General features: G+C 41.8%; 3 protein-coding genes, 1 long non-coding RNA gene and 1 pseudogene across 5 annotated transcripts; 1 reads left to right on the top strand and 4 right to left on the bottom strand.

The window, feature by feature from the left end:
- Positions 1 to 43,934: 43,934 nt before the first annotated feature.
- On the top strand, positions 43,935 to 198,650 carry ZCCHC24 (zinc finger CCHC-type containing 24). 2 transcript variants are annotated; one of them, XM_073353236.2, is made up of 4 exons: positions 43,935 to 44,387; positions 68,779 to 68,979; positions 180,020 to 180,184; positions 194,404 to 198,650. In XM_073353236.2, the coding sequence occupies exons 1-4, from the start codon at positions 44,148 to 44,150 to the stop codon at positions 194,515 to 194,517; spliced, it is 720 nt and encodes a 239-aa protein (XP_073209337.1). In that variant the 5' UTR covers positions 43,935 to 44,147; the 3' UTR covers positions 194,518 to 198,650. The 2 variants fall into 2 exon arrangements, with proteins under 2 accessions (XP_073209337.1, XP_073209338.1); XM_073353237.2 differs by lacking the exon at positions 194,404 to 198,650 and adding an exon at positions 188,633 to 189,119 and having other exon boundaries at positions 43,936 to 44,387.
- LOC140914709 (uncharacterized) lies at positions 58,158 to 207,779 on the bottom strand. Its single transcript, XR_012159963.1, has 3 exons — positions 207,707 to 207,779; positions 204,765 to 204,875; positions 58,158 to 58,214 (listed from the first exon to the last, which is right to left on the bottom strand). It is a non-coding gene; the product is annotated as an uncharacterized LOC140914709 (long non-coding RNA).
- A 33,991-nt stretch (positions 207,780 to 241,770) lies between these two features.
- Positions 241,771 to 257,293, bottom strand: PPIF (peptidylprolyl isomerase F). The gene is made up of 6 exons (XM_073353234.2): positions 257,014 to 257,293; positions 253,269 to 253,299; positions 251,215 to 251,303; positions 247,243 to 247,339; positions 244,774 to 244,849; positions 241,771 to 242,616 (listed from the first exon to the last, which is right to left on the bottom strand). Exons 1-6 carry the CDS (start codon positions 257,179 to 257,181, stop codon positions 242,481 to 242,483), a joined length of 597 nt encoding a protein of 198 aa, XP_073209335.1. The 5' UTR covers positions 257,182 to 257,293; the 3' UTR covers positions 241,771 to 242,480.
- Positions 257,294 to 288,155: 30,862 nt separating this feature from the next.
- Positions 288,156 to 760,470, bottom strand: ZMIZ1 (zinc finger MIZ-type containing 1). Its single transcript, XM_073353233.2, is given in 26 exon segments — positions 288,156 to 291,113; positions 294,918 to 295,166; positions 301,303 to 301,466; positions 304,930 to 305,177; positions 305,852 to 305,920; positions 306,825 to 306,892; positions 307,944 to 308,104; positions 309,245 to 309,350; positions 310,593 to 310,803; positions 314,692 to 314,833; positions 316,438 to 316,612; positions 317,347 to 317,393; positions 317,396 to 317,420; positions 318,237 to 318,419; positions 322,482 to 322,754; positions 323,806 to 324,004; positions 325,787 to 326,004; positions 327,723 to 327,837; positions 351,304 to 351,448; positions 451,776 to 451,881; positions 471,153 to 471,266; positions 493,785 to 493,895; positions 596,360 to 596,439; positions 644,236 to 644,360; positions 688,947 to 689,076; positions 760,206 to 760,470. Coding segments are annotated over 22 exon segments (3,186 nt in total). The 5' UTR covers positions 493,845 to 493,895; positions 596,360 to 596,439; positions 644,236 to 644,360; positions 688,947 to 689,076; positions 760,206 to 760,470; the 3' UTR covers positions 288,156 to 291,005.
- LOC140915410 (U2 spliceosomal RNA) lies at positions 677,753 to 677,881 on the bottom strand (annotated as a pseudogene).
- Positions 760,471 to 1,068,156: the final 307,686 nt, after the last annotated feature.

Below are 1,068,156 nucleotides of genomic sequence, written 5' to 3'. Positions count from 1 at the left end.
GCACAAAGTTAACAATTACATGCATTTAAATACCATTCATCTTCCTATTTTTCCATAGGACTCTGGCAAATGTCCTGCCTTATTAGATAATGTTTGACTTTGAGCTGACATCACGCAGTAGTTCTGTCTCTGGAGTTGGGATTGAGGGGGTAGGGCTAGAGAGATTGGGAATGAAGGTACATGGAGGAGGACACAAGGTTAAATTAAGGTTCTTGTGCCTTACACTGAAATAAAGAAAGATTTTTTTGGGGTGGTTCGGGGTTTTCTTTTGGGGGGGGGGAGGAGGGAAGTTAGGAGGGAGGGTTCTTGATATAGCTCTCCTACTACAGCAATTTCCAATCTCTCTCCACCCACTACAAACTCTTATAAATAAAAGGGAACACTGAGGCTCAAAGATTATGCAAAGTTACACATTTAGAAACAAGGAGTGCAGGCCACACCTACAGAATGGGGGACAGTATCCTGGACAGCAGTAGCTCTAAAAAGGAATTTGGGGTCACGGTAGACAAGAGACTCAGCATGAGCTCCCAGTGCAATGCTGTGGCAAACAACGGCTAATGTGATCTTTTGATGTATAAAGAGAGTAGTGAGTAGGATGGTTATTTTACATCTATATACAACATCAGTGAGACCAATACCAGTATACTGCATTACTTTGTTCTGTTCACATTTTAAAAAGGAAAAATTGAAGATTTTTTTTTCTTTTTTAAAAACCTGTTGAAAAATAGGAGAGGTTGCAGAAAAGAGCCACAAAAATGATTTAAAGGCTGGAGACAATGTCTTACGTGAGAGACTTAAAGAGCTCAGTCTGTTTGATCCAAAAGAAGATTGAGAGGTGACTTGATTACAGTGTCCAAATACCTTCATGAAGAGGAAATACTGGATAGTAAAGGACTCCTTAATTTAGTGGAGAAAGGCATAACAAGAACCAATGGCTAGACGCTGAAGAGAGACAAATACAAAAGAGAAATAAGGGAGAAATTAACAACATTAAGGGTGATTAACTGCTGGAACAAGCTACTGAGAGAAATGATAGATGATCCATCTCTTGTTGTCTTCACATCAAGACTGGATGCCTCTTTGAAAGACATGCTTTAGCCAAACACAAGTTGGGCTCAACACAGGGGTACCTTGGGTGAAACTCAATGGCCTATGTTTTACATGACAATGATGTAATTGTCCCTTCTAGCCTTATACTGTACGAAGAATTAGATTCTCAGCACGGTATTCTGGAGTGAAGGTTCTGATTGAAGCTTCTACCACAGGGGTGGGAAAACTACGACCCGCAGGCCGCATCCAGCCCATCAGACCTTTTAATCCGGCCCTTGAGCTCCCGCTAGAGAATGGGGTTGGGAGCTTTCCCTGCTCTGGTGCTCCAGCCAGGGAGTGCGGTTGGGGGCTTGCCTTGCTCTGCTTGTGCAGCAGCTCCGCGCCGCTCCCAGGAGCAGGGGCAGCCAGAGGGTGCTGCACACTGCCCCCACCCCAAGCACCAGCTCCGCAGTTCCCACTGGCCAGGAACTGCAGCCAGTGGGAGCTGTCAAGTCGGTGCCTGCGGATGGGGCAGGAGCCGCTTCAGGTAAGGGCTGCCCGGATCCTGCACCCCCGAGCCTCCCCGCCCCTCCGCGCCCCAACCGCCTGCCCCAGCCCCGATAGCCTTCCAAACCCTTTGATCCCAGCCCAGAGGACCCTCCTGCACCCCAAACTCCTCATCCTCAGTCCCACCCTAGAGTCTGCACCCCCAGCCGGAGCCCTCATCCTTCCTCTGTGCCCCAATCCCCTGCCCCAGCTGGCCCTCCATATAATTGCCATACTAAGAGGTGGCCCTCAGGCCAAAAAGTTTGCCCACCCTGTTCTACCACATATCATCCAATGAGGTATCCAACTGGTTTTAGTTTGGTATTTAAGACCACCCTAAATGAGGTTTGTGATGCTGGCAGACCAGATGCCAGCACATGCGGGGGCCCCTAGACATCACTGAACAATGACAAATGCATAGCTGAAAACCAGTCTGTCTCACCAGTGTGTTCGTATTGTTAAGATAGGTATTGGACTTATACAGGGGTGAAAGTAAAAAAGAAGACTAACTGGTAAATGGAGCTGGCTCCGGGACCCTGGAAGGGGTGGGGCCTTGGACAGAAGAGGACGTGCTGCCTGGCCCGTGCCGCCCGGGGCTCTAGCGGCGATTTAAAAGGGCCCGGGGCTCCGGTCACTGCTTCGGTACGGCAGGGGTGGTGTTCCAAGCCTCTGTTTGGCAGAAGCTGGGAATGGGCGACATAGGATAGATCACTTGAGGATTATCTGTTCTGTCCATTCCCTCTGGGGCACTGGGCATTGATCACTGACACCTGGCATTGGCCACTGTTGGAAGACAGGATACTGAGCTATATGGACCTCCGGTCTGACCCAGTATGGCTGCTCTTATGTTCACAACCAATTTGTGGATTGTGCCCTGCTTCTTAACAGTCTGCCCTGAGTTTGGTATTCTCGCTCGTGAGCCGCTTCAGAGAGCATGACAAGGTTTATACTTATCCCAGGCAAAGGAGAAGAATTCTGACTAAGTGTCACAAAAATGGCGAACACAGAGGGCTAAAACATGCAACCATTACTCAGTTGGTGAACTGAAACATTTGTCATTCACATCCACAGGGCTGACGCGTCAGATCATTAGCTAACCCTTTCAGTTTGTCTGACTGGGTCAGTCACACATGAAAACTGGGCTTTTGGACTCCCCAGGAAAAATTTCAAGTGTCCTGGAAGGTAAAACAAGCCACACACAGATGAAAAAACAGACAGACTGAGAAATACCCACTGGATTGAGGATAGTCTCTAGACCTTGATCTACATGCCTCTAGGTTTGCTTGAATGCGTGTGCCACTGTAGAGAGAGGGCAGAGTATACCCTTGAGCCTAGGAACACCTGGGACCTCATCCTGCAATTGCTCTGCTCTTCAAAAGGTCTATGTGCAAATCTAGTAAAGAATCTGACATATGGTAGTGGGGATAGTATACATTGCTCAAGTTCAACCACAAAAGGATGGATCTGACCACTTGTTAAAGAGCAACCTCCCTTCCTTTTCTGGAGTACAATATATAGCGTGTCTTCTTCCTCTTTCTTTTCTTTTTTAAAAATCTTTATGTCATTGTATTTTTCTCTGTTGGTGATTTCTGACCTTGACTCCCCCATCATTCTGGAAAGGTCAGCAATGACCATTTCCTGTGGCCATCATGGGCAAGACAAAGATTACCACTGCAGTTCCACTCAGTACCCTCTGTTCCTCATGCAAGCAGTACAGCTAGGAGATGGGAAGGAGAACTACTCAGTGTGGGAGATCCCTCTCAAACACCCTAGCGGATTGTGGGTGAAAACTTTCCAAGGAAGGAAGTTTATATGAACAAAAATGCTATGGACAGTGACATTTTTACCCCTTCTATTCATCAGACTAACACAGTATGCAATGATAAGAAAATAAATAATTGGAGAATCATTTCTTCAATCTAATTCAAACATTTTTCATGTGAATGTACTAGTGGAGAGTGCTTGCCTTATGTACTCCGTACTGGGTAATAACAAGAGAGGATTCCATATACCTAAAACTAAACAGGCTCTATATTAAGAGAACTATTTACAGAGATGCTGCAACTGCCACTAGTATTCTGGCCACGTGCATACAGACCGACTTCCTGGTCCCTCCCTCCTGCAACCTGTATTATGCCCTCAAAGTTCCATTCAGGTTGCTACAGGACTGGCTCTAGAGACTGATATTCTCCAGTTATGCACAGAACAAGTATGACAGAGAGGCCACCCTGCCTCAGCCCAGAACTGGAACGACACGCTACAGGAGAGGGTTCCAATTTAAATCTTGTCCTCTCTGCTGAGACCGTCAACAAGCTGGCCAATTTATGTCAAGTATGACGATGGTATCTGGAACTAGATTGGAACCACCAATAGCTTTTTGCATACACGGCTGAGCATAACTCTCAAATGACAGTGACTTTTGGTCACTACAGATAGGGACTAGATTTGAAATTGTGACCTATCTGCTAAAGATTTTATGGCCCGGTGTGATTCCCTTAAGCTACCTAACCCCATTCTACCCTGTCTCCACACCGAGGGAGGTATTTTAAATTACAAGCAAAATGGGATATCTGCTAACCTCATTCTGTGTCAAGAGGATATACAGGGTTCTGCAGGAAGAATGAAATACATGCAGTGCAAGAGTCAATTCTGAAAAGGAGACTGATGAGACATAAATACAAGTATATGTGCGCCACACATATTAATTTATGTTGCTTGAATTTATAAACATTACATTTGTTTCTAGCCTTATAAACTCATCTGCTAGGCACTCTGATATCACAGTGATGGACAAAGCTTAAGAATCTACACAGCTGTATACACTATCCAATGTATTATCAGTCACATTGGCCATAGTAGGCCAGTGCCTGACTCAAAGAGCTTGCAAAAGATGGGAGGAGACAGACAAAGGATGGCAAAAGGAACAGAAGCACAGTGACTGAAATGGGACAAGAACACAGTTCCTCCTAACTCTCAGCCATTGCCTTATGCTAGCAGCTATTCTTCAAGAAAAGATTATGGCTTTATTCTGAATCTAGAGGCTGACAAACACAAAAACAGTTCAGAAGTGTAGTAAGATATCAATGGACCATTGTACATTTCTTTCCTAGTATTCATTGTGCTTTATGAGATGCTGTGGTACAAGATTTACGGGAGAGCTATAATCAACAATGCAGCCCTTCTTTATCAGAGCAGTAGCATGCCTTTCAACGTTTAATTTCAATTAAGACACTGTAGCAACTGAAATATTTAAAATTGTTTAGTTTGCTAAGTGATTTTGAGAAAGAAAAAGACTGGCAGTCACAGGGGTGCATGAAAGAAATTCTCAGAGCTTTGGAAGACATTTCTGTCGGGAATAGTGAACAGAAAGGTAGACCAAACGTGAGTGATGATCATTTGCACTTCTAAAGTGCCTTCCCATCAAGGATCTCAAAGCTCTTTATAAACTTTTAAGAAATTTAGCTTCCAAATAGCCCTCTGAGGGAGGTATCCTTTTTCTAAACAAAGATTGGGAAACTGAGGTGCACAGAAGTTAAATGCTTTGCTCAGGTCCTGTATTCTCTCCATAACTTGCTGCCACTGCACTGGCTGAAGAGGGGGGTGGGGGAAAAAAACAACCCCCAAGCTTTGTTCCCGATGTATGAGAAAATATAAGGCACCCAGAGAGAGAGAAAAATTTAAACTGTTTCTGCCATCTGCCTTTGGCCGAAGTAACTTCATAGCTGGCAATGAGGGGAAGCACACATACCAGTTTATATACGCAGTGGAGTTGTAGCCACGTCAGTCCCAGGATATTAGAGAGACGAGGTGGATGAGGTAATATTTTTTATTGGAGTAACTTTTTCCTGAAACCTGAAGAAGAGCTCCATGTGTCTCTAAAGCTTGTCTCTTTCAACAGCAGACATTGGTCCCAGAAGAGATATATCTCTCCGTGTCTCTCTAATAACTGTTTATGGTTAGTTAGGAAACCCTAGAAGGAATGGACCAAATAATAGCTCTTGAACCCTGGGCTCAAAGACATGACCTGAAGAATAATGAAAGATGAAGGATGTCTATGTCTGGGTTACCTGAAGGGTGGAAAGACACCTTAGGGTCAGGGGAGAGATGTTTGAGGGGATGCATCTGGATGCAGGACTTGAGGAGAGCAGTGACTTATTGATATTTAGGGCCCTACCAAATTCACAGCTGTGAAAAATGCATCGTGGACTGTGAAATCTGATCTCCCCTGTGAAATCTGGCTATTGTAGGAGAGGACTGGAGGCACCCTAGCTACCACGTTCCAGCTGCTTGTCCTGGCCTGGCGAGGGACAGGACTTCCTCTTCCCCTGCAGGGGCTGCTCTTGGAGCAAGGTCAGACACACCTCCAGGAACTTCTCTTGGCTGCAGGCAGCTCCATAGCTGCTGGCTGAGAGCCCAGCTCTGAAGGCAGCACAGAAGTGAGGGTGGCTGCCAGGCCCCAAACCAGGCGGAGAGGCTGCAGCTCCAGCTGTCAGCCCCTAACCCAAGCAGAGAGGCGGCTGGGAAAACCCGGACGTATGGTAACCCCTCATCCCCCCACACCCTGCGACCCTCACTTCTGCGCTGGTGCTGGCAGTGGTGCCTGGCCAGCAGCTGCTGCTCTCGCTGCCCAGCTCTGAAGGCAGCGCCCCTGCCAGCAGCAGTGCAGAAGTAAGGGTGGCAATCCCACAACTCCTTGACTTCTTTCTGAGTCAGGACCCCCATGGTTACAACACCGTAAAATTTCAGATGTAAACCTCTGAAACCGTGAAATTGACTATTTTAAAAATCCTATGACCATGACATTGACCAAAATGGTAGGGCCCTATTAATATTCATACATGTTTGAGGAAAGAAGAAATGCATATTAGCCATAAGAGGAACTGAAAGCTGGAACTGTTACTGAAAAAGCAAGGCCCTTTTCTTCCTTGCTAATAACATGAGGAAAATTACTGTTGTGGACCCTGATCCACAAACTTCTCCAAACAGGTGCGGGGCTCCCATCTATAGGGAACACTTTGCAGTATTCGGACCATAGGCTGGTCTTAAAGGCAAAGGAAGGGTAACAGAGCCTGGCCTCAGCATCTATAGTATTTGACTAGACAAGGTTTTTCGTAACTGACTTTTATTATATATCGTTCTCTATTCTATATTTTTTCTATGTTTGTATGATAGCCAAACACACGCTTCTATTTAAAGACCAGCTAGTTGGATCTCAGAATTGTTTGCTTCTGAAAGGCACTTTGGAGAGAGAAAACAAACATTGACGCTGAGGGAGGCTGAGCAAGGTATAAGTAATGAACTGGTTACGAGGCTCCAAAAAGACAAAGGACACTTTGATTGTACAGTCCACTCAGTGCAAAAGGACAACTGGTGTGGGCAATTGTGAGCCTGGGGAAAGCCAAATGACCTAAAAGGTACTAAACATAATTACTGTGGTCCATCCAGAACAATACTGGTGGGGCAACAGGGGAAAATTTGCACTAGAACTGCTCATACCATGCACATTGTGCAGAGAGAAAGAGGGCTTCAATTTTTAGGGTAGTCAATCTGGCTATAAATCCATACGTACAAAAGCTTTAAATCAGCACTATTCAATAAAAATAATTCAAACATATTCAATGGAAAATAAAGCAATTAAAAAGGGAGAACTAAAAAGTGAGGGGATCTGTAAAAATAAGATAATGCTCAGTGATCAGCAACAGTTTCTACACTGGTAGAAAGGAAGTAGTAGCATGTGCCAACAGGTAATCACACGAGGATTTTACTGCATTAGCAAATATTTTGCAATGTGTGTTTTAAGGATTTATAGAAATAGATACAACATTTTTGGACAAACAGTTTAAATATAGGTATTTGTAATTTCTTTGGTACTGAAGATTGACTCCAACCAGATATTTTAAAAGAAATGAGTAGTCAGAACTCCTGCACACAAAACCACCTACATACATTCAGTACAATTATAAGGCTGTATGTATTATATGCACTAGACACAGTTTGGATGAAGACTGCTTTATTTTCACATCTGCAGAGTTGGTCCTCTAAGGTTAGGGCTGAGGTCAGTGGTTTATGGCAGCACTGGGGAAAACTCACTACGTTGCTAGCTACACGAGCTGTATTGTGAGCAGGTCAGTGGATAAATATAAAATTCTGGTCTAAGGGACTGGTGAGACACTAATGTCCATAAACATATATACTTAAAAGAGATTTTTTTTTTCAAATTAACACCAAACTTAATTTTTCTTGTGAAAGCATAGAAAATTCATTGATGAGAAAGGTGAGTCTAGATAAAAGACGAGAGCCCCTTTCCAAAGAAGACTGTAAAGCGATGAACATAAGGGTATATTAAGGATATCCTTTTCGCAATAGTCTCAGTCATTATATGAATCATAAAGTTTTCAGTCAAGACTGAACCCAAAACACCTCTAAAAATTGGGTTCTTTAAAATAGGAACCTGGTTCTGACTTTTGCAATTAAGTATCTTTAAATTTATAAAGGAGCCATAACAAAACCTCACATTTGAACTGGTGATGTTTCATATCTGAATTCAAATTTTCCAGCTTCTGTAGAGTCAAATTGAATTACTAAGAAATCCAACTACTGGGTTTTTTTGAAGTCATGGAGAATGGGGGAGGAGACAAAGAAACTAGGCCAAAAAAGACTTGTTCCCAGATAGTGAATCCTTTTGTATATTCATACAGCTCACCAACCCCTCCTTCAGGAAGCCAGCCTATTGACCACCCAGAAACATGCAAAAGAACAACTGGTGCTCAAGAAAGTATTGTGCAAAGTGAACAATTCTGAGCTACCATCCTGTCTCTAGCCTTCTCTTCCAGGGCAATGGGACAGAGAAGCTGGCAATTAATTCTCTCCAACAGCATGAGAGACCCATCAATATTCTAAGCTTCTCCCATGGTTATTTCTAAATTATATCCTAGTTTGAAGGCTGCACTGGTCATGCTGGGGACCTCTGTTTAGCCCTCAATATGAAGCAAATCTCCATGGTAGTGCTGTTAGGTCTTTCAACACCACTGAACCAGTGAAAGCACTTGTGACTTACCTGATTGGCCAGGCAGAATGAACAGAACTGTAGTAAGCTGATTCACTCAATCCTCTTAGATCCCAGAGTGTTGTCATCTGTAATTGTGCCTGAAAACACTCTTTTGTGGGGTCTACAAGGCTCAGTCTTGTCCAATCTCACCTCTATTGCCAGCATCACGCAGGTGACACACTACTTCTCCAGATCAAATGCAAACAGTCCCAACCCCTCGGGGAGACCAGCACTTGGATGAAGAGCAGCTGCTTAGAACTAAACCTCGGCATTTTCCCATTAAAACCTTCATCACCACTGAGGGCATCTGAACTCCCATCATCAACGTGCTGCAGAGTCTGAATCCTCTTGGACTCAAACCGTTCTCTGGAAACTCAAACAGTAACTCTCCAGAAATGCCCTTCTCCACCTTGGATCTGGTCACAGGCCTCTGCTTCTCCCTCTCATACATTCACCTACACACAGTGGTGCATATATTTATCATCTCCAGGCTTGACTGGTGCACGAATGATAGCTGAGGTGAAAGAGGAAGCCATGAAGAGAGATTAGCTGGTTCCACAGATAGCAGCTCATCTACTTAGCAATACAGGTTGAAGGAAACATGTCACTCCATATTCCCATGACCAGGTTAGTAAATGGGGATACCTACTTACCGCAGAGGGATGCCTTGAGACTTTAATGCCTGTAAAGTGCTTTGAGATCCCTGGGTGAAGAGCTTTACAGTGCATCAGTGAACATTTGTAGACCCTTTTCTAATTCTTTCACCTCTAGTTACAATTCCATTTTGTAGCATGTATGGGGAGTGGTCAAAGTGGAAAGCTGTGGCATAGCTGCTGTCTAGTGGAGCTCCACAGGAACTATGATCCGGTGCAGATGCCACTGAGAGTGGGAATCCCAGTGCAAAGCACTGCTGGCAGTCACTGGAAACTGAAACTAATTCCAGCTGTGAAGACTAGCAAATCCACCTGCTGAGAATGGCAATTCACATCTGGTGAGGTGGTGCTAGAACAGCATAGTCAGCCCACACAAAGCACGAGTGGGGCCACTGCTTTCCCTCCTAGTAGTGGGACCTTGTTGAACAAAGCAAGTCATGAGACTCCCATTCTAGTGAGAATGGCAGACTGACCAGAATGCTGGGAGGATTCCAGCAGCCTGACTGGCTAATGACGGTGAGGGTGACCCAGTGGTTTCTGGCCTGGGCTGGGAGCCAGGGGTGAATGAGTTCCAATCCCAGCTTTGACAGTCACTCTCCCTGTGGGCATGGGAAAGTCCCTCTCTCTCTGCCTCAGCTCCCCTATTGGCAAAATGGCAATAATACTCTTCCTTTCTATACCCTCATAGGGCCGACATGAAGATTAATTAGATCTTTGTACAGCATTTTGAAAACGAATTGAAAAACGAGGTTACATTGCTCCCTCTGAATTGTGGGCTTGGCCAGGCCCCAGAGTAATCCATCCTCAGTGGCTGCTCTGAATTATGGCAGCCTTCGATCCAGCCAGCCACACCTATTTCTGCTCTATCCCACCACATTCCTCCTCTGCCAGAATTACAGTGAGGGAACCCTTTGACCTGAAGTGCTATTCCCCAGGTGACCATTTGTCCCCCCTTTACGCTACCAGAGTGGTATACTGGGGCCGGATAGAGAACTGGGCCCATTCTATGTACACCTACCTACTGAGAATGCATAATCTATTAAAATCCAAAATCATATGAAAACTTGCTGCTCATACACCTCCATTTTCCAGTTCAAAACAGCAGGAGTGACATTGGCAGCAGGCATCCCCAGAAGGAAGTGAGAACTGATAAGTTTTAACGCACTCAGGGGGCCATCCAGTTCATCTGTCACTCAACTGCAGGAAGTGATCTGCAGTGAGGGGACTATTGCCTAAATAATGGATGCGTTTATCTCCTTGCACACAGAGTTTACACAGCAGAGTGCCTTTAGCTCAAATTCTGTTTAGGGAAGAAACAAAGCACAGCTGACCAGAGGATGGAACAGATGGTGAAAGGTAAATGACAAGGGAGGTATGAGAACGTCTCCTTGGCTGGTGCTCAATAAATAAAGCCATTTGCTCAACCCTTTTGAAAGATAACAGCGATGATCACGCCTTCCATAACGTGAGAAAACAGTTCCCCCTCTCCCTGCCAGGCATCAAACTTGGAAGAAAAAATAATGTAACATGGTAAAAGCAAGGCATTTGAGAGGAAACTAGTGCCCCAGCTTTACAATACTTTGCCCTTCGAGGGCACCTCCCATCCAAAGCAGTCAGAATTCTTCCAGTCCAGAACATGCTGCCAAATGTGCAGATGGAGGTATCCACCAATCACACCAGTGACAATGCTTACTGCTCTGGCTCTACAGAGTGGAGGTGGGTAGGACAAGTTGCTTTATGTTGACAGACCTGGTAGCAAGAACTCGAAGCCCTTGGGAAATCAGAACTTCTCTCTTGGCCCTCACTGGGGTCCACAATAGATTTCTTCTCCCCTTTTAATGCCAAAGCTCCAGCACTATTCTCTTTCCCCACTCCTTCAACCCACTGCAGTTCTGGACATAGTCCATTTTCATCTCATATTACCCCCTTTCTCCTCAGCCAGCAGGGTATATGAGTTGGGATACCATGGGATGTAGAAGGTTGCTCACTGAATCACAACGCTTGCAGCCAACAGGCCCAATCATGGCTTCACAAGAGGGTGAGATTTGCTTGACACAGCACTGTGCTCAGGTATTTTCTTTGCTTCAAAGTGGGGTAACAAAAGCTGGTAAATAATTTTCTGCCTAAAACAATTTTTTCCATTGAAACAATGACTTTTTGACAAAAATATCAGTTTCATAAAAAAATGGGTTTAATTATTTTCTTTTTAAATTTTGAATAAACCCCCAAAAAGTTTGGAAGAATTTTTTTTTTTAATAAAAATGAAAATGTAGTTTGTGGAAACTTTTCATGGGGAAAATAATATTTCCCTGACCAGCTCTAGCAGTAAGCCCCATCCCTATGTATCACTGTTACTCAATTTAACATTTTACTTCAGCAAGTGAAAGCCATAAGAGTACAAGACACGTTGATGGGATTTAAGTAAAATACGTATTTTGCAAAAGTTCGCCAGAGTTTGGCCACAGTCAGTTCAAATATTTATTCCATTAAAATGTTCCCCATTAATCCTCTCCTCTCCCCGCATTGCAGTTACATATAGTGTATAATAAATCGCTCCTGTGTAACAATGATAGTCATTTTACAGGAGACTGATGGAGACTGTAATTAAGGAGAGAGTAGTAAAACACTTGGATAAAACTAAAAACTATTAGGTCAAAGCAGTGTGGCTTCTCTGAGGGAAAGCTGTGCCCCTCTATACTGCTAGAACACACTGAAAAAAAGTAACAGAAGAGTTGACGACAGCAAGCCACTGGACATAATTTATGTGGATTTTCAAAAGGCTTTTGAGGAGTTCCCTCATAAAAGATTATTAAGGAAAATAAATAACCATGGAGTTAGGTTCATAATCCTGTCATGGTTTAAAACCTGATTAAAGCGATAAGAAACCAAGAGGTACGGTGAATGGCTGCTCTACAGAGTGAAGAGAAACAAACAGTGGGATAGTCCAGACACTACATTTATTTCATCTATTTATTAATGATTTGGAAGGGGAAGAGTACACTGTGCTCATAAAATGCAGGGTTATTGGAGGAAAGACTTCAGAGTAAAGCTGAGCAAGTTATTCTAATGCTACCAAATAATTTTGCCTATTTCAGTTTGCTGCTAGTTGCTAAACAGAATAGGATTTTCTCAAATATATCTTTTGTCAAATTATTTGCCAAGTAATTTCCACAAGTGTAAGTCTGTAAGTCACGTGGGAGCAGTATGTTGAAGTTACTGGTTACTCATAGTTACAGCTGTTTCGTTGGCAATGCAAACCATTTGGTATTTTTCTAGATACATGAAAGAACAGGGGGGTTCATGTGAATGTTGCAGAATATTAACAAAGCAAAATTCAATCTTGTTTTTCCCCTCCAAAAAGAGTCTCAGCAAAATCCTAATTAAAATAGTAATGCTTACCCAGCTGATGAACAGAAAGATACCATGTGACCCACACTGCCAGTCAAAACAGACATATCCTGCAGTGCGCAGCAGGATCACTTGCTGGGTCAGAATCTACAGCAGCTATGACTTTCTCAAAAGCAGGATACTAAGTAGGACAAAGGGCCCATTGTACATTCAGTAAAGATAGTGATCAAGAATGTAGATTGTGTTTCCATAAAGAAGAGCTGATGTGAAAATGAAATAAACCCAACACTTTAGCAACATACACCAGATCAATGAAGACTGATCAGTTGGTTCTGATGTATTTGGCAATTGCATATTCATTGGGACAAACTCCTCTGAACTTGCAGGACTGGATTACTAGTTCAAATTCAGCCAGTATTCAGTGGCAAGGTGCAACCCTAAGTCACGTTCCGTTGGCTATTTTGTACCCCTTGAGAGATAAGTGGTGGTCTCAAGCCATTTCCCAGTGCCCCATCTCCGAAGACTTCCCATAAGAGCACCAGATGTAATGCGGACAAGGACTGGAGACACATGTAAACTAAAGTGCCCACCTACCGCTGGAATGCTCAGAACAGAAGTGAGACGTTTACCGGCAACTGCTACATATTCTGTGGACAAACAGAGGAAGTATGGCTCTGGGACCATCCATCTGGTATCTCTTGTGACTCATATTCACACATTTAAGTCCCTGTTACAAATAGCAGTTGAAGCTGGTAATTTTGCTCTGATATAAACTAATAAAACTTAGCAACTCATAACACTTTTCATGTGAGGATTTCAAAAAGTCAGCATTGTTATCAAAAGAGCTCTTAGAGATAAAAATGTGGAAACACTTGTACCAAATCTTTTCAACAAAGGAGCCCAAAGATTTGTTAAGAAAAATAAAATACCCCTTGTAAAGTATTGGGGGGAAGGGGGAATCTAAAGAAAAAAAGTTGTACCATTATTATTGGACTGCCCTAAATTAGTAACATTGCACAAACAGACAACATTTAGGGCTGCTAATATCAAGTTGTGAACTGACAGAACTAGCCAGTATGCTAGGGGCATAAAGAGCATGGACAATGAAAAAATCCTTGCTCCACAAACTAATCAATAGCACACGGGTGGTTGGAACCTGTGAATGCAGGGAAGTATTTTCCAGTAGGCCAAGGACTCTCAAACTTCCACTAGCATATTTAGGAGAGTAAGTGCAGTGTTTTCAGCAGCTGAAGGTCTGAGCTTTGCATAGCAGACAGTGTCCTCATTCCTGGAGATGGAAGTTCTCCAGGTACATACAGGAGGCTAGGAATGATTAGTGGCAAACCTGGAAGCCATCCTCTTTTTAGGAGAAAGGAAGGTTTATTAGTTCTGGGAATGCATCACAGCCAACTTATGGGGGATGTGGGGGCTGGAGGTATTCCAGGTGGAGATGCAGCAAAACAGTTTGCAAACAAAACTCTCACCTTGAGCAAAGAAATTTTCAAATCTAAACAATATCCCACAAATGTAACAATACATACTTGAAGTCTACCTACAAAGCAGAAGGTGGTCAAATAGGACAGTAACAGTAGAGGTTTTCATTGAAAAAGTGTTTGAAGTTGAAAGCTCATAGTAGATTATTAGCTTATGCTTAGAACACCAAGGCCTGGACAGACACTCAAATACCACGAGCACACACACATGGCCAAGCAAACCCAATTTATCCTAAACATCCAGAACCTCTGTTTCAAGACATGGTTTTCATTACTTTCACTTGTTGATTTGGAAAACCCTTCAGCTTTAGATTAGGTTTTTAATTAAACCATTATAAGAGAATTTTGCATTCTCAGGAATGGCAGGAAATGCATTATTGGTGTTTACCACAAATATTCCAGATATAAACAGTCTGAACTTACTAACACATCTTCCCTCCACCCCACTCCCACTGATCGGGTGCCAAATGACAGCAAGGTTCTAGCTTTAAAGTCCCTGCTTTACAAAATTGCTATTTCTCACTCTGACTGCGTGCCACTTTTCAATGAAGTTTAAGCAGTGTAAAAAGAAAGGAAGAATTTGTGTTGAGGCCTTTACATTCCCCAGTAGTGTCTGTCACTCAAATGCAGCCAGGCTTAATCCCAGCTCTGATAAACAGTGAAAACCATTCCTCTGGAGTCTATGATGAGAGGCAGGGCAAGGGGGACGGTGAAAGAAAACTACACAGACTATGATGTGTGCCAGGATCTCTAATCAGAGCAAGTCAGCTAACTAGAAAAAAAAGAGGGGGAAGGGGTGGGTGGAAACTGGCTCCAAACTAAAATATTATCATGGAATACAGAGCGGATTTTTTAAAGTAAATGTTTCCATTTTAGACTGCCCTCTAAAGAAGAGGAAAAGCGCAAATATATTTTCAGAAGTGGGTTAATCCCCAAGGATCCTTTATGGAAAACTGTTCTTACATTTGACCAAAGGGCTCTTTCACCCTCAGTGCAAAGCATCGTTAGTCTATAGAAAGTACTTCTAGAGCAGTGGTTCCCAAGCTGGGATTCGTGAACCCCTGGGGGCAGCTAGTATTGTTTTTAAAATTATTATGAAGAACAAGTTTAAGCTTTGTTGTAACGTGCGTTGTTTGCCTGGACTGCTCAAGACATGAATGCTTGTGTAGGAGGAACTCTTTGAGTTGGCTTCTTAAATATCTTCATGCTGTTTCACATCTGATACTCCTTGATGAAACAGGAGCCTTGTCTTATAACAGGCTTATTCAAAGTGATACAAGCTATGAAAGTGATCTTGGAAGAGTGTTGCTGTTTTCATAATGTAATAAAAATACTGTTATGATAAATGATAATTAATAATAAATAGTGTGTAATAAGCATGTCATAAAAACAAATTTTATATTTCCAGATCACTGCTTCTATAATTTATAGTCAGGTAAAGGAGAAAATCCCTGGAAATATTCATTTTTAGGAGGGGGTTCACGAGACTTGACATTTTAGTGAAAGGAGTTCACGGCTTGTTAAAGTTTGGGAACCACTGCTCTAGAGCATCCATCATCCCACCAGAACACACATCAAATTACTGCTGTGGTTTTAGTGGTTGGTAGTGAGAGAGTGGAAGTCTGCATTTCTGGGTTCCATTGCAGACTCTACCACTGATTCCTTCAGACCTGGGACATGACGTTTTGTTGCTCTGAGCATATGCTCCTGGAAAAAAATGGTTTCATGCTATCTACCAAATGCACACTCTTTGGCTTAATTAATACAAAAAGTGCTTTACAGATATTTCTATGGCACTTTTCTCCTGATGATCTTAAAAGAAAAAAAATGTGTTATTTCCCCCCACACACATACACAAAATAGAACCATAATCAGATTCAAATACAAGCAATCAAGCAAGGAATACATTTCTCCTTTCTTTGATCTGTTGACCGTATTTCTCTGCAGTGCCAATTTCTATTATGTGTCCTGCACATGGAACTCCCATTAAATGTCGATATGGAATCAAGTCCAGAGTTTGCATTAAACATTCTCACATAGGACAAAGAAATCTGGATAGAAGAATTCTGACCTTAAATTGAAGGGAAATATAAAGTTGAATACACATCCAAGAACACACTATCCTTATTTATGCTGAGCACAACTCACAGGGCTATTATATGGGGGCAGGGTTAGGTATGGATAGGCTGTTGAAACCATTTCCAAAAACAAGTCATGAATAAATAACTGTAAGCACAGCCTATCTGCATATATATGCTGTGAGACTATTGCACTGTGGGCAAAATCCTTGTTGCACTGACCTTGAGTTCAAGTAGGACTGGAATTAGATCTATGAGAACAGGACTGTGTGCTGGAAAATATATAAATTTTTAGTTAAAGTGAATTTCCCCCCTTATCTTGTACTGTGTTTCTGAGAAAAGGCAGGTGACGTGTGAAAAGTTTAGCAAAAGTGAGGATTTTACGGCAAAATTTTTACCAATTTATTTTTCAATTTTGCATATTTAATCTTTATTTCACTGAACTTCACAGCCTGTTATTTGGGGGGGGGGAAGAGGGGGAAAAAGTGTCGCAATAATTTATAAGAAAGCTTCAATTTTCCTTAGAAAACACACACACACACTTTCCAAAATTACACTAGTAAAAAGAGAATATCCTCACATACCTCACATTTTCATAAAACTGGCAATGCTCAGAGCAACTAATAAATGACTTGTCCCAGGTCTCAGGGAGCCAATGGTAGAGTCCACAATGGAACCCAAATTTGCAAGTTTCAGTCAAGATAATGAGAGTTTAAAAAGGAAAAAGGAGCCTTAAATTCCTCAGGCTGTTTCTGAAGCTCTCAGAAGATCATAGAATCATAGAATATCAGGGTTGGAAGGGACCTGAGGAGGTCATCTAGTCCAACCCCCTGCTCAAAGCAGGACCAATCCCCAACTAAATCATCCTAGCCAGGGCTTTGTCAAGCCTGACCTTAAAAATATTTAAGGAAGGAGATTCCACCACCTCCCTAGGTAACGCATTCCATTGTTTCACCACCCTCCTAGTGAAAAAGTTTTTCCTAATATCCAACCTAAACCTCCCCCACTGCAACTTGAGACCATTACTCCTTGTTCTGTCATCAGCTACCACTGAGAACAGTCTAGATCCATCCTCTTTGGAACCCCCTTTCAGGTAGTTGAAAGCAGCTATCAAATCCCCCCTCATTCTTCTCTTCCGCAGACTAAACAATCCCAGTTCCCTCAGCCTCTCCTCATAAGTCACGTGTTCCAGTCCCCTAGTCATTTTTGTTGCCCTCCGCTGGACTCTCTCCAATTTGCCCACATCCTTTCTGTAGTAGGGGGCCCAAACCTGGACACAGTACTCCAGATGAGGCCTCACCAATGTCGAACAGAGGGGAACGATCACGTCCCTCAATCTGCTGGCAATGCCCCTACGTATACATCCCAAAATGCCATTGGCCTTCTTGGCAACAAGGGGCACACTGTTGACTCATATCCAGCTTCTCGTCAACTGTAACCCCTAGGTCCTTTTCTGCAGAACTGCTGCCGAGCCATTCGGTCCCCAGTCTGTAGCGGTGCATGGGATTGTTCCGTCCTAAGTGCAGGACTCTGCACTTGTCCTTGTTGAACCTCATCAGATTTCTTTTGGCCCAAACCTCCAATTTGTCTAGGTCCCTCTGTAGCCTATCCCTACCCTCCAGCGTATCTACCTCTCCTCCCAGTTTAGTGTCATCTGCAAACTTGCTGAGGGTGCACTCCACACCATCCTCCAGATCATTTATGAAGATATTGAACAAAACCGGCCAGAGGACCGACCCTTGGGGCACTCCACTTAATTCCGGCTGCCAACTAGACATGGAGCCATTGATCACTACCCATTGAGCCCGACAATCTAGCCAACTTTCTATCCACCTTATAGTCCATTCATCCAATCCATACTTCTTTAACTTGCTGGCAAGAATACTGTGGGAGACTTTGTCAAAAGCTTTGCTAAAGTCAAGGAACAACACTGCTTTCCCCTCATCTACAGAGCCAGTTATCTCGTCATAGAAGGCAATTAGATTAGTCAGGCATGACTTGCCCTTGGTGAATCCATGCTGACTGTTCCTGATCACTTTACTCTCCTCTAAGTGCTTCAGAATGGATTCCTTGAGGACCTGCTCCATGATTTTTCCGGGGACTGAGGTGAGGCTGACTGGCCTGTAGTTCCCAGGATCCTCCTTCTTCCCTTTTTTAAAGATGGGCACTACATTAGCCTTTTTCCAGTCGTCCGGGTCTTCCACAGATCGCCATGAGTTTTCAAAGATAATGGCCAATGGCTCTGCAATCACATCCGCCAACTCCTTTAGCATTCTCGGTTGCAACGCATCCAGCCCCATGGACTTGTGCTCGTCCAGCTTTTCTACATAGTCCCAAACCACTTCTTTCTCCACAGAGGGCTGGTCACCTCCTCCCAATGCTGTGCTGCCCAAGTTAATAGAGTGAAGACATTTTGGAAGAGGAACTGGATGATTTAGGGATGTTGGTACTTCTCTCTCCATATTGCTGGTTTACCCAGCCCAGATCAGCAGTGAATGAAAATCAGGACTGGTGATGGCAATCCAGTTCCAAGCAAACATGTGTCAACTTTACAAGTAATGCAACCCACTACAGCTGTCACTTTTTGGAAGCCTCAGTAGCGAAGGAATTAATGGGCATTTATGGACAATCATTGGGGGTGAGAGAATGGCAAGGGAGACAAAAATATAGTGAGGGGAGCTGAAATATATTTGGTATCTCAAGGAGGACACAAAAAAGTGTGAACATTTTACTGGGCTGCTCTTCCCCTTCCTAGGAGATAGGCAGGGAGTAGGCAAAGTCTTGGATTCACCCTCCACAGCCAGCACAGAAGGGGAAATAACTGGTTCAGTTTACTTCCTTATGACAATGGGAAGCACAGAGTCACAACATGGTTCACATTCCACTTCAGGGTTAGAATAGCTATGCACTGCCCTATACTGGGTAGGATTGTTAGTTAACTATTCAGCCCTGAAAAAAAGTAAGTATTCAAACAAGGCATAGGACAAGAAAGGAGGACAAGAGAAGGGACATGGGGCTTATTGATGACACCAAGGGAGGAGGGATTGCTTTGAAGAAGCGGGTGGGAAGGAGGAGTGAGACCTCCCTCCATCTCTAGGAATCATTGACATACAAAGAAGGAAAAAGGAACCAGGTCAAGATATAAAGTTCTTCTACTTTTACATGAAGTCATAAGTTGAGCAGTTTCTCAAGCTTTAAAAGGACTATGCAGGTACCCTGATTAAAACACCCATAATAGATTATAATGAGCGTGAGCTGTATCTAAAGTAGCTGTGGCTAATTCAGTGGAATTTAATTACCCGTCCCAGATTTGGTGTCATTGTAATCAAAAGTAAACGATTCAGTTTAAAGGATGACTGGAAGCTCCATGAACAGCGGTTAGAGGCAGCCCAGAAAACAATCCAGAAATCAGAGCTTTACAGCAGTATTGAGTGAAATTATTTATCTTTTTGCTTTCAAGAGCCATTTTACAATCATAGAATTACAATGGTGGAATGAACACATGAATCTTTAAAGTGCAGTTACGCTCCAAGATATGACTCTGCTAAAACAGCACTATAATGTTCATCATTTGTGTCTCAAAGATTTCTGGATTCAACTTGCTCATATCCCACATAAAACACATTTTTTTTAAACCTGGTGCCCAAGGGGCTGAACCTGGGACTTGAAAGTCATGCTGGGCTCTTTACTCCTCATATATCATTATCATCCTCAGAAATAAATTGCTCTGCTGACTAATCTAGTAATGCCTGTGCAACGCTACTGTCTTCAGATTATACCCTCAATGATAACAGTGCATTCCTATCTGGGTTTGCACAGGAATAACTAGAGCTCAGTGAACAATTCTGCTGATGCACCCAAAAGAACACAGTCCAGCAAGATCTTTCCAAGCTGCACTGGGTCTGCATAGCTCATCTCAAAACAATATGGTGCAATAGGAAAGAAGGTTCAGTAGGTGTGTACCATTTCCATTCAAGTCATCGTGGAATCTGAGAGAATCAGACTGAAAAATGAAGGCATGGCTATTGTAGTGCCTCAATATGGATTCAGAAGTCAGTTTTACCTAAATTTTGACCAATGTATATTTTCAGTATATAAGTTCAGACTGCACTGTGTGCAAAGAGAATGAAATATGTAACACTACACACCAGTCAGTGAATTTGAACACTGATTTTTTCCCCTCAGAAGCCACAAACATTATTTTAGTGTTCCTCACTCTCCAACCTATAATTCCTCTGAATCACCCCAAAAAAGGATAAGGCCCCACATCCCAACCTTCTCACCATAAAGCACAGAATTCAGATCTGTTTCTCAGCTTAATTTGCCCTGGACAGTATCTGAATGCTCCAAAACATATGAATAATGGTGGGTTTGCAACTAAAAATACTGATAGTGCATTCTCTCTATTGATTTTTGTTTGCACTGAACTCATAGAAGGGAAACATGAATAGAGGTCATCTTAAATGCAGCTCGACTCTCATCCTTCACCATGATTTTGATTCTTGGTATGCAACTGGCTGGGTACCAGTAGACTGCTGATATAGTGAAACTGTCCAATAGCAGCTTCATTCTGAAAGTCTACCTAATCTAACTCTCTAGCCCAAAACAAATAAGAACTTTATTTTAAATGTAAAGGATGCAGGTGCTGCAGAATTCCCATTAAAGTGATGCAGTCATTATTTAATGGTCTAAAATTTTTACTCTTTAGCGCAACTACGCACACCCATCAAAACCTTGCTAATTTGCACTAATGATCACCATTTGCACCATTGCACATTAGCAGGTAAGCGGGTAAAAAAGTGAAGATACTTCAACCTGTCTTATCTGTTTTTCCCCACTATGTATATTTTTTTTATTTTGATTATTTCAGATCAGTGTTATTTATAATACAATAAATATTAGAGACAGTCAGGAAGTGATTTCTCCTCCCCCGCCCCAATTTTTTTGACACTTTTTTAAATTTTTGGTGAAACTTCCTGTTTTTGAGAAACTGAAAACCAAGTTTTTGGTTTAAAAATGCTTTTTCACTGGAAACCTGAACATTTTCAAAGAGAAATTTTCTTGCAAAAAATTCTATTTAATCTAAGAACTTGACAAAAAAAAAAACCCCCGCCACAAAACAAAAAACAAACTTCAAAAGCTCTGGTAGTAAATATACTGCAGTATTACTTGGTCGAGATAATTAAATCTTAGTCAAATTGAAACTTTTCTAGAGGAGCCTGCTATTAAATCTCTACTGCAAGGTAGGAAAACTTGTTTTGGTGCAAATTATGATTTGTGCCATTAGTGAGTATGGCATGTAACAATGGTTTAGGCACGCAATACTATATGGGCATAATCAGCATGGCATTTGCACATGCACACACCCCCTCTAAGAAGTTCAGCACCTGCTGATGATGTGCTTGTCTATTACACCTGTTTCCCTTTTCAGGGAAGGTTATTGAGAAAGTGATGGCTTTACAGCGCCAGTTACACCTTAGCACTATCATCATTCTAAGTACGTGCCAGTAAGTTCAGGCTCTTTTTCTGGGCTTGCGACCATGTTGGTCAGAGTCAGGTTTTAGACTGGGGTCAGTTGGCCAGGCTGGTAGCTCTCAGCAGCTTTTAAATGACGATGAATTCTAAGGGAGGTTGGTAGTGAACTGGGGAAGTGCTCTGCAGAGAGAAGTCACATCTAGAGGATAAGAGTCAATTGAGGACAGAAGTCATCACAGAGGTACAAGGTTCCTCAAGGATCCTTATCTTTTCTGTTTTTTCCAGGATATGCACATAGAAAAGGCTTCTTGTCATAATCTCTAAAAAAAGTATCAGGACTATATTGATGTCCCTCAGTGGCCCAGCTTTATGGACCATGCTAGTTTGTGCAGCTCTCTAAATCCATACTTGGGGATGACAGTGAATTTTATACATCAGATGTTCATACAGTCAACATTCTGTGGCAGTAACACTGTGGTAGGTATGCACTGGCTGTAGCATTCATCCATAAATGATCTGGAAAAAGGGATAAACAGTGAGATGGCAAAGTCTGGATGATACAAAACTACTCAAGACAGTTAAACCCAAAGCAGACTGCGAATAGTTACAAAGGGATCTCACTAAACTGGGTGACTGGGCAAGAAAATGGCAAATGAAATTCAATGTTGATAAATGCAAAGTAATGTGTGTTGAAAACCATAATCCCAACTATGCAAACAAAATGATGGTCTCTAAATTAGCTGTAATGGCAGAAGAAAGAGATCTTGGAGTCATTGTAGATAGTTCTCTGAAAATAGTGCAACAGCAGTCAAAAAAGCTAACAATGGTAGATCCATTAGAAAAGGGGTAGATAAGAAGACAGAAAACATGCCACTATATAAATCCATGGTATGCCCACATCTTGAATACTGCATGCAGTTCTGGTCACCTTATGTCAAAAAAGATATATTAGAAATGGAAAAGGTACAGAGAAGGGCAACAAAAATTATTAAGGGTACGGAACAGCTTCCACATGAGGAGTGATGAAAAAGACTGGAACTGTTCAGCTTGGAAAAAGAGGCAATTAAGGTGGGGGATATCCTAGAGGTCCACAAAATCATGAATGGTGTGGACAAAAAAAAAAAAAAGAAGAAGTGTTATTTACCCCTTCACATAACACATGAACCAAAGGTCAGCCAATGAAATTAATAGGCACCAGGTTTAAAAACAAACACAAGGAAGTTCTTCTTCAAGCAATGAGCAGTTAACCTGTGGAACTCGTCGTCAGGAGATGTTGTGAAGGCCAAAACTGAAACTGGATTAAAAAATGAATAAGTTCATGGAGGATCAGTCCATCATGGCTATTAGCCAAGATGGTCATGGATGCAACCCCATGCTCTGGTGTCCCTAAAATTCAGAGGGAGCTTGATAAATTGGAGAACTGGGCAATAGACAATAAAATGAAATTCAACAAAAACAAACAAGATGCTACACAAAGGGAAGGAAAGCAAATGCACAAATACAGAATGGGGGATAACTGGCTTGGCAGCAGCACTGCTGAGAAAAATCTGGAAGGTGTGGTGGATCACAACCTTAACATGAGTCAGCAATGCGATGCTGTTGCAAAAAAAGCAAATGCAATTTTTAGATGCATTAACAGAGACATAGCGTGCAAGTCATGGAAGGTCATAGTACCGCTCTACTTGGCACTGGTTAGGCCTCAGCTGGACTACTGCATCCAATTTTCGTCACCAATGTATAGAAAGGATGTAGAGACAAGTGACAAAGATGATCAAAGGGATGGAATGAAAGCCATATGAGAAAAGACTGAAGGAACTAGGTATGTTTAGTTTGGAAAAGAGGAGATTAAAAGGGGAATATGATAGCACAGTCTTCAAATACTTGAAAGGCTGTCATAAAAAAAAGTTGGAGAAAAAGTTGTTCTCTCTTGCCACAGAGGGCAAGACAAGAGGCAATAGGTTCAAACTACAGGATAGAAGATTTAGATTAATCCTAACAGTAAGAACAGTAGGACAATGGAACAGACTGCATAGGGAAGTTGTGGAAGCTCTTTCACTGGAGGGTTTCAAAAAGAAGCTGGCTAGCCATCTGTCTTGGATAATTTAGACACAACAAATCCTGCATCTTGGCAGGGGGTTAGACTAGATGACCCTTGCGGATCCTTCTAACTCGAGGATACTATGATTTAAACCTCTAACTGCCAGATGCTGGGAATGGATGACAGGGACTGGATCACTCAATAATTGTCCTGTTCTCTTCATTCCCTCTGAAACATCTGGCATTGGCCACTGTCAGAGACAGAATACTGGAAGATATGGACCAATGGTCTGACCCAAAATAGCCAATATAGATTCATAGATTCATAGATATTTAGGCCAGAAGGGACCATTATGATCATCTAGTCTGACCTCCTGCACAATGCAGGCCACAGAATTTCACCCACCACTCCTAAAAAAGACCTCACACCTATATCTATGCTATTGAAGTCCTCAAATTGTAGTTTGAAGACCTCAAGGAGCAGAGAATCCTCCAGCAAGTGATCCGTGCCCCATGCTACAGAGGAAGGCGAAAAACCTCCAGGGCCTTCCAATCTGCCCTGGAGGAAAATTCCTTCCCGACCCCAAATATGGCGATCAGCTAAACCCTGAGCATATGGGCAAGATTCATCAGCCAGATACTACAGAAAATCCGTTGACATACTGAGACATTTCAATAGCCACGTGCTGTCATACTCTGTGGCACACCCACTTCTCTTACAGCAACAGTAAAATTGTTATTAAAACTTAAAAAAATACATTATTTTCTAGTTTGTCAGAAAGTCCACATTCTATTCACTGGTTCCTCAGTTTCTCAGGCAAATAAGATATCCCGTGACACAGAAACATGAGAAAGTTAATTTTGGAGCAATGACAGCCCCACAGACTTCATCACCCTGCACTTTTTTTTGTTTGTTTGTTTAACAGATAAATAGTGTTAATGATACTTTTGGCTCATCTTCCTTGCAGGACCACGTGGGAAATGGAAATCGTGGCTATGTTTAAACTAGAGGCACTAGAGAGTTGCTCAGGCCATTATACCAGATGAAGTCACTGGCCTAACAAACAGGGAAGGAGCAGTCATCTACTGCAAACTGGTACCAGCCTAAACATTATTGCAAACCCTTGTCATGGTCCTGTTAAAAGTCTGGACTAAAAACAAGTCAAAATAATGGATAAGGTTGCTAGGGGAGAAAGATTTTCAGAAGAAGCGAAGTAAAGCAAAACATTCAGGTTTTACACCAGGACACTGAGGTGTATTTTTCCTTACATCAGAACTACAAATATCGCTCTGGTTCATTTAGTTATAGCAGGAGTTCTCAAACTTCAATGTACCCCGACCCCCTTTTGACAACAAAAATTACTACATGACCCCAGGAGAAGGGGCCAAAACCTGAGCCTGCCTGAGCCCCACTGCCCCGGGAGGAGGGGGAAAGCCAAAGCCCAAGGGCACCAGCCCCAGGCTGGGGGACTTGTAACCTGAACCCTGCCGACCAGGGCTGAAGCTCTCTGCCTTTGGCCCCAGGCAATGGGGCTCAGGCTTTGGCTTTGACCCCAGGCCCCAGCAAGTCTAATGCTAGCCCTGGCGACCCCATTAAAATGGGGTCCCGGCCCACAGTTTGAGAATTGCCAAGTTATAGTAATCCCCTGTGTAGATTTTATCTTTCCTTTTAGGGCTCATATGAAAAAGATACAGGAAACCTGCCTTGCTAACAGTTCTCTGTTTTGCCTATGGCAGGATAAAACAGGATACTCATGCTGATGCAAACACAGATTTCATCAGACACAAGAAATCTGGCACAGGAGAATGCTTTGGAATAGCACCTTCAGAGCCTTTATCCAGTTATAGGATGGCGTTTGCTTTCACAAAGCCTAGTCCACGCTTACGGGCCAGCACTGTGTAGGGTACGTGTAGCTACACACCACAGTGAAAAGCTGACTGCGTTCACACTGTCGTATGTAGCTACACACAGCAGTGAAAGGCCGTGGGACACTACGCTGCTAAGAATAACAGGGTAGAGGTGGGTGGCACTGCTTGGAAGTCTAGAGAGCCACGTAAATAGGGTATATACCCTCAGGTTCTGGCATGTCTTTACTCATCCTAGCAGTGCCTAACTGTCTACCCTGGTATTTATACCTGTGCAGTGTATGTACTGTACATGGCGCTGTAAGCATAGACACAGCCAGGGTACATTACCACAGAGAAAAGAACGGTGTTTTTCAATCAAGTTATCTCAGCTGAGTTAACTGAACTTGGTCTAAGTTAACAACATGAGAGACAGTGTTTATCACTTTCTGGCCCTTGTCTATATACAAGAGCTGTACTGTTTTAACTATACCAGTACAGTTAAGTGGTGTGATGTCCCCTAGCGTAGACAGTTATACTAGTATAGACGTGCTTATACTGGAATAGCTTATTCCACTATGGGAAGGAAAATAAGATATACTGGTGTAAGGCACTTTTACACCTGTATAACCACAACTATACTAGGGGTTGTACCAGGATAATTATTTTGGTAAAATAAATACATACTTTTTAAAAAATATCACACCCCTAGCCAAAATAGTTATATTGGTACAAAAAAGCAACCAACCAAACCTCACACGCATGTAGGCCAGGCCTAAGATCATTTTAGATGATTGTGCTGTAGGCTAGGCCAAGGGTGTTCAGGTGGGTTTTCAACTGAGTTAAGCTAATCCAATTGAAACATTTTTTTGCTGATGTATACATGGCCTCAGTGGGATGATTAACATCTCCTACTTCAGGAATAAGAGGACAAAGACAATGCCATTAAGAAACCCTTAATTTTAGTTTCCCTTTTAAAATAATAATTAAAAAACCCAAGTGAGCCAGTAATTCAGAGCACCTCAGCAATACTGAACTAGACTGAATGGAGTATTCACCAAAACTGGAAGGTTTCCATTCCACTCCACTTCCTCACAAACATCAACATTCTCTGGCGGCCAAACATCTTTCACTAAAAACATCCATTTTCTGTCCGAAGAGCCTTTAAATAATAACCCCTCAATTTTATCTTTTAAAATTCCTTTAGAAAAGTTTTATACTCCTGTGCTGATATTTGGGAGTGGGTTGAGGGCTGATCTGAGAGCATCAAACCTGATAGGAACCACCCCTTCTGCCCAACTTCTTTTTCTCTCTGTGCTCATAACTACCTGCTGCCTGTCAGGTTCAGCTTTGCCACTTCTGAGCACCCTTTTGCAGAGCCTGGTCAAGCCCATGCCAATGGGCTCCCACTAGACCACGGTGTGAGAGTGATGTCATTGTGCTAGGCATGAGACAGGAAGCCCATGTGACCATTTAAAGTACTGTCAAATGCACACAGTAAACACTGAAAAATTATCTTCCCCTCTGATCTCTCTTATGTATAATAACTTTGGATGTTACTTGTGACAATAACAGGAACAAAATTTTAAGATGAAAATGGGATTTTTCAAGTTCATTTGGTTCCCTTAAATAACTTTTCCTGAGCAGCTGGAAATTTTGCAGTAATTGTTATAGTTACCAAAGCTTATGGTTTCTGGGTCCTACACGTGTGAAACCTGGGACAGTACTGGGCAAGGAGGGGCTGTTGGAAGGTATGCCTGCTACTAGCTGGCCAGAGATGTAGAATGGTGGTGCTTGCTGGCGACTCCACCCCCTCTACCAAGGGACTTGTAACAGGAAGTGGCAAAGAGTCACTAGTTACACATGAACCCAGTAAATTTGACAAGCAGCGATAAGGGATTAGAGCACGGATAAAGGAGAGACAATAGAGAACTGGGGGGAGGGAATCAAATCAGCATCTTAGATGTCTGTGTACTAATGCGAGAAGTATGGGGAAAGAGCAGGAAGAACTTGAAATGCTAGTAAATAAACACAACTATGACATAGTTGGCATCACAGAACTTGGTGGGATAATATGCATGACTGGAGTATTGGTATAGAAGGGTACAGCTTGCTCAGGAAGGACAGGCAGGGGAAAAAGGGAGGAGGTGTTGCCTTATATATTAAAAATGTATATGCTTGGACTGAGGTTGATATGGAAATAGGAGACAGACTTGTTGAAAAAGTCTCTGGGTAAGGATAAAAGGGATAAAAAACAAGGGTGATGTCATGGTAGGGGTCAACTACAGACCACCTAACCAGGAAGAAGAGGTGGACGAAGCTTTTTATAAGCAACTAACGAAACCATCCAAAGGACAAGACTAGGTGGTAATGGGGGACTTTAAACCACCCAGACATCTGTTGGGAAAATAACACAGCAGGGCACAGATTATCCAACAAGTTCTTGGAATGTATTGAAGACAATTTTTTATTTCAGAAGGTGGAGAAAGCTACTAAGGGAGACACAGTTCTAGATTTGATTTTGACAAATAGGAAGGAACTGGTTGAGAGTTTGAAAGTAGAAGGCAGCTTGAGTGGAAGTGATCATGAAATGATAGCGTTCATGATTCTAAGAAATGGTAGGAGGGAAAACAGCAAAATAAAGACAGTGGATTTCAAGAAGGCAGACTTTAGCAAATTCAGGGAGTTTGTAGGTAATATCCTATGGGAAGCAAGTCTAAGGGGAAAAACAGTTGAAGACAGTTGGCAGTTTTTCAGAGAGACATTATTAAGGGCACAAGAGCAAACTATCCCACTGCGTAGGAAAGGTAGGAAGCATAGCAAGAGACCACCCTGGCTAAACAAGGAGATCTTCAATGACATAAAACTCAAAAAAGAGAGTCCTACAAAAAGTGGAAACTAGGTCAAATTACAAAGGATGAATATAAACAAATAACACAAGTATGTAGGGACAAAATTAGAAAGGCTGACGCACAAAACGAGATCAAACTAGTTAGAGAGACATAAAGGGTAACAATAAAACATTCTACACATACATTAGAAGCAAGAAGACGACAAAGGACAGGGTAGGGCCCATTATTCAATGAGGGGGAAAAAATTACTGAAAATGTGGAAATGCTTACAGACTTCTTTGTTTCGGTTTTCACTGAGAAGGTTGGTGGTGATTGGACGTCTAACATAGTGAATGCCAGTGAAAATGAGGTGAAATCAGAAAATAGGGAAAGAACAAGTTAAAATTACTTAGACAAGTTAGCTGTCTTCAAGTCACCAGGGCCTGATTAAATGCATCCTAGAATACTCAAGGAGCTGACTGAGGAGATATCTGAGCCATTAGTGATTATCTTTGAAAAGTCATGGAAGACAAGAGAGATTCTGGAAGACTGGAAAAGGGCAAATATAGTGCCAATCTATAAAAAGGGAAAAAAGGACAACCTGGGGAATTATAGACCAGTCAGCTTAACTTCTGTACCTGGAAAGATAATGAGCAAATAATAAAGCAATCAATTTTCAAACATCTAGAAGATAATAAGGTGATAAGTAACAGTCAGCATGGAACAAATTGTGTCCAACCAACCTGATAGTTTTCTTTGACAGGGTAACAAGCTTTGTGTATAGGGGGGAAGCAGTAGATGTGATATATCTTGACTTTAGTAAAGCTTTTGATACTTTCTCTCATGACCTTCTCAAACAAACTAGGGAAATGCAACCTAGATTGAGCTATTATAACTGGTTGGAAAAACATACCCAGAGAGTAGTTATCAGTGGTTCACAGTCAAGTTGGAAGGGCATAACTAGTGATGTCCAACAGTGATCAGTTCTGGGTCCGGTTCTGTTCAATATCTTCATCAATGATTTAGATAATGGTATAGAGAGTACACTTATGATGTTTGCAGATGATACCAACCTAAGAAGCATTGCAAGTGCTTTGGAGGATAGGATTATAATTCAAAATGACCTGGACAAACTGGAGAAATGGTCTAAAGTAAATAGGATAAAATTAAATATGGACAAATGCAAAATACTCCACGTAGGAAGGAAAACTCAGTTGCACACATACAAAATGGGAAATGACTGCCTAGGAAGGAGTACTGTGGAAATGATCTGGGGGTTGTAGTGGACCACAAGCTAAATGTGAGACAACAGTGAAATGCTGTTGCAAAAAAAGCAAACATCATTCTGGGAATGTTATAAGCAAGACACAAGAAGTAATTCTTCTGCTCTATTCCACACTGATTAGGCCTCAACTGGCATATAGTGTCCAGTTCTGGGCACCACATTTCAGGAAAGATGTGGACAAATTGGAGTAAGTCCACAGAAGAGCAACAAAAATGATTCAAGGTCTAGAAAACATGACCTATGAGAGAAGATTGAAAAAATTGGGGTTTTTAGTCTGGAAAAGAGAAGACTGAGAGGGGAAATAATAGTTTTCAAGTACATAAAAGGGTGTTACAAGGAGGAGGGAGAAGAATTGTTCTTAACCTCTGAGGATAGGACAAGAAGCAATGGGCTTAAACTGTAGCAAGGGAGGTTTACGTTGGACATTAGGAAAAACTTCCTATCAGGGTCGTTAAAGCACTGGAATAAATTGCCTAGGGAGGTTGTGGAATCTCCAACACTGGAGATGTTTGAGAGCCAGTTTGACAATGACCTGTCAGGAATGGCTTAGATAATACTTAGTCCTGCCATGAGTGCAGGGGACTGGACTAGATGACCTCTCGAGGTTCCTTCCAGTCATATGATTCTAAGCACCTCTCTCAAGCTGCCCAGGCCCAAATATGGAACCCTGTGTGAGACAAAGACCCAAAATTAGGGACATAAAAAAAACCCATTGATGCAAGGAGTGGAGGAGCACACAGTTTGGACAGAGGCATCCTTTAGAGGAAGATCTATTAATGGGGCTTCTCTATATCCAATAAAGAAGAAAGGATAGAAGTTGATAAAGTACAGGTAGGAACTGAACAGAAACAGTCAAACAAAAAAGAGTCCCATTCAATTATATCACATGAAGGCAAATGACAAAACAGTGACAAATTTGACAAGTGCTTGAATATAAATGCTAGAAGTCTAAATACTATGAGGCGTGAACTTGAATGCCTCGTATTGATATAACAGGTATCACAGAAATTTGGTGAAACGACGATAATCGATGGAACATGGTAATAAAGGGTACAAAACATAGGAATGACAGAGTAGGTTGCACTATTTGGGGAGATGCACTATATGTGAAAGAAAGCACAGAGTCAAACACAGTAAAAACCTTAAATGTATCAAACTATACCATAAAATCTCTATAGACTGAAATTTCATGCTTGAATAATAAAAGCAAAGTAATAGGTACTACCAACCACCTGGCCAGGACGGTGACAGAGACTCAAATGCTCAGGGAGGTTAGAGAGGCTACAAAACAAAAAACCCAATAATAATAATAATAATAATAGGGAATTTCAGCTATCCCCATATTGACTAAGTATATGACTCATTCCCATATGCATAGGTAGACAAAATTTCTAGACACTATTAACAACTGCTTCTTGGAACAGCTAGTCCTGGAACCCAAAAGGGAAGAGAGAGTTCTTGATTTAGTCCTAAATGGAGTACAGGATCCGGTCCCAAGAGGTGAATATAGTTGACCCACTCAGTAATAGCAACCATACTATAATTAAATGTAACATCCTTGTGGGGAGGAAAATACCAAAGAAACCCAGCATAGTAGTATTTAACTTCATAAAGAGCATAGAAACTTTTTAAAAACACAATAGAGGCTCGAACTAAATATATACCCCCAAATAAAAAACAAACAAAAACTACCAAACAAACAAACCAAAAACAACCAGTAAGAGAACCAAAAAAAAAAAAAAAAAAGCCACCATGGATAAACAGGAGAGTAAAAAGGCAGTTTGAGGCAAAAAAGCATCCTTTAAAAATTGGAAGTCAAATCCTACTGAGGAAACTAGCAAGGAGCATAAACTATGTCAAGTCAAGTATAATTAGGCACACCAAAAAAGAATTCGAAGAACAACTAGCAGAAGAACTAAAAAACTAAGAGCAATATTTTTAAATTACATCAGAAGCAGGAAGGCTGCTAAACAATCATTGGGGCCACTAGATGATCAAGGTGCTGAAGGAGCACTCAAAAAAGACCAGGCCGTTGCAGAGAAGCTAAATGAATTCTTTGCATCCCTCTTCACTGGAGAGGATGTGAGGAAGATACTCACACCTGAGCATTCTTTTTAGGTGACAGATCTGAGGAGCTGTCCCAAATGGAGGTGTCAATAGAGGTGGTTTTGGAACGAATTGATGAATTAAACAGTAATAAGTCACCTGGACCAGAGGATATTCACTCAAGAGTTTGAAAGAAAGAAAGAGTTTGAAAGAACCAAAAAAGAGCCACCGTGGCTAAACAACGAAGTAAAAGGAGCAGTGAGAGGCAAAAAGGCATTCTTTAAAAAGCAGAAGTTAAATCCTAGTGAGGAAAATAGAAAGGAGCATAAACACTGGCAAATGAAGTGTAAAAATACAATTAGGAAGGCCAAAAAAGAATTTGAGGAACAGTTAGCCAAAGACTCAAAAAGGAATAGCAATTTTTTTTAAGTACATTAGAAGCAGGAAGCCCGCTAAACAACCAGTGGGGCCACTGGATGATCGAGGTGCGAAAGGAGCACTCAAGGACGATAAGGCCATTGCGAAGAAACTAAATGAATTCTTTGCATCGGCCTTCATGGCTGAGGATGTGAGGGAGATTCCCAAACCTGAGCCATTCTTTTTAGGTGAAAGATCTGGGGAACTGTCCCAGATTGAGGTATCATTAGAGGAGGTTTTGGAACAAATTGATAAACAGCAATAAGTCAACAGGACCAGATGGTATTCACCCAAGAGTTCTGAAAGAACTCAATTGAGAAACTGCAGAACTACTAACTGTAGTCTGTAACCTATCATTTAAATCAGCTTATGTACCAGATGACTGGAGGATAGCTAATGTGACACCAATTTTTAAAAAGGGCTCCAGAGGTGACGGTGGCAATTACAGGCCAGTAAGCCTGACTTCAGTACAGGGCAAACTGGTTGAAACTATAATAAAGAACAATATTATCAAACATATAATACATGAACATAATTTGTTGAGGAAGAGACAACATGGTTTTAGTAAAGGGAAATCATGCCTCACCATCTACTAGAATTCTTTGAGGGAGTCAACAAGCATGTGGACCAAGGGGATAGAGTGTACTTAGATTTTCAGAAAGTCTTTGACAAGGTCCCTCACCAAAGGCTCTTACGCAAAGTAAGCTGTCACAGGATAAGAGGGAAGGTGCTTTCATGGACTGGTAACTGGTTAAAAGATAGGAAACAAAGGGTAGGAATAAAATGGTCAGTTTTCAGAATGGAGAGAGGTAAATAGTGGTGTCCCCCAGCGGTCTGTTCTGGGACCTGTCCTATTCAACATATTCATAAATGATCTGGAAAAAGGGGTAAACAGTGAGGTGGCAAAATTTGCAGATGATACAAAATTACTAAAAAGATAGTTAAGACCCAGGGAGACTGCAAAGAGCTACAAAAGGATCTCTCAAAACTGGGTGACTGGGCAACAAAATAGCAGATAACATTTAAATAAATGCAAAATAATGTACATTGGAAAGCATTATCCCAACTATACATATAAAATGATGGGGTCTAAATTAGCTGTTACCATTCAAGAAAGAGATCTTGGAGTCATTGTGGATAGTTCTCTGAAAACATCCACTCAATGTGCAGCGGCAGTCAAAAAAGCGAACAGAATGCTCAGAATAATTAAGAAAGGGATAGATAATAGGATAGAAAATATCACGTTGCCTCTATATAAATCATAGTACGCCCACATCTTGAATACTGTGTGCAGATGTGGTCGTCCCATCTGAAAAAAAGATATATTGGAAAAGGTTCAGAAAAGGGCAAAAAAATGATTAGGGGTATGGAACAGCTTCCGTATGAGGAGAGATTAATAAGGCTGGGACTTTTCAGCTTGGAAAAGAGACGGCTAAGGGGAGATATGATTGAGGTCTATAAAGTCATGACTGGTGTAGAGAAAGTAGATAAGGAAGCGTTGTTTACTACTTCTCATAACACAAGAACTATAGGTCACCAAATGACATTAATAAGCAGGTTTAAAACAAATAAAAGGAAGTATTTCTTCACACTACGTACAGTCAACTTGTGGAACTCCTTGCCAGAGGATGTTGTGAAGGCCAAGATGATAACAGGGTTCGAAAAAGAACTAGATAAATTCATGGAGGGTCCATCAATGGCTATTAGGCAGGATGAGCAGGAATGGTGTCCCTAGCCTCTGTTTGCCAGAAATTGGGAATGAGTGACAAGGATGGATCACTTGATGATTACTTGTTCTGTTCATTCCCTCTGGGGCAGCTGGCACTGGCCACTGTCGGAAAAGAGGATACTGGGCTAGATGGACCTTTGGTCTGACCCAGTATGGCTCTTCTTATGTTCTTAAAGATGAAATTGCAGAACTACCAACCATGGCATGTAACCTATTGCTTAAATCAGCCTCTGTACCAGATGACTGGAGGCTCCAGAGGCAATCCTGGCAATTACAGGTCAGTAAGACTAACTTAAGTACCAAGCAAATTGGTTAAAACTGTGGTAAAAAACACAATTAGCAGATACATAATGGAACATGATGTGTTGGAAAAGCATTAACACACCTTTTGTAAAGGGAAATCCTTCCTCACCAATCTATTGGAATTATTTGAGGGAGTCAACAAACATGTGGACAAGAGCGATACAGTGGATATAATGTACTTGGACTTTAAGAGCCTTTGGTGAGGGACCTCATCAAAGTAAGCCATCATAGGATAAGAGGAAAGGTCATCTCATGGATCACTAACTGGTCAAAAGACAAGAAACAAAGGATAGGAATAAATGGTGAGTTTCAGCAATGGAAAGAGGTAAATGATGGGGTCCTGCAAGAATCTCTACTGGGACCTGTGCTGTTTCACATACAGTAACTCCACACTTAAAGTCATCCCAGTTAATGTTGTTTCGTTGTTATGTTGCTGATCAATTAGGGAACACGCTTGTTTAAAGTTGGGCAATGCTCCCTTATAATGCCTGCTTTGTCCATTGCTTGCAGGAAGAGCAGCCCGTTGCAGCTAGCTGGTGAGGGCTTGGAACCAGGGTGGACCGGCAGCCCCCCATCAGCTCTCCGCTCCCCTAAGTTCCCTGTGCAGCAGGCTAACAATTGTTAGCAGTTCAGCTGTCCCTCCCCCCACTGCCATGTGCTGCTCCTGCCCTCTGCCTTGGAGCTGCTCCGGGGAGCCACCTGCTTGCTGTGCAGGGGCGGTGGGGAAGAGGGAGAAGGGCCGGCCTTACCCAAATGCAAAGTACGCAGCTGCGTAGAGCACCAGAAAATTTAGGGCACCAAATTTCTTGGTGCCCTGCGCAGCTGCGTGCTGCTCCAGCCCCTGCTCTGCCTCTTCCCCATGGCCTATGCCCCAGCCCCACCTCTTCCTGCCCCTGCCCCACCCCCACTCTACCCCTTCCCCAAAGCCCCCACCCCTGCTCCACACCAGGCCCACCCCCACTCCCCTGAGGAGTGCAACAGAGCTGGGCCTGCACTCACCACCAGCAGGAAGTGCAGGGGCCCAGCCCCAGCTGCGCTGCCGGTGAGTGTTGGGGAGTGGTTCCCCCAAGCCCGCCAAGGCACTCCCCCCGCAGAGGTCTGGGGCCAGCCCCTACACCCCCACAGAGGCGTGCCCCCCCCCACGGGGGGCTGCATAGGGCCCCAGAATAGCTAAGGACGGCCCTGAGAGAGGGGCTAATGTCAGGGTGTTCCCCTCCTCCCTACTCCTGCCCCCCACTTACCCTATTTCCATTTAGAGCAGGGTGGGGACATGACAGGGCTCAGGATGGAGAGATCTTGCTGGCCACAGCTGAGGTCTCAATTTCCTGATCTTTTTAAAGGCAGTGTACTTAGAGTGGGGTCGGCGTACTTAAAGGGGCAATGTGCATCTCTCTCTCTCTCCCCCACATACAGGGTGTGTGTCTCCGTCTGCCATGCTGTCTCCCCTCCCTCCATTTGTGCTGCCTTGTACAGTGTGAGGCTACATTAACAACCATGCCAGAGTAGTGTAGTTAAATAGAGTAGCACTGTTTCAAAGAGGTTTATAAAGCCGATTAAAAGTCAATGCATAGGCCAGTGAGTATAGAAACAACACGTTTACGTTTTCATTACACAACCAAATGAAGGAGGGGAGAAGTGTCTAGGGGCCTATAAGGAATTAAAGTGTCAGGGATACAAAGCTGATTCTGAGAACCTGAGGGGAAGGGGCAGGAGGAAATGTTAGCATCAGTCATATCATTTAGGCAAAACCTTGTATTGATGCAGCGCAAAGTGACAGAATTCTTCCCAGAGCTTCCCAGTTCCCAGGATGAGTGAACCATCTTGATTTACCATTCCAGAGAGAGCAGCAAATTTGCCCATTCCCTGAGGAGGAGAGAGGCCATAGCAGTGCCTCATCCCCACACCTCAAGGCCCCTGCTCCACTGTCTTGCTCCCCAGAAGAGGCAGAGGCACATAGGGAGCAGTCCCTATAGTCCAGGGAGCACAGGGGTTGTAATTTTATACCTCACTTCTATTTAGGAGTGCAAGGCAGGAGTCCCTGCACCCTCCCCTCCTTGAGCACCTGGACATAATCTAGTCCTTATGCACCTGCAGCAAACAGTTTATAATGTGGTAAATTAAATGCATTTCTTTCCAGATAAGGAGTATGTCTGACCTGCCTTCAGTTCTTGAGGCTAAAGAACTGCTGTATCTACATATCCAGGACACATGCCACTTGTATATCAGGCACTCCAAAAGCCACATATGAATTCGTTTTAAGGATTTAGATGTGTTTTGGAGAAGTCTTCTTATAATTTCAAGAATTTTATATGCCCTTCCAATAGCATAATTAAATCATTTCATAATAAAATGAGAACTCCCCGGTCATGTGAAACCCACTCGCTTGGAACACTGCATGTACATTTTGGCTGCAGAGCCCAAGAGAAGTTTATAAAGTCATATTATATATATATATATAAGTCCACAAATCAGAGAATTACTTTGTATCTTGTTTATGTATTAGCACTGTTACGCTCACTTGCACATTTCAGGGTGCTTTATCCCTACCCCATTTTGAGACTCTGGTCTAATCTGGAGCCACATTAGAAATATAAATTGTGCATAATACATTTGGATGACCAGCTCTTGTAAAGAGACTATAAGAATACTGCAAATGGTCCATCTAGAGATGCAGATTTTTATCTATCATTTGTCAAAGTACATAGGCTAATCCTCTCGTAACATTTGTAACATCACAGTTTTTTATAACAGGCTGCTTAGGGTTCAGAGACCAGGATTAGAAGTCCCCAAATCCTATTCCTGGCTCTGCCACTGACTTGTTTTAAGATGTGGATCATGTCACTTAAGCGCTCTGCTCATGCTTTGATTTCAGTGGGACTACTCAGGAGAAAGGTAAGCAGGATTTGTCCCTAAAGGGTACTTAACTATCTCAGTGCAGTAAGGCTACATTAATGTTTGTTAAACTATTGCAATCCAAGGATCAGACACTGCTTTCAGTCCACAGAATCACAGAATCATAGATGATTAGGGTTAAAGGAGACCTCAGAAAGTCATCTAGTCCAACCTCCTGCTCAAAGCAGGACCAACCCCAACTAAATTATTCCAGCCAGGGCTTTGTCACACTGGGCTCTAAAAATCTCTAAGAATGGAGATTCCACCACCTCCCTAGGTAACCCATTCCAGTGCTTCACCACCTCCTAGTGAAATAGTTTCTCCAAATAACCAACCTAGACACCCCCCACTGCAACTTGAGACCATTACTCCTTGTTCTGTCATCTGCCACCACTGAGAACCACTGAGCTGCATCCTCTTTGGAATCCCCCTTCAGGTAGTTGAAGGCTGCTATCAAATCCCTCCTCGCTCTTCTTTTCTGCAGACTAAATAAGACCAGTTCCCTCAGCCTCTCCTCATAAGTCATGTGCCCCAGCCCCCTAATCATTTTTGTTGCCCTCCACTGTACTCTCTCCAATTTGCCCACATCCTTTCTGGAGTAGGGGGCCCAAACTGGACTCAATACTCCAGATCTGGCCTTACCAGTGCCGATTAGAGGGAAATAATCACTTCCCTTGATCTCCTGGCAATGGTCCTACTAATGCAGCCCAATATGCCCTTAGCCTTCTTAGCAACAAGGACACACAGTTGACTCATATCCAGCTTCTCGTCCACTGTAATCCCCAGGTCCTTTTCTGCAGAACTGCCACTTAGCCAGTTGGTCCTCAGTCTGTAACAGTGCATAGGATTCTTCCATCCTAAGTGCAGGACTCTACACTTGTCCTTGTTGAACCTCATCAGATTTCTTTTGGCCCAATACTCCAATTTGTATAGGTCACTCTGGACTGTGTCCCTACCCTCCAGCGTATCTACCTCTCCCCCCAGCTTAGTGTCAACCACAAACTTGCTGAGGGTGCAATCCATCCATCATCCAGATCATTAATGAAGATGTTGAAAAAAACTGGCCCCAGACCCAACCCCATGGGCACTCCACTTGATACTGTCTGCCAACTAGACATCAAGCCATTGATCACTACCCGTTGAGCCCAATGATCTAGCCAGCTTTCTATCCACCTTAGAGTCCATTCATCCAATCCATACTACTTTAACTTGCTGGCAAGAATACCGTGGGAGACTGTATCAAAAGCTTTGTTAATGTCAAGCTACATGACGTCCACCACTTTCCCCATATCCACAGAGGCAGTTATCTCATCATAGAAGGCAACAGGTTGGTCAGGCATGACTTGCCCTTGGTGAATCCATGTTGACCGTTCCTGATCACCTTCCTCTCCTCCAAGTGCTTCAAAATAGATTCCTTGAGGACCTGCTCCATGATTTTTCCGGGGACTGAGGTGAGGCTGACCAGTCTGTAGTTTCCCGGATTCTCCTTCTTCCCTTTTAAAAAGATGGGCACTATATATGCCTTTTTCCAATTGTCCGGGACCTCCCCTGATCGCCACGAGTTTTCAAAGATAATGGTCAATGGCTCTTCAATCACATCAGACAACTCCCTCAGTACCCTTGGATGCATTGGACTTGTGCATGTCCAGCTTTTCTACATAGTCCTTAACCTGTTCATTCACCACTGAGGGCTGCTCAGCTCCTCCCCACACTGTGCTGCCCAGTGCAGAAATCTGGGAGCTGACCTTGTCTGTGAAGACCAAGGCAAAAAAAGCATTTAGTCCATATGCATAACTCCCAGGGGGAATTGTGCACATGGGTTGAAGGCAGTCCCTTTCTACAGTACTTTGTAGCAAAGATTGGGAGTTCCATTTTGAAGGGTCATGGAAGCCATTGCTCTTATTAATGAAACGTTGTTCTCTTTGATACTCCCTTTGTCTCCTCCTCCCACTTGTGATCAGGGAAGATTTATTTAAATCAAGGCAATTTAAATCACCAAGTGGAAATCCTCGATTTCAATCAATCATTGATTTAAAATCAACTTTTCCATTTGCACTTCAGTTATTCCTAAACAAAAGGTACATTCTCATTAGTTGATATAACTTTTAAAACATGTTGATTTACAGCTAAATAGAGCCTTTACACTAGATGTGGTGCATCTTTTTGCTAGCTAGGAGTGTATACTATATATACACACATTTTAGCAATTATATAACTTAATATTTTCAGATTCTTATTATTGTATATTTTTAGTATGCTAGAAAATGGCGCATGATATATTGCTTATTTACGAGATAATTTTTTGCTCATGATTTGTATCAAGCTGCATTAGGGATGGTAACTGGAATTCAGTTAATTAAGGTAAATGTTACGTGCTGTTGGATGTGGTTTAAACAAAACAACCTTAAGTGTTTTGGATACATAAACTTCTATCAAAGCATGTTGCACATTTACAACAAGATGATTTATTAAAGGAACAGAGGGATTAACTGTAGTCAATTAATTAAACTGATTATTTCAGGTCAGAGTAGAAAACTTTTCAAATATGCCTAAGTGAAAGTGACTGAAGCTTAAGTGCCTATTCACCTAAGTCTCTTGAAAATGAGACAAGAGTCTCCTAAGTCAGTGGTTCTCAAAGCCCGTCCACTGCTTGTTCAGGGAAAGCCCCTGGCAGGCCGGACCAGTTTGTTTATCTGCCGCGTCTGCAGTTTTGGCCGATCGCGGCTCCCACTGGCTGCGGTTTGCTGCTCCAGGCCAATGGGAGCTGTGGGAAGCGGCGGCCAGCACGTCCCTCAGCCTGTGCCGTTTCCCGCAGCCCCCATTGGGTCTGGAGCGGCGAACCGCGGCCAGTGGGAGCCGCGATCGGCCCAACCTGCGGATGCGGCAGGTAAACAAACCGGTCCGGCCCGCCAGGGGCTTTCCCTGAACAAGCGGTGGACCGCCTTTGAGAATCACTGTCCTAAGTTACTTTGTCTGCCTTCTGAGGAGCATTTTTCATAAGGTTGTTTCATTCTGACAACCAGGCCTTGCATCTCTTTTTTATACAATTTGCATTTGGCATGGGTTCCTTTTTACCCAGAGGTACAGGAATTTCTTGAAAATATTTCCAAATAGGGTCTTTTATGACCTGCGCCCATGTCAGTTTCTTTCTCCTGTTCCCAGGTATTGAAATGAACACTAGAAGCAGCACTCTGAAGAATGTGGTCCCTTCTTCCCACCATCTTCTGCTTTGCCACCAGAGGCACTCCTCTCTCGTGGCATATTCTGCTCCTTCTCCCTTATTACATACTTCCCCCACCAGCCCACTCTACCCCAATCTCCTTCCCACCACCCCGCCCCCGCAAAGAACAAATCAACTATCCAAGACTTCTGTTCATGCAACCCACATGTCTTTTGGCACGGCACTGTTGAGAAATCAGTGGATTCCAGGTGGTTTGTATCTCTGCATACACAAGCAAAGAGAGAGCAAGGCCATTTACTTCAAGTGCCCAGAACCATCCACAAGGAAGGACTGGTATTTAGTGGGCCGATCAGTATTTCCCCATGATCTGGAGAGTAAATTTCCACTGTGAGTGGAGTTACAAATATTCATAATTTGAGAACTGTGCCCATCAGAGCGCAGGTAGGGAGAAGCTATAAAACAGGAGTATGAGACCACCCAGGTGGACTCAGTGGATGATCCTGAGGATGCTGTATCTTTCCTCATGCTGCTGTGTAATCCTGGAATAGTCTCCTTCCTATATACCAGGAACTCCTTCCGCCCTCATGACATACTCCTTCTATTTTCCTTGGAGAGCTTTGTGCATGTACTCTGGACATCCACTTGTGTGCCAAAGACCAGCATTCTGAACAAGCCAGAAAAAAAGAAGCCCTAAAAAGCCGGAAGATGACTACAATTGCATCTGTGTGTCATGGGGTTGACTCGCGGTGCCTCTCCTGGCCACTCCGGAGATTAGCTCCTTCCAGGTCTGCATCCCCCTTCTGCTCCAAGTTCAATGCAGGGAATGAGTGAAGAATGCACAAGGAGATGCAGGGGGGAAAGGGGCTGGGAATGATGAGAGAAAAGATCCAGAACGCTGATATGAAGGGAAGATAGTGATCATGGTGTGTATTGCACTTGCTGGCAGAATAAAGATAGTGCCCACTGGTTAGGATACTAGGCTGTGATCTCCAAGATCCAGGTTCATGTCTCAGCTCTGCCACAGGCTTCTTGTTTGACCTTGGGCAAGTCACTTAGTCTCTCAGTGCCTCAGCTTCCCCTCCATACGATGGGGATAATAGCACTGCCTTACTGTAGTGGGGTGTTGTGAGGATATATACATTAAAGATTGTCTGGGGCTCATACATTACAATAATAGGGGATGCCTAAGTGCCAAAGACAACAACTAAGTTTCCAATTGGCTCATTGTATACCCCAGTGTATAATGTTATTCCATTATTCAGTTTAAAAAACAAGTCACCAGAGTTAGTGCAATGTTAAGTTTGACAACCAGGTCAGAACACAACAAAAATTAAATAAGTGCAACATTAAATCAGCCACACACTCTATATTTTTGATACTCATCACACAAGCCATGTCGTATCCACTTTTATTAAGGACTCGCATTACCTTCAATGAGAGGTCAAGATGCCAAATGAAGGCTGGATCTGACATCTTTTATTTATCCAGGAAAACTGGGATAGAAAATACTCCGTGTGTGACATGGTAATTAACATGCACAAAAAAAGGGAGTCCATTACACCAAAGACACAATTTCAAGCACTCATCTGGGCTTCCGAGTGCACCGCTCTGCCTGCCTGTTGAAGTGTGAGCTCTCGAGGCAGGGACAGTATTTTGTGTCTCATTCACCCTTATCAGCAGATCTCAATAATTCCTTATTCCAGAGATAATGGGCTTGCAGAACCACTAAGGCCTGCTTTTGTACTGGCATAACTATATTGGTTAAAGAGTGGTGTTATTTATCAGTACAACCAATTGTGTGAATAGCTATACTGGTATAAATGGTTCTTTCACCAGTATAGCTTATTGCTCTTCCTATACTGGAAAAAGTTATACTGATATAAACCATTTTATACCAGTACAACTGCATCCCAAGTGTGTGTGTGTGTGGGGGGGGGGGGGGGTATTGTTTTAAATATACCAGTATGCGAAACTGATCCAGCTTCTCAGCAGATAAGGCCTTTAGCATCTTGCTTCATTTTACAAACTCCACCATCCCTTGCTCCAAGCCTCTGGACTTTACAAGCTCCATCTTCAGCAACTGAGTTTATAAATTCCTGTAACCAGATAGCTGTGCAGTTAACTAGCTACTCCCATATGCAAAACACATCCATCTTTTGAATTTTTAGCTGACAGCTTAATGGTATTTTCTACTGTGCACACTCAGCCCTGCATTTCCAAAACATTTGTAACTTTGCTTTTTCAGAACAACATTTTTCTTCCATATGAACAGCACACATAGCGCTCGTTAAGGCCGACTCATAAGCCAAGTCTGAAGGGTCAAAGTGTTGATGTTTTTCAGTTATCTAAGCAAAGAAAATGATGGGATTCTTAAAACCAAAACAAACCAAATACATTCTGGGAAGGTGGTTGTGTTTTTAGCCTCTGATAACTCAAGGGGTTTTGCTCAAATGTAAATTGTCACCTTCATGCAGAGACTCTAGCTTTGCAAAAAGTCTTGGTTTCATTGCCATGGGATTTGTAGTGAGAAATGGCTACTCTGCCACAATCTTCAGACAGTACAGAGAAGGCAGGATGGAAAAGCTTTTGGAGCAGTAATTACCCCCACTCAGGCACTTTCCCAAAAGAAGAATAACCCCTCTTCTGCTTTTCTGCTGTTGACTCCTTAAAAGGCCTAGGTAGTTATCCCTTCATTGTATGCTAACTGCACCATGGCTCCTCAAGAAGCCAATCCCGGTCTACCTAGCTGGCTTTCCGAGCTCACACCACTCTCCTGCCTTATTTGGGAAACCTTCACTCTGCAAGGTCTTGGCACAGCCTCAATAGCCAAGGAACCTTTTGCGGACCTGGCGTTTTGACAAAGATTGAGTGGGACAGGCCCACCAATAATGAGTCCTTAGCCCTGGTGAGAAACAGAAATGAAGAGAAAAGGAGTACTTGTGGCACCTTGGAGACTAACCAATTTATTTGAGCATAAGTAGCTCAGGAAAGCTTATCCTCAAATAAATTGGTTAGTCTCTAAGGTGCCACAAGTCCTCCTTTTCTTTTTGCGAATACAGACTAACACGGCTGCTACTCTGAAACCTGAGAAATGAAGAGGGGACTGCAAGCTACCAGGGCACCATGAAAACACCCTCACGGGACTGGAGTCCCAGTTGGTAGGCGAGCCCTTCTCCCGGCAGATCACAAAGGAAACCCACGCAGCGAGAGACAGACCCACAACGCACGGTAAAAGTCTGCACATAAGATGCACGAACGAACACCCACACTTCGGAGCCAAGCCGCGCTGCGTTCCATTCCCTTCCGCCGCCACTCGTCTCGCCTCCGCCCCGCGCAGGGAGGGAAGGAGGCGGCGCCGTCCACTGATTGGCCTATAGCCTCATACATATTCAAATTAGCCAGTCCATTCAGCTTTCCCGGCAGCGCCGGACTTCCATCTCCCCGCCCCGGCGCTCCATATGCAGCCAGATGACCCGCGGACTGGATCGGCTGCTGTTGCATAGTCAATCAGCCCCGCCCCTCCAGGGCTGCCTGGGGGAGTGGGAATAAAGTCAGATAGCGGATCTGGCAGCAAAAGGAAAACGAGGGGGGAAAAAACCCACACAAGAAAGTTTCCTGCTAACTTTGCAGCCGCGGCAGCAGCTATGCCCGTGCGGTGCGGTGCCTCGGGGCTCGGGGGGCTCGGATCGCCTTAGGAAGGGGAGGGAGGGGGAGAGACGAAAGTGTGGGGCTGGCCGGATTAAAGCAAAATAAAGAGCAGCACCCCTCCCCCTAAGCGAGAAGGACCCAGCAGAAGCGCGTGGGGTGGAGAAAACATCCCGGGGAGAGCTGACCGGAGGCAGTGAGCGAGGAGAGGAGGGGAGGGAGGGGGAACACAGAGACCCAGGCAGGCGGCAGAGTTTTGGGGAAAGATGAGCTTGTTGTCAGCCATAGACACCAGTGCTGCTTCTGTCTACCAGCCTGCCCAGCTCCTCAACTGGGTCTATCTGTCGCTGCAAGACACCCACCAGGCCAGCGCCTTTGATGCCTTCAGACCCGAGCCCTCTTCTTCCCAGCACCCCGATCTCAGCTACACCAAGAACAGCCCGGAGCTGGGCTCGTCCCTCAATTCCAGCTATCTGAACAGCTTCTTCCAGCTCCAGAGGAACGAGGTAGGTGCCTTTCCCCCCGTGGCTGCCGAGTGGGCTCGCTAGGCTGGGTGCAATCGTTTCGCACACCGTCTGAGCGGAGCCGGGAGGAGGGACAGTGTCTCTGCTGCCGGAGGAGCCGACCTGCAATCTGTGATCGCTTTGCAAAAGAATCGCAGAAAGTTCACTCTGAAATTTAGCCCCAACCGCCATGATGTTTGAGAAGTTTCTCCCGTTTTTCTAGAGTTGGATTCCTGCTTTCTTAAACAAAAGCTGTCCGGACCAAAGGGAGCCTTTGCGTTTAATCGTTTTTGTAAAGTACAAGGGGAGGACTTTAGCGCTGGAGAAAGAGTTCCCTTCCTCTAAATCGGTGAAAAATAACCAGTTCAGGATATTTAACCAGTGATCCTGGTTTGTCTCTCCAATTTCGGATCTTGCCCTAAAGCCCTCAGTTTTGTTGGAAATGGCTTTTTATTTTTTCCAACCAGTAAAAATGCAGCTTTAGCTGTAACTTTCTGCTGTTGCTGATGTTGCCCAGTCTGCGCAAATGAATTGCGCTCAGCATTTTGTTCAGATGGGAATGCAACCAAAGTTGTAACAAAGTTTATTTCACTTTCAGGTTGGGGGTGGGTGGGGAATTACCGTTTGCTTCTGTGCGGGAGGTATGGCCTGTATTTAAATTTATATATTTTCAACTCCCCTTCCCCCGGAGTGTGCTAGGCACACAACTTCTGTTGACAATTTGGTAAACGATTACACTGATTTATTTGCATTGCTATCCCGGAGCTGAACCAGATAGGGTATAACTACTACTAACAGGAGGGGGTGGGGGAGGAGGGGAAGGACAACAAATACATTATAACATTTTAAGTCAGTGAAATTACTGAAGTTTAAAACATCCCTCTCATGCTTAAAATTAGGACTGGAAATACAGGATACCATTGTTAGATACAGATCTTACTTAAATAAATAGCATGCAGGTGGTGGAACTGAAGCTGAACAGTTTAATCCATAATGATGGGAGACTGAAAACATTGGGATTGTTTACTTTAGAAAAGAGGTGATGAAGGGATGTGATAAAAGTACATAAAATAATGGTCTACAGCAGAATCTTCTGTTCTCCCTGTCTCATACCACAAGAAAAAGGGAACAGTCAATGACATTAAAAACTGATAAAGGAAATCTGTTGTGGGGGGAAGTATTTAAACTGTGGAACTCACTGACCCATGGAATTCCAGAGGCCAAGAACTTAATATTTAAAAAGGGTTTGGAAATTTAAATGGGTATCAAGAATATGGCAACAATTGTAAAAGAGATATAAAACCTCCTGGTTCAGGTTTTAAGACCCTCTCTAACTACTAGTGACCAGGACAAGACCTAGTGTGGTGTCCTTCTTTCACTTTCACCTGATGCTGCCCACTGTAGAAGATAGGATACTGGAATAGATGGATGTTGAGTCCAAGGCAGTATGGCAATTCTTAGGTAATGGAGTTTCAGAACATTCCTGAAGCCTATTTAAACTAAGGAACAGGTTAAAAGGAGCTTCCACTTTAAAGTATAGGACTCATTATTTAATTATTATTTTGGCAGAAGAACCAAAGCTAAGGAATCTTCAGTTAAAATCAGCAGCCAAATTTTTGGCATAATTTTATTAATGGGTTACTAGTGATGCGATTAGGAAGAACCACCAAGGAAACAAGTTTAAAATTCAGTCAGACATCATTTAATAGAATGTTTTGCAGAAGCAAATGTAGCCCCAAATGGACAAGTCTGCTATTTTTTAAAAGGAAGTTATTCAACATTCAGAAGTTCCATGTCCAAATTCTTATTCAGTGTAATTCCTTTAAAAAGGTAAAAAATGCAGAATTCAAAAGCAGTGTTCTTTTAGCAAAGTCAGCAGGCAGTGGGAGTCAAACACAGAACTGCACACCTGTCAGTTCCAAGTTGACTGATATTGTCATTTTGCATTTGAGTTGCACACATTCTGGTTTCGAGACAAAGTTAAGAATCCAGAGTTTCAGTCTTCGTAGTCTTTCTCATTAGGGGGTTGAGAACACTGTGCAGCTCGGCATTTGCTAATATTAGAATCCATTCTGTTCAGAGTGAAGTGTTTTCCCCCTAATGTAAAACTAGCCAAAAGTAGTGTGTGGCTGCAGCTAGGGAAGCTGGGAAATTGTGTCCCAGGAACAGAGCTCTTGGTCGAGATTTTTGGTCTTTGTAAGGTTCCTTCTTTCTGTGCCCACTGTACAATTTGTAACTAGGGCGTCATCCTTCTTTCCATCAGAAACATCACCCTCTGGGAAACATTTCTCTCTAGTTCTTTCTCTACATCCAAAACCTATTCTCACCATCTCTACTGCAAGGCTCAGTCCGTAGGTTTACTAGGCCACTTCCAGATGGCTGCTTCTGTTGTATGTTGCAAACTACAGCTTTATCAACCCCATCCTCACCAAGCACTCATGGTGAGTCTGACTGCTAAATTTACCTGTGCTACGTGTCTGCTAAGGCCCCCACTCAGGTAGGGAGTATGCAGATGCAACTGTGTTTTACTCCTTTCACTCTTGTAACAACTTCATAAAGCACTTCATTCACATCAGCTGAGAATGCGAACACTGTACAAAGTCTGTAGGATTCAATATCCAGGAAACATGGAGTCATGATTCCATGAGGATACTGCATATTTACAGAGGATCAGGCTTGTTTGCAATTTTCACAAATGCATTCTCCTGCTTCTGACAGCAATTGACCAGAGCATGCAATTGATCTGAGGCACTTTTTTAATTTCACATTAGTGTGTCTATTGTACTTGTTAATCAAGAATTTGCTCTTCTACAGCATCTTTCATTTAAGAATCACCAAAGAATTTAGACATGCTGTAGCTCAAAAAAGCTCAAGCTGATACACTTCTCCACTCTGTCCAGAAGTTGGAAGCTTGAATGTTTTTTGGCAGGAAAAACCCCAACAGGATTTCTTCCAATGTCATATTCTTAATTCTTGAAATTCTAATGTCTGTTTTTGTCAACAGTTTCAAATGCCATTAAGTACATACTTAGTAGTTAGACGGTGTGTAATTATTTTTGGGAGCAATGGTGCCGTATATTTCTTTTACGTCAAGTGGGTTTGTGTGATGCCTTTGGAACACAAATAGCTTTCCAAAGTTAAACTGTTAACTGTTTTCAATATAGTGCTTACTTTGGTTGGCGATTTTTCCTCCTAGTTTTGAACTGGCTTGGCTTAGCTTCGGGCTGAGCTGTGACAATGATTGACGCATAGCTTGTACACAATATTTGGAGAGTGACTTAATGAGAGGCCAAAATAGCAACAGACTGAGAAATGATAGGATCATAGGGAATATAATAAGCATGTGTACAGCATGTTGTCGTGCAGCTGAAAAAATTTTCAGAGGAGATCGCTTGGAAAAGTAGACAGTTCATGAAAAGTTGCTATTATACAGGACTTGCAAGTCTGCATGGTAGTGCCTGTGTATGTGACTTGCATGCTGACCAAAGGAACTGGACAGAAAAAAATGCCGGCATCCACAAAGTACTCGTGCACTTAACCAAGATTTTTGTCCTCCAGACTTTTTTCCACTACACTGGATGCCTTCTAGATAAACATGATGAATACAGCTGTTTGGTGCATAAAAGCTCCTTGTACCAACAAAAAGGCAACAATAAAGGTTTAAACAGTACATTGACAATGAATGTTTTGTTCCATCTGTGAGACTCATTTCACAAAACAGACCTGGTTTTAAATAAAATTTTACTGGAGTAGTTATTGCCCAAGATATGAAATGAAGGCATTTTGGAACAGCAACGATGCTATTTAACTCAACTTAACTTTCATTATAACCTGGTTCTTTGGAGGCAAATATTTGAGGTTTGTTGTAGGGTTGCTTACAAGAGATTTAATGTAGTTGAGAGTCAGCCAGGTAACTGTGTCAGTAATTGAGAGACCTAGGCTAATGGTGTGGCCGATTTGTATGTTGTTTTCCATACTCACTTCCAACAGGCTGCCTACCAAATTGGTACAGGATGTGGTCATGTAGAGATAGCCACCATTACATAGGGACATGGGGTTTACGATACCATAACAAATTTGGCTTATCAAGTTCAGTGTCCTAACTCCAGCAGAGGCCAATCCTATACTTGAGAGGAAGCACCATGTCTTCATGATACACAACCATTTATGCAGTGCTGTACATGGCACTGGAGAGAGGGGAAATCCTTCCTCTGCAACAGCCCTGCTACATCTGGTCTATTTACCATTATTTTAACATGCATAACTGCAAGTATTTACTGATTATAAAAGCATAACTAGAAGATAACTTGGTACCCTGTGACCTCCCAGATCAACTTCTTACAGACAAGGAAGAACTAATTGGTAATGAGAAAACATGAGCTACATGAATTCACCATTGTAAGGAATGGATTCACCAGTTTAGAAAGGCAATGTATTTGGCAGGTGGCAGGGGAATTAAGAAATCTAATGGATGTCCGGTGGGAAGTAGTACTAACACTTATTGTAATGGAAGAATGCTAGGTGGCTGAAGACCACTAGCCCATCCTCACATTAGTGAGGTTCCAAAGAGAAAAGGGTTAATGTTAATTAAATTAACAGGTAATATTAAACTGGGAAATGTGAATGCCAGTGAGGACAGAGACAATACAAAGATACTTGAAGCCCTATTTGCTTAAAATCTCTCTATTTTTTTTTCTACCTAAATATCAATTTTACTTGCCTCAAATCAGCCTGTATGTGCCTAAACAGAGATTCGTGTGCCTAAGTGTGGCTAACAATATGAGCAGAAAGTAACAAAATGAAATTAACTATAGTAAAAGGTAAGTACATATACACCGGGAAAAGATACTCCCATGCACTGATATTCAGTGGGAGGAAGAAATATAGGTGTGATGGGGACAGTAGATCAGATGCAAACTGAAAATGTTACATGGCAACAACAACAAAAAAAGGCCTTTGTAATTTTGACTAAATACAGACAAGCTTTAATTACCTCAGGGAGTAGGAAATAGTCCTGTATATCTGTAGCTCAACTTGATTGTAAAATCTTTGGGGCCTTTGATTACATGTTTGTACAATGGGGCTTGGGCCTCTAGGCATTACTATTATACAGATAATAAACTGTGTGTATGGTAACACCCATTGTTTCATGTTCTCTGTGTATATAAATCTCCCCACTGTATTTTCCACTGCATGCATCCAATAAAGTGAGCTGTAGCTCACGAAAGCTTATGCTCAAATAAATTTGTTAGTCTCTAAGGTGCCACAAGTCCTCCTTTCCTTTTTGCGGATACAGACTAACACAGCTGCAACTCTGAAACCAGATAATAAACTGTAGCAGAAGTGTTGCATTTGCTGTAGTTAGGTGGCTCTGAGCACCTCATTCATTACCAGAGAGAGAGCCAAAGTGGAATGAGTGCAGATGATCAGAATGACTAATTATACTTTTAGCAAAGCAATGATTAAAAGTATGGAGGAATATTACTGTATATTAATATGTGAAAGATGTAAATAGTAAGTATTGAGAGGAATTACTTATGGTGGTGCACATAAGAAAGTGGGATGAAATCAAAAAAGGGAAAATCAAGGCAAAATATCAAGAATGGCTTCCCCAAAGTAAAGTCTAAAAGCTGGTGAATTTTCCCTTTGAAGGGAAGTGATGGGAGTCCCATAGGTTCGGACTCTTCAAATTAAACTGAGCACTAGTAAAAACTGTGTAGGGACCTAACTTGTACTTGCAGAGGAATTGATCAGGTGACTTGTTATCCATCTCTCATTTCTAGGAACACCACACACTAACTTCATACTTTGTGAAAAGAGATTTCCTTTTCTTCTAAACTTATCAGTTTTGAGGGAGATGGTAAGAAAAGAGACTGATGAGTTTTCACTACACTCTTTGTATTTTCTGAACGTACAAACTGCCATACATGATCATACCACTGGTCCAGTAAGTTCAGTATCCTGTCACTGACAGCAGATACCTCAGATCAAGATGCTAGAAACCCTTCAATAGGCAGTTCTGGGATAACCTGTCCCTAGGGCAAGTTTCCTCCTGTTCCCCATAGAAGTTAGCTTATGCTCTGCAGCATGGGAGTTTATATCCCTTCCAGATCTCTTGATTATTTAAAATTTTTACTATTCTAAATCTGAATATTCTCATCATCCATACTAATGTATAATCCCTTAAATATTTCAGTCAGATGTTTCCTAAGTCTCCATTTCAAGATAAATAAGTTCAGTTACTAGCAACTTTTATTTAAGATCTGTTGTGGGAAAGGTGAATTGATAGCCACAGCCATGAAATTTAAAAAGGTTGTTTTCAGTACCGTAAAGGTGTGTTTTAAGATGACAAAAAATAAGTATTTTTATTCATGCCAAATGCTTGTCATCCTTGAAGCAAATGCAAGAATTACCATTAGAGCAATGTCTTCAAGGCCCTAACCATAAAGTACCAAATGGACTTCAGTAGGGCTACTCATGCAAGTAATGATTACTTACATAAATGAAGACAGCAGGACTATGCCTTGTGTTGGGCCACGGCAATAAGCCTCCTTGACGGCTCTTCTCTGGAGAGCTTTTCAATTTCAGCTATGCCCATAACCTGTCTGTCGAGCCAGAGTAGTTTACCTCTTCTCTGTAGAAAAATAAATTTAAACAGCTGTAAAAAAAACAAAACACAAAACATATTTTCACCCATTTCCTCTTTAATCAAAGATTTGCTGGAATTTCCAGGTCAGTGGAAAAATAATTGTGGATATATTATGTTTATAACCCCAAAGATTTGTAATACATTAAAAAGGCATTTAATGCTTGAAACACAGTCTATAGACCAACACAGTGTTAAACATATGAACAGGCCTATGGGCCCAAAATTATAACAAAACATGCTGTAATGATGATGGTCTGTTTCTTATGCTTGATTAATTTCCTCATTGTCATTTTTCTCACTATTGTTCATGTAATTACTGGCACTTGTGAACTGCACACTTGACATGATAGGCAAAAGCTCAACAATCCTCTGATTCCTTTCAGAATAATAGGAGATGACTAACCATCACTTTTTTTGTAAATTACAAGTAGCTTATGACCATTTAAAGTAACAGTGAACTTTAATTCTAGCCAATTAAAAACAAGTTAAAAATAGTTTCATGTACACCCCTCCAGCTACTATTGCCTGCTATTTTCTATTTCCCCACACAAACAGGGGAACCTGACAACGCAGGTGAAAGAGTGAACCTGACTAGACACACAAAATATTGTCAAATAGACAAAGCAATCAAACTGAAACAAAATAACTTTTTGACCCTAACTTTTCAGTTCTATCATTTTTATCTCTTACTTGAAACAATAGGCAAAAAATACCAGAGGGAAGCGAGAATGTTTTATGCTGACTGTGTCCCTTTAAATCTTTCCTTTCAGTAACCCTAGAAATACTGAATTCAACCCCCCCCCAAAAAAAACCAACAAAAAACTCTTGAGATTTCAAGATACCAATCCCAATAATGTATTTGGGGCCCTGGTATTAAGTTTATTTTTACATTTTCTTCATTAATTAATGCTTGTCATTTTCCACCTGAAATCCTCCCTTTTATTCACAGGCATTATGGGGAAGCAGCCAGGAGCAGTGCAAGCTTCCTCCCTGTTGCCCAGCCAGCATGCCCCAATACTCTTTAGGAGAAATTACCCCTAAGGGTGAGGAGATCAGATTTCACAGTCTGTTCAGTGCTTAGTATCTCCATTGAGATTTTGAACGAAACTGCCAATTAGTGCCAAATGAAGTTGTAACTTCTGTGGTGTAATGTAAACCTGAACAGGACTACAGGGGGTTGGACTAGATGATCTCCTGAGGTCCCTTCCAACCCTGATATTCTATGATTCTACTTATGCCACTGCATGAGGTTTTGGATGGAAAAGGATTTTGGTCATTACCAACTCAGAGCAGATTTAAAACAATAGTCTCGATATAGAAGGCTCCATAGCCCATTAACAATTGCTTTATTTCGAACGCCTGTGTTGCTACGTATTTTTTGTTGTTGTGTAGTCTCCTATGAGATGCACCATCCAGCTGTGTTAGAGGGAGGCAGTCAACTTCACTTACCAAAAAAAGAGAGACTGAATGAGTACGTCCTGATTTTTTAAAAAAAATCCTCTAAGAGATTGATAAGGGGGTTTCTGTTCCTCTGTTGATTTTCAGAAGGGTCTTTAGGATGGTGGGGCAAAAGCCATAGCACCAAACCTGCTCTCCATCATACCTCACCCATCTCTTCATATGTCTGCTGCTGTCAGTTCAGTTTCAGTTTTGCTACTGCTGTCCTGGTAAACACCATCTTACAGAGTCTGGGAAAGAGCATGCATGCAAGTACCCTAAGGAATAGTGCATCAGATTGAGGCCATCATGCTACTGCATGAAACAAGAAGCACAAGTGACCAAATTACACATTATGACACATGCCAACTCTTTCTTATTCTTAAAGCAGAGCCAGGATTAACCAGCAGAGCAGTTTGGCTACTAACGGGAAATCCTGCTTGTTTTACTTAGTGGAGTTATCCCATTGAATACAATTGGATTCCTCACCTGAGTAAGGACAGCAGGACTCAGCCCTAAATTGGTCCCACTGATTTTGAAGTAGCTTCAGCTGCAAAAGCCTTTCCTCTGTTGCTCCTTTACCCTCCCAGTTTCTGAAATTAACGCTGCTGAGTTAAGCAGTGCATATGCTTTTGCTTCATTATCTAAGCAGTTAAAGTTTATGTACACTTGAGCATTTACATCATGGCAACAAAGGAGACCTCCACACACTGTTCCATAGCCACTTAATATCATATCAAAGGCTGAACCACATTTGGAAAACTGGCAAGGGCATGAGAGAGCAGAATTAATTAATTAATTGCAAAACCTAATTCAGCTCCCAGGAGAATTACATGGAACCAATAATTTATAGTTAAGTTCTTATTAATTAGTTTTTGAAAAGTCAGCAGCAGAGAAGAGCCCAGTTACATGTATTTTCATTCTGACAGCCAGTGATCTTTCCACCAATCTCATATAAACAATTTGGAATTTTGCATTCCCAGAAACCCCTAATTGATGGCAGACTTAGCACTCATTTTCTGTCCCAACCCAGACTCCCCAGGATAAACCACATAAGACTTTTTAGTTAGGTTTTTCACACAGAATATGTAAACCTGCAGTATTTATCTTACCTTGCATTCCAAAGGACCTGAACAAGCTGTTACTGTAGCTAAGTACCATGGAGTGATCTTTCATTCATTCTTCCTACAGAGATCCTCGTGGGGCGGAACAGTCCACAGGAAAACCACTCAGCTGTTTAGAACAGCAAGCAAAAAACAAGTTTGCTGATGAAATAGCACAGGTAATGTGGGTAGGGAGGTAGGAATTTGACCAGGACACTTGTTAACATGCCTGTTCTTGTGAAAAGTGACATGGATCTTAAATCCTCAAAACCAGATATAAAACCAAGTTCTCTTCCAAGATATGAAAACTTTCCCCCTGTTATTGTAAATTTTTTTTTGTGGGGTGGGGAGGTGAATGAAGGGAGGGGTAAGCATGGCTAATATTCAACAACTATCAGTAGTTGTACTGGTCCTCTGGAAGGAAAATGGACTTTAAAAAAATCACCATGTTGTCTCTGCTTACTAGGCCAGGAATAGTGCTAAAAAAAAAGAAAATGTTTTCTGGTTCAAAGTTTCTGGGCAGTGAAGCCAAGAGGACACTTGATTTAACATAAGTACAATGATATTGGATGTTTCCTTAAAACTGCTGCATCGTTCCAGAAGATATAAGAGTTAGTATTTGTACTTCCCTCTTTATGTGAAATCTGAGATGCAATTTGATGCCCATTTTGCCACACTCAGGCAGTTCCATTTAAGAGGACCTACAATGAAATGCTTACATTAGGCAGAGAATGTTAGGCTTTGCTCCTTTGACACTATATGAAGGAAACTTCATTCAGCCATTGTAGCTCCTCTTGAACCTGAAAGTATTCTGTAAGTTTTGCAAAACTATTGAGATTCAAAAAATCTAGAAAGACAGAATTTCACTAAAATCTGATATGACTTAAACAGATAATGTTTCATGAGTGGCATAAGTTAGATAATGCTTTGACATGTGAGGTCAGTCTAATCTTTCATGTGACACAAAATATTGGTATCTAGTTACAGAGGAAACTAACATAGATTCACCTGGGGAACATAAGATGAGATACAGAACTAAGAGTTTGTGCATTTTTATTTTTAATCCCCTAACCTATCAGGTCTGGAAGCAGATGTTTTATACACTTGGGAAGCCAAGATTATCAGCTTTCCAAGGATATGACAGTTGTTTCTAGCCTTGGTGGCTTGTGAGATATCACACTTTAAAACGGTCACCGATCTATCATGGACTTTTCGGCATTGGTTAAGTCTGAATATGTATTAACAAGTCCCAGATTTAGAACCAGAGAAATCTGAAATCCCTGCATATTGTAGATGTCTCATTCTGCAGCACTTCAGGTCCCACTGAACTGCTGAAACTTACTGCATGCTCTTTACAACTAAGGAATTACGTTCTGCATTTCTTGAGACTGATCGTGAGTGAGGTAAAAGCTTTCTGCATGGCTCACAAAAGCGCTGCAGTCTCTTTGAGTCCTGCAGCCTATTCTGAGGGCTGCTTCAGCCTTATAGCAACTGCATAATGCTGCTTTAGTCATTGCATGACCACCTGCATCCATTACCTTCAAGGGGCAAGAATCTGTGGCTCTGCCCCATCTGACAACCACATAACAGAGCAACATTTTAAGAGGATGTGGAGGCTGGTTCCATCTCAGCTACTTGCCAGCCAGCCAGCAAAGAGGTACATGGTTCAGAGAAGGCTTTACCCCAAGCTAACAGCTCTCACCTCCCAAACTTACCAGAGGGTGGGTGGGTGTGTTTGCGGGGGGAGTCCACATTTCTTCAGGTTAGATCAACTGCTAGACAACCAGGTTACATGTCTCAGAGCTATGGACCCCTTGGGCTAGATAGATCCAAAGCAGCAAAAGTTACTCTGTAGTTATCAAAAAGTTATTTTATTGATTGCATCTTAAATTGTGGGAAGCCAAACAAGTAAATGAAAGCTTAAACAAAAAACAGAACATGATTAAGATGTAAATGTGTACTTTCATCCATCCTTCCTCCCCCGCCACCCCTGTTAATTAGTTTCCATTTAACAGGGCAGACTTCGTACCTCCAACCGATATCATGGAAAATAAGCCTAGATTAAAAAAATCTTTAAAACTGACTTGAAAAGGAGACTGTTTCTTTATTAACGTGTAAATTAAGTGTTTGAGAGAGATCATATGGTAAAGGGCTAGCTAACTTGGACTATAATCTGAGCAGCACTGCAGCCAATTAGAAGAGTTGTTGTAGACACATAAAAAACTATGCAAAACCTGGAGTTACCAACTTACAATTCCAGCCTACAGCTTCGTAAACAGTTCTCTTTCTATTTGTGTTAATACAACATTTATCTTACTCAAGAACTGGCGTTAAACCCCAAACATATTGTGAAGCTCAATCTGGCTGGACGATTTATTGTTTTCTACTGCTGACAGTAACCTGAGGTTTGTCTCTTAAACTTTGGCAGCCATTGTACAGGTTGCCGTGCCAAGAAGGCATTATTAAATCAAAAGTATATAAATAAAAGTGTCTCAGATTTATGGGTTAAATTGAACTATAGCAAAATGTTTAACCATCAGATAACTGCACAGGAGGTAAATGCCTTCTTTAGTGTGTTTTAAATAGGAATTATTTTTCATGCATTTGGAGTGTCAGAAGACCCACCAAATAAAAGGAAACCTGACCCTTGGTTTTTTTCACTCTATAGGTCAAACGGAGACAAAATCTCCTGTAGGAAGGAGAGACTGAATAGAATGTGACCATAGGTATTAAAGTGCAAAAATTAGAATATGTCCATCCGCTCCCCATATTGCTTTTTAACCTCACATCTTTGAACAACCTGCCTTGACGCCCATAAAACTCTGTGCTTATTTTTAACAGAGTAAGGAGGCACTTTTGAATCGAGCTATTGGCCAGAGATCTAATATGTTGCAATCCCTCTCCCCGCCTCAGAAGGTAAGGAAGATTAGTGGTCTGTAACTTGGGGAGATTCAGCTGCATGCAGTCCAGAGACAGAGGGAATGAAAGCTCCTGTGGGGATGTGTAGCAGTAATTTGCAGTGTGAATGGTCTCCCTTGTCCCTAATATAGTGCTCATGTGTTAGGATATCTCTTTAGTATAAGTGGGCAGTTGTTTAGCATTCAGAAGATGAAAAGGCTCCCTGCAGAGCTTGGTACAAGAATTAGAAAGCTCCTTCAAGACTGTATGTCTGACCAGTGGAAATCTTTATAGTTGCCTTCTCATCCCTTACTCCCACCCTGAGGGCTCTTCCCGGGGTCACTGCTACACTATCATGGTGATTTGGGGCTCAGTGCTGCTCCCACTGACAGCAAAGGGAGCAGGTAGCAAGGGGCAGGGGCAAGGGAAGCTACTTGGACTTGGGAGTCATTTTGAGTACAACAAAATTTGTCAGAAGAGCCCCGTGTAGTTTTGTGGACTACTAGGCTTCGCATTTCAGTAGGCAGTCTGGGGCTTCTCCCCCGACCTCCCCAGCTGTTCTCTAGCCATTGGCACAGTCTTAGGGAAGTTGGGTGATGAAATCTGATGGAGCTCTTTGCATGCCTGTTTCACAGGAAGCATAGAAGTGACCAGTCTCGGGTAGAATTTTTAGCTAATCCTCGCCAAACCAAGAATATCACCCCTTCTAATTTACAGATGAGGAAACTGAGGCACAGAAGGATTGGGTGGCTTCCCTAAGGTTGCACAGTGCACTAAGCTATTCTACCCCTCTAGCTCCAGATCTGTGTCTGAAAGCACCATCCCTCTGGAGAATTCTTGCAATTCCTCTCCTCAAGAAAGGCATATCTAATTATACAGTGGTCTAGAATTCCTTTCCCCTCACGCTGAGAAGCTAAGGGAAGGAACAGCTGTCATAGTTTGGGGTCAGACACTGGTGCACCAGGTTTGATAAAATAAGCATCTGCCAGAATCTGACGGTAGGCAAGGCATCTTCCTTTCACCCAGTTAAATTCACATCCTTATTCGCTTCTGCATTTCAGAATTCTGGAAGAGAGAAACTATGGGAAAGGCTATTGTCACGAGAGGCATAGCTCACTAAAGAGGTCCAGATCCAGATATTGAGGTGCTTCTCTGAATCCAAACCTGGCAGCTTTCTGATAGACACCCTTTGGGATCTACAATTTTTATGCAAAACTGTTTGCCTGAAAAGGGCCTAACATATCATTTAACAAGGATTTTTAATACCAGCACACCAGCATTACAGCAAAGACAGGAGTTTACACTTCACTCTCCCTCTCCCCCATCAAGGCAGCTGGAGCAAGCTGCAAAGAGTAGTCATCCTTCCCTGTGCCAAGGTGAAGGCTTATTTGGGGTGTAGAATTGTTCATTCAACAACAGTTCCCCTCCCCAATCTGCCTCCTGTATTCATACTGACTATTTAAACTAAGTATTAGCTTCAAAAGTTTCTAGAGGTAACAGACCACCAGTGCATACTTCTTTAAAGGGACACCAACTCTTCATTTTAGTGCTGTGTACATCTTGGTTTTGCATGTAGAGCTTGTCAGGGATCAGGAAATGGAAATCATACCTGGTGATCAGAGCAGAGCTTGGGGGGGCAGATGCCAGAGCCAAGGATCAGAACTAAAGTCAGGAATCAGAGGTGAGGGTCTGATGAGCTGGAGTCAGAGCCTGAGGTCAGAGCTGGAGTCAGAGCCAGGTTACCTGGAGTGAGTGAAAACAAGAGTAGGGCTGGGAACAAACAAGCATAGACACTATCAGAGCCTTAGAGGAATGTTTTGAGTAGCCAGTGCCTTGCTCCTGCTGCTGGTTTTAAGAGCAGGTCTGCTGATTCCCTCAGCTAATCAGGCAGCTTGGCCAACCAGGTGTCTCAATTGGGGTCCAGCTGTTCTCATTGGGGTGCCTGGGCATTAAGCTAGCAAGTAAGCAGGCTAGCTGTGGTCTGTTATTCCTGAGAGAGCTTGATTTCTGTCTCATTCTCATACTTATCAAACCGATCATGTAAGGTGTAGGAGCTAGTTTAACAGGACAAATATAACCCCACGGAAGTCAATAGGGTCAGACTAGGAATGAAGTTGTCTTTGTCTTATTTTGTTATCTTTGTTTCTGTTGCTTAGATGCACAAACAACAATCACATGTAAGTTTAATCATGTTAAGTTATAAAGAGTGGGTTTTTTTGTGACCATTGATTCTGGGACAGGAAATCCCTCAATGGTTAATTGACCAGCACAGAATAAAGGAATATTATTTTTCATTCCAGACAGAATTCCAGCTGAAATCATGTTCATTAAATTACAGCCACAGAAAAATATACTTGAGGGATTGATATAGCCAGAGCCAGCAGCCAAAGAGAAACGGTGCAACTCCTTTAAAATGTCTCCCCGGCTCTCTTCTCACCACTCTCCCAGTACCATCGGATTGGACAGCCTCTTAATATGTCATTACTCAGCTATTAGTAAGTAGGTATGGGGTAGTAAGCAGCTCTCCTTCCACAGCATAAAGAGTAGTTTCTTTGGCTATACAGCCCAGGGTACCTGGGTAAATTCTATATGGCATTAGCCATAGAGGTGAATTTCTTCTGGATCAAAGCCTTAAAGGTCAGTTAATCTAAAATGAGAGTATAAAATCTAGCAGATAGGGTATCAGACTAGGATTTATGAGAGCTGGATTCTGTCCCTGCCATTGTCTGGCTTTGTGACCACAGACAAGTCACTTTACCTCTCTCAATTGCTCCCATGTGTAAAAGGAGCTAATGATATTTACCTTCTTTTCTTTGTAAAGGGATTTGAGACCTACAGGTGAAGAGCCACATAAGAGATGGATATTTTTATGGATCAGTATTAGTGAATTACCTCAATCACATCTTGAAATCTTCCAGGAGTGGCCCAGTGATTTAGGTGTAATTCTTCACGAATCTGGTCACTCACTTGAAGCCTATTCACTGTGTCCATCTGCCCGCTTTGTTAATATGTATAGTGTTCTGTGTTTTTACCAAGTAATGGAGTAACATTCGGTGAGTAATTAGAAAGGCTGCTGTCTTGAAGCCCATACTGGAGAGCCAGATCATGCAATAAATCAGGCCACACAGTGCTCATCGCATGATGGAGGCCTGAATCTTCATTCAGGTGCAAACATTCCTCCTGAAGTCAATGGGAGTTGTGTACGCTTATCTGGGGGCAGAATCTGGCTAAACCAAACTAAGTGCTTTCAGCTCACGTATTTCCAAATGTTTATTGCTACTTCTGAATTAGAGATCTTCTAAAAAAAGCTCTATCCTGACACTTTCTTGGCCTTGATAGCTAACATATCCTGTTTTATTATTCGAGCCTGTTTGAACTGCTGTAGTTAAAGTGATGTCACAATTTCCATTAAAACCCCTATGTTCAGGGGTTTATTACTCAGCTATAAAAATTTACTCTCCGCTGAAAATTGGCATAGGAAAATGGAATCATCTCAGCTCTTTAGAAATAGCAGGAGCACAAAGTCACAGGTTTGAGGTGCTGTTCCCCACATACCAGTATTTCCAAAATAGCTCTTTTATTGTTGTTAAAAACAAGTTCTTTTGGCTGTTAGTCCTTGTTGTGAGCAGGTGTTTTTAGGTGAAGGTGAGGACAGTTATAACTGGTGAGTTAGTTCATTCCCAAGAGGCCACTTGCACGCACAATCCTTCCCATCAACAAGAAAATTCAAGCCAATTTATTATGACTTGAGCATCTTTTGGCATTTCATTGCAAGACCCGTTAGTATAATCATTCTAACTTCTGTGACATGTTATTTGTCAGTTTGTGGTATTTATCATTTCCAGTGTATAAGAAGAGGACAAGTGACAGGGAGAACCTTAAAGCTCTTTATTCAGCCAACCACAAGCATCAAATAATCCAAATGATTTAAAGTCATTGGGACGACTTGCTGCTTGAAATTAAGCATGTGGTTTAGTATCTTGCTGAATCAGGACAAGGATAACATCAGACAAGTGTTCTTTGCTGATTGCTTTTCAATTATAGTTTATTTTTGTTATAGGTGGCATGTTGGACTATATTTTGTAGGAAAGTTAGTCATGATACCTCACTACGGCAATTAAGTCAAGACTGCAAAGAGATTGCCAGTATAGGTTTTAAAATGGGTCGTTTAGTTAGGTGCTACTGTAGTTCCTTGTCAGCCTGCACAGCATAAATCAATGGTTTTTAATTTTCACCCCTAAGATTTCAAACTGGCCCAGTGCATTTGTAGTCAAATATACCAAGATATGGGTACTATAATCCCATCCTTCAGGGCATAAGGTGAGCAATGCAGGAGTCAAGAGGTATTTCACTCTACCCCCATCTATTTACAGCAAGGCACATATATCTTAGTGTACTCTGATGGATGAGGGGGATCACGGGATTCTCTGACACAAGGTTTGTCCCACTGCTGGAGGCAGGATGCTGACCTGATGGGTCACTAGCCCAATGGAATAGGGAAAATCCTATCTTCCCGAGTGTTTTTTTTTTTTTTATTTTGAGGAAGCCACCCAAGCATGAGGGAACTGCCTCTCTCCATGCTACTGAGAAGATGTTTGTGCTTCTCTCCAATGTCAGCTGAGGAATCAGCAGTAGCGGTTTTCAATAAAGGTAATGGTAAAGCCTGGGGACAGAGCTTTTAACCTTGAAGCAGCGCTTCCACAGTGCAGTGTCCAGTTTCACTTCTGTCTCTTTCTGTATCATCAGATCATTGCCCTGTGGAAACTGTATTCTCACAGTGTTGCACTATACCTTGCCAAGAGTCCCCTTTTCCTCAGCACTGTCTCATTTTCACTGAAAGATCCTGCTCTCAGACCCTCTCTGCTACCTTGGCTATAAGACAGCAGCTCCGATGATCTGGCAGCAGTGCCAGTTCCAAAGGGAGTTTTCTCATGCTCAGTGACCTAACAACATAAATGGAATTGTAGGCAAAGTTATTTGGTCATCTAAGTGCAGTTCTTCATGGACAGTAGTTCACAGCACAAAAGCCACCATCCCAACTGGCCCTAATTGGACCCTTGCTTGCAGTCTCGGAAGATGATTGAATGTACATGGAGACTGAACTGCCATCTTGTTCCTGGAAATCTCTCTCTAGGTCCGATTTAAGAGATATTCATGGAGAAGGGGAGGGGATGTTTGCATGACCACCTGCCTGTGCTGAACCTGTTCGGCAGGAAAAGTACTTTCCCTATCTGTGGAGCCATGAATCCAGAAGCACTCTCAACAGCTACAAAATATGATACTATTGTTAGAAGATTTCATTTAAGAAAAATAAATACTATACCAAAGAGAGAGAGAGAGAGAGAGACACCCTGGCAATGGGTCATTGATTAGAGAGAATACCTTCACTAGCCTTAGATCTATTTGCGGCTCTTCAAACTTATCAGTACTTGAGGGAAACACAGTAGTAGTAGACAAGTCTTCTGTTTAGTTGATATGGTTAAGATGTCTAGATTTAAACTTTTCACAACATCCACAGTTCTATTTCAAGAACTAGTATTGGTGGTTTCTCAGGCAGTTTCGGTGACTCAGCCCTCTAGCCAAGTCACACACACAGTTTGAGGGCTTTCAACAAAACAAAACCTCTTCCAGGATAAACAGTAAAGTCTCGGTCCACAGTCTTTAAACAGTCCTGGTGCTGGTATCGAGCCGTACCCCCCAGGCTTGCTCTCTGGAGGCAATTGCCCTTTCTGGCCCCAGCTCTCCAGTTGAGACACTAAATAGGTTAGGTCCCCTTCCTGGGTTGTATCACAGTTCCATATTCAGTAAATTGCTGACCCTTTTCAGGGTCTTCATTCCTCTTTCTGGGGTTAGGTTCAAAGCTCTCCTCAGGGAGTAATTTATTTCACCTGTGGCTGGTGAGGGGATCCGGGCCCACTCACTACTCTGGGTCCTGACCCAGGGATCCTATGAATAGCAGCAATGGGCCACTGCGTAGCTTTCAACTGCTCAAAATGCTGCTATGATTCCCTGGGCTACTTTCCTGTGGCCTCAGCAACTTCACCAACACTTCACCCTTATTATAGGGCTGAAGTTTTTTACTTTGTTTTTACTGAAGTTTTTTACTTTTTTATTCTATGCTTTCTTTCATATTTCGTGCATCTCCCCCATCAGCTCCACCTATTCTGCCATTCCTGTGTTTTGTACCCTGGTATTACCATGTCTCCTTGATTGTCCTCATTCCACCATGTTTCTGTGATGCCTGTTATATCAATATCCTCATTTAATACGAGGCACTCAGGTTCACTCGTAGTATTTAGGCTTCTAGCATTTGTATAAGCACTTTTGTCACTTTTTAGTTGTCTGCCTTCATGTTATGTAATTGAATGGAACTCTTTTTCGGTTAACTTTCTCTTCAGTTCCTACCTGTACTTTTCTCAACTTCTGTTCTCTGCTCTTTACTAGCATATAGAGAATCCCTGTTAATAGATCCTCCCCAAACAGATGGCTGTGTCTGAACCATGTGTTCCTCTGCACCTGTTCCCCCAGCCCTTTATTGTAAAAACTCCTCTATGACTTCTTTAATTTTACATGCCAGCAATCTGGTTCTAGTGTGGTTGAGGTGGAGCCCATCCTTCCTCTGTAGGCTCCCCCTTCTCCAAAAAGTTTCCCAGTTCCTAATAAACCTAAATCCCTCCTCCCTACACCATCATCTCATCCACACATTGAGATCCTGCAGTTCTGCCAATCTAACTGGTCTTGAGTGTGGAACTGGAAGCATTTCGAAGAATGCTACCATGGAGGTCTTGGACTTTAATGTCTTGCCTAGCAGCCTAAATTTGGCCTCGAGAACCTCTCTCCTACCACAACCACTGGCTCCTCCCCAGCACTGCAGATAAGTCTGACTACAAGTCTCGAGAAATCTGCAATCTTTGCACCCAGCCAGCAATTGACTGTGTGATTGTCCCGGTCATCACAAACCCAGCTATCCATATTTCTAATGATCGAATCCCCCATTACTGTTACCTGTTTCTTCCTAATAACTGGGATTCCCTCCCCCAGACAGGTATCCTCATTGCAAGAGGATACCACAGCATCATCTGGAAGGAGGGTCCCAACTATAGGATCGTTTCCCTTCATTCCAGTTTGATGATGTCCTTCCCCAAGACTTTAATCCTCTTCAGCAGCACAAAAGCAGTCAGACTACGGGTGGGACCGCACTGTGTCCCAGAAAGTCTCACCTTGTACCTCTCTGTCTCCCTTAGCTCCTCCAGTTCATCTACTCTGGTCTTAAGAGCCCATACTTGGTCTCTGAGGGCCAGGAGCTCCTTGCACTGAATGCACACATACGCCACCTGGCCACCAGGCAAGTAATCATACATGATTAGGGTTAGGCTCTCTCTCCCATCTCTGCTGCTGGACTTCTGCCTATATTATTTTTACTCCTTCAGCTTTTTTGTGGGGAGGTGTTGTTTTTTTTGGCAGGGGGTGGTGTGGAAGTTGTTTATTGTCTGAATGTTAGGTGTATCTGATTCCCATGCTCCCGCTCTAAACCCCCTCACAAAAAACTCCCCCGTTTGGTAGCTCCTCTGGTCACTTAGAAGCTGGCTTTTTAAACCCCGGTTCTCCCTGAGTAGCCCTGCCCCTAGTTAATGGATCCTAAAGGATGAGGGATCAAAGCTTCATCAAGAAGCCGTCAGCCTTGCCTAGCGGGCTGCTAGGTGCAGGCACTTCCCCCCAAACAGGCCACACTACATGCTAAAATCAAACAGCGAGCACACAACAAACAAACAAACTCACCTCAAAGATCACGTAGTCATTCCTCCTTCACCTGGAAAACTCTCTCGCAAAACTCCCCGGCTTGCCCCTCTTGTTCACTAACTCCTCTGGTCGTATAGGAGCTGGCTTTTTAAAGTTCAACAGGGAGCTGCTCAGGGGAACTCTGACTCCTGTTGTTTCATCTGCCTGGCTGTTTTGGTCCCCAACCCTGGGAGGCCTTGACAACAGTAGGTTCTTCTCCCATGGCATCTCCCATTGTTACTAGAACTGGTTCAACTCCACGAACAGATGACAGGGCACTACCAGCACTTTAGCAAATGTGTTCTCAGGTCTGTTCTGAGCAGGACTCATCATGGTACAAACACCAGAGCCTTGTCTATGCTAGCATTCCCATCTTTGCTCACTGCCTTTAGATCTGAGCTGGTGCTCTCACCAAAAGGAAGTTTTAGAGCAAAAGTGCAGCATAGCCACTCCGAGCTAAGGGCCTATTTTATTTTTATTATATATAAACATAAATTAAATTGTGGTGTTGTGTCATCTTGTTCTTATTGCTGCCCTGGTCTCCATTTTTAAGTAACTGGAGAAGCAAACTCAGATTTCATGGTTCTCTAGTCTTCCTTTTGGCATGGGAGTCCTGAAAAGAGCATAGGAGGTGGTCTCTGCCAAGGAAGGAGCAACCCAGATAAGATTTTCAAGGGTGTCCAAGTGACTTAGTAGCCCAAACCTCATTTTCAAAAGAGACTTTGGCTCTTAACACCTAAATCACTTAAGCATCCTTGAAAATGTTACCCAACATGCCTATGTAGGCTTGAATAAGGAGGCTGGATAGGACTACAGCCATCCTTCTCACACATGGGGTCACCAAATATACAGAGTTAACCCTGCTTCTTACAGCTGAGCTAATGTACTCAGTTAACGAGCACTTTACAAAATAAATGTGTGTGAGTTCTCTGACCAGTGAAAAAGCCGCATACCCAGACAGAACCAGGACACAAGGGACTTGAAATCTGATTGGATGGTGCATCCACACTCTGAACACAGACAAACTTTTCTACAATAGGGGACTTAAACTGAGATTTCCAAATGCTTCCTTCAGCTTAGATCCCCATGATTCAACTAAAGCAAATCAAAGCTTTGCACAGTCATTGGGGGAAAGAGACAGACAGGCTTTGCCAACTAGCATTTTCATCCTCTCCCAACCAGAAGACACTAATTCCTAACACCAGTTAACCCACATCCCTGATACAGCCTAATAGGGAACTCCTTAATTCACCACAGCTGGCCCAGCCCTCCTACCCTCACAATCCTTGTAATTAGGACATGTGGCTGTGGTCTTTCCTCTGCTTGGGGAGTGAGAGTTAACCCTCTCACTGCCAACATCTGATGGATTCTATAAATCTCGGCACAGCTCAAAGGGAATTTTCCAGTGATAGTGTTTGGTGATTACAAAGTATGGTGGTCAGTATTAGACCACTGACTCACTGTGGGACAAATTGTGTGCTCTCTCAGTGATATTCACTGCTGTAGGAGAGGGTACAATGTGGTGCTAGTGGAATGGCCAAGTAGGCTCCCTCTGCAAGCCCTAGGGTAGCACCTGCATACACCAACATAAAACACAGCCATGAGGCTTCAGTAGCTCATGGATGGGGAATGGAAAGTGGCCACCTTTGGAATCTACAGGCCCAATCCAGTGCCCATGGGAGTCAAATGAAGGACTCCTCTTGTCAAGAATGGGCATTGGATTGGGTCCTATGAGAAGAAAAAGCACCCATGTGCGGATTGTACTGTAGCTTCGTGTCCTCCCCATGAGTTGCAGAGGACTTGCATGTGTCCCAACCCAAGGAAGATCTGTGGATTTCTGCTGGGGGTGGAGGGAGTGGAATTTCTCACTCGCTGTATGTAAAGTCACTGATCTGTAAAATGGGGATAATATAGCTATTTCACAGGGCAGCTGAGGAGCATAATTATTTAATGCACATGAAACACTTGGAGAGTCTTCAGTCAAAATGTGCTATTAAAAACATTTCATATTATTCCAAGTGTGTGTAAGTGAAAGTGGCTACTTGGGAGAGAAGAACTTCTTGAAGTCTCTTAATTAACAACAATCTGGGTTCCATGGCACTTCTCCTTCCTCTTACCAATTTGTTGCCAAGATTTTTTCATTCCTACGGAATTCCATAATCCTAGAAAATAAGTGCTGATGACTATTGTAGCATCTTTAGTCACTTGACAACTGAAGCAGTTAGAACTTTTCAGTCACTTGCTGGGATAATTTTCATTTTCAAAATGTACAGAATCAACCCCGAAGACAGAGGTCCCAATTCTTCGCTCACCAAATTTATGCCATGTGCTACTATACTAATGTAGCTCCTCCTGGGTTACACTGGTGTAAAATGAGGGGAGAATCAGGTCCACCAGGTAAGTACAGATAGCGACCCCCAACGGAGATTAGGACTCTTTGCACAGTGCCCTGTACAAACACACAGTACAGACTGTGCCACCCCAAAAAGCTTCCAATGCAATTGGACAAGACAAAGGATAAGAGGGAAACTGAGGCAGAGAGTGTTGCAATGACTTTCCCAGGGTCGCAGAGCAAGTCACTGGTAAAGTCAGGAACAGAATGCAAGTCTCCTGACTCCCAATCCAGTGCCCTATCTACTAGACCCTTCATCAGTTGTGTAACTGGTCACTTTTGCCTCTGGTGTGGCTAAATGAGATTGCAAAGTGTAGCTTGCACCTAATTTTCACTTGCATATCCAAAGCCACTGTCCTAGGATGTAGCGATACCTTCAAATTATGCAGAGATCCATGTTTGAGTCTTATTCAGCTATCCCTATGTGACTCCTTTATTATTTGAGCATCACATCAGATGGACAGAAATCATGAATATCTGAGGTTTTCAAAGATTAGTGAATTAATTTCACAAACTCACTAAATCTCAGCTTCTAGCATTTATTTATATAAAGGATTTTTAATTCATTTTTTGGCCCTCATTAAAAGTTTCTGATTGACAGCACTGAAAAAAATATGGTCACAGAACAGGTCTGATTCTAGTTGCACATCAGTGTAAATTAGGAGTAACTGCACTGAATCAGTGAGGTTACAATAGTGTGAGAGGAGAACCAGGCCTAATAAGTACAAGTGCAAATTTCTTACATTACCCTGGCAAATGTGTCCTCCCCAAACATTGGGTGGGAACAACTGTCCATGCTGTGGTCCTGTCTGCACAACTGCCATGTTGCAAAACCCAGAGAAAAAGCTATTCTTTATGTTTTAAAGCTCCTATCAGCCAGTTACTATTCTGTTGTGCCCCAGGGCATTAAAGAGAATGAATACTTGTTATCACTTTTCAGAGTAGCAGCCATGTTAGTCTCTGTCCGTAAAAAGAAAAGGAGGACTTGTGGCACCTTAGAGACTAACCAATTTATTTGAGCATAAGCTTTCATGAGCTACAGCTCACTTCATCGGATGCATGCCGTGGAAAATCTCTTCCACTGCATGCATCCGATGAAGTGAGCTGTAGCTCTTCCACTGCATGCATCCGATGAAGTGAGCTGTAGCTCATGAAAGCTTATGCTCAAATAAATTGGTTAGTCTCTAAGGTGCCACAAGTCCTCCTTTTCTTTTTGTTGTCACTTAATTCCTATGTAGGCGATTATGAGTTTCCTGCTGTTTTGAAGCTTCAGAATGGCAAATTGGGCTTCCTTTAGTTTTGATTTGCTGGTTGAAGAAAGTGGAGATACCTTGCAGATGAAAGATAAAACTGAGTATTTGCTATTTATGAGGAAATAGTTAAATCACAGCAGTTTCCCCCGGATCTGAGCACTTCTTATTGTTTGACTTTAAAACTCAGGACACTGTGTTTATTGTCTCATCAAGCAGCCTGCAAATTAACATTTACATTTTTATTGGTGTTCTTTTCATTTCTCTGGTTTCAATATTATCCCTTCAAATAGTTGTGGACACCAAAAATGTTCCTTTTTGTGGGTCACTCTTCAGCACTTTGCTTGGAAGCTCTAACCACTCCATGACTGTGGTAGGGTATCACATCAGAAAGCAATCATCGTTTCGTGGCCAGGCTGGGATGAGTGAACTGTGGTGAGCTCAGGTTTCAGAGTAGCAGCCGTGTTAGTCTGTATTCGCAAAAAGAAAAGGAGGACTTGTGGCACTTTAGAGACGAACCAATTTATTTGAGCATGAGCTTTCGTGAGCTACAGCTCACTTCATCGGATGCATCTGTAGCTCACGAAAGCTTATGCTCAAATAAATTGGTTCGTCTCTAAGGTGCCACAAGTACTCCTTTTCTTTTTGTGGTGAGCTCAGTACTTTCTCCACCAATGGGATAACCTGATCCATCGTGCTATCTTTAGGCTTACAACCAAGAGGCCTCTATATTAATGGCCCATATATTGCTTTCACAAAGTATGCAGCCCTGTTCTTAATGAAAAGACTCTCTCCAAGTTCCTGCTGCTATTTTTAGCCTGCTGCTGTTCAGCTCACTCTTAGAAGAACCTTTAGTACAATACTATCTTTCTTTCTTTTTTTGCAGGCGCTGAGTAGCAGTCTGTATAAGAGTGCTTCTCCCTATGGCTCTCTTAACAACATAGTGGATGGGTTAAGCTCACTCACTGAGCATTTCTCTGACCTATCCCTCTCCTCGGAAGCCAGAAAACCCAGCAAGAGGCCACCTCCTAACTACCTATGTCACCTCTGTTTTAACAAGGGACACTACATCAAAGACTGTCCACAGGTAAGTGATGTGTGATGGTCTGTAAGAGTCTTCACCTCACCACTCATCTAATGAGACAATTTCCTGAACTTGACTCACTTTTTTTTTTTCAGAGCAGCTTTGCAGAAATGTCTTGACAGTTTTACCAGGCCAGACCAAGGTTCTTTTCATCCACCTGTTATCATGGGGCCTGTTACCGTGACATTTTACTTGTGTGTCGGCCCCACCTACCCATAGGTGCTGGAACTAGGGGTGTGGGGGATGTCGTCTCACCCCCTGGCTCAAAGTGGTTTCCATTATATACTGGGTTTGCAGTTTGATTCAATGACTTTCAGCACCCCTGCACCTACACAAATGTGCCTCCCTCCCCCAAAAAACACCTCACTCTAGGCAAGTGAGTGGGTAGATTTTGGCAATGGTAAAGGTTGTTACTGTGTAATTTTCCATTTTGAAGATTATGCTAAATTCATTTTAAAGCTGCACGTTTCTTAGTTATTTTGGATATAACATTTAATAAAAAATATAGCAAGTAATGGAAGTACCCAGCACTAAACACTGTAAGGAAAGAGAAAATGCTATATCAGATGAAAAACTTAAGACACTGTTGCAGGAACCCAAGCTCCAGGTATAGCTAGTGCAAAATGTTCCTTGCCTGATATATAAGAGGTTTATGCTACTTGACTAGAGTTCTTGATAGTTCTTGGCTTAGTAGATTGCCTTTGCAATAGCAAAACGGGTAACATTATTTCCTTCAAGATGTGGGGTACAGTAATGTGCACTAAAACCATATACTAATTTGCATTTCTTCTCTGAAGAGCCAAAACCCAGCGTGCCAGGTTTTCCCATCTTCTCAGGTTTCAGCTTGGCATTGCTGAGGTGCTCTGGTTCCCACAGAAGTAGAGACGGTTCAAACTTTCACAGCTCCAACAAGCAATGTACTTAGAGTCCGGAGGCAAAAAAAATGCTGATGGCATTCCAAAAATACAGAAGTGCACGTTTAGTGGCATCCTCTAGATCAGTTTCAACTCCGCTTCTTAACATGTAAGCTTTGTTCTCTCAGTAAAATTGACTGCAGTCCATGGCAGCTAGGGGTGTCAGACATATAAAAGCCAGAATTGCAGGCAGAAGGAATGTTTGCCTGCTAAGCAAGGTCTGCATGAAATTGAGTCTAAAGTCAGATGAGCTTTAACTGAGTATGTTCCTGTTGCAGTTGGTCACAGAGGTGTGAACCAAAGAGGGGGTTATCTCCATGAAGTTTTAGCTGCATATCTCCTTCTGATTTTAAGGGAAGTTGTGGGACAAAAATGCCCCATGCAGCTTGGCAAACGCACTTCAAAATATTGTACATTGTATTGTTTCAGAATACACTGAATGGAGCATTTTGTTCAGGAATGAGTCAAAAATTATTTAGAAATGTGTTTTAATTTTTAATTGACTCCATTTAGCATGTACTTGCAAAATACACAGAAATGATCGTGTGATAACATACATTGTTCAATACTAGGATAGAAATATACTAACTGTAACTGTACTGAATATACCCAGCAGTGGACTCCAATGCAATATTGTGTGAGATAACAGTGCAGTTCTGTGTATGTATGAGAGAAATGCAACAGGTTCCCTAACAATCAGTACATTTCGGGCAGTGGCTTGTGTAGATTGTCCCCAGAGAATGATCAGCAATATCTTGAATGGAGATTCAGGGTTAGTTAAGGAAAATAACTTAAAAAAAAAGAAAATCGGTTAATGCCAATTAAAGCACAGCACATGCAAAAGTTAAGGTTCCTACAGCAAGGTTAACTTGACTGTGTTGTACACTCTATCCAATTTTTGTATGCATGTTGGCCCAGATCCTCAAAGGTATTTAGGCATCTAACTCCCATTGAAATACTATTGAGGATCTGAGTTATTATGATTTAAGCAATAATATATTAAGCTATCCGTTGAACCAAAACAGGAATGGAGAATACTACCTACAATATGTGCTCTGTGGCTGAGTTGTAATATTATATAAACAAATATATCTATGTGCCTGTGTGTTTGTATATCAGTGTATACTTTCAGACCATATTTAGGGGAGGTGGTATGAAATTAGGTCAGTATTGTGTGTAATATCAAAAATAAACCCTGATTCAGGAAAGCACTTAAACACAAGCACTTTACTGGGACTCAAGCCTGCAGTTGAGTGCTTTGTTGAATAGTGATGTACTTAAACCCGTGCTTAAAGTTAAGCATGTACTTAAGTGCTTTGTAGAATCAGGGTCTTATTTTCAAATGCCTTGAATCTGGAATCAGATCCACATATGGCACCCCACTGACTTCAGTGGGAACTCAGTGCAAACTTACGGGTCCAACAGCATGGATCCAGTTGCAGGATCGGGGTACATGTTATAAAACCCCTTCATTTTACCAATCCCTCTAACTGCAATTGATTTTGGTTTTTAAAATGATTAATATACTGTGTAATAGCTGTAGGGTTTGGTGGTTAATTCCTCCCAGTGTCAGCGAAAACAAAAGCTATTTTGAATATGGTACAATGGTTAAAAATATTACTCCGTATTTTAAAATATGTTTTAATTCGGACAGGGGGAAAGATAAAATAATCAGACTTGGACAATATGCAAACCAGTAAATCACATGGTATTTATATTCTTGTTCTTTCTTTTTTATATAATTGCCTAATAAGAAACAGATTTTGTTATGGAGTTTCTTCTACATAATAAAAAAATTACCTAACTTCAGGACTTTTTAATCCTCCCTTATTCTCCTTGTTGCAAACATAACAACATACTGTTTGCTTTTCCTACTGCCATATGAGTTGACGTTATACCATTCTGACAGAAATATAAGCACTTATTTCAGATTACACCTTGAGAGATGACCCAGTCCAGAAGCATAAATCACAACAGGTAGAATCTGATTTTCTAGCACCTCAGATATCCAAAGCTTCTTTTCATTTGAAGTTCCATCTCAATGCATTTGTATCAAACCTGAAATATGATTTTATAAAGCTCTGATTTTACAAAGGTTTTTGGGATCCCTAAAGACTGTTGTAAGATCATGGTTACTGTCGCTTTTTTGGAGCATGTAGAAATAGGGTAATATACCTTTAAATAGTTGTGAGCCATCTAGTGGCGCTCAATGTATTCTATGTTTTTAGAAGCTCCCTGAAACCAGTAAGAGCAGTAGTATGTATGCAGCTAGACACTGTAGGTTTGTGTATATTTAGTAAACCCAATTATTTGGGACCCAGCTGTTTCCGTGTGGTTTCGTCACATTGTCATTGTGCCAAGAGGACAACACTTTCAACTAATCACTTTTTTCCATCTGTTCCTAGACTTGCTCTGAACTAATTTTTTGAATCCAAGTAGCCAAAACAGCTAAACTTCCACTCCAGTCAGGCATCTACTATTCTTTCAAATGCAAAATTCTCACTGATTTCAACAGGACTTTCAATCATAGAATGACTACAGGATTGAGGCCAAAAGCATCACACCTCAATTTAATTTGGATCTCTGTAATTATATCTAACAATGGCAAACATTCAACATAATTAATTTAAAATGATAGGTAATGTGAGAACTTTTTTCTTTGTTCACAGATGGGCATATGCGCACACACATTAATTTGTGTAGAAGCTTCTTGTCCTTGTTATCAAGGTCCTACACAATTCCACCCTAACCTAAATCTCAGATCTTGCCTCTGACCTCACCCTCTACATCTTCCCCAAGACAGGTAATATTCAGTCTTGGGCCAGTAACAGCTATCATATAGACAAAATGTCATGATTTTCTAGTCAGATATCTCTCAGCCCTGCAAGGCTAGAAGTTGGAGACAATACTCACTTTCCAACAGGAAAGATCCAGAAATATTGAAGCTGAATATCAGTCTGGGGGGATGGGGATGTGTAGAAAATCTATTTTAGGTCATTTTTAGAAGGTTTTATTGCTTCCCAGGTGTTATAGTTGGAGTCTCAATTTTTTTTGAAAAATCTACAATATTTGTAAAATGGTATTCCTCCCCAGAGATATAGGTGGCATATACCCAATACATGATGGCACGTTGTGATATAAATATCTTATTGGCATCCATTTGGGATAATCTGGGTAACTCACTCACTGCTTCACCACTCTTGATTTATACAGCTATCCCAAACTCAAGCCAATGAAACAATAAAATCTCTTTACCACATCACACTATCATGTATTAACTGTACTAGTTTTATGTGTACTTTTAAACACACACTCTCTCTCCCTCCCTCCATCCCTCCATGCCCTTCCCTCCCCCCCCACCTACCCCCCAACTTCCGGGAACTCACAAAATGCTTGGGCTTCTGGACTGTTTTAATTCCTTGTTGGGAGAGGAATGAGTGGACGCAGATTCAGGATAGTCTTTCCTAGGCTATATTTATAATTTGATAGTTCCCTTTATTGCTTTGAGCAAGGGTGGATTAACAGCAAAGGCAGTAACAAAGCTAACAGAAATATAGTTCAATCTCAGGGCTCCAGCAAAACAGGTCTGTGTTCAAAACTTCCAGCCAAACCCCTTCTCTGTCTGCTGCTTCTGCCAAGCACTGATTCCAGCTGCTCGGTCTCTGTGTCCCATCACTACCCAAATGCCTGCAAGACCTGTTGTAAGACTACATGCATGGCCTGTCAGGTAAACATCATCCCACGTTTATGGCTTCAGCCATGTGGTTCTGAATGCTGGCCAAAGAATTCTTCTGACCCCTTAGTCGTTGCCAAGCTGTCTAGAACGGTCTTGTCAACAAAGAGGGAACCATTTGAACTCACTACATTGGAAAGGAACTCTCATCATGGAGACAGTATGTAAGACGCCCTGGAAAATATAGGTGGTGGTCTTAATTCCGCGCTCAGGTACTGTAAACACTGAATCATTAATCCCACCCAAGGAGAGTTGAAAGGTACATAAACTTGTGTTTGAATATCTTCCACCACCTTGTTTATATTCTGTGAATATATATGTACGTATATGTAGATGATAGCTATATACATACAGAGGTGTATATATATATTTACATAAATATATATGTACCAGTATAGACACAGGCATAGTGAATAATGACACTTGCAAAGCATTTTGGGATCTAGGGATGAAAATCACTATATCGGCATGATTCAAAGTCATTGCAACTAATAAGAGGAGTATTTCCATGGGCTTTGAATCAGACTCTATAAAAGCTATATACATATTCAGGTCAATGAGAGTGACACTCAGCATATCTGGATTGAGATGCCTAATTTCAGGCACTCAAGTTTAGACATTTTTTCCATATGGACTGACCCACATCAGTTATAAACTGAGCTTAATCCCACACTCTGTCCATTACTTAGTCCACAAGACCATGCTGCCTCATGCTATTGAGCTGTCTCTCCTTGTGATCAGAGATCAAGCTGGCTGCTCTGCAGCAGAGTTGGGTCAGGAGGCAGCCCTCTGGTTGGGAGCTTGTAGTGACCCTCGGACCGTAAGTGGTAACCTGAGCGGTACTGCTCCCTACAACGGTCAACTGATCTGGAGCGTGCCCAAGATTCAAAGGATGTGTGGCTTTTGTTTTTTAACAGACACCAAAGGGCAGCTCTGGGTAGCTGTGATAGGGATGGTGAAGAATCTAATCTTTACAAAAAAGTGACAAGCTGTCAACCCAAGTGGTTGGTGTGTGTCAAGGCTCTTCATAAAAAGAAGAGAAATTTACTTTTGTTTTTAAGCGAAAGATGAGATCCTCCTTTACCTTTATGGTTCCCCAGAATCAGGTCAGGAAGTCAGAGACTGTGAGACCTTAAAACCAGCTCTAGGTCATGGAAACATCAGCTAATTTAAGGCTACAATCATCCACACATATCCTGAAGAAATCCTAAACAATTACATAGACTCAAAGAATCGCAAATTTTTTAAGGCCAGAGGGGATCATCATGATCACCTAGTTTGGCCTTCTGCACATGGCAGGCCACAGAACCTCACCCACCCACTCCAGTAATAGACCCCTAACCTCTGGCCAAGTTACTGAAGTACATGTTGACAATGCATTGGGGTATTTTTAGGGATGATCACAGAAGGATCTCCTTTTGACTTGGTGAATATATGTGTGGCTTACAAACAAATGCACACATTCTTTCTGGCAAATCAGGGATTGCAGCCCTGGGACTGTTATTCAGTCAGGGGATTTGGGGATCAGATACATTATCCCCATGATTCTGCAAACCCTCAAATGCAGAGCAAGGGCTTTCAAAGCTAGCTGGCATAACTCCCCCATCTTCTTGGGTTGGAGACCATAAGTATGGGCATTTGTTGTTACATATGACTGGATTTCACAAGCTGCAGTCCCCAGAATTTGTGAATCACTTAGGATCTGGATCATGCAAGTTCTAGTTAGAAACAAATGGCATTTGAACCACCAGCCCACGTAGTATTTTACTTACACTGGGTAAGTGGACATTCTGTGATATACATTCTACAGGAAGACAACAGACCAAATTCAACCTTGCTGTAACACCATTGACTTCTTTAAGATCAAGGATGATTCTGATCCAGTGCATCTCTATCCAGAAATGAGAGCACTCTTCACCTGTACTGTATGGGAGTATATTAGCATTCTGGCAGAAATTAAAAAGGATTCTCCAGATCTGGTTCTCTCCTCCACACAAGTCTCTGCTATCAAACCTCTATCTTTCTGAGTCTTACATATGGAAAGTTGGGATATTTAAATGTCATACATGTGTTTGTATATAATGTGAAACAAATATCTGGTTTGTAACATAAAGAAATTAGCCCCCTTTTACATCATATAACATCTGAGAGAGGCCAGGTGGATGAGGTAATATATTTTATTGGACCAATTTAGTGATAGAAACAAATTTTTGAGCTTCACAGAGCACTTCTTCAGATCTGGAAAAGGTAAAAAAGAGCTCTGTGAAGCTCAAAAGCTTGTCTCTTCAACGAACAGCCATTGGTCCAATAAAAGATATTACCTCACCCACCTTTCATATCCAGGGACCAACATGGCTACAACAACACTGCAAACAACATATATGGTAAGAAAAAATAACATACACTTTTAATAAAGTGAATTAATTTGTTTTAGTTGTATATGTTATGGACCAGATTCCCAGCTTGTATAAATCAGTGTAGCTTCACTGAGTTAAACATAACGAAGCCAATTCACATCCGCTGAGGATCTGGCCTTATATCTTTAAAATATACTGTAAGCAACCATTTACGTAAGACATTTTTTCCCACATACGTACATCTCTGGAAACAGAGATTAATTCTCAGTTTGTGATCTTGAAAACGCTTATGCACATGTTTAACTAAATACTGTGTTTACAATATCCTGTCCTAAGTTTGCACATTTTAATGCACTGAAACAATATGCAGTTTTCAACCTTAAATTTCATTATTGCATATTAACTCTGTTCCCCTTTCTATCTCAATCATACTGTTTTTGTTTTATGTGATTTGAAATTGGTTCAGGTTTTTTCACATGTATTTGTTTAAATTCTCTGCTTGAAAAAAGCAAATCTTAGTTGATTTGTTTTTTCTCATGGGCTGTTTAACTTTGCACTATGGGTTTTAGAACTGTTTTCAGATTGTTACAAGTTTTGTTATGAAAACGTGCAGATGTCTTGTGTACAATAACTCAGTGCAGTGGTCTGTGATTTTGTAACATCCCTTTCAACACTGGAAACTTAAGCTGGTTGAGGGTCTGAGATATCGAAGAACACTCACTGGTGTCTGCATTTTGAAATTCTGAATAACCTGTGTGTGTTGTGCCTTCAAATCATTTAGCAGCGCAGCACGTAACTCAGACTTCTGTATGCAAGCAAAGAAGGGCCTATTGTGGCCACATGTGATAGCACATTAGTCCAAACAGTCTGTGCTTTCATAGTAAGCTCACGGAGTTCCAGTTTGAAAATTCTGTCTGTAGCAGGGTCCTTGAAATTTGGATTAAGTTTGATATTGTTTTGAGAAAGGATAATGGATCCTAATCCAAGCACATGAGAGTGACTACACAAAGAGAGAGAAAATAAAGAAATCTCCAATCGACCCCTTTGATTTTTATTATGCCACTTTCCTGTGTAACATACGTTTGGATTCTGCGTATGGGTTCCAAAAAGTGCACCAAACCAGCCGAAAACAAACATTTCCTGATGTGCTGTCTCTCAGACAGCCACCTTACTTTCGCTCTGCTAGTGCTATGAACGTTCTTAGTTTGGGGAAATGGAATGTAAACAGATATTAGAAAGGGAAATGGTCTAAAAATAACATACGCCGCTATTTTAGAATTCTATTTTAGAATTCGACGACAGGTCGTTCTAGATCTTCCATTGTTGGTTATGGTGCCTTTTGACTGGAGCTTTAGCCTTACATGTTAGTCTATTTTTATTATACCATACTAGATTAGAGCAAGAGGCTACTTCACAGGCCCATTGTCACTGTCACAGGCCCATTGTCAACCCCAGGATTTCCTTGGGGTTGGTACTGTGGCATCACCCTTCATGGAACTCCCATTCATGTCAGTGGAATAGTGAGTTCTGTAATCACAATTTCATTTCAAAGCCTATTGCCCATTGACTGAGATCAAGTGGGATGGAGATAGGGTGACCATCCGTCCCTTTTTTAAAGGGACACTCCCGTTTTTTGGGTTTTTTTCTTATATAGGCGCCTGTTACTTCCCACCCCTGTCCCGTTTTTTCACAGTTGCTTTCTGGTAACCCTAGATGGAGAGAAAAGGACAGTGTTAAACATAGGCCCTAATATATGCATCATACTTCAATTGATTAAGAATGTCAGCATATGTTAATAAAATACTTGGTTACTATAAACATGCCAAATTAGATTTAAAAAAATCATATACCACAGGCCTGATCCAAATCCCATTGAAGTCAATGGGAGGATTGCCACTGACCTCAGTGAGCTATGGAGCAAGCCACAGGTGCATATCCATTGCACAATTCCTAACACTGTTTACTAACAAAATGATATTTGCTCAGTGTGCAATAAATGTCTTAATAAACCTGAATTAAATATCCAGCTGGGAACTTAAATGTAAGCATTCCCTCTGAAAGGCACAAGGTTTTATTTGGTAGAACTGAGAAGTATCTGTTTTCTCACTCTCCCATAAGGTGACCTATAGACAAAGCAGGAGGAATATTAGGGCAAAACTATAGCTTTTATAACTTCCTTATTAATGTTAATAAGAGAGAGGTCAATATGAGCAAGGTGGAATAGATCCCCCACTGAAAAGCCTGTGGGATGGGGCTGGAAAGAAAAGCAACTCCTCCAAGCAGACTGTTGTTTCATGATGGGGAGAAGGATTGGGGGGTATTGAATTCATTATCAGTATGAACTAATCTGTTTCAAATTAATCACAGCAACATAAAACAAGCACCTTCTATGCAACACGGGCAGGATAAAACATAACACAACTAGCTGCCAGCACCAGAGGAAAAAAATTCCATGGGCTTTTCACCAAATAAGCAGAGGCTTTCTATGTATTTGTATAGACAGTGTGATGTATTTTGGGTTACTTTAATATTTAAATAACTACATTTTCATACCTCCATACTGATATTGTATTGACTCTTTTTCAAGATCTCCTCCTCTATCAGATCAAACTGCCACCAGAGCCGGATTACACCATGACCGTGCCTTTATATATAATGATTAATTACAGTGCAATATTGCAAAAACATAAAAGAGCAGCAAAACCCCATATGCATTATAGCAAAAATGCATATACAGTAAAACCTGCAAAAAAGTGGGTTGAAATTTTTGAGACAAAATATTTTTCCATTGGAAAATGTAGTTTCATTGACATCAACATTTTAAATGTCAATGAAATTTTCCAACAGGAATTTTCCATGGGAAAATGATGACTTCAGCAACATTTTTCAATTTTCCAATTGGGATAGCAAAATGAAAAGTTTTTGTTTTAAATTGACGTTTTTTGGGGAGGGGGAGGAATAACACTTTTCATTTGAAAACAAAGTATCGTTTTGACATGACAAATTGTTTTGTTTCAATCGAAAATGGCAACATTTTTGTTTTGGTGGTTCAGATTAGAAACTTTCTGGAATTTTTCGTTCCATGAAATTTATCAGTATTTTGACACTCTTCTGATTCTAATTTCAGCATTTCTTATTGGATGAAAATTCCAGTTCTGCCCACAAATAAAGAACCCCAATGAGGCTTGGGCTTGGTTCAGATTAGTGTCCTACAGCCTGGCTGTTTAAAAGGCAGGGTTGCCTTTTTAGGGGTGCCAGGTTTGTTCTCTCCCCCCTTTTCAGACTCACCACCCTTCCCAGCATCTTCCTTCTCTCTTCCTCTTCCGTAGTCACTCCCTGTACTGTGCCCCCTGTTTCCTCACTTCACCAGCTGTAGTGTCTCTCCCCTTTCTTCCCTCTACCCGAGTATCTCCCATCTGCATGGTCCTTCTTTCCCTATTGAGTGACATCACCAGGATTTCAACCCCCCACCTCTCCGTGCCTCCTTATCTCTTCCCCTGCAGGCTGGAGCTGCTGCCAAAGCTGAGGGGATGGGGGCGGAATGGACTGGCGCCTTCTCTCCTTCCCTCCTCCTAATGCATAGAGCAGGGAGCTGGGAAACGGGTAGGGAGAGAACAACAAGGAAGCAGCAGAGGAGGCAACACCCCTCTACTTGTCAGCCGTGGAACCAGCAGCTTCTAGTGGCTAGAGCTGACAGCTATTGCTCAAACCTTTTGCTTCCTTTCTGATTTGCCCAGGACAGTCTGGGAGATTCTGGGGAGAGAGACAAAACCCAAACATTCCTCTCTTTCCAGTTATCATCCCATCCCAGTGGGAGTAGACAGCAAAATAAATGAGTCAATCGTACCCCTCCCTCCTGTTGCCCTATCCTCCCTAAGCAATTCAGACTTTAAAGGTAATTCAATCAACCATTTACCTCCCTCCTGATGTCCAATCTATTCAACTAGATTTTGAAATCAGAGGTAGACAGACACTCATCCACCACTCTCCTGACGTTCTGCCACTCTACCTGAATTGTGCCATTGAGAGCCACGCACAATCATTCCCGTCTTGTTTGTCTGAAGCTGCACCACCCTGTCTGGATTATGCCATTAGAGGTAAAAGGAGCCACATATATTTGGATAACCACCACTTTAGCTGTAGCTGTAAAATCCCTGTTAACGATGGACATCAAGCACTAGTACATTAAGTATGAGCTGCATCACGTACTACACGCCATCAATGAAGTATTCCAGGTGATGCTGTCTGGAGTAGAGGTATTACCAGTGCAGTGCGTGTTTGCTCACATGCCAGTCAGCCTTCTTGTAGTTACAGGGGGAGACTCAGGGATGAACAGTTTTTGTTTGAGAGATCATTGTGCATATTAGAAAATAAAGTGTTGGCTCTTGGCTGTGGCACTTCAAGGGCTTGTTTAATGTTCATAGTTTATCATCTTAAAAAGTCACTGTACATACAAAAAAAAAAAAAACCTGGTCATTAGTCCTTGGAACAAGTTTGATTTGGCTGCAGTTTGCTTCTTGCACTGTGAAAGTCACACTTTATAACTTTAAATTAATAGTGTTCCAGAGCAAAGAACTGATTGAAGGTTCTTGGTGCAGCAGCACCACTCAGTGTATACCTTTGAAAAGGACAGTGCCTCTGTACACTTGCTGAAATACATCCTTGAAGACCTGTCAGCCCAGCCATGCTAATCTTCTTGTAAATCCAAGGGCAATAATCTCATGAGAGCAACTCCTTTGCTTGCTCTGACTGATTTTCAACAGAGGCCATTCTTAGTGCTCTGATCTTTCCTTCTAAAATATTTGACACCCTCTTAATAGTATTAAAAGAGTCACTTGTGCCATATTTTTGCTTATATTATGGAAGGTCATTGTGCATAGAGAAGACGGAGTTCTATTTTGTATATAACACAGGGATTCATCCGCTTTGTTTTGTATGAAAAATACAATGCATCTTCCCCAACCTTACAGCACTTACACTTTGAGTACAGAATGAATTCTGTGCAAATTGACCACTCTGTTAATTGGTTTGAGCTAATTAATGATCTGTCTTCCATCCAAGGATCTCACAAGAATTAATTAATTAATGTAACTTCACAGCACTCCTATGGACGAGAGATGTATGGTTATCCTTATTTTACAGATAGGTAACAGAGGCACAGAACAGTTTAGTGATTTGTCTACTCACCAAATGAAAGTGCTTGGAATAGAATACTGATTCCAGTCCTGTGCTTTAACTACTGGACTATGTTTCCTGTTTGCATATTTAGTGAATGAAACTTTGGCAACAGGTCTGTCTGTATCTTCAAATTCCAGAAAGCAATGCTTAATATTCTCATAAACATCCTTTCCTGGATCCCTAGTAGCAAAAATACACTAAGCAAAGCTACTAATCAAGCTTAAATTATAATCATACTGAGAAGTTATATAATCTTTTCATTAGCCTTTAATACTAGGTACTGGAATCAAAACTGATGTATTGTTAATGAAATATTGTAGTTTAAAAAGCTATTACCAAGGTTCATAGGTCCAAAACTGGGCCTACCTTTTCTTCCCAGATCTAGTATTTCCCTCTGTACTTCTCCCCCGCCCTTCCAGAAGAGAGAAGCTACAGTGTTCTTTTGGTAATTAAAGAAAAGAAGGGAAAGAATTTTATACTAGACACTAATCAATGCCAGTTTAATAGCTAACACACCAGAAACTTGGGATGGACTACTGATTAAAATGTTAGGGAGTTTTACCATCATTATTGAACATTCTGGGGGTAATTCATTCTTGATTTATGAATCAATTCTTAAGCTATGGTTCTTGATTTTCTATTAAACTGTTATGCACCTTTTGTTTCTACTCACTTTCTGACTAGCAAAATCTGAATAAGAGTTTGGAAAATTCTGCTGAGATCTTCATTTCCATTAAACAGAATTCAGTAGACGATAGACTTTTTTAAAAAACACATTACAAGTTATAAGGAATAGCCATATTTTAACTAGACTTGGACTTTTGGATCTCAGCTGGGTTCAGAGCAGAATCAGAATTTTCCCCAGGTTCAGGGGCTTCAGATGCAAAGCATCAGTTTGAAGCTCACTGTTAATTTTAACCCATGTTGCAGGTGTCCCTACAAAGAAATCAATGAAACTCAGCAATGGCCCAGCCAGTCAATATTGCCACTTTAGCATGTGTATCTACCCACTTATGCAACAGTTCAAATGGTGCAATGTCAGGCAGCAAAGTAAGAGGCCCAAACTCAAGCCGCGATTCAGTCTTTCACCCTCACAAATATTTGTAGCATGGGTTTCTAATCCTGCCACAGCACAGGGAGATGGACTACACAACCTCAAGGTCCTTTCCAGCCCTACATTTCTATGATTCTGTGATCTGCTCAGTCTGCTTTGCATGGGTAGGTGACAGTTGAAATGGTCATATAAAAGTCATATACATATTCCTGTCCCATGCAATCACTACATGGGTTGGGAAGATTGGTGAAACAGTCAGGCTGATTCTTGGTAATCACATACATCGATGCAAAGTGGACGTAAAAATGCAACCATTTTGATTCGGTAGCATTTTACTCTCACTTTGCACTGTTGCAAATGACTACACAAGGCACATGACAATGGAGAATCAGGCCCGGTATTTTTCACTTTGTCTTACTACATGTTACATAGCATTGCTGTGTAATAGCTGCTTCATTTCAGCGCAGAGGTGGTCGCATGGATGTGACGAGTGAAGTGTTCTCTGTGTGCATGTATGTAAAATAGCATGTCATGAGTTTTTAAAAATTGGCTTTTTGGAATCTGTGATTGAAAGGTTCTGTCTATTTTTTGTTAGCATTATTATTGATATGCCTGGCCTTGATACGATGGACTGTAGTGGTTTCCTCTGCTCCCATCGGTATAACTGCCATGGATGCATGCACACTATGCTGAGGTGCAGATCTTTGGGAAATGCTTCCTTCTGAAATGCATAGTGTAAAGAGTTGTTAGGCCTGAACCCCACACTGAGCTTTTCTCCAATATCTATCATTTGACCTGGTTTCTTCGGTGGGGCTTTTTGGTTTGGGGTTTTGGTTCCTTATTCTAGACCTGTTTCACCTTTTAAATCTAGAGTGAAGTTTTTGTTCTTTCCTCTTTCTCAGTGTGCTTCAGCTTGTGGCTCAGTCAGAAGCACACCCAAATCTCCCCCCACAGGCTGACGCGTGTCTTTAGAAAATGGATCTCTCTTGATAAATGGCATAGTCAAAGGTGATGTGTTTGTTTGGGGGGGAGGGACAGATGAATGTTGTATATCTGCAAGCATCAAAGTGGTTGACTAATTAACAAAAGATAAGATATAACAAAAGACGAGAAGGATTGCACAGAGGGAATGTTTGCATAGCATCACATATAGGCCTGACACAAAGCCCCTGTTTATATTGACATTTCTGTTATTCAGTAACTAAAAGGTTACGGTGATTAGCAATACTGTGACTAAAACAGCCACTCATGCTGCTGCCCATGACACTTTTAATTGCACAAATCCACCCTATTTATGATACTCATTGGTATCATTACCATCCAACTCGGAGGCAGCAAGCTATAGCCCTAGTTTGGCGGATTAGTTCCTTTCATACTGTATTGAATCCATTTCTGTAGGAGACGGGAGTTTGTAGCTTCAGACTTGAAAGGTGCTGCTATTAATGTGAAACTGTGGCAAAGGCTTTTTAACAGTGACGATAATAAATAAATAATGTAATCTGCTTTGGAGCAATCTGGGGGACTGTATCCAAAACGGGCATAAATGGGAGCAGCTATGAGGACGATTAGCAGGACCTGCATCACTTTATGGCTGGGCTGAATTTGGCCCATACTTTTATGGCTGTGTTTGCTGACTGGGTGGGGGTAGGGAGGGGATAAGCCAGTTTCTTCAGTGCTAAAAGACTTAATTCTCATCTGCTCTGGTCTGAGCTCCCATTCCTGATTCAGCACGCATGAGACTGCTAATGAAATCCAGATGTCAGACAAAAAACCCAATAAGCTCTCCCACCCATCTGGTGGCTCAGGTTTCTTGGAGATTGAGGCGGGGTGGCGGGGGGGGGGGGGGGGAAGAGAATCAGGAGAGATTCCTAGAACAGCTGAAACTTTAGATTCCAGTATTCAAATAGTTTTCAAGGAGAAGGAGCAGCTGGGGGAGGGGGCGGAGGTAGGCTGACAGCAAATCAAGATTTCCCCACAAGGCAGGGGGACAGGAAACAGAAGGAGGATGGTCCTTAGTTCATGTTATGAACCCTAATAGGCACACAGTGCCCACTCCTTTTTGTTACTTAGTTTCTCTTGGGAAAGGGAAGTTTGGAAGTGTTGTAGCGTGTTAGTTGCCAGAGTCCTGGAAAATTATAGTGAGCATCACAGATGGCAATTTTGAGTCAGAAATAAAGGCGCAACATGAAGTAAACTAGTCCAACTATAAAACTGGCAGCATGGCTCTTTTCTTCCTTCATTTTGCTGGATGTGGGCCTGGATGCACAAACATGCTTTATACTCTACTATATTTCATTCCTGGAATGTTTGAAACTGTCACATCTTAAGCACAGCTGTGAGAAAAGTCCAGAAAATGTTGTACCAAAACTTTGGTAATGAAGTGAGGGGGAAGAATGGGGGAATTTTCTTCCATTTTGGGGAGGGAGGGGAAGAATGAAGAAAAATACATTTTACTTTAGTTTGGTGTGAAGCCACCACTTAACACAAAGGAAGTGGGAGAAGACACCTTTTAGGAAGGGGCAGCAGCTTCACACAGACAGTAGGTGGGTAATTAAAATGGAAAGCTTTGCTTTTGACTTTGTGCTGACTTTGGGATGGGTTTCCAAACAGGCTCCAACAGAACTTCAAGATACAGATCTTCATAGGTATACCTCCGGCACATGGGGCCTGATTCTTTATTTCAGTGGAGCTCTACTCGCTGCAGAAATATGCCAAAAGTTACTTTATGCTGCCTTTAGAGTCTCTGTACTCTGGAGCTAGTGAGAGGCTGATTCATATCCTGATGCAATTGAAAGATGTCTCAGGGCTGCTTAGACTTCATCCTGGCTTCCGAAAGCCACCATTCTGATAGCTGAGAATAGCCAGAGTGCAGCAGAGCTCTGACCAACCCGATGGCCTCTTACTGGGTGAGATTGGTAGAGAGGTTGGCAGAGTTGTTATTCCAGGTCTTTCCTGGCTGGAGAATCCTCCTCTACAAGGATATTTCCCAGAAAGCCGGGTAAGCCAGCCTTATGGTGCCTTTGCTTCAGGAGGAGAATTGTATGTATAGCGCTGTATTTTTTTGTGGGGTTTATTTTTTTAGTGTGAGAAAAGGCGGGTCAAAGAAATGCCCTTTGCACATGGCGTGGAAGATGTTGATGTTCATGACAGTCCACAGTTCATTCCCCAGTCTTGACCAGCCCCCAGCTAAACTTAGTCTCCTATACCAATGAGCTTTACCCTGCTGGTAGGAAGTTCCATTGTGCCTGAGGAGCAGAGTTGTTGACCACTGTGCGCTCCCCTTTAGCTATGTTAGGCCCAGGGCCTTGAAGCTAAGGACCAAGACTTTGAACTTGACTGTGGGAAGCCAGTGTAAAGATCAGAGGCCAGGTCTGATGTGTTCATGGTAGACCATGTTGCTGAGGAGATGCACTGCAGCATTCTGTAGGAGCTGGAGTTTCTGAGGGCTGATGGCTTCCTGCCCAGGTATATTACATTGCTGCAGTTCAGAGAGAACATAACAGTGTATAAGGCCAGGTCACTGACTGCAGGGATGGAACAGAGTATCTTACCCCATTAGAGGTGGTAGAAAGTGTTACTTGTGAATGCTGCCAGATGAGAGCTTAGGGTTGGGGAGAAATCCAGGAGCACTTTTAAAACTATGGACTTGAATTGACCAATGGTGGGGGGTGTACCTTCAATCAAAGGAGACTGCACTGGGGCTGCAGTCTCTTCAAAGAGCCTTTCTCTGCCCACCAGCATCATCTCTGACTTGCTTGGGTTTAGCTTCAATCAGCCGTTCTTCATCTGAGCTGGTAGTTTATGGTGAAGAAGAGGTAGATTTGGGTCTCATCTGCATATTGGTGGCACTTGGGTCCATGTTGTCTGACCGGTTTGTCTAGTGGTTTCATGCCAATGTCAAATCCTTTAGGGACTCTGCGAGTGATGGGGCTAGCGGTGGAGGCGTGATGTCCTGTCATTACTTGTTGGGTGTATGACGCGGACCATTTTAGTACATTCCCTTGGAACACTGCCACCTCTCTCAGGAGGAACAGCAGTATCTCATGAGTATCTCTCTCACAAGCACTTCGTGGGTGTCTTCTCCCTCTGCTCCCAAACCTCCTCCCATGTACACCCCGTATACGTTTGGTTGTTGTGTAGGTTCAAGATCAGAAGCTGGTGGAGATAAGAGTGAGAGAAGTGTGAGGAATGAGGGGAGACAGAGATGCTGAGAGAAAGCTGCTGCTGACCAATGGCTCAGCACTAGTGTTAATTCTGTGTGTGCCTGAAGCCAGAAGATGCAGACAGGTCTGTGTGTAACATTCATTCCCCTGCCCTACACAGCTACTTTTAGAGCAGTAGTTTGAGTGCACAAGCTTAAGTCCATTGACTGGGGCTGGGAAGCTCACTCCCGTGGGCTCGAAAATGCTCTTTAGACATACCCTAAATGTACTGCAAAGCAGGCAAAAAACATGACTCACATTACCAGATGGATGGATACTCTTTCTCCTGGACCAGGGTAGGGTCTGGGGGAGACGGTCTCCAGGTCAAGCCAAGGGGCTGGCAGAATTCAGCCTCTTTATATAGCTGATATGGGAACTTTTCTCAAGGCATCTAGTGAATCTTAGATCTTCTGGGAGATGCTCCTGACATGTTGGGTATAACCTGAGGAAATACACAACTGACCTTAGGTAAAGTTATTACCCAAGGGGAAGTTTGGCTACCACAAATTCCACTTTCCCTATCTCCCATGTGGATTAAAAAATGCCACGACCACTCAGTTTTAACTTTTAAGTCATAACAGCTACACTGGGGTTTGCATTTTAACAGCCTTCCTGTCTATTCGACTCCTGCCAGAAAAAAGTGCGTATGCTGCAGTTTTCACATTGCAGGCACCCAGTTTTCGACTAGTTCTTCATTTTAAATGGAATCGCAGGGTTAGGATTTCTGAAGTCTACTCCTCCATCACACCTGCTTCTCCTCCCTTTCGTCTGCCTTCTACTGGTGTTACCTCAGAACCTTCCCCACTGCCGGAGTTTTCACAAAGCTGTCTCTGTTCAGCCTTGACCTGGTAGACTGACAGATCTCACAGCTGTTTCATGGGATAGTGTATATAGGGACAGTTTTATTTAAGTCAATGACGGTGCATCTGTTTACACCACCTGAGGATCTTGCCCACAATAACTATTTGCATTACAAATAGAAAGAAAGTTCGAGGCTACTCCTTCACTGAATGGGAGTCCTTAGCTAGCATGATGTTTTGCCTTTATTTTTTATTGTGGTTTAGCCGTTACCCAGCTTCACCACTGCACAGAGGGCTATGTCCTAATGATGCTGTATGTATATTGTTTGTGAAGTGCTTTGAGATTGCATGTGGAAAGCGCTGAATAAATGTAAAGTATGAATACTACTTCTATGAATCAAACCTTCTACAAAATTGTGCAACTAATATGTTAATTTTATATCAGTTAAAAATGGCTACTTAAAATCAAATCTATTTTATTTTTTGGGTGGGGCAAAAAAGCCTTACTTTGTCTTGTACATTCTGACCCATTGCTACATGAAGCATAGCCATGGCAACACGGTTGTGGCTGACACCAGGGATCAAAACAGGGGGACCTCCACAGCTAAAAATGCATAAGTTGCTACAGCTTGAGCTAAAGAGCCAGACTCCTAACCTGAGAGCTGGAACTGACTCCTATTTTTTGTTGATGTGACCCAGAGAAGGATGTCTACCGCATACTGAGTGCATTACAGGAGCAGGGTCAGTGATTGGTGCTCTATCCCTTTTCAGACATTTCCCCACCCATTCTATTTGTGATTTATATTTTACTTAAGTGGAGGTGGCAGGCTCAGTGTGAATTAATTGAGAGTGTTTTCTCTAGCCAGTAGTCTGCTAACAGGACTGGTTTGTGCCTTACTGTGGCTGCTGCTCAGTATCATCTTTCCATAGGAAGCTAATGATCCAACCAGCGGACCAAATTCGGTGATGAACCCTGGTCTTGTGCCGCCTGAGGCATGCTGCACATATGCCAAATAGTAGTGAAATAAAGAAAAAACGTTGCCTCAACACTAAAATGTTCCGAACCGTGTTAAATTTCTGCTTTAGGATTTGCTAGCCCCCCAAAAATCTTCTTTGGGGAGCAAGAAAGGCACCCATTACATCCAGTTCTGGTCTGTTTATGAATCAGGGAATGGTTAATATTTGGCGCTGAACAAATCATCATTGACAAAACTTAAAATTGCCTGTTACAGGATCTTTTAAAGATGCAGTATCTTAAAGTTACTATGAGAAAGATTCAAAGGTGTTCTGGCTCTTTTCTTTTCAAAAGTTATGAATGTTAAGTTGTGATTTACAGTAACATCAGTAAACCTCTTTGCACTCCATTATTTAAAATGCTGATAACCTGCCCTTGGTGATAGGACTCGGGCTTATATAAGCTGCTAGTAACAATATACCCCCGCAAGGTTTAACCAGGAGAGTCAGTGAAAAAATGTATTTTCCACAAAAGAGTTTGAATGAGACATTGTAAATCACTACTTAACATTCACACCTTTTGAAAAGAGCCAGAACACCTTTGAACCTTTCTCATCATAACTTTAAGATACTGCATCTTTAAAAAATCCTGCAACAGGCAATTTTAGGATTTGTCAATGATGATGTAATGCTCGTAACTTGATAGTCCAAGGAAGAGTGTTGGTGGGTTGAGTTTCTCTGGAATTAGAATTCTCTCTTCCCCACACACACCTGTCTTGCTAATGCAGTTTCAATCAAGTTGAGTAGACTTAGGGGGAAATCCTGGCCCCTCTGAAGTCAAAGGCAAAGCTCCCATTAACTTCGATGGAGCCAGGATTTCTTAGGGCCTGATCCTGCAAACACTTACACACCTGAGTAACTTCAAACACATGAGTAGCCTCAATGAACTAAATGTCAACACACACTGGTGTTATTTTTCTACCTTGCCTCTAGTCTCTAAAATATTCCTTTCAACTTTGTATCTTAATGAATGGTAGTTTAAAGGGAGTCAAAAGTTCTGAGGAGTGGGCATTGGGGACTGGTTACAGTAATTGTATTTTGAGTGTTGCTTTTCTTTTCCATCCTCCTTTTGGTTACAAAGTGCTATTTGACTTCTCTCCCTTCTCATTTCTCCTCCCACTTCCCAACTTCTCTTTTAACTAACACTGTTCTACCATACAGAAAAATGCCAAGAGAAAGAGTAAAGCCTTTTAAACTCCTGGAGTTTTTTCTCACCCCTCATTCAAGTCAGCTCTTCAACCAGTCCAGTTGAAGAACGTTATACAATCTTAGAGCCTCTTTGTGGCTTATATAGATCTGGTTGTCTCGGTGTGGTTAAGCCTGAACCCTCTACAGGGATTCCTCTCACAGTTTCCCCTTCCTGGAGGACTGCCTCTTTGTGCCCAAAATAGTCATGGACTCTGGAGTCATGACTTCAGCAACTGTGTGTGGGATTACAATTCCCTGTGGTGTGTCACTGACTATGGCAGTCTCGGGGGTGGGAGGCACCTTTTGGGAATTCCTGCCTGCAGGAACACGGGTCAGTTGCAGAATGTGCTCTCCCCATCAACCTGTGCAGTTGGCCGAATGTGCTCCTCCATCAACAAAAAGGCAAGTGTCAACAAACAGGGGGGACGACCCACAGTAGCTAGCCCCTGACAAAGCTATTCAGTTCTGCTTGTGTTTGAAATCACACTGGCTCTCTCTGTGAGCTATGTACCTTTAGAGGACAACTCTTGGGCAGCTAGGCTTGGTCTTCAGAAACTCTTGCCTGGAGAAAGGAGTCTGAAGCCTTCAATATTTCCTTACCTGGGAGTGCGCTCACTTGGTTTTCCCCTACAATAACTGGTTTGCAAAGGGATGGCTGATTAAAGCATTTGCAGTTACGTGTCATCATCTGGCACTTGTTCTGTTCACTCTCCAGACAGGCAGAGACAGGTCATCCAGATTCTTGATTAGGAGCAGATCCTGGTAAAAGAGATACACACACAGACAGGGAGACTCCCAAGGATCCTGTGGTCTGGAAGCATGGGGTATTGGGTAAGACAGGAGATTGTAAATCACCTCCACCTTATCCTCACCCGTCTTTTTCAGTGTTCTCATCAGTAGGGGAACATCATGTATACCACTTGTCTTTCCCTGGGTGGCCTGTCTCTGTCTGCCTAGAAAGTGAAAGGGACAAGTTAATAGCTAACTAGTTTTCCTAGAAGTGGAAGCTCTTAACAAACCACATACCTGTCCGACAAGGCTCATTTTTTTCAGGGTGCTCTGACCATCTCTTCTTGTCGAAAAAGGCTGAATACTGAGGTCATTTGCTACAGGGCAGCCATGTTTTATCTATTTAAAGCTTTGTTTCCTATCACAAGACGGGCCTCTTTCCCATCTTTCCTTTACAGTTAGATCCTTCTGAATTCTACCACGGCTGCAGTAGCTTTTGCCAGATGCATTGTACAAGCAGCTGGGTATGGTAAATCCTTTTCCTTTTGTGGTTTTCTGCTTTTCCCACCCTGCGTCTCTTCCGTCCCTCCCTCATAGTGGGGTGTCACCGAGGGAGTATTTTTCTGTATTACTTTTCTGGAGTTTCCACAGTATGCATCCGATGAAGTGAGCTGTAGCTCACGAAAGCTCATGCTCAAATAAATTGGTTAGTCTCTAAGATGCCACAAGTACTCCTTTTCTTTTTGCGAATACAGACTAACACGGCTGTTACTCTGAAACTTTTCTGGAGTTGAGGATGCTGGGGGAGAACTCAGATTTCAGGGCATTGGGTGGAGCATGACCTAATGTATACCGGAGTGACTGACAAGTCTTTTGCTTCCTGGAAGGAGGAGTCATAGCAGCACGCTGTAAGTAACAGGAAAGATGGAGAAGAGGAGAAAATAACAGCAACAAAATTCACCAGTAAGTTACTCACCCTCCTTGGAGAAATCTACTCCAAGTCTCTTTTGAAACCCTGTCTCTCATGTGGCTCAACAATTTGCTAATGGCTCGTGGAACTGGACCCTTGTGTGCAACTGTAGGCTCCCCTGCTGGTGAACTTTTTGAAAGCTACAGCAGCCCTTCTGTTTTGTAGGCTAAATACATTTATTAGCCATCTTTATAAAATACAGTCTCTGTCTGTCTCTCCCCCTCTCCCTGCTCCAAAGTAATCTCCTATTTAAGATCTGCACCACTTCCTGTTTTGATGATCCACCCTCAGAAGTTAATGGGACCGGACTACCGGAGCACTTCTAGAGAGCTTGGGCGGACAGAGATATACTGTCCCTCACACAGACCATTTCATCAGTAAGTCAATAGGAATTTAAAATAATTCTGGGTCCTCAGCTCTCAATGAAGTGGACCCTAGGTGTCTTCCTCTCTTCCCTTTAGTTTGCAGGTGTTCTATCAGCAACAAAACAAGATGGGAGATGACTGCAGCTCTAGAGACAGGAGTCTTAGAGTAAGATTGCACTACAGAGAATTGTTGAAGTCTTTGGTGCCCTGCATAGTGGGCACAGTATTTCAGGCGATTTGGCAAAGCTGTGTCACCAGGTTCATTAACCTGTGATTAAACTACTCATGTGGTCTTACAAGAACAAAAAAGATGATTTCATTATGATTACCTGCCTTTAATGACATGTTTCTATATTTTGTTACTCTCTGAAATATTAAATATCAGAAACAGAGTAGGCAGAGTTCCTTCTTAGTCCACTTTAAAGAAATAAGTGTCCTAAGAAAATATAATTGTTTCAAAAGCACACATTTTCATAAATCTTGCATGATTTTTGACTGTTAGGATTAGGATCGGTCATTGTTAAAGTAAACAAAAACTTTAATAGCTGTATGACATCAGAATTTCAACTTCAACTGCACTATCTTACAGCCCAGGTCTGTTTATACTTCCAGTGACAGGCCCAAGTGGTTAAAATCTAAATTAAGAAAATAGACGACACCCAAGGAAAAGGGGGGCGGGGAGAGAGGAAAAGGCAAGGGTGGGGGTGGGGAGAGAGCATATTGACTAAACTTCCTTAAAAAGGAAATCAAAAATTAAGAGTAAGAGAGGGGTTTCCTGCCAGCTGTGGTGATTTATATAAAGGGGATGTAGCCTTCCTTGCAGTTTGCTGATCTAAGAGTCAGAGAACTTCCCTTTGGTCTAGTTCGACAGCCGAGATAGGTCAAATTTGTATGCAGGTCAGTCTCCCCCTGAGGTACTTCTGTACAAAACATAAAATTTCGTGGAAGTGAAATTTGACTATAAAACTTTTGTTTGATATTGAAAAAAAGTGCTCTCTGGTGGCCACGGGAAATAAGATGATGGTCTCAGTCCAGTTCCTAGTGGGCAGGTGTCCACATCACAGATGCCACTCTCATGACTGGCACAAACTGATACCCTTATTGGCAGCCTCAATAGAGAGCCAAACATGGAACTGGGTCACAAAGACCCTCACACTTATAAGGGATGTCCAGCCATGCCAACAGGCTGGTGTGGGGAAGTTTGCAGTACCACAACCTGGGCTGTACCTGTTATGTGGATCAAGACAGAGCTTTACATCATTCCTGCACGTGCCAGTCTCTAATTGGCAGCACAGCTGGGTATCATGTTACATTGTTGGAGGATGAAGGATTGATGCTATCACATCTTTCTGGGAGGTGTATCTGAAATCTCAGATACATTAGACATGAGGTCAGAGCATAGCAGCAGCACTACCAGGAAGGTGGACTCCTAAGTGCACTGGATATTTTGGGATAGCAGTGGGTGTCCAAAAGGATGGGTATGTTCGATATTTGACCATCTAGTTTGTTATCACTGGAAAGGAAATCCACTTGGTTCACAGATAACAGTGCGACAGGCCCATTGAAACAATCTCTCCATCCAAACGATGCTAGCTCAACCAGTACATCCCTCCCATACTTGTGGCATCCAGCCACAGAGCTTGATAGCAAGAATAAGTCCCATAGCAGCTGAGAGGAGAGAGATTATGAAAGACATAACTGTGTTCTGTTTAATCCATCAAAGGGAAATCTTATTTGTTACTGGCTTGGAGAAACTCTGCAGCTTTTTAGCAGGATCTAATGAAAAACATGGAGGTAACTGGGTGCCACATTGGCAAACTGAAGGAAATGAAGGATCACACATAATTTGTGTCCTGTTGCAGGGAAACTCCTCGTTATGTGGAAGTGCACCTTGGGGAGACTATTACGATGATTAGTTATTTGTATTACAGTAGCACTTAGAGTCCTGAACCAAGATCTAGGACCCATTGTACTAAACACCGTCAATATACATACTTACGAAAGTCCTGGCCCTAAAGCGTTTGTAATCTCAATAAACTAGACAAATAAAGGATGGGAGAGCGGGTCCCTATTTTACATAATGGGAACTGAGACACACAGCAATTAAATACTTGCCCATGATACCATGAGACATCTGCAGCAAAGCCAAGGGATTGAACCCAGATCTCAGGAGTCCTAGTCTTAGCCTTAACCACAAGATCATCCTTCCCGTCGACAGATCCCTGTCAACAATGCTTTAGCTAGCTACTTGAATAAAAGTGGAACTTTACATCTTTGGGTCTATCTGGGCTGCCCCTCTGTTGAGGAGATCTGCAGGCCACAGAATAGAACTTCTTCTGGCTGCCTTTAGCCCTCTAACTGATCTTTGAATTCCACTCACATATCAAAGCGTAGTAAGTTGGGTTTTACTGCAGTAGTTATGGGACAGATATACCCCTAAGGAAGATAATCCCATTTACTATTCAGTGAAGATAGTTCCAGTTGTGTCCCATTCAGCTATTGTTTCTTGCACTGTCACATATTTGCCATAGTAACACAACAGAGACATTGTGTGGGGGCCTCTCTGATTTAGCTGCAGTGTGCAGTATACTAAGGAATTTGTCACAAAGAGCATCCTTTTTTTAAATTTATTTACAAGAAGGCGGTAATGTAACCTTAGAATCCAGCCACATCATGTGAAACAGAGCTGTGTTTGTTCTGACGCATGGACTTTGCATGGGCATCTTTCTAACGCAGTCAGAAATATATTCCCTGGCTCTCCCAGTTCGCCCGGAGGTGTTGTAGTTGCCCCGTACATTCTCCCTAGGGAGCACATGCTTTTCAAAACTGTAGCCAGCTCCTCCTTGGTAAATACTAGTGCCCATGGAACTTTGGTCTACCCCGTTGCTACTGGCTACAAGTCCTAGCTATAAAATATATACTGGAAACAGCATGAGTTTTTTGTGTTGTTTCATTAATGTAAAGATTCACTGGACTGTGTTTCTGCAGTTCACTCAAGACGGTCATCTTTGTTTGCTCCTTTGGGGACTCCCAAGGGGAAGAGGCCTTCAAAGGGAATCACATTAGACTGCAGGAGTTCGGTATAGCTGTCTCCTAAAAGCAGCAGAACAAGGGTTTCAGAAACTGACAGTGAAGTTATGGACAAATTCCTGTCCTCAGCCCCTGAAGAAAGTGACTTATATTGCTGAGTCAGCAAGCTGTTCTTTTTCTTTCCCTTTTTTGCAGCTCCAGTAGAAATTTGCAGTCTGACACTTTACAGAACTACAAATCCTGGAAGGTAAAAACCATGTCCCTCTCCCCCGCCCCTCCTCTGCAGGTCAGGTGCAGTCTTAGCCGTTTTTGGACCTGAAAGTGGCATTTTTTGACTTCTCATAAGAACTAATGTTGTGGGTTTTGCTTACTGTCCATCAGAGAGAAAACTTGAGAGCAGCAAGCTTAAGTTGTTGAAAGGAGCAGGGTTAAACGTGAGCTCAGTGGTAAGAGGCTGGAGCCCAACCTGACTCCCTCAGAACTGGGTTTTTAAAGGTGTTTCCAGTTCACTATTAAACATCGCACAATGTCTGGGTTATCTGTTTTGAGAAAAAGGAAGGTCTTGGGTTAAGGCACCAGACCGGGACTCAGGCAATTTGGTTCAATTCATGTCTCTACCACCGACTTCCCGTGTGACCTTGGGCAAGTCATGTCATCTCTTTGTCAATTTTTTTTCCATCTATAAAATTAAGGAAAATACCACCTTTTCCCTACCCCTTGTCTATTTAGATTAAGTTCTTAGCAGCAGGGAGTGTCTCTTCTGAGTTGAGTGTACAGCCCCTAGCACAAGGGGACCCCATCTTTGGAATTCTGTGCACTACTCTAATATAATGATAATTTTGGGACAACGGGAGAAATAGCTTCCTCACTCCCTGATTTTCATGCATTTGGGGACAGCAAGAAGTTAGTACATTTCACATCTCACCGATTTGCAGCAAGCTGACTGTTTACAGGAGTGATGGTGAACCGAAGAAAAGTTCAGTTCAGGTTCAAAACTTCCACACAGAACCTCTCTCAACCTTTTGGGTTTGCCAAGCAGGGCTGGAAGGCAAACAGGAACAGATTCTTCCATGAGATTTTCCTACATCTGGTCAGGCCAGAAATTTTGCAAGAGCTGCTATTCTCATGGTATTTTGACACCTCTGCTTCTGGTCCCGGCTGGAACCCAGAGGAGCGGAGCCATGAGAAACTAAAAACTCACTGAGGAAGCAAATTAGCCAAAGTTTTTTGATCTTCAGCTACAGGCAGCAAAGTTCATATTAGTTCATATATTTTATTTGTACCCAGCCCTCATTTGCAGACTCAAGTTTTTACATTCATGCACCCTCTCTTACAACTGGGATTATGGTACCTCGCTGGGGGCTTGATCCTGCCCCACTGAAATCAGTCAGGGTTTCACCATTAATGTCAATCAGAGGAGGATGAGGCCTAAGGCAAAACCTTAATCTTAAGAAAGGTGGCTGCCTTTGGAGAACTGAATAGTGCTGGCTGTTCAGCTAGCACTAAAGCCCTCCTGCTAGTGTAGTGCCAGGGGAAGAAAGAGCTGGCAGAAATACTGCTTTGAAAATCAGTAGTGTGCAATCTGGCTAGTGCATATTGCCAGACCACAACATAGGCTTCATGCACCTATTGCAGTCAATGGGAGCATTGCCATTGACTTAAATGAGCAGAGGATCAGACCCCAAGTGTACGAGTCAGCAGACTTCTAAAATGTGGATACTGCTACTTCCTTTTTCCCCACCCTTTGTCCATCTTGTCTATCTAGCACAGCAGGGAGTGTCCCTCAATATGTATTTGTACAGTACCTAGCACATTGGAGCCCTGATCGCATGTGGGATCCCTAGGCATTACAGTAATACAAACAGTAAACAATGATGGTAATATCATTACTTTGTCCCTTTGGCAATGCAGTGGCTGGTCACCCTGCCTAGTCCTGTCAAATGATAGGTAGGAATACTGTTCTGCTTCTGCATGGGTGAGCTAATGCAGGAAATAACAATTCCCCTCTCCCAGCGCATCCACTTTACAAAGGACAGGATCTGGCCCCTGGTTAGCAAGGCCAAACAAGATAATTTAGACCAGTCTGATCCTACTCCCCTCAGTCTTTTCTTAGGAGTACTAAATAGACCATCCCCATGAGCATCTTATCTAACCTGCTCATGATTATCTGTAGTGTTGCCGTAAATGCAGTGATGTTTGTGCCAGCGTGCCTGCCTTATTACTCTCTCTCACCCCGTCCATCTGCAAACGCTCCTTTCTGTGCAATAATCTGTTAAAAACAAAAGTTGCAGCATATTGAGTTTGATGGTGAGCTGCCTTTGAGTTGATCCTTTTTTTTCCCTCCACAGTCATTCTGTCTTTTTTTCGGTGTAGCACAGAGGGTTGTCCTCACCTGGTTAGATTCACCCAGGAACATATGTGCACATATCTGGACCCACCACAGAGACTCTGCGTGCACTCTGGAGGCAGGCGACGGTCCGATACCAGGCTACTGAAATTTCATTTGGTCTGTACTTTTTCTTAACTACCGCTGTTTCTCAGACTGTAAAAATAGGATGCTACTAATGCTGCCTCGGTTATCTCTTTATTAAAACAAGACGCAAAAACTGAGCCCTCTGCTCAGCTGTGATATCCAGCGGCGGGAAAACCAAAGCTTTTTTCCTTCACAATTATTTGTTTAAAATGTAAGCACAAAGCTCAAACCAGCAAACCCTTTCACGGACTTATCTAGATGTGTGCTCTCAGGCTGGATAGCCGGGACCAGAACACAGTGCAACGTGCTGACGTTTACACAAGGCTCTCGTTTCTCTGAGATGTTTAAATGAAAGAACAATTCGTTCAGTTCAAGAAATCTGTGTCTTAATGGGAAGAACAACAAAATGGTGGCTTCTTTGCAGTCCTTGATGACACATGCCGGGCAACCATTGCACAGTTCTATATGATTGCCAGTTTGCTAAAGGGGAGGTAAAGACTGGAATAAGTTTCAGAGTAGCAGCCGTGTTAGTCTGTATCCGCAAAAGGAAAAGGAGGACTTGTGGCACCTTAGAGACTAACCAATTTATTTGAGCATAAGCTGTCGTGAGCTGTAGCTCACGAATGAGTAGCTCACGACAGCTTATGCTCAAATAAATTGGTTAGTCTCTAAGGTGCCACAAGTCCTTCTTTTCTTTTTACTGGAATAAGTGTTGATGCTGTGATAGCTTTGTAGAGTGGTGTTTACACAACATATTCACTGTCCTGGGCTCTCAAAGGGAATCACACTGATTTTTGCTATTTTTTTATTCCTTTATATTAAGTAGGCTTGGCAGGACCACATTTTTATCAGTATACATTAATTTCACTGTACGCACAAACCGATGAAAAAATATTTCCATTGATAACAGAAATGTACAGATAGGTGAAATAAGAAAAATGCTTCTTGAGAACTTATTTGGGATTGATTTCAGAATATTATTTTGTATATTTTGACATGCAGTGTTGACAAATGGTGTTTTAACAGCTATAGAGCTTTAACTTTTTGAATCTTAACACTTTACTGTCACTAGTTCTTTCAGTGGCATTCACGTTTCCTTAGTGTAGTGAGCATCCTTTAGGGTTATTTTGCATTATTATGGGGACTTTATAGAAATCTCCATGACCCCAAAGGAAGGGGTTAAAGTTCTGTTTTAGACTGGCAATGAGAGTGTGTCCCACAACTGCAGATATTTCTGGGGACTTTAAGACAATATTTTTGTCTGTCCCAAATATCACTAGTTGGCATGAGAAATTCTTCTTTTAAATTGGCTGCTGCCATGATTGAGGACCATGCCAGGGATCAAGGCTCAGGGGAGAGTTCGGGGAAGCACTGAGGAATCTCTCGCTTTTCCAGATTGCAAGGGTGGTGCAGCTCATGCCGGTTCCTTGCATCGCTAGAAGATGGCTGTGGAAGCATTTCTTGCAGCAAGATGAGCCACAGGAATGAGTATAGCCATTAGGAGTTGGGAATGGTTGATGAACAAAATTAGGTAAAATAAGAATGTTTCTTCAAAATCTCTGTCTGAACCAAATCCCAACTGACCTTTTATTGAGGATTGAAAGTTTGGGTACTTGGCTTTTTCTCATCATGTTTCATCATATACACCTCTGCTGTATTGTTCCAGCAAGAATAAGAAGCAGACCTGCTGAGTACAGGAAAAGTTATTATGGTATAACCATCCCAAAAGGCAGGAGATACTGGAAATCTGAAGAGAGTCCATCATCTAGACATCTCCATCTTACTTTCGCATATTTAAGGGGTTTGGATAGGAATCCAGACTTGGAGGTGTTAATCTAAACCCAACCTCTGAAACTTTTTTGAATTTTGCTCATCAAATGGGATTAGATGAGGGAAACAGGTCAGCCCAGACTAAAATAGCGGGTGGAAGTCTCATTACTAACCCCTGCCTGAGCTGGGCCAAATTCCTTCAGTCATTACCCTAGGGAAGAGAGTATCTTGGATGGCTTGGAAGTGAGTTTATACTCAAATACTACAGCCTCTTGGCAAGACACAGTAGAAAAAAGGTGAACTGTTTTCTATAGACACTACACATATTTGATGTAACTGGAGCTCTTTTATCAGGAGGTACTCCCGGACCCTGGAATCTGGATTAGTACTAAATGTGTAATGTTGGAAAGAACAGAATGCATTTTTAAAATGTATGATCTGTGTGATGACATTTGGTAGTTCACCCACCTGCACTGTCTTTTGCCATAGGACAGGTCTACACTATGAACTTATGTGAAAAATCCACATCTCTGAGCGATGCAGTTATACCGATCTAACCCCTGGTGTAGACAGTGCTATGTCAACAGGTGGAGGGGGGAGCTTCTCCGGTCAACATAGCTACCGCCTCTCATGGAAGTGGATTAATTTAGCTGATGGGACAAGCTTTGGAGCAGCTGCACCACTGCAGCATTTTAAGTATAGATCTGCCCTTAGTCTGGCACAATTTTATCTAAAAACAAAGGTGTTAAAACTGCCATCAATGTGTGCACAATTGTGATGTCATGTCCCAGGCTGTAACAATACCTTCATCATGTGACATGGCCTGTATCCATCCTCTTGGATCACTGAGATCTCCTCTTGGGTCATCAGTAATGTGGAAAAGGTCTTCACTATACACTGGAATGTTTTGTTTCACTTTGAGTCTACAGACAGCTTTGGCAAGTTTATGGAATCTGTTTTAGAGGCTAATAGTCTTGCAGAGTTACAAGTAAGCTGATCAAGAACCCTGGATAAAGTGTGTATTTATAGAAGGCTGCATTTATGGATACTCTGGAAAAGCCTATAGTCCCAGTCAGTGAAAACAGAGATCATGCACGCTCATTACAGCTTTGGAAAGGAGAAGTTTCCGCTTTACACCTTTTCTTTCCATTCTGAGTCTAAGTTACTTGCAGATAAATTCCAATTACCTCCATCAGCTCAAATTCTCTATTAAACTTTGTTTTAATGCCTTTTGGGGGTTTTTTGGCTGTTGTTTAGGAGTTCCAGAGTCTGCTGTTCAAATTCTCTGCTGTCATAACTCCCCTGAATTCATTGGAGTTACCCCAGCAGTGAATTGCCACTTCAGTTTAAACTGAAGTCTTTTATTATTTAAGCGCTGCTGTCTTGTGTTTGGTGATGTATACTACCAGAATATAAATACAGTCCCTGTCCAGAAGAGCTTACATTAGAAAAGAGAAATATAACAAGACACCTGAGGAAACGGAGAAATCTTTCTAACCAATCAAATGTCCTTTTCTGGGTTGTGAATGAGGGTACAGTCCCTTTCATGTTGTTTCACATATCCTCTTGCAAGGTGTGACAACAGTAACTATGGCTGGAAACAGCAAGCTACAGAAACGGTTTCTCCAGGGTTAATTTAATACCAGTCAGTGTTGCTTGGCTGTCTTTCTCATTAGTTGATACACGAACATGAAATTCCCATTAGAGAATTACTCAATGGTTCAAAAATGCACCATTTTGGGAGGATGATCTACTTTTAAGTCTTCATGCTATTCTTTAAACTCCCAGGTAGTAAAACAGATTCCTGAATTTGTCACCATTTCAGTGAATCATAGATTCCTCAAAATTCTAAACGGAACATACTCATTGGGTCATCTAGTCCATAGTACTGCCAGTAGTAGATTTTTCCCTGAACTACATTCTTTAATAATGTCCAGTTTAAAATGGATCATTGACAAGGCTTCCACAACTACATTTTAAATCAGTTCCACAGACTAATTAATTTATCTTTTTTGCTTTTGGCTTTCTACTGCTGAAAGAGAACTGCTTTTGTAAACCATAGCACAGAGCAACTGCACTATTCTGGCACGGAGGGATGGAAACATTTCTTTCATAACCTCTCTCTGGCTGTGGAGGTCTTTGATCCTATAACACTTGCACTGTAATAAAAATAAAAGCAGAGGCAGGTTCAAACCATTAGGCACCAATACAACTCAGTAAATCCGATCACGCAAATCTATGTGACCTCAAAGAGAGAGAAATTTTGATATTTGTACCAACAAACTTTTTAAAAAAAGATCAATAGAAAAGTTTCCTTGGTTTTGTTTTTGGCTGCGTTATGAACTTGAAACACAATGCCATTGTGTTAGTGCAGAAGAATCTGAAAGTGTAATTGTCTAGAACCGAGGGTGAAACTGACGAGTCTATATTCCATGTCCAAGGCCCCATTTCAGCAAGGTACTTAACCATGTGTCTGAACTACTCATTTGCTAAAAGTTCGGCACTCGCTGAAGTTGGACCAAAGCTGAGAGAAAGGCAAAAAAGTAAAGAAATGGCATAAACAATGAGAAAGTAGAAGAAATCTTTTCAAAATCCTTTCTGGTTTGTATCTTAAAGTGTCAGTAGTATAGGTAAGGAAAAATGTATTTCCTCATAAAAGACCGGAATCTCCATTACCCCCCACACCTTGTTGTAGTCATTAACACCAGTGCCAAGTGAGTTCTTTCCTCTCAAGTACTGAGTCTGGTGTCTTGGAAGTTGAAGCGTGATCCCTAGTTTCTCTTGTCAGATTAAGTGCCATTTTTGGCAGCTCTTTATCTCTCTGCACTCATTGTGATAGGGGGAAGCAAGGGGAAAACAAAGTATCTACAAAGAATTTCATGTCACTTAGCCAAAGTAGTGGTTTAGCCACAACTTATCTTTTCAGCCAATGGTGTGGTGAATGTCTGACCAATATGGCAGGGAAGGGTGCAAAGAAGGAAGAGGAGAAAGAGCAATCACAGTCAGAAATAGAAAGGGCCTACTAAGTTATTTTGACATCCTCTTGCTGCTGCCAAACTATTCCACACTTACTCTTAAGTCCCTTGTCCAGTATAGTTTCAGATATCATAAGCAGTGGTAATTCTACCACTTCCTTTGGGAGATTATTACCCTAATAGATCTCAGTTATGATGAAATTGAGCAAAGGGAAATTTAGGTTGAACATCAGGGGGGAAATATCCTATTACTCATAGTTGTAACCCTGGGATTGCCTTAAACAACTCCTCGACCTCCTTGGAGTTTATACCTATAAATATATGTATAAGGGTATCGTACCACCTCCTACATCCACATAGTCTTTGTTTAGCTAATCAGTCCATATTTAGATGGGAATTTTTGTAGCATCCTAAGGGAGCTAGGTGTCCAGTTCACTTAGTCACCTCCTAGGTCCATCAATGACTATTAGCCAGGATAGGCAGGAATGGTGTCCCTAGCCTCTGTTTGCCAGAAGCTGGGATTGGGTGACAGGGCATGGATCACTTGACGATAACCTGTTTGGTTCATTCCCTTTGGGGGATCTGCCGTTGGCCACTCTCAGAAGACAGGATACTGAGCTTGATGGACCTTTGGTCTGACCCAGTATGGCGATTCTTATGTTCCTTTAGGCTCTCTTAAAGGCCCAGCCATAGTTCTTTTAATTTTTCCTCCTTGGTCAGTTTTCCAGCTCTTTTGTTTTATCATGTTGTTGCTTGCAGCTAGCTTCCCTCTAATATGTCAATAAAAGAGGTTCTAACCAATAGACATCTCTTGTAGCAACAAATCTCATCATAGCCAAATTCCCATCATCCCAAAGTGATCCCCAAGATATTTTTTAACCAGCTGATCCAATAAAGTCACATGGCATTCCACTGTTTTGATGATGCTTTGGGACTCCATTGCTTTTGTGACTGTAAGCTACAAAATTCCTACTTCAGTATTTATTTATATCCCCCATTTCAACAGTGTCCTTTCCCAGTAAGCTTTGTTTCTTAAATGATTAAACAGTCTTTATAGTGTTTGTTAAATCTCTGGCACGGAACAAGCAGACATGGTCTATAGTCTAACATTTTACAGACAATTGCAAGCTTTCCCCACCTAGGGTGACCAGATAGCAAGTATAAAAAAAAATCAGAACACTTTTCCCCCCCAGGAGGGTTGGGGGAGGGGTGGAATAGTTGCATATATAAGACAAAGCCCTTAATATCGGGACAGTACCAATAATACCGAGACATCTGATCACCCTGTCCCCATCCCATTCTGTGAGCCTAGGTACAGAGGAGACTGGAGAAGGGTGAGAACAAAGAAGTAGTGGGAGAACTTACTCTTAAAACACAGCTGCATGTGCCGGGTTCTGAAATCACCAGTGATGTAGACAATAATAAAAAAATAATTATGAAAGCTCTTGCTGTGAAACCTCTTGTCCCCATGTGTTTCTAAGAGTATATTCAGCTCTGAAATATTTATGTGATGGCCAGTGGTAGGCTGCATAGCTCCATGATCCTGCCAGAATATGCAACTCTGTATAAAGACTTTTGTGTTTATTTCAGGGCAGTCTTTGGGGTCAGGGAGCCATGTTTACTCATGGGGGTGCTGGCGGCTGCTCCTTATTAGGGCCCCTGTCTCTAAAGGCATATTTTTTCAGTACAGTCAGCGCAAACATTTTTTAACTATTACTTACAAAACAGCAGTGACTTCCTCAAGGCCAGACCTTTGTTTCTTTGTACAATGCTTTGATTGTGTAAATGTTCTTGTGTAAGCACTTTGGCCCACACTGGAATTCATTTATTCTCCTTTATAGCCTTTCGCTGTTGTTCTTGTATGGCGTATTTGTCCCTTCACTGGCTTGTCAGAAATCCATTTCTGTTGCAGGAGAGAACATGGTTTTCCTGTTCTGCTGACAGGAGAGAATATGGTTAAGTCTGGCCTTCAAGTCTGCGGGGGATCTAGACTGGCGATTAGTTTCTTCTCTTCTTGGTGCTACTGCCAGAGACAGAGAGGTGGACAGCCTGTTTCTCAGTAGTGTTACAGAACTGCAGGGCTCCCAAATGCATGTGATTTAAAGCGATTGGTTGCACATGTTGTGTCTTAAGACTAGCCCTGGATGTGCCTTATGGCTGAACAAACTATCCTCCAGATTTCTTTGCGATAATGCCATTGTGAGATGAGTCGTCATTAGTTAATCCAGTGTATAGCACAGAGCTCTGCTGCATTATCTATGCTTCTCTCTCTGTTATTTTTCATAATACAATTGCATTTGCCATGTCAGCACAGAACCAAAATGATGACATTTAACTCATGACCTTAGATCACAATGTCTTATCATGGTTGGAGTTTGGATTGGCTGAGCTCTGCAACTAGAGCTCGAGCCCAAACTTCAGGTTTCCTTGCCACTTACAGGCTACCGATCTGAATATAGCACCAGAGCCTTCACACCTCATTTTGCAATTGCAGGATTATCGCTAAAACTGCAAATCTTTCATGGAGGTCACGGATTCTGTGACTTTCCAGGACCTCCGTGACTTCCACAGCTGCAGCGGCTGGTGCGGCTGACCCAGTGGCCTCGACAACTGGTGCTGGGCACTGCCCTGGAGCAGCAGTCCAGGAGCAGCAGTGGCTGCCCCTTCCCTGCCCCACACCCGGAGCATCAGTGGTAGGGCCCCAGGCTGCCCCCCACCCTCAGAAGCAGCAGCATCTGCTGGAGCACTGCCCCCCTCCTGCAGCAAGTAAGATTTAGTTAGGGGTATTTTTAGTAAAAGTCATGGACAGGTCACTGGCAGTAACTTTTTGGTTATTGCCCCGTGACCTGTCCGTGATTTTTACTAAAAATACTGGTGATTAGATCATAGCTTTAATTATCACCAATAATAAAGATTCTTCAACCTGATTCTTCCATGAATTACCCTTCAGCAACTCCATTGTTTTCAGTGGCATTGCAGAGAACTAATGAGGAGCCAGATTTGGCTCTGCATTAGTATCAGTTCTGTTGCTGCTTTGCCAGCAGGAATATAATCCAGTTCACTCTGCCTGTAGGTGTGTTGGTTCTATATTACAAACAGTAGCAAAAAGAAGTAAAATCCTATTGCTGTCACTCAGTAAACCAGGCATGCCTCTGAATACACCCATAAGGTGTGATCCAAAGCACATGGGAAGTCAGTAGACTCCCATTGGCTTTAATGGACTTTGGATCAAGCCCATGGAGGGCAGATCTGCTGAGTAAGGTGCTATTTGTACATAGTAGAATCACCTTAACTATTGCAGCTATCATCCAAGAAACAGTCTATTCTGTGTAAATACAATCAATTAATTTTAAATTTTATATTAAATTTTAAATTTTATAAATAAATGAGTTCTACTAATTAAGTTTAATCATTTTGGCCAACCTACAAAGAAAATCATACATAAAGAGTATGAATGTTCAGAGTACAGGTCAAATGTCAAGATCAAATCATAGACCTTATTGAAACTATATGGAAAATGACCTTTCCATCGACATATGGCATGATCTTTGACTCTGAGTAATTTAGGAACCCTTTGCATCTTAATATTCATAAACTATGTAATATGATTTTCAACAACAGCACCCAGACTGGCTGATGGTGCCAAACCAATGTCAGGTTATGTTGATCTTGTCAAATGCAGAGGCATTAAGAAGCTTGAAGTGGGATGGAAATATTTTTCTTCTCTTTGAATGAGGTCACCCTGATTTCATCACTAATTCTCACACCTTTTTCTGGAAATCAAATCAAAGTGGTCAGTTTAAAGCACAAATACTGGAAATAAAAGTAGGACCCGCTGTTAGTAACAGTTGCCGAAGGTGGGTTTTTTCAAGTTTTGGCTTTGGTTTTTAATTATACAAAAAATTGCTTTGTATTTGTTTCTGATGTGCTGAAAGAGCAACAATTAGCATTTCCCAGAATGCTTAGTGAGACTCATCGTGAGAAATCCTCTTGCCAATAGAATTAAAACCGAGAAGAAATACACTGACTGGCTCTTCTGGCATATGTCAACTTGATTGACCTTGAATAAATAGCCAAGCTAAATGTTTCTGGTTCAGAACAGAATCTGAAATCCAACACGACGGCACGTCCCATAGAGGTACCTTTGACAACATGCTATTACTGACCTCCGGTCTAGGTTAGTGTTTGGCACTGCTACATGGGAGAGCTGAGTTCCATCCCCAATATGTGGGACTTAACTAGGTGGGAGAATATGTCTCATGCTCTTTATTGACAACCTTTCAGCACATCAATTCACTGAACGTTATAAAATACTTGGCTCTTCACTGACCGAATCATTAGCTTAATCATGACGAGTGCCCTTCTCAGCCACTGCCAACTAGCAAAATTTTCTCAGCCCACATAAGCACCATGATGACAACTTTTCTTCACAACTGCTGGACTTTTCTGCTAACAACAAAACAGCAGCAGCTGTGGTTACAAAACACTGAGATTTGTATTTCTCTATCTGTGTTTGAAGCTTGGCCTCCTGTGATTCCCTAGTAGAGATTCTCACCTCCACAACTGGGGAGAGGGGGAGGGATTGGAACCTCTTTGTGGGAGCTAGGGGGTGGAGAGAATTGGAAAAGCATCTATTTGGTCCTGCTAGGTTCTCCACAATTGTGAGAAGTTTGGAAATCTTCACTCTGTATATAAAAAGACTTAAGCTACAGTAAAAATTGTAGCTTATGGCGTTCATCCTGGACTAAGTGCACAGTGAAGGCAGGAATGAATTTAAGGAAGTAGAAGATCACGAGTATACACAAGAATGGGGGGCCACCAGGGTTAGAATGATACCAAGGCTTTTGAGAAAATGTGAGGTGCCTATAACTAACTAGTGAAGCGATCCCAAGACATTACATGAGGAAGGCCCATGGATGACAGAAATGATAGGAGGATCTGTTCCTCACTGCAGTTGCAGGAACTGGATACCATTTGATAATCATAGTTCTCAAACTTTTGTACTGGTGACCCCTTTCACATAACAATCCTCTGAGTGCAACCCCCCCCCCCAACCTTATAAATTAAAAACACTTTTAAATATATTTAACGCCATAATAAATGCTGGAGGCAAAGTGGTGTTTAGGATGGAGGCTGACAGCTCGCGACCCCCTATTTAATACGCTTGTGACCCCCTGAGGGGTCCCGACCCCCAGTTTGAGAACCCCTGTGATACATCCACTGAATCCTAATGGGTGATATACAAGTTAGAGAAAGCAAATGCAAGTTGCACTGTCTCAGTAGTGCATTCCCCCTACAACCAGTCTAGTTCGGCACAGAATGGAACTGGGGTAGCCTGAAACCCTCGCTTGGCATGCCGTGAGTGCAATGTACCCATGTACTAAATAGCTGAGCTAAAACGTGCAAGTGCAGTTTGCAAGCAAGCGTTTTTGAGCTGCTACTTAGGAGCTAAAAACACCCATCCAAGTAAATGTACAGAGCTGATTCCTGTGTGTAACTCTGAAAGGAGGAGCCTGGAATCAGGGAACTGAACAAAATTTCTTATCAACTTAATGGTCAAGGTTTTTTGGATTGAGCTCAATTTGTGGATAAAGATGTAGCTGTAAAAGAGGTGTTAGCACTTTTGATTTCTAGGTTGATGACTTTGCAGGTCTGTATTACAGAAGGGAGCTAATGGAACGATGACATCTGAGAGATTTAAAAGGAAAATGCATGCAATAATTAGGTGATTTGAGGCTTTTTTCTGAGGTATCTAGCACATAGTTTACCTAATCAATTGCTGAATAGTTAATATGGCAGGTCAGTAAGCGAATTCTCCAAGCAGCAGAAAGTTGAGGAGTTAGACCCACATTTGTGACAAAGAGCAGAAACAGATCTGCGTGTTTCTTTTTAGTAAAATTAGAAACTAAGTTAACCCTAAAACAGATCTAAGTTTTCCAGGGTTCTTTGTCAGAGTGTTGTCCTGGAAGCTCTTGTAAAGAAATGGGAAGATTTTTCAATTTATGGGCATGAGTGGAAATTTAGAAAGTGGAATTTAACGTGATGTGAAAGTAACCTGGTATAGAAGAACTCTGCACTGATTTCAAATACACATGGCACTTTTTTTTTTTTAAACAGTCTAGTGAGACTGACTGTAGAAATTCTGACTCATTTATTGTGATTAATTGAACTGGGAAAAAAGTAAGAACACTGCAAACCGATTTAGCAAGCAGTATGGTCACGATAACTTCGGCAGCTAGACTTCTGTACCACTGAACTTGTTTCGAATCCTACTGCATCTTTAATCATTTTATACATTTTAGTTATACACTGTAATGTTAAGTCAAGATTTTTGGAGGTCTGAGGTTCTCTTTAACCCTTAGGCCCTTCCAAAATATCTCGAGTGTGAGAGAGCTGAAAAATCACTGCTTTCTGTTAGGAAATACAAACTAGTAACCAGAGCTGATTCATGAGCCACCAGGTCAATCGCCCGTCACACTAAGTACACTTGCAGGGAACTTCAAGCTCAGCATTTGTTTAATGTTTGGGGCAATGGTGAGGGAGAAGAAGCTGTAGATGCATGTATGTGTACATACATGCCTAAGCCTAAATTTCCAACAAGGGTTGCTGATTTTGGGTGCTCACCCCTGGGATACCTGAGCCCTGGTCTTCAGCTGAGCTCCCATAGTCCTCCACTGTGTTGTGGCAGTTTAGCACTTCGGTGGAGACAGAAACATAGCAGACAATGTGTCAAGTTGGGCTCTGAATAAAACCACTTGCCACTTTTGAAAATTAGGGGGCATTTATGTTTTGTAAAGTTGGTTTGGTGTAAAGACATTGGCTGAATGGCGTTTGGGAGGGGTCGTTGAAATACAAAGGGCACAAACCCCATATGAAGTGAATGATTCATGCAGATGCCTGAAAACTGAACCCGGTGAACTTTGCAAAGCTCTCATTCTTTACTGCCTCTGAAATGGCCCATCTCATTTGCGAGAGAGTGGCTAAAGGGACAACCTGCCAGCCTAAGCAACACAGAGAAGGATGGACATTTTCACATGTTAAATCCTCATTCTTAGAAACCCTGTAGCAATGCAATGGGTGGCACAGTTATCACTCAGTGTGCATCACCACTGCTTTGAATTGAGCATCAGTTCTTAGAAATGGTTGGTGATTAAATTTAATCAGTTCCTGCATGTGTGCATGTACGCGAAACAGAGCTGCCAATTCCCACACCATTCCCTCCATGCCCATTGTGTCCATTTTATATAGGTGTGATTCCAAAAGGTGTCAAACCCAGGAGCTGCACCTTCCGTCCAGATGCAGAGGAGGAGAATTGCTAGCTATCCCTTTCTCCTTGCCCAAGTGTGATGTAATAGTCTCTACACATGTTTTGCTTCTTCTCTAACATCTGACTGAAACATCCAGATGTCAGCAAAACCCACAGACCAAGCCGGGCTCAGAGCTGCACCTAGGATGACTCCAACCCTCCAGGGAGCTTTAATTTCCCCAAACACAAATCTCTGTGTCTGGCCGGAGTCCAAAGGAGGGATTTGGGCGGAACATAAACAGCATGCAGGCGGCTGAGCAGGCCTGGGGAAATGGTGGTGTCCTAACAATCTGTCTTAGTTGTGAGTAGAGGGCTACTCCCTAGAAAGACAAATAAGGTGACTTGGAGATCATGACCTATCAGCTCTTTTCTCCACTCTCTCTCTTTCCAAGCAGAGACTTCCTTTCAATAACATTTCACCTTCCAAAAGAAACAGTCCAAACATCCAGACTCTTCAAAAGTAATTTCATCATTACATTGCCTGAGGTCTGGAAGAATACAGAGTAGGCAAAGGTTTATAATCCAAGGGGAAAGTGGGTAATGAGATCATTTTAATTAAAGGGATTAACTTGATGATGTCAAACATCTGTAAAATAAGTTAAGTGCTTTGGGGAATCAGGGCCTAAACTTTAGGCACACAGACTTCAGCTGACTCGGGGCCTTCCGTCTGAGGACCTGAAAGCACTACGTGGACATGAATGAATTAATCCTCACAACATCTATGTGAGGCCAGGGAAGTATTATCCCTGTTTTACAGATGGGTTAACTAAGGCATAGAGAGGTAGTCTCTTGCCTGAGGTCATACAGGAAGTGTATTCCAGAGAGGGGATCGGAAACCAGCACTCCCATGCCTTAACCGTAAGCCCATTCTTTCCCCCCAAAGCGGTTTTCCCCTCATAATATATGTTTTATATATTTTTATAGTCTGTCCGTTGTAAATTATTGCACTTGTCTATTTTGCCCTTGTCTAAATTATTGCACCTGCTGGCAAACTGAATAAAACAATGAGGCCAGTAGTACAGGGATGTGAATTTCCACAAGGACACAACAGAAAAACTGTTGTTGTTAGACTGGGTGTTCTGGCTTTAAACTTTTTTTGAATGCCAAAAACATTGACAGCAGACCCTTGAGCGAGAACCACAAAGGTGGCAATAAACTAAAGAGCCTCCAATCCCTTTTTCTACCTTTTCTACCGGGACTCTAAAATATCTGCTTAGAAACTGCCGCATGCCAGAGTTAAGAGGATGAGGGGACATGCATGTTCGTAGATACCTGCCTACCAAAAGAATGTCTAGTACACAGAGGAAATACATCCCCATTCCTTATTAAAGTCATAATGCTAGACACTGTGGCGTGCAAGAGCTTTTTGTACTATATTTTGAGCCTATCCCGTGGCTTTTCTATAAAGGATCCTCTCACTCTGGCATTGGCAGGTGGCCATGTAGGGATTCTTAGGGCTTCACAGATGAGTTAAGCTTACAAAGCACTTCCTTGTGAGTCCTCTTCCCAGTCTGGAAAGAGGACAGATTTCTCTTTTCGTTTTGTTCTCAAGCCCAGGAGCCCCACCTGTTCCTGCAGCTCACATCCCCTGAAACCAGACCCCCGTCCGGCAGCTGCATACATCATTAAAAACTGGCCTGTACTGGGGTGTCAGGCTGTTAGCAAAACATACACCCTTCTCCCCTGTACTCCCCCATCTTTCCCCAAAGTAAACAACTGCAGTCCCTGTGAACTTTTAGCATTGTGACACTGCACAGTGCTGGACTGCAGCTGTGCAGTGGGAGCCCTGCAGAGGTCTCACACATGAGAATATCTAGCATTTTCTCTTCTCCCTTCAGAGTCTCCAGTAACAGAATTCTTCACGCAGGTCACGTGTCCAGACTAGGAAAAACATCACATTAACTAACATGATGTTAAACGCAGCTTAGCACTTACTGTAGAGATGGCCACATTGTGTGTAGAAATGCGTTTACCATGAGCTAACACATTTTTAAACATGACTGCCCTTGTCAACACTAGCGCATTTACTAGAGTTGTTAAAATGTGTGAGTTAACACAACTTAAAACATGTTTTGGGGGTGGTGGTGGTGTTGTTTTTATTTTAGCACAGCAAGCCCTTAACAGTAAACAAAATGCAAAAAGAAGCACCAATCAGTCAAGCTGCAAAGCTCAAATCTGGATCACTCTTAACTTCCCCATAGTTTAGTGATGTGGACAAAAATTTTCAGGTTCAGCCTATTTTTAAACAACATGTTTTAAGGTTTGATGTTATCAAGGGCTACCCTTTGTCACATCTGAGGAAACCATTCCCTTCGTGAAGAAATGATCGCACAGCATAAAAAAATAAAAAGAACTGGTGGTCGAGAGATCCACGCTGAATCTATCCATTACTACTCTGCAGACTCTTCACAATCCCAGTTATGATTAGAGGAATTCTTCAAGTCTCACCCACACAAGAAATCCTGGGACAAAGCCAGCTCCAGGAAACAGCACTGCAATATTTCTTTCACATAATGGAAGGCTTTCCCCCTCCCCTTTCATTATAATGATTTTTGCAGCCAGAGAGAGGACCAGAAGCCAGCTCTCCTAGCCTGATGCCTTAACCACAAACCCATCCCTTTCTCTCAAAGCTTCCCCCCACCGCTGTTGGCATGTTTAATAAGCATTGAAGTTTGTTGCACATTAATTTCTTAGTCCATGATCAGAAATTAGCCTGCCCTGGTGGGTTTTTAAAGTCTACACAGGCCTGAGCCTCCCCAGAGTGAGACGGGCACCAATAGGAACACTCCACCTGGAACTCCTCCATTCCCAAAGTTTGAATCTAGATCTAAACTTCTCAGCTCAGGTGTATCATTATAATAGGCTGAAACAAAACATCCCAGATTGGGGGAAGTTTGGCTCTGAATCCAGATCTGAAGTTCATCACTTGGGCTTCTTTCTAATCTATCTGTCTAGAGCTGAATATCTCTGCATTCCCAGGCTCTAAACAACTAAAACTAATGTGTGTGTCAAGGAACAGAATCTGGCAGGAAGAGCAAAAGAAGTCAAGCAGAGCTTGGAACAGAAAATGTAGTAACAGGAGAAGAATAACATCCTATAACAATGCAAGTGTGAGCTCTCAGGAAAGTGAAGCAGTTCTAGTGGAATTAAAAATTTTACTAGTGTCTGAAGTACAGACTCTGTGTACTGGTAAATTCCACTGTGAATTAAAAGGTCTCCGAATTTGAGCTTTGGTAGGTTAGAAAGCTCAGTAGTTGCAGGGTGTTCTGTTGACAGTGTCCTTTGCGCTCTGTGGAGGAAAATCTCTGTTTAATTTTTGTTAATTGTAAGTGTCTAGACATTTTCCTGATATAAACTGATTGCAAAAGCGGATTGAGCAAGGGTCCATTTCTGCAGCAGGAGTAGGGGTGGGGTGAGGAACCTAAATATTCCACCCCCACACATATACATGCAAACATGCTTTCAGGTAAATATGGGTTTGTGATTCACCCCCAAAAGAACCATCTCACTAACCCTCCCCCACATGCTAAATGTGTACTGCATGTGTGCATGCACACACAAAAATTGTTTTGCAGGCCCACTCCAAAATGCCAGCTGTTAAATTGTTAAAATGTCCAGCCCTCTTTGAAGGTGGAATTAAGCCAGCTGCTGCTCACTAATTCCCCACAACCACCACCATGTTACTTTACCAGCAAAAGTCTGCCTTCCCCATTTACTGGCGACTTCAGTCGTGCAAGAGGAGAGGAAGAGGCAGGGTCAAGCTGCTGTTGCACTGAGTGGAAGCTCTGCTCACCCCGACACCTTCCACCTCCATCTAGGGAAACAACCCCACTAAATCCACCCCCTCCTCCAGACAAGCACAGTGGTGCCCTCACTGTCCAGGAGAGCTACTCCTTAACCGACCCCATCAGAGAGGGAGGAGAATAGAACTGAGAGATCTTTTTCCCCCCACTCAGGGAATTTCACCTTCACTGCCAGCCAAGAGGGACAGTTTTTGAGGCAGCCCTTCTTAAAATGTTGGCAGCACCTTGCCAAATAGCACTCACCAGCTGTACAGTCATTCGTTCTGTCATTGTGACGCTATGAGATCCTTGGCTAAAAGTCACTATACAAAACCCAAATATTGTCTTTATGGCATGTGTTACTCATGCACTTTCTTTGATCAGAGCAATCTCATTGAAGGGCACTCCCCTCCTTGAGTCCAGTATAAAGCCCGACTGGCCACAATGGCTATGTGCCTCCAAGGCATGACATCCCACTTGCTTCTAGTGTATCATTCAAGGACTTCAGCTATTTTTGGAGCGTAACCTAGTATCAAAGATTACAGGGTACTCTAGCAAGTAGGCCGAAATGATCCTCTCAAACTTTGTTTTCCTCAAGGAGTTGTGGTTTCCATGTAAACGCTTCTGTGAATAGGCCTCTTGAGATGGGCCTGGAAGAATATATGTTCTGCTAGGACACATCCACGGTGTTTTAGCAGTCTGGAATCCAAATTCTGCAGCCAAACTGAACTTCACCTCCATCACCTCAGCCTGACTGATTTGATCATGAGAATAAAGAACAAGGAAGTGTGTGTGCTGGGGGAGGTGGTGGCTGATACAGAAATAACAAATGTTTGAAGGTATCCCTTCCCAGCCTGCCCTCAGGGTTAGTCTTTTAGCTTTAGAAAATGCTGTGGTAAATGAGGCAGGAGATATCATAACTCCTTATGGTGCTGTTGCATTGCAGTGGGCATCTCATAGTCCTGGCTGAAGTTTGAAAGCAAAGAACAGTTAAAAAGAAGAATAGAGAAAGGTTGCATATCTCTCCCACTGCATTCTCAGGTGCTAGACATGCTCTTGTTCATGAATTGTTCTTCCTGCAGCAAGTAATGTGTTTCATGAGTGTCAGGCATCTCTTTCACTCTTGCCTGTGTGTGAAACAGTATTTTCTTGATTGTACAGCACACACTGTAGATCAGATTTTTCACATTCCAGGCTCAAGATGCCTCTGTCACCTGACATGTTCCACACTTGAGACAGGCTACAGTGCCCCAGAAAAATGGAGCAACATCTAATATGCATGCCATGCTCTGAAGTGACATGCGTTAACCCACTGATTGATGCAATTGATTTATAGAGAAGGAGCCTCCCCACATCTGCTGAGTACTTGAGTCAGATATCTGTATCACTGTGTACTGTACAAGACAATTAGTGCTTATGCCAGCATCTGTAAGCATTAACTGCCATGACAGAGCTTGTACCTTGTCTTTGATTATACTTATTCTGATAGTCATGAAAAGCATTTCCCAATGTACTGTTCTCCAAGACTGTCTGTATGCATGCCTGTACATGATGTTTCAACTAAAATGATCAGCAGTGACATATTTTAATGTTGACATTTAAATTATCATTAGGTTTCAAAATCAGCAACCCGTAGAAACGAATGGGGCAGTTTTCACCTCCCTGTGCTATTGTTTCAGGAGATCTGCACATTCAGGCAGTTGACACGGCACCATTTGACATTAGTTTCCTGTTTGACAAGTTACCTTTGCAGCCATAAGGACTGTACAGCTCTTCTCCCTTTTAATTTGAAGCTTAGATTCTGCAGCAGAATTCTGCAGCAGAAGGCAGGTTCAATACAATATTCTGCAGCACAGTGAAAATTCAGGGGCAGCATAAAATCAAATTGTTGAATAATACAGGTGATCCTGTCCTGGTTATATAATTCCTTTTCATACTTAATTCAACACAAATCTGCAATTTTAAATTGTATCAGAAGCCAGTCTGCAGTACTAGAGTACTGCACAAACCAGAGCACTTGTGGCAGAATTCAGGCAATCATCCCACAATTTATGCAGGGCTTTGTTCCTACACGTACGTTTCTTACCAGGCATGACCTCCTTTGAAGCCCATTGGTGGTTCATATGCCAGAGCAATACAGTCAGGCCTATAGAGGATGAAAGGTGAAATCTAAATGCAAGCTATTGTCAGAGATGATTTTGATGCAAAATCCCTGATTTGAACATCTCTGAACTTTGGCAGGGTGAGGGGTTCAGAATCAGAGCCCTAACTCAGGTCTGAATTTCACAGCTGGCCCTGTCTATCTAATGGTCTGAATCTAAACCCTGGATCTGAATGCCCATGCGTTTTGGAGTACTCAAAATCTCAGGATTTGAATTCTGTAGCCTGGGCCCACTTCTAATCATTTTACTGTTATTCATACAATTCATGTCACTAAATCTGTTAGTTGAGTTTTTTCTCATGTGCACTAGGTCATAATCTCAGCATGGTATTAAATATTAGTAATGCTTATTAAGCTAACCGGCCAGCTGTACATAGCTCCCATGACGAGTCTAGAGGAAAGCACTGAGCTCCCATCCAGAAACTCCCAACTGCGGCACAAGGGAAAAAAGGCAACCCTGGGATTTACAATTGCAGGATGTTTGTCTTTAAGGTGTGCTCCTGCAGCAGGCAGGTTCTGAATTCATCTTGCACATAACCATTGACGTTCTTCCCTCAAAACAGAATAGCCATTTCTTGTGCCAGTTGCACAAAGGGGGAGACGTATAGGGCGGAAGATAGTGGGAAAACGTGTGTGCTCGCAGTGGGACCCTGAAAATGCTCACACTCTGGTCATCAAGAGACACAGGGACTGTAGAGGAGAAGCTGAAGCCTAGCACTACGTTGCCACTGTGATGGGATTCACTTTTGAGAGGGCAACATTTTGAAGGTGAAATTGTTGTCCAGACAATGGCCTTTTGGCAAGCGACTGGGAAAGTTCATTTCCGGAGTGGAAGCACAAGCCCTGGTGCAGCTCAAATGGTCTATATTTCTTTTCTCTCTCGCTCTCTCTCTCTCTCTCCTGTTGGCCTCTGCTTTGACGCTTCCTGGCAACAGGCATCTCCAAGCAGGAAGCTGCACTAACTGTACAGGGCAGAGGCAGGGTTTCCAAAAGAAAACTCACTAAGGCCATTTTAGGGTTTGGTTGTTTTCAAAAGAATGAGAATGAGAAGCTAATCCTGGGACAAATGCTGAAACCCACTCAGCCCTTGGGCAAATGAGCATTGCTCATTCCTCCTGCAGGCTGTGGAGGATGCAGGAACTGAGAATCTCTCAGGACTTGGCCCATGAGCTCCAAAGAAAGCTAAAGAAAGACTAAGATTCTGAAAGGGGTTGAGCACACACAAACCCCAGTGAAATCAGCTGGAGGTGTATGTGATCATTGTGGTGTTTAGATGTTGCTTGTAATTATTAGAATTGGGAGCACTGGCTGTTGGGAGTCTGAAAGGACAGGGAACAGGAAGGAGGGGGAGGAGTTGAAGAGGCTGAGGGAGAGCTACTGAGGGTGCAGCAGCAGCTGGGAAAAGAGGTTTCCACTTTAAAAAATAAAGTCCTGTTGAAGTTTGTTAGTACCTTGCCTGACTACTACAACAATCACCATCTCTCATTACCAGGCCATGAGCAAGGACTTCAGGGTTTGTCCCTCCTCCTTACATTGTTTCTCTGATAGCAATTATGTGCTTGGAAAGCAGGTGGGACGTCACAGGCACTGACTTAATAGACTGAGCGGAGATTTTCAAAGGAACCTGAGGGAATTAGGCACCCAAGTCCCCCTGAATGTCCCACATTCCTTTTGCCTCCAGTTTGTCATTCTTGTGATTGATATGTCCCCCATATCTGTGTTGTACTCTGCCTGGGGCTCTGGGCATTTCAAGTAGCATACATCCTGCTGTGTAACTACCCTTTTGATACTAAAGATATTTCCGGTCATATTTTCTTCACTGCCAAGTGTTGATTGTTGACATAAGTGTTTCATTTATAAATATTGCTAGTGTGTGTGTGTAGGGTGTGTGTGCGTGTGCGGGGATGATTCAGCAGTGTCAGGGGGGCATATGGCACCAGTCCTAACAGGAAGAAAAGAGTGACTGCTTCATAACAAATAAATCAGTTGCCACATCTAGAGGAACAAGGGAAACTTTTTTCTCACGAGGTTTTTTTGCCTTGGCTAAGTATAACTCAGGATCACACACGTAGAAAAGAAACCATTTTTCAGGTCAGGCTACAGTCCTGTTAACTTCTGGGCTTGTTTCTTAAACAAACTCTAGACTGCTGTAAGTGATAGTGTAGAGATGGCCTCCTCCCCAGAGCTGAAGCTTAAGCTGTTTTAGTTCATTTTAGTCTCATTTCCACTTTACTGCACATGATGGCACCGAGTCCGACAGGAGAGCAAAGTCCTTGTGGGTAGTGGGTATCTTTGCTTCCATTGCAGATGTAGCACTGAGAGAAAGTCACAGCAGTGGCAATCTTCAGCCTCTGTAACCTATGTACAACATTCACACAAGATAGCTTAGTCAGAGACCCATGGCCAATTCTGTCTGATGCGAGCGGCAAATCATGAATTCTATAGCTGCCTGCAAAGTTTCACTTTCGGACCAGGCACTTGCTTATGGCCAACTTTTAGCTGGCACTAAAAGCTACACAAGTTAGAGGGTTTGCTACATCTTAAGGGAGGTCACAAGCAGGTGGGAAGGGGCCAGGAATGTGTGGGCACATGTTGTTGGGGGAAAACCTGTCATATATGGGTAACAAGCTAGAGAAAATCACGCTTCTTTTATTTTGCACAGGGAGTCATGAAGCCATTTCTACCCTTCCCTTCCCTACCCTCCCCCCCTCCACACACACAGAGCCGTGGGAGTCGTAAGCACTACCCAGCTATTGAAAGAATTCATTCCGGAGGATCTTCTTCATGTAGGTTTACTCCACACAAAAGCTAGGTTTAAAGCACCAAAAAAAAAAAAAAAAAAAAATCTACTTCTGCAAAGCCTAGGAACAGGCCCACAGATGAAAATTCATCAAGGTACCTTCTGGAATTCACTGAGGAATGAACATGTATTGAGCACAAAGGTTTTCTAGTCATTTTTTTCATTCTGTCAACTATAATTATTAGGGTTGCCAATTTTGGTGGGATGTATTCCTGGAGATTTAATCACATGACATAATCTTTAATTAAAGATTAATCTTTAATTCCTGGAGACTCTAGGTCAATCCTGGAGGGTTGGCAACCCTAATAATTACCAATGTTACTAGTGCTTTTTCTTCCATTGGCCACAATCATAGTAAAAATTTTAAAAATCTTTATTTACCAGAGAAATTGGCCTATGCACAGTCCATGAGGTGCCACAGAGGCGGTTTGTTTTTAAACCATTCCCTACAGTTAAGGGTGACAGGAGCCAGTTTAATTGAGACCAAGACTGATGTGGCCTTTCAGACATAAGGAAACATGCTGGGCATGTGGCCCACAAATTCCTGGGCCTGTTGCTTTCAGGCGCCTGTTGGGTCAGTATTGCTTTGTTTTAAATAAAGAAAATTAAGAACAGGCTACCACTGTTAGAGAAATGGGGGAGGCTGTCAGAGAGAGGTTACTTGAAACTTACTCATCCTGATAGCTATATACCAAAAGGGGAATTAAACATGGGAAAACAAGTGTGAAGATGAGGCTACCCAAATATATTTAATACTCCTGAGTTCTGTCCCTTATTCTGACACCTGCAATCCTCGGGAAGTCACTTAATTTCTCTTCCTCTATTTCCTCGGCGGCAGGAGGGGGATAATAATATTTACCTAACCCACAGGGGTATTATAAGGAATAAAGAATCAGTTGTGAGGTTCTGTGGAGATGAAAACAACTATGCAGGTGCCTTAGGATAAGTTATATGAATGGCCAGGTTGTGAGCCCCTTACCCTGGAGAGCAGGTGCTCACACCAATAATCCCATTGACATCCTGGGAGTAAATGCTCACTAAGAGGGAGGTGTTCACAAACTGACCCTAAATGAATCCCAACGTTTAAAAATGAGTGTAGATTGCAAGCTCCAAATGCGTCAGAGAGTCTAAGACCAGAAAGGCCCACCTAATCATCTTGTCCGACCTGTGTGTCACAGGCCACCCTGCACCACCACCCAGGATCTGCACACTAATGAGATAAAATACGTTTGTAATAAGGGTTTATTTCAAACTCATGTAAGGTAATTTTGCTACATTAACGTGGATTAAAGTTCCATGAAATCCCAACTGGAAAGTGGTTGAAGAATTAAACATTGTTTTTATTAGACAAATATCTGGATAAATATATAGCTGAAATCCTAACTGGTCACATTACCATTCCTCTCTTTGGTTCTTTCTTGCATAGCTGGGTTATATTTGCAGTGGTGTTTCATGATTTAAGATGTGTTAGCTACCAGGAACAAATGTGTATTATTCTGGTAAGCGCTCAGAAAAGCTGCAGAGCATCCATATTTGTTACCTGATGGAATTTCTGAAGCACCAGGGACTTTCTGGTCCAGTTTATTGTCCCGGAGGCTTCAAACATTGAAATATGTTTTTTCAAATTGCATTCCCGCCCCCAACAGTGGAGCCAAGTTGGACCTCTAGGATTACTCTGTGCTCTTACTGGATGAAAGTTCTGTTTTTTAAATTGATTTAGATGTAAATATTTAGCTACAGGCTTTTGAGAGTCTTCATTTGTTTGGGTTTGTCTCTTACTCCACCGCGTCACAGTGTTTGGCAATTCTCATCCCTTGGGGGTATCTTCCTACTTACAGTATTACACAAGGAATGCATTTTCAGGCTGGATTTCCAGTAAATTATCCTGTGGTTCCAGGATATGGACTAAAACAGAAGCATGCATGCAGTACAATGCCCCTCTAGTTGAGTTCAAATCTTTCATGCAACCATTACTCTCTTGCACTATTCTGGCCACATCACCCTCCTCTTCCCCTCCCCCACAACATTTGAATCTTTTCTGGCTTCCTTTTCCTTCAAGCATAAAAGTTAGAGCTCCTTGTGCTCACGTTCTGGGAGCTGCACAACACCATTCTTGCTGACAGCTCTGCTCTCATTTTACACCCAATCTTGCTTCTAATGTTCTTCCAGCTGTTTCTAAAGTCACCTTTCTCCCACGCTCACCTTTACATCTTCCATGTTGGCCCCTGTGTTTTGGGCATCCTGTCACTTCAGTCCTGTCAAACATCTTCTTTCAGGGATTTTCCTTAGAGAAAGCCTTGTTTAACATGGAAACATGGGAATTGCCATGCAGGATCAGACCAGTTTTCCTTCTAGTCTAGTACCTGACAGTGGCCACTCCCAAATCATTCAGAGGAAAATGCAAGAAACCACCTAATGGTAAATTATGGGATAATCTGAATATAGAATAAGTTTCTTTCTAATTCCCCATCAATTAGTGGTTGACTTATGTCCTGAAGCATGACAGCTTGCATCTAAAAATGTTTTTATCTGGTCTAATATAACAGCCTGTTCTCGCTATTATAAAAGTCAGATCCTGTTTTAAATCCTACTAAGCTGTTGGCCTCAGTGATGTCTTGTAGCAATGAGTTCCACTGGTTAACTATGTAGTGTATAAAAATGTATTTCCCTTTATAAATTGAAAAGCAACACATTTAGAATTTAATTGAATGTCTCCATGTTCTTATGTTTAAAAGGGCCAACTGAAGCTTGTGATTCATCTTCTCTGCATTATTTTATGTACTTCTCTCATATACCATCTTATTTGTCATGTCTCAAAGAAGTTCCAATTACTTAAATCTCTTTAAAGTCATTCCAAGCCTCTAACCCTTTTTGTTGCATCTCTCTGGAGATGTATTTCTGGATGACCAAAACTGAACACCATAACCCATTGTGAGCGAATCCCATTGATTTATACAATGACCTAGTCTCAGTTATTTTCTAGCCCACATTTTAGACATCCTATCATTTTGCAGAAGTTTTCATTGATCTGTCCACAATGATGTAAAGATGTTTTGTTCCCTGAGGTGTTACAGTTAGTTGGGACTCAGGCAATGCGTTCGAATAGCTCAAACCAGTCTTTTCAATGGACATTACCTAGCATTTTAATGAATGTCGAGAAGAGGGAGTAGTCAGCAGGCTAATGAACGCTAGAGGATAATAAATTTGGCCATATTGTTAGCACCCAGTAAAGACAAAAATATCAGAAGTGGACCTCAAGAAGTTTAAAACGTTGGTAGAAAATAACAAAATGAAATCAGCTTGGAAAAATGGAAGCTAATAAGTCTAGGGAAAAGCAATCCACAGCACATAGACTGGTGGTCTAGAGGATCTGGTGGTCCATTCTGGCCTTAAACTCTGTGACTCAATGGGAGGCAGAAGCCTCAGTACCAGTATAGTACCAAGTTGCGGAGGGATGTTAAAAGGTAAGTGCCCCACTACAAGTGCCTCTGAGCAGCTAGGTTTGGTATCACAGTCCTTTTCTCACCCCTGATGTCTGCTGTAGGTTGCCAGCTAACCTTGGTGAGTCTTTAGTGACTTGGTCATCCAGCCAAGTCACAAAACCCAAGTGATTCCCTTCCAGGGCAGTCAAGAATCCAATAATGGACCCTTTAAATTCAGACCTTTGTTTGGGCTCTCAAATAAGCCCTGTCCCCTTCTTGGGGTTTATGCCACTGTGGCTGAACGCAGTAGTGGGAGGGCCCCAGTTCTCTTTTTTCCAATCCAGGGACCCTGTAAACAGCAGCTACACACTACACAATTTCAGTGTGTTGCTGCTTCTTCCCTAGGCCTCTTCCTGCCTGGTTCCTTTTAGCTTTACCCATAGTTCAGAGTTAAGGTTCTCAGGTCTTCTCTCTCCCAGCTTAAGCAAATGCAGCCAGAACCAAACCCTGGTTTTTCCTCAAGCTCCTTTGGCCAGAGAGAGACACCCTTCCTCACCCCTCTGGTCCCAGACAGGCACTGCTCTGCTAAGGCCCTTCAGCTCCTTTTATCTGAGCCGGCTTGGCTCGGATTTGTGTCTTCCATGAGGCCTCTCTAGGCATGCTTGGAGAACCCACCTTCTCTGATTCTTTCCCTTCAGTTCGTGTTTCCCGGGATCGTAGGACCATGGGGTTTTCTGTAGGGAGCCAGAAAGGCCAGGTACACCCCATCGCAGATGGTAGTAGACAATAATGAGGCTGCAGATCAAATATTAGAGGAAGGAAATCTGCATAGCCAAAACAAGATGACTGTAGGCTGTTATCTGAAAGGTTATTTTCATTGATCAGCAATGGGCAGATTGTCAGCTGGTATAAATTGGTGTAGCTCTTTGACATCAGTGAAGCTATACTGATTTGCACTGGGGATCTGACCCATCAGATTTTTTTTTTAAACTCCTGAATTTTGAATTTAATGAAATAAAATGACCCCTCATCCCAAGAGAAGTCTTGGTCATGGTCAGTCTTTCTATGAGGGGGGAACATTTAAACTCCCCTTGCTTTGTGTTTATTTCCTTTGTCTCTGTCTCCTCCCTTTTTTTCCCCCACCACTGCCACATGAATGAATACTACTGTTTAAAGAGAGTAGAAGAACTGAGTTTGAAAAAACAGAAGAGAAAAGAGACATTACACAGATATTCCTGCCTAGCCCCACTAGCCACCATTCACTGAGTCCCTCCACTCAAACTGTAGCATAAATCTTTTCACATCTAGTTGTACCGCAGGGAATGACATTGCACTGCTCCATTCTAAATGGAAGAATGTCACTGAGACGGTCTTTGCTTTTGCCATTACCTTAGTCCCAGAGGTATGAAAAGAGAAGGAAGGGACAAGAGGGAAAGTGATTGGATTGCTACACACATTGCTGATAAAGAACAGTAGAATTGAATGTGAATTGCTTTTACCACTGCCCATCAAGGAGACATGACGGCAGCAGGGCTGGGTGATCCACGGGCATCGCACCTGCCCTGGACAGACCAGAATGCCGGTTAAAATGGGATACTCGGCTGTTCTCAAAGCCAAAGTGAGAACAAGGCCGCTCGCCGTACAGCTAGATGGGCCATCCAGCCCAAAATTTCCATGATGGTCATGAATGTCTGCCTCACATCAGTAACACTACAGGATCCTGTGTGATCCATCTCACTAGCTGTTATAGCTCTGTTTTTAATTGCACCCCAAGTTTAGTCAGCAGAAAAGTTTCTTATCTGAATGTCTAGCCAATCACATCACAACAGGGCCAGGACAGCTCCTATCTGATACCAGCAAGTCTTGTCTCATGGTGTTGCTAGCTCATCCGGAAGCAAGACTTACAAGTTCGTTTCTCGCAGGCTCCCAATCCCGATGACCCCAACTCAATACCATGAGATACCTGAATACATTTAAGGTAGGCAGCCACATTTTTGTGGTTCTCAGAACCATAGAATCAAAATGTTTGCCTACTAATAGCATCCATTTGACTTTAGGGGATAACCTGACATAAAATATAAAAGCAGGCTTATCTGCAGTTAAATTCCTAGCACAATTTATCTCAGACACATTTATGGACTCTCTGTAGCATTTTATAAACTTGGCAGCTGTGCTGTCTTCTTAAATGGGAACATAGATGCACATTTGTCTTGGAAGCTCCCAACTCCCCACATGCTGCACAGGAAAGAATGGGACAGGAAATTTCAGGGTTATTGGGCTCTTTGGTTGCAGCTGTCTTTTTTTTTTTGGCTTTCACACATACTTTTATAGCAAGACTAGAGCCATTTTGAGTAACAGAAACAGAGCCCCATTCACTTCTGATTCTTTTCTCTCTTGTCTGATAAAAAACAGAGAAAGTATTAGGAAAAGTAACAAATGCTGACTCTCTACACACACACACAGAGGAGGAGTAAAACAGAGCTTAGATAAGGCTTTCTTTTTTTTCCCCCTATGTGGGGAAAAAAAGTTATAGTTAAAATTCCTTAAAATCAAATCTCCCTTCACAGCACTAAGGATGTGAGCCAGGAAAGCACATAAGCGTGTGCTTAACTTTGACATCAAAGGGACTTCTCATGTGCTTAAAGTTAAGCATATATGTTTAACTGCTTTGCTGGACTGGGATCTATGGTAGAATGGATGGTTGAACTAGTTATACTAGATCCATGCATGCAAATTCCAAGTTGCTTTTAAGTTCACATGGCTATAAAGTGGCCTAAGCAGGGCTATGTGTGTGTAACTCATTTTCACTTTCCAGAAGAATCATAGGTACAAATAAGATACACAGCCAAATTCTGTGGTCCTTAAATCAGCACCGTGGGAGCTTTGCTTGGACAAAAGCACGTACTTGGGCCCAGTTCTGTTAATGGTCTCGGGTGGGTATGAACTCAATGTGGCTAGCCCCTCCTGCAGCTTGCACCACTACGGCAACACTCCATTTTAGCACACTAGCTCGATCACCATGGTATTTAGCACCTCACAATGATGAATACAGTTCTCCTTATAACTGTTACTGTTAGGCTGTACTGTTATCTCCATAGGCAGTGGCGGCATGTGCTAGCAGCCTCAAATATGTACCCCCAGGCATTAGGCGGGTTTTTAGTCGGGATGGCTAACATCATACAACCACTCCTACGGCCCATGTGACGACATTACAGTTTTTAGCATGCTAGTTCAGATGAGAGCTTGTATGAGTGTGTTACATGAGCTGGGAATTGCACCCCTAGCTTGTAGCATAAACATAGGTTTATGGTGCCCAAGAGGGCAAACTTGAGTATTGAACCAAGATCTCCTAACTCCCAGTTCAGTGTCAGAGATGTCAGTTTGCCTGGTTCATGATCCCCCGCTAAAATATTTTGTACCGTGCATCCAAAATAGATTGTAAATGGTTAATATGAGAAGTGGCAGATTATGGCACATACCGAGATGGACATAAGTCATTAGCTTTGGGCTTCATTCTCACAGTAAAAGAAATATATCATGTTGCAGTAACTGTTCGTACTTTAAATGTGCGATATGTCCTGGGGACAGACCTGGCTTGTAAGTCTGGAAAAGGATAAAGATAAGTGTTTACCATAAGAAAAAACAAAATTCAGTAGCAATGATGCAATGACAAAACATACACAAAATGACTAAGATTTCCAGAAGTGATCAGTGGTTCTGGCATCTCTAAGGTATCTAAAACTGTACACTCATAAATAAAGGTCCTGATATTCAGAGGGGCAGTGCTCCATATTTTCCCAAGAAAACAGACCTTTCTGAGACCTCTGAAATAAGATATCCAAAATCTGAGGCACTCAAATCACTAGCCACTTTTGAAAATTTTGACCATTAGTCAAACTTATTCAAATATTTTGTTAGTGACTCAAAAATATTTATGAATGGATTGTGATATTTGTACAATTATTCAAAAAGTACCATGATAAGAAGTGCAAAGCATTATTATTATTTATAATATCAAAGTCAGTTCCCAAATCCACCCTGGGAAGAAAAATGTAGAGCCCCTAGGCATTTATGGACCTATTTTCAGCTCCCCTCAAAACAGACCCTGATTGTGAGCTGAAAAATTTGTTTCCATTTGCACACACACAAGGGATGAAATCTTGGCCCTACTGAAGCCAACAGCAAAACCCACATTGACTTCAGTGAAGCCAGGATTTCACGCAAAGTGGGTAGTCTGATGATGCTCCCTTTCCTGATTTGTTCATGCACTTAATTTGATGCTCAGATACATGATTTGCATGCACAATGACCGGTTTGCACATCTAAAATAGGTAAATGCACACTTCTGTAGATGCAAAATCAAGGCCACAGTTGAAATCAACAGGACTTTTGTGCAAGACCAGGCCCTTATTGTGTTTGTGTGTTGTGAAACTACTAATGTTTGCAGTAAACAATTTGTTTGTACACGACAAAAGCCTTTTAACACTTTCAACAAAGATCACAGATTTCTCCATTTTGTGCAAACTGATCAGATTAATTAGCATGAAAGCTTATTTTGTGCCCATCAGCCCAAGAGGAACCTGGAAGCATGAAATTAACTTGATAAATATGTCAAAATTAATAGGTGAAAATTGCTGGTATTCTGATGACATTTTGACCGTAATATGCAATCCAAGGATTGTGTCATATTGTGTAAAAATGTTTAGAGACAAAAGGACAGAAGACTCCTCAGAAACCATGGCACTGTTACAAAAGAACATGCATTGTAGAAATCTGCTGCAAATCCTCCCCTAAATTTATGCTTCCAGCCAAATCCACTTCACTTCCTATGATACTGAACATGCCGCAGCCCTCTGAGGTCCACCACTAGCCATAAATCCTAGAGAGGAAACAGTTCTGAGGCCTAGGAGGAAAGACAGCATTTCATTTTCTAAAGACAGCCCAGAGCAGCAGGGTCAAGCAGAGCTTGGCCTTGAAGCTCTCAAAACGCAGGATATAATTTTGGATGTTTTTGTATTTGTTTTGTTACCGGTGAACCATATGCAACAACTGAAACCATTTTCCATTTGTCTTCTCCTTCTGTAACTGTCTCTTTGGAAGCTGATCCTTCTATAAACTATAGCTCCCTAACGTGAAGATATCTGCTACGTCACTTGTATTTGAAGGGAGTCAGATGCTTGTGAACAAGCACAGTTCCAGCAGACTGAAGTCATAGACCAGTGCTGAAGATAACCTCTCCCATTCACTGCCTGTCACAGTGAAACTGCCCTCATATGCACCCTCACTTAATCAGACCTTGCTATTGAGAATGGACCCAGAGACCTGTCTTTTGCAGCTTTAGGGCTGGATATGTGGTGTTGTTCAGCAATTGGCTGCTTGCAGATTTAAAATGTTTAATCAGTGCACTACTATATAGGTTTACCATACGTTCGTATTTTCCTGGACATATCTGGCTTTTTGGTTCTTAACTTGCGATCCAGGAGGAATTTTTAAATATCTAAAAACGTCTGGGATTTTGCCATTATTATTTTTCCCCAAAGAAGAGTTGATCATTCAAAAAAGAGAGTGAATGTTGATCATTCAAAAAAGAGAGTGAATGTTGATCATTCAGGAAAGAAAGTGAATGTTGATCATTTGAGAGAGCGCCCGCTCCCAGCACATGTGCTGCAAAACAGCTGTTTCATGTTGCTGGGAGGAAGGGGAGAGGAGAAGGAACACGGTGCACTCAGGGGAGGAAGCGAGGCTGGGGTGGGGATTTGGGGAAGGGGTCCAATGGGGCGGGGAAGGGGTGGAGTTGGGGCGGGGACTTTGGGGAAGGGGTTGGAATGGGGGCAGAGAAGGGGTGGAGTTGGGGCGGGGGGGCAATGAGCAAATATCCCCCACCCCCGTGGAGCGTCCTCTTTTTTGAATGTTCAAATATGGTAACCCTACTACTATAGATGTTTAAGTTGAAAACTATGATAATTGCAGGAAAGTTGATGCAAGATAAAATGCTAGTTTCACATTAAAGGGATTGGGTCTCAAATGTGGCCGCCCCCCCCCCTTGTCATTATTAGCTAAATCATATGGCCCAGATTTTCAAAAATGAGTGATTTTGGGTACTTAACATTTACATGAGGGATAGGTGCTCAGCAATCCCTGGACATCAGGCCCCTTTAAGATGTCTCAGTTTGGGCACCCAAAAACTGACACCCAGAATCGCTAGTCCCGTTTCAGAACTTTGGATGGAGAACTTTCTTTCCATGTATTTTTTCTAAACAAATCAAATGTTTTGGTGCTATGTGTATTAAAAAAACCTTAATGCCAGCATTCACACGCAACCCTACAATAACGAAGCAGTGTGTATAGGTAACAGAAGAAAAACATTTTTGGTAAAGAGACATATCTTGCTTTCAAATCTCCTTTGGGTTGTTCTATACTGAACAGTGAGAAACAACCCTTCTAGACCACCCTTTTAAGTAGCAAAAAGGAAATGTTCGTTTGAAATAGCACCAGAAGAGCAGTGAATTTTTACAGTAAGGAAAATCTTCATGGAAGAACCGCACAGTTCAGAATTCAAACTTTGCACACATGAATGCCAGCTTGGCAGCTGTTAAAAGTGCAATGGAATTGAAAAGTTTCCACACTGCCTTTAAGCTTTTCCATGCTGTGTTTTAAATGTTTCTTATTAGGCTGTCAAAGACAAGCAGCACCAAGCATACCATTCATTAGAGCCAGAGGGGGATGACCCTCATCCTGGTACTTGGAGGTGTAGAGGGCACATGCGACTTTCCACCATGTCTGGCACAGTGCACATAAAGGCCAGCCATGACTAGAGTCCCTGCACTTACAGTAGCTCTGGAACTTCTCCCACCGTGCATCTACTCCACTGTCTCTAGCTTCCGTTTTAAACTTCCTTGGTCAGTAGGGTCACCAGATGTCCTGATTTTATAGGGACAGTCCCGATTTTGGGGTCTTTTTCTTATATAGGCTCCTATTACCCCCCACTCCCTCTCCCGATTTTTCACATTTGTTGTCTGGTCACCCTATTGGTCAGATCCTCAACTGAGAACCAGGCCCCAAACATTTCTCCCTCTTCTTCTGAGCTTCTCACATGCCTACAATACCTTATATTAAATATCCTTTTACATCTTGTGTCCATTTTACCCCCTATCCTCCCATTTGCTTTACTGACTCTCTTACACATGTACCAAACTCCATTTTGAGTTATATACCTAGTTCATTTCAACACTTCCAGAGAAAACAGAAAACATTAAGGAGGCTAGTTCAAAAACTCTCCAATCTGCCCTGTGTCCCAGTGGGACTATAAGTCTGTCTGTAACCATGTTTACTGCAGTAAACAAAGTTTAAAAGAAAGAAGAAAGAAATGCTTAAACAGGTTTGCTGTGTTAATTAAAGCATGAATTACAGTCTCATTTCCAGAGTATTTTCCTGCATCGTACTTTATGTCAAGCTACCAAGTCCAAGTACTTTCTCTCAATTTTCTTTTAAGTGCTGGTGAAAGATGTTGGCTTGACAGCCCTGGAGAATGAAGTCTTCTGTTTATCCACAGAGAAGGTATAACATAGGTAGCAGCTTTTCACGTTTCCCCACTTCTCATGTCTGATCTGAAGAGACTCACTATAGGTGTCTCAGTCTCCATTCCCATTCTATCCTTGGCCCCTGTATTAAGACCAGCAAAAAGGGAGATATTTATGGTAGTGGCTTTTGCCTTGGGAATGCTTGTCCTCTGGGAATTGGACAGAAACCACAATACAACAGGCCACAAAACCAAGCAGTATATTTAAACCAAGAAACAACCTGGTTGAACCTTTATAGAGAAAAATAGATGCCTCTGTAAACAAATTAGTGCTAAGCTGTGATCAAAAATACCTCTTGATCCCACTAACGCACAAGTCTAAGTAGAAAAACCTTTCTCCCCTGACTCCAAACAAGACACATTCGGATTTGATCTACATCCTACTGTGTTAGAGGGAGATGAGATGAAGGAAAGAGATAATGATTGCAGTGCAGTGTTTTCCCCAGGAATTGAAATTGGGGGGGGGGGTGTTCAAATTTACAGGGGGGGTGTCACGGCCAATGAGGGGTGAGACCGGGAGGGTGAAGGTGGCTCTATAGCACCATAGTAAAAACTGAAAAATGTTTCATGACCATTTAATTAGATTTAACTCCTGTTTTAAAATCATCACAAAAATTAAAAGTTGGCTACTCAAGCCTTCTATGAAGCACTACATCTTTATCCTTCTTATTTTCTTGTTATAATTTTGCACAACTCTGTGAATGAACTTCTTGAATGCAATGCGTTAATCTTTGATGACTTCTCGTGTGTCCGGTACTTCCATTCCTTCAATTGATATGCTCATTAGATCATTCACATGATCAGGCAGAAAGCGACTTCTTTCAGAACACGAAATTCTATTCAATGAGGCAAAAGAACGCTCAACTGTAGCTGTTGTGACTGGGAGTAACAAGAGATGAATTCCTACTTCTTTCATCCCAGGAAACACAGCACAAAGATTGGGTCAAGCTACTAGTTACGATAAAAAAGAAGTAAAATCTTCGTTCATTCGTCATATGATATTCTACTGGGTGTTCAAATTCTCTGTTCTGTCCTGAGCACATGGCAGCCCCATTGCTGGTAGTGCCTCACTCCACTCAACTGTTGGTGTTTTATAGGACAGGGATCTGTAAAAGCTACGCAGAGGTTGAGTAGAATCTGTAAGTTGCTGTTGTAGATTTTTAAGAATAAAGTCTGTGTACTTTTTCAGTTGTCTTAACACACACTTCTTGTCCTCTTCACTTAAAGATTCAATATAAATGCCTTCATTAGTCAACTTCTGGACTGAAATCTTTGCTTCTTCCAGTACTTTTTCAAGGTATAGTTCTCTGATTGATCCAAATGTAGCTTCTATTGCTGGACAAAGATCTACTACTGTTGCAGCAGATGCCTGGATGGCATTGTTTAATGACCCAAGTGGTTTCAACAGTAGACTTACAAGGGAGAGAATGGCAATAGTCTTCTCTGAACGTAGTAGCAAAAGTAATCATAGAATCATAGAATATCAGGGTTGGAAGGGACCTCAGGAGGTCATCTAGTCCAACCCCCTGCTCAAAAGCAGGACCCATCCCCAATTAAATCATCCCAGCCAGGGCTTTGTCAAGCCTGACCTTAAAAACTTCTAAGGAAGGAGATTCCACCACCTCCCTAGGCAACACATTCCAGTGTTTCACCACCCTCCTAGTGAAAAAGTTTTTCCTAATATCCAACCTAAACCTCCCCCACTGCAACTTGAGACCATTACACCTTGTCCTGTCCTCTTCCACCACTGAGAATAGTCTAGAACCATCCTCTCTGGAACCACCTCTCAGGTAGTTGAAAGCAGCTATCAAATCCCCCCTCATTCTTCTCTTCTGCAGACTAAACAATCCCAGTTCCCTCAGCCTCTCCTCATAAGTCGTGTGTTACAGACCCCTAATCATTTTTGTTGCCCTTCGCTGGACTCTTTCCAATTTATCCACATCCTTCTTGTAGTGCGGGGCCCAAAACTGGACACAGTACTCCAGATGAGGCCTCACCAATGTCGAATAGAGAGGGACGATCACGTCCCTCGATCTGCTCGCTATGCCCCTACTTATACATCCCAAAATGCCATTGGCCTTCTTGGCAACAAGGGCACACTGCTGACTCATATCCAGCTCCTCGTCCACTGTCACCCCTAGGTCCTTTTCTGCAGAACTGCTGCCTAGCCATTCGGTCCCTAGTTTGTAGCGGTGCATTGGGTTCTTCCGTCCTAAGTGCAGGACCCTGCACTTATCCTTATTGAACCTCATCAGATTTCTTTTGGCCCAATCCTCCAATTTGTCTAGGTCCCTCTGTCCTATCCCTGCCCTCCAGCAGGTCTGGTCCTATCCCTGCCCTCCAGCGTGTCTACCACTCCTCCCAATTTAGTATCATCCGCAAATTTGCTGGGAGTGCAATCCACACCATCCTCCAGATCATTTATAAAGATATTGAACAAAACTGGCCCCAGGACCGACCCCTGGGGCACTCCACTTGACACCGGCTGCCAACTAGACATGGAGCCATTGATCACTACCTGTTGAGCCCGACAATCTAGCCAACTTTCTACCCACCTTATAGTGCATTCAGCCAGCCCATACTTCTTTAACTTGCTGACAAGAATACTGTGGGAGACCGTGTCAAAAGCTTTGCTAAAGTCAAGATACAATACATCCACTGCTTTCCCTTCATCCACAGAACCAGTAATCTCATCATAGAAGGCGATTAGATTAGTCAGGCATGACCTTCCCTTGGTGAATCCATGCTGACTGTTCCTGATCACTTTCCTCTCATGTAAGTGCTTCAGGATTGATTCCTTGAGGACCTGCTCCATGATTTTTCCAGGGACTGAAGTGAGGCTGACTGGCCTGTAGTTCCCAGGATCCTCCTTCTTCCCTTTTTTAAAGATTGGCACTACATTAGCCTTTTTCCAGTCATCCGGGACTTCCCCCGTTCGCCACGAGTTTTCAAAGATAAAGGCCAATGACTCTGCAATCACAGCCGCCAATTCCTTTAGCACTCTCGGATGCAACTCGTCCGGCCCTATGGACTTGTGCACGTCCAGCTTTTCTAAATAGTCCCTAACCACCTCTTTCTCCACAGAGGGCTGGCTCTCTACTCCCCATGTCGTGATGCCCAGCGCAGCAGTCTGGGAGCTGACCTTGTTCGTGAAGACAGAGGCAAAAAAAGCATTGAGTACATTAGCTTTTTCCACATCCTCTGTCACTAGGTTGCCTCCCTCATTCATTAAGGGGTCCACACTTTCCTTGGCTTTCTTCTTGTTGCCAACATACCTGAAGAAACACTTCTTGTTACTCTTAACATCTCTCGCTAGCTGCAGCTCCAGGTGCGATTTGGCCCTCCTAATTTCATTCCTACATGCCCGAGCGATATTTTTATACTCTTCCCTGGTCATATGTCCAACCTTCCACTTCTTGTAAGCTGCTTTTTTATGCTTAAGATCCGCTAGGATTTCATCGTTAAGCCAAGCTGGTCGCCTGCCATATTTACTATTCTTTTGACACATCGGGATGGTTTGTCCCTGTAACCTCAACAGGGATTCCTTGAAATACAGCCAGCTGTCCTGGACTCCACCTACCACACTACTTAGATCCATCCCATCTTGGTAGATACTTTCCAAAGCCAGTAATAATGGCTGGAGTAATTTTAAGACAACAGCCAAGGATCGCTCATGAGAAAGCGAGAGAGTTTTCCCAGGTTGGACTAATTTGAACTTCAGTCCCAGTGTATCTTCTAAATTTTCCAAGATATTCAGTCTCTTTGGACTCTTTCTGAAAAAAGTATATAATGAAGACATTCAATTTATAGCTTTTTAAACTGTCTTTTGAAGAGTCTGCAGTCTCGTACTAGCGCTAGTTGGAGTAGATGGCCTCTACAGTGTGTATAGGAGAGATAAGGGTTATACTTTTCTCTGAGCAAAGCTTGTACTCCATGTCTTCTAGAGAAGTTTGCAGCTCCATCAAATGCACAAGCAGCCATCTGTTTGGGGTCCAACTGACAAGCATTTAACTCTTCTAAGATGTGGATTGTCACAGATGCAGCCGATGTGTCTTCTATATCTCGAACATCTAGAAATGCCTCTACTGGCCTACCACTGACATCAAGATAACGTACACAATGACTTAATACTTGATGTCCATTTGCATAGATGCATTCATCAGCCATGTATGCAAAAAATGTTTGTGGTGAGAGTGTTCTTCACTTTTTCAACTGTTGAGTCTTTCACTGTTGCACCACAGGCTTCTACCGGTCATTTGAGTTTCTTGCAGAAAGATAGTGAGCATTTGCTGGTCATGGTCAGAACCAGTGTTCAACTTCAGGATGAACAAGTGACAATGTACTTAACATTGGCCTCCAGTTGTAGTGTGCAGTATCTCTTGCTTAAATAGAAAGTATGATGTCACCGCCATGTTTGTTCTCATGAACTGTGTTGTGTCTCCAGCATTCTTAACAGCCTCATTAATACTCACCAGTGTTGTCCTTGGTCAGTGCAGACTCAGAGTTCAGAGGTGGTTTCACATGAGTTCACCTCCCAGGTGGGGGGCAAGAAGGCACCTTGCTCATTCCTCCAGCTGCTCACTGTTCGCTCTGGCTACTGTTGTTCGTTGTGCCACTGTTCACTCCATCGCTCTGTTGCCAATGGCCCTGCGCCGTCACCTTCTGCTGCCACCGTGACCTTTGCTAGTTGGTCTCTTGAGGTTCCACCCAGCTCTCAGTGGGGGAACCTCGCTGCTAGTGCAGGCGGGGTCGTCTCTTCCACAGAAACACTGTCCCACAGTAGGTCTAAGCACTTAGACCTGATTTCAGCTCTAGTGGTTAACTTAACAAAACAAAAGACTATCTATGGAGCCTAATCAGCTCTGTCTTTAAATAGTGGAGTGGAGCAGGGCAGGTCAGATAGTACTTGTGACTCAGGCAGACCATCAAGCGAAACACCTGTCCCCACCCTCTCTCTTGATGCCCTCAATCAGCACAGGCTAAGTACATTTCTACTGCCCTTTACTCATACAATAAGAACAGCAGTATTTCATTCCTCCCTCCCTCGCCCGCATTCAAGTGATTTGTAACCCAACCCCAGCCAAAATCTGTCACTTGGGCAACACAGCTCTGTTTGCTGGATACCTAGGTAGATTAGGTGTGAGTGTAAATACAATCCAGTCCTGAAGCCTTTCCCCCCAGCCCCTAGGTCATCACTAGCTGTCAGGGAGAGCTCATTTAGGCTTTGATTACAAATCATAATTTGAAATTATTAGGTTGGCCAACATCACTGAAATGAATGCACTGACATTGTCATAAAAACAACAGCTGTATAAGGAAACTAGTCTATGTTTATACTTTTCAATTCTATTATACTTTTTCAGATAACACGTATTTTATCATACACTGTGTATGCTTTTATAGTGTATATTAATGTTTCAATTTCAATTCAAATTTCCAAACAATCACTAAATAGGCAACAGTACATGTAACTAGTTCACAAAACAGGAGGGATGTGGGGAAATCCCTCGGTGTTTTGCTAATTGTTTGGTACTTAGCTTTCTCATTAACTGCTAGCATTGGAGCAGGAAAGACTTATTGTTTGGTTGTGCCTTTTTTTGCATACATCTGAACCATGACTAAATGCTGCCATTTAGTCAGTGTATTTTTAACACCACTATTTACTCACTCGTTTCTTTATAATTTGTGCTCTCTGCCACCAGCACTCTTGGATGATTTGCTCCTGTGCAGCATTCTGGAATAGCATTTGCATATGTACAAAATGAAGTTATAGGGCCAAATTACTGCTGTCAGTTACACTGGAGTAAATCAGGAGCAACTCCGATGGAGTTAATGGATTTATAGCTGAGTAACTGAGAACAGAATTTGGCCTGTATTATATTGTGAAGTTGAAACCATATTAATGATTTTAAACTCTTTGGGGCAGTATCAGAGTGGACTCACTGCTAGCATGTCCCCTCGTGGCTTCACGGCATAGCATCCTCTCCTTTTCAAGTGCCCCCTGCCGACAGCCACTCCCACCCTGCAGCAGTCTGCCTCTTCTCTCTGGCCAGGTGGCTCAGTCCCACCCCTTCCAGGTAAGCAAAGGGTCCAATACTCAAACTCCTCCCTCCCTACGTTGGCTCACTCCTCCACAGACTCTTGATCCCTTCCTAGGCTCTGCAGGGTTGTTCTCCCGCTCTCATACGGAGCAATGCCTCCCAGGGCTTTCTCCCGAGAGGCCGGGCTCCAAACTCAATAGCCCTCCTCCGCGTGTATCAGGGTGTTTCTGCACCGCCTTTTCCAATGGACCAGTGGGGGAACCAAAGCCCTTCATCATCCAGTCCAGGGATTGTGTGGCAAGCAGCTACTGTCTGCTCCCTCACACTCCTCACTGCCTTGGATTTCCTTCAGACCCTTTTCCACAGGCCCTCCCTGGGCTTACTATACAACTGCCTCTCTCTTGGTCTCTCTAGCAACTGCCGCCTCCTTCTTCCCTTTATGCTCACCACCCAACTCCTTTCCCATCTTCACCTTCACTTGGGCCTTGCCCACCCTCCAGGTATAACTAGGCACACTAATTGCTCTCTAACTGTGTGGGGTAGATGGTCCCTGCCTGCGATGGGCTATCTTCTTGTTATATGTTTGAACAGCATCCAGCACGGTAAGAATCTGATCTCTGATTGTGGGGAGGGATGTCTTTACTGTACTACAGAAAATAATAATAGATTTGCTCCACAGCTTGGGTGCAGAGCAGTAAATTACCAGTTCATTTACTAAATATTGTTTGAGCACCAAGAAAGAGTCAAATATAAACCACAGAAAACTCCCTACTTTTGAAGATGGTTAAGGATTAATGTAAACACACAGAGTAAAAAAATTCAAGGCTGGGGCTGCCTCTCTTTGCCTTTTTTAACTCGCCCTGTTGGGCATTGCCATTTCAATATGTGATGTTCCATCTCTCATATCTTGTACTAGCATGTAATTTTCTTAGTATGAAATGCTCATTAGCTTCAGTAAGGCCAAGATTTCACCCTTAGCATGCTAGTGTTAGCATACTTGAAGTAAGGAAGAATAATTCTCGTTTCATTGGAGGAATGAGTGGATGAAATTCTATGGCCTGTTCAGCAGGAGGTCAGAATAGGTGAAGATAATGGTTCCTTTTGGCCTTAAAAATCTATGAAATCTAAATGACAAACAAATAGAAAATCCTCAGAGGTTAATGTGTTTACTTTAGCCCTTCTCCCCTTGGAAATTTGTCTCCTGCAGTGAACCACTCATCTGAATTTCTGAGGGATAGACTGAATGAAAATCAATTTTAAACGGAAAACTCTCAAATTCCAATAGGAACAGACCTTGGGTCCATTCTTAAATGCTATATATCCATGAACTGTGACGCAAAAAGAAGATCATTCATACTCTTACTGTACTTCAGTTCTTGACTTCCATGTTTTTACTAAAAGACTCTTTTGAGAACTGAATGACTAGAGTAGGACAGAGATATCACAATAGGCTGAAATCTGTTTTCCCAGACTTCAGATGATGGGGGAAATGAATATTGAGTCAAGAGGTTGCTTTTACACAGGTGATTTTACTCACATGAGTGAGTCTAGATTCAGGCTACAACACTCTGGTTAAAATGCTTTATTCCATTTTGGAGGGTGGCTTTTATTAGAGCTTGTTTAATGGAGACTCCTGACAATGAATGCTTGCAGAAAGAGATTTTCTCCCAAAAGACACAACACTCCCTCTGTCTCAGCTGAGGGCTGGGAGAACTGTAGCTATGATGTCACTATAGCCGTTCTCCAAAGAGGTCCTTTCAGTATAACAAAAGAAAGGTCAAGGCCTGATATTCCCATTGAGTTCCACCAGCTTTGCCTCAGGGCCCAAGTCACACACACAATGTAGAGTCTTATATATCATGAAGAACAGTCAGCTGCAGGAATCCAACCAAAAAATCCCCTTTCCTTTTTTGGTAATTTTTCAGGCCCTGAGTCTGTAATTAGTTACCAAGGAATAACTTTACTTCAGCTCACATGTTTGGTTGCAGGGTAAGGGCATTCAGGTGTCAGACTTAAAAGTTTGTTTCAAGATAGTAGAGGTGGAAGACACCCTTTTACAGGTCTCTCTCAGTAACCATGTAATGAGTTGAAACAGTTATTTACCAAAAATTGGGAAGGCAAGGCTACGTGAAGTCCACACTGCCTTGTCTCCAAACAAAATCAAAAATATGTTAAGCACATTTAATAAAGTGGGGATCGGGAAATTGTTATTGCATGTTACAGGGCTTCATGAAAACCTGATGGTATCTGAATGATACTTTGCACTGGGGTTTGTGCATTTCTTTTCAAAGCCATTGCAATATAAGCTGCAAAGGCAGATAAATAATAATACGCATTCTGCATGTTCGTAATATGGGTTGTGTTTGGTGTACTAATTTTAATATATATTCAACAGCACACAGTACATTGTCAGGGGGGTGGTGCTCTGAATACATATTTATCAAGGCTACATGTCTTTGTGGGGCCATAGTTTGGCATTCACAAGTATCATGGGTACAGAATACTGAAGGCACAAAATCAGCATCCAACAAAGTCACTGCAGAAACTGTGATTGATGCTTTTGACAATGCACTTTGTAAAATCAGTTTTATATAAGTGAGACTCACTTCCCCCATGGAAACATGCCCAATGAGGTGGACATCCTCTTGAAGGAGAAGGGTCACAGCAGAACAAGGTGTCTGTAATTGCTCTATAATCAGGAGCTCATAGCCAGCCAGGGCAATCTGAAGGGTGAGTAGGGCATGACTGATTCACAGGCTCTCCTGGGCAGACTCCCACAATTGGGCTATCATAGAGCCCTGATGGGCCTTTTAAAGCTGCCCCCACCACTTTCCCATGACACAGCAGGGCTCACTTCAGCAGGAAAGGGTGCACTGAGGTGCAAATGGTACATCAGGTCCCATTAATCTACATATCGGACTGACGGTCATTTTCATTTGCAAAAACTGTGCTCTTATTTAGCTTCAGAACATGCATTGTGGTCTACCAGTCAGTGCAGGGGACTAGGAGACCATGTTCCTGGTTCTGTTCCCTGCTCCACTAATAACTATTATGTGACTCTGAGCAAGCCACTTACTGTAGCCTGTCCATGTACCCCTTTGTAAAATGGATGTAATAATATTTGCCTACCTTTTGGGGATATTGTGAGGTTAACTTGAGATTCCTTGAGATCCTAACAATATAAGTGGAAGATATTACAGTCTAAAATTAGATTATGAACTTTTCAGGGTGTCTTTCTGTCTGTTCCGTAAAGCACCTAGCACACTTCTGCATGGTGTAAAAAGAAAAAATGATAATACATAGGGGAAAATATTTGAAATGGGTAACTGTTTCTTTCTTCCTGGACTCATGTAAGTTAAAAATGGCTACATTAATTTTTCAATAATAGTAATAATAATAAAATACACATTACCCTAGGTTGAGACCTTCCCTTCTGTCCTCCTCCTGAAGAGAGATTTTGTAATGTTTACTGTAAAAATCTTGCTTTGTGACATAAATCCATAACAATAACATGCTACTGGCCATTTCTATAAAATCAAAGTACCTAAGTGAGGGCAGTATTGATTGTACTGGGAAGATCTTTTATTGGTAGCCACATACAATTCCAGCTTACAGATGGAGATCCATAATTAACATTTGTTTTATGTTTAAGAAAAATAAAGGATTTATCAGTCCTTCCTTACTCAGGTGACAGCTGTCACTGAAGTTAGTGAAGTGTGATCGGATTGTAAGTGCTTGTCTACATTCAGAAGTTGCAGTGGTTTAACTAAAGGTATGTTAAATTGATTTAGGGAAACTGGTGCAGCTTGGTGTGCAGACACTTTTACATTGATTTAAACCTGGCTTATAGCAATTTAGCTCACACTTCATAAATTACAGGAGCAAGATGAACTGCTGTAAGTCAGATTTAAATCCATTTAAAAATGTCCCCATGCAGAGTCGCACCAGTATAAATCAGTTTAACATCACACTTTTAATTAAACAAGGACAACTTGTGTATAGGTCATGCCTATGACCATGGTGCAGACTAACTAAAGCAAGTAAAACCAGAGTTACAGTTGATAAACTGGGAAATGTGAAATAAATATTAAAGTAAAATATTTTGGTTAAAATTAAAATAAAATACAAAAATGTTGCCCTTCGATAGCCGCTTAATCAGAGGTCGTCAAAGCCTTTACCAAACATCAATTAAGTCTCACAATTTCCGACACTATGAGAAAAGGAAATATTATTCCTGTTTTACATCGAGGAAACTGAGGCACAGAAAGGTTAAGTGATTAACATAGGAAGTCAGTGGCAGAGCTAGAAATACAACATAGGGTTCCTAACTGCTAGAGTCCTGCTGTAGTCAAAAGACTTCCTTCTCTGACTCTTCAGCGTTCTGGGGCTTATGAAATATTCACCTAATTGTTCTCTGCCCCATTTTTTTTGCTCTTTCACTTCTATGCTTCCTAGCTGTGCCTGGACCAGATGTGAAAGTGCCTGAAATCATGTGGGGGGAAAACAAACCCTTTGGTCTGATGAGATTTCAAGCCTCCCCCGCCTCACCCTCCCCAATTAAATGTTTGGACAAGCTTTCATAAGTATCTGAACTTCTGAGAACTTTGCCAACCAAACTCAAACTCACAACCTACGGAGGCTTTCCCATCACTTAATAGCCTGACAGAGATGTGTCTGCCTCAGTGTTTTACTGAGATTTTCAGTTCTCCACGATGTTGCACATACATGATGCTACAATACACACATGCAACAGGATGAGCTAGGGAAACGCCGCAAACACCTTGCATTGTCATGGTTAGCTGCATTACAACTTTAACAACACAGCTACTTAAGCACAGAGGTAGTGTGCATGTGTCTGTTTGAGAGAGAGGTCTATAAATGAAGCCGTTTTTACTGAAGTACTGTCTCTTTAAAAATAAAAATAAAAAATCCTCAACGGTTTCTTTAGTCTTTGCCGTTCTTTGGCAGAGTCCCAAAGATTTCACTGTCGTTGTCTCCAGCATCTGGAAACCATCAGTGTAAACAATAGAGTGCTAGGAACTGGAACCCCTGCTTCAGCTCCCAGGGGACTTCACTCCAGAGAACATGAGAACACAAACCATTGGACACCATGTGGTCAATTACTTCAAACTAACAAATCTGTGCGCCTTCCTATTTTCTGTTTTGCTTGGCACCACATGACCCTTTCACAATGGAACCCAGCTGTTGGAAAAGCCAGCCGTTTTCTGTGTTAACCTCTTGTGCTTTCTGTCCATCGCAAACTGAGGATTAGCATGTGCCCAAAGTAAAAGTGTCCCATTTGTTAAAATTCTGGCTGGGCAGTAATGTTTGGCTGTATTAGTCAGTAGAAAGGTTGACAGCATTAATGTAAGAGGGCACTGAAACTATGTTACTCTAGAGCAGTGGCTCTTAACCTGGGGTGCACGCACACCCTGGGGGTGCAAGAGGCCCTTTCTGGGGGTGCGAGACACACCAGATTTTTTTCGAAGGTAAATCATCAAAAGCACAAATTAAGCCCAGGCATGTAAGTACAATTACTTTGTTTCATCAAACCTATGTATTGTTTTAACAATATACATTTTTAACAACTACTGTAATATACAAACAAAAAATATATCTAGGTTTAAAGAACTGACCTACTTCAACGATTTTTGATAAGGGGTGCGAGAACATATTTTGAGAACCAGAGGGGTGCAGGCTGCAGTAAAGGTTAAGAACCACTGCTCTAGAGCAGTGTTTCCCAAACTTGGGACACCACTTGTGCAGGGAAAGCCCCTGGTGGGCCGGGCTGGTTTGTTTACCTGCCGCGTCTGCAGGTTCAGCCGATCACAGCTCCCACTGGCCGTGATCCAGCTCTGAAACCTACTAGATTATTGTTCAGCATTAGGCTAGTTTATGAGTAGGTCACCTTGACAAATTCCATTGTGACACATGATGCGTTATTTACATAAAGTTCATGTGGACCTATATTAATACAATTGTGCAATAAAAATCGGTGTATTATAGAAATTAATGTTATAGAGGAGCCAACCATAAAATAGGTGAGTGCCATACAAGTATAATAATCCACACTTACGCAGCATGGCTCTCTGTTCTCCCCTAGTGGCTGGAGCGCAAAGATTTGTGTCTGCTTAAAGCTAACAGAGTTGGATCTTTTAGCTCATGCAGCAGAGGCTCACGGTTTTAGAGTCAGCGGTCCCAAGTTTGATCGCTGCTGACCCACTCAGGCATGTGGTCTGATCAAAATTCTGTCAGACAACTCTATCAGGTGGGATCAACTAGTGCCCCCATAGTGACCCTCTTGTGCTAGCCTTCTGAGAAAAGGCGGCCAATTGTGCCAGTTTGGGCAGGGCTCAGTGTTGGTGCTCCTGTGAGGAGCACAGCTGTCCTCCAAGGATTTGATCGAGGCAAATATAGTCACATTGTTTGTGTATTAAACCTAGTTTACACCCAACTCTCTAAACAAGAAGAGCTATTTAATTAACTGCTCTATCAATTATATTAGCTGAATTCTTACCTTCGATGTGGGCTCACCGTAAATTATATAATGCATTAGAGGGTAGGGAAGTCCCTATCTTTGCATGTTTATTTCAGTGGTACAAAGTGTTACTGAGGTGGGTGGATCTTGAAAAAAATCACCAAAAAATGTATTATGTAATTTATGGACAGCCCCAGAAGTTCAGGAAGACCAGCAAACCTGATCTCCAGGAAGCAATGTTTGAGTTTTGTTGATGTTGCATCACAACCCTGCACCCGTGTCACTTTAAGCCATCATTGTTCCCACCAAGAGAATCGCCTTTCGTTGCTATTTACCCAGAGTTTAAACAACTTCTTACAATAGCGTTTTTTCCCCCTCAATTAAAACTATAATTTGTGATTTTTTTAACAAGCATCCTGAGTACACTGGGAAGAACAGCTTTGATACAGGTTTCAGAGTAGCAGTTGTGTTAGTCTGTATCCGCAAAAAGAAAAGGAGTACTTGTGGCACCTTAGCATTCTTACAACTACAATACACACCTGCTGAAGAGAAGAAACAGATTGACAGAGCCAGAAGAGTACCCAGAAGTTACCTACTACAGGACAGGCCCAACAAAGAAAATAACAGAACGCCACTAGCCATCATCTTCAGCCCCCAACTAAAACCTCTCCAGCGCATCATCAAGGATCTACAACCTATCCTGAAGGATGACCCATCATTCTCACAGATCTTGGGAGACAGGCCAGTCCTTGCTTACAGACAGCCCCCCAGCCTGAAGCAAGTACTTACCAGCAACCACACACCACACAACAAAAACACTAACCCAGGAACCTATCCTTGCAACAAAGCCCGTTGCCAACTGTGTCCACATATCTATTCAGGGGACACCATCATAGGGCCTAACCACATCAGCCATACTATCAGAGGCTTGTTCACCTGCACATCTACCAATGTGATATATGCCTACAGTTAACGTTAGCAAATCCTGTGATTTGTGTCGTTTTCATTAATGCTCCCACCCTGCAAGCTTTAGGTAAGGCATTGTAAGAAAACAGTGAGCTGAAGTTCTAATGGGGGCCCAATACTCCTCTCACAGCCCAAAACACTATGCAGCAAAGGGGCTTGAGAATTTATTGCTTTGTAGGAGGCTTGTGTTCTCTTAGTGCTATACAACACTAAATACACTGGGCCAGATTTTTGGCTGCCATTAGTGAGCATAGTTCCATTGACTAATGGTGCTACATCAGTTTGCAGCAGCTGAGGATCTGGCCCATCATTGCAGCACTCAACAAACAGTACAGATTTTCTTCCTCTTTCTTTCTTTCCTTAGTAAACCATCAAGAACCTCTCCAAGGCTCTAGGCACCTTGGCCATACATTAAAAATACAATCCAGCTAACACAAACAAATGAAACACAGCAATAATGTAATATACACACACACGCTGTATGAACTGCAGCTGTTAACTACAATCAAAAATGGGGGTAAGTCCAAGTTTAAAGAGACAAAGAAAACAAATGAACAGTTCTCTTTGGGAGACTGAAATAAATAGGGACAGTTGCAGTGTTACCTCGGATTTTGTGAGACCGAGACACAACATTGACTGTGGTGGCGGCTGCTATCTGGATATAGCCCATGCGGCTAGCTTGCTATATTACACGAGCTGGTGGCCAAACCAGCTCGTGAGCCACAAGTGGCTTTTTTACAGTTCAAGTGTGGCTCATGAAGCCCCTCAACCACCCACCTATTCTCTGGGGGGAGCTCAGGGCTTCTGCCCTGCGGCAGGGTGGTGGGGTTAGGTGTTTCTGCCCAGCAGGGAGGGGGGTCTAGGGGCTTCAGCACTGCAGGAGGCACCTGCCGAGGCTTGGGGCTTCAGTCTTCGGTAAGAGCGGGGTTGAAGCCCCTAACACCACCACCCTGCCACAGGGCAGAAGCTCTGAGCCCCGGCAGGTGCTCCTGGCTCTCAAACTTCTGAAGATTATTGTATTCAGCTCAGCGGATCAGTAAGTTTGGCCACCCCTGCTATATTATATAATCTGTTTTCTTGGTTGGATCATGTTCCCCCTCAAAATGAAGTGCAAAGTGGTGTTTACAGACTTATTTTTATATATAGTTATGTTTCCTTTTAAGAGAGAGAGAGAGAGAGATTTAGATAGACCATTAAATGTGTTTGCTGGAGGAACTCTTACTCCAGGAGCTAGGCTTTGAGCCATTTTGTTTGTATCTAATAACAATTATTCAAGATGCTGTTTGCAGTTCAGCAGTAATACTAAGGATGCTTTCTTCCTTTTTACTGCCAGAAGTTGTTTATCCCAAATGTCTGTAGAACCGATTAGGATGACACCGAGGCAGGTTGAAAGAATGCAGTAGCAACTTAAAATGACAAAATGCATATTTAATCTTTTAATAATTATGGAAGAGTTGTTAAATCTATGGTATAATTCAGCCTGATCAAACGTTTACAGGTGTACACCATGGATTGGACAGATTGAGGTCAGGCTGACAGATTTCAAGTGCTCCACAAACATGCATAGATCAAAAATGTAATTGCTCGAGGGAACATTTTGTCCATGGCTTTGTGTAATTCTCACAAGAGTTAAGGCTCTGCCCCTTTATTTGACTAACATTCTAGACCCAGCATAATCGGGATTCAGGGCAAGACACAGAACTGAAACCGCCTTCGTGGCACTCATAGACTTTAAGGCCAGGAATGACCTCCTGCACATCGCAGGACACAGAATCCCTCCCTCCCACTCCTGCAATAGGCCCATAACCTTTGGCTGAATTATGGAAATCCTCAAATCTTGATTTAAAGATTTCAAGTTAGAGAATCCACTGTTTACTCTAGTTCAGACCAGCACTGATGGATGATCTCCATCCAGTGGATAAAGGCAACCATCCATTCTCATCCTCCTGGAACTTTCTGAAGCATTCCATACTATCTGCCACAAGGCACAGCTCTCTTACCCGACAGGTGGAAGGGGTCCAGGGTGTTGCAGTACAATGGTTTGAGTCATGTTTGGAGGGATGCACACAACAAGTAGTGATGGGAAACTGCGTGTGGAGTCCCACAAGGATCAATTTTCTCTCCAGTCCTTTTCAACATCCCAATGAAGCCAGTAGGTGAACTGGTCAGATGACATTGACTCAAGTGCTAGCAATAAGCAGAAAACACACTGCTCTACATATCCTTCACTGCATACAACCCTACCATTACCACCAAGATGGCCCAGTGCTTGCATGAGATCAGCTTTTGGATAAAGAAGAGGTAGCTGAAGCTGCATAAGATAAAGGTGATGCTCCTGGGCAGAAGAAAACATCCTGAAGAGCTGAAGGTACGAACCCACAAGCGTTCAATTCAGTCCATAGCCTAAGAATATTCTTGGGGTATGTCTACGCAGCCCATGGGAGCAAGCCCTCCCACCAATCTGGGTGAATAGAGTTGGGCTCACACTAGTGCCATAAAAAGTAGCTCTGTAGACAGCACTTTGACGTTGCAGCTCGGGCTGGAGCTTGGGCTCTGAATCCCAGGGATGGGGAGTGGGCTTCAGTTACTGCCTTTGACACCTCTTTCCTGGACTACAGCAATATACCTAGGCATGGAGCCTTCAGCACTTAGGTAATTTCAGCTAGTAGAGAACATTGCCATGCATCGCCTCAGCAACACAGGCTCCCACACGCACATGTTTTCTGCTCTCTACACTGGCTTCCCACGTAATATTCAAGTGATTCAAGGTCTGACTCCTGATCTTCCAGCGCTCCATGCCCTGGACCCAGGATATCTAAAAGACTGTATAAAGCTCCAAAGTGAAGACCTTGGTCAACAACTGTGCTTCTCTGGCACAGTGGCACTCTCTGCAATGAGAATAAAGCTCATCTGGGCGGTAGACAGAACTTTCTCAGGAGTCTGTCTGCGACTCTGGAATCAACTCCCCCAGGAAGTGAGGTGCATCGTAGACCTTACCACCACCTTCCACTCCAAGTGCAAAGCACATTTCTTTGACCTGCCTTCTTGACCAGAAATACGTAGCAACACGTATATTTATAAAAGGAAGAAAAAGGCTACCAAAATAAGATACTCCACTGCACATAGTTCTTTCCCTGGGGAGAGAATGAGGGAACAAACCTCATGTGACAGATGTTAGTCATGTTGTTTCATGCACTACTGAAAGGTGCTCGGATACGACAGTGATGAGTGTGGTGCAAAAACCTATATAGTACAGAATAAAACAGAATAGGTAAGTGTTGTAAGGTAAGTTTGGTAAGGTAAGGTAAGTTTGTCCTATTCCTGCTTCTGAACAGTAATGGTTAGCAAGACTCCTCCAGCTTGCATACTACTTTATACTGTGTATTTTAAAATGTGTGTTACATTGACATATGTCTTAGCTGAATAGATACACAGGCATTTGTGTCACCAACCTGTTCTGAAGGAGATGCTTCTTTTCCATAAACTGAGAGCACAGTTGCCTCTCCAGCCAGGCATAGGGAAAAGCTTGCAACTAGGCTATTACAGAAGGAGAAAAGCCGGTTCCCTTTTCAAGTTCCCTGCAGGATGTTTTTATTATAAACAAGGCTTCTGTCTACACTCATTTAAGGACTGAAGTTCAAAAAATCCAAAGCCGCTGCCACTGTGTTTGTACAATATTTCTCCTACTACTTCAGTTTCTGATTTCAATGGGAATCTCCTGATAAGTACTTAGTGGAACTGGGTGAACTATTCAGAGCAAACAGCTTACTCATTGGGTTTTGGCTTATTTTTTCCCCTATTTGCAAATTATGCGATTTCTTTTGTGGATTTATTCATTATTCATAACTATTAGTCTACCTGTGTATGCAAACAAATTCCAGTTAATGGGTTGTTGGTGAACTACTTGCATGTACTCAAAGCTCATCCTTAGTAATCACCAATCTGTGATTAGTTACTATAGCTTCTGTTTCTTAACTGGATGAATGTAATTGTAACAAAGAGAATGGGATATGATCAAGTCACTGGAGTTTTGATTCTTTCAAGGGCAGACTGGGAGCAGGACAGAGTTAAGTTGACAGAACATGGGAATTTAAGGAAATGTTTAGTCTTTTTCCTTTTCTGGGCCACTTAGAATCATGGAATATCAGGGTTGGAAGGGACCCCTGAAGGTCATCTAGTCCAACCCCCTGCTCGAAGCAGGACCAATTCCCAGTTAACTCATCCCAGCCAGGGCTTTGTCAAGCCTGACCTTAAAAACCTCTAAGGAAGGAGATTCTACCACCTCCCTAGATAACGCATTCCAGTGTTTCACCACCCTCTTAGTGAAAAAGTTTTTCCTAATATCCAATCTAAACCTCCCCCACTGCAACTTGAGACCATTACTCCTCGTTCTGTCATCTGCTACCATTGAGAACAGTCTAGAGCCATCCTCTTTGGAACCCCCTTTCAGGTAGTTGAAAGCAGCTATCAAATCCCCCCTCATTCTTCTCTTCTGCAGGCTAAACAATCCCAGCTCCCTCAGCCTCTCCTCATAAGTCATGTTTTCTAGACCCCTAATCATTTTTGTTGCCCTTCGCTGGACCCTCTCCAATTTATCCACATCCTTCTTGTAGTGTGGGGCCCAAAACTGGACACAGTACTCCAGATGAGGCCTCACCAATGTCAAATAGAGGGGAACGATCACGTCCCTCGATCTGCTCGCTATGCCCCTACTTATACATCCCAAAATGCCATTGGCCTTCTTGGCAACAAGGGCACACTGCTGACTCACATCCAGCTTCTCGTCCACTGTCACCCCTAGGTCCTTTTCCGCAGAACTGCTGCCTAGCCATTCGGTCCCTAGTCTGTAGCGGTGCATTGGATTCTTCCATCCTAAGTGCAGGACCCTGCACTTATCCTTATTGAACCTCATCAGATTTCTTTTGGCCCAATCCTCCAATTTGTCTAGGTCCTTCTGTATCCTATCCCTCCCCTCCAGCGTATCTACCACTCCTCCCAGTTTAGTATCATCCGCAAATTTGCTGAGAGTGCAATCCACACCATCCTCCAGATCATTTATGAAGATATTGAACAAAACCGGCCCCAGGACCGACCCTTGGGGCACTCCACTTGATACCGGCTGCCAACTAGACATGGAGCCATTGATCACTACCTGTTGAGCCCGACAATCTAGCCAGCTTTCTACCCACCTTATAGTGCATTCATCCAGCCCATACTTTCTTAACTTGCTGACAAGAATACTGTGGGAGACCGTGTCAAAAGCTTTGCTAAAGTCAAGATACAATACATCCACTGTTTTCCCTTCATCCACAGAACCAGTAATCTCATCATAAAAGGCAATTAGATTAGTCAGGCATGACCTTCCCTTGGTGAATCCATGCTGGCTGTTCCTGATCACTTTCCTCTCATGCAAGTGCTTCAGGATTGATTCTTTGAGGACCTGCTCCATGATTTTTCCAGGGACTGAGGTGAGGCTGACTGGCCTGTAGTTCCCAGGATCCTCCTTCTTCCACTTGAGTCAGGCCTTGTGTGTGACAACACTGCTACAGAAATATTAGGGTATGCTGATGGCAGAGTCTGGAGCCACATTCATACAAATTAATTGCATGTGCATGCCTGGTCCCAGCCATTGTCACCAGTTCCTTCCCTGGGTTATTTAGTCACCTCTGACTTGGGGAGCTAGTACTAGCTGTGAAGTATGCAATTGCGTACTCTGGTTAGTCACACTTACCTACCGGAATCCCAGTGCTCTGACCTCAGGTTGTGGGAGCAGAGTCCCCAGAGTGTTGTGTTGGTGCTAACCACTGTGTCCTGTAGATAGCAGAAATATTGCTGAAGGGAATTGATTGAATTCACCCATCTGTAGTTTCCTGTCCCTGATACCCAGTCACCACAGCCATTGTCCCAGACTAATGAATAATTGCACCATGGCTGTCTGTACATGTGTAGTCCAAGTTGGTGGGATCACATTCCCTACATATCAGGACTCTGGCCAAGAGCTTGAGGAATACTTTAAACCGTCCATTCTCCTGTTGTATTAATTCCTCATTGTCCCGTCGTAACAGCTTTTGCTGGTCATTACACAAGCAGTGAACAAGAGCATTGGCTGTGGAGGGAAAGAGAGGTCTCCTCAAAGGACACGTTTAGGTCCTGTCCAGAGACCAAGTGACAGTCTAAGCGTCAGCACTAGCAGCCTTGTGTCACCCTCTCAGCTGGCACTGTTAGTGCCACACCACAGCAGTGAGCCGCCCAGGAATCTGTCTAGCACAGTCAGACTCAGACTGAGACTGGCAAGTAGTCAGAGATGGGGGTTCCCCAGCTGAGTACACAAGGTGTGATACTGATGTTTAACTGGAGAGAAGGTTTCATTGCATGAGACATATGTCATAGTTTTTCCACAGAGTAGAGCTGGTCAAAAAAGAGGGGGAGATATTTCACTTTTTTTTCCTCCTTTTAAAAAAAAATTATATTTGAAACATTTCAACCAGCTCTACTGCTGAAAAGGAGAAAGAAAAGGGGAGGAAAGACTGTGAGCATCACAGCAGGAAAGAACTGGACCCAGAATAGGTGCTGCAGGCCCCCTTGGCTTGAAGCGGTTTCCATGATATACAGGGTTTACAGTTTGGTTCAATGGATCTCAGCACCCCCCACTATACATATTGTTCCAGCACCCAGCCCAGAGGAGGAGAATAACTTGGAGAGGCTCAGTGAGCACTAATATATACTTTATTTTCTGGAGATTATTTACTTTTAGTTTGGGGACAGTATGGGTGTCCTTACTCAGACATTAGCACTTGGCAGACTGATAGCACAGAGTTCAACCTAGCACCAGAGTCAATGAACAGGTCAGAATTTTCTGTTTCTTTCTCAGTGTGAATGTGAATTTTTGTTGTTGGTTTGTTTTTTCTTAACCACACAAAAATTGCATTCATCTTCACGTATGAATGCTCAGAAGATCTGCAAGCAGTTTAGTTTATGATCCATAGTACGAGATTGAAATGTATTCCACTGGAAGATCTGCAGTCTGCTGTAGAAGTGTACTTGCCTGGCTTAACAGGCCATGCCACACTGGAGCTAGGAGGGCACCAGACCTTGAAGAAAAAAGGGGTTTGTGATTGACACCTTCCCTGTATGACGAGGAAAAAAAGATGTTTGTGCTGCTGTTCCTGCTGTCACATAGTTAGGGCCGTACCAAATTCACGGTCATGAAAAATGCATCAAGAACCATTAAATCTGGCCTCCCCCTGTGAAATCTGGTCTTCTATGTGCTTTTACCCTGTGCTATACAGGGTTCACGGGCGAGACGCGTGTTTCTCCAGTTGGGGGTCCTGACACAAAAGAGAATTTTGGGGGTGGGGGGGCACAAGGTTATTTTAGGGGGCATCACGGTATTGCCACCCTTACTTCTGCACTGCCTTCAGAGCTGGGCGACCGGAGAGTGGCGGCTGTTGGCCGGGTGCCCAGCTCTGAAGGCAGTGCCCCACCAGCGGCAGCACAGAGTAAGGGTGGCAATGCCATACTCTGCCACCCTTACTTCTGTCTTGCTGCCTTCAGAGCTGGGCAGCCAGAGAGTGGCAGCTGCTGACTGAGGGCCCAGCTCTGCAGGCAGCAGCACAGAAGTAAGGGTGGCAATACCATACCATGCCATCCTTACTTCTGCTGGCAGTGATGCTGCCTTCAGAGCTGGGCTCCCAGCCAACAGCTGTTGCCCTGCAGTGCCCAGTTCTGAAGGCAGTGCTGCTGTCAGCAGCAGCACAGAAGTAAGGGTAGCAATAGCACAACCTTCCCCCCCTCAACTCCTTTTTGGGTTAGGACCCCTACAATTACAACACTGTGAAATTTCAGATTTAAATAGCTAAATCATGACATTTACTATTTTAAAAATCCTATCACCATGATATTGACCAAAATGGACTGTGAATTTGGTAGGGCCCTACACATAGTATGGTGGAATGTAATTTACAGGCCTTGCCTTACATGGCAGTCTACTTCCACCTGAAATGATCTTTACGTAATTGCAAAATGAAGTGCAGCTCGGTGCCCAAAAATCACGAACATTCATCAAAAATCTTGCTCACAAAAATCGGAGTTGGCTGAAATGGTAATGGGTCATGACCCTTCACTATTTGCCCAGCTCTTGTACTGACACCCTCAGGGTAGGGCTTTCAAAGGGAGTTAATGAAAGTCTCTGGGACTTGGGTGCTTAATTCCATTTGAATATCCCATCCTCTGTCTTCATTATAAGGTTCTGTGTTGAATCTGTCTGTCACTTGGGTGTAGGTGTCACCCCTTTGCTTATAATTATATTAAAACTCCATCTGAACACCCTAAAAATTCTACCACCTCATTCAAATACTTGAAATGCTCTGTGCTCCCCAAGAATGAGGAAACAAAAGGTTTGGGAATGTCAAGTGTCTATTTCCTAGAGAGAAAAATCCTTTGTCTGCTATTTATATGCTTTTTACTGGCAATGTCCCATTCTTCCCTTTCATCCCCCCATTTACTGATGCAAAGGCTAAAATGATCTACTCACAGCTGTTATAATCACCAAACTGCTCCCAGCCTGATCCACCCCAGGAACTGATAGCTTCTACCAGGCATGACGCAGCCATTGCAGCCTGAATTCCAAGCAATCTTAGTCATTGCTTTTCTTGGGATCAGCTTTAAACTGTTTTTGAAAGAGCTCTGTATTGCTAGCCAGGAGCTGCGTATATATATTTCTACTTTTGTTCTTTGTGCTAACCGTAAGATGAGTTAGCCAAAAGAGATCTTTCTTGTTGGTTGTTCGTTAATTGTAGCTTAACTCGCTTTTTGTGACCTCTTGATATAGCAAAACTCTGTTTATAGTGAAGCAGAACGCAAGTCCCACATTGCACAAGTGCATTTCAGCAGACCAATCACAATTCCAGTTAGAGCCAACTTGCACTTAGAGGGAAATTGTTAGGTGAGGAGAAAAATAAATTACTTCAGTGTAACAGAGTTGCCTTGAACATAAGGCCCAGACCTCCCTAAACCATGTTTAACATGATTGTGGCTAGCACAGTTCCCCATCTCTCTCAACAGGGATTTTTTCCTAGCCAAATAATGTTACACTGTAGCCCTACATGGTAGTTTGCAGAATGAATCTATCCATCTATTCTGTAACATCGACTGTGTCAGGGTGGAAACTGATTTATAATACAAGTGTACCCTAACACAGCTAAAATAAGGTTTGATCTTGTAGAATAGATAACTGGATTCAATACAAAGTTTAACAGTTGGGTTTGAACGCTGGTCCATGTTGGTCAAGGAAGCCAAACTCCTGCTGCATCCAAATACAGTTATGGCTAGCGCAGTTACCACCTTTCTGTGGACAGAGCATGCTATGTATTTTCTCTAGGGATAGAAATGATCTGCTTGTTTGGAGGCAGCATGATACAATGGGTTTTGTTTTAAAACTGGAAAAGAAACAAGCACAGAAAGGATCAGGGCAGCTGTTCTCTTTCCTTGGCATTTGCTGTGCGGATCTTCTCTTTATGGAGCATTTTTATTTATTTTGCTGTTGCTTCAAAAATATTTTGTTGTCAGAACCATCCAGCCAGATATCATTGCATCTCTGCCCCCCACCACAGCAAAAACGTTTTCATTTCTAACACACTTCCCATAGCACTCTAATGATTTGGTGCAAGTGACATGCTCAGTTGTTCACACCAATCTATGAGCGAATCCAATGATCTTGGCTTTCTGTACCTGGGGTAATCAAATATCTTGTTTGGAACAAGACAGTTCTCGTGTTGTTACAGTTTTCTGGCATCATAATTAGCTTTTCTCCAGTATGATAAAATCCGTCACAGTAGAAGGCTCTTGACTGGCACAGATCCCCAGGAGATAAGAGAAACAAACCAATTAAGTGGTCATCTTGACTTAATCTGGAACTCCCAGGAATTTACGTCTGGGAGATGTGCACTTTATTTCACTAGCCTTATTCAGAGCCTGAAAACATTTAAGAAGTATAATACAGTAAGATCAGTCTGTTTAGTAACTCCAGTAAAGCATAGAAGCAGCCCAAAGAGAACAAAGAGGGGCATGGTGGGAAATTCATTCTAGTAAACTCCAGTTCACATGGTTACCTATGATTTGTTGCCTACACAGTCTGATCAGATCATTTAAAAGGGACTACACGCAGGCTGTTTATCCATTATTTAGTGCCAAGGAAATGTTTTTATACCAATCTACAGCAATCAATGTAAATAAACAGATGTGTTGTTTATCAGGGGTGAATTCATGCTGGACTCCAACCTTGCCATCTCCTTACCATCTATCTTAGAAACATATTTGGCTCTTGTTACCTTAGTATCTGAGCATCTCACAGTCTTTAATGTATTGATCCTCACAGTCACTGTCATTAGCTTCAGTGGGAGTAGGATTGAGCCCTTAATCCTTTGTTGTTAATACTTTTAATTCTGTCTAGTTTTCTCTGTCTGTTCTTCTTAAATCTCTCTTCTCTTCAAAGCACTATTTTCTGATACTATCACTGTTCATTTTCCCCATAAATATATTCCCCATAAATATATTCACTCCCGTTCCCTATTCCCCCTCCCCCCTTTTTTTCTTTCCTTGTCTTTTTTGCTTTCTTTCCAAATGTTCTCTTTCCTTCATCCACCCCGTGCAGAGCTTAGAAGGCTTAAGCACCAGGCTGAGAATGCATAAACTTCCACAAACACAGGTTCAAATCTGATTAGGGTTAACTCAGTCGTGCATCTTTTTCAAGCAGATAACAGAATATCAGGCATATCAATAGGGATGTATGTATTCTGCATAGTTTGTGAAGCGCTTGGGGAGGAAGTGGCTATGTAAGCCTAAATATTACTGTTATTATCTCAAAGTGTTTTATTACTAAAATAAGAATCATTTGATCTTTCACTGAAATGCAGCCACCTCTGGAGCCAGCCAAGGCGCCTGTTTAACAGAACACAGCACCACTACACAACCATTTAGAACAGGAAGTCGAGAATACCTTAACCAGCTGAACCTGCAAGGGGAACACAGTTTGCAACATTGACTACTTTATACAAAATCTCCATTGTAGCAACTCTGATTATACCATCCCCACCTCAGGATAATGCACCCAAGTGACTGGCCTCCCGAGGGTGGTGATTTCAAAGAGGACACAGTATATTATTGTATCCACTCCACTCATGTCTCAGTCTGAGCATTTTAAATTCCTGTCATCTGCTTGTAATACAACAGAATACTGCTGCTAAAATATAATGCTAGCCTGGGTCATTTACTGTGATTCACAAGCAGCTCTCAACACTGCGTGAGAAACATCTGATACTTTTTGTTAGAAGGAGGTCTGCTGATGTACAGAGAAAAGCTGTAAGAGGGCCTACATCTCTCTCTCTCCCCTCTCAGCTTAAGGTTGATGCCTATGCAGTGGGAGCTCTGCACTGAAGTTCCAGCTGTGCACATGCTTTAAAAGCACTCTTGAAAGTATCTTGGCAGTGATTGCCAGGTTATTCAAAAAGTGCAGGCAATTCTCCTTCAAGTCCTGCTCCCCATCACGGAAGCGTGGCCTAGCCCTAGCTATTCTGCTTGGACCCCTCGTTGGGGAGATGCAAGCAGTGTCAGTGTGACTAGAATAGGGGTGATGGTAAATCCATTTTACATTGCTTTAATTTTGTAGAGCGAACTAGTGCCGTGGGTGCACAAATGGTGGAACCCCTGCTGTGTGTGTGATTTCCCAAAATCTTTTTCCCAAAGAGAGCCACTTTGCCCTGTGAAAAGAGAGATTTTGTTGCCTGTACTACTATCTGAAGGACTTAAACCTCCATTAGTCTTGCTGAAGACACGGTCTGAATGAGGCACCACACTGTCTTCAGTTCAATCAAGCTTCAACACAAATGGCAGCTCCTTTGGAGTTCAGAGTTTGATAGAAGAACTTTTTTTTCTTTCCCCTTGCAGGGTATTTCCTGAAGCCCTTTGTCTGTCTCCTGGCTAAATGAATACTCTTGTTGTTCCCATCAACTTGACAAACACCAGTCTTGCAGAATAATGATGACATTTCTTCTGTGACATTAGGTTTTGAGAGAGGGGATTATTCTGACCAGAGCTGGCTGAGAGACAGTGCAGAAAAGGAGACTACAGGATGAGATTATTTGTGCTATGACAAGGAGGCCCTTGGATGAAGCCAAACACAAAACCTGAGTGTGGGGAGATGCTCGCCCACCACCACCCCACACACACACAGGCATTGTCTGAGGCCAAGTTTCTTACTTCATGGCACACCTGACATTTTGACAGTTTCCTTCTGAGCCCTTTTTATTACATCCTAGCCTATAAAGAGACAGCTGCACTTGTGATCAAGGAGCCCAGAATGCTGGCTCAGCTAAAGACCGGAAACCATGACCGGCTTCTCCTTTTGTTTTGTTTTTTTAGTCAAGGGCTAGAGTTGAGTCTCTACTGGATAATGAGCCACTCGCTAAACACAAGTGAACTGCGCACCACACTGAAACCTGCAGGGCAGATCAAGCTAACCAGTCCTCAGAAACACAGAAATGGAAGGGATTTTTTAAAAAGCCTGAGTGCTAGTGACAAGCCAGAAGTCTGGACTTCTCAGTGTGGATGCAGAACGAGTTCAGCCCCCAGGAATGTTAGCACAGTTTTCACCATGTTGCCCTGTTTGGGGCGGGGGGGGGGAAATCACCCCTATGACTGAGAAAGTATTTCCCTGTCCCTGAACAAAGACATGTGGGCTTCACCGATTGCCATTCATCCCATGGCACCCACTCAACACGTTTCCTTGGATATGAAATGGTTTGGATTCCGTGGGGCTTTAGGGCAGCCTCCTCTCCTGCCGGTAATAGGAGGCATGTGTGATGCCAGAAGCCTCGAAGGATAGCATCAGGCCCTGAAAACATTTTTCTCTGGTATGAGCGTAACAGTCGGAGAATAACTGTGTTGCACAGTGCTTAAACGAAATCATGAAGGTACTTTTTTCAGACTATACCTCCTATGCAAACAGAACAGAAGGAGGTGTAAAATCTAAGACATCAGGCTCCAATGCTGTGACGTTGCTGAAGGAAGTGCCCCAGTGCTGCAGATAGAAGGAAAGGCGGGCCCTTAATGTGAAAGGTGTGATCGAGGGAGTGTGGACTCCTGCTTTAGCAAGGAGACGGCTCGCCCAATATCAAAGATGGTTCTGGAGGAGGTGTTTATCAAAGATTTAAAGACAAATTCATTCCTGGAGTTACCACGGAGGCCAATGGAATTATTCCAGGGATGAATTTCTCCCTTGTTTGGCATTGTTATAAAACCAGGATGTCTGAGTGAGACAGAGAAGGGAAGAAAAGTAGGGAAAGGCTAGAGGGGCTGGGGACCATAACTCCTTTCTGCCCGCATCTTCACCCCGACTTCCCAATGTTGTTTTGTTTTCCTGTAGCATCACTCTGACCAACATTTCAGATTTCTCCAGCTGAGTCCTGTGCAATTTCATTTTCTGGTATATGTGCTGGCATTAAAAAGAGAAATAGCATCTAGTGTAGACAATTTGCAGTGGTCTGTTCAGTGTCTCTCTCAGGAATAAATGGCTTTTACTTCAGAGAAGCTGAACTTGTTCTTGCTCAAAGTACCCATGTAAGTGCTGAACAACAACAAATGGCCTCGTCATACCTCCGGAGCCCTGCAGTCCTCTACTAGGGTCCTCTGTTTTCTTATTAAAAACATTGATTCATCTTTTCCATTGTTTAATAATGAAGTGTGCCATGTTCCCTGCTGACTGCTCGTGGGCGATAACGCTGTGGCACAGTCCGTAAATACAGCAGAGCAAGGATGGAATCAGATGTTCCAAACAGGGACAAGTAGATGAAGTATAATTAGCTGCTCTGAAACAAAACGAACGCCTCTGGAGAATTTATGATGGCCGACTACAGCAGCTGTCCCTTGAGCTTTTTCAGTGCAAGATGTTCTCAGCTAGCAAGACCGGTAGCAAGTTGTATGTCATTTTGTTCCTTAATACATAGTGTGTTCTTCCTAGTTTGTATGGCAGATTTACCTCCACGGTTTGCAGGGTGCAGAATACATGCATGAAAGTTGTGATTGTCTTGAATTTTGGGGCATTTGGCAACTCTAACACACAACTGCTCTTGAATGCCTGGGGTGTTCTCACAATGTGGCATAGCCTCGGGTCAAGCTCAGAGGGGATGGGTACAAAACAGGAGAAGCTTCCTGGCATCAAACAGGTCTTTCTTTCTGGCCTCCATTAATCTCTGCTTTTGACTGTGCTGGGCTGTAGAAGTGACTCGAGTGGAGTGTGTGTGATAGGATAGCTGAAATCAGGGGTAAGGCAGAACCACACAAGAATTGTGGATGGTCACTTCCAAATCTCATGAAGTGTGCTTAGGAGACAGAGCTACAGCAGGATCAGCGTAAATCAGATCAGCTTCCCCCTCCTGTGGCCTGAATCAACAGAGGAAGCCATGTAGCCTGAGGGAGCCCCCGCTTTTGAGTCTGTGGTCACCAGCCAAGTTTGTAGTCTTTGCTTAAGTAATGTAATGAGTATGGGGGCCAAAATCATCGTTCCTGTTTTCACCGATCTTAGGTCCTTAAAATGAAGGAAGTGAGGAGACCTGGTCTCTCACTGCTCTATCAGAAAGACTTTTGTGCTTGCGAAGGATGCCTGATCACCAGTGCTGGAGAACAAAGTCTTCTGGGTATCTATAGAACAGGTACAGCCGCACTGCAAGCTGGCCCACGGAGGGGTGCCTCTTGGGACAACAAGGCTAGTTCATTCCTATGGCCCATTCAATTCTCGGCTTCAGTGTGTTTGGAACTAGACAAAGGTATTCCGTGAAGTACTACTGCCAACTGGCCTAAGACTAGTGGCCCATTTTCACATAGGCCACCAAACAGTCATCAGCTGGCAATAACTATGGGTCACTGCCACCAACGAGGCAGATTCAGAAGAATGACCCAGTGGGTGACAGGCTTCCCATAAAAATGTCTGCATCAGTTTTGAAAGAAATCACATACCTATGCATAGATGCAAAGTGGGGACTCTCATGTGGTCAGATTCTAGGTATCAATGGCAAGGAAACTGTGTGTGTCTTTGATGGGAAAAATGTTTATTTAACACAGGAAGAGCAATCTGGGCTACTGTCCAAATATATTTTGAAAAGTTAAGAGGTGCTGAAGTGGAGGGTTTTTTTTTTTTAAAAGGAGGAGTAGGGAGAATAGCAAATAAATAAAAGTACTAATGAGGAAATCTCAGCCCACTTGCTGCCAGGGTCTACAACTCAAACCTTTGTCCAGGAGATTGAAGGCTGGTCATTAGTGGAAAGATTTAATACAAAAATGGTTCATCCCTACTGTTTAATTCCTTTTCTGTTCCTTGGCCATCTCATCCCCATTCCTGAAAACTCTGGCCTCCTCACTTCTCACCTTGCTCCCTTTCACTCCATCCAGAATGCTGTTGTGAAAAATCATCTTCTTTGCCTGCCATTTTGATCATGTTGCCCCATTCACTACAGATCCTACTAGCTTCTCTCCCCCTCCACATCAGCTTCCTTATCCTCAGCTTCAAGGCTCTCCATATGTCTGAATGTGACAGTGTGTGGAGTTACACTGGGAATTAAATTTGACCCATCGCCTTTTGACAAGTCCTTTATTTAAATTTTAAGAGTTCCCAAAATACTATGGAGATCAACAAATTTTGATCATCAGAAAGCTTGATTAGTTTATGCAGCTGCCAGTGGACTCTAGTAGCCTGACACAGACAGCTCATCAAATGATGCAGGCTAGTTTTGTATCCATGCTGTGGTAAACTGTAGTAGAACTTTTAACCGCAATAGGAGGAAAGGATGGGACAGCAGGGGACTGCAGACTCTCCCAGCACTGTGCTTGCATGCCTAGATATGGGCAAGTTTTGAAGGCAGGCAAGCTTTTGAGACAGGGTGGTCTTCTATCTAGTGCTGATGTCTGTTGCTCCAAGCCTTTCTCTCAACTAATGAGACAGTGAAAACCTGCACTCGCCCAACAGAGCAGTACAAGGGAATGAAGAGTGGAGAGTTGCCAAGCCAGCTAGCAACTATATGAAAGATGGTTCAGATGGGCTGGGGGCAACATGCACTGCAGTGCATCTTGTTGCTACTCCAACAAGGAGCTCCTTCCTAACATCTGCACCAGAAGGAAACGTGCACTGGAGTCCAGGTCCACCAAGCCAGTAAGCCATGCCCATTAGTGTTGTCATGCATGCTAGCCCTGACCAGCTGCTAAGACTCAAGGAAACTTGAGTTGGATTGTAATCATGCCTGGCAGCTGCACAGAGGGGTTGAGTTGTGAAGGGAAGGGGCTTCCGCTCTGCAGCACACTCTTGCATGACAGGGCAAGGTTTTTCCAGAAGAAAGAGGTTAAGGGTAGAGGAAGATATGGAAGAAGTACTTGACTTGCATTGTTAAATGCCATAAACATTTACTCATCTCAGGATGATGGCAGCAGCCAAAGTCAAGGTTCATATACATGGGGTGCGCATAGCGTGTATTTTTCCAGGCTCAAAAAGAATGCTGTAATTTAAAGCAGGCTGACTGACTCAACTGGTGTTTTCATGTATCATCTCAGGGAAGGGGGGAAAAAGAAGGGAGGGATGGAGGTTACTCATCTGGTCTTTATTTCCTTTCCCTTTTCTTAATAGTTCAGAGCAAAGGGCCCATTCCAGCTGGAAACAATGAGTCTCTTGCTCATTTCATCCTAGAGAAGGACAGGCTGCAGCACAAGTACGAGTGTCCCAGCATGCACTGAGCCTCTGTTACATTTCCTTAGGAAGTGGAGACTAGGTGGGAGTTGGGAGTCTTTGTACTGATTTTGGGGGAAGTGAGTGAGAGGAAAGAGAGGATACTCTGTCTTTAACATGAAGGACTCATGAGTAGAAATCCTTCAAAGTGACCATGTATCTACATATCCCATCTTCTAAAATGGGAATGCTTGTTGAAGTGCTGTCATGGTGGACCTCAGGTCCTAGGATTTACAAAAAAAGAGAGAGAAGCATCAGTGGAGATGGCACAGACGGTTTTGAGGAAAATGAGAGCCCCAGCTACTCCAATCAATTAGTTGTAAGGAAAAGAGAAAACGTATGAAAAAGAAAATATAGGTGCACCAGACGCCTAAAATAATGCAATATCAAGAAGTGAGGTCAAATTCACTGGTATCAGCCCTTGGCTAGCATTCATTTAAAAAAAATATACCTGCCAGAACTTTACATAACTCAACAGTCTCTTCCATACTGCTCAGCTCCATAATATCAGAGCACCTAGCGCACATCAGTGAATATATTTTCACAACATGAAATAGAGAGACATGCTATTGTTACCCATTTTACAGATAAGGAACTGAGGCACAGAGAAATTAAGTGATTTGCCCACAAGCTCACACAGGAAGTCAGTGGTCAAGCTAGAACTTAAAACCAGATCTCCAGAGGCTCAGTCCAGGGCCTTAACCTCAAGACTACTCTTCCTGTTGGCTGCTTTTCTTGCTAAAACTCTACCCTTTCGTATCCTAAGTACCCAAGTTACACCAATTTCCACTCACTATATCAATTTACCAATATAATTTAAGTCAACATTTATGTAACTTTTGAATCTGGTCCAGAATTCTAAACCCAGGACTTGGCAGATAAGAGAAAAAGCCCATTTAAAAAGCCTAGGAAGGAAGAAGGCAGAACTCTTTTAGCGACATCCTTTCCTCTGAAATCCACCTGGCCCGTATCACATTAGCAGTGTTTTCCTTTGCTTTCCAAGATTTGTTTTGAAGAGATAAAAACCTTCAAAAGAATTTGAAAATGTTTCTAATTCTAAATGGAAAGTAATCCTTGTAATAGTTCAAACAGATTTCTAGCCAAATGCATAGGACAAAAAGCAGCATTAGCCAGTGTTGCCATCAGACTCAATCATCCTGTAATGTGCAAATCTCATTGACCCTCCATCTCAATTAGAGGGTCCACATACCACCCCTTCACATTTTCTGGAGGTTTCCTGCAACCAACCAGAAGCCCATCCATCTGGCCTGACTTGGATCTTCAGCAACCTCATTCTTCATCCATCACCTAGTCCAGGCACTTAAGAAAGAAACTGAACTGTTTGGGTCTAATGGAGACAAAGATGTGTCATCAATATGCTGTTGATAAATTCCAACCCAAACGGTCTTCCCCTGGCCGGTGCTTTACATATACATTCTCTGGAGCAATGGCAGAGGAGAAGAAACTTCCCCTTTTTTCCCCTGTATAGGAGCAGTATGACCTGCACTCATGTCTGGCTTCCTTCTTATCTGCTTTACCTCTGGGAGGGATCTGTGACCTGTAAGAAGGTTGTGACTGAGCTTCTATATTGCTAGTTAAATGAAAAAAGATAGTCCTCATTAGACCTGCCAAGTGATCATAAGAGCAGTGCCCCAGCTGCACCATATTAGCCCTTGGGGAAATCTGAAACACAACCTGAGGCCACCGTTCTCCAAATATAGCCCAATTAAACAGGTCCTATAAGACCAAAAACGTGAGCCTTGATCTCAGTCTGGAGGAGGTCAAGTCTGATTACAAGTTAGATTACAGCAAGGATGTGGTCTTCGCCACTCCCAAACTCTGATGCCAACCATAAAGTCCCAGTATGTTTACCATAGCATACGTGTGGAGTGAGGGATTGCCACTGTAAGTATTCAAGCACCATATGAAGAGGGAGAGAAAAAACCACACATCAGGAAGCTATTAAGGGGAATGCATTCCTAGTTTCTTCATAATTAACTCGGTATGGGCCGTTTTGTATCAGAGATGGGGAAAGAAAGACTTCAGCCACTTACAAAATCATATTGTTCCAAATAGCTTGAGATAAAAGTAACACTGAGGGCCCCATTAAAAAAATAAGAATATGCCTGACTTCACCGTAGTGTGCAAATACAGTGTTAGCTGTTGCATATGCTAATCCGATACACAAGTCCCCATGTTTTATATGACACATTAGACCTAAATTATATGGCAGGACCCAGATTTATGTAAGCACCGCGTCTTCCTCCCAGCCTCTCCCCCCGCATGAAGCTTTCCTTGTGAATTAAATATGAAAATAAATAGCATAATCAATACAGTATTTATTTTCCCTCAGAGCTGTTTTTTCAGGTTGTCTGTTTGCTTCACTGTGTCAGCTAAATTTTGGTTCATAGTTTGATGGTTATCTTCACATCCATAAGGGCCAGAGGTCTACTTTTTATATTATTATTGAAAATTTAGATTCTGGATTAGGTTCAGTTATATATTTTCAAAAAGGAGGGTAGTTAGGCAGCCAGTTACATTCCTGGATATACATAGGGTCCTGCTGGTATGTGTGCTAGACAAAAGCCAGTTGTGCATGCAACTGGCTATTTGAAGGCACACATAGCTGATTTGGGTGTTCATTTAGAGTAACTGCACATGCAAATTATATGTGGAGTTGCATACACACAGTTTTGTATATCAGGTCCTAAATGTCAGCACTTAATTAGATCAAATGCAGTGGTTTCGCATACAGCAGCGCTCAGTGTTATTGATATGATATTAGAGGAAAAATCAATTTGAGCTTTTATGCAACCACCCAAAGTGGTTCCTTTGTCGCAGAGTGCAGGTCACTAGAGGAAAGAACATGTGCAAAGAATCAAAAACCATTCTTTCTGGACATATGGTTCCTTTAGCTTATTGTACTATGCAGGTTGTGGTCTGAAGAAACCCTAATAGAGAAACTCCTTGGAGAAGGTGTTTCCTCTGGCTCAGAATACAAGTCGTTGCCTAAAGCATCTCCTGGACAGAGTGATTCACTCTCTCCAACCTCCTTTTAGCTCATCCTCTCATGAGACTGAGAGAGAAATTCTGCAAAGTAACACAAAGCCCACAAATTAACGCAGATCACCACTGTATATTGGGTACTGCCTCTCTCGGTTCTGATGACAGTTTGATGCCAAACACTATATTTTTGTTCTTTCTTAATTTGCTTACTTTAGTTACCTAACTTTGTTGCTTTACGTGCACTTCGCCAAGACAATTCATGCTCAGCTTTCCTCAATGTAGTGTCATTCCTTAATAGAAAGGCTTGATGAGAGGAGTAGGGAATGTCTAGCAAGACAGGTTTCAGAGTAGCAGCCGTGTTAGTCTGTATTCGCAAAAAGAAAAGGAGTACTTGTGGCACCTTAGAGTCTCTAAGGTGCCACAAGTACTCCTTTTATTCTAGCAAGACATTAATTCTAAAGGAAATTTTCGAAGGCACAGGGGGACTGAGCCACCTCCCCTTTGTGCCTTTGAGAAACTTGCTCTTTGTCTACCATGGTAACAGCTCTCAGCCTTTGCCTGGACTGTATATGCCATAAATGTAAGCATAACATCTGAGCTTCCAAATGAGAAGCACCAGGCACCAGTTCCTGAGAATGCAATCAAACCTGAGGTAAGATAAACTCTCTTTGAGGTTAGTTCATACTGTGAACCTTTGAGGTTAGTTAATATTGAGAAGTTTCATTGGCAAGCCCCATCCAAAGAGATTGACTTTTCTGCTCTGTACACAACAGAGACAGGATTTCATTTAGTAATAATAGGTTTGATTAATAATTTAGTAGTATTTATTTTGTGTATTCCAGTAGCACCTATGTGACCCAATGAAGGCTGAGGTCCCATTGTGCTAAGGATAAGACACAGTATTGCAGATAGTTGGAATTCAGCAAATGCCGCTCAGAAGTCTTATGAAAAAGAAAGAATTGACTTGCAGGGCACATTTTAAGGGGTTCAGTGGGCAGTGCAGGTTTATGGGCACTGGAAGGGAAAGATAATGGAAGAAGAACACAAGGCAGAGAAACAAGATCTTAGATGGATGATGTGGTAGCCTACATGGATCATAAGGACTATTCATCTACTAAGAGATAAGCAGTGAATCAGAATGGGCTACTATGCTTGTACACATCCAGTAATGGAGATAGGCACAGAAGAAGAGAGAAACCCTGCACTGAAATGCCTACAATCCAAATAGAGGAGACACAAAAGCGAGGGAAAGGAAGTAACATCATCCTTATTTCACAGATGGGGAATCGAGACACAGAGTGATTATGTGACATGCCCACAGTCACACAGGAAGTCTGGGGTAAAGCAGGGCATTGAACTTAGGTCTCAGAAGACTGGCCTTCTTTTCAAATAATTGTCCATCTGTATTCATTGTGCAGTGCTTCCGTTGTAAGAGTACCTCCAGCTTTTCTTCATTATGACGGCAGAGGACTGTGAAAATAGCTTACCACTGTACCATGGAGAAAATATTTAACCATTCTTCCTGGGGATTTTATAGTAAATTAGCAAACTACATGCCTCTCTCCCCTCCATCAAGATGTGGTGGGTGGGATTAATGCTGAACATCAACAGAAAAAACAGTATCCACACTCCTGACTTCTCCTAGCACTAGTGACACTTGTTAGTTGAGACATCAGACAGTAACAAATATTTGGCAGCCCAGCTGCTGCAGTGCTTAGAACTGAACACTGTCTGAAGGTTGCTTGTATACCTTTCACCCTGGGATGGCTCTAATGATCAGCTCAACTGAAGAAAAATCTCAGTTCCAAAAGCCTGGCTAGGATTTTGAAAGATCTGCTGCACAGATTTGATTTAAACAATAGAGCGTTTGTCAAGCCAGCTTCTTGGATTTCTAGACTTTGATCAGCTCATCTGTCACAACCATGCCTATCATTTTAATCAGCATGAGAAAACATGTGTGTTCTATTACTGATGAATGCTGCTAAATCTTACCTAGGGTTTATCATTGTAGAAACCAGATCCAAATTTCAGTTGTGATTACAGTAGGTTGGTGATTGATTTTCTAAGCAGCCGGCACTGCAAAGAGACATGCTTACTCAGACATCGAAGTGACCTATGGTAAAGTAAGTCTTCTGACATTTCAAAACTACCTGTAAAAGGTCCATTGACACTGCTTAATAAATGTAATTTTCAATTCAATCCTAAAGATTAAGTCTATTTGGGCACTCGTAATATATTTGCAAGAGAGCATGGATAGGAAACTTGTAGAAGGAAAATAAAAAGGGAGTGCAGTTTTGGGTTGCATGATGAGTAAGTATCACATCCCATTCTCTAAGGCTTTGCTCCTGGAACCCTGCATTCTGTTCTGAGCACTACCTTATTAGAAAGACATTGACCAAGAGGAGGGATTCCCTAGAAGAACAATAGAAACCAACAGGGACTGGGGGGACTTACTGTCATAAGAGGAAAGATTAAAAGAACTAAGTATGCATGCCTTGGGTAGGGCAGAGCTCGAATTGGGGATTTTGTACAGGATGTGATAAGAGCCTGTAGCAAGGCCGAGACCCACCGGTGCAGCGCCTCCCGCTGGTTGTCCTGGGAATTAGCTCTCCAGCCTCCAGAGCGCCCTCTGCAGGCCAGTGTCCCACTTGCCTCAGGCCCCCGTGTCCCTCCCAGACCCCGGTGCCCATTCCCTCGGGGTTCTGCCCTCTGCAGTCCCCCCACAGTCTCTGGGTCTCCCCACCTTGCCTCAGCAGCTACTTCCAGTCCTCGTCTAGCCCCCGCACACTGGGGCGGACTACAGTCTGTACCACTCATCATCGGCAAGGAGGGTTTGTACCTGTTGCCTTTGCCTAACCTTGGGCTATCCCTCTGCAACCCCAGTACCTGCTTTAAGCCTTCAGCAAGGCCTGCAGGCTGGGGGTTTTCCAACCTGGAGCTCCCCAGCTCCTCTAGCCTTTCCCCAGCCCTGTTTCACTCTAGGTACCCTGCTGAGCCCACACAGCCAGGCCTATCTCTCTCTCCACAGCTAGAGAGAGACTGCTTGAGCTCCTGGCTTACAGCCTTTTATAGGGCCAGCTGTGGCTTGCTTGGGGCATGGCCCCAGCTGTGGCTGCCTTCCCCATTAGCCTAGCCTTTGGCTTGCAGCCCCAGCCCTCTCCCAGGGCTGGCTGTATCCCTTTCAGGCCTGGAGTGGGTGACCACCCCGCTACACAGTCTAAACCTTTTTGTAGGATGCAAGCATGGGAAAGGAATTACTTACAGTGTCACATGGAGGTATAACTATGAGTACTGGGATGAAATTAAGAAAGAGATGATTTAGGTCAACACTTCCTTGCATATTGGGCCATGGAAACATTTCTCAAAGGGAAAAGTAGACTCCTCATTGCATGAGACAATGGAAAAACTCGATGGAACAATGTGCTCGTAAGCGTACTGTAGGCCAGGGGTTTTCGAACTTTTTTTCTGGCGACCCAATTGAAGAAAATTGTTGATGCCCGCGACCCAACGGAACTGGGGGTGAGAAGTTTGGGGCATGGGAGGGGTTCAGAGCTGGGGAGTGGTAGGGGGTCAGGGCTCTGGGGTGGGGCTGGGGATGAGGGGTTTGGGGTACAGGAGGGGACTCCAGGTTTGGGGGGGGCTCAGGGCTCAGGCAGGGGGTTAGGGTGCAGGAGGGGGTCAGGGGTCTGGGCTGGGGGTGCAGGTTCTGGGGTGGGACTGGGGATGAGGGGTTTGGGTTGCAGGAAGGGGCTCTGGGTTTGAGGGGGGGTCAGGGCTGGGGCAGGGGATTGTGGTGTGGGCGTACCTCCAGCGGTGCAGCCAGGGTGCAGAGGCAGGCTTCCCACCTATCCTGGCACCGCAGACCACACTGCACCCTGGAAGCTGCCAGCAGCAGGTCCAGCTCCTAGGCAGAGATGCGCAAGCGGCTCCGCATCACTCTCGCCTGGAGACACCGCCCCCCCTCCAGCTCCTGGCCAATGGGAGTGACAATCTGGTACTCGGGTAGCATGTGGAGCCCCCTGGCTCCTGCTGATGGCCGCTTCCAGGGTGTCAGAACAGGTAGAGACTAGCCTGCCTTAGCCAGGCAGCACCGCTAATGGGAATTTTAATGGCCCAGTCAGCAGTGCTGACCAGAGCTGCCGCGACCCAGTGCCTTACATTCCGTGACCCAGTAGTGGACACGACGCACAGTTTGAAAACCACTGCTTTAGGCAACAATCCTGCACTGACAAGGAAATGGACTAGAATGATAGCTTAATATGTCTTTTCTACCTCTAATGTATATGATTCTATGTGAGGGCCATGCAGCACCTTCAGCCACTCATTCCCCATTTTCCTATCCTGACCCCTCATCATCAGGACTGGAAGAGGTGGTCCTGCTGGACTGTGTGTAATATGCACTCAGCCTCCTACTCACCACTGCAGCAGGACTGGAGGCAAAAGCCCTGCTTGTTTTATGGGGTGCCTGCCCTAGCTTCATTATTTGGGACCCAACAAATCAGAAGATTGTTGCCTGGACAGGTCAGATTTTAAGAATGGTAATGGTAACTGGGGTGACATGAGGAGAGCAGGAAACTGAGAGCAACATATCCAAAACAAGTTCCATGTCAACGATAACTAACAAAGTCAACTCTATCAAGTGCAATAACTTCAGTGCATTTAACAAACTGGATCTAGAAGATACGCAGAAAGGGCAATAAGCTTGTGTTATTAATGGGATTGTATAAGATCTCACACACATCCAGGGATGTCAAGAGCATACACCCGAACCAGTGATCACAGAATCAATAATAAAAGGAGGACTTGTGGCACCTTAGAGACTAACCAATTTATTAGAGCATAAGCTTTCGTGAGCTACAGCTCACTTCCTCAGATGCATATCGTGGAAACTGCAGCAGGCTTTATATATACACAGAGAATATGAAACAATACCTATTCCCACCCCACTGTCCTGCTGGTAATAGCTTATCTAAAGTGATTTCCAGCACAAATCCAGGTTTTCTCACCCTCCACCCCCCCACACAAATTCACTCTCCTGCTGGTGATAGCCCATCCAAAGTGACAACTCTTTACACAATGTGCATGACAATCAAGCTGGGCTATTTCCTGCATAAATCCAGGTTCTCACATCCCCCCCACCCCCATACACACACAAACTCACTCTCCTGCTGGTAATAGCTCATCCAAACTGACCAGTCTTCAAGTTAAAATCCAAGTTAAACCAGAACATCTGGGGGGGGGGGGGGGTAGGAAAAAACAAGAGGAAACAGGCTACCTTGCATAATGACTTAGCCACTCCAAGTCTCTATTTAAGCCTAAATTAATAGTATCCAATTTGCAAATGAATTCCAATTCAGCAGTTTCTCGCTGGAGTCTGGATTTGAAGTTTTTTTGTTTTAAGATAGCGACCTTCATGTCTGTGATCGCGTGACCAGAGAGATTGAAGTGTTCTCCGACTGGTTTATGAATGTTACAATTCTTGACATCTGATTTGTGTCCATTTATTCTTTTACGTAGAGACTGTCCAGTTTGACCAATGTACATGGCAGAGGGGCATTGCTGGCACATGATGGCATATATCACATTGGTGGATGTGCAGGTGAATGAGCCTCTGATAGTGTGGCTGATGTTATTAGGCCCTGTGATGGTGTCCCCTGAATAGATATGTGGGCACAGTTGGCAACGGGCTTTGTTGCAAGGATAAGTTCCTGGGTTAGTGGTTCTGTTGTGTGGTATGTGGTTGTTGGTGAGTATTTGCTTCAGGTTGCGGGGCTGTCTGTAGGCAAGGACTGGCCTGTCTCCCAAGATTTGTGAGAGTGTTGGGTCATCCTTTAGGATAGGTTGTAGATCCTTAATAATGCGTTGGAGGGGTTTTAGTTGGGGGCTGAAGGTGACGGCTAGTGGCGTTCTACCACCCCACGGTGTCATATATGGGATGAGAGCTGAATGGGTCTCCTCTATTTTGCCCCCACAAAATACCTGAGGCCTCTCCTGTAACATTCCCTTTGTTTGTCACTCACATGTTGCCCACATATTGTGATTTAGTGTGTCAAACTCATAACTCCTTTGACCAGCAATATCTGGATAGCTCACACTATGTGTTGTCCAATGAACAGGATGATAGATGTTTGCCATTTGAATAGCAAACCTTTGGTTAACAGTTTGGTTTCTAACACTTACCCTTCCTTTCCCATAACATTCCCATATCAAATAATAAGAATACTCATTATGCTACTGCTTACTAGCTATGCCAGAAACTAGGATGCTCACAGCAGTAGCCTCAAATTGGTTTCTGTAGCATGTCTCTTGTGTTATATACATCATTAAAAAGATATGGCTATATAACTCAGTTAAATACTTCAAAAGCAACAATGTCATCAAACACAGACCTCACATAGCCACAGAAAATAGATAGATTATATCAGGGACATTTCTGAAAGGCACAATCTGTGCATCAGAGTATTTGTAACCTAGATTTAAAATAGCTAGAGAATCAGGTAAGGATGAGGAAAAGCATTTGACAAACTCATGAGCGAGGCTCATCTGCCAGCTTGGCATTACTCTTGCCGAGCATGGCCATAGGTCTGGGACTACAACCAGACTCCTCGCAGGAACTCTATCATGAGATGACTCCTAATGGATAGCATTAGCGCTGAAAGGTCACGTCCCATCCCAAAAGATTGTGCAGAGAAAAGTCAACGAGAAGTTCAGTGAAACGTCCACGGTCACGCAGGAAATTGGGAACAGGACCCCTGGATTCCTGCTTCCCAATGCTGCAGTTTAATCACAGGACCATCCTTCCTCCATTTTCAATCCAATTGCCTCTGTATGTTCTATACCATGGTAGTTTCTGAACATGAGCAAGACCACTCTGCACTTCCGCTTTTCCAAAACTACTCAAAGGAGTGCAAAGCAGAGATTTTTGGTGGTTTTACCCCCCACCCACTTTATAATAATGTTGGCTTTATAGGTTGTAGAGAGCTCAAATTCCAAGATAAAGCTCTGCCTCTACCCCCACTTCACAAAACACTGGTTCTCTTGGGAGTTAGTCAGTGGATCAAGTTAGTGGTTTTTGTTATTACTCTTATATCACAAGGAGAGGAATTTATTTGATCAAGGGTCCCCTACACACAAATGCTTAAGAAGCCCTCTGGGTAAGTCACACATCCAGTATCAGGCTGACTTTCTTTTGCTGCATTCTGTACCTTTTGGATATGTAACAAACTGCTGGTCCCTGGAGCACATGGCGTGGGGGGAGAGGGAAGCAGAGGGGGAAGGAGTTTAATAAATTGCTCCCTTTACATTTTATTTTGAGACAACTTTCTGCAAGTTGTTTATAATGAATCCAGTCTCAGAGCTGGGCATTGGAGCTGGATGTTTTGTTCTTTGCTGAGTGTGCAAACTGATACTTTGGCAGAATTGTCCAGGGGAAGCAAAGAGACCTTTATTATGTCCATCATTGCCAAGCAATTTGGCAGGTTCTTCCATGAAATGCATGATCTGATCGGTCCTGTTAGAGCTCTGCTGGCCAGTTACCAACAGAAAAGATTAACTTAAACACTTTTAAAATCTCATTATGGGCAATTGGTGGTTTTGGCTGAAGAAAGGAAAGGGATAAAAAAAGAGAATGTGGAGGAATGCCGCGGGGAGGGGTTCTCAAATATCGATGCCATTTTTGTTGCTTATGCTGCACAGAATAAGAGGCCATGGATCTGTGCATATGCTAGATCTAGCTAAAGGAAAGACATCCATTGGATTTTAAAAGCCAACATTTGAACCAGACAGATAAGAGAATTTAGTTGGTTTCCGCATTTCTGTATGTGTCCTAAATAAAACATTATTGTTAAAAGTCAGCTGATGGGAAGTGTCAGGAGTCTGTGGGCCAGATCCTTGGGCCAGGCTAAGCTCTACTTGGCACAGGACCAGGTGTGGAGCAGGTGGTTTTGTGACAATTTTGCTATTCCCTGATCCCAGGGCCAGCTATGGTCCCGTTCAGCCCTGGCAGTAGTGAGACCAGCTTGACAGCTGCTCTAACTTGTGCCCTGTTCTGTCAGCAACCAAAGGAGCCCACTGGCAGGCAGGAATCATTCCCTCCACTGAGGGCTGTGAAGGTGGTGGTGACACAGGGCCGGCATGGCAACTGTGCTACCTGGGGACTCCTTTGTATGAGGGGAATTCCCAGGAAACTCCTTAAGCCAGAGCAGCACAAAGGGGCCACGGTGGGGTGGCAGGATCTGGATCCCTAACTGGAATGGTGACAACACACGAATGTCAACAGAAGCAAATTGTTGTTACTTGTTAATCAGAGCTTGGATCCAAATGTATGCGACCGATCCCTATGGGCAACATTAGATAATATTTGAAATGTTGGCATGGTGGTGTATTTAGACCCTGTACGGGGAAAAAGTCAGATACTGGGGGAAAGACTTGGAGATTTAGGAGGGAGTAGGTCTGTTTATCAAATTCAGGGTTTAAAGCCTGGGACAAGCTTCCCAGCTACCCAGATGGGAGACAGCTGAAAATACTCAGGCCTTGTCCATGCTATGGCTTCAGTTATTTTCAAATACAGTTATAGTCTAACAGCTGTAGCACGGATTGGATTCCACACTTACCATTTACAACTAAACGCAGAAACCATGCTACAGACTACCTGGGAGGAAGGGGAGAAGAGTGTGTGTCTAGCGCAGTTAACAACACAATCCACCTCCATAATGGGCAGGGGTACTGTGCTAGCTACACTTAGCCAGGTTAAGCCAGGGGCCGTGTTTTAGCACAAAACTATCTGCATAATAGACAAAAAGCAGGAAGAGAAGAAGGTAAAGTTTACTGAACGAACCACAGGATGGAAAGAGCAAAGTCCAAGTGGATGATCATTGTGCTTAACTTCACACTATTATGTGCCTAGATGTAACAGTTGTTGGTGCCCTATAAATGCCACAGGATGGGGTGGGAAAAGGATTGCTGCAAATGCTGTTCAAACCATTGCGTAACAGGAAACTAGCATGGGGGGAAACAAACTGGAGGCCAGCTGTCTAGGGAAGTCAAACCCTGCTGTTTGAACGGTGGAAGGGGGTTTTGGGCTCGAAAAGCCACGAAGGTACAATGAGGAGAAGCACATAAGTGTGTTTCTTCTTGCTCTTTCTTAGCACTTAGCTAAGGAAAAGCTGTGGAATCTGTTTGAGTAGAGCCATTTACATGTTACCTTTGGACTGTGGCTGAGAGACTCCTCTGGTCTGGAAGGGTGAGGAGCTTGCAAGCCCCTTGGACATGAGGGAGCATTCAATTTCTTGGAACGTCCTGTTTGACTCAATTATCCTGCTCCCAGCGCAACCCATAGACAAGAAATGTGTGTACTAACAAGCAAGAGGGCCTGGAAGTGACTGTCCCAGGACCTCTGTCTTGGTGGTTAGTATCCCATCAAGATCATCACATTTGGGTTTTGCCTCCACACAAGTGCATGTTTGTGAGCATTTGCATATTTGTTTTGTCAACCTCTTCAGCTTGGCTTGGGCAGAACTGAAGGCCAGAGAGTGTTCGAATGGAGCCTCTGCTGCTGTCACAACTTCTTAAGTCTATTACTAACTAGAGAAACCTGGCTTGTTTGTTTGAACATCCAGATTTCCTTTGATGCAGCGTTTAGGAAACTGAAGATACGGGGAGGAAAATAATATCTGTGACAGCATCAAACTATAAACATCCATAAAAAACAATATCAAAATGCCTGCAGAGAATGCTGCAGTTTTGCCAGCAAACTAATTGAAATTACTGACAGAGAGGAGTTGTGATGGCTTAAAGGTTAAAATAAAAATAAAACAAATGTAAATGTAGTCTAGCAATTAAAGCAGGAAATTACCACCAGAGTCAAGACTCCTGGGTTCATTTCCTGGTTCTGTTTCTGATTTGGGTGACCTTGAATAAGTCACTGAGGCCAAATTTTCAAAGTAGACTCTAAATTGGAGTGCCTCTGTGTTTTGGGTGCCCAGCTATGGACACAGAAGTCCTGATTTTCCAAGGGACTGATTATCTGTAGACCCCCGCAGGATTTTCAGGAATGCTGAGCCCTCACTCCTCCAGCTGAAGTGTGTCTAAAGTTGGCTACCTAAAATATGAACAACCCTTCATTAGAAGCTCCTTTTGAAGTTAACATTTTGATCTCTCATGTTTCCCAGTCTATAAATGTAGATACTACCATATGTTGCAAGGGTGTCGTGAGGCTTAGTTAATTATTGTTCATAAAGTGCCGTATTAATTTTAGAGTCAGTGGACCCCATTACCTGCACCTTACTGCCACAATTACTGCTCATGAGGAACTATAGTACGGATGTATATCCAGGTCTACGTGTGGTAAGATTCTCTGGCTAAGTAGAGATGCCACTGAAATTCAATGAAAGTTAGCTCAGCCTGACTTCCTTAAGTTCCTTTGAAAATCCCAACCTCAAAAACTAGCCCAGATTTAAAAAAAAATAGCATATGGTTTGTTATTAAAGTACGTTAAGAAATTAGAAGAAAATTCACTTGGGTTTCTAATGTTCAATAAAAAAGGCCTGGCTGAGTCTACAAAGAAATGATTTATGAAACCTCTAGATCAGAAGAGATCTCACAAGATACCCTGGACGCATCCCAAAAGAGTTCTACACAAAGGACTCCTTTTGACTTCCATGAGGAATTTTGAGTGCACTGAGCCTGCAGATTCACAACAATCTATTGACTTGAACTGTACTACGAAGTCCTCTGGACCCAACCAATTAAGTATCCCAAATAAAGATGTTCAAACAAACTGACCCAAAAAATGGTAGCTGCTTTTGTTTTGTCAGAATCATTTTCTTGCCCCTCATTTAATTTTCATCTTCCTTCTTTATCAGAGGAGACCGTGAATCAGAGGATTAAATTTTGGGTGCATGCCAGTACTCATTTACACTTGGATGTCCAGTGATTTCTCATTACACACACACAGCTTCTCTGTACAATACTGCTGCAAATTTACTTTTCTGGTGTAGTGTCAATTTCAGGTTTTTTTCCTGTTACAGTTGCCAGTCAGATTTCAGGGAAGCCCTGTAAACTGATTATTTTAACAGCTTGGCTGTCAGTCAGTTCAGTTCATTCAGGTTACCATTGTTGTCTGATCTCAGAAGCAAAAAATTATTGCAACACCAAAGAATATAAATGTGTAAAAAGCAGTCAAGGTTGTTCACGGATAATCTTCTCTTCATAGATATTACAGGTAGAAAAGGTCAGGCTAGTTACGTGGTCCGTCTGTTCCCTACCCATCTTTCTGCACTATGCAGGATGGAATATGCTGAATGTACTGTTCCCAACTGCTCACACGTGCAACCATTGAAATAAAACAGCACTCACAATCTCCATCAGCCATGGGAGTTGGAGTCCCAAAGTTGTTGCCAAGTTCAGGTTTTCTGCCAAGCACCTGCTTTTTCTACATACAATTATACATGCAGAGCAACTAGGACCTGCACACTGAGAAACTGTACAAGCAAAACAAACCCTTTCCCAGAATGATGGGCCCATTTTAATTCTGTAAACTTAATTTGGGAACTTTGTAAAATGTCTCAGGAGGGTAACAGAATGTCTATCACATGAATGGATAACAAAGAACTGTAGGCTGGTGGGTTCCCGCAGCAGCCCAGGAAAACCACAGTGCTGCTCCTCAGTCCTCTCAGGCCCTTCCCTCGGGGCAGATTTTATTAATTCAAACACAAAACTCACTAAGTAACACAAAACAAAGCCATTCCCCATCCCACGCAGGCTGTAAGGGCTTAGAGGCCTTTCACTCTATATCTCCCTTGATGTTCCAGGGCCAGGCCTAGGAGCCAGCTCCCCTCCAGATGAACTCTCTGAGCCCTTTAAAGGCAGCCCCTGACCCCTTCCTGAATGGGACTGGTAATCAAACAGGGCCTTAAATGGGCAGATTGCCCTATTACAGCAACCCTTTGATAGGTCACCATGCCCTTCTGACAGGGTATGACAAAAAAGTCACTCCCATTAGGCAACAGTGGACAAAAGTTAGTGGCTACACAGGAAATATGCAAGTGTTTCCACACCTGTTTGAATCGCCTCTGGGAATGAGACTATCATCTTTGGAGAATTTGACCGTATATTTTCAAAGCATGTATATCCAATCTTTTCATCTTTGCCTTAACATGCACACATTATATGCTACTGTCCTTAAAGTTAAATACATGTTTGTATTTTGTACTGAGTGTACTTCGGGGGAAAAAAACCTAATACTCAATCAAGACCATTCCCCAACTCTCAAATAGCTGCCCTCCCACAATTGTCCTGTGGAGCCATTTGACCAAGGGAACTTCTCTCTGGAAATGTTTAACTTTCACACGTCAGGACAGTCCATGATATTTCATTATCCCTTCTTATCACATCTCTCTTTCTAGATGCAAAGTATACATGTATGCAGTAAGTAACAGATACCTCACAAGTTAACCCCTTCACAAAACCCACATTATTCCACTAATCAAAACCTTGGCTTCCCACCTCTTCCATGCCAAATTTGCATTCTTAGAACATAAAATATTTGCCCCCATCTCTCTTCATTCCCCCCTAGTACCTCAGGATGCTGGGAAATATTTTGTTTGGTTGTATTAATTCCGGTGCCTGCTTCAAAAGTAGTCCTCAAAAACAAAGTAAAATTATAAATACATCTATAGGAGCAGATCTTTCACACAGGCAATGGGGTCACTGATGCCTTAATTTAGCCCACAGAACCTTTATAACACGTGATAATGCATGAGAAGGATAGAACAAAACTTCACTGAGCCCACGGTAAAGTTTGCAGGAATGGCAGTCAGAAGAAGCCTCTGTTTACTTGCAATATGAGTATTTTGCCATGAAAATCACTGAGACATAATAAACATGCTACCCCACAACGAAATTTTTTGCAAAGTTGCTTTTCAGCACAGAGCTGCATTTTAAGCTTTCTGTATTAGTTAGAATATTCATTGTGTGTGTTATCTTCCATCATGAGCCTGGATTTAAATATAGTTAAGGATTTACTGGCATTACTACAACATATACTTGAAAGTTGAGGAAACACAAAAACTTCAGATGTCAATGCAGAACTGAATACATCTAGCAGGATAATCCAGTACTAGTTTTGACACAAGCACCATGCAGACATGCTATTTAGAGATTGCTTTGATTTGTCTGTTGAGTTTGTAATTTAATGAAACCCTATGCTGGGAGAGGCAGATGTTGTAAATTTCCCACACAGCCTGTCCAAAAATGACAGACAAAATTGCTCTCTCTAGTCTTCAGCCTTTCAAAACCAGAAAAACACTATTGCTATCATTCCTGAATTGTTGCTTTAGCCTCTAATTCTTTACCATCCTGAGAGTCTCAATACGGTGGTTTTCTGGCATTAGGAACAATACAGGTGAAGGTCATATAGTCATGGCCTGTGATACTATTTTCAAACCTAGTTGCAGTCTAACGCTGTTGTTGTCACACAGTTTGTAACTGTGCTGGTCATGGATTCAAACCATTAGGAAACATTCTGCACAAGCCAGTGAGTAACTTAAAAAAAAGTTGATTAAAAAATATCCATCTTGGCACCGTTCATAATTATTGTACATAGAAACCATTCTTGCAGGACCATACTGGACAACAGCTAGCATCATTCTGTTCTGATTGAGGAGATGGCCTTATGCTACTGTATTTATTCTGACACACTACAGGCTGTGCCATATTCAACATCAGTTATCAAACACTGTTGCATCCTCATTCCCAACCCCTCAAACTGGGTTGCGCTGAACTTAACATGGGTGTGATGTTGCAGTCCATAATGTTTTATGGAAATATGCTTATGAGTGTAAATATGATGTAACTGGAATATGCTTTATGCAAAAGGTCTCTTGTAAGGTGTCATTACAAAGCTTATAATCTACTGAGTGTGTTCATCCTATTTGTATGTGTGTATGTATGTATCATTCTTGTATCTGAAGTTAGAAATATAAAGTATAGCGCTGAAATACTATTGTAATTATGCAAAGTGTGGGCCATTGATGATTGATGGCTCCCACTGACTAGGACAATTGGTTGTAAATGGCTCTGTTGACTTGCAAGCCTTCCACTGTTCATGTAAACCAGCCCAGGAAGAATGGTGAAATCCATCTGAAACCTGGTGCTTTTCCATTTAGAAGGAGGAGTGGGGATCCAGAGAGACAGAAGATTCCCGCCTTGTGCCAAAGCTATAAAAAGGGGGTGGAAGAGAAAAAGGGGGGTCCCAGTCATGAGAAAGCTCCTGTTTTTCACCTAAGATGCCTGCTGGAACTAACAAGGACTATACCGGGGAAAGGATTGGGCCCAGACTAGGAAGGACTCTAGTTTGTGAAAAGAAAAGGAGAACTTGTGGCACCTTAGAGACTAACCAATTTATTTGAGCATAAGCTTTCGTGAGCTACAGCTCACTTCATCGAAAGAAGCTTATTGGAACATCGCTGAGGGTGAGAGTTACCTGTATTCAGTTTCTTAATGTATTAGGCCTAGACTTGTGTGTTTTGTTTTATTTTGCTTGGTAACTTACTTTGTTCTGTCTGTTATTACTTGGAACCACTTAAATCCTACTTTTTATATTTAATAAAATCACTTTTGTTTATTAATTAACCCAGAGTTAATACCTGGGGGAGCAAACAGCTGTGCATATCTCTCTATCAGTGTTATAGAGGGCAGACAATTTATGAGTTTACCCTTTATAAGCTTTATACAGAATAAAAAAGATTTATTTGGAGTTTGGATCCCATTGGGAACTGGAGATAGGTGAGCTGCTGAGCAGTTTTTGGTTGAAGTCTGCAGCTTTGGGGGCATGGACCAGACCTGGGTCTATGTTGCAGCAGCCTAGCATGTCTGGCTCAACAAGGCAGGGTTCTGGAGTCCCAAGCTGGCAGGGAAAACGGGCTCAGAGGTAATTCCAGCATGTCAGGTGGCAGTCCCAAGGGGGTCTCTGTGACCAAACCTGTCACCTGGGTATATCCAGGACTTGGTAATTGGTGTGGGGAGGTCCAAACTGTGTTCAGTACCTCCCATCAGATGTGTGATTAACTCCTGTTAGCATGTGGGGTTGAACGAACTTTTTTACAGCAGATGCAGAGCATCAGGACAACCATTTACAACACCAGCTTGGAGGTGGGGAGCCCAGCTGCATATGACACTTAATACCAAGCAGGGTAACTGTGGTAAAGTGTAGACAGCCTCTGATTCTTCCCTAATACAATGAAGGTTTGCTGGAGATTGCAAGGTTTGAAGCAGCAGAATTCCCTTTTGGACACTTGCACTGAGCACAGCTTCCTTCTCCTGTTTAAACTGGTATGATTTGAATTGTAGTGCTTCTCAGAATAAAAAACAACTACTGCTGGAACTGACTTGACCTAGCCACAACGCAGACAAGTGTTGTTCAGGGTTCCCCACACACCAATACATGTCCATCCTAATCTTCAAGACCATCTACGGTTCTAGTCCTGGACCTTGCTGTAACAGCAATTATGAAATGCACTAGAGTGAATGGTGATTTCATGATAAGAATAAACAGGCATTTAGGATGAGACCATCATATTTTTATATTGTGACCTACCGTACTACTTTATTGGATTACATATAAATTAAGTGTAGTTTTCACTTGTAAATTGCAACAATGGACATAAATAGATTATAATAAAATAGAAAGAATGCTGCACTACATGAAACCTGCAACTGAAAGTTTTCTGTAAATATTTGCAGCATATCAATCACACAAATTCTAGCTACTGGACATTATATATGCATGGTTTGGATACTTAAGGTTATGAATCCCAAGTTTCACTACGTTTTTAAACTAGAATCTTCATCCATCCATCCAACAATGATATAACAAATTAATGTATTTAGTGAAGGAACAGTTTAGGAGGAGGAAAAAAAGCCATGGAATCCTATAGAGTAATTGATCATATGGATGTACTCTAGTGTGCATGCATTTTTATACTCCTAAATCTTGCTGAGAATACTTAAAACCATCCTAAGTAATAGCGTATTTAACATTGTCACATTTTCGCAATATTGTAACATACAAGAAGGCTTAATATTCAGTCATGTGAAAGAAAACCCACACCAGATCAGAGTTCATCAGCATCTAAGTTCTGCAGGATTTCTATTGATGAGACCAGAAGCAAACAGATTCTGTACACAGATGAAGTTTTATTTTTACTAAGTACAAATTTTCTTTACTGGGATGTGTGTTGCCTAAAAGCATTCAAGTTACTCTGGGGCTGTTAGAATCCATCAGAGGATGTTAAGCAACCTTAAAAGGTTACGCAAAAAAGTAAACATTATTATGAGAGGCAATGATGTAGTTATCAGGCTACACAGAGAAAAACATGTCAGTTCCACAGAGAAAAACATGATTTACTGTTTCCAGGATTTGGGGTAGGAGAATGAAAATCTAAAATGGAAACCATGTGGATCTCAATACTTTCTAGATGATGGGCATTTCAATCATTGCTTTCTGCCCTTCCTTGTGAGTCATGAAATGAAGGAAATATACTCAGGAGGCTAATCAAGGGAAATAATGTAGTTTATGACCTAACATATTAACATAGAGAATCCCCCTACGATGCTTTACGCCACTAATTATATTATTTAGAGTGATCTGCCATTGAACAAATCCTAACCAATTTAGCGACTTATTGTGAGAGCCAATTAATTACCTAAAGGATTTCCTTTAGGTGCACTGTAAGACAGACTTACAAACGAATACAGAGTATCAAACAAAATTGAAAAACTTTCCTAACTACAGCTAGCAAATAAATACAGCAATGGGGAATGGACCAGGGTTTAATAATGGGATATGGAGCCTTTCACTGCTAGGTCTTATTGGAAAATCCCGGGAAGTGGGTGGGCAAGCCCACCAACTGCTAAAGGCCCCTCTCCCAGCCGAGCGGGAGGGACCTTTCACTGCTAGGTCCCTCCCGCTTTCACTGCTAGGTAACCTATCCAAATCCCATCCATGGCTCGTAGTAAGTTCAGATTACCCACTGCTGACAATTTGCTGGCTAGTATGAAATAAGTCCCAATCCAGTTCCTCACAGATAAATTATGCATTTCAATGTAATAATTGACACCCTTGTTCTTAGAGTCAGAAAAGAGGTCATGAGTCAAATAGGAATGGAAGCCCAACAGCCCTCTGAAGATTAAAGCCCATTTAGGGCACCATCCGTAAGAGCTGCTGGGTGCTCAGTGCTTTTGAAAAAAATAAGGCAATTTATTTAGGTGCCAAAGTTACGAGCCTAAGTTTAGGCACTCATTTTTGAAACTTCTGTGACAGGTACTGTGTAAGTGCTTAAGATATATGACATACTTTGAATAAATAATGCTGACTAGCAGTTAAGAGCAGCTATCTGGGAGTTCAGATTCGTGGAGCTTCAGCTTTGCCATGGTCTCATGACATGAATTTGGGTGATTCACTTAGCTTTTGTGCCTCAGTTTACCTGTCAATAAAATGGGAGCAATCCTCTCTCTCTCTCGCTCTCAATTGTTTTGGAAGTGCTCTGGTATCTGTGGATGCAAGGTGCTGAGGCTATGCAAAGTATTATTATTATCGTAACATGGAGGATGCACCGTACAGAAGAGTCATAAGTGTGGTTTGGTTTGATTTATTGTGTTTCCTAAGAGAAAACTGAAGATTGGATTGAAAAGTTGATGGAGTATCATCAGACACTATCCTGCTGTAATGGGATAGATATTGATATCAGAGCAGTAACTGCAGAAGATGCTGTACACAGAATCCTAAATGTCCTTTTAATGTCATTTTGGAGCTATCTGGTGAGCCTTGCATCTCTATTCTGGTGAAATTGAAGTTTTGTGTATCACTAACCATTTGTGGGGGTGGGGAGGACTGGGTCCAACTTATATGAACTTCCTGGTTAAATGTTATTTTCTATTGATTTGTTCTCCCATCATTACTACTTATTTTTCCTTTTTGTAATTTAGGCTCGTCCAAAAGGAGAGGGTCTGACCCCGTACCAAGGCAAGAAACGCTGCTTTGGTGAATACAAGTGCCCTAAGTGCAAGAGAAAATGGATGAGTGGAAACTCCTGGGCTAACATGGGACAAGAATGTATCAAGTGTCACATCAATGTTTATCCTCACAAACAGGTAGGGTAGCGTGGGCAGCGTGGCCACTGGAGATACAGGCATGGAATCAAGAGAATTCCGATCTGACTTTTAAATCAGGGTAGGCCCAAAATGTAACTTGGGGTAACAGTGTACAGACAAGTCTTATCAGCTGCAGGTTTTTGTTCCTAGTGAACACAAACAAGCGATTTCTATTCATCTAGGAAAGGATTTGCAGCACAAGTGTAAGCAAATATTATCGTGGGTTTTATGCCAAGTTCTAGGCAAGCAAGATTCTGTGTCATAGAGTTTAAGGCCAGAGGGGACCACTGGATTATCTAGTCTGACATCCGTTGCTCGCTGTCTTGACTAGCTTGCCTATCATTGCCTCAGGGTTTCAAAATTTGGGTACCCTTCTTTTCATTGGAAAATGTCTCCAGATCAGAAGTACAGGTCTGTCTCTGTACAGCAACCAGCACAATGGGGTCCCAACCCTGAGTAAGGACCTTTAGATGCTATGGTAAAGCATAAAGTTTAACAATAACGGGCCTCCTAATATTAGTGATTCTCCACTCTCTTACACCAATTTTATTCCTGTTTAACTTCACTGACACCAGTGAAGTTATTCCTGATTTACCCCATCGTTAAGGAACATGACATTCTCATTTCCATGTCAATTCATCTGGACAATGTTTTAAGATTAGTGAAGGAGACAAACCCAGAGATGAGCCCAACATACTATACTCTGGGGTTAACACAGTGACAGTGACACAGTAAAGCAAGACAGCCTGGGTGTAAAGAAAAAGGTGTCTTGCTTTGGTATTAATAAGTGATGCAGCAAGCAAGCAGAGTTGTAGGAAAGAGAGCTTTAGCAAAGATGCTGAGATTCTAGAGACAGCAATAGCAGCCTGGTCCCAACTCGTATTTGTGAGCCCCCAGCATCCCATCAAAATAGCATCCCATGAAACCCTCCTGAAATGTTACTCTCCTTCACTTCCACTCATCACACTATACTTCCATCCTGTGCGAATGCTAGGAGTCTGCAACACAGAGTCCACTGGCAGAGAATTACAGTTTTCAGGTGTGATTAGACACAGATCTAATTTAGAGAAGGGTTGAGAAAATGGAGCTGCAGTAGCAGTGAGATTATATCAAAGCTGCAGAAAGAAATGCTATGAATATTTTCTGATGAAACTTGCATATGTAGGAAAACCACTCGCCGGACCTGGAAACTAAATTTGCTTGACCCAGTAGAAACGAATACTTAAGTTGGTTAGGGGAGACTGGAAATTCTATATGGTACCTCCCACATTTGAGAATTCAGTTCACACAGGTCTCTTCCATGTAAAATCATTTCCTCATGAGCCCAAAACATTGATATTAGAAGATTCTGATTACTTTGATATCGAATAGGATACTGACTATGTAAAACATACATTGCTAGTGTTCGTGCAGAATTGTTTCCTTATGCAGCCAGACAGAATCCGAGGCTACTCCTGGCCTCATTCTTGGAAGTAAGTCAAGTATGAAAACCACAGTTGACACTGATCAAGATCTAGGATCTAGTTATTCCAATATAATTAGACGTGAAATACTTATTAGAGCAAGTATCCAAAGACGCAACACCACAGTTTCTTACTTTAAGATAGCCAATTTGGAGTAAATGCAAGATACCTCAAGGGGAAACGTGATGGAGATTTTATAATTTTGGGGAACATTTTTGTAAATGGAAAAATGGCAATTATTTAACACACTCCCAGGGAGGTGGTTTGCTGCAGATATAATTCACCTTGGCCAAGTCTAAACAAGGCATAGAGCACTGTGTGATACGAAGAGCTATATAAAGTTTAGGCAGAATATGGAACTATCTAGTAAGGAGGAGAGAAGACATTTCTGTAAAACAAGTAGAACAAGCTAACGACTATGAATCAGTAAAATTTGAAGAGCAAATCAAATTACCAGCTGTCCAACCATAATAGAATTGTTCAGACATATGATATATGCAATAGGTAAAAAGGAAAACTGATCCAATACAAATGAGGTTAGACACTCCGCCGTTAGCAGCCTGTGATGTCATGGAAGAGACTTAGGCCCAGTTACACAGGCACAGTCTCTTTGGGCCAGATTTTTAATGGTATTTAGGCATCCAAAGATGCATCTAGGCACCCCTAATTGGATTTTCAAATCCAAGTTGAGCCTCAGAATTGTTTAAACAAAAATAGGGAGAGCTCTGGTTCCTAACAAGAGGTTATAAATGACTTATATGTAAGTGTTTTAAACGCAGAACAAGCAGCAAAAGACAGCTCACATGGACTGCATCAGTTCAACATGCTTCCTACTATCATCCCCATACATGACTTAGAGTAGTCAGTTGTCAAAGGGGCATCCAGGATATGTGGCAGACTACACATCAGGAAGTGTAATAGGGATTTGAAGCTGTGTAGTGGGTCCTTAATTAAGGTCCTTAATACTTTGTGGACAACAACATATATCCAGTTGCTAATCCTCTGATCCAAATAATCCAATAGTTTTCAAGAGGTTCATAAACAATTTATTGTTTTATTTTTTTAATTAAAAAATTAGTAAATCTAAACACTTAGGACCTGATTTTTTAAAAAAGCCCATATTCCAAGGCTGTGATCTAAATGTGCTTTCTATCTGCACACACAGTTACTATGTTAGAACGTACAAATCAGCAGTTTGCAAATGGTCAGTCAGTCACCTAAAAGGCAAATGTGAGTACACTTGTGACTGGCTCTGGGCTGTTGAAAATTCAGCCCTAAGAATTTTAACACATTTCCATACAAGTAGATACTGAACAGGCCATGAAATACAGACAGTAAAATGTTTTTATGGCTGTAGGACTATTCAGTTGCTTTTTATTATTTAATTGCTTGCATACACACACACACAGAGAAATACCACTGTTATAAATAGTTTCACATTATTAAACCCATCTTAAGTTTGGTCTGCTGATTAAAAAACCAGGACTGGGAGCTAGTATTTTGGAATTTCATTGTTGGCTCAGACACCAGTCTACTGCGTGACTTTGGGCAAGGAACTAAAACTTTTTTGTGCCTCAGTTTCCTGATCTGCTTACCTCCTACAAACGTTGTTAGGCTTAAATTAATTAAATATTGGCAAAGTGCATTAAGATCTGTGGACATGGGATACATAGAACAACTTGTAGGATACATAGAACGATGCAAGCGATACATACAACATCGGACCCTGAAGCCAGGTTTTGTCCTTTTCTTCCTTCCTGGTCCAGTTCTTGTTTTTAAAATAGCGTGAGATTTATAAATCACCGTATTTGATGGAGTTGAAGAAGCCTCCCCTCATGCCGAAGCATATGGACCTGTAATCACAGCTGTCATTTTTTTATCTTTGCTATGCCATTCTGATAGAGGGGTCATCATCTTAATAAAATTGTGAAGGGATTAAAGTGATCTGCAATTTCAGTAGCTTTGCAAGTGCTTTCAGTCTTCATGCTTCAAGACATAAGCAGATAGAGTGAGGATGAAATCTGTTCCTCCTCCCATGATGCAATTAGGTTCTGTGGGCCTGAACCTGTGCTCATTGAAGTCAGTGAGAAAATTCCTATTGACTTCAACAGTGTAGGATCAGAGTAATATAAGGGATTTGTGCAGTGCTCTGAATCATTTAACATTGGCCATGTCTACACTGAAGTAAAACGCCCACAGCTGACCCTGTGTCGGCTAACTCAGGCTCACAAGGCTTGGGCTGTGGGGCTATAAAATTACAATGTAGGCATTTGGGCTAAGACTGGAGCCTGGACTCTGAGACCCCAAGAGTGGGGAGGGTCCCCGAGCCGAGCGCCTACACTGCAATGTTATAACCCCACAGCCCTAGCCCAAGTCAGCTGGCATGGCAGTGTAGACATACTCTACAAGACACAGACTACTGGGCTGAACTACTTGGGAAATTCTCTTGTGAAATTAGAGCTGGATGGATAATGGATTTTTCAGTTCCCTGGCAATTTCAAAAAATCATTTGGGTCAAACCAAAAATGGTTTTTGTCTAATGTTTCAGCTAATCAAAAGGGCAAAAAATATCATTTCAGGTCAAACAAAACATTTTGTTCCACCCAAAATCAAATGTCTCATTTCAATTTAAAGCAAGTTATTACATTTTAATTTTTTTAAAAATAAATCGAAAGGAAATTTGAAAATCAAAAATAATTTTGAATGCTAAAATCAAAAATGTTTCTTCTGGAAAATGTCAGAACAAAATGTTTCTTTTTTTTTTGGAGGGGGGGCACTTTGACTGAAACAATTCACTAAGATTACAAATTCGTGAAATGTTTCAGTGTCACTGAAGCTGGATTTTTTGCTGGAAAATGTTTCAGTTGAAAAATTTCACTCAGTTCTAGTCCAAGTACTTTGTGGTATTACTGGGTATGTCCCCTATTCAAAGTGTGCTGTGCAAATGCTAGTTTATTCAAGTAGAAGAACCAAATTTACTATACTCCAGCGTCTGTTCTTTCACTAAAAAGTCACCACACTTCAAAATGTCATTCGAGGGATACATCCCTATCACTCCGAATTCCCTTTTTTAAGAAGAAGGTATGCAGCAAGCCTTAATAGCACCAGCTGTTTGGAGTCAACATCCAGAGGTACTGGCCCATAAAGGAAAAATAATGGCCAGTGCTCTGCTTCAGTCAGTGTTTGTCTTTTAAAAAAAATAAATTGTTGTTGTTGACAAGATTGTTGATGATGCAAGAATCTCAGTATCTGTTCAATGCTTCTTATCTGCAGTATGGGTTTAGCATCCTAACCCCCTGCTCATTCCTATCACTACCACTTGCTAAATGTTTGATTGTGACCTATAATGGAAAAGGGCATCTTGACATGAACATAATTAAAAGCTCAAAGGGCCATATCCTCAACTGGTGATATAGCCATATTAGCATAGTCTCATTAAAATAAGAGCATAGTCTCATAAATCAATGTACACCAGCTGAGGACCTGGCCTGAAAGTAGTTACACAAAATCACTCCTAACTTCCATTAGTTGGAACAGAAGAACGCTATACTGGGTCAGACAGTGTCCTGTCTTCTGACAGTGGCCGGTGCCAGATGCTTCAGAGGGAATGAAAAGAACAGGGCATTTTCAAGTGATCCATCCCGTTGTCCAGTATACCAGCTTCTGCCAGGCAGAGATTTATGGGTTGCATCCCTGACCACCTTGGTGAACAGCCATTGATGGACGTATCCTCCATCAACTTACCTAGCTCTTTTTTTAACTCAGTTGTAGTTTTGTCCTTCACAACATCCACTGGCAACAAGTTCCAAAGGTTGACTATGCATTGTATGAAGAAGCACTTTCTTTTGTTTGCAAAAAGAAAAGGAGTACTTGTGGCACCTTAGAAACTAACCAATTTATTTGAGCATAAGCTCCTTTCTTTTGTTTGTTTTAAACCTGATGCCTACTCTTTTCATCAGGTCACCCCTAGTTCTTGTGTTATGTGAAGGGTAAATAACACTTCCTTATACACTTTCTCCACACCATTCATGATTTTATAGACCTCCATCATATCTCCTGTTAATTGTCTCTTTTCTAAGATGAGCAGTTCTAGTCTTTTTAATCTCTCCTTATATGGAAGTTGTTCATTTTGTTGCCTTTTTCTTTACCTTTTCCAATACGAATGTATCTGTTTTGTGATGGAAACATGAGAACTGCATGCAGAATTCAAGGTGTGGATGTACCCTGGATTTATACAGTGGCACTGTGAAATTTTGTCTTATTTTCTATCCCTTTCCTAGTGTCAAATACAAACTAGTTGTTCTCAACTTCAAAGCTTGTCACGACTGTTCCCACCTACATTTCTCTTCTTCCATCCCCTCTGCTCCAGTGCCGCTGCTTGCTTCATATGCGCCGCAGTCTCTTTTTGTCTTCTCCCATGCACACGTTTCAGCATTTGGTCCTTTCTGCTTGGAACAGCCACAATTCCATGGGTTGGCCACCTCCTCTTTGTTTCTTACAACCCATTGAGTTCCAATGCCAGCTGCCCACAGAGAAGGTCTCCATTCAATCTTGCACTGTTATTTCACATACCTATCTGTCCCAATTAGATTTGAATCTCTTTGGGGCAGGAAAAGTCTTCTCAATGTTTTTATAGCACTGTGTACAAATAAGGCATTCGAGCTCTGTAAAAGAACGGATGGAAGAATTTGTGTAGTAGAAGGTGTTGCCGATGCTCCCCAAATAATAAATTATAATGAATTATCACACACAGTTTGGTTGGATCTAGGCAGTGTCAAAGCTTGTCACAGGTGATGTCGCTTCTTTTGATGGTTTCTTTTTGCTTTGTGTGAAGCTCCCCATGTCTTAGGATTTTCACTCCTCAATTGTTTCACTGCTGGTCCTTCACTCCTCCTTCCTGTGCTGCTGCCATGAAATCCCTGTGGACCATCACAAGAGAGCTGGAACATGGGGCAGCATGAGAGGCTTGTGTGGTGCAAACCTCACCACGGAAAATCAATACAACATATCACACTGACAGAGCCCATGACACTGCTCCAGAGGATTTCCTGGACTGTCACTTGAATTCTGTTTTTGAAAAAAATATTAAAATTGCCTTTTTACGTAAGAAGGTAGTTGTAAAGCAAATTTCCAAGAGGCACTTGATCCTACCTTCTCTTCTTGCTAGTGCATTGGATTTTGCTGCCATTTATGTTGCTTGTCATAGTGCTCCAGCAGTAGACCCAGTCCTCATAGCTGCTCTTTTGGCATTCTTGGCAGCATCACAGTCCAGATGCCAAGCTCTGAATATTCATTTTCTCCCCTTATCCTCTTGTAGTAGCATCTGTGTCTATGGTTTCTTCCTGGTTGGCCTCCTATCAAGCCATGTCTTTGACCTTCTGGCTTGTTCCATTGCTGTCTATGACACTGGTACAGAATCAGCCAGCTGGTTACTGACTTGTCTTGTTGGATACCATTTTCTTCCAGATGTTAGGAATTTACTCCCTTGGACCGAAAATAAATTTATTGTGTAAACAAATTCTCCATGGAATCCAGGCTATTGCTTGTATGGATCACCCAAAAAAAGGTTTCAGAGTAACAGCCGTGTTAGTCTGTATTCGCAAAAAGAAAAGGAGTACTTGTGGCACCTTAGAGACTAACCAATTTATTAGAGCATAAGCTTTCGTGAGCTACAGCTCACTTCATGAAGTGAGCTGTAGCTCACGAAAGCTTATGCTCTAATAAATTGGTTAGTCTCTAAGGTGCCACAAGTACTCCTTTTCTTTTTCCAAAAAAAGGTAATTTTGTCAGTGGGGTTAACTTTACCCTTTACTCTAAGGGCATGAAGTCAGGAGTAAAATTGCTCATGAGTAAGCTGCCTTGATCTAGCTGAAAAGAAATGTAGGAAGCTGGAAAAAAGTACCATCAAATGACATTTTGAACCAGAATTACTTTTCTGACCATAGCAGCACTTTAATTCCACAGTTGTCAAGAGATAGCAGTGGAATAACATTAATCAACATATAGCCGTACTGACCCAATAGGGCATTAACACAGCCAGAACCACATCTCACCTTAGTTGTGCTAACATATGGCCTAACAGCATACTAATGTTCTGTTTTCCATACACAAAGAGTAACCAGATACTTCCAATCTGAATGACTTATTTCAGCAAGGAACAAGAACAAGAATTAAAGTAACCATCAGAGAGCACAGTGTGTGTATATATCACTCCAAATTAACAGGCTACATCAGCTCTGCCTCACAAAATGCCATTTCGGTTTTGCACACAGCAGTCTTTTGTTATTGTTTAACATTTTTATTGTGGTACTTCCTAAGGGACACAACTAAGTTGGGCTCCATTTGCTAGGCACTGTACAAACTGTACAAACATACAATCGCCTCAAAGAGTTTACTTCTACTAACGTAAGAATGCAATCCAGTGAAAATAAGACTATTATTCCAAATCTACTTAGAACATAAGAAAGGCCATACTGGGTCAGACCAAAGGTCCATCCAGCCCAGTATCCTGTCTACCAACAGTGGCCAATGCCAGGTGCTCCAGAGGGAGTGAATCTAACAAGTAATGATCAGTGATCCCTCTCCTGCCATCCATCTCCACCATCTGACAAACAGAGGCTAGGGACACCATTCCTTACCCATCCTGGCTAATGGGGATTAGTGGATTTAACCTCCATGAATTTATCCAGTTCTCTTCTAAACCCTGTTATAGTCCTAGCCTTCACGACCTCCTCAGGCAAGGAGTTCCACAGGTTGATTGTGTGCTGAGAGAAGAAGAACTTCCTTTTATTTGTTTTAAACCTGCTGTCCATTAATTTCATTACTTGTACCATTAAAAATGTGTCACCCTAATGGGAATGCATAATTAAACACAGGAGAACATTTTTTATCTGTTAGTAGAAATGCAGAATTATGTCAGCTATATACAAACTGCTGTACTTAAACTTCTAATACGATTGATCATTCTTATTTCCTTTTGGTTTAGCACAACACTTCATAATTTCATTCTCAGGGCTAAATTCATTACTGCATAACAAGACTGATGGAGATGTACCACGTGGGCAAAATGTAGACTGACACCACAGACACAGTGTGTATACTCTGCATAAGTTTATTAATTGCATTTAAAGTTCACATAGGAACTGCTGTCTTTGAACAGGCCAATGATCTGACAATGGCTAATGCTGGATCCCTCAGAGAAAAGCAAGAACAAAACCTATAATTAATTATATACTTGTAATACCAGTGTCATGAGGGAAATTTCTGACCACTTGAGGATTGCAAACGCTTGTAACTGTTATCCTATCTGGTGTAATTTTAGAGTCTATTTTAATTCATACATGTCTAATCCTTTATTTAAACCACGCTAATCTATTTACCTCATTAAGACCTTGAAACAATCCCATGAGTTAATTACATGCTGTTTGTTCACTTGCATTTGAATTTCATTAAATTCCCCTTTATTATGAGCCAGGGTCTGGCTGGCCTTCTCTCTCTGTGCTCTTATTATTTCATAGCTCTCCTCCGCATATCAGCTTGTTCTCCCTTCCAAACAAGGTAATTTTAGGCTTAAAAATTACCTAAGAACAGGGCAGGTCATTCCAGTCCAACTTGTACAAACCTGTGGTACCTGGGCACTCTCACAAATCTTGGGAGACAGGCCAGTCCTTGCCTACAGACAGCCCCGCAACCTGAAGCAAATACTCACCAACAACCACATACCACACAACAGAACCACTAACCCAGGAACTTATCCTTGCAACAAAGTCCGTTGCCAATTGTGCCCACATATCTATTCAGGGGACACCATCACAGGGCCGAATAACATCAGCCACACTATCAGAGGCTCGTTCACCTGCACATCCACCAATGTGATATATGCCATCATGTGCCAGCAATGCCCCTCTGCCATTTACATTGGTCAAACTGGACAGTCTCTACGTAAAAGAATAAATGGACACAAATCAGATGTCAAGAATTGTAACATTCATAAACCAGTCGGAGAACACTTCAATCTTTCTGGTCACGCAATCACAGACATGAAGGTCGCTATCTTAAAACAAAAAAACTTCAAATCCAGACTCCAGCGAGAAACTGCTGAATTGGAATTCATTTACAAATTGGATACTATCAATTTAGGCTTAAATAGAGACTGGGAGTGGCTAAGTCATTATGCAAGGTAGCCTATTTCCCCTTGTTTTTTCCTACCCCCCCCCCCTCCAGATGTTCTGGTTTAACTTGGATTTAAACTTGGAGAGTGGTCAGTTTGGATGAGCTATTACCAGCAGGAGAGTGAGTTTGTGTGTGTGGTTTTTGGGAGGGGGTGAGAGAACCTGGATTTGTGCAGGAAATGGCCCAACTTGATTATCATGCACATTGTGTAAAGAGTTGTCACTTTGGATGGGCTATCACCAGCAGGAGAGTGAATTTGTGTGGGGGGGTGGAGGGTGAGAAAACCTGGATTTGTGCTGGAAATGGCCCAACCTGATGATCACTTTAGATAAGCTATTACCAGCAGGACAGTGGGGTGGGAGGAGGTATTGTTTCATATTCTCTGTGTGTATATAAAGTCTGCTGCAGTTTCCACGGTATGCATCCGATGAAGTGAGCTGTAGCTCACGAAAGCTCATGCTCAAATAAATTGGTTAGTCTCTAAGGTGCCACAAGTACTCCTTCTCTTTTTGCTTATTTTTCTAACAACTCATAAGGTTTCATTTGGGGTTTTTTGGGGGTTTTTGTTTTGTTAATTATTTATTTAGCGGGGTGGGGATTATAATCAGAAAAATGCTGAATGTGGGTTAGCAAAAGGCTTCAATTAAAAGTTAATTTGGGAAGCAGGCCTTGCTGTTTAACTATAGAATCATTTCATCTTTATTCCATGCAGGCAACAGGATAGTCACTGCAGCCAAATGCCTTCTCAGTAGAGATAGTAAGAATTTTTTTTCCCGCTCCCCCATTCCACACACACAAAGAAAACTTTATGTGAAAAACCAGATATTTTTCAATTTTTATCACTTACAAAAATGGGTTTTCACTGAAAAAACAAAACACCCAAAACCCATTTTGTTTCCGTTTAAAACAGTTTCCGTTTTTCAATAAAAACTTGGAAAATTTCAGTGAAAAATGGATATTTTTTCCATGAAACCATTCATAAACTGAAAAGCGATTTTCCCAATGAAAATTTGTTGACAGTTGTTTTTTTGTTTTGTTTTACCATCTCTACTTCTCAGTCTCTTATTTTTCCAGCAACCAGCCCCTGTGACCAAAGAAACATAAGTGCGATTCTCTGATGGGCCTCTCAGAGGTGTGTCACAGAGCTTGCAGCCCAGGGAAGAGGGCTGTGGTGTCTTTAAGCCACCTTTGTGCCCTCCAGATTTTGGGGTGTTGAAGAGGCTCTTGACATAATTTAGGCCTGATCTACACCTGAAACCTAGGTCGACCTAGCAACATCACTCAGGGCTGTAAAAAATGTCATGCCGTGTGCAACGTAGTTAGGTCGAGCTAACCGCACTGTAGATGCACCTAGATCGATGGAAGAATTCTTCCACTGACCTAGGTACTATCTCTCAAGCGGGTGGATTTACTCCAATGACAGAAAACCTCCTTCCATTGCTGTAATGTTTATATTACAGCACTATGACAGTATCGCTGTAGCACTTGTACTGTAGACATACCCTTAGATAGCCCTGTGGGCCTGTCTGTGGTACAGCAGCTAGCTCAGAGTCTCTGCAGCCTGCCCTCAATACTTCCCTCCTGCCATCAACCTCTTGTCCCCGCGGTACACCTCCCAGAACCTCAGGAGGCAGCCATATAGCTATCCTGCACCATGCCTGTGCTAAGGGAATTCTGCTACAGCTGGACACGGGGCTTTTAGGGCCTCTTTACACCACTCTGGGCCTTTCACATGGTGTAAGAAGGGTGAAGCAGGAATGCTGCTCTCATCCTATAGCTCTCCACGTTGTTTTTTTATTATGAAATATTTGTTTTATCATTACTAATGATAAAGGAATAATAGGAATGGGGCAGATTAATTTTTACAGCAAATAACTTAGCTACACGCCAAAGCCAAGCCCTTCAGTGCATTTAAATATTGAAGCAACACTTCTTTTTTTTTGATGCAACCTCTCGATACACAGTGTAGTTTCTGGAGATATAGCTCTCTAGCCTCATCAAAAAAGCAGCCCTAATACTGCTTTGTGCCTTCCAGCTGGCCCCAAGCAACCTGGTTTCCTGTGTTCATAACCCTTCTCTCCCCAGCCTGTATGTCGTAACGTGCTGGTAACAATAACATTTCTGAAATCTAAGTGGCTCCCAGGCCAAAAAAGCTGAGCTCAGTCATCACAGGGGGAACGCAAACCATGGAGAGGTATTGTTTCTGACAGCAGTCCAAGAAACTCTTGGCAGTCCGAGGCATTCCCAACGTCCTTTGCACTATTTCCAGGAAAAACGATTCCCGAGGCCTTGTGTTTAAAAAAAAAAAAAAAAAACCTGGCTTATTTCAATAAACATGATAACTGTTGTATTTTTCTCTTTAATCAGAGCACAGCTAGTATGTAGAAGCAATCAGAGCTGTGCCGAATGGCTGCTCTGTTTTAAGTGTATCATTTCAAAGCTTCCAGGAGCTTTCCTCTTGGAGCACAAATTAACTCTTGTAGTGCCTGAACCTCAACTTAGACTGTATTGCAGACGGGGGTCAAACTTCAGGGAAAACACATGTTATCCAACACATCTCCTTGGGTGACATAGGAAGGAAATATTTGCAGGGGTGGGTAGGGGGAGCATGGAGGGGGAGTTGACAGTTTTTCCCAATTGAAAACAGACCTTACATTGCTTATTCATCTTGGTAACTTGGTTGGTTATATATATAAACTATCCATTACTAGACTGGCAGAACTACTGCGTGGCCTAGTGGAATGAGCACGGGGCTGGAATCCCAGTTCCGGAGTTCTAATCCCAAATTCTAATGCTCTGTTTTTAAGGAACTCATTAATAGCTTGATCCAAAGCTCTTTGAAATCAGTGGGAATCTTTCACAGGCTTTGAATGCTGGGAACACTGTACTTGATCCAGCTAAGTACTGAAGTTTGTGATTAAGTTTAATCATGTGCTAGTCCCTTGAAGTAAACTGAACTATGCGCATTTACACCAGTTCAGAATCTGGCCCCAAGTGAACAAAGCATTGGGCCATGTACTGTAGAGAAAGGGATGAACAAACTATTGGCAATCTCCACAGAATTAATTCCATTTTGCTATTATTACTATCTGTGAAAGGCAATAAGTGAAAATGTTCATCTCAGGAGTCAGAAACAAGAATGAACACAGCAAGAAGTTGCAGGTATCCTTTCTTGGGCTAAGTAGAATATATTAGATTTTGGCTTATTTTATTCTTCTTTTAGAATGCAGTAAAATGTACCCCTTCAACTCTGGGTTGTTACTACCTGCTCTAAAAGTTTCAAATGGCCTTTTCGTTTTGATGCTCAGTATTTTAAGAGGGTTATCCTGGAATGAAGAGCAGACATTTAAATTCATAAACTCATAGACTTTAAACCAGAAGGGACCATTGTGATTATCTAGTTAATTGTTGTTAATTTAGAAATCTTGATAATTTAGAACATCGAATGCTCTTAACATTTTATCACTTCAGGCAAGACTGGAGCGAGGGTTTGGGAATGGGAAGTGAACAGGGTTAAATGTCTACTTTATATTTCTCCACTTCCCTCCCCAAGAACAATATTTTGAGATGATCAGCAAGAAGTTACTATTCCTCACACAGTGTAAAATCTTTGGCTTGTTTTCAGATTACACCCCATTCGCTGTCATTATCCACAGTACAGTTGAACACTCACAGCCGCCTTTATTGCAAATCATCGAGCAACCAGACTGCCTTTTAAGTGCACTCTTAGAAAGCCAGAGAAGTTATACATTTTCATGATTCCACTATAAAGTGCACATTGTATTGTTTCATCTTTATGTCTCTGTCACCTTTGTACCCATCACACCTTTCAAACAGGCAGTCTTGCTTTGATATACAGTATGGGTGATTTATTTTTTAAATTGATGTGAAAGCTTTTAGATGTCAGGGAAATTTAAAGTACAAGATCTAGTAAATCTGAGGAATTTTCACTCCCTGTTTTACTGATTCCCTCCTCTGTCCCCCCGCCATATCTTACCCAACTGCTATTACAAATACTTAACCACATAACTAGTTGAGCAGTTTTCTTCCCCCACTTTGCAGCTGCTGTGTTCGGGAAATTCCAGCTCTCCAAATATGGAAGTGTGTGTCAGGCAAACCTCTGTCACTTGTTTCATAACAGTACATTGGCAAGATGGCTTGTTGGTATTAGCACTAAATCCTAATAGTGTTAACCCCCCTGGCATGCCTGGGGCAATGGGATGCCTATGTTCTAAGTGCTAATGTCCTTTGGGATATAATCACTGGGGGCAAGTCAATAAACGGGGCTGTTTTATAGCATGAGGTTATAAATTAAGTCTTTTTTCCGCAGTACAGCTAGAATAAGGGTTTACAAGACCTTGTGTGAAAGGGAATGACATTCATGCTGTCGAGACAGTTCCCACCATTGCAGAGCCAGGTGGTTGGCAACATGTTTAGGCTTTTCAGGGAAAAATATAGCACCATTAGCTGCACTGGGAGAAAGCCTAGCAAAATAAGCTTAAAAGTTGGGTTTTGTAAGCCTAGACACAATCGATTGTCAGTGACATTTACTAGAGCATACTCTATTCCCTTTCTTCCCTGCAGAGACCCCTGGAAAAGCCGGATGGCCTGGATGTTTCAGATCAGAGCAAGGAGCATCCTCAGCATCTGTGTGAGAAGTGCAAAGTTTTGGGCTACTACTGCCGTCGTGTGCAATAAACCTTCAAGGGTGGCCTCTTCCGTCCCCATCATCCTGCGAGATCTTTTGGCAGCACGCGGTCAACAGCGACTCAGAATCCAAGACAAAAAAAAACCTAAAAAGATTGCCAATTTTGCCTATCTTTAAACTAATAATATGCCTTACCATTAATAGAATGTAACACTTTTCCTGTGTATGTGTATACGTGCAAGATATATTTATAGGACTATGGTGTGTTTTATATATCGATCTATCTATATATCTATCAAACAGTGTTACTGATAGTGTTCACAATGGAACCACTGCTGTGGTTTCTGTTGATTGTTTACACAGTTCCTATATCATGGCCAGGTGAAATGAAGAGAAGTGCTGTTTGTTAGGCAAGGTATAATGTTCACTGGGGAGTAAACATTATGAATGGCTTTTGCAGGACTTAGGTAACCTGCAAGGCCACTAATTGGGAGTGCTTGCTAACCCCATGAACATTATTCCTGCTGTACGACAAGACAAAGGAAGATTCAACAAGCCACAGCATTAAAGAAAGGAAACTATCATATTTTCCTTGCTTTGGAAGATTTGAAAGTTCCATGCTGCTGCTTTCTTGGACTTCCATTGCTTAATGTAACTTGGGTAGGGCGTAGGTGGACTCAGTGAGGGTAAAACCAAGTGTATAATTGTTTGAGGGAGTGGTTTTTTGGTATGGAAATGGAGAATAGCAACTGGACAGATTGTCAGTAAGGATTCCAGCATCTTTTGGGAGAGAATAGTGTTTTTGCTTTCTTTGGGCTGTGATTGACTGAAATCCTTCTCTTGTCATATAATTTCTTTTAAATGGGCCCTTTATGTGTATTTGCTATTCATTAGGCCACAAGCACACTAAATTTACTGTGAATAATGGGGAATGAGAATGATTAAATTTGTCCCCAAACCCTAATTGAGTGAGTAGCCAGACTTAATATTTATACTAGTTCGAAAGCCACTTTCTGGAAATATTTTTATGTCCTGTTTTCTACTGTGCAAATTTATTAATATAAAAGTATATACGTATGTAGCCACAGGGGTTGTATGGGGCATGAAGAACATAACCTACCCTCTTCTCTGTCTTTCTAAAACACCTATATAGGTTAGGAGAAATGTAGTAACTGTCTGTGGTTGTCCTATTTCAGGTAGAAGGAACTTTGTGCAGGAGGATCCTGTTACAAAGGAAAATATATTATCAGAGATTGGGGAATGTCATGAAATGAAAGTACCTCAAGACAGTATTCTGGTTTTGTATGTATTTTTAAGAGTACATTGGCAAAAGGACAGAATGAAAAAGACTTGTATGTGTCATCCACTTCTATAGAAAACTACAGGAGAGTGTTTTTTTAAAATCAACCATTTTTTATTTTCATGAAATTTTCTTTAAGAAATGGTTGTGTGTTATTGTTATGTAGTGATGTTTTAAATTGGAAACATTCATAGTAAGTTAAAGCTGTTTCAAAGTTAAATTTGATAGATACAATCCAGAGTTATCGCATACCAAGGTAGGATGAGGTGGTACCAGTACAACCAGTCAGAGTCTTGTAAAGCAGATTAAAAACTTGTAGTAAGCATTCCCACATGAAATGTGAAGATCTTCACAAAATTGATCCAGAGTGAAACTTTTGCCATTTCCATGCTTGTCTGTGAACAGGGCAAAATGTCGACAGGGCAAAAATGATTTGTTTAGAAACTTCACACAAAATTCAATCTTCACAATTTTGGGGAACCCAAAAATTCAAGTAGGAAGTAATGTGGTCTACTAGTTAGAGTAGTGTACTGGGAGACAGGACACATGGATTCTGTCCTGGGTTCTGCCAGTGGGCTGCTGTTTGACATTGGGCAACTGTCTGAACCTCTCCATGCCTCAGTTTTCCCATCTGCAAAATGGGGATAATAATACTTAACATACCTACCTCACAAGGGTGTTGTGAGGTTTATTTAATGTCTAAAGGCATTTTGACGTTGTTGGATGAAAACTGCTATATAATTACAAAATAATATTAAGTTAAACACTTTGAGACTAATTTTGCCCAGTTAGCAGTACCATATTTTAAAATAAAAATATGACTGAAATTTAACACTAATCACAGATTTTGACTGCCTCCATCAAGTGAGACAGTTAACATCTTCAAGTGGGAATGCATTCTTAGCTGAAGACTGAAAAGTATACTTAGGGACAGATTTTCTAAACAAAGCTTCTTAATTTGCCCATAAAATAAGAACATTTCTGCATGCCAGTTTAGAGGTGGGTTTTTAAAACTTGGCATCAGTGTTAATTTTGACCCATTGTTTGGTGTGTCAGTAATTCAAAGGGAAAGACTGCAAGAAGGCCATACAATAAACGGGCTGTAATTTTTTCCCTTGAGCACTTAATGGTATATTAGCAGCAATTTCTTTGACACTTAATATCCAGCTAAAGGAAAAGCTAAGAAATAGCACCAAACAAAAGCTAAGAGAAAAGCCATTTTCTTCATAAAGCTAAGAATGTAGCAACCAACCTACCCCTCCATTTCAAAATAATTTCAAATTTGTGGCAACCAAGACGACATACTGTTGCTGAACATCAGCACTACAAAATATGTAGCTATATGTAGCTATAATTACATGCTGTAATTAAGCCACTGCAGGATCTTAACATAGACCAGTTGAAGGACATTATTAAACAAAATTGTTGTCTTTTTCACATTAGTACCATTTTAAATGTTATTTGTTCAGGTTCACTATTGCATTACGGTGCTTTTAGCTTATAGATTTCTAGGGAATGCTTTAAACCAAGGTTCCCAAATATACATCCCATGTGGCTTTAATACAACTACCATTTGCATATGCATAGAATAACCTTTTTTTTTTTAAACACATACTTGTTGGAGGTTAAATACTCATGTCATTATATTATCCTACATGTTAGAAATGTCAACATATTAACTGAAGACACAAATCAAATGCATTTGTGTCCTGGTCCAACTCCAGATGAAGTCAATGGAAAGACTCCCATTGACCTCTCTGGGCTTTGGAGTTTCCCCTCCCCACCCCACCCCATTTTAATTAGTGACTTGAACGCTCTTGAAAGGAAAGGATAAATATTGCTTGCTGGAACCAGGTAAGGACTATGCAAGCTTCCCTACACATCTCTATCAGTGAACCCCATCATGACCAATAGCATCCCCCTCTTATTGTAGTCTTCCGCCAGTAGTGATTAAGCAGTTACCACTTAAACTTGCACAATATACCCAAATGAGGTGTAGAATGAAACACACCAAATGTATTGACACTGGTGACCTAGTAAGTACATCTTTAATTAATACTTAGTAAGCACATTTGAAATAAACAAGGGGTGAATGGGATCCTCCTCTCCACTTATGCTGGAGAAGAGGGGCCCAGAAGCAGGCAGCAAAGGAGCTAAGACTGTGGGACAGCAGGAAGCAACACTCCCTGGGCCTGCTCCCCTCTCCCCAGAGTCCACAAAAACCACTCCAGATGATGGGGGCGCCACAGATATATAAGCCAGGAAGAGGGGGCAGAAAGGGAAGCAGCATGCTCTTCTCTGAGCCTGGTAGGGGTAGATTGTTGCTTCATGCAGAATTTATTCTTGCCATGCTTTCCATCTGTATCAATGAAGCAAGATATACGGTGCAGTCCATGGGGTGTGGAGGAAGAGTGAATAGCATGAAATGCCAGAGAGCTGGAGAAGTCAGCTCACAATGCTTATTGTCCCTACTTCCACAGGGATGAAATTTGGCTTCCCTTTGGGTTTTTTGGGCCATCCAGACTCACTGTGCATTATCAAAAACCCCATCCCCCAAGGGGTGGATCTGGGGAAAAGTCCACATGGCCAGAGTTTCAAGCGAACTCCTTCCCCCTCCTGACGGGATTATTAGGACTGGAATGTTGAGCTCTTGGTATTTATCCTTATTGGTAATATCCTATTTGTATATGGATTTATACATCAGTATTGGAACATATTTCACTGTTAATCTAAAGTAGTTCACAGTTGTTAGTCTTTAGTAAGGGCACAGTGTTTAGTAAAGGTTTAAATTTTCTGAATTTCAGATTTACGCATTTCTTTATAAAAAAATTAATTTTGACTAAGACAACATGATTTTTGCTTTTTTTTTTTGATAAAAATTCATCCCATTTTTGACCAGCTGAAATTTTCCAGATTTGAAAATTTTCGTCAAAATTTCTGATTTTGACCCAGAAAATATGGGATTATTTTTTCCTCAAATTTTCATGACAAATTTCTACCATTTTTTCTTTGATCAGCTCTAGTTTTTTAACTCATCAACTGATATTCCCTGAATTGGTTTTAGCTGTTTTATTGAAAGTCAAAAGCAAGTCTTAGTGAAAACATTTGTAATTCAGTGCAAATTAATTCCATCTGAATTAATTAATTCTGCCTGAAGGAATACACACTAGTTGCTTCACTGAGTCTGCTGATAGCAGCACACATGAAAGCAGGATTTGACCCTATGGATATGTTTGGGAAACTTAATTATAGACATTAGAATGTTATCTACCTGTGAACTGAACTGTGCACCATACCCTATTCCTTGTTTCTTCTGGAGACTTTTAGCATTCATTTTTTTCCATGTAAGCCATAATTTTTCCTTCCTTTAGTCAATCAGAACCTTCATGTATAACCTATCTTCGGGATCACTATTGCTCAGGAAGAAAAAAAAAAGTTGACAGGGCTACATCAGTTTGCACCAGCTGAGGATACTTCCCCCACAATAATTTAAATCTTGGCCCCAGGTTACCCAATTTCTGCTGCTGCTTCCCCATAATACATTATGATGCCACCTGAGCAAAATCCAAGGCCTTGGTGTCTCAAAATTGCTTTTTAATTGCAAATAAATACACAAAAGGTAAATATTATTTCTGCAAATAAGTGTATTTTAAAGTTCCCCATTATATGGGACCTAGTCTGTAAACAATAATGTGAAGTTATGCATATCGGAGGAGACCATTTATAGAAGGATCCTCTATATTTTACCTTTTTGTACAACATGGAATTTAGACTAGACATGAATTGCAGACTCTTGAAGCTATAGCCATTATTCCAAAATGAAACTACTTAAACCAGTAGATAAAAACTAAGACCATTTGAAAGTATTAGAAATAAATAGATTAGTTCTCCATGGCTTGCAGTTAAATCGTGTGTGTGTCCAGTACATATTCCAAGTGCTCGTCAGTGAATAGCATGCAATAATTCATCAACATACAAGCATTGTTAAAATGAAGTCACTCAGCATGTTTCTCTCACTTGCTTCTGCCAACATAATTAGAAGTTTGATATTTTAGCCCCTCACAATGTTGTTTTTTAAGACATCACTCCACTCCTGATTGGATATCAGTGCATATCAGTTTTACATCTGCAAAAACCACTGCTGTCCATTTATATTGCTTAAGTGCTCAGAGGGCTGATAGAGATATTAGATGTATGGATGACAGTTTGCGTTTTTAGGATGAATTTCAAAGGGACAATCGTGTGCAGTTACTAGATGTAGTTGATTGATATTAATGTTTACCCCCCTGTATGAAGTATTTTACAGTTTTACTTGCAGATGTGTATTTATCTTGAGTTATACTTGACGGAGTTCATTTCAGTTTTTGTTTTGTTTTAATACTATGTGTGTATTTTGGAAACCTTTTTAGATGTTAAAATTTTTGAATGGTTACAAATATTTCTTGTAATACTGAATTATCTTATCTGGAAACTCTTTGCAGTAACTTTTTTGTATATATTTGAGGGCCTTTTAAAAAAAGAAAAATAGTATTGTTTGTTTGTTTTTTTAAAAAAGTGTTTTTACAACTTGGAAGCTTTCAAAAGGGCCTTGCTCTCAACTAGAATACTAACAGAGGTAAGAGTTTTCTTAAGTATTTTGCAAAACTAAGGGTATATCCTCAAGAAAATATTTATGGAAGTAATTTACATTTTTGTTTTTTTACAATGCTTTTGTTTGTATAAAGTATGCAACAGAACTACATTAAGAAGGAAATATTGTCTACATAGAATATTATATGAAAGTTGGTACATAATTCTGACAAAAAACCCTTGCAATTCTTTAAGCCATATTGTTTTTGTTTCCTTGGATGAAAATATCAGTATTAAGTAACCAATGTATTATTCAAGTGCATAGACTTCTATTAATGAGCTTATGCAGTTTATTTATATGTGTATTTTGGGAAGTATTGCCTCTTTAGGAAAAGCTATAACTAGATGTATTCGTGAGTAAGGATCAGATAATATTATACTATCACTTTATGTCTTGTGAGAGACACAGTAAATGCTGAAAGCACAGTAACTATTCAGCTTTCAGAAATTATGGAACACAGATATCCAATTTTTGTATTGTAGGGTTTTTGTTTTCATAACACGAGGGTGGGTGTGTGTGAAGGTTTGGTTGGGGGGGCATCATTTGACAAACTGACATTCATGGCAGTTTGCAGACAATAAACTGAGAGCTGCTACGCAATACTGGCTAAAGCAATATTGTCAATCAAAGGACATAATGGAAAAGGATCAAGGTAGATTGTTGTAGGGATTTGTGTCTATTTTAATTAGAATTCATAGTGTGATAGAATATGCATGTGCATGTATTTGAAGCATTTTTACACTTTACGTTTCATGTAGCTTGATTATGTAATGGATTTTGTTTTTAAACCATGCTTAAATGGAAGGTTTGCCTAATCCTGTACTGGACTTTTGTTTCCTTTAAAAGGTTATTTAGTACAGCAGTCACTACATTGTATAATAGTGCTAAAACTGTATCTTCTGAATTTCTGCAGCTTTAAAAATTAGCTTAATTATTATGACTTTTGTTTGTTTTTAACCAGCTGTACCCATGGACCTTGTCAATTTTAGTTGCCAATTTGTATGATTTTCTTTTCTGTAATTGTTAATAAACTTGTACAGCTTAAAAACAAAAACCTATGGACACAGGCCTCAGAGGGACCAGTCCTTCCTCAGCAACCAAGATGACAACTCACTCAACTAGTGACTGTGTTGCTGAAAAGACTGTAAAGCCTCTGTTGTGGATTGTCCATAAAATGGCATTCCGACATGTGCCTTATTAGCTGGATAGTATACAGCTTTCCTCTAGTATCATAGCATTTTAATGCTGTATTAAAATATTGCAACAACACAGTGAGAGAGTTGTGTGCTTTTGTTGAGAGTTGTTTGTTTCAGGGTTTTAACATAACTTGTGTTGGTTTCTTGGTAATAATGCACAGACCGTGTGCTGGCAGTCGTAGCGTGAGCTTGTCCCAACAACCCAGACCTTAGAATGAGCAGATCACCACGCCAGTTCTGTCCTTTAGCCCTCTGCTAGTTTGGTCACATTGCAATTTAGCGGGGTTTCTCTTGTGAGCAAGTCTTCTCTGTTGGGGACAGAGTTACGACACTGCATCCAGTACTCGCGGTTGTATCGCCAATGTCACAGTCTCTAGTGCTTTTCTTAAAGCCCTCTAGGGTGACCAGATAGCAAGTGTGAAAAATTGGGATGGGGTGGGGGAGTAATAGGTTCCTATATAAGAAAAAGCCCCCAAAATCAGGACTGTCCCTATAAAATCGGGATATCTGGTCATCCTAAATCCCTCGGAATCATATTCGTACCCGAGAATCTTCACATTCTTTAAAAAACAGAAAGGGTACGTTTCTAGCCCTCAAGGTTGTAGAGAAAAGCTCGAAAATGTGAACCCTAAAACCTCCAATGCCAGAAGGCAAATTAAAAAAACAAAAACATTATTTTAAAAAGTCTTACGACTGTTAAGTCAATCTCGTGATTGGGTGGGGGACAAACTAATGATTTGTAAATATGTAGGGTTCCAACGCTGAGAGCCATTCAATTCACTGCTCATAAATAAGGCTACGATTTGGTCATGGAGGTCACGGAAGTCAGGGAATCCATAACTTCTGCAGACCTCTGTGACTTCAGCCCGCAGCCACTAGGAGCTGCAGAGTACTCCACCTCCCGTGGTGGCTGGGAGCTGCGGGGTACCCCTGTCACCACCGGCGAGGGGGAATCCCCCAGCAGCCCCCCAGCTGCCACTGCAGGTGGTGAGGGAGAATCGCCTGGCAGCTCCCCAGTACCCGCGAGCGGGTGTCCCTCCCAGCCACAGCAGGGCAGGGTGCTGGACCCTCCTCCCTCCCCGTTTTGTCATGAACGTTTTTAGTAAAAGTCAGGGACAGGTCACGGCTTCTGTGAATTTTTGTTAATTGCCCATGACATGGTCATGACTTTTACTAAAAGTGTCCATGACAAAATCGTAGCCTTACTCATAAAGCCACAAGCCATCCTTGCAACCTCAGCCAAAGTTGATTTCTCTATTAGAGTGATTTTCAACCTTTTTTCATTTGTGGACTCTTAAAAAATTTCAAACAGAGGTGCAGACCCCTTTGGAAATCAGACAGTCTGCGGACTGCCAGGGGTCCATAGACCACAGATTGAAAACCCCTGCTCTATTAAGCCTGTCAGAGATACCTTAGAGGTATGAAGTGTTAAAAATATAAATGGATCATTAAAATTAATTCTGTTAATTAAATATGCTGCTTCTAAAATAAAACCTTCCCTTTATTTTTAATTCCAATTCATATTATTTGAAAAACATGTAACACCTTATAGATGCATATACTTGCCCTAAGAAACATGGTGCAGGTTTGATATCCACAGTATTATCATTAGGAGATGCAATGTATACTGTAAGTGTAGCTTGATCTCCATGGAAAGGCATGTGCAGCTATCCTCATTCAGTGACTTTGAACTCCTCAAACTTTAAATTGTAAGGAGTTTTTGACTGGTTAAGTAATTTCTACCATCATTTGGAAAACCAAGTGGCTTCTTCATTTTAAATGAAAGTTATAAAATAGTGCTGCTACCCCACAAAAGTGACTACAAAGTTGCCTGCTAATCTATAATCCCAAGGAGAGTTTTGCCCTTTGATAGAAAACTTACTCCTCGTACTCATAATGTACTACACGACAAAAACTCAGAGCTGAAATAAACTGCATAGTAACCCAGCCCTCGATTTATACTCAGGAATTATGCAGAATCCTGCACCTTAAATGGCCAACATGCCCTTTAAACCAAAAAGCAGAAGATAAACTACGTAGAGTAGACAAACCATGCTGTTATATACTTCCCTCTTACAATGCTTCATTATAGAAATGGCTTCCTATGTTTAGTACACCAAACACTAATACAAACAATATTTACCGTTGCGTTAACAAAATGAACACCAGACTACATTTTCCAGAAGACTGCAGGATTGAGGTCACACGTCAAAGTAACCCACCCCCAAAGTAGTACCTCTGTAGCCCAAACAAACAGGTAAGTAATAGGCTCTTCATATTAATTGTCCATACTTTAGATAAGCAGCACAAATATATCAGAAAGAGAGAAGAAATGTTTAAACAACATTGAAGTCTTACAATATTTGTTGTTACCGAAGCTCTTTGATTTTTAAATTCAGTTTTAGTACGCAGAGGTCAAAAGCTCAAAAACACCCTTTCAAAACACAGTGAGATCACATTTTAATAAGTTTTTTTCACTATTACTGTGGTTTATTCTATTCACTATGGGGTTAAGTATAAACTATATGATGTATGCCTAAATCTGCTGTCCAGCAAGAGAAATGCATATTCACGCTTGTGCATCCCTGTGCATAGCAAACACATACAAGCCATCTAAGATTATTACTACCTCCAGTATTGCATTGTACATCCAGTAAATCAGCAAGTAAAAAGTCTCCCTTTTATCTCTATCCCCAGATATAGGGAAGGCAAAGCAAAGGGTAGAGAGGAAAATGAACCACCAGATCCCAGAATGTTGGTAATGCTTAGAGTATGTTGTGTTGATTCATAGCAGCAACTCATAAAAAGTATCACATAAAGAACATATAAATATAACAAACAAGTAACTTGCAATACACGTCCAATTCCATTGTTTGCTAGCATACAGTTCTGGGTGAATATAATCAGATATCTTTTGGCCCAACACATTGATAATCTCAGGGATCAGATTCACAATTGACCCCATAGTGTTTAGCGTCTTGAAAATTAACACAATTATCTTCACTTATTATCTTTGCCTCAAACCCATCCTCAACAAAGGTTTTGATCCTTGGCACAGCCTTCTTAGAAAGAACAGACCCTAAAAACCATAATTAAAACAAAATTCCCCTTCAAAACATCATAAAATCTAAAAGGCTGTTGGTGGTGATGTAATGCAATGGGAAAACCTACCTCAATCAGTACTGTTTAGATCTTTCTTTAATGAGCTGAAATGCAAGTCTCAGCAATCAGATTAATGGATGTCAGAACCTCCCTGAGTTACACGCCAGGTCCATTGCTTCTCTGCAAGAAACAAAAAATGATTGACCACCTTAACTGTTTAAGCACAATCCAGAAATATAACAAACCCAAACTGGCAGATGAGCAGACCATGGGAACAGCCATGACCTTGGCCATTCTCTGTAGACACTCTGTGACCCATGCTGGGAAACAATGCAGTAATCATGGACTTAAAACGATTGAGATTGCCTACCCGTCAAACATGGCCCTACTTTGGAAAACTTAGATTTATTTGGCTTCCGCTCTCCTTAGACTAAACCTTCATAGTTTCATCCAGATTTTGTTAAAGCATCATGACTTCTTTAAGAATGGGTGAGCTGAAATGGCTTTTAAAAAGCCCAACCCAATAATCAAAGAAAACCAGAGCCAAGCCTTTTTAGAGGTTTCCAAAAGTTTGGCTTGCACCATTCGCCAACTATTTTTCATTTTTCCTCTGCCCTTTCTGATTCCAGCTGAGATGAAAAACAAAAAAGCTGATATACCACAAGGAACTGTTCCTTAGTGTTATTTCTGGCCTGACCTAAAGTGGAAGGTACCTGCAGTCCAATATTAGCCAGTTTTCATAGGTTTCCAGTCCAGTTTTGCAAACTTAATGGGCAAAATCCAGATGTAACATAAGCAAGTGCAACTCAGATGACTTCAGTAGAGTTGGACATAACTTACACTGTGTCTGAATTTGGCCTACTGCCGTTGGGAAATATGTGAGTACACTTCTGAACTTTGGCATAGTACTGTAGTTTGAATCAAAGCCTTGAAATAAATTGGTTTATTGGTGTCAGACCAAATGGCTGAGCTGGCTTCTTGTAAAGTACAAATAAAACGTGCTGTATCAAAGTAGGGAAAATTGCATATATTTGTCCTTCCCACCTTGGGGAAAAAGCTTCCAAAACACCACAAGCCTAGATAATCAATACCAGCACAAAGACCCTGGCTTAGCAGTCAGAACTAGATACATACCACTGTGAGCTTTCTATCTTTCTTAACATTCCCCTACTGCTAACTTATTGCATCTGACTCTTCCAGGCACTGGAAGCCATCATCTGCATTAACTTGTCCACAGGTGTGTATGTTTAATTTGCATATTTGTCCTTTGGTGCTTTTCTTAGAAGGATAGAAAATACTGCAGTAAGAACAAAGACAACTACTATTTTTCACACTTCATTTATATCCCACTTATTCACATATACAAAACAAAAAAACCCAGAACAGCAAACCTGACTGCTTAAGAGAAAAGTGAGGTGAGACAGATCACTCTGTTGTAATTAGGAAATATTGCTCAGAAGCTTTCATTTTCACAATAATTAAAAGCAACACAGAACAGTCTTGGTCAGCTATAGAATTTTCATCACAGGAAATATGCAAAAGTAAGATTTTTTTTAAAAAGAAGTTTTAGTGTAAATACTTTTTAAAATGAACAGAATCAAACTGCATCTAAACTCTCTTGTGCATTTCCCCCCATAAGTACAAAATTGGGTAGTTAATGTTTTCCACATTTATTGGGTCTGAGGTCTGCATGTGCTTTGTTTAACTTATGCCTTTTTGCACAGGTTTAACTACGTAGTTAGCCAACATAATTAAATCAGTGCAACAAATGCAAAGGCAGTTTCACCACCAGAAAAGTGTCATATACCCTTTTCTTTCAATATAGCTCCATGCACACTAGGGAATTGCACCACTTTAATTAAGCCCATTTTTCCTACAGAGTTAATTAAATCCTTGCAAAAACTGTCATGCTCTTAGACTCGCAACAGCCTTACAGATGAGGAAACCGAGGCACAGATTTAGGGGACGCACAGGATCCATCTACACTGCAATAAAAAAACCAATGGCACCAAGTCTCAGAGGCCCGGTCAGCTGACTCAGGCTCACAGGGCTTGAGCTGTGAGATTAAAAATTGCAGTGTCGATGTTTGGACTCGGGCTAGGGCCTAGGCTCTGAGACCCAACCCCCTCACCAGGATCCAGAGCCCGGACTCCAGCCCAAGGCCCAATTTACACTACAATTTTTTGCCCCGCAGCGCAAGCCCAAGTCAGCCTGGGCCCGCCTCAGGTCTTTCATTGCAGTGTAGACATACTCTCAGGTGCTTAACTCTCATTAATTTTCAATGGGAATTAGGCATTCCACTGTCATTTGAAACTAAAAGTGTCCCCCCTAAAACGGACTTGCCCAAGGTCACACAATAAAGGTGTCTAGTTAGAGTCTGTGGTGTGATTTTAACTCAAGTTATTAAATGCTCATTTAGATACTTTACAAACATTTGTGTATTGCAACAAACTTCTGTGCAGTGTCCAGATTAGTATTTAAAAAAGTGTTAAATTGAGTCAGTGAGCAAATAACTAATTAAAATAGCACTGTAAACTGTAGTCTAGAAAAAAATGTTGCACCAGTTTAACTAAAGTCAGAGTTTAAAAATCAGTGCAAGACCTTGTGCAGACATTCTTATTTGAAAAATGAATCAGTTTAAGCTTAATCAATACAAACCACGTTTATATTGATTGAAGAGTGTCCACACTGCCTTTTGCTCTGGTTTAACTCAACGCTCCTTCTCAGGCATGGGAAGGATGAATAATCAGACTGGCTGGGGAAAAGACAAGCTAGCCTTTAAGGTTCTGCTACAGGGAAGGTGAGTGTCTTCTTTTGACCACCCAGCCCTTTCCTGTGCCTCTTTGCACATGGGGGTTGGGTGAAGACAGGATGAGTGGCAGGGAGCTCCACCTCTTCTAGCCATCCAATTGCGAATTCAAACAGGGTTTGGGAGCTGACTGGCTCCACTAAACCCCCTTTCCTGGGTGTTTAAGCATTGCTGGGCACACGACAGCAGAAAACTGCCTTACCCTATAGGGGTCAGCGTAGGGTTTCCAGGGTCACCTTTTGTAGTCAGGAAGGAATTTTGCCCTCTCGGGAAAGTGTCAGGTGGAGTTTTATGCCTTCCTCACTGCATGCGGGAGACCTGGGAGGTGGGGTTAAGAAGGAAGAGATGTTACATCTTAAAAAATAAGAGGAAGCATGTGCAAATCTCAAATATTGTCACAGCTGGCATCCTGTGTAAGAGGCTTCAAAGGGCCCGTTCCTGAGGTAAACCTGTGCACAAGGAGGCGCTCTTAAAGTTCCCTCAGACAGAATTCCCCTCATCTGTACTTTCATTCCCCTTCATTGGCCAGGAGGCTCATTAGTGGAGTACTAGGAGGGTTGGGTTAAGTGAGCCAACCCTCCTTCCTTGGTCGTATGGCTTGAGGCCTTTCAGTCCTGCTCTGGACCTGATTAATGCCAAGTTGTTAGAGGGAGGGGGTTAGACCCCTCCCTTTCAAGGTTAAAGTTTAATAAAGTTGTGGTCTGCCACTTTAAATTCACTCACATGAGTGCCAGCAATCTCCTGATGAACTGATCTTAAATCACACCTTTAGTTAAGCGGGTGGTGGAACTGTGGGTGTAAACAAGTCTTTAATCTGCAGTAGAGGCGGTAATGGGATCTGTCTCTCCCAGTCCTATGCCTCTTTTGTATAGGCAAAAATGTACAGTAAACATGAAAAAACATACATGCCTGATACTGCAAAGGCTGGATTAAGAAACCATTTAAAATGCAGCCTCTTCCTCTTCACAAAACTCTGTTCATTGCACTCCTATGAAAGGAAGTGTCAGCCTGAGCCAGATAGAAGCGTTCAGACACAAGGAGTTACATCTGGAGGCTTTTGTAAAATAAACTTAGCCATGAGAAGAACTTGAACTTTTTATCCCCTACCACTTTCCTTCCTACATTCAGAGTCTGTATGCTTTCTCCTTAGAATTTAGCACAATTGCAGGAGAAGTAGACATTCAAATCAAGATTTATAAACGGTGAAGTTCAGTCTGGTATGTGTGGTTTTGTCCCCTCAAGGACTATACATGTGAAATACAATTTAAAGATTTTAAAATAACAATTTAATGTGTTCCATAAACTCAGTCTTCCTCTTTTACACCTTACCAGAAAAACCTGGTAGTCTTTAAACAGCTTTCTAAATATTGCAAAGCTTGTGAAACAGGAGAAATTTGTCAGCTGAGATCATTCTGTAAGCAGAGAGAATACAGCTGGTATCATTTTAACTTTACAACAATGGGTATAAAAATGCAATTTATCCTATGGAAGGTATTTTTGTTTTCTTAGGAGGTAAAGCTCTCCTCCCCATGGTGATATTCCTTAAAATTATTAGCAATTCCTTTCAGGAAAATGTAATGGTCAAAAAAATAAATAATCTGGTATTAATTCCTTCAGTTCCTCCCTCCCCCAAGCGAGGTTTCCCTGTAGCTAAAGTTTTAAGTGAACATCTGGCTAAAATCTTCCTAACCATAGTAATGAGACAGGTAAATTTAGATTACAAAGTTTATCAATTCTGATGGAGGTTCCTTTCTCTCCAAACTTGCTGGTGTGGGTGTGTGTTTACTGAAACGGTAAACTCTTAGAAGTCTATAGATGCCTTCTACCCATTTTCTCCCTGTATCCCCAAAATAATATGTGCTTTGTTGGCATACTAACTTGTCTCTTGTGGGCCTCTGTACTTTAAATCTGGGTTAGCTACACTCTCTACCCTGCAGTTTCCTTGATTTAAGGCTGAAGCCGCAGCATTATTATTTGTATTGCAGTAGTGCCCTGATAGGCGCGCCCCCATTGTGCTTAGCACTGTACATACATCAAGCTAAGTTAGACCCTGCTGCAAATCGTTTATAATTTAAGTAATACAGTCGGCCTTCCTAGTATCATGCTGAATGTGCTGTTACTTTTCATAAATTGTTTATTCTGCTGTATTTAAGTTATTTTAACAGGTTTTTTTGTAAGTAATAAAAATAAATCAATATATTGCTATTTATTTGAAGAGAACTGAAAGTGCCATGTTTCTTACAATTAACATGTAGTTACAGAAGAATGACTTTAATCTATTACTGAAATGCAGCCACCTCCTAGGTGCAGCTGTTTAACAGTACATTACAAAAATAGACAATATTTTAGGTCAGGAAATAAATTGTTCTGTATCCAATGCAAGCAGCAGAAAGGAGAAATGTAGGCACATAATGTTATTCCCCAGGCTGGAATTTTACCAGGTTAATGCTATGGCTTTTGCATAAAATCTCAGGATCATAAGTTATTGGCGGATCTGGTGCATGTTAAAAACCAAACAATCATTCCTCCGGCTGCACCATGGCCTTCAACGCTATGCTGGTCATTGGTTCAGTACAAAGAAGAAGGCCACCCGTTGAATCACTAACACTACTACTTTTTGTGTGTGATTAATGAGTTATTGATTTCCTAAAGACACAGACACTGAAAAGTACAAAAAGGTAAAGACTTACAGCTTGTATACCATGCGCTTTATGGGATCTCCAGTAGAAAGATGGAATTCTACAACTAGTCAAAGCTGCAAGACTAGATAATACACAACCAGACAATACGACATAGACGTGACATTTTAGGGTGGCGTAACAGTAATAAAATAGGAGAAGACAGACATGAATAGAAAAAGGAAAGTGGAAGGGGACCGAGGATGAGCAAAAAGGATGAGTTAGGAGGAAGGGAGGTCTGGCATTCAGTAGGTCTGGTGAAGCATGTTCCACACGTGCTGTAAATGACAGAAGAGATCCTTGCTTATGATGGATCCTAGATTTTTCCATTGAACAAATAGAAGTCAGTTTTGCCAGTTGAGTATAGCGATTAAAGACCAACTAGCTGAAACCTGCACTCTTTGTGAGAGCACTTGATCTAATTTCAATCGCAGTGGTTGGGATGATATAATTCAAAAGCCAGCTCAACAGAGAAAATCTGCATGTAGCCACATAATATAGTATTGTAGTCCCATGTCCCAAACATATCAATACTATGAGGTACTTGCTACAGGAACACAACACCAGAATGGGGGGGGGGCAATAGAAAAAAACCCATCTAGAAAGTGGTTCAATAAGACCTCCCTATACCAGTAAGTGATCTGCAAGATAAGACCTTCTGCGTCATCTCTTTAATCAGTCATCGGTAAAACCCAAAGCTCTAGAAAGGGGTCGAAGTTCATAAAGGTTTGTACTGAATGGTCAAACCTGAACTTCTTAGGCTTCTCTGCTCCCTACAACAGTTTCCCAAGTAGTGGTAAGTTGTTTGGAAAACCCCCTGCAGTTTGGGTGGGAGTTGGAGACATGTTACAACATCTGGGAATAGTTTCTGCCTTTTTCACTACTCCCCATCCCAATGTCCACCCCTGCCTGCTATGGTGGTACGAGTATTCAAAAAATGCATATCTTTTTATAAGAAGAAAAATGCACTGTTCAGCCAGTTATGTTCAAATTCTTCCCATTTACAAGACTATACATGGAAAATTTTAGAAAATTATGAGCAACACCATGAGCAAAAGTGTGTTTAGCATAGAAATGCTTAAGCAACCTCTAGCTTTTAGTAATACTACAACTATAATCAGTTTTTTTAGAAAGTTGTCCTCAATGCACCAGGCGATACAATGGTAGGTGGCATACACTGTGAAAATTAAACAAACAAAATCAAAACATGAGTGAGTTGCTAATGGAGGACAAAATCCATGAATCGGAGAGGTGGGGAGCTGGAAAAATGATACAAGGAGCCGAGAAATATTCTTACTAGGTTGCCTTACTCAGTTTAGTTGCAAAAAGAAAAGGAGTACTTGTGGCACCTTAGAGACTAACAAATTTATCTGAGCATAAGCTTTCGTGAGCGACAGCTCACTTCATCGGATGCATTCAGTGGAAAATACGGTGGGGAGATTTATATAAATCTCCCCACCGTATTTTCCACTGAAAATCTCCCCACTGTATTTTTCACTGAATGCATCCGATGAAGTGAGCTGTAGCTCTCAAAAGCTTATGCTCAAATAAATTTGTTAGTCTCTAAGGTGCCACAAGTACTCCTTTTCTTTTTGCAAATACAGACTAACATGGCTGCTACTCTGAAACCTATCAGTTTAGTTGGTCCCTTTGATCATCCCTTAAACTTTGCCACTCATCATTCCCTCCTCACCTGTGGAACTAAGGATACAAAGTCAGGTCTTTATACACTGCCCTCTCACCTAGAACATAAGAATGGCCATACTGGATCAGACCATTGGTGCATCTAGCCCAGTATCCCGTCTTCCAACAGTGGCCAATGCCAGGTGCTTCAGAGGGAATGAACAAAACAGGCAATCATTGAGTGATCCATTCCCTGTCATCCATTCCCAGCTTCTGGCAATCAGAGGCTAGGGACACCCAGAGCATGGGGTCACATCCCTGACTATCGTAGCTAATAGCCATTGATGGACCTATCCTCCATAAACTTATCTAGTTCTTTTTTGAACCCAATTATAGTTTTGACCTTCACAACATCCCTGGCAACAGATTGACTGTGCGTTGTGTGGAAGTACTTCCTTATTCACTTTCTCCACATCATTGATGATTTTATAGCCCTCTATAATATCCCCTCTTAGTCACCTCTTTTCCACACTGAAAAGTTCCAGTCTATTAATCTCTTCTCCATGGAAGCTGTTCCATACCCCTAATCATTTTTGTTGCCTTTCTCTGTGCCTTTTCCAATTCTAATATATCTTTTTTGAGATGGGCGACCAGAACTGTGCAGAGTATTTAAGGTGTGGAGGGTACCATGGATTTATACAGTGGCATTAAGATATTTCTGTTTTATCATCTATCCCTTTGTTAATGATTTCCAACATTCTGTTCGCTTTTTTGGCTGCCATTGCACATTGAGTGGAAGTTTTCAAAGAACTAGCCACAATGACTCCAAGATCTCTTTGAGTGATATCAGCTAAATGATCTCATCATTTTGTATGTATAGTTGGGATTATGTTTTCCAATACTCATTAATTTGCATTTATCAGCATTGAATTTCATCTGCCATTTTGTTGCCCAGTCACCCCGTTTTGTGAGATCCCCTTTGTAACTCTTCTCAGTCTGCTTTGGACTTAACTATCTTGAGCAACTTTGTATGGTCTGCAAATTTTGCCACCTCACTGTTTACTCCTTTTTCCAGATCAGTTGTGTGTAAATCAGGTGTAATTTCACTGAAGTCAAAGAATAAGTAAAGCAAGAATTGAGCCCCCTGGCTGGTGCCTGCTACCTCACTTCTGCTTTGTTCCCAGCTTCACCTAGACTGCAGTGCTTTCCAAACAGTTTATGCTTGAAGCCAAGCTATTTAGGGCTTTCATATTTTATTATGAAAGACAGCTTGGGAACATTTTCCTCATTACTTGGAAGCAGCAATTGCTACAGTACATTCTGCACCCCTTATTGCAATGCTTGAGTCATTACACCATGTATTACGTTGCAATGCTAACAATGTACCTTTAAAAATATGTGCTTTCTGGGGCCTGTTATAGTTACCCTCACAAGTCTTTTTTTTTTGTAAATCAAACATCTTGGTAGCTCCAGCGCTATGTTATTACCTGCTCAAGGCTACATCAGCATAGTAGTGCTGTAATGTTTCTCTAGGAGACTTTTGCCAGACCACCCCAGTCATGGTGTTATTCTAAAAGCCAAATGCAGTCCTGACAGGTACATTTACTTACAATGTTCATGTATTTAGTTTGCCAGAATAAAATGATTTTCTTGTTGAGGTTGAGTTTTGAAGCAAGTTTAGATTTTTATTTAAGAGCCTGGAAGAATCCCTTGGAGGAGCACTTATTGTTCACACCCTGCACTGCTATTGCATTGAGAAGCTTTCCTGGTCATAGCAGGAGAGATCTATCTCTTCAGGACAAGCGACCAACTGGATTTACCAGAGAGAGAGAATACTGCAGCACCGGGACAGGTCAAGATTCAGCATGCAACTTTCCAAACCCCTCCTCTTTCTCAAACTGCCTGAGGACAGGAGTCCGGCTGGAAAGAGTAGTAGATGTGTCTAAAAGTGCTCTGTGCCTATGGTGAAGTGGAGGGACAGGTGTTAGGGAACTTTTTATGCTGGGGATACCAGAGGGATACCACTGCAGACTAGAGAAGTCTCAGGTGCTGCTTTGACTTGTGCATGGCTGCCCCTGGCCCTTATGGGTTGTTGCAACAGCCAGGAATAGCCTGAGCATAGACCCCCTCCAGCTTCTGCTGGGATAGCATAGCTCCAGTTCCACTGATTTTATGCCTGGCAAGTACTCCCTATAAATCAAGGAAATTCATCAGGTAGCCCTTACAGCTCTTTACATCAGGGTAGCCAGGGCGCACTGACAAATCAAGCCCACCGGGCACAATTTCCTCCTCCTTATTGACAGTTAGCTATTGCAGCTGATGGTGTGAAAACAGTATCCATGAAAGAGGATCAGGCGAATGGCATTTAAGTGGGTGTAAGGTTCTTCCAGTTTTGTTCCTCCTTTTCTTACTACTTTTTATAGATTATTCAGTCTTCAGTCACATACCTCATGATGCACAAGGGACCATTTCTTCTGTGACCTAGCGACTGCTGCATTGAGCTGTTGTTACCACTGTTATTTTTAAATACAAGGGAAAACTTTGGTATCATCGCAATATTCTATGGAAACGATTGACAAATGCTGATTTCTTAATGGCAACGACTGTAGGCTAATTGCACCTGAGATCCACGTCTAGCTGTTATACTAATTTTGCCTGTTGGTTGGTTATGCAACAATGTATTTATAGTCAGAGTAATCTGGGTGTTTTGAGGAGAGCTGCTTCATAAATAACCACTGGACCAGATGTTGACATCAGTTCTCTGGCTGCTACCTAGTTCCCAGAGCTAAGGGATGAGATCAAAACAGTGAGTGAGACTTACTCGCTGGCAGGCTACTTGAGTAACAAAAAAATTAACATCTTTGGACATCTCCAGGAGCAATGAAAACTAATAATTCTTCTGGACGGGGTGGATTTCCTGTTGATCTTCATAACAAAAGTTGGAGACCACAGTCTGGATACTTGCTGCTTTGAGATAACCAGCCAGTAAAACAGCATTGATAATTTTCACTGCAGAAAATTCATATTTGACAGCAGACATTTATTCTCTACCTTCTAATTATTGTTTTTCTTATTGCAAATATTTATAGGGTACCCATCACCATGGTATTTGGGCTTGGAGAATAGTAACTAAAGATAAAAACACTATAGTGGCATAGCTACAAAACCATACCTGTGCCAGCATAACCCCATAGCGTAGACACAGCCTACAGGGAGGAAAGGGTTTTTCCATCACTGTAGAAACAGACCTCCCTGAGCGATGGCAGCTGTGTCTACACCGGGGATTAGGTTGACATAGCTACAGCACTCAGGGGTATGAAAAATACTGCCAGATTTTAAGTGTAGCCCATACCTTACTCCTTTGCCAAGGGACATTGTCAGAGTCACAGTGTAGTCCTTAGTGTCAGATCCTGTCTTGTATTTGGAGTAAAGGGTGTGTGGGAGGTGCAGTTCTCATTGGGCTCTACATAGATAGAGAAAAGCAGAAAGAAAACCTGCTGGAAGGGTGGCAAGTGTAAGCTCTTTAAAACCATGTTTCTTCTGATACAGCCCTCAGTCTACCTGGTAATGGGAAGACAGTCAACACAATGTGCTGTGAGGCAGCTGAAGATGAACTGAAGCTTCATGGGGAAGATTTTAAAAACACATTGTAATGGGAGGAATGGATGACTCAAAGAAATATAAATTAGATTCCAACCTACTTCTAGAACAGTTGAATAGTCCAAAGAAAAACTGCCTAATTTTAAAAGATTAGAAGCATTTCTGATTACTGAAGCAGACTCAATTCGCTCACTGTCAGGGCCATCCCTAGGGGGGTGCAGGGCCCAGGGCAGAAGTGACGGATTAGTCTCTTCCGGGACCAACCGCACCGGCCAATTGCACCGGCCTGCGGAGCCCCCCAAAGTGTGGGGCCCAGAGTGGTCACCCCGATTCGCCCTACCCAAGGGGTGGCTCTGCTCTCTGTCACACCTCTGGAATCACAAATGACATCTCTTTTCCAGCACTGGGGTCAGAAATGCCAATTGCTATTTTAAAAAAAAACAGCATAAACAAATGGGTTTCACAGTTAATTCATTTTGACAAGGGCATCTTACCCTTTGACCCTTCCTATGACTGGTGGGGAAAAGCAACCCACAGTTCTCCTTAAAGTCCAAGGACTTCTGCCAGCCTATTCAGTGAAGCCCTCTCCAAGTCTCCATCTCCTGAGCAATCTGCTATGGCCACAAAAGAAAGCGCTCTGGGACAGATCTTCAGCTGGTACACCCTGGCATTGCACCACTGAAGTCAGTCGAGCTATGCCACTTTACAGCAGCGGAGGAGCTAGCATTGCATGTTTACTTTTCATCATCTAGGCTTTTCCCCCTTTTCAAAATCCATGCAATTAGTTTGTCATGCCCATCTGTAGTAACCTCCAATCAAAATCATTGACTGTCCTTGCCAACAGACTCTAATCAATCCCAGAAACCTTCTCTGCAAGAGTATTGCATTTGCTAGTGATCAACTCAGTGGTGCTTTCCAGAGGCTCATCTCTACTGAGGGAGACTAAATGCGGTGGGGATGAAGGACTAACAACTCTTTTCCATCTTGAGTCCGGGTCGCCCCAGGCTAAAATTAGCCCTTTGATTTAGATGAACTGATCTCACTTTCTGCCATGTTATAATTGGTGAAAAATACATAGATAGAGGGCAATTTTGCTGATCTGTAAATAAAAGTTCGGTGGTGTAGCAACAAACACCAATCATCTTTAGGCCTTCCCAAATCTAATAATCACCATGAAATGGAACTGGCATGATGCAAACAATCATCTTGTGTGAACTCTTCCTCCTCCACTCCCTTTGCCTGATGGTATCCTCCCCCAGTGTCACATCAGATTGCATCCAAACAACAGTAGATATTCAGTGTCTAGGGGCAAAGGTGGTGCCTTTTATGTACTCTGTACAGCTCCATGCACGTCTGTGGCACTATGCAAGTGGTAACTAACTATGATAATAATTCATGATAAAGTTCCCCACAAGCTGAATCAAGCAGCAGAGAATCTTTTGTTGAATAGCTACTGTTCCTTTTACTAAATAAAGCCCCAATCCTGCACACTGGTTTGTACAGGCAGACCCATGTACATGAGCAGATCCCTAGTGAGGTCAATGGGAAATCTGTGCATGCACAAGGGGCTGCTCATGTTGATCATTTTGCAGGATCAGGGCCTTAGTAACCGTTAACAACTAATATAGAAAGAAAAAATAAGTCAGTGATCTTGTTATCAGTGTAGACTGAAAAACCATAATTTCTGGATAAGCTGGGAGCATTTCCCACTACAGAGCTACCATCAGGCCCTTATTTATGACTGTCTTAAAAAAATATTGCATTTCAAGCTGTCAGCTTTTTTTTTTAAGCTATCTCAGTTTTGTTACAAAAAAAATCTAGGCAGGACTGCTGAATATTAAAAAGCAGTGCCAATAAAAATTAGCCAGAAGACCAAAATTCCTTAAAGAATCCACAGTAAAAATAGTTGGAGATGAATATGACATTTTGGAGCATGGGCACGGGAAATTAATACTTTCAGTGTAAATTATTTTTTCAGACAGAACAAAACATCAATGAATTATAAAAAATTAAAATCACTGATCCCTGCCTGGTCTGGGAGGAGTTTAAAAGGAACCACAAAACTAGAACAGCTTCAGACTCCACTCTCCCCAGCAGGAGTTTTGCCATTTACTTCAATGGGCTAGGATTTCACGCACAAGCTTTACAGCAATGATGTTTATGAGTGCCTTTAAAAAAAAACATTGACGCATATTTTAAACAAGCTGCAAAGTCCACATATAGATCTACCCTTTCCAAAGTGCAGGGATGTTCAGATCCAGTGGTTTGATCTAGGCCCATTTCTATTTTTAATAGACTAGTGCTTAAAGCACAGGAAGGGGAGATGTAGAACATGGGAAACTAAACTATACCATTGTATAGTTTATAGTATACCTGCAAGGTAGATAACTGGTGTGCCACTGGTGAGTATTAGTAGTTGCTGGGATCGGAGGTGGAGAGAGTAAGGGGTACAGTTTATTTTTGGTTTTTATTCTTTTCAATTCCATTTTAAGGCATCTTTGCACTGCATCTTGTGGTGGCATTTGTACCAGTACAAAGTGGTTATAAACCACTACTAATCTGGTAGCGTTTTTTACACCCACTTTGCACTAACCTTGTGCTGATGTAAATGACTACACACAGGGCCTGCCTTACACTGGTGAACATCATTGACTTCCATGGAGTTACTCCTGATTTACTGGTATGAGAACAGAATCAGGCCCAAAGTGCAGATCAGTGGGAAGCGGGTGTCTTAATTGCCTTTCTTGTTTCCATTTAGTTTAATTAGTTTATCATCCAGACACATTTTTTTTTCTCCCAGCGCTATTGAGGGCTTGACTGACTGAAGGATATATGTTGAAGCCATGGTTTTAGAAACAAGAGAAGTCAAATAATTAAAACACAGGATAACAAATGACATCACTGGAACATGAACAGTTTGGGATCTTGTTAAACCTAGGGCCTTAGTCAGCAATTTCATGCTGTGGCAATATTGTTATAACCTGTCTGACTCCTTGATATAGTATTCAGTCTATTTTTTTTAGGCACCTACTCTCAAAAGAGTGACATGGAGTAAGTTGATGTATCTGCAGGGCTGCTAACAGCCATTGCAAACCTGCCTGCTTCATTGCTGGGAAATCGAGACATGACTTTCTGGAGGTTGACTAAGCCAGCAAGGAATGGTGCTTCAATTCCTTTGCAATGTGAAAAGAAGGAACTGAATCACTCTTAGTTGATGACACACAATAATGGTTGCAACTGAGAATCCTCACTGATACAAAGGAATAGCCGTTATGCTGTAAATGTAAGATACATCTAAAGGATTAAAGGGCAATTCTGCAAGCTATTCATTATTCTCATGCCTGTGGAAGGGATCAGGTTGACATTCCTGATATGTGAAAGAACACAAATTGTAAAGGCAGAAGGTGTTCAAGTTTCCCCAGCTATGTATCTCAACCCTGAATTGAGAAACACTTCCAAGGATGAGAAGATAGTTTCATGGCCATTCAATCCACAGCTTCTCAGCTGGGACTGCCAACAAGGGGACAGATATTTGGGATGTGGACCACATCCAATAGGAACTAGACTGAGATCAGCATCACCACGGAGTTCTCACTTACAAGACATGGCAGTTCTGTACGGCACTAGCATTTGTGCCGAGTTCCAATTCGCTGGGGGCACATTCAGTTCAGATGTCAGGGCAAACTTTGATAGGAGAAAAAAAGCATATTACAATAAATATTTTAAAATACAGTGGACCACCCATTGGTGCATGTCTGTACCAAGGCTCTGCTCCTGCATTGAAATCAATGGAACACCAGGGGGCCACCCACATAGAATTCATTACAGGAGCAGGGCCTAAGTAAGGAAGCCAGAATGGTCTACTGGTTACATGTTATACATTGCTTGTACTTGCCATGGTTTAGGGGGCCTTTTAAGATGCACTGTGCCATGCCATCATCTCAATGTGTAAACTACTATGCCACAAACCATAGGGGAAACAGCCTCCCCCCCCAAGTACACCGATCCAAAACACATGGGAAATGTCCACATAGCAATCATCTCGAGGAGACAAGGAATAGGAATATCCTCCTAGGAGTCATGAACTCACTGTACCCCACATATCCACGTGGTCTGTCTACATTTCTTGTCTGCCTGCAGACTCAAACACGTATCCTGTTTAACCACCGAGAAGAATTACCAGCCAACTTCAATTCATTTCTGTCATCTTTTTTGCCTACTAAGATACGCAGCAAGAGACCAAGTTAAGAAAGTATATCTTGTGTTACTGTTGGCCCCTCCTCTTTAGCTATGACCACATCCACTACTATCTCTTCCATCTGTTTAGCGTTACTTGTAATCCAGCAGCAGATTTGGCATATAGTAATAAAACCTAACTCTTCTGTAACACATTTCATCAGTAGATCTCAAAGTGCTTTACAAAGGGTCAGTCTCATTATCCCTCCTTTTACAGATAAGAAAACAGTGGCACAGAGAGGGGAAGCGACTTGCCCAAGATCACCCAGTGTTAGAGCTGAGACTAAAACGCAGGTCTTAGGAGTCCCAGACCAGCATACTATCTTCTAGGCCATGTTGCCTCCGGAGTTCTAGCACAGCTTGCATCAGCACCCTTCCATTTGTACCGTGCTGCTCATGGGAACATTTGTGCGTGCAAAATATAAATGGCAAAGAATATACGAGTCTTCCCTCCCCTATAGTCTCAAGTGCTATTGAAATAGTTTATATTTTTCATTAACAACAAAGGATAGAGTTTAGATTACATTCTCAGTCTGTGATTGGATTGATGGAATGCATCCTGTGACCCCCTATTCTTCCAAGTCATTCAGAGGCTGGTGTAAGTGAGCAGCAGCGAGAAGATATAGTTGGCCTAGATTAAAATTTTACACAGATGACTGGGCTGCAAAATTGAGAACCAAATTTTGAAACCCCCGAAGTTTGAGTCTGTTCAGATCTGGTCTTTGGTTCATCCATTATAGAAATAGGAGCTAGCTAGAAATTTTGGGATTTAGATTTGAATATTTGAACACCCGCAGACCAAAAGACATTCAGCTCTAGGGTTCCAGTTAGGGCCCCATCTTTACTGTATTACATTAAGTTCAAATAAGTGACATCAGAAATATACACAGTATCTATAATAGATGGGGTGGGGGCGGAGTACATTGTTTACCAAATTCTTTCATGTCATTATAAGGGTATAAAATATTTTCTTCCAATCATTCTGAAGCCAGAATGGTGTGGGGAAATAAGACTTGGAGAGCAAGTTAAAAATAGTGTGCACTTTCCTTTAATCAATGTTAGGCTAAATCCCAATCAAAATCAAAAATATCTTCACACCAGTTCCAAATCAATGTTCACGCATCCATAATAAAACAAAACATAATCTCCCAATTTATGCCAGAAATGAGGTCTTCATTCCATTTAAAGGAAACATCTTGTTTTCTTTCATTATGTCCTGCTGCATATGTGTGCATGAATACTATTTTCCAAAGCTTAGAAGCATCATGATGACACAATACTTGGAAATTAAACAGAATTAAGACAACTGGAAAATGAACTGTTATGTCTTGACCCAATATGACTCAGTTCATTCCAATGAACTATTGGTAGAAACATCCACTTCAAAATAAAAGGTAAATAGTCCAGCAGTTATGTGTTTGCTTTGTAGAAGACAAGACAGCCTGCTTTTCTGGTCCCACTGAAGTCAATAGGATATTTGCCACTGAGTGAAATGGGTGCAGGAAGAGGCTTTGCATTATAGGGCCAGTTCCTCAGATGGTATAAATCAGTGCAGCTCCATTGACTTCAGTGACTTGGAACAATGACCTCCACTGAGCCATGTAGATTTACACCAAGTGAAGATTTAGCCCCATATTAGCTCTGGTGGGACTCTGATTGAAAGATGGTCCTAAGCTACAGAGACATTCACGTCTAAGTCCCCTGTCCAAAGATACTTCAGTGGCATAGGTGGCACGGATTGGTTGTCTCTGTCCTATTCCTAGTAGACCCATGTGCATAACACACACCTGCCACCACAGCTGGCACCCTTACTGGCAAACACCACTGAGGTGCCAAGGTCTGAAGGAGCTCAGATACTGAACCCCACCCCCTTTCCCTCCTAGCAGCAGGCCTTCTGAATTAAAGGGTGAGGTTCTGGGAGGAAGCTTGCTCAGTAATTTGTTACCCATGAAGATCCTGTGCTATGATTAAACAGAGGATTTCGGTTTCCAGCATTGCCAATCCAACAGTTTCCAGGTGCACTAGATTTGTTTTAAAAAAATAAAATGAACTAATAATGGTAGCATTGACCTGAGGACAGTGAATCACAGGAAGTCCAAGAATCTTTACTGCCCTTTGTCTTTGTGAAAGTAAGGAATTTACTTTAAAACAAAAGACTCTCATTAAGATTCAACTGGAAGTTTCACTGAATCAAGTGGATTTGAAGTCACCACAATTAATTGCATGTTTACTTAAAAAAAAAACCAAACCATTGCTTTTAATTGACTTGTCCTATATCTAACTGTGAAGCTGCATCTGTTCCTGGCTAATCAAGCTGCAATGGGAACATTCTGTACACTAGCAGCTGAGGGCAAGGATTTTTGCCAAACAGGTGGGTGTCTTCTCCCATCATGATGTGCTGCCCTTGCTGACCAGTACATGTAACTGCCTGCAAAGGAAAGACAGGAATAGCTACAGTCTACTACACCTTCCATTGTGAGATGACAGGGAACCACACCTGCCTAGCCCAGAGTCTTTGGCCTTGGACTGAGGCCTCCTGGGGATTCCTTAGGCCTGTCTCCAAACTCTCAGGGCTTTTGGCACTGCAGCTGTGAAAATGATGTTAAATAGATGAGAGGCTTAATAGAGAGAGAGATGGCATTAGAGTACATCCAAGCTTTAAATAACACAGTTCCTGAAACTCTCCATTGCCCTTCCTTCTCAAGGCTAGGCAGGCATGTACCTAAGGCCAGATACAGAGCTGTGATGTGGCTACCTTCTTGTGCCCTGTTGGTGTAGAGACCCCCAAAAGCCAGCTCTCAGAGAACGATCCCAGTGCTGGAGGATCCTCTTGGCGTATAAAACTGGGGTAGCAGTGTCTACCACATTTCACCTCCCTGCAGCCAGTGTAGAGAGCATGGGCGTTCCTGCACCCCAGTGATTATTGGCTTCCATATCCACCTACTGGGACTATTGGCAAGTGGTGCAAGTTAGAGCTACCCTCAGGCTGCCTGCTTGGTCTCATCCCTCAGAGGACTGGCCCAGCCCAGGATCAAGATTTTTGCTGTCCCCTTCCTGATTTGTTCTGTGCACTCATTGGCCCCTGACAATGATCTGAGCCATTATTGTCCAGATTTTTAAAAATGTTTTATCTTCTTCTTCCCATATGAGAGAGAAACGGTGTGTGTTGGCGTGAGAAAGAGAGAGAAATAACAGTGGGCTTTTGGGTTAGCCACAGAGAAATCTGCTGGGTACTTTTTCATTCCTCCTTGTAATGGGATACTGAAGAGAATTCAAAACAACTATTGTGGAAGAATTGTTGCCATTAATGATCCCATGACTTTTTTCACTGATGGGCTGTTAGCATCAGTGCCTGGATCAAATTCCAATCTAAGTTATAACCAACTATTTGAAATACTGTACTGCTTTGATATACATTACAGTTCCTATACAGTACCATTATGTTTTATTGCTCTGTACTGTATGACTCAATCCAATGTCTGCTGAAGTGAATGGCAGCATTTCATTGACTTCAGTGGTCATAGAATCAAAAGATTAGTTCATAAATGGCTGCCGTGTTCCACCACAGAGGCAGCTGTAATTTAGTGGTGGCAATTCCTGTATAACTTAAGCTACAATTAGCTGTTCATTCAGGTGCACCAAGTAGATAATGCCTGTTACCAAAAGTGGAATAATGTGTGGGTCTTGGAGCTAACTCAAGCTTTAATGTACATAATTTAAGGACTCCAGAAAGACAAGGATGGTCTTGCTGTTAAGACACTGGGTTTGATCTCAGTGAGATCTGGGTTTAATTCTGAGCTCTGCCACTGGCTTTCTATGTGACCTTGGACAAAACCTTTAACCTCTCTGTGTCTAATTTCCCCATCTATGAAATGGGGATAATAAGACCTCCATTCTCCCACTCGTTGTCTACTTAGATTGAAAGCTCTTTGGGATAGGGGGCTATCTCTCACCATGCATAAATACAGAGCCCAGTATACTGGCGCCCCGGTTCCAATGAGGGTCTCTAGGTGCCACTGTAATTTAAATAATAACTGAAACGGACTGCATGATCATAAAGAGTAATAAATGCACACACCGTTGTGTGCATGATGTAACAATATGCATTGTTTTTACAGCATTGAACATGTGTTTAGTGTTCGCGAACACAAGGGAGTCAACAGTGGATGAAGACATGCATAATTATCATTTCATTTCACACTTAGGGTGTGGAATATAGGGTGTAACTGTGAGCGTTGGGTGTAACTTGAATGCTGGATCCAAGTTGCATCTTCTTCACCTCTTTATAGCCAGCCCTCCCCCACCCAGCTAACACACATAACCATCCAAGTGTGGCTGCACAGCCCTTGACGTGCTCAAGAAAAACAGATCAGAAAATATTTCACTCATGCAGTTTGAACAAGAACATTGGTAATACAAAAAGGAAGCACTGAAAGCTTTCTGAGAGTTTGGCAGTATGGCCCTGTCCTGTGACAGTCTGCAGCAGCGTGGTTATGTGCTGGCATCCCGTGACTCTTAACGTACAGAGTTACACAGCTCTTTTAGAGGACTCTGCACTTTATTTGGCCTTAGCAATCATCAATCTAACAGCGACATCGCTTCCAAAAAAATAAAACCCTAACCACATACTGACTTTTGGCAGAAAAAAAATATCCAAGACACTGCCGCATTTGGACCCTGAGCTGGTTAGCACGAATGTACAATTTATTACTCCAGCAAACCCTAAACATTAGCAGCTGCCTCTTCATCGCACTCCTCCATCTCTCAAAGGACCCCCTCACATCAGCTGTGCCAGTGGTGGGGCTGGATTAGTGATTCCTCTGAGGTCCATGCTAGGCCTTGTCCAGAGCCCCTCCTATGGGCTGAGGTCCCACTGGAGGCTCATGTTCCAGCTGACACACATCACAAACAGATTACGTCTGGCTCTTCCAGTGGCTATTATTAGAGAGACACCAGTGACTCTACAGCTTCTCTGGAGGATACTGCAGTGAGTAGGGGATAAGGCAGAGGTGGATAGAGAAAGCAGGAACACCACAAAACACTTGCGCCTGCTAAAAATGATTTCCGCTTGGTAATTTTAGCCGCTGTTGTGTCCTTCTGCCCACCCTGCTGGATACGTTTTAAGTAAGAGGTAAGTGAAAATGAGAATTGTGACAGGGGTTTTTCCCTCAATCTCTATCTCCACACATTGCAGTTTCTCAGTGACCTCTTCTCAAAGACACACACCCATTTTTCCCAGCCACATATTTTTGGTCCAGGTGGGTGAAAATAACTGGATATTCAAACTCCTGTCTCTCAAGTGTGTTGAAAACAACGACACTTGAGCGCTAGAATGAGCTGAACAGCTGCTCTTGGCTTGTCCTGTCTCCCCTCCCTCCCCCGACTTAACAGGAAATTTCAGTTTTAGGTGTTAAGACTGGATACAAATGAACAAATCTGGAGCTTTTTAAACAAGGGAATGAGTAAATGCAAGCTAAATATATAGCATCACATCCTGTTGTGGTCCTTAATAATGGAATCAGTCTTCAAAATAAACAACACAGAACCATCTAGGTCAATGCACTTGGATTTATTTTCTGCTGGTAACGAATGCTAGCTTTAATAGCTAGCTCCAGGCTTATTGCTTTTGTCTCTTATCTGCTCTCTCTCAAATCCATAATACTTCACAGAAGCGAGGAAGATTCCATGACATGTCTGTTATCAATTATGAACAGCTATATGTAAATGTAGATTGAGCCTACATGGCAAGTATATAGCAAGAAATCCAAGATATAGTCCCCTATGATACAAAGACTAACATGCTTGCTTAACTTTGTTCACTGACATCAAGGCTTCCACACAGCTCAAGTTCCAGCTTCATTTACTTGATTTGCCAGGGAGCATGTCATGCCCAGCACGCTGCACAGCTCCCAGGGACCTCTAGTAGCTAAACAATATGTTACATGTAAACATCATTACCAGTCTGTCAGGAGCCAGAGGGTAAAGAGCCACCCCCTCAGCCTGAGTGGGCGGGGCCAGACCAAGCTTACACCAATCCCCAGAAGGGGAGGGGTGGGACAGAAAGTACAAAGGGCGGGGCCCTTTGCCCAGTGAGGGCAGCAGCAGGGAGGGAGACAGACACAGGCTGCTCCCTCCAGACCCTGCTGCCGACCCAGGAGGAACCTGACCTGGAGGAAGGACTGAGGCAACCAGGACTGCCAGCCGCCGAGTACCCGGAGGGGCCAGGCTGTAGCTAGGGCCAGCGTGAGCCCGACACAGAGGGGGAGCTGGAGCTGCCAGCAGCTGAATACCTGGACGAGCTGGAGGGACTGGGTAGGAAGTAGCCCAGGGGCAGAACTGCACTGTGTGGCGGGTGTATTTGGTCAGCGGGGCGCGGATGGTTCTCCGCTGACCCTGCGGCGGGACCCTCTCCTCCCGCCACCGTCAGGGCCCTGGGCTGGAACGCAGTGGAGTTGGGTGGCCGGCCAACCCGCCTTGGGTAGCAGAACCCCGAGCGCTGCAGACCCGTGCTGGTGCTCCCCCTGCCTGAAGGGCGCACTGCAGACTCTGGCCAGCACACCTTCTCCGCTAATTCCCCAGTGCCTGAAAGGTGTAACTAAGGCCTGCCAGTGGGACAGCAGCTCTCCATCACCCCCTAGAGGCTGGGTGGACTGATTTAAACCTGTCACACAGTCTCTTCTTGTTCAAGTCATTGTATCCAAGGGAACTTATCTGTTTTCATCTACCATTCTGAACAAAAGGGGAATGGGGGTTGGTGCTGAATCATTAGGTTGAGTGCTCCTATAGGAATCAGGCGGTTCCTGTTCATTCCCCTGAGGGTTGGGCATCCTGCTTGGGACAGGTATCTCCTTGGAAGTGGTGGTGGTCTCCCTCTCCAGTGAGGACTGGATACCTGAGCAGAGATTGACTTGCATATAACCCAACTCTTCGAAAACAGGTGTATATTTTCATTCAAAAAGCCGGTTTAAGCAGAGTATATACAGTATGTAAAATAGTTTTCTACTAAGGACAGTAACTGAGCTTAGTATTCACCTATTCAACAAGGAAGAACTGGCAACAGGGGGCCAAAAGAGCGCTGTTTTCAATGCCCTTTGGACGACAAGGTACCGAAATCCTAATGCATAGCTACACTTCAACTTTGCTACCTCTAGAACTGCACACCTCAACCCTCAGGCTGCTGGTGTGTTTTAGACTGACCCCCCTAATGAGTGTATATACCTAATGAGTGTATATAATGGGGCATACCTTGTGTATTTACACGCGTGCGCACACACACACAGAAATTGAAAAGCCAGAGATTTTCCTCCTAGATGTTTCTTGCACCTTTTTCCCAAAAGATTCTGTTTGATGTAAATTATGTCAAATCTCAATAACCTATTCCCCCACTTCAGGGTGAGTGTGGACCTACGTCTCAGAGCTCAGAACTGTCTCCTTGGTATTCTGCCTTAACAGGATTTGTTTGTCTATCCCTCCTCTGCTCTGTTCAATGTCACTTTCACAGCTGTAGCACCAAGACTCCTGAGATTTTGAGAGACAGGATGGAGATACCGCTACAAGCGCCTGAATCTCGGACTGAAAGCCGAGTATTATGCAAGTGTGGGGCTTAAAGGCACACACATTAACACAATCACAGCACAGGCTACAGTTCAGATTGTGATGTGATTTCTACTTTAACCACTCCTTTGTGCACTACAAACTGTGCATCTATTTGTAATCCCCAACAAGGCTACAGAGTGCAGCTCAGCTTGTGTGAGTAAAACAAAATGCATTGCACATTGCTAGTGGAGAGGAAGTACTGCCTCTTGAATGGGTTATGCTGAGGGATGGGATGCAGTTAATTTTGTCTACATTCAGTTTATCATCTTGGATTTGTTGCACTTTCAAAACAAACAGTTGAGACCTGGGACTTTTCCTAGAGCCTTATTGACTGACTAGGAGCACTGATAATAAGCAGCTTTGCTTCAGTTAGTTTGAGCTAAAGCCTCCATGATCAGCTGCTTGAGTTTCTTTCAATCAAACAATAATGTGGGAGCAGATTTATCCCTGAAGTAATGCCCCTGAAATCAGGTCCAAGACACAAAAACCATTTTGTTTCCAATATCAAGAATTGCCCAGGAGCTCTCCTGCTTCAGCCCAGATACATTAGCTACTAATAACACTCTAAAATCAGGCCCCACGCAGTCCTTTTCCACCCGGTCATGTGATATGACCTCATTCTACCCCCTTCACCCACATCGTCCATGACAGAGAATGTCCAATCCCCCATTTCCTGTTCTTTACAATATCCACAATAAGCTTTCTAATCACATCTGATGCTTCTCCAAAGCCTCTGCCCCACCCAAAGCCTAAAGATCACTCCCAGTTAGGCTCTCCTGGGCCCTCCCCGACCCTGCCAAATTCCAGAGGCTCCTCTTTAGCCCCTTACTCCTAAATCACATTTCTTCCAGTAGATTCTCCTTCCTAGAGGCTGTTTTTTTGTTTTTGCCAGAGTTGTGGTCAATCCACTTACCTTCTTGCTGCCACTCCCCATACCACCTTCTGCTTTTTCCATCGTGCTGGACCTTCTCCGTCCACAAAGCATTGCAGTCATCCAGGCCTGCGTCTCTGCCACCTCCCACTGTTGGTGGCATCATGAGGCAATATGGGGAGGAGACATCTTGTACAATAAGAGCATACTGAACACCACTAAGACATGAAGGTGGGAGTGCCCCTTTCTCTAGGAGTTGGGCATGAGGTAAAGCCCCATTTGGGGGGCATGTCAGAAAAGGGAGTAACCAGTTTGAATACCACATTTCCTGTCAATACTTTTTTTTTTTTTCAGTTGGCTGAGAAGCCTCTCTGCCTTTACTCTTCTCCATGTTCCTGTAGGTAGGAGCTGCTAGACTGTACCTCACCTATGCATCAACTGAATAGCATCACTGTTGTAATTGCTTTTTGTTAAGCTCTCTGGTTGTATCCATGGCACTATATAAAACAGGGTCCCTCCCCTAAAAAGAGTTCTCCTGATATGCTGAGGCTATACTAACTGCATTGGAGAGGGGGAGCATGACTCTGGTGTGGGAGGTTGTCCTGGCCTTTGGTCTGCAGGAGACTTACAGAAGAGACAAGAAGAAGAAATCCTTCAAGAATGAGGGATTTGACAGAACAGGTGCAGAGCATGAAAGCCTAACATAGCTGCTCTTCAGCACTTGGGTGTCTGGAGCTGAGGTTTGGTCAGGTAACGAATATGTGGAACGGCTACCCCGAAGGGAGCTCTCAGCCCTAACAAAAAAAAGGACTGTATGCTGGCTCATGGTAATTGGTGCCTGAGGTGAGTGTAGCTATGTCACTTCTCTCTCCCCCCGTGCCCTCCCTCACCCCGATGGCCTTCCCTCTTTCCAGTCATACCTTGGCGCTCCCCTTCTAATGCACCTGTGGCACGAGAAAGAAACCCACGTTAACAGCCGGATGGGAGTCTGTCTAGTGGTTAGACCAAATAGTAAGGTTTGAGAGTCTGTTACTGCCTCTGAACTAATGTACCTGGTGGGTCCTTTAGCTCAAACACTAGACACTCATGCTTTTGATCCAGAGGACCTATGTCCAATTCTCACTGTTGATCCACACAGGAGGTGGTTACATGAGCAATGTTTATGCTGCTGTCAGTGCATCTGATTTATTCTGCTCCTGCTGATTGGCTCTACAGCTATTGGTAAAGGGGGAGGGGAGCATGAAATGGACCTCATGTTGTAGAAGAATCTTGTGTAGTCTTTTCCAGAGGACTTAATGACAGCATGATATCAGGACACCCTCAGTATACTATCTCACAGCAAGAGCGTACTAGAAAATGGAGGGTATTCTCAGAAACGTCAGTTTAAAATTAGAGAAGGCTGAAGAGGTGGTTTTCACTAGGACTTTTTAAGATTTTCAGCTGGGTGCCAGTTTGGATTTGACAGTGCCAAAATGCTGTGGGATCTTCTAAAGATTTTGGCCCAAAGTTGCATAAATCTTCTGAGATCAATCTTCTGCCATCATAAATTCACCTATATTGACATGGTGCCTTCCTTATAACTGGAACTGGGAATTAAGCTCTTCCTTGTTTTGGATCAAACTCCAAACCAGGTGGATTGAGATCTGGCGATTTCAGCTTCAACTCTTTCAAGATTCAAAGAGTTGCAGATTTGAGGCTCCAGTCTGAACACATCTAGTTTTAATCTGCAGAGAAGTGCTTCTTACACTGGGAATTTTCATAATGTGGAACTGAGCAAAGTGGGTCCTCTTTTAAAATCAAAGTGATCATTGCAAATTTGTATAAATACACTTTGCTGAAAGTCCTTAAATACTGAAGTTCTGCCACCTGCTGAAATCCAACAGGATCATGAGAGAACAAAATTTTCATTGTGGGTGCCTCTTCTCCAAGTATTTTAATTTTTCCAAACAAGAGGACAGATCCTCAGTGTTGCAACAGTAAAATCAATTTACATCAGCTGTGGGTCAGGAACAAAAAATTACATCATAATATTTGGTAATACTAAAAAAAAAAAAAGGTTTCAGAGTAGCAGCCGTGTAAGTGTGTATCCGCAAAAAGAAAAGTACTTGTGGCACCTTAAAGACTAACAAATTTATTTAAGCATAAGCTTTCGTGAGCTACAGCTCACTTCATCGGATGCATGCTAAAAAAATAGAATCCTTAAAGGATGTTTAACACACGTGTATTACATTCGGAATTACATCCACATTAACAAATAACACTGCCCCTTGTATTCTTTTGTTGCGTTCACAGAGGGCATAATAAAATATTCTTTCAGTGTGAAAATCCTCACCATAAATATCAAGGTATAAACTTCTGTCCTTAAGAGCATGGAGAACCTTTCTTAGCACAGTTTATTAATAAAATTATCTACAATGTCTTTTAGAAGCACTCTTATCCTTTTTGAACAAGGAAAATTAGAATTGCTCAAGGCTTGTAGAAGATGAGTCAAATCAAAAAGACTCTTAGCACATGTATTTCCACTCTTATAACATCTCCCATATCATCTTTACGTTAGATTATGATAATGTAGTGGTGCAATTGCACTTAGTAAAATTTTATTAGATTAATAACACTGTCTGACCCCCGCAATGCCAAAACACTAAACTAATCTACACCTCTTCTTAGCAAGTCATGCAAATCAAAATGCAGTCACTTTTAGTACCTCTGAAGACTGTACGAGTGGGATGAGATGAATGCAATGTAACTGAAGGAGAACTAAGAGCATTACATAGAGTATTAGAATTTTACTTAGAATTCAGATGCATTTAATAAAAGCTGTATACTGTGACTTCAGGGTTTCTGCTCTGAATGTTAATGAAAATGCATTTCATTGGGACTTGCTCTGAGCAGCTGTCAACTGAGCAAGGGACAATCCTTTGGTGCCACCTAGTGGTACAATAAGACTAAATAAAACCTCCCTTTGCTGGCAAAGCCTATAGATTTAGGATCATAAGGCATTAATGGGAGCTCATTGCAAAGGCCTTGGGTAGTAAGCATCACCTCTTGAAAGAGTTATATGAAATGTGCTATGGGACAGCTCAATAAAAAGTAGGAGGGAAAATTAGTTTATATTTATGAAACTGATCATTAAGATACAAGTTCTATACAAGATATTTTAGATAATTTTAGTCTTCTGCTAAAGCAATATTGTACCAGCCCACAATCAGTTCATGAATAAAAATGCATCATTGTATAACAATCAGCAAGTTGAACACAGCACTGCAAGACTATCAAATGCACCACAGCCATAGAACATACTACATCTACAGCAGAATTAAAACCCCAACTCAAATCCCCATCTGTACAATGATACAATTGTGAAGAAAATTCCAAGCCAAGACTCAAAATTTTAACTTGACTACTAAAATGTAAATACATGAAAAAAATTACCATATCTGAACTAGTCACTAAATCCAAAGTAATCGCGCTCCTGTTATTTTGTGGAGTATTTAGTATTCCACTCTGTTCCCAGTTCTGCCGCAGGATTCCTGTATGACATTGCACAAGCCACAGTGTTGGGAGCTGTAGCTCCTTTGAAAAATATATCACAGTTCAGCTCTACTCTTGCAAGTTGTCACATGCCTAATTTAGGTGAGAAGGCTAATTAACTTCTATGAGACTACACATGTGCTTAAAGTTAAGCACCTGTTTAAGTGTTTTGGGGATCAAGGTATTTTTCAGGTACTTGAGACCCAATTCAGGACAGCATGCCTATCCGGGACAACACTTAAGGACATGCTTGACTCCCATAGCTGTCTCAAATACAAAGGGACTTAAACACATGCTTAAATGCTATCCTGAACTGGGCCTAAATATTGATTTAGTACTTAAACTTTGCACACCCAAGTTTAAAGTTTCTGTCCCTAAGCTTCCCCCTCCCTTTCCCTATTTGTAAAATAGGTGCAATACTAGTTATCTACCTGAGAGGAGAATTGAGACCCCTCTATTCATTGTCTGTAAAATGCTTTGAGATCCTCAGGTATATCTTTAATTCTCACCATATCACCACACCCAATATGCTTTCCAATTAGGGATTTTACCTTCTACGTGTGTTTGGACAAATGCATGAGGTAGGGTTTTAAATCTCACAATTTAAATTAATATCCATGTTGCACATTGGGGTGCTTTATTACGGTAACAACCATTTCAATATCCAAAATTACTTTTATTTAAAGCTCCACAACAGCTTCAGTGACTGATATCCTCTAAGCACATAATAGATCTACCAGAAAGAGCTTGGCCACACAAGAAAGTTGCACTGGTTTATCCTAAGGTTTGAAATTAAACTAATGTGGTGAACCTGCGGTATGGACAGTCTTGTTTCAGTTTAAATCCACTGGGAACAAGTTTAAGCTAAATGAAAATCAGAGCATATACACAGGAATCTGCACCAGTTTAACTGTTAAACAATTTAACTGCTTAAACAATTAAGCTGCTTGTTGGTACTCTACACATCTGAAAATAAAGCAACTTTTATTTAGGTGCGTAAATTTAGGTAGCTGTTTGAAAGTTTTGGCACCAGTGTTTTATCTTCTACCATGCTAATTTCCTATGTAAGGCTAAGTTTGCAGATAAAAATCAGAACATGATGACTGCATTAATCACCTGGAACAGATCATATTTTTCTTTAATTGAATTTACGTAATCATCCCTTTGTTTTCCAATAATTTACACATGCAGAGCTGAACTAATCTTGCCACATCTATTCATACCACAAGGAGGCCTTGACAGAGTAATGAATATTTGTTAAGCACTGAGCTTCTCAACTGAAATATACATTCCTTAGTAATTGGCATTCTTTATTAATTACCTGTTTTAAAATTATTAATAACTCAACCACAGCACCATCCATGAATAGGGATCAAAGTGCTACTGAACTAAGCCAGAAGGGGCCTAGAAGTCTGTTCCAGACCCCTGACTCAAACCGTGGAACAGAATGAGTTACCCCTCGAACATGGGTCTGTGTGGAAAGAAATACTGTAGCGTATTATAGGGGATTTCATTATCGGAGACATACCCTGGAGGTCTCATGCATCCAGTAGTAATTCGTTAGAGTTTCTAAAAATTACAGAAAGTTTCTTACATAAATGGTATTGAGCCCAACCCCTGGTAACTATTTTGAACCTCATTATCACACATGAAGATGAACTAATCACTGGACTGGAAGGTGATAGTTGTCTAGCGACAAGTGATCATAACCTGATTACATTCAGTATGGGCAAACAGAGGACTGCATCCATCAGTAGTACATATACTTGGTGCTTCCAAAAGGACTAATATCTCAAAGCTGGGAAAAATTATGAGTGAAATTGACTGGGAATAAAAATCTAGACCAAAAAATGTGACTAAAAATTGGGAGTTCATTAGGTTGCCAAAAACGCCATGATTCCACAATCCAGAAAGAGCTCTTTGGCAAAAAGCCCATCCTGATTCAGTGGCATAGTGAAAGTAACAATTTAGAAATAAAGAAGCAATATAAATAAATGAGGGAAAGTGGAAATCGATAGTAATCAATATAAATTAGAAATTATGAAGCACAGAAAATTGATAAGGGAAGCTGAAGATATGTGGGGGGGAAATATCCATGGCTAGGAGGGCTGAGCACAAGAAAGAAGTTTATGTATATTAGGTACAAAAGAAATCTTAGCAACGGTATAGGCCTATTACTAGATAAAGATAGTAAAACTTAACTATGTAGAACAGCAGTTCTCAAACTTCATTGCAACATTCTGACAACAAAAAGTACTACACGACCCCAGGAGTGGGTACTGGAGCCTGACCCTATCTTTGCCCCGCTGCCCAGGGCTGAAGCCACAGCCTGAGCCCTGCCACCCAGGGCTGAAGGCTTTGGCCCGGGAAGCGGGGCTTGGCCTTCAGCTTCTGCCCTGGACGCCAACAAGTCTTAACTGCCAGCCCTGGTGACCACATTAAAATGTAGACCCGATCAACTGTCTGAGAACCACTAATATAGAAGAGAGAAGCGTTCAATAAATATTTGTTCTGTTGTGACGGGTTCGGTCACAGAGACCCCCTTGGGACTGTCACCCATGCTGAAGTTACCTCTGACCCCATTTTCCCTACCAACTTGGGACTCCAGAACCCTGCCTTGAGCCAGACACACTAGCCTGCTGCAACACAGACCCCGGATCTGGGCCATACCCCCAAAGCTGCAGCCTTTCACCAAAAACTGCTCTTCAGGTTACCTGACTCCAGCATCCAGGCACCCAGTTCCCAATGGGAGCCAAACCCCAAATAAATCTGTTTTACTCTGTATAAAGCTTATACAGGGTAAACTCAAATTGTCCGCCCTCTATAACACTGATTGAGAGATATGCACAGCTGTTTGCTCCCCCAGATATTAATCACTTACTCTGGGTTACTTAATAAACAAAAGTGATTTTATTAAGTATAAAAAGCAGGATTTAAGTGGTTGCAAGTAATGACAGACAGAACAAAGTCATCAAGCAAAATAAAACAAAATATGCAAGTCTAAGCCGAATACATTAAGAAACTGTTTACAGGTAAAATCTCCCCTTCAGAGATGTTCCAATAAGCTTCTTTCACAGATTAGACTCCTTCCTAATCTGGGCCCAGTCCTTTCCCCGGTACAGTTCTTGTTAGTTCCAGCAAATATCTTAGGTGGAAAGCAGGGGTGTTCTCATGACTGGCACCCCACTTTGTTCTGTTCCACCCTTTTATAGCTTTAGCACAAGGCAGGAATCTTGTGTCTCTCTGGGTCCCGCCCCTCCTTCTAAATGAAAAAGTACCAGGTTTAAGATGGATTCCAGTGACATGGCCCCATGTCTTGTGAGACCCCAGCCTCCATTCTTCCAGGGCTGGCCCACACTCACCCAGGAAGGTTTGCAAGTAAACAGACCATTTACAACCAATTGTCCTAGTCAATGGGAGCCATCGAGATTCTAAACCACCATCAATGCACACTTTGCATAATTACAATAGGACTTCAGAGTTATACTTTATATTTCTAGCTTCAGATACAAGAATAATTCCTACAAATAGGATGAGCACAGTCAGTAGATTATAAGATTTGTAATGTAACCTCACAGAGACCTTTTGCATAAAGCATATACCAGTTACATTATATTCATACTCAAGCATATTTCCTTAAACATTATGGAGTGTAGCATCACATCTGTAGTTGGAAAGAAACAGAATGATGCACTTGTATGCGGATGAAGTACTTTCCCATCCATTAGGAACAGAAGATGATGCATATCAAATAGGGATAAATATTTTTATTTCAGCAAGCCGAAAAAGCTTGCACCCAAGATTCTTAAAAGAACTGGTTGAGAAGATCAGCAGTCCACTGATTTTTTTTTTTTTTTAAAGAAATCTTGGATTACTAGGGAAATGCCAGAAGACTGGAAGAGGGATAATGTTGTGCCAATATTCTCAAAGTGTAAGTGGGATAACCTGGTAATTATAGGCTAGTTCAGTAGTTCTCAAACAGTGGGTTGGGACCCCAAAGTGGATCACGACCCTGTTTTAATGGGGTTGCCAGGGCTGGCATTAGACTTACTGGGCCCGAGGCCGAAGCCTGAGCCCCAGCACCCGGGGCCGAAGCCAAAGCCCAGGGGCTGCTGCCCTGGGATGCGGGGCTCAGGTTAGAGGTCCCCTGCCCAGGGCTGAAGTCCTTGGGCTTCGGCTTTGGGCCCCCCGTACAGAGTGGCAGGGCTGGGGTAGGCTCAGTCTTTGGCCCCCTCTCCTGAGGTCGTGTAGTCATTTTTGTTGTTAGAAAAGGGTCATAGCGCAATGAAGTTTGAGAACTGCTAGTTAGCCTGATATCAATTCCAGGCAAAGTAATTCTTTATCAGTTGAATCATGTATCAGCTTTTCCATTAAAGGATAGGAACAGAACAATGTTAGTCAATATGGGTTTTGAAAAAGAGATCTTGTCAAACCAGATTTAATTCTCTAAGGTTAAAAGTTTGGCAGATAAAGGTAACCATGTAGATTCATAGACTTTTGTAACGTGTTTGACTTAGTACCACATGACGGATTTAAACATGAGCACTACATCAATAAAGCACATGGATTTCAAGAAGGTAGACTTTAGCAAACTCAGGAAGTTCGTAGGTAAGATCCCAGGAGAAGCAAGTCTAAGGAGAAAAACAGTTCAAAGGAGTTGGCAGTTTTTCCAAAGAGACGTTATCAAGAGCACAAGAGCAAACTATCCCTGTGTAGGAATGACAGGAAGTATGGCAAGAGACCACGATGGCTTGACCAGGAGATCTTCAATGATGTGAAACTCCAAAGAGTCATACAAAAAGTGGAAACTGGGTCAAATTACAAAGAATAAATATAAACAAAGAACATAAGCATAGAGAGACAAAATTAGAAAGGGCAAGGCAAAAAACAAGATCAAACTAGCTCGAGACATACAAGGGTAACAAGAAAACATTCTACAAATACATTAGAAGAAAGAGGAAGACCAAGGACAGGGTAGGCCCCATTTCTCAATGAGGGGGGGAAACAAACAGAAAACGAGGAAATGGCAGAAGTGCTAAATGGCATTTTTGTTTCAGTTTTCACCAAAAGGGTTACAAGTGATTAGATGTTGTCATAAATATAAAGGGAAGGGTAACCACCTTTCTGTATACAGAACTATAAAATCCCTCCTGGGCAGAGGCAAAACCCCTTCACCTATAAAGGGTTAAGAAGCTAAGATAACCTCGCTGGCACCTGATCAAAATGACCAATGAGCAGACAAGATACTTTCAAAGCTGGGGGGCGGGACAAAGGGTCTGTCTCTCTGTGTGATGCTTTTGCCAGGAACGGATCAGGAATGTTCTTCAGAAGTTCTATTAAGTTAGTAAGTAATCTAGCTAGAAATGCGATAGATTTTCTTTTGTTTAATGGCTGGTAAAATAGCTGTGCTGAATGGAACGTATATTCCTGTTTTTGTGTCTTTTTGTAACTTAAGGTTTTGCCTAGAGGGATTCTCTATGTTTTGAATCTGATTACCCTGTAAGGTATTTACCATCCTGATTTTACAGAGGTGATTCTTTTACTTTTTCTTTAATTAAAATTCTTCTTTTAAGAACCTGATTGCTTTTTCATTGTTCTTAAGTTCCAAGGGTTTGGGTCTGTGTTCACCTATGCAAATTGGTGAGGATTTTTATCAAGCCTTCCCCAGGAAAGGGGGTGTAGGGCTTGGAGGGATATTTTGGGGGGAAGACGTCTCCAAAGTGGGCTCTTTCCCTGTTCTTTGTTTAACACGCTTGGTGGTGGCAGCACAGGGTTCAAGGACAAGGCAAAATTTGTACCTTGAGGAAATCTTTAACCTAAGCTGGTAAGAATAAGCTTAGGGGGTCTTTCATGCAGGTCCCCACGTCTCTACCCTAGAGTTTAGAGTGGGGAAGGAACCTTGACAGATGTCTAACAGTGGTGTGGTATATCTTGACTTTAGTAAGGCTTTTGATACTATCTTGCATGACCTCAAACAAACTAGGGAAATACAACCTAGATGGAGCTACTATAAAGTGGGGGCATAACTGATTGGAAAACCATTCCCAGAGAGTAGTCAGTGGTTCACAGTCAAACTGGAAGGGCATGTCAGGTGGGGACCTGCAGGAATCAGTTCTGGGTGTATTTCTGTTCATTACATTCATCGATAATTTAGATAATGGCATAGAGACTACACTTATAAAGTTTTCAGACGAAACCAAGCTGGGAGGGGTTTGGACGATAGGATTGAAACAATGTGGCCAAATTGGAGAAATGGTCCAAAGTAAATAGGATGAAATTCAATAAGGACAAATGCAAAGTACTCTACTTAGGAAGGGACAATCAGTTGCCTGCATACAAAATAGGAAATGACTGCCTAGGAAGGAGTACTGCAGAAAGGGAACTCAGGACCATAGTGGATCACAAGCTAAATATGAGTCAACAGTGCAACACTGTTGCAAAAAAAGCAAACTTCATTCTGGGATCTATTAGCAGGAGTGTTGTAAGCAAGAAACAAAAAGTATTTCTTCCTCAGCTGGAGGACTGTGTCCAGTTCTATGCGCCACATTTCAGGAAAGATGTGGACAAATGGGAAAAAGTCCAGAGAAGAAAAACCATTATTAAAGGTCTACAAAATATGACCTGTGAGGGAAGATTTCTCCAGACCAAACAAACCCAATTTTTGCAGAGAAGACAGGGGGACACATGAGAACAGTTTCCATGTATATAAAAGGTTGTTACAAGGAGAAAAATTGTTCTCAAACACTGAGGATAGGACAATGGGCTTAAATGGCAGCCAGGGTGGTTAAGCACTGGAATAAATTGCCTAGGGAGGTTGTGGAGTTTCCATCATTGGAGATTTTTAAGAGCAGATTAGACAAACACCTGTCAGGAATGGTCAAGATAATACTTAGTCCTGCCACAAGTGCAGGGGACTGGACAAAATGACCTCTCAAGGTCCCTTGCAGTCCTACGATTCTATGATTCCACGTTAAAAGGGTTAAGAACTGGCTAACTGACAAATCACAAAAAGGTAGTGGCAGACAATGGGGAATCATCACTGAATAATCGTTTCTAGTGGATTCAGCAGAGATTAGTACTAAGCCTGATACAATTTGACATTTGGGATTCAGAAGTAAACATATAATCACTGCTGATAAAATCTGAAGATGACACAAAGATTAGGAAAATGATAAATAATGAGGACAGGGCAGTCATACAGTGATCGCTTGGTAGGTAGGCCCTTTCAAACAAAATGTGTTTTAATGCAGCCAAATGCAAAGTTATTCCTCTAGCAACAAGAAATGTAGCTCATACTTACAGGAAGGGTAACTTTATCCTGGGAAGCAGTGACTCCAAAAAGGATTAGGGGGTCATAATAGACAAGCAACTCCCACATGACCTTCCAGTGGAGTACTGTGGCAAAAAGGGCTAATGCAATCTGTGGATGTATAAAACAGAAGTAGTGAGTAGGACCAGGAGGGTGCTTTTACCTCTTCATATGACAGTGGTGAGAGACAGATAGTGGAATACTGCATCAAGTTCTGGAATCCATATTTTAAAGAGGATGTTGAAAAATTGAACGCTGCAAGAAAAACAAATCATTTGAAGGCTAGGGAAAATCCCCTCCATTAAGATAAACTGAACAAGATTGAGCTCTGTATCAAAAAAACAGAGAGGCGTATAAGTACCTTCACAGTGTAGAAGTGTATTACAGAGTATAAGTACCTTCACAGGGAAAAAAGATAGTAGATCTCTTTAATCTAGCGGAGACAGGGATAGCAAAGAACCAGTGACTGGAAGCTAAATCAGACAAATTTCAAATTAGAAAGAAAGCACTTGTTTAACAAAAAAACAAAAAATTGTGAGTGATTAATTACTGGAACAAATTGCCAGGGGAAGTTATGGATTTTTTTATCTCTTGATATTTTCAAATCAATATTGGAGGCCTTTCTGGAAGTTATGCTTTCGTCAAACAGAAGTTATTGAGCTCAGTACAGGGATAACAGTGAAATTTTATGTCTTGTGTTCTCCATATCAGGCCAGATGATCAAATGATCCCTTCTGGCATTAATCTCCCCATGCACACATTAACCCATTTTAGAAGAGCTCTCTCTCCAGTGTAAGACAATCATGAAAGTTTGACTTGCTGACTACGACGAGTTTTGTGGTTCTGAGTATCTACTAAATGAAGAAGTGGCAGCTCTGAGGACCATTGATATAGACCGGGGTGGCCCACATGTGGCTCTTCAGAGGTTAATATGCAACTCCTGGCATAGACGCCAACACCAGGGCTGGAGCTACAGGTTCCAACTTTCCAGTGTGCTACAGGGTGCTCACTGCTCAACCCCTGGCTCTGCCCCAGGCCCCACTCCACTCCTTCCCCAAGGCTCCCACCCCTTCCCGGAGTCTGCTGCACACCACTAAACAGCTGATCGCAGCAGGCAGGAGGTGCAGGGATGGAGGGTTAGGTGCTAATCAGCAGTGCAGCTGTAGGGTGGGAGACACTGGGGGCGGGGGGGAAGCGGGCTGAGGGGAAGCTGACGTGTTACTGTTGCTCTTTGGCAATGCACACTGGCTCCTTCTCAGGCGCAGGTTGGCCACCCTTGATATAGACAAAATATGACAAGGGGGAATTTCAGAGAATAGTGCAGCTCGAGTGAAACACAACCAATGCTGTGATATTTCAGCTGTTCACATGCCAGTTTTAAATCAATGGACAACATTAAACTCACATAAGAAACAGACTTCTTTTTTAACCAAAAAATGTATTTAATGATTTTCCACACACAAATGAAGGGAACATATAAAATATTTTATATCAACATTCAACATTAGCTAAAATATTTAAACATTTCAAAAGAAATCAATAGTGGAACTATAATAAAAAGCGGTTCAGTCCTATTTTCTGTGAAATTATACTTGAAATTCCATCACACACATACACAAATGTATGTAATCTTCAATTAGCTAAAAAGACATCCATCTAGTGCATGATGCATTTTAAACTTGCATACTGTTGTTCTATATGATGGACATTAACTCACATTTGGAAAGAGCCTTCACATTTTATTTTTATTTCCTGAATAATTACTGTACCAGCCACCAAGACACTTCCTCCACCACTTATATATAAATATATATATATTTAGCAGCTTAAGTGACTCTAGAAATGTCATTGTAAGTTTTATTACCATTATTTCTCAATGCTTCCCTATCAGATGTACACAGTTTACAAGTGAAAAGATGTATTTTCTAACTGCCAGCCCTGAAAACTCTTGATGGACTCCCATCAGACCATCTGGATTCCTTCCCTCTCACTGAAGTAACCAATTTTAAATTAGTAATTCTGTTGATGATGCACCAGAAGAAATGGAATCCAGCTAATCCCCAAGATAAGTTGGCTCTGACGGGCTAACAGAAACAAAAAGCAGTAAAACTTATTTGTCATTTGGGATAGCATTCTAAATACACACAGAAAATGGATCTGCTGCTATTTTTACCTAGTCAGGTTTCAGAGTAGAGCTGCACTGCCGGTTAGTTAGCAGTTGCATTACAAAGAAGGTCACTTGATCAGTTCTGGTTATCTCTTGACTCTATCAAGTAAATGACTGGAGCTGTGGTAGCATGCCCACCAACTCAGTTTAATATAATGTAAAGCAAAAAGTTAATTTGATCAATTCATTTAGATACAAGATACTTTGTGGGTACGTCTACACTACCCGCCGGATTGGCGGGTAGTGATTGATCCCCGATCGCTCTGCCGTCGACTCCTGTACTCCACTGTGGCAAGAGGCAGAAGCGGAGTCGACAGGGGAGCGGCGGCAGTCAACTGTGAGGACGCGAGGTAAGTCAACCTAAGATACGCAACTTCAGCTATGAGAATAGCGTAGCTGAAGTCAACGTATCTCGGGTCGATCCCCCCTCCCAGTGTAGACCAAGCCTTAGTCTTAGTTTCCCCCCTCTGTTAAAGAATGGTCCAAGACAATAGAAATCCATCGATTTAAGTTGCACTCTAAGTTTTGTCATCTTTTGCAGAAAGAAGATTCTAGTCCTTCTGGTTGCAGAGATAGCCTTGAGAGCATTAACTAATTTGCTTTATCAGTACAACTTCAAGTCCGCAACCAGACAGGAATGAAACATAGCACCAAAGGAAATGCAGCATTCTTTATTTCATCTTAATGAAGCATTTTAACCACAATTACAAAAGTTTAAATGCAACATCCTTAATTACTTCACTGTTGATCCTACTGCCTGAAACATCCAGCTAATGAATTTATTCACTGAACCTGGATGGATTTGTCAAACACTAACTTTACATTCATTTGAAATAGAGAAGGGTGCAAACTCTGACTAGCCAAGTCGACAACAGGATAATCTTTCAAATATTCTGATAAGGCTCACAATGTGTCTTGTAATTTATGACAAAATTAATATTCATATTGCTGCCCAATACAGTGTTGAATGACTGCACTTCAGCTTGCAGGATACTATGGGGTTCTCGATCAAGCTTGGCCTGAAAGCCTCTATTTTGGTAGTTCAGTTTAACACGCTAATACATATTTTAAGAATATTCTCATTGTTGTGAGTAAATAATATTATACAACAATGTAAAAGTAGAGCCAAGTTAGATAGAAAACATGGACTCTAGACCCTACCCACAATAAGATGGAGTTTTTTAACTAGAGTTCCTCACATTTCTACTGTCCCTGATCATAGCATCTTTTCAATGAATTATCTTGAACAGACATAAATATATTTTCACATCAGCAATTAACAATGCTAAAAGTGAAATCAGACAAGCTTCTTCCTCATTTTTCTTTTTCACAGCACCTAAGTTCTCCTGAGTTACAGGCAGTGGGTTACGACAGCTGACCACAGTCAGTAATGACAATCTTTTTGGATGTCTTTCCATTCTTGGAACCAAAGCTCTCGATTTTTTTCACAACTTCCATTCCTTCCTTTACGTATCCAAACACAACATGTTTTCCATCTAGCCTGTGATATGAATAATAAATAAGTATAAGTAAAAGCAATATTAAACTAAATACACACTGAAAGTAAGGGGGATGCTGAATATGAATGCATATTCAGACTAGCTGATGACATTCTGATAAACTCTACTTACTGAAAAAGTAAAATAATACAATACAGCTTTAGGACCTGATCCTACAGGCCCTTCCTCACATGAATAAAAGTTAGCAGGATAATGGCCTTATCTTGCGTAGTGCCCATTACTTAAGAACGTAAAGCGTTTCAGGTTGTAAGCCTTAAGTACCAATAGCAGAAGGAGATGGAGATAGAAGGGAAGTGGTATAGTTGGGGAGGGAGGGCAAGGGGAACGTCTTAAATATGGGAGCAAAATGTACTGACACGATGAGGCAGACAGCTACAGAAAAGGTATTCCAAATGACAGAAGCAGTAGAGAGAGAGACGTGAATAGCAAAGGCTGTTCTAAGTGGGGCTAATCCAAAGCTCACTGAAGTCAATATAAGTCTCTCGAGTACAATTGCATCTGGGTCAGGCCTTTCGGGACTGTAAGGCAGCATGGTGTCTAGTGAAGCAACCCAACCTGGGAGACTGGAAGCCCCAGGATTGACCAAATCACTTAACCTATCTCCACTTGTCAGTAAGCATTCTACACATCCTGGGGCTACAGTGAGAATTTGTTCGTAGAATCTTTTTGCATGGAGGGGAGGGGAAAGCATACATTGCATTCATTACTGTCCTGCAGTTTTGTAGGAGGTCTCAATACACTTACAAGATTGTTGTAATTGGGGGGAAGAGGAGGAGGAACGGGGAGGAAGAGATGCATGAACCTTCAGCTAACCCAAGGTTTTATATTTTTCTAACTCACATAATGCTAATGAAGTAGTCCCAGTGTCCAGACTCACTTGTAATTTCTTTAGAAGTTAAAAAAAGTAAACTTTTTAAACATGCAAGGGAGAGCAGTCCTCCACCCATGTTCATCCTATTAACTTATGTTTAGAGCTTCTGGCTCAAACAGATTATTTCCTAGGAAGTGATGGAGAAATTTACAACTCACAGGGTAAATATCTGGTTAAGGCTGACTCCTTTTTCTTAATTTCCACTCCTGACCTATGGCTTCACCCTGCGCTACCAATGCTAATCAACTTTGGACTTGGAAGAAGCAAAGGCTTGTTCCAGCAATGATGAAGGTATTACTGAAGTATGCTGGAAACAGCAAGAGGTACATTACTGCATCCAAAGAAAATGAGAATAAAAATAAATGTGATGCCTTCATTTTATAATAGGAAAATGAAACCACTTATTGGATCCATTCAAATGCACAGCGCAACATCAACTGATTTATCTCCCTTATGTCCTCATTTCCTCCAATCTCCCCAAATCATAGAAGATTACGGTTGGAAGAGACCTCAGGAGGTCATCTAGCTCAACCCCTGCTCAAAGCAGGACAAACACCAACTAAATCATCCCAGCCAGGGCTTTGTCAAGCTGGGCCTTAAAAACCTCAATGGATGGAGATTCCACCACCTCCCTAGGTAACCCATTTCAGTGCTTCACCACCCTCCTAGTGAAATAGTGTTTTCTAATACCCAACCTAGACCTCCCGCACTGCAACTTGAGACCACTGCTTCTTGTTCTGTCATCAGCCACCGCTGAGAACAGCCGAGCTCCATCCTCTTTGGAACCCCCCTTCAGGTAGTTGAAGACTGCTATCAGATCCTCCCTCACTCTTCTCTTCTGCAGACTAAATAAGCCCAGTTCTCTCAGCCTCTCCTCGTAAGTCATGTGCTCCAGCCCCCTAATCATTTTCATTGCTCTCCACTGGACTCTCTCCAAATTGTCCACATCCTTTCTGTAGTGGGGGGGCCCAAAACTGGACTCAATACTCCAGATGTGGCCTCACCAGTGCCCAATAAAGGGGAATAATCACTTCCCTCGATCTGCTGGCAATGTTCCTACTAATGCAGCCCAATAGGCCTTTAGCCCTCCTAGCAATGTGGGCGCACTGCTGACTCAAATCCAGCTTCTCATCCACTGTAATCCCCAGGTCCTTTTCTGCAGAACTTCAAGACTTGTAATGACAGAGCAATTAATGTAGATACATTTTTTAAAAACTGCAGACCCATGGGGTAAGTGTTACCATATGTATTTCTACGGAAAACTTACCAGTCAGTTTTGGCAGTGCAAATGAAGAACTGAGACCCATTTGTATTGGGTCCTGCATTGGCCATTGAGAGTATACCTGCAAAAACATGAACATATTAGCAATGTATTCATCTGAAAAATGTGCTGTAGAGAAAATGCATTTTTCCTTTGCATACATAAGGCTAGTAGAGATGCGGAATAGGGCGGAAGGCATGTTGCTTCAGCGTGGCTGCTTATGTCCCACCCTTTCTTTCTCCTTTCCTTTCTCCTCCAGCAATGGTAGTATGGGGATAGTTCATCTGCCATTGGGACCAGTGATGAGCTGCCAAAATCTTAACAACTGGTTCCCTCCTCACTCCACAAGGGGGTCGTGGCCCACCCCCTGGGACTCCTGCCCCATCCAGCCCCCCACATTCCTCGACACCCCTCCCACCCTTGCCCCATCCACCCCCTTCCCCTGTCTCCTGACTGCCCCCGGAACCAGGCAGGAGGGTCTCGTGGGCTACCGTAGTGGGTGCCCACCGTGCTCTGGCCTTAAGAGCCAGAGGGACCTGCCGGGGGGCGAGGTGGGGAGTCCCGGCGCTGCTTATCTGGGGCAGCTCCCGGCAAGCATCTGGCAGGTCCCTCTGGCTCCTAGGTGCGGAGTAGCATAGCTGGGGGGGAGCAGGGGGAGCGGCTGCTCCCCACATTGATCACATCAAAAGTGGCACCTTAGGCACAAAGAAAAGGAGTACTTGTGGCACCTTAGAGACTAACCAATATATTTGAGCATGAGCTTTTGTGAGCTACAGCTCACTTCATCGGATGCATACTGTGGAAACTGCAGAAGACATTATATATACACACAGAGACCATGAAACAATACCTCCTCCCACCCCACTCTCCTCCTGGTAATAGCTTATCTAAAGTGATCATCAAGTTGGGCCATTTCCAGCACAAATCCAGGTTCTCTCACCCTCTGCCCCCCTGCCCACAAACTCACTCTCCTGCTGGTAATAGCCCATCCAAAGTGACCACTCTCTTTAAAATGATGAAGTGAGCCGTAGCTCACGAAAGCTCATGCTCAAATAAATTGGTTAGTCTCTAAGGTGCCACAAGTACGCCTTTTCTTTTTGCGAATACAGACTAACACGGCTGTTACTCTGAAACCTTAGGCACAGACTCCGTGGGTGCTCCGGGGCTGGAGCACCCATGGGGAAAATTTGGCGGGTGACCCACCGGCAGCTCCCTGCCCGGCCCCAGCTCACCTCCACTCCACCTCCTCCTCTGAATGTGCCACCCCACTCTGCTTCTCCACACCCCCGACTTCCCGCAAATCAGCTGTTTGTGTAGGAAGCCTGGGAGGGCTGAGAAGCAGGCAGGCCCAGGGAGGCGGAGGTGAGCTGGGGCAGGGAGCGGTTCCCCTGCGTGTCCCCCCCCGAAGGTTACCTGCTGCGGTGCGGGCAGCCCTCCTTGTGCCCCGCCACCCCAGCTCACCTCCGCTCCGCCTCCTTGGACCTAAGCATGAAGCAGCTGCTTACGTCTTAGCCCTCCCAGGCTTCCCGTGCGAACAGCTGATTCGTGGGAATCAGGGGCAGAAGTGGAGCAGAGGTGAGCTGGGGGCGGGGAGGGGAGCTGCTGGTGGGTGCTCTGTACCACCAAATTTTCCCCATGGGTGCTCCAGCCCCAGAGCACCTACAGAGTCAGCGCCTAAGGTGCCACTTTTGGCCAGTTGTTAAATTTAGAAGCCCTTTTAGAACTGGCTCCAGCTCACCACCAATTGGGACCCTGAAGGTGGCTCCTACCTTGTAATGTCTATTGTGGCTTGCATGGTAAATAGGGAAAACCAACTGACTTGGTCCCCATGATAAATGGAACAGTCTGATATGTTAGAATTGCATAGACATTTCCTAAGTGTATGTTCCTAGGTGACTGGGTTCTTCCCGCTCACCCCTGTATTCACCTGCTCTTTTGACTATAGTTGGTTATAATTCGTCTGTTGCTATAACCGATCTTTTGGCTAAAAGCTTTTGTGCTCCCTTCCACACCATCTAGCTGGTGGACAGCCAACACCATGGTGACCAGTCAGACAGACCCATGACCACTTCATTTCACTCTGAGTAAAAATTCAAGTCAGGAGATTCAGAAAACAGAAAATGTAGCCAAATTCCATTCCATTACAAAAAGAGTTGTTCCACGTTTGGGACAGTTTGTAAACATAAAATAGAACAAACATGTTAGGCTATGATAATTTGCATAGCATCCACTTAAAGCAAACTGCAATAGGTGTGATGATCTGACTGTCACCCATCATAGGCTGTCTACATGATGTGTATATTAACACAGCTGAACTAGTAACACCTCACCACTTCGACACCACCTCAATGGACCTTTTTGTAATGATCAAGTACCTCACCCACCTCAAATATGTGCTCCTTAAAATGACATTTTCTACAGGTACCAATCATTACAAATTACTCAGCAGAAGGGAAGAGGAATAAGTTTATTTACCAGGTCCAACGTGCTTAAGTATGAAATTTTCATCTGGAAATCGACTGCCATAAATGGATTTTCCTCCTGTGCCATTGTGGTTGGTAAAGTCCCCAGCCTGAAACATAAGTGGTTTTTAACTTTACTAATGTACAGGTTGCATTTTATACTAAAACAGGTGCTATTAAAAATATACGCACTGTTGTAATTAATTTACATGGAATATACGGGCTCAAAGGAGTTAATATGACCCTGTCACCATCCAACATAAAACAACATTAAGCAAGGTTCAGGCTTTGGTATACAAAGACTTCAGCCTGCTTAGTACTACAGCAAACACATGATTAAAAATTTTAAACCTTTTATTAAAGATATAGAAATGGAGGAAAAACAGTTAATACTTTATATTTCAAATGCGTTAAGTTGAACTTTCATTTTAACATCTTGTTCCCTTTAGCTGTAGAGAGTCCTTAAATGGAAAAAACCCAAAACCATCGTTCAACAGTCTTTTAGATAGTATTAAAGGTGGAAATAACTTCTCTTTTTCCCAAAAAAAGACATTTAATTAAGATAGGCTGGTGCTGTTTTTGTTAAAATCCCAATCCTGTTTCCTAGAAGACAAAATAAGACAAATACACACAAGACGGGAGAGAAAAGAATAGCAAAGACACAAAATACAGCTTCTGTCTTGGGTCAATGTTTACTTGCCACCTCACTGCTGGAAAAACAAATACATGGCACTTGGTCTTATTAGCCACTCTGAGACCTGGGAAACTCATACCAACATCGACCCTTGTTAGACAGAAGGCAAAAGGAGAGGGTTAGGAAAGAGAAGAAATAAAGTGGGGAAGAAAAAAGGACATGTGGGTGGGAGTGGGGATTGGTGACAAAGTCTCACATCCTAGTTAGCCAGAGCCACTGAAGGTGGCTATGTCATCTGGGTCCCCCTCTCTCTGGCCTGGTCAGGTCAGGATTAGGATGATGAAGGCTCAACAGTGATGTGGTGGATCCCAGGGTACCAGGAAATGATGGGGATGGCAGCAAGGATCATATACCTTGCTCCTGTCCCGTCTGCCCATTTCTCAGTCTGCAGTTGTCAGACAGCTTCTTCTGATAATTTTCCCAGAAAGTCTTATCATTTGTTATAGGTTCTTGTAACAATTTTATAAACTTTCACTCACTTTTTCCAGTTGAGCTCACAATTAGGATAACTTTGCAGGAAAGGTCCCCAATGGATACTTTATTCACCACTTCAATACAGAGGTACTGAAGACTCACCTGGTGATTATGCAGTACTGGCAGACTTCCTACCCTCAATGGAAGAGATTCCGATACTGTGGGAGTCTTAATCCAAACATTTTGATTTTGTAGTTTTAAATTTGGAAAGATGATCTGATTCTAGTCACACTCAGAGCTGAATGGGAGTTTTCGCAGAGGCCGCAGGATCATGCCCCCGATAGTTTTTCTTTTACAGGACAAAAATTGTTAGGCAATTAATCCTAATTCATAGGATCACCTGATGTGTCCTATGTCTGACCTGTTTTATCTGCCTTGTAACTACCATAGGCTGAACGTTCCTCGGGACACAGACTGAGAGTTCTTATGTATGTACAGTGTCAAGCACACTGCTGCAAACGAAAGCTAATCCTTGCAAACGGAATGTTAGGGACAATTAGGAAAGGGATAGAATAGAAGACAGAAAATACCATAATGCCACTATATAAATCCATGGTGCGCCAACTGTATCCAGTACTTCAAAACCCATCTCAAAAAGGATACAGTAGAACTGGACAAGGGTCAGAGAAGGGCAAAGGTGATCAAGGGTATGGAACAGCTTCCATATGAGCAGGGACTTAAAAAGATTAGAGTGCTTCATTTTAGAAGAGGGATGACTAAAGGGGGGATATGATGGGGTCTATAAAATTATGAAAAGTGTGGAAAAAATGAATAAAGAAGTGTTATTTACCAGGGGTCACTTGATAAAATGAAAAGTTGGCAGGTTTAATACACGTAAGAGGAGGTAATTTTTTACACAACAACTAACCCATAGAACTCATTGCCACAGGATGTTGTGATGGCCATAAGTATAACTGGATTCAAAAAAGGACTGGAAAAGTCCGTGGAGAAATAGGTCCATCAATTGCTATTAGCCAAGATGGTCAGATGCCACTCCATGCTCGGGGTAGGTCTAAAACTTCTGACTACCAGAAGCCGGGGAGTGGAAGACAGGGGTGTATCATTTTATAATTGCTCTGCATATCTCCCCAAAAGCTCTGGCCCAGGACACTATTGGAGATACAATACTGGGCAAGACGGACCATAGTCTCCCCCAGTATGACAGCTCTTATGTTCTTTGGAATCATAAGATATTGTGTATGACATTCACATTTTCAAGATTGGCTTGAGCTGCCCAAAGTTGTGCTTTACATAATAGTGTGGCAATTCTTGTGTAATCCCAGAAGCATGCTTTACGTGCTGTGTGTCATCAAGAGGCATCTGAATTGCAAAGTAAAGTTCATGGCAACCTTTAATTAGGTGTATTCGTCAGGCTGCATCACACTAACATTGCACCTCCTACGAGTGGAATGGCTTTCACTATTTCCACCACTTTTAGAATGTTAAAAGAAAAATTGTCCTAGAATTATTATATGGTCCTTGAAGCATATAGTAGCAGTTACACATCTGCAAATACAGAGCACTTTACAAACACTAACTCATCATCTCAACACTTCTGAGAGACAGGCAACTAATTTTGGATAGAACTATGTAAGTTAGTGGTGGAGCAGCAATCAATATTTTCAAGTTCCTGACCCCCAGGTCATAGTCTAGACCTTGATTCTTTTCCACCACCACCACAGGATCCAAAGCGTATTTTCAAAATAAAGTCAGTCTACTGCAGCATATTTGTCCGCTTTCCCTTATCAAAAGTAGGACAACATGAGAACATTTGAGTTTTGGTATTTTTTAAATTTTAAATGCAGTTTTTTGCTCAAGATGCAAGTGCCTCCAAGGTTATTGATTAAAAACAGCATTTACATGTTTATAAAGCCTTTCACCTCAAATAAATCACAAAGCCATTCAAAAACTCTATAAATACACTACTGTTGAAATGCAGCCTTCACTGGGGTGAGAGAAAGCAAATAATTATCATGCAGTCCAGTACACTGCAGCAATTGGGGGTGGGGGGAATTGTGTCCAAGTGCAATGGAACACACTCCTTCTGTCATGCAGAGCATCATGGAATGTTAATAAAGCATCCACACAAAACAGGTAGGCTATTAATTTCTCTTCCAAAGTGTATATACACTTTATTTTAAACAGGATCACTGTCATGTTTGTGTATTATTTATAGCAGTTTAGAATGATTCAGTCTTCAAATTAGAAGTAATTGCCACATTCAGAATCTCTTAAGACACCAAGTATTCTTTTAGTGAGTCAGCCTATTTACTTGGAAAACACAGTGAGTAGTTCATACGAAATCTCCGATTGTTTTCTTTTAAATGCCTGTATATCAACAGCAAACATAATATAGCTTAACAAGATGTTGTCAGCAAAGCAAGATTGGGTACATTGTTCTCTTATGTGCTACATTGCACTGATTATAATTCTACACACAGACTGTTTTCCTTACCAACAGCCATTTTACTGAGCACACCACTTGTTAAAATACATCACTACACAAAAGCACAGCTCCCAAAATCAGGATTTCTGAAAGCAGTCTAGAGTGGCATTTGCATTTACTTGTACAAACTGATGTGCTACACAACAGCCATAGCAACAGGATCAGAAATGCAAGGCACATTGTCATATCTTCCTTCTGCTGTTAAGAGGTTACAACAGCAAAACTATTTAAAAGTCAGTGTTAAACTTGTGTTCTAATACTGTACAAATAAAAATAATTCTTAAATCAGATATCAGAATTCAGTATAATAGATCCGCCATAATATGTTTCCCAAAATAAAAGTTTGGTGAAAACACTGAAGGTTACATTACCTGGCACATAAATAAAGGAATCACTCTGTGAAAGGTGGATCCTTTATACCCGAAACCCTTTTCACCGGTACAAAGAGCTCTGAAATTTTCTGGTAAAACAAAAACATATGAACTACTACCATGTAACATCATTATACAGTACCCTACAACCAAATTAAAATAAATGGCAAGTAATTTAGGTCCCACATCAGTGTTTTTTAAAAAAAGTTTAAAGCACTTTCTTTAAAAAAAGTTTAGTCTCGAACAGTGATATAAAGTCCTATTAATTTTTTTTTTCAATTCTTCTATTGTGCATGCTTGAGAGCTTTGTATTAGTGAAAGGTACTAATAAGAGAGCCCCAAAGTCAGAGTTTGTTTACCCCCACTACCGTGCAGTATTATAGGTAGCCACAATGCAACGTTTGTCATTTCACTTGCACTCTTTTAGCCTAGTTTACGTTACAGTTAAGTTCCATCTAAGCTGCCTATTAAGCCCCATGGTCAGGGGAGAGGCGCCTCTCCCACTCCCAGCCCAGGTGCTGCTGCGGGTGGAGAGATCTGTGGGGAGTCCTCTCTCCCTGCCCACCATAGCCCCGAGGCAAGCCTGCACCCCAAACCCCTCATCCCTGGCTCCACCCCAGAGCCTGCACCCCCAGCCAAAGCCCTCAACCCCCCATGCCCCAGCCCTGAGCCCCTCATCCGTGGCCCCACCGCAGATCCCTCACCTCCCCAGCACACCCCAATCCTTTGTCCCAGCCCTGAGTGCCCCTCCCACACTACAAACCCCTCGGCCCCACCCCCACCACATGAATTTTGTTATGTGCACCAATATGGAGGGGATGCGTCACACCTCCTCCACATTGGTGCACATAACAAAATTCATTCCACTTATGCGTGGGAAAAATTAGAGGGAACACTGCACTACAGTTAGGTCAACGTAAAGCAGCTTCCTTCGACCAAACTCTGCAAGTGTCTGCACTAAAACATAGCTCCCACCAATGTAACCCACCAACGACAGTGACTTAACTCCACCTCAGTGAGAGATGTTGCGCTGAGGACTACATAGTTAGGTCGATCCAGTGTCAGCACAGACACTGTGTTGTTTACATCGACTATGGTTGCCTTTCAGAAGCCATCCCACAATGCCCCACCCTGAAAGTTAAATCAGTGCAAGGGGTCCTGGTGAGGACACACACTGCTGACATAAGGAGAATAGTTTGGACATGCAAAAGCAATTCAATCACTGTGGTGGCTGTACATCAAAATTAGGTTGACCTAATTTTGTAGTATAGATTTGCCCTTAATCTCAGTTTGAAATAACACCTCTAGGAGTGAGATTTCAGTCTCCATGCCTTTTAAACCTTTGCTCTTGCTTCATTTGTGAAAGTGGTATTTTTCCCCATGGACGCTTGTCTACTAGGAAGTAGACCAAGACAACCAACTCAGACTCATAGACTAAGGTTAGAAGGGACCATCATGATCATCCAGTCTGACCTCCTACACACTGCAGGCCACAGACCCTCATCCAGTCCTGTAACAGACCTATAACCTCTGGCTGAGTTACTGAAGTCCTCAAATCATGCTTTAAAGACTTCAAGTTCACTTGGGTCATCGAACAGCCCCCAAAGAAAAACTTTTGATCACTAACAGGGTAGAAGGATTAAAACCATCTTAGATTTTTCTCCCTTTCACCTCTATCGCCCATTACCAATCTCCCAAACCACACTGTCCCCACTCCACAATTCCTCCAATTTGCTGTTGCTTTGGATTTCAGTGAAAGAAGTGTATGTTTTATTTTTGTTAAACATTTTTGTCCAGCGTCGGTAACCAAAACACATAACTTTCATGCACAGGCAAGGTAGTGAACTCAACTTTGTCAGGAAAAAAAATTAGAAAAATTGGTGACAAAACATAATGAATATTGTCCTATTTTTCAATCAACTATTGAGCTAGTTAAAGTTTCTGTAAAGCTTTAATTCTGAATGCATTTTCCCCTCCAATTTCAATTCCCCCCTGCCCCATCTAATCTAAATCTTAAAATCACAAAGTATAAAACTTTCAGGACACTTTCTTACCAGCAGTCTTTGGAACCACATCAGCTTTTAGCTGTGAAAAAGAGAGAAAGAGAGAGCACAAAAAGTGAGCTTTTACATAACAAAATACACACATGAAAAAAGTTAAAAAGATACCTACATTGGTTTCATGAACTAAGCCAATCCAAAGAGGGGGAGACCTGTACTAAGGATGACCTTGTATATAAAATAAGCAACCCCATGTCCTAAACAACCATTTTAACATAGCCTAATAGTTTAATGCAGTTTGCCTGTAATTAAAGACCACCTCTTTGAAGCAACTCTTTCTTGTTGGGCCTCTGGTCACTCACTTCAGACTGATTGTAGTTGTATTTAAGAACTAAAATTAACAATACAACATGAGATTCAGGAAGAATTTGAAATTTGACTGGAAAGACTCAGGATCATTGACCAAAAGTATTTTGGACTATCGTTGCAATTAAATTACTTCCAGCAAAGACTAATCTTTGAAGCCTGCTTAAAAATAGTTATATTATGGAAACTGAGGTAGCAGGAACAGAAAGAAGAGCAGACGTTGCACACCTAAAATTGATTCCCAAAGTCACACAAGTGTCAAATTATTAAGTCTTCATTTCTGAAGATTTCACAGGAAGTACTTTTGTAGACCCTACAAATCTCTTCATAACAGCCAGCATGGATTTTTTAGACTAGTGACCATCTGCAAAAAAGTGTACATGATTGTTCTCAGGTACATATTGTCCCTCAATCAACTTAGACCACAAATCAGAGCAGAGAGATATCCTTGTGAAGATGCAGGCATTGCCAGATCCACAAAGGGAGTGTATCGGATCTGTAAGTGCAATGGCAGTTATCTTGGCTCATATACTGAACTGGGAGCCTTTAGAGCTAAAAGCATGACCAAAGCTCTCTAGCTGGGGCTTTAACAGACTCCTATCCTATGCAGTTCAGCACAGAGGGGGATCCTGTAATATGTTCTCAACAGTTACTCACAAGGATAACACTATTGCCACACAAGTACAGTCACTGGAAGACCATGCAACCATGAACATGCTACAGCCAAGCATGTTGACTTCCTCCTTTTGCCCTAACATTCAGTCACAAGAAGGTGTGACCTTTATAATCCCATTAATTTTATAGGAATGATTTTATGATACCAAAGAGAAGACTATCTGGTAATGAACTCCTTGCACAATGGTATTTTTACCAGAAGTCCCTCAAACAGTTCAAGACAACGTGAAGACTATTTGGTTTTGGTTAGTTTTCACAGCAATACTTTCAACAAAGGTTTTGGCCGCATGAAACCCTTCTCAGAGCACATTTGAACCTTCATGTGCTACATCAAAAGAGACCTAAGGATGGGTGGGCAAGAAAGAAGCTGTGATGAACTTTCTATCAATATCAATCAGAATGGAACATGACAGTCTTTCTTGTCTTCATATTCTGAAACAAACATTTCAGTCCTTCTACGCAGAGTGTTCACAAACAGGTACTAAAGATACAAGGGACATATCGCTATTATAGATTCAGCATTTGTCATGACTATCACAGGAGTAATACATGGCATGATTTTTCTGTTTCTGTTTTTCTGTTTCTATAATGGCAAAGATTTTCCAGTATCTGAATTATTATGAGCTTGCAAGCAACCAACTGGGTGGTTGAGTGGATGTGAAAGACAGCAGCTGCACAAACTTGTGGAGTGTGATCCTGCAGGAACCTAATGGAAAGCATAGGAACTGGGACAACACCTCCAGGAAACAAGATAAGGAACCAGAATGGAGAACTCTGCCCCCTTAGCCAGAGTACAAAACAAACAAAATAAAGGAAAACAGGCAACCCTAAAACTTTATGGAAGTATTTTTTAACAAATAAAGAAGCTGAAAACTCAGAAGCCTAGGATAATGAAAGAGACATTAGCTACATAAGCTATACTGAGGATTGCAGCTAGAAAGGTAGTTTTGGACAACTGAAATAGAGTTTCCAAAATAATCAACACCAGAAACACTTTGCTTATTTTATGCAATTTAAGCATAATTTTCTAGAGACATTTTGTTTTTAATCAATTTAAAAATTCAGAGTTTTTCTTCAAAGCATTTTAGTCCAAACTTGCCTCTTAGTTCAAAGATTCAAACAGTTCAAGCAAACCAGTATTACTCATTTCTCTCCATCTCTGAATGCATTATTTAACTTCTCCACAGAAAAGTGAGAAAGCAAAAACAGATGGATCATTTTCTGTGTGTATTACAAACACATACTCATTCCCAGGACCTTTCATAATTGTCCATCTCCCCACAATTTCTATGACTCTTTTACAGGTATTTTTCATACTTCACCTTAACAAAGCTCTTTAGCTGTAAGAAGACAACCACCCCATATAATGCCAGAAGCCTAGCACTGAAAAGTTCTCAACTGCCCCATCCGGAAGTTAAATAATAGCCACATACAGGAAGTGGGCTGTTTCACTTTCATAATGATTTTGGGAGGAGTAGGAGAGGATCCAAAGTCTGTGGAAGTTACTAAAACTGTACAGCTTGAATTTCAGTAGTTTGAGTGATTCTACAAAGGAGAATTACACAGTCTTAACTACTCCATTGTATCAGTATTTATGTACTTTCATAGCTGAGTTCCTGAAGACAAAGCAACAGTTCTTTGAGTGCTCAATATGTACCCAACCAACACCAGCTGAGGGTTTTGCTGTTTGAGTTTGGCTAGGGAGTGTACACTTGCAATCCCCTACTCAGTAACATTTCCTGTTCATTACATTTTGCTGCTCTCCCTTGGTAAATGACAGTTCTACTCATGTGGTCAAGTCTGCTCCTCTGCCAGTCCTGACCTTGCCTGTGTCACTTTCAAAACCAGGCACTCATTTCCTCTAGGACAGGACTTTTTTTCCACCACATCATCAATTTAGAGTAAATCAACATACAAATAAGTCTGGATACCCAGCTTTGTCTCAGCCACTTCATACACTAAACATGAAACCAATTCCTCCTAGAGTTCCTTCTGGCACTACCTAAAAAAGGCATTCAGCAGTGGGAAAGGGGACTGGAGGGGACATATTATATTGAAAGGATGCATGATCTAGCAATTAAGACACAGGACTGGGAGTCAGGATATCTGGGATGCATTCCCAGCTCTGGCCGGACTTACTGTGTGACCTTGGTAGGTGCAAAGTAAATAATAAGAACTCAGTCTGCCAGTGATCTCTAAAGGGCAGTGATGGGGACTGTCCTGTTGCATAATTTGATACTCGACAATGTCCCTACCACACACTCTCCTTGTGCGTGCGAGACACAGGCCTGGAGATTTCAAAGGCGGTTGGGAAGAGTTTTTAGATGGCTATTTATAAGGCAAATATTCCTGTAGCAGCTCGGTACGATCCAGGTGGTTCAGATCTGGAGCAAGCACTATTTCCAGATAACACTCCTCACTGAATCCCGATTGCCAAAGGGCTTTCCACAGCTGCCCCCGCCCCCCTTCTGAGCTCCTTGGCCAGGCGCAGCGAGGGCGGCGCGCTCAGGGAGCAGCCGGAACTCGCCCAAGGTCACACCGCCAGCCAGAGGCAAAGCCAGGGGACCCCCCCCCCCCCTGCGGCTCTCTGGATTCCCAGGCTGCTTCGGCCACCATCACCCCAGCCGCGGTCTCCCTCACCCTGCGCACCGCCCCAGCCCGCTGCAGGAGCCTGGCTCGGGGCTGCTCCGGCTGACTCCCGGCCTGGGGCCAGCAGAGCCTCGCCGGCCGGGAACAGGGGACCCCAGGGGGCGGCTACCTCCAACACGACGCGCCCCAGGGGCTGGTTGTCGGCTCCCACGTCCAGGTAGACTAGCGGGTTGGGCGGGCTGGCGCTGCTGCAGCCCCGGCTCCAGGCGGCCCGCGGGCAGGCGAGCCGCGGCGGGCGCAGCAGGAGCAGGCGGCGGGCGGAGCTCAGCGCGGACATGCTGGCGCGGCGGAGCAGGGCGCACGCGGCCGGCTCTCTGCGCGGCGAAAGGGGGCGGGCGGGGCCGCCAAACACTGCGGGGCTGCCGCCGCTGCAGCGCTTTTTATGGCCTCCGCCGGGAGCCTCCGCAGCGCCCCTGGAGGCGGGAAGCGCCGGGAGGAGGCGGCCAGGTGAGAGGGCCCGGCCCAGGCACGTGCTGCCGGGAGGCGGATGCAGGAAGCAGCAGGTAGGAAAAGGGTTTGAGGGGAGCCAGGGAGAGATGGGCAGCTGGGGGAGCTGGGCTGAAGGGCAGGGAAAAAAACACTGTGAGCGCCTTTGCTTTGCTGCCTCAGCACCGGCTGGCCCGGCACCCAGCCTGACCAATAGCCCTACCCTACCCACACCCCTGAGACCCTTGACAACGCAACGGTTTAGATCTGAGGTTCCCACACAGGGGGCTGCAGCAGGCTGGCGGGTGCCATGGTGCTGCCCACGTCTGCCTCCATCTTTCCAGCTGTGAAATCACCTCAGACAGTTAAAAACACATTAAATACTTTCCGAATGCTACTTTTCTATGGAAGCAAGTGCTAGAGTTGCCACTGCATTAGACCTTTGTGAATAGGAAAGGCGGCTGCGATGAGACAGTCTAGGTAGCGAGGCCTGGGTCATGCTATAAAAAAAAAAGTTTAAGAACCTCAGGCTGAGACCATCAGTGTTTTGGAACAAAGAATATGTCAGAACTGGGAGTAGAACTCAGGTCTATAAGCCAACCATAATTCACCTCCGGAAAGAGAACCAGCACCACTTAAAGTGTTCAAAATAGGTTGCGTTTCTGGCTGGTTTCCACATAAAGGGACATTGCCAAACTGAAATTTAGGGCCTGATTCTCATTGCCGTGCACCTCTTTCTTGACCATTTCTGTCATGATCACAGGAGATGTTTAATTTCTTAACATAAATACATAACTACATTCTTAAGAGTTGCCACTTAGAGGTACAAAAACTTTTAGAAGGGCGATTCATCTCATTAGTTCACAAAACTGAATAGTCATCACCATTAAGTGTTAAGAAGGGAATGAATATACTCTGCCAACTAAAACCCCAATTCTGCAATTGACAGCCCACCAGCATGCAGGGTCAGGGCCTAAACTAGTTTAGCTGACCAATATGTTTATAATAATAATTACTTTTAGTGTGCCCAAAAGTGGGGTAGGCACTCAGCTATTTATTTAATTTAATTTATTTATTTATTTGTAAACTTCCCCAGGAGGTGCTTTAACTTTGACATGCAATGGCCATCTCAAAGACAGGGTACTCCTTCTGAGCCTATGCACAAGGGTGAAAGTGGATTTTGAGAGAGTTGGCAATCTACCCTCTGGGAGCTAAAGAGACGCCATCAACTAATTTCACGAGTCCCAGAACAACCATTGGATAAGACACACACTTGGAGCACTAAGATGTGAAATACAATTAAATAGGTTATTACCACATGCATTGGGTAGTGTGATGAGTCACAAGGTCAGAGAAGAAAAGTAATTAGCTACCAATGCTGTACAGCAACCCTTTAGAAATGCATTGACTGGAACATATTATTACCTATTATGAAATGGTATTTATAAATAGAAATAAGTAAAACAGTCACACACAGGTGTGTGATGTGACTGTAACATCGCAGATATCCAGAAGGCTCCACAGGTGCCCAGGATACTAAAGTGCTTTCCTAATCCTATGTAGTTTCCTGTTGTTACCTGAGAGACTATTACAACGATACAGTATGTCATTATACCATGTCGTGGTGCTCCAGGTTCTACTGGTTTATAAAGGAAAGTTGTGTTTCTGTTTAGTAAGATTAACAGTTTACAAAATAACAAAAAGCTACCGTCTGGCAGCTTAGTTGCAGTTCCTCACCCTAAATTAGTAAAATTTAGTTCAACAATATTTACTAACACATTACTAACTTTTTTTTAGCAAATTTCAGCCATTATTTTAGAATTATTCCCATTGAGTTTCCATATTCTGTTCATTTGCCAAAATTTTCAAAATCTCCTGCTACTACAAGCCCTCTTGGGACTTTGTTATACTCTGTTGAAATCAAAGGCAACATTTCCAATAATTCTCACTGGTAGCAGCATGCAGTCTCTAGTAAATCATTCCCCTGCTTTCTTTTTCTGTTTTTTAAAAACATTGCAGTGCAGTTTCCATAAGGGAAACAGTAATTCTCAGACCTGCTAAAGTTCTCTGAAATAATTAATAAAGTAACCGCTAAAGATGACTTGATTGACATAATGTACCTGAATTTTCAAAAAGCTGGCAACAAAGTTTCTTCCAAAGTCACTCTGAAGAAAAAGATAACTATGGGATAAATGGCAAGGATACAGTATAAAACTATGAAGGATTATGAGAAATTCTCTATGGACTTGAGCACATTAGGTCAAATTTGTCCCTGGTTCACTGCCCATTTCTTCAAGGCATGTATTCCCAGATACCATCATATAATGTAAAGTAAGTGAAGGGGCACCAGAGTGAATTGAGTCAAATGCAGTGTTGTATGCTAAGTCAACAGTTGACTTCCTGATGCAATGGCAGGTAAGTAAACTCCATATTCATCCTCCATAAGACAAGCCATACTGGGCTAGACCAATTTTTCCTTCTAGCCCAATATCCTGTCTTCCAGTAGTGGCCAATACCAGATGCTTCAAAGAGAATGAAAAGAACAGGTCAATTATCAAGTGACAGTCAGAAGCTTAGGGACACCCAGATCATGGGACTGCGTCCTTGACCATTTTATAGTGTTGACCATCAGAGCATCCCTTGGCAAGGAGTTCCACAGGTTGACTGTGTGTTGTGTGAATAAGTACTGTCTTTTGTTTGTTTTAAACCTGCTGCCTATTAATTTCATGGGGTGACCCCTGGTTCTTATGTTATGTAAGGGGGTAAACAGCACTTCCTTGTTCATGTTCTCCACACAATTCATGATTTTATAGACCTCTGTCATATCCCCCTTCATTCATTTCTTTTCTAAGCAGAACAGGCCCAGTCTGTTTAATCTCTTTTCCGATTGAAGCTGTTCCATACCCTAAATCATTTTTTCCATCTCTGTATCATTTCCATTTCTAATATATCTTTTTTGTGAGGGGGCGACCAGAAGTGCATGCAGTATTCCAGATATGGTCGTACCATGTAGTAGCATTATGATATTTTCTCTTTTCTTATCTATCCCTTTCCAGTGTGCATCACTTTGCCTTTATCATCACTGAATTTCATCTGTCATAGAATATTAGGGTTAGAAGAGACCTCAGGAAGTCATCTAGTCCAATCCCCTGTTCAAAGCAGGAACAACACCAACTAAATCATTCTAGCCAGGGCTTTGTCAAGCCAGGCCTTAAAAACCTAAGGATGGAGATTCCACCACCTTCCCAGGTAACCCAATTCCAGTGCTTCACCACCCTCCTAGTGAAATAGTGTTTCCTAATATCCAACCTAGACCTCACTCACTTCAACTTGAGACCATTGCTTCTTGTTCTGTCATCTGCCACCACTGAGAACAGCCTAACTCCATCCTCTTTTGAACCCCCCTTCAGGTAGTTGAAGGCTGCAATCAAATCCTCCCTCACTCTTCTCTTCTGCAGACTAAATAACCCCGATTCCCTCAGCCTCTCCTGGTAAGTCATGTGCCCCAGCCCCCTAATAATTTCCGTTGCCCACCGCTGGACTTTCTCCAATTTGTCCACATCCCTGCTGTAGTGCGGGAACCAAAACTGGACACAATACTCCAGGTGTGGCCTCACCAGTGCCGAAAGGAGGGGAATAATCACTTCCCTCAATCTGCTGGCAGTGCTCCTACTAATGCAGCCCAATATGCTGTTAGCCTTCTTGGCAACAAGGGCACACTGCTGACTCAAATCCAGCTTCTCATCCACTGTAATCCCCAGGTCCTTTTCTGCAGAACTGCTGCTGAGCCAATTGGTCCCCAGCCTGTAGCGGTGTATGGGATTCTTCCTTCCTAAGTGCACAAGTCTGCACTTGTCCTTGTTGAACCTCATCAGATTTCTTTTAGTCCAATCCTCCAATTTGTCTAGGTCACACTGGACCCTATCCCTACCCCAGCGTATCTACCTCTCCCCCGAGCTTAGTGTCATCCGTGAACTTGCTGAGGGTACAATTCATCCCAACATCCAGATCATTAATAAAGATGTTGAATAAAACCGGCCCCAGGACCTACCCATTGGGGACTCCACTTGATACCTTGTAGCCAGACAGCCAGCCCCCCCCCCCTCCCTCTCAGACCAGCATTGCTGGAAACACAGGAGGAAGCCGGAACAGGGCACTTAACATATATTCCAGCACAGCCTTTGAAGCTGTGAAAGCACAGGTGTGCTGCTACAATGTGCCTCTGGGAGCAGATACAACGATTAAGCTCACAGCAGGCAGAGGCCCTGTGACAGACATGGCTCTTAGCCCCTACTAAATAGCGTGATGCACACACCCCAACATCCTAGGTGGGAAAATATTTACCCTGATAAAAGAAATGTCCAGTAGTCGAAACTTATTGTTTCTCTCCTTTGCAAGTGTAAACTACTCTTGCGAAAGCTGGCGTCACCCAAACAAACCAGCCTCAATTTGGCATAAGAAAGGAGAAAGAGAATAAAGGAGTACAGAGGTATAAGTAGGGGACCTACAGCACCATGATTTTTGGAGTGCTTTTCACTATCTATCTGCTGGTCAGATAAGTGACAGCCTCCCAAGGCTTCTGCGGCTAAGAGGGTTCCTAAGCCTTGTCCCTTATTCGTCTTTCCGCGGAATTGAGTGACCGATCCTGGCTTGGCACCGCTGGAATCGAGAGATGCAAGGAGGGTAAGAAGCACCCACACCTGATCTCCTATCTTTAGTGTACACATATTTTGAAATAGAGCTCTATACTTTGTTTTCTTTCTTTGGGATTGTGGCTTCAGTTTTGTAACTTGTTTGTGTGTGTAACATCTCTACATTTAAATAAGTAGGCACTAGCAATTTTGTAACCACATGATTAGAATCTAGCTTAATAAATTTTGGTAACCATTTGTGCATAAGCCTGACTTGTTTTCTCTGGTTTACTGTAAAGCAGCCAACACAATTAAAGAACCTCAGCCGTTTTGGCTCTAAAGCCTGGCCATTAGGTGAGAGTACTAAGAGCCTAGCGTTGAGTTGTGCCGCCTCCACGGGGCAAACTCTTGGGGCACCTGTCAGTCAATCCTGGCTGCCCGCTGCGAAGGAGCTCTGAGCTCTAGCAGTTAAAGTCATGGGTTTGGAGAGGCTCTTAGTGCTGCCATTGGGGCACCTGTCAGTCAATCCTGGCTGCCCGCTGCGAAGGAGCTCTGAGCTCTAGCAGTTAAAGTCACGGGTGGTTAGGACCTTGGGGCATCCGTCAGCCTAGCCTGGGCTGCCCACCGCGAAGGGACAGTGCGTCCTAGCGGTTAAAGTCACGGATGGTATAAACGGGCATAGCTGGCACCTCACCAAACATCCTTGGCCATCGGCTAACATACCTGCTGCCAACTTTTGCTGTCCTTTTGTTGTCCAGTCACCCAGTTTTGTGAGATCCCTTTGTAATCTTCACAGTCTGCCTTGGACTTTACTATCTTAAGTAAAAAGGTCGTAGAGCATTGAAAAGGTCATAGAGCAATTTTTAAACTAAGGGCTGGGGGAAAGCTGATAGGTGTGGAGGACCACATGGTTTGGTCAGAGATATCCCTTAGGGGAGGATCTATTAATGGAGAATCTCTATGTTGTAGTGACAGGTTTCAGAGGAACAGCCGTGTTAGTCTGTATTCGCAAAAAGAAAAGGAGGACTTGTGGCACCTTAGAGACTAACCAATTTATTAGTCTCTAAGGTGCCACAAGTCCTCCTTTTCTTTTTATGTTGTAGTGAGGACAAGAGGATGGAAAATCGTAAAATACAGGCGGGGTCTGATGAGAAATGGGCAAATAAAAAAGAGTCCCATTCAATTACATCATGTAATGGCAGACAGCTAAAAGGAGACACGTTTTTAAAGTGCTTATATACCAATGCTAGAAGTCTAAATGGGTAAACTAGAGTGCCTCATATTAAATGAGAATATTGATATAATAAGCATCACAGAAACTTGGTGGAATGAGGATAATCAATGGGATACAGTAATACCAGGGTACAAAATATATCAGAAGGAGGTTGTGCTGGTGGGGGAGTGGCATTATATATGAAAGAAAGTGGAGAAGTAAATGAATCAAACTGTACCACAGAATCTCCAGGGATAGAAATTCCATGCTCTAATAATAAGAATATAGCAATTGGGATATATTACCGGCCACCTGACCAGGATGATGGATAGTGACTGTGAAATGCTCAGGAACATTAGAGAGGCTATTAAAATAAAAAACTCAATAATAATAATGGGGGATTTCAGTTATCCCCATAGTAACTGGGTACGTGTCACCTCAGGATCAGATGCAGAGATAAAGTTTCTTGACAACTTAAATGACTGCTTCTTGGAGCAGCTGGTCCTGGAACCCACCAGAGGAGAGGCAATTCTTGATCTAGTCCTAAGTGGAACACGGGATCTGGTCCAAAAGGTGAACATAGCTGAATATATTAAATGTAGGTGAATATATTAAATTTAATATATAGGTGAATATAGTCAATTTAATAGCCCTGCGGCAGGAAAAACACCACAGCGGCCCAACATTGTAGCATTTAATTTCAGAGAGGGGAACCACACAAAAATGAGGAGGTTATTTAAACAGAAATTAAAGGGTACAGTGCCAAAAGTGAAATCTCTGCAAGCTGCATGGAAACTTTTTAAAGACACCATAGTAGAGGCTCAACTTAAATGTATATCCCAAATTTAAAAACATAGTAAGAGAACCAAAAAAAAAAAAAACCTCCTTGGCTAAACAACAAAGTAAAAGAAGGAATGAGAGGCAAAAAGGCATCCTTTAAAAAGTGGAAGTTAAATCCTAGTGAGGAAAATAGAAAGGAGCATAAACACTGGCAAATGAAGTGTAAAAATACAATTAGAAGGCCAAAAAAGAATTTGAGGAACGGTTAGCCAAAGACTCAAAAAGTAATAGCAATTTTTTTTTAAGTACATCAGAAGCAGGAAGCCTGCTAAACAACCAGTGGGGCCACTGGATGATCGAGGTGCGAAAGGAGCACTCAAGGACGATAAGGCCATTGCGGAGAAACTAAATGAATTCTTTGCATCGGTCTTCACGGTTGAGGATGTGAGGGAGATTTCCAAACCTGAGCCATTCTTTTTAGGTGACAGATCTGAGGAACTGTCCCAGATTGAGAAGGAGGTTTTGGAACAAATTGATAAATTAAACAGTAATAAGTCACTAGGACCCAATGGTAGTCACCCAAGAGTTCTGAAGGAACTCAAATGTGAAATTGCAGAACTACAAACTGTAGTCTGTAACCTATTATTTAAATCAGCTTATGTACCAGATGACTGGAGGATAGCTAATGTGACGCCAAGTTTTAAATTATAGGCCTGTAAGCCTGACCTCAGTACAGGGCAAACTGGTTGAAACTACAATAAAGAACAATATTGTCAGACATATAGATGAACATAATTTGTTGAGGAAGAGTCAACATGGTTTTAGTAAAGGGAAATCATGCCTCACCAATCTACTAGAATTGTTTGAGGGAGTCAACAAGCATGTGGACCAAGGGGATCCAGTGGATAGAGTTTACTTAGATTTTCAGAAAGTCTTTGACAAGGTCCCTCACCAAAGGCTCTTACGCAAAGTAAGCTGTCACAGGATAAGAAGGAAGGTGCTTTCATGGACTGGTAACTGGTTAAAAGATAGGAAACAAAGGGTAGGAATAAAATGGTCAGTTTTCAGAATGGAGAGAGGTAAATAGTGGTGTCCCCCAGCGGTCTGTTCTGGGACCACTCATATTCAACATATTCATAAATGATCTGGAAAAAGGGATAAACAGTGAGGTGGCAAAATTTGCAGATGATACAAAATTACTAAAAAGATAATTAAGACCCAGGGAGACTGCAAAGAGCTGCAAAAGGATCTCTCAAAACTGGGTGACTGGGCAACAAAATAGCAGATGACATTTAAATAAATGCAAAGTAATGTACATTGGAAAGCATAATTCCAACTATACATATAAAATGATGTGTTCTAAATTAGCTGTTACCATTCAAGAAAGAGATCTTGGAGTCATTGTGGATAGTTCTCTGAAAACATCCACTCAGTGTGCAGCAGCAGTCAAAAAAGCAAACAGAATGCTCAGAGTAATTAAGAAAGGAATAGATAATCGGACAGAAAATATCATGTTGCCTCTACATAAATCCATGGTATGCCCACATCTTGAATACTGTGTGCAGATGTGGTCGTCCCACGTCAAATGTATTTATCAAATAGATATATTGGAATTGGAAAAGGTTCAGAAAAGGGCAACAAAAATGATTAGGGGTATGGAACGGCTTCCGTCTGAGGAGAAATTAATAACACTGGGACTTTGCAGCTTGGAAAAGAGACAGCTAATGAAGGTATGATTGAGGTCTATAAAATCATGACCGGTGTAGATAAGGAAATGTTGTTTACTACTTCTCATAACACAAGAACTAGGGGTCACCAAATGAAATTAACAGGCAGCAAGTTTAAAACAAATAAAAGGAAGTATTTCTTCACACGACGTACAGTCAACTTGTGGAACTCCTTGCCAGTGGATGTTGTGAAGGCCAAGACCATAACAGGGTTCAAAAAAGAACTAGATAGATTCTTGGAGGATAGGTCCATCAATGGCTGTTAGCCAGGATGGGCAGGAATGGTGTCCCTAGCCTCTGTTTGCCAGAAGCTGGGAATGAGTGACAGGGGATGGATCACTTGATGATTACCTGTTCTGTTCATTCCTTCTGGGGAACCTGGCACTGGCCACTGTCGTAAGACAGGATACTGGGCTAGATGACCCTTTGGTCTGACCCAGTAGGGCCATTCTTTTGTTCTTATGAGTAATTTTGTATCGGCCTTTGCCACCCCACTGTTTTCTCCTTTTTTCAGATCAATTCTGAATATGTTAAACAGCACTGATCCTCGTGGGACCGTGCTATTCACCTCTCTCCACACTGAAAATTGAGTATTTATTCCTCTCCTTTGCTTCATATGTTTTAACCAGTTACTGATCCATGAGAGGACTTTCTCTTACTCTATGATTGCTCAGTTTGCCTAAGCGCCTTTTGAATGGGACCTTGTCAAAGGCTTTCTGAAAGGCCAAGTACACTATATCCACTGGATCACTCTTGTCCACATGTTTGTTGACCCCCCTCAGAGAATTCTAATTGATGGGTGAGGCATGATTTCCCTTTACAAAAGCTGTGTTGAGTCTTCCCTAACAAATCATGTTCATCCAAGTGGCTGATAATTCTGTTCTTTATCATGGTTTCAACCAATTTGCCTGTTACTGCTGTTAGATTTACCAGCCTGCAATTTCCCAGATTGCCTCTGGAGCCTTTGTTTAAAATTGACATCACATTAGCCAGTCATCTGGTACAGAAGCTGATTTAAGTGATAGGTTACAGACCACAGTTAGTCGTTCTGCAATATCATATTTGAGTTCTGTTAGAACTCTTGGATGAATACCATCTGGTCCTGGTGATTTTATTGTTCAATTTATCAGTTTGCTCCAAAACCTCCTCTATTGATACCTCAGACTGGGACAGTTCCTCAGATTTGTCACCTCCCTTACTAGAAACACAGCAGATGCTTGCAGGCGGCATCAGGTCGGGTTATGAGAGGTTCTGGGTGCTAGCCCCAACAGCTATTATATATAGTAATTGGCCCACACACCATTTGGACTTAGTCTACCACCCCAGACCCATTTTTGACACTAAGATGTAACTCATCAGCAAAAATTTTTTAATTGTTGTCACATGTTAGGCATATGTGTGGTGGTTATCACCAAGGTGGATGAAGATCTGGAAATGATGCAGTTTTTCTTTATCACTTAATGTTTAAACATTATTGAGCACCAAGTCTGAAAAAATCATAAAAATCACACAAAGGGCCATAACTCATAAAAACATAGTTTAATGTTGGCCAAAATTGGCAGCTAGCTTCTAAATACAGTCTATAATGCAACTACGTACTGAAAATAGTACTGTTTTGGAAAGGTTGAGAAATATTTAGCCCCAGGTAATATATTTTGTCCATTTTCCCATACTTCTTTCTGTCCAGTTAAAGCAAAATCTGTAGTCATACCACAGTATGAGCTTGTTTGTACCATGCAATGCATCAAAATATTTGTCATTATTTGTAGAATGGACTTATTTGAGAACAGTTTTTTCATCTGCTATTTTTATGAAGTTATATAGATAAGACACCTGCCCCCTAATTATAGAACTTTTTTATGTTATCTGTTCAGCTGGAGTCATAACTCTAAAGCACACATAGTACACCTATAATTATTTTCTTTCTATTACTGAATAAAATGAAAATACATGGCAACTACTTATGTAACAGTAAAGACTCTTAGTAGAAGGGCTATAGAATGTCATGTATGAATAGGTCACGTGAATAACAAAGTATAACCATGTGTGGTTATGTAACCCCTGTTGGCATGGTGCCGAATTGATGTGGCCATACTGAATGAATGGTCAGAACATGGCTTGACATGACTGAACTCCAAAAGAGGATTCTGGAAGCAGAATCCTTCTCTTAGGATCAGGCAGATGGCGGAGGTGAAACTGACTGGCTCCATGCTGCGTATATGATCAATACGGATCTTTGGGTCAGCAAATATGTCCACTTGAAAGCAAGCAACACGTGTGGAACATCCTGAGTGGACTATAGGCTGACCGGGGCATCTCGACCCTGTTGAAAGACATCACGCAGGGGACTGAAGTGAATGATTGATAAGGGAGTGAATGTGGGGTAATGTTCAGTTGGTACCATTCTGCAGTCTCCTCCTAAAGTATTAATTAGGTAAAAATGAGTAGCCACACGCCCACTGGGCATGCTTGTAGGACATGTGACTCCTTTGAGGAAAAAAGAGGATAAAAATCAAGCGAATTAAATTACTGTTGGGAATTCCTTAATTAACACTTAAAGAAGCAACACTGCTCGGCAGAGTAGCCAAAACTCTGCTCCTTGGGCTCGAGAAGGACTGTGAGCCTGAGGGGTTTCCAGGTAGCCAAGGCCTTGCCTCGAGGGAATCCGAGACAGACCAGAGGGCTGAGGAGACCAGACCTGGAGGGAAGAAATCTTCCATAGAATTGGTAACCACCTTCTCTGTTTGCCAAGCAGGAACTGTGTGAGGCTAGCACAGGGCCTGTGTGTGTATGTTTGTGAAAGAGAGGCTCACTAAGAAGAATGTATATGTAAGGGGACTGTTGCCCCCTTACTAAAATTCAGTGGGAGTGTTTTAGTTGCTAGCTCCCAGTGCTAAAAGGGCAAGGGTCCATGGGGAATCAGGACCCTGAGACTGATAGTCCTCAGGAACAATGGGGAGAGGCCAATGCTCCAGGTCAGCCTGAATGACAGGGCGGGCAGACTAATCAGGGAGTCAGGAGGCCAGGGAGGTCCCATCCTCCGTGTGAGCTGGAATTGCCTGGGTCAGACAGAGTGGGGCCGAGCTAAGGAGAAAGCAGGGGCACAAGCTGAGCTGGGGAGCAGAGCTGTGCCAGATCCAGAGAGAGCAGACCCTGTCCTGGGAGCAGAGCTGCAGCCCCAAAGCCAGAGGCACAGCCCAGAGAGAGGAAATTGCCCTGGGAGGAGAGCTGCAGCAACCAGAGCCAGAGGGGCCAGAAAAGCAGCCCACGAAGCAGGTCAGTGCTGGGAGCAGAGTCACAGAAGCAGCCTGCAGAGCAGACCTGTCTTGGGAACAGAGCTGTAGGAACCAGAGGCAGAGGGGCCAAAGAAGCAGCCCAAGGAGCTGGAGGCAGAGCAGCAGCAGTGCTGATGTTGGATCGTATTAAAACAGTTCTGTATTAAAATCACAAACGAGTTTGATTCCCCATAATTAGTAATACCCTGCAATTTAAACTAAGAGGTCTCTTGGTTTTTGGTACCGTTTCTCTCCCTGTGTGTGTGAAACTTGCAAGCTGCTAATTGTGTTAGTACATTCTGAGACAGAGTCTGTTCTCAAAGCAATTCTTTGTAACAACTACTCACACAGAGAGAGACTCAAAGCAATACTCTGTAACAACGGAAACAGCACCGCCCTTTTGTTGTATTCATCTTGCTTTGTTAACAATTGTGATTAAAGTAGAGATAGAGGATGTATGTGGATGGATGCTTGGTGTGGATAATAACTGAATGATCAGGGAGGTGCCAGCCTAAGAATCCAGTGTCCATCGGCTGAAGAAGGCGTCAAGTGGAAATAACCAGAGGACCCCCGGGGGGCAGACTGGAATCCACCCAACAGCCTCAAGGATGGGAGAACCAAAGAACAAGATAACATCTGGCAGCACGGAGCTGTCAGGAATGTGCCATCTGCTGATTGATTCAGCAACAGCATGATGAAGCAATTCCCACAGACTGGCATAGGAAGAAATTCCTATAAAAATGGACTCTAGAAAGTGAGAACTTTGGGGTCTGATTCTGCAAACCAACTTCCAGGAGCATCAGATGTGCATCTGACAAGGCCCTGCTCCCTCCTCATGTCCAGGCCACCTGGCCAGCGGCTTGGCATGAGCAGCTCTAAGGCTGGTAACTGTGATAACCTTGCAGAACCTCTGTGTGTGTGTGAGTGTGTGTGAATGAATGTGTGAATAAATATGAAATTGAATGGAATGTGATAGCTATAACTAGCTGCTTACTATGATTCTTTCTATATTCACAATAAATGTGGTATTTTGACTTTTCCCCTTTAATAAGATCCTGCTGGTTTTTATTTTATTGGTATAACACTGAGACCGAGTGGTGGAGCTGGGTGCGGTGAGCAGCTTGGGAGAGAGAGGGAGACCTTGGGCAGCGGGCCCAGCTCAGGGAGATGCCTCAGCCAAGAGGCTCTGCAGGCCAGGCTTGGATCATAACCCCGACAGGGTAGGGGCGACACTGGGAAGAAGGGTCCTACCACTTAGCGCCTGAGAGCGTGTGGCCACCACCAGAGCAAGTGTCCAACCCACAGATCCCTGCAGCACAGCCAGGGCCTGAGAAGGAGGCCTGGGACTTACAAGGAACAGACTGTGAACTGCCCTGACATTCCAGAGACACTGTTTGTGATGTTCCCAGCCACAGAGATGGTTGATGTGTTTCCTTTAACCTTTCCCATTTTTCCTTATTCTTTTTAAAATTACTTGTTGATTAAATAACTTGCGTTTACTTTAACTTGTATGTAATGGTCAGTGGGTCAGAGAAATGTCCAGTGCAGAGAGAGTACCCCGGAGTGGGGACACCCTAGCCCCTGTCCTAGGTGACCACAGCAGGGTTGTGGGTCGAGCCCCCCAGGAATCCTGGGCCCAGCCTTTTTGGGGTTACGAGTACTCTGCCAGACAGGAGAGTGGAAGGGGAGTCCTCAAGGGCAGGAAGGCCACTGGGTAAAGGAAGTAGGAGCGAGGACTCAGATCCTTTCGCTAGCCCACTTCACTGGGGTAGTGCAGAAGCCAGGAAAGTTCCCCACAATAGCAGGACTATTCCCCAGCTTACATATAGCTTACTGTGTAGTCCTTTAATGTCTAACATAGGAGTTATGTGCTTAATGTAACCCTTTACTATTTGTGTAATTCCTTCTTAAATAAACTGGATTGTATGCAAGTTAATTACTGTGGACCTTTTTCACTGGTATGACAGTAATCTGCTCTTCTGGGAGCCATTACAGATCCAATCAGGGGTAGTAGCCCCTGGTTTCACAACCCCTACATATAACTATGAGCTACTGAATGTCTAATGCAACACCTCTTCAAACTGTGTTTACTCACAAAAATATCACAGTAATTTGCAGATAGTTGAAACATTTCTACTCGCCCTCCGAACCTGTGTCTCATGAGTACAGTTCTCTGCTGCTATACTTGTCACTGTCACAACTGCATGCATCAGAATACACCAAATCTTCCCTGTGACATTTGCATCTCCTTGTTGCACAGGTACTCACAGCACCACACCGCACAGAGGTGGGGATGGCTTCTGGAACAGGTGGTAGCACCATTATTTTAGGAACAAGATGCCCTGGGCTATGTACCACCCATCCGTTGTTGACAGGGGACACTTGAAAATACTGAACTGTTGCACGAGTCTATATGTATGACTGATAATTTGCACGTTTCAGGTACTGCCTGAAGGAGTCCATTGTCGATGGCAGTTTCTCACTTGTTTTGTTTTTCTTAGCAAACAACTCATAGTACACATTATCCAGAGATGTGTGTTTCTTACCACAGTATAATAAAGATACCAGTGAGACAGAGAGAGGAATAGACAGAATTAATCTGAGATGCACTGCTCCCAAGATGCTTCAAACCCTCCGTTAGCTCTGGGTGTTCATCTGCTGTCTTCAGTCATCGTTTTTCCCATGCCACTGAAAGCTGAAGTAGAGTCAGAGCCATTGACTGCATGAATGTTTGGCAGAATAAGACACATGTCCGTTCTTAGCTCTGTAGCCACTCCGTGCATGGGAATGAATCTCTTCTTTTGGCCAAAACCTCTTTTAAATAGATAGTTACCCCAGAAACAGAGAAATATCTTGGGCACATAGATGCAACACCTGAGTCCAATCTCCACATTAGCACCCTGTTTATTCTGACAGTTTGCTTTGCGTGAACATGCAAAAACATGCATGAATCTGCTTCCTCGTGAACTGCCTCAAGTTCTCCTATTGCAGAATGGTTGCCAGGCACTATTTTCACTGCTCATGCAGTGTCACGAAAGCCAACAGCAAGGTATACTTCATGATGAGGTGACAATCTCCATTCACACTCCATGACCCAGTCACTGAGGAGAAAGTTTGCAATGTTTGGTTTATTCTTTGAATTTGATATCTTAAAGCATTGCTTTGATATGACGTAAACAAAGTGGGGTTCTGAACTTCTTGCATTTGGACAATGCAGGCTCTCTCACTAGATTTGATTGATTCATCATTGGCATAATTGTCACCACCCAACAGAAGTGTATTGACATTTTAGTCCAAGGATAATGGTCAGCAGCTGATTGGATAGCTCCCCAAAAGTTTTACATATTACACTATTAGTGCACATCATCTGCAGAAGATCTTGAGGCCAATAATACCTAATGTTGGCTCACTGGATGGTGGTAGCTCAAACATTGACAGATTTTTCTCCTGCTAAGACTGTGTTGCTTTTTTGAGTCTTTCTTAGAGATCCATTCAAGTTGAAAAGGGAAAGGTGCCAACTTATATTTTATCAGACCTTGGCTGTCAACCTCTCAGCACTGGGAAATAACTGTCAGCTTGCTGAATAGCTAGCAATCAGTAGTTATTTCTTGTGCTGTCTACTTCAACTTTTGTTTGATCATTTTGTTGAGATTTCCAAATGATTTGAGATTATGCCTTTTTATGGAATCAAAGACCCTCTCCCTCACCCCTTTGCAGCCTACTGGTTAAGAACTACTTCATTTCTTGTGTGCCATTCTCTCTTATGTACAAACTTTCTGCAATTTCAGGTGTGGTCACAGTAGATGATGCAGTGTCTGCAAGTGGCATTCTGTTGTCTGGGATTGTTCCAGGTTCAATGCTAAAAGGATTTGTCATTCTTTTAGTCTCAGCTTTTACGATCTCTTGGATAGGAGTTTCATCTGCAGCAATGCACTTTGAGGTAGCTTCTTTGGTACTGAAGGCTGCATTCTGCACGTTTGTTAAGTCAAAGCTGTTACAGCTGGTTTAAAATGTGCAGTCTGGTAATACTTGGTCAGAGGTTTAGCTTTCATGCAAAGATGTTGATGAGTCTCACAGTCCTTGTTCAGAAATTGCTTGATGGCCACATCATGCCGTACACCACCGAAGGGTCTGGCAATTCAGTATACTACTCCTTGACCATCAGCTAGAGCATGATTTTTATCCATCTTCTGCTACATTTATACAATTCACATGACCATACGGGAAGTCAAATGGAATAATCTCTGCAAATGTCTCATGCTCCACGGACTTGTTTTTGTCTCTCTTTGCTACTATGTAATCCATCAGTAGTTGGGAGAAACCCATTCCATAGTTTTTCCAGAACAGAAGTGTATCTGAATAGTTTTTTCCCTTGGGAAATTTAAATGTCCATGAGCTGCTGGAGTGATTGGGTATTGTTCATGAAGTTTGCCAGAGCATTTTAAACATAAAAAACATTTTATAATTAGGGGTTAAGGATCTTAGTTGCATTGTGACAGATTTTCATTATCAATCTGCCTGGGCCACAGTTGATCAGGCTGGGGCCACAGGATCTTTTTTGGGGAGGAGATGATGAGGCACACTAAGTGTCTACATTTTAAAGCTCTATTGATAAAATAATAAAATAGCAGAGTGTGCTGGGAACGCTCCCATGTCACTCAGGGGAAGAAAGAAAGCGTTAATGCCCCAATCCCTAACCCACTTTCATACACACGCATGACCCAGACTGGCCAAGTCTGGGTGTAACATCAGAAGAAGGGGGGAGAGGGTGGGGAAGGTGGATGGGAGTGCTGTCCTGGGTCCAGGCCGTCCAAGGATCTGCTGTGCTCTCCAACTTGCTTTGACTCTCGGGAGGGTTATAAGTCCTGGGTTCCTTTGGGGGTGTTTTCATCCAGGGCCTTCTGTTCCTGGTGCTCTTTGTACCAGTCCAAACAGGCTTGCTGTGGCCTTCCCGGTTTCCCAAAACATCCCGGCTCCGGAGACTGTTTTCCCTTCTGTTTTTGCCTTTGCTGTTGCTGTTTCATTCGCTCTCACCGTTCTCTCTGCAGCTTTGTTCCACTTAGTTCTTCTTTTTACAGGGCTGGTTGGGGTGGGGGGTGGGGAGGGGTTGGACTTCCCCTCTTCTGTCTTGGCAGAAGGTAGCAGCTGGCCTTGGGCTGGAATTAGCTTCTTATCTTCAGACTGAGCCTGCAAGCTGCAGTGTTGAATTAACCCATTCTCTGCTTTCTTCTTTCCCACCGCCCCCCCTCGGCCTCTTGTACTCCTGCAAATGAATCTTCCACTCTCCACTCACAAACCTTTAGCCCTTCCCAAAATACTTCATGATGCTTGCAATAGCATTAGCAATATACAGTGCTGATCTACCTTCCCAGGGGACTCCATAAGGGGAGGGGGGCATTGGGTTGTGCCAGCATAACTTCATGAAAAAGAAAAACTTCTCAGATCGGTCCATTCTTCAAATAATGACAAATATTTTGATGTTTGCCAGAAGTTGGGAATGGGCGACAGGGGATGGATCACTTGATGATTACCTGTTCTGTTCATTCTCTCTGAAGCATCTGGCATTGACCACTGTCGGAAGGCAGGATACTGGGCTAGATGGCCCATTGGTGTGATCCAGTATGGCCATTCTTATGTTCTTACGATATATTACCTGGTACAAACAAGCTCATACTGTTGTGTGACTACAGACTTTTGCTTTAATTAAAAATATTTAATTTAAAAATATAATCTCACCATAGCTTATTTAGGTGCAGTGTGTAAGGTTACATCTTCAGTGCAGTGACCCACATGGGCACCACAGCACTTCACCAGACAGTGATGTAGCAGTTACTTGTAGATTTTTGCCAATATAGCCTTCCCCAAACACACAGCAGCTTGCTACACTACTGTATTTTAACAGTCAGGGAAATCTGTTGCCTGCATAGGACTGGGAATTCACTCTACAGAGCTGGGGTGGGGAGATTTGAGGGGTTGGAAGCTCTTCAAGTAGGTACTGATTTTTCCTCTGTCCTCCAACATAACTGGGTCTGCAGCCCAGTCTTTCACAAAGCTTTAGCATAGCAAAGCTCCCAAGCTTCACCAAAGCAGAACTTCTCCTTACCCCAAAACTGAATAATGTGTTAGGCCTACACAGCAAAAGATGTGCACGGGCTGGTCTACCCACCCTCGCTTGAATTCAGCTTGCATGTGTAACACTATGAGCAAAGACAGAGCAGCGTGGGCTTCAGAACAGGCTAGTGGGCTGAGCACGTACCTATGGTCCGTGCCAGGCTTGTACTACCAGTGCTGGAGTCCATGTTGCACTGTCTTCACGGCTATTGTTACCCACACTAGCTAGATTCAAAGTAGCCCAGGTAGGCCAGTCCATGAACAAATAGGACTCTGAAAAGATACCGTGCCCAAATGGCATCTCGGGGTTTCGTATTTAACATCTCCATGTTTTCCATATCACATTTACCAGAAAGGAATTAATCTCAGTTTCTCCCAGTTGCATTGGCTCTGCAGTACTAAAAACTTAGCTTTGTCACCCAAGGGGATAAATCTGGTTTTGAATGCAGAGGGAGCAGACCTGCCCCTAAATGGACACTGCGAGAAGAGCTGTTGAGTGAGAAGGCACTATTTCTGTACAGTCTATTTAAAGCATGGGCCACACCTTAAACATTCCTTTCCCCCTTACAATATGGTTCTTCTGTAGCTGTGCCTTTTGCCAGTATGTTAATTGGGTGTTTTCTCCTACACTAACCTTACACTGTAACTCTCATTTCTTTCCCTCAACAGGAAGCAGTTATGCAGACAGTCAGAAATTACAATTATCTAACTATTAGTTTGGCTCAAAAAATCTGATGCAGACCGATAAACTCTACCGCCAGCCACGCTGACTGTCACAGCCCTGCAGGGTTCCCTAAAGGCAGTCAGCTATTCAAAATTTATACACATACCCTCGCTCCCCAACCACCACATATACCCATCATCTTATGAAGTGAACCTGCCACGATCCAAAATACAATCTGTTACACTTCAGATACAGTCAGATGGAGAGATTCAACAGTTGTTAAAATGCCTGATCCTTTGGGGAATGGAAGGAAAGCTTGTAAGAAATATTGTGCTTAGGAAATAAAAATGACTTTCCATGGTATATCCCTTTGTACGTGTATATCCAGAAGATTAAAAATCTAGCAATGTGTATGTTACAGAGGATTTAAACATACCATTCAGTACATTTGAAGGAAAATATTTGGAGAACATTTCTGTATGTTTTCATATATTTAAACAGCACAAACAAATGCTGTTACTGCAAGAAACCAGCTAATTAAATATGCCAGATAGCTGATTTTACACTAATTGCTGGAATAATTGCTACCATTGTTCCGAAGCAAAATTAGAACATTTTGTGTTTGTAACCATATAGCCAACTCAGTATTTACCAAATTAACCCTTGTTCTTGGCTCATCTATATTTAATAAGAAGACTATTATAAAGACTATTATACTAACCTCTAAAAGATCAGATAGCTACGTACTACACCAAGCTAATTGGCTCACTTAGCCATATAGGAAAGATGGTGTGACCTCTATTATGCTAACGTGTTTATTCATAAATATAAGTTCCGTTTTGTTCTAATCGCACTCCGTTGTGCCTCACTGTGTTAGCCGGGCTCATGAATGACTATGGACAGGATACAGGAGAGACAGTGTCTATCAATAAGGCAGTGGACTGGGAAGCGAGAGCTAGGTTCTCTTCCTTCCTCCGCACTGACCTGCTGTGCAGTCACGTCACTTCACCCCTTTCCACTCCCACCCTTTGCCCGTTTAAATTGTAAGCTCCCCAGGGCTTAATGAGCATTTTAATGTCTCTTAAAGAGCAACTGCACAGGGTCTAGTGAAATGGGTCCCTGATTTTGGCTGGGGCCTGTGGCAGGGCACCATATGCTGTGTGCCCCCTCATGGAATGGCTCAGGTCCCTCCCAATAACTTACTTGTGCCCCAAAGTATATTCCTTTTCTAGGGATCTAATTATAAAAATAGAGTCCCCCTTTGGCCCCACAGACCCAAACTCTTCCCTCTTGGGGATTCCAGTTCACTGTTGTTCCAAGGCTTCAGGCGCACAGTACCCATACAGTTCCTCTGAACAAGGAAGCTCTCCCAGTCCCAGGACACCCCTGGCCTCTCTGAAGAGACTTTCCTGCTGGCATCCTTATGCCCTGGTCCCTGGGCTCTCAAGTGTAATTTTTAGAAATATAGAATATGTACCAGTCAACATACCTTCTTCTCAACGGATAGAAGGACACATGACTATGTGGTAAGATATGCTGTATTTATACTTACTTACTTCAGTTTCCCTTGTTTTCTGATTTGTCACAGATCCAAAGTAGTATTTTCTTTCAGAAAAATCAATCTGATTCAGAAGTATGTACTTCAAGTGATCTGCCCTACTTGTCAAGGGGAATCAAAATACAGGTTAAGGAATTCCAGAGCCCTTTTCTTGATGGGGTTATGCAGGCTTCCCCAGCTCACCAGGATCTGGGTTCCAGCCCCACTACATGGGTGTGCCCTTTGTCTAACACACGTCTTCCCCTTGGTTCAGGGCCCTCACACCCCTCCTTCTAGGGCTATGCTACAGTTCAGGCAGGCTTCCCCATCCCTTTCATTCCCACCCCAGGGAGCCTAGCTGACTCAGTGTTCCCAACTCAGCGTTCTTCAGGCTATCTGCCCTCTCTCGCCTCTTCCTAGCATCAGCTAACCTCTGGGCTTTATCATGTTCAAGAAGCAGCTCCCTGATTAACACCAGTCCCCTAGTCCCCAGTTTGTCTGCTGTTCCCTTGAACACCTGTTTCCTTAAAGGGGCCATGTCATGAAACAGGGGTTGACTGGCCCTGAGTTCCACTCTCTCTTAATGAGGACACACCATGCTGTTACAGGGCATTTAGGTACTGCCATAATGTAAAGAATAAATGACATGTCCCAGAGGTTCACAGGGGCCAAAGGGAGGTAGAGAAGGGCTGGGGGGGGGGGGGGGGGCGGGGAATGGATATGAGCTTGAAATGTTATCACCTAAAAGGAAATGGATATTTGGATTTCATTTAGTTCCATTTCAGTCTAAAAGGAACTCCACACCAAAAGGCACTCAGCCAAAGCTCTTGGGGCCCTTGACATGCATTTAATAACACAATCATACTGGTGTCACACAACATAAAATGGAGCAGGACTTTTCTTCCCTCCTACCATGTATCTTTTAATTACCAGTCATGACAACCATACAGCTAATGAAGAATTATTAACGAATATTTGATTTCAGTGCAAGATAGAGATGGAGAGTAGACAGTTGGATATTTGGAAAGGACATCTGAAAAAGCAACGTACAACCTGTGTACAACTTGTAACATCAGCAGATCAAAGGAAAGGAGAAGGCTCCTGAACAGCTGGCTGAGGTGAGCCTACTGAAAGGGTTGACATCTTTACTTCAAAGTTGGGAGGAATTATAGAAGGGGTTGGGTGGCTGAGCAAATGTGACATGCTCCTTACAGCTCTGAGAAAGTGCCAAGGCTTTTACCATGTATGGGACAAGGCAAACAATCCACTCAGTCTCTAACTATAATTAGCAACTAGGCAGAAGGTGCTTTTCACAGTAGCTGGAGCAGGTGTGTATTATCTGACCCTTTAGTTTTGTTCTCTCTCTTCCCTGATTTTATTTCATTTGATTGATAATACAAGAAGAAATGTAGATGAAAGAAATGAAGCTCTTATTGCTATTATATTACTTGTATCACTGCAGCACCCGAATTGGGGCCCTATTGTGTTAGACACTGTACTCACACAGAATAAGAGACAGTTCCTGCCCTGAAGAGCTTCTGATCTCAACAGACAAGAAAGACAAAAGGTGGTATTATCCCCATTTTACACATGGGAACAGAAACAGACACACATTAACTGTGTCCACACACACAAGTGGTGCCCTCTGCACCTGCAGTGATAAAAAGTGGAATGAGAAGGCTTGGTTACAAGTAAGGACAGGTAAGTTGGCAGAGTTATTAAGGAACTTTATATAAGCACTAGAAATTCCATCTATTCAATGGGATCATGTCTAGTCCCGGCACATGGGCACAAGGTGGGAGGTAAGAGGGTGGAAGGAGCCTTATTTGCACAAGGTCAGACACATTTGGCCAGCAATGTCCCTCTGCCATGTACATTGGCCAAATCGGACAATCTCTACACAAAAGAATAAATGGACATAAATCAGACATCAAGAATTATAACATTCAAAAAACCAGTCAGAGAACACTTCAACCTCCCTGGTCACTCAATTTCAGATCTAAAAGTCGCAATCCTCCAACAAAAAAACTTCAAAAACAGACTACAATAAGAAACTGCAGAATTGTAATTAATTTGCAAACTGGACACCATTAACTTAGGCTTGAATAAAGACTGGGAGTGGATGGGTCATTACACAAAGTAAAACTATTTCCCCATGCTAATTTGTCCCCCTACTGTTACTCACACCTTCTTGTCAACTGTTGGAAATGGGTCGTCCTGATTATCACTACAAAAGTTTTTTTTCTTCTGCTGATAATAGCTCACCTTAATTGATTACTCTCATTACAGTTGGTATGGCAACCCCCATTTTTTCATGTTCTCTGTGTGTGTCTATATATCTTCCTACCGTATTTTCCACTGCATGCATTCGATGAAGCGAGTTTTAGCCCACGAAAGCTTAAGCCCAAATAAATTTGTTAGTCTCTAAGGTGCCACAAGTACTCCTCGGTTTTATTTGGCCTTAAGTGACTTGTCCCAGCTCACAGAAAGTGTATTTGGCAGGGTGGTTATTAAAACCTAGGAGGAGTCCCAGATGCCTGCTTCCTACTCTACTCACTAGCCTACACTGTGTTTACACACATTCTGCTTATGAGATGGGATCTTAAGTTATTTTAAAAAGTTACTTAAAAATTCAGTTCTCCTTTTAAAGTCTGCCTTCTCCTGCTTTGATACTTCCCCCTCTGTGGCACAGCCAGAAAAGTGTGTGCCCTTGAGAAAGAGGCAAAGTGTATTGAACAAATGACAACTACTTTCAGAAAAAAGAGACATATTTTTCCAGCACAATAAAACAAAACAAACCACAAAAGCCATCCATTTAACAAGACTTGTCCCAGAGATTTTTAGTTAGTTCCAAGCCTCTGTCCCCCAAAAGGCAATACAAAATTATATGAGTAAACAAACATAAGAAACCAACAGGAAGGCCTTACAGAGAGGGCTTATAAATGGACCCTGCATAAGACATATTAAAAAAAATCCCACAGGGAAAAGAAATCAATGTATGTAGCACTTGAGGTGTGCGTGGGGATTTCCAGTTTTTTCATATGGTAATATCAGTATTTAGTATTTATACAGTGCTTTTCGAATTCCAGGCTCTTTACCCATGTGAGGTAGGTCAGTAAATAGTACCCCCATTTCACAGGTTAAGTGACTTGCTCAAAGCTACAGAGGGGGTAAATGCAGGATCCAGGATGAAAACTCAGGAGTTCTAGTCTCCAGGGACTTAGAAGTGGCAGATAGTCCAGTAGACAGGGCACTGGACCGATAAGGAAGGAGATCTGGATTCTACTCCTGACACTGACAAGCTCAAAAGCTTGTCTCTCTCACCAACAAAATTTGGTCCAATAAAAGATATTGCCTCTCTCAGCTGATCTCTCAATATTGTGGGACTGACATGACTACCACTGCACTGCATGCAGACCTGGTGTGTGACCTGGGTCAATTCACTTCATCTCTCTTTGCCCAAGTTTCCCCTCCCACACTTTGTCTCTAGTTTAGGTAGAATTTATGCATTTCGGGGTAGGGACAGTCACTCACTAGGAGTGAATGCCTTACCCTATTGAAGTCAAGGGGAGTTTTGCCTTGAGACTATCAAATCTAGATCCAGACTCAGATTCAGACTAAGAACTAAATCTACTGAGAATTTATTGAGATGTTTGGCTAGGAGAAAAGTAGATGACAGCATTTTAGTGAACTTCTAAACAATGGGTTTGGCTAAGAAGCTCTACTTTGCTCCCTCATTTAAAGTGACACATCCACTGAGGCTGTTGTCCTATGAGGTAGTGGATGAGTACAGATGGTTGCTCACCAACACATCATCTACTTTCTTCTCTAAAGCTCCAATTGCAGAGAAGACATGCTCTCAACTGAAAGGCCATACATTCTTAGCAATGACTGAGCAAGTAGAAAGGATTTTCTGGTATGGAATCCAGAGCCAGAATGGGTGGTGCTGAGTGAAAAAATTTTGACAAATAGATGGGCTGACTCAAAAGAAACCAAGAAAAAAATAATTTTGCATCAACCTGAAATATTTTGGTCAATTTGAAATGAATTTCTTTTTTAGTTCTTCAACTTATATATATATATATAGGTGGCTTTGGTTCAAATCAAACTGGATTTTTTTCTTTTAGTTTTTGATTCAGTTCCTGAAGGCTCTGCCTGACGCAAACTCAATATCTAGATGAACTTGGGGCTTTGACAAGAGCTAGCTGGCTGCAACTTGGTACAACTAAGCCTAAAGAAATGTTGGTGGGTTGATGAAGCATACACAAGTATCGAAGTTATGAAAACAAGAACTGCCGTATTGGGTTAGACCATGGTCAGCCTTGCCCAATATAGCATCTCCAAAGGTGGCCTATACCAGAGCTTCAGGAGTGAACAGAACATGGCAAGTATGGAGTGATCCATCCCTGTCTTCCACTTCTGGCTTCTGATGGTCAGAGGATTAGGGTCACCCCGAGAATGAGGTTGCGTCCCTAACCGTCTTGGCTAATAGCCATTGATAGAGCTATCCTCCATGAACTTACCCAGTTCTTTTCTGTACCCGGTTATGCTTTTGGCCATCACAACATCCCACGGCAATGAGTTCAATAGGTTAGTTGTATGTTTTATGAAAATGTACCTCCTCTTGTTTGTGTTAAACCTGCTGCCTATTAATTTCATTGGGTGACCCCTGGAATTTGTATTGTGTGGAAAGGTAAATAATACTTTTCTGTTAATTTTTTCCACACTGTGCACGATTTTATAGACTATCATCTATATGATAGATGTCTCAAGACATCGAGATAGACTTATGTGCAGTGCTGGGGAGGAACTAGTGGTTGTGGTACTTGTAGGTACCAGTGACATAGGGAAAAGTAGGAGAGAGGTTCTGGAGGCCAAATTTAGGCTGTTAGGTCAAAGGCTAAAGTTCAGGACATCCATGGTAGTATTCTCTGAAATGTTTCCAGTTTCCATGCAGGTCCAGTTAGACAAGGTCTCAGTGTGTGGATAAGACTATGATGTTGGGAAGAGGAATTTAGGTTTATTAGGATCTAGAAAACCTTTTTGGAAAGAAGGAGCCTCTAGAGGAAGGATGGGCTCCACCTAAACCAAAAAGGAGTCAGATTGCTGGCATGTCAAAGTAAAAAGTTCATGCAGGAGTTTTTAAACTAAGGGCTGGGGGAATGCCAGCAGGTGCAGAGGAGCACACAGTTCAAACAAAGACATCCCCTAGGGGAGGATCTATTAAAGGGGTTACTCTATATCATAGTAAAGAGGAGAAGATAGAAGTTGGTGGAGTCTCAATTACATCACACAATGGCAGACAGCTAACTTGACAAATTTTGTAAGTCCTTAAATGCTAGAAGTTTAAACACTAAGATGAGTGAATTTGAGTGCCTGGTATTAAATGAGGATATTGTTATAACAGGCATCACATCTTTCTTGGGTGGTAATAGCTAGTTTAGAGTTTTTTGTAGGTGTAGAGTTGGGGTATTTCTCTCCCTCCCCACAGTGTACATTACTTTTCAGTTCTCAATATTGCGCTATACCGGCACTCCTAATACAGAGAGTCCATCTGCTCTTTTATAATGCAAATGCATATGTTAGGTATATTAATAGATCTTGGGTCATTCCCAGTAGCAGCTGTGTCCAGAAGCACGTTCTTCCACCTCTAGGTGGTGATAAGAGTATGACCGTTTATCTCTGACGTGGATCTAGCCCCAATTATCCACGCCTTTGGCACTCTGAGATGAGATTGCTGTGACGTGCTCTACCTTGGCCTACACATTTGAGACTCCACAGGAAAGAACCTGAATGCAGACTGCAGAGATCTGTTTATCAAGCACCATTTCACATGAGAAGCACATGACCCCTGTGACTTATGGCCTGCACTGCCAGGAAGTAGGTTTCCAATGTGTTGGTTTTAACATATGTCTTGGGACCTCAGAAACTGTGTCAAGGTCATGGCAAGTTTTAAAGGGAGTTGGCTGTTGGCAGGACATTACCGTTAAAAGGTTCTCAGCTTTGCAATTACCCCTTCTTCCACCCTTAATCTGCCAGAGCCTGGAACTGTTACCCTGCGGGGCATACTATAAGGGTCATTTTTCTCCCAATGGTTTAAGGAGGATTGGCTGAGAGTGGATGTGGTATTTATGTCAGCTATCTAGAGCTTTTATTAGCTGGTGTGTATTTTGTTCATTAGTTGGTTTGGCCTGGGAAAAGAGGGTGAAATAGTGGTCCATCACATTAAGAGATTGTGAAATTAAATGATGTAAGAGCCCCCAGCGCATGAAATGGGACACACGTGTGTTTATAGATTGAAAGAAATACTAATAAATATTTGCTCTGATTAATAGGTCTATTCCTCGACTTCCTCTTACAAACATGCAGTGACCTGTCTTGCCTGACAAACCTTCTCTCGGTCACACACTGTCCAGAAAGAATAGAGTTCCCCACATCATATTAATTACCTGCAAAAAAGCGTATGAGAAAAACCTCATCCTCCTACTCATGCTTCTTATTACCATGATTAGGCAGTTTGGTTTCAAGTGTACTGAATGATGCTGTGGGCCTGGAATTCATGATGCTGTGGGCCTGGAATTCATTAGTCGACCTGCACTATGTATCATTTTATATAATGCCTTTAGCTAACCCCAGAATGTCTTACAGGGGTGCTTCCCAAAGGGTGGTCAATGGAACATGTGGTCTATAAAGCAGTTACTAGTGGTCCAAATGAGTTGTTTGGTCACAACAGGCCAGTTTTTAAAAGGTTCTTCATTGCCTAAAGATGCAGATAGGTGCCCAGTGGGATTTACAAATACCCATTAACACCTACCTCCTGTTAAAAATCAATGAGTTCCAGGAGCACTTGTAGGAGGGGAAGAGGTCTGCACAATTGTGAAAGAGAAGATCCAGGAGATGATCTCTATTAAAGATGAGGCCCCATTCTGTGAAAACATTTGGGAATCCCTGCGTTATTGAATTAAAAACTCTACATGTATAGGGACCCATTCACTTTACCAACTGTAAAATACCACTTCTGACGTGAGAAGCAGCTACCATTATGATAGAACCAGCCACACTAATTCTGGAACAGGATATGAACATTGCCTTATCCAGTTGAAGCAAGAGGGGAATTGGGGGGTCAGGAGGCAGAACGCAGTTAATCAAAATGGAAGTGGCCCAGGACTTTTACAGAAGGGCAAAGAGCTCTTTAATGATCTTGAAGACTCAGCTTCCATCCCACAGGATGGCAGAGCCAGCACCACGTTGCCCCCCAGCACCCTACTAGGACATTACTACACGACTGACTCAGATGGAAGTGTGCCAGCGATTGCAATACCTCTTCTTGCTGCACCTGTTTTCCCCCGTCTGTCTCCTCCAACAGCTCTACTGACCGCGTCTCAACCTGATTATACAAGGATACCTGATGACATCACAACCGGATGCTTGTCAACGCCACATGCTATATTAGTATCTACGGTCAGAAACGTATGCGTTAAGATAAAAAGTGCCAATATATTTTGAATATATTAAGATTGTCAGAGTGGGGCTGTAAAATTGCAGATTATGGCAGCTGTAAGGGGCTAATCTTGTTTGCAATTTAAATAGACAAGACAGAGAAAAGGTAGGAAGGGAAACAGAGGCACTCAAAGATGAAGTTATTTGCCCAAAGTCACACAAGTCTGGAGCAGAGCCGGAAATGGAACCCAGGACTCCTGAGTCGCAGTAGAGTGCCCTACCCACTAGATAACACGACTTTTGCTTGATGTTGCCCTATGGAATCTCTGTCCCATGGGAAATTCCAACATTATGAAATTGTCTCATCCCAAACCAGGACAAAAAGTTGAAATCTTGGAATTTTTTGCCAAATGAAATGTCATATTTTATCTTGATCTTATTGAAAAGTTTTGTGTTGATAGGATCAAAACATTTTGTTTCTAGATGATTGTTTCACCTGTTTATTATATTATAGATTGTATTACAATATAAATCAAAACAATGTCAAAATGAAATATTTTGATAGTTTCCCATTGACAAGGTGAATGAAATTGATATTTTCCCATAGAATGTTTGATTTAATCAAATCAGCATTTTCCAGTGGAAAATTTCTGATCAGCTCTACTAGATATCCAGACAATATAATTAAATACTTTGTGGGATGGGTTTTGATACTACCCTTCCCCAGCATATTAGTCACCCACCCTCTTTCCTCTCAGACCCCTTCGCAAATCTCACTTGGCCCCACAAATATTTAATAAAAATATCAACCACCCATCTAAACAAAACCAAACCTTTCAAGACAGACACTTCCTCTGAGCCTCTCAGTGCATTTTGCATTGTGGCTACTTCGACTGTAAGCTCTTTGAAGCAATTCTTCCACTGTGTCTTGTACAGCACCAGGCAGCCTAGCAATAATAATAGTTTTGAGGCAACTGCTCTTGATCCCACGGAACTACAGCAGAAATCTATGAGCTAACAATGGCTAGTAGAATTAGGTACTAGTTCGGAGCAGAGTCAATTAATCCTGGGGAAACCTACCTGTAATTTATTATTATTATTATAATAAAAAGGCAGCTCCATTAGTCTTGCAACAAGACTTTAAAATTCCAACTAATTCTTTAACATTGAAGTCCATCCTAGAATACACATATCATGATAACGTCTCTGCTTCCTCTGTTCTTAGCTCCACTTTTTGCTATATAAAAGGATTACCTTTCAGTCTTTAACCATGTTAGCCTGCTTGTCAATGCACTGCTTTACGACATACCTCGATGACAACTGCATGAGGCAATTCACTGGCTACGTAACTCCTCACCTGTTGTTCTGGTATAATTGTCAAGAGTACATTAGTATCTGTGCCACGTGTATAATTTCACAACAGGTGATAAACAAGATTTTACAATGAAACGTTAAATAGAATATTTAAAAGCACAGGGTAAAACTTTAATGTGTGTGTGACTTAGGAGCCTAAAACCTTTTGACTCAATGTTTTTCAATGACACTTTTATCCTCAGTCATGAAATAGGAATCTGAAAATACTGTTTTTTTCACACGAGGACTGAAGTTCATAATTTATATGGCCAGTGGAAAAAATTAAGTTTTGTAAGCATTTATTCAAAACAAAAATTTTCCATTAAAAATATAATTTCTTTCAAAACTTCCAGTTTTACTTTGAAAAACCTCAAACTGAATATTTTTTTGGTTTTTCCATTGAAAAATAGAAAAATTCCATTGAACATTTTGAAGAAAAGACTATTTTGTTTCTTTCAAAAATGTTCACAGAGAATATTGGCCCTCCCTGTTCTCACTTTTCCTCCCACAAAAATCCCATAATAGAGTTACTTTTAAATTAACATACAAACTGGGTTTTGTTTGTTTGTTTGTTTCAAAAAGAAACTTCAAATTTACAAAACAGCTGCCAATTAGCCAAACCTTAACTTTGTAAATTTATTTCGGAAACAAATTAACATGAACAAATGAGAATCTTTCAGTGTTACAATAGAATATATAAGTGTCTAGCAATTGTCAAATAATTTGATTTTTAAATACAAAATAACCACATGAACACTTAATATACAGGTTTCATCTGAATACATATTTATTAGATAAATATTAGGTTGTCACATCATCTAACTACATACAGTTTTGCAAGACTAAAAATCACAATTATTTTTTCTGACCAGTTTAAAGTATGAAATGATTGCATTGTACTGTACATACAATGTACAAACAAAGACAATGGCCATTTTTGCATGTTACTTCAGATTGTACTTTTTTTTAAATTCTCCTCTGATCATGATATCAAAAATTGTACAAAGTATGAATTTGGTTACAATTTTTTTAAATCCCCTTATTTTCTTCATTATTTCTGTAGCACCCTAAAAATACACAGGTGATAGACTAGTACACTTAAGCTAATTATTACATGTAGGTAAAACAAAAACAAAACAAAACAAAAAATTCTTTCCACAAAGGGTCAGAGTATATTACAGAAGTGAAAGTGAAACAAATGCTGAGACTTCACAAACGCTAACGAACAGGATTCATTTTCCACATAAGATGGAGCTTCAAGCTTTTTTTTTTCCTGCAAAATAAAAACAATGCACATTCCAAGGAAAATGAATGCGTTTCTGTTAACATGTCTCTATTCATCATTTACATATGTACAGATGTCCCTTGAGTCTCCACTGCAGACATCGGTGTGTATCGATCGGTCAGTCCTATAATAACGTCTTGGCAGCAGAACTGTAGATTGTTGTGGGTTCTTTCCCAGATGAGCTTCCATAAGGAAACAATTTTTAAAAACCAAAAAACAGATTAAAACACTACTGGGAATTTGATATAATAATTAAGCTTTAAAGGAAAATAACTGTGATTATCCTGTTTGGTAGGTCTTTCCCTACATTTTAACATTATGGCAGTGAACAGATTAAGAATTATCCATGTTTTCATTTAGAAGTTTTTTCATACTGAATCTATTGTACAGTACCTGACATCAGCTGACGAACAGTTTTGAAACTGTCTCAAATTTCTGACAGTTTGATGATGGCTAAAAATCCTAGTGTCACTTTTGCTTAGGAACCAAGTGTTTCTGTAGGCTTAAAATGTTCATTTAATTCTCTGTTATTAATGTACAACGTAGAAAACCACCCCACCCACGTTGCTGTTCTCTGTGGGTTTTTCTGTTTATGTTTCCCAACAGGTACCTCTACACGATACAGTTAGACGACTACCAATTAGCAATAGATTGATTCTTAACATATCTGGTTTGAAAAGCATAGGCTCATTTTAATAGAGAATCATTTCAGGTGACTAATTTAGCCAGCTGCTCGAGCAGCAATGGGGTAGAGCAATTAAATAATCATTAACAGAATCAATTACAGAATCCGAGCAACCAATTCCAACTCAGAGTGAGAAGTGTTCTTTATTCCAAGATCTATGACTAAAAACCCCCAAATACCTAAAGGCAATACAAAGTCAGTTTATCATTATCCGCCCATGCAAATGACTTCAACACCTACATAAATGATGCAGCAAAAATACAGGGGGAAAACTACTACAGTAAAACCGGCTACAAAACACATTGGTAACTGAAGGATGGTCTTTCCTACTAATTGCGTGAGAGTGGCACTACACCACAACCACGTCACCATGTATTATACCAAGATATCTTTAACATTCTGCAGAGATCCTCTACAGGTGGTCAAGTCTAGAGAAGAAAAAGACAGTTCTAAGCAGAATAAAACATACTGTACTGTTTCCCTGCCCCACCCACCAACACCTTCAAGTGTTAGCTCCAGTCTCAAAGGCTGGAGGACCAGAAAATGATATACATATTGTATCTTATATACTTGCTGCTTGCCTTAGTGTAAGTTTACTTGTTTTCAGGGCTGGCTCTTTGGGTTCTGCTGATTTAGGCAAAATGTCTGCCACTAACCAGCCCATAATCACCACACAGTCAATGAAGATTATTTTTTGCCCCAGGAAATTATTATTCAGTTTGCATGACAGAGCTGGAACCTGATTGCCCAGGTACTGCCTGATGTATCAAGTCATTTGAGAAATGGATATGAAAATTGGGCTAATTTATTAAAGAAAAAAATGCTCCCTCATTCTGTTAAAGAACCCTACTTTTTTTTTTAAAGGACCCCCTCTTTTTTCCCCCCCCAGACAAGGTATTTAAAAACACCAGCAAAAGGATAACCAGATGATGAAAATGTTGAATATAATCAAAGACGATCCTAAAATATTCACAAAGATATTTACAATAGCAATTCTTAAAATAATTGATTTTGCATAATGAACAGCGCCTTTTAAAAAAACCATAAAACAGGAAAAATATAAGCGTGGGAACACCTCTACATAAAATGTTTGACAAATTCAGTACGCCTACAGCAAAATAAAAGAACTAAACCGCCATTTCCTTTAATATCTACAGCAAGGTGCTGCGGACTAGCATATATATATATCACGATGCATGTACAGCAGTAGTGGGAAATGTTAACAAAAAATACGCAAAGAATTTACAAATATTGACTTTGGTGAGGAAAGCAAATCCAGAACTGTAAGCATATGTCATGCCATTTACAGCGTTGCAAACTAAAAGAGAAATGGGGGCAGGGGGGAGAGGGAGGGTGAGAGATTACATATTCAAACGGACAAAAAAAAAATCCTAACAAAATTCCATCTGGCAGTTAAGTTTAAAACATATTGTTCAGAACAGCTAAGGGACTATTTGATGGGATGTGGGATGGGGTGGTGGTGGTGGTCAAATTTGCTTTTGTAATAAAGAAAGCCATAACTGTACAGTGAGCAAAAGCTGAAATGTCGCACCACGAGGGCAAAGTTGGCACACATGCACTTTTTACACGGCTACTGTACATAATTTATGAGAGCGCGAGAGCGCACGCACAAAAATGGGCACCGAAGCAATAGGAAGCTCATGCAGGAGAAGCAACCACACGAGAAGCACAGATCACAAGGGCAAGACAGTGATTGTGGCAGCAGGGTCTGTTGAGGGCAGTAGTAACCTACCAACAATTACTTATTCTCCCCAGGCCCATCCTTCTTGAAAAATAAAACATCCTGGGCTGCTAAAGAGTTAAAAAAACAAGGCGGAAAAGGGCTTAATTACTTGTAACAGTCTTGTAAACAAAACACAAAGCAAAATAAAAGACAAGCTCTAAGGTGTCTGTCCAATTTCAATGCTCCTTTCAAGCTCTTAAAAAAAAAAAAATTGCCAAGAGTGATGTCACTCTCCCCATCCGGCAGTGAGCTCTTCCCCGCCTTCATCCAGCTTGTCCTGCTATGTATTGTGCAGTACAGAGGATCTAATGACACAGAGATGGAACACACTGAAGGCTCTGGGAGACAGAAAACTTTTTACACTCCCTCCCCGCTCTTTTTCTGCTTTGAATGGATATATGGGATAAAAATAATCATGTCAACAATTGGATAACAACACAGTCACAAATGGTAGTGATTGGAAACCAAAACCCCCACAAAAACCCCCAAAACAAATTTAAAGGTTTTTTTTCCGAGTCTGTATGTCTAAGCAGAGGGATCCCTTGCAAACAGGTGTCGCAGATTCCTACGCTTTATAAAAACAAACACACATTGTCTGCAGCCTGGAGATTCTCAGGGCTCCTCTACTGAAGACAAACATTAGTTATGCAGATGTCTCCCTTTGATTAATTTCTTCCAGACTTTTGATTTTTATTGTATTATTTGTGCTTTTTGGTGATTAAGATGTTTGTTTGTTTTCCTTTAAGTGTGTGGCCAATACAATTTGTCCAACACAAATCTGCAGTTGAGGGGGGAAAGAGGGAAAGTGGAGGAAGGGTTTCAAAAAAATGGAAGAACACTCGTTGGAAGGACATTCTGAGACCGGTCAATTAGGACAGTTCCATTCTTTTGCCTTTTGTTTCCTTGCCAAGATTGGTTCTTGCCAGTATACTTCACACTATGTGTATCACAGAACTCTCTCTCTATAGATTAACAATGAATGGGGTTTCCATTAGCTGCACTATTGTCTATGCTTCCTTGTGAGATCATTGCATTTCTTTCTTTTTTCCCCCTCCCATTGCTTTCACAGTCAGTGAAGCTGACAAAACCAGTTCTGAGATGAGGAAAGCAGGGAGTGCACCATTCGATCAAGTCTGAGTTTGTTGGTTTTTCTGTGGGAGTGTGAAGATTCTTCTTTGTGTAGCTACCCACGTGTGGACAAGTGAGGGAGTGGGGAAAATACATAGGGTTTCAGTTGTTCTCAAAGAGAGAGAGAAGGTCGTCATTGCTATTGCTTGGCAGGTCGGGAGGATCTAGGTATGAAAGCAGCTCATCTGGATTTGTGAGTTCTGGAAGCAGCTACAAAATATAAAGTTAAAAGGAAAATTAAAGGTAATGGAAACAGATTGGCAGAACAAGGGATTAAAAACTGCACATACCTGGAAACTGACTGTAATGTATCTACATCAAAACAAATCCAAAGCATAAACAAAACAAATTAAGATGGTGTAATATCAAGATTTTTTGGCCACTTCATAGAGTATAAGGCTAGAAGGAACCACTGCGATCATCTAGTCTGAACTCTTGACTGGGCAAGTCTGTATAACCCACTTTTGGCATGAGAATTGCAGTCATCCCAGTATTGTGGCAATTACAGTCTCAAGGCCAACATCCTTAACATGAATCACTGTTGTGTAGGGCAAAGTGAGCTTATTCCATGGGTTACAATTAATTCCCTGGCTGGTGATATTTGCAAAGGTTTTTCTTGCCCATGTATACGACTTTCTTATAGGGAGCACTCATAAAAGTTATGCACAAATACATACTCTAAATATGCACTAAGTTTGATCAATAATTACCTTTCATCTTTAAGTAGGTAAAGTACGATTATGCATATCTGCATGGAAAGATGAATCGGCAGCAGTATCTTATGGGTGACCCAAGCTGGGTTAATGACTCAGAGGCACTATACCCCTGTCTGACAGCAGAGTGCACTCACTATTCACTACAGCTCTTGAAGAGTAACAGCAGAAATATTTTGAGATCTATTTCCACTGACATAATGCTTTAAACAGGGAAAATTATTTCTTCTTCAAAATTCCGTTCAGATCCCTTTTTGGTCTGACATATACCCAGGAATCCTAACTATTCCGTTTCACAATCAGGGACATTTTACAGTTTATTCTGCTCCTAACAATTTCTTGGTAAAAAGCAAAAATGACAAATTAAAGTGTGGCAGTGAAAAGGAATATGTAATAAGCCCTTTTTATATCCAAAATTCTTTTAGTGCCAAGATAAAAAATATGGATTACTTTAACAAATGGAATAGCAGCTCAGATGCACACTTGTAGTTGCTATGTGTTTATCCAATGCTGTAAAACTAAAAGCTAGACTTTAATATATTACACTTTGTATATTAATATTACACTAATATATTTTTAGTATTCTTATACAAATATAGTTTCATTCCCTAACTTCAAACAGGTAAATTGATCTTGCAATATTTTAAAAATGAAATGTAAATGTAATCTCTAAGTTTTATGAGAAACACAAAGATTGTACTTTTTTTATTTGCTGTTTAAAAGTATGATTGCGATGATTAAAAAAGTTACATCTCCCAGAGGAAATAATTGTTGTTGTTCTTAAAATATCTACCTTCTGTTCAGGAACATGCATTAAATGTAAAAAAAAGCATGGTCACCAAGGGCCCTGTTCAGAACTGCAGCCCCACCGTGCAAACTGCTGTTCAGAGTACAAGGCAGCCCCCACTCTCAAGACCTTACAATTAATTAATGCTAAAGAATTAACAGAATGTTGTTGAGGCTCACTGTTTGCATTGCTTGGAAGGGTGGATTTAAACAATCTCTCTCTCCCCTATCCTGCAAGCCATACTTTTCCAAGTTTGGGGGTGCATTTTAAAAAAAAAAGCAGTTGTAAAAGATCAGGGAGTCATTGGCTGAAGCCAAGCAGTTATACGTGTGTGGCCCACAGTGAATTATTGTGTAAACATAATCTTTGTTTGGTTATTTGTGCCAGTTATTTGGTATCTTTGCACACTGTCTGAACTTGTAAAAAGAAGACTTCTGAAAACTAGAGTGTCTTGAATTGCTGTATAAACACAAGAACAGATCTACATCTATATCTGGATAATGTAAATCTTTGTACAGAAGAGAAATTCTCATGTCATGGGAAACATCATACTGAGCCACACTGAAGCAGATTATTCTGCCCAACAATGAGTACACCATGCTAGATTACTAGCCATTGCATATTTTGAAATTATCTTTTAGTTCACTGATAACAAACACTGCATGGCATTTTTATCCAATCGTTACTTCATAACATGTTCACTGAAGACTAAAGGAATCAACTAATGAATTTCTACCTATGTTTCAAAGAACTCCCACTGCACATTCTGCAGTATTTGTCTCATTACCTAGGTAAAGCAATTTCAGGGCCTCTTCAAGAATCCAACGTGATTCTATCGGTGATAACCATCTCTATCCAGATTTTTATACTCTGATTATCCCCAAAGAATGAGTGCCTAGTGCCTCAACCAAAAGAGCTTTCTCTATGTTACCTAAACATTTGTATGAGAAGGAGCCTCGCTGTTTATGCGACCCATTCACACTATTTGAATGTGGTCTTTAATGGCTTTGTTCAATAGCTGTCCCTCAAAGTGCGTCCCCCAATGGCTTCAGTGTGAGCTTGCTAAGAATGGCAGCAGAATCTGGCTCACAGTAAGGCCATGTCTATACTAGCACTTATATGGACAAAACTTTTGTCGCTCAGGGTGTGAAAAAACACCCCCCAGAGCAACAGACATTTTGCCAGCATAAGTGCTCGTGTGCACAGCGCTATGTCGGCAGGAGACGCTCTCCCACTGACCTAGCTACCGCCGCTTGTTGAGCTGGTTTTATTATGTCAATGGCAGAGCTCCCTCCCGTCAGCATAATGGGCTACAGGAGCGCTCTCACCATAGCACACATGTATCAGTACAGCTGTGCTGCTGGAAGCTTGTAAGTGTAGACATGGCCTTAGAAACTGACCCGCCTAGAACCTTCAGCGTTACTAAAGGAGGAACGACCAGAATGATGTGGGTCACCCTGTCTCCCCTACTTCCACCCTTCCTCCTTTAGTATGGCTATTTAAAGACACGGTGCTGTTCTGTGACATTTAAAAGCATGAGCAATAAATACATGTGCAAGAATGCAGCACAACAGTAAGCACTTCTTTGGAAGTTATAATCACACCAGTTATGGAGTTCACACTAGAGACTGCAAATATGAGGACTGGAGCAAGGTATTCAAAACCAAACCAAACAACCAAACCCTAGCATTAAGAAATGTATGTTTGAAGAAGTGCTTGGCTGACCAAAAGGATTCCTGGAGACAGATAAACTAACTCCTTAACCTTGTTTGAAAGAGAGAATTACGATTTGCTTTGAAACGGATACAGCAGTAACTCAGGATTCAGTCATGAGCTGCCTTAAGCAACCAAACAGGGGAGTAAAGGGACAAAAGGCATTCTCTTAGCTTGCTCCCCTGCAGTGGCTACCCTCAGGGCTGGTCAGTGCATGGTGAGGGAGAACAGCCATTGCAGGGCTGTTATTGCACAGGTGGGTGTGGGTGGAGAAAAGCTTTCACCCAGACACCAGTTAGCATGGAAAGGGATGATAAGTGATGCCAGGCTGGCGCAGATTACTATGTCCTAGGAGCAAGGGGGGAAGCAGGCTCTGAACTATGACTTTCTCAGTACAATTCAGTCCATGCACCTGGGGCAGGGCAACTGTGCCCTGCCCCTTACTCAGGGCCTGTGGAAACTTCAGGATCTAGCCCTTAATATGCAGGCTCACCAGTCCAAAGAAGAAAAACAAATCAGATGCTTAAATGATCTATTGTCTTGAGAAAAGCTTGGAACACCCTCACTAGAACAAAGATATGGCTTGTGTGTCATGCAGCTGCTTACAACAGAAAGGTTTTCTCAGCAAGCCAAGAGCGCCTGCCATCTCAGCTTCAGTGATTACGTTCATGTAACAATGCATGAAACGATGATGTGCTGTGCAAGCTGTTTCCCCTTCCCTCTCCCTGCCCTCCCCCGCCATCTCTCAGAAATGTAAAGCACATTCCAAGGCAGGCAGATGATAGTATGACACAAACTTACATCCAGTGAGGGCTCCGGCATGTCAGATGCTCCCTGTCCACCAGCCTGACCTTCTAAGGCTGAGGAGGGGTTAAAAGTCAGGTCACTGTGTGGATGGTTGCTAGAAGCGGCCTGTGGCGGCTGCCGGGACTGCTGGGTAGGAGGACCACTGTGATGTAATGGCTGCCCTGACTGGCTGCTGGGGTGAGGTACGTGCAAACCTTGCTGCATGGAACTATGGGACTGATCAGTGCTGCCAGGATGAGGGATCTGCGAAGGAGGAAAAAAGCAGGAAAAGAAAGTGAGGCCACAAGGTACAGTGCTCAAGGTGTTTGAAGAAAATGAAATTCCTCAACTGAATGTTAAAACAAACAAACAAAAAAAAGCCATCAGAAAAGAGAATCCCATATCCCAATATCAGAGGAAATGTTTGTCTCTTTAAAGGTTTTCCGCAAAGGGGGGAGGGCACTGGATTTGTGCTATTTATTTGCTTCTTCATGATAAGCAAACAAAGCCTTAAAGGTGAGAAAAGAGCAGGGTAGGAAGGTTCTGCTTATTTCTTTGCATTAATAATCCAGGTATGGATGACCATGTTTTTCCTGGAAGGGTCTATGGATGTCTGGAGAAATAGTAGGATGGTGACATCAAAGAAGGTAGTCAAGGGAAACCTGCTTAACTGAGAAGACAAGTGATCGTTATTCAGACTATTTTGGTTAAGTTGGCAATATTAACAACACTCTACTCCATTCTGGTTATTACTTAATTAAAAACACCTGACAGAAAACCTTTCTTTGTCAGGGATCTCTGTCCTTCAGTTAAAGGCTGAGAAAGTTCCCAGTCCACCTCTGAGTCATCCAAGAAGTCCTCTTTCAAAATCCGAGAAGGTGAGGACTTGTCAGTCCCGACATTTCGATGTGCAAAAAAATTCCAACCCTCCAAATTAAACAAATCTTCAAAATTCTGTTATTGGGATTTTGGGGAATGGTCTTCTGTTCTTCTATTCACATCATAAAGAAGCAATCAAAGGGCACAAGCCCTACTTTCCCCCCTTCCTTTCCATGCTACCTTTAATGTTGGAGTGTTCCTGTGAATTTGACCTTGGTGCCATAAGAAAAAAAGTGCATGAATGTTCATGGAACCAATGTGTTCACGTCAATTGGGTAGATGGATAAGCAAATGTGAACATTTTTTGAGGAATGCTACATATTGCCATAAAGTAGAGCTGAAATAAAAGAGCAAATGCAAACAACAGCATGAAAACAATCCAACACAAACCAACAAAAGCCAGCAAAACTCTGTCAGAATTGACCCTTTCACTTCAAAGGGAATTGTCAGGTTATTTAGCTGGAACATTTTAATTTTGGAAAGTAAAAGGGAGGTTTATTATAAAAGCCTATGTAAATTGAAATATTTTACAACAGTCAAAAACCCGTCATTTTTATTCAAATATTTATCTACAATTCTGTATTTTAATTTCCAGTGGGCCTGACTGTCATTTACACAGAGGTTCCTTTACAATATTCTGGCTATGTAAATGGTGCTGAAAGTGGGTGTAACTGTAATTTAGGTCTCTTTATACTGCCAGAATAGTGCAAAGAAGCCTCAGGCCTTGTCAACACAAAATTGCACTCCTTTATTTATACTGGTACAGTTAAAGTGGTGTAACCCACTCTAGTGTGGGCTTTTGTTATGCCAGTATAATTATTCCCATACAGGAAGAGGAATAAGCTCTATACGAGTATAAAGCACCTTTATGCTAGTATAATTGTGTCCACAGTAAGGGTTCTACTGGTATAACTAGATCGGTTAAAAAAAAAAAAAAAGAAAAAAGAAAAAAAATTCATACCCCTCACTGATGTAGTGATACCAGTACAGGCCCTACTGTAAATGAGTGTCAAAGCTAGTAACGTTATGAAATGCAAGAAAAATTGGACAGTCACTGTCTATCTAACAAAGTGAATAAATGTACACCAGATGTCTGGGAAAATGAGCTAGATTTTTTAAAAAAATATTTATTTTTAATAATTCAAAGTAGTGTTGATAAAATGGGAACTTTTTTAAAAAAAATATGATTATCTTGGACTCCTGTTTAATTTATGCCATTTAAACCCAACAGGCACAACAGTATGAGCATGCTGGAATAACTGCAAGAAATTTATAAAACCAATTATTTAAACCAAGAGCCATTCTTATGTTCTCAGATAGACACACTTCAAAGCAGAGAAATATTTTAGGCAATATGTGAACACCACTGTTGACAAATGATATTTCTGACTAGTCAGATAAATATTTTGGTGACTGAACTATTTGCTGGATGGACAATGATTGTTCAGAACATCATCAAAGGACAGGGAATCCAAAAAAGCTGCATTACAGACCAATGTCTAACTCTACATTTAAGTGTTGATTATAAGGTGAACTTGTGTCTCAGACAGACATTTTGGGCTTTAAATTCACCTTATTTAATGTATTATTTACTCAAGACCATAAAACCCCATAAAATCTACCAGTGAAAAAAAGCCCATGAGGATGCAAAAGCAGGATGCAGCATTTCTAAACATCACTCAGACATCTTTAATTTCTTCATGTCCCTATCTTTTTAACTTAAAAACACTAAACCACATTATAAAAAAGCAGGCTGCACAGTCTAACAAAACTGCTTTCGTTTTACAGCGTGGCATGCACACCAAAGACTTCTAAGACCACAAACTTTTCTGGGTTTTTGTACTCCTATAACTTCAAATGGAGATGTACACAATCTATACAATAGCAGTTTATACCACAAATAGGGATGCAAGCCCCTTCTCCAATTTAATGTCACAAAACAGCACTGACCACATTTATAAGACTGACACTAAGTTCTAGGAATCTTGATGTGAAGTACACCTGCATAGCTATTTTGAAAATGCCAGCCAAAACCTAATATTCCTTTGACCTCAACAGAAAATTGACGGTGGGAAAAGGACTAAGATGTAAATTCAGCAGCCCATCTTTGGATCTCACCACAGAGAGTCACAGTGCTACTGAACGTACGTTATTAATCTGAGTACCATGTTCATATGGAATTCTTCTCCTCCTCTGCTTTTCAGAGCAATAGGCTTGAAATTAGTCTGAAATAACCTTCTCCTTAAAACTTATTTGCAACCGCTGAAATGTTATGAAAACATATAAATATGAAGGAATTGCGCTTACTATGTTGCAGTCTTATCTTACATTTGTAAAGAGCCTTTCCCACCACAGAGTACCAAAACTCTTTATAATCTGGGAGCTTATTTCTCCCCTTGTAGCCTCAGGCTGGATTGGGGATTGATTTTCTCTTCTTGCTACATAGGTGGAACACCCCTGTCGACAAATGATATTTCTGATGATCGAATTCACTGTTACAAGAACCTATGTCTCACCACACTGTATCTCCATTTCCTGGAGTGATCTACATGATCTGTGAAGAAGGATCAAGTTTCACTAGCTTCCCCTCTATGCAGGCTACTCTATACAGTCCATTATGGGATTACTTGCAACTTCCTCTGAAGTATCCAGCATTCATTGGTCAATGTTAGTTAGATACAGGACACTGGCCTAGATGGCCATTGGTATGGCAATTTTATATTTCTATATTCAGCGAGAAGCAGAATAATAAACAAGCTATCTGTATAGAGCTAAAGGTAAACAGCATACACAAACTACTCAATGACCATTTTTTATGTTAATACATCTCTTATCATGCAGTGTGTTACTTAGTTATTTTAATGTATTTATGTCCAATTCAGGTATGCACTTTATGAGTCTGTGCAATGAAATGCAGGGACTGAAACGCTGTGGGTTTAAAGTAATCTTTCCTGAATGCTTGCTATAGTCAAGTCAAGATTTATCATTTTAAGGGAGGGAAGAGAAAGAAAGACAAAGGGATAAAAATGGATACTTTATAATAGTCAAATAGCTAAATTAGAATCCTAACATACCGTATATACTCATTCATTAGCCCATTCGTTTATAAGCCGACCCCCCAAGATGGTTAGGTAAAAACTGTATGACCCTTTCATAAGCCGACCCTATATTTCAGGGGTTGGCAAACTTTGGCTCCTGGCCCATTACAGTAAGCCGCTAGCGGGCCTGGACATTTTGTTTACCTGGAGCGTTCACAGGCATGGAGCCCCTCAGATCCCAGTGGGCGCGGTTCGCCGTTCCCAGCCAACGGGAGCTGCGAACCGTGGCCAACGGGAGCTGCGAACCGTGGCCAAAGGGAGCTGAAGGGTTCCATGCCTGCAGACGCTCCAGGGAAACAAAATGACAATGTATTAGATATTCAATTCAATGATTCCATAGAGTTTAAAATCATCAAATTTTGGTGTAGACTTGTTTATAAGCCGACCCCTGCTCTTTGACGCATCACTTTTTTACCAAAAATATTCAGCTTTTGAACGAGTATATACGGTAACCTCTTCTACAGGAAATAGCTGAAGATTGAGGGAAAGATTCTCTAATCCAATCTCATTTCCTTGTGCTATTCAAGCAGCACAAGGGAGATGGAATCTGGCCATAACTTGTCAGCTGAGAATCCCCCTCATGTGCAGGAAGGAACTATCAGCTGATATAGACCTGATGGAGCCTACTTTAGTGCCATCTCCCCTCCACTAGCATAGGGTGCATGTCACGGTGAGGAGGAAGCGAACCAAAGCAAAGCTCTGTTCCATCCGTTACCAACTAGTATGAGTAACTAGCTCACAAACTGACCACAGTATCAAGGAGCTGTAAATAGCTCCATAATTGCCCCTTCAGTCTCCTGCACCAAGTGAAGGCCAGAGACTGGAGATAATTTTGCCCTTCATATTTTCTCTTAGCTTACCGCTGGCCACACAACTCCTCAAGCTCTGCATTCTAATATCAAACCACTTGCCTTTTGAATCTTCCGCCACTTGTCATGTGAAATGTCACTGGGTCAACTAGAGGAGCAGTGACATTGCTTAACTCTGATGAACTGGCTGGCTTAGGACTCTTGTTTGAAGTGTTTCATAGCTGGAGGCAAAGCAGAAGTCCTTGCAGCCTTTATACAAAGGGATAGTTGCTTTGCATGGAAAGTTCTTGCTGGTAGCAAATCCTCTCTATAGTACATTTTAGGGCTATTTCAGTTGACTCTGATACAGATAGTCTGGATGGTTCAACAAGCTGATTTCCCAAGGCTTGTACATATGCCTTGCACTATTGCTTATTTAACCTACAATTCATGAAGTTGCTATGGTTTCTGGACTTTTCCTCTGCTGCCAGCCTTCTGTTGGGGCACTTGGACCTGTTGTAACTTCCCTTTTCTCTGCTCCCTTTCTTACTGTCTTCCTAATTCCCCACCATCTTCTTTCAGAAAAACCTGCTGCCATCTAGAAGAGACCTGACCTAAGCTGCTGCCACCACATGTCCATGTTACACACTGTAAATGTGCTTCACAACACTCACTAAAAACGCAGCACATCTGACATGTCAAGTTTTGCGTTCTTCCGTTGCATGTAACACATTGCCAGATGATATACAGCCCCTACACTGTTACTTACACAAATACAGAGGGGGATATGTGTATATACATTAAATTTTACTGCTTTGCTTAAAACAGATGATTAGCCAAGCCTAAAAGCTAAGTGTTGCTGGTAGGTTTTGTACTGCTACTGTTGCTGAAGTGCTGTATTTTCTGGATATAAAGTTCGGTACATGAAATAATCACAATCCAGTGTTCTGAAATGAACAAACTCTGTTCCTAACCTGCCAGTCTTGTGTCTCCATCTGAGATATGAGCATCCTCTGTTTTTTTCTCTCCTCAACAACTGATGTCCTTTCAGAGCATAGCTGGCATCTAGCCTTGAAATCCACAGGTCTACCTCTCCTCATCCAAGGTACTCTCCTACGTCCTGCCAGACCAGTTTACAGGCTGTTTACCCTCCTCCCCCCTCAGTTAACCTTGGGAAGGATACAGTGTTATAATGCTGTGATGCAAAATTCTGTTCCAAAGGACAAAGGCAGACAAGATAGCACCAGTGCAATGCTTTAACAGGCTCTCTGCTGAGGATGAGTATTTACAGACCCTGCTGCCTCGGGAATGAAACACTAGGAATGAAATCTATATTTTCCATGTGCCAGTGCAAACCACTACGACTAACATACTGGACCAGGCTGTCTCTTTCAGCTAGACAAGCTTAACTGACAGCTCAAAAAGCTCAGAACTGCTGCTTCACAGGCCCCAAACCAGACACTAAAAGTGCCACTTCTGACTCTATTACCAGGACATATCTTTTTTAAGAATTGACAAGGGGGAATCCACTAAGAGCTAAGAACAGCTCACAGTCCGATACAGACTCCTCTAGTGCTGCAAGACCCGCAACCTGCATAAGGAAAAATCAGAAAGATCTGGTGTAAGGTTACTTACTGATTCTTGCATGGGGTGACTGAGGGGTTTGTCAAGAGCTGCCATGCTGCTGGGCATGTCTGGAGGGTGAGACAGCTGTGGCCCATGCATGAAGTCATTCATAGAAGTTCCACCAGGATTCCCATGAGGGAAATCAAAATTGCCATGACCTTGGTAATTGTTGCCTAAAAAAAGCCAAAAAAGAGTTACCATGAAAGAGACTCTTAGCTTTCTCACACTGTTCCCTCAACAGTGCAATGCAGTGATTTGGACTCTTACTGTGGAATTTTGTTCTGTGTACTAGAGCAAAGTAGAGGAAGAGAAACAAATACCAAACCAGTCTCTTATATGTCGTCTTCCACAGAAAGCTAACCATTCACCGATTGATAGCACATAGTTCCTATTCTATGAATAAGGGGAAACTGGAGCAGTTCAGATACATTCATGTAGTAACTTGGCAAATGCTGGTATTTTAAATGGCAACCACTTCAACTTAGCACATTCATTTAAGAAAGGAGAAAAACAATACACAATAGTGAAGACATAAAATCCTGGAGGACATTCCACTTCTGGGGACATGGGTTCAAATTTGACTGATGTCCAAGTCCAAAAGTATGTGGTGGTCTTTGTTCCTAAAGATTATTGTCTAACTAGGATTACACGCTTGTTGCAGTTCATCTGGCGTCTTATTGGCAGAACTGCATAAGGAAGTTACTGTGCTCACAGTTGGCATCTATTTTACTGCCCCCTCTTTGGAATAAACATATAGCTTCCTTTAAGATTAATACAGAAGAGGCCTCAATGCTTTGGCTCAAGCCTGTGCTATCATATTCCTTGTTTTCACAAAACTTAATAAAATTCACTCAGTCATTTGGAAAACTGAACATTAATGATCTACCTTTTTAGGCATTCATTCTTTTAATTTGCAGTGTTACAATCTGACTGTGGCCAACATTTTAAAACACAAAGTGCACATTCTGAATGGAAGATTAATGTATTTCCAAAACTAAAGTGAGGTTGGTTTGAGTCTGAGTTCCTTGAAGCACAGAAGTTCCAGGGGCTTTCAAAATAAATGTTTCGGTTTTAGCCCTCACTCACCTAGTTTTAAATGAAGTTAGAACTGGTGCGGGATGGGGAATTGCCATATCTAGAGAATAAAATCCTCTATTTGTCTGCAAAAAGAACAGGAGTACTTGTGGCACCTTAAAGACTAACAAATTTATTAGAGCATCAGCTTTTGTGGGCTACAGCCCACTTCATTGGATGCATAGTATGGAACATATAGTAAGAAGATATATATATATATATATACACACACACACACACATACAGAGATGGTGGAAGTTGCCATACAAATTGTAAGAGTCTAATTAGTTAAGATGCGCTATTATCAGCCAGAGAAAAAAACTTTTGTCGTGATAATCAAGATGGCCCCCTTAGACAGTTGACAAGAAGGTGTGAGGATATTATCACTACAAAAGTTTTTTTCTCCGGCTGATAATAGCTCATCTTAATTAATTAGCCTCTTACAGTTTGTATGGCAACTTCCACCTTCTCTCTGTGTCTATATATATATATATCTTCTTACTGTATGTTCCATTCTATGCATCCGATGAAGTGGGCTGTAGCCCACGAAAGCTTATGCTCTAATAAATTTGTTAGTCTCTAAGGTGTCACAAGTACTCCTGTTCTTTTTGCGGATACAGACTAACACGGCTGCTACTCTGATTTTTGTCTGCAGATAAAGTACTGTATGGTCAGGACCAGTGTGTTTTGCTCCATTCCATTCCAGCCACTGTGCTCCAACTCTCTTCTGAACTGATCCTCTATAGGTGTACAGATAAGTTCACCCTCCATATCCTTTTCTATCCTGGGTGTCTCTGTTAAGACTTCCAACTGGGCTGCCAACTCTGGTGGTTTACTTGATATGAACAGTCGAAACTGAACTAAAGCTACCAAGCTATCATATAAGCCACTGAATGGGATCATATTGAGCTCTGAAATAATACAACGGCTTTGGAGCTTGTTTGCAGTTTGTCAGCTGAAGTAGAGCAGCTTTAAATGTTCAAGTCAAGCAGGTAGTTTGACAAACTGAAGTATCTGCATCATTTGCTTTTCAGCACAGCTCATTTTAAGCAGAAGTTTAATCTCAGAGGAATAGAAGTCATTAGCCATGTAAGAGTATTTCTCAAAGAAGCTGGGACTTTGATCTATCATGTAAATGCTGTAGAGCCTTGCTAATTCTCACTTTGCTAATCTGCAAACCGGATAAGTCTCACAGTACACAGCTGGTCTCACCCCACTTCTCAGGAAAGATTTAGTAGCAGGGAGCTGGAGTGAGGTCTCATACTGCAGTGTGTTTACTGCTATACTGGAAAATATTGCAATAAATAACTACAACTAAGCTACGAACATCAAAGAAGTACTATTGCTACGACTTTGTCCTTCTACAGTGCCTTTCATCAGAGGACATTAAATGCTTTTAAGCACTCAGCCTCACTGCACGGCTATTGTAATGAGAGGAAAAGAGGTAATTTGCCCCAGGTGTCACAGTCAGTGGGAAGAGCAAGGAGCAAAACCCAAATTAAGTGACTCCTGGTCTCATGCTCTAACTACGCTTCCTCCCTGTTGACTGAGTGAAACACACTTTGTGATGGAGTACCCATTATATTGTAATAGTGTTTGTTCACCTACTTGATAATTCAAAAAGCTGGATAATCTGTTGTTGGTCTCACAATCATTGGAGCAAATTATATATATATTCTCTCCAAAATGCCTGAAAGAAGCACAACTCTTGTCTTGTAATGACATTTTCTGAAACTATTGAGAGTTGTACTGAGAGTCATATCATACCACTGCAAAGATAATTGTCTCTAGATTACAACAATATCATGAGAATTTGAGCTACTACCTGCCCCTATAATCTAGTCATTCCCAATATACCAGGTCCTTGAACAGATACCTCCACTGCCTGCATTTAGTCCAGTGTTTCCCAACCTTGGGGCATGTGGTGGCGGAGAAATTTGCATGACTCTAAATCTGACTTCCTAATGCAAAAACACTCCTGTGCTTCTCAGCAAAGTGGTGTATGGTTCTTTAAAAGTTGCCCACCTTCTGTCCCTACACCCACAGTGGCCCTTAATGAAGCTGGCCAATGGAGAAGCTTACATGTACAGGACTGCAGGCTCAGACGGCAGCCCACTGGCCCAAGCTTCTCCATGGTTATCACCCTCAGCAGTATGTGGCCTTCTGTAGAGCGGGAACAGGGAAAGGAAGTCACCAAAGGGAGGGATGGAGGAAATGGACAGAAAGCAAGATGAAGGGAACTGTGTTGGGGCATGACACAAGCAGACATGGGAGCAGCCGCTGCCCATCCATTGTAGGGGGGGATAGAGGTGCTTTATCATAAAATGGGTGAGAATAATTGATTTACTTCATTAAAGATTTTTGCCTAAATACATTCTAAAGTGAAAGGGCTGCTTTAGTGTTTCTTATCAGTAGCTGTATATTTTCTTACTTGCTCAAACAATCTTCCATGCAAGGGCATTCATAGATTACACTGCTACGCACGTGGATCACAAAAACTGACTGAATCACTCAACCATTTTTGGGATATGTCTTCTATACTCTTGAAACAATAAAACCAACCTTGGTTACCATACTCAGTGGAGTTATTGCCCCCTGGTGGAGGTGGAAGGGATGGGTAAGGTGACGGGCCAGGACCCAAAGCTGCAATCATCTCCATCACATTTGGCATGATCATCTGGCTGGGACTCATGGTTTTAAATCTCTTGGAAGGAATGCCATCTGGATCATCTTTGATGTGAATATCTGACTTTATAGGGACTGGCCTCCAACTGCATGTTGGGTCGATTGTAACTTCTTCAAACTCAGAGCTGTAAGACAGAAACAACTTACAATATCACTGGCTCTTGCTTTGCTATCAGTTCTCTTGAACTTCCCACGAAAAGCTGCATTGTAACTTGTGAATTCCATTTGCCCCAAACACAATACAACCTCAAAGTGTTTCCTTTGCAAAGAGCGTGTAGGCAGCACTCTTAAAAGGTGATAGTTTCAGAGCCCTTGAAAAATGAACTCCTCCCTTTGTCCACAAGTGGGTACAGTAGGACTGCAGCATTGCAAACATCTCTGTACGGTCCTGCTTAAAGTGGCACCAACCCAAGTTAGATGGATCACTTCTAAGAGCGAGAAAATAGTTCATTCCCCATTCCATCTTTTGCCTCTCTGATGAGTCTGCCATCAAGAGTGCCAATGAGGAACCAGGTCCATTAACAACCAGACTGAGACAAAGTCACGTGTCCTAAGCTACCAAAGAACCATCAGATTTATAATGAATTTCATTTACTGCTAACCTGCCCTGGAACTGAACAGGTGACAAGCTTCATACTCAGTAACCCAAGCTATTCAGTCTCCCCCTTGCAACTTTCAGATCTAATACTTTTAAACAGCCCTAATCATTACATACAACTGGGGAAAGTCTTTTTAACCCAAGCAGAGAACTGAAGCAGCTGGTCAAAACCAAAACTGGAAATAAAAAGCGTTCACTTACTTTTGTATAGCATTCAGAATACCCCACATATACTGGTCGACCTCCAAGCCCTCCAGTAGAGCAGTTTTACTAGAAAGGAAGAACCCTAAATTGTAATAGCTGCATGTATGTATATAGAGCGGAAGGATGGTTTAGGGGGTAAATCACCAGACTGGGACCTGTTCAGTTCCTGGATGTGCCACACACTTTCTTCAGGATCTTGGGTTTTGTGACTAGCCCATCCCCAGGTTAAAATATTACAAGGAGCAGTGCATTACTGTTTCAAGCTCAGTGTAGATTTCCTCCCCCACTCTACAGTAGATTGATTTCCACCTCTAAAACGTGACCTTGCCTATATTTCCCCAGTGGGGGTACTGAATGGGAGCACTTTAATATCTATTCATCTGAAGTTCAGTCATTTGTGAATTACAACATAGAAGAACAGAAATGCAATCTCAGAACAGACCAGAAGACCTTCTTCTCTCTGATTGTGGCTTACGCTTGATGATCCAGAGGAAGGCAATGAACCCACAATTCAATTGTCCAATGCCACCACTGCTTGGTAGAGAGTTTCTTCCTTAATTTACTTGGAGTTCATGCTGTGGTGCATAAGGAATGACAGCCTTAGGAACTATTATCCTAGCTGAAATAACCTGGTAGGTACCCAATCTTATCAATATAAAGGTTCAAACCTCTTCTGAATCCTGCACAACTCCTTGCCTCATTAATATCCTGAATCAGTGATCCACAGGTTATGAATTGCAGGGGAAAGTATTTTCTTTCATTCATTTTAATTTTGTTGCCTTTTAAATATCATGGAGTGTCCCCATATTTGTATAACATGGAACAAGATAAACCAAACATTTTTAGTGGCCTTCTCCATTCTTTTCAACAATTTTAAACATATCTATCCTATCGCCTCTTATTGTTTGTTTTGGAAGATAACTTAGGACAAATTCTATGAAACTTGCATTTGACATAACATTTCACTTACTTGCATACAGGACACCTCCAAGTTCCTCGTTCACAGTTCAGTTGCAAGTAAGATTCCAGATCAAAGCACTGCAAGTCAGACACACACACACACACACACACAAAGAGACCATATTAACTGAGCCAACTGAGCAAAAATAAAACTGCAGACAGTGGAGAAACAAGACTGCAAGCACTGAGACATAAATCTACAGAAGTAAGAAGGTGGCTTACGGGAAATATCCTTTCCCCTGCTGCATAAAGGCACATAAGACTTTCTAACATTTCTCCCCTTGGTAAAAAAATGAAGACAAAGAAGGGGGATCATTTTCTTGGATAGTGATTGATAAGAGGAATTGTTCAAAACAAGCAGATGCATTATGTTTATTTATTTACATTTACAAAATGCTAAAGCCAAGTGCTGACCATATTTTCTATGGCTTAAAAATACTTCACAAATAATTCCTTGAGTGCAGCAGTACAATTCAAGAGGACCCACAACCAATAAAACTGGGTAACTTAAAAACTCAGTCCCCAGCTGATCCCTCCAATACTTCCTCACCCCATTTTCAAATGCCTGGGAATAAAGGTGAGCCAAGCCACCAGAGACTGGACACAGAGCATTTTGGGCCAAATCTGGAAGGCCTTACTTTTTTAATTGATGTCCTTACTTAGTTTTTACTCTGTCAATGAAGTCAGTAGCAGCTTGCCTGTTTGCCTGCGTAAGGACTCAGGCGCTGTTCCTCCAAACACAAACATGAGTAGTTCCACTGAGTTCAATGGGATTACTGACATGTGTAAGTGTTTCAGGACTGGAGTCTCAGTAGCAACCTCAGGATCTGGCCAATGATGGTATTATTCACGATTACAAGTGAAATGTTATGTGACATTTATTATTTCATTCATTTCACTCCATGTGATTTTGCAATAGGATAAGAGGAATTAAAGCTTTCATCATCAATTGAACAACTTAGCATTTATTTAAAAAACAGTCACGCCCTTTGGTTGAAATTAGACAAATTTAAAATATAATCTTGAACCACAAAATCTATATGAAAAACAGACAAATTCACAAAACCACTCAAAAGACATTGTGATGCACAGCACAGGGAAAAATGTCAGGACACTGAAATGCACTCACTTGTACATGCTTGCAATCATGGCCTCTCGCTGGGAGCTGGATTCGCCGGAATGTGATTGGACATTTCAGAGACACTTTAATAGCTGTCTGCTCCACTCCATCCTCACCATTTAGTGTTGCATTGCCAGAGGAGGCTGCCACGCTGCTGAAGTTCCTCTTGACTGTTTAGGAAGATGGTATATGTATGCGAAAGAAACCACACATGCACTATGGTTTCTAATGTAGCTGCTTGAAGTCTAGCTGTGCAAATAGTGCCTTCCCCTGCCCTGATAAACTGCATAGAATCCTATATACTTAAGTCAGGTATTGTGTGCACAAGTGAATATGAGCATAAGTATGATAAAAATCAAATTTAGAGAAACCATCACATACTGAAAAGTTACAGGGCTGGGCGCTCAGCCCCTGTTTGTCCAATTTGTGCTGCAAAGGGGATGGAAAGCAGCCCTAAATGGACAGCTAGGGATTCCCCCAGCTTGGGAGGATCTCTGAGTCATAAAAAGCTGACATGGCTAGGGATTCCCCCAGCCTGACAGAGTTCTTCGGTTGTGTAAAGCGAACATCATTGGTTGCTCTGCCCCATTTCCCAATCCAGAATCAGAGTATGCCAGGGAGGTAGCCAAACAGCATGATGCTCTGGCAAGCCCAGGCCCGTGTTATTAAAAGTTTCAGTAGGTGAGTAAAAATGGTGTAGGAATAAAATATTATAACTGAGTATAAGGCACTCTGGATAGTCTTGGTTAATACAATTAATACAGTTAATACAGTCATTGTTTGCAGTGTTGTAGCCAGGTAGGTCCCGGGATATTATAAAGACAAGGTGGGTGAGGTAATATCCTTTATTGAACCAACTACTGTTGGTGAGAGAGACAAGCTTTCGAGCTTACACAGAGCTCTCCTGAAGCTGGGAGCATGAGGCAGGGAGAGAGGAAGCTGCTGGACTGTAATCCTGTTCTATGTTTTCTTACAGAATATAACTTTGTTCCTGATGGTTTGTCTGAGTGGGTCTGGTCTGAGTTGAATACACACTGGCACACAAAGCAGAGTACACTGAGGAACCTCAGGCCCAGACCCCCAAAGCTGTGTAAAAAGCCACAAGGCAGACTTATCCTGCCTTGAACAACTCCACGCTGGCATGGTGGACAGGAGGGGGTTACATTTTTTTTAGCTGAAGAAGAGCTCTGAGTAGATTCAAAGCTTGTCTCTCTCACCAATAGAAGCTGATCCAATAAAAGATAATCCCTCATCCACCTCGTCTCTAATACATTCTCTCTCTCTCTCTCTCATACACATACAAAACTCACTCTTAGTGATACAATGTTCCGCGGGGAGAAGACGTTTCTTTAGCAAGCCTTGAAGCACAGAACGAACTGATGGCCGGTGCACTAACTGCAACACGAACAAGTGTGACTGCAAAAAAAAAAATCACTGAGTTATTAACAGAACCAAGCATGTTACGTTGTTATAGACCACTGGGTGGCGCAGAGTTCTGCCCTTGGATGGCAGGTGTGCAGCTCTGCACTGACTCCAATGGAAACCCTGCAAATACATGCTAGAGCTGGTTTTGCTCATCTGAGTTAACACACTCCCTTTAAGAGTATTCTGAAGTTGCAGTCTAGGATTGCGTAACACCTATCACCTGGCTACACTGCTGTTAAGAAAAAGTAGCATTCGCGGCACCATTTTCCCCTTTAAAGTCCAAGATGTGTTGTGATAATCTGTTATTTATGGGGTTTGTCACAGTGACCTCTGGATTTTCTACCCCTGCCCTATTGCCCACTTGCCCTGCACTCAGAATAGCAAGGAGGGTTGCTGAGATGACCTCTCCTCCTAGCCATTGGATAAGTGGTCCACCCCTACACTGTGGGGCAGAAGACAAGGAATGTGAGATTGTGCAAGGAAGAAGTCGTCTGAAGTAAAACAATGGGCATAAGCTTGAGGTCTCTCTTCAAATTGTCTCAGACTCTGACTCTGGGAAAGCTGTCCCCAGACTCTCTGCCCTTGCCAATGGCAATTAAATGGCATAAAGCCCTGACTACGAAGTGTGCAGGCCCTCTCCATTAAAAGTACAATCTATGCTAATTGTAATTGAGAGCTATCAGTGGGAGGCAAGTTGCATGGCTCAGTGGATTGAGTAATGGGATAGGAGCCTTTCACCTTTATCTCACTGGTTTAAACCCAGTTCATAGTCACGGTGGCAAACAAATGGTAATTTGATGCTCTGTGTGAAGTAAGTTTTTGGCCTCAGTCCAATTTCCAGTGGACAAGTGTCCACAGCAAGAAAACCATCCACCATCACATTACTCGCCTTGCTATCAGAATTGTTAGATAGGCAAGTACCGAACGGGCACAGGGATCTGATGCACTCTCTCCTTCAGAAGTGGGTCCTTCTAGACACATTGGCAAAGTAGCTGCTCTGCCCATGCTGCCCTAGTTCTACAGCAAAATATGACATGGTCAAAATATGATCTGGTCTTTAGCACTATCACTCTCACCCTGTCCTGTCACCAGCGCTACAATCAGTGACACCTCCCTGCCCCCAACAATGAAAATTTAAAAAAAAGTAAAAGTGAGAGAGGTAAGAACTGCTGGCCTATGTGAACATTTCCAAACCTGTAGAGTCAGTGGCAGCAGCAAGTCCCATGTACTTACACAACAACATGCTGTGACTGTAATTTGAATTGTGTTTCTTCCCGGCTGACAGACGTGCTTTAGGTGCAGAGGTTTATGAGATGTCTTGTTGTCGCCACGTTCAATGGTAAGAGGGGTTGCATTAACGCTGACCTGGACCGATGCTGGCCAGTTTGTGTTCATTTGTCTGTCTTCGTGGTGGTAGCACTTGAACTGCAGCTCCAAGTCAGACCTGTAGCGCAAGGCAAAACCTGGCTTAAACTCAGTTTTCATATGACTAAAGGAATCTTTTTTGGATGCTAGAAATTCTATGCCATCCCACCCCCTTCACTTTTACTCTGCTTTGCTTGAGTCTGATTTTTTTTTTCTGGAAATGCCTCACAAATAATAAATGCGTAACACATGTTCTCCCCATAAAAGCCACTAACAGAAACAAGACAGGATGGCTTACACATCTGAAATTTGAGAGAATAATAATAATAGTAATACTTTACACTTATACATGACTTTTCATGTGAAGATCTCAAAGTGCTTTACAAAGGTGGGTTGTAAGTCAGTGGAATGACTCAGCAGAAAGGAAAAAGTTGCAGTCAGGTAGGTCTTTCCTCAAGCATTAGTGTTTATAACAAGAAAATAAAGCACGTTCACACATTCAGAGAGTAAGCAGAACTCACCCAGCCTGGGTATCACCTCAGTAGCAGAACCTAAAAACATATGTCCCACTCTATCTCCAAAGCAACCACTCTTGATCTACCACAATGATAGATAATACCAAGCTGAGCTGACGTTAAGTCTTGAGTAACTGAGGGTATGCTAGGCTACAGTAGCTACAGTGACACAGCTAGAGCTCTGCAATAGTGTCATAGCGTAGACAAGTCCTACATTGATGGAAGTTGTTTTTGTAATCCATCTCTCTCATTTTCCATCAACCTAGCTGCATCTACTGTGGGGGTTAGGTAGACCTAACCATGTCGCACAGAGCACAAAATTTTTCACAGCCCTGAGTGATGTATCTAGGTCAACCTAAATCTTAGGTGTAGACCAGGCCTCAGTAGATAGTAGCGCACTTACACCCCATCACATTGGTATTAATCTCATTTTACAAATGGGTAAACTGAAGTACAGAGAGGTTAAAGGTGGACTGGAAAGTTAAACTGAAATTTTGGGGTTTTGTCCTTCACTGTTTGTTTACTATGAACAATGACTGCCACAAAGTCCATCACTGACCATCTTTTACATAAGAAACATCAGGTGCTCATTCCCTTCTCTTTGCTGGACTCTCCTGTAAGACCTTTGAAGGACATGAATAGTGATGTCATATGAGACCATAATCCAAGATGCAGCAGGTGTGAAGAGGATCCAGTTGGTTAGAGTCTAAGAATGGAGGTCTTGTGCTGAGGCTGTTTCTTAGTATCTGATAATTAAAAAAAAAAAAAAAAAAAACCAACGGGCAGCCTCATGTTTAGACTGCTTTTACTGAAAGCTCAGATAATTTGTACTCAGTTTTTCCTCTGTAAAGGTCATGTTTTATGTCCTGTACTGGTGGTGTGGTCATGTTCAGAAATTCAGGAGATTTAGGTCAGAATCACAATCTCTATTTTTGGGGAAGGAAAGCAACTCAGGTGAAGATCTCAAGTGACATCGCTATTCAGGGCCTATGGAAAACTAGTTAGCACAAAAAATAAAAAGCGAGAAGCAGGGACCTGATATCTCTAACCTAAAAACAAGTAGATTAAAAAAAACAGAGAGAGTCTTTATACATTACACAGACACTGTAAAGGACAAAACTGCCTCCCTGACCCCTCTTAAAAAGTTTGTCCAAGGTCACATAAGGAGGAATGGAAATATGGAGAATCTCGTGTTCTAGCCATGCTGCCCCACAATGATAGATAATACATAAATTGTGGTGAGCAAAGACTGATCCACTGTTAAGGCAAAATTCTCCTGGTTGATTTTGTCTCCATTCTTTTGCTTTGTAAGAGCATGGAGTTCCCAGTAGGGAGAAGAATATTTGTGTCGCCATCAGCTGTGTGATTATGAGAGGGATGTTTTACTCAATATTTTAACTAGCATAAAAATAATCTAAAGGTTTGGTCTAGAATTCACGTGACTAATACGTGTATTGGAATCCATGCAATCCAAGGTAAACGTCATATTACTTCATTATAATTTCAACGTGCAAAATATCTTAATGCCATCTAATATCTATTCTCTTTTAGCTGAGCTGTTGTACAACAAATGCTAAAACAACTGATGCGCCACACACAGCTGACAGGGCAAGAAAAACAGTATGGGCATTTTCTATGTGGGTGTAACTATGTGATCAAGGAGAGAAAAATGAGCAAGATAAGGATGACAGACACAAGACTCAGTTTTCTGAGTGTTCAGGCTGCCCCTGCCCTCCCATCACTAACAAGTTTTTCAAGGTGGCAAACCTGAGCACAAATTACCAATAAGTTTTCATTAAAATGAATTTAAATACAAGTCCAAGTCAGTGTGCTAAAGAAGTTTTTTTTTAAAAAAAAAAAAGATCAGGTATTAAGAAACAGCTTTATGCCTCAGTGCAGCTCTATAAATCAACAGAACTAGCCTGCACAATCCCCTACGGTGATTACTTATTAATAAGAACCAGCAAATAACTGCCAAAACTCCCTCTTGCTGTGAGTACTCCAGGATAATGAAATGCAAGTAAGCAATAACTGACCTCAAAGTTAGGCATTAATTATTGGATGTCGCCTATTTGAAATCTCTCACATTTCTAATTCCTAGGCTTGAGACTACCAACACCATGCAGGCAAATAAGTATCTGTATCCTAGGTCAAATCTCAACCAGGAGCTGTGATGCCCAGGAGGTTACAACCACCCACCCTTCCCACATTACAAAATTGGTGGGTGATCACAGCTTGTTGGAAGGAAGGTCCCACTACGGAAAATGTTGAGGTCATAACATTATTAATCCAATAATCCACCTAGCCCAGGCTTGAAGGATGACTTAGAGAAACGGGAAGAAGGGGAATTCTGGGCACACTGGAAAGTGTGTTGCCAAGAAGAGGTTTCATTTGCTCAGCTATTTCATGTGTAACAAAGAAAAGCTCCATACAATAAGACAAGATAATGAGAAACTAAATTCTTCAAGGCACACAAGCACAGATTCAAAACAAGTCCACCCTACAGTATTTGGAAACGTAAACAAATCAAGGCTTTGGTTTTGATTTAATTTCATGCCATTTGATTCCTTGTCCATATATCAAAACCGGTACAGAATCTGGAATCATTTTATGCAAGTTTGAGTTACAGAGCTGCAGAATATAATCCAGAGGGACTATTCTCTCTCGCTCTGATGAAAAGTAATATTTACTGTAGGTGAAAGAGCTTTGTTGCGTGGGGAAAGCTGCACTTCAGCCGCTTGGCTCATTTCTGTTCTGGGTAAGTTAGAACAGCTCTCTAAAATCCACCTTCTCTCTGAAATTTGGGCCTTATCCTGAGAGGGGCTTAGCACCTATAACTGCCACTGAATTTACCATCTCTCTGAATCAGGTCCTTAATTTGCTTACTAATATTATTTTCAGATACCTTTACACCTCTGTGTTCCAGCTGAAAATAGAAGCAACCTTGCCAAGGTATTGCGAGAAAGCTTATCACAGATTGTCCAGGCCAACTACCAACACAGGACCAAAAGATCATCTCCAGATGATGCAAGGAGTATGCCTAGGTCAGAAATATTCCATGAATGATCCTTGCATGCTGGTTTCAGCTACGCATGCTCCTAGCACTTTTACTGGAATGAGTAGAAGCAAGTCAAAAGGTACATTTAAATAATTATTTTCCAGACATTGCCCCTTGCCCCATTCACATTGATTCCATCAGGTTTGCTTGGAAGGATGGCATACAACTTGGCGCCAGCAAACGGCTTGGTAGCTGAATCAAGAAGTATATTATTGCACTTTACTCTCTGGAAGTTGAGGGTTATTCACATATATGTGAGCTAAAGGGATGTTTTTTCCTATCCAGACCATATTTCCTAATGTAAAAATCCATGACTGACCCAAACAAAGCTCATCTGACCCACCATTTTGCTTTCAGTCACGCAAGATTGCCTCAGAACACTGCTCAAACCTACCTCCACATCAGCGTCTGATGGACGGTTGGCCGTAGGTGAAAGACATGGTTACTGACTGCCAGGTTGTGCTCCAGCCGAAAGGGCTCCAACACCACCCCATCTCTCACAGGGAACGTCAGACGCAGCTCATCATTGTGGTTGGCTGGGATCGAAGAGGGAGAGAAAGTGTGAACTTTCCCTTTAGCATCTGCAGTGCAATAACAATGTGTATATTTACACAGAATAATGACAAATGATACAGTGATCTATTGCTGGGGTTAACCTAGTAAAGTCACATATAGAAAAGAAAATGACAAATAACTGTATAAGTGGATTTCGTGCAGGTGATAGGGCACAGACTGACAGCTCTGGAGACTGATGTCTTCTATTTATATCCACAGATAAGGTTTATGAAAGGAGCAGCAAAAGTGCCTCTCACCACAGACGTGCCTTACACCTGATGTGGGGGGGACCATTTTTCATTGTGAGAGATTAGTTCAGTCACCATACCCATTCAATCACTCTGTTGAGACTGCCAATTAGTGCCAGTTGTGGTTGTGCATTGCTATTTGTTTTTCTGTGATGTGGCTATTTTCCCCCTAGAAACTGGAATTGAGATTATCCAACTCATTTCAAGTGTGCCAGTAGATGGTAATGACTCTCGATTCTAATGGTGATCTGCAGATGGAAGGCTCAGGTATTCTATTACCAGTTCCACAAGCCATTCAGTCTCCCATCATGAAGAGCTTTGCTGCTTGTTATGCACAATTTATGATGGCCAACCATTTTCAGCAGATATGTTCTGGCTGAAAAAACAGGTTTGTTTGAAGTGATTCTGAAGCAGGAAGACCTGGAGTATGAAAAGGTTACCGCTGTCCATTGTAATCACTGGATTTAAGATTGTGTTTCTTCTTCACTCATCAGAAACAGAAGCTGCTGTTCAACTCTTACTTAAAATACTCTCCTCCCTCTGAAGCTGCTGAAGCTAAAACAGTACCAATAACCTTAATCTTTCAGATCTCCATGAACCCTAAAATGCTGGTTGAAAAGAGCTAACACAACAGAGGTCTTTCTATAGAGAACATACTCCTTCTTCCAGTGCCTAACCTTTGATAATTCTTTAGTCACTTTTAGACCCTAGACAAATTGTATGAGTACACAGCCACTGAGATGGTGTTATTCCTGACTCGCTCTCAGCCAAACATAGCTGTGAGGTTGAGTGGCTTTGAAAGGAGTATACATTATTTTTATGGCACACTACTGAATATTTTTAAGAGGTCTGCATGGACATAATAGGAGTACCATTACAAATATTCACCCTTTAAGCTATTCTTCAGTAGTATTCAATAGCTTTGCCCTTGACCAAAACACACCACATTACTATTGATGGAGTTTCTATGCAATAAACAAACCCAACAACATGAAACAGTTGAAAATTAAGAGTTTCATTCTGAGAAATCAACTACAGGAATATTTAAGGGGCAAAATCCTTAAAAGTTTAACTTTGGAGAGAGTTTTCCATTTGCAATTTTCCAATATTTTGTTTGGAAACAAATATTCTTCTTTCCTGTTTCCTTCCTCTCTGAGTAGCTTGCAAAATGTGGTTGGTCGACGCCATATATCAACTGGCTATCAAAATTTCTCTCCATGTCAAAAAATAGCCATCAAGATGCTATTTTTAAAGCATCACTTCTGGGTTGCGTGATATGCATGGCAAAGGAAGGAGAGACAGTAAAGGGCTGAGGGACCGCTCCATTTGCTACTCACTTGGCGGTGGCGGTAAAGCATTGATATTTGGCTTAATGTCAGGTGGGAATGGTGGTTTGACATCCTGGTTAGGTGACAGGTATGGTGGAATACTGCTCCCTGGAGTCATGGGTGGTGTGGGGTTTCCTGGAACCGGTGAGTGAGGGTAATTTGCCACAGGTACAGGCCTTGATGGCTAGAAAATAAATAATACCAAGCTGTTATTGAATTTTGAAAAGAAAAAAAAAAAAAAGAAGCCCTAATCATATGTATTGCTATTAAACACTGAATCTATATATCGGTACTGTGGCTTGGGCCTGGCGCTATTTAAAGCGAAATGAGTAGGAGAGCTAAAACTGAAAACCTTAATTATTTTTTTCTTTGCATTTACTTCTCATTTTTAAAACATACAGTAGTTTAGATTTGAGGCAAGGAGTGCAAGCCTCAGAAACTGCAGATGCTACACTTTTTCATTCTCTCCTGCCTCTTTATCCGGTTTTCCACGTTTGATCTCTCCTACTTTTGCCCTAATTTTCTTACTCTTCTCCTCTCCTCTTGATGTAGCAGTAAATAATATAGCACCTCATCTTTGGCTGAGAACATTTTATCTTTGGTCACTGAGCAATCACAGGTTGAAAGGCACTACCGACTATACCCATTCCTGTCTCCGCTGAGACCAAAGTTCCTCACAGTTCTCAATTCATCAAGTCTCTAGTCTCCACAGTCTTCAAACTCCAAAGACCAGGTCATCTATATTACAACGCAGAGCCTTGCCCCTTAGCTGGGAGAACTGCCTTTCTCCATGAGCTCATCTTGTCTATTCACCCTGTCACCACATCAATCTACATTTCCATGAAAAACATGCAACATAGTTCGATAGACCAAGGGTTGGTTCCCCTTTCAAATTTTGTTATTATTTTCTTCTCAAACCAAACTAAGATTCCCTTGTACATAGCCCTGGATCACTCCCAGGAAAGGCTATTTTGTTCCTTAAACTGCTTTGGCTATAAAACAAAACAAAATTTTAAAAACCCCAACAAAAATAAACAGGATAAAAATATATATAAAATCCTTCACCTTTAAAACACTCGTGACTGATCTTCAGCTGGCATAAATCATTGTAGCTTCAGGCACTGCAATGGAGCTACACTGATTTACACCAGCTGAGCATCTAGCCCCTTGATGCATTCATCTTGACAATGTGGAACAGAAGCTGCCACAGTATAATAAAAATTGCTTTAGAAAAAGCAATGTTTCTAGACATCTCACATCAGGCAATAAGTGACCTGACTGTATACAGATGTTCTGTGGGAAATGATTCCTTATTCTTTTCCAATAGTGCTGTCATCTCAAACAGTACCCACCTTCCATGCAAATAATGACAAAATAACCCCATTGGCCCTAAGATTCTTCTGGCTCAGAATCCAACACCAGAAATGACTTGACTATTCTAATCTTAAAGCAGATCTGATCTACCAGCTTTACTGAAATTTTCTCAATTAATCCAAGAACCGTGCAGTGTGTGCCCTCATTTTGCTTTGCCACAACTAAAGGTGGGCTCAGTTTGGCATTCACTTTTACTTCTGGCCCACATTTAGCTAAAGTGCCCCCAAATTATGATGTGACATAGCTTACTGTACTATGGGCTTGATTCTGACTCATCAAAGGCAATGGAATAACTTCCATTGCCTTTAATGGTGTATTATCAGGCCCTATCTAGGGATCCTATGGTATTGCTGGAGTTTCATTTTATCCACTAACACAGAAGAAAGAACTTTCACCAGCACCAGATGAGATAGCTAATGAACCCAAAGTCTCACCTTGTAATACTGTCCCATGTTGACTGTTGGAGGTGGGTACTGCCCTGTATTTTGCTGGGTAGGCATCCTCTGTCCAGGATAATTAGGAGACGTAAGAGGTCTTGGAGGGTTGGGAGTTGGATACTGACCAGGCTGGGTAGGAAACTGGCTATTTGGTCCATATTGCTGGTTTCCGTAATTTGGCTATTTTACAACAGAGATGAAACAAAACAAGAAATAATTTTAAACTGAACTTTGAAATATAGAATTAAAATGAAAATAAAATCAGGCTGATGTCCCTGTCTCATGAACGCTTTGCCCAGCATTTTCAAACCTGGGTGCCTGGAGTTGGGCCTCTGAGGGACCGGGGATTGCGGACATTCAAAGGTGCTCAAATCTTATTAATGTTCAGTCTGGGGCACTCAACCATTTGTGCCTTTGAAAATCTCCACTCCAGGATGCCTAACTTTAGGCCCTTAAATAAGTAGCCATATTTTTGGAGGAGTTGAGCACCTGCATCCATCCATCTAAAGTACTTTTATGGTCCCATAACCACAGTATCTGAGGGCCTTACCATCTCATGTGTGTAATGTTCACAACACCCCTGGGAGACAGGGAAGGGCTATTAACTACATGTTTTACAGGTGGGGAACTGAGGCACAGGGATATTAAGTCACAGAGCCATAGAGTTTAAGGCCAGAAGGGACGACCAAATCATCTAGTCTGATCTCCTGTGTACCACAAACCACCATCCAACATACACACTAAACGAAAGAACCAAAATGAGACCAAAATTATTACACCCCCCCAGGAGATAGACTATTATGTCCCACAGGCAAAAAACAGGAGGAACTGAGGAGCACCACTGCCTGAGGCCACTTCAATGGCAGGGAAAGGATTAAGTGAGATATACCCAGATAATCCTTGCAAGGACCCACACCCACATGCTATTAGAATTCTTTGAGTGGGGGTCAACAAACACATGGACAAGGGTGATTCAGTGGATATAGTGTACTTGGACTTTCAGAGAGTTTATGACAAGGTTCTTCACCAAAGGCTCTTAAGCAAACTCTGCAGACATGGGATAAGAGGGGTGGTCTTCTCATGGATCAGTAACTGGTTAAAAGACAGGAAACAAAGGGTAGGAATAAATGATCAATCTTCAGAATGGAGAGAGGTAAATAATGGGATCCCCCAGGGATTTGTACTGGGACCATTGCTTTTCAACATAGGGGTAAATGGTGAGATGGCAAAGTTTGCAGACCATACAAAAGTACTCAGGATAGTTAAGTTCAAAGCAGACTGTGAAGAATTACAAAGAGTGACTGGGCAACAAAATGGCTGATGAAATTCAATGCTGATTAATGCAAAGTAATGCATATCGGAAAACATAATCCCAACTATATATACAAAATGATGGTATCTAAATTAGCCATTAGTACTCAAGAAAAAGATCTTGGAGTCACTGTGGATAGTTCCCTGAAAACATCTGCTCACTGTGCAGCAACAGTCATAAAAGCGAACAGAATGTTAGGAACCATTAGGAAAGGGATAGATGATAAGAGAGAAAATATCATAATGCCACTATATACATCCAGAGTAGGTTCACAACTTGAATACTGCATGCAGTTCTGGAAACCCACCTCAAAAAAGATGCATTAGAAATGGAAAAGGTATAGAGAAGGGCAAAGAAAAACAATTAAGGGTATGGAACAGCTTCCATATGAGGAGAGATTAAAAAGAATAGGGCTGGTCAACTTGGAAAAGAGATGACTAAGGAGGAAATAAAAAATGATGAATGGGATGGACCAAAAAAAAGAGGAAATGTTATTTACCCCTTCACATAGCACATAAACAAGCAGGGTGTGTGTGTCACCCAATGAAATTAATAGGTAGCAGGTTTAAAATAAACAAAAGGAAGTACTTTTTCACACAACACACAGTCAACCTGTAGAACTCGTTACTAGGGGATGTTGTGAAGGTCAAAGCTATAACTGGATTCAAAAAAGAACTAGATAAGTTCATGGAGAATAGGTCCATCAATGGCTATTAGCCAAGATGGTCAGGTATGCAACCCCATGCTCTGGGTGTCCCTAAACCTCTGACTGCCAAGTGCTGGGACTAGATGACAGGGGATGGACCACCTGATAATTGCTCTGTTCTGTTCATTCCCTCTGAAGCATCTGGCATTGACCACTCTCAGAAGACAGGATATAAAGCTAGATGGACTATTGGTCTGGCCCAGTATGGCCAGACTTATGTTCTTTTGCTGGAAAGAAAGGCTAAAGCCCCCCAAGATCACTGCCAATATGACCTAGGGAAAAATTCCTTCCTGACCCCATGGATCAGTTAGACCCTGAGCACGTGATTAAAAGTCAGCCAGCCAAGCACCCGAGAGAGAGAATGCTTCATACCACGTCAGAACCTTGGCCCTTTCTGGCCAATGTTCCATCCCCAGCTGTGGCTATCCTGGATGAAATAACCTTCCCCAAAACTAGAATACATTGTGGCGGAAAAATCCTTATAGGTGGCTGGCTGAAACGCTGAAGGAAGTGACTTGCCCAAGTCACAAAAGAAGTCTGCGGAGAGTAGATGACTGAACCCAGGCCTCTTAAATCCTAGGCTAGTGCCCTAACTCCTCGACCTAAGTTCCTCCCCATTTTCCCTGCAGTGGTCCAACAGGAAGTCAATGGGCATGGTTATTGCTCAGCACCTTTAGGGCGAGGTCAAGATTATTACTGTTCTGATGGCAAATCTATTTATGAATATTGATTACTTACAACAAAAACAAAATAATTCTGGAGCAAGCTAATTTATAACAAATATCCCCTTTATGAAATTTTCATAAATCAATAAATAAATAGCATCTACTAAACTTACACAGCACCTTACAACAAGCATATGATTTTATAGCACTGTAAAATGCATGTTACTTGAGAACATTCTCGTATTCACTTGTGATGAAAAACATGCTATTGAAACAGCGAGGAGGGATTCCCAATCTTCCACAAAGGTGTGAAATATGAAATATAATGGTACAAATAATCATCTGAACTATGCATTTTTAGCTCAATTGGAAAGGAGTGATAGCATTTACATAGTAGAAAAGCCTTGTTAGATAAGCAACTCCTGCAGCAGATAAGTCATTTTTGATGCATAAGGTAACAACAACAACAGAATTCATTTACAGACCAGGAAATGTTGCATTTAGAAAAACTGCAAGAAACTCAATAAATATTTGTTAAATGTTGGATATCAGTGTATATTTTCTGTAAACTTACATTGCCACTATTATATTTTGGCCAATAAAATGCTAGTGTAAACTCTACTGACTAATAGCATAGCATCAGTTTAGTATATGTTGTGATTCTATCTAAAGTTACACACTAAGGGCTAGATTTATAAAGGTATATAGGCCCCTAAAGATGAAGATGGGTGACTAGTGGGATTTTCAAAAGCATCTCAGTGCCTAACTCCCATTGATTTCAATAGAACTTGCCTGAAGTCATACAGCAAGCCAATGGCTGTGTGATTTTGATTACTACGTCTTGGGAAATGCTCTCATCCTATGCTAATCTTATAAAAACCTGGAGAGACAAATAGACATAGACAGACAAACAGGAAAAGAACTCAGATAATCTTCACCCCAGACCAAAAGAAAATTACCTAAATGACAACGTGGGAATTTTCAGAGATGCTGAGCTCAACAGGAGTTTTGAGTATTAGCACCTATGAAAATCAAGCCACAGGAGGTTTGGAAAGCAATGGGATTTTTAAAAGTTTCACATGCTTTTTGTGTTTATGCAAGGTGCTGCCCCATATTTCTTTAAAACAATAAAAAACCCAGAGTAAATAAAGCGTATGGTCTGCCCATGACAAATTTATTTTAAGCATTCAGATTGAAATCCATCTCTGCGCAGAGAGTCTCTATAAGACCTATGAACTTACGTTCTATTATGAGGGCTTCAAAGTGATATTTTGAGGGCTCAAGAACTTCACAGGGCAGTTTGGGCTTGGTGGCGGCCACCTTGGCTGACGCACCAGGGACTGAACTCTGGGGACCTCCAGAGCTAAAAAGCACAAGCAGCTACAGCTTGAGCTAAAGTTCCCTAGGCAGGGCTACTATTTGTGGGCTAAGCACAGAGGTGACTTGCTACACACACTCACCAGGGTATTATACAGGTTTTCTGCACAGGGTGGATTTCATCTGTAGCATAATTGGTATCGTTTGTAAGACAAAAGGAATAAAGAAGCGAGAATACTCACCTCTCCTGGGTACGGTCTCTTCATGCCCTGTATAGGCAAAGACTGGGGGCGTGGACCTGGGTAAGCTTGCTGCGGCATCCTCTGCCCATGGCTGCTGAAGGGGCTTATCCCAGGGGGCCTCGGCTGGCTCATACCCATAGGTGGCCCGCTCATGCTGGAAGGCGTCATTCCGGCTCCCATGCTCGCTGGGTTCATGCTGCCTGGCATAGAAGCAGGGCCGCGAGGGCCAGGTTGATTCATGAACTGGCTGTTGTAAGCCTGAGTTGGACCCATCTGGAAAGAGGAACAAACCTTCAACGGAAGAAAAAAAGAAAAGAAAAGAAAAAAAAAGAATAAAATGCGACATGCATTTAAAATGGGAGTGGGGAGCTTAACATGTTTGTTAGCAGGGGTTGGGGGTGGGATTATGTCGCATTTTCTTTTTATGTTCTGTAACCTTCTGTGAGGGGTTTTGGGTTTTTTTGGCATAATAATAATTCAACTGCAATTCTAAAAGCAACAGGAGAGAAAAATAATAGTTTAGTAAGAGAAAAACGGCTTTAATATGAGCAAATAAAAATCCACTGACGTGACCAGTCATCTTCCCCAAGGTAATAGGCCAGGATCCTCAGCTGGTGTAATTCAGCACCCCTTTATTGACTTCAAAGAAGCTTTGCTTATTTACGCCAGCTGAGGTTCTGCATGTGCCCCACCCTTAACCCCGATGCTTAGAAACACTACACGGAATGGAAGCGGTGAGAAAAGCAGCTGCCACAGATCAAACACTCATTCCTTTTTCATTAATAGTTAGTACAGGAAATAATTGTGTGTTGAGCTTAGGGTCACCAAAAATGGATGGTTCAAATTGCTATTCTCACAGATAATACCTTAAAAGGTGGGGTTTTTTTTACTGTATTTAGAAAAACTAAACTGAGTTGATCAACATAATTAATTAGAGAAACAGCATAGGCCCTAAAATAAAGCTTTAGAACACTTACCTGTGTGCTAAAGTTTGGAGGAGGTGAAGTACTAATGCATCCCATTAGAAGTGGGTATAAAACTTTGCATACCATTTTTTTTTAACTAAGGGATGACCTCTTTGCAATACAAATGCACGACTAGTGCAGGTAACAGGGATTCATAAAGATAATGTATTGGCCACTCTATGTCATTATCATATACATACTTATCCCTGCTACAAGAGATCGCTTGGTCTCCATCTCTTGTGCAAACAGACACACAATACAGCTGATACCTGAATATCTTACATACTAAATAGGGGCACTCACTTCTCTCTAAAGGCAGAAGTCAGAAGGATACAAGTTTGCAAGATCTACTTTCTTACCGGTCCATACTGGTTCATGTCCTTGTTCTGGGTTTCCTGAAGGGCTGCTACAGTGGCTGTAGCTGTAGCTGTTGCTGTGGCAGCGGCAGCTGCAACTGCAGCTGCGGCGGCAGCTGCAGCCGGCTGAGTGAAATCTGCAGGCGGCCTCGTGTGTGGAGGGATCCCCATTCCCGCAGGAGTATTTGGGCCACCAGGGTAACTATCAGGTGAAGAAAGAAAGGAATATTAAAATGGGCCGAGTGTTTTGAGCTTAGATTTGGGGCCTCACTCTGATGTCATTTGGAACAGTTCCAAAACCATGTATAAGTTTCTCTTGAAAACAAGCACTCCGACAGAAAGAGAGAAGCAGGCATGTCAATGAGGATGCAAGAGCTGCTCTGGCACAGAGGGAAGATAACGTCAGCACTTTTGAATGGAGTTAGAAACTAGAGTTTTCAGGAGTTTCTAACTAATTTTTATTACTCTGTTCTACCACGCTGCTGGACTCAGAGGCTGTAAACGAATGTGTGCACAATTTAGGGGCAGCATGGACAGTAGTATCCATTGTGAGCTTCCTCCACAATCAGCCATCTATGTGCCTCAACAGTGGAATGCATCAGCTTTTCCAGGAGTAGAAAAGGAAATCTGTCCCACTGAGATCTCAGGAAAGAGGCCGACAGGGGCTATTTGTTATCGACAGTGACTGACAGCTGTCATTTGGTGCCTCTTCAGAGTTCTGCATGAAGCAAGTTGGCTGTGCCTGCATACTTCAGGTACTAATCACAAAAGTACCACTAAGTAAATAAATAAATAAATAAATAAATAATCTAGAGTACTTCACACCTGTAGATCTCAAAGGTCTTTAAAAAGGTGGGTCAACATTATGCCCATTTTACAGATGAACTGTACTGAAGTACAGAAAGTTTAAGTGAGTGGTACAAATTCATGTAGCGAGACAGTGGTAGAGATGAAAACAGAGGCTAGCTCTCCCATTTTCCAGGATAGTGCTGTTCCAGTCTACCATGTTGGTACCCTTTTCGGCAGTAACAACAAAGGAACCCAGAGATTGACTAGGCCCGGAGACAGAGCTACACTATCACCACAGAAGTGCATTCAGGAAAAGCATTAGGAGCGTGGGAAGCTTGCATGCTTACTGCCTGTGTTTACCTTTTAACGGCCCACGCCTGTGTTTTGTAGATAACCTGGGCTATTAATTTGGCACATTTCACAAGAACTGCACTTACCCCACAAAAATAAACACATAACTTAAAATTTAAGACCAAAGCCCTGTCCCTCATTCATACAAAGTGCTTTATAAATTCCTGCAGTAAGGGGTCTGCCTATTAGCTTTGTAGTGCTGTACCCTTACTAATATTTGAGGTAATTTCCTCATATAGACTGATGGAAGTTGTACCACCGATACTTCTCACATACTAGCCCTACTGAATGTTAATCATTCCTAGGACCTTGGTTTGTGTCTTATATTTGTGGTAATTAAAACTTTATTTCTGGTGTTTGTCAGGGGTAATTGATTGACCTAATTTCCAGATACAGTGATGAATGTCCTGCTCTTTGAGTAGCCAATTTTTCGAGCAACGGACCCAGTATGCTATTTAGGTAGGCCTGATGAAATAACCACCAAGACTTTGGGTATTTCTAAGCAGCCGTTGGGAGATGTGATTACCAGAGCAAGTAAACTCACATGTGCTAGCCCTGCTCAAGCTAATAGCAGCGTGGCTGCAGTGGCCTGAGTATGTATCCAGGAAGTTGGGTGGCTTGCCAGAGCAGCTGCAGCCATGCTGCTATTTTTAGTACACTAGCTTGAACAGAACTAGCCCATGTATGTCTACCCAAGCTGGGAATCACACCATCCGGCTGGTGTGTAGACTTACCCTTTAAATAACCAAAGGGAACCTATGACACATCCAGTAGATTGCTATGCAAAGCTAGAACACCTTGAACTATTCACATCCAATTGCCATCCCATACAGACTTGTCTTACCTCCCGCCAAAGCCTCCACTTCCGGGATAGTTGGGTCTTCCGTACATGCCCTGCTGCATATAGGGTTGAGCAGAGCCTGCCTTGGCTGAAAACTGCTGCTGCTGCCCAGCAAACTGAGGGGAATTAATGCCAGGGTTGCTTGTAGTCATCCCAGAAGCCATGGGGTTTCCTGCTGGGTTCATAGGGTTATTGGCATTTGCCATTGGGTTTCCCAGCACCTGTGAGGAGAAATATTCAAAATAAGGAAAAAGCCCTTAAAGCTATGGCTGTAAACAATGTTAGTTTGCTACAGACATTAAAGTACAATCAACTAACTTATATACTTGCACTCAAATGAGTCCTGGGTTCATTATGCTGTATGCACCTAGGTATGTTAATTTCTTATGAGCTCTCCCTTGCCATTTTCTGATCCCTACCATAAGATTAGTCTCTCACTGAAGCTTCTGAAAAGTTATAATAAGGAACAGCAGACATCACATTTTTTTTATCATGTGGCGAATCCATCTGATTAAGTGAAGAAGCAAGAAACAACTGTGTTATTTGACAATTTGTTGGTCTGCAAGATGACAATTTGATTTAACCCCCCCCCCAACATAATGTCATTGATGTAGGACCTCAAAATGACGTACAAATACTCATTAAGCCTCACAACATTACTATAAAGACGTATCTCCATTTTACCGATGACCAAACCAAAGCTGTCTGCACTATGAGTTGTGGTGTGATTCTCTTGCCCATGTAATGTGTACTTGTGTTAAGTCTCTTTGAGCTATCATGAGTGCTGCTGTGGCTACAGTACTATTAACACTCGTGCTAGGTCGATGAGACTAACACAAGTATGCTCATACGAGATGGGGAATCACACCCATAGCCCATAGGGTAGACACAGCATAAGGCATAAAGCGGTTCAGTGACTTGACTAATGTTCTTGGATCCAGCTCCTTTTCAAGTAAAGGGAAGTCTTTCCACTGGCTTGAACATCAGTTGGATGGAGACTTGAGTCCTTCACATAGAGAACTGGTTGGGAATTTGCCATCTGAATGATTTTCCAACAGAAAATGGAGTTTTCACAAAACTGAAATTTTCTGTGGCAAAATTTCAATTTCTCTGAAAAATATCAATTTTCCACTGAAAAAAATTGAAATGATAGCTCCCCAGCTATCTGCGTGGAAAGTTCATGTCAATTTTGCCTTCAAGAGAAAGAAAAATGGACAAGAACATTGCAGTCAGGCAGCCAGACAAATGTAGCTGGGCTGGGGGAGAGGTGGAGAGCCAGGTGCTTGGCCTCTGGCATTTTGTTTGGAAGGTTCTGGTCAATTTCACTTTCTGCCTGCAGGGAAAAAGTGAAATTGACAAGAACTGTCCAGGCTGGCTGCCTGCAAGCTAAAAAATTCCATTTCAGTTCTCCTGAAACAGAATTTTGTGGAAGTCCCTTCCTGTAAAAAGTTTTGCATTTTGGACTTTTCATCACAATATGAGATGACATTTTGTTCAAAAATACAAAATTTTTCATGGGAACAAATTCCCATTTTCTGGACAGTTATACCCTGGCACTAACCACTTAGCTCTTGCCTCTGTCCCAATGCTTCAGAACATTGCACCAGGCTAAATGAGAAAAGTTTTCCATTAAGGACTCAAGAAAAATGCTGTGATAAACATGTTAGGTCTGATAATCACCCCTCTCCTGTATAGAAAGCAAGTGATGCTTGCAACTGCCACCAATATAATCTGACACTTCCACCCATGTGTTACCAACTCAAAATAAGTAAAACCCTAATATGTAGCCATTGTGCTGCCAGAAGAAGAAAATAAGCAGGGAAAAATACCGTTTTATGACAGTCCTTTCCCTACTTTTCTCTATTTTTTTTTTCATTTTACTGACAAACATTTAACCAAAATGCATAACTCAGGGTAGGGAGCATAAAATGAAGCTTACCTGGCTTTGGGAGGTATTAGTCACACCCCATACTGTAGTGACCACTGATAAAGAACCTGGTGGTTGGTTGGTGTTTTGCTGCCAAGGAACAGAGTCATAGGGGAAAGACCCATCACTGTAAAATACAAACACACCAGAGAGTCATGGTTTGGAACAGTTTAAATGAATGATGGTTGAGGAAGCGGGGATTGATCTCTTAACTGACAAAGGCAGATGGAGTAACCTTAACTCTTCTCCAACTCATCAGCTTTATAAGTATCTTAGTATGTTTAAGAAGTGGGCAGTTTCTGTTTGGTTACAAGCAGAGCAATCACCACAGCATCAAAGCAGAAGGGAAATTAAGTTAATTCATGACACATAAACCCATGTGGTAATGGATGAAATGAAGAGTTCACCCCTAAAACTCTGCCACCTGCTGAAGTAAAAATAAACTCTCGGCCACAGCTTTCAACAAGAACATTAAGCTATCTGGATATTCGGAGGCATTCATTTTGCAAAAGTCATCCATCTCAAGCTCTTCAACAATCATTGCTTCAGCTGTCTCATTCCAATTCAATTAGGTTTTGAGACTAGACTGCAGCCCCATTGTCTGCAGTTGGAACCAGCATGACCAGAAGAGCCTTTAAAGGAATAGCAGCCCAACAATAATTTTCAAAAAGTGAATTAAAATCCAGATGGCGTCCTACCGCACGATGGATGAGCTGTATGCCAAAAAGTATTAGCTAATCAGTATTCTAGAAAATCAGCTGCTGAAACTAAAAATGCATTCTTTCAGATAACTAAGTGGGGAAGAGCATTGGGTTTTTCCATAAACTAAACAGATAGAAGCCTGTCACATACAAGTCTTGGTGCATACAATACAGAGAAGGAATATGTATATGTATATATGCAATATAATTACTGAATACATCAAACTCAGTTAAATAACCAGAGGTAAAAATACAGTATTTTTTCCCACATATCTTATTTAACATTATTTGGTTCATGTGTTATTATTTATCACTTTTTAAAGTTGATTTTACGTTTATGATTTTTTCCAGGTATATACAAACTATTTAAGGAACACATATATAGTCCTTTTATTTTAAAGAGATACTGGCAAGCGGTTTAGGCCATGAATTCATTTTTAAACTAAATTACAAATCTGACCCTGCAAATGCTTATCTAGCTATCTAAGGAACTCATACAACTCCCATTATCATAGAATCTGAGTGCCTCAAAATCTTTATCCTGCAAGGCAGGGAAATACTCTTATCATTTTCCAGCTGAGACACAGAAGTGTCATGTGGGGCATCTGTGCTGAACAGGGAATTGAACACGGTATTCAGCTATCACTCTAACCACTGGACAATCTTTCCGTTCCCCTGGGCCACAGGACTACTCAAGTGTAAAAGTGAGCTAACATACATATAAATATAAAGATAAAGATATAAATATTTTCCTTTTCAAAACTTGGGGTCTGGGATGCCCTTGTGTTAAGTAGTGTGCATGCATGCTCCTTGCTCCCAAAGAGACTACAATCTATTAACAATAAAATTAATAATATAAATTAAAATTAAGTAATTAACATACATTTTAAAAAGGGGGAAAAATCTTTAAAACTGTGATTATCCAATGTTTTTAAAAAACTTTCTCCTGGCCAGTCTGGAAGTCCACCACCAAATCTACATTTTCTGTCTCATACAGTACATCACAATGTTGCCTCACTGCACAATGTTTCAGCATGATGCAATATTTCAAATACATGCAGCAGCAACATCTCTCTATCAACACTGCAAAAAGCATATACGGTCAGGGATGGGAGATCTTCAGGGTCTGGAATTAGGGGCTGATTTGGACTTCTGTCGTAATGCCTTCCACTTTTTTCCCCTCTACCCATGTGATATTTGCCACTTTTACTTCTTTCCTTACTCCTTTTGGTGGATGTCTGCACTGGCCTTCTGTAGTCATCCTAATATTTGAAGAGAAATCCTCCCCACAACATTGTTCTTGTTGAACAGCACAAGGGTAATTAAGTCTTTTCATTGCACCCTGGAGGGCAGTGAGTCAGCTGGAGTCCACTAAAAGAGTACTGACTAATTTAAAACAATGTTAATGAACCACCACATGCTAGGGGTCAGCACTGAGGCGGACCAAGCAGCAGAGGAAGCCATCAAATGAAAAAGAAGAGAAGGAGGGATATTACTTCTCAGGCTATGATGTAGTGATGCTGCAACCATTCAACACAGTGCAAAGAAGAAAGATATAAAAAAAGATTTCCTAGCTGCTAACGCATATTGAAGCCAATGATTAGTCAACGCTGATGTCAAAGAGGTAAGTGAGGCTTTAGGTCTAAATAACTTTTTTAAAATAGTTGGATTCAAAGAACAAACAGACAAACTAACACCATGAGTTGGTTTCAGATTTCCTTATCAGACCCTGATTCACTTCTCTTCTCGACTCCTCTTCCCGGTTGACCCAGGGTCGCAGGTTCCCATGATTCTTCACCATGCTTTCCAGTCCATGGCACAGGTTCATAGGTCTTGGAGTTCCAGTCCTTTTCTCTCGACAGTCTTTCCATCGAACCTTCGGTCTTCCATGTCCTTTCTTGCAGCCCTCTTCCTCCTATGTTTTCTTTGCTGGTCATTCTTCTCCCAATCTTATCACACCCAGCCCACCTCAGATGTGCGCTCTTGGCCTATCGCGTAGAGTCCCAAGTCCATCTATCCCCTAATTTCTCCCTGGCACATGCTCTACCCTCCACTTGCCTGCCATTCTCCTCAGTATATTATTTTCTACTACCTGTATCTTCTTTTCTTCCAACTCCATAAGGCCCACTGTTTCCAAACCATAGAGCAGGCAGGGACAAACACATGCAGGATATATCTTTTCTTTCAGTTTGTTACTTGCCAGTCCTGCAGTACTCCTACCACCTTTTTCACTGCTTCCCACGCACACTGGGTGCTTATTTTCAGTTTTCCAGATCTCCCTCTGATGGCACGAAGTGTACTTCCCAAGTACACTAATTCTTTCTTATGATTCAGCTTCTCTCCTGAAACTTCCATCAATAGCTCTTCTTCCACTTCTTCAGTTTTCTTTGTGTTTACCTTCAGAGTATGATCTTCAAACACAGATGCCCACTTTGATACCAATTTATCAATTCCTCTTTGCCGTCCGCAAAAAGGGTTAGATTGTCAACATGCATTAGTTTTTTCTGTCTCTCCACAGGCTCGGTTCTCCTACTAGTTGTCTCCATAACTAGGATGAAGTTAAGTGGACTCAGCACACTGCCATGTCTCAATCCCACCATCACCTCAAAATGCTTCAAAATTCCAAGTGCTATACACCACATTTCCTGACCCTCAATACAACTCCTTATTATCTCCACTTCTTGAAGTCCCCCTGCCATCCATCTCAATGCTCCAAATACCAACTACTGCAGAACCAAGGCATAGGCTTTCTCAAGATCAATAAATGCAACACAGCAATTACACCCTCCCTTTGTCATTCTTTCAAACTTCTGTCTCATTGCAAATATCCTTCCCTTCCAAAAAACATGTTGCTCCTCTCCTACATTTTCCTCCACCTTACCCCTCAAACTTGCCTCCAAAACTCTCTCAAAGAATTTGAGGGTTGACTTAACAAAGTGATGCCCCAATAGGCATTGGTATCATTTACATCACCCTTACTCTTCTAAAGAGCCACAATCAATCCTGTTCTCCAGTCTGGTATCCTTACTTGATCACAGTAAACACACAGTAATCTGTGAAAGCTCTTTACTGCAGTACTTCCAACTACCTTGCTCATATCAACAATTATGTCATCCTCACATCTGCTTTACCATTCTTCATCTTATTCAGTGCTGCTCTACTTCATGTACAGAGATTGATGTCTTTTGAAACATCCCCATAATTGCTGACAGTGTTTGTGCTCGCAAATCTTTCTTCTCATTTAACAACCTTTGAAAATATGTTTTCCATACCTCTATTAACTCTTTAGACTAAGTCACTGATTTCTTCATCTGTTGTGCTTCATTGTTTCTTTTTTGCCAACCCAAAACCCAACTTCCTGCCATCATCTTCCTCCAGCTTTCTGTACAAATTCCTCTTCAGTGTCCAATCATGCCTTAGCAACTTCCTTTTTTTCCTGTTTGAATTTTTGATTGTTTCATTATCAAAACCTGCTTCCTCAAACTTTTTGAATAATACTTTTATTCTTTTTAACTTCTCTGGTACATCACATTCTATCACCACCTTGTTCTCCAAAAGCATGCCATCTTTCTACTCATTCTGCCACATATTATCTCCATTCAAAATTCCTCTGTTCTTCCCCCACTTACTCACTGCCGTTGGCAATGCATGAAAGCCTTCACTGACTTTTTGGTAAAACTTTTCCTTTCTCCCCTCCCTTACATAGCCACCAATGCAATTTCTTCCTCAATTTCATCTTCTTTCCTCAGGTTGCAGTCGGATTCCAGCTATTAATAATGTATGTTGTTCTGCTACATATTTACTTTATATTTTTAACCATTTTCATATGTTCTCTTCTTATCAAAGTACAGTCTACACAGGCTTTACTTTTTCCACTGTAGCATGTTACCAGGCAGGATTCTCCTTTTTCAATCCATGTAGTCACCACTCAAAACCCATTAAACAAGCACCAGTCAATTCACCTCTCTCCTTCTGCATTTCTTTTACCAAAGCCAAATTTACCTGCTTCTCCTTCTACTGGGCTCCCCTCACCAAAATTACAGTTAAATCTTCACCGACCGCTAACAAATTATTACTCTCAACCACACCAGTCATCATGTCTGACATGGATTGTTAGTAAATTCGCTATGAGAAGTCACTGCATGAAAAATGAGGTTTACGTGGTGAATAGAAACTAGTGACTTGCAATGATTCACACATGATTTGTGGCATTTATTTGGAAATACTGTGCGTATGTGTAAATTAAGATTTATTTTTAAAAAAGATTTACATAACTGACACTAATTTGTTAGTTCGCTTGTTAATGCAAATGTGTGTGTGTATCGGACACTCCGTTTACACACCTCCACTTGCTGAGAGAAAAGCGATTCACATTGCTTTTTGTGCACGGGGAGGTTTGTTTAGACAATTACTTTATGTTCATAAACTATTTACCTTAATAAAAACAGTCAGTTTAAACATAGCAAATACATTAGCTACAGTATGTAAATGGGCAGCTTTGTTCATGAGGTAATAAACATATGATTTACATCATCAAGGATTTGCAAAAGGTAATCTAACAAAGAATAATAATGAAGATGTATGAAAGATTTTTTGTTAGGTATTTGTTTTAGCATAAAGGACAACTACTGATATACAGATGTAATACAAATCTCACAGCAAAGTTAAAGTGAAGGAAGGAGAAAGGACTAACAGAGTAGCTAACCTTTAAAATGTTTCCAGTCCATGCATATGCTGTGATGAACATACTTCTCATTACCTTTTTCCCATTTTATAGTTCTGGGGTTCCCCACAAAGTCCTAAAGACTGATGGACACACAACCCACATGTACTTTATAGCACTAGGCATTAGCTTTCCTGAAAAAATGTCACCACTTTTGCTTCAAAGTTAGGCTAAGGTTATGCATAAACCCAGCTATTTCATGCAATTAGGCTCCCAGCAATTTCTTTCCATTGTTTTCCCCCACGTCTGCTCTCTAGTTTTGGTGGAATCTGTCATTTGAGGTGTAGGTGCTCTCCTTGGCTTAACTACAGTATCTTTAAAACTGCTAATACATAAAAACAGTCCTCTAAGTATACTGCCTGCACCAGTGATCCTTGGAATGACAGTGATGTGGATAGACAACAGCCATCACAACACTCACTGTCATTTCTCCCATTTCCTTGTCTGTTAGTCACCTATGGACACCTACAGAAACACTTGGTTGCAGGCAGTGAAATTCCAGAGTTCAAAACTAGACCAACTGTCTTGGCTCCTTTTCACAATCATTTAAATGAAAGCAGTGTGCTCTAGTAGATAGTATGCTGGACTGGGACTCAGCAGATTTGGGTTCTATTCCTGGATTTGCTGTTTGACAGTGGGCAAGTCACTTTGCCTCTCTATGCTTTTGTTCTGCCTTTTGGCTGTCTTATAGTTAGATTATAGCTCCTTGGAGCAGAATCTGCCTCTTATTATGTGTATGTATAGTCGGTAGCACAATAATGACCTCAACCTTGGTTATGACCCCGGCATGCTATTACTGTAATACAAATTAAATAATAATTATTAATAATAAATATCCTCCCCCCAAAAACCCATAAAACAAAACAAAAAAACCCATTACACCTACAATGGATAAATACAAGAAGTCAAGAGTGAGAAAACTAAATAAACCCTCAAGCTTCTCTTGTACCAATCAAAGGATTTCTTATTATATGCCTATAAATTTAATAGCTTTTTGACTTTCTACTTTATTTTATTTAATGTTTATACGAGATTCTCTGTAACTGCTATATAAGTTAACTAATGACATATTGCCGGCAGTGAGCCCTCTTAGTTAAGTCACCATTGTAAACTTAGTGTCAACTTATTTCAACGGTTTCTTATTGTAGAAGATATGTTATATTACTAAACACACACACACACAGAATTCCAACATTCTTTAGATTTTTCAGTGTGCTCACCGCCTACTGTGGATGTTAGTGTCATTAGGCTTCTCTGCTTCGTTCCTTTTGCCAACATGAATAGAATCGTCTTTAATAAAAATGAAATTACAAAACTGGACAGAACTCCATTAATACCTTAGTTTTGATAACAGTAGAAGGCTTCAGAAAGGAACTCAGGTTGTATCTCACCACAGCTCTGAAACTGGAAGTTCCTGGTAACCTTTTTACTATATACTACAGCGAGGCAAAAATTTTCTTCAGAAATTATTTTTGGATGAAGAATGGCTTTTGTAGTGGTCAACACAGAAATTCCCATGGAAAATAGCTGATTGTGAGAAAATTTTGGGAACCCCAAACTTGAAAATCAAAGTGCTTCTGCTTTTGGCAATCAAAAGCAAAACATTCTCAGGTTTCAGTTTTTCAACAACCCCCTCCCCCCAAAAACTTCTGAAGAAACTTTTGACATTTTCCATTTTGTTGAAATTATTCACAGGAACAAAAACAAACTCCCAAGTAGCTGGAACATACACATGTGGTATGTATACAGTGCACCGTTCATTCAGCAGAATGTAGAGTACATACCTGCAGAGTCCCCCTAGCACAGGTGTAAACAGCACTGTAGCTGAAGGGGCATGGCTGAGGCAAGGAAAGACACACCTGAAGGGTGTGGGCATGTATGCAAGCACATATCATACATGCTCTCTACTCGCCCAAACCATGTCTTCCTGTCTCCTCTGTAGCAGTGTGGTGTCCTCCTGCCTCCCTCCTTCTGGACCCTTTCCCCGCTACAAGGAAAGACTCCCCCACTAGGGAAAGGATCTGGTTGGGGGAAGGCAATGGAGAAAGGCTTAGGCAGCTCCTTGCCCTGGAGCCTTTCCATGCTGCAGGAAGAGGCTCTGCCACAGCCTTTCCCCCCCACAAGGAAAGGCTCCAGCTGCGGGGAGCTGCTGAAGCTTTTCTCCATTGCCAGAGCCTTTCACTGACAGATGCAGCTACAAACTACAGTGTGGACACAGCCTGCTTTTCCCTGCAGTGTGTAGTTACACATATGCTGTATGCCACTGCCAGTTGGGTGCAGTGTAGATGTAGGCCCTCCAAAACCCCCACAGATGGAGTGTCCCAATTTGGAGCTTTTTTAGTTTAGATTCAACTTTTTTTTTTTTTTTTAAACAAAGCATTATTATTAACAACTTTTTATCAAAAGTTACATGTAGTGAAGTTGTCACATGTCCTTTTAGGCTATCTTTTATGTGGATTTTAAAAAACACTGCATACCATACATAAACACACAAATACATATTTACATATAAGCATATATAGTCTTAACTTTGAAGACCGATGCATTTGAAGCTTGCCACAATGAATGAGGAGAGTTGTAATCAGATGCCTTTCTGTACAGGGCTGGCCAGACTCTGAATATATTCAAGGTAGGGACCAGCATGCAAGCAGTGGCATGGGAATGGGCATGAGCATCACATACATTTGATTAATTCATTTTTTATTAACGATTTAGGGTTTAGCCTGGGTGGTCCAAGCCAACAGGGACATCTAAGGAGTCATTGTAAGGACAACAAATAATATCTCAATTTATGTAATATCCTCCAAAAAATGGTTTTACTTGTGTATATATATGATAGAGAGAGAAAGAAAAGAACCCAAGCATGATGGTGCTGTGGTGTAAAGATTTGTATTAGCATAAGTTTGGGGTGGCTACAATACTTTTGACTATTGAAGCGATAGTGAATTCTGCAGCTCTTCCTAAAATAAGAGTCAATATTTACTTAATATTGTCATTTGTATTGTGGTCGTTCTTAGTGGCCCTTATCATGAATTTAGACCTCAATGTGCATACAAACATATAACAAAGAGATGGTCTCTGCCCCAAGCACCATAAAAACTTTATCTCATGCCACAACACTGACTATTCTGAATATGCCACATGTTATAGAAAAGCTATTTTAGAAATGTTTCAAAAGGTTCTTATTAAGAATATTTTTCTTATAATCTCCACCAGACTTTCTTAGTAGCATGAGTATAAATGCACAAACCACAGAGGGCAAGACAAAATATAATTTTTTAAACTTCAAAAAATGACCCCAAGATGTTTTCTATACATAAAAACGTCTAGTCTGATATCTCTCAAATTTCTCAACAAGATGCATGTGTTGTGTCTCTCTTTGGAAGGCCCTGAATCTCCCATTTCCAATGGCATTAAAGCAGGCATTTCTAGCTCTGCCTGGTTGACAAAGATCTGCCTGAACCCCACTGTTCCAGGACTGAATGTTGCCTATATTGGGCCATGGACCAGTGTAAACTGGAAGGGAAGGGGGTTAGGAATTCCACTTTTGGGTGGAAAACAAGGAAGAGTTTTTCTGGCTGGTTGTTTGTGGGGGAAAAAGAGTAGCTGATCGAAACTGCTCTAGGCAGACCATTCGTCCGGTTTTAAGCGGGACAGGTCTGTTTTTAAATGGTTTGTCCCCTAGCCAGTTCTGAGACAAAACCAGATGTGGTTTTGTAAGGTATCACAGATGAGGGCTGCCAATTTCAAGAGTGTGCTGCTCTGCCCCCATTGTGACCTTGTATACATGATGTGTGCAAGGTCACACCGGTTGGGGCTTGGTGTGCTCTTCACAATCGTGTCCTCCATGCATGCAAGGTCATGCCAGTGTGGATGGACCCACCCATGCTGTTCCAGGAAGTACTGGAATGTCTGGTATTCTGGGAATGCAAGAGTGGCCACCCTAAAACTGCTCTGAGGTTTGGAATGTCACTCCCAATACAGATTAGTCAGTAGGCAGAAGGCAGGTGACATGTGCATGATAAATGCAGTTCATAACATGGCTCTGTAATTTAGCACATGGCTAACACCACCACGTGCACACAGATGTTCATTAGCCACCATCGCTACTGAACTTCAGCTATTCTTGGGGTGGAATCTGGTGGATGTTTAACACTGCAAAATTAAACCTGGAGGTCGGGGGAGGATAGCATCTCTGGATGCAGTGTGACTTGAACATTTTTTCTTTGAAATGTGCAATGGCCCGAGCCTGTGAGGCCTACACAGCTTATGTATCGCATTGGGTGGGAAAACCGCCTTCCATTTCACATTTGGCTTTCTACAGGGCAGACAGGGATACACTTACTCATGCTGAGTTGCATCTTATACCACAAGCAGTCTCATTGTGGTTACTTGCATAGTAAGACACTACTCAACTTGAGTTAGGGCATTGGGATCTGACTCTCTATATCTGAATATGAATCAGGCCCGAGTATTTCCCTTATAAATAAATTCACGTTTCTCAGCCTGAGTATAAACTACATACAGAGTCCTGTTATATTAAATATTCCACATGTCTAGACACATGTGCATGCAAACATACACAGCTATATGCAACTTATTTCTGGTTGTGTAGAACAAATGACATCAAAGCTATGCAGTTAAGAAACAAACACACTCCCTGCATCAAAAAGAAGCTGGATGGGGTTATCACCATATGACATTGTGGGACTACAGCATTCATTCTGATTAAAGAAGAAAGATTAAAGCATCACATCCAATTCTGTCTATTGTTATACAAGTAGACCATGCAATGTGCTATCACAGTCACAGATTACAGTTACAAATTCCACCACTAATGGCCCTGTTATTAATATGCCACCTGTTACCTTTTCTAAGATGTTGAAAAATATCTTAAGAACATTTTCAGCTTGACAAACGCAGTTTAATTTTTATTGCCTTTCATAGTACAGAGAGACCCATGTCTCATTTATCTCACATGTGACAGAATGCAAAACCAATTCCTCAGTTTCCCCCCCAGTCAGTTGCAAGGCATTCATTTTGCTCTGGTTTATCAATATACCTGGGATTCCATATCCGATTGCTCCTTTGCAATAAAAAAAAAAAAAAAAACCAACAACACACCCACCCAGTATTCTACCATTGCCTGTTGCCTTGGTAATCCAAATGCCTGGGTACTCGCTGATTATCGGAGAATGAGACTCGCATTGTTCACACCGCAGCGCGTCTGCTATGTTAATGTGAGATAATGGCAGCCAGAAGACTCCTTTTGTTCCCAGCTTTGCTGTTTATTCATAATGCCTGGAGGTCAGCGACTGCTACAACAACCCAGGAAGGAACCGCTGAAAGCGTGAGCAGATTCCACTTCTGCTTTTGCCTCTGAGACAGCGGGTGGGGGGGATGCACAGAAATAAGACTACTGGAAGATCTGCAGAGAGTCTGACTCACAGAGAAGGTGCAGCAGCAACCAGGAGGGTTTGATGGAATTGCATTTCTGAGATTACAGATGAAGCTAATTTACTCTCCCAAAAAAAGCAGAAAAATTGCTTTCTTTAAAAACAAAAAACCAAAACCCTACTGGAACTGATGAATTATTTGCGATGGAAAAGTCACAATGAGATTAGCTTGGTTTTGAATTTGAATTTTAGACGCGAGTTCGGGGACTGATCGATTTGCAGTTCAGATACCTGAACACGTCTGAATAGAAAGAAATTACTGAATGAGCAGCTTGTGCCTTTTGATCGGAACCACTGAATGATTTTTTTTTTTAATTTCAATTTCTAGGACAGAACAAATTGGTCCATGCCCAGTGGAAGAGACTGAGCTTTTAGAATGAAGCAAAGTAATTAAGTAAAACGTGTGGATGGATTTTCCTTTGTTTTACCCTGAGATGCAGTCTGTGGACTAAGTCCTTAGTAGTCTTGCAAAACAAACACAGCATAGTGCTTCCACAGTGATCAGGGATGTGTGTATGTTGTGTTAATACAGAGGTTCAGATTAGCCAGGGTGACTGTACTGGGGTGGTTCAAAGGCGGGTGAGGGGGAAGGGGGATGTGGGGGAAAGCCTTCCCTATGCAAATACAACTTCACTGTTCTGGTGTGACTAAACTTCATGGCATGTAAAGGACATGTCTGAGAAATGTTCACAGAAGTATTTAATACCTGTCAAAATTATTTGGAAAATGCTATTGCTTTGAAACAATGACAGTGGCAAACAAACTATCACATCATATCTCCTTTGATATGGTAAATGGTAAATAAGAGCATGAACAGGATTACTGCACCTTCCCTGAATTCTTTACTTAGCATGGTGGGATATGAGCAAATTGAAGCAGCTCCCTTGGCTAATGTGTTTTTCCTCACTCTTTTAACAGCCTCTTTATTTGAAGAAATAACCAATACCCATTAAAGGCATTGTCAGTATCTAATTAATTTCACAGATACATCTGTACAAGTTATTGATGTGCTCTGTCTATTGAACAGAGTCTTTGTTGTTATCACTAATGAAACACAGGCAGTGATTTTAGCTAGAGTTCCTACCCACTTTAATTTAGGGGAACCATTAGAAACACTATCCATCACTTCAATTATTAGTGACTACTTCCGTTTCTTCCCACTCTGAAATTTACTGAAACTTGAGACCCAAGTGTATGAGAATTTTTTTTTTTAAATTTTTGAACAGAGTCATAGATCAGGAATTTACTCCTTTTATAATTTCCACTTCAACTGAGGTAACTTATTAGCTAGGGTCATTGAGGAGATTCATATTTTCATCGAAGGGAATTAATTACAGGTATTTTTTTTAAAGAGAAGGTATCAGGATAAAAATCATTAAAATTCTCATAGGTGTTACTACTAACATTAGAGCAGGGGGGTCTCAAACTGGGGGTTGGGACCACTCAGGGGGTCATGAGGTTATTACATGGGGGGGGTGTCACGAGCTGTCAGCCCCCACCCCAGACCCCGCTTTGCCCCCAGCATTTATAATGGTGTTAAATATATTAAAAAGAGTTGTTAATTTATAAGGGGGGGGGTCACACTCAGAGGATTACTATGTGAAAGGGGTGACCAGTACAAAAATTTGAGAACCACTTCATTAGAGTATTAACGAAGAATTCTAAGAAACAAATGTACTTTCTACTATTTATACTTTTTTAAAAATTTTATTTTTTAATTAATTAATTAATTATTTTTACTTTTTGCACTTCACTTAGATTTGAAAATGAAGCTAGATTGGAAAATTCACTTTCCATTCAGAGTCCTGTCACTTCTGGGTTTTCAAGCAAGAATGTGATGCTAATCAAGTGTCTGGGTTTCCATCACTTCAGAAAGATCTTTAAATAACTATCAAAGCAACAACCATTTCTATCAGTAACACCTCATTTAGAGAGCAGCATGTTGAGCAAAGGGAAGGCTGCACAGAACATTTTGGGAAATCATTTCCTAACAATCACATCACAACCTCTTCTGTACAAAGTTTTCAGGCACGAGTGGCCACTTTTACCACAGTTTTAAGCAAACGAACACTAGGCACCGCAATGCTTTCCTAAAGTCTTACTACTCAATCAAGGATTTATCATACAGAACCCAACAGATTTTGGACTCTGAACTTTTCTTTAATCTATTTCCTTCTGATGGTGCATTCCACCACCTCCCCACATGATAACAACCCCCAACCCCCACCCCCGCTCTTGCAGAATCAGGAGTAGCATAGGTTGCCTTACTGGACATATTCCTTTAAATTAAGCATTCACCATCTGTTAGTCCTGTTCACATTTTCCTCACAAAAAGATGGAAATGCTTTGAAAGCCTGCAGATGTTTTCTCTTAGCAATGCCGCATTTGTGTAGATTTTCCCCATGTTTCAAGCCCAAGCTAGGTGTGGAAAGTACCCAAACTCTTAGAACAGAGGTTTACATAATATAGAAAGGTTTGTTTTCACCAAAAAATGGCCTCTGTTCCACTGCTTCTACTTTTAAAATTACTGGACTTGGAAAGTGATTAAAGCAGCTATCTTCATTGTTAGTCAAAACTGCCAGAGATAGTGATGGAGGCAGGCTCTCCAGTTGCTTCAGAAATGACTCCATCAATACTCTGGAACTTGATGACATCTGAACTTAACAAACTATGCACAGGGCAGGACCCTAAGTGCACACAAAAAATTTAGCTGCAGAATTATCTCCAACAAGCCACAAACACCTCCTTACAAAATACTTCCATTACTGGCTACATTTAAAATGGAAAAAACCACCACCACGCTACCTACCTTAAAACTATTTTGAACAATATCGCAAGTGCTATTTTGGAGCCATGGCTTAGACAAAAAATAATAATGATAATTAAGAAATAAAGTGCCTAAAACCTAACTGAATTACTGGTTAATTTGAATGTCAGTTTAATTTTATCACAACCTCCAGAACCAAATCATTTGTATTAAAAAATAGCTGTATCCCTTTATTTCAATCAATTTTGATTGCTCTAAGCAGGCATTATTATAATTCAATCCCTGGCTATAAGAAAGCTGCCATTTAATTAATATGGAAGGCCAAAATTCAAAATGAGACAGAAGATAAAAAGAACCAAAGGAAGACTCATGGTAACATATGAGACTACAGCAGCCAGCTGTGTGTTTTCAGACATTGTTATTGACAGTGTAATCATAGATATGCACTGTACAATCTGTAATATGCACCCTGGCACTTGTACAGAGTCAAACTCATCACAAGCAGCAGTAACATGTAGTCCCACACACTTCGAAGAAAGCTGTGCCCATTTAAAGCTGGGCTTAATAAGGTCCGTGTAGAACAAGGTAAACCACTTAATTCAATAAATGCGGTAAGTATAGACTTGATCAAAATAAGAGGAAGATACTGTAATAATAATAATTTGTATTTACACAGCACCATTCCCCCAGGATCTTTAAGTACTCTACAAATATTAATTAAAACTCAACTACCTTGTGTGATAAGTATGTGTTGTTATACATGTTAGCACAGATTGGGAAACTATAGTGTATGTCACTTGCCCACAGTCACACAGTACGAAATTTACCCTATGCTGAGGGCCAACCCCAGGATTATGTGCTAAATTCCACTTAAACTCTCACAGGAGGGCTAATTTGGGACTTAAGTGATATGGACAGGTCTCATGTTGGTGCTCTGCTCAGGGGTGGATTTTCATTAACCATTAATAGTGTTGGGAACAAAATTCATGTGTTTATTATCCAGTTTTGCACTAACTACTGCACCACATTGTGTTTACTGAAATATCAAATGAGTTATTTAAGAGCCAACAGATATCTCAATCCTGCATAAAACACAGATGACAATTCCTGCCACAAGGAACTTACAATCTAACCACATTTCCATGTTAAACCAAAAGCATGTCTTTTTTCAAACTGAAGTCTTTATTTTATTGAACTGTTTGGCTTGTATGCAACAGACTTAGCAAATAATCGCCTCTAATCTTTAAAAGACAACATTCTGTATTTATGAAAAACCCAAGCATAGAGGGATTTTCGGGTTTTGTGTGCTCAGAACCACACAACCAGAAGCCAATGCTAAAACCATCCAAATATATACCTTTTAACACAAGAAACTTTCAGCCTTGCTTTCTCCTTCCCTTTGCCCTGTGTTTGACCTGAAATATTACTGCCAGAGCCCTCTTGGACTAGTCATTTCAACTCTTCACCAACCCAGCTTAAGCTTTCAAAAAACAGTAGGACTATACACTAGGAATCGGACAAACCTGGAATCTTGCCCCTGAGTTCCTTTGACATTCATGTGCATGTATAAGTCACTGATAATTCAGATGAAAATTATCTTGAATGTTTTGATTCAACATCTTAACAGATAAAAACACAAGATAGGGTATTAGTTGGCATATGCTACAGACCATAAAATCACACTAGGGAACAGGATGATTGCTTCCTTATGCATCTATAAGGTACAGGGCAAAAAAAAAGCTGTATGATAATGGGGGATTTAAATTTGAGTGACATAGGCTGGAGGTCTCATGATGCCAGTATTAAAACATCCTTGGAATTCCTAAACATTATAGATGACAATCTCCTAACTCAAAAGTGTTGCAGCCAACATGGAAGAATTCTTTATTAGAGCTTGTCTAAAAGAGGAACAGATCACACAACGAAAAAATAATGGTAGCTTAGGTACAATAGATCATGACTTGATCATATTTATAATAAGCAAGCAGAATAAATTCCAGACCAGTATATACTTGGTGCTTTAACAGGGCTAATTTCCCAAAGCTGAAAACAACTGATCCAGATCAGCTGGAAGGAAGAATTTAATAAAAAAAAATGTGAATGATCATTGGGAATCGTTTAAAAAAGCTTTATTATATCTCCAAAACCCCAAAATCCCAGAAGAAGGCTGTACTAGTTAAAAAACCAACCTGGTTTAGAGGGGAAGCAAAGGCAAATTTAAGCAATAAAATATATTACAAATGGAAGAATGGGGAAGTTGATAGCACTGAATATAAATCAGAAGTTAGGAACTGTAGAAAATTGATAAGGGAAGCCAAGGGACACAAGGAGAAATCTATGACCAGCATAGTTAAGGAATGAGAAGGAGTTTTAAAAACATATTAGGAACAAAAAGAACCGTGACAATGGTATTAGTCGATTAGTAGACGTAAGTGGTAGAATTATCAATAATAATGCAGAAAAGGCTAAGTGTTCAATAAATATTTTTGTCATGTATTTGGGGAAAAACATTATATAGTCTCATCATATAGTGATGACACTCTTTCTATGCCACTAGTATCTCTGGAGTTTGTTAAACAGAAGCTATTAAAGTTAGACTTTTTTAAATCAGTAGGTGAATATGACTGGCATTCAAGAGTTTTACAAGAAGAGCTCGCTGGACCATTAAGGTTAATTTTCAATAAGTCTTGGAGCACTGGGAAAGTTCCAGAAGACTGGAAGAAAACTAATGTTGTAGACATTTTTTTAAAGGGTAAATGGAATGACCTGTTTATAGGCCTGTCAATCTGACATCAAGCCCAGGCAAGATAAAGGAGCGGCTGATATGGGACTCTATTAATAAAGAATTAAAGGAGGGGAACATAATTAATTCAAATCAACATGGGTTTATGGAAAACAGATCCTGTCAGACTAACTTGATATTTTTTAATGAGATCACAAGTTTGATTGATAAAGATGATAGTGTTGACGTAATAGAGTTAGACTTCTGTAAAGTATTTGGACTTGGTACCATGCATTTTGATTAAAAAACTATGGCACACATTAAATGGATTAAAAACTGGATAACTGATAGGTCTCCAAATATAATTGTAAATGGGGAATAGTCATTGAACAGCTGTGTTTTCAGTGGGGTCCTGGATGGGACTGGTTCTTGGCTCTACACTGTAACATTTGTATCAATGACCTGGAAGAAAACATAAAATCACCACAGATAAAGTTTGTAGATGACACAAAATTTGGAGGAATGGTAAATAATGAAGAGGACAGGTCAAACCGATATGGATCGCATGGTAAACTGGGCTCAGACAAACATTATGTGCTTTAATATGGCTAAATGTAAATGTGTACAACTAGGAACAAAGAATGAAGGCCATACTTACATGATGGGGGACTCTATCCTGGGAAACAGTGACTCTGAAAAAGATTTGGGGATTGTGGTGGATAGCCAGCTACCAGTGTGATGCTGTGGCCAAAAGGGCTACTGTGATCCTGAGATGCATAAAAAGGGGAATCTCGAGTAGGAGTAGAGAAGTTATTTTACCTCTGTGTTTGATACTGTGCTACTGCTGCTGGAATACTGTGTCCAGTTCTGATACCCAAAATTCAAGAAGGATGTGGATAAATTGGAAAGGGTTCAGAGAAGAGCCGTGAGAATGATTAAAAGATTAGAAAACATACCTAATAGTGATAGAATCAGGGAGCTCAATCAATTTAGTTTAATGACAAGAAGGTTAAAGGATGACTTGGTTACAGTCTGTGAGTATCTACATGGGAAACAAATATTTAATAATGGGCTCTTCAATCTAGCAGAGAAAGGTATCACACAATCCAATGAATGGAAGGTAAAGCTAGACAAATTCAGACTGGAAATAAGATGTAAATTTTTAACACAGAGGGTAATCAAACAAAGGGACAATTTACCAAGGGTCGTGGTGTATTCTCCACCACTGATGATTTTTAAATCAAGATTGAATGTTTTTCTAAAAGAATTAGGAATTATTTGGGGAAGTTCTATGGGCTGTGTTAGACAGGACTAGATGATTGTAATGGTCCCTTCTGGCCTTGGGATCTATGAATCTGTATATGTAAGGTGCTTCAGATAGGAATCCTTGGAACCAGACTCTCATGGATATAGCCCATTTTCCAGTTGAAAGAACATAGGAACTGCCATATTAAATCTTGTCTGTCTGAGACCTGTATCAAATATTAGACAGTGGCCATCCCAAGATGCTAAAGAAGAAGGTTCAAGAAGGTCCATAATGAATAATTTGTGATAACCTACCTATAGAAAACGTTTCTTCTTGATCAGAAACAATTTAGTGGTTGGTTTATGCCCTGAAGCATGAAGATTAGCATTCCTTTTTAAATCCTAAATAATGTAACTGTGGGTGCTCTCATTATGCAAGTAAATATCTAATACTTTTATGAACCTTATGAAGCACTTGGATTCACTAATTTCTTGTGGCATTAAGTCCCAAAGCTTGAACAAGCATTATTCTGGTTTGGATGCAGACAAAATCTCATAAAAATGGCTTGTGAGATTTTGGCACCGAGTCAAGTTTTTTCAACCTTAGCATCTATGTAACCTCAAATCCAAACCAGAACCTAATCTGGATTCAAAAACTGCCTCCTCAACCCAGTTTGACTTTGTATCCGTGAGGGAGGACTTCATGGTTGCCGTTGGTCCTCTTTTTAAAAAGGCCAAAAAAACCCCAACCCCCAAAAACCCCCAAACCAAAAAACAACCCAGTAAATCCCCACTCTATACTTAATTTCTGTTTTATGAGTTCACTGAAGAACAATCATGGAAATGTACAATCTCAGCAAGGACTCCGAGGCAGTTGCAAATCAGCTATATCTGTCCTGCCATCTGATATAAAATTTACAGTGGTCAGATTAGGGTCCAATTTAGAGCTGAAACGAATGCACATTCTGAAGTGATGATACAAATACCCAACGGGCCTCAGAGACTGCTGCGTGCCATTTTGTTAAATTGCACTAGTACGAGAAGATATGCCACAGAAGTGTTGTTTCCAGAGAGACATCACAGCATTGGACTACTCTGATTTGGGATTTACTTCATAGTACCAGCCAAATTAAAGCTTTTTTTTTTCAAGGTTGTATTCCAGGAGAAAGAGAGAGAAATGTGGGGTTCAACTGAAATTGGATATGCCCACTTGTGAACATAACTGGAGGGTATGCGTTAGCCCAGGCAGTGACCTATTATGGGTACATGGAATACCCAAAGACTACAATTGATTTTATAAACATTAGATGTATCAGTATGGGCTAGGGATTTTATTCTAGCCCCATGGAGGAGTTACAGGACTTTCCTAGGGGAACAAAAAATCACTGCCGGGGGGGGGGGGGGGAATACAAATTCCTAGGACAGTAACCTCAACCCCTGGGGGCAACTGCATATACTAGTGTAATCTGGTTTAAAAGACCTGACACACAAAGAAAGGAGAACGGTGTAAAGTCACCAGCCTGACATAGAGAGGGTGGTCACTCTCACCCAATATAAGAACGGACATGCTGAGACCAACAGGGACAGACCCTGTGGAAGGGGTCTGAAGGACTCTGAACCCTGCCAGGGTCTCCAGGTGGGAGAGGGATGTCTGCCTGGTAAGCTGTTTACGGGTTTTAAGATAAGTTTTCTCTGTAATGCTTATGTTAGGAACAAATAATAGTTGCTTTATAAAGCACCGGATAACCCTGGTCATTGCCTCTGAGAGAACAGGACGGGAGATGCTGAACTGAAGTCAGACTTGCTAAGGTGTTCACTGTGAATTGCAGAAGGAATTATAGACTAACTCCGTGGTCTACAGGGAGAGTGTTGCAGGACTTTGCCTGAGAAAGGTGACAGCTAGAGGCCTAAGACTTAAGTGGGATGCCCTCAGAGAGGCCACAAAGGGGTCAGAGGTGCAACTCAGGAACTGTGACACAAGTCAGTCAGGTATTTCAAGACCTAACAATCTTAGAATCTAAATCTAGGCTTTGACAGGATATATTATTTACACTGATACATAATGGACTGGTTCACTAGACAACAGCCATAAAAGATTATTGTTGATTGCCTTTGCTATCTCTCTTAGCTACTCATATGGTCTCCATTACTGTACTATTTGAGATCGTCACAAGATTTAATGTATTTATCCTCACAACACTCTTGGGAGGTAGGGCAGTGCTATTATCTTCATTTTACAGATGGGGAACTGAGTCACAGAAAAAAGAAGCGACTTGCCCAAGGTCACACAACAAGTCTGTTGTGGAACAGGGAATTGAACTCAGGTGTCCCAAGTCCCATACCAGTGCCCGAAACACTGGACCATTCTGTCTTTCCCTAGCTCTACAAACTAGCCCCTCTGGGTCCCAATAAGAGTGTGTTACTATGCAGACTCCCCATCTGATTTCATCTTGGATGATGAAAAGAGGACAGTAGTTTATTTAAAGTCCAAACAGCAGCACATCAACTATTATTTTTAGAATCAAAGGGGTTTTCTAGTAAGAAATTTGTTTTCATCAAACTAATGTAATTAAGTATTTGATCCAGATCATTTCATAAACTAAATTAGAAAAGAAGCAGTTGAGCCACAGATATCACTAAAATCAGTTATATTAGAATAAGGGGTATTACTTTTAGTAAATGATGTGTAGCTTCCATATTTTTTCCATTAATGAAACAGAAATATACCAAGACAAAAACAAAAGAAAAACACAGAAACCCAAACCTCAAAATACAGAGCCAAACACACTGGCATAAAGTGGAGTCAATTCCAGGTACTCTCGCAAAACAGATCATAGTCTGACCCAAAGTTCAGAATGTATTGTTTAGGTCTTACCACGGTGTAAGGACATGAAGAATTTAAATGGCAATTTGACTTAGCGTACAGTGTTATAATGGTTTAATAATAAAAGTTTCCTACATTTTGGTTATAAACAGATCAGCTGTAGAAATTATTTTTGGTTTGTGATGTTAAAAATAAATAAAAACAGAAACATAAGGGATGCAGTTCCAATGTCTGATGTAGCCTACACAAATTCTCCCAATCTCTCATTGACCTGAAGTAATGCCACTGCTCTTCCCCCAGCTAGCTGGGAACTAGAGGTTTCAAATCCTGCATGCTTTAGTCTCTTCTCAGACAATCCTTGGGGCTCACTTTTCCATTCAAATGTGATAACTGTTTTATGAATTTCTCCTGACTGATGACATTAGAGTGCAGTGAAGGTTCTCATTTCCCTGATTAACCCCATAAATATTACCATCTTGATGCAACATCCAATCTACTCTAATCTATACAGATATTTCTAATGTAACCATCACCATGGAACCTAAAAGAAAAAAACCTTCAATAAAATGTTTGCAGGCCAGAGAAAATGCAGTGTTCTTTAAATATTCCATGGGAAAAAATCTGATGAGTGATGCACAGCAGTGTTGTTTTAATTAATGTCAGTACAGTTTGCCTCCTTAGGGTGGGGCTTAAGGCTTGATGTCTCAGGGGGCCAATTACACACTGCTTTGCTAAACCTGAACTCAAGTTGGGAAATAGAAAAGTCACATCACCACGTACTGGGTAGTTAGCAATACTGAAAATTTAGCTTAGAAAATTTAGTATGTGCTGGTATCTCTAGTTCCAATCGGTGAATGAACCAATCTAGCTATTCTTCGTTACAGAATCATAAAAGTGGAGGACTGGAATGGACCTCAATAGGTGATCTAGTCCAGCCCCCAGCACTCAAGGCAGGACTATGTAACAACTAGACCATTCTCAAGAGGTGTTTGTCTAATCTGTTCTTAAAAACCCCCAATGATGGAGATTCCACAATCTGCGAGGAAATTTTTTCCTGTGCTTAGCTACCGTGATAAAAATTTAAACCCATTGCTTTTTGTCCTATCCTCAGACGTTAAGGAGAACAACTTTCTACCCTCCTCCTTGTGGCAACCTTTTATGTATTTGAAAACTGTTACGTCCTCCCTCAGTCTTCTCTTCTCCAGACTAAACAAACCCAAGTTTTTCAATCTTCCCTCATAGGTTATGTTTTCTAGACCTTTAATCATTGTTGTTGCTCTCTTCTGGACTTTCTCCAATTTGTCCACATCTTTCCTGAAATGTGGCCCAGAACTGGACACAATACTCCAGTTGAGGCCTTTTCAGTGCGGAATAGAGCTGAATTACTTCTCGTGTCTTGCTTACAACACTCCTGCTGATAAATCACAGTATGATTGTTGCCTTTTTTGCAACAGAGTTAAACTGCTGACTCATATTTAGCTTGTGATCCACTATAACTCCCAGATCCCTTTCCACAGTACTCCCTCCTGGGCAGTCATTTCCCATTTTGTATGTGTGCAATTGATTGTTCCTTCTTAAGTGTAGCACTTTGCATATGTCCTGATTGAAGTTAATCCTATTTACTTCAGACCATTTCTTCAATTTGTCCCGATCATTTTGAATTTTAATCCTATTCTCGAAACTACTTGCAACCTCTCCCAGCTTGGTATCATCCACAAACTTTGTAAGTGTACTTTCTCTGCTATTATCAAAGTCATTTATGAAGTTATTGAACAGAACTGGACCCAGGACTGATCCCTGCGGGAACTCACTCAATATGCCCTTCCAGGTTGACCGTGAACCACTGATAACTACTCTCTGGGAATGGTTTTACAACCAGTTAGGCACCCACCTTATAGTAGCTCCATCTAGGTTGCATTTTCCTAGTTTGTTTATGAGAAGGTCATGCAAGACAGTATCAAAAGCTTTATGAAAGTCAAGATATACCACATCTACCGCTTTCCCCCATCCACAAAGCTTGTTACCCTGTCAAAGAAAGCTGTTAGCTTGGTTTGACATGATTTGTTCTTGACAAATCCATGTTGACTGCTACTTAACATCTTGCTTGCTTGCTTATTTGCTCCATTATCTTTCCGGGGACTGAAGGTAAGCTGACCGGTCTGTAATTCCCTGGGTTGTCCTTATTCCTCTTTATATAGATTGGCACTATATTTTCCCTCTTACAGTCCCCTGGAATCTCTCCACCCTTCCAAGAATTTTCAAAGATAATTGCTAATGGCTCAGATATCTCCCGAGTCAGCTCCCTGAGTATTCTAGGATTTTATCAGGCCCTAGCAACTCAAAGACAGCTAACTTGTCTAAATAATTTTTAGCTTCTTCTTTCCTTGTTTTAGACTCAGATGTGACTTCATTTTCCCTAGTGTTCACTATGTTAGACGTCTGATCTCTACTAACCTCTTTGGTTAAAACTGAAACAAGAACAGCATTTAGCACTTCCGCAATTTCCATATTTTATATTATTGTCTTTCCCCGCTCATTGAGTAATGGGCCTACCTTGTCCTTGGTCTTCCTCCTGCTTCTAACGTATTTGTAGAATGTTTTCTTACCCTTTGTTACCCTTTATGTCTCTAGCTAGTTTAATCTCATTTGGTGCCTTGCCCTTTCTAATTTTATCCCTGCATGCTTTTGTTCTTTGTAATCTGACCTAGTTTCCACTTTTTGTAGAACTCTTCTTTGAGTTTCAAATAATTGAAGCTCTCCTGGTTAAGCCATACTTCCTATTTTTCCTATGCAGTGGGATAGTGTGCTTTTGTGTCCTTAATAATATCTCTTTGAAAAACTGCCAACTCTCTCAAACTGTTTTTCCGCTTCGACTTGCTTCCCATGGGATCTTTCCTACCAACTCCCTGAATTTGGCCAAGTCTGCCTTCTTGAAATCCATTATCTTTATTCTGCTATTTTCCCTCCTACCAGTTGTTAGAATCATGAACTCTACCATCTCATTATCACTTTCACGCAAGCTGCCTTCCACTTGCAAATTCTCAACTAGTTCCTCCCAATTTGTCATGGCAATAAGCATTTCAGTTAAAAGATTTCTCACTGTCATGAATTTGTATATGCATCTACTCTCGTAATAGCAGGCTTGTGTAACTCACCTATGAGAGAGCGTGGGTTTCATGGAGCTCATAGAGTTCATGGGGGGTTGCATGGGTAGCTTCCCGGGAGGATCGTTTTGCCGGCTTTTCTGGTGACGAAGCAGCAAGAGCCGTCCCAACTCCTCACACCACGACGAAAGCAGCGCTGTGCAAACAGAACAAAATGAAGGTGTACAACTCAATGAAGAGTATAGCTGTGTTGAGATAAAGGATATTTTAACCACATTAGTCACTAACTGAATGGACACACCCCAGTTCCGAAAACTTTCCCCATGAGCCACTACCATCATATGAAGTATATGTTGTTACACTAAAAGGGGGAAAACTATGGGAAGAAACAGGGACGAGATCATTGGTAGATAAGAAGAGAGGGGAGCAAGAGAAATCAAGATTTCTTTCTAGTCTCCCACATCCCCTTCCATCGCTAATGTTAATAGGCAGCAGATGATAGTTTTAGTTCTGCTAGTTATTCTAGTTTGGATTTAGTTTATTAGAGATACTCGTCACAATCAGCATTTCTTAATTTAGCCAGTCTTATATATGATTTATTGTGATGGCTGTTCTTTGCCTTCTTGCATAACTAAAATAGTATCATTCCATACAATTGACAATATTGCAATTCCTTTGTATTAAATTTTATTGCAGAAGACACAGATTACAAAAGAAAAATCAGGTGTTGGATTTAATTTGCAACTTTATATTACCTACCCCAACTGTGAATGAGCTTACAAAACAGAACGGCCAAGATATTCAAACTTTGGTGCTTAAAGTTAGACACCTGGATCCATATTTGGGGCCTAATTCAGCAAAACACCTAAACATATGCCAAACTTTAAGTACGTAAATATTCCTTTGGTCAATGGGACTACTCATATATTCACACATCAGCACATGCTTACACACTTGGATGAATTGGGGCCTTAGGCACCTAAATAAGTGGCCTGATTTTCAGAGGCACTAAACATCTGCAACTGCCACAGAAATAATGGGACAGGTCATTTAAAAGGGACCTCACCTTCTTCCATTATACACTCAAAAGTGGTGTAATTGATAATTATCGGAACCATTTCAAAGGATGTAATTGGAAAGTTACACTGTGAAAAGTGTAAGATTACCAGATTTTGACAGGAACACAGAAAAATATGTCTCTATATAAAAACACTAGAAATGAAAAAAAAAAATCAACTGGCCATACCAGAGAAATATTTAATAAAAGCAATACTATTAAAGAAAAGTAAACACACATCAGGGTATTGAGGATGTAGTAATTTCTTTGTATTTACCACATGCAAGGTCGATAATGGTACTTCGGGAGGTGCTTTAGAGTCCTTCTGTGACAAGAAGGGGATACTGCTTCTTTATATAACTAAATATGGTTTCTCTGAAATTGTTAGCATCACATCTAGCCTATAGAAAGCATTCTCACTGAGCTCCGTGCCAAAATGTTCTAGCAATGAGTGTCATTCTAAGCTGCTTCTCTATTAGCCAAGGAATCTGTCAACAAGCATTTGATCAAATTATACTCACCTTTTATCCCTAGCATGTTATTACTTATGTGCCAGTGACAAAGGGTCTTCCCCTCACCCCTTTTTCATGCTGCCTGCAGATAAAAATCACTGCCTAACATAGTTTCCTCATGCACACTATGGCTACTTGAGTTCTGAGAAAAATGAACAAAGCGTTCTGCCGAGCTGTAAATGCAGCCATGTCAGAATAACAGCGGATGCTGAGCACTTCCACAGCTGATTGTAATTACTATGGTGTCGAATGGAAACCGTCCATCTTAAATGTGGCTTTGATGTGAGGAGGAAGCTGTTCCTAGTGCACACACATAAGCGCTTGACAAATAAAGATAAAAAGCAGCCGCCTAATGGATTTGAGGACATGAATCTGCAAACAAAAGCCAGTACCTGCTTTGAAAAAAACAGAGTTAACTCCTGGCCAAATAATTTGCAATGGAAATGAGATAACATCGCATTGAGTAGGGAGGGAAGGTAAGATATTAATGAGTTATTATTATTATTATTACTAATATCAAATGCACACATTTGTAAAGGTGAAATGTAATGTCAGATAATGGCCAGGCTTTTGAGATAAGGGAGACAGTTACATGCTACAAATTATCAGGAAATGACTCACATTTTTGGAAAGTAAGAATTTGAAGGTATAAAACATAACAAATGTACTCATCCCCATCTCACTGCTCATTATTGAGAGGTTTAACCTTTCCTCTCCTGGGACATTTCCCAGTCATGTACCATGTATAATAATTATTTGTGTTCATGCACTGAATGAAAACATACCAGTTCAGAACTGTCTCTAAAAATGTTAAATCACCGTTATCTCCATCAAAGCGAGGGAGACAAAACACCCTGGGTATGCCTACACTGCAATGTAAGCCCTGGGTAATTGGAACTTGAGGTAGCCGATCCTGGATTTGTTAACCTAGGACTTGAGCATCTACATTCATTTGTAACCCTAGATTAGGAACTGCAGAACCCTTGGGTCCCAGCCTGAGGATCTACATTGCATTAGGCAGGCCTGAGTCCAACCACCTGTATCCCAGACTCCCAAGCACTCTCCCAAAATGTGGTCACTCTAGCATTGTGTTTGTGATGCAGTGTGGGAAAACTTTACTGTCCAGAGGACAAAGAAAGTCGGCTGGTGGGGTTCCTTTTGGTGGACTCCCATATCATGAGTCCAGTGGGGTTGTGTCTTCACAGCAAAGCAATTGGTCTTGAACTCTGGGTCTCGGTTTGACTCAGGTTTGGACCTTCCAACACAGTGGGATCCTTGGACCTGGGGTCCAAGCCCGGGGTTAGTGCAATTTTTGTGTAGACTGAAGAGGGGTTAGGCTTCAGCCTGAGTTCAAATCCTGGGCTTACATTGCAGTGTAGACATACCCTCAGCGATTTTACCATTGTCTGTCTCAAATGTTGCAACCTCCCCCCACCCCCCTCTTATACTGGTTTGCACTTAGTATGGTGAGATGAAATGCGCCATACAAGCATCTGGTACAGCTGGATTCTGAAGAACATTACTTCCTGTGACTATTCAAGTAAGATGAAAATGAATTTACAGATTACACTATTCATCTTTAGTGTACGTAGTTTCAGCTTTTTGTGCTGACAGTATTAGGCACATCTCAACTCATTTAAACTCAAAGCAAGAGAAATTCAGCATCACTATAATGAACAGATAAAGAAGCAAGCACAAAGGACAACTACAGATGGTGTCAACAGTCAGTCTCTCCCTCTCAGAGAACAGCCAAGCAGCTGCTTTTTCTCTCCCACCGCCCTCTAACCCCTCCTCCTTGTAATACAGGAACACAGATTTTGCAGATGGACCATCCACACTACTTCTCACAGCCTCTTTCTGCTGCAGTTTAATGATTGATTTAAATTGTGTTCCTATGCTGCATTGCTACAATGCCCCTTGAATATAATAATGTAGCTTGCTTGTTAAAATAAAAAGTCAATGTTTGCAAGGGTAGAATAGGAATTCTTTATACCTCCACATCCCCACCCCCAACCCAAATATAAAGGATATTCTGATTAAAATACTAAAATTGACATTTCCCCCCAATACTCAGTCACACAGGCTTTGCCAGCTCATACCAAAGCAGCATATACAGGCAATCAAATGATGGTTTTGGTGTATTCCCCATTTCTTTTGCTTAAAGGGACAGTCTCACGGTTGATTGGCACAATATTTGACCTACTTCTCTTTTGTAAAACCTGTATAATTCTTCATGTGATTATTTTATTTTAAGGATTTCACTATTTTTATTAAAACAAATTAATGCTAGCTTGCTAAATTGGATGACAGGAGCAACCCAACACCAAACCCCATAGCAACAGGCCTGTATGTTTGTGAAATGGAGAAAAATGGAATCAGTTTTAAAAAAAAGGGAGCGGTTTCATTTACAAGCAGCCAAGGAGTTGTTGAAAAAGTGAGAAAAATATATCTGAAAGTTAGGAAAGGTACTTTCAATAGTGTCAGCTCCTGCCATCTAGCCCTATTGTCTTTCTTTCATTCTTCCAGGGGGGACTTACAAATATAGTGCCACATGATGCCTTCCCATGTGCATACCTGAAGGCAGAGTTTGGCCCATATCGCCTCTCCTCAATATTAAAATCACGTCCTATTACATCCATTTTATAGCCTTTTGCATATTTAAGATCCACTATTGCCAAACCCTCATATTTAAATGAGTTAAGCCTCAAAAAATCATGAAGAATGTTTTAAAAACATTATATATATATATATAGACACACATGTGGTGTTCTTTTAATCTTTTAATTTCCTTCTGACTTTTAAGAGACACTTGAATAACATCTCTCTGCAGTCATGTGGGCTACAAACTTACAAAAACACTGAGATTTTTGTACAATCACTTGAGTCTAGAATCTGGAGCTTTAAAGAAAAACACTCCATATCTCAAGACCTGTGATAAAAAAATCTTGAGCGTTGGCAACATCCCTTAATATTGTTCCTATCTTCTTAGGCCCCCTTTATACTGATACGTTGCCCACAGTGCAATATTGTTTCCACCCAACATACTCCGGTGTATTTGATCAAAGTATTGCATAATTATAAGTGATCAATCATTGTCTTGAAATTAAAAACATGTTTTTCAAAAGTATTTTAATAAAATATTGATAACTATGATCTTAGAAAGTGCTATGCAAGTTCATGTGGACCCAGGATGTAGCACAGTCATTGCAAGTGCCTACATATGCGCTGACATGACCAAAAACAGACAGTCACGTTCCTGACTGGTCACTAGGTGGTGCAGGAGAAATGGGAAAAGGAAGCAGCCTGTTTGGAAAGAACAGAGAAATTATTTGAGGAATGACAGAACAGGAAGGGCTCATGGGTAAAATGTATGCTTCCGCATCAGTGTTCAAAGGTTGAAAGACTCGTACAATTTAATTAGTAAAATGAGTTTAGTGGTCCTGACTCAGCCCAGAGCGATCACCTGTTACACAGACAACGGATGCTCCGGACTGAAGAACACATCACTATCTGCCCTGAGGGCAGCCTTGGCTTAGGTCATTAACACAGAACAGATAAACAATAGTTTTGGCTAATTAAAGATCCATAGTCTCCAGAAAAGCCAGACTCTTAAGAATGTAAAAGTAATTAATCCAAGATGGGGAATCCATGGATGAAATCCAGAATGCATATTCGGTTTTTAACACCTTGCTGCAAATGATCCAACTGTACTTCACATCATTCAAAACCACAAAACAAAATGATGATGCATTTCAAAATACATAATCATGGTACTGAATAATGGCTTCTGCCCATTATAACCCTTTTATTGGGGAGAGATGTTGAGGGAGAAAAGAAGAGATCCTAAACAATAAATGCTATCCGATAGATTCACTAATGCATTTCATTAGCTTTATACATACAACCATCAATAGCTACAATCCTGGAACTGATTTAACTCGATGTATTGCAAAGTGCTGTAGTAAGCATCTACAATGAATGAATGAGCCAGTGGACTCCCTGGAAAGCAAAATACAGAGAAGCCCAGTGCTAATCTATTTACCTATTATGATACCCTAGTATTAGTTACAGCTTATCACCTCAGTAAATCACCTCCTCTTGTTAGGGAACATGCTTAAAGGTGCAGCAAACTGTTATTTATAGGCAGAAACTATATGTACAGCTACAAAGGCAGGTGAGGAAGGGACAAGACAACTGCTCAGTAATTTCAATGCCTTCTGCTTCCCAGGAGACTGCTGTAGGAGCACAATAGGATTACTGTTTTCTTGCTGCAGTTAAGCTGCAGCAGATAGTTCAACAGGCAGCTTGGCAGACTCATATTTCTTACTCAATGAAAATTGAGTGCAATGAAAATTGTGAAGAAATATCTGTTGAGCACCATCCCCCAGTTTGTTTTGTTTTTTAATCTCAGCAAGAAATGCAGTAAGGTGCTCGGGCTTTTGTGGCAGATGCAAGAAAATCCAACGTCTTTCACAGATCTACACCAATAAATCACACATATAGCTTTTAAAGGAAAATTCACATTTTCTGTATGTAGAATTTTTTAGACCTTTTAGGTGATGTTGTATCTTCTGCTATACAAGCAGAGTCTGCAACACTCCTTTTGACAAATCATCCTGGCAGATAATTTGTGGCACTGGGGGAGAAAGAATACTGTGCTGGCTATTTATTTATTTCATTTCTCTCCTCACAAGGGACAAATAGGATGCAGAAGATACAGTCACATCTCTGTCTATATGAATGCTAGATAGATTTCAAATCAATATTTAACTGTCACATACCAAACATAGATTAAAGTCTGATGATCATCTTCAGTCATGATTTTGGAATACAGCAAAATTGAGTGTTCTCTCTCTTTCTTAAAAGGGTGGCAGGGTTTGGGGAGCTGGAGAAGGGAGGGGCAAGTGTGTGGCCCAAACTACTCAATTCACTGATTAAAGACCTATTCTTCCAGCTCACCACTATGGTCTGGAAATCACTTTCACTCACTTAACGAACCTGGCTAGGTTCAAATCAGTGACCCAAAGATGAGAAGTCATGTTTCCCATTATCAATCCTCTAAGCTAGCCAAGTACCACAAAAGCATCTTCTGAGAAGCATTTTTGTTTATGCTAGTAAGTATTAGGAAAGGTGTTTGATGCTTATTGTCTAGCATATGGGAAATCTATGCTCTGTCACATAACTATACACAGCTTATTCAAAACAAAGATTTTGCATTTGAGCAAAGTTTAAGTTTCAATTCCTTGTTGTCTTCTGTTTTTTACAGAATAATAATTTTACTTGAAATCTATAACATTTCAGTTATAGAATAAACAGCGCCTTACAAAGATCAGAAAACTAAGCCACCCAACAAACAATTGGTGACTAAATTTTAAAGATGGAGAAACTACAGCATAGACAAGAGAGGGGAATTCCTCAAGGTCACATTGTTAGTGACAGAATGAAGAGGAGAACCGAGGAGTCCAGATGCCTAGGAGACCACACTCCCTCCTCTCAGTGGAAGGAAAAACCACACCAACCACTTCAAGGTTAATTTTCTAACCCCATATTTTCATACAACAACCACAGAACATCTGTACATGCTTTCAAAAAGGGAGAAAAAATATGAAAACAATGCAGCCAAAATTTATGGCACAAATGTATTTCCTAACTTAACATCATGCTGTCAGATTCCCGCAGAAGACCCAAAAGCTATTTTTGGAACTTTTGCTCTGAGGTTTTGCTTAAGGCTCAGCTTAAGTTGAATTTTACACTTTTACCTTCTGTGTAAAAAAAAAAGTTTTATTATTAGATAGCTCCAGAAAATATTATTTTTGAGCAGAGAAGAAGGATAAGATCATTCGGTCCCAGACGATTTTACTGAAATTGTTAAAAAAATCAGTCTTGAAATCTGTTGGGTGTGGAGCTGTTTTTTTGTGACATGGACACCTGACAACTTGAACTGAGACATCCACCCAGTTCACTGGGGACACCTGATTTGACCATCACATCCCAGTTTCCCCCTTGTTTTTCATATGCAAATAACTCCAGAAGACTATTTAGTCTACAAGAGATTTGAACTTAATCATAATCCTAATGATGCAAGGTAGCTAGAATGATGCAGAACATGTGTAAGGGATATATAGAACAGATATGTCTTGACTGATTAATAACTACTGATTCCTTCTGGCCCTTAAAAATTAGAAAAGCTATTCACTTCTGTTTATTCCTAAAATATGATCCACCTACAAAGAGAAGAAAATGGCATGCATGACATGAGACACTTTGTCGAAGGACCCACAGATCAACCAAATTCAGGAGTTCTCCCCAAGAATAGAAACTAAAATGGCTAAATGAGAGTATCATTAATCACCTAGGCAGGAATCTCAGAATTTGCATATGGATAAAAGCTCTTTCTCTCTCCCAATCTAGCTAAAAAGAACTCCAAGTCTTTCACCCCAAATTAGAATCTGCACATTTGTTTCCCTTGTGAGTCAGATTTACATCCTTCTACATGTGGGAAATGTCTATTGTAAGTCCTAAATAAGGTGAACTGCTTATGTACTTGTCTTAATATAAGAATGGCCATGCTGGGTCAGACCAATGGTCCATATAGTTCAGTATCCGGTCTTCGGCAGTGGCCAATGCCAGTGCTTCATCTCCTGTCGTCCAGTCCCAGCATCTGGCAGGCAGAGGTTTAGGGACACCCAGAGCATCGGGTTGCACCCCTGACCATATTGGCTAATAGCCAATGATGGACCTATCCCCCATGAACTTCTCTCATTCTTTTTTGAACCCAGTTATAGTTTTGGCCTTCACAACATCCTCTGGCAACAAGCCTTCCAAATACAGAAGATCATAAGGATTGTGTTGGTTATCACTGTAAATAATTGCACTGTAGAAGTAATAGGAATTGTCTGGCACTGGCACAAGGAAAAAGAAATGTTAAAAGATATAAATTAAGGTATAAACTTTGGGATATTAAGATTAATTGCTTAAAAGGAGGGATCCCAACTGATAGTAGCGGCGAATAATGAAATAGAATCCTTGAAATGGATCAGTCTTTAAAAGCCTCCGATAAGAAAAGGATTGAAAAAATCTGTTATACACAATCACCATCTACTGGATAACAATGGAAGTTGCAAAGCAACTGAAAACTCTAAAACCTGAGAGAAGCAGTACTTGTGGCACCTTAGAGACTAACAAATTTATAAGAGCATAAGCTTTCGTGAGCTACAGCTCACTTCATTAAAACCTGAGCACTCTCTTGGCATGTTTCCAGTAGCAATGGGGGTGGGGTGGGTAGGTGATGGGAGTCCCTCCTACAAGACCTGAAACCAGGTTATATAAACTGAAGTCACCATGCACTCAAGAGAGTTGACTGCGAACAATGCCTGTGGGAAAGGCCCCTTCTCCCATCCCAGGGTAAACAGGATAAGAAGTGGAGAGATTTCATTTCAAAGACTATACTCGCTCCTCTCCTTTTTTATATAAATAACTAAACATTATCTTGCTGAGTCTACATTCTCTAGTGATACCTCAAGTAACCATATTTTAGATTTAAACTCCTTTATAAGTCCAAGCAAACTGGCCTAAGAAAAACTGAAAACAATAACTTTACACAATTTGTTTTAATATTCTAAACTTGTCCCTTTGGGATTCATCTAGTCAAAGAGACACAACCACATGCTTCAAAGCTCCTTAAAGACAGGTATACCCATGGAAGTGTGATAAATGTGTTAGGTTTCACAGTAGCAGCCGTGTTAGTCTGTATTCGCAAAAAGAAAAGGAGGACTTGTGGCACCTTAGAGACGAACCAATTTATCTGGGCATAAGCTTTTGTGAGCTACAGCTCGCTTCATCGGATGCATCCGATGAAGCGAGCTGTAGCTCACGAAAGCTTATGCCCAGATAAATTGGTTCGTCTCTAAGGTGCCACAAGTCCTCCTTCTCTTTTTATAAATGTGTTAGGTACTAAAGAACTGGGAACTCATGATCATATGTACATGTAATAAGAAATCTTGGTAATTTGCACTGTTTCTTGATATAACTGCTGAGCCTCAACTCCAGCCTGTGATAATTGCTCTCAAAACTGAATTGTGCGTGTAGTACACACAGTTGGTTGCATTTACTTTTGAGTGGCGAACTGGTGATTGTATATTAATGTGGTTCTGGGTGAATTAATACATTGTTGATTGGTTAAGAATAAACAAGTGTCCTGATTTAAGAAATACTGTTCAAGTTAGAAGGTGACCTGGAAAAACCCAAGCATTAAAACTATTAAGGCTAACCACTCCCTAGACTCAATAAAGAAGTGTCATCCGATTGGATTCGATTATATATTGCCAAACCGAGTTTGCTATATTTCATCTATAAAATCTAAATGACATCTTGGCAAATTCATAAATTGACCCCCTTTTCATGCTTACACATGCATTCATTGTGTTTCTCTACTGTAATTCAACAACTTCTGTGTTTCACCTCAGAGGTGGCCGCATTATACTTCTGGGGTATTGAAAATGGAATATATGATTTGTTATATATTCTAAAGCTTATTTTCCACAAATATGGCGAAGAAAATAAAGCTATTATTTTCTAATTAGGCTTAAGCTTTCAAACCTGGGACCTAAAAGAAGGAACCAAAAACCTAAATACACACCAACTGATTTTCACAGATACTAAGTGAGCACACACAAGCCTGAGTGAAATCATTGGGAGCTACACATACTCAGAACTTTGGAATATCAGACAGTTATTATTTGGGAGCCAAACTCTAGATAGCCTGATTTGGGAAAAGTTGGCCTTTGTCTTCAGTGGAACACTTATTTTTTCCCCCCAGGTTACAACAGGTTGTATGGGGAAATGGAAGAGAAGAGAAAAGAATGATCATTTAAGGATGAGGTGATTATATTTTGTTATGCACATCCAGAGAAGAAGCCAGCGACAATCACAGCCCATTCTAATTTTTTACAATACCCTTTATTTCCTGCCTTTACAAATAAAAAGGTGGGGAAGGCTATTCGGCAATCATCTGATAGTTGGAACATTTACAAAACGAGCCATCGATCTGAATTTTTGTGGAGGGCATCTGGCCCTGTATCGCTGCAGAAGAACACTATAATTTCAGCCCTGAACAGTGCTAAAAGATAATGCCATCACTACCCCTACCATCTATAAATAACAGCTGCACTGGATTCAGCAGGGTCACGTGGAAAAGCTGACTAAGGATATATGTATGTGTGTGGGAGCATGCATTTGGAAACCAAGCTTTAGTGTTCCAAATTTAGCTCTGGTCCCTTCACTCCCTCTAGTCTGCAGAGAAGTACCGTTATTTATTTATTTTCCAATCCAGCTCTTCCCTAGGAAGCTTCTGAGTAGGATATTAACAGGGTATTGTGTAAAATCATATCATGTGCTGCTGTGCACACAGATCGCTCAGAAAGGCAGACAAGAACCAATTCCTGAGGCAGCTCTGTTAACCCTCCTTCCCCTCTAATTGACATAGTATCTCAACCACTGAAAAGGCAAATCGGCCTGAGAGACGCAGATGAAGGAAAGGGGTGGGTGGCATAAAAGAGCAAGCATGCACAAAACAGCGCAGAATGGATGCCACACAGTAAAACAGTTTTGCAGTCTTGCATTGAACTGCAGAGTGTCTCCCCCCTCCCTCCTGTGAATATTTCAGAAGCAGGATTAGGACAACACAGAAATGAATAAAATCTGAATGAGTCAAGAAATCAGATCTTAAGACCAATTTTATCTGGCAAAACTGGTTGTAGAAATGCAGAAGAACCAAATGATTTTATCTGCTTTGACTGCTTAAGTAATTCTACAGTATTAGTGACAAAGGTAGATAGGAAACCATTTCAAACAAGTTATACATGACTCCTCAGGGTTTCTCTTCGAAAATGTTTGGAATAGAAGTTGACACGGTCAATGCAGAATGAAAAAGATGTTTTGTTTATCTATCTGTAATAACCCCAAGTCATTATCAGGGGATAGATTTTGATATTTGGAAGAAAATTCGGGGCGGGGGGGACAACAACAAAAAAGGATGTTCCCAAGGCTTCAGTTCTGTTATTTCTACAGAGCTGTTGTTGTGTGTGGAGGTGTGGGAGTCTTTGTTTTTAACATAAACACGGACAACCTTTCTGATATCTTATTCTGCAGGAAATCAACAGCTCACATCACCACTGATCATTCTCTCGGAACAGAAACTAAATATGTGAGACAATTCAATGGCATCTGGAGAAAGGGAAACAGAGGGGATATCAAAACACCAAGTATTACTACATGACAATTTGGAGGATGCTATCCAAGAACATAAGATGGTGAATAACAGTTCCAGTTTCTTCTTGATCAGCACAATTCTGGATTTGATCCTGCTCCTAGTAAGTCAGTGGAAGTTCTGCAATTGACTTCAAGGGTAGCAGGACCAAGCCTTTTGTTACCTCTGTATAATGCCGACAGTTCTGATCCTTCTATGGGGACATACAGTCAGACGTCATGTTGCAAAAGGCATTTCTATTCTTCAAATCAGAGAAAACTGTAATCTGCTGGTCTGACATTTTAAAACTTTAGTGACAAGATCATATAGCTTATGGAAAAAATGACTGAAATGGGGATGGGAAAAGAAGAGAAGAGAGAGCAGAAGGTAAGAGCTCTATAAAAGTGGAGAAATACAGATTTTCACCAGTGTTTGGAGATAGCACTCCAGTGAAGTTATCAACTGTCTTTGGACTGTTGTGCGCATACATGGCCCTTTGCAAATACAAAAGACTTGGTCCCTATTCTGTTGAACTTGAAACAAACACAATACGTGGGATAATAATTCAAAACAAGATGGCTTGGACCAGGAATTCTCAAAGAGTCTAATGTAGGAAAGTTTCCTGGGGCAGTGTGTGGGGGCGGGGGTTATAAAAGGATTGAAAGGAAAGAGGGCTTTGGAGACAGGAAGTGGAAAACTCTTCCAAGGGTAACAGCTTTGAAAGGAGAGAAACAGGAGAAAGAAATGAAGAAAGACCTAAAGAGCAGAGAGGAAAATAGGGAATGAGAGTAGCAGGAAAGTAAAGTAGATATGATAGGCACTGGTAAAGGCGAATGAAGGATGTGTAACTAGCCTGTTAAAGTAAAATGAAATTAAAAGATTTCCCCCAGTTTTGGGTTTGCATTTTGTTTTGACAACTAGCTAGAGAGGGCAGGGACAGGTGTTCCTACCTGTTAGAGTGGGCTCTGCCTCAGGAGACCTAGACACCATTTGACCTTCCCCTCTTCACTGTTTAAAGACAGAGCTGATTAGGCTCAGTTGAGATGTCCTGTTCTGAGCCATTCACCTAAGCTGATAAGTTTCCTTACTCATGGAATAGAGGCCAGTAGTAAATATTAAATCTGCCAAAATGCAGCCATTGAGATAATAAAGGCACGAACCCCATTCTGTTCTCATCTTTTACAACCTAAACACACCTATACCATGAACCTGAAGTTTGGAGCTCCCAAATGTCTGGAATAATGCCCAGAAGTTGGATACTGCAGCCATTTGCAAAAGAAAGCGGAAGAAACCACTTCAAATATCTTGTGATTGACCTGGGGAAAGTGTTGCACAATAGAATTACTCCTGCTCTTATTCCAGATGATTGTTCATTTTCAAAATAGCCAAGAATAAACTATACACAGGGAATCTGGCCAAGCTCCCATATTGGTGTAGTCCCACTAAAAGAGAAGAGCAGGGTTGATGCCTAGATTCTTCTTGATGAGGATATCAGGAACATGGATCTGCACATGTGCAAGCATCTACTACATGTGGGTGGAATGGGATCAATGCAGAATACTGGCTCAAGTTCAAGTGCCTGCCATCCAAAGTCTAAAAATTAAAATGAGAAAAGCTGCTATTATGGTATGGTCACTGTGGTTCGAGTGTTGCAATGGCCAGAAGACGAGTATCAAAATTACCTTCCTGCACACATACCTTCTCTCCCTGAGTCTTCTGAGTCATATCCACTGATGCGACTGACAAAAGCCTTGCAGGGTCAAAACCATTATGGAAGAACAAGATACATGTTGTGCTCTCTCCTGCATTATCAACAAAATTATCAACTACATTCTAGCTGCAAAATCTGTATTGCTAGAAATGATAGAAGAAGCAGAAGGAACATCTTCATTTCAGGTTCCAGTGTGACTGTGCAGGACTGGACAGCTGGGAAAAAATAACTTATGACTTGTAAACAAGGGACAATTGATGTGGAAGATACTGAGGACAATAAGGTGCCTATCTAACTCCTTTTTAAGATGATCAACACTTCAGCAAGGCAGGGACAGTGTCCACTTCTACTTTTGCACATCACTCATCGTAGTGGGACCAGAATCCTAACTGAGGCTCCTGGTATTATCATCATAAAAATATTAAATATCAATAATAATGTGGAATATTTTCAAACTAGGAAAAATATCAAGATTAAGAGGGCCGTATTCAATTCTGCTAATACTCAGCATCTCTTTTATTGTTTTGTAATATTTACACTGCAGCAGCATCCCAAAATAGGTACTTTCCAAACAGAGGAATGCGCAGTACCTCTGTCAACAATCATGTAGTACAACAGAAATACATGTACATAAAAGCACTTTTCATCTTTAAGTCACCTGATGAACACTCGCAAAGCTGCACCTAACCTGTGAATCGTGCAGCACCCTAAGTTTACAAAGGGAGAAACTGAGGCAGCGAGGTTATCCCTTAGGAAAATGGCCAGATGGATGTGCTGTAGGGACTAGTTAATTTCATGGCGGGGTCTGGTGAGAACCCCATAGTGGACACAGCACCAGGGAGAAACAGCAGCCTGTGGCTGCTGGGTGGTGGTTCTGGGGCAGGACTCCTGCCTACAGTCTGTTTGGTCACATTTCTGCTATTGTATTTCTTCTATTGGTCACATTTCTTCTATTGTATTTCGGTCTCCCTTGTTGGGTAAGAGTGGACATGAGGAGTACAAGGGAGACCTAGAGCTTGGCCATGCATATAGGGGAGGACTCTTCAAATTTGGAAAGAAGGGAGGGAACTGTGCTGGAGGATGAATATGCTTCAAACTCAGTATCTCACTGTCAGTTCCTGAGGACAAGCATACTTGACCATAGCATCCTAAAAGGCAAGGACATAGCTTAAATCAGCATCAGAGCTGGAATAAAGACTCAAACTCCTTTCAGGTCTGTGCTCAGCTCACTAGACCATACAAAATTGTTTTTAATGTCTTGCACTATCACTGGGAGAGATCCTCAGCTGGTTGAAATGGGCGTAGCTCCATCAACTTCAATGCCATTCCATTTGACTTCAGTAGAGCAATCCAGCTGAGAATCTGGACCCTCTGTTTCTTTGGGGCAATTTAAAATATATGAACTAATAATTATATGGGATAAAAGAGAAAGATACAAAAGAAACTGAACCCTGCATGTCACAATGAGTTCTGCAAAGACAGATGGAAGAGTCACAAATGTAATATGTCTATTTCATAAAGGAATAATTGTAAAAATGTTCCTAGCGTGATGAGCACACCAATGAAGACTTGTAAAGAAGTAAAGGCTGGAACACTAATCTTTCTTAATGGGTGCGATTCCAGGAATACCCTGAAATTAACAGAGGTTAGTGCATGTTCTTGGTATAATGTATAGATTTAGTTATACATTTTGATCAACACCAATAAAGATCAAAGGCTATTCTGGTTTTAGCTCTAGAAAGTAAGTCAGGTACATTAAAAAAAGGAGTAGAGGCTGAGGAACAGGATCTAGCAATCAACAATATAAAATGAAGTAGGCTAGTTCACTGAAGTGTACATGAAAGGCAGCACCTCAAGAGGCCTGGACTTAAAGCTTTCAGAAAGTACAGAATAAGCTCATGCTATTAAAGTCTGGAATAAACTAATATAGAAAAGTAGGATATGTTTAAGGAAGCATTAGAATGGCAGTAGTGTAAATTCATCCAGGTAAAATCTAGGAATCAAAAAGGATAGCAGGACGCAACATGGCTAAGCCAAGATAAACCGTATGTAAGATAAAAGGAATGCACAGAAAAGGTACAAAGGACTTGGTATAAGGGAAGACTGGAAGAATTATATGGTCTACAGCCCATAAAACTGAAGATGAGATGATGAAACTTAACATTCTGAATAAGAGAACATCTTAACTAACTAAATGGTTCCTCAAGAACAGACAATAGATGAACAGTGATTTTTTTTTTAAAGAGGACTAAGATGAGGAAGAAACTGAAGACATGAAGAATAGTCACTAAGCAAGAACAGTGACTCTCTTTATAAATGGAGAACACTTGCCTAAGTCAAGGGTAAGATGTTTAGGCAAGGAGATGAGAAACTATTATAACAAGAGATGATAGAGCAATTAACAAACAAAGCTGGAAGTTTTTAAAACTGATAAAACAATGTTTATAGCACTGATGTTGCACACAGCAGTCTGCAAGACATGACATCACTACTAGAGAAATCTTTGCTCATATGGGAAGCTATAGTGAATCAGCCAATTGGTTCAATAAGCCCAGTTTTCTTCATTGATAAGTGGCCAAGCTTGATGCTTTAGAGGAAGGAGAAAATATTTCCAAGATGTTTACTTATTCAGTTGTGTTTTCCAGGAATTCCCAACTCCCATGGTGCACAGTTGAAGCCCAGACACACGAGCTCTGACTATAATTTTCTATGCACACAGAACTAGAAATATAACTGGTCACAAAATCATGCTCAGGTAAGTTAAACCTAAATTCTGAATAGAGTCTTGAAATATATTAAAAATTCCTTTTTAAGTGGGTCATGCAGCAGTTGCTTCTAGAATTATTTTATCAGTGAATGAATTTTATCAATTTAATTGTGTTCCTGTTTGACAGTGTACTGGAATCTCTTTGATCTACTAGAGTTTATATATTCCATCCAGGCAAAATCCACATAAATAAAAAGTGCTACTATAACTACAAAAATGCACAAGTGATCTATCAGATAATCAGAAATGAGTGGTGAAAAGAAATCACTATAAGTAAGTGAAAGGACTAAATTAGAAATCTGCTTAGCTCTTTGGAGCAGGGAACGTGTCTGTATGTGTTTGCATGCTTAGCACAATGGGGATGCTCAGCTGGTATTGTTTAGCATGAAGACTAAACAAATAATAAGCAATAGTGGTAAATGTTATAATCTCAGGAAAGCAGTGTATCTGTGATGGCATTTGTTATACTAGAGATATTACGGTGATAAGGAAGGAGTGTGGATCCTTAATGTGCTATCAGCTAAAAAACAAGGTGATCTTGCATAAATCATGAGAGTTCACAATGCAGTTTACATTGCTACAGAAAACTTGTAAAATCCAAAGGTGCCCTGAATGAGCTCACAAACTGCAAAATGGGAACCCAGCAATTTTAGCATGGCATGCTGATAGTGTCTGAAGCCTTATATAAGTCGATATTTAACTCTTAATATCACAAAAAGGTGAAAAATTAAGATCAAAAGCAAGTCAAAAGTGGCAAGGGGCACAAGACACAAGCCACAAACAGTTTAAGCAGGAAGGAGCCGACAAGAACGCATCAGGTGCATCAGTTCTGAGAGCCAGTCCCATTCTTCTACGTGAAACCATGTGGCCGCTGGCTACAGAAGTTTGGCATTTGACTGCAGTTAACTTAGTGTCGAAACAAGTCCTATATATAATAAAATAAAACCCGAGTCGAAACAAGCCATGCTGTATATTTAAATAAGTTGTTTAGCTGTTGGAAACAAAAGGAGAATACATATCAAAGTTTCAAAAGAATATTTATTAATTGGGAGGCAAAGAAAGTAATGAGAAACAATCTAGTCAGCTACAGGAGAACTTTAGATAATTATGTCATCTAGCCCAGATAGTACATGCAATTGGAGAAGGTAGATAGATATATATCTGCGAACTATATGCCAAAAGAGAAAACAGGTCAGTGGACAAAGTGCTAACAAAAAATGACCTGTAAGCATAGTGGATAAAAAATGGCATTTACATGTGCTTAAAACATATTGTGACAAAGTACAAGTAACAGAAGGGCAATGTTCAGTTTATGCTTGCAAGGTTATTGTCACACCTAAGGGCTAAAAATATACTTAAATCAAAGCTTATATTTTGCGAACACTGATAACACTTGCTTGGGAAATTTCCTTTTTACCCTACAAAGGAGGAAAGTTCAAGCCCTGCAGCAGGAGTTCATTACTACGCTGTATAAAAAACTCCTTAGACATTCAGTTCTACAGGACACTGTTGATTAGCATGTTAGATACTTTGAGGCAATGTAATGATTAGGAAAACAGCTCAAATATTTCAGAAGAGAAATGCTGCCATTGCTTCTAGAGTTGTTTCTCAGTGAAAAGAAATGAGTTAGGGGAACTAAATAGTTCTGCTTTCTACTACTGAAGATAATAAATGTGATCTAGGCAAACATTTTATATTGCAAAACCTGCTTCCCAAACAAATTGGGAGACGTTGACCAATTAGAACCCTATAAGCAAACAACATTTCTGTATAGCTCATTCACAAAAATGAGAGAAAGTCACCACCAGGGGCTATTGAAGCACCAATATCAGTCTATCAGTTCATGAGACCTACAGTAGATGTGTTTCGAGACAAACTAGCCTTCTAGCCTTCCCTTCCAAAACCTCCTATCCTTGCCACTTCCTCTCCCCCAAACTCCCAGTCCCAGATTCTCCTTCTTGTCCCTCTTTACTCCTTTTCCTTCCCCCAGTCTGGCTTTTGTCCCCACTGTGTCCAAATCAAGTGGCTTCCTTCTGCATGCTGCCTGAGTGCCAGCAGGGGGAGTTTTGAGACCACAGGAGAGACAAGCTCCCTGCTCTCAGTTGTGGTTGGTACCTGTCCCCTGGCCCAGAGCAACAGGGACCCTTCAGCTTTGCCTGCACGCTTTGTCACTCTGTCACATCTTTGGGGATGACACATGCAAAGTCCTGTTACACACAGGAGCTGTGAAGCGATGGAGCAGGCAGAGGGTTTGTCTACACTGACGCTTTACAGCGCTGCAACTTTCTCGCTCAGGGGTGTGAAAAAACACACCCAAGTGCTGCAAGTTTCAGCACTGTAACGTGCCAGTGTAGACAGTGCACATACCAGCGCTGGGAGCTATGCCCCTCGTGGAGGTATGCCACTCGCTGTGCTGCGACTACACAAGCCATGTTAAAGCACTACCACGGCAGCGCCTTAACGTTGCCAGTGTAGACAAGCCCTAAGTCACTCTGTGGGGAAGAGTCATGTGTTGTCCGGTCAACACTAGGAGCCAAGAGAGGCTTGACATGCTCAGGTGAAGCCAGAATCTTTGGCGATTTAGCTGCTAAAATCGAAGAAGTTGCTACTGAGCCTCTGCAAACTACATTTTTCCAAAGGCTTATGATTGGCCAAATTTGGGGAGATTTTCAAGGGGATGGCCAAATGCGCATACCTCTCACAAAGGCCACCTCCTGCTGAATTTCAAGTCCCTGATTCAAAGCATGGGGCATTAGAGCTGTTCAAAAAAAAAAGTCACCAGTTTTTGTTTTTTTAACAAAACACATGTATTTTCGTCCTAGCTTTGTTCACAGAAATGGCTGTACCATTTTGGCTAAAATTTGTATACAAGACTGAGGTAGACACTCATCATATAAAATTTCAACCCTAATGGTTAAAGTTTGGCAAAATTATAATAAACTAAAATTAGGGTCTAATAATAGGAAGTGACAGGCTACCTTAACAACAGGCAGGGCCTACCAGCCCTACCTGCAAAATAAATATACGAATTGCATGCTCAGAGTTTACCACTGTGCCACGTAAGACTAAAATGATGCCAACGATCCTTTGTCAAAAGCTTTAAACCAAAGAAAGCTTGATGAAATTTCCCTCTGTAACTGCTAATGTTATTTGGGTATTAAAATGCAACCTAAAGCGTATGGCATAAAGCACTGATACAGCTTACAATATGATGATTTATTTTGGTCAGGTCAGCCTTTTCCTGCCTACATGAAAAAGCGGTCAATGAACAGTGTATAGGAAGCGCACACACACACACACAGAGGATTTAGTTTCCTAAGCAATGAAACTCTTCTACTATAGGATGATTTTTTAACAAGGTGAAGTTATTTATACCAAAAAACCCTTAAAATATGTTCTTTCTAGCCTCATTCCCCCCCCCCCCGCACTGGTGAAATGTAGAATAACTTGAATTCAGGCAGTCTAAAAGCCTCATTTTTCCTACAGGCTATGACATTTAGTACCACTATCAGCTACCCTCAAGGGTGCCAGAGTCACTGAACTTTTTCTTAATGTGAATTTAGGGGCACATGAAAGGTTCTGGAGTGACAATCTTGGGAGACTAAGGCCCTCTATTTAACCACAGAAAAGTTACAACACAGAGAACACACATGAGCTTTTCTACATGGCCCACCAATATCCCTTACCTGGAAGAACACTGCATTTTGGGAAGGAGGGCACTTCAGTCCGATGCCCATTTAATCACATTTTAATTCTCTTTATTGAGACTACAACATGAGTGCCAATTGTAATGGTAATTTAGGAGGTGCAGACACCTGTTCACTAGCAACTGGAGTGAGATCAATGGCTTATTTGAAAGAAAGCATCAAATCGCTGTCAGAGGTCAGCTACTTGAATTAACTCTCTCCTTTATGAGAGAAGGGAGAGAAACTTCACATTGCTTGGTGGGTTTTTTGTTTTTTGATCAGGAGCTCAGATGCTCCAGAGAAGAGTGGATATAAGTAACACGATAGATTAGAGATCTTAAAGTTACAGATAATGATGTTAAAGGTGTCTTTTTTTCTTGTACAACAGCTCATTCTTTTTTAAGTGGCATAAACTGTTTAGGTGCAATTTTTTCAGCTTTAACAAATACCTTTATTTTTTCATTTTTCAAGAAGTTCCTTCTAATCTTCATACATCTTCACAACTGTACTTTGCAAATGAATAGGATAGTGAAAACCAGTTCGCCCAAGCGTACAAAACTGCAGCAGTCAATAAATACATTGACCCCTCCCCTACCCAACAAATCAGCACTCACTGGAAGCATCATTTAAGTGCTTCCCCATGTAGTTAGAGATTGTGGTAAAAGTTAGCAAATGGTATCTTTTAATGGATTATGTTGCACAAGTTTCTTTAAATGAAAAATAATTAATTCCCATCCAGATGAGGCAAGAAAGTCTTTTTTACATTCCCATTTTAAAGCTGGGAAAGCTAAAATGCAGAAAAACAAATTCAAACTTGGAATAAGCAGGAAGGTGCAATTACACTGAAGTCACTAGGGTTGTACCTGCTTACCCCAGGTATGAATTTGCCCCACAGTCTAAAAATCAACATTTTCTAAAGTGGCCTCTGATTTTAGGTATCCAAGCTGAGATGCATAGGGCCATATTTTTAGAGGCACTAAATACCTATAGCAAATTAACTGACTTCTGTTAATTCTAGATGGAACCAGAAGAGGACACAACAACATTTTGTGAGAAAAGGCTGTTCTTGCATTATTTACAACTCTGCCAAGAGGCAGCAATAACTGGGGAACAATAGTCTGGAGACCTGAATTCTATTCCCAATTGCCTCTGACTTCCTGTGCAATCATGAGCCAGCCACTTGGCCTCACTATGCCATAGTTTCTCTGTCTGAAATAGATATTTGAAATTTACTCTGATTCAAAGTGCAATACAATAATAACTAGCATTATCATAGCTGTGAAGTACTAACCATCTCATTATGGGAGACAACATAGTCTCACGAGGTACGACATTCCAGGATGCCATCCAGATCAGTAAGCGGCTATGTCATGTTTGCCTTGCAACCTGGGGTGCTTCACTTGGCTTTGCTGCTGTAGCTCCCACCTGGGCCTCTCACAAATAGTCTGCCAGCATGCAGGTCACACCCTGAGTATCTGTGTACAGTCACATCCTGGTCCAGCAGCTCTGACCCCTGCAACCTGTCAGCAAACATCAGCCACACTCTGGCTTCCAGCTATCTTGGTTACTGTTTGCAGGGTGATCCCAACACACAACTCCAGGCTCAAATTTTCCCCAAAAAACATGTGTTCTGCACCGTCCAGCTGTCTCCTGGACAGTTTAGAAATATTAGATCTGTTGCCCCTCTAATGGGATCAATATACAACAGTCTGCTACCGTAAACGGAGTTACCCAAAATTCACAACACTGGATAAGTTTTAATTAAAGAATAAAACAAGCTTATTTAACTACAAGGAGATAAGTTTTAAGTGAGTACAAGTAAAAGGCATGAAAGTCAGAAATGCTTACAAGAGAAATAAAGTAGGACTGTCAATTAATTGGAGTTAACTCATGCGATTAACTCAAAAAAAAATTAATCTTGATTTAAAAAATTAATCGTGATTAATATCACTGTTAAACAATAGAATACCAATTGAAATTTATTAACTATTTTGGATGTTATTCTACATTTTCATATATTGTATTCTGTGTTTCAACTGAAATCAAAGTGTATATTATTTTTGATTACAAATATTTTCACTATAAAAATGATAAAAGAAATACTATTTTTCAATTCACCTCCTACAAGTATTGTAGTGCAATCAATTTGTCGTGAAAGTGCAACTTACAAATGTAGATTTTTTTTTGTTACGTAACTGCTCTCACAAACAAGACAATGTAAAACTTCAGAGCTTACAAGTCCATTGAGTCCTACTTGTTGTTCATCCAATCACTAAGACAAACACATGTGTTTACATTTACATGAAGTGAGAACAGGCATTTGCATGGCACATTTGTACCTGGCATTGCAAGGTATTATTTACCTGCCAGATATGCTAAACATTCGTATGCCCCTTCATGCGTCGACCACCATTCCAGATGACATGCTTCCATGCTGATGACGCTTGTTAAAAAAATAATGTGTTAATTAAATTTGTGACTGAACTCCTTGGGGGAGAATTGTATGTCCTCTGCTCTGTTTTACCTGCATTCTGCCATATATTTCATGTTATAGCAGTCTCAGATGATGACCCAGCACATGTTGTTCATTTTAAGAACACTTTCACTGCAGAATTCACAAAACGCAAAGACAATGTGAGATTTCTAAAGATAGCTACAGCACTCAACCCAAACTTTAAGAATCTGAAGTGCCTTCCCAAATCTGAGAGGGACGGGGTGTGGAGCATGCGTTCAGAAGTCTTAAAAGAGCAACACTCCAGTGTGGAAACTACAGAACCCGAACCATCAAAAAAGGAAGTCAGCCTTCTGCTGGTGGCATCTGACTCAGATAATGAAAATGAACATGCGTTGGTCCACACTGCTTCGGATTGTTATTGAGCAGCACCAGTCATAAGCATGGACACATGTCTCCTGGAATGGTGGTTCAAGTATGAAGGGACATATGAATCTTTAGTGCATCTGGCACGTAAATATCTAGTTACGCCAGCTACAACAATGCCATGCGAACGCCTGTTCTCACTTTCAGGTGACATTGTAAACAAGAAGCGGGCAGCATTATCTCCTGCAAATGTAAACAAACTTGTTTGTCTGTGAGATTAGCTGAACAGGAAGTAGGACTGAGTGGACTTGCAGGCTCTAAACTTTTACATTGTTTTATTTTTGAATGCAGTTTTTTTACATAATTCTACATTTGTAAGTTCAACTTTCATGATAAAGAGATTGCACTACAGTACTTGTACTAGGTGAATTGAAAAATACTATTTTGTTTTTTACACTGCAAATACATGTAATCAAAAATAAATGTAAAGTGAGCACTGTGCACTTTGTATTCTGTGTTGTAATTGAAATCAATAGATTTGAAAATGTAGAAAACACCCACAAATATTTAAATAAATGGTATTCTATTATTAATTTTTTAATCGCTTGACAGCCCTAAAATAAAGATAAAATGCTCCCTAGGACTAAAACTTAAGAAGCTAGACAAGATAAAATTCTTACCACATGCTCCCAAATTTCAGGTCAGGATCTCTCCCAAAGTCAAATGGGCTGGTTTCTTTTGTGTTCTTGGGTGAAAGAGCGAGAGCTGGTGTTTTTGTCCCTCACTTTTATAGTTCAGTCACTCTTTAAAATGCATTTTCCTGAAGGTTACCCTCAGATAAAGTTCATTCACGCTATGAGGTTGAAGATGAGGAGTCTGGTGGTAAAAGAGGTTTCATGCTGTTGTTAGCTAAAATACAGATGTTTGCTCTTGCCCTCCTTCCTTGCCATAGAATGGCCACTTGACAGGTGATTCTGTCCCATTGATTTTGAGGACACCTGGCTACAGGCATCAGCTTGTCCTTTGTCTTTGAGAAACTGGTCTACCCACTGCCCAGACTTCTCTGGTAAATATATTCATTTTCAAATGATACCTTTCAAGGCTTATTTTGTACAAAGATTATTACAATCATCAGTGTGTGGGGTGTGAATACAGAGGTGCATTCAGTCTCACCAAATACCTGTCAGGATCTCAGCTGCCTCCGGACAGAGTCACCTAGCAACTCAATGAGCTCATCTGAACGCAATAAACCTCCATGAAGTGACTGTACTCCCTGATTGAGCACGGAAGAGACAACAGCGATCACTGTTTAAGCCCTGTTGCAACAGCAGCACAGTGGCTGGTCAAAGCGTTCCTCACCCATAATTGTGCCAGACCTGCTTCCTATCTGGCCCTTGCTCCAACCTTTGCCTGCTCTGCTCCAGCCCTAGTCCCTACCTACCTCTGAACTCCTGATTCCTGGCTCTGACCACTGGCTTGTCTCCTAACCATGACTCTGGTTCTGCCCTTTGGTTCTGTTCAGGCTCCTGGCTCCAATCACTGGCTTATGTCCTGACCCCGCCTCCGGTTCTGCCCTCTGATTCTGCTTTGACCATGAGGCCAGACTCCTGTTCTGACCATTAGGTCACACTGTGATGTGTGACAGTATGCAGCTCAAAAGAGGATAATCCAAGTAGTTGGTTCGCAGCTAGGGGGTCACATGCTGGCATGGCACCCATCCATCTCAAAAGATATGGCGTAAGCACCAAAGCAATTCAGGCACTGTGTGTCATGTTGCAGGATCATGAACGGCTAAAAAGCCCAATTCTTGAGCAATAATCCTTGTCACAAATAGTGCAGGCACAAGGCACAGGGTCAGCGGATGAAGCCACCACACCTGCTGAGCTTTCCTCTTGCTTTCCTCTCCCTCAAGCACCTCTCTTCATCCTCTGACTCCCTGACACAGTGCACTTTCCAGCGTGACCTGTTGCTACCCATATCTTTCCAGCTTGTGGTGTCTATGTTGGAAGCTTTCAAGTGCCTCTTCCAAAATGTCCTTGAACCTGAAACCCTGAACTTGGGGTCACATCCCATAGAAAGGGGTTTCCCCTACTGCTAAATGGGAGATGAATACCAGGTAGATCCTAGCTCTATGGGAGGATGGTCCCCGTATGGGAAAGCTTGAGAGTCAATGATCTAAGGTAAAGATAAACATAAAATCAACTGGACACTTACCCTGTTGAATCCTCAGGCCTATTTAAGTCCATCTGTTATTATGAAAACAAGTTTTGTAAGTGTACCTGGGGAGAAAAGCCCTAGCTACATAACTTTGTCTGCTTGTCCAGAAATACAACCTAGTTTGCTCACAAGAGAAACTATTCATGGATAGAAAAGGCAGTGCATAATTTGTAAGTCTTTGCAGGGTGTTTTTCCCCCAAGGTTCCCTTTTCCTAGAAACAGCATGAGCGAGACAGAGCTTTGCTCCCCCTACTAGTCTTGACTATTTTCCCTCTTGAATGAGTGAATCGTAAAGAGCTCTAGACACAAAGTGCAGTATAAGTAACTGCCAAGACGGAAAGCACTCATTACTAATTTAAAAGCACCCTTTGTGTGAATGACTACAGTAGGGAATGTTGAATTAAAAAAAACCAAAAAAACCACACATGCAAAATGAACAGAGTCCATCTATCCAACACAGCATAAACAGCAGTCAGACACTACTTTCTCCTTTATCTTTTTTCTCAAGCTGACCTTGTCGATCCACTAGACCGTGAGTCAGTGCACTGTATTTATAATAACAGAGAGCGCCAGCAGACAGCTGACTTCCACTAGAACGTCAGCAAAATGCCAGCTTTTTCCTTTGCCTTCAAGACTCCCTTCTGACCGCCATGCAATTAGAGCTTCAGGAATAAAACATTTTAAAAGTTTGCTCAAGGAGTGCCTATCAATTAATACTTAGTACTATAGACAATTACAGTATCATAGAATAGCTCCAAGAAGTAAAGGAAGGTTTTTTATTGCAGTTCGAACCCAGCGACAGCCATCAGTTTACAATTATATACTATAACTCATTAACATTCTGTATTGGCAACAATTTATTATGCTTTAGACTGAAATGCAGTATCAACAAATTTTCCCCTTCTCCTCATGTAGAGTCTGTTACATACACTTTGCAGGACATTTGATCTAAATCCGCCCTTTAAAAAGAAAAAGCAGCAGAGGTATTAGGGGTCATCCTGGGAATTTCAGACCGGTAGACCTTGCTTCAGTGCTAGGGAAACCAGTTGAAATGGTAATTAAAAATACAAGAATAAAACAACCAGATGAGAGAGGTAAACTACTAGAATTCTTTGAGTATGTCAACAAAATAACATGTCAAACAGAACATGCTCAGATAATTTGGGTTGGGACTATTTAGTTTAGAAAGCAGATGAATAAGAGGGGACAGAGAGGTATACAGAATAATGAATTGTCCAGAAAAAGGAAGTTAGGCACTCCTGTTTCTCCTTTCACATAATCCAAAATGCTAGTATGTGGAACTAACATATCACCGACGCCAAGAGCACAGCAAAATTCAAAAGATGATTAGGTGCTTATGTGAATAATGAGCATGTCTTCAGTGACGTTAGAAAGGATAAAAAAATTGGGACACAAAGGGACCGTTGGCATTGGTATTAGCCAACCACTAACTTGCTTGGGGCCCTTATAGCTATTCAGTGTGTGTGCATGTGTGCACACATTCTGACTGTGTGGTGATGTTTGTAGTTTTTAAGAACTTAAAGCACAGAAGAGAATAAATCATACCATTTCATCCATTTGCGGAAACATGGAATACCATGGGAGTTCAGACCCATCAAATTAATGTTACTTAATATTCTACTTTGATTTTCACCTCCACAATGAAAGTAGCATTTCTAAATCTCTTGTATGACTAATAGCTATAAAGGACAACAAATCAAATCAGAGGATCAGAAAACACAAGGTTAGCAAATCAAGGGTCAGAAAAAAGAACTGCATTATATAAGACCGTTGCCTATACAGTGTGCTGGACTGGTGCATTTCAAAGCAAGCTGTTCATTCCAGGCAGCGTGTACATCAAGACAATTATTTGTTTTCATGTCTCCAGTGTTTAATCACCACAAAAATGTAACTCTGCGCCTTACATTTCTGATGAAGCTCATAAAAAATTAATAGAAAGAGACGAAGGAAACATGATGTGAGGTGATATTACGTCCAGATGACAAGACGACAATTGCAAGCCTTGTATGCCCACCACAAATAGTAAAGCTTGCTTCCTTTTTAAAGGGAAATTGGGTATCATTTTGAAATTACAAACTGAATTATAAAATACACAGCAAAATTTGTTAGCCATGACGACAGAAGTATATGCACTGGTCAAATATATTGATTTTATTTGTTAGGTTCTTTATAGTTTAGTTTTTGGGAGACACAAGTATAGGAGAAGAAGAACTCTTGTGGTGACATCCCAACCCCACTGAAGTTTATGGCAACACTTCCATTGACTTCAGTGAGGCCAGGATTCCATCCCTTTGGATGAGATTCTGATTGTGCCTCTAAGACGGGGTGGGCCAACCTGAGCCTGAGAAAGAGCCAGAATTTACCAAGGTACGTTGCCAAAGAGCAACAGTAATACGTCAGCAGCCCTGCAGCAGTTCCCTCCCCCCAACCCCCGCTCGCAGCGCCTCCCACCGGCAGTCAGCCTCTCCGATCAGCACCTTCCCCTCCCTCCCCATACCTCCTGATCAGCTGTTTCATGGCGTGCTATGGGGTGGGGAAGGGGGGAGGAGCGAGGGCACAGCAGGCTCAGGGGAAGGGGTGAGAAGGGGTGGAGTGGGGGCAGGGCCTACGGCAGAGCCAGGGGTTGAGCAGTGAACACCTCCCAGCACACTGGAAAGTTGGTGCCTCTAGCTCCCGCCCCAGAGTTGGTGCCTAGACTAGGAGCCGCATATTCACTTCTGAAGAGCCACATGTGGCTCCGGAGCCACAGGTTGGCCATCCCTGCTCTAAGAGATGCAGCTCAGAACTCATACTCTAAAGGTGGCTTTAAGCCAACTGCATCCTCCTGATCCTGGAATGCTCTACAGCCCCCGGCTTAATTAAGATAAGGCCCCACCCAGAATCATCGCAGAGCTGTGTGCTGTGGCCCTGCCCCTGCCCTAGCCCTGCATTTCCTTGCAGCATTCCCTGGGTCAAGAAACTGGAAGTTTCTATCAGATCTGTTATCTTCTGATGAAAGACTGGCTAGTTATTTATTTACATATCAGCGATAGGCAAAGATACTCCTTTCACAACAAACACTCCTGCTAACTTAGAGCAACCTAATACAATAGGTGGGCTTGCTGTACTTTTTCCAGTATAGTTATACTGTACTACTCTTGCAATACTGTGCTAAATCAGAGCTGCAGAGTCCCTGCTTACCTTCATAGCAGTAGCCCTGCACATAAGAGTACACTGAAAATGTTATTATTTCCTCCTGAAATAGAAGTGTCATCACATAAATGGCAACAACACATCAGATGAAAATCAGTGACATAGAATATACATTAGAACTGAACTTAAACCATAGGACTTAACTTGTTTCAAAGGGGATTTAACTCAACTGTAGAAAGGAGATTGTTAGATTTCTTATTTATTCCTTCTCCTTGACATTCACATAAAATCTGGTCAGTTTACAAGACAAAAGCTGATTCTTATAACTGTTCTGCAATCTTGCCCTGGGATTTCAAAACTCAACTGTGTTTTTTGCTCATTAACACCACTGCAAGAGGGAAAAAAAAGTTAGAATTTAGTTGGTGATTCATGAGAATAAAACCTGGTTCACTCTCCAAAGCTGTATTTTATCTTCAAGGCTAACAGTAGTAAAGCATGTAGATAAGAACCCAAAAGAAAACAGCTATGAAGAACTGGAAGAGGCTGTTTTCAGTTAGTGACTTTTCTGACTAAAAATTACAGTTTAAAGTTCCAAGCATTAGATTTAATAATAGTACAGAAACACTTCTGAAACTAAAAGAACTACCTTCCTGAGTGGAGAAAATGTCATGCTTAAAATGATCTGCCCTCCCTCCTCTAACATTTTGACAAACTTCTGATACACATTAAGCAAATTTTGTGTAATTCCACAGTAAATCTTGCAATTGTTTTTGGATTTATTGCTGTAGTGTACTTGTCTACACAATTACATCTCTGGCTGATATTTTGCTACTGTAATTGTAAGGTAATTCCCTGTGTGTTTACGATTGATGCTTATAATGCTATTGTTTTCTAAAGCACTATTTAAAAAAAAAAGTATTTACCTCAGTGAGTTTGTACCCCTTGTAAAAATTAAATTAAATAGAACAAAAACTTGTTGTATGGATCCCTCTGATGAACAGACTGACTGGGGCTGTCTACTAAACAGATCAGCAGCATCCTTGAATCATATTAGTAAGCAATATACAAGCCACTAAGCTTAAAAGGGATGGAATTATAAATACTAATGAATTGTAAGAAGACAGATAGCAACTGAGATTACAATTCGATGAAAACTACCCTTCCATTAACAAGGACAATGGAAGAAAGTGTACAGCACATACTAATTCAGTCCCCTCACAAACTGGTGCTCTGCAAGACTACTTAAGAGTGTCAAGATTAATCATTTGATTCTGGTTCAGAATCATGCCTCTGCTTATGTCATTTTGCTTTTCACATCTGTCCTAACTATTATATACCTGTTTATTTAAAGAAAAGAGCATATGGCACTGGAGAGACTCAAATAGCAAATGCAGACTAATGGGTACAGCTGTGATGCAGAGAAGTCGCTCAGGTACATTCACCCATCTGTCTACGCAGACCTAGCATAACATCGGGCAGCCCCCTCCAGCAAAAAAGAACAGTTCTGAAAATGAGAAGGTTTCTTAAACTGTAGTTTGAATTGTATTCGCCTTTCACATTTTAATTCAACAAAAGTTTTGTTTTCAGGCTAAAATGACAATGAAAAACTCATTGTTTCCATTAAGTATTAACATGTGCAGCAAAAAGGGACATTTGGATACCTTATTATAGGGCTTGTTTCCCACCTCATCTGCACCAGTACACAGTTGCTTTGACTTATGGATTTATTTCTGATCTGCACTAGAATAAGTGAGATCCGAATCTGGTGCTATCTGTTCCACAGTTGCACATATCGGTGATTACCCATGTACGTGCAGGTCCTCCTGACTTCAACCATAATGACTGTAGTTTTGTGGGTGTTCCATTGTTTATTTAGCCGTGATTATTTTGGAATCAGATTGCTAGAAGCACCATTTTTATATAGTGCAAATAGACTGGGTTACAGATTTACTGCATCAAACCATTTTCTTCACTATATTTATTCACTTAAATGTTGCTTTTCCCTATTTCCCTATTTATTTTGTATTGTTTTCTTGCTGTGTTTTAAATACATTTTAATGGAGTAGAAAACATCTTGTGTTGATTTTTCTGATGGAAATAAAGTATTACTAACAAAAAATGATTAAAGACTTACATACAATCTTCCTCTCTCCCGCTGACACACACAACCTTACTTTAGTGCAAAGGAATCTGCACGCACGGAGATGCCTGTGACTTCAGTGGGACTATGTGTGGGTATAACGGCACTGCAGGGTCACGATCCTTGACTGTATTAGGCACCAGTCCTGCACTGAATTCCATTTGCTTTCAGCCCATTGCAGGATTGGTGCTTTAGTTTTTGTCCGAATTTTTGTTTTTGTTCGCTTTAGTGAAAACAGAAACTCCTAACACTCATTCATGGGAAATGAAAGATGGGATGCAATTCATAAAACCACTGAAGATAAGACTTAAAATATCAAAACAAAAACATAAACAAACCACTGATTATTTCAGGAGTTCTCAAACTGGGGGTTGGGACCCCTCAGGGGGTCGCCAGGGTATTAAATGTGGGTCGCGAGCTGTCAGTCTCTACTGCCAAACCCTGCTTTGCCTCCAGCATTTATAATGGTGTTAAATATATTAAGAAGTGTTTTTAATTTATAAGGGAGGGGGCACAGTCAGAGGCTTCCTATGCGAAAGGGGGTGACCAGTACAAAAGTTTGAGAACTACTGGATTATTTGATTTTGTTTTACTCCAAGATGTCACTTTGAATAAATGATACCCAAATAAAAACTAGGAATTAATTTTCAGAAGGAAAAAAATACTGAAAGCAAACTTGCTAAGATAAAAATGGCTTGAATCTGCAAGTTTATATTGCTGCAGCATACAGGAGAAGTTGAGCGCAGCACAAACAATGCATGTTTGGGTTTAGTGCAGATAAAAGGATTAGGTACGCTGAAAGTAGGCTCCTTGATAGGAAGAATTCTAGTCCTATCCAGTATAATGGGCTGGTCAATCACTAGATTCATATTTTATGGCTTGGATTCACTTAACTGTAACATCAATAGTATATTATCGCTGGATTAACGAGGAACTAAAAAAAAGATAAACATAATATTCCAGGCAGAGATTATAAAATGCTTGAAATAATGATCACGCTTAATTGGACCTCCTGAATATGGAGAGAGGTTCTACCAAAGATTAGATACGAACAACTGATATTTACTAATCATTATAAGATAAGTAAAAGGTACATGATAACATTTTCTAGACAAGTAAGCCAACAAAGAAAATGGGCAAGAAGAAATGTCAATCTTTACAAAGATCTTTTAAATATATTTTTTTAAACACAGCCAAAGACAGTCTCGAAAAACGGACCACACGAATTTTGGTCTAGAAGGCATTACTGCATTTCTGTTAATTTACTAAAGCTCCATACATGTGGTTTAGATCAGTGTTTCTCAAGCTACAAGTATGTCTTGCCCTCGTACGCATCGATTTCTTCCAAGAGGTGGGTCTAAGTGTGGGAGTGCAGAGAAAGCGCAGGTAATACAGGGTATATGTGAAAGCATTTTCACTCGGGGCTCCAGCAATGTGAACTATTTGCTTGAAACCAGGCTGACCTGACTTAGTTTTCAGTATAGTTATCAAAGGAAACTCAGGCCAGGTTGTCCAAAGAGCAAGAAGAGACTGAATGACCTAGGGTCAAGTCTTGAGTGACTACAAATTCAGATAAAGAGAATGTGAAACTCACTAGTTACAATCATTAGCAGAGCCAAGCCTGTTTCAGCTGAGTTCTGTTAAGAATTTTTTTGTGGTTCTTTGAACCAGAAACTTGAAGTGAAACTTAGGGTGGGATCAAATCCATCCAAACTGAAACCTCCAAATTATGCTCAGCTCTACTAAGACTCATCTTAAAGGTGACCTGCAAAAGGGAAAAAAAAGTTGTTTTTTTTTAATGCTTCTTTATAATGTCAGGAAGAAAAAGAACAAGTCTGAGAAGCTGCTCTAGTGTAGTTAAATCACTTCAAATCTACAGATCTTTTCTTTATCTCTTTGCAAAATTGCAGAGTATTCAGGTTTACTGGCACAATACCATTACTTGTGACACTAAAGGGATGTCACAAGATAAAGGAAAATATAATGCCACAAGGAGAATGACTATTTCTAGCTAGATATTGAAGAGTGTCCACAGGAGACTTTCTAGGAATGAGTTTTATTTTTCTTTTGTGAGAGCCTAAAGAAGCAGCCTGAACTAACCTTACAAGCTTTTAGAGTATATTCATAATTCTGACATTCACTAACGAGCAACAGGGAAGATCTAAGTATGATTACTCAGTGTGAGAGACAAAGAGGAGTACAGAGAAACCAGTGACTGGTGAGACCTCAAAAAAAAGTTTGCAAGTTCAAATCAGCCCTGAGAAGTTTAGGTACTCCCAGAATTTTAATGCTTCTTGCCTCTTTTGCTACTTGAGACCATTCAAGTAAATCTTCCATCCACCCAACAACCCTAGAAAAGGTTTGGTGTAAATATACCAGCAATTCCTCCTATCACAGATGTAGCTTAGACCAGGTCTAAACTGCCATTTTACAGCAATGCAACTTTCTCACTCAGGCATGTAAAAAAACACTACTCCCCTTGTGGGGGTGGGATTTTTGTTGTTTTTTTGTTTTTGTACAGCGCTGGCACTGTGATTACACAGCCACATTAAAGCGCTGCTGCTGGTAGTGAAGACATACCCTTAGACTGTCAAAAAAGTGCCTTTTCCAGTATAGTTTAAACTGGTTCCCTGATCAAAATAAGCTATATAAGCAAAAGCACTTTTTTGCCAGTATAATTGCATCTATACTGGGGCTTGGCCAATATGGAAACGTCATTAAAAAAATAATCACACCCCTAACCAACATTACCATATTGGCAAAAGTTTTAAGTTTAGACCCATCTTCTCTTCCCCACCCCGCAAAACTCCTCATCACTACAGCTTACCGCCTCTGTCCCAGGCCTTGGAGCCATCACTTTATCAAGATTCAGAGTATTCCCGAAAAAAATCCATATCCCAAATTGCGTAAAAAACTAGAGTTCAGTGGTGAGGTACAGAGTTTCCAGAGCTGGGGAAAGGAATCTGTAACCCTGTTGGAAGTTATGCAAAGGCAGGGTGGATGTGAGGTGAGCAATCATCATCTTGGTGGACTGATTCACTGCCAAACCTATTATGAACTTAAAAATGGTAGTAAAATCCCATATTCCCCCTCAAAATGTAGAACTGATCTGTCACGCTCAGTTTAGAGCTATTCATCAAATTTGGTCCCATAATACTGCGCTGCGATTGGAATGGATCATTGTTTTGGTAGTCTTTCTTCTCTCAAGTCAGATCAGGGTTCTACAGTATTTCTGTCACACTTCATGGCAACTATCCCTGTATTTCCTCTCAGGGGATCAGCAAGGGCACCCGCTCTCAGGCACCTAACTCCCTAGCCGTTGCCATTCTTGGGTGGAGACCTGTGTCTCACTGCCTTCTGACTGGGGTGTTTCCAGCCTGCAGTTCTGTGCCTTCATTGTGTTATTCCCAGCAGAGATAGGCTGTCTAAGCACACTTGCTTGCTTTCTCTTCAGAGACAGTTAACAGGTTTCAGAGTAACGGCCGTGTTAGTCTGTATTCGCAAAAAGAAAAGGAGTACTTGTGGCACCAATTGCTACAGTTATAAGTACCACACAGTTCTTATGCATTCTTAAGGTAAAAGCATTACAGAGAAAACATTAAAAACAATAAAAGAACCTATACACATGCTGATACATTTACCAGAGATCAACCCAACCCTAACATAGATTCTGGTGGGCACAGTTCTTCAAATCCCCAACCACAGGGATTCCCTGTGGTAAAAAGTTAGTACGTAGGCCTAGTTCTTCCAACCCTACCCTAAGGACTGGGCCCTCACAGGACCAGGAAGGTGGTCCTGAGCCAGTTTAAAACCAGGGTATTTATTCAAAAATCTTTTTTTTTTTCCTTTGGTCTGTTGGTCCCTGGAGAATCCAGTTCGAACTAGTATATGCACACCTCCCTGAGGGGAAGGCGAGGGGAGGTGTGGCTTCCAAGTGATGATGGTGGCCTAAGTACATTAGCAACACCCTCCTCCTAGAGAAGGTGCATACAATGCCACAATAACACATGCACGAAAGCTTATGCTCAAATAAATTGGTTAGTCTCTAAGGTGCCACAAGTACTCCTTTTCTTTTTGCGAATACAGACTAACACGGCTGCTACTCTGAAACCTGTTTTAATACAATGTACCCCAAAGGTGTTAACCTGAATTCAATAAGGTTTAACTTCACTCAATAAAGTTCATCTTCATTCAACAAGGTTTGTTGAGGATATTACAGAACACTGTCACTGTCTGTCACAATTTCCTATACGAATTTACACCAAAAATTAAGTGGAACTATTTTCAAGCTTGTTAGAGGGAAATTGTCAATATGAAGGAATGAGCAAGACTAACACCAGCAAAGACAAAAAGACTTGAGAGCGTACTTTCATACAACAAAACTACATTACAAAAACATGACAAGCATCTTCAGCGTGGGAAGTATAAAGGTGGATGACCCTGTATCTTTAATTCACCCTGGTGTACATAGGTATTGCAGCACATATGGAATGTAACACTAGCTTTGACCCCTGCCCTAAGTAAGTAAAACTGGGTAAGTAAAGGATAGGCTGGACGGGTCTCAATCTTTGATGAAATCTGAGCAGAAGCTTCTGGAGTTCGCAAGTTAGATTTTCTCCCAGGAAACTTAGTTCAGGCATAATCAGTTTCAAAAGAGATTAGCAGGAGGCGGCAAATACAAGTGGGAAAGCTCTGCTGTAGATTCTTGTTACAGAGTATGCCAGTGGGTAAAATTTTCAAAAGAGCTTTAGTAACTATGGAGCTTGAGTTCCACTGACTTTAAATATTATGTACAGTTTCACTGCTTGCGCTGGGTAAAATTTTCCAAGGTGCCTAAGTGATTTAGCAGCCTAACACCCAATGTAAGTTGGGCGTTTTTCAGAATTTTCCCCAGTGTTACCAATGGAACTATACAAAAGATCTAAATGGCATAATTAGAAGGGTGGTATAATGACATGAAACTGAGATCCACAATTATCCACAGCTAAAAGTATACAGATGCTTTCAGAAATTGATTTTGTGAAATTCTGAAACCTTCTGATATGCTTTTTAAAGATTAAAGACTTTTCAGTGTCATGTTAACTGATTAATAAATTAATATTACTTCCACCCTAAGACACTGGCTGCTATATTTCAGCTCCTAAAACATTTTTACAGCTAGGTTATCACATAAATGTAGGCAGAACCTAAAACTAAAGCTGTATGTAGATAGGACTGAATTACAAAAGAATTACACTGACTTTATTTAGGACTTCACTTTAAAAATAAAGTGTTTAACTCACATGGTATTATTCTGCAATCAGATTCTGCCTTCTTGAAATAAATTCTCCCGTTTCAATCCGCTCTGGGTCACCCTGACACCTTTTGCAATTTGTACATCCTTAAACTGATTAAATGGCTGGAGAACAGAATGCATATTTCAAGTAAAGTACCTGTCACCCAGTATTTCGGATGATTTAGGCAAACCCTTTGAGTGTTCAAATGGGCTGCGTGCATGTGGGCTAGTTGCAAGGAGGGCATGTATAATTGACAACTGTGGAGCTGTGAGAGAACACTGGGCTCGTGTTGGGTGGGATTTCAGATAAAGAAATCTTAGTACCTACAGTGATCTAATACATGGTGCGAATCAGTCCTGTTGGCTTCTACTCTAAATAGTCACCGTGCTGCCAAAATTATAAATAAAGATCCTGTCTCCAGTGGTAATCCACAGAACTATAATTCTCCTTCTAGAAATGCTGAGCATAGGCCGGTCACATTCATAACAAAGGCTTTGAATAACATACACATTTTAAAATAATGTATTTGAAAAGTCTCATTAATTGTTTTCTTGGTCATTAATAAATATGAAGCATGTGAGACAGGGAATAGCTTTTTTTTGTTTGTTTGTTTTTTAAACATGTAGGTCCAATTTTCCGCTGGGTTGCACTACTGATGTGACTCCAGGGAGAGTACAGTGGACAATCAGGTGAATTTGATACTGGGGAAAGTCGCAGTGGCAGTACAAGCATCCCATACACAACGTCTCACTATAACAGTTCAGCCATATTCGGGCATGTCTCTTGCCCCTGTGCCTTGGACTACGTGCTGGTGTGATTTCCTCTACAAATGAGAGAGAGCAGTTTCAATGCTCAGGCAAATCCTTGGTGTCTCAGCTATGGCTGTCAATGAGGCTGCAAGTTAGTGCAAGCTGTGATGGTGGTTCTTGTTGCACAAGTGCTGGCACACAAGGAAGTGGATTGACTCCACCTCTTCATTTTACAGACGCCAAAGAACAGCCATCAGATGCCCATGAGTAATAATGTCAGGTCACTATTGACCCAGGACAGATTTCAACAAATGAGAGAGATGAATGGCTGCATACTGCATTGGTAGGGACAGTGGCTCATTGCAGTAAATTATATGAAAAGTCATGGTCTGATCATGGGGAAGAAAAAGGTACAAATCAGAAATGTATAGTTAAGTCACAGATTTCCTGGTTTCAATCAAAACACCCTTCATTTTGCAACTTGGGGAAGAAACCCCCCCCCCCCCCCAAACAAACAAAAAATAACCACAGAACACCCCTTTGTTAAGCCCATTCCATTCCATAACATTTCATCAGCATCTTAAACCCACTGAAAACCACTAGCCTGGGGTTTGGTAGTCCAGTGCTGTAGCAGCAGTGTGGAAAGTTCTTTTTCAGAGCTGCTTTCCTGTCATCTTTGCAATGGAAGCAGGAGCATTGCACAGACTCCTTTTAACCCAGCTATGTAAGCGCTGGGTCTGTATTTAGCATAAACCTGAGAAATCACAGAAGCCCACCAATGGCAACCCATTAGTCCCTATTCATTTGGGGAGGGTCTTATAGGGGTCCATCTCTCTGTCAGATGAGGATTTAACTCTAATCCACACCCAACATTCCCAAAATATCAAATGTCAGACAATTATGTTTAAATATGAAAATCAGAGAACGCACTACTCTTGTAACAAAAAACAAAGCAGTAGCCATTAGCTAATCCCCTGATGCAGTCAGTCACCCGGGATAATATTTTACAGTTGTGGGTACTGCTTCAAAACATCAGTTCTGATCAGCTAGCAGCAGCAGACGGTGAGCTAAACTCACTCACTCCTGGACTGCCAAGGATTGAGAATAGTGCTTTGACAGTGTATTGAAGGGGTAAGCCATCTCATAATACTTGCCATTGGTTGCCTTCAGTAATGTAACTACATCCAGTCGTACACTGTACGGAGGATCGTTGTATAGTACGTTTTGGGGGCCTAAGGAGAATCCTCAGGACTAGGATTCCCTAAGGAAAAGCAGCACATCTGTTTTATTTTAAAGGTCAGGCCCTTGAGCATTCCTAGTCACCACCACAGGACTCAGAATTGAGCCTGAGTGCTCCTGAAGGCTCCTGGAGACTTTTGTCAGAGAAGCAGGAGCAATTTCCCTTCCAGAAGGATGTATATTCTTCTATTTGTTCCCTCATTTTGCGCCATCCCCTGCCCCAATTAATTTCACCTTTAAACAGCCCCAAGCTGGCCTTTTACTACTCCCAAAATTAGATTGGATGAGAGTTCAAGTGTAAGGACCATATTTTGTTTTTCTTTTTCACATCTTACTCTGCCTGGCTGTAATGTTATACGAGAATAATGGAGATGGGGACTGGGTGGCTTGGGAACTGGAAAGGAGAGCTATTCACCTCGACGACACCTATTTGAAAACATTCTACTTTGGTAGTGACTTCAAGCTGTCACCAGCTGCTTACTGGCTTGTGTGCAAGGATCCAGTAGACTCAGTCTATTTCTAGGTGCGAACAACAAGGTGGGAGTAGTTTTTATGGGCAGTATCAGCAGTGAAGCAAGGACTGAACTAGCTAAGAGTAGATTACCCTGTATCTGCAATTTATTCCCTTGACCTCAGGGCGAGGCACACTGGTGATGTAGTGTGGGGAAATTTGCACTGCTACCGCTATACACTTGCACTGCAGATTAAGCAGATGACATCAGTTGCTGGAGCTGTCAGTTTGACACCTTCCATGAGCACAACATTGATTTTTAAAAAACATACAAAGCAAGACTGACATTCCATTCTAAGTCATGTCATCATGTGGTGTAAATTGACTGATAAATGCATGTGCTGGAGTGTGGTTATTGCTTACTTAAGGGGCTATGCTCCCATCGAAAAACCTGCAGAACGTCCATTACTGCTAATGGGAGCTCTACAGGTGCAGTGAAGGGAGAAGCGTAGGGAATCAAAAAAATACTAGTGAAACTGAACCAAGGAGAGGAAAGCCTGTACAGTACTTTTTCTTCCATATGGAAAGGAAACTGGTTCTTACAAGCTTTTAAATAAGAATAGGGGAGGGGACCTTTAACCAGGTCAAACGTATATTCAAGTGGAGGTAAGAAACCACTTAAAGCTCTTATAGGATTCCCTTTGACAGCTCTGATTATTTTAAAGGCTTAATTCCATTACAGTATCTGGCAGCCTGAAAGGGCATATTTTACTAACTATAGGTCATACGGTCATGATAGATGTTGACAGAAAACATTAAAGGTTAAGTAGATGCACGACTATAAAACATTTCAAGCTGTACCATGCCAACCACATTAACTAGGAAACATGCAGCTACTTAAGAGAAAAAAAATCTATTCATCTTTTCCAGATTTAAGTTACACTGACTTCGAGAACAAACAGCATTTCCGTGAGGGTTTGCAATGGTTCATGATGTGTGCATAGTTCGTGTAATATGGGACATGCTTATACTTAAGTAAATACATTCTTCATTACATTTAGGTGTATGACAATACTCCACAAAGGACCGTATTTTTACAGTTCAATCTACCCATACTACACACACACACTTTAAAAGCTTATTTTATGTACATTTAGATGAGATAGGATGTGGAGCTTTCAAGTGGTGCCATAACCCTGTAGGCAAGGTGAAACAATGGTACCCAAAATGAATGGGGCACTTTTTTGCACAGTTTCAGAAACATGGCAACATCACTAGGACTACAGTGCTTACTGTTTAAGTTATGTCAACACCTTAATATGGTGTTTATTGGTCTAAGCTACCAAACAACAATGTATTAAAAGATTTTTGTTGGTTTTGCATGGAAAAATACTTTCCCCCCAGAAATGATTAAACTATTTAGCATGTGGCAAAAAGGATATCAGCATTTTGCAATATACTAACATGAGATGCTTTCACATTGTATACTCTTAATTATCAAAATATCTCACAAGTGATTACAACAGTATTCTGTATTTTTAATTGAAATTTTCTGACCAGATCAGTCTCACACTGAAGGTTGTGTACCAGAAGCAGTAGATTGTATGCCCACAGTTTGTACTGCATACTGGGTAGATATAAATGTACGTGAATTCCTAATGTAATGCTTCTCCATTTGTAAGCTTTTGTACGTACAATGTAGCATCTAGTCTGCCTATGCATGCAGTACTAGCCTTTGAAATGTTATAGAAACTAGCTTTTTAATTCAGTGACACTTATGCACAGGTCAATATTATGTTAGAGGTGACAATATACAGCTTCATATTGGGTTTCAAAGAGCTTACTAAACAAATATTCTATTTTGATACTAACCTCTGGATCTAATTTATATCTAATTTAGCACAAGTCTGTATATATGTACAAAATGAAAAGTGGTGGTGGTGGGCATGGTAATGCTAACAATATACTTCAGGAATTTTACTTCTACAGGAAAGTTACTGCATATGAAGACATGGAGGATACAAGCCCCTCAAAGCTTACATCAAGGAGAAAAAGACTCTCCACAAACTTTGAAAAATGTGTTATTTGTCAAGAAATTCAAAAGAATGCAGAAACTGTCAAAAGCCACCAGTGCCGGAGAGAATTCTGTGATGGTGGCAGCAGAAACCAGGAGAGATTAATTGTACTGGCTGAGTTTTCTAATTTAAATGATGTGTCACCAATATTCTATTGTAGGGGCTGCTTTCAGAAATACACAAGCAAGTCGGATTTGGCACATGTCAGAACTGTATTGAACCAAGGAAAGAAAACAGAAATCAAAAATCTAATCAGAGAGCATCATGTTGACCTGCTTTTATAGCCACCAGAACAAGCACATCCTCCAGCGATTAGTCCTGTTGTATTGTTTGCCTGAGAAACACACACAAAACAGACAAGAACCTTCATAAAACAGAAAGATTTGAAAGAGCAACCAATCTAAAGGAGGCAGCTCTTCAGAGAAAAGATGACATGCTGCGCAGAATACCTGTGGAAGACTTGATTGCTAAGAATGTAGTTTATCACTCACCGTGCCTTTCTTCCTACTTAAGTTAAATGAATCTAAGCAAAACCACTGCAACAATACAGTCACCTTATTCATTTTATCAGCTGATTGAAGACCTAAACAATGATCTTATATACAAGAGGCTCTTCTCCTGTCCTAGCTGCTACCAAGATATAAAGCCCTACTTCCCTCAGATGTAGAAACTGCAAACTATTCCAGTAGCAAGTTACAGGCAAGATCAGAAAAACATGGTTTTGCAATTTTGTTCCGTGCACAACAACATTAGCTGCTATCCAAGCTGCTAGTAATCTGAAGCAAGAACTTAAGTCATCCAAATGTTTATGGATGTTTTTCTGGCGAGTGAGCCTGATAAACAGCTTTCAAGTAAACAAGTGGTTTTGTACAATGTTGCTTCAATCCTTTGGTCTGAAATAGCCAAAATGAAAGCCTCAGAACATTATCCAAAGCCAGGTGACTGTAGTTTACAGAGGTCAGCTACTTTTGTGCCAGAGCTTCTCCTTTGGTTGATATACAAAGAGGCATCTAATTCAGCCAGCAATGTGTATCATCCTTCCAAAGACATTCAAAGAAGGTCCTTTCAGCTGCGGAGTATGTAGTACACCGGACCCTCGCTAAAATGCGGGATTAGGGATCCATGCATGGTACCGCGTTAACGCGGGGACCGAGTTAAAATGAACTGTAATTAAGGTAATTAAATTAGGGATCCATGGCCGCTACCATGTTATATGCGAATTCGTGCTATATAGACGTGCGTTCTAGCGAGGGTCCAGTGTATGTAACAGTTGCAAAATTATCACACCACTGCACATAACCCTTAGTGCACAGCTACACCATGAGTTTGGGTCTTGCAATGTAATTGACATAGAAGAAAGAAGCTGGCCCTTGTCAGATTGACCCTCACAAGTCATGTTCTGTGTGAATATGCAAAAGTTTTGAGGGAAAGAAGTGACCTAACAAGAAGTAGTGAAGTCAAGTCCAAGAGTATTACTGAAAACAGCAGACCTTGGTGAAGAAGAAATGGGAGATTTGTGGTAGGTGCACTTGATTCTGGTGATTAATGTAGCTTCTTCAGGCCCAGTCAAGAAACCTGGCAGCAAAACGTTTTCTGACATGGCCAAGAGGATCAAATTTAAATCTAGCAAGGAAGGGACAATCACAGCAGCCAACAGTCCAGAAAATTGTTTTTCGCAGAGCCCTGTCCTTAACAAGATGCAAAGATGATGTTTCAGTGGCAACTGTTCTTATTCATCCAATCAAACCTGTGTTAGGATGCAACAGTGAGAAAAACAGACAAAGCTGAATTAGGGCATCAAGCTGGAAGTTCAAGCTAAACGAGTCCTTGAGCTAATGATACGTACAAGAAACTAGAGTGTACATCAGAGATGCCATGGCTGTCATACAAATGATGGCTGGACACAAATTCCACACATTTGATGAATTGGCTGCTGAGTACTTGAGGCAAGGTACTAAAAGGATTTGACAAAGCTAATTCTGTAATTAACTCTTTGAAAGATATGACAACAGTAACTCTGTGAAAACTTCAGAAAGACAGCGCTGGACAAGATCTAAGATTGGATTCAAGAAATACCAGGTGATAAGTGGACACCCTGGAAAAAATTTCTGTATGTGGCATCTAACAAACAATCACTTGTAAAATTCCTCTGTGAATATATGGTTCAAAATGCACCCAAGTGTGTAGGAGTACACCCAACACAAACAATCCTTCTTGCTGGAGGTTTTTCCAATAGTGAAGTAGTAAAGTCCATCACCAATGGGGTGTTGAAGAAACCCAAGTCTTTTACAGTATTCTAGAGGAAGCAGAAACAGGATGCTTTTGCATACCGTATGTGCCCATATGACTTTTCTGTCTCTTGGTGTCCGAGGAACCATATTAATTAGGTCACCAGATACAGATGTTTTGGTTCTTGCTGTTCGCTACTTTCCAAAAACGGAACACACAGATAACATGTGGATTGAAACAGGCACCATTACCAGCACCAGTGACAAGCATTGCTTCATACGCAGACGTGCAATCTGTGATCCACTCACTCCTGGCTTCTGCAACATACTTTCTGCCATACATGCATTAACAGGACGTGACTCTGCATTATCCCTGTTCGGTACTGGGAAAAAAATCTGTGTTTAATATTATCAGAACAAAGGGAGCTTACTACTTCAGCGATCCTGCCAAATTAGGAGAGAGTGACGGACAAGCCGCAATTTCTGCAGCAAGGATGTTGGGAGCAGTGCTGTATGACCACAGAGAGAAAGAAAAGGAGACCCACAGACACCTGAATTGTTTCTGCCTCAACCTAGCCATCAAAAAGGACAAGTCACTAGCCAAACTCCCACCATGTGAGGACAGTTTTGAAAAACATGTCAAAAGAGGATCTTGGCAATCAAAAAGTTAGATGTCTTCACACGTACCAAAACCAGATATTGGATTGCAACATACATGGAAAAATGTGGATGATGAACTGCTTCCTGTATTCTTCAAGGGCCCAATGGCATCTGAGCTTCTACAAGACCTCATTTGTGCCTGTACCAGTAGGAATCGCTGCAGAATCAACTGTGTCTGTAGTCAGAACAATCTCCCCTGCATCAAACTGTGTATATACTGAAGACAGTGGTAACCCACACACTCTCAACAGAGATCACAATGATGAATAAGATGATAATGTTGACTAGAAATGTCACCAGTACTATTACATTTCACGGATACCTGGATAAATTTATTATTAGATTTTGATTTACCCTTTAGATTGCTGTTAGGGGTGATCTGAGGTCACAGAGGAATCCAATTTTATGTTTTGAAATAATACATAGAGATATTAAACTAACAGAAACAAATGTAAATATTTCAAAGTGGTCATTTTAACATGTTGTTAGTGTCATTGTTTATTCCCATTTCTATGGTAAAGGCACCATTTGACAGCTCTATATCACACTTCATTTTGAAGTAGACATAATAAGCTTTCAAATGCATGTAGACAAGGTACATTAAGTTAATCAAATCGGTGATGTCTGTTGCTTGACTAATTGAAGTCTGAACACCATTTTAAACTCACTGTGTACAAGTACAAGCTTACATTCACTTTGCACAAACCACTATCTGACACTTATTCAGTTGAATACACCAGTTTGCTTCAGTCTATTCTTGAGGATGGGCTTGTATAAGTAAATTAATAGGTTGATTAGAATAGAAGTGTTGAGCTCCCACAGCAGGGAGTTGCACGTTCTCAGAACTCTGAAAGACCAGCAATAATATACAACCAGCACATAACCAGTGAAGATACTTAGTTGCAATTGTCAGAAAACATGTATTGTCTCTATTGTTACAATACAATATCATTTTACCCTCGAAAGGTGAGGCTTAGAACAACACAGTGATAACCCAAAAAAGAAACCATGTTCATTTTTCTACTGAACGCACTACAGAACTATATGCGTGAGTAGCAAGGCAAAAGAACACTTTAACAGATTATAGAGCACACCTCACGCCTTTTGTACTTGCATAATAATAAATAATATAATAACACTTCACACTACTAACACAACATTGACTTATCGTCATTTTGGTTATTGTCTCTTGCAGGTCCTCAGATATGATGGAAATGGGCACCATCATACGCTGATGAGATAGATAGAAAGAATAAATGAAGTTGAGCCCTTCTACTATCCATAAAACTAACATTTCAACATCCCAAATGGGTTCAAGGAAAAGAAAGCTCCTCAGATAGTCTGTGTCTATTGTTTCAGAAATATTGTAATGTACATGTAAGAGGCTTCAAGTGCAATATTTTCATCCATCTTTATTTATGATCATATTAACAAACAATTACTTCAGTTTTTAAAAAAGGTCCTCTTCTGATTGACACCTGTCTGGATAATAATTTGCCTCCATGATAAACAATTACATTAAAAGCTGTTCAAATGTGAGGAGTGTGGGTGAGATGGGGAGGTACTACCCCCACCTAACGTGCAAATAGCTTGTTAGTTTGTCAGCCAAAATAAACAGAATGGGCGTGCAATAGATTTAGTTAAATGCCTGAGGAATACATGTCAAATAAATCACTTAGTTAGCCCTATCTAGCATGCTAAATTATAGTCATTTAACAAGGAGGAGGATTTCTTTTGTTAAAGCTTTTTTCCTACTCAGAATCCATCAAATGTAACTTGTATCAGTTTGAAGTCCATATTAAATGGTAGGGGCAGTTGGTGTACAGAATGGGTCTTTTATGCTTTCTTACAAACACTTAAAAAAAAATCTAGAGAGAATGGTGTCTTTATGGGCTTTTTCAACAGTTAGCTCCTATTCTCCACCTAGTTCCTTAGCCCTGATTGGCAAGATTGTGGCTTCCCACTGTGGTTCTTGGGGGCAAAATGCAGGGTCTAAAATTATAGCAAAGGAGTGCATTAAACTTTATGAATGATCAAGATTTGGCACCATCGTGAGAGCCACAGTAAGTTCTCTATGTGGGAGGGGAAAGAAGAAAACCTAGCTCAGAGAAATGAAGGCAATATTCTAATCTGATTGTGAACTTTGAGGAGCTTGCAGGAGAGGGGCACGGATGGACAGCAGGATAGAAGCCTTCAGTGCTCTGCGGTACATTGCCTACCTGGTCTTTTTAGACCCTCACAATTCTATAGCTAAAAAAACTGCTGCAGAAATCAGCCCCTGGTCACTGCATTTCCCTGCTGTGCTAGTATCTTCTCTGCCCTCACTCTCCTTGTCGTTACTCTCCACCTACAGAGAATGTTTTCCTCCAAGCCCACAAACTCATGTTCTGCCTTTTCTCCCTGCTAGCCCCTATATATTATGCATCTTTGCAGCACCTGTGATAGGTTCTTACTGTCTGAGGCAGAATCAATAGAAGATCGGCATATGGAGTGAATGAAGAATTGGGACCAATGTAAATGCATTTCATGTGGTTGTAGTGTCCAGAGACTCTTTGGCTCCGAGCTACAGTACATGGAATTGATGGGCTGAATTAAGAATACAATGGCAGTTTTAACTATAAATATCTTGGTTTTAGTGGATTTAAAGTTAGCTTCAGTATAATTTTCCAGTTTTCTTATATTTAATTTCAGCTGATAGAGCTCTACAAATAAAACATTCAGGAGCCACTAGCTAGGCAATGTTCCATGGTTATCTTGCTGATTCTGAGCCATTGCCTCCTGCCCAAATTATGGCCACAATATAACATAAAAGACATGCCTCTAAACACTGTATGATCACTAATGCTTAAGATGCAGTTGGTTATGGATATTGGGAAGCCTGTTAATGAGAAGTCTAATGAAGGTCAAAAAACATTTGCTAGTCAATGTAAGAAATGTTGCCTCAGGAAATAAAAAAAACATACATCACAGCACATGCTGAAAGCAAAGAAAGCTGCTCTGGAAGTTCAAAATTACAATTATTATTATTTTCACTCTGAATTAGACTGGAAATTAACAGTAATTACACCCCCCCCCCCCGCAAACTATTTTATTGGACCTTTTATGCTAAAACATTGCACAGAACTATAGGTAAGTAAATTAATGCACCAGGAAAAATCTAATTGGGGGTTCAAAAGGAACATAGGTTGTCCCCTCACTTTAGAAGATAGGTTTATCCAGAAATAAAACAGAAGCACAACCATCTAAATCTCTTTTAAGGCTTGAAAGTGAATCTTGGAACCACAAACAAATTTTACTTGGCAAATCTCAAAGAACACATTGCAACACAGGATTAAGACGATCAGCAAGATCTGACGGACTAAGGCCATCTAATAGCTTAGAAATAAGGATCTCAGTTTTTAAGCAGAATGCAATGCACAGCCCAGTACATTCTTGACCGCCACATTTTGCTCTGTGGAGTCGATGTAAAGTCTTTGTAGGCAAATCAGCCATTAAGAAATTATAATGTTTCTTCCCTGAGGAGCAGAAACAAAACAGGGATAGCCAGCAGGAGATCTGACTGAAACAGAAAAGAGCATTCTCTAGAAATGCTCCCTAAATGGTCAGAAGATATAGGCCAAATGTTTCTTCAAAGACAACCCTTCATTTCTGTACAGCTAAAAAAAGAATATGATTTCAAACAAAAGAAATATTATGTAGTAGTAACAAAAAAACAACGTGATGTTTAGGGCTACAAGCATTTCATTTTATTAGAGCTAAGACAGAAGGAGTTTTCCAATACCCAAGGCCAGATAGATATCTGACAGATAAGTGCACTGGAACCAACAATGATGTATTGATAAGAATAGACAAAAATCTAGGAATAAACCCAGATTACAGCTATAGTGCTTACTAAAGGTATAATCACATGGAGTAAAAGGCATGGCACACTGAACATAAAGAGAATCAGAGATCAAACTATTGACAGCAACAAAATGAGAATGTAGAGAAATATAAGAAGTAAACCAAGTTAACAGAACCTGGGAGACCTAAAAGTTGCTCAAGGCAGTCAAATCACATTCTGTGATCAATAGAATCAAATGCTGCTGACAGATCAAGCAGGATCAAGGCTACCTAAGCCACTGAAGTTTGCACGAACAAGTAAATCATGATGTGCTTTACCAAAAGTATTGGTGTTATAGCTAGGAATGAAACCAGAGTGAAATTTCCCAAACAGTTTGACAGCTGCTAGATAAGACAGTGCAAGTAACTGCACCACAAACACACTTCCTAGAGATGTGGTCAAAGCACAGGTAATTCATTGGCAAAGTTTTCTCACAATGCACATTTTTTGCTTCCTAGTGATGCCCAGTAAAGAGATAAGATAACTTCTGACACTTGCCTAAATTTATTATATCATTCAAACAAACAAGGGGCCAGACTCAGGATCTGACTTTAAGGTCAGAAGAGACTATCATGATCATCTGATCTAACCTGCTGCACATTGCACTCACCCACCCACTCCTGTTTAACAAGGCTAAATGAAGTCTGGAGGGGAAGTGGTGTGACAACCGGCCTCTAATAATATCAGTTTGATCTTTGAAAAAAAGAATGACAGCCACTAAAATATTAGTAGTGTGATTTTTACACTGAGCGCTGTCCTAACTCTGCTGCCATTGAATTCAATCAGAGCCAACTGAAGCCAAAGCTGAGTGCTGTTGAAAATCCCACCCGAGAATTTTAAAATGTCAAGTATTTGAAAAAGAAAAGGACCTAGTTGATGTTAACACAATCTAAAAATAAACTACAGGAAGCTCACATTTGCCAAGGCTTGTATGTTTTTGTTCACTTCCTCAGTGGTGCCAAGATAAAATATAACACTCATAGATGGATGAGCTTCAAGCAAGAGGTTGAAAGATACTAGGAGTCGTAGCTAGAAGCCTTCAAATCTGGTTTGAGGAATTAGGTTTCAAGAAAAAAAGAACAGGTATCAAGGTTTGATTTCTCACAACATTTTTGGGATTTACACTTGGACTATAATAGACAAAAATTAGGGACATGAATGGGTGGCTGAACATTTTTTTTTGTACTTATAAACATAATTTATGCTTCGGTGACATAGGTGGTTTGGGCTAATTCTCAACAGAAGGAGTCTTATTGAAGTGGGTATCAGGATTAACAGTACTGTGGAGGAATTGTAAAATATCGGGAATGACCTATGTTAGTGAAATGCAGCATGATTACAGGTATGTGTCTCGGAAACATTCGATACTGATGAAGTAACTACTGTTTCAATGTATCCGATGAAGTGAGCTATAGCTCACGAAAGCTTATGCTCAAATAAATTTCTTAGTCTCTAAGGTGCCACAAGTACTCCTTTTCTTTTTACTGTTTCAACGTCATTCATTTTCATCCCTCTGTTCTCAGGATTACTTTGTCTTGATATTGAAGGAGAAATTCTTAAAGGAACTTCTAATTAAGAGTGAAAAGATGGTATCAGTGTTCTGGGCTTTGCTCTCTTCAGTGAGTCCTGAATGAATGATCCTAGTTGTGTGCCAGATGGGCTGCATTTCACATTGACGATGAACGACAGACACACTTCACCACGATTTAACAGCAATTACTGCATGATTTTATTGTGCATTTGTGTACCTCTTATCATTTTCGAACATTTACATTTCATAAGGGCTCAACCATCTTTTAATGTTATACTGATTTCCTGGCTGAAGGGCTTGTTCAGCCAAACACATTTGATTCTTGGCCAACTGTTTGCAAGCTTTTATTTATCCTGACAGGCCTTGATTGCTCTGCCCAAAGCCGTTCTTGGGGTCTGTCCCAAAGTGACCCACAGATGCCATTTTGATTGGGGTATGTCTGTGGGATGACAAGGGCAGATGTGGGCAGTTAATTCTCATTCATCTCCAGTACCTGTCACCCAAGAGACAACTTGGCACAACCATATTCACTTGAATTATCTATTTATCTCTGGGAACTCAGGATGCTTATTCCAAGGAGAACCCCCTGGCTTTAGCTACAGGTGTTTTACATTTTTGGTTCCACTAGAGGTAGAGAAGGCTTTCTAATTGTCTCTGTCCCACACACTTTTGCACACACTAATCATGAGGAGCTTTTTGATCACAATACTGTTGTAATAGAATAGAAGGGCCTTATTTAGAGTAGCGGAGGGGGAAGATCAACTCATCTGTGCCCTGTCTCCTATTCCGATCTCTATCTAGGGTACTTATTAGGTGGGGAGTAACACTGCCATAGTGCTAGAAAAACTAAGCGATGGATTAGTGTTGTGTAGCAGTATTTCTTAGGCACTGATGAGAAAAGATGTGCTCACTTTTACTAATTTCACCTCCTCTCCTTGTCTGTGTAAACTGACTTTCTGTGTCACTTTCCAAACCCTGCTACAAACTGGAGTGGGAAACTCTGCCATCCAAAGGGGGGAGGGGAGAGCAGTGAAAAAGACTGGGGTAGCTATGTTTACAGCACTCCAACCCTATGCTGAGATGAGGCTTGTTTCTTCCAGCCTGTCTGAAAACTGCAATGGGCCATCCCTGCAGCCCAGCTTGTTGCAGGTTGTTTCATGGATGTCTTCTGTAATGACTTCCTGTATGTTTTCTGCATAAGACACCTAGGAGTTACCCCATTTATAGGGGCAGCAGCAGAGGAAGAAATTACACTGTCAGACTCTTTTTACAGACTTTAACAGATATCTCTGGAATGCCGATTTGTGTCAATAACTTTGCAAATTGTAAAAATTTATTTTGTTTGCTGACATTCCTAAAGCAATAAAAGGTGAACAGGAAAAGTAAACTTGCCTCCTGTCTTAACACAGAATTCGATCTTTTCTTTTGAGGGAAAGAGTATGAAATCCCATGGGGTGAAACTTGCCTGCTGGTTGAACTCATAGGATTTCTTTTTGTTCAGTAACATCCTTTTGCTGGTCACCTGGCTATGAGAAAGCATGATCTACAGTAAGACACCCTTGAGATGCAAAAGCCTCAGTGGCAACTAACACACAGACTTACGTGCTATCAGTTCAGCTTGTAACATACAGAGCAGCAATAAATAGCTTATACGCAGATTCTTATCCCTGGTTAAACATCTTGGGTAGGCCACAGCAACTCTTAACCTAATTGTTATGCTAACCTTTAGCACACAAGAAGCCTATGTTGCCAGATCTCTCTCTCTAAATTACCTCATTATAATTAAAACCACATAGCTACTACATCGACAAGCGACTTATTAACCCCCATCCCAAAATGTACTCCCCACATTATTGTCTCGCTGTTTCTTTGTATTCCTGTCTTTCCATAACCCTCTGTTGTCTCTTTTCCTATACTTAGATTGTAAGCTGTCTGGGGCAAGGACTGTCTTTCTGTTCTGTGTTTGAAGAGCACCTGCCCTGTTCCATGACTGGGGCTTCCCTAGGTGCTATGGTAATACAAATTTTATATGCGTGTCACTCAAGCACATTCAATGCAACATTTCTCTCAAGGCCATTCAAACAGAGATGTGGAAATTTTATGTTTGCACCCATTCTACTACAGAGCTATGCAAGATCAAAGACTTTAAGACTCAATTTTGGACCCCTCTTAGGTAAACATTTTCATTTCCTACCATAAAATTGTCCTTTACATATTCAGATTGTCACATGTTTCATAAAAAGATACGATCAATGCAGTTACATTTCCCCCAAGAACTTTCTCTGGTGGCTCCTTCAAAAGGGAACCTGCTTCTCCCTAAAATTAATTTTAAATGTTTGTAAGCAATTTTTCACCTCCATTTCAGGCCAAGCACTTTGCTCCAGAATGCTATTTTGATATACAAAATAAACCAAAAGAGAAATCAAAAAATTGCAGAGCAGTGTGGCACAAGGTAGGAAGAGAATGTATGTTTTTGGTCATTTAAAATGCAGCATCTACGTCTATCTATTATAAAACCAAGACAAAGTCAACCGACAAGTGATTTCTGTGATAGAACCCATTCACATCTACAACAAGATCCACAGCAACAGATGCTTAAACAGATCTGATTAATAAAATTGTAATAAAGCTCTAGGCAAAAAAAGAAAAAAGAAAAAGACTGGGTAACTATGAATAATTTCTTTGAACTTTATTTTTAGTTTAAGAACTACCACTTTTCAAATGGCATATTGCTCCTACGGATGAAGTTTGTCATCTTGGCCCAATTAACTGCCTAACCTAACCTGATCAAGATATCACTTCTTAAAATAAACCTGGCTATTTCATTATCAGGCTAGTTCATAGTTTCATCCTGCACACAGAAGAGAATATATTTCTACTTATTCGGCTTCAAAAATTAAATCCATAGGTTTTCATAGCAATCTCCCTTTCTACAGTTGTGTCATCCTGGCATAGGGCAACATGTAAGTGGTTGACAAGAATCACTATAATTGCTCAGTTCAAGCCACTCTGGACTGAAGGCCTGATTCAAAGCCTGTTGAAGCCAATGGATTTTGGATCAGGCCCTAAATGGAAACAGTTCTACTGCGTGTCTGACCCTGGATGACTGAAATCAATAGGTGCTTTGTTGCTAACTTCACTGGACACAGGATCAGGCTCAAACTACACAAGACAAAACCGGATTCCACAGGATCAGGAGAGTTGTTACATACTGTACTACTCTCCCACCAGTAAATAGCTGGAAGCATGCCATTCTTTACACCCATGTCGTTGATGTTTATTAGATGCACAGTTCTGAGTTCCGAATTTATACACTGCTTCATCTCAGAGATCTTCATCTCTGCATGACTAATTTCTGTCCAGATTTAACTGAGACTGGTTTATTTCTCTGTAAAACTATCACTTGCTCTGCTCCATGTAATTAAGAACATCACCAACGGACTATTTAGCAGGACTTCAAATGCTTCAGTGTCACTAGTTTTAATTTCCAAACTTTTGAAATACTCTTTCAAATGTATCAGTGGTGTCCTGTATTTTTTTTAAATAAAGCTAAATATCACAATTAGTATTGAAGACTGCATTCCACATGGGAGGAAAGAATACCTGTCAACTTTAGAACCTGAGATTACTATTGACACCACTATGTCTGTGCCAGTTTCCTTGAAACCACTTGCCAGGATGCATGTTAGTTGTAAGTTACATACAGCAAGGTCTTTATGAAAGCAGCGTAAATGAAATGGTGACAACACTTATAGTATTTGCTGTTTCCAGAATATCTTTTGGAATATACAACATTCTGACAGTAAAGACAGTTTAAGGAAATGCCATCAGTGCTTGATGCACATTCTGCTTTTATGGTTGCAGGTAAAAAGAAGCAAAAAAAATCTTGTAAGATGTCTGCTTACAAGTCAACATTTCACCCTCTAAAATAACAATGCCTAAGGATCAGTCAATCAAATTAACAAGATCTGAATATCCCCCAGCTTCCCAAATTCTCTTCAGGGGCAAGCACAAGGAACAGTAACTGTATGCAAATATGTCCCAGTTTCCTACTCAGGTCTGTCTTTCATCTCCTTATTCTGCCTTTTCCATCTGACAACACGCAGCATGGCTTTTCCCACAATGCTCTGTCTCTCTCTCTGTCACACATTCACCACACACACAGTCTCAGACAGACTGGAGCAAACACACGCACGCACGCTCACACACATCCATACACACTCCCTCCCCCCAAAAGAAACCAACTTACCCACAAGTTATATTTCATTCAAAAACTAGTCCTCCTCTGCTCCCCCTCCTCTGTTTTTTCTGCCTCTCTTCTGTTGCAGAAAAAGGCCACATATGTCTGAAAACACTTCTAGGCAGAAACCATCTAGTGCAGAACAAAGACAGCCAGGGTTGCCTTAATCTCAGCATAAGGCAGCCAGTAGCTATTTTCAAGCTTGTTCTCTCTCTCTCCCCCCTCTGAGGGCACCCTGCGCTGCTCTGTTTCTCCCTCTCTCTCTTCTCTTTGCCTGTCCAGCCACTGCACAACACACATCAATTATTCATTGCTTGTCTCCCGGTTTCCAGGCAAAACCAATCACAGATGGAGTCTTGCTAATGGGCTCATGCCGTACTTGCCAACAGGCTATTTGTGCTCAAGCTACAACCCTCCAGAGACAATAAAGAGAATCAGGTTAAGCTTTAAAACTTCACACATACACAAACAGACCTGAAACAGCGATGTGCATGTCAGCATCCATATGACATTGCTTAGGAGCATGTCTTCAGCGCCCAGGATGCAAGAAGGCTGCTTTAAATCTTCTGAAAGGGTTTTAAGAAAAATCAAACACTCAGAAAATCTCACCTCAGCTGCATGTTACTGATATGGCTGGTTTTCTTTTCTGTGTCTAGTGATCCATCTCTCCCATTACACACCTCTCTCTCATCCATATACACATCCCCTTCTCTCTCTCTCTCTCTCTCACACACACACACCACACACCACACACACACACAAGCAATCACAGCCACTTTGCCCAGAAGGGAGAGAGAGAAAGGAGGAGGGGAGGGGGAAAAAACCCAGGCAGCTCACATTTCAAACTTGCAAGGAGGGGTGGTACTTAGAGCACTAGGACAAAGCCTCTTTATTTGGCATCCAGCCAAAATACTAAAATAAAATCCCTTGATCAATTAATTTGAAGCAACTCTAGTTCGAGTGTGTATAACAAATCATTAAGGGTGCAAAGGCTGAAAAGCCTTCAGAATTGGAAAAATTACTACACTTGTTTCCCCTCCTCCCCTGCTCAGAATGCTGTTGACTAAATTCATCAAACTAGTCATGCTAATTAGCGCCAAGAGAAGCCTCTGCATTTAGGCAGTGCTGGTGGCTTCCTATGTGAAGAGGAATCAGTCCACTGGAGGCAGAGTGGGAGGAAGTGAATGGACAAGTTTTCTAGTTGGATGAATGTTAAATATGCATCAGGGGCATGACTGATCTGAGTTACTTGTTGAAACACAGGAAGGTTGGTTAGTGCCATTTGATCAGCACCTATATCAGAATTTCTTTTTGGGGTGTGTGTGGGGTGGGTTGTGAGGAATGAAGGAAGGACTGTGTTACTTGAGACTTCATTTTTATTTAGCCTTGATAATCCAAGATACTGCAATAATACTGAGCATTTATGTATCATTTAAATATACAAAGCAACATCCAAGTATTTAGCCCTGCCAAATGGATAGGAAATATTATCTGTAATTTACAGATGGGGAAAATGAGGCACAGAGCAATGAAGACTGAGCTTTCAAAGGAGCCTAAGGGAATTCAATGCAAATTCCATGGCCTGCTTTGAAAATCTCACTCAAATGATTTCCTCAAGACCACAGAGAATGGCAGGATTAGAACTCAGTTCGAGCCCCCTCAACTCCCTACCTGTGGCTCATTCTTCTTACTAACTCCAATAATTTTCCATGTAACATACTAAAACCGTTTAAGTTTAAAATTAGACTCGTGCGCATTTTAAGTCAGTTCAACACTTCAAAGTACTCTTTACAGAGAAAGAAAAATATTTCAGTAAGCTCTTCTGGGTAAAGGCTTTCTGTACGGAGTTGACAATATAAAAGATAAGAAAGAAACGTACAGGAAGTGTATGTGACTTTTTTTCCCCTCCTCTGAGGGAAAACTGGCAGTTTAAGTTGTGGCTGACCAAGAATCAGCCTTTTCCTGACATCGCATCCTGTGGTAAATAGCCGCTTCCTTCCCAGGCACAACCTTCACAAATGTACCTCCACTTCTTAAAGGGGCACTGGGACATTTTAGCATAGAGCTCACTGAGTTAATATGCTGCCGCTTCCATGCCAAAAAAAAGAAAATGGACTATAAATTAAAAAAAAAAAAATACTAGCAGATCCACCTAGATTCCTTTTTGTTAAAGAACTGAAAGAGGCTCTTCATTTGTTTCCAGTATTCACAATTACTCACCAAACCATGTTTTAAATAAATAAACAAATAAATTAAAAGTGTCTACAACATGATTGATAAGGTCAGCAAACTACCAGAGATACCAACATGTGGTTCTGCTCTGAAAAGTGATTTCATAAAAATGACATTGTTAGGTTCAGTGTTTATTTTTTTTTTCCTGTGAATCCAGATCACACAAGTAAAAATACATTTTATTTTCACTAACTTCCATCCCTGAAAATACAGCTTCAGGTCAGACAGTCAAACTGGGTTCTCTCTTCCTCTCATAGTTCTGGCAGTGTAAAAAGGTGCTTGCTGCAAGTCAAATTCTCCTCTCAATTACACCTCCGCAAACCCCAGAGCTGCACAAGTTCAACTAACAACAGAATTTAAAAACAATATGGTTTACACAGGTGTCACAAAGGGCAAATTTGGCCTATATAAGCATTAGTATTGATGCATGCATGAGATGGAAGGAATCCAGCTAGATTCTCACAGCCCAGAGAGAGAGTCTGCAGGACTGATAGAAAAAACAAACAAACCTCAAAAGAAAAAACATTTTAATTTGCAAACTGATCAAATCTGAGATGGAGGCAATGAGAGAAACACACAGAATCTCATGAAACTGTTTTTATCACTTTTCAGAATAGAACTGCACTTTAAGAAGATGTGAATTATATTGATTGGCAGGCAGAGAAAATGATAACACGCCTGAGTTTCAGATGACAATGTTATTTGGAACTGGCAAAACTATGAGGAATTTAGGATGATAATCCTGAACAAAGACCAAATTCCTTGCTGGTGTAACTCCACTGATTTCAGAGTCCGAAATTATGCCCGACGAAAAAATTAACCCAAATATTCACTTTATTTATGAATTTACATGTACAATTTAAATATGTAAATTTATATGTACATTATACATACGCAGAGTGCTGTGCTGGTTTCAGATTTTATTGCAATTACAAAACTTTCACATAGCTCTAATCCCAATGTTGTCATATTGCATAGTAAAAAAAAATAGGACTTTTTAAGATCATCTGGAGCAGCCTTTTCAAAATCAAGATTGACTGCTTCCCTGCATGAAAACCACACTGAAATCTGAGTTTTCAGAAGAAAATATATATAGATATAATTTCCACTTTAATATGTTTACACTTTTTTTAAACTTTCATTAAAAAAAGATAACTATTTTTTTTCTGCTATTATATTCGCTTTCCAGTGTCAGAGTGTAGGTTTCTCTTTAAACTGCCTGTCTTTTCAACGGAAGTGGTTTAGAGTAGACAAATCATTTATCTAAAAATTATGCACTTACTTCTCCTTTGACAAATCTTCAGCAGGTTTTAATCCCACCCTGACACTTGAAATACCACTTTCTGTGATGACTTTTGAGTCACAGTTGTCAGAGGAATCTGGCACTGTAGTCAAATGGATTAAATCATACTTCATAGCCTACCGTATTTTGGCAAAGAAATGGTTTATCATTTGTAGAAATTAATCATAAGAGTTTTTTCTGCAGGGCAAATTCCCAATCATTTTTAAGATTACTATGTTTAAGCCCCAATGACAGCAGTTTGTCAAATTACATCATAGGAAGGGTTGTCTCGTGCAGTGATAACTATTAACAAGACTCACTGAAGTCATTTACTACTGGGAGGAGTGTGTGTCTGTGCTGGGGAAGCCATTTTTAAAAACCGGTGTAGGAGAGCAAGCCCAGTGGCTGTGCTTTGTGATGCCATTTGGGAAAACACAGATTCTACTGCCAGGAAAACGCCTCACTCCTGTGACTAGAGAAGCCTAGTGTCTTTTGGACTCTCAGTGTCATTCAACCCTTGAGGGAAGAGCGATGAGTGCTTTATTTGCAACACCTCTAGCTGATTAAGGAGAGATGGTGATAGGCTCCCAAAGGAGTATTGCCCAGCACTTATATCTACCTTGAACTATAAACTCTTTAAGGCTGGGACTATCTATTTTTGCATACTGTGCAGTGCCAAGCACATTACTAATGCTAAATAAAACCTAAAAAAATAAACAATAATAATAACAATAATAAACAAACAACAATAAACATTTCTCAGCAAGCAGAAGAATGAAAATAAGTGGGCTGCAGTGTCATTACAGTGTCAGACACACACCATCAGTGGTGCCCAATGTATTGGGGTATCATGATAGCATGGTTTCATTATCATGGCAGGCCAGACACTAATGTGGAGGGGCAAAGCAGTTTAGAGACATGAAGTGCAGGGCGTGAAGGAACCACTTATGCTCTTTGTCAAGCAGCGACGATGTCAGTTATTCCCAATTCTGGAATAACATGACACTTTGTATAACTAAAGTATAACTGCCGACTTGGCAAGTTACCCATAATGAAAGAAATAGAGCACCTAAAATTATCCAAAGGCCCAATCTGGCAATCCTTATTCAATGGGAGTTTTAGTGGAGTAAAGTCTTTAACTGCAGGATCGCTCCCTTAGTACATTACTTCAAAGATTATTTATCTAATGCAGACAGAAATGCCATTGCTGTGTATACCTCTTAGCACTGATGCAATGGCTTTTAAAAACCCTTTAGAAGAATTACAATTACATGTTAAAAATACAGAGACTACATAGGTCAGTGGCCTTGTGGGTTTTTTTAAATGTCTCACAGTAGACTGCATCAGTAGAAGCTGTTATAAATCACAAGGCTGCATCCTCATCAGAAAGCAGCAATAGACTTAAAAAAGAAGATCCTTTAACTCAGCATCAAGTGCCTTTCATGCATAATCCACTTTTCCAAGATCAAACCAACTCAATCCAGAGAGGTATGAGAGGAAGCCCAGCATATTAAGCAAGGAAAACAAACTCTGTAAGGTGGTTTAGTCCTGTTCTTTTCTTTAAATCAAAGGTTGCTACACTACACATCTCACTATGCCTAAAAAACTACAGTCCATACCCCTAGAGTCCCCATCTCTGCCAGGTGTCTCCGAGAGCAAGGCAGAAAAGTTCCAGAATGTAATGTAGCATCTTGATTCACACAGGCTCCCTCTTTTCACCACAGCTACCCTGTGCTAACTTGCATGGACTCTAAAATTTTAATATTCTGAGGTACCAAAGAATACTGGAAATACTGAAAACACTACCCTTTGGACAAGCACACCCTATATCTGTTCAAGTGGACTTGACCTCTTCATATTTTCTTTGACAACCTCAGGTGCCATTTTTAATGTTTAAGACCTTGGACATTTTTATGTTCTTGTACAACCCCATTATGAAAGAACCTTCTCTCCGCCAACCCTACAGAGGGGTCAGGATGGCCTCTGATTATGGAAGCTCAAAACTATTGTAATGAGGAAATATCTCCCCTTTATAATCACCATCATCTTCGGGAAGAGGAAGCCCACCTTACAACCCCTAGTCACTTATTAGTGTAGGATTTTGCTACCTTCTCATCTCTTTTTCTTTTTTATTAAATGTCTTTACCATACATAGACCCAAAAGAGCTATGACAATTACAACGAAATATAGAAAAGTACAGAAAGATAGGAAAAAAGCCAAATTCATCATGTTCATACATTTACATTTTATTCACTGCTATCCACTGTAAGAAAAAAGAGGGGAAAAGGTACCAAAGCAAAGAGAAAGGAGGACACAAGGGAAAGATCACACTCCCAACATAGCGTGGCAGACAGAAAACATACCCTGCAGAACCAGAAAATTGCTATACAATGACACCGTCAATCTAGAACTGTCTCCAGTGCTGTTCCCCATCAATAGAGCTCCCTGTACACATCGCTACCTATCAGACAACTCTAAAAAGACAGACTAAATATTCTCAAATCTGTGGAGTTTTTTCCTTCTTTTAGTCTTTCAAGAGCTACTTTTTCACTTAACTCACCAGGACAGTTTTCTACCATTAGAGGTGTAGGTGACTTCCAGCATGATAAGATTAGACGTCATACCGTTAAGAATAATGAGGCTCACAGGAACCAGCATTTTTGTGAATTCATCATGTGGAAGATTTAAGGTTGGGGAGTCCCAATATAAACATTTCTGGTGGCAGTAAAAGAGAAGCTCCTACTAGTTATTAAATTCTTACATGTCCCTACTCACCAATGCTCCTAATTTGAAGACAGTCCCATACAAACTACCATATAGGTGGAAGCCAGGAATGTACATCTCCAACAGTCATTTGCATGTCTAATGCCTCCTTTGGACACAGCAGTTGGAGTCCATTGCATGCAAAGCACTTCTGGTGAATTAGACAGAGACAGAGATTCATTGAGGCCTTTTTGTACCAAGTCCAATTTTGTTACACTGTTGCGTGATCAAGGGGATTCCCAAAACCAGGCACCATTTATTTTCAACTATCTCTGTACTTTTTTCAGTAGCCTTCATTAAGTAAGTAGATACTTATGCAGAGGGGCTGGCAAGCTGCCCCAATTTTCCTTTTTTACTTCAGTAAGTCTAGAGATGCAGGGACTACTTTTAGATGGGGGCAAATATGATTGACTAATTCTAATGGGCTTATATGTTATTTAAAGGATAAAGCTCCCTGTTTTTGCCTATATTTATTTCACAAGACCACCCTTTTGTGCCTGCCTAGTCTAGCATTATATATTGATGATCATTCAAGCTCATTAGAGGCATCACTTGTTTCATTTTCATATTGTGCCTTCTCCAGCATCTAAGCACAGCTCAAAGCCCACCATGCCTCTCCATAAATGGGAGACCAGTTACATCTAGGAGGTAGCTTTGTCTCTGTTTGTTAAGCACTTGGGGATTAGAGTAACTGTCTATTGACTTCAGTTGGAGCAGAGTTAGACCAATGCTAACCAGGCATTTACTATTTTTTATTTGGTTCCACTCCTCTATTTGTTTTGGATTTGCTGTGTGACAACGAACTAAAGCCACACCTTGGCACAGGCATGCAGGGGGTTAACTATAGCTAAGCTTCTTCCTCTCCCTGCAAAAGGTGCTCAGGGGTGGATAATGAGGCAGGTCTGGAGACAGCAAGCTAAAAAGAAAGAGGACAGGAAACTCCACAAGGAGGTGGCAGGTGGGGATGCCTTGCAGTAAAGAAAATTCCATCCCCAGTCACTCCAAGACTAACAATAAAAACCCCGGTCTGGGTTCTGTTTTTTCTTGGCACTATAAGATCATTTTGTTTTGTTTCAGCTGCTGTCAAGGTTGCTCTCTAAGACCCTCAGGAAATAAAAGCCTTCAGGAAAACAAGGTCAGCCTAAATGACTGTTTTTACTTTGATTATTACAAACATTTCACTACCACATATCATACCATACCTTGTATCACCAAATGTCATCTCCTCCTCATTCCATCTCCAGTCCCCCACTCAGGGCCATTCAAATGGTGCTGTGAATAGGAGCCTCAGGGTTTGCTTGTACTCACTTCCTTGAGTCTAATCATGTTACTGTCTGACGCAGCTGAGCTCCAACAGTGCAGGGGAATGCAAAGGTTCCCTCTCAAGCCCAACTCATTCACATATAGCCACAAGAGCGAAGCCAAAGTGTTAGAGGGACCAGAACTGAGAAAGAACAAGTGATGCAAATGCACTGAGTGGGACATGAAGAAGATAGGAAAAAGCTGAGGCTATCCCCTCATCTTCCCACAATGGTTTGCACCTTCTGCATTGGAAAGTCAACAAGAGAACACCAATCCTACACTGGACGTGAGTTGTTAGAGCATTAGAATTCAAATGTAATGGGAAAGCTGAGATGAAACTGATCTGACTCCATTCAAAAAAACCGAGGACAACGTTGGATGCCCCTCTCCCAAGACCACCATCAAATCATGAAAACCATCACAAATGCACACAGCTCTCTTACTGGTGCCACACTGCATATGCTAGAGGAAGATGCAGAAGTTGTCAGAAGGCAACATTATCCAGAATCATGTAAGGAATAGCATCAGGGTTTTAGGCCAGAAACACTGACCTATCTTGAGAGTGGACCAAAGTCTGGAAAATCTTTCCCTTCTACATGCAAAAAGTGTGTGTGCGCGCGTGCGCACGCGCGCACAATTCTTTTTGGAAATACCACTACGTCTTTTGCTAACTGTCTACAAACCTGTGCACATATGCCATATACTTGCTTTTCATATTAATCTGACGGAAAGCCATCCAAAATTGCTTTTAGTGGATACTGAGATGAAGCATGGATCAGGTGTTTCAGCTCAATAAGGCAAATTTTTCTTGATGTGGACCAAATTCAGTTGTCACTTTTTTCTCCTTTTACCAATCTGACTTTAAGAGGATCCCTCAATACCCATATTTGACTGTACTCTGAGGAGAATTACAATATTAGCAAAACCCAAATACAATTATTAAAGTTTTGTGCTTTTCTGCCTATTTTGAAAGTGAACATATGCAGTTACTTCAGAAGAAAGGGAATGGACCTGAATGGAAAGCGGTGTAGCTCAGAGGAATACCAAGAGAACACTTGTAGGTAATTGCTATGGCTACATAAAGAAGAGTTTCAGGGATAACAGATATTTACCAAATTACTCTCTACAGCACTCTGTTCAAAGCAGGTAGTTCGGCAAAATCTGCAGGCCCTTATTATAAGAAAGTCCACAGCTTAATCTTGGTATTTCAATACTATGGGCCTGATTCTCATTTACACTTTATGCCACTTTGGCAGTCTAAAGGAGCCTCAGTGTGTGTGTTTCAATACTGGAAAGGCATTTCTTATAGCTAAAAATGTCTTAGACCCCAGTAGCTTATTCAGAATCTGAAAAAAAGATTCACTTCAACATTTTTTGCTGAGGGGAAAAATATCTGTAACAATTTATGAGAACAAAATTAAAAACAGTAATTAACACAGGCTTCTATCTTTAGTAATTATTCATATACCTGTTTAGCTGATAATAAGTTGTAGCTCCAGGCTGTCTGCCTGCATTGCGAGGACGCAGACAGCAACCTTTGCTAAATTGACTCTATTGGTTACACTCATGCTGCAAGAGCTGTTTTCAAGGACAGATATACAATGTTATATGGGTAAAGAGACAAGCAAATTAGAGATGGGTGCTCTGTCAGAATCTAACTGAAAAACTTGTATCAGCATTTCCCTACATTAATAAGGCCTTACATTTTTAACTCTTCACCTTCTGGCTATTATGGGGATGCAAGAAGCATCTATACCCACAAGTACAATATATAGCAGAGTTTTGTCTTCTAAAATACATTTATTTATTTAATCCCTGAAATGTAATGGAGGGTCAAAACCAAAACAATAGCGAGAGTATGAAAAGGTGTACTATGGGGATTCATCAGGAGCATTTAACCCCAATTAGATCATGGTGCATATTATATCACAGATTATGGACTAAGCAAATTTAGAACAACTGAGCAAAGTGACAGCAAATTGTGGTTTTGCTATTAACCACTAAAATACAATGAATTAGAGGTGGTCAAAAATATGACAAACATTTTGTAAAAATGTTTGTAGCCAAGTTTCTATGAAAAAGATGTATATCACAATGGTGGAAATTTTTCACCATCTCTATTCTCAAGTCACAGGAGGCGCTGTGCTGCCTATTAGCTAGAACACTGGACTGGGATTCAGGAGATCTGGTTTCTATACATGGCTCTGCCACTGGCCTGCTGAGTAGCCTTGTGCAAGTCACTTTGCCTCTCTGTGCCTCAGTTTCCCCATCTGTAAAATAAGCATGATCATTATCTCCTTTGTAAAGTGCCTTGAGATCTACTGAAGAAAAGCTCAAAAAGAGCTTATTATTATTATTATTATTATTTATGAACAAATGAAGGCAAGCAACAATCACTTAGGCCTACACTAGAAAAGATTTGCCAGTATAGCAAACCCCTTCTAGGGAGATGCAACATATCAACAAAAAAAGAGTGCTTTGGCCAATAAATAAACTATACCACCACAAGCCCATTTTTGCCAGTGTAACTAATAGGGCGTTTGCCAATATAGAAATGTGGTTAAAAAAAATCACCTCCCTAACAAACATATCAGCAAATTTCGCAGTGTAAACCTGGCTTAACTAGAGGATGACAGCATGAGAGACTGAAATCCCCTGAGAGACTGGTAATGAGTTTGTTGTGACCAGTGAAACTGGAGTCAGAGGGCCCACATTCTCTGGAGGGGCTGCTATTGACAAGACACGAGGAAAACAAACACTGTTCAGAGTTAGACTAGAAGCAACTCAGCCACATGGAGAGGGCAGTGCAGAGGGCTTAATAAAGTTCCACTTGTTCAGCTTAGCCTGCATTTAGCTTCACTCTTTGCCAGAGGTGAAAGTAAGCTGGTCCGATCCGGTCTACCGGCAAGAGCTTCCCCAAGCTGGTGATTTAAAGGGCCCAGGGCTCTCAGCCGCCTCTGCAGCTGGTAGCTCCAGGGGTGATTTAAAGGGCCTGGGTATTAAAGGCCCCGCCTCTTCTGGTTGAGGCCACACCTCTTCCGGTTGAGCCCACGCCCCCTGCTCAGGACTCCGGTGTACCAGTAAGTCCTTTAAGTTACTTTCACCCTTGGTCTTTGCAAATGAAACAGGATAGCATCCTTCACCTGTGCCAGTTTTCATCATCATGTTCCTATTATGCCTCTGGCATTTAGTTCAGTGACAAAGCTCCCGTTTCTGGCAAGACTTTCAATGGTTCCCCAGCTGTGCCCCAGGTTTTTCAGCTCGGCTTCCACAGCTCTTCGCCAAGCTGTTTACGGGCAGCCTTGTTTTCGCTTGCCTTCAGGTGTCCATCTTATTGCCACTCTGGTGATGGAATCAGTTTCCATCCGAAGCACATGACCGATCCATCTCCAACGCCTCCTGGCAATAATGGCACACAGATCCTCTTAGCTGCACTGTGTGAATAGATCTTGGTTTGAGACTATTCAGGGCCAAAAGATATGGAGGATTTTTCTGAGGCAGGTTGTATGGAATGAAGAAAGTTTGGACATGTCATAGTTTTTCATTCTCCAGCATTCTGCACTATAAAGTAGTGTTGAACGTACGCAGCTCTGATAAATCTTGAGTTTGGTTTTGGTGTTGTATTTTGAGGATTTCCAAACTGTATTTAAGCTCCTGAAGGCATTCCTGGCTTTATTGATTTTGTTCCGGATGTCCTGGCTTGTTCCACTGTCCGGGCTGATGGTGCTGCCCAAGTATGTGAATGTTTCTACATTGGTGAGAAGATAATCCTCTATCTGTACTGGTGATGGTGAGTGTAGTGGGGCGGCTGCAGGACAGCAGGGGTTAAAAGCAGCCCTTGGAGAGGACTGTGGCTGAGACCCAGTTAGAAAAGGGATTAAGAGCAGATGAGGGAGGCTGGCTGGCTAGCTGGCCCCAGGTGTGGCTAGCTCAATCAGGGCACAGCTGGCCCTGATAAAAGGGCGGTGAGCCAGGAGACAGAGAGTCCCACTCCACCCTTGCAGTGCGAAGGACCTAGCTGCCTAGGAGCACAGGGTACCTGAAGCAGAGCAGTGCTGGGGAGCTCTGACCTGGCGAGTCCCCAGGCTGAGGCCTTGCTGAAGGCCAAAGGAGGTACTGGGGCTACAGGGAGAAGCTGGGCCAAGAAAGGCAGCAGGTCCAACCCCCTTGCCAGTGATGAGTGGCCATTACAGACTGCAGTCTACCCCAGAGAAAGGGGGCTAGATGATGACTGGCAGTAGCCACTGAGGCAAGGTGGGCTTAGAGGTTTGGGGATTCCCCAGGAGGGGAGACTCAGAGTGTGGGGGTACTGCTGTGGGCAGAACCCCAAGGGAAAGGGGCACCGGGGTCCGGGAGGGACAGGGGCCTGAAGCAGGAGAGACACTGGCCAGCTGGGGGGCGCTCTGAGTGCTAGAATCGAGCTAATTCCCGGACGAGCAGCAGGAAGTGCTGCGGCAGTGAGTCTGCAATCTGCTGCAGTGAGCCAATATTAAAGGTCATGATATCTGTCTGATTGCGGTTGATTTTCAGTCCAATTTGCTGGCTGAATGCGTTGAGTCAAGTTGTTTTTTCTTGTATTTGTGTATGTGATGGGAGAGCGACATCATCTGTGAAGTCCAGGTCTTCAAGGGATGAGAAGAGTGTCCATTTAATGCCTGTTGGCATGTCTTCTGTTGTACATCAATTACCCAGTCGATGGCAATGTTGAAGAGGATTGCAGACGTGACACCCCTCACATACTTAAGTTTTGACTTCAAAACTGAGCTCACTGCATGTAAAGTTGCAATAGAAGCTTTTGATTACGTTGATTATATGTAAAAGAATTCCATATGCCTGCAGAATGAGCCATAGGATGGTCCTGTGAATGCTATCCAAAGCCTTCTCAAAGTCTATGAAATTTATGTAAAGTTGCTGTTGCCATTCTAAGCACTGTTCTATGATGTTTCATAGAGTGAAGATCTGGTCTGTGCATCCATGTCCCTTCTGAAAACCAACTTGCTCTTTTCTGAGAACGATATCAACTGACTCTGATATACACTGGACTATGATCTTACAAAATACATTGCTTGGCACAGATAAAAGAGTGATAACATGCCAGTTATTACAATCACTGACAGGTTTCAGAATAACAGCCATGTTAGTCTGTATTTGCAAAAAGAAAAGGAGTGAGAGTAGGTTTGTGTATGTGGGGGGGAGGGGGTGAGAAAACCTGGATTTGTGCTGGAAATGGCCCAACTTGATTATCATACACATTGTAAGGAGAGTGATCACTTTAGATAAGCTATTCCCAGCAGGAGAGTGGGGTGGGAGGAGGTATTTTTTCATGCTTTGTGTGTATATAAAAAGATCTTCTACACTTTCCACAGTATGCATCCGATGAAGTGAGCTGTAGCTCACGAAAGCTTATGCTCAAATAAATTGGTTAGTCTCTAAGGTGCCACAAGTACTCCTTTTCTTTTTACAATCATTGAGAGTTCCTTTCTTTGGTATCTTCACTATAACCCCATTGGTTCACTCATCCGGCACTTTTTCCCTTTCCCAAACTGATGTAAATAGAGGGGCCAGGAGAGATGCTGCTAATTTAGGATTTACCTTGAACAATTCTGCATTCAAGTGATTCTTGCCAGGTGCTTTTCCATTTTTTAAAGATTTGATGCCTTGAATGATCTCTTCCTTAGTTTGGGTGTCTGTGTTGATATCAAAATCTTCTTCTGCCTCCTGGATGTTTGTTTCCTCTGTAGGTACCTCCCTATTTAGCAAATCTTTGAGATGCTCTGTCCAACGCATTTCTTGTTCTTTTTCAGTTGTTAGTAGGTGTCCTTGTTTGCTCCTGATAAGAGTGTTTGTTGGTGTGTGCCATTTACCACTGATAAGCTGTGTCATTTTTTAGACTGTTCCTTGTTCACCACGAGCAACTGCGATGTGTTGCCAGATTATCAATATAATGCCGTTTGTCCGCTCTCAGAAGGTGTTTGACCTCCTGGTGTGCCTTGCTATACTGCTCGCAGTATTTGTCCTTTATCTTCTGGGATTGTGTGTCAAACTTTTTTCTTCAGGGCTTGTCTGGTTTCTATGGCTTTCCATGTGCTGGGTGTAATCCACTCCTTCCCTCTCTTCTGCTTGTAGCGTAGACAGGCTTCACTGCTCTGATAATAAATTGGTGTTACTTTGTCCCACTTCTTGTTGATCTCCTCATCTGCATTCCCCTCCTCTTCACCAAGGTCTGCAAGTGCTTGAAACCTGTACTTTAACTGCAGAACGAAGGATTTCTGTATTTCAGGGGACTCTAGGTTGTCAATATCATAATGTCTATGTCCCTTGTTTGGTGGACCCACACTCCTCAGCTTTAGCCTGATGGAGGCTGTCACAAGGTGGTGGTCGCTGCCAACATCTGCACCTCTTCTCACTTTCACATCTGCCAGTGAGTGTCGCCATCTGCCATTAAGAACATAGGAAGAACATAAGAATGGCCATGCTGGGTCAGACCAAAGGTCCATCCAGCCCAGTATCCTGTCTACCGGTTGGCCAATGCCAGGTGCCCCAGAGGGAGTGAACCTAACAGGTAATGATCAAGTGATCTCTCTTGGCCATCCATCTCCACCCTCTGACAAACAGAGGCTAGGATCATGATATGGTCAATCTGATTCTTATCTCTGCCATTTGGAGAACAACACGTCAGCTTGTGAATTTCACGATGTTCAAATAGGGTTCCACCAATGACTAGGTCATTCATATTACAGAAATCAACAAGCCTTTCTCCGTTTTCATTCAGGGTGCCCAGGGCTGGCTCCAACATTTTTGCCACCCCAAGCGGCAAAAAATCCCAAACTTGCCACTGAATGGGGAGGCGAAATCCTGCCCGCCAAACACGGAGGTGGAGTGATGGTGCGGCCGCCGACTTGATGCTGGCGACCGAAGAAGAGTCACATCTCTGCCGCCAAGTGCGAAACGCACTGTGACAGAGCGGCCGCCGAATTCCCACTGCTGCTCAGGGCGGATTGCCGCCCCTTTACATTTGCTGCCCCACGCACCTGCTTGGTTCGCTGGTGCTTGGAGCTGGCCCTGAGGGTGCCACACCCATGTCTTCCCATTGCTCTGTCGTTGTTTGCGTTATCGTTACCAACCTTGGCATTCAGGTCTCCTATGACGATAGTTAGGTTGTGGCGTGGTACTCTCTCTAACTCTGCCTGTAGTGTAAGGTAGAATTTGTCCTTTACTTCTTCATCACTGTCATTTGTCGGAGCATAGCACTGAATCAGGGTGATATTATTATGTATCCCGTTCAGTCTGGCTCTCATAAGTCTGCTGCTGATGGATTTCCATGCAAGCAGGAACTGCTCCACTTCCTTCTTCAAAAAGATGGCAACACCCTCATGTTGTTGTCCATCATCCCATCCAGAGTACAGCAAAGTTTCTCCTGAGGCTGTTGTTAATCTTCCTGATCCTATTCACCTGCTCTCGCTGACATCCAGGATGTGTAAGCAGTAGCATCTCATCTCTGCTGTGACCTGAGCTAGCTTCCCTGTTTTGTACATTGTCCGTACAATCCAAAACACAAGTTTGGTTTTTGTCTTGATGTTGAGCACTTCAGTCTTCATGTCAATGGCTTCCTTTCGGCTTTCACCACTGGCAGTCATATGCGTCATTGACTCCTGAAGGCCATCAGACACAGTAATGGGCGATTTCTCCGTCGCTGTTTCTGTAACACATTTTGTTTTTTATGGGACAGGGTTGTTAGCCCCATGCCTAACCTCCAACCTGGAGGATCAGGGTGTCTGTCTTGTCTGGTCCCTCCCCTACAGACCAATCCGGCATGGTTGAACCTACCAGGAACAAAAATCCCTGCCGACACAGATTCTGGGGATTGTTAGAGCATGCAAGCTGTTCCACCACGACAAGGCACAGACACCAGAGGACAGACTTGTTTACATGGCATTATAATAATGCATATTTTTATTAAACAAAAAATGCTATTTTACTTGGAGCAAGTAGCAAGTGTGCCAGTTTTAACCCATTCCCATCTGATCGCTATTCAGGGCCTAAGTGAAATCAAAGTTGTGATCCTAGTCCATTTTCTAGTAGACAAGTATTCATATCACAGACACAACCCTGTTCTTGTAGATGGCACCTCTGATTGGCACTTTAAGGGTCTCACAGGTTTAACTTCAGTGAGGCCTAGTGTATAAAGCATTAGACTGGGACTCAGGAGCTGTGGATTTTTATCCTCAGCTCTGCCACTGGATTGATGAGTGATCTCAGGCAACTCACTTCATCTTCCTTTGCTCTCAGTTTCCCCATCTGTAAAACTGGAGATAATGATGACTACTTCCTCTGTAAAGTACTTCGAGATCAACGGATGAAAAATGCTATATAATATTATATAGATGTGTATTTTGTGCTTGGCTATGTCTACAGTACAGCTGGGAGCATGCTTCCCAGGGCAGGTACATAGACACACGCTAGCATACTAAAAATAGCTTCATGGCTGGGAGTAGCACAGGCAGCCTCCTGAGTACAAACCCACTCGCACGCTGTGGGTATGCACTTGGGGAATTAGCCCAAGTCACTGCACATGCTAACCCCAACTACACTGCTATTTTTAGAGTGTTAGGTCAAGGAGACTAAGCACGTCCCTGTCTACTTATGATGAGATGCACGCTCTCAGCTGCCATGTAGATGTACCCTGTGTGCACGTGTAAGGACTCTCCCACATCATTCTGAAATGGGTTACTGTATTTTGGTTTTATTTGTGCCTGCGAATGTACAGCTAAAGGTTAAACTGATGTAAGTCAGGTTTTAATCAATATGAGCATGTCAACACACAAAGTTGCACCGGTCTAACTAACTCACTATAAAATTACACCCCTAACTATGTTGTGCATAGACCAGGTGTAAGATCAGGCAAAGAACAGAATGGGCATTGAGACTGTGCCATCCTTCCACGATTAGATTGTTCCTGTAAGCCAAGGTTTACACACATTGGTACAGAATAGTGGGGAAGCTCAAGTTGCAGGTGCCTACATTTTCCCTCTTTGCACAAACAGAAAATTAGGAAAGCTTTTCAGGTTTTCACTTGGGATATCTTATTTTCTGGAAATAGATATGAATCATTAAACATTGCAAAGTAGTAATACAAAAGTTATTGGGTATGTTCCCAATAACTATGATTAATGCAAAGTTGATGCGCAATAGACAGTCAGAAGGTAACACAATACGAAACTTTCTTCTAAATGAAAATGGGTTTGTGGTAAGAGAGGTAAATTTCCTGTGCATTTTCTGTTATTTTGTATTAAACAACAGAAACACCCCAAGATGAGGTAACTCTTTAGAGTAATGCAAGGGGTAAAACTAGGTTTCAACCAGATGAATTGAAAATTTAGGCTATTAAGAAAAGAAACTTTCCTAACACTGCGATTGTTCAGGTTTTGGAATAATCTGCAAGAGGAAGTGGTAAAAACCCCATTGCTTGCAATATTTAGAACTACACTGTTGATAGCACTGGGAAATACACTGTTAGAAGCAATCCCCTTTAGGCAGAGAGTTTGACCTAATAAGTCTTTTTCCAGCCCTAATTTCATGAATTTATGGTTTCAGAGAGCAAAGAAGCCCCTCATTAGGAGCTTGTCTTAATTCCTGCCGCAAAAAAAACAAACCCCAAACAAAAAACACCTTGTTTGAAGATACAGAAATAAATATTAAAGTTCATAGCTCAACCTTTTGAGCATTTTCATCCATTTGTTAAATAATTTATGCGTTGCATGTACATGTGTCAATAGCATAGCTACGAAAGTACATATTATGCTATAACCTGGAAACTATCCATCAGTGTATAAACTATCATTTTTGAATTTCTCATGCACTCATGAGGCCTGCACAAAAGTAGACTGTTAATGATTTACAGCCACTGGGCAGGATTCCTGTCCATAATAAGACACTCCGTTCAATTGGCTTGAACAAGTCAAAGACTTTTTGCACTCAGACTAACTGATGTTAGCTGGTATTTGTCCCTCCTGTCTGGCATACACACACAATGCAAAGCCCTAGCACAGTGACGATCCACAGAATGAAACATTTTGAGAACCAAGTAATAGGAGACTGGATCTTGGGAGGAGAGGCTGGATCATGAAAGGATGCATTTTAAAACAGGCCTTCACAGTGGAAGATGGAGAACTATACCCCTAGCACGCGCAACTCTCTCAAACAGCTTATGAGTTTTTTCCCTCTTTTTCTTGTGTTCAAACTTCTTGTAAGTAAACGTTACAGAAGAACGTATCTTATATTAGTTAGAAGAAAGACACAGAAGACTAATTACTCAGAATTTGGGTTCATAAACCATGCCATTTTTGGCAATAAAAACTGTCAGATACAATGCACTACCCACAACCTTCAATGTTGGGAGACTTTGTCTGGTCAGAGAAAGAAAAGGGGCTGTAGCCCCTTTAAGAGTTAAGGGAGGGACAGTGAGGACAACATCTGAGCTGGAGTGGACTGGAAGTGGCACAGGTAGGCCATTGGACCACAGGCACCTGTCGAAGAGAGGGTATCTATACCATGTTCCTGCCGGACAGAGCCCCGTTTCATCCCAGAGCAAAAGCACCCTGCCTCCCACCCACGGGATCAGAGTAGGACTGGGGGTTTTCAGGTCTGTGGGGCCGAGAAGAAAATTTGCCCTCCAATTTGTCACCTCCTCTGTAAGCAAAGTGAACAAAGTCTCTCAGTGAGCTTAGGATCCTTAGATCAGGAGATACGGAGGAGGGCGATCTAGGGAATGGTCAGGTTGGTTTCCTCACTTGTAACTGTATTTCTCCCATGTAGGTACCAGCTACTGTCACAGTCAGTCTTGAACTAGTGAGTTTCCTGACCCTAATCCCATGCCACAAAGATATATCTCCTTTTTGGGTGCCATTAGTGATCAGTTCCCTCAGTAGCACACTGGGATAACACTTCTGAAATCCAGTGCCCAGCTGTTCACGTTAGGCTCTTCATACTGGGCTCATCATTAATCCAGGCAGTATTCTGGGGCTTTTTTTTTTTTTTTTTTTTTAACACTTCCCCTCTTCCTCTTGGCCTAGCAGCAATTGTTGTAGGGAAGGGGTCACAGAATGATTCTGAGGGAAGAAGGCAATTTCCTCTACTCAATGCTTTTCTGGTGGCTTCAGTGGAGCCCAGCATAAAATGAAAAGGCCTCCGCTCCGCACTCAGCTCTGTGCACCTGTTATTGTTGTATTGTGGTAGTGCCTAGGAGCCCTAGTCCAGCAGCACCCCACTGTGCTAGGCACTGTACAAACACAGAACAAAAAGACAGTCCTGCCCCTGTCTCTACACTGAAGCTGGGAGCATGTTTCCCAGTGTGGGTAGACAGACACGCACTAGCTCTGCTCAAGCTAGTGGTCCAAAAATAACAGTGTAGTCAGCGCAGCACGGGTGGCAACTCAGCATAGCTGCCTGAGTAGATATCAAAAGGGTCCGGGCAGGTTTGTACTCAGGTGGTTAGCCCAAGCTGCCCCTGGCAGCTACGCTGCTATCAGCTAGACATACTCTCAGTATTCACAGACAGTCTGTTTTTTTTCCTGCAACTTAATCTGCCCATTACTCGACATGGCTTCTAAGAGCAAGAGCAGGGGACGGGTCCATCAGAGGCAAATGAAATGCCCACGGAGTTGGAGGCAGCAGGTAGCTGAAGCAACAAGACACACAAGACTAGTTTCCTGTGATGTAGGAGTTGAGGTGCAGCCCCCCCATCAGGTCAGGTCTGACAGTAAAGCAGTAACCACATGGGACAGGGTAATGAGCAAATCCATTTTTAAAAATAAAAGAAAAAAACCCACAGGCCAGAAGACACCAATTAAACTGAAGGAACTGCAGGTGTGATTTAATTAGTAGTAGTATTAGCACTTATTGCTGGTATTATAGTAGTGCTTCGCAGAGGCCCTAATGTAGATTAGGGCTCTATTATGCTAGACACTGGAGTGCAAAGAGGAAAATGCAATTAATAATTTTTACTCTTAAAACACAGACAGACACAAGGACATTATCTAATTCAAATATAAGAATTATTTTCATTGATATCTAATAATTTAAGAAAAACAACAATTCCAACAGGAAAACTGTAATTCATATGCTAAACTTCGGAAGATAGGACTAAGGTAAGTTATCAAATATTTATATTAAGTTATACTAAGTAGAAAGCAAAGTATTGATTGTGATGTCTGATTATTTCAAACAGATAAAAACAATTCTTGAAACAGTTACACTGGATTATAGAAGCGATACTTTAGTGATTCAATATGTTTTTAGAGTAGTCAGTCATCTTCTAGAAAGAAACATGCAAAGGTAAGACAAAACATGGGCAGGCACCACTTCCATATTTTTTATTACATAATCATCCTCACTGATATGTGCATGTCAGCCAGCTGCAATGCTAACTGGAGGATACAATCCAACACAAATTATAAATCGTGAAAAAAATCCACAATCTTTTCCATTTACACCTGCAATGCTTAGTAGCAGCAAGTGGATTCCTTTTGTACAAGCAGCCAAGATACAGAGATCATCATAAGCACTCTACTATAAACGCTATTCACTGGCCAGACATGCTTGGGTGAATCAAGGCAACCATGATGTGTGATCTACTCAACATGGAATTCCTGGGGGTGGTACCAAATCCTCCAAGGTAACCTGGAATGTTTTTCACTCTAGTTTGTAAACATAAACACCTACTTCAAAGAAAGTCACAGGAGAGATGACATTTTTGCCCTTAAACTTTCCCTTTAAAATACAAAAAAATAAAGCCAGTCTCCCTACCCATCCCCAGTTTACAAGCAGCAACCAGATGCAATACTTTAATTAGCTTAAAATATACACAGAGTCCGAGAACTGAGGGAAAAAAAGAAAGAAGAGAGTTCACCGTGTTGCCATTTCAGCAGGAGATGAACACATTAACTGAATCAATTATATTAACTCACCATTCATTTGTAATCCTGACAAATAAGGAATAAATGAACCAGAGGTCTGCTGACATGTCTGATAGGAAGTGGGTTGGGAAATCACCTTGCTCTGGGAGACATCTGGAGTTGGGCTCAGATCAGGAACTCTCAGTTACTGTGGGTAGACTAGCTGCCTAAATCTATGTTACCAGGAGCTGTAACTCCGTGTTTGTGAGTCCTCTGCTGACAATATCCCTTCTGTTGGGATGGCATCAGAGGTGGCACCTTTCCCTTACAGTGAAAACTGAAAACTTCCTTCTCCACTCATCTATTATTATAATTCTAAACTAGCTCCCAGGAATCCACACTCCTTAGACATTTATAACGGCCCATCACAGAAATACCTTGTAGTCTGTTCTCTATCTCCCACCTTCAGAGAGGAACTCACAGGGGTGACACATTAGTTACAGTCACCCTAAAATCACTCATAAGTAGGAGTCTCCACTGCAAATGCAATGTTTCCATCACTGCCACAGACAGACTGTCAAATTCGATGGACAGCTTCAGGATTATAGCAAATTCTTTATTCCGATCCTCCTACAAAGAGATAAGATCTCACCAGGGAAAATATGATCTTGTGGTTATTGCATTAGGCCGAGACTTAAGAGATGGTGTGCAATGCCTTGCTCTGACACAAACTTTCTGGGTAACCCTGGTTAAGTCATTTAACCCACTCTGTGCCTCTTTCCCCCATCTGTGAAACAGAGATAACACTGACATTCTTCCACCCTTTGGCTGCCTGGTCTATTTCAATTATAGACTCTTCAAGGCAGGGGACTAACTATGTATGCATACAGTGCCTAGCACAACGGGGTCCCAATCTCACTAGGGCCTCTAGACATTATTAACACACAAATAAAAAACAACAGCAGCATAACAGCCAAGAGACTCTCTACATAAAATAGGATAGAAAATATAGTAGACACTGTTATAATTTTCCAATTTTACCTTTGATAAATGTGGTAGATGTTATTTTCTTAGCAGATGCAGTATTCCCTTTCCTTCCTTATACTACTTATAGGAAATACTTGGATATTGTAAATACTGATGTAGCATTATTTAGTTATCTAAGGAATTAACTAAAGGCAAGCAAGGTTGCTTACTTCAAAGGGGATTACTACATATTTAATAACGAGAAGGGAATTCAAAATAATTTTTAAAAAAGGTTTCATTGTAAGGGTTTGTCTACACAGCAACGCAGTCTATGGGGGTGTGAACTGCAGAGTGCGATAATGTGTTGCACTCCAACTGCCCCGTGTAGGCTCTGCTGTAGCAAACAAAAAAGATGCCTAGCATGCATTAACCTAATCCTGTTTAAAATGGGACGACATCAGTGTGAGCTAGGTACCTTGTAGTTCACACCAACAGGGTCTATACAAGGCAGGGAGTCTGCAACATGTAAGAGCACTACATGTGTGAACTCTATATTTCACAACTCATACCCCGGATGGCAGTGCCATGCCATAAGTCCCATTTTTTGTTTATTGCGATAAAGCAGCCTTTCAACTATCCCGTCCAGTTTATCTTGTTACCATTGATGGCTGTTCAGTGGCCTATGTGAAACAAACACAGTGGCCGCAGTCTAGTTGCCAGTGGACAAGTGTCCACATCACCAAAACACTTCATCTAAATCTGGCAACTTTGTTGTCAGCCTTGAAGGGCTGAAGGGCCTGGATACTGAGCTCCAGGGATGCTCTCTCCCAGATTAGGTTTGAATGCACGGGCAGGAATGACAGGGACAGTTTACAATGCCTTTTCCTATGCTGTACCTGTCCACTGGATAACTAGAAGACTGCAATCCTGGGGGATTTTGCTTTGAGCAACATTATATTCACACATACAGCTGGAGGCGGTCTCACTTTTCAGGTGACACCAAATGCCTACGGCCTTGTCTACACTATAAAATTACTCCAATTTTACAGAAGTCGATTTTTGGGAACAGATTGTATAAAGTCGAGTGCATGCATCCACACTGAGCACATTAATTTGGCAGTGTGAGTCCACAGTACCGTGGCAAGCGTCAACATTCCGAGCGGTGCGCTGTGAGTAACTATCCCACAGTCCCCGCTGCCCATTCGAATTCTGGGCTGTGCTCCCAATGCCTGATGGGGCCAAAAATTTGCCGCGGGTGGTTATGGGTAAATGTCGTCAGTCAACCCTCCCTCCATGAAAGCAACAGCAGATAATCATTTTGCGCCCTTTTCCCTGGATTGCCCAAGCAGATGCCATAGCACGGCAAGCATGGAGCCCGTTCAGCTCACCGCAGCAGTTATGACCATTGTAAACACCTCGTGCATTATCGTGCAGTTTATGCAGAACCAGAACCTGAAAAACCAGGCGAGGAGGCGACAGCAGCACGGTAACAAGAGTGATGAGGACATGGACACAGATTTCTCTAAAACCGCGGTCCTTGGCAATTTGGAGATCTTGGTGTTAATGGGGCAGGCTCATGCCATGGAACACCGATTCTGGGCCCGGGAAACAAGCACAGACAAGTGGGACTGCACAGTGTTGCAGGTTTGGGATGATTCCCAGTGGCTGTGAAACTTTCGCATGCGTAAGGGCACTTTTATGGAACTCTGTGACTTGCCTTCCCCTGCCCTGAAGCGCAAGAATACCAAGATGAGAGCAGCCCTCACAGTTGAGAAGTGAGTGGCAATAGCCCTGTGGAAGCTTGCAACGCCAGACAGCTACCGGTCAGTCGGTAATCAATTTGGAGTGGACAAATCTACTGTGGGGGTTGCTGTGATGCAAGTAGCCAACACAATCATTGAACTACTGCTATCAAATAAATTGGTTAGTCTCTAAGGTGCCACAAGTACTCCTTTTCTTTTTATCAAAGGTAGTGACTCTGGGAAACATGCAGGTCATAGTAGATGGCTTTGCTGCAATGGGATTCCCTAACTGTGGTGGGGAAATAGACGGAACGCATATCCCTATCTTGGGACCGGACTACCAGGGCAGCCAGTACATAAACCGCAAGGGGTACTTTTCAATGGTGCTGCAAGCACTGGTGGATCACAAGGGACATTTCACTAACATCAACGTGGGATGGCTGGGAAAGGTTCATGACGCTCGCATCTTCAGGAACTCTGGTCTGTTTAAATGGCTGCAGGAAGGGATTTACTTCCCAGACCAGAAAATAACTGTTGGGGATGTTGAAATGCTTATAGTTATCCTTTGGGACCTAGCCTACCCCTTAATGCCCTGGCTCATGAAGCCATACACAGACACCCTGGACAGTAGTAAGGAGCTGTTCAATTATAGGCTGAGCAAGTGCAGAATGGTGGTAGAGTGTGCATTGGGATGTTTAAAGGGTCGCTAGTGCAGTTTACTGACTTGCTCAGACCTCAGCGAAACCAGTATTCCCATTGTTATTGCTGTTTGCTGTGTGCTCCACAATATCTGTGAAAGTAGGGGGGAGATGTTTATGGCGGGGTGGAAGGTTGAGGCAAATCGCCTGGCTGCTGAATACATGCAGCCAGACACCAGGGCAATTAGAAGAGCACAGCAGGAAGTGCTGCGTATCAGAGAAGCTTTGAAAACCAGTTTCATGACTGGCTAGGGTACTGTGTGACACTTCTGTTTGTTTCTCCTTGATGAAAACCCACTCCCTTGGTTGACTCTAATTCCCTGTAAGCCACCCGCCCTCCCCCCTTCGATTACAGCTTGCTTTCAAAGGAAATAAAGTCACTATCATTTAAAAACCATGTATTCTTTATTAATTGATTATAAAAATAGGGAGATAACTCACAAGGTAGCCTGGGTGGGGTGTGGGAGGAGGGTAGGAGGGAAGGAAAAGGCCACTTCAAAACTTGTTGAATGACAGCCTTCTGTTGCTTGGGCTGTCCACTGGGGTGGAGTTGTTGGGTGCCTGGAGCCTCCCCCCTCCGCGTTCTTGGGTGTCTGGGTGAGGAGGCTATGGAACTTGGGGAGGAGGGAGGGTGGTTAAACAAAGGCTGCAGTGGCAGTCTGTGATCCTGCTGCCATTCCTGAACCTCCACCAGATGCCGGAGCACGTCCGTTTGATCCCGCAGTAGCCCCAGCGTTGCATCCTGCCTCCTCTGATCTTCCTGCCGCCACCTTTCATCTCGATCGTTCCTCCTGTCCTCACGTTCATTGACCACTTTCCTGTACTGTGCTACTGTGTCCCTCCACACATTCTGCTGAGCTCTGTCAGTGCCGGACAACTGCTTGAGCTCAGAGAACATTTCATCGCGTGTGCGTTTTTTTCGCCGCCTTATCTGAGATAGCCTTTGGGACAGAGGAGGGAGGCTTGAAACATTTGCAGCTGCGGAGGAAAAAAAGGGAGTGAAGTATTTAAAAAGATACATTTTACAGAACAATGGCTATACTCTTTCACGGTGAACAACACTATTCACATTATATAGCACATGTGATTTCGGTACAAGGTCGCATTTTGCATTTTATATCGAATGCCTGTGGCTTTGGTTTTAGAGATCACACACGCAGGGCCGGGCAACAGAATTTGGCTTGCAGGCGGCCATGGTAAGCCATAGTCTTTTGGCTTCTGCAACCTTCATAACAGCAGCGCCCTCCTTTCCCATACCAAGCAAAGCCCGTTGAGTTGGCCATTTAGTGCTGTGGTTTTCGTGTTAATGTGCAGCAGCAGAAACCAAACTAACCCCTCCCCCGCATCCAATTCTCTGGGATGATCGGTTTACCCCTCCCTCCACTGCGTGGCTGGTATCAGGGGAGATCACTGCTAGCCAAATGCGAACAGCTCAGCGCCAATGCCGCTGCCGGGCCCCACCCGCACTTGTCTAACTGCGGGGAGGATTTCTTTTCAGCCATGGGCAAACAGCCCAGCAGGAATGGCCACCTCTGAATGTCCCCTTAATTAAATTCCCATATTTCAACCAGGTTACCATGAACAATATCACTCTCCTGAGGATAACACAGAGAGATAAAGAACGGATGTTGCTTGAATGCCAGCAAACACCGGGACCATACGCTGCCAGGCTTTGTCATGCAATGATACCAGATTACTTGCTACTAGCATGGTGTGGTAAAGTGTCCTACCATGGAGGACGGAATAGGACTGCCTTCCCCAGAAACCTTCTGCAAAGGCTTTTAGAGTACCTCCAGGAGAGCATCCTGGAGGATTTCTGCTCCATCCCCAGACATGTTAACAGACTTTTCCAGTGGCTGTACTAGCCACGAATACATCCCAAGTCCTCAGGGCAAATTAAGCACTAAAAAACGCTTGCTTTTAAAACATGTATTATATTTAAAAAAGTACACTCACCAGAGGTCCCTTCTCCAGCTTGGTTGGGTTGGGAGGTATTTCAGTCAGGGTGATAAAAAGATCCTGGCTGTAGGGGAGAATGGTGTGCTGTGTGCTCTCCTCAAGCTCATCCTCCTCCTCCTCATCTTCCCCATCCACAAAATCCTCAGACATGGGGGAGAGTACTCCATCATTGGAGCCCATAGACAGGGGTGGGGTAGTGGTGGCGGCCCCCCCTAGAATTGTCTGCAGCTCAGCGTAGAAGTGGCAAGTCTGGGGCTCTGTCCCGGAGCGTCCGTTTGATTCTTTGGTTTTCTGGTACGCTTGTCTGAGCTCCTTAAGTTTCATGCGGCATTGTGTTGCGTCCCTGATGTAGCCTCCATCCATCATGGCCTTGGAGATTTTTTGAAATGTTTTGGCATTTCGTCTTTTGGAATATAGTTCTGATAGCATGGATTCGTCTCCCCATACAGCGATCAGATCCAGTATCTCCCATTCGGTCCAGGCTGGAGCTCTTTTTCGATTCTGGGACTGCATGGTCACCTGTGCTGATGAGCTCGCCTGGCCAAACAGGAAATGAGATTCAAAAGTTCCCGGAGCTTTTCCTGTACACCTGGCCAGTGCATCCGAGTTCAGAGTGCTGTCCAGAGTGGTCACAATGGTGCACTGTGGGATAGCTCCCAGAGGCCAATACCGTCAAATTGCGTCCACACTCACCCTAATTCGAAACGGCGATGTCGATTTCAGCGCTAATCCCCTCATCGGGGAGGAGTACAGAAATCGATTTTAAGAGCCCTATATGTTGACAAAAATGGCTTCGTTGTGTGGACAGGTGCAGGGTTAATTTGATTTAACGCTGCTAAATTTGACATAAACTCATAGTGTAGACCAGGCCTAAGAAGCTTTGGGAGCGGCCATCAGCCTTAAATAAAAGCCTTAAAATAGCTACTTAGACAGACAGACAGTAACGGTCCTGTCATCATTCTCTTGTAAACCATTTGCACTTCTGCAGACTAAGATCTATGTAACAAAAGAAACAACATACTGTGGAATCTTATCACGAATCTGACACCACCACTTCTTGCTATTAACACACACACACACACACTTACTTTAATTCAAGTTAATTTGCCACCAGACAAGCTTTTATTTGTGAAGCTGCTGAACTTCCATCTGCAAAGGTTTATGTTCGGGTCTATTTGCTTTTTTATTGGTTTCTCCCTCATTGGATAAAATTAAGGTTTTTTTTTCCAATTTCCTCATGAATGCAGTTCTCCTTTTAATCTTCCCTCCTTCTCCCCTAAGGCAGTCACCACTCAATATTTCACTTCGGCAAGGGAAACTACAAAAGCATTTCTAGCTGCCAACCTCACTATCTCTCTTGCCAGTTAGAAGAATGATGTCCTAATCTGTCATAGCCCCAATTCATACCCCCACAAAGCCCATGTCCCCCACTTCCAAGACCTCTGTGAACTCGGTGGTCAAAGAATGTGACTGTCATGTGCGTCCCAGTTTGCTAGCTTAGTCTCATTGTACCATGCTTGGATTTTTAATTTTTTAAACAGCGAACCTCTCATTCGATAAAACAGTTGAAGCTAAGAAAACCAACTAGCTAAAATTGCCCTCCTCCTTCCTGATAAAAAATTACCACATAAATCCACGTTATCATCTCTCTTAACCTGACAAGGCCCAAATATAGGATGGGAAACAGACAAAAATGAGGGAAACAGACATTATCCATTTAACTTTAAATGAGGTGAGATTCATTCCTTTAGCCTAAATAACATTCTATACCCCCAGCTTCATGATTCTTTATTTCTGATGTAAGTAATTTTCAATCACAAAAGTGAGGAGAGGCCAAATTTGTGTGGAATGAGGGAACTTTGGGACGACTGAGTAATATCCCTTGAAATCAGAGACAACTGAGACATGTGTATGTCACTAACAAAACACCACAGAAGATACACAAAAGAAGAACTTTACTTTTTAAAATGTACTTAAAACCACCACTCTGTCTCTCCCATGGAGTTCAATAAGTGGAGCAATTTCTCACCGTCTGTGCATTAAAAGCCAAGGCAGAGGGAGAAGTTTCCATTTTATCTAGTAAAAAAAAAAAAACCTGTTTGTGCAGACATGGGCCCTTCAGACATATGCAGCCCTACACTTCGACACTTTGTGGCAGATGTTTAATTGGAAAGAAGTGATTTTAAACAGCTGGAACCAACATCTGAGAAGGTGGTTGAAGACCACACAGAGCCTAAAGGAAATTAAATTGTATGCAATTATGTCACTTCCTAGACTGTGTATTTAGGAGAATGAACATAATAAACAAAAACAGAAGTTTCAGTGGTGAGCCATCAACATTCCCCCCAACTCCCCCTCCTGGCAACAGAAAAATGATGGTGCTTTAAAAGATACAAAGTCATTGAATCATAGCCACATTTGATGGCAGCCAGTGTTTGACCAACAGAAGATGCTGCCATCCATAGAAATTGCCCCCCTGGGGAAAAAGGAAAATATAAACTCAGAAACAATTTAGTACCAGGCCCTTAAATCCCTCAAAGAAGCAAATTAAAATAGACAATATTTAGAAGATGAAATGCAATGGATCTCAGGTGCGTCACAAGAATATGGTTTGTGTGGCTGAAGATGTAGTATATATAAATATTGTAAGGCTTTTCACCAAAAAGGCAGGAGACAGTGTCTTACTGCAAAAACAATGAGGAGTCCTTGTGGAACCTTAGAGACTAACAGTGCCACAAGGACTCCTTGTTGTTTTTGCTGATACAGACTAACACGGCTACCACTCTGAAACCTGTCCTACAGCAGTTCTCTAACCACACTGCAGAACCTTTGCTGGTGGCCCACGAAAAAGTGGCAACCTCCATGATACTTGCTCCTTTCCCTTGTTGTTTCCAGCTACACCTAGAAAACTCTAGGCTCTTTATTGCGAAGAAGCACTGGGGATATTTGTAAAACCAGCTAGTAGCAAGGGAGACTAATCAACCTAGCTTTCTCTGCTAGGGTTGCTACTACCTTGGAGGAAGAGGACAGGAAATCAGAGTGGATCACAAGTACTTGGAGACAGGAGCAGGACAGGGGCTGCTAAACAAGTAACTGTGAAAGGTATCCGCAAGACAATTTTAAGAATTCGTCCACATTATACAGTTTAACAAGCCCAGGTGCAATAAATCCATCTCCCAAGAAACGTTTTCTGAAGTTTGCATTTTTCATCAGTGCTTTGAAGATTTTTTGTAAGGTGACTAAACACAGCAGCATTTGCAAAAAGCAGATTTGTACTGACAATGTTGGAATGGTTTTAAATTAAGAATATGGATGCTTTCTTGGTCCTTCCTTTATGTCAGTAACTTCAAAAGTCCTTTGCTTGCACCTGTGTTTTACACTATTAGGATCTTAAGTTATTTTAAAAGAGAATAATATTCTAAGCAACTTATAGCTTTCCACTTGAGTCCCAACCACAGTGTAAAAGTTACTCAGTAATATCTGTATTAGAGTAATTTTTAAAATATACATTATTTCACCAGGAATGTATAAAATAACTGTCCCATGGTTGGAGGTGACAGGAGTTAAAAGAGTTGTGGGAGCTCAGCATCTCTGAAAATGAGACCACTTAGCTCAGTGTCTCATATAGCCCTTGATGCCCAACTTCAGACAAGTGTGAAAACACTGTTTTATCATTCCAACACACATCAATAATTAAATGGATAGCATCACTGTGAAGTTTTGATTTGATTTGATTTTTGAGACTACTAAAATGCTGAAATCTTTAAACTGAATTAGGATCAAGCCAATTGAATGGCAAAGGCTGAACTTACACAGGGATATCGTACAGTTTCATAAACGAAATAAGTGACCCATAAATCTTTTCTATAAAACCGTTTGATCACTTAAATGTTCTGCAGGGGGAAACCAACCCTTTTGATCGGCTCATTGGGAGCGATGAGCTGCTACTTAGAGTGCCCTGTAAATAGCACTGGTAGTCTACTGGATCTGGGTAATATCAAAAGAACATTTCAGGATATGTGACCTACAAAAACACTGGAGTGATGCCCGGGCAGAATCTGAAGGAACGGGAGGCAAGTATGCTGTGTTCTTGCTGTAATATTCTCCCTTCTATAGCTGATATTCCTTGACTTCCCACTATAAATCCTTTCTTAATCTAATGGAGAGTCAAAGACTTTGAAGGTAAAAACAAAGAAGTTTAGGGCAACCCAAAAGGGATGGCATCCCTGAGGAAGAGATGACTCCACACCATTTGTCAGCCCCCTGTCTTTACTCTTATATGCAATACACTTTTCTCTAGAAGATTGATAATTTTATAGTGTGGAAAGAAAGCCATGAATCCACTTCTGGGCTACCTGGAAACCTTCACAGGTCAGTGGTCACAGGTTACCAAGCTCACACATATTGGACAATGTGAAACACACTTGGGTGGAAAGCACTGTCCACTCTTTATTCTGAAAATGCTATAAGATGGAACTGTGCCTTTCTTCCTCCAGGAAAAAACAAACAAATAGTCAATCCCAAGGGTAACAGAAGCAGGGGAAATAATTGCTTAAAGTGATGTTAAAAGGTCTCATTTTGTCGCAGACATAATTCATAGTTCTTGGCAATGGTGGTGTTGCCCCAACTTGTGGCATGTACCTTCATTTTGAAATATTAAAAATATTTTTTTAAATTAACCGCTGAGAAGGAACAACTCAAGATGGAAAAGCATGTGCTTTCTCCCCTCCAACAAGTTACGGTGGCCCACTCATAGCCACCTAAGGAACTAATGTGGTTGTTTTAAGAAGCAAGATAGCAAAAGATTAAATCTTTGCCAGCTGTTAAGACATCAGTTTCATCACTCCTGTTCTGTACTCCATAATTTTCCCAGATTATGGGTTTCACTTCATTTGTGGCAGAAAACAAACACTGTGCCTCTGGAGTTGGGGGGAAATTCAGGATCCCCACAAACAGTCTCAAAATGGCGCTGTTGAGGAAAGAAAAGGACTCAATATTTTTGTGCATTAAAGTGTGTTAAACCAACTCCTCCCCTTATATGAAGAATTCTTTGGGTGTCTTGAAGCAAAAGCAAATTGGAATGTGCCACACTGGCCTGAAAAGTGAGGATGTGGGAAATAGCTGTTGTTAAGCACTGTACTGAGTCAGTACAGTGGATCTTATCATTATTTCCAAAGGAAGACACTAAAAGTACCTGTTGCTCCTCTAGGAAATCTATTATTATTGAAAAGGGCAGATTTTTTCAGATCAAAAGTTGTAATTTTTCCATGTAAGCTCTTAGTGTTACAAGAAACTGTGCGTATAATAATGGTCAGTGAGTATTCTATGAATAAGAGCTAGTCTCTCCGAAAACATAGCACATCCCTTCCTCTCTCTCCCCACCCTGAACAAAGAACAGGCAGTTCTCTGAGATCACATGTTCACAGACAAAACTAGTCCCACAGTTAAATTTACCCATCCAATCACTTAACACTTATTATAGGGTTTGTCTTCACTGCAGAATTAGCCCAGATGATCGGCACCTGGCTCTGATTCTTTCCCAGTGAATAACGGGAGAACTTGTTTGTCCTCTAGGTAGACAGCAGGGAATTGTGGGATGGCATTGGAGTACTATCAGCACTGCAGTGGTTTAGCCTGTGTCCTCACTGCAAACTAGGCAGGTTACCAGCCCAAGTGAATGTGGAACCCCGGCTCTAACCCATTACGGCAGCCAAACTAGGTAGCCTAGGTTGAAAACACTAATAAGGTTTGGGTAAGAAGTTTTGTGTATGAATGGAAGGGGGTTAGGGGCAACACCCAAGTAAAAGCCCGGGCTAACTCTGCAGTGAAGACATAGAGGAGGCCAGCCAACATGAAGCACCCTCCTGTTGCATGATCCTGCCAAGGATCACATTTATATATATTGTAATTATTGATTTCAGTGGGACTACTTCAGGGAATGAAGTTAAGCACATGCATTAAATGTTTGCTGAATCATGACAGAATCTAACAGAACTGGCCAGCAAATGCAGAAATAAATAGAAATAAAATTCACGGTCACCAACATTTTTCAATCAGGCCCTTATAAATAACTTAAATTTATCGTCTTCTGCAACAGTCAAAACTAAAAAGGGAAAAGTATATATTGATTTTAAAGCGAGAAATTTGAATGTGTAAGCAATCTGAATACAAGGAGAAATGTGCACAACAGGACTTTTGATGGAATAAATGCACTTTACAATGTGGTGGGTTGTGTCAGTGGGTGTTTAAAAAAATCCTAAGTTGAATTTTACATGTAGATAAAAATACATACAAAAAGAAATAGCCAAATGTATAATGAACCAAGAGCTTGACTAAAATGTAAAATTGGCCAACAGAATGTAAAAAAAAATAGTAAAGATTCATTTTATACAGTATACTCAAAATACTTCTATTAAGTGTGCTATATTAAGCTGTAAGATTTGCCATATTGAGGCAAAACATAAATTTGTATGTTCACAGTTGATAGCATAACATCTCTCAAAGGAGTAAGTCTAGAAGATGGAATAGATCCAATGGTTTATATAAGGTTGTGTAGCAACTTTCCATTAAAGAAGGATTATTTCAATGGATTCATCACCTTTCATCTCTGCACACTCAGTTGAAGTATAGCAAAAAGGTAACCACAGAAGTTTTCTTTTCTCACATCACTTGAAAACACAGTGAGGTATATTTCCTTCTTTTTAAACTTTAAGGGCCTGATTTTCAGAGGTGCTCCAATTCAAGTTAATAGAAACTGTAAGTGCTCAGCAGAAGGGACCTTTAGTTTTTAGCCACACACTAGGGTAGGCACGGTCAACAATATGCTCCCGGGCTGTAGCTGACCTGGCTTAGTTCACACCTCCTGATAAAAATGACAAGTGTTTTGTCTCCACTAGGATTTTACAGCAGGATAGCTAATGCACGTTCATTATCCTGCTGTAAAGACCCCACCATTTCTGCAGTGAAGTCATAACCTGAGACTGTGAACACAGCTGCTAGCTGGCATGCAAGTAACATTTCTGATAGAGATACATATTTGCTGAGAACCTCTCCTCCATCAAGTCATCTCACAAAGACAATCAAGCAACTTCAGAAACCAACAACTTTCAGTGGATACTAACCTGAAGAATTCAATGCAGAAACCTAGAAGGGAAAGGTGTTTATTTTCTCTGTTTAAAAATACACACATGCAATCATCAAACATGGTGCTTCATTTCCAGTATCCTAGGGCAGCCTATATTTTTAAACTTGTAGGCTCAAGCAATTACCAGGAAATAAGGATTAGAAGATGTGTGCATCTGATCAGAATATTAAGTACATTTTAAAATAGAAGTCATGATTTATTTAGCCCTCTTACCTGCTTTTCCTTTCTGAATTAAATGCTGTTGATAACTTTATTAACTTCCCATGCAGCCCATCAGTCCCCATGGCAGGAGTTTTACCAAGTGGAAGAAATCTGATCTTTTGCAGTATACCTACTTGATTAATCCCTTGCTAGTACATCGGGGCAAGTTTACTGTGTTATTTAGGCAGTGAGCATACTTAAAAGCTCACAATCAACCCTAGTCATTTAGGAAGCTTTACTGAAGGTCCCACGTGTACATCTCCATGTAAGGAGTATCATGTTTTCCTTTACATCCCTTTGGGGAAAATTCCTACTCCTTAATGATCTAAAACCAGCAAATGGTATGACATTAAAAATAAATAAATCAAGCATAGAAAACCAAAAGAATAAAATCTTCTCACAAAAGACAAGGAATCGTCCTTTAAATTATTTTCCCACTTACACCCTTTCCTTGGTTCCAATTTTGTAATAGAGGCGGCTGGGTAATTTGATTTCAAAGCATGGGCAAAAAGAGACTCATTTCAAAAAAGAAATGAAAAAAAACAAAGTTGAAGAGATCAGTGTGTCAGGCACTACTCTTGGATACCATGAGGAAAGGTGTGTTAAGGATACCATGAGGAAGGGTGTGTTAGAAATACCTGAAATCAGACACACATTTCATTCCGTTCTTACAGTATTGTTGACTTAAATTAGGAAAAACTCAAAGACACAGATGCTTAACATTGTTTCACAAGGGAATTAACTCCAGAAATACATCATAGAGACTGTTAGAGACTAGGAGAAGGTATTGGAACACCTTCCCATTCACAATAGTGTATGTTTCACCAATAACCATTTCCTGTAACTCTGTGGTTTGAATACAGCTGATTCACCAAAGAACTTAAGCATTTGCCTAAATTTAAGCACTTTAAACTAACTTTGATATCAATGAAACTACTAGTATGCTCAGTGTTTTACATGTTCTTGATGAGTCAGAAGCCATCTCAGCAGAATATCACTGATTCTGATTTGGCCACATATTCCCTTCTGTTGCCTCCTCTCCTCCTTTATCGTTTGTAATAACTGAAGGGTTAGTATTAACAGCTTGATTCAAGAAAGCACTTTAAGCAAGTACTTATCTATAAGGGCATGCACTTAAAACCCACAGAGTTCAATGGAAACTAAGCATGTGCTTAAATCTAAGCATGTGCTTGTGTTTTTCTGAGTAAGGATGATTTTATGATTGGCCAATTAAGTCGATGACAAAAATGGGGCAAGATTACCCTTTTAAAAAGCTCAACAGCACCAATTCTTTGGCAGTGACAAAATGTCCCATTTTTACTTATTTAAGGGATGAGCTGCAGACTGATACAGCTTGCCTCCAATGAAAATAAATTTACAAGTGAGTAGATACATTAGATAGAATTTGATTCCTCTGTAGGAATCCTTTTCTAATTTTGGCGTGTACCAGCCTGCTGTAGATCTTTCATTTACTGAACAGAATATTGTTTAATTCTATATCCAGGTTAATTCTAGAAACATTTTAACAATTTAAAAATAATAAAGTATTAATTAAACAAAAGCAAACAGTTCTAATAGTGCTGAGAACATAAACAAACCTTATCCAGACAGCAGAAATAGCAACGGGAGTCCCTGGAGGTCAAAATACAGCTAGCTGCCTCTGCAACACAAAGCATCAGGGCAACGCAGCAGGATCAAAACCCAGACTCCCATCAGACTGCTCTGCTAAACACTTCCACAGGAATATCTGATTTCTTTTTACATGCCTCTGCAATTTTAGTCGGCACACAGAGACCAGCTCAAACAAGCCTCTAAGGTTATGTCTACACTAGAGAGCTTACAGTGGCTGCGCTATAAGATCTCTCGTGTAGCCACTCTATGCAGACTGGAGAGAGATCAACATAATAAATCCACCCCAACAACCAGTGGCTTATGCTGCCGAAATTTATAGTGCTGGGGGGATGGGGGGGGGGGGGGGAGGATATATTCACACCCTGAGCGACATAAATTTTGCTGAAATAAGTGGTAGTATAGACATGGCCTTAGCTTTGATAATTCAGCCCATTCCCCTCTGTTTATGGCCATTTAAAATTTAATTTGATGGACTATATGACAACCATTATTAAGTGCTGCAGTGTTGCAATGAAAGGTGGATGTGGAAGGGTACAGATTATGAGGCGGGGCAGGGAAAACAGTAAACATATCAAGCAAACATGTAACTTCTAGACTGGTAAATTTTGTGCAACTCAGGGCTGTAAAAATACAAATATTTTCAAGTAAACGAGGCAACAAACAAATAGGACCGTTACGGAGTGACATACGTCCTTTAGTCTCACCAGTCTGCAGAACTCACCTCCGGTGTCCCCAGAGGCCCGCACTCAGCAAGGTACTTACACGTTACCACATGATGGGATTACTCACATGGTTAAAGTTAGGCACATTCTTCACTATCATGCTACATCAAGGCCACAATTGCTGACAATATTACTGTTGTGTAGAGCAGCGGTTCTCAACCTTTCCAGACTACTATACCCCTTTCAGGAGTCTGATGTGTCTTGTGTAATACAAGTTTCACCTCATTTAAAAATTACTTGCTTATAAAATCAGACATAAAAATACAAAAGTGTCACAACATGCTATTAGAGAAAAGTAGCTTACTTTCTCATTTTTACCATATAATTATAAAATAAATAGATTGGAATATAAGTATTGTACTTATATTTCAGTGTATAGTATATAGAGGAGTAAAAACAAATCATTGTATGAAATGTTAGTTTGTACTGACTTCGTTAGTGCTTTTTATTTAACCTGTTGTAAACCTAGGTATATAACTAGGTGAGTTGATATACCCCCTGGAAGACCTCTGTGTATCCCCACAGGTACACGTACCCCTGGTTGAGAACCACTGGTGTAGAGGAACCAAGCCAAGCAAGCACTAGTTGTATCCTCTGTGAGGCTGTCGCATTAGGTGTGCATGTGGGGGGAGGAGGGGACATACAGGTTGAGATTTTCCTGTAGCGGATTTAACTATGCATCTTCGGTGACTTTTAATGGAAGATGTGTGGCTAAATCCCCTACAAGGCTTTGAAAAATTGCAATCTCAATTCCCATAATCTTGTGATAAAAATCAGAGTGAGTAAAGAATATACCAGCTGAATTTTCAAACCAACTAGCTTTAAATAGTCAAACTAATATAATCCATTTAAGGCCACCCAATCTGCAAAGCTGGTCCAACATTCTCATCTTGGGCGGTGATGTAAAAGGAACTTCAGTTAACTAAGAATTTTGGTTAATTGGTAGTTTTGTTTGCTTTTTAACCCAAACATGTGAGAGTGAGAGCCAGAAGATTAATTGCAGAGCTAGCAGCTGATAAATTGCATTTATCATGTATCTTTTGACTACCTCACCTGCACTCTGCCCACTAATCCATCTTCATTGTTCCAAGGCCTGTTCAGCTGATCTCATGGTAGCTAAGGCATGTGGCTCTGCACATTGATACGGGGAGGTGCCCCAAAATAGTACATTTACAATCCTCTAAGAACTTGACTATATGTATATTTAGTTTGCAGCAGGCTGGGGTGTGACTTTACCCCGCAGTAACCAGCCTACCATGCACTGACTGTCCATGAAGATCCTGCTGATGTGCATTAACAGTTCCTTAGTGTGCTTTAATCAAGGCAGGCTAGTGACAGGTAAAGTCACAATCCAGCTAGATGCGAACTAAGTGTTTGGCTAGACAAGCCCAAAAGCATTGCTATCGGAGTTTTTTCCTCTAGCAAAAGTGGCATATGCAGAATAAGAGCTTTAGTGGTATAGGATGTGTAATTTACTCACCTGAGTAGTATGATCATTCAAATTTACAGCATGCTTACAGAAACTTTTTACAGAAACACTTTTACCCCACCTACAAAATGTGTTACAAGTCTTAAACAATTTATCCTCACAATGCCCCTGTGTCAATATGTAGGTAATAATCATCCTCACTTTACATAAGGAGAAAAGGGGGTCAAAAGTCTTGTCTAAGGCAGCTCAGTGAGCCAGAGTTGTGATAAACTCCACTAGGGATGCTGCCACCAATCCACACTTTGGCTACACACACATACACACCCACCCCCATTTGGTAACAGATGGGCTCAAGCTATTAAGGTCAGATCAACCTGCAGTTGGAGAGTGTTGGTTACATATAGGGGTTTGATTCAGGCCCCCTTTCTAGTCTTAGGTCCAAATCAGTCTTCATGCTGAACACTAATTTATTTTTGTAAGTGAAAAGCTATTTCTCCCCTTATTCCTTAATTTATTTCCTACCTACAACTGCTACATACAATGATTTAGCATGCTCGGATGTCAAGAATACAAAAGAACAAGGGGATGTTAGAATTAAAAGAACAGGTCAAGAAAATAAATAAATAAATAAAAAAGCCAATCACGTAAACAAACAAACAAATAAATAAATAAAATAAGGCAGTTTTCTCTCTACCTGGAACACCTGCAGAGGAAACATGCACTGATTGTTTTCTTTATGAGTTATTAAAAAGTGAAGTAAAATGGAAGAAAACAGTGTATATAAAGAGAACAATCAAGGTGCATTTTCAAAGATGGACAAATTTACCTCCACTGAGTTTCACAGAAAACATACGTTTATACACTGTAGGGAACAATCTTTCACCGATGAGGGGAATATATGTTCTAAAAGGTTGCTTCATATCTACTCTCCTTATCTAATTTCTATTACTCTAGGACATTGCTCCTTTACTTCCACTTCCATATGATGTCAGAAAGATATGGTTTAAAAATCAGCATAATTTACTAGACTGGATCTGCTTGATTCTTTGATTATTCTTTAACTGACGTTTAAAATTATGTTTTATCACACAGCACCTATTCTAAATTTTTTGTTACAGGTGTATTATATCTGGAAAGAACTAAGAAGAATGAAAGGAGATGTAATAGTAAAAACTATTAAAAAATAATACTTCTCTGCATGGAAATTAACCTAACTCATAATTCTTCTCTGAAAATAAGCAATGTCTACTAACCTTTATACTTGGCAATACTAGTTTCCTGTGCAAGGGGTTAAGAGCAAGAACATTCTTTAAGGCTAAGTGACACAGGAATACAAGAATTAAGAAATGGATTTGGGATTTTGACCAGCAGAAACTCAGTTGCATATATTGACTGCACTTGTTATCTTGGGATAGAATGAGCTGATTTACTCATCCAATTCATGCTCCTGTAGTGCAGCACATCAGTGGCAAAAAGCTATGAATACTATCGGAAGCAGCTAATCCTACTGTCCAGGTGGCTGGACTCCCCATGAATTTAATTGAATGCTCTCAGTACATCCAGACCAACAGAAGGGCACTGGAGTGACCCAATGGTGTACATCTGGATGAAGCACAGCTGGAAAAGGATAACGTGCCAGACTGTATTACAGCTCAGAAAGGGCACCTTGTGATGGGCAAATGTCACTATAAAGAATTTCCTTACTTCTCTCCTCCATATGCATATATGCATTCCCCTATCTTCTACCCCTTTTCCTTTCAGGTTTCTGCTGGACAGTTAGGTCACCAATTTCTTCACTTTCAAAGTGCTTTACAAGCATTGGGCCACAGTCAGCTCAGGTTCAAGTTTGTCTCTACCACCAAAAACCCAAGGGCAGAGTCACTGAAGTAGAGGTTCCACTGAGGGAAGGTTACAGTAATAAAAAAGGGCTGAAATCTTTCCACAACCACTGTCAGCTCCAGCCTAGCCTCAAAGTGGATTATGCTCATTGGGAAATGAATGACAGGATGAGCTAATTCACTGTATTCTTTCCATAGTCTATGCTGATGTGGTGCCCACGGAGCACAGACACAAGCTACAGCTGCTCCCCCTAGGTAGCATTAACACTGGCTACTCTCCCATGTGGTGAATCACTCTGGTGTGCAGGAGGCCAGGCTGCGCAGGGATGTGGAATTGGTGAACCTAGCCCATTAATCTAAACTAAGTAGTTAGGCATGAATTACCTGCTTGTGTGCTGAAGCCACTATAAATTGTTGAGAAGGAGATTCGTAAATTTAATAGAGCTATATTTCTTGGATCTGTACTCCAACATAGAATTATTATTATTATTGAAATTCTAGCAGTGTGTAGGGGTCCCACCTGTAATCAGGCCCCCCTGTGCTAAGCACTGCACAAATATAGATTTAGAAGCAGTCCCCGCCCCAAAGGCCTCTCAATTTCAACAGACCAGGTGGGCCATGGGTGAGAGAAAGGAGGCATTTTAATCCTTAATTCACAGATGGAGAGCTGCGGCACTGAGAGATTGACTGACTTGCCTAGGGGCACAGACTGAGTGTGTGGGAGACCTGGGAACTGAACCCAGTCCAGGGTCGTACATACAAGACAAAAGGTGAGGCCTAAAAGCAAATACCACCCTTATTTAACCACCCATGATCGCTGTTCTCTTTTAGGATACTGTATATCTAGACCAGAATCCACTTATTTGCTGGAAGTGTAGGGAAGAGCCAAGAGTTCACTGACTAGATAACCTGTGTTAAAATACAACTCACCCTGTCCACACCAATGTTTTAAGTCACATTAGCTAACACACTGAACAAGAAAAAGACCTTTTATCCTACTCAAGACAAACCCTTTGGCTCCAGCATCATGTCAAGGCTATGTTTTAAAACTGCGACTTGCCAATTCACTTAACTGCAATATAAATTGGTTATCTCAGGGTCCTTTGTACTGATAACTTTGGTAACTGACCCACTAAAAGCACAGCTTAATTACTCTTACGTTAAGCCATTATGATCTTAAAAGGATACCCCAAAACCAAACAAATCTTAATACACAAAACCCTAATGACATGAAGTTTCATACTTTATTTAATAAAGTCCATAATTAAGAAGATTAAGTAGTGTTATTGTTTAACTGCAATACTAAAAAAAGCCAAACAGAGACAACTGTGGTTGAAAACAAGCCAATCACAGCACTCTATCTAACAGAAAGAGTTGCTATCTCTGCTATCAAATGTCTAACACTTAGCCGCCCATCCAGGCTGTCACAGGATTCATTTGCTGCAGTTTCTCAGTGACTGCTGAGGTACTTTCTCTGCACAATACTGCCCTCAGGCCTCTCTCAGTGCAGAGATATCGAACACTGTCTTTTTCCGACAAAGCTCCTGTATGATCTCATCCTGTCGTCCCCTTGTCTGGCCCCAGCTTGGCCTACTGACAAAAGCAAAAGCTACTCTGGGAGCAAGGAAAAGTTCAGCAGCTTGTTAAAGTATTTATGAAAAAAAAACCTGTAGCAAATTATTTCCTTCCTGACTTACCAAAAAAAAAACAAAACCACATGATCTGTGAACTCCATTTTACTTGCATAATAGGCCTTAAAATAAATGCATTATACAACTGAAAATGCTGGATTGGAAGGGCAAAAGCAGCCAAGCTCATGCTCCAAAGAGCCTTCATTTAAATCCTGGAACCTCTAGGGGTCCCAATCAGCACTATGCTGCAAGGAGAACTCAGGCCGCACTGAGGGAGGAGGCATTAAGAGGAGAGAAAAGACAGGCAAACACAAAGGCATGCAGGTAGCCTGTAGTTCAGAAGCAAATGAGCATGTAACTAACCTGCTGGGCCATTCCCTATAGGTGTCAACAAGTCAACGGAATTTACTGTTGATATTTTGGGAGCAGCTGTCATGAAAAGAGACAAACATCTATTTTTAAAAGCTGTGTCATCTGTCTTCAGGGTGGGAAATGCTGCATTCGACCTGCTACAGAGGCAGTGGCCCAGACACAGCAGCATGGGCTATAAGAGTAAATGGAGGTGCAGCCATTATGACAGGTTAAATGCCAAGAAACGGAGGCAAGAGGCACAAGTCATTAAATCACCATTACTATTGAAAAACCACACAATAACTTTTAATACTTTTCATGCCAGACGGGTCTCCCTAGGCACTCTCCAGAACAGGGGTCTCAAACATGCAGCCCGCGATTTTCTGCGGCCGGCCAGCTCCCCGCAGCCCCCCAGTGTTTACCTAGGGCAGCTCCGGCCTGGCGCGCACCGGGGGCACGGCAGGCTCCCTGCCTGCCTGCCCGGGAAGTGGCTGGGACCTGGGGGGCGGGACGGGACACCACAGAGGCCTGTGTGTTGCCCTGGCTGCGCCTCCAGGTACCTCCCCCGAAGCTCCTGTTGGCCACAGTTTCCAGTTTCCAGCCAATGGAAGCTGCAGGGGGTGGTGCCTGGAGGCGCAGCTGGGGCAACACACAGACCCCTGTGTCCCCTCCCCGCCTTCCAGGTTCCGGCCGCTTCCAGGAGCAGCGCGGGGGCAGGACGGACAGGCAGGCAGGGAGCATGCCCTGCCCCTCGTGCACGCCGGGCCGGACCTGCCCCGCAAAACCTTCTTGCACCCCGACCCCCTGCCGCACCTCACACCCCTCCTGCACCCCGACCCCCTGCCATAAGCCCCCTGCTGCACCCCACACCCTGACCCCCTGCCCTGAGCCCCCTGCCGTACCCTGCACCCCTCCTGCACCCGGATCCCCTGCCGCAACCTGCACCCCTTCTGCATCCTAACCCCCTGCCCTGAGCCCCCTGCCCAACCCTGTACCCATCCTGCAACCCCTGCACTCCATGCCCAAAGGGCTTCGGCCAAAAAGTGGGGGGAAAAACTGCACAAGTACACTATGTAGGAGCTGTGCCAGTAATGGATGAACTTTAGAAGAGTTTGGGGCAGATATTTTCCCCAACAATAACCTAACAGGCTTTGTTTTCACTAGGAAAAAACATGTATTCTCACCTTACAGCAGCTAACACGTGGCAACGAACATGGAAGTAAAAGTCCTAGTGAAGACAACTCCGTTTTTCGACTAACACATGTTAGCAGATCAAGATAAACCCTAGGCTCCCAGGGCTGGCGCAAGGATGTTTCGCTCCCTAGGCAAAACTTCCACCTTGCACCCCACTCAGCCCCCCCGGGAGCCCTGTGGCAGCTCCCCACCCCTCCACCCTGAGGTGCCCCCCCTGCGGCAACTCCCCCCCACCCCCTGGCCCCTCAGCCCGGGGAGCCGTGCGGCAGCTCCCCACCCCAGCTCACCTCTGCTCTGCCTCCTCCCTGAGCACGCCACCACCGTTCCACCTCTCCCACCTCCCAGGCTTGCAGTGCCAATCAGCTGTTTGGCGCCGCAAGCCTGGGAGGGAGAGAAGCAGAGCGGAGCAACATGCTGAGGGGAGGAGGCGGAGCAGAGATGAGCTGGGGCGGGGAGCGGTTCCCCTGTGTCCCCGCCCGCCCGTTACTTGCTGCAGGCGGCCCTCCCCACGCCCTCCTGCACCAGCTCATCTCCGCTCCACCACCTCCGTGGAGCATGCTTTTGGCCTCCCCCAACCACTTGACGTCTCAGGCGGCCGCCTAGTTTGCCTAGTGGTTGCACTGGCCCTGTAGGCTCCCAGAGTCTTCACCCTGACTGCTAAACACATGTGAAAACTACAAACTGCCTTCTCCTCACTAGGACTTTACCTCCTTTTAGTGGCAATGCATTAGCTAATAAAATGTAAGAACTCACCTTTTAAAGATGCACCCCATCAGAAGCTTCTCCTTCCCACCACACCCAATGAACCATCTTCCTTCATCTCTGTCCTTCCCTCACCACTTCCTCCTCCCTGTCATTTCAGATTGCCACCAGGTCTGGAGACCTCTACATGTTGCTCACATCATTACTCTGGCAATGACTGGACCCTCCAGTGTGCACACCACATATACACAGTGCTCTGGGACACAAGTCAATGGAGAGGTCTAAAATCCAGTGGGCAGCAATTCAGAGCTAAGCAGAGAAAACCTAAGAACTGATTTGCCCCAAATTAAAATGTTAGGGGGATGGAATAGTAGTGTATGGTGACCAGACAGCAAGTGTGAAAAATCGGGACGGGGGTGGGGGGTAATAGGAGCCTATATAAGAAAAAGCCCCAGATATCGGGACTGTCCCTATAAAATCGGGACATCTGGTCACCCTAGAGTAGTGAGAGGAAAGACATAGTGGCTGCAGGGCTTAGAGAGGAGAGGAGGCAGTGAATGACACTGATCTGGACCAATCCAAGCTTCCAGAAAACTTTGGCGATGATTGACATTTGAAGCCACTTGTTATCTGGCAAAAAGTCGTTTGTTCATCCCTATAGTATACACAACTCAATGAGTAGTTTAGCAAATTAATTTTATTTTGGTATGCCATTTACCTGCCCCTCTCCCCAAAAAAGGAAAAATAATCATAGTTCTAAGAAAATGGGATAGATATTTACAGTTGGCATCCTCATTTTTGAATGCATATTGTCTTATTGCCAATGTAACAATAATCTCTTTCTTTTTTCAGGGTGGGGTTGGGGCATGGGGGGAAACAGAACTTTATAAACACATTTAATGTTTGTGAAAAGCGGCAGAATGAATTTTCTCTTCATCCACAGAAAAGCTGCAGCACGAACAGCAACAGTGCCAGCTTCCCAACACCACCTCCTCGAAGTCCCTCAACCATACTGTGGAGTGTGTCAGTATAAATTCCAATTCTGGCCTTATTGTGAACTTGATACTAGTGTAAATTGTTAGGCACTTCTTCTACAAGAGTGAGGGACTTGTGTATTGCAAGAATTCTTGTATTGTGATACACAAAAAGGCCCATTTATATATCGGGGTGATATCCTGGTCCCACTGAAGCCAATGGGAACTTTCTTTTCACAGAAGGAATCAAAGATAATAGCCAGGATGTTTCAGGTCTTTTGGGACGCAACGTTCTTGCAGTGTGTCTGGTGGTCAATCCAACTGTTCAGCTGCCTACACAATACAAACCACTGCACTACACATTCCACTGCATTGTCCCAACATTTGCTCTCTTGTCTGTACTTCACAAACCGCTGTGAAGCCTCTGGGTTTAGAGCCCTCGGGTATTGTGCCTCTCCGATTTGCCAGTCATTCTTTGTTAAGGGGAGCTATCAAACTAGAACAGGGAGACCAGACCCTTAAATAAACTAAGGGTTTGCACATCTTCCAAATCTAGTCCCACAGTTAATGCTTGCAAAATGCTTTGGGATCCTAATATGAAAAACATTACCGAAGGGCAAATAGTTAACAGTCATGTACTTTTTCTTAAACACAAGACTGTTAAAATATTACCCTTTGCATTACAACAAATAGATGGATCAATTTAGACCGTTAAGAATTTGCATGTGATAAGTTTGCTCTCCAAAATTCCATTTTGCACTGAAGTCATTTGGAGTCTCACCATGGTATATGAAGACTCAGTGTTAACTGTAAAGAAGACACTCCTCAAAAAGGAAATACTTTCCTAACTGACAGGAAGTGCCAGTACCAACCCCTTTAACCATAACAAAGTGACTGATTCTAGTAAAGCAATTCCAACTCATGAAGGGAAAAAAGTTCAAAATATGCACAATAATAAAAAGCAGATCTTCAGCTCTCAAGACATTGGATTGCAAATACAAGAAAATGCCTCTGTAAAAAGGCTATTTTAGGGTACCATATCTAGCCTCTCAGTTATATCCAGATTAATTCTGCTCCGTTTAAAAGTAAAAAAAGATGTTTATTCTAACTATCAGCTCTGCAAACTAAATCTGAGAACTGAAAATCAAGCTATGATTTTCCCCACTTACATCATCCCAGTAACAAAGATTCTGCCGTTAGAAATTAGCTTACAATTTGGCCACTGATGCATGAGTCAGAATATACCCCAGCTTGATCTCCGAGAACTGTATGTCCTGTATGGCAATACTCTAACACACCCACACAAAAGAGGTTTTCAGTAACGTTAGCAGGTATGATTTGGGGGATACACATGCAGCAAGTACGCAGTAAGGGCAATTTTAACAGTTACTTTTCTAATTGGAACGTCCTTTTAAAAAAGATTCAGCTAAGCCACTTTAACTTATAAAAAGATGTTGGCAAGAAATTACTATTAATGGGAACAACTTTATTTTTTAAGGCAACACTTGACTTTCCTAATGATTTCTATGTAACACATATAGAAACAATAGATAGGGGATACATAACGAACCATTTAATAATCAGTGCATCTCATATTTTTGGATTTTTACACATAAAAAATGAGGCTCATAGTCATTTTAGACCAAATAAGTAATCTAGAAACTATGGGCTGCAGAGGGGTTTTCAACAATTTCTGGTTACCTCTCTCTAATGAAATTTTGCTTATCTCACATGTCAAAGTGGTGGACAATATGGAATAACAGCATTTATAGAAGTATCTTTCCTTAATAACATTAAAGTGTAATTGGTAGGAATGGACTCAAACCCTTGCACATTCCTCAACATTAAGTCCAGAGAAAGAAAATACTCCAAAAAACTATTTGATTTTAAAAAATCATGCGGGATATACATCAGCACATCTTGGGAGTAGGAAAGGGGGTCATTCAGATAAAGTTTTGAAGGTGTCCTAAAGAAAATCAACAAGCCAGGCTGGGGAAAAAGAAAATGTTATTCAGAAACTACACATGCAAGACTTCTTGACATAATAACTGAAGTGAGTCATGAAGGGAGCTATAAATACTGAGGAATATAGAGTACTTAGAAAGATCCAGAGAAAACGCTGAAGGAGAAAAGGTAGTGTCAAGAAAAAACTGACAGAAGATCTTAGCGGAAGTTGCATGAGGGAGTAGAATCATTGTGGCTTAACAGACCATAAAGCAGTGAGGCTATTTGGAATTTACTATGAACCCCTCCTGTCAGAATGATTAGGAGTGACCTTGCTTTTGTAACTCGGGTCTGCCCACCTTCCAATTTCCCCACTTATTGTAGTAGCTCTCACATGTCTGCCATGCGAACATAAGCCCTTCTGGGCACGGACTACGTCTACTGATGCGACTTTTCACAGATTCATTAATAGATGCCCATGGTTATGCTCCTACTCTAGCAAATTTGGTAACAAGGGCGATTGTGAAAAGTTGATGTTTATGGAAAAGGAAATGCAAATATTATTGGTGAAACACAAGGCAAAACAGGCACGTGTCAAAGCAAACACCTCAGGTCATTGGAATTAAAGGATGAAGCTGTGTACATGAGTAGGAAATGGTAAGCAAAGAAGGAGAGTGAAAAGAAGATTCTTACTATCACATGTTAAGCTAAAAATTAAAGATTTTTACTCCCAAATACATAAAGTTACAAGCAGCTAATGACAGAGACAGCGATACCTTTCTGGGGTTGCAAGGGAAATGCACCGAGTGAAGACAGATATGACTAAAAAATAATTATTTGCAGCAGCCAAACACAGACATAACATTTCCCTAGAAGGAATGAAAAACTGGAGGTTGTCAAGACTACGCAAGAAAAGTGAATCAAGAAATGAAAATGTCTAAAGACTGACAACCTTCCCTCTGCCAGCACCGTGATGGGATCCACATCAGGAAAAAGTTGCAAAAGAAATTACACGGCACCTTTAGTAGGTCTATTTTAAACATATTTAGAAATAGAGGAATCTTAATGCACACAAAGCTGGATTTAAAAAGCCTCTGATAAGATTAATCAGGGAAAGAACAGATAGCTATCACTGGAGATAATTCACAAATGGGAGATCATGCCTAATAAATTGGATAGAACATTTTGAGAGCCAATAAATATTTCATGGAGGTGCTTAGAGGAGTGAAAATCATGGACAATTTATTGGACATTTAGCAAAATTAATAATCTGGTAATCACACAAAAGGCAAATCCGTGAAGTCAATGAGTATGACATAAGGCATGACCCACTATTTGATAAGGAACTGCCTTGAACACTGAAGGCAAAAGTTACCCATGAATGGAAGTTTGGCACCAATAAGAATCAGTGGTAGGATCCAATCAGTTCACTGTAAGAATTATTGTCTTGGAAGGAGGTAACATTTGCTGAGGTTGTGACTGTGGTGGCATGGCAGTCGATACTAAGCACGAAGGCAATACAATTAAGTATGTCCAATTCTGAAAAGGAGCAGTTATCTGCTCATTTTCCTAGATTGTGTGTGCTATATTGACATTAGTCAACTAAGAGAATAGGTGAAAATTAAGCACAGTAAATAAATGTAAGCAAGTGCGGCAAAAAGACACAAAACAATGGATTCTTCATCTCTCCCACACAATGGTGACATGTCAAGGGTCCATTATTGCTACTTTGGTAGAAAGCTGTGGTAAAATAGAAGTGAATGCATTGTTTGCCAGACTATTGGAATGGTGCTTGCATGGTATTATATAGGTTAAGAATAGGTGGGAATACTACCAAACAGCACAAATTGTAAGAACAAGTGGTACTCTTTTATACAGACACCTATGGCCCACACAACAAAAAGTCCACACTAGATACAGTTAGGATTGTAGAAGGAATTTGAAAGAATGAGACAAATAGACACATTATAGAAAGGCAATGCAAGAGATTAAGAGTTCACTAAAATGGTGGGATTGGGTGTATAGGTTCTCCCTGAGGGATTTTTTTCCATCTCAGGGTTATAGAATATTAAGGACCTTGTTTCTGGAAGTAACACTAACTAGGAGGAGCACCAGGGCAGCGAGTGACACTTTTTGGAGAGAATGCAGGGGTTCCCAGCATCAGGTATCCCTGGTTCATGGCCAGCACATTCAGTAGCTATGATGGAGCAAGATACTTGGTGATATTTGTTCAGAATTTGACCCTGAAAGAACTATTGATATAATGGAAATAGCCTTTTCCTACCAGCTGATTTTGGAGTGAATTTGTCCCTGTTGGCTGCACATACGGCCAGTAGCCTGTATCCAAGATCCAAGTCAAATCCTTGCTGTGCTGCCACTCGACTAACAACCTGTGAAGGGAAAGAGAAAGCTTCAGTGGGGGTTAATTCTAGCTCCTTGCAAAGTCACATTAACCTGCATATTGACACAAATGGTACACAACTGTCTGCTGCTGTGACATCCATAGCATATACATGGGGATGAGGCATTGTTCTCCAACAGTTTTTCAAACAAGCACAGAAACCTGCACTTTTGCATCTGTTATCTGTTCGTTCCCCTGGAGAGGCAAAGCTTAATACAAACAAACAGTAGAACTTTCATATACACTGAAGCATGACATATTTTATTGTATTTAGGAACTATCAGACCAGATCTTAAACACTGCTGCACAGACATTAACAAGCAGAATGCATTGTTCTTAAGAGCACTGTCTTGATCTTCTTGATTAAAAAATCCTCCCACCTCACTGCTATGCAACATGCAATGTTCTGGTCAGCTGCCACCCTCCACCCCAGAGGTGGCTGCACTTCAGTAGCACTGTATACTCTCTGGGAAATATCTTGGGATACCTTCTGGATAAACAGGATCTATAATAAAAGGTCTATATAAACAAAGTATTATCCAAACATATATCATACAAGCTGAAAAGAGAACTTAAGTAAGGTGTAGGCAATAGAGCCAGTTTTATTTATTTGTATTGCAACAGTACCAAAAGGCCCCAGCCACAACTGAAGCTCTACTGCACTAGGTGCCATGAGAGACAATCCATGCTCTCAGTAGCTTACAACCCAAAAAATAAAATATTCTTTTTCCTTCCTTGTCTCAGGATCAAATCCACTCGTTAAATTAAAAGACAGTGCACATTCGTGTGCAATTATCTCTGTTTAGAACCAGCTCTCAAAAGAGCAACGGTACAGAACAGAGTTAGAAACCAAGATACACAATAACCTATAAATGGTAATGAAATGTACCATTCTGTGTTAAGTAGTCAGTTCTATCACATGAATCTTCTCATTCCAAATTGTTTTCCAGTATCTACTTTTCCTAATTAACAATAAAGAATCAGATTTCCTTATTAAGAGAGTATTACTACAGATACTGCTGCAGTTTATGGATAGATTTTTGTTGATGTTAATTTGGAAACTAAAATTTATGCAACTGCATCAGGTGGTTTCCCCTTTCATTTTCTTTAACACTTCTAATCTCAAAATCGAGCACCAGAGATCTTCATGACAAACAAATAAGATTAAATTTGGAATAATCAACATAATAATATACAGGTCTGGAACACTGCAGCCATCCCTTTTACATCCAGTTTATCTATGTTAGTTGAAGAGATAAAGTAAAATTTTAGATAGGAAGAGAATTATCATTTAGGAGAAAAGGCCTGTTTATTTTTTGATAAATCATGAAACATTTTGAACTCAGTAAAATAATCTTCAAACCTCTACATGTAACAGCACAGTTGTTAGTATTGGTGTCTTTGTTAAGATTCAAGGTCTTGATCTTGCAAAATATTGATGCAGTGGGACAACTCACCTGCATAAAGTTAAGCTCATGCAAAAGTCTTCACAGGATCAGGGCCCTGGAGACATTAACAAAACCCCCAGATGGCTCATGAGCGGCGAGAAGCCTAAGCCCTTTTGGGATGGAAGGCTGTCAGACAGATATTTGGAGTTGGAGGATACTCACATTTGGCGGGCTCCAGATGTTTGCACCCCCTAAACGGAGTATCGCCAGAATCCAAATATTAATCTATTTGCCCATTCATACCGTCAGGTACATGTCATGAAAGAGATCTGGAAAAAGCAAACTGGAAGCTCATTTTTTAATCTTGTTAAAGGCTCCTGAGAGGGATGTCCTGTTATTATGCAAACATAATTGAAACTCATTTAGGCACCATCTATTCTAACATCGCACACTAGCTAATTTAAAGTGCAGCTCACTTCATTGAGATAAGAAAGAGAACCTGCCTGCCTGCCTTTATTAAAATGCTGTTTTGACTGGCACATTATCTGCAAGCTTAATATTTTGAAACTGGATAGGAATGAAAGCGGATACGTCTGTTCATCAATGAAACTAGAGTAAAGTGTGTTTACTTGCAAAATTCATTGACATTTTTATGCCTGGTTCTGTTTAAAATATGGACTAATGGACACAGATACTGATGGCCAAAGGCCAAGTAAGGACTTCCAACCAACATCTTGCTAATTATGGAAAAAGTTCTCGACATTAATTCAGGAAAGACACAATCATAGAGCCTGACCTATGACACACAGTCTATGATTATAGTAACGTTATTAGTCAGATCAGAAAGTCAGGGTCAGTTTAAGCCTAAATACAGAAAAGGCACTATCTGTTATGCTCATTATTTGCAACCAATTTTTATTTAATTTATTTATTTAACTAATTATAGTAAATATTCTTCTGTACTTGGCATGATCTTGATCTGAGAAGACGACTGGGTTTAAGGCCTCCAGGCTCATCTCTGATACCGATCACACCTCTGTGGCCCTGGGCAGGTCATATTGACGTATCCAGGCCCAATCCAGAAGTGATGTATAAAGTAATTTCTGTAAGTAGGAGTCTGTGAATCAATCTATGGACATGTAAATAATAGAACTGGTCCAGAAATAATTTTTGAAATTATTCCCTACATGAAAAATTTCATTAAAAATATTTTTTTCCAACAACAATCCAGCATGTGTAATCAAAAATGGACATTTCCTGTGGAAATCTCCATTTTGACAAAGCAGCCATTTTCTACTGGGGAATTTCCCTCCCCCCCGCCCCATTAGTTATACTAAGTAGAGGGACCACCCATTCTGTGCCTGATGGTGGATGCACTGCTAGGGTCTACAAAATGGTCTTCTCAGATGTCCCTCTGGGCTCCCCTCCTCTCCTCTGCCCTTTTGGCTTCATGAAGCCACACCTATCTCTGTTTTTATTGGGCATCTAAGTTAACATGAATAGGGCAGTTCCCACCTCTTAGAGCTTTTGTCCTAGGCTCTCTGCAAATTCACATAGACATCTCTGCATTGATTACATTTGGTTCACATTTTTGATACCTTCTTTGCAACTGTAACAGCTAGAGAACTTTTGAAAGCCGCCACCGCCACCAGAGCTAGAGACTTTCTTCTCTTCCTTCTTCTATTTTAAATCAACACCTATTCTGGAGAACGAGATGGCAGTCTTGGAAAGAAATACTAATTTGCTGACTGGTACAACCCAACCCAATTTGAATCAGTTTGTCTGCATTATAAAGTTTTATTGTGTTTGAACCCAACTGCAAATTAAAGTGAGCAGATGCAAGTTAGATTACACAGTGTGACCACAAGTTAGTGGTTAGGTTAGGCCAGGATGAATTGTGATCAGCATCATTTCAACTAACTCTGCAGGGTTCAGTCATGATTAGCTGATACACAACACCAGCGGCAATTTGTCCTGGCCTAAGTAGACTGCGAACTCATGTTCTGCAGTGAGTCAGCTAACTTAATTGTTTACCACCGTGGTCATACATGATGTAATTTTATAATGTAGAAAGTGCATCCCTGCTGGGCCAGGTACAGCGAGCCATAAAACTGGATTTAAAATCAGACCCATCTCTTATAAAAGGTGCAGCTGATAGTTATGCCAAGACCAGAAACTGAGCCTGGGGTCTCCTTCATGGTGACGTAAAAGCACTAGCTCAAAGACATTTGGCCAGCTCAAAGTCTGTATTTAAAATTTTTCTATGGAATTTTATAGAAGTCCTTAGGACATTCATAGTTTGCTACATGAAATGGTGAGGTTACTTTAGTTTAGATGTGTTAACAATTTCAAAAGGTGTTTTTAGGAGAAGTACATACACTATTTTCAGATTCCTGCATTATTTCAAATGGTTGCCTACAGGCAGATCTGACTGCATCCAGTACTTTAACACCTTTAACCTACACCACATTGCATTCGTGACTGAAACACCACATTTAGCCGCTGCGCCATAGTTCAGCAGGGTTCCGGCAGGCTGGAATCTCATGGGCATCAATAATGAGCAAAAAGATATTAGTGTTGGGTTGTAATAATGGAAAACTGATACCAAGTAAGCACAGAAATGCAGCTATCAACTTCTCTCATTAAAAAGTAGCACTGCTTTTCTTCCCCCTTTTTCTCCTTTTTGTGAGGCAAAGGGCATGACTTGCTGTAGCTAGCTCCACTCCCTGCCCTTCTTGTCATTGCAACATGAAGTACCGGAACAATGCACCTCTTAACCTAACAGGCCTGTTAATCAAGAGAGCTTTATGACTGCTTATTACAAAACTCCCTTCCCATTATGTTGCACTTTCAATGAATCTCTTAACTGGCAGCAGTCAAGAGCACCCCCCCTGCTGGCATCAGAATGAATTTTCCCAATTCAATTTGCCAGCTTCTCAAAAAAATAAAAATGCCAACTGATTGCTAGTTCAGAGGGCTGTGTGTTCAGCCACTTGTGTACCCTTGAAATTATCTGAATACAGTTTGAAGGCTACAGCAGAAATTTTATAATTACAATTCTGCAATGTAGATGGTAATTCTCTCCCCCAGTACCAGAGGAAGATCAGATAAACACAAAGCAAATAGGATTTTTGCAGCATGACTAGAGAACTGCTTTAAAAAGAACAAGAGGGAAGGGAGGGGAGAGGAGGTGAGTTACCTTAGTGATCTCAGCACCTGGTTTGACTAGACTCAGAGACACAAATCCAGCAGGTTTGCCTTAGCAATTCAGATAGCCAAAGTAGGTAAGTAAAATGACACACAATTTATTAGTCTTTCACAATGGACCTTAAAACTGAGATTGTGCCTATTCTCTGTGGACATAAAAGAGTCCATAAAGTCTCTGCTCCTTAAAGCAGACATTTAATAAGATGTCTGCTTTAAACATGGATAAGGATCATGTTTTGAAAATCAGACCCTACGACCCTTGTGGCAACAATGATTAGCATTGCGAAATATTTGATTGCTCTGCTTCCTGGCTCCTTTTTTTAATCTGCTCCATTTGGAATAGTTCCACCCAGAGCAGTGGAGTAGAGCTCTGCCTTTGCCCCACATCTGTCCCTCCCTTCCCTCCTCTCTATGGTTCTGGCAACCACAGAGATTAGTTAGGGAAAGGAGGGACCTAAGATCATGTTCCCAATGTTGTCCCGTCAGGGGCCAAAGCAGGGATTTTTTACTACAGGGTAATCAGCTCATTGGACTCATTGCAATATTGTCACCTGTCACATTATGACGAACTTTGACCTTGAACAGTGGTTTGTGAGTAATAAAGTGAGATAGGAACACACAAAGCCTTTTAAGTTGGGCTAGCAGTCTACCTCAAACACTTTCAAGTGGTAAAATACTCAAACATTTTGACTGACAAAGTGAAAGAACAAAATAAGTGCATAGGACTCCAAGATCTCATATGAAAAGACAGAACTGACCCAGTAAAAGTGGGATTTATGGGTGTCTTTATGCTCCTGCTGTTATACAGGATGTTCTGTGCCTGCTGGCTGCCTTTTGATGGTGCAGTATGTCGAAAGCAATAAAGTGCTTTGGGATCCTTTGGGATGAAAGGCACTATATACATTTGAGATGTCTATATAACTACTTGGTTCATCTGAAAACCTCACGAGTAGGTAGCACTGACACAGGTAGCTCCCCTTCTTTTTATCTCTTCCCTCCTTTTCAATTCATATGCATTAGGGTTTGCACAATATATCCCCTCTTGGCTGCAGCCACACATTCCGCCCACAGAAGGCAGCGAGTGCACTATATACACACATTATGAGAGACCAGGAACAGATACAAACCTGTCCTAGGACAGATAGTGCTCTGTGTTCTCCCACCATTCGTATGTGCCCAGCTGGCTTCTACTGAGTGGAATGTAAGCGCCCGCTCATAAGTTCAGCGTGATCATGTAAGTGACAACAGTCTACAGAAGATATGAACTCTCATACTACTTCATAAGCAGAGCTGTTTCACAGGTAGTTGGAGTATTATTAAAAGGTGTGTTAAATAAAATCTTAAAAGAAGAGAAAAATGGATAACACATCTCAAGTCTGTGACACTGAAGCTAGCGATGAGAATCCCGTGGTAAAACTCAAAAATGCTAGGGGGAGATATGAATTCCTTTGTCAACCTCAGCACCTCACTACTTGCACCAGCAAGGACCGGGCATGCCAATAAGGACCTCCAGCCCCACCCCCCACTCCTCACCCCTGGAGGGAGCGTCTGACGTTGCGTATACACTAAGCAAACTTCCACTGACGTAACTACATCTATGTAGCTACCCAAAGTGCAAACCCCAAATGTAGACAAGCTGCACCAGCACAAAGCAGGGCTTACTGCTAAGTAACACACTGAAGTCAGAGCTCAGGAGCAACACCCGCTGACAGTTAAAGACTGGTACTGAATGAGCATGAGGGAAATCTTCCTATCTAGTCATCCAGAATGGTGGCCATGACGCACACCCCTGAGAGAGATCCTGAACTTAGCTGAACACAGTTCACCACTTGAAACACACAAAAATATTTGTCTAATAAATGTGGGGAGCAGACAGGATGGAATCAGAATTTCTCCTCAGAAGCCTTAGAAGCAAGTCAGTGTGTGCCATCCTTAAGGGTCTGCAGGCTGTCCTCCTGTCCTTTCATGGGTATAGATGTGATCTTCTATCTGTAATTACTGTGATCCTGATCAGATCTGAAATCTGATTTTTGAAGTGTCACATGTTGATTTTCGATTCTGTACTTCTCTGTATTAAACAGAAAGAGGCCAGCCAGGCATGAAGTCAATTTAGCAGCAGATACCTTGCAAACACATTAGCCTAACTTTGTTGTTTCTGCCATCTGATGCATCCTGTTTTGGAAACCTGACCTCATCCAAACGTATGGTTCTTGTCCTTTTTGTTTTTAATTAAATTTTTTAATTACACGTTTGATGAGCTAAAATGGGTTTCCATATCACAAAACTGACAACAGCTTTCCCATTCTTAAAATGATCTGAAAAACGTCAAGAGCCTTGCTTCAAAGATTTTTTCAAGGAGAAATGGAACTCAGAAGGTTATTTTGCATTGTAAAATGACTGAGCATACGCAGTATCACAACCACAAATAAATGGCCCAAAGCATTGTTCCCTTGGACATTTTAATACAACCACTTTTGAATAATGCTTCTCTTTAGAGTATATCGAGAACCCCAGATTACAGAAAGGATACAAATGAAAATGTAGAGTTTCAGATACATCACGACCAGAGTTATCAAATAATTTTATGTCTAACAATCTTTCTGTCACTTTAGTGCAGTCATACCACCTTGGTTATGACTCCATCAGGTCACACCGGCTAAGCAAGGTTGAGCTGAGCCATTATTTGGATAGAAAACCTCCAAGAACACCTAGACAACAAAAGCAGCGTTGTGACTCATGGGGTATCACTTCTCTCTCTATCAATGTTTAACAAATACCTCAGCATAGTGTTTGTGGGCTGGGTGGCAGGGGAAGTGACATCTGTCAGATGAGATGAGAAACCAAGGTCCTGACCATTTGTGGTCAGCAATCCCACACCACTTTTGATAAGCAGAGTTGCATGATGCCAGTGTTTTGACCACAGCCCATTCTGGTAATTACATTTGGCCTGCCTAAATTCCTCCTGACATCCAAACATATGCCATTCCTTTTCATACCTATCCTGAACTGTTAAACAACTGCAGTATTCCACACCAGAGATGACTGCATGAAGCGGTGTGTCCCTCTCTTTGAACTGCCTTGCAGGCATGTTGTGAGCCCTAAATAATGTAAAGTACTGTGTATTCTCATATGAAAAGTGCTATAAGAGTGCAAAAGTACTGCTATTATTTTTCCTTGCCAAAAGCAGTCAAAGACGTCCAGTGGTCTTAGATACGTCCAGTGGTCTTAGTTCTCCCCTTCTTATTACTACTGCTGGAACTCTCTGCTCCATAGCATGACACAAGATGGAAATCTCCTCAACATCTTCATTAATATGCCAGGACATTTGTCAATGGTAGAATAAAGTGGTGGGATGGGGATGGATTTAAGAATGGGCGAAAGGGAGAGTTACAACTCTTGACCAGATTTAAGTTTTACCTGATATAGTGGTCTGAATTATTTTACTATTGGCTTTGTTTTATTTGGGGGGAGGGAAGGAGCAAGACAACAACCTTCACATGGTGCTCTTGTTATGTGTTACTGATTAACACAATGAATGTCATCAATTTCTTAGGAGTCCTTGTTTGGGACTTCATTGAAGAACCGCAGGACCAATTCTATGTATGTACCAACTCAATATGAGGGTCGGTCACATGCCAAATATGCAGTGTAGTTGTAGCCGTATTGGTCCCAGGATACTAGAGAGAAAAGGTGAGTAAGGTAATATCTTATTGGACCAAATTCTGTTGGTGAGAGAGACAAGTTTTTGAGCTGCACAAGCTCAAAAGCTTGTCTCTTTCACCAACCGAATTTGGTCCCATAAAAGATATTACCTCACCCACCTTCTCTCTCTAACATGCTAAATATGACTATCTTTCAAGAGTTCTCAAGGTGAATAACACTGATGTTCCTCAACAAGAAACTCATACTAACAGGCTACAAGCAAGCAGCAAGTTACAAAATTCATACCTATGAATTAACTTTGAACAACGCAAAGTATGGCCTCTCCATGTACATCAGGCATGGTCTTAAAGATGCCTCATTCTGGAGCAATCCAAGACCATGAGAATCTCTACTCCTGCACCAAGAATTGGACAAATGACTATAATGAACATCTACAAACCTACATACTTTGAATATTCAAAGGCCATGTTACCGTCTTCTCTCCACCCAGCCATGTAAGTTACTGACTTATAGCTAAGGCTGTGAGTCTGTCACGGAGGTCACAGATTCCATGACTTTCCGTAACCTCCGTGACTTCTGCAGCGGTGAGCAGCAGCAGTTTGGGTGTGTGGGATGGGTTCAGGACTAGGGAGTTGGTGGGTGTGCAGGAGCGCTCACCTTGGGGGCGGGGCTCCCTGGCTCCTACTGTCATGGTCCTGCAGCTCCTAGGCGGCGGAGGGGCCAGGGGGCTCTGCACGCTGCCTGCCCCTTCAGGCCCGGCCCCCACAGGCCCCACTAGCTGCGGTTCCTGGCCAATGCGCAGCCAGTTCTTGTGGCAGGAGCAGCGCGCAGAGACTCCTAGCCCTTCCGCTGCCTAGGAGCTGGGTAGTGAGCCCCTGCCAGCCCTCCTCCCCCATCACCAGCAGGGTCCCGGGCCACCTTCCCCAGCACCTGCGGCACCCCTGCCCCACACCTTCCTGAGCACCCGCAGCCCCCCACCCTATACCTTCCTGAGCACCCGCAGCCCCCCGCCCAAGTTTTAGTCACAGGTACTTTTAGTAAAAGTCATGGACAGGTCCTCGGCCATGAATTTTGTTTACTGTCTGTGACCTGTCCATGACTTTTACTAAAAATAACCCTGACTAAAATGTAGCCTTACTTATAGATATCACTCACAACAGGGCTATGATGCACCTGGTGAGTAACTCACACATTGGCCTTGTTCACAGCTGTCCATCTTCTTTTCGACCCTAAATGACCAGGGAATTTTTGTTCAACCAGAGGTACCACAGTACACAACCCTGAACTCTGCTTTCTGATGAAAGACAATAATTATGTTATCCTGCAAGCTTCACAAACAGTGGTTGGTAACTTACCTTGCAGCCAGTATTGCTCCACTATTCTGCATGTCAGCTGTGGAGTTCTACTGACTGAATTCAATCCAAAAACTTCATTGAAATTTTCGCAAAGCAAACTGGGTTACACATACTGCGTAAGTTGAAGACTGGTGAATTGTATCTAGTTGAATACAGAAAACTATGGCCACTTAGTTCACTATCTTATCAAAGCAACTGTGAAGCTCATTTCCCATGGCTATCATAGGTCTACACTCCTTGCTTGGCAGATGGAGACAGAAGCACTCTTCAAAGAGTATGAAAAGAGTGGAGATCCAGACACAACAAAAGCACTAAGAGACTTTGAAATATGCCAACTTAAGATATGGAATGAGACAGTGGAGGGTCTTGACTTCATGCATTCCCGTTGTAACCCTGGCACTCCTCCATAAGCTTAAAGTCGCTGACCCAGCAAACACCGACAATCAAAAGTGACGGTCAGTGCCACTGCCTCACACTTTCTCTGTAGCTCAAAGATAATACCTGATAAGCTGACTAGAAAGAAGATTCAAAAAGAGCTCTTCCTAAAAGTCTGGCAAAGTCCTGCCTCTATGATCACCATATACTAGAGAAGAAATAAACAAGACCCTCATGGCCACTAAAAGCAGAAAAGCTTCTGGCAAACATGGCATTTATCCTGAATTTCTTAAGAATTTGGAGCCAAAGAGATGAGCATGGTTGGTCAGTCCTATTCGCTGCTGCAATTTGATGGAGGAAGACACCCAAAGAGGTGATAGTCATGAGGTAATCATCATTGCCCTCCTCAAACATGGGAATCCACCAAATCATGCCACCAGCTATCGCCCAGTATCAGGCCTTTCCACAACTTGAAAGAGAGGGTCTCACTGGCTCATCTCACCCCTATCTTTGATATCATCCTGCCAAAGGAGTAGGCCGGTTTCAGAGCAGAAGGGAAATTTCTGCAACCCAGCTCTCACCATTACTAGTCATATGCTGGCTTCCAGCTGAATCTTAAAAGCAAACCAGAACGGACAGATTTATCTGCCACCTACAACAGTATGGAGATATGGCCTGTTGATCAAGGGTCATCCAATACTATAGCAGTGTACAACTCCTGGCCACGGTGTTGAACAACCATACATACCACATCCTTCTGAATGGGCCAATCAGTAAAGCACACATCCCTATCAATGGTCTACCTTAAGGATCCATGCTGGCTCCTTTACTATTCAACATCTACACTAGTGACTTACCCAACACAATTTCACACAACTTCACTTATGTCGATGACATTGCTTTTGTGGTATAAGGCAAAGACCTCACCAGCATTGGTGACATCCTTTCAGCACCTCAAGATAATGGTGAAATACTTTTAATACCGGAAGCTCTTCCCCAATGCCTCCAAAATTTTGGTAATAGCCTTTCACCTAAACAACAAAGCTGCTAAGGAACCACTCAGTCTCACCTTTTACAGACAGCAAGACTGAAATGAGCCCTATCTGAAGTACCTGTGTGTAACCTTGGCCAGAAGCTTGGACTTTTAAACCTTATTTGGAAAAGGCATGCAAAAAAGTAAAAGCAAGAACTTGTTCATCCAAACACTTGCAAACACGAAATAGGGTGATGATGAACACACACACACACACCCTGAACAGCGACTCTAGCACTGGTATACTTGATCACTGAATATTGCGTACCAGCTCACATATATTAAATCTCTGGAAGTGTAGTTTAATGCCGCAAGGAGAATCATAACTGGAACATTAAAATCAACCCTCCTTCAATGGCTGCCCACTTTGGCACATTTAGCCCCATCCAAAATCTGGACATGCGCAAACACACACAACTGGTGCATACGATCAAACCATGGCCAACTAGAACTTACCAATTCATGAGGATCTCCAGAACCTTCCAAAGACATGCCTGAAATCTCACAAACCTATTTGAGATCGAGCTAAAACTCTTGAAGCAGCCTCATTCAATCCCGAGGCACACTGGAGAGAATTTTGGGATAATGCGAATGTCTCGAAAAACAAACACCTGATTGCCGACCCCACAAAAAAAACTTCCAGGCTTCAACTTGCCCCAGAAACAATAACTCTCATTGAACCATTTCAGAACATTGAACAGCACATGCTGTCATCTCTTCCACTCTGTAAAATTGATGTCCACAGTCACATTGTGTGTTACCAGTCACAAACTATGGACCATACCATAAATCAGTGATGCTTCAATCGTGTGCCTGTGTTATCTCATGAAGCCACTTCCAAAGGTATTCAGCGGCCCACTAATCTGGACTTGGTCATTTGAGGTTGCCATTGTTTGGGAAGATAGTAAGTACAGCTTCATACATAGTATACTAATATGTATAATACTAATGAATATTCTTATGTTTATAGAGCATAAAGATGATTACTCACATAATGTAACTTTAGTTTTATAAAGCAGATTTAATTCCAAATTGCTTTACAAATTTCACACCAGCTATATTTAGAAAATATTTCTCCTAGCAATGAAATGCAGCCACTCTGGGTTACAAACTGGCAGCTATTTTATTCAGTTTTTTACAACTGTATACAACAGTTAGTGACAGACAGAGAAGAATACTACATCCAACCGAAACTTCAGGAATATTAACAGGACAAATACAATTTCATTTATAGACAGAATTCAGGCTTCAGAATACAGATTCTCAAATCTGATTTGCAAAGTAACCCTTGTGGAAAAGTTCACACAGCACCTCGTTTTCCTTTGCAAATTAGAAGACACACACAGGTTCTCGCTAGAAGAACACAAATATGTGTTTGCATTTTATGTATGTTTCTACTTATTTCCTCCAAACTGTTTTCTGTAATCTCTCTGGAGTCTGTGGCTTGCAAGAAAAAAAAAATGTAGGCAAGATTTCCCTCCACCTCCTTGCACGTTCTCTATCTGTTTAAATGGATTTCTGTTTAAAATTACATTAAGTTCTCATTTCAGGAGTTTTCATGGGTCAGATATAAAAATCAGTTCTAGGATTACTGTGAGATTGACATCATTCTGCATGGTGGTAGTGGTCATCGGCTAAGGTTATATCCCCCAAAAGGAAGTGTCCCTTAAAGGGTCTTATTTAACAAGGAAAGGGTATTTAAAAAGCTAAATCTAGCTCACTATAGGTCGAAAAAAACCTGTCCATTTTCTTTTCTGGCAAAGTTTCAGTAGCTCTCTGACAAACTCGGATCTTACTCTTAAAATGAGAAAGCCACACCTGTTATCTCCAGTATATTCTCACTGGCTCCTATAGGAGCAATTTCAACCTGAATAATGCCAAGTGCAGATGCACAAAGGCAAATCTATTCATTAGCCTAAAATGTGGTCACTGGGAGAAAAGAGATACTGTGAAAATTATGTTTTGATGTTCCACGCATGCTATGTATCAGATTCACACAGTTTACCAGTCAAAACAAGATTTCCATAACTGCTGGCACTTCAAACTCAATCTAGGATCTGAAAATCATGGGGTGATGGCTTTCTGTTTCTTACATCAACAACAGTGATTTTGCAATCAAAGCAGGCAACTTTGCAGATGACGCACAGAATGATATGCAGCATGTTCTTTTGCAGCTATATTGATTCAGTGGGACTGGCAGAAGGAGAAAATAATTGCTTTTGTGATTAAGCTAAGAAGAGCTAGCTGAGACCGTACACAGGAAACTGGGGTGTAGCCCCGAACCTACCATTTTCCAAGAACCACTGTTTGGATCCAAACCACAGTTTGAGGGATTTGAAGTAATTTATCTTTTGTAAGGGTAGAGCTCTTATTTGTTATTTCAGCAAAAATATTGGTTTTAAAGTGAACTACCCAGGGAAGAAAACGGCTGTTCATGCAGATCTGCCAAGCACATTAGACGGGCTTTTCATAACAGCACACAGGTCTGTGTTGAAGACCTGTTCTTGCATCTCACATTTCTAAATTTTACAGTTTGTGAATGATGTTCTGCTCATTTTAGAGAGAGACAGTCCTTTGTTCGCATTCTCTGAATACTTTAGGATTGGGATGTTGCCGAGTGTTTCCTGAGTGCTATCCTATAGCACAAACTCTACATTAGAAAGTTGTTCTTTCATGTCATTTATGTGCTGGGAGGAGTAGTTGCATGTTGAACTTTTTTTTTTTTTTTGCAGTGTGCAAAGAAAATCATGTCTGTGTGTTGTGTGAAAAACTTAAGAACAAAAAAATTTCTTTATGCATGGAAAAGGAGGAGCCAATACTGCAAACCTTTCTAATGTTTTGTAGAAATTCCTGGGTCATTTATCAGTGCGCGAGCTGCTTTGGAATCCCGTGCAATGCAAATGTTCTAATGATGCCAGAGGCTAAGTGCTTTTTAATTTATATCCCAAAAGTAATGAAGTTCCAAAGTAATTTGTTTTCAAAGGTCATTTTAGGGATTGAAGAAATAAAGAACTAATAATCCTGCTGCAATGGAATGAACAGACTTTGACACTTTTGGGGGGGAGGGGAATCATACTATAATCCCCCCACAAGGTAAAATGATTGATAAACATTTCCAAAGATAAGCAGCTTTGGCTCTAAATATCAGAATATGCAGTTGCTAAATTAATATTAATTTTGCTTATGACTAAGGCCCTACTTGAATTGCGGGATGACTGTCAAATAATTGCGGCTGGGTTGCGGACAAGACATGGAAAATCATGGAAAGTAATAATGGACCTTTATTAATTGCGGTAATTTGGAAAAGCCAGAGAAGTCCTATTTGGTTAAGAAAAATTTGCTGGAACAATATAAACACTTAAGTATTATGCTATGCCAGCTAATTTTTTTGACATTTTGCTGCAACTATATTACAGTCAGTGCATGGGGCTCAGAGCCCGAGCCCCAGCCACCCAGGGTGACAGCACAAGCCCCACCCACTATCAGCTCGGATAAATGGCTTCTACTGTATTAATGACGAAAGAAGCGTGTGTTGTAAACCTAAAAAGATATGCAACATTGTGGACTATGCAAAGTGAGCTAATTAAAATAAAATTGCGGTGGAAACCTAATAGTACGGGATCCACAATTTCCACAATATCATAAATTAAGTAGGGCCTTACTTATGATTGTTTTGTTACTGAAAATAAGGTACATATTCTCACTGTGGTCACAGTGGAATTTGATGCCCTATCAGCTGCATCGACTGCAACTTGTAAAGAGGTTGTGGCCACTAGTTTGCCCTCATCAATAAGGGCTTGAAACTGAGCCCTGTCCTTCTGAAGCAATGTGTTCCTGACATCCAGGAACTTAAAAGAGTAATTCAAGAAATCGTATTTGGCATGAAGGGCCTGAGAGTCTGAGATTTGATACTGCAGGGATGGTATATGTAAACACCTTCCACCCCTTAAGGTCAAGATGCCTGGCCTCCCCATCTGCAGGGGCGGCCCTTGGGTGCTGTTGCCAGGATCATTCAGTGGCTGCCTGGACCAGTAAGGAGTTCAGGGAAAGGTGGGTGAACAAGAACTCTGCTTCCTTAGCTTCAACTAAGTATTGCTTCTCTGTCTTCTTGGGGATGGGGGCACAATCCTTAGCCAGGATCCAAACGCAGAGCCCAAAGCACTAGGTTTTGGCCCCTCATACTGTTGTCTGGAAACGCCGTGTTGGTTTCTCCCCTACTTGTGATTTTTACAATGTAAATGGATCTTCCCGCACTACTTGATGCCAACGTATAGTCCAACGTTTTTGGCTAGACCTGGCTTGAGATGTCAGCCTCTTTTCTTTGTCTGGAAAAACTGTTTATCAACTTCCCCTGACATGTCTGATTTAAACACATTCCAGTCACATATGACCAGCACATCTGTATAATTCTTTGTAGGTTAACCATACATTCATCATGCAACCAGGGCCGTCCCTAAGGGGTTGCGGGCCCGGGGCAGAAGTGATGGATTCGTCTCTTCCGGGACTGGTCGTGCCAGCCAATCGCACTGGCCCGTGTGGCCCCACAAAGCGCAGGGCCTGGAACAGTCTTCCGGATTCACCCTACCCAAGGGAAGGCTCTGTATGCAACAATATATACCAGTGAGTTATAGTTTTCCAGTGCTCTATTGTGTGCCATCTTTTGGATTAATATCATGATGACAACAGTGTGAGAGACGCACAGAGCTGGCCAGGCCAGGCCATGACTCACTGCTACATAGCCGGGGGCTCATGCCATCTGGCCCCGCAGTGCTCTTAGAGTCACAGCAACACAGCCCCTGCTGGTTCTCATATAGCTTCATTTACTGAAAGTGCAGCCTGACTGGAGCCCCTAGGCTGCAGGATATCCAGGAGTTTATGCTGAGGGTCCTGGATTTCCTCTAAAGAGATTTGGAGCTCTTCTGCCACTCTCTGTAGGAGCTTTTGAAACTGTCAATGATTATCCAGGGGAAAAGAAGACGCTGGCGCAACCACCTCATCTAGCAACAATGATGGAACCCGTTTCAGAACCAGTATTACCAGTGGATCCAGCTCATCTTCCCCTTCTTCCATGGGCTCAGGGGATTCAGACTGTCCCCTTGGAGCAGAAGGGTAGTAAGATTTCCTGTAGGAACAGATGGATTCTAGGTAATGTGTGTAAAGATGCCATGGGCACCAATAAGGCCGGTATGAGGAGTCGAAGGTAAGTTGTGATGGGACCACCTGTCCAGATTAGTAAGTTCCTGTCTCTGTGGTTGAGGGTGGTTCCAGGAAAGTCTTGATCCCGTCTGGGCTGAATTCACTGAGTGGAGGAGAAGTTGGTTCCACTGGTACATCTGTCTCTCCCAAAGATGTAAAGGTCAGATCCTGGTTCCTCAGTGGTGCTGACAGATCCATGGAGAGGAAACTGCTGCTAGTGCACAGCACAAGGGTCAGACTTCTCCCAGAGTCCTGCACTTCCACAGGCATTTGTATCTCCCTGGTGTGGACTGCTCCCAATAACAAGGGAGATTGTGGGACCCGGAGGACAAAGGTATCATCTGGAAAGGTTGTGTCTTGTCACTTCACATACCACTAGAGTAGGTATAGACAGAGGCCCCTTGCAGGAACGTGATGGTACCACCAGTGAATGAGTCACCAACATCACAGTTTTCAGTGGTACCGATGGTTCCCAGTCCTTCAGGTCCCAGTGTTTTATTTAGGTGGTACAGCAACTGGTGTCGAGGTAGATGCAGAGACCATTACCGAAGGAGACTTGCTCCCTGGAATCTTTTGAACACAATCATGCGGCTTAGGAGTGCCTAAGTCCTTATGGCTTGGGTGTGAGAGCTCACCCCACTTAGATGGGGCTGTGGAGGAATCTCTCCTCCTACAGGAGGGAGTCTGTGAGAGTGCCCCTTCTTCTAATGAGATGGCCCAGCCAAAAGTTCCTTCCCTCTGCACTCCTATCCTTGCCAACTCTGGCCAATGCACAGGGGATCTCCCGGGCTTGGGTCGACTGGAACCTTGTTGCATGCTCCACTTTTGAAACCAAAGCTCTCATGTTTGCTGTGTTCTGGTGGGGGAAAGCAGCACATGCTGCACTTAGTGGCGATACGAGCTTCTCTGAGGCAGTAGAGGCAGAGCTGGTGGCCATCCAGGCCAAAAAGGAGCAGGGGCAGGAGATAAAGTTTTTGAAGCTCAGTAGCCAGGGCATAATCCCAGGATCAATCCCTTGCTGGGAAGCCAGGAGGGTTCCTGGGGTGGGAATTCTAACACACACTAATGTAGGGATTACCAAAACACTAACAACAACAAAACTAAGACCAATACAGAATTTGAATATTTACAGGACGAAGAGAAAGGAGAAGCTCCAGACACTGGAGGATTTTGACTTAGGCCAGGAGGGGGTAAAAAGGAACTGGAGAGGCGGAGGGTCCACCCCCTCTTTTATGTGACGAACACATGGAGAGCAGGGGCATAGGCACGGACCAATGGAACTACTTGCAAGAAATCTCTGGCACATGGAGTGCATGCATGCCCACAGTGAAATACACATATCCAACACTCGAAGAGGGAGGCCCTAATCCCAGCTGAAGCCTTTGGGGGCTTCAGATATAATATTATATATGTGTGGCTTTGTTTACATTGTAAGTTTTTTGGGGCAGGGAGCATCTTTTTATTTTGTGCTTGTACAGCACCTAGCACAGTAGGGTCTTGGTCCATGGCTAGGGCTCTTAGGTGGCACGACAATACAAATAATAAAAAATACACAAATGAATAAATAACAATAAATCATTCCGATGGGGGAAAAATAGGCAACTGGTCATGAGTGGTATCTTGGGGTCTAAATGGGCGATTCTCTGTCACTTGCACAGAGTTGAATCAATCAAATGAAATAGAGCAGGGTGAGCTTGGCGTTCCTTTTCTTTCTTGCTCTCTTATTGAGCTGTCTTCAGCCATGAGGTCAGGTGGGCAAAGTTAACCCACAGACACAGGAGTCTACATGAGTTCATAATGCGCCAGTCTTTCATTTGTCTCCTTTTCACAAGCACCAAACTCAGACACAGTGTTTATCAATAGCCAGATACAACATAAATTTATAGGGACAGTATAACTATGGCCACATTACATCATGTGTGTATTTTGATAAGTCAGGGAATTTTCTGAAGACAACTTACAGATTAAACATCATCAGAAGTCTATGGAGTCCAATAACATTTATAATTCTCTCAAAAAATATTTCCTGCTTGGAAGGATGATATGCAATTTCTTATAGATCACTAGATTCATTCCATACCTTGACAGAGTTCTGAGAGATGCTATACACTTCAACACATTAAGATGGAGCCATTCCTTAACGTTTGGAGTATTACAGCTGAATCTGGCTCTTAGTAACTGCTATATGTATGCTCTTTACAAACTGTATGAAACCAATTCGTGTATTTTTGCCTGGATAACAAGCATCTGTCAACACTTATGCTGAAGAATGGCATAAGCTATCTAGGTGATCTATTTGTTTGTCTTGCTATTTTGTAGGCTTTTGTTTTAATTTATCTTTATTATATAATGTTATGAAAATAGCGAGAAAGCTTTTGAGTACCCCCACCACATAGTGTTTACTTGATTTTGTGAATATTTCTGGGCTGGATTCTAAATCTGCCAGGCAAGCGGCACTGTTCAGAACAAAAATTGCTGCTGTTGTAGTCCCTGAAATGTACATTCTGCATTTGATCATTGCTCTTGGACCAATCACCGCTCATTTGACTCACACAGGCAGTCCCATTAAAGTCAAAAGCACTCTCACAAATAGTAAGGCAGGATTTGACCCACTTCAGCATATGAAACAGGCTAAGCCAAATGAAATGGATTTCTCTAGAGTGCTCATCAGCTGACGGACTAGCCCTGGTTACCTCAGAAGCGTGTCCTTCCACCCACTTCTTCAAAAATAAGCAATAGGGGAGATTTGTCTGAAATTTCGATGGCTCCCCTCATTAGTGGCTCAGTTAGTGTATATAGAGAGATGCAGTATAGCTATATAAGATTTCCCCCTCCAAATGATTAATTTCCTATTATCTTCTTATATTGCATGTTAAGTAACATTAGTCACCCTGATTGCTATGAAATAAATAGATATTAGTATGTGGGGATTAAGGAGTCATGTGCTGTACAAAAGCAGTGACTAACTGCAGACTCAGTTACCAGTCTTTGACAGACAGCACTCAGAGAGGAAGAAATGCTATCACAGAAAGAGTTGACGTACCGTCAAACAGCCCATCAGACTCTGCTCAAAAGGTCTCTGGAAAGCTCTCGGGTCTCCACACCAGTCCAGGAGCTCTGTAGCTGCATTATGGAAGTTTGCAGGATTCTGTAAGTGCTGAAAAGGGGGGAAGATTAAACAACATGGTAAATAAATAATGTTAACTGCTAGATGCATTCTCTTCAGCACACTATTTCAAAGCCAAAAAACCCAGGAAATGGTAAGAGATCCAGTCACATGAGTGGATGAATAGAGTAGACCAACTTAATTCATTCTCTATTATCTGTATATTGCTCCTAATTTAATTTTATTGCGTAGAGGTAATGATGCAACTGAAAGTCCAGATCCAGTTCCCCAAAACTTGATGAATTGTGCCCAGAGATGTAATGAGTTGAACTAGGACACCAAGGCTCACCAACCCCAACGCTGGGCAGACTTGAATCTCATTCTGCATTTCAACTCTTTTCCTCAGGCCCAACGCCAACTGCTGGAAAGGTGGACACAGAGCCAGCAATGCTTTTAGAATAGCTAGATTTCAGTATCTACCCGCTTACTGAATTTGGCCCGAGTGCCTTACTATGGACATTGCTGATACTTATTAAGCAGTTTGACAACTGTAGCTAGCCTGTGGTTGCAACAAATATTGAGACATGTACAGCGCTGTAGCTCAGGATAACAGCACATGGAGGAAAACATTGACACCAAGGTATGGCTTTGACATTGCTACAACTGAAAATACAAAAGCGCGTAGAGTGTTGAGAAATATCCAGAGGAAATCTCACAACCCCTGCAGGGGCAGAATTTCATTAGCCGGCATGACTTGGAGAAAGAAACCCATTTAACTGCTGCTCTCTCACCCTCCCCTGCACTGGCCAAATTACAGTCCTGTTTTGGGAGACACCTAGTAGTATTATTTACTTGAACTGAATTCCACCCCATGCTAAAAATTTGTAAAACTTTGAAGTACTTGAAAACCAAAATGCTCCAAATTTTTAGCGTGGGGGTAGAATTCATACTTCAAAGTACTTGAAAACCAAAATGCTCCAAATTTTTAGCGTGGGGTGGAACTCAATGTACAGCAAGACATTAGCCATTACATCCCCTGAGAAGAGAGCATTATTTGTCTGGATTTTGAAAACAACTGACATTTACATATATCCATATCCCTATCTGGATTTGTATAAGGTCACCATCAACATGATGCCTGTGTGCCTACTTACTGGTACAATGTTCACATCCAGGATGAGGATACATTATGGGCACAAGAGAGCCACATGGTACAAGTCTTTGCTTGTCGAGCCTTCATTTGTGAGGTCTTTGGGGAAAGGCCATTTTTTATTTGGTGTAAAGCACCTAGCACAGATCAGGCACGATAAGAATTTTTGTTATTGCTGTTAATAATAAACTAATAAATGCTATTATTAAAACAACAATAGAATTAAAAGAAGAATAAAATAAGAATTCCTTACTAATGGAGATAATCAGTTCCATAGCATATGAGGTGTATAAAGGGTTTCCACTAGCCTGTGGTGAAATGGCCTCGAGCTAACAAGCCAATGCTTTCTAGCTGTGGCTGTAAGGCTCATATCCTCTGCAGATTGGGCATAGAGAAGGCCCTGTAACATACACTCACCAGCAAATTACGTACTTTCTCTGATCAAAGGAAGCTCAACCCGACCTCTGAGACTCATAGTCATCTGAATCCCAGATAAGCCCCTATTTATGATTGCCATCTTCCTATACTTTCCCCTTTTTATGTATTCATTTATCTAAGAGCTGGAGGACATATTCTATGTCCAGGAGAACAGCACCTGGTTATACCAAAGTTCTGTATATTATATCTGTCCTTCATACCTTGCAATGGAAAATGCAAAACAAAAACCCCCCAAACCAAACCTCATTATTGAAGGACTACACACTATATGCACCAGGAAATTGTCAGCAATTCCTAGAATTGCCATTTTAAGGAGATCGGACTGGCCCATACAGTTCATCAAAAGGGTGACCCATTAGCGTCCTCTCTGGCATATCCAAATATCCAACATTGAGAGTTAACCAAATTTTTTCAAGCCCTTTGGCTTTTTGCTTCACAGATTTTGCATAAAAAGGACTTCTGTCAATGTAAAACTTGAACTCTCCAGCTCAACAGAGCCAGCAGTTTTGACAAAAACGAGGTGGTCAGTGATGACCCAAAACTACTTTACTCAGTTTATACAGGTTCCAATAAGACTTCACAGGAATTAAAAAAATACTGATATTAACTCTAAAGATTCACTTATTTCCTTTCCCATGTGTATCATCATAATCTCTTGTAAGTATCTTCCTAAACAGGCTACATACACAGTGATGCCAGCTCTCGCAACAGGTGTGATGTTCCACTTAAAGACCAAACTTCAAAAGACAAGAACTCACATGGGAAACTCAGCTTGATTTTTAAAAAGTAAGGTCCAAGCCTTTGTGGTTGCAGAGAAAAGTCTGAAAATGTGCACCCAGAAGACTCAAAACCCAGAAGGCAAATAAAAGGAAACCAATCATAAAAGGAATTATAAATAATAAAAGGAATTTACTAAATTCTCGTTATTTTTAAGCCAATCTGATGATTTTGGGGGGGTTGTTTGACTCATGATTTTTGAATATTTGAAGTTGGCACTGCTATAAACATATGTCCTACATACAAAATCTATTCACATTAAAGGCTATTCAGTTCTCTCCCCCTCTTATTCTCATGCCAGATAAACCAAATAAATTAGCTCCAAGACAGCGGAGTGAAAACAAGTATCCTCCCACACCAGGGTGTGACAAGCTCTTATGTCTGTGACCTTTTGGATCCTGTTACACTAATCCTTCTTCTATGGAGGATCTTTGTCAAAAGCCCTTACATTGACAAGAGATGACTGGTATGTGGGACAGCAAGTTTTAAAACAATGGAAGAATTAAAAAAAACAAACAGACATTATGCAACATGGTATCTTCCTACTAAACAACATGGAGCCAAATTTATACCAACTGCGTGACTTCCTCTGGATTGTATTTTCAAAGCAACATTTCCATGCCAGCTCAATGAGAGGAGTCAAAGCTCTTTGTATACTTATGAATATTAGCATATCCTGCTAAACAAAGAAAAGAGTGATCTTTTATGTCTGTTATAAAAACCAACTGGCCAAGTAGTTTAGGTTATTTGTCCTGACTGTAGCAAGCAGAAAGGTGAGAGATTGGGAGCCTTCAAAGCTGCAAATATCTGTTGCAAAAACTCTTAGTATCTACTGTCATTTCAATCCTCCATTCTCATTCAGCAGAAAAACACAAAAACCAGCTCAAAACCCCTTTAAAGCATCATACTCCAAGGACAACTTCTCCTGCGATAATGCGTCTGCAAAAATTGCAGAGAAAGAAAAATGTGAGCATAACTGGAGCACAAATCATACTGTGATAATCACATGCTGCAGGGCACCAAAAAGATTGCATGTTGCAACCTCAATAACACAAAACCAACATTAAATATAATAGAGAGGAAATGTGGTGTGGACGTGTTGTTGGGCATTGTAGGTTTCGCCACCAAGACTAAGGCCTGGTCTACACTCGGGGGGGGGGGGGGGGGAGATGGGAGGGGCACGGAGCTAAGTCGGTCTAAATTATGCAACTTCAGCTACGAAAATAGCGTAGCTGAAGGCGACATACTTAGAGCTACATACAGCACTGTCTTCACTGCGGTAGGTCAACTGCTGATGCTCCCCCGTTGACTCCGCCTATGCTTCTCGCTCCGGTGGCGTACCGGAGTCGATGGGAGAGTGCTCAGCGATCAGTTTATCATGTCTTCACTAGACTCAATAAATCGACCCACACTGGATCGATCGCTCCAGAGGTAAGTGTAGACATACCCTAATATATATTTTTAATCATACATGGTTTTGTAAGTGATATTTCCATTGGACACATCCTGCACTGAGAGAAAAGAACTCACCAATCCTGAACACAAAGCACAGAAGAACATGGCTATTTTTTGTTTGCGGTTTGAGATCATTGGGCACAAAATGCATTTCAGTATCACTTCACCAGCTCCATCTACAGTGACCACACACTCAGAATATGGAAAAAAAATAATTATTTTTGTTTTACTGATCGTCAGGTAAGTCTTGTGGCTCAACTTTTGAGTGCTGAACTTGAGATATCTTAAAGGGGCCTGATTTGCAGAAGTGCTGAGCACCTTCCCTCTGAAAAATCAGGCCTCCTTAAGAAGTCAAGTTGGACACCCAAAAATGGAGGCACTCAATCATTTACCATTTTTGGAGATTTAGGCCACCATTAAAGAGACCTTAAACATGGGTTCAGTTTTCACTTCACTGTATCATACCCTAACACCTATTTAATGTGAGTCTATCAAAAATCAATATGCTTTTACAGGAGTAAAGGACAGAAATAAGTTTGTTTCATTTTTAAACTTCACTCTAGAGATACATACTCATCTCAGTGGAATATGTCACAGCAGAAGCTACCTCAAAGTGAAGCTACTAATGCAATGTCGATAGTGACTTGGACTTCAATTAATTATGCGTTATGCAACTCTCACTCAAGTCTCCATCTTATCAACCCATTGCACTTAGGCTTTCTTTTTTTTTTTTTTTGCGTGGTCAAGCACAGTAGGGACCTATCATAAATCAACCACTAAAAGATGGGTCTCTACAAAAAACAATTTTATATACACACACAGCATGCTGAAAACTTGACATCCTACACAGCAACTGTGCTACTGAAAATTAATTTATAGGTTAGTTATGCAAGATGAATAACTCCCCGCCTTTGTCAATTCTGTCAAAGACAAAAGTCGCAACTAATCTAAAGGAAGAAAAGAATTTGCCAAAACATTAATGGGTTAGATCTCCATCCTCTTTCTAATTTTCTCAGAAATAATTTTTAAAATAAATGGGGGGGGGTCCCTGAAATTTCTCAGGATTACAGAGACCAAAGATGTTTTCTGTGGGTGGGAATGGGGAGCTGAAAGGAAACCACGCATGAACCAAAATGTAAATATGAAGAAGAGACTACATCCTAGGAAATGTTGCCTTATGCAAGAAAACATTAAAAACTACTACTACGAACAAATTGAAAACTTCAGCACTCACTTTGGGCTACTACGTCTAATACAGTAAGCACACAAGACATTAACAGGCTGGCAGAGCTCTAAGCCCGAAGATTCTACAAGAGAACCACAATGTTTAACCTACAACCATGATGTTTAAATACATGTTACTTATTATTTTTTCATCACCAGCAATGTGCTCAACAGTGCAGAAGACACTTGTATCAAGGTAGTCGCGGGGAACTCACAATCTAAAATAGAAACAAACAAACCAAGACAAACTGTAAGAATCAGTTACTTACAAGACTGATCTTCAATATTACTTAATTTTACTATAAAACAGCTATTGAAAAAACATCACAATGTCATTATTTCACAACCTATCAGAACCTTCAAGTGAAGTTTCCAGAACTGAGCTGTTATAAATAAGTGCTTCTTAGGACTCCAGCTGACTTAACTCAATGAAAGTGAAAGACTCAAATGCACAAAAATCAGCGACATGCGACTATATATTGTTATGGGCAGGAATCACCAGGTGGTGCTACCAGTCTCCCAAGCTCTTTTTCTTGCAAGCAAATTTTATTTATTTATTTATTGATGCAGTATCTTGCGTAGGGGAGCTATGGCAAGAAGCAAGGGAGTTCTCTCTCTGCCTTAATATCTCACTAACTTCTTGAGGCAGAGTTGCTCCCTGGGAAGTAGGAATTGGTGGTTGGGCTGAGATTCCTGAAAGAGAGAATTATCTATAAGTTGTCTGTGAGCACCTCTGCTTTGGAACTGGTATATATGTATAAATAAAAGAAGCTGCATTAAGATTATATCTAAACTCTGCATCACTGATTTCTCCTTCAATGGGAATTCAACCTGCAAGGCCCTGACATCTGACACCGCTCATCTGTGGGCCTACAACAGGGATAGGTAATTATTTTTGATCAAGATCCACATTTCTTGGGCAAAGATATAGTCAAGGTCCAAACTCCATAGAAAATAATAAAAAAATAACACCAAGGATAAGTAAATAAAAAGATTTGGGGGTCCGTCCAAAAGCATCTGGCAGTCTGGATTTGGCCCGCCTATTGACTACCCCAGCCTACAATATGTAACCACATGCATATCAACCTGCACACACACATCAGTATATGACAGTTCATGCACACATAGATTTTTAATTTTCAAAGGATCCCAAAGCACTGTAAAACAAAGTCATATACCCTTTATATACTGCGTTCTCTACACCCCCACACCAAAATGCATGCCTTATACAACTAAAACCTTGAAAAAAAAAATTTAGGAAGACAGAAATCAGTTACCTGGAATGAAATACGGCTAGGATACCAGGTATATCTCTTCTAAATATAGAAGATTACAACCCAGATGTATACCAACATGTTGTAGATATAGCAATGCAGTAAATACTAGGACAACAACAGTGCAAAATTAAGAGTAATTACAGAGGGTTAAAGTTATCATGCATATATCAAGACTCCACTAACATGACAGCAATAATATGGAAAACAAAATAATTTCAGTGCAGACTCTGTGTTTTTATATGTTGCTATGGAAATTAAACGTGGAATTTTAGTTTACAAGCTTGCATATTTTTGAGGGGGAGAAATATTTTTTTTCTTTTCTTTGAAACATGCCTGGCTCTGAAAACACACAACTAATTTACCATAGCTTAACTGCTGCTCAAATGGGATGTCATGCAAATAGGGTGCTTTTGAGTAGCAAACTGCTTAACTATGCTAAACAAGTTATTGCATTTATTTATGTGATGTTGCACCAAATTATGAAGGCTGACTCAAGTCATGTGTTTATTTTACCCAGCTACGTCTGCTCTGTGTCTCATGTCTCGCTTCAATTGAACTTCTGAATGATAATGTAACTAATCACACAGACGCTAAGACATGTTGCTAGATTCTAGGTTAATTAACAGTGGCCTAGAGTCACTGCATTTCTCACATGGATAGCCACTTTGGCCCCTGCCTGCTGTCCGGCTTCACTGGCCACACAAAGCCTTGCAATTTTGTATTAGAATAGAAGAAAACTACTACCAACAAATGGAGATTGTCACTGTGTGGAAAAAGACATACAGTATCAACTTGCTCCAACTAGTCATATATTGCCTTTTCTACACTCAGAAACTAACCCATGACTCCAAGAACTGGGGATTAAAAAAGATATCCACCAAATATCATGAGACTCTATATTAAAATCTCAAGAGTTGGCAACACTGAAATTGGCCTAGTTCCTTTGCAGAGAAGTCAATTAACACCAGCTGAAAATCTGGCCAAATTTATCTACCTCTAAAAGCATTCTCTCCATCTCTGGCACTCCCTAAACCTATTCCTTTAATAAGGAAGACATGGAGTCCAGCTGCTTTTGCAGATTCCACCAGCCAAGAAAACTTTTTTGGCTGAAAAGATCAAAAACTATCATTTCTATCTAAAATCAGTCAATGTTTTCTAATCATTTTCTCCATCTTAATATTCACCTGGACTTGCTTTTCGCTGTGTTTAATGAAAATATACGGCACCCTTGAATACACACACAGAACAGCAAAAAACAAACAGGAAAGCTGAGAAGGATTCTCTGCAACTTAAACAATACTGAAGCAGAATTAGTGTGGTCCTGTGTACTAGATAAAGCAAGCTTAACGCTGAAATTAAAATAAATTGCCTGTCTGAATAACGTAAACATAACTCTCATTCAGACACCCTTGCAATTGACTAACTGATAGGAGACCAGGCAGTTCTCTGTGTATAGCATATAAATATGTGGCTATTAGACCTATATTGGATAAGTCACTCAGCACTACATGCAAAAAGCAAAGGACCTGCATATTAGCCATGATCATTCACTGTAATTCATTAATACAGCCTTTTATTAGTCTAAAAGCTCAGTGAGTAAGCCCAGCCATGATCCCCTCCCTCTCATGCATGGATAACTGCTACGGTTCTTCATTCATGAATTAAGTCCCTTTCTCACTCCCAGACATGCCCTTCATTGGCTCTTATGGAACTAAAGTGGTGTTGTAGAAATATCAGTCACTAATTGCTGATGTGCTTCTAAAACGGAAAAAGCCATGACCCAAAATAGGTGGTTTTTCTCTTTTGTGACGGCTAAGGTAATGTGATTATACATCTGAGAGTCTGTAGACGTAAGGAACTATACTTAGTAAATTAAAAACACAACTGAAACCAAGAATCAAAATGTCCTCTCTTTCTTCAGGAGGATAGAGGGAAATATTGAGCTATTTTCTTTCTTCTAGGGAATTGAACTGTGCTTATCTACATACAGCTATACATAGTGCAATTCTCTAAAAGGAATAGCTCTACGGACTCCTTCCGGAGCAAAGATTGTTTTATAGTTAGGCAAATAAAAAGGCTCAAGCTATGAACTTTGCATCCAGATAGAAACTTTTCCAACATTCAGATGCTTTTCTCAGTCAGACTAGTCTTTAAACAATAAGAATATCTTGCACTTATATGGAGCATCTTTCATCGGAGGCTCTCAAACTGCCCTACAAATGTTTATTAAACTTCCAAATACTCCCTATTATCAATGGGTAAACTGAGGCACAGACCGATTAAATGACTCATACAAGGCCACAGACCTAAGAATTAAATCCACAGCTACTAAGAGAAGATACAGTGAAAGCAGACCGCCTTTAATACATTTCAGTATTTGCAGTTCCCGTTTCAAGCGAAGGAAAACAATAAATAGTGAGCAAGGAAACAACATCTTTATCGAGAGCATTTATATGAAAAAAAGTCAGCACAGACAAGCAGGGTCAAATTCAAATGGGTAGGTATGTGCCACTCCCATGGAAATCTCTGAGCAAAATTCAGCGTTGAAAATAGACACAAGGAACTGTATAGTAATCAATGAGGCAGCGTAACTTACACTGATGCAGAATTCAGCAGACATGCAAAGTGTTCTCAGTGTACAAACCAACAGACCATACTGTGTGTTAAGAGGAAAAGCACCGAGAGTGTACAAAATAAAGCAATGCTTCCAAGCTTAATTATCCCCCTGCTTTCCTATTACACCTTTTCTGCTTCTTAATCTTATACGAACACATTTATTGCAAAGCCCCATTTGCTTCCCCACCATTTATAAGTGAAATTCTTTTTTTTTTTTTTTTTTTTTTTGCATGGCCAATGCACACCAAATCAATTTCTAGGGCTGCACAAATATTTTGGAAATTTTGACAAAGAATTTTTCAAATACTGTTGCTGGGTTTTGTTCAGTTTATAGAGTGGTTGAAATTTTTCAAAAATTTGAAGTTTCAGCTAAAGAATGTTCATGGAAAAATGTTTCACTACCTTTTTTTCTGAAGTTTTCAACAAGCTGTTTTCCAACCTCCTTGTCCCCAAACAGGTAACTGACCCCATTCTGTAGGTCAGAACTGAATCTGGCCCACACTGAGTTTTCCCAGCTCATGTTAAATAGTCTATTCCCATGAGAATATTGCCCCTGTGGGCAGGGGATCACTTGCAAAACAAAGACCACTCTCACGATACACAGATGTTTGCAGAATTGATTCCAGAATTTATCCAATTTATTTTTCAAAATTTAAATAGCAATGTCAGCTTAACCACTTTGCCGTGTTGGTCCCTTAATTTAGTGACCACAAGATTTGCTTTTGAGCTGCGGAGGGAGAGTGGGGGTGGGGGTAGGGGATAATGTGTGTCTGGGAGCAACTCCATCTTATCCACCTACTTTAAAAAGCCATGGTATGTGTCAGCAATATATTCATCATGAGGCTGTTCTTGAAAACCATTAGCAGAAGCTAAAAGAGCTGAAATGAGGATTACTGTTTGACTTTGCTGATCAGAATTACAAGGGCTGCATCTCTTTTCTGGGTTATATGCTTAGTATATAAATAGCTGCAGTACACACTGAATATTTACAATAGAACCTTTATCTCCTATTAAGGCAGAAAACGACAAAAGCACCTTCTCTGTAACAAAAATTATTGGGTGCTGTTGCGCTATGCTCTGCCCCGGCCAATGTGCTTTTGCGGTTTAAGACCTGAGCCTGGTATCTTATTCTCATAGCCAGCAGAGAAAACTGGCTCACTTTAGCGGCAACAGCTCATTTTGCTCAATAGTAATGCATATATCCAGTTACAACAACATTTGCCAATCCAATCTTTAGCCATGTCACCATCACCACCTGAGGAATGGTAATACGCAACCTGGAGCTATCAGATCAATGTGGTACATGTAAGGGAGGCCTGATTTGTGCTTCCCCTTCTGCCTATTCTAAGGTGGAACAAGAGCAATGTTGATCATAAGAACACTCCATGACACACAAGGCCACATGGAAAGTGCCGGACATCTGGATTATCATTATGGACACTGCTTCTTGAGTCCTTCCTTCGGAGAGGAGAAAAGTACCTTTCCTTCCCAACATCCCTGGGAGGGGGAGAGCGTGGCAAGCAAAAGAGAAGCAAGAAGCCACAATGAGTCTCAAGATAATCAGAGCATAGTTATTAAGTTGCATCTTTAATCATATTTTCCTGACCAGGCATAATGATACAAAGCTTCAGTATTACAGTGCAAACATCAACATGTAAAGTTAGGATTTCCTGGCACAACTATTTGGTGGCACTTCAGGACCCTTTTTAATAATTATATGGTTCCTCACATCTTCATGTCTAAGCATCACTGCCTAAGATTATTAATACCAAAAAAATTATGACATCTAGTATATCTAACTGGTGCACTACACTCATATAGGAGAATGAAACTAGACTGGTCAATTTCATTTTCTAGCCACCTTGACCCGGTTCACATGTGCTAGCTCAAGGCACTAGTACTTGGGATTATATAGCACTTCTGGAGAACTTTATGTATACTTATACATTTACATCGAAAATATATTAAAAATAAAATGCCTGTACATGAGTTCTAGGTGCCCCAACAAAACTTAAATGCACAGTCTCTTAGAATATCACTCATAAGTTAACATACCCACAAGAAAATACACAGCAAAATATACTGCCCCTTCCTATTCCACACAAAGCCCCAGAACTTCAGCAATTATGTACGATTTTGCAGTGTCCCTAGAAGGTCAAGAAACGTGGGCCATTTTGGAGCAGGAGGGGTGGGGGGATGAGTTCCAGAGCGAATGGGCTTTCAAATAGAACACACTCTTTACTATGACCCTCCGTCTTATGCTGGGGGACAAGCTAGAGCACCTTTGCTGATCTCAACTCCAGAACAGTGATATGGGGAAAAGGGTGGGTCTCTCAAGTGGGCAGGTTCCAAGCCATTTAGATCTGTGACATCCTGTCTGCTGTGAAATTTAAGTAAGACTCATGAAAACATTTGTACTCATACTGGACTCTCCCCCTTCTCCATTTGATTTCAAATATAAAAGGTTATAATAAAATACAACACCATGGGTGGGTGAGTCAAACATTTACCCCTTTCCATTATGGGTGGGTGAATACTGGATATTGCCCACTCTAGTTAGCCAGGCTGTTTACACAAAGAAAATTCAGCAAAGGTGTTGGGGCGCTTTAACCAGGAACCAATTTAATGATATAGGAACTTCCATCTGCAATGCCTGTGCCATTTAGTAAGGCTGTTTGAGTTCTTAAATATCTCAACATGTTTCTGAGTTACCATTCTCAAGGTATCTGCCAGCCGTTCCCTCCAAAATATACCAGGTCGCCCTACGTGGATGACAACCTAAACCTTTACTTCAGGTGAAGTTGTTAATGGATTTTATTGACGGAAGCTGATTTGTTCCACACACATGCTTACTTGTCTTGTTTACAAGAATCTACTTGCACAATGTATTTTAAAATAGGATATATGGAGACAACAGTAGGGTCCTCAGTCTGCAAAATTCCACATTAGGAACAATTATATAATTTGAAGCTGAAATGACAGCATTCTGAATTATCTGGGTTTATTCATAAGTAATGTCTGAACAGTTTTTGGAAACCGTAGATTGCTACACAAGTGCTAAATACAATTGATAAGTAATTCTATAGCACCTTCCACTGGAGAATCTTACCGATTTACAGATGTCAATGAAGGTCACAATGCTCCGAGAATGATAGGAAAGTATTAATCCTTGCTCTTTCCAATGGACCAAACTCAATTTTTATTCTATTTTCTCAATTCTAGTGGCATAAGGGCAGGGATTTTGTTGAAAAACCGTAAGAAATCCACAGTCAACAGTCAAATTATGTACACTGTATTGGGTTTGACACATACTTTTTCAAAGGTTTTTTACTCATTTACTGAACACTTTCAAATGTTTATCATCTGTCTTCTTTGTATTTCAGTGTTTTAGCTTTATTATTTTAATCTCATAGTCCATACAGAATGAATAGAACTGATGCCAGTCTAATAAGACATACATCAAAACATGTCCTACTCTCACCAGCTCCTATCAGCAACCTATACATTCTTAACATGTTTCAAATTCGTACATAAAATGTTTGCATGAGAATGATTTTTCAGTATTCCTAGGAAAGACTAAATTTGCAATACTCATTGAAATAAAGATAAACATGCATTCAGAAAGCCTCTGGGCTATTTTTAGAAAGGGCCACCTATAGCAGGAGGTGCATGTAATTGATTAACCTCTTCATTGTTTTAAATGGCCAACCTGAAGGTTACAACTAACACTGGAAATTAAAGTTCCATCGCCAATAGCAATTTTACGATTTCCAGTACAAAGGAGCATTCAGTGATGATTACCCTGAGAAACAACACAAGACATCTGAATGTTCAAACTTTGTTCCAAATCATAACCTGATAAATTTAACTTAATTTCTCACATTATGATCACTTATAGGGTGACTTATAGCTGTAGCTCACGAAAGCTCATGCTCAAATAAATTGGTTAGTCTCTAAGGTGCCACAAGTACTCCTTTTCTTTTTGCGAATACAGACTAACACGGCTGTTACTCTGAAACCTGTCATTATATAGGGTGACTGTTTCAGAGATTCAATTTGAGGGGTCAAATTCCCGAGACCACTAGATTTATAACTCCGTACTTTTTTTTTTTTTTAAATCATCAATGTCCACTCCAGTTTCAGGAAGAATATTTGTAATTGGCATTGCAGGCAGCTGTTCAGAGTTTGATTTAGTCTTTAAAAAGTCATCAATTCCTTTTCATGAAAGCCCGAACAAACATTTAAAAATGCTTTTGTCTGACCACAAACAGTAGACAAATACCCCATAGAACCATTAAGTGTCCTTAATTTTCCAGGACACAACAATGACACTTGCCATCCAACTTCCTGAAACCTAGAGTCCAAGCATCCACTTTCCTTCTCCTCTTCTTGTTTATCCCTATCCTAGTCTGGAAAAAATAGGACTGATCATTCTGAAGGGAAAAAGGTTTTGCAGGCAGCAATACCAGACAGGAATGCACAAGTTTGTAGGTATATACCCTATCTGTTCTACTCTTTCTGTCCCTCCAACAGAGGCTCCAATAGGGCTCTTTTAGTTACAGTCCTATACATTTTGCCCATTTCCATCTGCATTTACAGTTTTCAGTGTAGGACTGCTTCAAAACAGAGTAATAAATAATTTGGGATCCTGGATTTTTATATAAGCTAAGAATCCCAGTAAGCATCAGATTCAAAAAAATCCTTTTCAGGATTCATTTCAGACTCTCACGTTTGGAGTGAAATGAAAACTTGTCTTTAATTAAAGCTCTACCAGGCACTGCACTGTTGCTTCTGAATCTTACTTCTGCTTTCAGACAGGAGTAGAGGGAAACTGACAGTTAAAACGTCCTCTCCCTTCCAATCCTGCTGCCAAAGGGGAAAGCAGGCTGGCCCAGGAGTTCCTGAGCTAGAACAGGAATGCAGTGTCCCTGAAGACCATGACACCTGGAGGTCTCCTCAGTCACTTGTGCTATAGGGCTGGGCCTGTTGGATATGCCCCAAAATAACCCTCATAGCCTGCTGAGTCATCAAATGATGCTCTCCTTTTAGTTGCTCCCTCGTTTCTATCCTCTGGCTTCAATTTCAAGTTAAACGAAGTGCTTGTTTACTAAGCTAAACTGGCTAGACAACGTTACCTGTCCAATGCACTGCTCCAAAGCTTGAATTGTTTGTAGTATCACCTCCTCCTCATTTTCAGGCTGTGAGAGGCTGACCAAGAAGGGATAATCAGTTGTCACCGTACCTCTGATTCCAACCCCCATCTCAGCAAGTCTAGACTGCTGTAACAATAACTTTGTAACTGGAGTAACCGCCAAAGTTCTGACCTCAGATTCCTGAGCAGCCCTACTGACTCTCTTCTTGGGAGCCATAATGCTTCCCACAAATAGCGAGAAAGGGAAGAGGAAAACCAGGAATCGTCAAATGCTCAGAGTAGCAGAATGGCACCTCCTGGTAGGTAATCAGACAGTTGAGGACACCGAGACCCACCCAAAGAAAAACAGTTGCTGCTGGAAGTCAAAGTTTCAGCAGCACTATCTCCCCCACTGCTTCTGTAACCAGTTCATCCAAATAGGAAGTGACCCTCCCCCAAGGAAATTACCCTTCTCCTTTCCCTTCCTTACCCCATGTACTTCTGTGTTTTATGCATTTGGGGGAGGAGGGCAACTCTGTGATGTCAGCTTCTTTTTCAGTTAGAAATCAAACAGCTCAAATGCGGGGAGGAGGGCGGGAAGATTTCTGGCAGCTAGCCCATACCAGCTAAAGAAGAAAGGGTCCATTATGCCATGGAACACCATGATGCTGTTAATATAAATGGCCATTATGTCTGCTTGGAAATAACAGTGTCTTTCCCCTACCCTGATCCAAAGAACCTGATGGAAAATAAGTTACTTCAATTGGCATTGTAAAAGCTTCTTCCCTCCTCCTTAGCAGAGCAGAATGTCAGGGCTGATGGGAGACTTTTCTCAGGGCTTGTCTATGTGGAGAGCTAGTGCATGGTAAGCTGAGATGTAAATCTGTAACGCTCTGGCCTGCCATGCATTGACTGGCCATGTGGACTCTGCTAGGTTGAAGCAGACTCTGGAATTTTTAGTGCACAATAGGAGGGTCCACATGTGCAGCAGGCTAGAGCGCTGTAGATTTACGCCCCAGCTTGCTGTGCACTTACACTCTGTAGAGACATGCCAATAAGCATTTGTGGAAACTTACAGACACCTGGGGACTTGCCAGAGCAAAAAGGAACATAGGGTAACATTTTCAAAAGTGCCTTAGTGACTCAGGAGTCTGTTGGCCATATTTCAAAGGTATTCAGGCACCTAAAATGAAATCAGAGTTAGATCCTGTTGGAAATCCCACTAGGCATTTATCTGCATCTGTAACAGACACCTAAGTACCTTTAAAAATCTGGTCCCAAGTCCCATTTCCAAACGTGATATAAGCACTTAGGGGCCTAAGTCTCATTGAAAGTTAATGGGATTTCAGATCCTAAGTACTTAAGTCACCTTTGAAAATAGGACTTAGGACCCCAAGTCAATTCTGCGCTTTAAAATATCTAATCAGCAGACTTTTATCTGGATATTGGAATGGCCCACACAATACCCGTTATTAACAGCAATAACATAACAGATTTACGGACTTAAACAATTCATACACTGATTGGGTTTGAACCATTAAGTAAATGAAGGTCAGGCTAACTTCTCACCTAGCAAGCAGGACATATTCCACAGTTGTGCAACTGATTCCATCACCCAAAGACCTAAGTTAGGTACACTAACCATTTGCATGGTAGATAGTGCATACCTAGTTGGCACTAGAGAAAAACAAAGGCCAATGTAGCGAACAACCAACATACCCTGGGGTGCAGCTCAAGGCTCAGACACAACCTCCAGTTTGAAGATGCATAAAAATGGTGAAAACTTGTGTTTCTTTTTAAAAATCGAATCTCTCTGCAGTTACCCACTTTCAGAACCGCAGCATGCTCTTTGCCCCAGCACACCTACCCATGTTGCTGTGTGGTTTAACCAACATTCTGAAATTGCATTCAGTATCACAACGTGCTGTCTTGGTGCACTGCACATTAATAAATGAGAATGGACTTTCCTGTCTGGTGTACGGAGGAGCACGTTCCACCATCACCGACAGAGTTCTCTTTCAGTTTTAGTGGCAGAGATGTGTGAAATGGAAGGACCAGGGTGCTAAAAGAGAGACAGTAAGAAAATTTTGAAGAAAAAAATTGATAAAAAAACATTATTCTGTATTTACCCCTCCCCCCATTTTTGGACAGATCTAATCTAATCTAGCTGTCCATGGATAATATATTAATTGTATCCATTGTCTGAAGCACATGGATTCATTACTGTACTACCACATATAAGCATATGAAAGGAAATAAGCAGAACCTTGCTCCTGTGAAGATATTCAACTTGACGGACAAGACAAAAACGGGGTGTCAAAAATCAGAGACATGCTACCATCTGTATCACATATTTATTGCAGAGAGAAGGCCAGTTGCTAATCAAAGAATTCCATGTGCATGATTGACCCATAGCCTTTTGGATTTCCAGTATTGTTAAAATTATAGCCTTTATTTACCCATGAAAATCACATGCCGTTTTTAGCAGTAGGTCAGATGAGATAATTACGTGGAAGAGTAATAGTCTTCCTAATATTGTAGACTTTAAAGACTAAAAGCTTTGAGAGCGTACATTCCCTCTATGAAAAAATCACTCATCCCTTAAAAACAGGTGCTACAATAAAGCAATTGATAGAACTTGGGGAATAGGCACACTCCCCACTAGTTGAGCTCAAAGAGTTGAAGGATCATATTCAAGAGGCTGCACCTTTCATAAACCCAGCCAGTTCTCAAGTAACAAGCCACCCAAATTCTGCCTTTGACACAAACATGGGTACAAAGCATATGTTTCCTTCCCCTGGCCTGTTTAAACCACGCCACATCTTTTTCTCTTTCCCTCACATCCTGACTGCCCACATCAGAAGGGCAGCCTACCAAGATGAAGGATCAAAGATGGTAGAAATGTTGATTGATAAAGTCTATAAATGGGAAGACTTTTCCTAAACATATTTGCCCACAGCAGAGAGATGTTCCAATGACCGAGGAGGGAAGCATACAGGCCTATATGTAACTATACAGGCCTCAGGAAAAATAGGAGCAAGATAGATAGTAGGACACTTTTGATGAACAGACCAACCAATAATCTATAACAAACATGACTTTTTTTAAGGTAAAGAAAGGACCTTTTTCAACCTTATCTTTATTGGCATAAGCTATTGGATAATTCAGTATTAAAAACAGCAGTAGCTACATGGAACTACAACAACTAATAAGAAGGTGTTTCTGCCCAAATATTCTCTATGGCAAAATGCCATTAATTTTTAAAATTAGTGAATTATGCAACTTTCAAGTATCTTTATCTTTCAAGTATCTTTACACTATTAACCCACGCCGGTCCATATTAAACACTATTAACAAAATACATTAATAGTGCAGTGCTTTTATGCTTATGAGTTGGGAACACTGACATTAATTTCCAACAAGAGATTTTGGAAAGTAGGAAGATTTTTTTTCAAATGGTTTCAGGATTTTCATGCTAACAGAAGTTATGCAAATATGTGAAGAATCCAACTTTCCTGGCAAGTTACAAAAAAATCCAAGCACTGAAAGCAGAAAAAGAAAAAGTCTGGTTCCAAGGTTAGTTTGCAATTGCAGAAAGAAAGAAGCAACACAAACACATACAATTAGACTTTTTAGCATACATCTATCTGCTGAATGGCCAGCTAGGCAATAAAAAGCATTCAAACCACAGCAATTCAGCAAGCTCCTTCTTTGAAGAGAAGGGGAAGAAATGCTAATCTGCTTCTAGAAATCAGCAATATGATGTGTGCTTCCCATTAGGTTGGGGTCAACGAGTGATAGAGCATCGCTTGATGTGATATTGCTCAGTGCACCCTGATGTAACATGACACATGCAGCGGAAACAGCACTCTCCACTCCCACCACAGCAAAATACCCCCAGATACTAGAGAACCTCCAGATACTTCCTTTAACCTATTACTGGAACTAAACGTGGCTATTTCAACACAACTTTTACATGCATCATGAAGGCAATCCTCAATCCAGGATCAAGATAGCAGGTGTATTTTGAAAGGGGTGATTTCCTTGTAATTTTTACATGGAAAGATTTTCTGACCTTCCTCACTTCAAAGATTTCACAAAAGCCATAAAAAGCTACATGCACACAGAGCCAGTTCAGAAAGCAGCAGACAGCAGCCAGAAAGTCTCAGGGTTGGGGCAGCTTTACATTTTGGATCTAGATATTTTTAAGGTTACAGGGGTCCAATCCAAAGACTTTGCAGGAGGCCTGGAATTTGCTCATACTGCCTAAGAAAAATAATGGATGGTATGACTCAAGTCATTATTTACTTGGCTGAAGTATCACAAGGGTATTATGAGGAATGAGTAAAAAAGCAAATACTACAATGGGAATGACAGGATTGTTGGGGGTACTGGTCATGGGATATACAGTCAGTCTTTTATTATTATTATTCTCCTAGTGGCTAGCTCATATCCAACGCAGTTGTTTGGCAGTTACTGAAAGTTACCAGTGTGAATAAGGCTATTGCGTTGCCTCCCAAAATACACCACAGTGTTGAGCACTCATTGGGCAGTCACAGCAGAGGACTGAAGGAGAGCATGGAAACTAAACTACCCTCTCACCCCTGTGTGGGCCAGTCAGACCAGTGGTTCTCAAACTTTAGCAACCCGAGGATCCCCATTTTGATTTAAAAATTTTTGGCTCCCCCCCAAGCCTCCCCCGCTCAGCCCCTTCACCCAAGGCCCCACTCCACCCCACTGGGAGGGAGACGGAGAAGTTGATCAGTGCAGCCAGCGACCTCAGATATGACTCACTGACTCCCTGGAGTACCCTTGCAGACCTCCAGAGGTCCACACCCCAGTTTGAGAAACCCTGGGCTAAGCTATATTAGCCAGATGGTGTGGGGGATCTGTCTGTGCTGTAAGTGTTCTGTGAATAAACAGAGCACTTCAGTTTGCAGGGGCTACCAGTCCTGCACTTTTGATGAGCACTTCGCTTAAACAAACATGTAAAAATGTAACTAAGGTTTATTCCGCACCCACCCACCCTGCCCCCTCAGTTCACCCACAATTCTCCTTTGTGACATGGTGAACTAATTGTACATACCTAGGGAAGAATATCACTTAAGTTTTTCTACTGAACACTGAAAAAAATGTACCCTTGATTTTAGAGAACATACTCCCATGTATGCTGTAGTGTTCACACTGAGAGACCACACAAGCTGTTACAGTTTCACAGAAGGCTGGTAATTTTTTTAAAGAGCTAATATATTTCCTTGTCTCCTGTTTGTCCTGTTTTATCTACTCTGAAACATTTTTGTTACTAATACACCTCATTTCCTCGCTAACGGATCAATATACAGGTTTTTGTTTCCTTTTTTAAAACGCAAAAAAATAAGGAGAAAAATCACAACTTTGATCCTGAAACAGGAGTCAATGGAGTCAGAAAAGGATATTGTCTGAGTCTCAGAGACTGGGAAGAAAGAAACCTGAGCTGACGCTCTGTTGTAACCCGATCCAGTTAAAGAGGTATAGGGATTACCATTTGTAGTGTTTCTCAGGGGTTGGGGTGAGGGGCAGGGAGTGCCGCAGACAGTTCTCAGTCTGGTTGCATGGGCCAATAGCTGCTAGAAAGGTTATAAAATGTGTAGACACTGGACGCCAAGGAAGGATTTTTGATGGGGTGGTGGGGTTTTTTTTTGGCATTGCCTTTCGTGCTCCTGATGTGTTAACAATCTCGCAAAGCACACATCTTTCTAGGAAAGAAGGGCAATGTTACTTTTGTTTACTAGGTGGTGGGGGTGGAGTGGAGTAGATAAGGTAGGGAAGGATGTCTGACACAGGCACGATTCCCAACTGTCAATACATAGCACAAAGTATTATCAGGCTCCCCACATCAAGGAAGCTGTATGTGAGTAAGAGCAAGGGGCCCGACCCTTAGCTGCTGTAAAGCAACACAGCTCCACAGATTTATACCATCTGGGGATCTGGGCCAACCGACGGGCAAACCCAGTTAATATTTTGAAGCAAGGACTCTTGATACCAGGAGGGCATTTAGAAATGCATGGGCCAAAGATTCCCAGCATTGAGGCAGTAGGGCAGGATCAGTTTATGTGATCTTTTCCCACTGTTATAAAAAGACATTGTATAGGATTTTAAAATTGCCATTACTAAAATTGTGAAAAACTAAGGGGCTATTTATAGGCTAACCTTTTCACGGAAAAAAATACATTAGTCTATATAAAAAAAGCCCAAACCAAAGAAGCTTATGCTGAGGAACTAAACTCGGTGTGCATTCTCTGCATTCAGCTGCTGGATTGCCAGGCTACCGTTGTTAGTGGGTGAGGGTAAAAAATATACCCATGGAATACACAGAGAACAGCATCTTCCATCCAGCCCCATCTGTCTCCCTCAGCCTGACCTGGAGGTCTGCTTCTAGGGCTGGGAAAGGCGGTTGCTCCCCATGCTTCACCTGCTCTCGGCCTCTCAGTGGGGACGGTCAGGAAGCAGGCCAATTAGCGCCAAACAAGATTGATTTGGGGGATGTGGATACTTATCCCCAAGAAGCGGGGCTGAGGCCCCACAACTTGATTTTACTTGGGCCTCTGTACCGCCATGAGAGAACTTTCAGGTCCCTTGACTAGGGCTGGATTTGGACCAACTGAAGTCCATGAACCAGACTCATCGGATTTGTCCCAGCTTCTGCGCTTATTAAAAATTGTGTGTGGGGGGGGGGGGAGGGGAGTGAAGCACAGGGGGGATATCAGCTGTTTTAGACAATCTTCTAACCTTCCCAAAACCAGCTGTTTTCAGCTCCCCACGTCAGTAAAACCAGACTAGAAAATAAACAAAAACTTTCAGAACCAAAGCCTCCGGCTGCTTTAAAATAATTGATTTGTATGAAAAAAATATCCTTTAACTTAGAAAACATAATCCTCGGCTAACAGCCACATGCCAGATAGTGCTGCACAGTGTGATGCTATACAATGGTGGCTATTTCTAAAGCTAAGAGCAAGGAAGCAGATAAAAGCAATAGAAGACGATGTTTCAGAAGTCTAGGTGTAGCCAATATACCACCACTTGTTCTTACTTTAATCTGAGCTTCAAATGAGGATTTAAGTTAGGGTACTAAATTCTCACTCCATCGTGCAAAAGAAAGTTATGAGTGGAGAGAGGACCACAGCATGAAGAATGTTTTTAACAGAGAGAGATTTTTATGCTACAAGGGTAAGATTTCATACATAGTTAACACACACATTAACCGGGGATCCTACTAGAATTATTTATTATTTGTATCACAGCAGTACCCAGAGGCTAGAACCTCATCATGTTGGTACTGTATAAACATATAATAGAGACCGACCCTGCCCTGCAGAAATTAAAAAAATGGAAGCAAATAATCTATACTGGCCTCTGGATCATCATGGTGACAATTGTTCAGGAAGTATTATGAGAGGTGAACTGGTAAAAAAGGGGGGAAATTGTCGAAAGTGTTATAAAAAATGTGTCCCCTTTTTTTGGTTGTAATTTGAAATTTCACTGAAACAAAAATTCAGAACATTTCATCCGGCTCTAATGAGTGATATTTTAGAGTTCATCTCGTGGGATCCATTTGGGTTAAGAGACCTCCCGAATACATTTTTAAAAGGCCACATGGTGGGGTGGGCGTGGGGATCCCTATTCAAATTGGTTGGAAATAAAATACAGCAACCTTTAGCGTCATCTCGAATTGAGAAACTGCACCCCCACCATCACCCACCCACAGCGACAGATTCCTGTCAGAGAAAGTATGCAGCTGGAGGGCGGGAGTCAGGCAGCACAGCTCACAAGGAGGAGTGAGCAGGCAGAGATGGTGTCAGCTTCTTCTGCCATCAATTAGACAAGCATTTGGAACTACTTCTTTCCTCCCCCAGTAATTCAGAGAGGGTAACATTTTTAAAAGCCCCAAAGGAATTCTGGAGCCTAAATTCCATTTTCAAAAGTGATTTAGGTATTTAGGGCCCAGATCCTCAAAGCAACTAGTTCCTGCTGAAATCAATGGGAGCGAGCCTAAGTCCTACAGACTTTCAATGAAACTTAGGCTCCTAAGTGCCTACGTCATTTCTGAACATGGGGCTTAGATGCTTATGAAAATTTAGCCCCAGTCTTCAGTCCCTAAACCTCAGCTTAGTTATTTAGCCAGAAACATTTTTAAAAACCACACATTAAGAACAAACATCAACTGACTATGAACTCATTCATTTGGTTTGTTCACCACTCTCTGCTTCTGGGGAGCAAACTGATTAACCCAAGCAGACGACTCTCTGGAATGGGGAGTTCAAAAGGTTTTGTTCTGTGGCGATCCTTGCAGGAGACGTTTGTCTACTCAGCCAGATTAGAAGGTTCCCTCCACACCCCTTACAAAAAGATAAAAAGGATGATCATTATACAGGCTCCAAAAGCAGCTATGTGCCATGCCAGGCAACGCAATGCCATGGCTGCTCTAGCTTTACTCATAGTAGTGGTCTCCAGTTTCAGCTTACCTGTTTTATGCACTGCAGCCGGTCATTGGTCTGCTGTATGTGCCTGTCCATAGAATTCATTTTGATTGTCTCCACTTGGCTTCTACCTGAAAGCCATTAAAATCCCTCAATCTGCAAGATAAAAAGAAGAGGAAAGATCACTGAACAAAGTTCATGCACTTCTGCCAACTCTACTGACAGAGAGACCATGGATGTTACACATCATGGGGTTTATCCTTCCTTCCTGGGGATGATTTTTTTTCTCTTCTGGTTTGGGAAAGGGAGCTCTGTCAGGGGGCCCACAAGGTATGCACAGGCAGAGGCTCTGTATTTTAAATTCAACAATGACATTCCAAAGTCACATGATGACACCTAGCTAGGTGAAGCAAACTCCACTGGGAGCATTTGTGAAGTCAATGACAAAGGTTCCTTTTACACAAAGAACTACAGAACTACTTCAACAAATGCCACTAAAATGAAACAGCAAAACTGCTGGCAACGTCCAAGAAGTCTGGATTTTATGAAGACATGGACATAAAGGATTTGCCCTCCTCTTTCTATGGGAAAAAACCTCTCGCTCTCACAAGTATTTCGGATGCACTGTACTATTACATGGCCAGCAAATAAGGACTGGGATTACACAACTGAGCCTAAATACACTTGCCTAAGTATTTGTTAGGAAAGCTTTGGATCTCGGTACTTTCAGTTAGACTGATAAGAATACCTTGATATAAAACATCATTTAAAAATGGTTCTGGAAGGAGCAGTGGTGGCAATGAGCACAGGACTGGGATTCAGGACTCAGGCAAGATTTTCAAAAGTGACTAGTGATTTTGGGTGCCCATCTTGACATACCTTAAAGGAGTCTGATTTTCAAATGTGCTGAGCAACAGACACCCTCTAAAAATCTGGATCCTTTAAGATGTCTCTCTTTAAGCCACAAAAACTACTAGTTGCTTTTGAAAAATCTTTGCTTCTGTTTTTATCCCCGGCTTTGCTTCTGATTTGCTATGTAACCTTAGGGAAGCCACAAACTCTCTGAGCCTCATTTTATGCATCTGGAAAATGAGCAGCATACTCCCATCTCAAAGAGGTGTTGAGAATTTTGATTTGCGTGGGTATAGCACGAGCAAATCATCACATGAGAAACAACACCAAGGAATTATGATGATATAAACAGCAAAACTGCGATCTGTTGGCCCCACTATTAACACTCAGCATGTTGAGCTATGTTTGCGAATGTAGGCAGCTATCAAGAGAAGCCAGAGTTAAATCGGTTTGTTAACCCCTTTTCAGAGTCAGGCTTCATGCTACCCTGCACTTGCACATTAGCATCTCTGGTCAAAATAATGAATATATCAGCACAGAATTGTTTTTCAGTGAATATATCAACACAGAATTGTTTTTCAGTGGTGGTGAAATGCAAGTAAAGAATTAAGATCAGTGACCATGCTAGGTACAAGGAAGGTACTGGGTTAGCAAGTAACCTCTGCATCTCATTCTGGATTCTATTTTCTAAATCCTTCTTATCTCTGCCTCAACCCATCCCACAGCTAAAAGCTATGCCACTTATGGCTCAATCCATTTTAGAGACAGGGATAAATATCCACTTGGGATTTTGCTCTGGCCTTTCAACTACTGTAGTCAACACTAAGCTTGGCATCTAGGCCAACTGGAATGCAGTACAAACAAAGGTAACCCGCTGAGCCCCACAGTCCATACGCACTGTCTGTGGATTGAGTTTAACAGAGTCCCTCTTGGCTTTATCTGTTCTTTTACTTTAGTGGAAGAGCAGTTGCTTGGAAAGACGGAAACTTGGATTCCAACCAGCAATTTCTGTCCATAATTCACAATATCAACTGCTACACACTGCAATTTGTTTAAAAGCAGAACTGTAACAAGGCTCTAGCTATGTATAATTGTAAGTAACAGGCTTAACAGTTTTAAAGGCTTTTTTCTAATACTCCTTTCTCAGGCAAGGGTGATGAGCCAGCCAGCCAGCCAGGCCGCCCCGCCCCTTTCTCCTAACCCCTTTCATGACACTCTGAGTGGACACGGAGTGGATACTGTGTCACAAAACTGGTCTTTGCCCATATGGATTTCTCTGTCCTTGCAAGACTGTGATAGCCAGCTTGGAAGAACACTGTAAGAGGCTGCTTTCTCACACCCAATGACTAGGGCAGCGGGTTGGGGGGGAGAGAGAGGAATATTAGGATATTGGATATTAGAAAAAACAATTTCACGAAGAGGGTGGTGAAGCACTGGAATAGGTTACCTAGGGAGACAGTGGAATCTCCATCCATAGAGATTTTTAGGGCCTGGCTTGACAAAGCCCAGGCTGGGATGATTTAGTTGGTGTTGGTCCTGCTTTGTGCAGGGGGTTGGACTAGATGACCCCCTGAGATATCTTCCAACCCTAATCTTCCATGATTCTATGAGAGGGGAAGGACAGAATCTGCACGACACATTTTCATGGCATATTTACATGACTGCAAACTTTATACTGGCACAACAGGATTCCAAGTTTGCACTCCAATGTTTGCCATTGTGAATTCTAGTTTCATTCCTATCACACCTAGCAGTTTGTTTTGTTTATCATAGCTCTGTCCCTGAAAGTCTTCTCGCTCTCCACACACACACACTCTGAAAGAGAGGGTGGATTTTTCTGATTCTTGTTCTCCTAGGGAAGCTAAAACCCTTCCCCACTCCCACCTCACATCACTTTAAAGCCCTACAATTAGAGCACCTCTAAAAGTCTGCAGTGTGAATGCCCAGCCCCCAGAAAGGGAATTGTGCTCCCCTGGATGGAGATGCTGAATGCATCACTGTCACAGCACGATGGATTCCAGACCATGGCATCCGTGTGTGTCCCACGCACCCTAGCCGTCTGAGATTTCTGTACCTAACTGATAACGTTCTCTCATGGCTCCTGCCGGATTAGACTTTGGGAGAGAAATCTTTTCTGCTAGACAGCTAAATGAGGTCTTACAACAGCAGCTCAAGCACCTCATCCCCACACTCCAGACACAAGAGGGTTCAATAAAGCACTCCTGTCAATAAATTATAATACTCATGGAATGGTAAAGCCAGTTTCATGTACAAGTATCATTATTAGACTTTGCCTGCACCACCTTCTCAATGGCAGGCACTGTCTAAGAACCCTTTAGAAAACGCAGATTCATATATTTTATTAAAAATGAGTAACACATTCTTATCTGCTTACAAGACCCCAAAACAACCTCAGTAGCCATGGCGTTTAATCTTTCAGTGGACAGCAGAGGTATTTATCATGAGATAAGCTAGCCCAGACATGACACCACTTCAGCAACAATCCATCTTAAGAACTGGAATACATTATCTGCATTTTAATTGCTCATTGGGACAGAAGGAAAAGAACTCTTTACAAACAAAACAAAAACAGTAGAAATTTTCTTAACCAGCCAGTAATCACAATGCTGTGTTTAAGCTGCTTTTGGAACAGAGATAAGTGCCCTTTTTTGGCATTTTTAGTTAACCCTCTCACAGCTATAGAACCCTGTAGAATCCAATCTCAAAAAACAACTCTCCTCCAGGCAATAGATTCAAGGACATCCCCAATACCTCCAGAAAACATGATTCCGCTGCAAGGCTGCATGTACCAGGCACTGAAGCTGTCAGCTAATAACAACAGAAAACTCCTATGGTGCTGTTGGCAGTATAATGTGGGGCTGGGAGACTGCAGGGGGATTCTATAGAGATAATGATAATGACTTGCATTTATGTAGTACCATTCATGCCAGAAGATTGCAAAGAATTTTACAAATTGATTTATAAACTGTATATAATACACCTCCAATCATCTGACTTCCAGTTAACCACGTGTAAATGATGGTTGATCTCAGCTACCTGAACCATGCATTACTCTCCCATTTGTCCAAAACCACATCTTCCCCAACAGCGGTAAATTTCTCAGAAACTTTTAGGAAAATCAGGGCTGTACAACATGCAAAAATAAACCATGATAGTCATGCAGCTACCTCAGAGTAACATGGAAGCTGTTTCATTGCCCATAGCAACACTTAATGGTTTTGGATGGGAAGTAAAGAACACCATGTGCACAGAGAAAAAAGAAAGCTGAATAATTGCCAAGGTACTGAGGGCTGGCCACATGCGGAAAATTAAAGGCACGACTATACTAGTATAATTACACTACTATAGTTATACCAATAGACCTCTGTGTGTGGACACACTCATTCTGGAATAAGAGTGCTCTTTTCTGGTTTAGTTTATGTCTCTTTGAATGAGGATGCAACCCTACTGAAGATTAGCCGTAGTACTGTACCTTACTTTGAAAATAACAGTGTTTAAGCAAGGGCAAACTCAACAGACTGGAATGGGACCAGCCTTCTATTATTTAGTTAAGTGCTGTATCAGGTCACAAGTGAAAATGACTTTGTTGGGTCTCATTCTAGTCTCTTGTATATCAACGTTAGCAAACCACAGCAGGATTCGGCACAACAACCAGCCTCTGTTCAGAGGGATAGCAGCAGGGGTTGCTGATCAGCATTAAAGGGCATCAACAGAGCTGTGGGGAAGAGGAAGCTTACTTGGTGCCTTAAAAAACAAAAGAATCTCTCTCTCTCTCTATTTCTCTCTCTCTCTCTCTCACACACACACACAAATAAATTACTACTGTTTTACATGCTAACTCCATCTACAAGGATGAAAAGAATTGTTCCTGTTTCCCTTTGGTTATATTGTTCCGTGCATGGAGAATGTATTCTCCTGTTGTGTTTCTGTGGCATAGACCTGCTCTCTTTTAAAGAAAATATTATGTACATTATTCTTCCCTTCCCTCCCCACAAGCATGTGAGTTTATAGCTCCAGGCAGTAATTAAATAGACCTCATTTACGTATTTATGATGCCTCAAAAGGGGGAAAGTTTTTTTTTTTAAAGGAACAGATGTATTGACCTATTAGACAATGATTTTTTTTAAACCTTAAATGTATTGAATCTTTCTCTGGTGAACTACAGTTAGAAATATGTTCTTAAGTAGGGATTATGTAGTGGATGATAGAAAAAATGGAAAAGGGAATTTCTCATCTTGCTGTTCTAGTTTATTATATTGGTTGATATTCCCCACATTTTGAGTTTTCAATTAATTTTTTGTCAAAAGTTTGATTTTCAATCAAAAATATTTTCAAAAAGCATATCATTAAAAAAATAAAGTTTTTAATCAGTTTTAGAGCTGTTTGAAACATTTCAAAAGTCACACATTTCAACATTTCAAAAATTTGAGATTTTTTAAAATGAAAAAGAATGATTGTTTTGAAAAAAATTGTGACTTTTTTTTATCATTGCTACTTCATATGGTAGGTTATGACATGAACCGCTATTAAATCAATCACAGAACAGATTCAAACGTCAAAATTGCATGTCATTTGTGACATAACTGAGAATTGCTGGCTGGTGACCTTTAGAATGACTAGGGTGCCAAGTAGATTCAAAAATAATGTATTTGGCACTTTACATCCATGAAACCTCACAACACCCCTGTAAGATAGGTACGTGTCAGCCATATTTTACAGGTGGCAAAACACAATCAGAGCTGATTGACTAGCCCATTGCCATGCGGAGAGTCAATGGCATGTAAGAGTAGAATTCCTGAGTCTTCTGGTCCCAGGTATGAAGCTCACCGGCAGATTGGTGGGAGGAAGTTGACACAGATTTTGCCTTACAACTAGCACGAATACATGTTGTTAACCACTCACTTTCATGAGCACTCAAGCTGCTGACCAAATTCCTTGCTCTACACATACACACAAAGCAGCTACCTATGTGTACACTACTGTATCAGACACCATAAAGAGTAGACAAACTGGATTGCATAAAATAAGAGCAGACCCAAGTCACCAGCTAAAACCTGAGTCCAACCTTTTCGAGAGGGTATCAAAATTTTGGTCCCTTCTTCACTCAGTGCTTGTGCCCATACACACTTTCATACCGCTCCACTTTCTGGTTTTGAGATGCAAGTAGTACTGAAATACCATAGGAAATTGCTTATGCCTGATCCATGGAAGTAGTAGTAACTGGGAATGTCACAAGAAAGCCTATTCAGTAAGTTTCTGCCTTATTGCTAGACCACAGAGGCTCACATAATACTTGCGCACACTGCCTGGAAACCATTACTCTCATTACCATTACCATATAGGCCCAGCATATAAACCAAAGTGATCAATTTGTAAACAATTACTAACTGATTAGTTTTGGCAAATAGATGGGAGATCCTTTAACATACAGGCAGAACTAGAGAATGGAACTTGTCTTGAAAGTAAACAATGTGTCAGCATGTATGATGGGTAATAAATAATATGTCATTTTGTAATTTAATTACTTACTTCATGTAATCAACCTAACCGTTGATTAGAACGTCACTGACAAATGAGATGGCGTTTTTAGACTCAAGAGATTAGTGGTAACATAAATATAAATAAATAAGTAGAGTGGAGTAATACCCACGAACAAAAAGTAATTACCTGAATTTAAAGTTAATGTTTTAAAAATTAAAGATGGAGTTACAAATAGATAACAAGATAAAGGAGAAGAAGTTTGGTAGGAGTGCACTCCTCTTAACTCATTGCATCTCATCTATTGATTTTTATCCCTTCCGCTCTCCGAGACGTAAAGGAACATCCACCACAATGTATGTGCTCAGAACAGCTAGTGTCTAAAAGGGAGAGAAAATAACTGCTGTGGGGCAAACAACAAGGGCCTAAAGATGTTGCCAGGTGAGAGCTCAGTGGGTCAAGATACTTGGTTTCAATTTTACAAGTTGAGGGTATAAAGAAGATGCACTCTAGCAGCCACCATCTGGGAAATCACATGTTTGTTATCAATAAAAGGGTCAGACTTGGAGCCACTTGGAACCAGTCAATTGAAGTGGGAAATTTATTGAGAAAAGAAATCACACTGGTGTAGTGTACTTCATTTCTTTGTTTTAACCTTAACGAGGTGCGAGGAAGGCAAAGAAAACAATTTCCAAAGCAAGAATTCTACAATACATTTAAAATAACCCTGTCTCCCCTCAGTATCGGATGGTAGCATAGGATGAAGCACAAACTGCTGGTGAATGCTGTTGCTATGTTATTCAATCAGATACAATGGAATAATTTGTTATATGTCTCTACTATGCTGAGAGTCATAAGAGAAGGCTAAGAATTTTTTTTAATCTAATAAGTGTCTTTGATCAGGCTACAAACCAGGCTATGAACAGGATGGGAGGGGATTACATTGGCTAATGAATCAATTAAGTCATCAGCAAAGAAGTGGCTCAAGCTATGGTGTTGAAGTTTAACACAGAGATGATTAAGATGAGACATTTGTATTGTACCATTTACACATCAGGGGGGTTAAAAACAATTAATTTGCCTAACATACCATCTCTGTCAGGAGAGCAGCCAACTGAGTGCTTCACCTATACAAAAGGAGTTTAGTTTCTGCACAAAAACTTGACCAAGGAAGATCATTACATATTAAGATGTAAGCATGGAGGATTTAGCACCATTCGTGATTTCACAACATTTGCTGTTCAAATATAAAGGTACTCTATTTACTGAAACATGCCTTGAAATGACATGCACTGTTTTCACTTTATATGCACACATGTCCTATATTGCTACTACATATGTTGGTTTGTAGTATACATCTATATTAATAGGAAGAACAATGCTAAATGAAACTATTTCATTTAAAAGTACTTAAAGAACCTTCCTGTTGATTAGCTGTGTTGAAGTGAGATTGTAGGTCTGTTTTGATTAACAAAAGTACTGCACATATTTCCCCCCCTCCTAGACAAGCCAGCAGATGTCTCCCTTTTCTACTAAAGCCGAGAGAGCTCCATTCCTTTCTCACACAGCAGTCTTGTGTTTCTTTAAGCCTTTACAAGCCCCTACAAATCCTTTGCTGCTGCTTCCTAACAGGGAGCACTAAAACTGACACTGTCTGTCTGACCTTGTGGTTATTGATTAACTATCTCCCCATTCGCTGCCATCTTTCACACCTCCAGAGCTTGCAAATAGAGAGCTAAGGAGTTGCAGTCATACTCCCTGACAGCTATTCTCAAAAAGGGCTGCCTTTGGAGATGCAGAGAGAGAACACTGCTGTTTGATCAAATGCGTTAATGTCAAGACTAAATACCAAACAGGTTCTGACAGCGCGTACCGTTTAATATAAATTTGTTACAACAATTCAACACAAATAGGAGAAGGAGAAAAAAGAATCCTAAACCCAATTATTTATTGGTTTAAAAATATCCACTGCACTTTCCTTTCACAGCAATATGCTCCCCTAAAATTCAGGGAGGGGGGAACAGGGCAGAAAACCACTGGCATGCTAAATACTGAAAATGGTCCTGGATACCATATTCTAAGCTATCCAGCTTTTACAATAGTTAGATCACAGAATATTTTTCAACATTTTAAACACTGTATTACTCCAATACAACCATCACTCTTAAGCCTCAGGATTAAATAATGCCCTCCATAGGCTCAAAACATACTTTCCAATTACAGACCAAGTAGGACTGTTTGAGTGCTAAGGTATTTCTGTTTCCTTCTGAAAGACACTGAAGGAAACCACTTGTCCTACTAAATATTTTATAAACTATAAAATTTTATAGTAGGTTTATGTATGCTCGAGATTATAAACATTTTAAATAAACTATAGCATTTTTCTTTATTGAAAAGCATATTTAAAAACAAAGTTACGTCCTGAACTATAGGTGTGGGGGTGGAGGGGCAGAGTTGAGGAGTGGTGGTGGCGTATACACACAGATTATATATTACATTCATTTTTAGGTACTTATGCTAACATCCTTAGATATCGTAACAAAAAAATGATGACATATAGACCTTTGGGCATAGGCACCTAATAATAAGATACAATGTATAATGCTTTGTGCATACACATACACATAAAAACATTAAAACTGTGTTGTTTTTAAATCTGCTTTTCCAAAAAAAATTCAAAAATGCACTTAAACATTGTTTTCATCTAGAGAATAAAACTGTGAGAAGTTTAATATCCATCCATGACAACTATTTTATTTCCCTTGCTAAATCAGTACTTCAAAAAATAAGAAGCATGAAATGTCAGGTGAAAGGCCATTTAGTCATTAAACATTTGAAAAAGGAAGTAGTTTTAATAAAGCTTTATTTACCATAAGCTGCTAAATAGCTACTGCTTTTGGCTTTGAGCTATTAAAAAGGGCCAGATGTGAGACAAAGCAGCGTTTGTTATGCTGGGCGAGGAAGAATAGATATTTGTGCAGTACTGCTTTCCATTGTTGCTGTATAAATGTGCAATAATCCCCCAAAGACTTTCTATCATCTTTGACGGAGAGAAAGCAAGAGAGAGAGAGAGTTTGTGTGCATGCATGCCGCCAAAACTCACAGCTTCAGTGAGGGGTGGGAGTGGATTTATTTAATTTATGGTGGTTTGAACGGTGAGCGCTGGCAGTTATGTTGGGTTAAGAAAGCTTTTTCCACAGCCATGTGCTTGAGAACTTGATTGTATACATGGTCTATTATGTACAGACATGTACACAGACACACAGAAAACCAAATCCACACAGGCTTTTGAAAAAAAAAAGACGACGACATGACAGCTTGCATAAGCAAGCCTGCTGGACCCCTCTGGGAGGAGGAGCGGTGGTGCACAGAAATTATTCAATCATCAAGCACATCTGCAGCCTGATTACAAAAGCAAAGGTGGTAGGGTTGTCTGGAGAGCGCACAGCACTGTGATCCGACCTGTGGGGGGTGGGGAACCACAGACGAGTGGGATCAGAGGGACAGAACAGTATCACATCTCTACCCAAGTGTAACACTTCTTTAAATCTCTACACACTGATCATTGGCCAGTACAATAAACTTAAAGCACATGAACGGTCTTTCACCAGTGGCCCTCACCTCTGGCCCACTGGCTGAAATGACTGGTTTCCCCAGGCCAAATACAGTATCTGTGCAAATCCAGTTTCAAGTAATCGCCCTGCTGCATGCTTGTATTATAAGGTTGGTTTCCCTACATTCCACCTAAGCCCAAGCATCAAAAACTCTGTCAAGCTTCTTATATTTAGAGAAGGTAGGGGGAAAGATAGACACTTCAGTTTATAACAGCAAGAAGTAATAAGACAAAATTAGAGGAAAAAATGCTTAAATGTGTGCTCCTAGGGAGCAAGAGCTGACAGACCTGCTGTAGCATCCTCAGAGGCTTTGCACACTGCCATGTAGACAGATCAGCCAGCACAAACATTGACAGTTCCACAGCAAAGTCCACTGATCCAGTGGTTTATTAAATATACTGTAGCTTGCAGGCAAGAAATGCTAATCTGCACAGGGACAGCTACAAGCAAATGAGCCATCTCTAACAAGTGACCCTGATCACTCAGCTAACACCACTACCATCAAAAGAAACTCCCCAGGATACTTGCAAATGCCTAAAATGAGAGGGGACCGGACTCCCCTTTCTCCAATCCATGGTCCCATATCCAAGAAAGAAAGAAAGCTATTTTGTGTAAATTAAGTGGACGTTTCTATGCATTGGAACGAAGTATCTGTTGAGGCAATAGGTCCCTTTAAGAGGGGAAGAGAGCAAGGAATGGGATTGGTATCCGAACAGGACACCCTTCACTGGATGTTCAGATCTGAAGTTAGGTCTGTAATGACTAAATGTTTTTACCATCCTATGGCCTCCCAGATTTCTCAACAGAGCGGCGGCCTCCGAGACCCCTAAGCAGAAGACAGGACTGAGCAGACTAGCCACCTGGTTAGTGATAGAGCTGCATTTTCTCTCCAGAGATCAACCTGCTCAGTGTCTGAACACTACAGCTGAGGTCCCCGTTGATAGGCTCAGTGGTGCGATTCGGGATGGAGTGACTACAGAGACCAATCCCATGTCTCAGCAGGTAAGGATGGACCACAGGCACACTGGAAGTGGCAGAGGGAAACTTCTGCTGCTGCCGCCACATGTGCTGTACGTGTTCTGTGGGTAAGGGCCCCAGGCTCCAGGGATATCAGTACGGTGCCTTGGCACTGTGACTATAGAGGCTGTCTTGCTGGCCAGTAAATTACAAATAAAACCCCAACTGGGTTGGACAGGTTCACCCAGGTCCTCTTTGGATACAGGCTCACAGATGCTGGGTTTTGCAACAAGAACAGAAGCAAAAAAAGCAAATACTTTTCTAGGTACCAGAGTGACCAGCAGCGCCAAAAGCTTCACAGAGAGGACTTCAGAAAGATGGAAAAGAGTCAGTACTAGCAGCAAATGTTAGTAACAATTTAACAATTACCTATCAAAAACTGAAGATGCTGCTTTGTGTTTGCTCTACTCTGATAATATCCCTGCTGGACCAGACAGTAGACAAGATATCAAGCAGAGAGAGGTCAAAGCCTCCTAGGCCCAGCCAGCAGAAACGCTCCTAGCAAGGTAAATCTGAAGTCCACCAAGAATGAAAACTGAGAAGGATTGCACTCTGACATGAAATGCCTTTGTGTTTGTTTAATGTAACTAGGCATGTTTGGGAAGCTGCATCATAAAATTTGAAGGGAACATTTGTTGACATGAAAGTTAGCATTTGTTAAAAACTAAAAACAACACTGTACTATCAGGCATTTTCTTGTATTCCCCAGAACCCATTAGCAATACAGAGTACTTGATCTCTCTCTTCAAAACCATATTCCACCCCACACACATACACACAAATGTGGACAGATCTGGATCCTTTTTTTTGGGGGGGGGGGGGATCACTAGAATTAAACATAACCCAGAAAATATATATAATTAATTAAAATAGCCAGCAATTTCCTTTTATGGTCCATAAACACAACACAATTTATTCTGTTGCTCTTTCATTCTAGGAGAACTGAAAAACTGCTCCCAAGACCAATACTTTCTGGTTAGCCATCAGGGATTGCTTCACTCTTTCAGAAAAAACCACCGGGGGTAAAAAAGAAGAAAAAAAAAAAGCATTGCTGCAATTAAAAAAACCTCTAGAGAACAGAGAGAACTGAATAGCAGCTGTGGGACATGGACGCTAACAACTTGATCTACCATTATCCTGGTCTGTTCTGATGAAATTTAAGTAAAGATTTACCCAATTTCCCAGAATGGAAGAACAATGAATTCCAGGGGGATGGGCAAAACCCATAAAAGCTAAACATAGCTGAAGGAAGAAGGTAGAAATTAGATGGCTGAGCAATTTTTTTTTTTTTTAACCAGAAAAACAAAGTAGTCACTGGCTGCTCCATTACATTTTCGACATTGCTTTCCAGTATTTATGGAATGTAACCTCTCTGTAGTCCACATTTATCTCTGTTTACTAGGAGTTCTAGCATTTGGGGTGGTGCTTGTTGATAATGACCGAAGCACAGGATATTAAACATCTACACTTCCTACACCATGAAGGCGTTCTCACACAAAATTTTTTGGTGGCCTCAGAGTGTGGCCACCAACTTCCTCCCCCTCCCCCCTGCCAATACTTAATTAACTTTAGAAAAAACAAATAAATATGGACATATACATGTCCGCATCATAATTTATTTATGTAGGTTTTTATTGCAGACTCAATAATAAAAATAATATACAATTGTATCTAGTCTTTACCAGACCTAAACAGAATAGAAACAAATAATTTGCTTGGCACGGTCTTGTCTTTTTGTTGTTGTTTCTTTTGCTTTTTTGGTTGGTATTTTTTTTAAAGACTTGCTAGCTAATAAGTCTGTTTCTGTGAAAAGTGTATATTTGTTAACACTGCTTTGCCTTCCCAGTGACCGCAAGGAGGCTGTAGCTGCGCAAAAAGCTCCTGGTGGCCACATTTGAGAAACGCTGTACCTAGACCTACAGTTTTGATACCTTGTATGTTCAGCTTAACCCTTCATCCTTCCCAGGTACAGAGGTCCATGCAGTTTACCATGTGAAAGTTTTTGGAATAAGACCTTGAAAACAATGATCTTTGGTCATGGTCCATTTCCTCAGGTCCAAGTGGCCACATCTCAAAAGTCCCAATTGACAGAAACGGACAGCCTTGTTCACAGCCTTTGCGCACACACACTCCCCCCCAAACAACAACAACAACAACAAAAACCCAAGGGTTGAATGGGCAAGAAGAGTAACTAATAACATCCTTAATGTTGGCCGTTGCTGGTCAGGAGTGAGGCACACTATCAGAACAGTGCAAGGGATGCTTGGGCTGCCACTGTCACAGCCATACCTATTCTGTGGATTAAATATTTCATTTTCCACAGCTGTCATTCAAGCACACTAAGGAGCAAGTTCATCCCTGATATAATTCCTCTGAAAAAAAATATTTAGGACATGGCAAAGTCCAAGATCCTGCCTGTTCTGCATAGAAATTAGGATCCTCTGGTACTTCTCCAAGAGAAATAGCTCCCCTTGACTGTCCTGGGTCAGACCACGCTCGCCATCCACTCTCTAATTTGCCATGTGTTGCATGTCTCTTTCCACCTCATAATTAGCTCTCTCTCCAGAGATATAGAGAGTCCTCTGTGTACACAGATTTCAAAACCTCTGCATAGATGCAAGACATTCTAAATATCTTCAGTTCCAAAGCATTTTCCAAATGTCACACTGGGTATCTTCTGCTTCAGGAACACAGGTAGGTCCCTAACCACTTTAACTAAAAGAAAAATCTCATTTGGCTGTAAGTAGCAATAGGGCTTTTATCTTCTCTAAACCCCCTGTCCCCAGACATTGAAGGGCAGTGGTGCACATGCATCTTCATGGCACAGATATGCTTGATAAGGTTCCTCATTCTGTACAAGCAAGCAATACACAGGCCTACTACCATCGTGAGTAGGCAAAATGGATAGCCACAGGAATAGCGGAAATTGTTGCGGTTCCTTTTTGGTGTCAAAGGGGGTGGGGTGGAGAGAGAGAGAGAGCTGTACAAAATCCCATTTAAGTCTAATTTCCTTTTCACTATGCCTATGGACTTGACATTAATGTCAGAAGGAATTACACACAAGTGTGCAGATAGACCCCCTAAGAGCACAAGGAAACTCCCAACAAGTATGAACTTTTCAGTGTACTTGGCCAAACAATGACTGGCTCAGGCATTTTTAAAAGAAAGTGCTTTCATATGCGAGATTCCACTGTGCATGACAATATATGAGGGCACTTCATCAAACTGGGAATACCAGCCCATGAAGCCATTGCATATTCTGAGGTTACAGGTCACATCACCAGGTGTCTATTGAAATAATAATGCATTTCACCATACAGATACTTCTTTGTATATAGAGCAGAAATTACCATAGTGTAGATGATTTGTATTGTGCAGCAATTTTGAAAAGGGGACTGCTCTCTAGAAGGAACTGAGAAATAAATTTCATTTGTGACCTCCACCACATAAGAATTCATTCTAAGAAATTTAACTAATTCCACTAGTAAGGTACAGATAACACATGTATCACTACTAACACGTCCTGTCCTACATATTCTCTAATCTGATCTAATAACACAAAGTATAGACGGATATTAGTGTTAATGAGCCAACAAAGAAACTCCCAAATTCAAGATGTAGAATTATAGTGAAAAACAGGATATCTGGAAAATAAATTTCACAGCCAACCCTGTTTCTAGAAGTCTGGACAATTCCATAGCAGCAGATTTCCGGTCACTGCAGCTGCATAAAATTCTGCCTCATGGTCAGGTCTAGAATTCAGCACTTTTTGTACCAAGCGGACAGAAGATCTCTGCTAGCTATAATTATATTAGAACTTGTAACTTCTGTAACCTGCATCATGTGACCATGTGAACAGATATGAGATGACATGCAGCAAAAGACTAGTGTAGACACTGACTAGACAAAAGCATTAAAAAGCCCCCAGGTATTCAGAAGCATTGTGATAGGGCGTCTACCCTACACAAGCTTGATGGGGTACATTAGGACAATTAACATATAGGTATTCCTGGAGGAAAGCCAGAGAACGCTAGGGCCTAATTTGCTGATGAAGTCCAGCTGGGGGAGCAGCTGGGCCAAGTTTATAAAGCTAGGAAGCTGGCAACAGACAGAGGCTGCAGGGAAGTAGGCTGCAGTCACTCCCTGGCAGAAGGGACGTGTGTTGCGGCTAGAGCAGTGATTCTCAACTCTGGTCCACCGCTTGTTCAGGGAAAGCCCCTGGCGGGACGGGCCAGTTTGTTTACCTCCCACTGGCCGCAGTTTGCCGATCCAGGCCAATGGGGGCTGCAGAAAGCAGCGTGGGCCGAGGGATGGGCTGGTCGCCTTTCCCGCCGCCCCCATTGGCCTGGTGAACCACGATCAGTGGGAGCTGTGATCGGCCAAACCTGCGGACACGGCAGGTAAACAAACCAGCCCGGCGCATCAGGGGCTTTCTCTGAACAAGCGATGGACCAGAGTTGAGAACCACTGGGCTAGAGAGAGTAGTCAACAGTTACTCCCTGGGAAGAGGGATATTGAGTTAGTACATCCAGAGAAGTGGGGGAACCAGACACAGTAGGAAAGAATCCCAGGAAGGAGCAACAACGGCTGAGGCAAGCAGACCGAACGTGCCGGGTACAGCATCCCTGGACTGGAAGTAGTGGGCAAGCCAGGATTCCCCTACCAGCCACCGGGAAAGTGGCACCATCAGGACAATGCTGAAGAAGACTGCCCGAGACTGTACAGAAGGACTTTGGGTAACACCCGGAAGGGGACACCATGTAGTGGCCCGACTGGAGGGCCAAGTCACAAAGAGGAGGCTGCAGTTCCTGGAGCAAGAGGGGCCGCAGGATGAGACAGGACGGGTGAAGACATTGCCAGAGGAAGGATGCCTCTACGATGCCTAGTAGAGCTAATATCCAGGACAGCCAGGAGGAGGTGCAACCTGCAGTGAGTGGCCCCTGTCACAAGCATTAATTGTACAAATGCCAAGTTGGGTCTTGAGCAAAAACTGACACAATGGAAGGTTTCAGAGTAGCAGCCGTGTTAGTCTGTATTTGCAAAAAGAAAAGGAGGACTTGTGGCACCTTAGAGACTAACAAATTTATTTGAGCATAAGCTTTCGTGAGCTACAGCTCACTTCATCGGATGCATACTGTGGAAAATACAGAGGATGTTTTTATACACACAAACCATGAAAAAATGGGTGTTTATCACTACAAAAGGTTTTCTCTCCCCCCACCCCACTCTCCTGCTGGTAAGAGATGGAAGAGATCACCAATCCCCAATTAGTCACGTATCCTTTCTTCAGGAGATGGCACAACCACCACTGTTCACCACCACCATCTCCATTGCCCCTGAAAGCCTCAGAATTCTAATTCAGAGGTTCTCAGACTGTGGTCCACGGATCAGCTCCATTCAGGTGGTCCATGGATAGCTCTAAGGTGTGCACCTGGGTAGCTGCACATGAAAGAACGAAGGGCCACCCACCTAATTAGTGGAGCTGCGCAGGCATGGTGCTTGGACCCTGGAGAAGATGCACATGTAAGGTGAGGTGGTGGTTTTGGGGGGAATAGGGGGTGAGAAGAGGGGGTGGGGGGAATTTGGGACATGCAGGGCTGCGGTGGCCGGAGAAAGAGGTGACTTTCCCCAGCTCCAGGGCTGCGGCTGCTGAGGAGAGATGGCCCTCCCTCCCAGCCTCAGCTCTGTGGTTACTGTGGTGGGGGAGAGACCCCACTCCTTGCCAGCCCCAGCTCGGGGGCTGCCGCATAGGGGGAGAGAGGGCACATTCATGGCATTAGAAAGGTAAGACTACTATATTAAAATATGAGTTATGGGCTTTTATTTGTAGAACAAAAAATGTTCATTATTATAAATTAATCTGTTAAACTCATATTGCACATGCACATGATGTCTGGAATAAAGTAGTCTGGGTCCAGATGGCAGTTTCTTTTCCTCTTCCCTCTATCCCTCCTTTCATAGGGTTTTCTTTTCTTTTCTTTCAAAATGCTCATTATGGCATGACACGGCACAACAGGGCTCAAAACGCTGAACACTTCTTTTTTGTTCTGAACTGCAACACTCCACAGGTCAGCTTTATAGCCTTCACATTTTTCTGAACCCCTGCTTGATTAGACACACACTGGAGTGAGTAACATGCATACAAAGTTGGCAGTGCTGTAGGCATTAGTAGGTGCAGCATCTTATTCTTTGAAACAATACACAGTTCTACCAAATGTAATAACAAGGATACGCCTTTGAATTAGAACTATCTGTACAAACACAACATCGGATACACTTTGTACATAGACATATGTAACTGGCCTGTAGTGCCCCCTGCTGACCTAGTGTAGCACTGCAGACACTCCCTCAGTTTCGCTTCTCTCAGGGCCCCTGTATAACTCCAGACGGTCCAAAAGGAAGCGAGACAAAATTCCCCCACTGGGGTTCTACATTATTAAACACAATTTACTTTGAAACTGACTCTCTGCTCTTGGATGCAGAGGTTGCACAGCCTTCCTTCTTGGGGCCTGGGGTCTCTGCAAGCTCCTCTCCCTTAGGAGAGTTTCTCTCTCTTTGAGCACCTGGCTACAACTGAGCCCTGATGGGCTTTTATCAGGCCTACATACTCATCATGCATTTAACTGCTTAGATAGGTTTGTTCCCCTTAAATTAGATCACCATGGGTCCAGACTCCCTTGAAAGGGGCTAGTAACCCCATGACACATATACACCACATTTTCATACTGATAAAACTCCTTCGGGGACATGCCGTTGGCAATTCCTAACCACGTCATCGGTAACAAGTTCTCTTTTCTTCTCTTTTTGCTCCCTGGAAGGGCTGCTCATTTTTCACCGTGCAACATGCTTATTTCTGCCATTAAATAAAAACACCGTGCATAGTGTTTATTTCTGCCAGTAACCAGCAGAGCTGAAATTCTGTGATATTTAAACCAGTTCTAGTAGCCACCGTGAACCAGGCCTATAAGGAGTTACCCAGTTCCTGCCTATCACATGGCTGGGTTATCAAAGAAAAGAGAAGACTGGAGCAAAGGAGGCATATAAAAAGGGGATGGTCTTACTTCTGCCAGCTGGCTGAAGAGGGGTCTCAGATGGCTAGTATGCAGTAGTTAGAGTTGATTTGTTCTAGTTTTGCAATGTGTTTTTGGATATAAAGCAAGCCCTGAGGAAAAGTATGAAGTAACCTGTAGCTGAGATTTTTATTTTTCCTTTCCCACCAGCTGATGCTGCCTTTGAGTCAGGCAGAATTCAAAACTAAGGTCAGTTCCTCCATCAAGCCACAGTGTACTCTCCTGACTGGCCTATGAATGAATGACCCTCCACCATGCTGGCGCCCTCCTCACTCCCTTGGCACAGCTCTGGAATGAGGAGATCTGCACTGTTTCACCCTTTCCTGGGTACTATATTCTTCCTATCAGCTGGCTGCGGGGTGGGCAGGACAGCTCCATCTTCCTCTTTTGGAGGGAGAGTTTCCCCCCGCCCCCCAAGGTGGTGATGTTAGGTGAAGATTTCTGGTGGTTTCTATTTCTCCCTCTAACACTCCTAGCAAGAAAGAGAAAGGACACTGCAGTTCCAAATGAATCACAATGTTTTGTCCAATGCTAAACTTCCAATTTGGCTTCATACAGAAGTCAGAAGCAAAACAGAGATTCTCTCTTTGACCAACAGTCTGCTTGACCAGCACAAGATCAAGCACAATGCACTCAGTTCACAGGTCTCATGCAGTGTAGACCACTGCATATTTGACAGAGGCCTTTGAGACTAGGCCAGGAGGGCAAAACCTAGGAACTTTCCACTTTGCCCCAAGTCTAACTCTAAATAGCTTCAACTTTAAGATTAGAGAATGTCCATGAAAAGTCATTATATGGCTGGAATGGAGTTGCAGAAATATTAATATTTAACAGGAATATTAATTTACTGCCCATTTCAGAAATCATGGTACAATCCTGTTTTACATTTAGTTTGGCTAGCATCCTGTGAGCATTCACTTGCAGGACAATGAAATAGACCGGACTTTATTTTGGGCCTAAGGATATTGTGTCAAGACATATGGAAGAAAAGTTATCACATAGCAGTTCAGAATCACAAGGAAAGGGCAGCAGTATCATGGTACAATTATTTTATCTCACAGAACAAACAATGATAAAGTCGTTGATCTCTCTTCTAGTTCTAACTCTTAAACTTCTAATTTCACCTTTTAATCTCTAGGCAAGCAGACATATTGTAGGCAGTAAGACAATACGTACAGCGTAGATTTTCGTGAATCTCTTCCATTCACCAGCCAATGTCATGGCCATTTGCAAATAGCAAATGGCTGAGAGATCAAAACAACAAACCACAAACTGAACTTCAGCTGCAGACAACTAAAAATATATATTTTTAAAGGGAGGTTGTAGGAACGAAACAGAACACACTAGCTGCTAGCACAGTTCTTTCACCTTGCCATCAATATTAGGGGAGATATAAGCAAATGGAAGGTCTATGGTATAGTAAGTGACAACAGGCCAACTCTTTTAAACAGTGCTGTGAAAAAACATACCTTCTATTTTAAATCACCGTTAATTCAAAGGTGGGACACTTCTCTCCTTTTTAAATGATACTGAGTAAATCTGGTTGACATTTTTTGATTGTTCAAAAGTGTGTTGAAATTTGTCCTGGAAAAATTAGCATATTTTTCAACTTTTTAAAAAAATGTCAATTATTTTTTTTATGAAATGTTCACCATTTTTGACCGGCTCAACTACTGAGCTTGACTATTGTATGTGGGGATTTCATATTCAAGATTTATGACAACAACATTAATAAAAAGAAAAGGAGGACTTGTGGCACCTTAGAGACTAACCAATTTATTAGAGCATAAGCTTTCGTGAGCTACAGCTCACTTCTTCAGATGCATATCGTGGAAACTGTAGCAGGCTTTATATATACACAGAGAATATGAAACAATACCTATTCCCACCCCACTGTCCTGCTGGTAATAGCTTATCTAAAGTGATTTCCAGCACAAATCCAGGTTTTCTCACCCTCCACCCCCCCACACAAATTCACTCTCCTGCTGGTGATAGCCCATCCAAAGTGATAACTCTTTACACAATGTGCATGACAATTAAGCTGGGCTATTTCCTGCATAAATCCAGGTTCTCACATCCCCCCCACCCCCATACACACACAAACTCACTCTCCTGCTGGTAATAACAACATTAATGTTTATTTTTATGTATCGAGCCCAAGCACTTTACCAGGACTTTTGGGGGAGGAAACAGAAGAAGAGGCACTGTTTTACAAATAAAATTAACAACGCAGTCTTATGCTTTTCAAAGGCTAGGAACAAATGCTCATTCCTCACGTGTTAGGTTCCTAAAGTTGGGGATGATTCTCATTGTATATGCTTAATTACAAAGTCCTCCTAATGCCAACAACAAGAATTCAATTGGTTGTATGTTATTTCCTAAATCTTAGCTACAGTATAGCTGTAGGAGTCGGCCTCTCAGAATATCATAACCATTATCCCTTTCCCTTAGCAGTTTTAAATTCTATATATAACTTGTTTAAAATGATAGAAAAGGTCAGCTTACATTACTTGTACTTTAAGTTTCCCCAAACTTCCATATCACTTTAGTAAGCACTTTTATAATACCAATCCCTGTGCTGCAGCTCAAGGAATAACTCATGGATGACATCCAAACTAGTGTTATGAAATGAACACATGCAAATCCCTGTGATCATGCTGAGAAGCAAAGTTGTACAAAGCTTTCTGATTTGGATGAGAAAAACACCTCGTCCTTTTAGTGTTTTCAGCATAAGTTCTGAGCCCAGTTGGGGCTCAACTAACTGAGTTTAGACTTGAAATGTCAGTTTTGGTTTAAAAAAAATAAATCTGGATGGACGAGTAGGGAACACATATAGATATTTGTAAGAACAAATACAAACATTACAAGGTTGAACACCCAACTGTAATAGTATTTTGGTAGTGTCCAAAAGGCTGAAGTTTACTAAAATGATACTGACCAGAATTTTTTCATTGTCCACAATGAATGAAATGCATAAAATGAAGCAACAGAAATGGTTTAAATATATTAGGGCCATGATTGTACACACTGTTCTGCCTGTGCCAAGCAGCTTGCAGAACGGCCTAAATTTTTGCAAATCATCCAACATGTAAATAACATGAACTAAATTTTAAAGAATGTATGATAAATATATTTTTATATTGCCAACATCCCAATTTTTAAAATCTGGGAAAAAAGTATAATACATTTGGATTTTTTTAAACACTAATTTAACAAACTATGTTCAGAAATTCATGGAGAAATATATAATCCGCAAACCCAGTTTACCATTGGCAATGACCTGGTAGGCCCCTTTATGGATTCAGTGAATGATAAGGAAGAAAGAAATTATGATGGTATCCGGAAGGGAGCCTCTTACAACACTTACTGGCAAGGAAAATATCAGAGTTGGAAGGTCATATAAATTTCTAGACAAGATCTGTCAAAAAGACAAACTACCCAGCAATTTTAGCCTATTGACTAGAGCTGTCCATGTCGACATAACGTTAACATATATTCCAACCCCATCACAAAAAAAGCTGTGTAGTGGGAAGAGAAGCTTCATCCACTCTCTTCATATAGAACAGACCTGCTTGTAAGGAGTGGCTTAAGGAAATATTTTCTCCTTAACCATTTGATTTCCCCCGGCCCCCCTAAAATTTAAAGTTGTAAATGGAGATTTATTACTGAGGTAAAAGCATCCAAGCTGAGTTCTTTTACCACTACAGGCTCAGCTGGGGCTTCCAATATGGATTCCTGTAAGTGTAGATGGCAATTTTTAAAAAATTAAAAATAAAATATTTAATAATATGAAGCACTGCATTTTGTTGCCAAGACATTAAATAATTTTTCAACATTTTAAATTTATTTGCAATGTATTTGTCAAATACACACACAGTGTAAAATGCAACAATGGAGCTATAACTGGCACCTCCATAATATACTGCTATGTTGCTGATGTCTCTACTGATTCGCAACGGATGCTATTTGATGGTTTTACTTATACTTTATTAACCAACTGCAAATCTGTCCAGATTGTAACCGTCCTTCACCTGCACACAGATTGCCCTAGTCCTCCATTGCCCAATACCATTTTATTACTTTTTGTCACATCTTCCCCCATGCCTTGTTTGGATCAGTATTTGGAGGAGAGGCCTCCAGGAAGGGCTAAAAGGAGTAGTGTTAGTGTAAATTTAGTAAGTCAGATTCTTCCCTGGGAATCAAAATACGAAACAAGCTCCCCAGGGGGACTGTAAGGGGGACTGTGCTGCGAGGGTGGTTTTGGAGCATGTGGATGTGTGGTGTGGTTTTTTTTTTTTTTTTTTTTTTTTTTGAGACAAGGCCTCTCCACTCAGGAATTCATTGATCCAACAGAGCCAGTCAGTTGACCTTCAAGAGGGGGTGGAGTCCTGACTCAGAGAATTCAACAGCAAAACTCCCATTGATATCAGTGGGATCAGCACTTCACCTATGCCATACAGCCCATCCTGAGTGAACAGTTTTCCTAATGGTGTACGGTAGGACGCATTTTAATCTTTACAACTTGATTTTAGTGTGACCAACTACAAATAATGCAAAATTAATAATGAGACTTCAAACCAAAGACTTTCAGTTTATGAAAAAAAAAACAGGTTGAAAACCATTACTCAGAACTATGGAAGAACTTGTAAGTTAAAAATTAAAAAAGCAGCCCTCGCACAGGCGCAATTTCCCCTTAACCCCATAAACTGCTATCCCCAAGCTCATAAATCTTTTCTGATGCTTGAAAACATCAACTACCCCATCTGGTTAGCTACTCTTTCATGAGCCAGACCTTACGGCTGTAAATGTACACAAGTTACTCTATAGCTGCCAACTATAGCAGTTTCTCATACCTTCTTCTGAAGTTTCTACTATTGCCCACGGTCAGACAAGTTACTACACCAGATGCACCACTGGCCTAATTCAATATGGCAATTCCTACCATTTTTCTCAACCTTCTGACCTTGCAACGTGTGACACAAGCAACTGAAACGTGTGGCAAATGACTGAACTGTGGATCACTTGGCTTTTGTAACATGTCTGCCATAATTGGCAGGTAACAGATTTTTAATGGTAAAACCTGCCTTAAAGATGGTTTCTCTCACTCACTGACTCTCTCATGCACCAGATATTTTTCCCCCCCTTAAGGAAACTGAGAAAATGGAAATTCCATCATGGGATAATTATAAGGACCCCTGTCCTGGACAGTCAGCAGGGTTTGAACTCTGGATCTTCAGCTTTCCAGAACAGATCTCTACCACTTACGCTAGTGGTAGAGCAACCTTTCACCAAACTTACCCAAACCAACAAAAACAAAATTTCCACCGATAATAATCACCATTTACAGATAAGCAAAGTGAGAAAAATGACGCTTAAAAACTTACTTCAAGGAAATTCATTTTGTATATTTTCACATGTGGTATTGACAAATTGTCTTTTAATGGTTACAAACGTTTAACTTTGTATATATCAATGTTGTATAACTATTATCTGATCTCCAGCCCTCTAAAGTTCCTGCACACATCTCTGGAAAGGGTATCAGTGGGTTTGTGATGATGGAGGTGACACTGACTTAGGAGTCTACATTACCTAATTTATACCTAAAACCATTTCTGTGAATATTTGTTGAGGGGAAAAAAATGAATCCACTTCAGCTGTGTTTGTTTTATGTTAATGTTACAGCCAACAATTGTTCAATAGCATATATTAAAGGAATTTTAGAGGGTATTAAACTCCCATCTCTTGAAAAAGGCAAATTTCTGGTACATGAGTCAGGCACCATATTAAATGCTGCTTTTCATAGATCAGGAGCACTACGCTGTCTAAAATCCAGACTGAGTGGCCATATCTACACTAGAGAAATTTCTAAGGACTTTCCACCAATGCTAATATCCATTCAGTTGCACCAGTGGTAGTCTTAGCAAAAAGGGATCTCTGGCTACCAAAGACACTTTATCAACTACTGTGTCGTGTTCTTCTCTCTCTCCGATGTGGAATAAAAAAAATACATGAAGCCTGTCTATATTAGGGCTGCTAATGAGGTTAACCCCAGTGGAGATGAACAGATATTGGTGATCATACAAAATTGTGACAACATGGCCTGCAAGGCTTCACTTATGTGACCCAATTTAAACCTCATCCTTACCCAGGTCCAGTACAGACAACTCAGTAGCACGTCTCGAGAAAGTTGATTTGACTGAGTTTATATCACTGAACGGAAATGTTGTTTAGGAGGAAAAGCCCTATGGCTTAAAGCTTCTAAGCAAAATAATTTTAAAAAAAATCTTTATATTCTACCATATACATAGCACGGTAAAGAAAGCAAAACTGACTGATTCCAAAAACTAAACAACAAGGCTTCACATGGCTCAGTTTTAAAGATATCATACAAGACAACAACAAATAGGTTGGGCTTTACACTGATTCTTTCTTACAGAAAAGAAATAACAAAGGTATTTAAAATTAAACAGGACATTCACAATTAATCTGTTTTTTAATTAACTTGCTCTGCTGCTGTAAGTGATTCTGCATTTACTCTCATTCTTTTGAAAATTCCAAGTGCTATTTCTGACCTGTGATTTACTGTTGCCATACATCTTTATAAGCAGTGCTTTAGTTTAAGTGGCAGTTGCATATTAATTACAAAGTTAATTATGTGCTGTGTAATCATGCTGCAATTCATTAATTTACTGTACAGTGTGAAAGTATAATGCTAAACAGAAGACCTGTTGCAAGGTATTTCAGTCATTTACATTTCCATATCAAATATTCAAACTATTAACTAGAAAAAAACCTGTTCATTCCTGAGGAATCCTTCAAACAAATTATCAGCCTGACTCTGCTAACACTTACGCATGTAACTTTTGTCATGGAAGAAGTTACTCACATGTGTGAAAGTTCACAGGACTGGGACCTACATCTGAAATCAGTGAGTTTACTTCCTTGCTGTACAGAAGATCAACAGCCAAAATTTTCATTAAGTGATAAGTGATTTTAAGTGCCCAGGTTGAGATGCGTGAGACGAGTCTGATTCTCAGAGGATGGGTGGTCAGGTCGTTCTGAAAAATCAGGCTCCTTCAATACCTAAAAATCACCGGCCACATTTGAAAATATAGGTCACAGTCTTTTGCCATTCTCAGTTGTTGACTTTTTGCATATAGTACTCACCACTAGATACTTTATTAGTGGGCCTGCCTGGAATGTACTAACAATTAGAATTGACTTTTGCAATGGTCTCTAATAGGTCTCTCACCACAGATCTATGTTTACCAATAGAAATATTGAATACAAAAGTAAACAAAATGTATTTAAGAAAAAGATAATGATTTCTGGGTGAAAAATTAACTATGTACAATGCCATAAAGCTCCCTCTCTCTTCTCCCCACTTTCATTATCCCTGGAACTATCTAACTCAACCTAATCACTCGCCGCAGAAAAATTAATTTTTACAAAATTACTCTTAGTCACAAAGAGTTCTTCTTCAGCTTTGAACATTCACCTCCCCCCCCCCCCCCAAAGCTAACCCAATATTTCCTATTCTTCGTCAAGGAGTGCTGTTTTCCAGGACTAACTATCATAAGTTTTAATCTTTTTCTTTTCCACAAGCTATAACTGCTTTGCAAAATGATGCTCTTTATGTGGCATTTAAAAGCAAACATCAGTAAGAGTATCTCTTCCTGAAAAACCCACCATAAAATCCACAATAAAAAGCAGCTCTGACTCTTTTTAGTAAACCATCACTTAGTGTAAGACTACAGTCAGAAAAATCACTATATAAGAAAGTGACATTCTTAGATCACCTATCTGCTCTCTGTATGTTTGAGCGATCGGTGCCTACTTTACTAACAACAAATAAATTAAAAGCAATTTTTACTAGTATTAGCCCTGCAGAATCAAAACACCTAGTGAGTGAGCTGGATTCTATTCTGGCTCCGGCATCAGGAACAGAATTGTCAGCCAACCTTTGATTGCAGAATCTTTATTACCAATTACTATATTCGAAGTCCAAAGGAAAGTCAGCTTGATAATCAGATCCAAGTTTAAGTTTGCAGCACTGGAAGTTACAAAAAGTGCTTTTTCTCTTTTGAACTGAACAAGTTTCATTTTTATCACTGAAAAAGGATAGAGATCCTGCACTGTTTTTTATAGAGGAATTGTGACATTTAAATTTAGACTGTAAAGTATTTTCTATCTTCAAATTGTTATTGTTTGATGGGGGAAGTTACAACTGGGATCGAAATATACATATATAAATATACACTATATATGTGTGTGTATATGTATCTCAATTAGTCGCTGCCAACACAAAACACATAATTGATTTCTTATTTCTACTTGGAATCTATGCAAGAATGTTTTAGATGATTTTTTTTCAGACATTAGTGAACATGGACGTACGCAACCCAGGAAATACTTTTTAAAAATTGTTAATTTCAAGCTCTTTTAGAAAAAGGAAACAATAAGTGTTTTGGGCAATACAGAAGAAAAAAGACAAATCTGTACAGACATTCATTTCACTTTCACAGTTGAATGAAATATCAAAATAGCTAAGAAAAATGAAAATATGGGACAGTCTCTCATTTAGAAACAGCCACAAAAGTTTCAGATTTATATATGAAGTAGGTATATTGCTGAACTGCTTAATATAATTCTGGTATATAAACAGCTGGTTTACAGATACTACATATTCACAGCTGCCTTCGGTTTGTATTTTGGATCAGATACCTGCTGCATAGTCATAGAGGGCACATGATGTGGGAAGGCATATATCTAAATTTTTAATAGAGAACCCAACAGTGTGTGACCTAATGATATGATGCATGAAGATACCTCCAAAGAATACCAAAAACAAAAACACAGCTTTTAAATGATCTAAATGGTCTATGACAGGAGATATATTAGTTCCCTATCTTGCAAAAGATGAAAGTAAATAGATGAAGTCTGGGGTGTTCAAACAAGTCTAGGGGAACTAGCTGAATTTCAGGGGGATTCGGGTGTCTAACTCCCTTAGGCTTCTTTGAAAATCCTGCCCCTATTTTTGACTGAAAGTGACAAATTTTCGTTAATGAATATTTCTCCCTACCTTTGTAAGAAGCAAGTTTATAAGAACTCTAGGGAGGCTGATGAAAATTATTTCACAAAAAGCACCTCATGAGAAGTTATGTGGGACAACTCAAGAAACTTTTATATTCATCACAGCTTTTCTTTTGGACATTGTAATCTGTAGCGAGATGCTATCTCTTAGCAAACCCCAATAGTGACATTCCAATCTGAGGCAAATTGAAATAAAGTTTCAAACTGTTTCCATGTACCAACTTCAGCTGTAGTTAAGGTGTCCTTCCACACACGTAGCAAGTTGATCTATAAAACCAAAAAGAGATTATACTCTAAAAGAAGAATCCCAATATATTTCTACTTAAATTATTTTATTAAGAAACACACATCTAAAGAAGCCTCAATTCTAATACCTCTGTAGCCATAGCTTCCTATGTACTCGGGTTCTTAAACTGTATAAAGCACTGTGACATCTGAGCATATAAACGTTTCAAAAACAGCTAAGTAATTTAGGACCCTACAGGATTGTCTACACTTACAACGCCGCAGCGCATTAGTGCGGCTGTGCCGTGTAGCACTTCATGAAGACGGGAGTCGGCATAGGTACTCCACCTCCACAAGAGGCAGTAGCTATGTCAACGGGCGAAGTCCTCACTTCGACATAGCACTTTCTACACCATGGGTTAGGGCAGTATAACTACGTCGCATAGCAGTGTGGATTTTCCACACTCCTGAGCAATGTAGTTATACCAACAGAAGTTGGAACTGTAGACCAAGCCTAGGTGTTATTGACTTTTAGTGAGATTTAGGTGCCCAAGACCCATATTTTTAAAGATATTTAGGTGTTGCTGTGCTCAGACTTGCAATGCCTAACTGATTTAGGAGCCTAAAACTCATTTAAGTACCTAAGTGACTTTTGAAAATGGGAATTAGGCTCCTAAATTATCTTTCTGCTTTCAAAATTTTTACCCATAGTTCACAAAGGAACGTGGGAAGCATTGCGACATTCATTCAGTAGAATTAGCTCTACCAAAATAAAAATTAATAGAATAAAATTTCTGAAAGAAAAGGATCCTAAAGGAGCTGAAAGAAAAGGAGCCTGATCCTTGGTTTTCAGTTCAAGGGAACTAAACCTCAAACCTGAAAATTCCTGTTTACAATTACAGAAATATTTCTATTTTAAATATAAATGAGCAAAATTCTATTTGCCCACTAGTAAAATGTAAGTACTATTTATTGCCAATTGTCATCATGGTAAGGGGCTGGTGACTAGACTTTGTTCTAGAGGTGCTAAGTTTTACAAGGCATATACACACATACACAAGATCATCATATATTATAGGGTGAGAAGAATCTGTCCAGCAGTTAGGATGCTACGCCAAGGATTTGGGAGACCGAGCTCCGTTCCCAACTCTGCCTTTCTTTGTGACCTAGGGCACATCTGTACAGTGAAGCAATGTGCACTACAGTCATGTGATTTGTAAAGTCCACTAAAAGTTCCCCAGAACACTTTGGACTAGGGAACTTTTTGTATGCACCAGCAGGGTCTATGTGAACCAATTACTGCACACCACAGTGTCCTTTAGAAATCAAACCCTCATCGTGTGCATTGCCATACTATGCAGACATGCCTTCAGTCTTCCTGTGCCTCGGTTTCCCATCTATAGAATGAGGATAATAGCACCTTCCTACCTCACATGGGTGTTATAAGAGTAAATACATCAAAGATTGAGTATCAAAGACAGATACTACAGTAATGGGGGGAATCTGTTAAAAATAGATACAAAGTTGAATGACAAAAATTCATTTCAACAGAATTTCCTACAAGTAAGTTGTTAGCCGAGAGTGCCACCTATACTTTTTTGTAGTCCCTTATGCTTTATTAATTACCTTTAATTACACAAAAATTGAAGGCACACAGATTATTCAGGCCCTTAGCCCCTATCAAGGAGGTGATTCTAGTACAAAATTCCAAAGAGCACAAAAAACATTGAAGTTTGGGCATAACCATTAAGACATTCTATTTTTGCCAGACTATACTCTGAACAGCGGACAGTACTGCTGATTTACAACTCTAAAAGTAAACAGAATTGCAAATCTCTCACACAAATCTTCCTTATCACCCTACTAGGGATGTGCAGGCATGTAATGAATTCCCTGGAATAGACAGATCACCACCTCCTCTCACCTTCCCGAACACAACACTTGCGCTTCTAATTTGCTGGCGGATTGCTGCTTAGCTGTCCTTCTGTGTCTGTTATGCTCAAACGGTTTACAGCTCATTCAAAGAAAGTCTAATATATACCAACTGCTGTTTACAAAGCAATCTTTAGCTCTGTGCTGATTACCAACCACTGGGCAATCAAGATGATACACTCTTTTACTTAATTATTGGCATCTGGATGAGCAGCATTATTGTTAAACAAGAAAGGGCTCTGTTGTTTAGCAGTTCCCAGTGAATCTGAAATGTTAAGATATGTTATTAAAGGACTTATTTCCACTAATGAAACTCTAAAACCAATTTTCCCCTTCAATCATTTTTAATGTTAACTAGAGTTAGGCCCAAACCACAAATCTGGATCTGATTGCCTCAGAATTGAACAGTTTGTGTCCATTTCTGATATTGAACATGTGAGCTGCTGCAACTTAATTTCTGTCCACTATGCATCTAGTTTTTATTCGCATTCAGGTAGCTGTTGCAATGCAAAACTAGAAGGAAGATGAAGTACCTGCTGCATGGAACTTAAAATCTAAATTATACAGCTGGAATTGTTCAGATAATATGCAGTATATGGAGAACTGGCAACATCATATTCCAAACAAGAGAAGCACATTTCTTATCAATTTAGGAAGTCACCCCTTTTATGATGTGATTTTATGTTGAAATTATTTTTCGCTAACACTGCTGCATTAATCCCCCCGTCAAAGCCTTCTCCATAGGCCTGACTTTTCCTAAACTCTTCCCATCATGCTTGGTAGCTCCTAGGGTTTCTTCCCTCTTGAGCTCACTTTTCCCAGAGATCTACTGCCACCAGCCTTACATAAAAGGTGGAGTCTAATAAGCCACTTCTACCTCAATTTAATTAACCTGTAGCCTACTACAGAGCTCCCTCACCCGCTAAGAAGGTGATGTAATAGGAGAAACATTTCACTCTCAAAACGTGCGAGTGCCCTCTAGTGAGAGTCCCCAAAGAGGATATCAGACCCTCCACTTGTTTCAGCCGAATGTGTAAGAAAGTGGCAGTGGTCTGCTCTATTGGGTATGCAATTATTATAATATTGTCCCATAACGCATCATCAAGCATGGAAAAGCATTACCAATCATCAGTGGACTCTATAGATAGTACTGATAGCTCAGAAAATTGGCACTAATATCTTTTGTCTGGCTAAAGAAACCACAAAACTAATGCAAAGTTAAAAAGAGTCAACATGGACCCATTTTACTGCTGCATAAGGGCTACTTGCTGAGCAATGTTGGAAGCCTAGGCTCAGGATGTATATAGAAACACAGGGCATAGACCTGGAAGGCATCTCCTGGGTCAGTGAAACCAGTCTCCTGGGATCATAAGCAACTGCATCATACAATCCCATTCATAAATTTATCACACTCCATCTCAAAACTAGTTAGGTGGTTTATACACACTATTCCTATTGGAAGGCTACTCCAGAACCTCACTCCTGTCGTGGTTTATATTGGTTAATATTAGGCTTGACAGAATTTGATTTTTTAAAATAATTTTGATGGATAATATCAATGTTTACTTATAAGCCTTTTTTATTTTTATGAATTAAAATTTTCTCAGTTGTGGGAAATTATTTGGAGGGAGGAAGAGTCAGACAATGACAGTATACATTCAAAAAGTTAAAGCTTTGTAACCATTAAAACACAAACTGTCAACATCATATGTCAACATTTTAGCCATAATTATACCATAGTAAGTTCTCAAGCAGAATTTTTCTTACTTTGCTTACCTATAAACTATGTTTATCATCAATGGAAATACTTTTTCATTGGTTTTTGTGTGCATGGGAAATTGACATTTATCGACATTTACCAATAAAAATCTAATCCTTCCAAGCATAGTTAATGGGATGCAGTACTGGTTAATACAAGTAAAAGTTTAATGAGACATGTGCACAAACTGGTACACTTCTTCTCTTCATATGAGACATTTTGTAATGCTCAACTGTAATCTATCAACATACCCGATCGTGTTGTGCAGGAAAGTTAAACTATTATTGTGTGAACAGATGCAGATAACACACTAAGCAAGTAAAATGTGGTGTATGACTGCCAAATAGGTAAACTGAGAAATTCCATGTCTTACTGATTCAGGCTCCAAAACTGCGATCCATCTATTTATAAATATTTATAATATTATATAAATATAATATTTATTATTATTAATATCCATCTATAATATTTATTCACTTACTGTAATCATGAATCTTGTAGTATGCCTGGCACTGCTTGCAGCTGATACCTCAGGGTACTATTCTAACTTACTGTAGATCTTTTTCGTCAGCTCGTAATGGCAGTACTTTCTAGACTAAATAGCATCCATATCCACCCTTGTTAGTAATATATAAATAAAAATATAAGAATATTTTAAACTAAGAACTTGGATGGATTGGGGAGTGTGTTTATCTGTTTGGACTGAGATCTAGAAGAAACACATGAAAAAAAATAATTATCTAATGGCCACTAATAAACATGGTTTGAGCATTGGCCTGTTAAACCTAGGGTTGTGAGTTCAATCCTTGAGGGGGACCATTTAGGGATATGGGGCAAAAATTGGGGATTGGCCCTGCTTTGAGCAGGGGGTTGGACTGGATGATCTCCTGAGATCCCTTCCAACCCTGATAGTCTATGATTCTATAACCGTACTCTGGGAATGGCAGTTACACCATTTGCACAAAGGAGCAATACAAGCCATTATACACTGACAGTCTTTATGCTCTACATTTTGTGGGAAGGTGTGGGGTGCCAGGGAAAGCTGAATTACAGCAAGCTGTCCATTGAAGAACATGGAATAACTCACACATGTAAGTGGTGGGTGTTGAATCATTGGATGGGTAACAGAATCTCACAGGCGGTTGTGCAACTGTATACATGGTGCTGGCCAGAAAGTTTCTGTGCAAATGATTTTCATACAGAAAGCGCATTATCTGCAAAATCAAAATATTCCAAAGGAAATATTCAAGTTTTCCTTGGAAAAATGTCCCCAGCTCCACATCTCCTCGGCAGCCCACCTGGACTTCCAGGCTGCCTGGCTCCAAAACAGCCCACTGGATGGACCGACTTGGAGCCATGGCTCTCAGTGCTCCCAACTCCTTAATATCCCGAAAGTCTTAGGAGCCCCAGCTCCCAAGTTCCCCAAGCTCCCTAGCTCAGGAGCCTTGGAAACATTTTGATGTTGTTTTGGCTTTTTCTAAACAAAACTGCAGAATTCCTGTTTTGTAGAAAGTTTCAAATTTTTGGTTTTGTGTTTTGTTTTGGATATTTTCTTTCTTTTTTTTTTTAATTTTTGAATTTCCCATGTAACAGGAATTCCAGTTTCTGTCCAAGTCTAGGTGTAAACCACTTCTCACGAAGCTGTTGTGACGCAAACTATCAACTGGATATTTACTGGACTGACTGAAAGGAAGGCATCCAGAAACCATTGTCACTGTCAAAATAGCAAAATTAGGCAAGTCCCCAACACACTGAATACCTTCTATAAAGTGTAAAAAATAGCTAAACCTGTTTTTCTGAAAATCTCCTTTTCAAAGGGAAGGATGGGACATTTTGATCTTTAGATGGGACATTTTGCATCAAGCTCTCACCAAACATGAATGTTCATTAACGTGTAACTATCTTACAACAGGAGGGCTTATGACAGGAAAAGTTGACAATTTTGAATTATAACTATGGAGTAAACCAGCGGTTCTCAAACTGTGGGTCACAACCCCATTTTAATGGGCTCACCAGGGCTGGCTCAGACTTGTTGGGGCCTGGGGTTGGGACTGAAGCCAAAACCCAAGGGCTTCAGCCTGGGTGGCGGGGCTCAGGCTATAGGCCCCCTGCCTGGGGCTGAAGCCCTTGGGCTTTGGCTTTGGGCTGTCCCCACCCCAGGACGATGAGGCTCAGGCTTTGGCCCTGCCACCCGGGCAGCTGGGCTCAGGCTTCGGTCCTCCTCCTGGAGTCATGAAATAATTTTTTTTTGTCAGAAGGGGGTCACGGTGCAATGAAGTTTGAGAACCTCTGGAATAAACAAAACAAAGTCTTTACAGCTGAAGGAGAAAATGCTTTTCTGTATTGCATACATTCATGCCCTATTTGTGTTATGTATTTCCTAGGCTGGGTATCAGAATAAATGTATTCAATTGATGGCTCATGGGATCTTAATGGGAGATGGAGGCTTTCACTTCTAGGTCAACAGTTCAAATGCAGTCTAAGTCAGCAGTGACCAAACATTGTTACCATCTGCCTGTTCAGTGGCCTATATGAGATGAGTTGGGTTGATGGCCTCTGTTCTGTTCTTAGTGGGCCGGAATCCATGTCACAGAAACCACCATCACAAGTGGCCCTAACTGGGAGTTGCAGCAGAGAGGTCATGGACTGAACGAGTGCAAAGGTTGAATGCCCGGATTAAGGATGCAGGCTGTGACGCATGGCTAGAAAGGGTTAAACAGCTTGCAGGCTGAATGACCCAAAGTCCACTTTTAAAGTCATGTTAGAAAGGTATGTGAATGATAATTAGGGCCATTCATGTTAAATAGGCTAGAACTTTGAAATGCAAACCTATATTGTTAGAAGTAATACTAATTGTGTGTATCTTAGATGCTACCCATAAACAGACAGTTCCTGTCTCTCACTATAACTATTGATTCAGAGATCAAAAGGGAATATTAACATTTAGTTGAATCATGGGTAAAATAATGTCACTGTCTATATGTCTCTTTAAAGTTTGTAATAGACTACCTAATGGATAAATTGCCCTATATTAATGTGTGTAACTAATTACTGGTGGTGTTTAGAAAGCAAAAGGTTACATCAAAAGCCTATTGTTTAACAAGGACTGTGTGGTCAAGTGGATGCTAGCACACTGTATAAAAAGACCCTTGGGTCCTCATCCTGTCCATCTCAGATCTGCTTAAACTTCATCAGGGGAAGTTTGAGTCGCAAGACTGAGGTCCCAGTTACGCTGGTACACCCTGAATATGATATTTGGACATTGGACTATAACCTATTAACTCAAAGGAACTCTTTACAACTAAAAGCTCACCATCTCTGCTATGAATCTGAACCTCAATGGATTGAACTCATGTCAGTATGTATAATGATCTTTAAACCATATTCTCGCTCTGTTGTTTTTTAATAAATTTTAGTTTAGTTAATAAGAATTGGCTGTAGCGTATATTTGGGTAAGATCTGAAACATTCATTAACCTGGGAGATAATGTGTCTGATCCTTTGGGATTGGTAGAACCTTTTCTTTTCTATGATGAAATAAGATTTTCAGAAATCATATTTGACTTAGGTAGCTCACGAAAGCTTATGCTCAAATAAACTGGTTAGTCTCTAAGGTGCCACAAGTACTCCTTTTCTTTTCAAGGGAACTGTGTTGCTTGGACTTCTGAATAACCAGTGAGGTGATAAAGAAGCTGTTTTATGCTGGCTTGGTGAATCTAAGTATTGGAATATCCACCAGCCTTTTGGAGTTTATCTGCCCCATTATTTGCAGTTCACCCTGACTGACATAGCTGGCCCCCACTAGGACCCCGGTCACACAGGCCCTTTAGATCAGGGTTAAGGTACTTGGGTCCTTGTTCTCTGGATAAAGAGCATTTCAGTCTCCTGAGCTTACAGTGACATGCCTATCACAAGAACGGAAGTCATATAAAAATGGAAACAATCGAATAAAGGAAGTTTATAATTTAATTTAAATTTAGCCATTCAATAGGTACCCATTTCCTTTATAACCAGCTGGGGGTATATATATATGTAGGCCGATTTTGTGTCTTACAAAACCACATCATTAAATATCAATACCATGCCTCAGATTTCATCCAGCTTGAAGGACAGAGGAATGATGCTATGGACATGTTAACATGGCCACAGCCATACCACAACCACTACAAACCAAAGCCACTAGGGTTTTATGTAGTAGGCACTGAAAGTCACAAACACAGCTAAGATTTAAATAGTCAGTCTTGGAAGGACTGGTAGTGAAAATACTAAATATTGAGCCAAAACTATTTGTCAACCTCCTTGTAAAATTTACCATAAATTGCTGCTTATTGAAGTTTCACTTAACAAAACTACACATAAGGCTAGGGGGCTGTATTCCCTCAGGAAAGAAAGAAAAACTAATTATATTTTTTCTATCTGTACTTGAAGCCTGTAATTCACTTCCTGGAAAATGACAGCCTTTCAAAGATTTGCACTGTCTTTGGCGTGGCAGCAGATGGATGAGTGCATATGCTGCAAGAAAGAGGAGGAGCCAACAAAGGGAGTCAGAAGAGGTCCTCACAAACAATGGAAAATTATTTTAGCCATCAAGTTTTAATCTCCAATTAACTTCTGTTTCAAGACAGGCTGTGGAGAAACAGCTATGGATAGTTCAGATCCTTTAGAGTGGATTCTAAAAAGAGAGTGGGTCAGTCCAAGGATGTAGGTAAATCACTAACTTTTTAATGTCCTGCCCACGTAAGTACCAACCAAAGTGTAGGTGTGTCTTGTTCACAACACATATTGGAGGCCAGATCACTCCTCCCCTTCAGCCTTTGAGTCACTTACTGTGCAATTCTTCCTTACCTCACTGAGTGAGCAATTCCTTTCCCAGTGAGTCTCATTCACCTACTGTAGCACTGGGGCTGCCAATTTTGGTTGGATGTATTCCTGGAGGTCTCATCACACCACATAATCTTTAATTAAAGATTAATCTTTCATTCCTGGAGGCTCCAGGCCAATCCTGGAGGGTTGGCAACCCTATATGGTACCATCTGTCCTGCAGCATCACCCTAGTTAATTAAGATTTCCTAATTGCCAGGAATGCAGTGTAGTTTCATGATAGGACATGATACTGGACGACAGAAGACCTGGGTCCTGTTCCCAGGTCTGCCACTTACTGGCAAATCACTTCACCTCTCCACCCTTATGTTTCCCCTCCCACCCTTTGTTTTACCTAGACAGACTATAAATTCTTTGGGCTCAGGACTGTCTCTTGCTAGGCCTTTGAACAGTGCTTAGCACAATGAGACCCTGATCTTAACTGAGGCCACGAGGCACTAATATAATATGAACAATAATGTTATCTGTACACCATCTCTCCATTGTTAGGTCACAGCATAACCTAAACTGATGCCCATAATTCATTGAAATTACTAGGGTAAAGAGAATTGTGAAAATCTCTGCATCTTTAGCAACCACCCCCAAAAGCCTGTCTATGGTGCATTCAGCACTCTAATACTTACCTTACACTGAGCTAAGCAGCCCCTCTAAGATTGCCAGCTCTCATTCTGTGATGAACCCAGCATGCGCGATTGCTGGTGACAACACATCAAACTGGGAGCGCCTCCGAGTAATGAGTCAGCCATTTTCAATCTGGGCAATACAGCATAATAGTGAACACAAATGAACCCCTCCGAATAAGGGACCGTGTTTCAGCAGGGGACTATGGCGCCTGAAATTGTCATCAGTGCTGTGCACACTGGAACATTATACTGAAGTAGGAGACAATGAACCTAGTGAGACCGGCTGTCACCGAACCTAGGGGGGGAAAAAGTAATTTTATGGGAGTGTGTTGAATTGCCTCACTTAGCTTGGCTATTGGGAAATATTCAATATGTACTGCTAAAGGTGAGGATATTCAATTTCCAGGCCACCTTTAGAAATAAGAGACACACTTCTACCCTTTAAAATTGCTCCCAGGAAGCTAGCCCTTTTTACAATGCTCATCACTCATTACACAAAGTTATGATTTTCTGTCCTCTAGTAACAGTACCATGTAGCCCCTTGCTAAATCACCAGGAAACACACAGTATTAAGAGTTATGTTTAAATGTTCAGCTATTTAAACATCTTTGCTGTTTTAGTAAAGCAAAAGAAACCAAAAACTGTACACCTAACTAAGGTCCCACATAGACAAGTGCATCATCAGCTGAATATAATCCAGATACAGACCCATTATCACACCCCTAAAGACACACAAAGCTGCTGCAGGTAAGTCTATCAAGTCATTTTATTGTAGTCTGCTTTTGTATTTACTGGGAGTTAGCTCACTGAGGAGCCAATACTGTGGTGCCAAACCAAGCAGAACATGTGAATTGCTGAAGACACAAGTGAATTCTGGAGCCTTAGCTAGCTGGTCATTTGTATACTGGCAAGGTGGGAGACCTCTGATAGACAAGGTCCAATCTACGCTACACAGTCAACTGTGTTTGCAGCTTGCAGCATGTTAGACTGAACTGTGTCCTCCAAACTGTGCTAAAGTCTTCTAGTCTAAGAGACAATCTATTTGACCACAGCACATTACATTTGCTGACCTCCCACCAGCAAAATGCCTAATGTGATGAACTAGGAGATAACTGCATTATTCTTATGAATATAATTGGTGGTTCTGTTTTCCTGTATCAATTTGCCTGCCTGAGTGCACAAAGTTTAATCAAAGGAGACTGTAAAGGGGTTGTAAGAATGGAGCAGGAAAAGTGAAACAATGACAGATAAAAACAGCCTCAGGTACACAACTGCAAAACAACTGAGGGAACAATGGGGCTATCCCAGTGGCTGAGACCCTAAAGATCAAAGGATCTTGACCAGATAAAAGGTAGTCCTGGCAGAAAAAAAGGGGGAGGAGGAGTGGTCAGCATTCCATGAGGCTGACACAGAGCTGGGGTAGAGGCAGGAGCTGCAGGCAGGCAGGCTGTCTAAGCAGGACCTAAGCATCTAGGCCAGGAGAAGCTAAAAGGCTGGGTAAGGTCCATGAGGTTACATCTTTTTTTGTGTTGAAGCCATGTCTCTCACTACTGTAGTCCTACGGGTAACATTAAACAATACTGTCTGGGAAGTCTATGTAATCCCTGTATATTTTGCACTAGGCCAAAGAGAAGTCACCAGTACAGTTCAAACACCAGTCGGAACTACTTAAGTAGGCCTTGTTGGTACTTAGACTGCAAACTTAGCCTCTTCTGTGTCTAGTGGCACAAGACCATTTTCCCCACAGTGGTCTGTCCACAGCAAGATGTCTGACTCCATCATCAGTTCTCTCGATGACAGCAGCATCCTTTCAGATTGTCCTGTGATAGGTCAGTCTTTGTCCTCCATGCCTTCTCTTTCCTTTAGGTGGAATCCAATCTAAGATGTACCTTGTGCTTCTGTGACAGGCTATCCTGATGACATGGCCAAATGACCGTAGCCATTCCTTTCTAATTATTGAATCCACAGTTTGCTAACCCATGCAGGGCAGCACTTCCACAGTGGTTACACAATCTCTCCAATACGTTTCCAAGATTTGAACACTTGTGGAACGCATTCAGCTTTCTGTTGTGTACTTCCACCTTCTGCCACATTTCTGAGAGAGACAATAGTATTTTAAGGACAATAATCATTTTAGTGTGTGGATGTATCTTCTTAAGCTTCCAGGCGTTTGACAAATGGAAAAACGATCCACTGCCTTCACTTTTTTAGTGAGCTGGCCTTTAGCAGATATTGTACTTCCAAGACAAACAAAGTCATCAACTCTTTGGTACTCTTCTCCATCATTTACACATACACCAATGTAAACAACATTCTCTCCTATCTCCATGGCTTTGGTCTTCTGCACATTGATTTAAAGTCTCACTTTAGCAGCTTCTGCCTTTATGCTCCTGAAGAGTCTTTTCATTCCATCCAATTTGGTATCCAGTATGACTATATCATCTGACAAATCCAAGTCTCACAGCTTATCTCTTGCCTGAATACCACCAGTGTCCTTGGCAGCAGCCATTGCTCTTCTCATCACAGTCTATGACAATACCGAAGAGAAGTGGGGACAGTATGCAATCTTGCCGTATGCCAATAACAATCTTAAACCATTCGGTGTCTCCATTCTGTATTGATGTAGCACACAGACTCATTGTACGAAGCTTTTATCAAATTAACCATATTTGATGGAATTCCTTAGTGTCTCAGGATCTTCCAAGGTGCTTCTCTGAGGACAGTATCACTTGCTTTTCTAAAACCAAGGAAAAACATCTTCTGCTGGTATTCTAAGCCTTTCTCAATAAGTCATCTCCAGATAAAAATCTGGTCTCAACATGACCTACCAGAGTGAAATCCAGCCTGTTCTTCTCTGAGTATCAGAGTACCATCACCAGCAGTTTTCATCCCTATTAAAAATGATCATGCAAAACACATTTACGGGAAGAGATAAGAATGTCATCCCTTTCCAGTTATCACAAATAAGATGGTCCTCCCTCCTCTTAAGAAATTTTGCGGATAACACCTCTTTTCCAATCTTTAGGAGAAATCGCCTTCTCCCAAAACAGTCCATACAACCTGCACGTGTAATTCACCATCACTTCCTCTCTAAGTTTTAACATTATAGCATCTCTCTTAGCACAGCCTGGTGCTTTAACATTCGTCAGTCAGTTTATGGCCTCAGTTACTTCCTCAAAGGTGATTACTTCTAGAGATAAAGGCAAGTCCTCTATTTCTACACATCTCTCACAAAGTGCGTTAGTGGTTCTGACTGGTTGAGCAGAGTCTGGAAATATTCCATCCATTGGGCTCTCTGTCCTTCCTCTGCAACACAAAGTGTGCCATCTTGTGCATTCACAGTGCCACAATGGTTTGAGAACTATGACCTCTGTTGTTTAGAAACTAGAAAAACCTTTTTAGAACTCCCTCTCTTCTATGTCTCCTCAGCTTCTCCTGCTTTATTTTCCATCCATTCTTTCTTATTTCTTCTGGCTCATCTTTTAAGTTCCATGGCTTTGTCTGCAATATTCTTGTTGCAGAATAGCTCTTTTACTGCTCTCTCATTCTTTTTGAATTCTCTTTTTTAATTTTTGCCTCTCTTCACCAAGCCTCCATATATTTGGTTGGAGACATTCTTCTTTCTTAGAAGCCCCACTGTGGTCCTGGCTGCATCCACACTCGCTTCTTTCTTCTTTTTCTTCTTTGTCCTCCATCAGTGTCTAACTCTTCAGATCCATTGTTAAGTTTCAGCTTGAAATGTGCCATAACTGCTGGATCTACTAACTTCATAGTATCATACAAACCCTCCCCACCTTGCGTGGTGTTACCTTCCTTCGTTTTATTTGGATTAACCCAGTAAGAAGATGGTAGTCACTTCCAACACCGTCAGTCTTACACACCCTGGGATCCAACAGTGAACTTCTCCAGTGCCTATTAATGGCAACATGAGCGGTTTCTGGATAAAACCATCATGTTTATGACCATCAGTTTATGACTTTCCTTGTGTGGAAATAATGTACCACCAAAGCAAAGACTGCACAGGCCAAAGAGTTCAACAAAACATTATCCATTGGCAGCCTGCCCTGGGTTGCCATATCTGCCCATAATGCGTCCATACCCCCAGTATTATAATGACTAACCCTGTGCATTTAGATCTCCCATGAGGTTAACAATGCCAAATTACTGATCTTGCCAAGGATGCTCTGCAATCTTTCATAGACATAATCTTTGACCTGTTCAGCGCTTTCATTTGTTGGTGGATAACACTAAATCACCGTTCCTTTTTCATGGTTTGTCACAAGAATTTATCTGATGGGTCCCAGCATGTTGTAACCCATGTGCTGCTCTAAGAGTGAGTGAACTGCAGAATTCTATCCCAGAAACACCTGTGGCCGTAAACTTGATGAGACCCTGCGAAGGGAGAGCAGTACAGCTAACCCAGTAATTGTCACACACACACACCCCCATGCAATTTAGTCCAGTATCATGTCTCAGTAGTGACCAGAACCACAAACATCAGAGGCAGAAACCTTGAACCATCAGAAACCTTGTAGTGGATAATACTAGAGTAAGTAGAATAAGCTTCAGGGAGGCTGGGCAGAAACTATCACTGAGAGAATGGCCTAAACCATATGATTTTACATAAACTCACATTTTTCAAAAATCCTCCCTAATGTAACTGTATACGTCCATATTAATGTTAATACCAAATCAGTTTCTGAATCTGGCTAAATTATTTGACTAATAATCTTGTGGCAATGAGTTCTATATGTTAATTATGCATTGTGTAAAAGTGTATTCTTTTATCAGTTTTAAATTATTTTGCCTTTCAGTTCATGAACTGTGCACCCTTCCTGTATTATGAGAGAGGGTAAGCAGGAGGGCCTGATTTACCTTCTTAGGTCATTCATTATTTTGTACACCTCTATCATATATCCCAGTCTTCCTATTCGAAACTAAACAGTCCCAATCTGCTATTTCTCTCAATTTATCACTAATCCTTTTCTACTACAACTTTTTGATGACCAGAACAGGACACTTTATTTCAGATGAGGATGTACCATTGTTTTATTAATGTCATTATGCTATTTTCAGCATTACTGTCCATTCCTTTACTCAGTTCAAAGTCACCTAAGTTCCATTTTCACTACTTTCTTGTAAGGTTCTTACATGCCTTTTTAACTTCTATTCTTAATTAAGTATCCAATTACATTAACAAAAACCCCTCTTCATAAACACTCACCTTGTTACAACGTTCAAATGCTTTTTAATGGGAGACTTGAACAAACAATGGAATTTGTCTTTGTTGACAATGACAACCTGTGACCACATCATACTTGCCCCCTACATAACTAGTAATTAGAGTGCTACAAGTACTATATCACTACTTATGCTGGAGAGCTTCTTTGAAATCTGTGTCTGGCTACTAATTATGATCTCCCCCCTACCCTCGGATATACAGACTCTATGAAATATGGAAGGCAAACTAATTAAAATTTGACAGATTCCATCTTCAAGACAAGCCTCCCAAGATAACAATTTTCCTATTATTACTGAGGAGCTTGATCTCTCTTTTCACAAAGGCACCTTGTCTCCAACTCCCCAAATGTCATAGCAAGTGGTTTATGTTATGCTGTCTGATTTACCTATGCGGTACCATGTGGAGAGACTTCTGGGTTTTTTTAAGCCTACCTAATATTAAAAAAAATTGCTTGGATACCTTCCAGAGTGGGATGTAGGGGTCTGTTTTAGCTCTCAAGATAACCTCCTGCCAAGAGTGGCCACTTTAGATAAAAGATGACAAGTCTCTGAGATAACAACTCTTTCCAAGTAGGAAGGACTCAAAAGCAGACCCATTTCTGAACTTAATGCCTGCTCTTTTGATTCTATTGCTGAGCCTGGTTATTGGTTAGTGCCTATGCTACTTTTACATACTACAGCTACTGCATTCTGTTAGACCCGAAGCGGAAGCCAGCAAGGACCCCTTCCTCATGGTCTATACTCAAATCTGCAGCTCCCACAGGAATCTTTTCAGCGTGCTGCCAATAGCATACACAATCTGCCGATGTTCGTTTTCTAGCCTCACAGTCCCCCTACCAAATAGCACTGTAGTTATAACATTACCAGTGTTTATTTAAATTTCTTCCTATAACTAGGAAGAAAGAATATCCTCTCTCTCTCTCTCTCGCGCACACACACACACACACACACACACACCCCATTTCTAATTCAATAGGAACATTTCACACTCAGCTCCTTGGTCTGTTTTTTATTACATCAAGGCATTTATCTCAACTCCTTGATTTGTTTTTATTTTATTTTATTTATGTGATGTGTATTAACTCTAAGCAGGGTTTATGTTGACTATTTCAACCATTTTATACACAAAAACAGTCATTTACCAACAACAGAATGGTAAGACAAATACATCTGAACTTTGGACTTAACTTGAAGAGTTTTCCAGTAAATCGCTGAGGCAGAAGATTGAAGTCAGATAATTCAGCATCTTTGGTCATAATCTAGAACTCAAAATACATTCCTTCCCCACCCCAAAATGAGCTCCTCTATTATAATATGCTTTCTGAATGGGACTACTCTACCTTGGTTCTCCAGCACATTCAATGACATTATAATTGCCCTGGTTATAACAGTGCCTTCTTTCAAATGTTCAAAATGCTTGGCTTCATGATTGCTGGGGTTATAAAGAGGGTGCAGTGTAATTACAAATGCTGAAACCACGACACCAGCTTGTGTAGACAAATCATCGTTGTCTGTTTCAGCTCTCTTAAAAAAATTACTTTTAAAACAGAAAGTCTTTAATGCTATACCACCAGGCAGAAAAAGTTTAAGATTATGATAATTTTCTGTTACTATTCTATGGCCATGTCTGATACTTTCTTATCTACATTTCTCTTGCTAAAGAGATTTGCTGATCTTAAACCTGGCTTGAATGAATAGCAATTGTTCCCTTCTGGTTTTGAAGGTACTTTGTTTGTCTACCCCATTCACTGGCCTGAAATCAGCAAGGCCTCAGATGGCTGTTGCTATGGTAACTCTGTTCATTCAACACTGGCATATAATGAAGACAATGTGTTTTCCATTTAGATGAGTTTTAGAGCAAAAGAGAGGAGACTCCTGCTTAACAGCCCCCTAGAATGCCAGGGTAATATAATCAGGTTTTCTGTAGTACCAGTTAAAGCATGATGTGTGACTAAAAGAGAGAAAGTTACACTGATATGTACCAATAATTACAGCACTGGCCAAATTAATCAACAGTGCTTCTGCATTTATGTTTATGTTTTAAAGACTTCTCCCTTGAGAACAGAAGTAAAATGCAGTCACAACCAGAAAGCAACAGCTGTGCTCCTACTTTTTCCTATTAATATGACATTTTATACCTCACTGACTTGAAAATGGACTCTTTGGAGCTTCTCTGTAACCCTTATTACTTTCTGCTTCTTTAAGTAGAAAGGATATTTTAAAATACAATCACCATGTGATTATACAGGTAATTTACTTAAAGGGAATTCTAGAAAGATAGTATTATTGATAAAACAGGAACCTGATTTGCTTGGATCAATTCAGTACACAAACAACAGGACTCACCCACTAAAATAATAAAATCAGTACGGGCAGAAATATTTCTTTGATTTGATGCATTTTTCATACCTATGCTGTAAACTATCTTGCCTAGTTTGGTTTTGTTAATAGTAAGTTGAAGAAGAGAATAAACAGTGTATCATGAGAAAGGAAGAAATAGGGACTCTTCCCACAAAGAGCAACAAACAGCAGGAAAGGCTGTTTATTCAATCCACTTAGTATTTGCATGGGATGTACAGCTGAGTATTGTTATTTTAAGTCTATTACTAAACAGGACATTTTAAATGGACATTTGCAAACACAGACACTTGCTAACTCAGCCTTCCCCCGCCTCAAAAAAAAAAAAATTATACAGCAGAAACTAGTTTAATCCCTTGATAGATTATAGACTCTCCCCCCACCCCCATGAAAGCCTTTTTCCAGCTTTTATACTACAGCTTCTTGTCTATTTGCTTTTATATCCCTTGTGGACTTCACTCAGGAAAGAAAAAAGGGACTTTGAGATCCCCAGTAATAACAAAGTGGAAAATGGAAATGAGACGTAGTTTTTCTTCTATTTACAGTGGAAACAGTGACTTGAAAATGTTTCACTTTTCCACTGTTTTTGCAGAGCAGTAGGGAGCAAACACTTCCTGAAGGGAAAGCCAGTTTTCCAAGCTCAGATGAAGTCCAAGATTTTACAATTCAAACAGGAAACATCATGTTTCCAATTTACAAGTTCTACACTTAATCAAGTAAGTCCTCCTCCCCTTATTTCACTCCAGAGTGGCAGTGCTGGTGGCAGGAAGGTTTTATTTCTTTTAGGAATCACATTCAGGCCATTTTTGTTTTAAGAAAATAAAGTGGATTTATGTAAAACAAGAATGTGTGTTCAAGATTCATGTTTTTCTCCCTTCAAGTTTTCTTCCATGCACTCTTTCAAGCCTCACACATACGAGTAATCTTGACTTTGTCAAGTAGCCCTCATTAAGTAAATTGGATTTTGTGTGTGTGCGTAGGGAAGGGTTACAGAATCATACTCCAAGTTTTGAATTGTGTGAAGGTAGCAGATATTCTGCTTGGTTTAAATAGCCAGTGTGCACAAATAATCAGGTTTTGTGAAGCTATAGGTATTTGATGAAATGTTATAACAGTACCAGAGTTTGGAATGTCAACAATTACTGTGCCACTACCTTGTTTAAAATTCCTGAAAACAAAAAAATATTCCTCACCCATGTCCAATTACTCATGTCAAGCCAGGTCTACAATACACACACAACTGTCTCCACACTAAAACCTCTGCCATTTCTAATTGGCTCCCAAATATAAGACCTATCTGGATTTCACGCTGTTTTCAAGGGAGCTGACTTTGATAAATTAGGAAACCTAGTGACTAACAATATATTTTGTAAGACTACCTAAGGAAGAGGAAGATGCGTGTCAAAGTCTGTGTTTGTTCCTTTGCACTTCTACAGTTGAAGAAAGCAGTCCTGTTAACGTCTGTCAGATCTTTTCTGGTTCTTCATGCGTGCTGACAGTCAACAGCCTTACTTCAGCCCCTACAAAGCTTAAAACCTGCAGCTGCACTAGCTGGCATGCCTTTTTTTAGTTCCTCTCCCTCCCATTCCTCCTCCCCTTTATTTCTAACTTTTTGTGCCTAGATCAAAAGAACAAAGTCACAAAACCTGACTGAGCTCCAAGTACAGACAAAGAGTAAATTTTAACAGATGACTGTGTGTACATACTTATATATAATCATTTTTTCCTTTTCTCCCAATTTCAAACAAACATTCTCCTTTCTAAGGGGTGACTACTTCAGTGATCTCAGTTACTGACAGAATACCAAAAAGCAGACACCACTTACGCAAGGAAGACAGCAATATAAATCAAAACAACCTCAGTGTATTTGAACATAGAACTATTGTCATTTCAGACCTTGAAATATAGTCCTTCGTCTCCTGCCAGCTCAGTCAAGATTCAAGGCTATGACCCTCTGGATAAAATGTCAGACAAACCCATTCTGTAGAACCAGCCCACTGAAAATATATTTTGGTTTAAAAGCAATAGCTACAATCACTTACAAATAACGTAATACTTAGTTTCTAGAAGAAAACAGGGGGGTTGAATAGATTACCTGTACTTATGCATCTACATAGATAGTTTTTTAAATTTCAGTGTCCACATGAAGATCTGTAATGTTTAGATATAAAAATAATTATAGCTTAAAATGAAATTATGGCGAATGTAGCTTGATAGCCAGAGACAAACTTTCAAGCTAGCTTGACAAACTAGCTTTAAAATCCACCCAGAGTAACATAGTTCAGGCCTAACAAACTATTCAGTACAGGATTTTTTCTCTCTCTTCTTTTGTGGAGAAATGACTTCAGCTTTACTATACTAATTAGAAATAAAAAAGCATATGAAAAAACTAGACAACAGCATATGGAAGACATCAGTAAAGAAGTAGAACAAAAAAAAAATCACAAATAAACTAGAAGAGATGAGAGAAGAAAACTTGAAAGGGAAAAAGGCTAGAAACATCTCCCTGTTCAACAAACATAACCAAAACAACAGCCACAGCAAAAATCCTTCACCAAAAAACATTTAACAAAACAAGTTTGAATTGCTATATTCTAAAATGGGACTGCATATATTTAGGCCCTGATTCAGCGATGTGCTTATGCATTAATATTATTTGTATTGCAGTAACAACAAGATAGGTACACTAGCCATGGACTAGGACCCCATTGTGCTAGGTGCTGTATGGGCCGAACTTTAAGCATGTGAGTAGACCTTTGACGTGACACAAGATTAATGGTAGGTACATGCTTAAATACCTTAGTGTTGAGAAACTACTCCTGAATTTTGCAATTCATTGGATTATTATTGCTAAAATATTTAGAGGAATCTGGAGTCTGAAAATATCCTAATTTTAAGAAACAAAATGGGCAGGTCCTCAGTTGCTATAAATGTTAATAGCTACATGAAGATAATGGAGATATGACCATTCACACCAGCTGAAGGTCTGCCCCAAGTTATTTTAACAAAAGAGTATTTGCCTTTTTTAATATAAATATATATATATATACCTTTTACTTTTCACCATTATGTGTATGAACAGCAACTAGCACCCTCATCTTAGTTGTGGTGCTATTATAACACAAATAAATAACAGGAAGAATTTGTGCTGCTTACTTATAATTCTTTATTTAGTTTGGACAATGAAAATTAACTAGTCTATTTGAATGTTCTGGTTTTGCTTAACTGATTAACAGTAACAACAATTAATAATACATAATAGCAGCAGCTCCATGGTGCAATCTTTAGATTTCCAATGTTGCAGGGAATGTTTAAATATAAAATAACATAAATTTTAAATTCATTTTCCCTGTGTGTCCCTTATATAGATTAGGCCCCTACACCGCACTGGCTTCTGCTAGCACAGATCTATGCAGCTTCTCACAGGCACAGAACTACATGCTAGTGGATCCTTTTGTAGAACAGAACTAAAGCTTTCATGTGCAAATGGCTTTGAAAAAATAATTGTGTCCACAAAGCACATAAATAATAGTTTCTCAAATTATAAGCTACCTCCTATGTACTCCTATTAGCTTACACATACTGAATAAATCAAGAGGAAGATTTTTTTTAAATGACAGTATTTAAAATATATCAGTATAGAGGCTGACAAGTTATGCATGCTTGTTTATGACCTATTAACAAAGTTTATGCCCTACACACAACAGAGTTCTTCACACTCTAGATTTTCCCTAACCATAACCTTAACAAACTATACACATTTGCAGCAACAAAATGCAATTTTATGGGAGGAGATTTACTTGGCTAAATGTCCAGTAGTTCTTATTTTGCCCTTTCTGTATTACACTATTGTTTATCAGCTGAGAAATGCTGTTTAATAGAAATATCATAGCACTAGCAAACACCATGGCTAAACTAAATCCTAATGTAAACTCCAGTTAGACGGCTTTTACATTGCTTTCATTTGCTGTGTGTGTACAGTTGCAGACTTTAAGATAATAATATTGCTCAGTAATAGCAATAGTTTAATTTCATGTTGTAACACCCTAATGACTTTATTGTTTCACTCCCATTCGAATTCCAATAGCTATTACCATTTAAACACCTGTATTATCAAAGAGTTGTGCATGAATGCCTTCCAGATAATTTACTTATGTTACAAAAGACTAATTCAGTGGAAGCCTATATGTTGCTCTAACTGTTGCACCATTTATCTTCTCTAGCATAACTGGAATCCATCAGAAGAACTGCCTAAGATTAAAACAAGTCATACTTCAGCTGATATACAGTTTTTATTTCCTTCCATCTGATAACCAAACAGAGCCAGAAAAATAAAGATCAATTTTAATTTTGGAGACACGTATAAAATATTCCATGGTGGCAAATTCATTGCTACATACAATTAAGAAATCTAAGCTTCTCAGACTGTACAGCTAAACAATACATTTAGGCTGACAATTTGAGATTAACCAGTAGAGGCTCAACTATCATTTAGTATCTGAAGAATGTAGTTGACTCCTCCACAGAGTAAACTAACAACATGAGACCAGTGGAGGGCATGTAAGTCAAATGTGGGGATCTCTCTAACTGATTAAACTGTCAGTGCGACATCAAAGAGGAAAAAATGACCAATAAGATTAAATTACACTTTATCTGTTAAAAAGTGACCCATCAATCTAACATCATATCAAATTATGAGAGCTAGTCAAAAGCTTGATAATTTTTTTGTCCCATTTGTCAGCAAAATTCAAAAATTTAATGAAAAACGTAATTGAAATTTCAAAAATTTTCAACTAGGTCTACAAATTATTGCTTGACTCCCACTACTAGCAACATGTAAATGAAGAAAAGCCTCCAGAAGAAATGTGGAAGTCATAACTAGAGACACGTACTTGAACTATATTTCCATATATAAATACTTTCCAACAAGTTAACTCACTGATACTTCTGTGCATTATCTAGTGTCCAGACAACTGAATGTGGAATCTCTTGGGGCATGAATGGTTGGAATGATGACATTTAATGACTTGCAGCAGCCAGGTTGCACGCAATGTGATCCTTTAGGCCCTGTCTTGAACAAATACTGCCATGTTAACCTGGTCACCACTCAGCTGTCTCGTAATCTGGTGAGAAACATGGTTCCAATTTGTACTAAAGTCTAGACCGTAACAGTGATTCGTTATCAAGCTGAAGCATCCTTTACTAACACTTCAGTAAAAGCTTTTTAGAGTGGTTATCAAATGTTACTATGGTCCAAACTTCACTAAAAATTACATCCAAGACCTTGCCCCTGCAGTGGAGGTAACTGTGGGACCAATGCCCATAAACAGGTGAGGAGGCAAAGGAGTTGTAAGCAGCTTCCCTGCCATGGTGGTGCTTGTAGTCATAATCTTAGCTCCCTCTGCTCTCCCACGTGCCTTTTAATTCATGACTTTCTTGGTACCTCAAATGATTCTCATTTTACAGATTACCATTTATTTACACAAATACACGCATCTACTTTAATCATAGGTGTGTTGCCAAGTGTTACATCAAGCACGCGTTCAACAGACAAAACAGGGCGCTCCAACACAACAGCACCTGTAGATCTTACAGAAGAAAAAACCTCATGCCAGCTCTTCCCAACCCCTCACGTTCCACCCAAGTCTGACACAAGGGCCACTTCTATGCTGCTTTCCTGAAAACTTTTCCATCTACAAGACCAGAGTTCATATCAACATCAAATCTACATGGGGAATGCTATAGGAACCATTCCTGTAGTAAGCCTGAAGTGTAACAAAGTATTCTTTAATTTGAAATTCTCTCTTGATTTTTCTATTAAAGATACCCAAGACCCCTTTAATAAAACAATTAAATATAAATACACATTTCTCTGACACACAAAACTGTAAAGTGTATTCTTCATAGCATATAATGAAAAATATTTCTGCACTGAACCAGCTCCCCATGCAATATAAAGAATCTCTCTCTCTCTCTCAAACACCAAATATTTGGTGACGCAGACAAAGACCTTGTTTGTCAAAATCCATTAAAACCAGGCATGCCAACATAATTAGTCTGGCCTCAGCATGGGTGGGATTGCTTTTTGAAGTCTCTTCTAGCCCTACATTTCTTTGTTTCTATAATGTGCATATTTCTTAATCCTGGAGGAAATAATAAAATATATATATATTTTTAAAACAAGCTTTTCACCTATAAAAAGAAAAACAAAAGTTGAAAATAAGAAATATGTATTTCAACCACTGCAAGGAAATGCACAATATAACAGCACTGATAATTTTATTTTAGGGTTCAGATGACTCATGGGATTGGTAATTCTATATGGAACTTCTCTGATTTAATTTCCCTGGCGCAAAGTTGGTCTATGTTTCAGAAGTAGTCGTGACCAGCCACTGTGACTTTCTAAAGGTGTTTCGTGGCCTATGTGAATCAGCGTGTGATCTCAGTCTAACTTTTAGTTAGAGCTATCTGCAATACAAGAAACCAGCACCACAACCAAGACATGTTTGCTGTCTCAGTCAAGGACTGCATGGGAATAGAGACTGAATCATCATTACACCCTAAGGCGTAGGTACCTTTGAAGTCAGGATTGATGATCTTTGGGAGGACGTTTGTGGGAAGCTTATACCACTAGAGTTGGATCTATTCTGTGGATACTTTAGGGATGCGAAGTTAAATTTTGACATTATTGTATATACTGTATACACAAGGCTTTATCCTGAGAATACTATGGCATTTGTAAGATATGGGGCTGAAATGTATCCTAAGTAAAAACAGAAATGTTTGATATTTTTAATATAGTTTAACATTTCATGAATTGTTCATTATTACTAGGTGTTAATGCAGAACCCTCATTAATGCAAAGATTTAGGTTCAGTGTAAACCCTAATTAAGAATGACACTATATTTTTTCCCTTTAGAGGAAAAAATTGATACCTGCATCCCCTGTGTATTATAAACATAAATATCTGTGCTTGAAAGCAGATCCCCTCTGCTGATGGGAATCATAATGAAGTCTTGCTTTTGTGATCTTAACATACGATTCATTTTCCCTGTGGTACGGAGACACATTTTCCGTGTGAAAGACTAAAGTGTTTCCCTTCTACATTCTGTGTCACATATGAACAGGCCATTATTTGCCGATATTGTGCATTATTTTCTTTAAAAAACAAAATATGCAATGGAAAATAAAGGCTGTTTTTCTGCTCTCCACCAAATATTCCACAAAAAAGAAATAACTTGGAAATTATTATTAATTATTATTATTATTGCTATTATTATTGGTGGTAGCAAAGAACACACACACACACGCGTGCGTGCACACAGTGGCAAATTAAATTATTTCTATGCATGAGATACAAAAGACTCAACATGAATTTGTCAAGAGAGAACCTGCAGTCATGTCCATTAAGTATTATTTCAACAGTAGAAAAACAGTAGACCTGCATAGTATTTTTTGAAGAAAAAAGTTTTTAAAACATGACTAATAAATTCCATTGACAGGCACTGCAATTAAGATTTTTGTCTGTGTATCAAAACCATCATTTAACAGACCTCTTCTTTAATCTCTTTAACAAGTCAACTTTCAGTCTATTTAGGAGGTAACATGAGCGGAACAGCTCTCACATCACAATCTTCTGCTTTTCCAAAAATGTTCAGTATTTATGGAGATTCAACAGTCCTAACACTACTTCTGTCCACATAGAAATCTTTCCCATTTAGCTCAGAACTAAGGTCCTTGAACTCTCAGGGGCTGGAGGATTCAAGCCCAAGCCAAGCTGGGACCTGGGGTTCAGGCCCTATTGCTTTGTAGGGTAAACATAGCTCCCCGACTCGGATCCTGGGAGTCCACCAAAAGCAACACACAATCCCATAGGCTGACTTCCTTTGTCCTCTCTATCCCAAGGAACTCCAGCAGACCCCAGGGAAATGGGAGCAGGCCCCCTTGGTGTTGTGCAGCAGCTCGGTGGGTCAGTGTTTAACCCTTCCATTGTCTTCTGAACACCGAGCTGCTAACAAACCAGCAGAGCTTTCTGTGATTGTAATGGAGATTGAAGAGAAGTCTTCTGCAAAGCAGGCTGCACCTTGGGCAACTCTCTGACATCATGATCACTGCATGATGAGTTTGACCAGATGCTGGGCACTGTCCCAAGCACAGAGGTATCGGTGGTGCACAGTGACCTGCTCAGCCGAGATGGCGTCCTGCTGGCTCCAGAATCCAGCACGGGCACTGATTGGGAGCCAGCAGCAGGCACTGAGTGAGGACCGTGAAGTGCTGTCTGGTGCTAAAACCAGTCTCAGAGGAGGTTTTGGAGGAGAAGCAGCAACAGCACATCCTGGGACCATACTCAGAGGAGCTGTTTAATGCCCACCTGTGACAAACTGGGACTGTTCTTAATGTTGCCTCTGAATACTGTAGTGGTGCCTCAGTTTCCCCTATGCATTTCTTAAGTCTCTAGGTGGTGGGATAAGGGGGTGTAATTGTTGCAGAGCAAAGGGCCAGTGTACATAAATGGCCGACACTCTGTCTCCTGGCAACTGATGGCCTGGGCCCTTCCCCCCGCAAGGTGATAGCTAAAGGTTTTGGAGAACAAAGGAATGAGGTGACCTCCTGGCTCGGGAAAGGGACAAAGCCCAGAGGAGGAGGGGGTGGAGAGTGAGTCAGTTGGGGGCTGGCTGGGGATGTGGAGTGAAGTGCAGATGTGGTTGTCTGGTTCATTGCTCCCCAAAATGAACCCAACTGTGGGGTCCTGTTCTCTGTACCTTCAAGCTCTGTTTTAGACCTGTCATCTAATAAACCTCTGTTTTAGACCTGTCATGCTGTCATCTAATAAACCTCTGTTTTACTGGCTGGCTAAGAGTCACGTCTGACTGTGAAGTTGGGGTGCAGGACCCTCTGGCTTTCCTGGACCCCGCCTGGGTGGACTCACCATGGGAAGTGCATGGAGGTGCAGAGGATGCTGAATGTTCCAAGGTCGGATTCCGAAAGGCGGAAGCCGTGTGAGCTTCTTGTCCTGAAGACAGTCTGCTCACAGAGAGGAGACTTCACCAGAGTCCTGACTGACTTTGTAGGGAGCAGTTCCAGAGCATCGCCTGGGGACTTCGTGACACCAACCCCTGGGGAACAGCTGGCTGCAGAGACTGCAGCAGACAAGAAAGTGATCGGAGCTGCCCCTGAGCTCAGTAAGTTTCTGGCTCCATTTTAATGTTTATTAATACAGTAATGGGAGGGATTTCCATTCTATGAACCAATTCAAAATTAAAGGCCCCACCTAGCAGCGTGCATCCACTAATGTCAGATTGTGTGCCACCAGCAGCCTGGCTCCCCTCACTCCCCATTAAAATGGTGACCAGGAAATGAAAACAGTAAAAATGCCTTGAATGGGAATTTTAATTTGAGATGGCATAGATTTTTTGTTAGAGCATTCCTGTTTCTTAAAAATAATAACGTTGCCATGCCTATAAGTACACTGTGCTGTAACCACTCGATAGTGTAACACGCCACATGACAACAGTGAGTCGAGGTGAGGGGAGGTGGAAATGTTTTCCATTTACAATCTCGTCCATTTCAAGTTAAAGGCAGTCCATAGTGTTAGAGAGCGTATTCCTTCATTTTCCCACTTCCCTGGTCCTTCTCGCATGAACAGAGAGCAACAATACCCGAAGTCCGAAGGTGCAAACAATTCAATGTTTATTAGGGCGAACTTCCAGCAAGCTTAAATACAAGTTCCTTTTTCCTTATTTTCAAATCCCAACTTACTTCCTGTTTGCCCCTAATTTATATAGTAATATTCTTAGCTATACCTTAACCAATCATTCTACTGAAATTTAACTAACCAATCCTAACATATTGTAACATGATTAGCTAACCAATTATATCCCACCACCTTAATTAGTTTACACCCAGCAAAATTAATTATACAGCAGACAGAAACAATCACAGAACCAGACAGAGACCATGCCAATAAACAATAGCAAAGTGGGAACTATAATGACAAAACAATACAGAAGTGAGGATTTCACAACTACATCTATGAAGACATAAGAGTTTCCCAGCTGTGTCTATTGATAAGTGAGTTCTTACCAGACAGAAAACTATCAACCTCAATTTCCTTTTACATCTTCTAGGCACTTCCCTTTCTCTGGAGGTGATAGGCACTATCAGGACAGGATTGTATTCCTAACAGCCCAATAGCACCTTCTTTCAATGTGACTTCTTTGGAATGTGAGGATGTGACCGGTCGCTTCCCAACTTATGGCTGCCTCTGTCGCTTAGCCAAAGGCCTTAGCCTAAGAACAGGGCCTCAGACTGTCAAAGTAAGAGAAGGACCTGGCAGACAGTGATTTTGATTCTTTCTTTTATACCTCTAACTAGCCAAGTGATAAGAACACACCTAAATTCTTAAAGTACAGGCCTTTACAGACAGGCCTGAATATCTATATCCTAACACATAGGTGACAAAATCGTTTCTGGACAAAATTCAAACCGCAGTTGAATTTGGCACAACGTGGAGTGGGGGAGGAAAGGGAGTAAGGAAGATGGCTGTGGAGTTCCATGTGTTTGCATGTAACCATAAGTCTCAGCCATGTGGAAGCTAATGCATCATCCCATTGATTCCATCAAGAATTGTGACCCAATTCTGGGGGCTCAGAGCTGCAAACTTTTCCATATTGAAGCAAGAACTCTAGATCAGTGCTACTCAAAGTGGTGGTCTGTGGACCGGTGCCGGTCCGCAAGCCATCGGCTGCCGGTCTGCGCACACGTTGGAAAAAAAATTGCCGGTCCCCCACGTCAGATAGCTTGAGAAGCACTGCTCTAGATAGATGGTCACATTACGGAGAATGGCAGATTTTCCAGGACCAGCTCAATAGTTGACCCGCTCACTCTACTCATAGATGTGCTGTTCAGTCATTATACATTTGAATACTTGGGTTGCATCCACTACAGGTTTCCCAACAGCAACTTCGAATAACATCTCCCTTTGGCAATTGGGCACAACAAGAACTTTTATGTCTCCAAAATGCAGAAGTCCCGAAATGATAGAAAAAGCTTTTGTAGCACAGCCCCCTACAAACAAGTAATTTTGCAATTTTTAGAAAACAAAAAACCGTTTGAATTTTAAACTTACCACTGTCTCTGCACTTCTCTCACTGCTATTAACCAGGCCGGGTTCAGAGAGCGTCTGTGATCTGAAGCATCCCTCTCACAGTGTACAGAAGTTCAGTTTGGAAAAGGAATAATTTATAACCTTGAAATTCAACAGGTATTTATTCTGTGCTCCTCCACTGAGCTCTTTAAGACAATAAACTTGCCTTTGTCTTGTCCTATTCCTGGCTCCTCGACCTCTACTGGTTGCCCACACTGCAGCAGCAGAAGGCTGGGACAACATACCTTCACAGATCATTCCTTACATCAATCCATACGGTGCATTAACCCCCTCCCCAACTCACACACACCCCACATTTGATAAGTGATCAAGTTATTCACAAAGGACTTTGCAATCAACCTCTCACAAGCACATTCATAAAGGTACTATTCCCCCTCTTCCATTGGGTCATGCAAGTCCATGATGTGGGAGCATCAAGCATCCCTGACCTCAAGCATCAAACTCCACTTGTGGTAGGTGCCCTTTCTGGCTGTACCAGTTCAGCAGCCCCTTGCTGTCACAGGTCCATTCAGGGGAAAATGGCTCACCTCTGGCTTCACAAACATTGGAAAGAGCACAAAAAGCCATAGTAATGTATACAGTATTGATGCTACTGGACTACAAACAGGTCTGTAGACATCTCTAACGGGATTTCAATCTGCCAAAAGCACACTAAGCTACTGAGAGTGTAATTAAAGCATCTTTTTCCAGGGCCTCTTAAATCAGGATACGGTTTAAATAAGCCAAGGTAAAAGGGTGTATTGTGGGATCCCCCACAATAATGGTGGGTATAGTAGCTCTATTTATGCCAATGTCATTTGGTAGGAATAGTATCAGAGCCTGTCCATGAATTCAGATTCCCAATCAGCAAAAAACCCTGGCATCATGAACTTTCCCAGTGCAACTCATGCTGACATTCATAAATCACCCTCTGTAGTCCATGAGGGCCTACATAACAATGGAGTTGTACCCTTTGCAGTTTATGTACTCATGTGGTCCTTGAAGAGGGCAAACCATGGGCATGAGTCACATCAGTGGGCCTGGTGCAGTTTGGAAACCCTCATTCTCTGAAAGTCAGCAATTATACTGAAGTAGCAGAAAGGTTATGTTGAAAAGGAGATGCTTCATTAAGCATATATTGGCTTATTGCAAAAAAATTTTTTTATATCTACTGTGACAAAGTTCCTCCTCTGTCTTGGTGGGTCCTCCGCTTATTGGCGGATTTTCTTGCCTCAGAGGTTCACGGCAGCCCTCAGTTTGGCCACTTTCATGGCTCAAATCTGCCGTTCACTCAGTTAGCCTCATCACTGGCCAGCATGAGGAAAGGAAAAAGAACAATCCCCGCAATCTCTGCTGATCCACCTAGTGGATCGGGGAACAGGCCAGAGACCGTCCCCTCTGGTGGAACCCACAGTCCAGGTCAACGCCTCCAATATCAAGTAGGGAGTTGGGGGGATGGAGAGATGGGGGGAACCTGGGCCCGCCCTCTACTCCGGGTTCCAGCCCAGGGCCCTGTGGAATGCAGCTGTCTATAGTGGCTCCTGTAACAGCTGCATGACAGCTACAACTCCCTGGGCTACTTCCCCATGGCCTCCTTCCAACACCTTCTTTGTTCTCACCACAGGACCTTCCTCCTGATGTCTGATAACGCTTGTACTTCTCAGTCTTCCAGTAGTATGCCTTCTCACTCTCAGCTTCTTGCGCCTCTTGCTCCCAGCTCCTCACACGCACACCACAAACTGAAGTGAGCTCCTTTTTAAATCCAGGTGCCCTGATTAGCCTGCCTTAATTGATTTTAGCAGCTTCTGATTGGCTGCAGGTGTTCTAATCCGCCTGTCTGCCTTAATTGTTTCCAGAAAGTTCCTGATTGTTCTGGAACCTTCCCTGTTATCTTACCCAGGGAAAAGGGACCCACTTAACCTGGGGCTAATATATCTGCCTTCTGTCACTCTCTTGTAGCCATCTGGCCTGACCCTGTCACACTACCCATAAATTAAAAATGTAATCGTTTCCCTAACCACTTTCTTAGGTAGGGTGTATTTAATAGACAAGCAGCTGGTGTGATGAGGCCACTGCATAACCTGGTGACCAGCACTGTCTTTTTATTTCCTTGTGCTTCCCCCCATCTGTTTGTTGTATCCCCATCGGTTGTCTCTTGTCTTAGACTTATATTGTAAGCTGTTTGGGGCAGGAACCATCTATTTGTTATGTGTTTGTACAATACCTAGCACAATCCATTCCCCCACTCATGACTGCGGCTTCTCAGTGCTACTGAAATACAAACAAATAATATATAAGTCTGAACATGTTTGTGCACACACTATGTAAATTGCAGATGTCGGGAAAACTTATTTCATGTGTTATTTGCTCATTATAAGAGGAAAACTAATCAATTTGAGTTGGTCAATGTTAAGGGACCAGTGGATGGGGGTGGAGAACAGTTCTAATTAGAGCAGCAATGTCCTTTTTACTTCTTATTAATATACCAAAAAAGTAACACCATGCTATATTGAATGGAAAGTGTGTGAAACGTCACTTATTTGATGAGGATTTTGCCTTTCATTAGAATGTTACTGAAAGACTCCACTAAGATTCTGTAGGAAATACATGGCCACATTCAATTAATTACTTTGAACAGAATAGCACTTAAAGCAGGAGATCTTATCAAGATGTAGGAGTAAGAGGATACTACCTGTTTAGGGTGAGATTGAGTTAAATATAAGATCAATGAAAAGAATAGCATTAGAGCTGCTGAGCTCTGGAATAATAACACTGCTACCCCATTAGCAACAATATCAATGTCAGCACCCAAGATTTCCAATAGGTGAATCTCAGCCCAGAAGCAGTCTGCTTATCATTTGGTTGCTTTGCCAGCCACTGCACTGGGAGATGGCTGCTTTAAAAAAATAAATAAATACATACATAAAAATTACTAAATTGAGTTTGCTACTGTTTGACTGACGTCACTTCAAATGATTTTTCCAGCATGGCAACTCTAAGGAAACTAACACATACTGAACAGCGCACTGTAAACAAAACCAGAGTCAAATTCTAAGCAGGGCACCACAACCAAATCTGCAGCTTTCCTGCTCTCCCTGAGCCAATTCAAATACTGGATTTCAAGGTATATTTGCTAGTCACCTTGGCATACCCATCAGAGAGGCCTGGTTAAGCTTCAGATGAACTTTATGGTGGGACAATCTACACTCACTAAAAGACTTAAGGGTGGCAATTCTGCAACAGAAAAGCTTCAAAAACAGACTCCAATGAGAAACTGCTGAGCTTGAATTAATATACAAACTAGATACCATTAACTTGGGTTTGAATAGAGACTGGGAGTGGCTGGGTCATTACACATATTGAATCTATTTCTCCATGTTAAGTATCCTCACACCTTCTTGTCAGCTGTCTAAATGGGCCATCTTGATTATCACTACAAAAGTTTTTTTCTCCATAAAACCTTATGCTCTAATAAATTTGTTAGTCTCTAAGGTGCCACAAGTACTCCTATTCTTATTATGGAATAGTAATTCACCCAGGAAGCACATGGATGTGAAAAATAAGTGTATGCTGGTAAGAAAGTCTGGAATAAAGATATAATGAAATCATAAGTGAATATGAACATGTTTATACAGGTAGCACTAAATCTAAGCATGGGGACAAATGGGTGGGGGAGAAGGGGAGGAAATATCCTTGATATTGATAAATTCCTGATTCAGGATGTACACACTCTTTTCTCCTCATTCTGATCTCTAGAATAACCACTGTCATAACAACATAAATCTGCAGGTGGCAAAACATCTGACAAACATTCTCATTCTACAGCACTTTAGCTATTCATGATCCTCCTTCCTGACTACGGCCAGTCCCAGTAACACTGGAAAACCGAGAAGATGATTATAATTGCTGGTGCTTCTCAAACCTAACAAAATACTTGGGTGACCACATATAGCTAACCTGATTCAGTTATTTCAGAAGCAGAATGCATTGACTCAAAGTAGGAGAAACCGCCACAGGTAGGAAAGCCAGGCAAAATTTTAAATGCATGATTGTGTTAATATCAACCAAAGTATTTTTTAAAATGCTGGATTCAATTTAGCCATTGCATCCAAATAGATATGACAGTAATTTATAATACAGTAGATGGAAAGGACAAAAAGAAAACAATCTGAGACAGTTCAACGATTACTTCTGTAAACAGAAATGGATCTTAACCTTGTTGTAGCATCACAAAATACAACACAATGTTTCCTCTTCAATTTACGTTACCCCTGAATTCTCACACAGCAGTATGTACATAGCTGTGTTTTAAGGTCAAGGAATGTGCACATTATTTAGTGTATGGTCCAGGCCAGAAAGGACTCTACCAGCATATAGTTCAAAGCAGTTCACACTTGACAGAGAAAGGCTGACCCGACTGCAAATGGTTATTCCTGAGTAGCAGAAGCCTTTTGGGGGCTGTGATTGGGTATCATACACCCCATATTTTATTCAAGAAGCAGTCTGGGTTTTCCCAGAGACAGAAGAATCATTTCATATGGAGTGACTATTTATTTCCCCCTTTGGTTTGCCAGATTGGCAGTCATGGAGGCAGAGCCCTCAGTAGAAAAGGTAAAGCACAGCTACCTACGGTGCAGCACAGAGTGTTTCAACCTGATTGTTTGGAAAGCATATGGAGAGCTTTGGATGGTAAGAGCTGTGTAAATGCAATGTATTACTATGTATTATATAATTATTGTAAGGGAACCAGTGACAGTGCTGATAAGGCACTTCAGTCCGATTCAAACTTCAACCTCCCTGGTAAGACTGTGATAGGCTCCTTGGTTTGCAATCGTAATGTCTGTGACATAAATAGCTGACCACTAGCAATGGAATCAGAACCGTACAATCATTTCACAAAGACCCAAGAACAGTCAGACAGTGATAACATTTGGCTATTATCACCATGTCTAGGCTACAAGGGTTATAGCAGCAGAGCTATGGCACCATAGCTGATCCGGTATAACCCCTTAAGTGTAGATGCAGCCTACAGCAACGAAAGGGGTTTTTCCATTGATGCAGAGACACTGCCTCCCCTCAGTGAGGATAGCTAGGTTGACAAGAAGCATTCTTTCATCAACCTATCTGCGTCTGTAGCTGGGCATAACTAGTTGCTCAGCAATGTGGATGTTTCGCACCCCTGAGTGCCATAGATGTCAACTTCAATTTCAAGTCTGAACAAGGCTTTTCTTAGGATGGATTTCAACCAGTGAATCATTTAGAGGTGAAAAGCTTCATAGATCCTTGATCACTGAGCCTTCCAGAATTAGGCATTTTTATATCTGGTCATTAGAAGGGCACTTCTACTAACTGGGGGATACACTATGGATATTATAAAATGGTTTGATAGTATTAAAATTTCATTTTTAAATGCATGTACTGCAGAAAACAACGGTAGGCAGTGACATAAATATAGAGATGTGGTTTCCTTACCAAGGCCATATGTGTATATCTAGAAGTAGAATGAAAACTGAACAGAAATGTCAGTGTAGAACCCACATAATAAATACTACTTTGATTAAGATCACATAACTTGAAAAAAAATAAGGTGTTTATAAGATGATAGCCATTTGCTGTTAGACATGACACTTACTTACCAGGCACCATTAAAAGAAACAGACCAGCTTAACAGCTCCCTTAATACTTTAAGTGTTCTCTTAACCCTTGGCAAAGACATTTAATTTCTCAGTGCCTGGTAATATTTCTGTAGGCTACTCAGCCCTTTATCTTTTGACATAGCTGAAATTTTTTATTAATATTACCCTCAATCATAAAGAATGCACTTGTTCCTCCTCATTTCCCATTCCCAAAGAAGAGGTGGAGATAAATTGCATACCTGTTAAAAACAACATGATTTAAAACTTTACGACAGAACAAGGCTCCTGTTGTACCATCTGGTTAATAAGCTGTCTGTTCGCTTATTAAGAACTGTATAGATCTGATAGAATTTGGGGAAAAGGGCTGACAGCCCATCATATTTCTAATGGTAAGGTACATCCTGTCTTTCAGTTCATTTTGAATAAAACACAATTCCACATGCCAGCTTTGCAAGTGAGCTGCACAAAGAACAAAGACACTCCAAGGGAGGCTTGTAAAGATCCAAGGCTCTGCAGTGTCTAGAGAAATTTATCTATAACGAGGCACTGAAGCAGAGTCTCATTCTTCCCCCACCCCGTGATTTCTCCCCTCCCTCCTCCACTCCATACCACCTTCTTTAGAGCAACACTGTCTGAAGGAAGGTTAGCAGAAGGTAATCAGTCTTCGAGGTTGGGAGGAGGAGTGGGGGATGCCTCATCTGAGTGGCTAAAGGGAGGAAGCTGATCTTAATGGATAGCATCTGTAACTGTTCTCCGGTTGGCTTTTTCAGACTCACTGAAGAACAAAAACAACTCTCTGCTTGATCTGAAAGAAAATGGAGGGGACGTAGGGGAAGAGAAAACCCTTAAGAGTTGTGTTTCACTGCAGTGTAAAGTAGTCTTTGAAAAGAGTTCTTGCAGCACAGAAGCTAAAAGTAACAAAGGTAGCTTTTAGTGCCCTTCCTGGATGTTTTACTACCTCCTCACCAGGGTCTCCATTAAAATCCTATTTAAGTTTAAGTTGCTGGCTGGTTGCAATGGTAAAGTGGCACCCCTGGGATGCTGCCCGATGTGATTAAAAAGCACACCGCAGAGTGTCACAAATTGCAGCTTTTTCGATTGAAAATACTTCTGGTCAAAAAAACCGTATGTTTAGATTGAAATCTAGTGTGTGTAAAAACAAACAAACAAAAAAACAAAACTTGTGTTATTGGGCTGGGGGAGGGCACAGCACAAAGTAGTGGAACCCCAGCTAAAGACTGGACAAGTGTTTTGTTTTGATAAAATACCATTTGCCCACTGAAGAGCTTACCTGCCAAATAAGCAATAAAAGGGAATTTTTAACATCAAGGAAAGGCAGCCCTGATTCTCTCCGGTCTTGACTTTTACCTTCTTTTCCTGGATGTTGACTGCGACCTTCTGAGACTTGAGGAAAAACACCATAATATCTATTCATAATTATTTGTTACTTTTATTATAGTAACCGTGAGAGGCCTCAACTGGGCATTGTACAAACACACCAGAAGGGAGAATCCCTCCCCAAAGAGCTCACAACCTAGTACAATGATCCTGCAAAGTCTTAAGCACAAGATTAACTTTATGCATCAAGAGCAATGCCGGCATGTGTCTATCTTTGCAGAATTGGGGTTAAAATAGACGTATCCATCAAAGAGAGACTGTGAGAAAAGATGTGTTAGCACAGATGGAGAACTCAGACACAGAGAGGCTAAGTGACTTGACCAAGGTTACATAAGCAGTATGTGGCAGAGCGAGAAAGTGAACCCAGAGCTCCCAAGTCCCAGTCCTGTGCCTTTATTATTTTATTTATAGTTTCACATTTTTAAAATACAGCCATATTCACAAAAACATCTTTTCTCTTAGTTAATGTTTAGTCAGCCCTGTTTATGAATTCTTGGCTGTGAAACATCTTGAACAGTGTAGGTTGTACAACAAGTTTAACTTAAAAATGTTACAAAAATGTCCCCATTTTTAAGGTTGATTTAAATCAGCAGTTCTCAAACTATGATGCTGGCTTACCTAGGAAGGTGCGGGAATGTGTCACAAGAAGCGCAAGCTGTGTGCCTTTTAAAAAAAAAAAAAGAGTGCTGGCTGTAAGCCCCAGGTGGCTGGGGCTTGTGCAGAATGGCCGCACACATCTGGGAGGTGAGGATAAAGGGTACAGCCAGAGCCCCACCAACCTGGGGTTGACAGCCTGCAACCCAGGCTCTCCGCCCCCGTCCCAATCCCCCACCAGGAGGCTCAGGCTCTGCTCCCCAACACACACAAAATCCCTCACCTGGAGTCGGCAGGGCTCCGGCTGTGACAGCAGCAGCGCAGAAGTAAGGATGGCAATGGGGCACTAAGTCTACTGTGAAAAGTGACATTGACAAATATCACTTTTAACATTGCCACCCTTACTTCTGTGCTGCTGCTGGCATGGCGCTGCCTTCAGAGCTAGGCACCTGGCCAACAGCGGCTGCTCTCTGCTTTGTCTCCAGAGCTGGGTGGCGGTGTATGTACTTGTGGGGGCAAGGGTGTGTGTGCGTGCGTAAAGGATTACAGACACAAAGGGGCGCGATCAAACAAGTTTGATCTAATTGATAAATACTATATTCAATTTCAAAATTTATTTTTTCTTTGTGGGGGTGGGAGGAAGGGAAGGGATAAGAATCCAGTACTGTAACCTAAATATATATATATATGGTACTTGATTCTCACAATACCTACTCTGTTATGTAGGTATTATTGTATACCCATTCACCAATGAATAAAATGGAGAACCCCAAGAAACAAAGTGAATGAGGGGCAGAACCAGAAACGAGACCCTTTATTCCAGAGTCCCCAAACCCTGTTACTGGCTCTTAATTAATATTCTCTGAATATATTACAGCCATGGTAACATTTACATAGGCCCCAAGCACAGATTTAAAGAGAGTTTCCTACACAGCTTTGAAAATCCTCCCGTTCTTCCTAAAATGTTTATCCAACCCTTGCCCTGCTCCTGGTGGCTCCTCACCAGCCCCATCCTTCAAGTTCCTGCTGGCTTTGTCCCTCACCCAAGTTTCTCTGCCCACTTGCATTTGAGTATAGTAAAGGAAGCTGCCATCACTGTCTACCACACCCTAGAGTGGGTGGCTGCCTTATGTGTGCTAATCCCTTGGCTGGCTCCTCCAGGGGCCACCACATGGGCTGGTGGAAAGGAAAAACATGAAAGCAGCTACACAAATTTTCTGGCAGTGGAGGGAACTTCCTACAGTGACAGCTGAGATCTGGCAGCTTTCCTCCACCAGTCGTTGTCCTACCCTTCCCCTCCACCATTCCCTGCTGTTCCTCCTCTGCCACAAAACTTGGTAAACTGGGCAACAAAATGGCAGATTAAATTCAATGTTGATAAGTGCAAAGTAATACTCACTGGAAAAAAGAATCTCAACTATATATACAAAATGAGGGATACTAAATTAGCTGTTTCCACTCCAGAAAGAGATCTCGGAGTCATTATAGCTAGTTCTCTGAAAACATCTGCTCAACGAGCAGTGGTAGTCAGAAAAGCTAACAGAATGTTAGGAACCATTAGGAAAGGGACAGATAATAAGAAAGAAATGATTATAATGCCACTATATAAATCCATGGTATGACCACACCTTGAATACTGCATGCTGTTCTGGTCACACATCTTTAAAAAGCTATATTAGAATTGGAAAGGGTACAAAGAAGGACCAAAAATGATTAGGGGTATGGAGAAATTTAAAAGATTGGGATTGTTCGGTTTAGAAAAGAGACAACTAAGTGGGGGGAGGGATATGATAGAAGTCTATAAAATCATGAATTGTGTGGAGAAAGAGAATTAGGAAGTTTTATTTACCCCTTCACATAACACAAGAACCAGAGGTCAACCGATGAAATTAAAAGGCAGCAGGTTTAAAACAAACAAAAGGAAGTACTTCTTCACACAACACACAGTCACTCACAGCTTGGAGACGTTGTAAAGGCCAAAAGTGAAACTAAGTTAAAAAGAGAAGTATTTAAATTCGTTGAGGATAATTCCATCAATGGCTATTAATCAGAATGGTCAGAGATGCAATCCCATATTCCGGCTGTCCCTAAACCTCTGACTTCCAGAAGTTGGGACTGGATGACAAGGGATGGATCACTCCAAATTGCCCTGTTTTGTTCATTCTCTCTGAAGCATCTGGCACCAGGAGACTGGACACTGGGTTCAACGGTCCATTGGTCTGACCTAGTACGGCCATTCTTATGTTATGTTCTTTCACTACAGGCAGTCAGCTGTAGAGGGAACCTCAGTCTTTCTGCATTTACCTCCGTCGCAACAGTTGCTTTCGCAGGGCTCCCTGGACTGGTAGGTCCCCATACGCCACAAACCCTACTAGAGTAGGGTTTATTCTCCTAACTTGTACAATTTTTCCTAATATTACAGCGCTGATTCAGCATAGAACCAAAGTATGCGAAACATGTGGTCAATGTTAAGCATGCATTTAACTCCCATTCAAGTCACATGCTTAAAAGCTTTGCAGAATACAGCAAAGATTACGCTTGTGCTTCAAGTTAAGCATGTCCTTATGTCCTTTTCTGAAACAGGGCCTATCCTGGAGATTTTCCCACCATCTCATGACTTTTGGGAAGCATGCTTTTTTTCTCAAAATCCATTCACTGGTTATAGAACCTCAGATATCTATAATGAATAAGCTCTGGGTGTTGTGATACAGCATGGCCAGAGGGCAGCACGAGAGTGTTAGAAGGGAGCCTTATTCCCTGAGGGAAGAAAGTTTGCTATAGATTAATTAAAGCACCTGAAGCCAATTAAAGCACCTGAAGCCAGTCACCTGATAACCCCCCCTGCTTCAATCAGACAAGGGAAGGAATTGAAGCAGAGTGGATTGGTGTTGAAGCAGAGAGCAGTTTGGAGGGAAGCAGAGGAGAGTTTGGAGAAGTGCTGCGGTGGGCTAAGAAGTCCAAGACAAAGTAACACATGTTGGAAAAAGAATCCTAACTACACATACAAAATGATGAGTTCTAAATTAGCTGTGCCACTCAAAAAAGAGATCTAGAGTTATCATGGATAGTTGCCTGAAAGCATCTGCTCAATGTGTAGCAGCAGTCAAAAATGCTAACAGAATGTTTGGGACCATTAAGAAAGGGATAGATAATAAGACAGAAAATATCATAATGTCACTGTATAAGTCCATGGTACTCCCACACTTTGAATACAGCACACAATTCTCATCACCTCATCTAAAATATATATATATATATATATATATATATATATATATATATTAGAATTGGAAAAGATGCATAAAAATGATTTTGGGGTATGGAACAACTTCCATAAGAGAGAAATTAATAACACCGGGATTTTTCTGCTTGGAAAAGAGACAACTAATGGCGATATGATAGAGGTCTATAAAATCATGACTGATGTGGAGAAAGTGAATAAGGAAGTGTTATTTTCTCCTTCACAGACCACAAGAACTGTGGGTTACCCAGTCAAATTAAAAGGTGGCAGTTTAAAACAAACAAAAGGAAGCACTTTTTCTCACAATGCACAGTCAACCTGTGGATCTCGTTGCCGGGAGGTGTTGTGAAGACCAGAAGTATAAGTGGGTTCATAAAAGAACTTGGTAAGTTCATGGAGGATCGGTCCATCAATTGCTATTAGCCAAGATGGTCAGAGATGCAATGTGCACACGCTCCAGGTGTTCCTAAACCTCTGAATTCCAGAAGCTGGGACTGGATGACAGGGGATGGATCACTCAAAATTGCCCTGTTCTGTTCATTCACTCTGAAGTATCAGGCACCGGCCACTGTCAGAACAGGATACTTGGCTACACAGACCACTGCTGTGACCCACTATAGCCATTCTTATGTACTTATAACTAACTTAAGAGAAAGTGGAATGAGCAAAAACCTAGTATCAGTCTCCAAGCTGGAAATTAAGGCATGCACCATTAAAGTCAATAGGAAACACAGAATGATACTTTAAAGCCAGAAGAGACCACCAAATGATATAGTCTGACTTGCTGTATATCACAAGCCACCTACACATTAAATCCAACAACCAAAAGCTTTGTCCTTTATGTCCAAGTTCAGGATCATGGATTTTAGCATGGATTCTTTTTTAAATCAATGAGGGGCTCTGATCTTTCAAGGAACTCTGTACAGTGGGACCCTGGGCCTGTGCAGAGCTCAGTGTTAGATCGGGGCCTACGATAGTATTAGTGACACAGGTGAGGAAATTTCCTATCTTGAACCAGGCCATGTTCCTGAAGAAAAACCAGACTGCTAGTGCAAAACTGGAATTCCTTAATCAGATAATGGATATGGTCATCATGTTTTTATACATAAACATAAATAAAACAAGGTCAGTGGAGAAAGAACCAACAGCCAACCCTGCACCATCCTATCCACTTGCCAGCAGTAAACTGGGGCCACTGTTCTGGACGAAGACAAACCTAGGACCTGGATTCATCCCAGAAGACGAGCATGCAACTCTCAACGATTTCAATGGGAATTGCATGCACAAATCTCCAGAGGGTGATCAGGCCACTTATGCTCAATTAACTCTGACTAGCTGGTACAATTCAAATGAGCGCAATCAGAATTTAGGTCAAACACGCAGAAAATTCCAAATACATACTATCATCATCTTTTATTATTTTTAAGTAGTAATGGGGTTAAAGATTAAAAGAAAATACTTTCTCGAATAACAGAGCAGAATGCAGCTTTGCATCTTGTGCTTATATATAGCTGGCTCTCACATTCTGTTACTGCATCTGCAGTAGACATTTCTTAGAAATTTCCCACCACTGTCTTTGGTGCAGCTCCACTGGTGGTACAAACAGTAAAAGAACCAGGGCAGATTGCCTGGTGGTGCTTTAGCCATCTACTCAAAGCCAGTGGCTAAAATGCAAGCATGCCAAGAGCACTCTTGCTTCCACTGGTGCAGCTGTATCAGATACAGCAAGAGAGGAGATCTTTAAGAAGAAAAACCCAGAGTAGTGAAGACCCAAATTGATTAGGTTCTCATCCCCAAACCACTTTAAAATCTAGTACATTTTACATATTGTAGCAAGTTTCCTGTTTTTCAAAAGCAAAACATGCATCAGCTTTTTTTGACATCATTAGTAGTGACTAGCAAACCTCAAAATTCTCAGAGGTTTTGGCTTGTATTGACAGCTGACATACCTACCCAAAATCTTTGATCTAAAAATCCTGAGAGAGTTCCAGTTCTTCCTGGTTCCAAACTGGCCCAAAAAATTTCAACAATAGACCTTTCTATGGCATTTCTCTTTCTTATTCCAAACAAAATCATTAAGTTGAGAGGCATGTTAAAAATGTTGCAAAAGTTTATCTATACCTTTTTCAAGCTTCTAAAAAAGGTTCAGTAACATTTTTGGATTAAGACTTCCTTTTAGAGTAGGACATGCACATGATTATTAGGTGCTGTTGAAACAGAAAAAAAATTACCCCAAAGGACTTACAGTCTAAATTTAAGACAAAAGACAACCAATGGATCCAAACATGGGGGAGTACAAGGAAACTGTGGTACAGTACTGATTAGCAATGATAGGTACAGGTCGTGCCAGCAGCCTAGTTGTCATCACATACAAATGTGACCCATAACGACTACAAGGTATGTTCACTGCAATAGTTTATTCTATTGTGCAAACGGGACGTCCAGGTAACAGTCTTTTAAGACCAGTTAATGCATTAAAATTCTTCTACAGCAAAGGTCAGAATCTCCACAGTGTCAGCAACTACTCTGCATCATTTACAATGTAGATATGTTTATGTCCATACTTTCCCAATGGAGTTACTCAAGCCAATAGCTGATCTGTCCCTTTAATTTTCAGTTAACCTTGTAACAATGCAGGCGCCCTGAAAGCAATCAGGCCTTGCTATTCATTGATTTCAGTGGGAAGTAGATTTTGCACAAGGATGCATTATAATCTCAAGGTTGAAAAAGACTTATATAATGAAACTTTGATAAAAATCAACTCCTAAGAGTAGTTACAAGAGAAATCAAAGGTTCCAACTATTTGACGCAGCAAATAGGCTTCAAATTATGTTCAATTTAACACCTGCTGGGGCCAAACGTTGGATGTGTATCTCCATTAATTTCTACAGAGCAGCATCTGCTTACACTCCAACTAAGACTGGAGCCCTATATTAAGGGATGACCTCATGATCCATTCTGGCACCAAAATCTATGAAACATTACATCTATAAGAATAACTACATTTTGTTTTAGAAATGGCTAAATGTTTGGGAAAATAGTTTTTAATAGTGCGACTATTCTTGTTTCTGATTACTCTACATACGTATGTTGTATACTGATGGTGGCCAGTTAGTAGCCTATTGAAATGATTCCTGGTCTCAGTTTGGTTGTGTCCTCAGTGAAAGGCTTCATCACACTGGAATCCTTCAAAGGTAGTCTCAGGCCAATGACTCAATGGACAAGGCTGTTAGATATCTTCTCCCCTTTAAGGATTCTCTTCACTACAAAACACAACCCAAATTCGAGGGGCCAAGTTTAAACGTATAGCTTGAACAGTGTCACGGCTGGGTTGTGTTCCCAGACAGGCACAGAGCCTTAGACACAACCAAAGCTTTAGCTCAGTTATGTAATATGGATATACGTTCACCATGACATAGCCGGGACAGGGAACAACTGTGTTCCCCCAGTTTTATTGTACTGCAGACAAACCTGCGGGGAGGGGAGGGGTCTATCCCAAAAGAGCACTAGGGCACATTGCCAAGACTGTGGAAAGAAGCGGATATTAGTTCTGCTGCATCTGTTCTGTGGACAAACAGCTGACTTCACTCTCCAGGCCTGTTGAGCTGGTACTTTTTCACAAGCATGTAATTCATTCAAAAAATATTCACCCTTCTTCCGCAAGGCTAGAGATGCTAACTTATGTTATGTTATTTCCGCAGCCTAGTTACAGAAAACATTTACTGCTTACATAAAAGCTCTGAAGAAAATCTTAGAAGAAATAAGGTAGTCGTGCTTTCCATACAACAAGGACCTGTCACAACAGGCAAACTGATAATAGTTTAACATCAGTGTTATCATTATAACCATTAGGGCATGGTCTATCTACATCAAACCATACTGTAATATGGTCAGGGACAATCCAAAAAGATGAGGGATAGGAGAAAGGACGTACTATTGTCCCCCTTTTAGACAAGGAGAAACTGAGGTGCAGTAGGATTAAGTACAGTGCCCACAGTCAGATAAGAAGTTTGTGGCAGGGCCAAGAATTGAATCCAGGTTTCCTGAATGCCTGAACCACAAAACCATCATTCTCCCTGCCATCCCATAGGACGGTCAGTCTACCCAGGTAAACTTTTCATATCTCTCCAGTTTGATCACAGGTTGCCACTTCTGGAGAAGTGTTGTATCAAATGCTCTAATCTGATGGTCACGGGAAATTGGAAGTGAGGAGACTGAAATTTATTAGTAAACCAATTAGCACCTCGCTAGCACCATGTTCATATTTAATTGTATTTGGAAGTAATTATCAGCATAGGCCTTTGCCAATATCCTCAGCACTGTTAGCAAAACCATGCCCAGGGAGATAAATTGAACAGTTTAACCACTTGACTATTACTTTTTATGCCTGCCGTACACTGGTCCTCTGAACTTTTTAAATGTTTTTTATTGCTGTATCCAGTGATTGATCTTTTTAAAACATTGATAAATAAAATATAAACTTGATGCAGAAATTACTGCTTGAGGTTCTGTGATCTGAGTTATGCAGGAGGTCAGACTAGATGATCACAATGCTCCCTGCTGGCCTTAAAGATCTATGAATTGATGAAAATCAGACTTTCCTCCCACTATCAAAACACACACAAACGTTCTAAAGCTACCTCCGAGGCCTCACCTGCACTAGCAATTTGCACTGGTTACATCTATCGGTGCTAGCTCCCAGGGCAACTGAACCAATCTAAACCTTTAACGGAAACAGGTAAGGCTACAGTTTGCCCCATCCAGCTCGCCTGCTTATCCAGCAGGGATGAGCTTCACTGAAGTGCAAAATGCCATTTATAGCAGCTTTGCCCGTCTGCACGAGGGGGTTTCCAAGAGGGGCTCCTATCACTGTCTGAAATCTCCAATGCCGACAAGGCCTCAGAAGCAGATTTCCCACAGTGAGGGAGGAAACCGTTCATTCCCCTGTAGCGTGAGCCCTCAAGATCCCAGGAGAAGACTGATCTGTCCTATCTACCCAGCACTCTGCATTGTTAAAAGGGCCAGCTGAATTCCCTGTGCATGCAGTATGCTCCGAAGACTGTACGGGCTAGTTGCAACCGTAGTTTGGTATAGCAGTTATTATCTGAAAAAAGTTACTGAATTGCACTGATGGGAGGGACTGTTTGATTTTATCATGATGTTAGCAATAGTTGGTATTTACTTAAGTCACAGCTCCTGCAGACAAGTGACTCTTAGACAGAAATCTCAACCTTTATTAAAAAAAAAAAGTTACTAACCCACACAATTGTGGAGAAAGGCTCAAATATATGATCCAAGCAAATTGTAAAGGCTCAAAAACCAGAAGGCAAATAAAAGGAAACCCAAATGAATTTTATCTCATGATTTTTAAAGCAATCTTATGATATTTTGGCATCTGACTCATGCATAATATTTGAATGGTTGGTGTTGGTAACTCTGGGATTATTAATTTTCTTTTAAAAAGAGACATATTACAGCATGTCATTGATACTAGAAGTTCTAAGTGTTTTAGTCAAGTTCTTCAAGCTTTTCTGTAGGGGAAGAGGTCAGAGAAGGTACAAGCAGCTAAGGTTTTTTCCCCCAATGAAACATCTTTGATGCTAATGCTGCAAAACACAGGGCTATATTTCCACATGAGCCACACACATGGCAAGTCAAGCTCTATGTGAGGCAAGAGAGCAATCTTCTAATAATGGCTGGTTGTATTGGTAAAGCATTTTGAGATGACCTATTATGCAACAGGATATTTTTCTACACAGGCCATGGGCTAAAGAAGAACAGCTCAGCAGCTCCACAGCATCACAACGTAAGTAAGTGGCTTGGACACAAGTCAATCATCTGGAGAGGCAATTTCCCTGTGAATATTCTTCTCCAGCATCAACAGAGGCAACAATTATCAGCTCAAAAAGGGAAAGTGTTTGGAACCAGAGCTTGATCATGTATAATAATCCAGTTACTACACATAAGTAACAAAAGCCAGGCTCATTATGACGTTTATATGAATGCAGGTAAAGTTATGACTGGCTGGCTGCCTTCCACTAAGAATGCATGCATTGTGCCTCCAAGTCTAATCACCAGCCAAAGAGGAAACTGCCAGTAAAAACTGCTACATTAGTAGAAAACACTAGTGATATTTATTTTTGTATGTACTTGTGCAAAACTTTTGGAAGATCACTCAATTATTCCATTTATTTAATGCAATCAAGTGGCTATGGAAATTTCTTTAAAAATAACATAAGCAGATTCCTCTCTGGCAAAAATCAAATCAGGAAAGCAGCAGTATGTAGGAGACTCTATGTAACTACTTTCTGCAGCTAAGCGGGGATCTAGGTTGACACAGCAGCCTTGAACTCCGTACAAGTCAGAGAACTGCAAAGGTATATGGCCAATCAGAGGGGAAGGTCTTCTGAGCACCCCTTGACAATCTAAGCAGCAGTTTTTAAAACTTAAAAAAAAAAAAAAAAAAAAAGGCAGTCGCTATAGACCAGAAGATACTGGGAAGCAGATGATCATTTCCAAGAATGAAGTTTTCAAGTGTGTGACACAAAAGGGCCCCCTTATTATTGTCTATATTACAGTAGCACTGAGAGGACCCAACTGAGACTGAGGCCACGATACACTAGAACCTGTACAAAAAAAAATACAAGACAGTTTCTTCCCCAGAGAATTTACATTCTCACTAGGCAAGACAGAGAGGGGAAGTGACTTGCTTGCAGTTACACAGCAGGCCAATGACAGAAGCGAGAACAGGAGGAGAGGTTACTCACCTTGTGCAGTAACTGGAGTTCTTTGCTTTGTGCATCCCTTTGGGTGCTCCACTCCAGATGTGCATGAACTCCATGTGCCTTTGATCAGAAATGGTTTTTGTAGCAATGCCCGTTCAGCCCGCGCATACGCCATACACATCCTTGTGTCCTGTACCAAGGATATAAAGGGCTGCACTGGAGAACTTCTCTCAGTTTCTTCTCCACCACAAAGACCCGGAGAGGAAACTCCAAAGCAGAGAGGAAGCGGGGTAGGTCCTGAAGCATCCTTAGGGACACACTTCTCAAAGGACTCCAGTTACTACACAAGGTAAGTAACCTCTTCCCATCTTCTTTCAATAATATCCCTATGCGTGTGCCACTTCAGGTCACTTCCTAACGGTATCTCTTGTTAGGAGGAGGGGGCTTCAGAACAGGATCCAACACTCCAGAAAGGACTGCTGTGATCTAGAGACAGATATCAGAGCATAGTGTTTGGAAAAAGTGTACACTTATGCCCATGTTGCAAGTTTTAGCAATTAGAACATCCTTTCTCCCAACTGGGTATCATCTGCAAATTTTATAAGCATTCTCTCTATTCCATTATCCAAGTCATTAATGAAAATACTGAACTGCACCAGACTCAGGACCGACCACTGTGGGACCCCACTAGATATACCCCTTCAATATGGTTTTTCAACCAGTTCTACACCCATCTTATAGTAATTTCATCTAGACCATATTTTCCTAGTTTGCTTATCGGAATGTCATGTGGAACTCTGTCAAAAGCCTTACTAAAATCAAGGTATATCACATCTACTACTTCCCCCCATCCAGTAGGTCAGTAATCCAATCAAAGAGATGCATAAAGAAGGACCCTTGTTCAAGGGATGAGGAAGGCATCTCAAAAAGAATGAGGAACCAGACCTCCTCTTGAACAGAACCTTTTGCGCTTCCTGTTGATGGTAGTTGGGAAAAGATCCACATGTTGAAACCTCCATGTTAGGAATATCTATCTGAGGATCTGAGTGTTCAATTCCCACTCGTAGTCCAGAGAAAAATGTCTGCTCAGAATATTGCCCATGGTATTCTGTATGCCTGGAAGATAAGAAGCTGAAATGAGAATGTGATTGGCTATTCACCAGTTCCATGGTTTTATTGCTTCAGCAACCGAGAAGGGAACTTTAACGAGCTGCCTGTACCAGAGACATAGGCTGCCTCAGCAGTAGCCTTTCTGGAACATGAAGTCTCCAATTTGACTGTGACACAGGCTTCTTTGAGGTAGGTTCTCTGTGAGGAGATGAAGAACTCCTCTTCTTGGAAGCTCTACGAGCATTATCAGAGCTCTTACCCAGTGAAAGTCTATGTTCTGAGGTTAGTGGGGCACTGTGTTTGCTTGGAGGTCAATGTCCAAGGGTGGTATCCAGGCCTGGACCTCAGTCTGGTCACAGGGAGTGTTCCACCATGAGAAGCATAAGTTTAATCTCCCAGTTCTTACAGGATCTGCTTTTAAAAGCTGAGCAGATCTTGCTCTTTGCTGGGATGTGGGTATCACGGACCCAGTGGGAATGTCCATTGCTGACGAGGTAGCTTCCAGGCAGTCAAGACAGCATCTGAATCACAGAAATCCCAGGATACCAGTATGAGAGGGTTCCTGAACAAAACACCTCCGAATGGGGCGGGGCGGGGCGGGGGGAGGGGAGAAATGGAAATGGAGTCCCTCAAAATAAAATCAAAGTTAAATCAAGGTAAACTAAACTACACTGACTAAAAATCAAATTTTAAAATTAGAATTTGAGGCTATAGCTATGAAGTAGAAGGCGGTCACTGCCAGACACTCCATCGTAGGCTATAAGGCAGTTGAAAAGGAACTGAGGGCAGTTCACCTGTGCAACCTTACATGTAATCAGTGTGGAGCACAATGATGCATAGGACCCATGTGCAGGCTGAATAGGCACTGCTACCAAAAATCTCTGATCAAAGGTGCATGCTCATCTGAAGTGGAGCACCCCAGGGACACTCCTCAAAAAAGAACTCCTGTCTCCTGACTCTGATGCGAGCACCCTATCTACTAAACCACATTGCTTTACTGAAGCTTGAAGAAGGAGTGAGCAAAGCACTAATTCTGGCTGGGAAGGAAGGTGGGTGAGCATCCCCCCGATGTTAAATCATGCTAAATTATGCCCTCACTGCTGCTAAAATATAAATGCTTCCAATGAAGCCATGAAGTTAACATCTCTGAGGTGATGTGGAAGGGCTGGAGGTAAGGTTCTTGAATTTGTGTTATTGCAAGATGAGTGTGAAAGTTCCTGAATTACATCCATAAGGTTACTTTCAAATGGACAAAAGAAACTTTTAATTAAAGCTTATGACCCTAAAATCATAAAATCTGAAAAATTCTTCCTCTTGAGATGTTTATTGCTGCTAATCTTCTATGAGCAACATTTTAGGGAGAACTAAAGTAATAAGAAGCATAAGCAGAAGTACTATCCTCCTTCTCTGCTTGCCTTTGTTTACCATTTAAATTGTCACCCACTCACTTTTCTATACAGAACACTGTGGGGTGTTATACACCAGCACAGAAATTCAGCAAATGCAGTTCCTGTCCCCAGCAGGATAAGGTTATGCCTGGCGTTCTCGCTCTTTAAGTCATATAAATTTATTTGGGGGAACAGAAAAGAGAGGTCTGATAACAGTCACTGAGCTAATCTGACTTTCGCCTAATGGACTGGGGGAGGTGAGAATAGAAAACACACAGGAATTAGCTGATTTCATACAAAGTCATTTTTAGTCACATGAATTCCCATTTTATTTGGTTCCTTACCAATATGTATAGCCTACATATTTCATTTAGAATCAGACAAGGTTTAAATAACCCAAAGATCCAGTATCATATAGGTTTCAATTCCTTGAGCAATGAGAGTTGTGCATGAGTATCAGAGTTGAATTCGTCCCTCAGAGTATAACAACTTTTCACTTTTAAAGTGCTTTAATAAACACTACATCTCACAATAACTTGGTAAAGTATTACCCTACACATTTTATAAATGGGAAACTGAGGCACAATTTAATCAACTTGCCCAGACACATCAGTGGCAACTTTTGCATCTTCTCCCAAAGTTTTCGTATATGTAGGTTAGACACACCCATCCAATAGAGAATTTTGATCCATTGATTAGGATGCTCCCCTGGGACTTGGGAGACCTTGATTCAACTCCCTGCACCACAAGAGACTTCCTGCGTGACCTGTGGGCAAGTCAGTTTCTCTGTGCCTCAGTTCATCATCTGTAAAATGGGGATAATAGCATGTTCCTACTTCACAGGGTAGCAGGAGTACATTAAATACTGCAAGGCCTAGACACTTGTATGTTGTAGCTTGGGGGGGGAATAACACTTTGTGCAAAGAGCAACTTTCATCCTAAAAGCACTTCATAAACTTGGGTTTTTACAGATGGGGAAAACTGAGACACCAAAAAGCAAGCCACTGCAGAGCAAGAAACATGATCATTGCCTCCTAACCCCTACAACTGACACACTGCTGCTTTTACAGCCCTGAACACATGTACCCAGAAATTCCAATATATCTGTATCTATTTAGATATAGATACAGATACATAAACACACACGTGCATATGTTCTGCTTTAATAAACCCCTAGCATTATTGCCTTCCTATAAAATTGCATGATGAAACACATGCCACCACGGCAGGAAAGAGTCACAAAGCAACTTAATTCAGATTGCATCTCCAACCATTTCCAGGTATTGCTTGTCAAGGTACCTCAGTAATAATCTTTGAGTAGCTCATATACACAGCACGGGAGCCCCTTCCAGGTTTCAATTAGTTCTTACTATCTGAAAGTCTTCACTTTTTTGAGTGTGTGCACACATGTGCAGTGAAATGCTTTGCCATTAAGCAAAATGGAGGATTAGAAGTAATTACTATTAATGGAGTAAATGTTTGTATAATGAAATCATGCTTGTATCTGCAAACAAAGCAAGACAATGAGGATAGCCTTCCCCATTACAGATTTGCTACTGTGTAGCCTCAACTATTACAGAAAAACAATTTAGAGTGAAAGATTATTCTCCGGCTCTTGATCTGATGTTGTGTTTACGGGGAACAAACAGGGTCAATATTATCCCAAGTGACATGCTTAGCATGTTCAGAACTTCCTTTCTTATTCTGCTGCCTATTTCTTCCCTTCCCTCCCACCTTCTAAAAAGAGAGATCTTGTGGAATACTTTAGTATTTTTAAAGGTCTATTTATTCCCATCACAGAACAATTTTCAAGCTGATGAAGTACGGTGTTCAATACCTAGTACAGCCTGTTTCAATGTGATCCCAAATTTCTTATTTTACAGACCACTTTATAAGAGTAAGACCCTCTTCTGAGACACTTCTCCTTCCAGTCCCAATCTTCCAGTATTTAGTTCTCAAAACATTCCATTCTATGGGCCACCTAAAAGAGATCTATGGCCTAGTGTGTGTTCAAATTTTACAAGAGGGCTATATTTTCAAGAGCCAGATTCTGCCTCTGATATACATAGGTGCGATTTGCATTGAAATCCAATGGGAGTTGTGAGGACAGAATTCAGCCAGAATTAAAATTCAAAGAGAGTTTGGATGATAGAAATTTCCTGGGAAACTTTTGCAATTGAAGCTGTTTTGGAGAATTTTATTCAGATGGGTTTATATGCAAGTTAAGTTCTGAGTTGCCTTGTGACACGAGAGCATGATTTTTCACAAATAATTATACTAATTGCACAGTTATTCATACAGTTGCCATGACATATCATAAAATATTAGGTCACTTATTTCATGACATGAGTGACATGATTTATCCTGAGTTAGTGAGTGTATACCGAGCTATAGCTACAGAAATAGATATTACTCCCAGCCATATTATACCAAAAATATGATTAGGACATGATGAAAATCAGATTTTGATGTTATTGATTATTGTGCACCTCTCTAGATTGTAGATCTCAAAACTAAAGAAAAACACCTGGTTCTCACTTCTCTGATCATAAACTGCATGACAGAGTCACGCCTAATTTTTGAATCAGTGATTACTTACATTACTATTAACACTTTAAGATAGTTAAAACAGACATTTAGAAGTCTAGTTTAGTTCGCATGGTTTATGCCAGTTGCTTGTCGCACTTATCTTGGCAGTGAAACTAGACTGGTTTGTTTATATTCAGCTTAATGGGCTGGCCCAATGCTGTTGTTTTTGGAATCCGAACTCTGTAAGTAGATATTTAATGGTATCTCTGGGGCCCTCTCCTCCACAGCCCATGCAACAGGAAGGAGCACTGGGACTCCCACCCTCCACTGTGGCCAAGGCTCTTTCCCTTCTTCGTTCCGTCGTCCCCTGCTCCATTTCTCTGCCTCCTTTTCCTAAGAAGGAGATGAGAAGGGTATGACACTGAGGAACTGTCCAGGAAGGGAGACATGACACACACTGGGAAGAGATCATGGGCAGAGGTACGGGTGGTGCTTAGAGTATGGGCCTAAAATGGGAGATTAGCACCATTTTCCCTATAACGTGAACCCCTTTTTCTTATATATACACATTCCTATGGAGTGCATGACAATATCCACACGCACGTAAATGGGGATTTGCCCTCATGTGTCAGAGGTCATAGCCCAGAGAAATCACTGAAGATTACCCTTCCATGAATGACACGTCCTTACTGACCCAGTTCATGTTCAATCACACCGTATTTCCTCAGAGGCCACACCTTCAGTTATTCACAGGTGAGTACTGCCCCCAAAATGGCATCAATGCAATTACTGAGCAAGCAGCTGCACCAGACCCTCATAAGGGAAGAATTATGTCAATCTTGTTTGCTACGTAGAATGTAACAGTGTGTTTTTCATTAAAGACCTTCCCTTCCAGAGTGGAGTGACAGGAGTTTGTGCTTCTAGTAGCAGGTTCTGTTATGGAATTAGTTAGTAGGTTTAAGATAACAATCTGTATTATTTAGGCAACTGCACCTGTGGACTGGTCAGTGTTGAAGTTAAACTGTTTTTGGTTTTTTTTTTTTTGTTTTTTTTTGACGGAAGGAACACAGTCAAGGAGATGTAGATGCTATAATCTTCCAAAGAGTCCCTAGCAGAGCTCAGGGAGAAGTGAACAGGGGGATACAGTGCAATAAGAGGAGAAATAAAAAGATAAAAGGAAAAAAGGAGTTTCACTTTCTTATCTTTATAATGTTAAACAAACTTTAAAAACAGATATACAGTATAATGTAAAGGAAAGTCAGACACTATCCTTCTAAGTCTAAATCAATATTGCTACCCTTGGCGTTTTAAAACGTGTTCTTAATGATCTTTAAAGCCTAAGGCTCAACTGACTTTTTTTTTTTTTTTTTTTTAAACAGTCAATTTTCTGATCCTTGGAAAGATTGGTTATGTACAGTATTGTATCCTTCATCCATGGCTCCCAGTTACTGCATCTCACTGTTAGTTAACCTATTGTTTGGTCCCTTGTGCGTTGATAATTTCTATCCTTTCCTCTGTGCATGTGTGGGTAGCATGGTCAAAATATTGTATTTTAACTATACAAAGAACATTCGTCTGCTAAATCACATTTATGTCTCAATTGAGTGGCAGAACTAACCACCATTTTTATCTTATAATCAAATATTTCACTTGTATTTTAAAAAACTGAAAGGCATTTTTGAGCAAAACCCTCCCTCCTTCATTCCTACCTCCCTCCCTCCCTCTTACCTCCTAAAGAGCCAAAAATACATAGAATCTACAGACATATTAAGATATGAAGGTTTTAAGCTTCTCCTTGCATACATACAGGCATCACTCCACTCATGCCTTTAACTGATAAAGTAATACAGCTGTCAGAATAATGGGTCAGCCTGTAATAAATTTCTTCATACAATATTTGCCCTAGGAAAAAGTACAACATACCTCAGGCTGCAATTCAACGTCTTCCAACACATGTAAGAGAATGGGAAGAGGGGGGATGGACATTGTGTTAAAATGCTTGATTTATCCTCTAAACTATTGTAAACAATTTTTTCCTCTCAAGGAATCCCAGAGATGCACCTCCACTTAATTATACTGACAGCATCCCTGTAGGTTTTATTTATTGGGAATGGTGTGATTGGAGAAAGTAGAATTTCCTAATGCTTTCATTTAAGGATAGTCAATAGTAATATTACACAAAGTGCACAAAATTAAGGACTGACCCTTTTCATGGCAGGTCCAAGATACTACCCTATCACCCTTACTGGTGAAGATGGGTCTATACCATGAAATTCTCCAAAGTCCAGGGGCATTTACGTCTGAGGCTTTGGTTCAAACCCATTCTTCGTAATTAACAGTTAAGTTTTAACCGCCAACCTAACACACATGCTCTCAGATGTTGAATGGAATGGTAATATGTGGTCACTTTGTCAAAATTAGATTTGTGCTGTTGCTTAAATCTGGATTTGTTCAATAGCACACGCAGAACAACAGCAGTCTGTATCTGATATCGCCGCTGATATCCCAGGTGTACAACCTCAAGCAGGCCAGACAACATGGCAGCTGGCTCCCCTGAGTCCCTTATAAGAGAAGCCAGCCAGCTATCCCCAACTGTGGGAGAGGAGACTGCCAGCTGCCCCAAATTCTCCCACCACCAAGAGAAGCCTGCAAGCAGACCGTCTCCTGTTCCCCATGACAACTTGGCATAGACATGTTACTGTACTAGTCTTTAGGCACTGAAGTGCCTATAAGACCTATGAGATTAAAGACTTCAGGGTATTTAAAGAGATACAGATATACTAATGGTCTGTTCAGAGACATTACAAGTCAATTTTACAGCTAAAAACAGCTCCTATGGCTGTGTACATTACCTTCTAGCTTTGGCCAATACTGGATATATCACAACCTCAAGAATAATTTCTACAGATGAACATTTTTTTTACAGCTATTGTCTTCTGAATTATTCACCATTTCCTCGGTCAAATTATTTGTGGCAAATACATGCTTTGACAAATTTAGCTGATAGTTTGCTGACTGTTCATGAAAGGATCTTGAGTTCTATGAATACATTTGTTATTCACCAAAGAACAAATTTCAGCCCATGTGTTATGAACAAATTTCAGCCCATGTGTTATTTGTGACCTGTTCACCTCTACTATATGCTATTCATGGTATTTTTGCTGCTCTCTGATCTGGCAATCAACTAAGGAAGAATAGCAAATAACATGCTTCCAATTTGAATGTTCAGGAGAATAATTTGTGCTAAAATTTGTGGATCTTTCATATTCATTAACATTTTCACGAAAAACACAGTTTTTGCCCAAACACTTGATTACTCTGTCTGAATGTCTGTAAAATTCCTCTGTCCTTTTATTTTTCCAAGTACTTTCTGTCAGGGTTTGAACACTGGCAAAAGGTATGTAAATTTTTATTAATCCATCAGTGATAGCAGTGGTGGTGTGTTCTAGTTTTTCGTTCTGACTGCAAAGCAAAATTGAAAGCTGCATTTTGCAAATTTACGCATTATACATTGCACTGGCAGCTGGTGGACTGCTGCTGAGACAGACCGTCTTTTCCTTTTCAGTCCCCTGTGACCGAGATGGAAGAATTACAGGACAGCAATAGCAGCTGCTACTGCCACCCCACAAGCAGCAAGCCAAGGTCCCGGGAGTGGGGGACAAGGAGGACAAAAAGGAAGAAGGCAGTGCCAATGCTGGCAACACAAAACATTGCATCTTGCTCACAAAAGAAACAACAGTGGAACTGGTTTTGGCTTCCCCTCAGCTGACAAAGGGGCTCTTGCAGTGCTACTGACTTTGAACACCCTGAAAATTTTGATCAGAGCTTTTAGGAATCAATGGCATTGTTCTCTCCTCTAGATGATTGAAGCAGCTTGTTTTGGGGCCCTCGGTCATTCATAGCCTAGAGGTGCCAATTCTGGTTGGACGTATTCCTGGAGGTCTCATCACATGACATAATCTTTAATTAAAGGTTAACCTTTAATTCCTGGGGACTCCAGGACAATCCTGGAGGGCTGGCAACCATAGCATAGCCCCCTATTAAAAATACAGCATAGCATAAGGAGCCACCTTTTGTTTAAGATAGGACAATTCAATGGAGTGCCATTGAGTAGTGATGACATGAAAACCACATTAGGTACATCATGTCAGCAACCGCTCTCCCACTCCAATGATAGGTAAGCCCCACCACTCCTGCCATGAAATAATGGCTAAGCCATACCACTCCCTCCTTGCAATATTGGCTAAGCCCTTTCACCCATACCATTCCTCTCCTGTAGTAATGATTAAGCCATCTTGCCGCCACCCCCTCCCCCCAAAAAAACCTCATGCCCATGTTTGGTCATCGTTGCAGTGCCTTGGCACAGGGAGACAGCACCTGCCTGTGCTGCTCAATGCACTGAACACCAACAGCATCTGGCAGAGACAAACAGCAACCTGCACAAACACAGTGACCAAGCAATGTCGGCAAGCTCCCTGTGCCCACAATACAGACCCAAGTTTTAGCCCAGAGCACTCACAGATCTTAATGGATCTGCCAGAGGCTACAGCTATCCATTCACAAACTCTGAGCTATCCCCACTTCAGGCAGCTGCAGAAAGAGACCTCCTGGAACACTCGAGCGTTGTCAAGCGATTAAAAAAAAAGGAGAGAGTGAAGAACACATTTTTCTAAGGTCATTTTCACTATAGCACAACTGCTCTAGTGATTCATATATTCACAGAGATATGATTACAACTTATATTACACAAGACAAACACGGTCACCCTTGCCCAAAGTCGAAAAACAATGTTCCTAAGTACTCTCTACAAATAGGTAAATACACAAATCCTGTTGTATGAACTGGAGACTGCTTCATTCCCACATTTTTGAGGACAAGGAAAAAAAATATCTAGACTAACCCCAAGAGAGTCAAATTCTAGGAAACATTAGGTTATTGCTTTCTTTTTACATACTAGGATTCTATGCAGGATCTGTGTAGGTAGATGAGCATAAAAAACAGATTCAAATTATCTAAATAATTTTTGCCTGCATAGGAGAACTGATTTGCTGTTTAGGTGTTGATTTTGTGTCCTTATCTTTTAATTGCAAGAGCTCTTTTTCCCAGAATATTTGGTCATTCAAATATAAAAAATAAAAACGTCAAATCCTCTTTGAATGAATCCTATACACATAAACTAAAGGATACTTAAGGTCACAAAGTAGCAGCCATGTTAGTCTGTATCCGCAAAAAGAAAAGGAGGACTTGTGGCCACAAGTCCTCCTTTTCTTTTTAAGGTCACAAGAAACCACTGGTGGTTGAAACTGTTTTTATCAGTTTTGTTGTATGTCAGAACCCCTACAAGATAAGCGCAGAATTTGGAATACAAAAAACAGGCAACATTATAAGCGGATACAGGCCTCTCTCATTGCTCCAACTCCATGTTCATTTTGGGAAGCTAAGCCAACGATTATTATCTGGTGAAACAGCTTTTGAAATATCATCAATTTCCTGAAGAACATATCAGTTTATTGAGCAGAGTTTTTCAGACTCCTAGTATCTCATTCGATAGGATTATGCCTCGCAATTTTTTATGAACTGTATTTAAAATATTGATATGCCTGCACAAGACACTTATTTCCCGAACAATCTAACCACTGTTATCTGCTGTTAAGACTGTCAGGGGCTCAGCCTGTTAAAAAGGTAAAAAAATAAAATAAAACCTGTCATCCAGTCGTCTGAGCATATTAGATGAAATCCTGTCCTGTATCTAAATCCAAAGAATATCTAGTCAAAACACTTGTTCATGTGTCAGAGACTCAGCCTATTGTCGTTAGTTTTTAAATATACATATGGAAGCACTCTCAATAGCATTAAGTCATTTTTTTCTGTCATAAACCCTTCAGAGCTCCTTCTGCACATACAGGGCTTTACTAAATACACCTACAAGCCTTTGTCCAGCAGCAAAAATTTCAGCCTCATGTCGGCACAGTGTTCATTATAAAACGTCTTTCAGATTTAGTTTTATGGTAGCACTGGAAGTCAGCAACCCAAAGTAGGTACCATTTGATGCCTGTTGTAGGGCCACTCTGAAACAAATTGTTCATCTCAGTCCAGCTTCAAGTGGACACGTGACCACATCACAAACTAGTGACACAAATGGCAGTAATCATATCTCTGTGAGGGAACAGTAATGGCAATAAACTGTATATGGAGGGAACAGTGCAGCCAATAAACTTTGTTAACATTCAGACTCATTTAAGAGGACTATCGGTCTTCTTGTTGCACACAACTTCCATTCACACTAATGGGTATGACATGGTTGTATTAATGGGGGAATTTATGCCTCTTACAGTTCAATACCTTTCTGAGAAGCTCAGTGGGAAAATGAGTATATACAAGGCTAACCTAGCCATATTTTGGAAAAATTGAAAACTAGATCCTCAGTCTTAAGTGTTTATAACTTTTAAATGGAGACCTTAATTTGTGATGTTATAGCAGTGGCCAGAATCTGAAGTGGGGCAGCCTCTGATCATTCCAGACAAGTCAACTGGCACAATGTGAACCACACTACCCATTGGAAGCTCTCCAGAGAAAAGTTGCATTGAGGTTTGTCCTTAAAGCTGGATTCAAATCCCTCTATTTCATGTTTTAATGATCAAGTTCAGTCTCCAAACATAGCACAATAATTTTGCAAAGGATGTATGACATCTGCATGTGATTTTTGTGGTAATATTGCTACTAACTTTTGCCAAGGAAATATTTTAAGTGATCTCTTTTTGAAAAATTTCCCTGAGACTCTAAAAATGTTGGGGGGCTCTCTTGCAAAGAATCACAGTCCCTCCAAACTTCTCTCACACACATATCCGTACTTTAATGAGATCCCAGACATGGGCCACTTTTCAAACATTTAACTTAATCATAAGAAGATGGAGTCTGAAATGCTAGATTTTAGCTTCTATTTTAACATCTAGTACCTTTAAATATAATTTCCCCAAACGCTAATAATTCTCCTATGTATCCATCACTATGCAAATTGGGTATAATATGTTAATATAAATGCATCAACAAGACTTCACATCACAGAAATATTAAACATTGCAGACATATGTAGACTTGCGCACACCACCTACCCACCCTTCAAGTCCAGAAACTTATAAATTATAAAAATGCCAATACAAACACTATTCTGTGTAATTATCATCCAATTACAGAAGGAATCAAAGGTAATTAGTTGCAGTCCAAGTGCAAGAGCACTTATCCATAATTTGAGTAGCATTTATTGCTACCAGTAACCTAATATTTTTAGCTGTTTGTATTAAGCCACAACTGCAGAATTGACCTATGATAAACTGCTATATTTTGCGGGAGGGGGGAAGAAGTAGAGGGGCAGTATTTGCTGTAGATGTTCCTCTTCCTCAAAGAATAGGCTTAATTTGTACTTGACAACGTACTTGTCCCAGGAATAAGACCCTTCATCTCTGGAAGCTGCATGTGGTGTAAGATACAAGATAATAAAAACATGCATATCTAGCAGCCTTTATAACGTACCACCAATACGAATTTGCATTATTATTACTATAACTTGAACTCTCACACTACCCAGTCAGCAGCGTACTAGGTGCTGTACGAATTTATAATTCAAGACTATCCTCTCATTGTTCCACCAGTATTCTGATGTTGTCATTTCCGCTGGCCCCAAAATCTGCCTATAAACATAATGTAACACTTTTACCAGTGTTCCTCTCACCAGGACAATAGTTGGAAAAATTCCATCACATTATGTTGTCATTGGTTGCTGCCTGGCAACAGACATGAAGACATATGACAACATGATATAATTCCCAGTTTCTTACATAAACCTCTATATATTGCCTGGAAAAAGCTTTAATTATATAAACATATGATCTTAAATTATTTAGCAACTTCACTTAGAAACACTTTCCTTTTTTTTTTTCTTTTTTGCCTAAGAGCCTTACAGATAAAATGTTAGAAATCTCTTGGATGCCAGCAGAGCAATGCACTATCCACTGATCTGTAAATAAAGATAAACTAAACTGACAGCATAGTCAACAAATTTCACCAAGCCAGCACAGGGCATGTGTGCTACCCTCTCCGTATCTACATAAAGAAGCATCCAATTGACTCTGTAATAAGTAGCAAAGCCCGTTAAATATGTATAATCTTATATAGACATTTGCGTTTGTTATCAGCGGTGCTATGCTCACTACCTCCCTAACACTCATAAGGGCTTAATGAGCTGTAGGTGTAGCTGGTTTAGTTTATTGCACTCAAGCTTCATTTAAAATCTAGTTTTAACAGTCAGACAAGGGAATTTAAGCACAGTGTGGCAAGTTTCCAGACCAAATACTAGGCCAACACTGTTTCAAAATTAGTCTATCCAAACAACCCATGATGGGTGAAATTGCATGTCACAGAATGCCAAAGGAGTTTGTATTCCAGATATCTGCCTCCAGTGAACTAGGGGGAGAAATAATTTTCAATTATTTACCATCAGAGGGACTGGCAAGATTATTTCCTGCTTTGACTGAAATTTTCAGCGGCTGGATCATCCGAACCCTAACTACAAAATGTGAAAACAGGAGTTCGTCCTGCCACAGACATGCTGTAAGGGCAACTGAACTGGCATGGTGATGTTCAGCAAGTAAAAGCAAGCATTAAACGCCTGGGGCGGCACAGGGTTAAGGTTTCTGCCCAGCCTGAAGTGTGTGCTACTTCTATTTCCCTGAGGTGTGCCTGTGTCCTTCAGGCAGGAGTAGGTTTAACAGAAGGTCCCCAACTTTATTTCAGGCTTGTGCAGGGGTTCTCAAACTTCATTGCACTGTGACCCCCTTCTGACAACAAAAATTACTACACGACCCCAGGAGTGGGGACCGAAGCCTGAGCCCATCCAAGCCCTGCTGCCCTGGTTGGGATGGGGCCAGGGCCAAAGGGCTTCAGCCCTAGGCCAGGGGCCTGTAACCTGAGCACCACTGTCCAGGGCTGAAGCCCTTGGACTTCGGCTTTGGCCCTGGGCAGTGGGGCTCAGGCTTTAGCCCCGGGTGGCAGGGCTCAGACTTTGGCTTCAGCCCCAGGTCCCAGGAAGTCTAAGCCAGCCCTGGTGACCCCATTAAAAGGGGGTCGTGACCCACTTTGGGTTTCCAACCCCACAGTTTGAGAACCGCTGGGCTAGTGTAACATCATGTTACACTTAACCCACTTAAAAATCCACTTAAAAAATATCACCCAATCTAATAGCAGCTTCTGGTCACCCCATTTGCATTTTGAAACAAACACAGGAAATATTCATTTATCCAATAAAGGGAACAACATCAGATTATTATGTATTTTGCCCTATTTTTTCCTAAGGGATCATTATGCTGACACCTTTCTTACATTTAAGTTTTACAATGAATGTGTTAAGTTCTCTATTTTTACTCAAAAATGACAGCTGGTGATTAATCACCAGCCTCCTAGGTCACCAACCTCCTAGACCATCTCCACCTGAGATCTGCCTATCTAGGGAAATTTCTGAAAAAACACCCATTGACTTTCACTTCAAAAATCCATCCAACATGAGAGCAACATGGAGCAGGAAGCTAAGGTCATGCTGCCCATTTTAAAATGAAGGCTGATTACTTTTAAACCATCACCAAAACTGTGAAATGACCATCTGCTCTGATTTGGGTGGAAATTACCTCTGTGCAGAGGGCCAGGACTAAATCTATTTATCACTTAAGTCCTACTTAACTTCTGTTACAAGTGTCTACGTGGTGCATAGGCCATTCATGATACTCTGACATGGGTGAATTTAATCCATTTGTAAACCCAAATCATTAACGTGATCAAATCCTAGGTTTCCCAGTTACACACAAAAACAAACAACATATTTAATTTCTTTAGATTTGTACAAATCCTAATAAAGGACACCTATCCATATGTTCTAGGTGGGGGAATATAAGTTTTGCAATGTATCCTAAAAATCAAAAGATTCAGGCTATTTTGGACAGAGAAGGGGGTGGGAGAATGCATTCAAAAGTCAGAGCCCTCACACACAACACCCTGCCCACATCCTCTTGCCTTTACATCATATTCAATTCTAGCAACACTGAACAGCTGTTATTAGTTTCAAATATAGGTTTATACTAAGATACCACCACCTCCATTACATTTGGAGAATGCAGTGTCTCAGACATTCAGGTGTGCTAGCTGCTGGTAAATGCTGACTTTTTAATGGTGATCATTATATAGTATCACAGCTTACACTGTATTCTGTTCTTGGTACAGCAAAACATTAGCAAAAACTACAGATGCTTGGCAAGAATCACACGTTTGACAGGTCATGCAAATTTGCCACGTTCTGTTGCAGAGGTTAAGCCACGTAATGGGCTTGGGTGGCAAGATCTTGCCATCACATTAAAAAATATGAACTTTTTAAATGTTACCTTATCTCATTCTTCTAATTTATTATTGCAACTTCCTTTAGGCTGCAACCTTCTCAGCCACCAGCATCCTATGCACTGCTTATAGGATTGACAAGCCATCAGCACCACTCCTGACGTTTAAAAAAATTTCCAATCACATGGAATGTAGCAAGAGGGAAACAGAGTTGCCATACTGTACAGAATCTATCTACTTAGGCCAGAGGTGGGCAAACTACGGCCCGCGGGACTGTCCTGCCCGGCCCTTGAGCCTCCGCCCCCTCCGCTGTTCCCCCACCCCCGCAGCCTCAGCTCACAATGCCACCAGCGCTCTGGGCAGCATGGCTGGCTCCTGCCAGGCAGCGTAGCTGCTAGTCTTGCTGCTCTGAGCGGCATGGTAAGGGGGCTGGGGTTTGGATAAGGGGCAGGGAGTCCCGGGGGGGCAGTCAGGGAACAGGGAGCAGGGGGAGTTGGATAGCCATGGGAGTCCCGGCGGGGCCTTTCAGGGGGCAGGGGTGTGGATAGCGGTCGGGTCAGTCAGGGGATGGGGTGTGTGGACAGGGGGTGGTGTTCCGGGAGGGGACAGTCAGGGGACAAGGAGCGGGGTAGGGGGGTGGATGGGTCGGGAGTTTTGAGGGGAGCAGTCAGGGAGCAGGAAGTGGGAGGGGGCAAAGGCCAGGCTGTTTGGGGAAGCACAGTCCTCCATATACAGTTTCGCAGCCACAATGTGGCCCTCGGGCCAAAAGTTTGCCCACCCCTGACTGAGACCAAGGTAAATAAGTAGCTCAATTTTCAAAACTGCTGAGCACCTAACATCTCTCACTGAAGTCAATAGGAGATTCTGGGGCTCAGCATTTTGAAAAATCACCACACCGATTAAGCTGTCTAAATATGAATTTAGAGGGAGATTTTCAAAGGCATGAAGGGAAGCTAGATGCCCAGTTCCCATTGTGCTTTCAATAGGCAATGGGGGCCTAATTGCCCTTTGTGCCTTTCAAAATCTCCTCATAAGGAAGCCAAATTTAGCCTTGTATGTTTGAAAGTCCTGGCCTTTGTTCTGAACCTTGACAATATCTGGTGCTTTATAGGAAGACCAAATCTTCAACTATGCACCTAGTCACTGACTGCTTAGATTAGATCAGAGAAACTCTCAATAAATGTAGAATTATCACTTGACCTCAACAGAAAAAATCTTTAAGCAGATATTTTGTAAAACTGGTCTGGATCTGAAAATCTCTCAAATCCAGGTTTTCCCAATTATGTCATCTAGCAGCTGAACTATCTATCTAAGTGGCCATGTTTCTTATTTCCCGTGTCGTTCGTGTGTGTGTGTGCGCGTGCTACTTAGAGGTACAAGTAGCAGACAGATGATCTTCTGGGCTGAGGCAGAGAAAGCGCTTTGGTCCGTTAGGTGCAATTGTTTTTATAAAACCTCTAATCTATGTATTTGGAGAGGCAAAGTAAACACAGTTTATACAACTCACCCTTGACATTCTGCCAAATATCCTCAATCCTATAAAATGCCTCCTAATGACCTGAATGTAATACTGTGGTATAGTGTCATTTAACTACTTTAAGGTTCTTTTAGTAGCAGCACTATCTGCAGACTTAATATGAAACGTACAGGATTATGCTGCCACTAAAATATTATTCAATGCTGCTGAAATTTCAAATTAATTCCATGAGACAAATCATTATTCAGTTCTGTCTTTAGCACAGATACAATCCCCCAAGTTAGTTTAATAAAAGCAATTTTACAACTAATTAAGGTTGATATTGTCTTTTTAAGGATAGTGGCTAAATGGAAAAATTACTTTTTAAACAGCAAGTGAGTTAGTACCAGCGATGCATTAAGGTTTGTGTGCGACACAGAAAAACTTTGGAGGAAAGAAATAATTTGAGGACCATTGAATCGAGTTACAGAAGAGTTGGTATGAAATGTGCTGAGGAAGCATTTTGTTATTTCATTAACAAACTAGACTGGTCTAGCTTTCACTAAATGTTTCAAACTTTTCTCTCTCTCTCTCACACACACACACAAACTTGCATGCACATTCTCTCGCATGCACACATCTTCTCTACGTTGGCAATCCCCCACTGCTAGTAACATTGGGAAATTTCCCAAGAATTACCAGCCACGTATGTAGGGACAGAGACTCAACTGACGTAAATACATGTAGCTGCTGCTAAACCTCCTGAAGTAGGCCAATTCATGGCAACTGAGGATGTGGCTCGCAGGCTTCGCTGTGCTATGGTTTTCCAAAGCTGAATACACAAACTCTGGCTTTTCAGTTTGGTTTTGACATTAAGTCCTGTTTCTAGATGAGTATTGCATACCTTTAACTTTTTTCATAACTACTGGCACTGAGGGATTCTAGTCTAGTACTCTCCTATTACCAATGTATAATTCAGCGGTGAACATTTGCTAACAGACAAGCAAGGGCATTCGTTACAGAAAGTAGTCGGGGCAGAGGGTTGAGATCAAGAGCAAACCTTTTCCCCTGTGGAATTCTGTGGGTTTCTAAACTTGTATTTTAGGTTAATTTCTCTTCTCATTCCCCAGTTAGACATTAGGTTACTCACCTCCCTCATAATGAAGCAGCTTTAAGTATGAGAGAAAATACCCTGGACAAATTAAAGAAAAAGTGTGTATTTTGGTAGTATTCTAAAGAACAGGTGAAAATGCACTGAAGCCAAAGACAGGGAATGAAAACCATTTGTGGTGGCAAGCCTACATCTGGAATAATCAGGCCTTTTCCTCTTTAATACTGCTCCCTGCCTCCTCATTCATTAGTACTGTCCTAGTCCACTCACTCACCGGGACATAATATTTTCCCCTCCCCATACACACAGTTTCCTACTATTGACAGACCCTTTCATGTCCTGATCTCCTGTGTAACTGCTCCCGACTATTCCGAGCCTGTTTCTTTTCTATTGCCTGCCAGTGCATAGACACTGAAGTGCTCCAAATGCTACTACTGCATGATTGATAAGAGAAAAGCTTGCTGAGGCTTACTAGTGCCTCTACAGACAGCAGATGGAAGAAACAGCGACCACTGACACTCTGGGGATTTCAGGGGAGCTGCAAGAGCTAAGGCAGCAGATAAACAGCTGTGGGTATAGGGATGGGAAGGAGGAGATGGCTCTGGGGACTAGTAATGGAAATAAGGAGCATTTCACCTCTAGGTCATCAGTTCAAACCAGGTCCAGGATGCTAATGTTTGAAAGGCATTACCATATGACAGATGTTCGATGGGCTCAGGCCAGCTCCTAGTGGGCAGGAATCAATATGACCAAACAAAGAAAAACTACACCCTATTTAGCAGCCCTACTGGTCGTCTCAGCAGAGAGACCAAAGGTGGAATGAGTATGGAGAATGAAATATCTCATATCACACTGGAATGGAGGTGCATACAGAAAGTATTATAATGCCACTATGGAAATCAATGGTGCAGTCACACCTACTGTACTCTGTGCAGTATTGGTCACCCCATTGCAAACAGAATATTGCAGAATTGAGGCAATTCTGTGGGGGTGTCAGAGAAAGAAAACAAAAATTAATAGGGCCTGTGGGTCTCCCAGAGCCTCATGGGCTCATGTTTTGAGACTGTACCAGAACAGAAGTAGGCAGAAGGAATAATATAATGGAGCCCTCCTAAAACGTATGGCCCTGAACTGTGTTTTGGGATGTGTCTAGGGCCTATCAAATTTATGGCCATGAAAAATGTGTCATGAACCGTGAAATCTGATCTCTCCTGTGAAATCAGGGCAGAGCTGAAGGTGCCCCCACCAGGGCTGCTATCATGCCTTGAGCTCCAGCTGCTAGTCCTGACGGGGCTAGGGAGGGATGGGACTTCCTCTTCTCCTGCAGAGGCTGCTCTGCATCCCTGTCCCACTTCCTGCCCCATCACTCAGGTCACTGCACAGGGAGAAGCCACGAAGTTTCATGCAGCAAGGGGGGTAGGGGGGGTTCCCAGCGGGGTCGGGGGGGGGGGGTCTGACCTGGCCCTGGGAGCAGACCCTGCAGGAGAAGAGGAAGTCCCATCCCTCCCCAGCCCAGCTGGGACGAGCAGCTGGAGCCCACCTTACAGCAAAAGCCCCCGGCTGGGGCACCCCAGCCAATGGCACAAGAATGGGGGAGTGGCATCATCCAGGGGACCATGTCACCCACTTTTTAACATGGGCTTAGTTTGGGGGGGACAAGGGGCAGCTTTGCGCGCCCCCCCCCAAACTGCAAGCCTCAGTCAAACGCAGAGTGGCACTGGGAGGGGCTACACTTCATGGCAGAGGAACTGATAACAGTGATCAGCTCTATGCCTGCCCAAGGTGGCAGTTTGGGGCGGGGGGAGGGGGGAACACCTTCCATCCCCCAAACTACACCCATGTTAAAAAGTGGGGAGCATGGCCCCCAGCCCTCCTCAGTTCTGGCACCAGTGGGACCCCCCCTCACTTCTACAAAGGCTCTGGTGCCCTTGCCTCCAGCCTTGCACCTCCCCGGCTCCAGGCCTTGCACTCAGGGGTCAAAGGGGCCTTGGGCATTCTCGGGGTGGGGGAGGAACCGCGGTACTCCCTTGACCACAAGGCCTTTAGCAGTCGCCCACCTGTAAGGCTGGTCCTGCCTGCCACCCCCTCCAATACCATCTGACCCTCACGTCTGCACTGGCCATTGCTCTCCGACTGCCCAGCTCTGAAGGCAGCACCTCAGTCAGCAGCAGTGCAAAAGCAAAGGTGGCAATACCACAACTCCCCTACAATAGCCTTGTGACCCCCCACAGAACCCTCTTTTGGGTCAGGACCCCCATGGTTATAACATGGCGAGATTTCAAATGTAAACAGCTGAAACCATGAAACAGATTATTTTTAAAATCCTATGACCATGAAATTGACAAAAATGGACCATGAATTTGGGAGGTCCTAAATATATCCCATCATCTTTGCAACTCTCCAATTCACAGAAAGCTTGGTTCTCCAGAGCACTCCTTGTAGCCCAATGCCACATTATTCAGCAGGAAGAGCAGACTGCCTGCAGGGATAGGAGTTTGGCTTAGCAATTTGGCTAATCTGGCAGCTAAAGAGCAGGTAACATTTCAGAGAAATGGGGCTTCAGACATATTTGAAAAGATTTGGCCTGACTTATTGGAAATCCTTGGTTAAGTTCTGGCTCATGGAAATCAAGATGTCATTCTCCTTTACCATCCCTGCCCCCTTCCTTCCTCTCCCTTTCCAATACCTTAACTTTTTTATTCTTTTTGCCTGTTTTTGTTTTTTAATGTGTAATAAGACAGAGGAACTCTCTGCCACATGATGTCATGCTTCAGGAATCAAACTGATCTTTAAGTAACTATTAGGGAGTACTAGACACCTAACATAGGAGGCAGATTATCTGACATCTGCCTAACACAACGTTTCTTGCATATTGTCCAAAGCATTTGGTGATACTGGAGACTAGATGGACAATAGGTCCAATCCAGTCTAGTCCAGCAACTTTCAAAACTGTTGCTTCCACATGCACACCTCTTCTTACCTCATTTGTAAAGTACAATTTTTAACGTTGGTTGTTATTTTTGGCTTTATACTGCATATGTTTCAGGGTAGAAACCAGTAAGAGGCAATTGCCTTGTGCAAATAAACCATCAAGACGACATGATCTTTTCTTGTTACCATTTTTAAGCCGCATTTTATTTATGTTCATTTAGGAGATTTCAAAAAAGGGATTTTTTTGTATGTGGGGACGTTTGATGTCTCGCTAACTCAAAAAGTGTCCTTTGAAAATCCTATGGGGTAAAGTAGACATTTTTAACAAACAGCTGATCTACTTTGAGTTGAAATCAATTATATTCATATGTTAAATTACATTCACATGTTAAATCAGTTATGTACATTCACCAACCTTGTCTCTCTTCCATTCACATGTGTAGCCATATTACATAGCACTTTGTATGTGTAAGTGTATATTATATAAATAGAAAAACTGCAATTTACATATCTTTATGACATTAACCAGCATTTACATGAACAGATAATTAATGTGCACTTCAAATGATTTCCCGCTTCCCTCCCATTTGTACATATTATTGTAATAAATCTTGAGGAAATTTAAGAATACAAACTAGATTAAAGTAACTAAAAAAAGATTAAAGGTAAAAAAAAGATTAAAGTAAGGTTAAGAGACATCTCTAGATATACACAAGGGAAGGAAATTCAGAGTTAAGATTGAACTCGCAATGTGCCCGTGTATCAAAGCTTATATGGTATAAAGGTGGTGTGAACAGAAGTACATTTCAGCATCCAGAATCTAGTCCATGTGTTTGTATTATGCTTTTAATACATAATTTAATTTTGTTTATTTTTGTTTAATTTTATAGAAACATATGCCACACAAGTCATACTACCCAATTATCCCTTCGACATGCATTTCTCTAAAACATGCCAATTGCTAGAACAGCTTATGAAAGACCCCTAGGACAATAGATTTCTGATAGCTGGAAGAACACTCTGAACAGATAAAAAAGATTAAGAAAAAAAGTAAAAATGTAGCCAGTTAGCCAATAAACTGTTTTTATATAGCAGAAAAAAATAAAGATGTGGGCAGTATCTTATTTCTTTTGGAAATATTTCTCTGCACACAAAGAAAAAATGCACACTAACACCCTTTAAAAGGACATGAAAATATGCCTGGATCTTCTCCATAGCAAAATAAAATGTTTTCTAGTACAGGATACAGCAATAACCATCCTGAAAGGTTACATGATGATAGAGTATTTGAAAAATTGCTCTTATTCAGTCTTCTTTAAAGCAGGGCAGATAAAAAAAAAACCCAAACAGAAACAAAAAACACCCCACAAGAAGCCCTATTTTCAGAGGAAGGTACACCAAACTAAGGGCCTGTCTACACTGAGTTTTTCTTTTTGCACCTGCGTAGCACAAATCCCTGATGTGGAAGTGCTACACAGTATAATTTATCCCAGCCAGTATGGAATCAGCACATAGCGGGTCTACATTAGGGGGTTTACCCTGGTGCAGTTATGTCGGTATAACTTCGACAGTTCTAAGAACGCAGGGTCAAAAATAGAACCTATTCTGCTCACTTTGCGTTACAGTGAAGCTCCATCTTTCCCAATTGCTGTGAAATTCAATGAGGAAAGTATAGCTCGTGAAAAGTTAGTTTCAACTGTGAATCCCTTTGGTCTACCGTATACAAGATTTCCTTACAAAGGCTTAGAGGGCTTAAGATGACTTTGGATGGCTAAGTCTGTGTATGAAAAATAGCCTCCGAAAAATAAACTTCCGTTAAATGAAAATGAGCTGCAGAAACTCCCTTTGGTGTTCCCACTAAGACACAGCTCTCAGACAATGGCAAGATAAACTAAGAGACAAGGGAAAGCACTGAGACATTTTACCTCCAGGAAATGAAACTCATACAAATGTTTGCACTATCTAAAAAGTTATGTTATTGTCTTTTTTTCCAGTTAGGCATTTAAGAGGGTGTTACATGTGACAGCACAACAGCCTTGAAGACAGCTCAAGTATAAGGTTAATAAAGGTTTATTCAGTTCTATCTGATACACCGTTAGTTGCGTATTTCTCTATATTTCTGTGTGTTCACTTAGAAAAACCTAGTATACGCAGATAATTCTGAATTGAAAACACATTTCTCCTCTGTATCAAGCTTTTCTTTTGAAGGAAATATATACTTAAAGTTCTGGCACACTTATATTTAACCTGGTTAAGACAGGATTTGTTTCACATGTAAAAGACTACAGTTATTTAAGGAGTCATTTTACCTGTAGATTGTTTTTCTGTCACCTGGCTTCTCTAGTCACAGACCGATGGGTATTCCCGTTCTAGTCTATGCCAGTCTAACAGAGGCAACCAATAACCTTCATATGATTTTTATGACTCAGGACCCAGTAGTTTTCTCTGGATTCCTCAACTGAAAATCCTTAGGGGTATGAAGGAAAACTATGGTGCACACTTCCAATCCCTAAATGAAACTCCACTAGGGTCAGGTGAGTAGTCTTGCAACAGGTTGATAAGACCCAGAAAAAAAATAGAACATTAAAAAACCTACCCATTTTTAGATTCAGTGCAGGCATCAACCCAAACTTATGGGTTTCAAACACTGAAGCAAGATAGGCTAACAAACCAGATGTGCTAACACTGCTGCCCAAGGTAGCGCTTCCTGCAGCCTGTCTAAATTTACAAAATTTAATTAACTCAAGAGAACACTTCCAAAACAGTCACTGTGTACAAAGGGAATACAGCCCAGGTGCAAACTGCTCTTCAGGTTACAGGAACTACATAGCTTTCTGACCTGCAAACCTGCCTGTTGTTGGCTTCTATTTCTTAGGTCATGACAAACCTACAGACACTGTCTCTTTCTTGAGATGTCTCAGAGGACAAACTAGGCATGACTTTTACAGGCCAATCAAGAGCTTTGAAGTAAAACTGAATATTAATTCACTGAGATTGCCTTGTATGCCATGTTCCCCTTCCAAAGAGGAACTTTAGTCCCTTCTCAGGCAAGGAGACTTCCCTTTCTTCATTTCAAGCTACACTCAGGAAAAGCAGAGCAGGACTAGTTAGTGGTGGGCTGTAAAATATGGCATCCAGTTTCTTTAGCCTCACAACCATGGTACAGCTGCTAGAGCAGTGTTTCTCAAGCTATCTGATGTGGGGGACTGGCAATTTTTTTTTTCCAATGGGCGCGCAGACCGGCACCAGTCCGCAGACCACCACTGTGCTAGAGGATAAAGCCTTGATAAGTAAGTGTAACAAGCCCTATAGTTTCCTCTAAACCAGGCTAAAGTACCCAACAGAAGCCGAAAAGTCACTGAATATAACCTGCAGCCTGCGCTGAGTGTGGAGAGAACTCTTCTGATCTAAAGGCATTCCTGGACCATTTCCATTTCCTGAACATGTCAATTGCTTTTCAGGGACCAATCTACAGGAACAGCTAAACACATCTGCTGTGGTGACCTCTTGATGGTAGAGGGGAGGAGAGATAAGAAACATCTGTTTATCAAGGAAGAGAATTTGACCCAAGCCCTCTACTATGCCTGTAGATCTTTCCAAACACCCACAGATCTGACCAGCATACTGTGGCTAAAAATAGCCTCTCAGAAGGCCAGAGTGACATGTGGGATTTTCTAACTGTTCTCTAACATAATACATACATGATTATTTGAGTCTCTTTTTTGATCACTGATCTTTAACAGTGATGTTATCACATGATCCCTTAACGCTCGCCTTAACGATTCAACTCATCCAATGGTGCACGCTGCAGGAAGACCTAATGAGACCCTATTTGCTGACATAGAATTATAAGAGGTAGAGCTGTGAGCTGTACTTCCATTTGGTCTTGGGGAAAATAATGGAAGAGAAAACGAATAGCATGACACCCATTTCCAGTTCCAAAACCCAGAACTGCTGTTACTTCCCACCCACACTTCCTGCAGCCTTGAGACCCAAGGTTTGGTACATTTACTTCTCCCTATACAGGTTACTGTCTCCTGCCTTTCATGTAATATTTTCCTCCTGTGAGCTTTGCTTTTTTTTTTTTTCTTAATCTCTTCCATTCCTTTCCTCCCTCACAGCTCCTACTTCTTCTTCTCCTTTGCTACTCTTCTTTTTCTTTGTCATCCATTATTGTCCTTTTGTTTTGTTTTGTTTTCTCACCTGCCCACCTGCAGATTGCCTCTCCCTCTCTTCCCCATTTACAGCTCTTCTCCACTCAGTATCCTTTATTCCCTTCTGTCAGACTTTCCCAACGGACCCTGGACACAGTCACAGGAGTTCAACGCTAATAGCTGAGACAGACAGGTGGCACCTGGTGTGATCAATATCCCAGAATTTATTGGAACAGAAAAATATTCCAATTTCAATAAAGCCACTGAGACTTGCAGACCAAGATAGTCTCATTCAACAGAAATATCCATTCACTGCTGAAGAAAAGCTTAACAGAGAAGGATAGTTTGTGGTTAATGTGCTGGTCTGGGATGCAGGAGCTCTGGGCTCGATTCTAGACTCGCCTCCACACTTCCTCTTTGACCTCACGCAAATCACTTAATCTCTCCTTGCCTCAGTTCCACGACCATGACATGGGGGTAATGCTACTTCTTTTCCCTGTCCTTTCTCTGTCTTGCCTCTTCTGAGTGTATGATCGCCGGGACAAGGGCTGAGTCTTTCTATGTGTAGCATCTAGCACCATGTGTCCTAGACCTCTGCTGGGACCTCTAGAAGTTACGATGTTATAATTTAATGGAGCATGTCAAAAGCATTTTTTGTTTATGAAAAATGACCTTCCATTTTTAAAGGTGAGTATTTTCACAAAATTGTTCAAAATTTTCTAATTTCAATGAAAACTGAAAAAGTTAGTTTTTTTAAAATCTATTTTTTTCCCCAAACAAAAAAAAACCCTGACAATTTCAGCAATATTTTTAATCAAATTTTTTCATTTCTTTCCATTTTTTCATGGATTATACTTACCATTATCCAAACAGCACTAATGAGAGAGTAAAATATATGGAGAGTTTTCAGAGAAGTCCAGAGAACTCCTTTTTAACAGAAGGCAGATTACTTCCTCTATAAGAAGGCTGTGTTTGCTGTTCTTGGGGCAAATGGCTCTTCCTTGGCTAGACGCATCTAACAGTATGAAATTTTGTAATGCTGTTTCAACACAGTCCTTGAGAGCGGGTATATTTTTGAAGTTTAAACAATGCCACGATGTTATATAGTGCGATTACAATGGGACCAGTATGTTTGCCTCTAATTTCATCACTAATCTCACTCATGCATAAAGCTGTATTGATATGGCTATAAAGCTTCCACTAATCATTGACTCATAGAATATCAGGGTTGGAAGGGACCGCAGGAGGTCATCTAGTCCAACCCCCTGCTCAAAGCAGGACCAATCCTCAACTAAATCATCCCAGCCAGGGCTTTGTCAAGCCTGACCTTAAAAATATCTAAGGAAGGAGATTCCACCATCTCCCTAGGTAACGCATTCCAGTGTTTCACCACCCTCATCGTGAAAAAGTTTTTCCTAATATCCAACCTAAACCTCCCCCACTGCAACTTGAGACCATTACTCCTCGTTCTGTCATCTGCTACAACTGAGAACAGTTTAGATCCATCCTCTTTGGAACCTTCTTTCAGGTACTTGAAAGCAGCTATCAAATCCCCCCTCATTCTTCTCTTCCGCAGACTAAACAATCCCAGTTCCCTCAGCCTCTCCTCATAAGTCACGTGTTCCAGTCCCCTAATCATTTTTGTTGCCCTCCGCAGGACTCTTTCCAATTTTTCCACTTCCTTCTTGTGGTATGGGGCTCAAAACTGGACACAGTACTCCAGATGAGGCTTCACCAATGTCGAATAGAGGGGAACGATCACGTCCCTCGATCTGCTGGCAATGCCCTGACATATACATCCCAAAATGCCATTGGCCTTCTTGGCAACAAGGGCACACTGTTGACTCATATCCAGCTTCTCGTCCACTGTAACCCCTAGGTCCTTTTCTGCAGAACTGCTGCACAGCCATTCGGTCCCTAGTCTGTAGCAGTGCATGGGATCCTTCCGTCCTAAGTGCAGGACTCTGCACTTGTCCTTGTTGAACCTCATCAGATTTCTTTTGGACCAATCCTCTAATTTGTCTAGGGCCCTCTGTATCCTATCCCTACCCTCCAGCGTATCTACCTCTCCTCCCAGTTTAGTGTCACTCAAGTGGAAGGTCCCCATCTTGTCGAAGATTGAGGCCCTCACACTTCATCCTACAGCCCAGTCTGGATTGGTGTTTACAGAATCTCAGAAGGAATGTGTGCTCTTCTTACAATGAGGAAGAGCAGGTTTGCATAATCTTAACTGCAGGATCCCAGGAGCCAGAACTAATTCAAAGCTCTCCTAATTTGACTTGGGGATTCTACACTGTGACAGCAAGACTTAGGGAATGGCTCTTCTCTATAACCTTGTTTGAGTGATCATCTTTTGTTTCGATTACTCCGGTTTGCAAGATGACAGCTATCAAGACAGATTCCAGAATGCCTTTTAAAATGACACATGTCAAAAGTGAACTGTTAAGAGCATCTAAACAGAGGGGTTTGCGTTAATATTTAGCTTCCCAAGAATCAAATTTCAATAACAACTGATTTATTCTCTCACACAAGTGCAACAACAAAAACATTGCCTGACATTGCTTTTCTGATTTTTCTTTAAAAACATGCACTTTAAGGCACACTTGTGTAGTTTATAACAGAAACCCCTCATCGTTTGAGCTCTTAGCACTCCCGGATTGTAATGTCCTTCTGCTGGCAAAAAATAAAAAACCTGCTCTTTCTCTGTGTTTATGAAGCCTCCGGAAATACCATAGCAAACATTCCTGCTCTACAGCAGTGAAACCATGTGATCTGAAGGCACAGCCAAGAACTTCTTTCCCCTGAGTTTCTTCATGGAATGGAAAAAGGAAATTTTTCCTTTGAAGCCAGAATCCATGGCCAGGGCAGCATACACAAGGTTGTTTTTAAAGATTATTTGGCTGAATTCTCTAACCCATGGCTGGACACATCATATTATTTTATACTGAAAGGGTCAAGTCTTTAGACATATATTCAGATGTAGGGCACAAACCCGAACGTACCTTTTAGGAGACTGCTACAAAAATATTCCCAGGGTATTCTAAAGCAAGGTTTATCATTCTTGTTCTGTGCTATTCTATTTCTTGGTATAAATAATTAAGACGTCTCCCCCCCAGCAATGAAGACTTGATTCATTGGTCTCCCTTTTTATTTTTTTTTGTCTTCCCATTTTTCAGTTTGGTTTTTGTTAGTACTGTTAATGAATGGATTTGCCCATTCAAGTTCTGCTAAGTGTGACCAAAGATCACTTGAAGCATAAGCTTGAATAATAGCCTTTCATTTTTATCAGTATTTGTAAGTAATCATTCATGATGTAGGAGGAAGAGGGGGGTCATAAAATGCTGTTCTATACCAGTGAATATCTGTTTTCTTGGTTTAAAAGGAAAAAAAAACAAAACAAAAAAGGAAGACAGCACTGCAGTAAAAAAGTACAGCAAATGGCAGGCACACATCACTAACTGGTTCCAGTGGCCATGTAAAAAATGTTTCTAATTATCAGAGGCAAAACTGGGATGGCATTTTCTGCTGGAAGCAAGACTTACACTATAACCTCCTTCCTCCCCTCCTGGCGTATAAATATTGGTCAAACAGTTTTTTCTCATTTGGTTCTTGAAATAAGCAGGTGGGTGGGAGCAGGGGGTGTTTGGAGGTGAGGCTGGGAAGAAACACTGATGAAGAAATGCTTCAGATCAACAGTCTGCACCTCACCAAGATGTATCACTGAAATGCTGGGGAGAAATATTGGTAGTAATAGACAAGGGAAGTCAATTCAATCATTAATGCCAATCCCTCTCAAAGTGGGCTCTCAAATTATGATCCCTGCACCATTGGCTGGTGAGCTGCAGAAAGCTGGATGGTCACGTGGTACTAACACCTCCTCCTTATTTCCAGCTGCTAATTTGCATTAAAAACAACTGAAAATACATTAAACATTTCCCTAAAGTTATTTCCCCACCTACGCAGTGCCACACAGGCATTCTTGAGAGTTGAAGTGGAAATGGTCCCCATGATAGCAAGTGAGGGGGCAGTTGATTCATAAGACAAAACATGAACCACGCTGCAAAAACACTTGAAATCCACTCAGGTACTCTGGAACTATGCCAAAGGCAGAGGCACAACAACCTATCATCTTATGGGTTTTAATTACTACAAAAAATAGATTGAACCAAACAAAGAGAGTAGAACAAGTTTGAAGGAAATAACTAAATATGACAAAAACAAATAAACAAAAAAATACTTGTTGTGTACTTTTCATTTCTCACTACTCCTGGATATAAATACTAAACACCACTTCATTGAAACTACTGTTGAATTTCTACTAAGGGACTGCTAGTTTGTTTATTATAAGTGCATGTTTACTGGGAGCGTGCAGAATATGCTATTGCTCTCTTTTTACAGCTGGAAAGGCCAGTGCACGCGTAATTTGTTTGTACTGTATATTAGTATCAACAGAATTAAACCCAGGTAGCCAATGAATGTTTATACCAAGGGCTTTGCTTGCAGTGTTTTGTCATTGTCATCAATTGAACTGCTTCTCAAAAGAGCTGATGAACCTTGATAGCAACCAGATGAGTAGTTAAAGCATAAACCATGATGCACTGGCTGGAAAAGACAAGAGGCCCATAGGTATTTTACCAACTGAGAATAAAAATCTTCCTACCTGAGTTCCACAAGTGCCTTCTTCCTCTCAGGATCTGATGACTATTTTCTCAGTGCCTTCACATAACACGATCCATTTTCCTACAATGAAATATAGATGCGTTACCCACACATCCTCATCGGTACAACGAAGCATTTAAGCTGCTAAGGCAGATCTACAAAAACTCATGGAACTTTAAAAGTTCTAAAAAGCAAGATGTGGGGGCAAAGGATTAAGATTTGGGACCCCAGCTTCTATAACCAGCAATTCCACTGTTTCGTTGTGGGATTAGGGTGAACAAGATTTCACATGTCACATGTCAGTTTGAACCTCAAAGTTTGCCCATCTGTAAAATGAAGATGAGAAGCTGTTAGTGAATTCTACTAAAGTGAGTATCTAGATTTATTAACTTGAAAAGGTAAATATTTTTTCTTCAGTTAAATGCCATGCTGAACTCTCTTTCATTCTCTTAATGGAGACTCTTTGCTGAATGTTATGAACTATCGTTTAAAAAAAAAAAATCCAACCCTGAACTTTGTTTAGGTGGAGGAGACAAAATAACAAAATACCACAAAACACTACCCTGTCTGAAGCAAAACAAAGCAAATTTACAGATTACTTTGGCATGGCCCCTTGACTTCTAGGAAATGCTGTTTAAATCATAAAAGAAATACTGTAAGGAGGGACAGGGGAATGTTTACTGGCACATGGGTTCTGTTACATGCTGTCTCAGCAGTCAAGCAAGATATCCTTATAGGCTCCTGTTAATAGGCACTAAAACTCAGAGAATACTGGGCAGAAAAAATGAAGAATGTTCACACACAAACACAGTTTGTAATCCTTTTTATTAATTTTCAACTAACTTTTACACAATGATTTTTTGTTTGCAAGAACGTTCATGAAAAGCCAGTCTTCCCAAGCAGAAAATACCCCATGTGATTTCAGTGTCCAGTCAATCAGCAACTGCTAATGATCAATTATTAGGAGTTGAAACCAGAGAGTTAGGAAACAACTCAGATGCTGCAAAATACCCAGATTCAGGGTTAGATGACAAATGTAGAATAATGAAAAAATGTAAGTTATGATTACTTCCTATTTGGATTGCACGAGCATTTAGTTTGTTAATGGATAATTCACAAAAAGTAAAAAAGCTAAAAATTAAATTATTTGCTAAGAACAGCATCCTCAACTGAAAGAAGTATATTTTCATAAAGACACAATCTGCCTCAAAAACGGATTTGGCTGTATTTCTTGTCCAGGTAAAAAATAACCATTTTAAGAAGCCTGCATTTTGACAGACACTATTGGTGAAAAATTGATCTTTTAGTTTCAATACAATAAACTCTTCAAAACTCCATTATGTATTTGTTCCCTTCCACAGATACCTTCCCTCTCCCCCCACAATTTTAACTTCTTTCCACTAGAGCTTAGACTTTTGTTCCACTCAGTAGAGGAGTCAGGAGTCCTGGGTTCTATTTCAGGTTCTGCCACTGACACACTGTGTGATTCTGGGTAAGTCACTTCACCTCTCTGGTCTTCAGTTTCCCCATCTGTAAAATGGGAATGATTCTACTGACCTTCCTTTTTAAAGTGCTTTCAGACCTATGGCTGAAAAGCATTAAGCATTATTAATGATCCCACATTATGGATTCTCCATCGATTTTTAAAAAATTGGCCCAAACCCATCTCTTCCATGCTACCCATATCCTATACCCCCACTGACACTCGCTATCACCAGTCCATTGGTTCAGTATCACAAACTTCTCTCAGTCCTTCTGGTCACTTTCATGTAAGTACTGCACTTCCAGTGAGGCAGTTGTATAAGCAGTGCACTGTGAAGAGGAACTGTGTTATACGAACATGGACAATCTCTCCTCACAAAGCTTCCAGTTTGCATGTCCGCACTGTCAATGCAATCATGGCTTGGAGAAGACAGTGTATATCTGCTGCTCCTGTAGAGCCAGCAGAGGGAGCACAATAACCAGTTTATGGGACCCAAAGAAGACTTTTTTTTTTTTAAATAAAGTTTCTTGACTATGAAATGCTCAATCATTAAAATCCAAGGCACTTGGTATTAGATTATTTCTAGTACCAAAGGCATGTGTGGTGCATTACAAGTTATAAAAGACTAAAATCTCTGCTCTGAGGCGATGACAGTCTAAGATCAATATGTGAAAGGATAACCAACACATTACATACAGACTAGGAAAGTTGTGGGGGTGATGGAAAGACAACAGAGTTGTCTGCCAATTCTTGTGATTTTATCACGAGTCTGACAATATGTCGTGTTTTTCTTTAAGCCTCAGCTCCTGGAATCCTGTGATTACAAGAAAATCTCTTTTAAAACGGAAACAGAAAGGCAGTTGTCCAATTTCTAGCCCCCATCGTCGTGCAGAAAAGTTCAGAAACGTGACCTGAGTGCACACCCCAAAGGCTCGAAAAACACAAGACAAATAAAAAGAACCCAAAACACGGGGTGGGGTGACAGCGCGCGGTTTATAAGTATAATGACTTTTAAGCCAATCACAATTTTGGGCGCCCAACTCATGGTTTTTGAACACTTGGGGTTGGTAATTAGCAATTCTGCAAGAGTAAACAACGGGAAAGGAAAATATAGCTTGAGAGTGCATAGGACACACACAGAGCAAACCATGCACGATGGCCAGTTTAACATATTTCTCATTTAAATGCATCTCCTCGGTGGCTTATTGTCAGGCCTTATGGAGCAGGGTTTTTTTAAAGAGGGATTAGAACAAAGCCTGTTCCGAGCACAAAAGGGCAGCAAGGAAGAAGGTCTGAAGGCAAGAGTGGGAGAAGGATACACAGTGAGCTCTTAAACAGGAGGGGCTTGTGAAGGGAAAAAAAGAAAGAGGTGAGCAGAGAGAAATAAGCAGTGATTTAGCCGGAGAAGAGCTGAGCAAAAGCTTGGAAGGCCAAGGGAAGCCAGTGAAAGGGTACAAATAGGGAAGTGACACAATCCAGTGTTAAAAGAAAAGGAGGACTTGTGGCACCTTAGAGACTAACAAATTTATTTGAGCATAAGCTTTTGTGAGCTACAGCTCACTTCATTGGATGCATTCAGTGGAAAACCAGTGTTGGATCTTAAAATCTGAAACTACTGATGCGGCTCACAAGAAAAGAAGACTTTCCCTTCCTCTCACATACAGTGGTCCGACATCACAGCTACCAGCCTTTTGACACAGGATGGTCAAAACTTCTTCTCAGAGCCAAGCAACTCTGCTCCATAGTCATCCAAAGAGGTCACTGCTGAGGAACACAAGATATTCTTCCTCAGCCAGAAGAACAATCACATCCCCTCCCACCCCGGGCAAACCAAAATGGCCTCAGTTAGCCCCCAAACTTGCAAAAACTTACACATGTGCCTTAAGCACACAACCACAGTCTCACTGAGACCTAAATTACTGTGGGTGCAACTAAAAATTTCATTCTGGTTTTAGAGTTATTACCGATTCCACTAATATTCTCATTAAAATGGATGATACCATTCAAATCAGGAATACCCCTAATACCAGAATGAACTGTTTAGTGTGCCAGAAGCTTTGCCTCCTCATTCATAAACACCGTATCCGGTATTATAGTTGTATCCCACACCGGAAGCATTCAACAGACACACTTCCTAAATAAGATTCTTAACTCACAAGTGTACGATGGTATTCAGGAAAACAAACAAATATGTACAAAATAGCATCTTTAAACATCAAATATAACCTTCTTTATGCAGACTGTGTTATAAGTTAGTTAACTGAGCCCTCTATAGGCTTGCAAAGTTTTTGCAATTTTATTGCTGCAAAATTTGGTGTAGCAATTTATATTCAGCATCATTTAAACTCTCTACATATTTCTTAGGCCCTTACAGAGCTCCCACCTAAAAAGGGGGAAGTGTCTGCTAGTTTTATAGTGAAGAAAAGCCTAAGAACCTAGTGGTACAGATTTTAAGTGCCATACTGGTAAAGAAATAATGGATATAGATCAAAGAGCCCTGTCACAGCATAGATGTAATAAGACCATTTATTTGATTTAACTAACCTCGTTAACTCTTCTTTCAAAATGCACATGGGTGTTTTCCTGTATAGCAGCGCATCATCAGTCTGTGCTCTCTCCAAAGCACAAGCACTGCTCCCTTTGTGTGCTCCCTGTACAACACCTTAAAAACAGGACAGGCTTAGATACCCCCCATTCATCAGCCAAGGGAACTGGCTGGCTGCACAGGGGCCACAGGCTGTCTCTTTCCCTGTAGTTGTGGGCAGACCCTGCTGCATGCTTGTGAGCTTCAGGGAGGCAACCTGTTTTCCCTGAGCTCCCACTAAGGGCAGTGATAGCTCTATATCCATTATTTCTTTACCATTATTTCTCCTCCCAGCAGAGGGCTGGTGCCCTAAAGGCATAAATGAACCCTTCGTCAACAGCCATGTGCTACATAATTTCTCTTCCAACAGGAGCACAGGGTTCTGTAGGCGCAGATTACACAATGAGGCAGTGATTATGAAGCTGCCTTAGGTGTACACTTGTGTGGCTTATCCATGCTATCAAATTTGCACTTTTTACGTTTACACCGTAACATATTACTTAAAAACAGCTTACTATGTACTTTTCTCCTAAATGACTATAACCTTGAGCGGATCACTGCGGACTATGTGGCTCTAGGAAGAAGAATAAAGGAGTTGGAGGCGCAAGTGGTGTTCTCGTCCATCCTCCCCGTGGAAGGAAAAGGCCTAGGTAGGGAGCGTCGAATCGTGGAAGTCAACGAATGGCTACGCAGATGGTGTCGGAGAGAAGGCTTTGGTTTCTTTGACCATGGGATGGTGTTCCATGAAGGAGGAGTGCTGGGTAGAGACGGGCTCCATCTTACGAAGAGAGGGAAGAGCATCTTTGCCAGCAGGCTGGCTAACCTAGTGAGGAGGGCTTTAAACTAGGTTCACCGGGGGAAGGAGACCAAAGCCCTGAGGTAAGTGGGAAAGCGGGATACCGGGAGGAAGCACAGGCAGGAATGTCTGTGAGGGGAGGGCTCCTGCCTCATACTGGCAATGAGGGGCGATCAACAGGTTATCTCAAGTGCTTATATACAAATGCACAAAGCCTTGGAAACAAGCAGGGAGAACTGGAGGTCCTGGTGATGTCAAGGAACTATGACGTGATCGGAATAACAGAGACTTGGTGGGATAACTCATATGACTGGAGTACTGTCATGGACGGTTATAAACTGTTCAGGAAGGACAGGCAGGGCAGAAAAGGTGGGGGAGTAGCACTGTATGTAAGGGAGCAGTATGACTGCTCAGAGCTCCGGTACGAAACTGCAGAAAAACCTGAGTGTCTCTGGATTAAGTTTAGAAGTGTGTGCAACAAGAGTGATGTAGTGGTGGGAGTCTGCTATAGACCACCGGACCAGGGGGATGAGGTGGATGAGGCTTTCTTCCGGCAGCTCACGGAAGCTACTAGATCGCATGCCCTGATTCTCATGGGTGACTTTAATTTTCCTGATATCTGCTGGGAGAGCAATACAGCGGTGCATAGACAATCCAGGAAGTTTTTGGAAAGCGTAGGGGACAATTTCCTGGCGCAAGTGCTAGAGGAGCCAACTAGGGGGGGTGCTTTTCTTGACCTGCTGCTCACAAACCGGGTAGAATTAGTGGGGGAAGCAAAAGTGGATGGGAATCTGGGAGGCAGTGACCATGAGTTGGTTGAGTTCAGGATCCTGACGCAGGGAACAAAGGTAAGCAGCAGGATACGGACCCTGGACTTCAGGAAAGCAGACTTCGACTCCCTCAGGGAACGGATGGCCAGGATCCCCTGGGGGACTAACTTGAAGGGGAAAGGAGTCCAGGAGAGCTGGCTGTATTTCAAGGAATCCCTGTTGAGGTTACAGGGACAAACCATCCCGATGAGTCGAAAGAATAGTAAATATGGCAGGCGACCAACTTGGCTTAATGGTGAAATCCTAGCGGATCTTAAACATAAAAAAGAAGCTAACAAGAAGTGGAAGGTTGGACATATGACCAGGGAAGAGTATAAAAATATTGCTCGGGCATGTAGGAATGTTATCAGGAGGGCCAAATCGCACCTGGAGCTGCAGCTAGCCAGAGATGTCAAGAGTAACAAGAAGGGTTTCTTCAGGTATGTTGGCAACAAGAAGAAAGCCAAGGAATGTGTGGGCCCCTTACTGAATGAGGGAGGCAACCTAGTGACAGAGGATGTGGAAAAAGCTAATGTACTCAATGCTTTTTTTGCCTCTGTTTTCACTAACAAGGTCAGCTCCCAGACTGCTGCGCTGGGCATCACAAAATGCGGAAGAGATGGCCAGCCCTCTGTGGAGATAGAGGCGGTTAGGGACTATTTAGAAAAGCTGGACGTGCACAAGTCCATGGGGCCGGACGAGTTGCATCCGAGAGTGCTGAAGGAATTGGCGGCTGTGATTGCAGAGCCACTGGCCATTATCTTTGAAAACTCGTGGCGAACCGGGGAAGTCCCGGATGACTGGAAAAAGGCTAATGTAGTGCCAATCTTTAAAAAAGGGAAGAAGGAAGATCCTGGGAACTACAGGCCAGTCAGCCTCACCTCAGTCCCTGGAAAAATCATGGAGCAGGTCCTCAAAGAATCAATCCTGAAGCACTTGCATGAGAGGAAAGTGATCAGGAACAGCCAGCATGGATTCACCAAGGGAAGGTCATGCCTGACTAATCTAATCGCCTTTTATGATGAGATTACTGGTTCTGTGGATGAAGGGAAAGCAGTGGATGTATTGTTTCTTGACTTTAGCAAAGCTTTTGACACGGTCTCCCATAGTATTCTTGTCAGCAAGTTAAGGAAGTATGGGCTGGATGAATGCACTATAAGGTGGGTAGAAAGCTGGCTAAATTGTCGGGCTCAACGGGTAGTGATCAATGGCTCCATGTCTAGTTGGCAGCCGGTATCAAGTGGAGTGCCCCAAGGGTCGGTCCTGGGGCCGGTTTTATTCAATATCTTCATAAATGATCTGGAGGATGGTGTGGATTGCACTCTCAGCAAATTTGCGGATGATACTAAACTGGGAGGAGTGGTAGATACGCTGGAGGGGAGGGATAGGATACAGAAGGACCTAGACCAATTGGAAGATTGGGCCAAAAGGAATCTGATGAGGTTCAATAAGGATAAGTGCAGGGTCCTGCACTTAGGACGGAAGAACCCAATGCACAGCTACAGACTAGGGACCGAATGGCTAGGCAGCAGTTCTGCAGAAAAGGACCTAGGGGTGACAGTGGACGAGAAGCTGGATATGAGTCAGCAGTGTGCCCTTGTTGCCAAGAAGGCCAATGGCATTTTGGGATGTATAAGTAGGGGCATAGCGAGCAGATCGAGGGACGTGATCGTTCCCCTCTATTCGACATTGGTGAGGCCTCATCTGGAGTATTGTGTCCAGTTTTGGGCCCCACACTTCAAGAAGGATGTGGATAAATTGGAGAGAGTCCAGCGAAGGGCAACAAAAATGATTAGGGGACTGGAACACATGAGTTATGAGGAGAGGCTGAGGGAGCTGGGATTGTTTAGCCTGCAGAAGAGAAGAATGAGGGGGGATTTGATAGCTGCTTTCAACTACCTGAAAGGGGGTTCCAAAGAGGATGGCTCTAGACTGTTCTCAATGGTAGCAGATGACAGAACGAGGAGTAATGGTCTCAAGTTGCAGTGGGGGAGGTTTAGATTGGATATTAGGAAAAACTTTTTCACTAAGAGGGTGGTGAAACACTGGAATGCGTTACCTAGGGAGGTGGTAGAATCTCCTTCCTTAGAGGTTTTTAAGGTCAGGCTTGACAAAGCCCTGGCTGGGATGATTTAACTGGGAATTGGTCCTGCTTTGAGCAGGGGGTTGGACTAGATGACCTTCTGGGGTCCCTTCCAACCCTGATATTCTATGATTCTATGATTCTATGAACCGACTGCCTAGTGGGTGCAGTACTAACAGATTACAGCTGGTCAGGAATGGATTTTTTTCCCCTGTGAAAAACTGATGCATTTTTAAATTTTGTCAACATTGTCAGGTTTCCAGTGGTTTAAAACTGGAAATTTTTGGTTTTCAATGGCTGAAAAATGTTCCATTTTGTAACAAAACCCTGTTTTTGTTTAAAAGTAAGTGGGCAATTTTTAAAAGATTTTTTTTTCATTTTGTCAAAAACAATTTCCATCACAAAATAATGAGGGTAAATTTTCAACTAGCTCTGTACAAGATGCTACACCTACGTATAGAAGTTTATACATTGGATTGTATTATTTGAGAGACAGCATCTAATCACAGACGGTACTGTACTGCATATACATTAACTTAACTTTGTAATTTCCTGACTTCTAAGTGCCTAACAGTGGAACCTTAACATTCTGTTAGTTTTTTATGAAAGTGTATAAATCCTCAGACTTCTCCATGTGTCTTAAGTAGCCTCCTCCAACCCATCAAAATACCCAGGCTCTGCTGCCGTTCAGCCACTCCCAGCCAGTTCTGCAATGATCCCCGTATTAGCGGGGCAGGCTTTTCAAATCTGTTCCCTGACCCCCTGCTGTTTGAGGACCTGGAGGTCAGTGTTCCAAGACCATGACCCATGCAACCTGGCTTTGCAGTTCAGTCAGATCAAAATGCCATGTCCAAATTAGCCCTCCAAGAACCACCAACCTGAAAGGGCTACCACCCGTCAGGTGCAGTGCATGTGAAGCACCGTTTGTGTGGAGAGCACTCTAATATTGACTATCACTAGAGCGGGTTCAGCATTTTTCAATGGCACAGGTCCAAGAAGAGAAACAAAGAGAGACATCCCAAAGTAGCCGATAGCATGGTGGTTAGGATACTCGTGGGATGTGGGGGACCCAGGTTCAAATCCCTGTTGAGAACCAGGGAGAGCAAGAACTGGCATTTGTTTCCCCCCACATCCCAGGGGAGCACCTTCATCACTGGGCTATTAGCTATTCTCTCTCTCTCAAAAAAAGAAATTCTTTTGTTTTTGGAAAGGTGTCAGTTGCATGTAGAACAGGGAAATTTCAGAAATTCTGTGAAAGTTTTCACATGGTGGCAAAAATGTTTCCTACCCATCTCTAGTCATTACAAATCTTGGCTGGAGCTGAACCACTGAGATGGGAGAGCCCGCACTGTATCCTGTTACCAGAAGCACCAGCCATCCACCCCCACCGTGAGCATTCTTAGTCTATTTCATATTTCTAATTTAACTGAACTCTTCCCCGCCCCCACAACTGTAGCTAAACACACAAACTATCACCCAGTCTATCAGAGCAATAGAAGTGGTTTGTATGCAAAAAGGTTCTGCTTCTGTCATTATTAGAGCATCAGATTCTTCTTTACGTATGGCCAAGGAACACATGTGCAGAGAAGCAGAAGTTACTGATTTTTTTGGTGCATGTGTTGGATACCAAATAACCTGTAGGCAGAAAGGAGTCCCTTAAAACTACACTTAAAGGAAAGACTAATGATATAGATGAGTCACCAGGTAGCTCAGCAGCTATTACTGCTAAGAGAAAAGGTCTGAGCAGGATAACAAGGAAAGAAAGCAGTATGTATGAACAAGACTTACATACAATATCAAACACAGGGAGGAGGTAGGGAGGAGAGAAAATGTCTTCGGTACTCCTAAAGTAGATTATTGCCGCATCCAGCAGTGAGCCTCCCACCCAAATATGTGCTATAAACTTAATTCTCAAATGACAGTATCGCTACTGGGTGCATAAACACTGAGACAAGATTAGACATGCTTGTTTTTAACCATTCATTTCTCTCTCCAGTGAAACGCTAACAGCATAACTTTACTATCGAAATTATTACCCTTCAGAATGTATGCTTTTAACTTTATACATAGCAATTATGTATTCGTAGGCTATTAATGTAAAGTGGCAAAAAAAAATCCAAAATGTTTCAAAAAGGACAAATTAACTTGGTTTGAGAGTCCAGAAACAATCAATCATGCACAATTCATAGGATGATTCTGTAATCTGGACAGAAACTGAGTTGACATGAAAGCCATTTTAATTGTGGATTAAACGAAATTTAAAGATATAAAATACCAACATCTAATAAATTTAAGACTTTATTTGCTGGGTCTAGTAAATCTATCATAGTAGTTCTGGCCACACATGGATAGATTTTTAAAGAGCCTCTGGTATCTCCACTCAAGGACCACAGAGCAAAACAGTGTGGACTCTCCAAAGAGTTTAATATATAAGTGCACTTAGCCAATGTGTTTTACCATAGCTGACTGAAAAAGAGAAGTATACTTCATTAAAACTATTGAAAAAAGAAACATTCTTTTTTTCAGAAATGACTGAAATAAATGATTTCTCACTTTTTTAAAACAAATTGCTAATCAATGGAAAAATTTGCTTCATTTTGGTCAGGAAAAAAAACTCTCCCACTCTGAAGGGGGAAGTGGGGGAAGAGCGGAGAACTGGAGGGAAGGGGTGCAAAAGTGAGAGAAAACAAGAAACTAAACCAAAAAGGAAACTAAGTGTTTTGGAAAACTGCCAAATTTTTATTCAAAAAAATGAAACACTTTGAAAAAAAATCAAAATATTTTCACAAAATATTGCTGTTTTGGTTAAACTGAATTTTTCAACAGTTTATGCATGTGCGGAAATACTTCAGCCAGCACAAGGGCTTTAGTTTTGCATCAGATAAGAACAGGATTCTTTATTTAGGTGAATTATTTATCGGGAATTTATTTGAAGGACCAAAAAGTTCTGTTTTAGTTCAGTTTCTCCCAAATAATGATATGGCGAGGTTTCGTCATTTTGCAAAGTTTAAACTCCTTCATTCTTGTAGGAAAAAAAAAAAAAGAATGGAGAATGTTAGGTGGTAAGCTAAAGGCCTGCATTAGCAAAACCAAGGCCTACCTGCCAGAAGAAAATCATAATTCTGATAACTCAATTTTGCCGCCAACCAATATATATTATTATAAGTCTATATATCATCCACTAACCTCATTGGTTAGCAGATATGTAAAAGCCTTGAGATATCAAACTGGATCCTGAAGCTGGGGTATTTCACACAAGAATATCCAAATATTGCTTGCATGTATACGTGCACAGCCAAACCTTTTCCTTCTCATTTTTCTGTGAGGCATCTGCAACTTTGGCTCACCACAGCAGAAAGTATTCTAAATTACAATACTGTATCCATCTCCTTCTGTTGGCTGTATCACTATACACAGCACAGAGCAGTAGAAGGTTTGGTTTTGCAGCCCTTACTCATATAAGTAGTCCCATTATTTCTGGGAACAAAGGAGCAAAAGCTTCAGCATCACAACCTAAAGGAGATACAAGCACATTATCTAGTTTAAGTCTACAGTTCCAAGCCCTTTACTCTGGATTAATGTCACATAAATCCAGCACTGAAGAAAACAACTAGTCACACAACCATGCCTCAAAGGAAAAACCTTCATATACAGGGGTTTGTTGGCTAGAAGCAGGCGGCTTGAGGGCTTTTTTCCCCCATTGCCTTCCAATTTGTTCAGTTACAACAAATGATGGTCAAGAACTCTCCTCACTGATTTAATCAAATAAGCAGTTATGCAAGTACTCCCAAACCGGTAGCCCTAGATCTTGGGTTTCTGATCATCTTGGAGAGCTTTAGACTAGGATCCAGGTCCTGCCCTCATGACAAACCCTGTCAGCAGGCCCACGCTGAAATTCTAAACCGTCAACAACACAGAGAAGCAGGAAACACTGCAAAATCTCTGTCCAATGTGCAGAACTGACTTGAAAGACAATAATTCCAAAACAAGCTGAAGTTTGCCTCAGGATCTTTGAGGTTTTACTACAGGCTCTTCCTAAACTCTGCCACTGATGAGGATGGCAAAATTCAGTTAAACTGCTGTGGCATTTAAGGGCAAAAGCTACCTCCTTGCACCCCATTTCTCACACCCACCTAAACAGTTAATCTATATCATTGTCTATTCCCTCCACAACACAGGGTCTGATCCTGAAAAGTGACGAGAATTTGTCACTCTCACTGAAGTCCATGGACATTGTTAGTCCTTAGGACCTCTCAGATCAGCGGCTGTGGCAGCAGAAGATGCAGCTCAGCTAAGGTATATTTCCACAGAATGAATATTCCCTATCCAGGGGATTCCTCCCCACCCCCACTCACACTCCCTGAGCAAACAAACATATAAAGGGGATTGGGAGGGATGAGTGAGAGAAAGGAAACAAGCAAAACAAGACCCAAGCATTAAATATTTACATTAGAATGAAATGTTTCATTAATTACATACAGAATCAATTTGCAGCTATTTTCGTTAAATTTCTCAGTCAAACCCACAGATTTGCAGCACTTTGAACTGTGCTGCACCAGTAATTGTGGATGAATATTTTAAATCAGTCTTGAATCACTGTATTGCATTCACCAAATGAACTAATAAGTTGCTCATGTGTGGACTACTAATGTCTTTTTTCTTTCCTAGACAGATGGAGTGCAGTCCTGAAATCAGTTGCATTTGCAATTGGGAATCTTCAGAAAAAGACAAAGAAATTCTTAATTTTTCTGTTTTATTAAAAAATACAACTCTCTAGCCTGTGTGTTAAAAAAGGAAATTATAACAGATTAAGAAAAGCTTAAACAATTTGCAAAGATAGGACACAAGTGTTAGAGTGATATAATTCATCAGAACATTGCAATCTTCAGAGAGAGGCAATTGTGAAATACTATTATAATCTATCTAAGAGACGGACATTATTGCCAACTATGGCGTATATATCCCAATATTTCTATTTATAGCCAGACAGTTAAAATGACATACACTGGCACACCAGTTTCCCAAATCTGACAAATATGTTCTAAGCAGTTTACCAAAAGAACAGGATAGTAAATTGTGCCTATTTTTGAGGTGGTTTCAGACACAATAATCTAAATCCCCAAATTTAAAGCAACTTTAAAATTCCCTATGGATTAACCTCCCATTCTTAACTAGAATTAGGATACCCACCCATGCTCCACAGACATTAAATGTAAGTGTGAACAATACAGGAAAACGTAAGGTATGCTTTGCTCCCCTCTTTGCAAACACAGTCTTAACTATAACGCAAAATAATACAGTAGAAAAAACAGCATATGACCCTCTGCATAATTAATGCCACTTCTATTGACTTGATACATTATGCAGGATATTAAGCTCCAAAAAGGAACTTCCTTTAAAATCAGGGACAGGTGAATACCCTTACATCACATCTATAGAAGGGTGATATTTGCTTTTTTTCACTAGGTGTCTATAATGCTCTCATTGCTATAATATGAGAACCACACACATTCTAAAAGAAACACACAGGGGGCCAGATCCTGGGGAAGTTTTGAGCCAGTCCCTCATTCAAAGACCTAAACCCATCAGACCTGAACCATTGAAAAGAGACACATACACACACCCTGTGAAAAGTATCACTTTTTTCCTTAAAAAAAAAGTATCACTTTTTTCCTTAAAGTGATACAGAGTCACAATAGCAGCTCCCATATTACAAATCATCCCCCATCAGTACTACCTCCCTAGCAACCAGAGTAGGAGATGAGGCCAAGTATCCCTGTACCCGGATAATCTGTAGGTGCTGTAAGAAGCCACTGTAGATTAGGGAAGCCTTTGAGCTGCTCTAATTTATACCAGGGGTTGGCCCAGCCACAGATGCACAGGGACAGAGACATGGTTTAATACCATATTAATCGCCCTCCTCCAAAGCTGTGCTGACTGCTCCTTGATTGCATCTGAGGATCTGGACCAGGATCTCAGTTTCTCTCTCTCTTTCCAAACAGCAAATTATAAAAAAACGTAAACTAAATACACACACCGTGTTGTGTGAAGCCTGCATGTGTTTTACAAATCCAGAGCAGCAGCCTGAATACCTTTAATGCTCCCAGCCCCAAAGTTCACTAGAAACTTCTGAATTCACAGTTATATCTTTATTTTCACATTGGGTTTGCAAACCTCATTTTCAAAAGAGGGATATAAAACCTAAATTTAGAGTTTAAACCAACTTAACAGTATCTTTTTAACAAGATGAAGATAGGTGCAGTCCCTCTATTGATTGGATATCACTAAATCTGTAAGCTTTGTGGCTTACAGATCATTGGGTTTTCATGATGAATCTAAATCAACCTAATATTTGATTTCACTAAGTAAGTGATCATAAGGCTCAGGTGTTACTTAGTAACCAAGAACTCAAGGATAGAGATACCAATCTTCCATCTGTCTTTTGTTTTTTCTATAAAACCTAAACTGACAACCCATCTTAGCCACTGTAACAAGTACATTATTCTTTAGTACCAAGGAAATCAAACCTAAAGTGAGAGTGTAAAAGTTGAGACAAGTCCTGTTAACATGGCCAAGCTTTAAAGAAGGTACCTCATCATTTAAAAGTTACTGCATATCCTTTCACTGCTGAATTAAACTAAGACTGCTGTCTCAGTTGCATTAAATTATTAGCTAATTATCCCTGACTAAGGACAACAGAGTGTTTGTGCTGGCAAGCTGTGAAAAGAACACTTCAGCAAAGAAGATCAATGGCATTTTTGTCTGGCTCACAATAAGAAAACTGCTGGCTCGGGTTATGAGTTTAAGCCATCTTTCATTTGGCAGACAAGACAGCCCAAGTGACAGATCAATACAGTAACTTTATGATAGGCTGCTACTCCTGCAGATGGCAGAATCATAAACAGGCATCATATTAAAGCCATGAGCAGTGTATTACTTGGACAAAAACTACCTGACCTTTTGTAATACTTACACATTTTTTTCTTTTTATGTAGCAAAGAGATAAAACTAGTATGATTTGTATCCAACGCAGCACAGTGACAACCCTCCAAGATCAGATGTCCTTTAAGGGGCGGGGTGGGGGTGGGGGGAGGTTACTTGTTAGTAATTCATGACTTACTAGGGACAAACTGGGATTTTTTGAAGTAGCAGATAGGTATATTGCTCTGGTCAATTTCACAACTCTTTGAGTGGCTGCATATTTTACTGTCTAAAACCCCAAAAGTGATGTAAACACTGCTGGGTAGCAGTGTGTGGGGAAGTCAATTTTTTTTGGTTGTGTGCGTGTACCTTGTCCCTGAGTTATTTGATCTGATCTGGAATCACTGATGGATCTGTTTATTCGTCTATTTTTAAAATATTACCAAGGTTCCCCAGAGTGCTAGAGGGACACTCTTTTATTGTTGTTTAGTCAAAATTTGACTAAAGAAATTTTCACATGGTCATTTTATTCTTTACCGCTCCATAAGTACAAAGCATTTGTATGTCAGTTATTGCTCAACATCAATACTGGGGTTTTACTAGGTATGTTGCTGCTTTTTCAAAAAGATGACTGAAAGCAAAAGAAGGAATTCATAATTCTATTGCATAAATGATTAGCTCTAAAACCAGACAGCTAGAACATGAAAGATAAGACTTTAATAAACTCTTTAGGCCAGATTTTCAGCCTGTACAAAGTGCTGTCACTCCACTAAGGTCAATGGCGCTACACCCATTTACACAAATTGATCATCTGGCTTTTTGTTGATAGTAAATTTTTTACCATAAGTATGGCGTCAACACAGAATATGGTAAATAATCCCTACATACAGATGGCTTTCCTTTGCCTCCATTCCTGGGACTGTCTTCTTTTAATAACAGCAGCATCTGCCCAAGAGGGTAACATTCTAAAAAAGCACACGGCCATTGGGAGCTTTCATCAGTACTTTTTGGTCTCTGCAAGCGATTACAATTAAACTCAATACAAGGGTGGGGGGAAGGGAAGCTATTAACGAGCATGATGCAATAATTGAGCTGGCTGCTTCTTCACATATGGCACTGTGGTCTGAACAGAGCCAATTCTATACTACATCCTGGACACCTGAAAATGAATTATTAATTTGATCACTTATTTTACCTCAAACCTGAGAGAAAACAGCACTGTTTTTCCCCAGATAAAATTATTTAACTATCATCTCTTAAACTGTTAACTTTATGAAAACATAGGAGAGATAAGGCACTGTTTTTCTAAAAATAACTCCAGTGGCTAAATCACCCAAAACTCTACTTAGTCCAAAAACTAAATCATCAAGGTCTTCTCTAAAACATTATAGGGATCAGGTTTCATTAAGACAGGGATGCCCCATATTTAACGTACTTCAAAAACAAATCCAATTTTGTTATGCTAAAGGGAGGGGGAGAAAGGTTTGAACAAAGTTTCACGTTTATAATCTCACTTCTTTGCAGTCTAAATTTTCCATGGTGCTGTCAGAGTACACAAGGGTTCTTTATACCCTGCTGCAATTAGACATTCTGGCTGCCAAGCCTGCCAACCACCGACATTTGGTTTCAACCCAGAGACTCTGCCAGTCTACCGCAAAATTACTGACACATGACATTGAACTGGCACAAACACACACAACTGTGGCCCAGAATGCTGGTTCACAGGACACTAAATACACTTGGACAAGATGCCTTCATGTTTCCATATAAACAAGACATTTTGAACTAGCAAGTTTTGTTTGTTTGTTTGATATTCATCTTCTAGGTCTCTCAGAATCTAGGTTTTTGTATGTAACTGATATACATATTTGAAAAAAATATAGATTATAGCATTTAGAAATAAAGACTGATACAGTGTATCAATAATACGGTTTGGCTTTTAAAAGAATCAAAAATGTTTTATTGATACCAAAAAGCCTCAGAAACTTAAGTCATATTGAGGCAAGAAGTGTTCTTGCACTAAGAGCTCCAAACACATGAACCACTGCATCAGCTCTTCCCCATCCTTCCCAGCTGACTGAAGCCTCAAGCTTAGATCGGCATCTCACTACCCACGATCCCCAAGCTACGAATGGGATCTGAAGGAAGGCCCAGCCATGCAGTTCACACTGCTCCAAATCTCCAGGGGACCTGACTACCTCAGAGGAGAGCATTCACAAGGGAAGCCTACTGTACTCGCCTGGAACACCATCAAGATCAGTAAATGGCAATACTGCAAAGGCATAAAGAAACCACACAATCAAACAAAAATATGAGGCTACATTGCCACTTCCTCCTACCACTCCCCTCATCATGTGCCCTCTGCAGCAACACCTCAGTGTTTTATCTGTTAGGACAATGATCCATAAGAATTCAAGATTATTTTCTTCTGAGGCATCAGTGACTTGGAAAAAGGTCATTTTTGACAGAGTGCCATTCCCTCTCCCCTTTTCCCACTTGATCCTTCCTAAATAGATTGTAACCATTGACTTTAACATTCCACTCATGTGAATCATCCCACCAGGTTTCAGTAATACCAACTAGACTGAAACTATGCTCATAAATGAGCAATTCCAATTCCTCTTGTTTGTTACTTAGGTTCCTAGCAGATGAAGAAATTCTTGAATTGCCTTTTTTATATCCTTTTGGTTCCTTGATTCATGTAGTTCTCAACATCTTGATGTTGTACTGAGTGTTCATATCTTCCCTCTTTTTACCCTCCCTTTTGGTTCTTAGTTTAACCCCCTCCTGACTACTGTTGCCAGCCTACTCCCAAAGAAATTGGTCACCCTTGTATTGAGGTGGATGCCATCCAAACTAGTCAACCCTTTCCCAATAGAAGATGGACCAGGGTTCTGCAAAACCAAAACCCTCCACCCTATAGCATTTACCTAACAAGCAGTTCACATCCATAATCTACCACCTTCTGTCTTCCTTTGCTTGTGGGACAGGAAGTATGTCAGAAGATTGCTTTTTCTTCAGCATACTTCTGAATTCCCTGAAGCCATCTATTGTCTATGAGATATCCTGCAACACAGTGTCATTACTGCCGATATGAACCATCACCAATGGATCCTTGCCCTTCAACTTCAGAAGCCTATACAATCTTGGAGTGACATCTCTTGTCTTGGCTCCAAGAAGGCAGCACACTGTCCTGTAATCTGCCTGTTCCTTGCAAAATGTTCTTTCAGTTCTTCTGAATACTGAATCTCCAACAAGGATTCTCTATCTTCCTCAGACAGCTGGATAACTCTTTGCACACAAACTTGATTTTCTTACAGATTGGCCTAACCTGCCATCCACACGTGTCCCTTGTATATCTCTCCGTTCCCTTAGACCGACTTGATCTTGAAAGGAATCTTCCAAAGTTTCCACGTTGATGCCCTGGTATAGATTTGAAACTTTTGTCTGTGTGGAATTCCTCTTGTTCCTCGTCTCTTTGGTAGCCTCCCCCCCTCACCTGTCTCCCTGTGTGTAGAATGCCACCATCAGGCTTTTAAGTGTTCATAATATTTAAGATCTGAAGCTAAATAGGAATCTCCTTCATAGCAAGGAAGAGAAATAATTAGTACATTTTCTCCATGTCCTCTTTTAAAATATTGTGTCAGCATTAACTACTGTATTTAACAAAATACATTTTGAGGAAGCTTCTCCTCTTCTTTTCAGAGCTACGAAATAATAAAAAAAAAAGAGACTTTTAATACATATAAAACAAGTACAAATTAAGTACACAAAACAAATAGCAGGCTAAACAGTTTAATCCTCACAGGGCAGATAAAGACCATAAATCATGGCTTTCATATGGATGAGATGTGGGTCTATTCTTTATCAGTGGAGATAAATGCTCCCCTCCTCAATCTGTAATATGTTATTCTTACATAACTATGGGGTACATTTCCAGGTCAGTCTGTGGGAGATTTAGATACACAATGTTAATCCCAGGGCTGAAAACTGAAGTGGCATGAGCACATTTTCTAAGTGGCACACAATGTTTTAGCCACAAGTAGTAACTTCCATTAACCAGGACACCATCAAGATAAATATCATGTATTACTAACCTCCTCAGGGCCTGATCCTGCCAACATTTAAATACATATAAAACAAACGCAAACAGAATTGTCTACTAGTATGTATTGGCAGGATCAGGCCGTAAATAAGGATTTTATATATTTTAAACTTACATTCAAGTGAACATTTTTTAAAATTCTAATGACATGTTCATCATCTGTGCTGCATTTCACTCAGACTGCACAATGACACTAATCGGATCAGTTTCTCCCCAATTTCACCACTTGGTTCTCACATAATTACAATATTGTTCATATCTGATAGGAACATTTACACTGAAGTATACCTTAAATTTTCAGAAGTGACTAGTGCCTTTCAGTGCCCAAACTGAGACACACTGAAGAAGCCTGGCTTTCAGAAAATACAGGGTGCAGTCTGCTTTTGAAAATCAGGCTCCTTGATGGTGTCACAAGCTGGGCACGTAAGAACTGAGATACTCAAAACTAGTCATTTTCAGACGTGCAGACCTATACTTCTGACATTAAAATAAATAACATTCTTTTATCACAGAAAACCTAAATATTGGGCATTTATTTGCACAGGGATTCTGTTAATTTATATATGCCACGATGAAAGCCAGATACAGCATGTGAATCAACACGGTCCTAAGCTATTTAATAACATCCCTTTAAAATGAATGGGAGTCACGCAACTAAATACACTGCACAAGTCTGAAATTATGTTCTTATGTCCACTTTTCCCCAAGGTAAAGCACTAAAATAATCATCGTTGTTGTTACATTTGCTGACAATGACACTCACAAGGTGATAACGTTTTGATCTCACTTGATTAAATTCTTGTTAATAGATCCTAATAGAAATACAAGTAAATCCTCTTTCTTATCACTCACTCTCATTAACTTCAGCAGTCACTGTAACTTAACCTCTCAAGGGCCTTAGAGCATACATTGAGCGCCACTGAAGGGGAACTCCTACTGCCTTACATGCTTCATATCATTCTCAATGAATTAGGATACCTTTAAGTGAAGTGCCCCCAAGTATCCAGATAAAGTGGGGTGCAGTGTTCCAGGAGGAGATAATCCTATTAATTACTGTTTAAGCACTGACAGTGTGCTCAACACTGTACAAGAGAGAAAAAAATCCATCCAGGCCCTCTACCAAAGAGCTTGCAATATAAATAAGACAGACTCAAGAATAGACAAGATGCACTGGGAAGCCCATAAAAGAGAATAAATAGGATTATTATTATTGATTTACTTCTTGTTGGCATCATGAAAGAACTGCGTCTTTAGGAGGGATTTGAGCAAAGTGAGGCCATAGTGACTCGACTTATTTGGAAGTGCATTCCATGCATAGAGGTTGATATGGACAAAAAGAACGAACACTGTTGTGGGAAAAGTGGATGAATGGGGCATCAAGACTTGCACTGCCAAAAAGAAAGCCTTCTGGCAAGTACAAGTGCAATGCAGTCAGAGTGTCCAAGAAAGGTATTGGAGAGTGAAAGAAAAGTGCAAACCACATTGAATGGCTGCTGTTTATGCTTAAGCCACCCCTTAGAAAATAAGACATCCTGACATCAGAAATCAGACTGGCCCATAAATGAGACAACTGTGCTGAAATCTGGTTTAACTGCACAGGTCAGGGAAGCTCATCAGACAGCTGTTCTGCTATGAAAGTGTAACAAGACACCCGCAGCTCTCTGCTCCTCTGGCGTAATTGCACAATTTTACCCTTTGTAATAAAACTTACCACCTATACAGTGCTACAGAGACATAACTAATCCTCACAGATCCCACTGAGAAGCAGGTGAATACATATGATCACCCCCATTTTACTGATGGGTAATATATATAATAAAAGGAAGACATTCCTGACTGGCATAATGTGATGCAATTCCATAGACTTGCATTCACAGCAGCACTAAACTTGGCATGAAGAAGTTGAGTGATTCGTCCAGATCCACAGAGATGTTTAGAATGTATTCCTGGCTCCCAGATCTGTGCTCAAGCCATTAGACCAGTGGTGGGCAGCTCCCATTGGCCGGGAATGGCAAACCACAGTCACTGGGAGCTGCAGGAAGCCATGCCTGTGGGCGGTCAATGTCAGCTTGCAATCATAGAATCATAGAATATCAGGGTTGGAAGGGACCCCAGAAGGTCATCTAGTCCAGCCCCCTGCTCAAAGCAGGACCAATTCCCAGTTAAATCATCCCAGCCAGGGCTTTGTCAAGCCTGACCTTAAAAACCTCTAAGGAAGGAGATTCTACCACCTCCCTAGGTAACGCATTCCAGTGTTTCACCACCCTCCTAGTGAAAAAGTTTTTCCTAATATCCAATCTAAACCTCCCCCACTGCAACTTGAGACCATTACTCCTCGTTCTGTCATCTGCTACCATTGAGAACAGTCTAGAGCCATCCTCTTTGGAACCCCCTTTCAGGTAGTTGAAAGCAGCTATCAAATCCCCCCTCATTCTTCTCTTCTGCAGGCTAAACAATCCCAGCTCCCTCAGCCTCTCCTCATAACTCATGTGTTCCAGTCCCCTAATCATTTTTGTTGCCCTTCGCTGGACTCTCTCCAATTTATCCACATCCTTCTTGTAGTGTGGGGCCCAAAACTGGACACAGTACTCCAGATGAGGCCTCACCAATGTCCAATAGAGGGGAATGATCACGTCCCTCGATCTGCTCGCTATGCCCCTACTTATACATCCCAAAATGCCATTGGCCTTCTTGGCAACAAGGGCACACTGCTGACTCATATCCAGCTTCTCGTCCACTGTCACCCCTAGGTCCTTTTCCGCAGAACTGCTGCCTAGCCATTCGGTCCCTAGTCTGTAGCTGTGCATTGGGTTCTTCCGTCCTACGTGCAGGACCCTGCACTTATCCTTGTTGAACCTCATCAGATTTCTTTTGGCCCAATCCTCCAATTTGTCTAGGTCTTTCTGTATCCTATCCCTCCCCTCCAGCGTATCTACCACTCCTCCCAGTTTAGTATCATCCGCAAATTTGCTGAGAGTGCAATCCACACCATCCTCCAGATCATTTATGAAGATATTGAACAAAACTGGCCCAAGGACCGACCCTTGGGGTACTCCACTTGATACCGGCTGCCAACTAGATATGGAGCCATTGATCACTACCCGTTGAGCCCGATTGGTGAATCCATGCTGGCTGTTCCTGATCACTTTCCTCTCATGCAAGTGCTTCAGGATTGATTCTTTGAGGACCTGCTCCATGATTTTTCCAGGGACTGAAGTGAGGCTGACTGGCCTGTAGTTCCCAGGATCCTCCTTCTTCCCTTTTTTAAAGATTGGCACTACATTAGCCTTTTTCCAGTCATCCGGGACTTCCCCGGTTTGCCACGAGTTTTCAAAGATAATGGCCAATGGCTCTGCAATCACAGCCGCCAATTCCTTCAGCACTCTCGGATGCAACTCGTCCGGCCCTATGGACTTGTGCACGTCCAGCTTTTCTAAATGGTCCCTAACCACCTCTATCTCCACAGAGGGCTGGCCATCTCTTCCCCATTTTGTGATGCCCAGCGCAGCAGTCTGGATTACCCTGGATTACCCTGGATTACCAATCAGATTACCCTGATGGGCCGCAGATTGCCCACCACTGCATTAGACCACGGTGCCCACCTGGAAAATACCTTTCATAAAAACAAGTCACAATGAAGCATATAAAAAGTTGTTTAAGCTAAAATAAAGATAGAACTTCACTCATTATCCTCACAATGGAAAGAAATTTGATCTTCCCCAGCTCCACTTATTAAAGGTCTATCCTGTAAACAACTATTTATTATTATTACTAGACGATCTCCAAATCACAGCCTCTGACAAAGACCACAGTAGGGGGAAATAGGGAAACATACAAGTGACATGCAAAGGGGTACTAGGCTACATTAGCTAATTGGTAGTGTTCTTGCTACACTGTATTTCTTCACTTTTCTTTTCCTTGGTTAACGTTGAACTATATTGATTATCCCCAAATGCCCAGGACTGTGCTATGATCACCTGGTTAGTTCCTTATTGGCAATGCACTAGGTCTGGATGGAGCGGAGGGTAGCTGCTTGGCAGACTATCTTAGGAGAAGTATCAGAGGGGTAGCTGTGTTAGTCTGGATCTATAAAAGTGGCAAAGAGTCCTGTGGCACCTTATAGACTAACAGATGTATTGGAGCATAAGCTTTTATGGGTGAATACCCACTTCATCGGATGCTTAGGAGGGACATTCCACGATTGGAGCAGTATAGAAGTAGATGCAGAGGTTCTTGTTAAAGCAGGGGATCATAAAAAGTGCTTTGAGGCTGGCATTGGGAAAGGGACAAAGATGGTGAAGCCAGGACTCATCCTCAGTCATAAGCACTGTGCCTGAGAGTAAGTGTGTGCAGGATTGTGCCCTTGATTTGTAAGTTCTTCTCACCATGGTGTGTATCTTCCTGTGTGCCTGTGAAGCGCTCCAAGTTTAAAGTGATTTTTATTATCAATAATGCTTCCTTTTCAAACCTGAACAGTCAGCATGTAAGGAGACTGTCATCTGAAAAAACACGTTTATAATTTTTGTATTCATGGGTTTAAAAAAAAAACCTAGCTATTTCAATACCGGCAACCTCAAATGTTCATGAATAATGAAATCAAGCCTCCTCCCAAATTCATATTATTACAAAATAATACATTTGGGCTTCTTTTTATTTGCCTTAGTTTTTGAGCCTTTAGGATGTATTGGGGTCATATTTTTAAGCTTTTCTCTGCAACCAGACTGGTTAGAAACTTTCCGTTTTTTAAATGACAGCTGATATTCTCTTATAGTCACATGACTCCAGGAACTGGGGCTTTAAGTAAAACAAAGCATCACAAGACTCATGATAAAATCACGAATGTTGGCAACACAGCAGTCCAGCTCTACTTCCCAGTCTCTCTTCAACCAATACTGATGGCAACTGTAGGTTGATTATGTATTGTAAAACCTTTCCTGATACAGTTTTATTGCACTGTTTTTGTGATCAACAAGACAACATCTGCAAAACAGTTTTGAATCACAGCTTGAAGTTCTAGATAGATTCATATAAAGAGACTCCAGTATATTCGCCGGTTGCTTGCCCATACTGCTACATCTTCACTGCCTGTGATAGCTAGATTAAAGCTAGCATGGGTATACCTACCCGAGCTGCAATCACACCTTCACTTGCAGTGTAGACATACTCTTAATCATGTTTACTTTCAGCCTAGTGATTTAGGAAGGGGAAGCAATGGCATTTCCTTTATCATCAAAGGTTTCCTCTCAAATCATTTTAAATTTTGGTGGAAAGAGGAGAGAATGGGAGTTTTGCTCCAAAAATTTCCGTGTTTCCTATTAACCACCAGTCCTCCGAGGAAAAGTTGTGGCTAGAGCTGGGATTGAGGTACAGGATTCCTATGTTCTGGTCCCAGCACTGCCACTGGCTTGCTGAGTAAGTGGGTCATCAGCACCTATGTCTCTCAGCTTACTCATGCATAACATTGACAATGCCACCTAGCCTGCAGGGAAATCATGATATTTGCATGTTGCTTGCAAGAAGCTTTGAGATTCTCTGTTGAAAGACACGATAAGGGGTTCTTATAGTGTAATCTAGTGCCACATTTCTGCCTATTCTTTGCTTGAGGATTCCACCTAGACTGACGTCTTTTTTGATTGTTAACCAGTTTACTGTATCTATATGTCAAAAATACGTTTTCCTTCTCCCTTCATAGAGACCACAGCATAAAATACACTTGCTGCAACTAAATTTAGCAAAGATATGAAGGTAAATTATCTGACACCATACATACCAAAACCAGCATTAAAGCAAAAATAACTGTTTTGGGTAATCAATCCAGCCTGTTCACTAAACTAGCTGGCTAACAGCCAGAAGTTAGCAGTCTGAAGGGGATTTATACAATCACTTCCCCCAACCACCCAAACAACAAAAAACCACACACCACTTTTCCAGAAGAGCATTCACAATTCACCAATTCCTTCTCAATCAAAAGGAATGAGTAGAAATGCTACAGCAACCTTCTGTTCATTTTAGAATTTAGACTTGTGATCAGTCTCCTCTCATGTTTACCCCCCTTTTAGGTTTCTGAGTTACAATTTACCCACAAGTTTTTGTGGATTATGTAAACAGTTATTAATAACATATGGTTTCAACTAGTACAGGAAAATCCTGGATAAAGCGGTTTGCCAAATGACCTTTTTTTTCCCCCCATTACATTCAAGATTAAGTCTTCTAATGAGAATATCTACTCTTTAAATTACATTATTCACTAATAAAGAAGAGACCTATTCAAATCTTTTTTTTTTTTAAGCAGCCAGGTTCATACAAAACTACAATGGATTAGATGGCTGCTTTAGAGAACACCTAAACAAATTAATACCAAAGTACATGAAAAATGGATGCACAGATTATAAGGCCAGAAAGGCTTACTGTGATCATCTAATCTAGCGTCCTAGGTAACACAATCCACAGAATTTCACCCAGTATTTATGAATCAAGCCCATGACTTGTTGCTGAATAAGAGAATGGTAGGGTCACTTTATATTAAGTTTCCATTGTATATTAAGTTTCCACTTTATATTAAGTTCTGTATAACTTTATATCTACTATCATTTATTAAAATATCTACTAACCATTTCTTAGTTTTTATTAACTATTTATTTACTATTTTATTAACTATTTATAAATGGCATCTGAATATAAATGTAACAATATAAATTGTAGAAATGCCATCTTATATGCTACTATCCAAAGGATCCCATGTGCTAGACCTAGCTACTGTCCAAGGGGACTCTACCTACTGGTTAAAGGGAACCAGTGCCCCCATGTTGTCAACCCCAGGGGTGATTTAGGGGTGATTTTGACAAAACCTGACATTGCAGCAGGGCTCCCAGCTTATGGAGATACCCAACCCAGGTACAGATTGATGTTAGGGTGTGGAGATTATGGCCCACTCTCCAGAACCAACTGAGGCATAATACAGCCTGCTTTGCACAACAGAGCTCTTGAGACAAGAAGTTCTTGCGCATTCAGGGTGTCTTCCTTTTTTATCATACCCGTGGCGGGGGAGGGGGGGAGGGGAGAACACATGAGGACACAAAAGACAAGTCACATAACCTGTCTGCCTCAGTTTTCCCAATTGCAAAACTGGGACAAAACTCACCTACTTCTGAAAATGTTCAAAGTGCTTTGCACACATTAATTAAGATGAAAATACACTTTACTTCTAGGCTCTGCGCGACTGCCCTCTACTTCACAGAACTCTCAGCAGCTGGGAGCTTCCTATCCAACTGGATATAAAAGAGACACCGCTCTCTTGACAGCTCTGTGTGACCCACATCTCCCCCTTGAGCCAGCTGATGTAGTATCTAAATGTCAAAGAGTTTATCAGTACATAATTGAAATGCTGTGGGGGGTGGCAGGAAGTGTATTAGTGAAATTATGAGGCAAAATTTATGATATATAAAAAGTGCAGCTTATTCAGACTAAATTTATTATAGACCATTTGAGATGAAACATCAAGTATGCATGAAATCTTAACACTAGCATAATCCAAAAGGGAGAAGAAGAGAACAGAAGTCACTGCACGCTTTTAAAGAAGAATCTAATTCTGCAGCTTACCAGGCAAAACCATAACTAGCTTCAAGTTTATATTTGTCCTATCCAGATATCTATAACATATAAATAAAGTATAAAAATGAAGCTCTGGAAATTAATGGATGGAAACTATAGGAACAAGATGGCAAAGAGTGGATATCAATGGTTTCAAATGTATTTTCTGTTATAGTCTATGGGGTAAAAGCATAATGATTCACAAGAGATCAGGACTGGGACTCTGTCTTATGTGTTTGTACAGTGTCAAGAAAAAAAAACAGATGGCTGATCGCCGTTGGGATTTCCAGGCATTTCTATAATAAAAAATGTCTGTTTCCACATCAGAGGTATGTACTTCAAGTTGTTTTCAAGTGAAGTTTTTTGGTCCATTCCAGGAGTGGTGCTGAGAAGCTCTGGAGGCTGCTGTCTTAGCCCTCCTCTACTTTAGGTTATGATCTGCCACACTGCAAGGTCTCTGAAGGCAGGTATGTAAAAGGAGGAGAATAAGGGACAGAAATCTGATTAGTCTTCAGTCATGCAAATGGCTTCGGTAGGTGGAGAAAGAGGAGCACAAGAAACACAGCTGTGATCACCAGTGGGGCAGAAACTGAGCTAGATTCTCAGACCTAGAGAAGGGTCCCTTTAGGGTGTGACCTCAGGGTCTAGGAATGTCACTCTAGTCAGTATCATAAATACTACAATCTAGTTCTTGGCACACATTCCACCCAGCTCCTCTCTTAACTCACTATTTGCACCAGATGAATACACTACAATTTTAAATACTGGTTTACATGAAACTAGATCAAAGCAGCCAATATAAATTGACCAGGTCACTGAGGCATTTTAAATGATATCCTTTTTGAATGCTTTATTTTCCAGATTAAGCAACAATCAAGTACATTGGCATGGCAAACCAGAGCAGTCTTTTGTGCCAGTTAATTAAGGAGTCTAAAGAGGAGGTGACACAAAAGAAACAGAACTGACTGTTGTGTCAAAAATCCATACACTCTACTATGGCCAGCCAAAGCCTGCACATCAAACTGTAATAGTTCCAACCATCAATATGATTGCATCAACAGCACTCATGTTAACAACTCCTTCAGAACTCAATGGTATAATAAGTCTCACCACCTCCAGTGAGTTTTGTTTATTTATTCGCTTTAAAAGTAGTACTGGGAAAAATAATTACCCCACAAAGTTGTATTAAAATTAAGGGCCTTAATCTGAAGAAAGCAACATGTAGGACATATGAGAATACACTGCAAAAACCTACGCACAATGGGGTGAGTCGGGGCAGAGGTTAACTGAACTGTGATTCCCCCTGTTTTTACAGAAAGGGAAAGGTTTTTGTTTTTTTTTACAAAACCCAGTATGAAAACAAATATCATTAAATGTAAACACACAAAGCAGGTTCGTTTTGGTTACATTTAAAAGTCCTCTGCAGCGTTGAAAAATGTGAAACTGCCACCATAAAATTAATACTAAAGAACAGTAAATAATAAATGTAGGATTCCACAAAACAGTAAATGTACAGTAAATTGCTGCTAAATAGTAATTAGCAATTATTTTAGTAAAAATTAACTAAATTTTCCAAAGTAACTAGTGATTTTAGGTGCCCAGCCTCAGAGACCAAATCTGGAATCGCTGCCATCTCGCCATAATACCACCTACCTTCATGGAGCTGTAGTGAGGCTTAATGTTTGTATAGCAAACTGCAAGCCCTGGAAAGAATATACTATGTAAATATTATGGGGGTGGGGAGGAGAACAATATTTCAGCAGAAAACAGCGCTCTTTTGAGTTAAATTTAGAACCTTAATACCACTTTATTACAAAACATGAATGCAAGGTCTGCCTGAGTTTAATAACTATACTAATTATTGGCTAAGGGTATGAAACTTTATATCAAGATCAGCTAACAGTGTAGAATTGCAAGGAACAAGTTATTTCATACTTCAACACACTGGTTTGAGCAAGTATTCTTCAAGCAAATACAAAAATCCAAAATCACGTTGGCCAGTGGCCATCAGATAGAAAACACAATGAAGAAAGTTATGGTTGAGCAGCTACACAAGTTTTGGGGTTTTTGTTGTTGTTATTTCTTTTTTGGGGGGTGGGGTGGCGGTGTTAGTTAAAAAGAAATCCATACCTCTTGAGCAGTTTTCTCTGCTGGAGGTTTCCTAATTCACCCGCAGGCAAATCATGCTTTCTATGAATTTTCACTGTGAAATTAACTGCTCATAATTTTATCATGGCGTTTTTCTTAAAGCCCCAGCATCTGGATTCAGGTCATTATTTGAAAATTGCAGCTTTCACATGTTTTAAAAAATAAGATTTTAACTCTCATTGTTGTTAAGAAAAGCTTAAAAAGGGTAAAGGGTCAAAAACCAGAAGGCTAATATAAAGGACCCCAATACATGTTTTCTTTAAAATCTCAATTTTCAAGGGTCTGACTTACGATTTTTGAATGCCTGGGGTTGCTGATACTATTAACCAGAGAAGGCTGAACCCATTTACATAGTACAGGAGTGGTAAACTATGGTATTGTTCTAAAATGCCTACATGGAGTAAAGTGTCAGTCCACTGTTTAACTTGAGGCTTTACTGACATTACAACAGCAGATTCTACCATGTTCCTAACTTAAGGATCACAGTCAAACAGACAGCTTATAACTACTCTTCTAATTTTAAATGCTTATATATGAGAAAGTATCTTTTTTGGTGCTCTCCCTCAAGTATGACAACCCTCCCTCTTACCCCACATACACAGATACTATGATTTGTGCTAAACAGACAGAAATAGCAGTTTGACAGAGGCCCAAGTGCATGATCCGACACGTGCAGCTGTCTAAATAGCACCACTCTTGGCTTCACTGTGTGCTAATGGCATTCCTTCCGCTTGGTCTCCTCTCTCCACTTTTCACCGGAGCTTAAAAAGCCAGCCACTTCCAACTCCACCAGGACTGAAGTGCTTACTTAACAAATAGGAAAAATAGTCACACAACTGGGTAAGATTTCATTCACTTTGGAAGAGATTCAAAAAATCTTTGGTCATATGGCAGCAACCCGACTGTCTGATTTCTGTAGCTTTATGGAGTAACTGTTTGACGGTGGGTTTTTATTTTCTTTCCATCCATAAGGTGTCTTTAGAAAAATAGCCATTCATATCATCTATGTTTGAAGGAAAAATGCAGAGATGTGAAAATAATGGCTGAGAGATCGTTAGCTGTCTGGCTGTCATTTTCTGAGTCAATTTTTTATAGTAAAAACAAGACTTCTGCTTTTGTATGTGCATGTTTTTCTTAGGTGTCCCTTTGAAATTCTACATAGTCTGGAACAGTTTTAAAAAAAATTAACATGAACTATTCCTGCTAATTTGCTAACCTAGCAGAGATATGTCATGACTTTGTCGCTGTTTAGGCACAGACACTTTACCTAGATATAGAGTGTCAGGGAAGAGAATAAGTTCCAGCATTCCTCTTCTCATATTTTCAGACATATCCCATCATTGGCGGGCTTGAAATCCTGACACAATGTGGTTGCCCAACATTCCTATCACTTAGCTTCCCTCCCCAAGCAGCAGTGCAACTGATGAGCTTCGAGAGCTAAAAATATCAGCCAAAAATTTCTTTTCTCCAAAGGATTAGGTGTCCCAGAGAGAAAACCCACTGGATGACAGTGAAATCCAGGTAACACACAATTGTATGTAGGCCTTGGGAAGCATCTACAACTTGTAAAATTGAGATATCATAAAAATGAATTTTGGGTTGGATGTGAATTTCAGACAATACAGATATCTGAGGTTTGGGGAAAAAAATAAAAAAGGCTTTATTTGTGATGTTGTAGTCATGGCTGCGTATTCACTAGACATGGGCTTTTCAGGAACAAATTATGAGAAACCACCAGAATTCTTTACCAACCAACAAGAGAGAACCCTTTCAAAGAGATGACAAGAATCTCAAATGTCACTTCAAGAGATTGCTAGCAGAATATGGACCTCTTATGCCTCTATCACAAGATGGAATCCAGCCTTGATAGCAAATAAAAGTTATCCAATCCTATTTGGTGACCTCAGCGCAGTCCCTACTGAACTAGTATTCACATCACATAACCCCCCATCTCACTTAACAATAGTACACGCCCAACTTCAGTGAGAGGGAAACTTGCACCATATGTATTCTGTGAATACAAAGGAGGCTTTAGTCTCCAGGGCTGTCAATCTGGGACTTTTCACCAGCACTCAATTCACTAAAATGGAAACCATTCCTTCAAAGAAAATTAATCCTAGTTATCAAAAGAGATTGAGGAGACAGAGAACATCACTATTACAAAATAAAGTGATGGAATAACATCTCTAAAATGCTTCCAGAGTCCATAGAACTCTGACAGATTTATAGATTACAAGGTGATTAAAAAACCTGACGTGTCTTAAATGTTAACTAGCGGACCTAGATACTGTTAAAGGCTGAGCTGGTCTAGCTTTAGCAATTAAAAAAAAAAGTCTTCCTTGTGTTTGCCAGTCTGAGCACAGAGCACTAGATTTCTGCTTGGCTTCACCCACAGAAGAGTTTATACCATTGATGAGGAAATTAACAGGTGTAGTATTGGGTTTGAGTTAGTGACGGTTCCGCACACCTGGAGGAAGGGGGAGGGGAAGTCTGAGGGAAATATCAAACATCTGCACAAATCAATGAGTTCAATTTAATTACCTGCCAACAGAAAGATTAAATAGGGTCCAACAGGTGATGTTGAATCTTCCTAACCGATTCCACTATTTGAGGGGATTGCTCATCAAATTGAACTTTTTTTAAATGATGTAAAATCAAACATCACCCACGAGATATTGTTACAGTTCCCATCTCAAACTGAGTATATTGTATATAGAAATGTGGGGGGGTTGTAGGGAGCCTTGGTTTCCTCATCTCCCTCCAGTGCTCTAGTTCCGCTGTAAATGAGGTCTGATGGACTAGCATTGGAACAGTAGCTCCAACTCAGGATGAAAAATATACAGGCATACTATTGGTAGGATTCTAAAACAACTCATCACACTGGTATAGCTCCCATTAACTTGAAATGGGAGAAGAGGTAGATATGGGGTGGTCTTTCACACTTTGAAAGACCACCCCATATCTAAGAACAAATTTGTGAGTATACAAGTGACCTCCACAGAATAGATAACTCGTGGTAACCTCTCTCTGATACAGAGACAGAGATCCACATTAAGCACATGTAAAGTCTGTCCAGTACCACTCTTGATGCAAAAACATGCCAAGTAGACATAGGGACTTTATATGTTCCATTCTATGCATCCGATGAAGTGGGCTGTAGCCCACGAAAGTTTATGCTCTAATAAATTTGTTAGTCTCTAAGGTGCCACAAGTACTCCTGTTCTTTTTATAGGGACTTTGATGTAAGATAGTTGAGCTTACATCCTGGGTAGATAATCTGGGTAGATAATCTTTGGTCTCTTCCCTCCCCTTCCATACTCATGTACCGTTGCAGGAGACTGAACCGGAAGGCAGACACAAGAGTGTACGTTCCATTCAACCAATCCATCATATTATTTTAATACTTAAAATATTTTTAAATGTTAGGATGTACTGCCCCGTCTGATGAAGTAAAAAGGGGAAGGTGATATCCGCATTTTCAAGAAAGCAAAAAGAAAGCCAAACCCTAAATTGTGCCATGTAACCTGGGAGTTAATTTCATAAATTTGCCTTGAAAATATGATGAATAAAAGCAGACTACAACATTAAATAGCAATTCGTGTTTCACACTACATTGTTAGAGCAAAGATTTTCAAATATCACTCATGATTTTGGGTGTCCAAACAGAAACACCCTAAATGCGCCTGATTTTCATAAAGTGCCTACAACTCAGCTTCTGAAAATCAAAGCCCTTTAAATCATCTCCAGTTGGGGACCCAAATACTGAGGCACACACAGTCACTTTTTAAAATCTTGGGCTAGATGGAAGAAGAATGCTAAAGCATACCCTCCACTGCATGTTTTTGCTGAATATATTTATTAAAAGGTCACTGAAGAAACTAAACAAGTTATATTCTTGTTTCCTGGAAGAGGCTTCCTTCCTATCATGAGTGCAAACAAGAAAACAACTGTGACCATTTCAGGTTCATTTTTACTCAATACGGATGTTTCAAAAATGCAACTAGACAAGTTCTATCGGCACCAAAGTGATTTGTAAGTTGACAGGTTGCCAAAGAAAGATCCATTTATCCATCAGAGCCTTGTGTTGGGCAAGTGTTTGCTGGGACAATTGTTATCCATGTAAGAAAGCCTCAACCCTAATCATTACATGCATTAAGTGCTAAAATGCATCTGATATTTCAAATGAAATCCAAGTGCTGTTGACATAAAAGGCTCACTGAAAAAGAGCAAACAAACAAAAGAAGGCCATATGAAAAGGGCACAAAAGATGTCCTTGGAATAGCACCATTACACCTGTTCAATCAATTGTATTTCTTTGCTAATCAATAGATTAAATACAATATTTCCAATATCAGTTTTGTGTAACTTTTCCTCCTTCTATCATGCATGCATGGAAGGAAATCATACTCATCCAGTCTAAAAGTGAAGAGTACATTCCATGTCAGGTCAAAAAGTAAAAAGGGAAGGAAAAGAAGAAAAAAAACCACACCCTGCACAATGTTAAATACCTAACAGGAAATGACAAATCAAATGGGAATTACTGTAGTAAAAACATAATTAAAAACTTGATTGAAGTTAAACAGAATTTACATAACACTGCAAATTAACTTTACTCTGAAAGTCTTCACTGAGAAAGTAATAAAAAGGCATTTCATTAGTAATCTAAATTTAAACAATACACACAATAGAGCTTTCTAATGAGAAACATAGGGTTTTTAATAACAGCCGTTTCCAATGGCTGCCAAGAGACATTGCTATCACTAAGACTGCTGTGTATTAGCAAACAAGCTTTGGGGATATCATTTATGGATTATAGCCACAAGAAACCAATGGACAGATAAATGCAGGTTCTTTCTGTACAGCTATTATAAATGAACTGAGTTGAAAACAGGAGTACAAAACTCTAAACTTAATACACTGGGTGAAATCCTGGTTCCATCTTAGTCAATCGTAACTGAGACTTCAATAGAGCCAAGATTCTACCAATTTTTCTGAAAAATAAGCCTTCAGGAAACCACATTTCTATTGGCTACACATTACACTTCACTGTAAGTTCTTTGGGCAGTGATGTCGTTTTGTTATATGCGTAGACAAGTATATTCCACAAGGAGGCCAGAAAACAAATATTAAATGGAAATAATACCATTTTTATAAAGTGCATCTAATCCCTGCACAATGTTTAGCTAATGTGAATTTTTCTCAGTTCAACAGGACTCATCACCAAATGAAATAACCAAAATGCCAACCGGATGAGGAAGAAAAGAAATGTACTACAACTACCCAATGAAAACTACTTGAAAAACATGGTGCAGGACATTAATTCATCTTATATTTCATTTGATTTTGTGGGTTTAGTTCATTTTATCTTTTGTCTTATTCTTTACAATGGAGGAACACTGGGTCAACTTTTATTTAGGCAGCTCCGACAATTCTTTAATGCTGTTCATTTCGGCAGTTTACAACAATAGTCTTATTTCATTTTTCTGAAAAAAGTACTGATTTTCAATGCTTTTAAGTACCTAAAGATGGAGATAGGTACTTTTGTAAATCTCACAAGGTGCTTAAGTGTTTAATTTGCATTTTGGGCTCTTTATCTTTAGACACCTAAAAACTAAAAAAATTGTCCCTGAGCTACCAGGCAACAGGTACTATTAAAAAAAAAAAGAAGAAGAAGAATCCAAATCAATACATCAAAAAGCCAAGACAATAAAAAACGTCTTGTGTAGATTTCAAGGGTTTTGGATCCAGACCATGCATTTTTATGCCCTCTGTAAAATGCCTGGCATGCCTTTCAGTTGTTATCCAATATACATATACATACTACAACAATGAAGTAATAACAGTGGGCTTTATGGCATTATATAACAATGATCCAGACATGGGCAGAATTCAGCTGCCTGGCAGAGGCATGAGGAAATAGATGACCACTTCATCATCATAGCTGTAACAGACACTGAGGTTAAAATGGAGGCCTAGAGCGAGAAGAAAGAAGGGAACTCACCTTCTTTGTTCCACTTGTTTTTACATGTTATTGACATATCCTTACTCCAGGTAAAGCATGCCAATTATTTTTAAAAATAGAACTTCTACTGTTGTACCCATTACTTTCTGCCACCATTGGCATTTCACTTCATGGTCATGCCAGCTTCTACCCTTCTCTAAAAAATTAGCAACTAACATCAGAAAACTACAAATTCTCCCAATTTACTTTTTAAACAAGAAATGGAAGCTAAAAACCCAGCATAGCCACAGCGTTAAGCGCCAATTAATCTTATAGCCTTGCAATTAGTTCCATTTAGTAGAGCAACCTAAGAGGGAAAGGAAAATTTGTTTTAAATATTCATCCAGCAACTTCACCTTCCCATTGACAGGCAGGACACTTCCACAAGGAAAAAAAACACCCTACATTTGGAGAGGTTCAATAACCATGAGAACGACTGTCTATCTTCTCCCCAACCTGCTTAAATATTCATCCAAAAAATTAGCCCTCGTTATTTTTCATTTTCAGGATCTTCTTGGTTCTTAGGCCTATTGCCATCTGACAGCAGTGAGCTAAGCTGGTGGTAAACTGGGATTGCTGCCGCTACTGTGCATAACACGTTCCTGTTAACCTTTTCCAATTTCTATTTTGTCTATGTCTTCCACCTGCAGTACTTTGCCATAATTCTGGATGGCGAGATTTGTGAGGCTGTGATGGTCTAATTTATAAGCATCTAGTATAATGGGGCCTAGGATCCTGGACTGGGGCCTCTGGGCACTACTGTAAGACAAAATACCCAACAATGAAATGAGAAAGGTTGTTCCTGGGGGATTTATGGTACACACATGCATATTTAGTACATAACTGCAAATATGGAATGACAAAGTCCCTGCCTTGAAAAGCTTCCACATTCTATGTTCTTGACAGGCCAAAACAAGAGAGGATGACAAACAGCGGAGATGGAATCAGGTTAGGAAGAACAAGGAGTTATGTTAGAAGGTTCATGTCACTGCTCAAAATATAGTCACATCCCATCAACGGAGGTGCTCCCCCCTGTTCACTGACATTAGTGGATGTAAGTGACTCACTTATTGTGGTCACCCCAGAGGAAGTGCTTTCATAACAGACTTAAATGATGAGAGTGCAGTGGTTGGCAGATAAAGGTTGGAAGGGCATTTCATTTATTGGAGGCTGGATAGCCATCTGTCTTGGATGGTTTAGACACAGCAAACCCTGCATCTTGGCAGGGAGTTAGACTAGATGACCCTTGCTGTCCCTTCTCACCCTATGATTCATACAGAGTAGCATGAACAATGGCATAGAGATACTTGTAGTAGAAACAGATTAAGGTATCAAGGCTCATGTTGCTGGCAGAGCAGAGGGAGTAAAGACAACTCAGTCAGACTAGGTGAAATACATAGGAAAGTGTCAAAGTGACATAAGACCTTTAAAGCAAGGGCAAGCCCTTTAAATCAGAGGTGATGGAGAAAACAGAGCCAGTGGAGTTATTCAAAGATGATGATAATAAGTGGCCGGATCAGTAGGCAATTTTACAAGCTGCATTTTGTATGGCTGAGAGGGGATGATGTGGATGTCTGAAACACCAAAGATCAGGAGGTTGCAGTAATCAAGATATAAGATGATCTGTGCATGGATGAAAGAGCTACAGAGTAAAAAAATAAAATCTCGTTAGAAAGCGCTGTGGCAAAGTGTATTCACAGATGGCACAGCTGGAAGACTTGTTCAGTTTAACAGATTGGGATGCAGGTAGGGACTAGCAGGTTGATGCTCCACCCAGATAATACCTAAGTAGTTCTTATAAATGGTGAGATAGCAACTGGAAAGGTTGGAGATTATAGTCTCATTCCGGATATCAAAAGCTTGTCCATTTGTTATAAGAACTCTCTATTTATGGGTCTTGTTGGATTTCCATATGCTGTTGGATGACCAGATAGGATCACTTGCCAGGAGTGTCACTGGCAGTTGCCAAGGAAGCTGAAACATTTCCCTTTGAATGAAGACCATGCTTTTGTGACTCAAGGTTGGATTATTCCAATGTATTCCACATGGGATTATATGTCTGGACTATTCAGAAGCTTCAGCAAGTGCAGAGAAGGGTTGCACTACGTGATACTCCGCATGGAACACATTACACCAGTGCTCTGTGAACGGTATGGGCTACTGTTACAGATTGATTGATGTAATTCATAGCACATGTCAATATTAAGAATGAAAAAACTGCATGGGAGATTTACCAAAAGTGGCACTGCCAACCAAATTGGTCTGTGAACGGTTGTATCTGAGATATCTTATCAAGTCTTTGAAAGGCAGCTACTCATCACTGTCTAGGGTTTTCTCTTCACAATGGACAATCTCCTATAAGGTAGAGAATGAAACTGTTTTACTAATGTCTATTGTGTGTCTCTGTCTCCAGAAAAGAGTTTGGAAAAACTTGTTCCGTTTAAAAAATGTAATAAGCATGTCCAGGGGGGAAATTGAGGTTTTGTTGGTATCTGGACAGTAATTGATGCTGACAGTCAGGCCAGACTGGTGAGAGAGGGGATTGCTTTCAAGAGATGTAAGCAATTCACTTTTTTCCTCACTCGAAGATAAGACAACCTTATCCTGCTTATGAGAAGTGTAAATCTAGAGATATTAAGCAAACTATTTATTTTGTTTTAATTCCACCTCCTCTCAAATAAATCTTACTTTTGCTAAGATTACTGTTGAATGGGTAATTTCATGTAATTGCCCCCAATGAGAAAAGAGAGTACTCCCTCTCCTCTAAAGAGATGCCGAGGAGCAGGGTCAGCTTGAAAGGATTAAATTTTTATCAGTAAATATTGGTAAATGTAGATTTCACCATGCACACACAAACCTACGAAAAACATTTTGATCGATAATAGTAATTTGCACAAAGACAAATGCTCCTTGAGATTATATTAGAGTTTAAGGATTTTTACTTTGTATATTTTGACAATTTATGCTTTAACGTTTATAAACCTTTAACTTCTTGAATCTCAATATCTGTTATTAAATAATTATTGTCTGACTCCCCCATAATTTCCAGAAACTGTGAAAATTTAAACTTGAAAAAATATTTTAAAATGCTTAACAATAAAAATTTGATAGCTATCAAAATTATAAAAAAAATAAAAATTGAATTCTGCCAAGTCTACCTATAACCCACCCCCTTGGGTCTCAATCAAGGCATACAGACAAACGTGTCCTCTCCCAGCGATTTGGTTTGCCATCAGTCTGCAACAGGAGAACACAAGGGAAAAACCCAAAAACACCAAGAGATTTTGCAGTAGTGTTAGTCCCAGCTCCCTGCTGATTACCATGTCACAATTAAGGTGTTGGTTTTATCCAACAAAACCTTAAACAGTTTGGGCTCTGTCTATTGTAAAGGCCTCCTCTTTTCATGGCAGTTGTGATCAATGCTAAGGTAATCAAGCTCTTATTCCCTTTGTGTAAATGAGAGGGGGATGAGGATACTGCTCTCTTCAAATGGGCCTTGGCTCTGGAAATTAATTTCCTTTTTGATCCATCAGAGCCTTTTTTGATAACTTTTAGGGCCCATTTGTCCTTCCGGTCTTTCCTGGGAGATGTGATTTTGAAGAGTTGACAGCTGGGAGAGTTGACTGTTGGCTTTGAGTCAATATGTAAATGTTTTTGCCCAATTACTGTTTTACAATATCGGACACAATGCTTGACAGAGTTATGAGCCCATTTAAAATTATTTAAAGGAAGAAAGATACAAACTTCCCAACATCATTTGTTTAATAATATTGCCCACCTCTCAAATCTTCTCCTTTTCCCAGACCCTAATGCACTCTAGACCCACTGGTTATTACAATTGTATCATGTCCTACAGGAAAGCACACAACATGTTCATTAATAGAACATGTACACTTTAAGAAGTGGCAATAAACCAATAACTACAGACTGACTCTTGTTCCTCTAGGACAGCGGTCCCCAAACCTTAGAGGATCGCACCCCTGCTTACTCCAGCAGGGCCGCAGCTCGGGGGGCGGACGGGGAGATGGACAGGTGTAAAGGGCTGCAGCTGGGGATGGGTCTGGGTCTGGGAGCGGGGCCATGGCCAGAGGCAAGGCTGGCACGGGGCCATGGGTGGATCTATGCCGAGGCTGGGGATGAAACCAGGTGCAGGAGCAAGGGGGTGCACCCCACACTTTGGGGATCTCTGCTGAAGATGACACTTCAGAAGACTACCCCACAACTTCCCCACCAACTCAAAAAGCAATCACATTCTGCTAAATATGATGTGGAGCCAAAACTAACTTGTGGTTCTTGCCATCCGTGTGTACCCTGTACAGAAAAGTCACTCCTCTCAGCCTTTCCTGCTCTTTCCCACTGAAAAATTAAGAGCTTAAAGCAGCACAAAGTTATGTTTTATTCTAAAAGGGCCTATGGCAAAATAAAAAAAAATTGTCTGGAGAAGGGATGTTTGAGGAAAGGCCCAGTAACTACTGAGAGTGCTTAAATCATAGAACTGACGGACTAAAAAGAGAAGCTCTAGACAAGTGGTTTCCAATCACTGCTACACAGATACTTAGGCTTCTTCTGATTAGTGCTCTATGCTTCCCCATCCCCACCTTAATGATCTGCTTCTGTGCTAGATCACCCCAGCGCCATCTCCCAGTTCAGCTGTTTATACTCTTCCCCACAATGGCACATGGGATTCCCACAATCATGGTATGGAACAGTCCAAGCTCATTTGTGCGTGACATAACTGAATGGAAGGTGGTGGGCACTGGCTGAGAAAGTTAAGCAGAAAAGCTATGAACCAATGCTCAGTGTAGTATGTCATGAGGTACTTGTACTGCTACTGATTTTGCCACTGGACAAAAGTTATATAGGGGAGTGTTTCCAAAAGGCACAAAGGCACCAAATTCCCACTGAAAATCTATGGCAGCCAGGGGCCTAAAGCCTACCTGTGTCTTTGAAAATCTCCCCCTTTGTGACTTGCAATTCTCTACAGAGAATTGCAACAGCTTTTCAGTAGCAATTAAAGTGCCTTTCTCTCTTCAAGGAGAATTCTACAGGATAGATGAGGAAGAGGACCAACACTTCAGAAAAACAAACCAAACAACCATGTGGTGGCTGGAACCCTAGAATTTCCATCTTTTATTTGGATTTCTGAAAGATAAAATGTACAAGGTACATGTTCATTAAAAACTCCACAAAGTATGTAAGTAACACATGTTTTGGACTGACCAATGTCACATCCAAAGATGTTTTCTGGAGCAGAAAGCTTGCTTTCATACCATGGTGATGGGAAACCTTAGAAAAAGATAGATTACATTGGAAAATCCACCCAGGTTTTGTCTCCCTGACACAGGGAGGGAGCATGCATGGCACTCTTCGAAAAATTGTACAAGCACCAGTGACTCAAGTGGCCAGGTTATATGTTTCTGCTTTGCCTTGGGTAATGTTTCTTGAAAATCTTTGCACACAATAACCTGTTTATTACACACTAGTTTTTATGTGGAATTGAATAAATTAAGGATTTTTCACCCAGCTGAGATTTACTCAAATTAACTTCTCCGTTATCTCTCCATTTCCCATTTCATAAAATGGGCTCCATTTGGAGGAGAAAATAAAACAAGCAATAATATAGGTCAGGTGAGAAGTAAAACAAGTGGTACAATAAACCTAACACAAATCTATGTCTTGGTAAGAAGATAATCCCAGAAGGTCTGCTTGTTACTCTAAGAGCTGATTTCTCCAATTGGCTGGGGTAGGTATTGTCCCTAGACCCACTCTGGAATGATGATCTCAGGAGAAAGGAATCATCACCATCAGTTCCAAGAAGAGAATCAACACACCAGAAAGCATGCTCCTCTCAGTGCTTTTCCTTTTATACTGTGATATATTTATACCCAGGAGAATGCTGCTCATGTGCAGCATCTGCTCTGGTCAGGGAGGCCCCTGCTGTTACCCAGTTTTACAACTGAGGCACAGGGAAGTCTTATGCTGGCTAAAATCTTCCCACATATTCTATAACCACAAGACAACACATGAGCCAAGGAAGGTTGTGTTGTTTTAAAAAGTGTTCCTCAAATCCTGATTAAGCACCCTTCACATAACACATACATAATCAATAATAAATGCTTTTCATCCCTAGATCTCTCAGTAGTTTACCAAGGAGATCTGTACCATTATCCCCATCTTATAGCTAGGGCAAAAAAGTGACTTGACCAAGTTTACCCAGCAAACCAGTGGCAGGAGCTGGAATCCAAAGCCGATGCCCAGCACTCTATCCATTAGAAGACACTGCCTCTCTTACCAACGTACATTTATATGGTGATCTGTCCATAGAGGAGCCTTGCAAAATTCTATTTGTCTAGTAATACATAATTAGTCATTTACATAATCATCATGTTCCCCCACCTTGGGTGGGCAAGCAGATTTTGTCCCTGGGCGTTCATTATAATTTTACAAGGCAGCCGTAGAGTAGGCTTCCAGGATTTTACGAACAATGGTGCTTTATTTTAGCTCATCGCTTTTCCAGTCTCTGCCGCCTCACTCCGTGTTTTAGACAGTAATCTCCTTAAGGTGCAGCCCATGTGTCTATGTTCTATAAAGTGTTGTGTACATTTATGGCAAATATAAAGGTTTAATTAAATACATGACAATGAAAACAAGATGAGAAAGGGGTGCTGCCCTCATGCTGGGTGCAGCCCAGCTCCTCAGGACATGCAAAAGGAATGCTCCAATAAGAAATGCTGGAACACTGGTCTAGTGGTTAAACATTCGATTGAGAAAAAGGAGACCAATGGTGCATTCTTGGGTCTGTCACTGACCAGCTGTGTGACCTTGGTCAAATCAATGGATCTCTCTGTTCCTGTTTCTACTCCCAGCTTTTGTGTGACTTGTCTATTTGCACTGAGAGTCTTTTTGAACAGGGACTGTCTCTTACTACATCTGTACAGTGCCTAGTAAACACAATGTGGGGTTCCCAATCAGTGTTCCCTCAAATTTTTTACATCATCACCTTCATATTGGTGGGGGTGGAGCTGAGGTGTTCGGAGTATGGAAGGGGCTCAGGGTTGGGGAAGAGGGTGGGGATGCAGGCTCTGGCTGGGGATGAGGAGATCGGGGTGCAGGAGGAGGCTCAGGGCTGGGCTGCGGAGGGGTGAGGGCTCCAGCTAGGGGCAAAGGCTCTCTGGTGTGGGGTCGGGGGGGTTCAGGGTGAGAGAAAGGGCTCAGGGCTGGGGTGCAGATGAGGGGTTTGGGAAGCAGACTGCCCAGGGGCTGCAGTGGGGAGAGAGGACTCCCCCAGCTGTCTCTCGCACCAGCAGCTCAGGGCTGGGGGAGAGGCACTTCTCCCCGGCTGCAGCAGCTCCAGCGGACCTGGTCCAGGCTGAGGGAGGGGTTCCTCTCCCCAGGCCGCAGCAAGCCCGGGGCAGCTCCACGCTGAGGCCGGCAGGGAGGGACGCCTCTCCCTGCCACGGCTAGGGCTGGATTAACTCTCCTGTGGGCCTGGGTTTATCAGATTTTATGGGGCCCCTGTATACAAGTCTTTTTTCTAATTTAAAACAAAATGATCACAATTATGGCATCGAGGCTATTAATTCTATACTAAACTTGCCTTTTAATTAACATAAAGCCATTCTGTGGTTACATTTCAGTCTTAAAACATGTAAAATATAGTTAATTCAAAATAGTCTACTTCATACCTTAGAACAGCTATTATATTAGCTTCTTTCTGGGAGGGAGTTTGGGTGCAGGAGGGGACTCCAGGCTGGGGCAGAGTGTTGGGGTGCAGCAGAGGGTGAGGGATGCGGGCTCTGGGAGGGAGTTTGGTGCAGGAGGGAATTCTGACCTGGGGCAGGGTTTGGGGTGCAGGATGGGGTGCGAGGTGTAGGCTCCAGCCAGGAGGCGCTTACCACAGGAGGCTCCCAGGCAGCAGTGCAACACGGCTCAGGCAGGCTGCCTACCTGCCTGCCATAGCCCCACACCGCTCCCAGAAGCACCCGGCTGCTGACACGTTTCTGCACGCCCCTTGGGGGAGCAGGACAGTATGTCTCCGTGTGCTGCCCGTGCCCGCAAGCGCCTGGCCAATGGGAGCTGCAGGGATGGTACTGGGGGCGGAGAAAGCGCACAGACCCTCCTTCTGCCTTCACCACCCCCACCAGGGGCCGCACAGACGTGCCAGCAGCCAGCCACTTCCGGTGTGGGGCCATGGCATGCAAGCAGCCTTGCTGTGCCACTGGACTTTTAGCAGCCCGGAGATCACGATCGACCGACAGAGACTCCAGGATCGACCAGTCTATTGCAATCAACAGGTTGGTGACCACTGAATTGTACATAATTATGGATTTATTTTTGCGGGGCCGCCCCTTAGCCCAAGGTCCTCTGCTGCAGCCCCTAAAGCCCCTGCATTAATCTGGCCCTGGCAGCTCTGTGCTGGGGCCGGCAGGGAGGAGCGCCTCTCCCCACCACAGCCCTGAGCCACTGCGTGGGGCTTAATAGGTAGTTGCGTGGCCGCGCATCTTAGAGGGAACTTAGCTCCCATCTCAATTGGGGATAAGACAATAATAATAATAATACTATGTAACAACCTTGCCTCTGTTCTTATCACCAAAGACGGAGTTTGAGAAGGGCAGCTACAGCAGAAAGCAGAAATACAGATTAGATGGAAGACCACTAGCGACTGGACAGGCACTCTTTTGACAGTAGCACGGAGAGTGGGAGAGAGCCTCTGTTGTCTCAAACAGCCCCAGGTGGGGCTATACGACACTATACAGGTGCCAAGTATTATTGGTAGGAGTAACATGAACTGTCACCTGATTGGGAGTAAAGGAGAAGTGTAACCACTGCTTCTGTAGAGTTCTCCTTTTGGGGCCCAGAGGAGATGGTAGCAGTAAAAAAAACCCAAGACATTCCACATCCCATTTGCAGCAACCATCCCACCAGGCATTTCATATGGAATATCTGCAATTCACTTTCCCTCACTGGCACCTGAGGAGGGACTGATAATTACAGTGTGCCGCACTGCAATTTGCCAAATTATGGGGGGTTTTGGGAAAAAAAAAATCAAGCCAAAAAATAGGTGGGTGGGGTGAAGTGGAAGGTTTGACCAGCTATTGAGTTGGTCAGAATTTTTTGATTTTCAAATAAATAAATAAATAAATAAATTCGAAACAATAACAAAACTTTAAAAACATTTCATGACACACCCTCCCCCAGCCAATCATTTCTAATTGTCAATTATTTCTGTTTGACTAAAGCCTAGAGCCCCCAGTCAAGACTGGGAGTCCATTGTGCAGTGCACTGCGCAAGCACAGAAAAAGAAACAATCCTTGCTCCAAAGAGTTCATAATCCAAACAGAAAGGACAAAGGTGGGAAGGGAAGGAGAGGCACAGAAAGGTGAAGTAATTTGCCAATAGTCACAGAAGGTCAGTGGCATTGCCAAGAACAAAATCTAGGTCAGCTGAGCTCCCAACCCAGTGCCTTTAAATTGCCACAGTACTGGTGTCCCCGTTCATGTACATTTTGCTTATTTCAGGAGCAGGGTATGAGCCATTAAAGCTTTCCATAAATATTTAATGTTAAAGGAGTTTGTTAAAACAAAGTGTAATTTGGATGAAGCTGTTGTGTCCCCCATACTATCCTTCTGGGCAGAGGGGAAGGTTCTCAGAGAGCTGAAATCAGCAGACTTGCAGCTCTCTGACTTGGTGAAGATAACGTAGCTGTATGTCAGCAGTGCCTGACAGCTTCCAGAGCCAATACCTCTGACAGATGGGCAGGACCATTTTAGACCTGGACTAGGAGAAGTGACAATGGAACCAAGGCGCCTAAGAGACTTAGACATGTTTTGAAAATGTTACCTGGTATGACTTCAGCCAGTGAGGGAAGAACATTTGCTAGAGTTGTTTCACATGGTTCAGTCATGCCAGTATTAGGGGTGTTTGTGGAACGCAGGAGAATGTTTCTATGTGTTCATAGGGTCTCATAATTATTCAAAACACCTACATTTTCTTGTTTAGCTGGACCAACAGATACAGAGGTTAAGTGACGTGCTCAAGGGCACACAGCAAGTCAGTGCAGAACCAAGGTCTAATAACAGAACCCTGCCATCCTGACCCCAAGCCTCCTGCTCTGACTAGTAGAAAATATTTCCTTTAAAAAAATTTACAATTCTAAATATTGAAAATACAACCTAGTACTGGCATAACTCTTTCAATGGCTTACACTAATTGCCTCATTTTTTCTCCTTATTACTACTACACATTTGTTCGCCATTTCAGAATGCTTGTGATTTTTTCCATAGATTCCTAACTCAAGACAATTTGCTTTTAAAATCCTGACTGCAATTAATCAATACAAATCACTAGCTAAAATCTAGCCAACCTAAACAAAGAGCATGAAATATTTGCTTTACTACAATATCAACATATTAATAAGCAGACAATCTGGTGTAAGCTTTTGGGATTTTTCCTCTTTTTAGGCAAATTGTCAGGGAAAATTAAGTTAAAAAAACTGCAAGCTAGACAAACCAATATACCTCCAGCTATGAAATTCTTACCTTTGAATTACATTCAACCATAGCATTTAAAGGTATTGATTGTACCTAAATTCCCTCCTACACAAAAACGATTAAGAGAAGTTGGAGCGCTGAGAAAAATACTAGTTCCTCAAGAAAATGAAAGACAGCATGAATGGCAAGATCCTGACACCTTCACCCAAGCAGTCATTCACACTAGTAATCCCGTGTTAATGAAACCCTCTGATAAAAAAGGTTTGCAAGTTTGGATTCAAAACGAACCTCTAAGGACAGGTCTACATGGCAATTAGACACAGGGGGCTGGGCAGTGCCAGCTGACTTGGGCTTGTGGGGCTCAGGCTCGAGGGCTCTTTAATTGCAGTGTAGCCCTTTGGGCTGGGGCCGAACTCAGGGACCCTCCCAACTTGCAGGGTCCTAGAACCTGGGCTCAAGCCCCAACCTCGACACTGCAATTAAACATCCTCTTAGCCCAAGCCCTAAAAGCCCAAGTCAGCTGGCACGGCCCCAGCCTCGGGTTTTTAGTTGCAGCGTGGACATCCTGTGAGCCCCATACTTACTCCTGAGCGCCGATATGAATACAACAGAATATCATGCTTCCCGCCCCATTTATTTTATATGTAAGGTGCGGTGGGGGGGGAAGCAGGGAGAGCGTTGTATGAAATCCTGCTCCTTCATTAGGATCTATTATCGTAATTTATCTGTGGGATGCGGTCACGCAATTCCCATTACAGCTGATGTGACCTATGCACAGAGGGGGGAAAAACAGACATGGGAGCATGCAAGTGATGCCACACCGGGCAATTCTAACTCTCAGGGGATGACATTTCTGATGGCTATTGGCAGATGCCCTTGGCTCTTCATCAAGGCTCCCATCATTATTAACACATTGCTTGATCTCTTTAACATGCTCAATCATTGCCCAGATTTTAACTAATGCCAGGTCTACCATGGGAAGAGCTGGGGGGTGTGGGGTAAACGTGGTACTTGGATCAGCCAATGTGGTGAAGGACCAGACTCCCGTGATACCAAAACCCCTTGGAAAAGGGTCCCCTGTTCTTTACAAACAACTTTGACCTCAGACCTGACAAACTCACGACAGCAGACACACGTCTTTCAGATATTTATCCATAAAGGGTAACATGTAAGGTATCTACAGAAAGCTCATAACTTGTCAAGATTCATAATCATTGTGAGATGTCTGTATGAATAATATTTAAGGAATAATGTCTTTCAATATAAAGTGTGCTTTATGGACTTTGAAGTAACTGCAAACAATCAAAACCACTTGAAGGTAAAAAAGGAACTTTGCAAGACAGGGGTTCACCTTCTGTTCATGGGAACATAAGGCTGTTTTCAGTATAACACAGAGGGGGGAGAAGGCCACTGAATCCTTTCACTGAAGAGCCATCTTGAGGAGCAAGGTGTTCTCATAAAAAATTGTATCCTAGTTCTTGAGAAACCAGCCAGCTCTGTAACAGAATGAACTTGATGGGGAAAACCTAATTTATTAGATAGGAAAGGTAACTATTAATAAAGTATAGATGCAGGTTCGCCTTTTGATTTTGTTTTGTATTGTAAACATTTGTTTCCATCACTCTCTCCTGTTTCTAGTTAAATCTTTATTGTTTCTTAAATAAACTGACTTTTGTTTTATAAATAAGTGCTCACAGGCACTGTGTGGTTCACAGGAGCGGTGGTCTAAAGTAAAACCAGTAAACTAGGGTATGCTGCACCTCGGGGAGCAGAGGATCTGGGATCTCTGTGAGTAGCCAGTATCAAGGGCTAGATAGCACGAGGGAACGATTCAAAGGCACTTGGGGATGGGGGTGCTCCTATTCTTAACCTGCAAGGCGAAGGTAGGGCTGGCATAGCCCAGAGGAGAGTACGTGAGCAGCTGAAAGGCTGGTGGTGTCAGGGATCTGACATCCAGTCAGACACAGGCAAGACTCCCTCATGCTTGGGAGAGGGGGTAACAAGGTGACCCACAGTCCTGGCTGCCCCAAGAACTGTCGCAGTCCCCATTTTATTAGGAGGTCATGGAGTTAATTGGTAGGATAGCCTGGAATAGAATTCAAGTCACCTAATTCCCCATCCTGTGCTATTATTCAGGTTGAACATCACTGCTTCCCTCCTTTAGGGCTCACCTCTGCCTAGTGCTGAGTACCTCCTGCAAGGTGCCATGTGCTCTCAACATCCATTGACTTCCAGAGCAGCAGTCAGGTCACACAGGCATTGTTCAGTACCTTGCAGAGCCAGGCACCACATTAGTATCTGAGCCAATCCACTCTCTCTCTATCTTGCTGGCACTCGTATCACAATTCACATTACTACTGCTTGGCACTTAAAATAGCACTTCATATTTTCAAAGCTCTGTACAAGCATTAACTTGAAACTAGCCCCATGTATGTACTAATATCAAACTCAGGACCAGCCCTCACCCAGCACAGCTAGTAACAACATAGAGTTTCCTCTGCAATCCAGAGGAATAGATATTTAGCAGAAATAGAAGTCCTAGACAGACTTTGCATAAAGATAGGTCTGATCAGTGGCAGAGAAGATTAGAGAATTCCCACCATGTGTCAATAATTACAAAAGAACAAAAGGCATCTGAAGTAAACATTGCTTCCAGGAAATTGGCAAGTACCAAGTGTGGTGTCCCTGAACTCTCAAAATCCCCAAAATTTTCTTTTCCTTTTTATACTAGATCTGAGCAGCCAGAGACAAAACATAGCATCCACACTCTCCTGTGTGCAAGTGAGCTACTTAGAAGGGGAATCAAAATGGATGTGGAAACATAACCCAGGCACTTTTGTAACTTCTTCAAAAAGAGAAAGTTTTACCTTTGCACTGTTCAGCATTTAGGAATAAACTATGTGTCTGGTTTGAGTCACTGGTCGGACACTGCTGACAAGACGTGTAATTTGACGACAAATGGATCTTGTAGAGCAAATTGCTTGCACTCCCTCTGCAAAAAAAAAAAAATTAAGAGGAAAAGCAGATTTTTCACACAAAGTAAAAAAATGAGCCTTTGCTTGAGAAAAGTGACAGAAAAAGCTAGAGTTGTTCTCTCAAAAGAGAGAGATCTGTTTGGAAGTAGATTACACGTCATCTTCTTATGCAGATAATCTATGTTTTCATTGAGCAACTCATTTGTGCTGCAAGCACTTTTGCATGAATTGAAAGAAACTTTGATTTATCCAACTTGCCAGGTTTTGTTTAAGAAAAACAAAGCCATATCTTGCCTGTGAAGATGACAGTCACTATGACAGGGAAAGGCCAGTATTTTAGCTGAATATACAAAGCCCTTGCTGTTTGTCTTTCTCTCCTCCCTTTCCCCCCCTCCCCCAATCACCAACCCAGCTTCAGAATGATCTCACGTAGCATTGGTTGCAGCAGCCACTCCCAGCGCTGCACTCTGACCTGCTGTAAAGTTCTTTACTAGCTATGAATTACTTAGTAGATTCCTTACTGAGACTGTGTCTGCACACACACGTGTGTGCACACACATCTGTATTTCCACTTTACACAAGACTTGCAAAATAAAAAAATCACTGAGTGATGTGGCAAAGGCTGCTTTTAAATTAACTCTCCCCCCGAAAAGCTTACAGAAAATAATTTAAACTCAACAGTCCTTAGAAATCATCTGTATGAGTTAGTGCATGTTTGTTAATTCAGAACTTCTTCTACACAGTCTAATATTTAATGTTGATTTCATATACAGAGGCCTCCATTAAAATCTGTACAGTTTTACTTTTCACAAGATTGATGCTGCCAGAGTATTTCCTGTACTTGGTATAAGGAATACCACTGCAATGTTAATTCCCTGCAAACAGCAACTGCACAGCTTTTAATAGGGAGCACCGTCAGTCATACAAGGTTTTAACCAATTCATGCATACCCAGGTCACTTATATATCAATTATGTAGAAAACCCTTTTTATGCACCAAGCCAGACTAAATTAGATCCATTCAACATTGAGGTTAATGATTACTAGTTATGGGGGAGAAAAAGAAGCGGAGAACTGGACTAAAGGTCACAAAATGATGTTGCACCTGGCTAGTGTGGTGACACAGAAATCATATAGTTTCCCCTAAAACTAGAAATAGTCCACAAAGCCCTGACTGACAATGCTATATGCTCGTAACGTTGTTTCAGACTATTGAAATCAAGACAGAGGATGTAGCGTCTAATGCCTTCCAGTTGAACAGAGGGGGCTGGGGGGACTTTTAATTAATTGAAGCCCGGATTCTCCATCTATGGTCTGAAGGCCACTCTCTCATGAACCACAACTGACTGAAAACACTGAGAACTGACGGAGAAGAAGGAGGTTGGTAATTAGGAGGGGAGATAGGCCAGAGAGGTTGCTCTCTGATGAACTGATCCACAGAATGACAGGTTTCAGAGTAGCAGCCGTGTTAGTCTGTATCCGCAAAAAGAAAAGGAGTACTTGTGGCACCTTAGAGACTAACAAATTTATTTGCGCATAAGATTTCGTGAGCTACAGCTTACATCATCGAAAGCTTATGCTCAAATAAATTTATTAGTATCTAAGGTGTCACAAGTACTCCTTTTCTTGATCCACAGAAGAGGAGGATGACGACAATTTCCCTTTCCTATTACCTAGAACATTCACAAATATTTTAGCTGTGTGATGAAAAAACCAAGCAGGAGGCGGGACCAGGAGAGTCAATGGTTTGGGAGTACTTTAAAGAAGAAATAGGCCTACACCCATTGCTAGAACTCTACTGCTCCCTAAACTTTGGATGTTCCTACATGGAGGTATTTCTGAATTTGAGTTTTGCATCTTTGCCCTCTCTCCCAAAGGCAAAACCCAAATCCTGCCACTCCTGAATTCTGGGTGACAGAACAAAAAAAAGCATCCTCTACTGAATCAAGCACATACCTCTTTTAAAAGCCTTTACAAAATGCAAACATCCATAAAATCAGGAGATGCAAAACAACTAACATTGATCTTAATCTCCACTGGAGGTCAGAGGAAACACCCTCAGTTTTAATTTACAACAAGTGAAGCATCCAGAATGTTACACCACCAGAGCTCCTCATTTTAAATCGGCCATGCTATTGCTGTTTGCATTAGAATTGAAAGAAAAAGGCATTGAGACATATCGGAATGAGCATGGGGTGGAAGCTAGAAGTTCCCCATCTCAAAGGCCTGCTTCTTCAGTAGACGTGACCAAGTCAATCAACCTCTCTGCCTCAGTCTTCCCCTATATAAAATGGGAGTGATAATCTTTACCACATCGGGACTTTGGGAGGAATAATTAACAAACATCTGCAAAGTACTTTTAAAAAATGTCAAGCACTACATAAATGCTAAGTATTTCACATTATAATTATTTAAAATGCTAAATGGTTTAATTTTAATAGGGGAGAACGTACAACTACAAAGAAATTTGAAATTTCTTTTTTTCCACTTGCACAACGGTCAAAGAAAATCCTAGCCAGAGTCAACTCTCTTACTGCTCTACCAACCAGGATGGAGGAGATGACACACGCGCATGTGCGGTGAGAGGTGGTGGCAAGGGGAGGGGGGAATGAGGAGAAGGAACGTTGCTTTCCAAGGACCAGATTGGTTTACCACACTAAGCTGAGTCCTGGACCGCACAGCTGCAAGTTATAAATGTCCAGGGAGGCAAACATGAGTGGCATCCCTTCCAGCCTGCCAAAATTCCAAGCAATTAGAACAGCTAGCACTTTCAGCTCTTTTGCAGGTTGCCTAGATGGAGCCTCAAGAGCAGGGAAGAATGGAGGGAGGGAGCGTTGTTTTAAGAAAATATGTTAAAACAATTTTATTTTTTATTTCCACTGCTGAATATTACTTGGCTCTCTCCACAGCCTTTATGCATGTTTGCCTTACTCAGTAATGCATTTACCAGAAATCAATATCCTCTTATCCTCACTAACTAGTAGCCAGTGTCATCACCTTTGCAGCTGCCCAGTGCAGTCGGAACAGGAGAACTGGTTTCTTACTTGTCTTATTTCAGACAACTCATAATATTCAACTTAGACACCAGAGATAAATACTCCTATTGCAGCTGGTTGCCAAGAGCTTTTAAATCAAATTCTGTGTCTTTCAAATGCACTTTTCCACTGAGTAAATATGGAGGGGCCATTCCAGGACCTCATTTTAAAAAAATAGCTCATGACCAGAATATGGCGAATTTTAAATTGACCCACCAGGACGGCAAGAGAAGGGTTCTTACCCTTAGGAGATGTGGGAGGAAGGAAGGGACAAAGCAAGATATTTCAAGTGCTCCCATAGAGTACAAATGATAGGAACAACAATTATTATTTGTACAGTAGCAATGCCTAGAGGCCCTGATTGTGCTATGCACTATATATACTTGTAACACTGGGCAGTCCCTAGAGATAACAGCTCACAATCTGAATGGACAAGAGAAATGGTGAAAGGGGAAATGGAGGCACAAAAAGGTGAAATGGTCCCAAGGTCAGTGATAAAGCCATCAATCAAACCTAGTTGTCCCATGTCCCAATCCCATGTCCTAATCACCAAACCATCCCACTCCCTCAGTCATTCATGGTCCCTCAGCTCCAGCATTTCTGACCCCTAATGCAAAAATCAGAGAAAGTCATAGAAATGGGGGTTACAAATTTTATAAAAGCCTATAACTTTTTTCCTCGGCTACAAATCTTCCCAACACATGATCAAATGCTTTCTAGATCAAATTTGTAATAGAATGGTATATCCCCTTTGTATTTTAATCTTGCCTATGCTCTGCATCTTCTGTCTTGTAAAAAAGTGTTAATAACAAGCTATCATTCTAATTCTCTGCAACTCCATGCGCTGGGTATGTCTACGCTAAGGAAGCATAGCTCCATCATGTAGTAAAGACACAGCCATCAGTATAGGAGCACCACCTTCCCAAGTGACAGCAGCTAGGTCAGTGGAAGCATTCTTCCAGTGACCTAGCTGTGTCTACACTGGGGGTTAGGTTGGCATAGCTACTTTACTCAGGGATGTGGATTTTTCACACCTGACTGAAACAGCTAAGTCAACCTTAATTTTCAGTGTAGACTAGACCTCTATTTAAAGTTTATCCTCCCAGAGCATTGAAGATGGAGTTATTCCAACACCCATCAGCTGGGTAGCATCTCAAAGCAATTCCAGACCATTGGGACAACAGTCTGACTCAAGGTAAGTTGGGGAGACTTTACCACAGAGCCGTTCAACCCTGGGTGCCTTTTTGAGTGCCTTCAGGCTCCACCATTTGACAATCACTGCATGGAAATGGTATCTATGTGCCAAGGAGAAAAATTGGGGCGCTACCTCAGACACGGCCGCCAGTCCTCTTTTGGAAAGGATAATGCAAAAATACCGCTGTCTGAAAAGCATATGGGATTCTACAATGGAAAATAACAACCTTTAACGATCAGGCAGAAAAAAAATCCCAAAATTCCAGACAACCTAATATCTTGCCTCCGGGAAGCATGTGCCACACATCTTGGTATATGCCCCTTGGATTAGTCCAATCAGTGATAGAAAGCCTGTATTGTTAAAAAGTGGGAAGTGCGGGCTATTTCCTCATCAGCACCGCTAGATAAACAAATTCTCACCCGAAACACCAATGACCCAGACACATAAACACTGCCCAATTTAGGGCCAAAATAGCAAGTAGCCAGGAGGCTGAGAGGGAGCTAGTGGATATTTGTGGGGAGGTTGTATAAAACCCAACTCACTTAAGACACAGTTGTGTGAAGACTGCATGAGTGCCAGCATGCAATGCTTGATGTTGCCACACACTGCATTATAGAACTGTGTTTGACCCAAACACAGTACAGTACAGGCTGCATGGAACCCACACCCATTCAGGATGGTGCTGTCTCCCTTTAGTCGTGGCTGGGCCACATATACAAGTTGATGACCCTGCTGCAGCCTTGGTGAAAGGAGCCCTGTCTTTTAACTCAAGCCACAGAGACTCATGCTTTCAGATCCTAAAGGTCCTAGTTTTGATTCCTGCTGCTGACATCACTCGGGGTGCAGCTAATTGGCCACCCCAATAGAACATAAAACCCTCAAGACATTATAAGCTAGTCTGTTTATACACTTGCCTCCTTACACTCATCTCTTGGAATTGAACTAATCAGTTGTAACCTTTATATCAGTATTTCATCATACAGATGCTGGAAAGGAAACGTCAGAATGCTGCTGTTGGAAATGCCCCCTACATTTTCCTCCCAAAAGGATTTAGTATTGCAGTCTAATACTTTCTTCTAAATGGGCAAGTGCCAATTTCGACTCTGCTAAGACGAGTACATTTTATATTTGTAATGCTTGGTTGGTAAAAAGAAAAACAATAGGCTTCTTCATGAAACACCAAGGTTGGTAGTACAAAATAGTGAAGCAAGAAGTTGCTTATACCAAAGCTGGATCCGTCATTCTGGTTTTATATTACACCTCTTCAAAACCGTAAAGCTGCCTCTACGGGGAGAGATCCATCATTCAAACAATAGCTTGAAATAAACCACAATCTGATGACTGTCACAGCCCCTTTGACACCACTGCCTACCATCTCCCAGCGTTTATACACTAATCAGTTTAGTCTTCCCACTTGGATGCGTGTGAGGCAGCTGTTTCTAATGGCTTGTATTTTCTTAAAGCCTCATAGAGCAGACAGCCAGGGCTCTACAATTTCCTATGCTCTCTCGGCACAGACTGCCCCAAAGGAGGAACAAAACAACAAGAAAGAGGGCATGGAAAAAAACCCATTCATTTTCATGCTTCCTGAATCATGGAAAATCTCAGCTCATTTCTAGTTAATGCTCAATTGTTCTTTTCCAGCGTATTAAATAAAAGCCTTTCTACAAATTTGACAGTTATCTATTACTAAAGTTAAAATTCAATTGCAGTTCTCTTCACAAACAGCAAAGAGTTTTCTTTTCTTTTTTAATTAATATATTCAATTTTTAAAAGATCTTGCCAGCAGCTGAAGTTGATGCACTTGAAGTATATGTGTCACTCTTATTTGTAACTTTGTTTTATAAATAAATTATATAAATAGGCTTCTTTGATTGCTCAGAGCATCCAGCATTAAGTACTGGGGCATAGCTTTAGGCATAATTGTACTACTGAATTCATCAGCTGCCTAATTATCATTCATTTTGCATCTATTTCTGCTAATTAAAAAGAAAAAACTCTTAACAACTTTTACATAAATACAGTATTTGTTCTCTGTAAAGACATGAGGTTAATTTACCAGTGATTAACAGATTATCTAATTTTATAGCTGTCATTCTGCAGAGGCCAGTACCCCACAGCCTTGGCAAAAGGAAGCAAAAAAGGAGAACTGAAGTTCTCTCTCTTGCTATAACCCCCCATTATATCCTACCTAATCTTAAAAAGAAAAGGAGTACTTGTGGCACCTTAGAGACTAACAAATTTATTTGAGCATAAGCTTTCATAAGCTACAGCTCACTTCATCAGATGCACACGAAAGCTTATGCTCAAATAAATTTGTTCATCTCTAAGGTGCCACAAGTACTCCTTTTCTTTTTGCGGATACAGACTAACACGGCTGCTACTCTGATACCTAATCTTAGTCACGCTCATTTGCTGCATCATTTCCAACTTTGGATTGTAAGTGGACCATCACCAGGGACTGACCCCAGAGGCTGTCCCAGAGCTAACAGCATGAACCTCCACACCCCGAGCAAAAGACGATTCACATTGAATTCAGTGGCTCTTGGATCAAGCCCTAAGGGTCTACATAGCAATTAAACAACCACAGCTGGTCCAGACCATCTGATTCAGGCTCAGGCTGCAGGGTTGTAAAATTGCTGTGCAGATGTTGAGATTTCATGAGCTCTGGGACCCCACAAGAGGGGAGCGTCTCAGAGCCCACGCTCCAGCCCGAGCCTGAACATCTACACAGCAATTGTAGCAATCCTACACTCTGAACCTCAGTTAGATGACCTGGGCCAGCCGTGTCACACCATGGTCTTTAATTCCATTGTAGATGTACCCTAAGTGGCCTACCTGGGAGCTGTAGTAATCTCCTCCCCTGTGGATCAGTAAGAGAGCAGGACACAAACACACTGGGTTCTTTGGAGCAAGGTCTCGCTCTTTCTTTATGTATGTCTACATGGAAAAAGAGAGGGTGTTCTTGACTTGCATTAGCTAATGCATTTTAAAACACCAGTGAAGACATATCACTGCCCGATAGGGCAGCCTGGGCTTGCTTGAATTGGAATTGCTAACTCGAGCTTAAAGACAAGCTGCTGTATCTTCACTGATATTTTAATCCAAGTTATTTAAAGTGGATTAAGATAACCTGAGTTAAATTTCCAATTTCAGGAAATCATGGAGAGGGTCAGACAATAATTATTTAATAACAGTAAACACATTCAAAAAGTTAAAGCTTTATAACTGTTAAACACAAATTGTCAACATCACATGTCAGAAGATATAAAATAAATATCCTTCAAACCAAAAACTCTAATACATTCTCAAGAAGTGTTTTTCTTGGTTTGCCTCTCTGTAAATTGTGATGATGTTCATCAATAGAAATATCTTTTTCATTGGTTTGTGTGAAATCGACATTGGCCAACATTCACTGGTCTTGGATGGGGACCCAGCAGCACCTTTCCCTGCTGTTCAGTAATCCTCTCCCCACCTCCTCTGATTACTACCCTAGGGCTTGTCTACACTTGCAATTTACAGCGCTGCAACTTTCTCACTCAGGGGAGTGAAAAAACTCCCCCCTGAGCGCAGCAAGTTTCAGAGCTGTAAAGTGCCCGTGTACACAGTGCCCCAGCGCTGGGAGCTATGCCCCTCATGGAAGTACCCCAGCGCTGTGCCATGACCACACAAGGCACGTTAGCATTGCCAGTGTAGACTAGCCCTTAGCTGCAGCAGCAAGAGCTCCAACCTTGCCTGCCTTCCTGAGGGCTGCCTCGCAGCTGTGCTCAATGGGATGCTCTGACTGAAGCTGAGAAGCAGCTGCTAGCACTTATTTTAGGCTGAGAAGGCTGCAAAGCCTGCACTTCATGCTGGCATAGAGGTCTGTCCCAGTTTGAAGGAGGGGAGAGAGAAATGGAGCAAGAGCACAAAGTGGTCAGCAGTGAGGGTGAATGACCGGGGTGAATAGCCAACGTAACAAGACAATTCTGCTACAAACAACCCAGAGATCTGGGGGCAGGTGGAAGACTATGTGCATTCAGGTGAATTTTAGTTCTCTCTTTCTTTCTGCCTTTTCCTATCACCATTCTAAGGAAAAAAATAACTTAAAACGCACTCAAGTGCACACAACCCCTTACAATGGTTGGTGGTGAAGACCACCATGCCTTCAACCCAGCACCTCAGCTACCTTGGCAGACTGTCCCTGTCAAAAGACAGCTGTAAGCATTTAAAGCCAATTCCTCCTCTGAGCGGAGAATGCACATAACCTGATGGAAGTGGAGGGAAAAAGGAGAGCTGTCTCAGGTACATACCAAACCCCTCTAGTCGGCATATGAGCTACCCAGACAAAGGGATCAATACCCAGCCAGCCTCCACCAAAATACAGGGCTTTAAGATGGGCTGAAGGGCATTTAAAGTAGGGAGCCATGCATCAGGATGAAATGAAAAGTGCAGTTAATCCAGGAGGGATGAAGTTAAATTCCAAAACTACAATTCATTGGTACACCCCCCAAAATAATGTTTAAGGGCCAGATCCTGAGCTGTGGTAAGTCAGTGTAGCTCCATTGATTTCAAGCTTGCACTAGCTGACAATCTGGCCCTTATTATTTAAAGACAGACAATGCCAACAAAAGTTCAGGCAAGAACAAACAAGGTTGATCCCACCAACTCAGGTTTTGTGGGCAAGCAGCATTTTAGCTCCCCATAAATCTTCTGTTGGTGCATTAATTATAAATATTACCACTCCAGAACTCCTCCCCTCCCTGCAGGTAGTAGCTGGGTAGCCAAGTTGCTCAGTTCAAGAAACATGGGTAGAAGTTTTAATTAAGATTAGACACTACTACCTAGGGTTAGTCACTCTGTACATCAGAAAAAAGGGGAGGGAGCGTAGACTTCATATATTGACTTCTGAAGGATTCTAGTGGGGATAGATAGTATTTAATTTTTTTTATCTGAACTGAAATTTAAAAAAAAAAAATCCATGAATACCCATTAGAAGAAAAAGAATCTCACCAGACCACAGAAATGTGTAGACTACTATACTATTAACAAACTGTACATGCAAGAGCTAACTGAGCATTCAGGAAGATGTAAAAGATTCATTTCACAACTAGCAGGACAGCCAGTCATGGGCTAAAAGTCACCAGCCATACATACAGAGTGTTAGATTGAATCATTTCATCCGTTAATAGGTAGCTAAACATTTGGGTTGGCTCTTTTTATTTGCCTAAAGTCTGAGCATCCTGTGAGCAGCTATACACAGGAATAAAATGGAAAATGTTGTCAGAGGAAAAATGAATACTCTTCACCAGTATCTGGAGTTCTACTGATTCAAAATAACCCACCCTATTAACTGTGGTGTGTTCATTATTTGGGTTTGGTTTTAGGGTGGGTTATTTTTTATGTTTTTCTTGAAAAATTAAGAATAAGCTTAAAAATAACGAGATTAAAATGAATAAAAACTGGGTTACATTGTTTGATCTAAGCTAGTCCCTTATATTATAAAACCAAACAAATGAATTGGCTAAGTATTTCTTTACCTCTGAATTTTATTGAAGGAGTTCATGGTGTTAAAATGACAAACTAGATCATAGAGTTCAAAAGGCAACATATACTTTATATAAAAATAAAATGTTATCTTCATCCCTATGGTGTACTAAGAGGGCTAGAATAAATTTAGATAAGATGTCTACCAATGGAAACGGGATTTGTGATTACAAAGCCAAATAATGTGACCCAGTTCTGCAGAGACTTACACACGTACAAGTAACTGTATGCACTGTGAGTAGTCCCATTAAAGTCAGTGGATCTAGTCATAGGGGCAGATCCTCAGCTAGTGTAAACTGTCCCAGCTCTACTCAAGTCAATGGAACTGTAACAACTGAAAACAGCTGAGGATCTGGCCTACAGTGCATAAATTTGAGCAGGATCAGAGCTAAGGGTATATATTTGGAAAGGCGATTTGTTATCCCCATGTTTAACCCTACCACTGAAAACTAGCTCACTTTACTAGTCAATGAAACTACGAGCCAAATGAATGTACATAAGCCCATCAAAGCTAAAGAAAGTGGCCTCGTAATTAGGAATTTGATTAAAATATGAAACAAAGTAGTAGGCTCTCTAAAAGAAGTCAGTTTTTTAGACAATATAAAATATAGAAATTATTTCAATGCACCTTCAAATGAACATTGTTAGCTGATAGGAAATAAGCTGATAGGAAATAATACCTTGTCAGTTAGATATAATTAATACAGTACTAAAATTATTTCAAAAGCCAAAATTAGAAGAATAATTAGAAGAGTTAAATTGCATTTCATCAATATTTACAGATGAGACAGCGCAAATATTTTGGATCAGATTTATTTACAAGTTTGGAGAACTCTATATTCCACCATACAGAAAGCTTGTCCATAATTCTGATGATTAAAAAAGCTCTACAATATTTACCAAAACGTAAACTAGCAATGGCTTCAACATCCATTTTATGGATGAAAGAGTAATGACTAAAACCTTAATTGAAGATATACTGCCTACAGTTCTCAGATCAATTAAATATCCTCTACAGACACTACTCTGGAATGATTAGTACACTTTCCTAGATTCTTTTTTCATATCTACAAATGTAAAGTGACATTGGACAATTTATTTTATATGCTGTGTTCTTGTGTTAAGAGAATTTTCACGTATGTTGTGAACATGCTATACACGGTTACTCAAGTGGTCAGACCTTCATGCCCAATTGTATGTATGTCTGGAATCTATGTAACCATGCTAGAATGAAGAACATAAGGAGAAGTTTTGTCACATGGTTTCATAGTTAGCTAATGAAGCAGCAACATTGACAGTTCTGTGGTAGAATTCTTGAGCAGTATTGTCTAGTGGATAAAGCAATGGCCTATGACTCAGGAGACCTGGACTCTAGTCCCAGCTCAGCCACTGGCCTGCTGAGTGACCCTGGGCAAGTAAATTCACCTCTGGGTCTCAATTTCCCCATCTGTACAATGGGAATACGATGGTTGCCTCCTTTGTAAATGGCTTTTGAGATCTACGAATGGCAAGTGCTATTTTAAAGAGTTATGTATTATTAGCAGTAATCTCATTGTGCCTCAGTTCCTGCAAAATGGGGGAAATATAATCCACTCTCTCTCACTCATCTATTTAGACTGTAAACTCTTTGGAGCACTGACTGCCTCTTAGTACATATTTGTACAGGCCCTAGTATAATGGTGTCCTGACCTCAGCTGGGGCCTTAAGATGCTACTGGAATACAAACAAACACCAAATGCAAAATTGCTGTCCTTTGGAAATATGGCAGATTGCCTAATAAATATGAAAGAAATATGCTTTCTTGATTTAGTTAAAATATTTACTATTTCTAACTGGAAATTATGTGACAAGGCATAAGGTTAAACATATTTTACTCATCTGGCACCCATAGATAGCCACTTAATTTAAAGATTATATGGTGTAATTGTGACTTTACTCAATGACAAGAACAACAGAAAGGAAATTTTGGACACAACTAGCAGGACTTTTGGTTTCTGTCACGTGTGTGTGTGTGTGTAAATGATAAAATTATATGAATGAATGTATTACAAATAATTGACAATTATAGGAGGTACACACATTTATTACTGGCTTTATTATAACTGCATATAATCTGTGCAGGGAGGGGGACTAGATGATCTTTTGAGGTCCTTTCCAGCCGTACATTTCTATGATTCTGTAGCAAATATAAATTGAGATATTTGAATTTATATGTAATTAATCAGAAGTAATAATATTCATGAGCATTTTATTACAATGTTCTTTAATGGACAGAGATCATATTTAATATAACATAATCTGAAATTGAATAATAGTATTGTTAGAACTTATTATGAATGGTGAACAGAACAATTTCTGCCTCAGGAATTATTTCAGTCACATTTTATGTCATAAGATATTCATACACCCCTTTTTGTATTTTTATTACTAAGTTCAATCTATAACATTTTTTAAACAGCCAGGCAAAACCAGAAGCTTGTCAGTGACACAATAAAATACATTCAATGTTGAGTAGTCCTTTTCTCACTAAATTTTGCAGATTACAGAGAAAGGGAGGGGGAGAGAGAGGCACAAACATCTGGAACATCTTCCCCCTTTCTATTAATCAAGAAACCTTCGTAAAACCCTCTTCTTCCACCTCATCCTTCATCTCTCAAATCCAGTCTGCTCCCACTTTCCCCCTCATCTTTTATTCCTTGTATTGCAGCTACCTGAGTTAGTCTGTAAGCTTCTCCAGGTAATAAAGGAGTTTCTTCTGAGTTTGTATAATCTCAATTTGAGAATCTGGCTCATTGAAGTCAGTGGCAAAACTCCATTGACTTCAACGGGGCCAGGATTTCACCCTAAGTTCTCTGTAAATAGTCACTCTCTCTCCTCTCTTGTCATTATTTACAAGTGGCAAAGCCATTCCTGGGTTACGCATGTCTTCCCAAAAGTGGTAACAGAAGCCCCCAAAACTTTATAGTAACCCCCCACAGCCCAGTCATCTATGTTGTTAAAATCACTGTCTCCCGCTGAGTTTTCCCATTTGAAGTCTGTTAGGTAGTGGAACAGTTGGGGCGGGGGGCTTACGCTGCTGAGCAACATTTGCATTTGCAGCACTAACTCTGTTTTTAGAATCATTCGTAATTTAAGCAACTGTTTGTGAAAGAAAAGAACCATCACAAATGCTTATACCCATAGACTGGTATGTGGAGAGCAAGTACACGCCCACTCCTACACATTCAGTGGGGGGAAGCACAGAGGAGCAATCAGAAAGATGCCAGAGTTGCAAGGGTTAATATATCTGCTCTTTATTTATATACACTGAGAACCAGCAACACTCTTGGCAACATATAGAGTCAGTCTGTGAAAGGCACAGGCATCCATAACCTCTCTTTATATTCCCCTTTTCAAAGCACATTCATGTTTTAATCATTTTGTTTTTAAAATAAGTTCACTCTCAAATATCCCCCCAGCCCCAACACCCTCTCCCCCACCACACACACGCATTCAGCCCTTTATTGCCTGGTTAATATTGTTCATACACAAGGGCAGGCCTGGGAAGCATAATTACATAGTACCTGGCTGTATATGAACACTCCCAGTGATAGGGGGTTCATTGCCAAATCTAATTTGTGAAGAGCACAATTTGCAGCAGATGGATAGAAAAGACCCCGTATGGGGTTGCCTTTCATTCTGCCCACTGGCCTCAGCAAGAAGCCATTCACTGCCTCTTCCCAAGGCTAATGATACAGAGCATTCTGCGCAAGACTGAAATAATCCTCGTCCAAAGATTCCAGCATTAGCCTTCCCTTGCAAAAGGAGCACTGTCATATTATAAGACAGAGAATGGCCGTAACTATCACAGCTATCATCTAAGGAGTTTCAGTGTATAGTATATTAGTCACCTTGCATTCCTTTGCAGCCTCTAATAGCTCTCTTTAGGCATGTCTACACTGCAATTAAAAAACGCTGACTGTCCCGTGCCAGCTTATTTGGGCTCATGGGGCTAAGGGATTGTTTAATTGCAGTGTAGAAATTCAGGGACAGGAGCCCAGGCTCCAGCCCAAGCCGGAAGGTCTACACTGCAATTAAACAACGCCTTAGTCAGAGCCCCATGAGCTAGAGTCAGCTGGCACAGGCCAGCCATGGGTTTTTAACTTTAAACAAGTCACAGAATGTCTGATGTATGGATACAGTCAGTTCCCAACTGTGTATGTATACACTGAGTGCCCTTACAATTGTATTATTTTAAAAGATTATATGGAAGTTTTGCTAGAACTTTCAAAATGGCCCAACTTTTGCTTCCAATGGATATTTATTTATTCACTTGTGGGATTTTTTGAACCACCACAACCCCCAATTCAAATATTGTACTATTGCCCTTTGTGTCATGCTTCCTTTTGACCTCTTAGCTTCTTCCTGCCAATATGCTTGGAACAACCGTGTTCCAAATACTTTCCCATTCCTTTAAATGAGTCCTTTAAAAAAAAAAAATCAGCACATATCCTTTGCAAACACACAATGAAATCACTGACATGTCTGATCCGTTGTCCTGTGTATTTTTTTTCTGCATTCTATTATAAGGAACTTGGGGCAGAAATTTGATCTTTACATGCCTTGTAAGTCACTGCATACACTTTTTTTCAATTTTAGAATTGCAGAAAAGGGTCCGCAGGCAAAATTCTCCCACCAGTTCCTCTTATTAGTTCTCACTGTTCATACCATGTAAAAGCGGCAAAGAGTCCTGTGGCACCTGACAAGGTGGGTCTTTTTCCTCGAAAGCTTATGCTCCAATACGTCTGTTAGTCTATAAGGTGCAACACGACTCTTTGCCGCTTTTACAGATCCAGACTAACATGGCTACCCCTCTGATACTGTTCATACCATGGTTTCTCTACATAAAGAGAAGCCAGATGGGATTCCTGCTTTCCCTCTCTGTGCAGCACACCTTTTGGTGTTTCATTTATACAATGATTGTTAAAAGAGAAAGCGCAGGAAAACTTGTATGGCTCTTGTTTTGATACAAAATTGCCAGATGGGCCAAATGCACATTTGCTGTGAATCACCATTTGCTTTTCATAAGTTCAAGCTTCATGATGCTAGACATCAGGGAAACACTTTCATTTCGTAAGTGAGCGGCTTTGTCTGGAAGTATCATTAGCAAAAAGAAACCTATGTTTCCGCTTCACTTTGTCTCATTATCCAAAATACCATGTTCCTTTTTTATTAAAGTAAGAAGCATTGGCACTCCCAGCAGTCATCCTGCTGCACTCTACCAACTGATTTTTAAGGCTCATGGGGTACCAACAAATATTTAAGCAAACATGGCAACCCCCTTGGGTAGTCATATTAAAAAGTCCTATATTTACTTCTATATTTCAAGCAGCAGAGTGGTTCCCTGCACAATATGCAATACTCCGTAACTTGTTGCAGATGAGAGGTAGTCTATTCTTAGAACTCCTAGTACTGGTATACTGTGGTTAAGCAATGTAAGCTGGAAAGGTCTCAGTAGCAGGATTCTCTATTGCAGTGTAAGGATGGGTCATTTCGGATTGTCATCCCCAGTGTGTAAAAAAAATTCAGAGACTGGAAATTAAAAGGTACCTTATATGGATGATTGGTAAGACACAGTAAGCAATGGCCAACAGCAGCATAGCAGTGCTGTCAGAATCTGCACAGCAGTCCCACTGCTACTATATTAAAGTACTGGAGTGTTTAGACAAAGAAAGAAAAGGAGTACTTGTGGCACCTTAGAGACTAACAAATTTACAGCTCACGAAAGCTTATGCTCAAATAAATTTGTTAGTTTCTAAGATGCCACAAGTACTCCTTTTCTTTTTGCGAATACAGACTAACACGACTGCTACTCTGAAACTAGACAAAGAAAGTAGTAGGAGGGAAAGGGTAGGGAAGGTAGGAAATTTACCAGAATCAGATTTTCAATCAAGCTAACTACACCTGCCATGTACGCACAAAGCCTAAGATGATACACTTTGCATAAGGGTAGCAGAAAAAGGAGAAAATCAGAACACAAAACAAAAGCACCCAATGAAGATCAAGTAAGAGTCAGTGCAAGTTCACACACAATTGGGAGAATTTTCCTCTTTCTAGTGTTGTTTTTATGTTTTCCTGGAAGCTGAATTTGCCAAGAAACAGTTATGAAAATGTTGTGGGGAGGGGAAGAGTCAGCCTCACACACCAATTATTCTGACTCTGAGTTTACAAAATGTAAACAGTGAGGTCAGATTGTCAGAGCAAGTACAGGATGCTCACATTCCAATCAGCCGGGCTGCTGAGGATTTGGTTCTCTTTGGTGAAAGATTCAGGTCTGATGAAGTTCACGCCCTGGTTAATAGGGCAAAGCTGACCTCAGCTACAATATTCTCTTAGTAAGACAGAGAGTGTCTCTTCCACCTGTCCCCATGAAAGCTCACATTCCCTTGTGAGTGTCATTTTATTTCTACCAGGATCCCAGCTTGTTCCACTCAGTGCCTAGCCTTGATGTGCGCATGTGTGTGGGGGGGAAGCAGGGGTGTTGGAAAGAGGGCAGGGAGAAAGTGAGGTGGGGGTTAGTCGTGGTTTCTCCAAGCTTCCACAAAACGCATCTCTCCAGAGTTATCCCAGTGCTATTCATCAACTGTTTTTCAGGGCTCTGAAAAATCAATGAGATTTGTGCTGCAAACTGATCATTATGACAGGAAAAACTCTGCAATGAAATTGATTTGCTTAAATATAATAATTTAACAGTGAGTTGTAGGAGGGGAAAACTTCAAGATCTCAGACAAAAAGTGAGATAAGTAAGAAACCTCCTTGCTATGCTAACTAAACGGAGGGTTTTTTTTAAAAAATAGGCTTGAGAGTTGTTAAAATGGAGATTCCCCATTCCAGCTAACACAATGCAGAAAAAGGATAGCCAGGGCAGCCGAATCACAACGTGCCATTGGTTGGGCAAACAAATGAATCAAAAGATTTTAAATGTAGGGTCAACTAAGATTTTAATGCCAGATACATTAGTGCATTTATAAATTACACGCAGCAGCAACGGTTAAAGACTGTGAGCTGTTCCAGTATAATACACATTCCAATCCAGTGGATAGAGCTCTGGACTCGGAGTCAAGAAATCTTGTTTCTATTCTTGGTTCTTCCACTATACACTTCATCTCTGTAGGCCTGTATTTCCTTTCCCATTCTGTATTATTTGTATTACTGTACAAATGCTCCTATCTAAGTCAAAATTCACTGCTCCTGTTTCTTCTGCTTCTCTTGTTTCCCTCAAATTTTAGCTTCATCCAAGACCTAAATCACAATACTTCACTATGATGTGAAAACCTCTTATTTCTCAAATCTAATCATATACTTTCTTACTTCTTAAAAGTAAACAAAGATGGTTTTGTCAATCTGGACAATGCTTACAATATTGATTCCAAAAATGAGCTGATTTTTTAAAAACTTGACTATCACTTAATATTCAAGTAATGATTATTCTGAAAGTAATCTGAACCATTACTGTTTGAGATTAATATTATAGCTCCAAGATGAGTACATTTCTCTGTTCTTCAAGATGTTTGTTGACTTTACTTTTTTACACGATATGTGGGTATGAACTATTGATATTATAATCTTTCAAAATTCCATCCTTTGCTATCAGTTGATGTTGGAATTGGAGTAAGTGATTTATAATAAGGTATCCAAGTTACATAACCAAGGTGACATCCTAAGAGCAAAGTTCATACTGCTTACTAATTATTATGGTTTCAAAAGCCGGATGATACAATGGTTCGGATGTTAGCCTTGAGCTGGAACACCCAATTGCCAGCTCTGCCACATATTTGCTTTGTGACCTTGGGCAAATCACTTAGGCTGGTCTACACTGGGAACTTTCATCGACAGAAGAGTTCTTCTGTCAAGCTGGCTACCACCTCTCAGGAAGGTGGATTACCTGCACCGACAGAAGAACCCCTCCCATCAGCATAGGTAGTGTGCTGCTGTAGAGGTTTAAATATAGACATACCCCTCCCCCCCACTGTATCGCAGTTCTCCCGCTATAAATGGGGATAACAGCACTTCCCTACCTCACAGGGGTGTTGTGAGGATTACTAAATTAAAAGATTCTGAGGCACTCAGATGGAATTGAGGGCCACAGAAAGTATCTAGGGCAGACAGACACTACATCTTATTGACCAGTTTGGTGCTACCACAACAACAGTAACAGACTGCTCCCTCTCTACATCCTCTCCCTCACCCCAGTCACACCTCCCTCCTTTACCTTCTACAATGTGAAAAAAGTAAGTGCCTCTCCTGAGTTTCCTGATGCCTTTGCTACTCCAATACTCAATCACCACATCTGGATGCCTCCAGCAAGGAGTGGTGAAAAGCCTTTATATATTCAGCTTGGAGAATCCTCCTTAAAACCACAGATGACTTCTCTTGTGGTCGCTAAAGTCCACTTGGTAATAAGCAGCTAATTTCTGTGGTTGAAGCCCATATTGCTGCTCCACAGAAGTCCAACACAGACCCATCTCACTAATGCCCACGGGATCCAACAGCCAGCCATACTTTCAATGGAATAACTGTTCACTCAAATACATGGAAGTCTCTCCTTGCCATTACAGGACTAGCTGCACTGACTCTTTAATCTACTGAGAATTAATAATCAAAGATCTCTGAAGCCTCGACGTCTCTCTGTGTGGTGTGTGTTTTCTTTTTTTCTTTCTTTGTCCTCTCTGAGCAATACAAAGTCTTCAATTTCCTGACCAGAAGAATGTCAGACCAGACATAAAAGGATGGTCTACAATGGACACAGAAAGTGTTAGTGAAACAATATGTACACTGGCACGTGTGTACACAACTCCCCCTCCCCCCCCACCAAAACAAAGACAAAGAGAAAAAACACCCTATGCTCTCATTGGGCAAGAAATCCAGGAACAGAAAGAAATTACAAGAGTTTTGCTCAGAAACTTAAATGAAGACAAAAAGGAAACACTAAACAGAGCTCCCGACTCCCCAAAAGCGCTCAGCTTTCCTGCCCGATATATTGCAATGTCCAAGACCATACTCCTTCAACAAATAACGCTGGCTCTGATGGTGCCCTGGCAGCTGTGCTCTTCACCCAAATCTGGTCTAACTCCAGTTTACCTTTTGTGAAAGGAGATTATTCTAAATGAAAAACCCTGAACAGGATAGCTCCTCTGGGTGATTGATTCCCACCTTGAAAGATGACACTTCAGCATGATAATTTCCAAACACACAACCAAATTCCAAAATCACAGGACAAAGAATCACTATCCTGCTTGCTCTTCCATACACCACTCTTCAAAACATATATAAAAGCAAGAGAGTCAATTGCAAAGATGGAGCCTACGGAAGACTTCACCAGAATCCCCCACAAGGTCACTAGAATACCCTTCTTGAAAGCAACGGAACTCTTTGTTAGGTATGATTGTAGTTCAACTCCCTGCTGATTTCATTTGGCTGACTGTCAATACCGTACCCCTTCTGCCAAGTATATTGGTCACAGAAGTTTTGCTCATCACTTCTGAGCCAATAATTCTTGTCTCCCCTGTGATACATGCTATTCATAGCTGGCAGAGTATTCATAGTAAACAGCTTCACTAACTTTTCTCACTCATGCTAACGATGGACATAGGTCTCTAGCCATTCTAACCAATGAAGCATGTTCAGTCTCCTTCTGTGCTCTCAGAGAGTTTTCAGGCCCTAAAATATTATGTTATTCCATTTGGGGGAGATTTGTCAAATGTACCCATGAAAATTAGGCACCTAACTCACTGAAGGAGAAGGAGAATTAAGTACACAATTCCCATTTGTGCTTTTGAAAAATCTCCCCTTTCCTTAATTGGAAAGATCATCATCACCTCCTACTCCATTCTATGTATTTTCTTTTTAATAGGAAAAAATAATTTTCAGAAGTCACAGCAATTGGGATTTCATATTTACAATCACAATAGGGCAAATTAATTCACCGTGTTATTTCCCTCTAGTAGGCAGAAGCCAGAGGCATGATGGAGCAGTCTTATCACAGCAGCAAAACATGCCTAGCTAAATGACTGCTCCAGCAGCTGCAGCCCATCTATTTGTTTTATTTGGCCTTTTGAACATCTGCATAACTTGCATGCTTCAAATACTGGGTTACTATTTTCCCTCTCTCCAGAAAAAAAAAAAAAAGGGGGGGGGGGGCAAAAAAAAGCACAACCTTGGTGTTTACCTGGCTTTCAGATTCACAATATGTGAGTGAAACCCAACACTCAAACTAACACCATAATATGCTTTAGAAGCTTTGTTTCCTTATATAGAACCAATGTATGGTGTTTCATCCTGGCTCAAGTTACATCCATCAATTACAAAGTTACTAGAAAGAATGGTTTTAGAGTAGCAGCCGTGTTAGTCTGTATTCGCAAAAAGAAAAGGAGGTCTCGTGGCACCTTAGAGACTAACCAATTTATTTGAACATAAGCTTTCGTGAGCTACAGCTCACTTCACTCGGAATGCATCCGATGAAGTGAGCTGTAGCTCACGAAAGCTTATGCTCAAATAAATTGGTTAGTCTCTAAGGTGCCACTAGTACTCCTTTTCTTTTTACTAGAAAGAATGATATCCACATAACTAGGTTCTTTCCAATTTAAAGACTACCAATCATTATTATTCAGTCCCTTAGCTTACTTGATAACATATTTGTAGTAGATAAAGACCTTATGACAGATATATTATTTAGAACTACTGAACCCATGTTATCACTTAAAGATCAGATCAAATGAAGTCACCTAAATTAGTTTCTTCCTTCCCACCAGCCAGTCCTCCATGTTCGCTGTACAACCTTTTCCATTCTGTCTGGTGCACTAAGATTTTAAATGTAGGGTCAACTAAGATTTTAATGCCAGATACATTAAAAAAAATAACTGGGGGGAAAGGACGAAGAAGGAGACCAAAAGTGAAAATTCATGTATCCTGCACTGGCAAAAGAGGATGACATCAACTGCACAGTGAAAAGTTTGTGTGGTCTAGAGTTTTGTCACGGAACCAGTCCTTGAGTTATGGTACCCACACCTCTTGTCACATCCTGAAATCTGGCACCCTAGGCACTGCCTAAAGCTGCCCCTGCATAGAAATCAGTGTTGCATTAGCGAGCACTGCCTAGTTGCCTTAAAACTCAGTCACCATGAAAGATACTACTACATGCTGAAGTAAAGTGGAATTTAATGAGAGACGAGTTGTAGTGGCCAGTCCATGGGTCAGATTCTCAGCTGACAAACTAAATTCAAGTTAATGAAGCCATACCAATTTACACCAGCTGGTTATCTTGCCCTGTAACCAAGTGATGCACAGCTTTTAGAGTCCCTGAGATGGACTAGCAAATGCACCATAAGCAAAAAGCCTTAGGCTGGGCAATGTTGGCAGTGGGGGAAGGATCAGAGGCATACCGTAGAAATAAAGATGCTAAACTAAAATCATTTGTCATTTTTTTTAAAAAAAGGTTTGGTCTTGTTTAAACCGGTTATAGAATTAAAGCGCTCATACAAAATACGTTTCCCAGTATAATCTCCTCAAATTGATCTGTTTAGGAATAGTGACTATTGCAGTGGTTGCACCTTTTTCTATACCATGACCCGCCCTCCCCCCCTTCCCATTTGTGCATAAATGCAGGGTGGTCTTGAGCCACCGGATCTTTGAAAGGGGCTGTGGCATCCAGGTTCAGAACCCACAGGCTACTGAACTGGGATTAAGAAATGTTAATTAAGAAATTAAGAGATCAGTTAGACTATAAAACTGATATGAATCATATTAAAATACTGTATCAAAAGTTATTTAGCTCACGTGCAAACACACCCATTTTAAACTGAAGCATTTGTTTTGGATTTATTTCCAAACAAAACAAGGAAAAGTGAGCCCAAGTTCTTCCGAAATTAAAAACAATGTATTACTACTCATTTCCCAAGTATCACTTCAATCAACCAATCTAGGAAAAAATGAAAAAGCAATCAGGTGGGAACGTATCAAAATAAAATATTATTCCTGTTTCTTTTCATCTGGCAAAAAAGTAATGATTTCGTAAATGTATTTTTTTTTCTTACAGCCCAAGGGGACTATCATGGAATTTAAGTGAAACCATCTCTGGATATTACTGAAAACTATCAACAATTGTACATTCTATTTTGGTTCCATTCACTCACAAATGAACATTTTTCTATAATGGCTGTTGAGACAATCCCTACTACCTTACAGAAAAAAACATTGGTATTAAGTGTATTTTAATCAGGCACTTAAAGCATACTACAAACGCCCACCACTATATCACAAGTACGAATCAGTTGGATAGATTCACTCGTGGTGAAATTTACATGAATGTCAAAAACATCTGAAAGTAAGTATCAGTCTCAAGATGTCACTGAGCTTGCATCAAAAATCAGTAAAGTAAAACCTACAAATAACCCTAAAATAAGTCTTCTGGGCACATGGTCCACCACTCTGCCTGGAGTTTCCTATATTTCTAAAATAAGAAATCAGCAGCAATTCTCACTCTTTTTGGCGGGGGGGGGAGGAAGGGGGGGACAGAGCAGGGCAGAAGAAGAGGGAGGGGGAAGAGAAAGCAGAGGGAAATTTAACTTTACAGGCAATCAATTCATACCATCTGCAAAGCAAGTGAAATTCAAAATTTCTAAATGGGCTACTTCCTTCAAAATGAAAATGGTAATTTTCCCCCCATTAGCAAAATCTGGACCTCAGTGCTGTCTCTTAAACATATTCAGACATTAGCATTTTGACTTATGATATACTCAACAAACCTCCACTCAGTAACACTTAGGGAATTAAATAGGCACTTTAAATAAATTTTAATTATTTTAATTATAATTTTAATTAAATAGACACATCAATACATGTCAAGTTGTGCTTTTCTGCTTCTATAGACTTTCCTCTCTTTTTGCAATGCACCATAACTGCGGACCTTATCTTTCTGACTTCTTGTTATAAGAATATATATATGGCACACTATCAAAGGCTCGTTCACCTGCACATCCACCAATGTGATATATGCCATCATGTGCCAGCAATGCCCCTCTGCCATTTACATTGGTCAAACTGGACAGTCTCTACGTAAAAGAATAAATGGACACAAATCAGATGTCAAGAATTATAACATTCATAAACCAGTCGGAGAACACTTCAATCTCTCTGGTCACGCAATCACAGACATGAAGGTCGCTATCTTAAAACAAAAAAACTTCAAATCCAGACTCCAGCGAGAAACTGCTGAATTGGAATTCATTTGCAAATTGGATACTATTAATTTAGGCTTAAATAGAGACTGGGAGTGGCTAAGTCATTATGCAAGGTAGCCTATTTCCCCTTGTTTTTTCCTACACCCCCCCCCCGCCCCCAGACGTTCTGGTTAAACTTGGATTTAAACTTGGAGAGTGGTCAGTTTGGATGAGCTATTTCCAGCAGGAGAGTGAGTTTGTGTGTGTGTGTGTGTCCCTGGGGGAAAAAAAAAAAGTGTGGGGGGGTGAGAAAGCCTGGATTTGTGCTGGACATGGCCCACCTTGATTACCATGCACATTGTAGGGAGAGTGGTCACTTTGGATGATCTATTACCAGCAGGAGAGTGAGTTTGTGTGTGTATGGGGGTGGGGGGGGGGGTGAGAAAACCTGAATTTGTGCTAGAAATGGCCCACCTTGATTATCATGCACATTGTAGGGAGAGTGGTCACTTTGGATGGGCTACTACCAGCAGGAGAGTGAATTTGTGTGTGGGGGGTGGAGGGTGAGAAAACCTGGATTTGTGCTGGAAATGGCCCAACTTGATGATCACTTTAGATAAGCTATTACCAGCAGGACAGTGGGGTGGGAGGAGGTATTGTTTCATATTCTCTGTGTGTATATAAAGTCTGCTGCAGTTTCCACGGTATGCATCCGATGAAGTGAGCTGTAGCTCACGAAAGCTCATGCTCAAATAAATTGGTTAGTCTCTAAGGTGCCACAAGTACTCCTTTTCTTTTTGCGAATACAGACTAACACGGCTGTTACTCTGAAACCTGTCATATGGCTAATTGTAACTGTTTATATTCCGCTGTGTCCCCTGTTCTATCTATCTACTATAACATTATAAATGGAAATACTTTGGAAGGTTCCATCTAATAGCGATATATTTCATTCAATAATTTTTAGCTCAGATCAAGTGTAATATCAGATAGGGACTTCAGTTGATGAACTATATCCTGTACATATACAGAGATGGATTTGATTATCTAACAGGTCTGTTTAATCTCCAGCCATGTTATAAGTTTGATTAAACTTTGTTCCTGGTTGCAGACTTTCACTAAATGAAATTTATAAAGGATTTTTAGTGTTCCAGTCCAAATGAGTGTAATATTTCTGTGTATGTGTGAGTGTGAGAGTATGTGTGTGTGAGAGAGAGAGAGAATTTGAAATAAAATATAGGATAATACTGACAACCCCTCATTAAACAGACTCACTCTGCATTCTACAAGAGAACTATGTTCTTATCTGCAATCACATTAAAAATGGCATGTCACAGAATTAAAATCAGTGTGTAGTCCATAAATAGAAAAACAAAATCAAAAGAGCACACGTGTCACAAGCGCTATTTTACTATTCTGCTATCAACCCACACTAGAAATTACCATCAAATCCATTCGATGGCAGAATTAGGCCCATAGTTTGTAAACATCTGTCCCTTTAGGGGGTGGAGGCCTGACATGATGATGGTTGTTGCTGGTGGTTACACTTTTAACAGATTTATCATTTGGCACAAGTTGTTGAGCTGCTGCTTTTTGGCTCTAAGGCCTGGTCTACACTAGAGGGGGGGGGTCGATCTAAGATATGCAACTTCAGCTACAAGAATAGCGTAGCTGAAGTCGACGTATCTTAGATTGACTTAGAATCACTTACTTCACGTCTTTGCGGTGCGGGATCGACAGCTGCCATCGACTCCGCTTCCGCCTCTCGCCCTGGTGGAGTTCCGGAGCCGACAGCAGAGCGATCGGGGATCGATTTATCGGATCTACAGTAGACGCGATAAATCGATCCCCGACCCCGCCGATCCGGTGGGTAGTGTAGACATGGCCTAAGGGACTTTGTTTCCAATTTCAGGGACATATTGCATGCAAATTAATGAAGACTGAAAACCCTGGTGCAGTGGTGTGATCACATTTCTCTTGAGAGTGGGGTAAGGTGGAGATGCATCTAACCAGGTATTTGTACAGTGCCCTACCACCATAGTTATCGGAGCACTCGGTCTCATTCAGATACCTTTAGTCTTGCATTCTATGCTTTCTATGAGTTTCTTCATTATCAGCCAAATTTTGCTATAACGGATAGAGCTAAGTGTGTTAGATACTGACTAGAAGGATTAATTAGCCATGGAATAGATGAACTAATAGAAGGGGGATGTGTTCTATTTTAAATGCAATCCAAACAAAATCATCTCAGCTATTGTAAACTTCAGCCAGTTATACCACCACTAAAATATAAGGGGTGCAGGAAAGGGAATAATTATCAAGAAAGTCACGTCAACTGGCAAGAAACTTTTTATCCCATTTAACTAGAAGGACTTACAACATTTCTGATCTACATTGTCACATTTGACACTAGCCAGCTTGAAGGACAATATTATTATATTTTGTATCTACGAATATTATTTAATCTAATGATTAAATAAATTTCACAATATAAATAATTTTGGGCTCTCTAACAGGATTCCATTTGTAACCCTAAGTAGTGTAAAATACAAGAGTTAATTGCCTGTGCAAATATTTCAGGGTAGTGTTTATGTAATCAACAGTACATTAAGTACCGGAGTTGTGCTCGCTGATAGGTGAAAGAACAAGTTTGAAAGGCAACTGCATTGCCAATTAGCTTTCAACAAATATGTACACAAGCTGTGCTTGCAGGCTTATACTTAGCTTCCTCATTCTCTCTAGGATGCCAGCTTTTAGAATAGCTGATTCTTCTATACTGAAACCCTTAGTTAGCATAGGAGAACTTGAACAAAAGAGTATGGCAAATTATGGTCAACCAGAGGTCTAAAATGTCAGATTTTAAACTTCAAGTCTGAAGCATGGTTTCTGGTCATGAATACTGAAGCCAAGGTCTGAACGGGACAAAACCCCAAACCAGAGAAACTTGTGCCTTCAGGTTATCTTAATATCAGGGTCAGTCCAAAGAGGAAGACTAAAAATTGCCTATCCATCCAATGCCTTTCTATCCCTAGAGAAGAATACACAGATACCCTACTTCCTGTATGGCCTCCTACAGTCCTCAGATCTTCTGTGTCTTCCAGGTATCTCCATTCAAAGCACTATATCCCACCAGTGGCCAACTGGCTGGGCCAGATGTTTTTCTTAAAAAACACACCACAAGACTTCCACGGATGGCAAGAGACATTTCATTGCCAAGGTGATGGTCCATATTCCTTCTACCCTTTTCCCACATTCCTAACTCCCCCCACTCATTAGGGGGCCCCTCAGGGACAGCTCATGGAGGTTGGTTGGGTGGAGAAAGGGTAAAAGGAGAACACCCTTCAGATTGTACAACTCCCTATCAGAGCAGTGGAACAGGATCTAAACACCATCAATAAGCCTAATGAAGGAAGTCCACGTATAGAAAAATGTAGCAATTTCTCTCCCAGGCCAAGTACCTCGGATGCTGTGGGTGTGGGCAGAGATGCAAGATATAAACAGCCCAGGTGTCCTTCAACAGAACAGTTTCCTTTGAAGAAGGATTCATGCTCACAGAGATTTATATTTGGATCCAAAACTGCCCCCAAATTCCGCCCAATAGAACTATTAGACTTCATGGAAGGACTACCTTACTACTTGTTTCTAAACATGTCCAACTGTAATCACAGACTAATCAGGAAAGAGGTTGTCTTCCATAAGGATGTCATTTCTCTGCATTTTGGAATATGTGCCTTTTTCCACATGGCACTACAAATGCCATCACTGGAAAAAAATGCAGAACAACCGGTTCTACCCAAACATTTCAACTGCACTGTATTTTATAGTGAATACGGTTCTCCAACACCCGAATTTGCTTATTAAGGGACTGAAGGTATTCCATTCATGATTCAAAAAAATGCACTTCTGTTTGGCCATGTTTACAGATTGTAAATCCAGTATATCAAATTGGGGAAACAGGGAAACCCAGCCATATACCTAAGCAAGTCCACACACAAACAGATCTTTAAACTCTTAAGGGCTGAATCAAGTTTTAAAAGCTTTGTGTTCCGCTAGCAAATCTTTAACAGCCAAGAATGGTGACAGTGAGTAAACAAAGGATTTTTCTAGTAATTCATTAGCTGGGTTATGTGACTAACCCACAGATTAACAACAGTCTATTTTACCCACCCCCTTCTTCCCCACAGAGCCTCCATGAGGGGAGGAGGGAGGTTGGGGGAAGGGAGAAACATTATAACAGGCTCTTGAAGCCGAATCATTCACACACTGCTATTTCCACTGGGGATGTAAGATGAAGGTGACAGCTTATGTCCCACACATGCTATACTTGCCACAGGAAAATTTATTTAAAATACAACTAACTGCTTTGATGCCCTGTTCCAGATAAGAAAGAGGCTTAGCAGTACATCCATAGTTGCTCATGATTTAAACACACACAGCTTGCTTTTTCCAGTGAAAACCTTGAAATACACAAAATTCTACTAACCAATAGAAAGAAAAATTACACACATCAGCAGTATATGCCGCTCCCTCTCCACAAGGCACCGGCGATATTAAGAACGTTTTCCCCTGCAAAATATTCTTTACTGTGCTCTCAATCCTCTTTACAAAAAGGGGACTTTCTACTAAGGCATGTGCAATATGCAATAAAAGGCTCTGAAATGGGCCATCAGCTCTAGATCTAATGGTAGCAATTTTCTACTACTGTGCAAGGGTTCAGGGTTTGATTTGCAGAGTAGGGAGCTTGCTCCCATGACTGGGAAGTTCATAGAAACAAACAGATTGAACCAAGGGAGAGAATGGATAGGATTAAATAATAGGATCTCTGCCTCTCTTGCAGTGACCCCCACTGGTTTATCAGGAATGACACAAACTCAGAGACAAGAGACTATAACCAAAACAGAAATTGTGGGAAGAAATACTTTATTTTATCTTTATACAAAATTAAACTGTAGACAGAACTGGTTTCCCTGGGATCACCATTCTCCCAAACTTCTTTGCACTTTTTGTTTTGCCCTTTTATAGCAGTAATTTGAAGGAAAAAAAAGAGAAAAATAATCTCCACTTTTATTTTTAACATCAATCTGAAAGTCAAGATTGAGTCCTACGCAGATTTGCCTGCCACTGGGGTCGTTGGGTTTTTTCTTTTATTTTTTGGTGTGCACTTACACTCACTCATGGATGGCTAAAATGTAAACCATTTTGTTAAAATTGGTCTCTGTATTGTACCAGTTTGAGAGTTACTTCAAAGCCAATTCCTAAAATGGAACAAAACCATTGAGACAAGTACTGCACAGGTGTTTTAAGATAAGTAAAAATGATGTGCTGTCTTTACTAAATTATATTGAAACCACGCAGCTCATCAATATTATAGATTAATACTGGCCTTTCCTCTTCTGTTCACGTATTTCTCCAGATATATTTAATGGCTATTATCACACTTTCATCTGAATTTCAATTTATCAGCTTTCAAATTTTCTCCTATCACCCCTTTCTCATAGTGTCCATAATCCGTGGAGAAGAGATTGCTGATGGTGTTATCACAGGCAAACAGAATGAAGTTAATGGTAACAGGCACTCCTTGCTAGGTAATTATTATAGGAGAAAGAATGCAAATGAGACCTAATCTGTCTCTCACAATGGTAGAGGCCTTGGATTTGCATTAAACCTTTTGCAGCACTCTGCTAGATAGGAGACTTTACAGATAACAATGCATCTGGAACACAGACTGCTTCCTTGGCTCATTGCTGTTTATTAAATTGTGCCCAAGCAGGTACAGTTGTCCCTGAATGCCCTTCCCTGCCTCCCACATTGCACTGCAATATTCCCCCCTACACACAGACCTTTCATGCAAGAAGCTAACTGTGCATGCCATTTCTGACGGATTCATGTTCACAGGGCATAAGAAGAAAACATTGTCTAGTAATTCTAGCAGGGGGACTGGAAGTAAGGAAATCGGGGTTCCATTCCCAGTTATGCCATTTACTTGCCATGAGACCCTGGGCAAGTCATTTAAGCTTTCTGTGTCTCAGTTTGCTCATCTATAAAAAAGGCAGAAGGAACATTCACAGGTGCCTAGGGCCCTCCTGGGCCTGAGAATGACATCCACCAAAAAGCTCCCAAGACTTCCTGGAAGGGCTCACAACCAGCTCAATGGAATGCAGACTATGGGCCCTGTAGGAAGGGGGTACTGCCTGTCTTCTCTGGCTGTTATTTGGTTTCAGGAAAACAATATCTTGCCCCTTGTTTCACAAGAATGAGCCTCCCGACCCTTCAAGGAGTATTCCCCCCACATCGCCAGTAACCAACTTCGGTTACTGTGTACAGCTGTCCCAGTGTCTTCTGCTGGAGTTTTCTGCGGAAGGAATGGGAATAGTTAGACATGCTGAATCCCTCACCAAGGAGCCTACTAAACAGAGAGACAATTCTCTTGCGAACAGTCAGGGGCAGCTACACAGTGTGGGTGTCCCAGTCCCATTATTGTCAACCTCAAGAGAACAAATCTGTTGTTAGTCCCTGCCCTCCCCACCCCCAACATCATGAGTTTTTTAAAAAAAATTATAGGGTGTGTTTTTTTATCTGTTCTTTTGATTTTTGAATTCCACCTGCCCCTTCCCAGCAGCAGTGTATGACTGACAGCTAGTGTTGCCAATCCAACTAGGTAAAATGATTTTGGTCCCTGCCGCAGGAGCACCCCTTCACAACATCTGCCCATCCCCTGACCAGCAACTAATGCTGCCTCCCAACCAATCCTGTCCCCCCAGTCCCTGCATCAATTCTACCTCTCAGCTTCAACTTGGCTGCTCCTGGGGTTCTTCCCCCTTGTCCCAGGCCTGATGTGGGGCCTGGAGTCGTGTTCCCTGCCGCCCCCGGGTTGGGTGCTGCAGGGGGGAATAGGGAAGAGCAGAGAAACTCTCCTGACCTCACTGTTCACAGGAGGGGTAGAGGTAGCAGAATCCCTGAGGTACTGGGCTCTTAGCTCCCTCTCCCCTCTTTCAAGAATGCTTTTGGGTTGCTCAGGGGAAGGGGAAGAGACAGAGCTCTTCCTATAGCAGCTCTGATTGGTAGGAGGCAGGCAAGGGGGGCAAGGCCGCCAATCAGAAGGGGTTCCCTTTTCCCCCACAGGCAAGGCTCACAGTCCAATAGAAGGCTCTCTCCTGATACGTGGCCCCCTCTTTCCTGAGTGTCATGTGACCAGTAGTATTATTACCTCCACCTACTGGAGACAGCAAAAAGTTTGGTGAGCTAGCAAATCCCTGCCATACAGGGGGGATGACTTTCTCAAGATGAGACAGAACACTGAATCTACATGCTGGCAGAGAGGAACTCGACCTGAACCAATATAGGACAATGAAGAATGGAATAACCATGGCATCATAAAAAAAGCAACCAGTATATATTTTGAGGACAAGTAGAGGCAGAAGGGTTGGCAATCAAATTATAAACACTGATATTCTGTACTGGGTGTTGCTTCAAAAGCCAACATAAGCAACAATTCAATATTAGGTCACCACCTAATGTCGATATTTCACCTAAAGGGCCCACAAAAGCAGTACATGTTTATTCTTTAGTTTGTATCTGTAAAACTTGAAATATGGAAATTATTATTATACTTTTTAAAATTTAGATTTATAAACAGGCAGGGGACATGCACTGCAAACCTCAGATTAAAATATTTTTTGAAATATAAGTTGCTCACTCCCAAGTCACTGGTATACAGTATTGCCTTTAAGAAAGACACATGGAAAATACATTACCAGCAACAATTCAAATGCAGCATACCCTATTGCACATTTTTTATATTAAAAAAATAAGAAACTTAAATTTTTGCTAATACTAGAAATTTAATTTAATATACATTCCTCAAATAAAGAACATATCAGATATTAAACTGATAAGAACAGATTTAAAATTTTTATTAAAGTTAATGTTTAAAATCAAATTTACACAAGAGGGAAGGTACTGTACATCTGGGGTCAGGCTTGGGTTAGGGGGGATTGCAAGTATCAGTTACAAGGTTCACGAGGTTCATAACCAGCATAGATCCAGATTGGGGAGTGGGAATTTTTAAAGCGTCAGTGGATAAATGGGCTCAGGTACGCCAACCATGGAATGTATTAAGAGTCCATGTCAGTATTGGTGTAGAGAATAAGTACTTGGCTGGGGTGCGTCTCTCGGTTCATCAGGGAAGGAAGTGGGTTATTTCCCTGGTCAGCGTTCTCGGTTACTCGACCTGATACTGGCGGTGTCCTGTGATGTGTTCCGTGTAGATGTCTCTGGACCACCTGATGGAGTCGGACACCATTAGCTGTCTCATGAACTGGCGGTAGTGTTGACAGACTCCGCACGCTCTCAGTACCAGCTCGTTGTGGGGGTCCCATGCACCCAGCGCTCCCACGACCAGGGCGTGGATCTCGACCTCGTAGCCTGGGCTTTCAGGGTGTCGGCCAGCGGGGTGTACTTCAACGCCTTCTGTGTGCGGGCGTCGTGGAAGGCCAGTGACCTGTTCTCAAATGACACCGTGACGTCTACCATGAGGACCTTCTTCTTTTCTGTGTCAGTCACGACAATGTTAGGTCACAGTCGGTTGTCTGTCCCGCGGATGGCAGAGTCGACGGTGATCTTCCCCAGGGGCGGCAGGATGGCTTTCACCAGCCAGTTCTGGATGGCATTGTGGCGGTGCCACCAAGCTCCGGAGTGCTGTTTGCATCCACACAGGACATGGGGCAGGGTCTTGTTGGCGTAGCCGCACTTCCTGCAATGCCTGTCCCGGTTGCCGTGGTGGATGGCTCCTTTGAGGGGAACAGTTGAGTCGGACCCAGTGGACGAACCGCCAGTCGGTGAACCTGGTGATGCTGCCCCCAGGGAGGAAGTGGTTGCTGGCGTCCCACTTGCTGGACACCTCAAACACCTTGCCCTGGTCCGCTTCCACTTGAGGTTCTCGGCATAGTGGCAGCGGATGGAGTCTTTCAGGGTCCTTCCAGAATCGTTCCGGTGGTCAGGGTGATGATGGTGTGGTCTGGGATCTTTATGCACAGCACCAGTATTCCCAGCTCCCGGCACTCCTCGCACCACTTCCAGCAGCAGCTGATCCTCTTTTCTAGGCATCTTGAGGTGTTGCGGGTTGGGACCAGAGAGGACAGGTCTCCCCCCCTCTCCCCCAAATTCAGCCTCCAGGGAGCCACTGAGGTAAGTGGCGACATCCTGCTCGGAGGTGGCCCTGGCGATGCGTTTTCTGACCACATCCCTTACAGCTTCCTCCATGATGCTCCTCACTGTCGGGTCCGGGCACGTCAGTAGGTGGAAGGCCTGGGTGATCACCGCCACATCGCACAGGTCGCCCATCCAAGGTACACTGATGCTGCCCTGCCTGTGGGAAATGTAGATGATGTCAGTGCTGGCCCTCTGGGGAAGGTAGAGCCATTTCCTCACCAGCTGCCTGATGGTGCTGTCAGCCTTGTTCAGGGGGACGTTGGTCATGGCTGATCCCCTGAGGATGAAGGAGATGTGGGAGATCAGGAAGGTATCGAGGGCATTGATCTTTTGCCAGGGGGGAGTCGATTTGGGCCACATCCTGCAAGATCTCTGCAATGGTGTCTTCGGGGGTCTGTCGGACGCGGACTCCTGAGAGTGTGCCCAGGTGTTGCTATACCTCTCCCTCCTCGAGGGAGGCCATGGGCTTGCCCTGGATCAGGAACTGTGACGCCCGGACCAGAGCCCTGGCGCTGCCTTCGACGTGGAGGGAGGCCCACTTTTTGAGGTTGAAGCGAAGGCCCCTGCACTCGGCGGCGTCGCTGGCAATGTCAAGCATCCGCTGGAGGCTTACCGAGCTGTCGGCGACCAGGACCAGATCTTCCGCATAGGCCAGGATGTTGATTCTCTTGCTGTGCAGGTCGAAGCCAGCTGAGCCTCCGGAGACGGCTCGGATGAGCGGTTCCATGGCCAGGTTGAAGATGATGGGGCTGAGGGGGCAGCCCCCTTTCATGCCGCAGCGGATGGGGATGGTGTCCGTCTCTCCGTCCGTAGTGCGGGTGGTGGTGGTGCAATCCTTGCAGAGATCCTGGAGGATCTGGATGAAGGTTTCTGGAATCCCGAACTCTCCCAGGGTGGCGAACATGTGGTGGTGGGGTATGGACCCAAAGGCATTGGCCAGGTCGAGCCATGCTACGGCGCTCTGCCTCCTGGACTTCCTGGCTGCCTGCATGGCCATCTGAAGAAGGAAGTTGTGCTCGTAACATCCCTCGCAGGACATGAAGCCCTTCTGTGCTGAGCTGACCGCGCCCCCCGCCCACAAACCAGTCCATGATCCTTGCCGCGAGGCAGCTGGTATACAGCTTGTAGATGGTGGAGCAGAGGGAGATGGGCCTCCAGATGCCGGGGTCATCTCGTTCACCTTTTTTGTGGATGAGCACCCTATTTCACATTATTTATATTAACAAAATAAGAAATGTAAATTCTTGATAACGCTAGAAATTTAATTTAATATACAGTCTTCAAATAAAGGACATATCAGATATTAAACTGATAAGAACAGATACTACACTTGATCTTAGCTCAATTGTTCTAGTTTCCTGTACAGTAAGAATAAATTAGAGCTGGCACCTGTGTAGGACTATGACTGTCCACTGAATGCATCCGATGAAGTGAGCAGTAGCTCACGAAAGCTTATGCTCAAATAAATTGGTTAGTCTCTAAGGTGCCACAAGTACTCCTTTTCTTTTTGCGAATACAGACTAACACGGCTGCTACCCTGAAACCTGGCTAAATGACTTGTTTTCTTGCCCTTCAAGCCACAGATATAGAGTCTCTCATGCTCAGTCTAACTTATAAGCCTGTTGTGGGAACTCGTTCACAGAGTTCAACTAAGGAGAAGAAATTCTAGCATCCACCTGAACAGACCAAGATGTTAAATTCCATTGATACCACGACTATGAAATACATCATTCTGAAACATTAATCATTTTCTAGCAGCATGTTAGAGGAGATGACATGCATTAGTCCTTCAGCCTGTGAAACACAAGCATTTTCCCCTACATTTTTTCATCAGACCCAGTTCCAAATTTGTTGCGGACTTCTAGGCTTCTTCCCTTCTTTACGTTCAATCCTCTTCAATTTCCCACTGATGCTATTTTCATAGGTTTGGTGGCTTTTATCCTCTGCTACGCTTTAATTCAGCCAGTTTAGCACGTGCTAAAGTAAAATTTTGCCTTGAGTAGAGTTATAGAAGGTGTTAAGATTATGTTAGCTAGCTCAGTCTAACCCACTGGTTCTCAAACTGTGCGTCGGAACCCTAAAATGGGTCGCGACCCCCTCTGAATGGGGTTGCCAGGTCTGACTTCAACTTGCTGGGGCCCAGTGCTGAAGCCAAAGCCTGAGGCTGCAGGCCCCCTCACTAGGGGCTGAAGCCCTTGAGCTTCACCTTTGGCCCCCCTGCCCAGAATGGTGAGGCTTGGGCTTTGGCCCCCCGACCCAGGGCAGTGGGGCTCTGGCAGGTCCAGGCTTCAGTCCCCCCTCCTGGGGTTGTGAAGTAATTTTTGTTGTCAGAAGGGGCTCACGGTACAATGAAGTTTGAGAACCGTTGGTCTAATCTAATGTTATCCTGTTAAATCCAACGTAACACATGGTCCAAACAGATTGCATGCATTTTTTCTTGCTTTACAGGAAAACAGACCATTTTTTGTTCTGAGTTCTACTTTTAAAGCTTTTCCTACAGAGCTAGCAAGGAAATTCTTATGCCAAAGTTATTCAAAAACCAAATGATGGTTTAGATGCAGAAACATAAAGTAAAACAAACCCAGAGGTAGTTGGCACCTTCTTTGAACAAAATACTTGGACTGCAATATTGCCAAGCTGGGTAGCATGCTCTCTTCATGAGCATGCTCTCTTCATAAGAGAATAACCTCACACAAAATGAAAAGGAGCACTTGTGGCACCTTAGAGACTAACAAATTTATTTGAGCATAAGCTTTCATGAGCTACAGCTCACTGCATCCAATGAAGCGAGCTGTAGCTCATGAAAGTTTATGCTCAAATAAATTTGTTAGTCTCTAAGGTGCCACAAGTACTCCTTTTCTTTTTGCGAATACAGACTAACACGGCTGCTACTCTGAAACCTCTCACACAAAATGCAATTCCTGAGTTACTGACTCCAGCTTCTCCTGAGTAGCACCTTCTCATTTCCCTGGTTCAGCTGTGCTTTCAAGGCTCTCCCTGGCCTTTCCCCTACCATTCTAGCTAGCTTTTTGAGAGTTTGTCTCACTATAGTGGAATTCTTTAGTTCGGTGGACTCATCCTTTCACTTAAGCCTGCAATATCACTTATACCCTTGAACCACTAGGGACCTCAGTTTCTCCTTTGTTGCTAGGGGATTCATACTTGAGTGACTGTAGGCAGCTTAGTCTTTTAAATAAATTTTCTTTTACTTGCTTATGTCTTACTATCAAGCCACTCAAATCCATTGGATACATTTCTCTAGTTCACACAAGCATATTAACTTATTCTACAAAACTTTGCATGTAAAGCAACTCAGGAACAAATTAATAGCATGAGTTGTGCATTAAAAGCCCTGTTCAGTCAATTTTTATGCCAGCCTGAAATATAAACATTTAAAACAATGTAGGATAGCTCAGAGTAAATTTGCTAATTCCACCAAGAATACACTTTTCCTTTGTAAGGGGGAAAGGTTCCCATTTGTTATAACTGAAATGACTTTTCAGTAGATGGCAAAGCTTCTCAGCCTTTTGCCTACTGTAATTTGCATTGCCATTCATATCCCAGAACACTCTCTTACAGTTTCCACAGCATTTCAGGAGACACCACTGGAAGGAGCCCAATGGTTGAGAGGCACTGCTGATGGCAGACCATCATTTGGAAGGGACTAAGCAAATCTACTTCAGTTTAATAGCCAAACACACACTGACTCATGACCCTCTGAGTCTAGATAAATAGCTGGTAACTCCCTTGTGGATTACTACCCAGAGGTTGTGAACTCCCCTAGATTATGCAGGCAATCATGTGTTGCACCAGTTTGGGATACATCAACATTAACTAAGCAATACCAAATTGTTTACTTTCACATATTCTAATTTCATTTGTGAAGCTGTGCAGTTTTTTTGTGAAAGCCCACTTACCTCCAAAGGCAAAATAAGTATCTGAATTATCAGGGCCAGTAATTATTGGCCTCTGGCATACAGCAAAAATGTACAAGGAACAATTTATCTCTTTTTAATTTAATTCCAGTCCCCTATTTCCCAGCAATTGCATATGGCCACACATTCTAAACACACACACCCCTAACTCACAGTGCAACAAAAGAGGCTAGTAATCTCCAAAGCCAGTGCCTCACTACAGGCCCAATGAAACCCAGATGTGGAGGAGACCAAATATTTTGCATTTTGCTTACTGCTAATAATGCTGCTTCACTTCATTAAAAGCAGCTTATCATTTTATCTACTCTCTCTGATTAATTAACCACTGGTTAAAATGAATGAACACTTGATTTCAGGATGCTATTAATGTGTCACTGGTGAGCCACTGCTTACATATTTCCATTATTTTCTTTTTATTCCCTGATCATTCACACCACAGTAACATTGTTTTTCAGACCTCTCTGCTTACTGTCCCTCCCCCTCAAATATGCCACAAAAATGCTTTTTCTTTTTCCCTTGGGGGGAGGGGGGTGAGATGGGGGAGAGAGAGAGAGACAGGAGCTGTAACCTAAAACTTTCAGGAAAATGCAATTTAATAGTCTGCATTTTAGAATAATTTCCATACTGACCACAAGAATAGAAATAAAAGAATGGGAAGACAGACCAGGCTGGTGAGGGCAGGTCAAAAGACACCATTAACACACGCAAATTATTTAGCTATCAGGAGTAGGATATAGTTTTACATGGTAATCACAAACAGTAGCACCATTAAGAAAACCTACATTTGGAAAGAAGGAAAGAATTCCCTTCCTGAGCCAAATTCCATGTGCTGTATATGAATAGAGACCTGCTACCGTATATACCTGCAAAGTTCACCATGGCACGTGACCCCTGTATCTAGATTTCTAAGAGGGAAAAAAATAAATGAAATCACACCATCACAATTAAACTAAGTATTTAAGAACTGCAATAATCCCATTCAAACTTCTGTCTGATAAACAGGACTTCCTGTCACACCTCCAAACCCAATTTTACTCTTAGCTACAAATCAGATCTACATTTTCTTTCCCCTCAATTGATTATATTTATACGACAAAATGCCAAAGAGCAGAGGGCAAAATACCCTTCTTCCTCTTCATTGAAAGGTTAAGCATTCCTTCCCCACACATAAGGCCCACAGTACATTTGACCACCAAAGGGAAATCAGCCGCCTTCAAAACCTAAATAATAATGGTCTCATGATTTCGGGGATGAAGGCGGGAGGAAATTCTTCTGATCTCCACCAAAAATTAGATATGAAATATTTTAAAGATCACGACTACTCAGGTGAGTAATCCACCCCACCAAACAGACCAGGATTTTTTAATACTTTGTTTCATTACCACCTAGAGGTCTCTTCCAAGATTGGGGCTCCAGAGTGTTGGCAGCCAAACAGGAGTAAGAGAGTCCCTGCCTGAACAAGCTTACAGTCCAAACAGACAAGACAAAGGGTTAGAACGGAAGGACTGAGAAGTACAAGTGATTTGCCCAACATTACACAGCAATTTAGTAACTGAGCTGGGAATAGAAAACTGGCCTCCCAATTCCCAGTCCAGTACTTTATCCATAAGACCACACAACCTATTGGGTTAGTTTATGATTTTTGAATCATACATTACAATTCCCCTTTGACTTTGTATTTGTGAATGGGCAAGTTATTGAAATGTACAAGAATCTCACACACTTGTATATACTGAACCGAAGAATGGAGCAATGTGTACACACACCAGAGCTTCCTTAACAGCAGGGAACAATTCTGCACTAGAGGGGGAAAAACCCTTTTCATTGTTAATTTCCACAAATGGGATTAAGCCTGACTGGGCCTTAAACTTTCCCATTAGAAGTAATGTGGAACATAGGCAAAAGTAATGATAAAAACTGTCATACACACATATATACATATACAAACATATAGACACACACACATATACACTTTTCCTCCCAGTCACTGATTACAGATTAGTTCCACGGGCACACTTTAAAAACTCCCTTCTGCGGATTGTTAGGTTGCACTCTCACAACTCTGCTGCAGTCATTGCAAAGTATATTAATCACAGCTCCTCTTAGTGAGAAGACAATGTACAAGAGAAAAGACATTAAATGTATAGCTCTGTGGGAAACTCTTTTCCTGGCCTGGGAAATTTTAAAAATTTAGGGAGGAAACATCCCATTCTAAATCGGACAAAAAGTTGAAATCTTGAAAATTTTCAAGAACCAACAATGTGAAAAAATTGATTTGGATAATTTCAAAATGTTTTGTTATTATTTGGACTTCTTTTTTACTGTAATTAGTTGAATTGCAAAAACAAAGTCATTTCAAACAAAAAAACATTTTTCATCTTAATTTTTTTTTAAAGTATCCAAATTGTCAAAACAGCCCATTAGAACAATTTCAAAACATTCCTCTTCTCCCCTTAAGTTTCTTCTAAACAACACATTCATCAAAATCTATCCTTTCCCATTAACAGTTTTGGATTTGATGAAGTGCCGTTTTCTGACAAAATGCATTTTCAAAAAATTCCTAACCAGCTCCTTTTAAAAGTAAAGTCTGAAAATATTTGTTTTTTTACTTCTTTATTTCAAAGTCTACTTAGTTAAGATTCATAAAACAAATGTAAGAGACACAGATCTATTCCACTAACTCTGTGCTATGTACTTTATGATGCTGATGGCCAGCCATCATATGTCATGCAAGTAAAAAACTTAGCTCATCTGACAAATTGTCTTCCTCCACATTCTGTGTTCATTTTCTTCTCTTCACTCCAAGTTTTCTCTATCTATGACCTGTCCCCAACTCCACAGACTACAGAGGGGTCTCCTCTTCTCTTATATCACGGGTGGGCAAACCTTTTGGCCCGAGTGCCACATCAGGGAATAGAAACTGTATGGCAGGTGTGGGAGGGGATGAGGGCTCTGTTTGGCGGTGCAGGCTCTGTGGTGGGGCTGGGGATGAGGAGTTTGGGGTGTAGAAGGGTGCTCTGGGTTGGGACCGAGGGGTTTGGAGAGCGGGAGGGGGATCAGGGCTGGGGCAGAGGGATAGGGCGTGGGGAGAAGCTCAGGGGTGCAGGCTCCGAGCGGCGCTTACCTCAAGTGGCTCCCGGAAGCAGTGGCATGTCCCTTCTCCGGATCCAATGTGGAGGCATGGCCAGGCAGCTCTGCATGCTGCTCCATCCGGAGGCACTGCCCATGCAGCTCCCATTGGAACTCCCTTTGGAACACTTAGGAGCCAGAGGGGTGCCATGGCGCAGCTTCCGGGAACCACGTGTTGTGGCCCTGACCCTGCGCCCTGGCTGGGACAGCCCCCCAACCCAGCGCCCCGGCTGGAACAGGACCGAGCCGTGTGGTGTAGCTCCAACCCTGCGCCCCAGCCGGAGCGGGGCCGAGCTACATGGTCCGGCCCCTGAGAACCAGCGCCCCAGCTGGAGCACCGGAGCGGAGCCGAGCCGCGTGGTGCGGCCCCTGACCCCGCTCCCCAGCAGGAGCTCACAGGCTGGGTTAGAACGGGTTGCGGGCCATATCCAGCCTACGGGCTGTAGTTTTCCCACCCCAGTCCTATATGGTATACCAAGACTTAGCAGAATTTGACTTTTTTGAATATAATTTTACATTATCAATTTTTATTTCAAGTGGTTTTTTCCGATTTTAATTTTCAAAGCTGTGCAAATTACGGGGGAGGAGGTCAGCCAATAGTTATTTAATGACAGTGGACACTGATGAGATTCAAAATGTTAAAACTTTGTAACAATTAAAATGTCACAACAGATGATCAGCATCACATGTCAAAATATACAAAGTAAATATCCTTAATAGGTTAAAAAAAATTCTGAGGCAGCATTTTTTTTTTTACTTTGACGATCTGTAAATTTTGATTACTATTGATAGAAATATTTTTTCGTTGGTTTGTGTGTGGAAAGTGAAATTGATGTTTACTGATATTTACCAATAAAAATCTAATCCTTCCAAGCACAGGCATTACTCAGCGCTTAAAGAGAGCTCTTCAGGCAAAGACAAAATGCAAGCCTCTAGGAAGTATATAGCATAACTTAAAGTTAAGCAATGCACTTAAGTGCTTTGCTCAGTGGTGATGTACTGTTTAATCAGGATTTAAGGCCTGTGAGAAGATTAGGTCTCCAGAGACTGGAACTCCTGGAAACACAAACTCTGCTGTTAATTCATTCTGACTCAGAAGTCTGACTCCTGGCTGGGTGCTGGACAGCTTCATAGCTTTGACACTGGATATGTTTCCTGTATTAGAAATCCTAACTCAAAACCGACCTTAAAAGCTTTTTTTTTTTTTTAAAGACATTAAGCAAATATCCTGCTGAAACACTGCTCGAAGTCTTGAAAACTGTTAACTTGATTTATGTGTGAAAAGAGAAATACAAACAGAGTAAGCTTACCACCGATAGATAAGCTATTACAGACACCGCTTAACATACCACAGCATCACCCACCTGAAATATGTTAGCTAGAAGCTGTATCACCTTTTCTCTGGAGATGGGTCAGGAGAGAGGGAAAAAATAAAATAAAGAGATGACTTTGCTGCAATCTTGAAAGCACTTTTTTCTTCTCATTATTCTAAGTGTGTCAATTATGAACAGGATCTCAACTTTGTATATGATTTATACTTTCTAGGAGCGAAAAATCTTTGCCCAAGTTTAATTGAAGAAAGGACAAAAAAGGTAACTCCACATATAGCAATGAAACAGCAAATGTTTGGCTACTTAACAATCAGACATTCCCTCCTCCCACACTCACCCTCAAAAAATACTTAAAAGTCCAGCAAGAATACCTTCCCCCTCCCCCGCAAAAGGTTTCAGCCCAACAAACTTGGAAGAATTTCCTTTTGCTTTGTTTCCCAAATATCACTACCATGTCCCACCTCTTCTCCTAAAGCTTTTCACCCGAAGGGATATACACTGGGTGATAGCATTTGATAGCAGACTCTGCTGCTTAAATCCATACATAAGCAGACAGTTAGAAGCAAAAGCTGCACTAAGGCACTGTAAAGGAGCTTAACAATGTACATTTCTTGGAGTCTGACACATGGAAGCAGTTGGAAAAGGACAACCTCCAAAACCAGCACAATCTCCCGAGACCTCTGACATGTTGGCCAGGTGAAGAATAAAGAAAAGAGGGGTATATAGGGACATGGGGCTTATGCCTGAGCTCCCGGCGTAAGCAACAGCTGAGGAGGGGGGAAATATCTCTGACTTGTTACAGTAATGTGAGCCAGCAACAGGAACAGAAGGGGTTATCCAAGGAAAAACTCAGTACTATGCTGAGGTAACAGAGGCACAGACCGAGTACCCTGGCCTAAGAGAAATGGCAATAGTCCTGAAGCAGGGCCTCCACAGGAAGAGACTGGAAATATAGGGTACATGGAAAGTTTCCAGTAGAAAAATCTAATTGAGTAAAACAAAACAAAACACAAACAGAAGGCTAACGAGCAGAGGCCCACCAAAAAAACCCCTCCAACCCTGTGAGATTTGGGTTTACAGGTTTACATTAACCCAGTTCCTGTGAGTTTTGGGGTCTGAAAGAACCCTGAGACTGTAAGCAAGCTCAGCTGGAACTGCCAGGTTTTGCAGTGGCTTTCGCCCAGAACTCCAGGTCAGACCAGGCTTGCAAATCTCAGTCAATTTGCTCCAAGTTCTGGGTTTGAAATGAACATATCCCACAGCTCTAATAAAGAGTCTGTCTGGGGGAAAGTGAATTTAGGGATTGTAAGGTGGCTTCTGCTAGTCTTCCTTCCCTATCAACTCCCTCTTTCTTACCCGTATGGCTAATTCAGGGAATACATGCCTGAAGCAGTCAGGAGATTCCCATGATTTAGTCTGGCAACCATGGAGAAAGGTTATCAGCCATTTTTAAATGATTTAGAGAGCCAAGCCAGCTGGGCAGCTGGTGCCATTTTTCAAAGGTGAGAAACAGAGGAGTGAAACTTACCTTTCTACAGTAATAAGGATTAGTGGTCTGGGAGTCTGGCACTCCTCCCTCATTAAAAGATAGGAGACAAAGTGATAGACAGGTAATTACCTAGAAGGAGCCCGAGGGAAATTCCAGGAGACTCCATTAGAATGCTTCAACTGGTCTGTATGTTTCTGCTTGTCTCTTAGTATCAATTGAAGCGCCCCAGAAAAGTAACCAGAAAGGTCCATTGCTTTGTTTCAGAAGGTAATCAGTCACCCAGTAGGGGCCCTTCTAATAAAGGATTTGCTTTCTTCCCCACCGTCCGCAGCATGGTAGCAAGCATGGGACAGAGCTGCTCCAGGCAGATTTGCCTACCTGCAGTTTGTCATTTGGTCAGCAAGTTATACCCTGCAGTATCTGCACTTAGTCTGAGGTTTTACATTTTGCACCAAACATCAGTCTATGGGACTATGGATACCCCTGAATCACAGAGCTAATGATTCATTTAGGAATCAGTTATCGTAGGATACAGAGAGCTAAAGACTTAACAATAGGCTTTCCAAAGGAGCCTAAAGGAATTAGGTGTTCAAATCAACTTGGCTCTCAATGGAACTTGGGCACTTAACTCCCTTAGCATCCCCTGAAAGTCGCAGCAGGAAGTAACAACATTTAAAAACATGTTCTAAAATGTTCTAAAAATCATCTGAAGAAGTGAGCTGTAGCTCACGAAAGCTTATGCTCTAATAAATTGGTTAGTCTCTAAGGTGCCACAAGTCCTCCTTTTCTTTTTGCGAATACAGACTAACACGGCTGTTACTCTGAAACCTGTTCTAAAATAGGTTCATCTAAAATGCTTGTAAGGATAGAAACTGTTTTGCAACCATTAACTTGCATGGCACTGGGGATATGGAATATAAACCATATTCCAAGAAGTGGAAAGATAGGTGAGGATTACATGAGGTCACACCACCATTTATGGCCATGGAATTTATTACATAGAGGCTCACACATACCATATTCTGGCACTTCTGCCTGGAACTAGAAGCATTTAAATACATGAAAAACAAGTTCAGTTGGAAGGAAGCATAGCCTAGTAGATAGGGCACTGGATTTGGGCTCAGGAAACCCGGGTTCAATTGTTGACTCTGCCACCAGTCTCCTAGGTGACCTTCGGCAAGTCACATCCACCCATGCCTCACTTTCCTCATATGTAAAAAAGGGATAATGTTACTGATTTCCCTTTGTAAACCACTTTGACATCTACTGATAAAAATTGCTATGTAAGATCTAGGTCGGGGAGGGCAAACTACAGCCTGCGAGCCAGATCCAGCCCCCCAGGGCTTTGGATCTGGCCCATGGGATTGTCACCCCCGTGGCGCCGCACCGCTCCGGGAAGCGGTCACACCATGTCCCTGCAGCCCCTGGGGGTGGGGGAGCAGAGAACTCCACATGCTGCTCTTGCCTGTGGGTACCTCCAGCAAAGCTCCCATTGGCCAGGGATGGGTTGCCACGGCCAATGGAGCTTCAGGGGAGGTACCCACAGGCGAGGGAAACACTTGGAGCCTTCTGCACCCCCACAACTCCCAGGGGCCGCACAGGGATGTGGTGCAGGCCACTTCCCGGAGTGGCGTGGTATGGCACGACACGGGCTGGGACAGGCACGCATGGGGACCTCCCTGGCCCCGGTGCAGGCTGCTGCCACCCAGGAGCCGCTCTAGGTAAGCGGCGCTGGGCCGGAGCCTGAACCCCTCCTGCACCCCGCACCTCAACTCCCTGCCCTGAGCCCCCTGCCACATCCCACACCCCTCCTGCACCCCAACCCCCTTCCCTGAGCCCCTTCACACCCCTCCTCTGCCCCAACCCCTTGCCCTGAGCTCCTTCCTGCACACCGCACTCCATCCCTGCACCCAAACCGCCTGCCCCAGCCCTGCAAGCCATTTCCCCACCCAGATGTGGCCCTCGGGCCAAAAAGTTTGCCCACCCCTGATCTAGGTATTACAATTATTACCCAATCTTTTCCAAATCTCAAGGAAAGATGTGATTCAAATGTAGAGTTATTCAAATGCAGGTGATTTTACCTGAACCAGTATTTTGCCCAATGGGAGTCCTTTCTTCTTCCCTGGAGACATAATGGATGATGGAGCAAGAGATTACAAATGACCAAAGAGGACCTGGGGTGGAGGGCAAGGGCCAAGGAGCTAAGCTAATGCAGAGAAGTCATCATTCCACCAATGCACTGAGCATCTTTTAAAAAAAATATGTTTCTACTAACATTTTAAGCAAACCTTTTCCTCCGGTTGCTCAAAACTAGCTCTCTGTCCTACACATAGAAATAGGCACAGGACAGGACTGTATGCATGAATGAACATACACAGAAGCCTCTCTTTGCATGAGTACATTGAAGAGGATGGAAAACCATCGCGATCAACTTGGAGATGATCTAAGAAAATAAAAATTCCACACTGACAAGCTTATTCTAAGCTTCCCCTCCTTTCCCACCTGCTCCAAAAGAGGTTTAACAGGCAAGACACCTAAAGCGGGCAGATAACAATTACCTTTTACCTCTCTGAAGAGGCCGCCGCCAATTAGCACATTCCTGGAGCTTCTAATTCAGGCAAGAAAAAAAAAGGGGGGGGGGGGGAGTGAGCTGGGATTGATGTCTCTGTCTGTAACACACAGTATTTCCTAAGAGAGAGAAAAAACAGAAAAGGGGAAGGTAAATATCAGCTCTCTCATCCTTTGAAGGTGCAGCAGATTACAACAACTCCTCAGCATAGCTATAGTCCCTCCCTACTTCTCCACCCCAAAATAGCCATCTGTGGCTGTACTGATTTGCTTGCCATGCCAAGGTCCAGAATGTGTAGGCCAAGTCAACTGCTAATAATTATTAAAAAAAAGAGCATGGATTGAGCTGAACTGTCAGATATCTTATCCAAACCAAACGTTTGTGGGGGCATGGGGAGGGGGGAGGTGTTGTGTTCTAAAGAGCAAGATAGTGATCCTAAAATAACCTACAACAGGATAATTGCAAGGGAGATGCCAAAATATACCTGAGTATTCATTCAAATGAATTTGCCTCATTCACGTTCAGGTCCATTTCTTTAAAACATTCACATTAGCTGCTTTTTCTGGCAAAACAACAGTAGCACATTTTAAAGTCACACGCCCAAGTGTCCACACACGTGCGTGCACACACACACAGACTTTTAAAATCACACATACAAATGCTTGTGTGCTCATCCCATCAAAGAACATTAATACCAACACGTGATGCATCTGAATAACCACTGCACCAATTATAAATATTTTTATTTTTTATTTTCATTCCAATGTATACAAACACCCAGGAACTCCAAATCCAGGTTATGTTCTTTGACAAATACTTTAAAATACAACCCAAAAAGATGAGGAACAACCAATAACCCTTCTCCAGACTGAAGAAGCCAGTTCACAAAACAGAAACTTTCCCAACTCAGCTCCCATAAAAGCTTAATCCCTCCCCTCAGAGGGTCTCTGGCCCCATCTGCCACAACTGGATGTCCAAGGAAGGTCATCTAAGGCTTTGTCTACACTAGCACTTTTGTCGGTCAGGGGTGTGAAGAAACAGCCCCCTGTTGCACACAAGTTTCCCCAAGAAAGGCGCTGGTGTAGACAGCACTATGTCAGCTTGAGACGCTCTCCTGCCGACACAGGGCTTGGCTACACGTGCGAGTGCATTAAAGGAGCCCTGAGTGCACTAGGTCACTACCCGTCCACACTGGCAAGGCACATAGAGCGCTCCTGGTACTCCACCTCGGCAAGAGGAATAACGTTTGGTGCGCCCCCACTGAAGCGCCACAGCGCCAGTGTGGACACTCTGGTCTGTTAATGCGCTCTGATCGGCCTCCAGAAGTGTCCCACAATGCCTATTCTAGCCACTCTGGTCATCACTTTGAACTCTACTGCCCTGCCCTCAGGTGACCAACCATCAGACCCACCCTTTAAATTCTCTGAGAATTTTGAAAATCCCCTTCCTGTTTGCTCAGCCAGGTGTGGAGTGCTCTCAGCGAAATCTTTCCAGGTGACCATGCCTCCACGCGCCAGGCGATCCCCAGTATGGAGCAATGGTGAGGTGCTGGACTTCATCAGTGTTTGGGGAGAGGAAACTGTCCAGTCCCAGCCGTGCTCCAGCCATAGGAATTACGATACCTTTGGGCAGATATCAAGGGACATGATGGAAAGGGGCCATGACCGGGACGCATTGTAGTGCAGGGTTAAAGTGAAGGAGCTGCAGAATGCCTACCACAAAGCCCACGAGACAAACAGCTGCTCCGGTGCTGCCCCTGAGACCTGCCATTTCTACAAAGAGCTGGACGCGATACTTGGGGGTGACCCCACTTCCACTCCAAGTACCACCAGGGACACTTCAGAGCCCAGTTCAACAAGGCAAGAGAAGGAGCAAAGCAGGAGCGAGGGTGCTGAGGCTGAGGAAGACACCCCGGAATCCCTAGATACATGCAGCCAGGAGCTGTTCTCAAGCCAGGAGGAAGGTAGCTAGTCGCAGCAGCCGGTGCTTGAGGAAGGACAAACACCAGAGGAGGTGCCCGGTAAGCAGCTTTTATTTTGGGAAGGAAGTTATTTGGTGTGGGCTCTCTGGGCGAGGAGGGTTAGGGCTGCATGCATGCCTAGATGCGGAATAGGGCGTTGATGTGCTCTCTCACATCGCAATAATTGGCCTCAGTGATCTCTTCAAAGGTCTCATCCAGAACTTGGGCAATGCACTTGTACGGGTTTCTCAGGAGAGCCACTGTGGTCCTTGTCCCAGTAAAGCTAACTTGTCTGTGCCACAGTGCTGTGAGGGGCGGGGGAACCATTGCTGCACACAGACAAGCTGCATATGGGCCAGGGCGGAAGCCGCATTGCAGTAGAAGTCCCTCCCTTGCTTCCCAGGTCACCCTCAGCAGCAAGATATCTTCCAGGACAAACTCCTGTGGAAAATGTGGGGACAGTGTTCAGTACAGGGGCCCCCTGCAGTTGTTGGCTCTCCTCAAGGCACAGAAACCCAGAGGACAGTACAGCCATGAAACAATCAATCACACTTGACCCTGTGCTTACTTACCATTTTGGGGCTCCTGTGGGTTGTGCGCGCTTGCTTTGGGATGGGCAAATTATGCTATTGAGTAGACTGTGCTTGCCCTTTACAGATGCAACCTTGAGATCTCAGCCGTTCATGTTATCACCAGCCAAAAGACTCCAAAGAATCAGAAAGAGGCCACATTGAAGCAAGGAAGACATGTTGCATGAAGTAATGCAGCATTCAAGTAATGAAAATCAAAAAGTGCAGAAGTGGCAGGACAGTGAAAGGAGGATCCGCCAGCAGAATGAGGAGTGCCGGCACAAAAACGCGGTGCTCGGGCAGCAAAGCACGGATCGGCTGATAAGCATAATGGAGTGCAAAGCAGACTCTATCCAGGCGCTTGTAGCCATGCAGGTGAAGCACTACCAAGCCCGTGCCCCCCTGCAGCCCTTGTCCCAAAACTCTTTCCCTTGTGCCCCCATGTCACCTCCAACCCACTTTCCCTTGTGCCCCCATATCACCTCCAACTCACTTTCCCCAACATCCGGGTTCCAATGTTCCCTCTAATTTTTGACAGGCCATGTGCAAAAAAAATTTCTTCTGTGCAAATTGTTGTACTTCTGTGCAAATTTTTGTGTGCGCGGTGTTTTCCCATGTATGCGGGGTTTAGGATCTGTGTGTGCGCATATGCGCACAGCTTAGAGGGAACAGTGGTTCTTACCACCACCAGCTGCCTCCAACACCTGTAGCTTCACCACCCAGCCCTAAAAAGTATGACCCTTACGCACTGCACTCAACCCCCATCACTATGCAGTATAGCCATCCTGAAGTGCTGCACTCATTGCACAACACTCCAAACAGGAAGACTGAGCATGATAACAGGACATACGCAAATCTGTGATTGTACTGTTCCCCACCCCACCCCACCCCCTTGCCCTGTTTCCCAAGCAGTTGTGTTTCTTTTCAATAAATGAATTTTCTTTTCAATAAATGGAATTTTTGGCTTTGAAAACATTCTTTATGATTGCATAAGTAAAAGATACCTTAGCCCAGGAAAGAAACAGGCACTGCAAGTCAGCATAGCAAACACAGATTTCTACTAACATTGGAACCACTGCACTTCACTCCCGTGCAGGGCACCAGACATTACTGGTGACTTTCAGCCTCAAATTGCTCCCTCAAAGCATCCCTAATCCTTGCAGCTCCACGCTGGGCCCCTCTAATAGCCCTGATCTGGAGGCTGAATTTGAACAGGCAGAGGTGTTGAACCTCCGAGTTCCATGCCTGAGTGAATCGTTCACCCTTCCCTTCACAAATGTTTTGGAGGGTACAGCACACAGATATAACTGCAGAGATGCTGTCATCGGCCAGGTCCAGCTTCCCATACAGAGAGCGCCAGCGGCCCTTTAAACGGCCAAAAGCACACTCCACAGTCATTCTGCACTGGCTCAGCCTGTTGTTGAACCTCTCCTTGCTGCTGTCAAGGCTCCCTGTGTAGGGTTTCATGAGCCATGGCATTAAAGTGTCAGCAGGGTCTCCAAGGATCACAATGGGCATTTCGACTTCCCCTACGGTGATCTTCTGGTCTGGGAAAAAAGTCCCGGCTTGCAGCTTCCTGAACAGGCCAAAAGATGCATGCGTCATGCGCCTTTCCATGCCAGCCTGCGTTAATGTCAATGAAACGCCCATGGTGATCCACAAGTGCCTGGAGAACCATAGAGAAATAGCCCTTCCGATTAGCGTACTCGGAGGCTAGGTGGACTGGTGCCAGAATTGGAATATGAGAGCCATCTATCACCCCTCCACAGTTATTGAAACCCATGTGTGCAAAGCCATCCACAATGTCAGGCACGTTACCCCGAGTCACGGGTCTTCTGAGCAGGATGCAATTAATGACCCTGCAAACTTGCATCAACACGATTCCAACGGTCTACTTTCCCACTCCAAACTGGTTTGCGACAGAACAGCAGCTGTCTGGAGTTGCCAGCTTCCAGATTGCAATAGCCACCTGCTTCTCCACCATCAGGGCAGCTCTCAATCTCGTGTTCTTGAGCCGCAGGGTGGGGACGAGCTCATCACAGAGTCCCATGAAAGTGGCTTTTCTCATCCGAAAGTTCTGCAGCCACTGTTCATCATCCCAGACTTGCATGACAATGTGATCCCACCACTCAGTGCTTGTTTCCCGAGCCCAAAAACAGCGTTCCACAGTGGTGAGCATGTCCGTGAATGCCACAAACAAACTCGTGTCATTTGCATTACTTGAGTCGATATCGTCGGAGCCCTCACTGTCACTTCGGATCATAAGGAATAACTCAACTGCCAAACGTGACATGCTGGCAAGACTCGTCAGTATACTCCCCAGCAGTTCAGGCTCCATTCCCGCAGACCAAAAGGGAAGACAGAGCGCGCACTACAAAAAACGTTCAAAGATGGTGCCAAATGTGGACGGAAGCACAGGGATTGCTGCGATGCGAACCAATGCATCATGGGGTGTTGGGACAAGACCCAGAATGCCCCGCACCCCCGCCTCCTTCCCACAAGCCACAGTGCCAGAATGGGAAGAGGTGCTCTGTGGGATAGCTGCCCATAATGCACTGCTCCCAATGCCGCTGCAAGTGTCGCAAATGTGGCCACGCCAGTGTGCTTGCAGCTGTCAGTGTGGACAGACTGCAGCGCTTTCCTTGCTGCGCTCTACGAAGGCTGGTTTAACTCAAAGCGCTCTACATCTGCAAATATAGCCATGCCCATAGCTACCACCGCTCATTGTGGGTGGTTTAATTATGCAGGTGGGAGAGCTCTCTCCCGCTGGCATAGAGCTGCTACACAGGAGACCTTACAGCAGCACAGCTGCAGTGGTACAGCTGTGCCACTGTAAGGTCCGTAGCGTAGACATAGCCTTAGGCAGGCTAAGCATAACCCTTCGCTGAAAGAGAAACTTAAAACGAGGAACCCAATGCTCAGCCTCAGTCTCCACCACCTAATAAGCTTCTCAGAGTTTCACTCATTTCTGTTATCCCAGCCAGGACTCTTGCCCTCCACATACCACTGTCAGAAAGAGAGGAGTTTACAGCCTGTCCCATTCCTTCCCCCACAGCTACCACCAATGTTAGGGAGTACTCTAAGGTGTCTCAGATTTCATGGTCCTCTTTCTCTCACTAGTGGCTAGCCTCAAATGAAAGGCAAACAAGTTGAGGGCGGGGGGGGGGGGAGGGTGAGGGGAAGGGGAAGGGAAATTAAAGAGATACATATGAAATAAATTTGCCTGATTAATATATTTGAGGAAATGGCCAACTGCTCTCTGCCCTTCTCTGACCAAGGTTTTATTTAAAGAATTTTCCCTGGAAAATCTGAGTATGAATTGAACACAGAAGAAACTAAGATTACCCTTTTCCCCAACAAGAAAAAACAAATGCATCTAATACCGAACAGTGGCTAACTGTGCCACTTGATTCTCATCTCTCTAAAGAAGTCATTTTTATCTGATGCTGGGGAACCTAACAGGGAGAAAAGGGAAGTCAATCTCATCATAAGGAAATCTGTTCTTAAAACCATTCAATGCACAGTACAGTTTCTCCAATTCCAAAAGGGCACAGCTTCTGCATCTGCCAGGGGGACTAAACCCCCACTCTTCACCCTTTTCTACCTTCGAGGCAGACTTAAAGGTGCAAGGATAATTTTGACCAGCTTCCCCTCTAGATACGTGAGGGCCTAAAAAAGAATTCACTAAGCAACAACGGTAGTGTAAATAAACAATGAAAACCTCAACAAAGATCCTGGAGGAAAAGACACAGAGACTGCACGCGACAGGAGAGAGAGAGATAAAGAACAAACAAGATCAGTGGCACAAAATGTCTCCTGTTGTGCCCTGCTACATCTGCCCATTGAAGTACCCAGACAAAATAAACCAGTGATCCAGAATGATAGATCCTGAGATACAAAAGAATCATCTAAACCTCCCCAACGGCAGACTCTCCCACATAGTAGAAAAGCACAATTGTATACAGTTTCCCGATTTGCATCTCTTCTACACATCAGGTACCATGGCTGTTTGCACTAAATTGCCTTTAACCAATTTCAGACAATAAGTACAGTACTCAAAATGTGACACTTTTTCATGCAAAGGGGAGTAGGCTTAGAGCCCTGATTGTGGAGAACTGAAAAGAAACGACCCTCAATGAACTGGTTGTGACACATGTACTTCCTGAGGCAATGCACTAATCAATATTTACTGACAGACGCACCACAGACCATGTCGGGAAAGACAGCAAAACAAATACACACACACACACACACACATTTTGCATTCATCAGTGATACAAATCAAATACATCCTTCTTTCCTTTTTCATTATTAAATCAAAGACACGCTTTAGGCAGCATTATGATTAAAAGTCTGTACGGACGATAAAAAAAACACCACAGACACCAGTCAGGTGGAGCCAGTTAGGAGTTGCTATACTAGTTAAATGTCATCATATGTTTTAAATACATATTATATATCAAAATCATACACAGTTTCACTCTTCTAAAACAGAAAAGGGACTTGACCCTTGGTCTTCCACATACTGGGTAAGTATCCTAACCACTCAGCTATTGGCTATTCTAGATTTTTTGGGGGTGGGGTGGTGTGGGGGGAGACACAGGGAGGAGGCATCTCTTGTTTTCACAATTCCATCCTGGTCCAAATGGTTTCCTGATGAATGGTTCCCCTAAACTCATCCTTTTGCAGGAAAAGCTTTGGATCAGAATTTTCAACAAAAACCAGTTTTCTCAAACATTTTCCGACCAGTTCTAGTCACAAGCCCCACTAAGGGCCACAATCAGGACTCAACAAGCACTGCTCTTACAGAGATATCTATAGTCCTCTTCCCACCACCACCATGAACAAAAAGAGAAATGGGACCTATGGAAAAGCAAAACATCTGCAAAGCTCTCTCGTTATCCTCCTTTGCCATAATGCTTACAAAAAAACTTGACGCAGAGAAAAAAGGGAATTCTGTGTAGTATTTCTTTTTATAAACATCATATTCCCCCTCGGGTTATCTGTGTGGTATTAACTTGCTTGCATGCCAGGAGTCCAGGCAGCTGGCAAGTGAGGCACAGCCAAACCAAGAATTCCCAAAAGTCATAAAATACATTTTTCATATTCTTTTTTATTTCATTGATAAATATATACAGATTTAAGGACAAATTGTCACTGGGCTTAAATGTCATAACTCACTCTTTCCAGCGGCGTAACACAATGCCAAAAACTCTGAAGAACGTAGTGCCACGTGAGACTCAAATCTTGGCATACCTAATAGTGCCTCAAGAAGTTGCCTTGTTACCATGGCAATTTACAACGCCCAGGAGTCACTTTATAATGGTGTTGCTGTGGTAACCACTGCTTGGTGAGGCCATGGCAGCTTTGTAGCAGCTTGGGCCGCAGGAGGGTTGCGGGCATGGGGCTTACACCCTGCGCCTTTTTGGCCCCATGTGTGCGCGTGAGGAGCTGCCATTAAGCCCTGTGCCTGCCTTATGTTTGGCCCCCGACCCTCCCATGCTGGGCTGGGTAGTGGCTCCAGCTCCTGGGTTCACCTGCTGCTTCTTCACTGTAAATAAGGACAGCTTTTAGAAGCTATTCAATTAAACATTGGGAAGCCTATTTTGTGATTTATGCCTCACCAGTCAAAAACCTCAGGAGCAACCAGTAGCCAGGAGTTAAATCAAAAGGAGGCTGTAAAAGGAAATGAAACAATGGCAAAGACAAGAGTCTTTGAGGGAACAATTTGGAGAACACGCCTTCTGGCTCCACCCATCCCAGAATGGATGACTCTTCCCAAGGGTCAGCCAAGGGAGTCTGCTGCACCCAGAGAAGTTGCTTCTCCATGCCAGTTAGATGAGCTGAGAGGAACTTACACCTTAAACTTTCTTTGCTAGCTGTTGTAAATATGACCCAAGAGGCCTTTTATTGTTTTTATCCTTTGCTCTTCACGCTTTGTACCTTAGAGGAATGAATAAATGATGCTTTGTTTTGATGATGCTATTTGTGTCACCACATACTTAAGACATGCCTGCACGACAACAGCCACACTGGTACAGCTACGGTGTTGTACCACCATAGTACAGACGCTTCCTCCGTTGATAGAAGGGGTTTTCCTGATGCAGTAGTTAACCCACTTCTCTGAGCGGTGATGCTTAGGTTGAAAGAAGAATTGTTCCATGAACCTAGCTAGATCTACAGTGTGGGTTAGGTTGAACTAATTAGGCTGCACAGGGCACAACATTTTTCACAGCCCTGAATGATGTAGATCTAGACATTAGACTATGCCTTATTACGGTCACAGGCGCCTGAAGGTAAACTATTACAGGTGGCAAACCCAAGTCGAGCTTGTGTTATTAACTCAGTTGGAAACTGGGTGGCTGCAGCCCAGATATCCTGTCAGAGGGACTGGACTAGTGACGTGCAGGAAGGCAGGCTTGTCACCTCAGAGCTACATTCCACAGGGACTAAAGCGGTCTAAGGCATAGTTCACCCTGCAGCCATGAAACGTGACTCCCCCATGTCTGTCTCCAACTATTATCACTGGTCTTCTACTTCCAGTGTGAACACGGGTGGGGGGGGGGGTGGGAGTGGGGACACGACACCATCTTCTTGTTCTGTTTGTACAGCACCTACCACAATGCAGTCCTGGTCCATAACTGCTCCTATGGGCTATAGTAGTACAAATATTAATAAAAAGGGGAAGCCTAACCAAATGACCTGTATTATATCAAGAGGCTTCATAAAATCCCTGGCAAGACCGAAGGGATAATTTGCTTACAAAAATGTCAAGCACTTTTATATACACACAAACTACAACATAGTCTGAGAATATAGAAATGGAGAACGGAGGACATTCAGTACTGATATGGAAACGTCAATATTCACTGTAATCAACAGTAACTGATCCTAATTGAAGGGAAGATCCACATATTCACAACACAAGCTTTCTCACAAGAGCTGTTGATAAATTCACCAAGGATTTATTCCAATAATTTATCAAACTTTTAATAAAAATAAGCCTACAGTCACATGCAGCTTGAGATGCAGTTTCATTAGATCTCAGCCGAGGCAAGATAATTTTAGGTAAATACTAAGGCTATGGGAGAACTGTTCTACTGCAGGCGCCATACATATCCCACCCATTTCTTATCATTCAAAAATCCCATCATGCTTGCAAGAGTAGGAGTATCAACCTTGGTTGTTCTGCCAATATCCATTCCAGAGAGCTATACCATTCTGCCTACCTAAGCTGTCCAAATGACAATTCAGAGGGAAGTTATTCCTCGTCATTACCTGTCATATATTGCATTACTGGTCAAGACTGATCACCTGTTCCCCACCCTCTCTCTCTCTCTCACACACACACACAGCCTTCGTGCCAGGGCTTTGGGTGGAGAAGAGATGATTTGGGTAACTCTTCTCTTAAAGATGATTTGGTTTATAATCTGTTTTTGTTTCTTGATTATTTTAGACAAAGCCCAAAAGTTTATTATTTCTGTTACAGTAGTACTTAGAGAAATCAACTAAAATCAGAGCCCCATTGTATTAAGTGCTGAACATAAACATAGTAAGAGACTATGTATATATTCAGTTTCTCCTCCCTTGGTGTTCACACCTCAACTGCTAGAAGAGGGCCTCATCCTCCCTGAACTAACCTCATTATCCCTAGCCTGATTCTTGCTTGCATATTTATACCTGCCTCTGGACACTTCCACTACATGCATCTGATGAAGTGGGTAGTCACCCACGAAAGCTTATGCTCCAATATGTCTGTTAGTTTATAATGTGCCACAGGACTCTTTGTCGCTTTCATAGTAGGAGACAGTCCCTGATCAAGGGGTGCTGACTCCGTGGGTGCTCGGGGGCTGGAGCACCCTCGGGAAAAAAAACAGCGGATGCTCAGCACCCACCAGCAGCCCCACCGATCAGCTCTTTCCCCTTCCTCCCAGCACCTCTGCCCTGCCTCGATCAGCTGTTCTGCAGTATGCAGAAGGCGGTGGGGGGGGGGGGGGGGCGGAGGGAAAGGAGCGGGGGCAGGAGGAGGCAGGGGCGAAGTGGGGGTGGGGTTTGGGGTGGAGCAGGGATCGAGTACCCCCCAGAAACACAGAAAGTTCGCGCCTCGGGACAAAACCAAAAGTTTCTAACTGTAAAAATCAAGAAAGAAAGAAAAAAAAGACACTAGGAGGGAGGGGACACAAAAACAGATGATGAAATGGCAAAAAGTGCATGAACTTTTCCCCAAATGCATACCCTTACAAGTTGGAGTTCAGTGTTCCTTATAACATTATTTCATGTTTCTGGGAGATCTGTAAATTCAATAATAATGTCTCTAGTTTCTGTCACTGTTCCCCACATCCACCACCAGTCACAAAGAGCAGCAGCCATTTCACAAAGCACCAGCCAGTTACGCATCTTACTACGAAACCATACACAGCTCTGCGCTGTATGCAGAGTTGGCTCCACAGGCCAGCTGTCTCCAGCCACTGTTCTCTCCAACTTCTATGGCTGTCTACACTGCAGACATATTTCTTTATGTTATAAGGCTAGTACACATTTCACATGTCTCTGATGAAAGGATCTTCACCTTTCTGGAGCATGTTCCCTCACTGCTCATTACACAGATGCTGTATTTATTTTGAAATCACTGTCCTAGTCTCTCCTTGCTTTCTAAAGCCTACAGTTTGGAATAGGTGTTTGCAAACATAAAAGCTCCACTATAAATATCTGTGCAAACAGAAAAGTTGCAAAAACATTTATGGAAATGAAAACAAAGGGTAGGAGCATGGTCAGATGAGTCAGGAGGATTTCATTAATAATGTTTTCCCATAATCTGACCAGCTCCAGTGAACACACAGGTTTGCCTGTTAGTAGAAATCTATAAAACACTTTAAACTTCATCTGTATGAAAGATACTAAATAAAAAGTATTATATATTTATAATAACAATGGCTTGAATTGAGTAAGTTCTGAGTGTAGTAAATATCTTTTTACTATTTTATTTTGGGCATTTGAAGAAGCAAGAGTGCTTTTTACTAGGGCTGGGCAGTAAATTGTTTTTCTGTCCTGGGAACAAATGTTCAAGCTGACAAAGATTTTTCCCATCCCGAATGGGGATGAAAAGTCAAATCAACAACTTCCACAAACCAAAAATTCAAACAAAAATTTGGTTTACATCTCCCAACTGTTCTTTTTAATTTTAATAATTAAATGTTTCAAACCTAAAACGGAACTTTTCATTTTGAAAGCATCAAAACAGAACATTGCCATTTCAACTTTCTTCAAAACTGGAAATTTGTTAACACTGCAGAAAGTTTCAATTTTGTTCAATCAGCATTTTTTGACGGAAAAACATTTCATTAAAAGATTCCCAACCAGCTCTATTGCTTACATCGTTATAGGTTTATTTTGGTCATTTTCATGTTATACCTATATATACTTCCCCCAAATACACCCTAAGAACTATTGTTTCTTTCTTAAATGTTTTCTAACCTAGAAAAAGACAAGAAAACCATTTGTCAATGTGAAACAAAGTTTAATACTTATAATCATATTTATACACACACACACACTTATATAACAAACATTAAAATTTACCATGCCAGGCACTAAGTTTACTCGCACAGCCTTTAACCACAATAACCAACAAGAAGAAGAAAGCAAATTATATTGACTGTTTCATCAATGTAACATACACTCAGGGCAAGTAGGATTTTGCAGTGTGTGTATATTTTATACACAAGGCCTGGAGGACCAAATCTAGCAGCGTGCCAAGTGCCTTCCATGCCAAAAGATGACTATGGATGAAGACGCTCATCATTTTATAGGACTGGTGCCTTCCAGAGAAGCAGAGACCCAGTTATATCAGTCCAAATATCTATTTTCCCTTCTCTTTAATTCAGGGTTCCCACATTTCTAAGTGCTGGTAACTGGACCTCATGGGCCTCACCCCCTTCCTTGCCTCTTGCCCCAAGGTCCCGCCCCCATCGCTCATTCCTCTCTCCCACTCCCTCCGTCGCTTGCTGGATTGTCTCAAGGAGCCTCTCTGCAAGAAGGAGGTGGTCCTGGCTCAGATGGGGCAGGTGCAGGTTAATGACCTGGTGCCTCCCACTGCCCCGCAGTTACCAGACTTTTGGTTTGGGTGCCATTTAGGGTTGCCAGGTCCCCTTTTCAACTGGACTTTCCAGTCAATAACTGGACACCTGGCAACCCTAAATGGCACCCCGGACACAGAAGCCAAAAACGGGACAGGTGGCAACCCTACTTTAATGCTTGATTTTGCAGTTTTCAGTACCAGGCTGAGGCAAATGATCCCAGCAGTTACATCTAGAAGTAATTCCCTCTCTCTTTTTTTTTTTTTCTTTTGGTAAATGAATTTGATTATTGGATGTAGATAAAACATATCAAATAACATTTCTGTGTGACTTGAGCCCTGGGTTAGAATATAAAAGGCAGGAATGTCAGGCACATGGATACACTCTCTCGAGTGGCGTTCTCTTGGGGACCCCTGTTAGTTACACCATGTCAGGCTCCTGTGCTTTCCATTATCGACGGGCAGCATGCTAACATGACAGCAGACACAGGTTCTTATTTAGCTTTGAAACAGTTTTCAGCGATTCAGAAAACCAGCTATCTTGCTACAACAGAACTAAAGGATACTGAAAAACCAGAACCATTTGTTTCAAGAAAAATGCTTCTACCTCATATCCCCAGATTTTTTTTTAAATTAAAAAGGGAAAACCTCTAGCTCCTCAAAACAACATTTGTAAAGCTTGAATCATTTAACCTGTGAAACCCAAGCCTATAAAATGGGTGCTATTTCTTAAAAACATACAGTAAGTGCATTAAATTATTGATAGCCATTAAACAGGGAAAAAATTAAACAGCTCTCAGCTTTTATCAATCATTAATGCAGTTTCCAGAGCATCTCACTGGGTAGCTATCACGTAGCACAGTGCAAAGACTACAAATCCTGAAGGCATGAATTCGTTTGCTGTGGATGGAGAAGAAAAAAAAGTTCTGCTGGGAGGGGCTGAAAGAGATAAGGAAAAGGGAGATTTTTGTCGTTAGCAATACAGGGGACCGGATGATTTCATAGAGTGGTGACAGGCTATCCACCTCCCCTCATTTAAGGTCCAATGCTTAAGGTGCAAGCACCCTCCACTCTTATTCGCCTCAGTGGTTGCTGAAGGCACTTAGTATCATCCAGGAAGCATTCATGAACTCAGAGGATTGGGCCCTTTGCTCTCTAGTTCAAATCTAATCTATCTCAGTAGCAACCAGGGGTGGAATCCTGAGTCCACTGACTTCAGTGAGGCCAAGATTTCACCACACACTGATAACTAGCTGGCAGTCAATGTAAAATGGGTTGTTCACAAAGCCAAGCCACCCCCACCAATAGCAACTGGTAGTCTCAGCACAAAAGCCAAGGGTTAATCTGAATGGAGACTGATCTCTTTCCCATATATGAGCCTTCCACAGTCAAGGCTGCGGACTACAGCTGAATGGAAAAAACTTCAAGGGATCCACCATCCATTAGAGAATGTAGGTGGGTCTAAGATGAAATGCTATGCAAAACTGTGATCCTTTCACTAACATTTTGTTTGAGGGGGAAACAAAAACAAAAACCTTGTTCCAAAAATATTGGTTTGGAAATGACTTAATACAAACCACATTTTGATAGACCCAAAAAGAACTTTTTTTTCTGAATTGTCTTCTGGATAATTTTTAAATTTTCAGATTTCATTCCTAATCAGAACAAAGAAAAATGTCTAAATCTTTCATGAAATGCAATTTCCATCATCTGCACAGCTCTAGTTGTGACATACTGGCCAGGCAGTGATGTTAAGCCTATAATGCCAAGGCCCAATAAAAAGGAAGACTTCAATATTCCACTGTCAGCCTGCATTCTTTCAACCAGCACAAAATCCACTGAAGTTCTTTTTTTAAAAAATTCAATAAATTAAAGCAATTAAGAACCACATACAGGCTAGATCCACTAATGTGCATTATTATTTGTGAGCCTCTGTTCCATTATCCAGAACCCAAGTAGAAATTACTGCCAGGAGAGATTCCTGATGATCAGAATGCAGCATTGCATGTCAGTGTAAAAACTGAAGTAGAACATTTCTCTCCATGTAAAAAAGATAATTTAGATGCTACAATAGAACTATGCTTAAACACACACGATTTAAGTCTATTTGCTCCCAAACCTAAATCCTAAGGAGTTTTTCATTGAAATCAATTAAAAAAAGCAGAGTCAAGCAATGAAATGGTGCCAGATATTTGATATCCAACTAGCCAGGAAAAGCTGCTGTCATAACAAAACATTTGTACAATGTTTGTTTACAATCAAAAACTGTCATCAAAACCCCCCCACCAAACACTTTTTTTTTTTTCCAAATCATCGGTGCAGGCACGCATCAAACTTCTTTAAAATTTCTCTTTCCAAACCAACTTATAACTCATATGATAATGAGTCTCGTGGAAAGTAATACAATAATACTGGTAAAATGAAAAGGTATGACAATGTTGAATTAGTGATTTTATGTTGCATCACAAGCACTCATTTACAATCAATTTCAGTACAAAATTTCATCCTCATCTCTACACTTAACAACAAGAGTAATAACTCAGATTATTAACATAACAAGGTGACAACCGCAAGCTTTCACACTGAGCCAGGCACCAGTGTCAACCTCAAAGTATTGTGCTAGCCTATCCTCAGGCCATAAGCAGTATACCGCAGTGCTAGCTAACTGCAAAGATAAGGAGGATAAAAATCAGGGTGGGTCCAACAATTCACTCTGCTTGTAACAGTTCCATGGTATGCATGCCAACAACACTGCAGTTAAATCACACACAAGCTGAGCAATCAAGCTGAAAAGGGACATTATGGGTGGCTATATTCCTGCCATCCCAGGCCTTGCCTCCTAGACCTATGTGTTGAAATCAACAGGGCTTGCCTGCCTAGAGAGGTATCTTTTGTCCTGTGCCACCTTTGCAGCTCATTAAGTCATTTGTTTAAAATGGACAGTCCCTGAATCATAGAATCATAGAATATCAGCGTTGGAAGGGACCTCAGGAGGTCATCTAGTCCAACCCCCTGCTCAAAGCAGGACCAATCCCCAATTAAATCATCCCAGCCAGGGCTTTGTCAAGTCTGACCTTAAAAACTTCTAAGGAAGGAGATTCTACCACCTCCATAGGTAACGCATTCCAGTGTTTCACCACCCTCCTAGTGAAAAAGTTTTTCCTAATATCCAACCTAAACCTCCCCCACTGCAACTTGAGACCATTACTCCTTGTCCTTTCCTCTTCTACCACTGAGAATAGTCTAGAACCATCCTCTCTGGAACCACCTCTCAGGTAGTTGAAAGCAGCTATCAAATCCCCCCTCATTCTTCTCTTCTGCAGACTAAACAGTCCCAGTTCCCTCAGCCTCTCCTCATAAGTCATGTGTTCCAGACCCCTAATCATTTTTGTTGCCCTTCGCTGGACTCTCTCCAATTTATCCACATCCTTCTTGTAGTGTGGGGCCCAAAACTGGACACAGTACTCCAGATGAGGCCTCACCAATGTCGAATAGAGGGAAACAATCACATCCCTTGATCTGCTCGCTATGCCCCTACTTATACAAGCTATAGCACTATTTATACCTCCATGTCTATGTGCTTCAGGTGTGTGAAGTTAGACATTCTGCATTACTCTTCTTTGGATACGATACATTTAATTTACTGGAAGCAGAGGAGCCAATTATTAAACAAGTCCTGGGGTCCTCAGGAGGACGGTGGAACACCTCATGTTCCTACCATGAGCCAATACGATAGACAGCACAGTATTCCATGCATCTTCCCATACATCACCCATTACTTTGATCCATAACAGGAGACTTCTTTCTGTTCCCATTAATTTGTAGCATTCTATATGTAACCCATCATAGCTCGTCTGTATTTAAGTTTCACTGAGAACGCATGGTTCATCATTATTATTTGAATGCATCTCACTCATTAGAATAAGCTTCTTGCACCTATTTTTTTTCTCAGTTCCATGTGCTTAGGTTTATCAGATTTGTTATATATCTTTAAAGTTACGACAAGAAGTACCATAATTGATCTCCATCTCCTCTATTCACTCTGATGCTTTTGTCTTGTATATGGTACTGTTTAAATGCCGTTATCTATCGCTGGCATTTAAGTGCCTTAAAAACTGCTTTAATATTCCAGCACGACTCCAAATAAGTGATACTGATCTGCACAGGTATGCCATGGGGAAGCCTACAGACCTCATACCAGTTCATCTACAGGAGATGGTGCATTTAGTATATGGTGAGTTTTCCATCATAATGTTTTCTGAATGGAAATAGCAATTTCTGGAAAATTTAGGTTTTCCCCACGGGAAAATTTTCCATCTGGAAAATCAAATAAATTTTGTTTTGGGTTAGTGCAATAATGAACTGTAGCTACTTGAGCTGCCGTATAATGCCTCCTGGGAGCTGTAGTTAGGGTACCTCATGCCTCCCTTTTTCTCTATAGGCCAAGTTCCTCTAGAGGAGAATAGGGCCATGAAACAGCTCAGTGGATAGAGAACAGATGAATGTCGAACCAAAGTAAAATAACATTTCTTGATCTGAGAACATTAACACAATCTGTTTCAATGGGAAAAGGCTACATGAAATGTTTAGACATTTCCTAATACATATTTTTCAGAACTTTCCATTCCACAAAAGAAACGGATACTTTGCACTTTCACCCCAATTCAGGTCAAAAACAACATTTTGAAATATCAGTTTCCTGTCGTACAGAAATTCCAATTTTCAACCAGCTATAGTGATACGGTTAAATATATTATCACTGGAGCCCACTCTCCTTTCACAGAATACACATTCAAAGAGACCAAAGCTTCTCTCCATTCTGTGAAGCCCACAGCACAGTGCTGGAACCCCAACAACTGTAGGTTTATCTGGAATTTCTATTCCTATGCTATATTTGAGATTTCCCCTAGTATCCCTCTTTCATGTCTTAAAGCAGCTCTCATGGAGAGGAGACATAGCCAAAGGTCACAAAAAGTTCAATTCTCCAAGAAAAACATAATATGAAAATGATCTACAGCATCGACAGTTACCTCGCCTATGATAAATGGGAAGGGTGCTCTGTGAACCAATAAATAAAGGCAATGAAGTCCTCATGCTTTAGGGTATAAGCAAATTAGACAGAATTCATACCCTGTTCCACTGTGACATTGCACAGTTAGCTGCACTATCGTGGGTCCACATCTGACATTGGCCTCTTTCAGAGAGAGTGTACCCATTTACCTTTGGACTTCTCTCATATGGCTGTACCAAAAAAACTTTGGTGTTCCAGAAACTGTTACTACGTTTTTAAAAGCGTTGATTTTCCAGAAACTGATCCCTTGACAAGAAAGTCTTAGAATAATGAGGCCACTCATAAGAGCAAACAATTGCCAACCGATTGCTAATTTGAAACTTAGAGGAACAGCCGTGTTAGTCTGTATTCGCAAAAAGAAAAGGAGTACTTGTGGCACCGCCACAAGTACTCCTTTTCTTTTTGAAACTTAGAGTAAGGTGTCCTTTTCATAAGTCATTTGTTGATAAATAAAACTGGTCTGAACACCTGGAGGAAATTACAAGCATAAGAGACAAAATGTAATTATCTGTAAACAAAGATCATTCGGCAAGAGAATCCCCACTAGCAAGGACTTCTAATGGCATTGCCACTTCAAACCATTGCATGTGCAACAGAGGAGAGCTGTTTAAAATCTATGGGTCAGTTCTGGTTTTGCAATATCATAGTCAGGGCAATTCTGCTCCGGATCCTATTTTACCTGAGACTCTCTTAAAAGTCACAGGGTGGTGCTGGCAAAGAGAGAAGAGGATCCTGCCAGTGGGTCCAGTTGCATTTCTTTGCGATATATAGGGAAATTCACCTCAACCAGATCTCTCAATTTTCTAATCATTTCAACAGTCTGGAGATGTTAAAAATGTGGTGACCTTAAAAGCTGAGGGGATACACCCTAGCCTGCTCATTATCCTAAGTGTGTTAAAACAAATTACCACCTTCAGAGAAAGTACTATGACTAACAATGACAGGTTTCAGAGTTGCAGCCGCCTTAGTCTGTATCCGCAAAAAGAAAAGGAGTACTTGTGGCACCTTAGAGACTAACAAATTTATTATGCATCTGATGAAGTGAGCTGTAGCTCACGAAAGCTTATGCTCAAATAAATTTGTTAGTCTTGAAGGTGCCACAAGTACTCCTTTTCTTTTTATGACTAACAATGCTTCACTTATATACCTTCCCCCTCATCCTTTCTACATTACACAGGTATTTTGAAGCGCTCACTGTGTTAAAATACTTAGTTCTATTCTGTGACAAAGACCTGTACGTTTAACTAACAGTCATGTGTTCCTTGAAGTTTCAATGTTTCTGTAAAATACTGTTGGCCCTTTTTCTAATACTAGGATCCCTTTCTGACACCAGCATCATGTCTTGCCGGCCAGATGGCCAGGGCCTTGCTGGCTGGCTGGCTGGCATCCCAATGGAGGAGAAATTATCAATTCATAGTCTGAATATATTCTTAATGTAACTTATTTTATTGTTACATATGCACCAGCCCTGGAACAGCAGCAATCCCTACAGCACGCAGGTAATCCCATCTCTCAGGAATCTCACCCCAACACCAATGCCTGGTTCGCAAAGTGTACCTCAGCCTCAAGAACGGACTCTAATTAGAGACCAGACAGAGAGCAAACTCTCCCATTCCCACTGCTCCTCCTTCCAGTAACTACAGCCTCTGCACAGAAATTTGCATTACCCAAAGCACCACCACTCTGGTTTGTCTTCCTGGTGCATGCACAAAAAACAGTGCCACCCGGTGATGCCTGCATAACTCACTTTTATGAATTAAGTTGTTTTCAATTTTTCTAAATTGGAAATATTTTCACATTATCCTATTTAAGCTAAAAACTTTGCTGCGATCACGGATTTTAAAATGAGGAAATAATTGGAGTGGGGATAAATTTCAAGTAATGAATATTCAGACGGAATTTGGCAATTTTGGATTTGAATACATATTTGTAAATGTTGGGGGGGAATCACTTGGCACGTTGTATTACTTATGTTAGCACGTCCCCTTAGAGCCCTAGAGATTGATGATAACCAAAATCTGCATTAGAGATAAAACAGGTGAATGGTTTTCATTTTGTGAAATTGCATCCAAAAGAATAATTCTGACCTCCGTGTTCACTTATAATATTTATATTGGGATTTTATGGCTTTCCAAAAGCTTCATATGGAGGAATATGAAACCTGAAATATAGAAATATTCCTAGCAATTTAATATTTTTTAAAAGGTTACTAGCATTATTATTTGATAAATAATTTAACACAAATTAAATTTGTGATCAACTGAAAGCAACAGAACTAGTGTTTCAAGGAGATTAGCCCTGCTGGGGTTTCTCATAAATACTATCGGAAAAGGCTGCAGCGAGGAGAGGAAGTTAGGGACCAAAAGAGAAATAGCCAGCTCTCAGTGGATTAATAAAATCCAGGGGTAGGCTACATACAACAAGCATTACAAAGCAAGGCCCTGATGCTGTAAATAAAATCATGTGGCTGGATCCTGATTTCAGTGGGGCTTTGTGTGGTTTTATTTGCAGGATTGGGGCCTAAGGGCCTGCTCCTGCATCTCTTACCCATGGGTTAGTCCTTACTTTTTTGCTTCAATGGGAATACTCATGCAAATATGAGTTGCAGGATTGTGCCCTTGGAGTCTGAGCAAATCCAAAACCAAACCCACTGAATTTCTCTGAAGCATGCATGTTTTTTTCCAGCCAGCCACCGCAGCTCTTCTGCTCTAACTTTTCCCCTATATACTTTCTCATCGTTCCACTCTCCTGGTAGTAGCAACAATTGAGTGCTATAGGTTAGACAGGGCTCTGCGGTTTGCTGCATTTTTACTAGTGTCAATTAGGCCTGCTCTTAGCAGTGTTAGATAACATGATGTTAAAAGGGCCCCAGTGGTCACAGGAGCCGCTCTACTCTAGCACTCTGATAGCGGCAGTAACAATGGGGAAATTTTTCAGGGGAAAAAAGACTAGTGTAGATACAGAGTAAGATGTTCAAAAGCACTTGAGACTTGAAAACCTAAATTCCAAGTCATTTAGGCATTTTTGAAAGTTTCACCAGTAGCCCATATTTCCTGTCTGCCTTTTTTTCCCCCTTTCACTCTTTTAAAACCTGCCAGCATAAGGTATTAGGACAAACTCTTTACCTTTCATTTAATCAACAGTCATTGCTTGCTAAAACTCTCTCTTTTTTTCTTTTAAAGCGTGCATTTTAACAGCCACTCTGAGGGAGAATTTCCCATCACGGTGTGGTGTGTATGTAAAGCTTCAGAGCACATTGTTCCATGACAATGGATTTGCGAAGCAAGATAGGGTGACCAGACAGCAAATGTGAAAAATCAGGATGGGGGTGGGGGGTAATAGGAGCCTATATAAGAAAAAGACCCCAAAATCAGGACTGTCCCTATAAAATCGGAACATCTGGTCACCCTAAAGCAAGAATGGAGGGATTATTTGATTCGTTCCTAGTCAAGTGGCCAATTCCTTCAGCAATCAATACTAATAAACGGGCTGGTACCTTGCAAGAGAAATCAGACAGTATTTGAATCCTTCCTGTGGCAGGGAGCAGCTCTCTGAGTAAACCTTAACCTTCTATACAGATACTTCACTGCAATTTCAGAAAAATGATTTTACTTAGGACTGTTTAAAAAAAAAAAAAAAAAGAATCCAAGCAGAACAAGTAACTATACTATGCCTATGGAAAGTATTTCTTGCTCAGCACCTTCAATCTATATTTTTATGTTAAAACATATGGCCAACTAATGGCATCTATTTCTAACTGGCAATTTGGTTTCACAAATGAAAGCTTGAGGTGACTGCAGAGGGAAAAATTCTGGAAATGTACTATTTAAAAACATGTACCTTACATTAGAAATACTAGGGATTTTAATCTCTTCTATGGTTTTCCTGGGGAGTCAGATGTGGACAGTACAGCTCTGTCAGTTCATAAGGGAAGGAGAGTGTTGAATCTTCAGCAATTGCTTCACCTCCCCTCACCCCCACCCCAATGTTTGTAGGGTGATTGAGTTAAACTGGTCTTTTAAAATACCCAAATAAACCCAAACCATAGTTTTAAAGTAAAAACTGCCATCTCTCATGTAAATAGATTTCATTTCCTTGTGATCATGCTATGTTATCATAACCCCATTAGTGATCCACTATATCCCAGGTTAGGCAATACCTAGTTCTCTAATTTTTTTTAAAGCAGGAAATTTAAAAGAATAAAGATTTGCAAGTTGTTCCTTATATAATTAAGAAGTGAAGAGAGGCACAAATCCATTTTTCCCCTTTACAGGTCACTTACAAAACTGTCGCAATTATTAAGTTATCCTTCACGTAGCTAAAGTCATAATGACTGAACCACACTGGAAGAGTCATACAATTGGGGGGCAGGCTGTCTATGCAGCATTCTCTCCTCCTTACTTACCGCCCCTAATCCAGTGAACACATTACTTTCATGAGTACATATACATAGCCATCCCTTGAGTAGGGCGAATCGGGGCGACCGCTCCAGACCCCGCAGGCCGGTGCAATTGGCCAGCGAATCACTTCTCTCCTCCCCACCCCCAACCCTCCACTCAAGGCCCCACACTTTGGGGGGCACCGCAGGCCATTGCGATTGGCCAGTGCGGTCGGTCCCAGAAGAGACCAATCCGTCACTTCCACCCTGGGCCCTGCGCTGCCTTAGGGACAGCCCTGACCATATACTATCATGTACGTAATTACTAGAGGACATTACTTTGGATAACAGGGCTTTTTAGCTAATTGAGATCATATTGCATGGCCAAATGAAGTAAAAAGCACTAAAATTTGGGATTATTAAAAAAAGTTTAAAGAAAAAAGGACAGTTTGGTTTTACTAAAAACGTCAAAAGCATTTCAGGCACACGTTTAAGTCGAGGCTCTAAACACTAGTGTTCAGCTTCTGTTCTTTACAATGCACCATCACTAAGCTGATAGTACTCATAATATCAAATTTCATACCCTATTCTTCTTCTTCAGCCATACAGAATACTAAACTCATTCCCACCAGTCTCCCTACAACGCTTGTTATGCTGTAATACAAAGAGTCTCTAAAACAAAATATCAAATCTCTTAATTATGTATAATGAAGTTTAAAATATAGCTATGGAACATCTCTCTTTATTTGCATGCACTCTCCATATAGTCAGACTTGTTTATGTAGAATAGAGTAAACATTTTAGAGGAGACTGAGTTACAGTTCTTCCACCAGGCAACAATGATTAAAACTTGAATATTTCATACTGGTGGATCACATCACCAAGTCTCTAGGGACTTGAGCAATTTGAATTGGCATAAACTAATGTTTCCCCTATCTGCTGCAGCTTGTATAATGAGTTGTGTTCCAGCCCTGCCAATCATCTCCTTGAACACAGACATCCTCTGCAGCTTGATAGCCTAACCCTCCCCTCACCAGTGCTGGGAAGGCTGTGCTTTCACAAACAGAAACTGCTGTCGTCTCACAACCAAGGCATAAGCACTTTGAACCTTTCACCTGAGCCTCCTGTGCACTTCCTCAAAGCTTTTCCAGCTTCAGCTCCACAATGCAAGGACAGAGAGAAAGAAGCCATAGCTGAAATCCCCTGCCTCCTTTCAGTTTTACCTTCTTAAATCACTGAATACACAATTTAGACAATTTCAATACAGGAAACAAGGTTTAGCTTCGCTCCTCTCTAAAACACCCATCTGCTAGGTTTTTCGTGGGAGAAGGCTCCACTTAACAAGCTCCTAGAAATGTAACACTGATCTCAAAACACTAGTCTATTCCCCAGCTGAAATAGGTTTACCTCACCAGAAAGGGAGGAAGCAAGATGCCATGCACAGATTAGAGGGGTTGAGCAATAGGTAATGACTAGAGAGCTGTGTCAAACGGTGGTTACAGCAACTTTTTCTTTTTTGGTGTGTGTGGGTTCACACACTGAAGTTTCGCTTTGAATTTACTGTTTGAGTGAACCTGAACTTCAACCAAAATTCAGCTGAGAAAACCAGTTGGGTTTGAGACACAAACCTTTTCTTTGTAGCACCCACAGAGAAGGAATTCTTCTGAAGGGTAGGAGAAATCCTGACAAACCTAGGCCTAATTTCAGGTTAATAACCAAACCATCTGAGTTTGAGTTGTTTTGGGGTTTTATTTAAAAAAAGATGCACACAACTGAGCATTTAGACTAACTAGAGCTAACAGATGTTAAATCAGACACTGCTAAAGTGAGTTAATTCCTTCTTCCCCTCCCAAAATATGACATCTGGCCTGTGAGGCTTGGCCAGGAAAAAACACCTTGCAGAATCAGACCAGATCTATCGTATTTACACAGTTAACCAGTAGTCACACCACACACCTTGCTTCTATATGGGCTACAGTAGCAGAGACAGACACTGCAAAAGTATCTACATTGGACTTTCTGGAAGTCTCCCACAGCTCCTCAGCTACTACTGCTAACATAGACAGGGTCCAGCATTTTTACCACTGTCAGTTAACCCTGCTCAGAGCTAGCATAAGCAACACAGTGTTAAAAATTCTGGCAGCCACCTCTCCCCGATGAGTGCTCTCCCCTTTATTACTATCAGTAGAACTACACTGAGGGGAGACTTAAAATAAAGGAAGCAAGTCTAGGCAGAGACCGAGCCAGAGATCCAAAATGCAGTGATGATGCGGTGGAATGCAAACATGCAGGTATATAATATAGACAGGGCACTTACCTGTATGGCACTGTGTGGCATGTAGGCACTCCAGCATGCAGTCTCTTGGGACCCAATCCAGCTGCCATTGAAATCAAAGGAAGTCTTTCCATTGACTTCAATGGGAGCTGGATCAAGCCCTGGAAACTCCAAATTCAGTGTGTAAACTGCCAGGAGTTTAATTTTATTAAATCTACACAAAAGAAAAGGGGAACCTGCGATTAAAACCACCAGAAAACACCTAGCGAGAGAATTAGAAGCCTTGCACTTTTACACCAATTCCCAGTACCACAAATGCAAACCTCTGTCCTTTATGCCACTGATTCCAAACCCTCCCCTCCACACACACACACACACAGAGCCATCTTGACTGCTCCAACTCCACCAGAGCCACGGAAGGGGAAGAATCTGGGACACCCCAAATAACTTTCCCAGCAGGCTTAGCTCCACAAATGAACTTTATTTTCATTCCTTCACTACTTTTGAGCCCATCTTCAGATCATGCTTTTGAACAGATTCTTCTCTTTTGACATCTTTTCAGAAGGTGAAAAAAGCACAACAAACTAAAGCAGTACCACTCTTGGGAGAACTTTAGAAACCTAAATAAAACAAAAATCCTCAACAGGTGCATGTAACCCAAGTCCTGCACCTACACTTTTCCTTTTCCCAAGGGCTAGTCTTTGAGTGGGTTTATAATAGCATTGGATAACAAGAGTAAGAGGCCCTATTCTAAAACATGGTTAGGGACTTTGTTCATCCATTAACCATACCAGATCGCTCCTCAGGCACCCCTAAAGCAGATTATTTTAATTATTATATATATATTGCAGTATTGCCCACATATCTCAACTGAGACCAGGGCCTCACTGGACTGGGCATTAAAAAAACCATGGTGTATAAAGAGATTTGTTTCCTTTAATTTCAAAATCAGATTTTTATTTTATTTTTTACATATTGCTAGTTCCTTTGTTTCTATTTTACAGTATTAAATTGTTAAAGTGGAGGTTTTGTTCTTGTTTCTCTAATCAATCCTGATTATTAGCAGAATTTCTGATTTTACAGTTTCTACTAAGAAGTTTCACACTCAACATGTTAATCTATGCTGGAAAGGGCAAGTGCAATGCCTCATTAGCATCCTTACTGCAAGAAGATCATAAACTCTAAACTCATAAGCAAAAAGCCTGGACTATATTTGCAACCGACACCACCTTCCAATATATTGAACTGCCACATGTCAAAAAAGCTGAAATTCGACAACCAGGCCAAACTCTTCCATCAGGGTTTCCATCTGGAGGTCAATGGGACTGGTGCTCAAATCAATTTGGGCCTGTGTACAAAGAAGTGCACAATAACTTCGCAAGTTTATTGAAAATCTAAATAGCTTTTCATTGTTAATGCTAAAGCATTTCTGTTTTAGAGTGATAAAGCCGGTATGCCACTAAATTTTTAATTAACATACAATTTTAGCCTCTGATGCTGCTAACACTTAAGCGCATGCTTCACTTTGCTAACAAGGATAGCCCTGTTGACTTCAGTGGGACTACACATGATTAAATTCATGTACCAGTTGAACAGTGAAATCCTTCCAGTGATTACATTGATTTCAAGTGTGTACATGATCAGGACAATAGATTTTAGTATTTTCTTGTGCCTATTGCAATTGTGTAAAATTCAAATAAGATACCACAAAAGTAGTGGCATTTCAAAAAACCCTAACATTTATATTTTAATTAATTGTAACTGTTAATCTAAAGTGGCAATAGCACAAATTCATTTTACAAAAGCCACACCCTGATTTAAACCATTTTTTAAAAAATTAAGATTTAGATCATGGTTTAAATGGCCTTAATTCAATTTGCTCTACCCTGGTACAAACACATGAAGACACAAGACATCCCTGCCTTGTTGAGTTTTCAATTTAAACAGATCAAGGGTGGGAGAGGAAACTGAGGCACAGAGAGGCGACAGTGACTAGCAATGGTCACACAGGAAGTCAGTGGCAAAGCCAGGAATAGAACACTGATCTGGGACCACTGCCCTATCCAACAACTAGGCCACGGTGCCTCCTTTGTAACATTGTAAGCACCCATGTTTTCAGCATGGGTAAGTAACACCCATTAATGAGCTCGGTCAGCATTCCAAAGTCAGCAGAAAGAAGGTTTTCACCCTTATACTTCTTCATTAAATTCTATTACTTCATTTTTTTCCACAGGGTTTTTTTGAACCCTCCTATCAGTATAATTCTACAGGATTTTAGAGTAAGTTTGTGGAGCTTTATTTCCACAGTGGCAGTGTAGAGGGTAAAATGGGTACTGACTTAATTTTTCCCTTTTACAACAAACCCGTTTCTGGGGCCTGATCCAAAGTCAGTTAGTATAAATGGAAAGACTCAGACTGCCTTCTGTGGGCTTTAGATCAGGACCATTCTTTCACTGGCCTTGGAACGTACCACACTATTAGCCCTTTTTCAATATCCACCAGAAGACTTTTGTTGTCCAAAAACTCTGGTGCATTTTAAAATTTTAACAAGCTCTGAAACCATATAAATAAAAATTACATGTACCTATCTTTTTTGAGTAGAGCCAATGTTTTCTCCCTGTACAGCGCTGAACACTCCCGCATCAGTGCTCAACAGATGTTATGCCAAACTCTCCTACTCTACCACTTCCACCATTAAATCAGTATCTGTGCAAAATATCACCACTGATTATTTTCTTGGAATAGAGTGTGGGAAATATGGAAAAATAAATCTAATTAAAATAGAATAACCAATGATTTAATAGAAAGAAATTCTATATAGATGTTCTCATAAAAAATACCGCAGATTTTCTACTTACCTATTGTGGTTTTAGCAAGTCACCAGAGCCCCTTAATGGAATTGTTCTGCATACAGAAAAGGAATTAACAACTCAAAAGGAACAACAAAAATTAGTTGTTTTTACTCTGTGCGTGCACATATTTGGGGAGGGGGGGGGAAGAGAAGGGAGGAGGAAGATACGAAAATGTCAGTCATTTAAAAAAAAAAATTATGTTGCCAAAAAGCCCAATAGTTCTTTGAAGGAAAACAAAAATAATCTCAATTTTTACAAAAATATTTGAAGACGAGACTTACCATTTTTCAATCATCCCTACTAAGTAAGCCAACCTAGGTTGGATGTGGATTACTTTAGCTGGACATTCACTATTGTGATTAAAGAGCTTGTTGGACAAAAGATACTTCGACATTTGGTTATTATTTATACCATACTCAGACAAAGTACACTTCCCTGCCAAAAAATAAACAAAAAACAAACCAGCACACCTGTCCAGTTTTTTTTAATATTAACATTTGAAAGGCATGCCTGGTTTGTTAAATATAAGAGATTTCACTCAATTTAAGAAAATGACTAGAAATGATGTGTCATGGGCAGAATAAAGATGCTCACTCTGCAATATGGAAACAACCTGTTTAAAAGAGAGCTCTGATTATATTCCTGTGTAATATTTCTCTAAACCAGGGGTCGGCAACCTTTCAGAAGTGGTGTGCCGAGTCTTCATTTATTCACTCTAATTTAAGGTTTGGCATGCCAGTAATACATTTTAATGTTTTTAGAAGGTCTCTTTCTATAAGTTTACATGCAACAATAGTTTAGTTATATTTTATAAAGTAAATAAGGTTTTTAAAATGTTTAAGAAGCTTCATTTAAAATTAAAATGCAGAGCCCCCCGGACCGGTGGCCAGGACCCAGGCAGTGTGAGTGCCACTGAAAATCAGCTTGCGTGTCATAGGTTGTCTACCCCTGCTCTAAACACAAGCCTACTGTTGCAATGATATGATGCTTGTACTGTCTCTGATATTTACATAGCAAGAATTTATAAACCTATTGAAACTTCCTAAATAAATAGTTAAAAAAGCTTGTTGGATTATATTTTCAAAATAATTTATAAGTGAAAACTAATGCACATGTGCCTATTTCCAGTCAAGATTTTAAGCAAGTGCTCAATTCCTAGCATGTGAGTCGTCCTCCTGAAGTCAAGGGGGCTGCGTGTGTGATTCAAGTTAAGCATGTGCTTACATGCTTTGCTTGAATGGAACTACAGCTCCTAACTGTATCTTCTTAAAAAAATTAGTCTCAGATCGTGCCACTGCACAGGGGGAAGGGAAAATCCACCCACAAAGGGACCAGGAAATTCCAGTGTTCCCTTCATCGACTTTCCACCAGATGGTTTCATCAGAACAGTGGGGAAGACAGAAAGTTCGCTTTCCAGCTTACAATAAACTCAAAAAACAAAACAAAAACCTAAAAAACTAGATTGCCACTTATCAGAACAACGAACTCTTTAAATAGTCTCCATTTCAAACCAACACCATTTTATATAAAACCAAAGCCTTCAAAGTAACAAATGATATAAATTAACTTTAAGATGCGCATTCAGTTAACAGCTTTAACTTCATTACAAACACTTCTGCAGCAAAAAGAAAAGGAGGACTTGTGGCACCTTAGAGACTAACCAATTTATTTGAGCATGAGCTTTCGTGAGCTACAGCTCACTTCATCGGATGCGTTCACCAAGTAGCCACAACTGTACCATGACAGCTAGTTTGCAGCTGTCTAAGCCTCTGTTGAAACGTGCCCACATGTTAGTGCTGCATTTGGCTACGCTAACACAATTAATGGTCCCATTTCCCTCCTCTTCTCCCATTCATTCTTTGAGGCAAAACTGTTCCAACTACAAAACCAAAAAAATAATAATTTATTTTTAATAAGACGTAGAGCTACTGCAGATAAGAAGAAAATAAAGCTTTCACATGCAGAATCGTCATACGCTGGTAGTTTTAAAAGATGCAAAATAAATTTTGAAAGGGCTGCCAATCACATGTTAAACCCCCAGACTTTTTTGAAGGGCAATCACACAAATAACCTGGAGCAAAAATTACAGTTAACAGGCCCACTGAAACATAGAATAGCTATTTTTATGGTGCCATTAGAAAAAGCCTCCCATACGGCATCTTTAACAATGATCATGCTCTGTATTATCAGTAATTGATTAACTGAAGATCCCTCATAATAATTTTTTAAAAAGATATTTAATGTCAAACCAACCCTCTGAACATTGAACACAACTGCATCAATAAACACAACCCTGATGTCCAGAGGAGGGGAGAGTCCCCAAGCTGTACAGGGACAGGATTAGTCTCTCTAGCAGAGTGGTTCTCAACCTTTCCAGACTACTGTACCCCTTTCAGAAGTCTGATTTGTCTTGCATACCCCCAAGTTTCACCTCACTTAAAAACTTCTTGCTTAAAAATCAGACATAAAAATACACAAGTGTCACAGCACACTATTACTGAAACATTGCTTACTGTCTCATTTTGTCTGTATGAAAGTTTAGTTTGTACGGACTTCGCTAGCGCTTTTTAAGCGGCATGTTGTAAAACTAGGCCAATATCTACATAAGCTGATGGAAGACGTTTGCATACCCCCAGCGGTATGGGTACCCTGGTTGAGAACCACTGCTCCAGCATGTCTCACACCCCAAAGTGAGGCTGAATGATGTGCCCAAAACGAGACTTCTGCCCTTCCTCCCATACTACCAACCTCACGTCAGCCAACATGGAGGGTAGCAGTGGGAGCAAGCCAAGTGAGTTCAGCAGTCCATCCCTATTCAGCACAGCATGTACTCTTACAAGCTTTTCTGAATAGGGATGGAGTTAACCTCGTGTTCAAATGCTTTGCTGAACTGGGGCCCTTACGCAGCTCCACTGGCCCTAACAAACCACTAAAGTAGCACACAATGGGTGGGTTAGTGGCCACATAGGATGGAGGAATGTGCACTGCAGCCTTTACCCTGGGATCTCATGTACATTTCACTCTCCTACCCTCTCCCACTTCACCCACAGAAGTGAATTGCACCAACTGGTTGTTAAGTGTTTAAAGGGAGGTATTTTCAACCTTACGGAAAAAAAACATGATAAGATTCCATATCAAGGAGGACACTGGTCCGAAGGATTATTAGATCAAGACAACAATCTACCTTTTAAAACAATAAGCCATTTTAAAACTGCAATCCAAGGGATGCATTTCTTGAATAAGAACAAACCTCAACCTCAACTGACCCAAGTCAGCATGTTATAGTTGGGAAACCCAAGTAAGGTCTCACAGTTCCATCATCAAAATTAATCTCATGAAACAAAGTGGAAGCAAACCAAAGCACTGCTGGACTACTGTTGGATGTTAAACAGGTTTTATCATCTGTATGATTATAACAGAAATACACCCAACTGAAAACTCATTCCACAAAATACCCTTCGTTTATGGAAGAGCATGCACTATTTCACCAGTTGGGCAGTATCTGGAAGGCACACCCAAAAGCTGTCATAAGAACATAAGAAAGGCCATACAGGGTCCACCTAGCCCAGTATCCTGTCTTCCGACAGTGGCCAATGACAGGTGCTTCAGAGGGAATGAACAGAACAGATAATCAACAAGTGACCCATCCCCTGGTGATCAACACAAATGAAGCAAATGAAATGCCAAAGCTATTCCTCCTCTTTGTCAAGTAGGATCATTTAGTGGCTGAACATTAAAGAAAAGCTAACACTATCTTCTGAGAGTAAAAAAAAAATCTGAAAAAAATTAAGGCATAAACAAAGCAAAGCTGAGTCTCATCTTCCTCCTTCTGTTTTTTCTACTGGAGAAGTTTGGTCTTTAAAACAGCTCAGCCTCTTCACTTGTAACCATTCCTTTTGTCTTCCCATATCAAGCAGATATGAAATCGGATGTAATTCAAAGCTAAATCAGTCTCTGATTAGTTTGGGATCTTAATGGCCTTGATCCTACACATTAATTCTAATTTTTAACATCATGTTAGATACTTCACGGGTGTCCCAAATTCTTCCTAATCTGGATCAGCTGTTTTCAGGAATTTTTAGTAAAAGAAAAAATGAGGAGGTGTCAAAAAAAAAAAAAGTTAAACAACAGATTTGCTTGTGACAATGCTCTAGAGAGCAGATAGATAAAAACAAGTGGTTTCATTTATTTAAGTGATAGGATTTATTTGTCTTCTGGAAAGAGTTAGGGAAGATCATCTATTACCATATTAGCCCCTATGGAACCCTAACTCTATGTCTGCTTTTAACCCCCCAAAAGGAAAAAAAAAACATTAAATAAATGGTTAGACACTACATTTGAGAAAGGAAGAAATAAAAACAGTTATTTTTTAAACCAGCAGCTTTTTTGGTGGAGCCAATTTATAACAGAGTAACTGAGAGCAGAATTCTGCAGATTAGATGAGATATAGAGGATACATGAGTGAATGGGATAAAGGCTCTAACAGCAAGAATTATGCAAGCCACACCAAACACATGCCAATAAAACCTATAAACCACATCAATCTGCATTCTCTATATTTAATCACATCTTCAAATTCTGCCCTCAGTTATTGCACTGTAAATTAACTCCAGATTTATACCAGCATATCTGAGGGTAATATCTGGCTATATATATTCTAAGATGTAACATGTTCTTAACAGATTAGTGTCATCTCCATAGAGCAGAGAGTCAGTGTAACAGCAAAGCTCTTTGCCTCTGGGGAAAGTTTATGCCCTGGATCTGACCAGTGGAAGCCAGTTTAATGTCCATGTCTTCATCGACACCATTACAATACCACCACATAGTTATCATGATCTTCATAAAAGGGGACTGAAGTTTAACAATATGGATAGTACAGACCAGAATTAAGAAGCACTGGCAGATATGTTACAGTGAAACTTGCACAGAATCTGCCCCGGACTAGGCCTGGCTCAAACTAATGCTATTAGTTTCCCATTTTTGTGAGGATGACAATCACAAGTGGGTGGAAACTGGACTCAGCGATTAGAGCCCAGAGCCAAGAGTCAGTCAGTACTCCTGGGTTCTATTTGCAATTCTGCCACCCACTCACCTGTAGCAATTTGTACAATACCTACTTCAGTGGGGGAGTGAGACTTAACAGTCTAAATCAGTGTAGCTCCATTGAAATCATGGTTCTACACCGATTTATACCATTATAAGATCCAGCCCTACACATTTTTAGAATAACAAACATAATGTACATGCTGAATTGCTGTTAACCAAAGCCTTACTCTAACAAAACTGGGTCCTGCAGACCCCTACAAAAGGAGGAAGGGAGAATGGGTATATCTACTCAATTGAATTTGTTATTAGAAGCAGGACTGCGTGTTTTCCTACACAGAACACTCACAACTGAGTGTACATTTTTAAAGAGTGCCAGAGGAATATATTTCTCCTTATCTGAAACACATCACATCTAGAGAACGCCAACGACAGTTTGTGTTGAGTTTCTACAATAAACTAAGAGGGCTGTCAAGTTTGATGGCATATTAGTTTGTCACTTGTAACAGGCAAAGCTGTGTGAGCAGATTAGACAATGCTACATAATTTAATAATTTTATCATCTATTCTATCTGACATCACCAGCTATTCCTCATCACTCTCGCTGCCTATAGTAGCCTAAGTGCCAGATGCAGAACCTCCTTAGCCCTGACTAAAATAAATATGTTCCACACACGTACAGTTGCCTATTACAGAGAAAGTCCATTGAGCTTTACACACTGTCAGAATACAAACTCTGTAATTTCTGGAAACTATCAAATCTATCAGGTCAGAGCAGCTCCTTTACACAGCTACTGTGGAACCAGCTCAACTCATGCAACTCTAATCACATTAAAATATATCACAGGTACTATAACACCCTAATCAAATTCACAGGAACAGAGCCTTAAATGCTCACCCTCTGCAGGAGAAGAATACAGGGACAAACAGGAAGGTTAAATGGTATGTAAAAAAAGTTAAAAACTCTATGGAATGAAAAGCATTTATTTGGCTGCAATTTGTTTCGAGAAAGCCAGCTACCTAAGAGATATCACTAGTAACATGTATATTCTATTACCCTGAACTCAGAAGAAATGTAAGTATCAACAAAAGGAGGATTAGAGTGGGTACCTACATTTGCGCCAGCAGGGACATCTGAAAAACAAGTAGCAAATCAGCCAAGTCACCTCGCATGAAGTTATCTGGTTTGCTTTATAGTTTTCTTTCTAAACACAGCTGCTAATGCTACAGCTCCAGGGAAAGTAGGAACAGATGAGTGGTGAACAGATATATGTATATATTTAGGACCACAGGAGGAGTCAAAGATACTTTGATTAAACTAGTTGGAACCAGAATTAGAGTCTTTTCTTCTACGAAATCCAGTTTCCAGTCTGATGATGTTTCTGTATCTCTGCTTTACCTCCCATGCCTACAGTTTCAGGCTGTAGAAGGAGTAATAACCAAATCTCTCACCTTAAGTATTGGGCACTCACCATAATCTGGGAAACAAACTATTTTATTTTTATTTGTCAACTATAGCAGCTCTCCTTACTTTAATAAAATACCTTTAAAAGGCACCGGGGGGGAGGGGGAAACAGCTTCTCGGATGTGCTTTTAACAGGCTTACAGTCCTGTATTTATTACACATTTGTAGAATTCTTGGGGTTGACCAGTACCCCAAACTCATAGGCCAGCAGCCTTTAGAAATTAGGTCATCTACCCAAGCTGCCATTCACAGAAGTAGCAATCTGTCAGTGATCAGAGTTTCAACTCTGCTTTAAGCCACCTTTTACTTCTGGGCTGGCTGTGTACCCACTCAACGCTGAAGACAACAGAGCTGTTCTAACTCGGATGAACCCTAATCACACCCCCTAAGGGGCACATGTTTTAGAAGCCATTAAACAGCTCTGAGCCATTGGTAGATCCCTGCCTACACTGAGGTAATCTCCCTATACACCAGCTAGAACAGCTTTATATCCACAATCTGCCAGAGGTGCAATGCAAAGCAACTGCAGCATGGGAAGAATCCAGGCCTACAGATTTTTAGAATAATTTTTTACTAGATTCCAATTAATTTTCTATAGAACACTATCATTATTAAATTCTATAGGACTTCACTACATTGGATACCACTCATACCTTCACTAGGTGAGAGATTTGGTTATTACTCCTTCTACAGAAATGATTGTAGGGGGAGATTGAAACAGTTTTATAATTGAAGTTTTATTCACACCTGGGCTCACTTGAGGCTTTAGCCATTTCTTTCTGAGGAATGTTATATTTTCCAAGGACTTTGGCATTTCCTGCCTTTTTATTATTATTTGCTGTTTGATTTAGAGGTTTACTTCACCCCATCAGAGTGTTTATCATCAAGGTGATCTTTTAGTAATGTGGTGTGTGAAGTTTGGCCACAAGTTTGTTTACGCACAATTCAGAGAGTGCGATTCAAAGTATTTGAGGCTCCTCTTTTGAAGTTTTACCCTCAGCTAGGTTTACAATTTTGACAGAGCTTCACAGCACAGAAACAACACCACTTTCCCCTAATCCTGTCAGATTAGAAATCACTTACGATCTCATGCTGTAAAACAGAAGGGGAATGCCCTCCTTGAGGTTATTTTCAAAATGCAACAATACACCTGCCTTAAACGGCTTTCAAGTAGTTTTAACAGCAAACACTTTTACGCCAACTTTGTCTCAAAGCCACGCAAAAGTCCCCACCGCTGCAATATGCAGTTATAAACTTTTCCCTCTGGTGGCAAGGACCCCATTTTTGTTTATGGAGACCTCTTTGCGTTATTGGATAAAAAGGGGGAACAAGGCTTTAATGAAAGTATGAATCAGAGCAGTGCCTAAAGGGAGCAAATCCACCTGGCTGCGTGTTCTTTACAGGCTGTAAATGGATATTAGCTCTCTTATCAGTATTTGCTTTAAGCAAACTAGTTTGTTTATTTTTCCTTAAAGTTGCAGATATTTGCACCACTTTCCATCCATTTAGTCTCTGCAACGTACCCATTTGATTTTTGAAGTAATCGCAAGAGGAGCAGGCGGTCTAGAATGATTTATTTAAAAGATAAATCAGAAATTATCAGTATTAGACGGTTCAAAGCTTGAATGGAAAGGAAAAAAATTCAGAGGCCAAATAAAGAGGAGCCAATCCATCAATCGGCTCTTTGGGTGCCTCTCCTAGACAAGGTGGCTAATTAGGATACTAAATAACTGACTTGCTGTTCTATGTGTGTCACTGGAAGTTCTTAGCTGACAATTCGGCTTCCAATTTTCATCAAAAGTCTTTTTACTGATAACGGATACCTAATCGCTGCCAATTATAGCATTACATTCCTAATGCTATGGTACTGGTATAATCAAACAACATATTGAAAACACAAAGCTGGTTCTTCCTTTAAACAACGTTCCCAACACTTAATATTTAAAAAAAGCACAGTTAGCATTTCAGCCACCAACAGAAATGGAAAGGAAGACCACAGATGTAGTGAGCACAAGAGACAGAAAGGACAAAAATTGATAAAAACTTCCTCACATGGCTGACTCCCCATATATCAAAACCCTAAATCTCATTCTCTGCTTGCCTCCAATTTCCATCAAAGCCTGCCAGCTGCACATTTATTGAGAAGTTTGTGATCTGACAGCCACTGTATTACCAACATTAATGATGCATCAGTCTCTAGAATTACTGGGGAAACAGTCCAATTGATTTTATTATTATACAGAGTTCCTCACATTTCATTTCAGGCAGCTTCCTACCACAATTTTTAGCAATAACTAAAAATGCGACACAGCTGACACACAATACACTGAGGCTAAATGTGGTTAGCATAGCTTTATTCCACCCCATTCTCTCGCCAGGAGAGTATGGAATCATTCATACACCACTGTGTTACCTATGTGTTATTGTTCCATATCTGAATCACTTATACGCTGTAATATGACAAATGGCACACACTAATATTCATTCATTTGGCCAAGAAAGCCAAAAATGGGCCCATGATGTCTTCCTGCACCAAGGAAGCCAGTTTTGCTACAGATGACGGCTATTGATATGAGATAAAAATTATGGAAAATGAAAAAAGGCATACATAATGGTTGAAGGTAACCTGCCACGGTGGAAGAATTGCATTTGCCCCATTTTGCCTCTCTATATTCTATAAAGAAGGCCTTAAAAGATTTTCTTCAAATTAGAAATTCGGGTCTTGTCTGCCCTTTTCTCCATGGACAACTATTCATGAATGGTGAACAAATGGCATGACAACACCACAAACCCCAAGAAAGAGTAAAGTGACATGTCAGACCATTAAAAGCTATTTTAGTTAATAACTATTTTATTCAACATTCTGATCAACATTTGGAAGGCTAGATCTCTTTGTGAAAGTTCCAACACCCATTCCTGTTGAATTATGAGCTCTGAAATCTCCCATTCCAGTTCCCAGTTCTCTGGTCCTCCAAGGGGCCCTCTAACAAAAACACCTAAGATAGGACTTGCTATTCCTAATACTTCTCAGGTTAAAAAAGACACACATGAAGTATTTTTGTGAGCAACACTTTTCAGGAGTTCAGCTCTCCTAAAAAAGGAAAGAAACCAAAACGGCACTAATAATTTTCCTCCCCCATCCTGCAGCTCTGCTTTAAGCCAGTTCTGATTTTCAGTATTCAAAAGGCAAAAATATCTCTCAATATAAAGACACTCTCCTTCCTTCCCCAGACCTGAAGAATATCTGTGTAGCTCAAAAATTTGTATTTTCCACCAACAGAAGTTACCTTTTATTGGGCTATTACCTCACCTACCTTGTCTCTCTCTACATATATGTAATTAATACTGGTTTACTCATACTTATATGTATTTGTAATTACTTATATGTAATTAATACTGGTTTTCAACAGGAAGAGACAATCTACAACATGACAGTAAAAAGTGTGCATATGTTAAGTGGAATAAACAAGACAAAAGCAAAATGACACTCTTTCCCACTTAACAATACAAATGTCATTTACGGGACAAAAGTAGGCCGAAAACTCTGACTGCATTGAGTACCATTAAAAATTGAATCCAAAGAATTCATGTCACATATGCTTTCAAACAAACCATTGCAATTTTGTGACGAATGATACCATTATCTGTTACACTAACTCCAGCTATCTGGTTCCACAGAAACCCCTCCCAGCTCTGCAGCAGGATCTCAAATTACAACCATTGTATATTGGAAACAGAAAACTCTCATTGGCCAACTCACTGAGAAGGCAGGAAGCTGTTTTCAGCTGGTTGTGGTTATACTGGCTTTATGCAAATTAACTCTAAGAAATGTCACACTCATTGTTTCTCTTAATTTAATATTTATGAATGGGAGATACATGAGATATACATGCAGTTAGATTGTTTCTAGATTGAGAAATGAATGCTGCAGTATATTTAGTCTCTATCTTCCCCCTCCACAAGGCTCGCCTCATCCTCTCCCCAAGCACACGGCTATGAAGGTGAATAGATTTGGGCTGAGGTCTTGTCTCTGTTAAATTCTCTTTTTGAATTTGAGCATATACCTTTGAGTAAGGGCAGCTGAATTACTTGTTTACTCTGAAGCTATTAACATATTTAGCAAACATTCCCCTAGATTCATACTACTACTTCAAATCGTACAACCATACCCTATAGCATTCACTTTTGGGACAGGTATAATGACAAAAAGTTTTCCCCTCATAGATACAATGAAGGTTCTTTGGCTGATGTTCACTGCTAACTGGGGAAAATTTTCAAAAGGAGATTGAGTTTTCCTATTGCATGGGATTTTTATTCCCTTGTATTCACTCCCATTAAACAGAGTAATTTAATATGCTGAAACTCCCTACAGAGAAAGCAGTCTGTATACAGGAATGCATGGGGAATATTTCACCTCTTTTCAGAAAAGAAAAAAACAAGGAAGGCCCTGAAAGCAGAATTTCCCAGTATTGTTTCCATGGTACTAGATATGCATTTGAGCCACCATATTTGGATAAAACTAAATGTACCTCTGAGGATTTGGGCCCATCTTACATTTTAAAATCACTTAATGCACCAATTGTCTAAAAAACTTCACAATAGTTGTTTTGCAATACTTGTAACAGCCTGAAAGTGTGCAACTCTAATGGATACTCCACTCAATTGGGAACAAACAGGTCAGCAGACACCCAACATGCATTTACAGGTTTATTCTTGACTTACTGAGTACAACTAACTCTAGGCACTAAGACTGAAAGCCTGAAAAAACAAGTAACTTAAGCATTTCAATTACAATCGGTTACCTAATTGTGTCCAATGTGTTTAAGAGGGCACATTGGATGTATAGTCTATCCTCAAATTCTATATTTAGTATCAAGAATCAAAGTGACATGCTTTGCTTATGCTATTTATTTGTACACACTGCTGACTCTGTGTGGCTTTTAGATTTAGTGGTTTTCCAAAATGCAAATTGACTTATTCTATAGGTCAAACACTAGCATGTGCAAGCTGATAAAGATCACCCTAAACTGAGACTTTTTTCTCCCCATACAGCTTGCATGGAGACAGACATAGTAACTAATGTTTTGGACTATTTAAAAAAAAAAGAAAGAAAGACTGCTTAAGTGTAAAGTACTTAATAGTCATGAAATCTCTTTAGCATCTGATTAGTTTTCTGGTTCCCCCACATGCTTGATTTACTGCATTTTTACCAGGTCCAACAGGAAGCTATGTAACACACCTTTATTATGTATTTGCCATACACTCACCTTACCATCTAGGAAATGAATATATCCTACAAGAAGTTTGAAAGGGGAAGTTTATTTGCCAGAGAAACTGACTGAAATGCGGTTCTGTGCTTTGCTTTCAACTCAACCACCAAGTTCACTTTAAAGTTAACATATTAAAAGCAAGTTACACCAGGATAATCTGGTCTGATAAGCTATCATTACATATTATAATAATAATAGGCCTCTCGGGAAGGAACAGGAAGGATATATAAATGGAAAATGAGCCCTAAGAGACTTCATAAACCAATAAAAGCCTTAGACTTACATCCTTAAAGTTACAAGTTCAAATGCTGTCATGACAACCATATGCAGATAATCTGATGTCACATAAATGACATCACATTAATGACATCTTATATCAAATAACTGACGTAAGAGAAAAAAGCTAAATAGCTAGACTCTGGTCTTTGAAAGATGCAAGAAAATGTTTATCTTGTGAGAGAAATCACACTGAATTCTACTGAACCAGTCACATAAATAATGTTACACATACATTTAAAGCATTTACAGAATTCATGTACTAAGAGCATTTTCTCCCCTTTTAAATTATACTTATAATTTAAGCTTTAAAGGGACACTAAGTTGAAAGTACAACTATTTTAACAAGGTGTCTTGGATTTTTAAAACTAAAAGTTCTTTTTTGCACTTCTTTAAGTTCAGGCAATGGAAAAACAAGCAAGTCAGTTTCATATTGGTTTATAATGTTTCTTTACTTGGTTTTAAAAACACCACACACAAAAAAACAAACCTTTCCATTGGAATTTTTAAAACTCCACACCAGCATTAGGCCCTACTGTGACAGTGCCCCCATAAGGCTTTATGGAAATATGCTTATGAATGTATATATATGACATAAGTGGAATATGTTTGAAGCTACATATGCCATGTAACATATCTCTGTAGAGGTTATGATCTACTGAATCTATTAATCCTATTTGTATGCATGTGTCATTTTTGTATTCAAAGTTATGAATATTGGCTGTATACCTGTCTGATTCTAAGTAGGTTTTAGTGAAGCAGTTGGTCAGCTTCCTGAGAAAAGACTATTCTCAGTAAGTGCCCAATCAAGAAGCCCTTAAGCCAACAATGAACTTGGAGACGCCAATCTACATCTGAGCTTTCCCAGGAATGTGGCTTGGCTGGTAAGGAACTCAGTCATGCATGGACATGTGACTTGCCCAGGTGACTCCAAAACTCCATTTTGTAGCTAGACTTTGCATAGGAGAGAGGAAGGGGTCTCCACTCACAAGAGAAAGTCTATTTAAACCCCTGGAAGGCCCCTCCATTTTGTCTTCAGCTGACTAAAGAGATAGCCTCTTCATCCCCAAGGATACCTGAAAGAAACTGGAACAAACTACAGTAATTACAGGTGGTGTGAGTGCTTGCTGGACCCAGACTAGAAGGAGGCTAGTCTGTAAAAGAGGCTTATTGGAACATCTCTGAGGGTGAGATTTTATCTGTATTCAGCTGCTTACTGTATTAGCATAGATTTGCGGGTTTTATTTTATTTTGCTTGGTAATTCATTTTGTTCTGTCTGTTACTACTTGGAACCACTTAAATCCTACTTTCTGTATTTAATAAAATCACTTTTTACTTATTAATTAACCCAGAGTATGGGGGCAAACAGCTGTGAATCTCTCTCTATCAGTGTTATAGAGGGCAAACAATTTATGAGTTTACCCTGTATAAGCTTTATACAGGGTAAAACGGATTTATTTCGGGTTTGGACCCCACTGGGAGTTGGGCATCTGAGTGTTAAAGAAAGGAACACTTCTGTACGCTGCTTTCAGTTAAGCCTACAGCTGTTAGGAGACCGTGGTTCAGACCTGGGTCTGGGTTTGCAGCAGGTTCAAACCAGGCAGGGCACCAAAGTCCTAAACTGCCAGGGCAGGAAAGCAGGAGCAGAAATAGTCTGGGCACATCAGGTGGCAGCTCCCAGGGGGTTTCTGTGATCCAACCCATCACACCTAAGTTAGTAAAATCTGTTATCAAAAGAATGACTAGCATTAGCTAATTGTGCATATCCTTAAATGTTTACAGGATCAGGCCCGTACTTACCACTACATTAAAGAAATAAGCTTTAGAAAAAAAAGTGAACATAGCCTACCTTATTTTTGCTCCTCAGGCACCATAGTTTTTGTTAGGGATGGCATTCAGAAGCACGCATGATTTTTATTAATTTACTTTTATTATTAAAGACCTAGTTTTGACCTCCGACCTATTTATACCCATTCAATGAAATTATTTCCTTTCAGAAAGCCTAAAATGTGAATAGAACACTGCACAAACTGTGTTCCATTCCTTACAATTTACATTCACCCCAAGTCACACGTTTGTTGTTATATTCACCTTTCCAACCCAGTGATGATAGACTTCACTAAAACATCTCAAACTAGCCCCAGATAGTCCCCTCAGATGGAAAGGTGGTCAGTGAATAGCTTGCCACACTGTATAGCACAAAGTAAGTTTCATTAGCGTCTACTAAAAATAGAACTGGACCGTACATAAAAGAAAAACCCATAATTATTACTCTTTATTTGAGAGTAAGGAGCCTTTATCCTATATTGTCATGTCTTCTCGGGGGAAGAGAATTAGCTAGAACAGTTTCATATTTTGAACTCCTCAGCAGTACTAAATAAGACCTAAGAGTGTTGGCAAAGTTAACCAAAGTCCTGGGACCTGATCCAAGTCTCCCCTGACAATAGGAAAAACATTAGAACTATACCATTCAAAATATTATTTAACTTTTAAAATCTTTGCACAGTTCAAAGTCTCCTTTGTTCCAGCTTTGCCTTTGAAAATGTCAGTTACATTCTGGAGACAAAGTATTTCCTCCTAATCGTGTACAATATTATCTGAGTAGTCATAAGAACCACCATACTGGTTTAACCCAATTACCCACCTAGCCCCATATTCTATCTTCCAACACTGGCCAATGCCAAATGCTTCAGAAGGAATGAGAACAATAAGCAATCTGTCAAGTGATCCATTCCCCGTCATTCAGTCCCAGCTTTTGGCAGTCAGAGGCTTAGGGACACCCAGGGCATGGGGTTGCGTCCCTGACTGTCTTGGCTAATAGCCATTGAAGGACCTATGCTCCATGAACTTCTCATTCTTTTTTAACCCAGTTATAGTTTTGGCCTTCACAACATTCCCTGGCTATGAGTTCCACAGGTTGACTGTGTGCTGTCTAAAGTACTTCCTCATGTTTGTTTTAAACCTGCTGTTTTAAACCTATTAATTTCATTGGGTGACCCCTGGTTCATGTTTTATGTGAAGGATTAAAATAACACTTCCTTATTCACCTCCACACCATTCATGATTTTCTGTGATTATATCAGGTTCCCCCCTTAGTTGTCTCTTTTCTAAAATGAGCGGTCCCAGTATAATTTTTAATCTCTCTTCAGATGGAAGCTGTTCCATACTAGGGATGTAAATATCATTTTTAGAAGTATCCATTTAAGCTATTGAAATTATATTGGTTAACCGTTTAATCGTTAACAAGACTTGGGAGGAGGGGCCCACCTTGCTGTCTCTCCTCAGAGGTGGAGTTCAGTGGGTTGGGGCATCATTTACATGTGTATGGCTGGGTACTGCGCACCTTGCTCTGATCCCACCCCTTGCTCTCCCAATTACTAGGCACTGCCTAGTGCAGCTAGTTTGGCGGATCGTTGCCAGGAGAGCAGCGGTGCCAGGGAAGATCCAAATGTTCTGGCAGAGCCAGTAGTTCCCAGGCAGACCCACTGCTGCAGCCAGCTGCAAGAGAAGCAGAGCCAGGGCGGGGGGGAAAGGGAGGTGTTGTGGGGCTGCCCCCAGCGGTGTCCTCTCTGCCGGGCATGGACTGATGCAGCGGTGCCCCAAGCTGCGAGAGCGCTGCAACCTCCAGCGCTCCCCAGGTATTGCTGCGGCATTTTTAATGTGCACATTAGATATTACAGTGTTATGAAATCATTTACCAATCTGTTTTAAACGTTAACTGCAACATATTAACGGTAAGATTAATACTTATGGGTTAACTATTTAACTGTTTAATATTTTACATCCCTAATCCATACCCCTATTCATTTTGGTTGCCCTTCTTTGTACTTTTTCTAATTCTAATATATCTTTTTCAAGATGGGGCGAAGAGTCAGGATTTCTAATAAGAGCACTAGACACTCAGCAGAACTGGGGGAGGGGAAAAAGGGAGGAAAGAGAAGGTGCTTAAAATGATTGCAGAATTCTTAAAAGCTGGTAAAAGGTTTAATCCTGTATAATGATTTACAAAGTGACAAGTAAAATAGATTTACTGTGACAGTTTGAAAGGAGACCAACATAAATAAAATTACCACTCACGTGGTCACAACCTCTCAACCACCCTTTTTACAGCTAAAAGCATATACAAAAGGAAGTGCTCGACCAACCTATATAATGATTCCCTCCCCCCACAGACAACACACACAATCCAGATCAACAGGGGGAAGAGAAAAAAGCCCAATAAAGCATGAAAGCTGTATTAAGTAATTGCTTTTTAAACTAACGGGGGGTGGGGGGTATCAAAACACTGAACAGCTTGTTGATCACAAAAATGCTGCAATTTAAAACTAAAAGATATTTATATATCAGGGGTAGGCAACCAGCGGCACACGAGCTGATTTTCAGTGGCACTCACACTGCCCAGGTCCTGACCACCGGTCCGGGGGGGCTCTGCATTTTAATTTAATTTTAAATGAAGCTTCTTAAACATTTTTAAAACCTTATTTACTTTACATACAACAACAGTTTAGTTATATATTATTGACTTATAGAAAGAGACCTTCTAAAAAAGTTAAAATGTATTACTGGCACGCGAAACCTTAAATTAGAGTGAATAAGTGAAGACTCGGCACACCACTTCTGAAAGGTTGCCGACCCCTGCTATCCACTATATTCCTAAGTAAAAACTACCAATGCCCCTCCCCCCAAAAACGTAATACTTAATGGGATTTGAAGATAAAAATCCATTCAATTGAACTTGAACATCACTGTAATAGTTTACTGCACAAAAGAGGCAAAACATAGCACACAATATTCATAGATTAAGTGTCCTAAATGCTTCCCTGGATAGTAAGTGCAATACAGCCACAACACAGCTCAGATCCTCTGGCATTGTTTGCTCTGCTTTTACCACCGAATGCCAGCTACCAAGGATTCAATGTTTGCATTCGGTACCCTGGGCAAAAAATACATACAAGGTCTTACACGGTCGATTCCTGCCACTCTAGTCCATAGAATAGAGCCAACCTCTTTCATTGAAACACAACAAAAACATAAAACTTTACCAACTTGTATAAATACAGTTCTCCCTCACACTGTACTTCTGATGTGCAAGTCACATTTCAGTTTCTTTGTCAAGGCTGTTGTCTCTCAAACTGTGTTTACACAAGCACCAAGGGCTGAGTTTTCTTCCACTGAAGCAAACTCATTCAGCTTCCAGCTGTGCAGCAAAAAAAAGCATTTAAAACACACTGGCTAGAGACCAGCTGCTCTTCTCTGCCTGCATTGAATTTCTGTCAGCTGCACTCGGCTTCACAACCTTAATCCACACACAGAGCAGATCGCAGGGCCCCAGAAGGACCTGATCTTCAGCCACAGAGCAAGGGGATGCTGTAGCTTTGGCGATGCCATTTCTCCTCCAATTAATCCCTCTGCCTTGCACAGATCACAAGGAACTGAATCTGCACTTAAGAGGCTCTCTCTCCTTCTCCTCCCCCCATACCTATCCCTTTTCCAGCCTCCTCCCCCATCTTTCACCTCCTCGCTCCCCTAGCTCTAGGGCACATCGCAGCCGGCTGCGGGAACCCAGCTGATGCTAATCGTGTTTCCATCAGCAGTCCCAGGCTCCCCCTCTCTGGGGGGGCGTGAGGGGGGGAAAGAGGAGAGACACACACGCTTCAGCCCCTTTGCCAATTACATCAAGCCCCACACTCTTGCTGTAGCTGCTAGCACCAGCAACCCATCCGTGGGTCCAAAGCCACACAAGCCAAGCAGGTCTCCCATCCTCCCCTCTTTTCTGGTGGGGCATCATCATGAAAAGAACACCCCCTCCTCCCCCCGCCGCCCAGGTGCTGGAACTAAGGGTGCTGCAGCACCCCTGGGGTTTGAAGTGGTTTTCATCATTTATAGTTTACAGGGTTTATAGTTTGGTTCAATGGCTCTCAGCACCCCCACTGTACAAATTGTTCCAGCACCCCTGCCACACCCCTCTCCCCCAGATGAATTCTCCCCTGGATGCACGCTCCTTTTATACCACCTCCTTCAGCGGCTTCTCAAAACTAGTGTCTAGCATCTGTTTCCTTTATGTGAATGTACAGAATCAACATGGATAATGCCCACTTCCCCCACAAACCATCTCAGAGACTGTAAACAGGTCAATAACCGCCAAGGGCATCTTCCTTGCAAAAGAAAAATAAAAGTGTGAACATTAAAATAATTCTGTATATGAGAATCTTAAACAGCATCTTGGTGTTTACAGCAACCCTGGGCTTGAGGACACATTGGAAGTCATCTGATTCAACCACATGACTGAGTAACATTACTCTTCATTAAGCAGGTTTTGGGAAAATTCAGTCTGATTTCACAACTTGCAAGGAAACACACACACACACACACACACAGAGTTCTCTGCAGAATTCCCATTGTTTAACATAGTCTCTAAATACAACGCACTGATTTGAACTGAAAGCCTGCCACCATTCCCTCCTCTCCCTCCCCCCCACAACCCAACTCTCCCCATCAGTTCTGCTGGAACACACAGTGCTGCATCTCTGTGCGGGATAAGCATAGGTAAATCAAAACACCTGTGTTTATCCAACAGAATTCCCCCCTCTCCCTCCTGAGAAGAGCATGCATCTCCATTTGAGTCTTAACTACTGTCCACAGCCCTGTAAAGTCCAAGCAGAAATGCCTAATGAGAATCCGATTTGGCATCCAAGTGTTCTCCCACCATCCCTCTCCCTGAAGGGCAGTTTCCTACATAGCATACTGGTTGATGTTATAATTTGCTTGCCAATCCTCCAAGGAAGGAAGCAGAGTGGGGGAACTAAAATCAGTGTCACATCAACACATGGCTGCTGGACTCTCAGGTTTCCATGTGCTGACAGCTTTTCTCAAAACACATAATAGCACCTAAGAACTATCCACAGAAGCAGTTACCACACAAGCCTTTCTCTGAAACCCAGGGCACCTGAGTATCCTTAGTTCTACTGACTGAATTGAGATTATTCATAAAGAGTTATTTTACAATAATACCTTGAGGCCCCAACAGAGATTGATGCTCCATTGTGCTTGGTTCTGTACAAAAAATGAAGGAAGGCAATCCCTGCTCCAGACAGACAAGTCAGACAGAGAATGGGACTGCTGTTTTCCTTTTTACAGATGGGACACCAATTTCCAGAGAGTTTAAGTGATTCACCCATGTCTGTAGTGCAGGACAGAATTGAACCCGGACAACCGGAATCCCAGTTCAGTTAGCGCCTTAATCCTGAGACGCTCTTTTCTCACTCCATCCAGTAGAAATCTTTTATAGGACTGGGTCCATTGTTTCCAGAAAAAGAGTATATATACACATATTTCTTTAACTGTGTAAATATATACGGCTCAAATCCTCCAAGGACTTATGCATGGTGCTTAATTTTACATAGTGAGTAGTCCCAACTCCCATTGTGGGATCAGGGCCTGGTAATATATTGTGCATTTGACAGCACTCTGTAGAGTCAGTTTCGTCATTTCATATGTCAGTTTCCTCTGTTTATATCTTATACATACCAACAGGAAAAAGAAACACTTTTTTTTTTTAAAAGGGGAAAGTATGACTATAAAGCCATGCAAATTGGTAGGGTAACTCAGTAGTAAATGAAATACTTGAAACAATTTTTTTTAACTGACTAGATTTCAGATTGGTATCTCTTTAATACTGTAAATAAGTTATTAATGGCACAGGTAAAAAAATTATTAATAATTTTAATTATGAGTGCCACTTTCAATGAATTTCCTACTTTGTGTTATTCAAACAACAATACAGTGAACCCTCAAAAGTAAGATTTAGTAATAATTACAGATTATAGCATCTACATATTACATTCCCTTTGATAGGAAAAAAGTTTTCATATAAAAAGGGGTTCTGATGACACATTCTGAGAGTTTAAAGATGAAGTCCTCTGCTTAAATATTTTAAACAATATGATTTGACTTAATTCAATCTGTATTTTTCAACAGATAGATGTCTGAAAAGTGTTAATCAAATGTGTGTGTAATCAGGGGAGCTGGAACAATTTTTATAGTTGGGGTGCTGAGAGCCATTGAACCAAATTGTAAACCCTGTATATGATGGAAACCACTTCAAGCCAGGGGGTACAACAGCACCTCTACTTCCAGCACTTATATGTGTAACGTACAAATCTCTAAGGCGGATCCTTTTGAAATAGAGGGGTTTCAACATGAAATTTTGTCCTGAGAATTATTATTAAAGCAACCATTCATGAAAGGAAAAATGACAAATTCTATGCACAAAGAAAATGTTTGCTCTACATTTTCAAAGGTGACTAGTGATTTCGGGAGACTCTTTTTGGGTGTCCAACTTGAGTTACCTTAAAGGGCCTGATTTTCACATGGGAAATGCTTAGGACATACTAGATTTGGGCCACTTTTACAGAACCTCATTTAATGGACCCAAAAAACTAGTTACCTGGGAAAATGTGCAGAATTGGTCAGAAAAATGTTGTCCAAACCAACTTTTGATGGAAAATTATGGGGAAAATTACACGAAGATGTGAATGATTTTTGTGTTTTTTGTTTTCCAACCAGCTGCAATTAGTAAAAAAAAATTTAAAAAAAAATTACTTAAGTTTGAGAAGCATGCATAATTCAAGGCTCTATGAGAGGTATGGGAGGCTTTCCTGACAGCAGCTACAGAGAATCATTCTTCTGGGTTGTTTTATAATAAAGGCTGAAAAGAGAGGACAGTTATTCTGTTTGCAGCACTATTCTAGTCAAAAATTTTACACAACACAGAGATGAGCCCTAGCCCTGATCCTGAAATGCTTGTACACATGCTTAACTTTGTTATTAATTAATGTATTGTTATTTGTATTACTACAGCGCCTAGCACTCCCAATCATGGAGCAGGACTGCACTGTGCTAGGTGCTGTACAAACACAACAGAAACTAGTTCTATTGACTTCACTGAGACTACTCAGAGTGCCCAATGTTCAGCACGTGCATAAGCGTTTGCAGGACCAAGTCCCTAGTTTATGTACATTTGTTCCATCTATTTGTTCTTTAGGAAGTTGAAGACATTTATTCAATTTATTTCTATTCTCCATTTAACATATGCTTTGTGCCTCCCATTATGCACATCAGTGGAGGAAGAGCCCCTTAAATCTCTCTCTCTTACACACACTTACACACACGTTTTATATAATCAAGAGAAATATTTCATTCCCAAGGATTCTAAAGCACATGACAGATATATTACCTAAGCACCCACAGAGTAATCCTAATGACTTTATCCACCAATACTGAACTGATGCAACCACCTCTAGGGCGAAACTTGGCAGCTGCTTAAGAACACACAGAAGCAGTGCGTAGACTACACAACAGTATTAAAATCAGGGTGCAAAGAATATTGCACTCAGTGTTTCTTGGGGAACTTAAACAAGCAGATAAATTAATATCAATTGGATATTAGAACTAATTTCTAGGTTGACACTAGAGATTATTATTTATTATGTGTATTACTACAGTGCCTAGGAGCCCCAGTAAGGGACCAGGACCCCATTATGCTAGGAACTGTACAATGTGCAAAATACCAAAACCTCAAACTCCTCCTGCAGTACTTCAGCCCCCCTCCCTGCCAATCTAAGCTTTAAAGCTTCAGAAATTGAACAGGGAGTTGGTCAAGCAAGCAGCTAAGGGATTCGGCCACTTGGCCTACTTGACAGCTAGTCCCTCCCAAGAAGCAGCTGACTGTACTGTACTGGTTTTGTATGCATGAGTGAGCAAGGTTGATAACTAGCGGCTGGCCCGCAAAGAGGCTATGAGAGCTGCTGGTACTGCAGTTCTCCTTTAGTTCAGTGAGTAGGGGCCTGTGTTTCTGGAGCATGAGAACCAGGGTTCTAGTCCCAGCTGTTCATTTATTATAACAGAGGATTTATTCCGTAACTATACCTAGGGCCCGGCCAAATTCAGTCGTGAAAAATGTGTCACGGACCGTGAAATCTTATATTACATATTCAAACTGGGGTCCTGACCCAAAAGGGGGTTGCAATGCTATAGTAAAGGGCTCACGGGTATTGCCCCCCCTTACTTCTATGCTGCTACTTCAGAGCTGGGCACCCGGCCATCAGCTGCTGCTGTCAAGGCAGCGCAGAAGTAAAGGTGGTAATACCGCGACTGCAACCCTGCTCCAATATTCTTGTGATCCCCTTTTGGGTCGAGACTCCCAGTTTGAGAAACACCATTACGTCTCAAGGGCTTTTACATGTTAATATTTTGCTGTTTTTAAATACATATTCATGCTTTGTTACAACACCGTGAAATTTAAGATTTAAATATCTGAACCCATGAAATTCAATATTTTTAAAATGCTATGACCATGAAATTTACAAAAATGGACCGTGAATTTGATAGGGCCCTAGCTATATCCCACCTCAAAGGTGTCAGGACATGAGCTTCAAGGTCATAGCCCTGTCTCTCACCAAATTTCTCAAGGAGAAAGGTCCCAGGATAGGGGAGACTATCTAATAAATTGCCAGTTTTATAGCAAAACTCAATGTGTTTAGTAAGATTCACATGAAGATTTTGGATCTGTGGAAATATGAACTTCGTCTGAACCAGAGGAACTGAACTGGTTGTTCTAGAGAAAACTAAATGACTAAATCTGTGTTAACTAAATCTACACTTGCCAGAATTGTCATGGAATCTTAAATGGCCATGAATGCTCAGGACCTTGGCTCTATGGCTCATCTAAGGGTATGTCTACGCTTAAAATGCTGCAGCTGTGCCGCTGTAACGCTTCTGGCCATGTCTACACTACCACTTACATTAGCAAAACTTATGGGAATATTCCAACCCCTGAGTGATATAAATTACGCCGGCATAAGCATTAGTGTGTACAGTGCTATGTTGGTCAGAGAGGTTCTCCCCCCAGCATCGCTACCGTTGCTCGTTGGGGGTGGATTAATTATGTCGACAGGAGAGCTCTGTCCTGTCAGCATAGAGCAACTACATGAGAGATCTTACAGCAGTGCAGCTGCATCAGTAAAGCTGAGTCACTGTAAGCTCTCTAGTGTAGACAAAGCCTCAGTGTAGACACTAACTATGGCAACAGGAAGGGTTCCATCGACCTAGCGCTGTCTACATTGGGGGATAGGTCAGTATAGCTACATCTCTCAGGGATGTGAAAAATCCACACCCCTGAGAAACAAGTTCCTAGTGCAAACCAGGCCTTAGGCTCAGTATCTTATAGAACCATAGTGTAGCATTTGTTGAGTACTGACAAAGGGAAGAATGACACACTGAAGAACCAAACACAATTTGCCCTGAAGCACCAGTTGGAGGGAAGAGGGGGTTCTTTGGAGATTTCTCCTTTGTACTGGCCAGGCTAACCCAGTCTACTTTCAGAGGCATGATCGGATCACAGCCTGAAGTGGTATGCTTCAGGCAGAGTGTTTCCAGCATCCTTTCAGTTCTCTGAATAACTTCACTGAAGAGCAAAAGGGTTTCAGCCTTCTAAGTTCATAAACTGGACCAAGGGCTTCAAACGGGAATTGGCTACAGTCAATAAGTCTCACTGACTGGCAGGGTTAAGTTCTTTGTCTGTGTTTGTTTTGTTCTTGGTTTTTCTTGGTCCCTGATGATTTCCATTGGCAGCAACGGCTTCTTAGCACAGATTTACTGTGACTTTTACTTACTCCCTAATAATAATGATGCTACCAACCAAGTTGAAATGTTACCCTTGTTTAGAGCTTTATACCAAAGTGATGTTAGGAAAAGATTACCTCTGTTTGTCAAGGCTTACATGGGCCATCTACACATGAATGACTACATAGTAGATATGTAAGTTTCTTACCCTGTCAGCTTTAGAAGAGAAAAATATGTTAAAGAAAGTGTTTCTTCCCTAGAAAATCCATCACACTGGATTTGAAGACCTCCAAATTTACCTTCTTCAGAGATTTGACGATATTCCTTTGATTTTTGCTTTGGGAGTGGTGTGAAGTGGTTACAGGCTAACTATGGCTATTTCTAGACTTTTTTTTTTAAGTGCATCTTGGGATCTGTAGTTTTGAGCACACATGATTCTGTCTGCTTTAAAAGCTGTCTGTTTAAAAGAAACATTTCTCTTAGGATATACTGTTTGCACTACGCTACTGGAAAAAAAAATTATAAAGACAATCTGGCACCTTTCATATGATTGCCTTAGCAGACCTTGGAGTCCAGTGACTTGAAGCCACAGAGCAGGTATAGCAAAATTTAAGTATCCTCACATCTGCTTAATTATTGTACCTGTACCCTCTTTGGAGGTATGGACTGAGAGGTCAGGAGAATGCATCTAGGGGTAGTTCACTCCGGCTATGTCTACACTGCATACTCCACAGCAGCTGGGCTGCTGTAGCACTGTAATGCAAACATTTATTACAGAGACAGAATGGGTTTTTCTGTCACTTTAGTTAATCCACACCTCCAAGAGGCAGTAGCTAGGTTGACAGCAGAATTCTTCCATCGACCTCGTGATGTCTACACTAGTGCTTAAGTCATCTTAACTTCATCTCTCAGGTACGCAGCCCATTCATCCAGTTTTAAGCTAGACAGTTTTGGTTTTGTATGGTTTGTCCCTGTCTGGTACTGATATATAACCGGACATGGTTTTATCTGGTATCATCATGGACACACTGAGGATTCCATTTTGCAAAGCGCAGGCTCCACCCTTGCTGCCACGACCTGGGTGGCGCTCTCTTCAAAACGGCATCCTTCTATGGCGTGACCTTGCACTCACCATGCATGTGAGGTAACACAGACTGTGGTAGGCTCATGCCATCCTGGAAGTTTGTGCAACTGAGATGATGTCCTGTATTCTAGAGATGCACCAGTGGCCATCCTACTCTTGGGGGCAGTGAATTTTTCACACCCCTAAATGACATCGCTTGGTCGACTTGTGTTTTAGGTTTAAACCAGGCCTAAGAGCTTTGTGACACCTGTTAGCAATCCTAGTGTAGACAAAGGCAACTGTTGTTGATACACCTCTCAGCTGGTTGAGGTAAATCTTAGGGGTTGGGAGCCTACTATTTCCCTCAGACAGCTAACATGTTAAATCTACAATTTGCCTTGTCTACATTAGGATTTTAACAGGTGTTACTTAATATGTGTTAGCACTTTTTTCCTAGTGAAGGCAAGGCCCCTAGGTGTGAATACAGATCATTAGTCTGCTGAAATCTCTATCAAGATTATTGATAAGTGACAATTGTAATGATTTTTTTTTTTTTTTTTTTTTACTGTGGACATAGTAGGTCTCAGAATTAGACCAAGATCAAGCTCATTGTAAATAGGTACTAAAATGAGACAGCACTAAAGTAACACTGATCTGAGCTAAAATTAAACCTATGATGTGGCAAGATGAAAGTAAATTAATGGACAACAAATCAGGAGATTTAGATTTAATTTAAATACAAACATCTGCATGTTAAAGTCATGTTCTGGCACTTTAATCCAGTATGAATATAACTTAATAAAAGATTATTTTATATGGGACATGCATTTTGATACTCCAGTTTGTGGGGTTCAAAAGAGACATTCTAGTCACTTAATTCTTTGACAGACAACTGTTTTACACCATCATTACACACACAAACACACAAAATAGTTTTAGGTTTTTTTAACAGTAGAATACACGCTGGCTTTCTATAGGATGCATATTGCCATCTCATTTACCTACATGGCTGCATTTTCATCTTTTTCTACCAAGGCAAAAAACCAAAAACCACTCACGTGTGCATTCTCTCTCCTCTTCCCCCCTCCCCCCCACTCCCACCCCCACAAGCTAACAAAGTAAATTGGTTTTAAAACAGTGGAAAACAATCCATTCTCTTCAGCTGTCAAGAACTGTTCTCCAAAGTCTCTTAGGAAATTAAGTAAAATAACTTCTCTGATGGAAAGGCATTTGGATTTTCCTCATAGAAATAGAAAACTCACATCTGAATATGCCTTGGATGAAAATGAAAGTCCATAGTACAGAATGTATATGACACCCTGCAAAACAGTTACCACACCAAGTCAAACTACCAGAACTCTATTGATTACATGACCGTGACTGGCAATGCAGCAGGGAAGTCATCCACATATAAGGGCTAGAGGTGTATTCTGGGTACTTACCAGAAGCCAGTGCAATAATTCTTACCTGGAAAGTGCTGTTTGCAGCTGCTCGTTGATTTGTCAGCACGCATACTGCTCTCTCCTCATGATTTATGATGTTCTAGCACTGAGACTTCTATGATTGTCCTCATTTATTGCCTGCAGCTGTCATTCTTACCAGCAATTCTACAGTTGGTTTGTAGGTGAAGTACCTAAGGTATTTAGAGCGTACACCTAGAGGTGCAATTTTAATCAAACCGATTCACAAGCTGCATTTAGATGTTGGAACAATGAACAGAGCATAGCAATTAAAGTGGACTTGACCGACAGAGATAAAGTTGTATCTCTCTCTCTCACAAACATGAGCAATTAAATACCTCCAACAGTATTTGTATCTAGCAGCACTATGGATTTATGTGCATTTGTTAAATAAAAGGTAAAAATTTCCACAGCTCAGACTCTCAGAGCCCCTAACAAATATTTAAAAATGCAATATATATGTTATAAAGGTTACAAATCCAGCATTTTCACTTCACCCTCTCTCTTCTCCCACTCTTGCCCAAAATGACCAAGCAAAAGGTAAACAAACAAAAAACAACCCCACTCACCATTTACTATTCCCTCACTATTCTTCCACCTTTCAAATAGCCTGAATCTGTTGACTTATAGGACATGTTGGAAAGTCCATCTATTTCAGACTAATGGGTGTGGGGGCTGAGCTACGTTATTTCCCCATATAGAGATCCTCCCATCTGATGAAGAATTTTCTACACATCTAGAATTTGAGTTTCAAAAGGTACCAAGCCTCCACAGCTGCCACTTAAGTCAGTGGGAGCTGCAGGTGTTTTGTACTTTTGAAAATTAAGCCCCCAGTTTCATAAATAATTGTTCATAAACAAACATTTCAGAGACAGCAAACTTGGGCAAAGTGTGAGACAGTGGACTCAAGCAATAATGAAAATCTCTTTTTTTTCCTTTTTTTCTTTTTCAATGAAAGCAAAAGACATTTCTAGCACAGATGGTTGTGGAGAAAAACTTGTAGGCATGAATTCTAAAGGAACGAAAACCAGAAGGCAAATAAAAAGAACCCCAAGTGAATTATTATTTACAACCTTATGATTTTGGGCGGCCTGGCTCATAATGGATGAATGTTGGACGTCATCAGTTCTGGATTCTTGACACCTAGTTGTCTGCTTTAATCACTAGGCAACACCGTTTCTGTAGTACATTCACTCTTTCAAACACTATTCAAACTACACAACCTAAAACTACAACACTCAAGTCAAAAACGTTAATCATCAAGTTACAGAAGGAGGATGCCTGAAGGCTACCATTTCTGTAGTCAAGCATTATTTACATTTTAAAAGATGATAAAAAACACAAAAACCAAATTACAAATGACAAATTAAGGCTCTTGACCTAAACCTCTAAAAGCAAAAAGAAAAACCATGCTTCGGCTCATACCATCATATTAAGGTATTGTAGGACAGCTGGAGTGTAAAACCATGTAGTATTCACATATTGATCAGTCGCATTTGTGCAATCCTATTATCACCCTTAGAAAAGTTTGGTCTGATCATATCAGTGTGTATTTCCAGAAGTGTACCGAATTGAACCTGTCGAATAATGGCCCCTAAAAAAAACAATTAGTTTCTACACAGTAGTCTACTTTCCAGGTTAAAAAACAAAATCAGCTTTTAAATAGGTTTCAGAGTAGCAGCCGTGTTAGTCTGAATTCGCAAAAAGAAAAGGAGTATTTGTGGCACCTTTGAGACTAACCAATTTATTTGAGCATAAGCTTTCGTGAGCTACAGGCATCCAATGAAGTGAGCTGTAGCTCACGAAAGCTTATGCTCAAATAAATTGGTTAGTCTCTAAGGTGCCACAAGTACTCCTTTTCTTTTAGCTTTTAAATAGTATGCTAAATAGAGAACCACATGCTGTTCAAAGTTGTATGATGCTCAAACTATTTTTTAGGCTCACCATACCGACATTTACATCTGTATTAAACCCCTCATCCTCCACCTAACAACATTTAGGAAAAAAGTTCACTCTAAAATTAAACCTGCAGTTTTTTAGGGATAAAAGTAACCACCTAAAAGCTAGCCTAGCTTTTAATCGATATACTGTATTCTTTACAAATGGAATTTCTCTCACACGCACTTAGGCTCCCTTTTCCTCCATCTCTGTGTGTAACTGGAAGACACTCTCTCTCTATCCTTCTCTATAGATGCTACAACACACAAATATACAAGGACACACAAATTTAAAGGCTGCTTTCAGACTGAGGCTGTCCCTGCGAGCTTTCAGCTTGGAGCAAATGTTTCTAGTTAAATTAAGAAAATCACAAATACTTAGTCTCTCTCTCACACACGCTCTTAACAGTGGGAGCCACAACTGAAAAGGGGAGTTTGTTCCAATTGCCTAAAATTCACCTGATGTTGTCCTGATCCACTGATGTGGTAGAAAGACACAGGTGGAGAACTCCAACTGTTGAACTGAACTCTTGAAGTTCCTCATCCTAGTCACTCAAAAATAGCAATGAAAAACTAATAACATTTGGAGCATCCCTCATTCGTTAAATTTTCTTAACATTGGGGCAGGAGGATTTAAGCATTATCAACGTGGAAAAAAAAAACACACCTCAGAACATTTTCAAACCTGATCCACTTACAAGTATTGTTTAAGCCAGGGGTCAGCAACCTTTCAGAAGTGGTGTGCCGAGTCTTCATTTATTCACTTTAATTTAAGGTTGCGCATGCCAGTAATACATTTTAATGTTTTTAGAAGGGCTCTCTCTATAAGTCTATATATTATATAACTAAACTATTGTCGTATGTAAAGTAAACAAGGTTTTCAAAACGTTTAAGAAGCTTCATTTAAAATTAAATTAAATTAAAATTACACCGCCGGACCACTCAGCCCACTGCCAGCCTGGGGTTCCGTTCACCTAGGCCGGCAGCAGGCTGGGCAGGGCCTGCAGCCGGGACCCCAGCTGGCAAGGGGCCGACAGCCAGAACCCCAGACCAGCAGCGGGCTGAGCGAGGCCGGTGGCCGGGACCCCAGACCAGCAGTGGGCTGAGCAGCTCAGCCCGCTGCTGGTCTGGGGTTCCGTCCGCCAGCTCCTGCCATCCAGGGTCCTGGCTGCTGGCCCCGCTCAGCCCGCTTCCGGTCTGGGATCCTGGCCCTGCCCACATAGAGTGGGCACCTACCTTCTCCCTGGTTCTAGCCCATTCTCTTCCCCTCTCTCTTCACTGAGCTGAGGGTGGGAGTGCACTGAGCACAGGGCTGGGGGTGAAGGAGCAGGCTGGGGGTTGGAGTGTAGGGTCTGGCCAGGAGCTAGAATGAGGGAGGGGGCTCAGGGTTGGGGCAGGAGGTTTGGGTGTGGAGTGCTTACCTGGGCAGCGCCCATTTGGTGTGAGGGGTGCAGATAGGAATGGGGAGGGGGGCAGGAGCTCCTGTATAGTGCTCAGGGTGGGGGTGAGAATGTGGGGGGTGCAAGAGTCAGGGCATGGGGTGTGGGGATGTGTGACGAGGGTGCAGGAGTCAGGGCATGGGCGGGCTGGGTATGTGTGGGGGGTGCTGGAGCCAGGGCTGGGGTCGTGGGGGGGTGCAGGGGTCAGGACGGAGGGCTGGGGGTGTGGGCTAGAGTTCTGGGGGTCTCCCAGCCCCCTGCCCAGAGCAGCTCACGGCAGGGGACTGGAGGGGATATGCCCTGATCCCACCCCCCTTCCCCAAGGCCCCATCCCCACATCTTCTCCGCCTCCTCCCCGAAGCAAGCGCACTGCGGCTCCGCTTCTCCCCCTCCCTTGCAAGGGCCATCAGCGGATCAGCAGCAGGGAGGGAGAGGAGATGGGGCAGGAACCCCGCACACTGGAGGAAGAGGCTGGGGAAGGGGGACCTCGCCTGCCCTGCAACAGCAGCCAGCAGGAGCAAGCTTCTTCACCCTGCTACCGTGGGCCCGGGTGGGCAGGATTTTTAATGGCACGCTGCTGCCTGCCGGGGTCCCGGCCTGGGTTCAGCAGCGGGCTGAGCGGGGCCGGCGGCTGGGACCCGGCAGGCAGCAGCGTGCCATTAAAAATCAGCTCGCGTGCCGTCTTTGGCACGGATGCCGTAGGTTGCCGACCCCTGGTTTAAGCCATATTTGTTTTTAAGACATAAATCACAGATCTGAACTTACTTTCTGGCATGAAACCTTTAGGGCACAATCCTGAGAACATTTAAGCACATATCTTTACTAACCTAAGCATCTAGGTGTACTATACATGCAACTTAAGTTGCTCATCCGCATGTGTGGGCAAGGGCAGGCCAATATACATTAATTGTAAGTGTTGAGACCCAGATTTTTAAAAGTATGTAGACACTCCTGTGCTCAGTGTCAGAACTCTATGTGATATAGAAGACTAAATCTCATTTTCAAAAGGGATTTAGGCACTTGAGGGCTACATTCAATCAACATTTAGGCTCCTAAATCAGTTAGGCATTGCAAGGTTCAGCACAGCAACACCTTAATACCTTAAGAAAATTGGACCTTAGACCCCTTAGGTTTTAAAGTAAATGGAAAGGGTATGGTAGTTATATCAGGGTGTGTGTTTGTATCTCAAACTAAAAATATTACACATTCACAAAACAAGCCATATCTATCTTCAACACAGCAGTTGCCAGAGAACACCTGCCTTTTCAGTGTTGTTTATTAGGGTTTTGTATTTATTTAAGAAAAAAGCCAAGCAATCTTTTAAAAGGGATTGGCATATGTGTAGCTCATCTTTAGCCTCCTTTGAAAATGTTTCCGTAGCCACACTGGAAGTGAGGAAAGAAACTTGGCTCCAAATTCTTTGCTTCTTCCATAAAAAAAAAAGTCAGATCACTGTCCTGCCTTACCAATTTCTGCCATAAAATAAAGTGAGAATTCACGAGAGCCTGAGGGGAATAAACAGAAAAATATAAGTATTTTAAAATATATTTAATGCGCCAGGAGATATGAACTATGTTTCATCATGTTGTGACTTAATACACTGGGAAATTACTAGGACAATATTTTTATTTCTCTCTATTGAAAGACAGTTTCAGACAACGGGGAGCTAAAAATGACATGCCAGGCCTGTGTTTTTCTTTGTTTAAACCAAGTTCAGTGAGGTACAAAGTACTAAACTATACAGCAGTCTCAGAAATACTTGAAATTCTTCTGCAAAGAAATATCAGAAATTTTGATCGCGCTTTCATGACAGGACTATTCCCAAAATAGGAACTGGACAGAAGAATTTCACAAACCGTTGTAACAAAATTTATGCACTGAGAAAATAATTTTCATATTCTTTCAAGACATGTCACATCATAATAAAGTCAATAAGGATTGGAGTGGGCAAATTACTTGGAACCTATCAGGGTGTTTTCATTTTTTGCATGTAAGTGTGAAAGGAATCTAGTGAAACAATTACATGAAGCCATGATCAAAAACCTATTGTTAAGCATCTCACTTCGCCTTAGTAATGAACTGTTGCAAATGGAACAAAATTAGTATATATTCATGTGATTTTTTTCCCCTCCTTACTTCAATGATAAATACATTCACCTAGGGTTGCGAAGCATCTAGTTTTTGACCAGAACACCCAGTCAAAAAGGGGCCCTGGCAGCTCCAGTCAGCACCGCCAACTGGGCCATTAAAAGTCTGGTCAGCAGCGCAGCGGGAGCCTGGGTCTAAGGCAGGCTCCCTGCCTGCCCTAGCTCCGCACAGCTCCCAGGAACGGCCGGCAGGTCCCTGCAGCCCCTAGATGCATGAGCGGCCAAGGAGGCTCTGCATGCTGCCCCCGCCCCAAGGGCCGGCTCCACAGCTCCCCATTGGTTCCCATCGGGAACCACAACCAATGGGAGCTGCGGGGGCAATGCCTGTGAGCACAGGGACAGTGCGCAGAGCCTCCCTGGCTGCCCATGCATCCAGGGGCGGCCAGCCACTTTCTGGGAGCCGTGGTAAGCGTCGCCTGGACCCCGTATCCGCTCCCCAACGCCGTACCCCAGCCCTCTCCTGCACCCCCAATTTCTGGCCCCACCCAGAGCCTGCACCCCCCCCCCGCACCTCAACCCCCTGAGCCAGCCCAGTGAAAGTGAGTGAGGGTACGGGAGAGCAAGCAACAGAGGGAGGGATGATGGAGGAAGTGGCCTCAGAGAAGGTGTAAGGGCAGGGCCTCAGGGAAGGAGTGGGGCATAGGGTGGGGCAAGGGTGTTCTATTTTGTACGATTAGAAAGTTGGCAACCCTACATTCACCTAACGGCACTGAGTAGAGCCAGGCAGGGTACTACGAGATACAGCGCAAGCTTGTGGGACAGTTGTACTACATGAATCAGTGTTGTTGTTGTATCTAACAGATCTAATATCAGTTAAAATGGGCAAGGAATCCCTATGGCCTAAGGTAGCACTGAACCCAGATATCCAAAGATTAAAGATAATGTATTAACACACTGCACCAATCAGTCAACTTACATTCTAGTGCAACCCATGGAAATATGTCCAATCTTCAACACAGATGCTTAACATCTCTGTGTTTTAGTTAAGGGAACTACAATAGTAAAACCCAAATTGAGCACATTAAATATTTTGTTGCAGACCTCTTCTTATTCCTGAGCACAAAGAGGTATTTTCTGGCAAGGCAGGCTGAGAGAGAAGTGGAGGGGGAAAGTTGTAAGAGCCAGTGGATCTGTACATATTTTGGCAGATTTACTTAGTAAATTGTTCTGGATAAACATTTAAGACACGTTATTTACTGTTGTTGAATCTGCCCTTAAATGGCAACTGTAAGAGCATGGATAAATAGACTCAGATGTCATCTATTCAGACTACAGTTCCTACAGAGCAGTTTACTTTCATACCCTCTGCTTTTAATCTGTGTCAATGATATTACCAAATCAGTGCCACTTTCACTTATTTAAATCTATGCCAGATAAGGTCCTAGTTTTTTAGCTTCCCAAATAAATGCTTCTGAGCAAATTTTTCTCCATCTTCTACAGCAGAACAGATTATCACAATAAAGCTGCAACATACAAGGGCTCTTGCCTTTTCTGGTCCTGATCCTGGAATTCAACCATTTGCATGCACAATTTCCTTTAGAGTGAATCGGAATCCTGCATAGAGGACTTCCAGATTGATGAAACCAAAAGATCCAGAGTTTAAAGCACAAAACATACATAATGCAAAACTGCATACACAATACTATGCGCGCACACACAGGGAATATATGATGGCATGTGGTCTGATTTACAGATTTTATCAGCAGGTGGTTAAGATGTCCTCATTATTATCAAATGGCTTTGCAACTGGTCAGTTATGTAGGTCAATTCAAACCAGTGCCAGTAAAAGCTACACACCACACCACTGTGTATTCTGACAGTCCTGACAGAAAAATATTTATTAGTATTTCAGGGAGTTACAAAAGAAAGTTACTAGAATTACTACCATACCCCTCTGCCTGTCAAACCAGTGGTCTGAGTTAAAAGAGGCCTGATTTTCTGAAATACCGAGAGCCCACATCTATTTTAATCAACTGCAAGCTCTCTGGGGCAAGGACTGTCTTTTACTATGTGTTTGTAGAGTGGCTATCATAACGCAGTCCCAATCCCCAATTTCTACTTTAATACAAAACACAAATAATAATCCTAAAAATAGGTGCCTATCACCGTGGAAAATGTAACCCTGTAAGTCCTAGCACACAGACCTGACACGGAGATTACAATTCAAAGTCACCAGCACAAGATTTTAAAAAATATTGGGCTTGTGTCTGCCTCATGCTTCTTTATGAAGTATAAACAAAGTCTGAATGGGTTTTTCTTTGCTTGCACTTATACCTTAGACGCTAGGTTCCCTGTAAACTGCAAGACCATGCAGCAGGCTATTTAGGGCCGCACATGTCCCATGGCCCGGCCCAACCCAGCCCCTCTGGAACTGCTGGAGAGAGGAGCCCCTCCCCCGGACCGGCCCAGCCCAGCCCGGCCAGAGCTGCCATAGTGGAGAGATTCCTCACTAGAGATTTTGCTAGAAGACTTCTTGTAGGCCGCGGATGACTGAAGTGAGCTCTTACACCATAACTGAAAGATGTGGGTGTGAGATAGTTAACAACGATGTCCTTTCTCCCAACTGTTCATTGCACATTAGAGCTTTATGTGTGTTAACAAAAAACAAAAGTTTAAAAAAGTTTGACCAAATATTTCTTCCCCATTCAGTCTCTTGATTTTCAACACTCCTTACACAGGTCATTTGAAGAACCACCACAAGCAGTTTTAAAAGCTTGTCAGATAAGAGGGCTATTGGGGAGGAGCAGCAGAAACGATGAATTGGTTAGGAGTGCACAAAGATGCAGATTTTATTATGGTGGAGCAGCAGGGAGTCCACAGTTAAGTTGCATTAGAGTTTTCAGTAACTGTATACTCTATCTGCACCCAGCGTTCACAAACAAGGAACTACTTCGCAGTGCCTCAGTTTCTATAAAATGGGGATAATACCTACATAGCAGTGCCATCATGAGGTGTACTTAAAGTTCATAAAGTTCTTTAATAAAGTTGGATTGAAGAGATATAATAATCAAAGAAGCATTGTCAGAAGAAAGTTCACTAAACCAGGTTCCTTTTAGAAGGAGCATTCCAATCTTAGATACAAATTGTTAAATCAAATGTAAAAGTGCATCAACCTGCAGCAGAACAAAAAGAGGAAGCTTTCTTTGAAAATGCTTGGGGGAGGCACAGGGTTGCTGCAAGGACAGCCAGAGTAAGCTGTGCACCTGTTGTAAACAAATTAACTCCTGTGATCCTATTGTTGGGAAAAGAGTTATAAGAGTATTAAACAAACATAGAAATTGTAGGAAGGACACAAAGAAATCAGGTAGACCTTATGACAGTCACATCGTTCTTCTTTCCCCCTGCAAACTGCAGCAGAAGAAACCCTCTCTCTCATTTATAATTTGTTCTATTAAGAACGTAATGCCACTGAGGAAGTCTCAAAATTATTTTTAATGTTTTTTTCCCCCTTGGGAAGAGGAAAAGACAGCCAGATGGGATTTCTGTTGACCTATGAACACTTTCCCGCTTTTAACAGTGATGGCTCTTTACTGTCACACACTTCTTACCCTGGTAGCCAGCATTCTCATACTGCCTCTTAACCAGAAACACACTCTAGGCAAATTTTTCTTATAGATAAGCATTCCAATTTGTGGCCACTAAGGCGGCCAAAATCTTATGAGCAACTACAATCCTGTGGAATCCTTAAGGTTTGTGTTGAGACCATGCTGTGTGTGATACTTAATTGAAAACATTACAGCTCTTGAAAAAAGAGCCTGTTCCAGACTATAAAGGCTTTGTTTTGCTTTAACGTTATTAAATTTGGAGGCAGAAAAGGCGAGCTCTTAAAAACCTCACTGTGAGAAAGGAATCTTCTCATTAAGCCCAACTTAAGTCACTGTCCAAAAGCTTCCTTAACACACAGTTAAGGTTGCCTGACAGTGCCTCATTCCTTTCCAGAACGTTGAGTGCACCTATCCTGAAACCTCAGGAAACCAGGGAATACATAGTCAAGGTACACACCAATCCCTCCCCACAACCTCAGTTCTGCCCCCTGGAGCTGGCAAGAGCCACTGGTGACAAAGCGTAAGTATGTTTCAGCCAGGGCTGCACTTATAATAGGAAGACACTAGGAATAACTAAGTGAATATGCTATTTTAAGTGGTTGGCTGTGTCCCACAGAACTGTATTCTCTCATTTGTCTGCACACTGCTCCAACAGCTCTTCAGTGTGGTATTAGCAGTTGTATTGACTGGTGCAGGGATACTTGCTGTAGATTGCCACAGCTCATACTGTGATATGAGGAAAGGTGCATCTGCACCCAAATGGATCCGGGGCCCCTCCTTTCTGTGTTGAGTTATGTCGGTTGTGTGGGCAGAAGAGCACAATGGTCTGTTGTTGCCATAGGGATTTGTAGCAAGCTGCAAGCATACATGATAATACATTACAGGAAAGAGGTAAGTTTGGGTGATGTTCCAGGTAACATCTGCCAACTCTGAGGTGGTTTGTGCTGAACGGGTGAAATGCTGGGGTATAGGCCTGGCACGGCCAGCTGGTGTTCACTAAACCCACCCTAAATATAACTTTTGCCTTAATGAGGACACAGCATCACATTTTCTACTGCTGTACTCAGCTCCTATCCCTGGAGTGTTCCGTATCACCTGGAAGGACAGAGTGCTGCAATATTATCTGTCGGGGTGGGCTGGGGTGTCATTCAAAAGAGGGCAGAGTTAAGGGTGCAGGCCACAACTGGCAGTACTTTAATTCTGGAGTTCCTATTTTTCATAGATTAAAGTATAGGTGCATTCGACTTCCTGACGGGGTAAGAGGCACTCTGGTCAACCTCAACCCTGCATTAACCATTTCTGGGCAGTGAATTACCCTTGTTTTTTCAGGAGATGGTAGCAGTGAGGGGGCCATGATGGGAGGGCAGAAGGAGATCACCTGGGGAACACCTCACTGCTGCTCAAACACTTTGTATCTGTAATATCCTGGAACTGGCCTGGCTACAAGAACACTGCATACCTCACTGCCATTCATCTACCTGTTCTGCCCTCTTCCTGGCTCCTTCATGCCTCCTGCTATAGTAGGAGGTGCCATGAGGATGCCAAACTGAAATCAACTGCAAGTGTGTGGTACCAGACGGGGGAGGATCAGAGACATCATTTGAGCTTCAAATATGTGTGTCTGTTTGGGGGAGCATTAAGAACTGTAAAATTTTGAATCATGTGATTTTTAGGAGGCGGGGTGGGGACTGTATTTCAGGAACACCTTGCTCAAAAGATCTCAGATCTGGACCATTAACCCTCCCTGGATTCTCATGAGGCACACAATTTTCAAGACAATCCAAGTAAGGATGTGGATTTCAAAGCACTTAGAAAAACCAGCTGTTAAACAGTAAGCTAGTCTCAACCTTATAAATCTCCCCACTGTATTTTCCACTGAATGCATCCGATGAAGTGAGCTGTAGCTCACGAAAGCTCATGCTCAAATAAATTGGTTAGTCTCTAAGGTGCCACTAGTACTCCTAACCTTAACTATAGTAGCACTATCACCCAGTCATGACCTATTAACAGAGGAAGGCAGAAAGCTCAGGCTGACTGTATTTGGGGAGGGTGGGTGTTTAAACAAGGAAAAGAGAAGAGACGCTTACACTTTAAAAACTGCTGGCTAAGGCGCAGAAGGTGTACATTTCAGAGCAGGCTGAAAAGCTCTTCTGTTCTCAGAGGGTAACAGGAGCACAGCCATGAGACAAGCAGATATTTATCAGAGGAATTGTTTTTTCCTACTAAATGGCCAACTGAAGCCCTTACCGTTCTGTCATATAGCTGTGTCACTGAAGCCCCAATAAACAAACTGCTCTGATTAGTTATGAGACTATCTGGAAACCCCTAGGAGACTGATAACACTGGCTTTGTCAGCCAGTCAATCATCATACTCTGCAGTCTCACAGACATGCACAAACAAATAAACTCCAATGCACTTCTCCATTTATTTCACCCCTCCAAGTCCCCTCTGCCAACAAGTGTGTTAAGCTGTTAAGCAAAAGGTCCTTACAAAACAAGGGCAGATAATATTTCACCAGGTACAGAAAACTGTAACAAGATCAGGGCACAATTTATATACACTGTATGCATTTGTGTATTAAGCAGATAGACCGGTTAGTACCCCTCAATTAATACCATCCTGGTCCAGATTGACTTATGCTTGTGAAATAACTCGCCAGGAGACTGTTTACACACACAGCTCCTTCCCCTCTCCCCCTCCCACCCCCCATTACCTCCTCCAGTGATTTCTTACACATGGTTTACAATAGCAGAGGCAAGAAGCAGTTTCAAGAGGCCAGACACAGTGATTAGAAAATTACCATGTTGATTTCATATCACGCTGTATGGAAGGTATATAATGTCTGCTGGCTTCATTCTCATGCTAATTTTCAGTAGATACATTTATTAATATCTAGTTTGGTACTGCTCCCCGTTCCTACCTTACGTTAAGCTTTCAGGAAGTAGTGGCTGCTGTGGAGAGTAGTAAGATAAAAACATGTGCCCTTGACAATCAACAAAAATCTGAGCAACCAGTTGAGTCTGCACCCACAATATACATGGAAGCTGGGCCAGCCAAAGTTAGTTCTACCTCGCCACAGCCTTAGCACGGTAAAGAAGGCTCAGAGCAACCAAGAATGCCTCTGATCTTGCACTCAATACAGTACTGAGAAACTGAAATATGGTTCTATTGCAAAGGAGATAGTAACAGTTCTGCCAGCAGGGCAGGGAGCCACAGAATAGTTTATAAGCGGTGTATGAAAAAAGAGAGAGAGAGAGAGAGAGAGAAAATTCAAGGCTGCATATATCTGGAGAAGGACGTCTTAGTATTATGACATCTGTTTTATAAATCGACTCTCCACCATCCGCTGACATATAAACATTTAGTCAGGAGAAAATCAAATAGCAAGCTCCTTACACAGACAAACAGTGAACAGTAGGGGCAATCCAAATCCACAGATTTATGGTACTTCCACAGATATCTGTAGTGCCATGAATAGTAAAGGGATTTTATATTTAAAAAAAAATCCTACCTAGATTGAACCAATAGGCTCACCTTTACTTTGTGAAGCAATTCACTGCATCTTTGTAGCGTCAAAGAGACACAGTATCAACAAAAGGATAAATTTCCCATATTCATTTTAATGAAGCGTTAACTTGATAGTTTAGATGTGACCACTTGAATGCTAACATTATTAAATAACAAAACACCCAGCCTGAATTATTGAACTATCATTACAAAGGCCATATGGATCTATTTTGTTTTTAGCCCTTTAGAGCCACCTTTAAAAAGTAAGCTATCATTCCCTCACCTCAGAAACAATTGGAGCCAGCTGTTCCAGAATTGAATGATAGGAATATAAGCTACTGTTTTTACCCCATATGCAGGTTTGAAAGGTATAATTATCTCAGCTGATGCGAACATAAGACAGCTTGAATCAAATGAACATTTCTGAGTTACTCAGAGGGGTATGTTCCTTGCAGATTTGGGTTGTTCCCTCTGATTAAAGTTAATTTATATTACCATGGGCTGGATAATTCAGCTAGGCAGACTACGGACCTATACAAGACAGTTTTCTCTCTTCCACTCAAAAAGTACTGTCTACAATATTTTTCCTCCTTCTCTCCTTGGGAGAAAGTTGTACCACTGTGCTCATATAATCTGAGCCCAACATTTGCAAGGAGTAAAAACCACTCCATTTTCAATGCATCTCAACCTATTAGAAACAAAGCATCACATGACCAAGCCTAAGACCATCTCTATCTACTCTCATAATACACTACTGCCTCCAACAGTCAAACTAGGATGATCCATTATACCTCCTCACCTGGACATTTCTCTTGCAACCTACAACCCCTTTAAAAACCTCCTAAAATTAACCAACCTAAATGCAGATTGTTCTATAAAATCCAATGTAAACAAAAAAAATTGCTAAATAAGAAGTTTTTGCTTTGGGGGAAGAGAGAGGAATAAAATCAATATGACAAAGTAACACTTGGATTTGCAAACCTTTTGTTTTTAAACCAAAAAGACACCCATTTGAAGAATAAATTATTCCTAGCTCCACTAACACTGCCTAGCCTTATGTCAGCAGAGAAGTTCAGATTCACACAAAGATCAGTGAAACAACAAAATGCTCCTACCATATTGAACTACTGGATATACCCCATGCATATTTGCTTTGTACTACATCTTGATGAAATATGCTTCCTCTTTAAAAAACAAACCAACATCTTAAATGGATAAAGAAGTCTTGTCAGCACAGTAGCTGATGAGTGCAATCATAAACCAATTCTCAACTCTGCAGCAATATTCTCTCCATGTCTTTACAGTAATACTGTATAGGATTTCAAAGAAATTGGTATAACTAGGAGGAAACAAATTAGTCAATTGCACAGTGGTCAGATTCGCTACCACAGGCACCAATTGCAGTCCCAGGTATGTATAAAACAGATTTTACAGGTAGAACAATAACTAGATTACTCTCTGCACTGTTTGATTCCCCAAGTTGTTATGCCATGATGGCCAAAAACTAGTGGATCCTGGGCCACCCTTATGTTCACTCCTCAAGACACACTGTACTCCGGGTAACTTGGAAATACACGGCGCCTGTTGCCTCCAAATGCTAGGGCACATGTTAGCAAGAGAGAAGGCAAAACAAAAAACCAAATTAACAAACTTGTCAGTTTTTCCAGTTTACAGTGAGAAACCAAGCTTTCCTGGCAGATAACACACATGTCAAGTTGCTAGGGACCAGCCAACTTTGAATCAACTGTAGTGTCACTGATGTAATTACCATCCATGAGTTTGGAAACTATAAAAAGTGGAAGAGATATAGGGAAAAGGGCAGGCAACTCCCGAGAAAAGTTATGAATGGAAACATATGGTACCTAGAATTCCATCACTTCAACTCCTTGTAAACCTTTCTGAGTATTAAAAAAAGTCCTTTAAGTAACAGGAAAAAATAACTATTATCTTTTGAGTGGTACAATATTTTGGAAAACAAAGTTCTACACCACACTCATATCCAGTTTTCATGATTTCAGACGCTTCAAAACATGCACGGTATAGATGTCCGGCAACATGGTTCTTTCCCAAACAAAGTTTTAACTGTGCCTTTGCCATAGACTCAATTTTTGAAAACATTACATTTTATTTAAGGTGTTGTGGACCTTAGCCGCTGTAAACAATGAAAGCATCCATTCATGTTGACATGCATGAGACAGACAAATGAAATACTAAATTCACTGGCTCTGTTTTTTATTTTTCAATGAAAATAAAATCTCCTTTAAGCTTAGCCTACAAAGTAGACAAGAACTACTTTTAATATAGGGCAAAACCACAGATCCAGCAATTAAATCCTGAGCAATTTTTTTATTTTGTTCTTCTTTTTACATCCTAAAAAGGCAGTTCTAGAATTTCAGTTCTCTTGTTCCTTAAAACAATTTTTATTTTTTTAAAAAATATACAGGCTAGATACTTCAAAATTCATATCATTTTTGCACTCAGGAGGAAAAACATTGTAGTCTCCTTCCTTAGCCTCAGAATTTTGAAGAAACTAAAAATGTAATGATTTTTAACAAAAGCAAAATTGTGTCCTCTAATTCGGGGTGTTAACATTATTTTAAGTCATTTTTTTCCACAATCTCATTTTAATAAATGGCCTTTTATCTCCCCAACTCCCACCCGAACTCAGAAGAAAACAGTGTCACCAAATGCACTCAACCAGCCTCAAAGTCACACGTGCTCTATTGCAGATCTTGCTTTCAATGTGTCTTTTGTTTGATGGCTGGTGTTTCAACATCCTCGACTTGAACAGAAAAAGGTCAGCGCAAGTCTTCTGGCATTCATAAACCTGAATCAGGCCCCGCCAAGAGAAGATTGATGCCATAGTAAACTTCCCTCGATCAAAAGAAGGGGGTGCAAGTTTGAGGCAGAGACCAACTCTGTTGTCTGCTAGATTAAGCCTAATTCTCCCAAAGACTGTTAGTAGTTCTAAGTGTATAATTTTGCTGAACCTCTTTGTCAAACTTTTCCTCGGTTGCCTGTATATTAATTTCGGGTTAGAACTTTTGCCACAGTGCAAAATTATTGCACAAGTATTATAGCTGGAATAGTCTTTCATTAGCAAGAGCCCTGCCTAATCATTTATCATGGGGCTTTTTTTTTTTTTTTTACCTTTGCATCCATATCCTATACCCACCCCCCATTCTCCTGTCTGGAGAGGAGGAGACTGCATCATTAACCTTCCAATTTACAAGGCCAAGTTCCATATTGCAGCTATAGAGAAGCTGTTGCTAAAGATTCCTTAAAAGCTCTGGCACTTCAAGGCAGTTGGAACTACTCAACCAGAGGCCAGAGCCAGAGCTTTGCCAAAGCATTAATGGGCTTTTGCCCTTTTAAATTTTATAAGCCTGTTGCCTTTCTGATGCACACAGTTCTATTCAGGGTTCTAAATGGCCATTTCATATTTAAAAGAAAGCTTGCATAGGTAGCACCCTAAAACTACCCCAGGTCATTCATCTCCCACCGACTCTCTTACTGTCTCTTAGGAAACCTTTGATAGAGCATTTGTTCAGGCTGCCAAGTTAAATCCTCCTCCCTCATGTCAATGCATTGAAAAAAGCAGTCAGAATACCAGCTTTACTCAGGCCTGCTGAAGTAAATGGAGAAAACCAATTCCTCTGTCACTACACAGAGCCATTAAGCCGTTTGCAGATTATTAACTGAAGCAAAAAGAATATACACTCTGCACAATCAGACAGTAATGCAGGGCTATTGCTTAGAATTATCTTCAGTCTCAATAAATTACCTATATGTGGTAGTTTCTAATTCTCAGTCCAGCTGCCTGGACCAGTTAGTAAGACCCACAATCAGAGCAATTTGTTATGTTTTCGCCATTATACACATCAGTTTTATTAAGCATATGAATGAGGTCTGCAGTTACAGAAGGAACTTAACTCAAAAAACTAGTCTTATGCTTTCCACCACAGACTCCAAAGTAGGATTGAAATTAAACTATACACGTGTAAAACAAAAGTTTGCAGTGTAGAAAAATGGGTATAGTAACAACTTCCCCGTTCCTCCTTTTACATCTCCACTCCCCCACCCCCACCAGAAAATCAACCTGGAGAACCCCATCCCAGATGATTAGAGCAAGGAATACAGCATGACTAGATGGCTCCTATTTTTATGTTTACATTCCTTAAGTGTCTTTTAACTGGCTGGCATTCTCCCTTTTACTGCAGCTAGCTCAACCAGTCTCCCGTGAAAACGATTCCCTCCTTTTTCTTTTCACAATGGCAAGAAAGCAGGAGCTGGGTTCTTTCAATCGGCCCCTCTCCCCCCCCCCCCCCCCCCAGCTTCCTGGACAGATGTACACAGGAGAGAGAGAGAGAGAGAGAGAGAGAGAGAGACTACTCCTGCCTAGTGATTGAGAGAGGCCCCAGTCCCAACTGGCTTTCAAAACCCAGACACAAGGAATTTACACTCAGGCAAGCTTCCCAAAGCCCGGAAAACATGCCCGATCCCCCCTCCACACACACACGCTTTCTCCCTCCCCCCGAAAAAATACTTTGCTATTACAACCGTCCTCTCCCCACCCCTTACCCCCAAAGATTCTTCAGTGCCAGCTCGATTGACTACGAGCCTGTCGGTGCACAACCGGAGCAGTCAGGAAAGGTAAACTGGCCAGAAAACAGAAGCTATCCGGATTATTTTAAAACCTCCTTTGTTTTTATGGCACAAGATCGCTCGCTCTCTTTCTCTCAGGCATGCCTAATTCGCCTCATTGTTTCAGCTTTTAAAACTTAGATCTACAACACGAAAGATCCTTTCCCCTTCTGCTATAATTTTCAAGGATTCCTCCTTTTACAGTCACTTCACACAAGACACCTATTTCCCCAACACTAGCCCCTTCCCTCCCCAGCTCAAAGGGGTTGGGGGAGTGATCCGAGCCCCACACCCACATAATATAAAACACTCTGGCTCCTTAATCTCTATTCGCTACAATCACAAAAAGGCAAGGAATTTCCTTTTCCGCTGGATCTCCTGTTTTCTTTTTCTGTCTCATTCCCCCTTCTCCTCTCCTCCTTTTCCAGACACACAGATACAACCTGTCCCTTAAGAAGTCTTCACACATTTTCTTATCTTATAAAAACAAATGTTCTCTCTCTCTCTCTCTCTCTATATATATATACACACATATATATTTCCTTAGCTTGGTTACTCCATTGTTTCGCCTCATTCAAGACACAATCCTTGCCCGGTCACAAACACAGGGAGGTGTGAACGTAAGACTGAAATAGACACGAAACTTACCTAGATTGCACAGCAGGCTTGCAGTAAGAAATATAATAAGGAAGCAGGCAGCAAAAATCCTCTTTCCCCAGCTGATTGGCAGCTCTGTTCAGGTGCTTTTAAAATATTTTTCATTTAAAAGCGGTTTCTCTCTCCTGCTCCCCCCCTATACAGACAGTGAAAAGGAGCTCAATGTTAGTGGGTGAGTAAGTGAATCAACTAGCAGAGAGCACAGCAAGTTGAAGTGTCAAATTACATTGGCTATTCTATTACCAAAGGGCCATGCTTTGTGGCTGTTGGCAAAATCTGTCCCAGATTCCTATCTGAAAGGGAGCTGCCTCCTGTAGGGATGTTCTGTCCCTCGCTCTCTATTCTCGCCCCCTCTCTTCCCTCCCCGCATCCCATAAAGTTAAAAATAAAAATATTATTTTACACGATTTAAAAAAAACCCACAAACTTCCTCTTAATCCTAGTGAATAGCGTGCAGTGCAAACCATCCCAGATTAGAGAGTGAACGCATGGGACTATCCTCCCCTCTGCGTTTTGATATTGCTGAAGAGGGGGGATCCCCACTCTGGAATTTATGTAATTAAAAGCGTGCAATGCTGCCCCAGTTTATGTTCTCCTCAACGGGGATTTTTGCCCGGATTTGGAGAAAGACTGGATGGAGGAGACAGACTACTCAATGGCTGGTTGCAAGGTTCAAGCTCTTTTGCCTTTTTGATGCGTTTCACTTTACATTAGCTCTGTGGGTTTTTATTTTCAAGCCGAGCAGCACTAATGATTCAGGAAGGAAGGGATAAAGGAACCGATAGAGAGGAGCGCTGGATTCCCCTCCTAGCCCCACGGAGAAAAGACTCCCTGTTCTGGTGGGGAAGGAGAGAAGCTTTTCGAGGGTTAGCAAGAGAATGGAATCGTTCCTTAGGAGAGCTTTCTGACTGCCAGTAGCAGCCCCAACTAACCATCTCCAGCCCGAAGAGGAGTGGCGGTCTCACTACACGCACAAGCTTCTCCCAAGAAGGACGGCTTAGGGAAGAGGGAGGGGAAAACAGAAAAAAAGAGGAGGGGCTGTTTTTTATTTTAAATGCAACCACTCCGGATGCGGGTGTCCAATTGTCCCTCAAAGTTTGATCGTGTTCCTTGCCCTCAGTTCAATGAGTTGTCCTCCCCACTTTTTGACCATGTCACTGCAAATCTCGGGGCCTTAAGATGGGCTCTCAGACCTTACTGCTAGGCGGATCAATCGAATAGCAAAAATAATAGAGGGTGAGTTGTTGTTTTGTTGTTGTTTTTTTAAAAAAGAGCAAATCCAGCGTGATTTTCACTAAGAAAAGACAAGGACAATTTCTTGTTATTAGCAGCACCAATCCTCTAAATACAACTCCCCCGACAAAACACTTCCAGGACAATCAATATTTTATGATGAGTTGTTAATAAGCCTAATATATTCATTCCGGTTCCAATGGGGTTTGTTAGATTATGCAATTAAGATAAGCAATTTAAACAGTGCCATAGAGCTCTTCATCGGCTCGGATTTATTTTGTTGTTGGAGGAGGAGAAAGAGATCTAGTATTTAAAGGATGTCGGGTTACTAGAAGGGGGAGGGACTACGTTTTTATCAAACTGCACTCTATTCACATTGCACTATTTACCGTGGAAACACTTTTGCACTTATGCCGACTAACGACTGCAATTGTTTCCCTAACCCATTTCAGTGGTGCTTATTTACGGGGGTGTTTTGTCTGTAAGGAGAAGGGCGAGTAGGAATTCAGGGTTGATTGGTAGGGGAGGGGTCATACCCTTAACTGCCGCTTTCTCTTCTCCAGCCTGCTTCCTAAAACATAAATCGCTCATCAAACCAAAATTTAACCTCCTCATGTTCTTGTTGCTGTTATTAACTCTCAAAAAGTGCAGCCCCATCTTCTCCCGCCCCCACCAAAATCCGTCTAACCTAGTGTTCTTCTCCCTGCTTTTCATTTCACTTTAACTAATGCTGTCAAGACCTGAGCCAAAGTCCATCATTGAGGTCAGTGGAAGCCTGGGCATTAACTTCGGGGGGCTTTTGATCAATCCCTGAGTGGTTTTTTTCCTGTTTCCCCAAAGTAACCTCACCTGAGCTCCTCGCTGCTTTTCCCACGTTCCTCTCCCAAATTTACCCCACCGAAGGAAGGGTCTTAGTGCTTTCCCCTGATCCCAACCCAGTGTGCTTTCTGCCTCCCCTTACCCCTCTGACCGTGTTTGCAGCAGACCAACCAGACGGCGTAGAGAGCCTTTAATGCACAGAGCGAGCGCCTTCGGCTAGGGACTGTGTCTCCTGACGCGCCTGCAAAGCGCCAGCCACATGCAGCTGTGTAAATAATAAATCCCCGCCAGCAGGTCCCCTCTATAGCTAGGGAAACTTGGGAAGAAATACGGGGCGCAGAGCTCGGCGCTATTGCAACGTACAACAGGCGGGGAGATCCGGAGGGCCCCAGCGGGGGGAAACGAGCGGCATGTTGCTAGAGGCCCGCGCTGTCGTAACGGGGAGCAGCGTGCGTGCGTGGAGGAAGCTCCCGTCCAGGTGCTGCGCGGCCACTCCGGGCGCCGCGTTTTGCAGGCAGCCGCCGTGTCAGCCGGAGAGCGCTGAATAACAAAGACAAGTTTGAGAGCAGCGGCAGCCGCAGCCGCGGCGGCAGGGCTGGCGGAGTGACGTCAGGGAACAATGCCGGTGCCAGCCGCGCTGACACACGCACCGCGCCGCTGCTGCTCCCCCCTCGGCCCCACCGCCACACGCAGCGCGGGGCTCTCTGCTGCTCCGCGCCTTAAAGGGGCCGCGCCCCGCTGCAGGACCAGCCCCGCTGTGCCTGGCTGCCACTCACACCGGGGTGCGGGAACCGACCCGCTTTGGGGCTGTTTGGAGCCTTGATCTTATTTGCTCAAGGCAGCTGCTGGCGCTGCATAGGCCTGGAGGCGGACACAGCTCTTGCCCCCAACAGGTCCGCTCCTGCAGGCTCTTACTCACCAGCATAAGCCATACCTGTGAGCAGGGGGGTGCAGGGTCGGGCCCCACTTCGGCCACCAGCCTAGACTCCAGACACCACACACCAGATGGCCCTAGATTATTTGATTGTTGAAAAAAAACATTGCAGTAGTTCCATTAATTGCCATGGTGCTCATTCCACAGGGTGCTTGCTGTGAAGGGCCAAGCTCCTTTTTCCCACGTTGCTCTGCTGGGTCAGTAACAGAAAGGGAGGATGATGCATCTTGTGATCAGAGCATCTGAGTAGGACCTAGAAGATCTAGGCTCTTATTCTGTGTCTCTCTCTCCACGTGCGTGACCTTGGGCTTGGCACTCAGGAATCCCCTGAGATAACCCACTACCTTCGGACCCCTTAAGCACCTATTCAGCTTCACCTGGGGGTGTCGTTGCTTACTGACTTCCAAGGGCAAAATTTCCAAGCGTAAAAGTGTGCGCAGCAGCAGATTTAAATTTTGAAATGGGTCCTCAGAGTTTGGGTGCTGCAGTTGCTGGGCACCATTTTGGAACACCCAGGGCCTGAGTGTCAGAGGTGCTCAGTGCATAGAACTGATCCAAAGCACCATGAAGTCAAGAGAAATATTTCAATTGATTTCAATGGGTTTTGCATCAGCAACCTGCAGCTCTCATAGGTATCAGTTGGGGGGGGGGTACTCAGCCCCAGAGGGCCAGATTTTTAAAAGGCATTTAGTAGGGTTGCCAACTTTTTAATTGCACAAAACCCAACACTCCTGCCCCTGCTCTGTCCATTCTCTGAGGCCCTGCCCATGCCCACTACATCCCCCCACCTCACTCACTTTCACCAGGCTGGGGCAGAGGGTTAGAGTGTGGGCTCTGGGGTAGGGCATCTGAAAATTTGGGGCACCACTGGGGGAGCAAATAAGAGCGGGTCAGCTTCCGCACACCCAGCACACACTGCAGTCTCCTAGGCAGGGACCATATTCACCGAGCCTAATGTGCCGGCGCGGCACATTCTGCGTGAGGGAGAAGGTACGGGGGTCTCTGTGGGGAACTGTGACTCTCCGCTGCTGTGAGGCTGGCCGGAGGGCTCGGTATCCTTTGCTGCCTCGTCACTCCCCCGCCCTGGGCTACAAGCCTGGGCTGCCACAGTGTCTGCTGTGTGTGAAGCTCAGTGTGGGTCAACAATGGGGGGGATTCTTCTGGGGGTCTTCGGGCGGGAGTGATGGCTGTGTCCCAAGTCAGGCATAGGGGCACCAGTTTCATAATACTGCGTAGGGCCTCATAAATCCTAAGGACGGCCAGCTTGTGGTTCCCAGCCAGTGGGAGCTGTGGAGCTGGAACTTTGGGCGGGAGCCGTGCGCGGAGCCCCCCTGGCTGCCCATGAGTCTAGAGGCTGCGGGGACTTGGCAGCCGCTTCCAGGAGCCGCGTGGAGCTAGGGCAGGTAGGGAGCCTGCCTTAGCCTCAGGCCCCCGCTGCGCAGCTCACCGGACTTTTAACAGCCTGGTCAACAGTGCTGACCGGAGCCACCCAGATCCCTTTTCGACTGGGCATTCCGGTCCAAAACCGGACGCCTAGCAACCCTAGTATTTAGGCATGTAGATTGTAAGATGTTTGGGGGGCAAGGATTATCTTGGGTCCCCTTAGCACAATGGGGATCTGGTCCATTACATGGGCTGCTGGATTATTATTATTTGTATTACCACAGCAATAATACACAAACAAAAAGTAACCCACTACTAAGGATCTTCAAACCATGCAGCTGCCTAACTCCCATTTATTTCAAGGCACTTTTGAAAATCCCCCCAGATACCTACTGCCTTTAATAATCTGGTCCTTAGTGGCTCCAGCTGGGCTCCCAAAAAGAGGGATGCTCACTTTTAAAAATGTAGTCCTTAACCAACTTATGCTTCTGTTTCCTTATCTGGAAAACAGGAATAATCATCATATATTACCTGCCATGAGGTGTTTTACTTGTGATATCATCTGAAAAAGATGGAAAGCTCCCTAGAAGGAAAAAAGGGAGTGTAATTTTATTTATTATGCTAGAAGTGCAAAAATGTCAGTGTTATAGTGTGTTTGCTTCATGTTTGTAAAGAGCCACATAAAGTCTCATAAGAAGAGTACTAATAGCGTCAGTGGATTTTCATTGAATGGCTGTAGGGACAAAATGTGTATTAAAGTTGGATAGGGTGGTTATTTTATATCAATTAGGATTAGACAGGCTGTTTGTGTAGCCTTTTAAAAATGTACAGTAGTTTGCAAGAGCTAACCATTACCAATAAAATTAGAATATTTTAAATAACATGTTTTTAAATTGGGAAAAACAAGGGTTTCACTTCCTACCACATTAGAGGGGTCCCTGCCACAGAAACAGGGTTAATACTGAGCTGGATCTCTTGGAGGGTGAGAATGCCTGTTTGCAGAAAGCCCCATATGATTTTGGGACAGCCTGAGGACAAGACCATCAGCCCCAATGTGTCTTGCCTTCCTTTACATATGATGGCCCCTTTGCCTCTCATTGCCCTTCCTTTGAGATCCATATAAACCCCAATAATTTTACCCAGCAGTCCAGAAATTAAAAAGATGGATACTGTTTAGTCAATGCAGCCCATAAATCATTCTGCTCCCGAGCCTGCGTTTGATGCCCATTATTGAAACGTGGGCTGCATAAACCCAGCCTTCTAAGTAACTAATGATGACATTGTACCCATGCAGTCATTTCATTATAATCACACAGATGATATGTCATTAGCATCACACCTTAATAGTGGATTAATTAGCAATTAATTTCCTCTTATTAAATGATCAGCTTGCTAAGGAGTCAAAACTTTTGTTGTAACAGTTCACAAAGGCAAAGGCCAGAACTAGGTTTAATGTTTCACATTCTAAAAATTAATGGTTTAGAACTGTGCTTGTTGAAGGCAAAAGTATTATAAAATTAAAACTTAAATGTCTGTCTAAGATGGAAAAAATGTTTACAAGGCCATATTCTAACCTCTATACTTAAACATCATTTCCACTGATGTCAACGGGATAGAAAATGGAAATTGGAAGCTGTGTTATTGGTATGTTGTGTAGTAACTGGTTTAATTCTTAAAGATTCTTTGGGACGTTGCCACCGAAGAACCCCTGTATCACTGCATTGTGTGGAGTTTTTAATCAACCATACCACCTTGTGCTGTGATCCCGCAGTTTTTCCCAGTTAAGCAGATGTGGACTGGATTTGTAGGGGGCTGGGAAAAGTCAAGGTGTTGCAAAAAGTGGTAGTGTTGATTTAGCAGGTGTTGTTCTACCCTCCCAGTCTGTGCTAAATATCAATTGTCCCAGTACAGCGTTAGGGCCATGGTCATGCTAGGGGTGCCATGTGCAGAGACATAAAACGGAGGTCCTGGCCCCTTGTAGTCACTGGAGATCAAACTCTTTTGTAAGATTAAGGGTGTAAACCAGAGGTGGGCAAACTACGGCCTGTGGGCGACATCCGGCCCGCGGGACCATCCTGCCTGGCCCTTGAGTTCCTGGCTGTGGAAGCTAGCCCCCGGGCCTTCCCCTGCTGTTCCCCCTCCCCCGCAGCCTCAGCCTGCCAGGCAGCGCAGCAGCAGCGTGGCTGGCTCCAGCATGGTAAGGGGGCGGGGAGCGTGGGAGTCCCGGGGGTCCTGTCAGGGGGTGGAGGTGTGGATAGGGGTCGGGGAAGTCAGGGGACAGGGAGCAGGGGGGCTGGATAAGGGTGGGGGTCCCTGGAGGGGGCAGTCAGGGAACAGGGAGCAGATGGGGTTGGATGGGTCGAGAGTTTTGAGGGGGGCAGGAAGTGTGAGGGGGCGGAGGCCAGGCTGTTTGGGGAGGCACAGCCTTCCCTACCCAGCCCTCCGTACAGTTTCGCAACCCCAATGTGGCCCTCAGGCCAAAAAGTTTGCCCATCCCTGGTGTACACCATAGTGCTTGGCCAAAAGCCAGCTGTCACATTCTGCCTAATACCTACCTGAGAATGCACTGTGGCAAGATATCATCCTTTACTTCCTCCCCAACTGTTGCTGTGTTTAACACTAGCCATGTTCATCCCAAAGGGGGTTTTAGAGGTCCATTTGTAAGGCATATTTGGAGATTATTTTAAGTTTGTGAAGTTCTTTGGGATGAGAGGTGTTATATAAATGCAAGATAAGAGATAAAGCGGAGAGTCTGAGCTGGTCTGATCTGTGCTCAGCATAATTGAGGGAGCTGCAAAGGTGGCTTTACAACAGGGTATATTCTCTACCTCACATCCCTCTGATTCAGGGGCCAGCTTGGGGGACTGGGTCAGTCCTAAGCATGAAGCAGAGCAGCCCCAAAACTGCTCAAATTTACATCCAGCTGCCCCAGGGACAATTCTGGTAGTTGAGGTTTACCCAGGCACAGGGATATCGGGGGGCTCAGGAGAAGGGACAATGTAAGAACCACTACAGTGGCCTCATGTCATCTGGAGATTTCCAGTGCAGGGATCAGCTTCCTTTCCAACTTGTTAGCACTGCCAGAGCAAGACAAAACAGCATTTGCAGGGCCAAGGCTTAGGCCCAGTGTTTTGGTTGGGTGGTTTTTACATTGGAGGCTGCGTTTAGCAAGTGAGTACTCTTGACAATTAAAGACTCACAGCAGTGGCTATAACCAGCCTTCACATAGAAACTGTGCAGACTTCAACAAATGCACCTCAATCCTGGCTTAACGTTATAATGCTGAAGTACTAAAACCTCTCCTGAGAAGAGAGAGTTGTTCTGAATCATGTTGCACTATGTGGTAGTCCTGTCCACAGGGACTAGACTGAATCTGCTAAACTCATTTCTCTTCTATAACCCAAGGCAGATTTGAATTCCATTCTGCAGGGGATCGAGTACTAAACCAGGGCATCACCTCACCCTCTACAGATGTAGTTTAAATTATTAGTTTTTGATGCTTCCATAATTCACATTGTAATGAAAATTAAATTGATCATTATTACATGCAGGAACCTAGGTCACCATATGATAATCTCAGAACACCACTCCCTGTTTGATTCCTTTGCTCAATAACTATCACTGATCATCATTTCTCATTGTCCAGCATGGTTTTAAGTCAGGATTGCTTTATTTTCTTGCTCTTCGCTTATTATTCTGGACCATAGATTCTAAGGCCAGAATGGACCACTGTAATCATCTTGTCAGACCTCTTATGTAACAGGCCATAGAACTCCACCCAAATTATTCCTGGTTGAATTAGAGCAGGTCTTTGAGACAAATATCTAATCTTGATTCAAAAATTAACAGTAATGGAGATTCCACCAGAAGTGGAGCACCATTAGGCTAGGTGCTGTACAGACACATATGAAGATCTTTGCCCCGAAGAGCAGTGCATTGTTCTTACCATTCAATCTAGATTCCAGGGAACAAAGATCTCGTCATGTATCAACATCTTTCATATGTGTTTCTCTGTTCATTACCAGCCACTTATAGAGGTTCTCCTGCAGATACTCAGTCGTGTAAATAGTCCCACTAAGGTTCAACTAACATTGCCTCAGAGAAAGGATGTGGACTCAGAACCTGATTCTGATCTCATCCCAATGTAAATCAGGCCTAATACCACTGAAGACAATGAAATTCCACTAGTTTGAAACTAATCTAAGGGTACATCTACACTGCAACTAGAGGTGTAAAGTTGTCAGCTGGGGAGACGTAACCGTGCTAACTCTGATGGAGCTAGCGTGCTGAAGACAGAAGCATCGTGCAAAGATGGACAGGTTAGCTGTCCCGAGCATGATCCCATCTGAAACCTAAGGCAAGCACTCAGGTGACAAGGTGGTTATTGCAGCTCATGCCACTGCAGCAATACTGTTATTTTTAACTCAATCAGAGCTTGGATGGGTATATTTACTCAGGCTGGAAATTGCACCTTAAGTATACACATACATTAAGCGAGACCAGACTCAGGCCCTGTGTGTTTCACTATGGCCATGAGGTATACAGTTCCTGCCGTGACAAATGTCTGTATTTTATCTTTGGCTCAATAATGTAGAAAATGGGGCTTATTTGGATTTTTCAGGGAGAGATTAAATTGCAGTGCAACAAACATTAAGTAAATTTGCAGTTATGCAGTTGGAGTCCTAGAGGAAAAAAAACAAACAAGTTTGTCGAGAAAAATACATTGAAAATGATTACAAGACATTTGGAGAAGAGAGGTTGAAGTTCCCTCCCCCCTTTCCCTTCTGAAGCTTTTAAGACATTTGTATATTCTCAGAGATCCTGTCCTCCTTTTGTTCTTTTTAAATCTACACTACCTGATAGTCAATCTTCAGCAACAAAAACAAGGAACCACATTTCTTCAAGAAGGCTCCAAGGGTACAGGGAAGGTAGAATCTGTTGATCAAAACAGCCAGCAGACACCAGGCCCAGTCCAGCCCGGCTTGCACACATAAATAAAACTTCTGCATCTTCCCCTAAACTTGGTCTTTCTGAACTTGGCGTTTAAATCCCAATGCCACACATTGCTCCACATAGATGGATCCCTGCACCCACAGGGAACCACATTGGCTTCACAGGTGCCTGTGTAGAGCAGTTTGCAGGACTGGGGCCTAAATGGCCAATCTTGGAAACAAACACTTATGTATGCGCTTAACTTTTAGACATGAGTAGTTCAATTGAACTAATAGAGACTGCTCAGGTACTTAAAGTTAAACATGTGTGTGTGTGGGGGGGGAGATTAGGGTCTCAGTTTGGATCATGCTTACGGTTGCCAACCCTCCAGGATTGTACTGGAGTCTCCAGGAATTATGTCATGATGAAACCTCAAGGAATACGTCTAACCAAAATTGGCAATCCTCCTCATGCTACATTAGATGAGAAAATTTGATAAGTTTGGCAATAAAAATAAACTATTTTATAAAACAAATTCAAAACTAGGATGTGGCAAGAAAGCATTGAAATCCAGGATTTGAATGTTGAAGATTTAGGAGTTCCATTAAAAAAAATGTCAAAAAGTAAGCCTGAGTAAATAGGAAAATAAGGCAAGTCATTAGCATATGAGGAGGGGCCTGGCCTACCTGCACTGGGTAAATGCAGTGTGACTGGCTCACTCCTAGGCTCAAAACAACCCTCTGCTGCATCCCCAGTCAGCTGTCAAAGACAAAATAATTTTATTTGGTTGCTGCCCCTTTCAGGCAGAGCACTGCCTACAGTGATGTTATTGAGCTACAACAAGCAAGTCACTGGTAGCAAATCAAACAAAAGTCCTGTATCAGGCTACCTTCCTGCAGAAAGATTCTGGCAGCAGCAATGGCCTCTACTTAGTTTTTGGCCCTTGCCAGACTTTCTTCCACAGAATGAGACCTAAGAGTCTGTCCTCCCTCGAAATCAGTTCCAGTTTAACTCCTTCCTCTAAGACAGACACCTATTGCAGATTTAGCAGGGGGTGTCCCACAGCGGCTCATTAACCCTTTTCTGGCCAGTGTGGGATTTGTAGATCCCATCATGTGCAGCATCATAAACATTTTATTAGTGTGTCCAAGAGGTACATTTAAAAAGACATCCACAATAGTCATTGTCATAGTGCTTAGGATCCTTTATTTTAAAAAGATCTCAACACACACTGTCAGCAATTTGGCCAAACCAAAGTTTCAGATCCAAACACTTTCACAGCTTCAAGGAAATTTAAATCTAGATTTGGTTCTCGTTAAATCCCTTCACTGGCCCCAAAATCTTGGATCCAAACACACCTGAACAGTAGGGAAATTTGGATTCAGACTTGAAATGAGAGATTTGGGCCCCACTGGTACTATTTCACTTATTGTTTCAATAACACTTCACAACTTTGTAGGACAGGAAGTGAAGGAAAATACCTGATGCGATTGAAACTCAGGCAAATGTAGGCAAGCAGAATATAATTATACATATTGGAATCTGACCAGGATACTATGCCTAACAAGCCTGCTCTTACAAGAGGTGCCAAAAAATCTTTAATGACCACACGTGTCAGGACCTTGTTTTTAATCTCCTCCACATGATGCAATCAGGTACCGCCCACAGAACCAGACATGCATACAGCTTCCTTGAAATCATTCTAGTTACTATGGACCCGATCCTCAAAGCTCTTTAGGCACCTGAATCAATGGGAGTAAGGCACCTAAATCTCTTTGAGGAGTTGGGCATGTATATGAGGTGCCTGTGATGTATGTTCTCACTTTTGAGGGGGTAGAAGGAATGCATTGCGTCTGTCTCTGTGACACCTACTGTCTAGCTGGAAAAGGAAGCAGAGCTGATTTTCAATGGAGAAAGGGAATGAGATTTAAGAGGAAACAGACAAACAGTCTTGCTTTGCAAGTGGCTGTAAGTCTGAGAAGTTCTTTGCCTCTGCTCTGGATCCTGATATATGACCGGGACCAGGCAAAAAGGCAAATTACAGGAAAGAAGCCAAATGTTGGTTGTGGGAGGTGGTTGTTGTGAGAATGGAATAGGAGATGGGAACTCCCCGGACGCTGGGGGTGTTTAGATCAGGTTTTGGTCAAACCTAACCCCTACCCGCCATGACATAATGGGATATCAGACTACACAAAAGTGAACCAACGTTAGTGAAGCCTAATAGCGAATGAGGATAGCCCCATTTAAAACAGCCCCAAGATACATCATATCAGTGACAAGGCTAATTGTGCTAAATAAAATGCAACCTTGTCAGTGAGGGAAACTTGTTTATGACTTGCTTTCCTATGGGTATCTAGCATCCTTTACATTTTTCATTGCCTGTATTTTGTCCCACAAGGGAGATGGTTAGTCAAATTTGTAGGAAAAAAAATACTTCACAAAATCTGAACAAACAAACAAGTTTTTCTGAGGCATTAGGTTTTATGTAATAGCTGCTTAATGCAGATGAAGCACAAAGTCTGACTTCCATTGAATCTAAAACTGTAACAATTAGCTTCCCTTAATCTTCAGTGCTTCAACAGATACTAATGGTTTTCTGTTCACAGGCCAAACAAAAATGCCGACTTTCAAGTGTGACAAAACTCTTTTGAATGGCACGTGTTTGGGGGGGGGTGGGACGTTTCAGATAAAAGCATTAAGGTTTAAATAGTTTCTTGGAGTTCAGCTAGCATAAAAAAATAGGTTCCTTTCTTTATGACGATCAGATAGGCTGTGTAAGTCAGCTAGGGTGAGTGTGAGTGATGAAGTGCTGTGGGGCAGTGAGCTCCTTTTCAAATTTTTTTCCAAGCTTCCAAGCTAAGAATGAGATGAAGCCTGCACAGGTTTAATTTTAGTGATACTGCTTTCCTTCTGGACAAGTTACACTAGATGGGGATTGAAAATAGGGTTTACAATGGGAAACTAACTTCAGCCCTACCTCTGGAGTAACAAATATTGCTATACATTTCTTACAGAACCATACACATTTATAAAGGAGATTAACAATTTCTAGCACTTATGTCCAAGTTAAGATGCCGATCTAGAAATTCAGACCTGGCATTTTAAGATACTTGTTTAAGAGCAGAACAACTGAGTTATTTAAGCACTTCTTAGAGTAATTAAACTGCATACGAGGGGTGAAATCCTGGTACCACTGAAGTCAATGGAAGTTTTGCCCTTGACTTCGCAAGAAGCCAGGATTCTATCCTAAATCGATTTCACTTATTGAAGAAGCCTTCTCATGCTGGAAACATAACTGGGAACTGTTTCTTCTGTTTTCAGAATGTACCAAAGATCTCAACAAAACAGTATATTTGACAGACAGCTCGTGCTGGTGGGGACTGATTACTTTTGGTGTCTTCAAGTTCCAACAATTTTGAACCAGGAAAGAGACATGGAATTTTAAACACTGTATCTGAGCACAGACAATTTCTGCTGCTAAAGTTTAATAAGGATTGTTAGTACATCATTGTAGCTGGTAATTGTATAGGTACACATGGTAATTGCATGTATTTGCACTAATTATGCAAATACACCATAATTGAAGCTCCAAGGTTTTCATGGTAAATTTTTGAGACACACATGGATTTGTCATGGCAAAAATGTCAGAAGTCATGTAAACTGTGGGAAAAATAAAAAAAAAAAACAGGGATCCGGGCCCCTTCAAAATTGAAGATAGCAAAGCTCTGTTTAATTGCCAATTAAAAAACAACAACGTGCCTCATGTTCCTTTGGGCACCTGGATGCTGCTACTCTTTAAAAAATGTCCTTTCTGAGTTAGGCTATTTTTCATTTTGTTTAAAATTTTTATGTTTTAAATATTGGGGGGCAAAACTTAATCTTTGGCCCTTTTCCTCTGCTGAGTGTCCCAGTTCTTCGCTGTTTGTTTAGGGAAAGGCAGGAAGAGGAATTTTCATTGCTTTTTATTACTACACTCAACCCCCATATTCCCCATAACCACCCATCTCTTCCTAAAGACCTGATCCAAGTCCACTGAAGAAGTCAATGGAAGGATTCCCATTTACTTCAATGGGTTTCATTCAGACCTTATACCATAACCCCAGCAGGATGTGCTGGCTTTTGGATGTTGTGTAAAAACCGGAGGTTCATCTCACTTGTGATTATTACAGATATCAAGGTACTTTTTTCAAGAGTAGACGTTTTAAACTTTGGTGTCCTGGCCAAATTCCAACTCCTTTTTCCTACCTAATTTCTAGAGATGGGCTTGGAGCAAAACTCTAAAGACAAACAGCCCCAAAGACCGGGGGAATGTGCGTCCAAATTTATTGGGCTTTCCTCCTATAGATCTGCCTCCTAGCTTCATGGGGGTTGAGTTCCAGTTTTGCAGCAGAGGCCTGTATCCTTTAGACTCCAAAATATTGCAACACTAGTAACACAAAAAGATGCTTTTCACTTACCCTTCTCCAAACACTGTTGCATGGCGGTGCTGGGACACTTGCTGCAGAGATTCACCTCAGAGGTCGGTAAATAGCAGATTAAATGATCCTCTGGGGCTCGATGGAGCCTTCAGGCTCAACCCTGAGCACAGGGTGACATGTAAGTGCTCCATCCCAGAAAGGAATTGGGACTCAGTGAATGGTAATTTCTCCCCTAATCAACTGATATAGGAGGAATGTACATCACTGCAGCTCTTGAAAGGGTGAAGGTTCAGGCCCAGATGAGAGAAATTTGGGCCCCTGTGCACTATGGAAATCGCCCCCCCTTCCTTAAACTAGACAGAGCACGTGATATACAAGACATACAATCACCACCCTAGGCAAAACTTCAATATGCGACCCCACTCCACCCCACTCCTACCCCCTAGAATAGAGGTTCTCAAAATGGGGGCGAGAGGGCACACTCCTGGGGCATGTTGGACTTTCACAGGGGTTGTGGTAAGTCTTCTGGACAGTTTGGTGGTTGGGTGGGGGGGATTGCCAATCACCAGGTCACAGTGCCACTTGGGTTTGACCCTTCATGATGGTGGGGTGGCCAGTCCAAATTTGAGTGAGTTGTGATGACCAGGCATATGGGGTAGCAGCATCACTTAGTTTTTTTCCTCCATTTGTCAGGCCGCCTTGAGATGGGGGCCCTGTGCAAGTGCACACTGCTTAATCTAGGCTGGTGCAGCTTCCTTCCCACTCCCTCATCTGGCTAGTGAGCATGGAGGTACAGAGGCAAGGCTCTACCTGCTCCATACCCTCGTACTACTTTTTTGCACCCTCTTGGTGAGAGGGGCAGAGAGTACCTGGAATACAGAGACTGTGTTGTGCACCAAGCCTGGGCCCAACATCCAAAGGCTGTATGGAGCCTTACTGTGCTACTTGGCCCACTAAGAGAAGGACTACGTAGCCCTATCTGAGTAGTCTGGACAACTTTGAGATCCATCTGCATGAAAAATGCTCAAAATATGCAATTGTGATCAACCCTCAAGTGTACTGGATGTTTCACCCTTAAACGAACTCCTTAGTTGTTATGAGCTTCACCATCTTGAGGCCAAAATTCTATTCTCCTTTTCCCCCACTGTAAAGTAAGTCCACTGAATTCAACAAGTACTCCAGATTTACACCCGTCAAAGTAGAGCAGATTTCCCCACCCCACCCCTACCCGTTCTGTCGCTATGCAAAAAAAATATTTATCTTTGGTCTCTCTTTTCCTGAATGTGAAGTGTGCCTACCAATTAGCATAGCACCATTGGGATTGCCATGTTTTTCAGGTAAACATGTCCATAAGTAGGTCCTTCTCAAACTAATCAGCTCTGTTCTCTCCTCTTAGAGATTTAGAAGTCTGTTAGAGACAGAATTGGGCCCATCATGTGGATTGTGATCATGTATGTGGGGTTGAGGTTCACCTCTACACAGGTTGGTTGTCCCATGTGGCACTGGGAAGGGAATTTACCCCAGATTTGGAATAAAGTTTTGATTCGAGCTGCTGCATTACTTTAATGTCACAAGGAATTAATTACCTCCTTCCAGGTAGAGAATTTGAATAGGTTTGTTTAGACTGAACTAAAGGACCAGGAGAAACTAAGGCCTAGATTCTGACATCCTCACTACCACTGACTAATAATTCACTCCACAAATAATCCCATTGATATCAGTGGAACTACTCACAGAATAAGCTACTGTTAGGTGTGAGTAAAAGCATCTGTCTAGGTCTAGGTAAGTAGTAGTGATTACTTACTAGAACTGTGCAAAGCAGAAAAAGAATTCACGAGAACTTCAGAAAATTTAAAAACATTTCTCATGCCACTGCATTTTGCAGTTGTCTCATTTTTTATTTTCCACATTTTCTGTGTTTTATTTAAACAAAAACAATCATAAATTTTCAAAAAAATTAGAATTAGAAATTTTTGAAATGAGTTCAAATAAAAAGAAAAGGAGTACTTGTGGCACCTTAGAGACTAACCAATTTATTTGAGCATGAGCTTTCGTGAGCTACAGCTCACTTCATCGGATGCATACCGTGGAAACTGCAGCAGACTTTATATACACACAGAGAATATGAAATAAAATAAAATAAAAAAAAATCCACTGTGTGATACATCTGAACAAACACTACCGGCAATGTTGAAAGAAAAAACCTCAGTAATTTCTAGCAATAATGGGATTACCTTTAAGCAAAGTGAGCTCTTTGGGACAGCAACTATCTTCTATGCTGTGTTTGTACAGCACCTACCACACTGGACTCCATTCATGGTTGGGGCCTAGGCACTACCATAATCTGATCATATTTGACCTGGTTTAAGTGTAGCAGAATATAACCTGAAGTATATTTGCTAAATTCAATAATTTCCTATTTTTTCCTTTAACTTTAAAAAATTAATGGCAGGTTTTCATACAAATACAGTTTTTGTTTAAAAGGAAAAGTTATTCAAACAAAATTCTGACCAGCCCTGTTAATTTCCGGCACTTGATTCACAACTGAGTTCACCTGTTACTTCAGCTGAGTTGTACAAGAAATTGCTTCATTGCTAGAATTTAGAGGAAGTATGGTTTGTGGTTAAGGCACAAGACTTGGACTCAGGAGACCTGGTCTCTGTGTGTAGCTCTTCAACAGATTTCCTGTGTGACCTTGGACAAGTCACTTCAGTTTCCCCATCTTGAAAGTGAGGATAATTATAGCTTCATAACAGAGGCATGGCAAGGCTCAGCTAATTAGCATCAGCACTAGAGAAGGAGAGAGTGTTTTTTGTTTTTCCTCTAGTGTGGTCTGCAAGATCTCATAGATGTCTATTTGTGGGTGCAGCTTTGGTGATGCTAAAGGCATGGTCCAAAGGCATGGCTATGCCTATCAGATGAACTGCAACCAAAGGAGGCCCACAGGGCCTGATATTCCAGTGCTTTGTGTAAGGGGACTGTTGCCCCTTACTAACATTCAGTGGGGGTGTTTTAGTTGGCTAGCTCCCAGTACTAAAACGGTAAGGGTCTATGGGAAACCAGGACCCTGAGACTGATCGTCCCCTGGAACAATGGGGAGAGGCCAATGCTCCAGGTCAGCCTGAATGACAGGGCGGGCAGGTTAATCAGGGAGCCAGGAGGCCAGGGAGGTCCCATCCTCCGTGTGAGCTGGAATTGCCTGGGTCAGACAGAGTGGGGCCAAGCTGAGGAGAAAGCAGGGGCACAGCAGAGCTGTGCGAGATCCAGAGAGATCAGACCCTGTCCTGGGAGCAGAGCTGCAGCCCCAAAGCCAGAGCCACAGCCCAGAGAGAGCAGACTTGCCCTGGGAGCAGAGCTGCAGCAACCAGAGCCAGAGGGGCCAGAAAATCACCCCACGAAGCAGGTCAGTGCTGGGAGCAGAGTCACAGAAGCAGCCTGCAGAGCAGACCTGTCCTGGGAGCAGAGCTGCAGCAACCAGAGGCAGAGGAGCCAAAGCAGCAGCCAAAGGAGCTGGAGGCAGAGCAGCAGCAGCTTGATGTGCTGGGTGCGGTGAGCAGGTTGGGAGAGCGAGGGGGACCCTGGGCAGCGGGCCCAGCACGGGAGACGCCTCAGCCAAGAGGCTCTGCAGGCCAGGCTTGGATCGTAACCCCGACAGGGCGGGGGCAACCCTGGGAAGAAGGGTCCTACCACTTAGAGCTTGTGGCCACCTCCAGAGCAGGTGACCAATCCACAGCATCCCTGGAGCAGAGCCAGGGCCTGAGAAGGTGGCCTGGGACTTACAAGGAACAGACTGTGAAGTGCCTGGACATTCCAGAGACACTGTTTGTGATGTTCCCTGCCACAGAGCGGGTTGATGCGTTTCCCTTAATCTTTCCCATTTTTCCTTATTCTTTTTAAAATTACTTGTTGATTAAATAACTTGCATTTACTTTAACTTGTATGTCATGGTCAGTGGGTCAGAGAAGTGCCCAGGGCAGAGAGAGTATTCCGGAGTGGGGAAACCCTAGTCCCTGTCCTAGGTGACCACAGCAGGGTTGGGGGTCGAGCCCCCCAGGAATCGTGGGCCCAGCCTTGTTGGGGTTACGAGGACTCTGCCAGACAGGAGAGTGGAAGGGGAGTCCTCAAGGGCAGGGAGGCCACTGGGTAAAGGAAGTGGGAGCGAGGACTCAGATCCTTTCGCTAGCCCACTTCACCAGGGTAGTGCAGAAGCCAGGAAAGTTCCCCACAATAGCGGGACTATTCCCCTGCTTACATTTGTGCTTGTAGAAAGTGGTTGTAAAATGCTACCACTGCATTGGGGAACAAGATACAAGTTGGAAGAAAATCTGTCTGGGACCCTGGAAGTGTTGGGAAGAGACTGTCCCAAAGTTTGGTGAAGTCCCAGAAATCTGATGAATCCAGACCTCATTCAAGCCTTAAGCCATTCCTACTCCTATCATAGTCCTAGATTAGTAATAATACCCAGTGTTTACCTATTACTTTCCATCTCTCAAGCTACTTTACAAAGAGACTATCACCACGCCCCTTTTACAGATTGAGAAACAGAGGTGAGGGGACTTGCCCAAGGTCAGCCAGCAGGCCAGTAGCACAGCTGGAAAAAGAACCCAGGTCTCCTAAGTCAGAGACCAGTGCTCTGTGCACAAGGCCACACTGCTTCTTGGTTTGCAAACTTATTTTTGTTTCATAGATCTCCAGGCAGTGGATGTATTGTCAGTCCTGGCCTAATTTATAACATTTTAGTTTCTGCTCAGCTACCTGATTTTCAGCAGTGTTTCTCAGCCACATCACATACTGATCTTTGCTCTTTCAAACTGGGCACTCAAAAACGGAGACATCTTCAGTTAGTGGCCATTTAAAAATTTAGTCCCTGATTGATGAAACTCAACTGGCCCATCTGAACAATAGAAATAATAATGCTTATAGTTATCACACATGGCCTTTGTGAAAATAATTTCTTGCTTTGAGAACTTTGCATAAAAAGTGCTATAGTGACAGGTTGTTCAATGCTCAAAGAGAGAATATTTGAACAGTGGCTGCTCAGCACCTCTGCTGCTCAGGCATTAGATGTCTCAAGTTGAGTAACCAAAATTAGTGAAAACTTAAAAATATAGGCCCAACTGATTTGCGCAAACTCATACAGCAAGAAAATGGCTGAGGAAGGAATAGAACTCAGGAGTCATGATGACTAGGCTCTTGTTCTAACTACTGAACAACACTTCCTCCCACTTCCCCAATAGCTTCAATACCTACATTAAAGAAAGGTTTCAGAGTAACAGCCGTGTTAGTCTGTATTCGCAAAAAGAAAAGGAGTACTTGTGGCACCTTAGAGACTAACCAATTTATTTGAGCATAAGCTTTCATGAGCTACAGCTCACTTCGATGAAGCTGTAGCTCACGAAAACTTATGCTCAAATAAATTGGTTAGTCTCTAAGGTGCCACAAGTACTCCTTTTCTTTCTACCTACATTAAAGTTACTGCAATTTAAATGGAGGTGAAACTATGCATAGTCTTCTCTGATCTGCTGCAAAACTGCTATTATTCTTCCTTTGAGTAGCCTGCGCAGCAAATTCACCTGTTCTCTTTTGAAACAAAGTTAGGTGGTGATTTCCTATCTGATGCATCACAATATATCTGTCCAAACGAGAGAGTACCTGACCAATATATTTTTTGCTCACTGATCTCTGCTTGTATGGAAGAAGAGAAGTGATGCTATTGTTCGAAACTAAACTGTACTTGTTCCACTTTCCCGCACATTTCAAAAAATTTCAGAGCAGAGAAAACCATCTCTTCATCTTTCTCTTCTGCTTTTAGGGTTCATTCTATTCATTCATTTTTAAAAGCTATTTTGCCATGTGCATTCTGACAGCACCCATTTCGTTTCCTGTGATTGTTAACAATTCAGTTTTGTACAGAGGCACTTTAATTGATGGCTTCCTGGCTTTCGATGGTGTTCTTTTGTACCAACCTTACTTCTCCACATTTCCGTTCTGAGAATTTTTCTTTTGGCAACTGGCATACTGAATGCCTGTCAAAGGCAATAACACTCTCCCCCACATGGAGAAGTGGATTTAAGAGCACTGGCTATTGCCTAGATTTGCCTCTTACAAACCTAAAAACCCCCCAAAGCCCATCTGAACTGATATGTGGCATGTTTAGCTATTGTGTATGACCAATGTCTTTGTTTTCGGCGTAGTGCATCTTCATATATGTAATCCTTCTGCCAGGTGGAGCCAGCAGCAACTAGGGCCAGGTTCATTATCTAGGGGTTCTTTTTCAACAATACAGCACAAAACCGGCTCAAGTCCCCACCCAGTAACCTGGGAAAATTACATACCACCCCGGGCACCTCTGAGGGGCAATACTTCCCCACTGCCAAGCAGAGTCTGAGTTAGAAAAAAAACTTTTAATGAAAGGAGAGAAGTCACCCAACATTAATTAGGGAAAATGCCACAAGTAGGATTCATAAACATAAAAATTCATAAAACTGTGTGCAGGACACCAATGCCAGGGAGCGTGAGACAGAGTCTTCTGCCTCATCCTCTTGAGTTCTACAACCAAAAGTTCCTTTACTGTGCCCTCCTTTGCTCCCTCACCATCCCCCACTCACCGTGGTTGTCCTTGGTCAGTGAGGACCCAGGTTTCAGAGGTACATCTCTGTGAGTTCACCTCCCACCCAGGGAAGAAAGCACCTTGCTTGTTCCACCAGCTGAGCACCTGCTCTGGCTGGCTGCCCCCCAGCCGCTTATTGCTCACCACCTGGCAGCCCCACCAGCCAGTCCACTGCTTGCCACTTTTGCCAGCCACCTGTCTGTTACTGTCTACTGCCACCTGCCTCTTTGCTGTGACCTCTGTAGATCAGTCTTAGTGATTTTTAGCTCTCAGCAGGCTGGGCAGAAACACTGCCCTACCCCAAGTGATTTCAGATCTTATTAAATACTTGAAATAACAAAAGGCTCCTAATCAAGCCTATTTAGCTCTATCTTTGAACAGTGGGGAGGAACAGGTTAAACCACTTAGGGAGAGTCCACACTTCCTGGCTAGAACACCAGTCCCCACTCCTCATTTTCACAGGGGTCTGTCATTCAAGCCCCTGGCTTAGTGAGTTTGTTTCAGCTCAGGGCAACCCCTCAATCGGGACAAGCTCAGCATAGATCTGCTCCCTTTTTGTCATACAATGAAGATAACATTTCACTACCCCATTCAGTTCTAAAGTGATTTGTAACCCAACACCAGCCAAAGCTGATCACTTGGAGCTACACAGCTCTTGTCTGCTAGATATCTACGCAGAGTAGGTGTGTTCATGTAAATAGAGTTTGCTCCTGAAGTCTCTCCCCCTTCCCAACTAGCTGTCAGAGGAGAGTTCATTCACACCCTGATTGCATATAGCTAGGACTCTGCAGGGAACTAAACACAAATGACTACCAAGCACAGATTGCAGGTAAGGAGATGCATACTCTGTGCTCTTTAAGGGAGATTTGGCCTTTGTCCTTTGTGTATAGAAATACATACTATTTAAAATAAAGTTTACTGACTTCTGTCATGCTAGCCTCACAAGGCTACAATATACTTTCATAGCAAGCAGTAGTGAGCTCACTGATAACACTACAGATACTGTGCTCAAATCCTCCAGCCCACGCCAGCAACATAAATGGACTGCAATGCTGGCTTCAACAGCCAGCTGATGATTCCTCTGTGTTGGCCAGTTCTAGGCCATCCCCTTGCATTCCTCAGCATAGAGATCGTGGCTGGAGAAAATCCTGAACTAGTGGCATACAGACGAACTGCAATTAGGCATAACTCAGAGCAGCCCTGAGACTGCCGTAGGGTATGTTGGAGGCTGAAATGGCTACAGTCGAGTCACACAACAGTTGAGAAGGGGGCGTGCAAAAGTGGAGTAAAGTCACCCTCCCAGCCAGGCACTACACTGAGCACAGCTTAGCCAGACTCAAGGGTGACAGACAGGGACAAGAAAGGCAGGGTTGTTATGCCATCATAAAAAGCCACCACAACAGTAGTGTGATGGGGTATACCACTCATGGCTAGTTTGGCTCCTCCTCTGGGGAGTAGCTCATCAGGTCAGTAACTGACCAGGTCAGTCTGTCACTCTCACTTCAGGAACCGCAGTACCCTTTTCATGACTCAACCCTCCAGCATATATCAAAGTCTTTCCTTCAACAGTCAGAGGCACTGTTCCAATTCACTGCCTCAGGTGCCATTCCTTTAGTGCCAGGCCCACCCTCCAGTCCAGGTTCCAGCTCAGGGCCCCTCTAGTCAGCAGTCAAGGTCTGGTCCACCCCATATCTTGCTGCAGTTCCCTGAGCCCTTTCCTAACTTTCTGGCTCTCCCTTACTTCTCTGGGTCTGTCAGCTTTATCACTCTTCCAGGGAGAAACTACAGGTTACATATCTCCACAGCCTCCATACTCTCTTTCCAGGGAGTGACTGCAGACCTTTCCCAGCAGCCTTTTCTGTTGCCAGCTTCCTGGCTTTGTAGGTTCTACCTATTCCTGCACAGTGGAATGTGCTTGCAATCAATTCTCTGCTCCCTGGCTCTTCCTCCAGGTGCAGCCTGTGGAGTTAATATGTCTATCTGGCCATCTTATCCCCTTCCAGTCCTGTATGGACACCCCATCAGAAGTAGACACAAGTTACCTGGCAGTCTTATAATGCCAGACATATTACAGAGGCTAAAGAGTGAAGGTGCATGGAGACTGAACTGTCCTATCACTTCAGAAAGCCTTTGTCAAAGTCCCTCACCAAAGGCTCTTATGTAAATTAAGTTGTCATGGGATAAGAGGGAAGATCCTCTCATGGATTGAAAACTGGTTAAAAGACAGGGAACAAAGGGTAGGAAAAAATGGTAAATTTTCAAAATGGAGAGGGGTAACTAGTGGTGTTCCCCAAGGGTCAGTCCTAGAACCAATCCTATGCAACTTATTCATAAGTGATCTGGAGAAAGGGGTAAACAGTGAGGTGGCAAAGTTTGCAGAGGATACTAAACTGCTCAAGATAGTTAAGACCAAAGCACACTGTGAAGAACTCCAAAAAGATCTCACAAATCTAAGTGATTGGGCAACAAAACGGCAAATGAATTTTAATGTGGATAAATGTAAAGTAATGCACATAGGAAAAAATAATCCCAACTATACATACAATATGATGGGGGCTAATTTAGCCACAACAAATCAGGAGAAAGATCTTGGAGTCACGGTGGACAGTTCTCTGAAGATGTCCACGCAGTGTGCAGCGGCAAGTCAAAAAAGCAAATGGGATGTTCAGAATCATTAAAAAAGGGATAGAGAATAAGATGGACAATATCTTATTGCCCTTATATAAATCCGTGATACACCCATATCTTGAATATTGTGTACAGATGTGGTTCCCTCATCTCAAAAAAGATATTCTGGCATTAGAAAAGGTTCAGAAAAGGGCAACTAAAATGATTAGGGGTTTGGAACAGGTCCCATTTGAGGGGAGATTAAAGAGGGTAGGACTTTTCAGCTTGGAAAAGAGGAGACTAAGGGGGGATATGATAGAGGTCTATAAAATCATGAGTGGTGGGGAGAAAGTGAATAAGGAAAAATTATTTACTTGTTTCCATAATATAAGAACTAGGGGGCACCAAATGATTAATGGGCAGCAGGTTTAAAACAAAAGGAAGTTCTTCTTCACACAGCACACAGTCAACCTTTGGAACTCCTTGCCTGAGGAGGTTGTGAAGGCTAGGACTATAAAAGGGTTTCAAAGAGAACTGGATAAATTCATGGAGGTTAAGTCCATTAATGGCTATTAGCCAGGATGGGTAACAAATGGTATCCCTAGCCTCTGTTTGTCAGAGGGTGGAAATGGATGGCAGGAGAGAGATCACTGATCATTACCTGTTAGGTTCACTCCCTCTGGGACACCTGGCATTGGCCACTGTCGGTAGACAGGATACTTTGGTCTGACCCAGTATGGCCATTCTTATGTTCTTTACAGGTTAGACAACACTCGGAGGAACTTGCACTGCTGCAGTCCATGCCATTTCCATTCCACTATTGCTAGCTCTCATATTTGGGGTTTCTCCAGAAGCCCCAGCTCCTGGAGTCATGTGATTATGTGATTTAAGGGGCGGGGGGGAAAGAGCAGAGAGGGTTTCTGGCCCTCAAGTGAAGAGAGAAAAGCCAGAAGGCTTGATCCCTGAAGGCTCAAAAAACAGAAGGCAAATAAAGATGTTGTCCCTGTGACAGTGGCAGACAATTGCCAACTCATGCCAAGGTTCCCAGGTCTCAACTGAATACTGACAAATACACCTCTGAAATCAGTCTGGCTCATCTGAATTGTTAAAATAGGCATTAGAATTATAAGAATGTGTTGAGCATTTAGACTGTAATACTTGCAGCAACTGACAAGCATTCCATAATCTCACATTTAACATCTGTAGCCCATAATATAAGGTAATATTTGAACATTTGCATTGTAAGCCTCTGTAACTGTGTAACTCACCAGACAGAAAAGAGAGCAATTAACTAGTAGATAAAGTGCTGATCACCAACAGAAGGTGTTTCATCTGGTCGACAAGGAAGTCCCAGCAACACCAGAAGGACCCGAGTGGAACGTTAAAGAGGACAAAAGACTTCGTTGTTTAATTCCTCCTATCCCCTATGAAGATGAGTCTTTCAAGGAATTGTTCCCATCAGCTGAGTTTGCAGCTTACATCAGAAGGGGTGAAGAGAGGAATTGTATTGTTATGATGGTTGGATTGGTGGGGACGGGACAAGATTTTTTAGGCATAAGAAAGATCCCCAGTGCTTAGCCTGGGTTAGCCCCAGAGAACATGTAGAGCTTGTTTATCATAGCAGCTTTTAGTAGTTTGGAAACTTAAGATTGTAACTCATTTGTATATGTAGTGGGGTGATCACCCACTCCTGCCTGGAAGGGCTTAAAACAGCCCGGGGAGAAGGCTGTGGCAGGGAATGAAAAGCAGGGCTGATTGGGAGAAGCAGCCTCAGCTGGGGGCCATGCCCCAATCAGGCTGCAGCTGGCTTACCCAGGGCCCAGCTGGCCCTTATAAGAGGGCAGTGGGCTAGTAGCACAGAATCTCCTCTAGCTGTTAGGAGCGATGGGCCTGGTTGCTGGGGAGTGCACTTGGGTACCTGAGGTGAAGCAGGGCTGAGGAAGGCTAGAGGAGCTGGGAGGCTACAGACTGGAAAAGCCCCAGGCTACCGGCCTGGCAGATGGCCTAAAACAGGGTACTGGGGTTGCAACAGGGCAGCCCAAGGGTAGGTAGAGGCAGCAGGTCGAAACCTATGATGACTGGCTTATACGGACTGCAGTTGACCCCAGTGAAAGGGGGTTAGAGATGGTGACTGGTAGTAGTCCATTGGCTGAGACAAGGTGGGGATAGAGGATGGGAGGGTTCCTGGGGAGGGGAGACCCAGATCTGTGGGGTATTGCCTGGAGGTGCAGCACCCCAGGTAAAAGGGCACCAGGGTCTGGGAGGAACATAGGGGCCAGCGATGGTGAGACACTAGCAGAGGGGGCTCCGGAGCTGGTAAAAAGAGCTAATTCCCAGACAGTCAGCAGGAGGCACCACTGGGTGAGTCTCTGCCCCATTACAGTATATTTACTTATTTTAACCTAGTAAATAACTGTCTAATTTCCTTTTCCTATGAAGTAAATCTTTAGATAGTTTATTATAGGCTACAAGCATTGTCTTTGGTGTGAAATCTAAAGTGCAATTGATCTAGGGTAAGTGGCTGATCTTTTGGGACTGGGACTAACCTGAATATTGCTGCGACCTTTGGTGTAAGGGGCCATCTATCACAAAGATTCTCTGACCTGGGGGCAAGATGGATCAGAGTACGCAGGGGGACTGTCTGTGACTCTGTTAAGGCTGGTACAGTGCCTGAGGAGTTTACACTTGATGATTGGTTGGTGAAATCTAACAGCCAGTGTGGGGTTTATGCACCAGTTCTAGCAGTCTGCCCTGGCGTAAGTACTCATGTTCTTTGAGTGCCCTGTCCTCCCAAAAAATGTTTTTTTTTTCCCTCCTAACTCCTGATTTATGGGCCTTGACTCATGCTTTCTGAAATATGGACTGGCGAGCCTGCCCTTTCCTCAATAAGATGAATTCAACCTGAGGGCCTGGAAGACTTGACACTTTTCACCACAGCTGAAGTCATTTAGTGTGACTATAGACTACTAAGACATGTAAGGGGGGGAAGGTTGGATACATATTTGTTTTAACTGGGAGAGTGCTAAGCCTCTCAGGCTGAATATAGTTAAGGTATTTTGTAAACATCCTTGTCTCTTGGGGAAAATATATGCCAGGAAAGCTGGCAATTTGGCCCAATAGTGTATATTCCAAGTATTGTAAAATGTACATAACAATGGGCTGCTTTTATCCTCAGGAAAGCAGGAAGAGCAATTCCATTGGGGAGAAGAGGGAGGACAGTCAAACTTTCTTCCATTTCTTAGTCCCTTTCCATTTTTGCTTCAGGAAATTAAGTCCCCAGTCCTGCATTGACCCCCTCACAGGCAGATACTGGCCCCCAGTAACTTAAATGGAACTCCCCCTTCCTTGCGAATCAGGGCTTGAGTCACTTCTCCCATTCTCTTCCCCCCCTTGTGTTTTATTCAAGTGTTTTTATATTGTGTGAATGCAATTATAGTGGACATCTTGGGCAGACCCTTGCTTGCCTGCTGAAGATTGACATTTGCTTTATAAATACATTATTAGGCCCAATTCTACCAAAACTCTGCATATGGAGCACCTGTTAACAGCAGTGCCAGGATTGGGCCCATTATTGGTAATAGAAGAAAAATTACCAATTTGAGTTACACAAAGAATTCCTGCAAACCCACAGTTGAGCCTTAAAAGGTACCCAGCAAAGCTAGGATGTCCCTATGGCAAAGAACTCAAAAATCCTGAATCCCAGTTTGAGCTCCAACCACTAGATCACATTTCCTCTTCCAAGATCAGACCACTAGCTTGTTGGAAAACAGAATTTCAACTCCCAGGGCAATTCTGACACCTGGAAATCTGTTCGTGTTCTGAATTGGAATGAGAAGTGGACATGTAAAAATTTCCTGGCAAAAGTAACCACTGGAAAAAATTCATTTTGCTACATTCTATTTTGAACATTTAAATATCTATATAATTAGGACATTATCTAAATGGAAGTCCAAGTGTAGCATTCTTTCTTTATGGTAATGAGGGTTTCAATGATTCATTTAGATTTTCTTCTATTAACTGTGTGGAAATAAACACATTCCTGAAAAAACGATTAGATTAACAAACTACGTTTTTCTGAGCATAGATACTGTTGGGCCAAAACCAGCTCTATTTGGTACCACTTTGTACCCACGTTGTGTTTACTTTTGCACTAGGGGCAAGTGACTGCATAAGGGGGAAAGGAATAATATCTGGTGCTCTGGATTTACACCAGGACAGCAGAAGAGGTCTTATGTATTTATCAACACACATTTGCAAACTGTAGGGATTTGAAGATGTCCAACTTCCTAAATATGTGTTAGGCACAATAGGAACATATGAAAAGCTGGAGTAGAAAAGCAGCCTCACTACAAAGAAATTCTTGTGCCTCTTTAATAACCCTTCACCTATAGGTAGATTTTTTTTCCACTCAAGCTGTTTCAGAAATGAGGATGTTAACCTGGGAAGAGATCTGAGTGTGTCTTTGCACAGCAGACGCTGGCTTGGTTATGTGGCTCGAGTTTCTGCTTCTAATGATTTCCTCAGTTTGTTCTCCTAAACCTCAGGGAAGGAAGAGGTGATCCTCCTGAAAATTCATATAATTGCTTTTATTTGATTTTTATAAAACCTCACTCATGAATAATATGATTTTCTTTATCTTGTTCATCACTAGGGCATTTTAATTTTTTTTATAACAGTTTACTGAGCCAAAGATCTAATTCAAGGATTTTAGCAGAGAGGGGGAGAACTGGAAGTTGGGTGGGGTGTTTTTTTCATGCCAAATCTTTTGTAAAAGGGACACCTATCCTCACTCCCACTTTGTATAGCAATATGCTTGCTTCTTTGCAGGCCCCTACCAGCCACACTTTTGCCATTTAAATAATGGTTTACACATATTAGGAGCCTGTCTGCACAGGTAAGTGCTGCCCATATCACAGAGCCTCATCAGAGGTACTACTCCTCCCCTCCCTGACCCTGTGCAGACAGGACAGGTGTCCTTACCTTACCCAACTCTCTGCCAGCACACCAAGGGGGATGCATGATGTGCCAGGTATAGGTCTGTTGCAGAGGACATCCCAGCAGCATGCAAGGGCCTGGCCCCCGGAGGCAGGTTGTGACTGAACTACAGTCTGCTTCCCATGCAACTCCACAACAGGCTGCCCCTTTTACAGGGCTCATGGAAAAGCCATGATTAGGCTCCAAGTAATTAATCCTTACAACAGCCCTCTGAGGTTGGTAAATACTATTATCTCCATTTTGCATATGGGAAACTGAGACAGAAGCAAAGTAACTAGTCCAAGGTCACTCAACAAGTCAGTGGCAGAGTCAAGACTAAAAACACTCCATACTCCTATCAGGCCGTGACCTCTACAAATTATCGAAGGCTACATCTACACTATAGCACTTAAAGCAGCAAAGCTGCACCGATGCTGCTGTAGTGCTTGTGGTGGAGATGCTCAAAGCAGACAGGCAAAAGCTCTCCTATTGGCTTAACTCCTGCCTGTGCAAGAAGAGAGATAGCATGTTACTGTCTACACTGGTGCTTAGATTATGTAAATCTTATGTTGCTCAGGGGGGTGGATTATTCAACCCCCTAAGTGATGTAAATTATGCTGAAGTAACCTGTAGTATAGACAAGGTCTAAGATACCTTCCTCTTCTCTTATGAAGCAGTCACCACACAATCTAGTCGTACAGAGATTATGAATTACCTCACCTGCCTTGTGTCTCTATCTAATTGACTAGATCTCAGTAAATTTTTTTTTTTTTTTTGGGACCAACTTCTATGAGTAAGAGACAAGCTTTCTAGCCACACAGAGCTCTCCTTCAGCTCTGGAAAAGTTTGAGCTTTTGAGGGGGTAGTACAATTATTTTGGTGGCTTGGCTATTCATTTATTTATTTGATATGCCTCATACCCCTTGTCACTGTTCCTTTCTCTTTACTCTTAGCTTCCCAGGAATAAAGTACTTTGATCCTTATCTATGGGTTCTTGACTCCCTACAACAATAATTTGTAACATCCTAGATGTCATAGGGGTTGTCTTCTAGTTTATGCACCTGCTCACTAGGTGGAAGCACAGGGTGCAAGCAACTTAATGTCCATTAGTCACCAAGCCCTGAAGAGGGAGAAATACGGGAATATATTGCTCTTTAGAAGCAATGAAGCCTACGTATGAACAGTCAACAAACAACCCAAAGTTATCCCATTGACATTACTCTGAGATCTCAGAATGCATCAGATCCAGAATATGCAATAGAGAACCCTACATTGGATTGGGCAATAGAATTTTTCCATTCTTTTGGATGTTCCACCTCTAAATGGGACTGACCATGAATTTTCTGTAATTTTGGTAAGTGCAGTTTTACCAGTTGTTCCTGGTTACCATTCACAGAAGTAGGGGCAACACAGCAGTTTTCAATACACAAAAGGTTCTTGAGGGGCATGAACAAATGTTAGTGAGGAGTGAGTCTCAGAGGATTCAAATTTATATCCAAAATTTTTTCTTTGCAAACCTCAAACATCTTCAAGTGTTTCAGAAGCAGGTTTTCACAGAGTATTTTAGCACCTCCACTGCTACCAAGAGTGGCAGAAGGTGAAAGTTTTCCCCATGTGCTTTCCTCCCTATTAGTGTTCCTCTTCAGCCTAGGCTTGTTCCACTTCAGTTAGGGTGAATGTCCATGTGCGTATCATTGAGGAAGAATAGTAAGAGGCCAACAGGGCTCCATTAGGAGCCTTTAGTGACCTGACAGTCAAAAAGGAACCCTACAAAAAGTGGAAGCATGGATGAATTGCTAAGGAGGACTACAAAAGAGTAGCACTAGCATGTAGGAACAAATAAGAAAAGCTAAGGTGCAAGAGAGTTAAATCCAGCAAGGGTCATAAAGGCAGGGAGATGAGGTTCTATAAATAGATTAGGAGCAGCAGAAAGACAAAGGAAAGTATAGGCCCTCTACTTAGTGGGGAAGGAGTGTTAATAACTGAGGACATGAAGATGGCTGAGGAGTTTAATACCTATTTTACATCAGTCTCTCCTAAAAAGGTTAATGGTGACCAGATACTCAACCCAATTAAATGCTAACAGTAAGGGGAAAGGAACACAAGCCAAAATAGGAAAAAAAGAAACCAGGTAAAAGAATATTTAAGTATTCCAGTTGCCAGGGTACTTAAGGAACTAGCTGAAGCTTTCTTGGAACTGTTAGCAATTATTTTTGCGAACTCGTCTATTACAGGTGAGGCCTCCGAGGACTGGAGAAGGGCAGACAGGGAACCTATCTTAAGAAGGTGAACTATAGACCAGTCAACCTGAAAGATACTGGAACAAGTTATTAATCAATTTGTAAGCACCTAGAGGATAAATAGGGTTTTAAGGAATAGCCAGAATGGATTTGTCAAGAACACATCAGGTCACACTAATCCAATCTCTTTCTTTGGCAGGATTATGGGCCTAGTGGATAGGGGGAAGCACAAGACATGATATAGCTTGATTTTTAGTAAGGTTTTTGACATAGTTCCATGTGACATTCTCATAAGTAAACTAGGGAAATGTAGTCTACATGAAGTCACTGTAAGGTGGCACAAGGGGTTGAAAGAGAGTACTCCAAGGGTAGTTATCAACGGTTCGCTGTCAAATCAGGAGTGTGTTGTGGCGTTTCCTCAGGGGTATGAGGCACTTTCCCTGCCACTTACACAGATGAGACTCTTGCACTAAGGGTATCATTTCCCTGGAAAAACACCAGCCTCTGGCAGTGTGAGCACAGCCTTCCAAGCCTCTGCAGGCCTCACTCTGTCCATGTGCATTAGATGCAGGCACGCACCAAGCAGAGTCCTCTGAGCATCATTGTAGTGCTTGGCCCCTGCTCCACTGAACACTCGCAGAACTCCTAGATCCGCTATTGCCAAAGGCATAGGACACACCAGCTTGTATGAGTCAGCTCAGGATCTCCACTTAACACACAGCGCTTCACTTTTTATTTTATATACAGTGAAAACAATTATTGAACAGATTCAAGTGACAGTTAGAATATTGGAAACAAATGGTTACATAGAAAACAATCATAACATTTCTTTTCTAAAAAGTATGTAACTAACAAGACTTTCCCCTGTCTTCTGCAAGATAGCTTACCCAAAGTCCTTTCCCCATTTTCAACCAGTTTGTCTGAGACATCATCTCATAAGATGCCTAGGGTGACCAGATAGCAACTATGAAAAAACAGGACAGGGGATGGGGGGCAGGCAATAGGTGCCTATATAAGAAAGTCCCCAAAACCAGGACTGTCCCTATAAAAATGGGACATCTGGTCACCCTATCTAGTCCCCTGGCAGCTTGTCTTCACTGATTGAAGGAACCAGGCTCCACCTCTGTATCCCATAGTTATACCCGCAAAAGTTAATTGTCCTTACTTGTAAACAGGGTTCCTCCCTGCTGATTAGCTTCTTCCTGTAAATTTACTCTTTGAAGATTTCACAATCCTTCCTTAGCACTTGGCTCAGACTGTAAATGGAGGCCCATTGTGACCATACAATACTTAATTTACATGTAAACAGACAAACATTTCTTGCCTGAAAAAAGAAACTGTACAACTAGATCAAAATGCCCAAATTTAAACTCACCAGTGAACTTCAGTTCTCTTAGCATGTTTTCACGTGGAAGCTGAACTTCATGTGGAAAGGGGAGTATGTAGTTTGTGCCAGTTTTCTAGTCTATGTAAAAGGAAGGGAAGCAGGACACAGTCAATTCCCTTGTATTTAAAGAGGAACTCCACAAGAAAAAGATGTTATCCAATGGTTATGACTATTGTATGGAACATAGTAATATGTTCAGTACTACCCTCTGTTGGATGGATTCAGTACAGCTCAGTTGTGTCAGAGGCCCTCTACTGCTGATAGCCAATGGAGATTCTTCTTTAACTTAAAGGAGTAGATCCAATGTTTTTAAGCAGAAAGATTAAAGTTCTACTTCTGCTGACTCTTTGAAGTTCTGAGTGTCCACTGCCTGTAGAATACTTGCAATCATGAAGTTCCTAGAGGCTCACAGATTTGTTAAAATAAGACAAGTGTGATTGATGAAAGATTATGTTTGTACCAGAATGTAGAATATGTTACAGATTCTAGGGAATCTTTATTGAGGCCTGTATGATTTGGGAATTTGATATGAGACCACAGTCAGAAGGATTCCAGAGAGGGGCATCCGTGGAGATAGCTTTAAAGAGTCATGGGGCCCCATCTCTAGATCTCTTGAGATTACATCATGCAAGAATGAGCAGCTCCTGTTTGCAGCTGCCTCATCAAGATGCAAGGCAGCAGTTGTTTATTATTTAAGGCCTTAAATATGAATAAATCTTGAGTAACTTCCTGGATAACAGGCAAGTAGCATAGTTAGTGGAGCACAGGTGCCAAGGGCACTCACAGATAAAGATCCTTAAGTCATGAAGCCACTTTCAATAGCTATCTGCAACCTGTAATTTGCGTAGGAGGCATGAGTGATGGGTTGGATCATAGAAGCCCTTGGGACCTGCCACCTAATGTGCTGAGACTACTTCTAAGCCCGATTTCCTTGGCAGCTTGGGACTTCAGTGCTCTGCTTCTCATGACTGCAGCCCCCTTTGTTCTGTTCCACCCCCTTATATATCTTTTGCACAAGACGGGAATCCTTTGTTCCTCTCTGGATTCCCACCTCTCCTAAATGGAAAAGGACCATGTTAAAGATGGATTCCAGTTCAGGTGACATGATCACATGGCACTGTAAGACTTGATTATCCACTTGTCAGCACACAGGTATACAGGAAGACTTAGAAGTAAACCAAGCCATGTATAGTCAATTGTCCTGGTTAATGGGAGCCATCAAAATTCCAAACCACCATTAATGGCCCACACTTTGCATAATTACAATAGGCCCTCAGAGTTATTTCATATTTCTAGTTTCAGATCCAAGAATGATACATTTATACAAATAGGATGAATACACTCAGTAATGATACCTCACAAGAGATGTTTGCATGAAGCATATTCCACTTACATTATATTCACACTCATTAACATATTTTCATAAAATCATGTAGAGTGCAACATCACAGCATGCTGCTTTAATACCTGCAACCAGGCATTGATTTAAGATTGAAAGAGTAAAGACAAGGGACATTATTCTGGAAGGCACAAGGCAGCAGACAAAGAAGAGTTTCTTTATGTAGCACTAGCTACTCCAGCTTCATCCTCTTGGACTTCCCATGGGGAAAGGGGCAGCTATTTCATACCACATAGGTATGAAACTTGCTCTCAGTCCTCCTCCATCATACATATATTACCAGTGAAAGGAGAAACCCAGTGATACATTTCAATTATGGTAGTACCCAAAGGCCCCCTCTTGAGATTAACGCCCCCTAGTGCTGGGCACTGTATAAACATCAAAGAGAGAGAACCCCTACCCAGAAGGGTTTATACTGTAAAGAACAAACTCAGTCTCTACCCATTGCTCCTCAGATTCATCAAGACGACATCCACACCCTGGATCATGTTCCTTACATTACTTATTTGATGGTGTACTGTTAGTAAAGAGAACTGAAAAATAGGACTGCTGCAACCAAAATCAGGTGGTAAAGAGAGGAGAAAAAATATAAAGAATGAAATGAAAGAACACGACTGGAAAACACTGGGATATTTCAAAGAACTTAGCTGGGGATATGTTTGTATTATCATACACAGGTGATTGCTAGCAGACATCTCATGAGCCTCTTCTTGGTAATTTGTTTTCCCAGAGAAACACATATTCTAGGACATCTTAGTCTTAAATAGCTTAGTGCTAAAGTAACCTTCAGAGAGACTTGGACTTTCACATCATGTAATGAATTCCCTTCCGTCTAGAAAATGGCTGGGTATCTTTTAACTTGAGAACTGAATTGAATAGTCTCTCCAAAGCAGACATTTCTTAAAAAAATAAACCTATGGACAGTTTACAATTTATTGTCAATAACTTCTTAAATTCAAATCCAAGAGACCAATATATGAAGAGATGAAAACCCAAGTGCTGAGAATCTCTGTCTTATATAAAAGCGTTTCTTTGGGGGTAAATGTAACGTTTATTCGTAACAGACATTTGCTAAAAGTTAAAAAAAACTTTTGCCAATGTGTGTTTTAAATCCTTTAGAAACAACAGTAGCACTGAAATTTGATTAATACAGAAATCGTACATAAGATGAAGGCGAGGAAGTCTCTTTGCTTTGAATCCAAGCGCTTGTCTACACTGGCAAGTTTTTTTGGCCAAAAACTGGCTTTTGGCAACAAAACAGCGATAGCCAACACACTGCAATGTGAGTTTTTTTTCAAAAAAACCCAACTCCTAGTTTTGGTGACAAACTTCCACTCCTGCAAGAGACTTGACTTTTCCCCTCCCTTTACTGTAGACAAACTATTCAAACTGTGCAGCCAAGCACTCTGCCTCAGTGCTCCACACCTGAGCAAACATTTCACCCTTAGATTCACACAGATTATGCAAAGTGCAGCACGCAGCTATGACCATGGGAATATTATCCTCGGTAAGGTCTAGGCTGCCATTTAAACACCTCCAGCGAGCTTTCAAATGGCCAGAGGCACATTCTACTACTATGAGGCACCTGCTCAGCCTGTTGTTAAAATGCTCCTTGCTGCTGTCCAGGTGCCCTGTGTAAGGTTTAATGAGCTAGGGCTGTAAGGAGTAAGCCAGGTCTCCCAAGATTACTATGGGCATTTCCACATCCCCCATTGTGAACCTGTGGTCTGGAAAGAAAGTCCCTGCCTGCAGCTTTCTGTACAGGCCACTGTTCCTGAAGTTGCGTGTGTTATGCACCTTTCCAGACCAGCCTGCACTGATGTCTGTGAAACTCCCCCAGTGATCCACAAGCACCTGCGACACCAATAGGAAGGGATACTTTTCCATGATGTATTCAGAGGCAAGGCAGTCTGGCACTAAAATTGGAGTGTGTGTGCCATCAATCGCCCTGCCACAGTTAGGGAAACCCATCTCTGCAAAGCCATCCACTATTTCATGCACATTTCCCAGAGTCACGGTCCTATGCAGCAGGATGCGATTTATTGCCCTGAACACTTGGAGTAATACATTCCCAACAGCGGACTTTTCTACTCCAAATTGATTCACAACTGACCGGTAGCAGTCTGGATTCACCAGCTTCCACACAGCGATTGCAACACACTTCTTTATCGAAAGGGCAGCTCAGAACATAGCTCCGTGAAGGTTGCTTTATGCATCCTAAAGTTCTGTAGCCACTGGTCATCATCCCACACCTGCATGACAATGCGATCCCACCAATCAGTGCTTGTTTTCCTAGCCCAAAAGGGACGGTCTACCGTATGCAGCTGCTCTGTGAATGCAGAAAGCACTGATAAGTTGCTGCTGTTCATATCACACTCGGGTGCCTGTGATTCATCCTGCGCTAACTTTGCAAATAACTCTGTGAGCAGCTGTGCTGCCATGGGCGAAGTCCTCACGAGAGCTAACAGCGCATAGGAGAGAAGTGCAGGATCCATCCTCTCTGATTGCAGATGCTGGCAGGTGCTACAAAAGAATGACTGTTGGAAAAACGGTGCGAAAGGAAGCCAGAGACCTTCGGAGGGATGGGACACAAAGCGGTGCATGATGGTACATTTTGCACATCCCAGGATGCGCCACACTGTTTCCGCATTCCCACAACACCTACAGACCGATGGTGTTGCCAGGCACTGTGGGATACATACCCACAGTCCACTGCTCTCGCTGTCAACAAAGGTTCCGCGAATGTGGACACGATCTGTCAACAGAGAGAGCAAATGTAGACATGCTTTGGTGACTGTTTTTGTTGAATTTTCCCTGGTGACATTAGTTGCATCAAAAAAAAACTTGCCAGTGTAGACAAGCCCTAAATGTTTTGTGTGTTAGCCTGATGTGATCTAATGGGTAAAGCTCTGGACCCCTAACTTGCTGCAAGGCCTTGGACAAGTCATTTCACCTCTCTGTGCCTCTATTTCCCCTCCAACTCTTTGTCTTCTCCATTTAGACTGCAAGCAATTTAAGGTAGGGACTGTTATTTACTGTGTGTCTGTACAGCATCTAGCACAGTGAGCCTGATTTTGGTTGGGACATCTAGGTACTACCGTAATAGACATAATAAACAAACAGAATAGAATCACAGAATCAGAAATGTAGAGCTCAAAGTGACCTTGAGAAATCATCTAGTCCAGGCCCTTGTGCTGAAGCAGGGCCAAGTAAACCTGGGCCTTCCCTGACAGGGGTTTAGTTTTGAGATGTCGGCTCTTTTCTCCAAAAATGCAGAGAAACAGTTTAGGATAACAAGTGAAGAATGATATCACAGCCACTTGCTCTTGAAGGGGGAATTTAAGGAGGCGGAATGTAACTACCCAACCTGGAATTTAGCCAGGACATTGGGACTATCATCTGCCATGTGATCATCAATGACTATTGTAGAAAACTCAAGATTTAATACCACAAGGTAAATATTATCTCTGACCAGGGAGTATGCTCATTGCAGAACACATGGATGAAGTCATAATAGAACGTTATCTGAACTGAGATTGTGTGTGAGTATTATTCTTATGTAACCACACTCCAGCACCAACATTAATAATTTAATCACATCGTTGCATTCAAGCTCTGCCTACATTTAAGAATGGAGTTCTCTGACATTTATTTTTCTCGTGAGGATAGCATCATACTGCTAGAATTAGCACAGATGTATGAGCACGGTGGCCTGTTTTGGGTGCTATAGAGATGTAATGAGGCAACCAAAGCTTCCAAACAATGTAAGGTTTGAAAAATTGCTTGTGGATAACTCCAAAAATGAGGAGCTGGTCTTAAGATTTCATGGAGACCAGGCTGCTTATCCCTTTAACAGTTGCTGTATCATCCATCTTGTTTTCTGTCATTCCCCGAAGGGCTGCCCCCAAAAGCAATAAAAATTCTCAGCACTTGTATAGTGCCTTTCATGCACCGAGCTTACAGTTGAACAAACAATAATGAATTTAGCCTCATAACACTCCTGAGTGGCAGGATAAAAGATATACAGCGATTACTACACCTACTACTGAAATGCAAGAGGTGTTTAACAGCACACAGCAACAATGGAGATGAGAAATACTGTAGTCTTTTGAAACACTGAAAGGTGAAAGTAGGTGAGAATTCAATTACTGTGCTAACATTTAGTCAGGGCACTGAGCCTGAAACCCTAGCCTTATAAAAATGCCATGTGATATTGAGGGCACAGTTCATCAGAGCTCTTAAGCATCTGTTTAAGACAGTGGTTCTCAACCTGCAGCCTGATCAGCACACAACTGTGGTGCATGTGACATCCCCAGGGCCATAAAGATAGTATATATATTGTGTGGATGTGGCTCACACGACACAGAGAGCAACATATGTGGCCAAGAATGGTAAATAGATTGAGAAACACTGGCTTAAGACTTATACTTAAAAGCAATGTATACTTAAGCAAGCCTCTAAAGAGTGTAGCCTTTTATATTCTACATGTGCGTCTGGCCCAGTTAAGGAATGCATCAAAAGAGAGCCAGACCACCCAGACACTCATCTAATAACAAGGCAAGTCCAGCCAGGGCAGAAGTTGCTACCCCTGTTACCATCTCCTGAGAGTAAGCTACCAACAAAGTGGCTAGGACTTCATGAAGTCCTGAAGAAGGTATGCCCTCTCACCTATGAAATCTATGCTAGGCAGAGTAATGAAGCAGCTATCATAGAATGGGACCTTCCTAAAAGAGGAGAAGGAGAGAACTCCTATTACTGACAGCTAAAGCATATTTTTCTTTTGTCATTACCAGCAGAGCTGCCAATTTTGGTTATGAAAGTTGCTAGATTGAGTTTCAATAGGGAGAGACTAGAATTTGTATGGCAAACACCCTGAACTCTAAAATTGTTCTCTCTCAGATTAGTATGTTTGAGCCCAAGGTTATGTACAATACTTCTTCTATTGACATTGATTAGAGGCTTGTGCATCCAAGAGCAAAAATTAGACTCCTAGACTTTTAGTTACAGAGCTGCATGGTCTTACAATTCTTTCCCTGATATCTTTCCCACTGGAGGCTTGCTACTCTAGCAAAAGTCTGATATGAAATTCACCGGTGCAGGTGCAACCTGGTGTTAAAAATTCCCCAAGTCCTGGCTATACTATACCTCCTACTGTTACAATTACCAATGGGCCTTCACTGGTAGTGATTTCTACATTCAGTTTGTCAGTGTAAACACATCCTAGAAGTATCACTAGTTGTTCTCAATTCAAACGTGAGAGTTTAAAACTGTATTGGATTGTTCAGATCATGTCCAGAACAATAATTATGTACCTGATGTAAGTATTTTGTAATTAGAGCTGGTTTAAAGAGATGCATTTGTGTGCAAAAAACACAATTTTTTGTCCTACCAGCTATAGTTATAATGTGATTTATCATTTGCCTCATTATTTTATCTCCCAGAAATTTTTCCATTACTGGAAAAAGGAGGATATACCCCAATAGAACTTTCATGGAGAGTAATGTTAGCTAATAAAAGATAAAGGGCTCCTGCTACTTTGAGGAGTTCATAATCAGTGCAAGTCATTTGACACCTACTTAAATGGGTATTTCAATCCTGTGTGGACAGAGGACTTGTCTACACGAGGAACCTGACCTGAGGAACAATAGCAATACAATTACAGTGCTATAGCCATGCAGGTATAACTCCACATGTGGACACTCCATTCTGGAATCAGTGACTTTCTTTGGTCTAGTTTATTGTTATAGGGCAACCTCCAGCTGGGTCAACCTCCAGCCACAGGCTGCAGCCTGATGGGAAACTGAGGCAAGTGTACCTCTTTATTCACTAATGCTAAGGAATACTGTCTCTTTCAGTGGCAAATTAAACCCTTTTATTCCTATAAAGAGCTACATTTTGCAGATCCCTCATAGTAACAACAGCTCCTCTCAAAATCTCAAAGTAGAACAAAGTTACAACATAGCAGCTTTCTAATCCCATTCAAAGTCACTACTCCCAGGTCACTCACCCGAGAGTCACTAATCATTCCATCCTGGCACCTTTAGCCCCTGTGCCAGGAACCCTCTCTCCTACCTGAGAGTTCCAAGACCTGTTTCTCTCCCTTGAATTTTCTGCAGCCCCAAGTCATCTACCATAAGAAAGCTCCATCCACTGTTTCACTTCCCTAGGCCTCCTTGCCTGTGAGTCCTACCTCTGCTCCTGGGGACCTCCCTCCAGAGTCAACTCCTTGCTTCCGGGCCTGGCTTACATGGACCAAGCTGGTTGTTCCCTTTCTTGCATGCTGGGATAGTGGTCTCTGTACAAGCCTTCCCACAACACAGCAGGATTCCTCAGCCTAGTCAGTCCTCCTAGCAACTCAGGGTTACTGTTCTCCTTCAGATCTTTCCCTCAGGCAATTATCTGCTGTTCCTTCTGTATCTCCTTTCTTCTCAGATAGCTGTCACCTACCCCTCATGACTCTTTCAGTCTCCTCTCAGGCAAGTTGCATGTTCTCCTTCCTGCCTTTTCCGGCCCACGTGCTCTCTCAAGTCCAATTGGGAAGTGGCTGACGAGTCATAGGTGCACTGGATCCTGCTCCATCTTAAAGGGAGAAGTCACCCTGTGATACTTATGCCACTTCAAGCATGAAGATAAATAAAAACAAAACAATTGAATAGAATAACTGAGATAAAAGAGAAGTCTTTAAACTCACTGTACCAAATTCCCCCTTGGTATAACTCAGAGTTAAATTAAGTTACATCAGGGATGAATTTGACCCATGGTTAGTCTCTAAAAAGGAGAGACATCAGGACATATAATCCCTGCTTTGAAGAGTTTACAAGGTAAGGGTTAGATTCTGACATGGACATGGCTCATGCAAGGATTTAAGGGGGAGTAAGAACTCCCTTATATTCCTGTGTGGGTCACTGGACTTTTGTTCTAGGTGTTCAGTAGTAAGTAGGCAGTAAAATCTGGAGCAGGTGAGTGATGGAGAGGATGGAACTTTTGCTCTAACTCTCAAATCAAATCCTGCTGTGTTGTGGGAAGGCTTGTACGGAAGCCCCCAGAAAAAAGGGGAAGAATCAGCTTGGTCAGCTGAAGCCAGGCCCAGAAGCAAGGGGTTGACTCTGGAGGGAGATTCTCTGGAGCAGGACTCACAGACAAGGAGACCTAGGGAGTGTAACTCTTCAAGGGCTCTCTGGCAGAAGGCCTGAGTGGAAGGCTGCAGGAGGAACCCAGGAGCACGGGGCTGGTCCTAGAGGGAGGTTCCCTGGAGCAGGGGTAGGATTCAGAGGCAAGGATACCTGTGGGAGTACAGACAGAGAGCTTTCTTGTGGCAGATGTGACATGAGGCTATAGAATACTCATGTGAGAGAAATGGGTCATGGAAATGGTGAAGAAACAGAAGTATGTGTTGGCCTGAACATCATTTTACAAAAAAACCTCAAACTCCTGGAAGTCAAATGAAGTTTATCATATTTAAATCTCCAGTATTATCATCAGTGACCATATTATAAGTTACCAGGTTCTGAAGCTCCTCTCATTTCCTGGTAGATAAACATGCTAGTTTTATAGAGATACTGAAAAAGTGGTACAGTAACTGACATTGCATACTCCAGCATTGACAAACAGTGGCATTCAACTGTATTCTCTACAACATGCAACACACGGAACACTAACTAGATGTTAGCACAAACCACTAGTGCTATTACATACATCTTATAGTGCCATTCACACGTAAAGTAAGGCATAATGGCTAGATGCAAATGAGATGCACTATCAAATTCAAACGGAGGTGATGAGCAGAGTGACTTTTGAGCACAGACTGAAGCATGTGTCATGTGCTGAAGTTTGTGGCAAACAAATGAAAAATAATCAAATAGAAAGGTGAAATTTAAGTTTGGTTTTAAAACCAAGATCCAAATCAGGGGCACAAATTGACTAGGGGAGGGAATTCTAAGGGAACATATATTTTGAATCAGCTTCCATTTTTAAACCAAATTCAGTGATGTGTCCATTGCAGGTTATCGATCTGTGTCTGCTTTATTAATACAGATATGTTCTCCATACATTGTCCAATTTGTGATAGAAGACCCCAGTGTAGTGCTGTAACTCTAAACTAGCCAGGTGACTGAATAGAGGAAGAGGTTTCTAAAATTTAACCTCATTTTAACTTATATAACAATAGAGCAATTCTATTTTCTGAACCTCTATTTACTGAGAGGAAAAATGCAAACAGATAAATGGAAATTTTCTGGTAACAAATGTAAACTCTTAGGGCATGGCTACACTTGCAGATGCAGAGCTCTTTGAGTTAAACCAGCCTTCGTAGAGCACAGTAGGGAAAGCACTGCAGTGTGTCCACACTGACAGCTTCAAGCACACTGCCGTGGCCACATTTGCGGCACTTGCAGCAGCATTGGGCACGGTGCATTATGGGCAGTTATCCCAGCATGCAAGTGACTGCAACATGCTTTTCAAATGGGGGAAGAGGGTGGAGTGGAGTGTGTTGTGTGTATGTGGGGGCATAGAGCGTGGGGGCGTTTTTGGGGTGCTGAGAGCATGTCAGCATGTTTTCTTGTGAGTTCAGACAGCAGCAGACTCCCCTCCCCCACCCCTCTCTCTCTCAGACACACACACACACAGCATTCCACACTAATGGTTGCTTTGTCTCGGAGCAGATACGCAGCCGGCTGTCAGAAATGGAGCTCTCAAAGGGCATATCCGCATTCCTCAGTGATTCAAAAAACAACGACAAGAGTAGCCACTTGACTTACAGGGATTATGGGACGCTTCTGGAGGTTGATCAGAGCCCAGTAATGCAATGCCTCGTCCACACTGGCACCACGGTGCTCCAGTGGGGGTGCAGCAAATGTTATTCCACTCACCGAGGTGGAGTACTCTAGCCATGGAGTCAGAGCGCTCTATGTGCCTTGCCAGTGTGGATGGTAGTGAGCCCGGGGCTCCTTTATTGTGCTGTAACTCGCAAGCGTAGCCATGCCCTTAGGGTTCCATTTTTAAAAAGGAAATTGGAAGTCTGCACTATGTAAAGAATCTGTATTAGGGCCTGAAGTTACTGTGATTGCATATGAAGACAAACACCATGGATCTCTGCTTTATATCTGCAGCTATCTGCAGACCATTTTTTGCGCAGCAGGGATTGGATGTGGCTACAGATTGTACGTCTGTGTGGGGCTCTATCCTTAACTGGTAGAAAGGGTGGACCAGCCCCTAACTTGTATAGACCACACCCTATTGCCTGCCTGCACTACCCACCTCTGTCCCAGCCCTGAGCAAGGGGATTTAGGGCACAGTTGTACTAACACTGAATTGCATCAGCTTAAACAGCACTTCCATCTCATTTATTGTACTCGTCCCAGGTAGATATTTTGTCAACAACTAAGTCATTACACCACTCCTTACATGGTGAATGAATCAAGCCCTTGATACTATTTATGATGTTTTCTTCCCATCTCATCCTTCCCCCTGCAGAGTGTTATGCAAAGGATTCTAAAGCATCTTTATCAAAATGTAACTCTCACTTAAATTGAACTAGTGCAAACAGGTCTGACTTTGACTGATGAACTTCAATTTAACTTGAAATAGAACAGGGACTTGTTAGACCTACCTGAACCATGAGATCACGTTAAGAGGCTAATCTGCCAGGCTCTTACTAAACCCACTGTATGCCTAATCCATTTTAAAATTCCTGTAAGTAAATGGGTATTCTTCTAGTATGCTCAGATCTGTGAATGTTTCCATTGGTAGATGTTGCTGGTATCTCAAAGACTTGGGGTTCTTGGAGCATTCCCTTTTAATGAGTAGGTCATAGATATTCATTGTGTTTTCATCAAGTTTGGTCCTTTTCTAAAGGTAAGTGATGACCCTACCTCCTTGAGAAAGAACAGTAATGTTAAGTGAACAGAGACTTCCCATACACTGTATCTTATTATATTCTGATTACACCAGCAAAAACCTGATAACCTCTCTGCTAGTGAATGTGCTTTCCCAGATAAGAGCTCCTTCTTAACCTGCTATAGCACCTGATCTTTTGTGCAATGAGACCTTAAATTCAACTTTCTTTCCTGGTTCAGTCATAACAAAAGCTGAGACAAGGTGGTTACGGGAATATCTTTTATTGGACCAATTTATTGGTGAGAGGCAAGCTTTCAAGTTTACATAGAGCTCGTCTCAGGTCTGAGAAACATACTCAGCTGTTAAGTTTTGCTTCCTTTTTCTTCGTATTGTGGAGTTTCAATTTTTCTATGCATTATACGTACCCAACACTGCATATAACAAAAGCTGTAGAGGGTCACCAACTTCTGCATAACAAGGTTTTCTTTCCAGGAGGTGTAAATTATTTATATATGGTTCATTAAATCAATGGGAGTTAGGCATCTAACTCACTTAGATGCTTTTGCAAATCCCACTGGACACCTAAATACCTTTGTAAATCTGACTCCTAGCTTCCAGTCTGGTGCATAGACATCTTAATAGTAGCTCAGCTGATCTACACTTGGTAGAAACAGCCAGCCTCATTTTCCACATTGTTACAGCAGTTTTAGGATGATGTAACTCCAACAGGCCCTGTGTGGTGGTCCAGATAAGACAAGAAAGAAGTTATTTTCTGATTTTAAGATAATTTCTCTTCCGACAGCTTTCCTGGAAGGCTTAAAGAGTTCTCACAAAGCATTTGGCTTCCCTGGTTCTGATGCCAAGAGACTAATAAACATGGAGAATAGAGCTGTGTAACAGGGAGGTTCCCTGCTCCGGCCCTGACAGGGCTGAGGCCAGCCCTGGGAGAGGGCTGGGGCTGGGGGGAAAAGCCCAGGCCGATTACAGGAGCAGCTGCGGCCACCTCAGTCAGGCCCATCTGGCCCCTGTAAGAGGATGTGAGCCAGAAACCCACTCAGGTCTCCTTCTGCCTGGAGAGGGAGAAGGGCCTGGCTGCAAGGTACCGAGCAGGACACCTAGATTGGAGCAGGGCTGAGGAAGGGCTAGAGGAGCTGGGAGCTCTGGCCTAGAAAGCCTCAGGCTGCAGGCCTGACTACAGGCTGAATAGGTGCAGGGTTGCAGAGGGGCAGCCCATGGGTAGGCGGAGACAGCAAGTTCAAACCCGCCTTGCCTGTGATGAGGGGCGTATACACTGCAGTCTGCCCTGATACAAGGGGCTAAGCGGGGACTGGCAGTAGCCCAGACTGAGGTGAGGTGGGGTTAGAGGATGGGGGTTCCCCTGGGTGGGGAGACCCAGAACCTGAGAGTGTGAGGGTACTGCTGGGGGGCAGCACCCCAGAGAAAGGGGCACTGGGTCCTGGGAGGGACATGGGGGCTGGCAGTAAGGCAGATCACCGGCCTGCAGAGGGTGCTCCAGTGGCTGGACAAGCTAATTCCAGACGACTACCAGCAGGAGGTGCCACAGGGGTGAGTCCGAACCTTTACAAGCTGATTGCAAACTTTTAAAACAAAGCTTGTGTGCACACACCAAAAAATCCACAAGTGTTGTTTCCTTTAGAATATTCAGAATATTGTACTATTAAACCAATCAAAGTTTTATGAAACAGCCCATCTGAAAAGAAATTTTTGTAGTTCAAATTTTTCCTGAAGAAAGTGCTCTCCACATTTTCAGCCGGCCTTGACACAGAGTTATTAGCTGGCAGAAAGGTCTGGAAAGTCTTAGGCTATGAATGGAGGCCCCCAACCAGGTAGTAGTAGGTTTTTTTTTGGGTCCCCTCCTCCTTTTGGGACACTTGTTCTCATAGGATGCTGGGAAAGAGGAGGACCTGCACTCTCCAGCCTTATTGTGGGCCACAGGAAAGGAGGAAGACTATCCTTTCCTCATACTATTACATTCCCATCATCTGGCTCTGTTATAACATACAATTTATTGCTATTCTAATTATGAATGTGCTATGATCAGAAGGTTGTTCACCTATGGAAGGTAAATTACATATGAACTCATGGCCGTGGGCCATAGAGTCCATACCTTAGAATGTGCTGATGCAAGTGAAGTCTTTGTGCTAACTGACCAGGTTTACACTTACAAATGGATTCTTCAGCATCCATGACAGTATCTGATCATGTGTGACTTATCAAGGTGAAAATGTTGATATCTATGCCCTGAAATGGTGGTTCCTTAAACGTTTCCTTATGTACGTGCCAGACTGCTGGCACTTAAAATTAAAAAGGTCAGAGAGCAGCTTTTAAAGTAAGCACTGGGGGAAAAACAGACAGGTGCAGAGGAGTACGTGGTTTGGACAGCAACATCCCTTAGGGGAGGATCTATAATGGAGATTCTTTACATCTTAGTAAGGAGGAGAGGATGGAAGACAATCAAATACAGGTAGGATCTGATTAGAAACTGTCAAATGAAAAAGAGCCCCATTCAATTACATCCTGTAATGGCAGACAGCTAAAAGGAGACAAGTACTTATATACCAATGCTAGAAGTTTAAGTAATAACATGGGTGAACTAGAGTGCCTCGTTTTAAATTTTATATTGATATAATAGGCATCACAGAAACTTGGTGGAATGAAGTTAATCAATGGGACACAGTAATACCAGGGTACAAAATATATCCAAACAACAGAACAGGTTGTGCTGGTGGGGGAGTAGCGCTGTATCTGAAAGAAAGCATAGAATCAAATGAAGTAAAAATCTTAAATGAACCAAACAGTACCATAGAATCTCTATGGATAGTAATTCTATGCTCTAAGAATAATAATATAGCAGTAGGGATATATTACCGATCACCTGGCCATGATGGTGATAGCGACTTAAATGCTCAGGGAGATTAGAGAGGCTATTAAAGTTTTCAACTATCCCTATATTGACTGGGTACATGACACCTCAGGACGGGATCCAGAGAAAGTTTGACACCTTAAATGACTGCTTCTTGGAGCAGCTAGTCCTGAAACTCACAAGAGGAGAGGCAATTCTTGATCTAGTCCTAAATGGAACACAGGATCTGGTCCAAGAGGTGAAAATAGCTGGACCGCTTGGTAATAGTGACCATAATATTAAAATTTAACATCCCTGTGGTGTGGAAACCACCACAGCAGCCCAACACTGCAGCATTTAATTTCAGAAAGGGGAACTACGCAAAAATGAGGCTAGTCAAACAGAAATTAAAAGGTATAGTGCCAAAAGTGAAATCCCTGCAAGCTGCATGGAAACTTTTTAAAGACACCATAATAGAGGCTCAACTTAAATGTATACCCCAAATTAAAAAACAGTTAAGGGAACCAAAAAAGTGCCACCAGGGCTGAACAACAAAGTAAAAAGCAGTGAGGCAAAAAGGCATCCTTTTAAAAAAATGGAAGTTAAATCTTAGCGAGGAAAATAGAAAAGAGCATAAACTCTGGCAAACGAAATGTAAAAATATAATTAGGAAGGCCAAAAAAGAATTTGAAGAACAGCTAGCCAAAGATGCAAAAAAATAGCAACATTTTAAGTTCATCAGAAGCAGAAGCCTGCTAAACAACTAGTGGGGCCACTGGAGGATTGAGATACTAAAGAAACACTCAGAGACGATAAGGCCATTGCAAAGAATTCATTCAGTTTCTCTGCATTGGTCTTCATGGCTGAGATAGGAGGGAGATTCCTAAACCTGAGCCATTCTTTTTAGGTGACAAATCTTGAGGAACTGTCCCAGATTGAAATGTCATTAGAAGATGTTTTGAAACAAAATTGATAAAGTGTCCAGAATACCATCTTGTCACCTGGACCAGATGGTCTTCACCTAAGAGTTCTGAAATTTCACATTTGAGTTCCTGTAGAACAACTATAGTCTGTAATCTATCATTTAAATCAACTTCTGTACCAAATGACTGGAGGATAGCTAATGTGACGTTAATTTTTAAAAGCGCTCCAGAGGTGATCTCAGCAATTACAGGCTGATAAGCCTGACTTCAGTAGTGGGCAAACTGGTTGAAACGATAGTAAAGAATAAAATTGTCAGACACCTAGATGAACATAACTTGTTGGGGAAGAGTTAACATGGTTTTTGTAAAGCTTCACCAATGCTTCACCAATCTACTAGCATTCTTTCAGGGGGGTCAACAAGCATGTTAACAAGGGGGATCCAGGGGACATAGTGTACTTGGATTTTCAGAAAGCCTTTGACAAGGTCCCTCATCAAAAGCTCTCAAGCAAAGTAAGCTGTCATGGGATTAGAGGGAAGGTCCGCTCATGGATTGGTAACTGGTTAAAAGTTAAGAAACAAAGGGTAGGAATAAATGGTCAGTTTTGAGAATGGAGAGAGGTAAATAGTGGTGTCCCACAGAGATCTGTACTGGGCCCAGTCCTATTCAACATATTCATAAATTATCTGAAAAAAAGGGGTAAACAGCAAGGTGGCAAAATTTGCAAGTGATACAAAATTGCTCAAGATAGTGAAGTCACAGGCAGACTGAGAACAGCTACAAAAGGATCTCTCAAAACTGGATGACTGGGCAATAAATTGACAGATGAAATTCAATGTTGATAAATGCAAAGTAATGCCCATTGGAAAACATAAGCCCAACTATAATATAAAATGATGGGGTCTAAATTAGCTGTTACCACTCATGAAGGAGATCTTTGAGTCATTGTGGATAGTTCTCTGAAAACATCCACTCAATGTGAAGCTGCAGTCAAAAAAGCAAACCGAATGTTTGGAATCATTAAGAAAGGGATAGATAATAAGACAGAAAATATCATATGGTCTCTATAAATCCATGGTAAGCCTACATCTTGAATACTGCATGCAGATGTGGTCACCCCATCTCAAAAAAATATATTGGAATTGGAAAAGGTTCAGAAAAGGGCAACAAATTATTGGGGTATAGAACGGCTGCAGAATGAGGAGAGGTTAATAAGACTGGAACTTGTCAGCTTGGAAGAGAGATGATTAAGGGAGGTGGGATATGACAGAGGTCTATAAAATCATGACTGGTGTTGAAAGTAGAGTGTTGTTTACTCCTTCTCATAAGACTAGGAATGAAATTAATAGGCAGCAGGTTTAAAACCAAGTATTTTTTTCACACAACACAGCCAGCCTGTGGAACTCCTTGCCAGAGGATGTTGTGAAGGCCAAAATTATAACAGTGTTAAAAAAAAACTAGATAAGTTCACAGAGGATAGGTCCATCAATGGCTTTTAGCCAGGAATGTTCCTAGCCTCCATTTGCCAGAAGCTGGGAATGGATCACTTGACGGTTACCTGTTCTGTTCATTCCCTCTGGGGCACCTGGCATTGGCCACTGTCAGAAAACAGGATACTGGGCTAGATGGACCTTTGGTCTTACCTAGAATGGCCATTCTTATGTCCTTAGGCCAATGTTGAGCCCTTTCAAAAATACTACTGAAATATGTGAAGAGTTATTTGTGCACATCACACACACACACACCCATCGCCGTACAACCATGCTGTTAGTGTTTTTTTTTTTTTTTTTTTTAAGAACAAGATCAGATAGCAGCATCCACTTCCATAACTATAGGCTAATTCTGTTTCCTCATGACTTCTAGATGATTTTATTTTGGTGCCTTTATATTACATAGGGAAATTTCATTGCCCTGCTCTGAATTGCCATCTTCACTGTCACTTGGAGTCTCTATTTAGTCAAATGTGAGTGTGTGTCTTTTTTCCCCTTCAAAAAAGTTTCTTGAATTTGCCTTCCTAGTAGCTGTACCTTAACTTCCTCTGCACAGCCATCCAACATGCCCATGTGTTTGCTCTTTTATGACAGTATATCGGCTGAGCGGCCTGGCTAACTACAGTGAGAGCATCCTAACTTGCTTTGAGTCTTTCCAGGGCACTACCTGCTTTTGAACTTTAGTTCCTCTGCCATCTTCCCGTAGCTATATCCATCACCTTTCTCAGTGTATTGCTGTGTATCAATAGCTACAGTTCTGGTGTGTTTCTTGTTCATCTCACCCTTACCTGAGTCTGTTCTGTGAAGCAGAGTAGGACCAGGAGCAGAGTTGGACCTATCCTTGGCCCTGATTTAGCAACATCCTTAAGTTTGAACATTAAACACAGGAGTAATCCATTGACTTCAGTAGGACTTAAGTTAGACATCAAGACCCTGCTGAATTCAGGGTTCTTCTGCAGAGGGTTTGCAGATGCTACTAACACCCCGTAGCAATGGGGGGTAGGTCAGGGCACACTTCTGAATCTCCCATGTTTGTATAACTTTGTGCAGAGTCTATGAGTTGTGCTGTGTATAGAGATCAGGATTTGGCCCTTTATGTCCAGTGGAGTGACTGCTTGTTAATAATTGGTAGACCTGCAGTAACAGTGAAGTGCTATAACCTTGAAATGCAACTGAAGTATTAAACAAACTATGTTCCTAGAGTTCAACAATTTAGTAGGTTCAATCATGCTCTCTGCCAAGTTTGTTCTCTTTCAGAGAAGCCAGGGATTTCTTCAGAAAGACACAGTATCCTCTGTTCAGCAGTCTGCTCTGGAAACCATGCTTGCAAAGGCTTGCTGGCAGCTTAGAAAAACACAGCAACTTCTTTATTCACTCAATATGCATCATGGCTCTGCCTTTGGATATAATAGTTTGAGAAGTTGGGGACTCCAAAGTTTTAACCAGAAATACATTAACAGTAAATAAGTTCCAGTTAATAGATATGTGGGACTCTGGAGCTAATGTTCTGATAGTGTGGACAGCACCTCCACCAACAGACGATAGGTTTACATTAGTGTTAAAGTGGTTGTCTTGTTTGTTATGTTGTATCTGATTGGGAGATGGGGTGGTTTAGTAAGAAGTTATATCCTGCCTGGCATGATATTGTTACTTGTAGTGTACCAATAAATCTAAGATTTCTATGAGCAAGTTTTATACTAAAGCCTTCCATAATCAGTGGTGCCAACTCTATTTTGTCATGAGTCTCATGGTATTTGGTGTCCCCCTGCCCCACCCTAGAGTTTTAGCTCCTGGAAACATGATTAAGTGAAACTCTAGGATTTTATTTGTTTTTAAATAAGTTTCTGGCCATCATGCTTCTGGTGAAAAACCTTGAAAAATTTGAGTAAAGCCTCAAGACTCAGATCCAAAGACAGACAACCCAACATTAAAAACAGACATGATTTTTTTTGGGACTTGATTCATGAGTTTTGATGGCTTGGTGCTGGCCATACTGCAACCTTTTCGGTCAGGCCCAGGCAGGTTTTGAGTCAGAGGATTTGGGCCAAGTTTCACTGAAGCTGAAAATATAGATGAGTGCGTGTTGGCCCACTCCATCAAAGCTAGATGGCTATAGCTGGCAGATGGACAACAATCCGCTTTAGAGAAAGAAAGTTCTTCAATGATCATTCTGAAGGGGAAAAGGGGGGGGGGGCAGGAGAAAATATCAGATTATCCTGGAGGCTTCCAGAGCCTAAACAATGTAATGTTTGTTTATTGCTTAGTGGTGGTGAAGAACTGGATGAAAAATTGAGGGGAAAAAATCAGTTTCCATCTGGCAGAGTTTAAAAGCAGATCCATTTTTCTCTTTATTCTTTTGCAAAGTTTAGTTGAAGTTGGTCAATTTCATTTCAAAACATCAAAGGGGTTATTGACTCTGTTTGCTGAAAAGCAGGTTCAGGTAAACAAGTTTAGATGACCTTTTCTACATTTATCCAAACTGTTCAGTGTTTTGGGAAGTTTCTCATTCTTAAAAACCCTCCCCATCATTTCATGTGAAAGATTTTCAACCAGCTCTACTATGTTAGGGGCTGGAGTCACAGTCCATTGAACACTATGGAAAGACTTTCATGGACTTCAGTGGGTTCTTAAGTGGTCTAAGTGGGCAGGTCCAGGTAGAATGAGGTAGTTTAGAAAAAAACCAAACAGCTTTGGGGCAATAGGTAACTGACCACTTGAATGGATTCTCAGGAGCTGGATTAAGTTCAACCCTGGAGATGATCTGTCCCTTAGATGTTTGTGAGGTAACAAGAACTCACACCTTACAAATATCTGATAGATATGTGGTGCTGGTCCCTTTCTGTGGTCAGACTGTTACAGTGGAAAAGGGAGATGTGATGTTTGAAACTTGTAATTCTCATACCTTTGTTTTGTGTACTGTGTCTTTAACATTTTAGTAACTGTGCAGCCATTTTGTTCTCCAGTACTGTACCCTGGTAGAATATTTACTGTACCCTGTCATGATACAATTTGTTCTTGTTTTTCTTAAACTTTAGTCTACAAGAATATTTTGCTACCGGTGTAGGAAAATTTAAGAGCAGTAGAGCTGGCTAAAAATTATATATATATATATATATATATATATATATATATATATATACACACATACACACACACACACACACACGTACATAGTCTGTCTGTCTCTGTCTCTATCTACAAAGACTTAAGACCAGCTCTGGTTAACTGGTGAAGTTAGTTGGTTCTTGTTCATCAAGTACCTTGACTTCAGGAGGTTTCTCACAATGAATATGAGACAAGAAAAAGACCTACAGATTTCCTCTAAAATTCAATGATTTAGGTTTTATAAATAAGAAATGCAAACTTTGTCAGATGACACAATCCTCCTTCAAACTTTTGCCCAAAACTCAGATGGAACACTGAGGATCAAAGATTTTTTTACTTCTCTTTGCATACAGATTATCAGAAGCAGTAATCTGCATGACAGGAGAACAGGTTCTCCTAAAACCCAGTAGGGTGGGGGTGAACAGCTGATCTTTGAGTGCTTTTCTTACACCAGTTGTAAGAACTTGAGGCCTCTAGATTTTTATTACCTCTTAATATGCTGTTTTTCTGACTTACAATAAAAAACCCAACTAGTATAAGCCTTTTTTGCATGATTAACTGAAGAATTACTTTAATCAATCCCATCCCCAGCTTCTTGCTTTGTTCTTATTCCACCATTCATGATAAGGCTCTTCTGGCAAGATGTATATTTTTAACGCACTCATCAAGTGTAGAACCCAATCATTGCATAATTAAGAAACAGGGCTTGTATTGCAAGTCACCACATGACATAGGAGTGGCAAATATACAAGGGATATTTGAAGTCATTTATTGTGCAATTGGTAGCAACTAATATGGAGATTTTTTTCAAAGTGCTTGCAAGGTGTTTACAAGGGCTTGCTTTTAAATATTGGTGATTGGAAGTTAATAAATGTAATGATTTAGGGGCCTTTTTTCCATTTGATTTAAAGGAATTGCTCAAGGTTTTTCTGAACAGTTAATCGCTACTTTCCATTGTTTAAAAAAAGAGGCCCATAATATTTATTGTGGACGATGAAATACAGTACCTACCTGGTGTTATCCATCTATGGAGAAAGAAAGGGAAAGATAATTTCCTTCAAGTCTGCCCAGTAATGTGCCCTCCTCCAGGCTTTGCAGCCAAGTTTCTGTTCCTTATGGCTTAATTTCCTAATTCACTTAATGCAGATTTATCAAAGTTTAAGTGTTTCATCCAAATGGTGTTAAGCTAAAGAGATCTAGTAGCGACATGGAAGTCAAGCGACAATATATGGCACTCTAGTCCATATAATATGGAACACAGAAACATTAAGGACCAGGAGAAGAGCAACACCCTCTGTAAGCACTAGGCGGCAATATAGTACTGGAGGCAAAAACGGCACTTTTAGTTCATGAAGCTTTACAGTGAAACTAAACTGTCATTACTGTAGTCTAGATGGAAAAAAGTGATAGGTCTCTTCAGCAACTAGCCAAAAAAAAAGAAGGTAAGTTGGCGGAAATGTGCACTTGGGAGAAGAGGCAATGGGTAAGGGAAGGCAAGTTATTTAAGAGGCATTAAGTGTCACATTGGTGAACAAGGGAGTGAAATTAAACAAGCAAGAAGTTTGGGACATCACTTTTTAATAAAATAGGCATTGAAATCAATGGGAGCTGTGGGCTTTTAACATCACAGGGTTTGGCCCAACAATAGACTAGTATTTAATAATACAATTTACAATACATTTACCCCACCAATGTGCCAACATACAATTAGAGGTGCTAATAAATTAGGAGTATTGTAATTTGTTATTAAAGCTGAGTGAATTTTTTTTCTTAAAGAATTCTTCCTAAGAAGAGTGGATCCTTTTAGAGACATCAGGGTCTCTGGTTCCAGTTCAATTGCTGAACTGCTTTTGCAATTTTCTATCTGTGGACTGATTGCAAATAGTTTGTGTATTCAACATTTGGGCTGTGTTGGCTAGAGTTGCTGAAGAGGTCCTTCCTAGATAAGTTAGACTTCTTCAGTAAAATGCATGATCTGGGTACAGAGCTAAAATTTCAGTTTGTCTGGTCACAATAAGATATAATTACATGTGTTTATGGTTCTAGCTATGATGGGTACAGTCAGATGTTTGTGCCAAGGCTCCGGTGAGGGGTTTTTGATAGAAAGCTGTCTATTGGGTTCAACAGCAAGCATCCCATCTTGCATAGGTATAGCATATACCAAGTGCATAACATTTCCTGGTTTGTAATCCACAGCACGGTCACTTGACAAATTAACTGCATGTGCATATGTAATTCTAGTTGCAAAGAGTTAAAAAGAACAGTGTCAGTTTATCTGACCATAAATACCAGGAAGCAGTTCAAAGGGGAGGCCTTCCTTGATTAGGAGTTTCAATTAAAAACAAAAGCTGGCTACTGAATCTGGGTGTTCACCTTCTAATATCACTGGAACAAGCATGAAGATCTAGCAGAGTAAAGAGGGAAATCTTAGGAAGGAAATAGCATTCTGGGAATGATTAGCTGACAACAGTGAACATGTTTTGCCCTGAGCTGCATGGACAGCTGAATTGTGGTCAGCAGTGTATCTGCCAGCTGGTCTCTACATTGTGTACACAGTAACATTTTTTTAGTTAAGAATGCCCTAGAGAGGTAACATGCACTGTGGTGTAACTATGGCCAGTGAAGGAATTTGCTAGACCTTCAGAGGTTCCTTATATGGAACTTAACCTTTAATGGCACTTACTTTTATTTTTGAATACTCTGCTTGATATTAAAAAGAGATCAGTTGAATCAACATCCCCAAACTCTAGGGTGGGAGCAGGTGTTTTGAAATCCAAGTTTAGATCAAGATCTACCTCTACAATGAGCCAAAACAAAACCTCAGATCCAGACACCCCTGAATCTCAGAAGATTCTCAGACCCTGGCAGAGTGTTCTGAACAAAGGCCACATATTTGGACTCTCAATTCAAGCTATAAATGGTTCTCTCTTCTAGAGAAGAGCGTGTCTTATTCTGTCCATCAAAGCCTATGGCAGGCAACAGCAATAATGATGCAGTGAAATTAAAGCAGTAAGAATGCCCCATATTGTTTCAATGTCTGTAGTTGCAGTTCTAGTTACAGTTATGTTCTGAGGGCAGGAAAAAAGTGACTGTGCTGTAAGTAATTATTCAGCCAAGAGATGCTTCTAATTTTTCATCCTGGATAAGCTATGCAATGTGATTAAATTAGATTTCTTATATTGTTCACTGACTTTTGGTAAATTACACCTTTGATTTCTGGTCCAATGAAAAGGTGCTAATTACCTTTTTAAGTGCTCATTTAATGTTCTGCAGTGACATAAACCATTTGTGTCGCAGAGTGCATGCTGGAACCTTCGAGAGGTTTCCCTCTGGCTGCTTTCTTTCATCAACTCTTCACTTTTTTCTTCAGACCCTTCAAGTACTAATTCTTCTGCAGATGAACAAATCTACAACACTGTTTGCTACAACTAGCTGTATTTTAACCAAGTTAAAAAAATTGTATCCTGTCTAGAAGTCTGTCACTGCCCATCTCAGATTGTGATTATTCTGCTTGCAGGAGACTAAAACCCCATGCTCGCAGTGCAGCCAACTCCTCTCACTGCAAGGAGGTATGGCTTTCTTCAAGGAAAGCCTTCACTCCAGCCTTGCACAGCCTTCTGCAAATTATGAATGCAATTTATACCTTCTGCAATTTATGAATACTTCCCCCACTCTGGTGCTGCCTTATCTGAGTCACTGGCACTAGAAGGTTGAGATATTTACATGAACAAATCCCACTGAAGTTGTTGTAACCACCTGGCCCAGTCCCCCATCTTGACAGTCAGTCTATTGCAGGTGTATCCAATTGCTGGGTTTCAACTTCCATGTGCTTCCAAGCCAACTGGATCTAGGCTGAGTCTAATCACTGTTTCTAGCTGTGGGTCTCTAGGGCACACTCCCAGGCTGAGACCACTTGTATGAGTCCTTCCTGGGAACATGGGACTCTGTAGTCCAGCTGCTGCAGACCCCGTAACCAGTGCCTCAGGCCTCCTAAACCCCCTCATAGTTCATACAGGTTTCAGAGTAACAGCCGTGTTAGTCTGTATTCGCAAAAAGAAAAGGAGTACTTGTGGCACCTTAGAGACTAACCAATTTATTAGAGCATAAGCTTTCGTGAGCGACAGCTCACTTCATCAGATGCATATCGTGGAAACTGCAGCAGACTTTATATATACAGAGAGAATATGAACCAATACCTCCTCCCACCCCACTGTCCTGCTGGTAATAGCTTATCTAAAGTGATCATCAGGTGGGCCATTTCCAGCACAAATCCAGGTTCTCTCACCCTGCACCCCCCCACACACAAATTCACTCTCCTGCTGGTGATAGCCCATCCAAAGTGACAACTCTTTACACAATGTGCATGACAATCAAGTTGGGCTATTTCCTGCACAAATCCAGGTTCTCTCACATCCCCCCCACCCCCATACACACACAAACTCACTCTCCTGCTGGTAATAGCTCATCCAAACTGACCACTCTTCAAGTTTAAATCCAAGTTAAACCAGAACATCTGGGGGGGGGGGGAGGAAAAAACAAGAGGAAACAGGCTACCCTGCATAATGACTTAGCCACTCCCAGTCTCTATTTAAGCCTAAATTAATAGTATCCAATTTGCAAATGAATTCCAATTCAGCAGTTTCTCGCTGGAGTCTGGATTTGAAGTTTTTTTGTTTTAAGATAGCGACCTTCATGTCTGTGATTGCGTGACCAGAGAGATTGAAGTGTTCTCCGACTGGTTTATGAATGTTATAATTCTTGACATCTGATTTGTGTCCATTTATTCTTTTACGTAGAGACTGTCCAGTTTGACCAATGTACATGGCAGAGGGGCATTGCTGGCACATGATGGCATATATCACATTGGTGGATGTGCAGGTGAACGAGCCTCTGATAGTGAACATTCATACATTCTCTCTCAGCATTCCTCCTATGCTGGGGCACTCTGGATTCTCATTTAACCTTCTGGGGACAAAACAGCCGGCAAGCAAGGAACAAGCTGTGCAAAGGAATTTCTTAATCACATTTACTCTTAAAAGCACTACAGAGTAACAGATATTTGCAAACAAAAAGGTCTGAGACACACCCCTCCTTAGTCTGACTTCACCTCAGATCTCACCACACCTACCTTTGTAGGTCCACTGCCCCTCTCAACAGACAGGCACTCATAGAATCATAGATCATCAGGGTTGGAAGGGACCCCAGGTGGTCATCTAGTCCAACCCCCTGCTCGAAGCAGGACCAATTCCCAGTTAAATCATCCCAGCCAGGGCTTTGTCAAGCCTGACCTTAAAAACCTCTAAGGAAGGAGATTCTACCACCTCCCTAGGTAACGCGTTCCAGTGTTTCACCACGCTCTTAGTGAAAAAGTTTTTCCTAATATCCAATCTAAACCTCCCCCACTGCAACTTGAGACCATTACTCCTCGTTCTGTCATCTGCTACCATTGAGAACAGTCTAGAGCCATCCTCTTTGGAACCCCCTTTCAGGTAGTTGAAAGCAGCTATCAAATCCCCCCCTCATTCTTCTCTTCTGCAGGCTAAACAATCCCAGCTCCCTCAGCCTCTCCTCATAAGTCATGTGTTCCAGACCCCTAATCATTTTTGTCGCCCTTCGCTGGACTCTCTCAATTTATCCACATCCTTCTTGTAGTGTGGGGCCCAAAACTGGACACAGTACTCCAGATGAGGCCTCACCAATGTTGAATAGAGGGGAACGATCACGTCCCTCGATCTGCTCGCTATGCTCCTACTTATACATCCCAAAATGCCATTGGCCTTTTTGGCAACAAGGGCACACTGCTGACTCATCCAGCTTCTCGTCCACTGTCACCCCTAGGTCCTTTTCCGCAGAACTGCTGCCTAGCCATTCGGTCCCTAATCTGTAGCTGTGCATTGGGTTCTTCCGTCCTAAGTGCAGGACCCTGCACTCAGATACCACAGAATATGGTTTGAGGAGGAAGTTTGGGATATACACCGTAACTCTCAAACGGCCATTGCCAGACAAGGATACTTCACCAGAGAAGTAGATCACATTATGGAATGGGCCACCAAAATACCACAAGAGAACATGGTTCAGAAATAAAACCCCCTCAAACCCCACATTCCTAGTTGTCACCTACCTACAGTGCAAACAACTATAACCCATACTCAATGGGGACCACATCCTGAAGGAAATCTTTCCTAAACACCTTCTTCTGGCCTTCAAACAAGCCCCCAGCCTCTCCAGTGTAGTAATCAAAAGCAAGCTCCCCACAGCCCAGGACAGACCAACTCAAAGCGGCACCAGACCCGGTCACAACATCAGATGCAAAAATCTGTAGACATCTCCACTGCTACCATGATCAATACCCCCCACAACACAACTTTCAAGATCCATGGGTCTGACATATGCCAATCACAACATGTGGTGTAACTCATCCAGTGCACTAAATGTCCCTCTAACAACTATGTGGGTGAAACCAGACAATCACTACACCCTTGAATGAACTGACACAGGAAAATGATAAGACAAAACCACCACTTGACTTGTGGGTGAAGACTTCTCACAAAGTGATCACTCTGAGCTCTCAATCCTCATCCTCAAAGGAAACCTGCACAACACTTCTAAAAGATGAGCCAGGGAGTTTAAATTCGTAACTTTGCTAGATACTAAAAATCACGCATTGAACAGACACTGGATTTATGGCATATTACACTGCTATAACACCCTCCCTAGTCTCCCCCCACTTTCTTTCCTCCCTATGACTAGAGGGATGTTAATGGGCCACTTCACCTTGATCCTTTGAAATATGTGTTAACTGCTTATGGTAAACAATCTGTTCCATGTTGTATTTAGCTGTGATGTGAAGCAATTTCCCAGACCTGTGGAACAACTCTGTGTAAGCTCCAAAGCTCGTCTCTCTCGCCAACAGAAGGTGGTCCAAAGAGGATATTGCCTCACCCACCTTGTCTCTCTAGTATCCTGGGACTGACATCTACAACGCCACTGCATATTCACTCCTTCTGTGAGTCTGAGATCTTGTCAGCATTTCAGACTAGGCAGAGTCCCTCCTGCCTCCTCTCTCCAGCCTATTCTTCTTGCACATGGTAATGGAAAACTCCTCTGCCCCTCCCCTGGCTTTCTCACGTACCCAGACTCAAACACTACAGTTTGTGGTGCCCCTGTGCAGAAAATCCATTGTTCCATGAGGTTGGGCTTGCAACTGAAAATGTGACAGTCCAAGTTTGACTGAAAAGTCATCACAAAGCATTCAGTTACATGTCAAAACACCTTTTGTGGGCAGGATGGCTGTCTGGAATACATAACAGCATTGCTGTGGGTGAGGTTAGACTCGGGTTGCCAACCCTCCAGAATTGGCCTGGCATCTGCAGGAATTTGAGATTAATCTTTAATTAAAGATTAAGTCACATGATATCTCCAGGAATTCATGCAACCACAGTTGGCAACCTAGGTTAGACATGAGTTCATCGCATAATACAAAATGGTTACAGTACAAAACTAAGGTCACAATTTGTCCCAGACATATTGCTCTGTCACAGTTGTGTTTTTAACTCTTCTAGGTGATTCTGGGTTCCATGTGTCACCGTGCCTCTGTGGGTCACAACTGAGAATACCAAATTCAGGACAAATTGCTAAGAAATAGGGCAGACACCCCCCAGAAAAAACTGGCGGTGATTCTCCCAGAAGATATACCAAACCAGCAACAAAAGTAAACTTGTCTCACCATACTTGCTAACAAGAAGTCAGAAAAGCAGCCTCCCTAGGCATTCCAGTCCTTGTATCACCACCAAAAACACTAGACTTAATGATGAGTGGTTATTTAAAACCAATTTCATCAAATAAAAGGTTCTGATCCCGAAGGACCAGCCATACAACCAGGTCAATATATCACTCAGATCTTACCCAATAATCACGCTGTTGCCAATCCTTTAGTATCTAAAATCTAAAGCTTTATTGAAAGAAAGAAAAAGTTAAAATTGGCTAAAGGAATCAAATATATAGAATAATTGCAAAGTTCTTGGATCAGGCTTGTAGCAGTGATGGAATAAACTGCTTGCTTAAGTCAAGTCTCTTGTTGCTTCCAAATTATTGGAAAGTCCTCAGTCCCTTGGTTAGAATGCTCCCATTAGTATAAATTCATAGTCCAGAGGTTTGAGCAGGAAAGAGGCAAAATGGAGGGGTTACCAGGGCCTTTTATAGCTTCTGCCAATTGAAGGAAATCCCATTGTTCTCGCTGTGGAAAATTACAAGGACCAAGATGGGATTTGGAGTCACATGTCCATGCATGATTTCACTTAGTTACAACAGATGCCATTACCTATACTCCAGATAGAACATTCACAGGAAAGTCCATTAAGTGTAGATAGGCATCGCCCATGGTCCATTGTGAATTAAGTGCTCCTTGATGAGGCATTTAATTTGAATAGTCCCTTCAAGATGTGCAGGCTAAATACATTGTGGGTGTTACCACAGGAGCAAACATTTTTGAAATACAGGTAAAGAGCCAATACTCAACTTCCAATACAAAAATGATACATGTATACAAATAGCATAATCATATTCAGCAAATCATAACCTTTTCATAGACACCTTACTTGACACACTTTGTACAAGATTTGTTGCAATTATATAACAGTGATCTACATGGTCACACTTTATCACATAACATCACAAATTAAATTGGTTTAGTGAGTTAATAAAACAATTTTTTCCTTAACTGCCAGCCTTGCAAATGCATTCTGGAGTCTTGTTGGGATCAGGTATAACTAGCAATAATAATCTGGGAGTCCAAATGACCTGTTCATTAACAACTATACACCCCATTACCCTTTAGTGGGATTGATGGGTATTGCCGAGGATAGGATTTGGAGACAATGAAATTGCACAGATGTTATTGTGGACAACTGGCATACAGAATCTTTAGTACTAGTGTTGTGAGAGAAGTGAACATCCCAGTTAAGAAAAAAAGAGCTATTTATAAACTGCAGAAATCAGAGGTGGAATGATTGACAGACACAAAACCCAGCGCTCCCAATGCCATTTTAAAAGTATTTTTTTCCAAAGCAAAACCACACCCAAAGTTGATAAAATGCAGAGTTACACCATGAGTGAACTGGACCCCCATTGTTTTACAGTAGATTTTCCTTCTTTTAAACATATTTAGGGCTTTGTTTGTCAGCACAATTGTCAGACATGACCATGTGGGCTCTGCTCACAAGGAAGGTGAACAGCCATTCTCTTGTGAACAGCTCTGAAAAGTAAGACATGCATAAGTCAAACATAGCAATAGTTCAGCAGAGCTGACTGGTGTGTACCAATGTCACTTCAATTAGAGTGCCCTTTAAAATTAGACCAGTTTATTTTTTGTTATTACTTCCAAAGGAGATTAAATATGTCTGAATTATTTTAGTCACACTGAAATGCATCCCTTCCACTATGCAAAATCCCAGGATTGTGAAGCTGTTACATGAGGCCAGGATTTTGTTCCTGATCTCCTCCCCACAAAGCCCCACTTTCTAAAGGGTCTAGTCCCTCGTTAGTAGCCAGAGCAAACATTCCAATGGGCAATAACAAAGGCCATTAGAAAAAGAAAATCAGACCCCTTTAATGTATCCGTTATTCTGCTTGAGGACAGGCCCAGCCAGCATGCTTGTTTTTATGTTTTTCCTCATGATAGTTTTTATGGAGTAGAGCCTAGTTGCTCAGTGGCCACATCATGCCCTCACAGAAACCTCTGTTAAGTAAGGTGAAGGAAAATTCTTTGGCATCTCTGGCAGTTTTCCACTTATTAGTATTATGTAATGCCTAGATCCCTCAAACAGGAGGCCAGGCACTGGGCAAACATACAAGAAGAAACAGTCCATTGAGCTTAGAGTTTAAAAAAACAAAAAACCAAAAACAGAAGCAGGGTAGATAAAGGGTGGAAGGAAAGAGGTAAGATGACTTGTCAAAATTCCCACAGCAGTCAGAAGAGGGAATTGAACATAGGTCTCCTGAGTCAAAGTCTTGCACCCTATCCATTAGACCAATCCACCCCTCCAGTTATCCTTATCCCATTGGTATAACTGGTTAGGGGAGCTATAGAATTTGGTGGGCATGCCCACATGGATCTTGTGGATTCATGCAGGAGGGAACCCACAGCAATAGCTCTTACTCCACTCAACACCCACCCCCCCCTTCCAGTATTGCTTCCAGTTCAGATTTCCTTGTGGACATCTCCCGTCCTCTCCCACACTTGACCCTTGACTTCTGAAATCCCTACCCCCTTGTCATGAAAAGAGAAGGAGACCCATGAATGGGAAGCTCTCTCCATACATGGATCACTACAAGATGACCCAGACCTTAACTTCTCATTTTGGTACCTGCTTCGGTAATAATGCAGCTGAGGATTTTTTTTTCTAGAGTGGGGAAACAGCATGGAAAGTTATATTTCCAACACTGATCAATCCTTTGTACTTATTCACTTAAAAAAGTAGTGAGTGAGATGGGGTGGAATGGTTTCAGGAATAGCTGTTCTCACTAAAAGTTTCATGCAATGCTTATCTATTCAATTGTGTCATTCAATTTAAAGGGATACCATGAAGGCAATTCATTCTTTCAAAATAATAGTTCTACTTCTCACCATGGTGTTGAGAGAGCTAATTCATTAAATACTCATCAAGTGTTTTGAGATATGAATGGGAGACACTATGGGCTCATTCCAGTTCTCACTATAGTCATTCCGCTTTATCTATTAATATTTTGCTTTATATAAGGGCACAACAAAACATTTGAAATCTATGAGAGAGTCTCTCTCGTCATCAATGCAATTGGATTTAGCCCCTTTAGATGGACAAAATATTACTAGTTTAGAATGTCTTTCCTCAGGTTACTAATACATTAGATTATTATAAATGGAATTTTTAACATCAGAGCAAGTGCTCACATTAATTATGTTTCCTTCTTGCATTTCTTTGAGCTTGGACAATGAAAAGAGTCTGGTTTCAGTTTCCAGGTGCTGTGGTGTTTGGGTTCACAGCACTGCAGAGCAGTGGTTAACAAAATATTTACAATGAAATAAGTGAAGAGAATTTTGAATAGAAATGTATCCTTATTTGTCTGAGGCTTTGGTTGCATTTCAGCAAGCTATTTAAGCACAAGAGTAACTCTAAGATGCAAGTAGTCCCACGTGCTGCTTGAAGTTTCACGGGTACGTCAGTACCTTTCTGAATCAGAGCCTTAATACCGGAAGAGTGCATGCATGCACGTGAAAGCTCTACTGGTTTTCAGTGTGCTGCAGCCCTTGCAATCCTGTTCTAATGTAAACAGCTGGTAGCAACTGAAGTCTTGGCACATACTAGGTAAAGCCATTGTAAGTAACATTAAATAAAGCAGAAATGGAAGCAGGTATTGCAACAAGGTCCTAATGTCTTGTGGTTAAAGCACTGGACTAGGACTCAGGAGAGCTGGGTTCATTCTCAGCTCTGCTGCAGCCTTCAAGTGTGACCTTGGGCAAGCCAATCTCTTTGTGTCTCAGTCCCCTAGCTATAAAACATGAATAATAATGCATCCTTTCTCCTACTACTGCATATTTAGAACAGGAATGGTCTCACTGTTTTTTTTCCTGCACTGCCTAGCACAATGATATCAACTGTACCTCTACATGCAACAGTGGAAGTAGGGATGTAATTGAGTAAGGAAAAATGCACACACAGCATTTTGCAAAACCTGGAAACATGAAGGGGTTACCTTACTGAGGTACAGCACTTGTCTCATACATTTTGTTTTCTTTCAGTGCCTCAGTTTTCCTCCAGCTGTCTAGCTGTTTGGAAACAGTCATTTTTACACTGGGAATGTAATATTTTAATAAAGTGTTAAGTGAGCTTCAGAGAATCATTAGATCTGTTTGTGGAAACATTGTTTCTCCATATGTTTATATTTTTGTCCAGAAGCTGGGAGTGATTAGTTTTGCAGTCAGGTCTCTTGTTTCTTAAGATGAGCCTAACTAAACATGGTTTGCAGAACCCTTTGCTTGGATTTTTCTAGCAGCCATCTAAGGCTACATCTACATTGCAGCTGGGAGCATGTTTCCCAGCATGGATAGACAGACATGCGAGAGCTCTGCTTGAGCTTGCATGCTAAAAGTGGCATGTGGCTATAGTGGCATCGGAGATGGCTCCGGCTAGATACCCAACTACCTACCCAGGAGGTTGGATGGGATTGTACTTGGGTGGCTAGCCAACATCACTGCAGCCACATTGCTTTGTTTTGTGTACTAGTTTATGTAGAGTTAGCTCGTGTCTGTCTACCCACCCTGGGACATATGCTTCCTGCTGCTGTGTAGATATACCCTAAGATTGAAGGGTATTCCCTTTGGATTCTCATGCTAGAATGTCCCAACAAGGACATTTCTCCTGAGCAAAGAATTTCATCTTACCCGCACAGAGAGTGAAAACCCTCTGCAATGCTTCTGCTGGCCTGGGCAGAATTCAGCTGAGAAAAGGGAACTATCTGGAGTTTTCCAGATGTCTGCAGAGTTGCTATTAGTCAGTGATGCTTCTAGGTTAGTTCTAATGGGCTTTGTGATAATTTATCACAGCTGCACGGCTCACTTTGGAGTCAACTAGCCCTTCAGGGCCTGATGGGATGTCCACTGAAATCAACAAGTAGGATCCTTTTGTCTTCACAGAGCACTGGATCAGGACCTGAAGTACTGTATATTCTTGAAATTAAATGTAGTTCTGGTGGACAGGCAGTCATAAGGATGTTAGAGACCAGGTTCTGATACTGATTGCATGTGTCTCAAATCTAGAGTAGCTGCATTTACTTTTGTGGGGTTACTCTGGCTTTAAATCAGTATAGCAGAATCAGAATCTGGACCATGCTGTAAGCTAGTCAAAAAGGCAGTGGTCTATAAGTGCAGGTGGCAGCTTTATTTGCACTAATTTGTCATTTAGCAGGAATCTAATTCAATCTTTGGGTGACAGGGGGCAACTGCAACTCAAGTAAGATTAATCATACACTTCCCTTTGGGAGATTGCTAACACTGGCAGGCCAAGTGCCAGCTCATGCCAAGGTCCACATGTCTCAGCTGGACACAGAAACAGAGCTGGAATCTGTCCAGCTCACTTGTGGGTTAATGTTGATAAAATAGGTATTAGAACGATAAGTGTTTAGTATTTAAGCTCTACTGAATGCTTGTGTGTTGCTGCCTGCATTAATTTTACTTGTAATATCTGTGTTCCATGCTGTAGTGCAATATTTGAGCAGTTGTATTGTAAGCCTCTGACCATATGAATCACCATTCGGGAGAGGGCCATTAATTAACATGAAGAGCTGCTCTTCGACAGAAATCATTACTCCCCTGCTGAAAGAGGAGACTCATCAATGCCAGACAGGCTATGGCCAGATCTTACAACTGGAAACTCCCCACGTCTGCTTTGAGGAATTGTCAGCCAAAGGACTAAAGACTCATGTTGCCATTCTGTTCTTCTCCCCATGAGGATGAGTCATGCAAGTGGATTCCTCCCATCAGCTGAGTTTGCAGCTCAGATCACTTGGTAGGAGGGGGATAAAAACCTCAAACAAAAAGGAACTAGGTATTTCTAGGCTGCTTGGACTCTGGTGGGACAAGGTGTTTCCAGGCATAAGAAAGATCCCCAGATGCTTAGCTTGGGTTAGCCCTAAGGGACAAATTTGACCTTGCTGAGCATAGAAGCCTATACTACCTCCTTCATGTGTCTATGTTTGATCGCTTTAATCCTGTAAAAAATTCTTTTCCTATTTAATCAACTTCATCTAGTTTACTATGTCATTGGCTACAAGCTTTGTCTTTGGTGCGAGACCTAAAGCGCAGTTGATCTGGGGTAAGTAATGGTCCTTTGGGATCAGGAGAAACCTGAATATTGCTGTGATTCTTGGTCTCGGGCCATCTGTCAGTGGTACACTCACCTCGTGGCAAGACAGACCAGAGTACCCAAGGGGACTGAGACTCCATGTTAAGGCTGGTATAGTGCCTGAGGAGTTTGCACTTGGTGAAATACAAGTTTAGAACTCATAACCAACTAGAAGTGTGTGCCCTAGTTTCTAACAGTCTGCCCTGAGGTTGTTACTCATACTCTTGTATAACCTTTGGGAGTGTTACAGGAAGTAATGTCAATGGGTATTGCGCCTGATTACCCCAGAGCTGAATTTGGCTTGGAAGCATTTTGGATGGTGAATCATAAGCTAATGGTCCTCTTAGCTGTTTTTCCTTTTGGAGTGTAATTTATGCATGTTGCACACCCACTAAATGCCAAAATGGTGCAAGGTACACTGTTGCCACATATACCTTTTCTGATAATTTTATGCCGACATGCATTTCTCACTGTTTACATGTCTGCTGAGTTTGGCCCAGAAATGTCAAATGAAATTCCACTTGCTAGCTCCAGGTTGCTTTTGGCCCTATGTTGTGTCGTCTGATTCTAGTAAGAATTTGTGATTGTGAAATTGACTCTTAAAACAAAAACCACAATGGCTGTTTATAACAGTTGAATCAGAAGACTTAACTGCTAGAGATTATGTTGTGGCTTTGAAGCCACAGCCTTCGCTGAGTGGGAGAGGAAGGCTTAATCAGTAGCTAGAGTCCCCTATCATTCTGTCTAACCCAACCTGAATTCCTCCAGGGGTTCTGAGAAAGACACACGCTTGCATGAGATTTCCAATATGCTATACAGGGTGCAGTAAGGTGGGAGAAGTCTCCTTGCACACTCTCCCCTTTACACACCCATGCACAACCAAGACTTATGGATTTATTTTAGTGTGAGCAGTGCTTTGAGCTTCAGTGCTTACTGAGAGCCATATCCAATGAAAAGGTTGTTATATCTGTACTGCATCTGTATTACTGCTCTGTGCTCCACAGCACTCTCTAGGCTCACAGCTCCTCAGCTGTCACTTTTTGGGCAGAAACCTGCCTATCTTCCCCTCCTGATGGTTTTTTTTCAGGCTGCACACTTCCCTGACTGCACTGCGAGTTCCCCAGGAAGTTGGAATGCCTATGCAGGCCTGCTTAGGCATTCTCCTCAGAGGCTATAAACAGCATAATTGCACACAGTTAAAAGTTACCACACAGCCCTTTCTAAGCAAGCATATTAAGTCTCAAAGTGAAAGCATTACAGAGAAAACATTAAAAATCCTAAACACCTGCTAATAAGCTTATAAGGGATCACCCACCCACCCCCCCAAACTCCATAAAGGGCTTTGGTAGAATGCAGTCTGTCAGACCCCAGCAAGGGGGTTTTCTGTGGTCACAAGTTCCTAACAGCCTTAGCTCAGAATAAGAACCCATATGCATAGGTTAGCCTTTCCTTTACGCAGCCTGGGGCTTTGATCTGCAGAGACCATGAATAGGTAATCAGCTAGACAACACTTCTCACCTCTGGGTGTAACTTCAAAAGGTTGGGTCTGGAGGTGGGAATTTGCAGTACTCCCCCCGCAGGTATTTCCTAAGAACTCCATTTACCTTTGTTGGTCCTGAAAGTTCCTTCTTGACTGGCACATAGTTTAAAATAGTCCTTTGATGCTCCTAACACTTACCAGGGTTTACATTGGCCACGTCTCCCCCACTAGAGAAGTTACATACAGTCTTACAATAATACATAAACTTTGCATTTCTAATACAATGACTCCAAAGCCAGTTAAACTTAAGATCTCCCAAAGATACTGTAGGAAATTGCCATATGTGTCACAAATATGTCTCACCGTCTTTAGCAGCATGACGTATTATTTTATTGCTCTGTTAGCAGGTTTTGGCTCCATACAAAGAGCTGCAGTTTAGCAACTACGGATGCTGATGCTGCTATTCAGATTTCATCCTAAAGATGAAGGCAGGTGTCCCCATCCAAGGTGAGGTTACTGTGGCCTTAGGACTAAAGAAGCCTGGAGAGAAGGCTTAGGCTCGGGTGTATGTAGAGTTTAAATGATCTTTATGTTAATATACCAGACTCCGGGAGGGGATGGCGGTGACTAGTTCAGTCATCAAGACCCCCTTGGGACTGTCACCTGATGTGCTGGAATTACCTCTGAGCTCGTTTTCTCTGCCTTGTTGAGCCAGACACACTAGCCTGCTGCAACACAGACCCGGTCTGGTCCACACCCCCAAAGCTGCAGATTTTAACCAAAAACTGCTCAGCAGGTCACTTATCTCCAGCACCTAGAAACCCAGTTCCCAATGGGATCCAAAACCTCAAATAAACTTATTTTACTCTGTATAAAATGGAGAGAGATATGCACTAATCACTTACTCTGGGTTAATTAATAAAATCACTTTTGTTTATTAAGTATAACAAGTAGGATTTAAGTGGTTTCAAGTAATAACAGACAGAACAAAGTAAGCCACCAAGCAAAATAAAGCAAAACATGCAAGTTTAAGCCTAATACATTAAGAAACTGTTTACAGGTAAAATCTCACCCTCAGATGTTCCAATAAGCTTCTTTCACAGACTAGACTCCTGCGTAGTCCTGGACCCAATCCTTTCCCTGGTTCAGTCCTTGCTAGTTCTGGCTCAGGAGGTAACTAGGAGTTCTCGTGGCTGGCAACCCCTTTGTTCTGTTCCACCCCATTTTATAGCGACAAGGGGGAATCTTGTGTCTCTCTGGGTCCCCACCCCTCCTAAATGGAAAAGTACCAGATTTACGATGGATTCCAGTATCATGTGACATGGTCACATGTCCTGTGAGACCTCATTCTTCATTACCCACAGGCTGGCCAGCATGTACGCTGGAAGGCTTGAAGGTAAATATACCCATTCACAACCAATTGTCCTAACCAATGGGAGCCATCAAGATTAAGCCACCATTAATGGGCCACACTTTGCATAATTACAATAGAACCTCAGTTACATTTCATATTTCTAGCTTCAGATACAAGAATGATCCCTACATACAAATAGGATGAACACACTCAGTAGATTATAAGCTTTGTAATGATGCCTTACAAGAGACTTTTTGCATAAAGCATATTCCAGTTATGCTTATCAATGTGAATATAATGTATTTCCATAAAACATTATGGAGCACAGCATCACAATTGCATTTATTCTTTGCAGAAAGGCTGCAGTTTGTAGGAGCTGGGTGGGGATTCCATCTGCTGCTGAAGGCCAACAGGCTGATGTGCATGGCTGCATCTGCACATATGGCATCTCATGGAACCTGAACAGAGTATGTTTTTGCAGGCTTTTGCCTAAAACACAAAGATTTACATTTGTCTCTCTCCCTGCATTTCAACTGTGTATACCTGGGATAGTTGTTTTCAGAGTTAATCCTTATGCTTCAGGGTCTGAATTACTACCTTGGATCAGGAAGGAATTTTTACCCTCATTGTATAATATCCTGCTAAGCAGGGGCTTTGTGGGATTTATTCTTTATTCAGAGTGTCAGCCACTGGCCAGAGCCCAAGACAGTGGATCAGATCCTCAGTGGGCCTAAAACAACACTGTTCCCCTGACTTCAATGGAGCAATGCTGATTTACACCAACTCATGATCTGACCCAGAACCTACAGTTTATGCGCCTGGTCTAGCAGTTCCTCACCACTTCACATTCCAGCAGCATGAATGATCATTTAGTAGGCACTTTGTTTCTTACTGCCCTGGCTTCAGTGCTCTGTTGGAATGGGCACAAAAGGGCAGAGGGCAACTGCAGAGCACAAAGATGATAAAATAAGATGGGGAGAACCTGTGGGTTGTTAGGATCTTAACAGAGAGCCCTATGACAAAATGCAATCAGACAGAAAGGACTTGGTTTCAGATGTAAAGTAAGCTACATAGGTGAAAGGGTTCTCTTTAAACTGTCAGCATTAATTTAAGCCAAACTTAATTAAAAAAATAAACCAAAACAGCTGGATCTAGGAAGTGGTTGACCGACCTCAGCACTGGCCATTTTCCTTTTCTCCTCTTAAACCATTGTTTGTCAGCTTCCACTTAAAGCAAACCAGAGCTGTCAGGCTAACCACAATCAAAACCAGTGGGTTTGCTTCCATCTATTATTTCTCTGCATGTTTGACATGCATTAAGAAAAAGTACAAAGCATGACTGAAAAATCTTTCCTCCCCATGTAAAAAGGTGCTGTATTGTGCTGCTTAGGTGGAAATTCCAGCAAAACATTTTACACTAGCACAATGTCTTGTACCCCAGAGAACCTCAAACTGCTGTGCTTACTGAAAACGACCTGCCGATTCTAGATGAGGGTCTGTGCAATTATTGTACCGGGGAAGCAGTATTACCCGTGCTTAGGGTACAGGACTGTGATGCAGCAAATACAGGTTGTACTCCTGGCTCTGCAGACTAACTGGGTGAGTGAACTTGGAGTTGCATCTCCTGTCTCTCTTTTCCCTCCCACCCCTTTTCTTGTTGAGAGAGTGTGAGCTGCTTAGGGCAAAGATTCTCTCTTGCTATTTACTTGTACAGTGCCTAGCACAGGGGGTCCCCAGTTGTTGTCGCAGCCTCTCTAGGCACAGCTGTAATACAAATAAATACTAAACTCCAATGCAACTTCCTTTGAGATGAAACATGGCAACTGTATAGAAGTATACAATAGCATATTTCAACATGGATGCGGGGTGGGAGGACTTAGACAGAACACAATTGCCCAAACAAATTTGGCCAGGACACTGGATTTAACATCCCACTTCTAGTGGAAAAAGCCATAGCCCCTGGTTTGATTTCTCAGCTTAATCAGCACTGTTGATAACAAGAGAGAAACACCCAGCTCTTCAAAACGGTATTTAGGTGTCATCTCATTGAAGTCGTTGGGAGCTGGTGTTTAAATACCTTTGAAGATCTGGGCCAAATTAAATTAATAACTGGTGTTATTCATCACGTCAGTACCGTAAAGCCTACCCAAAAGATTAACATAACACTGGTGCGGTTGGTGATGGCATTCAGTCTAATAAATACTGCAGGGTCAATGCTTTCTCTACACCCACTCTCAAAGCATCTTTTCCTCAAAGTATCTGGGCTACCTGAGGGAAAGCCAAATTGTGTTTCTTCAAAAAGACTGTCACGTAATCAGTGTCACTGCCACTCATTCAACCTCCTGGAGGGAACTCACTCTGGTACTGAAAAATAAACATGATCATGTTTATTTTCTGAGCTGTTTCTCAGAAGCTACTAAAGGATGGCAAACTGTTTACTTACTTGACTTCCTATTGTGGGACTTTCAACATTTCCCCCATATAGGTACAGAGTGCTGGTACAAGGAGCATTTATTAACACCTGAGTGGGTGACTGAATGGTTCAAGAAATTACTAACATAATACCTCTCACTCCTAGGTTACCAGTTTAAGTCCAAACCACGGAGTAGTGTCTAAAAGGTGTTATCCTATTGTTTGTAAGCAAACCGGTTCAGTTCTCAGTCCTGTCCCTAGTAGACAGTTGTGGACAAAACCCATTCTATTAACCTCAGTTAGATTATTAACATGCTTAATAATTTAGACATGTGCGTAAGTAACCTGCTAAATCTGGGCCCAAATCTAGACAGACTTTAGAAAATAATTTGTCAAAGTGATTGTTCACATAGTGAAACAGTATCTGGTGCTGAGGGAGTGTCTGAAATGTATGTATGTATAGGATAATTTTGCAAAGTATAAAGCCAAAATTTTAAAAAACATGAACCTAAGGTCAGATTCTTGAGTTCATATTTAACTTTAGACTCCTATTCATAGAGGATTGCCTAAATGCTTTGATTCACTGGTTTTTGTTATTTTATTTGACCCTCATCTTGAATACCACAACAGTATTGAGAAAATGAAGTGTATGGCACAGGCATTCTTAATGGCTAACTGTAGGGAAATCTGAGCAAATATAATGAATGAGGGTGATTTGTTATGAAATATTGCTATCCCTCCTTTAAATATTAGTAGGACATTGTGTCAGTATTTGCATTAGAATAAGAAATGATTTGATGTTTAGTTAGTTGTATTTTGAAAAATAGCTTTTGTTTTAGTGGAAATTTGTTGATTTAGTTGGTTTCTGAAATGGCTCTGGTGAGCTGGCCTTATTTCACTTTGATACTTCAGAAGGAAGCCTAAAACTCTGGGGTTGATTTGGACCTCACTTACACCAGTGTAAGTTAGGCATAACAGCATTCCAAGTCAACAAGTGTCACTGGGGAAAGTCAGATCAAAATTAGGCCCTCTCCCCCTGTCTGTGCAGAGCTGTATCTGCATCCAACATTCAAGCCAAACTGCCACATTTGAAAAAGTTTGGTTAACTTTTTCCTCAGTGTTCATGGCCTTTACATTTCCAGATTCTGTCCAGCACCAGAAGCTCCAAATTGCCAGCATAAAGGCTAGTCTTGTAGTGTTTTTGAATAATCAGATTTCTGGTGCAAGAGGTTCATATCTCCCACCCTTTGAGTGCTTATCAGAAGCAAATTGAATAAGGCACCTGAATTCGAGTCAGGCACCATTATGTTCTACTACACAAAGAGTAACACATTCAACCTTGATGGCCTGTATTTCACTTTATGAGGGGGTGGGGGGAAACCAGGAAAAACTAGCGTAAGTTGTCCATGGGAAAGAGGCCACAGTGACTCATGAGTCAGAATGACAAAATGGTGGCAGCCTCACAGCTACTTATGCATCAGACAGGAAAGCTTACAATTAAAAAAAACAGATGTCGTCTTTTGCCACTGCTGTCTACATAAACCGCAGCTGAACTTTGGAGCTGAACTTTGCTGCTGACTCCTATTTCTATAGCCACCCAAGCTAAAACCTCCAATCCAAACAACCCCAACTGCTGGAAAAGCTTGGCACTAACTTGGGCCCATCTCTGTTCTCAGCCTTTCAGTTTGTTACGCTCATACAGCAAGGGAGTAAGAGTTTTAGTCCTTTCAAATTTAGGAAGAGTCCTCTCTCCCCCTTTCAATTTTGTCTTAATGCATTTTTTATCTCAGTGACACTTGTCCCAGACAACCGTCATGGACTAACAGAATTATCAAATAGCTTTGAAGAGCTATAATTTGATGTCTGGATAGTTTGACACATTTAAAAAGCTTTTTATTAACCTATGATTTAAAGTTTGGAGGGAAGTTTATTTTAAAAAAACAAATCCAGCCTAGAACCTGTGACAGTGCATCCATATAAAGTGTTCAATCTCTCCATTTTATTACATGCCCGTCTCCTACATTCGTGTCCTATATGCCCGTCTTTCTGCTTCAGCATTGTAGTTGTCCTGCTGCTTTTTCCTCTGACTAATAATGAAGAGATCAAGCTGAAGATACTGTAGAGACGAACTGAGAAATGCCCAATATATGGTAATGAAAGATGGCCATGAGAGCACTTTGTACTGTATTAGTGAGATTTTCCCTCCTCACTACGCTGGCTGTGAACCACTTACAATGAGCCTAGGGAGAATTTCCCTAATGCAGGCACTGCATCACCATAGGTGACCGTACATTGTCCTGCTTACAAGCTCCAGCAGAGGGGTTACACCAGGGAATGGAGGGGCACCAATCAGCCTCACCTCAGTCCCTGGAAAAATCATGGGGCAGGTCCTCAAGGAACCAAGTCTGAAGCACTTAGAGGAAAGTGATCTGGAACAGTCAGCATGGATTCACCAAGGGAAAGTCATGCCTGACTAACCTACTTGCCTTCTATGACGAGATAACTGGCTCTGTGGATGAGGGGAAAGCAGTGGACGTGTTATTCCTTGACTTTATCAAAACTTTTGATATGGTCTCCCACAGTATTCTTGCCAGCAAGTATGGGCTGGATGAATGGACTATGACACGCGTGCCAAAGGCAGTGCATGAGCTGATTTTCAGTGGCACTCACATTGCCTGGGGTCCTGGCCACCGTTCCGGGGGGCTCTGCATTTTAATTTAGTTTTAAATGAAGCTTCTTAAACAATTTAAAAACCTTATTTACTTTACATACAATAGTTTAAATGAAGACTCAGCACACCACTTCTGAAAGGTTGCTGACCCCTGCACTATAAGGTGGGGGAAGCTAGCTAGATCATCGGGCTCTACGGGTAGCGATCAATGGCTCCATGCCTAGTTGGCAGCCGGTATCAAGTAGACTGCCCCAGGGGTCGGTCCTGGGGCCAGTTTTGTTCAATATCTTCATTAATGATCTGGAGGATGGCGTGGATTGCACCCTCAGCAAATTTGCAGAGGACACTAAACTGGGAGGAGTGGTAGATACGCTGGAGGGCAGGGATAGGATACAGAGGGACCTAGACAAATTAGAGGATTGGGCCAAAAGAAATCTGATGTTCAACAAGGACAAGTGCAGAGTCCTGCACACAGGATGGAAGAATCCCATGCACTGACTAAGGACAGAGTGGCTAGGCAGCAGTTCTGCAGAAAAGGACCTAGGGGTTACAGTGGACGTGAAGCTGGATATGAGTCAACAGTGTGCCCTTATTTCTATGAAGGCTAATGGCATTTTGGGCTATATAAGTAGGAGCATTGCCAGCAGATTGAGGGACATGATCATTCCCCTCTATTCAGCATTGGTGAGGCCTCATCTGGAATACTATGTCCAGTTTTGGGCCCCACACTACAAGAAGGATGTGGAAAAATTGGAAAGAGCCCAGCAGAGGGCCACAAAAATGATTAGGAGGCTGGAGCACTTATGACTTACGAGGAGAGGCTGAGGGAACTGGGATTATTTAGTCTGCAGAAGAGAAGAATGAGGGGGGATTTGATAGCTGCTTTCAACTACCTGAAAGGGGGTTCCAAAGAGGATGGCTCTAGACTGTTCTGAGTGGTAGCAGATGACAGAACAAGGAGTAATGGTCTCAAGTTGCAGTGGGGGAGGTTTAGGTTGAATATTAGGAAAAACTTTTTCACTAGGAGGGTGGTGAAGCACTGGCATGGGTTACCTAGGGAGGCGGTGGAATCTTCATCTGTAGAGGTTTTTAAGGCCCAGCTTGAAAAAACCTTGTCTGGGATGATTTAGTTGGGGTTGGTCCTGCTTTGAGGTCTCTTCCAACCCTGATATTCTATGATTTTGTACATGCTTTGAAAATGAACAAGACCACATCAACAAAATACTTATCACCAATTTCCATTCCCAACTGGGAGAGCCACAGGTCTCCAGCGTTTGACTAGCTGCTTGGGTTGAAAAGGGGCAACATGATATAGGTATCTAAATATGCAGATTGCTCCTAGGGGGGATTTTTAAGGAGTTAGATATCTAGATGCTGTTTAAAATGATAAAAGTCCTGTCTGCATCTTCAGGCACCTAAATACCTTTCAAAATCTTAATCTGAGCATCTTTTGCAGCAGGATTAAAACCAATATTGCTAATATCCCTAGACCTGTCTGCATGAAACCTCTGAGGAAACCACCTAAAAATCTGCTAGTAAGCAAAGAGTAGGACTTTTCGGACCGTAGGAAGTAATTCATGACCTCTTTTTGACCCTATAAGACAACAGTGACAGTGGAATTACTCCCTGATTGCAGGCTCAGCTTCTTGCTGAAGAATGGAACAGTTTTCTTAGAGCTAAAGATTTTCTAGATTTAAATAAAACAGATTAACCCCTCTCCCTCCGATTCAAAGTGGACTCCACATACTGTCAGACTTCTCAGGTCAGTTCATATCTCATGATGAATCTAGGCATTTGCAGCATCCTCTTGACATACAATACACTGGATTGCTAATTGCTTTCTTCTACTGTGTGTGGGGGCAGCCATTTTTAATTGTTTTCATAATGGCAAACAGAAGCGCAAGGACCTATCATTAGATTAGCAAGATGAATGTATCAACATTCAACTTCTGTTCCAAAGACCCCAGTAAAAAAAAATAAGAGTTTCATTTTTGTATTGCATACTTTACACTGCATCAGTTTGCTTTTATCAGTCTTTCATAAAAAGAATACAAAGTGTTTCCCACATGCTGCAAGTTAATAGTTACGGCACCCCAGAAAACAAGAGACTGCACTCCCATAATTAACATTTCCTAGCACAGAATCCAGGAGAACTTGCTGCAGAATTAGGGCTTAAAATGCATTCTGACAGCAGTACCAACACCAGCATATAACTGCCATGGCCACCCTTCTCCAGTGCATGCCATATGCACTGTTAACACTTGTCTGTTCCTCTAACCAGTATTGTCTCATGGTTTCCTTGTACTCCCCCGTCTGCCTCCCTATTATCTGTTGTCCTAGACTTAGACTGAAAGCTCTTTGGGTCAGGAACCAACTGTTTGTTCTACACCCAGCACAGTGGGGTCCTGGCCCACCCCTGGGGCTCTTAGCCGGTATGGAGTGGTTATTATAACAGCTTAGGAAAGGCTCTTTGAAACACAGAAAGAGGGAAAGAGAAATTATGGCACGTAACTGCAATTTCTATCGGAGTCTGGAAATTGAAGAGGGCCACCAGTTTTTATTTGGGCCACAAATAGCATCTGGCAGCTATAACCAAAATAGCTGAACATACACATGGTAAAGAGAGTCCTTACTCCTAAAGGCTTACAGGCTCAACAGAAAGACACATAGAGGAAGCATTCTCCCTATCTTAGAGAGGGAGGACTAAGGCAGAGGTAGCTGAAGCAATTGCCAAGGAGATATAGAAAATCTGTGGCAAAGGCAGGAATTGAACCCAGAGATCTCCTCCTCTAGGAAATGGGTCCTACATATTTTTTTAAGCTTACCCTTCAGTATTTTAAGTTTCAGGACATCATCATTACCCCTGGTGATCAGTTCATTTTTAACATGGAATTAAAAAAAATTGAATATATTTACACATTTATTTAGTTTTTGGTAGGTTACTAAGTTTTCTTCCTTTGTGCCAAATTCAGGAAGTTGAAACAAAACAAAAAACAAAACAAAACACCACCACCACACCACCAGAAAAAGTGGGGCTGGGCTTTGATAGCATGTACACTAAAAGTTAGTGATTATGCTGCAAACTGACTTATCCAGGGCTTTTTGTACACAAACTGAAACCCTGAATGTGTAGAGTAGTACATGGATCCAAAGCAAACTGTAGGAGGATGGAATGAATGACTCAGGAGAAGGAAAAAAAAAAAACTCCCCCTCCTCCCAGCAAAAGCTTTGTTTCTAGAGATAATAACAAGAAAGCAAAATAAGTTATCATAAACAGACTAGACACACCCTACCTTGAGGCTGAAACTAGCTTGACAACTGCCAACTGACCAATCTCCCCCCCCCCCCCGACACTCAACCCCAGTGCTTTTAAAGCAACCAATTTATAGTCCTTATCCTAAGCACCTGTGCAGGTAAGGGAGCAGCTGAACTGAGATTAACCCCTTGTTTGCTGGTAATGCCCCTGCATCCTGTTACACAGACATGAATCGGAGCAGGAGATTGTGTCAGAACTGTACTCCTCTTTCTTCTCAGCGCAACTAATAAAAGGCATGCAAGACAATATCTGTTCATGTTTTGTGCAGAGATGGATGTAACATGGTCACGCAACTTAGGCAAAATCTATGCTATGAGCAAGGGGTGTGATGCCCCTGCTTGTGCACACATACTTGTGCTAGCTTGATGAGAGCTATCACAAGCATAAATAGTAGTGTGACTGCGGTCGCACAGGTAACAATAGCTTAGCCCTGACAAGTACAAATACACCTGAACCCTGTGGGTACATGCTTGGCTTAGCTAAGCTGGGCCTCCACTGCTGTGACCCATGCTACCACGGCTACCCTGCAATTTATACTCAAGCTAGCTCAGTGACAGCTAGCATCTGTGTACATGAGCAGGGGAATCATACCCCTAGCTCATAACCTAGATGTAGCCACAGAACTGTCCCAGTCCTGATTTCTCTCTCTGGCCCCCGTTATCTTTCATTCCTGTGCAGCTCTTCACTTGCAGGGTCTTGTAGTGGACATGCCAAAACAGAAGGAATAAAAGGTTATTTATGGGTTGAGTGCATTCACAAAGTACCGAGAATCTTGCAAGAACTCCCATTAGCTTGAGATTTCTGAACCAATTCTGGAGAGCCAAATTCAGCAGGTTACTTCATTGGAGTCATGGCTGAATATGATTCAAAATTTTGCATAGTTCAGATAACCAGCCCAGCTTCTGGATGCTGAAACCAAAATCAAACGCTAAACCTTCTAGGATCTACAGTATTTTTCCTTTGCCCAATAGCCAAAGTGCTCATTCGCATGTGAATTCCAGCTATTGGTCTAACTCAGGACAACCACAATTTGACAAGTAGTTCAGATATTCTTTGTTTGGATTTATTTAGAGATGATCCCAAACTAAATTCCCAGATTCAAAGACCCTTGAATTTTGAGGCAAGGTCAGTGTCAGAGATGGAGCTGAACTTTGTGTCTCAAACCCATTTTTAGATTCACAAGATGAGTTATAATCAAAATATTTGTTCAATGCTGGGACCCCCAACCACCCTTTTAAAAAATGCCCTGCGAATAGGCTAGCGAGATCTAGATTTCAGATGTATGGAACAGATCATCCACTGGTATAAATCAAAGGGCTGTGCCACTTTCCACCAGCTGCGAATCTGGCACTACGAGCATAAATTAGTTTACAGTCCTTACCTGATGGGTGTAAATATATTTGTCTCTATGTTTATATATTTAGATCAGGATTAAAGGTTTGAGTCCAAGAAGTTCTAAGCAACTGCACCTTGTGTTTGCAGTCAATGAAAGCTGTGAGTGTTCAGCACAAGTCTGTGAAAGTTACAGTTCACAAACTCTGACAAAAAATGTCACTGATTCACTCATTTGCGGGATTCCTGGATTACTAAACCACAGCATAATGTAACACATGTGTGTGTGTGTGTGAGAGAGAGAGGGCTGGGGGATAAAGGGAGAGGGCATCAGCAGCTTCTAAATATACCTGACATGCTATTGTGCAACTGCAATTTGCTTTGGGGTTTAAGGAACCATATCCCAATGGGCCAGGGCTGGATACAGCTATGTGGTTTGGTAGATTAAGACATGCTGGATATCAGTCATGCAGACAGAGGATTGTCATCCCGGTGGGGGTCTGGAGCAGGAGGAATGTTCTCCTAGGGAGGAGATAAGAGCAATAAAGCTGTTCTGCTCTTATTGTTCTGTGATTCAATGGTCAGGAGCTATTTCCACCACTGAAAGGTTCAGGTCAGACAAAAGCCTCTGGCAGTATTAGCCCGTGACTTCATGACGGATTCTGCCAATGTCCTTCACTTCAGATAGGTTTAAATTGAAACAATCCGGCAAAGAAAAAACATCAAGTCAGAATTCAATAAAAGTACCAATCAGAACGCTCCCTCCTTCCCACCGGTTTTTTAATGAATGCATAGTTATAGGGTGACTAGGCTAGCTCACTTTTCTGGTGTCATTAACTGAGAGGAGAGCTAAAAAAGTGTCCCCACAGAAATCTTATTCATGTGTTTTATTATATGCTCTAGCACAGGCACCACTTTAGTTTAATGGTGTGTTGGATGATGGTACAAATTTATAGCCAAAGGTTTACATCACAGACAGCTGGAATGAATAACAATAAATTAATTTAAAGTGCTACGAAAGTGCTCCCCATAGTATATGGTGCTTATGTGCTCAAGGCTAATAATTTATAAATGCACGTCTTTTATAATCCTGATCTAAAGTCTTGAAAGCAGCTAGTTAAAAAGCAGTCACATGACATGAATTATTTTTATTCATATTTCAAATACATGATTAGGGTGGGCACCATGGTCATTAGCATTAGATGGCTTTCATTTATGACCCAAGTGCAACAAAGCCAATAACCACACACAGACACACTAGTGACAGCAATGACACAACAACCATTATGGCACTGGGGATGTAATATACCTATATTTTCCCACATTCTATATGGTATCAATCCTCTTGGCTTACTACCTATTATTTCCTTACCTCATGTTCCCCTTCCTTTTCCTGAGGTATCATGTTCACCCCATCAAATACTCACATGGCCCCCAAAATAAAAATACATGCTACCTCAGATAGCCAGAAACAGTAATGATCTGCTGTGTAATATTAATTCTGTCTACAAAGGCTGAACATCAACAGTGCATAATGGCGTTGGGTGACCAGAGGATGCATTAATGGCAGCTCTGTTAACTTAAACACTGATCTAAAAATAACACACATACACAAGGTAAGCAAACTTTGCTTGGCTGAGAGAAACTACTTTAAGGTGTTTTGACATGCTTTGAGAGGGCAACGCCATTTCTGGAACAACGTCAGAAGATTAGAGAAAAAAGTCTTGCTGACAGGCAAACAAATCTTTGCAGGAAAAAACTGAGGGACTAAAGCCAAGTCAGAAGTTTGCATTTTTTTTTTTTTTTGGTGGAGGTGTTGGTGTTTTTCTAAAGTAACCAAATACTAATTGCAGTCTTTCAGTGACTTCTCTAGTGAAAGAGTATGTTAGCTAATGCTTGCCATTTTAAAAGAGCAGCTAACTGAGGTCTACATTCTGCTCCATTTACTGACACGGAGTAGCATCTTATTACACAACGTACTTCTCAAGTGTACCACACTTGAGGGAAGTCACCCATGTTAATCCCAAAATTACCTTCATTCCCCACATATTTGCCATTCCCTCACTCTTCCTCCCAGGGAAAACCGTTTAGATGTGAAAGGTAAAGTCATGAAACTGAGGTTAGAGACATTGACACTAAAAGAAGGGATCTGCATGAATTATTTTTGCGTCCTTCGTTTTGGGCCTTTGCCACGTATATTTGCAGACCCATTTGGGCCCTGGCAGGTTGAGCTGTACGCTTCCAAAGGCAGTCCTGTTCGCTTTGGTGGTGCTGTCAGTGGAATAAACTGCAAGACAGTGTGTGTAGGCAGGTTTCTTAAGCTGACCCCTCCACTTTCCCTTGGCAGAAAGATAGCTTTCTTCACCAAATTATGAACTTTTGAACTTGGAACCTCTATTTATTTCCCAAAGCTTTGCAAAATCTTCTTGTCCCTTTCACAAAAGTGACACCTGCTTCCTTTGACAATACGATGTAACACCAGACATTTCCCCCCTCCCATATGTGCACCTTGGTATAGTCTGAACTCTTACCTCCAGCAAGCCACTCAAATGCAGAGGACAGTATAAATTAATCAGAACCATGTAATTATCTCCTAACTACTTTAAGAGCATGAATGGTCAGATAAAAGCATCAATTAATGAAAAAAAAAAGAGAGAGAAATATATGAAACTTTAAAAAAGGCTAGGATTATACTACCTAAAGAGGTTTGAATTGGTAAACTAAAGCATTCTGCATGGAATAAACAGCTAATGTGTTTATGTGCAGCACTGAGGTGATAAGGGGATTCAGGGGACTGTTGTGCTGAACAGACTGCACTCCTGGAGCTTCTGTTTCCCTGGGACATATCACTTGCAAGTCACTACCCTTAGATGATAAATAAGCACTTCCCAGGGTGTCTTATACAGTCAGTGATCAGGGCAAACCAAATCCAAAATTATTCAGTGTCTAGAACAATGGGACAGTACCAATGCTGTTCTGAATCGAGTTTACCTGCGTTTCACTCCATGCTCAATCAGAATTTTGGGTGGCCTTTCCTTTCCACGGTATGCATCCGATGAAGTGAGCTGTAGCTCACGAAAGCTCATGCTCAAATAAATTGGTTAGTCTCTAAGGTGCCACAAGTCCTCCTTTTCTTTTTGCGAATACAGACTAACACGGCTGTTACTCTGAAACCTTTCCTTTATAGTAATAGTGACATGTTTGCTCTCAACAATTCCTGCTCCTATGGGATGGGAAAAAGATAAAAAGAGCAGAGCGCACTCAGCTATGTCATGTTTTTTAAAGCTAGAAAACATTTGCTGTACAGAAGCACCAGGAAGCATTAGCACTTCACCATTAACTGCAACACTGGAAGAAAAACTCCTGATAAGCAGATGTTTTGCAAGCAGCTCAGCTGGGCAATATGATGAGCATACGCACACGCGTGTGTGTGTGTGTGTGCGTGCGTGCGGAGAGAAAGGGTATGTGAGAGAAAGAGAATCACATGTGAAAGCAAAAGTGAACTACAATATTTTTGTATGTGTGTCTAAGTAAGAGAAGGCAAGAGGAGGAGCAAAAGAGAAAGAGAGAGCGAGAGAAAGCACACGGGTGAAAAGAGGAGGTAGGAATGACCAGCTAATAGAATGACTGGAATGGCACATAAGAAAACTAGACAGCAGGGAAATCAGTTAAAGCCATATTGATTTGCTTTAGAGGTGAGAAAAAGCAGATGCACTCAGCTGCCAAGGAATGGCTTTTACAGGAGCTACAGCCTCTTGATGTTTTCTTTTTTTAATGACTTTCATTTCACTGAAAGACCACAATGTAAAAACAAACCCACTCACACCCCTTGCTGTGTTTCCCCCCACCCCTTAGTAATAGGAGATGCAATCAAAGCATCCCCAGAAAAAGGAAGTGCATTCAGAAAGCCAACTGTGCCCTGAGGCAACAGAGGAAAGAAAGACAGGTAAAGAGAGCAAGAGAAGGGGAGAGAAGGTAATCAATGTCTCAAAAGCAGCTCCAGTGATTTCCGTTAGCACTGCTGTCCTAATAAGCTGCAGAGCATTCAGCGCTGGGTTGTAGAAAAGAGGTACACATCAGATCCAAATCTTTTGCTCAAAGATGTCTTCTAATGAGAAATACTCTCAAAGCTTCATTTCATCATCGGTACATATGGCAGGCTACGAAGGAGGGTTCCTAAATCATTCCATTACTGTTTAATTCTTGCATCCAAGTAGAGGCCCAGGCAGAAATATTAATTAGTTGAACACATTGGAGCATGTTCTGCTTTCAGCTACACTGCAGTCATGCTAGATTTATGCTGGTGTAGCTGAGTGTCAAATTAGCTCCACATTGTTTATTTTCAGCATGCATTTTTAACAAATATTTATTTTGATGACGAAAAGTAGCATTTGCATACATGGGGATGAAAGCAGACTCTTCCTTTACTACAACAACTGGGGCCCAGTCCAGCAAAACACTTAAGCAAACACACAACTTTAAGCATCTGAGCTAGCACACACAAGTCACTGAATCCCTTTACAACTTGGCTGAACTGGGGCCTTGGAATCATTACATTAATGTGTCTGAAAACCTCCTAATCTTTAATATATTTGTCCTCACAACCCCCTGTGAGGTTGGGCAGTGCTATTATCCCCATTTCACAAAGGGGAAACTGAGACACAGAGAAACTAAATGACTTGTCCAAGATGTGGCTGTGGTACATCAGAGAATTGAATCCAGCTCTCCCATGTCTCAGGCTAGCATTCTAACCACTAGGCCATCCTTCCTCTTCAAATTACAACCGTCCTTGAATGTATTTTCATGGGAAAGGGAATGCATGTGTGAACTGGGATTCTCATTAGCGCCCTCATTCCTGAATTTCATTTTAACACTGTTTTATTTGTGTGAATTATGAGTCAGATTTAGAGCTGGTCAAAAATTTGCCAGCAACATCTGTTTTTCTACAGGTTTCAGAGTAACAGCCATGTTAGTCTGTATTCGCAAAAAGAAAAGGAGTACTTGTGGCACCTTAGAGACTAACCAATTTATCTGAGCATAAGCTTTTGTGAACTACAGCTCACTTCATTGGATGCATGCTGTGGAAAGTGTAGAAGATCTTTTTATATACACACAAAGCACATTGTAAGGAGAGTGATCACTTTAGATAAGTTTCAGAGTAACAGCCGTGTTAGTCTGTATTCGCAAAAAGAAAAGGAGTACTTGTGGCACCTTAGAGACTAACCAATTTATTTGAGCATAAGCTTTTGTGAGCTACAGCTCACTTCATCGGATGCATACCGTGGAAACTGCAGCAGACTTTATATATACACAGAGAATATGAAACAATACCTCCTCCCACCCCCACTGTCCTATTATGCAAGGTAGCCTGTGTCCTCTTGTTTTTTCCTACCCCCCTCCCACCCCAGATGTTCTGGTTTAACTTGGATTTAAACTTGGAGAGTGGTCAGTTTGGATGAGCTATTACCAGCAGGAGAGTGAGTTTGTGTGTGTATGGGGGTGGGGGGGATGTGAGAAAACCTGGATTTGTGCAGGAAATAGCCCAACTTGATAGTCATGCACATTGTGTAAAGAGTTGTCACTTTGGATGGGCTATCACCAGCAGGAGAGTGAATTTGTGTGGGGGGGTGGAGGGTGAGAAAACCTGGATTTGTGCTGGAAATGGCCCACCTGATGATCACTTTAGATAAGCTATTACCAGCAGGACAGTGGGGTGGGAGGAGGTATTGTTTCATATTCTCTGTGTATATATAAAGTCTGCTGCAGTTTCCACGGTATGCATCCGATGAAGTGAGCTGTAGCTCACGAAAGCTCATGCTCAAATAAATTGGTTAGTCTCTAAGGTGCCACAAGTACTCCTTTTCACTTTAGATAAGCTATTACCAGCAGGAGAGTGGGGTGGGAGGAGGTATTTTTTCATGCTTTGTGTGTATATAAAAAGATCTTCTACACTTTCCACAGTATGCATCCGATGAAGTGAGCTGTAGCTCACGAAAGCTTATGCTCAAATAAATTGGTTAGTCTCTAAGGTGCCACAAGTACTCCTTTTCTTTTTGTTTTTCTACAGAAAATGACCTTTCAATTAAATGAAAAATATGTGAAAAAATCTTCCATTTTCATCAATTTTTTTTCAGGTTTTTGTTGAAAAACCCCAAAGATTTCCCCCCCGACCCAGGTTTTTAGGTTTTTGATGAAAAGTCCCCTCCCCCGCCAAAAAAAAATTAGAAGAAAGTGAAAAAAAAATGTTTCCATTATTTTCTTTTTAGAGAAAAAAAAAACAAAAAAGGATTTCCAACCAACACTAATCAGAATCACCTCTTGGTTACACTGGGAAGTGTAAATCCAGAGTAACTCCATTGGCCTCAGTGATGTTACTCTGGATTTATACTGATGTAAATGAGATTAGAATCTGGCACCACATGCTTGGATCTTGTGATATATATCTTTCCCTTCTGGATACATCTCAGAGAATCACTAGACTAGATGTTTTCAGGGTCAAGGCCATCATAGGTGGTTTATTTTAGCTACTGCTGGTCCGGAAGCTTTGAAATGTGAATTTTTGACAAAAAATAGTCTGAATGTTTTTGTGGAAATCCACTTCCCCACTTTTTTCTTTTTTTGGGGACCAACTCTAATTTGAACAGCCTGTGATCTGCATACTACTATCCTAGTTTTCATAAGGCTGGTGGTCCATGTCGTCCTGGAGGACATTGAAATCCTTGAGAGGGCCATTTGGGATCGGGGACAAAAATTGGGGATTGGTCCTGCTTTGAGCAGGAGGTTGGACTAGATGACCTCCTGAGGTCCCTTCCAACCCTGGTATCCTATGAAAGCATATTGAAATATCTTTTGGGCTGATGATGGATGGTAGTGTTTGCCTTACAAGATCATGTGTCACAATGTGTATTCTACAGACCAACATTAAAACGGACCACCATAGATCCTGAGTTCATTCATGGGCCAACACCATCTCTCTTTCAGTCTCTTATCCCTTTCTTGTGATTTTTTTTTTTTTTAAAAAACACCTTATATTTCAGACATTGAAATGAGAACTCACAGTGTAGGGATAAATTCCCCCCTTCAGACAGCCATGAGCAACTCGCAGTGAAGTCAAACAAAATGTATGCACGTGTACAGGAGGACAGACTAGCTCTGAGCCAAGTCTGTATATTAAAAATACCACTTCACTGTCTGACATATAAATGCATGGGAGTTCCCACACCTCTCTGAGTGGAGAATTTAGGTTGTTAGTGTGAATGTGCTGCTTCTTAATTTTAATTCACTCAGTTCAGAGGCCAGCTCATTTCTGCTAGAAATATCAGTTGAAACCACTATCAGAGTTGCACCACTTTTGGCTGACAGGTACAAACACGAGCCGGAATTCTTCAGCTTAGCTTTTAGTTGTTTTTTTCATGTTGGATGCCAGTATTTTTAGAATTGATTGAGAGCTAATTGTAGACAATTCTGGTTTCCAAGGCAAATAAACAATCTATGAAAAACACCATGAGGCCAAATTCATCCGTGATGTAATTCCACTCAAGTCAGTGAAGTCAAACTGGAGATGGTTTAGGAGTAAGATCTATTACACAGAGAATAACACAAATTGTATTAAATAAAAAAGTAACTTAAATCATGCCAGAGGCACAGTAGTTTAGTTAAACAATCCCAAGTGTTTGTTGTGAAAAAATTCCCTCTTTCTTCTCCAGTGTTCCAGAGAACCTAGCAAGCGGTTTATTTACATTTTTTTCAAAGAGTTTAAATAAATTCTCCCCATTAGATCAAAACTCAGATTTTCTTGTGAAGCTTTTTATCACAATACATTTTCATAAAATACATGCTCATGGGATTTTGGGGTCACTTAGTGCAAAACTCCATGCTGGGTTTCTTTGAATCCTGAACCCTTGACGACAGGAACATTTTGCCTCCATGCATACAAACATGATTCCCATCTGAGGCAGAATTTGGCCCTTAATTTAACACAAATTGACCCTGATTTTGCTTCCATTGAAATCAGTGGGGGCTTTCCCCCACACAACAGTAAAACAGGATTAAATCCATTATGTAAATCCTAATTCATAAAGCTGAGCAAGAACTGGAATTTCCATTGTGTGGGAAATTCTGCGATTTTGAAATTTGGTTTTGTTTCAATTCAGAACATTTGACCAGCTCTGCTTATTAACATTGATATGACAATCAAGGTTTTTCATTCACAATTTTCGTGAAGAGCCAGGTTGTGATTTCCATCCTCACACTGATAGTACTTTACAGCATGAGCATTTCCACTGAAATCAACACAGATATTTTTGGAATATGATGTTACTTAAGGTTTCACAATCTGTGTCTGCCATACAGTATTTATGATACATGTAGCTAAGAAAAGTAAAAGTGCAGTTACATATGAACAAAATAAATACAGATGGGTTATATCAAGTATTTCCAAATAATGGGATGGAATGCCATGCATTTGTTTTACAATATGGATACCAATTTTATAATTACAGGCCCAATCCTGAATTTGTCCTGGAAGCAATGCTTATTACTCTTAGGGCTTGTCTACACTGGCAATTTACAGCACTGCAACTTTCTCGCTCAGGGGTGTGAAAAAACACCTCCTCTGAGTGCAACAAGTTTCAGCGCTGTAAAGTACCAGTGTAGACAGTGCCCCAGCTCTTCGCGCCACACTCCCAGCACTGGTAGCTATGCCCCTTGTGGAGCGCTTTAGCGTTGCCAGTGTAGACTAGCCCTTAGTAACCTCTGTCCCCTGCCCCCGATGTCAATGTGACTATTCTTACTACGTTGGGTAATATGTTTTGGCAGTATTGGAACATTAAGCTTCAATCCTGCATACATGCACACACACTTTATCCACGTGAGTAATTCCACTGAAGCCAGTACGCCTGTAAGCTCTGTGGGCAAGGCCTGTGTCTAAATCTGTCCCTGTTTTATACAACACAAAGTACACTGATGGCTATCAACAAAAGATAAAAATAGAAGTTTTTAACCAGTCTCTAAGCAATTTGTACATAAATCAATCACCTCTTCATTGCACATTTTTAAACAAGTAACTTGTGACAAAGTTCCTCCTCTACCTTGGGGGTCTTGTGCTTATTGGCGGATTTGCTCACCTTGGAGCTTCACGGCAGCCCTCAGTTTGGCCGTTTTCATGAACCCACAGTCCAGGTCGACTCCTTCTGTGTCTGACCAGGAGTTGGGAGGTTTGGGGGGAACCCAGGCCCGCCCTCTACTCCGCGTACCAGCCCAGGGCCCTGTGGAATGCAGCTGTCTAGAGTGCCGCCTGGAACAGCTGTGCAATAGCTACAACTCCCTGGGCTACTTCCCCATGGCCTTCTCCCAACCCCTTCTTTATTCTCACCGTAGGACCTTCCTCCTGGTGTCTGATAATGCTTGTACTTCTCCGTCTTCCAACAGTATACGTGCTCACTCTCAGCTCCTAGTACCGCTAGCTCCCAGCTCCTCACATGCGCACCACAAACTGAAGTGAGCTCCTTTTTAATCCCAGGTGCCCTGATTAGCTTGCTTTAATTGATTCTAGCAGCTTCTTGATTAGCTGCAGGTGTTCTAATCAACCTGTCTGTCTTAATTGTTTCCAGAAGGTTCCTGATTGTTCTGGAACCTTCCCTGTTACCTTACCTGGGGAAAAGGGACCTACTTAACCTGGGGCTAATATATCTGCCTTCTATCACTCTCCTGTAGCCATCTGGCCTGACCCTGTCACAGATGTTTTGGAGTAATAATTAAGTTAGCCAAATGCGTGCATTAGAACTGGTCAAAAGTTTTGAAATTATGAAATGTTTGATAAAATTTCACAAACAGATCAGGTCATTTTTGACTTTTTCACAAAATTTCCCTCCATTTTTAACCAATTACTGAGCTAGTGGATTTTTTTTCAATTTTAAAATTTCTGATTTAAGGCGAAAAATTAATTCTGGTTGGCATTATTTTTCATGATCCCAACCACCACCACCCCTTTTTTTTTTAACCAGCTCAAATGATCATGTTTGCTGAGATTAGTTTAGCAATACATCTAATATTGCCAGTCCTAAACTTTCACAAGTCAGGTCTCAACAAAAAGAGATTAGCTTCTAAATGATGAGTTTTAAATATATAAATATTGGGTTCTTTTAAGTTGCCATCTGGTTTCTGAATCTTTTGGGGGGGTGCATTGAGATCATGTTCTCACAATTTCCTCCACAACCATGAGGACCAGAAACATAGTTTCCATTTGATAGAAGTGAGATTGTCACATATTCACATGACTCCAAGGAGCTGGGACTTTAAGAAAAATGCCAAATACCATAATACTAATGATAAAATTGTGAGAGTTGGCAACACTGGAAAACACTACTTCATTCATGAAAGTCTAACACAGAATTGCAAATAGATACAGCCTGGTTTTGGGCTGTTGCTCCTTCATCCCTCTTAAGAAGACTTTGTCAAATAACTGTTAACCTAAATATCAGGCAAATTTTTAGCTGCTAGGATACATGTATTAGGTGCCTTGATACCATGATGATGTACGTGGTGCAAGTATATGAAGGGAAGACAACAGAATATTATTTCCAAGTTAGCTCTGTGCCTACAGTTGATTTACAGGCTGGCATTGCTGCAGTCATGCCATTGTGAGCATACGCAAGGAATAGCTCGGTCCATTTTGTAACTAGCACTGGACTTCTACAGTCCAAGCATTGCCATTCTACAGGTCTCTTGACACACAGGCCTCTTTTCAGAGTCTGTCAGCCTTCATGTCAGCGTGAGGGAGGAGGTCTGTTCATCATTCCACTCACCACTTTTCCTGATCTCCCCATCACCCCCTCACAAAACTGCAATCACAAATGTAAAGTCTATTTCAAAGATGGCCCTTAATGCGTAGAACTTGGTAGGACCAGATGCAGCAGCCTGCAACCAGTCAAAACTGTTGATCCCACTGCAAATTGAATATAGCTGAATAAAAACAGTAGAATTTGGATCATAGTGATTTGTATATATATTTTTATATAATAACTTGGGGGTGAGCGGGAGGGGCATATATTTAATTAATGATATAAGTATTCCAGTTCACCCTTTAGTTCCAGTGGATCCCATTAGTCTCATTAGAACCAGAGCGATGTGACAGCGTTAGGAGCCTTGCTTACAGAAATGCTTTTGTCGATTTCATTCAAGACCCCAGCTACATTGTGTATTAGTTCAGCAATACTTCCTTCCTTCTTTTCTTCATTGTCCTGTTCCCATCAACCTACTCATGCCTCGTTTTCCTTCTACTCTTTAATTTATTCTCCTGGTTCAGCCTTCAAGGTTTATAGATTCCGTTTTGATTGACAGTTGTGTATGTAAAGTTGATTTATTTTGTTGGCATGGCTCTGAGCCAAAGTACAGGCCCTCTGAATGGCCAAGCTGTTAAGAAACTAATTGTATGATGAACTGCGGTTAGAGTGGTGCCTTTACTGTTTGCTTCATCTAATCATATTTACTACCAACAATTTCTCTTCTTTGTGCACCACCCACTTTCCTTTGTTTGAATTGGAAACATACTGGAGTTACACCAGGGATGAACTTGGCCTGTTGGTTTCATGTCCTTTACCATCAGTTTGTAGGTGCCTTCAGTTACCATGAATGTTTCCTTATTTTCTCATTTTGGCTTGGAAAGTTTTTTACCTGCCAAGATCTAAGCTCGGGGACCTGTGTTTGTTCTGCCTGTGTTGATGAAATCACTAATCTTGCAATGAAGGGCAACCAGCGTTAAGTGATAATGGTTTCATCATCTGTAACAGGGAAAACGCAATCTCTGAGAAAATTATGCAGGAAGATGACTGCAAAGGGATGGAGCCCCAGCTACAGAGATGGGCCAAATCAACACATTCCTCAGCTTCCCCTTGGACCCTGCCACCCAGTTTTGCCCAACCACTACAATAACCCGCTCAATGGGTGTGATGCTCTGTATCTCAGGGGAACACCCAGCACCCCTATGCTCATCTTTATAAAATGATTGTGTGGTATCCAATGCAAAGTTTGTCATGTTGGGTGTCTTCGGAAGGCTCATGAGGCACTGAGCATGGTTGTTGTAGTGATGTCATAGTAATTGTTACAGTGATGTTAAAGGTTATAATTTCATATAGATAGTTATAAAGCTGAAAATATATCCTCATGGCTTAAAGCAAGCCCAAACAAAAACTCTCCAGAAGCAGAGGGGCAATTCACACCTCATCAGAGCATTGATGGGACAAACTCAGCCCAGCCTCACAGGAACAAAGGGCACTGGCCTAGGCAGCAACAAAAGAATCTGTTAGACTCTCAGGGAGTCACCCCACTTCCTTTGGTCAGTTTGGAACTGTGATGAGGTAATGCTCACCTGACTCTGAAGGGGCAACAAAGCCAAGAGGGAAGAAAGGACATGATAAAAGGAAGAGACATTTGCCATGCTCTCGCTCTCTCTTCCACCTATATCTACAGACACCACCAAGCGACTGAAGCGTTGATTAAATGGGAGAGCCTGGCTGAAGAGCAACCACCCAGCCTGTGGTGAGAAGCATCTAAGTTTGTAAGAACATTGAAAGTGTTGAGATCAGCTTAGAATGCGTTTTGCTTTTATTTCATTTGACAAAATCTGACTTGTTATGCTTTGACTTATAATCACATAAACTCTATCTTTATGGTCAATAAATCTGTTTGTTTTTTCTACCTGAAGCAGTATGTTTGGTTTGTAGTGTGTCAGAGGCTCCCCTTGGGATAACAAGCCTGGTACATATTTGTTAAATTGATGAATTTATATAAGCTTGCAGTGTCCAGTGGGCATAACTAGACACTAGATAACTAGACACTAGATAACTAGAAAGTTCAGGAAACAGGTTGATTTCCCCCTACACGTTCCTCTCTTCCACCACACATGGAGATGGGAAGCTGGCAAACCTTCCTCTTCCCAGCAATAGGTTACAGGGTGACTTGGACAGTGGAAGTACTTGTGAAACAAGGTACTTCTCCATGTGAGTAGAGTATGAGAATCCGGCCCACTGAAAGCATCTGTGTAAGAAATGTATCTGCAGTGGGGATTGTTGGGGAGGGTGGAAGAGAGGGCATAAGTAGAGGTTTCCTCTGAATTAACTGAACTCTAAGCTTCAGGTGAAGTTGTGGGTGTTGGTTTCCTTTGAACCACTGCAAATTGAAGTGCAAGGACTGGTTTGTAATCCCCTTCATGAACTGAACCTTAGAGGGTTCTCACTACCCTAGCTGTGAGATGAACTCTTGGAGAGAGACGGACTGGATAAATAGGCTATCACCAGATATGTATAGCAGAAAACCAGAATGGGAAAAAGATCCATACTTGCCTGACAAGGTCAAGATAGCAGACTCAGGTTTCCTGGTGACTGGGGCTTGTCAAGTCACTGTAAGCTACCCTGCAGGAATTTACCACCGCCCAGGCCACTTTACTGAAGCAGCTTTGAAGAAATCTGATCAATTTATTTGATTTTTCCTTCAAAGTTGGCACCAAAAGCCCAGAATGTGTGGACACAGAGCAGCTCATTTTCCACCACTGATTGCAATGCACTCTCCTCCAGCCCCCTGCACAGGATGAGCTGCACATACACTCCACCCCCCGCCCCCAAAACACTTACTTGTGGGGAGAAGTCTTGATACTGCTCTCCTGCCCTCTTTCTGGGCTTCTGCAAAAAGCAGATTGTCATGGCAACAGCAGTTTCCCTCCCTCTTTGACATGAAGGGGACAAATTCATCCCGGATACAGTTCTCCTCAGATCCAAGAAATTAGCAGAGATGCTTTTGTCCTGAAAAGTGACCCATAAACCATTACTCCAATTCCAGTATCACCTGCTCTGAAGAGCAACAGGAACTAGTGCAAAGAATTTTGAGCTGCATCCAAAGATAAGTTGTGAGTAGCCAAATGTGGAAGATCCAGGTGTGAAAAAGCTTGAGAAGCCCTGACCTAGAACCAGGCAAAAGAGGAGTAGAAGCGTCCCCATTTTCCTTCCCCCTCCTTACTCCACACAACCACAACAGACTACATCACAGCCTTGACCAATAACATGTTCCATTCCTTCTGATAACAGATTGCCAAAGTGGGGGCAGGGGTGATTTTGGTGACGTGGAAACACAAATGTCCATTGGCAGGGATACTGAGAGTCCTAAACTCATTTCCACATGTAGGAAGAGTGTGAACTATTGAGTCCTTGGTTAGTTTGTTGGGGTTTTTTTTAAAAGAAGGAAGTGATTGCTAGAGGAAAGAAAAACCGCAGCTGCCTAGACTTACATTGCCTCCTTCTTAGAGTTTGGAAAGCTAATCAAGAAGTAAAGCCCTGGAAGCTCGTCAGAGCTACAGTGCTTGCACATCACACTCTGCCTGGCCTGGGGTTTTCTCTTTCTATCTTTGAAAACAAAATCCTCATTCCTCAGGAAGGACAGGGCAGTCCCTTTCTTTTGTTATGAGGGGATAGGGCAGGGAAAATCACCACAGAAGCCAACTCTTTGACTGTAGAGAAGTTGAGCTCAAGGTGGCCAAGTGTCTACCATATTCTATCTGTGGGAATAGTGTATTCCTTTAAACTAATGGGTGGGGCCAGGTTCAGTGTAGACAGGCCTTCATCGAAGGAAAATCCAGGCACCTCTTTTTGAACTAAAGTGTTCTCTTGCCCATGGTAACAGCAATTTATTCTTGCTCACAAGGAATCTCGTCTTCTACTGACACTAGCACAATAATAATCTTTCTTCTCTTTTTCATTTCCTTTTTGACTTTCAAAGGATCCTTTTCACCCATGGCCGCACGACCCTGCTCTTCCCGTGACGTATGTACAGTGCCCTCTCTTCTCGTGGATCCCATGCAGCCTAATGCTTTCCCTCCAGTATCATTTACACAAGAATCCTTTTCCTTCTGTGACACAAGCACAAAACTCCCTTTCCGCCACTGTCACTTGCAGAGTAATCCATTACTTCTAGTGTCACACAGAGAGTAACCCTTTGTGTTCTATGTCGCTTACAAAACGATCTTCCTCTTGCGCAATAATCTGTCTTTCCCTATGGCATGTCCCCAGGAATCCGTCCTTTACCTTAATTCTGTTTGCTGCAGCGAATCCACACTACGGTCCTTCTTTTCCTCTGTCATCTACACACTAGCCCTCATTCCATGAGCTAGTATCAGGTGGTGTGGGTAAGACAGCCCTTTGGAAAATGGGAAGTAGATCAGTAACACGTTTTCATAATTTTGAAAATTTTCAAGAAAATAATCCAAAGTTTTCAGATATTTGGACAGAAAAATAACTGAAAATTTGAGCATTTTTGTGTTTTCCCCATTTCTCTTCTTTTTCCCTCCTTACGCTTGCATCCTTTTAACCTTTGTGTGGATATACTTGTACTGACGTAGAACCACCCTTGCAAATTTACAGAGGCAAGCTGAACCAACATAAGGCAGGTTTCAATCAGTTTATGCATGTCAACAAACAGTGGCACCAGTTTAACTAAACTGATTTAACATTGCAACTTCAGTTAAACCAGTGCAACTTTCTTGTGTAGACACGTCACAGCTATGTCTGCATTGCAATGATGGGTCACACAGTTTCAGTTCATGGGTGCAGAAATACCCAAGGTAGCTTTAATTTAACTAGTTGAAATACTAGAGCAAAGAAGAGGAGCAGCATGGACTTTACTGCAGGCTGTACAAGACTTCCTGGGACTGTGGGTAATTACTCGGGTAGTTAGCCTGCACTGATGCCCATCCTATTGCATCGTCACTGCTCCAATATCCAAGTTAGCTAGACTAAAGCTAACTCGAGTATGTCTACATGAGCTGCAATCGTACCCTGTTATTGCAGTGTAAATATACCCTTAATCTGTCCATCTCTAAAATGCAGATAATACCTTTCTGGATCCTATGGGAACCGGTGTTCATAAAATGCATTAAGATTCCTGGATGAAAGATGCATTAGAAGCTTACAGTATAATTATGGTGATCACCTCACCTTAGTACTATTCTTACCTGCATTACAAAAACATCACATAACTCTATATGAATTAATTCCTGGCCTGGAATAACGGAGGTGTAGGTGCAAGGAGAGGTCAAGCTTGGGAGCTGGTGGGTAAATATATTTTCTCTGGTGTGTCTGTAACCCTGCATTATACATGCACCATAATTCTTTACCTCTGTTGTCCCTTGCATGGCAGTTTTTTCCTTTCTCCACCCTTTATGTCACATGTGCATTAATTTTTTCTGACACAAGCTACATATACTCCCCCTCCCATGCTTCTTCCCCACGTCCCTACATATGCTGGCCTGGATTATGTAGTTAAAATTTTTTTATCGCTAATAAAAAAAACTCTAATAATTGATGCTGCTGCTATTGTTGCCTCCATTTTCTATCAAACATATGACCCAGAACTGAATAATCAAACAGGTATTCTGTGTCAGCATTTCAATGCTGATCAAAACCCATTAACTCAATAGTGGGTGTGACGGTGCCCCCCATAATGCTTTATGGAAATATGCTTATGAATATATAACATAACTGGAATATGTTCTATGCTACATATGCCATGTAACATATCTATGTAAAGGTTATGATCTACTGAACCTAATAATCCTATTTGTATGCATGTATCATTTTTCTATTTGAAGTTATGAACATTGGCCATGTACTGGCTTGATTTCTAAAGAACCTTAGTAGAGCATTTGGTTTGGAGAAAGGAATTCGCAAAGTTAAGTGCCCAATCAAGAAGCACTTAAGGAACAATGCATCTTGGAATGCTCCAATCCACATAAGAAGTCCTCCTGGAGATATTCAAGATGCCATGTGGGCAATGGCTTCTGCCTGTAAAAACTGTGAGTCATGCATGGACATGTGACTTGCTCAGGTGGCTCCAGAACTCCATCTTGGAGCTGGACTTTGCATAGGAGAGAGGACGGGTCTCCACCCATAAGAGAAAGTCCATTTAAGCCCATGGGATACCCCTCCATTTTGTCTTCAGCTGGCTAAGGAGATGGCCTCTCCACCCCGAAGGATACCTAAAAGAAACTGGAACAGTGTGAGTGCTTGCTGGACCCAGACTAGAAGGAGAAGAGTTGTAAAAGAGAGCTTACTGGAACTGGTGAGGTTTTTATCTGTATTCAGTTTGATTTGACATAGACTTGCGTGTTTTATTTTATTTTGCTTGGTAATTCACTTTGTTCTGTCTGTTACTACCTGGAACCACTTAAATCCTACTTTCTGTATTTAATAAAATCACTTTTTACTTATTAATTAACCCAGAGTATGTATTAATACTGGGGGGTGGGGAACAGCTGTGCATATCTCTCTATCAGTAAAAAGAAAAGGAGTACTTGTGGCACCTTAGAGACTAACCAATTTATTAGAGCATAAGCTTTCGTGAGCTACAGCTCACTTCATCAGATGCATATCGTGGAAACTGCAGCAGACTTATATAAAGTCTGCTGCAGTTTCCATGATATGCATCTGATGAAGTGAGCTGTAGCTCACGAAAGCTTATGCTCTAATAAATTGGTTAGTAGTCTGCTGCAGTTTCCACGATATGCATCTGATGAAGTGAGCTGTAGCTCACGAAAGCTTATGCTCTAATAAATTGGTTAGTCTCTAAGGTGCCACAAGTACTCCTTTTCTTTTTGCGAATACAGACTAACACGGCTGTTACTCTGAAACCTCTCTACCAGTGTTATAGAGGCCGAACAATTTATGAGTTTACCCTGTATAAGTTTTATACAGGGTAAAATGGATTTATTTAGGGTTTGGACCCCACTGGGAGTTGGGCAACTGGGTGTTAAAGACAGGAACACTTCTGTAAGCTGCTTTCAGTTAAGCCTACAGCTGTTAGGGGACGTGGTTCAGAGCTGGGTCTGGGTTTGCAGCAGACTAGCGGGTCTGGCTCAAACCAGGTAGGGCATTGAAGTTCTAAGATGCCAGGGCAGGAAAGCAGGGACAGAAGTAATCTTGGCTCATCAGGTGAGAGCCCTCAGGGAGTTTCTGTGATCCAACCCATCACAGTGGGTTCTTCCACTAACAGACACAAGGCCCTTGAATTTCGAACGGTGCTGAGAGTGAACTGCCGCACATGAGGACTGAGTTGTTGGCCAGCCCCTTTAAAGAAAATCTGGAACGCTGTTTTGGCACTTAAGGTTTTGCACTGTGGTGCAAGCAGCTTCTGCTCTCCCTTCACTGTTTGGCCCCCCTTTTCTGTCCCCGCACGGAAATTTTAAAAGATATTCTACCTCGATAAAGTTTCGATCATATTTCATACTTTTTTTTTTTTTGGTACTTCTCTTCTCCTTTTCTTTCTCAACACTAAGGACATTTGCATGAAAGAGGATCTTTGTGGTTTATGGGCTTGTCTGCTCATGCTGCTTTTCCACACTTAAAATCATCATAATACTCTCTGTAGCCCTATCCGTTCTACAAATAAAACTCTGTTAACTGTAACCAGCCTTGAACATGCTCATGAACATGGATACAGCTGAGATAACATGTGTCAATGCATCTGATTGGCAGCAATATTCCTGGCACAATTGTGTTGCCTTGTCCACGCCATCGAAGCTGTACAGCCAGTTATGGGAAGTTCTGGGGACATCTGGGCAGCTATCCCATACTGCCTCCGCTGCCGGAGTTGGAGGCAGAATTCTGTGGGTGCTTTTCACCTGGTACCGTGTTGCTTTGGGATTTCCTCCGGGACAGCTTCTGGGGAGGCCGGGTGGCGGGGTGACTCAAGCTAGGATTCCGTTTTGAGCTCTCATTGAGCTAGTGTGAGTGTAAATAGCAGTTGCTGTGGCAGCAGAGGCACGACTCAGGACAAGTACAACCCCGCCTGAACCCGGTGGGTACGTACTTGGCGTAGCTCAGTCATACTTCTGCTGCCACTACCCGTGTCACTGTGGCTAGACCACTATTTATACTCACACTAGCTTGATGGGTGCAGGGGAATCCCATGCTAGCTCGTACTGTAGACATAGCCTCAGTGAAACGGACATGGATGGGGGCCTTTTCTGCACAAAAGAACAATTGTGCTAGAACCCATTTACAGCTTGACACACTCGTTTGAGATCAGGGGCAAAACACCCTACCTACTTATGGAATATAAGGCCAGAAGGGACTATCACGATCTTCTAATCTGACCAGCTGCATAACACAGGCCACTGGATTTCACCCAGTGATTCCTGAGTCAAGTCCAACCCCTTCTGGTTGAACTGGACTCAGCAACTCTTTTTCAGGAAGACATCCAAACCTAAATTGAAATTGATGGGATAATTTTACCACATCCCTTGGTCATTTGTTCCAAAAGCTAGTCAGTTAATTCCCCACTGTTCTCATGGCTAGGAACCAGACTGTAATCCGGCTGCATGGGGACACAGACTGCATGTGGAGTCAGCAATGCTCAACGGGGGTATTTACATGAGTAATTGGGGTGGGATCAGGCTCTGTGCTAGGCACATTGATTCAGGAGCTATGGAATCTCAATCCAGGAATTGAGGTTTGGGATTGTTATACTGGAGAAGGAGTGACACTATTGCTTGGTACAGGTTGCTCAGTGTGTAAGAACTTGTATCCTACTGAATCATCTCCACTCTTGGTCTGTGAAACCGCAGACTGTTTCCTAACACTTAAATCTACTTACCTAACAGTCTGGAGGGTTAGGAGATTTGACAAATATAAAGGCTTTATTGATAGTTACTTGGGCACACCTAAGAGGTGACATCACTGCTATCTGGTACTAGCTGTGTGATGAAGAGGGAAGATCAGTACTACACACCAGCCAAAGGCTGAACTCACTGAAGCCAAGAGGAGTTTTGCTATTGACTTCAGTTAGACCAGGATTTGACCCTACATATTATTTACTCTTTAATATTCTTTATACATTTAAAAAACCCCTGTAAACACAAACTGAGAAAATGAAATATAGGGTCAAAAATGAGAAACATAATATGAAAAAATCATGAACATATTTGGGATTCTGGACATATGTCCTCAGTCAATAACAAAAGCAGGGGAAAATTTTTAAATGAACTCACCTACATATGTATAGTCAAACTCCTTAGAATATAACTCCATTAACTTAAGTGGCATTATGCCAGCATGAAGTTTGGCTCATCGTTTAATTTTTAATTTCAAGACATATTCCAGGATACAGTGTATTAATATTTAGTTCAGATGTTACCACAAGAATATAATCACTGCCATAAAAAATCTTTTAAAACGAGTCTTTGAGAAACCTCAAGGACAAAATCCTGAACAAGAGATTAATTAAACCATTATTTTAACCTCACAATGCCAGATAAGTAGGAGTTGACAGCCGATGTTCAAATTTCCTTCTGGTACTTTTGGGAGAAAATCAATTTTAGGCCCAGATCATGTTCTCAGCTGTTCACGGGCATAAGGCTGCACTAGAATGGAGCCCCATTTGCTGTGCATGGAGCTCAGTGCAGGAACAGAGCTTAGCTCAAGAAGTGTGGAAATATTTGCAAGTTTGGAGCCTTTGATTTGAGAAGTCTCTTGCATCACCCTAATTAAAAGATCTGTATTTTACATTTCCTAGAATAACTTGCAATTGAATGTGAATACATTCTGATTTTAATCAATCTCATCTCCTACTCTGGTATTTAACAGATCTATGTTACTCCTTAAAAAAACCTACTTGTTTATTTCTCTCTCTCTCTGGCTTTGTCTACACTGGCAAGTGAAAGACAAAACGTTTGTCATTCAGAGATGTTAAAAAAACAGACAAAAGTTTTGTCGAGGAAAAGCGCTGGCATGAAGAGCGCTTTGTCGGCAGGAATACTCTCCAGCTGAGAAAGCTACCGCTGCTCATTGGGGGTGGAAGTTTTCAACAAACAGCAGCTACACTGTGTGCGTTTTAGCAGTACAGCTCTAGTGGCACAGCCGTGTCACTAAAAGCTGCGTACTGTAGACAAAGCCTTTGTGCAATAGATCGGTCCTGTCCCCTAGGAAGAAACAATAATTGTATACTGACTAGTATGTCAGAGGGGTACCTAGTGGTGTTCCCCAAGGGTCAGTCCTAGGACCAATCCTATGCAACTTATTCATAAATGATCTGGAGAAAGGGGTAAACAGGGAGGTGGCAAAGTTTGCAGAGGATACTAAACTGCTCAGCATAGTTAAGACTAAAGCAGACTGTGAAGAACTTCAAAAAGATCTCACAAAACTTAAGTGATTGGGCAACAAAATGGCAAATGAAATTTAATGTGGATAAATGTAAAGTAATGCACATTGGAAAAAATAACCCCAACTATACATACAATATGTACTATACATACAGTATGATGGGGGCTAATTTAGCTAAAACTAATCAGGAGTAAGATCTTGGAGTCATGGTGGACAGTTCTCTGAAGACATCCATGCAGTGTGCAGCGGCAATCAAAAAGCAAACGGGATGTTCGGAATCATTAAAAAAGGGATAGAGAATAAGACGGAGAATGTCTTATTGCCCTTCTATAAATCCATGATACGCCCACATCTTGAATACTGTGTACAGATGTGGTCCCCTCATCTCAAAAAAGATATTCTGGCAATAGAAAAGGTTCAGAAAAGGGCAACTAAAATGATTAGGGGTTTGGAACGGGTCCCACTTGAGGAGAGATTAAAGAGGGTAGGACTTTTCAGCTTGGAAAAGAGGAGACTAAGGAGGGATATGATACTGGTTTATAAATCATGAGTGGTGTGGAGAAAGTGAATAAGAAAAAGTTATTTACTTGTTTCCATGATATAAGAACTAACGGTCACCAAATGAAATTAATGGGTAGCAGGTTTAAAACAAATGAAAGGAAGTTCTTCTTCACTCAGCGCACAGTCAACCTGTGGAACTCCTTGCCTGAGGAGATTGTGAAGGCTAGGACTATAACAGGGTTTAAAAGAGAACTGGATAAATTCATGGAGGTTAAGTCCATTAATGGCTATTAGCCAGGATGGGTAAGGAATGGTATCCCTAGCCTCTGTTTGTCAGAGGGTGGAGATGGATGGCAGGAGAGAGATCACTGATCATTACCTGTTCGGTTCACTCCCTCTGGGGCACCTGACATTGACCACTGTCGGTAGACAGGATACTGGGCTGGATAGACCTTTGGTCTGAACTAGTATGGCCATTCTTGTGTGGAGAATCACCTTCTCTCCCAGAAACTATTCTAGAACCAGAAATCTTGGCTGTTTAATGATACATTTTAGGGCCACATCCTCAGCCCTGCTAAATCCCCATTGTGCAGCTCTGGCCTTGCTTTAGTGGTCCTTGGAATATATTTAAGGCATCACTCCTTAAACCTAGGGTGACCAGAGAGCAACTGTGAAAACACGGGACAGGGGGTGGAAGGGTAATAGGCACCTATATAAGAAAAAGTCCCGAAAAATGGGACTGTCCCTTTAAAAACCGGTAGGGTGACCAGATGTCCTGATTTTACAGGGACAGTTCTGATATTTGGGGCTTTGTCTTATATAGGCACCTATTACCCTCCACCCCGTCCTGATTTTTCATGCTTGCAATCTGGACACCCTAAAAACGGGACATCTCGTCACCCAACTTAAACCAGCCTCAGAGATAATGTAAAAAGGTGAAAGAGAGGACTAGAAATTCATGAAGATAGGGAAGGCTTTTTCCTTATGAGATGCTTCCAGAATTACACCTAAACTTGACTTTAAAAAGAATTCCAATGATTTAGGCCCCAGATCTGCTAGCTTGGACCCCAAGATCTTTACAGAGTCAGTGAGACGCAGGCTCTGATACAGGATGAAGGCGTCATTGTATTTGTTTCTAGTTTGGAACAATTTTGTCAAACTGCCTTCTCAGAAATGGAAACCCTATAATTAAAGAGGCAAAGGCTAAACCAACAGAGATTCACACAACGCTCATCAGAACATATCAAGTTTACTCACTTGCTGCAAATTGTTGAAAGGTGTTCTGAATATTTCTAATTGACCGAACAAGCATAGAAACATATTTGGCAAATGTAGCTGCTTGTAGGTGCTTGTAGGGCTCCCATCACTATCCTCACAACACTCCTGTGAGCCTGGGGAGAATTGTCCCTATTTTACAGGAGGGGATCAGAACTGCACAGAGGAACAGATCCACAAAGGTTTTTAGGGAACTCTCTTCAGGCACCAATTCCACCATTTTGGTGCCACTGATTTTTTTCCAAACCACACCTCAGCTGTCATCTAGCTCCCTACTTGCCTACATTCCCACCAGTCAGCATTGCAAAGCTGCCTGAGCCCTAACGCTTGACCCACATCTACTGAGCAGCTTGAAAGTCTAGATCAAGTGGAAGCTCTGGAGGCCCGGAAGCAGGGTTTTCTCAGACTAGATGGGGGAATGCCTTTCTCACCAGTGGGGCCCGATCCTGTAGCTGTACTCTGAGCACGTCTCAGACCTGATACTGATCAGACCCTACAGCTGAAGGGCTAGATGCAGGACACCGATGGGTAGAAGTGCTGCACGGCAGCTCCACAAAAGACAGGTGGGGCACAGGGAAGTGCAGGAGGAGCATGAGAGATATGAAGCATGACCTGAAGAGAGAGAAACACAGTTTTGGCTCCTAGTCTATGTGTTATTGCACCTAACCTGGCTTAGATGCTTAAATCCATGAGAGGGTTTGTGGCTGAGGATCTCAGGCAGAGGGAAGTACCTATCTCTGCCTCATCAGCCAGGCACACCAGGTCAGCTGCTGAGCTCCAGCCTGAGTGGAAATGTCTACACTGCTATTTTTAGCCTTGGTCTGTTGACCTGGGCTTTGAGACTCCCTACTATGGGTTTTTTTCTTTGCAGAGTATATGTACCTTAAGGGTATGTCTACATTGCACACAAAGCCTGGGCTCCGACTCAGGTTTGAGCCCAAGCCCCCTGCTATTCACACACAAATCAATCTGACTTAGGTCAGCAAACACTCAGGATCCAGGTCCTAGCACCCTATTTGGGGTGGCGGAGTCAGAGCCCAAGTCCTACTGTAACTCAAGTCTAAGCCTGTCATTTTGCAAAATGGATGCCGTTCAAGTCATAGACCTGAATCAGAAGGTCTGTAAAGTACAGTGTGGATGTGTTAGCCTGGCTGTGAAACCCAAGTCAAGCAATTGTTAACCCAGCTTTACAATACAGTGTGAATGGTGAAGCATGGACTTGCAAACGCTGAGTCCCACAGATACAGATTTACAATACAGGGTGGACATACCCACAGTAGCTCACCCAATGCTACACACAGCAAATCTCTGACATAGAAAGGAATTGCATGCTGGTCTCCCAAGTCCCAGGCCAGTCCCCAACCACAGGCCGGGGCTGAGCATTTCTCTCTCAAAAATAGGTCAACCTCACCAGACAAAGAGAGGATAGACAGCTACAACAAGAATCACAAACTCTCACATACATGGATTCTCTTCTAGAATCTCACCAATCCTTAAAGAATGTCACCTGTGGCAGACTGCAGTGACAAAGCACCTCAGCTGAACAAAAGGGGACCCTGATGAAAAACCAGCACTTTCGACAGCGTGCTGCTTATTTCTCCAAATCACCCATTCTTATTAAAAACAAAGCAGCCACAAATAATGCCCTAAAACAGCTGAAAGAACTAGAGACTGATTCCTAAAGGAAGCCTGGTTTCTATCCTCCCAGCTGAAATAATGTAAACGGAAATCTTTTAGCTCCGGTGGTCCTTGGGTTTAATCCTTTGCCAAGATGACCGTTGTGGCACTTCCACGTCTGGTGATATCAAAGATGTTCTTTACAAGGTACTGCTGGCAGTGGGTGTTTCAGGACACAGGGATGCAATGGATGCTCTGTAGAACACAGGATCAATAGGAGGTGCCTTAACCTATGGAAAGGTGACTTATGGTTCTGCAGGACAGAAGACGAATAATGAGAGCCCCAGCATTCTACATCACATGTTGTAATGATGGATTCGGAAAAAGAAGCAATAGTAGTCCCTGCATATTTCATAAAGGGAGAGTTACAATCTGGGAAAACGTTCTATAGGGTGGCATGCCTATAAACACAATCAGTGAACAGTGAAGGGCAGAGGCAGTGGAGTGGAATCACAGCACAGTTGCACATGCAAGTTAATCTGGTATCAAAATATTAAAGACTAAAATAAACTATCCCCAACCTTAAGGACTGTAGATAATATGCAGCAATAAAGTTTTTATCTGTGCTGAAGTACATATTTTTATGCAGCTAAAGCTATGTCACAGATGGTCTTCACTAGAATAGATTTTGCCTTTGCTAATCCTGTATTAATCTGCTGGTCGAGCTATGTCTGCATTATTACCACCAGGTTCCTTACTGAGAGGAGCTATTACTCACTGATGGCACAGTCCCTTTGCATATTAGTTTCTTGTGCTTTGGTCCTAAATTCAAGCTAGCCTGATTGTGCCTGGGGTGCAACACACGCACAGCCCCCGAGTTCAATTACCACTACAACAGTGCTCTACCAGGAGAGGGAGCTGGAAGTCTGATATTCTGTAGCCTTTTATGTTTTCTATTCACAAATCATGAAGGTGTTACTGTTGTCCAGTATAAATACTGTACAGGGCTTCCTCTCTGACTGGATACTCCGGAGCCAATGATTTTGCACATGAGATTGAACTGGGAGAGGAGAAACATATTGTAAAAAGGATTTCAGTTTGCTCTGGGATCCCAAAGCACTTTGCACATTGTGGATCAGATCCTGAGGCCCTTAGTCATTTTTTCTGAGCCCTTCTCCAGGTCAACTGCAAGGAGAATTTGAGCTCAGGAAAAAGGGAATGTAGAGCTCAGAATTTGGTCTAATGCTGTGATACACATACAGGCCCACTGAAATGCAGTCAGCTCTGAGGCGGCAGAAAGCAACCAACAAACCCATGAATAGCAAGGCAAGCAATACATAGGAGGAAGGGAAAATTTGGTTAAGGGCACCAGGTGGTATATGGATGTTGGACAACATCTATTTTAGCAGGAAAAACTCAACCTTCTCCTCCCCCCCACAGTGTATTTGTTTCATTCTGAACTGGCAATGAGCAGCCTTAGAAGATGATAGGTCTAAGTGTCCAGACCTTGCAACGGCAGCAGAATTACCTGCCTCATATTTCTGTCCAACTTCTTTTTTATTTTGTTGGCCTCACATCAGGATGTGCTGAAGAGATGTGCCAGCAAGGGAATAATCACAGCTCTGAGATGTTTAGCATGTAGAAAGAAGAGTTAAATCCAAGCTGGCATAGGTGCAAAGCCACTTATCTGAGTCCTGGCTGTAGTTGGACTACCAGTAAGAACACAGGAAATGAATCATTAAAGACTTGAAAAACAGCTGATGCTCTGATGCAGTGCTCCCCGTTCAAGTGTCTGTGAGTGCTGATAAAGGAGGGCATGCGAAGGGAAAATGTCATATCTGTATCAAAGCCCCTTCAGTTTTGTTTTTGTTTCACGTTACTTTAGCAGCTAGATTCTGGCCAAAGGATGGAGAATAACCTAATTCTTTTTTATTTTTCAAATGTGAGCATTTACCATTGTGTCCTTCTGTTGCACTGGGTGTTCAAGGTCATAATTTGGATATGATGGGACTCAGGGCTCTGAAGTGCTTTTGAAGTACTTGTAATATTTTGTACTAGAGATGAAATTGGGAACAGAGCTAATCCCCATATAATCCTCCTAGAATGTTCACTTCATTGGGTGCTGTTGGGGAAAGTGGAAAACTTTGCCTGGCTTCATTCATTTCTAGGATGGAGGGATAGCTCATCAAAAGCTGCAATGCACTATTATCCAGTAAATACATAGGAACGCAATAGGAGCAAACACCCATCTAGGCAATAAGTTGGTGTAACAGCTGGGTACATTCAGAACTTTTAGGTAGAGTTTGCAGTGTTCTGTACCATGCAGAGCAGTGAAGGCTTCTCAGTTTGGGTAGGGTAGGTTTTGCTGGGTTTGTTTACAGTCAGATACAATATGATCTGTACCTGCAGCTATCAGATAGCTCTAGCCCCTATTTTCTACATGTCAGTTTTGGCTGCCCACTTTGAGGACACCAGCAGCTGCTGCAGAGCACTTGCTCACAGTTTTAAAAATGATTCTTTATTCTGGTTCCCATGAGGACAGAGGTTGGGGTGGGGATTGTTTGGGAGGAAATGTTTGCTGGTAAAGGCTCATCCAAAATTTGCAGTTCTCATCATTATGGGAGCTTCCCTTTGCAACTCCCTCTTCTTTGCAAGGGTTCGATGACAAAGAATAGATGATGCTGAATCTTGCCGCTTCTGTGGTTATGGTTCCTCTTTGCCACACCAGCCAACAAGTTATTACGTAAATAAATACCTCCGTGGCTGTAGCAGTATCAATCCCAGAGGCCATTTAGTAGTACTGGCACAACTCATTCCTGTTAAGGAGCCCATGCCAAGTCCTACAGAGATGAGTGGGAATCTCTTCAGGCTCTTGGAGATGGAAGTGTACTCAATGGAGAAAACACTGATACTGTCATGTTTATCACCATGTCAGTTAAAACGTGTCGGCAGTTAACACTTTTTCTAACACAACATGTTTTCTGAGCCTGAAAGGAGGAGACAAGTTCCTTTTTTTCCCTTCTCTATTCCCTTCCCTTCCCCCCCCCCCCCCCCGAGATATAACTCGTAATTCTGATTTACTTCTGAAATTGCACAACATACACAGTGAATGGCTGTGGAACGTCCGGGGATCAATTACCCTTTCATGTGTAAACTGATCTTAATGCATCTATCAATCTCCAGGAGATGTGTCTCACTCTTGAGGACAGAGAAAACACAGGAAGCTGGGAATGGGAGGTACGCTCCTCCTAACTTGATTTCTAGGAGCATGTGTGAGGGGGTTGGGGGTGGTGGGGAGGTTACTTTTTATAAACGACAACAAAATCACAGCCATCAAGGAAAAGATAAAATGTACCTTCCAATTGACTTCAATCATTTCCTTCATTTGCACACACCTTACTGTACCTCATTCTTTTGTTTGGGATGCAACTATCCAGTGGGAAGGACAGAAGGGTATTTTTCTAAAGGCCTTGTGTATACAGAAAAGTTGCACTATTTTAACTGTACCGGTTTGGATGCTGTTATACTTGTATAAACGTGCTTATAACAGTATAGCTTATTCTCATATGGGAAGGGGAATAAGCTGTGTACAGATCTAAGGCATCTTTCTCTCTCTATAACTGCTTCCACTCTTGTACTGGTATAAGTATACTGGTGATGAAAGTCACACCCCTAAGGAAAAACGCCCGTAGAAAAATTGTCCTTAGGCCAAACCTAAGAAAACTATGGATTTCATCTGTGGTGGGAAGAGGGGTTTATGGCTTGATTCTTCCCTGCCATTAAAAGTTTCATGCTTTGTGAAGACAAGGTATTTCACATGCTGATACACCGTGGTAAAGTGAAAACAAGGGGCAATGCAAAATTGATCAGTTCATTCATATTCAGCTATTAAAAGGGACATACAATAGACAACTGGCTCTGTTTCACTCCTGTTAATTTAGGGGCTGCTCTACACACAAATCCTGGCTTCAGTGAAGTCAACAGAAGTTTTGCCATGGACTTCTATGGGGCCAGGATTCCACCTAGTTTTTGTACCACTGTAAATATATCAGTTTCAAAATCACTATAATCAAAAGTAATACTATCTCCAGTGTTGGTGCTATTACACTGGTTTAAAAGTGCTTATCTTGGTATAGCTTAATAAACTGATACAGTTATAATGGTAATTCTCAAATAACACAGCCCCAATGGTCCCAGTTCCAGGTTCTTAAGATTTCAGTCAGTTCCCTTTACAATGACAGGTTTGCTTGTGTCTAAAATCTTCTGCTCCCTGGATGTTTCATAGAGCTTCTCAGTCCTAAGTCCCGGCTGCTTCTTGCCGTTTGAAAATAAATAGTAAAGAAATTCAGCTGGTGACTCTCTGACTGACGACTGAATTGTCCTTCATGTCCTTTTCCCCAGCTCCTGCTACGTTTCTTTCACTCTCAAAGTGCCCAGGATATACTCTCTAGTTCATTTTTATTTAAGACAGATAAACTTTAACTAGACAAAGGGAGTTTATGTTTACAAACCCCAGAGAATGGTTTGTTATATTTGCGTTATATTTAAGCCATGAAAAAAGGGTTACATTTTTTACTAATTCAAAGCAAAATTACCCTGCAATGCCACCTAGTGATAGAGAGAGGAGTGAACTAGCAGCAAGCTTCCTAAGCTGTCATAGTAAATTGGCACAGACAAAAAAAATCAGCCCCAAAGCCGCAAGAAACACACTGGGTAAGAATGCTAATTCTGTCAATTATTTTTTTTTTTAAATAGAGTAAGAACATTTCCAAGTTATATCAGTAGAATGGAAGTATAAACTTAAACACAAAATCTGTCTAAGCAAAACAAAAAACAAAAAACCCCCTTGACCTTGTCCCATTAATAATGGCCCTGATAATGAAGATAATTGACCAATATTAAATGTTCATTACAAAAAGAAAAGGAGTACTTGTGGCACCTTAGAGACTAACCAATTTATTTGAGCATAAGCTTTCGTGAGCATCCGATGAAGTGAGCTGTAGCTCACGAAAGCTTATGCTCAAATAAATTGGTTAGTCTCTAAGGTGCCACAAGTACTCCTTTTCTTTTTGTGAATACAGACTAACACAGCTGCTACTCTGAAACCTGTTCATTACAAGACTCTTTATTACAAATGAAAGCTGATCTATGGTTCCTCTTACTTTTAACCTTGTTGGTTTCAGCAATGAAAGTTCCTTGCACTTCACTCATAGTTAGCTCCTCATCGCCACAGCCATTTTTGCCTCTTTATAATTGTGAGAGAGTTTAATGTGCTTGAACAGTATCAGACTGACAGCTACAGTGCTTGAAGAAAAACCTGACGTATTTCTCTGTATGCCCCTTTGCCTGGCCACATAGGACAACAGCGGCATTTCCATCCTTTCTGGAGAGAAGTAGTATCTACTTTTGCCCCTGCTCTGTACACTCACATCCTTTCGATTGCTGGGTGGGCCACTCAGATGTGATCTGAACGAGAGAGCACATTGGCTTTTGTGCTGAAGACAATTGGATAAGATGGAGCAAACAGCTCATGCTCTCCTGCTGTGCTTCAAACCTGATCTGCAGGGAGCCCATCCTAGGGTGACAAGATTTCTGTTCTCTCTAAAGCTTTGGCTTTTTTTGCAGATGCTGTCCAATAAGAATGCTAAGTGTAATGGCAATTTCTTGTGGTGAGGACACCAGTCTAACACAAGCTATACTGATATAATCAACTCGTCTCACAGAGGTCTCTAAGAGCTATCAGACAGTAAAGACCAACAGAGCAACACCTACCTAGTCTGGATTAGAAATGGCGCCTTAGGTGTCACAAAGGCTTCATGTCTCCAGTTCTAATCCTCTGAACCTCCAAACCATAGCAACATACTTGGCAAAAGTACCTACATATCTTCAAAACAAGATGGAGAGCAGGAAATAATTAGGTTTCATTTAAACAAGTTTTCCTGTCACCCTCGTTATGATTTAGATTGTCCACAGTTTGGTCTTTCAGGAAACATGCAGACCAGTTTTTCTAACTGATGTTCCCAAAGAATTAAAGTCTGCAATATTTATATCTGACAACTTCGTTGCCTTTTTTTTTGTAATAAGTGAGACCATGGGGTTTATGTTTCCTACTGAAGTGTATGCCTGGCTCTACAGAACATCAAGAGATTTTAAATGCTATGTGAAAACCAACCCATGTTTTCCAGTCTTTTAATTCCATGATCATAGGAAGACAGTAGCAATATGTCAGTTCTTATTGGCCTTCGGGTATAATGTTAAGTTGAAACTGGGTACATGTCAAACCTCAGGATGGGATGCATAGAAAACATTTCTTGACCCCATATATGACTGCTTCTTGGACAGCTAATCATGGAACCCACAGGAGGAGAGGCAATTCTTGATTTAGTCCTAAGTGGAGCACAGTATCTGGTCCAAGAGGTGAAGATAGCTGGACCGCTTGGTAAAAGTGACCATAATATAATTAAATTTAATATCCATGGGGGGGGGGGGGGAAGGATCAGCACACCAAAAAGCCCACCACAGTAGCATTTAACTTCAGAAAGAAGAACTACACAAAAATGAGGACGCTAGTTAACAGAAATTAAAAGGTACACTCCCAAAGGAGAAATGCCTGCGAGCTGCATGGAATCTTTTAAAAAACACTGTAATAGCGGCTCAAATTAACTGTATACACCAAATTAAAACACACAGTAAGAGGACCAAAAAAGTGCCACCATGGCTAAACAAAATAAAAGAAGCGATTAGAGGCAAAAAGGCATCCTTCAAAATTTGGAAGTTAAACCCTACTGAGGAAAATAGAAAGGAATAAACTCTGGCAAGTCAAGTGTAAAAGTATAATCAGGCAGGTCAAAAAGAATTTCAGGAGCAACTAGCTAAAGACTCAAACGAACAGCAAAAATTTTTTTAAGTACATCAGAAGCAGGAAACCTGCTAATCAATCAGTGGGTCCACTGGATGATCAAGGTGCTAATGAAGCACTTAAGGAAGATAAGGTGGAGAAACTAAATGAATTCTTTGCATCAGTCTTCACTGCAGAGGATGGGAGAGAGATTTCCACACCTGAGCCATTCTTTTTAGGTGACAAATCTGAGGAACTTTCCCAGATTGTGGTGTCATTAGAGGACGTTCTGGAACAAATTGATGAATTAAACAGTAGGAAGTCACCAGGACCAGGTAGTATTCACCCAAGAGTTCTAAAGGAACTCAAACATGAAATGCAGAACTACTAACTGTGATATGTTTCAGAGTAACAGCCGTGTTAGTCTGTATTCGCAAAAAGAAAAGGAGTACTTGTGGCACCTTAGAGACTAACCAATTTATTTGAGCATAAGCTTTCGTGAGCTACAGTTCACTTCATCGGATGCATACTGTGGAAAATACAAAAGATGTTCTTATACATACAAACCATGAAAAAATGGGTGTTTACCACTACAAAAGGTTTTCTCTCCCCCCACCCCACTCTCCTGCTGGTAATAGCTTATGTAAAGTGATCACTCTCCTTACAATGTGTATGATAATCAAGGTGGGCCATTTCCAGCACAAATCCAGGTTTTCTCTCCCCCCCACCTTCCACACACACAAACCCACTCTCCTGTTGGTAATAGCTTATCTAAGGTGATCACTCTCCTTACAATGTGTAGGATAATCAAGGTGGGCCATTTCCAGCACAAGTCCAGGGTTTAACAAGAACGTTGGGGCGGGGTGGGGGGGTGGGGGGAGGGGAAAAGACAAACACCTACTACAAGATCTCTATCAAGCATTCTTACAACTACAATACCCACCTGCGGAAGTGAAGAAACAGATTGATAGAGCCAGAAGAGTTCCCAGAAGTCACCTACTACAGGACAGGCCTAACAAAGAAAATAACAGAACGCCACTAGCCGTCACCTTCAGCCCCCAACTAAAACCCCTCCAACGCATTATTAAGGATCTACAACCTATCCTGAAGGATGACCCAACACTCTCACAAATCTTGGGAGACAGGCCAGTCCTTGCCTACAGACAGCCCCCCAACCTGAAGCAAATACTCACCAACAACCACATACCACACAACAGAACCACTAACCCAGGAACCTATCCTTGCAACAAAGCCCGTTGCCAACTGTGCCCACATATCTATGCAGGGGACACCATCACAGGGCCTAATCACATCAGCCACACTATCAGAGGCTCGTTCACCTGCACATCTACCAATGTGATATATGCCATCATGTGCCAGCAATGCCCCTCTGCCATGTACATTGGGCAAACTGGACAGTCTCTATGTAAAAGAATAAATGGACACAAATCAGATGTCAAGAATTATAACATTCATAAACCAGTCAAAGAACACTTCGATCTTTCTGGTCACACTATTACAGACATGAAAGTTGTGATATTACAACAGAAAAACTTCAAAACCAGACTCCAGCGAGAGACTGTTGAATTCGAATTCATTTGTAAATTGGATACAATTAACTTAGGCTTGAATAGAGACTGGGAGTGGCTAAGTCATTATGCAAGGTAACCTATTTCCCTTTGTTTTTTCCTACCCCCACCCCCTTCCTCAGACGTTCTTGTTAAACCCTGGATCTGTGCTGGAAATGGCCCACCTTGATTATCATACACATTGTAAGGAGAGTGATCACTTTACATAAGCTATTACCAACAGGAGAATGATTTGGGGGGGGGGGGGGAAGAAAACTTGGATTTGTGCTGGAAATGGCCCAACTTGATTAGCATACATATTGTAAGGAGAGTGATCACTTTAGATAAGCTATTACCAGCAGGAGAGTGGGGTGGGGGGAGAGAAAACCTTTTGTAGTGGTAAACACCCATTTTTTCATGGTTTGTATGTATAAGAACATCTTTTGTATTTTCCACAGTATGCATCCGATGAAGTGAGCTGTAGCTCATGAAAGCTTATGCTCAAATAAATTGGTTAGTCTCTAAGGTACCACAAGTACTCCTTTTCTAACTGTGGTATGTAACCTCTCTCTTAAATCAGGTTCTATACCAGATGACTGGAGAATAGCTAATGTGACATCAATTTTTTAAAAGGCTCCAGAGGTGATCCCAAAATTTACAGGCCAGTAAGGCTAACTTTAGTACCAGGCAACTTGGTTGAAACTATAGTAAAAAACAAAATTATCAGACACATAGATGAACACGATTTGTTAGGGAACCATCAACATGACTTTTGAAATCATGCCTCACCAATCTATCAGCATTCTTAGAGGGAGTCAACAAACAGGTGGACAAGGGTGATCCAGCAGATGTACTGTTCTTAGACTTTCAGAAAGCCTTTGACAAGGTCCCTCACCAAAGGCTTTTAAGCAAACTAAGCAATCATGGGAAAAGAGGGAAGGTCCTCTCATGGATCAGTAACTGGTTACAAGATAAGAAACAAAGAGTAGGAATAAACAGTCACTTTTCAAAATGGAAAGAGGTAAATAGTGGTGTACCACAGGGGTCTGTACTGGGACCAGTGCTGTTCAACATATTCATAAATGATCTGGAAAAAGGGATAAACAGTGAGGTGGCAAAATTTGCAGATGACACAAAACTACTCAAGATAGTTAAGCCCAAAGCAGACTGAGAAAAGCTCCAAGGGGATCTCACAAAACTGGGTGACTGGGCAACAGAATGGCAGATGAAATTCAATATTGATAAATGCAAAGTAATACACATTGGAAAACATAATCCTAATTATATATACAAAACGATGGGGTCTAAATTAGCTGTTACCACTCAAGAAAGAGATCTTGGAGTCATTGTGGATAATTCTCTGAAAACATCTGCTCAGTGTGCTGGGCAGTAAAAAAAGCCAACATAATGTTGGGAACCATTAGGAAAGGGATAGATAATAAGACAGAAAAATCATTGCCTCTATATAAATCCATGGTATGCTCACATCTTGAATACTGTGTGCAGATCTGCTCGCTCCCTTTCAAAAAAGACATATTAGAATTGGAAAAGATACAGAAGGACAACAGAAATGATTGGGGGAATGAAACAGCTTCTGTATGAGAAGAGATTAAAAAGACACAGACTTTTCAGCTTGGAAAAGAGACAACTCAGAGGGGTATGATAGAGGTCTTGACTGGTGTGGAGAAAGTAAATACCAAAGTGTTATTTACTCTTTAACATAGCACAAGAACCAGAGGTCACCCAATGAAAGTAATAGGCTTCAGGTTTAAACCAAACACAGAGAAGTACTTCTCTACACAATGCAGAGTCAGCCCATGGAACTCATTGCCAGGGGATGTTGTGAAGGCCAAAACTATAAGAGAGTAAAAAAAGAACTAGATCAGTTCATGGTAAATGGTTATTATTCAGGATGGTCAGGATGCAACACCATGCTCTGAGTGTCACTAGCCTCTGTTTGCCAGAAGCTGGGAGTGGACAGCAGGGGACTGATCACTTGATGATTATCTGTTCCATTCATTCCCTCTGAAGCACCTGACATATGGCCATTCTTATGAAATTGCCAGTCAGCCTGTCTGTAGTATCCTCAACTAATACTGATGTGGGTAACTATATTCTGCCTATGGCAGAGACATTTCTCCTACAGTTTCTACTAGGTATAGTATTATTCTTCATTGCCTGGCCTGAAGACTTGTGTAGTTTGAGTGTGCACTGTCAAAAGGCTACTGTGCTCCAGGCCAGGATCACCAGCATCTAAAGATGTCCTAGACGTGACCCCCAATCATGCTCCTGTGATAAAGGCTGGAGATGCTGGCCCGGGAACCTCTGTGGTAGCTCTATGACTTCCACTGATCCCCTATGCAAAGCAGCCAGAAGAGTGTCAAAATCTGGAAGGAAGTGTTTTGGGGTCAATCCTCCAGCTGAAATATGTTATATTAATACAAGTTATTAGTACTATTTCCAAGCCAACATTCATTCCCCAATAACAAAAGTTAGAACAAGGTCTTCTTAGCATATGTGCCTCAGGTAGCAAGTGACCAGGATTCATCATCAAATTTGGTCCTCTGGATCATTGGCTTCCCCAACCCGGGCTGGATACTGACAGGGACTGGTCCATGCCCCCCTACAACAAGGTTGTGCGTAGCCTCTTGCTGAGAGGGAAGTTGTGCTCTGTTAGCTCACAAAGCCACTGTGGGAGGACATCTCTTCTTATCATCATTGCCTGCAGGCCATAAAGCATCATTGACCAACATGAACAAATTTCTTCCTTATTCGGTGCTGCAGTGTCCTAGCTATCATAGAAACATCTCAGTTCAAAAGCTAAACTCCCTCCCTCCCTCTGTCTTGGAGGGTCCACAATCCAAGGGCCTAGTCCTGTGAAGACTGAGGCCTGTGCTTATTCTGTAGCCCCACTGAAGTCCAGGAGACTACTCATAGTGAGTAAAGTTAAGCATGTGCTTAAGTCTTTTCTGTGTTGGGGCCTAAGTACAAAGCAGTACAAAGCAGTACAAAGGGGCCCAAAACCCAACTGGTGGCTTTGGTTGCTACCATAATACCAATGACCGAGTAATTTCTTCACAATGAATAATTTGACCAGTTCCACAGGAAGGACAGGAAACTTGATAAGATGACACCTTTACTGAGAGCCTCTCTGTCTGTTGCTACCCATGTATCTACATGGGAAACAAGTGAAAAGCAAGAAAATACAGTGCTTCTAACACACTTTAAAGGGATCATTGTGTAGGAAAATTCTCTCAACATGAAAATCAAAAGGTGTATAACAGCAGAGAGGCAGCGCCTGCTCTTCAGTGACAGCTTCATGTTTATTTATTCCTGGAAAAAAATAAATAAAAAGGAGACACTAAAGTAAAGACATGATAATTTTATTCCCAGATCAAATAAAGGAACTCAGAGTGTGTTCTCATCAAAGTGATTACTTCAGGGGGAACTAATGCAATTAATGTTATTAAGTGAAACAACCTCTTTATAAAGCATCTCACATTAAGGATTTTAGCATAAGTAATATTTGTGTCAGACAAACTGACATGAGACAGAACGTCTTGCAGGAGATATAGAAAGTCCTTTCAAAAGCCAATGAACAAGGGACATGCACTGTTGTAAGCTCTCATGTCTGATGGTGCTTTTCCAGTAGTGGGCATGCATTTATACATCTTTATAGATGTTTTTTATATTCAAACTAATCAATTCCGGGGAACCACCCCCACAAAAAAAACTAGATAGAGCTTACTATGCTTCTGCTTCTGCAGCAAACAGCCCTTGCTCCACTCCAAATGTAGCTCTGAGAAACAGACACACCAGGAGCAAAAATGATAGTCCTTTCTTTTGTCTGTCCAAGATCTTTAGGTTGAAATTTAGCTTTCAGAGGCTGGTGTACATAAAACCAAAATCAATGATTAATCCATAGAATTAGATTGTGGCAAGTTGGGGTGTGAATCTACCCCTGCAGGAGCCTGCTACAGGCTCACTGTCTGGTGGACCCTGCTGACTTGCTTTCACAGTTTGTTAATGTGCTTTGATCTAGACCTCTTTGAAATCAGAGTAGATCAAAGCGCATTAACAAACTGTTAATGTGCGTCAGCAGGGTCCACATGGACAGTTAGTCCACAGCTGGCGAGTGCCCATTAGATTTGCACCATAGCTTGTCACAAACTAAGTGTTTATGTGGACAAGCCCTTTGATGCCCAAGAAGTGCTTACATATAAAATGGTTAAAGGATTATAATAAAGTCAAAAAATACCCCAGTGCCATTGCGATGGACTTCTGTGAACTTCTGAAACTCCAAGGCTCCCAGGCCTATGGAAGTTAGAGATGGAAAAGCCCTATTAGGTCATCCCTATAGTATATTTTCTAGTGTTTTCTCCACTCTAGTTTTATGTTAGGTACTTATATAGGACACCTATTACAGTACTATCTGAGTACCTCACAATATTCAGTGTATTTATTTTCAAAAAGGTGACTTGCCCAAGGTCCTACAGGAAGTCTGTGGCAGAACAGGAGATTAAGGCCAGAACCCCCAAATCTCTGCCTAGCACTCTAATACCATACTGTGATTCCATTCTCTAGTGATGGTTTCCATCTCTTCCCTTGGGGAACTATTCTAGAATATCTGCGGAGGGGTTAGTGAGAGTAGAGATGGCAGAGTAGGTACATGCTGGGGCCTGTGACCCAGGCGTTGATGGATCAAAACTGTCCTTGCTTGCTGCTACTTGGCTCCACAACATGTGGGGCTCAGTGCAGGGATTGCACAAGTTTTTGAGCACGATACAGGTATCACTGGGTGAAATTCTATGGTCTGTGTTATGCAGGAGGTCAGATTAGATGGTCATTATAGTCCCTTCTTCCTTCAAATATCTAGGAAACCCACATGCTAAGTTTAATGGACACTTTTTATATTAGAAGTGTGTGCGCACTCTGGGTGGGGAGGGAATTTTAGGTTTCCCCAAGCACTCACTGTAGAAGTAGAGTCCAGCTGCTTTTTTGCTTTCAACCCTAAGCATTAGCTTACTTTGGCTTCTTCTACTTCATCCCCAAGGAAAAGGGCTAGAGTCCCATTAACAGATGAACAAAACTAATCAACCAATCAGGCCTGGGTCTCTACATGTAATCTCAACTGCATTAAAAAAAAGGCAACTTTCCTAGCCCTTTGCCTTGCAAAAGAAATAACCCGAGAATGTAAACTGATATAAACCAACTGCCAGGGCTGAAATAGACAAGCACTTGGGATGCCCTTTTTCAGCAGGAAGCTGTAGTGGAACTGAGGATTGCCTCCCACACATACCCTGTATGGAAAAGGAAACTTAATTTTAGGGTCTATCCCAAAGAGTCATCTCACTAACCTTCCCCAGAATTCATAGGCCAGCCCGATGAAGAGTTGCATGGATCACTGTAGACATGAGTTAGTTGGTTTGGGGGAGGTAGAAGGATAAAAACAAGTTCTAAGCCTTCCTCTGTACTTTACATTTTTAATTCTCCGACATCAGGGGATCTCAGGGCAGCAGCCTTCGGAGACACCAAATGCTGGCTCTCTTCATTATGGCAGGCAAAATTCAGGGTCACGAGATGACATATCAAAGTGGTATTGTGGTAACAGAACTAGAAAACTGTGCTATCACAGGATAGTCTGAATAATGAGATTCTTTTAAGCTTAGAGGAAATATTCTTTAGCACCATAGAAAGCGTTCATTAGCTACAATAGTTTTCATATTTTAAACTTACAATTTTATCAGTTTTTACTGTCAGACTTCTTCAGCCACAGCATTTACAAGTGATTGTCAGATCATACTGACACCAGCAGGTCTGTCTCCAGAAGATTAGCAGACATTTCAACCTTCTTCTACAATGTATCAGAAACATAATGGAATAATAAACAGAATGGCATACGAAAAATGCCTGAGGACTCTTTCCAAAACTCAGAGAAAGGCCTATAATGTGGAGAAAGATACATGATGCTTCAGCTCATAACTCCCAACTAGCCTTTTTTCACTGTCAATTTAATAAAAACCCCCCAGCAACCTTGAATAATGCAGTGAAGAAGTTATGTGCATCACCACATGCTCCACAATTTACCTATATATAAGTAGCCAGATTCTCAGTTACAGTAAGGCCCCTTTACACCATTCTAACAATGTGAAGTGGCCTTAATGAACATGTAATGTACACCTGCCTTAGTGTAAATGAGAAATCGGGCCCAAAGCGTTAATTGTAAGGATAGTATATCTTCACTTAGTAATTCACTTAATAGCCACACCTTCACCAGACCGTTTGTAAAGTAACCATATGGTTTAGTAGCCATTCCTTTATCATGTAAGTTACAAAGGAAAATAATCAAAATAAATAGAAACCACCCCCACTTTTAAGTCACATGAAGAAGTAGTACTTTTGTTTAGAAAACAGCTTCAATTAAGTACTACTTGCCATTTGTTCTTTGATCTTTATTTTTACATATTGCAATGCAAAATTTTCCTGTGTGTCACTATCATTATAATCATAGAGTGGAATAGAGTTGTGCAGAAAGGTTCAACCAGTCTTTTCACTCCAGTAATGAACCTTTCAGACTCCCTTTACGGGACGATGTTGGTTCACACTGTGGGATGTCAGACATACCAGTCCACCGTTTGTAAATATGCAAAATGGAATTCTGGTGATACTGAACCTTCCCATACAGTTAAATTGCTCTGTGAAAACAATGAGGCCAGAAGCCGATGTTGCTGACACTGGCAGATATTCAGACTTTCAGATTCAGAAATCAGAATTGGACCCAATAATTTCCACTCTGAGGGAATCCACCAAATGCCTCCAAATCCACCAAAGACCTCTAATATCACTCATGCACCCTGGCTCTCAACTAAATTCAGATCCCACTGTAGCAAATAGAAGTGGATCAATAGGCCAAGTCCAGCATGAGTAATTTAACAGGTCTAAAAATGGGTGGCTATCAAAAGACAGTAGAAAAAACAAAGAGCCAGATTCTTAGATGATATAAATCCGTGTAACGTCATTGAGTCCAGTGGAGCCCAGTGGAGCCAATGGAGCTATGCTGACTTACAGCACCCAAAGCTCTGGCCTAAATATTTTATTCTTGAGTTAAAGGCCATTTCCTTCTCAAATATTACTTGGAATCTATTCCCCAGGCACAAAGAGTTAACAAACAAACAAACAATGTCTTGGATTTTTGACGTAATTAATTTATTTCTATCATTAATCAGAGATATTTTAAAATCCAAATCAGAAAAGAAGGGTAAACTCCCTGTGTGGATGAAGCATATATAGCTAATATTACTATTTGAATTTGGCATCCACAGTAAGCTAATACCATTGTGTGATCTACTGTACCATGCTGAAGAAAACCAATCTCAAGCTTAAAAAAGGAAGATGAGGGCTCCAAACTTATGACTAGAGGTGTCTGAACCATTATAATGAAACCCCACGGCAAGTTAGACCCATTTTACTTCATTACAAACTCCACATCTGGCTGACATGTTCTTGAACCTTCTGAATCCTTTCTGTGGGGTCTAGGAGTTCACAGTCCCAATAAAGGTTTAATGAACGACCAGATGTTTGGGCCTGTATTTTTAAAAAGAAGATTCTGAGAGCCTTCATCATTAGAGACTGACTGTCCCCCTCTGCCTATGCGGTATTATGATGGCCACCACACTTAGAATTGATGCAGGGCCCTCCGGAGCCTAAAGCATGAGCTTCTACAGCTTGAGATAGAGAGTCACTGATCTGTAGCTGGGGGCTGTCACAACTAGTGGGGATTGGCACAGAGAAGGACTTGTAACTCACAAGTGAGTGTGTTTCACGCTACCATAACCTCCACGTTTTTTTGTTGTAATAAGATTCTCCCTTATCAGAATGCAAATCCAACTGGGTAACGAACAATTCCTGACCAAATAAACAGCACAAAGAAAAGGTGCTTTAAAATCTTACAGTGGTGAGTCTCAGAGTGTTGACAGCTTATAGAATTAATATGCAAAGACTCAGTAAATTTATTGGATTTATCTACGTTGTCTGCATTTTCTATCTAGAACTCACTGAAAAAGTCCTATTCCAACTTTCAAAGGCTCTTATGTAAAACCTAGGGCAGATTCGTCAGGGAGATCTTTTTTCTGTTCTGATTTTCCTTATCATGACTATACAGGGCATCTTTCCAGGACATTACACTGAGCATTTAAAACTTCTCTCATGTGGCAAGTGGAGGAGAAAACAATATTTTGGCAACTGCCAGGCTAGCTTTAACCCAGAATGCCTCTGACACTAGTGATACAGTCAGACTATTGTTCTTAAAGCTCATCAGCATGAAAATGAAAACATCTTCTCCTTATAAGCTTCCAAATTCGAGCAACCGCTCAGAGGAAGGAGCTTCCTACAAATCCCTAATTAAATTCAGGAGGGCGAGAACATTTGTGTGTGTCTGGCATCCAACTTTATCTCCTAACTCTCTAAGACATTTTTTCAGTGTGATTTAAATGTAACTCTGAAAAAAATCCAGTAATCCAGCAACCTGGGAATCCAGCAAAAAAAAAGAGCATGTGTGTGTGTGAGAGAGAGAAAGTGGAAAAGGTCCAAAGAAAGTCTCAGAAATGCAGACACAATTATGCAATATGCATGATAAGGACAAAGAAATCTCCACATTCTGATTTTGATAAGTGTAGACACTAACTTGAGAAAATGAACCAGAGAGCAAAGCATTCAGGACCACGTTAAAATGGAGAAAACCTGCCAGCAATCTCGAACCCTTCTATTCTGCAAGGTTTTGCACGTGCCCCAGTGTCATAGTCCTGGCTGAGCTTCCTCTTCTGGATGCTCACCAGGCAGCTGTGTATAGACCCACACACTGGATTGGTATGCTTCTAAGTTCCCCTGGCAGTCTCTAGCCAGTCTTTGGTTCTGGCCTTGCAGGCACCTTTCCTAAGAATAGACTCTGCCCGGTAACATTTTTAGGGAATGGGGCCCCATGGTCCAGCTGTCCTGGGGCACCAGGACCAGTACTGGCCCTGCAAGTCACCCCAATCACTCACACACACCCTCCCAAGAGCTTCACCCACATACAGTCCAGTTTAACACTTCAGGGACAAGTGTCAGCTGAAGCAAGTAAAAACACTTTGCAGAGGAATTTCTAATCCAATCACTCTTTACTCAGGCATATGAGACACACAGATCTAAGCAAAATAACAAACAAAAATGTAATTCCTGCCTCAAAGTCCTCACCATTCTTGAGTTTTCTTTGGGTTTTGGTTGGCGCTTTCAGGGATCCCCATGTATCATCTCCTGGGTCCTACTCCCCAAGTTCAGTCTTCTCTCTCCAATTACGGAGTCAGCTCTCACTCCTGCAGCAAGCTCTCTTTAGCTTGTTCAGGTCCAGCGTTGAAAGGGTCCCCAGCTAATAGAGTATGTCCCTTTGTCAGTGTTCCCTGAACCTCCCAGAATCTGTCTTTTTAGAAGTCAGTTCTAACACCTTGAGTCTTCCTTTTTTCTTCTTCCTGGGAATTTCCCACTGATCCAGCCCCTCCTGCAAGCAACCTGGGTAGAACTGATTCTTCTGTAGATTACAGCAATCCCATTGTTCTAAAACCCTTCCATTTGAATGGAAGCTATTCAGGTTAAAGCCTGTTCCAGGCCTGGGAGACGAGACACCAGCTTCAGTAGCAAATGACTGATTCAATATACATCGAGGCCTTCAGTGACACAGCAACTTCACAAAATCAACCAAAATGCACAAATTTCACAGAGACAGACTTCTCAAACTATCACATCCAGCAACATGATTACAGAACACCCACTGAGATCCAGGCAATGCAAGACTGTAAGTGGCCTGTGCAGCTACACTGAAGATGCTTTGGCCCTGGGGAGTATCCGTGTACCTGGTCCAATGTGTATGTGTGACTATCAGGGGCTCTAAATACTTAACTGACAAAAAGTTACTGGATGAAGCAGAAGCCTTCTTAGAGGAATTTGTCTCTTTCCAGGATTGCACTTCAAGGCCAAGTCCAAGTCTGTCTAGCTCAGGCCCAAAGCCCCTAAAATTCTCTGTTGTAAAGTTGTTCTGGAAATTGTCTTGGGAAAGATGGAATTAGTGTCTAGGAAGCTTTGAGTGACAGACTTAATAAATGACAGACTGTTCAAGAGTTCACTGTAGCATAAATTTCTAGTGGAAAGGAAGGAGGGAATTTTAGTTTCATTGCAATACTTAGGAAAATAGGAAATCTGGAATCTTGTGCTCTGGTTCAGAGCAGACAGGCATTAGGGAAAGAGTGCCCAGGAAGCCCTGAGAAACGTGCGCAGGGTAACCTAGGCTCTATTCTATATATGATTTTATACCACATTGATCACTGTAGTAGTTGAATGCTTTCAGTGGTGTGTTATGCAACATGACTAAACATCTGTCACTTGTTTGTTCTCTCATTCTTTCCCTAGAGAGAGAACTGTGTTCAAGGGAATGTCTTGATTTGGTGGGGGTGTAAGTTAATTAAATATATATATCTGTTGCTGTGTGTTTATATTAGAGAAAACAAGGTCAAAGAAATGTGCCTTGCACTTGTGAGGGTCCTTAGTTCCTGGAGAAGTTCATTCTAGTCTTGGACTGCCCCTGGAGAAAGTTTTATCTCCGGCCCAGATGAGCTTTACTCTTATTGTTGAGAGTTCCATTGTGCCAGAGGAGAGTAGTTGTTGACCATGGTCTTTGTCTCAGAGCTTTAAATGGACTTTCAGATATCTTGCGCACAGGGAATGGAGCACTGTGAAGGACTGAGACCTTGAACTTGATTCACAATACTATGGGAAGCCAGCACAGAGAGAAGAGGACAGGTTTGATATGTTTATGGTAGTCTGTTTTGCTGAGCAGATGTACTGCACTTGGAGTTTCCTAAGTACTGAATTAGTTGGAGTTTCCTCAGTAAGTGTTGAAGACTTCATGCCCACGTATACTGCATTGGTATAATTCAGACAAGAAGTGATGAACAGAATAACTGACGCCAGGTCTTGGTCTGCCAGAATGGAATGGAGCTTCCTAGCCAACCAAAGATAGTAGAAATCATTACTTGCAGATGCTACTACGTGAGAGCTCATCATCAGCAAGGAATCGCAGATTACTCCCAGACAACATGCTGAACTGACCAATTGTGGGTGTGTACCTTTAACCAGTATGAGACATCTGCTTTGCCTCTTCCTTAGCTAGAACTATCCTGCTCCAGCCAATAGCTATAGAACCAGTCCTGGTTCACCCTTAACACTTATAATCAGAAGGAGTTGTAGGGGCCTCCTTTTGTTAACTGGGTTTCCTGTCCTGCCCTGGGAAAAAATCCCCACCCCTTTTCTTCTTCGTTATTGGGTTTTGTGCTGAATCAGGACTTTCTGGCTTATACAACAGAAGCACATGGCTTGTTCCTTGGAAACAGTCAACTAGTAGGAGGATCCTTTACAAAAGGTTATGTGAGGTAATTCCGTCACAACTTCCTGTGATGAGAACAGAGCCAAAGGCTGCAATTGCTACATCTTTCAGCAAAGATGAACAGCAGTTTTTCTTCTTTAATTTCAGTTTAGTTTTTCCAACCATTATGCACACACAGATGTAACTGGTTGTACAGCAGGCTCTGGTGATGAAAGGAACTCGTATACAACAGGTCAGATTCATGCTTGCTCATGGAGAGGTATAAGTTACAACTCCCTGCATTAACCTGACCCACTGCAGCTTAGGAGGATGCACTGAAGAGGTAATGTCACCTACCCTACCTCGTGGTCAGCATAGGGTAGCTTTAGTTTCTGCTGGGGCCCTGGCCAAGGAAGCTGCTCAGGGGGTAGAGTGGAGGAGGACATCTCTTGCTATTATAGCTCTGACTTCTTCCAGGCTGGTGCTGGCTCCCTCCATACCACTTTGGAAGAGATGGAGGCCACTTTGCACAACTGCATCCTCCTCCCTCCCTGTCTTTCCACTGCCTCAAGTACTGCAGCTGTGGTTATACCATCATAAACCATGCGGGATTTCAGCTCTCCAACTACTCCATCACATAGAGCCCAAATACACATGCTCATCATAGTGGACCATATTTGGTTCTCAGTTACACGGGTAACTCCAAATCAAGACAGTGAGGCTGCTCCAGATTTACACCCATTTAATTGATAGCAAAGATTGGCCCGATCTCTTAAGGCCCAATTTGCAATATGTCTAAAAGTGTCCGAGCAACAGTCACATTTACATTTACGTATCATTTTTCCCCAGGATACTTCTAACCCAGGTGCCCCAAAAAAGTATTTTTTCTTGGAATCATGGTAGTTGATTCATGCTACCACCTCGCCCCATGGGTGACTGATAGCATAGTTTTCAGAGAGGAAAAAAATCCTTGTTCATAATGACCAGAGAAACTGCCAGCAATAGAGGTGATCAATATTGTGCAAAAGTCAACATTTGATGCAATTTTCCATCCCAATATTGATGAAAAAATGTTCACAATTCCCACTCTCAACATGTTTTCAATCAACTTTAACTAGCAACAGCTATGTTTAAACATGGTTTCAACAGTACTGTGGCCGGGCCATCTATTTAATGATTTTTGACATCCAAACAGATTTCCAGAGATTTCCATCTTTACTTCTGTTGATCTATTTGCAGCTTTATTTCCCACTTATAGGATTCCCTGATATTTTAATAGGTTCCAGAAGGTTCCATGGTGGCTTGTATTGCACTGTGAGGAATGGCACATGTCCTCGTAATGCTCCTCTCTACAAAGTTTTCCTGGAATGATAACACCATATACCCTTTTCAGAGTAACAGCCGTGTTAGTCTGTATTCGCAAAAAGAAAAGGAGTACTTGTGGCACCTTAGAGACTAACCAATTTATTAGAGCATAAGCTTTCGTGAGCTACAGCTCACTTCCTCAGATGCATATCATGGAAACTGCAGCAGGCTTTATATATACACAGAGAATATGAAACAATACCTATTCCCACCCCACTGTCCTGCTGGTAATAGCTTATCTAAAGTGATCATCAGGTGGGCCATTTCCAGCACAAATCCAGGTTTTCTCACCCTCCACCCCCCCACACAAATTCACTCTCCTGCTGGTGATAGCCCATCCAAAGTGACAACTCTTTACACAATGTGCATGACAATCAAGTTGGGCTATTTCCTGCACAAATCCAGGTTTTCTCACATCCCCCCCACCCCCATACACACACAAACTCACTCTCCTGCTGGTAATAGCTCATCCAAACTGACCACTCTTCAAGTTAAAATCCAAGTTAAACCAGAACATCTGGGGTGGGGGGGGGGGGTAGGAAAAAACAAGAGGAAACAGGCTACCTTGCATAATGACTTAGCCACTCCAAGTCTCTATTTAAGCCTAAATTAATAGTATCCAATTTGCAAATGAATTCCAATTCAGCAGTTTCTCGCTGGAGTCTGGATTTGAAGTTTTTTTGTTTTAAGATAGCGACCTTCATGTCTGTGATCGCGTGACCAGAGAGATTGAAGTGTTCTCCGACTGGTTTATGAATGTTATAATTCTTGACATCTGATTTGTGTCCATTTATTCTTTTACGTAGAGACTGTCCAGTTTGACCAATGTACATGGCAGAGGGGCATTGGTGGCACATGATGGCATATATCACATTGGTGGATGTGCAGGTGAACGAGCCTCTGATAGTGTGGCTGATGTTATTAGGCCCTGTGATGGTGTCCCCTGAATAGATATGTGGGCACAATTGGCAACGGGCTTTGTTGCAAGGATAAGTTCCTGGGTTAGTGGTTCTGTTGTGTGGTATGTGGTTGTTGGTGAGTATTTGCTTCAGGTTGCGGGGCTGTCTTTAGGCAAGGACTGGCCTGTCTCCCAAGATTTGTGAGAGTGTTGGGTCATCCTTTAGGATAGGTTGTAGATCCTTAATAATGCATTGGAGGGGTTTTAGTTGGGGGCTGAAGGTGACGGCTAGTGGCGTTCTGTTATTTTCTTTGTTAGGCCTGTCCTGTAGTAGGTAACTTCTGGGAACTCTTCTGGCTCTATCAATCTGTTTCTTTACTTCTGCAGGTGGGTATTGTAGTTGTAAGAAAGCTTGACAGAGATCTTGTAGGTGTTTGTCTCTGTCTGAGGGGTTGGAGCAAATGCGGTTGTATCGCAGAGCTTGGCTGTAGATGATGGATCGTGTGGTGTGGTCAGGGTGAAACCTGGAGGCATGCAGGTAGGAATAGCGGTCAGTAGGTTTCCGGTATAGGGTGGTGTTTATGTGACCATTGTTTATTAGCACTGTAGTGTCCAGGAAGTGGATCTCTTGTGTGGACTGGACCAGGCTGAGGGTGGTGGTGGGATGGAAATTGTTGAAATCATGGTGGAATTGTGCTGGAAATGGCCCACCTGATGATCACTTTAGATAAGCTATTACCAGCAGGACAGTGGGGTGGGAATAGGTATTGTTTCATATTCTCTGTGTATATATAAAGCCTGCTGCAGTTTCCATGATATGCATCTGAGGAAGTGAGCTGTAGCTCACGAAAGCTTATGCTCTAATAAATTGGTTAGTCTCTAAGGTGCCACAAGTACTCCTTTTCTTTTTACCATATACCCTGATATATAGGAATGTACTGGAATTACTGTTAGATCTTCCTGGAAAAAAAAAGTTTACAGTAATGACTGTAACAGGGTGGAAGAAAATCTGAGCTCTCTAAATTGTAACTCCAGCTGGGCATTTGGTTTTAATACATCTTGGGTGTTCCTCATGTCTATATTTGCTTCCCATGTCTGCACTTGCCTTCACCCTATGTCAGTGCCAGCCTGTATTCCATGTGAGTTGATAGCTTTCTTTATGAATGGTGAATTTGCACTCTGAGCATGAGTAAAAGCAACACATACACATCCCCACCCCCAATCAATTCAAATGTGTGAAGTCTTTTGCAATGCAGCAGGGCTTTAATCATGTGGTTAATTTAAGAACTCAAAACTGACATTCTAAAAGCTTCTGCAATTATTCTTTACCCAAAAACTGTGATGTGTTTTCATAGCTTCTTGCTGTGTCTGACAGAGAGACGCCTCTCAGACTTTGTCTTCACCCTTTGAAAAGTTCAAATACGAAAATAAATAAAAGTGAATTAAAAATAAAAACTAGCCACCCTCAGCAATTCCTCTCTCCCACTCAAACTGGCCCAACCTGCTTCTGACTTGCAGAAACCTTTCCTTATTGCATAAGATCCTTGCCATTGAGATAACACCTGGATTTCCTCCCGGTTCCAGGGCTTACGGGTTTTCTGTGTGCACCCAGAAAGGGCTGCCTCAGTGTCCTCAAAGATTTATTAGCCAAAGTTGAAGAGACACTAAGGAAGGAAGGCGATTTCCCACTGAACTAAAAGACAGTGAACATTAACGACTATAGTAGTAGTATAGTAATTCAACACGAGCAATGACTGCAGTACGAGTATAATAACTGAACACTAGTAACAATTGCAGTGGCAATAGACTGAATACTAGGTATGATTCTAGTGGTGCTAGTTTTGGCTTTGATCCTGCTGAGTATTCTGTCTCTGATCCAGCAAAGCCCTGAAGCATATGCTTTAAGCCTGTGAGTCATGCTTGAATTCAAGCATGTGCTTAAGTACTTTGCTGAAGCAGGGCCAGGTGCACCTTGTAGAACCATGTCCCCATTGTAATTTTAGTAGGGTAAAATTAATCTCAAAGCCTTCTGCACCAAGTAAGTCCCACACAGAGAATGCAAAGCGGGGTTCTACTGTTCAGCCTGCCACATGAGCGCGTATATAGTTGCATATAAGTGGACAGAATGCTATAAATTTACAGAACAATTTAGTGCTCTGAACAGTTTATAATCTAAGGGCCTGATTGTGCAAACAGGATCAGAGCATTGCTAGCTACCATGAAGAGTCCCACTGAAAAGCTGCATAAATTTATAGCAAAATAAACAAGACCCTTAATAAATTAAGTTAATGGGTAGCAGACATTGCGTCGGATAATAAACGCTTGTAGGGTTGGGCTCTAAGGCAAATATAAGACAAAGACAAGACAAGACATGTTGCAAGTCCCTCATTAAAGGATAATGTGTATGCTCAGCATTCCAGCCTATATGTTTATATACGCTACACTTTAATCTTGCAAAACATCACAGCCTACATTTTCAAAAGTGACTAATGATTTTAGGTGGCTCCGTTCTTGGGTGCCCAACTTAACACACCTTAACGAGCATCTGATTTTCAGCAAGTTCTGACCACCCACTATTTGAAAATCAGGCCCATTTTGAAGTGTTTCAAGTTGAGCATCTAAAAATTCAAAAAGTTAGTCACTTCTGAAAGTGAAGGCTCCATCTTTACAGGCTCAGTTATACAAAATCAACGAAATACACACTGGAACAGAGGAGGTCCTTACGCTGCCTTTCCCTCCTCCCCTCCCCCCAAAAAAGGAAGAATGGGGTGTGTGTGTGTGTGTATGTGTTTGTGAGTATAAGCAGTGTTGCCATGATTAAGCCTTTAACAACCAAGAGACAGTCCTCTAAAAATGATTAGCCTGGCTTAAAAATAGTGAGATTTTAAAGAATACGGACTCATGTTAGGGGATATCCTGGGCCCAGGTGCTGAAGATGTGTTCAGGATGGGCCCGGGAGCCAGGGCTGGCCCACAACATTTTGGCATCTGAGGCAGGGCACTCAAATGATGCCCCCAAGCCCCCTTGGCTTGGGCCAAAACTTTGAAAGTTCTCAATTCTGCCTTCTTCCTTTTCTACTCCTCTCATGGTACTGCTCTGCTACCTACCCCAATAAAGAACTAACAACTTAAAATGCCTTGTTCAAAAATTTTAAGTAACACTTAACTTTCAAACACCTGAACAGCAAACGTAACTTTTCTTGTCTGCATAGTAAACACTGGCATTTTTATCTGTTTGAATAATCAAAGTGGTGCTTTCCGTGCCTTCTTGGTTGCAAAGAGTTGAACTGCTTCCTGCTGAAGGTCCACAGTCTGGACCAGCTCATGCTCTATTGAGATGGTTGCAAGGCTGAGCACCCTCTCCTGTGTCATTGTGGAGCGTAGATATGTTTTTATTAACTTCAGCTTGGGTTCTTGGGTTTTTATTAACTTCAGCACGTTGGGTTCTACAGGAACAAAGGACTCGAAAAATCTGGCCAGAAATCTGGCATGCCATGAGAAGTCAGCAAATCACCAGAGAGCATTCCATAGGTGTAAAGAGCTTGAGATGAGACTAAGGTTAAAGGCCACCATAGATGACCAGCATCAAGAGAAGATTGCATCAGAGTCTCTTTACTGGCAAAATGTTCTGAAAAGGCTCATTGCCATTGTGAGAATGCTTGCTACCCAAAACCTAGCACTGCGTGGCACTTCAGATCAGCGGTATGTGCCAAACAATGGAAACTTCCTTAAAATTGTGGAGCTGATGGCTGAGTTTGATGCTGTACTCCAGGAGCATCAAAGAGGAGTCACCACCCAAGAAATGAACAAACACCACTACTTTGGAAAAACAATTCAAAATGAGATCATACAGTTACTAGCAACAAAAGTCAAACAAAAGATTGTGGCAGATCTGAAGTCAGCAAGATATTACTCTGTTATTCTGGACTGCACACCTGACATCAGCCGTACAGAACAAATGACTTTAATGGTGCGTTTTGTAACAACAACAGAACTAGTGAAAATGTCCCTGCAATGGTGACTGTCAGAGAGCATTTTCTAGAATTTATTGACATTGATGATACTACAGGAGCTGGTATGACAAATGTGCTTCTTAAAAAGCTGGAAGATATGGGAATTGCGATAGCTGACATGAGAGGTCAGGGCTACGATAATGGTGCCAATGTGTGAGGAAAGAACAGAGGAGTGCAGACACGGATCTGAGAGTTAAACCCTCGAGCTTTTTTGTCCCATGCAGTTCTCATTCATTGAACTTGGTGGTCAGTGATGCAGCATCAGCTTCTAGTGAAGCTGCTGAATTTTTTAATGTAATTCAGAGCATCTATGTATTTTTCTCTGCATCAACTCATCGATGGCAAATTTTGAAGCAACATCTGGGAATAGCCTCTCTGACACTGAAACCACTGAGTGTGATATAATGGGAAAGTCGAGTGGAGGCGATAAAGCCTATCAAACACCATATTGGGAAGATAGATGATGCCATAGTTGCCATTATGGAGGACAATGTTATGACAGGAACTGTTTGTGGGAGTCCAGTGGCAGGGGGAAATGGAATCAGCAGAAACATACATAACTTCAAATTTCTGTGTGTCTTAGTGTTGTGGCATGACATACTGTTTGAAATAAATGTTGTAAGCAAGAGACTCCAAGGTGTTGACCTGGATATATCTGGAGCAATGGAACAAGTGGACAAAGCAAAGTCATACCTACAGTCTTACCGGTCAGATGAGGGATTTCAAAACGTTCTGAAGAGTGCACAGAAGTTGGCAGAGGAACTTCACACTGAAGCTATTTTTCCACCCATTCAAGAATACAAGACTCACCGAAGAACATGACATTTTGATTATGAGGCACTGGATAATCCCATAAGAGACTCCAAACAACAATTAAAAGTTGAATTCTTTAACCAGGTGCTAGATTGTGCAATACAGTCAGTTGAAGAATGTTTCATGTAGCTCAAGGAACACAGCAGTACATTTGGCATGTTGTATGATATTCCAAAACTCCTCACTATACCCGAAGAAGACTTACACCAGCAATGGAGGGCACAAGAGACAATGTTGACACATGATGACATGCGCAATATTGATGCGAGTGATTTAGGCGATGAACTGAAAGCCCTTTCAAGATACATTTCAGCAGGATCAACTCCAAAGGCTGTTCTGGAATATATGTGCACAAATAAGATGACCACCCTCTTTCCAAATGCTTTTGTTGCTCTGCACATACTTCTAACACTTCCTGTAACAGTTGCCAGTGGAGAATGCAGCTTCTCCAAGCTGAAGTTAATAAAAACACATCTACGCTCCACAATGACACAGGAGAGGCTGGTCAGCCTTGCAACCATCTCAATAGAGCATGAGCTGGCCCAGACTGTGGACCTTCAGGAGGAAGCTGTTCAAATCTCTGCAACCAAGAAAGCATGGAAACCACCACTTTGATTATTCTAACAAATAAAAATGCCAGTGTTTACTATGCAGACAAGAAAAGTTACATTTGCTGTTCAGGCATTTGAAAGTTAAGTGTTACTTAACATTTTTGAACAAGGCATTTTAAGCTGTTAGTTCTTCTTTATTGGGGTAGGTAGCAGAACAGTACCATGAGAGGAGTAGAACAGGAAGAAGGCAGAATTGAGACCTTTCAAAGTTTTGGCCCAAGTGAGGGGCTTTGGGGGCGTCATTTGAGCTCTCCACCTCAGGTGCCAAAATGTTGTGGGCTGGCCCTGGCAAGAGCAGGAAGCAGAAAGAGCTGGAAGTGCGTCTGCTAAATGTGTGGGCAGGCTAAAAGTGCTTCTGCATGGGGGCTTGGGAAGGACAGACAAGTTCTCCCATGATGCACCACAAACCAAGCCCTTGAGTGGCTCCAGGCAGTGAGGCGCTAAGAACCCTGGAATGCACCACCCAGAAATCCTAGCTCCAAACACATGTCAAAGCAGTACCAGTGTGGACACAGCCATGCAAGTATGAGATGTGTGTAGATCTTGCAGTATGGATGCTCAAAGGTGACAGGCATGGGTTTGCAAACCCAGGAGCAAGTAATACCCTTTGCTACACTATGCCCCAAAAGCCTGATTTTTAAAGAGGCCTTAATCAGACCTCTGTTTCTGCACATACCTGCATCTTTGTCCCTACAAGATGCTGGATGGGAGGCTAGGTTTTAAAGGCGATAGAAATTAGCATGATGTGTGTTGTGAGCTGTAGTTTAACCTTAGAGAAACACTGTTGTATGGTACAGTTTTTTTGATTAAGGTGGAGATTTTCAAATGAGTCTAAGGGATCTGGGCACCCAATTCCCTTGGACTCATGTGAGAATCTCAGTCTATAGCTTTCAAAGCGCTGCTGCTGGAATAAATCAACAAAGTTTCCCAGCCTCTGCCCCGCAAACTATCTGACATGTCTTCTCTGTAATTGTATTTGTTATCCCATCACATTTCATGACAGGTGTTCAAGAGGGGACACATCTAAGGAAAGAGTGGATTTGTAACATGTCTATTATTCATAGTATATGGGCACATTAATGGTAATAAGATCTGAAACATGACTCAAGGAATATTGTAATATATTTCAAGTTAAATGCATTTTATAGGGTTTTAAAAATCATTTTATTAGTTTCTGTGATACAAAATATTGTTGGTTTTGTGAATCACAATATTCTCAGATAGACAGCACTGTAACATATAACAATTGCAGTATGTATCTGCAATACAACCTCATCTGGGTTCACTAGACATTGGTCACTCTTCTGGGAATGCACAAGGAAAGAAATATCTTTTTTCCTTTTAAATCTGTATTACAGAATTATACAATTCTCTAGTGGAGCCTCTAGTCAGTTTCATGCACCTCTTTGTTTCCTGGCTCGAGGGGGACATAAAAAGAGCAGATAACAAAAAAAGAAATATAACGAGGGGGGTAGGGCCTCTTAAAATATTCACTGTCTGGGGAAAGAGGGAGGGAAGGGACTCATCTGACCCTGACCATCCAGCTTTTAACAGTAAAAAAGAATTTCAAGCCTTTCTGTTGAAGATTTACAGTGTAAAAGGATCATTGGAATTATCCATAGAGGCATAAGTCATAAGATCACTACAGAGGCATAAAGGAGTATAAAATTCCCTTCCTTCTCCCCCAACACACCACAGTCGCTTTTGCGTTTCTAGAAACATTATGTGAATTGTTTTTGGAATTGCATTCTTGTTAGTATCTAAGGAATTCCTGGCTGAACACACACAACCTCTCTCCAGATTTCTCCTATTTCTCTTATATGAGCCTTGCTTCTAAAGCCCATGTTTTCAGCCAGTTCTGTGCCCTTTTTAACAAAGGAACCCATTACAAAGAGTCTGTCAATAGTGTAATTAACACACTGAAGTGATGGTTTCTTTTGAACCTATATATACCTAGCAGGTTTTCTCATTTTGAGAAAAGTAAATATTGTGGGCAGTCCTTGAGCTCCTGAAAAGTTGCCAATGGTGGCCAAGTTTGGATGCCTCTGTACGGTGCTAGTATTATTTGCTATACTGTAGCATCACTTGCAAACTCCAAACAGGATCAGAGCCCAGTTGTGTTGGGTACTGTACACACTGACATGCTTTAAATGATGCTGTCATAAATATAAAGGGAAGGGTAAACACCTTTAAATCCCTGCTGGCCAGAGGAAAAACCCTTTCACCTGTAAAGGGTTAAGAAGCTAAGATAACCTCACTGACACCTGACCAAAATGACCAATGAGGAGACAAGATACTTTCAAAGCTGGGGGAGAGGGGGGAGAAATAAAGGTTCTCTCTGTCTGTGTGATGCTTTTGCTGGGAACAGAAAAGGAATGGAGTCTTCGAACTTAGTAAGCAATCTAGTTAGATATGCATTAGATTCTGTTTTGTTTAAATGGCTGATAAAATAAGTTGTGCTGAATGGAATGTATATTCCTGTTTTTGTGTCTTTTTGTAACTTAAGGTTTTGCCTAGAGGGATTCTTTATGCTTTGAATCTGATTACCCTGTAAGGTATTTACCATCCTGATTTTACAGAGGTGATTCTTTTACTTTTTCTTCAATTAAAATTCTTCTTTTAAGAACCTGATTGCTTTTTCATTGTTCTTAAGATCCAAGGGTTTGGGTCTGTGTTCACCTATGCAAATTGGTGAGGATTTTTTTTATCAAGCTTTCCCCAGGAAAGGGGGTGTAGGGTGTGGGAGGATTTTGGGGGGAAAGACGTTTCCAAGCGGGCTCTTTCCCTGTTATATATTTGTTAGATGCTTGGTGGTGGCAGCAATAAAGTCCAAGGGCAAAAGGTAAAATAGTTTGTACCTTGGGGAAGTTTTAACTTAAGCTGGTAAAAATAAGCTTAGGGGGTTTTTCATGCAGGTCCCCACATCTCTACCCTAGAGTTCAGAGTGGGGAAGGAACCTTGACAGATGTCAATACATGTGTCAACACTTCCAACTTTATCATAGAACAGCAATAATTTATAACTCCTGAATCATTGATAGGAAAAGGACTTCCCCCTGTCACAACTGACTTTTCTTAGAACTCTTTGGGGGCAAGGCTGGCCATCTATACACAGAAAATTTGTTTTAATCAAAGGCTACTTGAATATTGAGGAAACTATTGCAAAGACGCCTAAAACTCTGCAGCATCTGAACATCAAATGCCAGTGCCAAAGATAGATTTATACAGGATTATTTTTGTGGTGAGAACAGTTTACTGCAGTTCATCTCTTCTTGGAAAAAACACCCTCGGCATGTTTGCCAATACATCAGGTGGAAAGGGATTCTGAAGTGGTTTTGGAACTCAAGACTGTTCCACAAGCCCTGCTTAAAGGCCATGGAATTCCCCTGAAAAATTAGATTCACCTTGCAAATCCTTAGTTTACACCTGGATTAAAATCATTAATCTCTTTCAGACAGATCACCAATGCCACTGGCCTGCGACAGCTTTTGAGTACTACCATCCTGGTCTTGATTCAAACCAAAAGGCAAAATATTTCTATTAATTAAAACATTACTTGTCACCATTGTGTGAGTGCAACAATGCTCTGAATGCTGTTGCCCCCCTTGGCTTTTCTGCTAACTTTATCTCTTATTATCTTCATGGAGAAAATTTGCTCATTTCCTTAAATCTTGCTATTAAATATACATATTTTTGGTTCTTTGGTTCTTTTATCAATATGAAAGCCTAACCTGAGGATTGCTTCTTTGATCACTTAGGACAATTCATTAGTGAATAGAAGGCTGCAGTAGGGCAACTGTTTCCGTGTGTAACAAAAGATGTTGCATAACCTTAAATTGACCTCAGAAGGTTAACAGAAGAACCAGCAAATAATACAACACAGCATTATTATAACTTGATACTCATTTACTTTTACTCTTAAAATGCATCCATTTAAATCCTACCATGGCAGATAGGTCTAAAGGGCTCTGCCATATTGCTCTGCCACGGATTTTTCACTCATCAGTGTATGAATGTAATATTCTTTTCTTGCCCAGTGTCTGCTAATATCTCATAGTACTACTCTTTGGAGAGTTTGTCAGGTTTAATTTCTCTTTCAGGTTGTTACAATTTTGACTCTCGAGTATCATAGTGATTTTTTTTTTAACAGTTTCAGGATCAGTCATCATTTTCGTTTCTGGTTCCACCATACAGTGACAGTTTTGGAACATGCTACATTAGGACACAATGAAATATTCTGTCATGCTTTTCTCATGCAAGTTATTGCAAAATGCTTTAGGAGAAAGCTGCCAAGTTCTGGCAGTGCAGTAATGGCGTCGGCAAACTGAGGCAGATCCTGCGTCTCCCACTTTGTTACAGAACACCTCACATGCAGCATACCCACTGCACGATCTGAGTGGATCGCACAGAGGTTTTCTCCATCCCCTCATGGTTCAGAACCCAGCTCCCTGCATTAATAATTAAGTGTAGGGTATTTTAAGAGGGCCTGAGGCTAGGTCAGAAGTTCTGCTGCTACCTGAAATTTCCTGTATTCTCCAAACCCCTGGAGACAGCAAGGAAGCAATTGGTGTAGAACCTACTCTGCTCCTATTTCATAGCCTTGGTCCAGTAACCAGCCAAGTTATTTGGCCTCAGCATTGGCCACAGGATTTGGGCCATTAAGCAGAAATTCTGGCTTCAACTGCATAGAGCTTCCACTTTACTGAGAGCTCATTTGTGCCTTCAAGTCATGACTAAGTTGCACAGCCCCAAGGGGAGCACCAGGAAGAATGATCTCCTAGCATACTATGAAGCATGCCTGTTACAACATCCCTCCCGAGGGTGCAACATGCTTGGTACTTTCTGCCCAGAAACCTCAACTGCCTCCCGAGAAGGGAGGTTGGAGCCATGGTGGCCCCTCCTCTTTCCCTCTCACACCTCTTTTGGGGTATGTTGATTCCTTGGGGATCCACAGAGGGAGCAGCCCCTGTGCTCCAGGTCTGACTCCTGCGTGATGCAGCTGGGCACAGTGTATATGCAAGAGAGGATGCTGGCTAAGACACTGATGTAGTCTCCCACTCTATGCAGCAAGTACTTGGGCATCTGTAAGAATCATTTGGGCAGCTACCTGAGCCAAGGGGTGTGGCTTCTGACTCGATGGCACCCCTAGTGACAGCCACTTTAGTGAAAGTTGGACAAACTGAATTCTATTTGCCATCTCCATGTAACATTGACACATCTCTGATCTCCTACTGATTAAGTTTTCTGAAGTCTACGGCTTGTGTTTGTCAAAGTAATAGAGGAGGAAAATGTGACCTATATTTAGAGCTGGTCAAAACTTGATATTTTAACCAAAAAAGAGAAAAAAATGTAACATTTTAAATTCTGATTTTTTGGTCAAAATTCTAATTTTTGACCTAAATAATAAAACAGGTTAACATTTTTTTGTGAAAATTATATACTATTCTCTACCAGCTCTGCTTATAGTAAAAAGATAATCTGGAGGGGAGAAAAAAAGATGGGAATCACCCACCATTCCAGGTCTAAGAAAGGAAAATAGAAAAGTAGCCGCCACTATTTACATCAGACCTACACAAAAACAAAGTTGTGTGCGCTTGTGGCCATGCAGAGGCAAGGTAAACTAACAAACCCTGGTCCCCGAACAGTGTCTGGCCTTTGCTGATCATGCTGACGAACAACTAAAATAGCAAACAAAAACCCCACATTAATTATCAAGCTCCAACAGGAACATAAGGCTGAAGGGAGGCATGGGGAAAATTCATATTTGCCAAATGGACTGGGGCAAAATTGAAACTGACCTTTGTTTTCAAACTTTTGAAAGGGTGTGACTAAAAAGAGATAGAGGGAAATAACTACCAGGGAATCCAACTACATTAAAAATGTTTCTCCCTCCCCTGCCTGAAAAGCAACTTCCTAGGTAACTCCTGCTTGTCTATAACAATTTGCCATGGGATTGTAACTGAATTTAAGAGTTTGATGCCCATGTAATAGAAAGCTGTCACAGGATGATAAATGCCCAGGATTAATGATTAGACGTTATCTCCTTTGCCTGACGGAAGATGCTGTAGTGACAGTTTTTCACTGTACAGGGAGGTCACCGAAAGGTGCTATCTGCCTATGGTAAATTTACCGTGTGACCATGACAAGGCTCATAGAGGAACATCAGCTACCTTGCAGCCTGATAGTACATTTATCACACAGGAAGATTGTGTTTTCTGCTGACCTTCACTCAACCTCACCTCCATGCCCTCTGCATTGGCTCATGATACTGTATCCCTCTCCCCGATGCAGCAGAACTGCACTGGTTGTTCCATGTGAAAGGCCCTCCCCACTTAAGTGATTGTAGGCTGGAGCAGGAGTTGTATTTTGCCACACATAAATCCAACTTCTTGCACATACAAAACTGACAGGTTTAAAAAAAAAATGCCAACATTTTTAGAGAATGTTTTTTTAAAAAATTTGACCCTATGTGTTAAAAAAAAATAAATAGGGATTTTTAAATCACAGCAGCAACACTGCTTCTTCTGTGCTCTAACATTATATCTAGTGCTACTCACTGCTTAATTTCAAAACCAACTCCCACTCTCAAAACAATTAACATCTAATATACAAGATGACTATTTGTTAGAATGGACTGTTTTTAACAGGCCATATTTCTCTCTATATAGCCCATAATTTACCTCACACACTCCCCACTACTTGAGCTAGGATTTCTTTTAGATCTGGAGAAGTAGTAATGGAATATGACACTAATACGCAAACAGCTCTGTTAATACTTACAGCTCATAGCAAAGGTCTGGTCAGTATTTCCTTAGTTTCCTTGAAACAGTCTTTTCTCATTCAAAAAATAAAAACTAGACATCCTTCTCAGACAGAAGTGCACCTTGCATTGTTAGGTAATCACCAAAGGAAAGTTTATTTTTCCTCTTCATTGTTTTCGTCTCTATTTTTTTACATGGGTATAAATGTGCCATAAGTAGAAAAATATGCCAAGTATTAAAAGGTTGGAAGGTTGAAACAGACCATTTTTAAATGAATGTTTACAACAAATGAAAAGAAAAAAGATGTATCGATGGGATTAAGGTAATTTGAAATGTGGTTGCTTAAGGACTTGGATTCTGGTTCCATTCACACTGGTTTAACATTCTATTGTCTTCCTTCTGATTTGCACAAGTGTAAGTGAACTCAGAATCAGGTCCTGGTTTTCTTCTGATTGATTAAAGGGTCGTTATCTCGTATTTTATCTCTAACTTCACTTTGGATTGCTTCGCTGGCCCATAGCAGTCGACACAAGTCTGCTATTATCATCATTTAAAAAATGATAACGGTTATTCTCAGTCTTTTAAATGTAGTTTTCATTTCCAGACTTTGCCTGCCTCTTGCTTGTAGGTATTGTCTGTGCATCATGCTACTGATTACATGCCCAGAGCAACTTGCAGGCAGTGTCCCGGCTGGTAGGATGGGACATTGTCACATGTAACTCACAGAATTCCCCGTTCAGCTTCTCTCCCCTGAAGATCAGAATGTGAGAAGGGTATTCTAAAAACGATCTGGTATGGGGGAAGATGTTTTCTGGGGAAGTGCTTAGCGATGTGAAGAGTAGGCTGTATAAATAGCATTAGTGAAATTCCACTATGAACCTGACCTGGTGTTTACAAAGTTTGCCTGTAACCTGACCAAACCTTGGTTTGCAGGGTCCAGGTTCTAGAATAATTGTTTATACTGCTCATGCTCCAATTCCCACTGCAGTGGAAAATAAACATGAAGGAACGAACAAAGAACCAGATTGGGAAATCATTTCCAATAGATACAGTAACCTTAAAAGCAGCTTCCTGGGATTAAATGTATTTGATATGCTAATTCCAGGCTATTTTGCACTTGAACTGAGCTGTCATGAGACCATGGCTAAAAGTTCCATGTCAACAGAACAGACATCCACGAGCATCACTGACCTCAGCTGAGCAATGTTGTTATAAAACCATCACAGTAAGTAATAAGCATATTAGTTACCCTTATTATTGGCTAAATTCAGATAGTGTGTTTATTGCTGTGGGGCACATGGAGAATGACATGGATCCTGTCCAGAGGAATTCCTACTACAGAAAATAAAACCCTTCATCACAAAATATTTTATCAGAAAAAAGGAGTAATTTTTATAAAGACTGACCTACCAAGGCAGATTACATATGTAAATAGGCCTCAACATTTGCCCTCCACTAAGATCAGATGTGGGTTTTTTCTCAGGTGAAATGGGATAATTGGCAAAAAGTCATTTTTATTATTTATTTATCATTTAGATTATGTTAACACTTAATGGCTGCAGTCAGGATTGGGGCTATTCCACTAGGTGCTGTACAAGCACAGATGATCTCCGTCCCCAGAGAGTTTACAATCTAATTTAAGACAAGACAAAACAAGCAATTTTAACAAATTATAGAAGGAAGACAGCAACAATGGAGATCACTGCTGTGATAAGATCGTGAGAGACTCAAATAGAGGAAACCATTTCATTTTCTAGAGTGAACATACAGCTTTCAGATGCTTGTAAATCCTGTTTGCTAAAATTGATAAAGCTAAAAATTCAACCCAACCCAAAACAAATCTCAAGAACGTTTATTTTCTTAACCAACATAGGCAGGTAAATCATGAATTCCTAAGAGAAGGAACTCACTTTTATGCTAGACCTTATTTTGGAAGCGCCTGAGTTTAATAGTAATCGTAATAACAAGAGATGAAAATGCTGCTACCTATTCTCCATAAACGTGTTAGGTCGTTGCTGGAAATATCGGTTGCTCTGTCTGTATGCGCGCGTGTGTGTGTTTGTATTATATGGCACCATTTAACACCCAACAACTATCACAGTTTAGCATGTGGATCTTCAAAAGAAGAAATTATACCACGTGCAGTAGTAATTGACTTAGCTATGTAATTTTGCACAGAGCAGCCAGCATCACTTAGATTCTAAATACATCCTCATCTTGTTGTATCATCTGGAATCAATACTTATGATAAAAGCAAAGCAAAACGAGTCATTGGAGAAAAAGGTACATACTAACAATCAGAAATGTTTTAAATTTTGAAACTGTGTAAGTGAAGAGTGAGAACAACAATTTGTCAGAAGGTAACTGGCAACATTTTCAAAAGATTTAATTTGTGTGTGTCAACTCCTTAGAGTAATTCCAGTCTGTTACATTGACACAAGGTTCTAAGCTATTTTATTTGACTTGTGAGTTTTCTGAGGCATTAGCCTATCCCAGGTAAGTTAAATGTTCTCACATGGAGATATTGGCTAATGGAGACATTCATTATGTGTCACAAAAGTAATCTGAGCAGATATTCCCTGTAGCAGTAAACAGGCTATTTTAATGCCACACATAATAGAAAGCTTTATGAGCTCTTAGAGGCCAGGGAGGCAATGAAACGTTCAAGGTAGAAAGCTGGAATCATCGTTCACCTTGAATTTATTTCAGGTTTAGTCATTTTCCCCATGTTTCAATCTGTCTCTTCCCATCTTTCAAGACCACCAATGAAACATAGAATTAGTGCACATGAATAGTTTGATGTAACCATACACCATATGTGAAAGCAAAGGTCAATAGGAAAAACCAACTTGACACAAATACACCTGTCTTTGCAACTTAAATGCCATATATTCCATAGTTCTGATCTAGTGTTATGTTAGTGTGATATTCACCAGCTTAATCCTCCTATCCCAATGATCTGCTCAGGCTTTCTTTCTCATGCAATTTCATGTTGCACAGCCATACTGCACTTTAGATGTTTTATTTAGTCATTTTCAATATAGTTTTGGAAGGTTTTATAGATTAGAAGAATGAGATCTTTGTTAACTCAGTGAGTCCACATTTTTGTGGAGAAAAAATCCTTTTTAAATATATTATCGTGTGATTTCTAACCACCCCCCCCCCCAAGACCTAAGAGCTGGTGAAAAGCAGAAGAGTGACAGTGTTGGAGACATAAGACCTCTGTTCATCCCATGTAAGCATCCCCACACTGCGGCCAATATACCTTACTCTTTACACAGAGCACATAGGCACAGATATCCTTACACACCTGTAGTTGTAAAATGTTGGTTTAATTTCCACACCCATTTTACCTTAAGCTTCACAGCTGAACCTGCCAACAAGGAAACTGCCATGACCCCAACCATTCCTCTATGACAATTGCAGTTCCTGCAGTGTTTGCTGGTGGTGTATTGTTTCATGCCTACCCTGATGCTTCTGCTGTGTAAATTAGTGGGCATGTTATCAGAGGTTTGTCTCCCAGTCCACATGTCTATAGTCAGATGCCTGTGCCTGTCCTCACAGCTGTCAAGAGTATGCCATGCGGCAACTCTGAATTGTTGGCAAGACCATGGCACAGGCTTTTCATTGGGGAAAAGCTATGGCATGGCACTTGCCACTGGGGCTCATCAGCCACCATCAATTTCCAGAAGCTTTCTACCTCTAGATGGGGGAAGGGCAAGAAGTCACATGCCATCATCCTTGCATACATAGTACTCAGGAAAAGGCCTGAGTGTACATGGTGCTATATGGTGCCCATTCTCAATGCTGGCTTGCCATCTCACTGCTGCTCATACATCAATATGTTTGCCCTGACATGAGGAAGTCTCCACTCCATCTGAGCCATACTGGAGCCCACCTTTTTTTTCTGTATGTATATATTCATCTAGAATTACTTGACATGATTTAGGGAGAGGAAATTATTTTGAAGAGGTTGCAACCATGATACAAACCTCCATTGGCTGAAGATACACACCGACAGTTGGTCAATTCAGTCTGCAGTCTAGGAGTACTCTTGGATTCCTCACTGACGCTAAGCTCTCACACAACAGCATCCCAGATAAACACTTTCTACCATGTCTAGTTGGTAAGGACATGCCATCTTCTCCTGTACATGAAGACCTGGCTTCAGTTGTACATGCCTTCATCACCTCTTGGCCGGACTTCAGCAATGCAGTATACCTGAGCATGAAGCCTTCAGCATGTAGGAAACTCCAACGAGCACAGAACGCAGTAGAGCATCTCCTCAGAAACACAGACTACTGCAAATAGATCAAACCTCCACTCTCTACACTGGTTTCCCTGAGAATTTCTAATCAAGTTCAAGGTCTCCAGTCCTGATCTTCGAAGCACTGCATGGCCTGGGCTCAGGATACTTAAAAAACCTGGAACTCCAGGATGAAGATGATGGTAGACAACTACACATCTCTGGCACAATGCAACGCTTAACAATCATTATAAAACTCTTCTGTGCAGGAGACAGAACTTTTTCCGGTGGTGGTTGGAGTCTGTGGAATGAATTTCCCCAGCAACTAAGGACTATCACAAACCATACCAACTTCTGATCCAAGTGCAAGACACATCTCTGACTGCTTTTCTAATATAAACACATAACAGCAAGTACATTTATATTAAGAAAACCCAACAACAACAAAATCCACTACTAACCCAAGACACTCCATTGTTCACACTTCTCTCTGGGGAGAGGATGAGAGAACAAACAACTGTGACAGATGTTAGTCATGTTGCTTTATGCACTACTGGATGGCATTCAGATTCCACAGTGATGAGCATGGGATTAGTTCCTATATAGAAGAGAAGAGAATAGATTTTTCAGAGATAAGGTCCCCAACTGTTTGGGTTCAGTTACACATTTAAGCATCTGATGTCATATCACATTGAGTTGTGGTTTTGTATCAAAGGTATTAATTGAAAAATAGTGCCACACCCATGAGTCCAGTTTTTTTCTGTTTACCCAGTGCTGCTGCTGGTGGCTGCCTGAGTGGAGCAGTAGAGACAGCACCAGTGGGCACCTTCAGTGCCCTTACTAGTTCGTGTACCCTGTCATCTTACAGTATGCCTAGGAAGAACTTCGCACATACCCCACCACCTCTATGGTTGTATGTGTGCCTTCCTTTTGGATCTGGTGAGTGTCAGAGGCTAGTAACACAGAGAGATTATATTTATGTAGGTATTTACTTAGATTTTTAAAGTGACTATCCTAATCCTAGGTGCTCAGACTAACCATTATAATTATGCAACCAAATCAAACTTTCAAGACAAGTTACTGCTGCCTCCCAAACAGCAATAATAATTATAGTGCAATCCAGTTTAAGTACCTTGACAAATCCAATAATTAATTCCTGCATACAGCTCCCACAAACGCTTATCTTATCTTTCCAGAAAGAGATGAGCCTTGTAATGTGTCCTGAAGGTCAAGAAATCTGGGTTCTGTTGAACTCAAGAGGGAAGTAAGTCCAAGTCTAGCAGACACAGATGGATTAAAAACTGGTTAACTGATAGATCACAAAAAGTAAATGAGGAATCGCCGTTCAGTTTCTAATGAGGTCCTGTGGGTAGCTGTTCCAAGCTCAATATCATTCAATATCTTCATCAATGATCTGGAATAAAACATACAAACATTCCCGGTAAAATTTGCAGATGATACAGAGATTGGTGTCTGTTTCAGAAGCCAGCAGAGCCCTGCTAGACTAGCAGTATATCTAAGCAGCTAGGCCTTACATGTTGTATATAATTAGTGTAAACAGTTATTTGGAACCCACTGTGATCATGTCATTCCTTCACATTATGTCTGACAGCAAAAAAATACACCGGGGTAGGTGGTAAACAACCCACTAATAAGCTGCCAGTGCAATGCTGTAGATAATAGGGTAACACACCCCTGGGATGCACAAGCAGGGTAATATTAAATAGGAGTAGTGATGTGGTATTATGTCTGTACACACCATTTCAGACCATTGCTGGAATACTGTGAGCAGTTGTGGCACATCCACATTTCAAAAATGATGCGGAAAAACTAGAAAGGATGAGACGTGAGCTTCAAGAATGATTCGATGTCTGGAAAACATGCGTTACAGAGGGAAATTTAAGAAACTCCATCTATTTAGTTTATCCAAGAGAAAGTTATGATTTGGTCCTAGTCTTCAAGTACCTACACGGGGAATAGATTTCTGATAGCGGACAGCTCTTTAATCGAGCAGCAAATGGCATAACTAGGTGAAATGCTGGAAACTGAGACGAGAATCATTCGGTCTAGAAATAAGGTTTAAATTTTTAATAGTGAGGGCAATTAACCATTGGAACAACTTAGCAAGGCATGCGGTAGATTCTCCATCACGAAGTCAGAATAAAGACTAGATACTTTTCTAAAATATAAGCTAGAGCTGAAAGAGAAGTTACGGGCTCCATGCAGAAATTATTGAGAGTGAGGTAGTATAGCAAGAGCCGAAAGTAGATGATAACGCTCCCTTCTGGTCTTCAATCTATAAATCTCTGCCCAGTTTCATTTCACTGGCTCCTTGTGCATCTCCTGTCCTAATTGAATTGACCTCCTGTCTCATATGTAGCTCTTTGGGATAGTGTCCTTCTCTTAGTTATATGTTTGTACAGTGCCTATCATTAGAGGGTCCTGGCCTCTAGGCATTACTGCAATACAAATAATTAATAAAAATAAGTGTCGAGTATCACTCCTGGGATTTGTTTTCATTAGAAAATTAGGTAGTGGTAGAACATGACCTTGAGGAGTCATGTTAACTAACATGATGTTAAATATGACTTTGCAGTTAGTGGAGACAACAAGTTGGGTCAGCCCAGCAGGAGGCATGAGCTCAAATGTCTCCAACTATAGCAATTGGCATGGTGGTTCTCAGCCATTGCACAAGTCCCTTAGATAGTCATAGCCCTATGGAATTTAGAACTTTATGCTGGGATTGTTGAAAGAGCCTAAGGAAATTTGGCATCTCAATCCTCTTGCATGTTCTGTGGCTTTGAAAATTCCAGCCCTGTAGGGTCAAAAACAACGTCTTAAATTCTACTGCTATGACTTCCTGAATAAAAACATGTTGTATTTATAGCAGATCTTTATGATCTAATTGGTAACATGAGCAGTACAAGTTCTATCCTACAGCAAAGCCATAGAATGTTGGACACATTCAGTTCTCTGTAACAGCATTATTGTGTGTTCCAGCTTTTGTACTGAAATATTCTACAGCTTATCTGTCTCTTACCTTGAAGACCTAGCTCACACAAAACATTTGAATAAAATATCTTGTTTATCTCCAGGAAGATTGTGCCTTAAGGAATAAAAATTAATGTGAGGCATTAATAATCTGAAGGAAATTTGTGAAAGCCAGTCACATTTGTTTCAGGGGATATTTGTTTTTTGTTCAGCTGATATGGGGATGTTATTTAGCATTTTAAGTTTGCAGATAATTGAAGGGAAATAACCACAATAATGAAATCACTGCTGGATCACATTCTGATAGGTGACAAATCAATTCATTTATGATACTTTCTTTGTCATACTGAGCCATTTTACTGCTCAGTGGAAACCTCTTAAATTAATAAAACTGTTAAATCCATAAAATCCTATGTACCAAGTAGCATATCATGGAAAAAAGAAGTTTGAGTCATTAAAGGAATAAAACTGATAAATGCTTGCTTGAGATTGTCTGAAAAAGAACCTTGCTTTTAAGGATACACTATAATAGTAATAAACTGCAATATATCCTCACTATATCTAGCAGAATGGTTGGAAGAAGGTACCATTTTGCATATTACTGAGAGACTGAGCATGGTGAATTCCAAGCAGTTGCATCATATGCTATTTTAATACTGTTTTGCAGTGGGTTTGCTTTTTAAATAAAATATGATTTAACAGCAAGAAATAAAGCTTTCATTAGACTCCATCTAACATGATTTAGCTCAGTTGGGATTTTCTAAAGTAGCTACACTTGTGTACAAAGGAAGAAGATTAGAGAGACTTTAAAATTACATAATACATTAATTCAGAGTCCCCCTCCAGATGCTATATACAGCACACTCATTTATGTTGTCTGTTATTCTTGAAGACGCTGATGAAGCTATGACTTTAGTTATCTTGTCAATGATACCAACTAGACAACTTTGGCAGTGAAGAACAAAGAAGAGGCACCAAAATGTTGACCTTACTATTGAAGTTATTTCTTTATCCACCACTAAAATTCTGCCACTTTGTAAGGGTGAAACAAGTAACTTGTTCAACAGTGCAACGCAAAACTGCACAACAGTGCTAGAATGAGAAATGCAGAGGAATACCTTCTCCGGAAGAAAGAGTGATGGAAATTTCTGATAGGGTTGAAAGAATGAAAGTCTGGCCATGATATCCAGGTTAACATCTTTACTCTTTTAAAAAATGCTATTGGATCTTCAATGAACCCGAAGTGCTCAGGACAACAGCTGGTCAAAATTTTTCAACTTTTTCCCCCTCATTAAATGGCCTGAAAGTTTAACTATATATATATATATATATATACACAATTTTAAGTATTTCTAACAAAAACTGAACAATTTTTGCTTTTTTTTTTTTCAGTTTAGGATTTTGGGGTTCTCAGTATTTTCCCTTCTTTTTTAATTGCAAAATGGAAAAAGCGGTAGGAGGGAAGTAAAGGTCGAAGGAGGAAAGGTTAAAAAAACAAACCCAACCAAATTTTTTCAGTAAAACGTTGAGAAAAAATTTTAAGTTTTTTTTTTTTGTGTGGATATGGATAGAGACCTCTTTAATATTCTTAATGAAATAAATAGTACTGGGAATTGTGTGATTGTGGGAGACTTTAATTTCCCAGATACAGATTAGAGGACAAGTGCTACTAATAATGGTAGGGCCCAGATATTCCTGGATGGGATAGCTGACAGATTTTTTTCCGCCAAACAGTAACTGAACCAACAAGAGACGATGCCATTTTAGATTTACTATTGGTCAGTAGTGAGGACCTCATAGAAGAACTGGTTGTATAGGCCAACATCGCTTCCAGTGATCATAAGCTAATTCAGTTTAGAGTAAATGGAAAGATAAACAAAAAATAGGTCTAAAACTAAGGTCCTTGATTTCAAAAGGCCAAACTTTAAAAAAATCAAGGGAAGTAGCTATGAAGTAGACTGGACTGATGAACTCAAGGATCTGAATGTGGAGGTGGCTTGGAATTACTTGAAGTCAAAGTTGCAGAAACTATCTCAAGATTGCATCCCAAACAAGGAAAAAACTTAGTAGGGAAGGGTTACTGACCAAACTGGATGAATAAGCATCTCAAGCATATTATTAAGAGAAAGCAGAAAGCCTACAAGGAATGGAAGATGGGATGTAGAATGGAAAACTACTACTTAGAAGTTAGAAAGTATAGGGGAGAAGTGAGAACCGCCAAAAGCCAAGCAGAGTTGGACCTTGCAAAGGAAATAAAACCCATAGTAAATGGTTCTTTAGCCATATAAACAAAAAAGAAAAAGAGGAAAGAAGAAGTGGGACTACTAAGCACTGAGGACAGAGTAGAGATTAAAGATAGTCTAGGCATGGCCCAATACCTACATGAATATTTTGCCTCAGTTCTTAATAAGGATAATGAGGAGCTTAGAGGTATGGCAGGATGGCTAACGGAAACAGAAATTACCACATCTGAGGTGGAAGTCAAATGCAAACTCAGTTTAATGGGACCAAATCGGGGGGCCTGGATTATCTCCACCCGAGATTATTAAAGGAAGTGGCACATGAAATTGCAAGTCCAATAGGAAGGATTTTTAATGTATCTGTAAGCTTGGGGGGCGGGGGGGGGGGTTTGTACCCTATGACTGGAGAATTGCTAATATAGTACCTATTTCTAAGGGTATGTCTTCACTACCCTCCAGATCGGCAGGCAGTGATCGATCCAGCAGGGATTGATTTATTGCATCTAGTCTAGACGTGATAAATTGACCCCTGAGCACTCTCCCGTCGACTCCTGTACTCCAGCACTGCGAGAGGTGCAGGCAGAGTCGATGGTGGGGAGCAGCAGCAGTCGATTCACTGTGGTGGAGACACCAGGTTAAGTCGATCTAAGTACGTCGACTTCAGCTACATTATTCATGTAGCTGAAGTTGCATAGCTTAGATCAATCCCCCTCTCCCCCCAGTGTAGACCAGGGCTGAGAAAGGGGAAAAAAGGTGATCCGGGAAACTACAGGCCCATCAGTTTGACCTCAGTTGTATGCAAGGTGTTGGAACAAAGCTTGAAAGAGAAAGTAGTTAAGTACTCAAAGGTAAAGGGTGATTGGGATAAAATACAACATGATTTTACAAAAGCTAGATCATGTCAGACCAACCTGATCTCTTTCTTTGAGAAGATAACCAATTTTTTAGACAAAGAGAATGCAGTAGATCTAATCTATCTGGATGTCAGAAAGGTATTTGAAACAGTTCCTCTTGGGAAGTTATTAGTTAGATTGGAGAAGATGAGGATTAATAATATGACAATTGAAGAGTGGGTAAAGAACTGGTTAAAGGGGAGACCATACTGAAAGGTGGACCATACTGGACCATAATGGACCATACTGAAAGGTGAACTGTCAGGCTTGAGGGAAGTTACTAGTGGAGTTCCTCAGGGACTGGACTTGATACCAATCGTATTTAACATTTTCATTAATTATGTTGGCACAAAAAAGGGGAGTGTGCTGATAAAATTTTTGGATGACACAAAGTTGGGAGATATTTCCAATACAGGAGGAGGACCAGAATCTCATATAAGAAGATTTGGATGATTTTGAAAACTGGGATAATAGAAATGGCATGAAATGTAGTAGTGCAAAGTCATGCACTTGGGACTAATAATAAGAATTTTTGCTATAAGTTGGGGACATATCAGTTGGAAGCAACAGAGGAGGAGAAAGAGCTGGGTATATTGGTCCATCACAGGACGATTATGAGCCACCAATGTGATGCGGACGTGAAAAAGGATTATGCAGTCCAAGGATGCATTAAGTGAAGTATTTCCAGTAGATACTGGGAAGTGTTATTGCTGTTACACAAGGCACTGGTGAGACATCATCTGGAATACCATGTGTAATTCTGGTCTCCCACGTTTAAGAAAGATGAATTCAAACTGGAACAGATGCTGAGAAGGGCTACTCAGATGATCAGAGGAATGGAGACCCTATCTTATGAGAGGTTTCAGAGTAGCAGCTGTGTTAGTCTGTAGCCGCAAAAAGAAAAGGAGGACTTATGCTCAAATAAATTTGTTAGTCTCTAAGGTGCCACAAGTCCTCCTTTTCTTTTTATCTTATGAGAGGAGACTTGAGCAGCTTGGCTTGGTTAGCCTGACCAAATGAAGGCTGACGGACATATAATTGCTCTCTATAAATACATCAGAGGGATAAACACCAAGGAGGGAAAAGAATTATTTAAATTAAGGACCATGGATATAAAATGGCCATCAACAAGTTTAGACTTGAAATTATATGGAGGTTTCTAACCATCAGAGAAGTGAAGTACTGGAACAGCCTCCAAAGGGGAACAATGGGGGCAAAAAACCTCACTGGTTTCAAGACACAGCTTGACAAGTTTATGAAGGGGATGGCACGATGAGCCTGCCTACAATGGCATGTAGCTGATCTGTGATTACTAGTAGCAAATATCTCCAGTGGCTGGAGATGGGACACTAGATGAGGAGGGCTCTGAGTTACTTCAGAGACCCTAGGTTTTGTTGTTGTTGCCTTCCTCTGCAGCATGGGGCATGGAGTCTTTAAAGGTTTGAGGTAGAGCAAATTCTCTGTAATTCAAAGTCATTAAATCATGATTTGAGGACTTTAGTAACCCAACCAGAGGTTTGGGGTCTATTACAGGGGTGGGTGGGTGAGGTACTGTGGCCTGCAATGTGCAGAAGGTCACACTAAGGCTAGAAGGGATCATCATGATCATCTAAAGACTGCGTGTCTATAAGTAGCAAAGTCCCAGTACAGATCCAGAGGGAAGAGCAATAGGCCTGGACCCCCAGACCTTTTCTTAGCCCACTGGGCCTGTGCTGCTTTCTTTTGCCTGCATGCAAAGTTAACATCTGAGCCTCTCTCTGCTGCCCACCAATCACAGCCTGTGAAGCAGGCCTGACTCAGGCCGCTCACAGAGGTAAAAAAAGTCTGCTAGTGGTTACTGCTCATTCCTGCTCTACAGAGCACCAGAGATGATGAAGTCAACTGCTCTGCTCCACAACCCCCCTGGAGTCCTGCGGCCCACAGCCAACTCACAGAGCAGAAGCCTCCTTTCTCCACAGCCACATGTGTGTGGAGAAATTTTCATGGAGGTTTGGAGATCAAATTGTGGAAGGACACAGATGGATTGGAGGGGGGACAGATCGAGAAGGAAGGAGGCAGGAGGAACCAGACGGATCATGGTGGGGTGAAGAGAGAACATGGATTTTTGTGGGGAGAGTTGACAGAAGCAGATGGATTTCGGGAGGACTGGGGGAGGAGGAAGAAATTAGTTTCTTCTGGGGACGGTGGGGAAAAAAGTGATGTATTTCTTTGGGGTGAGGTGGGATTTGAACTAAATTATTATTATATATCTCCTCCCTCATATTGTATCTTTCAAATGGTTTGTTTGGACAGAATTTGGGGGAAGCTCAAAGGACTTTCCCCGGATCCTGCTTGCCCAGCCCTGAAATGTGCTTCTCCTTCATGCAATAGCTTCACTTCCTGCAGCGCTTCTTTGGGGTCTCACATCCAAAATGCTGTTTGAAGGCAACCCTGCTTACCTAGTATTCACAGCACAAGGTGGTACACAGCTGTGCTAACAATAAATTAGACCTACTTTTGAATAAACTTAAAAATGGGTTAAGATGCCCCGACTACATCATTATACTATTGTCAGAATATAAAGCTCAGTACTGACATAAAACAACATTTTCCAAAATGTCTTTGGGATAGGGTATACAAACTCTACACTGGGCAACAAGAGGTTAAAGAACTGCTCTGGGCCCGGCCAACCTCACCCTGCCCCGCCACACCTGCAGTAGATGCATTAACTAGAGGAGGAGCAGCTCATTTGGTGGCAGCACAGGGAGAGAGCAGACTTGTGACCTGCTGCCCCAGGAGAGAAGAGCTAAAGGGAGGCAAAATCTCTCCATAAACAACTGCCCAAAGGTCTCTCCCCTCAGGGAGTGTGGACCTGACACAGAGAGAGCCTGAGAGAGGGAAGCATTCCCCTCTCCCTCTCATATGGACTACCCCAGTGAGGGAAGCCCTGCGATGGAGGGCCATACTGCAGATGGTAGCAGTGGCTGCCCAAGAGAGAAAGAGAGAGACCTCACTACACGCAGCCACCAGAAGGTACCTTGTGATGAGCAGACAATCCTCATGCCTCCTTAACCCAGACAGCAACCTTGGGACAACTGCGGCAGGGATAGGAAGTGGCCCAGGGAGAGCAGCCTTAAGCAGCCCCAGCTGTCACAGCACTGACAGCCCTCCAAGGGCCCTGGGTCAGAGCCCGGTGGAGTGTCAGGGTCCGGGCTCCCTACCAACAATCCCCCTGCGTGTCAAAGACCTAAGCCCTGACCACTAAGTGATGCTACCCTACCAACCAACCTCTGAGCCAGGACCGTCACAGTCATCAATACAGGGAGGAAGAAATAATGAGCAATCTACAACTAGGCTGCAGAGTCCATTGTGCTGTCAACTGATGTGGGATGTATACTGGTTGCTCCCATCAATACTTGTGTGCAAAGACCACTGATCCTCAGAAAGGCCCAGTAATATCTCTAGATGGCAGGGACTCTCACATCTGTTAGAGGCTCTTCATGATCCCTGTCTTATCAGGAGTTCTTGTATTCCTTTTCATGTCATGGTTTAAATTTCTTAAAGTACTCTTTGAAACAGACATGTACTGTTTGACACTGGCACATACCTAAGTTGAGGTGAAAGAGATGAAACGATTGCAAGAGCAGTTTTTCTACCATATGTGCAAAAATTCTCCCTGCTAGTAGAAACAACAGTAACAAATGTTTCAGTGGGCTTGCAAAGGCGCTAACCTTTTTCATAAATAGAGAACACCAAATTTCACAACTATATACTTGTAGAAAACCTGATAGCATCACACTGATCAGTTAAAAGGTGCCTAGCCTGCACCCAATCACAACTTTCAATGAAGCCAACAAATACCTCAATAGGGACTTCAGAATCAAGTCCTGAATCAGCTAAATAGGACATACATTCAACGGATAAAGGAACATCCAGAAAGATTACAGAGTTTTGAGGTGGTTTGTTATTAAACTGATTGACTGTTGCAAACCAGGCTTTATGCAACACTAAAAGAATCCCAACCCAGTTTCACAAACACGGACTCAACTCATATTGAGTAGAGGGAGATATTGTACCCCCAAGCATCAATAGGCATCTGGCACACCACAGAGGGTCTTATTTCTGGAGATATGGCTCTTCAGCCTTCATTGCAGAGAGGGCAGCCTGAATTTCCATAAAGGCTGCCTAAGGAATGCTCTGAGGTTCTGATCCCGCCTCCACTAAAGTCAACAACAAAACTCCCATTTAATGGCCCTGAATCAGCACCCCCCTACCCATTGTGGCTACACACTTCACCCTGAGGCAGTACCACTCACTTTCCAAGCCTGCTGTGGACCCTGGGCAAGGCAGCGCATCGATTGCAGGTACTTTGCATCTCAGGTGGACCTGTCACAGAGCCTTGCACCTTAGTGGGTTATATGTCAGCAAGCATAATCCATGGTTTGACACATCCCCATTTCCAGATGGCATCATAATAAAGGACATGTCTTTAACGTTTGCTCATTTATGCAAAACAAATATTTCTGAACACAGTTGAATACAACCAGTTATTAGGTATTTCTCATGTGTCTTCAGCTGATGATGCCGTACTGGTAATTGATCTGACGCTTTCCAAATTCCTCTCATGTAACCACTGAGTTAATAGTTAAAAGATGTGGAAGCTTCACCTGCATCACTCATGACAGTGATCTGAAGGGGAGGTAGCAAATCGACATCTGATGAGACAAATGGTTTTATACCTGACAATCTTTTACATAAAAAAAATGTCAAGAGTATTTGACAGCATGAAATGAGACTAAAATGTGAGCATTAATTGCTAGTCAGTGCTATATTACCAGCCCCACAATCCAAATCAATTATAAGGATTTGTACTGGCTGTGAGACAAAAGAGATTTCGGAAGCCTGTCAGCTCTAGGATGTCATTACTTAATGCTGATATGACTGCTCATGGTTCTGATGAGAACAATGAGAGTCACAACCACCCACTTTCAGGATTGCCACTGAAATTGGCACAATTGGAATGTTTTAAAGGGAAGTTGACAGGTGTACTGCTAAACATCAAGTGTTTGAATAAAAGCTGTACTTCTCACATAGGGATCTCAGTTTGCTCACTTGAAAAAAAAAAACACAACACACCAGATTAAATGAGAGCTACTTATGTGTTTTGTCTCAGTGGTTATTAAAAATGAAAGAGACTTAGGTTTATCTTTTTAAAATTACGTATTTTTGGTCCATTTCCTTGCAGGAACAATTATCATGCCTACCCTTCATTCAAATATCTACCTCAATGAATTAGTAGGATGGTTACTTATTAGTAACTTACTAGAAAATTTTACAGTGTGTATTTGTTAATGAAAGGTCAAGCCATCCTCTGTGTTGAAAACTATAAACCTAGGGAACAGCAAATGGAATTTCTGCATTTTGTTCCACAGGGGGAAGGGTACTATGTTAGAAGGGAAGATAAGAGGAGGGTGTTGCTGTGTGTGTAACAGATCTAGGTATCAACAGGAACATGAATATTAAGGACTAACTCTCAGAAATGCCTCGGTATGTAGTTAATGACTGTCCAAAAAGGGATTTCCTATGCTTTCCATGGTGCTACAGAAAGACACACAGGGAAATGATCAGGGGTTGAGCTCTGAGACAGACAGACACCCCAAACAGAATACACGGTGGACTATCCTTCACTACAAAGAGTGCCCCTTTGCCACCAGGGAATGCAACCCATCCAAGTTGCAAACATCCCAAAATGTTACTGCAGATGTTGATCCAGACCTCTGTGGGCAGGTGCCTCTATACTGCTCTTTCTCCCCATCTGCCTCATCTCCTTTGAGGGACATGTGTCTGAACTAGAGGGAACCAGGGGGAGAAAATACTGATTTGGGCAAAATGATTTTCTGAAAGGAAATCCTGCAGAATGATTGGGGTGGTGGTGGTCACAGTTGCAGTGAAGGGTCATCTACTAGTCCTATGCCCTCCCACTCTGAGCAAACCCTCCTTCACAAACATTGAGTCTCCCTGAGTAGTCATGGAGTGACTGTGTAGAGCAGCTGTCACTGTTGTGAAAGGATGCGGCGTATGGCTACAGAGACAAAAGTTCGTCTTCCATTTCGGAAGTTTGGGCTCCAGAGTGCCGGGAGAGATCAGGGAACCATAGACAGCTCTGTTAAAGTGTTCTGTGATATTAACTAGAACAAATTGTGATATACAAGCTTTTTGGTCCTTACCAAGAACAACACAGGCACATCCGCAGGATAAAGGGGAAGGGAAGAGATTGCCACTGCAACACACAGATCTCTCCCTCTGTCTCCCCCTGGATTTTGGTCCCTCCCACTTCGGTGCAGCATGAGTTTTTGGGCCTAGATATGTAATAAGATGTAAAACACATTTAGAGAATTTGAGCATTTCTGTCCCAGAACTAAACCAACTAAATAAGAAAAGCAGAAAACAAAGGAGCCAAATGAGAAGGGGATGATTTAGGACCAAAAATTATTTCTCTCTCTCTCTCTCCAGCGTAGAGGGGTTTGGAATTTTAGATACAAATATTCTGCAAAGAAAAATTGTTTAACTTTTTCCTTCCTAGTCTCAAAGGAGCTATTAATAATCTTTAATAGGAAGGCGAGAAGAACTACTGTGTGTTCTTCTGGACTCTGCTTCAGTCTGCCACCTAAGGATATTGTTGGGTTGGAAATGGAAACAACTCCAAAGCAGAATGCAGCATTGCCATAAGCAGTTTGATTCTTGCTCCACAGGACAGGGGCCTGATTTGTCAGCTGTGAGTGGGTCATCAGCATTTGCCCCTCATTTGTCCATTAGCAAGTTGCCATACTTTTCAAATGTTGGCATTTAGTCCTGGAGGACTCCAGCAGGAACAGTTTTTGAAGTTCCCCTGGAGTGAAGGACTAGTAAGTATGTTCTGTCTGCCTCAGTTGTCCTCCTATAACTGAGGTTAATAGGATTTATTATTAGCAGGTATTTTGGTCAGCCTCCCCGCCCCCAAATCAAATCAAGAGCCATATAACTTCTTATGCTCTTTAGTGAGAAAAGGAACATCAGCTCATTACACGATAGAGCTAAGTTAATGCTTATGTACTTTCCAGTGGGTTTCCTTCCATATGGAGGCTGTATAACAATCAGGTCCAAACGATTTGATTTTGCCCCTAGAAGCCTCTAAACAGACTAGCAGAACAAAATATTGATTGCTGAGTCTTTGTGACAGCTGGGCTCAGAGTTTACTATAAACCTTGAGCCCTAGTGAAAATTGTGTTTATTGAGCTACATAAAAACCAGATTTAGCAGGTTTCCCCAGTTCTGAACCATTTCTCTTTCTTCTGAAACACAGCTCTCTGAGGAAATTTATCTCACAGGAAAGAACAAGCAGCTCATGGGTTTGAACAGGGAATTTAGTATAAGGGGTCATCACAGAGTCACCAGGCGATGCTCTGGAACTACTCCATATGAAGCCAGTCAGGACTCTGGGGGAGCATGTCTACCTCTCTCTGAGCATACTGTCGCCAGGGCAAGAAGCTTACACAGTTTGACCTTCTTGGATCTGACCTTCCCCACCCCTTCTCCAAGGCCCTGCCCACACTCACTTCATTCCTGCCCCCCGCCGTCGCTCATTCTCCCCACCCTTACTTGCTCATTTTCACCCGGCTGGCTCTGGGGGTTGGGGTGTAGGAGGGAGTGAGGGCTCTCACTGGGGGTGCAGGCTCTAGGATGGCGAACCTTTTTTCTGTCATGGGCCTTTGAGAGACAGAAAAAAAAAATCAATCGTGAGCCACTGACCTGCCTGGAGGGGCCTCAGTGGCTCAGGGCTTCCCCTTGCGGTGGGTCGAGCTTGTGGCTCCAGGGAGCCCTGGTGCTTGGGGCTCCCACCAGGGGGAGAGGCTGCGGTCCAGCTGCTGTTGTGTGTGTGTGGGATTTATCACTCATCCAAAAGCATTCGGGGTGTGGGTGTAAAGCAGCTTGCCCAAGCTGGGGGAGAGGAGCAGGGTCAGGGGTGAAGCTCCCATATCCCACCCAGGAGGAAGGTCCTGGGGGCAGTGGTGTTGCTGCTGCTGCGTGTGTGTGTGGTGGGGGATTGCTGCTACAACTGGTGTGCATGTGATATCACTGCCCATAGTGGGGCCTGAAGTCCCCGTTCCAGGGCAAGCGGCTATGAAGACACACGCGGCATCTGAGCATCTTGACCCTTGGAAAGCACTTAACTGGGCTCATACCCACCATGTGCCTCCAGCCTGGTTGCAATAATTCGGTTGGAAGCAGCTTCATATTGCGTGTGTTTGTTTCTTACTGTACTGCAGGCTTTCAGATTGCAATAGCTTGTCCCCTATTTCTGAGGCAGGGCCTTCCCTAGCTGTTCTGGGACCCTACGTAGCCCCCCGCTCTGAGTAACAGGTACTAAAATCTACCCCAACAAGAATGTATTTCTTCCCTGCCCAGGTCGCCTTGCTGAGAGGCCCCACTATGTCCATGGCCACCTTCTGAAAAGGCTCCTCTATGACATGCAGGGATCTCAGGGCTGCTTTCTCCTTGTCCCAGGCCTTCCTCACCCTCTGGCAGGGGTCGCAGGACCTGCAGTACTGCTGGCCGGCATCGCAGACTCCAGGCCAGTAAAAGTCTTGTAGCAGCCTCTGCCTAGTTTGCTGGATCCCCTGGTGTCCCGAGAGAGGGACATCGTGGGTCAGGTGCAGTAGCCAGTGGCAGTACTTCTGGGGGACCACCAGCTACCTCCAGACCCCCCATCGTTCCACTTCCCCTGGGGGAAGCTCATTCCCGACACAGTAATCCCTTCTCCCACAGGAATCTTTCCCTGCAGCCTTCCCCAAGGGGTTTTGCCATGCTCTGGCCAGCAAGTTCCCTCAGCTTCTCTAAGGAGGGGTCCTTCTGTAGCTCAACCTGGAATTCAGCAGCTGGAGAGGGAAGTGAAACCAGTTCTCACTCACTGCCTGCAGTCACAGCCCTCCAGACTGAAGCGCTAGGATTTGGGCTCTTTTGGTGAAGACTCCCCACCCTTCTTGATCTTGGCCACCCTCTGACAAGGTGTGTCTGTCACCAGCAGTGCCCTTGTAGCAGCTTCCCCCTACCCTGAGGCCTCTTGCACCTCTAGACAAGGCAGCCCTAGTTGGTAGCTATTCCACCCTGGCTGTGGTTCCCCACACTAAGCTGGGGTCTCTGATCCCCCCCAGGCTCAGCTTTGCCCCTGCTATCCCAGTGAGGGCAGGCAGCAAGCCCACTGCTTTGCTCATAGCATCAGAGCCAGCATGAGCCCTCTCCATGATGTTCAGGGGGGTGGGGAGCATCTCTCTGTACCACTCAGCTCCAGGGGTCTGATTACAGACAGGCAGGACACCTGAGGTTAGTAACTCTTCCCCCATGCCAACCCAGTCATTTGCATTAACGGCTTCAGTCTCAGGTGATTGGTTCCCGGGATTCAAATTCAAATCCTCAGCTTTACAGGAGCAGGGCCTGGATCCTGTCCCAAAGAAAGACAGTCATCCCTCAACAGAAGATTACAGCCGATACCTTAGAGAATCCCAACTACCAGCCAGCCCGACCCCTCCTATTTCTGCACTGGGATCTGGGCCATAAGCGGGGTGAATAGCTTCATCCCTGGGACCTTCACCCAGGTCACACAGCCCCTCAGCATCTGGTGAGTCTGCACCACCCGGGGCCTAACAGTTCTTTCTGGCCCAGGATCTTGACAGCCCAGGAATGTCTCCCCGTTGCCCACCATCTTCCGCTCCCACTGCAGGTCCAAGGGGCCTAAGGTCAGGAGAATCCATGCAGACATATATGCTGGGGCCAGGAGTGGGAGCAAATCTGCCATCCGGCCCATCTGGCTAAACAGCTCTATGGCCTTGGGACACAGAAAGGGGGCTAGACACCGGAGCCTATCCACAGGGTTAGCCTGGTTCCAATTGCAAGCCTTCCCAAAGGCCGTGAGACATGCATCTATATCTCTCCCCTCTTTAACCTGGCACAGCAATTTAGTGTAGAGGTTCCTGCAGAACGGTACCCTGGGGTCCATCCCCATTCACTCCTGGATGGGTCCCTCTGCCTCTCAGCTCAGCCAGTGCCAGTTCATACTGCTGCCATGTCTCCTTCTGTTCTGCTTCATACTTTCCCTGTCTCTCACGGTCCTCTGACTCCTTCAGTCTCAGCTCCAAATCCATCCATCTCAGATCCACCGACCGGGAACCCAGTAGAGACTCCCTGCTGGTTGGCAATGCGGGTCTCGGGGATGCCCGGCTGTTCCCAGTCTCTCTCGTGGCCCCAGCTGGGTCAGGACTTGATGCGGGCCTTGGGGCTGCCTGGCTGTTCCCAGCCTCTCTCACGGCCCCAGCTGGGTCAGGAACTGGCTCCTTAGAGCGATCCTCCTCTTCCAACTGAGCAATCAGCGGTGATCTTGCCAATTCTCTCCCTCTGCACAGCTCTACAATGTCCTTCTTAAGGAGATGGTTATAGGCCATCTCTTCAGTGTTCCCAAGTTGTTGAGGACTCTCAGGCCTGTGCGCTCTCAGCTCCCCACAGTCCCTAGGAGGAACCCCTTCAGTGTGACAGACCTTCTGGGGGTTCCACTCTCCCTCAGGTTTAAGCTGTAGGCTCCTCCACCTCCTGGAACCACACCTCTCTTGAGCCTTCAGCACACCTGTCTCTTGCTAACACCCCTTCGTTTTACTGCTCCCCAGTCACTTACTGCAGGATGCTCTTTCCACGGGGTGCAGTTTATCCCGCCTCTACCACCAGTTGTCACGGAGTCACCAGGTGATGCTCTGGAACTACTCTGTATGAAGCCAGCCAGGACTCTAGTGCCTACCTCTCTCTGAGCACACTGTTGTCGGGGCAAGCAGCTTCCACAGCTTCGACCTTCCTGGATCTGACCTCAGAGTATTCAGCATCCCTTTCCACAGCGTGCGCTTCCCACCGCGAGTCCACCCAGGCGGAAAGCCAGAGCTCCCTGCACCCCAACTCAGCAGTGACTCTCAGCCAACATGTAGAACAGAAGGGTTTATTAGTCGACAAGAACACAGCATAGAACAGAGCTTGTTAGCACAGAAATCAGTGATTTTCAGCCAAGTAATCCCAGGCCAGATGCCCTGGACTCCCCCTCTTCCAGGCCCCCCCAAGCAGACTGCCCAGCTTCCAGTGACCCGACCTCAGATCCCCGTATTGCTGCTCCTCCTTGTCTTTGTCTCGCTTCCCAGGCAAAGAGTCACCTGGTCATCACTTGGTTGCATCCCCCTCCTGAGTCACAGGTTAGGAAGGGCACTGGCCATAGCATGCATGCAGACAGCTGGAGCAGCCTCACCTGCCCCAGAGGGTCTTAGCCAAAGTCACACACTCTTATTCCCACCACCGAGGCATTGGTGCAGCACACAGGGAAACTGAGGCACATATAGTGTTCATGCAAAACAGTAAAACTCACATAGGCTCACATTCAACATAACAAGGGAAAATCCCCACTTCGTCGTGGGGGGGAGGGACAAGGGGGAGGAAGAGGGAGGAAAGATCAGAAAAAGTGTGCATGCTTAACAGCCTTTCAACTTCAGGAAGTATGGAAGGAAAGTTGTAACCATGAGGGAAGAAAAGAAAATTCACATTTGTGGTTTCAGAACTATGTGATTAGAAAATAAGTACATGGATGAAATCCTGGCCTCATTGACTTCCCTGGGGCCAGGATTTTACTCTACATGTAGGCTCACCCAGGTCCTGATTAGGGTCTGTATACACGAATATCCCGCAATACTATTTCCACTAAACACGTAGCTAGATCTTTGCTACATTTGGCCCCCGTTTTGTAGTTTGTCCCAGGTGATCACCATTGTCCCCATGTTTTGCTAATACTTTCTTATTGCCAGTACATAACTACTTTTCCAGAAGGAGGAAAGAACCCATAAAGAACCCATCCCCAAATTACAGTGAGATTCTTTCCTGAGACAGTCTAAGAACTCTGTGGTCTTTTTGATACGTGTTTTTAATCATTATTATTTGGTTTATTGGGTTATTACTTATCTTACATGCCTTATGAGAATAGTATCAGATGTTTTTAGCAGTTCATAGGCTCTGAACCATTCTCCAGTCTCATATCTCTTTAAATAACAATGTGCACTAATGACTTTCCCCTGTGTCTTGAGTGTTTGTGGCATTCTGCTAATCAAGGACAGCTTCAGGCAGAGGTAACATCTTGTTATAGACTCACAAAGAGTTTAGTGTACTGAGTTACATCTTCTCACCAGCTATTTTGTGTACAGCTGTTTTCATCAGTAATTCCCAACCCTCTCTAAGTCTTTCTTTAGGCCCTCCAAATTTGTCAGTTTAGTTCATACCTCAAGGCTCTGAGTTTAAAAAAAAAAGCCTTACAGTAAATAGCTGATCATTATGAAGTAGAATCAGTTATTTTTACTTCCAATAAGAGGGTAGATTCTTTGTAGTATAGTATCCTCTCTTTATTCTTAAGGTTAAGGACTAGTACCAGCTCGAAAGTACAACTTTAGATTATGTTTTCCAAAAGAAGATGAGACATCCATGCTGTGGAAAAAAGTTCAGAAATACGCCCAGTTACATGAAATTGACATGTAATACAATTTACAAAGTATAGAATCTCAGAGATAAGAAAGAGAGAGTTTGCCTGTAATATCCAAGACGCTTACTAACAATGTTACAAAGGAATAACTACACTTCATCTTTTCATTATCATGTTGAAACTACTCCATCCAAGGATGCTGGCTCTTCCAATATCTCGGTTTTAAATCAAGACTTAGTTAAGCTGTTAGTGTCAAGATACATCCAGCATTCATTTATTTACAAAATCTAAGATTTCTTCTGCTTTCGGATTGAGTACTATTTTTCCCTTTCTTGAGATTCTTGTTTCTATAAAACTTAGGGTCTGCTCCAATGTTCAGCTAAGACAATTGGAGTCTTTCCATTGCTCCCAGTTCTAGGCACCACACATTAGAGGCAGATACTGATCCTACTACATGCCCAGTGTCGCAACCTGGCCCAGTCCCCATTTGTTGCTAATGTATTCAAATATTGAATCCCACATGATCCTAAGTTAACTATGCCTGGGCAGAGCTGGGTCACTGTTCCTCACCCTGGGTCTCAGGAATGCGCCCAGGTGCATACCTCATGTTTGTCACTCTTTCTTGGGACATGGGGCTCTACATCCCAGCCACCTGAGACCCCCAACCCAGTGCCTTAGACCTCTTCAACACCCAGTTGTTCTTATGTATTCCACATTGCTGAGGGTGTTCTCAATTAACACCTTCAGGCAGAACATAGCAGGCAAGGAAAGAACACAAGGGAATTTCTTAACCATACTCACTCTACTCTTAAGAAGCACTAGGAATTACAGATCTTTGCAAAATAATGCATTCCAGATGTGCATCTCCCCCTCCACCCTTACTCTGATCTCACCCCAGCGTGCAAGTCTGAGGTTTGATCAGCATTTCAATACTATGCAGAGTTCTTCCTGCTTTCTTTTCTCTCTCCAGCCTGGCGTTCTGGCACTTGGCAGTGGATTTCTACCATTCTCAGAGAGCATCTACCTTAAATGCTGTTTCTCACCCTGTTTGCCTTGAGCCCAAGCTGGAAAATTCCAACCATTCCAAAAGGTGAGTCCCACATGAAGCAAACCCATTGTCCCCTGAAGTGGGTGAGTCACAGAGTCATTCAGGTGGATAGCTCTTGATGGCTTCATTGTTAGTCCTCTCCAAAGTGTCCCACCCGCATCCATAACAGGACAGCATCTGGAATAGATTGACCTCATCAAGATCAGGCTGTATTTTCAACACAGAATGGCAAAATGCCAATTGGCACACAAAATGGAAACTAGGATACAAAAATGGAAGACACATAACAAGATGGAGTTTACAGTGTTATACAGTCATAGTCCCCCATGTCACACCAGCTACTCCTGAAAGCTTAGCTAGGAAGGATGCTTCCAACCCCACGAAATAATCCATCTTATCTTGTAATTCTAGATCTTCATTATACTTTGTTTGCTAGTGTTGTTGTTTCACTCTACAGCCATATCACTACCTCAAGCTGTGCCTTGGTCAGATCTAAAACAGGATCAAGCCTGATCATTACTTGGATGAGAGAAAGAACCCTGCAGTCAGGTGTTATTGGAAGTTAGTAGTGGTTGGATTCAGTGTGTGACACTTCCTCCCAAGTCAGGCTGTGTATGGCACCAGTGCCTTCAACACAGTGGGAGGAAGAACTGTGATACTGGAAGTGCCAGCTTTCTAGATGAGATGCAGAAACAAAAGTCCTGATAGTAAAGAGAAATATTCAATTGTGTTAAGCCTGTGAGCATACCTAGTGTGGATGAGATGTGTTCAGAAGCATGGGTGAAGTCAGCCTGAAATGGTTGCTTGTGCAGTTTTAAAAAAAAGTGTTGTAACTTCTCAGATGAGTGCTTGCTGAACATTACATTGACCACCTGTGGTCAGTTAAAACAACATGGCACAGGTCTCATGAGTATTGTTGTTCTAGTACTCTGGTCAGATTCCCCTATGGTTAATGACATTCTGCCTACCTGAAATTCCCCTCTCCCACTTCAACTGGATATGGTATTTGTCTTCACTTCCTTCCCAGAACGACTGTTGCCTTACATTGTAAATAGCTACCCACATTTGATGCCATGATGTGTGAAGGGATTTCTATGTCGTGCTTTGAGATCCTCAAGATGAAAGCATCTCTACATTCCTAAGTATGGAGAATTTTGAAGTAAATTGCTTCTATGCAACTGGCAGTTGCGTAGACTTTCATTCACTACACTACGACCTGCACTAAAGGACTGCTGCCTTTAGGCCAATTGGGTAAAAGGCAATATTGTTAAGATTTTAATGGTGACCACTAGAGCTGGCTGACTAGTATTAATAAATAATTCAGCTGTTTTGCCCCCTTCCCATTGTCAGATAATGTATTTGTGACTAAATGTTGCCTATTATCCAGTCAGCTCTGCACAAAGGATTACTATTTCATAGAATCATAGAATATCAGAGTTGGAAGGGACCTCAGGAGGTCATCTAGTCCAACCCCCTGCTCAAAGCAGGACCAATCCCCAAGTTTTGCCCCAGATCCCTAAATGGCCCCCTCAAGGATTGAACTCACAACCCTGGGTTTAGCAGGCCAATGCTCAAACCACTGAGCTATATTTATTAGTGTAGGGTTAACAGGTCTACAATAGTGCCCCGTTGTGCTAGGTACTGTACAAATGTAACCCTGTAATGGCATGGAGGTCACTCCAGTACACTTTCTGTGGTCAGATGCAGTGCTGCACGTGAGCCCCTGCCTCAGTTTCTCCTCACCTAGGGTATAAATAAATTCAGGATAGCCTTTTTGTATTAAAGAGCATCCTCTTCGGAGGACTTTATTTATTTAATGGTAAAAGCCAGCACGAAAACAAAAGCTTCAGTCAGTTACTCCACCAGAAACTCTCCACTCCTGGGTTAAATCAGTTTTATGTCTCGCTTCTGTAGTGCTGGAGCACACTCATGCTGAATTCCCCAGCTGGAGCTTGGGCCTCTACTGAGCCTCCATGATAAACCCACATGCTTTATATTGCAGTGTTTGATATATTTTTTTTTTAAAAAGTCCAACAAAAGGTAGAGAAGCAGTGGGGCGGAGACATGTAGTTTAGTTGGAATCCTCTGTGGCAACTGAGCTAGGAGGGCTCAGAAACATCCAGAAGCTACTAGACATGCCCAACACCTGTGTCTGCAGTTGCAGAAGTTTTCGTTTCAGGGAAGCAGTTTTGCAGGTCCCATCCATGTTTGCCATTTGAGAGCTGAGCTAATCAGACCTCAGTGGGGAAAAGTAATAGATACGGGAGTTAGAGACAGCTCTGTTAACTCTGCAGCTGATTCATGCAGGACCAAGAGATATTTCTGCTGAGACGCTGAGTCCCAGGCCCTGTACCACTTTGGATACATGAAAATGTGGCGGTTATTCCATCTTTACTTACAAGGCAAGTCCTACATTTGGATAATATTTGAACCACTGTAGTGTGTTTTCTGGACTGGGAGGGCAAGAATTTACCATCCCCAGAGCTATGCAGCTTATGGGACTTACATTTAGTAATTAGCTAACGGCCTTACATTGAGATTTGGTCCCAGTTCAATAGAGAATGGTGAGGTGAAGGTATATAAATAATATTCTTAAATGTTTTAGCTGGGTTTATGGACAAAAGATAGTGCTTTATAAAATGAGAGCCTTATAGATATCATGAAATGGCTATTTTATATGCCGATTCCAATACCTATACCATTTTGAACACAGCAAACGAGGAAACCAGCTGACTATTAAACCAAGGGCTGAAATGACGGCACATTGTAAGGATCCCTAGACTTTTGTTTGCTGGAAAGGCTCTGAAGTTTTTGGAAAAAGAGCAGAGATGCTACCATACTATTCAAACTTTGAAGAATCCAGGTGACTGACTGACAGACAGACACACACTCTACCTGTCACGGCCATACTATAGAAAAATCATCTCTGAAAGATTATGTATTCTAAAAGTATAGACATGTAAGTGTTATGATGAAACTTTGCGTTTAAATATATGCAACAGCAACCCAGTGGGGAAGTTTATATAAGGACTGGTAGATTTACTACCGAGTAGCTTGTTTAAAAATTATTCATAAGTATTCAAAATACTCTTTATAACATTTATGTACATTACTAAGAAATGCATGTTTACTAAGAAATTGCCTGGTACTCACTTTCTCTCTCTGAAGCTGACTGAGAACAGTTATTAACAGCTATGTTCAGGGTTTTACATACAACAGCCTAGAGGTTTAACTCTGTGTAATGCTTTCTGGAAAGATAGAACTCTGGCTTGTACTTCAGCAAAAAGTTCATCTGAAGGGCTGAAAAAAGGGATTGTCAGAGTTGAGCCTAATATTACCTCAGCAGCCCTCCCTTTAACTCAGTACAAAAATATAAAATATGGTTCCTGCTAAAAAGCTTACAGAAATTTGAGCAACCAGCAATTTTTTTTTAGCATTTTCCCTATTATTCAACCAGCTCCAGTGACCAATGTAATTTTATTATTCCCACATATAACAACAACAGTGAAATTGCAATTCATCACTGTCTATATCTGTTACTTCTGTGAAGGTCTGGGTATGTTTTATTTGGGTAGCATCTGTCAAGTCATGAATGCAACACATTTTAAATTCACCCTACTACTTACCATGTTTTAAAGACACGCAATATCATGTAATCATACAGCAATTGTGATGTCATCAAAGCTCCTGTGATTGAAAGGACTACTCCAAACTGTCTGGTTAGAAACATTTGTACGAAGATATGCGAAAAAGAAATCCATTGCAAAATTCAAGGACCGTGAATAAGGAACATACAGACCCTTTTGAAAAAACAAGAGCTACTCTGGGCAGATCATCATCATATTTATTATTGTAACCATGGAAACCATATAAATTCCCATCTGCCAAGGTATTCAACACACTGTACTCGATAGGGGTATGAAACAGTTACAGCCTCAATAAGCAGCCAGAATTATGATTCTGTTCAGTGAAAAACTTAGAAGAGAACTCGAAGAGTATGATTTAAAGCCTTATCACATGGTTGGAATGAAACCACAAATCCTGGGACACTTGCCTGATTCTGAAGTTTTGTGACAAACTAGAAACTCAGATTCTGTCAGTGTAAAGTTCATGCTCAAGTTTCTGAACCCGGGGCAGTGTTGAACAGTTTTACTGTGTGTGGGTGAGAAAGAATTATGCCATGCCACGCCACATGATTTTAACATGAATCCACGTGAAACTTAGTGACTTTGACTTTTGGGCTCACTCAAATTAGAGACAGGTCTGAAATGGAACGTCAGATCTGAACCTCAGGCTGAAGTCCCAGGACTCTCAAAACCCAGTTTTGGATTTGAACTTTGTGGATTGAGCCTTTCTGTGCAATGGATTGAACTGGAAGAGTCAATCTAAACACCCAAGGATCCACAACCAAACTGTGGGATGTGGGGCTATTTCTGGCTCACGGCTTAAATGAAATCTTCAGTTCTGTGTTTATTTATGGTATCGCCCATGAAGTGCTAGGCACCTTCCCAGAATTCAAAAAGGAATCATCGGTGCTCACAATCTAAGGACAAAACAGGTAGACAGAGCTTAAAGGAAGAGCAACAACAAATGGGGATTGTTTATACAACCCACTAGATTCACTATAAGCAGCATGGCAGAAAAGGGTGTTTAAGAGACACACTCAGTTGTGACAATGTAGGGGGATTTGTGAATGAACACAGAGAGATCCTGCTGTGCATGAGACCCACATGGAAGGAGACACAGAGGAGGCTGAGAGAGAACTTTTTGCAGCTTTATCTGTGCACCAACATCATTCTGGATAGTATGCAACAGCAGCAGGAACACAGGTTCCCGTTGGATGGAATTGGCAAGATGACAAATTTGGAGAGGTCTCCATCTAAGTGATAAATGATCACAGCGTTCAAATGTACTGCTCACTAGTTTTAATGGGTAAATACGTACTGTTAACACTTCCTCTACAATAACTGTCCCATATGAGCGGAAGAGTAGTGAGTCGGGAAGTATTCAGAGGGTGCCAGTGCTTAAAATGACACTACTGAAAATCAAGCAAACACTTGATTTTCCATGCTACATTTATTTAAAATACCATCTTTCCTATGATGCTTTTCTTTGAATAACTCCTCTTCCATCTCCCCATTCACTGATGCTATTGAGTACTAGAGTTGTGCTTAGATTTTTGCTCACTCTTCCCTTACATACTTTCTTTCAGTCAATATATTTATCTGAAAAGTAGACTAGGAAAGTATAGCAATAGTCAAGAAAGCAACTATGCAAACATGGCACATTACATGCACAATATTCTGCTTCCAATATTGCTTTGAGTAATAAGTGAGGAAAGATTATTTTACTCCTGAGTTTTGAGCGATAACTGAGAAAACACTATTTTGCTCATTAGCCATGCAGAGCCAAGACAACTATGGACAAGTAAGCTGGATTTGGTTCTGCCTCCCACCCCAAAGGAATTGCCAGCTGAGATCTGACTGCAGAATGAACACAGTTTGTTTCTCAGATTCTAGGCTGAGTTTGCAAAGCTGGACAATTAGGAAAGATCTTTGGACTTTGGAATGGAACAAACTTGATATGGAAGCCATTGAGAAGAAATAAATGTGGAATCCCATATATCACTTGGCATAATAAACAAATAAAATTGTCCATTTAATACTAGCCTGGAAACTACTCCTGGATTCACTGCTGCAGTATAAATTGTTAAATTCAAGCCACCAGGGTACTCCAAATCAGCTTTAGTTTGAGTCTGACATCTATGCCTATTAACTGTGGAAATGTTGAGGATTATATTTTTGCTCTAGCTGGGTATATTTTTGTGTGTGCGCTTGTTGGGATAGATCACATGATAGAAATTACATGGTGTTTCTCTTATAATACTGGTTCTTTGAGCCCATTCTGTGCAACCAGGAGGGTCAGCACAGTTCAGCAGTAGTAGTTTTCAGATGGCATCTCATAAATAAAGGCTAAATGCATATCCCTGAACATCCAGCTGCTAGAAGCTGGGACTGGGCAACAGGGGATGGATCACTCAAAACTGCCCTGTTCTGACAGTGGCCAGTGCGAGATGCTTCAGAATGAATGAACTGAGAACAGTATACCAGGCTAGATGGGTCATTGGTCTGATTTTCTTATTTCACCTGAGCCCATGAACCATCTAGAAATGACTAGTGGGGGAAAAAAATTCTCTTCTCCTTAGTCCCTATGTGTGACTGACAAGAACTGGCCTCAGGTATTTACTTCCTTTTTAAAATTACCATGGAAACCATCTTATTTTTATTTTATATTTTGCCTTACACAAGCTAAAATGTATTTGTTTTACTGCTATTGGAGTTCTCTTGTGACATCACACAGAGGCCTATACTGGATTTTTCCTGGACAGAGGCCTATACATACAGAACATTCTTTTTGTAATTCCCCCAGTCAGTGAGAGGTCACTTTGTTTTCCTCTTTCTTTAATATTTTGTCTGATATACATTGTCTCACAGTTTGACAAGGTAAAATTTCACTGATACTGGAGTTTTCGTGTGTCACCACCTACTAAGATTTGGCTTCAGATGAGAGGAAAAAAGCTTACACACCCCATAAGCTTGCAATACAATGAAATCTGGGTGAACAAGTGCAACAAATTTTCCATAAATATTCATTTCAATTTTTGAATAAATTCACTGTGGGCTACATTGTAGCACCCTCACAGTGAGTACCATCTTCCTCCACAAATAGCACCATGCCTGTTGCTCGGTTTCCTGAACATGGGCAGATGCCATAGCCAGGGGACAGTCCCAGGAAGAAGTGGTGGAGCCATGAAGATGGTGTGGACTCCACATCCATGCAGAATTGGGGAGATCCACAGCAAGGGTCATCTTTGAATACAGATGCCCTTGGGGTAGTGTGGCTCATATAACTTAAGGTGGACAAAGTTACAGTAGACTCAGGGCTTGTCTACACCACGCAGCTTTTAACAACAAGGCTGTGTCGACACAGCCTTGTCGCTAAAAGTCAACATGTGTAAACGCACTTTGTCGGCACTTTTGCCAATAAAATACTTCCAGCTCCGTGAGTGGCATTAGCTTTGTCGGCAGGAGACAAAGCCGTGTTCACACTGCCACTTGCGTCGGCAAAACTTTTGTCTTTCGCGGGGAGGCTTTTTTAAGTACCCGTGAAAAACAAAAGTTTTGTCCACAACTTCGCAGTGTAGACATACCCTTAGATACCATATACCCATTAGGAAATTAGAAAAAGTTTGCCTTAAATTGTTTGGCAAATTTAACTTTGGGCCTTCCTAAAAAACTCATAAGTGTATATTTCTACATTTTCTGCACATGCAGAATGAGTGTTTATATGTGGTAACTGTAGATTAATGGGGAAAGACGCATCTGGTGAAGCAACAGCAAATTTTGTGGGCATATTTAAGGATGCTAATTTAAAAATCTGTGCTATAAACGTTTGCTAATTTCAAAACAGAGCATAGAGAACAGTAAAGCTTCAAACAAAACACTCAAAAAAAGGAAACCAAAGAACACATCAGCTATGCCCAATGAACATAAACAAGTCCATTAAACATTTGTCATAGAAAATTGTCCCCCAAAATTTTCCAAGACTGAATCAAAGAACACCTTGAAGCCATCACTTAGCAGCCAGTCAGGATTGGTTTATTATGTGAGGGGGGTCATGCTTAACTAACTTTGTAGAGATTTCTCTTTCCAGTAATATAGCTGCTATGGTAGACATGGGAAGCATATTGTATACTTGGATTTTCTAAAAGCATCTGACATTTAGTTCCACACCAGAGATTATTGGCTAAAGTATGGAGTCATTAAGTTGGGGATAAGACTGCTTGTTTGATAGGAAATTGCCTCAGAATTACTTTTAGCAGCAGCTTTCTTGGTAAGAGATTAAAAGCAGTGTAATATCGAGTCAACCTAAGGACCTCTCCTGTTTGTAATATACATCCATGATTTAACCAAAAGGATTAAAAGTATGACAGAGTTGTAAAGTTATTTAGGATACCAACATTCAAGATGTTTGCTATATACAGAGTTTGGAATAACAGCAAACACTGAATGGGAATAAGGATTTTAGGAGACAAGGCCTGCAAAAACAGCAAATTCAATTTAATGTCACAGGTGAAATGCGAGATGTCTGGACCCCAAATATCTTCAGTAGGGGCATCATACATGCATTGGAGGGAAGTATGTAGGCCCAAAGATATTCTGTACCACTTTTCATCCAAGGATTTCAAAGCATTTTACTGAAGTAGGTCTGAAGAAACAGGCACAGAGAGGTTAAATGTGATCAGAGTCAGTGGCAGGGTGGGAACTAGAATCAGTGGAGGCTTCTCAGGAAAGCACTGACTATTTGCCTTGAATTGAACATATTATGACCTTTATTTGCTGCTGTCAAACAGATTCTAGTTCCGAGTTCACCCTTACATGCCAGTTTCAGCTGTGCACTGTCACATCTCATCAGCCTTGAGTAAACAGAATCCGAGTCCCTGGACTCTCAGTCCCCTGCTCTCGCTGTGGTCTCTTAAAAGGTTTTCTGAAGAGTCTAAATATTAGAAATAAAAAGTAACAACATTCCCTAGAAACAAAAAAGCATTTTACTCCACTGAAAGGTCAAGAACATGGAGGGTTAGTAAGAAGTTGTGGTTTACCATGCCTCATCTCATTTTGACTGACCTCGACCACCTTCCTTCTTTCTAACTAGAAGTTCTCCAATTTCATAAATATATTTGGTTACCTCTTAAATCCATTTGTATTACATCTGAGTGGCTGCCAGTTGCTATTCTTTCCTATTACTGTACCCTACATGACAACTATTCAGCCTTCAAAGCAAAAAGCATGCCTTTTTTCACTCTATGTATTCTATAAAAGTTTTGAACATAATATTTCAATTGTCCAACTTCTACTCCTCACCTTAAGAGTGTTTTTATTAATTATCTTTAAATATTGGCACTTGGACTGTATCATTGAGAGAATGAACTTTCATCCCTCTCTCTAACAGTGGCATGTAGACATTAAACGAGAAAGCTGCGAAAGACTGTCATAAAATCCAAACCCAGGTAAAATTTGGCTGGATTAGAGTTTGACTATAAATGTGAAGCTTGGCCCAACTTCAGACTAAAACAATCAGAAAAATAATGACAAACGGCGCTTCAGGCAAAGCTAGCGTATGTTTAAGCAAACCCATTCTTGGGTTTCCTGGTGGAATTTACAGTTTTTGTCAGAACCACCCAAAACAGCAAGTATACAAAATGTTGACATGAAAACAAGCATACTTTAGCAGCTTTGGTTTCATTTCACTTTGACTTTATAGGTGTGAGCAAGCCTAGCTAAGCTACAGGTAGGTCCTGACAGACTATTACAAAACTCAGGGTATGTCTACAGCACACCACTGGTGGGCAGCGTGTGGGATACGTGGCTACACATTGCAGTGAAAGGCAAGCTGCATCCACGTGTGTCGATGAAGGGCTCTTGCATGGGAGCTGTGGCAGGAAAGAGTCTTTCTCCACTGCTGGAGCCTTTTGCTGTGGCAAGGGAAAGCTCTGGCAGCTCACTATGGTGGGGAAAGGCTTTGCAGCAGGACACTACATTGATATTTTTAGCTGTGTAGACAGGAGAGGTACTGCTTGGGGTTGTACAGAGCTGTGTAGGGTACATACCCACAAGGCTCAGCCAAGCCTTTACCAACTTAAGTAGTGACTCACCATCTACACTGCTATCTACGCCCATGCTGGGGCTGTATGTGCAGTGTCTGTACTCTACACACCACCCTAAGGAGTATACAATGTAGATGTACCCTTACAGATCTCAAGCTACTGTATTTTAGACAGATAATGTTAGCAGAATACTGAAATCGAAGAAAATACCAAGAGATACTGAATATATCATAACTAACACCCTCACATAAGCATCTACTACTACACAACAGGAGTCCAGAGAAATATCCGCTCTACTCAGTCACACGCTTCCCCCTCAGTTCTACAAACAGCACTTTTATAATTCCTAGAGCTCTCCCAAGAGTCTCTCCGACATTCCTCTGTTCCTGTGGATAACCTTAAATTAGCTGTAAGCAGTTACTAATTTACTGTCTTATCTCCTGCCTTGTTCTTGGGCTATTCACTTTTCTACAAGGGTTTCTAAAAAACAAACAAAACAAACAGTGAAGACTTCAGGGGTTTATTTCCATAGGGTGACACCCAGTGTGTCCTGTTTCTGTCCCTTCCAGCTAGACAAGGATTTGGTTGTACTCTTACATAATCTGGGGGAGAAAGGAGCGGAGAAGCTCTTCATAGCACTCCAGCTCATAAAAAAGGTATTATAAGCGAAGAGTGGTAAGCACAGAAGAGACCTAACTCTGCTGTGTGAACCCATAAGAGCTCCCCTGGGAATGAGGTTCTTCCTTACTTTGAACATCTCCTGCAATACAACCCAAAGTTCTTTCCTGCATCCCAGTGGATTACTCAATCCTTATCTCAAGCCTGAAATTCAGAGTCAAACACAGGGGTTACAAAGCACCTGGAACCAAAAAGAAAAAGAATTGGCTGAGCCTTATGCTATCTGGGAACACTGGACTTGGCAGAGCACAAGTTGACTGGTGGAATTTCTCTGCTGTGCTCAACTGTCTCTGATGAGTCTGCCAAGCAGGAAGGACCAGATCCTCAATAGTATTTGGGCACCTAATTCCTCCTGAGATCAATGGATGTTAGGCACCTAAATACCTTGCAGAATCTGGTCAAAGCTCCCATTCCAAACAACTCCTTCCCTAGTGACCGAGGGTCATGATCCACCTAGTGCTACTGTGTATTTTATGAGCTGTGGTGCACCACAGCACTGAGCTGTATTAAATACACAGCTGGAAGAAGTGGGATACTGTTACATTCCAGGTGGGATGAGACCAGCTGATGGTATTGGCTGGTAGAGTTTACAGTGCAAGAGCCATAGGTATGAAGTGACAGGGTAGAGGGGTGTGTGTGTGTGTGTGTGTGTGTGTGTGTGTGTGTGTGTGTGTGTGTGTGTGTGTGTGTGTGTGTGTGTGTGTGTGTGTGTGTGTGTGTGTGTGTGTGTGTGGAAAATGGGCCCACTTTCATGCCCAAAAGATATACTGGGGATGGCTGAGGCTGAGCCAACTGGATCAACCAGTCTGAACAAACTGCAAAAATAAATGACTAGAATGAGGCCACCAAGATGACATTTCTTGGTCTGCTGCTCCAAGACAAAACACAGGAGGCAGTTGAAGGATGGACACAGGATACCCAAGGGGCATATACCTCTGTCGGAGGTGCTGTATAGTCGTCTCTGGACCAACCCACAGACTGAGTGAAACTGAGCAGCTTTCAACCACTGGAAACAAGTTAAAGAGAAATCCATCAGTGCTTTTGATTATGCTCTCTGACAGCTGGCTAGCAGTGTATTTTTGTAGTGCCTGAAGTACTAGCCGCACAGCAAGGCACTTGGAAAGGAGGGAGGTACTGAAACAGACTGAACCTGGGAATGAAACAAGTGGGGGTTGAGGAGGAGGGAGTCTTTCACTACTGAGAGCAGCTCAGAACCTTCATAGAAAATTACTTCAATGCACAGGGCCAACATAGCAATGGACTGAGATTGGGACCATGGAGGATCCCAGTCCACCACTAAGTAGAGGTCAGAAAACAACTGCAACAGATAGTGGAAAGAGGTATCACGTAACCCTCCATGAGCCCATGACTGTACCCACAGTCTCAATAAGGAAGAAGTATGGAGGGACACAGGTATGTGCGGACAATCAATGGCTGGATGACATTACAGTGAGACACAGTTGTCATTCCTAGGACTGATTATATTTCAGAATTGCAGGAGGAGGCCTGTTGGTTCTCCAACCTGGACAGTGCCTACTGAAAAGCAGAAGTTCATCCAAACCATGGATAGAATACTGCATTCACCATCTAACAGGGCCTCTGAGTTGAACATAATGCCTTTGGACTCTAATGCTCCTGGAATGTTCCAAAGAAGCATTACAGAGCACTTCTTGCCTGGCAACCATAGATGCTCTGGGAGAAAAATGAGCCATCCAGAGAACTGTCCTCTATAATGGATAGCTATGCCTGTCACTGATGGGTAAGTCAGTTCATTCTCATGATAGCAGACTCATCACAGATCACTCCAATAAAATTCTTGCTACTACAATATTGTACTGACTCATTACATCAGCCTCTCTGGTTCCTGAGGTTTCCTTTTATTCATAATGGAAAAGGAATGAACTAATAACGACTTTTGCTAGAAGTGGCTAAAAGTAGCACGGCTAATAACTAACCCCTCATTACTGAATTACAAAGGACTAAACTTCATAGGACTGTTTAAGATTTACCAGTCCTGGCATCAACAACTTTTAAAATGTGCCTTATCTTGAAAGAAATAAAAAAATGATTATGACTCCATTGTTGTTTTTAAACAGAGGGGATATTGCTTTGAATTTCACTGAAAACCCTTAGTCTTCCTCCCACAATTTAAATAGGTGCTACATGAGATGATAGATTGAGAGCTTGATATTTTCCAGTGTCAGTAGAACTTGCAAAAATCTTAGAAGAGAAAGATACAGATGAGTATTGTGCAGACTGTTGCATTCATATCCCTCCTAGAAACAATACTGATTGAATTAAAACCAATGTCCAACATAGTAATTAACATATCTTAGAAACAAAGCTAATGGACCATACCCTTATGGGATGTAAATTGGTGTAGCTCCTTTGGTGCTTTGTCCTAGTTGAGTGTGTGACCCAAATTATTCTGTAACATACACCAAATTGCCATACTGGCTCAGACACATGGTCCATCTGCTCCGGTATCTTGCTTCTAACAAGGGCCAGCACCAGATGCTTCAGCGGAAGATACAGTATCCCACAGCAGGCATATGTGGTTCAAACTGCCTCCCATGAATAGCTCATCCTAATTCCTAATAGTCAGAGATTGTTTTAAACCTTGGAGCATGAGGTTAATCCCCAGTCTATTTTGTTTAGACACAGAAGTGGTGCTGTGCCTAATTAATTTGGCGGGACAACATGAGACTGGAGGAAATACTACCTGTGCAAAGCAAGAAAACACTTTCTTAGAGGAGAATGGAAGTCTAATCATTAGAGTAAATAAGCAAGACCAATGATTATGTTACACTGCTTTTATGTTGGTGTAATTTTAGAATTAAAACCAGGACCTGTGACTTCTCCCATTTGACTTTATCCATTATCAAACCCACCTTTTTTATTAGGCATGAATACAAATGGGTAGAATATGGGAGTTGGTTTTGGCTCAGGAATAAGAAGAACTTGAAAACATGATGGCTTGTTATTCCTGAAGCTTGGCAAAGAGGTAGTATTGTATCAGCAGGAAGGAACTTTTTGACATAATTAAATGTATTAACCATTTTCAACCAGAGAAAAATGTGTGGACAAAATGGATTACACAATTTTACAATCCCTCTTTAAACTGAAATACTCTGAGGAAAAGCTACATAGTTAATAGAAATTTCAGAAATAAGATTTCAAGTCTCTCAGAGTCTTGGAAACATGATCATGCAAGTGCTCTGCCTAGACTTCCCTATCAAATTTTGGGATTAAGAAAAAAAATGTTAGCAATGCTAAAAAGAATGATTTCATTGAGCAAAATACAGCTGAGAGGCCCAAAAGCATCAGCTTTTCATCTGGATCCACCTTTGGAGGAGTTTACTATGTTCCCCTGCCTCAAATGATTCTCTTTCTGTCACGATGGGTTTACGGAATGGCATGCCACTATATTTTGCAATGTTGATTAAATGACTTCCTATGTATCAATTTCTGGTGGTCATTTCTCATGCAACAAACACACAGTTGTTTTCATATATACATATAACGGACTAAAGTTTATGAAAAAGATCACAGGTGCTTTTCACCCAAGTACCCACATCAGTGTTGAGGGAGGCAAGCCAAAACAGCTAGACACGTCAATGCATTCAATGTACTACTCTTGTGAGTCATCTGGTCATGCAATCAGAGCACAAAATATATTAGCATGCCAGGGAGTGAAAGCCTGATCCAAAGTCCACTGAATTCAACAGGAATATTTCCATTAACATAAATGGGCTTTGAAACAGGCTGTAAGTCCACTGTACTCCATTGACTTTCGGTAAAGTCATGTTCCATTTAATGTGATAACACATGGTGACCAGGATATTGTCTTGTTTAATGACTATCATCTATTCTCTTGCGTGATACAATCCATTCTCTAGTTTGCTCTTTGGAATTTCTTCAAATCAGGCTTTTATATGTAGACCTTAATTCATGCTGGAGAGCCACTATATTTCCATTTATTTAACATGAGAGAGATCCCTTATTAGCCCAGAGAGGTGACTAAATAAGGTTTAGAGGGGGAAAAAGTGAGTTGTACCAGTGTAATTTATTAGCTTTCCCCACAGACAGTTTCTCAGATCATTTTTCTTGGCTCCCAAGTTATTTTCAAAACTAACTCATCCCATAGTGTTTTAGATATATTTCTCAAAGTGAAACAACAAAGCTGTTGATTGCATCTCTTGAGGCAAACTTTCCATTCAATTCTCCATAACTTTGGAAACAGTTCATTTTAAAAGCACTCAGAACTCTAAGTATCACAACAACTAGCTACTTTTATTACTACCATAATACATTTGCATTTTCTAAAGGATTGCCAGGAGGCACATGTACTAAATTTATTAAAATATTGGGGTTTGGTCACACTGCTTTGAGACGGTACCCTGAATTTATTGTACTGTCTTGGTGGAGGGATAGGATCCAGTCACCACTTTCCAAACTGAAGACTTAGGGTATGTCTACATTATGAAGTTAGATTGGTATTATAGAAGTCGTTTTTTTAGAAATCGATTTTATACAGTCAATTGCGTATGTCCACACTAAATGCATTAAGTTGGCGGAGTGTGTCCTCACTACCGTGGCTAGCATCGACTTATGGAGCGGTGCACTGTGGGTGGCTATCCCACAGTTCCTGCTGTCTCCGCCACCTATTGGAATTCTGGGTTAAGCTCCCAATGCCTGATGGTGCAAAAACATTGTCGCAGGTGGTTTTGGGTACATGTCATCAGTAGCTCTTCCCTCTGTGAAAGCAATGGCAGACAATCGTTTTGCGCCTTTTTTCCATGCAGACGCCATACCACAGCAAGCGTGCAGCCTGCTCAGCTCAGCTCACCGACACTGCCACTGTTGTATCCTGGGTGCTGCTGGCAGCAGACGGTGCAGTAGGACTGCTAACCGTCGTCATACATTGCTCTGCTGCTATTGTCTCAATAGCGAATTTCTCCATGTTGTCTGTCATGGGCTCCCGGGTATGTGTGTTCTTCCTCAGGAAATGTGCGCAGTACTAACTGTTGTCCTCCACCACTTCTGCTGCAACTCTGCTCTCATGAATCCACCTCGCAGGTCCTCTTGTTTTCTATAAATATCTTTTCTCATGGCATCCATCGTTTGCCACCTCTTCCACTGCAACTCTGCTCTCCTGCAGATGCTAGACCATGGCAAGCATGGAGCCCGCTCAGATCACTGTGGCAGTTATGAGCATTGTAAACACCTAGCGCATTATCCTGCGGTATGTGCAGAACCAGAACCTGCAAAAGCAGGCAAGGAAGCGACAGCAGTGTGGTGACGAGATTGATGAGGACATGGACACAGACTTCTCTCAAAGCACGGGCCCCGGCAATTTGGACATCCTGGTGACAATGGGGTAGGCTCATGTTGTGGAACGCCAATTCTGGGCCCGGGAAACAAGCACAGACTGGTGGGATCGCATAGTATTGCAGGTCTGGGATGATTCCCAGTGGCTGTGAAACTTTCGCATGCGTAAGGGCACTTTCATGGAACTTTGTGACTTGCTTTCCCCTGCCCTGAAGCGCAATACTACCAAGATGAGAGCAGCCCTCACAGTTCACAAGCGAGTGGCGATAGCCCTTTGGAAGCTTGCAATGCCAGACAGCTACCAGTCAGTCGGGAATCATAGAATCATAGAATATAAGGGTTGGAAGGGACCGCAGGAGGTCATCTAGTCCAACCCCCTGCTGAAAGCAGGAACAATCCCCAATTAAATCATCCCAGCCAGGGCTTTGTCAAGCCTGACCTTAAAAACTTCTAAGGAAGGAGATTCTACCACCTCCCTAGGTAACGCATTCCAGTGTTTCACCACCCTCCTAGTGAAAAAGTTTTTCCTAATATCCAACCTAAACCTCCCCCACTGCAATTGGAGACCATTACTCCTTGTCCTGTCCTCTTCTGCCACTGAGAATAGTCTAGAACCATCCTCTCTGGAACCACCTCTCAGGTAGCTGAAAGCAGCTATCAAATCCCCCCTCATTCTTCTATTCTGGAGACTAAACAATCCCAGTTCCCTCAGCCTCTCCTCATAAGTCATGTGTTCCAGACCCCTAATCATTTTTGTTGCCCTTTGCTGGACTCTCTCCAATTTATCCACATCCTTCTTGTAGTGTGGGGCCCAAAACTGGACACAGTACTCCAGATGAGGCCTCACCAATGCCGAATAGAGGGGAACGATCATGTCCCTCGATCTGCTCACTATGCCCCTACTTATACATCCCAAAATGCCATTGGCCTTCTTGGCAACAAGGGCACACTGCTGACTCATATCCAGCTTCTCGTCCACTGTCACCCCTAGATCCTTTTCCGCAGAACTGCTGCCTAGCCATTCGGTCCCTAGTCTGTAGCTGTGCATTGGGTTCTTCCGTCCTAAGTGCAGGATCCTGCACTTATCCTTATTGAACCTCATCAGATTTCTTTTGGCCCAATCCTCCAATTTGTCTAGGTCCCTCTGTATCCTATCCCTGCCCTCCAGCATATCTACCACTCCTCCCAGTTTAGTATTATCTGCAAATTTGTCGAGAGTGCAAACCACACCATCCTCCAGATCATTTATGAAGATATTGAACAAAACCGGCCCCAGGACCGACCCCTGGGGCACTCCACTTGACACCGGCTGCCAACCAGACATGGAGCCATTGATCACTACCCGTTGAGCCCGACAATCTAGCCAACTTTCTACCCACCTTATAGTGCATTCATCCAGCCAATACTTCTTTAACTTGCTCACAAGAGTACTGTGGGAGACCATGTCAAAAGCTTTGCTAAAGTCAAGAAACAATACATCCACTGCTTTCCCTTCATCCACAGAACCAGTAATCTCATCATAGAAGGCGATTAGATTAGTCAGGCATGACCTTCCCTTGGTGAATCCAGGCTGACTGTTCCTGATCACTTTCCTCTCATGTAAGTGCTTCAGGATTGATTCTTTGAGGACCTGCTCCATGATTTTTCCGGGGACTGAGGTGAGACTGACTGGCCTATAGTTCCCAGGATCCTCCTTCTTCCCTTTTTTAAAGATTGGCACTACATTAGCCTTTTTCCAGTCATCCGGGACCTCCCCCGTTCGCCACGAGTTTTCAAAGATAATGGCCAATGGCTCTGCAATCACAGCCGCCAGTTCCTTTAGCACTCTCGGATGCAACTCATCCGGCCCCATGGACTTGTGCACGTCCAGCTTTTCTAAATAGTGCCTAACCACCTCTTTCTCCACAGAGGGCTGGCCATCTATTCCCCATGTTGTGATGCCCAGCATAGCAGTCTGGGAGCTGACCTTGTTAGTGAAGACAGAGGCAAAAAAAAGTATTGAGTCGTTTTCCATATCCTCTGTCACAAGGTTGCCTCCCTCATTCATTAAGGGGCCCACACTTTCCTCGGCTTTCTTCTTGTTGCCAACATACCTGAAGAAACCCTTCTTGTTACTCTTGACATCTCTCGCTAGCTGCAGCTCCAGGTGTGATTTGGCCCTCCTGATTTCATTCCTACATTCCCGAGCAATATTTTTATACTCTTCCCTGGTCATATGTCCAAGCTTCCACTTCTTGTAAGCTTCTTTTTTATGTTTAAGATCCGCTAGGATTTCACCGTTAAGCCAAGCTGGTCGCCTGCCATATTTACTATTCTTTCGACACATTGGGGTTACATTGTCCCTGTAACCTCAACAGGGATTCCTTGAAATACAGCCAGCTCTCCTGGACTCCTTTCCCCTTCATGTTAGTCCCCCAGGGGATCCTACCCATCCGTTCCCTGAGGGAGTCGAAGTCTGCTTTCCTGAAGTCCAGGGTCCGTATCCTGCTGCTTTCTTCCCTGTGTCAGGATCCTGAACTCAGCCAACTCATGGCCACTGCCTCCCAGATTCCCATCCACTTTTGCTTCCCCCACTAATTCCTCCCAGTTTGTGAGCAGCAGGTCAAGAAAAGCTCTCCCCCTAGTTGGCTCCTCTAGCACTTGCACCAGGAAATTGTCCCCTACGCTTTCCAAAAGCTTCCTGGATTGTCTATGCACCGCTGTATTGCTCTCCCAGCGGATATCAGGAAAATTAAAGTCACCCATGAGAACCAGGGCGTGCGATCTAGTAGCTTCTACGAGCTGCCGGAAGAAATGCTCATCCACCTCATCCCCCTGGTCCGGTGGTCTATAGTAGACTCCCACCACTACATCACTCCTGTTGCTCACACTTCTAAACTTAATCCAGAGACACTCAGGTTTTTCTGCAGTTTCGTACCGGAGCTCTGAGCAGTCATACTGCTCCCTTACATACAGTGCTATTCCCCCACCTTTTCTGCCCTGCCTGTCCTTCCTGAACAGTTTATAAGCATCCATGACAGTACTCCAGTCATGTGAGTTATCCCACCAAGTCTCTGTTATTCCAATCACGTCATAATTCCTTGACATCACCAGGACCTCCAGTTCTCCCTGCTTGTTTCCAAGGCTTTGTGCATTCGTATATAAGCACTTGAGATAACCTGCTGATAGCCCCTCATTCTCAGTATGAGGCAGGAGCCCTCCCCTCACAGACATTCCTGCCTGTGCTTCCTCCCGGTATCCCGCTTTCCCACTTACCTCAGGGCTTTGGTCTCCTTCCCCCGGTGAACCTAGTTTAAAGCCCTCCTCATTAGGTTAGCCAGCCTGCTCGCAAAGATGCTCTTCCTTCTCTTCATAAGGTGGAGCCTGTCTCTGCCCAACACTCCTCCTTCATGGAAGACCATCCCATGGTCAAAGAATCCAAAGCCTTCTCTCCGACACCACCTGCGTAGCCATTCGTTGACTTCCACGATTTGACGGTCCCTACCCAGGCCTTTTCCTTCCACGGGGAGGATGGACGAGACCACCACTTGCTCCTCAAACTCCTTTATCCTTCTTCCCAGAGCCACGTAGTCCGCAGTGATCCGCTCAAGGTCATTCTTGGCAGTATCATTGGTGCCCACGTGGAGAAGCAGGAAGGGGTAGCGATCTGAGGGCTTGATGAGTCTCGGCAGTCTCTCCGTCACATCGCGAATCTTCGCTCCCGGCAAGCAGCAGACTTCTCGGTTTTCCCGGTCAGGGCGGCAGATAGATGATTCAGTCCCCTGGAGGAGAGAGTCCCCGACCACCACCACCCGCCTCCTTCTCTTGGGGTGGGCAAATCTACTGTGGGGGCTGCTGTGATCCAAGTAGCCAACGCAATCACTGAGCAGCTGGTATCAAGGGTAGTGACTCTGGGAAATGTGCAGGTCATACTAGATGGCTTTGCTGCAATGGGATTCCCTAACTATGGTGGGGCTATAGACAGAATACATATCTCTATCTTGGGACCGGACCACCAGGGCAGCCAGTACATAAACTGCAAGGGGTACTTTTCAATGGTGCTGCAAGCACTGGTGGATCACAAGGGACCTTTCAACAACATCAGCGTGGGATGGCCAGGAAAGGTACATGATGCTCACATCTTCAGGAACTCTGGTCTGTTTGAACAGCTGCAGGAAGGGACTTACTTCCCAGACCAGAAAATAACTGTTGGGGATGTTGAAATGCCTATAGTTATCCTTGGGGACCCAGCCTACCCCTTAATGCCATGGCTCATGAAGCCATACACGGGCACCCTGGACAGTAGTCAGGAGCTGTTCAACTATAGGCTGAGCAAGTGCAGAATGGTGGTAGAATGTGAATTTGGACATTTAAAAGCGCGCTGGCGCAGTTTACTGACTCAGTTAGACCTCAGCGAAACCAATATTCCCATTGTTTTTGCTGCTTGCTGTGTGCTCCACAATCTCTGTGAGAGTAAGGGGGAGACATTTATGGTGAGGTGGGAGGCTGAGGCAGATCGCCTGGCCACTGATTATGTGCAGCCGGACACCAGGGCGATTAGAAGAGCACAGCAGGAAGCGCTGTGCATCAGAGAAGCTTTGAAAACCAGTTTCATGACTGGCCAGGTTACAGTGTGACAGTTCTGTTTGTTTCTCCTTGATGAAAACCCACCCGCCTGGTTCACTCTACTTCCCTGTAAGCCAACCGCCCTCCCCTCCTTTGATCACCGCTTGCAGAGGCAATTAAGTCACTGTTGTTTCAAAATCATGCATTCTTTATTAATTCATCACACAAATAGGGGGATAACTGCCAAGGTAGCCCGGAGGGATGGGGGAGGAGGGATGCACCGGGTGGGGTAGTGGATGAGGGGAGGAGGGAAGGACAAGGCCACACTGCACTTCAAAACTTATTGAACGCTAGCCTTCTGTTGCTTGGGCAGTCCTCTGGGGTGGAATGCTTGGGTGCCCGGAGCCCCCGCCACCTCCGCCGCGTTCTTGGGCGTCTGGGTGAGGAGGCTATGGAACTTGGGGAAGAGGGCGGGCGGTTACACAGGGGCTGCCACAGCGGTCTGTGCTCCTGCCTTTCCTGCAGCGCCACCAGACGCCGGAGCACATCAGTTTGATCCCCCAGTGGCCTCAGCATTGCATCCTGCCACCACTCATCTTGCTCGTCCCTCCTGTCCTCGCATTCATTTTCTGCTTTCCTGGACTCTGCCATTGTTTGCCTCCATGCATTCTGCTGAGCTCTTTCAGTGCGGGAGGACTGCATGAGCTCAGAGAACGTTTCATCGCAAGTGCATTTTTTTCACCTTCTTATCTGCGCTAGCCTCTGGGATGGAGATGATAGGGGGAACATTGAAACACTTGCAGAAAAAAAGGGAGAGTAGTATTTAAAAAAACCACATTTTAGAGAACAATGGGTTGACTCTTTCACGGTGAACCAAGCTGTTAACATTACATAGCACGTGTGCTTTCGATACAAGGTCACATTTTGCCTCTTCTATTGAGGGTCTGCCAGTTTGGTGTGAGAGCTCACACATGCAGGACCAGGCAACAGAATTCGGCTTTCAGGCAGCCATGGTAAGCCACAGTCTTTTGGCTTCTTCAACCTTCATAACATGTGGGAATGGTTTCAAACAGCAGTGCCCTCCTTTCCCATACCAAGCACCCATTGGGTTGGCCATTTAAAAGGAGGGACTGTACTGGCCGCGAAAGCATCCCAAGTCTTCAGGGCAAATTAATCATTAAACACGCTTTCTTTTAAACTATGTATTATATTCACAAAAGGTACACTCAGCAGAGGTGCCTTTTCCGGCTTCTTGGTCCGGGAGCCCGCTTTGGGAGGGAATCGGCTCCAGGGTGATAAACAGTTCCTGGCTGTTGGGGAGAATGGTTTCTCCACTTGCCTGCTGTGCGCTATCCTCCTCCTCATCCCCAAAATCCTCATGCCTGTTGCATGAGACTCCCCACTTGCAGGTGTCCACGGACGGGGTGGGATAGTAGTAGGGGCGCTCCCTAGAATTGCATGCAGCTCATCACAGAAGCAGCATGTCTGGGGCTCTGACCCGGAGCGGCCGTTTGCCTCTTTGGTAGGCTTGCCTGAGCTCCTTAATTTTCATGCAGCACTGCTGCGGGTCCCTGTTGTAGCCTCTGTCCATCATGCCCTTGGAGATTTTGGCAAATATATTAGCATTTCGTCTTTTGGAATGGAGTTCTGATAGCACGGATTCGTCTCCCCATACAGCAATCAGATCCAGTACCTCCCGTTCGGTCCATGCTGGAGCTCTTTTGCGATTCTGGGACTGCATGGTCACCTATCCAGATGACCTCGTCACACTGGCTAACCAGGAAATGAAATTCAAAAGTTTCTGTGGCTTTTCCTGTGTACCTGGCTAGTGCATCTGAGTTTAAAGTGCTGTCCAGAGCGGTCGCAGTGGAGCACTCTGGGATAGCTCCCGGAGGCCAATACCATCGAATTGCATCCACATTACCCCAAATTCGACCCGGTGATGTCAATTTCAACACTAATCCCCTCATCAGGAAATCGATTTTAAGAGCCCTTTAAGTTGACAAAAATGGCTTCGTCGTGTGGACAGGTGCAGGGTTAAATTGATCTAATGCTGCTAAATTTGACCTAAACTTGTAGTGTAGACCAGGGCTTAGAGAAAGTAAACGAACTCCATCACTCTATAACAGCACTCAATATTTAGAACATACTGAGAGGAATCTGAATTAAAAGCCCAACAACCAGACCTACATGGAAGACATTAGCTTACTTCACCTTTTCTTTAAAAACAAAAATATTTTAAGTTTTTAAATTAGTAGACATCGTGTGAGAGTGAGAGTGCTGGACTGAGATCATATTTGACTCCAGATCCAAATTAGATTGGGACTAGAGTTTAAATTCAGGTTCAATGGCACTGACACTGAAATCTTACAAACTGTTCTCACATGCTTTTGGTCCACCAGGCAGATATTTCTTAAGATCAGCTGATTTTTGTCAAAGTTTTGCCACGTTGGACAGAGTCTGAACAGAATCTGGAAAAGAGACCTTTTCTGTTCTGGTTTTGGCTCTGACCAGGGGTCAGAATTCTAGGGTTGGATTTGGAGATGAAGATTTGAGTCTGCCTTGCCTACCTACTGGTGAAGTTAAGTGTGGTGGGGCAGTCAATACAAGGTTCCCATTCTCTGGAGTCTAAAAACACACATTTATTGATAACAATGAGCTGTTCCAGCCATTTGTCTCCATATATCTATAGCCAGAAGAAATAGACTCAAAACAAATAAACAAAAAGATGAAGAGCTAGCTTGAATGTCATTGTCCCAGTCCTTCCTTAGGTGGTTGTGCAGCCAAGGGTTTGGGGCAGTGGGGGGAAGGGGGAGAGGGAAAGAGGAGAGTACTCGAGACATCCTGCCTCTTCTATCCTCTCCCTAGAATCCCTGACCTGTACTGGCTCGTTCCCCTCCAGGGAAAGGGGAAGGGAAGCAGACACCCTCCTGTGTCTGAGCACCTATTTTGTTTTAACTTTAGAAGAATGGTTATTGGCCCAGAATGATAATTTATTTGCTACACAGAATTCTTCATGGGAACTCAGAGTTTTCCAGTCAAAGGGATACCCCGCCCCACCCACCCCACTCCCCATATGACTCTTTATGATATCTACACCTTTAGGACTTGAACCTGTTCTCACTAAAGTCAGTGTCAAAATTCCCTGCAATGAGATGGAGTTCCCACACTGCTTTCAACAGAGTACACGCTCACCATGACTTGTCCACCCTTACTCTATTCCTCAGGTTTGGCTTTCTTGTTTACTGAAATTAAACACCACCATACAGATCAGCCTAAGCCTTCCCCTCAAAAGTCATTGCTCTTATGTTTTTCCCTGAAGGACCTCCTCTATCTCAGCCCCAAATCCTCTCTACTTCTGAGTGGGACCCATTAATCACTTTTACTTCTTGGTTAGCATTACTGAGATCCATCTTCTGGCATAACTCAGCTAAGCTACTTCTGCATCTCCTTGTAGACTTAATACACCCCCAACATCAGAATAGGCATGCAGAATGCTCCTGCTTAGTCAATCAGGGTCCTATAATCTGCCACCCTGTTATATCTCCTGTGGCTTCAATGGCAGGATCAGAAGTTAGGGTGAAATGGGAAAAGGTGATGGAGTGTTGCATTGACATTTCTCCCCAGCATCACTTGATTAATAGGTAATAATGTCTGCTTCATTCATTCAAATGACAAAAATAATTTAGTCTCTGCATTTGGAAATGTAAGAACAAACATTGCTACAGACAGCCTCACAGTGTTGAGCTCCTTAGTAATTGCTAGTGCACATACTGACAGTGTTATGATTCATTTCAGATTGCTTGGTTAAAGCAGGTCATTTATTGGCAGAGGGCAGAAAAAGCAATTTCTTAACATCCCACCATATGGAAAGCAGTCAGGAATAAAATAATGAGGCAACATCTCTCTACAGTAAATTCTGTTGCAAACAACTGCAGAGCACCCGCTTAAGGGTTAGGCAAGGCTGCTAGAATGATGAATTTCAGTGGATGATGGTTTCGCCAAAAGATTGAGCCTATTTTCCCTTGGCAAATCCTCTTCGACTAGTTATTTTGAAAACATTCAGATCAGCTTTTTAAGGAGTGGCCAGTTATTTTGGATGCTCAATTTGAGAAGTGTTAAATCATTTTCAGATGGTGGGACTTCAGCACTGTCTAAAAAAATCAGGCCCCTTTAGGGTGTGTCAAGATGGGCACCCCACAACCAAGTCATCCAAAGCTCTAGTTACTCTTGAAAATGTATGCCCTAACTGCAAGGGAGGAGACTACAGGAAGTGCTGTCTATAGACCTTCTTCTGCTACACTGAAGTCAATGGAAGTTTTACCACTGACTATAACAGGAGCTAGATCAGGTGCTAATTGGACAATTTAAAGGAGACTGTTTAGTTTCAAGAGCGATCTTCATTTACCCTAATGCCACTTACATCATTCTGCAAGTGCAAAGGGTCTTATAGTAGGCGATACACATATAATTGACTTAAAAGCCACTTTATACTGCCAGAGTAATGTAAAGGGGCCTTAGTGTAAATAAGAAATAGGCCTCAAGTGTGGTTGGGTTTTTGGTTTTTTTTGGAGGCAGGGGGTGGGGGGGGAGAGGGGGCTTTCCAGAGCTATAAAAGATAGAGGAATTTAATTAGGCCTGGCCTGACTTCATGTTCATTGTGTACTCATGCAAATGCATCCTTATTTAAATTCCTCTAATTTTTAATAATTGGGCGAGTAAATGAGCACTAGGTTATATTGTTCAAAAGCGATGGAAGTAATTAAGATTCAGTTAATAAAATCATCAAGGAGAGGGAAGCATTAATGACTGCTGCTCCTTTTTTTGTGAGGGAAGGAGGATGCGCCCATACATTGGTGCTCGTGTACCACTGTGATCAGCGCAATATAAAAATGAAAGTGCTAAGATAAGTAGCAGACCACAGATTGAAAACTTCAGACTTAAGACTTCAAGCTACAATAACATTCACTTAAAACCACTAGGAAATGGTAGCATGTCTGGTTGGTGAGGGAAGAAACATTTAAAAGTATTTTCCATCATCCAAGATGGAAAGGGTGTACATTAAATTATTTTCAAATGTAGAACTGGTTGAATACTGACCAGCAGTGTTTGAGAACGTTTGAATTCTTAATGACTGTTCATTTTGGTCATGCTTGTGCCCCTCTTTATTCTATAATTAGAACTCATTTAGGGAATGGTTGATATTTATACGAACATCTTGTTTGTACATGAACAAATATATTCATTTTTACCTACTTACAGCTTGTCAGCTCTTTGGGGACAGCGACTGCCTTTTTGTACTGTATTTGTACGATACCTAACACAATGGGGCCCTGGCCCATGACCAGGGTTCCTAGGCAGCACCACAACACAAGTGATAATGCTATTAATGAACACACATATTTGCTATTGACCTTTTGCTTTTCATTTTCACTAAGACAGTTGTCACTCTCCTGTTTAAAAAATGTTTACCATCCAGTCAGGAAGTAGAAATAATACCATGTGACTCAAGCTCATAACTGCATACCACAAATGTCAAATAGCGATATATCAGCAAGATAATAATTCACAATTAAAGTGAGGCTAAATATGCAGAACCAGCACATTAAGAACAAGTTTATTTCCTTCATTGCAGTGGTGGAATCCCTCCAATGCCACAAAAACTGTGCTACCAATCTCTCTATGTAGATATTAACAGATGCTCAGATACCACTCTACGAGGGTAGTGCAAGAACCTGAATTGAATTCAAACCCCAGTAATAGAAAAATATTTCTTTTTTATATTATCTAGAGGTTGTGTGGCTCTATGGCCTATTTATTATTTCAGTTAGAGATGATGGATAACAGTAATGGATATTTACATCTATGCCAAAGGCACTGGGCATCTGATGAAATACAGAACATGATTATAACTAAAAAGGTCAACTGGCCTAGTGATCAATGGGAAGGTTAACAAACAGAGACAAAGGAAAAATTCAGACCTACTCCCAAGCCTAAGAGTAAGATCTTCCATTGGACATTAATTGCAAAGGAAACCAAAATGCAAAAAGCCCAATGCAGAAGGATGCCATACGTCTTCTTTAGTTTGACTACAAGAGTCATGGACCACTGAAGAAGGAGCTCTCTCGTGTCCTTTCAGGATTATACAGTGAGATGGCCACTGTAGACCTTTACTGACTGCAGTTACCATGCTGGGATATAGTTCCCTCAGATACCACTAAGACCTATCAGAGAGCAAAGTGAATAGCAGACTGCCAGTGGAGGCGTGTGAAGGCCTTTGAGAAGTCTTGTTGCCAAGCAGCACTCAAATGGTTCACAGATAAAGCACATAACAAGCCAAACCCACTGCAATGGCCACGAAGGCATACACCATTGTGGCTAGGTCTATGTCTACAATAGAGAGCTCAATGTCTAATGTTTTTTAAGTAACACAGCCACTGTAAAAACCTGGACTTCAGCCCATTGTGAAAAATGGCACATAACATTTTGCAATATATCAATTTTCCCTCAGCATGCCCCATTAATCAACAAGAATTGATTAAACTGTGAGATCCGCCAGCTTTTTTCTCCCACCAGTAAGACCGCCTTGTCTGGGTTCAACTTTAACCCAGTTTTTTGCACTCACACAACTATCCAACGCAGAACCCTACCTTTTATGAACAGTTCAAAGCATTTAAAAACTAAACAATGAAGCTAAATATAAAACAAGCAAACAAACCCATTTGTTGCAGAGAACAAGTGGTACCTGAATTATGAGAAGAGGCTTTAAATGATTTCTTTAAAAGAAAAAAGCTTTTATAAAAATTAAATGTTGATATTTATGCTTCTAATATGTTGAAGAAACATCAATACATTTGGCATAGATGTGACCATTAAGAAAATGCACTAAGACCATGACATACATCAATGTTCCGTGCGATAAATGTCAATAATAAATTCTCCATATTTCTGGCCGAATGGCTTGGCGCATGTTGCATGGCTAGTGCATCAGACATGCTATTTTCTCTTGTATGGTGCAAGAGATCAAACTCAGAGGCCAATGGCCAGATTCTGATGTCAGTTCCAGAAGCATATGATGGAATAACTCCGTGGACTGCAGAGTTACTCTGGATATGCATCAGAATGCTTGAGATCAATATCTGTCCCTACAAGTGCATCAAGGGATGATTTTCCTTCACTTGATGTGCAAAGCAAAAGGGGTCATGCTAGGAGCATTGGTCTCCTGAGGGAAGACGAGCAAAAAACAACAGTGGGGAAGTGTTTAATCTTGTAGCATTAAGGCGACCCATCAATTTGCTTAGCACTAGTTGTCACAGTGTACAAACTGGCAGTTGTACCATTGCTTATCCAAACAGATGCAGCTTATTTTGTGAAAAATAAGGATTCTCATAGCACCATGGAGATATGTTGGATTAAAGTAATGGCTGAGGTTGCAGGATTCCTCTCTCACTTGTATTAAACAATGACTGTCTGTCCAACGATGATGTCTCCGATTAGCTAAGGGCTTGTTTACGCTACAAAGTTTTGTGGACAAAACTTATGGCAACACCCAAAAGTCAACAAAACAAAAATTGCCAAAGGGTGTTCACACTTGCTCCCCTGTCGACAGATCACGTCCACATTGGGGATACCATCATCGACAGGGTGAGCAATGCACCATGGGTATGTATCCCATAGTGCAGTGTTGTGGGAAGGAAGAGCTGATTGCTGCGCATCTTGGGATTCTCTCCCAGTTCACCCACAGCCCCCTCAGCTGCTGAAAGCAGCATCATGAGTAGCTCTGGGAGCTTTCCATGCTGAGGAATGACAAAGCAGCACAGCCGTCTGTCCCCCTCCCCCTGCGCTGCTGCCAGGGCTGGCCTTACCATGAGGCAAGCTGAGGTGGCCGCCTCAGGTGCCAGACTGGGGAGTGGGGGGGGACCACTAGGACCCAGAGTGTAGAAAATTGTGTCTGCTGCTGGTGCATATGTATTCTCTCTGCTCTAGATGCACAGAGATGGTGGAGTGCTGTACTGGAGGAAGGAGGGCACAAGAGACATAACAGGCAGGCAGGAGAAAAGGTGAGAGGGAATAACAGAAAGCAGGAGGAGCTGCAGGGAGAGAGAGGAGATGAGCTTCTTATATACCTCTCTAGCACCCCCAGGGGCCTGGACTGATTAACACCAGCTTCTCAGGGAGCTTCCTGTTTCCTACTGCTTCCCTGAACCCACTTGAGGAGAACACGCAGTCAACTGAAGTAGTAGGAGCCAGTTAGGCCCTTAAGACGCTGATATCTTCCCTCACTCAGGCCCTGCTACCAGCCTGCTTATTTGTCCCCTTCAACTGAGTGTTGAGAGCCACTCTAGCTGGCCCAGAACAGCAGTCATGAGTGAAAGAAGAAAACGTCTCTCTGGGGCGGCATTCAGAAAAATAAAGCAAGCAAAGGAAGCTTTTCTATCTAAGCAGGAAGGAGCTCTCCTGAGAGACAGACACAAATGTTCCAAGTGAGCCTTCCAGCTCCAGTGAGGATGTGAGTGGTGAGAAGATGCCGGATCTTCCAGTTAGTCAGAGTGCAGGTTACTGGCTACTGCAACATCCATATCTCCATCTCAAATGGATGTAACCATGCACATTCCTAAAGAAAAGTGTAGATCAGAAAAGAGTGTGGTGGAGGCGCAAGAAACAGCTGCTGCAGAGTTTAGTTCCTTAAATCTAGATGATCCAGGACTGTGGCCCCACTTGAGCAGCAGCCTGAGGGACTTCCTTGTACTGTGTGGGCCACAGCAAGTGAAAAACTTCATGTTCCCCAAAGACAACGAAAATAGAAGTTGCCATCCAACACATTACTGGTGTGAAATCCCCAGTGGTGACAAAGTGGAGAGGCCATGGCTTATGTACTCAAAAATCCAGAATGCTGCATACTGTTTTTGTTGCAAACTCTTCCAGTCTAATGTTCCAGCCACATTGGGTTCTACAGGAACAAAGGACTGGAAAAATCTGGCTAGAAATCTGTCATGCCATGAGGAGGCAGCAAATCACCAGAGAGTATTCCATAGACGGAAAGAGCTTGAGATGAGACTAAGGTTGAAGGCCACCATAGATGATCAGCATCAAGAGAAGTTTGCACAGAGTCTCTTTACTGGCAAAATGTTCTGAAAAGGCTCACTGCCATTGCGAGAATGCTTGCAACCCAAAACCTAGCACTGCGTAGCACTTCAGATCAGATGTATATGCCAAACAATGGAAACATCCTTAAAAATGTGGAGCTGATGGCAGAATTTGATGCTGTACTCCAGGAGCATCTAAGAAGAGTCACCACCCAAGAAATATACACACACCACTACCTTGGAAAAACAATCCAAAATTAAATCATACAGTTACTGGCAACAAAAGTCAAACAGAAGATCGTGGCAGATCTGAAGTCAGCAAGATATTACTCTGTTATTCTGGACTGCACACCTGACATCAGCTGTACAGAACAAATGACTTTAATGGTGCGTTTTATAACAACAACAGAACCCAGTGAAAATGTCCCTGCAATGGTGACTGTCAGAGAGCATTTTCTAGAATTTTTTGACATTGATGATACTACAGGAGTTGGCATGACAAATGTGCTTCTTAAAAAGCTGGAAGATATGGGAATTGCGATAGCTGACATGAGAGGTCAGGGCTACGATCATGGTGCCAACACGAGAGGAAAGAACAGAGGAGTGCAGACACGGATCCGAGAGTTAAACCCTCGAGCTTTTTGTGTCCCATGCAGTTCTCATTCATTGAACTTGGTGGTTAGTGATGCAGCATCAGCTTCTAGTGAGGCTGCTGAATTTTTTTAATGTAACTCAAAGCATCTATGTATTTTTCTCTGCATCAACTAATTGATGGCAAATTTTGAAGCAACATCTGGGAACATCCTCTCTGACACTGAAACCACTGAGTGGAGGCGATAAAGCCTATCAAACACCAAACTGGGAAGATAGATGATGCCATAGTTGCCATTATGGAGGATAATGCTATGACAGCAACTGTTCATGGGAGAACAGTGGCAGAGGGAAATGGAATCAGCAGAAACATACATAACTTCAAATTTCTGTGTGGCTTAGTGTTGTGGCATGATATACTGTTTGAAATAAATGTTGTAAGCAAGAGACTCCAAGGTGTTGACCTTGATATATCTGGAGCAATGGAACAACTGGACAAAGCAAAGTCATACCTACAGTCTTACCGGTCAGATGAGGGATTTCAAAACATTCTGAAGAGTGCACAGAAGTTGGCAGAGGAACTTCACACTGAAGCTATTTTTCCACCCATTCAAGAATACAAGACTCATCAAAGAAGTAGTCATTTTGATTGTGAGGCACAGGATAATCCCACAGGAGACCCCAAACAAGAATTCAAAGTTGAATTCTTTAACCAGGTGCTAGATTGTGCAATACAGTCAGCTGAAGAACATATCCTGCAGCTCAAGGAACACAGCAGTATATTTGTGTAAGCAGTGTCAGGATGAGCTCCACCCTGACATCTGGTGGTGAGGTGTGGCAAGTTGTAGAAAAGAACTTCAGGGGCCGATCTCATTTGCATAGGCACACTCACCCTGCCTAGAATGAGGCCATAGCTGCCCAGATGGTCACTTTGGCTGCTGTGGGATCCCCAGTGTCTCTGTTATTGGGGCAGGAAGAATAAATTGTTATTATGCTGATTATGGGAACTGTGCTTGGAACTGTACTTGGCCTTTTGTTATGATGGAGGGACTCACCATCAACTAAGTAGCACTCGCTAGGCAAGGGTCAAGGGTTTTAAAACTCTGTGAATGGAGAGAGGTTGGGGACAAGTATTAATACTTGGTGGCACGGGCCCCCTGGGGGGGGCCTTACATGCTAATTGCACTTCCTCCTCTCTCCACTGTAGAATATCAGAGCTAATTTTGATTCCATTAGGAGTCTAGTTACAGGTTGCTGAGCTTGCTTTGGGCTACTGGTGCACCAGCACTGAGGCTCCCCTACTACAAGCTGAATTCACCTAAGAGCTGAAATCACTGAGCGTTGTGTTAAGTAGCAGAGGAGCCTGAAGATATATTGTGGAAACAGTTTGCGGGACGGCTGGAGTGCCTTGTGGACAGGCTGGTGGAGCAGTGCATAGGACGGCGGGAGCTGCTGGTGGGACGCGGAGCAGTTTGTGGGACGGTGGGAGCTGCTTGTGGGCCGCGGAGCAGAGCAGAGCGGAGCTGAACGAAGGAGTTCGTGGGGCGGCTGGCGGAGCGGAGGCCTATGGAGCTGTGGGGCGGTCAGCTTCAGATCATGTAAGGTGCCTCTTACCCCCATCCCATCTCCACCCAGGTTGGGAGGTAAAGCTCTGTAGATAAACTTTCGAACTCTGGGACTGCCCTGACCAGGGACAGAGACTTTTGGGTCATTGGACTTTTGGGACTTTGGGTGATTTGGGGTTGCCGGACTCAAGAACCAAAGGGAAAGGGCATGCCCCAATTTGCTTGGGGTGGATTTTTTGCTCATGGGTTGTGTTATGAATCCTGTTGGTGGTGTTTCCCCAACATAACGCCACATTGTTTCTCTCTGTTATTAAAAGTCTGAGTGTAGCAAAAAGCCTATGTGCTTGCGAGAGGCGAAGTATTGCCTCTTGGAGGCGCCCAGCGGGGGTGGTATATATTTGTCCCAGGTCACTGGGTGGGGGCTTGAGACGGTTTGCATTGTGTTATTGGAATGGATCCCCTAGATATTGAACCTGGGCCTTGTTGCTGCCAACTCTGACGGGCAGAAGGGTTACATTTGGCATGTTGTATGATATTCCAAAACCCTCACTATACCTGAAGAAGACCTACACCAGCAATGCAGGGCACTAGAGACAGTGTTGACATATGATGACATGCACGATGTTGATGCGAGTGATTTAGGCGATGAACTAAAAGCCCTTTCAAGATACATTTCAGCAGGATCAACTCCAAAGGCTGTTCTGGAATATATGTGCACAAATAAGATGACCACCCTCTTTCCTAAGGCTTTTGTTGCTCAGTGCATACTTCTAATGCTTCCTGTAACAGTTGCCAGTGGAGAACGCAGCTTCTCCAAGCTGAAGTTAATAAAAACACATCTACGCTCCACAATGACACAGGAGAGGCTGGTCGGCCTTGCAACCATCTCAACAGAGCATGAGCTGACCAGACTGTGGATCTTCAGGAAGCAGTTCAACTCTTTGCAACCAAGAAGGCACAGAAAGCACCACTTTGAATAATCAAACAGATAAAAATGCCAGACAAGAAAAGTTACATTTGCTGTTCAGGAGTTTGAAAGTTAAGTTTCAGAGTAGCAGCCGTGTTAGTCTGTATTCGCAAAAAGAAAAGGAATACTTGTGGCACCTTCAAGACTAACAAATTTATTTGAGCATAAGCTTTTGAGCTGTAGCTCACGAAAGCTTATGCTCAAATAAATTTGTTAGTCTCGAAGGTGCCACAAGTACTCCTTTTCTTTTTGCAAGTTAAGTGTTACTTAAAATATTTGAACAAGGCATTTTAAGTTGTTTGTTCTCCTTTATCGGGGTAGGTAGCAGAGCAGTACCATGAGAGGAGTAGAACAGGAAGAAGGCAGAACTGAGATCTTTCAAAGTTTTGGCCCAAGTGAGAGGGCCTGGGGGCGTCATTTGAGCTCCCTGCCTCAGGTGCCAAAATGTTGTGGGCCAGCCCTAACTGCTGCTGTGTTCCTAGTGCAGGGCAGAATAGGAGCATTCTGATGATTTGCTCTTTCTTTGTTCCCCAAACGGAGCAGCACACAGATACTTCCTGGAGCTTTGAAAGGAGAGGGGTGCATGCCTGCAGGGCAGCAAAGATCGATACACTGAGCAGAGCAATCAGGGCAGGCATTGTGGGATACTGGCGGAAGCCAGTTCTTTCAACGAAACAATCAGCAGTGTCTGCACTGGCTCTTTGTCGACAATAAAGGGAGGGGAAAAGACAAAAGTCTTTTTTAGGGGTGGAAGTTTTTTTCGCCAAAACTGGGCATTTTTCGTGACAAAAGTCCCATTGTAGTGTGTACTCTATTGCTGTTTTGTCATCAAAAGACAGTTTTTGGCGACAAAACTTGCCAGTGTAGACAAGCTTAAGAGTCAAAGCCTGTTCTTTAACAACTTGGGATCTGGAATTAAAATCAGGTTTAATATAGAACGCAGAAAGTTGGTTTGCTGGATTGGTTGCGGGAGGCTATCCAATTGACAGTGGGACACACACTTCATCCCACCCCTACATGTGCAGAAAGGCCCAATAGACAATGGTGGATTCATTGGCTGAACATTGTGCAAAGAGCAGATACAAAAGGACATTGTGAGAGAGCTATGGGGATGGACTCTCTGTGATTGTACACATGCCATATACCCAGAACAAACCTCGATGGGCACAGACTCAGATTTACATTTTGGTTTAGACTCTCCGTGACCATAATGAATTGGACCTCAGATACCTCTCTGAACTCCTGGGTTCCACTGTGCCCTCCTGGCCCCGGGGTAGAAGGGGGTGATATGGATGGAGTGGTATATTGTCTGCACTCCCAGGGCTGTGGACTGGCTCTGCCTTTTCACTAGAGGAAGGCCATGATATTGACCTCTTTTAGAGCAGGTTTAAAAATCTTTTTATTTACAGAGGTTTTCAGCCTGCCTCATTGGTTTTAATCTGTGGCTTTATGCTATTTTCATTGATTTATTCTTCTAACAGTTGGACTCATTTTACCTGTATATGTTTTATTGCAGAGCACCCAGGATGGTTTAACAGATATGTAAATTGTTGGAATATAAACAAAATTTGACTATTTTTTGTTCGTATCAGACATTTCGATTTTGCTCATTATAACAAAAGGGGACATTTGCAAAATTCAGATCCACATGTGCATTTGGATTCAACCAACCCTTCAAAATTGTATATTCTCAGCCCCTGAGTTTGATTCAGGGATCTGATTATTACTGTTATTAATTATATAGTATTATTTAAACCACAGACACAGTAATGAAATACTTAATTTTCCATGCATTGTGTCTTAAAATATTGAGAGAAATTAATGGTTTAAAAGCAATGACTGAATTTAATCTTGTTAATTTCAGACCAATTCTCCAAATTTTCAAGGTTATTTTGAACTCTCATCCTGTACTCCAAAGTGTTTACTGACCTTTCCAGCGTGGTGTCATCTGCAGAGTTTATATGTATGCTCTCCACCTAGGGTGATCAGATAACAAGCATGAAAAATCGGGACAGAGTGTAATAGGCACCTTTATAAGAAAAATCCCCAAATATTGGGACTGTCCCTATAAAATCAGGACATCTCCACCCCATTATTCAAGTAATTAATAAAAATATTGACTAGTAGCAGAGCCAGGACACAGAACTCAGGGATCCCACTAGACATGTCCTCCTAGTTTGATAGCAAACCACTGACAACTACTCTTTGAGTTCATTTTTTTTCAACAATTTGTGCATCCACTTCATAGTAATTTCATCAAAACTACATTTGCCTAGTTTGGTTATGAGAATGTCATGTGGGACTGTGTCAAAAACCTTACTAAAACTGAGATATATCACGTGCACTGCTTCCCCCATACAGTGGGCCATTAACTATGAGAGAAAGAAATGAAATTGTTTTGACATGATTTGTTCTTGACAAATCCATGTTGGCTATTCCTTATAACCCTATTATACTCTAAGTGCTTACAAATTGATTGTTTAATAATTTGTTCCAGTATCTTTCCTGGTATTAAAGTTAGGCTGGCTGGTCAATAGTTCCCTGGGTCCTATTTGTCCCTCTTTTAAAATATAAGTATTAGTTTTCCCTTCTCCAGTTCTCTGGGATCTCACCCACCCTCCATGAGTTCTCAGAGATTATTGCTAATGGTGCTGAGATTTGCTTCAGCTGGTTCCTTGACTTGCAAAAGGGGAATAGCACAAGAATGAGGAAGCTAGTTAAATGGCAATTAAAAGGAACATTCACAAGGGTGAAATGCCTGCAAACTGCCTGGAGACTATTTAATAAAACCATAATAGAGGCTCAAACTAAATATATATCCCTAATAAAATAAGAACCAAAAAAGCCACCATGATAACCATAATAATAATAAAAAAAGTTTGTTAGAGGCAAAAGGCATCATTTAGAAACTGAAAATCAAATCCTACTGAGGAAAATAGAAAAGACTAATTAACTCTGATTAGTCAAATGTAAAAGTGTAATTAGGTAGACCAAAAAAGAATTTGAAGAGCAACTAGCAAAACTCACAAAAACTAGCAGCAATTTTTTAAAAGTACATCAGAAGCAAAAAGCTTGTCAAACAACCAGTGGGGCCACGGACAAAGTGTTAAAGGAGCACTCAAGAAAGACAGGGCCATTGCAGAGAAGCTAAATGAATTCTTTGCATTGGTCTTCACTGCCGAGGTTGTGAGGGAGGTTCCCACAAGTGAGCCATACTTTTTAGTTGACAAATCTGAGGAACTGTCCTATATTGAAATGAAAATAAAGGAGGTTTTGGAACAAATTGATAAACAATAGTGAGTCACCAGGACCAGATGGCATTCACTCAAAAGTTCTGAAAGAATTCCAGATATGAAATTGCAGAACTATTAACTATGGTATGTAACTAGGGTGACCAGATGAAACGGGCAAAATATCGGGACACATGGGGGAAGCAAAATAAAAAAAGCGGCCGGAGCCGAGTTGCCAAAGCAACACCAACCAACAACAACAAAAAGCGCTAGAGAGGCCAAAGCCGCAATATTGGGACAAACGGCGTCCCGACCGTGTATCGGTCGGGACGCGGGACAAAGAACTAAAAATCGTGACAGTTCCAGGATGTCTGGTCACCCTATATGTAACCTATTGCTTAAATCAGCCTCTGTATCAGAAGACTGAAGATGTAAAACCAATCTTTAAAAAAGGCTACAGAAGTGATCCTCGCAATTTATAGGATGATAAGCCTAACTTCAGTACCAGGCCAATCGGTTGAAACTATAGTAAAAACAACAGAATTATCAGACACATAGATGAGCATGATATGTTGGGGAAGAGTCAACACAGCTTTTGTGAAGGGAAATCATGCCTCACTAATCTATTAGGATTTTTGAGAGTGTCAAGCATGGGAAAAAGGTGATCCAGTTGAGAGAGTGCACTTGAACTTTCAGAAAGCCTTTGACAAGGTCCCACACCAAAGGCTCTTAAGCAAAGTAAGCAGTGATGGAATAAGAGGGAAAATTGTCTCATGGATCATTAACTGAATAAAAGATAGGAAGCACAGGGTAGGAATAAATGGTCAGTTTTCACAATAGAAAGAGAAAAATAGCAGTGTCCCCAAAGGATCAGTGCTGGGACCTGTGCTGCTGTTCAACATACACATAAATGATCTGGAAAAGGGGGTGAACAGTGGGTTGCAAAGTTTGCAGGTGAAACAAAATTACTCAAGATAATTAAGTCCAAAGCAGACTGTGAAGAGTAACAAAGGGGTCTCACAAAGCTGTATTACTGGGCCACAGAAACAAAATGACAGATGAAATTCAGTATTGATTAGTGCAAAGTAATGCACAATGGAAAACATAATCCTAATTGTACATACAAAATGATGGGGTCTAAATTAACTGTTACCACTCAGGAAAGAGATCTTGGAGTCATCATGGGTAGTTCTCTGAAAACATCTGATCAATGTACTGTGGCAGCCAAAAAAAGCTAAGAGAGTGTTAAGAACTATTAGGAGAGAGAAAAATAATAAGACAGTGTGACACAGAGGCCCAATGGTGGTTCATTACTCACGTCAGCAACTCTCGTCAGGCATGGCACACTACACTTAATGCATGGTTGTCATGATATCTACCCAAATGGTATAATATAATATATCACTGGAAAACTAACAACACACTAATAATTAATGTTGTTGTGTATAGGTTGTGTAATTCAGTAGTATCTATGGAGTTAGTGGGTTTGGATCCATATCCAAAATTTTGTGGTGTTTAGATCTGGTGTTTTTGTTCTGCTCAGATCTCTAATAATTACATATAGGATAGAGCATTGAACTGAAACCCAGGAGACCTAGTTCTATTTGTGGCTCAGACACTGACCTGGTGGGTGACCGTAGGAACTTAACTATTTTGTGCCTCAGTTTCCCTATCTGTTAAAGGGGTATAATGCTACTTTAAAAGCACTTTGAAGCCTATGGATGAAAAGAACTATTTAAGAGCTAGGTATTATTATACACGCATTTGAAAGCAAGTGGGTGTTGTGCATTATGAATTGGTTGTTTCAAAATACATTTCTTAAAAAGTCCCCAAGGCACACAACTCCTCTGTTTAAAAAAATATCCAAAATTGTCATATGCATAGGGCCAGAATTTGTTTACTGTGTCACTGGAGTAAATCTCTAGTAACTCCATTAACTTCAGTGGAGTTACTCTGAATTCACTTCAATGTAACAGATCAAAATTTGGTCCTGTACATTAAGTACTGTAATTGGTACCTGTTTTGAAGAATCCTTCAATAAATTTCTATTAATATTTTATGAAGCCTCTCCATATATTTATCTCAAATATTACAAAATTAGTCAGATAAATACTAAGGGAATCTGAGGAATGTGATTAGAGACTTTAAAAATAGCAGTAGAAATATATATTTAAAAAAATCGCTATAAAGAATATTAGAGTTACAGCTAAGAGTTTGACTTTTCAGAATCTCCTTGCTTTGAGTCTGAAGCTCTGTTCTGACTGTCCTTGACTCTGCCTAATCATTGCAGCACATATGGTATGTAAAAATCACCCACTGCTTGGAGATCCCTACCATCTAGACCCAACAGGAGTAAAGGACAATGTCAGAACAGATATTTAGCTTTAACTTTGTAATACTGTGCTTCTGTGGGTTTAAGACTGAAAATCCATTCCTCTACCCCATCTGCAATTCACCACATTGCACCTATTGCAATGTATTTCAGGGGGCTTCAAACAGTGGGTGATCTTACAGACCATATGTGCTGCAATCCCTAGACGCATTGAGGCACATTAAGGATGGAGCGTCAGATGGAATTTGCAGTCTGAACTCAGTCGTCTTGTTTTTGTAGGTTCAGCCTAGACCCCAAATGTTACTTTTGTGTTGCTTTAGGAGGGTTTTTACACAGATGGCACAGAGTTAATCAATCAGGAGCTTATGTTCAATTTCTCAAAATGACTTTACAAAACAGTTGAGACGACAACAACCCACCAAAGTATCAGGGTTGAAAACAAACCTCAGTGGGCTTCTATTCGACTCCATTTTAGATCACTGGGAACGCAACCTGTACAAAGGACTGCTGAGTCAGGTTATTGTTGAAAAAGTCACTTCCCTGGAATAGTTCGGGTGTAAACTGAGAAATAAAACTAAGGAATTTCATCAAGTTTGGAACATTTCCATCTCCCAGATTGACACAGTAGTGCAGGATACCTAGTCTATAGTATTCACTTATTGTGAGGTTGTATCCTGGCACATATGATTGACCAAGGGTACAAAGTGCCTGTGGCTTTGTACTAACCAATTTGAAGGAATGAGTATTTGTGTGAAGCCTTGTCCAATTTTAGAACCAATCTCTAACCAAACAGCTTCAGATACTTTCCATAAGCTTTAGAGAAGTCTCTAAATTGTGCCAGCCTCTTTGAACTGACTGCAGCTTCAGTCTGTTGAATATTCTAATCCTATCATTGCATCACAGAGGTGGGCAAACCAAGGGCCACATATGGGTATGGAAATTGTATGGTGGGCCATGAATGCTCATGAAACTGGGGGTTGGGCTGCAGGAGGGGCTGAGGGCTCTGGCTGGGGATGCAGGCTCTGGTGTGCGGCCAGAAATGGGGAGTTCAGTGTGCGGGAGCAGAGGGTTGGGTTGCAGAGGGGAGGGCTCAGACTGAGGATGCGAGCTCTAGGGTAGGGCTGGGGATAAGGGCTTGGAGGTGCAGGAGGGAGCTCTGGGCTGGGACGGAGGGGTTCGGAAGGTGGGAGGGGGTTGGGGTCTGGGAGTGGTTCAGGCTCCAGGTGGTGCTTACCTCAGGAGCTCCTGGAAGCAGCAGCATGTCCCCACTCTGGCTCCTACGCGGAGACGTGGCCAGGCGCCTCTGCGCGCTGCCTCGTCTGCAGGCGCTGCCCCTACAGCTCTCATTTGCAGCAGTTCCTGGCCAATAGGAGCTGTGGGGGCGGCGCTTGGGGTAGGGGCAGCGTGTGGAACCTCCTGGATGCCCCTGTATGTAGGAGCCGGAGGAGGACATGCTGCTGCTTCCGGGAGCCGTGCGGAGCCATGGCACACGTGGAGAGGGGCAAGCCTCTGACCCCACTCCCCAGCTGGAGTGCCGGAACGGGGCAAGCCCTGGATTCTGCTCCCCGATGGGAGCTCGAGGACCGGATTAAAACATCTGTAGGGCCGGATGCAGCTCCCAGGCCGTAGTTTGCCCACCCCTGTTGTGTTGTCTCTTTTTTTTTTTTCCTTTTTTTTTTTTTTTTTTTTAAAAAAGATTAAAATGGACTAATCAACTTTGGAGACAGAGGAATATCTGCTCCAAGTCTAAGAGTAGAGCCCTAATATATGCGCATACACACTTCTGATAGGGGAAAATAAAAATTCTAGTAACAACAAGTTACATTTACAAGATCAACAGGGCACTGTTGTTACCAGTTGTATTACCATAAATGTACTAGGCACTGTACAGACCTACAGCTAGTAACAGTCCTTGCCCCACAGAGTTAAAACACTGTGGGTGAAATCCTGGCCCTATTGATGTCAACGGCAAAACTACTTTCAGTGGGGCCAAATTCTGCCACCCTTACTCATATTAACATCTTGCTCCACAAGTAATCTCCTTGATTTCTATGGAGCTCTGCTCAAGGGTGGCAGAATTTGGTCCCATTAGATTACCAGTAGTTAAGAACATATTTAAAATAGCAGTGAACCTATTCCTTTAATCAGGTTTACGTGTCAATACAGACTGAGCACTGTGAATAAAGAGAAGGAGAGAATTCCATAAGGGAGGAATATACAAACAGAATGCTCTGGGTGATATTGATATGAGATTATAACCTGGACAGATTAAGAAACAAGATAATTCTGATATAAATGAATGTTCAGGAATAGAGTCACTTGCTAATTAAACTAGACCATATCCATGGAAGGACTGGAACACAAATTAAAGAATTTTAGTCAACACGTAACAAGGATAATTTTCAAAACACTGGTTTAACAATTGGACACAACAATAATTTTTCATGTAATGTTTTAGGTCTCATGGAAGACTATCCTACTCAACAATGTCAACATTTTAATGGTCTGCCACTTTTTTTACTCTCTCTCTCTCTCTCCACTCTCCCTCTATGCTGAAACCCTGATCTGCACAAATTTGTCAGAGTAGTAGAATCCCATATTACTGAGATTATATTTGATTTCCCCATAGCCTTGATTTTCAAACACTTCTAAAAATCCCAATGAAGGAACCCTTTGTATTTTATCAAACCAGGGCAGTGGACAGGCTCACACCACTAATCAAACTGTGAATTACACAAGGGCCTGATCCATAGCCCATTGAAGTTGATGGAAAAGCTTCTAATTGGGTCATGCCCACAGTGAACATGCAGGATATGTAGACAAGATCAGAACTTGGTTACATCCACTTTCACACTCAACGTGTCTGAAAGCACTTTACAAAGCAAAGAGATACTGACAGCACATTGACTATGTAGGTTAATATGGCACACTGCATTAACACGCCTAACACCTTGCTTATTGAACATTTTCTGTGGAAAGCATTTTTAGCCATGATATTAGGATTCTCTTACTCTTTTTATGAAGTGCCATGGGATCATTACCTTCAGTCTCAGACACCATGGTTACAAGCGTGGTATAAGAACCCAAATAGAATGGAACAGAATAGGACTCCTGTTCCATGTTTATTCTGTAGGGAAGCATTCCTACCAATGTAGAACTACACTAGGATTACATTTCAACATCCACACAACATATAGGAAGGAAGACACAACCATATGACCAAAATACCAGAGGGCCACCAGCTGATCTATTGTAGACTGAACCATACCATATCTCTTGCTTTGGCAGCTACATACATGGAGATTTGATGAAGCTGTTTCAGTAGGCCAAAAGAGTTTTACTAAATGAAGCCCTTAGTCAGTTTATTACTATTTAAGGACTCTACTGTGTGTTCAATTTTTTAAAGGATGATTCTATGCACTGATAAATGTGAGGATTTAGTCAGCATCCGTTTGGTTATTACTGAGCACCGCGGGAATTTGTGCTAAGGAGCCAATCAAATCTACATACGCTAGACAGTGATCTACCCAGGGACATTTCTCTCCAGCTTAATTATTTATAAGGCATTGATCATATCTAAGCACTGCTTAGATTTTTGGGAGTCCATCTTATTTACAGAAGTTGCAACAGTAATTTTTGTTGAATGCATGCATTTTGGCAAGATGCTTTAAATATTCTGTATCTGACCCCCCCATCCACCCTCCTCTCCCCTCCCACAACACAGAATGGGGCATTTCACTTCTTTCCAGGGCAGAGTGCAAAAATCTAATGGATATTGTCAACTGAACATTAAATGCATTGTTAATCATTAAATCAACTTTTAAAGCATGCCAAAGGAGTGCTTAAAAAAAAAAAAAAAGTGAAGACACAGGCTGTACCTTCTAGTTTCAGGCCTCAATCTGCAAGCTGCTGTATGCTCATAGTCACATGCAGCTTGTTGGTGTATGGGTTTGTCCTGGCAGACTAGCGCTTTAATTCAATCACACAACAAAGAAAAATGGGAAGAATGGAGAGAAAGGACAAGGGTACAATAGTGCCACACAGTTAACTATCAAGCCCTTCACATACCATGGCAATTCTTTTGAGTTTGCTATATTTTATATATAAACTTCTTGAAGGCAAAACAACCTAAGCTAGCTTTTAGGAGGGACTTGAGGCTCTACTTCAGCAAAGCACTTAAGTGTTTGCTTACATTCATCAATAATAAGCAAAGTGCTTAAACATGTTCTGAAGTACCACTGAAGTCAATAAATGGTCCAAGTGTAAATTAAATCCATGGGATTTGAGCAGGTTTAGGGAGGGCACTCCATGTATAGGACAGCATGGAAGAAAGCATTGGGTCTGGACAAGGCTGATTTTAAGTTACAGTTCAGTTCTCATATTTATGGTATTATCATAAATAATATTTAAACTAGCTATCGTAGACGCAGATCCTCAGCTGGCCTAAATTGTCATAGTTCCATTGGCGTCAACGTGGCTATGACTGTTTAGACCAGTTGAAGATCTGCCCCATATAAGAATTTGAAACTAGATAAATTCAGACAGGAAATAAGGCCTAAGTTTTTACCAGTGAGAGTAAATTAATCACTATAACAATTTACCAGGATTTGTGGTAGAACACTAGCAATATTTAGATCAACACTTGATTTTTTTATAAAAAGTTCTGCACTAGGAATAATTTTGGGGACATTTTATGGCCTGTATTATACAGAAAGTCAGACTAGATGATCATAGTGGTCCTTTCTGTCCTTGGAATCTATGACTCTATATCAGGGATTGGCAACCTTCAGCATGTGGCCCGCCAGGGTAAGCCCCCTGGCGGGCCGGGCCAGCTTGTTTACCTGCTGCGTCCACAGGTTCGGCCGATCGCAGCTCCCCCTGGCTGCGGTTTGCCGTTCCAGGCCAATGGGGGCTATGGGAAGCAGCGGCCAGCACATCCCTTGGCCCACGTTGCTTCCCGCAGCCCCCATTGGCCTGCAGCGGCGAACTGCGGCCAGGGGGAGCTGCGATCGGCCGAACCTGTGGACGCAGCAGGCAAACAAACTGGCCCGGCCCGCCAGGGGGCTTACCCTGGCGGGCCATGTGCCGAAGGTTGCCAATCCCTGCTCTATATTCTGCTTTAACTTTCATGTAATATTCAAAACTATTTTGTTTAGGGGGTTACCTTTAGAACATTGGCTTGTGACAATTGTTGGAAGAGTCAGCAAGCTCCCCCAAGCCAGGTATGGTGAATAAACTGTAACCTTTTAAGATTTCCAACCAGTGTGATAAATAATACTGAATTAATAATACAGAGAAAGAAAGGCAATGTTTATCTTATTATTCTGCTTCGGGGGGAAGAAGCTAGGTAGCAGATTGTCATCTAGGTGAGCTTGTTGCTCATTTTTAGTTTTTCAGGGTTGTTTGTTTGTTCTTATGAGTCATAATAATGTTTGCAAGAGAAATAAATTGCATTTTCATGGGAACCCAGAGCCAGGGTGCTAGGTAAATGCAAAAAGTGAAGATAAAATTTGGACTGGGCTCGCACCATGCTTTAAGTCATGAGGGTTTAAAAACATTCCTTTAACACTACAAAAATTCAGTCCTGGCAAGCTGGGAGAAAATAAATTGTACACAAAATTATTTTGATTTGATTTATAGTGCTTTTTCCTATTGGAAAACTTTATTGTGAGACGCTTGCCAAGGTCAGTGCTTCTGTTTTCAGATTTCTTTATGAAAAAGGAGGAAGCAAGCTACATTTTCAATTTTTACAGTCTTTGGCACCATGCCAGCCAGTAGGCATTCAAGAGGTGTTCTGTAATTCATTCAACTATAACAAAGTTTTGTTAAAGGTATGCTAGCAGATTCTGTTCTAGGTTGTGTTAATAAGTAACGTTCCAATAAATCAGCCACTGTCATGTTAAAGGAAGATCTACGCGTTCTGTACACCTTTCTAACAATAATACTTGACAATAATTATAGTGACACCTAACTGTAGGTGGTCCAGTTAGCATGAATAGCACAATATTTCTTTTTTATAGATGCTTGAGCAAACTTGTTAGAGCACTTTACTGAGGCTTGAAGGAGATTATGATAGGCTAAAATCTCATCTGTTTTCAGTTCTCTCTTAAAATGATCGTTTAAGAGAATGCCTATTCCTGCATATATCAGTGTGTACACACACACACACACACACACACACACCCCCGCATTGAAAGAACTACAAAGGCAGAATGCTCAGCCCAGAGAGAAAATGGAATGTGGTGTTGTGCTCTGTAGTGGCCTGTACCTGTACCAGCCTGTTCTGGAAGCACTATCAATAACCTAGAAAGCTATGCTAAGTGTTCATCTGAAGGGGTGGCTGCCATGATGCTAGGATTCTAGCAGTATGGGATTGCAAATCAACTTGGGGATTTTCAAAAAGGGAGTTACGCACCCAAATCCCATTGAAGTTGAGTGGGAGCTGCGTGCTTAGCATCCTGTAGTGCCTTGAAAATTCCCAGCCCAAAAACTCTTATGACAGCCATGTTATCATGCGGCCAGTTGGCCATATTCTTTTCTGGTGTAACTCCACTGATTTCAATTGGCAAAGAATTTGGCTCAGTATTTCTAATAGATGTCTGCAGTCCCGATCATACTTCCTTCCAGTAGATATATATATGGATGGAACCTTCTGCACTGGCATCCTGGTCCATTTTGACAGCTGCTTTTGAGGCAGAAGCCTTTAGCCAAGGGGCAATGCTTCCAGGGAAAGACAGCACAAAGAGCTGGAGTGAATAGTGGGGGACTCAGGAGCCAGTGCAGATTTTAGGGGAACCACAGATCCTGAGTATAGAAGCTCTTTTTGGATTCCATATTTTTCCCCCGGGGGTGAGGGGGAAGGGAGGATAAAACCAAGCCTCTGGCAGAAGAACTCAGGAAAACTTGAAGCTAATCTAGATGGGTGCTCTGCTGACTTCTGTGACACTATGCATGGATGCAGGGATTGGCCAACATGGAAAAATTGCAGAATTAGAGCCTGTGTGAGGGGAATCAAGTTTTCCTCTGCCATACTCTTCTCCTGAAGGTTCACCATGAAGGCACAGTCTGTGCATCGATGTGAGTGAAATCCTGGCCCTGCTGATATCCGGTTTTACCATTGACTTCAATGGGGCCAGACTTTTACCAAGATAATGCCAGTGTTTCTGTTGTATTTCCCTGGCTGCACCCAAGAGGTGTATCTATCATTACACTAAGAAAAGGAGTACTTGTGGCACCTTAGAGACTAACCAATTTATTTGAGCATGAGCTTTCGTGAGCTACAGCTCACTTCATCGGATGCATGCCGTGGAAACTGTAGCACACAGAGAATATGAAAAAATACCTCCTCCCACCCCACTGTCCAGCTGGTAATAGCTTATCTAAAGTGATCATCAGGTGGGCCATTTCCAGCACAAATCCAGGTTTTCTCACCCTCCACCCCCCCACACAAATTCACTCTCCTGCTGGTGATAGCCCATCCAAAGTGACAACTCTTTACACAATGTGCATGATAATAAAGTTGGGCCATTTCCTGCACAAATCCAGGTTCTCTCACCCCCTCACCCCCCTCCCAAAAACCACACACACAAACTCACTATCCTGCTGGTAATAGCTCATCCACGGCATGCATCCGATGAAGTGAGCTGTAGCTCACGAAAGCTCATGCTCAAATAAATTGGTTAGTCTCTAAGGTGCCACAAGTACTCCTTTTCTTTTTGCAAATACAGACTAACACGGCTGTTACTCTGAAACCTATCATTACACTGCAAACTTATTAACTTGCTCTACCAATTCACAGCCCAGGAATGAATTTGTATAACCCTGGTTCAAATCAGTTGGCACTTTCGATTTCAGAGGAGGAATCAAAACTGTATTCCGGCCAGTTCCAGACGTTCTTTTCTCTTCTTAAATCAATCCTGTAATTAAAATTGGCTGTGTTGTTTGCTTAATGAAATTTCGTATTCCATAGTCAATAATGCAAGCATGCTGCTTTTAGCATTCTCTGAAATCCAAAACAGCTGAGTTATTAATGTCAGAAAAGCAGTTACTGCTCAGACTAAGCAACTAATACTCCTCATGATGTTCATTGGCACTAACCATATATTATGGAATCATTAAGAATTATGATAATATGCCAAGTCTCTGTCATTTCTTTGCATGTATTTCCAAGTCTCTGTCATTTCTTTGCATGTATTTTCTCCCATGGCTTTGTATATGCTGTACAGAACTTGCAGCACAGCGTACTGCTATCCAGACATGTACCGCCCCATCCTATGTTAATGCAGTGTTAAGACGGAACTGAAATGGGACAGTTGCAGTTCTCACCACAATGTGTGAGCTTGCCCAAACGGTGCATAGCTTCAATAATGTCCCTCTCACACTCTGTCCATAAAGTCATTTTCTTCAGCCCTCTTTCTGACAGGTCACCCTTTCATAGAAACCCTCCACTGACTCCACATTAGCTTTCCACATCAAGTTCAATTTCTTGTTATTGTTTTCAAGGCCCTTAAGCATTCCACCAGGATTTTCATCTCTGTCCTTGTCTGCTATCATGTTCCCTCTCACACTCTTCACTTCACCCATGACACCAACCTTGTTTCTTTTCTCACATCCTTACCTCCCCACTGCCTTTGTGGATAGAACAATTTCCCAACCCCTGTTCACCAAGATTCCTCCTCTTCTCATGCAATTCCCTCCTAAAACCCCACTTCTAAAGACTCACCTACAATCAGTGAGTTAATTCACAGATCTTTTTTTTTTTTTTGCAACCCACCCCCGAATTCTTGAAATTTTGATGAAATTAAAGCCAGCTGTAATCTAAATGGTGACTGACTGACTGGTTACTTCAGACAGAGACATATACCACTAAAAGGGGGAAGGAAAAGCACGTGTCATTTTGAAGTCTTTTTTTACATTATTATGAGGGAACAAAGCAAGTAAATTCCTTTTAAGATCAACAGTATTTTTTCCATTCAGCAACAAACCAAAAAAGGCTGAACTGAGTGTCCGTAAACTTTCCACAAATATTTCTCTTTGGCCTAAGACAGAGAATGGAAAGATCTCCTAAAGGAGATTAGTTAAAATGAAGTAGTTCTGAGTCACTGAGAAAGAGATAGTTTAACTACTGCATTCACTGTGGGCTCCTTTCTGATCTTGTCAATGGGCAGCGAGTTTAGTTAATGGGAGTCTCATCACTGACCTTAGTGGGTGTTGCATTGGGCACACTGAGCAATACTTTACTCTGTAAATATATTTATTTTGACAGAACTACTCATAGAAAAAGATAGCCATCCTCAAGCTGAGTAGTATCAGAATCTGACCCTGCATCACTTCACCTACCACAGAAATTAATGCAGCTAGTTGTAGGGTGGAAGGTGAAAGACCAGGAACACTGCAAGAGAGAGTTTTAACAAGATAGAACAAAAGTAATTTGTTCAATTAAACAAAGAAAATATAAATGTCTGCGTAGAACTTAGCCAGCACATCCACCCTCAAACAGCCACTCTTGTGAAGAGGGCCATGGGATTGTCAGGGACTAAAAGGGCTCAGTGTCTTGATTTTCCTTATCTGAGCCTGACATATCTCTAGCACTGTATCAGGGCATTGGTTCAATACAGATTCACAGGGAAGAATTCCACATGCTGAATCACAGGCCCCTACTTCAGCAGCACTTTGGCTTCCACTAGAGTTCTCAGTGCTGATCAGCACATAACACAAGATCTGATCTGGACTAACCCTTCTTAGTTTATAAGATCTGACAAGTTCACAGCCTGAAGTGATGTGGCCATAGGCACTTCTGCATGAGTGTTCTCTCCCCCCTCCCAAACCCAGCATTCAGTCCAGCATAGAATTCATCATTTAAGCTTGTGACAAACTGACAAAATCCAGTAAATATCAAACCAAGCCTTCCATTCTGTCCTGAACTCACCCTGTTATGCTCAAGCATTACAGTATATATCTGGTGCATCAACCTCACTCAAATCATCATGGTCAGAAAAGAATATATTTAACATATGTAACTTCCTATGCATCAGGATAACAACAACATGTTTCCTTGCAATGTTATGCAGCTGTAACCAAAACAGGTTATAAACCCACTAGTTGTTGTAGATGAAGTCAAGTCATGTTATAATCAGATTTAAAAAAACAAAAATAAAAATCCCCCACCTCATGTTCTTCCTTTAATACTGATATTTTATGGTCAGCCAGAATTCCACTGGGGACTCCCTGATGAAGTAGATCCACCATCCTTTCCATGAGCAAAAAACATTCACCACTCTGTGCTCTGTCGTGTCTGCTGGCTAGTGAGGAGGCAGAGACAGAGTCACAACCCCACCCTTTTTCAGACAGCTATGGCCAGATTTTCAAAAGAGCTCAGCACCCAACGTGACCATCTGTTCCCAAATGTGGTGGTTGAACACTTGAAAATCTGCCCCCGAGTGCCCGTGTAGAAGGAGCATGGAATCTATTCCCCATACGGGAATCTAGCCAGCTTCTGCAATGGCATGCAAAAGAGTAGGGAGGAGGTCCTTGAATTCATTCAGCCACATGGGAACCAGTCAGCGTTCTGCCCTGCTTATTAAAAACAGTCCTGCTAGCTGTAACTGGACTTCATCTAATGTTTCATCTTGTTAAAGAAATATTTTCAACAACAAATAAAAAAAAAAAGCAATCTTGTTCTCACCACCACTTCAGTCCACTCACAGGGCACAAGACAGCATTCTCAATTTTATTTAGCTAAAATAGGGGAGAGAGAGAGGATGCACTAATGATTCAGGAAACCTAGGGTCTATTCCTGGCATTGCCACACATCTTGTCTATACAGATTAGCCCTGATTTCCCCCTCCACCCCACCCCACCGCCAGCAACTGGTGTAGCTGCATCAGCACAAAATATTTGTGTAGACACAGAAAACCATGTTTTGTGTCCCTCATGTTTGAAATCAGAATTAGCTCAACTGGTGCAAATCCTGGATTTCCTTTGGGTTTGGTCCTTTGGTGCTGTAATGCCAGTGGCTATCTACCAATGGCTGCAATTGGGGTCAATGCTCAATATAGATAAGGCCACAGACTTCCTACAGCCTGCCTCATCCGTAAAATGGGGATAACAACAAATTTTCTGTGAGACTTAACCACGTCTGTGAAGTGCTTGGGGATCGTGAGATGCAAGGTATTAGAGAAGTGCAAAACATGCTCTTTTTTATTACATAGCCTTTCAAAAGTAAATAAATGTCTAGGTTTCCAAAAGCATTAACTTCCAAAGCCATTTAAAAAAAAGGGTGAGTTAAATAGTGTATTTCAAGATGGAAGTGGTCTCTTTTGATAATGGCATATTATCCCCCTACCAAGAAAGCTCAGATTCCAATTAGATTTCCACAATTTAACAACTTGTGAAAAACCTTAAAGGTCACATTTTACACATGCAAATGTTGGATATTGTTTAAAAAAAACAAACAGTCACCTCCTAGCACGTGAGCTCAATACGTTTTACGTCAAGGAAGCGAAACATAAATGGCCCTATTCTCCACTCAATTCGTGCACGTAACTCCCATTGACATGAACGGATGCCGCATACATATCTGACTGAGCTAACTATAGCGCTAACAAGAATCTTACAATTATAGACAATTACCTTGGGTTTCTTGCACCTGGCATTTACAAGAAGCCTTTGTTAGCTGGATCCCTTGAAGAAGGGAAGATTTCCCTGTGTGTAGAGGCCTCCACGCTCCTCAAAATTTAAAAAAGTCCTATTAAAAAACCCCTGAGATACCTTTAATTGCTTGAGAGAAGGATCTTAGGCCTTCTTAGCCCAGGAAAATGAAACATTCTTTTCCAAATGACATGGAAATCCTTACTGAAATTATGAGCTTGATTGCCACTAGTCCCATGCAGGTGCGTGAGATGGAGCCATTTCCCCACATTTATGCCCTGCACATGGCTAATAACCGTGTTGAGCCTCAGTACTGAGGCAACTCAGAGCTGCTCTAGATCTGCAGAGTAGGCATGGAAGAGTGTGGTGAAGGTAAGGGGATAGCCATGTTCCTGCCCTCATTATTTTATGGGCAGCTGGTAGTACCCCCAAAATTTAGGTTGCATTATACTTTCCATTATAAAAGATACTTATAACTTTTTTGGAGAAGCTATAGCACCTCTCATTGTTTGAAGCAAGCCTTTGAAAGTCAGCAGGGACAAAGCCCCGGAGTTAGAGATATGCTGTTTGCTTCTCATATGAAATCCTGTTCAGGTTTGACTGAGTTATTCACTTTTGAAAAATGAAAAGTCCCTTTCCTCATGAGAGTGCCCCAGAAAATTTTTGGCAACAAGCCAAAACAACAATCCAACAGGTTTCTGATGCCAGGGCCATGCCATCACCAAAGCAGCAGCAGCATCACCCCGACCACATGTTACACTGAAAACAGGAAACTGCTGGAACAGCAATGATCATAGAAGGGTGTGACGAAAAAAAAGTCAGAGAAAAGCAGGGCTGAGCTCTCACCCCTTTTTCAACCACCCACAAACTTGGCACATGGCCACAGTAGCCCATTCCCACATAAGGCAGAAGACCCCTCTCTTGCGCAACAGAGCTGGCCTTGGCTTCCCCGATCAACCCTCAGACCCAGTGGCTCACAGACTCCTCTGGGATAATATTCCTTGTACGCATGGATTACGGTGACATCCCCAGGCAATGAGTTCTATAAACTGACTGTGTGTTGTGTGAAGAAGTACTTGCTGATGTTTGTTTTAGACCTACTGCCTGTTAATTTCCCTGGGTGACCCCTGGTTCTTGTGATCTTGTGTTATGTGAAAAGGCAAACACTTCCCTATTCACTTTCTGCACACCATTCATGCTTTTGTAGACCTCTATCCCATCCCCTTTTTCCAACCTGAACAGTCCCATTCCTTTTAATCTCTCTGTGACAGGTTGGATCACAGAAAACCCCTTGGGAACTGCCAACTGATGTGTGGAGACTACTTCTAACCCATTTTCCCTGCCAGCTTGGAACTCTAGAACCCTGCCTGGTTGTGCCAGACACGCTAGCCTGTTACAAACCCAGACCCAGGTCTGAACCACGTCCCCCAACAGCTGCAGGCTTAACTGAAAACAGCTTAAGAAGTGTTCCTGTCTCCAACACTCAGATGCCCGGCTCCAATGGGGTCCAAACCCCAAATAAATCAGTTTTACCCTGTATAAAGCGTATACAGGGTAAACTCATAAATTGTTCACCCTCTATAACACTGATAGAGAGAGATGCACAGCTGTTTGTTGTCGTCGTCTCCCCCCCCCCCCCGTATTAATACATACTCATGGTTAATTTATAAGTAAAAAGTGATTTTATTAAATACAAAAGGTAGGATGTAAGTGGTTCCAAGTAATAACAGACAGAACAAAATAAATTACCAAACAAAATAAAATACACAAGTCTAAAGCTAATACAGTAAGAAAGTGATTACAGATGAAATCTCACCTTCAGAGATGTTCCAGTAAGCTTTTTACAGACTAGCCTCCTTCTAGTCTGGGTCCAACAATCACTCACACCCCCGTGGTTACTGTCCTTTGTTCCGGTTTCTTTCAGGTATCCTTGGGGGTGGGGAGGCAACCTCTTTAGCCAGCTGAAGACAAAATGTAGGGGTCTCCCAGGGGCTTAAATAGACTCTCTTGTGGGTGGAGACTGCCCCCCATTCAAAATCCAGCTCCAAGATGGAGTTTTGGAGTCTCATGGGCAAGTCACATATCCATGCATGACTCAGTTTTTACAGGTAGCAGCCATTGCCCACAGGCTATCTTGAATGTCTCCAGGAAGACTTCTTATGTGGATTGGAATCTTCCAAGATCCGTTGTCAGTTAAGTGTTTCTTGACTGGGCACTTATTTTGCACATTCCTTTCTCAAGAAGCTGACCAAATGCTGACCAAACCCCTTATTAAGGCTACTTAAACTCAAACAAGTACACAGCCAATATTCATAACTTCTAATACAAAAATGATACATGTATACAAATAGGATGAATACATTCAGTAGATCCTAACCTTTGCAGATCTGTTACATGGCATATGTAGCATAAAACAGGTCATATTTACATTCATAAGCATATTTCCATAAAGCATTACAGGGTGCAACATCACACTCTCCTCCTATGGAAGCTGTTCCATAGCCCTAATCATTTTTGTTGCCCTTCTCTGTGCCTTTTCCAATTCTAATACATTGGTTTTTTGAGATGAGGTGACCATAACTGCACACAGTATTCAAGGTGTGGGCATACCATGGATTTGTATAGCAGCATTATATTTTCTATCATCACTAGGTTTTTCAACTGCCCTTGCACGTGGAGTCATTGTGGATAATACTTTGAAGACATCTGCTCAAAGATCTCTTTCTTGTGTGGTAACAGATAATTTAGACCCCATCATTTTGTATGCATAGTTGGAAAATATAATCCCAAAGTGCTTTACTTTGCACTTAGCATTGAATTTCATCTGCCATTTTGTGCCTAGTTGCAATCATGACCAGGACATGGGAAGTCTGACCTACTGGTCAAAGCAGATGTCAGGTCAGATACCGGGAGGTCCCTTTTGAAAATTCAGACTTGAAATTCCTTCACAGACATGAATTTATAGGCAGATCCTCATCTGGTGTAAATCAGCATAGCTCCATTGAAGTCAATTAGTAGTATAATCAGAGTTTTAGGTATTGTACGAGCACAGACTACAGCAAAACCAACTTGTGTCAGCTGAGGGTCTGCCCCTTAAAGTTTGCACTTTATGGTTATTTGTTGCTCTCTCTCATATATATCACACCTTGAGAAGTCTTGTCACCATAAAATTCTATAAGTTGAAGTTGTTGCTATACCTTGCAAAGCAGGAAAGTGGAATAAGAAAATAAGAAACACATTTGGCCAAAATAGGCCCATTTAGATCTTTTATTACCCTTCCCATTAAACTCTTGGCTCAGAAATAGCATTTTTTAATGTGACTGTCTCAGAGAAATTGTCTGCAGATTCCAGGTCAAGATTTTGAGTTTACAAACAAAGCTTGAGGGCCACTCAGTGTTTAGTCCATAGCTTTTTGTTGTGGTTGCTAGAAATGGCAAGCTCTATTTTTGAGCTAGCCAGCCTGATGGGATTTAACCTCTCTTTATACTCAGTTCACACATTTCTGAAAATGGGGGCTGCTGGTATTATTAAGGTATAAAAAACAAGAGGCAGATATTCACAGAGCTAGCAATATCCTAGTCTTTGTGGAATAGATATTAAAAATAAATAAGCCGCTATAGGGAAGTCACTTTAAGTGAATTGTACTGGATGCAAAGTTCTGCACCCAGCTTCAGGATTAGTTTCAAGTGATGAAATGTCTGAAGATGTGTAGCTGCTTATGCTCACTCTCTAATTACTGGTGAACCTGAAAAGGTTTGGGGGTTCAATACAAATGGGCACCCAAAATTTCTAAGCTCCACCCAGTTTGACTTTTCAGTTTGAAGAGTTGGCCTAGAAATCTTGCAACAACAGGCCTTTTCCCCCACCCCTTTTCAAAATTCACTGTTGCTTCCTACTCTGGGCAGGCTGGAAATATTGACTAAATACAAGAAAACAACATGCAGAATTAAAAAGGGCTAGATTTGGCTGCCCTTACTCACAATGAACACCACTTTCCTGCTCATGTAGTCTCACTGAAATCAATAGGATGACTTGTCAATAGGAGGCTCCTCAACCGGAGTAGGAGTAACTGACTCAGGCCCCATAAGACTCAGAATTCCGTTTCTCGTTAAAAGATTGGATTGGTCAAACAACAAGAATGAACAAGAGTCCAGTCTCCATGGGAGAACAGCTCGCGTTCTCCTGTCTGTACAAAGGACTTCTGTTTCTCTGCGCACAGGGCCCCATCTACAGATTTCTGCTGTCATAGCTATGTCAGTCAGGGGTCTGACCAGATGTGCCGGCAAGAGCCCCGGTGCAGATGCAGCTATACTGAGAAAAAAATAGAGCTTATGCTGGAACAGCTTAATTCGCTCAGAGGATGTGGGGAAGGAGGCTGGAGTAAGCGATACTGGGAAAAGCACAGCTTTTGCGAGTATAAGCTGCACCAATGCTACATGTGCTATGCTGGTACAGTATGCTAGTAGAGTTATACGGGCAAGGTGCTTGGAGACCTACCCACAGACGAAGTACACATTCTGCTTTCATAGCTAAACGTACATCAGAAAATCTCAAAAGAATGAAGGGCCAGAGTCTGCCACCTTTACTCATTTTGCACATTTAATTTTTACTGTAATACAATGACATAGGACATGCAAAGAGCGTCCCAGAATAGACAGTTATGGTGGACCCTTGTTTGTATCCTAAGCAATGTTTGATGGCATATGAAGTATTCAGATTGAGTAGAACCAATAGGCTCCCAGCCATTACCTTCCACTCTCCTTTGGTTACCCTGGCTCTGTTTCAGCTCGGCAATCTCATAGTTGATCAAGAGGAGCAACTTTTAAAAATATTTATTTACCACTAGAAAAATTCAAAAAAATTCTCAGGTGCCACTAGTACTCCTTTTCTTTTTGCGAATATAGACTAACACGGCTGCTACTCTGAAAGAAAAATAGAAGCTGCTGAGAAAAAAAGAGAAATATCCATGTTCACTTGTGTATTTCCCCCAGAGCGATGTGACTCCTTAACAGGTAATTAGGTATAAAACAATAGAGGCTGCTCATCTGGCTGAAGTGTGAAAACATATTTACATTGCATAGTTGGGGGTGATTAGCTTTTCCCATGTCAACAGGAGATGAAGGATGACAGGCAGAAACACAGTCAGCTTTTAAAGACAGAGGTATGATTTCATTTCTACAAAGATATAATTTTTTAGGTTATTTTGTAGAAGATACAAACTGTATTTGATAGCAATTCATTTCTTAGTTTCCTATTGAGCAGAAGATAGTCTAGTTTAAAGTTACAGAGGTCCTGTCTACACTACAACTATTTCCTTACTGAAGAACCCAGTTACAACACAGGCTTTCCCTCAACAGCATTGAAATACGTATTCCAGAACCATGCTTCAGCCGTGGACATGATTCTGACCATGGCCAGCCAGCCTACCCACCCACTGAAGATGCTAGAACTGGAATGAGAATTGTAGGCCACTGGGACGATTTCAGAATACTGCTTAAGGGAAGAAGAGGCAAGCCTATACCTGGAATATTTCCAAGCCACATTTACAGATTGAAGAGGTTGATATAAGTTTCCAAAATATAGATTCTCATATAACGCAAACCAGACCCTTCAAATAATTTGAGGCTCATCCTATCACCAATTGCTGGTGGGGTGCATCCTTTCAGGATAGAAAGTAGCAGAGTACAACTTTTCAGCCAGGCCACTGGCTGACAGGATGTAGCATCTCATTAGTATGGATACAGGACTTACTAAACAAACTCATGGCCGACTAACTAGCCTTTTTGAATTCTGCCTTATAGAACATTCCAAACATGGTAACCCCCATGCAGTCACCACAGCTTTACACTTGTACTCAAAACCTCTCAGGAGGTGCTCAAGATTTTTGTGAGAGCAAGCCCAATGTTCACAAAAGCACTTCTCCTGGACTGCAAGAAGCAGCTCCTGTGGATTAGTTCAGAAGAACAGAATTTGTTTTCCAATCAATAGATCCTCAACTGCCTTTGATGGAGCTACACCAGCTGAGGATCTGACCCTACAGGAGGGGAGAAAGATTTCATTTTAGTTTTTTTCCTAGCTGTATCTCTGTGTGTGGGATTTCTCATGTATGAGAATGGACTAACAGGCAGAAAATAAAAGAATGCCTGATGCAAGTATCAGTTGTCTCTAGCACATATGTAGAGATCTTTAACCTAAAGTTAGGTATTGATTTGCTGTCATCTTTGGGAGCACAGTGTATGTGTGTGTATGGGGGGCAGGCTTCAAGTGGATGGAATTTGTGCTGCTAATCCCCCCCACCCCCACAAATTCTCTGTCCTTTGCCTTCCTTTCAGTCCTTGTCTCTGCCCAAATAACTAATTCTCCCTGCTAAAATAGCTTAAAAATACAACAGTCACAAGACAGTCTTTTCCCCTCAAGAGAAATTCATTTTAAAACAATAGACTATGTAACTGGATTTATGTTTCTATTAGAAATTAAAGTTCTATTTCTGGCAGTGGATACAAGGGAAATGAGGTACTGAAAAGCAAAAATATAATTCTTCCCTTGACTTTAGTCCCCTCAACTTTCCCTCCTTTTACACATTACAAAGTGCTTCAGTTCAAAGGCAATACACACACAGTCAGAAAATCTTGTATTTTCCATGTATTTACATTGGGAGTATTTGTATACAAGCAGTAGTGAATACTGGTCAGGTGCTGGGGACCAGCTTTCCTGTACCTCTGCTAAAAACCCTCTGACGGCTGATAAAACAGGAATTCCCTGCTGCTTGTGAAATACAAAATGTTGTTAAGAACATGCTTTCCTTTAGGGGAAATATGAGATCAAGTGACCCCCTTGTGATGTGCTGTAATCGATGTTTGGAATAACGTAACAACTCCAACCTCTTGGGCTAGATTCAAGAAAAAATTCAGGTGTAAATCAGGAATAATTCCATTTAAGTCACTGGAGTTACCAACTGGTGCTAGTGGGAGCTGACAGAACACCTGGTACCACCCCTGCATTGTCCACAGTGCAATCCAACAGATCAAGATGCACTGTGTGATCTTATCCACATGGAAGGTTTCAGGAAACTCTTACCATTGCTTTTGTACCCACACAGTTCCACGGGTGACAGACAACAGGAGCACGAGTGTAGTTCATCTGCTGGCATTTTTATCACGATGCTGACAACCATCAGACCAAGTCTTGATGGCAGGGTGGTAAAACCATCACTGGTTGATCTCAGCTAGGGCTCACACCATTGCTAGCATGATGCTGGTGTTCACAGCTGACATCGAGCAGGTCTTTGACCAATGGAAAAATCACAGATTTCGGCCAGGTCTACACTGTAAACTTACATCCATAGCGTAGTAGGAAGAGAGCCTGAGATCTAAGGCCTTGTATCAGAGGTCTGGATTGAGGCCTGAGCTAAAGTAGCAGGCAAGCTATGCGGATATAAAGCAACATTAGCAAAAGCCAGGCTGTGAGCAAACCTCAGGCGCTGCCTGTTTGCAAGCTCACAGAACCTGGCAAGAGCGGGGCTGATCGTGCAGAAACACACTTTCCTAAGAGGTGCTAGGCATAGAGCACTTGCGCCAACACATTCCAGAAGCGTGGTACCAGAACACCCGACATCAAGGATGGTACAAAAACCTTCCCCAAGGTTAACAAGAACACACTGACCCCTCCTAAAAGATAAGGTCAGGATGACAGTGTGATGAAGAGAGATATTTAGATCAAACCAACATGCACAAGGAGATGGGTAATAGTTACTGCCCCCTGATGTGGCTAGTTATGTCAGAGGGGCAGTATGTAACTTGCTTGTATCAGGGTATAAAGAGGTATCTCTGAGAGAGTGTCTTGGTCCAGCTGAGGGGAGAATGAAAAAACCCACCATTCAATGAGCTGCATCCATTGCCATAGGCATACATGTCTTAGTAACCTCGTAGAGTCTGCCAGGTGCTATCACTGTGCTTTGTCAAGAATAAACCTGGCCTGGTGTCTTTGTACCTTAACGGATCTTGTGGTCATTGGGTGGTTCGCTCGAGGTCTGCTGTGCCAGCTGTCTGCGCAGAGCTGGGGCAGCACACAGGGAGAAAATAGGCATGCAGCCGAACATCTTAACAACAAGTATAACTACGTTGCTCAAGGGTCTGAAAAATGCACCCCCATGCATGACACAGTTATGCCAATTTAATCCTGGTGTAAACAGTACTATGTCAGCAGGAGGGCTTCTCCCAATGACATAGCTACTGCCTCTCGGGGAGGTGGATTAACTATGCTGATGAAAGAAACTCTTCCATTGGCATAGTAGCATCTTCTTTGAAGTGCTGCAGCTGCACTGCTGCAGTGTTTTAAGTGTAGATCTGCCCTAGATTAAAGCCAATGAGTGCGCTAAGCACCCTTCTTTCAGGTTAAATGGAAGGAGCAATCAAACCCCTTTATGGAGTGAAATAGCAGGAAACAATAGAAACCACTGTCCAAGGCAATGGGACCAAATGGGAAGTCCTGATCAGAAGCTTAGTTTTGTGGACTGAGGGGCTCCCCAATTGCAGATACAGGGACTAAGAGATTCTTTTGGCAAGCAGCACATGTGTTAGAAGGAGAGAGAGAGAGTGCGCGAGCGAGCGAGCAGTCAGCAAAACAAACAGTTGTGACTAGGGCTCCGAGAAGAAGCAAAGAGACAAAGAACCTTGGGGCACAACGCTTGACTGGAGAGACAGACTTAGAAACTGCCTGCTATTGGTTTCCACTGTGTCCCGGAAATAGGACTTGGAGTACATTCTTTGCAAATTAACAGGATTGAACCAAAGAATATACCTGTCTCACATCATCCATTTCTCCTCCCAATGGGAACAATCCTTCCAGGCCCCAAATATTGGCTAACTGCTTAGCCAAAAAGGGCAATGCTAGCATCCACGGAGTTATGTCTGCTTCAGAGCAATGAGTGGTGAATTCCCTAAACCCTACATATTCTATAGCCTGACTGAGGAAGCTGTGGCTTTGCAAAAGTTGATGTTCCAGGAAGAGGATATGCCGTTGCTGTGCAGGCTAACCAGAGTGCGCATTCAGTTATGCTTCCTCAGTCAGTTAGTCAAGCAAGGAAAACTGAGGCTCCTGCCTCATTTGGACCTAAGAATCCTGTGTTAACTAGCTGTCATTATTTCAAATGGAAAGTCTGACCCATGGAACTGTTTAGTAACTTGCATTGGGCTGTCCTGTTTATGACGGTTATGTTATCTTGCAACAGTGCCTATAAATAATGTTGCCCCAAACTATAGTTATGTCCAATATTGTGTTAATCCTGGATTCCTAGCATGGTAATGTTATTGGAACAGTGCTTCTCTTTCTTTTCTGGAAGGAAGAAAAATCAGAAAGGAAAAAAAAATGAATATGATAAGGTTTCTCTTTTCCATCCTGACTTATTTTTGTCAAGTACAGCGAGTTGTTTGTATTCCGGAAAACTGGCCGCTGCTAGCTGGTGAGCTCATTGCTGTTTGTCCTCTGAAGAGACACTGAGCCAGATGTGCAGCCTGTGCCAATCAGCGAAGCGTCATTGGAGTAAATAGAGCTATGCTATCTTACACCAGTTAGAGACTGTTATGTACTCTTAGCCATTGCTGAGCATTCCAATATGGAATCTGCTGCAGAAGCCGTTTGCGAGCGACAGATAAAGCAGCAATTATCTGGGAAAGAATACTGTGAGAGTCCCCAGTGCACAGAGGGAAGAACCTACAGTTCAAGGATATGTTGTGAAGGGGCTGAGAGGTAGGCATCTTGTTACACCAATGAGCTTGCTGGCTCCTGGAGAGTCTTCAAGAGGAAAAAACCCCACATATGACTACACTCTGCCTGGCTAACAGAGCCCTGCACTGGAGTGTAGAGGGACACCAGCCAGGAGGGCCTCAGAGGAATAAAACCTCAGAATGCCTTAAGATGCTCATTGGTGCACTCAGGCTGTGGGGAACAAGGTAGAGTACAAGCTTCTTCACCTGGTGAAAAATGCACCATACTTCTGCCCATGCATGGAGGTGAGGGAAAGTAGAGCCCCAGCCCTGCTTACTCCCCCCTCCTTGGGACAGCACATTTCAGGAGCAGCTCTGTACTCCCACAAGGGCACAGGCTGTCTAGACCTGATGTGGTACCAGGAGATCTAGAGAAGCTACTTGTTCCCTTCAACAGCTCAGCTGCCAGAGAGCTGGACAGAACCTAGCCATGAATGGGTTTTGTTGTTCTTGTTTTTTAAAAAAGTTATTTTTATCTTTATTATTAATGCCAGACTATTAAAAAATACAGATAGAATTGTAAACAGATTTTTTCCCTGTGTTTGGGCTATGTGGTTACGTTCCATGTGTTTGTTTGAAGGCCGTGTAGTCAAGTTCACTGCCTAACATTCATGATCTATCAAGATACTATTGGATGAGGGTTTCTAACACTGCCAAAAATTAAATGTAGAAAAAATGTTTTCATTGAATTAAAAACCAATTCATAGTCATTGGCCATGCAGATTTGCTTTCCATTAATATGCCAGCATTTGAACTTAAAATTTGCCTTCACAAGTATGCACAACTAATATAGCTCACTTGCTAGAATATTCACTCAAAAGCAAATGCAAAAGGATCACACAAGTGAATTTATTTAAAATCAATGGCACCTGTGATTTTTATCCAATTCCTGCACTGAAACAACATTTACACCAGGGCAGAAATGGGGTTAATATTGCTACATTGTGGCATAACAGCATCAATCTGCAGCATGATGTAACATGACAGTGTCATGATATTGCATCCCAGTGTGGTGACACAATGTGAGTAAGTCATGATAAATAATCACACTTTTTGTGTAGCACAACAAACACAATCAATCGTAGAAATGTAGGGCTGGAAGGGATTGCAAGAGGTCACCCGGTCCATCCCCCTGTGCTGAGGCAGGATTAAGTATACTGTTATGAACTGGGTTAAACCTTGTTTTGGGCGGAGTTAAAACCTAGTTGAAAATTAAGTGTGTACCTGCCCTTCATTTAAGATCGTTGTAAGAGACAGTTAGTGGGACACACCTAACACAAGGCATAGTGGAGTTTTGCCAGAAACCAGAGGTTTGGGGCTGGAACCTACAAGAGTATTCTTTTGTTTCCAATCCCTCCTGATTCAGAGAAGCAGAATCTCAGACGTTCCTTGTAAATAAATAAGATTGCAAAGAAAATACCAGACTCCATCATCAATTTAGACTCCCAACTGGAGCATCTCCAGAGCCCTGAACGTTGACTAACCACTCAGGTCCAAAAGGGGCAACAATACCTAGGCCATCCCTGTCTAACCTGTTCTTCTTAAAAGTCTCCAGTGATGGGGATTCCACAACTGTCCGAAGTAATGTAATGTATCCTATAGCTAGTAAATTATTCCTAATATCTAATCTAAATCTCACTTGCTACAACTAAACAGATTTCTTCTTGTCCTACCTTCTATGGCCAGGGAAAACAACTGATCACCGTCCTCTTTTAACAACCTTTTACATATTTGAAGACTGAAGTCCTTTTGCAGCCCCTTCTTCTCCAGGCTAAACATGCCTCAGGTTCTTTTAACCTTTCATCACAAGTCATGTTTTCTAAAAGACAGTTTCTGTTGCTTTCCTCTGGACTCTCTCCAGTTTGTTCACCTCTTTTTTGAAATGTGGTGCCCAAAACTGGACAGCTACTAGAGCTGGTCAAACATTTTTTGATCAGAAAACAGTTCAACCAGTTTTCCATTAGAAAATGCGGTTTAATCAAAATTGAATCATTTTACAAGAACTCATCAATTCTGACAAAGTTTCCAACAGGAAGAAGTCAAATAATTCTGACTCCCATTTCATCTCACTTCATTTTGTTTGACTTATATTACATTATATAATAACATTTCAATGTTATCAAAATGATGACATGGTTGAGCATGAAAAGATTTTATATCCGTTTTGTTGAAAATGTTGGCTCTTTGTTCCAAATCGGAGCAAAGACATCTGAAATTCCCACAGAATGGAGATGCTTGTTTCTGATCAGCTCTAATAATTAATCTCCTAAAAGCGCTTTCAATTCCTTAATCTACCACAGATTTGTTGAATAAACTTGCACAATTCACATAAATACTCTGTACCTCAGAGCTTTTCTGGAATAGAGAAATTTGTATAACTTGAAACTATATACAGTCGCACATCCACTGTAGATAGATGACATTGGTACAGTGTCTACATTAGGACATTGCACCATTAATTTACACCAACGAGCATTCCCCTGATAGAGATAAGCTTTCAGTTTTCTCTGCTGCAGTAAAACGAGGATAAAAATGCTCCAGAGAGCTGGTTAGAAAGTTCTGATGAAAAACAGTTTTTCCAGCTAGCTCTAATTCCCTGAGCTATAGGAGCACACATGTAATCGCCTCTAAAGATGGTAGGTAGTTGTATTGTCTCTTTATAATTTTCTGTGGTAGATAGTTCACAAACCTTCTGTACTAGGTGAGAAAATAGGCAAAGAAAAAGTAAGGAAGTTCAGTGACTGTGTGCAATTCCAGAATTAAACTCACTGAATTGGCTAATACACAGGAACAACAATTTCCTACCAATGGACAGGGTGTGCATGCACTTGCATTTGACAACACATGGGGGAGGGTGCTGAATGGCTGATGGTATTTAAATACAGTTGTCAAAATGTGTTCTTTTCAGCTGACTGTGAACCGTAAGGATGTTACAGCTTCAGCCTGCACAGCTAAAATGCACCCCGTAGTTGTTAGGATTCCCCTCTGGGAACACAGACACAAGAGCTGCAGGTTTAGATTGGTTTCAGAGTAACAGCCGTGTTAGTCTGTATTCGCAAAAAGAAAAGGAGTACTTGTGGCACCTTAGAGACTAACCAATTTATTAGAGCATAAGCTTTCGTGAGCCCACCTGATGATCACTTTAGATAAGCTATTACCAGCAGGACAGTGGGGTGGGAGGAGGTATTGGTTCATATTCTCTGTGTATATATAAAGTCTGCTGCAGTTTCCACGATATGCATCTGATGAAGTGAGCTGTAGCTCACGAAAGCTTATGCTCTAATAAATTGGTTAGTCTCTAAGGTGCCACAAGTACTCCTTTTCTTTTTAGGTTTAGATTGGTTTTCCAGCTTGACTGAAGACTTCTATTAAATAATGCTCTACATATTTGTTATCAAATGCACCTTGGTGAAAGCACTTCACCTATTAACAAGAGCATTAGCGGATATTACTCATACAAAGAACAGAAGCTAGTGAATATTATACATACATTAGGATACCAGACATTAACTACACTGAGTTTATGCAGTATATCTTCCCACAACTTGCCTTCTTTAAATGCCTTCCTTGAAGTGGCAGGCTTCCATTCCACAGCTACCTGATAGAGATGCGAGCAGGCAGAGACTCTTGAAGTTGCAGCTCAGTGCTAGCCATATGTTATTTGCAGTTGCAGAGGACTTACCTATTAAAATTCAGAGCAGCTGTGTTCAATGATAACTGCATACGACCAGCATTACTTCTTTTCCTGGGAGCCATGCCATTGTCAACTCTATCAGGGGAAACAGCAGCCAAAGGGAAAAAAAGTCGCAGGCAGCTGAAAGACAGGCATGAAACCCCACGGGCTGGTTTCGACTGTAACATTTATTCAGCTCAAATAAAAAATTTGAAGACTCCTTAAAGCAAATATTATTTATCTAGAAGTCCTGACCACACTATTGTGTTAAATTAGCCTGATTTTTAGAATGGTTTCACTTCACTGTATGTTAAATGAAACAGCTCTCAAAACCAGTTTGGAATAATTTCCCTTTCTAGCAGCCATGCCACATGTGCTAATCTGAAGTAGAACCATGTCAGGACTCATACCGCACAGCTCCAATAGGATTCAGGAACCAGGGATAGTTCAGTTGAAACATGTTGTGTGGATGCAATCCAGCTCCCAACTTTTATTAGGTGTTAGTCTGAGGCATGCTTCAAACACACAACAGGATCAGCCTCTTCCTGACAGGTCCCCATCACCTTCCCCATCTTTAAAGACTATAGCACTATGGTATTCTCATCTCAACCATACTCCCATGTTTCCTCAGTTCTGGTTGCATCTCAGCCCACCATGCTTTGTTGGAGGCTGATCCTCTGCTGCTGCTGCTGCTAGAGGGGCCAGGGATGGTCTGCCTGCCTTCTGCCCATCATACCCCTTTTAAAAAGGGAGGTCAGAACTGGAGATAGGTCCAGGTCAGAAGATTCTGAGCTGGATGTCAAATCTGCCAGTGTTTGGGGTGTGTATAGATGTGGGGTCCCGGTTCAGACCGCTTTAAAAACAGGATTAACTAGTGCATTTTGTGAGGCCAACCAACCCCAAACTTATGGCTGGGCTGTATGTGCTCATGGGCTGATCCATCTTCACTGCAGTTGTGTGGTTTTCTTTAAGGATTGTCTCCATCACCAGAGAAAGCTGGGAAAATACGATACCCTCATTCCTGCATTAAATTCCTCTGTTTACTTTCATTAAACTCTCAAAACAAAACCATTTGGGCTCACTAAGCAAATGCAGGTGATATTCCCAAGCTGAATCAAATCAAGAAGGACGCTGCCATAAAAATCACACATGGTGGGCATGTCAATGTTCCATCTATGAGCAGGCCAATTACTGGGCACACTGCCACAACATACCACAACGGTCCAGACTGAGAGAGGTCCTTGCATGGCAGCACAGTGCTGGAGGGTCGAGCAAGAAGTTGCCCACCTAGAACAGCTGCACAGGAGCCACTCGGAGTAGCTCTGCCTTTGCTCTTGGAAGTTTAGGGACTACTTGTCCCTGTTCCTCCTGGGAAGCAAAGCCACAAAACAGGGCAGGGAAGAGGCTAGATCATGTCCCACCTTGCACTCTCCAAGCCAGCCTGCAGTAAACTATACTAACCTAATGGATAGAGCAAATTGCACCCCTATATGTGGAAGAAGCAGGTTCTCTCCACACAGGTGGCTCAAAAGCCCAAAGCTGCTTAAGGACCTGAGCCAATGGCTGCTGAAGTCAATGGTTGTCTTTCCAGTTACTTCAAGGAGTTCATAGCCTAAATGTATTGCTACAACTGAAGGGAATGAAATCTCCATTGCGGACACTCCCTTGCATACAGCTGCATTTCAGCAGTCTCAGTGGCTGTGACTACACTGCAGCTGGGAATGTGCCTTCCAGCCAGAGTAGAGTGTAACATGCTAGCTCTGTTCAAGCCAGCGTGCTAGAAGTAGTGCCATAGGTAGCTGCCTGAGAAGAAGCCCGTCTGACCACCAGGGTCCACACACAGGTGGCCAGCCAGCTGCCAAAGCCACCCTACCATTTAACATGGTCTCTCTCTTGAGTGGAGCTAGTGCATACCTCCCAGCTGCAGTGCAGACCTACCTAAACAGAATAGCTAGGCACAGACAACAAACACCAACTGGATTGAATTCATGTGTGGGAATCGTCTTGTTGAGTTACAGAGAGTATCTCAGACTCCCAAACCTCTCTTCATTTAAATCCATACCAAACACCCTGCTTGCACAAGGCCTTCGAAAAGTAACCCATGCCCATTTGCACCATATCACCACTCCTGTCTCCAGCCTAAGATACCACCCCATCCTCCAAGACCCTTTGTGCACTGTTATCTAGCATTTATCTTTAAGATTGTAAGCTCCCAAGAGCAGGGACCATGACTTCATTTGGGTCAGTGTTTAACCAACAAATACCTTATGAATCTAGGAATTGACGGACACATCAGATCTGTGGTTTGTCTAATCTAGTATCTGACAGCAGGCAGTTCTAGATGCTTCAGAGGGAGATGTGAGAACCCAACAAGCAGGCAGATGTTGAATAATCTACCCCCTAAATCCCTGAAGCAGGAGGTTAGATCCTGATTATTCAAAATGATGCCCATGCAGGTTTAGTGGGACAATGGCATCATTACTATCAGAGACTGGCTGAATCAGAACCTTTGAGCAGTCATTAAAAACAATCAATGAATCATCCTCTACTCTTGGCAATTCCTGAGCGAATCCAACAGGAGTAATTTACACTTTGTTTCCTACTCTTTGGAGTTAGACATCCGGCTCTTGCATTTGCTACCCCTCCGCCTCCATACTATCGCTCCCCAGTTCCTCCAACTTTCCCAGCATGTAGGAAGGATGTTGTTTCACATTGTGTGTGTTATTTAGGAACATTTTGGGGGCGGCTTTTCTTCTCTGGCCTCATGCCAACAGGCCACAGAAAGCCATGCTGCAGACTGACAATGAAAACTCCTTGGCTTTTTTAACTCTCACTGTGAGCTTTATCGCCTCACTGTGCCTGAACCAGACAATCAAGGAAAAGAAGAGTCCTTGGTCTGTGCCTTATAGGCAGGGTCCAGCATTGTTGCTCATATAGCGATTCACTATCAGTTCAGAGAATTTTGTAAGGAAAGCGGAAGGGACCAAGAAGTGTGTTTAGAGCAAGGGTAGCAATAAAGGCCAATCAAGTGAACAATTAAGCTAGTCATTGCAAAGCATGACTCATGTCGGAGCATAACATGCATGTCGAGAAATGCACTAAGTCTAAGAATATATATTGGTTGGGAAGGGAGGGAAAATGCTCCTTACAAGTTTGATCTCTTACTTTGCTTGGCTTTTAATATAAAGACCTTTGCCTTGCAAGTTCAATAAATGTTCCCCCTTTGCCCCAGTGATATTTAAACATAATATTGTAGTTAATATTGCATTTTGTTCTAATTAATATTGATACATAGATAATGTTCTAGTTAATATTGATACATAGGTTTGCTGCTTAGGAGAGAGAGGAACACTGCAATCCTATAATAGACACAAAGGTTCAAATGCCTAGGACAAGCTGAAGGCACTTCAAGGCCCTATTGTCCACAGGCATAGGCCACTTTTCTTTCAGTGAATGCATAGCATCCGCTTTCTTAAAAGTAGAAGGAGGGTCCACTTCAGAGGACTTGATTTTCATGACTAACCGACGAGGGAATTTTGAGGCAGTAGCATGGAAGAAAGGATGGGACTTCAGTCCTGCTCTCATATTCTAATGATGTAGGATGTGGAAAACAAGTTAAAAAATGCAACATGCTAATTATTCATCTTCTTTTCCTTCTTAGTATCTCTGACTACCAGCTTCTTCTTCACACTGTTCTTCAACTGTACACATATAAAATAAATATGCCAAATAGAAAGGTATGTTAATGGATACATTTCTAAAATCTCTACATTTGTAAACAATGTCTGGTGTGACAAGATCTCTACTTTTGCAGTGTGCTCTGTGGTAAACACATAATCAATAAGATTTGAATTAAAGTTATACATAGGTAAAGTTCAGATCTAGGACTTATAAACAGTGAAAGAAGAGGGATCAGCTTTTCTTATATGGGTCATTACAGCTTTACTACACAAATACTGTAAATCAAGCACTGGTATATTCCAGGGTTCACACCAAGTCAAAAATTTACTACCTATATTGTGGCCCTAGTCTTTTGTGAAGGATCCTGTGGAAGGATGTTACCTTATTGCATTAATTAGATGCAAGTGCTCTGACTTTAAGAAAGAAGATTATTTCTGGTTTTACAGTGATCTTACATGATCTGACTGACTTAATTGTTTAGCAATGTAGATGTTATGTACACAATACAACATAAACCCAATTTTATAGAAGTCTTGGGAGACATCCAAACCTTTATTAAAAAACAATCAAGTATTTGCACAATTAGGGTACTGCAGATACAGCCTAGAGAACTGGCTAGCTAATCAGAAGTTGGCTGACTTGCCACCAAGAAGTTTAGAAATCAAACTCTACTATTGCTGATCTTAGACAGTTTTCAGAAGCTGAAGGACACTGTCTTTGGTTACTGAAGTAGTGCTAAGAGAATGAAGTCAATGCAGGGAGACGCAGGTGCTGGAACAGTTGATAAACAATGCCTCAGATTGGGTGTCCAAAATTGCAGACACCCCAAATCAGTTGCCATTTTGAAAATCTTGGCCTTAAGTGCCCTGTATGCCTCAGTTTCCCAATCTGTAAAACAGGGACAATAACAGCAACCCTTATTTATCCCCTGGGATGGGAGGAGAGTGGAAGGGAGGTTTAATTATTGTTTGAAAAGCATTTTGATACTGTTAGGTGACAGGCACTATGAGTGTGAAGCCCTCTGTGGTTATCTATTATGCTGAAGCATGCACTATTTTTTCTTCAAAGGAAGAACTGAATTGCTCTTGAAAGAGCATTTGCTAACTATAATAAGTTCATAGGAGTAGCAGTTCAAGATGGAAGAAACCCATTAGGCCTCTGAGCCCACAGCCAACACCTTAAAGATACACAACAGCCCCCAAAATGGAAGATCTCAGATTTTGATAAGTCAAAAGCTAGGGTTAGTACAAGTACCAGAAACTCAAGCTTAGTTGAACAGGTGCATGCTTGGCTTTTCAGAGCATAGTCAAATAACCAAGGAGTTTCCCACATTCAAGGTTTTAACTGAAAACCATGGGCGTAGATGGGCGGGTGGGGAGGGCAGGAAGGAGTGGGGTTGGCCCCCAAACTGCAAGCCTTGGACAGGCACGTAAATTGCCCCCCCCATGCACGGTCCCATTGGCCTGACTGGAGCTGCTGCCTCCCCACCCCCAAATATAGAAGTCAAACTATGCCAATGCACATACTCCTTTGATTGACACCAGTAAAATTCTGCCCAAAGCGTAAGTGCACCATATGCAATGAAGATCCAAGGAGTAGATCAGAGATGAGACCTTTGTTCTATACACAAAAGATTCACTTCAGCATCCACTGGAATACATCTGCCTTGGAGGTGGAAAACAGCAGCTGCTTAGCAGAGCACAGCAATGCTATGCCACAATTTTAGGAAAGAAAGTTAAGAAAAATTTGAATTTCTATCACCTTCTAGTTTACACAGAATGATTTCTTCACTGCCCCCAAAACGACACGTTTGACAGTGCAACGTATTCCACAGCAAGTATCTGTGGCACATCATCAGTCCAACTAGCAGGGCACCAAGTTAAACGGCGACTAATACGACACTAGATGAAACAAAGATCAGATTACCAACTGCAATAGCATTCTTTCCTCTTCTTCCAGAGTGGGGCAATTTTTAATTAGTGACATACATTTTAGTAAAGTTTGATGTTTACTAAATGGAGGCACACAAATCAGTTTAGGATCATGCTCTCTGGTTAAGGCTTGTGGTGACTTAAACACCCTGTATCCCTGCCTTATATCACACGGCTCAGAAGAACAAATGAGCTGTGGGATCTCTCTAGCATGCAAGGTAAACTCACAACATCTGGCTAAGCAATGAGATATGCTCCCATCAGAACCTCATCATGCAAACAGCTTGCAATTAATCCAATCTGTTTTACCTCAAAATTGCCATAGCTCAGTCCCACCGTTATAGTCCTTGTTTTGTTTGTTTTCTTTTCAGTCGGTACTTAGTTTCTTCATAAAACAGAGTCTATGTGTATTTTGCATGTAAAGGGAGGCCCCTTTTTTTGGAGGGAAAAAAATCAGTGTCAGATGGCAAGAAAGTGGATAAGTGGGAATGCAGGAGGACAAGGATAAATAAAATTACACACAAAACTGCATTAGAAGAACATTATTTAAGGTTGCAAAGTCAAGCATGGAATGGTCAGGAAATGCCATAATTATGCTTACCTATTCATCTTTAATCTGGCTCCAAACAAAACAACACCCCAAAATAAAGTCAGCTAAGTCCAATTCAAAACTCTGCTTTTGGCAAGCCACTCCCAGCCCTACCTGACTGGAGTCTTGTTCCCCTGGTATCTACAGCACTTCCCCTTCTTCAGCCTGCAGGACCTTCTAGCACTTTCCTGCTGTTTCCTATTCCTCTCTGTCCCTTTACAGATGCCAGCTGCCCTCTATCAGCCCCTATCATGAGGCTATTAATGAGGCACTGAGGGGTTAGACCTGGTCCCTCTTAGAGGGCCCAGTTTAGGGTTGGGCATTTAACTGGTCAATTCCCCAGTCAGATATTTTAAGGCACTAATTTATTAGAACAGTAACAAAAAAGAGTAAGACTTTATGGTCTCCAACAGGCTAAGCCTCAGATAGATACTTATGCCTAATTACAAAACAACAAAGTTACCTGAGTGGGTTGTTGTTTTTGTTTTTTTTTAAAGAAAAGAAAGATTAGCATGACACAATCAAAAATGCAGGACATTGCTTACATCAGGGCATTCTTGCTGGAATATTTTCCTGTTGTTTGACCACAGTCAGTCAGTTGTCATTGTTTGATCCATGAATTGACCAGACCAGCTTGACAGGCCTAGCCCAGTCCACCCTGTGACAGGAGCTAACAAAATGTGGTATCATTGATATGCTGTTGCATCCCCTTTTCCTCACATTTTGTCTTTTTTAGATTATAAACTCTTTGGAGGAGAGACTGTCCCTTCCTATACAACCGTATAGCACCAAGCACATTTTGGGCATTTCCGCAATGTTAGTAGCAATACTGAAGAGTATTTATTTATTTATTGTATTACCACATCACCTAGGACTCCAAATAATGGACCAGGTTGCACTAGGTGCTGTACAAACACAGAAGAAAAAAAAGACAGGCCTTCTCCCAAAGAGCTCACAATGTGCATAGACGATAAGAGATGACAGATGGATACAGACAGATGGGGGAGTGTAAGGAGAACATGACACAATAATACTGAAGGGTCTTGTGATTAAGGCACTGCAGTGAATTATCTGTCAATTGATCTTAGGGACTTATATGGCCCCCATCAGTGCAGTATTTGAGCTCTGTATAATCTTTAATGTATCCTCACAACATGCCAGTGAAGTACTATTATTATCCCCCTTTTACAGAGGGGGAAATGAGGCACAGAAAGGCTAAGTGACTTGTCCAAGGTCACAGAAGTAGACAAATTCAACCCAGCTCTCCTGTGTTCCCTGTGTGTTGCACTGACTTCTTGTGTAGCCTTGGATAAATCATAGAATCATAGAATATCAGGATTCGAAGGGACCGCAGGAGGTCACCTAGTCCAAGCCCCTGCTCAAAGCAGGACCAATCCCCAATTAAATCATCCCAGCCAAGGCTTTGTCAAGCCTGACCTTAAAAACTTCTAAGGAAAGAGATTCTACCACCTCCCTAGGTAACGCATTTCAGTGTTTCACCACCCTCCTAGTGAAAAAGTTTTCCCTAATATCCAACCTAAACCTCCCCCACTGCAACTTGAGACCATTACTCCTTGTCCTGTCCTCTTCTACCACTGAGAATAGTCTAGAACCATCCTCTCTGGAACCACCTCTCAGGTAGTTGAAAGTAGCTATCAAATCCCCCCCTCATTCTTCTCTTCTGCAGACTAAACAATCCCAGTTCCCTCAGCCTCTCCTCATAAGTCATGTGTTCCAGACCCCTAATCATTTTTGTCGCCCTTCGCTGGACTCTCTCCAATTTATCCACATCCTTCTTGTAGTGTGGGGCCCAAAACTGTACTCCAGATGAGGCCTCACCAATGTCGAATAGAGGGGAACGATCACGTCCCTCAATCTGCTCACTATGCCCCTACTTATACATCCCAAAATGCCATTGGCCTTCTTGCCAACAAGGGCACACTGCTGACTCATATCCAGCTTCTTGTCCACTGTCACCCCTAGGTCCTTTTCCGCAGAACTGCTGCCTAGCCATTCGGTCCCTAGTCTGTAGCAGTGCATTGGGTTCTTCCGTCCTAAGTGCAGGACCCTGCACTTATCCTTGTTGAACCTCATCAGATTTCTTTTGGCCCAATCCTCCAATTTGTCTAGGTCCCTCTGTATCCTATCCCTGCCCTCCAGCGTATCTACCACTCCTCCCAGTTTAGTATCATCCGCAAATTTGCTGAGAGTGCAAACCACACCATCCTCCAGATCATTTATGAAGATATTGAACAAAACCGGCCCCAGGACCGACCCCTGGGGCACTCCACTTGACACCGGCTGCCATCTAGACATGGAGCCATCGATCACTACCCGTTGAGCCCGACAATGTAGCCAACTTTCTACCCACCTTATAGTGCATTCATCAGCCCATACCTCTTTAGCTTGCTGACAAGAATACTGTGGGAGACCGTGTCAAAAGCTTTGCTAAAGTCAAGAAACAATACATCCACTGCTTTCCCTTCATCCACAGAACCAGTAATCTCATCATAGAAGACGATTAGATTAGTCAGGCATGACCTTCCCTTGCTGAATCCATGCTGACTGTTCCTGATCACTTTCCTCTCATGTAAGTGCTTCAGGATTGATTCTTTGAGGACCTGCTCCATGATTTTTCCGGGGACTGAGGTGAGGCTGACTGGCCTGTAGTTCCCAGGATCCTCCTTCTTCCCTTTTTTAAAGATTGGCACTACATTAGCCTTTTTTTACTCATCTGGGACTTCCCCTGTTTGCCATGAGTTTTCAAAGATAATGGCCAATGGCTCTGCAATCACAGCCGCCAATTCCTTTAGCACTCTCGGATGCAACTCGTCCGGCCCCATGGACTTGTGCACGTCCAGCTTTTCTAAATAGTGCCTAACCACCTCTTTCTCCACAGAGGGCTGGCCATCTACTCCCCATGCTGTGATGCCCAGCGCAGCAGTCTGGGAGCTGACCTTGTTAGTAAAGACAGAGGCAAAAAAAGCATTGAGTACATTAGCTTTTTCCATATCCTCTGTCACTAGGTTGCCTCCCTCATTCATTAAGGGGCCCACACTTTCCTTGGCTTTCTTCTTGTTGCCAACATACCTGAAGAAACCCTTCTTGTTACTCTTGACATCTCTTGCTAGCTGCAGCTCCAGGTGCGATTTGGCCCTCCTGATTTCATTCCTACATGCCCGAGCAATATTTTTATACTCTTCCCTGGTCATATGTCCAAGCTTCCACTTCTTGTAAGCTTCTTTTTTATGTTTAAGATCCGCTAGGATTTCACCGTTAAGCCAAGCTTGTCGTCTGCCATATTTACTATTCTTTCGACACATTGGGGTTACATTGTCCCTGTAACCTCAACAGGGAATCCTTGAAATACAGCCAGCTCTCCTGGACTCCTTTCCCCTTCATGTTAGTCCCCCAGGGGATCCTACCCATCCGTTCCCTGAGGGAGTCGAAGTCTGCTTTCCTGAAGTCCAGGGTCCGTATCCTGCTGCTTACCTTTCTTCCCTGTGTCAGGATCCTGAACTCAACCAACTCATGGTCACTGCCTCCCAGATTCCCATCCACTTTTGCTTCCCCCACTAATTCTTCCCGGTTTGTGAGCAGCAGGTCAAGAAAAGCTACCCCTTAGTTGGCTCCTCTAGCACTTGCACCAGGAAATTGTCCCCTACGCTTTCCAAAAGCTTCCTGGATTGTCTATGCACCGCTGTATTGCTCTCCCAGTGGATATCAGGAAAATTAAAGTCACCCATGAGAACCAGGGCGTGCGATCTAGTAGCTTCTACGAGTTGGCGGAAGAAAGCCTCATCCACCTCATCCCCCTGGTCCGGTGGTCTATAGCAGACTCCCATCACTACATCACTCCTGTTGCTCACACTTCTAAACTTAATCCAGAGACACTCAGGTTTTTCTGCAGTTTCGTACTGGAGCTCTGAGCAGTCATACTGCTCCCTTACATACAGTGCTACTCCCCCACCTTTTCTGCCCTGCCTGTCCTTCCTGAACAGTTTATAACCGTCCATGACAGTACTCCAGTCATGAGAGTTATCCCACCAAGTCTCTGTTATTCCAATCATGTCATAATTCCTTGACATCACCAGGACCTCCAGTTCTCCCTGCTTGTTTCCAAGGCTTTGTGCATTCGTATATAAGCACTTGAGATAACCGGCTGATCGCCCCTCATTCTCAGTATGAGGCAGGAGCCCTCCCCTCACAGACATTCCTGCCTGTGCTTCCTCCCGGTATCCCTCTTTCCCACTTACCTCAGGGCTTTGGTCTCCTTCCCCCGGTGAACCTAGTTTAAAGCCCTCCTCACTAGGTTAGCCAGCCTGCTCGCAAAGATGCTCTTCCCTCTCTTCGTAAGATGGAGCCCGTCTCTGCCTAGCACTCCTCCTTCATGGAAGACCATCCCATGGTCAAAGAATCCAAAGCCTTCTCTCCGACACCACCTGCGTAGCCATTCGTTGACTTCCACGATTCGACAGTGCCCACCCAGGCCTTTTCCTTCCACGGGGAGGATGGACGAGAACACCACCTGCGCCTCAAACTCCTTTATCCTTCTTCCCAGAGCCACGTAGTCCGCAGTGATCCGCTCATTCTTGGCAGTATCATTGGTGCCCACGTGGAGAAGCAGGAAGGGGTAGCTATCCGAGGGCTTAATGACTCTCAGCAGTCTCTCCGTCACATCGCGAATCTTAGCCCCTGGCAAGCAGCAGACTTCTCGGTTTTCCCGGTCAGGGCAGCAGATAGATGACTCAGTCCCCTGGAGGAGAGAGTCCCCGACCACCACCACCCGCCTCCTTCTCTTGGGAGTGTTGGTCGTGGAACCCCCAGTCTCAGGACAGTGCATCTCATGCCTTCCAACCAGCAGAGTCTCCTTCTGCTTTCTCCCCCCAGACGTATCATCTGGTCCACTCTCTGCAATGGTACCTGTGGAGAGAACCTGAAAGCGGTTAGTTACCTGTGTCTGCGTTGCTGAAACCCGGACATTTCCCCCTTCTTCTTCTGGAGGTCACATGTTGCCAAGCTTCTTCACTGGCCTCTTGGCTCTGCTGTGCAACCTGCTCTAAATCTTTAGAGCTTTGTGCCCGTAGAAGCATATCCTGACTTTTGTCCAGAAAATCCTCAGATTCATTTATGTCTATTCCTCAGATCCCTCTCTGTAAAAAGGGGGTAATAATGTCATCTGTATTTAGATTTTGGGCAGGGGCTGTGTTACGTGTTTGTATGGTGCTCAGCACAATGGAGCCCTGATCTCAGTGGAAGCTGTAGGTGTTACTATAATACAAATAATAGTGAGAATATGGCATCTTCACCTCAACTGTATCTCCAGATGCCAGGCCCTATCTCCCCATTTGTTGCATAGTGTAAAAGAGAGCAGAAGCTCTTCAGTCAGGTGGAAACAGACCTTACAGTGGAGAAAAAACTGACCAAACTCCAGTGTCCTATGTCGCCAAGTAGACGCCCATGGAATTTGTGTGAGGGAGCAGAGGCATGCCTGCACTGGGGCTGGAAGGGATAAATTGAGGAGACATACTTGCACTAGGTCTAATTGAGCTAGCATGCTAAAAATAGAAGTTTAGCTACAGTGGCACAAACCAGCAGGAAGGGCTAGCTGCCCCGAATGAGTACCTAGGGTCTCTGATGATATACTCAGGAGGGGTAGCCCCTCCCACTGCTTGCACATCCATGACTACGCTTCAATTTCTAGTGTGCTAACTTGATCAGTACTAGTGCAGGTATGTCTTCTTGAACTGGAATTTACACCTCCCAGCTCCAGTACAGAAATACCCCAGTACTGCCTAGAAGCATGCAGTGAAGGGGGCTTGATGGTGCAAGGCATGGTCCCATGGCAACGCATATAATTCATGAGACAATTTGCCATGTAAAAAGGTTTAAAAAAAAACATGAAAGTGCCCATTCCTATTGAATAGCTTCTGACTATCCTCAGAGGGGACACAAATGCCAGCAGGGAAGCCTATGGCAGGCCTGTAGAGGAGACAGCCATACAGTTGGCATTTGAAATTATACCCAGATCTATGGGTTTAGTACATAAATTTCCTTATAGATCATTTACTTCCAATTCTGCATCACCACTTGCTGAAGGAGCAGGGACTAGGGTCGGCCTAAAGCTTCTATTCTGAAAATGCTGCATTAACATAAGAGGAATGAAATAGAATTAGCCATGGGTTTTTACAAAGGTAGTTTGATGGTTCAAAGCTTATCTTCATTCTGTGAAACATTTCACATTCTACGTGTGGCCAACTCTCGCTTCTGTATCACAAATCTTGTGATATTTAGTGGTTTCTTCCCCCTTCCTAAAATCCCAGCTCCTGGAGTCATGATATGCAAGAATTTCAGCTTACATTTTTATTTCAGGGTTCTAGCTTTCATGGTTGTGGAAGAAAACTTTCAAATGTGTCCCCTAAAGGTTAATCAAGCAGAAGGAAATAGAAAGAAAGAACTTACAATGTATTGTGTTTAAAATGTCATGGTTTTCAGAGGCTTAACTTATGATTTTTGAACGCCTGGTGTTGACAATATTGGGGTCTTATTCCAGCATCTAGTGTAGGAGAGTTCTCACTACAAAACATGGCACACAAAACAAAACCTCTGGCAACGTTTTGCTGACACTGGTCATCTAGTCTTGTGGAGAGACTGAAGGATGAACTAGCAAAGAAATATTCCCACCTACTAGCCTCCCACCCTGAGATAGAGAGACATTTTCTCTTTGTCTCCAAGTCAAGATTGAGGTCACCAAGAAGCTATTAAGAGAAAGTAAGTTTGTATTGCTGTAGCCAGCACTATAGCTGGCCAGCAGATCAGAGAGGGTGTCTTTCTCCACCCCAAGCCCTGATAATTTAAGATTAGGGGTCAGATCATATCCTGAGGACATTACTCAGTAATGGTTGAGTAGCTTTTCCTTTAGGCTGAGGGACTCTTCAAAGTCCTGAGGATGTCAGAAATTTTCCTATGTTTTATCAGATTCCCCCCCAACTAAATTAAGACTTAAAGCACAGCCTGGAGTGCAGAGTGGTAAGCAAGTGGCACCAATCCAGGATCAGAATTGGGAGCCACTGCACCTCAGAAACATGATTCCCTTCTTGCATTCCCTTGGCTGCTGGGAGTTGTAATGTACTGCTGGTTTACATTACGCAACCCATGCTGTCTCAGCTAACTATTCTGACCAGTCAGTAAGAAATAGGTGGAGACAAGGCTCAGCTCATTTCCCGTCCACTTGCTCCATTGAGGAAGTAAGCAAGTGAATAGCTATCCTTACTCCTAAAAGGACAGACAAAGACCCAGTAACCTGTATAAAGGGTTAAGGGAGTTTCTTCCTCCCTCACACGGACAATTCGTCCAAGTCAAACCTAGCCCTCAGAGTTTCCAATATGGTAACTTTCACCTTGGGAGAGGCGAAAACTCTCCTCGCCTGTTCTCCTTGAGCAGCTCAGTTGGACATTGAGGATCAAGTTCATTTCAGGTTCAATATTCACTTCAGCTTTGAAACCATGTTCTCTGCACACAGAACCCCAACGTATTTATAGCCAAATAGTTGTACTATTCCTCTAGGCCTTATATGGTTAATTTCTCTAGGTACAGTGATTGGGTACAGCGTGCTTGGGTAGTCCAGTGGTTAAAGTACTAACCTAGCACTTAGGAAACCTGCATTCAATCCCCTGCTCTTATAGACTTCTGTATGGTCATAGGCAAATCACTTATGGTGAGACTCCCATTGATTTTATTGGGAATTGAAAATCCCCCTCAGTCTTTCTGTGCCTCAGCTCCCTATCTCTAAAATGGGGATAAACACTTCCCTTCCTCCTGGGAATATTGAGAGAATAAATACATTAAAAATTACATTTAAATACATTAAAGTGCTCAGATATTATGGTAATGGGAGCATAAGTAGTGACAGTACGTAGGTAGAGATTCATTTTTGAAAGCACTCTGTAGACATTATCCAATCAAGTCTCATCATACTCTTGTGAGTTAATTATAGCAGAAAGCCAATTAGCCAGACACTTGGGCATCCCCAGAAGTGTAGGTTGAGTACTATCCCCGCTTTACATGTGGAGAAACTGAGGCACAGTGGAGCTGAGCAACTTCCCCAAAGATTAGAACTCAGCAGTTTGACTCTAAGCCCCACCTGCCAGACCAAGAGACCTCATTATTTGGCTTTTCACATACATTCTTCTTTATTTTCTCCAACAATGTGAGTATTGTTTCTTTTTAGAAAGGATTCAGTACAATAGTGTTTGAATTAGCAGTCTTAGATTCCAAAGCCTAGCACAGAGACAAGGAGGACAACACAACAATGTGAACAGAGTTATTCAAGCAGCTACAGATTATTTATGCACCACATTTCCAGAATCTATCATGTAGAAACACATGCAGTGCTTATAAAATATTAAACAGTTGACATTTTTCCACTCTGTGAGCTAGGTCTGATATTTCCTGTCTAACATGCATTTGGAAGCGTATTCATATCGTGGGCTTATCTACAGTCACGTTGCACTCGGTTACTTAAATAGGTTTTTATAAAAACAACCTGATTTAATGAAAGCAAGGCAAACCCCCATATGGGCACACTTGTCTTAGGACACTTTGCTTATAGTGGTTTAGCTTGCTCCTGTAATGGCTGATCCAGCCCTCCTGAGATTTTCACCTCAGGTTCTAACTGTTCCAGACCAATATAAACCAAGTTTAAAATTGATTTAGGAATGTCCGCATTCCCAGTTGTGCTGATTTAAAGCAGATATGACTTCCTGTACTGACCAAGCCTGTGAGAGAATCACCTTTTGAGAGACTTCCTCTAGACTGATTATCTGGCTCATAAAGAAAGTACTACTAACAAAGCAGTTCCATGTCAAGCTTTTACTACTGGTACATGGCTGCCTAGCTTCTCTTGGCTTGAGTCCTCTCCCTACCAAACCTAATGTCTGTTCTGAGATCACTGCCAACATGCCAACCAATTGTGCATTGTCTAATCTGAATTGGATCTTATGCTATCGGGAATCCCAGTCTCACAAGATTTGGAAAGCTGCAGGATGTCATTAGCATTATAAATCGGCCACCAGGATCTTATCAAGATTGCACCATGAAGTGCTCCCAACGAACTTGATTATTCAGGCGCACCATAGCTGTTGGATTAGAGATGAACGGGAGGCTACGAGAGACAATGCACCGAAACTCAGAACACAGGCTGGGCATGAAAATTGTTATTAGTATAGGGAGTTTGAGGATGTTTCTGATAAGGGATGCAGAGGTTGCTGGTTGGTACTTCAGAAAGTCTGGAAACCATTGTGCTAACATGCATATTTTTCTTGGTAATTCCATTAGACACCCAAACCAATTCCATCTTGTTTTGGAAAAGCATATTACTCCAACAGGTTACACAGCACTAAACACACCAGACTAAAGGCTTCTGTGAGTCTACAGTGAAAAAGATGCTTCTGAAATGTTTTTCTACATGAAATATTGTGTCCTCTATGACCTTAGTTCAACCCCATACCTGCTGTGCAGTGAATCTAGGCTCAGTCACCTCCGCTCCATTTAACTTTCCATTGATCCCAAGTCAGTAGCCTGTTGCAACATACCAAGGTACAATCCAGACTAATAAGCACCTGCCCTCTAACCTGGGGTGCCCTTTACAATGCCTTGCTGCTATCGCCTCCAACCTGGACTGCTCACAAAGAGCTTCCAGCATGCAAGTCACTCCCAGCTATATCTGTGTGTATGCAGCACCTTGGATCTTACCAGCCTTGGTTATATTGCAGGGTGACCTCAGCACATTCCCAGTCCTAGATTTCCCCCCCCCCCCCCCCCACAGAAGTGTATGTCCTGTACAGCCCAGCTCTCTCCTGGACAATACAAGTTTATACAAAGCCCATTTTTTATAATAAAAATAATATGCACACAACTTGCCACCCCAAATGGAGTTTCCCAAACACTTCAGTTTAAACACATTGGATTAGATAAAACAAAGAAACAAGTTTATTAACAAAGAGATTTTAAATGAGTACAAGTAATGAGGCATAAAAGTCAGAAATGGTTACAAGATTACAGTTAAAATGCCACTGGTGCCTAATTTAAACTATATCAGATTCAAGCAGAGTTTCTCACCACGTGCTTTCAGCAGTCTTACTGACCAAACTTCTTAGGTCAGGACCCCTTGTCCCAGAGTTCAACGAATCTTTCCTTTATAGCTTCTGGTGCCATGAATGCAATGGGAAGGGAGAGAGAGGGGGTCCCTTAGGTTGTTTGTCCCTCCTTTTTATAGTATGTGCCCCTGTTCTTGAAAAACATTTTGCATCCTGAATCTCAGATGGAAGTCTACGTGGAAGGATGTTCCTTGCTGCTTTTGCCTCACCTATTTCACCATCCTTTGTTTCCCTTCCTGCTTGATGACTCTGTTTACTGTTTAAATGCAAATTAAGTAGAGTACACATTCCTTTGTTTGAGTCAGAGCTGGTTTGCCAACATCAATTTGGAATGGGTTAAGAACACCATACAGTGGAATCTTATAACTTCACACACAATATTGCCACATACATTTTATCAGAATAAAAATGATCAAATTACAAGTTTTCAAATGATACCTCACAGCATACTTTGTACAAATATTACTACAATAGTGTGTGGGATGTGGACACTGGTACATTCTGTCACGCTTCTATCTTTTTCTGTGAAGATCATGTTAGTACCTTATGAATGTTTTCTCTCCCCATATAAGCAATGGCTTTCAGCGACATTTTCTTTGGCTAGCATTCCAGGATCATGGGAAGTGTCCTCTAATTACTATGGGTGTGATGGCTTCTCCATTATCTAATGTCACTGGGAAATAAACTAGCCTCTGAAGCAAAAAGACTAGAGCATCTCATTTGTCGAACCTCAGTATACTTAATCTTTGTGATCTTGTGGGCTACAGCTCATGGAGAGGGAGATTGCATGTGCGTGTTCATGCATGAAACAGCTACCTCAATAAACCAGTGTCCTACATGCATATAGCATCTTTCATCCCACAGCACTTTACATAAATCCTAACACCAGAACCAAATTTCACTTATTCATGGAGTAGACAGCCACCAACCAGCCACCGTCAAGCACCCAGCACAACATGACAGTAAGGAGACATTTTGGCCAAGGACACCTGGGTAAACCGCTACCCATAATACAAGTACCTTAAGATCATTAAAGTCCAGACCGTACCACAGTTAGATATTTTATACCAATGATGCTCCAACATACCCAGGTACTTGATAGGAGTTTTCGGTACTGAGGTTGATACAGGAAACCCTAACTCTATTGGCATTGCCTCACACACCCATTACAGCTACAGTATGTTAAAATTGATAAACCTGTGCTTCGACTCCACGTCAGTTTAAGTCAAAGACTCCCACTGAATTCAGTGACTGGGGTTTGAATCTGACTCTAGATTCCTTACAGATGAACAAACAGATAAATTTACACACATCAAAATTCTGCCTTTGTGTTGCCTTGCAGAAAAACACAAAACCCTTCCAAAAAACAACCCCCCCCCTAATCTTTTCCGTCTCTGAGACGGTCTTCAAGATTTCACCTCCATCTGATGGCTCATGCCAACAATAATAAAATACGTCCATGTAAATGAAAGATTTTGAATAGACAACTGCATAATGTAGAAAAGCTAGATACATAAGATACATGTTAGAGAGGTAGTGTGATCCAGTGGGTAGACAGGGCACTGGATGGAGAATCAGGACATACAAGTTCTGTTCCTGATCCTGCCTGTGACCTTGAGCAAGTCACTTCACTTCTCTGTACCTCTGTTTCCCTTCGCACCATTTGTCCGTCTTGTATATTTATACTTAAGTTTAATTCAAAGCCCACTGATGCCAATGAAAGGACTCTGATTGGCATTAATGGGTTTTGGATCTGACCCTTAAAGAGTGGACTGAATTCAGCTTTGGTGTAAGAATGGATAACTCCCACTTAAGTCACTGTAATTGTGTGAGGGCTGAAGTTGGCTAGCTCTCTTTATTTTAATGAACTGTGGGCATAAAATAGAAAGGTACTTTGTTATGCAGTTTCCCTTCCACAGTTTTATTGACTAAGACAAGCAAGTCAAAGTGCACTCAGCCTCACAACAGCTTATTGTTTTAAATACCAAGTGGCACATCTCCGCTCCAACAGGGGTTCCACCTCGGTTTTGAGTTTTGGCCAAGCTAGCTCATAGGGTAGGAGTAGGATTTCTAAAAAGCTTTTAAAGCCACCAGAGAATGGGAGCCAAAACAGCAGTGAATATTTACTGCCTTTTGGCCCAACTTGTTATACAATTAATTTGATCCAGAAATTGAGTATTTACAGGGTAATTTGCAATCCATAAACTGTTAAGCACAAAATGGCACTCTTAAGTCATTAAACACAATTCACTTTCATTACAAGCACAGTTGGGAGCCTTGGATTTCTTTTTGTGTGTGCATGAGCTTGGAAAAAATGGTTGTTGTCACGAAGATAACTTTTGTATAAGTTAATGGAGACTAATACCAAGTATAAGTGATCAAAATGATGTTTGAGCAACACCACAACCCACAAAATGCTCCTTCCCAACAAGAATCTGGTAGAACAAACTTAGCTCATTAATGCACACCGGAATTCACCTTTAAAGTGTAACTTCAGGAGCACAAACCAGCTAATGTGATCACAGTCAAATAGCAATTAGGTTTCATCAAGAGTGAAATAATGGTATTTTCCTTCATGCAAGATAAACTGTTAGTTAAGGGATTATATCATTGTTTCACATGCACTCTTCTGTTGCAGGATTTCAGAAGCGCAAATTCTATTTCTCTCCTCTCTCATGAAAACATAGATAAAAGGGAAAGCAATATTTTTCCTAAACATCAAGGGCCAAAGAGTTAGACTGACATCAGGTGAAGTCCTTGCAGCTATGTTGATTTACATCAGCTGAGGATCTGGCCCAGATTCCTGCTGGTAGACTCCCACTAGTGTTTTCTGGAAATGTCTGGGAAAATAGGCATCCTCATTTGTGTGCACAAGTCTTTTGCACAAATTGGGTAACTGCATGTATAAACAACCAGTTAGACGTCAATTAGTCATGAAATCAAATGCACCAATTGCTGTGTGCACAATCTAAGGGCAAGAACCAGGAGCTCCTTAGGACTCACTTTTAAAGCAGAAACTTAAAACAGGATACTCCACCTCACTAACTCCCTAGCAAACACCACTTGTTGAAATTCTACTTCGGGGTTGGGGGTAAACCCATGCAGAAAAAACAAAAACAATAACAGTTTTTATGATACCCAGACAATTTTTCTAAATTTGCTGCCTCAGAGAACCCCAACAATAGCAAATTCAGAGTGAGATGATTTAGTCTGGGAATTCTCCCTGAATAACTTGTATTCCTCTGAAATACCAATGGAGTTTGGATGAGTTTCTCATTCCGTGATAGGAAAAAGTGGATATAGAATGTCTTTACTTCCCTCTTGCTGTTTTGCGGCAGGGATTATTTGAATGACCCTTTAACAAGACCATTCAATACAATTTCAAATTATTGTTGTCCCCCAAGCTCCATGTTCATTAAAAAAAGGCAGTTAAGTTACCAAGATATTTACCTTTCATCATTTACAGAACCCAAGCACTTAAACGGAAGTGTCTGGATTCTGGTCTTACCTTGTACTTGTTTTACAAAGATGTTACTTCATTGATTTCAGAGACATTATTCCCTGGAATAATGCTGGAAGTGAGGTCAGAATGCAGCTGGTACAAATTCACAATCCCGCATGCAGCAAGAACTGGCATTGCAGTACTCTACTGTAGTTTCCCGCTCCCAGGCTCGTGAACAAACAAATTTCCCAAACTCCCTGTTTCAATAGCACCCTTCTTCAGGCTCTTTATTAAGACAAAGATAAGTCTTCAAAGTCCAAAGATAAAGTCCTCAGAGTCCAAACCTGACAACATACAACAGACCACAAATCATAACCAGAGGCTCTTCCACCTTCACATGGGTTCCTCTTCCAAGGTAACCTGCAAAAGTGTTCTAAAAGTGTCCTTCCTAAAAGCAAGAAAACAAATTTGGCTCCTTTCCTGGGCATCCCTTTTATATGTGTGACATAGCATATTTTCATAAAATCATATAAAGTGCAAATGAGTGTGAATATAATGTAAATGGAATATGCTTCATGCAAAAGGTCGTTTGTAAGGTATCATTACAAATCTTACATAATGACAGGTTTCAGAGTAGCAGCCATGTTGGTCTGTATCCGCAAAAAGAAAAGGAGTACTTGTGGCACCTTAGAGACTAACAAATTTATTTGAGCATAAGCTTTCGTGAGCTACAGCTCACTTCATCGGATGCATTCAGTGGAAAATACAGTGGGGAGAGTTGTGATATATGCCCTCATGTGCCAGCAATGCCCCTCTGCCATGTACATTGGCCAAACTGGACAGTCTCTACGTAAAGACTAAATGGACACAAATCAGACGTCAAGAATTATAACATTCAAAAACCAGTCGGAGAACACTTCAATCTCTTTGGTCACTCGATTACAGACCTAAAGTGGCAATTCTTCAACAAAAAAAAACTTCAAAAACAGACTCCAATGAGAGACTGCTGAATTGGAATTAATTTGCAAACTGGATACAATCAACTTAGGCTTGAATAAAGACTGGGAGTGGATGTGTCATTACACAAAGTAAAACTATTTCCCCATGTTTATTCCCCCCACACCCGCACTGTTCCTCACATGTTCTTGTCAACTGCTGGAAATGGCCCACCTTGATTATCACTACAAAAGGTTTTCCCCGCCTCCCGCTCTCCTGCTAGTAATAGCCCACCTTACCTGATCACTCTCCTTACAGTGTGTATGGTAACACCCATTGTTTCATGTTCTCTGTGTATATAAATCTCCCCACTGTATTTTCCACTGAACGCATCCGATGAAGTGAGCTGTAGCTCACGAAAGTTTATGCTCAGATAAATTTGTTAGTCTCTAAGGTGCCACAAGTCCTCCTTTTCTTATTACAAATCTTATAATCTACTGAGTATGATCATCCTATTTGTATAAATGTATCATTCTTGTATCTGAAACTAGAAATATGAAATATAACTCTGAGGTACTATTGTAATTATGCAAAGTGTGTAATTATGCAAAGCCATTAATGGTGGTTTGGAATTTTGATGGCTCCCATTAGCCAGGACAATTGGCTGTAGATGGCTCTGTTTACTTGTAAGTCTTCCTGTATATCTGTGTGCTGGCAAGTGGGTAATTAAGTTTTACAGTGACATGTGATCATGTCACCTGAACTGGAATCCATCTTTAACCTGGTGCTTTTCCATTTAGAAGGAGGGGTGGGAACTTAGAGAGGGACAAAGGATTCCTACCTTGTGCAAAAGATATACAAAGGGGGTGGAACAGAACAAAGGGGGCTGCAGTCATGAGAAATCCCTTAGCTACCACCTGAGCTAGAACAAGGATTGTACTAGGGGAAAGGATTGGGCCCAGACTAGGAAGGTGTCCGGTCTGTGATAGAAGCTTATTGAAACATCTCTGAGGGTGAGATTTTCTCTGTATTCAGTTTTTTTACTCTATTAGGCTTAGACTTGCATGTTTTATTTTATTTTGCTTGGTAATTCACTTTGTTTTGTCTGTTATTACTTGGAACTACTTAAATCCTACTTTTTGTATTTTTAATAAATCTTTTAATCACTTTTTGCTTATTAATTAACCCGGAGTACGTATTAATACCTGTGTGTGGGGGGGAACAGCTGTGCATCTCTCTCAGTGTTATAGAGGGTGAACAATTTATGAGTTTACTCTGTATAAACTTTATACAGGGTAAAACTGATTTATTTGGGGTATGGATCCCATTGGGAGTTGGGTATCTGAGCGCTGGAGACAGGAACACTTCTTAAGCTGTTCTCAGTTAAGCCTGCATCTTGTGGGGGACGCGGTTCAGACTTGGGTCTGTGTCTGTAGCAGGCTGGCGTGTCTGGCACAACCAGGCAGGGTTCTGAAGTCCCAAGTTGCCAGGGAAAACTGGCTTAGAGGTAGTCTTAGCACATCAGGTAGCAGTTTCCAAGGGAGTTTCTGTGATCCAACCTTTCACAATATGCTCTTTGCCCTATTCTTGGGCTCTGCAGAGAGACTTTTAACTGAGTACTCAGGGACTACTGCAGGAGATTATCCTCTTCTGCAGCTTCTCTCCCCCAGTTTCCCTTTTCCTGCAGCTGTTTATAAGGAACACCTGTCTACTTCTCAGCACTATCTAATCGATGAACAAGATTGCCTGGGCCACCCTGTTACACTGGCCCTCTGTTTAATCCATGTAGTACACAGTATATTAGATGCAGAATATGAATGTTCTCTGTTCATGCTCCTGATAAGCAGGTGCCATTTTAAAAAAGACAGAGCTATGTGCTATCCTAATGAGTTATTTATGGAGCCAGCCTCTTCATTTTAAGTGTGATGGGGCTTCAAAGATTTGCTATGGCCTGGACTATTATTTACAAACAGTTAATTGATTGACCCAGATTTGCATGCTGTAAATAGGTATGATGATAAAGGGGAAAAAGGGGGGACTCAGCCCCCCCCCAAAATCTGTAACTGGGTTGATATGGGAGGGGGTGGGGCAGTGAACATGATGTACCAGCACCCCAAATTTCTTTAGATGGAAATGACTGCAAATTAAACTAATTCTAGGAAATTAATGAAAAACAGAAGACTTTTCCTTAGTGTTAGCAACTGCTATCTTCTGTGCAGTACTCCAGTGAGAGTTAAACCTAGTTTTATCTTGTATAGGTTTCCCCTTGCCTACCAGCTTCTTTCCAGACCATTTCCAAGATGGATTTGATTTGGCATGTCTTTGTTAACCAGATCCAAATAGTACAATGGGTACAATCTCTTTGGCAGTATGCAATGTATGCTGTTTGCTCAGGCAGCTCTGCCTCACAAAACAATGCAACTCTGGTGTGGCCAACCCCTTGTGATTTTATAGCAATTCTCACAATATTTAGCGGATTGGTTTCTTTTAAGCTCTGGCTCAGGAAGCATTTAATTGAGAATTTCAGCTATCCATTTTAATCCAAGTTCCTAGCCCCCATGGTTGCAGAAAAAAGCTTGAAAACCACATAGCAAATAAAGGGAAGCCAGTTTTTTTTTCTTTCAAATCTCATGATTTTTAAGCCAACTTCAAGAGTTTTTGGGGCCTGACTCATGACTTTTGAATGCTTGGGAGTGGCAATATTACAACTGTCAGGAAAGAAATAACAGCTATTCCTTACACAAAATGTTATAATTCTCAACACTAGCAGTTCATGTAAAAGGATGTCGTAACACAGGAAACAATTATATATTCTTCAAATAATACTTAGTGCAAGAATATTATCTGCTTAAGGATCAGAGATAGCTAAAAGGAAGCATAAAACCAGGGATCTGGGTGATAGGCTGTGCAACTTAGAAGTGATTCTTGCTTTTGCATTTACATAGTAGACTGTTGCTGAAGTTTAACAGGACACCACTAACTTGAAGTTTAGTTAATTATTTAAAAGTGGTAAATGTAGTTTCAGCCACTACATCTGCCTCAAGAATGCTTCAAGACAATCAGAAGCATTCTGTAATATCTTATCCTTATTCTGTGCTCCATACGTTGGCTAAGAATTCACTCCTGTGAGGTAGGTATAATTTTATGACCATGTTAGAGAGAGGTAAATTGAGGAACAGGGAGGTTAATATCACCCAATGCATCAGAAGCAAAACAAGAAATACAACCAGTATCCTCTATTTAGTCAGTCAGCCACATTTCCTCCTTTATAGTGAAAAAATAAACCAGAGACCTTCTTTATTCACTCTATTCTTCCTGATAGCCTAGAAAGAACTTTGGGTGAGGAATTGGACTCCAGCCTCTTGCTACGGTTTTCTGTGATATCATACAATAAGCACAAATATATAAGACCTAAGTCTCACCTATCTTTACCAAGCCTACCAATTTCGGGTTAAGATCCCTTACTGTTACTGGCCAGCAACGGCCAAATAATATTAATCTCCACTCTCCCCAGACATCTACAGGAGTTTACACAGAGTAGCGGAAACAATAATATATTGTTTACCCTGCTGTAGATTGAGGATGGTCTCATGCAGTGTTTGGTTCTTTCCGCTACTCATGCCACACCCAGCAATAGAAGGGAGAGTTTGCTATGCTAATAAGAGGCAAAAGTTTCCCTTTAAAGTAACACATACCCAGAAACAATTGAGCTGCCATCACCAGCAGCTAGTAGAGAGCAAGTTCTTTTCATCATCAAGTTCTGCTATCTACTCACTCTATTTACACAAAACCATTTGTCAAGGTTCCTCCCCCACTCTGAACTCTAGGGTACAGATGTGGGGACCTGCATGAAAAACCTCCTAAGCTTATCTTTACCAGCTTAGGTCAAAACTTCCCCAAGGTACAAAATATTACACCCGTTATCCTTGGACTGGCCGCTACCACCACCAAACTAATACTGGTTACTGGGGAAGAGCTATTTGGATGCGTCCTTCCCCCCAAAATACTTCCCAAAACCTTGCACCCCACTTCCTGGACAAGGTTTGTTAAAAAGCCTCACCAATTTGCATAGGTGACCACAGACCCAAACCCTTGGATCTGAGAACAATGAAAAAGCATTCAGTGTTTTACAAGAAGACTTTTAATAAAAAATAGAAGTAAATAGAAATAAAGAAATCCCCCCTGTAAAATCAGGATGGTAGATATCTTACAGGGTAATTAGATTCAAAAACATAGAGAACCCCTCTAGGCAAAACCTTAAGTTACAAAAAAGATACACAGACAGAAATAGTTATTCTATTCAGCACAATTCTTTTCTCAGCCATTTAAAGAAATCATAATCTAACACATACCTAGCTAGATTACTTACTAAAAGTTCTAAGGCTCCATTCCTGGTCTATCCCTGGCAGAAACCAGCATACAGACAGACACAGACCCTTTGTTTCTCTCCCTCCTCCCAGCTTTTGAAAGTATCTTGTCTCCTCATTGGTCATTTTGGTCAGGTGCCAGCGAGGTTACCTTTAGCTTCTTAACCCTTTACAGGTGAGAGGAGCTTTCCCCTGGCCAGGAGGGATTTCAAAGGGGTTTACCCTTCCCTTTATATTTATGACACCATTATTTTTAGACTCTTTGGTATAGCTGAATTAATGAAGCCTAGAAACAGTCCTTCCTTAGATGCAGTTGTACTCTTTCCTACTTTAAGTCCCTGATTCAGCAGTCCATTCCTATTCAACAAACAACATGTGCCTAATTTTAGGCACATGCTTAAAGCCTGTTGAATTCAATGTGCTTAAATGCTTTGTTGAATTGAGGCCATATTTTCACCCAACACTTTTTCTAGAGGCTTTTAAAAGGTGAAAGCTTGTTCAAAGCATCAGAAAAAGTGATTAACTGTGTCTTCCATGACCATGTAAATACAGAATTGTAAAATTAATTTTACTGTAAACCAGATGCTGACTTTGCATTTGTATCACATTACAACCAACTATTTTTGTCACCCCAACCAAATTCTAGTTGGTGTAACTACAATTTTTGGTCTAAATACTCGCTGCAGTTTCAAATATGGTATTCTTCACTCCCTGTCCTGAACTGTTGTGTGACATTTTTGCTATGTGTTTGTTACGTTAAATGACTGCTTTTGCACTAGTCCACAGGTGGCTACATGAGGCAAAAGTGGTTCTTAATACATAATATATCATTCTATAAAGATCTTTGGGATGTATAATGTTAGATTTTATTGGGTAGCCTTAGTTCACGATATCTATCATCTTATTCAAAGTTTAATACATACTAGTAATTGCAGATTCTGTGAAAAACAGGTATAAACTCTGAAGCCTCTGTAAATATCTCATGAACTATACCATGTCATCTGGCAAACCTTGCTATAACCCAAATAACTAACTAAATGGGCTATTAATTCATAGAGCAGGGTGTGATACTAAATGCTCTTAAAATGAGAGTCAATGTGAATGACTGCTTTTCACATTTTAATGAGCATCATTAACTTCTTATGAAGGGTTATATCAACATTTACTTTGAAACCTAGTATGGAAGTTTTGCAATGCATCTGCCCAGTCTTAAATGCTTTGCTCAGAAACAGTGAACTAAAAGTGATCAACATGCAGCTCAAAATTAATTACAAAATGAAACTCAGTACCATAACTGAGTATTGTAAAACATTCACCATTCCTAGGTTCTAATTACAGCACTTGCCATAAGATGATCCCTTATATTCACTGGAGTTTACTCCACTTTGGGTATTTTCTTCCTTTTTCTGCTTCACATGGTGTAGAAACCCCTCCACTCTAATGGGATAAACCTATTAGAAGTCAATCATTAATTCCTAAGGGCTCAATTCAGTAAAGGAGAAATTACCTCCATGGTTGCCTGCTGTGAGAACTCCTGGATGTCTTCTGCAGCTGAAGAGCCTAATCAAAATAACTTATAGGGAATTAATAAAAGGAACACTTTGTAGTTATATGGCACTTTCTTATTTTAGAATCTTAGAGCATTAATTAGTGAAGCTCACAACACTGTACGAAGTGAATAAGTACTATCTGCATATCAGGCACGTGTAAACTGAGGCACAGAGACTTGAAGAGGGCTCTCCAAGGTCACACAGCAAGTCACTGGCAGCTTTGGAAATATAACCTCTCGGGAAGATTGCTGGTCTGTCTATCATACTACCTAGTTTCTAATATGGCACCAATCTGTAGTTAGTGTCTGAGCAATTGAAATGGATTCCCAGGTCCCCTACTCTAACCACTAAAGACGCACCCTTTTCTTTTGTGCCTGAAGAACCCCAAAGTAGACGTTCTGTGCTATTTCCCCTCCACCCCCCATCTCCAATCCAGTGCAGACCCAGTTCCATCCTGCCATTGGTCATGGCAAGTTGCTAAAACTCTCTACCATATACAACTCTTTCAGATCAATGTCAGGCCAGCAAGAAGGAGATTTCAAGGCACACAGAGTTCACAGAATGAATTAATATTAATTATACTTATTTATTCACACAGTGAAATGAAAGTGTGAGAGGCACTTTACAGAACAAATCTAGGATGTAGTCCCTGCCCCCCAAAAACTCGGACGTAAAGGGCAGGTTTTTCCAGACGCATTCACCATTGGCCAATCTCTGGTCCCATTGAAGTTCATGGTAAAATACTCCTTGACTTCAACAGAAGCATTTTTAGGCTAACACCGAGCAAGTTACAGAGTCTCATACTTGCTGTCTTTCTGTCTGGCCCAATGATTCTTTCATTATTTATCAACAAGTACAACACTTTTGATATGAGGCCAGAGAGAGTGGGGGAGGAGAGAAAGCATGGGAATGACTGTAGCTAGGGAGTTAGAATGCTCTTGTGGGAGACTCAGGATACAGTCCCCCTGCTCCAATGACTTTACTCATTTAGCCACAATGGAGCAGCTTCAATAGGAGAAACCGAGGGGCCCAGTAGCTAGAACACTCATATGCAAGGTGGCAGAGCCCTGTTCAAATCCTTTCTCCACTTTAAGGCGAGTTGAACTAGAGTTCTCCCACATCCCTAACCACTGGGCTAAAAGTTATGATGGAGGCTGTCATTCCCACAGTGTTCTCCATAAGCTCATCTATAGGGGGCTGATCCAGTAGGTGAGCTCCAAGCATGCTTACCACATTGGGCCCTGCAGGCGAGGTAGGTGGAGGAACACCTACCTTCTTGTTTGTGCCTCGCTCATTTGGATGTCTGGCATGGGGCCCGCAGTGTGCATGTGTAGAGGCAGAAACATAGGTGCCTAGGTAACTTTTACTGCAAACATTAGATGCGGAGTGATTTTAGGTGTCTATAGGGCTCAGGGGCAGCTCAGCAGGGATTTTGTGAATCCCACTGGGGCCTGATTCTGGGATTTAGGTGCCTAAAATGGGAATTTGGCATCTAAGTCCTTTTGTGAATCCAGCCCCCAAACAGACATAAATGCGGAAGAGGGGTAGCAGGAATAAGTTAATGCAGTAATTTAGGCTTGTTATGAACCTATCTTCATGGGCATGTCTTTTTGTGGGTTTTATTTTTGTAAATTCCACTTGCAATCTATAAGCTAATATGATAAATTATACCAATAATCACTTTTTAAAATAATAATATAAAATTTAATAATGAAATAATAATTGTAGGCCTGATTCTCCTTTCATTCACACTGATGTAAATCAAGGAGTGGAGTTACTCTGATGTAAACTATGGCGGTAAGAGGAAAATTAGATTATTTTTTTCTTATTATTGATAAAAATAACAATAATAGTGATAATTAGTACCAGTAGAATTCCCTGGGAGAAGGGTAGAATAGCCTCTCTCTTGCTATCAGGACACTTAGTTATAGGTATAGGCCATAAAGCTAAGATCTACATCCTAATTGTTAGATGCTGGCATCGTTTGCATCTTGGAGTTTATCTCAAGTTCACCTGTAGAAGAAATAAAGCACTTAGGTCCCCATATCAAAGAAATGTAGCTATTCTAGGGTACTAGAATAGCACAGAGTTGGCAATATAAAGTGATAATTAATTTTTTGATAAAAGAAACGGCGTAAGTGTTTTCTTGTTTAGATGGCGATAAACGTGTTAAGCCTCACTGTCCACACCTTGCTCCCTACAATGTGGATAGTTGCTGTTGAGTTGCTACTTTTTTCTAGTAAGCAAAATTAGAGAGGAAAGATTTGGAAATATCAGAGGAACTTAAAGACCCTTGCTTTTCTTCTTCTCTTTTCCTTGTGGATAAATAAGCAATGAATCAGTTCAGATAGAAGTAATGATTTAGTGATTGATCTAAGCACCAAGTCTGAAATACCTACTGCAGACTCCTTGAAACTGCAAGGTCAGCTCAGCCCTTCCTCCTTTGAAGGGAGGGAAATTAAATGCCAGGCCATTACATTGTACATGGGATTCTTCCCACCTCCCTGTTAGGACTTAGTTTACCAATATAACCCCCAAACCTCCACGGAAGGAGAGACCCTACATAGAGTGATTGTTTAAAAAGAAAGACATCTACCACACAACTAGCACCACTAAAGACCGTGGTGCAAAATTTTACTATGAAGTTACAATATTAATACATCACAACAGTTTCCTGCTGATAAACAAGAAGTCCACATATCACTCTGTCTCTTGCATTTGAGATTAGGCTTTTTGGGCCAGATAGTAAAAGATATTTAGGTGCCTAAAAATGAATATCTGTATTTGGCGGGATTTTAAAAGTGCCTACACAGAGTAGGTGCTTAAGTCCTATTGAAATTTATCTTTAGACAACTAAATAGAGCTTTGAAAAGCTGTCCCTTTTAGCATAAACAATTTACGTTGTAGGGTATCAAAACAACATTGAGGGGATTGACTGGCTCACAGGGGTAAAAGAACACAGTATAGGGCATTTCATCTTTGGGTTGTTGCTCTGACTATAATCTACTTGGTAACAGACAAAAGTCTTTACTATCTGACAGGTGTTGAGTGACCTATATTAGATTAGGTGACTGTTTTAATCCATCTCACAGTGACCAGATAAAAACGGGAAGTGTTGGAAGCAGTCTCAGGAGACTGGCCAAGGACTAAGAGTGAAGTTCACCCCTGCACATAGGGCCAGCATGAACCACTCAAGACCAGTTCTGAGTGGGGCAGACATTGTTTTGGCCCTGTACATAGGGTGAATTTCTCCCTTGATAAGCATGGAGATCGAACTAGATGTGGTCCCTCCACTTTAGGGGGTCAGAGACACCAGGGTGGGGACACTTTTACTGCTCTAATCCTCTAACTTTCTGCTTTACTTGGACTGTAACCTCTTTTGGGGGCCAAGCCTGTCCATCTGTCCCCTGTTTGTACACGGCCTAGCACAATTGGGTCCTGGTCTATAACTGGGGCTCTAAAGTGCTACTGCAATAAATAAATAAATACGAGGAAATCAGTCTCTAGAGCTGCCAAACCCTCAACTTTTTCCTTCCAGCAGTAAATTCATTAATGACTGTGTTTTTTTATATATATAAAGAAAGAAAATCCACACCCAACATCCATGTCCCACTGAAAGAAAAACAAAACATCCCAATGCAGGAAAATTAATTTCATCCCATTTTTATAAGAAACTAAACAGTGGAGAGAGTTAAATAAGCAAAGAACACTTGTCATAATCGCTGCCAGTTATTTTGTCAAGAAATCAAAGCAAGTTTGGGAAGCGTGTTTCTCCACTACTCAGAGTTCAGCTGAAGTAACTGTTGCATTAGCCAACACAAATCTGTGACTTGTATCCACATGTCAAAGGGAGCATCTGCTCCTGTGATTTGCTGAGAATGAAGAATGTGGCTTAGTGCAGGGGGAGGTTTATAAGTGAGTCACGAACAAAGGATACAACTATTTGAGTGCAGGAGATGTCTGGTCTAGTTTCAATTTAATCTTTGATCTTGTGACTTTTGTGTTTGAATCTATCACTGCAGAGGGGGGAAGAAAGAGTGAACGAGCTCCATTTCGTTTTAAAAAATGAAAATCATCTACTGCTGAAATTCATTTAAATTGCAATCTGCAGCACAGAGGAGGTGGCTATAGCATCAGAGGGATATGTTAAAAGGAATCATAGCAAAGATGTGTATACTTTTGATCATAGACAAGCCCTGAATTTTTTCCATATATTGTCTGTACTCTGTGTAAGTGTGCTACTTCTGAACGCAAGAGACTAGGAACATTGATTTGAGCCTGGCATAGAGCAGACAAATGCTGTGCAAGTTTCCCATATACACAGCTCTGCAGGAAACCTGCATCAGTCCTGCTAGTCTAAACACGGCTTCTGGAGCTGAACACAGGGCTTCTCGCTATCTCTAAATCAAATTCAAAACTGCTCTTCTTGTTTTCAAACTCATTCTATCCCCTTCCCTTTGGCCCCATATTCACCTACTTCCCCTCCTGGTCAAAACCACATGCTAATTTTGGCCTGCTCTCTCTTTTCCTGAGACCCCACAATTAGCAATCATTGCTGTTATGTTGTGCTTTCCCATTTATCTGCAAGTCGCCTTCACACCCCTTCTCCCACTCAGTTATTTCTCATTTAAAACCTTCCTGTTTGCTTTAACCTATGACCGATTGACTGTATTCATCTTTTCTTTTCCCTCCCCTCTATAATTAGCTTGCAAGAAGCCTGCTTACTTGCATCTTTCCCTCTCTGAAATTTCAGTTCTCTTTCCTTGCCCTCTCCTCTACTGTAAGCTATCTTCCCCCTTCTGTTGGTATGAGTTGCTGAACCCAGTGCTGCACACTTTATTTTATGTATGAATTGATTTTGATGTTATGACAAGGTAAAGGCAGTCTGCAAAGGATTCACAGGTCCTGGTCACAGTATTGCTGAGGGAGGAGTATAAAAAATAAAGGGAAGCTCTTGGATCTTGGAGGGAGAAGCACAGGTTGCAGGAGGGAAGAGTTTGGAGGAAGCACAAAGAAGTCAGTCTGTGTACACATGGCTAGAATGCTAGCTGCAAAGTGCAGCATATCTGTAAATAGTTCTCTTAATAAAGACCCAGCTTAGTTTTAAAAGCATGGAGTCTTTTCATGTTAATACCCAGCATATGGTACATAAAACAGATGGGTCAGAGAGCAATTATGTTGAAAGCTGTGTCCTCTCCTCATCTTCTTCAAAACCTCTTAAAAAACCCCAACTACTTCAAGGCCCACAAGAAGCAAGTTTATGACTTTTATAAATCCTGTTCCCCACTAAATCATCCCCATTTCTGCATTTCCTACTGTCTCCTATGTCTGAACTTGCAAATCTTTAAATAAGTTTATTTCTAGATGAGTTCTCTCCTACCTCCACCTGTCTATGTCTCCTTTTGCATAAGGCCTTAGAGATCTAATTTCAGGTCTTCAAAGTTTGGATGTAGCCTAGTTTACGCTATATAGTGGAATAAATTAAAAAATAAAGGCAGATATTAAAATACTTCTGTCATACAGTGAGCTGGGCCTGTAAGAGGTTAAGGCCATTGGATGAATTGCATATGTTGAGTCAGTCAACGCTACTTTCTGATATCCATGGCCCTAAACATCCTATTACCTTTATTTAAATATATTTCTGCATTGTCTAACCAACATATAATTCATCCTGCTTTTAAGCAACAAGCTATCAAGAAGAAATGGACAAAGAAAAATCAGGGAAAAGCGCTTATTTTAAACTGCTTCCAGTCACAATCAATTAGTGCCAGAGAATGAAGGCCAGATCTTCAGCCGGTGTAAACTGGTGTTCCTTCATTGAAGTTGATGGAACTATGCCAATATACACCAGCTGAAGATCCAGATCTAAAACAGAATTGGCATCTTACCCTGTGCAGCATTGAAACGCATGCACATTTCCTGATGTGCATTGATACAGATAGAAAAATATTTTATGTGCTTTTGAAGATACCATGACTTGAGCAAAAAGTGCACATAATGCTTTTGAGTTTACATATGAAACTGCTTTGTGGACTCATTTAGTTAGATTTATTTCACTGCAACCTCCCATCCTGTACATTCAGCCTAATACTATAAAAATCAAACCTATCTTATTGAAAGAGTTGATGTCCTCCAAAGAAATACCTGGAATAAAATATGATTAAAAAGTCCTCTCCTCCTCCTTGAAGCAAAATACTAAATGGAGCCCATATTTATTTTATAAACTTATTTTTTTTCCAGGCAGCTCCACCAGTTGTTTTTATAATATCCTGTGTGAGCAGTAAATTTTATAACCACAGATGGCTGTTATTCCATTTGAGTCTGTTTTAGGGAGAAAATAAAAGATTGCACAGCCTAATTGCCAGTAGGTTAGCAAACACTTCTACTAAGTAAATAAAGAAATAAAATAATGGAAAATAAGATGATAGAAATTCCCCATTAAGTGTGTTCCTTCTGGACTTTGAACATTAAACTAATGTGGGATATGTTGCCAACACATCAGCTGACTTGAAATGAGACAGGAACACTTAGTCTACAGAATGATAACAGATTAGCAGCCTTTCACTATCTGCATTAAGGATAGGTGAATTGGTTCAGAGACTAGGCTCACCCTCAGACCTCTCAACTTGCCAATGGATGCAAGGTATCACAAAGATCCAAAACACAGGTTTAAAAAAAATCATTTCAGGCCCACCTTCAGCAAAGCAATTAAGCATGTGATTCATGTCATCACTATTCAACCAAGCACCTAAGCACATGTTTAACTTAAGGGGAAAAACCTTGCTCTACTGCAGTCAATGGGAGCTTTGCCTTTGACTTCAATAGGGCCTGTATATCTCCCTAAAGCACTTTAAAGTTCAACATATGGTTAAGTGCTTTGCTGAGTCCTGGCCTCTTTAGGGAAATGTAAATGCTCTGGGATTCATTCTCTTGGTGTGAAGAACTAGTTTAATGACTTATGCCCAAATAAATCCGTTAGTCTTTAAGGTGCCACTGGACTCCTCGTTGTTTTTGTGGATACAGACTAACACGGCTACCCCTCTGATATTTAATGATTTTGCATTTCTAGTGTATATAATTTTCAACAACAATCAAAAAACAAAAGTGAAGGAGACACCAGATTTGTGTGGAACATACAACTAACGTGAGGCATGTCCCTGAGGCTGAAGAACACTTGAGTGATGGTTAATCACATACTGAAACTCGAACCAAAGTGAACTAGACTCCTTTTTTTGGGCATGAGTGAGTTTGTGTACGGTTGTGAATTGTTCTGTTTTATAGCAGGAGTTTCACAACTTATGTCATGAGCAGAACCAATCAAATAATAACAACAATTTGTGACTATTTTAATTAAATAACCAAGTGAGAGGATTCTCCCGTTAATTTGCTGGGTCATATTATTGATTCTACATGAGTGTTCAGATAACTGATGGTTTATTTGAGAAAATGTTGGCACATGGTAAAAGTTTAATGTATTTTAACTGTGAGTAAAAATTCGGCCCAGAAGAGTGCTGTAACAGGGTGGGCTGCCCCTTTAAGGGCCAGGGAGCAGCTGGCCTAGTTCTGGAAGGAAACCCAGCAGGTAGGTCCTGGGACTCACTTAAAAAGCAGCTAATGAGTGGGTCTGATTCCTAGCTAGAGGATACAAATGAGGACCCCAGCTCACTGAGGGAGCCTGAGAGCATACTCTCCTGTGGCTGCAGCAGAAGATGGCCAGAAAGCAAGCAGATTCCCCTAGGCTGGACAAGTCCAGACCTTTCAATTACTGGAGGCCAGTCTCAATAGTCTCAGGCCTATTGCTTTTGTTCTACATTTCTTTATGGCTTTGTGTTGAAGAATAAACTGACAGAGCACTGAAGAAAGGGTCACACATGGAACTGGGCATGGCTGACTGACTGACCCAGGCTGGTGATCAGATCTACCAGTTTAGATGTGCTAATCACTATTCACTATCAGTTTTTCTATAATCAATAGCTCAGTGTTTAAAATATTCAGTCATCCCATCAGGGAATAGAAACAAAACCATGACCATCACACATTGTGAATATTCAAAATGAACAATTTGCAAACAATGGATATATTGGAATTTGTTTAGATAAACTGCCTAGCAAATACAGAAAATTAATACATTCAAAGAAATCAAGCTATTTATGAGCAGAAAAAAAAGCTATATTCATGTAATAATTTATTTGCAACGGATAATTCAACCAGAAGGTAATGAAGACAGATAATAAAAAAAAATGTTTTTCCCCCCTTAAAATAGGACTGCATGGTTATTGTTTCTATAAATTAAAAACAAAACAGAAAGCCCTTGATTATTTCCTGATGCCCGGTCAATGGCAGCAGTTACTGTAAAGTGCTTTAATGAACTAGCCATATCATAAGTAAAAAAAAGAGAGAGATTTCACACAGACACATACTACAGCCATTGTATTGCCTGAGTCCAGAATGAAATAAATTGGTTAAAGTACGAAAAGAGAAGAGAGAATGGAATGAAAAATGCTGGGTTTTTATCATAAAACCTACTGAGATGAATATTCTGACTTCACAATCAAAACATGCTATAATTGCAAACAGATTCTTTTAAAGGAACAAGGAAAAAGACAGAGAACACATTAAATACCTGCTGATCACAGCAGGATCATACTTTACTATCTTCCAATCTACACAGTCCTGTTATTGCAGATCAATTCTTGTATCCTTTAATTCAAGCAATGCACATCATTAAGATGTCCCTGTACCATTATGCTGCTCTAATTACTCTCTAAAACTACTATTCCAGCAACCTATGTCTATTTCTCAAAACACACCCCTTCGCAAAACAGTGACCAGATGAGAGCTTGGAGATTCATTGTGTGTATTTTATTTGGAAGTAAAACTCCATGCCAAAGAACGCCCATCCAGAGTTCTAACCACCCTTGGCATAGATTTCAAGATACAACACAGAAAACTTACACATTCCAAGCAGCAGCAGCAGCTGCCCTTCTCCTTCCTCACCCCCAGCCATGTCTCATACCAAGCAGTGGCTGGCAGACCCCCTAGCAACTACAAATGCCACGCCACAGATGAAGAATCTGTATTGTGCCTCCTGGAGCCCGAGGGAAGGCAGCATAAAATGGCTTTAACCACCAATGTGCTTGACTGACTCTGGGCTGGGACTCTGCTCTGGGAAACAGGTGCTGGAAGAAATTTTATAGTGGGGGTGCTGATCATGGAAACCTTATATTTGTTGTTTGTTATTACTACTTCAAGCCAAGGGGTTCAGGAGCACCCACCCAGTACCCATAGTTCAAGCACCACCGCTGGGAGATGGTGCAGGTCACAGAACCCCTCACATGCATAGATGTCTAAGGGTTGGTTTTCAGCCCAAAGCAGCTGAGTGTCCTTATAGATGTGTTTGCTGTAGAACATTGGTTTTCAAACAGTAGAGCGCACCCCCTCCTGGAGGTGCAAGGAGATTATCGGGGGTCGGGGGGGGGCATGAGGTAGGGCAAGGGCTGTAGCTGGCCTGGTGTCTGAACTGCTATGGGGAGAAAGCACAGGGAGCCCGCAGTGGTCAGGAAGAGGGGTGGAGTGCAGCCCAGCCCCACCCTGCAGCAGCCTGCTACTCTTCTCTTCCTCCCCTCCCTGACTGCTGGGGACTCCCTGTGTGCTCTCCCCACACCTGCCCTGCCTTGGCCTGGCCACAGACCCGCAAATTTTAAACCTTCCGGCATAGGTGCTGGAACTAGGGATGCTGCTGTACCCCCTGGCTTGAAGTGGTTTCCATCATATACAGGGTTTACAGTTTGGTTCAATGTCTTTTAGCAGCTCCACTATACAAACTGTTCCAGGATCCCTGGCCGACAGGAGCCAGAGGCTCTGGGCAGGGCAGGTGGAAAGGTGAGGAGCCCTGGTCTGCTCTGTGCTGTGCTTCCATGGGCTTCTTTAAGGATGGAGCCAGCCAGGTCCTGCCACCACCCTGAGCATGAGCTGCCCATTACCCTCGGTGAGTCACTTCCTGTCCCAGGGAGTGTGGGGGTAAGGTAGGAGTTTGTTATGTGACTCCTATAGAGAAGGGGGGGCACAGCAAAATATGTTTGGGAACCTCTGCTGCTGAGAGCCCTCCAGCATCTAATACACTGCCTCCCACCCCGGCGCACCCCCTATGTAACCTATGTGCTATCCAGATCCTCCACTGGAGAAATCTCCCCAGATGGGTAAAAGGCTTTCTTTGCCCGTTTTCCTTTGCTAAAAGTCAACAGGTTCAAGCTTTTGGATCAAAGGGCAGAGCACCCAAAGTAAAGGAGCCCAGATGGAGAACACCAACCCTAAAGTGTATTTTCATATACTAAAGCTTCTTTCTTTAAGACAAATTTCTTCTGTTTTTATACCCTCTTCTTTTCAATACATCCAAGCGATGTTTGGAACTCATAGCTAATTTGTTATGGGCTAAAGATGGATGAATTAGCCATGCCCTACCTTCCTTATGAATTGCACAATCAACAAAGCTCCCATTGTGATAGATTCTACCTGATTAAGGATGGAATATGAACTGAAGAACTATGGCACTCAAGTTGTCTTCACAACATAGCTTTGCTCCAAGAACACAGTTGGTTGAAATTTACTCCAAATTTGGAAAAAAAATCCAAATTACTAAAGTGGGAATTAAAAAACAAAACAAAACATGGATTTTTTCCTCTTTTTTCAAACAGCTTTATCAAAAATGTGTCTATTAAGATTAGGAACTTCCTCCTCCTTTTATTAAAGCCAGTAGCAAAACTCCAGTTGATTTCAGTGGGAGGTTGTGTGCCTGTCTTGGAGTTACAGCTATTTACTTTTCCTGAGAAAATCCAAGGGCCTGATTCTCTATGGTCCTGCCACTTGTCATCATTTTCACCGATGCAAACATGTAATCAAGCCACCACAGGAACATTTTATACCCTCTTCACACTGGTGTATGTAACTACAGAAGGTAAGGGAGCTCCTGTTAGCCCTGCTGAACCAGTTCAGTAAGCAGTGAGCTAGGGCTTTATTCTTGCCTCCTGCAGCAGCAGCAAAACAGTCAGGGAAGATTTTGACTGCAGGATTGCTCTTACTTGGTGATGCTGTAAGAGGCACTAGGAAAAGGGCTCTGGTTTGCAGATCACTGTTTGAACTGGAATTTTTTCTTTTTTAACTTCTAAAGTGTCAGAATCCTGGAAAAAGGAAGGCAGGGCTAGTGGCAGGAGCTTGGGAACCAGGAACCAAAGGCCTGAGTCAGAGCTGAAGTCAGAGTCAAGAGTCCAGCTGAGGGTCAATACCAGGTATCCGGGTCAGTGTTAGGGTTCGGGGTTCAATCAAGATTCAAGTCAGAGCCAATGTCAATACCAATAATTCAGAAGCAGGACAGCAACAACAGCTAGTTAGTTAGTTAGATCCACATAGTTGCATGGATATTTGTGGGTATGCCCCCATGGGCTTATATAGGATCCAGGAGCCAATCAGGGATCTCTAAAACAGCTGTCAGTTGGATCACTTGAGGTAGAACTTCCTGTGGCATTCAGCCTCTGTGGACTGTGGGTTGCATAGAGAAACTAGATTAGAACTGTCACAGGGCACAAGTGTGTGGCAGTTTGTGGCCTAGTAGTCCTACAGGCCTGGGTTCAAGTCCTGCTGATCCTTAGATAAAGAAATGGAATTTGATGTTAAAAATAGTTGAGAGAAAATAGCATGGAGAAGGAAAATATTTTGCTCAGTTCATCAAGCTCACAAGCTCTGGGTGAGATAAAGTAAGCAGAAGTAAGTAGAGAAACATAAAAAGAGGGGAAATAACTAGGATGCTAAGAAAGGAAACCTGTTCAGTCATGTTCTCAAATCCAATGAGTTTTTCACCAAAACTGGCAATATCTCTTAAAACCTGCCCAACCGTCAATAAAGCAATTAGCATATGGCATATTCTGCAGGAGGATCACTAGTAGAACATAAATTCATGTGCCCTTTTAGTACAGCAGCAGTTGGGCAAAGAATTGGGGGATCACTCATAGTTGTTGCAGAATAAGACAAAGAGAAAGAAGGAAAGTAGTCTACGTCTACTGGGATCAATAATAACCTCATTTCATAAGAAGCTCATTGCTTGAGTCAGAGCTGTTCTACATGGCATTTCCTATCCTCCCCCCATTCTGAGTCTTTTACTATATAACTGGGGAAGCTGCAGAGAAATAGTTTTTGGACAGAATTTGAAGGCTACAGATATTTCCTGCTTTGGAAAGGGCTTCAGTTCTTAGAACATTTTGCTCAGTATAAAAGAAACAACATGCCATGGGCAGGTATTAACATGGGTCTGTGTTCTGTTTTGAACATTAGAAACCAGAGGGCTGTTGTACCAGATGCACTGATGTTGCAGGAGTGTAAATATACCATTATGGCTTATCGTGCTATGCTCACTCTTATACTGAGCACATAGCCAGATCCTGTTATCACTTATACACACAAGTATCTGTACCCACACATGCAGCCCCAGTACAGCAAATGGGACGACTCCAATGAGTAACGTTATCCAGGGGGTGTTTGCACAATCCTGTTAGCAGAGTGAATGGACTTTAATGTAATGTATGTGCCACATCAGTTATACAAGTTCCATACAGCTGATAATTGTTTATAGGCGTATAGACTTGGATATAGAAAAGGATGGGTTGGAGTTCTCCCTTCCCTTTCTATACAGTATAAGAGCAAATTCAATTTAAACAACTATTTCTCAAGGAAATAGCTGAATAGAAACCACCTTGCAGAAGGGACACATTTTCATAAATAAGTGTCTTCCTTTCCCCCTTGATTACACGCCTGTTCTAGTTTGTATCGCCTCCCCCACCTTAAAAGTAGTTTTCATGTAATTTCTATTGTGCTAACTTCCACACCATTATCTTATAACTTAACCAGTGTCTCTAAATCATTTGTGATTTAATGGAGTATATTTCAGTTCAAAAGACAAACCAATTGATGCCCACACAGCAAATGACAATGTCCAGCAAAGCCCTCCTGTTGGTAACAGACTCAGGGTCCCAAACTCTGATTCCGCTGAGAAAAAGGATTCCCAATCACAAACATTTAACAGGTTTCATGATGCTTCATGGATATGTAGCTATAGCTATTTACAGTTAAAGAGCTAGATACATAGTTTGTTTATAATCTAAGTTCACGTGCAGTCCACCATCACTTTATTTTAGAATGAGATATATATTGGTATTTATAGTTAATTATTGAACAAACCATGGACTGTTCACCCTGGCACAATTGTGTACCGTCACCGGAAATGCAACTACACACCTAGTCAGAGTTTCTTAATATTGCTTTAGAAACACAATTTGATTTTCCTCAGGCCTGACTAAGAGCTACCAGCCATCAGAATATAATTATTGGAGGGAAAAAATACATCTTATTCCCAACAGCTTCTTCATTAGACAACACATCAGCTTTCACTAGTAAAGAAGACACCTTATTTTGGTGAAGCAAAATAATATATAATATTTACCCTTCTATTACATACGCAGTTTTAGTATACTTGATAATAAAAGGACACTGAGGGGATCCCAAAGCTTGCATAGCATATTTATGCATATTAAAGGTATCATCTGTCTCAAAAAATCCTTATCTGTATAAAGATAGAGAGGATGCTGGGAGCTGAATTTTAAGTTTCATGTTTAGTGTCTGCATTTTATATCAGACAATATTAATCAAGCTTTTTTCTTTATTTCTTCTCTAGTAGTTACCAGGAATTTCATGTAAGATTTTAAATCTTAACCCAAGAGAATGTATCCTGGCATGTTAAAACCCTGATGTTGAGGATGGCTGTGGATTTATACTTTACCTGTTATGACTACTTATCCTGTCTTTTGTGTCTCAACATCTTGCAAATGTTAAGCGAAAATGTTCACAGAACTTTTAAAATTATTTTGTCATATGTCCCTTATCACAGACCTGCCTTTGCAAGACTCACTTTCTTCTTAAATAAAGTGCCTTGTGATGGTGCTTGTTATATACATCAGAACAGATCAAACTTTTGAAGGTGTTTTTAAATCACATTAAAATTCAATTTATTTTAACAGTTACATTGCCAAAACCGAATGACAGCCACAAAGGGACTACTAAATCTAACATGGCATTGCTTCAGTATTATGTTGCCAACTATTTGGATCAGTTCCAGTCTTCAGATTATAGAAAAACTTCTTTTACTCCTGTGAGAATGACAGGTTTCAGAGTAGCAGCCGTGTTAGTCTGTATCCGCAAAAAGAAAAGGAGTACTTGTGGCACCTTAGAGACTAACAAATTTATTTGAGCATAAACTTTCTTGAGCTACAGCTCACTTCATCAGATGCATGCAGTGGAAAATACAGTGGGCAGATTTATATACACAGAGAACATGAAATAATGGGTGTTACCATACACACTGTAAGGAGAGTGATCAGGTGAGGTGAGCTATTACCAGCAGGAGAGCAGGGTAGGGGCAGGGAGCCTTTTGTAGTGATAATCAAGGTGGGCCATTTCCAGCAGTTGACAAGAACGTTTGAGGAACAGTGTGTGTGTGTGTGTGGGGGGGGGGGGAATAAACATGGGAAAATAGTTTTACTTTGTGTAATGACCCATCCACTCCCAGTCTTTATTCAAGCCTAAGTTAATTGTATCCAGTTTGCAAATTAATTCCAATTCAGCAGTCTCTCGTTGGACCACACACCAAAACCACTAACCCAGGAACCTATCCTTGTAACAAAGCCCGTTGCGAACTGTGCCCACGTATCTATTCAGGGGACACCATCATAGGGCCTAACTAGATCACATAACTATGATATGTGACCACATCAGCCACACTATCAGAGGCTCGTTCACCTGCACATCTACCAATGTGATATATGCCATTATGTGCCAGCAATGCCCCTCTGCCATGTACATTGGCCAAACTGGACAGTCTCTACGTAAAAAGAATAAACGGACACAAATCAGATGTCAAGAATTACAACATTCAAAAACCAGTCGGAGAACACTTCAATCTCTTTGGTCACTCAATTACAGACCTAAAAGTGGCAATTCTTCAACAAAAAAACTTCAGAAACAGACTCCAACGAGAGACTGCTGAATTGGAATTAATTTGCAAACTGGATACAATTAACTTAGGCTTGAATAAAGACTGGGAGTGGATGTGTCATTACACAAAGTAAAACTATTTCTCCATGTTTATTCTGCCCTCCCCTTCTCCCCCCCGTTCCTCACACGTCCTTGTCAACTGCTGGAAATGGCACCCCACTTTCCTGCTCACCTTACCTGATCACTCTTGTTACAGTGTGCATGGTAACACTCATTGTTTCATGTTCTCTGTGTATATAAATCACCCCACTGTATTTTCCACTGCATGCATCCGATGAAGTGAGCTGTAGCTCATGAAAGCTTATGCTCAAATAAATTTGTTAGTCTCTAAGGTGCCACAAGTCCTCCTGTTCTTCCTGTGAGAATGACAGTCAAGCAAAACATGAGCGGCTCCATTTTCAGGTAAAACTATAACAAACAGCATATATGGTACGCACACTGGCAATAGCACTCCAATCTCTAATTCCCAAACCAGCTTCCAGTTTGCAACCTTTACACTACTCGGTCATGCCAGATTCCGTTCTTTATAAAGCTCTTCATACAGCCTGGCCTAGATTAATTGGCTCTTTGGAAGTGCCTGCTATTGTTATCATAGCTACTGATCTAGGATAATTTTTTTGTTCCCTGTAAAATCTCTTCCTCCACTGAGGCTCTGTTTGCTAAGTTAGCTCCAGAGAGGGAGATCCTCATGCCTCTGTGTAAAGTTAAGTTTCTGAAGCCTGCAAATTTGTTGTTTTGTTATTAATAGAGCTGGACAAAACAACAATTATTTTACTGTGAGAAATTTCAGAGGAACTATTTTAAAATTTCCCGTTGAGAAATTTCATCCAAAAACACATTTTCCCCATGAAAAAATTATTATTTTTGACAAAAATCTCATTTTTCAGAGGGATAATTTTCAGCTGAAAAATTTCAACCAGCTTGTGTTATTAATACTAATCAGATAGTCTCACCCTTCCAGCATGGATGGGGTACAGCATCTAACTTGAGACTCTGTGGTACCATTCCCCAACATAATTCCCCATGAAAGCTGTAGCAGTTCCATGAAATCTCTGTGTGAAAGTTGTCCCCAATTTCTGGGGTTGGGCCTGTATTAAGGAGGAAGTGGAGTAGCTAAAGTCCCATCCTTCTATGTCACCATCCCCTGCATGGCTCTCATATTTCCATGGCCTTTTCTGAGGTGGGAAAGTGATCTGGCCAGTGGGTCTGTCGAGCAATGAAAAAAACAAACAAACAAACAAAAAAACCTGACAAAATTTAGAAATTTGATTAGCTTTTCAATAAAAATACCAGAAAGAATAGGCACAAAAATTTTGTGGAAGATGAAAACATTCAATAACAAAAAGCCATTTTCTGATTACATACAATCCAGCTCAGCTAGCCCTTTATTTGCACTCACAATAGGCCTAAACCTAACCACCACTGAAACCACCAGTAGTTTATCCATTCATTTCAATGGGTGCTAGATTGTGTCCATTGTATCTTTCATCTGAGCTTCAAAACTTTTCACCAGCATTAAAACTCTCATTGTCCTTAAGAATCAGGCAAGCATTATTATACCCATTTTATATGTGGAGAAACGGAGAATAAGGGACAGAATGTGCCCACTTAGTAACACTAAATGATAGCTGCAAAAAGAAAAGGAGTACTTGTGGCACCTTAGAGACTAACAAATTTATTAGTTAGTCTCTAAGGTGCCACAAGTACTCCTTTTCTTTTTGCGTATACAGACTAACACGGCTGCTATTCTGAAACCTGTCATAAATGGTATCTGACTCTCTGAGGAACCCCACTGATTTCAGTGGGATGACTTCCAGACTACGTCCAATGTAGATAAGTGTGGCAGAACCTGTCCCCAGTTGATTTTCCCAGGGCTTCTGCCTAGAACTGGGCAAATGCTCACAATTTTCAGTTTCATGGAACTACATATCAAAATAGTTGCTGTTTTGTTCTATGTAATTTTACATCACCCAAATTCTGCTTCAAATGGATATTTGCTCCATTTTTTCCCTCAAACAGGCCTGTTGCCACTTGGAAAATGGCAAATGGGATTTTTAAGAAATTGGGCCCATTTTTATGTTTACTGTGAAATGAGGAAAAACAAGCATTTTGAAGAGGTTTGCATTTACCATTCCTGGCTTTGACACAGATTCTGTGTGAGCGAGGGAAGTTACTTAACTTAACTTAATTTCAGTCACCCTTTTATAGTGATTCCATTTATAAAATTGTTTATAAAGGGTTAATAATCCTGGCTTATAATAACCATATATAACAGATACTACTCAGATCTGCAACATGCTTGTAATGTGTATTAACCTTTATAAACACTTTATAAATGGAATATTAATATGAAGTGTGACTTTTATGTCTATTACAGTCGGAGCAGCAGTCAAGGACTAGTGCCCTGCTGCTGTAGTACACAGACAGGTAACAAAGAAAACAGCCTCTGACCCAGAGACATTTAACTTACAGGCTAAATGTCAGACAGGACAAGTCAGATTGACAAAATAGACAAACAGGGTGGGGGAGGGTGGGAGACTGAGGTAAAAAAAGAAAGAGTTCTGTGCTTCAATTTCCCCACCTACAAAATGGGGATAATACTTTCATATCTCACAGAAGTGTTGTGAAGTTCAGTTCATCAAGGTTAGTAAAGCACTCTGAGGTTCTTGGATGGTATTTGCTATTGAAGGACAAAGCTGACTTCATCATGACAGTTTTGCAACCCACTGGTCCTGAGGCCCAGTCCTCTGCTATAACCACTCCTTCCCATATTGCAATTTTTCTTTACACAGTACATTCCTGATTGAAATTTAGACAGAAGAAAATGACCAAGAGATTTATTTGTGAAGTGAGGATATAGGCTGCTGAAATGTCTTAGAATTTTTACATATTTTGAAAGTGTTCCAGTGGTGGTCTGAATCTAAATCTTCCAAACTCTCTCTCAGACTGCTTTATAAGGGTGGTATAAATAACTGGCTGCATTCTCATCTCTTTGAAAAACGCTAATGTGATTCTGATGGTTTTATGTGGACATTTGTTTTTGCGTAGGACACAGCTCTTGGTTTATCTTTTGCAGCTTTGTGGTTTATAATTGAGTGAACAATTGAAAATCTAAATCTGATAACATGGGCCCATCACTGGGCCAGATAGCGCTAAACTGCAGGAAAGCCTGTGTGTGTGTGTGTGTGTGTGTGTGTGTGTGTACGCATGCGCAATTGATGGGAAGAAAACAAAAACACATCCAAATTCTTCCAATGGGGAAGAGGACTTTATGCCCAGACATCATGGATCCCTGATGTCTGCATACATCTCAGAAGGATCCACTGGAGACACAGGCCTAAGCATCCAGAGGCTCTGTGCCTCTGCGCCAGCTACAGAACTCATTGCCTCTTACTGCAACGCTGGAGTCCTGCCGAATTAGCTGTTCCTAGGAGTCTGGAGTGGAATGGCAGGTACAGAGAGTTAATAGACCCTGACGTTATATTACTGGTTTCAGAGTAGCAGCCGTGTTAGTCTGTATCCTCAAAAAGAAAAGGAGGACTTGTGGCACCTTAGAGACCAATTTATTTGAGCATAAGCTTTCGTGAGCTACAGCTCACTTCATCGGATGCATACAGTGGAAAATATAGTGGAGAGATTTTATATACACAGAGAACATGAAACAATGGGTGTTACCATACAGACTGTAACAAGAGTGATCAGGAAAGGTGAGCTATTACCAGCAGGAGAGCGGGGGGGGAGGAAGTGGCGGGAAGAAACCTTTTGTAGTGATAATCAAGATGGGCCATTTCCAGCAGTTGACAAGAACAGTAGGGGGGAAAATAAACAAGGGGAAATAGTTTTACTTTACCATCCACTCCCAGTCTCTATTCAAGCCTAAGTTAATTGTATCCAGTTTGCAAATTAATTCCAATTCAGCAGTCTCTCGTTGGAGTCTGTTTTTGAAGTTTTTTTGTTGAAGAATTGCCACTTTTAGGTCTGTAATCGAGTGACCAAAGAGATTGAAGTGTTCTCTGACTGGTTTTTGAATGTTATAATTCTTGACGTCTGATTTGTGTCCGTTTATTCTTTTACGTAGAGACTGTCCAGTTTGGCCAATGTACATGGCAGAGGGGCATTGCTGGCACATGATGGCATATATCACATTGGTAGACGTGCAGGTGAACGAGCCTCTGATAGCGTGGCTGATGTGATTAGGCCCTATGATGGTGTCCCCTGAATAGATATGTGGGCTCAGTTGGCAACGGGCTTTGTTGCAAGGATAGGTTCCTGGGTTAGTGGTTCTGTTGTGTGGTGTGTGGTTGCTGGTGAGTATTTGCTTCAGGTTGGGGGGCTGTCTGTAAGCAAGGACTGGCCTGTCCCCCAAGATCTGTGAGAGTGAGGGATCGTCCTTCAGGATAGGCTGTAGATCCTTGATGATGCATTGGAGAGATTTTAGTTGGTGGCTGAAGGTGACGGCTAGTGGCGTTCTGTTATTTTCTTTGTTGGGCCTGTCCTATAGTAGGTGACTTCTGCGTACTCTTCTGGCTCTGTCAATCTGTTTCTTCACTTCAGCAGGTTGGTATTGTAGTTGTAAGAACACTTGATAGAGATCTTACAGGTGTTTGTCTCTGTCTGAGGCGTTGGAGCAAATGCGGTTGTATCGTACAGCTTGGCTGTAGACAATGGATCATGTGGTGTGGTCTGGATGAAAGCTGGAGGCATGTAGGTAGGCATAGCGGCCAGTAGGTTTCCGGTATAGGGTGGTGTTTATGTGACCATTGCTTATTAGCACCGTAGTGTTCAGGAAGTAGATCTCTTGTGTGGACTGGTCCAGGTTGAGGTTGATGGTGGGATGGAAATTGTTAAAATCATGGTGGAATTCCTCAAGGGCTTCTTTTCCATGGGTCCAGATGATGAAGAGTCATCAATGTAGCATATTACTGTATGCATGTATTATATTACTGCATATATATCAATGTAGCATATTACTGTATGCAAGTATTCCCTACAGGCAGCAAGAAGGAATTATGTGCACCAGCTATCCTGGGCCACCCCTTTCTCAGGCATAGATCCCTGGGCCTGCAAATAGCCCTCCTCCGAGTCTTAGGACTGTGCCACAAATATGGCTAACTCCCCAGTCCACCTTACGGACAGGATGGAGATATGCCCTGAGAGAGCTGCCACTGTGCACAGCCTCAGATGGTGATCGGTTTCTCAGACTGCTCCACCACTGTAGTTATGTGACACCAGGAAATCAAAAAAGTAGCCTGAAACATGATAGCAGTTGCAAAAATCACAGGCCTGATCCAAAACCTAATGAAGTCAATGGGAGCCATTCCAATGACTTAGTGGACTTTGGTTCAGGTGCTACACAAACCCAATTCCCAGAAAGTTTTGAAATGTAAATCAGTTCTTTCTTTCCCCTTAAAAATAAAGGTACTTTCTCAGATCCCTTGTTAAGTGGATCATAGACGTCATGTCAAGCCCTTGATGGAGACGTTATAAATAATTATTCTAAATTATTAATGTAAAACATTATGAAATTTGACCTGTGGGCAGCATGGGCATGTGGGACAGAGCTATTTGGGCGATATGTTTGGTGGAGTCTGCTCATTAAATGCATCAGTATTCATGAGTCAGTGAGTAAGAGCCAAAGGGGAGTCGGTGCCCAGGAGAATGATGGTGAAAGTTTAGATTTGAGAAATTAGAAGACTGGGAGAGCATATGAGACAATCTTTTGGGTTGGATGACACCATCCGCCAGCATTGTTAAAAGAGAGTGCATTCATGGGGAAAAGCCAACTGTATTCCCAAGGTATTAACTGAAAATAATGAATATGTATTTTTTAACATGTCTATGACATTTAAGAGCTGGTCTAGAGTTACTTTAAAGTTCAAAGCAACAATGTGCCCTTACAGCGCCAGATTATCTGTTGCAGCCAGTACCACTAGGCATAGCAAGGGGTGTACAAAACGAAAAAAATTGTTGATACCCTTTCCAAGCCAGTTGCAGCTTAGTTGGTGCCCATCCTGTCTGCTGGCTGGACACTGCTGGAATGCAGTATGGTCTGGTCAGACCCTCCACGCTGGCCACTGCAGCAGGGTGGGGCTGTAGGAGCTGGCTCCATCAGTTGTATGCCACCATGCCAATGCAATGCCTAGCTGGAGTGAGCTACTAGTTTCCAGCACCTTTGCACAACTGCAGTGACACAAACGTGTAGGCATTGGGAAGAAAATCTGCCCCATAGAGAACCTTCTGCTTGATGCTACATAATATGAGATCAGTGGAAACTGAAAACCCAGAAAAATGACTCACACAATATCTCCTTGCAATGTAATCTCAATGATAATTCAGAATGTTATGACAAGTCCAAACAAATGATATTGCTAACAAAGAGTTAAGGTTGAAAGTGTATTTCAGTGGAGTCTGGCTAACATCCAAACACGTGATACTATAATGTTCTTTATAACATTCTACCCTTTAAAGAGAATCACAAGTATTAGAATGTTTGGAAATGCTGTTCAACACCTAGGAGCCCCAGTCATGGACCAGGACCCCATTGTGTTAGGCACTGTCCAAAGAGAACAAGAAGGCATTTCCTGCCCCAAAGAGCTGCCAATCCAGCCAGTTTCCCACATCCAGAGAATCCTTTGTCACTCATTATTGCCCCACCTGCCTTACCCTTTCATTGGTTCTCCCAAGTTCCCTAACAAAGGGAGAGAACATCTGCGGGAGAAGGCGGCAGGACAGCTGCATTCAAAAGCACCTATAAAGAAGGCAGTCTTGTAGGGAGGGGCTGCAGTAGGCAGAAAAAGACTCTCCACTTCCTGAAGGAGTATTCCAAAGGTGTGTACTTTTGTTTGCTTATTTGGCACTGAGGACCTTGCTTAAAGATGCAGCCCTAGGAACTCAGAGCCTTTATGGAGGGGCTTTATTTGTTATGGCTCTAAAATGAACAGGTTTCTTTGCCAATAATATTTCTTTGTTCTATGCCAGACAAGCGGGTTCTGTTTGAGGGAGGGCCATGGGATAGGGCTCTGCTACTCTCCTCCTTCCAATACCTGTTAAAGGCATCAGTGTCATAGGCAGGACTTTAGAAGTGGCTTTCTCTGCACAGCTGAGTGGAAATCATTATTTGTTCTGAATGCTCCGTGCAGATGCTTTCTTTGTGCTTCCAGTGTGTTTACAAAGCAAAACCCCAAAACCAAAAAAACAAAACCGCCCAAAATTAAACCTAACAGCTGTTTGTTTAATTGGCTATGGGGTAGTCTCCAGTCTGGTGTTTATCTGCCATGTTTGTGTACACAGAAGGCGTTTAGATTTGCAAGTGCAGGGGTTTCCTGGTCAGAGAGACCAGGTGCAGTATTTTTGCAGCTGGTTGCCAGGTAACGCTCCTAAACTGTGTTGGTGACCAGGGAATCCACTGGAAGTTCAGCAGGCAGGCAAGGATCAGAAAGTGCTGCTCTCTCCCAGGGACTATTTAAATTGCACCACAATCTCTGATCTTTGCTCAGGTTTCCTGAGGTTGGAAAAAATAATGGTGTGACAACTAGTTCTCTCCAGTAAGCAGATTTTAACCAGAAGAAAATTAACCATGTTGTTGCAGTGTGCAGCTAGGGTTAGGACTGTTTACATATTTCTAGTATTGCAACCACCAGCATCCAAAAATCAGACAGGCCCCAAAATATCATGAGTATGGGTTAAAAATCATCAGACTTTTCCTTTGCCTTCTAGTTTCTGAGCCATTAGGTTGCACTTGTGTCATGTTCTCAAGCTTTCCATTGCATCACGTTGACTCAACAGACAGTGTAGCCTGCAGAGTGACAATCCTGGAATCTTATTATATAGATAATATGTATGTAATGTAATTATTTTGGGGTAAATGTCAAAACTGCTATTAGCAGTGATCGATGCTGAATTGCAGTGTTGCTAGCTCTTGTGATTTTTCTGTGATAAACTGCAGAGCATGTGGTATGTTGCCAGTGACTTCCCAGATGGCTAATTCCCCACAATGCCTCTCAGGGTAGATTCAGATGATGGTGAAGAAAGTGAAAAAATTAATGCTAACCAGTATTGTATTGCCTGCTAAAGTCCCAGGGATTTGGGGATTATATGAACGTGGTGTTGAGAGTGGCCATCGACCCTCCGCACCAATCCTCTCCTGCCTCAGCCATGGAACCTGATACCTACTGGAAGGAGGGGTTTCCCCAGGGTCAAAGTGCCCTGCTCACCCCAGCACAGATTCACCAATTCCGAGCATTCAATATGAGATTGGTTTAAACATATTTTAAAAAATAATGATGTGGGGATTCCTTTTATTTTCCTTCTGGATTTTAAGCTCCATTTTCAACTTCTGTCTGCAGCCATGAAGGCTAGAAATTTACTTTTTCTTTTTGTAAATGTAAGTTGAGATGCTAATGTGACCACATGCTTCTGAGAGCTAGGCCTTTAAGAAAAAAGCCTAATGATTGTGAGACTCATCAGCAAACTCACAACTGTTGAAAACAGCGAGATTGTGATGGAACAGGGGTTGTCAGGTCGATAATCAGTAAAACTAAATGAAGAAAATAATCCTCTTTGTACCTTTGGATAATTGAGAAATACTATGGTATTTGTATAGCATTCATAAATTACTTTCAACATGTTTAATTTGCTTGGTGGGTTTTTTTTTTGTTCCCACATATGTAGCATTCTTTATATAACATCCCTCTCTCTTGCTATGAAAGAAGAAGCACTACGTGTAGATAGAATATCATTTTTAGTCTGTTGTAGAGACAAGAGTTTTCAAAGGAATACACAAAATGGCTATGTACTGTACAACATAGTGTCATTGAAAAGGCAAGAAGAGCCTGGATTTTAGGAGTATCTTGGTAACGCCCCTCACCCTGAAAAACCTGAACGTTGAGTGCTATGGGTTTAGATTTCTAGTTTCTTTTATCTGGATCAATGGTTGTAAGCATGCCCCCTACCCCTTTTATCTTATAACCATCTTCTGTGCTTTCATCCAGATAGAACTTCAGATAACGGTTTCCATGAGGGAAACCTCCACCCCCTTTTCAGTGCCGAGGAAGAAGCTAAATAAGAAAAAAGGCTCTGGGCAAATCTACAAAGCTCATGTTAGTAACTTAAAACAACAAAACAACCCCCCCCCAACCCCCCCCCACCTGACACCCCCAAAAATCCTCTAGAATTTATACTAGTAGTTCATAGTAACTTACTATTTTGTTTCCAATGTCCATAGTAACTACCCTAATTATCATGGCAACAACCCTAAACAAACAACTATCATCCATCTTTCTGCCCCCAAAATTCACACATTTAAGGCTGCTCTAATAACTAACAGTAGCAGTTCCCCAGCTGTTTGCTCACAAAGACATACCATGGCAAACATATTTTCACTGCACCTCCCAAAATATGCAAGCAATTGTTGGCACCTAATACATAATAATAATAATAATATAGATGTCTCTAGTCAAACAATTGCATTTCATTTAGTAACACAGGTACTTTTAACAGTAAGTAATATATGTCGAGGAATTAGCATTTCAGCCAGAGAGGGTTGGTGAACTCATTGGCATGGCTTATCGGTATGTCTGACAGTCTGAGAAATTAAAGAGCTGTTTAGCATGTGCATGAATATCTGTCAGAGGCGTATTATGTGATTAACTTATGATTGTAAGGAAAATAAATGCCTTTAAAATTATTCTAATGGAATTTTCTCTCCAGTCACGCAGCTATTTGGTGCTTTTCACCTTGATCTGTTCAGCAGTGTTATTACTGTGGCAAATTGCTGGTATGATTATGATGGGTCCGTGCTTCCTCTTCTGGGGGAGGGTTCAGGGTGCAGTTTTCTGCCCCTGAACTAGGGTATCTACTGTCCCATTAGTAACCCAGAGAAGGGTAGTGGAGAGGGAGGGAACCCAGGCCCACCCTCTACTCCAGGTCCCAGCCCAGGAGCCCTAGGGATAGTGGTAACCCACTTGAACTAGTGCTTCCTTCCCCATGGCTACTTCCCTCTCCTGCTCTTCAGCTTGTGGGGCTTCCTGCCCTCTCTCTCTCTCTCTGCACAAGCAGGCTGTCTCTTTACCTAGCGTCTTGGTCTTCTAGCCAGCCACGGCACTTCTCCAAACTCTCCTCTACTTCAACTCCTTCCCCTAGCTGATTGAAGCAGGGGGGTTTTATCAGGTGACTACTTCAGGTGCTCTAATTGGCTTCAGGTGCTTTTAATTAATCTATAGAAACCTTTCTTCCCTCTACAGGGAATAAGGCTTCTCGTCATCCTGGGACTTATCACTCTCCTCTATCACTCTCCTGCTGCCTTCTGGCCATGCTGTATCACATAACATATTTCACTCTGCTGTATGATTTTTATTTGGTAGTTTGGTCATGTAAACCATTAATTGTCTAACATGAACACACAGCCCTTTATTTCTGCTTGGTTGTGCAGTGTGAGCTTCACAAAGGGTTTTTATAGTTGAGTGCCCACCCATCCCCGCATTTCTCATTCCCATCTAAGGGAAATACTCCACAGGAGGCGTGGTCTTTAGCTGGTAGGTGGAGAGGGAGGCAAGGAAAGAGACCAGCTGGGGCTTAAGGGGTGCAGCTGGGCAAACAAAATAACGCACATTTGCAACATTTTAAAGAGGACGACTGGAGTTTTGTAAACACATTGAACCTTGAATCTAGGGACATGCTTGACTGGGTTGCAGATCAGAGGCAAATATTTTGTTTAGTTCTATTTGGTAGCTCCTTGGCTCTGGGCATGACACGATGTTCCTGCACTGCAGTTTTGCATGACCTCATGTTGTCTGGAAAATGCTTCATTTGCATTCTGGGCTGGAATCAGAAAGTTGGTACAGAAAGGAAATATTTGTTACCCATGATTTTTTTTCACTGTCTGGTTCAGTTTACCAAATGTTGACTGTTATTGAGCGAGAATCTGTTGTGCTGGCTTTCAAAGGTAACACCCAGGAAGCAATTTCCATTGCAATGGGAAATAAACTTCCTTCCAGGCAAATTCCCTACTATTTTTATAGAATACACTAGCAATAAACTATTGACTCAGCACCTGTTCCTACACTAAACATTATGCAGATGCAAATCAGGAAGGAACTTACCAATGTCATATGGCCATTGTCACTTTAGTTTTAAATGGCTAATGGCCAGCTCAACCACCTGCCATTTGGTGAGTCACACTGCAATGTTAAATAGACTGAAAAGCCTTGAGAAAACAAGCAGCCTAGAAATGGAAGATTATTCCTTTTATTTCTGAAGTTTCTTATCCTTTCTCCCTGGTAGACAGTTACAGCCAGCTGAGGCACCTGCTCATTGTCCTTAAGTTCCTGACTACGGCAGAGCAGGACTCTCACTGTCAAGGATCCTCATCGATGGATCATTCCCCACTGGAGTCTGACTGGCTGTCTTCAGAGCCTGGTGCTTGTCCCACTTATTTCACCAGCCTCTCCTTTGACTGTCTTTTTGAGCTTCTTCCCCTGTTTGTTCATATGTTGCAAGCAAGGGCCATTGGGAATTAATTCATTTCACCTTATGGGGTATCCTACCTGAGGGCTATGGTGTTTGCCAGGACCAGATCCTTTGGACTGATTGGATGATATTTGGGCTTCTGCAATTTTAAGGCTTTGTATGGATTTTTATAATGTGTGTTTGACTGTTTAGTGACAGCCACATGCTTTGCAGCTCAGACCCCTGTGAAAAAGATAGAAGAAAGGAGCACAAAAACATAAGAATGGCCATACTGGGTCAGACTAATAGTCCATCTAGTCCAGTATCTTATCTTCCGACAATCACTAGTTCCACATGCTTCAGAAGAAATGAACAGAACTAAGCAATTATCAAGTGATCCATCCCGTTATCCAGACCCAGCTTTGGCCGTCGGACGTTTAGGGGCACTGAGAACATGGGGTTGGATCCCTGACCATCTTGGTGAACAGACATTGATGGACCTATCCTCCATGAACTTATCTAGTTCTTTTTTGCACCCAGTTATATTTTTGGCCAGCAATGAGTTCCACAGGTTGACTGTGCATTATGGGAAGAAGTACTTCCTTATGTTTGTTTTAACCTGCTGCCTACTAATTTCATTGGGTGACCTTGGTTCTTGTATTATGTGAATGGGCAAATAACACTTTATTTACTTTCTCCCCACCATTCATGACTTTATAGACCTCTGTTATATTCCACTCCCCAAGTCATCTCTTTTCTAAGATGAAAATCTTAGACTCTTTCTAATCTCCCTTCATATGGAATGTTAGAGAACTTATTCCTTCACTCTCCCACTTCCCTGGTCCTTCTCGCATGAACAGAGAGCAACACTACCCAAAGTCTGAAGGTGCAAACAATTCGATGTTTATTGGGGTGAACTTCCAGCAAGCTTAAATCCAAGTTCCTTTTTCCTTATTTTTGAATCCCAACTTACTTCCTAAGCTTTCGTGAGCTACAGCTCATGAGCAGCTCACGAAAGCTTATGCTCAAATAAATTTGTTAGTCTCGAAGATGCCACAAGTACTCATTTTCTTTTTGCGAATACAGACTAACACAGCTGCTACTCTGAAACTTACTTCCTGTTTGCCTCTAATTTATATAGTAATATTCTTAGCTATACCTTAACCAATCATTCTACTGAAATTTACCTAACCAGTCCTAACATATTGTAACATGATTAGCTAACCAATTATATCCCACCACCTTAATTAGTTTACACCCAGCAAAATTAATTATACAGCAGACAGAAACAATCACAGAACCAGACAGAGACCATGCAAATAAACAGCAAAGTGGGAACTATAATGACAAAACAATCCAGAAGTGAGGATTTCACAACTACATCTATAAAGACATAAGGGTTTCCCAGCTCTGTCTATTGATAAGCGAGTTCTTACCAGACAGAAAACTATCAACCTAAATTTCCTTTTACGTCTTCTAGGCTCTTCCCTTTCTCTGGAGGTGATAGATCGGATCACCTTGCTAACAGCCCCATATTGACTAGTTTGGAATGTGAGGATGTGACCGTACGCTTTCCAGCTTATGGCTGCCTCTGCTGCTTAGCCAAAGGCATTGGCCTAAGAACAGGGCCTCAGACTGTCACAGTGAGAGAAGGCCTTACACAGATTCTTTCTTGTATACTTCTATTACTAGCTAAATGATAAACATATACCTAAATTCTTAAAGTATAGGCCTTTACAGGCAGGCCTGAATATCTATATCCTAACATAGAAGCTGTTCCATACCCTAATGATTTTTGTTGCCTTTCTCTGTAGTTTTTCCAATTCTAATACATTTTTTGAGATGGAGTGACCAGAACTGCATATACTATACAAGTGAATGTACCATGGATTTAATATAGTAGCATTCTGATATATTCTATCTTATTATCTAGCCCTTTATGAAAGATTCCCAACATTATCAGCTTTTTTGACTGCCACTGCACATTGAGCAGATGTTTTCAGAGAAATCTCCACAATGACTCCAACAGCTCCTTTTTGACAGCTAATTTAGATCCCATCATTTTGTATGTATAATTGGGATTATGTTTTCCAATGTGTATTACTTTGCATTTATCAACAATGAATTTAATCTGCCATTTTGTTGAGCATTCCTCTTATAAGGAAGAGTATCAGAGGGGACCCTTTTTAGGGAGCAGAGGAACTAATAAAATGGCAATCAAATCTTTGTATCTTTCTGAACCCAAAGTAAAATTCAACATCTTAATTTTCATAGCACCTTGCTAAAATTACCAATAGGTACTCAAATTCTACATTAAAGGGTGTTTAAGAGCCTAAATACACAGAAAGAAAGTTGACATCCGCACATCCAGTTCATATACACTCCTGAATGCTCTCTAGCCAATTTTCCCTTCAATCGTATTACCCTAAAATTTCTCAGCCACTGTCTGTTTTCAAGTCTCAGAGTACTGCCTTATCCACTGTCCATCGATATTCTACTGAAGGATCCACAGTTATTCCAGATTTATTCTCCAGTTCATTTGACCAAGCTCCCAGGCCTTCAGCTTTTACCCTGGTGCTGGATAAAGTACTTTAGCAATCATGACACAAGTACTTGTCAGCAGCTCAGGTAAGCTGGGTGCTTAGCAAGATGGTGCCACTCTCAAAACAGAGCCAGAAGATTTGAAGATGACTTTTGCAGCAGTTCATGTTCCCTCAGTTTGTCACTCATTTCCATAGGGTTCCAGAGAATAGATCCAATAGTTATGGAGGTTTCCAAAACAATTACAGCAGAGAGGGATAAATGACTTCACCATAGTGGAGGCCTCACAGTGTGATTTTTTTTTAAAACTTGTTCCCATGACCACCAGCTTTTCTGACATTTTCCTGGTATACATAGAAAAAATGTTGGGGTCTACTTGGGTGCTCATAAGCCTTTGTGAACCAGTACATACACCAGGGATGTTTCCTGCTTGGTATAACAATATATGAGAATCTGGATATCTAGATCATTGAAATGACTAAAGTGACTTTTAGGCAATAAAAACATAGGATTTACTATACTAGATCTGACTGTTGGTTCATCTAATCCAGGATTCTGCCTCCAGCCAGATGCTTCAGGGGACAACAAATCCCCTGTAGAATACACCAAGCCAGTTGGGCAATGCCGTACATGGGGAGAAAAAAAAAATCCTTTGAGCCCTTCAGCAAGCATCCTACAACCTGAGATTAGATTATTCAATATTCTAGAATGATTATTAGTGGTGCTAAAATTAAGCAGACCCTTTTAAAGTCCAACAAACAGTATATGTCTTGATAACTTCAATAGGAACAAATTCCAGAGTTTGGCTACACAGGCATAAAGAAGGATTTCCTTTTATTAGTTTCTAATTTACTGCCCTATCAGTTTTGTGCATTGTCTTTTTGTGCTTAAATTATATCAAAACTGCTACGAAAACTCTGACAGCTTGGGGCCAATGTGCATAGGTCAATGTTGTTAGATGGTGCTATATTATTATTAGTTTGTGTTACATAGAATCTAGAGGCCTTATTCTGATATCAGGATGCTATTGTGCTAGGAGCTTTTGCTTTGGTTTAATAAAAATATAACTTTTGTAATGGAGTTTAGTTTTTATTAGCAATTATCTGGTTTTGATTTCGGTCTTGGCAAGTACATCCCTTGGCCCGCGCCGCTTCCAGCAGCTCCCATTGGCCTGGAGCAGCGAACTGCGGCCACTGGGAGCCACGATCGGCCGAACCTGCGGACGCGGCAGGTAAACAAACCAGCCCGGCTCCCCAGTGGCTTTCCCTGCACAAGTGGTGGAACAAGTTTGGGAACCACTGCACTAAATATTAGTTATGCAATCCAACCCTAAAACTGATTCAGTATTGGTTTTAATACAGAAGCAAAAAAAAGCCCCAAATCTTCATAGGTAGCATTAGCAATAATAAAGAAGAACATTGGATTTCCAGACAAGAAAGGTAACAAGCTTTCACTCTATTGAAGCTGCATTCCTTGAAAATTTCATTCATTATGGTCTCTAGCAACTTCTTCTTGGCCAAATCCCTTTGTCTATAGTTCATTTTTACCCCAGGTAACCTTGTAGCCTCATTGGTGGTTGTCCTGAGCATCATGCCCCTACTCCTCCTTACTGTCTTATTACCTTTCTGGTAAGTCTGTCAAGGAAAGACATTGATTATCTTTTATCTGTATTGTAAGGTACTCAGCATACTCTTAGTAGCACTGTACAATAACAATAATCATCCGTGGTAAATGGCCTCTAGGAAATTCAGGAACTGAAGAACAGGAGGAAGACCCAAGAACCCGAGGAATGGGATAAAAGGAACATTTTCAACACAGATAAACTGAGGCTGTAAAGTAAACTGAGAAATGCTTGAAAAGCTAGGAATGGGAAAAATGGGGATAGGATTGTGTCCTGATTTGACTTCATGGAATTAAGATTTGATCTTTTCCAGAGACACTGGAAACTATCTAGGGGATTTTATGATAATCTGCTGAGAATCTGGTGTATTTCAAAGTAAAGTATTTTGCTCTGAAAATCTGCAGCTTTAAACTGAATATTTTTATTTTCAGCTCTTTCCAAGTTATTAAAGTTCAAATGAAGAGGGCAGCATTTCTTGCTTATGTTGCTTTTATTAACCACCACCAGGAAATTTTAACTGTAGGAGAAACAGATTACAGCATGGCAGAACAGTGAAAAATTAAGGAAGAACTGCATTATCCAATATTAGCCACGTTTTGAACACTGTACCACAAAGAAATCTTCTCTTAATGCTTCTCCTTTCCAGACTAACCTTCCCTGCCTGGGATCTTTCTATAACCAGCACTGGATTCAGGAACCGAGATAATAAGTATTCATTCATTATTCATCCACTCATTATAATGTCATTATAATATTGTCAGAGTTTGAAAAGGCTTAGTGAGGAGTCACTAACACCAGGATATGTATTGTAGTGACTAGTAATTATTTTTTATGCCTAAGAAGCTAAAATAAACATATGAAACAACAAAAGAATCTAAGAAGTTACCCGCTGATATAGAATTGCATTCCCTTTTGCTTAGGGCTTTCTACTAAGTAGTGCTGCTCCCACATTCCTTGTGCCTCCAGTACAGACACAATTCAAAAAGGAAATACTCCTCTGAACTACTACCACAAAGCCCACTCTTTATATCCATGAAATTACCCAGAATCCCACACCTTAAAGAACCAGCCTTTCCCCTCTACATAAAGCTGAAGATAAACTCTATGCCATCGATGGGAGCTGTACTCAGTGTAACAGAGGGCAAAATTTGGCATCTTGAGCATTATAGACAAGATACAGCTCATGGCACTATATGACCCAATCATAGAAATAACTCTTCTCCTTCCTCTCCCTTTGCATAGGTGCATGGGAAAGAGTTAGGGCTCCTGGGCACAGTGACAGATGGGAAGAACGCCCAGGGGAGGCAGGGCTCTGCATTAATCAACTGAATCAAATGTTAGGTTGGTGATTATTGTTCATGCCAGATCTCCTGAGTCACAATCCAGTGAAAACTAAATTAAATGATGAATAGAATTCTGCTGCATCACCTCTCCAGTTTACTGGCATCCATCAACCAGTGGGCCACATCCACCACAAAGCCAAAGATGAAAATAATTTCCATGATCAGGATTCAATCCATGGCCCTGCTAGTTGCCATCTTTTGCTCTTTAGAGGGAACCCCAGTTATCAGAGAAGGGAACAAATTAAGTAGTAAGGCTTTCTAGATGTCACTGAGCATATCTTTGTTTTAAGAGAGACAAACAAAGAGAGAGAAGAAAGTTAACACATTGTATATGAGGTTAGAGAAATAAAGTCACCAAAATCTTTCTGGGCATTAAGGGCAGCTGTAACTTACCTGTGTGGGACATTGCTGGTACAATGGAACAGATTTTGTACTGGTGTAAATAGGTACAAATGCATTTACTTCAGTGGAGCAATACCCTTTTACATCATCTGTGGATCAGGTCCATTACTTCCCGAAACAGTGAAAATGCAAACCCCCACAGACAAAGATCTTCTTAGAGGTATGGGATCTGTTTATAATGGCCCTTCCCAATGTTTTTCCTATCAGATGTTAAGGAGTTATGTTAACATAACTCAGGAACACTCAAGAAAGCAAAGAATGTTTGCTGGCTAGCAAAAGAGCAATCTGCATTCCCATGAATATTGCATACAGACAAACAATGACTTGAGATTACATCCAATATTATTGCACACAACCAGGGATATATAAGCATAGTGTATACTTACTACTCTTTCCTATAACGTAAAATAAATCCAGGATGGGGAAGATTGCCTCACAGCATCCTTGAAGCCAGAATCTCTTTTAGATTGTCAGATAGCAACAGCCTTAAATGTACTATTTCTCAAGATCTTCTAAGTCTATTTGCTCTGGAAATGGTCATAAACACTCATACTTTAAAAGATTCCCAAAGAAAACAAATACATTTAGAAGCAAACTAGGTAGGTGGAGACCCATGCACTACAATTGCTTTTGCATCCCTTGTTTAATGCAATGGATTTGCTTTTTCAAAAGCTGCTGCACCCCGGGCAGATATCTTTATTCAACTAGCTTGATGCCTCTTAAGCCTTTTCCCCACAGAGAATCATGTAAGTTCTTAGCCCAGTAGCATGTAACAGTTCAGACTATTTTTAGCAATGAGCTTCACTTTCCCTTTACCCAAGTCAAATTTCAGCTTCCATTGTTCTGCTCACTGCCTGCCATGTTCAGCTCCATCTGTTTAAACCCACATGTTTCTTTGCAGCCTTCAGTGCTATAGAAGAGATGGGGCTGACATGGGTCCATTTCTGCTCTGACGTGTTGCTGAAACTTCATATATCAGAGATTTAATGGCCTGTTTTTTGCAGCAGTTTCAGCATGGCCTGGCTGCTGCTGGGGCTGTCTCCTCTGTGGGGATTCCTTAGAAACGCTCCAATGCTTCATTGTTGGCAAAGTTGCAGGAGGTGGCACATAGGTTTCGAAGGTGGAGGTTGATGCCGTCCCTGGAAGCAGCCCTTGCCCAACCACGGGGCTGGCCCTTGGCACTGACACCAGATCCAATTTGTGCTTTCTGTCACTGCATAGCCAATGCTATAGAAACAGCTAAGAGAGATGCTGTTGCTGTTGTTATTTTGGCAGTGCCTGAGACTTTAAATTTGTTAGTGCCAGCTGCTAATGCTTCCTCTGTTATGAATACAGAGAAGCTAAGGACTCAATCCTGTGTCCACAGGAGTCAGCCACAACTCTCATTGCCTTTGGTATGATCAGGAGTAGACTAAGTTAGGGACTCTGGGACCCGATCATCCTCATGTGAGCTGCGTGACTGTAGTTTTTGCAGGAATAGATGCTCCATTTTAGTCACAGAGGCTTTAGAACGTGGAGAGGGAGAGGCCGCTGCACTTGCTCTTCCACTCATCATTTGGATAACATTCAGACTTTTCCAGCCTTTGGGAATCAATCCTGTTGCCTGGCAGTTTTCTGAAGAGGGAAGCATGAGAGGGAACTGCAGTCCGATGGATGATTAGGACTGGTTTTCTCCTTTTCCCTTCTCTTTTTGCCCATCCCAACATTTTTGGTCTGTCTCCAAACAATGACCAATAAAAACTCTACACATTAATTGCACTCCATAATAGCCATGGGCGGCGGGTATCATAGATTGAGGGAGGCGGAGCCTCCCCAAACAGCCTGATGTGGCCCCACCCATGCTCCATCCCCAGGTGTGCCTGTGAGTTCCTGCTCTTTCATGGCCCAGGCCGGGGCTGGGCTGGGGCTGGATGGCCTGCTGCTGGGACTTGGGGAAGGCAGGGCTGGTGCCTGCTTGGTGCGCTGGCTGGGGGTGCTGCGCTGCCACTGCCCACCTGGTGCTCCGGGCCTGGGGTTGGGGCACTGCAGCCATACCAGCTGCCCCAAGTTCTGGGTCTCTGCCACTCTGCGCTCCAGTGGGGGGGGGCCCTCGGGAAGAGGAGGAGGAGAGGCCTCAGGCGGAGGGGGATGGGACTAGCTTCCTCCAACTGCTGGTTCACCTGCTGCCCATGATAATCGACATTCGTGCCACTTACCCCCACCTCCTTCCTTCTCCAAGGAAGCAGATACCGTATCTTTTTCTGCCATGCCCTAACTAGCGTACAAGACAGCTTTCTCTGATCCCCTGCTTTACCGTAAACTGCAGCCTCCCTCCGTTCTCTCTCTTCTCCTTCACTGAGAAACCAAGACAGTCACAGTAACATTTACAAGACCACGATTTCTTTAAAATAGTGATTTTGCTGATTTTTACACCATAGGAACAGATGATGATGCATAGTATGGTATTCCCCAATAGCCTGATTGCACCACCCTGATTTTGACGGGACAGCTCCTGTGAGTAAGCGATCACTGGGGTGAGTAAAAGTGCCACGTTCACAAGTTTGTACAGCACCTAGCACAGTGCAGACCTGTTCTGGGTGCTACTGTAATACAAATATATAAATAATGATCCTATAGATTTCCTGACAAGATGGCAACCTGAGCTCCCCCTGACACTCCCCCACCTCGTTATGATCTGAATGCTACATGTAACCAGAGTAAGATTTCTCCCTCCAGGAACTCAGTGCAGCAGTTCCTTGACCTCCTCATTCACTTTGGGTAATACAAAAGTTATGGGAAGTTTTCAGGTTTTTTTTTTTTGGTGGGGGGGAGGGCAAAGAACTAAAAGGAGCAAAAGAGCAGCTTCATTGCGGGGGGGAGGAGGACAGAGTTTTTAGGTTTATAGCAAAAATGAATGCAACTGCAGCTGTCTGAAATGGATGTCTGTGTCTTGCCATTTTGCACTGAGGACAGAAAAGCAAGCTGATCTTTGCTGCTTTTCCTTTACTTATCAAATTTTCCTTTTGGCTGCCGCTCCAGTTGTTATGCTGCTCCTTTAATAATTACATTGTTTCTGTGTGGTCAAAAGGTGAATAAAAATGTTCGGAGTTTGGAAGACGTATTGCTCGCTGGGGATCAGGGCTCATAATCCATACTAGAAACAGTAGTAAAATTAGAGACCATCTGGCCTATTTACCTGCTCATGGTAAAGCAGCGGTCCCCAGGCCAGCTGGAGCTCTGCTTGCCAGCATTGCGGAAGTCCCAAAAGCTGAGATTAATGGCCAGATGTTCATGGAAGTTCAGCATCACCACCCTCTGCTTCACAGTCCTCACACCTTTTGGTCACAGATTTAGTTGCCTTTGGCCGCATGGGCTCACAGAAAAATGGCCACAAACAGACTTCCTAAGCTACGTCTTGTTTCTTCCTTGAATAAGCTGATTTTACACAGTAGTAGAGAATGGCTGGACTGTATCAGAGAACCTGAGTGTCTGCCGAGACAGGCCTTTGGCAAATTGCAGTCTCTAAAGTAGGCTGAGTATTTTGAGGGCTGTACCTTTGACCTGGTGACCAGGCATTGAATGATGCAATTCAAAACTATGCCTAGCAGCAACAGTTTTGTACATACAATATCAACAATTCCTGTTTAAGCTGGAGACGTTTTTCTCCCTCAGACCTTCTAGGTCCTGCTTTGGAGGCCTGTCACCTGCAGGCCTCCAAAGAAACTCTAAGAACAGTAGCTTGCATATTATCCAAATGCTGTTTCAGTGGCACCGATTCCTTCAGGAGACGGTCCATCAGTGATGATATAGCACTTGGACAGCAAGCATGCCATGTCTTGCAGCAGGAGGACATCAGCTGTAAAGCTGGGCTGCATTTGTTTTCTCAAAGCAAACTTTTGGCAAGTACTGTGTGCACGCCATCACAGAACTAGCCGCCCTATGGGGACTAATCTGTCATGCCATTCATTGGAAGGAAATTAAAAAAAAGAACAGGCCCATATGTGATTTGTAAAGTGCAGAAGGGTCACTCAGTCTGTGGGCTTTTCCGTTGGCCATTTCCTTGGAAGCTATTTCTGGTAGTGTAGAAATTCCTACCCCATGGGAGGCAGAATCCAGTGTCTGCTGAGTGACCTTGGCTGCTGCTGTAAATCAGCAAGAGCTGGATGCTCAGCACCTTCCTCGATCAGGCCCATAGATAGTAAAGCAGGATCTTGTGAAAATCCTTGGGCACCTATTCACTGTACCTGGACAATTCATGTTTTCTTTCAGAATGATATAGGAGGAAGGCTTCTCTAAGCTTAAATTTGATTTTCCCCAATTCATAGATTCCAAGCCCAGAAGGGACCACTGTGACTATTTAGTCTGACCTCCTGTAGAACACAGGCCAGAAAACTTGCCCCAAATAATGCCTCTTTGAACTACAGCATCTCTATTTCCCACCACAACTTTGGTAAATTGTTCCAGTGGTTCATTACCTTTCCTGACTGCTGGTTTGAATGTGGCCCGGGTTAGAAATAAATGAATGCTATTACTACATTTAATGGCCTATGGGCAGTAAGATGGTGGTCTTGGACCTACTGGACAGGTATCTCCACCTTCACAACAGTTAGCACCATTGTTGACAATTTCATTGGAGACACCAAGAAATGAATAGGCCTAGAAACTCTTACTCCCTTTCTCTCAGGACAGGTCAAGGTTGAGGCAAACTGGAAAGATTAATATGGGGAATTTTGCACTCTTTCTCCTTGTTCTGTAACTATTTGGTGAAAAAACAGAATGCCTTAAATGTCCTGGAATGTTACTTTGACACCTTTCGCCAACACCAAGGCAGTCTCTCAGTTTTTCAGTGTCTTATAGATTCATCGATTCATAGATACTAAGGTCAGAAGGGACCACTATGGTCATCTAGTCTGACCTCCTGCACAACGCAGGCCACAGAATTTCACGCACCCACTCCTGCGAAAAACTTCTCACCTATGTCTGAGCTATTGAAATCCTCAAATTGTGGTTTAAAGATTTCAAGGAGCAGAGAATCCTCCAGCAAGTGACCCGTGCCCCATGCTACAGAGGAAGGCGAAAAACCTCCAGGACCTCTTCCAATCTGCCCTGGAGGAAAATTCCAAGTAACGCTTGGGATGTACCATCCAGTTGCCTCTTCACCTATGAAAGAGTCCTCCCCCATGGCATAGCCATGAAAATCTCCACTGCTGTCCACTGGCTTGCCTACATCATCCCCACTCCCTAGCCACCCAAGTTAATCTACGTAGCTTATAATGACCCACCTCCCATAAATGGAGCAAGAATCCAGAATGAGGAACCAAGAAGCAAACTTTCCGAGAGTTCAGTAAGGAGAGAAGTCAGGAAATTCAATTATGTTTGGCCTGATGGTCCTACAGACTGATGGGACTGAACATGAGAAACTGGAAATGGCATACCAGCTGCCCACTCACTTGCAGTGCAGGATCCCAATGTGTCTACATAGATTCTGATCATCAGGAAGTTGACTAACGCAGACGCACCCAAGATATGAACAATGTCTCATACTCTTATAACCCACTGGCTTCCCTCAACAAGTTCAAATCCCACAGGGTTGTCAATGTGTACATCCTTCTATATGTAAAACAATATGGATGATCATACATTTCTTAAGGCAACTAATGGTTGTTAGTGAAGTATATTCTGGATCTCATAAATTCCATCGTAATATAAACCAGATTGTATCACTAAATAGCCATAGAGAGCACCCACTTTCCCTCCATTTCAATCAGTTCCAAATGTTCAGAGCTTATCAGAAGGCATATGGGGCATCTCAGCTTCTTCCCCATTTGGTAGTACTTATCCAAGTAAAACATGAAACGCTGGCAGATAAATCAATGTAATAGGGAAAAAGACATTAAATAACTCCAAAGCAGCTTGTTCATATTTAAGTCTGGACATTTTTCCTTTGCCTGTGCTTGCTGCTTCCTTTGCCCAGGCACATCTCCTGCTAGATTAAGAAGTGAGAGATTTCAGAAGCTGGCCTGAAACTGCATGAACTGGAAAATAGTATATTTGTCTAATCATATCACCATATCTGTCACGGTAGCCAAAAAGATACTTTCTGCAATATTACAGTGAGTGGTTCAACTTACCTATGGCCTGATCCACAGCCCAGGGAAGTCAGCCGGAGTCTTTCCACTAACTTAGGTCCAGGACTGATGAAGTGGTGAATTGTCATGTGTATCACAAGCCACCACGTGCTTTAGGCATATGTCAGCAGTGAGCGCAGTCTTATATTGCGGAAAAATATGCACTATGTTCAGTTGACCTCATGGTTGTGCTGTGTGTTGTTTGCAAGTTAGCAGTCTGGCTGAATTTCAGAAGTGGCTGCATGTCAGTGGTAGGTAAAATGATTCAGACTCTGCCTGCCCTTATGTGGATGCACGCTGTTTAGAGAGGGTACCAAGATGGCAGGGCTCCATGCTCTATGTCCTCTGAAGGTACAGTGCTCCAACAGGGTGGCAGCAGCACCTTGGCTTCTCTCCGATCTCCATATCAGTCCATGGGAAGGAGCAGAACATGATGGGGAGCATGACACACCCCATAAAGACATGCTTCAGCAGGTCTGACTCCTTTGCATGCTGGGGACCTCTAGCAGACAGACATTCTCCTTGTCTGCAGGTCTCCCCTTGGGTGGTGCTGTTCCTCTCTGCCCCCAATGAAGGGCTTTGCCCGAAAGAGACAATTGAGCTCCTGGTTGGAAAGCACTTTGATCTTAGGGAAGAAGGGCACAATAAAAATGAAAAAATATTCATATGACTCTATTATCTTAATTTCATCTGCAAATCGAGGGGAGGGTAACTAAGACTGTGCCTACGAGACTTGCCAAATGATGGATCAAAAGAGGAATCTACTCTTGAAAAGATGAATGGCCTGAATTCAGGATTGACCCCATTAGCTGTGTCAGGCATTATGAAGGTATTTTTTTCTGTTTTAATTTATTTCACTTCATAAAAAAGCTTGCGAGTGGCTGTCCTGTGCTCTAGCTGGCCCGTCCACCCCTGACTTGGTTGAGACCAGACAAGAGAGCAACCTACTCTTCCCACATAAAAAGAAATACTGTTTAATAATTATCATGAACATGAATGCCCCCTATAGCATAAAGAAGTCACCAATATGAGGCATCTAGTGGTTCACAACAATCCCTTCTGCCAATTTCCCTTCAGGTGGGGTCTGCAGCATCCCTGGAACATTACCAGATCTGAGAACTGGTAGACCAAAGGGGAAAATTCATTCCAGAATTGAGGGGACTTTAGAAAGATTATCCAGTAGACAACCCCCTCTGTTTTATATTGAGAAAGCTCCAGCTGAAGTGGCTCTGCTGATCACAACTGCAGTAGTACGGCATGGTCTCAAATCCTTACGAGCTTTAGACATCAATATTAGCAACTTGAATTCCACACGGAAAGGCAGCCCGGGCAGCCCTTGAAGCACTGGTGTTATGTGCAGTAAGTGTGAGCCCCAGTTAATAAATGGCATGGAAGATGACATCTGCTTAGGTCTCTGATTGGCCATAGCCCCCCAGTAAGAATTATCTCATCTCGATGTGACAGAGGCATTGAAGAGTGTAGCAAAGTCTGCACACACAAAATGGTTGCACTCGCTTCACCAAGAGCAGATGGAAAACACAGGGAGTTGGGTTTGGCAAGAATAACATTTGGTAATAATGAATAAAGTGTTTAATCTTACAGGAGATTGGTTAGTTCTGCCCTCTAGGGAAACATGGGCCAATGAAGAAAATTAAAGATACATAACATGTAATTCTCCAGAAGAAATATACATTGATGTATACATATTATATGCCTACAAGCACATGCACACATAGTATTTAATATCTCAGCCCAAAATCCTACCTCAGACTCCAGTTCATCTATTCTCAGGTCATCATTTCTTGAAACACAATGTATCATTTTAACTTTAAAAAAATCAGCCAGGAGGGAAAAAATATGTTGCAATGGATGACATTTAAGTTCTGTTTCATTCAGACATTTCATTCCTGGATGAAATCCAAGTGTAAATTCTCCAAGTGTTATAAAAGCTTTAACAAGGCCATTATCGGGTTAGTATGTTTGTTTCACACATACACACACTAAGAGGTACGATCAGATTAGATGTAAAGTTGGAAAGTGTGGAAAGAAAATTATAGAGGCCTTTGAAGCAGCAGTGGCAGACTGTCAAACTGAACAGGGTAAAGTACCATATGTGAGACAAGAAAAGGACATGGAGTTGAGATTCTCAAAGTACACCAAGGGTATGTCTGTAATCCGATAAAAAAAACTCATGGCACGGAGTCTCAGAGACTGGGTCAATTAACTCAAACTTGCGAGCTGTGGGGCTAAAAATTGTAGTGTAGTAGACATCCAGGCTTGGGCTTGACCCCAAACTCTAAGATCCACCCCCTTTGTGGGGTTTCAGAGACCAGGCCCCAGCCCGAACCTGAACATCTACCCTGCAATTTTTAGCGCTGAAGCCCAAGCCAGATAAATCGGGCCAGTTGCAGCCATGCCATGGGTCTTTTACTGCAGTGTAGACATATCCCAAGAGGTTTAGCTACACAACACTCAATTAACTGAATAGGAGTAATGTGGCGCAATCTTCTATTTGTCTTGGAAAATCCTCAGTCTGGCCTCTCAGGGTACCATTGGCTCTTATTGAGCCCAGTGACTAGTGAACGTTTGGGGCCCCATGGGTGTTCCAGTTGGGGTGATAGTCGGGTATTTCTTTGATACAATCGTGTTTATTTACAGAAAATATACAAAGTCCTGGGTCTCTGAACACAGGAGTAATCAAATAGCAGGCAACAGCTTCTTTTACTCACAGCACCAACAGTGCTCTTTCTTTTCGGCCTGGACCTCTGACCCAAAGCCTCTCCCCAGGTTTCTTCTCGAGTCAGTTCCACATTTTTTTGCTGCTCCTTCAGGTTGCCTCTGCTTTTGTCTAACGTCAGCTTGTGTGTATTCTCTCTTTCCACACATACATACCTACCCCAAACAAAAGCTCCCGGGGTGTGTGTCACACACTTTTTGTCTTAGGTGGGGGCTTATGTTTACAGTTATGTTAATTGAAGGGTGAGTTCATGCCTACCAATCTCAATGAGGTTCTAGCCAGCTCATAGCAATACATACAGTAGTTAAACTTAATTTCCAATTGACATTTTTTTAAATAAAATCCAAAACAAAATATGGATTCCCAAAAAAATTCTAGAAAAAAATTGAATTAAAGCTTCTAAAAACCTATCTTCATGTCCATAATATTCATTACCCCCCTTTTTTCCTTTAGTGGACAAAAAAAATAATAAAGTAACTTAATATTTTTAAAACACTGGGTTCCAAATGTGATTGGCGGCAGTAGATATGAATTTACTTTCATGAACTTTTCCATTCAGTAATTTGCATCTGTTGGTACTCATTAGAAGTACATGATCTAAACACATCTGCCTTACCCAGTCTCCAATGGCTATAGTGGCAGCAGAGCTCAAAGAAGCTGGTTGCTGGCTCTGTGCTGATCATAACACAGTTTAGAGCAGTCTGTGGGATGCTGTAAACTACATTAAGCAGTAATGGTCCCCAAATTGCTGTCTATCTGCTGAATATGGCCAGAGCACAGAGACATTTTGATATTTCCTCCTGCCCTGGCATATGCCCTACACTAGGGCTGATAATGAAGGAGCAGCCTCGAGGTCAACTATACCATTTCTGTGCCAGGTGAGGACTCCTCCACACCAGGGGAATTCTCAGATGTTGAGATTTAGATTCCTCAGTGCTAAGGGGCCAAGAAATTTTTTCAAGTTTGTAAAGGTAAATTTTATAGGGCTTGTGAAATGCACCACACTGCCAGTGCTGAAAAATCAAGTGCTGTTCTTTTGACAGTTCTGCTATGAGCAACAAAGCAAATTTCCTCATGTGCTAAATATTATTATTTTATTCTCCTGCCAACTCTGACCTGGAGGGACCTATAGGACTGAAACAGTAGTTCCATCTCCAGACCTTTTCAGTATTTGGCCACTCTGCTAAGACTGCCAACACATGATGTGAGTTAGTGCTAATTGTGGTCGTGGTTTATGTGGTATGGGCAGCTGCTCACTGGGAACCGGACTGAGTCTAACTCATTTTGTCACATAGGCTACTCAGTGATTATCAGATAGTAATGAATTTCAAACACTGGGCCAGATATTAACCCATGACCTAGAGATGAAAGGCTCTGTGTCCTATGTTCAATCCTTTGAGCACTGTCTACGCACATTTGATATGTGGAAGAGGCACCATAGAGATCCTGGCTGTTTGCAGAACTTTTAATAAATTCTTCTCCACCCCTTTGGGGTCAATGATACCCTAATTGTCTTCCTCGCACTTAAAGTCCATCACTGAAATGTTGTTTTCAGAGACACAGCTTTCACCAGTCAAAGCTTCCACCTGTCTATTATACAGTACTTTTATATACAGTAAGGCCATATTAAGTTTCATTGATGACTAAGAGACCCTTTGCAAAATACTTGAATTTACCAACAAATAAATACATTAAAATGAAACTACAGAAAATGCAACTCAGGGCAAAACATACTTGATCATGCACAGATAGTACATGAACATTTAGAGGAGATGAATGCATTATATTAATTTTCAAGCTTTACAAAAGGTTGTGAATTAACAAGTCGTGAAATAGTAAACAGTGTGTTCATCTTTTGACCTTTAATAGATGCACTTTTATGCCTTTTTTTTAAAAATGCCCTCTGCTGGTGATATCTAAATGTGGATAAGCAAAACAGACACAAAAGTGGGTCCAGAGCCACTTAATAGCAGGGGTAAAGACCATGCCATGTCTGCCTCAAAACTGGCTAGGCAATTACCTATTGCAAATAACAAGTACCTTTCACTGGCCTATTGCAATAATGTATACTTTTAAGGCTTCAAACATCTGTACTCCAAGAACTCCAGCATTGCTGGTATTACTTATATTGTGATGGCATGAGGAGCTGTCAATACATACAGAAAGATACTGTCCCTGCTCCAAACCGTTTGCAGTCTAAGATGATGAGCAAGTTGGACAACAAGAATCTGGTCGCCTCTCTGAGTAAAAAAATACCAGGAAATTGACTCCTGTGCAACACAGCCAAGACATAAAGAGGTGTATGGAAAGCTAGTGAACCTACTAAATGCTTGGTCACTAAGAGGATGGACTATCAAAAAAGAACCATAGTGAGAAAATGAAATAAAAAAGCTTTTACTTTTAATGGAATACCCTTTTGCCAATTATATGAGTGAGGTCAATCTATAATAGGATAATATGTTATATATGCAGGCAGGAATAAAATTTTGACCATGAGGATAACGGCTACATGCTTCAATTTAACAAAATCTAATGAATGCTTGGAGTCTAATTCTGCCCTTGCTTGGGTGTAATTTCCATTGACTTCAATGCACAGTGTTTAACCTGTAGAATCCTTTCTTCTAACACATACCTGATTTTAACTCCTGGATTTATGGTGAAATCTTCCAACTGCTGCTGGAAGAGTTAGGCCTGGGTTATTAGATTGTATGTATGTCCTACTTTTCTCCATTAGGGCTTGGTTTAAGGCCATGATGGAATTTTATCCCTCCTGTACAACTTTGCATAATTAGCCAGGTGTTGGCCACTGCCAGTGATAGAATATTGGATTTGATTGTCTGAGCTGGCATGGCAAACCCTGGGTTCTCTCTTTTCAAACACACAATAGAAACTGGTTGCCATGTGGTTCTTTTTTGTTCAAAAGGATCTTTTCTTCCTCCTCCCCTCCCACCACCAAAACTGCTGTCTCTTGTGTCTCTCTGTCACAAATGTACAAAATCTTTGTAGCTTTATATCTTAGATCTCTTGCTTACCTTTTTTCTGTTCACATAGGTTCACAGTATCTTAGTTTCATTCGTTCACTGAAGCTGAAACCACCAAGTTGTATATGGTTTAGGGTTGACACCATGAAAAACCACTGAGTTTCACATGTTTTCCACCCTAAATCATAAATTGCTGCTGGTTCAAGGAAAGAATCTGGAACCGCCGATCTTCTTACAAAGCTTGTCTTTCTTTGTAACTAAATACCAAAGCAGAGAAGTTTCATGTGATTTATCACAAGTATTTTGCACAGGTCCATTAATGATCAGATCTAATTTTACATGTGTTTTACCTTCACTTTCTGAAGGGAGAAGGCTTCTTTTTAGTCCCTTGCTGACTCCTGAAAAATGACTCTTTGTACTGCAGCTAAAATTCACACCAACTCACATTCATCTTTATATTTGCATCACTTTATTGCTAATTGTAATTGTAATTCATTGTAATTCATGTTTAGGCAGAATGAGCAGCTTGGTATAAATAGAGAGATAAAATAACTTTCCATATTTTGTGGAGTTCTTGGAATGTAATTATTAATAAAAATCTAAGGGCAGAGTTGTCAAATGAGGAGTATAAATCCCACTGAGTTTTCATAGGACAAATGTGCCTAATTCCCTTAGGTGTTTTTGAAAATCATTTAAATCTTTAACATTACAGATAAAAATCTAAGAGTTCTGTAGAGTATTTTTCTTCATTCTGAAAAGCAATATGCTTTGAGCTTGTTTAAAGGGATATTGGACTTAATGGAAAAAATGACACAAATCAATCTTGTGCTCTTAGTGTCCAGAAGTTACAGCATCATTGGAGGCAAGTGGCCATGTCAGCAGGTTTTCAGGTATTAGTCTACATCTGGAGAAGAATTATTGCACTGCAGGACACCAGAGACAGCTGTGAATGTTTTCCTTTGTATGAGGTAAGGACAACTGAGGAAAATGGATGAGATTTTTCTTCATTTCTGTCAAAGTCCATGCACAAAGAAAACATTTCATTTTTGAACAGAGTATGAAGCAACCTGTCTAAAACAAACAAGGCTGGCTTAAAAAGAATCAGATTTAAGATGGCAGGGACTCCTGCTGGTACCTTCAAGGAATGATTCTGTAGAGTGCGTAAGGTACATTTGAAATGACAGGACAAGATAAATCTTGCTGGATCACACCCATCTCCACTGGCTCCCAGAATATTAAGCTTTAGAGCAATGTTTACCTCCGCTGTTGCTACAGATGGTCTAAAATGAACCCTTTTATGACCAAATGTTTAGAGGAAAGGGCTGGGAGAGGGAATTATTCTGCTTATGAATAACATACTTGTTTTCCCAACTGCAGTGATCTCAATTAAAATTCCTCTCCCATGAATGAGTTAATTGTTTTAATTTTCATGGCAAGAAATAAACCCTTGACATTAAGATTTCCTATAGAAAGGAGCTTACTTTAGGGTTAATGGGAATTATACACGTAAAATAAATTCTCCACAAACATCAGGGGGACAAGAAACTCCAACATTAGCCTTTAGGGATAGTTAGTGATCTGTTGTATAGATTTTCCTGTTATTAAATTTAAGGGTCTCATACAACCAGTAGTGTGATTATAGCATTGAACTAAGATTATGCCCGGCATTTTGCACATTTTCTACAATTAGTGCACATCCAGATGCCAACAGCTATGAACTGAGATTTTGTGGCCCAAGGAAGACCCATAATAAACAGAGACATTGGACAAAATGGATCTTCCATCCTTAGTGGGAATCATTCACCTGGGTGCAGAGCTAACTGGTATTAGAATATGAATCCCATTGTAGTTGCTTGCACCATGCCCAAAGTGTGAATAGCTCTCCAAGAGAAACAAGTCTGTTGATTTGCTATACTATTTGCAAAAATTAAGTAATCATAATGTCAGTAGTGGTGGAATTTCTTGATAGATATTGCAAGGCAATTTGATATTCTAAATCTATGCCAAGAGTGAAGCAATGACTTCAGAAGACCAAAGAGATAGCTTGATCACTGTCTATAAGTACCTACCCAGGGGAAAGACAGTGAGTAGAGAGTTTTCATGTGACAGACAAAGGCATCCCAAGATCTACTCGCTGGGCATTATGGGTCAGATTCTCAATGGATGGCCAAAGTGCACACAGCGCAAATTAGCTTCAAAGGTGACTTGACATAAGGGAGCTGGATGAGACACCACATGAATGAGTGACAAAGGCTAGGGCCAACTCTATGTTAATGGCACACCGAGAGTTAGCTGGAGAAGTCTCAACCAATCTCTCCTTTCAAAATATCTTGTGATACAGTAATTGAGAAATGGCTCCATACATGTTTATTCCCCACTGGAAGTTGACTGTGATTTTGTATGTCAGATGCTCCCAGGTTTGTGTGCAACCTGCAAAATTGGATATTTCACAGCTTTTTGAAATTGTGAACATTTTAAAGGTTCACTTCAAATTTGGGGAAGATACAAAATGGGAATTTGTAGAGAAAAACCACTTTGTGTAATCGGGGCAGGGCTTCTTTGGTCTTCTGAAGTAATTGCTTCACTCCAAGAATAGCTCTGGAATTTCCAATAGCCTTGCAAATCTGTCAAGAAACTCCACGACTATTGACAGTGTGATTACTTCATCTTTGAAATTACTATAGCAGATCAACAGTAAAGCTCCAGACCAGATGTAACGATGCTGCCTTTGGTGGGACACTTCTGAGAGTATCAATTCAGGACAAATTGCTTAGAGCAGGGCAGTTACAGCCAAAGGCTGGGGTTTCTTCACTTCTCAGGCACACCAAACCAGCCAGACAGAGAAGACCATAAGTCACACAAGCAATTCCCTTAGACACTCCAGTTGCCCAGGATCACCATCACTGCCACTCGTTATGGGGACAAATGGTTATGAAAACCAGTACCCCAGTAAAAGAAAAAGGTTCTCCCAATCCCAAAGGACCAAGCCCCAGACCCAAGTCAATAGACAAGTCAGATCTTACCCACAAATCACACTGTTGCCAATCCTTTAGAATCTAAAGTAGGGGTCTCAAACACAAGTTACCATAGGGCCAGTGCCGGTCCTCAAATCCTCCCAGCAGGCCAATAATGTCACTCATGCTGCCCAGAACCTGCCCCCCAAAACTCCACCCCCCCACCTGCCTACGGCTCTGGGTGGGGGAGGTCTGGGGTAGGGGATTAGAGTGCAGGCTCTGGGAGAGAGTTTGGGTGCAGAAGAGGTGAGAGGTTGGGCTCTGGAATGGAGTTTGGGTGGGGGAGGGGAGGTCTGGGCTGGGACAGGGGTGCAGGAGGAGGGGGTGGGGTTGCAGGTTCTGGGAGAGAGGATGGGGGAGGGATGCAGGCTCTGGGAGGGAGTTTGGGGGTGCGGTGCTTACCTGAGCTCCAAGGTGGGGCAGGGTGGGGGACCTCCACATGCTGCTGCCCCGAGGCACTGCCCCCATAGCTTCCCACTGGGCACAGGGGCGCTTGGGGTGGGGGCAGCGCACGGAGGCACAGCCCCACCCTGGGGGCACAGGGAGGGGCCAGCAGACACGCGGAGCAAGCAGGCATGCTGTTCAGCTCTGCTGCGCTGCCAGGGCCCTGGGCCATTTTAAATCGCCTGGGGGTGGGGAGTGCCTGGAGGCGGCAGGTGGGGCCAAGGGGGAGACCCGGCCCCAAAACCGCTGGAGCCCCACAGGCCACATTGGGGAGGTTCACAGGCCACAGATGGCCTGCGGGCCATGAGTTGGAGACCCCTGATCTAAAGGTTTATTCATAAAAGGAAAAAGATATAGATGAGAGCTAGAATTGGCTAAATGGAGTCAATTACATACAGTAATGGCAAAGTTCTTGGTTCAGGCTTGTAGCAGCAATAGAATAAACTGAAGGTTCAAATCAAGTCTCTGGAGTACATCCACAGCTGGGATGGGTCATTAAGTCCTTTGTTCAGAGCTTCAGTTTGTAACAAGGTCCCTCCAGAGGTCAGAAGCAGGACTGAAGACAAGATGGAGGGGTTTTCAGGGCCTTTTAGATACTCCTCCCCTTGGAAGGGCCCTCTTTGTTCTTACTGTGGAAAATCACAGCAGCAAGATGGAGCTTGGAGTCACATGGGCAAGTTACATGTTATGCATGACTCAGTTTGCAGGCCAACACCATTGTTTACATGTTCGCTTGAACGTTCCCAGAAAAGCTCAGATGTGGATTGGCGTCTCCCAAAGTCTATTGTCAGTTAAGTGTTTCTTGATTGAGCATTTACTGAGAATAGTCCTTTCTCAAGAAGCTGACCAAATGCTTCATTGAGGGTACTTAGAATCAAATACATTTGAGATACATGTACATAGTCCATATTCATAACTTCAACTACAAAATTGGTACACACATACAGATAGCATAATCATAACCTTTTCATAGACACCTCACACGACAACCTTTGTACAATATTTGCTGCAAATATATGACAGTATTTGCAACAATGATCTATACGGTCATACCAGGAAAATTGGGATTTAAAAAAAAAAAAGTGTGGTCCTCATCTCCTCTTTGGGCTTCTCTTGCCCCTTCCCATTTTACGGAACTTATTGCTAGAACGCTGGCTTGTATTATGCCATGAGATACCCCAGTCGCTTGCTCTGTTTTCAGGTAGATCTAGGACTTGTAGAAAGAGTGTGAGGCTCTCTTGCTCCTTCCTCTCTCTCATCCAGATATTTTATGCGGGCCCCAGATCTACAAAGCTGACTAGAGCTGGGCTTCACACAAGTTGTTTAGTTGAGTAATGAGGGATGATGACAGGGAAATATTCACAACAAAAAAGCTGCATTTGTGGCTCAAGTGGCAGAATGATTCTACTGGGAAAATCCATTTATTATTATTTCTATAACTGTAGTGCCTACAGACCCCGACCAGACCTACACATAGTAAGAGACAGATATTAAGAGGTTGCAAACCAAATGCACAAAGAGTGGGAGAAAGGAAGCATTATTCCCCATGTTATGGATGGTCAACTGAGGCTCAGAGATTAAGCATCTTGTTCCAGGTCACACAAGGGGTCTGACACACGAATGGGAATTGAGCTTACATTTCCCAAACCTCAGGCTAGTGCCTTAACCACAGGACCATCCTTCCTCATAATCACACTCAGGAATACATGAGCTGTTCCATGAGAGTGGTCTCAAAGAGCCTGATGATCAATTTGCACAGAAGATACATGCTACCGGGTGGCCTATTCACACTAAACACAGTGAATTCTGGATACAATTTTTAAAGGAGTATTTAGAATGGCTGATTTGGTTTCAAATTTTTTTTGAGTGTGGCCTATAGCAATTTGGAGGAAATGAGCAACAATACTGTTCTGGAGAATTCAAACACACTGCTTGAAAGAGACAGAAACCTCTGCTGAACGACACACTTAAAATACTCCTCATAAAAGGTAATAGCAAAAAGTCAGTCATGTGTATTAAATTTAGTCACAACCTTTTCACCTTAAAGAGTTACCAGCTAATTGAATTTAGGATTTTTAATGTGAGTTTTTGATGTATTCTCTCTACCACTAACAGCTACAGTGATATATAGCAGAGAACAACTTGGCTTTGTTTTAAGTGATGATGCTCCTTTTAAATTTAATTCCCTTCCTTTTTTAAAAAAATGAAAACGATCCTCCAGTCAGAGATTTCTGCTCAAAAATAATTTTCTGCCCACATAATACATTACCTACCCTCTTTCTCCCAGGTAACAAGTAATATATAATACTGTAGCATGAAGAGACGGACGCAAAGAGAATTGAAGTCAGTGGAAAGACTCCCATTGACTTCAGTAGATCAGGCCCCAACTGAATTAGAAACAAAATGTTTCTTGTTATTTGCATCAGGACACAGACATTTGTTTAATATATATAAAACTATTCAGTAAAAAGGAGTTAAAAAATTGAGATAAAACAACCTGGAACTTTGCTCAGTTCTCTTAACCGCAATGCTTTTGGGGACTTGGAAAAAAAAAAATCAGCTTATACCCACCCATTATTTTTCACTAGGGCTGTCGATTAATTGCAGTTAACTCATGCATTTAACTAATCACAATTAATGACAGTTTTAATCAAGGTGTTAAACTGTAGAATACCAATTGAAATGTATGACTGTTTTTGATGTTTTTCTACATTTTTAAATATATTGATTTCAATTACAACACAGTATACAAAGTTGACAGTGCTCACTTTATATTATTGTTACAAATATTTGCACTGTAAAAATGGCAAACAAAATAAATAGTATTTTTCAGTTTGCCTCACACAAGTACTGTGGTGCAATCTCTTTATCGTGTAAATGCAACATACAAATGTAGATTTTTTTTGTTACATAACTGCACTCAAAACCAAAACAATGTAAAACTTTAGAACCTTCAAGTCCACTTACTTCTTGTTCAGCCAATTGCTAAGACAAACACGTTTGTTTACATTTACAGGAGATACTGCTGCCTGCTTCTTATTTATAGTGTCACCTGAAAGTGAGAATAGGTGTTCGCATGGCACCTTTGTAGCTTGCATTGCAAGGTATTTACATGCCAGATATGCTAAATATTCGTATGCCCCTTCGTGCTTTGGCCACCATTCCAGAGGACATGCTTCCATGGTGATGATGCTCATTAAAACAATAATGCATTAATTAAATTTGTGACTGAACTCCTTGGGGGAGAATTGTATGTCTTCTACTCTGTTTTACCTGCATTCTGCCATATATTTCATGTTATAGCCGTCTCGGATGATGACCCAGCACATTGTTTGTTTTAAGAACACTTTCACTGAACATTTGACAAAACAAAGAAGGTACCAAAGTGAGATTTCTAAAGATAGCTACATCACTCAACCCAAGGTTTTACAATCTGAAGTGCCTTCCAAAATCTGAAAGGGATGAGGTGTAGAGCGTACTTTCAGAAGTCTCAAAAGAGCAACACTGATGCAGAAACCCAAACCACTGTAAAAGAAAATCAACCTTTCTTCTGGTGGCATCTGACTCAGATGATGAGACTAAACATGCGTCGGTCTGCACTGCTTTGGATGATTATCAAGCAGAACCCGTTATCAGCATGGATGCATGTCCTCTGGAATGGTAGTTGACACATGGAGACGTATGAATCTCCAGCGCATCTGGTACATAAATATCTTGCAACACCAGCTACAACAGAGCCATGCGAATGCCTGTCCTCACTTTCAGGTGACACTGTAAACAAGAAGTGGGCCGCAATATTGCCTGAAAATGTAAACAAACTTGTTTGTCTGAGCGATTGGCTGAACAAGAAGTTGGACTGAGTTCACTTGTAGGCTCTAAAGTTTTACATTGTTTTGTTTTTGAATACAGGGTGGGTTTTTTTGCATAATTCTACACCTGTAAGTTCAACTTTCATGATAAAGAGATTGCACTATAGTACTTGTATGAGTTGAATTGAAAAATACTATTTTCTTTTTTACAGTGCAAATATTTATAATACAAAATATAAAGTGAGCACTGTACACTTTGTATTCTGTGTTTTAATTGAAATAAATATATTTGAAAATGTAGAAAATATCCAAAACTATTTAAATAAATGGTATTCTATTATTGTTTAAGAGTGCGATTAATTTTTTTTAATAGCCTGAGAGCCCTATTTTTCACCTTTATCTACCTCTATATTTCCAGCTTCTAGGTTGGACCCATAGGGGAAATATAGAAAAAAATGCAAGATAGTCTCTTTGCCCAGTATATTTCTCGTCCAGCTAGGAGCTGGAAATGAATACTGCTATTATTTATCGAGCAGTGTCAATTATACACAGCATACATAAGGATCTAAGACATGCATAATACAAGTTGTTCTTCTTTGCACTAAGGCGGGGAGGGGGAGAGACACTGCACCAGAGTTGGGATTCACTCCCCCAGAGAGAACAGTGGTGATTACACTGCTGGCCTGGTACCAGGTGTTTCCCTAGGGAAAGGCAGCTTTAAGACGCTCAGTTACCTTGGTGATGAGTACAGTATGGGCCTGGTTTTCAGAGGTATTCAATCAATAATCACACCAAAAATCAGTGGATGAAATTCTCTGCCCTGTGTTAGTGAGGAGGTCAGATGAGGGATAATAAATGTCCCTTCTGGCCTTAAAATCTATTAATCATGGGAAGACAGTTGGAAATAGAGGTAGTCAACCTTTTTGAAAACCAAGCTCTGGATATATCTAGATTGGAAGAGAGGAGGCCCACCAGCAGAAGCCACAGACAAGAGTTAAGGGGAACCCCTGAGTAGTTCTGCCCATTTTTTGAAGTGGAGTTGACTGGGTTCCATCATAGCAGAGGATGGGGAGGGGCTGTGGTTTGCACTGCTTCAACTCCCATCCCCCAGGGAGGACTTTCTGCCATTGAGGTTTGGAAACCTGCCAGTCCATAGCTTGCAACCCATGATATCGTTTTCTAATTTTACCTCTCTTCTTTGTGTTGGGAGAAGGAAAACACAGGATCCTCTGTATTCAGAGATACCTTTTGTCAGGGCTTCACCAGGGAATGCCATAATTACAGAGGGAAGTTGATCCAAGGTTTTCTGTCTTCTTCCACTACAATTCGTGAACACTACTGGTTTTTTCCCTCTGATAGCAAACACCTCAAAAAATAAGCGAGGACTGGCAAATCAGAGACATACCATGCTCATATCAAACCAACAGTTTTCTGGCTCCAAAGGAACCAGCTCCTTCAACAGGATATTCCTGCACAATTATGCTTTTAAAAAGCTATATATTGTAATTATATTCCCTAAGGCCTAGTTGGAACATTTGCTCTAAGTCTGGGTAAGAGGTGGCACAAAGCAGCTGACATTTCAGAAAGAGCCCCTGGAGGGAACTAGGTGTCTCAGAATCACAATCTCTTTTGGACTCACTGGGATAGCAGAAACGGATCTTGACTTTACTCTTGCAGGAGGTTTTAAGGGATCTTAACAAAAGTGGTAACCTTGTAGCAGTGATCACAACCACTTTGTGTGAAACTGTCCTCCTCTAATAATATCTGGGACACTTGGTGAGCCTTGCTATACCTTGGCTATAGCCACTTTAGTTCAGACAGTAGAAGCTAATGCTTTGATATCCCAAAACTCCCGGTTCGATACCTGCTGCCAATGACACGCCCAGGAGGGCAGTGTTACCTCAGGACGTACATTTAAAAGCTAATTTGAAAGATTTTCTCTCCACCTACTGCCATGCTGTGGCTGCAGCTCTGTCCTGATTCCTGAAATGGCAAGACCACCACCTAGAGAGGAAATACCGCCAGTTGCTACAGTGGTTGTTGCGTGGGGAAGATTTCCATCCAAGGACTGATCTAGTCCTGTTCAGCTTGTGAAGTCTGACTAGAACCCTTGCCTGAGGAGCTGTGGCTTCAGAGAACATTGCACAGAGGACACACTGGCAGTTATTAAGCTGTCTGCTTCAGCTCTGACTGTAGAAAACGTACATGTCTCATGAAAAAAGGAACTTCACAAAAACCTGGGAATGGTAAGTGTCAGCCTTACAAAATTGACATGAAAATCGACTTGTTCACAAGGATGCTGATTAATGAGTAAAAACTACTATCATACTCTCCTGTCAAAGAAAGTGATTTGGATTTATACTTTTCTATTTACACAAGATAAAAGGTGCATTAAGAGGAGGTGTTGCCATATATATTAAAAATATATGCACTTGGACCGAGGTTAAGGTGGAAATAGGAGACAGACTTGTTGAAAGACAAGGGTGATGTCATGGTAGCGGTCTACTACAGACCATCAAACCAGGAAGAGGTGGATGCGGCTTTTTTTAAACTAACAAAATCACCTAAAGCACAGGACTTGGTGGTGATGGGGGACTTCAACTACCCAGACATCTGTTGGGAAAATAACACAGCAGGGCACAGATTATCCAACAAGTTCTTGGAATGTATTGGAGACAATGTTTCAGTTCAGAAGGTGGAGAAAGATACTATTGGAAACACTGTTCTAGATTTGATTTTGACAAATAGGGAGGAATTGCTTGAGAATTTGAAAGTGAAAGGCAGCTTAGGTAAAAGTGATCATTAAATGGTAGAGTTCATGATTCTAAGGAATGGTAGGAGGGAAAACAGAACAATAAAGATAATGGATTTCAAGGCGGCCGACTTTTGCAAACTCAGGGAGTTGGTAGGTAAGGTCCCATGGGAAGCAAATCGAAGGGGAAAAACACTTCGAGAGTTGGCAGTTTGTTTAGTCTAGAGAAGGGAAGACTGAGAGGGAACATGAGAACAGTTTTCAAGTATCTAAAAGGTTGTTACAAGGAGGAGGGAGAAACATTGTTCTTCTTAACCTCTGAAGATAGGACAAGAAGCAATGGGCTTAAATTGCAGCAAGGGAGGTTTAGTTTGGACATTAGGAAAAACCTCCTAATTGTCAGGGTGGTTAAGCACGAGGATGAATTTCCCAGGGAGGTAATGGAATCTCCATCATTGGAGATTTTTAAGAGCACATTAGACTCTTGAGATCCCTTCCAGTCCCATGATTCTATAATTAGAAAGAAAATGAAAGCGAACAATGGAGCCAAAAATAATACAGTAAAAATATGCTGAAAGCTGATGGAGAAATTAGTGACATTCTACAGAGAAACAGACAAAGACAACAAACCTTAGTGTAAAAGAAACTCTGATGTATTCTAGGATGAATAAAAATACCATCATATGTGAAAAGTCAGCTGCATGGCTTCGTCAAAGAGTCTTCTGGAAAAGACTTACTACAAATTACACCTCTGCTCCCTACTCAAGCTTCATAAATGAAGTATAGGATTTTTAAGAGACATTTTCTCTTTCTTTTGTCAGATCTGGAGTCATTAAACAGAGATTAGCTGGATAAATAGAGGAAGTGATTTTTAAACTGTTTGCAAACTTAATGTGAAGAGCCCAGCCTTGCAAATTATCATGTCTAATCAGAGATGCACGCTTCACTGCTCCAGTAATTGTACTAGTATTAGTCAAATTCTTGTTGTCTCCTCATTAGCCATGAAAAGGAGACTCAAGATGTACTTCATTAGAGTATCCTGAATATAAAATGTTAGTGGAAGGAGAGAGTTAGTGGAAGGAGAGAGAGAGAGAGAGAGAGAGAGATGCACTACATACCATACGGTATATGGAAGAAACAAATATTTAGAGCAGAAAGGATCTGGTATCATACCATTATTTTATTGGATATATGTATTCAACAATTTCCCCCCCCCCCACATTTGACCTTAGACTGGGTCAATTCATAATTGATGCCGAAAAAATTAAGTTAGTGTATTATATATTCTTTATTGCTTCCTTAGATGGCACGTTTCAACTAAAACAAGAACTGGTTGTTTTTATTAGTGATAGGTGGTAACTTCTTGGTCACTGCAGAACAGGTAAAGACAATCTAATTTACTGTAAACATGGCTCTAATGAAAAGGTTTAGGCCTCAATTCAGCAAAACATTTAAGCACATGCTTTAGTGCATCCCTATTCAACAAAACACTTAAGTGCATGCTTAATGTTAAGTCAACAGAACTTAAAACCATGACTAAAAGCATACACGAGCTTTAAGTGAATTGAGGTCTGAAAAAAATCTTGCTCAAATAAGTTTTTCAAGTGGGTCTACAGCAATGGGTTGCAAGTTACAGTTAAATAAAAGTAAAAGCCTTTCAGTAAATTTCATAGGTCTAGAGACAGAAGCAAAGCAACTATTCCCATCCATGTTTTCATAACTTACTATTGGTGCAAATCTAAATGAGTTTCAGACATTCATACTATTCAAAGTGTTTTGAAACCATGAATGAGTTATGCAGGGCATCCTAAATAGATGCCAACAAATTCTTTTTTTTTTTTAACCACCCCTTACCATACTGTATTGAGGAGATGATAAAGTTGCTATAGAGTTTACAGTAAAATTATTTGTTCAATGTTTAAGAGTTTTACAAACTGTTATTTTTGGTTTTACATTTTTATATCCCGACACCTATAACAACCAGGTACGAAGTTACCATAAGATCAGCCGGCTCAGGCCTCAGAAGATGAGAAACTGCCCAAAATAAGCTAATTAGAGACAGGTCTGGTAAGTGCTTTTGTGAGAAACCTGGTGTGCAGAGGAAGGGAATAACAAGGAAGCAAGGCAGGTGATTCAGTAGGCAAGTTCTCTAAATCCAGAAGCCAATTCCCCAATGGGGTGTTAGGGAACACGCTGTTGCTACTAGAGTGCTGTTATTCAGATAAGATATAAAGCTAAGTCACAGACCCCTTGGGTCCACTAATGTGCCTATGGCACTTTTCTCTAGAGTAAAGGTGTTCATGTCAAATTCCATCTACAGTTCCTGTTGCCTAGATTAATCTTTTCCTCATGTGCCAGATTGCTCTGTAGTCTTGTTATTAAACAGTGCCAATGTCCCACTCTAGGGCTGGTGATGTGATTCTTCTACCTGAAAAATACTTTGGACTCCTTCTGTATCCTTCCACTATAGACACAGGTTTCAATTTAAATTATCTTTTTAATGCTTTATCCCAATGCTTGTTGTTACAATCAGGCATACAAAGGAAGAGATGATGAGTGCAATCGTAAGATTTAAAAAACCTCTCAGGGGTCAACCCTATCAAAAATAAAACAAACCGGGAAGAATTAGTAGGGAAAGCAAAAGTGGATGGGAACCTGGGAGGCAGTGACCATGAGATGGTCGAGTTCAGGATCCTGACACAAGGAAGAAAGGAGAGCAGCAGACTACGGACCCTGGACTTCAGAAAAAGCAGACTTTGACTCCCTCAGGGAACTGATGGGCAGGATCCCCTGGGAGAATAACATGAGGGGGAAAGGCATCCAGGAGAGCTGGCTGTATTTTAAAGAATCCTTATTGAAGTTACAGGGACCAAACCATCCCTATGTGCAGAAAGAATAGTAAATATGGCAGGTGACCAGCTTGGCTTAACAGTGAAATCCTTGCTGATTTTAAACACAAAAAAGAAGCTTACAAGAAGTGGAAAATTGGACAAATGACCAGGGAAGAGTATAAAAATATTGCTCAGGCATGCAGGAGTGAAATCAGGAAGGCCAAATCACACCTGGAGTTGCAGCTAGCAAGAGATGTTAAAAGTAGCCAGTAGGGTTTCTTCAGGTATGTTAGCAACAAGAAGAAAGTCAAGGAAAGTGTGGGCCCCTTACTGAATGAGGGAGGCAACCTTGTGACAGAGGATGTGGAAAAAGCTAATGTACTCAATGCTTTTTTTGCCTCTGTCTTCAGGAACAAGGTCAGCTCCCAGACTACTGCACTGGGCAGCACAGCATGGGGAGGAGACCAGCCCTCTGTGGAGAAAGAAGTGCTTCGGGACTATTTTGAAAAGCTGGACAAGCACAAGTCCATGGGGCCAGATGCGCTGCATCCAAGAGTGCTAAAGGAGTTGGCGGATGTGATTGCAGAGCCATTGGCCATTATCTTTGAAAACTCATGGCGATCGGAGAAAGTCCCAGATGACTGGACAAAGGCTAATGTAGTGCCCATCTTTAAAAAAGGGAAGAAGGAGAATCCAGGGAACCACAGGCCAGTCAGCCTCACCTCAGTCCCTGGAAAAATCATGGAGCAGGTCCTCAAGGAATCAATTCTGAAGCACTTAGAG

Source organism: Lepidochelys kempii, chromosome 7 (genome assembly GCF_965140285.1).
Source record: "Lepidochelys kempii isolate rLepKem1 chromosome 7, rLepKem1.hap1, whole genome shotgun sequence".
Classification (NCBI taxonomy): domain Eukaryota; kingdom Metazoa; phylum Chordata; order Testudines; family Cheloniidae; genus Lepidochelys; species Lepidochelys kempii.
This window is presented reverse-complemented; position numbering and strand designations above follow the sequence as displayed.

What these genes read in the sequence shown, in the direction of transcription:
- ZCCHC24 (XM_073353236.2), top strand. Translation starts at nt 44,148, where the DNA reads ATGAGCTTGTTGTCAGCCATAGACACCAGTGCTGCTTCTGTCTACCAG. An exon ending in TCCAGCTCCAGAGGAACGAG is followed by an intron (nt 44,388 to 68,778) that starts GTAGGTGCCTTT and finishes CTTTTTTTGCAG; the next exon opens with GCGCTGAGTAGCAGTCTGTA. An exon ending in ATGTTTATCCTCACAAACAG is followed by an intron (nt 180,185 to 194,403) that starts GTAGGGTAGCGT and finishes TCTTCCCTGCAG; the next exon opens with AGACCCCTGGAAAAGCCGGA.
- PPIF (XM_073353234.2), bottom strand. Translation starts at nt 257,181, where the DNA reads ATGTCCGCGCTGAGCTCCGCCCGCCGCCTGCTCCTGCTGCGCCCGCCG. An exon ending in TGTGGTTCCAAAGACTGCTG is followed by an intron (nt 251,304 to 253,268) that starts GTAAGAAAGTGT and finishes TTGTTTTACCAG; the next exon opens with AAAATTTCAGAGCTCTTTGT. An exon ending in TTCCTTTATTTATGTGCCAG is followed by an intron (nt 247,340 to 251,214) that starts GTAATGTAACCT and finishes CTTATGTTTCAG; the next exon opens with GCTGGGGACTTTACCAACCA.